This window comes from Leptodactylus fuscus, chromosome 3 (assembly GCF_031893055.1).
Source record: "Leptodactylus fuscus isolate aLepFus1 chromosome 3, aLepFus1.hap2, whole genome shotgun sequence".
Lineage (NCBI taxonomy): Eukaryota > Metazoa > Chordata > Amphibia > Anura > Leptodactylidae > Leptodactylus > Leptodactylus fuscus.
Genome location: NC_134267.1, coordinates 178,262,165 through 179,415,597, shown reverse-complemented (window position 1 = coordinate 179,415,597; position 1,153,433 = coordinate 178,262,165). Strand labels below are relative to the sequence as shown.

At 42.0% G+C, this 1,153,433-nt stretch overlaps 2 protein-coding genes and 1 non-coding gene across 4 annotated transcripts; 1 reads left to right on the top strand and 2 right to left on the bottom strand.

Moving 5' to 3' along the window:
- Positions 1–287,274: 287,274 nt before the first annotated feature.
- Positions 287,275–325,150, bottom strand: DIPK2A (divergent protein kinase domain 2A). Of its 2 annotated transcripts, none has more exons than XM_075268850.1 (3): positions 324,273–325,150; positions 291,664–291,967; positions 287,275–288,322 (listed from the first exon to the last, which is right to left on the bottom strand). In XM_075268850.1, exons 1-3 carry the CDS (start codon positions 324,924–324,926, stop codon positions 287,991–287,993), a joined length of 1,290 nt encoding a protein of 429 aa, XP_075124951.1. In that variant the 5' UTR covers positions 324,927–325,150; the 3' UTR covers positions 287,275–287,990. The 2 variants fall into 2 exon arrangements, with proteins under 2 accessions (XP_075124951.1, XP_075124952.1); XM_075268851.1 differs by lacking the exon at positions 324,273–325,150 and adding an exon at positions 320,985–321,326.
- Positions 325,151–473,870: 148,720 nt separating this feature from the next.
- On the top strand, positions 473,871–1,045,763 carry SLC9A9 (solute carrier family 9 member A9). Its single transcript, XM_075268848.1, has 16 exons — positions 473,871–474,107; positions 493,299–493,501; positions 498,943–499,020; positions 502,502–502,578; positions 553,588–553,703; positions 564,848–564,953; positions 642,608–642,746; positions 648,963–649,068; positions 695,475–695,563; positions 773,605–773,718; positions 779,899–780,010; positions 789,566–789,719; positions 895,599–895,647; positions 928,384–928,463; positions 1,044,048–1,044,153; positions 1,044,996–1,045,763. Exons 1-16 carry the CDS (start codon positions 473,930–473,932, stop codon positions 1,045,206–1,045,208), a joined length of 1,920 nt encoding a protein of 639 aa, XP_075124949.1. The 5' UTR covers positions 473,871–473,929; the 3' UTR covers positions 1,045,209–1,045,763.
- Positions 793,488–793,577, bottom strand: LOC142198730 (U6atac minor spliceosomal RNA). The gene has a single exon (XR_012715388.1). It is a non-coding gene; the product is annotated as a U6atac minor spliceosomal RNA (small nuclear RNA).
- Positions 1,045,764–1,153,433: the final 107,670 nt, after the last annotated feature.

Genomic DNA, 1,153,433 nt, shown 5'->3' with positions numbered 1-1,153,433 from the left:
ATTACCAGTCAGAAACTGGCACTATATGGCAGTAGCAAGAAATGAGGGTATTTATAACCCCAATATATTCTTTGAATTCCCAGTCAGACAATGGCACTGTATACCAGTAGTAAAAATTGTGGGTGCACGTAACCCCAATATATTCTTTGAATTCCCAGTCAGAAACTGGCACTATATGGCAGTAGCAAGAAATGAGGGTATTTGTATTCCCAATATATTCTTTGAATTCCCAGTCAGACAATGGCACTGTATACCAGTAGTAAAAATTGTGGGTGCACGTAACCCCAATATATTCTTTGAATTACCAGTCAGAAACTGGCACTATATGGCAGTAGCAAGAAATGAGGGTATTTATAACCCCAATATATTCTTTGAATTCCCAGTCAGACAATGGCACTGTATACCAGTAGTAAAAATTGTGGGTGCACGTAACCCCAATATATTCTTTGAATTCCCAGTCAGACACTGGCACTATATGGCAGTAGCAAGAAATGAGGGTATTTGTATTCCCAATATACTCTTTGAATTCCCAGTCAGACAATGGCACTGTATACCAGTAGTAAAAATTGTGGGTGCACGTAACCCCAATATATTCTTTGAATTACCAGTCAGAAACTGGCACTATATGGCAGTAGCAAGAAATGAGGGTATTTATAACCCCAATATATTCTTTGAATTCCCAGTCAGACAATGGCACTGTATACCAGTAGTAAAAATTGTGGGTGCACGTAACCCCAATATATTCTTTGAATTACCAGTCAGAAACTGGCACTATATGGCAGTAGCAAGAAATGAGGGTACTTGTATTCCCAATATACTCTTTGAATTCCCAGTCAGACAATGGCACTGTATACCAGTAGTAAAAATTGTGGGTGCACGTAACCCCAATATATTCTTTGAATTACCAGTCAGAAACTGGCACTATATGGCAGTAGCAAGAAATGAGGGTATTTATAACCCCAATATATTCTTTGAATTCCCAGTCAGACAATGGCACTGTATACCAGTAGTAAAAATTGTGGGTGCACGTAACCCCAATATATTCTTTGAATTCCCAGTCAGAAACTGGCACTATATGGCAGTAGCAAGAAATGAGGGTATTTGTATTCCCAATATACTCTTTGAATTCCCAGTCAGACAATGGCACTGTATACCAGTAGTAAAAATTGTGGGTGCACGTAACCCCAATATATTCTTTGAATTACCAGTCAGAAACTGGCACTATATGGCAGTAGCAAGAAATGAGGGTATTTATAACCCCAATATATTCTTTGAATTCCCAGTCAGACAATGGCACTGTATACCAGTAGTAAAAATTGTGGGTGCACGTAACCCCAATATATTCTTTGAATTCCCTGTCAGAAACTGGCACTATATGGCAGTAGCAAGAAATGAGGGTATTTGTATTCCCAATATATTCTTTGAATTCCCAGTCAGACAATGGCACTGTATACCAGTAGTAAAAATTGTGGGTGCACGTAACCCCAATATATTCTTTGAATTACCAGTCAGAAACTGGCACTATATGGCAGTAGCAAGAAATGAGGGTATTTATAACCCCAATATATTCTTTGAATTCCCAGTCAGACAATGGCACTGTATACCAGTAGTAAAAATTGTGGGTGTATATAGCCCCAATTCTATTGCTAGGGGACTTGCAGGGTATTTCTGGGGTGAAGGTGGGGGGGCACACCGTTGGAACGGGTATCGGGGTATATATCGGGTATACGGGAATACACTGACAGTGTATTCCATTCAGGATCCTGGGAAAGCTGGGTTGCGGCGATTGAGCCCGTCAGTGCCACGTTACACTGACAAGCTTCTCCCTGGAATTTAGCTCTTACAAGAGCTGTTGGTTGTCTTCTCCTTCCTATCCTAGCCTGTCCCTGCCTACCCAGAATCTAAGCCCTAGCTAGCTGGACGGAAACCTCCGTCCTCGGTGAATTGCAAGCTCAGAATGACGCGAAGCTGGGCGGCGCTGTTCTTTTAAATTAGAGGTCACATGTTTTCGGCAGCCAATGGGTTTTGCCTACTTTTTTCAACGTCACCGGTGTCGTAGTTCCTGTCCCACCTACCCTGCGCTGTTATTGGAGCAAAAAAGGCGCCAGGGAAGGTGGGAGGGGAATCGAGTAATGGCGCACTTTACCACGCGGTGTTCGATTCGATTCGAACATGCCGAACAGCCTAATATCCGATCGAACATGAGTTCGATAGAACACTGTTCGCTCATCTCTAATAGAGATATATCCTTGCTTTCCTTCTGCCTGAATATATCTGACTATTAGAGATGAGCGAGTAGTACTCGATCGAGTAGGTATTCGATCGAATACTACAGTATTCGAAATACTCATACTCGATCGAGTACCACTCGCTATTCGAATGTAAAAGTTTGATGCAGAACCAGCATTGATTTGCAGAATGCTATACAGTCGGCCAATCAACGCTGGTTCTTTTCCTACCTTTAGAAGTCTTCTCTGTGCAGCTTCCCCGCGGCATCTTCTGGCTCTGAATTCACTCTGCCAGGCATCGGGCCTGGGCAGAGCCGACTGCGCATGTCCGCTTGTAGTGTGGGCATGCGCAGTTGGCTCTGCCCAGGCCCGATGCTTGGCAGAGTGAATTCAGAACCGGAAGATGTCGCGGGGACACAGCAAGGAGAAGACTTCTCGGAGGATCCAGCCCGACCCTCCCTCGTGGACTTGGTAAGTATAATTTGATCGAATGTTGCCTACCCCTGAAATGAGCCTTTTATAGACTATAATAGGGTTCGATATTCGATTCGAGTAGTCGAATATTGAGGGGCTACTTGAAACGAATATCGAACCTCGAACATTTTACTGTTTGCTCATCTCTACTGACTATATGTAAGCAGCACTGATGCTCAGTTCTAAGCACTGGAGTCCTAGAGTAATAGGTTCAATGGCATCTACAAGGAGCTTGTATGTTCTCCTTGGGTTGGTGTGGGTTTCTTCTGGGTTCTCCAGGTTTTTTTTTTATCACATTCCAAATACATACTAATAGGGAATTTAGATTGTGAGCCCTATAGGGAACAAAGACTGACTCTATGGGGTTCACAATCTACATTAAAAAAAAAGAGAGACTTACTAAGTTCACACTAGTGTTCAGAAAAACGAAAGCTAACTGACTTTAAAAGCGGACACCTGCAGAAACCTGCAGATCCCATAGACTATAATGGGGTCCCCTAGGTTTCTGCCCGATTTCCACCCGAAAAATGCAGGTTTGGGGACGGAAACCCCCAAACATATACTGAGTGCTTGTTTGAACCTAGCCTGACAATGTAAAGCACTACGGAATACTATGGTACTGTACAAATAAGCAAAACATATAATCGTGTCACAAGATGACAAGTTGTTCAAAACACAGTATTTCATAGGATTGTGAATTTTAGCTTATCAGTGATTTTATTTGTATGTTATGAAAATGTTTTCAATGACATTCTGATATTCTGTGCCAAGTATTTCACACAGTATGGATTTTTATTTATTACACCATTTACAAGGTCATTAACACCTAGAAAATTGTTTTTAGTGTTAAAATCTATACTACACCCATTAGGTAGTGTAGTCACATGACTGTGCCATGATGACAGCCTTGACAGCAGGTCCCCACACATACATTGATTTCATGTATGTAAGAACTTTCCTGTCCAATAAGGCAAGTTTGTTCTTTTGTTCCCATTATGAGCACATTTCCACCACTAAGTTTATATTGCCACAATCCTAGACAGCCCTTTCGAGTTAAAACAATGACAGTCATTGAAGCTTGTCATACCTACTGTTCAACTTCAGCTTCAATAGGTTCATTTCAAACAGACATTCCAGAACTCGTCCTATATTGAGGTTTTCCAAGAGTGAATTATACAGATTTTAGCTGGTACAATAACTGCTGATCTGTCATCTGTAGGTTTTGCAACTAAATCATGGGAAGCAAATAAAGTGTTGCTCGTAAATAATAGTACAATATAATCTCATACGGCTCCGTGAAATAGATGAATAGGTTTTTGATTTATCTGGTTTTCCTTCTGATCTTATATGAAGCTATAAACTGTTCTTTTCACTAAAGCAGATATACAGTGTTGTGTGCTTAGCTGCCTGTCTCTAGGGAACCAAAGCTCTATTATGTGAAAACAAAGGGGCTTATTGTCTTCAAGGAAAATATTATAATCTGCTCACAGAAGAAGGCATCCAGTAGGAAAATGTTTCTTACTTTTGTTCAGTGTTGAATCAATGTGTGTGTGTTTGAAGGAAAGCTCAGTTTATTGTGAACTTTCTAAAAACTTGATATTACACAATTACATTTCAAGTCCGTGATACAAATTGCACCCTATTGTAAGTTTAGGGTACTGCTGCTCAAGCATTACTGACCGCTGAAATGCTGGTAAATTTCACTAATTGCTGGTCTGAATCTACACTTGCCTTAGATTCAAGTGGCAGGTTCAGATGCAACCCAGCGACTAGCACACAAAGACACACAGTCAAAAAGTTAAGGACGGCCATGTTGGAATGAATTTAGATATCAAGAAGGGGTATAACTACTGGGGTAGCAGCGGTAGCCCAACGACAGCCACTACCGCTGCGGTTTTAAATTTTTTATTTTATTTTATTTTTATGTAGATTGTGAGCCCCACATAGAGCTCACAATGTACATTTTTCCCTATCATTATGTCTTTTTTGGAATATGGGATGGAAATCCATGCAAACACGGGGAGAACTCCATGCAGATGGTTTTATGCCCTTGGCGGGATTTGAACACCAGGACTCCAGCGCTGCAAGGCTGCAGTGCTAACCACTGAGCCACCGTGTGGCCCCTTAATTTTTTTAATAGGCCGTTACCGGCTGGAGTTACTCCAGCTGGTAACGGGCCTTACGTACTTACCGATCCTGGCAGGGGTCGGAATCGGTAAGTGATGCCGCAAGACCCACAAGCACTATTATACTTGGGGTCTTTTTGGAGCCCCAAGTATAATGATCGGAGGCCCAGGAGAGGCAAGGAACATAAAAAAACAGTGTTACTTACCTCTCTGGGCAGGCTTTGGGCCTACTTGAGTGACGTCCGTGATATCACATGATCGGGACCTGCATCCATATGCATCGCGACGCAGGCCCACCCGGTCACATGATGTCGTTGAAGATGGCCGACAGCGGCAGAGAGTGCAACGCAGCCGAGGATAGGTAAATAACAGTGTTTTTTTATGTTTTTATCCCCCCTGGGTCTCTGTTTATTATATTCTGGGGTCCACAATAGAGCATAATACTGTATGCAGGGGCCACTATAGGGCATTATACTGCGTGCAGGGGTCAATGTGGGGCATAATACTGTGTGCAGGGGCCACTATGGAGCACAATACTGTGCACGGGGGCCACTACGGGACATAATAGTATGTGCAGAAATGTGGGGGGGGGGGGGCGTTGGTTGGTCATGGTCTTAGACGTCGGGCAGGCGGGTGCCCCATATCAAAACTACACATTCCTAGTTACGCCACTGGTATCAAGAAAGTAATCATGTATCACAGAGACAGTCTTAAGGTCATAACATTAGACTAATGTGGTCAAACCCACATATTGCACCCATATTTCAGCAGGACCAACTGACCTAATGAAGTACCGAGCTAATCTCATGTATAGAGGAAGCCTGTGCCTATGTTGTATTTTAACATGTTGAATACTTTCGTTTTCCATAAATATGAGCCACTTCAAGTGACTTACTCAGAACATAAACAGTCATGGACACAATAAGCATATAAGTGCATGACCGGTTGAGTTGAAAGGGTAGAAAACTACTTCAAGTGTATGGGTCGTTTTACGTTTAGTCCAAATTTCTATACTTCTTTACTCCTGAAATGTCTTTCTTTTGAAATAAAATGTTGAGATTGTAATCCCTTGAGGACAGGGCCCTCTATCCCATTGTGCCAGTCGGTCACTGTTCGTACTATATTTGTTTTGTATATTTTGTGTTCTGTACAGCATAATGGAATTAATATAATGATGTACAGCACCATGGAAAATAATATAATAATATACAGCACTATGGAATTAATGGTGATCTATAAATGAATAATAATAACTAATAATAATAATAATAATAATAATAATAATAATAATAATAATAAGTTTACAAAACCTGTTTTCAAATATCCTATTAGGTTATGTTCACATGTGGCAAATTTGCTGCAGAAATTTCTCCAAATGTTCCACTTATTTGAATGGGATTAGCGGATATTTTTACACATGCTGCAGAGATAACCCCCTTACATTTATTAGATGTGTTGTATGGAATTTACATTGTTGACAAATTTTAAGATAAAGTGGATAAGCAATTTAAATATTTTATTTATTGCTCCAGAAATTCATCTATTATTTTCTTATTTATTGCATATAATTTGCAAAAAAATACTCAGCATTATAATATGTTTTGTGTTCCTGCTACTATTTCTAGATCTCTGTTTGCTGTCCGTGAATGAGATTATACAGTATAATACAGTATGCTGAAAGACACATTAGGACAGTAGAGAAATGTGTGCTTCATGTGTTATAAGTTGACTGCGGTTTGCATAGACTGGATACAATTGTAGCACACTACTTCAAGTGATTTGTACGAAACAAGAGCTAGGAAGGTCCCTTAATATTTGATGGATGTGTCTGGTTGCAGTTGATGCATATATTTAGGGGTGTACATCAATGTGATTGATTTCAAGGACTGTGTGTCATTTTCTTAGAGGGTGGAGTTCCTTATACAGAGCTTTGAAGCTTTTATTATTGGTTAGAAAGAAACAAGTTGGTTCATTTACACATATTAAAGATATATTAAGCTGCCAGACTCATATGCGAACATCAGCAGATTGATGTATAAAACATTTGTCATAAGCACTGTCACTTCTGTAGACAAGCAAAGCTTGATTAATGTTTACTTGACAACTATAAGTTTTAAGAGGGAAATAATGCATGAATCTGTGTTCTGAACCTTGTACGGTATCCATGTAAATTATCATAAGCCATATGAGAAATATATATATAAATATATATATAGCATACTTTGTATACATTCAGGAAAAAAAGGACATTTCCCACAAATTGACATAATTGAAGTAAGCCTGAGTTTGCATAGTGTTATCTTTTTTATCCATAAATTATAACTGTATCTTAAATTGTTGCATCAATGTTGTCAATTAGACAGAGCGGAGGAGATTTACTAAGCTAAAAATGCATCTGAATTGAGGTTTGATGTGTGTCTATACTTATTTGATCCCCAGTTGGGTTATGCCTTACAATTTCTCATGAAACCTCATGAGTTAAACATATTGTGTTTTAGCTAATTGGTTATCTCTTATGGAGAGAAACAATGGATAAGTACATGATAGTGGAAGGATCACTTGGGTACACTACTACATGGATGGGAGAATATACAGTACTGCTGCTAATAATGTACATAATCGGTGACAGTCCTGCTTCCAGAGGATAACAGGGGTGAGACTCCAAATGGATGTCCTACAGAATGGAACCACGGGCAGCCAAATATAAGAAAGGAGTCCCACAGAGAGTTCAAGTAAGTCATTCCTAAGGTTTCAATTTTAGCTCTTTAAATTAGCACATAAGGAACAATGTAAAGGGAATTTTTAAGATGACGTTTCACCACCTCCACCAACTCTAACTAATTGTATAATTCAAAAGGTGTCACTCACTGATTCCAGGTTTTAGCACAATCATATATACTGTCAAGTGGGCAGTCCTGGATTGGAACAGACAGAAAGGGTCTACACACTTGACAGTAGGATGTATAACTGTGCTAAAACTGGCAGAAATTATTGCTTGGGAATGGTGAGAGCTAGGAGAAAAATTTCAACTGTGCTAGAACTAGTGGAGCAGCACCCATTGAAGGTTGCAATGAGTTGGATTAGATAGAGGTGGTAAAAATTACCTTCTAAATATTCTAGCTGGAATCAGAAAAACTCTGCTAGTGTAAATAGACAGCATATAGTGCGCAGTACCTTAGAATATAAGAAAAGAAAGAAATTGTTAATTTTTTTGTTTCTGAACTCTACAAAATTCAAGAGTATTGTCTTTTCAACAAATTACCAGTATAAGGGCTCAAGCAACGGTGGTGCTATAATTCTGTTATACAGAAACATAAGGCACTACATTTCCCTCAACTGCATATGTGCCCTTCTTTACTTTTCTTCTTGCAATTCTTCTTATTAATAAAATCTATTGGACCTGTGAGCGCCGTCCTGCCCTATTCCTCTGCTGTTTCCCCGGTTGACACAACTGGTGCCTTTGAGACGTGCTGCTCCCCATACCTGGTATCATATACACCTTAGTACGGAGTTGTGAACGCTGTCACAACCAAACCAGGTGAGAGGCCACCAGGTCTGATACATTCATTACAATTATCTAAAAAGGTGAATAGACTATCTACACTATAAAGTGTGCGCGGTGTTTTTCTATCTTTTACTTTTCTTCTTGACTGGATACAGATACTTCATGAGATCACTAGGTTTAAAAAAAACATTGTGTCAAGAGATGTCTATTTCTATTTATTCTTATCTATTCACTAGTTGTTACATAAAGGCCTGTCAAGAGTTTTTTTTTTTTCATTATGCAATATTACATTGAATTGAAGGATTCACTAACAAGACATTATAATTAGAGATGAGTGAATAGTAAAATGTTCGAGGTTCGATATTCGTTTCGAGTAGCCCCTCAATATTCGACTACTCGAATCGAATATCGAACCCTATTATAGTCTATGGGGGGAAAATGCTCGTTTCAGGGGTAGGCAATGTTCTATCAAATTATACTTACCAAGTCCACGAGTGAGGGTCGGGTTGGATCTTCCGTGCAGTCTTCTCCGTGCAGCGTCCCCGCGGCATCTTCCGGCTCTTCATTCACTCTGCCAGGCATCGGGCCTGGGCAGAGCCAACTGCGTATGCATGCACTACAAGCGGACATGTGCAGTCGGCTCTGCCCAGGCCCGATGCCTGGCACAGTGAATTCAGAGCCGGAAACGCCGCGGGGAAGCTGCACGGAGAAGACTTCCAAAGGTAGGAGAAGAACCAGCATTGATTGTCCGACTGTATAGCATTCGGCCAATCAATGCTGGTTCTGCATCGCACTTTTACATTCAAACAGCGAGTGGTACTCGATCGATTATGAGTATTTAGAATACCGTAGTATTCGATCGAATACTACTCGCTCATCTCTAATTATAATATATTATAAAAGGCAGCCTCCTACCTATACCCAACCACTACATTTCAAAGTCAGATCATACAACTAGTAGATGGTTCTGTATAATGCAATGCCCAGTATGTGGCCTGGTAGTCTGACTAGAGGTGCAGTCAAGCCATTCCCATATTGCTCAGATGTTATTTTAGAATTAGTAGTAAATCTAAATCTTTTATATATCACTTATTGCCTTGCATTGATATAATGAAAAATGTAAACCAAATTTTGACCATATTCATGCGTGGTAAGGATGGGCATATCTACTGTATAATATGGAATGTGGTGATATTTTCACACAGATGCAAAGGCAAATGTAAGCAGAGATACAGCAATGATCCAGAGATTTCCATGGATGCAATATTTCCTTCTTCATCTTCTCAATACTACCTGGAAGTGTTTAAATTTTCCATAGGGTCATTTCTACAAGTGTGTCTAAAACAAAGAAGCGGTGCAAATATTTTTTGATATTTGTATAGGTTCTTATACTGGTTTTGACTTGCAAATGCAGATATGCCCACACTTAACTGTTCTTCATCAATCGATTTTTTTCTCAAACCAACATATAACAATATGGTAGCAAAAGTCTTGAAAGGCTCCAATTCACACCATCTCCACCACTAGGTGGCCTCATATAGATACATATAGCATAGGTAGTATATCACTTTGTATTGACTTACTGTATCATTAAAACATGTTGTTTTTTTTTAAAAAAAAGTTGCTTAAAGAGGACCTTTCACCATATCTGGGCACAGGCAGTGCTATATACTGCCAGAAAGCTGACAGTGCGCTGAATTCAGCGCACTGTCGGCTTTCCCGATCCGTGCCCGGTGTAAAGCGCTATCGGTCCCGGTACCGTAGCGCTTTACAGTCAGAAGGGCGTTTCTGACCATTAGCCAGAGACGTCCTTCTGCCTCGCGGCGCCAATCGCACTGTGCTGTGGAGCCGGGAGGAACGCCCCCTCCCGCTCCTGATAATGCTAGTCTACGGACAAGCTGTGTGAGCAGAGGGAGGGGGCGTTCCTCCCGGCTCCACAGCACAGCGCGATTGGTGCCACGAGGCAGAAGGACGTCTCTGGCCAATGGTCAGAAACGCCCTTCTGACCATAGAAGAGCTACGGTACCGGGCCGTAAGCTCTTCACACCGGGCACAGATCGGGAAAGCCGACAGTGCGCTGAATTCAGCGCACTGTCAGCTTTCTGGCAGTATATAGAACTGCCTGTGCCCGGACATGGTGAAAGGTCCTCTTTAACTTGTGCTACACATCTCTGGGAAGGCAGGTAAGAAAGGAGACATCTATTGCATTGCAAAATTCTGACGGAATATTAGCTGTATCTGGTCTTATAGCAGAAATAGATGAAAAGACCTACTGAGAAGAAATGGCCCCAACCAATTCTAGTTTCTTTTTAGTTAACGTTGGGTGTGCTTCTTATTTGTCATTGTTCATTCCTGCGAATTAAGATGACACTTATTAGTTCAATGCGTGACACATACTTTTCTGACAAGTCTTTGTAACAGTAGACTATTTTTATCAAGGTGCAGAAAATAAGCAATGTCCCTCGCAGCTCATTCCTCTCTTGATACACAATAACAGAAGTGATGCACTGAGCTATAAAGAGCTGACCTACTTCTTGCAAAGGTCTTTTTTATCAATATTATTTAATGATACGGCGCTATTAGTATTCTATGCTAACAAGTGTCAAGGTAAGATAACTTTAAGAGTCTATAGGACTACTTATTGGGAATACTTTTCTTATCATCATTTTAAAATTCTTCTTTTTACTTTATGGGTTGACAGGTTATAATAAAAAAAATAATAAAATAAAACTTTGAAAAGATAAAATTGTAGTACATGTTTTACATTCAAATTGTCTCATTTCATTTCTGAAAGGTTCAGAATGTTTGTATCCTTCTGTATAACTAGCTCAAGTGCTGAAAGTTCCTTTTTTTCCATTTATGCAATTATCAAACACTTCATTAAACAGAATTTCTATATTTTTTTATGTATTAATCGATGGCTTTGTCCTATCCCACACAAGCACATAGCCACCAATGTCCAATAAGTAGGTGCTACCTCCCACTGCCTGGATATTGATGGCATATACTTGCTATCTACGATTGATCCGAGTTCTGAGACAACCCCTTTAGGTGAATTCATATACATGGCTGATGTCTAGACAATCGGTCCTGCTCGAGGATAAGCCTAATTTATGTGAAGGGGGTACCTTGTCATAAATGGGGGGCACTATCTGATGGTGAGGGGATTATCAAGACCAGCATATTAAACATTATTCTTAATAAATGTTCCCCATTATTCTTTTTCTCAAAAGATCTTGAATTGGTATGTCATAGTCAAGTACACAAACCTGAGATTATATTGCACAATGCCAGGCTGGAGTAGGATAAAGCACACAGACATTTGACATTGAATCACTAAAATTTTTTGGAGTCACACTTTACTATCCCATAGGAATATATTGCAGACAAATTTTGCTTCAGTGAATAACAGGTCAATGTTTCAACTTCAATGTGTAATGGCAGCTACCATTGGGTTGAGTAAAAATGGCAATTGAAGATTGTTTTTCACATACTAGACTCAATCCTTTAAAGTATATTAATGCTAGGACATACCATGACATCCTAATAATTTCCTGTTTCATTATGCCAGTGTACCTGTACACAAAGCTTTAGACCTCATGTACAATCTGGGCAATCTGGACCAGTCAGAAGACCAAGATTGTATTTTATGTAGTGCAGACAGTGAAAACGCAGGTGGACAGGGATTCCCCAGAGTCCTAGTCTCATGGCTTGGCATGGTCAGGAAATCCAGCTTTTGTATGTACTGGATTTTCCAGTCCAGATTGCCCTGTGTGAATTGAACCTTAAAATCTGGATAGACGGAACATGACTGGTGTACACAAATCACTGTCAAACAATTAAGTTCAGACTCAAAGCCAGTCTTAATTTATATACACTCAAATAGTCCTTACTAGTTAGCCAAAAAAGTGATAAAATGTCCCTAGACAATCCCCCTAAATAATCCCTAATTACCTCTGCATACATAACTCAAGAGGCATACATTCACAGTGTGGATACTGTTGCAGTTAGGGGATGTTATGCACTTTGTATCAATTTGCATATAGTGCATAAGCTATACCCTCTGTACCATTCTACGTGCTTTCACCACACTGTTTAACATAAACTGTGCTATTAACCTATTGTAATGAACTAGTGAGGTCACTCTGCTCGGGAATGTTCACTGCGTTCAGCCCATCAGCCTCTGATACAGCACTACGCCGTCAACCCTAAAATATATGTTTCCTTACACCCTTTGTATTTATATACCAGTCTTAATTTACCAATGTGCATGTAGAACCGCTTGTAGCTCTGAGGAAGCAAGTCCCCACAAATGTATTCCAACATTTAAGAAAACTGACATGATGATGGACAAATATATAAAAGAATGTTCTGAATTATTAACATACTGTTATCAAAGAATGCCATTAAATATTTTTGGATCATTAAATTGATCTAAATAAATAGCCATGGCATTCAGAACCTGATATTCATCAACTATTATTTTCAATCACATTACTCATGTATAGTTTGGGTAAATGCTATTTTTCACCTATAACAAAAAATGAAGATGTTGACATTTATTTCTGAGATTAAAAATGTGCAGCTGTTCTCTAAATGTTATTTTGTAACATAAGAAATTTGACATTGTAAACCTACGTAAAAAACTCTCGGATTCTGAACCATACCAATGGTAAGGAACAGCCACATATATAAAGATTGACATTAAAGGGGTATTCCCATCACAAGGATTTTATCTACACTGCTAGTTTATGTTAGTTCATAAGTTTTCCTAATTGCATTGCTTTGGTACTGCTGCTTTATTTGCCTTCTATATTAGATTACTCCTTGCCTTTTTTACACATTGTCTCCTTGGTCCTTGTCCTGTTTCTGATAACACAGGCCAGGAGGATGAGCTCTTTACAAGGGCTGAGTTCTCTGCTGTATATCTTCTGTTATACAAACAATCTGTGCTTTGCCGTGTGGAAGATCAGGTCATTTAATTGCAGTTTGTTGATAAAGCCTTGTACAGTGTCTGTTATCTCTGTATATATATACACAAATATAACACTGAGTTTACTGCATGTTAGTATGGTAGAAGCATGGGAAGTGTTCTAAACTACTGAGACGGAGATGGGAAACCCCTTTAATGCCAAGTAAACATCATACATTTAGGTGGTGTGGTAAAGTGTACGGTAAGGTGGTGGACGGAGTGTATATCTCGCCTGGTTTCCTCAGCCAGGTGAGATAAAGGAAAGCCAGGGTAATCATGTTCTAGCAGAGCATAGTCTGTTGGAGCTCTTGTTCCTTACATGGGCTGGCTTTTCTGGACTGGAGGGCAGGTTGGTAGTGGGAGCCTTCCAGTCCACACCCTTACTCCACCACGGGTTTTGACCTGAGTCCGGGGCATTCACAGGTGAGCTTCCTTAGGGCTATTTACTGGGGAAGGAAGCTCAGTTAGGAGCCCTGATACACACATGGAGAGTGTGAGCAAAACAATCCTGAGACAAACAGGTATTGTGTGGATTTGGACCTGCTTATATGGTGACTCAACCTGCTCTAGGTCAGAGAGGTAACCTGCTGTTTAGGTAGAGCCGGACAAGGCTTAGGTTTGCTTTGTTGTTTTGTTACTTTGCTGGCACAGTGTTTTATGCCGAAAACCCAAATAAAACACTGGACTTGTTTATCGTACTACCTGTCTGCATGGTGTCATTGCCGTTCCCAACCGGGTGAGCTGAACCCCTTACAGTGGTTTGTTATTTATAGTTGAATTATATTAATTTTCTGTAAACTTCCTTTTATTTGGCCCATATAGAACTTAATCAAATTTCCTGGACCACTGGAAGATCTAAAAAGTATATAAAACTTTCTTATAACAGTATAATGGTCAAGTTATGTTCAGCGGTTTAGGACTGGTTATGGTGCAAACACATGTAATTTATATGGGCTGTGACATAACTTTAGAGTTTTGTAAGATCACACATCACTGGACTGATTTATCTAGTGGTGGATCAGTGTTTTGCATTACAACATTTAGCTCATATAACAGAGTTTGAATAATCACTTGGCGACCTTTTGGGGATATTTAATGAACCACAAATACTGTCAAGATGCTATCTGAGTGTGGTTGATTAGTATTCTTTGACTGATTTGATGGTATTCCCTGGGCCGTGTAAAGAACTTCTTTTAATACCCTCAGGTACATTTATTTGCAGATTTGAGAACCTGTTGGGTTCTTACACAATTTTTTTATGTGGATTGTGAGTCCCATATTGGGCTCACAATCTACATTTTTACCTATCGGTATTAGAGATGAGCGAGTACTGTTCGGATCAGCCGATCCGAACAGCACGCTCGCATAGAAATGAATAGACGTAGTGGCACGCGGGGGGTTAAGCGGCCGGCCGCCGTCAAAGCGGAAGTACCAGGTGCATCCATTCATTTCTATGGAGCGTGCTGTTCAGATCGGCTGATCCGAACAGTACTCGCTCATCTCTAATCAGTATGTCTTTGGAGTATGGGAAGAAAGCCACCCAAATATGGGGAGAACATACAAACTCCTTGCAGATGTTGTCCTTGGTAGGCTTTGAACCTAGGACTCCAGCACTGCAAGGCTGCAGTGCTAACCACTGCCCCACCGTGTTGCCCTGGTTCTTATACTAATTGACTACACATTTTTCTATTTTTTAATATTACCATTAAAATTTATAATTTAGTTGTTCTCACTTCAACTCTAATTATTTATTTTTCATTCATTTTTGAAGCAACGTACCAAGAATATCCTGATTGATTTGGTGAAGACTTAGGGTCCCCAAACTTGATAACAGGTTCTCTTTATGCATGAACATAAACTGGGATCTGAGGACTAAATCTTAGACACATTCACTACCTGCAGACAAGTCCCATGTGTTATCTTGTTAGCGTTTCTTCAGTGCTGTCTGCTGTCAGTGTGCTAAAAGCCTGCCTTCTTACAAATTCTCACGTGTTAATGTGTTTTCTTCTTTTACAGTACATTAGAGGGTCTGTAAAAAAAAAAAAAATGTGCGGCTCATGAAAAGTTTATGAAAAATGCATTAGGAGTAACTGCAATAAGCCAAATTTGTTCATTTTTTCCTCAAGAAATACATTTAATGGGTTAACATGACCATGCTTGAAATAAATCTTGAAGGTCTCATATTTCTGCATAGCTGAAAAGGGTTTGTCTAGATTAAAAAATAAATGTTATCAGATTATTATTAGAGATGAGCGAACACTAAAATGTTCGAGGTTCGAAATTCGATTCGAACAGCCGCTCACTGTTCGAGTGTTCGAACGGGTTTCGAACCCCATTATAGTCTATGGGGAACATATACTCGTTAAGGGGGAAACCCAAATCCGTGTCTGGAGGGTCACCAAGTCCACTATGACACCCCAGGAAATGATACCAACACCCTGGAATGACACTGGGACAGCAGGGGAAGCATGTCTGGGGGCATAAAAGTCACTTTATTTCATGGAAATCCCTGTCAGTTTGCGATTTTCGCAAGCTAACTTTTCCCCATAGAAATGCATTGGCCAGTGCTGATTGGCCAGAGTACGGAACTCGACCAATCAGCGCTGGCTCTGCTGGAGGAGGCGGAGTCTAAGATCGCTCCACACCAGTCTCTATTCAGGTCCGACCTTAGACTCCGCCTCCTCCGGCAGAGCCAGCGCTGATTGGCCGAAGGCTGGCCAATGCATTCCTATGCGAATGCAGAGACTTAGCAGTGCTGAGCCAGTTCTGCTCAACTACACATCTGATGCACACTCGGCACTGCTACATCAGATGTAGCAATCTGATGTAGCAGAGCCGAGGGTGCACTAGAACCCCTGTGCAAACTCAGTTCACGCTAATAGAATGCATTGGCCAGCGCTGATTGGCCAATGCATTCTATTAGCCCGATGAAGTAGAGCTGAATGTGTGTGCTAAGCACACACATTCAGCTCTACTTCATCGGGCTAATAGAATGCATTGGCCAGCGCTGATTGGCCAGAGTATGGAACTCGACCAATCAGCGCTGGCTCTGCTGGAGGAGGCGGAGTCTAAGATCGCTCCACACCAGTCTCCATTCTGGTCCGACCTTAGACTCCGCCTCCTCCAGCAGAGCCAGCGCTGATTGGACGAATTCCGTACTCTGGCCAATCAGTGCTGGCCAATGCATGGCGTGATGGAGCAGTGCTGAATGTGTGTGTTTAGCTCAACTACACCGGTGGAGTAGTTGAGCTAAGCACACAGATTCAGCTCTGCTTCAATCAGCGCTGGCCAATGCATTCTATTAGCTTGATGAAGCAGAGTGTGCACAAGGGTTCAAGCGCACCCTCGGCTCTGATGTAGCAGAGCCGAGGGTGCACTTGAACCCTTGTGTACCCTCGGCTCTGCTACATCAGAGCCGAGGGTGCGCTTGAACCCTTGTGCAGCCTCGGCTCTGCTACATCAGAACCGAGGGTGCGCTTGAACCCTTGTGCACACTCTGCTTCATCAAGCTAATAGAATGCATTGGCCAGCGCTGATTGAAGCAGAGCTGAATGTGTGTGCTTAGCTCAACTACTCCACCGGTGTAGTTGAGCTAAACACACACATTCAGCACTGCTCCATCACGCCAATAGAATGCATTGGCCAGCACTGATTGGCCAGAGTACGGAATTCGTCCAATCAGCGCTGGCTCTGCTGGAGGAGGCGGAGTCTAAGGTCGGACCAGAATGGAGACTGGTGTGGAGCGATCTTAGACTCCGCCTCCTCCAGCAGAGCCAGCGCTGATTGGCCAAAGTACGGAATTCGGCCAATCAGCGCTGGCCAATGCATCCCTATGGGAAAAAGTTTCTCACAAAAATCACAATTACACACCCGATAGAGCCCCAAAAAGTTATTTTTAATAACATTCCCCCCTAAATAAAGGTTATCCTTAGCTATCCCTGCCTGTACAGCTATCCCTGTCTCATAGTCACAAAGTTCACATTCTCATATGACCCGGATTTGAAATCCACTATTCGTCTAAAACGGAGGTCACCTGATTTCGGCAGCCAATGACTTTTTCCAATTTTTTTCAATGCCGGTGTCGTAGTTCCTGTCCCACCTCCCCTGCGCTGTTATTGGTGCAAAAAAGGCGCCAGGGAAGGTGGGAGGGGAATCGAATTTTGGCGCACTTTACCACGCGGTGTTCGATTCGAACATGGCGAACACCCTGATATCCGATCGAACATGTGTTCGATAGAACACTGTTCGCTCATCTCTAATTATTATTTTTTTAAGAAAAACACTTTTTTGTCCATATGCAGTGTCTGGTATTGCAGATAGAAAATGGTGATGTCTGCAACATTTTCTAATCCCCGCAACCTCTTTTCGTTTTCTAGTCCACAGTTGGCGGGCTCCTCAAAACTGTTGACAGTATTAAATAGATGGGGGCTACCTAGCATATGTAGGCTGATTGTCATACAAGTTGTATGACTGACAAAAAGTAGTTCTAATCCTTTTAACAGTGTGCTTGCTAACACCTTCCATCTGCTCTTCATGGCTCTAGGGATCTCTTAGATGGAGACTATAGCTACCTCTCAAGAATCCCAACCCCCTATCTCTGTTCTCCACCCAAGAGACCACTAGAGCTGTCAGTGAAGAATAGATAGAAATTGTTGGCAAGTATTCTATTACGAGAGCCCAGGAATGGAAAACCCTGAAAACACTTGTGATTGGTGAATAGTTTTGTGGGGTCAGAAAAGAGACTTCCACAGACACTTGCTTTAACCCCTACTCGCTAAAGAATTTTTAAATTTTTGTTTTTTTACTCCCCGCCTTCCAAAAGCCATAACTTTTTTATTTTTCTGTAACCAGAGCCATATTAGGGTTTACTTTTTGTGGGACAAATTGTACCTCATAATGGGACCATTTAATATTTAGTAAAATGAAGTAGGAAGCTGGAAAAAAAATCAGAATAGGGTAGAACCAGTGAAATACTGCGTTTGGGCAATTTTCTTATAGGCTCATGTGCAGAAGAAATTAAATGGTACCTGTATTTTGTAGTTCTGCACACTTATGACAATTGGGGTTGAGCCGATCTTGACTTTTCAGGATCGATTTTGAAATCCGATTTCCGATCATTTTTCATTCGAACCCGATCTCGATCCCATTTCCGATCCCAATGCAAGTCAATTGGATTTTTTTACTAATCGGAGATCGGATTTTAAAAGCAATCCTATTCACTATACAGCATGGAATCTAACAATTGAACGCTTTTATTGTTAGAATCCACGCTGTGTAGTGAATTTTTTTTAATCACTAAGTAGCCAGAGGATTTTTTTTTTAATCCTCTGGCTACTTAGTGCCCCCCTGGTGTCCACTTACCTGAAGAGATGGCTTGTCCGGTGCTCGGTGTTCTTGGTCTTCTTCGCCTCGCTGCCCACGCCTCCCAGGTGAGTGTTTAAAGAGCTAGGAAGGCGGGGCTTGTAGCTTAGGAGAGTGTGGGCAGGAACAGGGTGGGGAGCCCTGACGTCTCTTGGTCTTCCTTTCCTGGGGCGGTCCTCATGTGAGACAGTTTCTTTGTAGCAATTGATGGTTTTTGCAACTGCACTTGGGGACACTTTCAAGGTTTTCCCAAATTTTCGGACTGACTGACCTTCATTTCTTAAAGTAATGATGGCCAGTCATTTTTCTTCATTTAGCTGCTTTCTTCTTACCATAATACAAATTCTAACAGTCTATTCAGTAGGACTATCTGCTGTGACTTCTGCACAACACAAGTGATGGTCCAAACCCCATTTATAAGGCAAGAAATCTCACTTATTAAACCTGACAGGGCACACCTGTGAAGTGAAAACCATTTCCGGTGACTACCTCTTGAAGCTCATCAAGAGAATGCCAAGAGTGTGCAAAGCAGTAATCAAAGCAAAAGGTGGCTGCTTTGAAGAACCTAGAATATAATACATATTTTCAGTTGTTTCACACTTTTTTTGTTAAGTATATAATTCCACATGTGTTAATTCATAGTGTTGATGCCTTCAGTGTGAATAAAACAATTTTCATAAGTCAAGAAAATACAGAAAACTCTTTGAATGAGAAGGTGTGTCCAAACCTTTGGTCTGTACTGTGTGTATATATATATATATATATATATATATATATATATATATATATATATATATATATATTCAGCCCAGTCAGTTATTTCATTTTTAAAGTGTTCCAGCAAATATTTTTGTAGCACTTCCACATCTCAGGTTGAAAATGCGTTAACCCAAAACTTATTTCAACATGAGATTGTGGTGGTCATAGCTTTCAAGCATGACAATGTTTCGTAATTTTCACAGTCTGTGCTCTGAAAGTTTTGCTTATGGGTTTTTTCCATCTTAATTTGGATTTGTAAAGAGAATAATGTCCTCAAGGAATTTCAGTTCCCATATCATAGAAAATAAGATTGGTTTGGAATATCAATCTGGCATAAATGCTAAAGCCTGAGGCCAAAGTACGCTGTGCACTGCTTAGTTATTGGGAGATAGTTTTATTTTTAAAGGTTGTTATTATTATTTATCTCTGTGATTGCTTTTACTTTCAATAGTCATATGCCAAAATGTTGACAATTTTTTAATGATGTCCTAGATTGTTTGCCGCAATACATAGAAATATATCTAGGAGAATGATTCTCAGCATATTCTAAGAGGTAAATTATAATTTGCCTTATTGTCAATATATTCAAATGACTCATTACAGCTATATTTCATCATACTGACACACAATCTACATAGTGCCAGTCTGCCAGATGGCTTCATTTTTTCCCAAAAAGATAAAGAAATGCAAAATATACTCATGCTGTAAAAATGGATCTTTCTCAATTTAATTTACTACAATCAAATACTAAAGAGAAAAAGTACGCTAGAAATTACATGACTCACAAGATAGGGGATGAAGACATATACTGCAGAAATGTAACAAGAAGATTAAAAGATAAAGGTGGGCTAAGAAACATTTATAAGTATAAATATCTACCAATCACGGTCTAGTTATCTTTCTACATAAGATATTAGCAAAAAAAAAAAAAAACAAATATAACCATTCAATGTCAAAGCACAACAGTACAAGTATCTTATCATTGTAGAACATAATGATTGTGCAGGATTGTCTCAAAAAAGCTTCACACCTATCCACAGGTTGTGTGTAGTATTGCAGATCAACCTATTTATCAATGGCCCTCAGATACAACGTTAGACATATCCTTTGGACAAGCATTGCTATTTCACTTGAAAAAAATCCCAATGACTTCCCTACTCTGAAAAAGAAAGCAGTGATGTACAAAAAGCATAATAAGCACAAGTACCAGTTTTTGGACCTTGGACATTGTACTGCATGTTATGACATCACACTACTAGCATACCTGGAGTTTGTTTACTGGAATCATGATATCCCACTATTGGTTGCAGCGTTCTGTTTGGTATTTCTGACTGTTCATTTTGGAATATTCAAGCTAGGATTACAGAACCTGTGTTTGGATCTAACCCACTATTTATACCAGGGATCATAAACTCAGCTGGGCAAATGGTCCACACATAGGAAAAATTGCACTTGACAGGCTACGTTCCTTCCAATGCCCCTGTACAGTTCAAGGTCACCTAGCAGCAGCCCCTCAATATTTAATGTCCCCCAGCAGTGACCCCATAGAGTATAATTTTCCCCAGCAGGGTCTCCCTTTAATGTCCTCCTCAGCAGTGGTCCCACACAGTTTAATGTCCTCCTCAGCAGTGGTCCCACACACTTTAATGTCTTCTTCAGCACTGATCCCACACAGTTTAATGTCTTCCTCGACAGTGGTCCCACACAGTTTAATGTCCTCATCAGCAGTGGTCCCACACAGTTTAATGTCCTCATCAGCAGTGGTCCCACACACTTTAATGTCTTCTTCAGCACTGATCCCACACAGTTTAATGTCTTCCTCGACAGTGGTCCCACACAGTTTAAAGATTAAACTTTAATGATTAAACTGTAACCATTAAAGTATATGTAAAACTTTATCTAATTTTAATTCCCAACCCCCCCCCCCCCCCCGTACCTTGTTCCCGGTGGCTGCTCTTATGCCCTGCTCTGAGCACACTGTTGTGACATACAGGATGTGTGCCCAGAGCTGGAAGGGACAGAGGAACAGGGAAGTAATTATTTACTTCAGTCAAGCTGACAGGAACTTTTAGGCTGTAGGCTTAGTGGGCTTATGACCTACAGAGTAATAAAGACTTAGGAAACGGTTGAGGATTCTTTTCTCCCTGTATCTGCTGGTGCAGCTTGAATTGGCATAACCACCGATCAGGGACCACCAATGACAACAATGTGTTTGAAACCCTTAATCTACTACAAAGATCTTATATTATCACTGATGTCCCATGTACAGAGGCAGACACAGACAGCTGAGAGCCCTTGTTCAAAAACAGCTATGTGGCCCTTGTTTTCCAATATCTCAGTATAAAGCACCCCACTAACATTTCTCTAAAAATCCCCCAGTATTTCTTAGTTCTGTCAGTCATCAGCTTAGGCATTTGCCCACATTCTAATATATAGTAAACTTGGTAAGGTGATATGGCCTCCTGATCTATTGGGACCTACACAGATTGAACTAGTTGTATGTACACACCAGTTACTGGGCAGGATATTGTTTAGACCTAAGGTAGTTTTATTTGACAATTATATTTTAATTTGATTTTTGTGAGGGTGTCAGGAACCCACTTATCTTGTACTTCCCACAATTGTGTGAGAGGCGCTAGTATTATTTCCAGGCATAGTTTTTTCTAAGCCCGCACAGCTTACCATGTGCTACACCTAATGGGGTTTTATTGTGCTTTAGTAGTGTTGAGGTAGTGACCTCCGCCAGAATACGGGTCACTTCCAGTGGTCAGTCACCTGCTCCAAATCAATCATGCATGTGCGCGCTGACAAAGATAAACACTGACGTTGATGCAGTTTCAATCTCAGTCCATGCAACTGGGCGCTCACACAGTACTGAGGTTTATTGAGGAAGTTACAGTTTTTATACAGGAATGCAAGAGATAAGGTAGTAGGCAGGCTGTGAGCATATACGTCTTGTATCCGAATACACTGGCGATCAGTCATTGGCTCTTAAATTTCAACATCTCTTAGCTTTCGATTTCCCGAGAAATGATACTGTCTTTCTTGTAAACCACATGACGATCATGTGCGTCAGCATCTGGGTGCGGTACTGGATACAGGCGCCATCTTAATGTATAAACGTTGCACAAAGAAAAATATAATTTCTTAAGCAGTATAAAGCATGTATAAAAATAAGAATGGACATAGTCTACCTTCACAGTAGGTGTACTGGGTTGACCTTTCAGCTCCCTGTTGCCTTGCTCTTATCACTTTCGACTCTTCCCATGTCACACCCGTGCCACCTCATCCTCCTGATACTATGAAATCGCCCCTCCTACATGAGCAGCAAAAGTAGTTATCCAGGAAGCTGAAGGCCAAAATCCAATTCTAGAAAAGTGGCATAAATTACTAATATATGTGTTTATCACTGTAGTGTTCTCTGTAACGTGGTGGTGATAGCTGTATATTATGAAGAGGAGGTGAGAAACTCACTTTAAGGAATACAACATGAAGAAATATTCAGTACGAAATAATTCAGTAATATGTGTAAACAAATTAAACTTTGTAAAAAATAAAAGATACTATTAGAGAAACATTAGCACCCTCACCTGCCTGTTGCCTTTAGTTCAGTTTTCTTTGCCTGGTAGCAAGGGTTTAACTAGCCAAAAATTGGCCCCATCCCAGTTTTTGACTTGGGACACCCCCCCCCTCCCGATCGCATACATTATACACACAATATAATGTCCCAAATTGTCCTCCAAGCAGTAAAGCATCCCATAGCGACCCCTCCACACAGTATAATGTCTTACTTAAAAAAAAAAAAAGTCTTACTTCTCCTGGGCTATGGCGCAACTATGTGCTGTCTTCGGCTCTCTTCAATGATGTCTCAGATATGGGTTATGCAAGCATCATTTTGTGTTGTGACACTGTCCTGACCAACCTGAGGCCACAAACGATGCCTGAAGACAACAGAGGTCATGGTGGAGGCCAGGGGAGGTAAGTAACACAATTTTGTTATGTTTGGTTACCATCCTTGGGCCTCTGTTCATTAATAGCAGTTTCAATTTGGACATATTCGGTGCAAACAGAAACACCAGGCAAACCTCACAAAATGAATCCTTTAGAGTTTGCCCAACAAATAGTTTTGCTATGGGCCCATGGCCTTACTTTCTGATCCCCTTCCCTATCATGGCTACCTCCACTTCACTTCTCCAGGAGTCCCCTTGCATCCCATATCACATTACTGACAGTGACGTCCTGATATTATTCATCGTCAGCAACATGATATGAGATGCACGGGGCCCCATGGAGGGCAGAAGGGTATTTTAGAAAATTGTAAAAAGAACAAGAACCTCATTTTCATCTATCATTATATACAGTGGGTATTTGCAGTAATACTCTTAGTGATAGCAGACTGCTGTTGCAACGTGTTGCGTTTGCATTTGTGTTGCCACAGCAAGGTGCACCTGTATTTCCTGTTCACATTGTTCGGCAGTGCTGACCATTTTTTATCTGTTTGTTACACTTCCTATTATGCCGTTATGCCCAAGTGAATGAACAGGAAAACCTGCTGCCTGTTATGCCAGTGCTTTAAGAAGTTAGGTATAACAAATGCACACACAATTGGTAGGTCACTTTGTCACTGGGTTCAGTTATGACATAAAACAGTCATTAACAGTAGTTCTTAGATACAGCAGTTGTCATTAACAGCAGCTGGGGGCAAGCCCTGACAATTGATAGACACAGCTACTGTATGAAAATAGCTAGTTTAGCAATTCCCCAGTGCTGCAGCTGAAATCTGGGAGAAGGGAAAGACAAAGACAGTGAGTAATAAACTTGACCCATCCTCGTCCTAATGACAGGGACAACTGACCGACAGTCCCTTCTCTAAATAAGTGTAAATACAGAATGCGGACAAGACACTACACAGAAGAGGATTCAACGAGCTAAGGGTCAAAGCCAAAGAGACAAAGCAGTACCAGATTGTAATCCAAAAGAGTAGTAACAAGAAAAGCCAAAGGAAAGTAAACACAATACAAGCAAAAGAACAGCTTAGCAAGGAAACAGTCACAATAGCCAGTAAGCATGTGTGGGCAGATGAGCTGTTTAAGGAAATCAGAACCCGCCCCTGGCTTGATTAGCAGATAGGCTGTCAATCACAAAGGTAAGGCCAGGATTAACTATTTGAGAACCAGAAACAAAGTTGTAAGAGATGGGTGTGGCAGAAAATCAATACAGAGATGAGGAAATATAGCAGAGTTCAGACAGAGCAACAAGAACCAGCATGCAAGAGGAGGGTGGCACAGAGACCTGAACAGGCAGAGACGTTACAGGTACAGTGTGGGCAATGCAGCCATCCATTGAGTCTGCGTACTCCTACACCTGTACTTTTGTCTTCTTTTTAGATTCAATCTAAAAACTAAATTAAAAAACAATCTCAAAATCTGTATCTGTGGTCCAAGCCTAAAGAATGCATTAAAAAAATATATTTTAGTAAGTACTCAGAAAGATGAGTTTGAGGTTTCTCTAATACTTGTATTTTACCAGGGTTTTTTCTATACTGTAACTTAAACATTTGTACATGAGTTAGAAATAGTTATTTCATAGCAATAGACAGATTCTCAGGATTTGTATATTTCTGTTTAAATGGTGTTGAACTTTCTTTACAATGTGTCCCAGTAGGTACTAAAATATAACAGGAAATTACTCCCGGAGAAAATAAATTATGCATACAATTTATGGGAAAATCAGAAATGCTACTTCATACAAGTGTTCTTCCTTCACAAAGGATGATTGCAAAATAAGACAAAATTATCCAGGTAATTTTAACACTTAGAAAAACGTAACTTTAAAAATGGGTTAATTGCTAATTAACTATATAAAGGGTCCTGTGCCATTATGACGTCACTAAAAAAGTCCAAGCAGAAAGCATCACACTTTCATTTGCACTTAGAAAACATAAATTTCCTATCAAACTAAAATAATAAAATAAGCAGCATAGAATTGCCATATTGCATGTGTGTTCTCTAGGAGCCATTTTCCACAAAGGGCAGTTTTAAAGGGACCTTGTCACCATGAAAATGTAGTTCAATCTGTAAACAGCAGGTTAAAGAGTAAGGGGGCATACACAGTTGCGTCCATGTCTGCCCGCCGGGTCTCCATCCTATTCCCCGGGGAAACTGTATAGGAAATGGCTTCCTGGTGATCAGTTTTAAAACCCATTCATTTGAATGGGTTTTAAAAGCAAACCGCTGGTGTCTGTATGCAGCTTCTCCATGGGGAAACCGCTTTTTTTTGGCCGGACACAAAGTCCTGCATGTCCGACTTCAGTGATACAATTCAGTCACTACACACTAAATAGCACTCTGTGTCCTGCTCCATTCTCTGTTCAGAACATCTCAGTCATGGGTTGCTGGGTGTCGGACCCCCCACTACTATTGGTATCCTATCCTTAGGATAGGTCATCAATAATTGTGGCCCCTATAGATGGGCTTCCGTATCATTCTAGTTCCCCTTTTCCCACATTTGAAAAACAAGGGGAAATATGAGTACGAGCCAGCTAGGAGACTAGGACTAATGTAAGTGCATGCTCCACACAACAATCCTACTAATATTATAAATAATGTGAAAGTTTGTGTTTTTGAATGTTTGTTTGTTTCGATGTTTGTGTGCTTCTTAATCATGCAAAAACAGCTGAATGGATTTGAATGAAATTTGTCACATAGATGGTTTGTAACCTTATTTAACACATAGGCTACTTTTTATCCCGGTAAATGACATGGCTTCACAACTGTTATGAATTTATGATCACATACTATATTAAACTACTCTTGCAGCAGCTTATCTCAGCTTATATCATTCTGATAAAGCCAAGTCTGTTATCTCTCTATGTATGCTGACACAGTGGATGGGAAAACACCTTTAATCCAAATTGTCACTTTGCTACTTTTAAACATGCCGGAAAAAGAAAATCAAATTTGTTCCAAAATTCTAAAACAATGACAGCTATGAAGGTAGCCAGAGTTCTCCTCAAGCGGAGTTCAGGGGGATCATCGACGCCAACAACACACTCATTATATGGCTTCCCAGTGAGCTGCTGAGATTCCAGAACAATCACAGGCTGGGCGCGAGGAACGAGTTCAGTGGCAGGTCAGTTTGACAGTTGCTGAAACGATGGAGCAGGTGGATCATCGACGCCAACAACATGCTCATTATATGGCTTCCAGCGAGCTGCTGAGATGCTGGAACAACCACAGGCACGGTGTGAGGAACAAGTTCAGCAGCAGGACAACTTGAGAGCTGCCGAAACACCGGAGCAGGCAAACCATCGACTGCAGTAATTTGCTGAATATAGGCGGCTCATCGATGCCAACAACACACAGACAAAGTCGCAGGCAGAGGCTACTGTAAAATATGTTGGCAATGCTTAAACATTGAGAATTTAAAGACTGAAAACACATATTATTCAATTTTCACTCCTTATTTTATAAATGTAATAGAAAGATCATTCCTAATTTTGTTAATTGAGGTGAAGGTAGTGCTGGAAAATGATTTTATTTACACTTGAGACCCTGTGAGACGCTTCTGTTATTTCTCAGTATGATATATGGTTGTGGCAGAAGGTTACCTCAGGAAACATGGAAGCATGACAAAACCACCAGCTCAACCATAATACGGTCCAGCTTTTGTGAAATAACACTAGCATACCAATTGAATGAAGCCTTCGGAAAACAGAGACTGCATCTGTCTGCAAAACAAACAAGACTGGGATTTCAACCCATTTAAAACATTAGGCCAGTAACACAGAACAGACATCTTGACCTCAGCCTGCAGATACAAAGGAGCGTAGCACTGAATATTAACAGTGACTCTGAGAAGACGCATATCGCAACAGCAGAAACACACTGAATTCATGGAAATGATAGAATATGATGATTTTATTAAACAGGTAGGTAGGCAGATGGTTAGGTAAAAGAGAAAAATTAGTTTTTAAATAAATACATGTCAGCAGTTTTTTTTCTACATATTTCAAATAGAATGGTAATTTGGTAAAACTCATTGTAATATTACAATGCCATCTGTCATTTATTATTAGGCTAAAGGCCCCACGGGCCGTAATCGCAGTGCTAAAGCACTGCATAAAGAACCGCTGTGTGATCGCATTGCGGTTCTTTCCACAGTGCTTTGAAGAGAAAGTTCACTGAGTTTTCCTCCGCGGACTTTCTGTTATAATTATATCTATGGGAAAGCCGCCGGCATTTCTGTAGATATAATTGAGACGCTGCGATTTGCAAAGGCGCAACGGCTTTGCAAATCGCAGCGTGTCCGCACTGCGTTTTTTTACGCAAAGTGGGCATGGGAATCGCATGAATCCCATCTCCTTAGCTTGCACTGTAAAACGCCACAATTTTTTCTGCAACGTCTCCACTGCGGGAAAATCGCGGCGTTTACGTCCCGTGGGGCACCGGCCTTAATTAGTTTTTCTTGAATTTTAAGACATTTGCATAAGGAAGGGAAATGGTATAAAATAATCACTAATTTGACCATGTCTGTTCTAGTAAATTATTGCATTCTCCATATGACAACAATACTGGAGCATTTTTTTCTTCCATTGTGCTGTACCTCTGTTGTACCTTCTGATATTTATGAATATATTGACAACTGGGTGATAACATTCCCTTTACCAAATGGGTGTGTCCCTACACAGTCACTCACCACTGATCACACACTGTCTGACTATTCAGGTACACATCACCAAAAACTAACACCCAGTTGTCACTAATCGAAAATCCTAAGAAAATATTTTCCAGAATTGTTATTGCATGGAGTTGTCTACAGGGCTGATAATTTTAGAGAACCTATCTTACAGCAATGCAAAAATAATAGTTTTAATACAAATAAAAAAACTCCATAATTTTGCAAATGCTTTACTTTATTCTCTGCTTACAGTACGATTTAAGTTATTTCATGATGCGTTCTCCATTCCTATACACAGCTGCTTTCAATACTCTACATTTGGCTACACTTGGACTAGATAGTGGTTAGCTCCTGCTGGGCCGGGCCACATCTTCAGTATTAACAAATCATTACCAGATCTGGGAGCACGATTAGGATAGAAAGCCTGAAGAAGAAGAAGAAGAAGAAGAAGAAGAAGAAGAAGAAGAAGAAGAAGAAGAAGAAGAAGGTGTAACAGTGTGAGGAATAAATCTACAGCCAGTGCAAGGGTGGAGGAAAGACAATTTAGTGAAAATATCTAACATGGAATGTAACCTAGCTAAATTCAGAATAGATTAAAATTGAGACAGGTTGATTAAGGAAGACCCAGGAATTACATATTTTAGTGATCAAAACAGAAGCATGCATGCAAACAGAACAGGACAGGACTTTGTGTCCATTTTTTCGGGACGGACACAAAGTCCTGCATGTCCAACTTTGTGTCCGTGCAAAAAAATTACTTCCCTGCGGAGAGGCCGCATATGGACACCAGCAGTTTGCTTTTAAAAAAAAACAAAAAACATTCAAATGAATGGGTTTTAAAACTGCCAGGAAGCCGTCCCCTAAACTAACTGTATTGGGAGGGTAGAAGCTAGAGAAATGAAGAATCCAATAGCACAGAAATCAGTAAAGCAGCATCTAAGAACAGATGTTACGTAATTGGTGGCGAGATGTCCTCTTTAATAGTTATTAAAAATATTAATTGTCACATGTATTCATAATCTTTATCCAATAATCATATATATATATATATATATATATATACATACAGTGTTGGCCAAAAGTATTGGCACCCCTGCAATTCTGTTAGATAATACTCAGTTTCTTCCAGAAAATGATTGCAAGCACAAACTCTTTCATATTAATATCTTCATTTATTTTGCTTGCAATGAAAAAACACAAAAGAATATAAAAAAGTCAAATCATTGATCATTTTACTCAAAACTCCCAAAATGGGCCGGACAAAAGTATTGGCCCCCTCAGCCTAATACTTGGTAGCACAACCTTTAGACAAAATAACTGGAACAACCGCTTCCGTTAACCATCAATGAGTTTCTTACAATGCTCTGCTGGAATTTTAGACCATTCTTCTTTGGCAAACTGCTCCAGGTCCCTGAGATGTGAAGGGGGGCCTTCTCCAAACTGCCATCAAGAGATCTCTCCACAGGTGTTCTATGGGATACAGGTCTGGACTCATTGCTGGCCACTTTAGAAGTCTCCAGTGCTTTCTCTCAAACCATTTTCTAGTGCTTTTTGAAGTGTGTTTTGGGTCATTGTCCTGCTGGAAGACCCATGACCTTGGAGGGAGACCCAGCTTTCTCACACTGGACCCTACATTATGCTGCAAAATTTGTTAGTAGTCCTCAGACTTCATAATGCCATGCACACGGTCAAGCAGCCCAGTGCCAGAGGCAGCAAAGCAACCCCAAAACATCAGGGAACCTCCGCCATGTTTGACTGTAGGAACCGTGTTCTTTTCTTTGAAGGCCTCTTTTTTTTTCCTGTAAACTCTATGTTGATGCCTTTTCCCAAAAAGCTCTACTTTTGTCTCATCTGACCAGAGAACATTCTTCCAAATCGTTTTTGGCTTTCTCAGGTAAGTTTTGGCAAACTCCAGCCTGGCTTTTTTATGTCTCTGGGTAAAAAGTGGGGTCTTCCTGGGTCTCCTACCATACAGTCCCTTTTCACTGAGACACTGACGGATAGTATGAGTTGACACTGTTGTACCCTCGGACTGCAGGGCAGCTTGAACTTGTTTGGATGTTAGTCGAGGTTCTTTATCCACCATCCGCACAATCTTGTGTTGAAATTTCTTGTCATTTTTTCTTTTCCGTCCACATCTAGGGAGGTTAGCCACAGTGCCATGGGCTTTAAACTTCTTGATGACACTGTGCATGGTAGACACAGGAACATTCAGGTCTTTGGAGATGGACTTGTAGCCTTGAGATTGCTCATGCTTCCTCACAATTTTGCTTCTCAAGTCCTCAGACAGTTCTTTGGTCTTCTTTCTTTTCTCCATGCTCCATGTGGTGCACACAAGGACACAGGACAGAGGTTGAGTCAACTTTTATCCATTTCAACTGGCTCCAAGTGTGAATTAGTTATTGCCACCATCTGTTAGGTACCTCAGGTAAGTAACAGGTGCTCTTAATTACACAAATTAGAGAAGCATCACATAATTTTTCAAACAGTGCCAATACTTTTGTCCACCCCTTTTTTATGTTTGCTGTGGAATTATATCCAATTTGGCTTTTTGACAATTCTTTTTGTGGTTTTCCATTGAAGACAAATTAAATAAAGATAATAATACCAAAGAATTTGTGATTGCAATCATTTCTGGAAGAAAATGAGTATTATCTGACAGAATTGCAGGGGTGCCAATACTTTTGGCCAACACTGTATGTACTGTATAATAGCTGTATATAAATGTCATATTCTGAAATATCCTAAAATCTACTATTTGTGTATGTCATGAAATATACTTGTCCCTTAAAAGAAAAATCTCTCACCTGCATTCACCTTTAATACATTGTGACTAACAGTATTTTCAGATTGTACAACTATGATGACCTATGGGATTTATGCATTGCTCTGATACAACAAAGGTTTTAGTACAAGAGACAAGATATAAACTAAATGAAATCTGATATGTCCTTCTTGAAGAAAATATATATCTGAAGAGCAAAGGTAGGTTTATTTCATTGATACCGATTCTCTGGTTGTCCATCAGTCTATATATAAGGCAAGAGATTTCTACAGTATCTCCTTTTAGCTGACCTCCAAATTCTGGACAGACATCAGAAGGGATTTTAGCATTTTATATTTTGAGTTGTATTTTTTTCTTTGTAACAAACACATTTATTCGGATTCCACTTGTATTTTGTCCTTGGCTTACCTTCTGTTTAGTAATAGTATAATCTTGTAGTAATGTCAGTGGATTGAAATAGTTATCATATTCTAATGACTATAAAGGGCACCTCATATGACTGAAGGGATATAGAATAATGAAAACAGCTTTATTTATTTATTGAATCAATAGCTACTGAAAGGTCAGCTACATAATGGATGATGTTTTTGCCTTTTATGTGATAAAAATTTGACCATCAAGATATTTTCTCACTCTCTTAGTTCAGATGTGTAAAACTATAATTATGAAATCTGACAGCAATCACTCAATGTACCTCCGTGTCTGACTTAAGTTCACATGTAATTGTGGATAAAAGCATTTCCAGCAAGATTGTTAAGAAAGCTAAAATGTTGCAAAATGCTCCTAGATTCTAGCTGTAACAAATATACACATGCATCTATATTACGTGTATATGAGAGTGTGAGTGTATATGTATATACAGTTCCAAGAAAACACCTTTAAAATTACTGCATGTTGAATTCTGCATTAATAAAATTTTGGTAAGGAATATCCCAATAGACCACCTCAGTGGAAAAAAGGAGCTTGTTCTAACGCTACCTTTTGGCAGGCAGTTCCCTATAGATTAATGCCTGCTTTTTGAGAAAATAACCTGAGAATATAGTCAAGAGAAAATAATTCCTACAAAAGGAAGATGACCCCTCCCCAAACAGCTGATTCAGGGTTATTGCCTCTCATTAGAGAGACTATTGGCTGGCTTTGTGAGGTCATAGATGTGGGTCAGAAGGGGTAGGTTATGTTAGAGTCACTGGAGCAAATATCAGAAAATAGCAGGATCTTGCTGATAACAGAGAGCAGTAGAACTAACTGTATATATCCTATACGGTGCTGAAACTATGTAACAACCACAGAAACCATATCAGAAATAATGCCCCACATTTAGAAATCAAACCAAAAGCCACAATACACTCACAAGGCCCATCAGAATCAGGAGGACAAATCAGAACAGTTAATATCCAGGCCAGTAGTCATTTGAAGAGGAAATATGTGAGCCAGACTCAGGAGACTAGCTATTTTCAGGTCAGTTCCTGGAGATCTTGCCAATGTCAAAATCCGGAGGCAAGCGGTTTTCCAGTATCAAGCAAAGGATCAGTTCGCGGAGGTCAGTATAAATCTGTGCAGCACAATGAATTAGGTATGAAAGCCAGCCAAGGTACAACCAGAAACCTGGTGTCAGGACTTGAACCCAGGTGCTTCAGTGTCCCAGGCTGTAGCTATTCCAACTGAGCTATTCAGCCTTCTGGACAGCTCCTGTGTTGATCTGAGCCTAGTTCTAGATACTTCTAATTTCAGTTCCCACCTCTCTGGTTTGCACAACCTTGTTCTCTACTTGAAGTTCCTATATAAACCCAGCTTTGCACTTCCTGCCTTGTGAGATTATTGTGCTCTGCTGGTAATCTAGCTGCTCTCTCCTGCTCTGCTCAAACACTGATTCTTATCTTGTGCATCCCCCACTGGTTTGCTCCTGACTATGGTATTTGCCTCTTCCTCCACCAATGACGCTCTTTGGTGCATTGACCACTGGCCTGCTCCTGACTATGGTAATTGCTTCTCCCTCCAACACTGACGCTTATCTTGTGCATTGACCACTGTTTTGCTCCTGACTATGGTATTTGCTTCTCCCTCCAACACTGACGCTCATCTTGTGCATCGACCACTGGCTTCCTCCTGACTACCAGCCTTGCAAGTAAATCACCTTCCAAGTAGTAGCAACTTAAGACTCTGAACCAAACCCATACCATTACACCTGGCTGACGAGGAAGAGAGTTTAATTATGTCACCTCAGCTGTTAATGAGATACACCAAGAGAACTCTAACACTACAGAAGCTTCCGAGTTCGGCAAAATTTATAGCATGATTTTTGGAGTATGCTTAAAAATACAAGCTCTACTTCAAAAATAAACCTTAGGTATATTTCATAAAAAAATTGCTCAAGTAGCTATACATGTACTAAAAAAATACCTCCAAAAGACTTGCACCCCCAAAAGAAAATAGACAGAAACCCCAAAAGAATCAAACTGTCACAAAGCAGACATTGGATCCTAAAGGAATCAGACATTGATTATAAGGAAGCTACAGTTATCTGTATAAGATGGCACTAATGAGATATGATAGTTCTCCAAAACAAGACTTGTAGTGTCGAGCTCTCACACGCAGATGAGTGAAGTCACATCAGCATCACTCCACTTCCGAGTCCCAGCTATGTGATTTGCAGCTCCTGGTCACTAGGGGGAGCTAAATGTTACATTCTGGAACTCTGCTGCAGTGGCAAGGGGCAAGTGCCTTTGATGGGACACAGACTTCACTCATCTGTTTGTGAAAGCCTGGTATTAATGGAATTGTTGTGATTAACAATCTCTCTATCGGTAGTGCCATCTTGTACAGATATCCTGTAGATCCATTAAGTTATGTGTGTGAGAGTCACAATTGGCACTTGCCAACTTTTATTTCCAATTTGCCAACTGGGTCTAAAGGGGATTAATGAGTGAAGATACTTTACTTTTGGGGTTATGGTGTGTACGATTCATTTGAGGGTGCCTCCTTTTCTTGGTAAGTGGACATCCACTATTTACTGGGGTACAGTACTGTACCGTATATACCGTATCAGTAAACAGAGGAATAAGAATTTTACTGTACTGGTACTGTACACTTTGACATCCAGACAACATGAGTTCAAAAAGAAAGAGCTATTCCATTGAATAAAAGAAAGGAATTGTGGAGGTTCCCATGGGCAAAAATCTTACTACTTTCTGCAAAGAGAAGATGTTAGATAGCCAAATAGTCCAAAAATAGAGAACAAAGTAAGTAAACCACAGCTATGGACTGGAAAATAATGGAAGGACTTGCATCAAAGCTCTGGGCCCAGGTCAATTTTAGGAATGCCCAATCAGACTTTAAAGGCTTTATATGCTAGTCATCCATATACTGCAGGGGCCACTGAGGGACATAATAGAGTGCGCAGGAATGCGGCGTGTGGGGGGGGGGGGTCGGCCAAGGTCTTCGGTGTCGGTCAGGAAGGGGGTGGGGGGCATGTCAAAAGTTCACATGGGGCCCCGCCATTCCTAGTTACGCCACTGCTTGCAGATGTTGTCTCTGGTAGAAATCAGTCCGAGGACTCCAGCACTGCAAGATTGTAGTGCTAACCACTGATCCACCATTTTGCCCAGTGTTCAATCAGTTCTGACAATGTCACACTATGTAGGGGCACACCCTATTGACAAGTGGAATGGTAAGGTATAGTTGAAATTTATTCAAACATTTCTCAAAGGAATAACAGGCAAATGAAGGTTCTAAGAAAAAGTGTTTGAAAAGTTTCATTTTAATGCAAATATTAACAGTCAGGTTCTGTTTTATTCATTTACTATATGGGACAGACCTAATATTTACACTATATTTTTGATCTCTGCTAGTTTTTTTCCATTGGCGCTACAATATCTGCTAAATTGAATTCAATAAAACAGCACAAAAATAAGCAAAATATATACAAGCTAACAATTCTACCATTATTATTTCAATTTATTTACAAATTAAGTGAAATAAATACATATGAAACATGAAAATGATCAAAAGCTAAAGAGTAGCAAAACAACAAACAGTACCAAAATAAAATACTGACAAGGAAAAGAGTTTTATCACATGCATAACTGTCATCATTTCTCAATAACCTACTGGATGGCCTTTCTGTAGTTGATGTAACATGACATCAATTACTTGAATATCTGTGACACAAACATATTTAATGCATGAACGTCCAGCTTGCTTTATGGCACCGGATCATATTCGCCTGTCTCATTTGGGGCAGAGGCTTTGCATTGTCAGACTTTTTTCTAGGAAGTCGAACAGCTAAATGCAACGCCAGTCACATCACATTATGTCACATCAAGAAGCAGATCTGCAGGAGTCGCCTTGTCTAGAGGATTCAAAGGATTGTGCCAAAGCATTTGGCGTGTTTCAAAATGTCATCAATTTGATTTAGTTATAGATCATTTCAAATGATGTTGAGATAATTATTGGCCAGGACTCAGGCGACGGTAGGTAGCCAACAAAGCACTCAGTAGACATTTTCATACAGCTGCAAACTGCACAGTCCACATTTTTGCCTATACACATTATACGTCCAAGTCTAACTATAGCTGCCACTTAGACTTAAATTATTCCATCCCATTCTTAGATTATAATGTACTTTTTTTCCTGATTTATATGTGGATTGGGTCATTAGTTCATAATATATCTGGCAGTGGTGTCGATCTGTGAGCTGTACTGCAGACATTTTACCTTCAGGTACTTTGTATTATGACACTGAAATACTATAATTAATAAAAGTAAAATGGAGTTGCTTTTGCAGATATTTTTAGAGGGATTTTATATCACCTATTATTAGAATCTTTATACGGATTTTATGAACCCACATCTCCAAATTTGCAGCTTTGTTATAGCCCAAGTATCAAAAGATTGTAATTTATGGGCTAATACTCACAAAGTAAGCTAATATTATCCTACATGCTGCGGGAAAGATCATCAAGTTGTGCTAATGGGCACCAATGCACTTACCATATGGAATAGATATTATTGCTATTAAAAATAAGAAGATAAATGAAAACCAAAATTTATAGGGAAAAATCTTCATTCATAGCATGTGGTGAAATCTTGCACATTCTGTCTAGATGTATAATGATGCTATGTATAAAAGAGTAGTATGATGTTAGAAAATAAAGGTTGTTGAATTATACAATATAATATCTGTATTAAATTCTCACTATTTTTAATATTTCTGTTTGCCACTTATAAGGTAACCTTCATTTTGATAGTTTTACTGTAGGTGTAATTATCTGCAATTCTTTGGTCATAACATGATCAATTTATTCCCCAGAAGTAAAAAATAAAGGTTCATATTAAGCATTTTTCTCACTGCAGAAAGTTGCAAGGGATATATGAAGATCAGTGGTGATCAAGCACTAGGACCCCCACCATTCACCATGCTCGTCCAGGCCCTCTTAATCTCCTGCCTAGACTACTGCAACACCCTTCTCCATGGACTCCCAGCTAACACCCTCGCCCCCCTCCAGTCCACCCTAAACTGTGCTGCTCGCTTAATCCACCTCACCCCCCGATCTTCATCGGCTGCTCCCCTTTGCCAGTCCCCCCACTGGCTACCCATAGCCCAGAGAATTGAGTTCAAGCTACTAACTCTAACATACAAAGCCATCCACAACATATATCTCTGACCTAATCTCCCGCTACCTGCCCACACGTAACCTCAGATCCTCCAATGACCTCCTACTCCGCTCTGCTCTCATCTGCTCCTCACACAACCGTCTCCAAGATTTCTCGCATGCATCCCCCATACTCTGGAACTACTTACCAAGACACATAAGACTGAGCCCCACAATCACAGGCTTCAAGAAGGCCCTGAAGACTCACCTATTCAGGAAGGCCTACAACATCCAATAACACTATCACCGCACTGCTATCTATACAGTCTCCCCCTCTCCTTCTGTCTCTACCCCCCCTTCCTTCATAGATTGTAAGCCCTCACGGGCAAGGCCCACTACCCCATTGTGCCAGCCGGTCATTGTTAGTATTATATCCACCTGTATATTTTGTGCATTGTATGTAAACCCTCAAATGTAAAGCACCATGGAATTAATGGTGCTATATAAATAAATAATAATAATAATTAGAGATGAGCGAACAGTGTTCTATCGAACTCATGTTCGATCGGATATTAGGCTGTTCGGCATGTTCGAATCGAATCGAACACCGCGTGGTAAAGTGCGCCATTACTCGATTCCCCTCCCACCTTCCCTGGCGCCTTTTTTGCTCCAATAACAGCGCAGGGTAGGTGGGACAGGAACTACGACACCGGTGACGTTGAAAAAAGTAGGCAAAACCCATTGGCTGCCGAAAACATGTGACCTCTAATTTAAAAGAACAGCGCCGCCCAGGTTCGCGTCATTCTGAGCTTGCAATTCACCGAGGACGGAGGTTTCCGTCCAGCTAGCTAGGGCTTAGATTCTGGGTAGGCAGGGACAGGCTAGGATAGGAAGGAGAAGACAACCAACAGCTCTTGTAAGAGCTAAATTCCAGGGAGAAGCTTGTCAGTGTAACGTGGCACTGACGGGCTCAATCGCCGCAACCCAGCTTTCCCAGGATCCTGAATGGAATACACTGTCAGTGTATTCCCGTATACCCGATATATACCCCGATACCCGTTCCAACGGTGTGCCCCCCCCCCTTCACCCCAGAAATACCCTGCAAGTCCCCTAGCAATAGAATTGGGGCTATATACACCCACAATTTTTACTACTGGTATACAGTGCCATTGTCTGACTGGGAATTCAAAGAATATATTGGGAATACAAATACCCTCATTTCTTGCTACTGCCATATAGTGCCAGTGTCTGACTGGGAATTCAAAGAATATATTGGGGTTACGTGCACCCACAATTTTTACTACTGGTATACAGTGCCATTGTCTGACTGGGAATTCAAAGAATATATTGGGAATACAAATACCCTCATTTCTTGCTACTGCCATATAGTGCCAGTTTCTGACTGGTAATTCAAAGAATATATTGGGGTTACGTGCACCCACAATTTTTACTACTGGTATACAGTGCCATTGTCTGACTGGGAATTCAAAGAATATATTGGGAATACAAATACCCTCATTTCTTGCTACTGCCATATAGTGCCAGTGTCTGACTGGGAATTCAAAGAATATATTGGGGTTACGTGCACCCACAATTTTTACTACTGGTATACAGTGCCATTGTCTGACTGGGAATTCAAAGAATATATTGGGAATACAAATACCCTCATTTCTTGCTACTGCCATATAGTGCCAGTGTCTGACTGGTAATTCAAAGAATATATTGGGGTTACGTGCACCCACAATTTTTACTACTGGTATACAGTGCCATTGTCTGACTGGGAATTCAAAGAATATATTGGGAATACAAATACCCTCATTTCTTGCTACTGCCATATAGTGCCAGTGTCTGACTGGGAATTCAAAGAATATATTGGGGTTACGTGCACCCACAATTTTTACTACTGGTATACAGTGCCATTGTCTGACTGGGAATTCAAAGAGTATATTGGGAATACAAATACCCTCATTTCTTGCTACTGCCATATAGTGCCAGTTTCTGACTGGTAATTCAAAGAATATATTGGGGTTACGTGCACCCACAATTTTTACTACTGGTATACAGTGCCATTGTCTGACTGGGAATTCAAAGAGTATATTGGGAATACAAATACCCTCATTTCTTGCTACTGCCATATAGTGCCAGTTTCTGACTGGTAATTCAAAGAATATATTGGGGTTACGTGCACCCACAATTTTTACTACTGGTATACAGTGCCATTGTCTGACTGGGAATTCAAAGAATATATTGGGGTTATAAATACCCTCATTTCTTGCTACTGCCATATAGTGCCAGTTTCTGACTGGTAATTCAAAGAATATATTGGGGTTACGTGCACCCACAATTTTTACTACTGGTATACAGTGCCATTGTTTGACTGGGAATTCAAAGAGTATATTGGGAATACAAATACCCTCATTTCTTGCTACTGCCATATAGTGCCAGTTTCTGACTGGGAATTCAAAGAATATATTGGGGTTACGTGCACCCACAATTTTTACTACTGGTATACAGTGCCATTGTCTGACTGGGAATTCAAAGAATATATTGGGGTTATAAATACCCTCATTTCTTGCTACTGCCATATAGTGCCAGTTTCTGACTGGTAATTCAAAGAATATATTGGGGTTACGTGCACCCACAATTTTTACTACTGGTATACAGTGCCATTGTCTGACTGGGAATTCAAAGAGTATATTGGGAATACAAATACCCTCATTTCTTGCTACTGCCATATAGTGCCAGTTTCTGACTGGTAATTCAAAGAATATATTGGGGTTACGTGCACCCACAATTTTTACTACTGGTATACAGTGCCATTGTCTGACTGGGAATTCAAAGAATATATTGGGAATACAAATACCCTCATTTCTTGCTACTGCCATATAGTGCCAGTGTCTGACTGGGAATTCAAAGAATATATTGGGGTTACGTGCACCCACAATTTTTACTACTGGTATACAGTGCCATTGTCTGACTGGGAATTCAAAGAATATATTGGGGTTATAAATACCCTCATTTCTTGCTACTGCCATATAGTGCCAGTTTCTGACTGGTAATTCAAAGAATATATTGGGGTTACGTGCACCCACAATTTTTACTACTGGTATACAGTGCCATTGTCTGACTGGGAATTCAAAGAGTATATTGGGAATACAAATACCCTCATTTCTTGCTACTGCCATATAGTGCCAGTTTCTGACTGGTAATTCAAAGAATATATTGGGGTTACGTGCACCCACAATTTTTACTACTGGTATACAGTGCCATTGTCTGACTGGGAATTCAAAGAATATATTGGGGTTATAAATACCCTCATTTCTTGCTACTGCCATATAGTGCCAGTTTCTGACTGGTAATTCAAAGAATATATTGGGGTTACGTGCACCCACAATTTTTACTACTGGTATACAGTGCCATTGTCTGACTGGGAATTCAAAGAGTATATTGGGAATACAAATACCCTCATTTCTTGCTACTGCCATATAGTGCCAGTTTCTGACTGGTAATTCAAAGAATATATTGGGGTTACGTGCACCCACAATTTTTACTACTGGTATACAGTGCCATTGTCTGACTGGGAATTCAAAGAATATATTGGGGTTATAAATACCCTCATTTCTTGCTACTGCCATATAGTGCCAGTTTCTGACTGGTAATTCAAAGAATATATTGGGGTTACGTGCACCCACAATTTTTACTACTGGTATACAGTGCCATTGTCTGACTGGGAATTCAAAGAGTATATTGGGAATACAAATACCCTCATTTCTTGCTACTGCCATATAGTGCCAGTTTCTGACTGGTAATTCAAAGAATATATTGGGGTTACGTGCACCCACAATTTTTACTACTGGTATACAGTGCCATTGTCTGACTGGGAATTCAAAGAATATATTGGGAATACAAATACCCTCATTTCTTGCTACTGCCATATAGTGCCAGTGTCTGACTGGGAATTCAAAGAATATATTGGGGTTACGTGCACCCACAATTTTTACTACTGGTATACAGTGCCATTGTCTGACTGGGAATTCAAAGAATATATTGGGGTTATAAATACCCTCATTTCTTGCTACTGCCATATAGTGCCAGTTTCTGACTGGTAATTCAAAGAATATATTGGGGTTACGTGCACCCACAATTTTTACTACTGGTATACAGTGCCATTGTCTGACTGGGAATTCAAAGAGTATATTGGGAATACAAATACCCTCATTTCTTGCTACTGCCATATAGTGCCAGTTTCTGACTGGTAATTCAAAGAATATATTGGGGTTACGTGCACCCACAATTTTTACTACTGGTATACAGTGCCATTGTCTGACTGGGAATTCAAAGAATATATTGGGGTTATAAATACCCTCATTTCTTGCTACTGCCATATAGTGCCAGTTTCTGACTGGTAATTCAAAGAATATATTGGGGTTACGTGCACCCACAATTTTTACTACTGGTATACAGTGCCATTGTTTGACTGGGAATTCAAAGAGTATATTGGGAATACAAATACCCTCATTTCTTGCTACTGCCATATAGTGCCAGTTTCTGACTGGGAATTCAAAGAATATATTGGGGTTACGTGCACCCACAATTTTTACTACTGGTATACAGTGCCATTGTCTGACTGGGAATTCAAAGAATATATTGGGGTTATAAATACCCTCATTTCTTGCTACTGCCATATAGTGCCAGTTTCTGACTGGTAATTCAAAGAATATATTGGGGTTACGTGCACCCACAATTTTTACTACTGGTATACAGTGCCATTGTCTGACTGGGAATTCAAAGAGTATATTGGGAATACAAATACCCTCATTTCTTGCTACTGCCATATAGTGCCAGTTTCTGACTGGTAATTCAAAGAATATATTGGGGTTACGTGCACCCACAATTTTTACTACTGGTATACAGTGCCATTGTCTGACTGGGAATTCAAAGAATATATTGGGGTTATAAATACCCTCATTTCTTGCTACTGCCATATAGTGCCAGTTTCTGACTGGTAATTCAAAGAATATATTGGGGTTACGTGCACCCACAATTTTTACTACTGGTATACAGTGCCATTGTTTGACTGGGAATTCAAAGAGTATATTGGGAATACAAATACCCTCATTTCTTGCTACTGCCATATAGTGCCAGTTTCTGACTGGGAATTCAAAGAATATATTGGGGTTACGTGCACCCACAATTTTTACTACTGGTATACAGTGCCATTGTCTGACTGGGAATTCAAAGAATATATTGGGGTTATAAATACCCTCATTTCTTGCTACTGCCATATAGTGCCAGTTTCTGACTGGTAATTCAAAGAATATATTGGGGTTACGTGCACCCACAATTTTTACTACTGGTATACAGTGCCATTGTCTGACTGGGAATTCAAAGAGTATATTGGGAATACAAATACCCTCATTTCTTGCTACTGCCATATAGTGCCAGTTTCTGACTGGTAATTCAAAGAATATATTGGGGTTACGTGCACCCACAATTTTTACTACTGGTATACAGTGCCATTGTCTGACTGGGAATTCAAAGAATATATTGGGGTTATAAATACCCTCATTTCTTGCTACTGCCATATAGTGCCAGTTTCTGACTGGTAATTCAAAGAATATATTGGGGTTACGTGCACCCACAATTTTTACTACTGGTATACAGTGCCATTGTCTGACTGGGAATTCAAAGAGTATATTGGGAATACAAATACCCTCATTTCTTGCTACTGCCATATAGTGCCAGTTTCTGACTGGTAATTCAAAGAATATATTGGGGTTACGTGCACCCACAATTTTTACTACTGGTATACAGTGCCATTGTCTGACTGGGAATTCAAAGAATATATTGGGGTTATAAATACCCTCATTTCTTGCTACTGCCATATAGTGCCAGTTTCTGACTGGTAATTCAAAGAATATATTGGGGTTACGTGCACCCACAATTTTTACTACTGGTATACAGTGCCATTGTCTGACTGGGAATTCAAAGAGTATATTGGGAATACAAATACCCTCATTTCTTGCTACTGCCATATAGTGCCAGTTTCTGACTGGGAATTCAAAGAATATATTGGGGTTACGTGCACCCACAATTTTTACTACTGGTATACAGTGCCATTGTCTGACTGGGAATTCAAAGAATATATTGGGGTTATAAATACCCTCATTTCTTGCTACTGCCATATAGTGCCAGTTTCTGACTGGTAATTCAAAGAATATATTGGGGTTACGTGCACCCACAATTTTTACTACTGGTATACAGTGCCATTGTCTGACTGGGAATTCAAAGAGTATATTGGGAATACAAATACCCTCATTTCTTGCTACTGCCATATAGTGCCAGTTTCTGACTGGGAATTCAAAGAATATATTGGGGTTGCGTGCACCCACAATTTTTACTACTGGTATACAGTGCCATTGTCTGACTGGGAATTCAAAGAATATATTGGGGTTATAAATACCCTCATTTCTTGCTACTGCCATATAGTGCCAGTTTCTGACTGGTAATTCAAAGAATATATTGGGGTTACGTGCACCCACAATTTTTACTACTGGTATACAGTGCCATTGTCTGACTGGGAATTCAAAGAATATATTGGGGTTATAAATACCCTCATTTCTTGCTACTGCCATATAGTGCCAGTGTCTGACTGGGAATTCAAAGAATATATTGGGGTTACGTGCACCCACAATTTTTACTACTGGTATACAGTGCCAATTTCTAACTAGGAATTCAAAATGCGCAAGGCTCCCGGAAAGGGACGTGGACGAGGCCGTGGGCGAGGTCGGGGGAATGGTTCTGGGGAGCAAGGTAGCAGTGAAGCCACAGGGCGTCCCGTGCCTACTCCTGTGGGGCAGCAAGCATTGCGCCACTCCACAGTGCCAGGGTTGCTTGCCACATTAACTAAACTGCAGGGTACAAACCTTAGTAGGCCCGAGAACCAGGAACAGGTCTTGCAATGGCTGTCAGAGAACGCTTACAGCACATTGTCCAGCAGCCAGTCAGACTCTGCCTCCTCTCCTCCTATTACCCAACAGTCTTGTCTTCCTTCCTCCCAAAATTCCGAAGCTTTACAGAACAATAACCCAAACTGTCCCTGCTCCCCAGAGCTGTTCTCCGCTCCTTTCATTGTCCCTCAACCTGCCTCTCCACGTCACGATTCCACGAACCTAACAGAGGAGCATCTGTGTCCAGATGCTCAAACACTAGAGTCTCCTCCATCTCCGTTCGATTTGGTGGTGGATGACCAGCAACCCACCCTCATCGACGATGATGTGACGCAGTTGCCGTCAGGGCATCCAGTTGACCGGCGCATTGTGCGGGAGGAGGAGATGAGACAGGAGTTGGAAGAGGAAGTGGTGGATGATGAGGACACTGACCCGACCTGGACAGGGGGGATGTCAAGCGGGGAAAGTAGTGTGGATGTTGAGGCAGGTGCAGCACCAAAAAGGGTAGCTAGAGGCAGAGGCAGAGGTCAGCAGCTTAGGCGAAGCCAGGCCACACCCGGAATCTCCCAAGATGTTCCAGTTTGTACCCAGCCCCGAAAAACTCCCACCTCGAGGGCACGTTTCTCGAAGGTGTGGAGTTTTTTCAAGGAATGCGCCGAGGACAGATATAGTGTTGTCTGCACAATTTGCCTCTCGAAATTGATTAGGGGCTCTGAGAAGAGCAACCTGTCCACCACTTCAATGCGCCGTCATTTGGAATCCAAGCACTGGAATCAGTGGCAGGCAGCAACGGCAGGACAAAGGCCGCCTGCCGTTCACGCCACTGCCTCTGCCACTGCCTCTGCCTCTGCCACTGCCACTGCTGACTGTGCTGGCGATGCACTCCAGAGGACGAGCCAGGACACCACTTCATCTGCCTCCGCCACTTTGTTGACTTCTACCTCATCCTCCCCTGGTCCTGTCTTATCTCCTTCTCCTGCACCATCAAAGACACCATCAGGCGTTTCTTTACAACAACCCACCATCTCTCAGACATTGGAGCGGCGGCAGAAATACACTGCTAACCACCCACACGCGCAAGCCTTGAACGCCAACATCGCTAAACTGCTGGCCCAGGAGATGTTGGCGTTCCGGCTTGTTGAAACTCCCGCCTTCCTGGACCTGATGGCAACTGCGGCACCTCGCTATGCCGTCCCTAGCCGTCACTACTTCTCCCGGTGTGCCGTCCCCGCCTTGCACCAGCACGTGTCACTCAACATCAGGCGGGCCCTTAGTTCCGCGCTTTGCACAAAGGTCCACTTGACCACCGACGCGTGGACAAGTGCATGCGGACAGGGACGCTACATTTCACTGACGGCACACTGGGTGAATGTAGTTGAGGCTGGGACTGCTTCCCAAACTGGCCCGGTGTACCTCGTCTCCCCGCCTAACATTCCTGGCAGGGACACGAGAAGAACACCCCCCTCCTCCTCCTCCTCTACCGCCTCCTCCTCCGCCACCGCCTCCTCCTCCGCCACCGCCTCCTCCTCCGCTGTTAGATTGACCCCAGCTACGAGTTGGAAACGTTGCAGCACTGGCGTTGGTAGACGTCAGCAGGCTGTGCTGAAGCTGATCAGCTTGGGGGACAGACAGCACACTGCCTCCGAGGTGAGGGATGCCCTCCTCGATGAGACGGCAATATGGTTTGAGCCGCTGCACCTGGGCCCAGGCATGGTCGTTTGTGATAACGGCCGGAACCTGGTAGCAGCTCTGGAGCTTGCCGGACTCCAACATGTTCCATGCCTGGCCCACGTCTTCAACCTAGTGGTGCAACGTTTCCTAAAGAGCTACCCCAATGTTCCAGAGCTACTGGTGAAAGTGCGGCGCATGTGCGCCCACTTTCGCAAGTCGACAGTAGCCGCTGCTAGCTTAAAATCTCTCCAGCAACGCCTGCATGTGCCACAACACCGGCTTTTGTGCGACGTCCCCACACGCTGGAACTCAACGTTTCAGATGTTGAATAGAGTGGTTGAGCAGCAGAGACCTTTGATGGAATACCAGCTACAAAACCCTAGGGTGCCACAAAGTCAGCTGCCTCAGTTTCACATCCATGAGTGGCCATGGATGAGAGACCTTTGTGACATCCTACGGGTCTTTGAGGAGTCCACAAGGAGGGTGAGCTCTGAGGATGCGATGGTGAGCCTTACAATCCCGCTCTTGTGTGTTCTGAGAGAATCCCTGATTGACATCAGGGATAACTCAGATCACACAGAGGAGTTAGGGATAGCATCCGATCCGTCACAGCTGGAGAGTAGGTCCACACATCTGTCCGCTTCACTGCGTTTAATGGAGGAGGAGGAGGAGGAGGAGGAGGAAGAAGAGTTGTCCGATGATGTGATGGTGATACAGGAGGCTTCCGGGCAACTTCGAATCGTCCCATTGTTGCAGCGCGGATGGGTAGACATGGAGGATGAGGAGGAAATGGAGATTGAACTTTCCGGTGGGGCCAGAGGAGTCATGCCAACTAACACTGTGGCAGACATGGCTGAGTTCATGTTGGGGTGCTTTACAACCGACAAGCGTATTGTCAAAATCATGGAGGACAACCAGTACTGGATCTTTGCTATCCTTGACCCCCGGTATAAAAACAACATCACGTCTTTTATTCCGGTAGAGGGGAGGGCCAATCGCATCAATGCTTGCCACAGGCAATTGGTGCAGAATATGATGGAGATGTTTCCAGCATGTGACGTTGGCGGCAGGGAGGGCAGTTCCTCCAGTAGGCAACCAAGTTCTCACCGGTCCACACAAACGAGGGGCACACTGTCTAAGGTCTGGGACACCTTGATGGCACCCCCTCGCCAAAGTGCCGCCACGGAGGGTCCTAGTGTCACCAGGCGTGAGAAGTATAGGCGCATGTTGCGGGAATACCTTTCCGACCACAGCCCTGTCCTCTCCGACCCCTCTGCGCCCTACACGTATTGGGTGTCGAAGTTGGACCTGTGGCTTGAACTTGCCCTATATGCCTTGGAGGTGCTGTCCTGTCCTGCCGCCAGCGTCCTATCTGAGAGGGTGTTCAGTGCAGCCGGTGGCATCATCACTGACAAGCGCACCCGTCTGTCAGCTGAGAGTGCCGACCGGCTCACTTTGATAAAAATGAACCACCACTGGATAGAGCCTTCATTTTTGTGCCCACCTGTGTAAAGCACCCCAACATGAAACTCCATGTCTGTACTCAACCTCTCCAATTCCTCCGCATCCTCATACTCATCCACCATAAGCGTTGCACAATTCTGCTAATACTAGGCTCCCTCCAACATGATTTCCCCCAACTCTGCTGGTTAGAGGCTCCCTCCACCCTGATTTCCACCAACTCTGCTGGTTAGAGGCTCCCTCCACCCTGCTTTCCCACAACTCTGCTGGTTAGAGGCTCCTTCCACCATGAATTTGCCCAAACTGGGCTGTTTAGAGGCTCCCTCCACCATGAATTGGTCCAAACTGGGCTGGTTAGAGGCTCCCTCCACCATTAATTGGTCCAAACTGGGCTGGTTAGAGGCTCCCTCCACCATGAATTTGCCCAAACTGGGCTGTTTAGAGGCTCCCTCCACCATGAATTGGTCCAAACTGGGTTTTTTAGAGGCTCCCTCCACCATGAATTGGTCCAAACTGGGCTGGTTAGAGGCTCCCTCCACCATGAATTGGTCCAAACTGGGGTGGTTAGAGGCTCCCTCCACCATTAATTGGTCCAAACTGGGCTGGTTAGAGGCTCCCTCCACCATTAATTGGTCCAAACTGGGCTGGTTAGAGGCTCCCTCCACCATTAATTGGTCCAAACTGGGCTGGTTAGAGTCTCCCTCCACCATGAATTTGCCCAAACTGGGCTGTTTAGAGGCTCCCTCCACCATGAATTTGCCCAAACTGGGCTGGTTAGAGGCTCCCTCCACCATGAATTGGTCCAAACTGGGGTTTTTAGAGGCTCCCTCCACCATGAATTGGTCCAAACTTGGCTGTTTAGAGGCTCCCTCCACCATGAATTGGTCCAAACTGGGGTGGTTAGAGGCTCCCTCCACCATTAATTGGTCCAAACTGGGCTGGTTAGAGGCTCCCTCCACCATTAATTGGTCCAAACTGGGCTGGTTAGAGGCTCCCTCCACCATGAATTTGCCCAAACTGGGCTGTTTAGAGGCTCCCTCCACCATGAATTTGCCCAAACTGGGCTGGTTAGAGGCTCCCTCCACCATGAATTGGTCCAAACTGGGGTGGTTAGAGGCTCCCTCCACCATTAATTGGTCCAAACTGGGCTGGTTAGAGGCTCCCTCCACCATGAATTGGTCCAAACTGGGCTGGTTAGAGGCTCCCTCCACCATGAATTGGTCCAAACTGGGGTTTTTAGAGGCTCCCTCCACCATGAATTTGCCCAAACTTGGCTGTTTAGAGGCTCCCTCCACCATGAATTGGTCCAAACTGGGGTGGTTAGAGGCTCCCTCCACCATTAATTGGTCCAAACTGGGCTGGTTAGAGGCTCCCTCCACCATTAATTGGTCCAAACTGGGCTGGTTAGAGGCTCCCTCCACCATGAATTTGCCCAAACTGGGCTGTTTAGAGGCTCCCTCCACCATGAATTTGCCCAAACTGGGCTGGTTAGAGGCTCCCTCCACCATGAATTGGTCCAAACGGGTTTTTAGAGGCTCCCTTCACCATGAATTGGTCCAAACTTGGCTGTTTAGAGGCTCCCTCCACCATGAATTGGTCCAAACTGGGTTTTTTAGAGGCTCCCTCCACCATGAATTTGCCCAAACTGGGCTGTTTAGAGGCTCCCTCCACCATGAATTTGCCCAAACTGGGCTGGTTAGAGGCTCCCTCCACCATGAATTGGTCCAAACTGGGGTTTTTAGAGGCTCCCTCCACCATGAATTGGTCCAAACTTGGCTGTTTAGAGGCTCCCTCCACCATGAATTGGTCCAAACTGGGCTGGTTAGAGGCTCCCTCCACCATTAATTGGTCCAAACTGGGCTGGTTAGAGGCTCCCTCCACCATTAATTGGTCCAAACTGGGCTGGTTAGAGGCTCCCTCCACCATGAATTGGTCCAAACTGGGTTTTTTAGAGGCTCCCTCCATCATGAATTTGCCCAAACTGGGCTGTTTAGAGGCTCCCTCCACCATGAATTGGTCCAAACTGGGCTGGTTAGAGGCTCCCTCCACCATGAATTTCCCAAAACTTGGCTGTTTAGAGGCTCCCTCCACCATTAATTGGTCCAAACTGGGCTGGTTAGAGGCTCCCTCCACCATGAATTGGTCCAAACTGGGGTTTTTAGAGGCTCCCTCCACCATGAATTGGTCCAAACTTGGCTGTTTAGAGGCTCCCTCCACCATGAATTGGTCCAAACTGGGGTGGTTAGAGGCTCCCTCCACCATTAATTGGTCCAAACTGGGCTGGTTAGAGGCTCCCTCCACCATTAATTGGTCCAAACTGGGCTGGTTAGAGGCTCCCTCTACCATGAATTTGCCCAAACTGGGCTGTTTAGAGGCTCCCTCCACCATGAATTTGCCCAAACTGGGCTGGTTAGAGGCTCCCTCCACCATGAATTGGTCCAAACGGGTTTTTAGAGGCTCCCTTCACCATGAATTGGTCCAAACTTGGCTGTTTAGAGGCTCCCTCCACCATGAATTGGTCCAAACTGGGGTGGTTAGAGGCTCCCTCCACCATTAATTGGTCCAAACTGGGCTGGTTAGAGGCTCCCTCCACCATTAATTGGTCCAAACTGGGCTGGTTAGAGGCTCCCTCCACCATTAATTGGTCCAAACTGGGCTGGTTAGAGGCTCCCTCCACCATGAATTTGCCCAAACTGGGCTGTTTAGAGGCTCCCTCCACCATGAATTTGCCCAAACTGGGCTGGTTAGAGGCTCCCTCCACCATGAATTGGTCCAAACGGGTTTTTAGAGGCTCCCTTCACCATGAATTGGTCCAAACTTGGCTGTTTAGAGGCTCCCTCCACCATGAATTGGTCCAAACTGGGGTGGTTAGAGGCTCCCTCCACCATTAATTGGTCCAAACTGGGCTGGTTAGAGGCTCCCTCCACCATGAATTGGTCCAAACTGGGCTGGTTAGAGGCTCCCTCCACCATGAATTGGTCCAAACTGGGTTTTTTAGAGGCTCCCTCCACCATGAATTTGCCCAAACTGGGCTGTTTAGAGGCTCCCTCCACCATGAATTGGTCCAAACTGGGTTTTTTAGAGGCTCCCTCCACCATGAATTGGTCCAAACTGGGCTGGTTAGAGGCTCCCTCCACCATGAATTGGTCCAAACTGGGGTTTTTAGAGGCTCCCTCCACCATGAATTTGCCCAAACTGGGCTGGTTAGAGGCTCCCTCCACCATGAATTGGTCCAAACGGGTTTTTAGAGCCTCCCTTCACCATGAATTGGTCCAAACTTGGCTGTTTAGAGGCTCCCTCCACCATGAATTGGTCCAAACTGGGTTTTTTAGAGGCTCCCTCCACCATGAATTTGCCCAAACTGGGCTGTTTAGAGGCTCCCTCCACCATGAATTTGCCCAAACTGGGCTGGTTAGAGGCTCCCTCCACCATGAATTGGTCCAAACTGGGGTTTTTAGAGGCTCCCTCCACCATGAATTGGTCCAAACTTGGCTGTTTAGAGGCTCCCTCCACCATGAATTGGTCCAAACTGGGGTGGTTAGAGGCTCCCTCCACCATTAATTGGTCCAAACTGGGCTGGTTAGAGGCTCCCTCCACCATTAATTGGTCCAAACTGGGCTGGTTAGAGGCTCCCTCCACCATGAATTGGTCCAAACTGGGTTTTTTAGAGGCTCCCTCCACCATGAATTTGCCCAAACTGGGCTGTTTAGAGGCTCCCTCCACCATGAATTGGTCCAAACTGGGCTGGTTAGAGGCTCCCTCCACCATGAATTTCCCAAAACTTGGCTGTTTAGAGGCTCCCTCCACCATTAATTGGTCCAAACTGGGCTGGTTAGAGGCTCCCTCCACCATGAATTGGTCCAAACTGGGGTTTTTAGAGGCTCCCTCCACCATGAATTGGTCCAAACTTGGCTGTTTAGAGGCTCCCTCCACCATGAATTGGTCCAAACTGGGGTGGTTAGAGGCTCCCTCCACCATTAATTGGTCCAAACTGGGCTGGTTAGAGGCTCCCTCCACCATTAATTGGTCCAAACTGGGCTGGTTAGAGGCTCCCTCCACCATGAATTTGCCCAAACTGGGCTGTTTAGAGGCTCCCTCCACCATGAATTTGCCCAAACTGGGCTGGTTAGAGGCTCCCTCCACCATGAATTGGTCCAAACGGGTTTTTAGAGGCTCCCTTCACCATGAATTGGTCCAAACTTGGCTGTTTAGAGGCTCCCTCCACCATGAATTGGTCCAAACTGGGGTGGTTAGAGGCTCCCTCCACCATTAATTGGTCCAAACTGGGCTGGTTAGAGGCTCCCTCCACCATTAATTGGTCCAAACTGGGCTGGTTAGAGGCTCCCTCCACCATGAATTGGTCCAAACTGGGGTTTTTAGAGGCTCCCTCCACCATGAATTGGTCCAAACTTGGCTGTTTAGAGGCTCCCTCCACCATTAATTGGTCCAAACTGGGCTGGTTAGAGGCTCCCTCCACCATGAATTGGTCCAAACTGGGTTTTTTAGAGGCTCCCTCCACCATGAATTTGCCCAAACTGGGCTGTTTAGAGGCTCCCTCCACCATGAATTGGTCCAAACTGGGTTTTTTAGAGGCTCCCTCCACCATGAATTGGTCCAAACTGGGCTGGTTAGAGGCTCCCTCCACCATGAATTGGTCCAAACTGGGGTGGCTAGAGGCTCCCTCCACCATTAATTGGTCCAAACTGGGCTGGTTAGAGGCTCCCTCCACCATTAATTGGTCCAAACTGGGCTGGTTAGAGGCTCCCTCCACCATTAATTGGTCCAAACTGGGCTGGTTAGAGGCTCCCTCCACCATTAATTGGTCCAAACTGGGCTGGTTAGAGGCTCCCTCCACCATTAATTGGTCCAAACTGGGCTGGTTAGAGGCTCCCTCCACCATGAATTTGCCCAAACTGGGCTGTTTAGAGGCTCCCTCCACCATGAATTTGCCCAAACTGGGCTGGTTAGAGGCTCCCTCCACCATGAATTGGTCCAAACTGGGGTTTTTAGAGGCTCCCTCCACCATGAATTGGTCCAAACTTGGCTGTTTAGAGGCTCCCTCCACCATTAATTGGTCCAAACTGGGCTGGTTAGAGGCTCCCTCCACCATGAATTGGTCCAAACTGGGTTTTTTAGAGGCTCCCTCCACCATGAATTTGCCCAAACTGGGCTGTTTAGAGGCTCCCTCCACCATGAATTTGCCCAAACTGGGCTGGTTAGAGGCTCCCTCCACCATGAATTGGTCCAAACTGGGGTTTTTAGAGGCTCCCTCCACCATGAATTGGTCCAAACTTGGCTGTTTAGAGGCTCCCTCCACCATGAATTGGTCCAAACTGGGGTGGTTAGAGGCTCCCTCCACCATTAATTGGTCCAAACTGGGCTGGTTAGAGGCTCCCTCCACCATTAATTGGTCCAAACTGGGCTGGTTAGAGGCTCCCTCCACCATGAATTGGTCCAAACTGGGTTTTTTAGAGGCTCCCTCCACCATAAATTTGCCCAAACTGGGCTGTTTAGAGGCTCCCTCCACCATGAATTGGTCCAAACTTGGCTGTTTAGAGGCTCCCTCCACCATTAATTGGTCCAAACTGGGCTGGTTAGAGTCTCCCTCCACCATGAATTGGTCCAAACTGGGTTTTTTAGAGGCTCCCTCCACCATGAATTTGCCCAAACTGGGCTGTTTAGAGGCTCCCTCCACCATGAATTTGCCCAAACTGGGCTGGTTAGAGGCTCCCTCCACCATGAATTGGTCCAAACTGGGGTTTTTAGAGGCTCCCTCCACCATGAATTGGTCCAAACTTGGCTGTTTAGAGGCTCCCTCCACCATGAATTGGTCCAAACTGGGGTGGTTAGAGGCTCCCTCCACCATTAATTGGTCCAAACTGGGCTGGTTAGAGGCTCCCTCCACCATTAATTGGTCCAAACTGGGCTGGTTAGAGGCTCCCTCCACCATGAATTGGTCCAAACTGGGTTTTTTAGAGGCTCCCTCCACCATGAATTTGCCCAAACTGGGCTGTTTAGAGGCTCCCTCCACCATGAATTGGTCCAAACTTGGCTGTTTAGAGGCTCCCTCCACCATTAATTGGTCCAAACTGGGCTGGTTAGAGGCTCCCTCCACCATGAATTGGTCCAAACTGGGGTTTTTAGAGGCTCCCTCCACCATGAATTGGTCCAAACTTGGCTGTTTAGAGGCTCCCTCCACCATGAATTGGTCCAAACTGGGGTGGTTAGAGGCTCCCTCCACCATTAATTGGTCCAAACTGGGCTGGTTAGAGGCTCCCTCCACCATTAATTGGTCCAAACTGGGCTGGTTAGAGGCTCCCTCCACCATGAATTTGCCCAAACTGGGCTGTTTAGAGGCTCCCTCCACCATGAATTTGCCCAAACTGGGCTGGTTAGAGGCTCCCTCCACCATGAATTGGTCCAAACGGGTTTTTAGAGGCTCCCTTCACCATGAATTGGTCCAAACTTGGCTGTTTAGAGGCTCCCTCCACCATGAATTGGTCCAAACTGGGTTTTTTAGAGGCTCCCTCCACCATGAATTTGCCCAAACTGGGCTGTTTAGAGGCTCCCTCCACCATGAATTTGCCCAAACTGGGCTGGTTAGAGGCTCCCTCCACCATGAATTGGTCCAAACTGGGGTTTTTAGAGGCTCCCTCCACCATGAATTGGTCCAAACTTGGCTGTTTAGAGGCTCCCTCCACCATGAATTGGTCCAAACTGGGGTGGTTAGAGGCTCCCTCCACCATTAATTGGTCCAAACTGGGCTGGTTAGAGGCTCCCTCCACCATTAATTGGTCCAAACTGGGCTGGTTAGAGGCTCCCTCCACCATGAATTGGTCCAAACTGGGTTTTTTAGAGGCTCCCTCCACCATGAATTTGCCCAAACTGGGCTGTTTAGAGGCTCCCTCCACCATGAATTGGTCCAAACTGGGCTGGTTAGAGGCTCCCTCCACCATGAATTTCCCAAAACTTGGCTGTTTAGAGGCTCCCTCCACCATTAATTGGTCCAAACTGGGCTGGTTAGAGGCTCCCTCCACCATGAATTGGTCCAAACTGGGGTTTTTAGAGGCTCCCTCCACCATGAATTGGTCCAAACTTGGCTGTTTAGAGGCTCCCTCCACCATGAATTGGTCCAAACTGGGGTGGTTAGAGGCTCCCTCCACCATTAATTGGTCCAAACTGGGCTGGTTAGAGGCTCCCTCCACCATTAATTGGTCCAAACTGGGCTGGTTAGAGGCTCCCTCCACCATGAATTTGCCCAAACTGGGCTGTTTAGAGGCTCCCTCCACCATGAATTTGCCCAAACTGGGCTGGTTAGAGGCTCCCTCCACCATGAATTGGTCCAAACGGGTTTTTAGAGGCTCCCTTCACCATGAATTGGTCCAAACTTGGCTGTTTAGAGGCTCCCTCCACCATGAATTGGTCCAAACTGGGGTGGTTAGAGGCTCCCTCCACCATTAATTGGTCCAAACTGGGCTGGTTAGAGGCTCCCTCCACCATTAATTGGTCCAAACTGGGCTGGTTAGAGGCTCCCTCCACCATGAATTGGTCCAAACTGGGGTTTTTAGAGGCTCCCTCCACCATGAATTGGTCCAAACTTGGCTGTTTAGAGGCTCCCTCCACCATTAATTGGTCCAAACTGGGCTGGTTAGAGGCTCCCTCCACCATGAATTGGTCCAAACTGGGTTTTTTAGAGGCTCCCTCCACCATGAATTTGCCCAAACTGGGCTGTTTAGAGGCTCCCTCCACCATGAATTGGTCCAAACTGGGTTTTTTAGAGGCTCCCTCCACCATGAATTGGTCCAAACTGGGCTGGTTAGAGGCTCCCTCCACCATGAATTGGTCCAAACTGGGGTGGTTAGAGGCTCCCTCCACCATTAATTGGTCCAAACTGGGCTGGTTAGAGGCTCCCTCCACCATTAATTGGTCCAAACTGGGCTGGTTAGAGGCTCCCTCCACCATTAATTGGTCCAAACTGGGCTGGTTAGAGGCTCCCTCCACCATGAATTTGCCCAAACTGGGCTGTTTAGAGGCTCCCTCCACCATGAATTTGCCCAAACTGGGCTGGTTAGAGGCTCCCTCCACCATGAATTGGTCCAAACTGGGGTTTTTAGAGGCTTCCTCCACCATGAATTGGTCCAAACTTGGCTGTTTAGAGGCTCCCTCCACCATTAATTGGTCCAAACTGGGCTGGTTAGAGGCTCCCTCCACCATGAATTGGTCCAAACTGGGTTTTTTAGAGGCTCCCTCCACCATGAATTTGCCCAAACTGGGCTGTTTAGAGGCTCCCTCCACCATGAATTGGTCCAAACTGGGGTGGTTAGAGGCTCCCTCCACCATTAATTGGTCCAAACTGGGCTGGTTAGAGGCTCCCTCCACCATTAATTGGTCCAAACTGGGCTGGATAGAGGCTCCCTCCACCATGAATTTGCCCAAACTGGGCTGTTTAGAGGCTCCCTCCACCATGAATTTGCCCAAACTGGGCTGGTTAGAGGCTCCCTCCACCATGAATTGGTCCAAACGGGTTTTTAGAGGCTCCCTTCACCATGAATTGGTCCAAACTTGGCTGTTTAGAGGCTCCCTCCACCATGAATTGGTCCAAACTGGGTTTTTTAGAGGCTCCCTCCACCATGAATTTGCCCAAACTGGGCTGTTTAGAGGCTCCCTCCACCATGAATTTGCCCAAACTGGGCTGGTTAGAGGCTCCCTCCACCATGAATTGGTCCAAACTGGGGTTTTTAGAGGCTCCCTCCACCATGAATTGGTCCAAACTTGGCTGTTTAGAGGCTCCCTCCACCATGAATTGGTCCAAACTGGGGTGGTTAGAGGCTCCCTCCACCATTAATTGGTCCAAACTGGGCTGGTTAGAGGCTCCCTCCACCATTAATTGGTCCAAACTGGGCTGGTTAGAGGCTCCCTCCACCATGAATTGGTCCAAACTGGGTTTTTTAGAGGCTCCCTCCACCATGAATTTGCCCAAACTGGGCTGTTTAGAGGCTCCCTCCACCATGAATTGGTCCAAACTGGGCTGGTTAGAGGCTCCCTCCACCATGAATTTCCCAAAACTTGGCTGTTTAGAGGCTCCCTCCACCATTAATTGGTCCAAACTGGGCTGGTTAGAGGCTCCCTCCACCATGAATTGGTCCAAACTGGGGTTTTTAGAGGCTCCCTCCACCATGAATTGGTCCAAACTTGGCTGTTTAGAGGCTCCCTCCACCATGAATTGGTCCAAACTGGGGTGGTTAGAGGCTCCCTCCACCATTAATTGGTCCAAACTGGGCTGGTTAGAGGCTCCCTCCACCATTAATTGGTCCAAACTGGGCTGGTTAGAGGCTCCCTCCACCATGAATTTGCCCAAACTGGGCTGTTTAGAGGCTCCCTCCACCATGAATTTGCCCAAACTGGGCTGGTTAGAGGCTCCCTCCACCATGAATTTGTCCAAACGGGTTTTTAGAGGCTCCCTTCACCATGAATTGGTCCAAACTTGGCTGTTTAGAGGCTCCCTCCACCATGAATTGGTCCAAACTGGGGTGGTTAGAGGCTCCCTCCACCATTAATTGGTCCAAACTGGGCTGGTTAGAGGCTCCCTCCACCATTAATTGGTCCAAACTGGGCTGGTTAGAGGCTCCCTCCACCATGAATTGGTCCAAACTGGGGTTTTTAGAGTCTCCCTCCACCATGAATTGGTCCAAACTTGGCTGTTTAGAGGCTCCCTTCACCATTAATTGGTCCAAACTGGGCTGGTTAGAGGCTCCCTCCACCATGAATTGGTCCAAACTGGGTTTTTTAGAGGCTCCCTCCACCATGAATTTGCCCAAACTGGGCTGTTTAGAGGCTCCCTCCACCATGAATTGGTCCAAACTGGGTTTTTTAGAGGCTCCCTCCACCATGAATTGGTCCAAACTGGGCTGGTTAGAGGCTCCCTCCACCATGAATTGGTCCAAACTGGGGTTTTTAGAGGCTCCCTCCACCATGAATTGGTCCAAACTTGGCTGTTTAGAGGCTCCCTCCACCATGAATTGGTCCAAACTGGGGTGGTTAGAGGCTCCCTCCACCATTAATTGGTCCAAACTGGGCTGGTTAGAGGCTCCCTCCACCATGAATTGGTCCAAACTGGGCTGGTTAGAGGCTCCCTCCACCATGAATTTGCCCAAACTGGGCTGTTTAGAGGCTCCCTCCACCATGAATTTGCCCAAACTGGGCTGGTTAGAGGCTCCCTCCACCATGAATTGGTCCAAACGGGTTTTTAGAGGCTCCCTTCACCATGAATTGGTCCAAACTTGGCTGTTTAGAGGCTCCCTCCACCATGAATTGGTCCAAACTGGGGTGGTTAGAGGCTCCCTCCACCATTAATTGGTCCAAACTGGGCTGGTTAGAGGCTCCCTCCACCATTAATTGGTCCAAACTGGGCTGGTTAGAGGTTCCCTCCACCATGAATTGGTCCAAACTGGGGTTTTTAGAGGCTCCCTCCACCATGAATTGGTCCAAACTTGGCTGTTTAGAGGCTCCCTCCACCATTAATTGGTCCAAACTGGGCTGGTTAGAGGCTCCCTCCACCATGAATTGGTCCAAACTGGGTTTTTTAGAGGCTCCCTCCACCATGAATTTGCCCAAACTGGGCTGGTTAGAGGCTCCCTCCACCATGAATTGGTCCAAACTGGGGTGGTTAGAGGCTCCCTCCACCATTAATTGGTCCAAACTGGGCTGGTTAGAGGCTCCCTCCACCATTAATTGGTCCAAACTGGGCTGGTTAGAGGCTCCCTCCACCATTAATTGGTCCAAACTGGGCTGGTTAGAGGCTCCCTCCACCATGAATTTGCCCAAACTGGGCTGTTACGAGGCTCCCTCCACCATGAATTTGCCCAAACTGGGCTGGTTAGAGGCTCCCTCCACCATGAATTGGTCCAAACTGGGGTTTTTAGAGGCTCCCTCCACCATGAATTGGTCCAAACTTGGCTGTTTAGAGGCTCCCTCCACCATTAATTGGTCCAAACTGGGCTGGTTAGAGGCTCCCTCCACCATGAATTGGTCCAAACTGGGTTTTTTAGAGGCTCCCTCCACCATGAATTTGCCCAAACTGGGCTGTTTAGAGGCTCCCTCCACCATGAATTGGTCCAAACTGGGGTGGTTAGAGGCTCCCTCCACCATTAATTGGTCCAAACTGGGCTGGTTAGAGGCTCCCTCCACCATTAATTGGTCCAAACTGGGCTGGTTAGAGGCTCCCTCCACCATGAATTTGCCCAAACTGGGCTGGTTAGAGGCTCCCTCCACCATGAATTGGTCCAAACTGGGTTTTTTAGAGGCTCCCTCCACCATGAATTTGCCCAAACTGGGCTGGTTAGAGGCTCCCTCCACCATGAATTGGTCCAAACTGGGGTTTTTAGAGGCTCCCTCCACCATGAATTTGCCCAAACTCTGCTGGTTAGAGGCTCAATCCACCCTGATTTTCAAAACAAATGTTGGTGCCAACCTCAACTTACTACAAGGGCCAAATTCACTGCTGGTGACAAGCTCTCCTCACTGCAAGTGCCAAATACACATGTTTCAAGGTGTTTTCCTACTGTCAGAGAGGTGGTATTGAGTTTGTAAAGTGTGTAGTTGTTAGGCTGTGATGTTGGGGTAATAGAGGGTCTTTGGTGTGTTAGATGCCCCCAGACATGCTTCCCCTGCTGTCCCAGTGTCATTCCAGAGGTGTTGGCATCATTTCCTGGGGTGTCATAGTGGACTTGGTGACCCTCCAGACACGGATTTGGGTTTCCCCCTTAACGAGTATCTGTTCCCCATAGACTATAATGGGGTTCGAAACCCGTTCGAACACACGAACATTGAGCGGCTGTTCGAATCGAATTTCGAACCTCGAACATTTTAGTGTTCGCTCATCTCTAATAATAATAATCATAAACTCACAAGAGTGAGGGTCTTTTGCTCTCCAGTCTGCATGACACGTTGATGAGATCCCTATTCTATTTATTTCAATGGGACTGTCTGAGACATCCATGTGCTAGACTTTGACAGTCCAATTGAAATAAATTGAGTGGAGGTGAACTTTACCAACAACTTCTCCATTCAGACTTCGGAGAAAAACACCCACAATATCATGATGAGTCTGGATGCTAGCAATCAATCCTCACCGATCTGCGCCTTATACCTATACTATGGACTGTAACTCACAATTTTGCAACTATTTATGGAGTTTTTGCATATCATACTGTATAGTAGGGTGTACTTACCACTTATCTATCTATTGCATGCTGTCCTTCCCTACATTTCTATCATATCTATAACATGATATATTATATAAGTATATTTGTGTTTAAAATTTTTCACTCTTAATAAAAAGATTTTTAAAAATTAGAAAAATAAAGGGAAGAGAGTTATACATTTTTTACTTACTCATTGATTTTCATAGCTGGTATAAAATTTCTGATAAAAGATTCAATTATTGGAGCACTTGCTCCAAAAATTGTGATCTTTAACCCATTTGCACTATGCTTTTTAATAATAAAAGTGGACAGATCATGGATAGAAACAGGCAAGACTTCAATGTCCAATGAATTTTTACATTATTTGCATCAGAAAACTAGAGCAAATAGATAAAAATCTACACCAGCCCCTAGCTGGTGTACATTTTAGGTTCAAGTGCAGGGACCACCTGAGATGCCCCAAAAATTCTAAAGAGGCATACACCCCTTTATTTTTTTTTATACCTTGGTTGATTCCACACACACATATACAGTAGCTCACCACTTATAGTAGCTTGAAAGACCAGGACGTAACCATCGGGTGTAGGGAGGTGCACGGGATACTGCGGACATATAAATGAAGGAAAAATACAGCACTCTTGTGATCTTCATAAAATGGAGCCTTTATTATAGCTTTAATATTATGTGTATATACTGTAGCTGGTCTGATGCATTTTGAGCAAAACAATGCCCTTAGTCATAGAACTTCTTAAAAATTTTGGTGCATCCTACTCCACTGCTACCAATTATTAAGCCTTACTACCCTGTTTCCCCCGAAAATAAGACAGTATTTTATATTAAATTCTCTTCCGAAATATATGACCTGTCTTATTTGCGGGGGATGTCTTATGCAGTGGCTGGAGCGGGGGACAATCGGCAGTCATGCCGGCGCTTCCCTAACGGAGTTGGTTCTAGGTGTTCCAGGAGGTGAAGGGGGGGTGTCTTGTTTTCAGGGAAACAGGGTATATGCCGGTCATACTAAATCGGCCCCATTGAAATTGTAGAAAAGAGGAAAAGAAAGTCTTAAATTCCTGTAATTTCAAAGAACATAAGAATATAAGATTATAAACAGCATTTTGACTCATTCAGGAAATTTTACTGGAATGACTGAACATAGTAACATAGTAGATGAAGTTAGATGAAGACACAAACCCATCAAGTCTAACCTATAACCTTACAGTGCTTATTCAGAGGAAGGAAAAAAAAAACATGAGTTTGATGCCAATTGCCCCATTGGAAAAATAAGTTGTAAAACAATAGAGAGTCTAATCAGCATGGAGTAAACAATAGGTTGAAACTATCTTACCAATAAGTAGCTGAAAAAGAACCAGACATAGAGTACAAGTCTAGGAGTCAACACATGGGTAAATGGGAATTGCCTTCCAATAATCCCTCGCGTCCCGGAATCCATTACTCCATACCACAGCTGTCCCTAAAAAGTCCCTAAAAATTCCCATCCAGTCTTGGCACTTTTTAGAGACAGTTGTGTTTTAGAACATATTTATTAAGTATTAAGTTACAGATATTTTTTTTAACTAAGATCTATGCTTGAGTCTTCTTCATGGGGTGCTAAAATTCCCTTGTATTTCTGTGTACCATTATAAAGGGTGTGGACACCTTGCACATGTTCCTGAGAAAGAGTGTATTGCTCTTTTTCACCTACTAGAGCAGCCCTAGATACAGTGGAGGAGAACCTTTACTCTTTGTGTTTAGTAGAACGCTTCACTGGTTCTCTATCTATACAAGTGAGATGTTATAGTGTTGAACAAAACATCAGTTATCACCTGGGCAGGCGATGTTTGTCTCAGGCAAAAATAGGATTCATGGATTCACAATATTGTTGAAACCAATGTGATAGCACTATATGTGGTATTTGATGCATCACTCCAGAAATTTATCAGAGCCTTGTGACATATTCACTTTTTTTTATATTTATTAAAAGTTATGTTTTAGCCACTCCTTTCTGTAACTCAGTTTTTGCCTGAGTGACTATCCCACAGTGAATTTACTGAATTAAAGGTGTGGTTTGACAGGAAATTGATCAGGGACCTGAGCCACTGAACCTGAAAGAATCTTGAGAAGTTCACCCATCTCTACTGAGGGCAACACATAAAATTTCCTCAAAAATACCCAGAGTCCTCCCAATAGTTATCAATCTAAACCTGACAAAGAAATAGAGATGCCAGCAAATATATACTTCTAAAAATACTACTACTAATACTACTAAAAATACTAGCTTCTGCCCTGCATGCTGTTGGCATTGATGATCCGCCTATATTCAGCAAATTGCTTTTCCTTGTGCCATGCCTGTGATTGTTCCGGCATCTCAGCAGCTCGCTGGGACACCTTATAATGAGCTTGTTGTTGGCATCAATGATCTGCCTGCTCTGGCATTTTGGCAGCTCTCAAGCTGGCCTGCCGCTGAACTTGTTCTTCGCGCTGTGCCTGTGATTGTTCCAGCATATCAGCAGCTCCCTGGGACACCATATAATGAGTTTGTTGTTGGCGTTGATTATCTTCCTGCTCTGGCTTTCGGAAAAGCTCAAGCTTCTGAAGTTGTTTCTCATGCCATGCCTGTGATTGTTCTGACATCTATGCAGCTTGCTGGGATGCCATATAATGAGCGTGTTGTTGGCAATGATGATCCACCTGCTCAGTTCAGCCGTTTTTGCTTGATTGAGTAACAAACACAAAAACTTTCACATTTATAAGTGAGGATATAGCTTTTACTGATGAATAATACATTCAAAATCCTAACAAATATAAAATACAGAAAAATGTAGCGTGATTATAGATCCAAAAGGATATGATATTCAAAAGGATATGATATATGGGGACTCATGGCAAGAATAGAAAAATCACATAACAAGACATACCGTATCAGCAGTGAAGGGTACCAGTGATAACACCAAGAAGGAAGGGAACAGCCCCAGTGCCCATTTCGCCTACTAAAAATTTCAGCAAGCTATGTCTACTGAGGACTCTGAAACGAAAAGTGATTTCCTATGCATAAAACAAGTACATGACTCTCAGGTGCAGGTACAATGTGCTACTTTAAGTTACAGACCATGTTCTTCAAGACCTCCTTTAATTGTCCTCTTGTCTGGACATGCCCAGATATGTGGTCACACTTGCTGATGATCTATTAATCAATGGTATTTCATTAGCGTTACCTGGCTGCTACCTACTTTAATTCCTATAGAAACAATCAGGGTGTTCTTAATTTTTCACACATTGCTTTGCATTTTGGTGTAATTTTTGTTAAATAAATAATACCATGATGTAATTCGCCATTTTTTTTGTTCATCTGTATTTACCTAATTTTAAGGATTTCAAAGTAAAAATTTTAATTTTTTTTTCTGTCCTGATACATAAAACCAAAAAATTTTTTAAATGGTGTACTTGTTAGGATAGCAGATGCAGTTCATAGCCAAATTGAGAACCAGTACTAGATATACCGATTAAAATGGTTAACACAGCGGCGTGTGTTCAACACCCATTGTGGTGCACCAACTCTAACCTCACAATGGTGTTCACCAGAGCCCCAGATGGTGGGGGTGGACTGGGTGTAGAGGCATGGGTCGGGAAACACCAAACACACATCGCACCACAAATCACGGTAAACCAGACAATGAGATCTCTTACCAAGAAATGTTTTTCGTGTTGCAGTGTTGATCCAGGGATCCAGAAGGCTGAGGCAGGTGGTCAGTAGGTGACGGCAGAGAGAGTAAATCATAGTTGTACAGTCCGGGTTGGCAACAAGCAAGCAACGCAGTACAATAGGAAATCCAAAAGGAACGTAATGCAGGCCAAGTCAGTAACAAGAGTGGTAACAAGGTACAAAGCGGAGTTCAGAGAGCAGAAGTCTAGAGGCAAACCAAGATCTTTAACAGGAACAAGCACAGTACGAAATCAGGAGGCAGAGGCAAGGTCAAAGAGCAAGGCAAAAGATCAAAAACTCAGGCAATCAGGACAGAAGGAACGTTTACTACCAGGACTCTGAGTGCAACTGAATAGCCAGCGGAGGTCTAGAGCCAGAGCCCTCCTTAAATAGGCTCTGGCCTGCTGCTAGGCTGAAACTGGAAGTCCGCCACCTGGCCCAGGAGGAGACCGGTAACCCTCACTGTGGAGGTTCTGGTCTGCCTCCTGAGACCTGGAAGCGGGGACTCAGGAGCGCAGTGGGGAGAGGGTCGGCAGCCTCCGCACATCGCTGCGGAGGCTCAGGTCCTCCTCATAACAGTACTTTTTTCTTCTCATGACTGTATGCATGGTCAGTTCAGTTGAACATACATATGTGCCCTTGTTGGGAAGAACAGCATTCAATCTTATCATTATTGGTTCGCATTATCCCCTCACAAACAGTATTGATATTTCTAATTGGCTCTTCTCATGTCCAAACAAGATAACTTCAGCCTGAACATTTCTGTTTTCATGTTGAAAGCTCAATTTGATCAAGTATTCACTTGAATGTTTTCCTTGCTGTACATGTTACTTGAAAAAAGTTCAAAGCCATAGATTTGACCTTTCTGTGATTCTGACACATAATTACACTTGAAAATCTTTCCTAAGTCTTAGTTATTGCTCTACTAAGTAACAGACTGTCATATGTATTGATTGTTAGATCCTTTGTAGTTAGTAATTGATCCAAGGAGGTAACAGCCGTCTTCCTTTTACCTATGGTGTCTTGGTATAGAAATAAATCCCACTTTACTCTTTACATCTTCTTCACTTCCAGCTATGAGTGTAGTGTTATAGTTTATTAAAGGGAATTGATATTTCATCAACAGGCCTGGAAATCTCCATCATCTTCATCCAGTCCTGCTTCTGCAGTGACTCTATGCAACCATGACATGGCTGTGCTCTGTTGATCTGTGTAGCTCATGTTAACAAGAATGGTGTTATGCTCAGTAGAACAGCATCTGCTGACATTTCAACAAGGCACCGATCCTATGCTGTCAAAGAAGGCATCTTTCTTATTTTAAACCCTGATTGTGATATCTGTTCACATACCAGGGACTATGTGCATTCTGTGTTAGATGTGCTTCTAATCTGCTTGAAGACTTTTGTTAGCTAGACTTCTACAAATCAAGTAAACATAGAGGAGTCAATATCTAAGCAGATGTCCCTGTCAACAAATATTGTTAGGTTTCAACCCATGCAGACATCTTTGTGAAGCATATTTTCTAGTGTGTAACACATGGATAGTAAAAACCCTCCGTTCACCCATACGCAGTCAAAATTCTGTGGTTAACCAATGACCAGTAGATGACTTGCCGTCATCAGAACATCAAACTATTGACTGTACATATCTAAGTAGGTGTCAAATCTTATGTCAGTGTATAACTATATAGCTTATTCTAGTGATATGACAAACCAGTGGGTTTACATGTAATTGAACATTTCCTGACACTTTTAATTGTTTTCTAACAGAGACAAATTGGATGAACGGTCCACCACACTTGCACTAATTGCTGACAAAGGCCAACACATACCAGGCTACAAATTCTACCCCTTAACTTACAATGCTACTGTTAGGACTGGAGCCGACACCTCTGCAGTAATGCTGTAAGGTGCCGCTCTGGTCCTCACACGTGCCGGCATGCTTGTTTCTTCAGGGGTTAAATGTCCTGCACTTCCGAGCCTATATCTCGGCACTTTCGCCGCTCTTCCTCCACTGACTATTCAGTATTTTTCTGGGTGTTAGCTTCTGACCTGTGTTTCTGGTGATATCCTGGTGTTTGACTTCTGGCTTCTGCTCCCTGACCTCGTTTTCTACCTGCCGACTCTACTTCTGCTCCCTCCTGTTGTGACCTCTGTTTGCCTCCTAATTCACTCCTCGCTGACCTTCTGATACCGACCTGGCCTGCTGACTACTCTTTCGTCTCACCACTCTGAACAACCATGTCAATATACCTTCTGCCATCACCTGCATCCTGTTTGCTACTGCACCATATCCTGCTTCTGATACTCCTGCAACCTCTGCATGCTCTAAGGTGAGTGGTTTGGGATTTCTGGGCATGCTGTGACTTGTGGTGCACAGTGCATCCTATGCTCTCTGGGTTGCTGCCACTCTGGTCGAAGGAAGCAGCTTAAGTCCATCTCCACCGTCAGGGGCTCTGGTGAAAACCTCTGTAGGCTGGTTTCAGAACAGTTGAAGGAAGGGGGGGGGTAGGGTTCTGGAGGCTCAGCACTGTTTACTGTGGTGTACAAAGGTGTCTAGTATCTGTGTATACTGCATTTGATTCGTAACCGCTACAAGTCCCTCCATTTCTCATACCAGGCTATGAGTACCACTTCTTAAAGGGGTTGTCCAGGATAAACTAATAATTAACCCGTAAACTAAGCTCCCTTCCCCCACCTAACTTCTAATTTACTTCAATTTTTAAAAAATCTATAATTACCCATATTCCTGGAGCAGACATGTTACCGCTCCAGATACACTTTCTGATATTCCAGTGACATTCCGTTTCACCACTTCTGAAATGGAATGTCACCATTACTTCTTCCACCTCCCATATACCCATCAATACTTACCAAGCCTTTCTGTCTGGCGACAGCTCCTTTTAGCAGTGGATGGAATTGGTTAGCTAGGGAAATGGGGGTGGGCGGGAAGGGCGAGTAATGGGCATGATTGATAGACTTAGTGAGATAGGGAGGGTGGGTGGGGCTAGTAATGGGTCGGATCGCTAGTCAGTGAGAGTGGGAGGGATTAGGCTTAGGAGGAGAATACCAGAAGCAATCAGAGACACCCAGAAATCACTCCAAAAACTTGTAAAGGTATATGGGTGTATTTATTAATGCATCACTAACAGACCTTTATGGAAAAAAAAAAAAAAAAAAAAAGATTTTCTGCCCGGAAAACTCCTTTATCTTACAATGGTACAAGACCCATCTCTTCTCCCACCAGTCTATGAGTCCCACCTCTTACCTTACAATCCTACAAGTCCCACCTCTTCTCATACCAGGCTACGAGTCTTACCTTTTACCTTCATGATTGACAGCAGTGGAGATGGGAGGTATCAAGTTACTATGACAACTACTAAAATATTGTATGTTATTGATCCTGTTATTGAGATACCTCTTCTCATTCGCTCTCATGAATATACCAACCAGACCTAGACACCAGGTAAATAAATAGCAGAGTAACAGTGCAGTAAAAGGTTATCCATAATCAATAGTTTTTTGCTTTTTTTTAATGTAGATTGTGAGCCCCATATAGGGATCACAATGTATATTATTTTTTCCTATCAGTATGTCTTTGTAGAATGGGAGGAAATCCATGTAAACACATGGAGAACATACAAACACCTTGCAGATGTTGTTCCTGGCAGGATTCAAACCCAGGGCTCCAGCGCTGCAAATCTAACCACTGAGCCACCATGTTGCCCAAATTATAGCATATAAATGACGTGCCTTTGTACAACTGTGCCTATAATGGACTGTAATATTAAAGAATAAAGATTATATAGTCTTCAGCTCACTAGCAGATTTTTTTCCATCATGTTGTTCATTACAACGCCAGAGCACGCTAGCAATCTTTACCAGCATAAACTAGTTTTTTATTCTTTTTTTTTTTTCTCCAATCTGACGTCTCCCAGCACTGAAAGCATTGCTAGAGCTGATGTGGCTGATTTTGTCCTTTCTGCGTATCCATTAACCTTTGTTTCATCACTTATGGTCTGTTGATTGACATCTTTCAGTTTACCCAGTGTAGAATGAAATTTATTCTGTTCTCATAGATCTTTTGGGAGAAACATGATTTAGTTCCTATTTAGCCCAGTAATGCATTAATGATGAAAAGTAGTAAGCTCAAGGAATTTTTGTTTTATGAGCCTTTTTATATATAATAAGGGACACTGACAAGGCATTGAAATTTAATCGACAGTGGTCAGGCATGAAGAAAGTATGTAGATAGGGGTCCGGGATTGAGCTCAGCACAAAGCCTCTGGGTAAATACATAAATTCACCAGGTTTCCTATCAATACATCAAATAGTCATGCTGTTTATCAGGTTTTTCAGTTTGCCAGCTCATTGTGGTTACTAAGCGGTAGTGTTGTAGGTCTATTATTACAATATGAAATCCCTATTAAAAAAATAAGTATAGCAAATACAATCAAATACCCCACAGAGAAGCAATGAACTATTCGGTTGACTGGCTTGGTAATGCCTTGATTATTTGGCTTCATTTATGTAAATATTCGCAACGCTTCAACCTTTATTTTCGCATTGCATGTCATCCACGCCAGCTTTTGAAAAGAGGACATTGCTATTTATAACATTTTTTTAGACACAGAGCTTCGTTATAATGAAATCATTTCAACACTGGATTATACATGGTCATCATATCTGTGACGACTTATTGAATATATTCTTCCGTAAAACTAGGTCAGGTCATTTAGCATGAAATTATCTAATGTTGTATAGGATGAACAGCTTAACCTATTTTGTACTAAATTTTCTTTAGTATATTAGAATAGGCATTTCGGTGTAAAGTCATAAAGGCGGAAATTCATTTTCCTAACTGCAATTCTGCTCTCTAATTCATTTTCTAAACTTTCTATGCTTGCAGTAAGAGGAGAATACGTAGAGTACTTAGAACTCTTCATTGAGGATACTTTTAAACAGTAGGGCAGATAGGGGTGAATGGACCAATATATTAAAGGAAAGTTACTCATTCACTATTATAATTCCAAAAATAGTGCTAAATAAGGCTTTATAAAAACACATAAAGTTAATTTGAAATTCCAGAGTTCAGCGGTTGGAATAAGAACTTTCAAGTAGAAACAAAAAAGTTTTTAATATTCTTACTCAAAATTCTTTAATGGATCTAGAGATCAGCGAACACTTTTCGGATCAGCCGATCCGAACAGCACGCTCCCATAGAAATTAATGGAAGCACCTGGCACGTACGCTTTGCCGGCGGCCGGTCCCTTAACCCCCCGCGTTCCGGCTGCTTCCATTCATTTCTATGGGAGCGTGCTGTGAGCGTGCTGTTCGGAAAGGCTGTTCCGAACAGTGTTCACTTATCTCTAACTGGATCCTGAAAAAGAATACGCAAATAAATGTTCCTTGGTGGAAAAAGGGGAACTTATGCTAGCACCACCTTTTGAAAGGTAGTGCCCTATAGATCAATGTCTGGTTTTACTGAAACCTAGTAGTATAATCTGGGAGTAAAGCCAAGCCAAAACATCCCCTCCAAAATTAAGAGAAACCCAACTGCAGACAACTGTTTCAAAGTTATAGCCCTGAGACATAGTATCCCTTTTGGTCCATATCTACGACCTCTCCCCAAGCTACCCAATACTCTGTTTTGCAATGATGAGAGTCAGTAACCTCAAAACAGCTGTCTGCAGATGTGTCTCTCCATTTTGGGAAAGGTATTCTAGCTTGACTTTCATAAAACATTATTATATTCTAGAATCTCCTCAGGCCCCAGAATATAAAAAGTGGAGGCCCACTTATATTCACCTTGCCTCACCTCTCCCAGGTGTCCGGTGGTATCCAGCATTCTCTTCCGGCCTGTAGCTGACGCCACAAGCCCTAGGGTCACGGCTGAGCTCTATGCTTAGGCTTCAGCAACCACATAGAGCTGGCTACATGACATCTGAAGGAGGCAGGAAGGGGGCTGAAGAGGACACTGGGAATGCCCTGGAAGGGTGAAAAACGATGAGCATAAGTATCTATTTTTTCACCACCTGGTCCTGGGCCTCCAATTATTATACCTTGGGGTCTGTTGAGTATAATGACAGCACTTCCGGTTCTATTGGAACATGTTTGGTAAAAAAAAATGGAGAGCCAAACCTCATGAACATTCAAGAAACAAATCTCTTGAGGTTGGCCCTTATCTAGCATTTATCCAATCAAATTCCACCAATCCTCCATGAAGATACATGATACAGTTTCTAGTCAGAAGTCTAAGAGCAATGTGGGGCAAAAGGGTAGTTTGTAAATGGGAATGACCACCAAAACATTGCAACATAGCCTTGTCCATAGGCCCTTAGAAATATCTAGTAAGCATACAACTTAATTTTGAGGACTTCATCAGCTTCATCTAGTCATGCAGTCATTGCTCTAAACCCAGTGCAGGATGACATCCATTACTGTCAGACATTGACTAGATGAAGCTGATCCCCACCCCTTGACTAGTTAAGTCTAAGTGAGGGGCACCATAGGAATGGTCATTACTTGATGCTGCACACACTGGGATCAGTTTAGGGTGGAAAAACCACGTGACAGGTTCTCATTAAACAATCCTTTATTTTCTGGTGACATCTCCTTTAAAGAAGAAAATTGATTTGAAGCATTGACTGGCATTACTTGTTGTATGGGGCTGGAGCAATGCATACATAGACCTAATCGATAGAAAGAAGTCCCAGCTGAGCTATGGTATATATCAGGGGTAGGGAACCTTCGGCTCTCCAGCTCCTGTGAAACTGCAACTCCCAGCATGCTCCATTCACTTCCATGGGAGTTCCAAGAACAGCAGAGCAAGCATGCATGCTGGGAATTGTAGTTTTGCAACAGCTGGAGAGCCGTACATTCCCTACCCTTGGTATATATGCTCTATTCACACAAGGACAGTCTGCACTGCTTTCTGTTTATAATACATTTAATAAAGGCTTCCTACACAGCATCTCCTTCAATTACCCTTTTTTTGGGTAATTTCTTATTGCTTACGCTGGGTTCACACCTGCGTCTGGGGTCTCCGTTCTGTGGCTTCCGTCTTCTGCATGCCAGAAGACGGAAACCACAGACCGGGTCCGGCCGTGCGCGGCGGTGAGCGTTTTGCGCTCTCCGCCGCGAAACCGGATTTTTTTATCCGGACACAGAGTACTGCATGTCCGACTCTGTGTCCAGATTATAAAACCCGGTTTCGCGGCGGAGAGCGCAAAACGCTCACCGCCACGCACGGCCGGACAGCTTTCTCACCCATTCAAATGAATGGGTGAGAAAGTCTCCTGCAGGTTTCCGTATCCTGCCTGTGTTTTAGGCAGGAAACGGAAACCTAAGTACGGAGACCGGGCCGCAGATGTGAACGAGCCCTTAGAGGTAATGGTAAAGAAAACCTCTGCTAATATTGGAATTTGTTCCACATTCAACTTTTTATGGCTACGATTGAATCTAGGGCACAGCTATTTTAACTATCATTTACAATGCAAGCATGAAATATAGAAATATAAATGAAGAGCAATTTAAAGTAATAATTACCATATGGAAGGCAATAAGGATAAATAGAACAATAAAAGAAACAATGAGTCATATAGCATTACGTATTGAGTCTAGATGTGGAAGACGAGATTTCCAGGAAAGATGTTTCTGAAAGATTCTGTTTGAAGGATAAAAAGAAGAGTCAATTAGAGTTATCCATACTATTCCAGACTGCTCACATCTACTTCCAGATTCATTAGAATCTTGTAACTTTATGGACACTGAGAAGGTAATAAAGTTCTTCAGCAATGTGAAATCTTAGAGGAGATTGTACATGATAAGTACCCAAGCTCTCCCTAACTCCAATGCCTCCTGTCCAAATTGAGTGGAGATATGGCTAACAGGTGTGGACATGGAGGCCCTCTACTCCTCTTTTCCCCATAATAGGGGTCAGGAGGCTGTGACACATTGTGACGCATTCAGTACCACGCCCATAGTGAATTTGTTCTCAACCTTCTGGAGATATCTTCGACTAGGAATTTTTGTCTTTTTAATGAATGGTTCTTCCAGCAGCTTACGGGTACAGTGATAGAGGAATCGTAATAGGTAACCCTTGTGCCCCAATGTATGCCCACATTACTGAACTGGTAGGAGGAAGTTTTTGGAGACAATCCAACTCCAGAGGTCAAGGGGTTGAGCTTCGGAAACAGTACAAAGATGATATTCTGGCACTGTGGAGGGGTAGTAAGGAGGGTTTTGTATCCTTTTTTGCAGCCCTTTTAAAGTACAAGAGGAGGACTTCTGAAAAAGTGGGTACTCTGACTATTTCCTAAGATCTAACAACCAACAGGTTTTGAGCCATGATAGAAGAGAACTCCTGGAGGGGGGGGAGGAAGTAACACCATAAAAATATGAAAGGTCAGATATAAGTATAATAGCTATCTATAATAAGCAAAATCACTTCCCCTAGGAGATAATATGAAGATATGTGTCTTAACATATGTTAATAGGTACCGCTCCACTGTTTCCAGGAACTTTCTCTCTAGTCAACACCATTCCAGATCATTCAATACAGTTAGTATTGGTACCTGATATTCTATTTAGGCTCTCTACTGTCAGGGGGCAGACAATTGGTTCCAATATGAGGCAGTCAGTGTCAGAGCTCAGAATCATACCCCGTGAATGCTTCTGCCTGACACCCAGCGCCGCACCTCCCATGAGGCGACCTGAAGTGACTGCTTCAGGCGGCGCTATGCCGGGGCCCCAGGGGAGGGCGGCATTTTTGCTGACCTAAGCCAGTCCAGGACAAGCTGGACATCACCGTCTCGGCAGCCCGGCACGGGAAGCGAGTGGTGGATTGGGGCGGCCCTGTGGATGCAGCGCTGCTCCAGCGGCCGCCCATCACGCTTAGCAGAGAGCAGGTCCTCTCCCTGCCTGCTCTCTGCCTGCTAACACCGCCCCCTCCGCTCCGCACCTCTGCTTGGCCCCGCCATCTCTGCTCCACCCCCTCCTCAGGGGGGGGGCTTTCTGACGTCCGCCTCAGGCGGCACAAACCCTAGGTTCACCCCTGCTGACACCACCCACTTAACAATACAGAGCCTAAATAGCATATCAGGCACAAAACTAACAGAACTTATTGCTCGAACGATGGAGGGAGGAACTAGAGAAAAAAATTTGAACTGGGCAGGATTCAATAAAGCAGCACCTATTAAATGATACAAAAAGCTGGTCTTGGCGATGTGGTGAAAGGTTCCTTTTAATCTACTTTCATTTGAGGAAAAGCTAATAATATTAACCAGTATAAACTTAAGCTTTGGTCAACCGTGTTCTTCTAGATATGCCTGAAGTCTGTTAACTAAGTGACTCTTGTTGCCCTTCACTTCCAAGCCATGGGCCAGACATTCCTGCTTGAGTTCTAGCTTATGTCCCATTCAAGATAGCAAGATCTGATCTGCACTAACCTGGTCTGGCCACTTAATAGAGAACAGGACAGTTTGCATCCTGACTCATAGTCTAGTACCATCTAAAGAGAACAGCTGATTGATGGGGGTGTCGAGTGTTGGACCCCACCAATCTCATATTTATCATCTATTTAGGTCATCAACATTTCTAGCCTGAAAAAACTCTTTAAAGTCAATGTGTCTTGGAAATGCCACAACTTTACTATAGTTTAAAAAGTTTTAAATACATAATATATTATGAATGACAAATACAGGAATATACATATATATAATGCAATACTTCAACGGGCCAACAAAACTAATAAGTGGTGTAAATTTTGACTAGACTGGCCAAAGATGCAACAAATTTGGGGCAACATGGTGGCTCAGTGGTTAGTACTGCAGCCTTGCAGCGCTGGAGTCCTGGGTTTCAATCCAGCCAGGAACAACATGTGCAAGGAGTTTGTATGTTCTCCCCATGTTTGTGTGGATTTCCTCCCATACTACAAAGACATACTGATGAGGGGAATAAGGGGGCTCATAATCTACATTAAAAAAAAAAATCTGCATTAAAAAATCTACATTAAAAAAAAAAATACAACAAATTTATCAACAGCATTAGACACATTGATAAATGTGCTACAGGTTAAGACTGACAAGACTGTTTGCATTGTCTAAAACAGTATTAGTAGTATTAGAAGCTCTTGAAAGGCATCATGTGGGGAAAAATAAATCCTTTACCAGTACATTCTCTGCGTTGAATATGCTTTATTACTAATATAAAACCAGGTCCCCAGAGACCCAAAGATTAGATTTGAATAGTGTAGCAGGGGAGGATGGAAGTCTCATTCCTCTCTCTCTCCCCTGCTGATGCTCTGACTGTTGGTCACATGACCATCTCCGCTCTATGCCACAGACAAGCAGCGGGAGTAGAGCAGCGTTGGTGACATCATAGAAAGACATAGTATCAGAAAGAGAGGCAGCACCTACTGTATACAGTTCCAGCACACCGCTGTAAACATCTGGGTATCTGGGGAACCTGCTTTTATATTAGTAATAAAATTTATCCGTTGCAGGGTCTACCACTGAGATTTACTATTCCCTTCATATCCCCTTTAAAGATTTATGTATTTTAAATGTATTGTTTTGTATTAACCTAAAATTTTTATGAGGAAAGATTGATGTCGGTTCTGAATAAAATGTCTCCAATTGAAATTATTGTACTATAACACAAATTTGGAATAATTTTAATCTAGTAGATTTTATAGGGTGCACAGTCAGCCAGAGAGAGACAATTTAATATTTTACTGTAATTAAGCATTTAAATACCCCATAAGACATTGATAATATAAGCTCTTGCAAACCGCGCTCTTGCCACTTAGTATCTCTTTTTTATAGCGCACCATCATGAAAAGGTTTGAAATATTAATTGATACATTTATTTCATCCATTTCTTCCAATGAATATTTCAGGCTCCGCACTGAAGATCATTTTATGCAGATATCTATGGACAATGTGATGATCTTTATCATGCAAGACTTTCATGTTTTTCTATTTTACTCTTTTAAAACCTTTAACTATAGTTGTTTTCCAAGCATAGGTTATAATTCGGGAATAACAGATCCTCATAAGTAATCTGTTAATAAAATGACTGCTACAATTTAAAGGTGTAGTCCAATTTGGCAAACCTACTGTTCATATGATGTATTCAACTAAATAGACATTATAAAGGTGGAACTTTTGTGTAGGACAATCTTTGTTAGCCATGTAATATTCACCACAATCCCCTTATTACCCATAAAATGTAATATTTTGAAGTGATAAAATGCAAAGTTATAAAATGTAGTGTTGAAGTGTGTTCCTATTAATACAGACAAGGCTACAGTTAAAATATACATTAATGCATTAACACCCATACATAGAGTGCTGCTATATCACACAAATTTCCACTATATTTGGGGCCATTATGCCACACATATTATCATGTGTAGTCGCGTTATGCTGTACACATATATAGTACTACTATATTACACACACGTTACACACATATAAACACAATACACACACACATACACATTACACATATACAGTATGCATTTCACACCCATAGAGATGTGTCCTTTCCTAACATTTTTTTGTGTTTGAGTTATACAAAGAAGAGTGTGAAGAGAATGACCATCTTTGGAAAAACAAGAAACCTCTGTGATACTCTGTTGGGTGTTATATTTTAAAGGGATTCTATCATTAAAATGCTCTTTTTTCTCACTAACACGTAGGAATAGACTTAAGAAAGGCTATTCTTCTCCTACCTTTAGATGTCTTCTCCACGCTGCCGTTCGGTAGAAATCCTGGTTTTCTTTGGTATGCAAATGAGTTCTCTTGTAGCACTGGTGGCGGTCACCAGCACTCAAACAGCACTGGGGGCGTCCCCAATGCTGCGAGAGAAATCTCCAGTGCCACCTCCATCTTCATCTGGAACAGCCGCTCTCTGCATCTTCTTCCGGTGCTGGGTTCAAACCTCTGTGCATGCACAGTCAGCTCTGCCATCGGGCCTCAGTGTTAGGATTGTGCAGTAACTGCGGCCATGATGTGGGCGTCGCTGTCTGTTCCTCTGCACAATCCAGGGTTGCAGGGGTTAATCTGCCTTGCAACAGCCGGGCGTGGTCGACTGGTTGATCTACATGTGTGTCGACCAATGGACGCTCAGATTGGGCAGGTGGGCTATTTGCTGGAGACCACCCCTTGCCTATATAAGCGGGCTGGTCTGGACGCCCGGCGCTCTCAGATTGAATCTGAATCCAAATTCAAATTCTAACCTGAATTGATGTGTGTGTGTGTGTGGTGCTTGGGTTCCAGCCTGTCAACACTTAGTGGCCCTAGTTAGAATAATCCCCTGAGTCAGCAATGCCATTTGTAGTTGGGCAGCATGCTGCCTGGTGTGTGTGAGTTTTCAGTCAGTATTCACACTGACCAGTTTTTAGGCTGTAGCTGCATTGGGGGTTGGGTGGCTGGAAGCACACAGGGTTTGTTGGTCTTTGGCTAGTCCAGGAGTGCTGACTAGCCACTTAGTTTATTTGTGCGGCTGCTCTAACTGCACAGGACTCTTTGAACGGTAACAGAGCACACCTGGTCCTTTTATTTAGCTGGCAGTGACAGTAACTGTTAGACAGTGTTCACACAAGGTTGTTTTGCAGTCAGTAGCCCAGAGGGCTCCGTAGGGTTTAGTTTGTTTGTTTTTTTTAATAAACCCTGCTGACCATAACACTCGGGCACAGCCGAATGGACATGCTCGCGGCTATTTTTTTGTGGCCGCTTATACTCTGTACTCCGTTGAACTACAGGAGTGTAGTGTGCATGCGCAGTATGCTTGCATAAGCGGCCACAAAAAAAACACGCCTCCATGTCATGGGGGTAGCTCATAGGGAACTGTGCCATACAGTTACACACACAGCAATGGTACGGGAACCCTTCTATAAGGCATAACATATAACTGGCTAACAATTAGCATAGAAATCTACATATACTTTAAAATTTGTCACTTTTATGCAAAAATGTACGTCAAAATGGAAAACTGTCAAAACATGAAAATGTTAACCAAATGCATATGCCAGTGTTACTCTTCTATCTAATATCTCAGAAAAACAGTCAGTCTAGTGGTAACCCAAACACCGTGGGCTTCAAATATAGTTTGCAAAATAATGCAATTTGGATGCCGGGAATCATTGTTTTGGCTTTGACATTCAACAAAGTCCATTTATAAAGAACAATGGATTTTCTTCAACACATATTGAATATATTTCTTCAGTATATCTAGGTCAGGTTGTGTAGTATGAAATTAGGAAATGTCTTATTGCTTGAGCTGCTTGAAAATCAGCATCGGTGGAAAGGCTGAAATGCAGCGTGTTATGGGAAGAGGCAGATGGCCTCAGCATGCTTTCATGCTTGGTCAGGTGTTATTAATCTATGACCACTGAAGCAGGTGGCTGTCAGATATGCTACACATTTTCACAAATTACCTAGAGCTCTTACACATGTAAAGATGAATACCTGGAAAAAGAACCTCAACCTTCAAACACACTTTGCTTATATAATTCGATTCTGGCAACAGCATATTGTCCGTCAACAAGTCCCAAATGCTAGCAATACGGGTGTGTCTAATATTCAATTAATTCTGTGCATATGAATGCTATAATTATCATTGGGATTATTATTAGTATTAGTTTTACTATTAACAATAATAAAAAAAAATTTCTTTACCTTTTTTTTTTTTTTTTTTTTTTTTTTAGATATTTTACTATTGAGATAGAAATTTGTCAATTACATTGTCCCCAGCCCATAAAACAATTTTTTTTTTTATCACAATCCAATTTCCTTTGCAACAATTATTATAAAGTTGATTCCTACGGTATGTTTCTGTCTGCCAGAAATACCAATATCTGAGGATAATGAAGGTTGCTAAGCGATTAAGAAATGGTTGTCACTACAGATGTGCATTAGAAAATTTCCGAAGTTAACACAAAATATTAGAAAATTCCACCCCTATAATAGTTATTCAGTCAACATTCAAATCCATTTCTTTTCTGAGATGTTGATGCTTCCATTTTTGTGTGCTGAAGCCATGTTTATTCCTATTGGTTTCCTGCTACATTACGAACTGATGTGTAAGTTTTCTGATGAGGATTTTGGGTGTATTGTGTACAACTAAATACTTGTCAAAAAGGCCCACTCTGAACTCCCACTCAACTCAGTGGGTGTCAATAAAGTACTCTTCTTTTTTATGTATAAATGTTTTTTTGTTAAAGATTTTCATAAAATAACAGAAAATGACACAGAAACAGTGTAAAATAACACAAAATAGAACCAAAACCATGGGCACATCACAGGCGCAAACAGGATAAGCCGAGAATGTTAAAGAGGAAAACATGAACCTTCTGAGGCGGACATGTCCAGTGAACAGGGGGGAAGAAAAGATAATTATACAAGAACAAACAAAAACTGGGGGGGGGTAACAAGGAAGAGAACAGAGAGAATAGCAACAGTGGAGACTACAACACAGGGCTGAGACCAGAATACCATATCAGAGCTCAAGAGAAGGCATTAAAAAAATTGATTGATTCCTTAAACTCCACCACCGCCAGAGCGCATCAAACTTAGAGGAATCAGCGGTGTCCCCAGCTATCAACAATTCTATCCTCCGCATGTGGGGAAATTCCTGGAGCCACTCTAGCCACTTTTCAACTTTGTGGTTGCTTCAGCCATCTTTTTCGGTGTGACCTGCTGGGGGAGCAGTATATCAACCAGGGACAGAAATAGACTCGACAGGCTGATCAGAAGGGGCAGCTCTGTCCTGAGGAGCCCCCTGGACCCAGAACAGGCGGTGGGTGACAGAAGGACACTGTCCGTGGTGAGCTCCATGATGGGGAATAAATCCCACCCCATGTATGAGACCTTGATGGCACTTAGCAGCACTGTAAGTGACCGTCTACTTCACCCCAAGTGTGAGAAGGAGCGCTATCGCAAGTCCTTCCTTCCAACCGCGATCAGGCTGTATAATCTACATCAGACCAAGCGACGATCACTCCGCACAGAAAACTGAATGAAATGACTATGACGTCTTCCTTCTTTCTTCTTCTGTTCCTTAGCTGCTATGGACTCCTATTATATCTTCTCTTCTCAGCTTATGTGTGTCTACTTACGTATTATATTACTTTTTTTTTTTTTTTTAAATGTAGATTGTGAGCCCACATAGAGCTCACAATGTACATTTTTCCCTATCAGTATGTCTTTGGAGTATGGGATGGAAATCCACGCAAACACGGGGAGAACATACAAACTCCTTGCAGATGGTTTTTTGCCCTTGGTGGGATTCGAACCAAGGACTCCAGCGCTGCAAGGCTGCAGTGCTAACCACTGAGCCACCATGTGGCCCCTCTTACGTATTATATTACTGTGTATTATCCTGTATCTGTATTAAAGGACTATCTTATCTTATCCCATCTTAGTAATGTGGGCAGTGGCGTAACTAGGAATGGCGGGGCCCCGTGGCGAACTTTTGACATGCCCCCCCCCTTCCTGACCGACACCGAAGACGTTGACCAACCGACCCCACCACCACCACCACCACATTCCTGTATGCTCTATTATGCCCCATAGTGACCCCAGTACACACTATTATGCCCCACAGTGGCCTCTGCACACAGTATTATGTCCCATAGTGGCCCCTGCTTACAGTATTATCCCCCATTGTGGCCCCTGCACACAGGATTATGCCCCATAATGAACACCCATGAACAATTATTATACTCTGGGGTCTTTTCAGTGCTACAAGGCTGCAGTGCTACCCACTGAGACACTGTGTTGCTTTGGATCTGCACACAGTCCTATGCCCCATAGTGGACCCTGCACAAAGTATTATTCCCCCATAGTGGCTCCTGTACACAGTATGATGCCCCATAATGGCCCCTGCACACATGACTATGGGGCATCATACACTGTGCAGGAGCCACTATGGGGCATAAAGCTGGGAGCAAGAATGGATGGGGGGGCGGTCAGGGGGGCCATGTCAACAGTTCGCCATGGGGGCCCCACCATTACTAGTTACACCACTGTTTAAAAGCTATTGCAATACTAAGTACACATGTATAAATCTGCTTCAAAATTCTGTATTTGATCCCATTCTGCCTGAAGAAAATCATTGCATTATTCCCAGGCATTTGTGACTGTTTATTAGATCCCTTCCCTACTTCTATTACTTGCTTATTCTCTGCTCATCTGATGAAACTATCCTCTCCACTTCCATTTCGGTATGTACAAAGAGCATCAAACATATCTACACCCTTAGCACGCGTCCATTCTTTTGACAAAAACACACAGAAATCAGCCAAACAATTGTCTCAAATGAAAAAGATTAGAGCAATAAGTAGGAAAAGGTTGTAAAATCACATCATCCTTACCCATTACCCAGTACATAAAGCACTCCATAGACAACATCTACAGAAGAAAGTTTAGTGTACACTAAGCACAGAGGATTATCTTAGGCTATTGTATTAGAAGTAAGCAAAGAAGATTTGGACTTTATATTCAAACTTAGTGAATGCATTCAAATTCAGTTTAATTATAGATTAAAATACTTAATTCTTATTAAAATATATTCTGTAAAAAACCTTCTAAGCCTCAGACTCATGAGATGTCAAGCCCACAATGATTCACATAACTGGCAGTAAAGGATTAGTAAATCATTTCACAGGAAATCCATACAATGTTTAATTATGTTTACCGTTAATAACAGCCAATATTGCTTAGGATCATTGATTCTTTTAGGAATGGACGGTTCCTCTAAGATTCTTTTGTTTTGCACTGTAATAAGTTCCAAAATTTTTTGATGTGGTATCAGTAGAAAACATATGCTCCGATTATTAGATAAAAACAGTGGCAAATTGGGCCACCCCTCTTTTGCCATTAAATTTTGTAACATGTTTGCAAGGTTTAGTGTCTGGTGGAGTAAAGTAAAAGGTCAAGTTAACAGTAGATAGTATTGGCTGATGGTATGTTTTGTAAGACTGCAAAGCTCCTTTGACAACTCTGTCCTTTCAAACCATAATTTACCCCTTCAATATGACAAACACTATAGTATAGTCTTTTGGGTGCTGTTAGAATCTGCTGTAGATGGAAACCACAAAGCAAGTATGAACTTAGTCTTAAAGGGTATTTGATTTTTCATAAAAAGTTTAAATATCTGCAGGGTCATGCCTCGTGTTCTATAACTGTATATACTTTAATACATGATGTCCTACAAGCAAATACATGTCGGCGAGATATAGCTAAAAGGATACTTGATAGTTAAAGAACAATCTATCAGCATCAGGAATAATATATTAATATTGAATCTGTAACCTGACAAGCAGTCAGTAGATACAAGTACATTGAAAACTTTTCTAACATTGTAAGCTGTTAAATATGCAAAATATTCAGCCCTGTGCACAGAGAAAGCTGATTGCAGATGTGTGTAAAGACTCTAAGGAAAACAACCCCTCCCCTCTAAATTAATTGTCTGAAGAGATGTCCTGCTTTTTAATAGTATTGATGGACAAGATTTCTCTAGTAGCAGGGGATGAACTGCAACTTAGCTAGACAGGAGACACCTAGTGGCAGGAACTATAGAGAGGTTTTTCAGACAGAATGCAGCAACTTTTCTAATTAAAGTACTTTACATTTAAACTGAGTAGGGGCTCTGAAAAGAGCAACCTTACAACCACTAGCATGCGCTGTCATTTGGAAGGCAAGCACTGGGCTCAGTGGCAGAGAGCAAACGCAGGAAAATCGTCGTCCGGCGTTGCTGCAACTGCCTCTCCCACTGTTGCCAGTGCTGGTGCTGCAGTCCAGACCAGCAGCCAGGAAACATCCACATGTGCCTCCACCACTTTGGAGACTTCTCCCTCATCCTCCCCTTTTCCTGTCTCAGCTCCTTCTCCTGCCTCAGCTCCTTCTCCCGCCTTAGCTCCTTCTCCTTCACCATGATGCGTCTCTTCACAGCAACCCACCATCTCCCAGACTTTTGAGCGCAGGCAAAATACAGCGCTACCCACCCCCATGCACAAGCCTTAAACGCGCACATCTCTAAACTTCTGGCCCAGGAGATGTTGCCATTCCGGCTTGTGGAAACTCAGGCCTTCCGTGACCTGATGGCAAGTGCGGCACTTCGCTATGCCATCCCTAGCCATCACTTCTCCCACTGTGCCGTCCTTGCCTTGCACCAGCACATGTCACGCAACATCAGGTGTGCCCTAAGTTCCGCGATTTGTACAAAGGCCAACTTGACAACCGACGTGTGGACAAGTGCATGCGGACAGGGATGCTACATTTCATTGACGGCACACTGGGTAAATGTAGTTGAGGCTGGGCCCGGGTCGCAATCTGGGGCCGTCTACCTCATTTCCCCACCCAACATTCCTGTCAGGGGCTGTGAACCACCACCCTCCTCCTCCGCCATCACATCGACCCCAGCTACCTGCTGGAAACGCTGCAGTACTGGCATGGGGAGACGTCAGTAGGCCGTGCTGAAGCTCATCAACTTGGGGGACAGACAGCACACTTCCTCCGAGGTGATGGAAGTCTCCTTGATGAGACGGCAACATGGTTTTTCCCGATGCACCTGGGCCCAGGCATGGTCGTGTGTGATAATGGCCACAACCTGGTACCCGAGCTACTGGTGAAAGTGCGGTGCTCGTGCGCCCACTTTCGCAAGTCTACAGTAGCTGCTGCTAGCCTCCGAAGCCTCCAGCAATGCCACCATCTGCCAGAACACCGGCTGATGTGCGACGTTCCCACACGTGACACACTGGAATTCGACATACCACATGTTGAGTAGAGTGTGTGAGCAGCAGAGACCCTTGATGGAGTACCATCTCCAAAACCCAAGGTTTCCTCAGACTCAGCTCCTGCTGTTTCTGCACCATGAATGGCCATGGATGGCAGACTTATGCGAGACCTTGTGTGTCTTTGAGGAGTCAACCATGAGGGTCAGCTGTGATGACGCACTTGTGAGTGTCACAATCCTGCTCCTGTGTGTGATGCGAGAATCTGTCATCGCGATCAGGGATAACGCATTGGACGCTGAGGAGTCAGGCATAGGAGCACAACCATCCCAGCAGGATAGTCAGGGCACACTCCTGTCTGCTTCACATCATATATTGAGGGAAGAGGAGGAGGAGGATGACGAAGTGGCAGATCTCATTGTCACACAGGAGGCTAGCAGGGAAGTTCATTGTGTCCCATTGCTGCAGCACGGTTGGGGCGAAATGGAGAAGGAAGAGGAGGAAATGGAGAGTGACTATTCCGGTGGGGGCAGCCAACACTCTGGCACACATGGCTGAATACATGTTGGAGTGCTTTTCAACTGACAAACGCATTGTCAAAATTGCCAAAGAAAAAAAGAGGGAATTGATTTTTTTAGCTCACCATCCAACGGACCAAGGTGCACGATCTTAAGCTTCTGGACTCATAGAAGACTGTATAATCATGTATTCACACAAGGAAAGGAGATCCGCAACTCTTGGCCGTTTGTAAAAAATAACTTTTAATTCTTCATGTTAAAAATACAGATAGAGATGTGACAAAGATAGAAAATGCAAAACTGTGGATAAAAGCTGCTGTTGTTACATGTTAGGCTAGTCTGGCTGACGCGTTTTGGGATTGTGGTCAGGGGTGAACCTGCCTCTTTCGCCGCCCGAGGCAGACGACAGAAAGCCGCCCCCCCGGGAGGAGGGGGTGGGGCGGAGCGAATGGGGGTGGGGCGGCCTGTGGCCTCCCCAATCCACCACTTGGTGATGCTAAGCCAGTCCAGGACAGCTTAGGTAAGCAAAAATGACGCCCTCCCCGGGGCCCTGACATAGCGCCGCCTGAAGCGGTCGCTTCAGGTCACCTCATGGGAGGTGCGGCGCTGATTGTGGTATCCCTTAATCATAGCCCTGGAGGTGCTCTATATAGATGAAACTAACAAGTCTTTTATTTTATAACTAAACACCTTACACATATGTTACAAATTATACCTAAATGGGACCAACGGATTGCATACTGGGAAAAAAACGCTTTTAAGCTGTACCCTACACCATCGACAAGCGCGCATGTTGCAAACACAATATTATACTATATGAACTGAGATTTTAAAATGAAAGGTATAATTTTATTACAGTCCTAATAAATAAATAAATAAACAACAACATATAATTTACATATCTCATGAGCCGCTATTAAATCCTATCGTAACGCTCTAATGAAGATACCTTGTTCATAATTTTACTCCGGTCACGTGACCTAAAATGAATAGAGTTGAGCGAGTACTGTTCGGATCAGCCGATCCGAACAGCACGCATGCATTGAAATCAATGCACGCAGCTGGCACGCGGCGGGTTAAGCGGCCGGCTGCCATCAAACCGGAAGCACCAGATGCTTCCATTCATTTCAATGCGTGCGTGCTGTTCGGATCGGCTGATCCGAACAGTACTCGCTCAACTCTAAAAAAGAATACTAGAGATGCGCGAACACTGTTCGATAAAATAGATATTTGATCGAATATCAGGCCGTTCGAGGTATTCGATTCTAATTGAATACCACAAGGCAAACGCACTAAAAATTTGTATCCCCTCCCACCTTCCCTGGTGCTTTTTTTTGCACCCACTGTGCAGGGGAGGTGGAACAGGAACTACGACAATGGAGGCATCGAAAAAAAATTGGAAAAAGTGATTGGCTGACTAAATCAGGTGACCTCCAATTTATACGAATGGTGGATTTAACATTCAGTTAATTTGAGACTGTGAACTATGTGACTGTGAGACAGGGATAGATCTACAGGCAGTGTTAGCTAGAGATTACCTTTATTTAGGTGGGAATGTCACTCACCCAGCTCTTTGGAGTTCTATCTGGTCGGGATCCCTGTCAGCTTGCGATATGCGTGAGCTGACTTTTTCCCATAGGAATGCATTGACCAGCGTTGATTGGCCGAATGCCATACAGAGTACAGCATTCGGCCAATCAACGCTGGTTCTGCCTGAGGAGGCGGAGTCTAAGATCGGTCCACAGCAGTTTCCATTGTGGTCCGATCTCAGATGTAGCAGTGCTGACACAGCTCTGCTACACCGGAGAAGCAGCAGAGCTGCATCTCAGATGTAGCAGAGCTGAGTGTACAGCAGGGTTCAGCGCACACTCAGCTCTGCTACATCTCTGATGCAGGAAAGCTGAGTGTGCAGCAGGGTTCAGCGCACACTCAGCTCTGCTACATCTCTGATGCAGCAGAGCTAAGTGTTTAGCAGGGATCAGTGCACACTCAGCTCTGCTACATCTCCAGTGTAGCAGAGCTCAGCGCACGGCCAGCTCTGCTTCATCTCCAGTGTAGCAGAGCTGGCAGTGCGCTGAACTCGATCTCCAGGGTATAGAACGGAGTGCACGGCCAGCGCTGCTTCATCTCCAGTGTAGCAGTGCTGGCCATGCGCTCAGCTGGACTGCATCTATGGAGTAGCCGAGCTGAGCACACGGTCAGCTCTGCTTCATCTCCGGTGTAGCAGTGCTGGCCGTGCGCTCAGCTTGGCTGCATCTCCGGAGTATCCGAGTTGAGTGCACAGCCAGCTCTCCTTCATCTCCAGTGTAGCAGTGCTGGCCGTGCGCTCAGCTCGCTGCATCTCCGGTGTGGTCGAGCTGAGCGCACGGCCAGCTCTGCTACATCTCAGCATAGGAATGCATTGACCAGCGTTGATTGGCCAAATGCCATACAGAGCTGAGCACACGGCCAGCTCTGCTACATCTCGGCATAGGAATGCATTGACCAGCGTTGATTCTCCAAATGCTATACAAAACCAATCAACACTGGTTCTGCCGGAGGAGGCGGAGTCTAAGATCGGTCCACAGCAGTCTCCATTCTGGTCATATATTAGACTCCGCCTCCTCACAGACGAGACTCCGATAGAACCAGCATACATGATCATCGCATTGAAAGGGTTCCGCATCTTTTTAAACTTCCCCCCGGCGAGATCGGGGGTGCTGGTGTCTGTAATATGTAGCCCAGGGTCTGGCCAGTGACCCCAGGCTTCCCGGAGCCCTCACATACCTGGCTGATCCTGCCAGGACCTTCCGATGCCAGGCTGTGCAGATGCACAGCCTGACTTCCTGTGATGCACTGTGAGACATGTGCATGCTGTGTCTCACAGAGCATCACACTATCAGCAATCAAAGCATTGCTGATAGAAGTGTCCTAAATGGACACATGAAAAATTGAAAAAAACTGTGCAAAAAAATAGTGTTTGAAAAAAAATTAACTAATAAAAAATCCCCAAATTCCATTTTTTCTATAGAAAATGAATTATATTAAAAAAAAATCCTAAAAATTAATAAAAACAATACATATTTGGTATTGTCACGTCCGTAACAATCTGTACAACAAAACTGAAACAATATTTAATGTACACGGTGAATGGCGGGAAAAAAAACGGAAAAAATCCACCGAAATTAGTGATTTTTCACCATCTCATCTTACAAAATATACTATAAAAAGTGATCAAAAAGTCATACATACACCACAACAGTACCAATAAAAAGCAAAGGTTGTCCCGCAAAAAATAAGCCCTCAACCATCACTGTCAACCAAAAAATAAAAAATGTTATGCCTCTCAGAAAAGGTAAAATGCAATATCAGAATTGATTTTTATTTTTAATCCAGCAAGAAAGAGTTAATAAAAAGTATTCAATAAGGTGTAGGCACCCAAAAATGGTGTAATTACAAAATGCATCTCATCCTGCAAGCAACAAGTCCTTATATGGCTACGCCACAAGAAAAATAAAGAAAATATAACTTGCATAACGTGAAGACAAAAAAAAAAAAATAAATCGCCAAATAATTAGAACACAACTGGCTGCGGCAGGAAGGGAATATATAAGCTGTGCGAGCGGATATCAGGGGACACCCCAGATTTACAGCTTATGAGGGAAAAGACACCAGAAAAACGCATCGCGCTCCTTCCCTTCCCTAAAATTGCTCTTACAAAATGGGGTCACTTCTTGGGGAATTCCAGTTCACTGGCACCTCCAGGGCTCTGCAAAAACAACATGGCACCCAGAAAGTCCCTCTAAATCTGTACCCCAAAAGCTAAAAAGCACAGTGCTCCTTCCCTTCTGAACCCTGCTGTGTGCCCAAGCACCAGTTTACACCCACATATATAATTTTTTGCCCCTCGGGATCGCCCACTTAATAGTTTTAGGAGTGCAGGTCTCTGACAACACAAAATTTCAATTTTCATTTTGTACATTAATTTTTGGGAAGCATTTTTAGGCTCAAAATGATAATACCCCTTGATTCATTCCTTGATGGGTTTAGTTTCTAAAATGGGGTCACTTTTGAGGGGTTTCCATTGCATTGGTACTTTAGGGGCTCTGCAAATGCGACATGGCACCAGAAAACTGCCCTCAAAAGCCAAATAGCCCTCTTTCCATTCTGAGCCCCGCCATGTACCCATACAGCAGATTATGGCCACATATAGGGTATTGCCATGTTCAGGAGAAATTGTGTAACAAACTGGGGGGGGGATTAATTCTCTAATTACTTGCAAAAATTAAAAATATGGCGCTAAATGGACAATGTATTGGAAAAAAAAAGTAATTTTTCATTTTTACGTCCCAATGTTAATAAAATCTGTGAAACAGCTATGAGGTCAAAATGCTCACCAAACTCCTAGATAAATTCTTTGAGGGGTGTAGTTTCTAAAATGGAGTCACTTTTAGGGGGTTTCCACTGTATTGGTACTCTAGGGGCTCTGCAAATGCGACATGGCACCTGAAAATTATTCCTGCAAAATCTGCCCTTTAAGAGCCAAATAGCGCTCCTTCCATTCCAAGCCCCTCCATGTCCCCATACAGCAGATTATGACCACATATGGGGTATTGCCGCCTTCAGGAGAAATTTTTTAACAAACTGTGGGGGCTTTTTCTCCTTTAGCCCCTTGTGAAAATGAAAACTTTGGGGATAAAGTGACATTTTAGTCATTTTTCATTTACACATCCCAATGTTAGTAAAATCAGTGAAACAGCTCTAGGGTCAAAATGGTCACTATACCCCTTGATGAATTCTGTGATTAATTTTTGGGAAGCATTTTTAGGCTCAAAATGATAATACCCCTTGATTCATTCCTTGATGAGTGTAGTTTTTAAAATGGGGTCACTTTTATGGGGTTTCCATTGTTTTGGTACTCTAGGGGCTCTGCAAATGAGACATGGTGCCTGAAAATTATTCCAGTAAAATCTGCTGTTCAAACACCCTGCGTCGCTCCTTCCCTTCCATGCACTGCCGTGTGGCCAAAGATCACTTTACACCCACATGTGGGGTATTTCTGTGCACGGGAGAAATTGCATGATAAACTGTCAGATGAATTTTCTCCTTTAACCCTTTGTGAATGTGTTAATTTTAGGTCTAAATGAATGTATTAGTGAAAAAAAATGAAATTTCTAAATTTGACCTCAATATTATTTTTATTCTTATGAAATGCTTAAAGGGTTAACAAACATCTCAAATGTTGTTTTGAATGATTTGAGGGGTGCAGTTTTGAAAATGGGGTCGTCCCTAAAATATTAGTTTGGGGAATTTTCTTGTAAATCTGGAAAACCGCTGTTAAACTTGTAAGCCTTGTAATGTCCAAAATAAATTAAAAGACAATCAAAAGATGATGCCGATATAAAGCAGAGATATTGTAGATAATATGTATTCATGTATTTGGGTGGTATGACTATCTACCTGAAAAGCAGAGAATTTCACATTTTGAAAATTGCAATTTTTTTCAAATTTCCATCAAATTTCCTATTTTTTTTTTTTTTATAAAAAAATACAAAAATATTGATTAGTGTTTACCACTAACATGAAGCATAATGTGTTATGAAAAAACAGTCTCAAAATCACTTGTGTAACTTTAAGTGTCTCAAAGTTATTGCCATTTAAAGTGACATGTGAGATTTGAAAAAAGAGGCCTGGTCCTTAACGCACTTTTGGGCTCTGTCCTTAAGGGGTTAATCCATATTGGCAGTTTGCCAATTTTTAAAAGAAAATCTAATTTGTTGCAAACGACAACAGCTATGAAGGTAGCCAGAAGTCACAGAGTTCTTCTCAAGCGCAGCTGAGGGGGATCATTGACGTCAACCACATGCTCCTTACATTCCCAGGCATGGTGCAAGAACCAAGTTCAGCAGCAGGCCAGCTTGAGAGCTGCAGAAATGCCAGAGCATGCGCATCATCAATGCCAACAACACGCTCATTACATGGCGTTCCAGTGAGCTGCTGGGATGCCAGAACAATCATGGGCACAGCGCCAGGAATGAGTTCAGTGGCAGGCCAGCTTGATAGCTGCCGAAACGCCGCAGCAGGCAGATCATCAACACCAACAACATGCTCATTATATGATATTCCAGCGAGGTGCTGAGATGCCGGAAGAATCCTAGACACAGTGCAAGAAACAAGTTCAGTGGCAGGCCAGCTTGAGAGCTGCCGAAACACTGGAGCATGCAGATCATCAACGCCAAGAACACGCTCATTAATATGGTGTCCCAGCAAGCTGCTGAGACCCTGGAACAATCACAGGCATGGTGTGAGGAACAAGTTCAGCAGCAGGACAGCTTAACAGCTGCCAAAATGCCGGAGCAGGCAAACCATCGACGGCAGCAATTTGCTAAATATAGGCGGTTCGTTGACGCCAACAACCCAGAGACGAAGTCGCAGGCAGAGGCTAGTAAATTATATGTTCTACAATCCAAACAAAGACCACAAGATCACAGCTTATGGTTAAAGCAATCTGTTACAAACATCAGTGGTATGACTCTCCAAACTGTAAACCACAATATACAAGGCTATTGGTATTAATGTAGAATGTTGATCCAGGTATCTGTCCATTTCGCAGCATCAAGCAATTTTTTTTCCATATTATGGCAAATTGAATAGGTGCCATTAATGGAGTGGCTTTTGCCTTTTTATGAATCAACTTGAGTTTATAAGTATAAAAGGGTTGAACTTGATGGATCTAGCCCTTTTTCAACTCACTCACTAACTATGTAACTTCAATAACAACCGTTTTTGATTGTACTCCTTTCTTTGAACAAGGTGAAATCTGCATCTCACGTGTCTTAAGTCATGTCTAGTGTCATGTAGGCTTAGTCTGCATACATTACAGTACTCTAGACAACAGAGGTACGCTAACAGAAGTACAAGGTTCATTTTGCTCAGTGCAGAGAAATTAGATAAGGTAAAGAGTAGGAAACACTCGGTGTGAAATTAAAGTAATATTACAGAACGTGAAGCCACAGGATTCAAAGCCTGAACTGAAGAACTGAAATCCAAGGATTGGAATTGAAAAACCAATGAAAGTAAATGAATGTCCTGTAAATATTCCCCATCTCCTCTTTCAAGTCATCAATCACACAGACCTGATAACTTGTAAGGAATGTTGGGCATTTACTTATCATATTGAAGCAGGCCTGTGGTATTTACATAGCTGATAATAAAAGTGTGAACATCAAAGCCGATGACAAGGGTTAGAATTTATTTTCAGGGTGGGCAGAGAGAAAAAGTGAAATTGCCAATGGGAAAAAGAGTATTTGAGGGGAATGCTAATGATATGTACACAATTACAATAATGGATGTCACCAAGTCACATCACTGATTTAGAGCAGAGCCTGAGATGTCAAATAGCAAAATGCTAACAAGATATCAATTGTTCTGCGTAGCTTTGTCATGTCTGGTGGGGAATAAACAGTCTCTTAGTCTTAAAAGCATAAGTCCATTATCAGACTCCAGTACATTATCTGGTCTTTGCTTTCGCTGGTACATGTATAACCTGTGTTGACCCATATTAATATTCATTTATTCAACTTAAAAGAGAACTGATTTCACAGCTCCGTGACGAAATATAACCAAAAGCATTTCAGCTTCTATTTTAAAATAATAGTTCACTTTTCTCAATTGTTTAGGGCAAACGAAGGCGATCTAAATCTGATGCATTTGTATAAGAGATCTATAGCAGTCTTAGTAATACTGTATAAAATGTACCGAGATTCATTTGTCTTTTACATACTGGTTCCTCAACCTAGGGTAAATGTAGTCTATGTGCCTATAGAGGATATTTGCACTATCCTTCTGTCCTCTAATGTACAGCACAGTGCATATTCATAACATGGGGGACCTCTACTTCTCCTTCCTTATTGTCAACCTCTCACTTTCATCTTCAGGACTTCTGTGCAGCCCTCATCATACAGAACACTTTGACTCAGACCATTACATATACTCTTAATATCCTGAGCTTTGAACATGAAAACTCACCTCTTACTATCTTTTCTTTGCCCTGTGCAGGTTACATTCCTAATTGCCTGGATTTTTTTGCACTCGGCTGCAGAAGGGTTGGACTCTGGCTGCTTTGATATTCGCACATAGAAGCACTTCACCCTGTCCCCAACTCATGGTTACATGCTAGCTTCTAGTGAACTACAAAAGGGACGAAATACAGCACTAGACATAAAACAACCTGAAATGTGGGTGGCTCTTCACATACTTTATACTTAAAACTAATGCTTCCAGGAAAATAATGGGCTTTTATTATCATGCTGAGGTTGAGGACACAGTGAAATTGCCACTGTGTACAAAACTTATAAACAAACATTTAATATATTGTGAAGCTAAATGTTAATGTTTAAAAGAAAATTTCATTGACTTTTAGGACGTACGTTATCTATTTTGTATGTGTTGTATAGAGGGTTTTCAACAGTGGTCAAGAAGAAAAAAAAGGGAGAACAAAAAGTGAAGGCACACTTTGGGGGTTGGATATTATTGATCACAGAGAGAAAGTAGAGGAAGATATGGTTATATATAATGAATATGTCAAATCCTGTAAGCTTTAACCCCTTTTTTTACATCCTCTGTAATAGTATGGCAGATATCGGGAATTTAAATATGGCAGCCACTCAGGAGCTGAGTGGCCGCTAGAGCAGCCAGGGATCTGCTATAATATACGGCAGAGACTCGATGTTAATACCAGCAATCAAAGCCCTCATTAACCCTCCCTTTGACATGACAGCCTTTAATAGGTTCCCAGGCTTGTCAATCATTTACTTCTATTGTAGGCTGCTCTATCCAGCCTGCAATAGAAGTGCCAATATTTTGCATTATACATGTTGTAAACTATAAAGAAAATCAAAGAATACATTAAATGATTAAGTGCACTGGAAAAACTGATACAAGCTAATAAATCAGTTGTGTGTACCCAAAAATTATACCACTTAAAATATAATTCACCCCACAAAGAACAAGCCCTTAGGAAGCCTTATTTTTATAAGTCAGTATACAGTAATAACATACAAAATAAAACAAAAATGAGATTTAGAATTGATGCCACCTCAAAACTAAATAACAGGTCATTAATTAGTTAAAGGGATAAAAAAAAAAAAGTACCTTTGAAAAATATAACCCGCTAAAAACTGGACAATGTAAAAAGTTATGGCTTTTAAAAAGGTAGATTTAGAAAAAAAAGAATCATTGTATCTTGAAGGTCAAAATGAGTTGTGTCTTTAAACTGTAATATGTAAAACAGATATGAAAAAGGAGCATAAACAGCAAAAGTTACACCAAAGTTTAAAACTTTACATCCACGAACTAGTGTGTTTGATATGATGTGAGTTGCACTAAATATATAATATGTATGGTAAGCCATATTCATGAATGTGTCACTTTTCTTTTATATGAAGCATCTCCATTTTCCTTTGTAAAGTGTCATTCTTACAACAGGATTGATAAATGTGAACCATTATCTTCAATCAACATTCTTGACGAAGACGTTTTATGTTTTGGAAGCTTGTATTTCCTATAACCTATTTACTTTGACAATAAAAAATATCACTTTAACAACCTGCTATCAATTATGGCTATTCTAGTATTGCTATTGAAATCAATTCATTGAGATGTTTGCAATTGAACCCATAGAACCACAACACCCAGCGTATAATACTATTCAATTAAATACTGCACACTTTACAAATATTGCAGAAGCACTATGTTCACATTATGTCACGTATTCATGGGGATCATAAATTTTAATATCTTGCAATGTTTTCCTGCATTTACATTTGTACAGATGGATGTAAACAGCTGTTCCATTTCTTTTAATATAATTCTATTTCAGCTTGAGAAGACTACCATTTATGTAACGTTATGCTAAGGCTTGTGATGTTTAGTTCATTGATCTGATCTTTGGCCTGTACCTGACCATGCTCTTGCCTGACCCTTTGATGCTGTGTATCGGTTGCCTCTTTAGGCCCCTGGCAAGTGGTCACCTATATTGAAAACAGTCTGCAAGGAAGCAACTTGGAAGCTACCTGTATGGGGGTTAAAGATAGTGAGATTACTTAGACAACCTTCTTGGGAAAGGTTCAAAGTAAAACCAGTTTGCTGGTACAGAGGGTCCACACCCCATTGAGTATCACAGCCTGTTTGTTCAGGCATACTGCAGACACATAAGTAGGAATATATCATTTTCTCTTTGCCAAAAGACTGTAGAGGTGTATATTTGGTGTAAGACCCTTTCTTGCAACAAATGTGCACCTCGAGTCCCAATACATGCCTTGTCCTGCACATTTTGCAGACTTGGACATTGCTGGGTGGCCTAGGAACACCTCAACCCATCTGATTTACTAGAACTGACATCAGTTTCCTAGCAGTATAATATTGGAAATGTACACCAGTTCCTACCTGATGTAGATTTCCATTCTGCCGCTTGGACCTCCAACAGATTTATAAAGAGGCTTGATAAATCTCTCAGTCCCCATACAAATCAGGCTGTTTATTACAGAGGACCTCTCATGTGCTCTACCATTAGCAGTGCTGTATACAGATAGAAAGCTAGCTTATTCCTTGGACAGTTATGATACCTCTACTTGAAGGTTAACTCCTCTTTCACGAAGTCTTAAAAAGGACCTTTCATGTCCTTGGGCACATGTGGTTTTATATACCGCTAGAAAGCCAATAGTGCGCTGAATTAAGCACACTGTCTGCTTTCCCGTTATGTGCCCCGGGGTTGGAGATATCCTTGCCGTTATGGCGGGGATGTCTGTCCACTGTCAGAAGGGCGTTCTTGACAGTCTATCTGGGCTGTGAGGAACCCCCCTCCTAACAGTACTCATCCATAGTTCTGTAGTGTCAGAAGGGGCATATCTTACTGCCCAGCCATGACACTAAGCTGTAAGGAATGCTCCCCCCAATACAAGTCTATGGACGAGAACTGTTAGGAGGGGCATTCCTCACAGCCCAGCTAGACTGTCAAGAACACCCTTCTTACAGTGGGCTGACATCATTCCCGTTATAACAGCACTGTATTTGAGTAATTGCACCAGTCATATTTATCCGTGCTGCTTGGTGTGGCCTCTGACTCTCTCTCTCAATGTCCAAGTTTTCCAATGTCCTAGGTTCACACTAGTGTTAGGCAGTCCGTTCTGTGGTTTCCGTCTTCTGCATGCAGAAGACGGAAACCTGTCAGAGCGGTTCCGGCCGAGAGCGCCGGTGAGCTTTTTATGCTCTCCTCCGCAAAACCATTTTTTTTAAAATCGGACACAGAGTACTGCATGTCCAACTCTGTGTCCAATTTTTTTAAAAAAAAAAACAGTTTCGTGGCAGAGAGCATAAAACACTCACCGCCGCTCACGGCCGGACATCTTTCAAACCCATTCAAATGAATGGGCTTGAAACATGCTAGCAAGTTTCCGTCTCCTGCCTCTGTTTTGTACAGGAAACGGAAACCTGCTGAACGGAGACCAAGCACAGATGTGAACGGGCCTTTAGGGTTCATTCACATGGAGGAAAATATTGGCACTTTTTGCTAGCAGAATTCTAGCAGAAAAAGGAACCCATTGAAGTCAATAGGAGGCTTTTTTTTTTCAGCGCTGAAATTCCACACCAAATTTCTCACCATTTTCCTTTGTGTGAATGGACCCTAATCGTAGAAAGTGCAAGGCACCAGATTCCATAAAACAGTTTATTCATTTTGTAACGTTTCAGCGGCAGAGCCTTTCCAAACCAGGCAAAATTATGTCATCTCTATATAATATCATCTCTTCTGCTGTATTACCTTTACTAAACGTATTGTCATGGCTTTCAGAAGATTCTATTGTCAAGCTAGTCAGCCAATAAGTAGAGATATAAATAGTTTTAAGAATATTGCCTTTATGTTCTCTTTGGAAAAAAAAAATCCTCACAATTGCAGCAAGAATTGAATGTTTGCTCATAGTTTTCCTGGTAGGTTCCCTTCAAACATAAATATTGCATATGTGTTCTTTGTTAGAATATTCACACTATTTCTAGGAAATGGAAATTAACAAGTGATAGAAAAGAGTATATAAATGTAAAATCAAAAAATGTAATGTACTGTGACACAAGAATTGTTAACGCCTGAAAGCAAATGTTTAATTTTTAGAAATATATGCTTAAGGGTCTGTTAAAAAGCCATTAGAGTTCCAGATCAGAGAGATTGGCAATGGATATATAAAATGTCCTGCAATAGAGCAGTAATTCCCCTTGTGATGAATATGCTTCTAGTTTTTAATTATTTACTTTTCAAATGGTTGACATTGCAGAAAGATACCATTAAAAGCAAATGCGCAACAAAATCCATCTAAATCTGTATCTATCAAATGCCATTTTGTAAAGATAACGGCTTCTAATGTATGCAATATATTACTTTTTCATTTTAATTATGTATTGCCTGAATTTGTTGATCAAGGATGAATTGGAAAAACATAGTCAAAAATAAGAGTACATACAGGATTAGAAAACCAACAGAAGACCAATGTTTGCAATAATCAGGGCTGCGGAGTCGATAAGCCAAACCACTGATTCTGACTCCTGCTCTGACTCTGGTTCTTCATAAATGGCTGACAGCCAGGGTCAGTCAAAAGCAATAACGATCATCTAATTCATTAATAAGCCAGTGACTGAATCTTATTAAAGTAAATAACGTATGCATTTAATTATACAATATTGCTATTTGTATGCAGTGGCGTAACTACCACGGTAGCAGTGGTAGCAGCTGCCACAGGGCCAGACACATTAGGGGGCCCCCTCACTAGTTAATATGACATAAAAAAGAAATAAAAAATAAATTAAATTATACTACTTTTGGAGACCCGATTCCCACTAAGGTGTTGGGGTCCGGGTGGAGGTGGGCCTCAGCTTGCGTCTTGACACTGGGGGAGGGGTGGAGACATCGTGCAAGAAGAAGATAGTGCGGGGGATTCATCTTATGGAGTGAGCAGCACTTAGGCCTTTTGGAGAGTGAATGGAGACTGGTGAGGTTAACCCATGTGTGCAGGACAGGCTGTACAGCACACAGTACAGCCTGCTGCAATTTCTTCTTTCCAACAATTATAAGTGTGCTGTCTGGGGAAGAAGGGGTTACAAGTGTCACATTCAATGTCTGTGAAGAGTGTTTTAAGTGAGAACTGAATGTGGCACTTGTAACCCCTTCTTTCCCAGGCAGCAAACTTATTGCAGTATTATGTATTACAGTACATTATACTGTGTGCAGTGGCAACTATAGGGCATAATACTGTGTGCAGTGGCAACTATAGGGCATAATACTGTGTGCAGGGTCCACTATAGGGCATAATACTGTGTGCAGGGGCCACTGTAGGTCATAATACTGTGTGCAGGGACCACTATGGGGCATCATAGTGTGTGCAGGGGCCACTATAAGGTATAATACTGTGTACAGGGGCCACTATGGGGCAAAATAGGGTGTGCAGGGATGCGGGGGGGAGGGGCAGTTGGTCAGGGTCTTTGGGGGGCCCATGTCAAAAGTTTGCCACAGGGCCCTGCCATTCCTAGTTATGCCACTGATTTATGATATAAAAAAATATAATTAATCATCTTACATTGAAGCCAGAGTCAGAGTCTGTAACTTCTTTCCGACTCTACCCAAAATTGGTCTTAACTCCAAGTCTACAACTCTGACTCCACAGCCCTGGTAATAATAATAATGACATAATATACAGGTTTGCAATGTGAAAATCAGTAAGCATTGTGGGGTAGGTAGCTCAGTAGCAGCAGTGGTGTGGACCCAACCAGTCAGAGACAGGGACACAAGTCTTGCAGTAAACAGGTTTATTTACCAAACACTGCAAAATAAATAAACTTTGACTTCAGGCACAAAAAATAGCAAAATAAAATACAGTCTTAACTTGGCAAAAAAGAAAGAAAGAAATCCTGCTCGTCTGAGCTACTAAGTAAACAGTGATAATCAGCTAACTATACTTGTGGCTTACTAACAGCCACACAAACAAAAAAATAAGCACAGAGTGTCAAAATCCACATATAATCCAGTTGATCTTTTTGGGATGGCCAGAGATATGTGTGCTATCCTAAAATTTCATTTGAGTTGGTTTGTCATTAGATGGACCACAGAAGGAAGGAAAAGAAGCTCACAATGCTCATCAACTCTAAGAAATCTTTCAAGACTGTTAGAAAACCATTTTAGGTGACTGATAGAATGTCAAGAGTGTACAAAAGTGTCATTAAAGCTGTGAAGAATCTCAAGTATACCATGCTCTGGCTTTGTTTAATTCAGAATCCCATATGTGTTCCCTCACAGTTTTCCCAGTCCTCAATAATAATCAACACTGTAGAGAAAATAAGAAGAAAAAATTGTGTTGGTACTGTACCTGTAGGCTTACCATATGTGTTATCTGCATAAGATTCTCCTCATAAATACTTCACATGGCAAGAATTATAATGCATTTGCTTCAGGTGTTTCAGATTTCTTATTCTCATAAATATGTAAGAATGATTCTAATCCATTACATTGACCAAAAATGGAAGAAAGAACATTACGACAGCAGTAGGCAAAATATCTACCTTTTCGGTAAATTGGAACCACAGGCATCTTCATTTACAACTGTGAAGGTAGATCATGTCCATTCTTATTTTTATACATGCTTTATACTGCTTAAGAAATTATATTTTTCTTTGTGCAACGTTTATACATTAAGATGGCGCCTGTATCCAGTACCACACCCAGATGCTGACGCAGATTATCGTCATGTGGTTTACAAGAAAGACAGTATCATTTCCTGGGAACTCGAAAGTTAAAAGATGTTGAAATTTAAGAGCCAATGACTGATCGCCAGTGTATTCGGATACAAGACGTATATGCTTACAGCCTGCCGTTATCTTATCTTTCTTGCATTCCTGTATAAAAACTGTAACTTCCTCAATAAACCTCAGTACTGTGTGAGCGCCCAGTTGCATGGACTGAGATTGAAACTGCATCAATGTCAGTGTTTATCTTTGTCAGCGCGCACATGCATGATTGATTTGGAGCAGGTGACTGACCACTGGAAGTGACCCGTATTCTGGCGGAGGTCACTACCTCAACACAACAAAACATGAAGCTGCAGTAATGCTACATAATGAATAGGATCCTCGCTGATGATATAATGGAGTGTGAGAGAGCGTGTATCATAACCACTCTCTACAGATAACACAAAGCCTGATAACATATTTGTTAAAGAAAAACATGCCGACTTACATGTTATTCACTTAGTCCTTCTTCCTTAAAAGCTCTTAATAGCTTAGAATCCTTTCTGAAGAGATACCTAGGTGATTTTCTTTTTCATTTTTATCAAATTTTGTAGACTATTTCAGATGTTGCACATTATGTTATTGCCAGTGTTTTCCTAGTTATTCATACCAAGTAGTCAAGCTTAGATGAGCAACAGCTTAGAAGTTGAGATACATTGGTTCCCTCTCAAAAAACTTTTGAAGCTTCTGTTTTTAACATAATATCTTCTTTTATAATTTACATTGTTAATTGTGTGGTTCTTAAAAACATACCATGGTCATATCAGGGTTACTGTATTTGTAAAAATAATCCACTAAAAATCCCACAACAGTAACTGATATAAAGCGGGTTCCTTTGTGACTAATCCGCTTCAGAGGGGTTTTTGGTCTTTTGTTGATCGGTTAAACCCTTTATGCTTATAGATTAAAAGTGGCCACAAACATAATATAGTCATTCATATTAGTAAAAACAGTATTTTTAATGCTATTGTCCACCAAGTAATAATTTTTTGAAATACTGTCCCTGTGCTTTCAATGTTATATGTGCGTATCACATTTAAAGCAATAGGTAAAAAAAAAAAAAAAAAGCCTCCCATTGATTTCAATGGTGAGCGCGTATGCCGGCACCCATAGACATCAATGGGATCAGTTAAAGAGGACCTTTCATCAGATTGGGCACAGGTAGTTCTATATACTGCTGGAAAGCTGACAGTGCGCTGAATTCAGCGCACTGTCAGCTTTCCCGATCTGTGCCCCGGGTAAAGCGCTATCGGTCCTGGTACCATAGCGCTTTACAGTCAGAAGGGTGTTTCTGACACTTAGCCAGGGACGCCCTTCTGCCTAGCAGCGCATATCGCGCTGTACAGTGTGAGCGGGGAGGAACGCCCCCTCCCTCTGCTCACACAGCTCGTCCATAGACGAGTGTTATCAGGAGAGGGAGGGGGGAGTTCCTCCCCGCTCCACAGTCAGAAACGCCCTTCTGACTGTAAAGCGCTACGGTACCGGGACCGATAGCGCTTTACCCTGGGCACAGATCGGGAATGCCGAAAGTGCGCTGAATTCAGCGCACTGTCAGCTTTCCAGCAGTATATAAAGCTGCCTGTGCCCAATCTGATGAAAGGTCCTCTTTAACATTCAGAATGAGCAGAGCGTTTACTCTGCGTGAAGACTCAGAAAAACAAAATGTGTGGCGTCTGATCTGGTACCCTTATTTATTTGTTTCTATCTGTACCCCATTTACCCCTATAAGAGAATCCCTACAGATCTCCAGACCATCATGGAACAAGTAAGTAAAACTATTGAGGTGGGGAGGGAGGGGGTGACATTTTTCATCCGAATATTTTTAACATGCGCAATATATTTTCATAATGATACAAAATGTGACATTTTGTCTTACTGGACAGAAATGTTCAATGAGATAGGAGCAACACTTTGGCTCAGTGGTTAGCACTGTAGCTTTTCAGTGTTGGTTCAAATCCCACCAAGAACAACATTTGCAAGGAGTCTGTATGTTCTCCCCGTGCTTGTGTGGATTTCCTCCCATTCTACAAAAAGACATACTCATAGGAAAAAAAAACTGTACATTGTGATCCCTATATGGGGGTCACAATCTGCATTAATAAAAAAAATGTTCAATGAGATGTAACTTTATAATACAGTATATTATCTGTTAAACTTTGACAACTAAGTGTGTAAACTACAGCTACAGGTCAATATATTGTCTTTGCTTACATGTCATATTTGTGTATTAATGGATGTAACCCTACGAAATCCAGCTAATGTACCCGTCCAAATTGCCTCAAGTGCATCGGGCCTAAAGGGTCTACAGCATTAGTGCACATGTCTTCTGAAAAGCACCAAGTTGCAGGTCTCTGCACCGTACCTGATCAGCTGTCTCTGTGCAGAGAAAATGTCAAGGTTACCCATTGCCCATGTTCAACTGAGTTTCTGAGTAGATTCCACACCAAATATTCTCAATTACAGTGCAATACATGTTAAAAACATATCTGCATGATGCAGTATACTGCAGATTACCAAATGCACAGCTTATAACAATTGTGTGGACTTCCTGTGTATATGCAGTAGATCCATTAAAAATCCAAATGAGTATTTTTTTCCCGCCCCTTCTGTATGTATCATTATAGTTTCCCAGAAAAGGCCATTGTACATTATAAATATTGCAACCTGTGGCCATTGTAATCCAAGATACCATTTTATATAAGAATCTTCTCCTTTCTTTATGCTAATAAGCATGCAAATCTTTAAGTTTTCTTGACAACAAATTTCTTAAACTAAAGTGGGTTACATTTTGAGTGAATTCATAGAGGTTTGTCGGGCTTTCAGCTGTGGATAAGGCGACCAAGCTTTCTCCTTCACTATGTATGATGAAATAGCTATGAATGTGAAACAAATCAGTGTGGGTGTGAGATGTTCTGCCCCCTCTCTGTTTTGCGATCTGATGATGAATGATTCAATAAAGCAGTCTTAGCTTCCTTGTAAGAGAGAATTATATGTTTTTATTAGGACAAGTTCATCAGGCAGTAAATCAAAATGATGAGGAGAAATATTGTCATGGTGGTGAAGACCCTATTACACAGATGCTGCTTTAAAATATTATATCTTATTGAAGAAATAGTTAAATTATGTATTGTATCTTTAATGTGATAAATTAAAAATGGAAGTGGTATTCCAGCAATAGCAAGTCATGTGCCGATCAGTGGAGGTTTGACCCAAGTGACCGCAACTAGTCTTGCGAAAATGAGACCAAGGCCCCTTTGGAGTTTTTTTCTCTGCAGTACTTTAATCCTGCTTAATGGGTGGCTACATATACACAGGATGCCAAAGGCACTGTACAGGGAAAAGAGGAGCCAAGGTTACATAGTTACATAGTAGATGAGGTGGATGAAGACATCAGCCCATCAAGTCCAACCTATAAACTTACAATCCCCTGCAGTTTTGATCCAGGGGAAGGCAAAAAAAACCCATGAGGCTCATGCCAATTGCCCCATTTGAGGGGGAAAAAATTCCTTTCCGACTCCAATCTGGCAGTCAGTATAAAAACCCTAGATCAACACGTCCTTAAAATCTAGAGTCCATAACCCGTAATACTGTTCTCTTCAAGAAAGGCATCCAGTCCCTCTTTGAACTTGCACAATGAATCCACCATCACCACTTCCTGGGGCAGAGACTTCCAGAGCCTCTCTGTTCTTACTGTAAAGAATCCCCTTCTATGTTTCTGATGAGACTTTCTGTCCTCCAGACGTAGAGGATGTTCCACACCATTCACCCCATCAATCAATAAACTGGTTGTGATTCCAGTACCCACATCTCCAAACAACAGACACTCAATTTTACAGAATAGATAATCACTTTCACAAGATAATCTGTTGGCCACCAATGCCATTTACAATATGCCTCTGACATGTCAGCTAGGTCAGACAGGACCGTCTGCTGAAGTAGAGGTTAAAATTAGCTAAGGGCAATCCTCTGATTCAGATGAGCTGACGAATCAATGCCATGAATACTGTTGTGTGCTTTTATACAGAATTCAAGGCTTGGAATTATATTGACAGATATACAATTTGACTAGCAGGTACAGTATTGAATATACTTGGCATTCATAGTATTAGACAGCTGGAAAAGAGCAGAATCAGAAAAGATTTCTGTCAAAGTGGTAAAAGAACCAAAAAAAAATCATTAATACCATAGAACTGCCAATATAATGATAGTTTTACTTGGGCATTGATCGGGGTATTGTGTATAAGATGTGTGCACACTATGTGGTAGCATTATGGAAGTATTATAAAGGTATTGTAAGGCTGTATTATTATTTTTTATTAACATACACTGCAGGGGGAAGGAAAAGTTTAGGGAAGACAAAGATGTCTTTCACCAATATGAGGAGACCAGTATTGGAACAGATTTTGCATTGGGGTCCAAGAGCAAATGATGATTGTATCTTATAGGAAGTTTTCCTAAAATAATTTTCAGGACACATGCTGTCTTTCATTGAATATATGGTGTTAGAAATGGAGCTAATGCAGATGTACTGAGCTAAGCATTGCTTTTATAAAGACAGAAGTAGTGAATAACAATGGGGACTGCTCAGTACTGATATTCCTTAAATTATTCCAAAGTATCTGAAATGAAAAAATTAAAGCAATTTTCAGATAGTCTTGACATTTCCTACAGCTTTGTCGATAGTTCTTATTTTAAACTTTGCACTTCCATGGTTACCAACAAAAAACATAATGAGTGGAGTTGGATCCTGCAGCCATACACATGTCTATCAGTATCCCATATAGCTACTATAAGAGGAGCCCTACACCGACAGATCAGCACAGTTATAGACAGGGAGCTAATGCTGACGTACCAAGTTATCTGTCACTATTCTAAAGGTAGTAGTGGTGAATACTAGAGATGAGTGAGTAGGGAAATATTCAAGATTCGATATTCGTTTCGAGTAGAGCCTCAATATTCGACTACTTGATTGAATATCGAATCCCATTATAGTCTATGGGAAAAAATGCCTGTTTCAGGGGAAACCACTATTCAACTAAAGGAGAGTCACCAAGTCCACGAGAAGCAGGAGGAGAGTGTTTAGGAGGAGCGAAGTGCAGTTGAGGAGTATTGAGGAGGAGCGCTGTGCAGTTAAAGCGCAAGGACCCCATAGACTATAATGGGGTCCGTATGCTTGCAGCGCACTGCCCAAATGAATGATTCGTGCGGGCAGTGCGCGGCAAGCACACGAACCCCATTATAGTCTATGGGGTCCATGCACTTTAACTGCACAGCGCTTGCAGTTGCGCTGATATTATGTTCGGGGGGTCCTCCTGCGGACTCCTTCCAGACAGGAGGGAAGCACTAATGTGAACCGGCCCTAAAAGCAAAGTGGAATGAGTAGGACACGGCGCAGGGAGAATGATAGACCCGCAGGATAGTATTGCAGCATCCCTCCTGCAGAACCAGCGTTGATTGGCTGAATCCTATACAGTGTATAGCATTCAGCCAATCAACGCTGGTTCTGCAGGAGGCTCGCCTTTGACAAGGCAGAGTCTAAGATTGGACCTCAATGTAGACTGCTGTTGTCCGATCTTAGACTCCTCCTCATCACAGACAAGCCTCCGGCAGAACCAGCATTGATTGGCCGAATGCTGTACACTGTATAGCATTTAGCCAATCAACGCTGGTCAATGCATTCCTATGAGAAAAAGTCAGCTCCCACATAACCACAAGCTGCCAGCTCTCCCGACTAGCAAAGACGAGCCTGCTGCAGAACCAGCGTTGATTGGCCGAATGCTATACACTGTATAGCTTTCGGCCAATCAACGCTGGTTCTGAATCAAATCTTTACTGCAAATATCGAGTAGTATTCAATCGAGTATGAGTATTTCTAATACCTTAGTATTCTATTGAACACCACTCGCTCATCTCTAGTGAATGCCAATGGACATTGCTCTATGCTGAAATACACACTACATTCATTCACTTATAGTACACAAGTTTTACTGTAATATTTTTCTCCAATATTTGTAACCTACTAATGATAATTAATTGCAGACAACTAAACAGTCAGTAGCACAAGACACCAGGATTTCTCTTTACGCTGTAAGTTGGTGAAAGCCAACCACTTCCACAAAATGGCATTAGTTGGGCAGCTTTGCAAAGTCATTATAAAATACATATATTTATATCTGAGATAGATAGATAGATAGTTAACATTTTAATATAGGTGTGACCAGCACCTACAGTACAAAGGGTCCATCAGACTCAATCAAACTCAATATGAAAGGATCCCAATGGAAAGGGTTAGGTGATAAATAGTATTTTTATTATTCAAGCATTGTGCTACACGTGAATTTGCAGAGTACAAAATACAACGTTTTGGTTGTTCTAGCCTTTTTCAAGTTCTACAAACAAACGTGCAAAATTAGTAGGCGATACAAGTAATGCATCAGGTACAATGAAATGTGTGCACGTGAAATCATACATTTAGGTGACACGTGGTTTAATACAGTAATACCATATAAACAGTCACATATCGGTAACACAGAGAAAAATGGGGATAACAGACCACGATAATCCATACAGACTTCCGTGCGAACAGCACAGAGTTTAACATTAGTCATTATTAGTCACTGAAGAAGTGCCAATGAGATGCCAGCGTGAAGAAGAATCATCTAGACCAAACAGCATACGGAACATAGAGCCAGGTGTTAACGTGCTATCTACCAATTTATACCAATTTATATGGGTCAGGTTAAGGAGAATAGAAATAAGTAGAGACGAGAAAGGAATGATACTGACCAGTGATGTATGCTTGAGGATGAAAGTCACCAGTTAATGGGTGTAGAATCAATAGTTGTCGTGTTGGAGACAGAGGGCAACCTAGGTCATAAGTGTTAAACATAAAAGTGAGTCGTATTATAAATGTTATAGAGTCCTTCGGATAATTGTCTAGGGTAATGGGGGTGTTCGTATTGGATGATACCAAGGGTGTAGATATTCTGTCAAGGGACCTGGGAGACCTTGGTTTAAACAGGTGGTAGTGTCCTGTCCTTTCAGATTGAGTCCCTCGCACACCTGTTAGAGGGAGGTTTGTAAGTGACAAGTTATGTCACTATTAGATCACTGTCCTCCACTTAGTCTGGTTATATTTGAAGATTACTCTAATTGGCGTGATAGTTATCAAATGATAAAGTCCAGTTCAGAGGATGTCCTGTAAAATTGAAGTGTCAAACATTACTGTTATGTCTACCGGTTTAGGCTAAGGACATGCCCTGAACTCCACTGAGCTCCTACTGATTTACCTGTCTTAGTGTGGTGACCCAGTGTAGAGGTCCTGTGGTTGGCGAGCCCTCGGGTAGCATGGACTGGCGGTAACCATTGGTAGTGGTAGTGGAATAGGTGCATCCTATTTAAGGCCAGCCAGGCCTCAGATGCAGCGCATCATGGATGCACGTTCGCGTCACTCCGGTCATGTGATTCTTAATGGACAAAACCACCCAGCGTGTGCGAGACCGCATGCGGCAACATAAATCCAACATCACATGTCAAAACATACAGTTAGTCATACCAGTCCACTTTGTAGAAAGGAATAATTCCATCTCCCAGTTGAGGTTCCAAGTGTTGGAACAGATTGATACACCAAAAAAAGGGAGGAGACAGGGTGAAAATTACTGAAAAGAAAGGAAGCATTCTGGATCCATCTACAAACACTACAGCACCTTTTGGTCCACTATTCAAAGATCTGTTGTGACTATTCTGGTTACCAATTTATTTGATGTGATTCCCAGAAAAGAAACTAAGGCCTCGTTCACATCAGTGTTTGTATTCCGTCCGGGGGAGTCCGCATTATAGACTATAATGGGATCCGTGTGCTTGCCACCAGATCTCTCTATCGATCATGCAGACAGGAAAGTAGTAGTGATTCATGTGGGCAACCACCCTGCAACCACACAGACCTCATTATAGTTTATGGGGTCTGTGTACTTTTACTGCACAGCGCTTACAGCTGCATTTAGTATTCCATTCAGGGGGTCCCATGCGGACTCCCCCGGATAGAATACTAACACAGATGTGAACCAAGCGTAATTGAATCTGAAGGCAACCATAGCAAGACTAGTGTGTATCTTAGAAACAGGACCTGTAAAAGCTGAGTACAGACCCCTGTGAGACCTGGGAAATTGCAATGTGTTGCTACGGGACTGCTAATCTCACGCTAAGATACCTGGAAGGGAGTGTCCCACAGTCACAATTTACCACCTATTTAGAAGATAAGTGTTTGATCTATGGGCGTCCCACCACTGAGAGCCCCACTCATCTTGAGAAGAAGAATTCTGTGCTCCATCTGAATGGAACACTTTGCTGCTTTCATTAATCTGTATGGTACTGACAGTTGAGTACAGCCCTCGGCTATTTTTGTCAATCCATAGACTTTCAATAGCAATTGACTGTTGTTCTCTTCGGGAGGGGGGGAGAGGCACAGGACCACCATTCTCAAGATCACTGGAGGTTGGTGCCTCGGTGTCTGTCTCCTACAACACAGAATGTGTATTTTAAGAGTTGATCATAAACTTGTTCAGAATCGTCTATACACAGTGATGCAGAAGAAACAACGTTGAGTAATTTCTTTATTTATCAACTGAAGATAAAATAAATGAAAGATATGAAACAAAATGGAAAAAGATACAAGTATGTCATCATTCATTACTTGCTGCATTTCTCATTTCTTACTAAGATTATAAACTTCCAATATGCAATTTTGAACAGCAATTTCACTGCTAGTGATTCTTAATATAGTTTTACCCAGTATTTTTTGTAATGGAAATTCGTTAGTTAAAGAGAATGTCTGAGTTTTAATAAATATCAATAGACAGTAGACATGGATATAAAAAATACCAAGGAGAACTGCTTCAGATCGTAACTGTTTCCTCACTGTGAGGCTGCAAACATTGGTATCAAGGGAAACATTGCCCATAGACAGAGTAAATACCATAGGCTTTAGATTGCTTCTTCCTGTACAGTCTTTAAAACATAATTTTCACAAATATAGACAAACAGATAAAAATCTGTCAAAATGATGCTTTAACATGCTGAACTGTCAGTTATATTGTGATCATACCTACAGTGTATTGAGCTGTTTGTCACGGTAAAGAATGGGAGCAGAAATACAAAACCTAAGAATGCCCTTTGTATAAAGTAAACTATAGAGCGTTACCTTCAAATACAATAGTAATGTATATAAGACAATGATAGTGTTATACAGAATGAGCCGTGGAAGACAGAACCCTTTGTTCCAACAGAATAATGGAAAGTGGAAGAATGATGTACGTTACAGAAAACCCTATTGGTTTCCACCAGCGACTATGCTATTATGTACCCACCTTATGCTGGAGAACATATTTTACAGGCGCAACATGGTGGCTCAGTGGTTAGCACTGCAGCCTTGCAGCGCTGGAGTCCTGGATTCAACTCCTGCCAGGGACAACATCTGCAAGGAGTTTATATGTCCTCCCTGTCTTTGTGTGGATTTCCTCCCATATTCTGAAGACATACTGATAGGGGGAAAAAAAAATGTAAAAAAACACCTTTTAAGGCCGGGGCCCCACGGGCTGGAAACGCCGCAATTTGCCTGCAGCGGAGACGCTGCGGGAAAAATCACGGCGTTGTTCAGTGCAGGAAAAGTGAATGGGATTCATGCAAATATCATCCCCACTTTGCGGAAAAGATCGCAGCGCAGACATGCTGCGATTTGCAAAGCCTCAACATTTACCATTTCTGTTACTACGTTTGGAAAACTAGTATAGTTATGTTATTTTTCCCATGTCAATGTTACCTATCAGAAAAACTTTAAAAGTTGTCTGAAATCAGTATTCTTTACCCCGGATTTATCATTATGATATGCACAGATCTGCATCTTTTTACCCATTCTTCTGATCTGTTAGAAGATGAGAAGAATGGTAAAATGGACAAAAAAAAAAGAACCACTATGACACAAACAAAGCCTGAGGGACTACGACAGGGTCTATTGCGTGTCCATTTTTTTAATGAAATTTCCAGTATCTAGTTGTAACTACAACATTAAATCTGAGAATTTGTGTTTAGGCATCTCCTTCCCAATGAACTAGATTCCAATGAAGCAAGTGATGAAAGCAGTGAACTCTCAAGGTACCTCCTAAAGGGGTTGTGGCAGCTAAAATAAAGCTTACCAGTGTATTCCCTCAAATGGATAAGCTTTATTACTAATATATCCACACCCCCAGAGCCCTGATGATTACATAAGTGCAGATAGGGGGTCCATTAGTCTTCCTCCTTAGCCTCTCCTGTTGACACTCCCACTCTTAGTCACATGATCGACTCCGCTATATTTTATGGACCTGAAGTGGGAAGAGACTTTCGCCACCCACTCTGCAAATGTTATCAGAGATCAGACTGATGCTTGTATATTAGTAATAAAGCTTATCCAATGCAAGGAATAAACTGGTGAGTTTATTTTTCCCCTAAATAATCTCTTTAGGCTAAGGCCCTACCAGACGATTGCGGTTCTTCCCACAGCACTTTGAACAGAAAGTTTGCGGACTCCGCAGACTTTGTTACAATTATATCTGCAGGAAAGCTGCCAGCATTTCCGTAGATATAATTGACATACTGCGATTTCCAAAAACGCGCTGGTTTTCTAAATCACAGCATGTCTGCGCTTTGGTTTTAAATGCTAAATGGGCATGCGGTTCGCATGAATCCCATCCACTTAGCAGTTACTGTAAAACACCACAATTTTCCCTTCTGTCAGGTTCATAATGCAAAATAATTTAAGAATCTAAAAAAACGTCACTGGAAAGAATTGCCAAAGTAAGGTCAGAGTCCCCTGACTGCACTTGAGAGAGTCGTGCTTGCAAGAAAAACCTGAATAGGTGAGTCAATCCTATTTAAAATTCACTTTTTTGCCAACGTGATGCAGATGCTACAGAACATAATGAGCTTTTTTGCTGTTTTTTTATGAAGCGCTTAGCAAATAAGATTGCTTAGCCTTAGGATCAAGTGCTTCATATTCACCAACATTTTAAAAAGAATGATGAATAGTAAATATAAGAAAAAGCAAAATTGTAAACATGCAAAATGTTACCTGGAAGCTCCTAACAGGGCAGTTCATTTATTACACCGGAGTCGGGCACAGAATCCATCCCCAGAGATACCGCAGCAGTTAATGCACAATGAATGCAAATGTTTTATCCTAAACTGCTAATATTTAAAAGACTTCTGCAGGTTTATAGCAATAGAGTCTGATTCATATTGTATGAAAAATACATGAATATTGCAGAAAGTTATTTAAGGAATATACAATCTTACAAACCGGTTTTAATGTCCTTTAATTAAATGCCATATATCATGTGTCGGAGTGTATTTCCGAAATAGATAAACATTCTCATTGTAAGAAGGGGGTTTTTTTTTCATTAAATCATTAATAAGTATTCCATTCTATTCCAAGGACCGGAATAATTCTGTAATTTGCTTTCTCAAAATTATGCCATAGAAAACAGTGAAGACAGATGTAAATATCTACTGGCATGGTAAAAGTGATCTCATTTTTTGGAATGCACAGTTTAGTTGCTATATTTTAATACAATTTTAATTATGTGATAGGTATAAGTCTATTAAATACTGTATCGCAACAGTTTATTGTACCCATGTTTCGGTTGTGCACCTGCCTAAATAAGGTCTAAGCCCACGTTCACATCAGCATTTGGACTCCGTCATGAACCCCATTATAGTCTATAGGGTCCATATGCTTTTACAGCGCTTGCAATTGCGTTTGTATTCCATTCGGGGGTCCCCATGCGGACTCCTCTGGATGGAATACAAAAGCACATGTGAATGAGGGGTAAGGGCTTTGGGTCACATTACATACAACCTACGTATGCAATGAAGCCATATTTTACACCCTTAGCACTTTACAGGATCATGTTGAACCTCTGAGTGCTTCTGCTGTGGGCATTTGGGTGGGTTCACACTACCATTGGCTGTCCGATCTGAGAGTGCCCGTTAAGAAAAACAAAAACAGACTCCAATCATAATAGACATTACCAGTCACAAAAATATGTCCATTTAATGGACCAGTTAAAAAGAAATGGACACATTAGTATTAGTTACTGTCTGTTAGTGTCCAATTTTAGACTGTCCAGTTTTTTTGCTTTTTTTTGTTTCTGCTTTCTGAGCATGCGCAGAAAAATACAGACAGTAATAACGGACAGTATAACTCTCCATTAGGCATAGACATTACTGTTAAAAAAATAACGGAGGCCAGACGTTTGTCATAAAAATGTTATTTTACATGGACACGAAAGTCCTGCACCCCAGATTTTTCTGTTTGTAAAAAATAACAGATATGTGATAGATTTGGTGTAAACGGGGGGCAACACAGTGGCTCAGTGGTTAGCACTGCAGCCTTAACAACATCTGCAAGGAGTTTATATGTTCTCCCCATGTTTGCGTGGATTTCCTACCATATTACAAAGACATACTGATAGGAAAGAAAAAAAAAAAAAAGATTTGGTGTAAGCAGACACTAACGGTTACTAAGGGACAACATATAGAATCCCATTGGAATTTTTAATGGATTTTTGACGGTTCTGATAGTGTCCACTGTTACAATCTTGTAACAGACACTACTGACCACTCACCAATGGTAGTGTGCACGTCCCCTAACAACTAAGGGCCAGTTCACATGAAGTTAACGCGCTCGCATTCTGGCACGTATTCACGTGTCAGAATGTGAGTGCTCAAAACAGATCACATTCATTTCAATGGGTCGTTAGGGGCGTATAATGTGCGTAATTTTGCGCGTGTAATTTTGCGGCCACAAAATTACGCGCGTTATACGCCCGTAACGACCCATTGAAATGAATGTGATCTGTTTTGAGCACTCAAATTCTGACACATGTATACGTGCCAGAAGGTGAGCGCGTTAACTCCGTGTGAACTGGCCCTTATACTGATGAAAATGAAGCTTGATTACAAAATTTTCATTCCAACATCCTATTTAGTGGAAAACCTAGTAAATAGTGTTGAGCGAGTAGTATTCGATCCAATACCTCGTTGGCATAGGAATGCGTGTAGTCAGCCGAACACCAAGGGGTTAAATGCATCGAATATTCGAAGCGTTTAACCCCTTGGTGTTTGGCAGATTACACGCATTCCTATGCTGGCGAGGTATTCGATCGAATACTACTCGCTCAATACTACTAGTAAATAATTTTGATTATCGTTGATTGGCTGCTTATTCCTATTTTAACCCTCTCCTTGCACCACCCCCTTGACAAAGGCACATACGCTGAAACGCGCGTCGAGGTGGGCCTTCTGCTGGTTGTAGGTACAGTGTCTGGATGCACCATGGGTATGTAATGTTATGTGCTTACACTTGTATTACCTCTTTCTCTTCCTGGATGTGCAGCTTCTCTTAGGATGTGAGACTGGGTCACTCTTTGTGGCTTACATGCTACTATTGTTATTATGGGAAACATTATTTACACACATATAGATTCTTGATCTAATTGTCTGTATACTTTTGTAGTACTTTTTTGATGTACATCTACAATTATTATCATTGATGTGTGTATGTTCTCCTCCCTATACCCCTGGTGTTGCACTGCGATTCTACACCTGTACCTTCCTCCTTGGCCCTTATTTATTTTCATGTGTTGTGTCCCCCTTGTTTGTTATTTTTTATTATGTTTCAATAAAGTACAGTATATTATTCAATTTTCATTCTTCTGTGCTTCACCTTTCTTTTGTGTTTCTAATTAGTTGGTTTGAAGTACTTTATCCACTTAGATAGCACTTAGACACTTAGACACTGGTCTTCCATTTTCTAAATATTTACTGTTTGTGCTGTTTTTCCATGTATGTTTTATTTAGTAAGTATTTTTGCACATAATACATGCCAATTGGAAGTACTGTTGCTTTAAAATTAACAAGTATCTTGAATCCACTTTGCAAACACTTTTAGGGGTAGGTCACATGTTATAGTAAAGTGGTTTCTTTAGAAAGATTTTGATGTGTTTTTTAATGTGAAAGCCAAAAGTGGTTTTATCAGAAAGGATAAAGTTATTCCTTTCCTATTCCTTGTGAAGCTGCACCTTACTTTGACTCCAAAAAAGCAGCCAAATGTTTAACAAAAAAAAACACAGCTTTTTCGCAACATGTGGTCTCAAGTCTTAAAGAACTTCAATTGCCTGTTATCAGAATAATTTCTTTTACATGCAAAAGCAAGTTCTATAGGACATTATGCAGAAGGATACATGTGCACCGTATGGTACCTTTGTAAGGCATCATATTACAAAGATTCTCCTCTAGAACAAAGCAACAATTAATAATACAACATCTGATGGAGTTTGCTAAGATCTTTTTCATACCGTAAATCTTCTTTAGAAGTTGACGGCATATGGATGTGCAGTAGTGTCCCAAAGCTGGCTATACATATAAGATATTTATCTGCAGACCTTAGGCAAATCCTGGTAAGTTTGACGAAATCTGCCAAAAATTTGATGTCTAAACCGCAAAAGCTACAAAATAAGCACCAAAACACTATGTACAGTACGTATACTTTACAACTGTATAGGGAAAGTTTTGCCTATTGTCTAAAACACAACTTTCATGCTAAATACATTTTGAAGAATTTTGTTATGATGTTGGTTTTAATTTTCCATATTATAATATTACAAGAAAATCTAAAATAGTTGGTGACATCCTTTCTCCTGGAGATGTACCATTGGCAATAGACACGATGGTCTGGAGCAGAGATCTGTGACCTCTGCTGTGACATCACCTATGTGTATCTTATCTACTTATCATATCTCTGATCATCAGTGAGGGACTGCTGAAAACAAATCTACAGAAAACAGAAAGTCTGCAAGATTTTTAGGATTTTTTAACCATAGATGGAAAAATTTGAAAGTTCACCAAAAACTCTTAACCGATATGTTTAACAAAAAACTTGATTTAAAAAAAAATAGATATATGGGAAGAATATGCAAATCTGACTTCCATGATGTAATTAGGAAGCCAGTGCCTCAAGAATGCACACCAATAGAGGGCGCTCACTGAGAATGTGCAAGTCTATCTTCCATGATGTAATTAGGAAGACATAGTCTCAGTCAAGCAAACCAATAGAGGGCGCTCCCTTTAACATCATGCCAACCTTCTCAGAGGCCTTTGTTTGCAATGATGTTGGGATTTTACCAGGTACAGTCTCTCAGGAAAGGACAGCTGTTTCGATATTCTTTCATCTCATCAGCTTGGTACAGGGAGGACTGACCTGGCAGAAGTGAGAGGCTTAAACAGGTTTGAGGGGATATCGTCACTCCATAGGCAGAGAACCACCATTTAGGTGTGCGGAGGCTTATTAAGCCATGAGCGCTCCACTGTGCAAAAGAACATGGGAAGAATATGCAAATCTGACTTCCATGATGTAATTAGGAAGCCAGTGCCTCAAGAATGCACACCAATAGAGGGTGCTCACTGAGAATGTGCAAGTCTATCTTCCATGATGTAATTAGGAAGACAGAGTCTCAGTCAAGCAAACCAATAGAGGGCGCTCCCTTTAACATCACGCCGACCTTCTCAGAGACCTTTGTTTGCAATGATTTTGGGATTTTACCAGGTACAGTCTCTCAGCTAAGGACAGCTGTTTCGATGTTCTTGCATCTCATCAGCTTGGCGCAGAGAGGACTGACCTGGCAGCGGTGAGAGGCTTAGACAGGGTTGAGGGGATATCGTCACTCCATAGGGAGAGAACCACCAGTTAGGTGTGTGGAGTCTTATTGAGCCATGAGCGCTCCACTGTGCAAAGGAACATCAGTCCTCTCTGCGACATATTCCTTTTATACCCAACACACTATATGAAAAGTATATTCGTCATGAGAAATGGATATTTGATATTGCATAACAAATATATTTGCCATGGTAATCACATGGGCACTGCCATAAGCCTGGCTGACAAGCACAGACGGGTCCCTGCCATAACTTATGGGGTTGAATGATCAAGTGAGGCACAATTTGTAAAACTACACTTCAATAGATACATCATTTAGATTACATCCCTTTTCACCAACAAAAAAGCAACCTGACGAACAAAGCAAAACATTACATAATTAAGAAACTTAACCACTTAAAAAAGTTCTAAAAATAAGGCAAAGTATTTCATAAATTCCTCTTGCTGTGCGTGAAACCGGCCACAGGCCATTTGCACATGGTAGTATATTGGTCAGTATTTTACATTAATATTTGTACACCAAATCCAGGAATAGAACATATAGAGAGAACAAATGTAATGTAAAGATTTGCACATCATCATCACTTTGTGACAGAATATTGCAAAATGAGGTTTTGAAAAGCTGGACATCTCAGAACTCATATGTGCACATTGCTAGCCAAAATAAAGGGTTAGGAAAGCTACATATGTGTCAGGGACATGGCTTTTTATTGTTCAGTGGTGGAACTACATTCATTTACAAAAAAATCTAATGCAACAATAAAGAGATGTTGGAATGAAATGAATCTTTATATGTGTGAATGTAATGATAATGCATGTAGGTGCTATCAATATTAGACTGAAAAGATACATTTAGGGCCCCTTCACACGGCGTAAGCGCGCCACTCATTTAGACACGTATACACGTGTCCGAGCCCGGTGCTTCAAAACAGAGCCCTTTGATTTCAATGGGAAGTGCGCGTATATGCGCGTATATCAACTTAAAAGAGGGCTCTAGTTACCTGGATACAAAGTGAGATATAGTTAGGCATGGAGGCATAAGGGATCCATATGGTAACCTGTGGCACATTTGCCCTCAGATAGCCAAAACTGGAATCCCAGTAGTCCACTAACTGTTTGAGTCATGATAAATATGGCAGCCAGACAGGCTAAGGAAGTGTTACAATCAGTCGGAGAGAGATTCTCAAACCCTGCTGAAAAAGGCCAGTTAAAAGCCCTGCCATGAGAGGTCAAGATGGTCAAGATGGGTACCAATCCCTTAAAATAACCATCCTACTTCTCTCAATCCATGAATGGGCCCCCTCTCAAACTCTAGCAACTGTCTAACAGTCAATGATCTCTCACCAAGAGGTACACTACCAAAAAGTAGCTTTTGAGTGCCTTTTTATAGGGCAGTGGGGGAGCACTTTGATGCCCTCCATCTTGTGACAAACCCAGTGACCACACCTGAAATGATTTATATATCTACTGCATGCTGAGTATTGCAGCAATGTGACATTTCTATCTGGGTGTGTTATGTTTTTTGGCAATGAGTCTATTATGTACAGCAGTTTCAGGCCTCGAAAAATGACCATACTTTTCATCTGCGACTGCGGATAAAAGTATGGTCATATTCATTTCCATGGGCCCAAACACAAACAACACCTTAGCTAAAAGACACAAAATATAGAGCAGATTCTATACCAGTCCACATTTGCAGCTCGGTTCATTCATTTCAATGTACCAGTCCGTGTGTCATTGGTGTCGTTTCTACTGTCTTGTACGCTGCCGATAGTCGATGCGAGTAGCCTCACAGGGAAGAAGATGTATAGAAAATAAATTTTTGAACAATTTTCTACATTCATTAAAACCAGCTTACCATTACAATAGGAAGTCAATCTCTACTATCCATGTTTTCCACTTTGTAATCACTATTTCTAACATGTGTAAGTAGCATTTGTGATGGCAATATGTTGAGCGGGAATTACTGACAAATCTATCATGTTACTGCAGCACAGAGCCATGTTGCATTAATGTGCTGAGTGTTGAACAATTCCTAATTAGATTACTTGCTGGAAAGCTTCATTAGGACAGGAAATAAATAGCGCAACTAAGTCTAAATTAAAATACTATTCATTACAAAAACAGTTAAAAGCACCAGCGTTCCTTCTGTTTTATCTTACCCTGGATGAATCTATATTGTTCCCAATAAAAAAATGCATTAATATTTTACATAAATAATTCAGTCACTTGCATGTACTGTATGATGTACAGATGACACTATAAGCTCTATAATGTCCATTTACACTGTTCATAGAATTATTCCAATTTCTTATTTTTAATGTAGATTGAAAGCCCAATATAGGCCCACAATGTACATTTTTTCCTATCAGTATGTCTGTGGAGTATGGGAGGAAATCCATGCAAACAGGGAGAACACACAAACTCCTTGCAGATGTTGTCCTTGGCAGGATTCAAACCCAGTATTCTATTGCTGCAAGGCTGCAGTGCTAATCACTGAGCCACCGTGTCGCCCCAAATTGTTGCAATTTTGCAAAGTGATTGCATATGACTAGACTAGAATAAGATGCTCCTTCAAGGACCCCAAGCTACTAATTTAGTGCTGCCTCCCCTCACTGTTCAGAGCAGCGCTCCTAGCCCCATGGCTGTGCAGGGTACTGCAGCCGGCCCCATTCACACTATCAAGCTTGCTTGACCACTATGCCATTTAAATTTCTCCTCACTGTAGTCATGTGGTAGGGTTAAAAAAAAAAAAATAATTGAGACCCCTATTCTAGTGATTAGTAGGGGTCCCAGCAGTGGGGTCCACAGCGATCAAATACTTATCACTTAGTATTCTGTGCATAATGGGCTTTCTCTTTGAAATATCTGCTAAATTCAATTTTGCTGGAGCAATAGGAGAAGTGCAACATAGAGGCGCAGAGAAAACTGCAAGCAGCCGGTATCTCATCACTATAGGTTAGTCACAGCAATATAGATTAGTACTTGTATTATCTTAGATATTCCTACTACAACTTCTGAATTCTGAATATAGCGGACATCATATCAGTCTTCACTTACCCGCGCAGGGAGAAATGAAAACTACAAACGGATCAAGCAGCAAGGAAAACTGCTAAAAATGCAGAACAGGAGGAGTACAAGTCATATAATGGTCAGAAATAATGTTATTCTTCATGTATACACGCTGTACAATTGATTTATGCAGAGTTTGCTTAAAGGTTAGACACTCTTTATCACTTTGACTTTGCAAGGCACTGGGAACTCTATTTCAGAAAAGAACTGAGCTCACCACGCTTTAGAGATACCTGATAAAATAAACCGCACAAAATGTTGGATTTATTTAAGAAAACTGAACTTCAAAGATGGAAATTGATTTTGAACTTTTTACTTCACATAGATTGTACAGCTATTGTAATAAAAATATCAAGGCATGACCCCGATAGGGCATCACATTATTACAGAATTAGTATCATACATTCATGTGCCGTTCAGTAACTTCCATGTAGCCAGACCATGCAGCTACTAGGACACAGAAATTCTCCTGCTTCCTGGTAGAATTAATGTGTTTTCCAGCAACTGCCACTAGGGAGAGCTCATTGCATAGACATCATTACAGCTCCTGTTGACTTCTATAGCAGTTGTATAAATTCTAATGTACTGGGCTCCCCCTAGTGGTGGCTGCTGGCAGTCAGAACATTTTCAGTGTAGCAGTAAATTTTAAACTAATTGATGGAAACCTATTGGTGCATTTATGCCAGTTTTATGGTGTAAATAAATTGGAAAAAATGATGTTTAATAATGACAAAAGATTGTAATGCTCTTTTCTCACAAAGGGACTCAAAGCACAGGGGGCATTGTGGAGTCAGTGGCTGTCCTATAGACACTCATTCCCAACGCCCACAAGAGTCAGTTGTATTTAACATGAAGCAAATTTACCTAGCGGTATATTATTGGATAGTGGGACGAAACCAAAGTACCCCTAGGAAAGCCATGCAAACACTGAGAAAATATACATGCAGATGGTGCACTTGGCCAGGTTCAAACCCAGTACTCCAAGTAACAGTGTTAACCACTGAGCCACCATGATGAATTTTAGGCTGTATACAGGGGCGTAACTTGAGGGGGTGCAGAGGGTGTAGTCGCACCAGGGCCCAGGAACCTAAGGGGGCCCATAAGCACTGGCATCAGTATTGAGATTGCAATTTCCATCTGGCCCATCAGCCAAGGAGACCCACAGATTACCCTATGATTACTCTAACCACACTAAGGTGAATTAACCTCCTTAGTACCCATAACCATCACTGTCAAGAATTCACAGTAGGGATGAGGTAGGGGGCCCCGGACAAAAGATTGCACCAGGGTCCACAAGATTTTAGTTACGCCACTGGCTGTATGCCAGTTTTTGAGTCATTTTTTTCAGGTGTGCAGTTGTACCAAAAGCAATGCCAGGACAAATGATGAGACATTTATTATTTAAATTACTTGTGGGGGCCCATGCTGAATATAGCAATGGGGCTCATGAGGTCTGTCTTTGATATAGTATGTGATAGTTACCCCTCTATACAAATATAACCGCTATTAAGTCATCTATTTTATTTGTGTGCTCATGTATATACAGACTAACTTCTAAGCATTTTACGTAAAAAGTCTTTGGACATGTTTCATTACCCCAACCCCAGAAATGCATTAAGAGTTGCTCTCAGCAACCAAACTGCTGCATGTGGTAGTTTGCTAAGTGTGTGCATAAACTATTCTCACTTCAGTAAATTGGATTTGTTTAGTCCCTTTAACACCAGGGCATCAATGTATATTCTTTCTAGCTCCAGTAGGAGCTAAAAAAATAAAAAAGACACATTCTTGAGAAGGGGAAAGTTGTCTTGTTGCAGGTCAGCGATTCTCATTTTCTGCTTGAGGTTTCATCCTTCGTACTAAAAATCCTTTAAATAACTTATTCATTGCCACATGCCTCTACCATTTAGAAAATGATTAGAGATGAGCGAACACTAAAATGTTCGAGGTTCGAAATTCGATTCGAACAGCCGCTCACTGTTCGAGTGTTCGAATGGGTTTCGAACCCCATTATAGTCTATGGGGAACATAAACTCGTTAAGGGGGAAACCCAAATTCGTGTCTGGAGGGTCACCAAGTCCACTATGACACCCCAGGAAATGATACCAACACCCTGGAATGACACTGGGACAGCAGGGGAAGCATGTCTGGGGGCATAAAAGTCACTTTATTTCATGGAAATCCCTGTCAGTTTGCGATTTTCGCAAGCTAACTTTTCCCCATAGAAATGCATTGGCCAGTGCTGATTGGCCAGAGTACGGAACTCGACCAATCAGCGCTGGCTCTGCTGGAGGAGGCGGAGTCTAAGATAGCTCCACACCAGTCTCCATTCAGGTCCGACCTTAGACTCCGCCTCCTCCGGCAGAGCCAGCGCTGATTGGCCGAAGGCTGGCCAATGCATTCCTATGCGAATGCAGACTTAGCAGTGCTGAGTCAGTTTTGCTCAACTACACATCTGATGCACACTCGGCACTGCTACATCAGATGTAGCAATCTGATGTAGCAGAGCCGAGGGTGCACTAGAACCCCTGTGCAAACTCAGTTCACGCTAATAGAATGCATTGGCCAGCGCTGATTGGCCAATGCATTCTATTAGCCCGATGAAGTAGAGCTGAATGTGTGTGCTAAGCACACACATTCAGCACTGCTTCATCAAGCCAATACAATGCATTAGCCAGTGCTGATTGGCCAGAGTACGGAATTCGGCCAATCAGCGCTGGCCAATGCATTCTATTAGCCCGATGAAGTAGAGCTGAATGTGTGTGCTAAGCACACACATTCAGCACTGCTTCATCAAGCCAATACAATGCATTAGCCAGTGCTGATTGGCCAGAGTACGGAATTCGGCCAATCAGCGCTGGCTCTGCTGGAGGAGGCGGAGTCTAAGATCGCTCCACACCAGTCTCCATTCAGGTCCGACCTTAGACTCCGCCTCCTCCGGCAGAGCCAGCGCTGATTGGCCGAAGGCTGGCCAATGCATTCCTATGCGAATGCAGACTTAGCAGTGCTGAGTCAGTTTTGCTCAACTACACATCTGATGCACACTCGGCACTGCTACATCAAATGTAGCAATCTGATGTAGCAGAGCCGAGGGTGCACTAGAACCCCTGTGCAAACTCAGTTCACGCTAATAGAATGCATTGGCCAGCGCTGATTGGCCAATGCATTCTATTAGCCCGATGAAGTAGAGCTGAATGTGTGTGCTAAGCACACACATTCAGCACTGCTTCATCAAGCCAATACAATGCATTAGCCAGTGCTGATTGGCCAGAGTACGGAACTCGACCAATCAGCGCTGGCTCTGCTGGAGGAGGCGGAGTCTAAGATAGCTCCACACCAGTCTCCATTCAGGTCCGACCTTAGACTCCGCCTCCTCCGGCAGAGCCAGCGCTGATTGGCCGAAGGCTGGCCAATGCATTCCTATGCGAATGCAGACTTAGCAGTGCTGAGTCAGTTTTGCTCAACTACACATCTGATGCACACTCGGCACTGCTACATCAGATGTAGCAATCTGATGTAGCAGAGCCGAGGGTGCACTAGAACCCCTGTGCAAACTCAGTTCACGCTAATAGAATGCATTGGCCAGCGCTGATTGGCCAATGCATTCTATTAGCCCGATGAAGTAGAGCTGAATGTGTGTGCTAAGCACACACATTCAGCACTGCTTCATCAAGCCAATACAATGCATTAGCCAGTGCTGATTGGCCAGAGTACGGAATTCGGCCAATCAGCGCTGGCCAATGCATTCTATTAGCCCGATGAAGTAGAGCTGAATGTGTGTGCTAAGCACACACATTCAGCACTGCTTCATCAAGCCAATACAATGCATTAGCCAGTGCTGATTGGCCAGAGTACGGAATTCGGCCAATCAGCGCTGGCCAATGCATTCTATTAGCCCGATGAAGTAGAGCTGAATGTGTGTGCTAAGCACACACATTCAGCACTGCTTCATCAAGCCAATACAATGCATTAGCCAGTGCTGATTGGCCAGAGTACGGAATTCGGCCAATCAGCGCTGGCTCTGCCGGAGGAGGCGGAGTCTAAGGTCGGACCTGAATGGAGACTGGTGTGGAGCGATCTTAGACTCCGCCTCCTCCAGCAGAGCCAGCGCTGATTGGTCGAGTTCCGTACTCTGGCCAATCAGCGCTGGCCAATGCATTCTATTAGCCCGATGAAGTAGAGCTGAATGTGTGTGCTTAGCACACACATTCAGCTCTACTTCATCAGGCTAATAGAATACATTGGCCAATCAGCGCTGGCCAATGCATTCTATTAGCTTGATGAAGCAGAGTGTGCACAAGGGTTCAAGCGCACCCTCGGCTCTGATGTAGCAGAGCTGAGGGTGCACAAGGGTTCAAGTGCACCCTCGGCTCTCCTACATCAGAGCCGAGGGTGCGCTTGAACCCTTGTGCAGCCTCGGCTCTGCTACATCAGAGCCGAGGGTGCGCTTGAACCCTTGTGCACACTCTGCTTCATCAAGCTAATAGAATGCATTGGCCAGAGTACGGAATTCGGCCAATCAGCGCTGGCCAATGCATCCCTATGGGAAAAAGTTTATCTCACAAAAATCATAATTACACACCCGATAGAGCCCCAAAAAGTTATTTTTAATAACATTCCCCCCTAAATAAAGGTTATCCCTAGCTATCCCTGCCTGTACAGCTATCCCTGTCTCATAGTCACAAAGTTCACATTCTCATATGACCCGGATTTGAAATCCACTATTCGTCTAAAATGGAGGTCACCTGATTTCGGCAGCCAATGACTTTTTCCAATTTTTTTCAATGCCCCCAGTGTCGTAGTTCCTGTCCCACCTCCCCTGCGCTGTTATTGGTGCAAAAAAGGCGCCAGGGAAGGTGGGAGGGGAATCGAATTTTGGCGCACTTTACCACGTGGTGTTCGATTCGATTCGAACATGGCGAACACCCTGATATCCGATCGAACATGTGTTCGATAGAACACTGTTCGCTCATCTCTAAAAATGATCATACTATGGCTTAAACTTCCCTACTGCTAAGACCATTTAGTCTGAACTAAAATCACAGACACTTAATTCACGCATCATTCTATGCAAGTGGAACAAAATGTCACAAAGATTCACCATGAATTCATTTAGAGTTACAATTAGCGATTTAATATACATTTATTCTTCTCAGTCTTTGAGCTTATTCGAGAAACCAATCTCTTCAATCGGGGGCTGTCAATCCAAATATCTAATAGCTTTTGGCTTTGTAATGTATCAGATAGTATGGAATGAATAATTTACCTTATTGATAGCTCTCTTGGCTTGAAGAAAAGTTTTGTACTAAGATACAATTTTAGCTTCTTGGCTGCGTAGGTAAATGGGACTGGCAGTGATACTAATTGTCAATGCTACGAGTGTCATTGCTTTACCTGTTGTATAAGCAGGGTTTCAGGGGAATGAGGTCACTTTCACATCTAATTGCTGTTTCCTGGACTTGTCAACCTATAGCATTCCTGAGGCAGAAGCAGCAGAGACAAGGCTAAGTGACCTTGATGTACAGTATTTATTGTGTAGCCACAAAACCCATTTACCTCTCAGGCGGTAATCACATATCTAAGCAGGCTTTCATAATGTATTTTGCTCAGTGGTGGGACTTGATTTTGTCAATGATCTGATAAGTAAAAGAGGCATCTGATAACTTGAATGTTTCAAAGCTACAGTAGCATGAAAAAGCTGCAATGGTCATTTGATTGTCTTTTACAGTCCAATGTATACATACTAGCAGGTCAAGAGAGTATCAGCACAGCAGTGAGCTACACTACTCCATCAGAAGGTAAATTCCACCTAGTTTTCATTCATGATAAAAATATCACATTTCAATGTTACAAAACTTTTTGAAGTTCATGTACTGAGTTGAAGAATGAAGCACTATGTAGGATATCACAGTATTGACAAGAAATAAATTCCCCATTTTTGATATTGCAGACAGGCTTTTGTTAGAATGTGCAAAGGGAAATATTAAAGAGGACCTTTCACCTCCTCCTATAAATCCAGCTCTTAATTTAATAGACGCTGTTCCGCTGACCCTGGCACAGTTGGAATTTTCTCTCTAGCCTAACCATTCCTGAGAAATTAGTGCTGTTATTTTTGGTGCCTGATATGCTTTATGCTTTATATGTCAGGCAGGAGGAGACAAAGGTTGTGATTCTGAGCTCTGACACTGGGTGCCTCTGATTGGTGCCCTGAATCACACCCCCTGCCTGACACCGCCCCTTCTGACATTACAGAGCTTAAATAGCACATCAGGCATCAAAAATATCCAAACTTGTTGCTCAGGAATGGTGAGGGCTAGAGAGAAAATTCCAACTGTGCTGGAATCTGTTGAGCAACATCTAATTACAAATGTTAAGAACTAGAATTGGTGGAGGTGGTGAAAGGTTCTCTTTAACTTAGTTTCATACTTTCTAACTGCTCTTATACCTGTAGCCATATAATGGAAATGCATAACATGCACTATTAATCTGCTTAAAGAGGTTACACCACAAAAAGTATTCATACTCTATCTATCTATCTATCTATCTATCGAAACTCTCACCAATCCTTAGGACAGGGTTTTTTTTTTCCCCTGTAGTAAATTAAGCCAAACTGCAACCAGACTGAAGGTGGGTATGTGGGTGACTGCGCTCCCATTCACTTCAATGGAAGCGCTGGAGATAGCTGAGTGATGTACTTTGGCTATTTCCAATGCTCTCAATGAAGTGAATGGAAGCAGGGGTTTATTCATCCACCAATCGACACGTTGGCTACAGTCAGGGTGAATTTACAACAGGGGCAGAAATGCCTCCATTCTCAGGATACTTTCTATCCTATGGACAGAGGATAAATACCTTTCATGAAATAACTTATTGTTGGTGTTACTATTACTTACTTCCATGATTAACTAGTTGTAGATTATATATTAAACTATATTAAACTAGAATGGCTTTAAAGACAGGTCTTAAAATGACCATACAAATGCGACCACCCCGGGAGAACCGTGCAGGAAGGTGGACTGTCACGGTGATCTTATAGGCACCAGAACTCCCAGGAGAGGTGCACAGGGTAATAGGCAGAGTCAGTTAGTTGTGACGCCAGTTGGAGTATTGAGACACCCCCTGGTCCCTGGGCTGGAGATGGTGATGTGGGTGCCAGTGCTCTACTCCAACAAAGAGCATTTGCCCAGGGCTTAGCTACAAGGAAGGCAATGTCCAGGCCAGGATCAGTTGAAGTACTCACTGCTTTATTGTAACAGGCATCTGCTGGTCACTTGTCCTGTAGCAGTGAGCTGTGGCACAGTGGCTTGTAGCTGGCTGACACCTTCCCATGTATTAGCAGAGAGTCTAAGATGTCTGCAGATCCATATTCTGGTCTACTGCAGGGGTTCAGTTACCTTGTAGAGGTAGGTGCAGGCTGCCAGGGTTGTAGCTCTGCTTAGCCTGATATAATCCTGTCCTCTTACTGATAGTGATGCAGGGCGCTGCCACACAGCTACTCTGTCCTGCTGCTGCTGTGGAAATCCTCACAGCACAGTGTCTGAAACACAAGATGGCCACTGCCACACTTCTCCTTGCTTCTCCTTCCCTGGCTCTTACAGAATACTACTTCCTCTCCCTGCTATGACTATTTCCTGTTCCAGCTACAGATCTGCTCACTATAGTGTGTGTTGCTATGGAGACCACAGCTCACTAGGACAAGTGATACCAGAGAACAATAGCTTAACAACATTACACAAATGAATACAGAATGAACATGGCAACATATACAAACTATCATAACATGTAAGGCACTTATATGGCCAAATAACCATTAGTAACTCCTGTGAGGGGGTTACATCAATTATATTAATATCAGCCAAATCTGCCTATTTCAAAGGACTTGACTCAGCAGCTAATGTGAAGGGGGCATCCCTATTCTCTCCTAGTATGAAATGTCAGGGGCACAAAGGATAGAGCTGTAAGTTTATTACATGCCCAATTTTTGCTCTTAGGGCAGATAACACCCCACCAAGGGGTCTGGCAGAATTTTTGTTCCTTCTCTCCATTGCCAGATTAGAACACATGCTCAGTAATATGAAGCCTGCATGTGTACGAGGGAGGATGGACGTAATAGCGGTCAGCCAAATGAGCATTGAGCTGACAGCTAAATTAATGTCCATGGTCAGTCTTAGTTGTGCAGGAAAACAGGATTTCACTAATGAAATATTTGCATGAAGATGAACATATAATGACAGAACTAATATTTAACTAAATTATTTTAGTCTGGTTTGTGTTCATTTTGACTTCATTTAACAGCTTTAGCTGATTTTCTTGTGGCCTCCTTGTTTATTAGCTCCATTCATCTAAAACCACTAGGACTGCCCTGACAGATACTAGTTCAATGGGCTTGACTGACCTTCTCAGCAAGTTTAATTTTCGCCACAAGGAAAAGATCTAAGCCATCTAGGTGATCAATGTATGCTCTGCAACAATGCTGCTCAATTCACGTTTCTATGTAATGTTACAGTATTTTCTTACAGTGTTACAGAAGATCTACACTATGAATTGCATATATTATTAAATAGATCACTTAGATCTATTGAAGCTGATGTACCTACTTTGAAAATCCATATTGAATGGATGTGTAATTGTTTCAAAAGCTTTACAGCTTCATATTAAGATTGGTCCAGTTTATTCTTGGGCTAAACTCATCCTCCTCCATATAACCTGACAAGCTGCCGCTTATATTGCTCAGTGTAAGATTTTTGTAGCAGCGGGGAGGAGGAACATAAGGTGTTACCATTCCACTTGTCAATGGGGCATATCCCTATGTAGCCTATATAGTCAATGGCTTATGTTGTATTGTATTTGTATTATGTTTAACGAGGATCCTTCACCACCTCCTTCAACTTAAGCTCTTTTCATCCTTTAATAGGCACCTCTCACTGACTCCAGAGCAGTTGGATTTTTTTCTGTAGCCCCCACCATTCTTGAGAACTCAATGCAGTTAGTTTTGGTGTCGGATGAGCTAACTAGACTCTTAAATGTCAATTTTATGGCATCGGGCAAGAACAAGCAAGGGGGCGAGAGTCTGAACTCTTATACTGGTCACCTGTGAGTGGCGCTCTGATTCATGTCTCTTATCTGCTCCTGCCTGACCATAAGACTGGCACAAAAAAGGCACATACAGTAACTAAGGCAAAAAAAAACCTCACTGCACTGACTGGGTGTAGTGGGAGCTAGAAAAAAAAATTCCTACTGCACTAGTGGAGGGACGCCTATTAAGGCATGAATAGAACTAGAGTTGGCGGAAGTGGTGAAAGGTCCTGTTTAAACTGTGCCACATCTGTTTCAGTATCTCTGATAGATGCCAATTGAGGAGGATGGCTTTACATGCCATCCATCAAAATTAAAGACTACCTGTGGATTTCAATGGATATCACTAACCCTTCACAGGATACAGCAGAGTGATACAGAGAAATCCTACATATAACTGATAACTTCTTATCTACATGTTATGCACCAACTACATAAAAAAATGAAAAGATAATATTTGCAAAGCACTTGTGACCACATCTGATATGAAGAATTGTCCCGCCGTCAGCATTGTATAATTGGGTTATTTTTAAATACTTGAGAAACATGCCCAGAAACACTTCTCATTTATCTGATACATATGCCTCATAATCATTGCAATAGCTAGGTGAGTCATTTCTATCAATTTTCTGCCTCATTGCCTTTTATATACAACAGTATCATAGCTAAAAGGCCCATTTTAAATTCTGCTGAAGTGAAAACATTTTTAAAATTGCTGGTATTCGTTTTCAAGACGTCTTCTATTTACCTAGCACAGACTTTGATGTGGATGACATTAGGCCTCCACAGACAGTGAACATGTTGACATAGAATAATTTGCAGCTATCTTGGCATTTGACTGCAACAACAAAAAATAACTCGGCAAATTTGCTGTAAACATATAATCATTTAAGAAGACACAGAGATCATAAGTGCAGCCAAGAAAACCCTCCAAGTATAGATCAACATCTCACAGTAGCTTGCCGCTATATGCTCATATTTCTCAAAACTTGGGCAAAACAATGGCAAATAAATCTTGGTTAACCCAAGATCCGGTATCATGACTGCCATTCGACAAATGCTAACATATTCTACTTTGCGCTACAGTATCTTGATGAGATCTCTCTGCAAACTAACCATCCAGTCCTAACACAGAATCACAAGCGTTCTGAAGGAAACTCAATTCCAGAGAAGAAATATTTATTTAAGATGATAGCAAAAAAGTCACATACTTATCTCTGGAATACAAATTTGCAATTTGAAAGAGTAAATGGTTTAGGATGAAATAAAGTGTAAATGAAAAAAGGATAAAAACAGCCAAGAAGGAACTTTAAAAGTAAACTTTTGGCCAGCGAATAAATATTTCATGTTTTTGATGGAATTGGCAGTAAACACTGCACACGGTAAGTGTACTTCCAGATTTTAGAGCTTGACAGACTTCAGAATGTCTTGCAAAATACTCCAGATTCTTCCTTACCTGGGCTTACTGCTTTATAAGTCATTTTAAGTGCCTTGTAAAAGAAATCTAAGTGCAGCTCAGGATGGATCTTTCATTCCTTTTTTAATCATCAATAGGTGTACTGTGAAATTCTTTCCCTGCTGGACACGTTCTTCTTCTGACCTCAATACAGGGAAGATGAAACTGTCAAAAGAGAGTTAAAGATAGAAATTACACAAAAATTATCAATCCCTTAAACCTGAATACTAACAAACATGTTGGAAAAGTCATTTCTCTGTTCACTCCCATCATTAATTCTTAGGCTTCATGTTCCTTAGTATGATGAACACAACATGGTAGTTGTATAGGAATATAGAGCTACAAAGGTTTCCATACTTTATATTCATAGATGGATGTAATTGCACCAATAATGAATACCATACATTATCACTACTGCCCTATTCTTTAGGCATAGACCTACTGTAAGTTACTGTGAGAATAATGTTCTTTGATTTCTCCAGCAATTTTATCACATTTGGCTACTAAGAGACAAGCTGGACCTTGTTGGAGTTGACCATCACCTATCCAACTGGATCCTAGACAATCTCACAAACTGACCTCAGTATGTGAGAGCCCGGGGCTGTGTGTCTGACACTGTGATCTGTAGTATGGAGGCACCACAAGGTACAGTTCTTGCCCCTTTCCTCTTCACACTGTACACTGCTGACTTTAGGTGCAACTCATCCAGCTGTTACTTACAAAAGTACTCTAATGGCTCTGAAGTAATAGTTCTCATCACAGACGGAGACAACAGAGAGTACAGAGACTTAATTCAGGATTTTGTGGAATGGCGTCAGGAGAACCACCTCAAGATTAATGCTGGGAATACCAAGGAGATGGTGGTGGATTTTAGTAAGCGGAGATATGCTCCAAAACCAGTGGACATCCAGGGGACGGGCATTGAGATAGTCAGATGTATAAGCCTCTGGGTGTGCTCCTCAATAATAAGTTGGACTGGGTGGATCACCTGGGTGCAGTGCACAGAAAGGGTCATAGCAGGCTCTACCTGCTCAGGAGGGTGAGGGCCTTTGGAGTCCAGGGGGCCACTTCTTAGGGCCTTTTTTAACTCATTAGTAGCATCAGCCATCTTCTTCCGAGTGGCCTGCTGGGAGACTAGCATACCAGCCAGGGACAGATATACACTTGACAGGCTGATTATAAGGCCAGCTCTGTACTGGAGAGTCCCCTGGACCCAATGCAAGTGGTGGGTGACAGAAGGATACTGTCTGTGGTGAGCTCCATGCTGAAGAACAACTCCCATCTCATGTATGAGACCATGAAAGCATGAGGCAGTAATGCCAGTGACCGACTGCTTCACCCCAAGTGTAAGAAGGAGCGCTATCAGAGATCCTTCCCCCCAACCGTGGTCAGGCTGTATAATGAACATCAGGCTAAGCGGAGATCACTCTGCACAGAGAACTAAATGATCCGGAAAAAAACAGAGAAAAAAAAAAAAAAAAAAGCACCGCGCGGCACCTAGTGCATTACCTCCGATAATACCATACACTCAATATAAAAAAGTAGCTATAATCACCTCAAGGTGCTGTGATATAATCACAGCATTCAAATGGTTCTACACACAAGCCCGTTTGTTGGTTTTGAAACGCGTTGTGTGAAAAGGTTTTATTAAAGATTCATTGGCAAGATTTGGTTCGGTAAGCGCGGATTTCTTTCATTCCGTCTACATTGATTGTGGAGTTTTGAATTGGTCCTGCATTTGCAAACTAAATGATCCGGAGTCTTTCTTTTTCTTTTTAGTTGCCATGACTTCTAGTATGTTTTCTATCAGCTTGTATGTGTTCTTTATTGAAATATGTTACTGTATTATCTATGCTGCTGTAACACACTGAATTTCCCCATGGTGGAACTATCAAAGGATACTGTTATAGTGACTGGTAGTGACATAATAAATTTATCTTTTTTGTGTTGATCTTGCTGCCAAGAAAATCCACTAATCTGTATGCACATTAGGTGATCTGCCGCAGCAGCCATGTTTGCCTGTGGCTGGCACACATTAAGACCTGACAATCTCTATGTTAGAAGGTAGTGCTGGGTGATGACCACATGCCAAGGTGCTTTGCCAGTTACAGCCACACCCCAGGTGCACCAAACAGGTCAAGTCATTTACAATATTTTCTTGGAAAAATCAATATTATGTAGCAACCCCTACAAGATCATATAAGTGGTTTAGAAGCAATTGTGATGACAGTAGTCCCCTTTGAACAGATAAGTAGGAAGTACAAGCCCACACCCCTGGTTCCGCAGGAAAACCACTATAGTAGACAATTTAAGACTTGCTCTAATAGCAAAGATCAAACAGTCCACTGAAATTTAGCGTTTAACCATTTACAGTAAAAACTTGGAAAGAAAGAGATTCCTCTTTTATCATGCCATAGGGAATACCCGTGACATAACCGAGCCCATAACATAACAGACAGCCAAGAGATGCCTGACCATATTGCTTGTTGTTAAGACATTACTATCACTACTATTAAAGAGAGGTTTGGGTTATTTCCAGTTTCCCCTATTTACAGGATATGGATAACTTGCTGATCATTGCGAGTCAGAACGCTTGGATCTCCATGAAAACAAGCATCCTTGGTACCAACAAAGGAATGGAGTGGTAGGTATAGTATGGATAGATCATCTAGTCCCTTAAATGGGACTGATAACATAGTCAAGTATAGTGCTTACATATCTCTTGCAGTCCTATAGAGAATGTTCCTTTTTATTGGCATGACATTTCCTTTTTTCTATATCTAAATTGATTACAATCCACACATCTTCTCAAGAATTTTGAAGAAAGCATATACTTCCAGACTCCAGGCCTAAGTAAACTTTATATTCCTCCTTGAATGTGTTCTTTCACCAGTGTGCATTTACATAGGAACACAAAGCTGCTTCCACATTTCCATCACTGGCATAGGCATGTATATGACAGTGCAGACTGCATCCAAGATCATTTGGCATAGTCAAGGATAAAAAAAATTAAAAAAAAGTAAAAAAAAGTATGATTTGTTTGGTTTTATCAATTTGGATAAAAGTAAATGGGGCTTGGCTGCAACTACTTGACACAAGCTTTGGACAAGAAGCGATATTTCTGGAAAAAAAATATTTTCTAATATTAAATCATCCTTTTAATTTCAGATACAAAAAAAAAAAACGCAGCTAAAGGATTACCTATGTTCTATTACTATTACTGAATTTTCCACTAAATTCTGCTAGAAGTTACTTGAGACCCACTTAAAAAGATCCCTCTAAATAATCACATGTAGATGATGTTCTGTCTCCTGTTTGGTAGTTTGGCTAAATGACATAGACATAAAACCAAGCATTTGGCTCACTCATGTTCTCCAATTATTAGCATAAGTTATACATGTTCTGACATTAGTGCCTATACATGATATGTTGCAAGGCTATAAAACAGTTTGCATAAATGTAAAACAGATCTGTTTCAGATGGAACAAACGGCTGTGCCAAATCGGAATCACATACAACTGTTCAAAGACCTTGCCAAATGGCCAGATGTTGACTTCGTAAAGGATCTTTCACAAGTTCCCACATTTCTATGATGGTCATGTTCAGAAATGAAACATGTAACAGTGGAATAACTAATATGTGATAGGTCGTAACAATTCTTTTTAATTAATAAAGAATTAGAAAATGAAAAATGTACAAAGCTAGAAATTTGAAAAATATCTATTTGTTCTACTGCTTGTACCAATGTACCAATGTGGCACTATTCAGATTCCCTGATTTCTGATGTTAACAAAACAAAAATAACAAACGCTCCAAATCCTTCACATCACGGATGCAAAGACATCCTGGCAGAGGTCACTGACTATAATGGGGTCCATTAACACCATCATGGGGCCTGTCAGTTTACCAGACCAAATAGCCCAGCATGCTATATTGTATGGCATTTTTTATAAGATCTTAGACACAGGCTCCTATCAGAGCTGCCAAAACAGATATGCACAAAGTCTATGCAGATATAAAATGTAGTTCTATATTAATATTGAACATGTCATTTAGGACTCAAAATCACTTGCTATTCACATATAAACTCAGAACTCAGCAGCCATGAGACTTATACCTATGCAGATTTTAGTGTAGTGTATGATGAATTCTTTAGAGACAAATATAGCAGTGGACATGAGCAACCTCGGTTGGGGATCATTGGATAGCTGTGAATGGAGTCCCTTCGGACAGGTTGGCTTCCCTTTTGGAGGTGGTGTTGGTTTGATGTTGAATTTGTTTTGTGGCCATGTGTGGGTGGGGTAGTGGCATAACTAGGAATGGCAGGGCCCCGTGGCGAACTTTTGACATGGCACGCTCCCACCCCCCCAACAGACACCGACGACCTCGACCGACCCCCTCCTACGCATTCGTGTGCGCTCTATTATGCCCCATAGTGGCCCCTGCACACAGTATAGTACCCCATAGTGGCCCCTATACACAGTATCATGTCCCTTAGTGGCCCCTGCACACAGTATTATACCCCATAGTGGCCCCTGCACACACTATTATGTCCCTCAGTGGCCCCTCCACACAGTATTATCCCCCATAGTGGCCCCTGCACACAGTATTATCCCCCATAGTGGCCCCTGCACACAGTATAGTACCCCATAGTGGCCCCTATACACAGTATCATGTCCCTTAGTGGCCCCTGCACACAGTATTATACCCCATAGTGGCCCCTGCACACACTATTATGTCCCTCAGTGGCCCCTCCACACAGTATTATCCCCCATAGTGGCCCCTGCACACAGTATTATGTCCCACTGTGGACATCCATAAACAATTATTATACTCTGGGGGGAAAGACCCCCCCCGACTATAATGATAGCAGCGGTAGCGGCTGTCACCGGGCCCCTAATGTCCGCTGCCTCTGCAGCTGCCTCTGCTGCTACGGCAGTAGTTACGCCACTGGGGTGGGGCTTGATCAGGAATGAGGGTTGTACCTCTGGGAGAGTACTTGAGGGAACCCCTGAGTGGCCTCATATTACCTGTGGCATGGTGCTTAGGCTGTGCCAGAGCAGGCTGGGCTCTGAGTAGAAAGCAGCCATTCAGTTTGGTTGGTCTGTGTCACTCTAGGGAACAACCTGAATCAAGAGATATAGGAGATATCAGCTAAATATAAATAGTAATGCTAAAATGCCCCCTAAAGATCTATTGTGACCTTATGAACATACAATTATAATTAATGGTAGCATCATGAAGAAAAATTTGTCCTGTAAACACTAAGACCTCATATGGCTCTAAGAGCGGAGAAATAAAAAAGTTATGGGGTTTGGAAGGTGGGGAGTCAAAAACGAAAATCAAAAAATGCCTGCGGTGGGAAAGGGTTAAAGTGTGTACAGGAAAAAAGCGTCTTAGTTTCTCACAACAACCAATCACAGTTCAGCTTCTTTCATTTTGTATTCTACTCCTGAAAAGTGAAAGCTGCGATTAGTCGCTATGGGAAACTGAGACCGATTCATTAACCTGCCCAATTTACCATTACATTGTGTGCCTTATGTATGACTCTGTTCCATTGCCAAGAGTAATTGCCAATCTCTGTGCCTTTAAGATACATTGTAACTGACAAGCCTTGTACTTTTCTGCACCTGTAGCCGCCAAACCTAGTATCTTGTACTGTAGACGTGAATTCTTGTAATGCTTAGGTAAATTCAAAATTTAAAAGTTTTTTGCTCTTTTTTGTCCATTATACTGTTTACCCCTTTATTGGGACATCATTGAATGGGGCCCTGTAATAAGGCCAAGAGCCAAATATAGAAGTGACCCTCTTGCTGGTCTGTGTCTGGCCCACTGCAGTGGGAAAACTTTGAAGAGGATCTGCAGCAACCAGATGGAGAAAACCTGGAATCTGAGTGTAGGTATGGTGGATCAAAGAGGTACGGCCCATTCAAGGAAAAAATCTGCACCCTATATAGAGTGAGTTACACTTTGTAGTGCTCCCAGTGGCGTACTATGTACGAGGGTAGTACGAAAAGTTTATGACCTCCACATGTAGATGGCAACACTTGTCAACAAAAGTCGGGGAATGTGTTCGTGCATGTGTTGTAATGTACTCACAAAAATTTCAACTATTTTGCACCAGCGTTTTTTTTTTGACCGTCATTGCAGTGAGTCGATGCGAGTGATTTTGTGAAAATGAATAAAATTGAATAGCAACACGCCTTCGCAAATTAAAGACGAGTTGGATGCTGTGTGCGGGGACTCTGCACCATCATGTACCACCATCAAATTTTGGGCAGTTGAATTTAAACGAGGCCATACCAGCTTGGTTGACAATGAACGTTCGGGATGGCCAAAAACTGCAGCCACGAACGAAAACATTGCTCAAGTTCACCATTTGGTGAAGTTGAGCAATGTTTTTGCTCGTGATTGCAGTTTTTGGCAGTCCCGAACGTTCATTGTCAACCAAGCTGGTACGGCAATGACAGCTCACTATTCGATTTTATCCATTTTCACAAAATCACTCGCATCGACTCACTACAATGACTGTCACAGAAAAAATGCTGGTGCAAAATGGTTGAAATTTTTGTGAGTACATTCCAACGCATGCACAAACAGATTGCCCAACTTTGGTTGACGAGTGTTGCCATCTACATGTGGAGGTCAGAATCTTTTCAGACTACCCTCGTATACAAGCTAAAGCGGCAATGTGGCTCTTTCAATCCCCCCATATCCTAGCAGACAGACTCAACTGATCATAAACTTCTGAATTATTTTAGCAGATTGTCATCACTTTCTGTGTTAGAAATGCTTCTTTAATTCAAGAACTTCAGTTTGCTAAATCATGCAAGTTTTTCTAGCCACAGTAATTTGTTACCCTACATTTCTTCATTGTGGTAAATAACAATGAGGAACCATAGCATAATACCTCTGTCAACCATTTCACATGCTATTTCTGTAAAGGTTTGTTATCTGGAGTCTCATTGTACTGAGAAGGCAAGTTGACAAGAAGCCCTGGAGAAAATCTAATGTGCGTTTTTATATTTAGTCCGAAATTCAGCATGTGCTATAAAAATACATGTCCAATCCTTTAGTAACATTGCCAAAGATTAGAAATAATAAGGATGATCAGATTTTTAGTTAATAAGAGTAGCAATGATTGATATTTTCTCAGTTTTCGGCTAGTGTTTGCCCATTGACACAATTAAGACATCATTTATACAATCGCATTTAATTCCAATGCAACATAATTTTTTCCTGTTGTTATAAAAAGAGTGTTCTTACCCAACAGAACTGGCTCGTGATACAAAGGGATTCATCAATGTCATTTGGCAAGATTAGAAGCTGTTTGTCCCAGAAGACAGAACTCTGCCAAGAAGATGCCACTCATTTTATGAACACAAAGGAGACAAAGAGGGTTATTTATCAAAGTCTTCCAACTTCAAAACTGGAAAGGAACTGTTCCCTTTCGCGTTAAACGTTTATCAAGTCTCAAGCTATTTTACAAATCCTTTAACAAATGTAAAGACAGCATTTCAATTGAAGAGCGAACAAAAAATATTGCATGGAAATCTGGGAAGGATTTCAGCTGCAATTATCTCATTCACCTCTGAGTATTAACACAATGTGGCAAGTGGAAAATATTCTCACAATAAGGTGCCCTCTTCACTAACTCCCTTATCGTAGCAGCCCATCAAGCTGAATAAATGCCACCTCAATACTCTATGCACCATTAGAAGGATTTTACACTTCAAGGCGGACATTTTATAATTTTTTTTTTTTTTTTTTTTGCTACGTTGTGTCTTTTTTTTTAGTAATTAGCCTTACCATTTACTCAGTATTATAAGCAGTTCTTCCAGCATACACATGACAGCCACAATTCATCAAAAGCGTCATTGCCGGAGCGCTCCCTACCCTCTTACTGGCTTTCTGTAATAGGCTACTTTATTATAAATGAGCATAGGTGGTGCAATAAAAAGAGGCAAAAAGTATATATAGCAGCAGGGTAAGTATGCAGTCTACATTTTGTGGTATATGAGTTAAGTGAAATACTAACAAAGGCATATGGTGCATGGTGAACACTTATGCAAATCTTCTTCATTCCCTTTTTGCAAATGCTCCAATGCTCCCATAATATACTTCACATACATGATCATGCTGCTACTCCCTTCTGTCATGATATCTACTATATTGTGCATTAGTGAGTTATTCCAATATCATAAGGTGATGACTTATTGCTAGGGTATGCCATCACTTTATGATGGTATGAGGATTCAAAGCTTTAGGACTTGCAATAATCTTGAGAATAAAGGAGACCCTTCACTTTTTCCCACTGTGCAGGGAAGGTCTGTGAAAGACTGAATTTTATTCTCATAGGATTGGTGAGGGTCTCAAAGGTCAAACCTGCACCTATAATAAAGTGGTGGCATATCTTAAGAATATGCTATCACATTATGAAATGGGAAAATCCTTTAATACCTATAGGAATCACCAGCACTAGAAAAGATACTAGTGACAGGAACATGATACCAGAACCTATGATGACTGACTGTATCCTACTTCAGTGTTAAAGTGAAGGAGGCCTATGAATATATTTGACTTAAGCATTGGGAGCTTTCAGTATGAAACTAATCTGAGCCACTTTATCTTTACATATAACATATATGAGTAAGGCCTCATTCACATATACATTTGGTAATCCGTTAGGGGAGTCCGTATGGGGACCCCACGAACGGATTACCGAATGCATTTGCAAGCACTGTGCAGTCTATAATGGGGTCCGTGTGTTTGCCGCGCACTGCCCACATGAGTCATGCAGAGAGGAAAGTTGATTGTGAACTACTTTCCTGTCCACATGATCCCTGTAGAGATCTGGCGGCAAGCACATGGACCCCATTATGGTCTATGGGGTCGGCGTGCTTTCACTGCACACAGCTGGCAAATATGTTCAGCATTCTGTTCAGGGGGTCCCTATGCAGACTCCCCCCAACAGAATACCATCGCAGATGTGAATGAGAGGTAAGATCTTGAATTGCAGCTTATTTGTGAAAATAATACAATACCTCCACCATCTTCTTTCAAACATCTATTTCTTCTCGGTTATCTTTTTCCCGTTTTACCATACATTTCCTTATTGTGGTAAATGTCTCTACCACATGTTAATGCCATTAACCATATCAGATTATTTTCTGTTTCACTGCACTGAGGAGACGAGGTGACAAGAAGCCCTGGAGAAAATCGAACGTGATTTTTTATATTTAGTCCAAAATTCTGCATCCGACTCAAGAAACACATTTTAATACTACAATCCAGTTTGCCAGAGATGACAAATCATTAGGATGATCTGATTTTATAATTAATAATAGTGTTGTTTAATATTTTACTGTTACTTTATAATGATATATGCAGTTTTAGCACTCAGGTCAAATAATCCACATACCTAACTGCAATGTTGGTCAAACCTACCAATATCCAAGGGTACCAGACAACTGTCTTATATAAATAGGGATGTGCCAATTGTAATATCAGAGTACACCGGGAAAAGGAGGATCAGGCATGTTGAGTTTCAACATTCCCAATCCTGAATAATGTGAGGAATACGACAGTGTTCCAATACAAATCAACCATAATACACGTGGGTTCTTCAAAAATCAAAGAACATGTGAAAAGTGATGATATTGAATTTGCTTTTCACATGTTCTTTGAAGCCACCCATATGTGTTCAGATTGATTTTTATGGAAATTAATAGAATTCTTTAATAGCATATCAAAGATGGGTGCTGTGGTATTCCTTACCATGTGTTCTCCCACACAACACTCCAATGTAATAATCTCAATCTATAACACGAAAGCTTTGATAAACTGTAAATCTCACCTTTCCTCCACCTCCAACAAAGTGATGACATACAGTTATAAATGGGGTAGATAGCATATCACTTCGTGATAACTTATCAAGAGATCATGTTGCTTTTAGAAAAGCTGCTTAAAAGGGTTATCCACTTTCTAATACCGATGGCCTATCCTAAGAATGGGTTATCAATATGAGATGAGCAAGGGGAAACACTTGGACTGCCAGAGATCAGCTGCTCTGGGACAACATCGCTCCCAATAATGTTTGCATGCCAGGAGCTTGCTGGTTATTCACCATACAATGTGTACCAGTGGCATTAAATAGTGAAGAGCTGTCCCATTGACTTCAGTACATGAAGCCGTTGTTACACCTTCTACGATAAGTGGGCAGTACGGCTGTCCAGCAGTAGCTGATCTGCAGGGGATCCCTGGTGTCAGACCCTCTAGCCATGCCCAACATTGACACGTCATGATTTTGATGATGAACCCAATAGTGATGGTACAGGTACGTATCACTACAGTACATCTTGGTAATGCAATACTGATATATTATTGTGACATATTATTGTACTTTAATTATAGGGTTTTAAGAAACTTGTATTTGATACTGCACTAAAGGACTAATAATGTCTTGTCTTGATAGAACAAATAGACTGTGATGAAAAATTACCTTTACTGCCATTTAATCATTCGGTAAAGCTAATGGTTCATTTGCAGATTGGAAACATTTCTAATTACATCGTTTATGAAAAGCATATGCCCCTCAGCTAGCAAATTACAGTCGCTTGTATATTATTCCTAGTGGTCTCATTAATAATGCAGAAAATATTAGTGGTAAAATAATTACAAATAATGACATGAAATGGAAGAAAAGTGTTAAATCATCTTTCATAGGAAGGAAAAGCAAATCTATGAGGGTTTTATGGAATGTACCCTTATGGCAATTGTTTTGTTCTCAGTGTTAGAATTTATCCTTGACTGAAACATTACTTTGACAAATATAGCAAGTTACAATCTAATAGACTGTAAATGGTTCAGCCGTTAACTTCCATTAGATATTATTAAAAAAGAAAGCGTTTCAAAGGCTTACAATCGCAGGAACATATTTCTTAATGTCCCTCTTTAAAGAGAAATTATGGCTCAATAAGCTCCGATGTAACGTGGTGTATATTGTAGTGTCACCAAATGAAAGGTTTCCTAATGAAAGATTGTGATGTGTATATAGAGTAGAGAGACATGTGATATTTATACGCCATGTAACCAGTATTAGGATTCATTACAGATCAAAAGACCTCATTACTAAGCATTGGGGTGCAAAAACTGTAGGTGAAGGTGGAGTCAGAGCTGTAGGAAGACTGCAGCACATATAAGGGGAGGGTCACACTGTCTCCCCTGTCATTTAAAGACATTGCACACTGCGCATAACCACCATCTTTGATATTTTGTTATAAAAGCTTGTTTATTAGAAATGGTTTCAGGGGGTAAAACTTTTTACCAAAGGTTTAAAATGGGTAAAAATAAAAGAAGCAATATTTAATGATCATCATTGCACCATTACAGTGCTGCCTCGGTCTCCCACCATTCTCGACTTTCTGGGCCCTGTCAATGCTGTTTATTCAGTCACTGGTTAGGCCACCTCGGTGGCCAGTGGCTCAGTAGTTATTCTATGAATGCCCAAACGTTCCAGAAAGTAGAGAGTGGTAGGGAAATTGAGCAACTTTGGAATAAGAATGGCAGGGGCAAACGGTGACATGAGTATTGATTATTTTAAGTTATTTACCCAATTTGGTCTTTTTGTAGAAAATATTTTTAGGTAGAGAATATTTTTATCTGCTAGAAAATTTCTTAAACTACTCACAGGAGACCATTAGTAGCTGGAACTGTTTTATTTGCTATCATTGTTATTGACTACATTTATTATTTTTATTAATTATTATTAATTATTATAATTATTTATTAATTATTATTATTATTATATGTTCCATTACAATTGATACATTACATCACAGAGATTTTTAATTTCTTTCAATTATAAAATGTACAATGTATATAAATTAAAAGATACACTACATACTGTATATAGGAGACTAAAACCAAACATTTTAGACCTTCTCCTTACACAGGCAATGCCAGCCATCTGAATGCTGCCATGACAGCACATGACAACAACTCACTGATATCTCTATTTCCCATATGAATAAATAATAATCCTGTCTTATCGATCTATTGTATCCTATAGGTGTTATGTAATGTATAATCTGTTGCATATGGTTCCCATTTGTTAAGTGCAGGAAGTGGAGATGTTAATCTTCAGAAATATTTTTTATAACAAGTGTAATTATATTGTGCACATTTTTCTCTATTTACTCTCTATGCCATTACAAGTCTCAGAATTCTAAGCAGGAAACAATCTGTGCAGCTTGCTCCAGATTCATTGTTACATAGCCTGGAGTGCCCTATTATTTTTATGGAGGAGGGTGATGACAAAAGTCTAGTAAATGGCTATCTTTCACAGCCGCAGCTTCATTGTTAGAATTCTGAACTCTTTGAAAATAAGAAATCCAATTCTCTTCCTTAGGAGCTTTTGGTCTCGGTATTTTGGTTAGTTATACATTGATTTTATATGTATTCTGTAACACTGATTAGGATTAGTATTTTTTAGGTAATTACTAACTTAAAAGATGTTGAAAATAAAACCTTCTGGTGAGCACCTCTGGGACAAAATATGGCATAGGGCAACAACGGCAGGATGGGAAAAGGGAGAATGCAATTGATCACTATCAAAGTTACATCGGACGTCTATGACGGCAAGTTGAGTATTTTTTAGACATGTTCTCCCTTACCTTTCAGCTTTCCAGGACATGTGCAGTCACAGTGTGAGCATCAGATGATAGCATTACAGGACAATACAGGACATTGCATAACAAAGTATCTTCAGACTATGTAATTTGGCACTGATTTTGAGGTGTCTCAAAATCGCTGTTACATTTCGCCTTGAATTTGCCTGTCATTGGGAGGCAGTGATTGAAGCTATATGCAGAACAAATAAGCTTCTTGCTTGATCTTGCCATGGGTGAGGTAAAGCAAGAGGGGCAGAAATTGAAGAGGAACTTGAGACAGAAGTCTGCCATTTGAACATGCCTTTAGGTTGGACACTGGGAAATTTTTACACAAAATGTGCGTCAGAATTCAGATTGGAGGTAGTCCAACATGGGGTCCTGTCCACTTGGGTTATAAAGAAGCTGCCAAAAGTAGTGCAGTATACATAGCTATTACAGATGAGCGAACGACGTTCGATCAAATTGGTATTTGATCGAATATCAGTCTGCTCGAGATATTTGATTCCAATCGAATACCACATGGCAAACGCACTAAAAATTCGTATCCCCTCCCACCTTCCCTGGCGCTTTTTTTTTTTTTCACCAATAACTATGCAGGGGAGGTGGGACAGGAACTACAACAATGTAGGCATCGAAAATAAATCGGAAAAGGTAATTGGCTATATATCCTTGTCAATACTTTGATGTCAGCTCACCCTCTTGTTCTGAAATCCAACACTGGATGTAAATGTTCTTACGTATATTGAAAAACTTCACCTGAAAGCTTGAGTTGGATGCACGGAGATTTGTTGCCCTTCAGCCCAGGGTGTGGTCCAACTAGTAGAAGTAAACATCCAGCACGCATCTCCTTCGATGGTATAAAACTTAGCTTTTATTCATCCATGTTCAAAAATAAGAAAGCATTCAATTTTAGATATAAAAAACGCTCAGTGTGGCCAGCATGGAGGGAAAGCGGGCAGCGTCCGGCTGACGTGTTTCGGAGCCTCTAGATCAGCTCCTTACTCATAGCCACTCATAGAGGCTATGAGTAAGGAGCTGATCTAGAGGCTCCGAAACACGTCAGCCGGACGCTGCCCGCTTTCCCTCCATGCTGGCCACACTGAGCGTTTTTTATATCTAAAATTGAATGCTTTCTTATTTTTGAACATGGATGAATAAAAGCTAAGTTTTATACAAACGAAGGAGATGCGTGCTGGATGTTTACTTCTACTAGGTAATTGGCTGGCTAAATCAGGTGACCTCAACTTTATACGAATGGTGGATTTCAGATTCGGTTCACATGAGACTGTGAACTATGTGACTGTGAGACAGGGATAGATGTACTGGCAGGGTTAGCTAAGAATTAGCTTTATTAGGGTAGGAATGTTAATCAAACAGCTCTTTAGGGCTCTATCTCGTGGCAGCCCATTATATGCTAGATGGGATCCCTGGCAGCTTGCGTTATGCGGGAGCTGACTTTTTCTCATAGGAATGCATTGACCGGCGTTGATTGGCTGAATGCCATACAATGTACAGCATTTGTTCATTCAACGCTGGTTCTGCCGTAGGCTCGTCTGTGAGGAGGCGGAGTCTAAGATCAGTCCACAGCAGTCTCCATTGTGGTCCGATCTCAGGTATAGCAGAGTTGACACGGCTCTGCTACACCTGAGATGCAGCAGAGCTGGCCGTGTGCTGAGCCCTGCTACACCTGAGATGCAGCAGAGCTGGCCGTGTGCTGAGCCCTGCTACACCTGAGATGCAGCAGAGCTGGCCGTGTGCTGAGCCCTGCTACACCTGAGATGCAGCAGAGCTGGCCGTGCACTGAGCCCTGCTACACCTGAGATGCAGCAGAGCTGGCCGTGCACTGAGCCCTGCTGCACCAGACATGCAGCAGAGCTGGCCATGGGCTGAGTTCTGCTACACTAGAGATGCAGCAGAGCTGGCCGTGCGCTGAGCTCTGCTACACCTGAGATGTATGAAACATCTAATAACATTTTTCCTCAACTTTAGGACACTACAGACACATCTATACTTAAGAAAAGCATCCACATTACAGCAGAAGTGTCTGTAATGCAATTCAGTTTGCTTTTATTTATATTAGATGTGAAATGTATGTATAACTGTACAGCAGGGATGTTTTTGATCATATCACGGTGACATTTCGGCTACTAGTCATGTCCTTACCCATAGTGTGTTCACATGTTAGTAGCCGTTTCACTAAAATTACTCATAATGAGGAGACCAAAAGGAATAGAAAGCGGTATAGTACAATGCTGATTCATTGTATAGCTGCTTCGCTAAAACACCAAGGGGTCTCTCTCTAGAGAATGTCTCAGGCTATCTGCAAAGCACCAAGATTACAAATTGCTGTTGTCAAGGCCACCTTTGATTAGCAATCAATAAAATGTCACATGGAAAATGTAGAGTCTCTGAGTCCGGGAACACAAGATAAGCTTCAGGTGTTTACTTTGGAATTCTAATTCAGTCTACCACACTAATTCTCCATGTAAGTACCTGTTTACACAGATTATTTTACTAGGTCACCATGATAGGAGTTGTATATGACAATGAAAATATTTTTTAGCATAGCATATTTTTATAAATGCTATAAAATAATCTCACACATTTGGTTTAGAATTCTTGAAATATATATAAAGAGTTGATATCAATGCCAGGCAAACCCGGACAGATGTTAGTATAACACTCAGGCAAACTAAAGAATTAATAGTAGCGATATAACAGAAAAACTGTGGAAAGGAGAAGCCGCATAATGGAGGTAGACCACAAAAACCATCATAATGTTTCTTTCCTATTAAAGGAGCTTAAAAGAAGTTGTGTATGAACACATAGAATTACTGGATTTGTCTCTCTCCTATGCTTGAAGATTGTGATGACATGATAGAAAGACACAGTCGAGCATGTATCTGTTCTCTACTGTAGGAGGTTTTTAAGTTACTGCAAGATACTTCTGTCCTTCAGGTGTTGGCAAATGGATCATGCATGATAAAATAGTCTAATCCTTCTATCTCTCTACATCAGCCATTAGACAAAGTCAAGACACCACACCCATATGTGGTTTCCTAGGCTCTCTGAAAACACCAGGCATAGCCAGTGGCATAACTAGGAATGGCGGGGCCCCTTGGCAAACTTTTGACATGGGGCCCCCCCAGACCGACAGCGAAGAACTCGACCGACCAACATACCCCCTGTACGCACTATTATGCCCCATAGTGGCCCCTGCACACAGTATTATGCCCTATAGTGGCCCCTGCACACAGTATTATGCACTGTAATACATAATACTGTAATAAGTTTGCTGCCTGGGGAGGAAGGGGTTATAATGCCACATTCAGTGTCAGGGAAGAGTGTTCTCACTTAAAACACTCTTCACAGGCACTTAATGTGGCACTTGTAACCCCTTCTTCCCCAGGCAACAAACTTATTATAACTTGAAAAGGAGAAAGAGCAGCAGGTAGCTGCCAGCACAGTACTGTGTGCTATACAGCCTGCCCTGCATGCATTGGTTAACCTCTCCACTCACTCTCCAGAAGTCCTCAGCGCTGCTGCTCTGCTCTCTCCATAAAATGAATCCATCGCACAGCTTCATCTTTTTCCTGCACGGTCTCCACCCCTCCCCCACTGTCAGGACACACACTGAAGCTCTCCCCCGCCTGGAACCCGTCACCCTAGGTGGCCTTGGGCCTCAAAAAGTAATATTTTTTTTTAATCTCTTTTTTAAGGTGTCGGGCCCTGTGGCAACTGCTACCACTGCACATGGCTAACATTTAGGCTAAAGCCCCACATTGCAGAAATGTAGCTTTTTTTGTTGCAGATTTTGTTGAGTCTTTTTGAGTCAAAGACAGCAGTGGATTGAGCTAATGGTAGAAGTATAAGAACTTCATATATGTTTCCCATTAATTTTGTAGCCATATTTGGCTTTGGCTCAATAAAAGTTGCAAAATCTGCAACAAAAAAATCTGCGTTTCCACAACATGTGGCTTTAATGTATATGGCCAGCTTTAACTTTGAAGAGGTGTCATTTAGATTGTTGATTGCTAGATTGCTCATGAGGCTTGCTCACTACCCCTCCTCATGAGCAGTTCAGCCAGCAAATGATATGACACTGCAGCAGATGACCTTGGATGTGGGAGTGATTTATTATGTGTGATTTCACAGCAGGGAAGAGTGGAGAAGGGAGGGGTAAACAGAAAATGAGAGCAAGCAGATGAATCATGGGAATTTTTCATGTAAATAACAGTGATACAAGGAGCAGCAAGTAAAATAAAGCCAAGAAAAGTCTGCACATGGGAGCAGTGAGCATTTAACACTGATGTGGATGTATTTGCAGACAATTTTTTGAAGCTGGATAACCCTTTTAATTATGCAAAAATATTATTTAGATACTAGTTTTCTGAGTCAATTTCTTTTTTAGTTAGAAATGGTTGTCCCCTGTGTCAACACTTGGCTCCTCTTCAGCCTCCTCCCCAATCTAGCAGACCCTCCTCGCGAAACATGCAATGTGTTTTCATTTAACACTTTCAATCGAGTCATGCAAACAAAGGAGTTTCACCCTTGAACAGTATTCTCAGTATTTTAATATTTATGCAACACAGTGTTTGGGTGCCAAGAAGTTCTGGCAAAGTTATTTGGATGTTTCTAACTGAATGAAATGCAGATATAAAAGTGATAAAGTGATGTATTACAGTATATAGGGGATTAAAGGAAAACTAGCCCCTATTATGCCTTTTTGTCTTTACTACACAATAATTGATGATCTGACAATGATCCATGTACTTTATCCAACTTATGAGGCATTCTACTGAGAAATATATAAGATAACTGACCTAGCTGGTTGTATAACTCCAGTATGCTATAATGCTTTTCCTCCCTCTTACCCATTTATGGAACCCTTGTTTCAAATGGTGACAGCCCCAGAGGTAAGACAATCACGTACCAGGCATATATATCCTACGGGTAGACCATGATCATCTGTCATCAATATAGCCAGAATTGTCTCATCAAGATGTCCTTTTTAACTTCAATGTTAGCTGTATGTCTGGTCTTCAAGCCACTCCCCCCCCATTGTACAGTTTATATATAATATGTAATAATATCCAAGTAACACTATTGGCTCCTCTATGATGTCTAAATACCCTATCAGGTATATGAAAAGTTTTCGTCCAAGCATAAAGGGTGGCAATTTGAACAGAGAATGAAGTGACCACAGTGTTGATTCAATTCTGCAACTTCACCCCATTTCTTTGCATAGTGGCATCACACCCATCCACTGCGCAGAGTCAATATAATGAAGGGGCTACAATGTTGTGGTGCCATATATATTTTTATCAGATGGGAAGTAGTCTTTAAGGCATCATTCATCCAAGTAAACAGAAATGGAAAGTGAAGTTATACAAGAAACTTCTTTTGTTGTTTAAAACAGTTGTCCCATCTCAAAGATCCTATCTATACTGGTAGCTTATGTAAATTGAAGCCTTTTTCTAACGATATTGCTTTAGAAATTTGTTCTGTTTGCCTGGTATGTGAATTTATTCCTCCCATTTTTTACACAGCCTTGTTATAATCACGGACCTGGGAGATAGAACATGTGACATCACTTACTCAGTGCTGGCAGGACAATTTGTTCATATAATTGCACTTTGCTGATAAAGCCCAGTCTGTTATCTTTCTATGTAAAAACACAGATAACACGGAACCCATTCTATACAAGAATCTGCAGATTATCTGACTTGCAGAAGTGTTGTTTGTCCTGTTCAGCAGGAGGGAGGAGAAGGGAGGAGAAATACAGGAAGTGAGAAGCAGACACTGCATACAGCCGGGCTGAAAGGGTGGGATGGGAGAACCCCTTTAAATCCATAGAGTTGGTAAAGAATGGTAGAATAATATGAAAATTTACCAATAAAATTTGCCAGAATTTTGGAGCAATGTTGCACCAATAAGTTTGCATAGACACTCTGCAGAACATTTATTAATATTTTAGGCTACGGTCACACTAGTGTTGTGTGACCCTTCAGGGATTCCGTCCCGAATTCTGCTTGAAAAATGCGTAGAGAAAAGTGTGCGGGAAACCACTGTTGAAGGGGACTGAAAGTCAGTTTTTTGGGTCATCAAGTGGACCCAAACAACAGAAACGCCAACATTAATGTAAACCTAGCATCAATTATCTTTTTTGCCACATCAAAATGGGGGCTTGGCTTATCTGAAAAGGGTTGTAGCTTATCGTAAAGGAAGAATTGACAATTTGGTACTGCTATTTCCATTTCCAAGGTACATTTCCATATATGTTTTAGCAATATTAATCCAGTGTTAGCAGAATCAGACTATATAAAGCCCTAGTGACAAGGAGAATAATAACACCCACATGTACATGTATTCATGCATTTCCACATGGAATAACAGAATACACAAAGTTACAAAGATATCCCAGAATTGTTTTTTTTTTTGTAACAATCGTAAGTATTGTCGAAAACAGACATGTCAGAAGATGTGACAGCTCCTTTTTAAGGACTTTCTATAGCTTTGGAGTTGAATTGTATTAATTCAGGTTAATCATTGCAAAACCTTGTACAAATGTTTGTTATTTAAACAATTTGATTAAAACCCCTTGATAGAATTTACGTGATCAAACACCATGCTAGCCATGATAACAGTAGGTTATGTTTGTGCTGTCATTTTTTTTTACTTTTTAATACAGAGAACAAAGATATTTTGGAAGACTATATTAACACTAGTAAAGGACATGTGCAGCTAATGCAGACATCTAGAGAGCCATCAGCTTTAAAGAATAGAGAAAAAAAACAAATAATTGTGACTAGTCACAAGCGATGTGCAAGGAATTTTATAACATTCTTATTTTTTAAAGCATTAAAAATGAAAACAACATTACAATATTAAGTTATCCTGAGCTTTTTAATGGATATATTGGATAAAACCGCCTTTGTAGTGTAAATGCTTCCTGTTTCCTTGAATAATAAAACTCTGTATATGGAAATAAAAGCTTTTGCCTTTGTAGTAGATCTTTTTTAGACATCAATTTAGATTTAACTCTAAAACACAGCATAATAACTTGAAAGGCAAGCTTAGATTAATATTTACATCTATATTTAGCTAAAAATCTAAAATGAAAAAAGATCCATATTGTTTCTTGATGCTTTTGTATCTTGTATCTGTATAGCACAGTAATCAGCAGGCAAAATGCTATATGTACGTATTCCAAGCATAGAATACATAGGGTATAAAGTGGTGACAAATAGTTACTAAGTTGAGAAATTATATTGAATACTTTGTACATAGATTTAATGAGTTTTACAATTCACACAGAGTAACGCCAGGCGTCATTTGTGTGTAATTCGTAAAAGACACACAAATTACACACAAATGACGCCTGGCGTTACTCTGTGTAAATAGAGCCTAACATACAGTATATGATAGGGTTTATCCAGTTGCACCCATGGCCGCTTCTCTAAGTGTCTTAGGTATTTGCTCATTCTGACAGATTGTCTCCTTATACATAATGGGAAGTAGTCAATCCCTGATCCCTGCCACATAGTGTAGAGCATATAGACTCAGTGCTGCAGTGCTTTATAGTTTTCAGAACACTAATAATATACTTGAATATTGCCCAGTCCTATCAATAAAATCATCACCTACTCATTGGTTATATTGTGCTAAGTTATAGTTTATTTATCAGTTATGGTAAGTTCACATTAGCAGCTGCAATCCATAGTTCCGGTCCATTAGAATACTAATACAAGGATAGGCAGACCGCTAAAATAGCGGTTACACACATAACCCAATGTACCCAATTGACTATAGGGGGTCCATCAGATGTCCATTGTTTTAAAGCTAAAACTGGTGGATGAAAAGGCTGTGTATGAAGGACTTCAGTTCAGGAAAACATTGCAACGAAGTTTCCATTGTAGCCTTACAATATGTTTTTGTAATATAAAGTATAGAAACTAGAGATGAGCAAACAGTGTTCTATCGAACACATGTTCGATCGGATATCAGGGTGTTCGCCATGTTCGAATCAAATCGAACACCGCGTGGTAAAGTGCGCCAAAATTCGATTCCCCTCCCACCTTCCCTGGCGCCTTTTTTGCACCAATAACAGCGCAGGGGAGGTGGGACAGGAACTACGACACCGGGGGCATTGAAAAAAATTGGAAAAAGTCATTGGCTGCCGAAATCAGGTGACCTCCATTTTAGACGAATAGTGGATTTCAAATCCGGGTCATATGAGAATGTGAACTTTGTGACTATGAGACAGGGATAGCTGTACAGGCAGGGATAGCTAGGGATAACCTTTATTTAGGGGGGAATGTTATTAAAAATAACTTTTTGGGGCTCTATCGGGTGTGTAATTATGATTTTTGTGAGATAAACTTTTTCCCATAGGGATGCATTGGCCAGCGCTGATTGGCCGAATTCCGTACTCTGGCCAATCAGTGCTGGCCAATGCATTCTATTAGCTTGATGAAGCAGAGTGTGCACAAGGGTTCAAGCGCACCCTCGGCTCTTGAACCCTTGTGCACCCTCGGCTCTGCTACATCAGAGCCGAGGGTGCGCTTGAACCCTTGTGCACACTCTGCTTCATCAAGCTAATAGAATGCATTGGCCAGCGCTGATTGGCCAATGCATTCTATTAGCCCGATGAAGTAGAGCTGAATGTGTGTGCTAAGCACACACATTCAGCTCTACTTCATCGGGCTAATAGAATGCATTGGCCAGCGCTGATTGGCCAGAGTACGGAATTCGGCCAATCAGCGCTGGCTCTGCTGGAGGAGGCGGAGTCTAAGATCGCTCCACACCAGTCTCCATTCAGGTCCGACCTTAGACTCCGCCTCCTCCAGCAGAGCCAGCGCTGATTGGCCGAATTCCGTACTCTGGCCAATCAGCACTGGCTAATGCATTGTATTGGCGTGATGAAGCAGTGCTGAATGTGTGTGCTTAGCACACACATTCAGCTCTACTTCATCGGGCTAATAGAATGCATTGGCCAATCAGCGCTGGCCAATGCATTCTATTAGCGTGAACTGAGTTTGCACAGGGGTTCTAGTGCACCCTCGGCTCTGCTACATCAGATTGCTACATCTGATGTAGCAGTGCCGAGTGTGCATCAGATGTGTAGTTGAGCAAAACTGACTCAGCACTGCTAAGTCTCTGCATTCGCATAGGAATGCATTGGCCAGCCTTCGGCCAATCAGCGCTGGCTCTGCCGGAGGAGGCGGAGTCTAAGGTCGGACCTGAATGGAGACTGGTGTGGAGCGATCTTAGACTCCGCCTCCTCCAGCAGAGCCAGCGCTGATTGGTCGAGTTCCGTACTCTGGCCAATCAGCACTGGCCAATGCATTTCTATGGGGAAAAGTTAGCTTGCGAAAATCGCAAACTGACAGGGATTTCCATGAAATAAAGTGACTTTTATGCCCCCAGACATGCTTCCCCTGCTGTCCCAGTGTCATTCCAGGGTGTTGGTATCATTTCCTGGGGTGTCATAGTGGACTTGGTGACCCTCCAGACACGAATTTGGGTTTCCCCCTTAACGAGTTTATGTTCCCCATAGACTATAATGGGGTTCGAAACCCATTCGAACACTCGAACAGTGAGCGGCTGTTCGAATCGAATTTCGAACCTCGAACATTTTAGTGTTCGCTCATCTCTAATAGAAACATTATGAAAATCTTTAAAGGGAGTCTATCATTGGCTCTAGTGATCTTTAACTAAGTATATATTTGCATTGCCTTTAGAAAGGCTATTCCACACATAGCTTCTGTTTAGTAATCCTCTCAGCCTTTTTTGAATTAGCCCGCTTTTATCGATATGCTAATTAGTCAGCACGGAGCATCGGAAGTTCCCTGAGCACTACTGTGTGTACACGGGGGGGAGGTGAGAGCAGGGAAGGCTGCTGCTTCTGCTGCTGATATAAATATAAAGAAAGCAATGGAACCGCACACTACTAAAGGATAAATTTGGGTTCTAGCAGACAGGGAGTCCTGCGACTCAAATGCAATGTAGATAAATGCTGCTGCACACCAATAACGTGAAAAGGTGAGTAATTTATTAAAGCATAAGCGCCATGAACAAGTATGTAAAGCATACAAGAATATAGTAGTCACTAGATCATTGTAATAAGCATGACGTTTCGGTCACAGACCTTCATCACACAAGATCTAGAGTACTGCAGAGTGCGCATTGGAGTCAGTTTTTGAAGGGACTCTCCAGGGAAGTTGTTCTGAACATCTGTGAGAACTATGCATAGATCTTCTGTGGATGTAGGATTGCTCAAATCCTTCTGTCTCTTCATGTAATCCCAGATAGACTCTGGGCTCTGACTCCTCCTCTAAAAGGCGGTCACAGTAAATATTGATAGGATTTAGATTTCTCTTTTGCTCATTCACTTATTTTTATTAAAGGGTAATACTTATTCACTTACCTACTCCTGGGCACCGATCACATGACTATGGACTGATTTTTATTCACTAGAAGTAAGCAACAATTATATTAAGCAGAAACTTAGAAGTCCATGAGGAATTGATATGTAAATTAATTGGAAAAGAGAATAATCATTTTTATTAAACAAACAGTAATATTTGCTGAGGCTGGACAACCCCTTTAATTCTGTACACTTTTTAAGTTCAGATTTATACTCAATATAGTCACAACATATAGGATTAATTTGTTTATTGGCCTTCGCTGTCATTACAATTTTGAAACATGTGACCTGGTGTTGTGGATGATGTAGGATTATAAGCACCCTATAAATAGAACATGTCACCAGCAAAGCCATCCATAAAGCAAACCGAAGGTCAATATCCATGCTTTAGTTTATGATTATGTTAAAGATATTTTACCCTCCATTTATAAATCTTTCAACTCTACATTGATTTTACCATACTACGATATTATATCATGCAATGAGATTCACACAGGCAATCATCACACCCAATGAATATAATATTGCCTCTTATACATATTATTCAATGATTTCTAGATTAGAGGGGACTTTTCAATGGATTCCTATTACCTTACATGTCGTTTCACTAATCAAAAGAACACACTGACACGTTCTCGGTTTTTAATTTGCTTTTTAATTTCTGCTTCTATTTTATTCTATTTTCTTTACAGCTCCAAGCTGTGACAAGTCATCGCAAGGATGTGTTTTACAGCAGGCAACTATAAAAATAGGTAAAAAGATCACTATGCAGAGCAAGGCAGGCGAGAAGATGGTCAATGGAGTAACCCTGTGTTACTCTGCATTCAGCTTTGTAATACATTTTATAACAGAGTTGCTATCTTTCCCTATAATGATAATAAAATGACTTCTGAGCCTCAGTGTACATTTCACCGGCTGAAAGTGGTATAAAAAAAAGGACATCATGACAAATATAATAATAATAATGAAATAATAATAATAATATTTATGTAGCGCCAACATATTTTGGAACACTTTACAAATCAGAGGATACATGAACAGACAATAATAGATATTACAATGTAACAAAATAATTAACATATTAAACAATAGAAGTGAGGGCTCTGCTTACAAGAACTCACCATCTATGACAACTTTGTTGTATTTATTTATTTTTAAATGTAGATTGTGAGCCCCACATAGAGCTCACAATGTACATTTTTTCCCTATCAGTATGTCTTTGGAATATGGGATAGAAATCCATGCAAACACGGGGAGAACATACAAACTCCTTGCAGATGGGGTTTTTGTTGCCCTTGGCAGGATATGAACACCAGGGCTCCAGCGCTGCAAGGCTGCAGTGCTAACCATATAGACCAGGGGTAGGGAACGTACGGCTCTCCAGCTGTTGCAAAACTACAACTCCCAACATACATACTTGCTCTGCGGTTCTTGGAACTCCCATGGAAGAGAATGGAGCATGCTGGGAGTTGTAGTTTCGCAGCAGCTGGAGAGCCGAAGGTTCCCTGCCCCTGATATAGACTCTGTTCTCTAGTACTGGGCCACAGTTTAGCCTCATTAATGGTCACCTTTTAGTTGGTCTAGCAAAATCTAGCTCTTTCTTTCTCTCACTCAGCAGCAGGATCATATAGGACATAAAGAAGTACTGACCTGTATTGATGTGAATAAAACACTTGGGCAAGATAGAACGTCCTATTTAGCTCCAGTAGACTCTGTCTTCACTCCTTCCTTCTCTATAGACTTCTACAGTGAAATGGAAGCTGAAACCTCTGTGAGATGCTGTCCTGTCTTGTCGTCTTCTTTCTATGGGTTGTCTGTGACAGATATCCCAGCACTTAGTATCTACATATCAGCTCAGGGAGAACTGAAAATTAGAGATGGAGCATTCAGAAATAAAAACAGTAGAGATGAGCGAGTACTGTTCAGATCAGCCGATCCGAACAGCACGCTCCATAGAAATGAATGGATGCACCTAGTACTTCCGCTTTGACGGCGGCCGGCCGCTTAACCCCCCGCGTGCTGGCTACGTCCATTCATTTCTATGCGAGCGTGCTGATCGGATCGGCTGATCCGAACAGTACTCGCTCATCTCTAAAAAACAGCAAAAGATGCAGAATGCAAGCCATATAATGCCATATAATAGATACTTGTCAGATTCTTCATGTACTGTCAGGGTCCGTGGTTGCTAGGTGGGGTGGCATAGACACGCAAGTCCAGTTTCTTTAGTCCAAAATAAAAGTAGAGTTTTATTTTCACTCAAAAAAAAAAGGTAGTGCAGCAACAAAAGGTAACAATACAAATATAAATACTTGCCCGGCTAAGCTCTAATTCAACATAGGTTACCTCACCTATAATAGCAGACTCAACAGTAAGTTGCATCAACCAAGACAGCTCCAACAGTCTGACCTTCCTGCTCGCTCTCCTGCCAAGCTCTGTCCAAAGTCTTGTTGCTGGAGCTGATCTTTTAAACCTCACTGATTAGGACAATTCACAGCAGCTGACGCTGCAGAAACATCCACAATGTGTGGACTGGAGGGGGGGTGGAATGACAGGTCCCACTACCAACCTACCTGCCATTCCTAAAAATCCAGCCCAATAGAGAGAACTTGAAATAACGCTCAGCAGACAAAAGTTATCTGCTGAGAACCAGTCTTTCTGGAGTTTTTCATCTCACCCACCTGAGTAGTCTGGGTGAGATGTACACCCCCTCCATTACCTGACCAGCCATCGGCTTACAGTACACATACAGTAATATTGATTTATGCAAGGCTTGTTGAAAGATCAGACATGTTTTAATGTATATAAATATATAGACTTTTACAGGTTTTCTCCATCTATTGTACAGTATGTTTTCATGCTGGATTTGGATTTTGAGAATATAATCTCTGGGTACATGTTCTGTTCCCAAACAAAAGAGTCAGAACAACCCAAGTGAGTTTATTTATCCCCTTACAGTAACAGCAGACTGACATTTATGAAAGTCATATACCATAGAGCCTTACTAAAGCAGTGTGTTAAGAGCTCCGGTGTGTAGTACTATTTCTGGATTTTCAATGTCATGACAACCTGCTTATTGTTATGGGTCCATTGCTGAGTGCAAACAGAAACTTTGCTGCTTTGTATTTTATAAACTCTTTTTTAAAGGCTAGCTACTAGGACAATATTACAGTTCTTGTTCAGGAAATCTCATACTCTAGAGAAGCGTATAAAAAAAGTTTGCTTCACCCCTTAAGGACACAGGGTAGTTTGTATATTAATTCTCATCAACCTTTTTCATATTTTCCCTATTTGTCTTCCAAAATTCATAACTTTTTTATTTTTCTGTTGACATGTGAGGGCTTATTCTTTGTATGACAAGTTATACTTTCATGTGCCACCATTGTGGGATACATATAATGCTTTTATTAGTTTTATTTACATTTTGGGTGGTTCATGTGAAATAAAACATATATAATTATATATATATATATATATATATATATATATATATATATATATATATACACACAGTTCTATGAAAAAGTTTGGGCACCCCTATTAATCTTAATCATTTTTAGTTCTAAATATTTTGGTGTTTATAACAGCCATTTCAGTTTGATATATCTAATAACTGATGGACACAGTAATATTTCAGGATTCAAATGAGGTTTATTGTACTAACAGAAAATGTGCAATATGCATTAAACCAAAATTTGACCGGTGCAAAAGTATGGGCACCTCAACAGAAAAGTGACATTAATATTTAGTAGATCCTCCTTTTGCAAAGATAACAGCCTCTAGTCGCTTCCTGTAGCTTTTAATCAGTTCCTGGATCCTGGATAAAGGTATTTTGGACAAACAATTCAAGTTCAGTTAAGTTAGATGGTCGCCGAGCATGGACAGCCCGCTTCAAATCATCCCACAGATGTTCAATGATATTCAGGTCTGGGGACTAGGATGGCCATTCCAGAACATTGTAATTGTTCCTCTGCATGAATGCCTGAGTTGATTTGGAGCGGTGTTTTGGATCATTGTCTTGCTGAAATATCCATCCCCGGCGTAACTTCAACTTCGTCACTGATTCTTGAACATTATTCTCAAGAATCTGCTGATACTGAGTGGAATCCATGCGACCCTCAACTTTAACAAGATTCCCGGTGCCGGCATTGGCTACACAGCCCCAAAGCATGATGGAACCTCCACCAAATTTTACAGTGGGTAGCAAGTGTTTTTCTTGGAATGCTGTTTCTTTTTGGACGCCATGCATAACGCCTTTTTTTTTATAACCAAACAACTCAATCTTTGTTTCCAAAATGAAGTTGGCTTCTCCAAATGTGCTTTTGCATACCTCAGGCAACTCTATTTGTGGCGTACGTGCAGAAACAGCTTCTTTCTCGTCACTCTCCCATACAGCTTCTCCTTGTGCAAAGTGCGCTGTATTGTTGACCGATGCACAGTGACACCATCTGCAGCAAGATGATGCTACAGCTCTTTGGAGGTGGTCTGTGGATTGTCCTTGACTGTTCTCACCATTCTTCTTCTCTGCCTTTCTGATATTTTTCTTGGCCTGCCACTTCTGGGCTTAACAAGAACTGTCCCTGTGGTCTTCCATTTCCTTACTATGTTCCTCACAGTGGAAACTGACAGGTTAAATCTCTGAGACAACGTTTTGTATCCTTCCCCTGAACAACTATGTTGAACAATCTTTGTTTTCAGATCATTTGAGAGCGGGCTGTCCATGCTCGGCGACCATCAAACTTAACTGAACTTGAATTGTTTTGTAGAAAGAAATGGTCCAAAATACCTTCATCCAGGATCCAGGAACTGATTAAAAGCTACAGGAAGCGACTAGAGGCTGTTATCTTTGCAAAAGGAGGATGTACTAAATATTAATGTCACTTTTCTGTTGAGGTGCCCATATTTTTGCACCGGTCAAATTTTGGTTTAATGCATATTGCGCATTTTCTGTTAGTACAATAAACCTCATTTCAATCCTGAAATATTACTGTGTCCATCAGTTATTAGATATAGCAAACTGAAATGGCTGCTGCAAACACCAAATTATTTAGAACTAAAAATGATTAAGATTAATAGGGGTGCCCAAACTTTTTCATAGGACTGTATATATATATATATATATATATATATATATATATATATATATATATATCACAATATACATTTTTTCAGTATGTCTATGGGAGGAAATCCACGCAAACACGGGGAGAACATATAATTCCTTGCAGGATTTGAAACCAGGACTCCAGCACTGCAAGGCTACAGTGCTAACCATTGAGCCACCGCATTGCCCCCAAACAAAACATAATTCTATCGTGATTTTTTGCATTTTGTTTTTACAGCATTCTGGTGGGTCATTATGTTTACGGCCATACCAGATCTATATTTTATTACTTTTTACTGTTGAATGATTTTCCTGAGGTTACCGTATTCTACCATATTCCAATGCCTATAATTTTTTTACTATACCGTTGATGGAGAGATGGGATTTATATGAACATGGGGATTCCTAAGATGCTTGTTTTTTGTTAACATTATAATTTTTACAAAATATAAAAAGGTGTGTTTTTTAACTGTTTACTACTTGTTTATTTATTTTTGTGTGTTTTTCCACTTTTTTACATGTCCCATAAGGGACTGGATGCTTGGATCTCAAATCCCCTGTGCAATGTACTGCAATACATTCCTACTGGAACTATGCATAGGCATCTGGGAGACCGGGACATTGCAACCCCTTACAATCTGTGTTCTTATCACTGGTGTCCAAGGGGCAACAGTGAGGGCGATCTTGCCCCAGGCCTCCTGGATGTCATGAATGCTATTGATGACCAGGTGGTTAATTCGCTGGAGTCAGAGTATCTTCTGACTCCAGCAGCTGATCCCAGCTTTCAGCTGTGTAACAAAGCCGCAGACACAGCTTCTGTTTCCTTAGCATTACAACACTGTACTATTACAGTGCTGAACATTAACTATATGCTCAGTGTGAAGTAATAATACGGTACCGAGTGTGAAGGAGTTAAAATGAAGAAGTTTATACAATGGATGGCACTGCAACTATTTTGCAGTGATGATCTGACTTCAAATCTGACCAATGTAAATTTTACATGTGGTTTGCTTTATCTTGCCATGAATCCTTTTACTGGGATTAGACAAGTTCTCTTCATGCCTAAAGCAGAGAATTTCATTACTACTCCAGCACCTTTGCCATATCTATTCCATCATTTCATTCCTTCTATGTGCTAATTGTTTACACTACTAATCTATGTGACAGATGGCATCCTATAGTTTAGGCTACATTCACATGAGCGTTGTGCGAAAAATGTATATATTTCACAGCTGTTTTGCACCCAAGGGGCACCCATTTGCGCAGATGCTTCACAGTTATCATTTTTGTGTGATTAAAGGGTGAAGGTAAACTTTGCCTTCAATATTCCCTCCGCCTCCAAAAAAGTTGAAGTCCCTCTGAAAATGGAGAGTGTGAACTAGTGGCACTGGAAGATGGGTTGTCTTTGCACCACTGAATCATATTTGTGATGCTGTATTGACGGCAAATGAAAGTCACACCAAATATTCATTTGATTTAGATTTCTCGTTTGTTCATTCACTTCAATTTGTTACTTAAAGGGGTATTCCCACCTCACATACTCATCAGTCTTTACTGCTGTAAAATCTTCTTTCTTCCTAGATTCTTGCATCATTTGGTGGGCGGGGTTTCACATGCAACTTTCCATATAGCTCCGCCCCCAAATTCATGTGTAGCTCCGCCCACCCATATTGGACTATGAAGTACAGGCAGCAGCAACTCCATTCTGTGTTACAAACAGAGACTGCCTGTCTCTGCCATAATGAACACAATTGAATTAGCTAGGCTGATAACTGGGAGAACAGAAGAAATGAAAGCAGCTCCTCTCCCCTATCTGAGAGCAGGACCTAGGTCACGTGGTGCAGACACAGGAATAGCTAGATACACAGGCTCGCTCCCGTGCACTTAGCCCCTCCTCCCTCCCCCCTGAGAGCAGCAGATACATCACTTGACTCATGAGCAGCTAAGTCAGGGCTGTGGCCACAAAGAATTGAATAAAGTAAGATAGTGGACAAACAAAGCAGTTTTGCTGAAGCAATGTATATAGGAAAAGTCTTACATCCACATTAACAAGCAGTATAGATAGGATCCTTGTGATGGGACAACCCCTTTAATAAAAATAAACTATTAATACATCTGTTTTCTAAAGCTTTGTTACTTTGCTGTATCTTTGATACACCTGCCTAAAACTTTTGCAGAATATCGTAAAGCCTGGTTTACATCTACGTTTGGTATTGTGTTCAGGGAGTCCACATGGGGACCCCCTGAACGGAATACCAAACACACTGACAGCGGTGAGCTTGTGAAAGCACGTGGACACCATAGACTATAATAGGGTCCGTGTGTTTTCTGTGCGGTGTCCACATGGAACATGCGGAGAGGAAAGTACATCATGAACTACTTTGTCTCCGTATGACTTGTGCAGACTCCGCACAGATAACACACGGACCCCATTATAGTCTATGGGTTCCTTGTGCTTTCATTGCTTACCGCTTATCAATGTGTTCGGTATTCCATTCGGGCTATCCCCATGTGGTCACCCTAAACGGAATACTGTATGCAGATGTGAACCAGACCTATCATAGTTAACTATTCTCCAGTGCTAAGAAAAGACATCCATCTCTCTCTCTGATGTTAGACTGGACATACTGATAGTATACTGTACAGCAATACTTGCATTAAATGTTGATGCATGCAAATGCTAAGCTTTGGAGTAAACAATAACTAAACTTACACATTTTGGCACATAAACTAATCCAAATCCATAGAATTATTTTACTTCAAGTTAATAAAACTGCAGCCCTGGATCTGACAACTTTCTCCATTTGAGTAAACAGGTTGGTTTTCATGCCGTTGTGCCAATATCCTCCGAAACCAAACACCTTTCTAATTCAAAATGGTTCCATTTAAATGTCAGCGGCCATCAGATCCTCCTACACAGGAAATGAGTGAAGGCTCTGTTATCTGCGGATCTTCAGTTCTCTTCTTTCAAATGTTTCTTAGCAATTCAAAGTAGGATTCCCATCTCTCCACAAAACAACTTCAAAGAGGAAAGTGAGCATTCAAGAGACTGGAAATTGGCTGCTGTTTTGTGACAAGTCTATGCTAGCATGGGCAGAATTTAAATTATAACTCTTGTTTTTATTGTAATTTGATAAATCGCCAGTCAGAGGAAAACCACAAATCAGCTGCCACTGCTGTTATATTTTAGCTTGCCAGGTTCCAGAGTCCAGAAGGCACATAAAATCTCTTTTATTGTACAAGTCTCACAGTGCAGCGTGTGACGGCTTCTCTAAAAAAATCATAGGATGGTTTAACCCTCACCCATATGTGAAATTTTATGGCAAATAGATTTCTGCTAAAACGTGTTATTGCTTTTTTCGAGGACACGCTGTAAGTGGATCTTAGAAATAAGGTATATATGACATATATAAGCATTACTATATTACTATGTCACAATGTATTGCTGGATAATGCCTATGAGCTCTTGCACTTAGTGCTATATAGCAATCAGGTCATATTGAGAGTGCCTTTGTCTGGTCTTATGCTGTACTATCTGGCAATATTGAATAGACACAATGACACTGGATATAAAGATTTTAGTATATGGTTTAATATTTTATATAAGAAGTTGTTTAGAGGGCGTCTACCATTTCTCCCAAGTATATTCATCTGTCTCCACCATTTTACAGAGCACATTAAAGTGACAAACGACTTACTTTTGTTATATATGTCACTTGTATAGATTTGGTGAAATTACTTTATAATATTATGCAAATGAGGCAGTTGGTGCATGGGGGGAGGGGTTACTGGAGCACTGCTCTTGCCACTCAGACTTCTACCAATGCCTGCCTATACCACTCCATGCAGATCCTCCCACTGCTGACATCACCCATCCTACTTGAGTGGCAGGAGCAGTGCTCCAAGGCTGAAAATCTGCCCCCAGTGCACTAAGTGCCTCATTTGCATATTGCTTCAAAGCTGTTTTTCTCCAAAGTGACATATAACAAAGGTACCATATGTTTTTTATTACTGTAATGTGTTGTGTACTGGGGCGTTAGTAGTTGAATACACTTGGGAGAGGTGGTAGGCTCCCTTTACAACTCTCGTGCAAGGGGATAAGGGGGTGTTATGTGCTAGGAACTCCATTTCAGGAGCATGACAGTGAAGTGGTTGACCCCCCTCCTCCCCCAATAGGTTATACTACATCTCATCCTCAGGGAAAATGTGTTTCCAGCCAGGCACTACTCCCATGAATATGTGGATTTTACTCTTCTTTTGCAAAGGATACGCATTTGTCTATAAGTACTGTCTGGAAGGTTAACCATTAAGGTTATGCCTGTTAAATTGAGAATTAGGAGGGTAAGAGGTTTAGGTTTCCACTGTAATAGAAATCAAATCACTCAAATCAAAATAGGTTTCTCTCTTTTTTATTTGCATATCCCATTACATTAAAACAGATTTGTCATCAGGCGATGTTTCATTATGTAAGAGCAGCAGAGTATGGGGAGAGGTCTGCTCTCCTATTACCCAAAAATGGCACAAAATTACATGGGAGGAAATGATTAATACCTCTTCATTGGAAGGATGATATTGCAGTGCATGTTTGGTACCAGACCCTTTCTTGTGCCAATTGTACCACAACCCCACAGTTCAGGAATACACTGAACTCAGTTTATGAGACCGGTGTACTTTTGATGTGAGTATTCCTCCTACCTCTACTCCATCTATCTCATCCACCTCAAAGTGACTGACAGGCAGTTATATATGCAGAATCAGCATCCAGCTGTCAATCACCTCTGTGATGTGGGGTCCTGTGCTCATGAATACACCAAACTCATAAGCTTTGTGTCCACTGTATTTTGCAAGTTCTCCTATTAGTTGAAAAACACAATAAAACAAATATGTCACAATAATAATGGTTTAAAGTCAGTGAAGTTGATCCAAAATCTGCAAGTCTTCAATTTTTTTTCTAGATTTAATGTGATTAGTTGGTTGTCAAATGGGTGTTTGGGCATCACCAAGTTCCGGGGTCAGGGCACAACAGCTATCTCTGTACCCTCTGCTCACAGCTTAACTGTTCTTAGAATATTTCTTTCCTATTTTCTGAAATGAAACCATAGAACTATTAATCTAACAATTCTGTCCTGACAGAAGCAGAGATACTGTACAGTCTGGACAGCTACTCCAAAACAGCCGACTGGTGAACATAAACTGTATATAAGAGAGAGCTAAACAGAGGTTGTACAAATCATTATGTTGAGATTCGCTATGCTTAAATAGACAAGTTAGGAGAAAGAGGAGATCAATAAATCTCCTGGAAAGTCATAATACCTGTCTGGCACCTTACTAACTTGCCTTATCCTTTCTTATCATGATATAAAACATTAAGCAGGACAGTAAATTTATATCATACTCATATATCTGCTGCACACATCTATATAGGAGGTACATTTCGCTAAAGGTTTTCTTATTATTGTGTGCTCTTCAAATAAAATAAATATCATAAATGCGTCAGACAGGTACATTCAGCAATTTAGTCTATCGCTTGTGGGAGAATATACAGTTTTACTCCATAGTAATATTAAACTGGTTTTCGGAGAGATACTTGTGAAGACCTATCCTTAGCCCATTATTATCTGATCAGCCGGGATTCAACAACTGGGCCCCCATAAATCAACTATTTAAAAGGACCAAATCAATTGGGTGAGTGTTGTGGCCTCGTAACTGAATGAAAGCACCCTACATTACCTAGGGGCCATGCTTAAAATTACAGCCCTGCCCCAATGACGAATGAGATTGAGTTGCAGCGGTGCCATGCAAAAAATGAATATAGCATCATAGGCGCAAGGAAGAGGCCGCGGAGGTCTCTTCAAACAAATGATCAGCAGAAATTCTAGCTGTCAGGGGCCCACCTATCTGGTATTGCTGATCTACCTTAAGACCTACCTAGGTCTTATTCATACAACAGCAAGGTTTTTGACAGATCTAATGGCTCCAACCTACTGATCCATTTCTACTCAACACAATGCGAATTGCAATTTGATTACTAATCATTAAAAGTGGATCCTGTTGGGTCTGTGTGTTCGTGAAAATGGTCACGCAAACAATGGGCTTGTGAATAGACACAATGAAATCAAAACGGTTCTTTGAATAAGCCCCAAACCATTATCAGTTTAGCCCCAGAAAATCCCTTTAATTCCATAATAAGAGCTTTAGAAGAAGCCTAAAGCTCTATTTCCAGAGTACCTATCATAGTTACATAGTAGATGAGGTTGGATAAAGACATTAGTCCATCAAGTCCAACCTATAACCCTACAATCCCTGAACCACCACCACTGGGGACATCTTATACAGAATGTTATACCTAGTGTCCCATAGTATACTTTACATAGTAATATCCCTACAGTTAGGTCTACAGATGGAGTTTGCAGGAATTTGCTCCCAATCGATCTATCACCAGTATGAGTGCAAATAGGATAGCTGTATGGTGCCCTCATCCACAGGTTATATCACTTGGTATTCAATGATTTTCTTGCTTTAACGTGTATAGTGCACAGTTTATATATGTCTACATACTGGGCTTTGTGTCAGAACTTAAACATGGATTATTTACCTGACTCAAGGTGGAATCTGCTGACATTTCACCAGCAATGCATGTGGATGGGATCTTTTTATTCCCCATTTCCATGCTCCATCAAAAAAAACTAGCACAGAATAATAACCTAGCTGCAGAGCTTACAATCCATAGCATGCTCATTATTCACATGGATTTTACAATGAAAAGTTGCCAATTACTTTCAGTGAACTCAGGGGCAGATAAAGACAGGTATGGGCCCCTTGTTTTCCAATATCTCTTCATAGAACAACCATCCCCTTACATCTCTCTAAGGGTATGCTCACACAATGTAATTTGCACTTGGGGCAACACGGTGGCTCAGCCTTGCAGTACTGGATTCCTGAGTTTGAATCCTGCCAGGAACAACACCTGTAAGGAGTTTGTATGTTCTCCCCGTGTTTGTGTGGATTTCCTCCCATTCTACAAAGACATACTGATAGGGGATAAAATGTACATTGTGATCCCTATATGGGGCTCACAATCTACATTAAGAAAGAAAAAAAAATGTAATTTGCAGATGATTTTCAGATTTATTGCCCCTCAAAAACAGTGCCAAATTCCATCCTGGGCATACCGCTAGGATACTGAATAAATTTGCATCCTGCCCAAACTTTCTGATTCCATCATAGAACCCATGGCATTGATAAGACCCATTAATGTGAGCCTAATCAACAATATGAGATGGAAAACACAAATGGGCACTAAGTGGAGTGGAATTTGAGGCAGACATCACTTTCCACCATATGAACATCCACTAACGATCCACCAGTAATCCTCATTCATGAGCTTCATTAGCTTAGGCATTTACCATTAATCTAATAGACAATAGAAAGCTCTTATAGAAATCATAAAGCCCCCTGACCTACAGGGCACCTGTACAGCTGCATAGCTTGCACCAATGGTATGTCCGCCCCTGAGTGAACAGAGTTAGATGTAAATCCACAAGTAGCAATTACAAATCAGTTGTGGATTTCTGCTCTGAATTCCATTGAAAATCCAAGGTGACTTTGCTTCTGTAAAACCTATGTGACCATGACTTTGGAATATATGATATGGCATGATAAATAGTGATTACTAGATCAATACATTGTTACTGATATACATATTGTAGGTTGGATTATGAAATGGGTACAATTCATTACCTACTCGAATGACATCACAAGATAGAATAATATTATTTTCCTGTTTGCAATGTATATTTTGATTACGGTCCAGAACTGAGGACACTAAGCAAGAAACACTCAACTTATGGTTAGACGTACAGTACTATTGTGTTCATGCAGATTGTGGACCACAACCCCATTTGTTTCTCCATAGGGTTAGATTCAGTGCAGAAAAAAATCTCTTTTTGGGGGAAAGTTGCAATACAGAAATGGCTTTCATATTAATATTGGTATTATATATCTATTACATGGATGTTTTATTTACTCCGAATATCAAAGTGCTAAATGTTTCATCGCTACCACTTGTATTCCCTTGGTGGCTTTGTTTTCCTTCTCTACAGCTGATATCTAACAAGAACAGTTCATCTTCTTTCTACTTGGACAGAGTCTTACAACACAAGCACTAAGTAAAATGTACCATTGACTGTTCCCTGTAAGCTAAAAATACACAGAAATGTAAGCATTGTCCTATCTTTAGCTATAGCCATTAAACCCAAAGAACAACTCCAGCCTCTTTGTAAAACTCAGCGCTGTTTTGTAGTCTCCCGCTATGTCTGAGTGAGTAAAACATACCTATTTACTTCTATCATCCAAGCAGTCGTCTGCCATTCACTTGAGGGCTGACGTAATGAAGCTTGACTTTACTGTACATCTACACACTGTTGGAAATTTTAGCTGCCCGACAGAGGCACCGTCCCTATCCAAAACGAATGTGACAAATGATTTCATAGAAAAAGATACAAGCTATAAAAATTGAACAAATAGACCAAGAGCCCATATAGTCTACACATTTGTTCTATATGATATATTCTTTGGAATTATTATTATTCTCTATCTCTGTCAGCCTTGAAATCAATTGTTGTAGTTTCACCTTTCCGGACAGGCATTTGTATATATTGTTCTCTTAGAATAATAAGACTAATCTTTTAGGTAATATTTCCTATTCTATAAGATTTCCATTTTTCCTTTGCAATTAGATATTACAAAGGGTTGGTTACAGTGACCCTCAAAAAGCTCCTTACATGTTGCCTTCCTGCTGGGACCTTCATCAGTCAACTGCAATCTGCAGAAAAAGTAGTCAATTCTACTCTTGAGTGACTATAGGAGAAATAAACACTATAGTTTCCAGTGAAGTCAATAGGCTATCCAAATAATTCACTAATGTGCCAAGTCCTTCAGAGACATAGATGTTCTTTGTAGCTGTTCTCTATTTTATTCTGGTTACTTGATGGTTTTTATATAGGACGGACTCTCTTTCATTAAAGGGATTCTACCATTAAACTACTTTTTTTTCTAATTACTACGTCGGAATAGCCTTAAGAAAGGCTATTCGTCTCCTACCTTTAGATGTGGTCTCCGCCGCGCCATTCCGTAGAAATACCGGTTTTAACTGGTATGCAAATGAGCTCTCCACAGCAATGAGGGCAGGCCCCAGCGCTGAAAGGTCAATGAGTGCATCCCCATTGCTGTCCAGAGCTCTTTCCTGCGCCGCCTCCTTTTTCCGCAACAACTCTGTCTCTTCTGGCTTCTCTTGCTCTTGTAGTTCAATACAGGAGCATAGACAAGCCACCCCAAAATGGCTGCCGGCCAGCTCCTGTATTGAACTGCAAGAGCGGCTACCCCAAAATGGCCGCCGGCCGGCTCCTGTATTAAACTGCAAGAGTGGCTACCCAAAAATGGCCGCCGGCCATTTTTGGGTAGCCGCTCTTGCAGTTCAATACAGGAGCCGGCCGGCGGCCATTTTGGGGTGGCCTCTCTATGCTCCTGTATAGAACTAGGAGTTGCTGCAGAAGAAGGAGGCGGCGCAGGAAAAAGCTCTCGGGCAGCAATGGGGATGCGCTAATCGGCGCTGGGGCCCGCCCTCATTGCTGCCGAGAGCTCATTTGCATACCGGTTAAAAATGGTATTTCTACGGAACGGCGCGGCGGCGACCACGTCTAAAGGTAGGAGACGAATAGCCTTTCTTAAGGCTATTCCAAAGTGGTAATTAGAAAAAAAAGGTAGTTTAATGGTAGAATCCCTTTAAGTCCTTAAAGGGATTACTCATGATTTTTATCTTTTTATCTTTTTTTAGGTCAACAGTCACCTTCCACATGGATCAGCTGTTCAAGTACATCTGGTCCATGTACTATACAGTGCACAGAGCTGGAAAAACTGGAATCTAAGTCATAATCATGAACTTGGAGTCAAGATCGGTTTTGGGTGGAGTTGGAGTTGGCAAAAAGTTACTGACTGGTAAATCTTTGCTCCTTTGACAAAAACAACCTTCTCATTTGCAATTAATAGTGTGAGGCATGCATGTTTAGGCTTGAGAAAGCGCTAGTAGTAGCGTGAAATGGCTGTTGCCTCCATGCGTATGTGTACTCTACCCCCTCCCAGGAGCTGATTTTAACATGTCGCAATAAAGGACTGAATTTTTAAGATAAAAGTATCCGGCTATGTGGTGAGTGCCCTCCGTTTTTTCTTTTCTTCTTGGTTGCGTTTTTTCAATACTACCTATTGGAGCTGAGCACCACGTTTACACATATGCAGGATTGCTGGTGAATATCCGACAGCGGGCTACATGGTGTGATGGAAGATAATATGATTGGTAAATTTATGTGAGGAAATCCTTGTTTTTCTTGTCTATATCTTACTATTTTCAAAATAAAAACTGTTTGCTCTTCTCCAGTTGAAAAAAAAAAATCTTATTATATGAAAAAGATCTGGGAACAATATTTATATTCTAAAATAAGTTTGCTTCTAGAAGAAAGTATTTCTGAATTTCTTTGGTCTGAGAACATAGATGCAGGGACACTGTGGGGGGAAATTTATCAAGGCTCATGTTTGTTTTGCCGGTCTTGACCCCCTGTGTGCACATGCCTCTTTATAAATTAGGTGCATATTCTACCCTCCGTGCTCCAGAAACTCAAATATATGTCTAAAGACCAAATACATGGCATAAGGTGTGAAGAACATCAAAATTCTCAGTATACTTAGCAGAAATTGCTATTTTTTTTGCACCAGTTAGTTGCCTTTGTAAATTAATAAGGTCGTCATAAATTACTTACAGTGCTAAAATTCATCTAAAAATCTAATACATCCAAATTTTCCTTAGTAAAGAAATGTAAAAGAAGGCTTTCTTAATTTAAGTTCATTATACAAGTATAAGCTTTGGGGTCAACGATTAGACAAACACAGATACTAATGATGTTGATGTAGCTTTGCTTTTGGATATACTTTCCCAACGACCCCAAATTCTTTTTTCATACACAGTGCTGTAGAAGCGCACACTAAGTGCACAAAGACTATTGCAACTAGTATTTTTCTCATGAACAATCTCATTTGTAGCAGGACTTGACTGACCTTGCTCTTGGGAGTTCACTGCCTACAAGATTAAAAAACAAGAGTATTTTATCTTTTCTCACAGTAGCTTTGTTAGGTTCTTTTCTTATCCGATCATCAAAGAGTCATAAAGTGCTCTTTGTAAACACTTCTTGGTGATTTTGCTTTCTTGGTTTATAGTGAACATGTAACACTTAATTTCTTTTCTGCGCGCAAGGCCTTGTAAACATGAACATGGGACCGGAAGACTACCTTATGTATATGGGGCCCTCTCAACATTCCCATGAGATATTGAGGAAAAACAGATAGCTGGGAAAAGTCAGACATGTTTAATTTTATCATGCTTTATCATTTGTCCGATAATCTGTTGTCACAGGTATCTGTCAGTCATTTGTTCTCCTTTCCTCATTGGAAACACATCTATGCTGGGCCAAACCAAGCATGCATGTATATGGTGGAGTTTAAGGAACAGGTGTCAGTTGAATGAGCAATGATCAATTTGTTCGGGTATGTCCAAAGGTCCCACTAACGTTTGGGAATCCATTATATTTCTCTATAAATATTTTAAGTGGAATTAGGGATGTGAACACAGCCTAACTTGGGATTATAATTGTATAAAAATCAGTAATTGGTTCTAAAAGCCTCTCAAGGTGTCAGTGGAGAGCAGTAACTTCAGAGCTGAGACCCATCTACCCTAATAGTTAGAGATGAACGAGTAGTATTCGATCGAGTAGGTATTCAATCGAATACTACGGTATTCGAGATACTCGTACTTGATCGAGTACCACTTGCTATTCGAATGGAAAAATTCGATACAGAACCAGCGTTGATTGGCCGAATGCTATACAGTTGGCCAATCAACGCTGTTTCTTCTCCTACCTTTAGAAGTCTTCTCCGTGCAGCATCCCCGCGGCTCTGAATTCACTCTGCCAGGGATCGGGCCTGGGCAGAAATGACTGCGCATGCCCACGCTACAAGAAAATGGCCGCTTTGACTGTAAGCAGCCATTTCTTGTAGTGCGGGCATGCGCAGTCGCTCTGCTCAGGCCCGATGCCTGGCAGAGTGAATTCAGAGCTGAAAGACGCCGTGGGGAAGCTGCACGGAGAAGACTTCTCGGAGAATCCAGCCCGACCCTCACTCGAGGACTTGGTAAGTTCAATTTGATTGAATGTTGCCTACCCCTGAAACGAGCATTTTTTCCCACATAGAGTATAAAAGAATTCGATATTCGATTCGAGTAGTTGAATATTGAGGGGCTACTTGAAACGAATATCAAATATCGAATATTTAACTACTCGCTCATCTCTACTAATAATCAGATTCAGATTATGTCAGTAGGGAAGGGGGTGACTTGTCAGAAACTGTTCCTAATACTTCAACATGAAATGAAAGCAAACATGTAATTTATCTTTAACATGCTCAATTAACAGAGAAATAAAGTGACCCCAAAGTTGAAATCATCTCCAGACTCTACCCCACTCTCCATACTCTCCTCTCTTCTTGTTAGGCTACCTCCACCCACTTTCAGTACATTTATCCAGGATAACATGAAATGGGGACACCAGTGGATTGTTCTAATCTTTCCTACTCACTGCCACAACTACATAAATTAAGGGGATACAGACAATATGTTTATTTCTAACAGGCTATATCTGTGTAAATATGGTCAAATGTCACCACCCATAGTAAGTCAACGGGAAATGAAACAACCAGATGTACAGCATTGTGAAGCTATTGTTCCTATTTCAATAAGCTTGAATTTGTGGTCAATGTCACAAACAGTGGTAGAGATTTTACCAACAGATATAGATACAGGTAACCCTATGAGTAACTAATAAGAAATCAAGTGCGGTGACAGATATCTGCTTCTGGCTTTCAACATGTTAAGTGTAACTCCAATAATAAAACAATTTTCCATAAAAGAATAGTAGAGATGAACATATGTAACTAGGTAATATATTTCATTAAAGAAGAATATTTCCTTCACCACTTATCAGGCTGTTCTGATTCCTCTTCCCTTCACTCAGACTGTTTCTGTATCCAGCATCACACATAGAAGTCTATGGAGAGGGGATGGAGATGCTACTGGATAGAAATTGCCTCATTCTTTCCAGTGGTAGAGCCTTATCCTACTAGATAAAAAGTAGTAGAGTCATGTAGCTAAGCTTAGCTGTAGCTGCAGTACTGTACGTACATGCCTTTTCCAGTAACCTAGACTTCTATGTTAGACATAACTCAACGTGATTAATGTAGAGCAAAGGATTTTCTTTAATAGTGTATTTCATATTATAAAGTTTGTTATATACACTTGTAGTATTAATTTATGAAAAGTTGTTTTATAATTGAAGATAGTGTTGACAGCAGAAATCAAGTATAAGCCCAATTTGTGCTGGGTTAAATCGGTCCTTGGTATCACCTTGAGCCACATCTCTGTGTATCTTGCCAGTAAAAATTTGTATGAGTCTCAAGTAGCTTTCCAAATAATATTGGGCGTTGGTAATAAGTCATCCGTATTCCATTTAGTTAGGTTCATTTTTGTTGCGGTATAATCTATTAGAATTCAGTTTTAAGACGTTTCCTCGCTTTCTGGAAACAAATAGAGCGTGCAAGTATCTAGGTACAAAAATAGGCCAAGATGATGCATATCTCTTTCAGCATCTACTTCTCTGTATGCTTACTCCTAGACATGAATAAGTATTATACAGTAAAAAGTCCAATCTGAAAATTAAAGAAAAATAACCCATTAGATATTATTCTATCTCTGGTTTTAGGCACGCCGTGTACTATGCTAATGTTTACAGTCTATTACCTTTGGTCAAACAGTCTAATTGCCCATTGGCAATTTATTCACTTCACAGATGTGAGCTGGAATATTATTATGTCTGACCGTAGAAATCTCAGTAAATCAACAACATAAGAGGCCAACACTTCAGACATAATTATACATGCATATTTTTGCCTGCAAATGTTTTGATATGTAATTATCTGGCCATGGTTGCTGAGACATTCTTCTGAAACAAGCTGTTGGATAAGTATTTGTCTGGATTAAATCAATGTCAGAGCATATCCTGTTGAGAAATTTCCACTATGGCTTAGTGTCTAGAGATAATATTACTGTTGACATTACTTCCCTGATTATATCAATAAAGCTCAGCAAGCTGGACATAAAGAGTTGTCATACCAAGAATTCATCAAGCCGGGTTATGTTACATTTTTGGATCCTGAAGACTAACATGTCAAAGTCAGAGTTAGGCTGAAAGAAACGGTCTCGGCATACAATAGTAAGATTTGTAAAATGTACTACAATGATATACATTATAGAACTACTGTATGGAAAATGGAGAGGATTTCTCTTATAACAAGCTCGATGTTGAAAGAGTTTATTAATGCAGAGGGCTTTATATCTACTTTTTCATACAGTAGTCACAACTTAAAAAGGACTTTTCACTACCTCCGCCATGTCCAACCCTTTGCATCATTTATTGGGCACTACTCTACTAATTCTGGAACAATTTATTCTCTACACCCCACAGTTCCTGAGTAATTGCTGTTAATTTTGGTGCCTCAAACGCCATTTACACTCTGCACTGTCAGGGTAATGGCAGGAGCAGGCAAGGGGTTTGATTCTGACCTTTGATATTATTCACCTCTGACTCATGACCCTTTTCTTGTACATTTGATAGTAGAGAGCCAAAGTAGCATATAAGGTTCCAAAGCTAACTGCATTGATTGCTTGGGAATAGTAGGAGCTAGAGAAAAAAAATCCAACTGAACTAGAAATGGTGCGGCGGTGCCTATTAACATATGCCAAGAATTGGAGTTGGTGGAGGTGGTGAAAGGTTCTCTTTAAAATAATTGGATTTTGAGATATTGTTTTTGGCAGTTTGCATTTAAAAATGTTCATGGTGTTTTCTGCATTTCATTTGTCAGCTTTGCTAAGTAGACTGGGACAGAATAATCAGAGTCAATTCATTATTATCATTAGGGAACAGGGAATTTAATGACAGATGGCAGCTCTATTGTGCTGATGGAGGCCTAGAAGGGTTTTTATCAGCTTATAAATATACACAAAATGTATCATTAGAAAATGATATTTTATGTAAGTATAATAGTACTCAAGTACTACTACTACTACTACTACTACTACTAATAATAATAATAATAATAATAATAATAAAACTATTAGCAACAATAATATGTTTAAGAAAATACATTTTGATATTTTTATGTCACTGGAATCTGATTTTTTTTCTAAATAAAATAAAAAAATAGGCATATTACAGTTTCGACTTTGGCTCTTTTTAATGCAGCTATTTAGTTTTTTTGCATACACTGAGTCATATGAGCGGAGAAATTTCATTATGGTTATATATATATATATATATATATATATATATATATACACACGCATATATGCAAGACTGCACAATAATTGGTTGCTATGGGTAACGATGATAGTTTTACAGTTTCATAAACATCCATATTATTAACTGTCTGCATTTTATAGATATTTATTTCTATATCTTCAACAGACTTCTATTAAATATACAAAACTATAATGAAACACAGGAAACAGTTTCTTTAAAGGGTAATAATTCCCTGATTTGTTAAACTGATGCTGCAGACCACTGATCTGAAGTGCAAGAAGATTGCAGAATATAATGGTTACCACTAACCTGACATTTACCTTCGAAATGGAGAGAAAATAACTCATAAAACATACTGTCCATTCAGGGTCTGCAGTAAATTGACTGTCTGTAAAATTCATGTCTTGCAGATAATCTCATCACGTGTCTAAACTGGTCTTAGAGCAATTATTTGTTCTACAGGGAGTTCCTGTATATTGGGTCGGCTCCCTATGTTTCTTCTCAGACTAGCAGGGGACAAGAACCTTCTATCGGTAATTAATCCGCAGAGACTCTGCACAGAGAAAGTGGAAAATCTATTGTCATCAGCTCTTTCATCTACATCCTCAGATCACTCTCTTTTTAGAACATTTATTTGTATATTTTACCACCTGTTATATACTGTACATAGAAACCAATTTACAGACAGAACCCTATTTATTACAACATAATCAGATATTTCTAATGACATTGAAAATATTTTATAGTTTTACATAACATACTATTGTAACAATTCTAGATATCAAACCGGGTAATTTGTTACTCAAGGGAAAAGAGTCACATAACTATTATTTTTCCCTTTAGAGCTAGTTTACACTGGGTTCCGCATGTACACATACAGTGCACTGGCATCCCATCCCATCGGGGCTTTCCGCTCCGGATTAGGCCCAAATAAATGGGCCGAGTCCGGAGGGTGGTGTCGTGAGGCAGACGCCCGTAGATGAATCAACTGCAGAATCCGCCTGAAGAAAGGGCAGCTCGCTTCTTTTTCCGCGTGCGGGAACAAACTGCTCGTGCAAAAAGGAAATGACTGGCTCCTGGAAAAAAAAGAAGCGAGTTGCTCATTCTTCAGGCCGAGTTGCCTCGCGATTCAGCCTGAAGACACTCCCTCCTCTGGACTAGTCCCATTCATTGGGCCTAATCCCGAGCGGAGTGCGTGGCTGGATGCCAGTGCAGTGCACCGTTTTTCAATCATGGCTGTCCGGCTTTTGGACCGGAAGCTGAGGTGGCCTCTGCCTCAGGTTCCGGTCCAGAAAACCCGGTGTGAACTTAGCCTCATTGTTGTCTGGGAGGGGAGATCAGTTGGTTTGATTAGACGTGTTAATACACGGAATGGGTGTGGGTGCCCATATCCTTAAATAAGAAGGATAAATTAACAATCCTTGAGAATACACTGAACACATAGGTGTTCCTTAGGTTGGGGCCACACGGTGGCTCAGTGGTTAGCACTGCAGCGCTGGAGTCCTGGTGTTCAAATCCCACCAAGGGCAAAAAAAAAACATCTGCAAGGAGTTTGTATGTTCTCCCCGTGTTTGCATGGATTTCCATCCCATATTCCAAAAAAAGACATACCGATAAGGAAAAATGTACATTGTGAGCTCTATGTGGGGCTCACAATCTACAGTCCTATGAAAAAGTTTGGGCACCCCTATTAATCTTAATAATTTTTAGTTCTAAATATTTTGGTGTTTGCAGCAGCCATTTCAGTTTGGTATATCTAATAACTGATGGACACAGTAATATTTCAGGATTGAAATGAGGTTTATTGTACTAACAGAAAATGTGCAATATGCATTAAACCAAAATTTGACCGGTGCAAAAATTTGGGTACCCTTATTTTATTGATTTGAATACTCCTAACTAATTTTTACTGACTTACTGAAGCACAAAATTGGTTTTGTAACCTCACTGAGCTTTGAACTTCATAACCAGGTGTATCCAAGCATGAGAAAAGGTATTTAAGGTGGCCAGTTGCAAGTTGTTCTCCTATTTGAATCTCCTCTGAAGAGTGGCATCATGGGCTACTCAAAACAACTCTCAAAGGATCTGAAAACAAAGATTGTTCAACATAGTTGTTCAGGGGAAGGATACAAAAAGTTGTCTCAGAAATTTAACCTGTCAGTTTCCACTGTGAGGAACATAGTAAGGAAATGGAAGACCACAGGGACAGTTCTTGTTAAGCCCAGAAGTGGCAGGCCAAGAAAAATATCAGAAAGGCAGAGAAGAAGAATGGTGAGAACAGTCAAGGACAATCCACAGACCACCTCCAAAGAGCTGCAGCATCATCTTGCTGCAGATGGTGTCACTGTACATCGGTCAACAATACAGCGCACTTTGCACAAGGAGAAGCTGTATGGGAGAGTGATGAGAAAGAAGCCGTTTCTGCAAGCACGCCACAAACAGAGTCGCCTGAGGTATGTAAAAGCATATTTGGACAAGCCAGCTTCATTTTGGAAGAAGGTCCTGTGGACTGATGAAACAAAGATTGAGTTATTTGGTCATACAAAAAGGCGTTATGCATGGCGTCCAAAAAAAACAGCATTCCAGGAAAAACACATGCTACCCACTGTAAGATTTGGTGGAGGTTCCATCATGCTTTGGGGCTGTGTGGCCAATGCCGGCACCGGGAATCTTGTTAAAGTTGAGGGTCGCATGATTTCCACTCAGTATCAGCAGATTCTTCAGAATAATGTTCAAGAATCAGTGACAAAGTTGAAGTTACGCCGGGGATGGATATTTCAGCAAGACAATGATCCAAAACACCACTCCACATCGACTCAGGCATTCATGCAGAGGAACAATTACAATGTTCTGGAATGGCCATCCCAGTCCCCAGACCTGAATATCATTGAACATCTGTGGGATGTTTTGAAGCGGGCTGTCCATGCTCGGCGACCATCAAACTTAACTGAACTTGAATTGTTTTGTAAAGAGGAATGGTCCAAAATACCTTCATCCAGGAACTGATTAAAAGCTACAGGAAGCGACTAGAGGCAAAAGGAGGATCTACTAAATATTAATGTCACTTTTCTGTTCAGGTGCCCATACTTTTGCACCGGTCACATTTTTGTTTAATGCATATTGCACATTTTCTGTTAGTACAATAAACCTCATTCCAATCCTGAAATATTACTGTGTCCATCAGTTATTAGATATATCAAACTGAAATGGCTGCTGCAAACACCAAAATATTTAGAACTAAAAATGATTAAGATTAATAGGGGTGCCCAAACTTTTTCATAGGAATGTACATTTAAAATAAAAAAAATAAAAAACCATATAGGTGTTCCTTAGGTTTTCATATGTCTATTTGGATGTTTTTAAAGTGTTACTGTTCTGAGTATTCACATTTTTTTTATCATAAGGGTGCATTCACACTGAGTAAATGCTAGCTTATTCTGAACGTAAAACACGTTCAGAATAAGCGGCGTCTAAAGCAGCTCCATTCATTTCTATGGGAGCGGGGATACGAGCGCTCCCCATAGAAATGAATGGGCTGCTTCTTTCACTCCGTGCAGTCCCATTGAAGTGAATGGGGAGTGCCGGCGTGTACGCTCCGGCATGAGCAGAGCTTGCCGTATACGCCGGCACTCCCCATTCACTTCAATTTTGACTGCACGGAGTGAAAGAAGCAGCCCATTCATTTCTATGGGGAGCGCTCGTATCCCCGCTCCCATAGAAATGAATGGAGCTGCTTTAGACGCCGCTTATTCTGAACGTGTTTTACGTTCAGAATAAGCTAGCGTTTACTCAGTGTGAATTCACCCTTAGCGTTAAAGTCAGTTGGTAAGTACTAACTAGCCTTCTTGCTGACTGTTTCAAGATGGCATCTGATACAGTGCACAGAGAAAAAACAAACAGAAAAAAAGTTGAATAAAAAATCGAAATCAGTAATGATGATAATAATAATAATAATAATAATAAATGGTGATTTTTTTTTTCTTTAATTTATGTAGCACCAACATATTCTACACATTATAAATCATAGGGATCATATACAGACAAAATAAGACTGAGGTTCCTGCTCACAAGATCTTGCAATCCATGACTATTTACATAAAGGTTATCAATGCTTTAGTGCTCCTTTCAGTAGTGCTGCAGAACAACCACAGGGTCTTCACAATATATAGTTGTAATATGTATTGTCTAATGTATACATATATTTTAGCATCGTTCATATCCTACTCCATATTGTTCTGCACATTGCCTTATCTGTACAACTATAAATAGAATATTACATATACAGACATAAAACATTTTATATCACTTTATTCGCTGGGTTAAATTCAGGTTTTGCTTGTTCAATGGCTAAATCAGTGGACAAGTATCACACATCAGTAACTCAGTTCAAGAGCCCTTCTGTTCCTTTTATTTGCAAGTTTAGGTTTTTTTTGGAACTTTTACAGTAACACATTTGCAACCCATTTGCCATCTATGAAGTGCTGAAATTCACTGAACTTGACATTTGTCGAAATGTTATGCTCATCTGTAAGTGTAAATGAAGAGCACTTCCTCTTGTGATGATGAGAAACAGCATATGTGCTGTCAGAAGCATTCTGTATAACTCAGCTACACCCCGAACAAGTATACCTTAGAACAATATTGTAACGTTATCTGCAACATCAGGGTTTATTATACAGTATATAAATGTACATACATATTACTAGTGCTTAATGGGGGCGTTCACACTACCGTTGGTGTCCGATTGCAGTGTCCGTTGCTACTGTCCGTTCAAGATTTTAGCAACGGACACTAGCTGTGTCCGTTACAATTTCCATTCATTTCAATGGGATTTCATCTGTTGTCAGTTTGTGTCCTTAAGGGTCCGTTAACAACCATGTCCGTTTTTTCAAGCGGACAGAGAAATCACACATGCAGGATTTTTTTGTCCGTTTGAAAAAACGGACAGAAAGTGTCCGTCTTTTATTTAACATTGAGGTCTATGGGCAACGGACATATAACGGACAGTAACTGATGGCCATCAGTTACAGTCCGTTATTTTCTGTCCGTTTATTTTCTGCACATGCTCAGAAAGCATAAACAGCAAAAAAGAAAAAACGGACAGTATAAAAAACGGACACTGATACTAATGTGTCCGGTTTTTTTAACTGATCCATTAAATGGATCAGTTAAAAAAACGGACACATTAACATCAGTTAGCATCAGTTAGTGTCCGTTAATGTCCGTTAGGATAGGTGTCCGTTTTTTTTTCTTTTAAACGGACACCTTCATAACGGACACCAACGGTAGTGTGAACGCCCCCTTAGACAGTTGCCAGGGGCTCTAATATAGAGACTGTGGCAAGTGGGGAGCAGCACTGAATAATTTTATTTATTTTTTTACAGGCAGCCACCACTAGGGGAGGCTCACTGCATACAGATTTATACAGTGCCCAATGATCTGGGATTTATACAGTTCAATGGTAGCTGCATAAATCCACATGCAATAAAATAAAGGGAAGTTTATTGTAAAAAGGAGGTGATTCAGTGCTGGAATGTACTGTATCTGCATATGATGGAAAGGGTTATTCCAATCAGAGAAACTTGCTAATCGGTAGGGCTCTGACTTCTAAGACTCCCATGAATTGGGGTGCTTTGAAGGGAGTGGCAAGAGAGAAATCATATTCATTTCAATGGGACCACCAGAGATAGCTGAATATTTTGGCTGTCTATTGTGGCCCCATTGAAATGAATGGAATGGCAAGTACTGTTTGTCTTGCCACTCCTTTCAGAACTGGGGTCTAAAACACCCCATTTGTCATGATCAGTCAAAACCCTATTGATCAGCAGGTTCCTCTGATTGGGATACTCCTTTAGCCTAAGGTCCCACACAGTGAAGCGCTGCGCGAAGACAGTGGCAGACAGGTTTTCCTCTGCAGACTTTCTGCCCCTATTATACCTATATGGAAAGCGCCAGAATTTCAGTAGGTATAAATAACATGCTGAGATTTACAAAAATCTAAGCATTTCTGACATTGCGGCATTTCCGCTGCAGATTCTTTCTGCTATGTGTGGATGGGATTAGCCAGAATCCCATACATTTTGCAGGTACTCTTTTTTCACAACGTGGGCCCCAACCCAAACCACTGAAACTCTATGTAAAGATCCCACATTGCAGAAACGCAGATTTTTAATTGTTGCAGATTTTGCTGCAGTTCTTTGAGCCAAAGCCAAGAATGGCTACAAAAGGAATGGGAAATATATAGGAAGCTCGTATACTTCTACCTTCTGCTCAATCCACTCCTGGCTTTGGCTCAGTTTTTATAAAAACATATATACATTATTTCCATTTAACCCAGCATGTAGATTTCTCAAAAACTTGGAAAAATGAGCATATTATGGAGGAATAGTGGTTAAAAGCAAACCAAGTCACAATCTTCATTACTAGAATTAATGAAGACCGCTAAAAGTAAAATGACATGATGTTATCATTCAGATATAACCAAATAAGTATAATCAAATATTTGACCATCTATGTTATAATGGAAATACGAATACAATTTTATTAATTTTATTTCTGCTGCTCCATTTTAATTAAAGGACGGCTCGGAGTCTGGCATGATCTCCAAACTTTCAAGGTGAACAAGTTTCTATCCCTGAACAAAGACACAAATGGAAGAAGGATTACATTTATATTTGCAGCATTTTTCATAACCTCTAAACTTTAGGTCTGGGAATTCGCTCTGCTGAAGTTGAAATACATGACCAGCTGTTCTCTTCTTGTTGCTTTGCTAAAACATCCGCAAACAAGGATTTACATTTCCCTGCTGGAGCTGTGGATTTTTGTGATGCATCTTTGTGAAATGGGAAAAGGATGTGTCATGGAGAGACTATAAGTAATCATTGTGGGCATATGTTATCTTCTTCTTTACTATTACATGCTTTATACATGGGCAGAATGAATAGCGGTGGCAGTAATAGTGGTAGCTACGCTATTTTTTTTATGTTTTTCAGCCAGTACCACCATTTTTCTTTTTTACTATCCCTGTGCTGTGACATTATAGTATCACAGCAGAAGGATAGATTGTTGAGAGAACCGGCCTCTATTATCAGCGGTGGTCCCACTATCACTATCAGTGACTGCCGCTATTCAATTGAATAGCAGCAGTGGCTCTCCTGTAATTGGTGCAAAGCAGCACCAGATTTTCTAGTATCCCAGAGAGTGTTCTACACTATATTTTAAACCACTTTAGACTAAGGCCCCACAGGACGTCCCGCAGCAATAAAGCGCTGCAGGAAATACTGCGGTGGGAACGCATAGCTGTTCATCCTGCAGCACTTTAAACAGAAAGTTTGCAGAGTTTTCATCTGTAGACTTTCTGTTGCAATTATAATTAAGGGGAATCCGCCAGCGTTTCCGTTTTACTGCAAAGTGGGCATGGGATTAACTAGAATCCCAACTACTCTGCTTCTACTGTAAAACGCCACATTTTTTCCCATGGCATTTTCACCACAGGCAAATCGTGATGTTTCTGTCCTGTGGGGGCCTGGCCTTAAGGTGTAGTCCCAAAGCATCCAAACCCGAAATAAAACTAATCCTGAGGGGATAAATATAGAATAGAGTCTTCATCTCACCATATCCAGAGTAAGGAAACTGCAAGTACCAATTCAAACAGACTCTGGCCAGCAATGACAATGGAAAAATGGTAAAATCCAGCATCAACCAGGAAGGATCCACGTTAATTAGAAGGTAAGTATAAAATATAACTTTTATTTAAATGACGATAAAAAGTTACAAAGTAACTAGGTGGAAATGATTAGTTCATGACAGAGCTACACGTTTCAGAGCTACTCACCTCTTCCTCATGGCAATCCTGAGGGGTTTCTCCTTTTTCTACTTACAATTGTCTTGGGTATTTCCATTAAAATGAATTAGAAAAAAAATATAGAAAGCTAAAAAATACTATTTCAAGTTGATGTTGAGAAGGTTATAAGATATTAGGTTCAACTGCAATCACAGCTGAATTTGTAAAGTGAAACTGTTAAAATAAATGTTTTACAGCATAAAGTCTAAAACAGTGTTCACATCTGTACTCGAGTCTCCATCGCAGTTGGTGAACATAACCCCAAAGCAGCGGGCGTGCCTTGTATTGCATTGTCAGTAACAATCAATGAGCATATATTGGTAGCTATTTACTATTTATCATGTTAGGGATATCAGTTTCAGACAATTTCAAGCTGGTGCAGAAAAAATTAGGAAAAAATATAAATTCATCACTGAATTAAAAATGCTAAAATTGGCAAAAAAGGTAAGCTGCTATTCAAAATGTAACATTTCATAATATATTTAGTAACTGTATTAGCTCAACATAGAGGATACAGAGCTCATGTCAGGCAATGGACGCTGCATTTATTTTAAGACTTCACTGACTTATAGGGTCCATATTAACTTTAATACGAATTGTCAAGAACCTGTGTCATTCCTCTAGTGTTCCACCTAGAATCTATAAATACATTAATGAATACATGAATTACAATTTAGGGCTGTGCCCCAATCACTTCACCATATGAGTTGATTTACTGAGTGTTACCAATATTGATTATGTGAGACTCCACCCCTTTGGCAAAGAATATGGTAACTTAATCATACCTTCTAAGAGAAATAACACAATGTGCTAAGAAAAAATGTCCTGGAGCGATTTCATAGGGAGTACACATATTCAATAGCAAAGATATTCCACAAGATCTGAGAAGGCCCATTTAAGAAAATTCATTTTTTCATTTATAAGCATACCTATCATTTGAAGAGGATGCACAGTTGTAGCAAATAAATGTTACTGTATGCATAATAAAAAGTTGTTCATTTTATATCAATTCCTTATGGTTTTCTAGATCATGGTCATGTGATGTACATTCTATGGTCATGTGATGAACACACAGGTGCACAGCTCGTTACCAGGCAGATGTCTCTTTACTGTGATGCGACTGTAACGAGCTTTGCAACTTTGTATGTATTACATGACCAAGGACTGTCCATCACATAACCAAGGATTGATTTTTATCCACCAAAAACTAAACAGAGAATGATAACAAGCAGATATCTAGAAAACTGTGCGGAATTGATGCAGAAAGTATATTGGAAATGGCGTACAAGCAATAACAACTCCTCTAACACATTACCGACAGGCACCATAATAGTATGGCGAATGTTGGGTATTTAAATAAAATGACAGCTCAGGAACTACACAGACGCCATAGCCACAGGGTCTCTGTTGTACTATAAAGCAGAGACTGGGTGCTAATGCCCACAATAAGTACCCAAACTGATTGCCTCAAAGGTGACTGAGGCCCTATTTATCCAGCGGCACATGGGCACTTTTTGGGGAGGATCACTGGTCCCCGTAACAAGATCAGGAGCAAGCGATCCATTGCCATCACAACCGGTAGCCTATTGAAGGCTTGTAGGCTTGTTTTGCATTAACTTCAATTACAGGCTGCCTGGAGTCAGTTTAAAAAAAAAAAAGTCTACAAACTTTTAAGAAAATATAAAAGAGCCGAACAGGCTTCTTTTTACTGTTTCGCCTCTATTAAAAGTTTGAATCAAAAGCGATCAAAGCAATAAATATTCCGCAAAATAGTATAACTAAAAAGTACTTTTGACCCTTCAAAAAAAGACACCCCATACATGGACCTATAAATAAGTTAGGGATGTCAGAATATGGTAACTAAGTACTTTTTTTTTTTTTGTAAAGTTTTGGATTTTTCTTAACTGTAAGTAAAGGTATATAAATTTTGTATCCTTGTAATTGTACCGACCCATAGAATCCAGGTGACATCATGGCTGCACAACGAATGCCATAAAAACAATGCCTATAAAAAAAAAGTCAGTTTTTCTCCAACACATTATGAATTTTTTACAACTTCCTAATACATCATAAGAAATATTAAAAGGTTCCAGTACAAAGTGCAATTTGTCCTACAAACATTAAGCCATTATGTGGCTCTCTGAAGGGAAAACTAAAAAAAAGTTATGTGGTTTTTGAGATGGGGAGTCAAAAATGAAAATCAAAAATTGCCTGTGGTAGGAAGGGGTTAAAAAGCTTTTATAAAAACAAGCTGTTGTATTACGTGAATAATACGCATATTTATTGCACATAAACCTCTGTTTATATTTTATTTCATTGTTCTCCTCTAATTGTCCATTTTTCATGAGTACAGCTCCGGAAGGCACAGACAGTACCTAGTACGCTGTTTGTCCTCACCTGTTCCCCAGCCCACCATTCTAATAGAGGGTTCTGATGAGTGTTCTGGATGAGCTCCCAGCCTCACTACTGTGGTCATTTATCTGCTTGTCTATGACACATGAGAACTGGTACACTGTGTACAAATCCCCCAGACACAGCACAAGCCCAGCTTAAAAGGAAGATTTTATAGTGAGCGGTGCTGCTCTCAATTGCATTGATGTGGACATCTGCTTTTGCCACATAAATACCATAGTAATAATATTTAATAGTGACCTTGTCAGATATTAAACTAATAAAAAATTAGAATCCACTCACCGCCAACTAATTCTTTGAGAGCTCTGTACAACCTACATGGCACACACACGGGACCCTGGATGTGACTCCATTTTAACACTCACCTATCACAGGAGTGAAGTGAACCCCATATATGCACATGCACAGAACTAACTGTCACCACCCGCCACTTACAGTAAGGCAAGACACAGATGTAGCCAGACCACTTCACAACTGCACCCTCTGGTGTACATAGCAAAAAGGTAACAAGTCTAAGCAAATCACCCCCCTTCCCTAGATTTGTAATAAAAAATAAACAAAAACATACATAAGTTATGCATCCCCTGATCTGAAAATTCTTGTCTAGAAACATATACAAATATTTTTTCTTATGATGAATGCCGTAGCGGGAAAAAACAATAAGACTAAGACAAAGCTATGACTAATGTGCTTGAAACATGTTAGGCATAGTACACATCTGTGCTTGGGGACCCCCTGAAGCAAAACCTAATCCTTATTAAAAAAAAAAGTAATTACCATAGGAAACCGGTGGATCCCATAGACTATAATGGGGTCAATGCAGTTTCCACTCGGTTTGTGCATGAAAAATGCAGAGACAAAAGTGCTGCTTTCAGGACTCTTCTCTCCGCATTTTTCATGTGGAGAAGGGAACAGAATGGCCCAAACACAGATGTGAACCAGGCCTTAGTCATTGTGTCTGTACAGGATGGTTGTTCTGCCATCTTTTTTTTTTTTTTTTTTACATGTAAATAAAGGTTACATTTTACCTTTTGGAAATTTTCTCCAATTCTACCCCATTCTGTATTTTCTCCAGTTTCAAAGTATAATTTGTTCCACAAACATGAAGTTCTCATGGCTCTGTGAAAGAAAAAATAAAAAAAAGTCATGGGATTTGGAAGGCTAAATAAATAAATTAAAAAAGTGCTGGCGTCGGAAAGGGGTTAAATGTGGTATATGGCATGCATACTAATTTGTTGATGAGAATTGCTCAGAATTTGGGCACATCTGCCCCAATGTGGGCATTCATTATTATCTTTTTATATTAGTTTACACATGGTCCTCAAAATTATATGATTATTTATTACTAGAGATGAGCGAACAGTAAAATGTTCGAGATTCGATATTCGTTTCGAGTAGCCCCACAATATTCGACTACTCGAATCGAATATCGACCCCTATTATAGTCTATGGGGGGAAAATGCTCATTTCAAGGGTAGGCAATGTTCGATCAAATTATACTTACCAAGTCCACGAGTGAGGGTGGGGCTGGATTATCCGAGAAGTCTTCTCTGTGCAGCGTTCCCCCGGCGTCTTCCGGCTCTGAATTCACTCTGCCCAGGCCCGATGCCTGGCAGAGTGAATGAAGAGCCAGAAGACGCCGCGGGGAAGCTGCACAGAGAAAATTTCTAAAGGTAGGAGAAGAACCAGCGTTGATTGGCCGACTGTATAGCATTCAGCCAATCAATGCTGGTTCTGCATCGAACTTTTCCATTCGAATAGCGAGTGCTACTCGATCGAGTACGAGTATTTTGAATACCGTAGTATTCGATCGAATACCTACTCGATCGAATACTACTCGCTCATCTCTATTTATTAACATTGTCTGTAGCTCAGACATGGGAATAGCGTTGGTCCTTATCTTGTCATAAATGAGTTTTGTTAGTAAGAGAGGTATGTAAAAAAGCACAATAAAATTATATATAATATACATGTATATATCACATGCAGTTCTCATGGCTGTATTAAAAGACATAAAACATGCCATTCTCATTGATTATCATGAAAAATACAGCAATGATTTCCAGCCTATTTAAAGATAAAATTCAGGACTTTGAGTATATGGATGTGATCTTAGGTTATGGAGGTATATATACAGTATAAAAGCATTTCCTTCCCCAGAAATTGCTTCCAAACTTGGACTAATTAGAAGTCCCTTCCTTGTGATTGACACTTGGGTTGCGCTCGGTGATTATCCTCCTACAGTCTACAGGCTAGCTGCACAGCAGGTAAAAAGGTTAGAAAATAGACCTTTTAAAGTCAGCAGTCTGACATTATTCTCCAACCTCACTAAAAGCAGAAAACATGAGCACTGCATTGTACTGTGTGGGCAAAGCAACTATATAACCTCTCCTTAGGACTCTTATTAATTAATGGGCACATTAAAACAGTAATCATGGTGAGATTCAACTTACTATGCATTAATTACATTATTAATACAAGGTCACATTAACATAAAGCACTGGCCTAGTGCTCATACAAAGACTGGTGTTAGATATATTATATGCTACACATATATCCAGAGAAAGCTACTGTCCAGGAGAGTCTATATATTACCTTTACATATGTCATCATAATTGTGATGAAGCATGTACTAAAGCTGGCTATCGAATAGCTGATCACACCGTAAACTATAGGTTATAGCGGAAGAGGATGAAGAAATACAACATAACAGATTAGAATATACATTATCTGTAGAGGATTCATTCATTGCATAAAAAAAAAATCATGGCCAAGAATTGGCCATTTTGAATCAGAGATTTTGAACGTACGTAACTCAATTGAAATTTCATTATTTTATAGGGGTTTCCCACAAACAAAGTACCCCTAGTCATGGCAAAGTCTGATCACTAGGACTCCCAGTGATCATGAGAATGGGGGTCCCATCTTCTATGTAAGTAGAGTGACAGTCACACATGCACTCAACTCAACCATATGGAGCTGGTGGAGATAGCTGAGTAATGTACTCAGGTTCATTTTGGAAGTCCCATAAAGATAAATTGAGTTGAAGAACAGATGCAAGACTATCACACCATTCCAACAAGTGGACAGGGGGATCAACGTAAAAATTACTGCGGAAAAAAAAGTTATCTGAAACGCCTCAGGAAAAAGGCACACTTTTCAGTTAAAGCCCATTTTTATTAGCCGTCTTGCACCCAAAAAACACCCACTTGTTTTGTTCTGTCTTGTTCTGTGTGATACTTATTTCAGAGAAGGGACTGTCGCCAAGTTGCTCCTGTCACTAGGACAGTATGGCAAGCAGACAGGGGCTGAGTTGAGTTTAGGACTCACTGTCTCTTTCTTCCCTTCTTCAGGGTTTCAGCAGCAGCACTAGGGAATTACCCAACTAGCAATTCCCTTACAATTGTCCATCTTTTTTCATGGCCATTTTGCATTTGTGTGGCATCCATGGATCCCTATTAGACTTGAGTCTATTGATGGATGTGAGAAAATGGACAGAAATTGGGTATGTCAAATTTTTTGACAGTCACATTGAAATCAAAGCACCAGAGCCAGAGGAGGGTGTGCAGAAGTACAAAAAAAAAAAAACAGTTGTTCATTGCCAGAAAACTAGCATATAAGACATAATAAATCTACCTCAATAAGTTATAAAGATGGCAATCGCACAGTCATTTTTAGTGTTGTGTTCTTGAGTAGAGTTGATTCGAATAGTATTCGAATACATCGCTCCCATAGGAATGAATGGAAGCGGCCGAAAAGCAAAGGGTTAAGCGCCAGCCGCTTCCATTCATTCCTATGGAGCTAGGCATCCGAAACTATATTTTCGAATACTATTCGCTCATCTCTATTCTTGTGGCCATTTTCCACAGTTGTGCACAGACATGTATATGGCTCCATTCACTATAGAAGCTCAGTTTGATCTTTGTGTGCCTAAAGTCATTCATTATTGCTGACCCATTGTATTGCTAAGTTCCCACAGTTTGTTTTTTTTTATAGGGTTTTTCATTGTGTTTTTGCTGCATTTTTCTCTGTGATTCTCCTACCTTTAGTAAATATATTGGAAAATGCTGCAGTTTCTGAAAATGCTGCTTTTCCACAGCGTTTTTTTCCGCAATATGTAGATGGGATTAGGCAGAATCTTATTTACTTTACTGACATTGTAAAAGGCTGTGTTTTTTTTCGGCTGAATTTCCACAAAGTGGAGCCTTACGCTCGCTCATTTTGGCAAAATACACATGTAAAAAATACACGTGTAAAAATAAGACTCCCAATGACTTCAATGACATTTTACACGTGTATTTTGCCAAAATGAGTGAGCGTTTACTCTGTGTGAAGGCTTTCTTCGCCTAAAGCTTCTTATTTCCGCCTTATACAAGATAATATTGCTGAACAAAGCAGAGCAGTAAGGTATCCTGTGTCTACTAGAGATGAGCGAACACTGTTCGGATCAGCCGATCCGAACAGCACGCTCCCATAGAAATGAATGGAAGCACCTGTGACACCGGCCGGCCGCAGGCAAAGTCAGCGTCACAGGTGCTTCCATTCATTTCTATGGGAGCATGCTGTTCGGATCGGCTGATCCGAACAGTGTTCGCTCATCTCTAGTGTCTACCAAAACAAGCTAAGGGCTCATTCACACATACAGAGATATAATACAACTTGCATAGAGGTCAATGACCCACCACCACTTTCATTTGAAATATTTTTTCTGTCAGATTCAGTAGTAGAAAATCTGTATGTTCAAAGGACTTCTTCCTACGTTGCCAATGGTAGTGCATAGGGGTTGTGCTGCTCTGTGATACAGGAGCTACAAATGGTCGATGCCCTCTCATACAGATGTCTCTCCCACAAAATGACTTGACAGAGCTCAGATTTACACCGATATGAAGGAATTGTTCTGCATACTGCGTGTCAGGATTCAGGGATGCCGCGGTCTTCCTACTGTGCGGCGCATGCCCCGGAGGCGTGTCAGAGACTCCTCTGGCTGTACTTAGTACATTAAGGGGTTAAGTTGTCTCCTTGGTGTTGATTTGACTGGCAGGTTGTCTGTCCAGTCATTCCTATCTGTGACGGGTGGGGTTGTATCGCAGTTCCTATTTAAGTCCCCTCACCCCATATTCATGTGCCTGCTATAGCATCCAGTTTCTGTTTGCAAACTTCCAGGTTCTCTATAACGTTTTCTGTACACTTGCTACAATCCTTTAGCTTTTCTTTCCCTTACCTTTCCTGTTCCTTGCCTGTTTAGTTTCCTTTAGTTTATTTTTATATTATATTGCTTACTTATATCCACCACTGGTCTAGCCTGACTACTCTTAACAGCTATTGTTCTCTGTTATCTGCCACTACTAGTAATACTCGGTGTGTTTCTTTTTATACATCTCAGCCCACTGTTAGGGTAACTATAGGGAATCTATATTAGGTTCCTGTGAGGGGTGTCCTTGTAAGGACGTTACTCTGAGACTAGGCAGGTTCAGTCAGGGAAACTGTTAGGGAGCCTTCACACGGAGTTACGCTCCGCTCATTCTGAACGTAAAACTTGTTCAGAATGAGTGTGCAAAACCAGCTCCCATTGACTTGAATGGGTGCCGGCATACAAGCGCTACCCATTGAAATCAATGGGAGGCTTTTTTCCCTATTGCTTTGAATGTGATATGAGCGTCAAGAGGAAGGAGTGTCTTCAGGCTAAATCGCGAGCCGGAACAAGCCGTCAATGGGAGTCATCTTTTTGGTCAGGATTTTGAGGCAAATACGGCTTAGGAATGATAGGGGCTGGAGAAAAAAAAAAATCCAACATTGCCAGAATCATTGCAGAGGTGCCTATTGAAGGATACAAGAAGTTGGAGATGGTGGACATAGTGAAAAATCCCCTTTAAAATGGACATCACCTTCTCTCACTGACAGAAAACAACCCTATGAACAGTCATTATTCTAAACACAAACACTTCAAATGTAAGGCATAAGCACTAAAGCATCTGAAAGTGGTGCAAAATAAGACAACATTTTTCTACAAACAGATTGATAAATTCCATGCCATATGTTCACAGTTACTCTTCCCGGAGAGCATATAGGGGAGAATTTCTTCATGTACATACTGTATATCCTGTATGTTAATGCCCAGAGGCTGTATAGCTCTAAGCTAGAGTATCTGTTCATGCAATACCAAAATCTAGTGACATTATAAACAACTGAAAGATCTAAGACTAAGTAGTGCAGCTTGTATTCTATTCTAATATTCACACTGCTAATATTTTTTCAATCATATATTTCTGCTCCATTTTATACTGATGAAGGATGAGGTAGTGCATGGAGAGATCTGTAGTGCTATATGACACATTATGTGGCAACACTCTAAAATAGAACATAATTGTCCTGAGAAACAGGGCCCAGCTCTTAGGTCGGGGCCTCATGTAGCTTAAAGGGGCTCTATCAGCAAAATCATGCTGATAGAGCCCCACATATGCGTGAATAGCCTTTAAAAAGTCTATTCAGGCACCGTAAATGTTAAATTAAACTACCCCCCTCCCCCGTTTTAAAATAATAACTTAAAAAAGAATGTTCTCTACTTAGGGAACGTGCACCCTGGGCAGGCATTCAGGGTGCGCCGTCTTCTTCTTCCCCGCCTCTTCTTCCTCTGACGTCTTCGGGTCCCGTCCTCCTCCGGCGCTTGCTCGCGGACACTGATAAAAAAAAATAGCCCGGGCGCATGCGCAGTAGCCGTAGTAGAAGCCGCGTGCTACTGCGCATGCGCCTGGGCTATTTTTTTTATCAGTGTCCGCGAGCAAGCGCCGGAGGAGGACGGGACCCGAAGACGTCAGAGGAAGAAGAGGCGGGGAAGAAGAAGACGGCGCACCCTGAATGCCCGCCCAGGGTGCACGTTCCGTAAGTAGAGAACATTCTTTTTTAAGTTATTATTTTAAAACAGGGGGGTAGTTTAATTTAACTTTTACAGTACCTGAATAGCCTTTTTAAAGGCTATGCACGCATATGTGGGGCTCTATCAGCATGATTTTGCTGATAGAGCCCCTTTAAACACTGCAATTTTGCAAAAACTGAGGCATCTTACAGTCCCTGCAAAGTGGATGGGATTCTTTACATATATGTGTGTACATATAATGTTTAGATTTGCTTTTATTAAAGGGATCCTATCTTTCAAAACCTTTTTTTTTCTAATTAACACGTCGGAATAGCCTTAAGGAAGGTTATTCTCCTACTTTTCGTTGTCTTCTCCGCGCTGCCGTTCGCCTAAAATCCCGTTTTTTTTGTCAATATGTAAATGAGTTCTCTCGCAGCACTGAGGGCGGCCCCAGCGCTCAAACAGCACTGGGGGCGTCCCCAATGCTGCCAGAGAACTCTCCAGTGCCGCCTCCATCTTCATCTGGAACGAGGTCTTCACCACGTCTTCCGGCGGTGTCTTCTAACTTCTAGGCCTTGGGCAAAGCTGACTGCGCATGCTCGTGGCCACAAGAAAAATGGCTGCTTACGCAGTATTGTAAGCGGCCATTTTCTCGTGACCGGCGGGCATGCGCCCTAGGCATGTGCCCTAGGCCCGAGGCCTAGAAGTCGGTCACTGTTAGTATTATATCTACCTGTATATTTTAAGTATTGTATGTAAACCCCCAAATGTAAAGCGCCATGGAATTAATGGTGCTATATAAACAAACAATAATAATAATAAGTCTTAACTGTATGTAATGGAATGGTACAGAATAGGAAGGGGTTCAAAATTCCTGTAGGAAAACCCCTTTAGGCAAAGGCCCCACATAGTGGGCTACAGAAATAAAGCACTGCAGGAAAAACTGTGGTGGAAACGCATTGCGATTTTTTTTTTTCCCGCAACGCTTTTCACAGAAATCCCACAGAGTTTTCCTCTGTGGACCTTCTACTTCAATTACACCTGTAGAGAAACCACAGGCATTTTTGTAGGTATAATTGATTGCGATTTCCAAAAATGGTGGTATTTTTCTGCAATGTGTGGATTGGGTTCACTATAATGCCATCCACTTTACAGGGGCTGTAATATGCCACGGCCGAACTGCAGCATTTGCGACATATAAACACCAAGGCAAGAGCCCCACATTGTGAAAACACCGCCACAAAAAAACACCACATTTTACAGTACCTGCAAAGTGGATGAGATTCTAGCTAATCCCATGTACACATTGCAAAAAAATAAATAACCAGTAGAAATGCTGCAATATCAAAAACGTAAGGGTTTTTGCAAATTGCAGCATGTCAATTATACCGACAGAAACACTGCAGGTTTCTGCATAGGTATAATAGAAGTAGAAAGTCCGCAGAGGAAAACTCTGAGGGACCGCTCACATGGAGTAAACGCGTGTGTATTTTGGCAAAATACACGTGTAAAAATAAGACTCCCATTGACTTCAATGACATTTTTTTCATGTGCAAATACACGTGCGTTTACTCTGTGTGAACAGGCCCTAAGAACTTTTTGTGCATAGCACGCTAGAAAAAAACCTGATGTGTTTCAACTGCGGTCTTTTCTGCAGCGCTTTTTGGCTGTGGCTCGATACCTAGGAACTTAGCCTAAGGTTAAGGCCCCACATTGTGGAAATGCAGCTTTTTTTGTTGCAGTTTTTGCTGCGGTTTTTGGAGCCAAAGTCAGGAGTAGATTGAGCAGAAAGGAGAAGCATAAGAACTTCCTATATATTTCCCATTGTTGCTTTGGCTTGCCACATGAAAAATCGGGGTGTTTTACAGTAACTTGAAAGTGGATGGGATTCTTGCAAAAAAAAAAAAAAAGGCGGCGCGGACACAGCGCGGTTTTGAAATTGCAACATGTGAATTATATCTATGGAAAAATCGGCGGTTTCCCCATAGATATAAATTAAAATAGAAAGTCCGCTGAGGAAAACTCTGCGAACTTTCTGTTTAAGGCTGGGGCCCCACGGGATGTAAACGTCGCGATCTGCCCGCAGCGGAGACGCTGCAGGAAAAATCACAGCATTTTACAGTGCAAGCAAAGGGGATGGGATTCATGCGAATCCCATGCCCACTTTGCAGAAGAAAATCGCAGCGCGTACACGCTGCTATTTGCAAAGCCATTGCGGCTTTGCAATTCGCAGCATGTCAATTATATCTATGGAAAAGCCGGCGGCTTTCCCCATAGATATAATGTTAAGAGAAAGTCCGCGGAGGAAAACTCTGTGAACTTTCTCTTAAAGGCTCTGCGGAAAGAACCGCAATGTGTTCACGCTGCGGTTCTTTCCGAAGCGGTTTAGCGCTGTGATTACGGCCCGTGGGGCCTTAGCCTAAAGCGCTGGGGGTCATCTTGTGGGGCCTTAGCCTGAAGGAGTTCCTAATCTTTATTTTTTAGTGGATGTTGAATACATCGATAGTAATAGAGATGCTGCAACCTATAGCAACCATATAGGAGAGTATGTTATCCCCTCCTTTTCACCAGAAGGCAGCTCTGTATAGGTCATGATGTTTAGAAGCTAGAGATAAACTTCTTAGCGATGAGATTGCAGTCCAGGTTTGCATATATGATTTTGCCAAGGTTTAGCAATAAATTACCAGGTAACAGATTGTATGCTATGGTTATTATTCTCTCCATCTCAGGGGTATAGCTGACCAATATAAATGCCTTATTGAAGATGTTTCACTTTAATTATAGCCATTTATTATTGTTTGCTTAACCACTCAGATGAAAAGCTGATTCAGACTTCTAAGTGTTTCATAATACACAGGCAATAAATCTTAAGATATCTCAAGTTTTTCAGTATTTTGCTAAGTATGAGAAAAAAAATGCATATCTATTATAATATTATAATAGTCAGGAGATGTAGTAGATCGCTCTAGCTCTAAGAGTTCCCATACTATATACAATACTTTTGATTTCAGTTTTTCGGCTCTTTAACTCTCTCAGCGAATGGGTTTTCAGATATTTTGCAACATTTGTAGCCAGGGCAAGTTTCACAGTTTTGAGATGAACTAAAAAAAAACCTAAATTGCAACATTAAAAAAAAAAATCATACTACCCCCCCCAATACCTATATATTTTCTTTGTACTGTATACAAACAGGCACCTTCATGCAATTTTGATTTAAAGTGAAGTTATTTTTCAAAAAATGCAAATAAATTTATTTCAGTTTTTAAAAGTGTAAACTAAACAAAAAATTTATATGCACCAACTTTCCAAAAAATAAGAGTTCAACATGTGCAGAGTTCATTCATATCACTAAGGCCTAAACCCGCATGCACGTGTCTTCAGAAAATCGCCAGAACTGGAAGGAACAAAAATCGGATTTGAAGCATGAAATGTTAAAAAAGTATCATCCTATAAAATGTAGGGATTACACACTGCGAAAAGCAAGTGAACCCCTAAATCCTATATATTTTTGACAGTAGACAATATGAAGATTACAAATGTCTTAATGGGTCATCGATAGCCACATCCATCTTCATGTATCTTTGTGACAAACGCAAATATTGTTTAAAAAAAAAAAAAAAAAATGCACAAAAACCTATATTTGCACCTAAAACTCATCTTCGATCTTCCATTCACACACAAAATACATATAAAACAATAGGTAACGGTGTACACAATTTATATATACACTATGTGATCAAAAGTATCCAGACACCCCCAAAAACATACGTTTTTCATATTCGGTGCATTGTGCTGCCACCTACTGCCAGGTACTCCATATCAGTGACCTCAGTAGACATTAGACATCGTGAGAGAGCATAATGGGGTGCTCCGCGGAACTCATGTACTTCAAACGTGGTCAGGTGACTGGGTGCCACATATCACACAGGTCAATGCCAAACGACGCCTCGCTTGGTGTAAGGAGCGTAAACATTGGACAATTGAACAATGGAAAAACGTTGTGTGGAGTGACGAATCACGGTACACAATGTGGCGATCCGATGGCAGGGTGTGGGTATGGCGAATGCGCAGTGAACATCATCTACCTGCGTGTGTAGTGCCAATAGTAAAATTCGGAGGCGGTTGTGTTATGGTGTGGTCGTGTTTTTCATGGAGGGGGCTTGCACCCCTTGGTGTTTTGCGTGGCACTATCACAGCACAGGCCGACATTGATGTTTTAAACACCTTCTTGCTTCCCACTGTTGAAGAGCAATTCGGCGATGGCGATTGCATCTTTCAACACGATCGAGCACCTGTTCATACTGCACGGCCTGTGGCGGAGTGGTTACACGACAATAACATCTCTGTAATGGACTGGCCTGCACAGAGTCCTGACTTGAATCCTATAGCACACCTTTGGGATGTTTTGGAATGCCGACTTGGTGCCAGGCCTCACCGACCTACATCGATACCTCTCCTCAGTGCAGCACTCCGTGAAGAATGGGCTGCCATTCCCCAAGAAACCTTCCAGCACCTGATTGAACATATGGCTGCAAGAGTGGAAGCTGTCATCAAGGCTAAGGGTGGGCCAACACCATATTGAATTCCAGCATTACCGATGGAGGGCACAATGAACTTGTAAGTCATTTTCAGCCAGGCGTCCGGATACTTCTGATCACATAGAGTATATCACAAACATCAACTACAACAAGAGCTCGTATTCTCAAAAACACTGATACAGAAGACAAATAATAGTTTGCTGTCATTCACTAAAAATCTATATTGCACATGGCAACTTGTAACTGATGCCAAAATCTTATTTTTTTGAGATTGCACAGCCTAACACATAAAAGCACAACTTTAGGCTAAGGCCCCACGTAGCGGAAACTCAGCTTTTTTTTGTTGAAGATTTTGTTGCGGTTTTTTGAGCCAAAGCCAGGAGTGGATTAAGCAGAAGGTAGAAGTATAAGAACTTTTTATATATTTCCCATTCCTTTTGTACCCATTCTTGGTTTTGGCTCAAAAAAACGCATCAAAAACTGCAACAAAAAAAGCTGCGTTTCTGCAACGTGGGGCACCCATATACCTTTAGCCATGTTTTGGAGAGATTTCTGAATGTCTCTGGGAGCTCCTGGTATCTTCTGCATTTGTCTACTTGGTTCGGTTTCCTGCTATGCAACTTCCATTCTAGGTACATCTCACACGCTCCCCCCTCCCTCTTTCCCTTCCGCTCTCCCTCCGATTGATAGGAGAGGGGATAACATGGACAGAAGCCCATGCTACAGCCTACCTAGGCTCACATACAGGATATACACAAACAAAGATGATTAGACCTGCCAGGACAATATGGGACACTAAACCCCCTACAGGTCCTTGTGAAATGGCAGTTTACTGACCCAAATAGCATACTCTGTTATTAGAGTCCTGGAAGTGATGGTATCACCCCTACAGAGCCCTGATCTCAACATCATCCAGTCTGTTTGAGATTACATGAAGAGATAGAAGAATTGGAGCAAGACTACATCCACAGATCTGCGCTTAGTTCCCCAAGATGTTTGGAACAACCTCCCTTCCAAGTTCCTCCTTAAATTATGTGTAGGTGTATCTAGAGTTGATGGAAGGTAAAGGATGGCCCCACCTAATATTGATGTCATTTAGATTTCTTTTATTTGTTCACTTTATTTTATTTGACAGATATAAACTATTAACACTTCTATTTTTGAAAGCGTTCTTACTTTACAGCAATTTTTCCACACGTGTATAAAACATTAGCACAGTACTGTATGTTTATTTCACAGTATCGCATTGTGCTTTTCCTGCACAACACTCCAGCAATCGGTGCAAGCAGAGGATCCCAATCTTAGTAGTGATTAATAAAGGCAGATCAGCCCTTTTAAGGCTTGATGCTTAGTAGAATCTATACCTACAATCTAATGAATTAATATGTTATGCTTCAATCAAATAAAGTGACCTTTTTTAGCACCTTATTACTGCGATGGTTGCCATCATTCCATATATTCTATTACTTATTATTTCAGTTTATTGTTTGACCTTTTTGTCTATGCTTCTATTTTCCCATCATAATTTTACTCTTCCTTGTACATTCTGATACTGATTGTTATCATTTCCTATGGCTAACTGATCTACAAGTTATTTTCCTTGTTTACCTTTAGTAGACTAAGGGTTAGTTCACATCTGCATTTGGTAATCCATTTGGGGAGTCCTCATGGGGAGCCCCCGAACGAAATACCAAACGCCCTGGCAAGCGGTGGGCAGTGAAAGCACACGGACTCCATAGACTATAATGGGGTCCATGTGCTTTCCGTGCGGTGTCCACATGGAACATGTGGATAGAAAAGTAGATTGTGATCTACTTTCAGAGCTGCATGTTCCATGAGGGCAGTGCACAGAAATCACAAGGACCCCATTATAGTCTATGGAGTCCGTGCGCTTTTACAGCACAGCGCTTGCAATTGCACTTGTATTCCGTTCGGGGGATCTCCATACAGACTCTCCCCGGACGGAATACATACGCTAATGTGAACCAGGGGTTAGCCTTCAAGTCAGTTGTGCTGGAATTAGCATTTGCAGAATTTTTAACAAATTTTCCAAATGTTGTATAATTAAATAAATTTGGCCCATTTGTAAATTTAACAATTCTGTCCTGAGATGTTATGTCACTTTCTACACTTCCCCTTACTGGAGTGAGATTACAACTATTTTGTGCCCTTTTTAAACAGAGGCACTTGATAAATCTGGTTTACAGACTAACCATGCCCACTTTGTCACATACTTTTCAGAAGTGGAGTGAGTGGTGTAAAAATGCAATATGTCACAAATTGTATGCAAATGAACTGAACGAGTCATTATTTGCTACCTTTGCAACTTTTAACAATACTTTTTCTAGAATGCAAGATTTGATAACTCCCCTGAAAATTCCTATTTTCCAACTTATTTAAGCTGCGTGTCTCGATAAATCATTCTCTCATTATGTAGGGAATGAAACACTGGGAGAATTTAGGGCACTTAAAGTTGTTGTTTAAGAATCTTTTTTATGAGAATGTTATTGTGATAGGCCGACATCCAGCCCTTGCACGGATTTGCTGTTCAGAGTTGTGCCTGGTCTTTGTACTGGACTTCAATGGTCACAGAGCTGCAGTAGCTAAAGATAGGCCAAAAATGCAAAAATCATAGACAACCCCTCTATGTCCTGGGGTTAGCCGAGTACCTTCACAATGCCTTCACATGTGGTAGAGGGGGTCCCCTGGGTAAATTGTGCTAGCTGGTTATTCTTTTATTGAGTATGGCTGGAATCAGACTATTATCTGTGCCACAGCACCAGTCAGCAGCAGTGCCTTGAAGACTATCAACAAGTATCTCCTGGGCATTAATGAATCTATGGTAACAGATTTGCATTAAACTTCTCAGATTTTGTGTTCTATCATGTTAGTCTTCAGGTTTTGACCCCTGATACCTATAAATTATGGAGTTTTATGTCTCTCTAAAAATTAAAATGTGCCTTATGTCAGACACCAGGGAATACCATAAAGAACATGATATAACACTTATGTTCATTCTTCCCCAAAAAATGCAGTAAATTCACTTTTTTGGATGGTGGTTAATGACAAATGTATTATTTTATTAACACCAGTAATTAACCATGAATTAACCAGCAGATGTCAGATAACCGATAGATGCCCGCACCAAAATCTAGTGTAATTCTAGTGTACATGATATATTCTAAACTTGTCTGACTGATACATTTGATCGCGTTAAATGTATTATACAAGATTTTAGTGTCGCACAAGGTGCAAATTGTTTTTCTATTAAGTGTGACCTAGCCTTGAATTTACCTGGAGTCCCATTGAATACTGATCACACTGCGCCTTATTGATAAATGCGGGAATGATTCAAAAAGGAAAGAAAACCTGAGAAGTCCAGAGAACTCTGTAGAAGCATTCCCCGTTATGTTTACAGGTATAGATTTTACTAAAAGAATAGAGCGAGCAGCAGGCAGAGATTTTAGCTACAATAAACCGCATGCTCTTTTGACCGTGCCATGTAAAGAGCAAGGTGATAATGTTATGCACGTCTGCAAAATGGATCTGGAAAGCGACACATTTCTCTTTTCCATATTACCAACCAGGGAAAAGCACCTTCCACCTAATTATAGGAGAAAATGTGTTTTACAGGTTGTGCTATATAGAAGGAGGACATCAGCATTGATCACCCCTCGTGCTTTGCAGGAAAATGCAAATACTCCTCCCTGTGAATTAGATCGTACCCAGTGGCAATATTATTCATGTGTTTTATTTCGATAGCTGCTCTAAGTAAGACCTTCACAGATGGCTGTCATTCATTGAAAAGCATTAAGAAAATGTAAGACTCGTAGCCCGTAACACAGCTGCTGCAGTGACCACATTCATAATAAGACCCTCTGCAAGCTAAGCCAACCATAGCTAATCCAATAAAATGTCCTGTTTATACAAATTTGCCACAGTACCTCCATCACTTACAGCCGAGAAAAACCATGTGGGCACACAATTCCTAGGGGTTATCCAATTGTGGGCAAATTCAAAGATTAAAGATTATCCTTGGACTTACATCAAGGGCAAATGGTTCTTTACATCTGTTCCATTAACAGGACACCTGATACCATGTACATTGCCCTGTATTACAGAGGCTATACATCATATATATGCGAGTCAGCGGCAGCGGATACATGTACGATATATACAACACTACAGACGAGACAAAATAAGACATTTACTATAGATGGATTGATTTCATTTTTCGGTTAGACAGAAATCAGCCCTGCTATATTTATGGAGAGAATGCCAGTCTTTGATATTAAAGTGTATCTACAGCATGAAAATCACTACTAAAGCACTTACAGTATATGATGTTGTAGGGGCTGATAGTGGCATAGAGAACATAGTTTTTTGTGTCAATGTGAAATTTTATCTTTATATTAAGGGGCAGCGCTAGGTGTAACAAACATACCATTTGCTTATGGATTCAGGCTATGGCCCCACGTAGCGAATTGCAGCAAAAAAAAAACCCGCTAAGGACAGGACCATGGTAGAGAGACATCACTATTTCTCCACAGTGTTTTTTTTTTTTTTTTTTTTTTACAGAAAGTCTGCAAAATTTTTTCTGCAATTTGTGGATGGAATTAGCCAGAATTCCATCCACTTTGAATGCACTTTATAAAACACTACATTTTCGCAACTTCGGGCTTCATCCTAAAAGTTGATATTCTTGCACTTTGTGTTATTTTGGCTATGCCTAAAATAAAAATAAGTAATTTAGAACAGTTTAGACTTTGGTGGTGGTAAACACCTTATAAACCTACTACAGATATAGCGTAAATGCCGTGATTTTGTCATGGCGGAAATACTATGGCAAAGCCTGCAGCGTTTTACAGTACCTACACAGTGGATAGGATTCTGGCTAATCCCATCCACACATTGAGGAAAAATATCCACAGCGGACATGTAGCATATCGGTTATACCTACGGAAACGCTGCCATTTTACATTTAGGTATAATTGAAGCAGGAAGTCTGCAGAGGAAAACTCTATGGACTTTCTGTGAAAAGTTCTGTGTGAAACACTGCAATGTCTTTCCGCCTGAGTTTTTTCCTTCAGCGCTTTTTGGTTGTGGCTCTCTACGTGGGGCTTTAGCCTATAGTGTTTTTTCCCATTAAGAACATTCAACTCTTTTCCACAGAATAGGAGGAAAATGTCTGATCACTGGTGGTCAAAATGCCAAGAACCCAACAAAAAACATAAATATGGTCAGCAAGTGCCCCTGAGTGCATCATGTGAATGGAACAGTGGTGTACATGCTCAGCCCCTGCTTACTTCTATGGGACTTCTGGAACTCCATTCTCCAGCAGTTTGCTGACTAGACGCACTACAGCTCCTTCAGTATTACTGTCATGATCACCGGTCATAATATCAAAGGGACGTGGCATAGATTTCAACATGTCCAATTCTTTTGTTCTTAGGAGAGATAAGATGTCGACACACGTGCATAACAAAGGCCTACATCAGGAGCGTAATTATAGGGGTGGTTATTGTCATTATCAGGCCCTTGACCCTGAGGGGCCCAAAATGTCCTTCTGTTCAAAGTGGCACATGCAAAGTAGGGATCCCATTACAGATTGTGCATTGGGGCCTACAAGTTTTCAAGCTACACCCCATTGAGACCACATGCATGTTTGCACATATACTGTATGTACTTAAGAGGATTCTAGTCGCACAAGTATTCAGTTGATAACTATCTATAACATAGGGCCAGTTTTGGCTACATTATCTCCATGTGGGAGAAGAGGAATTTTTGACATGCTCACCAAATCCTGCAGCACTTACATATAGTGTCATCACTGTCTCATATAGGGCTCACAATCTAACAAACAAAGAGAGAACATACAAACTCCTTGTAGATGTTGTCCTTGGCAGGATTTGAACCCAAGACTACAGAGCTGCAATGTAACATTCCACACCATAGACATACCTCCCAACCGTCCCGATTTCCGCGGGACAGTCACGATTTGGGTGACATGTCCCGCGGTCCCGGTTGGAGGGAGGTATGTCCCGATTTCAACTCAGATCTGCGTCCAGAGGACGCAGATCTGAGTTGAACACATATGCGGCTGAAGCAAGGAGCTGACACAGGTCAGCTCCTCGCTTAGCCGCTGCCCGCCTCTCTCCCTGACACATGCGGCTGAAGCTGCTCGCGTGCTCGCTTCGCCGCTGCGTCTCTCTCTCGCTGACACATGCGGCTGAAGCAAGGAGCTGACCTGTGTCAGCTCCTCGCTTCGCTGCTGCCGCCGGTTCCTGGCTTGTAGACGCGATGTACAAGCCAGGAGCCGGCATCAGCTCCTCGCTTCAGCCGCATGTGTCAGCGAGAGAGAGACGCAGCGGCGAAGCGAGCACGCGAGCAGCTTCAGCCGCATGTGTCAGGGAGAGAGGCGGGCAGCGGCGAAGCGAGGAGCTGACCTGTGTCAGCTCCTTCCTTCAGCCGCATGTGTCAGCGAGAGAGGCGGGCAGAGAGCGGCGAGGGAGCGGAGGAGAAGGTAAGTTTAATGTGGAGGTGGAACGTGAATCTGGGGGCAGATGAAGGAGAGGACGGCATGACACTGGGGGCAGAGATGGGGGACATGAATCTGGGGGCAGAGATGGAGAGGAGTAAATTTGCCACACATTTTGTCCCTCTTTCGGTTCTTCAAAAGTTGGGAGGTATGCATGGAGACACCATGCTGCGGTGTAACCAAAATCTTCCAAAAAAGTTGCCATTGCAAATGTGAGCCAAACGTTATGACAAATCAACCCATAGTTACTATATACCCAATAGAGGGAAGATATCAAGCTTTGTACGAAAGAATTCTTGTATTGAAAAAGCTGCAAAGTAGAGATTTGCAGCTTTGTGAACTCATCTATGCCAACATGTGGTGCCATTTTGCATTTTTACACCATTCACAGTGAGGAATCAGGTATGGTCATTCTGTGTCGCTGCTGATACACCAGATTTATCAAATGTGACTTTTTAAAAAAAATGTATCTGATTTCAGTAACGGGTTGGTATAGAAAGTGATGTAACATCTCAGGACAGAAGTGTTAGACCTATAAATGTATCAAACACTGTCCAATATTTCATAAATTTGGTGCTAATGATGTGAATGTGACCCCTCATGATAGATCTCCCCCAGTATGTGATTCATATTCTCTCTCTACCGCATATGGCCTGATTTTCATATACATAGAAGTAGAAAGTCTAATCCTACTAGTAGTCACCATAGCTGAAACTGAAATGATTTTGATTTAATTTTCTTTTGTTATTCATCTTTATTTTGTTGGACAAACTACCACAGAGAAGAACTACAGAACGGGGAAAGATACATACAATCCTGACAGTGCGAGCAAGTATATAGCTTTTTCCAATAGTAATAAATCTGACTTAAACATAAAGAGATAAAAAGTTCACTTAATCTTTATTTCATCCATTTAGTAGCAGTCACTGAAAGAAATGAGAACTTGAAAAACCAAGTCACAAGGCGCAGTTATTCCTCTCCCGAGAAGAAGTAATCAAGGTTTCATCGTTAGCCACATAGTTAGGGATGGAATAAGCCGAGGCTGATAAGATACTAAATGATTGTGTTACTATGGAAAGAGAACACATTCATTTTTAACAGCACACAAAGAAGTGAACTGTGATTACATTTATGGAGGAAAACCAATTACATTGGTATTGTGGTAAAGATTTGTTTGGCAGGAGGACAGTCCCTTGGTAATAGTCTCTACACTTACATTTTTGCCTCTGAAGAAAGAACGGTCAATGTACAAGTTATGCAGTTTGTACAGTATGTGGCATACAGTACTGTACAAACTCTTCAGAAAATGCTGCAAACTAAGCATGGTTTCAGAAATACAAGGGTTAATAGGTTATTTTTGTCATTTAAGGCTGGGTTCACATCTGCGTCTTGTATTCATCCACTACCAAAACAGTTTGGTACAAAAGGGATTCCAAACAGTTAGGGCGGGTTCAGATCTGCGCCCGGTCTCCACTTTAGCCAATCCGGCGGGTTCACTTGAATGGGTTTGCAAAGTGACCGCCTGCGTACGTCTTCTGTGTAGCGGACACAAAGTCCTGCATGTCCGGGTTTAAAAAACTGTTTCGCCACAGAGAGGCACAAGATGCTCACTGACGGTCACTTTGCAAACCCATTGGGTTTGAAAACTGACCACCGGGTTTCCGTCCCTGTCCAGTTTCTTGGGGCAGAAGACAGAAACCCACCGGATTGGCTAAAGCAGAGGGCAGGCGCAGATGTGAACCCGCCTTTACACAGTGGACACGCAAATTCGTTTTCTTAGACGGATTAGTCAATGGGTGTCCATTCTAAAAAAACTGTGCGTTTGTGTCCATTTTTGCCCAAACTGTTTTTTTTTTCTTCCACCTTCTGAGCATGCACAGAGGGAAAACAGAATGCAACACGCACACAAACTGATTGCTATCCATTTATAATCCGTTTCCATAGACCTCCATGTAAAAAAAAAAAATGGATTGATTACTGTCTGTCTGAAATACTTATTTTTAGTAAGGAGACATAGTCTGCAAGTTCTACTATTCTCTCCATCCCAAAAAGCGGATGGAAGTCGCACAAATTGATACATGTGAATTACTTTTAAAACCCATTGATATCAATGGGTTTTAATCTGGACAGTTTGATATCAGTTTTTTTCGAATGGTTTTGCTGAACACAGATATGAATCAGGTTTTACAAAATTAAGTGAATGAATAAAAAAATCTAAATCACTATAACATTTGATGTGACCACCACTTGCCTTCTGAACAACATCAGCTCCTGTAGGTGCACTTGCAGACAGTTTTTGAAGGAACTTCAAACATCTTGAAGAACTAAGCACAGATCATCTGCATACAGGCTAGCTCAGATCTTGATGTAATCCTAGACAGACTGGAAGATGTTTAGATCTGGGCTCTGTTGGGGCCATATCATCTCAACAGGATTCCTCCTTCAAAGGGGGATAATACCAAAAATTGATGTGATTTAGATTTCACTGATGGCCATTTCATAGTTCCAAAACTCCTCCTCCAAAGCCATTTCCCTAAATACTGATATAATTTAGATTTCTTTTCTGTTCACTTTAATTTGGTAAATGACAAAAATAGGAGAAAAAAGTATTAACACTTCTATTTTGGAGAATATTCTTACCTTGCAGCAGTTCCACACCTTCCTAAAACTTTCATAGGTACTGTATTTTGTAGAATTACACTATAAATCGATACAAATCAATGCGTGATACATTATTTGGTAACATAGCCAACAAGTCAAACCGGTAAAAAAATAAAGCTGAGATCATCATTAGTCCCCTACCATCTGTTTTTCCGCCTGTGATTTCTGTCCATATTTAGCATTGTTTGTATGGCTGCTTAGGCGCATTGATATGAAAGCACACTGTTTTGTTGACAGAATACCAGATAGAAGACCGCAATCCTTCCAGAATTCAGTAGAATAGAACTTTTAATCCATGCTTGTTAAAATTCCAGAAAAAGACATAAGAATGTGAAAAAGTAGGAAAACACGAAAATAAGTGCATAAAAACCTGCTAACGCGTTTCAGGACTGTATTGTCCCTTAATCATAGCCATTATGATGGGAGCATCATATGATGTTCCCCTTCCTTCTGATAAAATAACTTTATGGGCAACACGGTGGCTCAGTGGTTAGCACTGCAGCCCTGGAGTCCTGGGTTTAAATCCTTCCAAGAACAACATCTGTAAGGAGTTTGTATGTTCTCCCTGTGTTTGTGTGGATTTCATCCTACACTCCAAAGATGCACTGATCGGAAATGTAGATTATGAGCCCTATAAAGGACAGTGACTGACATTATCTGTAAAGTGCTGCAAAATATGATAGTGCTAAATAAATAAATAGCGTTCACTGTAATTTATCCATTTTGAGATGCCCTACAGGTCAGATGATTCAGACAGCTAATGTCTATAGACATCCATGGAGGAGAAGAAGTGAACAGAAAGCAGGTGAGATATGAGAAGAAAGGCACTGGGTGAAAGCTTTTTATCACAATCCAAGCAATTTACACACATCAGTAAAGGTCAATCAATATATATATATATATATATATATATATATATATATATATATATATATATATATATATACATACACACACACTAGAGGGAGGTCCCGGCTTCGCACGGGTATATTACATGTTATGTTTGTGTAGTGGCCCCATAAGAATTGTCCAGTTTTGCCCTGGTGTATTTTGTATGTGGTTTGTGTGTATGTCCATAAGTGTCATGTGATTATGTGTATCTCATTTTGGATATCAGTGAAAAACCTGTGATCAGTTGTTATGGATACCTGGAGTAAAGCTGTATCTAATCCTTCCCCGTGCAGTACTGTGTTTAGACGCAAGTATCTAATCCTTGTTGGTGTAGTACTGTGTGCAGATGTGTGTATCTAATCCTATGGCATGTGGTACTGTGTGCAGACGCGTGTATCTAATTCTATGGCGTGTACAACTGTGTGAAGACACGTGTATCTAATCCTCCCCTGTGTGGTATTGTGTGAAGAGGCGCGTATCTAATCCTACGGCGTGTGGAACTGTGTGTAGACGCGCGTATCCAATCCCCCGGCATGTGGTACTGTGTGCAGACGCGCGTATCTAATCCTATGGCATGTGGTACTGTGTGTAGACGCGCGTATCTAATCCTCCCCCATGTGATACTGTGTGCTGAGACGCGTATCTAATTCTCTGGCTTGTGGTACTGTGTGCAGAGTCATGCATCTAATCCTCCAAAGTGTGGTACTGTGTGCACACACATGTATCTAATCCTCCCCTGTGTGGTATTGTGTGAAGAGGCGCGTATCTAATCCTTCGGCGTGTTGAACTATGTGTAGACGCGCGTATCTAATCCTACAGCATGTGGTACTGTGTGCAGACGCGTGTATCTAATCCTATGGCGTGTACAACTGTGTGCAGATGCGCGTATCTAATCCTCTGGAGTGTGGAACTGTATGTAGACGCGTGTATCTAATCCTATGGCATGTGGTACTCTGTGCAGACGTGTGTATCTAATCCTATGGCGTGTACAACTGTGTGCAGATGCGCGTATCTAATCCTCTGGAGTGTGGAACTGTATGTAGACGCGTGTATCTAATCCTATGGCATGTGGTACTCTGTGCAGACGTGTGTATCTAATCCTATGGCGTGTACAAATGTGTGCAGATGCGCATATCTAATCCTCTGGAGTGTAGAACTGTGTGTAGATGTGCGTATCTAATCCTTCGGCAAGTGGTACTGTGTGCAGACACGCATATCTAATCCTACGGCATGTGGTACTGTGTGTAGATGCGCGTATCTAATCCTAGGGCATGTGGTACTGTGTGCAGACGCGTGTATCTAATCCTATGGCGTGTACAACTGTGTGAAGACACGTGTATCTAATCCTCCCCTGTGTGGTATTGTGTGAAGAGGCGCGTATCTAATCCTATGGTGTGTGGTACTGTGCGCAGACGCGTGTATCTAATCCTATGGCATGTGGTACTATGTGTAGACACGCGTATCTAATCCTCCTCCGTGTGGTACTGTGTGCACACACACGTATCTAATCCTCCCTTGTGTGGTATTGTGTGAAGAGGTGCGTATCTAATCCTTCGGCGTGTGGAACTATGTGTAGACGCGCGTATCTAATCCTACAGCATGTGGTACTGTGTGCAGACGCGTGTATCTAATCCTATGGCTTGTACAACTGTGTGCAGACGTGCGTATCTAATCCTCTGGAGTGTGGAACTGTATGTAGATGCGTGTATCTAATCCTACGGCATGTGGTACTCTGTGCAGGCAGACGTGTGTATCTAATCCTATGGCGTGTACAACTGTGTGAAGACACGTGTATCTAATCCTCCCCTGTGTGGTATTGTGTGAAGAGGCGCGTATCTAATCCTACGGCGTGTGGAACTGTATGTAGACGCGCGTATCCAATCCCCCGGCATGTGGTACTGTGTGCAGACGCGCGTATCTAATCCTACAGCATGTGGTACTGTGTGCAGACGCGTGTATCTAATCCTATGGCATGTGGTACTCTGTGCAGACGTGTGTATCTAATCCTATGGCGTGTACAAATGTGTGCAGATGCGTGTATCTAATCCTCTGGAGTGTAGAACTGTGTGTAGATGTGCGTATCTAATCCTTCGGCAAGTGGTACTGTGTGCAGACACGCATATCTAATCCTACGGCATGTGGTACTGTGTGTAGACGCACATATCTAATCCTAGGGCATGTGGTACTGTGTGCAGACGCGTGTATCTAATCCTATGGCGTGTACAACTGTGTGAAGACACGTGTATCTAATCCTCCCCTGTGTGGTATTGTGTGAAGAGGCGCGTATCTAATCCTATGGCGTGTGGAACTGTGTATAGACGTGTGTATCCAATCCCTCGGCATGTGGTACTGTGTGCAGACGCGCGTATCTAATCCTATGGCATGTGGTACTGTGTATAGATGCGCGTATCTATTCCTCCTCCGTTTCGTACTGTGTGCAGACGCGCGTATCTAATCCTCCCTGTGTCATACTGTGTGCGGAGACGCGTATCTAATTCTCTGGCTTGTGGTACTGTGTGCAGAGGCATGTATGTAATCCTCCAAAGTGTGGTACTGTGTGCACACAAACGTATCTAATCCTCCCTTGTGTGGTATTGTGTGAAGAGGTGTGTATCTAATCCTTCGGCGTGTGGAACTATGTGTAGATGCGCGTATCTAATCCTACAGCATGTGGTACTGTGTGCAGACGCGTGTATCTAATCCTCCCCTGTGTGGTATTGTGTGAAGAGTCGCGTATCTAATCCTAAGGCATCTGAAACTGTGTGTAGACGCACGTATCTAATCCTACAGCATGTGGTACTGTGTGCAGACACGTGTATCTAATCCTACGGTGTGTACAACTGTGTGCAGACGCGCGTATCTAATCCTCTGGAGTGTGGAACTGTGTGTAGACGCCTGTATCTAATCCTTCGGCATGTGGAACCGTGTGCAGATGCACGTATCAAATCCTTCAGTGCGTGGAACTGTGTGCAGAAGTGCGTATCTAATGCTCTGGCGTGTGATACTGTGTGCTGATCTGTGTATCTAATCCTCTGATGCATGTATCTCAGTTTGGATATCAGTGTTGGGTTGTGCGTGTGGAGTGACCGTGTGTATTGCAGTTGGAATATGAGTGAAAGTCTTGCAGGTTTGTATTGGCTAAGGGGGGGGGGGCACTGTGTTTGGAATGCTGTATCTCAGCAACGGTACGTCCGAGCGAGTTGGAGTCTCATCTTAAACCTTCCCTGATATCTGAAGTATCTCTGTACCAAATTTGGTGAAGATCGGTCCAGTCGTTTGGTTCGCATTAGAGAACAGACGGACGGACGGACAGACAGACAGGAATTCATTTTTATAAGATAGAGAGAAGATGTGTATATATATATATATATATATATATATATATATATATATATATATATATATATATATATATATATATATATATTGAGTATACATTTCTCCCAGGTTTCTGTCAGTAGCTAGGAAAGCTTGTAGCAAGAAAAGCTGTGTTCCTTGCTGTAGGGTTTTACCCATAACCTGGTAAGAGGTCTGGCTGCTGGAGTAGGGAGAGTTGGGTGTGTCTCTACTCCATTCAGCCAATGCATGGAATTTTGGGATGAGTAAGGTTAGTTCCTAGCAATCCTGAGGTATGTTTATAAAGGCAGGCAGCACTCAGGTAGAAGGCTCTCTGCTCCTGGGTAAAGCATTTATGCTGAGTTCACACTGAGTTTTTTGGACCGGATTTTGACGTGGAAGCCGCTTCAGAATCCACCTCCAAAAAACACCTCCTGCGGCTAGTGTGACTGGATGCCGGTGCACTGAAGTCCCGGCATTCCACTCCGTATTAGGCCTAAATGAATGGCCTAATGGAACGGAATCCGTGGCAAGATAGAGCAGCTCGCTTCTTTTTTTCCGCAAGTGGGAAAAAAACGAGGGCAGAAAAAAGAGTGAACGGCTCCCATTGAAGTCAATGGGAGGCGTTTTTTGAAGCCAGATTCTGAGTTGTGTTTCAGAAGTTATGTGGTAGGCCAAGCATCTCTGTAGTTAGGAACCTATGCTGTAGGTAGTGGCCAGACGGCTAGGATGTTATTCTGTACTGACTGTCTGAAAAGCACAAATAAAACTGGTTGCGGCCATTTACACCATAGTTGGCTGGACTGAACTCTTACTACTATGCCAAAAGTGCTTGTCTATCTGAGGAGACAACAACCCCTGAGCCAATACTTTCATGATATATATGTACTGTATGTCCTGCGTGTTCCTGGAGCTGCTACTTGCAAGAAAAAAAAACTGTTATAAATAGAGATGAGCGAGTAGTATTCGATCGAGTAGGTATACTCGAAAAGGAAATACTCGTACTCGATCGAACACTACTAGCTGTTCGAAGTTAGGATTCGATGCAAAACCAGCGTTGATTGGCAGAATGCTATACATTGCCAATCAACGCTGGTTCTTCTCTTACCTTTAGAAGTCTTCTCCCTGTGCAGCGTTCCCGCGTCCTCTTCCGGCTCTGAATTCACTCTGCTTAGGTATCGGGCCTTGGCAGAGCCGACAGCGCATGCCCGCACATGCGCAGTCGGCTCTGCCTAGGCCCGATGCCTAGCAGAGTAAATTCAAGGCCAGAAGAGGACGCGGGGACGCTGCGCGGGGAGAAGAATCCAGCCCGACCCTCACTCATGGACTTGGTAAGTAGAATTTGATCGAATGTTGCCTACCCCTGAAACAAGCATTTCCCCCCATAGACTATAATGGGGTTTGAAACCCGTTCGAACAGTGTGCGGCTGTTCCAATCGGATTTCGAACCTCGAACATTTTAGTGTTCGCTCTTCTCTAGTTATAATACAAAATCTCGTCTAGTTACTATGTGTAGCGTATGGTAGTCTCAAGCCACCAGTTTAGTGAATGTAAATCTGTATAATATATTGTAGCAGAGGAGATACAAGCTCTTTTAGAGCCCAAGGTCAAGGTTACAGAGTGAGATCCAGCCTTCCTTCCCGTGAAATTCAGCATGAGAGTTGTGGATTGTATAACTGTACACGAACTGCAAAGCCCACAAACTACAGATAGTGGCTGCAGAGGGAGAAGCTGCTAAAAAAACTCAAAGTGTGAGTCATATAATGGCCAGAAATAGTGTTACTCTACAAGTACACACACACATAATAGCTGATCCTCAAAAGTCACGGAAAACAACAGGTACCCTTTAAATAATATGGTTGAAAACAGGATGAAATAAAATGGAATCATAGTTCATCCTCATTGAATCAGAAGAAAGGGAGAAATAACCCTATAATGGATGGACACATTCTCCAGGAACCCAATAACTCCATCTGTACACTGAGAAAGAGATGTTTACTTCCTTATAGCTTCAGGCCATCCCTCTACATTAAGAAAGAAAGAAGACTCAATCTCTCAACTTCACAATACACATCCATTATAAACCAATGACTGTGTAGGATACTGACGTGATGCCAAATGACCTCTCTCAACTCTTATTTGCTTGCTAGGCTATGTACTAGTATCCAGATATTTTATATTGGTTGGCCATGTTAGATATTTTCTGATTAATTTAATTCTTGTAACTTCATGTAGCAAAAAAATAAATTTAATTAAAAAAGGAACCCAACGTGGAGATCAGATGAGATTCACAAATCTACAAATCTTGTAATATATTGAAATACCCTTGACATTTCGCAGCCTACCTACTGTTACTGTAAGGAAACTTTTCTACCTTTGGAGTTTGCCTTCTTTTCTTCTTTTTCATTGAGATGACCTTACAGTAAACAATCGCTCTCAATATTTTTTCCGCGGAGCTTTTATTATAAATCGATATGAATTCTAAAGATATGAATACTAAAGTGCAGATAAAGCCTAGCGGTTCACCATACACTGTAGCATAGAAACTTATTATGGCTGTTCCTTATAAGAGACAATTACAGTGTACATCCATTGGAAAGAGCACTTTATATGTCTATTTTACTAATAATATATATGGCTAAAGGATCTGTCACTGCTCCTGACATGTCTTTAGCAGTAAATACTTTCATTCCCCATGAAATAACACTTCTGCAGCATCTCTTCTCATAATGGTATGCTGTTATTCTGTTATTCCATCTATACATTTATAAATAAAATAATGTACATAAAAGTAAAAAAACAGGTTAGCTCCGATCTAAAGGTGCACCATGGCAGGTAGGTTTTACACAGGGGTTATTATTGGGCGGAATCACTACTGTAAAGGGAGATATGAGAGGGTGGGAGGGACTAGTAATGGGTGGAATCACTGGGTTAGTGAGACAGGGAGGGGGAGTGTAGGAGTGAGAGAGGAGGGGGGACTGAGTAAGAGGGATCTAGCGTAGCAGCTACATAGGAAGCTGCACAACAGTAAGTTACACCATGTAAACAAAGGCAGAGGATGCAGCAGCAACCAGAGATCCCCTAGAAATCACTCCAAACCCTGCTAAAGGTATATGGGTGTATTTATTAACCTATTACTAGCACTAACAGATCTTTATAAAAATAAAAAAATAAAAAATTCTGCCTAGAAACCCCTTTAAGTTGTAAGGAGAAAGCTGCTTACACAGAATGTGAAGCCACTTTTCCATCATCTAGTACCAAATCATCTCAGTTCAGTTCCTCTCCACTTGACTTGAGTGCCATGTAGAAGTAAGTACCTGCTTCATGTAGCTCTCTGACATCTAAGTGACGATAGATAAGCAGATATGTCATCTTCTAATACTACTTCGATTCACTTGGTACAGTACCTTACCTAAAGCAGGTGGTAAAAAAGTACTTGGTACAAATCACTTTGTGGTACTTTTTCACAGTGGGAAACCGTCAAAACTGGACCCAGGCGAGCTGAGGCAAACTAGTGCCAAGAAGTAGAAAGAGGTTTTAGTTGATCTATTCTTAGACCAGAAGTGTAGATGCAGCACTGGAAACAATCCACATCTTCCTTAGCAGCTTGTACACCATCGAAGGGATGCAATTTGTGTACAATTTGTATGTATTAAAGGGATTTTCCCATATTTATGGCATATCCATAGGGCTGCTATGCTGTGTCTGTTCAGTCCGATCATGGCTGAAAATCTCACAGTGAGGTCAGGGCTGGGTAAATAGCAGGACCCAGAGGCGGCGGGACTCCTTTCCAGAGGTGGAGTCAGCATCTATCAGACATTTATGGCATATCTTGTGGATATGCCATAAATGTCTTTCATGGGGAAAACCCCTTTAATGATTGTACATCCTACAACCATTACGCTGAATTTCTGGAACCTCTGTAGGAAATTGGTGGTTGGCATTCTGAAACCATGGCCTTGAGCACCAAAACAGCTAGTACCACCTCTTCTACAATGCTACAGATCCACATTGCAGATTTTGCACATGCTCAGATCTTAGATTTGTATTCTGAACCCAAGTGCTAAAATTCCTACAATAGCTTGGAAGTGTTTGCATTTAGCACTAGTTATAGGAACAGTTTAGCTCACCCCTTGCTATACGGTGTCTGGACATGTCACAGAACACGATCCCATCCCTTCCCTGTAGAAGTCAACGAGTCATTCTCTAACCTGGTTTTCTTGTGTCCAGGAGAATCTCTGCATCCATTGATCACATTTTACAGCAAGATGGCTGCCCCATAATAATGTACAGAAAAAATAGAAAATCTATAATAAAAAAGACAGATGAGAAGCATAATATGTTTTAGTGTGCATTTTATCTAGTTACATTTCCAGCATTTTATAGCGATGTCCAAAGCATAAATTATGGATCGTTTTCAATTAATGTATGGAACTAGTGTCCAAGTCCAGGATGTAGTCAATTAACACACAATGCATATGTCCTCAATCCAATACAGTGGCGCTCCTCTGGGACACAGGCTTTTAATGTGTATATAGCTTCGTTTTAGAAAGCTCAGCTCTGACTTGAACAGCAGCCTCATAAGCAGATGAATAATTATAATATCCACAGAGGTAAATATATATTACTGCACTTAAAGGAAGTACAGAAGGATGTAAGGACAGATTGGCACTGAATTATTTTTTAATACTTCTCCTGATTATCTGCAGATTTAGAAGACGTTACTACTATTTTGATCACGCTGTGACTTGCAATTAAACCGCTCTGCGTTTTCCCCTAGGCAATAGTATGAACCACACTTCATTAGGAACATGACCTGCATTCAGCTCCAAAACCTTTAACACAACAAGACATCCTTCTCTCAGCTAAGGAAATAGGCTGAGGATAATTAATAGACGCTACGCTGTCTTCACATAGAGGTAAAAGGGAACCAGCTGGCAACTTACTGCATGTAGCATTGGGATGGAAAATATCATCTGGGCTAGGCTACCAACAGACTGACATCAGCAGCAGCTGCCGCACAAATCCATGCTGGTTCGCTACAATGTATCAGTCTGGAGTGTGGATTGTTTAAAAATGCAGGTTAGGCCCTAAAAGCAGTCCCTGAACGGAAACCTATACACATTAAAATGCGGTTACCTAAGGAAACCCGTGGACCCCATAGACTATAATGGGGTTCGTTTGTGTTCCGCTCGGTTTCTGCATGAAACATGCAGAGAGAAAAGTCCTACAAGCAGCACTTTCCTGAAGGTAACTGCTTTTATAATGGATATGGGTTTCCATTTGGGGGGGGGGGCGAAGTGGACTCCCTGAACGGAGACCCAAACGCAGACGTGAACCAGGCTTGAGAGTTCTGTATAAATCTGCAATGGACTCTTTAGTGTATTCCTTGCTAGTGTAGAATAGTCATCCACTTACATTGCTGTGGCTGGCTAAATTGTGGCATATAGTGTTGACCCAGTCACTAGGTCTGAATAGTCAATGACAAACATCATCTGATAGACTTTGTCATCATGAGCCATTAAAAATGTGAAAGTCCTATTATTGCTGATGCAAATTAGGGTATACCAACCATGTGCAGGGTAACACTGATCTCGCTGAAGACGGGATGTCTGTGTTCTATATATCACACAGGATCACTGCCCACTTGGATTGTATACTCTAATTTGCACAAGCATTTATAGGGCCTATATCTTTGGAATGGCTGATTTGATTTGGATAAATACAACACAAAAATGCTCAGGATGACAGCACCTATCAGATTATGTATGTAATTGGGCTTCTCAGACCTGGTCACAGGTCCTTGAAAAGTTACAGGGCCAGTTCTGGAAGCTATTTTTCCCAACCTCCACATTTCAATTGGCTCAGATAACTTTACTTTTATGTGTGTGAGTATCTCTAGGCTATGCTCACATTACGAGTATAAGGGTCCATTCACATAGCCAAATAGGCAGAGGAATTTGAGGCGGACAGTCACCTTAAATTTCTTTTCATTTTCCAGCCCCTTGGCTCCCTGCAACTGTTCCACTGCAGCTTTTCCTGAATGAAAAAAATGAAATGCGGTTTGGCATATTTTAGTCCTCATTGTGACGCAGCTTCAATAGGGACAAAATGCGCCTGCTATGACTGTCGCAGCTTCCGATAGTCGCGGCTTACCGCTCCGGAGTAGGCCGAAATAAACGGGCCTAGTCCAGAGGATGCTGCCACGAGGTGGACGCCGGGGCTGAATCAGCCGCAGAATCCGCATGAAGAAAGGGCAGCCCACTTCTTGTTTCCGTTAGCAGCAACATGCCGCTCACAGAAAAAAGTAAGCTAGTGGTCTACATAGACCTCCATTGTGAGGCGGCGGATTCTGACGTGGATTCAGTGCCAAAATCCGCCCCCTCTTGCCCCGTGTGAACGAGCCCTTAGGCTCAGTGAATTGTGAGAGTTCATGAGTAATACATCACATTCGTGCATATACAGTAGGATATTTTGCAGGCTTCTTTGCAGATTCTTTTGGTTTACACCTAAAGCAAAGTTTCTAAACACAATGCCAACGGAGCCTTGGAGGAGCCATACTGTATAGCACAGCAACTTATACAAAACTTTATCTATGAAAACAAACAACAAAAAGCCTCCTCATCCCATACAACAGATGGATTATAATATAAAAGTCTACCTAGAGAGGTGATAACCTGCAACAATCTAGAGGCATATGTTTTTATGTTAAGGGAATCGCACATCGGCAGAATAGTAAAACCAGAAGCGGAAATCACAGTGGTCTTGAGTAGAATTGATTATTGACTAACTCGTAATTAAGGCTAAAGATAATTTACATTCCCATCAAATTCAATATTCCCTGGGATGTGCCGTGATTATATGGTCTCTCTTCTCCAATCGTCCTCATGGAGACAATAACATGGAAGGCATGAAGAAAACTGCAAGTGGCTGTGAGCAGCCTGTGCGCTTAGTTAGAAGAGATCAGGTTTTAGCCGGTGTTATTTCTGAGAATGTAACATATGTTATCATCATCATATAGACACTAAATGTTCCTAGTTATTACTCCCTCTGTTATTGTAGGAGAAGAGAGGTCTGAGCAGCATATGGCAGATAAATGTATTCACACAGCGTCATGTACCATCCACTATGTAATAGCGAAGATGATCACTCAGACGGCACTATTAAAAGTTTACAGATAAGACTAACACATTTAATGATGTTCCCTTAAAGATTGAAACTTAACAGACGGTAAGGGAAATATTCTGATAATTAGAAATGTAAAAAAATGTCATTATTATGATGAATTCTGCAGTCTTAATGATTTTTCATAGAACATAACATTTCCCTATAAAAGGGGTTTCCGGTTTTATGGTAAAAATAATGGATAAATGATTATGTGATAAAATGTTATGTAGCATTCTACCTAAAAGATATTTACTCAATGGCTGATTTTAAGTAGGCGAAGCTTACTATGTTATGTGTATGAGGGTTACCTGACTCTTCTCCAGCAGGTGACCTGGAGGAAAGGCAAGATCAAATATAACGTCTTATCCTTTGTTTCTCTGGGCGATAGGTCATCGCTCTTTCTTCTGTCCCCTTTGAAAACATATTCATGCATTCATATATGGCCACCGTAAAACTCTATCCACACCAGGATCATTGCTTATATCAGTCATAACTGCTGTGCTGCATGTTGTTTTCAATTGGATACTGTATCTAGATAGACCCACCTGACTTTTGAGTGTGTCAGGGTCACACATGGGTTTCAGGATATGTGGCAGGAATTGAGGCCCTATTAATTGTTAAATAAATAGAACTTAATTCTTCTAATAGTTTAACCATTATAATTGACTAGCATGTGCCCGCGACTTCGTCCGTGGGTTGGCGGTGGCGCTGAGCCGCGGAGAAGTGACCCTTCTCCTGTGCTCCCACTGCCTCGCATGGCCGGGCCCCCTCTTGAACACACCAAAGTGGGTCCTGCGCACCATGCTCCCGCGCACCATGCTCCCGCGCGCTAGCCAGGGGCACAAATGCTTTGCCCTTGGTTACCCTATGTGCTCCCTACAGTGTCCCGGGGTATTTACTGCTCTGGCCGAGCAAATGGACGCGGTGTGTCTCGCCAAGTGCCGCTGCGCAGCCACTTTGGGTCCTGAGGCAGGTTGCACAGTCACTGCTGCTGTCGAGTGGCCTGGCCAGGCAGAGCAGGCAGCATGGCCTTTCAGAGTAAGATGCCATATGTCTATACATATATAGGAATAAAAACATTATATTGCTTGCATTTTGCATCTTGGTGGTTTTCCCACCTACAGGACGTATCTTTAATTCTCAGTTTTCCCTAAGCTATAAAGTGGAGACCATCTTCTATGAAACCTCCCATATACAAAATATGGAGAAACAGGACATTCTATTCTCAGTGACATTAAATAAACACTCAAGTATTGTCAGCACTTCCAAATAATAAGAACAAGAATTGCAGGTGCATGTTGTGGCTGCAATACAAATGTGAACACATAAACGTGCAACAGCACACATTGCTGCAAATACCTACTGTATACTAGGATACATGAAAATGTGTGTTTTGCATTTTTATACAATAAAGACTCACCTTTCTTAGGGCCGTGGTCTCCCATGAATTAAAGGCAAAGATTTTATTCAGCCTTATCATGTCTTGCATACACCACAAACAGCCTTATCTCCGAGAATCTGTGGCCTCTGACTGAATAGGGGAGTGTAGTTCACCCATATTATTCTCTAATTAAAATCAGCCTTGGACAGATGGGTGGTGTGCAGAAACCAAAATGGAGTTCAGCCACACCCCATAAGCACAATGCAACAAATACAGAAAAGTTGGTAAGCACTACCAAACAAAATGCAGTGAAATGCAACGCACGCTGCTGTGGCTGCAATACAAATGCAAACACAAAAGTTGCAACAGCACAAAAATGAAATTCTTGTTTTTTTTACATTTTGATCAAACTGGAATTGTAAGCCCATCTGCCACAACAAGGCAACCTATGTTTTCAGATTGCACATTTTCTGTTAGTACAATAAACCTCATTTCAATCCTGAAATATTACTGTGTCCATCAGTTATTAGATATATCAAACTGAAATGGCTGTTGCAAACACCAAAATATTTAGAACTAAAAATGATTAAGATTAATAGGGGTGCCCAAACTTTTTCATAGGACTGTATGTACTTACAATGTTATAGCTAGTACTAATAGAATGTCTGATTTTAGTAGCTCAATATTACAGAGGGTTCCACCAAAACCTTAGGTTCAGTATTCATAATAAGGGTTATTTATAGACTATAAAATTAAACCCTCACAAGTTTTTTCAGTTTTCCAAATTTTTATAGCTAAATTAAAAGTTCCCTAACTTTGATTCCTTGATATAATCATTAAGCTACTTGGATAGGCTGTTTTAAAACAGAAGAAAAGAACTGTATATATTAGATGGAAGCAGTACAAGTAATTCAGGTGGAGCCAAGTTATTAGACAGCTTCACAACATTTCAATTTCATGCTTGCTTTAAAAGTAGATAATGGGGAAGTAACATAAACATTTTACTTATTGATTACATAATGAAGAAAGGGAATTCTAATAGCCTTGTGACATTCTATTAGTACATTCTAAATAACTGCTTGAGGCTGGGGCCCCACGTTGCAAACGCTGCGTTTTACATTAACTGCAAAGTGGATGGGATTCCGGCTAATCCAATCCACACATTGCAGAAAAAATCTGCATAGGAAAAGCTGCGATTTCAAAAACACTTGCACTTGCAACTTGAAAATAGCAGGATGTCAATTATACCTAAGGAAATGCTGAAAATTTCCTTATAGCCAAGGCCACTTGCACTGGGCCCTATGGTAGCAGGGACCCCGTAGGGACAGCTCCACCATTTATCATTCTTTTTGTGTTGTAGGAGAGAGAGATAAAACTGTGGGGACAACTGCAGGGCTATGTAGATGAACTTGGATTCAATGGTGAACAGAGTCTCAATTCCTTACAGAATTTTTAAACAATGGTTCACTCTGAATCAGTACAGACTATCATAATGTTCTTGGCATCATTTTAACCGTTTCACTGCCAGGCACGTACACTGTACGTGCTCCCAAGGTGGCACTTCAGTAGCCGAGGACGAGGACATACTTAGTACGTCCTCCCTACTAATGCCAATATCTCTGGACTGCATCAACATATCTTGATGCTTTAAAATGCATTTTAAAGAAGAGACTCTCATCTTTAAAATGATACCAGGGACTTGATGATTTTACTTACAGTCTTGGAGGGATTCACTGTTGAAAACACTATTTGGCATTGAGATCCAACTGCAGATCTCAATTCCCGACAGCATTTCAACAGTGAATTTCTCCAAAACTGTACATCCAGTCATCGAGTTTTTGATATCACTTTAAAGATGAGATTCTCCTCTTTAAAATGCAATTGAAAGCATCAAGATATGTTGATGCAGTCCAAAGATATAGAGCTCCAAAGTGTCCCCCCCCCTCCTGTCTAAGCAAGCAATTTGCGATCTAAAGAAAGGAAGAGGGACACGGAGCAGCCCAGTAGAGAGAGAGAGAGAGACACAGAAACGATCTCTCTCTCTCTGCATAACTTATATGTGACAGCAGGAGGGGGGTGGCAGGGACTCTATTGTCCCTATTTACCCTTCTCCTGCCAATCAGAGCGTATACTATACATTTGTCTCTGATTGTCACATACAGTTATAATGTAATTCCCCCCTGAGCTTTTCTAGTGGGGTATTCTTATGTTATACCTCTTGAACATAACCAGGAAGTTTGTTGGCACTGTGACCCAGACGTTTACCATTGTCCAGGTCGCAAGCCAAACAAAAAAAAAGTCGCACCAAACACTTACACAACATATACATAAAGTCGCAAATAAAGTTTACATTTCACCCAATCCCTGTCCTGTCTATACCTGAGCTTTCTACAGTAAAATACGTCTCTAGTGATGTCCGTTACACACTAAAATAATAGTAATAACGATTATCACTAGAGATGAACGTATAGATTACTAAAATTTTTATAGGGGGATGGAAAATAACATTTTTATGAAAAGTCCTATTTAATTTGAATGCACAAAATGGGATGGCGCATTTCTGCGATTTTGGCGATTCTTTAACACCCGCCCCTGTAAATATATACATGTGTGGTATGTATGAACTCCTCACATATTGCAGTTTTATGGACAGTACATTATGTTTGCAGAAAGGGATTTCTTGAGCCGCACTTTAGTGGCAAATTTGAATTTTTGCGCAATTTTTGCTAGCAATCTCTGTTTGCGGCAAAGTTGAATGAAGGTGGTTGTATATATAAACTATTAAATTGTGTTTTTATATACGGTATGCTGTGTACTCTGAAAAAAGTTAGATTTTGGTATCACAGTCACAGTTTGGTAGGTGCAGTATAGCTTTTTAACATATTAGTGAACAACAGCAAAATTCTGCTTGTCTTCTGTATTCGTGTTTTTGGGAGTCCGAGCTCTTGTTGTAGTTGATGTTTGCGGTACATATAGTATATATACACATTGTATACACCATAAGCTATTATTTTAAAAGTATTTTGTATATGAATGTGAGATTGAACATGAGTTTTAGGTGCAAATATGTGTTTTAGCGTATTTTTTCAAAAAATTATTTGTGTTGGTCGCAAAGTTGCATGAAGGTGGATGTGGCTATCGATAACCCATTAAGACATTTGTAATCTTCAGATTGTCTACTTTCAAAAAATATATAGGGTTTAGGGGTTCACTTACTTTTCATGGTGTGTAATCCCTACATTTTATAGGATGATACTTTTTTAACATTTCTAGCTTCAAAGCAGAATTTTGTTCCTTCCAGTTCTAGCGATTTTCTGAAGACACGTGCATGCGGGTTCAGGCCATAGTGATATGCATGAACTCTGCACATGTTGAACTCTTATTTTTAGGAGGTTTGGTGCATTTAATTTTTTGTTTGGTTTCCGCTTTTAACAACTAATATATAGAGATGAGCGAACACTAAAATGTTCGAGGTTCGAAATTCGATTCGAACAGCCGCTCAATGTTCGTGTGTTCGAACCCCATTATAGTCTATGGGGAACAGATACTCGTTAAGGGGGAAACCCAAATCCGTGTCTGGAGGGTCACCAAGTCCACTAAGACAACCCAGGAAATGATGCCAACACCCTGGAATGACACTGGGACAGCAGGGGAAGCATGTCTGGGGGCATCTAACACACCAAAGACCCTCTATTACCCCAACATCACAGCCTAACAACTACACACTTTACACACTCAATACCACCTCTCTGACAGTAGGAAAACACCTTGAAACATGTGTATTTGGCACTTGCAGTGAGGAGAGCTTGTCACCAGCAGTGAATTTGGCCCTTGTAGTAAGTTGAGGTTGGCACCAACATTTGTTTTGAAAATCAGGGTGGATTGAGCCTCTAACCAGCAGAGTTTGGGCAAATTCATGGTGGAGGGAGCCTCTAAACACCCCAGTTTGGGCAAATTCATGGTGGAGGGAGCCGCTAAACAGCCCAGTTTGGACCAATTCATGGTGGAGGGAGCCTCTAACCAGCCCAGTTTGGGCAAATTCATGGTGGAGGGAGCCTCTAAAAAACCCAGTTTGGACCAATTCATGGTGGAGGGAGCCTCTAACCAGCCCAGTTTGGGCAAATTCATGGTGGAGGGAGCCTCTAAACAGCCCAGTTTGGGCAAATTCATGGTGGAGGGAGCCTCTAAACAGCCCAGTTTGGACCAATTCATGGTGGAGGGAGCCTCTAAAAAACCCAGTTTGGACCAATTCATGGTGGAGGGAGCCTCTAAACAGCCCAGTTTGGGCAAATTCATGGTGGAGGGAGCCTCTAACCAGCCCAGTTTGGACCAATTAATGGTGGAGGGAGCCTCTAAACAGCCAAGTTTTGGGAAATTCATGGTGGAGGGAGCCTCTAACCAGCCCAGTTTGGACCAATTCATGGTGGAGGGAGCCTCTAACCAGCCCAGTTTGGGCAAATTCATGGTGGAGGGAGCCTCTAAACAGCCCAGTTTGGACCAATTAATGGTGGAGGGAGCCTCTAACCAGCCCAGTTTGGACCAATTCATGGTGGAGGGAGCCTCTAACCAGCCCAGTTTGGGCAAATTCATGGTGGAGGGAGCCTCTAAAAAACCCAGTTTGGACCAATTCATGGTGGAGGGAGCCTCTAACCAGCCCAGTTTGGGCAAATTCATGGTGGAGGGAGCCTCTAAACAGCCCAGTTTGGGCAAATTCATGGTGGAGGGAGCCTCTAAACAGCCCAGTTTGGACCAATTCATGGTGGAGGGAGCCTCTAAAAAACCCAGTTTGGACCAATTCATAGTGGAGGGAGCCTCTAAACAGCCCAGTTTGGGCAAATTCATGGTGGAGGGAGCCTCTAACCAGCCCAGTTTGGACCAATTAATGGTGGAGGGAGCCTCTAAACAGCCCAGTTTTGGGAAATTCATGGTGGAGGGAGCCCCTAAAAACCCCAGTTTGGACCAATTCATGGTGGAGGGAGCCTCTAAACAGCCCAGTTTGGGCAAATTCATGGTGGAGGGAGCCTCTAACCAGCCCAGTTTGGACCAATTAATGGTGGAGGGAGCCTCTAAACAGCCAAGTTTTGGGAAATTCATGGTGGAGGGAGCCTCTAACCAGCCCAGTTTGGACCAATTCATGGTGGAGGGAGCCTCTAACCAGCCCAGTTTGGGCAAATTCATGGTGGAGGGAGCCTCTAAAAAACCCAGTTTGGACCAATTCATGGTGGAGGGAGCCTCTAACCAGCCCAGTTTGGGCAAATTCATGGTGGAGGGAGCCTCTAAACAGCCCAGTTTGGGCAAATTCATGGTGGAGGGAGCCTCTAAACAGCCCAGTTTGGACCAATTCATGGTGGAGGGAGCCTCTAAACAGCCCAGTTTGGACCAATTAATGGTGGAGGGAGCCTCTAAACAGCCAAGTTTTGGGAAATTCATGGTGGAGGGAGCCTCTAAACAGCCCAGTTTGGGCAAATTCATGGTGGAGGGAGCCTCTAACCAGCCCAGTTTGGACCAATTAATGGTGGAGGGAGCCTCTAAACAGCCAAGTTTTGGGAAATTCATGGTGGAGGGAGCCTCTAACCAGCCCAGTTTAGACCAATTCATGGTGGAGGGAGCCTCTAAAAAACCCAGTTTGGACCAATTCATGGTGGAGGGAGCCTCTAAACAGCCAAGTTTTGGGAAATTCATGGTGGAGGGAGCCTCTAACCAGCCCAGTTTGGACCAATTAATGGTGGAGGGAGCCTCTAAACAGCCAAGTTTTGGGAAATTCATGGTGGAGGGAGCCTCTAACCAGCCCAGTTTGGACCAATTCATGGTGGAGGGAGCCTCTAAAAAACCCAGTTTGGACCAATTCATGGTGGAGGGAGCCTCTAAACAGCCCAGTTTGGGCAAATTCATGGTGGAGGGAGCCTCTAACCAGCCCAGTTTGGACCAATTAATGGTGGAGGGAGCCTCTAAACAGCCAAGTTTTGGGAAATTCATGGTGGAGGGAGCCCCTAAAAACCCCAGTTTGGACCAATTCATGGTGGAGGGAGCCTCTAAACAGCCCAGTTTGGACCAATTCATGGTGGAGGGAGCCTCTAACCAGCCCAGTTTGGACCAATTAATGGTGGAGGGAGCCTCTAAACAGCCAAGTTTTGGGAAATTCATGGTGGAGGGAGCCCCTAAAAACCCCAGTTTGGACCAATTCATGGTGGAGGGAGCCTCTAAACAGCCCAGTTTGGGCAAATTCATGGTGGAGGGAGCCTCTAACCAGCCCAGTTTGGACCAATTAATGGTGGAGGGAGCCTCTAAACAGCCAAGTTTTGGGAAATTCATGGTGGAGGGAGCCTCTAACCAGCCCAGTTTGGACCAATTCATGGTGGAGGGAGCCTCTAACCAGCCCAGTTTGGGCAAATTCATGGTGGAGGGAGCCTCTAAAAAACCCAGTTTGGACCAATTCATGGTGGAGGGAGCCTCTAACCAGCCCAGTTTGGACCAATTAATGGTGGAGGGAGCCTCTAAACAGCCAAGTTTGGACCAATTCATGGTGGAGGGAGCCTCTAAAAAACCCAGTTTGGACCAATTCATGGTGGAGGGAGCCTCTAACCAGCCCAGTTTGGGCAAATTCATGGTGGAGGGAGCCTCTAAACAGCCCAGTTTGGGCAAATTCATGGTGGAGGGAGCCTCTAACCAGCCCAGTTTGGACCAATTAATGGTGGAGGGAGCCTCTAAACAGCCAAGTTTTGGGAAATTCATGGTGGAGGGAGCCTCTAACCAGCCCAGTTTGGACCAATTCATGGTGGAGGGAGCCTCTAACCAGCCCAGTTTGGGCAAATTCATGGTGGAGGGAGCCTCTAAAAAACCCAGTTTGGACCAATTCATGGTGGAGGGAGCCTCTAACCAGCCCAGTTTGCACCAATTAATGGTGGAGGGAGCCTCTAAACAGCCAAGTTTGGACCAATTCATGGTGGAGGGAGCCTCTAAAAAACCCAGTTTGGACCAATTCATGGTGGAGGGAGCCTCTAACCAGCCCAGTTTGGGCAAATTCATGGTGGAGGGAGCCTCTAAACAGCCCAGTTTGGGCAAATTCATGGTGGAGGGAGCCTCTAAACAGCCCAGTTTGGACCAATTCATGGTGGAGGGAGCCTCTAAACAGCCCAGTTTGGACCAATTAATGGTGGAGGGAGACTCTAAACAGCCAAGTTTTGGGAAATTCATGGTGGAGGGAGCCTCTAAACAGCCCAGTTTGGGCAAATTCATGGTGGAGGGAGCCTCTAACCAGCCCAGTTTGGACCAATTCATGGTGGAGGGAGCCTCTAAAAAACCCAGTTTGGACCAATTCATGGTGGAGGGAGCCTCTAAACAGCCCAGTTTGGGCAAATTCATGGTGGAGGGAGCCTCTAACCAGCCCAGTTTGGACCAATTAATGGTGGAGGGAGCCTCTAAACAGCCAAGTTTTGGGAAATTCATGGTGGAGGGAGCCTCTAACCAGCCCAGTTTGGACCAATTCATGGTGGAGGGAGCCTCTAAAAAACCCAGTTTGGACCAATTCATGGTGGAGGGAGCCTCTAAACAGCCCAGTTTGGGCAAATTCATGGTGGAGGGAGCCTCTAACCAGCCCAGTTTGGACCAATTAATGGTGGAGGGAGCCTCTAAACAGCCAAGTTTTGGGAAATTCATGGTGGAGGGAGCCCCTAAAAACCCCAGTTTGGACCAATTCATGGTGGAGGGAGCCTCTAAACAGCCCAGTTTGGGCAAATTCGTGGTGGAGGGAGCCTCTAAAAACCCCCAGTTTGGACCAATTCATGGTGGAGGGAGCCTCTAAAAACCCCAGTTTGGACCAATTCATGGTGGAGGGAGCCTCTAAAAACCCCAGTTTGGACCAATTCATGGTGGAGGGAGCCGCTAAACAGCCCAGTTTGGACCAATTCATGGTGGAGGGAGCCTCTAACCAGCAGAGTTGGTGGAAATCAGGGTGGAGGGAGCCTCTAACCAGCAGAGTTGGGGGAAATCAGGGTGGAGGGAGCCTAGTATTAGCAGAATTGTGCAACGCTTATGGTGGATGAGTATGAGGATGCGGAGGAATTGGAGAGGTTGAGTACAGACATGGAGTTTCATGTTGGGGTGCTTTACACAGGTGGGCACAAAAATGACGGCTCTACCCAGTGGTGGTTCATTTTTATCAAAGTGAGCCGGTCGGCACTCTCAGCTGACAGACGGGTGCGCTTGTCAGTGATGATGCCACCGGCTGCACTGAACACCCTCTCAGATAGGACGCTGGCGGCAGGACAGGACAGCACCTCCAAGGCATATAGGGCAAGTTCAAGCCACAGGTCCAACTTCGACACCCAATACGTGTAGGGCGCAGAGGGGTCGGAGAGGACAGGGCTGTGGTCGGAAAGGTATTCCCGCAACATGCGCCTATACTTCTCACGCCTGGTGACACTAGGACCCTCCGTGGCGGCACTTTGGCGAGGGGGTGCCATCAAGGTGTCCCAGACCTTAGACAGTGTGCCCCTCGTTTGTGTGGACCGGTGAGAACTTGGTTGCCTACTGGAGGAACTGCCCTCCCTGCCGCCAAAGTCACATGCTGGAAACATCTCCATCATATTCTGCACCAATTGCCTGTGGCAAGCATTGATGCGATTGGCCCTCCCCTCTACCGGAATAAAAGACGAGATGTTTTTATACCGGGGGTCAAGGATAGCAAAGATCCAGTACTGGTTGTCCTCCATGATTTTGACAATACGCTTGTCGGTTGTAAAGCACCCCAACATGAACTCAGCCATGTCTGCCACAGTGTTAGTTGGCATGACTCCTCTGGCCCCACCGGAAAGTTCAATCTCCATTTTCTCCTCATCCTCCATGTCTACCCATCCGCGCTGCAACAATGGGACGATTCGAAGTTGCCCGGAAGCCTCCTGTATCACCATCACATCATCGGACAACTCTTCTTCCTCCTCCTCCTCCTCCTCCTCCTCCTCCATTAAACGCAGTGAAGCGGACAGATGTGTGGACCTACTCTCCAGCTGTGACGGATCGGATGCTATCCCTAACTCCTCTGTGTGATCTGAGTTATCCCTGATGTCAATCAGGGATTCTCTCAGAACACACAAGAGCGGGATTGTAAGGCTCACCATCGCATCCTCAGAGCTCACCCTCCTTGTGGACTCCTCAAAGACCCGTAGGATGTCACAAAGGTCTCTCATCCATGGCCACTCATGGATGTGAAACTGAGGCAGCTGACTTTGTGGCACCCTAGGGTTTTGTAGCTGGTATTCCATCAAAGGTCTCTGCTGCTCAACCACTCTATTCAACATCTGAAACGTTGAGTTCCAGCGTGTGGGGACGTCGCACAAAAGCCGGTGTTGTGGCACATGCAGGCGTTGCTGGAGAGATTTTAAGCTAGCAGCGGCTACTGTCGACTTGCGAAAGTGGGCGCACATGCGCCGCACTTTCACCAGTAGCTCTGGAACATTGGGGTAGCTCTTTAGGAAACGTTGCACCACTAGGTTGAAGACGTGGGCCAGGCATGGAACATGTTGGAGTCCGGCAAGCTCCAGGGCTGCTACCAGGTTCCGGCCGTTATCACAAACGACCATGCCTGGGCCCAGGTGCAGCGGCTCAAACCATATTGCCGTCTCATCGAGGAGGGCATCCCTCACCTCGGAGGCAGTGTGCTGTCTGTCCCCCAAGCTGATCAGCTTCAGCACAGCCTGCTGACGTCTACCAACGCCAGTGCTGCAACGTTTCCAACTCGTAGCTGGGGTCAATCTAACAGTGGAGGAGGAGGCGGTGGCGGAGGAGGAGGCGGTGGCGGAGGAGGAGGCGGTAGAGGAGGAGGAGGAGGGGGGTGTTCTTCTCGTGTCCCTGCCAGGAATGTTAGGCGGGGAGACGAGGTACACCGGGCCAGTTTGGGAAGCAGTCCCAGCCTCAACTACATTCACGCAGTGTGCCGTCAGTGAAATGTAGCGTCCCTGTCCGCATGCACTTGTCCACGCGTCGGTGGTCAAGTGGACCTTTGTGCAAAGCGCGGAACTAAGGGCCCGCCTGATGTTGAGTGACACGTGCTGGTGCAAGGCGGGGACGGCACACCGGGAGAAGTAGTGACGGCTAGGGACGGCATAGCGAGGTGCCGCAGTTGCCATCAGGTCCAGGAAGGCGGGAGTTTCAACAAGCCGGAACGCCAACATCTCCTGGGCCAGCAGTTTAGCGATGTTGGCGTTCAAGGCTTGCGCGTGTGGGTGGTTAGCAGTGTATTTCTGCCGCCGCTCCAATGTCTGAGAGATGGTGGGTTGTTGTAAAGAAGCGCCTGATGGTGCCTTTGATGGTGCAGGAGAAGGAGATAAGACAGGAACAGGGGAGGATGAGGGAGAAGTCAACAAAGTGGCGGAGGCAGATGAAGTGGTGTCCTGGCTCGTCCTCTGGAGTGCATCGCCAGCACAGTCAGCAGTGGCAGTGGCAGAGGCAGAGGCAGTGGCAGAGCCAGTGGCAGTGGCGTGAACGGCAGGCGGCCTTTGTCCTGCCGTTGCTGCCTGCCACTGATTCCAGTGCTTGGATTCCAAATGACGGCGCATTGAAGTGGTGGACAGGTTGCTCTTCTCAGAGCCCCTAATCAATTTCGAGAGGCAAATTGTGCAGACAACACTATATCTGTCCTCGGCGCATTCCTTGAAAAAACTCCACACCTTCGAGAAACGTGCCCTCGAGGTGGGAGTTTTTCGGGGCTGGGTACGAACTGGAACATCTTGGGAGATTCCGGGTGTGGCCTGGCTTCGCCTAAGCTGCTGACCTCTGCCTCTGCCTCTAGCTACCCTTTTTGGTGCTGCACCTGCCTCAACATCCACACTACTTTCCCCGCTTGACATCCCCCCTGTCCAGGTCGGGTCAGTGTCCTCATCATCCACCACTTCCTCTTCCAACTCCTGTCTCATTTCCTCCTCCCGCACAATGCGCCGGTCAACTGGATGCCCTGACGGCAACTGCGTCACATCATCGTCGATGAGGGTGGGTTGCTGGTCATCCACCACCAAATCGAACGGAGATGGAGGAGACTCTAGTGTTTGAGCATCTGGACACAGATGCTCCTCTGTTAGGTTCGTGGAATCGTGACGTGGAGAGGCAGGTTGAGGGACAATGAAAGGAGCGGAGAACAGCTCTGGGGAGCAGGGACAGTTTGGGTTATTGTTCTTTAAAGCTTCGGAATTTTGGGAGGAAGGAAGACAAGACTGTTGGGTAATAGGAGGAGAGGAGGCAGAGTCTGACTGGCTGCTGGACAATGTGCTGTAAGCGTTCTCTGACAGCCATTGCAAGACCTGTTCCTGGTTCTCGGGCCTACTAAGGTTTGTACCCTGCAGTTTAGTTAATGTGGCAAGCAACCCTGGCACTGTGGAGTGGCGCAATGCTTGCTGCCCCACAGGAGTAGGCACGGGACGCCCTGTGGCTTCACTGCTACCTTGCTCCCCAGAACCATTCCCCCGACCTCGCCCACGGCCTCGTCCACGTCCCTTTCGGGGAGCCTTGCGCATTTTGAATTCCTAGTTAGAAATTGGCACTGTATACCAGTAGTAAAAATTGTGGGTGCACGTAACCCCAATATATTCTTTGAATTACCAGTCAGAAACTGGCACTATATGGCAGTAGCAAGAAATGAGGGTATTTGTATTCCCAATATATTCTTTGAATTCCCAGTCAGACAATGGCACTGTATAACAGTAGTAAAAATTGTGGGTGCACGTAACCCCAATATATTCTTTGAATTACCAGTCAGAAACTGGCACTATATGGCAGTAGCAAGAAATGAGGGTATTTATAACCCCAATATATTCTTTGAATTCCCAGTCAGACAATGGCACTGTATACCAGTAGTAAAAATTGTGGGTGCACGTAACCCCAATATATTCTTTGAATTCCCAGTCAGACAATGGCACTATATACCAGTAGCAAGAAATGAGGGTATTTATAACCCCAATATATTCTTTGAATTCCCAGTCAGACAATGGCACTGTATACCAGTAGTAAAAATTGTGGGTGCACGTAACCCCAATATATTCTTTGAATTACCAATCAGAAACTGGCACTATATGGCAGTAGCAAGAAATGAGGGTATTTGTATTCCCAATATATTCTTTGAATTCCCAGTCAGACAATGGCACTGTATACCAGTAGTAAAAATTGTGGGTGCACGTAACCCCAATATATTCTTTGAATTACCAGTCAGACAATGGCACTATATACCAGTAGCAAGAAATGAGGGTATTTGTAACCCCAATATATTCTTTGAATTCCCAGTCAGACAATGGCACTGTATACCAGTAGTAAAAATTGTGGGTGCACGTAACCCCAATATATTCTTTGAATTACCAGTCAGAAACAGGCACTATATGGCAGTAGCAAGAAATAAGGGTATTTGTATTCCCAATATATTCTTTGAATTCCCAGTCAGACAATGGCACTGTATACCAGTAGTAAAAATTGTGGGTGCACGTAACCCCAATATATTCTTTGAATTACCAGTCAGAAACTGGCACTATATGGCAGTAGCAAGAAATGAGGGTATTTGTATTCCCAATATATTCTTTGAATTCCCAGTCAGACAATGGCACTGTAAACCAGTAGTAAAAATTGTGGGTGCACGTAACCCCAATATATTCTTTGAATTCCCAGTCAGACAATGGCACTATATACCAGTAGCAAGAAATGAGGGTATTTATAACCCCAATATATTCTTTGAATTCCCAGTCAGACAATGGCACTGTATACCAGTAGTAAAAATTGTGGGTGCACGTAACCCCAATATATTCTTTGAATTACCAGTCAGAAACTGGCACTATATGGCAGTAGCAAGAAATGAGGGTATTTGTATTCCCAATATATTCTTTGAATTCCCAGTCAGACAATGGCACTGTATACCAGTAGTAAAAATTGTGGGTGCACGTAACCCCAATATATTCTTTGAATTACCAGTCAGAAACTGGCACTATATGGCAGTAGCAAGAAATGAGGGTATTTGTATTCCCAATATATTCTTTGAATTCCCAGTCAGACAATGGCACTGTATACCAGTAGTAAAAATTGTGGGTGCACGTAACCCCAATATATTCTTTGAATTCCCAGTCAGACAATGGCACTATATACCAGTAGCAAGAAATGAGGGTATTTATAACCCCAATATATTCTTTGAATTCCCAGTCAGACAATGGCACTGTATACCAGTAGTAAAAATTGTGGGTGCACGTAACCCCAATATATTCTTTGAATTACCAGTCAGAAACTGGCACTATATGGCAGTAGCAAGAAATTAGGGTATTTGTATTCCCAATATATTCTTTGAATTCCCAGTCAGACAATGGCACTGTATACCAGTAGTAAAAATTGTGGGTGCACGTAACCCCAATATATTCTTTGAATTACCAGTCAGACAATGGCACTATATACCAGTAGCAAGAAATGAGGGTATTTGTAACCCCAATATATTCTTTGAATTCCCAGTCAGACAATGGCACTGTATACCAGTAGTAAAAATTGTGGGTGCACGTAACCCCAATATATTCTTTGAATTCCCAGTCAGACAATGGCACTATATACCAGTAGCAAGAAATGAGGGTATTTATAACCCCAATATATTCTTTGAATTCCCAGTCAGACAATGGCACTGTATACCAGTAGTAAAAATTGTGGGTGCACGTAACCCCAATATATTCTTTGAATTACCAGTCAGAAACTGGCACTATATGGCAGTAGCAAGAAATGAGGGTATTTGTATTCCCAATATATTCTTTGAATTCCCAGTCAGACAATGGCACTGTATACCAGTAGTAAAAATTGTGGGTGCACGTAACCCCAATATATTCTTTGAATTACCAGTCAGACAATGGCACTATATACCAGTAGCAAGAAATGAGGGTATTTGTAACCCCAATATATTCTTTGAATTCCCAGTCAGACAATGGCACTGTATACCAGTAGTAAAAATTGTGGGTGCACGTAACCCCAATATATTCTTTGAATTACCAGTCAGAAACTGGCACTATATGGCAGTAGCAAGAAATGAGGGTATTTGTATTCCCAATATATTCTTTGAATTCCCAGTCAGACAATGGCACTGTATACCAGTAGTAAAAATTGTGGGTGCACGTAACCCCAATATATTCTTTGAATTACCAGTCAGAAACTGGCACTATATGGCAGTAGCAAGAAATGAGGGTATTTGTATTCCCAATATATTCTTTGAATTCCCAGTCAGACAATGGCACTGTATACCAGTAGTAAAAATTGTGGGTGCACGTAACCCCAATATATTCTTTGAATTACCAGTCAGAAACTGGCACTATATGGCAGTAGCAAGAAATGAGGGTATTTGTATTCCCAATATATTCTTTGAATTCCCAGTCAGACAATGGCACTGTATACCAGTAGTAAAAATTGTGGGTGCACGTAACCCCAATATATTCTTTGAATTACCAGTCAGAAACTGGCACTATATGGCAGTAGCAAGAAATGAGGGTATTTGTATTCCCAATATATTCTTTGAATTCCCAGTCAGACAATGGCACTGTATACTAGTAGTAAAAATTGTGGGTGCACGTAACCCCAATATATTCTTTGAATTACCAGTCAGAAACTGGCACTATATGGCAGTAGCAAGAAATGAGGGTATTTATAACCCCAATATATTCTTTGAATTCCCAGTCAGACAATGGCACTGTATACCAGTAGTAAAAATTTTGGGTGCACGTAACCCCAATATATTCTTTGAATTACCAGTCAGAAACTGGCACTATATGGCAGTAGCAAGAAATGAGGGTATTTGTATTCCCAATATATTCTTTGAATTCCCAGTCAGACAATGGCACTGTATACCAGTAGTAAAAATTGTGGGTGCACGTAACCCCAATATATTCTTTGAATTACCAGTCAGAAACTGGCACTATATGGCAGTAGCAAGAAATGAGGGTATTTGTATTCCCAATATATTCTTTGAATTCCCAGTCAGACAATGGCACTGTATACCAGTAGTAAAAATTGTGGGTGCACGTAACCCCAATATATTCTTTGAATTACCAGTCAGAAACTGGCACTATATGGCAGTAGCAAGAAATGAGGGTATTTGTATTCCCAATATATTCTTTGAATTCCCAGTCAGACAATGGCACTGTATACCAGTAGTAAAAATTGTGGGTGCACGTAACCCCAATATATTCTTTGAATTACCAGTCAGACACTGGCACTATATGGCAGTAGCAAGAAATGAGGGTATTTGTATTCCCAATATATTCTTTGAATTCCCAGTCAGACAATGGCACTGTATACCAGTAGTAAAAATTGTGGGTGCACGTAACCCCAATATATTCTTTGAATTACCAGTCAGACAATGGCACTATATACCAGTAGCAAGAAATGAGGGTATTTGTAACCCCAATATATTCTTTGAATTCCCAGTCAGACAATGGCACTGTATACCAGTAGTAAAAATTGTGGGTGCACGTAACCCCAATATATTCTTTGAATTACCAGTCAGAAACTGGCACTATATGGCAGTAGCAAGAAATGAGGGTATTTATAACCCCAATATATTCTTTGAATTCCCAGTCAGACAATGGCACTGTATACCAGTAGTAAAAATTGTGGGTGCACGTAACCCCAATATATTCTTTGAATTACCAGTCAGAAACTGGCACTATATGGCAGTAGCAAGAAATGAGGGTATTTGTATTCCCAATATATTCTTTGAATTCCCAGTCAGACAATGGCACTGTATACCAGTAGTAAAAATTGTGGGTGCACGTAACCCCAATATATTCTTTGAATTACCAGTCAGAAACTGGCACTATATGGCAGTAGCAAGAAATGAGGGTATTTATAACCCCAATATATTCTTTGAATTCCCAGTCAGACAATGGCACTGTATACCAGTAGTAAAAATTGTGGGTGCACGTAACCCCAATATATTCTTTGAATTACCAGTCAGAAACTGGCACTATATGGCAGTAGCAAGAAATGAGGGTATTTGTATTCCCAATATATTCTTTGAATTCCCAGTCAGACAATGGCACTGTATACCAGTAGTAAAAATTGTGGGTGCACGTAACCCCAATATATTCTTTGAATTACCAGTCAGAAACTGGCACTATATGGCAGTAGCAAGAAATGAGGGTATTTATAACCCCAATATATTCTTTGAATTCCCAGTCAGACAATGGCACTGTATACCAGTAGTAAAAATTGTGGGTGCACGTAACCCCAATATATTCTTTGAATTACCAGTCAGAAACTGGCACTATATGGCAGTAGCAAGAAATGAGGGTATTTGTATTCCCAATATATTCTTTGAATTCCCAGTCAGACAATGGCACTGTATACCAGTAGTAAAAATTGTGGGTGCACGTAACCCCAATATATTCTTTGAATTACCAGTCAGAAACTGGCACTATATGGCAGTAGCAAGAAATGAGGGTATTTGTATTCCCAATATATTCTTTGAATTCCCAGTCAGACAATGGCACTGTATACCAGTAGTAAAAATTGTGGGTGCACGTAACCCCAATATATTCTTTGAATTCCCAGTCAGACAATGGCACTATATACCAGTAGCAAGAAATGAGGGTATTTATAACCCCAATATATTCTTTGAATTACCAGTCAGAAACTGGCACTATATGGCAGTAGCAAAAATAGTGGGTGTATATAGCCCCAATTCTATTGCTAGGGGACTTGCAGGGTATTTCTGGGGTGAAGGTGGGGGGGCACACCGTTGGAACGGGTATCGGGGGTATATATCGGGTATACGGGAATACACTGACAGTGTATTCCATTCAGGATCCTGGGAAAGCTGAGTTGCGGCGATTGAGCCCGTCAGTGCCACGTTACACTGACAAGCTTCTCCCTGGAATTTAGCTCTTACAAGAGCTGTTGTGGTTGTCTTCTCCTTCGTATCCTAGCCTGTCCCTGCCTACCCAGAATCTAAGCCCTAGCTAGCTGGACGGAAACCTCCGTCCTCGGTGAATTGCAAGCTCAGAATGACGCGAACCTGGGCGGCGCTGTTCTTTTAAATTAGAGGTCACATGTTTTCGGCAGCCAATGGGTTTTGCCTACTTTTTTCAACGTCACCGGTGTCGTAGTTCCTGTCCCACCTACCCTGCGCTGTTATTGGAGCAAAAAAGGCGCCAGGGAAGGTGGGAGGGGAATCGAGTAATGGCGCACTTTACCACGCGGTGTTCGATTCGATTCGAACATGCCGAACAGCCTAATATCCGATCGAACATGAGTTCGATAGAACACTGTTCGCTCATCTCTAGTGGTTGGCACTGGGCCCACCAACGTGTTAAAATGGCACTGCATATAGGTATGATAGGACTGACTTTCTGTGAAAAAATCCAGCAGAAATATAAAACCTAACGTTTTTCCACAAGTGATCCATTTGTGTCTGCCTTCCATAGACCTAAGAAAAAGAACATATTTGTTGCTGTGGTGTATCCTTATTTTTGGGATAGAGTGAAAGTGTTAAGGTCAGTTCACATTGAGTATTTTGCAGGTGGATTTTGACGCGGAATCTGACTCAAAATTCACTTGCAAAAACATCTCCCATTTATTCCAATGAGTGTCCCTCGCTTTTTTCCTAGTAGCGATTTTTTTCAGCTTGCGGGAAAAAAAGCAGATTCTGTGGCTGATTCAGCCGCGGGGTCCGCAGCTCGATATTCACTCCTGGTTAGGCCCATTCATCCGGGCCTAATCAAGAGTGGGGTGCCGCTACAGTTTCCGCCATGTGAACTTACCCTAACACGTCTAACTTTTGTCTCCATCCAAAAGAGCGGTTACACAGCATAAATGCTCTGAATGCACACCTGTGACTGCTTTTAAAAACCCATTGAAATCAATGGGTTCTTGAAGCAACCCGTTCTAATCTGTTTTTATGATCTTTAATCGGATCCTTGCCGATACAACAACGCAGATGTGAACCCAGCCTTAGGTGGCCGGATATTGATATCATCAGGACTGTGGAATTGGAATCAGCTCAATTTTAGGTGGCGTCGAAGTAAAGTTGGAGTTGGTGGAAAGCTAACCTCAAAACTTATTGAATAAATAGGGTATGGTATTAATACTGAATATGATGCCGTGTGTTACATATTTACTTTCATAGGAAATTACAAAAGTTTAGAAATTATAATTATTTACATGTATATAATATCATATCAATGTAAGTCCTCTATATAAAACTGATATAGGCTACCATTTCTTTCCAAACGATTCCTTTTTCTTGACTACAAGGGTCTCATAAGAAGCTTCTATCTCTTGCTGCACAACTCTGATTTTGTCTGGAGTAATCTGAGGGTGAAATCTCTTTCCCAAGCCTGAGGTGTCTCTGTAATATGGCTTCAACACTAGACTAATCTTTGCTGTAATCCTTACTTGTAAGAAGCGGCAGATGTTCTTTCAGCCATGATTCTGTTTTATTAGCATCAGTAAAGTCCTGTGTAATAAGCGCTGCCACCTCTAGATAATATTTACTTCTTATGACCTCTTCTTGGAGCTCCAGAAACTGATTTTGGATAGGGTCAATCATTTTCTGCATAACTGCCCGGTCTGTGTAAATCAGCTGGCACAATTCTGTCCCATTTTCTAGCACTTTGGTCAAAATAGATCAGTGGGAAAAAGTACATCTGCTTTTAGGGCTTCTTGCTTTGTTACAGATGAGAATTTATCAAAAAACATTCAACTATTTATAAAGGAGTCACTTGTTATTTGATGTTAAGCCATTAAACTCAGATTGGATCCCGGGCAGAAGGCAGAATTTTGCTTGTGTCAGTTTATGGAAAAGTCATATTTACTTGTAGAGAGAAGAGATTCTAATTATCCAAATCAAGATAAAATATAAGTGATGATGAAAATCCCAACTGACATATCAAGAAACTGAAGGTGACAAGATGACACCTCCTTAGCGTGCCTGTAGAAGACACGTCATTTGCAAGAACAGCAAAGCAATAAAAAAGAATGACAGTTTATAGTCACTTGTTATTTGAAGTATTAGCAATGCTCACTTTTCATTACCATACCTTGCCATTTCACTTTGCTGCAAGTTGTTACCTTAGGAGTTATTCCTTTTCTTTGTCAAATAGCGATATTACTTGCAATATGTAGTAAATTAATGTGAAGCTGCACCTTTTGAACCATCATTGACTCTATAGCCATCAAGAATCTCTAGTGTTTCAGTTACAGAATGCATAAAATATCTATTACCTTCTCTACTTTTCTGAATTTTCTAAGGGGGCATTCACACTACCGTTGGTGTCCGATCGCAGTGTCCGTTGCTACTGTCCGTTCAAGATTTTAGCAACGGACACTAGCTGTGTCCGTTACAATTTCCATTCATTTCAATGGGATTTCATCTGTTGTCCGTTTGTGTCCGTTTGTGTCCTTAAGGGTCCGTTAACAACCATGTTCGTTTTTTCAAGCGGACAGAGAAATCACACATGCAGGATTTTTTGTCCGTTTGAAAAAAACGGACAGAAAGTGTCCGTTTTTTATTTAACATTGAGGTCTATGGGCAACGGACATATAACGGACAGTAACTGATGGCCATCAGTTACAGTCCGTTATTTTCTGTCCGTTTATTTTCTGCACATGCTCAGAAAGCATAAACAGCAAAAAAGAAAAAAATGGACAGTATAAAAAACGGACACTAACTGATGCTAACTGATACTAATGTGTCCGTTTTTTTTAACTGATCCATTAAATGGATCAGTTAAAAAAACGGACACATTAACATCAGTTACCATCAGTTAGTGTCCGTTAATGTCCGTTATGATAGGTGTCCGTTTTTTTTCTTTTAAACGGACACCTTCATAACGGACACCAACGGTAGTGTGAACGCCCCTTATTCTATGCAGTACATAATCAGTTGCAAACTGGAAACTGTCATTAAAGTGTGCCCTCAATTATGAAATGGCTTTTATGAAATAAATGGATATAAAGGGAGAGTATAAGAAACTTTTTAGTATTTAGTTTAGTATTGTAGAAGTATGTTTCCTTCGATTTTTTCATAGGCTGAGTTACTTTTTATGCAGAAGTCTATGGAGAGAGTAGGAGGCGGCTTCTGAAAAAATCACAAAACTCTTCTACATCATGAGTAAGAGAGCTATTTTGACACTGCTAAATCTTTTAAGATAAGTCTCTAGCATTGCACAGAATTTGCCATTCAATCAGTTAAATCAGCTTGCTCCTCTCCTTTTAGGGCCATTCACACAGAGGAAAATGGTGAGGAATTTGGTCTGGAATTTCAGCACTGAAAAAAAAGCCTCTCATGGACTTCAATGGGTTCCTTCTTCTGCTAGCAGAAAAGGGAATCCTGCAAACAGAAAGAAATTCTGCTAGCAGAAAAAGGAACCCATTGAAGTCAATGAGAGGCTTTTTTTTCAGTGCTGAAATTCCAGACCAAATTCCTCACCATTTTCTTCCATGTGAATGGACCCTTCCCCTCTCCAAAGGGTGAGAGAATTACCTTGGGGATCACCATCTCCTGAGATAGGCAGGCACTTTTGGCACAGCAATAAGAGTCCACTCCAGCCACAATGTTGCAACTGGCCACAACCATTTTTATTTGAGCTTTCTCAGACAATCAAAACATATACAATACAGAATAAAATCGTAGCCATTTGGCCACTACCTACTACAACACAAGTCCCTAACTACAGAAACCTTCACCTACTGCACAGCTTCCCAAACACAACACACAGCAGGTTTTTTTTTTACTCACAAGTTGTTTTCCAAAGAGCAAAGAGCAATCAACCTGTTTATTGTATGTGTGTATGTATATACACACACCTCAGAATTACAAGGAATTAAAGGGGCATTCCCATCTCAAGGATCCTATCTATATGTAAATTCAAGAGTTTTCCCAAATACATTGCTTTAGCAATCCTTCTTCATTTGCCTGTTATTTTTGAATATTCCTCCCATTGTTTACACAGTGTTGCCTTGGTGCCCCTCCTGTCCTGTGCTAACAGGTCAGAGGGATGAGTCACTGCTCTCTAGGGGGCAGGCTGAGTTCCCTCTCTATTATCTATAGCTCTGCCATCAGGACAATCAGATCAGCTAATTCCACTTTGCTGAGAAATTCTCGGACAGTAGGTTAGCGCTGTATATGCAGCTATAGGCGCCGCCATGCTGTGGCTGTCCACTGACCCGGCGGTCATGTGATCCATCAGAATCAGCATTTTACAAGAGACTCTGCATGCTACAGATCAGCTCTATTAGTCTTAAAACACTGTGCAGGAGACTGTATTCCTCTTGCAACTGGGGCTAAATGTACCAAGAAAAAGTTGCAGGGGAAATCAGACTCTAATAAAAAAAAAAAAAAAAAAAAAAAAAAAAAAAAATGTAAATAAAATAATAAAAAAATAATAATAATAATAATAATAATACGTCAATAAAAAAACATATTAAAGGTTATAGACACAACCCTGACAACACCATACAAAATAAAAATTACCGTAATGGAGAGGAAAAACTATTTTATAAAGTTTTTCAGTAGCACTTTGTGTTATTAAATTTAAAAAAAAAAAAAAAGAAAAGTGAAAAACTTACACGATTTCCCTCCTATTTTTTTTATATTTTCCCGGATATAAGAAAAAATTAAAATACATGCAAAAATAAATATGACATAAAAATAAAGCCCTATGTGTCACCGAAAAAAGGCGCAGAAATTAGTTGAATAACACATATGATAAAAATGTTACAGCCCTCAAAACTGCACATACAAAAGAAAATAAGCTAAAAGGTGACTGGTCCTGGACCAGAAATTGTACTGAAGTTAAGATGCAAAAACATGCACCAACATTTATTTTTTTTTCATAAACTGAGCTAATATCTTGTGTACAGTTAGACGAGACAGTCAATAGATGCACTAGATTAATCAAACGGCATCCGTCAGGGATAAATCTGCCACAGTTTAAGACTGTCTTGTCTACAGCTTAGACAGTATTAGTAGGTAAATCATTTTTTGTCATCAATTATTTATCTATATGCATCTTTGCCAATCCTAAGATCATTATTCTACGATCATTAGGTATGGAAGCCCTACATTTAGTTGTAAGGTCTAATAGCATATAGTAAATGTGAAACAAAAAAGAGAAAAATTCTATAATAAAGAGATATCAGGTCAGGATTTCTTTGTGAGAACTAGAGATGAGCGAGTATATTCGATCGAATGCCTCCCCTGCATAGTTTTTTTTGTGTAATTAAAAGCGCCACCTGCGCCAGGGAAGGTGGGCGGGGATCCGAATGTTAACCGCATGGTATTCGACTGAGTACACCAATAACTATGCAAAGGGAGGTATTCGATCGAACACTACTATTTGATCAAATACTACTTGCTCATCTCTAGTGAGAACTAACAAAACTAGGATAGAATTAGAATCAAATTTAATGTAACTTATTAGTAACTAGAAAAAATAAATGTGCAAAAAAAATCACCCTAAAATATATGTGTGATTGCAGAGGGTGGGAGAGAGTGGGGTACTGTATATGGTGCTAAATCTCAGCTGGTGGATCACACTGGATTGAGGTGGTATAGCACTCAATCTCACTGAGAAATTCTACCATGCCCTTTACTTCTGGGCTCACATAACCATGAGCTGGGAATAGATTTTATTAACACTGCCCCTCAAAAATGTTGCTGTAGAATTTGAGATGTCACAAAACACTGAGGACCTCTGAGCTTTGCCTGTGGGATTTAAGTTATGTTTAGCAAATGTCTCTGCCTCTAACCTAGGGAGAGTCGTCAACTTATAGAATCTGGAAGGATCCACAAAACCAAAAATCCTGGTAGGCGCTCACTCCCTCAAGAACAACAATCGGAGCCAGAATAACAAGTATTGTGACTTTTATTGGTGAACAGATTCTGCGTTTCAGGGTTTAGGCGTCAAGCATGAACACCACCCCTTCGTCAAATCTTATTCTCCTAGGCTGAATTGCATGCAGTATCCTGACCTAGGGAGAGTGAGCCATTGGCTGGCTATGGAGAAGGCAAGACAAAAAGGCAGAGGCAAATCTTGTCACTATTCTAACATAGAAATAAAAAATAATTCAAGTCAAATATTAAAAGTGCTGCCTCTGACTAGTCACAAGAACCTATACCGTACTCTGACTGTCAATCCTTCGTTGCTAATTACTATACTGCTGTCCCTACTCCTATGCATTTCCCCAGTATTACGTGACTCTTCAGGGAATACTTTGCAGACAGGCATAGTGTCTATCAGTGCCGCTAAATCACAGTTCAGACGTCTTATCTCAGAACAGCAGATTTTTTTTTCTTTAAATAATTGTATGAGCTGGATTTTTATGGAATGGCATATGGTAGTGGGATATCCATTCCCTCCCCTACTCCAGTACGACGTTATCCTCTAACCAGAGACGAACCAGATGTAGCTGCTCGGCTCATTACCTTGGGAATAAATATAAGCCTGAAAGGCTCAGTAATGGTCAGAGCTTGGAGACTGTATATAATCTACTGGATATGTAAAGCCTGATCACATTGTATATTGTGAAGCACCTAGGCTAGGCATGCATTATATTTAGTAGACGACCAGACAGGCCCGTGTTTTGTTTTTGTATTACTTTAGCTGTGGATTGACACAACTGACTGTCACTGACCGTTGCTTGGAAAATAAACTTTTTATGACTTTCAACTGCTGGAGCCTACGACATCTGTCATCACCGACCAACCCACACGTAGAGAACTTGACAAAATATAAATATATTACACTGTATATGTGGTAAGTTAGACAATATTAGAGTATCCAAAAGATAAGTGTGAATGTTTTATTAATGTCTAATCTGGCGTTAGATCTGGCCATGGTTGTGATATCTCTACCAGGTCTGAGAACACAGATGCAGCCAATGCTCTTCAATACACAATGGGACTAGTAAATGAAGTATCGGGAATGGCTTGTGTGATGTTGTTATAAGTATGTTCTGTATGTTCTGTTCTGCTTACTTATTCTGCTTTGTCTGCCTAGCAACAGTGAGGTAGTAAGGGAGGAGGAGCTGAGCTTAGGGGAAGGAGTTGTTAGACAGGGAGCCATGATGGAGCAGGGAATAAAGTGTTCTGATCTACAAGAGTAACCATCTCATAGTGGACTTATTCCAGAAGACCTCCATCCTCACTACAACACTACAGCTTGCTGTTGGGACTGTGCGGCGGGGGTGCAGCCGTGGTATCAGGGTCGCAGCCTCATCCGCTGTGGCTGTTCAGTCCAGCATGCATGGGGTTAATCCTCTTGCAGACCATGGGCATGGTCGGTCTGCTGACTGACACTGGTGCCGGCCTATCGGCATTTGGCTTGAGCACCAGGGCTGGTTGATCGGTCCATTTTGATCGGCCATTTTTGGGTAGCTGCTCCTGCAGTTCAATACAGGAGCCGGCCGGCGGCCATTTTTGGGTAGCCGCTCTTGCAGTTCAATACAGGAGCCGGCCGGTGGCCATTTTGGGGTGGCCTCTCTATACTCCTGTATAGAACTACAAGAGCAAGAGAAGCCAGAAGAGGCGGAGTTGCTGCAGAAGAAGGAGGCGGCGCAGGAAAGAGCTCTCGGGCAGCAATGGGGACGCGCTCATCGGCCTTTCAGCGTTGGGGCCCGCCCTCATTGCTGCGGAGAGCTTATTTGCATACCGTTTAAAACCGGTATTTCTACGGAACGGCGCGGCGGAGACCACGTCTAAAGGTAGGAGACGAATAGCCTTTCTTAAGGCTATTCCTACGTGGTAATTAGAAAAAAAGTAGTTTAATGGTAGAATCCCTTTAAAGGTATAGCAGCTGAATTGAGAAAACTCACAGGCAGTTGATGGGATTATCCAGAACAGAGAGTAAAGCAGCAGCAGGAGAAGACCCTTTTGTACTAATGTGCATAAGGATAAAATCCTGATTTTCATGAAAATGGAGCTGTTTCTACTGCTTTGCAATGCAGAATAAGATAGGCATCTATGGAAAGTGTACAAGCAGCACTACAAGGTATTATCATTAGTCTGATATTTATTTTCCTGCTGACAGACTCCCTTTAAAGCTTTGTATTGTCATCATATTTTCAGCTAGCCATTAAGATGTATCAACTGCTGAAGACGCTTAGTGGCAGATTTATCAAGGCTGGTAGATTACATGCTGGTCTTGATCCCCTGGATGCCTGAGAGAAGATCGTAATTGTGTCATCCATTAAGAGACACAAGCAACAAATAGCCAAAAAAAAGGAATAATGTATATATTAACCCCTAATATTTTGTAATCTACTGGCTAATATAGTACAAACATATTTCTGCCTTAGCCATTGTATAAACTTTCAGCCACTGCAACTCTTTCAGAAAGACAACATTATGGGATAAAGTGATGATATGAGGTTGTTCTGTGCTTTTCAATTTAAAATGGCTGCTTTTGTAACAGAATACAGTAATATAACCCTATAATCTAAAGCCCGGGGTAAAGAGATCTCATTAATGGTGTGCCTGCTGCATTCTCCTTATTACTTATTAAGTCTTGAAACTTTACTTCTATTGAGCCACAAAGACAGACACAGTAATCGAAGATGTAGCAGTCAATGTTAACTAATTAAACCCTGGAAGCACAAATGGAAAAAAAACAAAAGTTTCACTAAAGAAAAATGGAGCAAGTATTTACTTTTTTATTCAAACTCTGTGAAGTTCAGTTGTGAACTATTCAGCTTAAGGGGCACAATATATGAAATCTGGATATATGGCTGATACTATGCACTCACTCTTTGCTGATGTGTTTATATTTATTTCAGCTACTACTACATATATGGATAACTGCAGTACACTGGCATGATCAGTTAATCAAAATTTTGTTTTTTGGCTGAGGCTCCATGTCGTGAAAACAGTTTTTTTGTTGCAGATTTTACTGCGTTTTTTTGAGCCAAAGCCATGAATGGCTACAAAAAGAATGTAGGAAAAGTATATAGGAAGTTACTTATACTTCTACCTTCTGCTCAATCCACACCTGGCTTTGACTCAAAAAATGCAACAAAAATAGCTGTGTTACCACAATGTGGGGCCTCAGCCTTACGGGGTGTAAATGATTGATTATTGATTTTATGATGATGCCCTTTTACTGTGAGCTGTCTTTGATGTTAGTATAGGGACTCACAAGACATGCAGGATTTTGTTGCAGGGTGTAGCCAGGTCCTATTACGTTGTTTGATGCTGCTGGTAGTAGTGGGGTAAATGCATTTATACAGGCACTGGACAGCCCACCTGGTCTCAAACTATAAGCTTTACTAATAGCCTGTTAGGTAGCGCTGGCACCTCTTATTAGTATGTAATGGCATCTTTAGAAAAGTTTTAAAAAGATAACCCACTTGGGCTGTAGATATGTGAATGTATGTATTATCAGCATTTTGCACCTTATTATTATTATTGTTTATTTATATAGCACTATTAATTCCATGGTGCTTTACATTTGGGGGCACCTGTGCTATCTTCACCGTCACTATTTGGATCTGTCTGCATCCTGCAAAGAACCATTGCTTCATTAACATCAGGTAAATGTGGCTTTTATTCAATTATATGACTTGTAATGATGCCCTTTTGCTGTACATAGTCTTTCGTAGACAGTTAAAGGGGTTCTCCAAGACGTTATTTAAAAAAAAAACCTTTCATGTCCTCGGAGAACATGTGGTTTTATATACCGCTAGAAAGCCGACAGTGCATTGAATTCAGTGCACTATCGGTTTTCCTGTTGTGTGTCCCAGGGAAAGAGATATCAGTGCATTTACCAAGAGCTCTTCACTGTCAGAAGGGGCGTTCCTGACAGTGTAATTGGGAACACCCCTCCTGGCAGTCTGTCCACAGCGCTGTACTGTGAGAGAGGGCATTCCTTACCACCCAGCCATGAACTGAGCAGTGAAGAACGTCATGGCTGGGTGGTAAAGAACACCCCCTCACAGAACAGCGCTGAGGACAGACTGCCAGGAGGGGTGTTCCCAGCAAGACTGTCAGGAACACCCTTCTGACAATGAAAACCTATTGGTAAATGCACCGATAGCTCTTCACCCGGGGCACATAACGGGAAAACCGACAGCGCACTCTCGGCTTTCTAGTGGTATAGAAAAGGTACATGAAAGGTCCTCTTTAATGATCTGTACTTAGGATAGGTCATCAACATGAAATGGGTGGATGTTTGACATCCAGCACCCCCACTGATCAGCTATTTTCTGTACTGTCTAAAGAATTGCAAAAAGAACACTAGTGGTCTCCATAGACCACCATTGTGAGGGGGCGTATTATGATGTGGATTACGCGCCATAATCCGCCCCCTCTGTGACGATGTGAACGGGCCCGTAGTCCGATCAGACACATTATCACTGGTGTTTCCCTTCCATTGAGTATATTTTCTTCCTCTGGGGGAGTACAGAGGAATAAGACTGTAAAATGTTAACATATTGGCTATGAAGGTCACTAAAACAACCTTTACAACATGACAGTTTTTATGACTAGTGATATAAGGAGCTACTAAAATTAACTGGTACCTAATACATTTCGATTTTAACCCTTCCAGGCATTGATCTTAGCACTTATCTCAGATTTCCATTGCAAAAGACACCAAGGTGATGAATAATTAATATGTGGCTAGAATACAGGATAATATACAGCTTTGGTTAAGCATTAACACTCCTACTAAAGAGCTGAACAACTATAAAGTGAATTCATGGGATTTGTTTGTCGTCCCTGTCGCCAGATAAAATCGAGACATTAACACCCCGCGTGGCGTGACTGCACTAAAAACTGTTGCTTCCCATTGCTTGTGTGTTTTCAGGCAGCAGGTATGAAATTTATTTTCTATATAAATTTCTCTCATTACCAACAATCTCCATCAGGGTCTAGCAGAGCATGAAATAGTCTTTGCGAGATCTAGAAATGTTCAATGCTAAAAGGCTTGGAAAACATTATTTGGGTTTCCAGTATTTGAAATTATAGATGAAACGAAGCATTCGATCACAGCCCGGAGAACGCACTCTATGAAGTGTTCCGGAGCTGAGCATTGCTCATCTGCGGCTGTTATTAAGCGCAATGTGCTATGCTGTTTGCCTAATGTATTCTTAAGACTGTAGCGTGCTCATCGCACTGTACAGAACTGCCCAGCCATGCTAAAAAAAAAAAAAAAAAACTGGAAGACAAAAACTCAAGGTTTTTTTTCGTTAACCTATTAGAGCTGTTTATCTGCTTGTTTTGCAGAGCTGTCGCAGATCAGAGCCTGATTGAATGCTCTTTCTTCGCAACGATATAGCTGACCTAATTTTGCTAGCCCAGAACCTATTCCTGTTCATCAGCCATTTTTAAATAGTCCCTAAGGGAGGACTGGTTAATAGATTCAAAGAAGGCAATGTTGAGTAAATTCACTGCTGACAATAGCATAATGTACTGTTAGGGAGAATTTCAACTCTTGCGACTTGCAGCTCGGCTGTCAGTCTAAACATCTTGTGACATGCCCATTGCAAGTCACAGAAGCAGGATTGTTTGTCTCAGCATTATCCGAATATAAAGCTTGTCAACTAAGGATGGCAACTCAAGTAGGAAAATTAAAGGGAGGTCAAAACTGAAAACTATATTCTTGTTTTATTCTTTATTAGTAGAATAGAGGTTTACATTTACAGGGGTTGTCCCATTAAAGATACTTAACCCCTATGCATAGGATAGGGTATAAGTATCACATTGCTGCGGGACCAACCAGTGAGTCCCTAAGCGATCAGAAGAATGGGGGACTGAAAGTCTCCTCCAAGTGAATGAAGCGCCAGTACACTTGCATGACCAGCACTACATTCATTCTTATGGGACTGCCAGGACTATCGATTGGACTCCAGCGATGTGACACTTACCCCTATCCTGTGGTTAGGATACAGTCCTATGAAAAAGTTTGGGCACCCCTATTAATCTTAATCATTTTTTGTTCTAAATATTTTGGTGTTTGCAACAGCCATTTCAGTTTGATATATCTAATAACTGATGGACACAGTAATATTTCAGGATTGAAATGAGGTTTATTGTACTAACAGAAAATGTGCAATATGCATTAAACCAAAATTTGACCGGTGCAAAAGTATGGGCACCCTTATCATTTTATTGATTTGAATTCCCCTAACTACTTTTTACTGACTTACTGAAGCACAAAATTGGTTTTGTAACCTCAGTGAGCTTTGAACTTCATAGCCAGATGTATCCAATCATAAGAAAAGGTATTTAAGGTGGCCAATTGCAAGTTGATCTCCTATTTGAATCTCCTCTGAAGAGTGGCATCATGGGCTACTCAAAACAACTCTCAAATGATCTGAAAACAAAGATTGTTCAACATAGTTGTTCAGGGGAAGGATACAAAAAGTTGTCTCAGAGATTTAACCTGTCAGTTTCCACTGTTAGGAACATAGTAAGGAAATGGAAGACCACAGGGACAGTTCTTGTTAAGCCCAGAAGTGGCAGGCCAAGAAAAATATCAGAAAGGCAGAGAAGAAGAATGGTGAGAACAGTCAAGGACAATCCACAGACCACCTCCAAAGAGCTGCAGCATCATCTTGCTGCAGATGGTGTCACTGTGCATCGGTCAACTATACAGCGCACTTTGCACAAATAGAAGCTGTATGGGAGAGTGATGAGAAAGAAGCCGTTTCTGCACGTACGCTACAAATAGAGTTGCCTGAGGTATGAAAAAGTACATTTGGACAAGGCAGCTTCATTTTGGAAACAAAAATTGAGTTGTTTGGTTATAAAAAAAAGGCGTTATGCATGGCGTCCAAAAAGAAACAGCATTCCAAGAAAAACACATGCTACCCACTGTAAAATTTGGTGGAGGTTCCATCATGCTTTGGGGCTGTGTGGCCAATGCCGGCATCGGGAATCTTGTTAAAGTTGAGAGTCGCATGGATTCCACTCAGTATCAGCAGATTCTTGAGAATAATGTTCAAGAATCAGTGACGAAGTTGAAGTTACGCCGGGGATGGATATTTCAGCAAGACAATGATCCAAAACACCGCTCCAAATCCTCAGGCATTCATGCAGAGGAACAATTACAATGTTCTGGAATGGCCATCCCAGTCCCCAGACCTGAATATCATTGAACATCTGTGGGATGATTTGAAGCGGGCTGTCCATGCTCGGCGACCATCTAACTTAACTGAACTTGAATTGTTTGTCCAAAATACCTTTATCCAGGATCCAGGAACTGATTAAAAGCTACAGGAAGCGACTAGAGGCTGTTATCTTTGCAAAAGGAGGATGTACTAAATATTAATGTCACTTTTCTGTTGAGGTGCCCATACTTTTGCACCGGTCAAATTTTGGTTTAATGCATATTGCACATTTTCTGTTAGTACAATAAACCTCATTTCAATCCTGAAATATTACTGTGTCCATCAGTTATTAGATATATCAAACTGAAATGGCTGTTATAAACACCAAAATATTTAGAACTAAAAATGATTAAGATTAATAGGGGTGCCCAAACTTTTTCATAGGACTGTATAAGTGTCTTTAGTAGGACAACATCTTTAATGCAATAAATGAGCAGAAGTCCAACTAAAACCTCTACTACATTACTGAAACTAATAGTCACCTCATGCTTTGGGCCAAGTCCATGTGGGTCAGCCAGAGTGAACCTGCCACTTGTTACCCTGCTACCATGTACAGTAGCAGCAAAGTAGATGCATTAAAGAGGACCTTTCACCAACTCCACTACATCAAACTCTTTGCATCCTTCAATAATGGGGCCTTCACTGATTCCAGCAAAGTTGGAAGCTTTCTCTAGCCCCCACCATTCCTATGCAAATAATATTTCTTTTACTTTCAGCTATCATTATGCTAATTGGGTCCTTTACTGTCAGGTGGGTGGTCCTTGTCTTTCTGTCTGGCAAATTTTTTGTGCAAAGCTGTTTTTCTGCCTAAAAACAAAAAACTAATTGTGTCTTTCTTTTTTCTGCACCACTTTCACCCCTTTCTTAAAGCCTGCTGGCCTTGCCAGATTTACTATTATTTACACCAGTTTACTGACAAAGCCAGATGGCGAAACACACATCGAGGGGTGTTCAGCCTTCTCTTGTGTTCTTCAGGTTCTTCAAGTCCACCTCTTTTATGACTAGGACTGCCATGTAATTAATGTGAATATCTACCCATCCTTAGGAATATTCATGCCAAACATTTATATGCTACTATCTATATGTGACTGTGTATAGAATATAATGCTAATGCGTATGCTTGTGCCTTATCATGTAATATTAGTCCTTTACAATTGTGGACATGATTTATTCCTTTGAATTTGAGACATTTGAGTTATTCTTATCAGGAGTTTCTTGCGTCTTCAGATCTTGGTCTGTTTCAGTATTGAGGGTAATATGTGTGAGTCCTCTTGAAGCCCACAAGATAAGAGGGTTTGGCATCACTCTTGAGTGTTATACATCTACTTCAATATTGTATCTCTCACTGTATTCAAGCATTTATATTACTATTGTTTGATGTGTTGTATTAATGAAGCATGATTTGTATATACTTGATTGTGGGTTTTGACCCCTATTGTTGTCTGTACTGGAATAAATTATGCCTGAAATCTACATCATCCATGAGTTGGCATAGATTTTAGTCCAGGAGCATGGACTTGCTGGAGAATGCATTTCATTTATTTGGAGGGGTGCCCCACTTTATGACTGGGGTGCTTTCTCCCCTGGCAGATATGAAGACTTGCATTCACTACGGCGGTTTTCATAAATCGAGATGAAGACAAGCTGAAGACTGTAAGACAAGTCTTGTTTAATGCACTATCTTTCCACTAACTGTCTTCTTGACCCCTTACAATCTGGCTTCCCCTCTCTGCACTCTACAGAAATGGCGCTTACAAAATTTTCCATTGATTTCCTAAGAGCTAAATCTAATGACTATTCTCTTATTCTTCTGGACCTCTCTGCAGCATTTGACACTGTTAACCTGTTAAATATCTTGTATTTGCCGGTGAGACTTGTGTCCACTGTTAAATATCCGTACCTGGCCTTGAAATTGTGGGATAGACTTGTGTCACGTGTTGTAGGCCTTATCCACGATAGGAAGAAGTCAGCTTGTTATAAATCAGTGTAGAGGTTTATTAATATCTTGAAGGAAAACACAGGAACAGGGAAAATGTCCAAAATAACACAAATATCAGTCAATTGTCAATAGCTTACATCTTCAGAGAAGTTAAATCATCTGGATATCTTGTAGTTACAGCTTGGTTCATGCTTGATCATCTGGTCTGGTCATCTGGGATATTCACGACATCTTGTCCAGGATGACAGAGAGGGATGGCAGACAGACCTGCCATAGATTCCCCATGGATTCCCCTCATGGATGACGATGACAACCCCGACGTGTGTGTCTGTCACTCATTTATGTTCATGAGAGTGGGTGTTACCTTCCATGTTACAGCTATGTAAGGAGATTTCTACTATGGTGCACTCTAACCGCACCCATGCACCCAAAATACAACAGATATGATGTCAGTAGAGTGTTAACCCCATGTCTGCCAGAGAATATTGTAAATATATATTTAACATAACCACCAACTCCTCCTCACTATGCTCCGCTCTGTTGGCCTCACGACCTAATAATGGTTTGGGACAATGGTTCCTACTAAATTAAAGGGAACCAGAAGTTATCTCATATTTATGATACATCCTATGGATTTAGCCATGAATTCAGAAACATGAATACCCCTTTAAACTTTATACAAGTCAATCTTGGCTAATTGTTCTCACCATGAGCTATATTATTTGTCAATGCAATTTAGTATCTGCCATGTTACATGATTTACTTGGTTGATGCTAGACATAATCATGATCGCTTAGCTAAACTCCTTTAATATAACAAGTCAGTTTTCCTTACCTCATATTATAACACTATGTACTTCTCAGAATTAAGATAAGCAGAGCAAGCTCTCTATTGAAATTGAGCCAGCTATGGATTCTGGGATTCTCATTTGTCTAATGTGTTTGGAAATGTAGCAAAAATGGTGTGAAGATGCACCAACTTGTGTAGCGTTTGGTGCAGATGTTCTTATGAATTTGCTGCTCTGCTGAAATAAAAAAGCAATATATGGTACTCACCTTTCTACTCTTTTGCTACTACCATGGTGACTTTGGCTGGTCTCTCACCGGATCTCTGACTCCAGGTCTCGTACATGTCAATACATCTGTTATAGCCTCTTATTGGCCATAAGTTGAGAACACATCAACATTGGAGGCCAGAATATACTGTAGAACAAGAGACCAGGCAAGTGTCTGAATGGAAGAGGCAAGATATTGGGAAGGGAAGTCAACTGTTGTTTTTTATTATTATACTATTATTTCAAACCACTATTCACACCTCTGGATTTTGCTACAAATACAGATCTAAGCTGCAGTCATATCTGCAATACTAGGTATTGGTTATGCAATTGATTCTCTATTATAAATAATGGGGGAAATCTATAACAAGTCCTTGCTCTTTCAGCATCAGGAATTGATGTGCTGTGAAGTTAAAAATCTGTATGAAGATTAGTTTCTGTGTGCAAGATTTCCACAGGATATGGGTAAGATTGATTCAAATCTCATTCACATCACTGATACTATAATCTGCTGCAGGTTTTCTATGAAGAATGCATGAAAAATCAGAAGCCGTTCTTTCATGAATGGATAGACTCTAATACAGACTGTGCTGAGGATCCATATGCCTTGTACATAATGCATAGCATGTACAATAAAGTCGTGAAGTGAATATAAGAAGTCCATGTGGTCCCTGCTAAAGCATTAAGGCCCCACGTTGCGGAAACACAGCTTTTTTTGTTGCAGATTTTGTTGCATTTTTTTTTAAGCCAAAGCCAAGAATGGCCATAAAGGGAATGGGAAATAAAAAGGAAGCTCTTATACTTCTCCCTTCTGCTCAATCCTCTCCTGGCTTTGGCTCAAAAAACCGCAACAAAATCCGCAACGTGGGGCCTTAGACTAAGAGGTTATGCATGGAAAACTAAGGCTTATCAGGATATACTGGGTAAGCCTTCTTACTAGAGATGAGCGAGTAGTGAAATATTCGATATTCGTTTCGAGTAGCCCCTCAATATTCAACTATTCGACCGAATATCGAATCCCATTATAGTCTATGGGGAAAAAAATGCTTGTTTCAGGGGAAAACACAATTTGACTAAGGAGAGTCACCAAATCCACAATGACACCCCAGGAAATGATGCCAACACCTCTGGAATGCAACTGGGACAGCAGGGGACGCATGCCTGGGGGCAAAAACACGCCCAAGTCCCAGTATTACCCCACTATCACAGCCTATCAACTAGACACTTTACAAACTCAATAGAACCGCTATGAAAATTTAAAAAATACTTGGAAACCTTCTTTCCTCCACAATAGCATGGACAGAAACACAAATTTTATAGATAAAGAAACATTAGCATGCACGTCTTTAAATCATGTTACCCATGACAACCACAGATGGAATAGGCAATGGGAAATCCAACAGCCCCCACCCTTAACTGTCATTGTGTGTGTGTGTGTGTGATGTGGTAAGACCTTCCAAAATTCACTTTTCTGGCACTTAACGTGAGCCCTTCCAAATTGTTACAGGCCCTTAAGCTGAGCTACCAGCAGAGATTGAGGCCCTTGAGGTTACTTCAGCCTTTTACCTGCAGAGTTTTAGGCCCTTTAAGTTAGTACAGCCTTGCACTAGCAGAGTGTTAGCCTTTAAAATTGTTAGCCCCTAAAACGGTGGTTCCAGAACCATCACTCTCATTGTGTGGGATTGATGCAGTGGATTGGACTGAGGACCCAGACATTAACCTTGATTTTGATTGTGAAATTGATAACATTTAACATTCATGTCCTGGGGGTAACTTTTATTTAGAGGACCACAAAGGTGGACAATTGGCTGCAACCACTACTACCGGTAATGGTCCTCTAATATCGGATTCTACATTACCTCTACAGGGTTCTGATCAGTCCAAACAACATGCTCCAGTACTTTAGCTGTAGATCAGAACCCACTGTTGAATTTTTCCTGCCTAGCAGTGGCTAAACTCTATCTCACCCTCAATACAATGTCTCTCCCTATCTCACCAAACGCATCTGAAACGAATATGGCTGACACTATTCTTATAAATCCGAGGTCACTTGATTTAGCCACCCAATGACTTTTTCTCTTTTTTATTTCCAATGCCTACGTTTTCCTGCTTCCTGTGCCACCTTTACTTTACAGTTATTGGTGCAAAAAATGCGCCAGGGAAGGTGGGAGGGCATACGAATTTTTACTGCGTTTACCACGTAGTATTCGATTGGAATTGAATATTTCGAATACCCTAATATTCAATCGAATACCTACTCAATTAAACAGTATTCGCTCATCTCTATTTCTTACTAATGTATATGTGCAGTCATGGCCAAAAGTTTTGAGAATGATACAAATATTAATTTTTACAAAGTCTACTGCTTCAGTTGTTCTAATGGCAATTTGCATATACTCCAGAATGTTATAAAGAGTGATCAGCTTAACAGCAATTACTTGCAAAGTCAATATTTGCCTAGAAAATGAACTTTATCCCCAAAACACATTTCAACATCATTGCAGCCCTGCCTTAAAAGGAACAGCTAACATCGTTTCATTGATTGCTCCATTAACACAGGTGTGGGTGTTGATGAGGACAGGGCTGGAGATCAATCTGTCATGATTAAGTAAGAATGACACCACTGGACACTTTAAAAGGAGGCTGGTGCTTGGCATCATTGTTTCTCTTCTGTTAACCATGGTTATCTCTAAAGAAAGACGTGCAGTCATCATCGCACTGCACAAAAATGGCCTAACAGGGAAAAGTATCGCAGCTAGAAAGATTGCACCTCAGTCAACAATCTATCGCATCATCAGGAACTTCAAGGAGAGAGGTTTGGGAGGCATACCCATTGTTGGCAAAAAGGCTCCAGGGCGCCCAAGAAAGACCAGCAAGCGCCAGAACCGTCTCTTAAAAGTTTTTCAGTTGCGGGATCAGGCTACCAGCAGTGCAGAGCTTGCTCAGAAATGGCAGCAGGTAGGTGTGAGTGCATCTGCATGCACTGTGAGGCGGAGACTCTTGGAGCAAGGCCTGGTCTCAAGGTCGGCAGCAAAGAAGCCACTTCTCTCCAGAAAAAAACATCAGTGACAGACTGATATTCTGCAAAAGGTACAGGGAGTGGACTGCTGAGGACTGGGCTAAAGTCATTTTCTCTGATGAATCCCCTTTTTGATTGTTTGGGACATCTGGAAAACAGCTTATTCGGAGAAGACGAGGTGAGCGCTACCACCAGTCTTGTCTCATGCCAACTGTAAAGCATCCTGAAACCATTCATGTCTGGGGTTGCTTCTCAGCCAAGGGAATCAGCTCTCTCACAGTCTTGCCTAAAAACACAGCCATGAATAAAGAATGATACCACAATGTCCTCCAAGATCAACTTCTCCCAACTGTCCAAGAACAGTTTGGCGATCAACAATGCCTTTTCCAGCATGATGGAGCACCTTGCCATAAAGCAAAGGTGATAACTAAATGGCTCAGGGAACAAAACATAGAGATTTTGGGTCCATGGCCTGTAAACTCCCCAGATCTTAATCCCATTGAGAACTTGTGGTCAATCATCAAGAGACGGGTGGACAAACAAAAACCTACAAATTCTGTCAAAATGCAAGCATTGATTGTGCAAGAATGGACTGCTATCAGTCAGGATTTGGTCCAGAAGTTGATTGAGAGCATGCCAGGGAGAATTGCAGAGGTCCTGAAGAAGAAGGGTCAACACTGCAAATATTGACTTGCTGCATTAACTCATTCTAACTGTCAGTATAAGCTTTTGTTACTCATAATATGATTGCAATTATATTTCTGTATGTGATAAAAACATCTGACAAACACACATAAAAACCAGAGGGCAGCAGATCATGTGAAAATATAATATTTGTGTCATTCTCAAAACTTTTGGCCATGACTGTAGGTTCCCTGGAGCCCCAGTGATTATTTCTGCTTCCCCTGCTGACGATCCAACTTTTACATGACCCCAAGTCACATGACCAACTCTGCTATTCTCTATGGACATGTATCAGCAGTAGATCAGATGCGGCACCAAGGGGGGCATCATACACTCTTCCAGCACCCCACTGCCCTCTGCAGATGTGATATCTGGGCTCTGGGGGACCTGGATATATATTAGTAAATAAGCTTATCCAACACAGAGAATGCACTCGTAAACTTTATTTTTCCATGCATAAGCACTTTAATTTAAATTTATATATATATGCAAAACATATGTTTTGTTCCAAACAGGCAAGGAGTAGAACTATAAAAAGAAAGCACTTCCCTGCCAGCCAAGTCCATTTTAATTCACGAAATCCCTGGACTGAGAGCTAATTTCTAAACAATGCATTAGCCTGCCATCTTCTTGTCTATGCCAGGATCACCTGTCCTCCCCATCCTTCACATTTACCTTCTGTCTTCCCCTTTGTGAATGACTGGCCTCTTTTTTCATGGTGTGCCAAGTTGGAGAATGAACTCAATATTACCGCCAACAACTGAATCGCCTTTATTGGTCTTTTTAACGCTATAATAAACCCATTTTTATCACCTACTTTTGTTTCTGGTGTTTTCTATCAATAGGAATTACAATTCTCCTTGGCTGAACTCTAAACATTACCTCGAAAAGTGTGTTTTTATGTTCTCATCTGAATTCAAACGGTGCCCTAGTTTCATTTATTCGGGCTGCCAATATTTGAGATTAGACTTCAAAGCTCTTACTCTGTTTTGTTAAGCAGTAAAAGAAAATCACACCAACAGCCCTCTGAATTGACTCCGCTTCCTACCCGCTCATTCATTTTGTTTTGCCAATCAAATCTAACTCGTCTATACCGGAGCAAGCCTTCTTGTGTTTTGGTTTTGGTCACTTGCCAGTTCCGAAATCCGCCAGTGAAAATGTTTTCCCTTCACAAAACTGGTACCAGGACTTTCCCACCATGTAACAACCGTCTATCAAATATTAAATTTTACATTGGGTTCCTATTTAATATTCCAAACAATTGCCTGGCACATTCCATGTGATAAACAGGTTTTAGCATTGGGTATATTTACCAAGCTGTCAGTGTCCTGGATTCCCTTTAAGAAAATTGATATATTAATTTGTAATGATCATTTAGGCAACATCATCATCTAGCAAAATACATAATACAATAGCTGGAAGCCTCTGGGAGCAATGTAACAGAATAACTGCGAATGCGATGCCATGAAAACTGTTCATGAAATGTGTGTGGTTGTGAAATAGATCCTGCTAGAAATCTGGATTTTGTTGGGATATCGTTACCCATAAGCTGTATATCCATCACATTCTTATAAAGTGCTTTCATCAATTATTGAGGCCGGTAATATTTTATACCTACAATATCAAGCGATTGTTTAGATATTCAAATTCCAGCTCCTTTAACTGTTTCTCAGACTCCTGGGAATGCTATAAATTACAAGTAAAACATAATGCTGGGAAATGTTACCACGCATTTATATAATGGGGCAATGGTTTTCGTTATAAATGGCATCGTTTGCTTTTTTTACAATCGTGGAGTAATGTATGTAAGTAATGGAAAGAACGTGAGGGTTTTATTAACTAGAAATAGTTTATTTTATAGAAAGTAACATAGTTGTTTCCATTGTTCTAGGCATCACAAGCACTGTATTCAGTAGACAAGGGGATGCCTGATAAACTTGTACTGTACAAGATGCTATGGCATTTGCTGTTGTTGTCCTTTGTGAAATTCTCACTCCAACATGGTAGATTTCGTTCAAAGCTGGCCGCAACTAAATTCTTTTTATCACACTGCAAAAAAAAGTGTAAATCACAGTAACAAATACAAATTCTCAGCTGTCTGGCCACTAACTAGATGTACAGCATCCCATACTATACCACCCAGGATCTCAACAGACACACAAGTTTCTTTCCCAGACAGGAGGCACCATGTGGCTGAGACATATCGGTATGTTTCTTAAAGGGAAAGTGTCACCAGAAAATAACAACATATTCAAATCAAGTTTTATATTAAATAAATTCCTGTTTTCTATAAGACATTTCTTTGCAGCAGTCACCTCACTTACCAGACTGATGATGGCAGATATCAGGTATATGTAGACACGCAATCCACCATTGCACAATCTCTGTGCAATGACCTCTGCAAAGGTTACAGAAAACTCTCCCATGGAAGTCAAGTTGGTCTGCTCCAGACCATTTTGTCTATGGCCCCCGGTCCATCTGTAAGAAACAGGAAGTCACAGATTATTTTAGGGTTAGTGTCAAGAGTTAGTATTGCAAGATTTTTAGGATTTTTTTTGTATATAGATAATAACATGGAAAATTAAAAATAACTTAACCAAAAATATATCTCACATTAAAGCTATTGTGACATTAGAAAATGACGTAATAGTTGAATCACATTTTAAAGGAGCCAATACCACTGTTCCTAATAAAACGATTCAGAAAGTCCAAATGCAGAGAAACCTTTTCTGCGCCACACAGGCCTCCTAAAATGTTATGTTCTGTGACAGCCACATTACTACACTTTCTAAATGCCTCCTCCAGTCATCTCCCTGGATGGATTGGTGCACACTACAAATGAGAAAACCATATTTAACCTAAATTTCCAAAAGTTTAGTGCTTCAAGGGAATCTATCTATCTACCTTTAGAAAGGCTATTCTAGTCCTACCTGCCCCCTTCTGTTCCTGTCCACCGTTAGTGAATAAAATGCTTTATACCAATATGCAAATTCACCTCACGGAGCTGAGGGGGCGTTACCCTTCTGCTCCGAGCACTGCATCATCATGGCTTGCGTTCCGCCTCATCCTCTCTCAAGTACGCCCACTTCTTTGAAAATCAATCCTCTTCTCTGTGCATTCTTCATGGACGAGTGTACTGCACAGGCTCGTATAGTTCTAAGGAGAGCTGAGCATACTGATCATGCTCATTGAAACTATAAGAGTGTACTGCACCTGCGCAGTATACTCGTTCACAAAGAAAGCACAGCAAAGCAGATCGATTTTCAAAGAAGTGGGCGTACTTGAGAGAGGAGGAGGCGGAATGCAGGCCATGATATTGCAGTGCTCGGAGCAAAGAGGAAACACCCCCGCTGCTCCGTGAGTTGAATTTGCATATCGGTTTGAAGCATTTCATTCACTAATGGCGGATAGGAAAGAGGACAGAAGAAGGAAGGTAGGACTAGAATAGCCTTTCTAAAGGCTATTCCAACATGTGCTTATTGTAAAATGTATAAATCTAATGATAGATTCCCTTTAACTTGAATCCAAAACTTTTGCTGTTTTTCACCCACGTATCACTCTTCAGACCTCAGAACACACTAGGTGGAGGCCCAGAAGGTGCAGAAACATAACAAACACTTATACTCATCTTGCCTCACATCTTATGAGAACTCTCCCCGCATCCTCTTCCAGCCTCAGCGGTGACCCTATATAATAAATCACAGTGACTGTGAATGGTATGGAACCCTGTGAGAAAGCTATTCACATAAAGCAAGCTGCTCGAAACAGCACTCTTAGGGGGAGTTCATACTACTATTACCAATGTCCATTACTGTCTTCCATCGTAGGATGACAACAACGGACATTAACTGTCACAGAGAACGGCAACAGATTCTGTGTCTGTTCCCATTGACACTAATGTAAACAACATGCATGACAGACGGATGCTAGCTTCCATCACGTTTGGTTACTTTTGTAACAGAAAATAAAATCCTACATGCAGGAAGCTAGCGTCCATCATGTTGCTTACATTAGTGTCAATGGGAACGGACACAGAATCAGTGACTCTTCTCTGTGACAGCTAATGTCCGTTGTTGTCATCCTATGATGGAAGACAGCAACAGACATTAGTAACAGTAGTGTGAATTCCCCCTTATTCTGTAGAAGGATTCTCTGTGGACATGGCATTGAATCATTTCTGCCCTGGTCATTTATTGAGTCCGATCCAACTTAAACATGGAGCCCTTCCAATTATAACATATACTAGGTAATAACTAATATTGCAATCCCCTAATATAACAGCTCAAGAGAAGAATTTTATCTTAACATATTCATTAATACTACAGCATTTATTCAGATTTATTATAGCCCCGGAGTAAGCCATCAAATGACATAATGAGCAACTAAAAAATGTTCTTTGCAATTAGGTTATAATTACTTCCTTAATATACACAATAATTGCCCTTTAAATTGGTTTGGGCTCCAGCCAGGCACATAAATAAAAACATGTATTTTCTTCCATATCTATAAGCAAAATGCTAAAATGTCAACCCTTGAGGTCAATGTTAAATGATACTCTGGGACAATAACATTACATCTACACAGTACATCTTACCAAGTCCCTCCAGACAGTAAAACAAAGTAAAAAGTTCAATCCACTGCAGCTTTGTTGTAGAGTAAAGAATATTACCTTCATGCTCCATTAAACAGATGAGGTCCCATCCCACATATTTATAACAATTACCTCATAGGACTTGATAAAACACCCACTTGCAAAATAAAACCGAGATGCGGGATAAAGTACGTAAATGAGTTATTGAGAACTTTCGCTTTCCAGTTGGTTTTTGCAATTAAAAATAAAGACAATAAAATCATCAATTCCCAGTTAGTCCATCAGTTTATCCATTGTAGCGTACGGTATATCTGTATAGTCATTACTTTCATGAGATGCTTCTCATCCATCATGCTCTCATAGCAGTTCTATAGTAAAGAAGATGAAGTCTGCATGTCGGAAAGTAACATACTGAGCGGAGAAGGCAACCAAGGATTTTAAATCTTTTGTTGAGAAAATCTGCCCTGAAGGTCGACGACAAAACAAATGGTTCCTAAGCTTCAATTGACATAATTATGTTGGGACAGCGTCTAGTAAACTGAACTGAGAAGCTCTTATAGCAGTCAGTAGTACCAGCTATGGCTGACCATCACCATATCAGCTCTTATTACCATGGGAGAATGCAGGCAGGTACAAATATCATGGTTTCCATTCAAAAACATTGGGAAAATGTTATGGAGAACGATTTAATGGGAGTCACTCTTTGTAGTGGTTCCCCACATTGACTAATGAATAGAATTTTAGGAATTTTACCAAGGTACCTTCCTCAATATTGTCAGGTCTTGTAGACAGGTGTTATCCAGTTGAGATAAACCCTTTATGGACATCTTTACAAGTGTAGACTTTGATACTCTTTGGCTAAAGTAGCACTTTATAGTGATAGCCAGGTCCCTTTCATTTTTGAATACACAGTGGATTATGTAGGGTGCAATAATAGGCCATGCTTATAGAGATACAGGGTCTTTCCTGTACTTCTCTATGGCTGTCGACCTGTGGAGGAGTTTTTTTTTTTATATATATATATGTAGATTGTGAGCCCCATGTACATTTTTCCCTATCAGTATGTCTTTGGAGTATGGGAGGAAATCCATGCAAACACGGGGAGAACATACAAACTCCTTGCAGATGTTGTCAGGATTTGAACTCAGGACTCCAGTGTTGCAAGGCTGCAGTGTTAACCACTGAGCCAGCGTGTTGCCCCATCCTGTGTTTCTGGTGTATTCATACAAAATCCAACAGGAAAAAAAATTGTGGCATGTTTCATTGCATGCTGTATGCTCAGAATTTTTCATCTAGCTTCTCGCTGATATCCATAAAGCCTTAAAACAATGGTGGAAACTAAAACAGATGTTTCATATGACAATGCAAAAACATAAATTTGGCACATCTTTTCACTTTATTTGGCTAAGTGGTAAGGGGCATACAAAAAAATGAAAAGGTGACAAATTTTTGTGTAAAGACTTGCACCAAACGTTAGGGTTTTTGAAGACCAGCATCCAGCATAGGTTCCCTCACCACAACTGCCCATGTGTCTGTTATAAAACCCTTTTTTTTTTTTTTTTTTTTAGATTTTTTTGTTTTTGAACGAGGAAATCATAATGTTAAAAATGCGTAGAAGCAGCAATTGTAATTTCCATAAAAGCATTGCTAGGAACATTGCACAGAACTGCTTTGTTTAGTAAGAGGCTGTATATGGTTTTTGCGGTGGTAAAAAGGGTGGTTAGTTAATGGAATTTTGTGAAATATTTCTGCACATGCTTTAGAATATAAACAGCCGTGCTTTATAGGGTTTTATTAACCCTATGATTTAAGCCCCACACGAGGGAAAGCCTACAAGAGTACACACGGCTTCACTTGGATTTCAAGCCCTACTGTCTTTCTTTGTTTATGACGATCATGAAAGACACTCTGCGTGGGATGGCTAGGGGGTCCACATCAAAACACACTCACCCTCCAAAAACAAAACCCTACAGCCATAGCCTTGTCATTATTGTTTAAATTCTATTTTTTTTTCTCTGTGATTTATTACCCTATTAAAATAATAAAATGCAGAAGAGTAGATAATGTGCCTTAAGTCCCGTACGATAACAATGGCAACCTTTTTCAGCGGCAGAAATACTAATTAGTCAGTACAATTTCAAGGAAATGAGGCGCACAAACCCATAACGTGCTGAACTGTACCTACTGCCAGCATTTTATATCAATAGTGTATGATTGTTATTAATGTCTTCTGACAGATTCCCCTCAAGTATGTTAAACCATAAGCTTATTAATATGCTAAAATCTCTTCATTTTATTAAATACTTACTGAAGTACAGTCTCTGCTCTCTCAATGAACTTGTTATCCCGGAGTCATTTTTATAATGTTTCTAGGAACTCGGTGCTAGGTTGAGTTTTGTTAATTAGTTTTCGGCATTGACTTAAAGAGCCCCTTAGGTATAGAGTCTTTACAGATAATCATGGCGGCAGGCGAGCCTTGGGGGGTTTCAGACAAGATTTTTTATGGAGCTTTTGGCTAATTTCTTGTGTCTTGCAGGAAACTGTAACTAGTAAGGTACATGCCAATTAACCCCTATCAATGAAAACGCTCTCTACAGTAAGGTATAATGAATTGCGGAGGTGTTTGTATTGTTAATGTTAATATATCACAGACAATAAACTGGGATTACAATGAAATATGGAGTCTATTCTCGGTTTATGTTTGATTTTTTTTTCTATGTAGTAAACACTACAGGGAAATGGAATATAGAGAGATGCTTAAAGGAAAAATAACCACAGACAATGCACTAAAAATTAACTATCCCAACATATTCTCCCTTCTGCTCATCATTTCCCTCGGTGCCATTTTGTCATATATGACAGTTAAAAAGGAAAAGCACCCTCAGTATTTCCCAAGTTGTGTTATTGTCTTGTTTTTTTACTTGTCCCATCTTTCATACGTTACTTGATTGTTTTTCATCAGCTTTGCTGATTATATATTGAGATTGCTAGCTGAATGTTGTGCAACTAGACTGTGTACAAGATCTGCAAGGAACGATATCACTATGTACTCACATGTGACGCTGGGTTCACACCAGCGTACAGTCTCCATTCTCAGGTTTCCGTCTTCTGCCGACAGAAGACGGAAACCTGTCAGACCGTGTCCGGCCATGAGCGCCGGTGAGCATTTTATGCTTTCTGCGGCAAAACCATTTTTTTTTAAACCGGACACAAAGTCCTGCAAGTCCGACTTTGTGTCTGGTTATAAAAAACTGGTTTCGCCGTGGAGAGCACAAAACGCTCACCGGCGCTCACGGCCGGACACTTTCCAAACTCATTCATTTGAATGGGTTTGAAAAATGCCTGCGGGTTTCCGTCTCCTCTCCAGTTTCGGGCAGGAAACGGAAACCTGCATAACGGAGACGGGGCGCAGATGTGAACAAGCCCTGAAGGCATCACCATCGGCAAAATAGATTTGGCAGGGTAAGTGTGCAAGACTATTTTACTCCTCTCCATGATCTTCCTTTCAGGCAGGCCACATCCACATTTAGCACATGGTCATTGTTATCATCATCACTAACTGTTTCTCCTCCTCTTCCATGCCAACATCATCCATAAGGGAATGTGTGTCTGGGATAAAGCAATGTGTATCCAGTCATGTGACGGTTCTATAATTTAACTGGTACATGCCCAAGATGCTGGCAGTGCAGTTGCTGTCGTATCAGTTACGCCAACCTGTGCTCAACCTCGATGAAGGATACCTAGCCGCCATTATTGCTCTAGGAACGCTGTCCGTGATTTATATCACCATGTGTTGGAGAATGTGGGTCTTTCTATGTCAGTCTGGGGAAAGGCTCATGACACCCTCAATATGTGGAACAGCAACCATAAACAAGGAGAATCCATGGCTTTCACAGCCAACTGGGTCAATGTTTTCAGGGGTAGTGGCCACAGTCCAGAAACACAACAAGGTCAGGTGCTAGTTGGCTGATAGGTGGCAGTGGTGGTAGCTGTGGCAACATGAGTGGCAGTATGGCATAGAATGATATGACCACATCGCAAGACATATCTGGCTGAGTGGTGGCAGTGATGGCAACTGTTTAGGAGTAGTACGCAGTATCAGCAGTACACTAAATGGAACATGAAGATACAGGGAGATGGTAACACCACTATTCGAGGTATCAATTGAAGGTATATGAAAATCCTCACAGATCCATGCCTGATTCATAGCGTGGAAAAAAATTACATTCGCCAAAATGAATCAGGCATGAATCTGTGAGGATTTTCACACAACTCCGCTGTTGCCTCGAATAGTGATGCCACCGTCTCCCTATATTATCATATTCCATGCATGCTATGCTACTTGTTACATCCCTTAAGCGGTGTAGTTTCCAAAATGGGTTCACATCAGTGATCCCATTGCTTTCCTTGCAATTCATAGGCTTTCCTAATGCAGCACTCCTTCTGTATCAGATGTGTGCCAAAACAGCAGTTTACACCCACTTATGACATTAAATACATTATCCTGGTTACAAGAGTGTCATACATGTGGGCATAAACTGCAGTTTCAGCACATAGCAGGATGCAGATGTGAAGAAGTGTTATGTGCTTTTTGGAGTACAGAGTAAGATTGTTGGGTTTTGGATGCTATGTCACTTTTGCATAGACCCTAAAATTGCCCCTACATATTGGGTTCACTCCTTAGGGAATTCTAATTTACTCGCACCTTTGCTAATTATACCCCTTGATAAATTTCTTGAGGAATCTAGTTTACAAAATGGGTCAGATATTGGGAATTTGTACTGTTCTGGTACCTCAGGAAAGTTAGGACTATACAAATGCAACATGGCACCTAAAAATGATTGCAGTAAAATCTTCCCTCCAAAATCCCAATAGCGCTTCTTCACTTCTACGTCTTGCTTGCAGGCTCATGCGTATTACTCACGCCATCAGATGTAGCCATCAGACTACTGTTACAACATGGCAGTTCTCCTGCTTAATACTGGAAACACAGGTATGAGCACGACTTTGTCTTCTATTTGGTGAATATGTGAATGGTTCTAGAACTTTGCCCTCTATATTTTAAGACTTGAGACAGACGATAGATTGAGACAGTCCCATGTTTTGAACTATGGGAGGCATATAATATATAATAGGCATATACTGTATAAGTGATATATGTAATGACAGTATATTTAAATATGTTCTATATATTCCTTTTTTTGGCCAAATTAGAGATAGAACATATGTAGTAATATTATTGGTGTGTGCCCATACATCAGTTTGCATCCACATGTGGGATAATTTCAAGTTCAGGAGAAATTGCACAACAGATTGTGGGATTAAAATGTGTAAATTTCACCTCCATTTTGCTTTAATTCCTGTGAAATGCTGAAAGGGTTAAGAAACTATCTCAATGCTGTTTTGAATTATTTCAGGAGTGCAGCTTTCAGAATGGGGTGATTTATCAGGGTTTGTATTACAGAGGCATTTCAAAGGTCTTTGAAAAATGGGATTTGGAAATGTTCTTGAAAATTTGGAAAATTGCTGTTTGAGTTATAAGCCTTATAATATATAAAAAAAATTAAAGGAAGATTAAAGTTTGATGCCAATATAAAGCAGAGTTAGGGTAAATTACATTTATAAATTAATGTGGGTAGTACGACTATTTATATGAAAGGCAGGTCATGTCAAAGTTTGAAAACTGCAATTGTTTCCAAATTGTCACCAAATTTCCTACTTTTTTCATAATTAAACACAGAAGATATGGACCAAAATTTACCACTAACATGAAATACAATCACGGCATGAAAAAACACTCTCAGAATCACTTTGATAAGTTAACGCATTATTTCCAAATAAAGTGACATGTCAGATTTGAAAAATAAGGCCACGTCCTGGAGGTAGTTTTAGGCTGCATCCTTAAAGGGATTCTACCATTAAAAATCTTTTTTCTGTGGCTAACACGTCGGAATAGCCTTTAGAAAGGCTATTCGTCTCTTACCTTTAGATGGGATCTCCGCCGCGCCGTTCCCTAGTAATACCGGTTTTTATCGGTATGTAAATTAGTTCCTTTTGAAGGAACCCATTGAAGTCAATGGAGGCTTTTTTTTCAATGCTGAAATTTCACAACAAATTCCTCACCATTTTCCTCTGTGTGAATGGACCCTAACTTTGTTTCACTGCCTGGAAGGAGGTCCAGGAAAGCTGGCGCTGACCAATTTTTCTTTTCTGTCTCTTTCTAACACTTCAGTGATATGGTTTCTTTGCAATTTATTTCAAAACATTGCAGACAATATGTTTCACATTGTAACAACACTTACTATACTGTATAAGAATTGTCTTCCATTATGAGGCATGTCTTGCTGAGGGGAAGCTATTAGTCTAGCAATAATATTATTAACCAGAGAGTATAGGCATCCTGGCTCCTCTATGTAACAAGGTTATCTTAAAATTATAGTCACATTGAATTTACATATTTGAGATTATAGTTCACTTATAGAAGTCATCTTGTACTCTGGGGAGGTGAGTAGGGAATGTGGATGCCAGAGAAAATGAAGTAGCAAGGAATCCACTATGCCGTTCACATAGGGTCACATAGGGTCGGGGCCGTCAACTGAATCTTTGCCCCAGGTAAAGGAAAGGCTAACTCTTATGTGTGGTCCTTTGAAAAAATCTTTTACCATGATTGGTTGGCTGAGATTCCTTCTGTTCTAAATCCTCTAAATCACACATATAATCTGAAATAATACAGACAGGAATAGTGCGAGATTTCAGACTCAGATTGCACTAACGTAGTTATAAAGAACCCAAAATAGCAGAAGTCACTACCTTATAATTGCAAAATATTAATATGACTATATTTAAGCTGGTAGTTATAGTTCCATAAAATATTCTAATCCACAACTCAATATACAGACATATACATTCTATTCATATTCACCCACAACCAGAAGTTTCACATATTTATGTCATCCAATGGACAAATAAATAAATTATTTCACACAACCAAGGCAGCGAAAGAGGTATTTGTGAATGCAAATTTTTGAATCCTAAAAGTAATCATTTCAGGATTTCCTCCAAATGAAGAATGGTATTTATACTTCTACTTTGGTTTATTTTAATGCTAAGACTTCTATACTAAGAAAAACAGGGATAAATATATGGCCTTTCTCTTTAGCCTACAAATTTGATGTTTTAAAACCATATCTGTCAACTTAATATGCTGACCTTTGTAAGGCCAACGTATTACAGCTACAGGCTTGTACTTCAAGTCAAGAAAACTATGCAAAAAATGAGTTGTTTGGCTACTAAGGGCACTGAAAGAATACACAAGACTCGTAAATTAGCGATCTGGTGTATTCACGAAAAGAGTGATTGACAGAATGTTGTGTAGGCTCACATAGGACAGCATGTCAAGCAAACACACTTTAAGGCTAAGGCCTCGTTCACATCAGTGTTGGCAATCCGTTCGGGGGAGTCAGCATGGGGACCCCCCAAATGGACTACCAAACGCACTGGCAAGCGTGTGTGCCATTGAAAGCACACCGACCCCATAGACTATAATGGGGTCCATGTGCTTGCTGCGAGATCTCCGCAGGGAACATGCAGACAGGAAAGTACTTCACAATCTACTTTCCTGTCTGCATGACTTGTGCAGAGATCTCGCGGCAAGCACACGGATCCCATGGACTATAATAAACTTTCACTGCACACCGCTTGCCAATGCGTTTGGTAGTCCGTTTGGATGCAGATGTGAACCAAGGGTAAGGCCCCACATAGCAAGCCACTACCAAAAAACGTTGTGCAAAAGACAGCAGTGGTAACACATCACTTTTTTTTCAGGACTTTCTGCCATTTTACCTATATTAAAAACACCAGCATTTCCGTAGATATAATTGACATTTTTGAAAACGGAGCATTTTCGCTGCAGATTTTTTTCCTGCAATTTGTGGATCGGATTAACCAGAATCCCATCCATTCTGCAGATAATGTAAAACACAGCGGTTTTTTTTGCTGCTGCATTTCCGCTACAACTGCTAAAATGTGGCATTTTCGAAACATGGGGCTTACAGCATTAACTATTCTTATGCACTTTTAGGCTAATGCCCTATGTAGAAAGATGCAGCCATAAAAACAGAATGAGTTTTCTTTTGCGGACTTTCAACCCTATTATATCTATACGGAAAACGCCAGTGTTTCTGCAGGTATAAATGACATGCTGCAATTTTCATAAACACAAAAGTTTTTGAAAACGTAGCTTTTCAGCTGCAGATTTATTTTCTGCAATGTGTGGATGGGATTAGCCACAATTCCATCCTCTTTGCAGGCACTGTAAAATGCAGTGTTTTCGCAAAAATGGGGCTTCAGCCTTAAACTAATTCCCAGTTAAAATGGGACACCAAGGACACAAAAGTTAGTGCTTAGGGGTATGTTCAAATATGGGTTCTTCTGTCTGTGTCACGATGAAAAGAACAGAAAAATGGTCCTTCTAATGATCTGCAACGGATCCCGAGGTACCTCATTGACTATAATTGGGTCCATTAATTTTTCCCTGACATGGTTGGATGAAAAAGTTGGGTTTAAATGACTTTTTTTAACCAGGATTTTAGACTGATTCTGCACTGGACAGACACCTGACACAGAGGTGAATGCAGGATGAATTTGACTTACAAAAATAGTTGCATCAAGTGTTCGGCTTCAATCTTCAGTTCTTTATTTTCAGACCCATGGCCCTGACATGCTTCCAGCTGATGTGGGAATGTTTTCCTTCCAGTAATATTAACTGGAAGTCAAATGTGTGTCCAGAATGTTGCTGCTGCCGTCACTAGCTCTAAAATTTTTATGCCTCTTTTTATTTCGTTTTTGACTGTGTCTGCAGCAGGTTTCTCTGTATACTTTGATAGTTTCTTTTCAGATTAAAACTTTCAATGTGAACTTTATTTTACCTGTGTTTTCACTGAAGAATAAATAGCAGTTCCACAGTAAAAAGACAATATAAATCAATATGAAAGTTAGTATTTTTTGCTCTCCATATTAGTCGATGGGGAAACAAACGCCTTTTTCCAAAAATAATTAACATACCGCATTTTAATCCTGCAATGCATTTTCCTATGTGGGTTTTTTCTTAAACTATGACCCATTTTGCTGGGTGAACAGGAAAGGAGCAATAACCAAGAATAGCTGCGCTCCTTAGGAACCCATCTGTGAGTGACCAAACACGGATGCCCTTTGACGTCATTAGGGTTGTCGATCGTGTTCAGAAAAAATCAGATTCTGATCGGCGATCGAGAAAAATTCACGATCGCTATCAGAATCCCGAACACGATCTTTTTAGGTGGGATCAAGATCGGTGATCATTTCCCCAATGCTTTGCTAGCTATTCTCCAATTCATTCTAATGCGAGACTAGCTAACATCTCTAGTAGCTACTTACCTGAAGAGATGGCTGGTCCGGTGCCCGGTGTTCTCATTCTTCTTCGCCTCGCTGTCCCCTGCCTCCCAGGTTAGGAGAGTGTGGGCGGGTTAGGAGAGTGTGGGCGGGTACTGGGAGGGGAGACGTTACGGCTCCCCGCCCTGTTCCCGCCCACACTCTCCTAAGCTACAAGCCCCGCCTTCCTAGCTTTTTAAACACTAACCTGGGAAGCGGGGGCAGCAAGGCAAAGAAGACCGAGAACACCGAGCACCGGACAAGCCATCTCCTCTGGCTACTTAGTGATTAAAAAAATTCACTACACAGCGTGGATTCTAACAATTAAAGCGTTCAATTGTTAGATTCCATGCTGTATAGTGAATAGGATTGCTTTTAAAATCCGATCTCCGATTAATAAAAAAAATCCCATTGACTTGCATTGGGATCGGAATTGGGATCGAGATCGGGTTCGAATGAAAAATGATTGGAAATCGGATTTCAAAATCGATCTTGAAAAGTCAAGATCAGCTCAACCCTAGACGTCATGTTAGGACAGACCTTGGGTCATGCGCTTCTAAAACTGATAAGCATTTAGTAATCCAAGTATGGTGGGCAGCGTCCACTGGATTACAACTACCAGATTGCACCGGAGTTGATAGAGTACAGCTGTATGGTGTTGGGGAAATGGATTCCCAAATGCTACCAGGATGCACGCTCGCTCTCTCTCTCTCTCTCTCTCTCTCTGTGAAATAGTATGTGATACGTGTCACAATGAAGGATATTTATTGGTTAAGTATTATCCTTTACATCCTTTACCAATAAATATCCTTTGTTGTAACACCTGTGTATTGCATCCTATTTCACCGAGAGAGAGTGCGCATCCTGGTAGCATTTGGAATCCATCTCCCCATTATCCTGTACCCATTTTGCAGGGGTTATAAAACAGAATTTTTACCATAAGCATCTGGACAGCGGTAGAAATGTGGCAAAAAAGTAGCATTTTCCCCAACCTAATATAAACTGTGCATAATCTCGCAGATTGGGTTCACAACTGTATTCTAGGTTCAGGTGGGAGGCAGATTTAGTCATATTTGTCAGTTATAGTCAGCATAGTATATAGGTCTACTTTGGGAAGGGGGGGATTTGAAAGGTCATTGTTTCTTATTTTATCACATATTGTGCTTGTTGACACATTTATTAAAGCCTGGAAAAAAACAATTTAATAGCAGAAGGACAAAATGTAACAAAAATCAATTCTTGCTGTCACGCGATGCAGCCATTGGTTGATGTGACTGTTTAATAAGAACCTGGGTGTATTCTACAATCTATCCAACTGTGAAAAATTGGATCAATAATTTCTTAATTTAGACTTGATTTGCAGAATTAGCCTTGGTTATCCATAGTAGTCTAGAGTCATTATGTGAACTGGTTAACTAATCCAATGAACACTAGCACGTAATGCCTAATGATGAACCCAAGATCTTTTATCCACTGCGAACTTGAAGACCTAATACAATACAAATCTTAATGCAACGTAAATTTGAAGTCATAGAGGACACAAATGAACTGTATAATGTGGCATGCAATAAATTGTAATTTTCTAAGCACTGGTGCCCCTGGCCTTGTTTAATGACGTTACATTTTCATGTTACATGTGTTGTAGCCTTTGGGAAAAAAATACTTAACGCCAACTATATAAATCAGTGAGTCAGATCATTTGCAGGCTTTCAGGTGTTAATTACAATTTTAATGGCTCTGATCTGAATTAAGTAGATGACTGAAAAATACAGGTCATGTACAGCCGCGGTTATTAGGCTGAAGGTGGATATGCATTGATGGTTTAGGTGTCCCTTTACAACTAAAGCTGGCGTGAGCTAATTCATCTCCACTACGCATCATCCTCAGAGTGCAGGTAAATCACCTGCCTATTAAAAGCCATCAAGCTACAAAGGGAACATATTGTTAAATGCTGCAATATAGTAATTATCACGCTTATATACTCCGAGATGCTTCACAATTCTCTCATGTACAATGATATTTAACTAATTCATACGGGACATGATGATAGCCATTCAGAAGTCTGGTCTGCAGCCTCCAAAACAATCTGTTTATAGGGCATTTCTAAATGAAATTGCATATTCATACATTGAGGCAAACGTATTAACAGGTCGCTGCTGTAACACTACAATAAATGCAGTGCTTATAGTGAATTTCTAGGGAATATATGAAAGCTTTTCTTCTGCCATGATATTTTTTTTTCTAAACAATATCCTTTTTAATCTCATGTGGAGTTTTTTGGCTATGACTTACATTGAGACATACTGGGGCATAGGATATTCGTAAAAGAATACATTAGTTGTTTGCCAAATTGTAGATTTGGTAGACCTAAGTGAGGCAAGTTTCAATGGGGGAGATGCAGTCTTTGAAGGTTTCTGTGAACGCTTAGGGGGCGTTCACACTACCGTCGGTGTCCGACAGGTAGTGTCCGCTCAAAATCTGTCATGGACACTAGGAGCGGACACTAGCTGTGTCCGTGACACCTGTCATTTATTTCAATGGGCATCGGGTGCGTTCTTTTGCACTCCGTGCCCGTCCTTCCCTGTCCGCAAGTGAAGATGTCCGACTTCTCAAGCGGACAGAAAAACCCTGCCATCTTCACTTGCGGACAGTGTCCTAGTGTCCGTGACAGATTTTGAGCGGACACTAGGAGCGGACACTAGGAGCGGACACTACCTGTCGGACACCGACGGTAGTGTGAACGCTCCCTAAGAGAAGTGACCAGCTGGGCAGGAGGTGTATGGGACATCACTGTGAGGGAAAGGGTTCTGTGAAGTAGTAGAAGAGAGTTAAAAAAAAAACATTTTAGAAAAAAAAACATGTACTAAACATCCCAGTATTATACATTAATCCGGTGGAGATCTAGGGGACGGGCATTGAGATAGTGAAGACCTATAAGTACCTGGGTGTGCTCCTCAATAATAAGTTGGACTGGACTGATCACCTGGATGGGCTGCACAGAAAGGGTCACAGCAGGCTCTACATGCTCAGGAGGTTGAGGGTCTTCAGAGTCCAGGGGCCACTTCTTAGGGAGCAGTATATCAACCAAGGACAGAAATAGACTTGACAGGCTGATCAGAAGGGCCAGCTTTGTCCTGGTGAGCCCCCTGGACCCAGTAAAGGTGGTGGGTGACAGAAGGACACTGTCCATGGTGAGCTCCATGCGGGAGAACAACTCCCATCCCGTGTATGAGACCGTGACAGCGCTGGGCAGTACTATCAGTAACCGACTGCTTCACCCCAAGTGTGAGAAGGAACAATATTAGAGATCCTTCCTCCCAATTGTGGTCATGATGAATAAACAGCATCAGGCTTTTTCTATCTCCTATTCTGAGCTTGTATGTGTTCTTTCTTGTAATATATTACTGTACTATCCATGCTGCTGTAACACACTGAATTTTCCCATGGTGGGACTATTAAAAGATTATCTTATCTTATCTTAATCTATGATATGCCGTAAGATGTACAAAAAATAACATGGAGTTCTTGCTATACCTTTTGATAAAGATGTATATGCACAATTCCTGAGGCTGTGCACCACACGACTACACAGGGACAGCACCACAGGAAGGGCGGCACCATGAAACACTACACCACAAAAAAATAATTGCAAAGAAGCCACTGCCCATACAGATCACAGACAAGCAACAACTTCAAGACCTCCTTCCGAAGGATACACAGAAGTCTAGAAGTGATGTGTGCTGCGTATGGTTTTTGTTACAAAGACTCTCAAATCTTCCATTCCTGTGACATACCTTAAAGAAGCTAGATATCCTAAGAAGTAAAGGAGGCTGATTTTCTGATCTGAGAATTGATGTTATACATTTTAATAGTAACTAGAGATGAGCAAGTAGTATTCGATTGAATACTCGTATCGGTTGAATACCATGCGGGAAATTTCCATTGAATTCAATGCAAAAACCTCCTCGTGCTCCTCGTCCTGCTACTTCCGGAACTTGGAGGATCCAAGGTATCGAACTTTGGTTTCCATGGAAACCGGAACAACATTCCCGTTTTTTCCCATAGACTATAATAGGATTCGATATTCAAACGAATACTACTCGCTCATCTCTAATAGTAACACATAGACAACTCAGACAGCAGCAAGAGCCATGATTTCATTACTAGAGATGAGCAAGTAGTATTTGATCGAGTAGGCATTTGTTAGAATACTACGGTATTCGAAATATTCGTACTCGATCGAATACTACTGCTGCTATTCGCAGTAAATATTCGATTCAGAGCCAGCGTTGATTGGCCGAATGCTATACAGTGTATAGCATTCGGCAAATCAACGCTGGTTCTGCAGCAGGCTCGTCCTTGCTAGTCAGGAGAGCTGGCAGCTTGCTGTTACAAGGGAGCTGACTTTTTCTCATAGGAATGAATTGACCAGCATTGATTGGCCAGTGTACAGTATTCGGCCAATCAACGCTGGTCCGGCCGGAGGCTCGTCTGTGAGGAGGCGGAGTCTAAGATCGGACCACAGCAGTCTCCATTGTGGTCCGATTTTAGACTCCACCTCCTCACAGACGAGCCTCCAGCAGGCCCAGCGTTGATTGGTCGAATGCTGTACACTGGCCAATCAACGCTGGTCAATTCATTCCTATGAGAAAAAGTCAGCTCCCTTGTAACAGCAAGCTGCCAGCTCTCCTGACTAGTAACGACGAGCCTGCGGCAATTCAATGCTGGTTCTGCTGCAGGCTCGTCCTTGTTAGTTGGGAGAGCTGGCAGCTTGATGTTACGAGGGAGCTGACTTTTTATCAGCGCAACTGCAAGCGCTGTGCAGTTAAAGCGCATGGACCCCATACATTATAATGGGGTCCGTGCACTTTAACTGCACAGCGCGCCTCCTAAACACCCTCCTCCTGCTACTCGTGGACTTGATGACTCTCCTTTAGTCGAATAGTGGTTTCCCCTGAAAGAGTAATTTTTCCCACAGACTGTAATGGGATTCGATATTCGATCGAGTAGTGGAATATTGAGGCTCTACTCGAAACGAATATCGAATCTCGAATATTTCACTGTTCGCTCATCTCTATTCATTATCAGTCATAGTATCCTGATGGCACATCAGCTAAGATGGCAGCAGGGTCATGTATGAAAGACAAGGCTGTTCAGCAAGTGAAATAAGAAATTGCTGTTATCACTAGTATGTGGACAATGAAGAACCTGACAAAGGTGGAAATGGCCCCATGTGTCACATGTATTTGTTTCTTGTCCACTGTTAAATTACTTGATGCCAGAAGAAGTAGATCCCATATTGAAAATGTTTGGTTTGCTAAGCTTCTTGAAAGTTACTGACCATGTGGTACAATACATATTTTTTTTTAGCAGAACCATTATGTGGTTTGCCATAGAATCAGGTCTAGAACATTACCTACATAAAGAATGTGTTAAACCCATGTGAAATATATGTTTTGCAATTCAGTAGTAAGGCAGCATTAAAAATGCATATATTATGCCTAGGGCAGACTTGCTACAAATATATCAAACTGTTGAAGATCCTTTTCAATTTTGCATTTCAGAATGAGAAGTGCAGAAGTGTGATCGTGGCTTTGCCATACAGTTCGCTATTTGCTGGCCAGCACTGGTCTCTTATCTGTGCCGCATAAGAACTAAAGGAAATCTAAATGAACACGAGGGAGGATTAAATTATTATCCCTTTTACTAGTCTAAGATTATTATTATTATTATTATTAAAAGGAGTCTTCCACCAAATCTCAGCATATCAATCCAGCCCTGCAGATAGATAGGTTAGGGGCAAATGAATCAAACAGTCTTTTCCTCTTGAGAATTGGTTCCTCCGTTGCCAAGGTATGGCTGGTTTTGTCAACCTGCAAATGAACTCTTTGGAGCAATGAGCGTGCTGCAGTTGCTCAATATAGTTAATTTGCATATGGACAAAACCAACGATACCTGAACAATGGGACACTGATTCACTGATTTTTTTTTTAATATACATTAAATAACCCTAATTTTAATTAATCCCTTTCCTATAAAAAAATAAGGTTGTCTTAGCCAAACTTACATATTTATTACAATAAGCCATGGCTAGACACCTCTGTCAGCAAAATACCTGGTTGTGAACAAATCAAGGTAATTGGGCTGCCCCCATATATATTGGATCATCTGAAACGGTTGGTTGGCAAAGTCATAAGGAACTAAGTTTTGTTTTTAAAGCATACCCCCTTAGATATAGACAATGTTTCATAAATGAATAGTACAGGATAATGTATCAAACTTTGTAATATATATTATTAAAGAACTATGTTTTCTTCTCCACTTTTCAGACAGAATTACTTTCTACATATTAGTCTATGAAGAGGGGAGAGGGAAGAAGATGCTGCTAGAAAATATACTCAAATAATTGCTGTTGCTGGACTCTGAGCTCTTTTAACATTGCTAGGTTGTAGATATGAGGCTACCACTACCCAGAATGAAGCAATGAATCAATTAACCAGCCATAAGCAGCCTCCTATTCCACCCCTCTCCATAGAACTCTGTGTGTGAGCCTGAATATGGAGACAAATATAATGAAACAAAGCAGTCAGATTGAAGATATGGAGCAGGAAAACAGCTTAAGGGGTGAAGAAAACAGATCTCTTTAATAAGATATATTTCAAAGTTTCTTATATTCACATGTACTATTCATTTATAAAAAGTTGTTTACAACTTTATCTGCTTTAGGAGCTAGCAGATATGACTTTCAATCAACAATCCAGAGCACATTTCCAATTTAGCTAAGTATTGACAAGAGATTATGTAAGAATATATCACACCGTATACAGAGTTTCGATTACTATAGTTCTTAGTTCTATTATACAGCCTCTATCATCGGCACGCAATGGACGGCTCCATCTCCAAGCCAATGACGATGTTATAGGCTCATTTCCTAAAGACTGCAGGAAGTGTAAGTCAGGTACAGATGAATTCTGGGATTAATCTCCAGCATCCAAAAAAGTATTGAAGTCTAGAAGTTTGCCTCTTTTTCTTTTATATAAAGGTAATGAAAAGAACATCCCAAGTATTTCAGACCACAACATTTCTCTGAGCATTAAGTCAAGCCTTGGCAGATGGTTTGCTGTTGGAAAACGGATGCGCTTGAAAGTTCATAGTTACACAAAAAGAAAGAACATGTAAGTTAGTCAGTAGAATTGGGCAGATGGTATTTCTAAAGAAATTGATTGCATGCCAAGGCCAATTAACAGAGCAATCTCTTTACCAAAAAAGGCTGTGTACATTCATCATAACTGCAAATGCTAACAAGCAAATAAGACTGCCGAATCTCAGCCAAACATTGTATTCCACATACAAGTTTAATCCAATAACTACAATACTGCAAAAGAAAAGAAAATGGGCAAATTATATTTACACAGGGTCCTTGTAAACACTATACACTTACATACACAAGACATAAATTAATAAAATTAACAAATTAAGGGACACATGAAAAAATGTCTATGAGTTGGCTAAGTGATACAATGCCGATAATAAATACCTTGCCGCCCCATTATGTGGAAGGGAAAAAAACTGACCAAAATAATTCCCTTTCAAACTATGAATTCTCAGTAGTGTATACCAAACTGGGTTCCAAGGTGCCATTTACATCTTTTACCTCTAGACCAGGGGTAGGGAACCTTTGGCTCTCCAGCTGCTGTGAAACTACAACTCCCAGCATGCTCCATTTACTTCCATGGGAGTTCCCAGAACAGCAGAGCCAGTATGCATGCTGGGAGTTGTAGTTTTGCAACAGCTGGAGAGCCGTACGTTCCCTACCCCTGCTCTAGACACTGCTCCACCGCAACCCCATATGTGCCTATACCATACCAGATCTGGCTTAAAAAGGTTCTAATAGGTCCGACATTTCCTCCAACTGTATATGGACTGGATATACTTCTTGTTGCTCTAAATTTGGTGAATGATCTGCATAGTGGTTTTATGCAAATACAAATATATATATATATATATATATATATATATATATATATATTATAATATAATATACACACACGTGGACAAAATTGCTGGTACCCCTCGTTTAATGAAAGACCTGCAACGGACACCAAGCTTTCTGACACTGGGCAGCACATTTCTCTCTAAAATCCCTTGATAGTCTTGAGACTTCATTGTACCCTGCACAGATTCAAGACACCCTGTGCCAGATGCTGCAAAGCAGCTCCAGAGCATAACAGAGTCTCCTCCATGTTTCACATAGGGACAGTGTTCTTTTCAAGATATGCTTCATTTTTCCGTCCGTGAACATATTGCTGATGTGCCTTGCCAAAAGCTTAGATTTTTGTCTCATCTGTCCATAGGACATTCTCCCAACAATTTTTATTCATTATTACTTTTGTCATATTCAAATTATTTCCGTGACTATTGTGGGTTTTTCTTCCATTAAACGAGGGCTACCAATAATTTTGTCCACATATGTATATGCATTACTTGACTTCATCTTTTGAATAAATGTGATATCTCATTTGCATTCTACCAATAAAGTTTGGGTAAATATAAGAGTGCGCATTATCATTGTTACCTGTCTACTGCTTTAGACCTTGCCACTGAAGCATTCAAAGTACACCATGTTGAGAGAGCTATATTGGGGATTCTCTGCCCTGCATCAGCAGCAATGTACCATCACTTGTTTTCTCTTCCCCTCTTTCAACTTAAGGCTCCTAGACTCTTCCTATATCACCACTTCAGGAGAGTCACATTCATATACATGACTTTAGTCATGCCCGTGTCTGTCTTCCAGAAGAGAGCTATATACATAGGCTCTCCTTTTGGCACTAGACTTGCTTCTACCAAGCAAGCATTTGTCACTAGCTACTGTTTGGCATGCAGACATTATAATTCGCAAGGAAATAACAGGTACATATTGAAGCCAACTTGTGAAACAGGGACAGCAGACAAATACAGAGGTGGAGTAAACTTATATTTACCTTACAGTTAAAATAATTTGTGAAAGAAAATCTTAGCTGTTCCTGGAATAACTTGGTCTAGTTGTGGAAGAGGGACAGACAGCAGAAAGGTTCTGTAGATTATTTACTGGGGGTTTCTCTGGCTAACAAGGTTTTGGATCAACTACTTTTATAAATTTCAGAGCTACTTTAAGCAACAAGTCAAGCAATAGCAGACCACAAGATTTTTTTTTTTTAAGTTACTTTATGTAGTTTTTTTTCTTCAATAAATAATACAGCAGAGCTATCAATATATACTATGTATTGGGATATTAATATGGATTGGTCCCCCTTTGCAGCTACTCTTCAAGATTTTGGCACGCGTCTATGGGAATGTTTGCCCATTCATCCAGAAGAGCATTTGTGGACGTTCTGTCTCACAAACTTCCTTCCAGTTCATCCCAAAAGGATTCGGTGGGGTTGAAGTCCGGCTCTGTGCGGACAGTCAAGTTCCTTCCTTTGTGCACTGGGGTACAGTCCTGCTCGAACGGAAAAGGGTCTTCTCCAAACTGTTCCTACAGAGTTGAAAGCATACAATTATTCAAAGTGTCTTAGTGTGCCGAAGTATTAGGATTTCCCTTTTTTCTAAATAAGTCTGTTGGCAGACTCCCTTTAACCCCTTATGGACCAAGTCAATTTTTGTTTTTTGCATTCATGTTTTTTCACTCCCCACCTTCCAAGGGCAATATATTTTTTTTGGGCCACAGAGTCACATGATGGTTTACTGTTTGCAAATTGTACTTTGTAATGGTAACATTCAATATCCTGTACAATGTGCTGGAAAGCTAGAAAAAAAAAATTCAGAATGAGGTGGAATTGGAAAAAAACAAAAACAAAACACAATTGTGTCAATATCATATGGGTTTAATTTTTAATGCATACATTGTGTGGTAAAACTGACATGTTTATTCAGTGGGTCAGTACGATCACAGCGATACCAAATTTATATAGTATTTGTAATGGTTTGATACCCTTCAAAAAATGGAAGAAAAAAAAAAAAAAACTTTCCAAAATAGAAAAAAAAATGTTTGTGTCACTATGCTCTGACTCCTGTAACATTTTCATATTATAGAGCTGGATATGGTGTCTTTTCATGCAGGAGAAGATGACGTTTTTATTGATACCATTTTGGGAAAAGATCGGCTGGCTTGATTACGTTTTATTAAAGTTTAATAGGAAGCAAAGTGTTGAAAAAAAATCGTCATTTGGCTATTTGGATTTCTTTTTCCGGCTAAGTCAATCATTGTATGGGAGAAATATTAAAATTTTTTAATAGTTCAGGCATTTTTGGGTGTGGGCATCCCTAAAGTGTTTATGTTTACTTTTGTTTATTCACTTTTATATGTGATCTAGGGAAAGGCGGGTGATTTAAACATTTGTGTTTTAGTGATTTAAAAAAAAAAAAAAATTAAAAACTTGAATTTCTCTTCTTTTACCTGGTATCCTAGGGAGTTTGATCGCTCATATTATTCAGTAATAGTAAAATCTATTCACCATACTAATGACAGGCCTCAGCTCCTGAGCCCTTTGCATACATCCTGCATATGATCAATAACATACTATTATGTCCTTGGGCGTTAAGAGGCATGTCCCATACTTTTCCCCATATAAGGTTTCCTTTCAAGTACTCAAATATAAAGTTAAGTTTATATTTTGGCATCAATCTAGCAAAAGTTATACAAATTTTAAAAAAATACAAGTACCGTATTTTTCGGACTATAAGACGCACTTTTTTTCCCCAAAATTTGGGGGGAAAAGAAGGGTGCGTCTTATAGTCTGAATGTGGCGCCTGGCATCCGCTGTAATAGAGAGGCGGAGGCCGGCAAGTGATAGATGCCGGGGCCTGAGACATCGCTGCGTTCCTCTGCCCCGCATGAAGCCTGCAGCGGCAGAGGCGATGCTATTCCGCTTCTCCGTCCCCCCGCCGCTGGCTTCATGCAGGGCAGAGGAGCGCAGCGATGTCTCAGGCCCCGGCACCTGTGATGGCTTCTATCCCTCCCCGGCATCCGCCTCTCTAGTACAGCGGATGCCGGGTCAGTATCGGTGGCCTCTTCTCCCCCGGGGCCGGTCCCCACCGGCCCCGTACCTGTGACGTTGCAGGCCGACTCCTGCGCGGCGATATCGCAGGAGCCAACCTGTTCGGGTGACAGCCGGGAGCCTAATGAGGCTCCCCGGCCTGTCACGGCTATATTAGTATTGCGGCTGGTCTCTATGACCAGCCGTAATACTAATAGACAGAATGTCCCATAGACGGCAATACAGTTGTATTGCCGTCTATGGGACTTGCAATCAAGTGACCGCAGGTTCAAGACCCCGGGGGGGAATAAAATAGTAAAAAAAAAAAAAAAAAAGCTTTAAAATATATAATAAAAATATAAAATAAATAAAAGTTCTAAATCACCTCCTGTTTTTTTTCAATACAAGGTGATCTAAGAAATAGACATTCCCCAAAATGGTATAACTAAAAAGTACAGCTGGCCCCGCAAAAAAAAACGCCCTATACATCCCTGTACAGCTGCAGGGTCACCTGTCAATGTGGCCTTGCAGCTGTTGCAAAACTACAACTCCCATATATTAAATATTTTACCAGTTTTTGCTTCAAAATTTTTTTCCCCTATTTTCCTCCTCTAAAACCTAGGTGCGTCTTATAGTCCGAAAAATACGGTAACAATGAACAAGCATCCAAATCTGAGCATTACACCAATGGGATTAAACATGGACCCTTTTCTCTCAACAGTTATCACTAGTTTAATGTGGCAATTTTATTCTGGTTACTCCCACTCAGACAATTGCTCATCAGTCTAGATCCTACCGTATGTACAATAGAATTCAAGATTAAATGACTAGAGAAGAAACATCTTAAACCAGAGCAAAGAGATTCATTGTTTTTATTTAAATTTTTCATTTAATTAATTTGTATTTATTTTATAGCACTTTCCATGTATATGTTAGTGTTAATGTCCTTTGCTCTGATCCTTTGTAGCCTTATAGATAATTAAACATTAAAATATATAATTTGTGTGATTTTAGGGCCGGTACAAATAAAGATTACTTCAAGAGGACCTAAGACTTTTAGCTCTATTCTACTAGTATGAAAAGTCACTATAAGAAATGTTGCAAATAAATTAATGTTATTTTCTAGTTGCAAAACCGAATGGGAAAACATTATGGGACTATTGCCAGCAGACAATCATCTGACCTGAATTGATACCCAGTCAGTTCAGCTACATCTGAATTCTAGGTGAACAGAGATGGGGAGAAGACGGCGACATAAAATATGCATAAATTTATGATTACTTTACAGGAGATGCAACAAATCTGTAAGACATCTATAAGTAGGAGTTTCCCAGCTAAAGTTTATTCCCCAAGGATTGAATGAAAATTGATTGTTGAAGTCCAAAGGTTTACACTTAAAGTGCGGCATTAGTTTGGTAAGAATCCAGCATCTTAAGCTTTCTTTTCATGCAGTTATATCAGAAGTGGTGAGCTACATATAGATTTTCTATTAAAACCCAATAGCTAGTTACCTCCTTCCTGATGATTCACACGGCACTCAGTATTCATTGTTTTTCAACTTATGAAGGAGAAAAGAAAAAATTGAATTTTTGCACTAGTGCCAGGTTTACACTCTATAGCTTGTGCATCCACTAGCACAGTGAGGAATCAGCGGCAGATCGGAGTATGGTCTCATGGTGATATAGTCTGTGGCACACGTGGCAGTCACAGGTGGTAAGACATCGGAGACTAACCTGCTGTCATATACAGTAACAGTCAGTGGCGTAACTAGGAATGGCGGGGCCCCGTGGCGAACTTTTGACATGGGGCCCCCCCGACACCGAAGATCTCGACCGAGTCCCTCCTACGCATTCCTGCGCGCTCTATTATGTCCCATAGTGGCCCCTGCACACAGTATTATGTCCCTTAGTGGCCCCTGCACACAGTATTATGTCCCTTAGAGGCCCCTGCACACAGTATTATACCCAATAGTGGCCCCTGCACACAGTATTATGTCCCTTAGTGTCCCCTGCACACAGTATTATGTCCCTTAGTGGCCCCTGCACATAGTATTATGTCCCTTAGAGGCCCCTGCACACAGTATTATACCCAATAGTGGCCCCTGCACACAGTATTATGTACCTTAGTGGCCCCTACAGGACTAAATACTGTCACCGCTGACCGCTATACCAGGACAAATTGTGGATAAAAAAAAATCTGGTCCTGTGCATTACAATTTAGTAACTTCATGTGCCTCATATTAATAGCAGTTAACCCTATCATGTCCCTCACATTAAGCCTTGTGTACCTCACATAAGAGTTACTGATATGTGAGAGACATGGAGGTAATAATAAAGTATCTTCATTACTATTACCCCCAAATGTCTCACATATCAGTAACTCTTATGGTGAGGCAAACAGGGGTTAATGTGAGGGAGATGATGGGGTTAACTGCTATTACTATGAGGCACATGGAGTTACTAAAACACAAGTAATCCCCCCAAATGCCTGATAGTAATAAGTATAGTAACCCCAGTACGTACCTGTGTATCTTCAGTTTCATTTTCCTGGAGCAGCTTCTTCCTCCAGTGCAGGACGGCAGGAGCTCGGCAGGGATAAGCCCCGCCTCCTCCTCTCATTGGTGGGCAGAGGACAGCAGAGAAAGGGAGGGGGGAGAGAGGGGGAGCGTGCTGAAGTGCTGAGAGGAGCCAGAGCTGCAGCTCCTGTGTCTCAGCCGTTGCTGCAGCTTCGGGGCCCCCTGTTGGTGGAAAGTATTCCACCAACAGGGGGCCCCGATCATTATACTCGGGGGTCCGAAAAGACCTCCGAGCATAATGACAGCAGCAGTAGCAGCTGTCACCGGGCCCCTAATGTCCCGGGCCCTGTGGCAGCTGCTACCGCTGCTATGGTGGTAGTTACGCCACTGGTAACAGTGTAGTCAGGGGCATAACTACCGGGGTAGCAGCTGCCACAGGGCCCGGGACATTAGGGGCCCGGCACAGGCGCTACAGCTGTTTTTTTTTTTGCTTTTTTTTTTTTTTTTTTTTTTTAATAGGCCACAGTACCGCACCTCCCATGAGGCGACCTGAAGCGAGCGCTTCAGGCGGCACTATGCCAGGGCCTCAGGGAGGGCGGCATTTTTGCTAACCTAAACCAGTCCAGGACAAGCTGTCCTGGACTGGCCTAGCACGGAGCGGTGGTTTGGGGAGGCCACTGGAGCAGCGCTGCTCCAGCAGCCTCCCCGCACGCTCAGGCAGAGCGCAGGCAGTCTCCGGGCCTGCTCTCTGCCGGCGAACGGCGCTAAGCCACACCCCCGTTCCGCCCCCTCCCCTGGAAAGGGGGGGGGCGGCTTTCTGCACTTCGCCTCGGGCGGCGAAAGGGGCAGGTTCACCCCTGATAGGCCATTACCGGCTGGAATTAGAAGAGCGGAAGTAGAAATGCTTCTACTACAGCGGAATCTGGCTCTTTATAGCAGCTACCACTACCACTTGTGGTGATCTCTATATGTGCCGGGTTGGGACCTACTTCAACACTATGCATAGGAAACCTTCCAGACCCTGCTGACAAAGCAAATCTACGGCAATACACAAGTCTCCCTAAAAAGTTAAAGAGGACATTTCACGTCCTCCAAGATTGGAAGTGTTGTACACTGTTACAAAGCCGACAATTCTTTCAGTTTGCCAGTATCAACCCCATCCCAGAGAGGGGTCGGTCTCATAATTCAGCATGGTCGCTGGGCAGTGCAGAACACCCTCCTTCACAGTTTTAGACCATACAAGTGTACAGTCAAGGGAGGGCTCCTTACTGGCCAGCCACACTGACAGTGCTGGGACATTTGTATCTAAACTAATGGAACCAATATCTCTGGAACCGGCAAAACATAAAGCGGAAACCAAACCAAACCGCTCAACTCAAGGGAACATCAAGAGACCAGGTGTGGTTGCTCGAGAAAGACTCCACTGTTATGGAGTTAGCAAAACTCAGACCGAAAAAGTGTTTTTCCAGCAAACCAAGGGTTAAAATAAAACGTAACTTTTACTTATAAAAATTAAAACATGGTATTACATCACCATACAGTCGAACATGAGCATTGTAGTTCTTGGGCTAAGCCTCTGGAGCACCATAGCAGTCTAGCTGAGAGGATGCTTTCTACAGTGCAAGTGAAAAGGGACAATAAGGTCAGCTGCCAGAGGCAGAAGGAGATTGATTAAGTCCAATGTCCACTTTCAGCAGCAGCACCAATATTGGCACATAGCAAACAAAATAAAGGAAAACATTTTTAATTATAAAAATCTGCTACCAACCTTTCAGTACTTTTGATATGAAAATGATTCATGGGATAACTCCTTTAAGAGATGTCATCAGAAAATTACCTATTGTTTATATCAAGCTTTAAGTATTTGCAGTGAGATTTTTCAAGTTGCCAAGATATAATCAATATGTTAAAAAAAAAAAAAAAAAACTTGTAAAACTCACATTAGTCACATTATGTGAGGATACTGTTCTGTACAGGATTTCTTTTTGCACTAGCCACATTGAAGACCACAGCATGTCCATAAGACGCACAGTCCAGCAGTCACAATAGATAAATGCACAGCTTACCTACTCCCTACTATGCACAGGTTACAAAGCATGCCAAGAAAAGAATTGTGCAGAAATTGTCATCTTTCTGCAAATGTGGCTGGAGGAGGGCAAGCCAGGGTGGTCTAAGACAAAAATATTTATTAGAACTAATGCCAGTTTTCTGGTGGGAGTTTTACAAGCCATCTATGCTAGCTCCTTTACTAGTGTAGGTTTCCATTGTGGAGCAGTGTCATGTGCCTAGTTTATGAGGAGGCAGTAGTCTCTTGGTAGTCAGACGCGCTTTGAGCCTCTTGGGGCCTTTATTAAAATAGGTGCACAAACCGCCAGTCTTACTAAATCTGCCCCAGATTATGGGGATAATGTCCATCCTTATGGAGAGACCACCTATTAGGTGTGTGGAGACTTATACAGCCATAGTTGCTCCACTGCAAGGGATTATGGGAGGAATATGCAAATCTGTATCCCAAGATGCAAATAGGGAGACAGTGCCTGTTATGCTGCCCTCTATAGGAAGCACCCTGAACATCATGCCTGACTTTCCCAGAAGCCTTTACTGCATAATGTGGGATTATACCAAGACAGTTTCTCAGCTACGGATGGCCGTTTCGGTCTGGTTAGACTTCGTCAGCACATTGAGATCTCTCTACGCTGTGCTAACGAAGTCCAACCAGACCGAAATTAGTGCAATTTTTGCTTCCACTAATTAAAGAAGTTTCCCTCCAAAAAGTTTCCTTCACCAAAGCAAAACCAGTTGCATTCTGAAAAACCATCAAAGTAGCTTGTTGGCTATGTCTATATAGAGTCTACTAGCGGTCATGCTGTAGACGTCACGTTATTGCTGCAGTACAGTAAACAGACCAGCAGGGGAAACTAAATAGAGGCAGCGCTACAGATGCACGGACACTGGATTTAATTACCGTATCTCATCCCATTCCCATGAACACCCCTTTAAGTAAAGTAACCTACATTCTGGTCTATTACGGTAGAAGATTATAATAATCACATCAGATGGTACATTTTAATATATGTATATATTTGTTAAATAAAACTCTACAGAATGGGTTGTCAGAGACCTCCTAAGGAGGTATACATTGGAAGCGAAAAAGTGACAAGACTATTTTAGGCTTAGCTTTTGGAGTTACAGGCAATTTACTTTTCTTTTTTAAATATTACAACATGGAAAATTAAAACGTAAAAACTTGGTTTAAGAAATGGGTCATTTTCAAGTAAATTTAGGCTTGAATATTTCTCTTTTAAAAAGGTTATAAAAAGCAAGGGATGACGTGCCCTGTTGTAATGCAGTAGTGGATTTTGACATCCTGCATCAGAGACCTAGGGCAAGATTTGGTGACAAATACATAAGATCAAGGCTAGTCCTACAAGCTATGCAGCTGATCTATCAATGGTGGTATTGTTCACATGAACATCCCACATCAACATACACGAAATCTGGGAGTAGAATAGGAATAAAGTTCATTTGAGCTTCTGTAGTATGGAAAGTTCTTCTGAATCGGACAATCCTGCATAAACGTTTTGTTTCTGACGAACAATTACCAATAATTTCCAACAAATTGGAATTTTTTTTTAGACAGGCTATAGTCCACAGTCAGCTAATACAAACAGTTGTTTGAACAATAGTTGCCCGAAAAGGCGATTGTCCATTTTGTCTGACAAAAGTTTACAGACAACTTTAGCTTAACCATTAACTGGAGGAGTTTCCGCAGTTTCAAAAACATGCTACATGTAGTTAGTTAGTTCATGGGAAACTGAAGTTGTGCTGGCACGTCTTGCTGGGAGTGAGGCGACTACCCTGTTTCACTATAATTTTGATTCATTTGAGATCCCTTCATGAACCCAATAAGCATGCGCAGCATAGCCTTAGGCTCCGGAGACCATTGCCAATGGAAGTTATTGCTTTCAATGGACAATTGAACACATTTCTGCTGATGCAGGAAAAATAAACATTTCCGCCAACTAAATGTGAGAATTTCCTGCTGATCTCATCAATAACACTTGACTGGAACACCCCTTTAAAGAGGATCCGTCATGTCCTTGGGCACATCTTTTATATACCACTAGAAAGCAGACAGTGACGATGTGTGCCCCGGGTGAAGAGCCATTGGTACCGTTACCGATAGCTCTTCACCGTCAAAATGGCGTTACTCTAACTGGGAACGCCCCTCCTGACAATATGGTGTACAGCACTATACTGTGAGGGGGCAATTCCTTATAGCCCCGTGGTAATGCTGAGCTGAGGAAGACAGCCCCCCCCCAGTACTAGTCTATAGAGGAGTACCGTCATGAGGGGAGGGGGTATTCCTCACTGCTCAGCGTCATCACTAGGCGCTGATCAAATGATGCAAAAAATAAATCTGGATTTGCAGAGGTGGCAAGAGGTCTTCATTTACCACCCATGATTATTCCGACACACAGTAAACAGAAGAAAGTCAACATGAGTCAAATTAATCTTTATTATTCAAATGCATTAAAAGCAGTAGAAATGACTTTCTTTCAATTTAAAGGCACAGGATGACCATTCTGACTAAATCAACGCAAATATTAATTTACAATACAAAAAGACAGTGACTGTGCACATACAAGCCTTTTCAATTGGTCATTCAAAAATATTTCACAAAAAAAAATCTTCATAAAGGACAAAATATGAAACTGCATAATAAACAGTATACTATCTGGCATAAAACGAATAAAAGGTAGAAGAAAAATTATTGCTTTTTCACGTACACTCCTCTCCCTGCAGGTTTAATATTACGGCCCCAAATTGCTTGCAGAATCATTTTTATTAGAATATCTGAATGTCGTCTATGGCATCCACATCACATTTAGCGGAACGTTGAGCAGTTACAAACCTGCTTTGACTAGTAATCAGACTTGGCAGTGTTTTCTCTTCTGTGGTTTAGCAATCACACAAAATGTTCAGACCCGTTCATCAGAAAAGGAGCACATTTAATTTTCAATCAGCTGCTGTGATAAAACAAGGTTTCCCAGACACGCTCATATCGCTGGGTAAAGAGAGTTCTGCACATTCACAGCTCGGAGAATTCCAGAGCACTGACTAAGGGGCTGGGGGGAAGGGGGCAATATGAAGGAATGCAGCTGTGCTATCCAGAAGATTAATCGCTGCGAATACTATGATGTTACAGCAACTAACCTGCTATCAGGCTGCTCAGTAAATAGGTTAACTCATTTGTAGAAGCCAGGAAGGAATTCTCAAGTCTCATTAGTACTATCCTTCTAGATTTAGGAATGTTTCCTTCAGTACCAGAATTGAGGCTTATGGTCCCTGACCACAGGACTCCTTACAAACTTTGCTCTTGTCCCAGGTAGAACAAGGTTCCCAGGTTCAAGTTAATAGGATTTTCTAATGTATTTCGGTTCCGTCAAATTTTGTAGCCTTTACCTTTTAAAAGGTACTGTCCAAGTATTTTAACAGTTTCCTCCAGGTATTTGCTCAAGTTGGACCTGGGCGAACAATCCCAGTTCATGTGATCACACCAGATCCCATGTTATATGCAGCTGGCTTTATTATAAGCCTGGCAACCCCTATAGTACATATATCTGTGAACACGGGAGAGGAGGTGAAGCAACATGAAAGATTGGGGCTGGTTCCAATCACATGACCTGGGGTGGGAAATAGCCAGGTCCAGCTTGAACAAAGAATGGAAGTTAGTCAAAGTCCAACTTGCCATAATTATACAGACACATACCTTTTGTATTGTCTTATACTGAAGCTGCAATAAACAGGAATGATCAAATAAAAATCAATGGCCAAGGAAAGGATGGGGTACCAAAAAAGACAGTGAGAAAAACATTGCCATGGCCTCATCTATTGTTTATATAGTATTGCTTCTAGTAGTAGCATAGAGCAGTCATTTAATCCCTTCCCTCTAATAAGGAGATGGCTCTGCATATTATGTCCAAGTCTATACAGAAAAGCTGACAAAAGTGCTGACTATTGTATTCGTTAAACACTTTAAAAAAAATAAACCCCAAGTTTGAATTAAAAAAAAAAAAAAAACTAGATAGATGAAACCTACAAATGGAGTGGGCGTGTCATGTTTTTCCTAATTTTTGCTGTTTTTTTGAAGGGTCCATGGCATTGAAAAAGTTGCCTATAAATGCACTGATTGTAAAGAGGAATAATTAATTTTTTTAAACAAGAAAAAAAAACTACAGTAAGAAGTTTGAGGGAAGACTAGTAAAATAAAGTAAAAAAAATAAAATTGTTGTTTGATAATATACTTTAACATATTTAACATATAATACTGCACATGAAAACGCAGGGGGCTGGATTAAAATATCGGTGAATTTATAGACTGTGTTCATTAACTCCCTATACATACATTGCAATGGCCTCAATAGCAACTAAAGAGAGGCCACAGAAAGAGTAATAACGAAAGGGAAAAGAAACCATTGTAATAAGCATGGCCTCTTTCCATGGCAGGAAGACATATCGCATATACTTAATGTTTATGACTATTTCTTCCTTTATGCAGGACTCAATTGTCTGGAACACAAAAAAAAAACATACATTAAAAGCATGGGAAATAAAACATGCCACACTTTACATCTTCTACACAGCATTAGAAGGTAATGAGTAAAACACTGCAGGTAATAAGCAGACCTGTACAGCATATAGTTAAATGCATTATAGTGTGAAGCCTTAAAGGACCAAAGCACAAAGATACAAGCTGGCCATGTGACTGCTTAAGGCGTATTACACTCAAGGACTACAAGAATAAGTTGTAATATACATTTGGGTGATCAATCATATTTGCCAACCTCTAAGGGGGCATTCACACTACGTATACTGAAGCTTATTCTGAACGTAAAACACGTTCAGAATAAGCAGCGTATAAAGCAGCTCCATTCATTTCTACGGGAGCCGGCATACGAGCGCTCCCTATAGAAATGAATGGGCTGCTTCTTTCACTGCGAGCAGTCCCATTGAAGTGAATGGGAAGTGCCGACGTGTACAGCTCGGCATGAGCAGAGCTTGCCGTATACGCCGGCACTTTCCATTCACTTCAATGGGACTACTCGCAGTGAAAGAAGCAGCCCATTCATTTCTATCGGGAGCGCTCGTATGCCGGCTCACATAGAAATGAATGGGAAGTGTTCGGCAGCCCTGCTGTAACGCCGGCGTGTACGGCTGTGATACACGCTGGCGTTATGTAGTGTGAATGCCCCCTTAGACTTATTAACCATTTCAAGATCGACCCACTTTCCCTGGTACATGATTGGACACATTGTATTTTTTCGTATATTGCAGTTTTGAGAGCCATAGCTTTTGTTTTCGCACAGGTTACGTAAATAATTTTAGCATCTTTTCAGTGGTGCATGGAGCTTTGTTTTTTATGTAACTTATTTTTGTATGCATTTCCAGGAAACTGTTTTAAAAAAATGCGTCTTTTCTATTTTTTTCCTTAATAGTACACAAAGTTTTTCCTCTGTTACAGTAATCTTTATGTAGGGGACTGTGTTGCATCCCTAGGGGTAGGGCTGGAATATGATAAGTGGTAGTATTTTTTTCTTTTCATTTTCTTATACATTGTGCTGTGTGTTCTTCATGCAAGTTCCATTCACCTTTACAAGGCTGATGCTACAACAAAGGTCAAGGCATTGCTCTTGATGATCCTTGTTCTCACCACGTTACATCTCTCCACCGTGACAGCATGTTTACAATTACCAACACAAGGTGGTCTTGTGTAGATCTCTACACTATATAACACAAGACTGTAAAGGCAGGGATAGTTAGAATAACCCTGGCAGATACACACAGCACCTACAACATGCAAATCCTGCATTTTACTGCACATTTCCATAGGATTTTAATGTTAGCAAAAACATATGTTGCAAGTTTTGTAGCCAATTTGTCATTCACTGAAATGCAAGAAGTAGAAGATGAATAGAAACCCTTGAAAGGAGTCTGTCATGGCATACCAATTGTGCATCTATATCTGGCACCTCCAAAAAAGAAGTAAACATTCCTCCTGAATATGTGGTAGTAGTCGGCCTGCAATGGAAATTCTACATCTGCAGCATGTGAATTGCTGCTAGAGACTGCAATTCAGAGAGTGACAAATTGTGCCAGCTATGAGAACTGAAAAACAAAATACCAGGCGTCTAACATGCTGATAATTTGAGAGGCCCTAAACTCAGATTCTATTAAAGGTTCTGTTCACACTGCGCTCCACTGGAGGTATACATCTGAAGACACTTCCACTGTTCAACTTGGGCAGGAGGTTTGACTGTGCCAACACCATGTCAAAGGACACTTTAACATTCAGTGTTAAACACAGCTCATGAAAGTCACCAGATCAGAAAACCTCCCTTGCATAGCTTGCAAAAAAAAAAAACAAAGGGGGGGGGGGGGGGGGGTGCTTGCATATAAGTCCAAACTTCAATCTAGGAGTATATATAAAAGCAATTAGTTAGAGAAGAAACTCTTAACACTGCTTGTGTGTGTAATAGGCATCATAAGGTTTTAAAAACATTAAAGAGGACCTTTCATGTCCTCGGGCACATGGTTTTATATACAGCTAGAAAGCAGACTGTGCGCTCATTTCAGAAGAGATATTGCTGCAATTACCGATAGCGCTTCACCGTCAGAAGGGAGTTCTTGAAAGTCTAGCTGGGAGCACCCACCCTGACAGTATGTCTGTAGCGCTATACTGTCAGAGAGGGCGTTCCTTTGTGCCCAGCCATGATGCTGAGTGGTAAGGAATGAACCCCAGTACTAATCTATGGACGAGTACGGTCAGGAAGGAGGGAGTGGAGAGTCCCTCACCGCTCAGCATCATGGCTGGGCGCTAAGGAAGCCCCTGTGACAGTATAGTGCTATGGACAGACTGTCAGGAGGGCGTGTTCCCGACTAGAATGTCAGGAACTCCCTCCCGTCAGTGAAGAGCCATCAGTAATTGCACCGACATCTCCCCCCCCCCCCCCCCCCGGCACATAACGCCAAAGTTGACAGTGCGCTGAATTCAGCACACGGTCGGCTTTCTCTCAGTATATAAAACAGAGAACATGAAAGGTCCTCTTTAACGCTACAACCTAGAGACAGTACCCGGCTGATGCTCAGTCTCACTTTCTGTTACCCACCACCATACCAAATACCACCAGGCTAATGAATAAAAACTGGAGGATAGCTTTAAAGGGAATATCTCACCATGAAAATGTTATTCAATCTACATCATGTTCATGCAGAAGGAGGTAAACAGAATGAGAAATATATACAATAATTGATGGGCAAAGAATTCACATTCATAACTTATTCATTTACACTTTGGTTCATTTTGGGCCTAGTCATTGAGCACCACCCACTGGACTACTAGGCATAGCATGAGCAGGGAATCCAGTCAGCTGCAAGCTATACTGAATCTTCTTTCATGTAGCTTGGACTACATGACCCTTTGAAGTCACCTGTTGAATAGCCATAGATAAAAACCAATCACACTGTCATGAACAACCTTTCGCCACTAGAGATGAGAGTAGTATTCGATCGAATACTACGATATTCAAAATACTCATACTCTGTCAAAGACCACGCGGTAAACGCCTTTACGTTTACCGTGTGGTATTCGACCGAGTACAAGTATTTTGAATATCATAGTATTCGATGAAATACCTACACGATCGAATACTACTCGCTCATCTCTAAGATTTTTGTGACCAGCAGGGACAGCAGTGTACCTGATCTATAAACAGAAGAAAATATTAAATGAGGGAAGAGGTCAAGTCAAGAAATACCCAAGAATGACTAAATTTTAATGTAGAACCAGGGTAAACATTTACAGCATAAATCAAAGCCATTACAAAATATTAGAAATAAACAGAAAAATACAGAAAATATGGGAGTCCTGCCCTTTAAATTAAAAAAAAATAATACAGTACTCCTTCTGTGAACATTTTCATCTGGAAACAGGACGCAACAAAGACAAGAGATCCCAAATAGAACTCAAAAGCCAGAAACCGGGGTTTTTGACATAAAAATATGAAATGACGTAAGAAAAAAAGCCTTTAAAACAGGCCAGCGGTCTCAACTTGAACTTTCCAAGTAAAGGCATCAGCTTCACAAAAATTGTGATACCAATGTAATATATGTCATGTCAACTACTTTTTGACACATGAATAATCAATTAAGCTACCAAAGTCTATTATCTCCAGTGAGCTGGAGATCGGCATGTGATCTTCCTCTCAGGTAATCGGAGAGAGAAATCAATAGAAGTTCCCCAAGTTTTAATTAGATGAGAACATGTACTGGCAGGATTGCTAGGGATTGTATACCGCGCGGTGCCACCTTAGGTCAATTCCATGGCATTCATAAAGCCTCTATTTAGACGCAAGACCCTCTGAATATACAATAGTAATTGAAACCTGTACGTGCTCTAACTAATTAAATCTTTCACTGACTAAAAAAATGGAAAAAAAAAAACCTCCAGAAACAATATGGGCTACCTCACGTTATTACTTAGTTGTGCAAGGTATTCTCTTAACTCTTTGGCAGCTTTAAATCTGCCATATCTTTTCTTTGGATTTGCACATTCGTCCAACAGCGTCCCAAGGCGGCCATCTTTGGCAACTTCTGCTGGAGGGTCGTGAAGAAGGCCGCCAGAGGTACCACGCCATGTGGCATGTCTAGATAGAAGGTTCTGGCAAATGGCATAATAGTTATGGTCCACGGTCGTACGAGAGCAGAGAATTTCTTTCGAGAAAGAAAGGCATGCTTCTTTGTCACAGTCATCAAATTTGCTTTCGTACCACACATCCCAGTTTTCGGGTTTATCTGAAAATAGAGAAATGATTTGAAGATTTAGTGTCGCGTACAAACAATTAAGCGCCGATGCAGCGTCACTGTAAATCCAGAACCGCATTCATTTATTTCATATTACCGAATTATAAATGGTAAAACCATAAGTGGTGGGTAAGAGACATTCACCGAATGGCTCCACTGTATACTGCAGACATCCATGTTGGACATCAAACCTACAGTATAGCACATTTTGTGCAGAGGCAAAAAAAAAAAAAAAAAAAAAGAAAAAAAAAAAAACAACCCCCACAATAACCCCCTTTCCAGGATAATGGTGTGACATGTCTTGTTAAATAACAATTTCGGAGCATCTTGTTATATTTCACTGTCCTATAATTCTGCTACTTCTAGAAATTTATATATAAAGTCGGCGTTACCAGGGACACACCCCTTTGACAAAGTGAGCGTGGACACCCAGCTCAAGTATTTCATACACTTCTAGGAATAATAGCAATGTCACAATACAGAGTTATGAGAAAAATGCTGTAGAAAAGCTTGGTGTATTGTGTCTTATGCAAGTATTAACTTAGAAAAGGCAAATGACACAAATGGCTACAACATTAAGGGCAGAAAGAGGGAAAACGACCCCGCTCATGCTGACATAGAAGTTCTGGCAAAGATAAGTCAAGGTCCTTTCACATGAAGCAATGAATGCCTGAACAATCGTTCCCACCCATCGGCCATGAAAATATATCAAATGACTAAAGATAATTTTAAAAAAATGCAAGAAAAGAACTTTATGTAGATTGTGAGCCCCATATAGGGATCACAATGTACTTTTTTTTCTCCTATCAGTATGTCTTTGTATGTTCTCCCTGTGCTTGTGTGGATTTCATCCCATTCTACAAACTCCTTGCAGATGTTGTTCGTGGCAGGATTCAAACCCAGGACTCCAGTGCTGCAAGGCTGCAGTGCTAACCACTGAGCCACCTTGTTGCCCCGGTTTTTCTTGCATCTGTTATGCAGGGTGGCGACATCTCCTAGTGCATATCCTTTTTTCAGTCCCTCTCAATGCATAGTCTGAGTCCTACAACAGTAACAAAAAGGGGCAAAACAAATACAAAAACCCAGTCCTTATAATATGAATCCAGAATGAGATATTATAACTGCTACATGAGCCTTATTTTATGGTGGTGACCTTTAAGAGGAGAAAAGGTGGCTCTCCATCCAGGAGCCTGATGCGGCACAGCTTAAATGGAACACAAGGAATTATTCCATTGAAGCCATACATCTCAGAATTGTAATGACACCCAATATAAACGCAGCGCACGACAATGATTAACTAGTTTAGAAATTGAAGTAGAGAATTTTGGAATATTCCCCAGTCTTCCTTCCAATATCTGTAGTGGATATACTGCTCCTGCTCACTCCCTTTTCTTCAATATCTAAAGACAAAAAAAGAGCAAAAACAAAAGCTGCCGCCGACATCACAGAACACGGTAAAGTAGGCGCTAGATCATCCTTAGAATATGTGGAAGAAAATAGAAGATTCATTTGAGAGCCTTCACCGATCAATCATGTTTGTCGTAGAGAGGAACAGGTGCTGAACTTCCCGAACAAGATAAATATGGGCACGATTCAGAAGCAAGCTGACAAGTTATTATCTGGCTGCCGTTCCTGATACTCAGCGGAAGCAGCTTGGTTTTGTGCCCATTTGCCTGTTTATTTATATGTGCCGGTGTTTCACTGCCACACGTCCTAGAATAACAACCCAATGAGTTTATTATTCACCCCTGATCAGCCAGAATCAGATGCACGGATTGGGATTTCAGCTACATCATGCAGGATCAAAAATGAACCTTTATATGTATGTGAAGTTAGTTTTTCCATGGACTATTATAAAAATTACTTGGCCGATTTTAGAGAAGCGCTAAAATAAAATGCACCGAACATATCCCAGCACTCCCTCTGCCATCTCTTGCTTTGGTTTGGTCCCGTTTTCACCTATTTTGCATCGTGTGAGTCTCAGCTACTCCACTATGCTCACTCTGTCCTGACTAAGACTGTCTAGAGTAGGACCACAAGACTTGTCAGCCCCGCAGATTGGTTGATTCAGGTGACCCTAACCCAACTCTGCATCAGTTGCCAAGATATTCCTGTTTTTTCTAATATGCATATGAGATCTTTGGAGCAATGAGAGTGATGCCGCTTACCTCTTTCAAAGAACGGTACCTTGCTCATTTTCACATTGTGAATCGGTGTGTCCATTGTCAAGATGTCACTTTTTTGGCAAAGGTGGCAACACTGTTTCTGGTGACCCTAATCTACCTGCAGAGCTGGGTTATATGGTAATAAATTCCTTTTAAAGGCCCAACACCTCCATTCCCATTGGCTATGCCCAATCATTTCAGCCAGTCTCTTGAGCAGCAGAAGATTAACCCCTCTAACCTGCAGGATTTCTATCGTTTTATGTAAATTTCTGTAGGTTCCTAAAACAAGGCTTTAGGTTTGCATAATTTCAGAATTTTTCTGAGCTTAGTCTTTAAAGAGCAAACAAATGAATCATATTTATTAGAGATTCTATACTTCATGAAGCAATCCCTCACCACCCACAGGTATAAAACTTTTCATGATCCATCAACATGAGGAATCCTCAGGGAAGACAAGATTTAGTGGCAAAGGTTCCAAGGGTCATATATTCTGGGCATCGCATATAGGAAGAGCTCTTCTTTATAGAAGTTAATATTCTACTTAGAACATACATGGCTTATCGCTCTCCCAAATGCAGCATATGTACCAACAAGTGGGAGTGCCAGTCTGGAGATAGGTATAATCTTTGAGATGGACCCTATACCAGACTTTTAGAGCATAGGAAGGAAATACCCTTAGGCTGCGGTCACACGGGGACTCCGCGTGTCATATTCCGATGCAGTGCATGGCATCCTGTCGCGATTTTCCACTCCGGATTAGGCCCAAATGAAAGGGCCTAGACCGGAGCATGCTGCCGTGGAATCCGCCTAAATAAAGGGCAGCGCGTTTCTTTTTTCTGCTAGCGGCAACATGCCGCTAACAGCAAAGAAGAACGCTAGCGGTCTACATAGACCACCATTGTGAGGGGGCGGATTATGACATGATTTCCGCGCCAAAATCCACCCCCTCTTGCTGTGTGTGAACGGGGTCTTAAGGAGACACATGTATTATCATATTAGCTTATCTGTGACGGTGTTTGTAGTGAGATCTCTTCTAATCTAGTACAGTCCTAAAAACACTTAATCCCATGCAGTCTAAGTATCAATATAGAAGCTATAATAAGATACAGATTCCTTTATGGGGTTTTTTTTGTTGTTAGAGGTTCGAAAAATTAAAAATAAACTTACTTTGTTTGATTAACTTTTTATCTGCCACCAAGACATTTTCCGCATCAACAATGATTACTTTCCCATCTCTAGGTCCAACAGCAAAGTTGTCAAAGCTGACATCTAAGAGGTAAAGTGCAAATTCAAAGTCATTGTTTGTGAGCTGTTCAGCGATCTCCATGAGCTGCCATGCAAGGTCCACTCGCTTTTCCCACGGTGCATTATAGAAACTCCAGAGTTCTTCCCCTACATAGTTCACAGCCACCATTCGGCCGCACGCTCCCAGGTATTTAGCAAAAGGCCAGCCTTCGTCTGACGGGAAACTCTGGGGAAGAAAGAAATTGAGTGAGTTAAGACGTACAACATAATATATTTAACGAAAGAGGATATGTATATTGCATGTAGCAAGGAAAACCCATTTTAAGTATAAGAAACATCCCTAAGTGACAGCGTTGATAGGACATTGCACATGACAGACGCTACGCACTAGATCTGACCATCATATACACAGGATTTGGGATTTGTCTACAAACACCAGAAGAGCACGTTAGGTGGGGGTAACGTAGGGTTTATAACTACAAGTAAAGATGAATAAATAAATGACTTCTATGCTGCATTGTTTTTGCTTCTTTCCTTCTGAGTAAGCCAAGTGTGTTGCGACCCAATTTCAGAAAATACACAAAAGCAGTTCCTTAGCCATTCACATGCTCAGAGCCATCAGCCAGGATTCCCAATAGATTTTCTAAATGTGTGAAAAAGGCTTCAATGGTTTTAGCTTCAGGTACCTATTTATAGGACTAGAAATAAAATAAGTTCATCTCTTCCAGGAGGGAAAAAAAAAAAAAAAAAAAAAACCTTAGCCATTAGAATTAAAGGGGTTTTCCAGGACCCAATTTGTTTTGGACACTACAGAAGTTCAAAAAGATAAGTCACCAGCATCTGAATGGTGGCTGTCTGATACCCAGATCCCATACCGATCAGCTGATCTGGCTGCTGAGAGATGTATACTGTGTATATGACCAGAAGCAGCTCTGCTCCTATTAGGAGGGAATGAAATCAGATCTGCGCCGCTGCTGCTACAGTGTACAACTCTGCAGCATTGGGGAACTGCAGCTTTGCTACCATTCATCTAAATACAAGCAAAGATTCCTCAGGCTATATAACCTGCAAACTTCTTGCGGCAGCTGGATTAGCTGAGCAGTGCGGGGTAAGAGTTTTGTCAGGTATGGAGGACCTTCCTCCCCAGCACGGTCCAGTCCTTCTGCTGGGCTGCCTTCTCAAAGTGAAACTCCTCGCTGACTGTGACTGTAAAAGAGTTTCATGGCCAGTAAACAATGTATAGTCTTCCAAGTGGACCCAAAGAACGGAAACAGAGTGCACGTGTGAAGGAATAAATATGGTAAAATTGTAATATTAGCCCAGCGTCATATTGGAATGTAAGGAGTTTTTTCAGAGGACACACATAGAACAAAGGCTATATAGAAATAACTGTTGAGTGGGAGTCTGACTTCTGCAACACACACACACCATGGAACGTAAGTCATAGCTGATGAATAAGGCAGGAATGTTTCTAGTGAGAAAATTCCTAAGGAGGATCTGTCAGTGCTTTTGACATCTGTTTTAGAAAATACTTTGAAGATAGATTCTGACTCAAAATCATCACCGAATTCCACTCCGAAACTACTTCCTGTAATTTCCAACAGGAGGCAGAGATCCATGCAGGGTGATAAATAAGTAGTGTGCTCGATCATGCCATGGATTCAGTCTCAATTCTATTTCAGTTTGTGCTGCGTGAATGAGCCCCTATTATTCCTAGAAACCTATGACTAAGCTAACATATGAGCGTTACAATTTCGTTGGCCGTGTCCCCTCTGTCAGTGATGACTTAGTAGTGACAGTGTACAGGGAAACACTAACTGGTAATACCCAGCTGTCCATTGTTCCATTTCTAGAAGGAATATCAAGAACGGCACAGCACAAGGCTCTCAGGACAGACGCTCCATGGGGGATACGTGCCCGCAGAGGAGACATTCTCCAACATACAAAAATAAATCAATGGGTCTACGTAAACCACTGACTGAAGAGAAACCATTTATTTGACTTGGAACAATTCAAAGACAACTGCAGCCATAGGGATGTGTACTAGGAAGAAGCGATGAGCTGAGATCTTCAGACAGGTAATAGCCTATGAAAGGATGGAGAGAGCAGGTACACAAAGTAGTATGGGACATGCAGCAGTAAAGGCAGGAAGCAATTGAGAAGAGTAAAGGAAGCAATAAAAAGTAAAGGACATGGGAAAGCAGCAGGCAGACACAAAGCTATTGAGAGTGTTAGGGCTGGTGTACACTGGGACTATTTCATCTATTTCCCCCCAATTATCCCCCACTGACCACATTCACAGATAGATGACTCTCTAACAAACACAGACACCACAATGATCTAACAGTTTACAGCAAAAACTAGCAAGAATACACAAGCCCTACTGAAACATATGGCTACAAGCGGTACAAAATAACAAAAAAAACAAAGAAATGCAAGTGAATGGGGGAAGAAAAATAAAATAGAGACGCTTGCCTCCCTTTTTATATGCAAGCCAATGAGGAAAACCAATATAAGATTTCATAAAAGGAAATGCACTGCTCATCTCCAAAGCAACCATGTTCAGCTTGGTAAGGTTGTGTTTACAAGCAAGGTATTAGTCGCATGAGATTTTAACGCGGGAGCACTCGAGAGATCCAAAGGACGTCACACTTCCTGTAAAAGACAACTTTCCTACGCCGCTCCCTTTCAAGTGCTCGTCTCCAGACAATGTATTAATATTTCATCCTTGCACTTCGCTCCGTCTCTGATTCTTTTAGTGGTGTTCCAGTTCGAAAGCAGACTTGTTAAAACATGCAGTCAACCCGCCTTTACTCTTACTTTTCATCTTGATCTCATTCCTCACCACACAATCCTATATGCCTACAATCCTCAGTAATATTGATGTAAGGAGGGAAAAAGCTGCAATACAAACTTCAAAGACATTTGATTTTTTTTTTTTTTTTTTTTGGAGGATCTGATTTATAATTCAGCCTTGATCACAACAATCTCCAAATAACTACTTAAGCCTTTACCTTACACAACATTGAAAGATGTATTAAGCCATTATTAGCATTTCCCATAAATATTTGCTTTAATACCATTAACTGCACTACTTATAAAGGTGTCACACAACATGTAAGCTGCTGTTTTCTGGGACTTGTATATTGATGATCCACCTTTAGGATAGGTCTTCAATATTTAACCAATGAGCATCCCATACCAGGGTCCCCCACAGATCAGCCGGTTAGAGGCTGCAGTATTCTTTACTTTACTTTTTTCTTATGGTAGAGTTGGAAGGGACCTCAAGGGCCATCGGGTCCAACCCCCTGCGAGTGCAGGTTTTCCTAAATCATCCCAGCTATATGTTTATCCAGATTCCGCTTGAAGATTTCCATTGATGGAGCGCCCACCACCTCCCATGGCAGCCTATTCCACTCTCTCACTACCCTCACTGTCAGAAAGTTTTTCCTAATGTCTAATCTGTATCTCTTTCCCTTTAGTTTCATCCCATTGCTTCTTGTACTTCCTTGTGCTAATGAGAATAGGGTAGATCCCTCTGCACTGTGACTACCTTTCAGATATTTGTAGACTGCTATTAAATCTCCCCTCAGCCTTCTCTTCTGCAAACTAAACAATCCCAGTTCTTTTAGCCGCTCCTCATAGGACATGGTTTGCAGACCTTCCACCATTTTGGTTGCTCTTCTCTGGACTTGCTCCAATATATCGATGTCTTTCTTGAATTGAGGCGCCCAGAACTGTACACAGTATTCCAGGTGTGGTCTGACCAGGGAAGAGTACAGCGGAATAATGACCTCTCTTGATCTAGATTCAATGCTTGTCTTAATACATCCCAGAATTTTATTAGCCTTTTTTGCAGCAGCACCGCACTGTTGGCTCATGTTGAGGTGAGTGCAATAGCTTCTTCACTGAACACTAACCTGTACATGTAGGGGCTGTGCTTGGTAATGCAGCTTATTCCATCCACTGGAGTGGGACTGAGCTGCTGCTATACCATATGATGGATGAATATGATGTTCTTGCCACGGGGAAGAGGCTACAGTGCTTGTGATTGTTGCATCCTCTTAGGCTTGGGAGACATCTACATTCGGGCAGGTTCCTTAGGTAAAAGCCTTTTTAATGCAAATTAAGTTTGCATTCAGGGGGTCCCCAAGCAGACTCCAAAAAACGGAAACCATACGAAGATGTGAACTGGGCATTACAACAGCTGAGCTTCAGGAGTTGGCAGGCATCAGATTCCTACCAACCATATAATAATGACCTGATCCTAGGGAGAGGCCATAAATATACAAGTGACGCTGAGCGGTGAGGAACGACCCCTCCCCCTCCTGACAGTAGGAGAAGGGAGATTAATTCCTGACCGCTCAGTGTCAGCACTAGGCAGTAAGGAACACTCCTTCACAGTATAGCGCTATAGACTGTCACGAGGGGCATTCCTCACAGACTGTCAGAGACGCCCTTCTGACACTGAAGACCTATCAGTAACGGCACTGATAGCACATAACGGGAAAGCCAACAGTGCAGTGAATCCAGCGCTCTGTCTGCTTTCTAGTGGTATATAAAACTGCATGTGCCGAGGACATGAGGATCCTCTTTGACAGTCAATATATACCCCCCTTTAGTTCGAGACCAGGCATGACTGCCATAATAGATATACAATGGCTGTCTGTGATTAAAGGAACAATGCCAAAAATATAAAATATTCCGGCATTTCCTCCCTTTGTCTCCTATAACACATCAGACTGTCCATTATCAAAACCTTCAAACCTACTTTTTAAGGATAGCCTGTAAACTAGAATAACAGAGTCCCTCCTCTGTGGTTCAGAGAGAGTGGGTACCTGAAGAAAGGGGGATCCAGTCTGACATTCCTTATACCCCAATAGGGCACACAAAGGGGAGACAATCCTTTTAAACCAAACGTATACTATTTTTTTTTTTTTGACCCTCCACAATACAAACTGTGTACCTGAATAAATATTGCCCAGGATAGATCGGATTCCTCCATAACCTTGTGCTTCTACAAGTGATCAGCTAGCTTATATTTTTACACAGTGGAGTACATCTAGTATACAAGTAACCGGCCATTACATGTTTATTGTGTCCTGGGATCTCCTGACTCTGGACACCAAGCGAGCACAGGATACACTTCACTCACTTCCCCAATGTACACTTGTATAGTGTTTTTTTTTTTTTTGCCTCCAGACTCTCCCCAGATAGCAGATGTCTCTGGATTACAACTACCCCACTAGGTTTGAACTCAGAAAGATAAACCACTGTCAGAAGAGAGCAACTTTCTGCCATCTCTCAGTTCAGAACACATGCACCACTAAGGCTAGGTTCACACCTGCTTAAGGGCTTCCCTTCGCGGGGTCCGCTTGAGAACCCCACAAACAGAAACCTAATCATATTAAAGAGGTTACCCATGGAAACCTGCAGACCCCATAGACTATAATGGGATATGCCCAGTTTCTACCTGAAAAAGGCAGAAAAATGTGGAGATCGGAGACGGAAATGCACGAATGGAGACAGAACAGGTGTGAACCTAGCCTGAGCTGCACCCAGAGAGCCATATGCATGTGCATACAGGCAAGAAAGTTGTGAGCCATCTAAAGTCTATGCTTGACTTGAGCGAAGACCCCATGTAGGGAAATGCAGCTTTAAAGAAAAAAAATTAAAAAAAAAAAAAAAAAGAAAAAAACCTCTGCAGAAATGGCTTCCTTTTTTTTTTTTTTTTTTTTTTTTTACCTATATAGAATACACCAGCGAGCGTTTTTGAAAACTCATCTTTTTTCTACAATGTGTGGATGGGATTAGCCAGAATCTCATTCACTTTGCTGGTACTATAAAACTGTTTTTTTTTTTCCTTTGGCGTTTCTGCAGGGGTAAAAACACTGTGTGGGTCTGACCCCAAATGAATGATTCATCTACATCAGTGGGGGTTTGAGACCCTGTACTAGCAGCCTCCGGGAGCCAGAATCCACTGCAGTGGTCAGGGAGTGGAAAAAATCTAATATTCAAGTAATAGAAGCGGAGCTACAGCCCTGTCCACTGTATAGCACTGTGCACTGTAGCTCCCCCTCATTTTACCTCAATAAGGACCAATTGCTTATGCTCAAAGTCTGAAGGACCTGCCACTGATCTGTACAGGGACCACGAGTCAGACCACCACAGATCAAATACTGATGACCTATCCACATCATAGTTCATCAGTACAAAACATGAATTTGAGGCAAGAAAACTCCTTTGAGACCTGTTATCAGGACAAAATACAGAGCCAATGATGAAAATGTGATAAGTTCCATAATGTTCCATGGGGTCCATCACTCACTATTTGTTTCCATGTTACGGTATGGATCAGAACAGTCCACAAGCTTGTTGTTCTGTTCCTGTGACAACACGTATAAGAAATAAACTAGACTAATAATTCTAATAAAATCTCAGCTCAACATAATACGGTAAAATCTGCATTCAGGAAAAGGATAAGCGAATGCACAGTAAACCCATGCTGTGTTCAGAAATGGAATAGCATCCCTATAATTGCTGCCAATGTAACCCATCTCAGACCTCTGAAATGCAATACTTCACAGACAGTACTTATTACCAGATAACCATTAGAAAGCTCTCACATTTCACAGGGTTTTTTTGGTTTTTTTAATAATGTACATACGAGGAAAGCATTAAAGTCCAGTGTTCACCACCAAGATCCGTAAAGGTTTATGTATAATAAAGCTTCAGAAAGAAGATCAAAATTTTAAGATGTTTCAAAAATATTTAAAAAAAAAAAAAAACACCATAGCAGTTAATGTAGCATGTGAATAAGGATGCTATCCAACTGAGAAAAGGCCACAGTCCAAAGCGGACCCCAAATACTTCATAAATATCAGACATGGTCAGACAGACCCAGTAATGCTCCTCTATATTTAAAAAAAAAAAAAAAAAAAAAAAAAAAAAAACCAACCTCGCTGACTTAGGCTGCGGCCTCACGGGCTGGAAATAGCGTGATTCGCTGCTGCGTTTTATACAGTACTTGCAAAGTGGATAAGATTCATGTGAATCCCATGCCCACTTTGCATTTAAAACCAGAGTGCAGACACATTGCCGGCGCGGTTTTGGAAATCGAACAATGTCAACTATATCTACGGAAACACCAGCGGCTTCCCCGCACATATAAGGGTCAGTTCACACGTGAAAACCGCCTAGCTTATTTGTGCGAGGTAAAAAACCTCGGGGAGTTTTTTTGACGCTGTTTTTTGCATTCCACGCGGTTTTTGACAAGGTTTTTGACGCGGTTTTCGCTAGCGGTTTTCGCTAGGGTTTTTTTTCCTATATGTGCTATAGAAACTGCAGGCGAAAACCGCACGGTTTTGTGTGCAAAAAACCAAACTGCCATTGGTAAATAATGTCGCAGGTGGGGTGGGGGCAGTTTAATATAATTTTACCGGTGCCTGAATAGCCTTTTTAAAGGCTATTCACGCATATGTGGGGCTCTAGCAGCATAATTTTGCTGTATGAGCCCCACATATGTGTGAATGGCCTTTAAAAAGGCTATTCAGGCACCGGTAAATCTTATTTTAAACCCCCCTCCCGTTTTAAAACTATAAAACATATGTGTAAATCATACCTGAATGTGCACCGTCTTCTTCTGGCACGCCTACCTCTTCTTTCGGTGACGCCCTCCGGTCCTGGCTCTTCGCGACTTCATCTTTTTCCGGCGGTTCAAATCAGATTGGTTGAAATCCGGCACGTGCGCAATAGCGTTCCCTCCGGAGCTACTGAGCACACTCCGGCGCTATTTTTCTCAATGGCAGTGCCGCCGGAGGGAACACTACTGCGCATGCGCCGGATTTCAACCAATTGTATTTGAACCGCCGGAAGAAGATAAAGATGAAGCCGGGAAGAGCCAGGACCGGAGAGCATCGCCGAAAGAAGAAAGAAAGAAAGAAGGAAGAGGTAGGCGTGCCAGAAGATGATGTCGTATCGTGCACGATCGCCCCTCGTGCATGCAAAGGTATGATTTACATATATGTTTTTATAGTTTTATTTTAAAACGGGACGGGGGTTTAAAATATCATTAGCAGTGCATGAATATCCTTTTTAAAGGCTATTCACACATACAGTCCTATGAAAAAGTTTGGGCACCCCTATTAATCTTAATCATTTTTAGTTCTAAATATTTTGGTGTTTGCAGCAGCCATTTCAGTTTGATATATCTAATAACTGATGGACACAGTAATATTTCAGGATTGAAATGAGGTTTATTGTACTAACAGAAAATGTGCAATATGCATTACACCAAAATTTGACCGGTGCAAAAGTATGGGCACCTCAACAGAAAAGTGATAATATTTAGTAGATCCTCCTTTTGCAAAGATAACGGCCTCTAGTCGCTTCCTGTAGCTTTTATTCAGTTCCTGGATGAAGGTATTTTGGACCATTCCTCTTTACAAAACAATTCAAGTTCAGTTAAGTTTGATGGTGGCCGAGCATGGAAAGCCTGCTTCAAATCATCCCACAGATGTTCAATGATATTCAGGTCTGGGGACTGGGATGGCCATTCCAGAACATTGTAATTGTTCCTCTGCATGAATGCCTGAGGATTTGGAGCGGTGTTTTGGATCATTGTCTTGCTGAAATATCCATCCCCGGCGTAACTTCAACTTTGTCACTGATTCTTGAACATTATTCTCAAGAATCTGCTGATACTGAGTGGAATCCATGCGACCCTCAACTTTAACAAGATTCCCGGTGCCGGCATTGGCCACACAGCCCCAAAGCATGATGGAACCACCACCAAATTTTACAGTGGGTAGCAAGTGTTTTTCTTGGAATGCTGTTTTTTTGGACGCCATGCATAACGCCTTTTTGTATGACCAAACAACTCAATCTTTGTTTCATCAGTCCACAGGACCTTCTTCCAAAATGAAGCTGGCTTGTCCAAATGCGCTTTTGCATACCTCAGGCGACTCTGTTTGTGGCGTGCTTGCAGAAACGGCTTCTTTCTCATCACTCTCCCATACAGCTTCTCCTTGTGCAAAGTGTGCTGTATTGTTGACCGATGCACAGTGACACCATCTGCAGCAAGATGATGCTGCAGCTCTTTGGAGGTGGTCTGTGGATTGTCCTTGACTGTTCTCACCATTCTTCTTCTCTGCCTTTCTGATATTTTTCTTGGCCTGCCACTTCTGGGCTTAACAAGAACTGTCCCTGTGGTCTTCCATTTCCTTACTATGTTCCTCACAGTTGAAACTGACAGGTTAAATCTCTGAGACAACGTTTTGTATCCTTCCCCTGAACAACTATGTTGAACAATCTTTGTTTTCAGATCATTTGAGAGCAGTCTGCCCATGCTTGGCGACCATCAAACTTAACTGAACTTGAATTATTTTGTAAAGAGGAATGGTCCAAAATACCTTCATCCAGGATCCAGGAACTGATTAAAAGCTACAGGAAGCGACTAGAGGCTGTTATCTTTGCAAAAGGAGGATCTACTAAATATTAATGTCACTTTTCTGTTGAGGTGCCCATACTTTTGCACCGGTCAAATTTTGGTTTAATGCATATTGCACATTTTCTGTTAGTACAATAAACTTCATTTCAATCATGAAATATTACTGTGTCTATCAGTTATTAGATATATCAAACTGAAATGGCTGCTGCAAACACCAAAATATTTAGAACTAAAAATGATTAAAATTAATAGGGGTGCCCAAACTTTTTCATAGGACTGTATGTAGGGCTCATACAGCTAAATTTTGCTGATAGAGCCCTTTTAACACAAACCTTAAAACATAAGTTATTTTCTGGCGACATCCCTTTAAAGTAGCAATTAGATCTCTATCTCAGTCTGCAACTTCCACAGCTGTCAGCTCTTGGGTTTTCCACACTGAAATAACAGCCAGGAAAATACATGCATATATAAACATGTACAGGTTTAGACAATTGAATTTTTGGCAAATCACTTATTTTCCATAATTGTGCAAAAATTACAGGAAACCTGCCCAGCTGGATGGCGACTTCAGTTTTTTTTTTTTTGTTTTTTTTTTTATTCAATGGCATTTTCAGCATAGTACTGTCTAGAAAATATGAAGAAAACACAGAAGATAAATCTTCTGCTAAGTTTCATCTGAGGGGTCAATGAGGGGTCCAGACAGCCAGTGGAGTTAGCTTACAGGGGCTCTATCACTGGATTTTCACTATTTTAGATAAACATATGCCTGAATAGCCTTTAAAAAGGCTTTTGATTCACAGCGACCTGTGATGACGTCACTACTGCTCTGTGATTGGCTTGTCCCTGCGATGACGTCACTACAATGTCCTTCTAGTAGTGATCTATACACAGCAGGGGCTGCAGCTCCCTGTGTACAGTAGATCTATGCTATGATAGACACAGGGAGCTGCAGCCCCTGCAGTGTATAGCTCACTACTTAGAAGGACCTTGTAGTGACGTCATCACAAGGACAAGCCAATCACAGAGCAGTAGTGACATCATCACAGGTCCTGTACCACTAGCAGGGAAGAGACACAGGCTGTGAATTGAAATCAGGAGGAGGGACTTGCATAGAAGAACCATAGAGGAGGGCGTGAACAGAGTATGATGTGAGAGGTGAACGGGAACGCCCACAGTGCATGGAGGGCTCATTTACATATACGTTTAAAAGGTAATTCATTAAAACGGGAGGAGGGGGGGGGGGGGTCTTTTAACACACGATTAGCAGGACCTGAATAGCCTTTTTAAAGGTTATTCAGGTATATGTATCTAAAATAGCAAAAATCCAGTGATAGAGCCCCTTTAAATGGTTGGCTGGGGTTAAGGTATCAGTGGGAGTCAAGATGCAGTACATGCACCGGCCACTATAAATTTCTGCTTCCAGCCCTGTACTCTCTATAGGACAGGGGGGCGGGAGTGGCTCTGATCTAATTGTCTCCAGGGGCCAATCATGTATTCCAAGTATACGCAATGAAAACCTTAACCCCAGGTAACTCCTTTGCTTTAAGGCCTCTGTCCTCCTTAGAATTCAGCATAGCGTCTGCCAAAAATCAGCAGAGGAAAAAGTCCTGCACAGAGGACATTTTCCTCCACAAGTTTTCGTTTAAAAAGGTTGGCTACCTGACAGACCCCATTATAGTCAATGGAGTCGGGTCCCCCTTACCACCCCCAACAATGGAGAAGCAGTGCTAGTGTGGACCTACCATCAGTTGAGAGACGTGGATACAGCATAGTTCACTGTTGAGCTGAGGTTTTACACTAAGGGCATGTTCACATGGAGGAAAACTTTTCCGCCGTGTGAACTTTCCACAACGCCAAAGCAGCATCGGCATTCCGTCGCACTATCCCACTCCTATTTAGGCCTGAATGAATGGACCTAAACAGGAGCTTGTCTCAAGCCGCGAACTCCGTAACTGAATCAGCCAAGATAGGGCATCTTGCTTCTTTCTTCCGCTACTAGCTAGTGGGAAAAAAAAAAGCGAGTGGCTCCCATCGAAGTCAACGAGAGCATATTTTTTTGCAGGCTTATTTTGAGGTGGATCCCGTCTGCAAAAAAACTCAGTGTGAACTAGCCTTAAAGGGGTATTCCCACGTCGCATACTCACCAGTCTTCGTTGCTGTAAATTCTTCTTTCTTCCAGCTTTGTTGCGTCATTGGTGGGCGGGGTTTACATATGCAAAGCCAGCGGCGAGATGCCGCTGGCCCTGCGTGCACGCTCATAGATAGTGAGACCAGTGTAGCCTTCACAGTAAGACTACAGACCTGGCATCCGCTGTAATAGTTACAGCGGATGCCGGGGAGCGTAGACGCCGGTACAGATGCCTGCAACATCGCTATGTGCCTGCCCTGCATGAAGCCAGCAGCGGCAGGAGCTCCTCTTATTCCGCTCCTCTGCCTCCCCTCTGGAATAGCAGCATCGCTTCTGCTGGCTTCATGCAGGACAGGCACATAGCGATGTTGCAGGCATCTGTGCCGACGTCTACACTCCCCGGCATCCACTGTAATAGAGAGGCGGATGCCGGGGAGTGTAGACGCCGACACAGTCTGTATTGGCGGTCCCCCCTCCAGGTTCGCTCCCGTGTACTTAGCCCCTCCTCCCTCAGAGCAGCAGATACATCACTTGACTTATGACCAGATAAGTCAAGGGATGTGTCAAAAAAAATGAATAAAGTAATATAGTGGACAAACAAAGTAGTTTTGCTGAAGCAGTGTATTTAGGAAAAGTCTTACATCCACATTAACAAGCAGTATAGATAGGATCCTTGTGATGGGACAACCCCTTTAACAGTCTGAATTGGACAGCAAGCAGAGAAGTGCTTGAATTATGGGAGACTTTACCTGACAAAAACGAGCCACAAGAAAGAACGAAAGAAAGAAAGAAAAAAACCCACCCCTGTAAGGCTGAGGCCCCACATTGCAGAAACGTAATTGGGGGGGGGGGGGGGGGGGGTTGCTTCAAATTTTGTTGTTTTTTTTAGCCAAAGCCAGGAGTGGATTAAGTAGAAGGAAGAAGTATGAAAACTTCCTATATATTTCCCATTCCTTTTGTAGACATGCTTGGCTTTGGCTCAAAGAAACGGAACAAAATCTGAAACAAAAAATCTGCGTTTTTGCAATGTGGGCCTCAGCCAAGATAGTCCCAATTAGCTATTCCCCAAAAAGTACCTTGGTGTAACCAGTCACTCTTCTGGCAGGTGTATAGGATACAAGAAATATACTGAAGAGGACAATTCCTTCTTATTCATCTTTACTGATATTGGAGCATTAAACGTAAAACTCCTGATCCTGGGCACCAATTTTGCAAACTTACTTAAGGTAGATGACATGGTGCAGTTTGCATATCAGATATTAAACGGACAAAAAAAAAAAAATCTCAGGAGCTGCAAGTATTAAATAGCTGGAAGTTTACACAGCCAGCCATTAATAAGATAACAAAGTGCAGCACCGAGACTGCCAAGAGACAGAATGGAATTTCCAACTATCAAGCACACTTTTAGCTAGATTATTTCGATGTAAAAATGGAAAGCGTTCAAGAGTTGCCAGACTGCAGGGTATGGAGAGGCCCCAGATCCATCAGCGCCAGCAGTCTGACAGGCAGAAGCAATCTGCAGGCGTACTCATCCATTAAAAGTTACATTTCCTTCAAGCTGGACACCAGACTCTGTAATGGCTAGAAAGCAAGGTGTGTGTGAAGGTAAGGGCATGGGTAAGCAGATTACTATCTATACCAGGGGCATGGGAAGAGAGCGGGAGAACAAACTAGAAGACTCTGAGCTTCCTACTTGTACAAAATCTTATCAAGCAATATGTGATACCTCTGTATAAATGAGACAGAAGTGTAGTATGATACCATTTTATAAATGAACACTTGCCATTTTGACACAGAAGAGTCAATATTGCAGGATTTTTTTTTCTGGCTAACCTGGTACTACACTATTTTTCCCAATACTTTGCCCGTGACAAGAATTCTCCTACCAGCAACAGTAACAAGGCCGGAGACACAATAGTTGAAACAAAAGACGCAACACTGCTCAAATTCAAGGTTGTCACACCACTATGACAACAATGAAAAGTGTTTTTGCTGTTTTAATATGGCTTCAAGAAGGGCAGTGAATCATCTACAAAATCCAGCAACTCCCTGGATTAAAAAGTTATCTAGCTGACTACTAGTAATCATATTAAAAAGGGTTACAGAATACCGCTTTATTGAAATGCTCGGGGAATCAACCATACATCGTGGGTAACACATCCAAACTGACAATAACTGCAAGCAATCCTTTATTAATGGAGTATTACACTCCACTATTACAGGGCCAAACTCATGCAACACACTGGGGTAGCTTTAGTACACACAGGCGTTATCCAGCAAGGAGACATTGTTAGCCTGGCTGAGAGAGGAGTATACAGAGAGCGGTCATACGCTGCTCAGCGATTGGCTACAGAGGTGTCATGTCCCTGCGCCAGGACATCATCAATGCAGGAGGAGGAGACTGGAATAGGACCAGAAAGAGGCAGAGCGGGAACGCATCAGGGAAGGGAGAAGGACTTGTGGACATACTTTGGATCTGGGCAACTTTAAGTTTACACTACTCAGAAAAACTAGATGTGCCAAATGTATCACAGTAGCTCATACTGGACTGATAGGTCTGGTGCGCCTTTGAGTTTATACCTCCTCTTTGTTATCCTACTAGCCTCACTTACCGAGCCTAAATAGCTTGCAACGGAGGTTCTGAAGCGGAATCAGTCGCTGAACCCATGACAAGATCAAGCAGGAGGTTTATTTGTTCAGCATATAGCTTCAATCACTGTCTCCCAATGAGGCACCTCAAAACCAATACCAAAGTCCATCGTCTGAACATAGTCTAAGTGGGAGGGAGACTCAGCAGTCCCATATGTCTCAAAAAGGAATCTCAAGGAAGGCCATTGTAATTAGGAATCTTACAAGACATAAGAACAATGCAGAAATATATAAAACACAAACTGCACCATATTTTGCACAAAAAAATGACAGCAAAAATTAAAAATAAATAGAAGAAGGCATTCCTACTGATGATCCTCCCACTCGCCATGTATAAACACATTGAGTGGGAAGGGGTTAACCCCAGGACATTTTCTTGATACAAATAAGGCAAGCATATGCTGATATATGGTAGCTGTGAAACATTGCAGACTACTCTGTCAACAAAGCAGATGTGACCCAATAAACCTGTCTGGGCCGCTCTCTCCTCAAAGCCTCCCTATTCACAGCAGACACTTCACTTAAATTATTAGGTGTTTGTTCTCAGACACGCTGACAGTTTTCTCCCAAGCAGTCTCACACCTCAAAGCTCTACTAAAAAGCAGCCTTCAATTGTATGTGCGGCCCTCTGTAATATGTATGGTGCTAGACCAGTGATGGCGAACCTATGGCACGCGTGCCAGAGAGGGCACGCAGAGCCCTCCATGCTGGCACGCGTGCGGTCGCCGGGATCGCTCATCAACAGGGAATCCGGTACAGGATTCCCCGTTGATGAGCGATCACTGCCTTCAGTTGTATGTGCAAATGCACATACAGCTGAAAGCTGTCAGGGTAGGCCGCGGATCGCGCGACCGCGGCCTACACTGGCTGCAGAGTTTGACCTCTGCCCCGATGCGGGCGCGATGACGTCATCAGCGCCGCCAGTGACAAGAAGGTGGATGCCGGCGGCTCTTCAGGGGTGAGTATGAGAGTGGCTCACTGTATATATGATGTTGGGGGGAGCGCTTATGATACTTGGTGGGGTGTATGATACTGGGGGGAGTGTATAATACTGGGGGGGCTTATAATACTGGGTGGGGTGTATAATACTGGGGGGAGTGTATAATACTGAGGGGGCTTATAATACTGGGGGGAGTGTATAATACTGGGGGGCTTATAATACTGGGGTGGCTTATAATACTGGGGGGCTTATAATACTGGGGTGGCTTATAATACTGGGGGGTGTACTAAAGAGCATATAATACTGGGGGGGCCTATTTATAAGCACACAATACTGTGTGTGGATGCCACTGTGGAGCATATAATCCTGTGGGGGGGGGGGGGGGACACCTACTGCGGAGCATATAACACTGGGGGGCTACTGTGGTACTGTGGAGAATATAATATTGTGTGGTGGGCCCACTGCAGAGCATATAATACTGTCTGGGGTCCCCTCACTATTTATATCACACAGTATCTGTTTTATAGCAGACGTGATATTAGTACAGGATGTAAGAATATTACACGGTAACTATAAAACAGATCCTGTGCGATGTAAATAGTGAAAATTAATTGTTCAAAGTACCAAATGCCGAGACCTTTACATTTCAGTACAACGTTGTTTGTATTATTGAAAGCTCTGTAAAGCCCCACATGACTGTAATTTTTGGTCAGTAACTGTCCGCAATTGTGGATCCGCATAGTATTAAGTCTATATTGTCGTGTTGGCACTCCGCGAAAATTTTGTGGGTTTTGGGTTGCAGTTTGGGCACTCGGTCTCTAAAAGGTTCGCCATCACTGTGCTAGACAAACAAGAGGCAACATTAAACATCTCGATATCAATTCACAAAAGCCTGACCTCCAAAATCGACAGATAACAGTGTATTGTAGGAGGTTAGGTATACAGTGATCAATATGCAAAAAGCTCTTACCAAAACCTGCATTCATAGTCCTAAAAGGTTACCTCCCGAATATAACACCCCACTACTACTCCATACAAAGAAATGGCAGCTTATAAAACTGGCTAAAAGAATAAAAATATTTAATGGGTTAAAAATCTAAACGCAGCAATTCTCCACCCTGACCCCCTGCTGCTCTCCATATCACACATCTGTCTATTGACTTAGAACACATTTTACATGTCATAAGACATTCAGGAAAAGAGACAAGCACAGACCTGGTAAGTATTATTGTTATGGGACTGGGGGAGGGAAAAAGTACCACCATTTTAGGTTTTAACCCACTCAAATTGCTTAAAAAAAAAAAAAAAAAAAAAAAAAACAGAACAAACACCGCACAATCATTTTATAACATTGTATTCTTCCCCCACTGAGGACTGACTGCACATTTTGAGAGGTAAAAATCCCACATCATGCAGTAAAGGCTTCTGGGGAGGCACGATGTTCAGGGTGCTTCCTACAGAGGGCAGCATAACAGAGGCACTGTCTCCCTTTTTACATCTTAGGAAACAGATTTGCATATTCCTCCCATGATCCTTTACAGTGGAGCGACTATGGCTCTATAAGTCTCCACACACCTAATAGGTGGTCTCTCCTTAAGGATGGACGTTATACCCATAATCTGCACACTTTTAGTGCAATTTTTGCTTCCACTAATTAAAAAAGAAGTTTCCCTCACTTAAGCAAAACCAGTGGCATTCTGAAAAACTAAAGGATCTTGTTGCCTACCCCTGGTATAGAGGCTACTAGCTGTCACGTTATTGCTGCAGTACAGCAAACAGACCAGCAGGGGAAACTAAACAGAGGCTGCGCTACAGATGCACGAACACTGGATTTAATTACCGTATCTCATCCCATTCCCGCGGACACCCCTTTAAGTAAAGTAACCTACATTCTGGTCTGTTACGATAGAAGATTATAATAATCACATGGTACATTTTAATATGTATATATTTCTTAAATAAAACCCTACAGAATGGGTTAAGTCAGAGACCTCCTAATGAGGTATACATTGGAAGTTTTTCCCAGTTGGATACGTCCATCAATGGCCATTATACTAATGCGACCAGGGCCTTAGCTGAGATTTGTTGTATAGTTCGTTAAAATACAAGAAATATACCTGGGAAGCAGCCATTTCTATTTCATTGCAGTAGGTTTGTATTTTTACCAAGACATGAGGGATCCAGAATCCAAATTTACTTAACACAGAAGAAAAATACCTTTGACAGCTGTGTTTAGTTAGAGCTTATGTGAAACAAAAGCTCTCTGAAGAGCATGTAATGTAAATGCAATCTGCATCGCTTTCATTGCCAGGATAATGAAACACAATGAATTAATCCATCATAGATAATGTAGACCTTGTACTACTGAGAGGACGCATCTCCTCATGTCCACTCCATCACTGGGGCAGCAATGCCTGCTCTTAGCACCCCACTACAATCTAACACGCATTTCATTACACTTACATTTATGCTTTCACGAGTTCATTAAAAACAACAGGACAAAGAACAATAATTTTATGATGGCCACTAGAACAAACCATTTTAGGTTTTTTTTTCCTCTTAAAAATAAATAAATAAATAAATCACGTACTCAGTAAGCCTGCTTGTTTCATTTCCAGGCTGATTCTGGAAGCTTTTCATTTTGAAACAGATTTTTTTTACTGCATAGGGTTTTCTTCCTGAAGGGCATATTTTCAGCTAGCTGATAAATTCTACCACTGTTTACCACTGAAATGAACAAGTTACACAATAAGGCCGAGGATCCACGAGGCGTAAACACCATGGGGGAAAAATCAAAAAGATGCAGCATTTTACAGTCACAGTAAGGTGGAATCCCCTAGCAAATCCATTGGGCCTCAGGCAGAAACGACTGCTCATACCCAACGGCCACAAGAAAATGGCCGCTTACACCAGCTTACTGTGTAAGCGGCCATTTTCTTGTGGCCGTTGGGCACGAACAGTCGGTTCTGCCTGAGGCACGATGGCAGAGCCGACTGCGCATGCCTAGAAGATTGAAACCCAGGACGGAAGACACAGGCCGTTCCACAAGAAGATAGAAGTATCGCTGGAGTTTTCTCTCGCAGCATTGTGGACATCCCCAGTGCTGTTTGAGCGCTGAGGACCTCGCCCAGTGCTGCAAGAGAACTCATTTGCATACCGAAGAATACCCGGATTTCTACCAAATGGCAGCGCAGAGAAGACATCTAAAGGTAGGAGAAGAATAGCCTTTCTTAAGGCTATTCCTACATGGTAGTCAGAAAAAAAGGGTATCCATGATAGGATCCCTTTAAAGGAGGACTTGAAGGGTCTCCTGACATATTTCTAGGGGTATGCAAGCATTTACTAAAAAATAAGATAAGAAGCAACCTATAGGTATATGTTGTATTGTTTTATTCCTCCTGAATAGGTATAAACAAATTGATAATTGGGTGTTACCACTGCCCTTCTAATGGGGTGTGTCCCCAAAATCTGATATGTGCAAAACTTAAGTGGATAATATCAGCCCATGTAGGACAGGTCATCCCAGCTGATTGCACCCACGTGTCAATTTAATGCAGGAAACCTAATGCCAAAGAGCTGCTTTTTTTGCTGCAGTTTTTTTGAGCCAAAATCAAGAAAGACTTGAAACGTTCTGCGACATATAAGAAAGCTCTTTTCTGCAATGTGCGGCCTCAGCCTTGAAGGGAATCTGAAGAGGCCTCTGTTCTTCAGTTTGGTGCCCCGTTTGCATGTATATCACAGTTTTATTCATAGAGAAATGAGCAGAAACCTGCTCTATGGTATGCCTTAGCTTGTCTGGGCTTTGGTCTCAGCTGTAGATTTCCAGTCTAAGTACATTTCTCCTAATTTGTATATTTACATGTAAATAGGGGACCAAAGCTGTATAACAGAGGCATATTTGGAAACTGTATAATGATCTCTACAAGGTATTATCATTAGGTTTATAACCAATTTACTGCTGCTGATGCTTTGAAATCACATAAGGATTTAAAGGAATTTATTTATGGCCTATCCCAATATCCAATAGGTGGACCCTAACAGCTGTTTGGGGGGGTCACCGCTGAAATCCATACAACAAGATACAAATGAGCTTTATTAGCATTACCAAAGAATAGAAACTTTAGTGTTGCCAACGCAAAAAGAAGGTTGGGGGTGGTGGAGGTGGGTGGATTATGGGGTTCGTTGGTTGGGGGTTTGAGTGTCTATAGGGTCTCCTCGTTCTTGTTTGGGGCGTTTTGGAGTCGGTGGGTATGGGGTAGACAGGTGATTGGGGGGGGGCTTAGGGGGGTGGGTTGTTTGATAGCCCATGCGTCTCATCTTCCTCTTGTTTGGTGACAGCTGGACATGCAGCGATCTCCACAGTGGCCTCCTCCTCTCTTAGTAGGATGTAGAGTTTCCTCTTCTCATCTGCAGATGTGATACTATACACTGCACACAGTTAGAAGCAGTTGACTCCGCTCTCTTTATAGGGGTCAGGGCGTGAAATGTATTCGGGACACTATACAGGGAACAGTGCAATGTATAGTAAGGGCCGCCTGTCAACCCCCAAATCAGGTATTTATGGCCACTCAAGGATATGCCATAAATAAATTCCTGGCCAACCCCTTTAACATCAAGACTTTGTTTCTCAGCTAACTACTACAAGGAAGACAGAAAACAAAAATAAAGGACACCAATGCAAGCAATCTACTAGCCACTGAACCTGGCCGAGAGGGATACCTTCACTTACTACATGGGGTCTTCATCATAAGTGGGGCTCCAGATATAAGTTCTGGATGAAGTGACAGCTGTACAGTGTATTACAGAAGTGAGCTGGTAAACCAAAGGCAGGACACCATGCTTTAATTATTCCAGTCTGTCACATATACAGCGGATAATCTCTTCTCAGAACGGGAAGATCTCAGACAGCAGATGTCAAAGATTTGTACATTAGCCATAAAAGCTGAATCAATCATTTCTCGATGCTGCAGAATTGTCAAGAGCGAGCAATTATAGGCAATAAACTCGGGTAAATTATGCAGATTGCAGATATTCAGAAAGCCTCGTACACAAGACAATCATTTTATCTGATATTTATTTTTTTTTTACAGAACCTAAAAGGAATCCAAACAATGTTAAGAGAAAAAACAAAACACATTGAAAATACACATTTATCTGCCACTTGCTGGAGTCCAAAACTTCTATTCAAAAACTCATTCAAACTTGCTCAAAAATACAAATGTTCCTTGAGCAGCGTCAGCAACAGATGATATTGGGAAGTCAGTGTTACATTCATCAATATTTCCCATCAAAATCACAGGCACCTCACTTGCGGACCCAGAACGCCCTATTATAGGTCATTGAATTCCAACTGTGTTCGATCCAGGATACAATATGCCATAGATCTAGTCTTTAAGCCTTAGCAAAACTTCTATGTGAACATTTTCTTAGGAGAGTCAGATGAAAGGTGGCTGACTAGAATTAAGGGGAATCCGTCACAGTTCTGACCAAGCAAACTCATGACAGAGCTAGATAGGAGTCATGGAGGACTATAAGTATTCCTTGGTGTGCAGGTGCAAAGAGGGCAGGTCCTACACCCCAAAGTGTACTCTGTATGGACCTGCTAAACCACCACCACCCCACTGCATGACTTGCGCCATACACAGAGGTTTGTTTAGACATCTTTCCAGACCTCTGCATCAGTTTTTCAGGGTCAAGAGTACTGATAGAGTACTTTTTAAAGGGACTGTCAATAGGAGGGCAAAATAGGTGTTCTTACATACTGCACAATCTTCATCCTTATGCAGTGTAAGGCCGGTTGCAGACAACCATGGCTGTGTTCAGTGCGATATCCGTGTATTTCATGGCTAGCACACGAACCCATTAATTACAGTGGGCCCCATACACATGACCATGAATTTCACAGTCCCGTGTGCAGGCCTACATTCCGGGCCGCCAAATATATTCCTATTCGATTTTGTGGCCCTTGCTTTTGTGGCTCATATTCATTTAATGAAAGGAGCCGCGGAAGCATGGCCCATGCAGTACAGGGGTGACATCCCCGTGTCCCCCATGTGCCGCCTGTGCTTTTAATTTACGGCCAGCCAGTTGCAACCAGCCTAAAGCATAGTGATACTAGGCTCACACCTGCGTTGCAGTTTCCATTCTTTGGGTCTGCTTGGTGACCCCCTCCCCCCCCCCCAAAAAAAAAAAAAAAAACTGAAATCCAACCTGATTAAACAGTTACATGGACCCCATAGACTATGTTGGGGTTTGCAGAGTTTCCACCCAAAATTTATTCAAGCGGTAGAGGGGACGGAATCTCCGAAAGCAGATGTGAACCTAGCCTTAGCTGGCCAATATGTATAGCTCCCTGCTAAAACGGTGATGGAGGGAGGTAAGTGAGAATTCTAGGCACTGAAGTTGGGTGCAAGATCAACATGTGGCTAAGTTTTCAACAAGAACTGTATTTATAAATGCAAGGCTGATTTAGGACTAACAAAAAGTAATAAAATTAAAGACATTACATTTGGGAGACAGAAAACTAGATGGTATTGAGGAGATAAGAAGAGACCCCCAAAAAGTAATCTACCCCTTCGCTAAAAATTCAGAGGACCCAAAAGCACCAGGACAGATGACACCAAATTACAATCATCAGTGATTGGTAGAATTGTGTAAGCACCACTACTTTACAATAATCCCTACTACAAATAGCTGACAAGATAAGCTCCACAATCGCCTCAGTCCGCACAGTAATCCCACACTGCACAAACTTGATAGATTGTTCTGATCACTTTCTTCTAAGCTCCGACAATCCCGCACATTAATAGACTCTATACAGAGCTGCTCTTGTACTATTATACAATTATGATATGGATCCTGTACAGAACGGCTAATACACAGCCATGACCTCCACACCTGCAGGTAACCAGAGCCACCGAATATACAGATAAGGAATCCATCAGAGTTTTCAGAAGAAAAAAATTTTAATAAAATAAAAATGCAGGCACATGTCAGCAAAAAACGGCAATCTCTAATATGTCAACTCCAAATGAGAACCTGATATGTAGAGCCCAGCATGGAACCTATTAAAAGGGTCACGCCATGAATCATTTCCACGCCAAATCCTGAAAGGCTGTTAATAGCAGCTTTAAAGTAATTTACAGCATTTTGCCATAAAAGTGTCTTTTTAATCCCTTTTGCTTCCATGTGTGCCTCTTTGTGTTACTAAACTAGACTGCAAAAAGAACTGATCTCCTCACCCCTCTGGCAGCAAACAATATAGTCCCCTCCTGCTCCCCTGTATAAGATATCTTCTCCGCGACACATACACGTTACTGCAGATACACCAGACCTAACATACAGGGAGGAAAGTTCTCTATTGGTTATTCTGCAGGGAACAGAGAATTGCTATACAGAGTTCAGGGCTGCGGGGTCACTAGGCCAAACCACTGACTCGGACCATGGCCATCAGATATTTAGAAGGGAGCAGGAGTCTGACAGAAGTGGTAACACTTCTCTATTTCACATAAAAAGGTTAGCGATTGAAGTTCTATGAAAGTAAATATGTAACAAACTATAAAATATAAATAATTATATTATACAATATAAAAAGATAGTTACTGACTTGAGTTTAAAATTATTTTTCCACCCGAGACTGTGCCAGTGCCCAATACTGACGGAGACCTGGCTATTGAGAGTGACTAGATATGCACGTCCACTAGCTGGTGGACATGCACACTGCTACACAAGCTGAGCACCAGATGGCGCCATAACTAATGGGATAAGCTCTGGTGAAATAACATCTGTAAAATGAAATCCAGAGGATATGCAACAATGTGATCAATACTAGTTCCCCAAACTACTACAAAACCTGCACCTTCTGAATACAGCACATTATACTGTCTCCAAAAATATGCAATGAATACAGAGTAATAAGGGCTCTGTACACAGAACTACCAGACATGACCCCTAATAAAAGGGGAAAGGCCACCAACACAAAGCTCATGGTCATGAAATGCCGCTTACAACATAAGCAACAACATAACTTATCTGGTCATGGTCTTAAGTTACTACAGCAGACAGAGGTTACTGTGGCAAAAGGATTTACATTGCTCAGATACTTCTAAAAGAAAAAAAAAAAAGAAAAATCTGAAGCAATTTTCTAGTAAATACATATCCTACTATTATGAATCTACAGCTCCAGACATGCCATGCTACTACTAGGAGCTTATACTCTTATGGAAAGTACAGCTGGCTACAGCATTAGGCCTCATGCACTGGGCTGGATTATGGCTCCAATTTTTAAGTCACCCCTATTATCAACAGGATATGGGGTACCTTGCTGAGGTCAGACCTCTGTGACCCCACAGCTTTAAAGGGATCCTAACATTAAACCGCAATTTTTTTGTGACTAACACGTAGGAATAGCCTTAAGAAAGGCCATTCGTCTCTGACCTTTAGATGTGTTCTCCACGGCACCGTTCGGTAGAAAAATCCGGGTTTTCATCGGTATGCAAACGAGTTCTCACGCAGCACTGGGGGTGGGCCTCAGCGCTCAAACAGCACTGGGGGGCGTCCCCAATGCTGCGAGAAAACTCTCCAGCGTCGCCTCCATGTTCTTCTGGAACTGGGATTTCTACCGAAACGGTGCCGAGGAGAAGACATCTAAAGGTAGAAGAATAGCCTTTCTTAAGGCTATTCCTATGCGTTAGTCACAAAAAAATTGCGTTTTAATGATAGGATTCCTTTAAAGGAAACAAGGGACATGGTTGTCCATCTGAAAGTGGCAGCAAGTCAGTAATACATGCTTCAGTATCATTCATCCAATAATAAATGGACCGGTAGCACATGCACCACCAGCTGCTTCATTCATTTGGGGGCATAAGGCAACCCCTCTGAAATAACTAGAATATCCCTTTAAGGAATCGTACTGTAGTGCATGGGGCCATTCACTCTACTGTATCACTGTAGGCATCTAAATTTTATTAGTGGGGTTTTTTTCCCTGTCACACTTCATTTAATGCCATAATCAGAAAAAATTGGCTGGTTATATCTCATGGGATTCTCCGCTAAAGCCAGGATATAGGTCTGCACATATGATACAAGGAGCCTGCACAGCTCTGAATGAGTAAGTGGTACTGTCTCACCCAACTCTGCCAGATCCAGGGTAAAAAAAAAAAAAAAAAAAAAAGCAATTGGCAAGAGTGGTAGAATGGGTTAAAAAAAATAAAAATCAGTGTTATTCACCTCACCCTTTGAACAAAACATTTTATCCTGCCAGACAAACCCTTACAAGGAGAGAAAAAAAAAAAAAAAAAAAAAAAAAGAAAAATGAAACGACTCTTGGCCGACAGCGATCAAACAAGATCCCTGGATAAGCGTGCAGCTCCAGACTGGCGGCACAATCTGTTCATTTCTGTAGAGATAAGGGATTACCTACAAGAGGAACGCAGATCCTTCCAGCAGGCAACGGGGGACCACTGGATAGGCAACACAGCCAAAACCTGTACAAACTACCCCATAAACATGTACACTTGGATCGGCCAAGCTAGCGTGGTTACCTCATTTGAGAAGAAGAGGGAACAACATTTAAGCAAAATGCCTGCCATGTCACACACAGTGTATGGCAATGGTAAGTGGCCATTCTGTGAACTGAACACAAAATACTGCAACTCAAAACCAGTATAATTTAGGTGTTGTTCACACTAGTGTCATAGCTTCCAAGCGATACAAACAGATGCCGTGGATAGAGAGTACTTTTGGGTATGTTCACACGGCAGAAACGTTTTCCGCCGTGTGACTTTCCTATGTGGCTAGCCGCATTCTATTGTAAAAATAGTTTACATATTCAAGCATTGTGAAAACAGTTTTAGAAAGGTACCCGAGTTTTCATGAAAAGTTGAAATATGTGCAGGGTCTCGCCTGTGCTATGACTGTATATGCCTTCATACATGGTGTCCTATCAGTTTTTCTCCTGCGAATAGTCACATTATGGCTGCAGCAAATTTTGCATTTGTCTCAGACTGAGCATGCACAGTAAAGAGAAGTCCGTACCCCCCAATCTATTATTGATGCTACTAGTTTCTTTATATGCAATTCTGTTAGCAGTAACTGTGCAGTAGTAAACAAATAGCTGAGAAAATGAACAATGAATTACAAACAGAGGGCAAATACATGTAGACAAGCAGCTACAACACTAGGGAAAACAAACATAAGAAACCAAAAACAATAGACCACATTTTCAGACAGTTTTCCTGACCAATATCCCATCTGTAATCACACTGTAGATACAAGTACACAGAAGACTTCTTAGGGTCAGTTCACACGTGAAAACCGCCTAGCTTATTTGTGCGAGGTAAAAAACCTCGAGGAGTTTTTTTGACGCTGTTTTTTGCATTCCACGCGGTTTTTGACGAGGTTTTTGACGCGGTTTTCGCTAGCGGTTTTCGCTAGGGTTTTTTTTTCCTATATGTGCTATAGAAACTGCAGGCGAAAACCGCGCGGTTTTTTGTGCAAAAAAACGCGCGGTTTTTTACCGCGCGGTTTTCGCCTCCCATTCACTTCTATGCAATTCTTCAGGCGTTTTCCGCCTGAAGAAAGGTCATGTCGCTTCTTCAGGCGGAAAACGCTAGAAGGAAAAAAAAAGCTAGTGGTCTACATAGACCACCATGTTAAAGGAGAGGTTTTTGAAGCGAATTCCGCTGTCAAAAACCTCCCCTTTGCCCACGTGTGAACTAGCCCTTATATTGTAAACTGTGAGGTTTGCAAAATATTCAATCCTCTGCACAGAGCAACAGTTCATAGATGTGTGTGCAGGCTGTGAGGTGTATCAACCCCTCCCCTCTCCATTCACTATCTGAGGCACCGTTCCCACGGAGTAACGACCTGCTCATTTAGACACGTAAACACATGTCAGAGTGAGGCGCTTCAAAACAGATCCTATTATTTCAAAGGGCGCCGGCTTACACGCGCTACACATTGAAATCAATGGGTTACAAAGCGTTCACGTGTCAGAATGAGCAGCGCGTTACTCTGTGGGAACAGGGCCTAACAGAACAGAACTTTTCCCTTCTATTTACTGGGATGCCATTTTGCTTATCTAATGCATTTATGGACAGAGCTTGGCTAGCAACAGAGAGTGAACTGCTGCTGCATTTCCCCCCCTAGGCTTATACTCGAGTTAATAAGTTTTCCCAGTTTTTTTGTGGTAAAATTAGGGGGGGTCGGCTTATATTCGGGTCGGCTTATACTCGAGTATATACAGTAGGTATATTACCGTATATATATACTGGGCAATATATTCTATTTGTAGGTTTTTTGTTTTTTTATACATCATGAACATAAAGGAGTAGCAGCAGCTGAGGGCAGTCCATGGATCTAGTCTTATGAAACATCCGTCAAGGTAAAAGCTCCAAGCAGCCGCATGCACACAAATGGAGACAGATGCGTATGAGACAGGACTACTGGGAATATGTGGCACCTCTTCCTAAGGCGGAGGGCTCTGCGCCGTGCTCTACACACTTCCTGAGCTGCCGATTCTTGTCTGGGATAGAACCTGCAGGGATTTCAGAAAAGCTGCAGATTTAAGAGGTTTCAACCATCAATCACAAGACTCACAGACTGTTTTACAGCAGGAAAAAAAGAGCCACGAAACCTCTTCTCACATTAACATCTTTATGTATCCCCTCGTCTGCAATCCTAATGTAGAAGAAATAGATTTGTATTTGTCTTAAACTACAAATTTGTCACAAACGTCTCACAATGTATTAGTGTTGAAATTTGCATCTCATGCATAGAAATGAGGTTCACAATATTGTTTAAATTGTAAAATTTCTCTACTGAAAAGTCTGACTGCTGTGAAAAAAAAAATAAAAAAATCTGCATATTACTTATTTCTGTGAATCGTGCATGAAAAAGCAGCTCTACAGCCAGCCTTGGATTTCTGCCAATGGATATTCCAAGTAAATGTGTCGGATTAAATCAGACATGTGTGAACATACCCTAACGACATCTGAAAACTGCAACTTGTCCCAGTGTTTTATCCATATGTAGTTAATAGCCTCAAGCTCTTGGGCTATGTTCACACGCCAACTTATAACCACATAATGGAGCATAAAAACAGCTTCCCGTCGATTTCACTAGAAAATACGTGCCATGGTTCATACAGTGTGTATTTTTGCGACTTGAACACTGACATGCGATGATTCAAAGCATTTTAGAACTGACTCGTCCCACTAAAGTCAATAGAAGGCGGATAATACCCTGCAAATACACTTGTTTGCTATCTGGTGTGTAACTTGTATGTGTTTACACAGCTGAAAATGTGGCTGAAAAAAATGCAGTATGAGAGAAGAAAAAGGAAAGAAAGAAAGAAAGAAAGAAAGAAAGAAAGAAAGAAAGAAAGAAAGAAAGAAAGAAAGAAAGAAAGAAAGAAAGAAAGAAAGAAAGAAAGAAAGAAAGAAAGAAAGAAAGAAAGAAAGAAAAAGGATTTTAGAGACTGATTCTTTTGAAAACAGCTCTGTATGTTTCAGCCAATGAGATATGTGAATACACTCATATGCTCCACAACTCTACAGATCTAGTAAAGTAGCCCTGATGGTCTCCACCATTACAATGCTCTATGCTGGGTCCCCACTGGTACGTTCTGGTCCCATCTCCCTCCCCACACTGGAAATGCCTGATCAGCCAATCAATGGTTGGCCCAGCACACGACACCACTATGTATGTGATCGACTCAGTGACTTTCAGCAGAGGAGGACTTTTAATCCATGCGGCCCCTAAAGTTTTATCCAGCCTAAAAACTAAGTGTAGGCAACACACTGCAGAAAAGCTGCGGGGTTTTTATTTGCAGATTTGCTGCGTTTTCGGGAATCAAAACCAAAAAATAACTTCAAAAGGAATGAGTAATATAAAAGGAAGCCCTTCTACTAAACCGACTTCTGGCTTTGACTCAAAATGTGCAACAACAAAAAAAAGCAGAGCTTTTCTGCAAGGTATGGCCTCAACCGTAAGGCTAAGGCACCACATTGCGGAAATGCAGCTTTTTTTTGTTGCGGTTTTTTGAGCCAATACTTCTCACTTCTGCGCAATCCACTCTTGGCTTTGGCTAAAAAAACAAAACAAAAACGCAACAAAATAAGCTGCGTTTCCGCAATGTGTGGCCTTAGCCTTAAGGATTCATCTGGGCTAAAATTTTCACTTGGGGCTTGTGTAAAATAAACATGTGATACTCGCATACCGCTGGTCTTTGGATGGAGTGCTACATGCCACGTTCTCTGTGCACAGACGGCCAAGGCCAGAGGTCCATAGGCTCAGGTGGCCTCAGGAGTGGGGTACCAATGACATCACTGGTAGCCAACTTAGGCCAGTGATCGGCTCAGAAGTCTGGTCTAGAAACAGGGGATGCGTCCAAACCAAAGACCAGAGAGAGCCATTTACTCCAGACAAACTCCTATTCACACTCCGGAATAGCCACTGAATACGTGTCCAAAAATAAAACTAAGAAACAAATTAATTAAAGCATTACATGCAAAAATGTCATGGTGCAGACTGCAGAGCCATTCCCTCCTCCCCCTATGTGAACACAAGCTTACAGCATACAGTCAGCAACCTAAAGACAGCTGGAAGCGACAACCGCTGGAGCGTACTGATCACCAGCCATCATGTGAAGATGACACGGCACAGTTATGAAGTGTCTCTGCAAAAACTAGTGAATTAAGTTAAAATAAAGCAACCCAGTACTGCCATCTACTGAACTGGTACCTAACCAGTAACCGACAGCCTCATAGGGCTACGACAAAGCGTACTGCTAGAAGTCACCAGGGTAAGCAAGGCAAGGGATATTTACTGCCAAAACGATACAGGGAAACAAGGCTGTGCATCAGAATATTCACTACATTCTGGAAATATTTCCATACATGTTTCACTGCTGATCTATAGAGAATGTTAGCCAGATCTGTATATATCAGATTATACATATACAGACCCCCTGATATTCCTGCCAGATCTTTCTAACACAATCTATATATGTAAGAGATTATTATACACACACCCCTTGATACATTTGTGATCTCCTGGTTCTGACTGCAGTGTCATACCTGAGACAAGGAGTCAGCCGGCCAGCAGTAAGTGTGTCTCATGGTGTAATTGTTACTCCTGTATTGATCGGCTGTCTATTCTGTAGTTACAGCAGTGCAGAGTAATGGACAGAGACAGTATGTTATACATGGTGAAACTAGATCTCATTCACAGCGTGCAGGACATGTCACAGTAGTCCTGTCATCACGTCACCCATACCATAACACTGGAGACCATTAAAAGCACTGGGGTCAGATACACACAGGAAGACGCTCTGATCTCCAGCACACAAAACCGCCATTCACTGCCACTAAAGAAACCCATTTATGTCACACACAGCCCAGGGAGCAAACAAGGAAATGTCCCATGGTGCTGGCTACTACTGAAGGATGCACTAGTGAGGGACGCTCTACAGAGACAGGTTATGGGATAACCAAGTAAGAAGAATAAGGACACTATTCCAAGGCCCCACTACAATAAACCATACAGACCCTGCAGTCAATGCATTTCGTGCACACATGAAGAATCTTCATTCTGCACTGACAATCTGCTGCTTGGGAACTGGGGAGGATTTAGGCACAGTATATACCTTAAAGGAGAACCCCCCCCGCCCAACTGATGATATTTTTGCCATTTGAACAGGATAGGGGATAAGTATTTGGTTGCAGGGTGGTGGGAGGTTAGACCACTGGGACACCCCAACAGTCATGAGGACATGGGTCACCAAGTCCACTGCGTGCATGACCAGTACTCCATTAAGTCTATAGGACAGAGGTCTGTACTCCGCCATATAAATCAGACCTGTTCTTGCGAGCGTTGGGGGTCCCAGTGATTAAATACTTTCCTCCTATTTTGTGAATAGGAGATCAGCGTTGTTAAAGTGGGAAAGCACGTTAGATCCTGAAAATGTGAACACAAGCGTAAACACTAATAAAGAGTCACATGGGCTGAGTTACTGTTCCCTCCATGAAAGGGAGTCACTGAGGATTAAGGGGAACCAAGTCAAGATAGCTAAACAGTCACGAACCCATTAAGACGGGGGAACCTGTGGAGGGCAAGTGCACAAAGTGTGGTAGAAGAATATACTGTCCCTTATTTGTCACACCAGCCATCAGATTTATAAAGCAGATGTCAACGTCACAATGCATTAAATTGGTGACAGTCTTATCAAGAAAGTGGACTGGTGAGAGACTGGCAGGGGCAGCAGACCTCTATACCCAACTAATGGCAGGGTTACAATAAGGGTTAGCGGTTGGTACAGAGGAAACACAGACATTATACAGAGGAGGAACGAAACCTCCATTCACTCCCTGACATCAAAATCTAAACATGAGCATGAAGGATTTACTAAGACTGGGCACCTAAGCTTCTGTTCACACTAGCGTCATGGCTCAACAGTTAGTAAGAAGTCATGAGATGGGGTTTTCTTTACATCATTTGATTATAGTCCCAGTTTTTCTTACCATGCACTACATATTAGGGTGAATAAGAACGCTAATGTGATCGGAGCCCAAGAGACCACTAGGTGCCAATAATAGTCAGTGTCTGGACTAATCCAAGAATACATAGTAAGACAAGACAGCTGTCATGTAAACCATACACAGAGGTTGGGTACACGTAGAAATCATACCAACCTAGCGCCCCACACCACAAGAAAGGTTATCTACTGGGGAGCCCAGCGGCTTACCACTACACCCCACACACATCTCATACAATTTACTAACAACTGAAATGATCAGCAGAGCTCTCACAGCAGGATTTGGGGTGCTGGGACCTGTAGTCCTGCAGACAGAACTCTACTGGAGTGGCTGAACATCTGGGAAGTCACATAACATGCTGGGACTTGTGCAGCCTGGAGCTTTCTGCAGGTCTGACGTTTGCCACACTAGGAATAGTTAGACAAAGCTGTACGTTACATGCTGGGACATGTAGTACCCCAGCAGGCGATTAGACAATAATCATGTCATAACAAGGAAAAGACATCACATTGGAGCAAGTAAGGGATCTGAAGTCTGGCTGAGACTTGTAGTGCTACAGTAACTGAATAGAAAGCACGCAATGTCAGGGCAGGTGTGCCCTCTATAAATGGCTGCAATGGATCTACATGCTGAGACTTGTAGTTCTAGGTGATTAGTACAGAGGACACTGGGAATTGCAGCTAGAAGTTGTAGGACAGGTGAGAAGACAGCATACACTGGGACTTTCAGAAGAATGAAGGGGACACTTACTGGGACTAAAGGATAGACACGCGGGGACCTGTAGTGCCATGAAAGGGACACGCGCACGGAAGCTGGGACCTGTAGTACCATGACAGGGACATACACGCTGGGACCTGTAGTTCCATGAAAAGGACACACATACACAGACGTTGGGACCTGTAGTACCATGGCAGGGACACGTACACGCTGGGACCTGTAGTACCATGACAAGGACACGCTGGGACCTGTAGTACCATGGCAGGGACACATGCTGAGACTAGATTTACCATGACAGGGACACACATACGCTGGGACCTGTAGTACCATGGCAGGGACACACATATGCTGGGACCTGTAGTACCATGGCAGGGACACACACATGCTGGGACTGGATGTACCATGACAGGGGGACACACATACGCTGGGGATCAGTAGTACCATGGCAGGGACACACAAGTTAGGATCTGTAGTACCATGAGAGGGACACACACATGCTGGGACCTGTAGTACCATTAGGGACACACACAGGCTGGGACCTGTAGTACTACGAGAGGGACACACACATGCTGGGACCTGTAGTACCATGAGAGGGACACACACATGCTGGGACCTGTAGTACCATGAGAGGGACACACACATGCTGGGACCTGTAGTACCACGAGAGGGACACACATGCTGGGACCTGTAGTACCATGAGAGGGACACACACATGCTGGGACCTGTAGTACTACGAGAGGGACACACACATGCTGGGACCTGTAGTACCATGAGAGGGACACACACATGCTGGGACCTGTAGTACCATGAGAGGGACACACACAGGCTGGGACCTGTAGTACTACGAGAGGGACACACACAGGCTGGGACCTGTAGTACCATGAGAGGGACACACACATGCTGGGACCTGTAGTACCATGGCAGGAACATCCACGCTGGGACCTTTAGTACTGTGAGAGACAGATACATATGCTGAGACTGGTAGTTCCATGAGAAGGACACGCTGGGACTAAAAGTTTTCCTCTAGCAGACAGGCCCCGTGACAGACAGGTAATGTGGGACCCCGGGAGTGCAGCGCCCCCAGCAGTTCAGTAAACTTTGGCGGGCACTTACCTGCAGTACCAGCGGCTCGGGGTTGAAGGCCAGGGTGAGCAGCAGCTGCATACGCTCCGTGTCCTTGAGGTTCTTGAGCAGGAAGCTGCCGGAGTCCTTGGTCTCGGCATAGCGGCGGACCAGCCTGTCCAACAGGCGCTGCGAGGGGCAGTGCACCAGGTCCGACCAGCCCTCCACCACGTCCGGTGTGAGCAGCCGGACATCCCCATTGAGCCGGGCGAAGTCCGTCTTATACATGGCCTGGATGAGGTCGCAACGGGGCCGGCCGGTCGCCCTCTTGCAGATCTTCTGGTCGAGCTCGGCAAGCTCTTGGTTGGAGCCCAGGCGCTTGAGCACGACGCGGCGGCTGCCCTCCCGGGGCTCCCCGTACTGCGCGAAGTGCACGTTCTTGACGTTGAAGAAGTCGAGGAGGCGCAGCCTGCCCCAGCCCTCGAAGCTCAGCTGCCCGTTCATGAACTTGCGGCACCAGCTGGTCCCGAAGCACGCCGGGCACTTGTTCAGGCTGAGGAAGCGGCGCTCGGTGAGCTCGTTGCGCTGGAAGGAGGCGAGCAGCGAGTGCGTGTTGAGCAGCATGACCACAAGCAGACTGGCCGCGAACAGCAGCTTCACGTAGCGGTACAGGCGGCCGAACTTGAGCGAAACAAGGCGCAACATGGTCCCGCTCTCACTTCAGCCTCCCTCCCGGGGAAGGAGGGGAGCGGCGGCTTCGCCCTCCCGCGGCCGCTGAAGGAGCACCGGTGGGGCCAGCTCGTAGCCGAGGCCGATAGCGTGGATGATCGGGTCGGTGGAGTCCCCCCGTCACCCCCCCCAGAGCCGCGTTGTCCTCGGTCCCCGCGAACAGGCAGCTCTGAACTTACTGACAGAGGCGGCTCGGGAGATCCGGAGCCAACAGACGCGAGCGGGGGGCGTGGCCGAGCTTCGTAACTGAGGGAGGGGGCGAGACTTTTGTTTGGTCATGTGACAGGGTGGGCGGTGAGTGTGTGGAACGACGTGACGTGAACCCTCTCTGCCGCCATCTTGGGATGGGCAAACTTTACAATGGAGCGTAACTGCCTTCTGTCGGAATAGTAAATAAGAAGGGATGAGCGCGCGGGAGGACGCGGAGAATAGTACGTACTGCCGGGGGCGGAGCGCTGTACAGCCAATCAGATGCCGGCCTTCCGTAGCCCTCCTCACATATGGCATGCGGGGAGTATGATGGAAGGTCCTGGGAAAAGACAGGCATTGTCACCTAGGCAGCTGCTGGGCAATATGCTAGATGTAGGAACTACAGGCTGCAATGTTTGCAGAGTAAAACACCTCTGTTTATGTAAATGGACCTGTTTTGGCGCCAAACATTCACGTGTGGTAGAAGTTTCTGCAAACAAATCTGCATTGGTCGAACACTAGTAGCTGTTCTGTCTCATTCCACTATATACATGCATACTCGGCTAAGCATTGCTGAAATGGTGGCGGGCAAAGTACAGTTAGCAGTACACAATAAATGGTTGGGTTCAGTGAATATATATGTGATGTGTATGGAGGGCTTTACACTCACATAAGTGCGGGAATCCTCCTATCCTACTATTACTAATATTATAATTTATTACTAAAAATTATGTGAAAGTTTGGATGTTTGTTCCTCAAACATGGCAAAACGGCTTAACGGATTTGGCTGACATTTGGCCCACACATAGATTGGAACCTAGAATGAAACATAGGCCATCATATTCCACAGCACTTTATAGATATTGTCAGTCACTGTCTCATAACTTCCATTTGGTATAAGGAAAATGTTTGTTTTTGTACCGTGTTAGCCAGTGGTTATGAAATATAAAAAAACAAAAAACTTTGCAAGTCTTCAGTAGGTGATACCTTTTTTAATGGCTAACTCATAATGATGACAGAATATGATGTTTCGAAGCTTACTCTGGCTTCTTCTTCAGATATATCTAAAAACACTTTCTGCAGGCTGCATATATATGTATAACTGGATACAGGGATAGGATTTTAGGAGGGAGGGGGGAAGAGGCTTATTACTATATACATATAAAAACAAATAATCAATCCCCACTTCCCAGAGTCTTTATCTTTATGGCTGTCTTAGTTCAATGATTTGTATAAAAAGACATAAAGCCACGTGATGTATTCAAACCACTATCCAGAGACTTGAATAGGGTCATGCACTTGTACTCATAAATCAGTCGCTGTTTTCTTGATTTAAAATTCCCAGAAAGTGTTTTTAGACATATCTGTAGAGTAAGCCAGAGTAAGCTTAGAAACGTCATATTCTGTCATCATTATGAGTTAGCCATTAAAAAAGGTATCCCCTATTGAAGACTTGCAAGTTTTTTGTTTTTTATGTCTCATAACCTACATTCTCTATCAGTATGTCTTTGCAGTTTGGGAGGAAACTGGAGTACCCGGAGAAAATGCACACAGAACGTACAAGCTCCTTGCAGATGTTGTCCTTGGCATGATTTAAACCAGGATTCCAGCACTGCAAGCTGAGCCACCGTGCCACTGTAATTTCTGTGCAGCCAGAGGATGTGCTTCATTTATGAAGTCCCTGACCGGGGTAAATTTTATTTCTGACACACAGGACCTCCCCCTGCCAGAGCCTTGTATAATAATTCTGGCGCATCCTCCATTAACACATAGATAGATTAAGACTGGCACACGTAGTGCTAATCTCAGTCATTTGTGTCCGTTAGAGGGACCTGAACAGCAGAGAGCTGGACCGATACAACCTTAGTTACACCTGGAGCCTGGTGGTCCCCACTCACTATAATGTAGTCCGTCAGGTGTCCACCGGTATCCACCGAGTCAAAAGTTCTCTTCGCAGGAATTTTTTCTCTGCCCATTTTCACCAACACAGAAGTGAACCCAACCTAAATTGGTCCCAGTGAGTCTGATAATGGGCCAGGGGCGGATCCAGGGCTGGGCGAGCTGGGCAACCGCCTGCGGCCCAGACCTAACACAACGGTCCCGGTCGGCGGGAGGTATGTCCCGATTTCAGCTCATCGGTGTCCGTAGGACGCCGATGAGCTGAATACATAGGCGTTTAAAGCAGGAGCTGTCACAGCTCAGCTCCTACTTTAACGCTGCACTCCGGCATTTGTAGTCGCGATGTAATGACGTCACATCGTGCCTACAATAAGTGTATGAGTGAGAGAGCGGCGGGGGAGCGATGGAAGGTGAGTGGTTTTTTTGTGTTAAACATCAAGGTGGAACATAATGTAGGGGGCCCATAAAACTGGAGGCAGATTGGGGGAGAACGGCATGACACTGGGGCAGATGAAGGGGGAAAGACGACATGACACTGTGGCAGATGAAGGGGGGAGAACGGCATGACACTGGGCAAAAACGGGGGGACATGAAACTGAGGACAGAGATGGAGGGGGGGGACATGAAACTAGGGCAGATGAAGGGTGTATATGAAACTGGGGGAGAGATGGAGGGGGGGACATATAATTTACGGGTGAAAGTAGGAGGATTATACTGTGTGTGAGCGTATAAAAAATGAATGAGAATGGGTCAACATAATAGTGGGCAGAGCCAAGTTTGCCGCAGCGCGCTATTCACATTTTATCCCTCTTTCTAATCTTCGAAAGTTATGAGGTATGGGTTAGAAAGGTGTCCGGCTGTGAGTGCCGGTGAGCGTTTTGTGTTCTCCGCCGCAAAACCGTTTTTTTTTAAAACCGGACACAGTCGGACATGCAGTACTCTGTGTCCAATTTAAAAAAAAAAACAGTTTCGCGGCGGAGAGCATAAAGCGCTCACGGCCGGACCCGATCTGACAGCTTTCCGTCTTCTGCATGCAGAAGACGGAAACTCAGAACGGACTCCTGGGCGCTAGTGTGAACCTAGCACCACTAGTTAAAAAAAGCCTCAAAAACGCATTTTTTGGGTTAATTTTTAAAAAAAATTCTGGGGGGGACCCCCAGACCCCCCATTCCCCTGGAGTGTATTCCATACCTCCAAGACCCCCCCCCCCCCCGGTAAGTAGGGCCCGTGAAAGTCAATTTCCCAGGGCCCTGCAAAGTCTGGATCCGCCACTGTAATGGGTCAAAGGCGGCCGATCACACCAAATACTGATGTTTCATCCAATCGCATGATGAAATGATCTAACACGACCAAGTGAGACTGAAGTCTGCGATCACATTGCAGTATTTTCACGGACACTGTAATGTGTGCCCAGCTTGTGGCACCATTCTGACAAATACTGTTCTCTAGGCATGTCAGATATATACTTTAGAAGCATTTCCCAGTGTATACATAATTTGTGAAAAGAATCTAGTGGGGACCCTACTACATATATTGCCCTAGAGAATTACAGCTCATATCTCTACATGTACAGGAAAATTCTTTTTCATCAAGCATCAAAGACAATTGATAGCTTATCGCATTTTCTAGATTACTGTCCAGTTTTCTGGCTTTTTAGACATGTAAGGGAGCGTTCACACTACTGTTGGATTCTGTCAGCAGTGTCCGTAGCTATTGTTCGTACAAGATTTTAGCAACAGACACGAGCTGGTCCGTCTGAAATTTCCATTCATTTCAGAGGGATTTTTATCTTGTGTCCGTTTACATCCATGTCTGTTTTTTCAAGCGGACAAAAAAGTCCTACATGCAGGACGGACAGCAAGTGTCCGTTATTTTTTTAACATTGAAGTCTATGGGCAACGGACTTCTAACGGACAGTAACTGATAGCCATCACTTACTGTCCGTTTGTATCTGTTATGATAGTTGACCATTTTTATTTTTTTTTTTATAAACGGACACCTTCTGAGCGGAATCCAACGGTAGTGTGAACCCTGCCTAAATGTATATAAAGGGATGAGAATGTTCAGGGAGACCGAGTGCGCTGAATAAAAAGTCATTATAAGGGCTAGTTCACGTGTAAAAACTGCCTGGCTTATTTTGGTTCCGAAAAAAAAAACACTTCCTAATTAGGAAAAAAAAAAAAAAACGCTAGGCGTTTTCACTCACGGTTTTAATGCAAAAAAACGCTAGGTGTTTTTCGCCTCCCATTCACTTCTATTGCTTTCCTCAGGCGGAATCATAGACCACCATTGTATGGAGGCAGATTTTGAGGTGAAATCTACTGTCAAAATCTGCCTCATTGCCCCCGTGTGAACTAGCCCATCAGACTCGTGGCGTTTGGTGCAGGTTTCAGTGAAATAGTGATATGTATGGTTTTTTTTTAACTTTTCCTCTAGAATTGGATGTCTTTACTGCATACTTTTTCTCATCTAGGATCCACTACTAGAATAAAATATGTTCAATAATGCATGAAACTGCCCTGTGTGAACACAGTTTTATATTGTAGTACTGCAATGGAAGTATGGATTGGGTTATCTGTCTTTTTGGATTATTATATTCAGGTTAAGGAAGTTCAAGTCTGCATCTACATTAGATATCCTTAGAACAGTCAGTACTGATGGGCGGAAGGGAAGCTGTAGAGATGATAGCATTTCTCCACCTGACCTCCTCTATTTTCAGATCGCTCCTGCTGCTAATGGAAGTGAAGCCATTAATAACAATATATTCCCTAATGTGTTTTGTAAAATACCTCAAAAGCTGGAGTTACTTATTAAATGTAGAAACTGACTTTTAATCCTCCTTCACTATCCATTTTTTACGGTGGTCATGATTCAGGAAAGAAGCCCAGAAGAAAACCCTGCGGGGAGCATCCATTACTGCATCCTCCTTGTACATCTCCATAGAGATCAATTAACCCTGTTTGAGCTGATGTAGAAGCTATGTTTACCAAGTCACAGAAAGACTTTTGTGTGACTTTATTGGAGTGAAGGTTCATGTTTACGGCAAAGCCACATGCACAGACCCTGTAAAACAGTGCACAGGTCCATATAGTCTTCTGTAGGTACCATATTCTCCCCTATAAAGAATATTTCTAAGGGAGAATACCTACATAATTCTGTATGGCATTGTACATGGCACATTTTTACTCACTAATTCATACATATCCTTATAGAAAACCTCTTTGTATCTGGTAGACACCGAATAGGCCATTAGCAGACTGAGAGAGCCCTGTATAGGGTCATAGTACTGGTTAGGTTCTGTTCACATTAGTATTTGCTTATGTTTGTAAATAAAACCACAATGCAGCGCTGAATTCTTCATACAAATGAGATCACCTGTCCCCACAGATTGCACTGACATACAGTGTTTTGCCACGTTATAGAATATGATTTGGAAGTGTTTCTTGTAGACGATTATCCAGCCTTGTCTTTGCTCAGTCTTATTCTTCTATTTTACAAATGCTGTAAACTTAGAATTACAATACAAAATCTGGACTTCTATGGTGGCTTCAGAAAAGGATGCTAGCAGAAAGAGGAACCCATTGAAGTCAATTAGAGGCTTTTTTTCAGCGCTGAATCTGATGCGGATATTTTCCTCCATGTGAATGCACCCTAAGGGTGAATTCACACTGAGTAAACGCTAGCTTATTCTGAACGTAAAACACGTTCAGAATAAGCGGCGTCTAAAGCAGCTCCATTCATTTCTATGGGAGCGGGGATACGAGCGCTCCCCATAGAAATGAATGGTCTGCTTCGTTCACTCCGTGCAGTCCCATTGAAGTGAATGGGGAGTGCCGGCGTGTACGGATCGGCATGAGCAGAGCTTGCCGTATACGCCGGCACTCCCCATTCACTTCAATGGGACTGCACGGAGTGAAAGAAGCAGCCCATTCATTTCTATGGGGAGCGCTCGTATCCCCGCTCCCATAGAAATGAATGGAGCTGCTTTAGACGCCGCTTATTCTGAACGTGTTTTACGTTCAGAATAAGCTAGCGTTTACTCAGTGTGAATGCACCCTAAAAGCTGTGGATAGTGCTGAGGTGGATAGCAGAAGAGTAGAACTGTGGTAGAGGACAAGATAAGATACTGTAAGGAGGGCTCTGTAGGGCATATGTTCAGGTCAGAGTGAGTAGAGTAGCCGGGGATAGCTGCAGGGTTCGGTAATTCGGCACGTTCATTACAGCAACAAGGCTGCCATGAGGCACAGTCAGAAAGGATGGAGGAGTCTCTCATGGGAAAGTAGCATGACTCCCCAAAGCAGCGTTGGCATCAGAGGGAGGCAGGGGCGCAGCAGAGGCAAAGCTCAGGCTGTAGGTCCTGTGTCAGTACTGGTAGAATTCAATAGCATGGGAGAGTGGCAGCTGGTTCTGAATCGGCATCAGTGGCAGAAGACTGTCAACTCTCTCCCAGGGGAGGAAGAAATTGGAGATAGGCACATTGGGTGCCTGAACTGTAAGTGAGACACCAGGGCTTTCCGTGTTCAAGTTTAAGCCATTTTAAAACTCTTGCACCTTTTTGAGCATCAAAACTAACTTACATGTGCACAACATTTAATTAGGAGGTGTGCCTACATCATAAACTAGCATCACAGTAAAACTAGTCTAAAAAAAGGCGAACCTGTGAAAAGTATGGCCAATAAAGTAGGCAGATGATAAATAACCGCCAGTGTGTGGAATTGTATCGCATAAAGAAACAAATATGGGTGAAGGAACCCCAATCTATGACCCACTAGTGCTGCAACTTGGCCACATTCCCTTGTATAGGGCTGTGCTGCAATATCAAACACAACCTGTGGACAAGGGTAATGCCATGTTTGGACAAAAGGATGCCTTTTGTTAAAATCTTCCTTAACCCCTTTAATTCTCTCTCTCTCTCTCTCTCTCTCTCTCTCTCTCTCTCTCTCTCTCTCTCTATATATATATATATAAGTACGGTGTCAGCTCAGTATTTCATTAGCCACATTAAACATCTCCTATTTCATTTTGTTCCAGCTTGTTTTGTAGTAAACAATTACTTTGCAGAGTATTATAAATTATATTAATTTAGTGCTCGAATGGAAGAGAGTAATTGTTGTACTGGTTTCATTCCACTAACAGTGCTAATTAATCGACAGGTCGTTTGTACTTACACCAGTACATCCTTGCTCGCCCATTAACAACTATGTGTAATTAACAGTAGTTGCAGCCAATAAAGCTTTACATCTTTTGGCTAATAACCTTTAAAGCAACACCAGTGCTTTTTTAATGAAATATGGTTTCTATAGGATGACACGCCGGATGGCTTCTCCTGTTTGCCCAGAGAAGTCGTCTATTTACTGTGTGGCTAGAAATCCATTCTGGGGTCTTTTGTTCTTTGATGCTGTTCTGTTCAGGAACCTTGTTCAACATGACAGATCCTGGCTTCACTGAGCAGACACAATGCAAACACGTGGAAAACCTAACCAAGTAGCTCACAATCGCACAAAAGGGAGCGGCGCAGCCTTCTGCTTACTGATTGGACGGTGGAAGACGGAGATTAGAGGCCTTTACACTGCACAGGATGAAAAGCGTCTTCATATCTTATTTATCAGCTTCCTTGTGTGGGATTTTGCACCTGGCGTCAATAAATTGCTGCATCCATTTTAATGAAATATCAAAACAGCTACCAAAGTTTACATTCAGATCAGTGTACAATCTGCTAAAATAGAAAATACATATACATAGTTTTATGTTATCTATGCATTATTAGTGTGTATATATGGTAAACACAGGACATGCTGAGACTTGTAGTATCGGATGATGATTGGGATCTGGATATGAATCTTCACAGAAGCTTTGCAGGTTTGCAAACACACCTGACCCTAGAATTAGGAAATAGTCATGTTAGTTTGTTTGCCACAGATTTCCCTAAATTATATCAAAAGTCACAAAATAAACACTTCTCTCTATACGGTACACTAAAGATTTAGCTAAATGCACCAAACTGCCATGTCAATCTCCGTGAAATAGATGATTTATTTACAGTTTGCAATCTATACGGCTATATATACGGATATACGACTATCAAAGAAAAGAAAGATAAATAGGGGGCACCCACCAGAGTGTTAAATCATCAAATCAAATGTTTATTCTATATGTCCATAAAAACGTTCACAATGAACATGGGAGAGTATATGCACAAAACAGGCCAGGCAACCAGCGTTTTGCGCTAGACTGTGCCTTTTCAAGCCTTACTTATATAATAAGCCTCATATATATATATATATATATATATATATATATATATATATATATATCTCCATATATCTACACACACACACATATATAGAGAGAGTATATATATCATTCCAACACTTGCAGGTTCACACTGGTCTCATTACTTTCTGATCCCATCTCAACACATAGGAAATACCCTCTAATAGTAAACAGATTTTCTATATGTCTAGATAGGACCAGGAAGTGAAGACAAGCGAAGAACCAGGACAGTGCACGGGATCAGCGTAACACCAGGATTGGTGAGGTGAATATCACTTTATTATTTTGATATCAGACTAAAATGGCCCTTTCCCCCCCTTCACCAGCTTCAGTTCTTTGCTTCTATTAATAAGATATGCTATGATTCCTGCACCGTTGCACTTGTTCTGAATCCTAACCGTTCCTGAGTAATATTGGAGCTATTTTAGGGCCTGATATGACAATTGGGCTCTGTACTGTCAGATGGGCCGTATCATGGACAAGAAGGCGTGATTCAGAGATCTACAACATTGTTAAATCAGAGGAGGGCCGTGATAGAGAGCTCAGAATTATACTCCATTGCCTACGGCTTCCTACGACCATCCACTTGACAGTAGAGAACATATCAGGACAAAACCAACCGCAGCGATCACTTGGGAATGGTGGGGGACGCAGAAAAATTTCCAGCTGTGCCAAAATCAGTGCAGCAGCACTTAGTGAAGTATGTAAAGAGCTGGACTTGGTGGAAACGGTGAAAGGTCCACTTTAATGTAAAAATAAAAATTGCTGGATACCCCTATTGACTGCAACTGTGTTCTATAAATTTAACACTGGAAGCAAATGTTTAGTTGACTCATACTACAAACTACACAAGATCGATATTTGACAAAACATACAATTTGTATAAACATGAATTACTTTTATTTATGTATATCAAAATGTACAGGCTTCTTGCAAACTGTATCAATGCTGACGGAGCCATATGGCTGTATTACAGAGATCCTCTCCCCTAGAAGCATTGACATCTGAAGAAATATGGCATGATTTTTTTTTCCTATTGAGTACATACAGAACATTAAAGCAGACGCATACAGCGGAAATGTCATAGTAAAAATAAACATGTCACTTGTTTGCAACTCAAATTTACGCAACCCTGATCTACAGATTCACTCACTGATCTGATATATTGAGTTTTGGGGGGGGGGGTTGTTGTTTTTTTATTTTGTGACATTTCGAACAAGCATTTTTGTGACTTTTAAGTTCTATTGTGAAGCCTATAGGACTGAGAAAATGTTGTCTTGGCTGCGGTATTATGTTCTTTATATATTACTGTGTGTGGTGTAAAAATCCACATAATCCTTACAGTGCCGGCTGCTTGGTACTGATGAAATAAAGGAGAGACAAACAGTGCTCAGTCATGGCTAGAGCTGCATGCTTGCAGAGAATTCAATGAATCGTATTCTGTTCACAAAACCATTGCACTAGTTTTATGTTTATTTTTTGTTGTTTTTCTATTACTATTATATGGTTTAAACTGTATATATGAGACGCAGAGTTTCCCACAATACTCTTACTTTTGTTTGGGTTCTTAGGATTTTGATATTATTACAGCACTATTATTTTGATAGGCAGGACAATGTATGAGGTATAAAGAGCCTTTAACACAGGGTGATGATCGGGGAAACAAACGTTGGCAGGAACATCCCTTACCAATCATTTCCATGTATAAACATATCCCCAATTACCTGACAAACCAGCAGTAATCTTATAGTGTGGGCATACGAATGCTTGTTGGTAAGCAGCACATCTACCTATGTAAACAGATCATATGCTGCCGGCAAATGCAAACTGCATAGAGACAAGCAAACATATTTGCAATTATTTATCCTATAAAATGATGACTGCCAAATATAAATGTCAGATGACAAGCTCAGATCTTCATATTTTATGCACGATTAACACTCCTTGACAGGCAGAAAATCTGCCCTTGTAAAGACTCTTAGACTGGGGCCCCACAGGTCAGAAACGCTGCGATTTGCCGCAGCGGGAAAAATCACGGCGTTTTATAGTAACTGCAAAGTGGATGGGATCCAAAATCGGCGTGGTTGCGGAAATCGCAGCATGTCAATTATATCTACGGAAATGCCGTCGGTTTCCCCATAGATATAATTGTAACAGAAAGTCCTTTTTGTTTAAAGAGCTGCAAGAAGAACCACGATGCGTTGCTGCCACGGTTTTTCCCACATCGTTGTCGGGTTGTCCCATGAGGTCTTAGTCTTAAAGGCTGAGACCCCACATTGCAGAAATGCAGCTTTTTTGTTGCAGATTTTGTTGTGGTTTTTGTGAGCCAAAGCCAGGAGTGGATTGAGAAGAAGGTAGAAGTATAAGAACTTCTTTTATATTTCCCATTCCTTTTGTAGTCATACTCGGCTTTGGCTTGAGGGTTGGTTAGGTCACTGAAGTAGCTTTTTTTTTTTTTTTTCACTTTGCACGGCAATTTTTGGTAATCACTCTTGTGCTCTAAATGCTTGATAAATTACTTAAGAGGCTTAGTTTCTAAAATGAAATCATATTTTGGAAGTTTTATAATTCTACCTGACAGACCAGCAATTGCCTGCCAGTGCAGTGTAAATGACCAAACTAGGCCTCAAAAGCACATGTGCTCTTTCACTTCAAAGCACCTGTCATATTATAAGGCAAAACATTAGGCTGGATTAACACAGGGTTTTATGGTCAGGATTATGAGGCCGTATCCGCCTCAAAATCCTGACCAAAAAGAAAAAGACAGCTCTCATTGAAATCAAAGGGAGCCGGTCAGTTCTTTTTTCTGGGAGCAGTTTGTTCCAGCTCCCGGAAAAAAGAATGGACATGCTCATTCTTCAGGCAGAGTTGCCTCGCGAATCCGCCTGAAGACACTCCCGACTAGGCCCATTCATTGGGCCTAATCCGGAGCAGAGTGCGCGACTGGATGCCGATGCACTCTCCATGTATCCACAGCATGACGTACTGGGCGCTAAATTAGCATTCATCTGGGAAAATTTCACCATCTGTTGTGAATTATATTTGGAAACCATGTGTTAGGGCAACATGATAAATTTTTGAAGGTTTCCAAAATGAGGTAGTTTCTTGGTACTTTCCTGTACACTGGCACTACAAATGATTCTGCCCTTCAAGAACCTATTGTACTCACCTTCTGTGGCCTGCTATGTGCCAAAACAGTAGCTTTCATCCATATGTGGGATATTTCCATATTTTGGAGAAATTGCACATCAAATTGTGGGGTGCATTTTCTCCTTAAATCCTTTGTCAAAATGAAACATTTTGGACAATAGATATCTAATTAGAAAAAATTAAATGGACTCTATCAGCAAAATCATGCTGATAGAGCCCCACATATGCATGAATAGCCTTTAAAAAGGTTATTCAGGCACCGCTAAAGTTATATTAAACTACCCCCAGTTTTAAAATAAAACCCTAAAACAGAATATGATCAACTTACCCATCGTGCACAGTGGGCGGGCATTCAGGGTCCGCCGTCTTCTTCAGCCACGCCTCTTCTTCCAGCGATGTCCTCGGGTCCCGTCTAACTAGCTAACTGACATTGTTAAAAAATGGCGCGGGTGCATGCGCAGTGGCATGCTGCTTCTACTACTGCGCATGCGCCCGTGCCATTTTTTATCAGTCTCAGTTCGCGAGTTAGACGGGACCCGAGGACAACGCTGGAAGAGGAGGCGTGGCTGAAGAAGACGGCGGACCCTGAATGCCCGCCCACCGTGCACGATGGGTAAGTTGATCATATTCTGTTTTAGGGTTTTATTTTAAAACTGGGGGGTAGTTTAATATAACTTTATCGTTGCCTGAATAGCCTTTTTAAAGGCTATTCACGCATATGTGGGGCTCTATCAGCATGATTTTGCTGATAGAGCCCCTTTAAATTTTTCATGTCTCAATGTTAATACATTTTGTGAAACATCTGTGGGCCCAAACTGCTTATTATACTCCTTGTTAAATTCTATAAGAGGATATAGTTACCAAAATGGAGTCACATATGGGAGGCTTCAATTGTACTGGTGTATCAGGTGCTTTGTAAATACAACATGGTACCTGAAAACTAATCCAGCAAAATCTGCCCTTCAAAAGTGAAATAGCGCTGTTTTCTTTCTGAGCCCCAACATATACCTATATAGCACATATGGGGTATTGTCATGTTCAGGTGAAATTGCATAACAAACTGTGGGGTGCTTTTTCTCCTTTAATACCTTGTGAAAATAAAAAAATTGGGGCTAAAGTGACATTTTATTAAAAAAAAGTAATTTTTCATTTTCACGTTCAAATGCCTAAATAACAGTGTACATCCAAATGTGGGGTATTTCTGTGTTTGGTAGAAATTGTATAACAAGTTGTGTGATGCGTTTTTTGAGGCAGGTTTTTTTTTTTTTTTTACTCCAACATACTTTATAGACCTGGAAAATCTGCATCACAAATATACTGCATCACCGTATAAATATCACAATGTGTTTTCAACCAGTGATATTTCTGTAAGTCATACAGGAAGAACTGCAAAAATAGGTATCTCCTCTTTCATAGGACAACAAAAGCCCGAGATATAGCCATTTGAAGTTACCCTAACCAACCCTCATTTCTTCATTTCACATTGCTCGTATACCATACACAATGAGAAGCAGGGTGCAGCTCTCAATAGAGAAGCAAGATAAAGAGTGAAAAAAGCGGGATTTCATAGAAAGAAGACAAAATTTATTACAAAGTATATTACAAAATCTGCCAGAATATCATAAGTTGTCTGAAAGTTTAGTTGCACTTTAAAAAAAAAAGGATAGATACATCATGTTTCATTATGGGATTGAAATTCTACATGTAATGCCCTGAAAAGAGAAAAATTGTCAAGGACATCTCTGAAATCCATTTTCATTCTTCCTATTTTACCTTTATTTTAATTTTATATGTAGCTTATTAAAGTATCCAGTGCCTTAGCCTTGATGGAAGTGTTAATTGTTATTTTTGAGTCGATGAGACCAACTCCGCTAAGTCTATTAGATTGGGGCCATACAGCGAAATCTGGATATACAAGAGCAACCACATTGGAGGTATAACAGTCAAAAATCTTCTGTCTTGTTATTTACATTACAGTGAATAATGATGGATGCAGACACTATGTGCTCCGCCTCCATCAGCCATTATAGTAATATATTGTTCTGAGCCATGATGGATCAGAGCAACAGACTGAAATTAAACTGATGTGAATGTAGCCTAAAATGGAAATAAAAGAATATACAGTATTTTGGAATTAAAGGGAACATATTTACAGATGCAAACAATGCCTAAAATCTGTATCAGCCCCTAAACTAGTATAGATTTTGATTTCTGTTGCACGGCCCCATGTAGTGTCCCACAGCAAAAATAGCACTCTGGGAAAAACTGCCGCAACACTACATTGCAGTTTTTCCCGCAGCGTTTTTCACAGAAAGAAGAAATCTCTGCGGACTTTCTGCTTCCATTATACCTATAGGGAAACCACTAGCATCTCCGTAGGTAAAATTGACATGCAGTGATTTGCAAAAACTTGGCGGTTTTGGAAATCACAGTGCGTATTTTCCCACATTGTGTGTATGGGTTTCGCTCGGATCCCATCAACTATACAGTGACTGTAAAACTCTGCATTCTTTTCCACAGTGTTTCCGCTGGGGGCAAACCCATGGTGTTTATGGCCTGAGATGAACCAAAATTATTAATAAAAAAAATTATTAATAAAGCATCTGGATGATGCTGAGTGTGAATATTTTTTCTTAAAAATTCTTCAATTTCATAAAAACATCACGTGGGCCCTTACATTCACTATAGGGTCCTATGATATTTTTGTACTCCCCCTAGTATATTAGTCTGGCTTGTTACCAGAAAGATAATGGGTTGACGCATAGACGACGGAAAAAGTTAGCAGTAATAATAAATACATAAAACTAGACAGACATCCATTTTAATATAAACTTACTTCATTGTCATTTAACATTGGCTTTTCCTTGAAACCAACATAAAACTGAAAACTGGGATCTGAATGTGACATAGCAACATAAAATTTGACACAAAACTAAATCACATTTAACAATTCAAACAGAAATTGTCTGTAATGCATCTAATTTTCATTACGGTCTGGCGCAGTCGTAATCATTATTTACGTTAGTTATGAGAAACACATAAGAGGTGAATTGCATTTGTTTAAGTCTTGTACTCCATTTATCAAAGTCTGTGGAAATTGTGTTAAATGACTTTGCTGCTCTGCTGAATTTAATAATTTCCATGGTATATTAGAGTAACAACAGGTTCACCATCAGCATTTTAACACCAGAATAATGAGACATTGACATAGTCCATAGCGGAAGATCTTTCTTCCATAAAATCCACAGAAAATAGTGGAAAAAGTGTCATTGGCTGCACTATGCTAGAATTTCTATAGACTTAAAGGGGATGTCCCACGAACTGAAGATCGCAGCACCATTCTCACGTCCATGCCCAAACTGAGGGCAGCCAAGCTTTCTTTGACAAGGTTGAATGTGGAAGAGGAACAAGGTCCTGCAGTCTTCAATCCGTGGGGCAACCCCTTTAAGGGAGAACTGTCAGCCCAACTGACATGTCTGCTTTAGAACATAGATGTATACTGAAACATCTTGTCTAAGAGCTCTACTATGTCCTCTATTAGTCAGCATAGGTGTAATAAAGGCAGAAAGTCTGTGCTACGAAAACGCTATGGAAAGAAACATAATGCGTTTCCACCGCGGTTTTTCCGCAGAGTTTTGTGGCAGTGATTTATTGCATGGGGCCTAAGCCTCAAAAGGGTGGTCAAAGTCCCAAAATTAATGACTCTTGCTTAGGATTGGTCATTAATTTGGAATCGGTAAGAGTCCAATGCCCATGCTCAGACCATTAGGAGCTATTTACAAAGAAGAATTTGAAGTTGATTTGTCATTGTTTTTAGTGGAGGATGTGATGGACACTTTGTTTTTTAATAGGATACGAAAAAAGAGTCAACCGATGTTATCTACTGGCTATTTCAGCCACAGAATTTATGGTACAAGGTTCACTCTATGTTTGAATCTAATCAGCTCTGCTTCAGTTTTCCACCATGGAACTACAGGGCCAAATTTTGGAGAGGAATCTTAGGTGGAAGACCACCTCAGATTCCTCTGTGTACATAGCCCTTAGGCTGAGGCCCCCAAAAAATCTTTTTTGTTGCAGATTTTGCTGCAGTTTTTTGAGCCAAAGCTAGGAGAGGATTGAGCAGAAGGGAGAAGTATAAAAAACATTCTTTAATTTTTCCATCCCTTTGTAACCACTACCGGATTTGGCTCAAAAGAGCCAACAGCAAAATCTGTCTCCATTTTGTGTTTCACATATACAGGGAGAGAACGTCTTCGTGGTTGCCGCCTATTGCGTAGGATAGGGCCTGGCAATAGGAAGGGACAGTTTGGGGGGTGTCAGCTTAGGGCTCTCTGTCTCTTGTGTCCCGTCCCAGTGTTCCCTAACACTGTATAACACTTAAGCTGTTTAATGCATACTGTACAGAATCAGAAGCAGACAGCTCTATGCGCTGTACAGAGCCCAAACCTTTCTATTACAGCTCAGCCAGGCCACTGCACAGTGAATGGAGCCTTCTGCTTATGGTTCTGTGCTGATCGGTAAAGGGGGCTGGGTGTCAGACCCTACTAATCTTAAATTAATGACCTATCCTAGAGGTAAATCATTACATAGTAAATGAGGTTGGATGAAGACCATCAAGCCCAACAGTCCATCAAGTCCAACCCTACAGTGTTGATTCTTCCCAACTTCGATATGGCAATCAGTATAAAATCCTGGATCAATTTGTCCTTACAAAAATTTTCAACCCCTAATATTTTCTGCTCAAGAAAGGCATCCAGGGCCTCTTTGAACCTGTTCAATGAATCCTCCATCACCACTCCGTGGGGAAGAAAGTTCCATAGCCTCACTGTTCTTACAGTAAGGAATCCCTTTCTATGTTGCTGGTGAAACTTTCTCTCCAGACGTAGTGGATGTCCCCTTATCACTTTGTCACTGTCCTAAGAGTAAAAAAGATCATTAGAAAGTTCTTTGTATTGTCCCTTCATGTATTTGTACATTGTTATTAGATCTTCCCATAGTCGTCTTTTTTCTAAACTAATCTGAATAACCCAAAGTTAAATTTTGATTTTGAGTCTTAAGACAACTTCTTTATAAATGACTCACATAAGTCGAGACATGGCTTAAAATACTCATAAGAACACGGAAAACACTTCAGATTGTACTATTAGGTACATTCAGCAACCAATATATTTTAACATTGCTGAAAAAGGAATTTGATATATTCATAGTTACAATGCCTCCCAAGTGCCCGTGTGCATTCACAGTATTTGCTAGGTTCATTATATATAACCTCCGCACTGCACTCCACTTTGTTTTGCAGAGGTTAACAAAGTCACTACGTTTCGTCAGTACAGCTGAAAAACAATTTTCTATCATTAGACATGCAGTACACATACGTAAGCCCAGAGCATGATTCTTAAATATCATTGACAAGCTCTTAGCAAGCGCTGAACTGCTAGAGATGGGCCAATTACAAAGGGTCAGAACAGCCTGACTAGCAGAAAGGCAACTGCCTAAAGATAAGTATTTCTACTGATATTAGCATATAATAGAGTGACCTGACCAGGTGAATCCTCCAGGTTCTGTGACCCGTGAAGCGCTATGGATAATGACATAATTGCAGCATTAAAACAATAGAAGAGAACTTAGCTTTCTGCTGATGCCAAGTACAGTTCAGAGTGACATGCAGCTGTCCTAAAATAGAAATACTTATATGGCCCTTTTAGGTTTACAATTATTAAGAATTATTAAGAATCATATATTTCCAAATGCTCTAAGTGATCAATGCACTTCTCAGCTCTTTGTATAAATCAATAGTACAAGCATATAGAACCAACTTTTCATTATATATATATTAGAATCTAGCTCTGTCTCTCATTAAAACGCCCCTCTTTATACTTGTCTGAATTTTTTCCTCCTCCCCCTTTCCCGCTAAACTGACTTTCACTCTGCAGTCTCTGCTGAATTTTGTTTCACTAGAGCAAGATGGGCAGATGATCACAAAGATATCAGATTACAGTTTACAATAGAAGTCTATGAAGAGGGGCAGAACAGTGAGCAAGAATTGAGTGATAGAGGAGAACCAGAGGCACAGAAAATACTGTAAGTTGTTAAAACAGAATTTTTTATTTCACCCCAAGTTGCTCTATACACATCTATAGCACTCAATTCTTATATGTTTTATAATGTCCTATATGATCCTGCTTAGGCTGCTAAATGTGTGTGTGAGAGAGTTCTGTAGAAGATTTTTCCTCTAATTTCTGTATGGAAGACATCAAAGCAATTATTCTCCACCTGCCAGCTCAGAGACAACTGGAAATTAGAGATATTGTCTGCAGAGGGAGAAATGCTTATAAAACTGCTAAAAATGCAGAATACAAGTGTTATAATGGCCTTCAATAATGTTATGTCTCGTGTGCACACTGATTTATGGAAATATTGTTAAAAGGTTGGGCACGCTTGAAGCAGATTCTACTTTTAAATCAATTTTTCTGTAACGTAGCAAGAATAAAGTGTCATGTCCTTCCAACATGAATTTACCCCTCAGATCCCACTTCCTTTGAGTGTTCTAATGCCTCCTTGTAGCCAACTGGTTTATAATTGCACCAGCCAAATGTTATAGCTAAAATATACATGGACACCAGTAGGCACATTTGTATACACTTCTGCTTGGCGCATGACAGTCCTGTTCAGTTAAAGGGTTACTGAGTATTCATGAAACCTTGTAATATGTGCATGGTCTTGCTAGGCAATCTGTTCTATAAGTCGACATACATGGTGTCCCGTCAGTTTTTCTGCTGATGATCATCACATTATGGCTGCAGCGCGTTTTCCATTTCTCTTTCAGGCTTTGGTGTGTACAATAAGGAGCAGTCTGCCCTCTCCCACTATCCATTACTATTAATACTGGTTTATTGATATGTAATTCTGCCAGGAATAACTCTAAAATAGCAAATAAATAGCTGAGAAAGGCCCAAATGAGCAAAATATAGGATATTTAGGAACACTGAACTGCAAATAGAGGACAAATATATGCAGATCTCACAAATCTTATTTCTGCAGAACCATCATGATCACTTCAACCTCCATCAAGCTCAGGAAGATTGACCACTAGGACATGCTCTGGGGAAGATACTGCTACTAGTATCAGGTACCCTGAAGATTTCCTCAGCACAACACCAGCCCTGGAGGAAAGCTGGAGAAGTCAATAGAGATTCTAGCAATGTGACCTATAACATCTCTGCCTGTTCAGGTCTCTGTGCCAGCCTCCACTCACACGCTCCGGCGCAGGAGGCTTGTTTCATTTCATTCCTTGCTTAAAGTTTTCTGTTGCTTTATGTGAACACTGCTCTATTTCTGTCCTCTGTAATTGAATTTCCATCACACCCATCTCCTGCACCTTGTTTCCCTCTGTTAATCTTAGCCTTACCTGAGTGATTGACAGCCTGTCTACCAATCATCTCTGGGGCTGGTCCTAGTCTTCCTATATACAGGTCATCAGCCCACACAGGTTTGCTGGCTATTTTGACTCTTGCCTTGTGACATTGTCCTCCCTAGCTTCCTACTTCTCTTATTATTATATTACTAATCTCTGACCTTTGGCTTCCCTTGTGACTACTCTTGTGGATTTGATTTGGTACTGCTCTGTCTCTCTGGTTTTGACCTTTGGCTTGCTGACTTCTCTTCTGTGTTGTTTGCCTCGTCTTGTTCTGTGTGCCACGTATATCAAGGAAGGGCTTTGTTGACCAATTGTCCTCTTCTGCCTAGGACAGTGAGACAAATAGGCAGATGCAGGGGGGGGGGAGGGGGGGGAGGGGGGGGTTCAGCTTAGGGCTCACTGTCTTGTCGTATCCCTCCTCCCAGGGTTCACCAACAACTCCTTGGAAATTGCTCCCCTAGCAATCCCCTTACAGTGACCATTGCAAGTACTACAATACCCAGCCTTCTGACCTCCCTCGATGTGTTGCTGAGATTGGTTGAGTAAACAGTGGTGGTGAACATGGCATGCGGCAGAGGATAAATTTCTTACCGTTATTAAACGGCTATGTATATAAGCATGCATATATATGACTTTTGTAGGCAGCTTTATTTGCAGCCCATGTATTTTCCATATAATTAAATAAAATTTGCTTTCTGGGTCATAGCCCTGAGGAAGACCATTGCTATATATGATTTTATATTCCTCTGTTGTGCAGGGAGTCACACATTAGGCACCTAAGGACAGCATGTGAGCCCCAGACACAAGTTGGGCATCACTTGTGTCAAATTAAGGCCATACTTTAAATATATAAAGCCACCATACAATGTGAACACCCAGATCTGCAGCCGCTGTGACCACACAGGCAGTGAACCAGGCTATGAATGCTGTCACTCTGCAGTCTATGTGAGTGATTAAGTCTTAAGAGACCCAGGAAATGAGGTTGACCTAAGGTTATAGCCAAACTCTGATATGCCTGTAAAGAATGTCTAAGGAAATATATATATTTTTGCCATTCATACATGTGCTTTAGCCTTAAGCCATTATTCCATAGGAACAAACAAAATAGCTACATTAAAAAACATTGATATTATCCATCATCATCATAGCAGGAAACCTCCAAAAGTCCAATTTTTCAACAAAGAGATTAAGGATTAAGCCCTAAATGGGAATATGACACAGCAGATTAGTGTCTGAATCAGAGGAGAGACATCAAGTTATCCTAATTTTACTGTACGTGCTCCATGTTATAAAGAACATTTATTTAAAGTGATACGCTATCTCTAAGACTGTTATATTACACTCACATTCCATTTAACTAATATTGAATTCCAGCTATATTACCTGCCCCTTTATGTTGTGTTTGTCTTTGTATATAATTATACTTTTTTAATTAATTATGCAGCTGGTTACTTTCAATTACTTTGGTTTTAATGGGCTTTTCCTACTAGACATTTATGGCACATCCATAAACTTTACTGGCGCATGGCGACCTCTTTATTTGTTCTGATTTACAGAATGGGGTCTGGGTTTAAAACCTGAGAAGATGCTCACTGCAGGGTAACAACAGACTGCACTAAATATGGGTATTTAACTCTGCCATATGTAATGTACTTGTAAAATACAGGCACAGTCAGACACCAGATAGATGCAGGAAGCAGTGCTTTTTACTTTGTAAATGACAGTTCTCTTTATGCAACTCAACAGTATTTCACTGATAAACAGTACACAGTATTCATACTCAGTCTTCTCTAAAGGAGAGACTCAGAACTGCAGAAAGTTACAGTAGAAAACTTTGTTTAACTCTTTGTCAGACAGGCTCTGGCCTTAACTTCTGGTGTTGAACTTGCTGCTGGTCATAGTCTGCAGTCTACACTGGTCTCGTATCAGGGCACTTCTTAAAAAGTCCTACTCCGACTCACATGGGTGCAGAGGTGTAACTACCGGGGTGGCAACGTTGGCAGTTGCCACAGGATCTGGGACATTAGAGAGTCCACCGGGCCCCTGATGGGTTTTTTTTTCTTTTTTTTTATAGGTTATTACCTGCTGGAGTAACCCCAGCAGGTAACAGGCCATATTTACTTACCGATCCCGTCTCCAGCTCATGTGGAAGCAGCTGAGATCAGAAGCGGAGATCGGTAAGTGAGGCCGTGGGCCCGTGAACCCCAACAAACATTGGTATCATTATACTGTGGGGGGATTTCAGACCCTGGAGTATAAAGATGAGAAGCCAAGGAGAGGTGAGGGAACATAAAAAACACTGTTACTTACCTCTCCTTTGCTTTGGCAGTAACTGGGCCTGTTTGGTGATGTCTCAGATGTCACGTGAGCCTGGCCTGCGTCATTATTTGTCATTACACAAGCCTGGCACATATGACATCTGTACCAACATTGAAGATGGCCTAAATCAGTGGGGAGTGCGCCGGAGCCAAGGATAGGTAAGTAACATTGTTTTTGTTTGTATCCTCCCCTGGGCCTCCAATCATTATACTCTGGGATCTGAAAAGACCCCAAAATTGTTCATGGGGGGGTTCACAATATGCCACTACATTCCTAGTTATGCCACTGCATGAGTCTACCACTAACCTGCTGTATTCCTCTCCCACCAACTCCAGTGCTGTACTATTATGTCAGGTGCTGTGGTTCTGGTTCTGTATTGGTTTTCACTGGTTGTGACTAGGGACCTTGGCATTCTTTCCTGACTGCTATACAACCAACCTGACTGCAACAGTTTTCCTTCTGGTAGCTCTGTTGCAACAGAACAGCTATACTCTTGTCTATACTCAACTGAACTCAACTGAAATCTCATGGAACAGAACTCTGACAGCAACAACAACCTCCATTTGGTGGGAATCATAGCTCTTTCCTATCCCCACCTCTGCAGATGTTGCTGCTATACACCCTGCGCTCCCAAAAACCACAAGCTTTCCCTTACTTCAACTCCATGCGTCATGTGGCCCAAGTCCGATGTCCTCAAGAGAGTGTGGCTGGCTTATTTATTTGGAGCTGTATTATTTCCCCGGTCTTAAAGCCCTCCATTTATGTCATAAGCACTTCACAACTAATCTGCAGTTGAACAGACTGTGAAATGACTATGAGAGTGCAAAGCAAGTGTAAAATACTTTAAAGACAATTATCAATATACAATATACACTTCCTATGAACTCCTAACAGTGTAAAATATTGTAGAGGTACATAATGAAACAATGGGGCACATATTCCCATTTAACCCTTCTTGCAAACTAAGATGTATATTGCACATTTAACTTCTGTAAGCCGATGGCTGGTCAGGTAATGGAGGGGGTGTACATCTCACCCAGACTACTAAGGTGAGTGAGATGAGAAAACTCCAGGAGTGTTTGTTCTCAGCAGGCAGCTTTCTTCTGCTGAGCATTTTGGTAAGTGCTAAGTATCGGGTTGGATTTTTGGGAATGACAGGTAGGATTGGTAGTGGGACCTGTCATTCCACCCCCCTCCAGTCCACACTTTGGGCATGTTTCGGCAGCGACTCAGCTGCAGAGAGTCTCCTCGTCAAGGAGGCTTAAAGGGGTATTCCCATCTACATAATAATTTTTAAATTTATAGATAATTAAAAGTTTAACATTTTTGCAAATATAAGTAATTAAAAATTCTGCAGCGTTTTAAAGATTTTCTCTAACGTTCTTAGTGGTGACAGTCTGTTATCTTGATTAGTTGCCATGGATACGACCACCAATGCAGAAACTTTCTAAGGTCAGAAAATCAGCCATAATTTCTTTATTGTGGCCGGGATATCTTCTGATACATGAAGTGTCCCTGCCTGATACCCCAGCTACAATAAGAAAATCATAGCTGGGTTCCTGGCAAGTCCCAGACCATAGAAAGTTTCTGCATTGGTGGTCGTAACCATTGGCAACGGATCAAGATAAAAGACTGTCACCACTAAGAACGTTAGAGAAAATCTTTAAAACTCTGCAGAATTTTTGATTACTTATATTTGCAAAAATGGTTAACTTTTAATCATCTACAAATTAAAAAATAATTATGTAGATGGGAATACCCCTTTAAGAAGTCAGCTCCAGCAGCAACACTTGGGCAGAGCTTGGCTGGGGAGCTGACAGAGAGGTCATACTTTTGGAGCTGTGTTCTAAATGATTCTACTGCTTTTTTTTATTTCTGTGATTCTAGGTGAGGTAACCTATTTTATGTTTAGTTAGAGCCTAGCCGGGCAGGGATTTATTTTTGTATTGTTTCCTTTTGTTGCTGCACTCTACCTTTGTATTGGACTAAAGAAACTGGACTTGTGTGTCTATGCCATCCCACCTAACAACCCCAGACCCTGACACTTCTTACACAGGGACACTCATTCTCCCAACAGTTGGAGGACTTAATTTTTTTATTATCACATTTATTGATAATGTTTTTATTTTGCCTATATAGCTGTATGGAAGCTTGTTTTTTGTGGACAAGTTGTATTCTTCCCAACTAGCACCATTTGGGGTACATATAATGTATTGATATATATTGTATTTTACCATATTTACTATGCAGTATAAATTATAGACATGCCGAATAAGCATATTTGCATTGTACATAGTTGCAGTCCTATGAAAAAGTTTGGGCACCCCTATTAATCTTAATCACTTTTATTGTTATCACAAAGGGTAACCCTTACTTGATGGCTAAAACCTAACTTTTATTAAATAATTAGCAAAAATTCATTCTTAATATTCCCACTACACAAACACATACACACCCAGGACCCTATATTCCACCTGGTCCCTATAAGTGAAAATAACTTAGGAGGGGGTTGGTTCCTGTCAGTTCAAGGGTTTAGAATCCAGTTGGTGGTTTCACTGGATAATTTTAACTGTCAAGAAACCCCTTTCCATGTGACCCCTTCCTAATATATATATATATATATATATATATATATATATATATATATATATATATATATATATTAGGGTCCCGGGTGTGTATGTGTTTGTGTAGTGGGAATATTAAGAATGAATTTTAGCAAATTATTTAATAAAAGTTAGGTTTTAGCCATCAAGTAAGGGGTACCCTTTGTGATAACAGTTGTATTTTGGTACCACCAACCCAGTGCATGTTCTTAATCACTTTTAGTTCTAAATATTTTGGTATTTGCAGCAGCCATTTCAGTTTTATATATCTAATAACTGATGGACACAGTAATATTTCAGGATTGAAATGAGGTTTATTTTACTAACAGAAAATGTGCAATATGCATTAAACCAAAACTTTTTCATAGGACTGTATATAGTTTACTTTTGCATAACAATATAATGTTTTCTGATTATTTTTGTCATATGTGTGCCATCACATTCTGAGAACCATAATTTTTTATTTTTCCATTGCTGTAGCTGTGTGAAAACTTGTTTTTTGTAGGACAAGTTGTAGTGTTTTTGGTAAACATACAATTCATTGATTAAGTTTTAGAAAATAAGACCACTGGAGCCAAAATGAGGTGTTGGGGCTATGTAAAAGATCAAATATTTTTTTTCTGGACTTTTGTACATCATATGATATACACAATATAAAAAAATATTTACTTTATTCTATAGGTTTTGATACATTTTTTCAATTAGTTCCACTAGGGAATTCTTGATCACATTTCTAATGCTTCTAATGCATACATTTCCTAACAAGCCATCTATTAGGTCATGTCACTGGTAGGGCCTAAAAGGCATATACCAGTGTAGGACTAATCTATCTAAAAAGTTAAAGAATTTTGTCAATAATATTGTATTACATGTATAGGACAGAACCAAAGTTACTGCATGTGATATAAACTGGATAGCGTTCACAATTCTGCATCCTTCAGAGCTCAAATCCCTATCTACAGAGTTTGCTCTAGTGAAATTTATTCAGAGATTAACCATATGTAAGAAAAGTTGATGTACTTGGGGGATGTTATTTGAGGGATGTTCCAATAGAACAGAAATGTAAATCTGGTTTATGATTCTAGATGCATCTCAGAATCAGTACAAGGGAAGTAATCACTATATTATCAATAACAATGATTTATAGAAGTATTATATACTAAGCAGCCCAAATGATTTTGTGTGCCATATGCAGCTGAGAGTATTGGAGCACTTTGGCCATGTTTTGATGGCTGAGTTGGCTCATTTTAGGGCTCCTGGTTTTACTCTTTATCTCTCCTAGCAGTGCATTTTATGGATGTTCTAAAATAATGTAGCTGTGTCAAGTGCCAGATGTTCTTTAAGTAGAATAAATCGTCATGCCTGAAGTATTCGTAAAATCGCAAAATGCTAAATAAATCCTTATGTATGTAGTGTTATGGATCTGTATACAAGCTTAAAACACTTGATACATTGTGTCATTCACCTTACGTTACAATGATTACCTTACCGCTGTGCAAACATCTCTGACAAGATGTTAGTCATGAATCATGTATTATTTGGCACGCTAATGTTTATCAGTACCTGTAGCTATGCGGCACTAACTTTGTTAGGACTACTTTCAAGGTAGACCTCATTACAGCTCTGGCTTCGGTTGATGCCTCATGCTGATGGAACCCCGCTGACAAGTCATGGTTTACGTACTTTCTCCTAGTTTTCAAGTTTCTATGTGTAGTGTAGAAGCCAGCATTATTGTTTTGCACTTGTGAAAAGATGAACAGTGGATTTTGAATATCATGCTTCATCTAATAGTGATTTTATGACATGTAAACCTGCATGCAAGCAGTTAAGAGCGGTAATTCAATCTTGTTTTGTAAGGATGAATTAGATCCAGAAAAATATTTTGACATTTTGTTGATGAGGGTGAGCTAAAAGGTGTTGCTTTGTGTTGTTTATTTCAAAATTTGTTCTCTATTACTTACCATTTTATCTTAAAATTCAGACTTACATGGTGCCAGGATTCAGATGCAAGGTCACAATATCAATGTCAGAAATGTACTAGTCTTCAGGAGAGCAGCAGCAGAAATGGGCTGACAACTGCGAGCAGTAGAAAATGCTACCTAAACATAACACACCACTGCAAGCTCAGACTGTCCCCAGATGCCTTCACTAGAGCTCCTCACAAGAAGAGATGGACTTTCGCTGAATCTGAGGACCATGAATTCAATTGAATTGTCGCCAAAACAGATAAGTTTACTGCAAATAGATGCACTGCAGAAGAAGCCAAACACCAAAACCACACAGTACTCACAGGAGCAGAGATCACAGAATGGTCTTATAATCAGGGGTCAGCAGTAGAGATGAGCGAACAGTGTTCTATCGAACACATGTTCGATCGGATATCAGGGTGTTCGCCATGTTCGAATCGAATCGAACACCACGTGGTAAAGTGCGCCAAAATTCGATTCCCCTCCCACCTTCCCTGGCGCCTTTTTTGCACCAATAACAGCGCAGGGGAGGTGGGACAGGAACTACGACACTGGGGGCATTGAAAAAAATTGGAAAAAGTCATTGGCTGCCGAAATCAGGTGACCTCCATTTTAGACGAATAGTGGATTTCAAATCCGGGTCATATGAGAATGTGAACTTTGTGACTATGAGACAGGGATAGCTGTACAGGCAGGGATAGCTAGGGATAACCTTTATTTAGGGGGGAATGTTATTAAAAATAACTTTTTGGGGCTCTATCGGGTGTGTAATTGTGATTTTTGTGAGATAAACTTTTTCCCATAGGGATGCATTGGCCAGCGCTGATTGGCCGAATTCCGTACTCTGGCCAATCAGTGCTGGCCAATGCATTCTATTAGCTTGATGAAGCAGAGTGTGCACAAGGGTTCAAGCGCACCCTCGGCTCTGATGTAGCAGAGCCGAGGCTGCACAAGGGTTCAAGCGCACCCTCGGCTCTGATGTAGGAGAGCCGAGGGTGCACTTGAACCCTTGTGCACCCTCAGCTCTGCTACATCAGAGCCGAGGGTGCGCTTGAACCCTTGTGCACACTCTGCTTCATCAAGCTAATAGAATGCATTGGCCAGCGCTGATTGGCCAATGTATTCTATTAGCCTGATGAAGTAGAGCTGAATGTGTGTGCTAAGCACACACATTCAGCTCTACTTCATCGGGCTAATAGAATGCATTGGCCAGCGCTGATTGGCCAGAGTACGGAACTCGACCAATCAGCGCTGGCTCTGCTGGAGGAGGCGGAGTCTAAGATCGCTCCACACCAGTCTCCATTCAGGTCCGACCTTAGACTCCGCCTCCTCCGGCAGAGCCAGCGCTGATTGGCCGAAGGCTGGCCAATGCATTCCTATGCGAATGCAGAGACTTAGCAGTGCTGAGTCAGTTTTGCTCAACTACACATCTGATGCACACTCGGCACTGCTACATCAGATGTAGCAATCTGATGTAGCAGAGCCGAGGGTGCACTAGAACCCCTGTGCAAACTCAGTTCACGCTAATAGAATGCATTGGCCAGCGCTGATTGGCCAATGCATTCTATTAGCCCGATGAAGTAGAGCTGAATGTGTGTGCTAAGCACACACATTCAGCACTGCTTCATCACGCCAATACAATGCATTAGCCAGATTGGCCAGAGTACGGAATTCGGCCAATCAGCGCTGGCTCTGCTGGAGGAGGCGGAGTCTAAGGTCGGACCTGAATGGAGACTGGTGTGGAGCGATCTTAGACTCCGCCTCCTCCAGCAGAGCCAGCGCTGATTGGTCGAGTTCCGTACTCTGGCCAATCAGCGCTGGCCAATGCATTCTATTAGCCCGATGAAGTAGAGCTGAATGTGTGTGCTTAGCACACACATTCAGCTCTACTTCATCAGGCTAATAGAATACATTGGCCAATCAGCGCTGGCCAATGCATTCTATTAGCTTGATGAAGCAGAGTGTGCACAAGGGTTCAAGCGCACCCTCGGCTCTGATGTAGCAGAGCCGAGGCTGCACAAGGGTTCAAGTGCACCCTCGGCTCTCCTACATCAGAGCCGAGGGTGCGCTTGAACCCTTGTGCAGCCTCGGCTCTGCTACATCAGAGCCGAGGGTGCGCTTGAACCCTTGTGCACACTCTGCTTCATCAAGCTAATAGAATGCATTGGCCAGCACTGATTGGCCAGAGTACGGAATTCGGCCAATCAGCGCTGGCCAATGCATTCTATTAGCCCGATGAAGTAGAGCTGAATGTGTGTGCTAAGCACACACATTCAGCACTGCTTCATCACGCCAATACAATGCATTAGCCAGTGCTGATTGGCCAGAGTACGGAATTCGGCCAATCAGCGCTGGCTCTGCTGGAGGAGGCGGAGTCTAAGATCGCTCCACACCAGTCTCCATTCAGGTCCGACCTTAGACTCCGCCTCCTCCAGCAGAGCCAGCGCTGATTGGCCGAATTCCGTACTCTGGCCAATCAGCACTGGCTAATGCATTGTATTGGCTTGATGAAGCAGTGCTGAATGTGTGTGCTTAGCACACACATTCAGCTCTACTTCATCGGGCTAATAGAATGCATTGGCCAGCGCTGATTGGCCGAATTCCGTACTCTGGCCAATCAGCACTGGCTAATGCATTGTATTGGCTTGATGAAGCAGTGCTGAATGTGTGTGCTTAGCACACACATTCAGCTCTACTTCATCGGGCTAATAGAATGCATTGGCCAATCAGCGCTGGCCAATGCATTCTATTAGCGTGAACTGAGTTTGCACAGGGGTTCTAGTGCACCCTCGGCTCTGCTACATCAGATTGCTACATCTGATGTAGCAGTGCCGAGTGTGCATCAGATGTGTAGTTGAGCAAAACTGACTCAGCACTGCTAAGTCTGCATTCGCATAGGAATGCATTGGCCAGCCTTCGGCCAATCAGCGCTGGCTCTGCCGGAGGAGGCGGAGTCTAAGGTCGGACCTGAATGGAGACTGGTGTGGAGCTATCTTAGACTCCGCCTCCTCCAGCAGAGCCAGCGCTGATTGGTCGAGTTCCGTACTCTGGCCAATCAGCACTGGCCAATGCATTTCTATGGGGAAAAGTTAGCTTGCGAAAATCGCAAACTGACAGGGATTTCCATGAAATAAAGTGACTTTTATGCCCCCAGACATGCTTCCCCTGCTGTCCCAGTGTCATTCCAGGGTGTTGGTATCATTTCCTGGGGTGTCATAGTGGACTTGGTGACCCTCCAGACACGAATTTGGGTTTCCCCCTTAACGAGTTTATGTTCCCCATAGACTATAATGGGGTTCGAAACCCATTCGAACACTCGAACAGTGAGCGGCTGTTCGAATCGAATTTCGAACCTCGAACATTTTAGTGTTCGCTCATCTCTAGTCAGCAGCTGAAGCAGGCATTGAGAAACCACATCATGAGACGAAGATGGGTCGGAAAACAAGCCGAAGTCAAATCCAATCAAGAACACTAATGCAAAATCACTAGACAGAGAGGAATCAAAGAATGCTGTCAGAGGTCAGTATAAGTCTAGTCAATGCAATGTCAGGAGCCAAACTGGAGTTGCAAACTAAACTAATAGCGCATGGCTCAGGAGGGTGTGGCCTTATATAGTTCTCCTCAGCTGCTAACTGGACCAAGCTAGGAAGCCTCTGAAAGTGCAAAAGCTTCCCAGGTTGTGTCAGGTTACCTAGCATTGGCAAGTTGGTAACATCAGAGGTGCAGCAGCCGGATAGAAAATCCTGACACATTGGAATTATTTTAAGTGAAGTTGGGTCTTCATAAGAATCTTAATCCATATAAGAAGGATGACCACTGAGCTGAACGTTTACACACTTTCCAGAATCAGTGCAACAGGTCTAAAGAATTGTAAAATTATATAGTAATTCGATTTTTTTTTTAACAATCAAGATTTTCCAGATATACAGTAATGTGCAGAAGTTTTAGAGATAACTAAAATTCCATGAAGATGTTGTTTTTAGATGGATTCAAACCTAGGATCCCAGTACTGCGATGCAACATTGTTATCCAATGGACCAACATGCAGCTATTATGAATTAGACAAGATCGGCATAAATAATTCTAGCCAAATGTACACACAATGCATTACTAGAAGTTATATGGAGAGCTTCTTAATATTTCCATGAAACATCAGTCGCCAGTAAGCTTTCTACCCAGATTTTAACATTTTTTTTTTATCTATTAACAATGAGCTTTGTTTTATTCAGTAGGGAAACATCTGTTTCTAGTTTCTTTTTTTACAATACTATGAATCAAAATCAGAAGGTGGTTTATTCACTTGGTAACCTGAATCCTATGCTCTGGGGCCACCTGTTGAGTAATGCTGACCTGTGTTCTCCAAGCTGGTCTTGCAGCCTGGAGTGATCAATCATATCTACATTTTATGGTTAATGTACCAATCCACTTACAGTACAGCAGGGCACATTTTTTAGTATTTAGACAGTGTAAACTAGATAAGACAGATGTGCCAGATTTATTACAGCAACTGATACAGAATGATAAGTTTGGTCCATCTTCAGAATGTATATAATAGTTTATACCACCTATTGGCTTACTTTGCGTATGCGTTTCAAGTGAAAATTTTGAGATACATTGAAGCATCGTATTCCATGCCCCTTACCTGCAGGACATACAACTTTCCCACTAAATCACACCTCCTTGTTATACAACATTGAAAGTAAATGTTAAAAAAAAACACTTTATAAATATGGTGCAAGGCATACTTTAGGTTTTAGTAGCAAATTAGCCCAGAATTGTGTGCATGTGAATTAGTAAAGTCTGTCTGGTTTTTTTTAGGCTTTTTGTGTTACTCAATAGTAGACACCTGTTAGGGAATAGCTAGGTGAGCAATTCCCCAGTAATTGCTGATGAACCCTGGGACTAGGGGCATGACAAGACAGTGAGCCCTAAGCTGAATCCCCTACTTGTCCCTGCCTACTTGCCTCACTGCCCTAGGCGACAGAGGACAGCTAGGCGGCAGTCCCTTCCTATAATATAAATTATGACACAGAATGGAGACAAGACAGACAACAACAATAGGGAGGGCAGCTAGCCAAGGGGTTTGTACCAATCGAGCAATGCAGTACAGAATCAAAATCCGAGAGGATAGTCACAGGAACAGCCAGATGTCCTAAATATGTATAGAGATAAAAAACAGAGAAAGCCAGCATGCATAAAAGGTAATAGGAAGCGTCAAGGCTAAGATGAGCAAATAATAAATAGGAAGGAAGAACCTGCCCCAGACTTGATTGGAAGAAAGTCTGTCAATCACACTGGTAAAGCTAAAATTAACTATTAGAGGAGCAGAGGGAAACCAAGGTGAAAGAGGTGATTGTGGTAAAAAATCAATTACAGAAGTAAGGAAATAGGAAGGAATCATAGCCGGACACGCCTCTTGCGCCGTAGCATGCAGCCGGAGGATTACGCAGAAGAAAGGATGTTATAATACATCTGTGAGGGAGGGCACATAAGGAAATGCAGATTACTTACTATGATCAAAAAAAATTATTGCTGATAGTAAGAAATTGCCTTATGTTACTTAGGTCTGGTTCACATCTGCATTCGGTATTCCGCTTGTAGAGTCCACATGGAGACCCCCTGAACCGAATACCAAATGCATTAAAAAGGGATTAGCTAAGAAACCACACTGAACCCTCAGACTATAATGGGGTCCTTGTGTTTTCCGCACGGTATCCGCACGAATCATGTGGAGAGAAAAGTGCTGCTTGCGGTACTTCCTGGGCAATCGTTTTGTCAGCTTCAGCACCCAAAGTGCTAATTAGGCTCTATAATGTCCGATGGGCGGTCTTACACTGTCTGCTTCAGCCCTGGATTGCCTGACACCTGACAGTGGAGATCCTAATTAGCATATTGTTTGCCTAAACTATCAGCATTGATTGCTCAGGAACTGTGGGACCTAGAGAAAAATGCCAGCTTCCCCAGAATCAGGGGAATAAATCCTATTGAAGTGGAAGTGGTGGTAAAAAGTGGAAGTGGTAAAAGGTCCTATAAATTTTGGCTTTTAATGGTAATATTTTGAGAGTGCTGTAAACTTTGTTCTATATTTGCCCACTTAAGTTGTCCATACGTCTAATTAATTCCTATCTACAAACAATACTTTCCCAAAAATTATCATCATATGCTCCATGTAGCAAAAACGCCAAAAGCATGGAATAAAGTTGGGACACCACGTGGTGTAAATGTCGCAGTTAAAACCTTAGTGTTTTATAGTCACTGCAAAATGGATGGGATTCTCGCATTTCCAGAAAAATAAGTGCAGTGGAAATGCTGCGATTTCCAAAACCATGATGTGAATTATACCTACATGTGAATTATACCTATTGAAATGCTGGCGCTTTCCCTGTAGGTATAATGAAAGCAGAAAGTCTTTCTGTGAAAAGTGCCGTGGGAAAAACCACGATACATTGCTGCCACGGTTTTTCCCTTTTTAGCTGCGGTCCGCTACATAGGACCTTAGCCTTTAAATTGTACAAGCCACTAAGTGTAAATGTTGAAATATAGTATTTATTAATTTATTAATTGTTTTTCTGAGGATTTCCCTGTTGTCCACAAGTTTGATCTTAAGCATCTCTCGGACATTGTGATCACATGATAACTTCTGACATTTTTCTCAAATCCTTTGATTATACCTAAAGCTCCAACCATCTCAAGCACAATTCTAGCTCAGCTCCTCCATGTTCTGATCACTTTGATCTCAAGATCTGTATATATCATGAATGTATCTTCTTTTTTCAGAATGATGTTATAGTCATCCAGAAAATGTTTTTTCTTTTTTTCTATAGAGGAGCACAATGTCAGGATGATTTAAAGAAATCATAAAATCTGTTTGCACTGCCATGTCCCGGATTATCTTAGTTTTACAGATTTTCACAACCATATCAGATACATACAGTTTGTCAGACACTGGGCCACCAAGTTCCTTCCATATCAACCAGTTAGATAGCTGACTATTTTATTGTATTTATTTATATACTGTATTTAATTATTTAATTGGAGCCAGCACTATCTATTCGGCAATTATAAGGTTGATGGTCTACTCAACTATTATTATTATTATTATTATTATTATTATTATTATTATTATTATTATTATCATTATCTTGTTGCCAGGTATTATTTTCTTCTCCCATTCGACAAAACCATTTCTGAAATTTAACGGAGTGTCTGTACTTAAAATTATTAAAGATATGGACCTGGAGGGCTGATATACACAACACGTCATTAGTTTACGGGAACACCTAATTAGTTTATGCCACAAGTTTATGGGAACACCTAAAGCAAATCTCTCAATGTATATATAGATTGATGGATTGTCTGCAGCACATGTTAAACTAATGTAGCCGCAACCCTGCCTACCTTATAAAATCACCAAACAAGCCCCCAGAAGGCTCACACAACCAATTTTAGCCTTGACCAACTTTAGTCCTGACCATTGATTTAGATCAGGGGTCCTCAAACTGCAGCCTGCGGGCCACATGCGGCCCACCAAGCACTTCTGTCTGGCCCCACCGACAACGCCGGCAGGCATGCATTTATAATGAAGCTCCTGGGGAGCTCGGGCCAGGCCATGGAGCGCACTTCACTTTACCTATTGGAGGACACCGCTCCCGATGTCTGTGCGACCTGCTCTGCCTCCGGCCCACTGTTTAAAAAGTTTGAGGACCCCTGATTTAGATGATCGGCTGTATGCTTCAAAACTGCCATTTCAGCAATCTATAATCTAATGTGTATGGCCAGCTTTAGCATAAGTTCAGATGGAGTTTTTTGGACTGGAACCTGAAGCAGAGGTTGCCTCAGGTTCCGGTCCAAAAGACGGGTCGCCACGACTGAAAGCCGGTGCACTGCACTGGCATCCAGCCACGCACTCCGCTCCAGATTAGGCCCAATGAATGGGCTTAGTTCGGAGGAGGGAGTGTCTTCAGACCAAATTGCGAGGCGATGCGGCCTGAAGAATGAGCATCTCGCTTCTTTTTTCTGGGAGCCGGAAGAAGCGGCTCCCGGAAAAAGTCCCTGAGCAGCTCCCATTGATTTCAATGGGAGACGTCTTTTTGGTCAGGATTTTGAGGCGATTACGGCCTCAAAACCCTGATCAAAAAACTCTGTGTGAACTTACCCTTAATTTGTTTGGCAATCTATAGCATATGTGTTTGAGGCTAAAGCCCCGCAAGACGACCTGGAGCCAAAAAGTGCCGTGGGAAAAACCGCAGCGGCAACACATCACCGTTCTTCCCGCAGTGCTTTAAACAGAAAGTTTTCCTCCACAGACTTTCTGTTACAATTATACCTATGGGGAAACTGCCAGCATTTCCATAGATATAGTTGACATGCTGCAATTTCCAAAACCGTGCATGGTGGTTTTCACCACAATGTGGGCATGGGATTCGCTAGAATCCGATTCACTTTGCCCATACTGTAAAATGACACGATTTTTCCCGCGGCCTTTCTACCGCAGGCAAATGTGGCGTTTCCATCCCATGGGGCCCTGGTCTGAGTGTGTTTTTTTGAAATAGGGAAATTCAGCTGTGAATCCAATTGGGAGACAGAGATTCAAGTCAGTAATTTTGCTGTCATTAACCAAGAAATTAAATAAAACAAGACAGCTCAAGGATCTGAGTGTTGCCTGGAAAATCAGCAACAAAAACATTATATATATATATACATTAATATATATATATATATATATATGTGTGTGTGTGTGTGTGTGTGTGTGTGTGTGTGTGTGTGTGTGTGTGTGTGTGTGTGTGTGTGTGTGTTAATTAAGATTTCAATGAGTTGAAAAACCTATATACAAGTATAAACTATTGTATAAATATATTCAGATTTGGTGACATATTTGGAGGTTAGTAAACATGTCACTATGGTTTTGTGTTGCTATAATTCACAAGCTGAAGTACATTTAAATTCACACAAGAAAACTTTATCCTTGTGTTGTTGTGTCGAGAAGGGCAAATCATTTATTGTAGAGGGTGATCTCATCTGACAGGGAAGGTTCATATTAACACTACACCTTCGTCTGACGCTGTGCTGCTGTCAGGAGAGAAACACAGAGGTAAAGATTTTTGTATGCGAGGGGCCTGACACATTGTAAAGGGCTCCTAAGGAAGCCACCAGCACAGATTATGAAACCTTGACATGCCTACTGCTGAATCAGTGTTCTTGTTATAATTGTGCCTTGATTAAAGCTGATCTGGAAGCTTGCAGTGTGTGGTCCTACTGTGTTACCGCAGTTTGATGAATTAAAGGCTTCAGGCTAAAAAATCAATTACACAGTAAGGAACGTCTGTTTCTTCATTATTGCAATTACTGACCCCTTACGCACATTCGAGAAGTGTTGCACTACTTTCATGGAGTCACCAGGAAGCTTTTCATGATTGCTGTACTGTAACAGGACTGAGTATATGGAGTGCTTAGGAATACATCGCGTGTCGCAAGCAGGGATTTCATGGGCTCTGTCTGAAAATCAATCCACTACTTCATCAGTAGATTTAGAGTTGCTTTAAAAACAATGCATGTTTCTAAGAAATTGTGTTAGTCAGTGGTGTAACTACTGCCGTAGGAGCAGAGGCAGCTACCACAGGGTCAGGACATTAGGGGCCCGGTGGCAGCCATTACCGCTGTTATCATTATACTCGGGGGTCTTATCGGACCCCCGAGTATAATGATCGGCGGCCCAGGAGAGGTAAGAAACATAAAAAAACACTGTTACTTACCTCTCTACGATCTGGGCAGGCTTCGGCCTAGTCGTCTGATGTCTTATGACCCCGGCCTGTGTCCCGGGTCATGTGACGTCTGACGTCATTGAAGATGGACTACTTCGGAGGCCGACTGCGTAGGAGTAAGGAGATAGGTGAGTAATAAAGTTTTTTTTATGTTTTTCTCCCCCTGGGTCGCCGATTATTATACTCTGGGGTCTGAAAAGACCCCAGAGTATAATAATTGTTTATGGGTGTCCACAGTGGGACATGATACTGTGTGCAGGGGCTACTATGGGGGATAATACTGTGTGCAGGGGCCACTATGGGGGATAATACTGTGTGCAGGGGCCACTATGGGGGATAATACTGTGTGCAGGGGCCACTATGGGGGATAATACTGTGTGCAGGGGCCACTATGGGGGATAATACTGTGTGTAAGTGCCACTATGGGGGATAATACTGTGTGTAAGTGCCACTATGGGGGATAATACTGTGTGCAGGGGCCACTATGGGGGATAATAGTGTGTGCAGGGGCCACTATGGGGGATAATACTGTGTGTAAGTGCCACTATGGGGGATAATACTGTGTGCAGGGGCCACTATGGGGGATAATAGTGTGTGCAGGGGCCACTATGGGGGATAATACTCTGTGGAGGGGCCACTATGGGGGATAATACTGTGTGGAGGGGCCACTATGGGGGATAATACTGTGTGGAGGGGCCACTATGGGGGATAATAGAGCGCGCAGGAATGCGTAGGAGGGGGCCGTCGGTGTCGGTCGGGGGGGGGGGGGCCCATGTCAAAGTTCGCCACGGGGCCCCGCCATTTCTAGTTACCCCACTGGTGTTAGTAATGCTTTTTTACTCTATAGCAGCCGATACACACCAATAATAGAACCAGAAAGTACCCAACGATGTAGTATGCATATGTAGCAATGTCTGTGTTCATTGAATGCCCAATGTCATGTCCATTAAAAGCCTGAGATTTTTTGTTGAAAAATTCTGCAGTGTCCACTATAGCATAATAGCGTAGGGAATTTCAAGACATATAATGCACTACTTATTATTACTACTTCTAGGTAAAGCAGTATTTCATCATTTTTATATAGAAAGATGTACATTGTGGTGTCTAACAACACTTTATTATTTTAGGAACTAAAAAGACTTCTGTCTACATTAAAGATTCGCGGCATTCCGCTCTGGATTAGGCCCAAATGAATGGGCCTGGTTGGGAGGGAGGGAGGGAGGGTCGTGCCGCAGACGTTTTGGCAGATTCCGCCACGGAATCCGTGGCAAGAAAGAGCAGGTCAGTTCTTTTCTCTGTGAGCAGCACAAAACCACTAGCGGAAAAAAGAAGTGAATGGCTCCCATTGAAGTCAATAGGAGGCATTTTTGTGGAGCCAAATCCAGTCCAAAAAACCCTGTGTGAACTTACCCTTATTAGTATGCTTGCTCCTAGAACATGACCTAAGATGATTCAAATAACCTCTGTTGCTAGTTTTAGGCTTTTCCGACTAGTTTAACAAAGAGAGTGGCTTAATAGAAGGGAATGTGGCCCAAAATCCAACATTTTACACCAATATTATGCTGTAAAAGTTTGGCACAAACTAGGGCAACCAGTGGTGTAAACTTTTAGACAGGAAGTCTAGGTGCCTGATTTATCATACAGCCTCAGACAGTATTATAAATCTAGCACAATTTAATTTACACTAACTATAAGCAATTGTTGGCCAATATGCATTTCAAGGGTCACACATCAGCAGCAATGTCATTCTGTTATCCTCAGCTGGAATACTTTGACTCTGGCAGTATTATGTACAGACATATAGTTCCTTAGAGGCAATATTTCTAGGGCAGAATACCTAGTAAGGATGAGTCATCCATATCAAAATGCCCCCAAATCCAGTTAACCTCTTTAAGGCTAAAGCCCCACGTCACGGAAACGCAGCTTTTTTTGTTGCAGGTTTTGTTGCGGTTTTGTGAGCCAAAGCCAGGAGTGGATATAGCAGAAGGGAGAAGTATAAAAACTTCATAGATATTACCCATTATGTTTGTAGCCATTCTTGGCTTTGGCTCAAAAAACCATAACAAAATCTGCAACAGAAAAAGCTGCGTTTCCGCGCGACGTGGGGCCTTAGCCTAAGGCTAAGGCACCATGTGGTGTCCTGCAGCAAGAAAGAAAATTGCGGCGGCAATGCAACATGGTTCTTCCCGAAGCGCTTTAGACATAAAGTTTGCAGAGGATTCCTCTGCAGACTTTCTGTTTCAATTATACCTATAGGGAAACCGCTGGTGCTTCAGTAGGTATAATTGACATGCTTCGATTTCCAAAACCACATAATAAAGTGGAAGATTTTATACTTATCTGAGTGCTGAAGAAGTTGTTTCTTTGTGAGTTCCTGCAATGCTTTGCAGCTGAATGTATACTCCATCCACAAGAAGTAAATACAGTGGCCTCCAGTTGGTCTTTTGGAAAGTGTTGTCCTGGGAAAAAGGACATTATACTTAGATTATTGTAAAGTAGGGCTTTCCTAAATAGGAGTAGAGGGTTTATAAAAGATTTAAAGGGGTTTTCCAGACTAAAAATTTTGATGATTTATCCTAAGAATAAAACACCAACACCTCCATTGATCAGCTGACCACGTTACTGCAGATCAGCTCCCATTCATTTGAATGGGTGCTAAGTTGCAGTGACGCCAGTCCACCACTACATATAGAAAAGCACTGTCTGGTTCCTGCACCATTGTCTGAGCATCAGCTCATGAGAACAGCTAATCAACTGGGGTGCAGAATGTCAGACCCCCCCTCTGATCTGATATTAGTGACTTATCTTTAGCATAGGTCATCAATATTTTTATCCCAGAAAACCCCTTTAGGCTAAAGCCCCACGGGCCATATCAGCAGCACTAAAGCGCTGCAGGAAGAACTGCTGCATGAACTCATTGCGGTTCTTTCCGCAGCACTTTTAAGAGAAAGTTCACAGAGTTTTCCTCTGCTGACTTTCTCTTAACATTATATATACGGGAAAGCCGCCAGCGTTTTCGTAGATATAATTGACATGCTGCGATTTGCAAAGCCGCAATGGCTTTGCAAATCGCAACGTGTCTGCGCTGCGATCTTTTCCACAAAGTGGGGATAGGATTCGCATGAATCCCATCCACTTTGCCTGCACTGTACAACGCTGCGGGCAAATCGTGGTGTTTCCGGTCCGTGGGGCCCCAGCCTTAAACCCAGTCAGAATCAAGGAAGGGACCTCCTAGGATAAGCCTAATCTAATTCTATTTAGTTGCAATTATTTTTTGTGAAGGAAATTAAATATTTCACAAAGATAATATCTAATGGCTGCCGAGGAGGAATGAATGTCATTTACTCATTTCATGGGTTGAAAATTTCCCCGGAGAACTTTTTACATTGACCTTGAGCAGGTGCCTTTATTTTAACTAATGCATGGAAGCCCAATTTGGCTAGTCTTTGCTGTAAGTAAAATCTTCCATTACCTCTATTAGTTTTGCTGGCTGAATTCTTCCAAGTTTTATAATGCCTGCTTTATGAATGGATGCCCAAAACTATTGCTCGCATTAAAGTTGATTTCTTCCTGACAATTTCCTGCTGCCTTTTAACAAAACATATTTTATATAAAGCAACAATTTTACCTACATTTCAATTCAGTAGCAAGAGACATAAAATAATTGTCAAACTGAAGCAAATAATGTGTATACATGCAGCAGAAGTGTGTAACATAAGTGCAACCTCACATCTGCCCATTGTATATGCACCTATATTAAAGAGGTCCACTTTCCATTGTTGAGAGCTGCCCATTCTTAAATGCATTTAACCCATCATGAATATTTAACCCTTTTAATACATAGTTGTACACCACACAGTTTGCATTCTTGGGCAGTGTTATTTCAAACAGGAACATCAACTCTTTGCATTCTTTACTAGGCATCACTCCATTGATTCCAGCACAGTTGGAAATTTTTCTCTAGCTCCCACCTTTCCCACGCCATCAATTTCTTTTACTTTCAGCACAATTATGTTTCCCACTGTTCGGCTGCTTCTTCCTGACACTGTCACTCTGACAGTAGAAAGCATAACTGTGCTGAAAATAACAAATGATTGCTTTGGAATGGTATGGGATAGATACAAATTCCAACAGCTCCAGAATCAGTGGAATGGCACCTACTGAAAGATGCAACAACTGGAGCTGGTGGAGGTGATGAAAAGTCTTCCTTAAAGGCCTTTGTTAGAGAATCCTCAGTTAATACAGGAGGATATCCTCATTCCAGACCCATATTTATCAGCATCTCTTCCTTTGTAGGACTCTTGTTTCACTAATTTTCCAAAAAGAGGACGTAATGACTTGCCAACTGCTTTTACCCTGGATTTCAAGCTGATCATAAGAAATTCCAGCATCAGACTGCTCACCTGCCTGCGATCCTTGGATTGATGGAGACAAAGCTGCCATTGTCTCCTCTTCTTTTACTGCTTTCTGTGGGCTCTGTCCATGCATAGGAGTCTGGGTCTCAGTGTAGAAGGCGCAATACTGTGACGTCATCGCACCCATCTGCATCAAAAAGCAGGCTGAATCAGCATTTTGTAAACCACAGGCCTGAAGTGGCTTGCCGGTTATTCTCCACAGAATCAGTAGACTGGGGATCTCTGCCCTCTTTGGAACATAGAGACAGTCTTACATTTGCTGTCTCACTGTATTGGTCAGTGTGTCTTGGCTGCCCCAACTCATTGGTGTCGGATACTAATGATTTGAAGATAGTGGTGAAGTAGGGGGCAGTCCACTCCCTGCTTCACCATCCAGCCCCTTTCTCTGCTCCCCGTGTCTTGAAGCAGCAGGTGTGATATCCTGATGTCACTTATATCGCGTTTGTTACTTCTTGAAGACTCCAGAGACAGGAGTGAACAAGGGAACGGGAAAAGATGAATATTAAGGTTTTTTTTTCTTTGATATATACAGTGTTGGCAACTGAAGGTATGAAAATGTGGGGGCAACCTGGAGGGGTACTTGAAACTGTGGGTGCAACCTGGGGGAGACATGACACTATGGAGGCAATCTAGTGGAGGGAAATAAAACTATGGGGGAAACTGGAGGGGAACATGAAAATGTGGTGGCAACTGGAGAGGGACATTATAGTATAATATCTGAGGGGCTACGGTGTTGAGGACAGATTAAAGTGTGATGCATGCAGGTGCATTTGGCTGTTTGATGGGCCACTGAGGGGCATTATATTGTATGTAGCCACTAGGGATGCATTATGCTGTGTGAGGGCCGCTAAGGGGTGTTATACTTTGTAGGGGCCATTGAGTGGGCATTATAATTTGTGCAGGTCAGGTATTTCTAAGTGGTGATAATGAGGGGATCAACATATGAAACCTTTGCATAGGACCCACCAATGTGTTAAAACGGCCCTGGCTATGTGAGATAGAAGTTCAGCATAGTACAGTAGATTTAAAACATGAGTAACATGGTTGGGTGCCTGTAACAGACAGAAAAGAACTCGAAATGAAAGACCTGAAAGATGGAGGTATCCTCTTTTTCTAGGAGACTTTGAGTCAAAAAGCCCATAGTGTTCAAGGTTGTACTTCAAGCAACGTGAAAACACTACCCCTTTTCCACTATATGTACTACGTCTTATTATAATATTATTATGACCAAGTTTGGCAGATGGTGCCTGGAGCAGAAGAGCCTGGAGGGGTAAATTGTTGCAGCATTACCCATTGCCCAACCTATTGAGGTTCAGTCCAACTTTGTGTCATTCAACTGTATCTGTGATCTGATGTTGAAAATTTCAGGGGACAGGTATATATGATATGATATGTGAAATATACACCTTTGGCAATAAAATGCTAAATATAGGAGGCTCATTCACAAGAGATGTACATTTGTGAAGGAAAGTAATAGCTCTCATTGCTGTTGTCAGTCCTGACCTGAAAAAGGAAAACCTCTGCACATTTTGATATTATGTATGAAAATGACCAGTTCTGTAAGATGCTGGTCCATTGTTCCAATGATAGATCCTATATGTATAGGCAATTTTGCACTACAAAGCCAATCTGTAATGCCTTGGTGTGTGGTGCTTTCTTATATCAATAGGCGACCTCCATTCCTTTTTTTTTCAGAAAGGAGACGCAATAGAAATGTCAGCAAGTAATCTATTCAGCTTTAAAGAGTTGGTGCTATGTATTATAAAGTAATACAATATCCTAGAAAGTTTGAGCTGGCAATTTCCATGTACAGGAGATATTATTTGTATGAAAACCATCATCTTCAAATGAGTTCTCTTCTGTAGTTGTCACGTAACACAATATAATTGGACAAATCTCTCATGTTTGAAGGACGTTTCACACGGAGCTTGTACAACCCGAATATTCGTAAGCAATTTAATCAAGGTACAGCTCTGCATTATATATAACCGGAACCTAGCTAAACTTAATGGCTATCCAAGAGGATGAGCGCTGCAAGAATAATATGCAATTCTGTCTGGATTTCTCATTCTAAAGTATGTTATCAAATTTCATACTTGAGTATAATATACTCCAAATGATATCAACCGTGAAAGGTTAAAATGTCATTTGGAGAACTTAATGCAACTTTCCTCCACATATGGGATTATTTTTAGACTATAGCAGGATAAATACCTGAAAATCTCACCTGCAAGTATCATCCTAATCTTAGTAATACTGATTTTGTCATTTTAATCCCATCCATATATGAGAGGTTGCAATCCACGACAAAGAAAGCAATTTCATGCAGCACAGCCTCTCCTAGTGTATAGGCTTAGGCAATAGGGCTTCCTTATTAATGTCTAAATATTTCTGAATTTAATCTCTTCATAACAAATCAATAAAACATGTCAGCGGCAAGCAAAACATATCCCAGTCCCAAATACACTTACAACTCTGCATGCTAAGCAGGCTGCTCTTTATTCACTGGTTAAATGTATTTGGCATTTCTGCTGAATTATTCTTTTTCGTACCCAAAATTCCATATAATTGGGTGTGGATCAGCAAAGTTGGTGCTGGAAATGGAAGAAACAAAATTAATAAAATCAATAGTATATAATCCATAAAACATAAAATCTGCATAATAGAATAGGTTCACACACAAATGTTATATCTCGCCTCTTTGAACTTCCTGAAACTTTCTCTATTACATGTCCCTTGGGTTAGATAGCTCACTTTGAAGAGTATCTGTCATTTTAGGTAACTTTTCAGAGTAAGCTGCAGTGTGTGTACATGAAGGGTAACACAATATCTGGACATTATATGACTGGTAATCTGTATTATTTAGCCTCGGCAGGCTCTGCTTATAGTTTGCTGTTCTCCTTGAGTTGTCGGCTGGAGACTGGTTGCCATATACTGCACACAGTAAGTACAGGAGAATCTGCTATATAACCGTCTCCCTTGTAATCTTTTAGAAACAGCCTCAGGATTATACAGAACATTTATATTGAAGTACTCACCTGTACTAAAGCACTTGGGTTGTGATTGAAAGTTCTTATTTAACTCATTCAGTTCATGCCCCCTCCATTCTTCATAGACTTCTATGGTCATGTTTAATCTGATACATTTGATTTGGAGTCCATCGAGAGCTAGATACACAGTGACACCTATTTAATCTAGCAACCCAAATTTGCACAAAAAATTGTCTTTTATAGGAGTGATCCTCTCAAAGAAAAAGTTATACAGAATGCAGGTTATAAATTGTCTAATGGATTCAGAAAGCATGTACAGCCTCCCACCCCCACCTCAAATAACGATGAAAAAGACCTAAATTATGTATTTTATGCTTCAACAGAACCAAGTATAACATCAGCATATGACACAGTGCCAGGCCAAGACTGGGACTAAAAACATGGATGGTACAGCAGACAAGTCAAGGACTTGTAAATAGACATATTGGATTCAATGTGTTCTCAAAATAGACGTATGATGAACATGGCAAAAATGTCCGTCACGTCCATTTTTCAGTGTGTGAATAAGCCTTTACCCCAGAGTATAATAATCGGAGGCCTAGAGAAGGTAAATAAAAATAACAAACACTGATACTCACCTTGCCTCACCTTTCCTGGGCCTCCTGGCTCCAGCTGTCTGCAGCATCTTCAGCATCTTTGGCCATTTTCCTGACATCTCTGCTGAGGCCTGTGATTGGTCCTCAGTGGTCATGTGGGGATGCACTGACGTCATTACGCTGCTGCGCCCCATGTTACCGCTGGGGCCTGATCACAGGCCTCAGTCACATAACGGAAGACGTCGGAGAGGTGAGTATATCTATTATTTTAACTCACCTCCCCTGGCTAGTATCTATTGAAAGGGGCCCCTTTCATTTATAATACGTATAGAGGTCAGGGAACCAGGCTTTACCCTGACCACTGTTATAGTGATACCGGGCCATCTCCACTTGGATGTGGCCGCTGTACCTTGCCGGGCCTGGTCGCAGTCGCACTCCCTACGACCACAATTGTTACGCCCCTGTTACTCAGTATGTAGTATGTACCAACCTACACAACCCTAAAATGTGCCAGGGCAGCTTTTACTTGCTACTATCTGACCATTTTCTGAATGCTGTTGTTCCATGAAACTCTTTTCATATACTTCTCTTTAGAGCTGAGTTGTAATAGATCCTGACCTGTAGCTGGAATCCTGTATAGACAATATGAATCTTCCTCATAATGTTAATATTCAGTCACTGATGTAATATAGAAGTTTAGTATAGAGTGAATATAGGACAGACAGAAATGATATTACTTGTGTTGACAGAGTATAGCATTGGATCAAATCTTCTAGAATACAATACTTTCCTAATTTTCTCCCTGGGCAGCTCTGCAGCGTTGCACCCTCTCGCCATATAACAGTTGAATTTGCAAAGCGTAGCAAGGTCTGTGCCAGCTCTGTCTACTATTGTATAATCGGCTGACCCAAGCTATCCCCCTGCTTTGTGTACACTCAGCATATTTGCTGACTTAATTGACTTTTTATGCAACAAATTGGAAATAATTCTACTGTATGTTAAACATCTCTAAACTTAAGCAAACTATTGCAATATGCCATATGTTCACTGTAAAGTTATGAGATGAGGTCCCCATATTCCTGTGATTTTATAATTGACTCATTAAGATGCAATTTAAACAATTCTACGAGACTGAGATCCAGTCTTTTCTGTTAGCGTAACCATAAATCATCCTTCATACCCAACTTCAAGGATGGTCGGAGAGATAACTTTCTCTATGAATTATTCATTATAGAATGACTGTAGAATCTCCCACATGCCTTACAGGTTTCCATCAGAAATGCGATTAGCATGTCTGACAGAGACGACAGGATGTTAATGCACATAAGTTTGATATTAGTGTTTACAGCTTGCAGAATCACTACCCAATCTGCTCATTTCAGATGCAAACTAAATTGCTGCTGTAAAATCTGACTGTAATACTAGGTCTATCGGCTATTCGGTTTCCCCAGGTTAATTGCTTTTTTTACTCACAGCAATTCCTCACCTCAGAACACTTGCTCCATTAAACATTACATTGAGAAATCCAGTGATAATAAATACAGAATAAAGGTAGACTGTGCCTGAACCTGCAGGGTGGTGCATAATACAGGCCAACAGCCAACTCATGTTCATTTGGGTGATGCTTATAGTACCCCAAAGGTAATGATCCGTAATACAGCATATATTGGAATGTACTATGATTTCTAATTCCCCAAAAATATTACATACAGAGTAGACCCATAGATTGTACGGGTCCATATTCTGGATCCAGGTTATACTGAGTCGTGGTACAGTTGTATATAAGTGACATAAAGAGTTATTTTTCTCTGTGTTCACACCACAAAGGCTTATGAGTAAACATGCTTGTTGTATAACCCAGGAAAGCTCTTGACACAAACATTAACCCCTTTACGCTCTTGCCGTACAATTACATCGCACTGAGTATATTATTAACAATCGGTGTCGTAATAGTATGTAGCTGTAGTGCCACCAGCAAAGAAGCTGTGCCTGTAGCATTCAGCACTCGGGTGTGTTACACAATGGATTGCGGGATGATAAGATTGCGGGTTCTGAGGGATTACCACGGCAGCCAGGAGGCCGGGCCATGGCCTCCTTATGCTGGGTTCACACTAGTGCCCGGAGTCCGTTCTCAGCTTTCCGTCTTCTGCATGCAGAAGACGGAAAACTGTCAGACTGGGTCCGGCCGTGGGCGCCGGTGAGCGTTTTATGCTCTCCGCCGCGAAACCGTTTTTTTTTCAATCGGACACAGAGTACTGCATGTCCGACTCTGTGTCCGATTTTTTAAAAAACGGTTTAGCGGCGGAGAGCATAAAAAAGCTCACCGGCGTTCACGGCCAGACACATTCAAATGAATGGGTATGAAAGAGTCCTGAAGGTTTCCATCTCCTGCTCAGTTATGTGCAAGAAACGGAAACCTGCAGAATGGAGACCGGGCGCAGATGTGAACGAGCCCTTACTGCCTTTGCATAATTCTCATAGGAAGTAATGTGAGATGCTCTGCAATGCTATGTGTTACAGCACATTGCACTGAGGATCTGAGATCCCAGCTTCAAGTCCCCTTGTGGAACATATAAATAGTTTAAAAAAAAACAAAAAAAAAAACAACCACATTAATAAACAAACTATGAAAAGTTTAAAAAAACACCTTTATATTTAAAAAAAATTATACAATGTAAAAACAAATAAACAAACATGTTAGGTATCCTTACACAAATGAACGTATTTTTCTTTCCCCAAAAAATAACAATAAAAAGTGATCAAAAAGTCATATATACCAAAACATTGGTACTAGAGATGAGCGAGTAGTATTCGATCGAGTACGTATTCGATCGAGTATGTATTCGATCGAATACTATTCAAAATATTCGTACTCGATCAAATACTACTAGCTATTTGCAGTAAATATTCAATTCAAAACCAGCGTTGATTTGCCGAATGCTATACAATGTATAGCACTTGGCCAATCAACGCTGGTTCTGCAGCAGGCTCGTCCTTGCTAGGAGCAGGCAGCTTGCTGTTACGAGGGAGCTGCCTTTTTCTCATATTAATGAATTGACCAGCGTTGATTGGCCAGTGTACAGCATTCGGCCAATCTACGCTGGTTCTACCGGAGGCTCATCTGTGAGGAGTCGGAGTCTAAGATTGGACCACAGCAGTCCCCATTGTGGTCCAATTTTAGACTACGCCTCCTCACAGATGAGCCTCTTGCAGAACCAGCGTTGATTGGCCGAATGCTATACACTGGCCAATCAACGCTGGTCAATTCATTAATATGAGAATAGTGGTTTCCCCTGAAATGAGTATTTTTTCCCATAGACTATAATGGCATTCGATATTCGATCAAGTATTGGAATATTGAGGCTCTACTCGAAACGAATCTCGAATATTTCTCTGTTTGCTCCCTATTACAGAATTGTCTGAATACTGTATAAGCAATGCCACCCCTGCTACCTCTTGTGTCACCCCTCTACCTCATAGATTGTAAGCTCTCTTGAGCAGGGCCCTCAGTCCCATTGTGTGAAATGAAGTTCTTTGTTATGTATCTGTCTGTATCTGAACCCTACAAATTGTATAGCGCTGCGGAATATGTTGGCGCTGTATAAATAAAATGTATTATTATTATTATATTACTCTAATTGGTACCAATAAAAAGTTCAACTTTTCATGCAAATAAAGAACCCTGACATATCTCCATCAACAGTACAGTAGAAAAGTTATAGGCATCAGAATACAGTGACCCCGGGAAAATCATCCATTTCCAAGTGATTTTTATTTGTAAAAGCGTAAAACCTAATAAAAACCAATATAAGGTCGTGGCTCCACAGGCCGGATACGCCGTGGGAAAAATCGCTGCATTTTACAGTATATGCAAAGTGAATGGGATTCATGCGAATCCCATGCCCACTCCGCATTTCAAACCGCAGCGCGGACACGCTGCGATTTCCAAAACCAGTGCGATTTTGGAAATCGCAGCATGTCAATTATATCTACAAAAACACCAGCGACTTTCCTGTATATATATATATATATATATATATATATATATATATATATTAATGGTAATAATGGATATAATGGTAACAGAAAGTCCGCGGATGAAAACTCTGTGAACTTTCTGTTCAAAGCGCAGTGGGAAGAACCGCAATGCGTTCCCGCCACGGTTTTTCCTGCAGTGCTTTAGCGCTGTGTTTTGTCCCATGGGGCCTTAGCCTAAATCTGGTATCTCCATAACTGAAATGACACGCCAGACTAAGCTACCTCAAAATGGTGGAAAAAGAATCTACAACTGATCATGCAAAGGCTAAGCCCTCACATAGCCTTCACAGCAGAAAAATAAAAAAGTTACATCTGTACGTGGTCTATAACTGAATGTTGTCAAATTTTTGGGACAAAATTTGGGACCAGTGACTCCTCTCATCTACCATTCCTAGGAGACTGCTTCATTTCCCCAACACCATTTACTATACAGCGTCACATACAGATGTAGTAAGTGCCAAATGAATGCTCGGTGCACCAACAAAGCATTAACTTTGCAGTATGAAGTACTGTGCATTTTGTGTAGCGCAGCTACTTTAAGGCAAGGTGAATGGGTGGCTGTACTTTGCAAAAGGTGCAAAGAGATATTCTGTTACTGCAACACCAAAGGTTGTTTGGTGCTTAGCACATTTGTACAGATATAATATTACCATCAGAGCCTAAACTCACCGGTCTTTAAAGGGATCCTATCTTTCAAACCCTTTTTTTTTCTAACTAACACGGCGGAATAGCCTTAAGAAAGGCTATTCATCTCCTACCTTTCGTTGTCTTCTCTGCACCGCCGTTTGCCTAACATCCCGATTTTTGTCGGTATGTAAATGAGTTCTTTCGCAGCACTGGGGGCGGTCCCCAGCGCTCAAACAGCACTGGGGTGGCCCCAATGTTGCGAAAGAACTCTCCAGCGCCGCCTCCATGTATGGAGATGGAGGCGGCACTGGAGAGTTCTCTGGCATTATTGGGGACGCCCCCAGTACTGTTTGAGCATTGGGGCTCTCCCCTAGTGCTGCAAAAGAACTCATTTACATACCGACGTGGTGGGCAAACGGCGGTGCAGAGAAGACAACGAAAGGCAGGAGACGAATATCCTTTCTTAAGGCTATTCCGACGTGTTAGAAAAAAAAGGGTTTGAAAGATAGGATCCCTTTAAGTATAATCTATAGTGACTTGAAAATTACTAGAGATGAGCGAACAGTGTTCTATCGAACACATGTTCGGTCGGATATCAGGCTGTTCGATGTGTTCGATTCGAATCGAACATCACGTGGCAAACTCCAAAAAAATTTGATTCTCCTCCCACCTTCCCTGGCGCTTTTTTTGCACCAATAACAGCGCAGGGGAGGTGGGACAGGAACTACGACACCGGAGGCATCGAAAAAAATCGGAAAAAGTCATTGGCTGCCGAAATCAGGTGACCTCCATTTTAGACGAATAGTGGATTTCAAATCCGGGTCATATGAGACTGTGAAGTTTGTGACTAAGAGACAGGGATAGCTGTACAGGCAGGGATAGCTAGGGATAACCTTTATTTAGGTAGAAATGTTATTAAAAATAACTTTTTGGGGCTCTATCGGGTGTGTAATTGTGATTTTTGTGACATAAACTTTTTCCAATAGGAATGCATTGGACAGCGCTGATTAGCCAGAGTATGGAACTCGACCAATCAGCGCTGGCTCTGCTGGAGGAGGCGGAGTCTAAGATCGCTCCACACCAGTCTCCATTCAGGTCCGACCTTAGACTCCGCCTCCTCCGGCAGAGCCAGCGCTGATTGGCCGAAGGCTGACCAATGCATTCCTATGCGAATACAGAGACTTAGCAGTGCTGAGCCAGTTCTGCTCAACTACACATCTGATGTAGCATCTGATGTAGCATCTGATGTAGCAGAGCCGAGGGTGCATCAGATGTGTAGTTGAGCAGAACTGGCTCAGCACTGCTAAGTCTCTGCATTCGCATAGGAATGCATTGGCCAGCCTTCGGCCAATCAGCGCTGGCTCTGCCGGAGGAGGCGGAGTCTAAGGTCGGACCTGAATGGAGACTGGTGTGGAGCGATCTTAGACTCCGCCTCCTCCAGCAGAGCCAGCGCTGATTGGTCAAATTCCGTACTCTGGCCAATCAGCGCTGGCCAATGCATTTCTATGGGGAAAAGTTAGCTTGCGAAAATCACAAACTGACAGGGATTTCCATGAAATAAAGTGACTTTTATGCCCCCAGACATGCTTCCCCTGCTGTCCCAGTGTCATTCCAGGGTGTTGGTATCATTTCCTGGGGTGTCATAGTGGACTTGGTGACCCTCCAGACACGGATTTGGGTTTCCCCCTTAACTAGTATATGTTCCCCATAGATTATAATGGGGTTCGAAACCCGTTCGAACACTCGAACAGTGAGCGGCTGTTCGAATCGAATTTCGAACCTCGAACATTTTAGTGTTCGCTCATCTCTAAAAATTACCTTTAACAAAAAAGTCATTGCAGTTTATTCTCTTTAATTTTTAATTTCTCCTCAAATATCCTCATTCTCCCATGAATATTTCAGACATCCATGTCATTTTCTCTGGCGAAGTCTTCAATCCAGTATCTGCAAATGGTCATTTAGAGACGTATCTTGTAAAATGAAGTGGTATCATGCATACAATATTCCTTGAAAGAATGTAACACTTGATCAACATGTCTTGACACCTGGGGTAATCTGTCTTGTGTGATTTATTCCTGACATATTCTATACACCAGGAGATGAATGTGCTATAACAAGATAAAAATGTGCGGACACTGCTGCTCGAATGGATCAGCTTTCTGTATAAACAATCATCTTTCACATTGACACCATTAGTCACTGACAGAGCCACGGCCCGGGACACCCTACTAGCATGTTCTATATGTTCTACATGTGGCTTTATTCCTTATTGCAGCTCATTTATTCTCTTCAATGCTATTTCAACTACAAGTAAACATTTCAAACAAATTTTTTGTTGGACACATTGAAGTTGAGACAAAAATGAAAAAGAAATATTTGTTAACCCATGATAGATTTGTTATTGGAATTTCTTTGACTGTGCCATTTATCTGAATAGGGCCCGCAGTCCTCCATGTACATGCTACATAAACAACCTATTCAGGTGTCTGGGGTTAGTTTACACTAGCAGAAAAATCAGCAACAAGTCTGCAATGTGTGTATGTACTATTAGACTTGTTGTGATGAAATAGCTTTCTTTTCCTACAGTAGAAAGGATAATGTACTAAAAGGACCTGAGAAAAATTCACAAATCATACAGTTATTAAGAGAGAGATTGCTTTGACTGGTATGATATTTATGAAACAAAAGCCAAAAAACGCAAACTATATGTTGTATAAAACAAATAAACTTCTATAGGGTGGTGCATTTCACAGCTGATTCAGCTTGCCCCAGCACCAGTGTCATGACGCATTAAGAAATTGTCCTTCTACTGTCCTCTAAATGTAACAAAAGTGTATATATAATATACTAAAATATCGCTAACTTATCCTTAGGATAGAGCAATAGTAGATAAGTGGGATCCGACTCCCAGCTCCACAGCTGTTCAGAGAGTCTGTCACTTTGAACTACTTTGGGCCAAACACAGCACCATACATTATATAGTGGTTGTTCTTGGTATTGCATCTCAGCCTCATTCACTTGAATAGGACTGTGTGAATGGCCACATGACGAATGAATGTGTCATCATTGACTTGTAAAGTGCAAGCAATGCTCATGGGAATGCCATTGTCACTTCCATCAAATGATTTGTAGCTGTCACAGGTGTTGGATCCCATTGATCTAATCCTAAGGATCCATTAGTGCATCAACACCACAATTCTATCAGTGAACAGTATCGAGTTGTCCATTATGGGTGCTTTGTATTACCTGCCTATGTATCAGATGACAGTTACATACCCATGACCATAACCACCGTCTAACGCCATCAATGGATGACCTACTACTCCCTACCATCTCACCTGTACTGCCCTCAGTCCTTCTCTAGGCCATGTTTGTAGCATTGCAAGTCAAAAACTTTGCTAACAGTAGATTACTAAAATGTATATAACCAGGTACTTATTGTGCTACCGGAAATCCTTTTCTTTTGTTGTAGTGTCTCTCGCTGGGTTCACACCAGCGCTCGATCTACATTTTCAGGTTTCCGTCTCCTGCCGACAGAAGACGGAAACCTGACAGACCGTGTCCGACTGTGAGCGCTGGTGAGCGTTTTGTGCTCTCTGCAGCAAAACCATTTTTTTTTAACCGGACACAAAGTCCTGCATGTCCGACTTTGTGTCTGGTTGAAAAAAACGGTTTCGCCGCGGAGAGCACAAAACGCTCACCGGTGCTCACGGCCGGACACTTTCCAAATGCATTCAAATGAATGGGTTTGAAAACTGACTGCAGGTTTTTGTCTCCTGCCCAGTTTCTGGGCAGGAAACAGAAACCTCCAAAACGGAGACCAGAGCGTAGATGTGAACGAGCCCTCATTCTGACATCTTCTTTATTTTGTGACTCCAGTTGTCCTCTGGCGGTCCCTGACCACATCTTCTTACTATTGCTTTTGGTTACTGATATATTTTTTTGGTATTCCTCTGGCACCTCCAATGAAATGCTATCTGTTTTTAGGCTTCTCTATCAATTGCTATTACTGTGTCACTACAATTTGAAGATCATTTTGGAAACATAAAGTCTTGTCTTCCCCAAAGAGCGATAAGGTTCGTAGATATTAGGAGCTTTGCAGTCTGCCCATCATTTATCCAGCCTTGGTAAAGGAGGCCTATTGACACTAGTAACAGAAAGATGAAAAACATATTACATAATCATCTATGAAAACATCGTAATGAAATGTCCCATACCCCATAATGAAGTGAGAGTTTACATTAGTACGCTTTCAGAGAATGTACATAAATAAGTATTTGGAGAAGAAATGTCAAGATGATGCCATATGCATTGCACAAATTCTCTAACATATGGATTTTTGTAGAGAACAACAATGAACTATGTTCTGAGAATGTCTATAGCCATGACTAATGGACGGAAGGCTTTTAGAAAACATTAGACCATTCGGGATCACACAGACTGTATGGCTGCTATATAACTGTACTATCCAATATATGGTATGTTTATACATACTTCCATTAACACATTAATCCTGTGCAACTGAATGGTCATCAAATATAGAGCTTACTCAGAAATATATTACAAATAGTCTATAGATATACATAAAAATATACTATAAACATCATATATATACACACACACATTATATATATATATATATATATATATATATATATTGTACTAACAGAAAATGTGCAATATGCATTAAACCAAAATTTGACCGGTGCAAAAGTATGGGCACCTCAACAGAAAAGTGACATTAATATTTAGTAGATCCTCCTTTTGCAAAGATAACAGCCTCTAGTCGCTTCCTGTAGCTTTTAATCCATTCCTGGATGAAGGTATTTTGGACCATTCCTCTTTACAAAACAATACAAGTTCAGTTAAGTTTGATGGTCGCCGAACATGGACAGCCCGCTCTCAAATGATCTGAAAACAAAGATTGTTCAACATAGTTGTTCAGGGGAAAGATACAAAAAGTTGTCTCAGAGATTTAACCTGTCAGTTTCCACTGTGAGGAACATAGTAAGGAAATGGAAGACCACAGGGACAGTTCTTGTTAACAGACTATGATATAGAGAAAAATGTAAAGCTCTGAAACTCACCAATACATTTTCCGAGTCCAAAAGGGGTGCACGATCACATATCCTGGGTCTCAAGGATAAACTCCAAACTGAAAAATTTTTTTCAGGCGTTTTTTATGGACACTTAGTTTTTTCCACTCTTTTCACTGTCTATGTTTGTTTTGGACTGTATACCTTTTTATGGATGATTAAAAGTTAAGTTTTAAGAAAACGAGACTTCAGGAGTGCGGATCCATTTTATTGAAGAAAAAAAATTTTTCAGTTTACAGTTCTTGTTAAGCCCAGAAGTGGCAGGCCAAGAAAAATATCAGAAAGGCAGAGAAGAAGAATGGTGAGAACAGTCAAGGACAATCCACAGACCATCTCCAAAGAACTGCAGCATCATCTTGCTGCAGATGGTGTCACTGTGCATCGGTCAGCAATACAGCGCACTTTGCACAAGGAGAAGCTGTATGGGAGAGTGATGAGAAAGAAGCCGTTTCTGCACGTACGCCACAAATAGAGTTGCCTGAGGTATGCAAAAGCACATTTGGACAAGCCAGCTTCATTTTGGAAGAAGGTCCTGTGGACTGATGAAACAAAGATTGAGTTGTTTGGTCATACAAAAAGGCGTTATGCATGGCGTCCAAAAAAAACAGCATTCCAAGAAAAACACTTGCTACCCACTGTAAAATTTGGTGGAGGTTCCATCATGCTTTGGGGCTGTGTGGCCAATGCCGGCACCGGGAATCTTGTTAAAGTTGAGGGTCACAGCAGATTCTTGAGAATAATGTTCAAGAATCAGTGACGAAGTTGAAGTTACGCCGGGGATGGATATTTCAGCAAGACAATGATCCAAAACACCGCTCCAAATCGACTCAGGCATTCATGCAGAAGAACAACTACAATGTTCTGGAATGGCCATCCCAGTCCCCAGACCTGAATATCATTGAACATCTGTGGGATGATTTGAAGCGGGCTGTCCATGCTCGGCGACCATCAAACTTAACTGAACTTGAATTGTTTTGTAAAGAGGAATGGTCCAGAATACCTTCATCCAGGATCCAGGAACTGATTAAAAGCTACAGGAAGCGACTAGAGGCTGTTATCTTTGCAAAAGGAGGATCTACTAAATATTAATGTCACTTTTCTGTTGAGGTGCCCATACTTTTGCACAGGTCAAATTTTGGTTTAATGCATATTACACATTTTCTGTTAGTACAATAAACCTCATTTCAATCCTGAAATATTACTGTGTCCATTGGTTATTAGATATATCAAACTGAAATGGCTGTGGTAAACACCAAAATATTTAGAACTAAAAATGATTAAGATTAATAGGGGTGCCCAAACTTTTTCATAGGACTGTATATATATATTAGCATTACCCGCAACTTCGTCCGTGGCCCCCTCACTCCCTGCGCGACCCACCTCCAGTTTGGCTCCGGCCCAACGCTCCTGCGCGCACCTGGGCTTTTCTTCCCTGCACATGATCCCACGCCCTTCTTGCACCGTGGTTCAGCCACCGCCGACACTCCTGCCCGCGCGCACCACCAGCCCTCCTCTGCAGCACCCAACAACGGCCCACTCCGGTTCAACATACACAAACTGCCGCCGTGACGATGCGGCTGTACCTGCGGACCCCACGCCGTCCCCCAAACTCTTCTTCCGCATCCCCTCTGCCCTGGCCCGGCTCCCAAATCCCCCTTAGCAATGCCGCCTCGCATTGCCCTCTCCTCCCATGCGCACCCACCAAACTCCTTCCCCGTGTCCCTCCCATGCTCCATGGTCTCGTGCACCTCCTCGTGCCCCCAAAACCCATATCCCCCGCACTTGCCTCCTGCCTGACCCTATGGCCCCCTACACACCACTCCTGCGCCCCTTGGCTGGGCACCCGGCCCTGTACCCTTCAGTACCCCGATGTACTCACGCAGTTGCCACTGCCGCTCCACTTGTGGGGTGTCGGAGAGCCAGCCCGTGTGTCCAGTGCTGTGAAGTAGGAGGCAGCGTGTGAGGGGCGCAGACTGTCCCCAGCCACCGGACTTGTTGGGCTCCGCAAAGTTCAGGCGGGTTGGCCATGCCGCGCCGGAGCTGCGAGCAGCCGCCATGTTCTCCGGCTCGCACAGTCTCTGGCTACAAGACCATGGATGACATCATCCCAGGTCCTGCAACAGAGCTGGAGCAGACTTTCGGCAGTACTGGTGGTGATTTCAGAGGACAGAGCCAGATAAGAAGTAGCCTATGTTTCCTTCTCGGGGAACATCTAGGTATGTGGAAAATCTCAGCCAAATACCTTCCACCGTTTGGCCGTGATTGAGGAACAACACACAAACTTTCACATTTATAATATTAAGGATAGGATAGATAGATAGATAGATAGATAGATAGATAGATAGATAGATAGACAGACTAAAAGCATAACTGTTACAGCAGAGATTGGCAACCCAAGGGTGGCACATGAGCCATGTTTGCCTTTAATGACAGTACGTTACCTGTGAGGAAGAAGCAGCAAGTACTATTAACCCACAGAATATGTCTCGGCTCTAGTGCTGGCGTCATGGAATGAAAGTGCCAATTAGTTATTAAAGAACCTTTTTAATAACTAATTGGGTTGCTCACTCCCTGACCCAACGCAGAGTTCTCAGTGGCTTAATAGTATTAGCCACATCTCCTTCCTCCTAAGACAATCTCTTCTGTGCCAGACAAATATGAAGGCATGGCAGCATGATAAACAGCTGGATGTGTCGTAGCTTGAAAATAAGTGTGGGACCTGGGGCTTACTTATTATTGGGGGGGTCCTTATTACACAGGTCTGCTGCTTTTCCCATTATACTTTACAAAGGACATTCTACTTAGAGATGGAGAACCTCACAGGATTCATTTTATGGATATTTGTGAGAATTGCATGCCAGTTTAGTTTCAGAATGAACTTGTTCAGTCTAAACCAACAGTACTTCTATTTCTTCAGACCTGAGAGTATAATAAGTGGGGACCCAGGGAAGATGTGGCAAAACAATAGACTCTGATACTCACCTTTCCTCACCTCGGACTCCCTCACAACGTTCAGTCCAGTGCGAGGTCCCTGGCATCTTCGGGTCCCAAGCCAACGTTATGACGCTTTGACGCAAGCGTACCCCATGTGAACACTGAGACACATTTACTTCCACTGAGCTTATTAAGGCTGGTTTCAATACCTAAGTCTCAGAGATGAGACGCAATCGGTGTATGCACCAGATTTACCAGCTTGCACACTATGCAGGGAGATTAATCCCTAGAATTCTGTTTATCTATGGTGGTAGGAGTCACAGTCTTTCTGCTACATATGTCTCATACTGCAAGAGAGAGCTAATTTATAGGCAAAAATTAATTCTGATACCAGTGAGTGAGAAATTTGAAATTATTTTCTTGGAGCCCTAAACAAACAGAAAATTCATGGGAATGTTTTAAAATGAGCAGTATTTGACTGGATTTTCTTCTTGTGTGATGCTTCACGAAAATCAAATTACTCACTTGCAGGTACAAGATGCCAAAATTCCTCTTTCTCCCATATTTGTGACTTTCACTTACTTAGCCTGTACTGGCCGTACATAGAATCCATTAGCAGATGTATTGCCATTCCTAAATTTCGACTCACTATAGATAACATGGTGTGGGGGAGACCAAGTTGAGAATTAAACCAATCAGCCTCTCATTATCCATTTAAAGCAGCAGCTAAATCCTTGATTCCCCCCCTCCCCCATCTTACCCCTCATTCACATCTGTATTTGATAATCCACCCAGAGAGTCCACATGGGGACCCCCTGAATGGACTACCAAACGTATTTGCAAGCACTGGACCGTAAAAGCACACAGACCTCATAGACTATAATGGGGTCTGTGTGCTTGCCGGGAGATCTCCGCAGTGAATATGCGGAGAGGAAAGTAGATTGTGAAGTACTTTCCTCTCCGCATGTTCGCTGCGGGGATCTCGCGGCAAGCACACGGACCCTATTATAGTCTGTGTGGATCTGTGTGCCTTCACTGCACGCCACTTGCAAATGCGTTCGATATTCCGTTCGGGGGAGGATCCCCATGCGGACTCCCCCAAATGGAATACCATGCAGATGTGAACAATGGGTAAAGTGGACCCAAATAAGCCCTCAATCCAGAGGAAAGAATTGGAAAGGTCAATCAAATTAGCAGATATGAAGAACTACTAAGCTGGTCCCTTTGCAAACATGCCTCATGCTTCAGAATCAGGGACGCTTGCTTTACATTTTATTAATAGCTTCATTCCTGCAACTCCCAGTTAGAACAGATTCTAGTCTGAATTTGGATCTGATGTCTTATTTCCATTATTATTACTACCTCTCTGTACAATCCACAGGGTACACTTATGCCCATCCGCCCTCTCCCAGTACCCTCTTCATTACCTCCTCCTTTTCAGTCAATTATGGAAACCGTTGTTCTTTCTTGATCTTCCCTTAAAGAGGAACCTTTCTTCCCCTCCACGAACTTAAGCTTTTTTTTAAATCCTTTAATAGATTGGATTTTTTTTCTCTAGCTCTCACCATAACTGAGGAATCAGTGCTGTTAGTTTTGGTGCCCGATATGCTAATTAGATTCTCAACTATCAAGTGAGTGGTATTAGGCAAGTAGCAGGCAAGGGGGCATAATTCTGATCTCTGAAACTGTCCGCCTCTGAATACGGCTCTGATTCAGACCCCCTTGCTTGCTCCTGTATGATACCACTCACTTAATAGATAGAATAAGGCACCAAAAATAACAGTACTGATTGCTCAGGAACGCCGGGAGCAAGACAAAAAATTCTGCCTGTGCTGGAATCAGTGGAGAGCCGCTATTAAAGGATGCAAAGAGCTTGAGTTGGTGAAGGGGGTGAAAGCCCTTGTTGCTATAGCTCCATTAAATCTGAACACTTATTTTCTTTTTATTTAATGCAATGCCTTTTAGCATGCCTTATACAAATATTCAATGACCTTGACATGTTTACATTTTGGTTATGTAAAAATCTAGTAAAAGCATGGAAATAAATAAAGGAAAATACACAAAATTAAGTGTCTGAAGCTACTTACATCTTTCTTTAAACTTTTCTTTCGGTGCCAAGTCACTGACTATTTACTATACTTATCTTTTCCAGTCCTTTTTAGCTGATGGGAAGTTTAATGCCCAGACTGAGGAATCATTAAGCACATATCACCTCTCATTTACACTATGCAGTTTGCATACATGTATAAATAGGTAGACTTTTTATATTCCGAGGACATCCCAAAACATAGTCCGACTTACAACTAACAATGTAATGGCTCATAAAGATAAGGGATAAAGGGATAAATGAATTATGTTTGCACATGCCACACTCAACAATAACATTTTAATAGCACATAAAACAGTACTGCAGACCAACAACAGAAATATAGTCACTGACATCATTGATTTTGTGAGTGCCACTTATTATAACACAACAAAGTGATGAATAGTTATATAATGTGTTTTACATGTCCAAATGATGTGGACTGGCATTTAGCAGCAATTGTTTTTTATCACAAAGAAATGAACCGACCTGCAATGATTTATAGATAAACATAAAAGCCGGTGATGTATTACCCCTTTTTTATAACCAGATGTTTCTGCTTGACATTGTTAGTAGTGCAAGGCATGGTTAATTATGTTTATCTAACCTGCTATTTCCACACAGTTAAGATAGGGTTATGCTCACTGCACTTTATATTATACACTCGCTGTCTATCTCAATCTCCCTCTCTCTCATTCATTTCCTGATTTAATAGCTTCTACAACTCGGCACATAAAGCTTACTTAAAGCCTATGTAAAATTTTGCAAACATTTTATTGGCCTATTACATTGAAAATAAAAAAATGAAGGCGCCTAGCAGATAGCCTAGATTAAAAATACCCTACCCTGTTGTTTATACAGCTCCTATGCATACCTACGGTATGTGATTCCACTGCAGGGGTCACAGCAGTGGCAGGTTCGATCAGCTCTATAAGCCAGGGGGCCAACAGGTCACCCGCACCACACTAAGACTGATTAAACTTTTTATCTCTTTTCTGAATTCCCTTGATGACTGTCAGTCTGTGCATAAATTTTTATTTCACCCCTGCCCTGTGATGCACCAGAGTGAGGCAGGTGAAGAAGATTAATAATACACAGCCTTTTACTGTCAGAAAGGAGAAAATTCACCTTATAATAACAAAAATAGCAGCTAATCAGCATATAACCAAGGAAAGATTCTGTGGCGGGAGGATGTACATGATTATTGAGTGGGGGGCACTGACAGGAAATGGGGATGATGGGAAGCTTGTGTGCAGAGAGAGATGTGTACAGGTCTTCATGGTAGCCTGGGCTCACATATACATGGAAAGGGAAATATAAATGCAGCTGAAATGTATAGATGGGACACAGCTGACACTCTGGAGAAGAAGTTGTACGAGGTCTCCATTCTGAGCTTTTGTGTCAGGGGCAGGAGCCGTTAGTTACTCCCCTATATGACTCTATACTTACAGACTACAAACAAGCCTTGTGTATAATCCTAACCAGTAGTCAAGTGTCACATACACTCCATCTGCCCCATTCTAAAGAGGAGTAAAGGTAGGGATTAACACACAAGTGCTGGATCAAACTACATCAAAGTCAAGCCTTTTTGTAAAGCTGCTTCAGAGGGTTGTAAAGTTGCGTAAATGGGTACTAGTTATAGAATAAAGGAACAACATTAGGAAAAGACGTGATACTAGTTTTCTCCACTGTTGCTGTCAGTATTCCAGAGAGAGGAAAGGGAAATATAAATGCAGCTAAAATGTATAGATGGGATACAGCTATCAGGGCCCAGGATCCTTTAGTTGCTCCCCTGATACCATTTTTCTCCACTATTGCTTCCGGTAGCCCATAGACCTTTAGTTTTCTACTGTTCTACTGGCAATAATATGCAATAAATCTAAAGTCACTCTACTGCTATATGTATTGGTAGGTCTTCCTGAGTCTTAGGGATAAGTGCTGAGGAATTCATATGAACAGAAATAATCTCATGACCTCTGATCTGGATCACCTCTCTAAACTATAGACTTTTGTTTAACATGTGCATACATGTCAACATTTTTCCGATTTTGCTGGCGCAATCCTGGGAATCAGTCCACAAAAACGGGTATTATCAGTCATTTTTGGGTATTCTAGGTTTTTCCTGGGATGGGGTTAAAATTCCTGATTTTAGCCATGCAAATGTTGACAAATATGTCTATTAGCAGTATATGGCTTTCGATCTATACTGCAGCCAAACTGTTTACATAGCAACAAATGGCAACAAATACAAGCAGGAATGTTCCGGCACATCAGAAAGTTAGGATTCCAATCAATGACAAGCTTGATGGGAGCTTATAAAATGTCTTCACACAAGCGTCCAGCGCCAAGCAATGTTATCATCATAATAACTGTGATCAAATGTTCCAGTGCGTCAGAGGATTAGTATTGGAATCAATAAAGACTGGAGACTGGAAGTGAATTCATCATTTATTATATCATAAATGTTGTCCATTGTTCACACTACTACACATCTGAGGCCCAGATTTACCCCTCCCCTATGTATGAGATTAATGTTGGCAGATTCTTTCATTTTTTATCTATTTTTACCATGTAATGGTAAGGCTTTTTTAATCTCCATAAATAAGCGAGTTAGAAAAATGCCAGCAAAGCCGACTCAAGAGCAGAAAATAAGCAATATTATCTTATTAGCTGATTCTTCAGTGTTTCCCTCCATCACTGAAAAAAGTGGGGTTTTGTTCAATACTTGTTTATTCACTGACCATTTAAAGAGCATATGCAGCTTTACACTAAGGCCTGGTTCACATCTGCATTCGGTATTCCGCTCGGGGAGTCCGTTTGAGGATCTTCCCAAACAGAATACCGAACAAATTAAAAAGCGGTCAGCAATGAAAGCACACGGACCTCATAGACTATAATGGGGTCCATGTGTTTACCACGCGGTGTCCGCACACGTCATGCGGAGAGAAAAGTACTTCAAGAACTAGGTTCCTCTCCGCATGATTCATGCGGACAACACAAGGACCCCATTATGGTCGATGGGTCTGTGTGCTTTCATTGCCTTAGTAGACAAGAAGGTTATAGTTAAGAGTATCATTTAAAGGGGTATTTCATTCACAACATGTTATACTGTATTCAGAGGATAGTTGATAACTTACTGATTATTGAGAGTTTGAGTGCTGGGAACCCCATTGATCATAAGAATGGTCCCATTGAGGGCTCTCTAGTGCTCCCATTGAAATGAGTGGAAGCGGAGACATACCTTTCTGACCACAGCCTCCATTCAAACTGGGGTACAAATGGTCCACCATGTTTGGTCAATCATGCTATATACATATTTTCAGCCCAAACTTTCCATCACGCCAGACCATTTTTTCTTGGCAGACTGAAATCTGCTGGTTATTTGAGATAGTTTTCTGACCCATTGTAGGCCAAGGACGACAACATTTGCTATTTCAAATAACTTTAAACTTATGTGTATGGCCAATTTAGGCCTAAACTAAAGCAAACAGATGAGGAAAAGCCTTCATTGCAGATAATGGCCATCTTCTCCAGTATGATTAGATATAGATTATAGTTCCAACAAGCTACATAAAGTCTATTCTATCATATATAGTTTTATTTTCTTTATATTTTATAGCTACTTTATTGTAAAACTGAAAAAAAAAAAAATCGATAAATGAATGTTTCAAATTTTATTTAGACTCATTTAGTCAAATATTATTAAGAAGGCATTAGCACTGTCGTGCAGGGGGTGCGATCTCATTACATATTTTAGCATGTGTTTTAAGCTGATATGTGGCTCCAAATCTATTTTGCCTAGTAATATGCAGCTCCTAATTGTTGTCATTAATTTACATTAAACTCAGAATGTATCTCCTTAAGTGACAGCTCTCACTGCATCACTGTCTGTCAGGGCTTGCTGGAAATGAATGAGTATAAATGGCAGTAATATTCCTAATTATCATATGCAGTAATATGCAAATAAGAACATTCTTGACAATCCATCTTGAGCATATAAAAATATCCAAACTTACTTGGAAACATCTAAATATCGTGTTTTTTTTTTTTTTTAGTGAAACTCCATTGATTGTGAAGATTTGCATTGCAAATGATAAAGAATGAAATAGCCGCACATACTATTTACACTAGGAAAGTATACTGCATATCCTGCCTCTCTCCAGTGCCTTTCTCCTTGAGATCATTCAATCGAAGATTATGATTCAGGATTTCTGTTAAAGGGATATTCTAGTCACAAAAAGTTACCCCATATGCCAAAAGTTCAATGCAACACTGAAAAAATATGGTAAATTCATATGAAAGCCATATGTGTACAAATAGAGAAAATCATGGCCCGCACATCCCAACCTTATACATTGATCCAGTGCTTGTCAGCAAATTTTACAAAACCAAACATGAGGTTCTTAGTATATATATTGATCAATGTGCATAAGCCCACTAGCCACTTCACGGCGACCTCTTAATAGTGGGTCCCTACTCTACTGGGCGCGGCGCCGCACAGCGACCACCACAATCGCAACACAGCGCCCGCAGGGCGAGCGACCGAGTGGTCTGGCAACACTTCTGCCACCAGACCAAGCCCCCCCGGGCACAGAGCCCAGGAGCAGCAGACACCACACAGCACTGCACCGTGTGAACAGATCTCAAAAATTCACCTTACCATATTGCTCCAATCAGAGGACTGAGAGCTAGTAGGTGGGTACCTTTTTGCAGTCTCCTGCTAATTAAAAACACCTGGGCAAAATGGGGGGAGTGCTGGTACCAAGGCAAAAAAAAAAAAAAATGGTGAAGGAAGAAACTTACCATATGTGTACAAAAAGAGAAAAACATGGCCCGCACATCCCAACCTTATACATAATGGTATACATATGGTATGGTTTACATATGGTAAATTCATATGAAAGCCATCCAGATGCTTGATACTGTGGTTGTATCATCACCAAGGACTGATAGGTTATTTGTAGAGATGAGCGAACAGTGTTCTATCGAACACATGTTCGATCGGATACCAGGCTGTTCGAGATGTTCGATTCCATACGGACACCACGTGGCAAACTCCAAAAAAAATTAGATTCTCCTCCCACCTTCACTGGCGCTTTTTTTGCACCAATAACAGCGCAGGGGAGGTGGGACAGGAACTACGACAACGGGGGCATTGAAAAAAATCGGAAAAAGTCATTGGCTGCAGAAATCAGGTGACCTCCATTTTAGACGAATAGTGGATTTCAAATCCGGGTCATATGAGAATGTGAACTTTGTGACTATGAGACAGGGATAGCTGTACAGGCAGGGATAGCTAGGGATAACCTTTATTTATGTAGGAATGTTATTAAAAATAACTTTTTGGGGCTCTATCGGGTGTGTAATTGTGTTTTTTGTGAGATAAACTTTTTCCCATAGGAATGCATTGAGGAGCGTTGATTGGCCAAATGAGATACAGAAGACGTGCAGAGACTCAGCAGTGTTGAGCCAGTTCTGCTCAACTACACCGTGTGCCAGTCGGCTCTACTGTGCGAGCTCGGCACACACTCAGCTCTGCTGATTCTGTATACTGATTCTGTATACTGGCCAATCAACGCTGGCCAATGCCAGCGGTGATGCAGAGCTGAGTGGGTGCCGAGCTCGCACAACAGTTCTGACCGGCACATGGTGTAGTTGAGCAGAACTGGCTCAACACTGCTGAGTCTCTGCACAGCAGTGGTGAGTGTGTGCACTCGCTCAGCTCTGCTGCATCACCGCATACCCATAGGAATGCATTGGCCAGCGTTGATTGGCCAGCCTTCGGCCAATCAGCGCTGGCTCTGCCGGAGGAGGCGGAGTCTAAGATCGCTCCACACCAGTCTCCATTCAGGTCCGACCTTAGACTCCGCCTCCTCCGGCAGAGCCAGCACTGATTGTCTGGAGACTGGCCAATGCATTCCTATGGGTATGCGGTGATGCAGTCGCACACACTCACCACTGCTGTGCAGAGACTCAGCAGTGTTGAGCTAGTTCTGCTCAACTACACCGTGTGCCGGTCAGCACTGCTGTGCGAGCTCGGCACACACTCAGCTCTGCATCACCGCTGGCATTGGCCAGCGTTGATTGGCCAGTATACAGAATCAGTATACAGAATCAGCAGAGCTGAGTGTGTACACAGGACAGGTATATCTCACTCACAGATCAGATTACATAAAAGTCTATGGAGAGAGGAGGAAGAGGAGTACAGTGTTGTAGAAACCATGTGCTCCACTTCCCCAAAATTACAAATGTTCTTCACCAATGGTCATTTTCTACTAAACCTCATGGCTTCCATTGTAGGTAGAAGATCTTTTGGGGGACCTGTGGAGACCTGTGGTTGAGATCTAGATGTTTTATTTTGACAGTGTCTTCCTATTTGTGAGTATGTATCTTGATCTCTGTCCATTGTAGACAAGTATCTAAGTAATTATGGATCTGTAGAATCAGTGCAAACTGCTCCAGTCAATTGTGTCTGCATTGTTTGGAAAATGGCATGAAAGTGTATCGGTCTGTTAGCTAATCTGGATACTGTATTATAAATCTTCCAATCTAGCTCATTTGTCTGTATTTGTTGCCACTCTTAGATTTCAAAGAACCATGAAGATCATGTTGGAAATGTTATACGAGATATATTCTGTTCAGATTTGTGTTGACCTAAATCGAAAGCAGATGTAGAGAGTCTGACAATTGCGTGTCTACATCCTGTTCTGGGCCAGACTCCATGTGTTCTCATATAGGCTCGACATTAGAGCTGCTGTCAGACCTGGAAGTGCTGAAAAAGACACTTTGAGACGATGAGCTAGAATTTTTTTCTTTTGATGACATTTTGGTTCCTTCTTAAATTCACATACCAAATCCTGTAACGTCTGAAATCCCTGTAGATCAGAGAAAATATTTCTCAACCTGATGATCTTGTTGTTTCACTTCACTTCCCTCCTGGACATCCATGCCAATATGCGGTAAATCAGGAGACAGTTTATTGAATTTTCTATCTTTCATCACTTACCATAATTATCACACAATATCAATCGCTCACCAGAGTATGAGTATGTCTGCCAGAGGACTTGGCTTATATTCTTTAACCACTTTTAGGGTGAAATATATTAGTAGGATGCTCTACATCTAGGGCTTGTGCACAGGACTGTTTTATGGCTTTGTTTTGTATGGAGCTGCAATAAGACTGCTATAGCGGCCATGTGCTCCTTACTTATGTATGCCTCCGATTTCATAAGGAAGTGTAACAAGTTTTTTCAGACAAGAGATACATACACTGGCGTTGTTACCTAATAACCAACACGCCAAAGCTCTTGTAATATATCCTATCAGAGATATATGAATGTTTATGATCTTATCAGGCTGTTTCACTGCTTCCCCCACCCAAGCACCCAATTCACATCAGCAATCTCTCTATATTATAAAAATGAATTTCTGTCTGTCTGTTTTTTATGCGTGACCAAACGACTAGACCAATGTTCACCAAATTTGGCACACAGATACTTTAGGTGTCCGGGAAGGTTTAAGATGAGACCTCAACTCGCTCAGACGTACCATTCCGGAGATACAGCTTTCTCAAAACACCGACCCCCATTAGCCAATACAAACCTGCAAGTCTTTCAGTCATATTTCAACTGCAATACACACGGTCACTCCGCATGCACAATGTTCCATAAGACGGAGGATTAGATACACACGTCTGCACACGCCAGATGAATAGATACGTGCGTCAGCGCACAGTTCCACATGCCGGAGGATTAAATATGTGCATTTGCACACAGTACAACATTTTGGAGGATTAGATATGCGCATCTGCACACAGTTCTACACATCTGAGGATTAGATACATGGGTCTAAAGAAAATACCACATGGCGGAGGATTAGATATGAACCTCTGCACACAGTACCACACGTCAGAGGATTAGGTAGGTGCGTCTGCACACAGTTCTACACGTTGTGAGAGTTAGATACGTGCCTCTGCACACATTATCACAAGCAGGAAGATTAGATATGCACCTCTGAATACAGTATCACACACTGGAGGATTAGATAGGAGCATCTGCACATGGTTCCACACGCCGCAGGATTAGATACGCGCATCTGCACATGGTTCCACACTCTGCAGGATTAGATACGTGCGTCTTCACACAGTTCCACACACCGGAGTATTAAATATGCGCATCTGCACACAGTTCCACACGCCGGCGTATTAGATACATGCATCTGCACACAATACGACACGCTGGAGGATTAGATACGCACATCAGCACACAGTTCCACATGCCAGAAGATTAGATACGCATCTCTGCATACATTACCACAAGCTGGAGGATTAGATAGGAGCATCTGCACATGGTTCCACACGCCGCAGGATTAGATACGCGCTTCTGCACATGGTTCCACACTCTGCAGGATTAGATACATGCGTCTTCACACAGTTCCACACACTGCAGGATTAGATATGTGCGGCTTCACACAGGTCCACACGCCAGAGTATTAAATATGTGCATCTGCACGCAGTTCCACACGCCGGAGGATTAGATACGTGCATCTGCACACAATACGACACACTGGAAGATTAGATACGCACATCAGCACACAGTTCCACATGCCAGAGGATTAGATACGCGCATCAGCTTCACACAGCTTTACTCCAGGTATCCGTAACAACCAATTGCACGTTTTTCACTGATGTCGAAACTGAGATATACATGATCACATGATGCTTATGGACACACACAAACAACATACAAAATACACCAGTGCAAAACTGGGCAATTCTTATGGGGCCACTACACAAACAAAAAATCAAATATACCCATGCAAAGCCGGGTCCTCTTGCTAATATACAGTATATATATATATATATATATATATATATATATATATATATATATACAGTGGGGCAAAAAAGTATTTAGTCAGTCACCAATAGTGCAAGTTCCACCACTTAAAAAGATGAGAGGCGTCTGTAATTTACATCATAGGTAGACCTCAACTATGAGACACAAAATGAGAAAACAAATCCAGAAAATCACATTGCCTAATTTTGTAAGAATTTATTTGCAAATTACGGTGGAAAATAAGTATTTGGTCACCTACAAGCAATCAAGATTTCTGGCTCTCACAGACCTGTAACTTCTTCTTTAAGAGTCTCCTCTTTCCTCCACTCATTACCTGTAGTAATGGCACCTGTTTAAACTTGTTATCAGTATAAAAAGACACCTGTGCACACCCTCAAACAGTCAGACTCCAAACTCCACTATGGTGAAGACCAAAGAGCTGTCAATGGACACCAGAAACAAAATTGTAGCCCTGCACCAGGCTGGGAAGACTGAATCTGCAATAGGCAACCAGCTTGGATTGAAGAAATCAACTGTGGGAGCAATAATTAGAAAATGGAAGACCTACAAGACCACTGATAATCTCCCTCGCTCTGGGGCTCCACGCAAAATCTCACCCCGTGGGGTCAAAATGATCACAAGAACGGTGAGCAAAAATCCCAGAACAACGCGGGGGGACCTAGTGAATGAACTGCAGAGAGCTGGGACCAATGTAACAAAGCCTACCATCAGTAACACACTACGCCGCCAGGGACTCAGATCCTGCAGTGCCAGACGTGTCCCACTGCTTAAGCCAGTACATGTCCAGGCCCGTCTGAAGTTTGCTAGAGAGCATTTGGATGATCCAGAAGAGTATTGGGAGAATGTCCTATGGTCTGATGAAATCAAACTGGAACTGTTTGGTAGAAACACAACTTTTCGTGTTTGGAGGAAATAGAATACTGAGTTGCATCCATCAAACACCATACCTACTGTAAAGCATGGGGGTGTAAACATCATGCTTTGGGGCTGTTTCTCTGCAAAGGGGCCAGGACGACTGATCCGGGTACATGGAAGAATGAATGGGGCCATGTATCGTGAGATTTTGAGTGCAAACCTCCTTCCATCAGCAAGGGCATTGAAGATGAAACGTGGCTGGGTCTTTCAACATGACAATGATCCAAAGCACACCGCCAGGGCAATGAAGGAGTGGCTTTGTAAGAAGCATTTCAAGGTCCTGGAGTGGCCTAGCCAGTCTATGGAGTCTCATCTTCCTCTTCGTTGGTGACTGCTATATGGGGGGGGGGTTGGAGGTGGGGTGGGGCAGGGCGGTTGGTTTGGGGTATAACAGTCCGTGGAGTCTCGTCTTCCTCTTCGTTGGTGACTGCTATATGGGGAGGTGGGGGCGGGGCGGGTGTTTTGGGATAAATATAACAGTCCATGGAGTCTCATCTTCCTCTGGTTTGGTGACAGCTGGACACGTATTGGGCAGCGATCTCCACAGTGGCTTCTTCTTCTCCCAGTAGGATGTAGAGTTTCCTCTTCTCGTCTGCAGATCTGAAGTCTGGGATGTGGGCAGAGAGTCTTTGGTAGTAGACGGCCCTCACAGCTGAGTATTTGGTGCAGTGTAGCAGGAAGTGGGTCTCGTCTTCTAGGACCCCCTGGTCACAGTGCTGGCACAGTCTCTTCTCCCGTGGCTTGTACGTCTGCCTGTATCGCCCCGTCTCTATCTCTAGGTTGTGGGCGCTCACTCTGTACCGGCTCAGGGTCTGTCTGTGCTTGGGGTGGCGTATTCTCTCCAGGTAGGTGGCCATGGTGTAGTCCCTTTGTAGGGATTGGTACACGGTGAGTTTCTTGGAGTTATTTATTTCATTTCTCCATTCTTCAATGTACCGCTCTCTGTTTGCCTCTGTGGTCGCCTTTATTTCGGCCTTGGTTATCATCTGTTGGTGTTTTTGGTTTGGTGGTTGGCTGCTGTTTGGTTGGTGAATGTCTGGTTTGCTCAGGTGGCTTAGCCAGGCTTGGTGGTGGTAGGAGTCGGGCTTGCTCACCTGGATGTGTGCCTGGAAAGCTAGCGCCCTCTTCTGTATGGTGAGCCATAGGGGGAGTCTGCCTAGCTCTGCCCTGCAGGCCATGTTGGAGGTGTTGCGATGGACATGGAGCAGGTATTTGCAGAACTCCAGGTGGAAGTTCTCTGTTGGGCTGGAATCCCACTTTGACTGGTCTGGGTAGGTGGCTGGGCCCCAAACTTCACTGCCATAGAGAAGGATCGGGGTGATGACTGCGTCAAATATCTTCAGCCAGACCCTCACCGGTGGTTTGAGGTGGTACAGTTGTCTTCTGATGGCGTAGAAGGTTCTGCAGGCTTTTGCTTTCAGGGTTTCTATTGCTGCTTTGAAGCTTCCTGATTGGCTGAGCTCCAGCCCCAGGTAGGTGTAGCTGTTGGTTTTCTCCAGTGTGGAGCCGTTCAGTGTGAATTGTGGGGTGGTGGAGGCTTTATTGTGGCCCTTCTTCTGAAATACCATGATTTTGGTCTTCTTCTGGTTGGTGGGTAGGGCCCATGTGGTGCTGAATTTTTCCAGCACTGACAGGCTTTCTTGGAGGTCTTTCTCGGTGGGGGCCAGGAGTAGGAGGTCATCGGCATACAGCAGGAACTTCACCTCTCGATTGTTCAGGGTGAGGCCTGGGGTTGGTGAGGTCTCCAGGGCTGTAGCCAGTTCATTGATATAGATGTTGAAGAGCGTTGGGCTCAGGCTACAGCCTTGTCTGACCCCTCGGGCCTGTTGGAAGTATGCGGTCCTTTTCCCATTCACCTTCACACTGCACTGGTTTCCGGTGTAGGAGCTCTTGATGACGTCGTACGTTCTTCCTCCTATTCCACTCTCTAGGAGTTTTAGGAGTAGGCCTGGGTGCCATACTGAATCAAACGCCTTCTTAAAGTCCACGAAGCAGGCGAATATCTTGCCTCTTCTGGTGTTGTGGACGTGCGTCTTGATGAGGCTGTGCAGGGTGTAGATATGGTCTGTGGTGCGGTGGTTTGGCATGAACCCTGCTTGGCTCTTGCTGAGGACCCCGTGTTGTGTGAGGAAGGTGAGGATTCTGTTATTGATGATGCTGTTGAACAGTTTCCCTAGCGTGCTGCTGACGCAGATCCCTCTGTAGTTGTTGGGGTCATATTGGTCCCCATTCTTGTAGATGGGGGTTATGAGCCCTTTGTTCCAGTCTTCGGGGAAGTGTCCAGCATTGAGCACGAGGGTGAATAGCTTTGCCAGTGCCGCGTGTATTGCTGGAGGGCTGTATTTGATCATCTCTGGTAGGATGCCGTCAGGGCCACTGGCTTTTTTGCCTTTCAGCAGGACAATTCTTTCCTGTATATCTTTTATGGTGATTGGTGAGTCCAGAGGGTTCTGGAAGTCTTTGATGACTTTCTCCATGTCCCTCAGTTTGGTGATTATCTGTTGCTGTTCTGGAGTTAGTTCTTCTTCTGGGATGTTTTTGTAGAGACCTCTGAAGTAGTTGAGCCAGATATTGCCATTTTGGATGTGGAGAGAGTTTTTCTTGGGCTTTGTGCCCATGTGGTGCCAGGTCTCCCAGAATGAGCTGTCCTGGAGGGAGTCCTCTAGTTGCTCGATTTTGTGGGAGAGGTATCTCTGTTTCTTCTCTCTGAGGGTGCCCTTGTATTGCTTGCATAGATTGCTGTAGGCTTCCCTCACCTCCTTGTTGTTGGGGTCCCTGTGTTTTTGGTTGGAGGCTGTTCTTAGGGTACGGCGTAGTGCTCTGCAGTCGCTGTCGAACCATTTGTGGGACTGTTTGTTGGTTTGACTTATGGGTTTGGTTCGTTTCAGGCCTGCTAGTTCTGCTGTGGTCTGTAGGATGTACTTGAGATCCTTCACAGCTCTGGTGACTCCCTGTTGGTCTGGCTGATAGGTGTTTGTATGGAAGTTTATGAGCAGTGTCTTGATTTCGGGTCAGTTGGTTGCGTTGGTATATTCTATGGCCTGGTGGTTGGCCCATTTGAAATGTCTTGGTAGGTTGTAGAGGCCGGACTGTTGGGGCTCATGTGTGGGTGTTTTGTTCCTGGTTCTCATGTATAGTAGGATCTGGTTGTGGTCTGATAGATGGGAGTCAGGTGCGATTGTGAAGTCTTCAATGTCTGACAGGTCTGCGTCTGTAATGGCATAGTCCACCACGCTGTTGCCCACTTGAGAGTTTAGTGTGAAGCGTCCTCTGGGATCGCCTGTGGTACGTCCGTTTATTATGTACAGTCCTAGGCTTCGGCACATGTTCAGCAGTTGTCTCCCACTCTTGTTGACAATTCTGTCTTGGCTGTTTCTTCTTGTCTGTGTGGGTTCTGGGTGGTGGATCTCACTACCGTGCGTATGTGGGTTGTCGTCCGGGGGCAGGTAGTCTATCTCTGTGCCTGTCCTTGCATTCAGGTCTCCGCATATTAGTACTCTGCCTTTGGGTTGGAAGTGGACGGCTTCCCTTTGTAGGACCTCGTAAGTGTCGGGGTCGTGGTAGGGGGACCCTGGTGGGGGCATATATACTGCACAGAGATAGATGTCCTGCTGGCCGCTGAGGATGGAGCTGCTTATTTTTATCCATATGTGATTAGTTCCACGTTTGGTAGCTTTTACGTGTTCTTTGAGCTCCTCCTTGTACCATATTAGTATGCCTCCTGAGTGGCGGCCATGTTTGGTGGTCTTATTTTTCTGGGCGGGCACTGAGAATTCCTTGTAGCCCATGGGTGTTAGGGACTCGTCATCTGCCCGGGTCCATGTCTCTAGGAGGATTTGAATGTCTATGTTTTTTAGTCTGTCTATGAAGTCTGGATCTTTTGATTTAGATCCAAAGGCTGAGGCGTTCAGCCCTTGTATGTTCCAACTACTGATAGTTAGTGATTTCATCTTCAGTGTGTAAACCTTGTAATGAGCTGTCCTGCAGAGGACGGGCTGGGTTCTTGGTTGGTTGCAGTGTGGCCAGGTATTGGTTTATGTGCATTGCTGTTGTGGCCATTGTAGTGACCGCATGCTCTATTCTCTTTATTGTCTCTATGTCGGTGCTCTGGGTTGCTCTGGTTGGCTTTTTCTTGATAGGTGGCATCTTTGGGGGGTTCTGTCTTGGATATTGGCGGTTGTCGGTATTATTTCCATGACTCTTTGTTTTGTTTGTTGTCTAGGCCCGGGGGCTCTGTTGAGCACTAAGTCTTTGAATTCCTTCGCTAGGAGGCTGACGCCATGTTTATTGAGGTGTTTGTCATCATATAGGTGACGCTTATCTATGGAGGGGTGTTGTGCCAGGGTGATGCCTGGTGTTTGTCTGATTCTGGTCGCCAGCTCTTTGTTGATCCCCATGATGGTAGCTTCAGAGATGTCTTCTCGTGGGAGCAGAGATGACAGGATGATACTACTGTCTGGGAACTGTTGCTTTGCTTTCTCTGCTAGTTGGACCAGTTGGCCCGCTGTCTGTTGGGGCTGGTCAGAGAGATCTTCTGTGCCTGTGTGTATGACAATGTGTTTCGGGGTAGTGAAGAAAGGCTTGCAAATGACAATGTTGGCTTTTTCAATGGTTGGGCTGTGGATTTTCTTGACTCTTTGCCGTGGGAAGAGCTTTCTTGTATTAATGTACTTGCCATTGGAGTCTATGATCAGGACTATATCTGGGTTTGAGGTTTTTGTTATAGTTTTCGTTGTTTGGGTTCTCTCTGGCTCTATGTCTGGGGTGATGGGCAGTTCTGGACTTTCTTGTGATGTTTGAGGCATTTCTGGCTTATTGATACCTTGATCAGAGACTGTTGTGTTTTCCTCCCCCTCTTCCTTAGATCTTATCTCTTGTGCCTGTAGTTTCAGGCCTGATAACTCTTCCTTTAGTTCTGTGATTTCTTGTAGGCACTGCGTCATTTTATCCCACAGCTTGACATTCTCTTGCTGGCAGGCTGCTATCTCTTTTCTCAGATTTGTGTTTTCCTGGATAAGTTTGTGGATGGCTTTTGTGTCGCCATTTGTGCTGGACAGTTCGTTGACATTACAGTTTCTGTTATAATTGTGTTTATAGATAGTAAAATCTCTCTCCAGCCGGGATACAGTCTCTGTGAGGGACTCTACTGAGAGGTGTGAGGAGTCGGGGGAGGGCTTGCTGGCTTGTGTCTGTGTACTGGCAGTGTTGGGGGATGTCACGGGTAATTCACCTGAGTCAGTGGGTGATCCTGTGTCTGTGCCCCTTTTTAGTTGTGCCTGATTCTTGATCTCTGGGAATTTTTCTATATATTGGTGAAGCCTATCTTCTCTTCCTTGAATCATTAAAGTCCCACTAGTAAAAATGGTTGTTGTGAGAATCACTTCGCCGGCCCCTTGTGGGTTTTTTATTCTGATTGTTATTTTGCCTGTATCCGCCTCTTCTGTTGTTGTACTCTTGTAGCAGTCACATATTGCATGCTGCCAAGCTCTTATGTAATCGGTGTGCATAATGAGGTTAGTCATTCTTTGGTTTGATGTGTAATCAGCAAACAGGGTCTCAGCATGGGCTTTGAGGAGATCTTTCTTTGCATTTTTCTTTTCATTGGCACTCATGTTATCAGGGTATGTAATCTGTAGAGTGGCCTGCCCCCCGCTGTGTACAGAGACAGTGCTCTTCGCATAACAGTCAATGTCCTCATTCTCTGTGGCCATTTTCACACCTTCTGGGATGCCTGACCCCCTGCTGTGCTGGGACCTTGTCCTAGGTTCTATGGGGCTCATACTAGGTTCATCTAAGAATTCCATATATATATATATACAGTCCTATGAAAAAGTTTGGGCACCCCTATTAATCTTAATCATTTTTAGTTCTAAATATTTTGGTGTTTGCAACAGCCATTTCAGTTTGATATATCTAATAACTGATGGACACAGTAATATTTCAGGATTGAAATGAGGTTTATTGTACTAACAGAAAATGCGCAATATGCATTAAACCAAAATGGGCACCCTTATCATTTTATTGATTTGAATACTCCTAACTACTTTTTACTGACTTACTGAAGCACAAAATTGGTTTTGTAACCTCAGTGAGCTTTGAACTTCATAGCCAGGTGTATCCAATCATGAGAAAAGGTATTTAAGGTGGCCAATTGCAAGTTGTTCTACTATTTGAATCTCCTCTGAAGAGTGGCATCATGGGCTACTCAAAACAACTCTCAAATGATCTGAAAACAAAGATTGTTCAACATAGTTGTTCAGCGGAAGGATACAAAAAGCTGTCTCAGAGATTTAACCTGTCAGTTTCCACTGTGAGGAACATAGTAAGGAAATGGAAGACCACAGGGACAGTTCTTGTTAAGCCCAGAATTGGCAGGCCAAGAAAAATATCAGAAAGGCAGAGAAGAAGAATGGTGAGAACAGTCAAGGACAATCCACAGACCACCTCCAAAGAGCTGCAGCATCATCTTGCTGCAGATGGTGTCACTGTGCATCGGTCAACAATACAGCACACTTTGCACAAATAGAAGCTGTATGGGAGAGTGATGAGAAAGAAGCCGTTTCTGCACGTACGCCACAAATAGAGTTGCCTGAGGTATGAAAAAGCACATTTGGACAAGGCAGCTTCATTTTGGAAACAAAAATTGAGTTGTTTGGTTATAAAAAAAGGCGTTATGCATGGCGTCCAAAAAGAAACAGCATTCCAAGAAAAACACATGCTACCCACTGTAAAATTTGGTGGAGGTTCCATCATGCTTTGGGGCTGTGTGGCCAATGCCGGCATCGGGAATCTTGTTAAAGTTGAGGGTCGCATGGATTCCACTCCGTATCAGCAGATTCTTGAGAATAATGTTCAAGAATCAGTGACGAAGTTGAAGTTACGCCGGGGATGGATATTTCAGCAAGACAATGATCCAAAACACCGCTCCAAATCCTCAGGCATTCATGCAGAGGAACAATTACAATGTTCTGGAATGGCCATCCCAGTCCCCAGACCTGAATATCATTGAACATCTGTGGGATGATTTGAAGCGGGCTGTCCATGCTCGGCGACCATCTAACTTAACTGAACTTGAATTGTTTGTCCAAAATACCTTTATCCAGGATCCAGGAACTGATTAAAAGCTACAGGAAGCGACTAGAGGCTGTTATCTTTGCAAAAGGAGGATGTACTAAATACTAATGTCACTTTTCTGTTGAGGTGCCCATACTTTTGCACCGGTCAAATTTTGGTTTAATGCATATTGCGCATTTTCTGTTAGTACAATAAACCTCATTTCAATCCTGAAATATTACTGTGTCCATCAGTTATTAGATATATCAAACTGAAATGGCTGTTGCAAATACCAAAATATTTAGAACTAAAAATGATTAAGATTAATAGGGGTGCCCAAACTTTTTCATAGGACTGTATATATATATATGAAAAAAGAGATATATACCACTAGCTCAGAGAGAATTATAAATATCAGATACAGCATAAACTGCAGAATATAAGTTATATAATGACCAGAAATAGTGATACTTCTCATGTACGCACACATAGCAGCTTATTCTGAAAAGTTAAATGAAACAACACGTACACTTTAACATTTACAGAGGTCCATGAACTGCCATATAGTGGTGAGCATGAGCCCTAATGTCAAATCCTTTTTAATAGTTTAGAAATAATAACTTAGCACTCACCAATGATGTCAGTCATCTCAATGAAAATTGCTGTTAGTGCCAAGACTTTCAACCAATTCACTTTAAGCTTTCCCACTAGAGATAAACACACTGGCCTCCAACATGCTTTATCTATACATTTTCTTATTTACTATGATGAATTCACTTAGTGTAACTGTTGTAGCATATGTTCTGAGATTGGCTTAGTTGTGCAGTCTTTGGAACAGATTACTTGGCTGCATTGTGGGCCAATAATTATTTTGGGATGTCTTGAAAGTGTACAGTGTGTAACTTTTTAGCAACACAGAATTTGTTATTATAGTATGTATCAAAGTAATTGCAGACTAGGACATTTCATACAATCTGAATGCAGCTTAGTGTTCCCATTGTTATTAGTTTATGTCCATTCACCTTATGACACTGTCAGCACAGACTGGACACTCTGCAGGTGCATGCCATTGACAACTGTAATAGTAAAATGTGGTTATTTATCCAAACACTTTTAGGAGGAATCAAAGAGGTAATGAACAATGGAGAGTTTCAGAGAAAGATGGTCAAATGTTGTTATATCATGGGCAACACAAGTATTTTTTAAATATAAAAGTCCTCTTTGCAGAAACGCAGCTTTATCATTGCAGATTTTGTTGCAGTTTTTTTGAGCCAAAGCCAAGAATAGCTACTAAAGGAATGGGAACTATATAAGAAGTTCTTATACTTCCGCTTCTGCTCAGTCCATTACTGGCTTTGGCTCAAAAAAACCACAGCAAAATCTAAATTGAAAAAAAGCTGAGTTTCTGCAACATGGGGCCTGATGGGGCATCGCTTTTTTGCTGTGAATTGATGCATGGGGCTTGGCCTTAGGCCATGGCCCCATGTTGTGTAAATGCCACAGAAAAAAATACAGTTTTACAGTCCTTGTGAAGTGGATGGGATTCTAGCGAATCCCATTCACACATTTCATAAAGCAGACACAAAGTATTTCCCATAGTGCTTTTTTGCTGTGGCCCGCTACGTGGGGCCTTAGCCAAAATGTGCCAATAATGCCACGTGGGGCCCCCATCCTTAGGGGGCATTCACACGGAGTAACGCCGGGCGTGTATCACTGCCGTACACGCCGGCGTTACGGCAGACTGCCGAACACTTCCCATTCACTTCAATGTGAGTGCTCGTAACAGCGGCGTTTACGAGCGCTCCCATTGAAGTGAATGGGAAGTGTTCGGCAGTCTGCCGTAACGTCAGCGCATACGGCTGTGATACACGCCCGGCGTTACTCCGTGTGAATGCCCACTTAAAGAGTTTTTTCCCCCAACTGACTATCCACAGAATATTCTGAATACAGCAGGCATACTGATCTCTTAGCCCAATGCTTTCAGTCTGTGCCAGTCACTAATGGTTCTCCATCCACTTTAGAATACAATGCAAGGCTACGTTCACATCTGCGCTGGAGTCTCCAATGGTGCCGGTGTCCACTGAAAAATGGCAAGGGAAAAAATCCTACATAGAGAACTTTTTTCTCTGTAGCTTTCAGTTTAAAAACAATGGACACCTGACGGACCCCATATAGTTAATGGGGCCAATTGAGCTCCGTATGTTACCGCTGTTTTAGCAGTCCACAATCCACCTATCTGTTGTTGGTGTACCCAACAGACCCAAATAATGGAGAGGCGATGCTAGTGTGAACATAGTGTAACCTTGTCACTTCTTTCCACAAAACTCTACATAGTGCTGCACCTCCCTACATCTCTTCTCTCATCGCTACCATTACTCTTCATTCTGTCAGAAATCTGAGCCATCATTCATATCTCCTTTTGTATTCCGTCCGGGGAGAGTCCGCATACAAACTCAAGCGCTGTGCTGTAAAAGCGCACGGACCCCATAGACTATAATGGGGTCTGTGTGCTTGCCACGCACTGCCCGCACGAATCATGCGAACAGAAAAGTAGATGGTGAACTACTTTCCTGTCCGCACGATGCCTGCGGAGATCTGGTGGTAAGCACATAGACCCCATTATAGCCTATGGGGCCCACGTGCTTTTACTGCTCCAGCGCTTGCATTTGCGTTTGGTGTTCTGTTCGGGGGGGGGGGGGGGGGGTCCCGATGCGGACTCCCCCAGACAGAATGCAAATGCAGATGTGAACAAACCCTCATACTTACATTCTCCAATCCAAACCTCACATTCATATGCACCTGTTTTCTGCAATGCGCTACACTGGGCAAACAGATTACTACCCAACTTCCTTAGTTTTAAATGTGCCTTAAACATATCTTTTTAGGTGGCTCATTATTTTCTCTAATCTGACTCTCCTACTGTAAACTAACTCCTCTGTTTAACCCTCTCTTGTACATTATTACTCAAACTATTCTGCTCCATCTAATGGTAACACATCAGCTCATGTACATACAGATATTGGCTGGTGAAAGGCTCATACATCTCTGTGTTACCCAGATGGCTGGACCATTGTACAAGCACTCTTACCTTTTGTGTCACCACTTCTTCCTCCTAGTTCATAACCTTCATTCCTACTTTCTGAATTCATAATTAATTTATTACTTTACAATATCTAATTTTGTGTGTACATGATTTGTGCTGTGTAATATGTTGGTGCTATGTAAATAAACATCCTCCTTCTGCTTTACCTTCACCTTCCCCTTTCCTTCCCTGCTGGTAGCAAGAAGGACATGGAGTAGAGCAGTGGTTGAGCTTGTGTCCATCTGCTCTATTCAATGTCCGCGGGGCTGATTGAAATAACTTGTATGTGTGAAGTGAAGATAAATGGGGGACTTCCACTATTGGGGCTATCGGTGATCACATATTTATCACCTGTCCTTTAAATGCATGATAAATGTCAATTGTGGAAGAACCCTATAGATTAGCTGTAAAGGTATCTAGTAGTTCATGAATTCTAATGTATGGCATAACTATCATGCTAACAGATGTAACAGCTGCTATAGAGTCCAACAAGAAAGGGCCCTCATTTCTACACAGCAATAAAGTGCAGTTAGAGATGGCTATGGGTTATTGAGAGAGGTGAAGAGTGAATGTGGACCTATTCTGTGTTTTATTGTGATGCCTGATGGTTAATCTGGGTATAGGTATGTGCATTACGTGTCTGTTGCATTATCTTGGTATAGTGACATCATTATGGTTTTTCCTGTGCTATGCGTTGTCCTTGTACTATGATGTCTGTGTGCATTGTCCCTGTACTATAACATCACTGTCTGCATTGTCCTTGTGCTGTGACATCACTGTGTACATTGTCCTTGTGCTGTGACATCAATATCCCTGTTCTGCAATATCACTATTTTTATTATCCCTGAACTATGACATCACTGTGTAATTATCTATGTTCTGTGACATGAGCATGTGCATTGTTCTTGTACTGTGACATCACTGTGTGCATTGTCCCTGTAGTGCACTTTCAATATGTGCATTGTCCTTGTGCTGTGACAACAGTATATGCATTGCCCTCGTGCTATAACATAAGTTTGTGGAGTATCATTGTATTGTGACATCACTGTGTGCATTGTTTTTATGCTGTGACATCACTGTGGTCATTGTCCCTTTACTATGACATCACTGTGTGCATTGTCCTTATGCTGTGACATCAGTGTATGCATTGTTCTTGTGCTGTAACATCAGTTTGTGGAATATCATTGTATTGTGACATCACTGTCTGCATTGTCCTTGTGCTGTGGCATCACTGTCTGCATTGTCCTTATGCTGTGACATCACTGTGGTCATTGTCCGTGTACTATGACATCACTGTGTGCATTGTCCTTATGTTGTGACATCAGTGTATGCATTGTACTTGTGCTGTAACATCAGTTTGTGGAGTAATATTGTGACATCACTGTGTGCATTGTCCTTGTGCTGTGACATCACTGTGGTCATTGTTCCTGTACTATGACATCATTGTGTGCATTGCCCTCGTGCTATAACATAAGTTTGTGGAGTATCATTGTATTGTGACATCACTGTGTGCATTGTTTTTATGCTGTGACATCACTGTGGTCATTGTCCCTTTACTATGACATCACTGTGTGCATTGTCCTTATGCTGTGACATCAGTGTATGCATTGTTCTTGTGCTGTAACATCAGTTTGTGGAATATCATTGTATTGTTACATCACTGTCTGCATTGTCCTTGTGCTGTGGCATCACTGTCTGCATTGTCCTTATGCTGTGACATCACTGTGGTCATTGTCCGTGTACTATGACATCACTGTGTGCATTGTCCTTATGTTGTGACATCAGTGTATGCATTGTACTTGTGCTGTAACATCAGTTTGTGGAGTAATATTGTGACATCACTGTGTGCATTGTCCTTGTGCTGTGACATCACTGTGGTCATTGTTCCTGTACTATGACATCATTGTGTGCATTGCCCTCGTGCTATAACATAAGTTTGTGGAGTATCATTGTATTGTGACATCACTGTGTGCATTGTTTTTATGCTGTGACATCACTGTGGTCATTGTCCCTTTACTATGACATCACTGTGTGCATTGTCCTTATGCTGTGACATCAGTGTATGCATTGTTCTTGTGCTGTAACATCAGTTTGTGGAATATCATTGTATTGTTACATCACTGTCTGCATTGTCCTTGTGCTGTGGCATCACTGTCTGCATTGTCCTTATGCTGTGACATCACTGTGGTCATTGTCCGTGTACTATGACATCACTGTGTGCATTGTCCTTATGTTGTGACATCAGTGTATGCATTGTACTTGTGCTGTAACATCAGTTTGTGGAGTAATATTGTGACATCACTGTGTGCATTGTCCTTGTGCTGTGACATCACTGTGGTCATTGTTCCTGTACTATGACATCATTGTGTGCATTGTCCTTATGCTGTGACATCACTGTGGTCATTGTCCCTGTACTATGACATCACTGTGTGCATTGTCCTTATGCTGTGACATCAGTGTATGCATTGTTCTTGTGCTGTAACATCAGTTTGTGGAATATCATTGTATTGTGACATCAGTGTATGCATTGTTCTTGTGCTGTGACATCACTGTCTGCATTGTCCTTATGCTGTGACATCAGTGTATGCATTATACTTGTGCTGTAACATCAGTTTGTGGAGTATCATTGTATTGTGACATCACTGTGTGCCTTGTCCTTGTGCTGTAACATCCGTTTATACATTGTCCTTGTGTTGTGTTATTGCTGTGTATATTATTCCTGTATTGTTATAACATATAGCATTTGTTTAAAGGGTAGTCATGGTAGAGCATGACTCTTTACCTCTTTTTCTGTGGAGTCTCCTGGTTAGTTCTTTTGCCCCTGCTCTGACATTGGATGAACAAACATTTCAAGTATTCTGTTAAATCTTGTATTCCCAGCTCACCTGCTAAGAAATCTAGCCACATCTGCACATATATTTTGTATTTAAATATTGAGCAGCCCTTCCATGAAGGAGTTAAAAAATATACATTAAAAGAAAAAAACAGATGTACAATTGTCATTCAGATTTATTCCTCATGGGATGTGTCAGTCTCTTTGCCATGAATTCACAGCACTGCAGATTCCAATAAAAGCTCTGCTATTAGACGCAGCACACAAAGTAGATCGCTTTACATTAAGCGTTTGTTTATTTCGATGGCAGCACTTCACATATCAGGAATCTGACTATTGTTCTTTTCATGTTTCATTGTGTCCATCTCATTAAAATGCTTACTATTCAGATTGACTGGCTTTATTCACCGTTGCTTTTGAAAGCATGAAATATGCACATATACAATTCAGAAGATTTTTCATTGAAAATATGCTCTGGTGGATGAGTAAGAAAGCACAGTGCCCTCACAGCTCCACAAATGAATTCCTTACAGAGCAAATAGCTGTGACTTTGCATCTGCTCCAGCATGATTCATAACAAAAGGCCAAGGAATAGAGAAGCATTCAGAAGCAGCCACGGGGAGGTTTACATTTCTCTCAGTAAGGAAGCCTTTGAACATACCCTTCTGCTGTATGAAACCAAGCACCTATAATTACATTATCACCCGGGAAATTACATAGAAACAGTATACAGATATCCCGCACATTCTCATGTCTCCAGTGGATCACAATTATCTCACTGTACCAGATTTCCACTGGACATATAATTTCCCTCCGTCTATGGGTGGCTGACTGCTATACACTCAATTGCCTGGCTGTTTAAAGGAACACTAACCTAAAAATGAATGCTCATAAACCAGAAATATACCTGTCGTGTTTGTTAGTCGGCAACGGCCCTAATACAGGCCAGGGCTCCTCAATACGAAAACCACTGCATTTTAGATTACTGTAGAGTGGATGGGATTTGGGCTAATCCCATCTGCAATTTAAGAAAAAAAAGTCTGAAGCCGAAATGTAGGTGTTTTTTTTTTGTTTTTTGTTTTTTTGTAGATTGTGAACCCCATATAAAGGAAGTACATTTTTCTCTGTCAGTATGTCTTTGGAGTATGGGAGGAAATCCATAGAAACACAGGGAGAATATACAAACTCCTTGCAGATGTTTTCCTTAGCAGGATTGAAACTCAGGACTCCAGCTCTGCAAGGCTGCAGTGCTAATCACTGAGCCACCATGTTGCCCTGAATATATGTGTTTTTGTAAATCACAGCATGTCAATTATACCTATGGAAACGCTGACTTTTTTCCATATAGGTATAATAGGGGCAGAAAGTCCGCAGAGGACTTTCTGTGAAAATGCTATGGAAAAAACACAATGCCTCTCCGCCGCGGTCTTTTCCGCAGTGTTTTTCATAGCAATTTGTTACGTTGGCCCTTAGCCAAAACAGTCTTAGGCTCCGTTCCCACTGAGTAACACGCCGCTTATTTATTTTTTTGTAGATTGTGAGCCCCACATAGAGCTCACAAATGTACATTTTTTCCCCTATCAGTATGTCTTTTTTGGAATATGGGATGGAAATCCATGCAAACACGGGGAGAACATACAAACTCCTTGCAGATGGTTTTATGCCCTTGGCGGGATTTGAACACCAGGACTCCAGCGCTGCAGTGCTAACCACTGAGCCACCGTGTGGCCCCTTCACGCTGCTTATTTAGACACGTAAACACGTGTCAGAGCAAGGTGCTTCAAAACAGATCCCATTGATTTGAATGGGTGTCGGCTTACGCGTGTAACACATTGAAATCAATGGGAGGCTTTATAACCCATTGATTTCAATGGGTAGCGCGGGTAAGCCGGCACCCAATGAAGTCAATGGGATCTGTTTTGAAGCACCTTGCTCTGACACATGTTTACATGTCTAAATGAGCGGCGCGTTACTCCATGGGAATGGAGCCTTATAAAATTCATGTAGGGAATACAGTGGGTAAACCTCCTGCTGATCAGTTCCATCTTAGGCTGGTGGGTGACTAGAGGGGTGGAGTTTAACAAGCTGAACTCAGATTAAGTCTTTTGTCCTTCTTCAGGCTGGGTAATATAGGGAAGATGCTGCTCCAGCCAGTTGTCTTAGCCAGACTCAGGGTAAAGAGGAAGAAAGGATATGGCTGAATCCCTGGGGAACAAGGGAGGGGATGAAGGGAGTAAGCCATAGTATACTTGTTGTATTATTCTGTGCATGTCTTTCTTTTGTGTCCTTTTCAGTACTGACTGTTCTTGATGTTGACTGTTTACTCTAGGTTCACACTAGCGTTCGAGGACTCTGTCCCACATTCTGCTTGAAATTAGGCGGAAGGAAAAGTCCTGCAAGAAGAAATTTTCTCTTCATCGAAACTCAGCGGACCCCCATTATAGTCTATGGAGTCTGAAGGTTTATGCAGGTAGCTGCTTTTTAAGCAGATAAGGTTTCCATTTTTTGGGGCCCCAAGCAGACCTGAAGAACGGAAACCCGAATGCTAGTATGAATTTAGTGCTATATGTACAGTTATGAAAGTGTGAAAGAATGAGCAGTGTATGGGAGATAACTAGTTGGGGGATCTCATAATTGCAAATTGTAGGAATAGTTCTATACAATGAACTTGAATATCTTTATCAAAAGAAATAAAAAAAGATGGTGTTCACTGCCTATGTGTCCTATTGGGGGCTCCCCAGATATTATTAAAGAACATGGTGATTTACACAACTTGGAGTTTTTATCATCATTGTTTAATATACAATCTTATCCAGTTGTTTTACATTTACAATATTCAATATGCAAATGTCACTGTTAAAATGTGTGGGAATGACTATAGTGAATAGACAACCTATACATCACAATGGAGATATATGATGAGTAAAGACTGTATTGCTAAGGCTAATGCACCAATCGGTTGTCTAGCAGCTCTTCTCTATACTGGCATTGGTATAGCTACCTATAGGTGACATTAGAGAGGAAATATTCTGTCTTCTGGAATACAGCTTATTTGCGTACTCTAGGTCTAAGGTCCCGTTCACACGGGGCAAGAGGGGGCGGATTTTGACGCGGAATCCACGTCATAATCTGCCCCCTCACAATGGTGGTCTATGTAGACCGCTAGTGTTCTTTTTTCCGCTAGAGGCAACATGCGGCAAAAAGAAACGAGCTGCCCTTTCTTCAGGGCCTAGTCCAGAGCGGAAAACCGCAACAGGATACCGTGCACCGCACCGGCATCCCGTCACAACAGCCGCGACAGAATTTGCTCACGCGGAATTGCGTGTGAACTAAGTCTAATAGGATTACATCTCCATCTTTTTTTGCCAGGGTGATCTCGCCACTTGACACCAAGGGGGGGAGCTGTACTATGTTTTTATTGTACCCTGAATGTACTGTAGATAAACCTAAATCCTTTTCTGTCTTCAATATGGAAAATTATTCATAGCTTTTAGCATGTTTCTCTGGTTTTTATATCCATGTTAGTTATCTACTTTTTTTAAAAAAATCTTATTGTTTTTGGATCATTAATGTTCTGAGAGATTCCAGAACAATGACTATTTTCCATAAATTACAGAATACCAAAAACTGGTGCAGCTTTCCTGTAGATGTAGTGGAAAATAAAATGTGTTTATTTGCCCATATTCACTTACAACTATTGGAGGGCTGCAATAATTTCTGTAGCCTGTCGATCGCTTTTGGTTTGCTGGCATCCACCTACCAGTTGTCTGCGTTCCGAGCCTTACTTTTTATATTTGGATTTCCATAAGTGACTGTTGCCCCCCCATGGGGGGCAACATGGTGGCTCAGTGGTTAGCACTGCAGCCTTTCAGAACATTGAGTCCTGGGCTCAAATCCTGCCAAGGACAACATCTGCAAGGAGTTTGTACGTTCTCCCTGTGTTTGCATGGATTTCCTCCCATTCTACAAAGACATACTGATAGGGAAAAATGTACTTTGTGATCCCTGCATGGGGCTCACAATCTACATAAAAATAGAATGAAAAATTTGCTAAATTCTCAAGGCATAATGGCAACCTTGATACCCGGCTTATATCCTTTAAGGAAATGAACATTTTATCATTATCCTGTAGCACAAACTGTAACTTGAAGCTTTTTGACCCCAATGCAGAATCTATAAAGGTCTCTTCCCATGGGCAATTTATAATACTAGTGTCTTCTTATGTGTCACAGGTGTCTTTATAAACCATCCCCCATTGCACCTATTAAGACCTACATGCAACTGATCCCTCTGCAACCATTATAGTTATACCTCTGTGTGTAACATAGTTTGTGATACACATACGTATATAAAGATATAAAAGGCAGGAAGAAAAGAACTAAGATATATCCATTCATGACTACTGAAAATGTTGTTTCTCGAATTTAAAAGCTACATGAAAAATAGTTGTTTTTTTTATTCCAGATCCCTCACTTGCCCTTGCATTGCTTTGTACAATGCAGATCTACTGTATTTCAAACAGAGGGCAGATATTTATCACACAAAGGAGTTTACATGCCTTAGTTCAGTATATGAGAAAAGGAGAAAGAAGATCTATTCCCGATGACATCTACCAGTGACAATATGATTAAATCAGTCTGGCCATAGGTACAGCATAGTGTACAAGCTAGGAATACTCTTTCTAAGCCATAAGGTTATTACCACAGTAAAACAGAAATTATAGCCCTCCATAAGCGTGCAGGGAAATGGTCTTTGCTGATAATCATAGAGCGGGATTATCATGTACATTCCTCAGCCACATGCCAGAACGTGGGCAGTATTGTCACTATAAGAATGAAATGTTTTAACCCAAGTTTAATAAGTAGTATATTGATGAAATATTGCTCACCCACTCACCTAAATCTCAGCTGCGGATTGCTCTGCATTCAGATGTGTTTGCTGGGATGTCGGCGGATCTAACCATGTTGTTGTGGTCTTCCACAGAGGAGAAAATACAATGAATATGAATGAATACTAGCTGGATAATTCTAAGTATGTACAGTAACCAGATGTGAACTAGGAGCAATTCCACAAATTAATGTCTAGCATTTGAAAATAGGAGAAATAAAAGTAGATCCACACATGGAGTTTTTTGCTGCCATAAATTTGTGGACAAGCCAGGGGTGCAGATATAGCTATATAGGGATTGCAGCAGTAACGGTTGCTACCAGGTCCTGAACCCTGAGGAGCTACAAAACTCCCTCTGCAACATTAAATATATCACTATTCTAAATGGCACAGAGTAGTTAAGAGATCCATTAAAGATTTTGCATTGGGGCCCATTAAGCTTCAGGTTACACCTCTGGCTTTTGTGGATTCATCGTGGATTTTACCCTTGCTACACTGATAGAGGTCAAGTCCATAGTAAGGATCTAGATCTATTGATATGCTGCAGATTTGAAAATCTGAGATCACTGCCGGGCAAATTGTCCTGAAAAGTTCCAAAGTATGGAGCTGAAATTTGTTGAAAATATCATACACATGTCTGGTACTGTCATATGCAGCAAATTTTACTCTGCAAATTCCTAGGCTAGGTTAAAGAGGACCTTTCACCACTTTTGGGCATAGGCAGTGTTATATACTGCTGGAAAGCTGACAGTGCGCTGAATTCAGCGCACTGTCGGCTTTCCCGATCCGTGCCCGGTGTAAAGAGCTTACGGTGCCGGTACCGTAGTGCTCTATGGTCAGAAGGGCGTTTCTGACCATTAGCCAGGAACGTCCTTCTGCCTCGTGGCGCCTATCGCGCTGTACTGTAGAGCGGGGAGGAACGCCCCCTCCCTCTGCTCACACAGCTCATCCATAGACGAGTATTATCAGGAGAGGGAGGAGGCGTTCCTCCCCACTCCACAGTACAGCGCGATTGGCGCCGCGAGGCAGAAGGACGTTCCTGGCTAATGGTCAGAAACGCCCTTCTGACCATAGAGCACTACGGTACCGGCACCGTAAGCTCTTTACACCAGGCACGGATCGGGAAAGCCGACAGTGCGCTGAATTCAGCGCACTGTCGGCTTTCTGGCAGTATATAACACTGCATGTGCCCCAAAGTGGTGAAAAGTCCTCTTTAACACCCGTGCTGAGATCTCTGTCACTTGGGTTCATCAGGGGACCCGAACAACCAAAAGCTCATCCACTAAAACAACGGTTACGTGCGTACCCCATAGGCTATAATGCAGGACTGTGCAGGACTTTTCTCTCCACCGATTTTTGTCAGTTTCTAGGCTGGAGTCTCTGATGTAGACTCCAATGCAGATGTGAACTGAGTCTTAGGTACAATCCGCAGTGTCTCCATCCTGTGCAGGTTCAGACTAAAAGTTTACATTAAAAGAAAGAAATAATAGATCTGGATATCATTTTGTAACACCAAAAAGGACTTTCACTTCCCTTCCCACATATAGTCGCTCAGGTTCCATGTTAGAGACTTGTTTGTTGCCATATGGCACCTAAAGGCCGGGTTCACACAATGTCTTTTGGCACGTAATGTGCCACGTAGACACCGCGGGAGCTTTTGCGGGCCATATACGCTCCCATACGGCTATTTTGTGTCCGTGATTTTGCGGCGGCTGCAAAATAGCGCTGCGTATACAGTACCGGCTCCCATTGAAAACAATGGGAGCATATACGGCCCGCAAAAGCTCCCGCGGCGTCTACGTGGCACATTATGTGCCAAAAGACATTGTGTGAACCCGGCCTAATGAGGCACCATCTTTGCCTCTAGAAGCAATGAGGGGAGAATACCTCCAAGATGGGGGACACATGAAGATACATTTTTGCCCATGAAAGTAAACTATGGCCAGGAGGATTGATTCTGAATCCTCAACATAAAATTGACAAAGTACTAGGCATGAATCACAAATGGCTGGCATAGTAATACAAGTGGGTTGCAGAATATTGGCTATATTCTCCACTGCCATCTGTTAGTGAGATCAGTAGATAAATGCCTATTTGAAAAATTAAATGTCCTGTAAATCTTCAACTTCATTTTTTCAGTCTGGAGTTTTTATATTATGACCTATCCGCAGGATATGTGATCTACTGGGGAACACTCACCAGTAACGTCTGGGCGCCGGAATATACAAGTGTAGATGGGCATTCAAGTAACAGCACTGGCGTTGCACTTCTTAGAACCACCAAAATGCAGTGGACTTAACTAGGGAAGCCAACATGCACCCCCTTTCTACTGCTTCCAGCACTCAGATGATTTCAGAGCAGGTGTTCTGTTTGGGATCCAAGTGATAGACCCCCCTCCCCTCACAGATCCCATAGTGATTACCTATATTGTGAATAGGTTATTAGTATAAAAATTCCCTTCAGACTAAGGCTGGGTTCACACAATGTCTTTTGGCTCGTAATTTGGCACGTAGACGCTGCTGCACGGCTGCAAAATAGTGCCGCGTATACGGTCCCGGCTCCCATTGAAATCAAAGGGAGCGTATACGGCCCGCAAAAGTGTACGTGCCAAATTACAAGTCAAAAGACATCGTGTGAACCCAGCCTAAGGCTCGATGTAACAAGCTGCAGCCAAAAAACACTGCAGCGGAAATGCATCATGTTTTATTTTCTGCAGCGTTTATCACTGAAATTTGAAGACTTTTCCTCTGCGGACTTTCTGCCCCTATACAGAAAATGCCACCGTTTCCGCAGACACAATCACATGCTCTGATTTTCAAAAATGCAACTTTCCTACTGCAGATTTTTCAATGTGTGAATGGGCTTAACCAGAATCCCATCCACTTTTCAGGTACTGTAAAATTCTGCGCTTTTGCAACCTAGAGCCCCACCCTTAATAAGAAGTTCAGATATTGATGGCACCCCTGGGACTTGTACTATCTCAAGAATAGGGATTTCTCCACCTTCAGCAGACAGCTGCTGTGAATGGAGAAATGGCTGTGCATTTGCAGCTCTTTCCAATGACTTATATGAGAGTTGTGAAAATAGAGCAATGTTTGTTTTAAAACCAATATGTCTTCTTCCAAGATCAGGGACAGGCACTTTAAGAATTGATCCTCCTCACTACGGTTCTATGTACTAGTTTGATTAATGGAGAAGCTATTTGCTGGCTATACACTTTAAAATATAAATTCGCTGGGTTGCTGTGTCCTTACAATAGTTAAAATATTTCAGAAGCATAAAAAGTTGATGAAAGGACTCATACAGAAATGCTGTCATTATTAATCTTATCCATGGAGTAGATAAAATACACATAAACCTCTCCGGGAATTGTTATGCATAAACTACCCAAAAAAACAGAGCAAATAAATACAAATTCTGCATCGAGTTGCTGGTCCCTACAGCACTGCAGGGATTAATCATTCTGCAAAACATTGTCAATGCTAAGATACAAGATTTTCAAGTGCTGATAATGTTTTTTCTTCATGCTGCTTGAAGAAACACAGTAGCGTCTCAATGTAAATGAGGCAACACTAAAGATCCAGAAGTGCTTCTACACAGTCATGTATCTTCTCTGCCTTTAGATTTGCAGTTTGCTACCACAAGGCCAGGAGCCAAAATTTACTTTAATTACTTTGTGGCTCTGACCCACATTAATCGCTATTCAGAGAGAATTAAACATATTCTTAATTTCAGCAAAATCTTAAAATATGTGTCAAAACCTGAATCTTTTTATGCTGCTTTTCTTTTTTTACCAGGGGCTGGCACAATGATATTATAGACCTCCTGCCCAAGATTTGATCAATGTTGTATAGAGAACTGTGAAATCTAATTTCAAGACTCAATAGGAGATAAACACTCTTCTTACACATGTCCTCAAACAGCCCAGAAGCAATAGTTTTAATTCTCTGACCAGCAAAATACATTTTTCTTTCCCCCTAGGAATAGAATTCAGGGCTTGGGACCAAAAGTTCATATAACAGGTATATAATAGTGACTTTGGATGAGTGAATTGCAGGAAAACAACTATGGAAGATGCACTTAAAGAGGACCTTTCACCATATCTGGGCACAGGCAGTTCTATATACTGCCAGAAAGCTGACAGTGCGCTGAATTCAGCGCACTGTCGGCTTTCCCGATCCGTGCCCGGTGTAAAGCGCTATCGGTCCCGGTACCGTAGCGCTTTACAGTCAGAAGGGCGTTTCTGACCATTAGCCAGAGACGTCCTTCTGCCTCGCGGCGCCAATCGCGCTGTGCTGTGGAGCCGGGAGGAACGCCCCCTCCCGCTCCTGATAATGCTAGTCTACGGACAAGCTGTGTGAGCAGAGGGAGGGGGCGTTCCTCCCCGCTCCACAGCACAGCGCGATTGGTGCCGCGAGGCAGAAGGACGTCTCTGGCTAATGGTCAGAAACGCCCTTCTGACCATAGAAGAGCTACGGTACCGGGCCGTAAGCTCTTCACACCGGGCACAGATCGGGAAAGCCGACAGTGCGCTGAATTCAGCGCACTGTCAGCTTTCTGGCAGTATATAGAACTGCCTGTGCCCGGATATGGTGAAAGGTCCTCTTTAAAGAAATCCTACTGGTGAAATTGATACAGTGTGTCATACCTAGCCCCTGAGAGCGAGGCACTCCTTATTATGCTCCCCTCTCCTTTTCCAGGCCATTTTCTTGGCATTAACGTAGTACAATTACTGACCTATAGAACTAGGATAATAAGGGAAGATTTACTAATAACTTAGCCCAGTTTTATGGACATGAAAAAGTTCAAAACCCGGGGTTTGCAGCTTTTTAAAATTTGTTGCAAATTCGTGTTTCATTGTGTTTCATTCATGTCTCATTCAAGTCTATGGAGCATATGCTGCAGTACTCACAACTGTCACTATTAGGCTAAGGCCCCAGGGGCCGGAAACAACGTGCTAAAGCCGGTAACGCATTGCGGTTTTTCCCACAGCGCTTTGAACAGAAAGTTCACAGAGTTTTCCTCCGCAGACTTTCTGTTACCATTATATCTAGGGGAAAGCCGTCGTTGACATGCTGCAATTTCCAAAAACGCGTACTACGGTTTTTCCTGCAAAGTGGGCATGGGATTCACTTGAATCCCATCCACTTTGCATGTACTGTATAACGCCACAATTATTCTCGTGGTGTTTCCGGCCCGTGGGGCCCTGGCCTTATAGCAAGTGAATTCTGCAACTCGCATGCTCAAGGGTGAAACAGCTGATCTGTCGGGGTATGATCAGTCAAACCTCCTACAACCTAAAATCGATGTCCTATATTATGTATAAAAAGTAGATAATCCTTTTAGGCTAGGGCTCCATGTGGTGTAAACGCCTCACCAAAATCTTCAGCATTTTACAGTCACTGCAAAGTGGATGAGATTCTAGCAAATCCCATCCCCACATTGCCTGCAGCAAATCAACGCTGGTTCTGCAGCAGGCTCGTCCTTGCTAGTCAGGAGAGCTGGCAGCTTGCTGTTACGAGGGAGCTTACTTTTTCTCATAGGAATGAATTGACCAGCGTTGATTGGCTAGTGTACAGCATTTGGCCAATCAATGCTGGTCAATTAATTCCTATGAGAAAATATGGTCATTCCTATGAGACTGCTGTGGTCCGATCTTAGACTCCGCCTCCTCACAGACAAGCCTCCAGGAAGAACCTGCGTTGATTGAATGCTGTACACTGGCCAATCAACGCTGGTCAATTCATTCCTATTAGAAAAAGTAAGCTCCCACATAACAGCAAGCTGCCAGCTCTCCTGACTAGCAAGGACGAGTCTGCTGCAGAACCAGCGTTGATTTTCCAAATGCTATACACTGTATAGCATTCGGCCAATCAACGCTGGCTCTGAATCGAATATTTACTGCGAATAGCTAGTAGTATTCGATGGAGTACGAATATTTCAAATACCGTAGTATTCGATTGAATACCTACTTGATCGAATACTACTCGCTCATCTCTAATAGAGAACAGAAACATTAGAACTAATTTACAAGTGAACACTTCACTTATATATGGATATGTACCCATTTATTTCAATGTATTTATTTTGACATCAGCAACGCAAGCCCATATTTTTTTGATGGATGCGTATGCATTATACTAGTAGATGCATTACATCATTGAAAGTCTATGGGTCCATGAAAAAACATGTGCTATTTCTGTGTCATCCATTTTTTACAGACTCTGAAACATGTAGAATATAGAAAATGAAAGACACAGATGGAGCAAGGACAGCACACTACCTGCAAATGAGCAGGGTGCGGTACAGTCTGTGAAAAGCAATGTGGACGTGTGAATGAGACCTTAGAGAGGTGACAAATTGAAGTTGAGGTAAAATAACACGGAAGACAACAAGAACTAAGCATAGGGTCCATGAAGTAAACAGTATAATCTTCAGGAAACCACCGAAAGTCACAACACTGGAACAAAGGACAGAAAAATACTCAATACCTTACTCAACAGGAGTATTCTAGAAGCAGAAGGGCCGCCTGGTCCGACTTATCTTTTTAACTTGGTTACCTCGGCAACTAGACACTGCTGCACATGGTAGCCAGCATGGTAGCCAGCATGGTAGCCAGCTTCCAAACAGGAAGAGAGCGATCAGACGGCATTGGTTGCCTGGCAACTGCACTCTTGAGATGGCCAATATTGGGGACACCCGTTGTGCTGGAGCCTGGACTAGTTACAGCCCCTTTATCGTGGGCCCCGCTCCTAGTATAACAATATCATTAGACATTGCGTATTTTTCCCAACTGAATCCATTTGATAACCCGTCTTGGTACTGCAATCCATCCATTTCTATAACACCACCCTTCTCTGCACCCACTTTAGTGCCCAAAATGATATGAACTATTTTTCATGCAGGATAAATATTTATTCAGAAAACCCATCAGAGTAGTGATGTATTTAGATAGAAGGATTCAGCTGCTGTTAGCAGTTTAACTTGTTTATCACTATGACAAAAAAATGACATTTCCACTTTCTCGTTCACATCTATGCATCAGCTTGGGAGGTTAATGTAAGTAATGGAGGCGGATATCTTCTGTGCAAGATGTAAACTTCAAGCAAGCTCTTATTTGTCACTTTGTATTATGAGGACTAGCATTATAATATATATATTTTTTATTAATATGTAGATTGTAAGCCCTATATAGAGCTCACAATGTACATTTTTCCCTATCAGTATGTCTTTTTTTTGAAATGTGGGATGGAAATCCATGCAAACACGGGGAGAACATACAAGCTACTTGCAGATGGTTTTTTGCCCTTGGCGGGATTTGAACACCAGGACTCCAACACTGCGGTGCTAACCACTGAGCCACCATGTGGCCCCTATCATTTTAATAGAATTGACATGTATGATGGCGGGGCAGACATACAGCAGAAAAAGGAACCCATTGAAATCAATGGAGGCTTTTTTTCAGTGCTGAAATTCTACACCAAATTCAGCGCCATTTTTTTTTTTTTTTTTTTTTTAATGTAGATTGTGAGCCCTACATAGAGCTCACAATGTACATTTTTCCCTATCAGTGTGTCTTTTTGGAATATGGGATGGAAATCCATGCAAACACAGGGAGAACATACAAACTCCTTGCAGATGGTTTTATGCCCTTGGTTGGATTTGAACACCAGGACTCCAGCACTGCAAGGCTGCAGTGCTAACCACTGAGCCACCGTGTGGCCCCACCATTTTCCTCCATATGAATGCACCCTTACAATGTAGTACACAGTATACTGAGATGATCAGGATGAGGCCCAACAGCAAGACTCAGCTAAAAACCCTGTGGAAAATAATAGCAGTGAATCACAAAGTATTTTTTCCACAGTGTTTTTCATTGCGCTTTTGATGCATTTTCCCTGTACTTTCTCCCGATTGCGTAGCTGAAAGTAACCAACCATGTTTTTTGAAGCGCACACATTTTAGAGTTTAAAGTTCCACATCTTATTTTTTCCTGCAATGTGTGGATGAGGTAAATTTCATTCACCTTGTTGATTCTGTAAAACACATATATATTTTTTTTTCTGTAGTAGCCAAAGACGTTGCGTTTCGGCAATGTGGGGTTTCAGGTATTTATGGCCTATACTGAGCATAGGCCATAAAAAAGTTTAACCCTGGACAACCCCTTTAATATGTCCCATACAGTTTAACATGCCCTTTCTGCACAGGATGTTACCCCATCACTGCTCCCACACAGTATAATGGACCCATCACTATTCCCCATACATTATGGGGGACCAGTGAAGAGGCCACTGTATGATGGGGAGCAGTGAAGTGGCCATACAAGATTTGGCTCAGAAAACCCCTTAAAAGAGGTTGTCTATAAACAGGAGTTATCACTGTAGCGGCCACCAGAGAGGTGTAAAAGTATACTGACCTGTCCCCAGCATCCCTTTGTCCCCCGCCTGTATCTGTTCAGTCTCATGGCAGCAACTCATTTCTGGAAACCCTGTACCTAATTGGTCTCAGCGATCACATGACATGCAGGAGTCCCAGCAAGGATGCCCAAGCACGAGACTGAATGGACACTAGCTACGGACAATGGAGACAGGTGAGTATGCTTTTTTATTTGTTTTTTATTTTACACCTCCCGCCTGGCACATGAGTTGCTCCAATTCCTAGACAACCACTTTAAAGGATTTATCCATGTTTCTAATATTGATGGCCTGTCCTTAGGATAGACGATCAATATTACATCTGTGATGATACAACAGCCAGGACCTCTGCAGATCAGCTCTTCCAGGACAGCATAGCTACAGGTAATGGTAACATTTCTAGGAGCCGCACTGTTCACTTGCCATTCAAGGTGTAGCAGTAGGTTTAGGTAGTGCCGTGGTGCCCATGGTATAATGCGTGAGTAGTATGGCTCCTGACATGTTAATACCTTTAGCCCTTGTGTCTCAGTACCGCTGATCTGCAGGGTCCTGGCGGTGGGCCCCTAGAAACAATTCCACTGGTGGGCCCTAGACACCCCAGTCCGTCCCTGGCCACCATAAACGCTAGACTGGATCAAGACACTGGGTGATGGAGACCCCCAGGCAATTTCCCCCTTTGTGCCTTTATTCTGGATCTGATGCTCAAGAATAAAAGACTTACCAGAAGAATGTTGACAAGAAAACTGTACTGACTTGCAGGTCTGGATCTGGCCATGGCAATTCACAGGCTGAGAAAAACTCATAAAATTATTAGTGAAGTAAATATGGAGACTGAAAGCAAATTCTATGAAATGCAAATAGCACAGTTTACCTCCAGACACACACCTGCCATAATTTTCATGAAATCCTCTTCTCTGACACTGTTAAGATAATTACATTTGACTTTATGTAAAGAATCCCATTCAGTTCCAATTCACAGAAATTCATATCTTTGGAATATTTCAATTTAGATGATGTGCAATATGGATCTCACAGCTGGGGTCACATGAAAATGTCAGTGGCAGAGAAGGAAACACACACCTTAGTTAATAAATTGCAGTGAATATCACTGAATGCCATATTGGTTATATTACCATAAGAAATATATCTCACAATCGCTCATAACCATATGAGAGTTTTATAACTGAATGCTAAACTTATGCTGGAGCCATGCACAGTGAATGCACTGCAAAAATTCCCGCTGAGAAATTCTGAAACATGTTCTTCTACAACCGACCACAAATAACCCTAAAGCTGGGGTCCCACATTGCGCAAATGCCGCCGCAAGAACTGCAGCATTTTAGAATCCCTGCAAAGTGGAACCCCATCTACACATTGCAGAAATATAAACACAGCAGAAATGCTACGATTTACAAAACTGTCGTAGTTTTTTAAATTGCAGCATGTCAATTATACCTATAGAAACACTGGTGGTTTCCCTGTAGGTATAATGGAAGCAGAAAGTGTCACAGGATTTTCTGCAAAAAGAGCTTTAGGCCAAGGCCCCACGGGACGTAAACGCCGCAATTTATCCGCAGCGGAGACGCTGCGAGAAAAATCGCGGCATTGTACAGTGCAGGCAAAGTGGAGGGGATTCATGTGAATCCCATACCCACTTTGCGGAAAAAAACGCAATGCGGACACGCTGCGATTTGCAAAGCCGTTGTGGCTTTGCAAATCACAGCATGTCAATTATATCTACGGAAACGCCGCCGGCTTTCCCATAGATATAATTGTAACAGAAAGTCCACGGAGGAAAACTCCGTGAACTTTATTTTGAAAGCGCTGCGGAAAGAACCGCAGTGTGTTCACGCCACGGTTCTTTCTGCAGCACTTTAGCGCTGCGCCCGTAGGGTCTTAGCCTAAAACAGATGGCTTTTGGTACAGGTTTCTCATGTTTTGCAAAGAAAATGTAGGTACAGGTGAAACCTGCACCAGTAATTGACATGCAGTGAGTTTAAGGAAGAAGTCACTTTTCACGGTGGGTTTTAGTCGCACCATGTGGATGAGATTTATCCAATCTTGCCTACAATACCGTTACTGTAACCTCAGTCTTATACAGGTTTGTGTTCTAAGGGTTCGTTCACATCTGCTTTTGTACTCCGTCCAGGGAGAGTCCGCATGGAGACCCCCTGAACGGAATACAAACGCAATTGCAAGCGCTATGCTTTAAAAGCACATGGACCCCATAGACTATAATGGGGTCCATGTGTTTGCCGCACACTGCCCGCACAAATCATGTCTGCATGATTTATGCGGGCAGTGCGCAGCAAGTACACAGACCCCATTATAGTCGATGGGGTCCGTGTGCTTTTACAGCACAGCACTTGCAATTGCGTTTGTATTCCGTTCGGGAAGGGGGTCTCCATGCATACTCTCCCTGGACGGTATACAAAAGCAGATATGAACAGGGCATTAGATAGTACTTTGATGATATGATCACTGAGGCCTTTTTAACCTATTAAGGAATCTGCAACATGCATGCAAGGCTCTAGGTGAAACATAGACTTAAGCCCCTACTGAATCAATTAAAGCTAAAAGAGTGTACTTTTCTCTTCTTTTGGGGTAGTAGGTGTTGACATACCTGTTTTTCAGACTGCGCTTTCATATACAAAAGATGTACACAAAAAATGGGTAATATGATGTATATTTTGTTTTTTTTCAAGGTTTTGGTCAATGGTCATCCTATGCCATTGTACTGCTATACAGTGGTATACATTGGAGAATACACCCCATAAGAAATGTAAATGAAGCTTAGGTTTCACATTGCTTCTGACTGCACTACTCAGTCTGTTTGTAGTCTGTAACCATAGAGATACATTAGTCTGCATTGGAGCTGTAAACACAATACATGACTATTTGTAAATCACAACTATTTGCAATGTTGTTTGTATTCTGATACATTTTTAACCAGTTAAACAGCACAGTTGATATAGCTGAGCCAATAATAGCTTGGCACAGGCATGAAAGAAGATGCAAGTGTTCAATAACAACATCCAATAAAAGTGGGTTTTGTCTTTAGAAGGTGTCTTGACTTTATTTCTTAACCCAACGTGCAAAAAAAAACACTTCAGAACCTTTTGTGTTCTTCCTTTACATCAATGGCCCACAACCTGTGGCTTTCCAGTTATTGCAGAAATACAATTACGAGTATTCCTGACAGCTGCGAACTAGCTTGTCTTATTTTTAGAATTCACAGCAGTTGATATCTTATAATGGCTAACAGAAATGATGATGACAATAGCAAGCTGAGACTACTTATGTCTCTTCATCAGGTGGGGTATACCTTAAAATCCAAAGAGGTATTGGGCCAGTTTTACTTAGACTGATATTGCATATGTCAGTGACAGTGTCCGTAAAAAATTGTTGGAGCAAGATATGCCCAATTTATTAAGAGGTTTATGCATTATACAATTGATGCATCCTGTTACAGTCTTTGCACCAGAAAATCAAATCCATACCAGCTAGAGTAGATCTGAGTTAGGGAGCCTGCACACGGAGTTTACGCTCGCTCATTCTGAACGTAAAACTCGTTCAGAGTGAGCGGCTTAAAAAACAGATCCCTTAAAAAACAGATCCCTTCTGTACCTTCTGTATAACCCAGCTTGTCTGACTACGTCTTGTCTCATCCCTGGATACTGCATAACCTCGTGGTGCCAACCTTGCTAGTAGAACAATTCTCCGGTGCTTCTGCCATCTTCTGATGAACCCAATACTGCACTCTTCTCTGCTGACTAGTTTCATCTTCTTCCACACCTGCAAAGGAGAGTGGTTTTGGAGTTTCTGGGCCTTGCTGTGACTTGTGGCATGCTGTGAGTGTGACACCCTCTGGATGGCTGTAGTTCTGGATTCCAGAATTTACCCAGTCCAGCTCTACCAACAGAAGCTCTGGCGAAGATCTCTGGGGCCTGGGCCTGCTCCGGTTTGGAGGGCATTGGATGCTCAGTGCTGTTTTACCTCAGTGTAAGTCTGGTTGCCCAGGACTAACTATCTGTTTTATACTGCATTTGGTTCATAACATATGATCAGTCATTAGCCATAGTGGCCTCAGTGGTTCTGACACATTACCATTACAGCCAGTGATTGGCTACAGCAGTCATGTGTTGATGCACCACAACATTACTGGAACCCAGTAAACAAAGATGCTTTGAAGAAGGATTCCTCATGTTCCCTCCAGTATTCGATGAAGGACCTGTATATCCATATCTTGACGGTTGAATACATATATTTTTTTGTGTACAAACACAAATTGTACAGGAAGTACTTTATTTAAAGAGGATCTTTCATGTCCTTTGATATTTTTATTATTTTGAGCAATGCCTTCCCCTATAACAGCCCTTCTGACAGTGGAGGGATATCGGTGCCGAAACTAACGGCATTGGGGCACATACTGGCAAAGTTGTGTTGAATTTGTTGATGTCAGAGGATATGAAACATCCTCTTTAAACATAAAAGACCTAAAAACCATCTAATCCAGGTTTTTCACAGTTGGTCTGTCTATCCCATGGCCAGTTGACTATAGTAGATGCTTCCATTGTTGGTTCCGGACTAGTAGGGTCTACTGTTTTCCCATGTGTGTCATGAAGGGGTAATACAGTGTGATTTTCTTTATCATTTACATGTAGTAGTGTATATGCACACAATAGACCTCAGGCACTAAACCTGTTTCCCTACATATACTGTAAAGCAGATTACTTTGTATCTTACCCCATATGGGTTAAAGTTACAATGATATCAGTCTTCTTACACATCATCTATATTATGTAAATACAAATTATGAGAAATCAGTGGGCAATATTCCCATGTACTTATGTTCTGTATCATCCTCCTACAAACGTTCTGATATATTCTTTACTCATAAAACTGTCTTTTGATTTAGTTAGCCAGCTGCGTGCGATGTACAATGTGTTTTTTGCAAGATGTTGAATCTTTTATATGTTTTCTGTAGCAAGACCTTCATCTTTCATGCCCTGTACGCCAAAAATCTCTTTACAGGTGAAACTCTGCATAGATGGGTCTACACTAGGTCTTCGGAGAGGTTTACAGAACACATTCCCAAATGAAATTTCCATGGAGACTGAAAGAATAACAATCAAAGTGAGTGACTTCTGAGCCATATGATATCACTATAGTAACAAGGTACACAAAGAAACCAAGCTATTTCTATAGAGTCTAAAAGGAATTAACTGTATGGACTTTGTACAATGTGCTTGCTCATAAAATATAGACAAGGATTTCTCACACTGAGGAAAATACAGTCTCAGAGAATAATAGGTTTCTGGGAAAAAGACTGATAATATTTGCCATTGTTATTGCAATCTACCACATACAGCCTTCTGAATTTTTCTAAATAGTAATATCATTGCTTATTGCATGAAAGTTTGTCAAAAGGGTGATTGGGAAATTGCTCACACCAAATAATCACTTCGGAGCAGGTTGGTTTTTTTTGCAATGGTTGATCTATACACAAGTCTTACAGTTTGGGTCTGGCTGTATTCAGGAGCTGAGCGATCACCCTGCCCCCCCTTAACCCTTCATAAGGGTGATTGATATGATAAATATGGACTGTTACACAGTCACTTGTCATTCACCATCCCGGCCTCATATTGCACAGAATTTTACAAATTGCCATTTACCATCTGTAATTGAAGTTGTAACACGTGGCTATAAATATTGTCTCATAACTAGATATTACATAAGTATTTACATATAACATAACATTCATATATAATGCAACACTTAATGCTTGCATTGCTTCAGATACATTACAGTTCACAACCCATAGCTACATTATAGTATTTCATAAAAGTAAGTGCACATAGTCGCATTATCAGGGTGCAAAGTTCTTAAAGGTTTTGTCACCAACCTATGTGAATTCAGATAAATACAGACTAATATCCAAAATGTGCCGGTGAGCAAGAACCTTGATCTGAGGTGTTATATCTCTTAATGTGTCCCCAGCTTTCATTTCCATTTGTTGTATTGTTTTCTTGCTGTCACTTACCTTAGCAGTGGGTGCTGAACTCCTCTAGGAGTCTCACAGTATGGGTCCCTGTTCTCATGGCAACAGAGACACTTCATGAAATAGTTGATGGAAAAGATATATCTGTTTATAAAACACTTTGCAAACAATGTTAACATAAATGGAAGAAGTTATATCAACATTTCTTGTAATTATAGAACAACGTAAAATGACTGCCAAGCCTGCGGCACCTCCTCATAATCCCATTACTAGGATCTACTAAATATTAATGTCACTTTTCTGTTGAGGTGCCCATATTTTTGCACTGGTCAAATTTTGGTTTAATGCATATTGCACATTTTCTGTTAGTACAATAAAGCTCATTTCAATCCTGAAATATTACTGTGTCCATCAGTTATCAGATATATCAAACTGAAATGGCTGCTGCAAACACCAAAATATTTAGAACAAAAAAAAGATTAATAGGGGCGCACAAACTTTTTCATAGGACTGTATATCTTTTCCTGTGTTACCACCCACTCAGAGCCTAGAGCTAGAGGGGAAAGCTGCTAAACATTGCACATTATAACTTCTACTGTATAATTGCCAGATATAGTGTTACTTTATGTATACACACTCCAATATTGACTTATACAAAGTTTTTTTGAAAGGTTACTTACACTTTAAAAACACATGATAGTAGTAATATACCGTCACTCGGTTTTAGGTGTATGGTGCCAGGAAAAGGATTCTCACGGCCATCATACACAATAGAAAGAATTTCCGGCACTCAAGATTAAAGCTTCCAAAGTGTATATTTATTAACATCCGATAGGAAAGAACAAACGTTTCGGTCTGGTATAGACCTTCTTCAGTGTGTCGGTATTCTAGTTGAAAAAGTCAAGCGGAAGTCAAGGATTCAGGGATAAGGAGTCCAGATCAGATAGGAACTTTAAAAATACATTTACAGTTTGCATTCTTTCTTTCTAGAAACCGTGCCACATCTGTGCATGTGTTGTGCCTGCTATGGCAGTTCAGATCGTTACCAGTTAAGTGAAGCTTGTGTATTTAATGGTTTTCAATGGTTTGCTAATATTTGTTTTACTCCTTGTATCTGGGTTTTTATAGGTGGATTTTGCTATAATTGTATCCAGTGTAAGCAATCTCCTGTAAACTAAGAGGCTTCGGGACAGATTTATTACCAGTTTTCTGATGTACAAGGAATTAAAAGTTGCAATTTTTTTTTTTTGCGCAAAAAAATTGTTTTTGCACCACTTTCACAAAAAGGTGTCAGCTGCAATAAATTTATGATAATTTTCGCCAATAATCTGGTAGAAATGATGCTGGAAATCTACGCCAGTTATGAGCTGACATTGATTTCTCTCCAGTATTCATAAATCTCCCCCATGGACTCCAGGCTTGAAAATTTTACCTGCTCTTACACAGCAGAAGATCATATAGGTTTTAGCTAGTAATGTCACAGAACAGCCCATCAGAGGTGAGGCAAGGAGAGCACAACTGTCTTTTCTCATCTCTCCTGAGCCTCTGTTTTTTTGAACTCTGGTGTCTAAAGAGAAAAACTGCAACGTTTTATAGTCCCAGCAAATCCTATTCACACATTGCAGGAAAATACATGCAGCAGACATGCTGAGATTTCCAAAACCATTATGGTTTTGGAAATCACAGCATGTCAATTAAGCCAACGCAAACACCGGCAGTTTCCTTATAAGTATAATGGAAGCAGAAACTTTCTGTTAAAAGCTCTGTGTGAAAAAACACGACCCTTTACCACTGAAGGATTTTCCGCAGCACTTTTTTGCAGCAGCCTGCTATGTGGCACCTTAGTCTACATCAACAGTCTGCTGATAAAATTAGATCTCAATTGATCTTGTTTTACATTTCTGCACATGAAATATGGTATCTGGCCATTGGAATTGATAAAGAGATGGATGCTACAAAGAGAATATAAAATAAAATAAAATTTTGAGAGAAGTCCTCAGTAGTTGATACCTTTATTAATGGCTAACTTAAAAAATTATGACATATTGCGAGCTTTCGGGATACTAAACCTATCCCTTCGTCAGGCTGGTATAACACAATTTCTGAAGGCAAGCATATTTATACAGGAATAGAGTGTTAGATGCAAAATAGATGGAAAGTAGAACATGCAAATAAACAGTTCAAAAAAATACATATATATATATATATATATATATATATATATATATATATATATATATATATCAGTTCACAGGAAAGGTCTCTGGGTTTATGGTTCAGTCACGTGGTGTCTAGTTGTTGTAAAACCCTGTGACTGGTTTAGACCCATTTGGAGTGTTTCAAAGGTCATCATGAGTTTATATTCCCAAATCCTCCTGTTAGGGAATAGTCAGATGATAATTCCCCAGAAGCTGCTGGTGAACCCTGGAGGGAGGGGCACAAGGGACAGTGAGCCCTAAACTGAAGCCCCCCGCTTGCCCTTCCTATTGCCAGACCCTATCCTAAGTAATAGGCGACAACCACGATGACAATCCCTCCCTGAATACGTGAAACACAAAACGCAGACAAGATGTACAACAACAAAGGGAGGTCAGGTAGCCAGGGTTCGGTAACAAGAGAGCGATGCAGTGCCAAATCGGAGTCAAGAGAATAGTCAGTAGGAAAGCCAGAGGTCAAGGATTAGAGTACAAGTAATATAACAGCAAGAAAAACCAGAAAGCTAGGGCAATAACCGGCCCCAGTGTGACTGTGAGCCAAGACTAAATAGGGAAGGAAGAACCCGCCCAGAACCTGACAGGAAGAAAAGCTGTCAATCACAGGCAAGACAGATTAACCACTTAATGAACAGAGGCAACCTTGGCAGAAGACGGGTGTGGTGCAAATCCAATTAAGGACTAGAGCCGTGTTCACACAGTGCAACTAAAAACCTTAAGCAGATTATCAAACTGCACACGCCTCCGGCGCCGCAGCATGCGAGCAGAGGGTGGCGCAGAGGCCCGAACAGGCAGAGATGTTACACCTCCGATCTTTTTCTCCATACCACCATCAACCTGATGCTCAATCACTCCTTCTCTGAAATAAATTTCTTAGACACTGTCATCAAGATACAGGACAACAAAATTGAGACATCGTTGTATCGGAAGCCGATTGACTGCCCTACCTACTTAAGATGGGATAGCTTTCATCCTAAACACATAAAGAACTCCATTGTCTACAGCCAGGCTATCAGATACCATCGCATATGTTCAGACCCTGCAGATAGAGACAAACACCTTGGGGGCCTCAAAAACACATTCTTGAAGCAGGGTTACCATCCAAGAACAGTTGAAAACCAAATTAACAGGGCCACGAGAATACCAAGATCGGATTTATTAAAACACAATACCAAACAGGAAAACAATCGGGTGCCCCTGGTCATCACATATAACCCACACCTGGGGATGCTGAGAGGTTATACACGCAAACTACATCCACTACTGCAAAAAGAAAAATATCTAAAATCCATATTTCCAGACCCCCCTCTCCTGTGCTATAGACAGCCACCAAACCTCAGGAATATGGTTATTAGCAGCTCACTGTCTCCTCCAACTAACACAGGAACATTGCCATACGGACAGAAAAGGAGAAAAACCTGCCCTCACATACTGACCACGGATAAAATAAAGATCCCTAACTCTGATCAAGACTACAAGATCCCAGGTACCTTCACCTGCAGCACATCTAATGTGGTGTATTAAATTTTATGTACCAAGTGTCCTGGGGGCCTGTATGTAGGTGAGACAGGACAGACACTGAGGATGAGGATGAACTCACACAGACATACGATTAGAGAGCAGAGAATGGACCTCCCTGTGCCAAAACACTTCTGCAATCAAAATCATAATATCACCAATGATATGAAGATCCTGGTTTTAAGAGGAAATTTCAAAAGCAAAAAAGATCGGAGGATTTGGAAATACAAACTCATGATGACCTTTGACACACTGCAAAGGGGGCTAAACCAGTCACGGGGTTTTATGACGTTTTACAACAACTACACACCATGTGACTGATCAAAGGAACCATAAACCCAGAAAACTTTCCTATGAACTGATATCCATGTTTTTTGAACTGTCTATTTGCATGTTCTGCTTTCCATCTATTTTGCATCTAACACTCTGTTCCTGTATAAATATGCCTGTCTTCAGACATTGTGTTATACCAGCCTGATGAAGGGATAGCTTTAATATCCCGAAAGCTCGCAAAATGTCATCATTTTTTAAGTTAGCATTTAATAAAGGTATCAACTACTGAGGACTTTTCTCACCAAAAATTTTATTTCATATCCAATGATGAACACGGTACAAAAATATTTTTCCTTATACAAAGAGAATACAAATAGTAATGTTACATAAGGGGAAAAATTCAAAGCACAACAACTAACAAAACAAAAGTCTTTGGATCTATCCATTTATTCCAGAGAGCAGTGCATTGTGGGAGACTTGATGACAACTACACATTTGAGCTAAGTTGTGAAGTCACATGCAGAGTGCAGAGAAACCACATACAGACACCAAGAAAGAACTATGAGAATTCTCACTTTCATTTTGGGTGTGAATGGAGAAGAAAACAACATGTCAAAATTAGTACAAAATAAGTAAAGGAGCTAAAAGTTTAAATATATTTTAAATGTAAAACTTTAAGAAAAGTTTTAACCATTTCAATCCTGTAGACTATCCTTTATAACCCACAGCTTTAAATTTAGACATAATCTATGCCAGGGGTCCTCAAACTTTTTAAACAGTGGGCCGGAGGCAGAGCAGGTCGCACAGACATCGGGAGCAGTGCCCTACAATATGTAAAGTGAAGTGCACTCCATGGCCTGGCCCGAGCTCCCCAGGAGCTTCATTATAAATGCACGCCTGCCGGCGTTGTCGGCGGGGCCAGACAGAAGTGCTTGGCGGGCCGCATGTGGCCCTCGGGCCGCAGTTTGAGGACCCCTGATCTATGCTATAATGCTTGGTATGGTTATACTATAATAGCAATATTGGACAACTGGCATGATAATTTAAATCTGTCACCACAAACAATCTACCATAGCTGCAGGGTCTCCACTGTATCACTGGCAGAAATGCCCACATATTAATGGGTTACGCTATTTTCAGGGTTTCAGCTGGTCTCTTGTCTCCTCTCCCCTCCACTTCCTGCTTTACCCTCTGTGACAATTGGGGGTAATTTAGCATCAAAGGTAGTGGTTTTCCTGGATTTACAGAGGTGTTGGTGGCGCTGGGTGCCAAATAAACAGCAGATCAGGTGATGCAATGCAAAATTCAGCTTTATTCAGCTTATAACAGGAACAAAAATAACAAACAGTCTAGCCCAGACACAGGGCACTACCTCACTTCTTGAACCCTAACTAATCTATTGGGACAAGATACTCTGAGGTTTCTTCTCACCAGTCTAGCGCACACTGAGCTTAACCAAGTCCTTTCTGGAATCCAGTCCTCTTGGTACAGACCGCCTGTCTGTCTCTAACTGGTCTACTTTCCACCTGGTCCTTCTGGAATCCAGTCTTCTTGGGACAGACGTCCTGTCTGTCTCCAACTGGTCCACCTGCTCCTGCAGGTCACCAGCAGCACTCTCCTGCTGTGTGCACTCCCTCTGGAGTTGAGCCCCTTACTCAGGTATGGGTGTGGTCCAGGTCCTTTTTAACTCAGTTTTGGGTCGCTCTATAGCGCCCTCTAGGTTCACACCCTCACACCTTGCAGCAACATATCACGGTTTTTCCTGCTGCGCTTCACACAGAAAGTTTGCAGAGGTTTCCTCTGTGGACTTTCTGCCTCTATTATATCTATACAGAAAACACCAGCGTTTCCATAGGTATAATTTGACATGCTGCGATTTACAGCAGATTTTTTTCTGCAATGTGTGGATGGGATTAGCAGGTAATGTAAAATGCAGTGTTTTTTTGCAACGTGGGTCCCAGCCTAAAACAGATCTGTCTAATGATGGATGACGGCAGATCCCTATTGGGATCTGTTAGGTATCCGAAATTTTTTCCCTGGCATCATTGGTCAAAATAGTAAGACTTGATGGGGCAACACAGTGGCTCGGTGGTTAGCACTGCAGCCTTGCAGCACTGGAGTCCTGGGTTCGAATCCTGCCAGGAACAACATCTGCAAGGAGTTTGTATGTTCTCCCCGTGTTTGTGTGGATTTCCTCCCATTCTACAAAAGACATACGGATAGTAAAAAAAAAAGTACATTGTGATCCCTATATGGGTCTCACAATCTACAAAAAAAAAAAAGTCAGACTTGCCGGACATTTGTATCTGAAATTTCATATGGAGTCAAACACAGATGTGAATGTAGCCTTACATGGCTCATAGAGTGAGTAGCAGAATTGGCCTCACTCACCAGTTCCCCTGTATAAGATTACTCATTCTAGTGAAAAAGATATACAAATTGCAAATGCCAAAAACATTAAAAGCTAAAAGATAAAAAAAAATAGGCAAAGAAGAAAAGAATAGAAGAAGGACACAGTAGAGGAAAATGGGAAAGAATTAATTCTCTGACCTGTCTCTAATGGCCTATCACAGAATACTTGTAAAATTCTCAAGTTCATGGCTCATCAATAGAGATCACGGATGGTTAATATCACAAATCAATGGTTTGCACTGGTTCCTGCATACTCATGGCTAATGGCAATGTCACATTGAACCTTTCTCCTCACTTGTACTATGTGTGTCCTTTAATACTTATGATTGAGATTTTTATCAGTGTCCACTTAAAAAACAAACAAAAAAAAAACACTTATATAAGTGTTATATTCAGTACAATTACTAACTTAGGCTTGGTACATACAATGAGGAATCTCACTGGGTTAGAAACCTCATACCCACTGGTAGCAAACCTACTAACCGGCTACAATAATATCATAGTGAAGGAAAAACACCATCCCCATGCATTGCAAACCCTCAGTGGAAACCCACAGCAAAAAAAAAAAAAAAATGACATGGGAAAACGTGGAAACGTATTGCAAACGCACTGTGTTGGGTTTTTTTTTAAATTGAAGCATATCAATTATACTTGTGGAAACATTTGTGTTTTTCCTATAGGTTTAATAAGGGAGGAAAATCCACAGAGAAAAACTCAGCAAAGATGCTGCAGAAACAAAGCAATGTGTTTATGCTGTGTTTTTTTTTTTAGCTGCGTTTCGCCTCATGGGATCTTAGCCTAAGGGTGTTCTATTTTGGAGTTGACAGACCATCTCCAAGATCTCAAAAGCTATCAAGGTTTTGCTTTCTACTAACAATGGTGCTGTGCTGCTTTGTATATTGGTTTTTGCTTATCAGAGAAGGTTGGTTGGAGACGAAAGGTGTTGGTAACAGTTACTCATAAGATCGCATAGTGACAGCGGGTTAAGGGGGCATTCACACGGAGTAACGCCGGGCGTGTATCACAGCCGTACATGCCGGCATTACGGCAGACTGCCGAACACTTCCCATTCACTTCAATGGGAGCGCTCGTAACAGCGGCGTTTACGAGCGCTCCCATTGAAGTGAATGGGAAGTGTTCGGCAGTCTGCCGTAACGCCGGCGTGTATGGCTGTGATACACGCCCGGCGTTACTCCGTGTGAATGCCCTCTTAATGTGTGTTCTTTGCTATTCTAAAAAAATGAGTCTTCAGGTTCCGTTTGAAGGTTGCCATTTTGATAATGAATGATTTAACATAGCGGTGATTATGACTTACTGCAGCTACTGCTATGAACGGGACGTTGAGTGCTTTGGGAAGGGGAGGGCAGGTTGCCGACAAACCTCCATTCATCTATGATTGACCTAACTCCAGGAAATTGGATAACCCATGGACAGCCTCTATGGCACATTTGCCTCTGCCATCATATTGTTTCCTTGCAAAGCTTCAAATCCATTGGTCTTTATGTTGGACAGTTTGTGCAAATGTAATAAAAGCAATGCAAAAACAGTGTGGGGAGGTTAGCTCGGTAAAAGCAGTGGTGCGGACCCAACGAGTCAGAGACAGGGACATAAATCTTGCAGCAAACTGTTTTATTTAAGAAAAAGAACAAAATAAATAAACCTTTACATTTGGTACAAAAATTTGTAAAAAAAAATACAGCCTTAACTTCAGGCAAATAATATCAAACCAAAATTTTGTTCATCTGAGCGCTAACTAAACAGAAAATACTAACCGTACATGTGGCTTACTACCAGCCACACAAATCAACCAAAAAAAACCACTGTACCGAACATAAGGCTCTCAATATTAGGACAGACCCAGTCACTACCTCTCCTCCCAGGATCTGCCCTGAAGTGCAGGCTCTGCAGCCTTTTAAGGCCCAGTAATGGGCCTATGACACCTGGGCTGCAGGTTATTCAAGATCCGCCCTGGTCCACATATATGTCAGGAATCTGGGGGAAATATACCGGGACTCCAACACTCTGCCTGTCTCCTTCTCACAACAGATAAACTACAATAGAGAGATAAACCTACCATAAATGACTGTTTGGTACCTAAATGTGCAGCACAAGTTACAGTAGGTCTCATATTTATATTCAGTCTGATACTGAAAAGGTCATTACAGTACAAGACGATAGTCCCACAGGCAGGCAGGGAGTCCTAAGATCATAGATGACTATTAGAGATGAGCGAGTACTGTTCGGATCAGCCGATCCGAACAGCATGCATGCATTGAAATGAATGGACGTAGCCGGCACGCGGGGGTTAAGCGGCCGGCCGGCGTCAAAGCAGAAGTACCAGGTGCTTCCATTCATTTCAATGCGTGCGTGCTGTTCGGATCGGCTGATCCGAACAGTACTCGCTCATCTCTAATGACTATGTGATATGTTTCATATTTAATGAACATGCACATGCACAAGTTGAATGTGCATGTGTATATCTGTGTAGGGAAGAATAGCTATTGAAGGTATATGGTCATTATTATGACAAGCTTTTGTTATCGGGATGAAAGTGACTGCACATACTATGGTTACCTGGGACCGCACGGGTGTACAGGAGAATAACAAGGTGAAAATCACTGTTTTGAGAAAACGGCTGAACATCTTGTCAAAAAGTCATAATAAGAAAATGTAAGAACACATAAGAATGATAAAGTTCATAGTATATTGATATATATAGCTGACTTGTGAAAAATGCTTTGTTTTTAAACCTTATCCAAGAAGAATTGGTAATACTTGTTCTATCTATCTATCTATCTATCTATCTATCTATCTATCTATCTATCTATCTCCTATCTATCTATCTATCTATCTATCTATCTGCTATTTTAGCTGAATGTGTTTTATATTTTTGTTGTTTTATGTTAAATCCAGGATCATAGCTGCAGTCCTATGAGACTACACATAAGGGACCTAATATCATTGATATTCTATCATAATGCTTTTATATCTGACTGAGTCATCTCTTTCTGCCTAGAATCTTTGACATTCAAGGTATAACACCGAGGTTAACTACATATAGATTATATTCTAGTTACATCAAGCTACTGCATAACCCCAGGATAGCTTATTTGATCAGTAGAACCCCATGATCATGAGGATGGGCATCACGTTCACCTGTCTGAATAGAGCCGTTCCAGCCTGTATGCTGTCACTCCATCCTTCTCTTTATTCTCTATGGGATTGCCAGAGATAGCTGTGGCTTGGAGGTAACCTGAAATAACTGGAATATGGCTTTCACTTATTTCAGTTATTTAGAGTCATTTTGAGCAACTCTTGTGGATACAGACTTGAGTCACTTCTACCACATTCTCCATTACTTAATGCAGCCGTCTTCACACTAAACAGTCCATAGACATCCAATTAAAACACAACATTAATCCAGGTCTTGGGTAGTTTGGCTCATATCCCTTATACACACCGCTTGATGCATATTAATTAAAAAAAATAATATCTCATGCAGTATTCATACAGTCACCAGGAACAACAGAGCCATTCAGATATAAAACGGAATATTATGCACAAAGATTATCATTATGAGCGGTGGGGAATTTAGTTTTGCCGTGCCAAGCAGAAACATATAAATTGACAAATTATTCTGATAGTGATTCCTAATAGTATAACACTCCTCGTCAGTTCTGGAGAAGGAAAATATCTTAAAATCTCTTCCTTTATAACTCCAGTGATTACTTTGAAAAATGTTTCTCTGTTATTTTATACCTTCATGTGCAACTTTAACAGACAAACAGAGACCTCTAGTGGTCAACTGATGTAATGGCAAGTTTGTGTACTTTAGTCTACTTTTACATAGTTGGATTAAAGGGGTATTCCCATGACGCTTGTTCACTAACCTGCAGGCTGTTGTGCTCTCTTCACTTCCTGCTTTTCTCGGCACATAGGTGGGCGGGGTTTCACTTGCACGGGATTGGTTGTAAATGAATTACCACAGTGTGAAGCTGATGTAGCAGAGCTGGATTGGAGTCAGTTTGCATTACATACAGAGGTAACGGATTGCCTATCTCAGCCCTTATCAGCCAAATTCAATTAAACTGACTGATAAGAGCTCAGAAATCTCTCAGAAGGCAGCTACATCACTTGACAAATGAGCAGATAATCCCAAGCGCCATATAAACGGAGTGTAAACAATGAAGTGAATAAATTAAGATAGTGGCCAAACAAAGTAGTTTTGATAAAGCAATGCATTTAGGAAAAGTCTTAAATCCACATAAACTAGCAGTATAGATAGGATCTTTTTGATGGGACAACCCCTTTAACCTAGCTTTACTGTTGTTAGCCACTTTTGTGTTTTACCCATTTTCCCAACCTTCGCTGATCATATTTTTAACCTATAGTATTGTATCTGCAGCGCTGATCCAAAGGAGGGATACGCAAGTGGAAAATTCCTACACAAAAATGGAGGCCTGTCCCCAAATAAAGATATCATAAGATTAATCAGAACATCATTTTTGACCAGACAACAGGTCACAAAATGGTGTTCAAAGGTGGACATTTGCCGCCCAAGTGCCTAAGACTAGATTCATATGTAAGTGGTGCAAAAACGGCTTGCACCCAAGGGGTGTTTGTTTGCACGTATCCCACATACATTTTACTGATCGATGAAAATGGACAAAAATAGGACATGACTGTCAAAATAATGGTTATGTGAACAGCCCCCATTCACTGACAGTGAAATTAATGTGACTCTAGCCTTCAATAATACAGCTGAGTGAGAGTGAAACTGTAGAGGACCCTTCAGCACTTCCACCATCTACAGATTTTTCATTCTTAAGGCTGAAGCCCAATGTTGAAAGTGGAGCGTTCTGCCACAGCAAAAAACATGCAGAAAAAAATCTGCAGCGGAAAAGCAGTATCTACTGAAAAAAAAACTTTTTTTTTTAAATTACAACATGTCGATTATTCAGTATTTGTGAAAATGCTGATGTTTTCCGTATAGCTATAATAAGGACAGACGGTCCACAGAGGAAAACGCTGCAGTGGTATTTTTACTGTGTTTCACTACGTGGGGCCTTAGCCTATGGCTAAGGTCATATTGCAGAAAAGCAACCTTTTTGTGATTGCAGATTGTGCTGCATTTTTATTTAGCCAAAGCTAGTAGTGGCTACTAATGAATAGGGAATACATATGAATATATATCATATACTTCTCTCTTCTGCTCAGTCCTTTTGCAAATTACACTCACAGAGCACAGGAGGCATTTCCCCTGTGCTCCAAGCACCCCTGCATCATAACCTTTCACCGCCCCTTAGTTAATTCTGTTCACACCCCTCTTGCTGTTCTCCTGATATTCTACCTTGCATGTAACAGACCACTGCAAAATGATGGTGGAGCATGCACATAACGCAGCGTCCTATACTTACGCAAACACTGTTCTACCTGTCCAGTTGGACTACAGGTCACATGACTCAGGTCTATACAAGTCTGTGAAAAGGGAGAGGAGAGCATTAGCAGAAATTAAAGGAAATAAGGAAAAGAAAGACAGGGTGCATTCACACGGAGTAAAATGGAGTATAATTTGGAGTGTAATTTTTACACGTGTAAAAAATTTACGCGCGTATTTTGGAGCGTTTTTTTTACACGTGGCGTTTACGGAGCGTTTACAGAGTGTTTTTTGGAGCATTTACGGAGCATGTTTTTCTACACACGTAAACGCTCCAAAAAACGTTCTGTAAACGCCACATGTAAAAAAAAACGCTCCAAAATATACGTGTACATTTTTTACACGTGTAAAAATTACACTCCAAATTACACTCCATTTTACTCCGTGTGAATGCACCCTCAGTCTGCTGCTGGATCTGAATATAAATCTTTCTATCACCAAAGTGCTTTTCTCACATGCGTATAGGTTAGTACTTCTCTATATATGTTCTGTATGGCCTTGAGGCGGATCCTGAGTGAAAGAGAGAAACAGAGTCTCCTGTACTCACTGTGTGCAGTGTATGGCCTCTGGTCTCCTCTGGACAGCTCAGTGAAAACTATAGATACAGAATGAATAGGGGGAAACTGATAAATAAGGCAAAATTTTTCATTAGAAGGAATAGTATTACTCCTAACGTAGTGACACAAAACAGCTTATCCCGAAAAGTCATGTATTGAAAAGTATGTGTTAAGTAAAACTGAATTTAGTGTTTTTTGCACAGAATTACAATACAATTTAAGATAGAAATGGAGACATAATTCCTATAAGCAGCTCTGAAGGTGATGAGGGGAATGAGTGTGGACAGGACCCTGCTTCTAGGGACGTGCTCTGTGAGATATGATGGGAGTGGATGAGATGTGACATGGGGCTGACAATGCAGATAACATGCATATACATACTTTATATTCAGGAAGCAAAACACAGCACGATTGCTCTCTTATTCTTCTTCCAGATTAGTTCTAGACAAAAATATTTCATCTACAGGATCATTTTCACTGAAAACCAAAATAATGTATTCTGTATGCGATGAAGGATAAATGTTCCTCTACGAGCAAGGAAATGTTTTATAAAGGCCAGAAGGATCGATACATGGAAAATGTCATTCTTGATCAAATGCAGATTATTAATTCATATAAGATATATGTCAGTGATGCAAGTATTCAGCGAAAGTACTTAAAGAGGACCTTTAATGTCCTCAAGCTTCTTAAAGGGTTTTCTGGGCAAATTACATTTAGGACCTATCCTTAGGATAGGTCATCAGTATCAGATTAGAGAGGGTCTGTCACACGGGACCCCTGTTTTCAACAGTGGCTATATGGAAAACAAAGCTGGAAGCAAATATCTGTGTTTCCATGTAGCAACTGTAAGTTACTGCAGCTTACCTTGCATTCACTTGTATAGGAGGAGCTCAGCTGCAGTAATAGCATGCCCATTAGACAGAGAGCAGAGCTATCTGTATATAGTGGCTGCAGAGAACAGCTGATTGTCGGGGGTCCTGGGTGTTCTGAACCTCTCTGATATGATAATGAAGACCCATTCTGAGGATAAGTCACCAATATTGTTTGCCAAGAATACGCTGTGTATTACAGTACCTGCTTACTGGATGGGATTCTGCTTAATACCATCTACACATTGCAGAAAAATATCTGCAGCAGAAATGCTGCTATTTCTAAAGCCATTGCGTTTTTGTAAACTCTGCAGACTTTCTGTGAAAAATGTGATGCATTTCCACTGCGCTCTTTTGGACAACGTCATTCAGCTGCGGCACGGTACGTGGGGCCATAGCCTTAAGCTTTATATACTATTAGATAGACACTGCTCTGCTGAATTCCCTGTTGTGTTTATTCCATTACAGAAGTATCAGTGACATTAGTTTGGTAATAGATAACATGTGATCTATCTACTACTGCCAAGGGGGCTTTTCCCCTCCCCAGTAACCCACTTGACAGTACAGGGATATTGGTAGCCAAACTAACAGCACTGTTATCTGTGCAAGGAGGATAGCAAATGACAAGATAAACATGGAGGAATTCTGCAGCTCAGTGAATATCTAATAGCATCTATAGCTTAAGAAGTTGGATGTCATAAAAGGTCCCCTGTGTAACAAATAAACCTGTACATATTATGTATTGGTAAGTGTGAAATCACAATTAAATGATATTTTATTGTTTAAGGATTTATCCAACACCAGCATGTTAAAAGTAAGCTTAATCTTAAATGTAATATGAAAACTGTCCAGGATTAGAGAAAAGCACCTATAGCCATATGAAACAGCCAGTTATAGTGGTTGTCAAGGATGAGAAGAAAGGGCTTGCATTTTCCCAGAAGCGGCCCCATTCTTGCCTATGGACGCTGTGTGTTATTGCAAGGTGTGAGCTTTCATACATGATATACTCTGGGGACAAAAGCAACACTGTTTGTAGCAAAATACAGAACCTGTCTCGTAATCCCTGACAACCCCTTTAATTGTCTCCTTCATATTAAGCAGCAAGAAATAGAAGCAAGCATTTCTTATCATTTCTTTTCAGAGCCTCAGGCAGTATACATAGAGAATACCATCCTGAAAGCAAATATTATCGTGCATAGTATGTACTGCACACAGAGGATCAAAGTACTATGTGTCTCTTTACTTTAGTAACCAGTGGACATATAATACAATTTAGTTCTGTATCAGAACACATCAGGAGCAAATAGCAAGTATGACCTTGTTCGTTGTACCTTAGTAATGTGTAAGCCATGTAGTGATATCAGCCTGCATTCTGTCTATGGAGTGGCATACACATACTGGCATACTGTAGAACAGCTTGTGTCCTGTAGTGGAAATGTTGACTTGCCCCCTGCTTCCCTCCAGTACTACATGATTTCTGCTTGCAAGGTACTGTCCAAATCTCACATCTATGCCAGAGGCTCCATTTAGCACCTTCTTTGCAGATTCTGTTACATGCATTGTTTTTCATCTCAAAATGATTAATATCTCAGAACCTCCTAGTATAAGGCAATGGGATCTGTCAGCAATGTCGGATCAGGCACATCATTGTAATATTTGTTATAAATGGACGTCACAACAATGATATGAGCAGAGCCTTAAAGAGGCCCTGCCATGTCTTCCTATGTTCACCTGCAATCTATGCCAGGTTTAGTTTCGAATACAGATGTTAAAGTCGGCGGCCCCCACTTCCCAGTTTCAATCACTGACGTTCCTTTGACATTGAACAGTGTAGATTGCCCACTTGACAGTTTATGAGAACGTTGCACCAAAACGTATGGCAGAGATTGCAGTGAGTTATGCCATCAGTCTTCTTTGAGGATGTAACAGGCCCTCTTTACACTAAGGCCCTACTTAGGAAGCCTCAGCAAAAAAAAAAAAATCTGCAGAAAAGACCGCATTGGAAACACATTCTCTTTCTGCCTCTATAATACCTGTAAGGAAAATGCCAGGATTTCCGTAAGTATAATTGGCATGCTGTAAATTACAAAAACGTATTCGTTTTTGAAACTGCAGCTTTTCCGCTGCAGATTTTTTTCTGCAATGTGTGGATGGGATTAGCCAGAATACCATCCACTTTGCAGGTAATGTAAAACACAGCTTTTTTTGTGATGGCTTTTACACCATGGCCAAAACATTGTGTTTTTACAATGTAGGTCCCCAGCCTTAGGCCGGGGCCCCAGCGACTGGAAACGCCGTGATCTGGCCATGGTGGAAACACCACAGGAAAAATCGTAGTGTTGTACAGTACTTGCAAAGTGGATGGGATTCATGCGAATCCCATGCCCACTTTGCGGAAAAAATCGCAGCGCGGACACGCTGTGATTTCCAAAACCGTCGTGATTTTGAAAATCGTAGCATGTCAATTACATCTACGGAAATGCTGGCGGCTTCCCCATAGATATAATTGTAACAGAAAGTCCGCGGAGGAAAACTCAGTGAACTTTCTGTTCAAAGCGCTGCGGGAAGAACCGCAATGCGTTCATGCCGCAGTTGTTCCCGCGGCACTTCAGCACGGCAGTTCCGGCCCATAGGGCCTTAACCTTAAGGAAGCTTTTTTGATATAATATATATATAGTATTATTCCCTAATAACAATAACTACAATTGTACGGATCTCATAAAAGCTGCTTTGTGTAAATGTATACCATACTAGACATGACTAAATACGTGTCTTGTTATATATTAACATATTCCTCCCCTGGTTCCCCTCTTCATGTGGTCAATGTACAGAATGGCCAACACCAAGTTAAATATCACCTTCCATACTGTAACACATTACTAAAGCTGTATTTTCTTGAAAACAAGAATGATTTGTCCTGCTAAGCAGTCTTTTTCTGTTTAGGCAGCAGAGGGAGCAAACTGACTGAGAAAACATACAGGATTTGTGTAGAGATCAAAAACCATCTGAACACCTCATACGCTAACACTGAGTAACATGACTACGTATCATATCCATCAAAATATAGGACCAGGGTGATTTTTGGGAAGCTGAGAACACACGATCAACCAAATAATTTACAGTCAGACAATATATATGGTGCAATATATTACAGTATCTTCCTGGTAGTGGAACCTGCAGGACAGATTTAAAGATTCAGAGTCTATTACATCTGACTCAGCATCAACAGCCCCATGAGGAGAAACAGCGAGAAAGGTCATTTCCTTCTGACATCTTCAGGCATTTTGGGAATGTACAGTTCACTGCAATGCAGAAACTTGTTTTTTCATCGTACTATTCTCTAAGCAGTGATATTCTCATTTCTTAATGTACAGTCATTGTAAAATTAATATGTTACATTAGCTAGGACTGCAGATACTGAGATCTAATTTAAAGATATACAAATAGCAAATGTATGACATAAGCGATTCCATTATTTTATAGATTTGTGTCCATTAAAAAGAATTAGTAGAACTAAATCAATAATTAGATTGTTCATTTCAGAGAATGGATAACTCTAATGACGTTTTTATGAGTTCTTATGTTTTAGAAATACTATACCATATGTGTCTCACCGTATACAGCTACCCTCTTGTGCTAGTGCGGGATAATTCAATCCAGTCATTTGTTAGCACATACTGAGCAACTGTGTTACTTAGAGGGCATTCATATGGAGGAAGTTGGCGCTGATTCTGACACCATAACTTGCGTCAGAATCAGCGCGTAAATAAAGCCTCCCATTGACTTCAATGGGTTCCACGCGGAAATCATTGAAATCAATGGGAGGCTTTATTTCCGTGCGGATTCAGACGCGAGTTAACGTGCCAGAATCAGCACCAACTTCCTCTACATGAATGCCCCCTTAAAGAAGTATTCCCACAATAACACCTTTTTCCATCCTTTCACCCCTCACCTGACTGTTTTTGCCCATGGTGGAAACATCACAGCAAAAAACGCTGCGTTTTACATGATCTAATCCTATCTACACATTGCAGAAAAAAAATGACAGCATGTCAATAATACCAAAGGAAATGCTGGCATTTTCCATATAGACATAATAGGGGGAGAAAGTTCACAGCAAAATACTCTGCAGACTTTCTGTAAAAAATGGTCGGTGTTTTGTTTCTGCAAAATTTTTTTGCTGCTTATCGCTATGTGTGGCCTTAGTCTTAGGCCCCACATTGCGGAAATGCATTTTTTTGATGCCGAAAAAAACATTGTGTTTTGCAGTACCTGCAAATTGTATAAGAGCCTGACTCCACATATTGCTTAAAAGTTACATTTTCGAAAAACAGCATGTCAATTTTATCTGTGAAAATGCTATAGTAATAGGGGAAGAAAAATGCAGCAAAAACGGAATGAAAAACGCAGAAGGAAAAAAAAACTGCTTTCTGCTTCGTTTTTTTCTGCAGCATTCTTTAACTGCGTTCGGCAAAGTGGGGCCTAAGCCTTAGGCTTTTTTATTTTACTGTATTTTCTGTATTTAACCCTTTCTTGACATCCTACAGACTGTTACGGTGCATATTGAGTATTGAAATATGTCATCTACTCAGGAGTTGAGATCTGGCGCTAATGCCCGCGATCAGTGCCCACACTGATCACAGGCATTAAGGCCCTCTGGCGCCTCAGGCAAAGCTGACCAAGGTGCCATTTTTCTGTTGGCACATGGGTCACTATTTTGGGGGAGGATCACTGGCATCTGGAATGAGACCCGTTGCCTTGACAGCCAGGACCCTATTGAAGTCTCCCAGGCATGTCTAAGCATTATATTATTTCTATTACAGGTTGCTTTATCAGTCCATGGTCATGTAATAGACAGCCTATGCTCTATGCAGCTTATAATAGAAGTGCTGGTATTTTGCACTGCATTAGCATTGTAATGCATTGTATTAGTCATCAGTCCCCCTGGGGTTCAAGACCGCTACGGGGTCTAATAATTACGGTATTTAAAAAAAATATAAAAATGTAAATAAATAAATAAATAAATAAATGAATAGCCTACCATTCCCTAGAATATATATGAAAGTAAAAAAATTACTGTGAAACATATACACATCAGATGTCCCTTTGTCCGAAATAAAAATATTTTTTTCTGTATGTTGAAAAATAATCTAAAGAACTGAAGTGCTGTATAACTTTTCATTATACAACATTTGTGTCACAATAATTGTCTGAAACTGGACAGCCCCTTTAATGTATAATTATCTTTGTTCATGGTGGTGCAGGTGGAGAACAGTCCCTTACTCAGGGACCTATCAAATAATGACTATTGTGACCACCTATTGTGATGTGATGCAGAATGATCCTGTTGAAGGTTTCAATGCTGCGGTAATCGAAAGGCCATGATGTCGTCTGATCTAGGAAGCCAATCCCCACTGACTGCGCTGCACACCACAGACCCAGGATTATTGTCAGAACACAGTGACTTCCATACTCATGAGATAGGTAGTAGAGATAAGCGAGTACTGTTCGGATCAACTGATCCGAACAGCACGCTCGCATAGAAATGAATGGACGTAACCGGCACGCGGGGGGTTAAGCGGCCGGCCGCCGTCAAAGCGGAAGTACCAGGTGCATCCATTCTTTTCTATGGAGCGTGCTGTTCGGATCGGCTGATCCGACCAGTACTCGCTCATCTCTAATAGGTAGGTGTCTTACAAGTAAACATCTGTAATACTGCAAGATGAAGTTGTATGTGCATGTCAAGATCATGATTTATGTAGCTTACACATTCAAAGCTGGAGGTATGGGGATGCAAATTCTTCTGTCGCCAACAATCTGTTAAAAAAAATAAAAATTCTATGAAATTATCATTGCCATTTTCTCCATAATGAATTCATATAAATCCATTACTGGCTTCATAATCATCAATGGAAAGTCATCAGCTCTTCCATACCAGTTCAGTATCTTGATGTCACCTCAAATGCCACAGCCTACCATCTTTGACATTACGACTTCCAGGGGTACCTTGAATCTGTTTTTGGGTACCCTAGTTTATCCTTTACTACTTGCATACATGGGGTACCAACAGTCCTACTACCCAAATAAACAGTAAAAAAGCCACCACTGCCCAAGAAAGAGTCCATCTGGTACAACTTCTTAAAGGGCTCCCTTTCTGCTTTCTGATAAAATTGTACAAATCCATCACTGGCTTGGCCTTTCCATGTTTGATGACATTGTGAAAGCCAAAGCAGAGAAGTATAAAATTTTGAGCTCTTAATTTCAATGAAAAGGTGTTTGTAACTTTATACAAACTTCAGTCACAGGCAGAGGGCAACTTTATACACCCAGATAGCACTTGATTCTGGATTTTCTAGAAAGTGTGTGATATTTCATTTATTCTGAGGGTAGTGAAACTTGTATCTTCAAAACAAATGCACAATGTGCCTTTCAGCAGTGCTCTGGAGCCAAAGTCTATCAACTTCAGCTACTCACTCGTCAAGTCCACCAGTATGGCCACTTTAACCATAGGGCCAACAGTAGTTTGCTGTCCCGTTATTTCGGGTTGTCCTGCATACAGTGATAAAGCAAGAAGCTGTCTGCTCCATGCTTCACCATTCATCCTTTCTCTTCAGGTGCAATGTGATAAGGTCACTTACATCGTGCCTGCAGCTCCCTGAAGACTTCAGAGCAGCAGTGGAGCGAGGAGAGTTGAGTATTTGTGTTTTGTTTTGTTTTTTTTATTTTTGTTTGGGAGGAGAGAGACATATTATTGTGAGAGCAGCTGGTGGGATGTTAAACATAGGGCAACAAACTGTTGGAATCGCTGGATGGGGATATTATACTGTGGACCCACTTTAAGGGAGACATTAAGTTGTGTGAGCTTCAAGAAGGGGACATTAAACTGTGAAGGGCAGCTGGAGGGGGAACATAAACTGTGGGGATAGCGGGAGGGGGACATTAAATTGTGGGGATGGGGGGGGACATTATATTGTATGGGGCCAATAGGGAAGCATTATACTGTGCGAGGACCACAAAGTGGGTAAGACAGGTATTTCTAAATGGTGGTGATGGGGGGGGGGGCAGCACTTATGAAATCTTTGCACTGGGCCCACCAATGTGTTAACATGGCCCCATCCTCCAGTAGGTTGTAATGCATGACACCACAGTTATAATAGTGCTGCCAATCTTTTGATAGAATCCCCTCAAATCCCCTCTTCTCCATAATAAATGCATTGCTACCAGTAACACACAGTATACTTTGTCTCTCCTCTCTGCCTTTTGCAGGAAGAACACTTCACCTCAGCCTTGACAGCGCCGCACACCATCTAGCACCTGTTAGAAGATTCCTCAGACTCTACACTTTTTCAATGTTTCTTTCTTCATAATGAATTGATGCTAAACTATCACAGTTTTCTCCATAATGATCAGAAAGTCATCTGCTCTTTCATACCAGTACAGAAACTTGATAACACCTTGTAAGCTAGAGCCCAACGTCTTGAACAATACAATCTCTAGGGGCGTCTTAATTCTGTTCAAGGTATCTCACTCGCTCCTTGAGGACAAGCTTCACAGTGGCTGTTAACCAACACAATCTTAACTTCACATGAAAGTCCCCTCTGGGTCACCTTCTCAAAGGCCTTATTCTCTGTTTTCACTGGCTGCAAATGATCTGTGTTTCTGAAAATGCTGGTAATGTACTCGACCCCTGCAGAGACTGCTCTCCGAGCTCCAGAGCCCTGTTCCTCTTGTCTACAAATCACACACAGATGTGACACCTTAACGCCATTATAGTTCTTTGTGACTAAAATAATTTTAGCCTTCAAATAAGTCAGCACAGAATTGGTTCTTCAACAAGCCCCAGTTCTCAAAATGTGAAGTCTTGTAAATCCAGTAATGTCTCTATTAAAGGGGTTTTCCAGGCAGAACATCTTTTTTTGAGAAAGCTCTGAGTGATAGTGCTGGGTTGATAAGTACACCAATATACTTTTAGCATTTATTGGAGTGATTTCTGGGTGTCTCTGGTTGCTGCTGCATCCTTTGTCTTTGTTTACTTGGTGTTAGCTTCCTGCTCTGCAGCTTCCTGTGTAGCTTCTGCACTAACTTCCTCTCACTCAGCCCCCCCTCCTCTCTCACTTCATTATAAAAAGCCGAATCTCACTAAACCTAGCTCCTCCCACCCTGTCTTACTAAGCCTAGCCACTCCCACCCTCACTGACTAGCGATCCCATCCATTCCTAGCCCCTCCTACCCTCCCCATCTCCCTAACCAACCTATTCCGTCCACTGTTAGAAGACAGACAGAGGGGGAGGAGCCGTACTTGGACACAGGAAAGCTTGTTAAGTTTTGATGGGGATAGGGGAGGGAGAAGAGTAATGGCGATGTTCCATTTTGGAAGCAGTGAAACAGAACGTCACCAGATTATGCGAATGTGTCCCTGGAGTGGTCACATAAAGTAATAAAAATGCCTTAACGGGATTCTATCATTACAATCCTTTTTTTCAGGCCTACCACGTCAGAATAGCCTTAAGAAAGGCTGTTCTTCCCCTACCTTTAGATGTCTTCTCTGCACCGCCATTGTGGTGATATTCCCAGTATTCATTGTATGCAACTGAGTCTCCAGACAGCACTGGGGGTGGTCCCCATGCACTCAAACAGCACTGAGGGCATCCCCTGTGCTGCCTGCAGACTCTCCAGTGACGCCTTCCATCTTCTTCTTACGACTGCCTCTTCTCCGCGTCTTCAACCGAAAGCACCTAACTGCGCATGTGTGGTGGCAATTTTCCTGTGGTCATATGGACAATCTGGTAAGAGGCCACAGGAACATGGCCACCACACATGCGCAGTTAGGCGCTTTCGGTTGAAGACGCGGAGATGAAGCGGTTGCGAGAAGAAGATTGAGGGCATCGCTGGAGATTTTGCAGGAAGTACAGGGGATGCCCCCAGTGTTGTTTAAGCGCATGGGGACCACCCTCAGTGCTATCACCTAAAGGTAGGGGAAGAATAGCCTTTCTAGTCTATGGATGAGCACTGTGAGCAGAGGTGGGGGGGGGGGGCGTTCCTATCCGCTCACACTGTACAGCGCAATAGGTGCTGCTGTGAAGTCAGACGTACCTAACAGACTGCCTGGAACGCCCTTCTGACTGTAAAGCGCTATGGTACCGGGACCGAAAGCTCTTTACCCGGGGGACAGATCGGGAAAGCCAATAGTGCGCTGAATTCAATGCACTGTCGGCTTTCCAGCAGTATATAGAACTGCCTGTGCCCCAAACCGTGAAAGGTCATCTTTAAGGGATTAATATAAGGTCTGATAAGCAATTTATTTTATCTGAATCATAGGTTTTGACTGCTCATTTATGCATATTATTATTATTATTATTATTATTATTATTGCTTTTGCAGCATCTGCTTGGCATTTAGCTCTACTGCTTAGCTATACTGTAATCGGTATATTCAAGGCTTTCTCTTGTACTGTTTGCATTTATCTATATAAGGAATTATTTTTGCAAGGTGAGAAACATATTCCACACATAATAGCATCAATCTTTAAGGACACAGTTGTCTTTTTCTTTCTTGAGTTTTGCTAAGACAGAGGTTTTCTGATACTTGGGATTTATTTTTTGGCGCTATAAAGGGATTAACATATTTAACAATCAGTCATACTGTTACAGAGCGATATATGTTACAGACTAGCAGTTTTATTGACCCTGCTGAATTCTCTGAATCCTCACGAGTCTATTAAAATATGCAAACTACAGAAAACAAATCCATTTATCCAAATGTGGAAATTAAACACAGTTATTTTAATGCAGCATTAAATGGAGATGAACGTCAGAAACATATTTTCTCTAAAGCGGTGTAGAGTTTGCTCTGCAACATTTTTCACACTTGCTGCACAAAGAAACAAATCTGTGGTATCAGGAAGGAACATTATTTAGAAATGGAAATCATATTGCACATTGTTATGACACTCTTTTCATTACTGACCACATTACAAAGTCTTTTTCATCCCTATTGATTTTTCTTCTTTTAAAGCATAACTAAACTTTTGAACAAGTTTTAATTTTATGGCAACATTTGTAGTGTTAATAAATATTATAATCTATTTTAGTAACAGGTTTGGTCTCCTTTCTGTGCTGAAACCTGAAATCCTGTGCTGAAGTTAACTTTTATAGTTTTTGCCTTGCTTCTATCAGTAGTTTCTTACTGGAGTACAAGTGTACAGGCTCTAATACAGCAGGGAAACTGAGTCTGGGGACTGACTTTAAACACATATGCCTTGGCCATTATAAAATGTAGAACAATACTTCTGGTGTTACAACAGAATGCTGTTTTATTTTTATTATATCCAGAAATCTCACCTTTCACATTTGCACTGTTCTATGTTCTATAATGGATGAGATATAAAGTGAGACACACCCCCCCCCCTTTCTACTCCTGCTTTATTATAGCATCTACACCCAAAATACAATGAGAACCCAGTAATAAAAGCAAGGTAAAGAGTATAGACGTTGATTTACGCATAGGACTTCACAGAGCCAAAATCTAATAATAAAGTTTGTTATATAATTTATTAACACCTTAAAGTGATTCTATCATTAAACTGCATTTTTTCTTGCTAACACGTAGGAATAGCCTTAAGAAAGGCTATTCTTCTCTTACCTTTAGATGTCTTCTCCGTACCGCCATTCCGTAGATATCCAGGTTTCCATCCGTATGCAAATGAGTTGTCTCGCAGCACTGGGGGAGATCCCCAGCACTCAAACAGCACTGGGGGCATCCCCAGTGCTGAGAGAAAACTCTTCAGTGACGGCCTCTTCTTCCTCTGGAACGCCCTCTCCGCAACATGTTCTTCGGGTGGCTTCTTCTGGCTGTAAGTGGGACGCATGCGCAGTCAGCTCTGCCATCGGGCAGAGTCGGCTGCGCATGCCTGTGGTCGTTTTCTTGTGGCCACTTACATGAGCATACTGTGTAAGAGGTCATAAGAAAATGGGCGCAGGCATGGACGACTGGGAGAGCGTCCCATTTAAAGCCTGAAGAACCCATTCAAAGAACACGTTGCAGAGAGAGCGCTCCAGAGTAAGAAGAGGCCGTCGCTGAAGAGTTCTCTCGCAGCACTGGGGATGCCGATGAAAACTGGGATACCTACGGAACGGCGGCGTGGAGAAGAGATCTAAATGTAGGAGAAGAATAGCCTTTCTTAAGGCTATTCCTACGTGTTAGCGAGAAAAAAATGCTGTTTTAATGATAAAATCCCTTTAATGATAGATGCTAGTTTACATTTTCAGGACATGTCTCAATTTATATTCTACTAGCTGTTACCCGTGACTTTGTCTGCGGTGATTGTAGAAGTGGGTATATACAGGCGCGGGTAAGGTTTTCGTAGTGTGTACAAGGTATGGGATATGAAATGTAACTTTTTTTGCTATAATTCAGAGAATACGTGAGACTTTTCTGTTGAAGTTAATTTGTATTAGAGCTGCTATACGGTGTTGTGAGAAACATTACATAGTGACTTTGGGACAGAAGTATTTGAAGTTAACCCTTTCCCACCGATGGCATTTTTGGCACCCATAACTTTTTTATTTCTCCGCTCCCAGAGCCATATGAGGTCTTAATTTTTCCTGGGACAAATTTTTCTTCATGATGCCACCATTATTTATTCTATATAATGTACTGGGAAGCAGGGAAAAAATTCAGAATGGGGTGGATTTGAAGAAAAAATGCATTTCTGCGACTTTCTTACGGGCTTTGGTTTTACAGCGTTCACTATGCAACCAAAATGACATGTCCCCTGTATTCTGTGTTTCGTTACGATTCCGGGGAAACAAAATTTATATGGTTTTATTTACATTTTGACCCCTTAAAAAAAATCCAAAACTGTGTTAAAAAATTATTTTTTGAAAAGTCGCCATATTCCGACAGCCGTAACTTTTTTATACGTGCGTGTACAGTGATGTATAGGGTGTCTTTTTTTGCAGGACCGGGTGTACTTTGTAGTTCTACCATTTTCGGGAAATGTCATTGCTTTGATCACTTTTTATTCAAATTTTTATCAGAATCAAAACTGTGAAAAAATGGCGGTTTGGCACTTTTGACCATTTTTCCCGCTACGGCGTTTACCGAACAGGAAAAATATTTCTATACCTTTGTAGAGCGGGCGATTTCGGACGTGGGGATACCTAACATGTATGTGTTTCACAGTTTTTAACTACTTTTATATGTGTTCTAGGGGAAGGGGGGTGATTTGAATTTTTAATCCTTTTTATTTTTTTTTAATATTTTTTTTTACTTTTTTAAACTTTTTTTTTGCATTTATTAGACCGTCTAGGGGTATTGACATGGGTGGGCGGTGTCACGGATTGTCAGAGCGGTGGGGGTCGGCAAACATGGCTGCTCCGGAGCGTTAAAGAGAGCCTCCTGGAGTATCGTTAAGGTGAGGGGCAAGTGGTAAAGTATATGTATATGTGATTGTGTGGGGTTAGGGGCGAGGCTGTAGAGGGTAATATGAATTTTGTGGCTTGCTATGGTCCAAAGTGTGTGAGATTGCAGAGATGGTGGTGTGAGTTTGGGTTTTGTGGGGGTCCTGGCACAAACGTATGTGCGATATTGTCACGAAAAGTAGCCTATTGTTTAATCGGGTGTATTAACTATGTTTGTGGAAAATTTCAGCCAAATCGGTGGAGCAGTTTTTCCGTGATTGGGGAACAAACATCCGAACATGCAAACATCACAAACCCACAAACTCACAATCTTTCACACCCAAGTAATTTTGAGAGTTTTTTTTTTCAGGACACATTGAACTCAAAAAACCTAAGCAAAATTTGCAACAAAAGAAGCTGTATATCCGTAACGTGAGGCCTTAGCTGGGTTCAACATGTTCACATTTTAACCATAATTTGTGCATTCATTTTTGGAATATTGGATTTGGTTAATATTTGGATCATTTAGTCTTTAGATGCAATGTCACGTTTGCAGAGCTTCTAAGGTACCAATAGAGTAGAATCACCAAGGATGTAACCACATTTTGAAAACTGCACCCCTGAAACAATTTATTATTGGGCATAGTCATCATAAGTTTTCCGAGATATAAATGCACAGTACATGGTGAAAAGAGAAAATATAAGCTGTTCGGCATACATTGGGTGCACCAAATTCCGCACTATTCCCCCACTAGCTCCTAAGGTTGGGGGACCATTCTGGGATAGTTTCTTTCAGTATCTTTTCCCTTGTAATCTCTAAACTGGAGATGTTGTAGAAGTACCCTTGCACGGCTTATACATTCGCTTCCTGCCAAAGAGAGTTTTGGCCTAAAGATCATGAAATTTTGTGGCTTTTTGTTACCATAATTGAAGTTGTAAGAGGGTGGTGTAGATCCCAAGCTGAACTTTCATACCAGGTCCCGCAAAAGACTCTTATGTTGGAATTTGCACCACAAGTTCCTGTGGGAGGTACGTGGTCTGGTTAGATATAGTCCCTTATGGGTCACTTCTTCGACAGTGCAATCAAACTGGAGTAAAGAGGAAAGTTCTGTAATAGCTAAATGGCTGCTGGATTTTCAGGATGTAGCAATCATGAGGTGTGCAGCTATGGGCGGGTTCACACCTGCGACCGGTCTCCGCTTTAGGAAATCCGGCGAGTTTCCGTCTTCTGCCCGAGAAACTGGACAGGATACAAAAATACAGTGGTTAGTTTTCAAACCCATTCATTTGAAAGGGTTTGCAAAGTAATCGCCCATGAGTGTCTTGTGCCTCTTCGCGGCAAAACCGTTTTTTTAACCGGACACAAAGTCGGACATACAGGACTTTGTTTCTGGTTATAAAAAAAATCTGTCCAATATAAAAGAAAGGTAACACCCTGCTGCAGTACAGGAATAGTCCACAGAAGCAGGCAGTCATGGGGTGAATAGGTTTTTATATGCCAAAGCTGAGGAAGAGCAGGGTGCCATCCTCCACTGTATCAACCCAGAGGCCTGTGAGCATACTGCTTTATAACAAGTAGCTGGGGAGGCCGCACTGTGCTTCATTCACTTCATTTTGTTCATTAACACAAATATACTATAAACACTTGTAGTGTTTGAAACATTTTTAATTTCCAGCATTTTTGCCACACCTGCCTCTACATTTTATACGGTTCTTAAAATGCATTTATATACTTAAGCCTGGATGGCATTACTGTGTATATGACACCTCCAATCTCTACATACACTTAGTAACTTGCTTTGGTTTGTGCATAATGATGAGGGACCTGTCCAGTGGCAGGTAGAGAATAGAAGATACAGAAGAGAATAGAAGATACAGAAGAGAATAGAAGATACAGAAGAGAATAGAAGATACAGAAGAGAATAGAAGATACAGAAGAGAATAGAAGATACAGAAGAGAATAGAAGATACAGAAGAGAATAGAAGATACAGTAGGAAAGCACAATGCCAGTCATTAAGGAGTTAATGCTTAGAAACACTGTGAGCAGTAACCATTTGCAGTAACTATGGCGATTGTGCTGATGTCATAAACACATGTCTATGACATAAAGAACCCATGAGGGAAAACTCTACAACAGAAGGGGATACAGCCATATGCAACGCTGGACTTGATGTGTGTGAAGACCCGGAGCTTCATCACTCCACAATCTGTGAGGGAAAAAGGGGACATCCGCCTAGCCAGCCAGATCAGCCATAGTCGCCTAGCCAGCCAGATCAGCCATAGTCACCTAGCCAGCCAGATCAGCCATAGTCACCTAGCCAGCCAGATCAGCCATAGTCACCTAGCCAGCCAGATCAGCCATAGTCACCTAGCCAGCCAGATCAGCCATAGTCGCCTAGCCAGCCAGATCAGCCATAGTCACCTAGCCAGCCAGATCAGCCATAGTCACCTAGCCAGCCAGATCAGCCTGATACTCCCAGCCGCCCAGATCAGCCCAGATTAGCCCTAGCCATCAATGGGGTGACAGATGTTGCAGCCAGATCTTCCTCACATCCGGTACAAGCTGCGTTACTTTTATGTGCGAGGCCTGGAGAGGTGACATTCAGCTTTCTCCATAAGGTGCTTGCACAGGGCTTTTGCCCCTGCTTTGTTTAATCCTGTATAAAATATATTGTTACATGTTGGCAATGACCTTCTAAGCCCAAGGGAAGGGCAGCCCTCCAGCCATGGTTCCCTAGAGGTTTCCTCCACAGGGGGTTTTCCTCTCCTGAGCGCTGGAGGGTGACTCTTCGTGAGTCGGGGGTTCGCCATTTTCAGTGTCTTATCATAGTAATTGGCCTAATTATAAATTTGAGACACTGATTGAAATAATTGTAATTCGATTTTCAATAAAGTTTTGTTTTTCAGTTTAACACCCAATTAAAGTGTTTGTGCATTTTATTCTACAATATTTAGTTTGTGTGAATTTACTTGGGAGTCTGGATGGATGAAAAATGTCACAGTAAAGAAGCCAAATATACAGTGGGTGCGTTTCTATCCCTGAGCTGGAAAACAAGGAAAAAGTGGCACATCTTTGGCGCAACATTGTAAAGGTCTATATATTAGAAACCGTCCATAATTTAGCCTATTCTCAAAACTACAACCCTCAAATAATTCCAAACGTTTGGGAGATTTGTTAACCCTTTAAGCGTCTCACAGGAATTTACACAAATTGGAGGTGGTCTTTAGATATTTCCTTAATATTTTTTTACATTCATTAAGCCCTAAAATCTACATACTCACAAGGGGTTAAAGGAAAAAGTGCATCTCAAAATGTGTTATGTGATTTCTCCTGAGCACAGTAATAACCCATATGTGCTCAGAAACTCCTGTATGGGTACACGGCAGGGCTTGTAGCAGAAATAGCACTATGTGGCTTTTGGGGGTCAGAATTAGAGATGAGCGAACACTGTTCGAACGGCACGCTCCTATAGAAATGAATGGAAGCACCCGTGACGCTGACTTTGCCGGCGGACAGCGTCACAGGTGCTTCCATTCATTTCTATGGGAGTGTGCCATTCGGATCGGCTGATCCGAACAGTGTTCGCTCATCTCTAGTCAGAATCATTTTCAAGTGCCATGATGCATTTGCAGAGCCCCTAAGGTGCCATTGCAGTGGAGATTACGATGAAGTGACCTCATTTTGATCCCAGACATGCTTTCCAAAATGGAATGCAAAATGAAAATGGAAATTTTCCCAGATCTATGCCATTTCACTGTCCAATATATCATGCCCAGCATGAGGCACAGTAGTGTTCGGTTTCGACGAGTTCAGCCAAACTTGACCCGAACCACATTAGAATCAATGGGGACTCAAACTTGGTGACCCAAAAATGGCTGTAAAATGGGGATAGTAAGAAGTAGAGGGCTGCAAAATTGGGTTAATAACATGGCAATTACCATGCAAAAAATAGGGTAGGAAAAGTAATTAAAATAATAACATGAAATAAATAAACTTAAAAAAATATTACAAACAAATGAAATAATAATAATTTTGAAACAGGTGCTAGAGGTCCAGGGGAAGGAGGGGGTGGATGTGGCGGTGTAAGTGGAAGAGGCAGCAGAAGATGAGGAGGTAGCTAACACTTTAACCACTCACTCAGGTGCAGGCACTGCCAAGTCCTGTGGGATCCATACCTGATTCATCCTATACAAAAACAGAGAACAGCACCGAGCTGTATATAGTGAAGTAACGTCAGGTGAGTTGGTAAGTACAATACAGAGAGCCTCTCACCTTGTGTAGTTGTGAAGGACCACAACCACCAAATAGCCTGTGAACCACTTTGTAGGGGGGTTCCTCTCTAGGTGATGAGCAGCCACAGGACCCGTGCCACCCTGGGTGTCGGTAGAATGCCAAAGGACCGAAGTTAAGGATCACCGCGCTTCACCAGGAGATACATGCAAACATTCTTTATTGAAGCTCAACAAACACAACGTGTTTGGGCATACAACTGCCCTTTCTCAAGTGTATTGAACTCTTTACTGTCGGGCTGGATGCTTATACACAAGCGTGTATGCACAGAACAACACACATTCTTGTTAGGACATTTGTCGCAGGGCAGGCCAGCACCTCCAAGACCTAGAGGACAAGCTCTGGCCACATGTCCAATTTGCAAACTCAAAAATTGAACAGGGAAGACCCATCACTCAGTACCAGGAGATGTGTCGATAGATACTCATCCACCATATCAAAGTCTGCGCTAGGAGACAGTATGGGTATACATGCAGTTACTGCGCTAGAAGAGAGTATGGGTACACACACAGGTACTGCACTAGGAGACAGTATGGGTATACACACAGTTACTGTGCCAAGGCGCTAGGAGACAGTATAGGAGGGTATGCACAGAAAGGTTACTGTGACTGCCCTGAAAAAGGCAATTCTTATTTCTAGGCTAAATGTCCCTCACAGTATCAGGCTCCTTTCCCTACCTAGCTGCAGTGCCCTGAAAAGCTAAGGCCCTGACTATCCCAATCGCCATCTGCAGCCTCTCCTTACCTAGCCTAACTAACAGGAATGGCAACGGGATCTGTGACCCTGCCTTTTATACAGAGGAGTCACATGTCCCGCCTGGCCAATCATAGCCATGCCCATAGTGGCACGTCTTTGATGTCTGTGGGCTTAAAGTTGGTTGATTGGATGCTCAGCAAAATCAAAAGTTACAATTGCAATATTTCCAGAGATACACCATTTCAGTACTTAACACATCATGCCCAATTTGTATGAGCAGAGGCACACTCTCCTAACACTTTTAATCAGGTTATTATACTTGGAGGTCCGAAAAGAGTATAACGATTGGAGGCCCAGGAGAGGTAAGGGAACATAAAAAACACTGTTATTTAGGGTCGGACTGGCCCACCGGGGGACCAGGGAATCCCCCGATGGGCCTCGAGCCTTGACTATTAGTCCTCATTATTGGGGCCTTTATGGGGCCCTATCGGACCTCCACTGCCTTTTTTAATTGGCAGTGGAGGTTCGGTAAGGCCTCTACACAGGGCAAGTGCCGAGGCCCCAACCTCCTGACGGGACCTACTGTGCTGCCGGGTGCTGACTGTGTGAGGTGCTAGGGAGAGACACTCCGTGCTGCAGCAAGTTGCAGGACCTGTGATGACGTCATGTGGGAGCGGAGCTACTCGGGATCATACAGAATGGGGGTGCAGGCTGTGTGAGCAAGGAGTGGAGAATGGGGGTGCAGGCTCTGGGGGGATGGGCACTGTGAGCATATAAAATTGTGGGGGGGGGGGGGGGGTCACTGCTGAGCACTTAACACTTTATTATAGCATCTACACTCATACTCCAATGAGAACCCAGTATTAAAAACAAGGCAAAGAGTATAGACATTGATTTAAGCATAGGACTTTACAGAGCCAATATCCAATAATAAAGTATGTTACAGTATTTATTAACTCCTTAATGACAGAGGCTAGTTTATATCTTCAGGAAGACATGTCTCAGTGTATATTGTATTATCTTTAACTTACCCAAGTAATTTTGAGAGTTTTTTTTTCAGGACACAGTGTACTTAAAAAACCTCAGCAAAATCTGCAACAAAAGAAGCTGCATTTCTGCAACGTGAGGCCTTAGCTGGGTTCAACAGCTTTTGGGATATTCATCTTTAACACCAGTTGGGCACAACATATTGTGGACTCCAATGATGTATTTCTGGAAAAAGTGCAATATTCACATTTTAACCATAATTTGTGCATTCATTTTAGGAATATTGGATTTGGTTAATATTTGGATCATTTGGTCTTTGGATACAATGTCACGTTTGCAGAGATCCTAAGGTAACAGTAGAGTAGAATCCCCAGGGACAAGAACACATTTTGAAAACTGCACCCCTCAAAGAATTTATTATGGAACATAGCATAAGTTTTCCAAGATATAAATGTTCAGTACATGGTGAAAAGTGAATATATAAGCTGTTCGGCATACATTGGGTACACCAAATTCCGCACTATTCCCCCACTATCCATTCTGGGATAGTCTCTTCCAGTATCTTTTCCCTCGTAATCTCTAAACTGGAGGTGTTGTACAAGTACCCTTGCACGACTTATACATTCGCTTCCTGCCAAAAAGAGTTTTGTTCTAAAGATTGTGAAATTTTGTGGGTTTTTGTTACCATAATTGAGGGTGTAAAAGGGTGGTGTGGATCCAAAGCTGAACTTTCATACCAGGTCCCGCGAAAGACTCTTTTGTTGGAATTCGCACCACAAGTTCCTGTGGGAGGTACGTGGTCTGGTTAGATATAGTCTCTTATGGGTCACTTCTTCGACAGTGCAATCAAACTGAAGTAAAGAGGAAAGTTCTGTAATAGCTAAATGGCTGCTGGATTTTCAGGATGTAGCAATCATGAGGTGTGCAGCTATGGGCGGGTTCACACCTGCGCCCAGTCTCCGCTTTAGGAAATTCGGCGAGTTTCCGTCTTCTGCCCGAGAAACTATACAGGAGACAGGAACCCAGTGGTTAGTTTTCAAACCCATTCACTTGAAAGGGTTTGCAAAGTAATCGCCCATGAGTGTCTTGTGCCTCTTCGCGGCAAAACCGTTTTTTTAACCGGACACAAAGTCGGACATACAGGACTTTGTGTCCGTTTATAAAAAAAAATCTGTCCAATATAAAAGACAGGTAACACCCTGCTGCAGTACAGGAATAGTCCACAGAAGCAGGCAGTCATGAGGTGAATTGGTTTTTATATGCCAAAGCTGAGGAAGAGCAGGGTGCTATCCTCCACTGTATCAACCCAGAGGCCTGTGAGCATACTGCTTTATAACAAGTAGCTGGGGAGGCCGCGCTGTGCACTCATGTGTAGGCAGTAATGGCGCTGGCTGTCTTCAGGCTCGCCAAATAGAGGGTATTGCCAGTGTTTCCAGTGTTTGAGTCACTGTAGTACCTCTCCAACCAGCACAACAGGTGGCTGGTAAGAAGCATCGGGTTCACAAGGCCATCTTAGTCTGCGGCCAAACTCTGCGCTCGGGTCAGCTGTGCCTCTATATACACAGTATTGGGCAAAAGATTTAGGCAGGTGTGGCAAAAATTCTGCAAAGTAAGAATACTTTCAAATATACATGTATTAAGAGTTTATTTTTGTCCAATAACATAAGCAAAGTGAATAAACAAAAGAGACATCTAAATCAAATCAATATTTGGTATGATCACCATTTGCCTTCAAAGCAGTATCAATCCTTCTAGGTGCACTTGCAGACAGTTTTTGAAGAAACTCAGCAGGGAACTTGTTTCAAACATCTTTGAGAACTAAGCACAGATCATCTGTAGATGTAGGCTTCCTCAAATCCTTCTGTCTCTTTATGTAACCCTAGACAGACTGGATAACGTTGATATCAGGGGGCCATATCATCACTTCCAGGATTCCTCCTTCGAAGGCTGATCACACCAAATATTGATTCCATTTAGGTTTCTCTAATGTTCATTCACTTCATTTTTATCATTAACAAAAATATACTATAAACACTTGTAGTTTTTGAAACATTTTTAATTTCCAGCATTTTTGCCACACCTGCCTCAACGTTATATACGGTTCTTAAAATGCATTTATATACTTAAGCCTGGATGGCATTACTGTGTATATGACACCTCCAATCTCTACATACACTTAGTAACTTGCTTTGGTTTGTGCATAATGATGAGGGACCTGTCCAGTGGCAGGTAGAGAATAGAAGATACAGAAGAGAATAGAAGATACAGAAGAGAATAGAAGATACAGAAGAGAATAGAAGATACAGTAGGAAAGCACAATGCCAGTCATTAAGGAGTTAATGCTTAGAAACACTGTGAGCAGTAACCATTTGCAGTAACTATGGCGATTGTGCTGATGTCATAAACACATGTCTATGACATAAAGAACCCATGAGGGAAAACTCTACAACAGAAGGGGATACAGCCATATGCAACGCTGGACTTGATGTGTGTGAAGACCCGGAGCTTCATCACTCCACAATCTGTGAGGGAAAAAGGGGACATCCGCCTAGCCAGCCAGATCAGCCATAGTCGCCTAGCCAGCCAGATCAGCCATAGTCGCCTAGCCAGCCAGATCAGCCATAGTCGCCTAGCCAGCCAGATCAGCCATAGTCACCTAGCCAGCCAGATCAGCCATAGTCACCTAGCCAGCCAGATCAGCCATAGTCACCTAGCCAGCCAGATCAGCCCAGATTAGCCCTAGCCATCAATGGGGTGACAGATGTTGCAGCCAGATCTTCCTCACATCCGGTACAAGCTGCGTTACTTTTATGTGCGAGGCCTGGAGAGGTGACATTCAGCTTTCTCCATAAGGTGCTTGCACAGGGCTTTTGCCCCTGCTTTGTTTAATCCTGTATAAAATATATTGTTACATGTTGGCAATGACCTTCTAAGCCCAAGGGAAGGGCAGCCCTCCAGCCATGGTTCCCTAGAGGTTTCCTCCACAGGGGGTTTTCCTCTCCTGAGCGCTGGAGGGTGACTCTTCGTGAGTCGGGGGTTCGCCATTTTCAGTGTCTTTTTCATAGCATTTGGCCTAATTATAAATTTGAGATACTGATTGAAATAATTGTAATTCGATTTTCAATAAAGTTTTTTTTTTTCAGTTTAACACCCAATTAAAGTGTTTGTGCATTTTATTCTACAATATTTAGTTTGTGTGAATTTACTTGGGAGTCTGGATGGATGAAAAATGTCACAGTAAAGAAGCCAAATATACAGTGGGTGCGTTTCTAACCCTGAGCTGGAAAACAAGGAAAAAGTGGCACATCTTTGGTGCAACATTGTAAAGGGCTATATATTAGAAACCGTCCATAATTTAGCCTATTCTCAAAATTGCAACCCTCAAATAATTCCAATGGTTTGGGAGATGTGTTAACCCTCACAGGAATTTACACAAATTGGAGGTGGTCTTTAGATATTTCCTTAATATTTTTTTACATTCATTAAGCCCTAAAATCTACACACTCACAAGGGGTTAAAGGAAAAAGTGCATCTCAAAATGTGTTATGTGATTTCTCCTGAGCACAGTAATAACCCATATGTGCTCAGAAACTTCTGTATGGGTACACGGCAGGGCTTGTAGCAGAAATAGCACTATGTGGCTTTTGGGGGTGAGAATCATTTTCAGGTGCCATGATATATTTGCAGAGCCCGTAAGGTGCCATTGCAGTGGAGAGTACCATGAAGTGACCTCATTTTGATCCCAGACATGCTTTCCAAAATGAAATGCAAAATGAAAATGGAAATTTTCCCAGATCTATGCCATTTCACTGTCCAATATATCATGCCCAGCATGAGGCACAGTAGTATTCGGGTTCGACGAGTTCAGCCGAACTTTGCCCAAAAGTTCGGGTACCTGAATTTAACCCGAACCACATTGGAATCAATGGGGACTCAAACTTGGTGAACCAAAAATGGCTGTAAAATGGGGATAGTAAGGAGTAGAGGGCTGAAAAATTGGGGTAATAACATGGCAATTACCCTGCAAAAAAATGGGGTTGGAAAAGTAATTAAAATAATAACATGAAATAAAGAAATAAACGTAAAAAAAATTACAAACAAATGAAATAAAATAATAATATTGAAACAGGTGCTAGAGGTCCAGGGGAAGGAGGGGGTGGATGTGGCGGTATAAGCAGAAGATGAGGAGGTAGCTAACACTTTAACCACTCACACAGGTGCAGCCACTGCCAAGTCCTGTGGGATCCATACCTGATTCATCTTATACAAAAACAGAGAACAGCACCGAGCTGTATATGGTGAAGTAATGTCAGGTGAGTTGGTAAGTACAATACAGAGAGCCTCTCACCTTGTGTGGTTGTGAAGGACCACAACCACCAAATAGCCTGTGAACCACTTTGTAGGGGGGTTCCTCTCTAGGTGATGAGCAGCCGCAGGACCCGTGCCACCCTGGGTGTCAGTGGAATTCCAAAGGACCGAAGTTAAGGATCACCGCGCTTCACCAGAAGATACATGCAAACATTCTTTATTGAAGCTCAACAAACACAACACGTTTGGGCTTACAACTGGCCTTTCTCAAGTGTATTGAACTTTTCACTGTCGGGCTGGATGCTTAAACACGAGCGTGTATGCACAGTACAACACACATTCTGTTAGGACATTTGTTGCAGGGCAGGCCAGCACCTCCAAGACCTAGAGGACAAGCTCTGGCCATGTGTCCAATTTACCAAGTCAGAAACTGAACAGGGAAGACCCATCACTCAGTACCAGGAGATGTGTCGACAAATACTCATCAACCATGTCAAAGTCTGTGCTAGGAGACAGTATGGGTGCACATGCAGTTACTGCGCTAGGAGATAGTATGGGTACACACACAGTTACTGCACTAGGAGACAGTATGGGTATACACACAGTTACTGCACTAGGAGACAGTATGGGTATACACACAGTTACTGTGCCAGTGCGCTAGGAGACAGTATAGGAGGGTATGCACAGACAGTTTACTGTGACTGCCCTGAAAGGGGCAATTCTTATTTCTAGGCTAAATGTCCCTCACAGTATCAGGCTCCTTTCCCTACCTAGCTGCACTGCCCTGAAAAGCTAAGGCCCTGACTATCCCAATCTCCATCTGCAGCCTCTCCTTACCTAGCCTAACTAACAGGAATGGCAACGGGATCTGTGACTCTGCCTTTTATACAGACATAGCTACTCCGGCCACCTGAGATAAAACAGAGCTCAGCTCTGCTACACCCAACCATCCCTCCATCTACTCCTCCTGTCTCACACATCCAGGGTCGGACTGGGGTGCCTAGGGCCACCAGTGGGATTATTTCCAGGGGCCCACCCTACTGCCAGTTTTTGCCATTATGCATGTTTAAAGTGCATTTTCACGCACAATACAGTGTGCAAAACAGCTATGGCTACACTACTACTTCCTTCATGCAACCAAAGATTGCAGTGTCCCTTTGGGACTCTTTCACATTAGTGAATGAAGTCGCATTGGGTCCCTCAGGTTGCAATGTGACTCCATTCACTAACATGAGTGAAAGGATCACAGGGCAACACATCTTTGGTTGTATGACGGAAGTTATAGTGTAGCCATAGCCTTATGCTAGGTTCACAACAGCAGCAAGCTCTCCGTCATACAGGTCCACCATGGGACCAGAATGCTGGAGAGGTGGACTATCAAAATGGCGGTTACACACAGACAGTGGCAGACCTCATTAACATAATGAGGTCTGCCAGGTGTCAGCCATTTTCAGGCATTGTCAGGCAGATAAGTCCTCAGTGGTTTCTGAAACTTGGGTATTGTTATGCTGGAGCCCTAGAAAAGGCCACTAGCATAACAATAGAGTGGAACATTATCTATGGGGTGGGTGGACTACAACTCTCAACAGCTCCAGGTGAACCTAGCCTCTCTGCTACCTGAGGCGGATGATCAAAAGACGCCCCCCCCCCCCCCCCCCCGTATTCAGTCCAGGGGGAAGGGGGGGGTTGTTCATCTTTTGATCGTCCGCCTCAGACAGCGGGGGGATTGGGGGTGTTAGCAGTACCATTACAATAAATTACAACATTACAATAAATACAATGCAATGTGATATTTTGTGCAGTAATACTCACAGGAGACATCTTCCCACATTTCCCGTCTCTTCCCTTTGGACCGCCATGACCACTTCTTCCAGCTGTGACTTGACTCTGTAAAGTTTGAAACACAGACATCTTTGACTCCTCACTTCTCCACACATCCAACTATATATATATATATATATATATATATATATATATATATATATATATATATATCACAGCAGCCCCTGCAGCCTATAATATGCCCCACAGTGGCACAATAGACTGTAGGGTTTAATAGAGGTTGCAGGGGGCCCGCTGTGGGGCATAATAGAGGTTACAGGGGCCACAGTTGCACACCCATGAACTATTGTTATACTCGGGGGTCTTTTCAGACCCCGGGTATAATACTTGGAGCCCCAGGGGAGGTGAGGGAACATAATAAACACTGTTACTCACCTCTCCGGGATCTGATGTTACTCCTAGCAGGCTTCGGGTAATGTGCCAGACGTCACGTGGCCTGGGATATTACCATATAGGCCCGAATCCTGTTCTAGCAGTACCATATAGGCCAAAAGCCTGTGCTAGCAGTAACACTTTATTACTACTACCACAGATTAATCAAAAAATGTTGTCGCACACACAGGTTTTGTTGCCAAAAAGGGAAATAAATTTATTTACAACACCGTGTACATCATTTGTTGTTCCTTTGGACATAGGGATCACAGTAATATGAAAAAGACTGATAGATCACAATAGTTGACGTTTCGGTCGTGTAGACCTTCATCTGAACTGATCTGTAACAAGCAAAAGGTATCTATTACCAAAACTATTCATCATAGGAGATATAGTGGTAATGCACAACAATAGTGGAAAACATAAAACAAATATGCACCGAATCAAAGTCATGTAAACAATAACACAGTCTGTATGAAATATAAAAAAAAAAAAAAAAAAAAAATCCAAAAATAAATGCACAGATGAAGCTGATAAGGTGAATTAAAACAGAAAGCAGCATGACAGGCAATAAAGTAGATATGAAGTCAATGAGGCTTATGTCCAAATCACTCATGTGGAGCAGAGGCAACCAAGTGTAAAGCAGGGGTTAATTTTGGGCCAAGCATGTAGAGAAATAGGTAAAAGGGAGATATGGTAGGCAGGATGGTGGATAAACAGTTGCAGAGAAAACAAGAAAGTTAAGGTAAAGAGGCAAAAAAATAGGCCAACTGACTTACCTATAGTGTGAATACAAGGCATGTAGGATGCGTCCCAGGCATAGGTAGAAGCAGCTCAGTAGCTGTATATATAGTAAAGAGGAGGCAGGGATATGCAGGGGGCGGAGTCCGCTGCTTGAAAGAAGCCCGGGAAAACAGCATGTGCGTTCCACTGAGGAACGCACTCCGCTGTCATAAATGATGGGGGATGGCAGGAAGCTGAATGATGTAGGGCAGGCACCTGCAGATACTTTCTAAATTTGTGAGTGTGCGGCACCATTGCCTTTTTTTCATTACTACTACCACAGGCTTCGGGCCTATATAGTACTGCTAGAACAGGCTTCGGGCCTATATGGTAATATCCCAGACCACGTGACGTCTGACACATTACCATATAGGCCCGAAGCCTGCTTGGATCAACATCGGATCCCGGAGAGGTAAGTAACACTGTTTATTATGTTCCCTCACCTCCCCTGGGGCTCCGATTATTATACTCGGGGGTCTGAAAAGACCCCCGAGTATAATAATAGCGGCAGTGGGATCGCGGCTTGGCCTGGGCCTATTCACTACTGCCCGCCGCGGCCTAAAGTACAAGGGGAAGCGGGGGGCAGCAGTGAGCAGGTCCGGGTTGGTAAATAAGCCGCTGCCTGCTGGTAGATACTCCAGCAGGCAGCGGCCTATTATGAAACAAAAAAAGTTATTATACTTACCGACCGACCGCTGCTGCTGCTTCCTCTTCTTTCACAGGACGTCTGTGTATCAGCGTAGGCGGCGTCATCACGCCGCCTACGCTGACATGTAGATGGCTGAACAAGCGCAAGGAGAGAGGCAGCTCTCCTTGCACTGGTTCTTAGGAAAAAAAAAAAAAAATTCAGCGCCTCACCTAATCCTCCTCTGACCTGGGCAGGGGCCCGATTGAAATGTCAGGGCCACGATCGGGCCCCTAACCATCCCGATCCGGCCCATGATCATCAAGATCGGGCCCCTGCCTATGTTATATTAAAATGAGCAGCAGTATAGTCGGGGCCGGGGCCCACCGGGGGATTCCCCGGTGCCCCGGCGGGCCAGTCCGACCCTGCACACATCTCTGGTGTAACATAGCTCAGCACACACTCAGCTCTGTTACATCTCTACATTCTGTTGAAGAGATGTAGTAGAGCTGAGTGTGCGCTGAGCTATGTTAAACTAGAGATGTGTGTGACAGGAGGAGTAGATGGAGGGATGGTTGGGTGTAGTGCAGAGCTGCTACGCCAGAGATGTAGCAGAGCTGGCCAATGTTAGCAGAGCTGAGTGTGTTAGTCTGCTGCATCGGACTGCTACATATCTGCCAGCTCTCCTACATCTACAACTCCTGTACATTCAGCTCATCTACATCGGGCTGTGTGCTCAGCTTAACTACTCCGGAATAGTTGAGCTGAGTGTGTAGTATCGGACACTACTGTGGGAGATTAAGCAGAGCTGGGATTTTAACAACGATCCTATTCACTACACAGCATGTACCCCACGCTGTGTAGTGATTAACCCCCTCCCCCCCACCGGTGTCCGCTTATCTGCAGCTTCCTGTTCTTCTTGGTCCAGTCCGGTCCTCTGTCCGGTCTTCAGAGCTCCTTGCCCCCCTCTCCCCCCGACTAGTATTATAGAGAAGGCGGGGCTTAGGAGAGTGTGGGCGGGCACTGAGCTGGGAGACGTCTCCCCACTCACACAGCCTGCACCCCCATGTCTCCTCTCTTACTCCCCTCTTACCCATCTTTCAGGATTCCTCCTTCGAAGGCTGATCACACCAAATATTGATTCCATTTAGGTTTCTCTTATGTTCATTCACTTCATTTTGTTCATTAACACAAATATACTATAAACACTTTTTGCCACACCTGCCTCTACATTTTATACGGTTCTTAAAATGCATTTATATACTTAAGCCTAGATGGCATTACTGTGTATATGACACCTCCAATCTCTAGATACACTTAGTAACTTGCTTTGGTTTGTGCATAATGATGAGGGACCTGTCCAGTGGCAGGTAGAGAATAGAAGATACAGAAGAGAATAGAAGATACAGAAGAGAATAGAAGATACAGAAGAGAATAGAAGATACAGAAGAGAATAGAAGATACAGAAGAGAATAGAAGATACAGAAGAGAATAGAAGATACAGAAGAGAATAGAAGATACAGTAGGAAAGCACAATGCCAGTCATTAAGGAGTTAATGCTTAGAAACACTGTGCGCAGTAACCATTTGCAGTAACTATGGCGATTGTGCTGATGTCATAAACACATGTCTATGACATAAAGAACCCATGAGGGAAAACTCCAGAGCAGAAGGGGATACAGCCATATGCAACGCTGGACTTGATGTGTGTGAAGACCCGGAGCTTCATCACTCCACAATCTGTGAAGGAAAAAGGGGACATCCGCCTAGCCAGCCAGATCAGCCATAGTCGCCTAGCCAGCCAGATCAGCCATAGTCACCTAGCCAGCCAGATCAGCCATAGTCGCCTAGCCAGCCAGATCAGCCATAGTCGCCTAGCCAGCCAGATCAGCCATAGTCGCCTAGCCAGCCAGATCAGCCTGATACTCCCAGCCACCCAGATCAGCCCAGATTAGCCCTAGCCATCAATGGGGTGACAGATGTTGCAGCCAGATCTTCCTCACATCCGGTACAAGCTGCGTTACTTTTATGTGCGAGGCCTGGAGAGGTGACATTCAGCTTTCTCCATAAGGTGCTTGCACAGGGCTTTTGCCCCTGCTTTGTTTAATCCTGTATAAAATATATTGTTACATGTTGGCAATGACCTTCTAAGCCCAAGGGAAGGGCAGCCCTCCAGCCATGGTTCCTAGAGGTTTCCTCCACAGGGGGTTTTCCTCTCCTGAGCGCTGGAGGGTGACTCTTCGTGAGTCGGGGGTTCGCCATTTTCAGCGTCTTATCATAGTAATTGGCCTAATTAAAAATTTGAGACACTGATTGAAATAATTGTAATTCGATTTTCAATAAAGTTTTTTTTTCTGTTTAATACCCAATTAAAGTGTTTGTGCATTTTATTCTACAATATTTAGTTTGTGTGAATTTACTTGGGAGTCTGGATGGATGAAAGATGTCACAGTAAAGAAGCCAAATATACAGTGGGTGCGTTTCTAACCCTGAGCTGGAAAACAAGGAAAAAGTGGCACATCTTTGGCATAACCTTTTAAAGGTCTATATACAGGGGCATAACTAGAAAAGATTGATCACCCCAGCAAACTTTTGACTTGGGGCCCCTATACAGTATAGCGCCCCCTTTCCTGGCCTCCACACAGTATAAAGCCCCATTTACACACACTATAATGCCCCATAGCAGCCCCTCTACACAATATAATGTCTCACAGTGGCCCCTCCACACAGTATTATGCCCCATAATGGACCCTTTACACAGTATTATGCCCCACAGTGGACCACCCATGAACATTTATTATACTCTGGGTTCTTTTCAGACCTCACTGTTAAATGATCGGAGACCCAGGAGAGGATACAAACAAAAAAAAACAATGTACTTACCTCTCCTGGGATCCAGCGCACTCCTTGCTTATTCTTATGGTAGAGTTGGAAGGGACCTCAAGGGCCATCGGGTCCAACCCCCTGCGAGTGCAGGTTTTCCTAAATCATCCCAGCTATATGTTTATCCAGATTCCGCTTGAAGATTTCCATTGATGGAGCGCCCACCACCTCCCGTGGCAGCCTATTCCACTCTCTCACTACTCTCACTGTCAGAAAGTTTTTCCTAATGTCTAATCTGTATCTCTTTTCCTTTAGTTTCATCCCATTGCTTCTTGTACTTCCTTGTGCTAATGAGAATAGGGTAGATCCCTCTGCACTGTGACTACCTTTCAGATATTTGTAGACTGCTATTAAATCTCCCCTCAGCCTTCTCTTCTGCAAACTAAACAATCCCAGTTCTTTTAGCCGCTCCTCATAGGACATGGTTTGCAGACCTTCCACCATTTTGGTTGCTCTTCTCTGGACTTGCTCCAATATATCGATGTCTTTCTTGAATTGAGGCGCCCAGAACTGTACACAGTATTCCAGGTGTGGTCTGACCAGGGAAGAGTACAGCGGAATAATGACCTCTCTTGATCTAGATTCAATGCTTGTCTTAATACATCCCAGAATTTTATTAGCCTTTTTTGCAGCAGCACCGCACTGTTGGCTCATGTTGAATTTGTGATCTACTATTATGCCCAAGTCCTTTTCCCCTATGCTATCATTTAGTTCTATTCCTCCCATACTATATATGTTTTTTTACATTTCTGTTACCAAGATGTAGAACTTTGCATTTGTCCCTGTTAAATACCATTTTGTTCGCCTCAGCCCATTGTTCCAGTGTGTCTAAGTCCTTTTGAATACACTCTCTCTCCTCTCTAGTGTTGGCTATTCCTCCTATCTTCGTATCATCTGCAAATTTTATGAGTTCCCCAATAATTCCATCGTCCAGATCATTTATAAAGGTATTAAAAAGTACTGGGCCCAGAACAGAGCCCTGCGGCACCCCGCTTTTGACTTTCTTCCAGTTCGATGTGTAGCCATTTAGTATTACTCGTTGTGCCCGATCATTAAGCCAGTTGTGAATCCACCTAACTGATTTTTTGTCAAAGCCATACTTAATCATTTTTTCAATAAGAAGGTTATGTGATACTTTATCAAATGCCTTACTAAAGTCAAGATATACTATGTCCACGGCATTCCCTTGGTCCAACCATTCAGTGATTTTGTTGTAGAAGGAAATCAGGTTAGTCTGCCAAGATTTATTGGTCATAAAGCCGTGCTGGCTCTGGTTAATTAATGCCTTCCCATCCAGGTACCGAAGTAAATGTTCCTTGACAATTTGCTCAAAGATTTTTCCTGCTATCGAGGTCAGACTTACCGGCCTGTAATTTCCTGGATCGTCCCTTTTCCCCTTTTTGTAGATGGGGACAACATTTGCCCTTTTCCAATCTAAAGGGACCACTCCTGTTTCCCATGACTTACCGAAGATTATAGCAAGGGGTTCTGTTATTTCCTCTGCTATCTCTTTCAGGACTCTAGGGTGTAAATCATCTGGTCCTGGGGACTTGGTTTCCTGTAACTTGGCTAAGTGCTCTCTTACCAGACCTTTGCTTATAGTCAGCTTGGAGTCCTCCTTCCCCTCATCTCCATCACCATTAATGTCGAGATTTCCATTAGTTTCTTGGGAGAAGACGGATACAAAATATGAATTTAGTAGCTCCACCTGCTGTTCCACTATGTTAACTGTTTCTCCTTTGTCATTCTTCAGGACTCCAATGGTCTCCTTCACTTTTCTTTTGCTTTTAACATATCCCCAAAATCCTTTTACCTTACTCTTTGCCTCTTTTGCAAGCTTCAATTCGTGTTCAGCCTTAGCTCCTTTGATGCTTGTCACGAATTGAAGCTTGCAAAAGAGGCAAAGAGTAAGGTAAACCAAGTCCCCAGGACCATGCTGCTTTCAGGCAACTTCAATGTTGGTACAGGCGTCACGTGAACCAGGTCGGCGTTGTGGCGCATAATGACGCCAGCCATTGGATCTCACCAAAGAGGCCCGTAGACTGCTGTGGTACAGGAGAGGTGATTAACACAGTTTTCTATGTTTTTCCCTTCCTCTGGCCCTCCGATCATTATACTCTGGGGCCTCACTTACCGATCCCTGCTTTTGCTCACAGCCACCTCCGCTTCATCTTCTGCCTTACAGTGGGCCCAGTACCATGATATAGGACACAGAAGTGGAAGCGCAGGTGTCCGCAAGCAGGAGCGAGGATAATTAAGAAAATAGGGCCCATTTCCTGCTGGGGTTACAGCAGGAAACATCCTGTTAAAAAACATAAAAACACCAGGGCATCATACATACCTTCCATGACCTCTTTTGGGCCTCCTCGTGGTGTCCGGCACTCTCCTGGTGATGTTCGGCATTCTTCTGTAACATCCTTACGCTGGATAACCTACTCAAGAGTTATAATAATGTCACGTTTAACTTTGACCTAAGTCGGTTACGTTTTTAGAGAGCTAAAAATTGGATGTATAGGTTTCTAGGAGCCGTAAGACTGTTATACACTATGTTTTAAGCAAATTTAAGGTGTGGTTCATACTGAATTTGTTTGATCCGAAATTAATTAGGGACACAAGCCGACAAACAGGAAACAAATCTTGAAAAGTTCATCCATTTCTAGTCCTAATTCCTGTCTTCCTATAGTAACATAGTAGAGGAGGTTGAATGTAGACCCAGGTCCATGAAGTCCTGCTTATAACCCTACAGTGTTGAGCCAGAGAAGGGCAAAAAAAAAATAAAAATATGAAGCTGATGCCAATTGCCACGTCAGGGGAAAAAAATTCTTCTTGACTCCAAATCCTGCAATCAGTATAAAACCATGGATCAACTTGTCTACCAAAAAACTGTTACTGTAATGTTTTTTCTGTTCAAGAACGGCATCCAGTCCCTATCTGAAATCAAGAATTCACCGTCACAGCCCCATTATTCTTACAGTAAAGAATACCCCATATATGATATTGGTGAAGTGCTCTTTCCTCTAGGCACAGAGGATATCCCCTTGTCACTGTCACAGGCCTAGGAGTAAAAATATCATTAAAAAGATCTTTGTACTGTCCCTTCATGTATTTGTAAATTATTAGATCTCACTGTAGCCATCATTTTTCCAAACTGAATACCCATAAATTTATTAACCTGTCTCTGTACTTCAATCCACTCATTCCCCTAATAATTTTGGTCACCCTTCGCTACGTTCTCTCTAGTTTATGTCCTTCTTGTACACTTGTGCCCACAATAACAACTTGCGCACAATAGTCTATGTGTGGCCGCACTGGTGATATGTATACTGAAAGAGGTCATAGGCAAGTAAGACTTTATTTTTAGTTGAGTGGCAGAAGACATGACATGTTGGTCATGGAGCTTTGTCAGAGACATAAGCTGCTGTAACTCGGTGCTAATGAAAATGTGGCAATACCACCAGGAGAGAGGCACCATTAGCTACGAGTTAGAGCAGCATACAGGTCTGATGAAGATCCGTGACTGTAACATCATGGCTTTTCCCATTCAATTAATATAAAAGTCTTGCTAGCATCTAACATCTTTCAGTGTACAAAGTTTATGATTATTACTGACTCGGGTCTGATCCCCTACTTCAGCACCTCAGTCAATACAGAATGCCGCTAATATCTTCAGAGAGATTTTTTTTTGTCATGTTTTTGTCATGAGCACCTATGCCTCTTTTGATGCATCCCATAATTTTATTTAGCTGTCTGGCACATATCTGTAAAGGTAAGCTTATTATACACTAAAATCCTGAAGTCTTTTTCAGAGGTGATATTACCCAGTAATTTACTATCAAGCAAGTTAAGTCTCTGCCCACGCTTACAACTTCCCAAGATACCTGGCTTGTTATATTGGATGTTATAACCTATTTCTGAATTAGGGCCTCTGTTACCAGACCTGAATTTCTGCCCGTTTTTTCGCCTGCACAAATATTATCTTTGTCCTGATTTTAACCTGTATCACATTGTGCATTTTTGTCGTTTCGGTGGAGTGCTGCATCAGGGTTGTGACCTCCATGGTCAGCTGCTACCAAATCAGGACCACCTCAGGAGGTAGCGACTTGGCAGACACTCAACAACAAAGTCCACATCCCCTGTTAGGATTAAAGGGTGAAAACCATGGCGTCTACTTAGATAACATCCTTAGAGGTGACCCCAAGCCAAACCGGTTTTGTAGCACAATGAGTCCACAATCCGCTGCTTGTTACACAGTATCATCGATATGGAATTGGGAGTTGTTGACAAGAGATCATATCATAGGTCCTTTAAAGAACAATACTGGGGTTATGCAGAGACAAGTAAATAGAGTAGAGTGGTCTGGCAAATATACATTAGCATTTCACCTATTCCAAAGTCAGGAAATACGTATTTCGCATGATTTACAGATTACTTTACAGAATTTATGAAGTTACTGTACTGTCTGTTACATTCATGGGGAAACAACATATGTATGTTATTTGTTGCTAATTAATTTATACCAAATAAAGTTTATTTTTACCTTTAACCAAAAATATTGTTTTTGTCTTTCATATTTTTTTTTATACTGAACTGCCATTTCTTATTACACTGCTATAGTATAAGGAAAATGTTTGTTCTCGTACCATGTTAGCCAGTGGGTAGGAAATATAAAAAAAAACAAAAAAACTTGATAGTCTTCAGTAGTTGATACTTTTTTAATGGCTAACTAATAATGATGACAGATTACAACGTTTCGGAATTCTAGGCTCCCTTGAGATAGTCTATTACTTGAATAGTCTGCAAGGACCCTCCTTATCCACTGCACCAGCTTCCTGCACCTGGAGACTGCTGTGTGGGGTGCAGGTGTCCAGTGGATAGGTCATCATTATACAAAATCCACTTTGGACGAAAACCCTATTTTAGGCTAAGGCCCCATGTAGCGAGCAATAGGCAAAAACAGCTGCGGAGAAGGCCATTGGGTTTTTTTTCTGCAGAAAGTCCACAGAGTTTTCATCGACAGACTTTCTATCCCTATTATATGTATAAGGAAAACGCCAGCCTTTCTGTAAGTATAACTGACATGCTGCGATTTTAAAAGTGGAAGTGTTTTTTTTTTTTTTTTTTTCTGCAATGTGCGGATAGGGTTATCCATAATCCCAATTACTTTGCAAGTACTGTAAAATGCAAGGTGCGGCCCCAGCTTTCAACTGATTTTGCTGTGTTTGTTTGATCAGTATACGATAAACAACAAAAACAATGCTAAAGAAATGCTTTTTTTCCTGAATTACGCTAGATTCACCCTGTTTCTGCCCGGAAAGTGCGCATAATGCGGGGAGAAAAGCATTGCTTACAGGACTTTTCACACCGTGTTTTTAAAGCAGAATGGGGAAGGGAAAAAAGGGAAAAAACCTGTAATTTACATGTGGTCCAAACAGTACCAAAGAAATTATACAATTTCTCCGTCAGCCACTTCAATGAAAAAACAGAGTTTAGTCTGCTGAAATGCAGAGGGGCAAAAAGGAGCATAAAATATTCGGCCATAAGGGACCTCTCAGGCGTAGTCAACAATTGCATGAGAATAAGCCATGAGATGTTATACTTGTCAGGGCACCAACAATAAGTAGCAGGTGCTGAGTACTTGGGGAGGGTCCCGAGCAGACAAGGTCACGTGATGGCTCCAGAGCCTCCTGTGATGGCTATGAGGGGATATAAGGGCACCTCAGCAGTCCAGGGGTCACTAGGAAGCAGCTCCTGCCCGGGCTGTCCTGTGCCCCCGGCTCCATACTACACATTAGTGCTGTCAGTGCCCGTAAACATAGCAGCCCTGTTTGCCAGGTAACCATCACCTTGGCACTCTCTACCTTGCGTCTAATGAATGAGCATCATCAGCAAATGTGGGCGTTGTAGTCCTCAGGCTGCCCGAGCTCCGATATGACTCGGCGGCTGACAGCTGACCGCAAACTACATCTCCCAGCATGCATAGCGCGGTGGAGGAGCTTCCCTGTAATTGAGCAAGCAGCCTGTATAGCCCCTCCTAGGGTGCCGCTATGTGACACTTATATGTCGCATGGGCTCTTCATAAAGTAGCGCTGGTGACTGTGCGACCAGGATGGGTGACACAGGCAGGACATCGAGGTCTTCCCGGGCACTGGAGTTCTTCCAGCATCAGGGGGCTCTGGAGCTGCTCGTCTTCAACTTTCTCCTCATCCTGACCATCCTCACCATCTGGCTCTTTAAGAACCGTCGCTTCAGGTTTCTGCATGAGACAGGAGGGGCTATGGTATATGGTGAGTGCTATACATATAGAGGGGAGCAGGGTGCCCGGAACCCCCATATATGAGAGGGATGGGTGGCATGCAGGCTGGCAACGTCAGCAATGATAAGGTTAATATTTCTGTGTGTTTTGGGCATCACCATGGAGGGAGAAAGTCCAGAGGTGTCCCCTCCTGCTGCATGAGCAGCCCCATCTGTATCAGGACAAGCCCTGCACATATCTTATGTCTCTATGTGGTCTCCAGCTTTTGTGGCACTACAAGACACAGCAGACTGCTGTCAGCACATGATGGGAGTTTCCTAACAAGTTGGTGATCACTCTTGGGATAGGGTGAATCTATTGGATGCCTTGGTGACATAACTTCTGGGCTGGCCACACTTTGGGGATCGGTGGTCTAAATAAATGACCCCTCTTTATGCCCCATGTACACGGCTACATTATGGGGCTGTCTGGTATATAGCTGTAATAAGGCTTCTATAGATACAAATGTTTCCTCTATTGTACCGGTATATACTGCGCCTCCGATTTTACAATTCTTTAGGAATCCAGAAAACCTTGTCATGCTCCATTACACTGTATATGCTATAGCCTATGTATATGATGTGTCTGTAGGGCATCAAATGTCCAGCACTACTTTACATAAAATCCATGTGTAAAATCATACTGACACCAATAACTTCAGTTTTTCCTAGACACATTTAGCATTTAAGACCTAGTTGGGTCATTGGATCTTGATCCCCCAACTCAGCACTTCTGTGTTTAGGGCTGGTGGTCAGTCATGTTTTATATGTGTCTGTACAAATACTTTATTCCTGCATTACCTAAAGAAATACTTTCATGCTGTACATGCTACATGGTTATTACCCCTGGTGAAGGGATTCCAGTCTTCTGAACAGGCCATCCAGCCATGGCTTGGTTGAATGATGTCCCTCACATACACAGTGAAGCTAGGTATACTTGTTTTAATTGTATCTACAGATATATAGTAGATGTGCCAAACCAAGAAAGAGTCCAAACAGTCTGACCGTTCCAAAGGTAATTTCTATATGCTTTTATAGGGAGTCTTTCAGGTCTAAAATGCTTTCAAACTAAGTGGACATGCACACAACAAGAAAACCACCACATCATAGTTATTATGCAATAGCTGAACGGCTCAATCTCTACTGTACTAAACTGACATAACACTGACTTTAGTACAGTAGTGACCGGGCTGTTCGGGGACTCATTGCATCATAACTGACTATAATGTAGTGAGTTCTATGCACACGGCCTAGTTCAGTCCAGGTAATACGGCCCACATATGAACTGCTTTTTTTTTCTAGATGGGACTTGGCCGCTAATAGTAGTGCCATGCAATGTCCTTTAATAAGAGAACAAATAATCATCTTCTTATAGATATGTAAATCAAGGTGCAAGTGCAGTGGAGGCGGGGCCTAATTTGCCAGATTTACAGTCAACTGAAAGTTTTCTAAAAATATTGTCCAGCGTTCCATCTCCGCTTATCTCACTGGTGTCTGCAGGTAAATCTAGCAGATGGGACCTGCCTCCTGCGCACTTTCAGGCTGATTTGCATATTGAAAAAAGATGATTATCTGTTTCTGGGCACAAAGGTATGCCCCGACTGCACTGTTATTAGTCTGGAAAAAAATTTGGACATGAAACTCAAAAATAAAACTTGTTTAATCAGGGCAGGAAAAGGGTTTTTTTTTTTAAAAAAGGCTGAGGTGCTCTCTATTGGTCTTTGGTTTTAGCAGTTCAGTGACCACATCAGTGGCCCCCCCACATTGCCGCTGCAGTCTATCACTGGCCTCAAGCTGGTAGTCAGTTGTATTGTTGTAGCAGAGACTTCAGGAACACTAAGGTCAGTGACTATGCGGGGGGCCACTGGACTAACTATCAGATATATTACTTGAATAATATTTATTATAGTGTCCTATTGCTGGGACAAGAATAAAGCAGCCATGGTAATCATTGGGGGGCTTCTAGGCTTTTATTGTGTATTTGACCTGGTGTTTCAGTCCAGCTTTTCTAAATTGCTCATCCCACATTATAAATGTCTGATCCTTGGAGCTTCTACCACTGTTCACCAGAAAGATAGTCCTATTGCACAATGGTCGCCTATGCACGCTGCAGCTTATTTGAAAGATAGCGGGTCTGTTAAAGATAGCAGGTCACCTTAGTTGACTGTTACTTGTGCGGCCACAAAAGTCCTCCTCTAGCGAGTGGTATTTTGTGATAAGTGTTGATTCTAGGACAACCCCCCTCAGCATATGAATGAACGTAATGCTATAGCTTGTCTATATAAGTGTAGCACCACATTTATTGATCTCTATGTAGATGTCTCATTGATCTGCTTTGTAGTATCACTGCCTGTAGATATATAGCCATATTTTGTGAGGCTCTGAAACCATTCTATTAAAAATCATTCCTAGATACAGTGTACTCAAATGTTGCCTAGTGAAGCGCAAACATTACATATACTAGACTGGTCGTATAAATATTTGGTGTCTGTTTTTGGAGGGTTGTTGTATATTATGCTTCTGCTGTTCATTGCATTAGTGTTGCACTATTTTTATTTCCTGAATGACCTGAGTGTGTTTTACTGTAACCTTATGAGGAAGCTTCTGACACCGCTGACACGCACTGATAAGACTGCCTAACTTATGACTGTTTGTTAATGTCATAGTGCAATATATGGAAATATACTGTAATAAGGTTCCTAGGCTCAGCCAAAATATCATTTCTGCCTATAGGCACATACAATGATCTCATTCTGATCTGTTTCACAATGATTGAAACATGTCGTACTTTATCATGTCACATTCTGCCCAGTGGTTGGCTGGTATGGTTACCTCCTCTGTCTTAGGCCAGCCTAAATACTAACCTGTTTGGGGCTGTGGATGCTGACACTGGAGAATCTGGGGATCAAAACAGGAGTATGAGCTTTTTTCATTGTTATGTCATTTGCAAATTATTTCTCATAAAGTTCAAACTGTAAACTCGCTGGTTTAGGGAAAACTCTTGGTTCTCTTCTCAAAACTGATCGGCTGGTATTGCAGCTCTAGCCCATTCAGTATGGAGTGGACTGGACTCTGCATGTGCCATCATATTGTGCCTCCCTTCTGAACTGAATTGTCCTCTACAAGTAACGCTTTTGGGAAGAATATCTGAGTAATAGATTAATGCAGAAAATAAATGTATGGCATATAACATATGTAGAAAATTTTTTGTATGTATTAACATCAGGAGCAATAGCAAATGATATGACATTAAAAAAGGTCATTTTTCCATTGACATTATAGACCAAATGTCATCAGTTCAGCAGCTCTTCTGCTCCTGTGACAACACTTCTATTTCTACGCTTTGTCAGTTCATTATTGTCATCAGGACAAGGTGTGGATACAAAGTACCAGTGACAGCTCACATACCCAGACCGCCACATTTCTACTCAACCAACTGAAATCACCCCAAATGTTGAGTACAATTGTAGGGGTATGGGTTTAGCATCCATGCTAGGTAGGTTAAAATTCACCTCTTTTACTGTCATCTGAAACTGACCCAATGCTACTTTTTTTTTTTTTTAAACTGTAATTTTTATTGAAAATTTTTTGAAATATACAGAACATCAAAGCATACAGAGCACAAAAACCAAAACCATGAATGTGAAAGAGGGGGAAAAAAGGAAAGGGGGGGATTAGAGACCATTCAAAGTACAATACACATCCCATGGTGACCATATAGCCTGGAAAGCCTCAACGGTATGGTTAAGTGAGGCCGTCAGATTCTCCAAACTGCGCACATCTTTTACCCGGTCAATGAGGTCCAGGCAGCAAGGAAGAGAGACCTTCTTCCAGCGAAGGGCAATAAGCGTCTTAGCTGCAGTGCATATATAAAGAAACAATTTAGAAGACTGTTTGCCAAGATGTATAGGCAGAAGATTCAGAAGGTATGTAAGAGGATCTAGTGGAACCTCAGACAGAAACAAAGCGTCCGTAAGGGACTTAACCTCCACCCAGAAGGGGTGAATCCCCGGGCATTCCCAGAAAACGTGATATAAGGTGCCAATCCCCGCAATTCTAACAGTGGGGAGAAATACTTGGGTTGAGAGAGTGAAGTAAGGCAGGGGTATGATACCAGTGTATCAATACTTTGTATTGGGTCTCGCTGAATGTAACACAGGTGGAGGACTTAGCCGCACAAGACGAGATGATTTGCCATTGGGAGGGCGAGATCTGCCTATTCAATGGCCTAGACCACTTCTCCATATATTTATGTGAAACGGGGCTCCGCTCCCCAGAAGATGAGAGGAAGCAATAAATACTAGAGATAAGGCCAGCCGTGGAGGTGCCCGCATGACAGAGTCTCTCAAAGGATGTCGGCCGAGATACCTTCAGGGAGCCAAATTGGGCAAAAACAAAATGGACAATCTGTTGGTAATGTATGCTACTTTATATGTTTCTTTTGCCTGAAGACATTACTGAAGAAAGCACTGTCAGCACTTTCTCTCCTCATTTTCTGCTGTTTTCGGTTGGAAACATTGTGGACCCCATTATAGTTTTCCAAAAGGTAACCACTTTTGTCAGCAGATTAGGTTTTCGTCTGGAGGTCCCCAAAGCTGTAAATGAATCCTGAAGCAAAGGAAAATTAGATTTTTGGCTGGAGAATGGCTTTATATTAGTGTCTTTGTTGTTTTATTTGCTGAGTGTTGTAACTCTAGGCTGTTGGCATGAACAGATCTACTTCCTGTTTGATATCCCTTCAGCAACGACTAATAGGCCTTGTTAATTATTGAAGCATAATTGGATCCGCTTACGTGCATGTCCTATACATTCACTACAGGAATCTCATGGGGATTTTATTTTGATTTCCATCACAGCTCTTTCTTTCTGTAAATGTGAAGTTTAAGGGCCAGGGATTTCTTTGGGGCAGCAAAATAGTTACTGTAGGTGCAGAAACACTTCACAGGGGCAGGGTTATTACTAGAAACGAAAAGTGCACAAAGGCCCTGAGATGACACCCAAGCATGACTGTGCCTGCAGGTTTGTGCCTGCTCTCAGTATCCATACACACTAAGCTTAGCAGCAAATACATCTTAGTAGCTAGCTCAGCATGTGATAGTTATGCCAAAGACTTCAATGTTGGTGTCATTGTTTGTGCACAGTGTTATTGTCATAGTGCTCTATTGACTGCTTAAATTATTAAAATGGTGGTTTTAGTCGACCACCACAATAGCGACCTGCCTAATCCTGGGGAATTATAATGTATTTTTGGTGGGCAGCCACCTCTTAGGGCTAGGGCTGCAGTAGGAGGCATCTCATATTGGATGGTATTGACCCATCTCTACTAAGTAATGGAAAATTGGCTGCAATTTACCAGAAGTTGTTTCTTAAATGTCCCTTTAGTAAAGGCCGGGGCCCCATGTGACGGAAATGCTGTGGACAAAATGCAGCGTTTTACAGTCATTCTATAGTTGATGGGATTTTCACAAATACAATCTCCACACAGTAGGAAAGCATGCGCAGCAGACACCCTGCGTTTTTTGTGGGGTTTTTTTCCCCCTAACGCCCACGTTAAGGTTTGCAGCTAAAAACCACTGTGGAAATATTGCAGTGGAAATTAATCACATTTTTTCCATAGCATTTTTCATTGCATTTTTGCTGAAATTTTCATTTTTGCGTTTTTTCTTCTTCCCTTTTTAAATCTATAAAGAATACATGAACGTTTTCACAGGTAAAATTGACATGTTGCGATTTAGAAAACGCAGCTTTTCCACACCCTTTTATTGTTAACAATGTATGGATAGGATTAGCCAAAATCTCATTCACTTTGCTGCGTTTCTGCAATATGGGGTCTTAGCATTAGACAGTGTAAACTTAGGCCTTATGCATATGGTGTGCCAATTTTTCATGGAACTAATGTCTGTGAAAAATGGCTGTGCCTGTCCATGCAAGTCCATGGATGGCACTCATTCACACAGCAGTAAATAATGGTCATGCAAAGGCTGTTTTTTAAATATCCATCACATGGCCATTATAGAACACTTGAATTTCAATGGATCTATTCGCATGGCATTATCCATATCAATTTGATGGCTGTGAAAAACAGGTTGTCAAAACGACCACGTGAATCTACATGTTGAATCTAAAGTATTGTCAAAATAGCCGTGTGTTGGACGTGGTCACGTGAATAAACTCTTAGACAAGACAGTCTTAGTCTACGTTCGGTATTCCATTAAGGGAGTCTGGTTACACCAAATACCGAATGCTTTGACTACCAGTGAGCTTGTGAAAGCACACAGACCCCATAGACCATAATGGGGTCCGCGTGTTTTCTGCACGAGTCATGCGGAGAGAATAGTACTTCATGAACTACTTTCCTCTACCCCTGGCTCATTCGAACACCGCGCGGAAAACACACGGACCCCATTATAGTATAAGGGGTCCGTGTGCTTTTATTGCTCACTGCTTGTCAATGCATTCACTTGGGGACCCCCGAATGAAACACCGGACTCCCCAAATGGAATACTGAACGCAGATGTGAACCAGGCCTAAGGCTCAGTTAAAATCTGCACTTGCCACTCCATACGGGAATTCTTTTCCCACAGAGATTGCTTTTCTCTCCGCATTTTTTGCCCTTTTCGGGTATAAACTGAAGGGAAGCCATACGGACCCCATTATAGTCTATGGGGTCCACAGGCTTTCTAAAATAACAGTGGTTTGTTTGTTTGTTTTTTTTTTTGCTGAATAGGTTTCCGTTCGTGGAGTCTGCTTGGGGAAACCCGTATGCAGATGTGAACAAAGCCTTAGGGCTAGTTCAGACGTGGGGCGCCCGCGCGGGTTTTGACACAGAGAGAGCCGCGACGAGCCGCGTCTCTCTCTGGTCAAAACCCGCCTGCCACGACCATCGCGGTCGCGGCTTTCCCCTCCTATGTCGGCTCAAATGAATGACCCGACATAGGAGGGTGCTGCCACTAGGCGGAAGCCACGGTCCAGCGCGCCGCGGCTTCTGCCTAAAGAAAGGACATGTCGCTTCTTTTCTCCGCTAGCAGCAGCCCGCCACTAGTGGAAAAAAGAAGCCCGGCGGTCTGCATAGACCACCATTGTAAAGGGGCGGATTTTGAAGCGAAATCCGCTGTCAAAATCCGCCCCTTTGTTCACGTGTGAACGAGCCCTTAAACTGCACCAGATTTTTCTAATGCTGTTTGATAAATCTGTAATATGTCTACACTGTCTAGTCTAACTTTACACAAATTATTAATTGGTTTCGATCGTGACGAAAATGAGTCCAAATATTGACTAATTGGGGCCACACGGTGGCTCAGTGGTTAGCACTACAGCCTTGCAGCGCTGGAGTCCTTGTTTTGAATCCTGCCAAGGGCAAAAAAACATCTGCAAGGCATTTGTATGTTCTCCCCGTGTTTGCGTGGATTCCATACTCCCAAGACATACTGATCGGGCAAAAAAAAAAAGTACATTGTGAGCTCTATATGGGGCTTGCAATCTATATTATATATTAAAAAAAAAAAAAAAAAGACTAATTTTCTCTTTTCCCCCCTATCAGTATGTCTTTTTGGAGTGTGGGAGGAAACCTATGCCAACACTGGTTTCCTTGCGGATGTTGCCCTAGGCAGGATCCAAACCCAGAACTCCTACACTGCAAAGCTGCAGTGCTAACCACTGAGCCACGTGCTGCCTGTTGGCTAACCTTTTTTTGTGCACAATGTTGCCTACTAGAAACAGCATATTTTCTAATAAGTCTCACCCATTTCTCAACAAACCACACCTACTTGTCAGAAAAAGTGTAGAGACGGTCAGAAAGTGAAACATTTAATAAAGGTGGTGTAAATCTATGCCACTCTAAACACTGTAAACACTATGCCACTATCTATGCCACTTTTTGGAACAAATTGCGCCAAAAGTCTGGCACATTTTCAATAGTAAAGCTGCCTCAATGTGTTTTTCAGCATTGAACAGACAAGGAAAAACTATTTTTAATTTTATATAACAGAGTGGAAATTAAGACTGGCGTTTCCTACGCCAGTGTTAATAAAGTCACCGACTGGCACAAGATGCATCTGAGGCTCCGGCCTCTTAATACCAATACCAATCTGCCTGCAATGCAGAATGCGATGACACTGAAACTGGGGAGATATCTCCACCACCAGGGCACATATCAAGAAAGCTGACAGTGCACTGAATTGGCTTTCTAAGTATATAATAATGCACAAAAATTAAGACCTTAAACTTCACCTTTAAGAATTTTACCTGTAATGTATTTTTACCTAGTTTTACATTCTGGAAGTCTGCCATTTTAATAGCAAGGACAATAGAATACCCCCAGATAGCAACTTTCAAAGTGCCAGGCTGTAAGCGAACAGGTTAGACAGCATTTGTTTATTTGTCTTCACTGAGATTGAATTGAAACAATAAGAAAGACATTAAATGCACCCACATGTGCCACAAGCATTCTGTTCATGTCATTTCTCACATTCTTACGTATAGTATCTGAGCTGTCAGATCTCTGGCAATCTGACACCTGGAGTTACTGCACTCCAGCGTGGTGAAAATGCAGTGAAAGGTACTTTCTGCCTATGGCTCCATCCCCTCTATTGATTCTGCTTTTGCCTAAAACAGCTGACCTGTGTGGGGTCCAGGTGTCAGACCTCACTGATCTGATACTGATGACTTATCCTTCAGATGGGTCATCAGTATTAAAAAAAAAAAAAAATGACTTTCTCTGAAAAACTGCTTTACTCCTGGGCCACATGTGGTATAGTGGTGGTGTGGTGAGTTAGTCGCTAGTACCACTGTAGTGGATGGGATTTAAAGGGAGTTTGTCAGCAGGAAAATCGATAAAAAGACTCATGACTGTACCTTGTAGTGCGGCTTCTACACTTTCCGAAGATGTTTTTTCTTATTCAGCATTGTGGCTCCATTTCATGAAAATCAGTGTTTTATTCTAATGAAAATTAGTTGCAGTGTGCTTTAGTGGGGTTTCTTCTGCCAGAGCCTCACTCTCCATCAAGATAACTACTCATAACTGTAGACAAAGTGTTGCAAATTGGGAGATGTCACTTAAGCTATGCCCCCTCAATAACCTCCACATAGTATAATGCCCCTTAGTGGCCCTCACACAGTATGCCTCCCTAGTTGCCCTATACAGTATAACTCTCCCAGTGGTCCATCACACAGTGAAATGTCCCTGCATGCATCACTTTTTAACCTGTCCCACCCTCCACCGTGGCCTCATATACAATGACCTCCTCCAGCTGGCCCCACATTATAATTTCCACCTCCAGTTGCTCTCAGTTTAATGTATGCTTCCAGCTGCTCCCAGTTTAATTTCCTCCTCCAACTGCCCCACATTTCCACCTCCAGTTGCCTCATGTTTAATTTCCCCCTCCAGCTTCCCCCACAGTGTAATATCCTCCACCAGCAACCTCCAGTTTACTTTCCCCCTCTACAGTATAAAGTCCCCCTGCAGTTGCCCTCACAGTGCACCATTGTTTTCAACTCATTGTGTTCGATGGATGAAGATAGATGAGATGGAGTAGTGGCATCCCAAACCCACTGCCTGGAACAGAGCAAATGCAGGACTGTCTTGAGGGGGCTCCTGATACCATAGGTCCCAGTGCAAGTGCACCGTTGGCCAAGATGATGCCAGATACAAATTATATATTTGGAACTGGTACCTATTTCTCCCATCTAGCCATGACAATGGTTTGGGAACTTAGTAGGGTTCATTGTGATAGGCTCCCCTTAAATGATGTAGATTCACTATCTTTGGCTTGTCTGGTAATGTATATGAATATACTGTGTGTGTGTGTGTGTGTGTGTGTGTGTTTGTGTGTGTGTGTGTGTATATGTATATATAACCTCCTACTAATATTATAAATGTGAAAGTTTGTGTGTTTGGATGTTTGTTACTCTTTCATGCAAAAAACGGCTGAACAGATTTGGATGAAACTTGGTGTCTGGGGGACCTGGAATTTCCCTCTGCCAGTTTAGAAGATATTGAGATGTAAATAAAAAGGTAGGTGGGGAACCCTATTAAGGCTTGGGCCCGGTTCAGAATAGAAAACTATATGCATAAAAAAGTGGTTACCTGGGAAAACACATAGGCCCCATAGACTATAATGCAAGCAGCACTTTTCTCTCCGCATGTTTCATGCAGAAACCACACAGAAACCACATGGACCCCATTATAGTCTATGGGCTCTGCGTGTTTTCCCAGGTAACCACTTTTCTATGCGCATAGGTTTCTGTTCAGAGCGTTCCCGAACGCAGATGTGAACTGGGCCTTATACGGGGCTCAGGAGACCTAAGTTCGGCCACTTACGTATACAGCATTATAATAATTACATAACCGTTGGTCAATGGGGTACACATATATTTTGAGACAAATAGAGTTTGACAGATGAAGAAAGGAAATAAGATATCCTGAAGGCTTCATGAATTATTAATCTTTTATGCTGTCAGTACTTTAGTTCTGATACTTTGTTTCTTACTGTGTATGTCGGCTGCTTATGTTACATATTAACATTGCCTCCACCATGCGGTGGGCTGAAGCATTTCCACCTAGCCGCCCAGTTATCTTTGTTCTGTACAAATTATTTGAGGTTCTTCCTTTTTCATGCACATAACCTAGAAACATCAAGACCAACTACAGTACATCTCTGAACTCAAAATCTCCGACATTTCCTCTTTAAATTGTCATCTTGAAGGATATGGACCTGCGCCAGATGACTGTGAAAACTGTAAAAGGGAGCAGCAGGAGGCATCTTTAGCCAGGCTAAGTGACGGTGGCAGCAGGATGCTGTATTCAACACAATTATCAGTGTCATATCTCATTTGTGACTGATGGGAAATGAAACACGGCGCGAGACAGAAGAGTCCCTGTCCGCCAGCGGATTACAGAACAAGGAGCACATTATTAGCACATTTATTTCTATACAGTGTACCAATATGTGGAAATACATGAGACAAAGTAAGGCCTAAATGTACTCTATAGGTAAAAACTATTGTCATTGATGTAATAACACCAAATGAGGTCTGCTGTGGAACAATATATTACCCAGAACAACGTTGGTTAAACAAAGTCATTACTGGAACTAGGAAAGTGAGAATAGAGAGCAGCCAGGAATAGGTTTATATAGTCATTTTACATTTAACAACAGGATATTTTGTATATTATTAGCACTATTATTGCTATTGCAGTATTTACATTATTTCAGTTTTATTACTGTCATAGTATATTAAGGCTAAGTTCACATATTAAGACTGTTCCGTAGAGAAGAGTCCTGCACGGAGGACACCTGATGGACCCCATTATTAGTCTATGGAGTCCACGGGTAACCACTGTATTAGCGGTCTGGCTCTCTGTCGTTCAGGTTTCCTGTCAGAGATTAGGTTAAAGGCGGGTTCACATTTATTTAAAGGCATTTATGCAGAATTTGAAAACATGTTGGCTTTCTTCTACTCAGGAAGTGCCATTAAAATGAATGGGTCGGAGCTGCAGCATGGCCGTGTGACCAACAGATGCAATGTCACTTCTTGAGATTGAAATCAGCCATGCTTTCTAATCCTGCACAACCCCATTAACCCCCTCTATTTTTTTTATTTATCGTGTTTGACTCTCTGCCTTCCAAACCCCATAACATTTTTATTTTTCCTTTCACAGAGCCATGTCAGTCTAGCAGGGCTGTGAGGAACGCCCCCCCCCCAACAGTACTCGTCCATAGCCTTTTACTATCAGAAGGGGCGTTCCTTACCACCCAGTGATGACGCTAAGCTGTGAGGAACGCCCCCCAGTACTAGTCTATGGACGAGTATGGTCCTGAGGGGCATTCCTCTCAGCCCAGCTAGACTGTCAGGAACGCCCTTTTGACAGTGGACTGAGATTATTGCCATTACAATGGCACTGATCTCTCCAGCCCCGGGACACATAACAGGAAAGCAACAGTGCGCTGAATTCAGCACACAAACGTCTTTCTGGTGGTATATAATATCGCATGTGCTCGAGGACATGAAAGGTCCTTTTTAAGGCTGAAGCTCCACATTGTGGAAATGCAGCTTTGTTTCTTGTAGATTTTGCTGTGTTTTTTTTTTTGAGCCAATGCCAGGATAGGACTGAGCAGCAGGTAGAAGTTTGATAAAGACCCACATCAGTTGAGGTCAGCTGACTAATCAAGGTCTGATATAAGGTTGTGTGTAAGTCCTCGGAGCTGTGGCACCACACTGACAAAGCGGAGAGTTCATGTGTGAATTGGACCTACAAACCAGGTACTGTGCCATATATATGCAGTCTCCAGAGCGAGAGTCTGGCAGCCAGGCTCCTGTATAGTCAGGGAACAGTTTCTTATGTTTAGTTAGTTCTCAGCTGAGAAGGCTTTTGTTTTGTTTGTGTCTTTGCAAAGGCAGTTGCTGAACTTGAGTGTAACCCAGTCTCTGTGTCCCTGTTACCTGCACTGTTACGAAGCATCTACCTGAGCGATTCCCCACAGTAGGGAAGGGTGGGATAGCTAGAGAGACAGGGAGGGGCTGTATGGGAGGGAAGGTTCGAGGGATTAGTGAGGAAGTTACGTAGGAGGAAGCAGAAGCACATACCTTCCAACTGTCCCGATTTTCGCGTGACATTCACGATTTCGGTGACATGTCCCGCGGTTCTGGTTGGAGGGAGGTATGTCCCGATTTCAACTCAGATCTGCGTCCAGAGGACGCAGATCTGAGTTTAACACATACGCGGCTAAAGCAAGGAGCTGTCACAAGTCAGCTCTTTGCTTCGTCGCTGCACGCCGCCTACTGGCTGTGTAGACGCGATGTGATGACGTCACATCGTGTCTACAACTGTGTGCGAGTGAGAGAGAGAGGCGCGCAGAGAGCAGCGGGGGAACGAGGAGAAAGTAAGTGTAATGTGTACACCGAGGTGGAACGTGAAGCTGGGGGCAGATGAAGCAGAGGATGGCATGACACTGGGGGCAGAGATGTGGGGACATGAATCTGGGGGCAGAGATGGGGGGACATGATTTGGTGGGCAGAGATGGAGGGGACATGAATCTGGGGGAAGAGATGGGGGACATTAATCTGGGGACAGAGATGGAGGGGACATGAATCTGGGGGCAGAGATGGGGAGACATGATTTGGTGGGCAGAGATGGAGGGGACATGAATCTGGGGGCAGAGATGGGAGACATTAATCTGGGGACAGAGATGGAGGGGACATGAAACTGGGGCAGAGATGGAGGGGGGGCATGAAACTGGGGCAGATGAAGGGTTTATATGAAACTGGGGGAGAGATAGAGGGGGAACATATAATTTACGGGTGACTGTAGGAGGATTATACTGTGTGCGGGCACATGAAAATTTAATGAGAATGGGCGGGGGTCAACTCAAAAGTGGGCGGGGCTAAATTTGCCGTGTCGCGCTATGCAAGCCGCACATTTTGTCCCTCTTTCAGTTCTTCAAAAGTTGGGAGGTATGGAAGCATGTAAAAAAAAAAAATGCCGAAAAAGCTCCCAGAGACACCCTAAAATCTCTCAAAACACAGATAAAGTTATAGGGATGCACTTATTAACCCATTAATAGCACTAACAAACATTTTTTCGAAATGCCACACAGATAGGCCTGGGAGCCTTCACCAGCCTTTCAGGCAGCTTCACAAACACATGTATTTCCAGGTATAACCGTAAATTCTCTGAATTACCACAGAATTTCTCCAAAGCTTTCCTATCTTACTACACATGGTTTGTATATAAGTAAGAATGTGTTTTTTCTTTTTTTTTTTTTTTTTTTTTTTTTTGTCAGTTCTTTTCTAATGTCCTGGGCAATCTGTATTTCTAGTCTAGAACTGCTGTGTGATTTTCCTGTATGTCTGTGACTAAACTAATTCTCTTCTGACTAATATATTATGTATATTACTCAGTTTTATCACTGTTATCACTAGGTATATACCGAATGACTGTGTGGAGTCTGACATATAGCAAGGATGGCTGTATACGGCTGTCTTTGTTAGTAGACAGACCAGGTTTCTGTGGTAAATCAGGGTGGATATTTCCATTCTTTTACTCAGTAAATTTTCTCTTCATTCCTGTTCACTGATTCTATAGCTGTGACCTACATGTAAGGGGACCTACATGTATGTAAGGTGTCCGGAAAGGGCCATGTAATATGTAAAGCCTTCTCAGACTCAGAAGTTTCTGAGGGGAAAATCTACCAGAAAGGTAAAATGGCCTGAGTTTTAGTACATGAAGGAGAGATTTCTTATACGTAAGTAATAAGGATTGGATTGCTGTATGTGCATCCCAATAGGGAGAGTGGGGCTAAGGATATTTAATTTGTTTACCTAAATTTGCTTACATGCAAACTCCTTGCAGATGTCTTAAGAAGAAAGCCCTTCTGACAATTTGGAATTATCGGTGCTGAAACTGATTCACACTGTCGGCTTTCTAGTGGTATATAAAACTGTACTTTCATGAGGACATAAAAGGTCCTCTTTAAAGAAAATTAAGAAGAACCTGAGTGAATTTCTACATTAAAGGGATTCTATCATTAACCCCTTCCCGACATGCGCCGTAATAGTACAGCGCGTGTCGGGTCTGTAACTATGGTGACCGCCCGGGAGCCGGGCGGCCGTCATAGCCGCCGGGTGTCTACTGCTTTAAGCAGTAGACAACCGGCTCTAATGCCTCCGATCGGTCCCCGGACCGATCGGAGGCATTAACCCCTCCGGCGCCGCTGTCAAAGGCGCCGGAGGCGCCATCTTCCCGGCGGCGCATGGGCGCCGCCATTTTGGCAGGGATCGCCGGCTCCTGGAGTATGCTCCAGGGCCGACCCCCCGTTGCCATGACAGCCGGGAGCCTTGTTAAAGGCTCCCAGCCGGTCTGCAAATTCTCTCTTTTGCAGGCTGGTGTATACAGCCTGCAAAAGAGATGATGATTTTTTGCAGTGCATTGCAATGCATTAGCATTGTAATGCATTGCATTAGTGATCAGACCCCCTGGGGTTCAACACCCCTAGGGGGTCTAATAAATGCAAAAAAAAAATAAAAAAAAAAGTAAAAAAAAATATAAAAAAAATATAAAAAGTATTAAAAGTTCAAATCACCCCCCTTTCCCTAGAACAAATATAAAAGTAGTTAAAAACTGTGAAACATATACATGTTAGGTATCCCCGCGTCCGAAATCGCCCGCTCTACAAATCTATAAAAATATTTTTCCTGTTCGGTAAACGCCGTAGCAGGAAAAATAGTCAAAAGTGCCAAACCGCCGTTTTTTCACTGTTTTAATTCTGATAAAAATTTGAATAAAAAGTGATCAAAGCAATAACATTTCCTGAAAATGGTAGAACTAAAAAGTACACCCGGCCCCGCAAAAAAAGACGCCCTGTGCGTCCCCGTACACCTATGTATAAAAAAAGTTACGGCCGTCGGAATATGGCGACTTTTAGAAAAAAATATTTTTTTAACACCGTTTTGGAATTTTTTTTAGGGGTCAAAATGTAAATAAAACCATATAAATTTGGTATCCCTGGAACCGTACCGAAACACAGAATACAGGGGACATGTCATTTTGGCTGCACAGTGAACGCCGTAAAACCAAAGCCCGTAAGAAAGTCGCAGAAATGCATTTTTTCTTCAAATCCACCCCATTCTGAATTTTTTTCCTGCTTCCCAGTACATTATATAGAATAATTAATGGTGGCATCATGAAGAAAAAATTGTCCCGCAAAAATTAAGACCTCATATGACTCTGGGAGCGTAGAAATAAAAAGTTATGGGGTTTAGAAGGAGGGGAGTCAAAAACGAAAAACGAAAATCAAAAAATGCCATCGGCGGGAAGGGGTTAAAATAACTTTTTTTTTTCTCTCGATTGCACGTAGGAATATTCTTAAGAAAAGCTATTCTTCTCCTACCTAGATGTCTTCTCCACACCGCCGTTCAGTAGAAATCCTGGTTTTCGTCTGTATGCAAAAGAGTTATCTCGCAGCACTGGGGGCGTCCCCAATGCTGTGAGAGAAATCTCCAGCGCTGCCTCTATCTTCTTCAGGAACGGCCTCTCTGCGCGTCTTCTTCCGGACTGGGTTCAAACTTCTACGCATGCGCAGTCGGCTCTGCCATTGAGATTCGGGCAGAGCAGAGAAATGAATGCACATACTGTGCATCAGTACATTCCCCTATCTATGTCTCAATCCAATATATATATATATATATATATATATATATATATATATATATATATATATGAACCCTGATTATTTATATTATGTGATACCGCAAAATACAGATAACCATGAAAACTAGTGATCTAATACCTTTTTATGTTAAATTAGAAGGCATTGAAATAAACTTAAAACATGCATGTACAAATACATTTACAGTATTTATATGTGACCTCCAGTAAGATAGATATCATATAAAGGGAATGTATGTATACGCATTAACACAGACCCCTCCAAAATATTGTAGTATATCTGGAATACTTACAGATGAAGAATAAATAAACCCATATGGAGAGATGATGTAATCAAAAAGGGAAAGTGATATATATAACCTGGTTCACATAGAGAACTGGCACTTATGAAGGAAAGATGCAGAATCTGTTGTCCCTATGTGGCACTGACTAAAAATTAACCAGATAAATAAATCCAAGGCCTCAGATATATAAAGCATGTGAAATAGTGTCATCCAGCCCTTGCAGGTTAATCCTGGGATCCATTGCACCTCCTTTTGCAGTGTCCAATGTTCCCAATTGCCTCTCTACCCAGACGGATGAACAACTTCCAATCCGTGAAAAGTCAGGCCCCTTGGATCTCTGTTATGAAACTCCTACATATGTTAACTGATCAGTCTGTCGTCTCTACATTTAATATTCCCGATATGATTAAAGATACGTTATCTGAATTCTTTGTCTGTGGTGTAATGCACAGGGGCACGTAGCAATATACATGTGGATAAATTGCAGTTTGCATAAACACTGCCAGTTGTTACGCTCTTGAAGCTAGAACTTTAACATATTCACATGTCTTGCAACCTGCATATCTATGTGTTTCAGGACATTCATTCCTGTCAAACCCTGTCCTTCCACATGTTATAGGGGGGAGATGACTGTGAACTAACCGGTCTTTCAGATTTCTCCCTCTCCAGAATGTGAGTGCTGCAGTTGTGTTAATTAAACCCTCCAAATCTGGGTCCATATTTAAAATGTTCCGGTATGATTGGAGGATACCCCTGATACGGGAATGCTGTGTCAAATTTACTGATCTGTCTCAAAGATTTCATTTCAGTGTCTCGTTTTTTTTCGGAGTGTAAAGGTTGGACTGGTTCTGGGAGGCTACAAACAAACAAGCCCGTTATAGGACATTCATAGGGTATCCACATCACTGAAATCTGTCCACCAGGTCCCTGGCTTGATAGTTAAAGATAGGATTATCGAAACGGTTCCCTTGAGTGAGCCAGATGTTGACACAGTCCCAGAACTAGTTGATATGTTGATTCCTAAGTTTTTTGGCAAAAAGGGCTATATCCTTCACACAATCAAAGTAATGGAAATTTATGGTGAAGATGAATGTTATTTAGATATTTAGCCGCACTCCAATCACAACTTAACTGAAGCAATGACAGTAATGAGTCCTGGCGTTTTTCAGATGATATTTTGGAGGCAGTCGTCTACCCCAGTGATGGCGAACCTTTTAGAGAGTAAGTGCCCAAACTGCAACCCAAAACCCACTAAATTATCGCGAAGTGCTAGCATGGCAATTTAACCTTAATACACTGCAGATCCACAATTGCGGACAAATTACAGTCGAGTGAATGGGGCTTTACAGAGCTTTCAATAATACCAACAGCTTTGTACTGAAATGTAAAGGTCTCTTCATTTGGTACTTTTGAACAATTAATGTTCACTATTTACATCGCACAGGATGTTTTATAGTGACCATGCAATGGTGTTACAGTCTGTACTAATATCACATCTGCTATAAAAATGATACTGTGTTTAAATAGTGAGGGGACCCCAGACAGTATTATATGCTCCAGAGTAGCCCCCACAGTATTATATGCTTCACAGTAGGCCCCCACACACAGTATTATACGCTTCATTGTAGCCCCCCCCCCCACAGGATTATATGCTCCTCAGTACCCCCCCCACACACATACAGTATGATATACTACCCCGGATGCCCCGACAACATTATATGCTCCTCAGTACCATGCACATATATGGTATTATATACTGCTCAGTACGCATCCCCCCGTATTATATGCTCCTCAGTGCCCCCCACACACAGTATTATATGCTCCTCAGTACCCCTCCCCCCCACACACAGTATTATATGCTCTTCAGTATGACTGACTGACAGACATACTCACACAGTCTTATACTTACCCATGACGAGCCGCCAGCGTCCACGTCCTTTTGATTGCGGGCGCTGATGACTCACGTCAACGTGCCTGCGTCGGGACAGAGTTCAAACTCTGCAATCAGTGTAGGCCGTGGTCGCGCAATCCGCAACCTACACTGACAGCTTTTAGCTGTATTTGCATTTGCACATACAACTGAAGGCAGTGATCGCTCATAAACGGGGAATCCTGTATCGGATTCCCCATTAGCGATCCGTCGACCGCATGCGTGCCAACACAGAAGGCTCTGCGTGCCATAGGTTTGCCGTCACAGGTCTATACTGATCAGCTGTTTGTAGTGGAGTCAGTAGGCCAAACCCCTAACTTGGCTTTTCTGTTTTTGCACAGTCCAGTTCCTTCCCATGCTGACATAATTGTATGACAGATAATAATAATTAATCCTTTTATTTAGAAGCCAGAGTTCCTTAGACTCCACTAAAGGGAGTATAATTCTATGCAGTGAAATCTCACCTAAAGACCACTTCTTTGAGAAGACCTCCCTCTGACACATTTTCTGTTACGGATTTTCATTTTTCTATGTTAACACCACTCCGCTTTTTGGTGCAATTTTGAGTGGTTGTTTCACAGATCACTGTATATAAATCCTATTGATATGATGTGAAAAGTGGTAGGTCTTTAGGAGTAATAGGTTAACCCGAGTATTAGTGTTCTGATGTTATTTCAATCTAAACTTGTCACAATATGCACAAATTGGCCCCTATCCTTCATAACATATAAGATGTATGCGTTACAGCCACCTCTATGTGTGAATATATGCATAGAAATAATATTATTCTTTGTTTTCCTTGCAGGTTTAGTAATGGGATTGATAATACGTTATGCCACCAAATCATATGAACCTGAGAATGGGGCTATTTATGACTGTGACAGCTTGAAGAACAAACCTACAACGCTACTCATTAATATCACAGACCGTGTGTATCAGTATGAGTACCGGGGAGAAATCAACAAGCACAACATCCAGAATGATCAAGGAAATGCCATTCTACAAAAGGTAACTGAGTATACATAGCACATTGATAAGCCATGGGTGCAGCTCTTAATCCCTGGCTATATTCTGTTATTGCAAGGGGGTGGTGTATATTTTACCTGAAAATACAGGGAAGACCATACCATGTCCACCGATGTTGCCTATGGCTCAGGATGGCCTCATTATTCTGTATGTCCTAACAGTGGATTGTCAGCATCAGACACCTACATTAATATATGGTATTATAGAAATTTTAAATACATTTTGGAATTGACAATTTGTACCATCTTTGGTAAGAATAATACCGCCTTCGTTATAGGAGGACTATGGCGTGTAAAACATGGACCAGCCAGGCTCTTCACTCTACCATACCTCATCACTTTTTGCTAATAGATGGTGGGTGGTCCCTGGTGAGAAACTTCATACAACTTTAATATACTACACAGCTCAATACCGTCACAGTGTGACATCTATAGCTCAATCTCTTGATTGATACAAAGTAAAATTCTTACCGTAATATATTTTTCCACATTTTTAATTGCCATTGAAGGAGAAGAGGATTTTAAAGGAGTAATCTCTAGGCATATGGATGTCACAGATGGAGGGTCTCTAGCATAGGTTACTAGTCATACTACTGGTTTAAGGAAATATTACATGAAATGGTGTGGTCAAAATTACTTCTGTAGCAATATGTTACAAAATAAGTTGCTAAGGACTTCCTTTTCAGAAAGTGAATTCATAACTTCTAATGTAGTATTTTATTTTTAACAAGAGTGTAAAGTTAGTATGTATGCAGGGCAAATATTAAATTGTTGATTTTTATAAGCGTTTTATCTGTTATCTTTCTATGAATGTTTCCAAAGTAAATGACTTGCCTGGAACAACTTAGGTACATGCTAGCGCTACTGTAAGCATATTACGCTATGTTCGCACTAGCATTCGTCTCTTCATCGTTCGGATCCGCACAGGGACCAAAAAGACGGAGAGCCTGTCTGGTTAAAAAAAAAAAGTTGCCTGCAGACATCTGTGGATAATGGGATCCGCGAGGTGTTTGTTGGGTTTCCACAGGTCTCTTTCCATCGATTTTTGACAGAATCTACATTGGAATCTCATATGGAGACTCCGACGCAGATGTGAACCTAGCCTTAGAGTCGCAGGCACTTTTGTTTAAATTCTAAATTCTATAGATGGAGATGGGTACATCAAGGTCCTTTGGCAATACAGCTATGCAGGGCAGTAGCACAAGAAACTGACAAACCATTCCAGAGGAGGTCACTGTTTATAGGTCAAACATCAAATGATAAAGCATAAAACATAAACTAAAAAAATATATAAACATGGTGCTATAAACTGCACAGAAGGTCTTTTATTCTCTGGTGTCATTGGTGCCAACTGCACAATTGTAAGACTCTGTCATGTCTGTTTACACAATAGATGTGCAATAGTAGGAATCTTACAGTGAGAAAAAAATGAGGCATTGTGTATATATGCAATAGTGAATAAAATCAAGTAGAATCAAAGAAACAGGCCAACAAATGATAGAGACAGAAAATAACCACTAGTAAATCTGAATGACAATACTATGTATTTTCTCACATGGACTCTGTACAGGGAGCCTTGTGGAGTAGGGGAGTTAGTAGCTACAGTACAGGCCCTCATCCCCAACACCCACAAGGTTCAGATGTTTTATAGAAAGCCACTTTACTTATCAGCGTATTTTTGGCATGTGGGAGGAATCCCAAGCAGGCACTGGGAGAACATACAAACTCCATACAGATGTTATCCTTAGTTGGATTCAAACCCATAACCCAAGCAACTAGTAAAGGAGTTGTGCCACCAAAAACACCTCAAGATAGGGAATAAGTGTTAGATTGCTGGGGGTCTAACTGCTGGGAAATTTACTCATAGATCTTGTTAAATGTAAAAAAAATTAAATTAAAATTAGACTAACTTAAAATATTCTCCAGTGTCATGATATTGCTGTTACATACTGGTTATTATTGCTGTTTTATTCCTACTCAGAATGTTCTTATAATGTATCCAGTGCTTGTGGACATTCATGCACGATGGTTCAGGCAAAGATACGGAGAGTGTTTATCATAGGGATGAAAGTAGATACACTCTTCTGTACCTTCCTCAGGCTGGGATTACATCTGCACTGGACTCTCCCTTTCACTGGACAAAGAATTCAGTCAGATTCAGTTGTAAAGAACAAACACCTGATGGACCCCATTATAGTTAATAAAAATAAGATATTTACATTTGTTTCATGTTACATATACACCAAAGGTACATCTATATAATTTTTGGATATCATGTAGATTTCGTCTCAGATTTATCTTGGATGTAACCCTACGCATTACAAAGGATGAAGTAAAATTATGCAAAAAGGATTGATATGTTGTAGGTATTAAACCTGCAACACTTGTCAATGTATGTGCAGAATTTTCCTGTAGTGTGTGGCAGAAATCTCATCCACCTAGGTGCTGTTATATAAGTGCAGATCTTCTACACATAAAATCTGTATAAGTACTATGTGTGGATATTCCCTAAATCATATAGATATTCTGGAAGTTGAGCTATAAGGTTTTTTTCCATTGCTATATTAGATAGAAAGTATATTAGTGTTACATTTTATTTTAAGGGTGCATGCACACTACGTAACGCCGGGTGTGTATGAGAGCCGTACACGCCGGCGTTACAGCAGGGCTGCCGAACACTTCCCATTCACTTCAATGGGAGCGCTCGTAAACGCCGCTGTTACGAGCGCTCCCATTGAAGTGAATGGGAAGTGTTTGGCAGTCTGCTGTAATGCCGGCGTGTACGGCTGTGATACACGCCCGGCGTTACTCAGTGTGCATGCACCCTAATAAGGTTTCAGCATTATGTCAATAGCCCTTATTGGAAATGTCCATGAGCACATGATGTGGTCTGGATATACAAGTATGCATTTTGTCACACAGAGGAGATGCTGGGAAGCCTTATCTTCACAAACCTGATTCAACTGCAGAAGTTGCTGGCTGAGCAATATATCAGTGTTTTAGGAAATGGTATTGAGACCTGTGCACCACATGGTATAAAGAGCGAGCAGGCTGCTGAACTAGCACTTCCTGTTTATCTAGGCGCTTCATAGCTCAGCTATACAAGTTCCGTAACTTGCTAAATTGCCAGGAAGAGAAATTGAATAAATAGAAATGGTGAAGACACTGAATGAAACAGAATGTCATGTTTATATTCTATGGAAAGCAAATATATTCTTACTTTACACACATTTATGATGCGTATATCCAACCCTTAGGAACCCCACTATACTCTCCATTCTGTATACTACTAAGGCCCCGTTCCCACGGAGTAACGTCCCGCTCATTTAGACACGTATACACGTGTCAGAGCGAGACGCTTTAAAACAGATCCCATTGACTTCAATGGGTGCCGGCTTATGCGCGCTACACATTGAAATCAATGGGAGGCTTTATAACCCATTGATTTCAATGTGCAGCGCGCGTAAGCCGGCACCCATTGAACTCAATGGGATCTGCTTTGAAGCGCCTTGCTCTGACACGTGTATACGTTAGAGATAAGCAAACAGTAAAATGTTCGAGATTTGATATTCGTTTCGAGTAGCCCCTCAATATTCGACTACTCAAATCGAATATCGACCCCTATTATAGTCTATGGGGGGAAAATGCTCGTTTCAGGGGTAGGCAACATTCAATCAAATTATACTTACCAAGTCCACCAGTGAGGGTCGGGCTGGATCCTCCGAGAAGTCTTCTCCGTGCAGCGTCCCTGCAGCATCTTCCGGCTCTGAATTCACTCTGCCAGGCACTACAAGCAGGCATGCGCAGTCGGCTCTTCCCAGGCCCGATGCCTGGCAGAGTGAATTCAGAGCAGGAAGACGCCGCGGGGAAGCTGCACGGAGAAGACTTCTAAAGGTAGGAGAAGAACCAGTGTTGATTGGCTGACTGTATAACATTCGGCCAATGAATGCTGGTTCTGCATCGAGCTTTTACATTTGAATAGCGAGTGGTACTCGATCGATCGCTCATCTCTAGTATACGTGTCTAAATGAGCGGCACATTACTCCATGGGAATGGGGCCTTAGAGTGTATATCCTCTAAATATAGAAACAACCAAGTGAGTAAACTAAGTGTGCCGGAGGGTGAACCTGCAGTTAGAAATGGGGCACATTATTCTTGGGAATACAGTTATGCGAAAAACAAAGTACACCCTCTGAATTCTAAGATTTATCTTTCAAGATGTAATAGAAAACCATCTGGTCCTTAGAAGGTAAATGTAACCTCAGATCAGCAACACATTACAAGTTAAACCATGACAAAAGCTCTAACACTGCAGAAGCAATGTGTGGTAAATTATAGGGTTAACTAACATCATTGAATAAAATGCACACTGAGGCCTAGAAAACAAAAAGGCATTGATATTTATGTGCATGCTCCCCTCTATTCCTGTGCTGGGCTCGCTATCACTTCATCTGCTCTATTTGTATACAGAACAGTTACACATGCCATATCTGGTGAACACCTAACACAGCATTTCAGCATTGAACATGGGCACCTTGCAGGCATTGAGGCAGAGTTACTAAACATTTAGACTAGACCCACACCATAACCCACACCAGGTTTTTCAGAGTGTCTGATGCTGTTTGATAAAACTGCCATATTAGACTTCCCAGTGGAGCATTACACTATTTCTTAGTTACAAAATCTTGGTGCTCAGTTTTGCTCGTGCCCCTATCCAATGAGGCCATGCTTCTTTTCCAATACACTACACCCCTTTCTTAGTCATAAAAGTGTCCAGTACATTTTTGCCGCATATTAGACCAGAATTCTTGTGCATATTTCCTAATAAATCTCCTCCATAAGCCATGAATGTCTCTGTATGACATAGTACTCAAGTCAAATGTGAAATCTTGCAGTAGCTGAACTTTGACCAAAAACTTGGTCATGCAACAGGACAATGATTCCAAGCACACCAGCATCAAGCACCAAACAAAACAAATGGCTGACAAAGAAAAGTCAAGGTGTTGCAATGACCCATTCAAGTCTAGACCCCAACTCGATTGAATTGGTTTGGCAAGACCTTAAAAAGTTGTACCACATTTTGCTGTTATCTTGTAAATATCTTTAAAACTTGGTACGTTCCCTTCAAGACAACTGTGCATAATTGAATGTCAACTAGCTTCTTTGAACTGAAGCAACATTGTAAAGAGAAGCGGGTCAAAACTCCTCCAGAGCAAGTATTTCAAGTTCTTGCTGCTTTTTTCAAGCTAATTGATTCATTGGGGGCGCTTCGTTTATCACAAATGGCTTTTCCATTTTGACTTTATTTATGTTAAATAAATATTGATGTGGTGTAATTTATCATTTGTGCATGTAATTACAATTAAAACGGTTTCTATTTCCTCTTTCGGCCTATGATATCTATCATATTTTATTTTCTTACAGATGACATTTGACCCTGAGGTTTTCTTTAATGTGCTGCTGCCTCCAATCATTTTTCATGCTGGATACAGTCTAAAGAAGGTAACAATGTCCGTATAATGCATATACAGAAAACATTAGGACAGATTTACGATTGCAGTCCCAAATCGACTAGTGTAATAGGAAAACTGACAGCATTTCCACTGGTATAATTGACACACTGCGATTTTTCTGCAATTTGTGGATGGGATTTACTAGAATCGCATCCACTTTGCGGGGAATGTAAAACACTGATTTTTTTTTTTTTTTTTCCCCGCAGTATTTCCACTTCGGCCAGTGTTATCATACAAGCCTCATACAGATTAGGTTTTCTGATTTCAGATTTTTTTGTTGTGGTTTTTTATTTTTATCAAAACCAGGAGTAGATTGAATAAAAGAGGAATAGTGTCATGTGTCCTATATACCTCCCCTTTTCTGATTTTACACATGGTTTTGGCTTAAAAAAACTGAACATGGAAACCCAGCCTTAGTTAAGTGTTTTGTCTTGTAATGTTCACAATGCATTTAAATGGGCTTTGAATATTTAAGTGGTAAAATTCAGACTGTCCATGGTCAAGCAAGAAGAATCTAGATATGAAAAATTGAAACCGTGCCCACAAACATGAAAATCCTGTTCCTGTTCCGTGCCCTCGCTGAAAACCTATTGGTGCCGTTACCGTAGCTCTTCAGTGTTAGAACGGTGTTTCTTATAGTCTGTCAGGAACGCCCGTCCTCACAGTAGCATCTATTGCGCTGTACTGTGGGAGGGGGCATTCCTTAGCGCCCAACTATGACGCAGAGCGGTGGGCAACGCCCCCCCCCCCCCCAGTTCTCGTCTATGGATTCTAGTATCAGGAGGGGAGGGAGGCGTTCCTCACCGCTCTCATAGTACAGCACAATAGATGCTACTGTGAGGACGGGCGTTCCTGACAGACTGTAAGAAACGCCCTTCTAACGGTGAAGAGCTACGGTACCGGCACCGATAGCTCTTCACCAGGGCACAGAAAGGGAAAGCCAATAGTGTGCTGAATTTAGTGCACTTTCGGCTTTCTAGCAGTATATAAAACCGCATGTGCCCCAGCAGGTGAAAGGTCCTCTTTAAGGCCACAGCAGCAACGCATCGCAGTTGTTATCACAATACTTTGCACAGAACGTTCGCAGTGGTTTCTTCTGCAGAACTTCCTCACCGGCGTTTCTGTACAGATAATTGACATGCTGCGATTTCCAAAACCGCAACGGTGCACAATGACCTCTGCACACAGAGTGTGTCTGGAAAAGTCTCCCAAAGAGTCTGTTCCAAACCACTGTGCTGTAGCCCATGATTCATCTCTTGGAGATGGCAAGTGACAAAAACTGAAATTTAAAGATTTGGAAATCTAGATAATAACTTTATATAATATGTAGTATGTAACTTTCTATAATAACATTAAAATAAAATGACCAATAATTCTTGATTTTAAAAAAATGACATATAAATGTTATTTAAACAGTAGGTCATTTCCTTTCTCTTTAATAGGCCAATCTTTAGCCAGATATTGGAAGTAGCCACAGCACCAAGAGTATGCTGATGTTGTGGAGGAAGTGACCTGTCAACTTATGTAACATTAATTACTGAGCTCCATATGACAGGATATGGATAGGAAACACAGGAAAATGCTTTCCATCAAATATTCCAGAGTAACTGAACTGAGGCACATGGCAAACTGAAGGAATGACCTTATTATATCAAATGCTAATCTATATGAAATATCAGTCCTCCGGCTAAGTAGATCTATGCATGGAGCAAAGTTCAACTTGAATCTTATACTTGCTACAATGGTTATCAGTTAAGGGCCAGTCCATGGTCAGAGATCCCCAGACCATAACACTGAAACGAGGCCTAAATAGCCTCAGGCCCGCCGCTGACCTCCCTCCTAACTCCGGAAATGCTGTTCCCGGCGCTAGGGGGAAACCAAAACCTCTGCACACTCAAGCGGAGGCTTCCGGCCTACCCCAGCGCTGGAACAGGCCGACACTCCGGCATTGGGCAGGAACTGGGTCAGGCGCCTCCACGCAGAACAGCGGAGGCCACGGCTCGTCCTAACACAGTGGTTCTCAACCTAAATAAATCTCCATGATGCCTCTTGCCCCACGTCAGGAAAAAAAAATCCTTCCCGACTCCAAATCTGTCATTTAGTATAAAACCCTAGATCAACTGCTAAAAAAAACTAAGATATGATCCGTAATATGTTTCTATTAAAAAAAAAACAAAAAAAAAAAAAACATTGCAGACCCTTTTTGAATTTGGACAGCGTAAGTTTACACGGGGTATTTGGACATGCTTATTCTTTCAGTCAGATTCGTCATCCGCCTGAAGACACTCTCCCCCGATTAGATCCATTCATTTGGGCCTAATCTGGAGCAGAGTGCAAGACTGGATGCCGGTGCAGTGCAGTCCAGTCACAGCCATCCGTATTTTGGTCCGGAACCTGAGACGATTTGGCCGTATTTTGGTCCAGAAATGCCACGATTTGGCCGCGGCGGAAACGCTGGGGTAAAAAGCGTGGCATTTTACAGTACTTGCAACGCAGACACTTTAGGTGGTTTTGGAAATCGCAGCATGTCAATTATATCTACGGAAACACCAGCGGCTTTCCCATAGATCTAATTGTAACAAAGTCCGCAGAGGAAAACTCGTGAACTTTCTGTTCTAAGCACTGCTTTGTTCCCGCAGCGCTTTAGCGTGGCAGTTCTGGCCTGTGGGGCCTTAGCCTAAAGGTTGAACTTGATGGTCCTGCGTCTTTTCAACCTTATTAACAATGCAAGGTAATGCAGGCTCTGTCCAAATGTCTTGACTCCCTTTGGGCTTAGGGGTATAGAACCATTTATGACTATTCTGTTCCAAAGGTAGGGTTGATCCTGCCACGTTGTCTTTACAGGGCCATCAGACGGGTGGTCTGCAGCATATCCATGTAATGTAGACTGCTATTATAACATGTGCCTTCTTGGCTTAGTTAAGATTTCTAATACGTCTTAATGTAAATGATAAAGAGCATTGCTATCAAAATGTGACCAACCCTTCAGATGCCTCATCTTATTGAATATTTGTAAAACTCTGCCTTTTCTAGATACCAAATTGTAATATCAGGCAACAGATACACTGCCGTATATTATAACCATTGAGCAGTTTATGCACAAAAATGAACAATGAATCTGCAGCTAAACTGACACACACAATATATTTGGTTGGTATTTTATAATGTGTTGCTGTGCCCTTGCAGTATATTTGGCAGACCGGTAATGTGAACAATTATCACATCTATATTTATAGATAATTGCTTGAAATAAATAGGTTCAATGGAGTGGAGCAAATCATGTCATATCTGCAGAAAAACAATAGATATGGATTAGATGCATGTTAGCATAAGCTGCACAGTACTGACTGCCATCATGGACGTGTGTGTGTGTTTGCTCAGCCAGTACAACAAAAGCAGTGTTGTAACCTCTCTGTACACAATTCACTGGTAAAAAACAATCACATAACTATTTCCCTATTGTGCTGCAGAGACATTTCTTCCGGAATTTGGGAACCATATTAACATATGCATTTCTGGGTACCGCCATTTCTTGCATTGTCATTGGGTAAGTAGAATTACCATAACTTTTTTCCAGTCCTAAAAGCGATATTTGTTCATTTGAAAAATAGTATTAACATGCACTTTTCTTATCAACTGGGGAGAGATAATGAATGAATAAATTAATTAATTTAGCTTACTTATATAGCATCATCATATTCCACATATTTATTCATTTTTTTTTTACCATGGTGCCTATATAGGCCTGATTGCATCCATTTTTCAATCATTTAACGCATATGCCAGTAGTTTTTCCGGTGCAGATGCTAAACTGATATCAACACCATAGTCTGAAAGCATACTGTACTGTACATAAGGCATCTCAAGTTTGTGTATGACTTGTGTACGTTAGATGTGGTGTTTGTTATGCTATTTATTTTTTTTCCTCTTCGAAGCAAAAATAACCGACAAGGGACAGAACTGTAGCTCAGTGGTTAGCACTGGAGTCCTGGGTTCAAATCCTGCCAAGGACAATATCTGCAAGGAGTTTGTATGTTCTCGCTGTGTTTGTGTGGGTTTCCTCCCACACTCCAAAGACATACTGATAGGGAATGTAGATGGGACAGTGACTGACAATGTCTGTAAAGCGCTGTGGAATATGATGGCGCTATATAAGTAAGCGTACTGAATAAATGAATAAAGGTTGGTGAATTCCTGTGCTGACTGTGCACATAGTATAGTTTAATACATGATCTATTGCAAGTAGAATAATGTATTTATAAACTATCCCCACTGTTTAGCTATCTAAGGATAACACATACAGTTTCCATGTACTTGTAGTTATAATCTAAGGCTATAATGTCCTGTGGGCAATGATTTTGATAGCCTTTCTCCATAGGGCTGTAGCTTTGCTCTTCTCAGAGTGACACTTCTGTGCCATGATTATCTATCAGAGGAGAAAAGTGAGGACAACCTTTCATCACCTCTGGCATCCCGTCCGCTAGGACATACTTATCTATCTGACAGCCAATGTCAGTTACAGGTTCTTATAACCAATAAATCATGCCAGGTGAAAAAAGCTAGCTCTCATAGCATCTTATAGGAAATACTGGTTTAAGAAAAATATATATAATGAAGCAATATAGAATAAACAGGAATGTATACTATTCCCTACCCCTGAGTGGCTAAATATGTCCCTGTATTTAGGTACTGCCACTGTAAACATTAATATAATTCCACTTTGAATACAATGAGTACAATGGACTGCAATATTCCAATAATATGTATATCACAAACTCTCAGCTGCTGGGCTTTAGTGATATGAGACTCCAAATTTACTGACTGACGCAATACCAAAATTACTGACAAGGGAGAATCAGAACACCCCCTACAAGGACCACCAATGTCCCTCTAATATGGTAAATGTTAATACTATTAGTTTTCTTTAGTGTTCTAAAATAGCTTTTGGCATTACAGGCATGCTTGTTGAAAAGAATTTCAACCACTGACTTTACTTGCTGTATAGAACGCTTTCCTATACTGTTAATGGAACACAGCAAGCACAGCCTAGCCTTTGTATTGTTTTTGTCGATAGATCATGTGGCATTTCTTTATATATGCTGTTTTTATATTAATACATTTTTAGGCCAGGGCCCCATGTTGCAAAAATGTATAAATTTGCCCTTGGCGAAAACGCAGAGGCAAAAAAAAAGCTGCAAGTGCCTGCAAAGTGGATTTGGATTCTGGCTAATCCCATCTGAACATTTGCAAAAATGCCCACATTTGTGAAAATCACAGCATCTCAGTTATACCGTAGGAAAAGCTGGCGTTTTCCATATAGGTGTAATAGTCTGCAGAGGAAAACTGTGAAAAACACTGTGGGAAAAACTAACATGAGATTACATAGCCATTTGTTCCTCAGTTTCGCTATGTATGGCCTTAGCCTTAAAGAAGACCTTTCATGTCCTCTGGCACAAGCAGTTTAATATACTGCTAGAAGGCCGACAGTGTGCAGAATTCATTGTACTGTCAGCTTTCTCATTAGGTGCCTCGGGGGAAGAGTTATCCTTGTCGTTATAACAGCGACGATCTCAGCCAACTGTCAGAAGGGCATTCCAGACAATCTAGCTGGGCTGTGAGGAACGGCACTCCTGACAGTACTCGTCCATACATAGACTAGTACTGGGGGGTGTTCTTCACAGCTTAGCATCATCTCTGAGCAGTAAGGTATGCCCTCTCTGACAGTGCAGAGCTATGGACGAGTACTGTCAGGAGGGGCGTTCCTCACATCCCAGCTAAACTGTCATGATCGCCATTCTGACAGTGGGCAGACATCAGCAACGGCGCCAATATCTCTTGCCACGGAGCACAATGGGAAAGCTGACAGTGCGCTGAATTCAGTGCACTGTCGGCTTTCTAGCAGCCTATAAAACCACATGTGCCCGAGGACATAAAAGGTCTTCTTTAACTAGTGCCCATGTATGACTTCATGTTACATGCCTGTTGTGTATTTGAATGGGTACCATGTAATATCACGCCCTGAAATTGAGGTCTAAAACTGATTCATATAGGGACATTATTTTATCAGATATGACCATTTTATGACCTGTAGTTTATGCACATTATAAATGCTTTTGCAGCAGCTGCTTGGCATTTAGCACTACTGCTTGGCTTCCTTGTAACCAGTATATTTAAGGTTGTTTTTTTTTTTTGTTTTTTTTTTTCTGTTTAATATACAGTATAAGTGACATGTATTTATCTAGATAAATATCTTTGCAAGGTAAGAAACATCTTTCACACTTAGCAGCAGCCACAACCTTTTGTTACTTGCTGTAGTTTTCTGATACTATGGATATATTGTTAGGTGATATAAAAGGAATAACCTATCTAACAATCAGTCATACTGTTACAGAGCGATATACATTATAGATTAGCAGTTTTATGGGCCCTGCTGAATTTTCATGAATCCTTACAAGTCTATTAAAATATGCAGACTTCAGAAAACAAATCCATTTATCCAAAAGTGGAAATTAAAGACAGTTATTTTAATGCAGAATGAAACAGAGATGAATGTCAGACATATTTTCTAGAAAAATCGATATAGAGTCTTCACTTGCCCAAACAATCCAATTTGTGCTATCAGGAAAAAAAATTATATAGAGATGCAAATCATTTCCTACATTATAATTCGGTCAGTAAGGAAAAGCATGTCATGGCAAAGTTTTCTCGTCACTGTTATTTTTTATTTCTTTTAAGGATCAAAGGGGTAAATGGGGTTGTCCAGCCTTTGATACTGACATCAGTTTTCAGATCGATCTGAGCAGGACCTTCTACCTTCACCGATCGACTATACTCCACAGCAGCCAGCACTAGATTGGTGGGTGCACCTGGAAGCAATTGTTGGTGGCTGCTGATTGGTGTGAGTGCTCGGTGTTGGACCCACCACTGATCTTACATTGATTGTATTGTGAGCATAGATCATCAATACCAAAGGGCCAGATGACCCCTTAAAAGCAGCTCTGTCAGAAGAGCATGCTGTCCAGTTTATGGGCAGCATATTACAGTGACAACTCTGACAGGCTAAGATACGGATGCGTCTTTCCTTACCTTTGCTCTTGGCTCAAATATCCTGATGTCTGCAGCACAAGTTAACTCAACATATCCAAATGTGTGTAGCACAAAGTGACCAATTTAAAAAAAAAATAAAAAAAAATTATGATACGTTGTCACAAGATGTCTGTTTTACTGTATGTGTGGTTGTGTTGTGAATTACAGCCTGTGAAATGCTTTGCTGCCATGTTGTGACATTGAATTATATTCATTTTCTGAAAATTGGAGTCCTTAACCAAATTCAAGCAAAGTTAAGCATGCACACACTTGTAATGCTAAGGTAAAATACAGCAAACGTATAATTATGACTCCTTAGTTGTTAAGAGAGTGCTTTCAACCCAAATATTGACAGCTGCTGAGTATACAGAGTTATACACTCAGTGGCCAAAAGTCATGGGAATGTACCGGATGCTCCATTAATAGCGGGTTGCCCCTCTGCGAGCCCTGATAACTGCAGCGAGATGATGAGGCGTGGACTCCAAGAGGTGTTGGAAGAGTTCTGGAGGGATATTGATCTACAAAGTCTGCAGTGCAGCCCACAATTGGTCCTGTGTAGTTGGCGCTGGGTCCATGGAGCGGACGCTGGTATCCACAGCATCCCATATATGCTCTATGGGGTTGAGGTCGGGCGAGTGGGCAGGCCAATCGAGGGTCGTGAGGTCACTGGTGTGTTCAATAAGCAAGTCCCGTGCCACCAACGAGCGATGACCTGTATTGTCCTGTTGGTACACAGCATCCCCATCAGGGAACTCCAACACCAGAAAGGAGTGCATAAGTTGTGTATAAGGAGTCTGCCATAAGTTGCACGTATCGAGTATCGGTCATTAATCCCGGACAATGGGGCCCAATTGTGACCATGTGAATACGGCCCAGACCATGACGGAGCCACTTCCTGCCTGGACACGTCCCTTTTGGCATGCAGGATCCATGGCTTCATGGGGCATACACCCCACACTCACACACCTATCGGCTCTGTACAATTGGAACTGTGATTCATCACAGCATGCCACATGCCGCCACTGTTTCATGGTCCAATTATGATGGTCATGTGCCCATGCCAGTCTTCGATCTCTGTGTTGCTGCATCAGCAAAGGGACATGGGTCGGGCATCGACTGTTGAAGCCTATGCAGAGCAGTTCTGGGCATACAGTCTGGATGGAAATGGGGTCCTGGTGCTCCACATTCAAATCGGCAGCAATTTAACGCACAGTAGGCCGTTAAGACTCCTGTACGACTCTGCGGAGGTGACGTCTGTTCATCGAACACTCGTGGTCGACCAGTGCGCCTGTTTACGCGGCTGCCAACATTGTCTTTGCGATATTGCAGGTCCACCTGAGACACCATTGACATGGGAAAACCAAATTCCCAGGAAATCTCCAAAATGCAATGCCCCATGCGTCTTGCACTGATTAAAGTCACTTAACTTGTGATGTGCTGTCATGTTCACAAGACACCTGTCTGCATCAGACTGCTCAGATATCATGGTGACACTTGCACCATAGGCCGTATCGCATCACACTGTATAAGCGTCATATCCAACACAACCAGCACTAGGACATGCCTTCCCATGACTTTTGGCCACTGAGTGTTCATCTGGGGCTGGCAGGTGAGTGAGCAGAGGGAGCACTGCTTTTAAGAATATGGTGAACTCACTCTATTCTTTTATATCAGCTATTAATCAAACTACACAGTTTTTTTTGTGCTATTTGGTATAATATCTCAGTGCATTATGTTCTTATAATAAGCTTCCCATGAATCGCATATCAAAATGCTTTTAACCATAAATTTCAACTATTTTAATACATATACTCCTATGCACGGGACTGTGTGCCTAAAGAAGGGTCCCTATTATGATTTCCTTTATTCTCATGATTTTCAAGGGTCTGGCGATTGGCGATCAAACAGTAGAACGTGAAAATCCTTTAAAACATATAAAACACTATACAAACTGCAGCAATTATGCCTTTAAGTACATAATCTGAAAAACATACTTCAGTTTTTCCATATGTGTGGATCGCTGCATTAGTAATAGTATAATTTATGTATTTAGCAATATTCTGATACATTTACAACAATAATTGTAAAGAATAATGAATGTTGTCATCTTTGGCAATGCACTGCCATCTTGTGGAAGACTATGCTAAATACACTTTTAAGCATTTCCGATTTGTGCCCATTCTCAAAGTGAGTTGTGTTTCTTGTCACAGGCATATTCGTGCAGTATTAGTACATTGCGTATATATTGAATGTTATCAGACAGTGTTTCTGACAGGGTTCTGGAGTCAGTAGGCCAAACCATCGACTCTGACTCCTCTTTCTTCTTTATAGCCTGACTTTGGCTGAGAATCTGCTAACAGCCATGGTCAGACAGAAGCAGCAAAGTCAGGTAAAAAAAAGTAACTGCCTCTCTATGAAAATATGGTAAATCTATAACAAGTTATGCATCTTATTATACAATATCAATAATTGTATACTATAATATATTATATATAAAAATAATATGTATATGTATAATATATAAAACCATCCCTGACATTGTCTCAACTTCTCTGCTCTGGTTTTTGATCCATTCCCATGAAGCATGTCTTTTTCCCATATTTTGTTAAAGATTAAGGCTAAGGCCCCAAGTATCGAGTCGCATAAAAAAAAAATATGCAGGAAAAAAACGCCTCGGCAACATATCAGTTTTTTCCGCAAAGTCTGCTGACTGTCTGATTTTATTATATTAGGCTTTTTGATATCGCAGCATTTCTGCTGCAGATTTTTTTTTCCTGCGGTGTATGGACGGGATTAGCTAGAATCCCATCCACATTTGCAGGTACTGTAAAAAGCATTATTTATTGCTGTGGCCAAAACACTTCATTTTTACAACATGGGACCCTGCTTAAAGGGATTTTCTGGGATTTTGATATTGATAGTCTCTTCTTAAAGGGGTATTCCCATAATGCTTGTTCACCAACCTGCAGGCTCTGTGCTCTGTTCTCTTCCTGGTTTTCTCAGCACATTGGTGGGCGGGGTTAGCTTGCATTACATACAGAGGTAACGGACTCCCTATCTCAGCCCTTATCAGCCAAATTCAATTAAACCGGCTGATAAGTGGAAGAGCTGAATATAGAATATAGACAGCACAGTAATCCCGGAGCTCTCAGCTCCCCACTCCTCTATCTGAGGTGCTCCGTTGCTTGTCAGACACACACAGCTCACAGCTGCTGCTAGCACTCAGCCCCTGCCTTCCCCCCTGAGAGCAGGCAGCGGTCACTTGGGAAATGAGCAGATAAGCCCCATGGCCATAGAAACACAGTGTAAACAATGAAGTGAATAAATTAAGATAGCGGCCAAACAAAGCAGTTTTGATAAAGCAATGTATTTAGGAAAAGTCTTACATCCACATAAACTAGCAGTATAAATAGGATCCTTGTGATGGGACAACCCCTTTAAGTCCTCTCTCACACCAAGCAGCACTTGCAGGTTTATTTACATAATTCTATAAAGCTTTACTTCTTAACATGGGTACATCAGACACCCATAAAAAAGTGCCTACCTGTACTCTGTGTTCAGTTTATATCCAACAAAGACCAGGACCCCTCACTGACAGTCGGTGAGGGAATCACAAAGGATCGGTGAAAATGCTGTAAATCGAATACACCTGTAATGCATTCTACCGATACATAATTTACAGTGAATTAGCTTGTGTTATATGACAAATCAGCTAATATTTGCACAGTGTACAGAGAAAGAAGCAGATGGCTTTGTATGCAGTGTACTGACTGTGCTGTGCTATGGCAGCTCAACTTCTATTCACTTGAGCTGCAGTAGCAGAGGAAACCTTCGGAAAGGGCTGGCAAATTTCCTGGACCCTCACTACTAGTTTCATGGGAAATGCAAATACACTCCTCAATTAAAATAATAATGCACCTAGAAGGAGTTTTTAGATCAAATGAAATATTCAATATGTGAATATGATGATGTGATGTTACAATAATTAGACAAAAAGGATCAGTTTATTAGGCGAAGCTGTATAATTGAAAGGAGACTCTAGCACCCTGTTCAGTCAACTCCAGCCTGGATACAAGAAGAGATATGGCTGGGCATGGAGGTATACAGGTTCCACATGGTATCCTGTGGCATTTGCCCATAGATGTTGCAGCTGGGCCTGTAGATCCTGCACACTCATAGGTTTCATAAATCTCACAACCAGACAGGCCAAGGAAGTGTTGCAATCTGTTGGAGACTTTACTGGACAACAATGTGTGTGGCTGAGCACTGTCCTGCTGGAAAATGCCAGGTACAAGCCCTGCCATGAGCGGCAACAGATGACCACAGGATGTTCTCCACATAGCGCTGAGCTGTTAGGGTATGTTCACACAGATTCCACTTTGATTCTGCTTCCTATTTTATTTAATAGGTGGCAAAGATCAGAGCAGGATGCTAAAAAATAACTTGCCATGGATTCTGCAGCTGATTCAGCCAAGAGTCTGCCCATCTCATCTCAGGAAAGCCTTGGCGGGGATGAAAAATGAAGAAGAATCTGAAGCAGATGTCTACCTGAAATTCCTCTTCATTTTCTGCCTGTCAACTTACCCTTAGGGCCCCTTCACACGGAGTATACGCTCACTGATTCTGAACGTGTAAACGTTCAGAATCAGCGGTGTTTAAAACAGATCCCATTGCTTTCTATGGGAGCGGGCATACGCGTGCTCCCCATAGAAATGAATGGGCTGCTTTTTTCCATTCATTTCTATGGGGAGCGCACGTATGCCGGCTCCCATAGAAAGCAGTGGAATGTGTTTTAAACGCCGCTGATTCGGAACGTTTACACGTTCAGAATCATCTAGCGTATACTACGTGTGAAGGGGCTCTTAATATCTCATGTCAATACTAGGGATAACCGATAGTCACATGTGATGCCTCCCGAAATCATGTAGTTTCACAGCAAAGGCAGGATTAATTGTTTACCATGAGGTCTCCATACTCAACCACTGGAGACGCAACATGTCCTCTTAAATGGGTATTCCCACGTCGCATACTCACCAGTCTTCACTGCCGTAAAATCTTCTTTCTTCCTGGTTTCTTGTGTCATTTGGTGGGCGGGGTTTCACATGCAACCTGCCGTTTAGATCCGCCCCCAAATTAGCATGTAGCTCTGCCTATGGGGCGGCTGAAGGGCCTGTGATGTCATCAAAGGTCCTCAAACAACACTATATGCACAATATTGGACTATGAAGTACAGGCAGGAGCAACTCCATTCTGTGTTACATACAGAGACTGCCTGTCTCTGCCATAATGAACACAATTGAATTAGCTAGCCTGATAACTGGGAGAACAGAAGCTAGGTCACATGGTGCAGACACAGGAATAGCTAGAAACACAGTCTCGCTCCCCTGCACTTAGCCCCTCCTCCCTCCCCCCCTGAGAGCAGCAGATACATCGCTTGACTTTTGAGCAGATAAGTCAAGGGCTGTGTCAACAATGAATTGAATAAAGTAAGATAGTGGACAAACAAAGCAGTTTTGCTGAAGCAATGTATTTAGGAAAAGTCTTACATCCACATTAACAAGCAGTATAGATAGGATCCTTGTGATGGGACAACCCCTTTAAGTATGGCTGTATGCAGTGGCCACTGTCCAGTCTCCGTCTCCTCAGAACTGTCTTTCAATCAAATTCATACAATTTCCTAAGCATGATCATGGTAGCATCATGTCATGGGAGCACTGCTGTGCAGTAAACACTGAAAAGTTTTTCAAGCTACTGTAAAGCGTAAAATGGAGTAGGCAAAATACAGGGGAACTCTGGAGGACTAAACACACACCTACACCATACACACAACAGTACACTGAAGTTACATTGAACCTACTGTGCGCTTCTAATGCAGAGTAGGTATTATTTCTGTTCAACTTCTTTCCTGATAATTTGTTTGGTGCGCAACAAATACGTTTTTTTCATTTCCATGAAATGTCTTCAGAACCCATTTGTTCCTAACATCCTGTATGTGCTGCATGGTACATTGCATTTAGCTTAACTTTCCACTAGGGGTCAGTCATATTCTATAAATTGAAAGCCACTGCAAAGTCAGTCAAGATCTGTTTTATAAAGATTGACAATGTCTCTGCTTAGTCAGACATGTATACAGGGCCGACTCTAAGTTTTGGTGGGCCCTTGGGTAACAGTCTCAGAGGGCTTCCTGTCAATATTAGTAAGAGGCCCCGATCAGTTACATCCAGTGAGCGCTGCAGTTCTTTAAGAACATCATGTCTGCTTTTTCGAATAGTACAAAGAAAGTTTTGGCCCTTTTAACATTGTAATGAATGATATTGGTTGTAGGCAGAGGGTGCTCTATTTATATCTGTCATTGTGTAAGAACAACAAGTAGCCTTACTCTTACAGTACTGTAATGGCTGGTTGGATGTATACGTCAATAATATTATCATACTCCTACAACATTAATTGTAGTCTTAATACACTTTTTAACAAACGTTGTAACCCCCAAAAAACAAATTTAGCCCCACCCACTTTTGTGTGGACTCCGCCCATTCTCATTAATTTTTCATGTGCCCGCACACAGTATAATCCTCCTACAGTCACCTGTAAATTATATGTCCCCCCTCTATCTCTCCCCCAGTTTCATATACACCCTTCATCTGCCCCCAGTTTCATGTCCCCCCCTCCATCTCTGCCCCCAGTTTCATGTCCCTCCATCTCTGTCCCCAGATTCATGTCCCCACATCTCTGCCCCCAGATTCATGTCCCCACATCTCTGCCCCCAGATTCATGTCCCCTTCATTTCTGCCCCCAGATTCATGTCCCCCCTCCATCTCTGCCCCCAGATTCATGTCCCCACATCTCTGCCCCCAAATTCATGTCCCCTCCGTCTCTGCCCCCAGATTCATGTCTCCACATCTCTGCCCCCAGTGTCATGCTGTCCTCTCCTTCATCTGCCCCCAGTTTCACGTTCCACCTCAGTTTACAACTTACACTTACCTTCTCCTCGCTCCCCCACCGCGCTCTCTCTCTCTCTCGCAGAGTTGTAGAAGCGATGTGACATCATCACATCGCGTCTACACAGCCAGTAGGCGGCGTGCAGCGGCGAAGCGAGGAGCTGAACTGTGACAGCTCCTTGCTTTAGCCGCGTATGTGTTCAACTCAGATCTGAGTTGAAATCGGGACATACCTCCCTCCAACCGGGACCGTGGGACACATCACCGGAATCGTGAATGTCCCGCGGAAATCAGGACGGTTGGGAGGTATGGCTTTAGTGGTAGAATCCCTTTAACACCATTTAGTGATGTGCCCATAGGCAGAAATAGCTGGAGCCGACTCGCTGAGGACTATGGGAGAGTTTTCTAGATCTGTTGTGTGCAGAGAGGAGGAGTAGATAAGCTGTGATATTATCTGTTGGCAGTAGTGGAGCTAATGATGGGTCAGTGGTCTTATCTATAGAGTTGTTATCTCAGTTATATTCCTTTTTTATGTAAATGAGTGGCTGTTCTCATACAATTACATTGACCAAAAAATAAAAAAGCTATAGGGCTTGGTATATGACGTTGGAAAAAGGCATAAATTGGTTTGGTCATCAAGGTGTAGAAAAGGCCAGTGACTAAAAGGTTAAAGACTCTAAAACAACAGTTACATGTGGATACCCCTTGACCCCATAGACTATAATGGGGTCCATTGCGTGTCCGTTGAGTTTCCGCCATTTTTATAATGAAACTGGTGCAGAAAAAAGTCCTCTTTGCAGGACTTTCCTCCGCTGATCTCTGTTAGAATCTGCAGATGCAAACCTACCATAAAAGATGGTAGTAGTAGAGTAGACAGTCTAAAGATACACCAGATTTACTATCCATCATCAGCCTCTAATACATCTGGCACGTATTTAGACTGCCTGTCTTAGTTTATACTGTTGAACTATTAGTATATCTGAGCTTTAAGATTTGTTATAGAAATCTACTGTCCAATGATATGAAGTGATATGGTCAAGACTGCACTACAGATAGTATTTACACTATATTCCTAGAGCTGGGGATCAGCGACGTGAAAATCTTTCTTTTATCATGTCATCTTTTACTTTTCTGACAATAGAAAAAGTTGTGCTTGCAGGACTTTTCTCTCCGCGTGTTTCCGGACTTTCTGCTTCCATTATAAGTATAGGACAACCACCAGTGTTTTCATAGGTATAATTGACATGCTGTGATTTCCAAAAACGCAGAATTTCCATTTCCAAAATGCTTCAGATTTTGCAGGGGAATTTCCACCAAACCGAACGGCGACCTTTACCTTACGTGGGGCCCCAGCCTTAGAACAGTTTAATGTGTCTGTCTGACTGACTAAGGTTTCCGGCCAGTTATTAAGGTGTCGGAGTCAAGTGTTTATTCATTTTCCTATGGGAGTGAGTGGTGCTGAGTTCAGGTCAGTCCAGACTTAGTTGGTCCTGGCAGTAACACAGACTGTATTACATGGACCACACGGAGTAGTCTGAATTCAGCCTAATGTGCTTGGTGAAAGTTGTTACTTGTCTATACTCAGATGCCCATAGTATGCCTTTGCAAAGTATTTTTTGTCAAGAACAGAACTGGATAATTTTAGAACAAAGCAGAAGAAACTTTACAAGTGTGTGTAAATGGAAAAATTACAGAAACCTTGCTGTGTCCTGACACTAAAACACCCAGTGTCAATAATGGGTAAACACCCTACGTTTTATTTACCAAGGACTTACTTTAGTTGAAAGAAATGCTCTTTTTTGAGAGTACGGTATACTTGCAAAAAAGTTGAAGTCTGAACTTTATCCAGCAGGTGGTGCCAGCGTACTGCTTTATATCTCTATATTTTACTGCATCAGTCACAGCTTGCAATTTATTAACCTCATATACTCCAGATTATTACTCCACTGACACTTATGATTGATTTGCTTGCCATTTGTCTGCCCGTTCTCTTATCCTTTGTGAGATCTTGGACCTCATTTATTTTTCTATCTGGTTAGGTCCAAGCAATGGTAGCAGCAAAGTCTGTGGAGAGGTTTAGAAACATGTTACCCTGCAGGCAATGATGATACAGAGTGTGTCACCTTTAGGTCATTGATAGCATCCATCACTGTTGTCTGGGTGAAACTATTTTCCTGTGTCAGCTTTCCATGGACGTAGTAAGATGCTGCAAGGCTTGAATTATTATTCAGGACAGTGTCTGCAGCCGGGATTGTACTCCTTCATTTCTCTTAGGGTTTCTTCTACCACTCTGCTTCCAAGTGGAGGTTAATTTCCTTGATATACGTACAGAACATATTAATTATGTTTTATAGGAAAATGCTGACATGTGGGTACAGCTGTGAAGCGTTCAGAGGCAGTAGTCGCACATGCTTTAACTACTCTCCTCATGATAAATTCCCACTACAATTCTTTTGGAAAAACACCACTTCCCTTTATGTTGAAATTTTTTGAGCATCTCATAGGCATGGATAGAGAAACTGACTTCCAGTCCTCTTGGACATGCCTGTAACATTCAGATAGTCTGAGTGTTGGTGACATGGTACAGAGGAGGACCAGAACAAAGTTTATAATTCACAAATATTGCCATCACACGGGAGATTACCTGCACCTCCATTTATATCATGTGCATTACAAATGGTCCAAAAGAGAAACCTTTTCATGGCATTGCTTCTGTACATATGTGGTTCTCTTCTGACAGTCATAAAAATATAAACTGCTGTGAGCAAAGAAAACCTTACACTAGAGATAGTGGTGTAACTAAAGTCTTGTGGGTCCCAGTGCAATCTTTTATCCGGAGCCCCCTACTTCGTCCCTACAGTTACGGGTGCTAAGGAGTTTAATCCACCTTAGTGTGGTTAGGGTAATCTGTGGGTCTCCTTGGATTATGGGCCAGATGGAAGCTGCAATCTCAATACTGATGCCAATGCTTATGGGCCCCCTAAGGCTTCAGGGCCCTGGTGCGACTGCACCCCCTCAAGTTCCTGCCTAGAGGAAGTCCACATTTATATAGAGAAATGTCCGGTTAATGGCTGCTTACTCCTCAATGCAGAACTGATTATTGAACCAGACTTGTTCCTAAATAATCTCTGCTTTTATGGAATTAGGAAAAATAATGGTTCGTGACTAATTTGTTGTATTTATTAGAAAGTGGTAAAAAAAAAAGCGTGTCTCCTAAAAAGTTGAAAAATTGACAAACTCATTTACACAACCTATACAAATAATACATATAGATTCAAGGAAGTCACAAATGGAACATGGGGTCCTAATAAGTAGACTTGTGTGTTGGTATCAGCTAGGTGTATAACACTTTTACACTTTTGCCCCTCCTTTCTCTGATTTCTTTATTCAATTGTTAGTTTTGAGTTAATAATCCAATAGAGTGGACTATGTGTGGAACATGCGAATATTTGGCCTCCTAATGATAGTTGTATACAAGGGTGTAGCTATAAAGGGTGCAGAACTAGCAGTCGCTACAGGGTCCTGCACACCAAGGAGGCCACAAAATTGTCTCTGCCCCATAAAGTATTCCACTATTCTAAATGACACATGGTAGATAGGGGCTCCATTACAGATTTTGCATTGGGGTCATAAGCTTCAAGTTACACCTCTGGTTGTATCCTACATATAAAGCACATTTTATCAAAAATATCACCTTGTTCATATGTTAGAATCGCCAAAATTCATCTAAACAGATAAATGCAAATATCCCTACATAAAATATAAATTATAATTTATATTTTATGTAGGGATATTTGTATTTATGTGTTTGATGAAGCAGCGACAGATTTTTCCACCCATAACTTATTTTAAATTTTGGTTAAGGACACTAATTTCTCATTAAAGTAATTCAATATAATATCACTACATGCTAACAAAATCCTTGAAAGATTACAGTTGACATCATAGCCATTTGGTGGCCATTCAGAGTAGTACTAATATTATAAATGTGAAAGTTTGGATGTTTATGTGTTTGTTACTCAATCAAGCAAAAACACCTGAATGGATTTGGATGAAATTTGGTACACAGATAGTTTGTAACCAATATTATCAGATAGGATACTTTTTATCCCGGTAAATGACATTGCTTCACAACTGGATGGGGAAAGCCCTTTAATCCAAATTGGCAGTTTGCCAATTTTCAAAATGCCGGGAAAAACAAAATCTAATTTGTTGCAAAGTTCTCGAAAATCGAGAGCTATGAATGTAGCCAGAAGTCCACAGACTTCTCCTCAAGCGGAGCTCAGGGGGGTCATTGACGCCAACAACACGCTCATTATATGGTGTCTCAGCGAGCTGCTGAGATGCCAGAACAATCACAAGCACGGTGTGAGGAACAAGCTCAGCAGCAGAACAACTTGAGAGCTGACGAAACGCCAGACCAGGCAAACCATTGACGGCAGCAATTTACTGAATATAGGTGGATCATCGACACCAACAACATGCAGACGAAGTCGTGGGCATAGGCTAATAGGATATATAGTGAAACAATATTGTGATGAAAAGCAAGACCTCTCATGACACATATCTGAACAACACGTCAAGCCAAGATAAAAGCTAAGAATATATCCGAGCCATAGTAGTTATTACTTTTTAGTTAGTCTTTTTTAGCAAACTGATGACTTCTGTTACTTTTTTGCTGTGTTCTATATGTTTTTGTTCCAATTGAAAGAGTGACAGTTTGTTTTGAGGTTTACCGGCATTATGGCTGTCACTGCAGCAAAAAATGGGTCTGTAATAGAAAAAAGTCACCACTACTGAAAGTGAATTGAATATCATTCCTAAACTTTGCTTCCTATTCTTCGGCTTCTCACTTTACGTTTTGAATGAAAATCCTCATTTAAATGGATCTGCTGCTATCCTGACATCTGTCATCTCTCCTGGAAACAGACTTTTAGGAGCACTGACAGATACACTCAGTATTTTCATGATAAGTTGAGCTTTCCATAGGTCCCATTGATATTTGTTTTTGACTGTTGTATCTGTATTAAATACACAAGGAACCTAATCACAATACAGTTACAGCTACAGTTTCCAAATATACCTCTAGGTTTATAGCCAGTTTACTGCAGACAGTCCGTTTAATGCCCTTAATACATTGCTTTTAGGGGAGTTTTAACTCTTTCCCTACATCCACCATAATAGTATGGTAGATATCAGGTCTTTAAATATGGTGACCACTGGGCAGCTACCATAGCACCTGGCCTCCATTGTGGACACATGATTGACGTACCATTTTGGGGAGGATCGCTGACCCTAGAATGAGATCATTTTGATGAGAACATCAGACATTTCCTAACCAAAATGATAGAAAAAAAGTACATCTCTCCCCCCCCCAAAAAAAAAACCCCAAAAAACTTTATGAAGCCCCATACAAGAAAGAAAAGATTAAAAGGGTATCACTTTTTTTTTCAAAGTTTTGGATTTTTTTAAGTGCTCATCATATTGACAGAATACGGGCAATTTGAGGGGCCACACGGTGGCTCAGTGGTTAGCACTGCAGCCTTGCAGCGCTGGAGTCCTGGTATTCAAATCCCGCCAAGGGCATAAAACCATCTGCAAGGAGTTTGTATGTTCTCCCCGTGTTTGTATGGATTTCCATCCCATATTCCAAAAGACATACTGATAGGGAAAAATGTACATTGTGAGCTCTATGTGGGGCTCACAATCTACATTTTAAAAAAAAAAAAAAAAGAATACGGGTAATTTGGGTGTACAGTGAACACAGTGAAAATGATGCCTAGTAGAAATGTCAAGCAAACACAGTTTTTTTTTCTAATTTCACCCCATTCCAAAAAAAAATTACGGCTTCCTAGTACATTGTTCGGAATATTAAATGGCACCATACGATTTGTCCTAGAAAAATTAAGCCCTCCTATGGCTCTGTATCAAGTTATGGCTTTTGGAAGGAGGGGAGTAAAAAATCAAAAATTTAAAAATGGTTACGACAAATGGATTACAATAAAGTGCTGCATGTGAAATCCTTGTGTTTTTTCTTAAACAAAATGATAAAACATTGTGTGTGTGTGTGTGTGTGTATATATATATATATATATATATATATATATATATATATATATATATAATATATTACTGTGGAGTGTTTGCCTTTTCTGGGATATACAGCATCTTTGCATCTACACCTAGCTATCTACATAACAGGTTAATAAAATAGTGTGTGGAAATGTTAACCTTTATGCAATCATAGCTTAGTTTTCTTAATTCTAGCATCATACCAGTGATGTTGTATTGTCCAACCTGCAAGTGGTTTCTGTAATCCTGAGATCTTAGGGAGCGTTCACACTAGCTGTGTCCGTGACATGTAGGTTTTTGCTGTCCGCTTGGAAAGTTGGACATCGTTGGGAACGGACAGTTAAGGACAGGCACGGACTGTAAAAGAACGCACCCGATGTCCATTTAAATGAATGCAAAATGTCACGGACACAGCTAGTGTCTGCTGCTAATGTCCGCACAAGATTTTGAACGGACATTAGCAGCGGAGACTAGCTGTTGGACACTGACGGTAGTGTGGACGCCCTTACATTAAACAGGGTCTAATATGTTATTTGTTGAGTGTGTGTGGGAACCAGGTATTACAAGGATTGTCACTTATTAAAGGTCATATTAAATCACACACAGTCAAGCTCCTGCAATAGAGGTTAATAGAGACATAAAGACTAATCTGAAGAGGTGAAAGATTAAGCGATAGGCTGACAGTGTCTGTTAATGGTCACACTCTAAAGTGATAAAATGGGTAATTTTTCCATTAGTCACCAAATCTTGTGCTATTATATTTTATGTCAGTGTTTCAGTGTATATAGACAAAAATATACAATCTGTAGGTGTGCTGAATATACTAGTTTACCTTTAGGCCTGTTTGCAGCTCAGTCTCATTCAAGTGAATGGTACTGAGCGAGAATACCACAGATAACTGCTATACAACATACAGCACTGTGCTGTGTATGTAGTGAACAGGCTGCAAAACGCATCAGAAAGCAGCAGCCTCTTAATACTGAAGAGGTGAGTGTCTTCAAAGTCCCCACACCGATCGGAGCACTAAATCACCATGCAGCGAAATGCAGAAAAAACATGGTGGAAACACATCACTGTTTTTTCCAAAGCATTTTTTATGCATTTTCCTTTGTGGACTTTCTATCCTTATACATATACGGAAAATGTCAGCGTTTCTACAGGTATAATTGATACTGCATTTACAAAAATGGTGCGGATTATTGTCTGCAATGTGTGGATGGGATTAGCCAGAATCCCATTCACTTTGCAGGTACTGTAAAAGACAGCGTTTATTGTCATGGCTTTTCCTCGGTCATCTTCCATTTTAGCCCTGTAGCTGAGGTTTGTGCAAACCTCTCCAATCGAGCGGCCACCATTTATTGCCATGGTAGCATTTTGTTTTAGTGATATCGCTCCTACTTTCTGTGCTGTCTCCAATTTTCTGTTTTATGTGGGTCATAATTCTCCAGTGACACCCCAAAGGCAAAGAGGTAAGTAAAGACAATGGTTGGAATGATTACAAGTGATTTACAGGGATATATTACTATAGCTGTGTACTTCCACTACGTCTCCAGCCTGGCCATACCGCCATCATTTACTAATGTACTTATGTTGTGAAAGATGCCCCAATCCTCCTTTCTGAACCATAGTCGTGTGGTACTAGAAGTTCTGTAGTTTCTTCCTGTGCTTTGATGGCCTGACACTGTGCCACATTACTGAGATCTGCCATCCCTTCCATTTGTATTTGCCCCATCATTGATCATGTGGTCACAAGCGTTTCGACCAGAGTAACATTTCCAGCTCCTTGTGGTCATGTGATTACTGATGTTCTGACATGAACCACAAGGCGCAGCAAAGGGCTGGCTTAAAGACAGAGGCTAGAGGTGGGCATGGGTTAGGACATGGAAGAAAATGTGACAATAACAGTATGGTCACACAGAGTTTTCTGCAGGCGGATTATGAGGCTCAATCTGCCTCAAAATCCACCTGCAAAAAAGGCTCCCATTTATTTGAATGGGAGCCACTTGCTTTTTTACCCCGCTAGCAGTTTTTTTCACTAGCGGGAAAAAGAAGCGAGATGCCCCTAGATTCAGCAGTACGAGGCTCACTCATGATTAGGCTTGACAGAACTTGACAGAAGATAGCATACATCATGTTGTTTACTTTAGAATTATTGGACACAGACGGAGACAATGGTGTTACACTGTAACAGATGACTGCAATGGACAATAAAAATGGTAGTGTAAACATAGCCTTAGATAGCCAGGACCTCATTTTAATGCCTTTTGGGAATGTTTGGAGAGGCTCTGGAGTCTCTCCCGAATAAATAAAATAACTTTGACTATAATGATAGGCTTTGTTGACATACAGTACTCAGTACAACATACCATTTCCTCTGTAGAAAAAATAGTCACAAAATTGGCTTGCAGAAGAGCTGTATGACATATGGGCATGCTGCAAGTTTGATAATAGAACTCCAGTCATTTGCAGCGACCTGTGTACTCTAAGTATTCTACTGAGTTTACTCTACTCCTTATTGTTGATCCTTTGTTCACTTATGGAAGATTACATGATGTAAAAATGCTGATTTTTATACGGTATTGCCTCCATGTCATCATATGGTTACAAATTGGATTCTTCGGTTTCTGCGTTTGGTTTGCTACACCACTGAGCTGACATTAGCAGGTTATGTGTGAACTTGGAAGAGACGAGTCATTAGTGTCTTTGAGCGCCGCTGGCTATGCTTCATATGCAGCTGTGCTGAAGGGTTCCATATTATTCTATTTCCATCCTGGAAATATATATAAAGCAACAATTACATAGTTACAAAGGTGATAAGGTTGAGAATAAGAGTGTTCTGTTGAATCCAATCTAATATTCTACAGTGTTAATTCAGAGGAAGGCAAAAACCCCTATGACGTTTGTGCCTATTATTAGGAAAATTCTTTGTCAACTCTCTGTCAATAAGAACAAATCTTTGCATCAATACCCCATAACGTTGTGTGGTAGAGAGATTCCCAGTCTGTCTGCTCTTATAGTAAAGAAGACCATCTATTCTGATGTAGAAACCTTATTCCTTTTAAACAGTCTTGGCTAGAATATGTATGATCTTTATTCAGTTCTATGTACTTTCTGATCCTATATTTGTAAGTGGATCACTGCTAAGCTGTCTTGTTTCCAAACTTAAAAGGGTTGGCCATTTTCAGACCAATATTGAGACACATGTTATTGTTTGTATAATAAAAAAAAAAAACTCTATCATTTCCCAATATACTTTGTGTCAATTCCTTTAGTTTTCTAGAGTAATCCCAACAGATAATGACCCCTATTTACTTACCAGTCCACATTGCGGCTCATGGTTACCTTTGCTTCCACTTCAGCACTCCAGGGGCCCCCAGTCTTCCCATATCACATCGCTGGCCCTGAATAGTGTCAAGACATTGCTTATAGCAATGTGATATGGGATGCACGGGGACCCCTGAAGGACTGAAGTGGAAGCAGAGGTGGTAAGTAGGGCCTGTGGCAAGAGTATTTGTTGGGTGAGCCCCGTGAGAGACATTGTAATGCTGGGTTCACACCTGCGTTCGGCAGTCCATTCTGTGAAGACGGAAACTTGTCAGACCGGGTCCGGCCGTGAGCGGCGGTGAGCGTTTTATGCTCTCCGCCGCGAAACCGTTTTTTTTTAAATCTTACACAGAGTACTGCATATCCAACTCTCTCCGCGGCAGAGAGTATAAAACGCTCACCAGCGCTCATGGCCGGACACTTTTCAAACCCTTTCAAATGAACATGCCGGCAGGTTTCCATCTCCTGTCTCTGTTTTGTGCAGGAAACGGAAACCTGCAGAACGGAGACCGGGCGCAGATGTGAACAAGCCCTTAGTGGTTCACATGGTGGTTCCATTTGAACTGAATACAGCGGAACTGAAATTGCTATTGCACTCGTGGGTCCCAAGGAGGTCCAGAAACATAAATACCAGTTTTGCTTAATTTTCCTGTGCGACTCCCTGCTCTCTTCAAGCCTCTTTAGTGATGTCACAGACATCATGTGGGTCAGGACAACATCACAGCGTATAATGACGCTGGCGTAACCCACGTCTGTGACGTCATTGAAGACTGAGGGAGACTCATCGGAGGTTATTAATATTATGCTCCAGTTTATTTATTTTTTCTTAGAAGAAAACCATTAGTCTAAACAAAAGCATTTTACATGAAAGGCACTCCATAGACCTCAGCATTCTAACATCAGTTCCATACAGTGCTTAAAGGGAGCCTGTCAGTAGGTAAATTGCTGTGGAAGCAGCCCCAGTACCTAGCTGCAGGCACTCTTATAAGCACCTTCATACCTTATTTTTGTGAATCGCTGCTTCACTTGCACGGAAATCATATTTTTCCTGATATATTGGAAAACACATAAATAATAGCATAAAGTGAGAACGCTATTACACCTCTGTATACATATTAACATGACTTATTATGCAATCACCAGAGGGCGCTCTATGATGACTTTCTTGTAGAGACTTCCCTCACTATCCCAGGGTACATGTTTTTACATCCCTTTTTTTTTTTTTTTTTTTGTCTTGTTTGTCTATATTCCCAATTGACCTATCTTAGTAGCGGCTGTCTGTGGCTCTTTTAAGTTAGCTTCCCATTAATGGGATATGTTTTGTAGCAGGCAGCATTGTGAGCGGTATCAAATTAACAGCACATGTACCATTCACGTAATTACATATTCAGGACCCTGCGAGCAATAATCGTATTCAAGCCTTGTATTGCGTCTGCCAGTTATCAGCAGCTTAAAGCTGGGCTTAGGTGCTTGTATTGCTCTGTATGAACAATTCTGAAATGAAATAGTGTTGCCTTTGGCACTGAAAAGACATTTATTCTCATGTTGCTTCTTACGATACTTGAGGTGAAAGCTGATGAGTGACAGAGTGAAAGACGGCACAGCCAAAGACAAATAACAGTGAAGGTTATTGCACACTTAGCTGTAAACATAAATCTAAACTACGACCTCGCTGTAATTCATTGCAGCGTTACATAGAATTGTCTAATGAAAGGTCTATAAACATTAATGGGAAAATAATAGGACAGGACATGCTGCTTCTTGTATTTATTTGTTACGTATTATGCTATACTTACGAGTTTTGCTGAACGAACTAAAAGCTGAATTATTTGCAGCAACAATTTGCAACAGTGTTACTCAATAACAGTGTAGGTTCTCGCACAGTCTAGGCCAGGGGTGTCCAATCTTTTAGACTCTCTGGGCTACATTAGAAGAATAGTCTTGGGCCTCACATTAAACACACAAGCACTATCAAAGGTTGATAAGCAAATAAAAAGGTCTGTGCATAACATTGTGCTGTGATATCCACTCCCACAGATGAGCAAAATCAGTCTACACTTAGTCGAGCAAGTCCCACGAAAAGAGGGCCATTTAAAACTAGTGGGATATTTGACATTGTATTGAGAAACTAAAGCAGTATCAGTATCTGGTTTGATGGAAGTAATTGCAGTTGTCACTACAAGTACATGTAATGTCTGGTGTCAATTCTACTGTCTGTGTTTGGATGATAACATACCCCAAGCGTGTAAATAGCGAGAACGTATCGTTGTTTATCTGACTTGACGTTGGACCACAATCACAAAAAGTCTCAAAATCTTTTAAGTAAATTTACGACTTTGTGTTGAGCTGCATTGTGGGCTGCTTGTGGCTCATGGGCTTTTGGTTGGAGACCCCTGGTCTAGGGTATAAAGAGAAGGCTAGCAAAAAGGTGAGTGCCTACTCACCTGCTATAAATGGGAAGTGAGGTTCAATAGTGTGAGATGGCCAGTATACCGTATATGGAGCTGTCTTCTGGTGCTGTACACTATGCGGAAAACAGATGATAGATGGGGTCTGACACCAAGCACGCCCACCAATCTGATATTATTGACTTATCGTAAGGATTGACCATCAATTTTGTGTCTTGGAGTACGTCTTTAATGGAAAGGCTTGTCTCTCCTAAATGTTTTAGTCCTACTCCTGGTTTAAATACTGGTTACAAAAACTGAGCAAAAAACTGCCACATGAAAGAAGCCATACTATATATAATAATAACATCATCATCATATCTTTATACAGTATGTGCTCCCTTTTTAAAGGTAATCTGTCAGCCCTTTTCTGCATATTATAACCCTGCAGTACTATAAAGAGGACTAAGAACTGGAAAAAATAAGTTGTATACAAGTAAGACTGCAGATGCCCAGTGCTCAGACACTGTTCACTAATCCCTACTTCGTACCCCCTACTTGGGTTACCTTAAAAGCTCCAGTACTGTACAAAATTACATTCTCCTGCAATGAAATGTTGTGCTTGACCCGTGTGATAGCGGAATGGCACATGCACAGCGCTCTCCACAATATTAACTTTGACATCAGGGACCTATTGCAAGGAACACTTGTGAGATTTCAGTGCAAGAGAGTGTGGTGTTAAACAGCACTGGAGACATCAATCAAAACTAAGAGGAGGCATGGGGCAGCTATGAAGATAGCTTGAGCTCAGGACTGGGCACTAAGAAGGAGTGTGAGGCTTAAGCTCAGGACTGCCCATTGTGCACTAAAAAGAGGCATGGGACAGCTATGAGGATAGCGTGAGCTATCTACCCCACACTGGGCACTTGCAGCCTCATTGCATATTGGATAAAGCTGTATTAGTGTACTACCCAGGGCTGTAATTACTTTAATATGCAGAAAGGGACAAACAGGTTCACAATTTTTTTCAATCTATCTTCATGGGAATTGTCATGTAGTGCATGGGCACACAGGGTCCACTAGAGACAGTGGCTTTCCATTCTGTCAGTAAAACGAATTGATGCTTATAATAGTGTACATAATAATAAATATGGACAGAGACTCTCCCAAGACAACCACTTTAATATCTTCCTATACACAGCCCGATCTGATTGTCACATTAGGACTAAGTATATATTATATGGGGACATATAACACCTGTTATTTCTTTTATATCATGCCACTAGTTTTTAGCTTGGAGATACAAATAAGAGATTCTTTTTTTCCTAAAAGTTGACAGTTGTGCACTTTAGTTCGGCACTTTGCTTTAGACCTTACTATAAATAATTCATTCTGCACAAGAAGACCTTGAACTTCAGGAAAGGATCAAACAACCATAGAATAATGGTGGAAATATTGTATGGTTAGGCATATCCATTTCATGGCCCTGTCTGTATTTCTTGTTAAGTGCGACTTTGTCATAGAGCCTCTGCAATGACTATGTGAAATGACATTTTCAAGAGAGACACGGGCTGAGCTCATTTAAAGCTTTTTCTCTTTCCTGTATTAGTGCACATAGCACACGAGGTTGTAACCTGTAAAAGATCTGTGACACTAAGACACATGGCTGGCTTGGGAATAAGCCTCAAGGAATAAAAAATGCTCCAGTAAAAAGCATCTATAAAAACAACTGTTCTCCAGAGTATTTTAGCACTTGTGGATCATTCCTCATGTAAAGTGTTCCATTTACTCTTGCTTTCATCCATTACATTACGTTTGTGAATCTAGTAGTTGTTGAGGACATGCAAAGTCAAGAATTGGAGTGTTTTTTTTTTGTCCTCTATAGGTATGTTCTGGCTTGCATTATGGTGTTACTGGCTTTTTCCAAAACACAAATTGCCCCTGTGGATGCCAATATGCCTATTATTAGGGAATAATAAATATGTGTTTCATAAGAAGCTGAAGACTAAGTGGGACACATTTATTAAGACTGGTGTACCATACGCCCAACTGGTGCAGGGACTGAGAGATGTATGAAGAGGCTTCAGCCTGCTTTGTTTGGCCGCTGTCTTAATTTATTCACTTCATTGTTTACACTCTGTTTCTATGGCCCTTGGGATTATCTGCTCATTTGTCAAGTGATGTAGCTGCCTGCTCTCGGGGAGGGAGGGGCTGGGAGTAGCTCTGAGCTGTTTGTGTCTTTTAAGTAGGGAGTTCGTTACCTCTGTATGTAATGCAAACTGACTCAAATCCAGCTCTGCTACATCAGCTTCACACTGTGGTAATTCATTTACAACCAATCCCCTGCAAGTGAAACCCCGCCCACCTATGTGCCGAGAAAAGCAGAAAGTGAAGAGAGCACAACAGCCTGCAGGTTAGCGAACAAGCGTCATGGGAATACCCCTTTAAGTCCTCATACTTCATGGGGAAACCTCTAAATCCTCATGTAAGATTACATAACATTCCCAAACAAGTGTGCTGTACTGTAAAATTGGTTTTCCCAGCTGACTTCTATTTCGGGTAAACGCTGTTATCCTAGCGATATGGCTGATTGTAACTCACAGCCATCCAGTCACTGGTTTGCAAGAACATTGATGCTAGTCTAGAAACATGTAATAAAGTGGTGTGACTGTTGCGCATGCACACTGCCACCCAATATCAAGTCTATGCAGTTGACAAAGGTAGCTGAGTGCTGTACTTAACTGTCCTCTGAGACAATCCTATTAAGTACCAGATAACCAGCATGCACAGAGGTCCTACCAATAATGTAGCGGATTAAAGGAGTGCTGTAGTTGGTATAGTTGTACTTCCCTTTGTTGTACCTTTTTATAATGTTACTGATCGGGGCCAGTTTTACAGATTTCTTCATTAATCATGCACTGTTATCACTATAACTTGAACATGAAATGACTTGATATTGACAATATCATATATCAGGCACATGGGAAACCACAGGCTGCAGCCCAGGAACCTCCACCTCCTTCCTTCCTCAGATATAACTACGGCTGATGGCTGTCCCCCACAAGCTCAGGATCATTTGGCTGATGTCTGAACTCTGAATAGCTTGTCTGTCAGATCCAGTGATCACTGTATTCTTAGCTGTGTTTTGACCTGTAAGCTGTCATTTTTTAAGTCAGATCTGTCAGACAGTGAGACTAGTGCTAATGTGCTCACACGCTGGGACTGGCGTTTATTGGGTAGAGTATCTACGGCTGCTGACCTCGACTTGAAACTGGTAAAAATTCAGATGGGAGAAAAGATTTATAATTTATTGTGCTCTATTTTATGTGAGGCTTGAAATATTAAACTCATATTTTACCTTTTGTCCCCTTTAAACCAGAAACTCTGGAGCATTCCAGATAAATAATGCATACGATGGTTGTGCAGACTTGACACTGCTGAGAGATGGATACATGATGAGCTAGGGAATAGGAAAGGTTTTTTTATTTTTACAAAACTGTATGCCTGTCCTTTCCTTCTTTTGACTTGATGAAGGCAATTAACCAACTATATGTTCTGCTCTAGGACAATGTCATGTTTCGGCAATGGCCTCTATTAATGAATCATACAGACATAGGAAGGTGCCTAAATCTATAAGGTGCGGCAAATGGTATTCTTCATTCTAGAGTTCCAGCAGCAATGAAGAGCTAGAAGGCCATAAATGAATGTGGGTGCCCGATCCAAAATGATAAAATCAATGTTTGTGTACCAACTTGAAATATATTCTAGGTAAACTGTGGAGAGCTAAAAATTCCACGTTTCTACATATCGATTGATTTCAGGTGATCCTATGATATATTAAATCGACCCTTTTTTTAAAATTTAGTTTACAAATGTAAAAAAAAAAACAAAAACAAAAAAACCCAGAGAGATGCACCAATGGCGACAGAAAGCAAATACAGTGTGTTATACCAAGCTACTGGAACTATAAAAAGTCCTTTACTCAAAGCAGTATTCCCTCTGATAGCAGAACACTCAGTTATACCATTATTTTATGGTAAATGGGGCTTGTGCCTGTGGGACTCCTACCGATCCTGGAAATGAAGAAGCTGCAGTGATACGTGTCTTTCACTAGATTTTTTTTCCCTGTACAGTGGCACTCCCAGCCACTCTGTTAAACAGGAATCCACAGTCATACCCATTCAGTGGTGCAGTACTGAGCCCCCTTCTTTCTCAAAGTGAGTAATGGCTGAACTCCCTCTGATCATAAAGTATTGGCATAACCTAGCAACATGCCATCGCCTTTACGAGATGGGTAACTCCTTTACTATATAAAGGACTGCAATTTGCCATGAAATCCAGCATGCAGGATCCTTGTTTCCCTAGTAATTTCTAGGAGGAATATGCAAATCTGTCTCCCAAGATGTAGATAGGGAGACAGTGCCTCTGTTAGGCTGTCCTCTATAGGAAGCACTCTGAACATCACTTTCCCAGAAGCCTTTACTGCATAATGTGGGATTTTTACCAAGTCAGTTTCTCAGCTACGGACGTTCGTTTCGGTCTGGTTGGACCTCGTCAGCGCAGCGTAGAGAGAACTGACTTGGTAGAAGTGAGAGGCTGAGAGACCAGATTATGGGGTTATGGGGAGTGACATTATCCCCATAATCTAGTAATCTCTAGTAAAAGTGACACCCCCAACACATTAGATTTATGCTGCAATATGCCCACGATCTAATGTGTATCTTATTTTTTACATGTTATGTATAGTAGAATAGTGACACTTGTGTCTATTGATTTTTATCTGTTTTATTACTTTATATTACACCAACTTATTCTTTCAGCAATTTGCCTGTTTTCCCTTCTTCTCACTTCCTGTATTTCTCCTCCTCCCCTCTTGCTGAACGGGACACTGAAGCATCACAATACTTATGTAGATCAGATAATATGCACATGCTTGCAGAGAAGGTTATCTCTGTTTTTACATAGAAAGATAGACTTTATCAGCAAACTGCAATTAGCTGAGCTGATTGTCCTGCTGGCACTGAGTAAGTGACGTCACTTGTCCTATCACACAGGTCTGTGGTTACAATGGGAGGAATAAGTTCATACAGCAGGCAAACAAAGCAGCATTTCTAAAGCAATGTATTTAGGAAAAGTCTTCAATTTAAATAAACTATCGGTATAAATAGGATCCTTGAGATGGAACAACCTTTTTAACTCAGTTTGTAAAACTTCTTATACAGAAAATAATGACAATTATACTGAAGAGTTTTTCAGCAGACCTAAGGAATTCTGTTCTGTTTAAGAAAGGATATTTGATTCTCAAGAAGTCCTTGCTGCTTTTGTGACTTTATGACACATTGGTTAATTGATGTTGCTCTTGTATTTTGTGCCACTTGGAGGAAGTTGTTTATCTTGTGACCAGCTCTTTGGTTTGGCGTCTTGTGGTTTAGAATGATAGTTTTACTTGCACAGAAGTTATTCCCGAAACTATATCCATGGAAATTTCATTTGTTTATCTTGTGTGAGCCACACATCCATGGTTAGCTTACCAAATACTTGGAGTCCTATATAAGAATGGTTGCAGTTGCGACACCACAACATCTGTGGAACCACATATCTTCTAGTATCTGTTGGAAACAAGTTTTTTAGGAGTAGAATTTCTACTCTGCACTTCTCAGGAAGATATTTTTAACTTTCTGAATGCCTCCTGTAAACATATAATTTGGTGACATGTAATAACCACATGGTCTTCTACTTTGCATTGCTTCACAGCTATTTTTATTTGGTGTCTAGTTTCTATATAAAGATTTAATTATATCCACACAAGCCATTATTATTCACTTTCAGTAATGCATCTCCACTTTTTATCTCATGTTGTAAATGCTTTACTTTTATTTATCACAGTAAAGTACTTTTCTATTGCTTTGATGTCATGTATAGTTGGGAGTTGTCCGAACCCATCAGATGAACTACTACCAAAGCCATCTGCTTGGAAATGATTAATGTCTTTTTTTATTGGTACATCTCAAATTTTATTTATCGTTGCATCTGCTACATGTTACTTATGGTCCAAATGTAATCATTCTTAGGGTAGTTACAGATTTTTTTTTTTTCTTTGCGTTAGTTCTGTTGACTGCTGTGAACTTTCTTAGCATGTCTAGGAAAATGGCTAAATAATCATCTAGGGAGTTATTAAAAGGGGAAGTTCCATTTATGAATTAAAAAACAAAGCAGTGTATTTCTCAAGGTAAGATAATGATATTGTAAAAGAAATTGTAGTGGTATCATTACATGAAAGTGCCACTTTTCTACTCTAAATATTATCTAAAATACTGGCTACTAGGTTTACTGTAATGCCAACTTGCTGTCCACTGCTTGTTGCCAAGATGAATCTGTCTTTAGTGCCTGAAAATCCAATACAGATTACAGGAAGTAAAGCGAATTCCCTGCCTCTGTATGTATGTGATCTCTGCTAACAAGTAAAGCAGAAAGATGGCCTGTAATTTTATGCAGATATCCAATTGCTCATTTTGTGTTAATTCCTTCAAGGGAGGTGCAATGAGTGAGTCTAAGTGAAGGAAAGGAAGCACCCTCATTTATAGTACTGGCAGACCTTATAACAATTGTAAAAGTCCACAAAAATCTAATTGATGCCACTACAGTGGAGCACTTTGAAAGGCATAAACCATAGTCTGCATAATAAATGTACAGTAATGTTTTTATTGAAATGCTTTAACTTTTTAACTTTATATGACCCATTGAACACTATTGCCCAAGGTGTTGATAATGCTGTAGATACAATGAGCCTCTCCCTTTACTCCATTAGTGCATGAATGATGTCTGTTACTCAAAACAGGTCACCAAATTAACCCTGTATACTGAAGTTGCTGGTTAGGATCCAATCAGGCCAGCTACCCTTCAGCACCCTAGTAGTCTCACTCTCCCTCATTTTTTTCCAAAATATTTGACCACACAGACTGAATACTGTCCCTGGGAGATGTGGAGTGTCTAGCAGACTCACACGGGAGAGGTGAACTTCAGGCATATGTAGAAGAACCTAATTGTCTGTCCATTATGAATTTGGTCACTCCAATATATTCACTTGCCCATGAGGTTTGGTCTCAGGTCAAGAAAATGCATGATGTATCTAACTCCAAATCTATTTGGCTTCTATGGGGTAATCCTCTACCGTGTAAATGATATGCCTTCCAGGACCCTGAAATATGGCAGTCAAGAAGAGTGATCCAGTTGGGCCAGGTGTATGTGGCTGGCATCTGGTTACCTTCCTTGCAATTAAGACACACAGTGCAGGCCTAATCCCAGATTACCAGTTGGTCATGGTGTGTGACTACTTCCTTGTTGTGGAGTTCACCATCCATACACCAGTGGTTAGCACCTCTGATATCTATGGGCTCCTGCTGGCTAAATTCCACAATACTTGACCCCATCTGCATGTGCTAAATGACATTGGTACTTAACCTCTCTGAGCAAGAGTGGGAGGAGGCACTAGAGTCCTACACATTAGTATCCCCAGGCAGTTAATAATGATAATAATAATCTGTCAGAGCTGTAGTCAACCATCAAGCTTATCTCTCTCTCCTCTGCATCTCTACAGTGTGGGATCCTTTTTTTTAGCACCTACTGTGCCAACCTGTGGCCACTTACTGGAGAGAGATGATAGGATTCCTCTGCTCTCTTATGGAGGTTCTAATTAGAGATGAGCGAGTACTATTCGAAACGATAGTTTCGAATAGCACGCTCCTATAGGAATGCCCCCGCCACGCAGGGGGTTAAGCAGCAGGATGCCGGTGCTGGCTGCGTCCATTCATTCCTATGGGAGCATGCTATTCGAAACTACTGTTTCGAATGGTACTCTCTCATCTCTAGTTCTAATCCATTTGCCATTCTGGAATCTGACTGTATAGACATATCCACAGATCTTCCCTAGAGAGGCTCTGTTAATGACTTGCAAGGCCACTGAAGTGGAAGGCCCAGACAGCCCCCACCATATGGCGCTGAAAAAACTGATTAAAGACATTGTCCACAATCGTAAATCCTCAATAAGTTTGGCCAAATTTGGCACCATGGTTTTTGCTCATGAGAAACTGTCCTCTGATCAGCCATATACCTTATACAACAGGTTACCCTATATGAACTTTCCCTTGCGGTGCTGATGAGGTTCTGACTGCATTTTTCTAAAGACCCTATTAGACTGGCCGATTTAACAGGAAATTGTCAGGAATGAACACCTCAAGTACTCGTTCCCCACAATTGGCCTGTCTAATAATGCCGGCAAATACATTAGGTGATTGGCTAATTTCTGCATGTCAAAAAATAATTGTCCAGCAGCAGCCCATAGCCCTGTCTAATAAGTTCTTTGCTGACAATGGACAATAACAGTACCTCACAGGGAAATGATCGCTAAGTTCCCACTTCATGTTCCCTGCATTGGCCTGTGTAATGAAGCCGATGCAGAACAAAAGATGATGAGTCAGCACTTGTTCAGAAATATTGGACCTCTACTGTGATACCTTTGCTTTCAGTTTGTGTATCTGAATCTCTAGATATGCACTGATTTATTTATTTATTTATTTATTTTTTAATTGTATTTATTTTATTGTGATCTGTCCTGTTTTGATTCCTGACTTGTTATATCATACTGATATTCTATGAAAAGCTTGATATTACAGTATAGTACAATCTATATGAAAGAGGCGAGAGACTGAAGGTAGATTCACCATTTGTCCGACTAAACTACAAATATGTAAAAAGGGAGGCCAGGCATCTTTACATTGTGAATTGCACATGTGAGCTCTCATGGGCAGGGTTATATCTCCTTCCATACCAGTTCATCACTTAAAAGGGTTGTCCAGAAGTTACAGATATCTGGCAGGAGACCGGGGAAGGTGAACCCCCCCCCCCCAAAAAAAAAACAAAAAACAAAAAACAAAAAACACCATACTCCTGCGGAAGTCCTCACCACATGTAACTACTAAGGCCCATCAGTGGCCATAACGGTCACAGGAAAAGACAAGAGACGTCACTGAGGATGTATGCGAGTAGTGTCCAGTGTCCTTTCCTGTGACCACTGAGGCCACTGATTGGCAAGGACATCAAAATAAATAATAAGGAGCCAATTATTCATTATTACAATCTCAGGTCTGTACTTTTCTTTTTGTGAAGTCCACCAATCGCCATTCTCGATTTCTTCATTATCTTTGTAAGCATTCTCTAAAAACTTCCAAGGAAAATATATATACATGTCTAGAGGATCCCACATCTGTATGACTCCATAGATTATGTAAACATACAGAGGGCTTTGCTGCTGTTCTCCCTACAAAAGATAGGAGAGAGGGACAGAACAAGTACTTGATTCTCCCATTCTGTGATAGAGCCAGTGTCACAGCATGAACTTTTAGCAGAATGCTTTTCATGTCTGCCATAGGGTTCATTCTCTTCTGTCTGCTCTTTTTGTTTCACTAGAACACGTACTGTACTTGTCCTCATCTGATAAATTTGGAAAACATGCATTTTTATAGGTACTTTCCAAATCTTTGTTAGCAGCAGTATATATCTTTATCAGCTTTGCATAGTAACAGCTGGATATTGTAAGACTGTGATAACTGTACTTGTTTCATCTTGACATTTCCTCTTTGGAGAAACATATCCAAAGCATTTTCACTGAAATTAAAATGATTTTTTCCCAAGATCAAAGTCCCATACCCATGTCTCTTTTTATAACATCGCACTGCCCGCAGGAAGCTTCGGGACTTGTCTGGAACTTTTGTTAGAAGTTTTTCTACAAATGTCACATATTATATTCTCAGCCTGTCTGACAACATCACTAGTACCCACTCAGCTGATAGATTATTTTCTTATACAACCATGGTCTGACCAATTTGGAATAACTGGCACCAGTGTAGCGGTAACTTGATTGATGTGCTAGGTAGAGTTTGTCTGAGTATATTAACGTTGCAAATTTCCATTTTTCACTTCATCTTTTAACATTTTTATCATCTCAAGCATGTACTGGTGAAACTTCCTAAGCTTAATTTACAGTTTTTATGCTCCCTTATGGGAAATGTGTATTTTTTGTTCAAATGTACCAGTCCTTACTTTCACGTATTCAGAATTTATATTCCATTTATTTTCAATTTAAAATTTCGGAGCTAACTTACAACTGAGTGTCAAGGCATAATCTTAGTTGTAGTTAAACCAGTTGGAGTTTTACTGTTTGCCACATTGCTTTACATTCATTTTAAGATATTCATTACACAGCCAAAAAATTGTAATGCAAATAAGTGGTTTTTTTTGGGTTTTGTTTTTTTTCATAGTCATCACTTTTGACTTATCCACAGAATAGGTGAAAAGCGTCCTATCGCTAAGGGTCCCACCTGAGCACTGTACTCAACAAGCTCCATCAGCTCTATAGATGTAATAGATGCATGTGGATCTGCAAAAAAAGATCCTTGTAACCGTAATATATATACAAAATAATTCATGTGTATCAGTATATGACAACTTCAAGATCTAATTTTTTAATGCATTTTTTTAACCACTTCTGGACCACCCATTAGGTTTTTTTGTCCGCATAGTGGCTTCCTTGTTCTGCAAGGATGTACCGATACATCCATGAAATAGGGAGTCAGCTATAACTAAAGCCATTGCTCCCATAGAGAAGGTAGGGAAGGTTTATTACCATCCTTGCCTTCCCGATCATGGTGTCTATGGATGAGCACTGTGAGCAGAAGGAGGGGAGAGGGCGTTCCTCCCCGCTCACACAGTACAGCGTGATAGGTGCTGCTGGGCAGAAGGGCGTCCCTGGCTAACTGTCAGAAATGCCCTTCTGACTGTAAAACGCTATGGTACCGGGACCAATAGTGCTTTACCCGGGGCACAGATCAGGAAAGCCGACAGTACACTGAATTCAGCGCACTGTCAGATTTCCAGCAGTATATAGAACTGCCTGTGCCCAATCTGATGAAAGGTCCTCTTTAAGCCCTCATGTGGCTCTATGAATGGAAAAATAAAAAAGTTATGAGAGTTGTAAGGTGGACATTCAAAAAAAAAAAAAAAGGTTGAAAAATGCCTTCAGCAGGAGGGGGTTAACAATGCTTTGTCATTGGTGACAGTTTTCATATGACCAGATTTGGGCTTAACCGACACCGAACCAGTTGAACAAATTTTGTGAGCAGTTTGCTAACTGTGGCATAGGAGATGGGTGGTCTCGAAGGGTTTCTTGCATTGAAGTCTGCTGCAGTGACCCGGGAACTTCATTCATCAGACATCAACACAATGTCTGTCCGCTCCTTGTCGGTTATCCTTTGCGACTTGTCAATGGCTGTAACAAAAAGAAACGTGTCAATAACTTGATAATGAATAAAGCTACATTAAAAATGAGCATTGTTTTTCTTGTGCAATTCTCCATGTATTTGATGTGTCACATGACCCCCTTCCCATTGAAAAAAGTAAAGTTGAATCCAAAATGGCAGCTTTGCGGATGGCGTCATCTGTCCTCAAATGTGTCCCCCCTGCCACGTACTAATATGTCACAAACGGTGAGGTGATATAAACAACCCCTTACATTTTATCTGGGTGTATTCATACTTATAGGCTACCCTGTACAATGTACAGAACCATCTGCTGCCTGCTCCTTACACTGTATAGTGCTGGGCCCAACAGCAATCCCAAACAGCTAGGCCATCAAAAAATCTTGTAAAACCTGGCAGTCTTGGAATAAGGCAATTTTTTACTGAACTACAGAATAGGCTGGAGAGTAAGAAGGGAGCAAACCACTTTACTCTTACTACTACAGTTACAAAGTTATTACGATTGAAAAAATACATATGTCTATCAAAAACATTTATAAACCTTTAGGTTTTTGCATACAGTATATATGCAGTTTTTGCATACTGTATATATACTGTATATAAGCAGTATACTTCTTTAAAGCTATGTTCAGAAGCTTTGTGATAACAATTTGCTTTCTGTTACAGTAGATTAATAAATTACAATTCTGTATTGTACCAATTACATTGAGACGCGCACGTATATTTTATGTCATTTTCCTAATGATGGTGCCAAATTTTAAGCTCCTCGGATTTCTTTTTTAAGCCAGGCATAAGTACCTCCATCCCTTCAGTTTTTCCACTGCCATACCACTGAGAAAAACCAGTGCCTTAGATGTGACTCACAGCCGTAGGTGTTACATTTAATTAAGATTCATTTTATGCTCCGATTCCTTCTGCTCTCTTGGTCTCTGCACATACCAGTCTCCTGCAACCAACATCAACCATCAAACAGTAGGAGGATTGTTATGTGGAACAAAATCAGAAAAAGAAGTCTGATGCAGCACACATAGGAATAATCTTTGGATGGGGAAGACAGATGAGCATTCAGCCCTAAATTTCCATTTCTAAATTGCTTAGTGATGTCAGCTATGATTTCATTGCATGGTGGAACTGTGACTCTTCTTCAGTTTCCACAGTTTAAAAAGAAAACAACAACTTTCCATGGCAGATAAAATGCAAAAAGTTCTTGGTGGTCTCAGGAACAAGTTCTCAACAGATGCCAACTTCCGCTATGCTTTGCTTGTCCCATAAGAGTTCCATCATAGACCAAGCTTTGCCGTTATTTTATTAAATCCTCTTGAGATTCTCTGGATCCTCAGAAGAGAGATGAAGTCTAGACAGCATTGACTCATAATTGCATCTACCAGCAGACAGTCTGTCCAGAGACTGATACTCCATATGTGATATGTAATTCTTTCTGCTTTTTGAAAATTGAAGATTCAAGAAGGAAGAATCGTCTGTTATGGTATTGATTGTGGAAATGATTTGTGAGTGTAGTAATGCAGCAATGCAATGTAACGTTGTGTGTGTTTGACTTCTCATATATTTTATGTTGGCTTGGTACTCAAAATGAAGTAAATAAAAGACATTTTAGTCCTACAGCTCATACCCTTAGCACTGAGAATGACAGTCATGGAAAACCCTCACCATAACAATATTTGTATAAAATTACTTTTATAAAATCAAAACATATTGGCAAAAGGGAACAGATGTGTCTATCCTTACCCCACTTACCATGAATTTAGATAAGGACTCCAATTTTTCATTAAGGCTAAGGGGGCGTTCATACTACTGTCGGTGTCCGACAACTAGTGTCCGCTGCTAATGTCCGTGTAAACTCGTGTCAGAATCAGCGCTTCAAAAGAGAATCCCATTGACTTCAATGGGTTCCGTTTAACACGCATAACACATTGAAATCAATGGGATAAAAAGCCTCCCATTGATTTCAGTATAAGATGGGACCCATTGAAGTCAATGGGATTCAGATTTGAAGCGCTGAATCTGACATGTGTCAGAATCAACGCCACGTTACATTGAGTGCACGGGCGCTCTGATCAAAAAACAGATACTGGGTAATTTTTTGTCAGTGACCAGAATTGTTATACCTCTTCACTGGAGATCAAGGGAGGCGCCTTCTCTCTGGGTTGCTGAGCTCTGTCATATTCTGGGAATGAAGGAATAGTTTGTAGAAGAACATCTTTGCACCTTTTGCTTTTTTTAGATCTGGTATTCTTGGCTGCTCTTTATGGTTCTTAGCTTTCGCTACCTTTCTACTTGACTTGTATTATGTTTGCTGTGTATGAGATTACTATTCAGGGTGCATTCATTCTTTCCTTACATGTTTAAGGCTAAGTTCACACAGAGTTTTTTGCAGATGGATTTTCAGGTAGAATCTGCTTCCAAAAAAGCATCCCAACACTCCCATTTATTTTAATGGGAGACTGAAGCAAATTTTTTCCTCTAGCTGATTTTTCTGATGGTAAAAAGAAATATTATGACCTACTGTAGCTTCAGGCTGATTCTGCCTTGCACACGCTATTAAGGCTGGGTTCACATCTGTGCTGGGCGCCAGGGGACCCGAATAACAGAGAGCCCAACTGTCGAAACAGTGATTACGTTTGGACCCCATAGACTGTAATGGGGTCTGCCTGGTGTCCGTTGAGTGTCTGTTTATACTCTCTGCTGGTTTCTGTGGCAAAGTCTCCAATGAAAATGTTGCTGCAGATTCCGTGGCTGATCCTGCCATGGAGTCTACGTCTCGAGACTCACTTCTGCATAGGTCCATTCCTCTGAGCCTAATCAGCAGCGGAAAGCCGAGACGGAATGCCATTGCCCTGCGTTAGCATCCAGTCGTGGCTGACCGCAAGTGAAAAATACTACTGGCAGAAAATGTGGAGGAGTTCCTCTTCATTTTCCGCTGTGTGAATATGCCCTAAAATTGCTTCCCCTACACCACCTGGCCCTATGCAAGTGATTCGTGCCTTGCTTTAATAATGAGTATGAGACCTTATTCCTTCAAGAACTCATCATTGGAGCTATTTTTATAAAATACTGCCCCATGTTATCATCATAGTATACCCATCCAATTAAGATATCAACATTTAAGTGTTTTTGTTATTGAAACTAGAATACATAAGTTCTAATGATGTCATCTTATTTTAACAGTATCCTATTTTATCAATGTTGGCTATTGTTGTTGTTTTATAGTGTATTCTTTTCTTATGACATTTCCATTTTTATTTTGCTGTTATTTTACTAATTGTAAAGGATGTGTCATTACTGCAAGCAGATTTGTAGTCTTCCTTTTATTTGTTAGCCCTTGATTTAAGGTTTAGGATTCTTGCAGCAGATTGCTGGGCTGATAACATATTTTCTGCTAGCACATTTTGGACACCACACATTTGACACTATTTCTGGCTCATTTGCCTGAGTAATTATAGGATTTTAGTCATCAGTCATATCTGTAGGGCTGCTTCACCTTCTGTAACTTTCACACAATTTAATATTGTACTTCCTATGTCTTTTGCATCTTTTTTAAAGCGTACGTTTGCCTTTGATCACAATAGAGTAATTTACACGTAGACCATTCAAGTGGGAAATGAGATTGACAGCTCTAGTTACAATTGGTGTTCCTAGTGAAATGAAATTCTGCCACGTATAACAACTTGTACAATGCAATCATCAGTGAAACTGGAGCTTCAGCCCATAGTACAAGAGTGTGAAATAAGTCACAATGCTGTATCTGAATAAATAAGGGTTATGGGGATATCGTCACTCCTTAGGGAGAATCCACCATGTAGGTGTGTGGAGTCTTATTAAGCCATATGCGTTCCACTGAGGGATCATGGGAAGAATATGCAAATCTGTCTTCCATGATGTAAATAGGAAGACAAGAAGTCAGGAAGTCTTCCTATTTAGATTATAGAAGACAGATTTGCATATTCTGAATAAATAGGCATTGTCCTGTCAACATATGCTGCATAAACAAGTAGTGTAGGCAATTATATAGTATGGGCAAGACTTTCTTCTCTTACTAGGCTGTTTCTCTGCTTTTTGTCCCTCTGCTAAACTACCTTTTAGGCTGAGACCCTAAGTTGTGGAAAAGCATCATTTTTTGTTGCAAATTATGTTGTGCTTTTTTGAGCCAAAGCCAAGCATGTCTATAAAAGGAATATATAGGAAGCTCTTAGATTTCTACCTTCTGCTCAATCCACTTCTGACTTTGGGTCAAAAAAAAAAAATGCAGGAAAATCTACAAGGGCTATAGCCTTACTCTACTACAAAAGTTCCAGTGCAATACAGGTACAGTGCACATTTCATAAACTTAACAGACATACATAGTGATTGTTAGGAGCTGACGCATCAGTGGGAGATAAAGGGGGGAGGAAAGAGGGTTCTGAATCACGCTCCTACCTGGCACTGCCCTTCTGACATTACAGAGCCTTAATAGCACATAAGGCACCAAAATTAACTGCACTTGGTGCTCAGGAAAAGCAGGGGCTAGAGAAAATTCCAACTGTACTGGAATCAGCAGTGCAGTGCTAAGAACTTGAATTTGTGGAGGTGGTGAAAGGTTCTCTTTAATTCATTTGTACTCTTGTTTTTCAGTGTCTTTATTATGTATGACCGTGTGTATTCACTTATACATAATTGTATTACATAATATTGACACTCACAAGAGAGACTTGTATATATGACCTTATGTATTCACTTATATCTTATTTTCTCTAAAGTTTTTTTTACAGAATAGAAATATTGTCAAATTGCTTTTTTTTAAAAAAAAAAATGACACGTTTCCTGACAAATTTTTGGATTTTGACATTTATTTCAATGTGTCTTGACCCAGTAGGAAGAGAGAGATTTTGACCCTGATGTTTAGAAAACTGGTGAGAACACATCTGGAATATTGTGACCAGTTCTGAAAACCTCTCCTACAAGAAGACATAAATAAAATAGATGCAATGATGGGCTACAAAAATCGTGGAGATCTAAAGCCTAAAACATATCAGGAGAGGCTGAAAGAACTCAAAGGGCTTTACGACCCGAAATTGATTTTTGTTACTGATCAGCTGTTGCAACCGGCTCCAGAAAAATCATTAATCTGTATAGTCTTGGGGAATGGGGACCATGATTGAAATCTTTAATACCTTCCTAACATCCGTTGTACTATTATAGCAGATGTGGGTCTCTGTTGTATTATACAGTGGAGACCTGGTGGTAATACCTATGATTGGAGCCCATTCTGATTCTGGATATTTAACCTTTTGTACTGGCCCCTAAAGTTAGAAAAGGACTTACCTTTGTTCCGTGCTTCTTCCATTTGTTCTTCCATTACAGCTCCCATGCAATGAGATTGCAAGCTCTGTCCAGTCTTCACTATATGCCTATTATATATTGATAAACTCATAGACTGCAATACAAGATCACAGGTTCAATCGCACCCCTTTTCTTAAAACTGAAAGATACATTAACAAAGATAACCATAAACAATTATGCATACCCATGTCCAAAAACACCTGGATCTACAAACTTAGAAAAATATTTTTCCCATGTGCCAAACGCCATAGTGAAATAAAAAGCAAAATGACCGATATTGTTTTCACCATTTTGCCTCCCATAAAGTTAAATAGAAAGTTATCAAACAGACAGACATTAACCAAAATGGTATTAATTAAAAGTATATCTAGGCCTGAAAGAAAAGATACCTTATGCATCTTCATACATGGAAACATAAAAAAAAGTTACGGGTGTCAGACTATACCGACTTTGAGAATTTTAGATTTTATTTTTTTAAGGGGTTAAAAAAAAATTGGAATCCCCAGAATCATACCAACACACAGAATACAGATGACATGTAATTGTAGCTGACATTGAATGTTATAAAATGATCTAAAAAAAAAAAGACAAACAAGCACAGTTTTTCAATATTTCCACCCCATTCTGAATTGTTTCCAGCTTCCAGAACATCATACTATTAAATGATACCATTATCAAGTACAATGTGTCCAACAAAAATGAAGCCTTAGTACAGCTCTGTGAATGGAAAAGTATAAAAGTTATGGCTTTTGGAAAATGAGGAGACAAAATTGTAGCTTGATAAATGCCTGCTGTGGGAAGGGGTTAAGTTATTTCTCTAGCCCTCACCGTCCCTGAACCACAAGCAGAGTTAGTTTTGATGCTTGATGTTCTATTTAAGCTCTGTAATGTCAGAAAGGTGGTGTCAGGCAGAGGGCGTGATTCAGAGCTCTAATCAGAGGCACCCAGTGTCAGAGCTCAGAATCACACCCCTTGTCTGCTCCTGCCTGACACCGCCCTCCTGACAGTACAGAGTCTAAATAGAATATCAGGCACCAAAACTAATTGCATTGATTGCTTGGGTATGGTGAGGGCTAGAGAAAAAATCCCAATGGCGCCACACGCAGTGCAGCTGAGTCTATTAGCATATGCTATGAACTAGAGTTGGTGGAGGTTTTGAAAGATCCTCTTTAAGGATTCAGTAATGACTGGGTCTATTTTGCAGGAATGGTGCATAGCATATGTGGTGCCAATATTCAAAAAGGGTCTAAAAGTTACTTTCAGCTTGGTCACTGATCATGGGCATAACCACCAGATCTTTGTTGTACATTTAAATACCCCACATGCACTGTAATAGTATGGTGGATGTCAGGAAGGGGTTAATATAGGAAAAAGAGGGTTATTAATGGTACACATTCAAATTGGGTCACAGCCAACAGTGGGGTGTGACATGGGACAGTACTGCATTCTCCTCTTTTTAGTATTTTTATTAATAATCTGGTAGAGGGTCTACAGAATAGAATCTTAATTTTTGCAGATTATACTTATCTCTCATGTGATTTACGGTCCATGGTCATGTGATGAGCACACAGATGCCGCTCGTTCTAGTCACAGCACAGTAATCAGACTGCCTGGTAATCAGCTGTGCACCTGTGTGCTCATCACATGACCATGGACCGTAAATCACATGACCATGGTCAGAGTTTTATCCTCTAGAAGTAACAGAATGAATGGCAGCAAGCAGAGATCTAGAAAACTGTGAGGAACTGATACAGAAAGTATATTGGAAAATTGTATATCTTTTTATTGTACATTTGTTTGTCAATATTGGTCTGAAAGTGGCCAACCCCTTTAATGATAGGATCCCTTTAAGTTGTGATTGAGTAAAAACGAGCTATATCTTTCTATCAGCAGAATACACCAAACAACCTTAATGGCTGGACTATTAACTATTAGTAATAATAGATAGGCTAGGTTCACAATCGTGCTGGCCTGTCCGTTGTTCTGGTCAGTCCGAGAACCAGAACAATGGATAGGCAACGCGCTACAACAATGGTCACATACGAAGCCTGACGAACCCCATTACCTATAACTGGATCCATCGAGTGTCTGATACTGCCAGATGAAAAAGACGGACTTGCAAGACTTTTTTGCGCAGTAATTTTGGACGCACACTGCTACAGAGACTCAAATGCAGATGTGAACATCGTCTTACTGTGTGTAGAGAATTTTCCTGTTCAGTTTCTTTTTTTTTTTTTTTTGTAACTGGAGATATTACTCAATTTCAGCATTCTGTCAGGGAGAGACAACTTTCACTGTGTCTGGTACTTGCATGAATTTGTAATGGAAATTTATGCGGATTAAAAAGTTCCGCACACCTTTCTTTAAAGCCTGGGGTTCCTAATTATAAAAAAACAATATGTATTAAAATAAGTAGCATTGTAACATGACCTGGCATGATTCCCTTCTGTTCATATTAACTACATGTACCATAAAAAGAAGCCTGTATAATGAGGCAGCTATTGTCTGCCTATATCTAGTGTATGAGATTACTGCAGTTCTCTGTACTCATGAATACTTGTCTGAAATATGAAACAGGATGATGGATTTCCAGCAGTGTGTGCAGATACAGTAGGACTCAGTGATAGGAGTAAAGGGCATATCAAGCAGGCAGATGGTCCATTTAGGTCTACTGTACAAGTGCGTGGGTGGTATATTCAAGGTCTCAGCTCTGTTACATAGGCCACCAGCAGTGACACAAATTGCAGTAAAACAGGGCAGTCAATTACCGAGCTACGAGACTGGGAACAGTTTGCTTCAGAAAGATATTGCCTCAGAGGGAGTAAATACAAGACTGTCATGATCGTACACTATTCAATTTGTACAATATCTTGCTGCATGATTATAAACCTCCCGCTGATCACCAGTATGGCTATTGTGGCTTACAATTCCTTTGTTACTTGCAAGTCATCTGGTAAATTTTACAATTTGTTTATAAATGCCTCAGATAAGCCAAAATATGAATGAAGACATCAAAGGGATTATAAAGGGGATTGTGGTCAGAAACAATTATGGCCTTATTGATGGGCGTCCATCTGTTAGGATCCCTACTGATATCCAAATCCCTCATTGTCTCTACCACTCCATTCAAAGTCTTTGGCACTGGAGGAAATGGTAATAATGCATCGGTCAATCAGCACTGGTTGGACCCCGCAAATTCAGTCAATAGCTGATGTTTTCTTCTGACTGGAATACCTCTTTTATAATACATATTCTTATGAAGCTAAATGTGTCTACAGTCTGTAATAATGTTTTGGTTCAACCACTCATGTCATCTTCATCTTTTTTGTTAAAATGCACCTCTGCTTCCAAAAACCGTAACTTTTTCTGTTTCTTCAGAGAGCCAAAAAAGGTGTTTTTGTTTTTTTTTTTGGTGAGGCAAACTGGACTTTGTAATGGTTTCATTTAATATTCCATATGATGCATTAGGAAGTTGGAAAAAAATTAAGAATTAGAATTGGAGAAAAACTTTTCTTATGGGTTTTGTTTTTACATTTATTCAGTAGGCAGCAAACATTACATGTCACCTATATTCTATGGGTTGGCACAGTTATGGCAATATCAAATTTATATAGTTTTGATTATGTATTTACAGCTTGAAAACGTTGAAAAAAAAAATTCTTGAAGTTTACAAATTCTGCCATATTTCCATATATTGGGCTATTTGAAAAAAAACCTTGGGAAAAATTTATTAAGACTGGCGTATCATATTCACACTACTGATACGCTGCCTGATTCTGAACGTTAAAACACGTTCAGAATCAGCGCGTATAAAGCAGATCCCATTCATTTCAATGGGAGCCGGCATACGAGCGCTCCCCATTGAAATGAATGGGCTGCTTTTTTCACTAAGAGCGCTCCCATTGAAGTGAATGGGATGTGCTCTCGTGTACGGCTCGGCATGAGCAGAGCTAGCCGTACACGCGAGCACATCCCATTCACTTCAATGGGACTGCTCGTAATGAAAAAAGCAGCCCATTCATTTCAATGGGGAGCGCTTGTATGCCGGCTCCCATAGAAATGAATGGGATCTGCTTTATACGCACTGATTCTGAACGTGTTTTATCGTTCAGAATCAGGCAGCGTATCAGTAGTGTGAACTTACCCTTAAGCAGTTCAGGACCATGAAATTTTTCATTTATGTTTTTATCTTATACTTCCTTTCTTACAACACTGTTTTATTTTTCCATTCACAGGGGAGTGTGATGGCTTATTTTTTTGTGGGACAAATTTTACTTTTTAATAGCATCATTTACTATTCATTACATATATTATGCAGGTCACTTCCATCACAGCAATATGAAATTTATACACTTTTTGTTATGTTTTACTAACTTTAAACAAATTAAAGAATTAAAAAAAAATCTAAAATTTTGTTGCATCATCATATTGTGATGCTGCCACTGTTATATTTCTGTGTACAAAACTGTGCAAGGTGTCTTTTTTGCAAGACAAGATGTAGTTTTTATTGGTACCATTTTGGACAATGTGTGAACACTTTTTGTTAGACCTCTGGTTTATCTCTGTATGGCATAAGATTTCATATAGAGATTTTTTCTGCAGGGTTCAGAATGAATCATATGAAAAAATGTCTTTCCCATTAGGCTTCATTTGTATGGTGACTTTCTCACCTAGAATTAATTATTTTGGTGGCAAGTATCTACATACAGTCATGTCCTTTCTTACCTTTCCTTTTGGTTGAACATGTGTACTTTGGTTGAATATGTGTATTTCTAGATAACCAGCAGTGGCGTAACTACCGCCATAGCAGCAGAGGCAGCTGCCACAGGGCCCGGGACATTAGGGGCCTGGTGACAGCCGCTACCGCTGCTATCATTATACTCAGGGGTCTTTTCGGACCCCCAAGTATAATGATTGGCGACTGGGAGAGGTAAGAAACATAAAAAACACTGTTACTTACCTCTCCACGATCTTGCCAGGCCTCCTTCCTTGTTGTCTGATATCACATGAACCCACCCTGCGTCCCGGGTCATGTGACGTCCGACGTCATTGCAGAAGGACGGCAACGGAGGCTGACAGCGTAGGAGCCGGGGGATAGGTAAGAAACAGCAGTTTTTTATGTTTTTATAACCCCGGGTCTCCGATTATTATACTCTGGGATCTGAAAAGACCCCAGAGTATAATAATTGTTTATGGGTGTCCACAGTGGGACATAATACTGTGTGCAGGGGCCACTATGGGGTATAATACTGTGTTCAGGGGCCACTATTGGGATAATACTGTGTGCAGGGGCCACTATGGGTGATAATAGAACGTGCAGGAATGCGTAGGAGGGGGACGGTGGAGGTCTGAGTTGTCCGTGTGTGTGTGGGGGGGGGGGCGCATGTCAAAAGTTCGCCATGGGGCCCCGCCATTCCTAGTTACGCCACTGATAACCAGCTTTTGCAAACATGATTCTTCTGTCACATAGTGTCTATTCCAGTGCATGTGTTATATATTCCAGTCTGGTAAGGGTTTTGTTAACATGACAAGATATTTTACTGAATTGGTTTCATAAAAACTTATAGGTCCCAACCAGTTTAAGGCTATGGTACGGTTTTGACACATCTATACATGCAGTAGCTGGTGGAGCTTTTTTTCTGCTTCTCTGGAGTAAGGAGTCACACAGGCTCTGTGCACTATCCTACAGGCTGCATGCATGTGGTTCTGTGCGTCACATGCTACCATTAGACATACTGTAACTGTACCTAGAGGCACTTGATCCCAGATACTCACACTATTATTGTTAGGAACCAAATACAGTGTAGAATGGATAATTAGTCCCCTGCACACTGAGTCAAAACAGCAGTGAGCATCCAACGCCCTCCAAACCGGAGTAGAACCAGGCCCCAGAGGTCTTCAACAGAGCTTCTGATGGTGGAGATGGACTGGTAAATTCTGGGGCCCAGAACCGCAGCCATTTAGAGGGTGTCACACAAACAGGTCACCCCAAGCTATAGCAGCACCCAGAAACCCAAAAAACCACTAACCTAGATGGATGAAGAAACAGATGAAGCTGGTCAGTGGAGTTGAGTACAGTAACAGGAGATTGCAAGGAGATGGCGGAAGCACCACAGAGTAGTCGTACAAGCCGAGTGGGTAGCCAGGAGGTCACGCAGTTTCCAGGCAGGAGACAGGACGTAGTTAAACAAGCCAGGTCATACACTGGAGGTCATGTGGTACAGAAGGATGAAGCAAACGGGTAATCAGGCAAGCCAGGTCATACACATGAAATCACGAGGTGCAGAGTCTCAGGTCCAGGAGAGGTGGTCTTCAGGCAAGCCGGGTTATACACAAGAGGCAAATAGCAGACACACAGTAGGAGGATAGGAAACCAGGTCAGGGGCAAACTGGAACGCAGAATACAGCTGATGCCATCAAATCTGAATAACCAGCGGCTAGAGCTAGAGTAAAGCTTAAATAGCCTGTGGAAGTCCGGGTTCTGGTCCCAGGAGGAGACTAGCAATCTCCACAGACTATTGCGAAGGTTTCGGTCCTCCCCCTGAAGGACCCGTAAGCGCCGAACCCGGTGCTAATAAAGGATCAGGCCGGCAGCCTCCGTACATCGCAGCAGAGGCCCTGGTCCTTCTCCTAACAATTAAACTTATACAATCAAGGAAATATATGTTATTTACTGAGGCCTAGCTAAAGATTAAGACCTGTATTCAATGGTATAAGAAGCTGTTCCAAGGAATAGTAACACATATTTCCAATAATTCCACAGCAAGGGCAATATTAAGCATGCTGAATGCTGATACATTGCTGTGCTTTTTGGAGATAACTAGACAACTCCGTAATACATTTACTAAAATATTTAAGTGAGCTCGTGAAGGTGAGCTAAATAAGCATTAAACGGACTAATTAAACTTTAGCATTTTAATGCATTTATACAGTTTCAGGTTTATGTCTCATAATTGAGGTAGCTGGAAAAAAATTGTTCTCCTGATAAGAGGAAATAATTATAAAAGACGTTAAAGCGTCTGCACGGTAAGAATAATATATGCATGCTACTAAAAGTGAACTGTTTTTACTAAACTACATTTCCCTTTCCACTTAATTAATAGCATATAAATAAAGACTTTTAAAGTATACCGAATGAGTAAAATATTTCACGAGCTTTTGGAAGTTGGAATGTAGGAAATGGGCTGTCAGCAATTTTGCTGATTTGTGTTTGCAGAGCGGAGACTGAAGTTAATCAGCAGATTTAGCTCTTAAACAAGAATCCTCCTCTCTTAAGGGTTTATTGCACAGGAAATTCAGCAGCAAGGATCTTTGGGATGGATTATTAGGCTAATGTGCTGTTGACTTCATGTACAACTCTGAACTTCAAATACCCTTGTAAAGCTTTTCAGCGCTCCGTGTAACTATACTGCGTACTGAAACGAGTGGTGTGAGGCCTCATCTATGCTTAAAGTTGTTTTACTAATTAACCTTAATTGGAAATCAATGGCCTATTTCAATCCGTTCTTCTGCAGATTAGTAAGACAACAACATGAGAATGACTTGTTTCATTAAGACTGCATCAATTTTTTATTTTTTGAAATGTATTACAGATGACTTAGAAAAAGTAATGGTTGTAGAGGCAAACTGTAACCTTATGAAACATATGAAAGGCAAACTTAAAACCTATTGATAGTTAATAGATGATTGATTGTAATTAGAGATGAGCGAGTAGTATTCGATTGAATACCTCCCAGCCATAGGTATGCATGTAAGCGGCTGAACACCAAGGGGTTAAGCGCATAGAATATTCAATGCCTTTAACCCCTTGGTGTTCGGCCGCTTACACGCATACCTATGGCAGGGAGGTATTCGATTGAATACTACTTGCTCATCTCTAATTGTAATGATTACTATGGATGATCTATCCTTTCTCTTGTTCAATTTAGGGTCACAAAAACTTTGTTACTGTCATTTTAGGTGATATTTCAGAATACACATAATGTGTATACATAAATAATAGCATTATATATATTTCTGAGAATTATATAACTTGTATCCTCCATTTATGAACTGTTTTCTCCTCTGCTGGCTCTGTTGAAAATTTTCTAGTGGGTAGAGATGATGTCTGTCACATGCAGCACATACACAAAATAGCGGATCCTACTCCCCTGCTTTTACCTCCCAAACACACAGCATGGAGGGATATTATACAGAATTAATGAGCATACTCTCCATAGACTTCTGTGGGCATCAGTTGTAACCTGATCTATCAGTGAGTTACTATTATGTCTTTATCTCTCCCTCTCTTGAGATAGATGTTATCACTAAATTGAGAGTAATTATTAAAGAAGTCAGGGGGACAAGACGTGGCAGCTTGTAAGAAGAGAAAAAACATTCTCTGTAATAAGATATATTAAAATGTTCTGTAATATTGCTTATAATGTGCAAAAATTGTTCTTATGGGGGGGGGGGGCACACGGTGGCTCAGTGGTTAGCACTGCAGCCTTGCAGCACTGGAGTCCTGGTGTTCAAATCCTGCCAAGGGCATAAAACCATCTGCAAGGAGTTTGTATGTTCTCCCAGTGTCTGCATGGATTTCCATCCCATATTCCAAAAAAGACATACTGATAGAGAAAAATGTACATTGTGAGCTCTACGTGGGGCTCACAATCTACATTTAAAAAAGAAAAAAAAATATAAATTGTTCTTATGAAGCGAACTGTTTAAAGGGGCTCTATGATTGACAAACCGTGTTTTGAGCTAATCGTATGCCTGAATAGCCTTTAAGAATGCTGTTCAAGTGCTGCCCCCAGTCTTTCTAAAGCCCCCACCGTTTTTCTTATAAGTCGGTAAACCGATATGCTAATGATGCTCACCGAGCACCCTGGATGCTCCCCAGGGCCAGCGAGCACCCCCCTGCATAATACCTACTTCACATCCCTCTGTGGCTTATCTTCCATTATGCCCTCCACACTTGCTGTAACTGCCTCCATCCTCTGTAGTCTCGCTCCTGCACTTCAAATCCTGTGCATGCGCAATAACGCTCCGTTCTGAGCACTACTGCACATGCCCGAGCACCATTTTTTTGTAGCTCACTATAGAACAGCATACTGAGCAGTTTGCTGAGTTCTATAGGTAGCTACGAGAAACTGGTGCTAGGGCATTTCCTCCTGTGCTTTGTCAAACATCTTTTACTATTGTCCAAAACACTTAGGGTTAGTTCAAGCTCCTCAAATCTACTCAAAATCTGCCTCTAATTGCAATCAGTGGGAGACCGAGACCACACAGGATGCTACAAAAATAAGTATACCGCTTGATCCTGCCGCTGGTGTTGCTGCTGATGCAGCCGCAGTTCCCACAGCACACTCTGATGAGTAGTCCCATTCACCTGAGGCTAATGAGTGAGTAAAAGTCACAGCGGAACGGCCTGAGCGGAAAATGTGATTTTTCTTTCAGGGTGTATATGAAGGTATATTCACATGGTTAGGTATATTGCATTGCTTTGCCAAGATTTTCACAAAATGCCCATCAAATGTCATAAGTAGATTTTTATCTCCTGGTAGTAAACAGTTAAGGCTCGTATTAAAGTAAAGATATTCAAAACCATTTATGCAGGAAGTAAACTTGAAAATTGTGTGAATTTTCACTATTCAAAGATTAACCCTTGTGTACTGCAACAGTAATACTCCTTTAAGATGAGACACTAAATGTTCTCCTTGTTGCCTAGAAGGATGAGGTATGAGATTATTTCAAATGCAAAGCGCAAACTAAACCGTACAAAATCAATGTGGTACATTTCACGTGATAGCAAAGTGAATGATATTATAGAGTGAATGTAGGTTTATTGATCAATTCCAATAATCAATAGGTACAATAAACGTCATTTACAACTCAGACTATGAATACATTATTGTTAAATGTCTTCTAGGCAATATTTATTAAAGCTAATTTATGTAAGGAAGGGAAGTATATAAACCATTTGCTCATATGTGGGGGTTTTTATAACACATTTTTCTTACACATACAGTACAGACCAAAAGTTTGGACTCACCTTCTCATTCAAAGAGTTTTCTGTATTTTCATGACTATGAAAATTTTAGATTCACACTGAAGGCATCAAAACTATGAATTATCACATGTGGTATTATATACTTAACAAAAAAGTGTGAAACAACTGAAAAAATGTCTTATATTCTAGGTTCTTCAAAGTAGCCACCTTTTGCTTCAATTACTGGTTTTCACTTCACATCTGTGCCCTGTCAGGTTTAATGGACCCCACTCCAGACTTCTCTCAGCTTTCTCTTGTGACTTAGTATGCCTAGGTTACACCTTTCTATTGACCTGTGGAAGTCCCAGTGCTTGGATCAGCACCTATCTTGCAGTTATTACTCATACAGTGGATAAGTCATTATTGCTTGTTTATGGAATAACAGGGACTTCTGTTATATGCAATGTTCCCCATGTGCAAATTTTGTGCAATTCTGTAAAATCCCTTTAAGTTTGATCACAAGATCTAAATGGGGCATCTCTCTCATGTAATACACCATTCATTGACTACAGAAGCCAGGTTTTATTTAAAACTATTCATGTTGTTGAAGAAAACCATAGCCCACAAAATATTTCACTAGCAGCAGCAATTGCATGGGAAATGTGGACCTTGTAGGCTGTCCCAACTACATCTGCATGGACCTTGTAGACTGTCCCAACACCTCTATTGACCTTGTAGGCTTTTCCAAAGACAACTACATGGACCTTGGAAGCTGTCCCAACAACATCTGAATGGGTCTTGTGGGCAATACCAACAACATGTGCACAGACATCGTTTACGATCCCAACATCTTCATGGACATTGTAGGCTGTCCAAAAAACGTCTGCATGGACATTGTAGGCTTTCCCAATAACATCTGCCTGGACATTGTAGGCTTTCTGACCATGTCTTTTAGGCTGTCCCTGTGATTTCATGAGTTTCTTTCCATACTCCAAAAACATAAATAGAAGTTAATTGACTTTTTGTGAAGAAATTGACCCAAGTGTTTGTGAGTGATAAAGAATTTAGCCGCACTGGGGACGGAAAGTGATCAGAGTGATGGCAATCTCTGGACACTTCTTGAATATGTTGGCAGATATCTTATAAGCTAAAGGAAAGAGAGAAAATATATTACAGTAGCACTTCATGTGAATATGCATCCACATAATATCTTAGAGGCCTGAGACTACCAGAATGAGAGCTGGGAAGGGACTTGAGTGTGGACTGAATTTGTCCTGATACAACAAACCCTTTAAATTTAGCTGCCGAAATGCATGGATGAAGAGACTGTTTAATTTAAAGGGAGTCTGTCACCAGAACCCAGCATATGAAGCCAACTGCAGATAGATCGTTTATAGAGATGAGCGAGTACTGTTCGGATCAGCTGATCCGAACAGCACGCTCCATAGAAATGAATGGATGCACCTGGTACTTCTGCTTTGACGGCGGCCGGCCGCTTAACCCCCCGCGTGCTGGCTATGTCCATTCATTTCTATGCGAGCGTGTTGTTCGGATCGGCTGATCCGAACAGTACTCGCTCATCTCTAATCGTTTAGGGTCATCTGAATCAAACAGTGTTTTCCCTTTATAAATTGATGCCTCTGTTCCACGATATTGATGTTTTTGTCAATATCCAAAGGAGCTCTGTGGAACAACCAGGACATTTCTGCTTGAAGCAATGGTGATGCTCTCCTTGCTCTAAAAGATAATTTACATATTGACATAAACTGTGATCCTGATCCATCAGCAACGAAGACACCAGGGAAAAAAAAAAGTTTGATTTATCTGACCCTTGAACCTAACCCCTACCTGACCTGAGGATCTGATACTCTGCGTTCTCGGTGGTATAATCTCTTTAAACGTTTGCTCAACCTCTGGTCTGTCTTTTAGAAATGTAGTGATATGGCTTCCCTGTTGCTATGTAGATGAATATTGGTCTCAGCCACAAAATGCTCCCCTTTTCTTGTGAAATGTCTTCTGTAAATGATAAAATATATCTGTATACATGTTTATATCTTCAGCCTGTAAATGCTTCTGCCGCTTTTTACCTCCGATCTGATGAAGAATGTGACTTTTCTCTATATTTAACAGGTTGGTAATGTACGGCTTTGTTAAGGCCATGATACAACTGGGACAGATCCAGCCTGGCGACTTTCACTTCACCGACTGTTTGTTTTTTGGCTCGTTGATGTCAGCGACAGATCCAGGTAATTATCGTCTCAGGAATATGTGATCGCCTCTTCCTTACTAGGCCAAGTCTTTGCTCAATATCTTTTTGCAAATGAGCTTTTTCTCTGTTATGATAATAACTATATGTTTCCAGAAACTTTCAATCGTCGTGAAAAGTCAAACCTTTTTGTTAAAGAGCTCGGAGCTGAAGGATAATTTGTAAAACGCTGTAAACATAAGCAATGGTACAAGACAAAGTGTCCGATGCAATTTTGTTCTCAGTGATCCATAACGGTGTACAGTAATAGTCTACTGCACAGCAATTTCCTAAGACTAAATATACAATATCACTCTCTCTTAAAGCAGCAGCAGCAATCCGTCTTGTATTCATTGCAGTTACTCAACTAAAGACTATTTTCTTTTCAATTAATATTTAGCTTGACGTGTGTTGTTATTTTCTTATATTGTGTGTGCACGTTTAGTCTTCTGGAATCATGCTGAGAAGTGTTTAAATAGCCACTGGAAGGCACTCCCTTACCCACGATGTGTATTTTTTGTGTTTGGTTTCTTGCATTAACTCAGTTTCTAGCTTATTTTCTTGCCTGTAGTCTATGGTTTTCTGTCTGTATAATCTTGTATAAATTACCAAATCTTAAATGCACTCCAATACTCACTCCCATACTTCTGTTCTAATCCAGGAAGTATATCGACCTCATTTCCTTTATCCTATAGTGCCCCCATTATGCTGGTTTACTTATCTGCCAGTAAATGTACGGTAAGTTATGAAAACAATTAACCGTTAAATACCAATAGGATTCTGCACAGATTGTACATATGGTGTATCCACCCAGGTATATTAGGTTTCTGTGGCCAATACCCCCAACCATATGTCTCCAGTTTGTCTGCTTTCTAGAGTTTGGTTGCTATTTGATCTCTCCATGGTATGTGGTACTTATGTGTGCATGGGGCATGTGTGTTTACATTGATAGGGCTCAATAATTTCTTAAAGTAGTAATCATTAATTAACCAGTAAAGGACACTGACAAAAAACACCTTAGGGTCACAGTCCCTCTTTCCAAAATCCTGGGGGGGGGGGGGGCGGTAGGCGGAGGAGTGGAATAGCAGCATCACTCCTGCTGCTGCTAGCGATGTCGCAGGCACCTGTGCCGGCATCTAACCCTCCCCGGCATCCGCCTTTCTATTACAGTGGATGCCGGGTATGTATTGGCATTGTGAAGGCTGGGGAACTGACTGGTCTCACCATCTATTCGCTGTACGTCCGATGCCTAGCTGCATCGGGAGCGCGCACGCAGGGCCAGTGGCATAGAAGCGACGTCATCTCGCCGCTGACTTTGCATATGTAACCCCGCCCACCAATGACGCAACAAAGCAGGAAGAAAGAAGATTTTACAGCAGCGAAGACTGGTGAGTATGCAATGTGGGAATACCCCTTTAACCTATCCAAGTGGTATTGAGATACTAGTGCATGTCAATAAATTAGAATATCAAAAAGTTATTTTTGTTAGTAATTCAGTTGAAAAAGTGAAATACATATATTATATTTATTTATTACTAACAGAGTGAACTTTTTCAAGTGTTTCTCTGTTAATGTTGATGATTGTGGCTTAGTCAAGAAAAACCCAAAAGTCATTTTCTCAGAAAATTAGAATACTATATAAGAGCAACTGTAAAAAAAAAATATTTAACACAGAAACTAATGCTATGTTAAGTCCAAGCAGACAAAGTCTGCAAATAAGCAAATAATGGATAGAATTTGGAGGCAAAAAGGTGAGTATCAAGCAATGGAAAGAGAGGTAGAGTAGATGTGGAGGGAGCGAGCAGAAAAGAAAGACTGAAAGTCAGTAGAGTAATAAAAGGCATTTCCAAGGAGCCACACTTTTTGACGTGCACTAACAGATTCTCCATTTGATGGATGTGCAACATCTCCTGTAGCCAAAACGCCATTGTAGGAGGTATAGAGGACTTGCATAACTTTGTTATGACAGTTCTAGCTATCACCAACAGGAAACTAATCAGCCTACGCTCATGTTTTTGAATCTTGCATGGCAAAATAGAGACAAGGAGTGGGGCCGGATCATCATTAAACTGAACCTCGGTGACCGTCTTAATGATGCTGTATACTCCAGCCCAGAAGGAGTGGAGGAGGGAGCATGTCCGCCAAATATGTAGCATCATGCCCCTTTCAGCATTACATCGCCAGCAGCGATCAGAGGTTGCTGGATAGATGTCATATAGCACAGAGGGAACTCTCTGGGACTCAGCGGGAGAGAACGTTATAGTTGGTTTCTTGGGCTTTACATGAAATGGAGAATTTGTGACAAGATTTAAAGGCACAGTGCCATACATCAGGATTGAAGGAAACCCCAAGCTCCCTCTCCCAACCAGTAGTGTATTCCAGTATCTTATCCCCTGTGGCATCTAATAACAGGTAATATATGAGAGATATGGGGTGTAGTGGCATAGAGGTAGAGATAAAGAGGTGTGTGAATGGCATGAGGGACCTATGAAGGAGCATTTTGTAACACTTGAATGTTAATATATTATGAAGTATTAGTATTTAGTTTCCATAAATGAATGTGTATCTGCTAGTGAAAAGTTCTAATTGCAGTTTTCCTTACATTTGCAATTTCAGTCCCCAATATTTTGCACAGAGCTTGTGTTAGCAGAAACACATGCACCAAAATTTGTGAAGCGGGTTATTGCACCACTTATACCACTTTTAGTGTGTTTGTCTCTGGTACAAGCTGGGCACAACATATGTCATTTCAGTTTGCAATATTCCTGGAAAAAAATGCCACTTTCACTTTTCACCATCAGTTGTGTATTCATTTTTGGAAAATAAATTAATACAGCACATGAGCGGGGGAATGCTCAGTATAAAGAAAGAAATTAAAAAAATTTTCATGAGGTGTAGTGAGCATTAGTATGTAATCTGTGTAGAGCACATTCAATACACCAAATTCCTTATTATTTTCCTAGGATTGGGGAAGCATTCGGAAGGGGGGGAGGAGTTCTGGTGTATTTTTACTCGTAATCTCTAAATCTGGGATATACCCTGATATACGGTCATACACCTTATGTATGTTCCCCGGCCACACAGTTTTGCCATAAAGATGTGGTGATTTTTGGGGGGTTTTTTGTTTCAAAAATTTCCATGGTTTTACTATAGTATACAGCTATACAATGGTATAACTTTTGTGTACAGGCAAAGATTTTTCTTGTTATATGAACCAGTAGTATAAGTATATGAGAAATTGGAACACATTTCTTTACAGAAAGAGGCATCTCTCTCACCTTCCAGGAGCTGTTGGATACCTTTTCCTGCAGGTAGACCCCAATAAATGTTCAGTCTTCTATCTTTACAAAAACAGGGAGGAAAGCGTGTTATAGTCTTGTCTCCTCAGCCTGTATGAGACCTTAAAGCTGTGAGAGGGGAGAGGGAGCAACAAGATGGGGCAGCTAATTGGTCAGAGTACACAGCACAGCTCTTCCTCTGTACACAAAAAAGAACCCATCTAAGAACCCAACTTATGAAGAAAATGTAAATGCACAGAAATGAAGCAGAGAAGAGACAATGACACACATTATGCAAAACAGACAAACCCTTTATGGTTGTACTCCCCTCATACACACATAGAACTGCCTTATTATGCCTGGGTTATCTTTTTTTTCTGTAGTGACAGGCACTCTGTATACATAAATGTTTTTTTTTTACCTTTGTAACCAGCAAGACAATTCTCTAATGAGTCTAAATATATTACAAACTGAACAGTGATAACATAATAGATTATGATTTCCATTTTTAGCTCGGATTATGTTCTCAGAATGCCTGAATATCAATCTTAAGAATTCATTTAATGAAGTGTGATGGCAATTATCGATCAGTCTTATAAATGATGGATAGTTCCTAATGAATACTTCATTTTCACAAATACAAGATTTGCTGAAATATGCTAGCATTCTCTTCTATTGTCCCTCTAATTATGTACAGCTTTCATTTTTTATTTTTTTACCTTTGCAGTCAGTAACTAAATTTCTTATATGGTGTAATTTACAAAGCGTCTTCTATAAATGTCCACTCATGTAGAGTTTTTGACCACGATTTATTTATTAAAGATACCCACCCATGAATAGATATGATTTCATCTTTTGAACCTAATGGACACAAAGCTGAATGCTATCCTCCCAGAATGTCCGTTTTGCAGGTTTCCGTTTCCTGCACAAAACAGAGCAGGAGACGGAAAGCTGCAGGACTCTTTCAAAACCATTCATTTGAATGGGTTTGAAAGGTGTCCGGCCGTGAGCGCCGGTGAGCGTTTTATGCTCTCCGCGGCGAAACCATTTTTTTTTTTTAAACAGACAGAGTCGGACATGCAGTACTCTGAGTCTGATTTAAAAAAACGGTTTCGCTGCGGAGAGCATAAAACACTCACCGGCGCTCACAGCCAGACTCGGCATGACAGGTTTTCATCTTCTGCATGCAGAAGACGGAAACCTGAGAACAGACTGCCGAACGCTAGTGTGAACCCAGCATCAGACAAGCAGGTTCACAGTGCTCGTCCATAGACGAGAATTATCAGGAGGGGAGGGGAGAGTTCCTCCCTGCTCACACTATATAGCGTGATAGGCGCTGCTGTGGAGAAGGACATACCTGACTGACTGTCAGAAATGCTCTTCTGACTGTAAAGAGCTACGGTATCAGGACCGAAAGCTCTTTACCCGAGGCACAGATTGGAAAGCCGACAGCGCACTGCCATCTTTCCAGTAGTATATAGAACTGCCTGTGCCCAAATCGGTGAAAGGTCCTCTTTAACAAGGATGTGTAAACCATGAGAGTAATACAGTGATTAGAATCCCATACCCCACACTGGTCCATTACTCCCGCTGACTTCTGGCCCCTGAAGCTACTGTAAAGGACAGGGATGGAAACCGCTCTACTCTTTTTTTTTAAATAGGCACAAACTTGCAGCCCTGTCCTTGGTATAGGGATACTGTAGCTGTGTGACTATTACTATTATAACAGCAGAGTTGCTTCTAGCCCCATCCAATGCAGTAGCTTCCTTTGGTGGGAATGCAGAGCATTGCAGGGTCCTGGTGTTGGACCCCCACTGGTCAGATACTGTCAACCTACATTGTGCAGAGGTCACCATTATTTAATAAATAAATAAATAAATAATAATAATACATATCTAGGATAGGAAAACTTCTGTGTGGCTGCGGATTTTGTAAATGTCATCGTAGAGTTAAATACTGAACCAAACGAATTCAGACCCTCTACCAAGGAGACTTACTTAGATGCTGTCTACCTAAGAACGTGCATGTAGAAATAATTACTTGCAGGGAAAGGTGAAAAACCTCTAAAGCTCCTCTATGTTGAAAAACAAATTTTGAGGTTTTATTCAAAGACTACACAAAACTGTTGGTCCAAATAGTGTGATGTTAGGATTCTGAAAAGACGACCAATAATGTCATCTATAATTACTGAATGTTATAATTATCTGTAAATACTGTATGCCATATCCTGTTATATTGAATGGCAAGTGATTGTGCGGATGGATCTGACTGGTGATGGAGGGGGGGGGGGGGGGTTCTGGGCTGGAATCTATAAAAGTGAGTGAAGGTTTATTATTTTTCAGGATACTGTAGTTGTTTTCTTATTCTCCAAAATGCATTTTAAAATAAAGAACACATTGCGCCTAAAGACGAGCGTTGGTTTGTTTCTTGCTTTTGATGCACATTTTGCAGCCTAACCATAGCCGGGAGTGGGTTCAAAATGAATGGAAAATATAAAGGAATGACATGTACTCAACTTCCTGCTGAGTCCACTCCTGACTTTGGTTCAAAGCAATGCTGTAAAATCTTTATCAATAAAACAGGGCTGAGGAGTTGGAGTCTTGTGTGGAGTTGGTGTTGGGAAAATAATTACAGGCTAGCTTCAAATTCGGTGGAATCGATTTTATAAAATTTTTCAACATAAAACTAGATAAAGGCACAATACAAGATTCAAAACAGGAGTAATAATATTTGTGCAAATAAACATACAATGCAAAAATAAGTAAGGAGAAACAGAACAATGACAAAAGCAAATTGAAGAAAAAAGAGTGGGGAGACAAGAGGGTACAGAGGGACACGCAGACACCAGAGGGGGAGAAAAGAAAAGAAAGGAAAAAAAAGGTGGGGGGAGGGGGGTTACAGCGAGAGAGAGTCACAAAAACAAAGTTACAAATTCAGATGACTCCTGGAACACACCCACGGCCGCCAGAAGACATCAAACTTGGAGGAATTGGGGGAAACCTCCAAAACCAAAGCCTCCATCTGACTAATAAGGAGAAACTCCTGAAGCCATTCCAGCAAAGAGGAAGTCATTGGGCTGCAGACTAGCTTCAAATTAAATTGATTACTTATATTAAACCTATTTTTACTTATATTTTATCCTTAGGTCATCAGTAACTGCTGACTGGTGGGGTGTTGAATGTTAGACACCCACCAATCTGATATTGATGGCCTATACAAAGGAAACCCCTTTTAAATGGTGACTAACTTTCCGGGCAACTTAGTCTCATTAAATAGAGCGTGTGACTCTGGACTGAAATATTATGCACTTTATCTGTGTCTGAAAAACTTCTCTAAAGTTCGTATCACTAGGTCTTTTTCTTCTAGCTAATTTGCTCCCTGTTACTAAGGAAATTCAGTGCTTAGTTATTTTCAAATGCAAGTCACAGAGGGGAAGGGACTGAAGGGACTGAAGAGGGAATGGGCTGATTGTCTTTACATGACCTACACATGTGGAAACCGCTTTCTCTGTACACTGGACTGACAGATCTCACAGCTTACAATACAAGAAAAGTTTGTTTAATATACTTGTATCTACTTCTGGCTGCAAGCATGTATCCTAACTGTGTGCATAGATTTCTCTCTTTCTGCATTATTTGAATCATGCCCTTAATTTTCACTCCAGTGTCCTTGTATTTCCTATATTAGGATCAATTGGGTTTTTTCAGCTATTTGTGTGCTGTTATACAGTTGCTTCTGGCAGAATTACATGTGTAAAAATCAGTAGTAGATATAATGTATAGGGGAGGAGACAGATAGCTCCTTATTGTACATGTCTCCAGCATTAGATAAAAAATGTAAAATGTGCTACAGCCATAATGGAGATATTAGAAGCAGAAACACTAATAGAAGACCATGTATGAAGGCTTATACAGCAGAGAACAAACTTCTCAGGAAGACCTTGCACGTATTTTAAATTTTCATGAAAATTCAGGCACCTTTTAACATTCGGGAATTGACATTGCGAAAATGCGCATCTGATTTTCCATCAATACTCAGATAATACCACTGTAAAGTACACAGGCCCCATCTGATGTATCCAAGGTTTTGTGTGCCATGCTTTGTCTAAGAAGGCATCTCACAGCCTGGAATCTTTCCATGTACTAATATAGTGAAACTGCCATTAATTGCAAATGGCAAATGTTGTTGGGAAAAATTCCCTGAAACAGATGTTCAGCTTTTATTGCTGAATTGTAAATTGTGTTTTGAGGTTTGGCCATGTATCCATTAAATCTTTGGATGGTCTGAAATGTTTTTCATCTCTGCATAAGGCTTGTGCTTGATTGTTTTTATGTGATGGTTTATGTTGTTCTTACCAATTCCAGTCCAAAATTTTAAGGTCACAACTGCCAGTCTTTCCAATTGGATAGGGCTCCCCTTCTCAGCAGAAAGCTATCTTCCTACCCATATAGTGTTTTAGTTTCCTTACACTAGCCATTTATTTTTCTACTTTCAACTTATTTGCCCTCAACTATTATTTTTCTACTTATTGTTTTCTACTTAACATCCATTTTTTTCTTTTAAGTGATTACTTTATTAGCTTTACTGTCATAAAGTACCACAAATATGTAACCTGAAACAAAAAATAAAAAAGTACTCTGTTCCAAAATATAGAAGAATCAGATGGAAAAATGATGACCTTGCTATGCAGTCCTTGTAGACTCCACGTTGTAGTTATAGCTTGAAACAGATATCTGACTCATTACACTTGGGGGTAATTTATTATAGTATGACTAGGTTCATATCTGCATTGGATTCTCTGTTGGAGATTCTGCCTAAAATCGACAGAGAGAAAAGTCCTGCAGGGAGGAATAGAACTGGCGGACCCCATTATAGTCTATGGTGTCTGCAGGTAACTGCTTTTTTAAGCAGGCATGGTTTCTGTCTTGGGTCACTCCCCCTGTTGGCGCCATGTTGCAATTGTGGCGGTCGCTATGCAGTGCCACACCCAGTAGAGTAGGGACCCACTATAAAAAGGTTGCCGTGAAGTGGCTAGTGGGCTTATACACCTTGATCAATATGTATACTAAGAACCTGATGTTCAGTATTGTAGAATTAGCTAAGAAGCACTAGATCAATGTATAAGACTGGGATATGCATGCCGTCTTTTTCTCTTTTTGGATTATCCAATAAACAGCTGAGGAGAGATAGTTAAACTTTCTTCTTCCCCTGCCAGATGCCTGCTATTTGGTGGTATCTAGTGTGGCTGTTATAGCCTGTGTGCACTGGACTGCTCTAAATTGACCTTTGACTTGTGACTGTTAATCCTCTTGTCTTTGGATTTTGGCTTTGGTATTATGTCTCAGAACTGACCTATGGTTTGTTACAAGAAATCCTGTGGCTCTGTCATTTCCTGACAAATTGACACTTGGCTTGGATGTTCAGCCTCCTGATTGATCCTCCTGGTTCTGATCTGCCTTGTACGGTATGGTGGGTTCTGGTTTGATTTTAGTTTGTGGAGAGGTTACTTCTTGTACCAGTTTCTGTGGTAATAACATGGGCTCCAAGTCTGGCTTTGTGACTGGCTCTGATGAAGGTGTTGAGATGTCTGGGATTGGCCTCTCAGCCGTGCATTAAATTTAAGCAGCTAGTTTTACTGGTCTATGTTGTCTGCCACTTCTTGCAATTCATGATAATTACTCCAGAGATATCATAACAATCTCATACGTTATCACACAAGCATCCAGAAGTAGATACAGGTATATATAAATTAGGCCTTCAATTATAGATAGGGGATACCACTACAGTACTCATAACCTCTGTGTCCTTCGGGTCTGCTTGGGCACCTGAAGAACGGAAACCCTATCTGCTTAGAAAAGCAGTTACCTACGGAAAGCCGTGGACCTCATAGATTATAATGAAGAAAAGTTCTACTTGTACTTTGAGCGAGTTGTGAGACTTGAGGCATGTATACAATATATTGAGAGTTGTAAATTATGTAATATATATTATATTCTAAGTGATTTGCACAAAAATATATTAAATATGAGTGACATATGCTACATACCGTATGTAGTCTGGAAATGTGTGCGGTAAGATTCTAATGTGTGATTGAAGCATGTAGAGCAGGGGTGCTCACACTTGTACAGGGATTGAGCTACTTATAAATTGACCAAGTCAAAATGATCTACTGTGTGGGCGAGGCCTGGGTCTGCTGTGTGGGCGGGGTCCTCAAGTCTTAAGACTGGGCAGGGCTTAACAAATCTAAGGGGCGGGGTCTGCTCTGACGCAGAGGTTCTGATTGTCTCAGAGCTCACATGGCACTGCCCGGGCACCCAGCACAGAGCCGACACCACTGCCAGTAATGCCGGTGCCCGCAGTACAGACCCCCAGCCTGGAAGGCTCCTGCCCGCGGCCGCCTGGAGAGCGGGGAGCGCGTCATCCCCCGGAGCTGCTGTTGCTTCTGTCCCGTGTGCCTTGGCGGTGGAGCAGAGGGAAGACTTCCCTCCGCTCCGCCGCCGAGACATACGGGACAAAAGCAGCAGCAGCTCCGGGCCATGACGCTCTCCCCGCTCTCCAGTCTGACACGGAAACTAGGCGGGGCTGCAGCCCAAGCCCCGCCCACACAGCAGACCGCACCTGCAATGAACGCTTCTGGCTGTGTCACGTTATCAACCCATACTTCCTTCGCAATCGACTGGTAGATCACGATCGATGTATTGGGCACCCCTGATGTAGAGCATGTCTAATAAGTTATGTACGTGTAGCATGTATCTAATGGATGAGTGACCTTTGTGCAGCATGTATCTAATGTGTGAGTGACGTTAATGAGGCATGTATCTAATATGTGAGTGATGTTTTTGAGGAATGTATCTAATGTTTGAGAAATGTTTATGAGGCATGCATCTAAGTCATGTGGTAGTTTTTATCTAATTTGTTCCTTATGTGTGTGCAGCAATATTAGATATATTGTACGATATTAGATGTAGATATCTATCCGAATAATGGACAGGGTGCAACAAGTGTGTCTGATAGATGAGTTGTGTGTGCAGCATGTACAGAATATGTGAGTGAACATAGGCGCCCAGTATCTAATGTGGATGGTGTTTGTGATCTGTGACTAATGTCTGCAACATATATCATGTGTGATCAGTGTCTGATGTGTGACTGGCGTGTATATGGTAGGAATTGTGTAGCTTGGTTGACTTTGGAGAGAGGTGGCGCAAACAACCTTATAGGGTTCCTTTCCTTTATCGGTATCCACCCCTTCCTAGAAACACATATTCTATATTTATCTACATTTTATTTGTCGTTTAAATTAACTTTAGAGGGACTAAAAATTTCAGGCTTAATGTGTAACCTATGCATAATTCCTGACATTAACATTTATAGAGCATAGCAAAACGCACAGTCAAGTGTCCTTTTCTTGGCTCATTAACATCTCGTTAGCGGCATGGGCCATTGCACATGATAGTGCTATTATGGAAACAGACATCCAGGATAATTCAGCCCTGGTCGCGTTCTATCAGGACAGCGCTGTGATTAACGACTGTTGAAGTTGGCGCCATTAAACCTTAGGAACACGGCTTAGTGAACCTTAACCCAAGGGGAATTTATTTAGGGCTATAAAATTGCTGAAAATTGAAGGACAAGTGAGCAGATGATGTCAGGAACTCTGCACATACCCACATTTGTTTCAAGCTGGTTTAATCTTTGTTTGATGGATTTATTGAATATTAGTACATGAACTTGAATACATCAAGGTCTTGGCTTGTCATCATGGAAAGGCTACTGGCAGGACCCAGCTATGATAGATTTCCATTGCTCTATTTCTCCTTGTCATTGGTGGCATAATTATCAAAAATAATTGTTCTGCTTTATTTTTTAGTAACGGTGCTGGCAATTTTCCATGAACTCCATGTAGATACCGATCTCTACACCCTGCTTTTTGGAGAGAGTGTCCTCAATGATGCAGTTGCCATTGTCCTTACATAGTAAGTACTGCCTACTCTTGTTATATCATTTTATTCTAATTTATTTTCAGACATCAGTTAAGAGGACAACTTTAGGCTAAGGCCCCATGTTGCAGAACTCTGCTACAAAAAAAGTGTGTTTTTCCGCATTGGCTTTCATTGGATTCTTCTGTGGTTTTTCTGCCCGTATTAAATCTATGGGGAAAACTTCAAGCATTTCTTCAGGCAAAATTGACATTGGGTTTCTTATGGGTACTCTGATTCCCTCCCACACTCCAAAGACATACTGATGGGAAATTTAGATTGTGGGCCCTATATGGGACAGTTGACTTTCTGTAATGCACTGCAGAATATGTTGGAGCTATATAAGTAAGCAAACTAAATAAATAATAGTGTATGCAGTATGTCTAGAATAGGGAAATTAGTAAGACTTTCTGAGACAAGGACTGATAACAGTTTCTGAAAAATGCTGCAGAATCTAGAAATACATCTATACAAAAAAAAACTAAGGTTTGCATAGCAACTTTTCATCATATATTCCAAATTGTACATGCTCTTGACAAATATAAGTTATTTAATATACCATAATGTCATGGTTTAGACTTTGACTCATGTCATGACTGATCCATCACGGTATAGAGTAGATTGTGGACTTAACATGTTTACTTGTCTTCTGTGAAAGACATTTTTATCCTGATAGTTCTGAACTAATTCTATATAAATTGAGATGCCATTTACACAGTGTAGATAGACAGCATCCATTATGTGTTCATGGCCGGGCTGCACCTGTGATTTCCAGATGAAGCAATAGGAACAGTAAGGGTCCATTCATACGGAGGAAAATGGCACTTTATTTGGTACTGAATTTTCAGCGCTGAAAAAAAACCTCCGAGTGACTTCAATGGGTGCCGCCAGCTTTTTTTTCCACTAGCGGAATTTTTTGCTAGTGGAAAAAAATGCTAGCAGAACCCATTGAAATCAATGGGAGGCTTTTTTTTCCCAGTGCTGAAAATTCAGCACCAAATAAAGCGCCATTTTCCTCCATGTGAATGGACCGCAAAGGTGCAGCCCAGCAGTAAGTGACTGTGTGTGACTACCACTAATATTTAGCTGCACCTGTACCTGATGTAAAGTACAGGTGCAGCCTAATGGCACATGCCGCCCCATGTAACTGCATCCTTAAAGTAACTTAGAGACTGAAGTAGACCTCGATCACCAATGTGGCTGGCATACAATATGTTATCTCTATGGGACTGAACCATGACTTTAAATTACATTCTTTCTTACAAATGAAAAGTGATTTGTAAAGTGCTGAGGGATATGTTGGCACTATATAAATAAATAAAAAAAAGATGATAAATCTGCCATATTTTTAGACTGTGTAGTCTAAGTTTAAACCATCTTCTGGTTGACTTAGTTTTAACAACAATTTTTCACCCTAGTGGTACTTTTAAGCAAAGCCTCCATTTTCTGAGAATTCACGCCCAAATGTTTACAGGGTCCAAAAGTTTTTAGCCCGAACTAGATGTGTCACGATGCAGCAAATATACGCTAGTGTCTAGTTGTAACCTCAATAGTCAATCTGGGCCACTGTCTTGAAAGCTTGAACACAATGGATTTAGTGTATTATTCATACATGTAAATGAGATATTAAATAGTGTATCCTTGTTTTTATTCCCCTCATTATTTAGTATCACAAGTTAAAACAGCAATGTCACATAAAGTATGATGTGAATTGCAGCCTTTCCAGATTTTACTTACCATAAGATTGTTTTCAATGGATTTTATGAGAATTTGCACTGGTTAAGCAAACCGGCGATCAGATAAATCTCTGGCATATGGAACCTAAGGCTGAAGGCTATGCTCACTATGTAGCGGCCATGCTGGAGTACTGCACCTCTATTTCAAGAACGGGAGCTGAACTACAGTATCCGGCAATGCCACTACCAAGTGAATATAGAACAGCTGATCAATGGAGGTGCTGGACCCCAGAGTACTGGACCACCACCATGACCAATCATGAGGATAAAACATCAAAATAAAATGCCCAGGAAACCCCTTTAAAAAGGCTTTTATTTCCTTTAATATTGTAATAGAGGGAACATTTGCCTATTTCAACTCAAGTGTTGAAATTTTTATTTTTGGCAAAGAACTTCCTTTAGAGTTAGAGACATAAAAAAAGAGAACACACTGGCAGTAACTAAAGTTTTCTCAATCATAAAAACAGGATACAAATCATTTACTGATACAGCTGGTGAGTTCACAAAGGTCCAGAGCTTTGGGCCTTTCCCCAAGAAGGGTAGTATTCATTCAGTGCCAGGCTGGCTGGTGCCAGCATTTAATGCTTCTGTGTTGTATGGTGTGCATTGGAAATGAGCAAACAAAATATCAGCTTGTTAAGTTCTCTGCAGAAAATGACCAAAAGGAATCTTTTCCTATCCAAAAGCTGTGTAGCATGAGGAATAAAGTAATGAAGAGTGATGCAGTATAAAGCACAGCTCCCGGTACAATCGGTGACTTTCTAAACTGAGGAGACAGAATGCTACTTATGTGTAGGTGGATAATGTACCTAAAGCTCTAAAATCTAAAGGCATCAATTTACATAATCGTCTGCAAAACGTTTTAATAAAACAAGCATAATCTCCACTGATAAGTAGCAGTTCTTAACATTGGAGGAGCCGAGGCAGTAATCCTTAAAACGCCCTGACTCTTCTCTCTTGTGATACCATTAATCAAATTACATTGGCAAAATGACTACAACTACCGAGAGTAATGATGGGTAAAAGTTGTCCAGGGGTGGAACAAGTATTCCTAAGACTCCGAATGTAACGAGTCTATTCTTAAATGATGAAGAGGAAAAGTCTGTTTAATATCTCTATGCATCCTCTGTGGTTCCGTATTTAGAGGGAATCTATACCTACACTAGTGTAGCCCTATCTAAGGTAGTAACAGGGTCAGTAGACTTAGACATATACCTATTGTGTGAAACTATAGCTTTATTTAACTGTATTATAGTAAAAAAAGCAGTCAATCATCGGAATAACATGTTGTTATGGTTCTGTGTGTATATGTAAAAATAATAAATAACACAACCAGAACCGCTAAGCCGCAGAGCACTGCGGCGAGGTCCACAGGCCCAGATGGGCAGCCGTATATCTGAATTATGCACCACCAGTTGAACTGCACTGGCAGTGATGTTGTGCAACACAAATGTGAACAGGCAGCAACAGACTCTCTCCAGTTAAACGTCACTGGGAGAGCGTGACAATGTACAGCAGTAGAGCAAATGAAGTTGTCAGCAGCCCCTGCTATTTACAGCAGGAGAACCAGACCTTGCATGTGCTACACTACACTGCTGACACAAGACTGCCAGGGGTTAACTTCACTCCTGGTCAGTCAAAACAACAAACTCCTATTCTGCAAGGAGAAAACGAGGCAGTTGGACTGGGAATGGGTTTGACGGGTTCCAAAGGGCAGAGCCAAGGGGAACTAGCTGGATCCCTACTCAGCTCCTAGATTTGTCTGGAACCTGCCCCTAACCTCCTGTCTCAACAAATTTTAAGCAAAGTGTGAGCATCGGGTGGGCATCGGCTCACACTATTTAAAGGCTAGTCCCCGCCCAACAGGGCGGTGGCATGATGTCACTGATCATGCTCAGTATGGCCAAACTGGGACTTAGCCTCAGAGCGAACCCAAAAAGTCTGAGCATGCTCAGTGGGGAGCGAACGGCACTTAGCCTCTGAGCGGCTCCAAAATGTCTGAGCATGCTCAGTGGGCCAAAAGCTGGACTTAGATTCCAGACATCTTACTGCACAACGCTGAGGTTCAGATTGGCCCGCAGGTGGCGCTGTGCGCCGTGATGGAAACCTGCGAGACCCGATCCTAACACGTCGGATGTTGGAAGATATATTTAAGGGTACCACTCTTGCCTTATTCCACTTTTCTTTAGAGATATGGCAGGATATTCTCAGATATGGACTCCACTGTTTCAGTGATCTATTGTTTCGGATGGTTCAGAGCCCCATAAAAAGAAGTAGCAGGGTGTTAGGTCTGGCATACACGGAGTCCAGTGCAACATTGGTGAATTGTTCCCGGTATGGGCAATCCAAGATCCATGGTGTTTGATATTCCTACTCTATAAGGTAGTCTCATTGCTGAAATGCCTTGAACAAATTTGCTAACAGGCTGGTATTCAGTTTGTCATATGGCTATAATCTGTATGGTTTACTACGGTATGCAGATATTTTTGTAAGATACCTCATAGTGTGGTTTGTAGCACCTATACTTCCATATTAGTCACACAGCTTGACTTTATAGGACTATGTCTACACACAGTGAACAGCTTACATCTTGTTCATTGCCTCTTACCAAGTCTTTGGACAGCGCAGACCCCCATGATATAAACACTCAGTGGTTTCCAATTGCTTCAACCGATTCAAAGTACAGGTTCATATTTACCAAATTTATTCTGAAACTTTTGCGGTGGACTTATCTGAAATTTGGCTCTTGAAAATGAAAACTGTGTTATGATTGGTTGCAATGGGTAACTAAGCCTGTTATCCTTTAATTTTCAGTCACTGACCTTTAACCCCAGGTGTTATTTTAAGTATAGACCTTTTTGGACCACTCTGTATTTTAGCAGTGAAAACATAATCCAGTCTTACTGTAGAGAAGGGGATGGAAAGTCAGTGGCTACAAACAGGTGCCCTCAGTTTCTGTAGCATAGAGATGCTGATCTACAGTAAATGCTGGACAATACCATGGGAAATTTATTGCTGGTCACTATTATAGTGGTGCCCTAAATTGTGCAATTCTTGGGATCTTATACATAGATTATCTACAGCATTCAGTACGGATCTAAATTTGGATCCAGAGATGTGTTTGCAGGGGAATAAATAAACTAATTTCGAGTCCCATGTATTCCCTGGCTATGAATAAAATGTGGTATATGAAATGAAAATTATTTGCTCAGTAATCCCAAGATGACAATTTTTGGTTGTAGATTTTTATACATAACAATCTGTATTTCTGCAAACAAGATAGAATTCTAACATTTCTAATATAGAACCCATGAATCTTGATATTAGCAATGAGATCATGAAGAAATATATATTATTTCTTTCTTTTTATCTCTGCTTGTTGTGGGGTTGAGGAGGGTTGTGGTGCTATGGGGGTCCAGTATCTGAGAGATCTTAGATGGGACACCTTAGAATTTGCAGGTATCTGAAACTCCCATCTGTTCCAGTTACGAGCATACCCCAAAGGCACCTGTTTGTTCTTCACATTCGTTGCGCACCCATTGATAAACCCCCGCCATGTCACTAACACATCACAAGAGTCTTTGTAACCGCTTTGAAGAAATACAGAAAGAAAGTTTCTTTGCCAACAAAAAGGCGAGCTTGTAAATGTAGAAGTTACATCTTCTCATTAGTATGACAGAGAAGACACTGTGAGTAATCCGTTCTTATTGCATTCCTTCCCCAGACAAATACCACAAGGATAAACTGATTATTCTTAAGAACAAACATGCTTTTTTTTCCATATCTGAATGCAGTTTTCTTGGCTTTACAAAGTATTCATATCCTCTTACGAAAAGGTTGTACTTCTTTGTTTCCTTTTTCAATTGAATTGAAGAATTGAGGTCTTCAGCTGTTTGGCTCCATCTATGCATTTGATTACCTATTACTTGTGACATGTATTTTCTGCATTACCTAGGCCTAATGCTCAGTTCACTATAGGATATATTCATTTTAAGCAGTTTCCTGAGCAGCAAAGGACATGAAACACTGTCGTACCTGTTCCACTTTATGGCTTTGACTCAGATCATTTGTTATCCCGGTGTCTGTTGTATATTGAATTATTGTGGTGGGAACAGCTGGTTGGTTCTAGATATTCTGCAGCAGCCTTAATCTCATCTCTCCCTCAAAGCCGATATCATGTTGAACTCTTTCTTCTGCTTTCTTTCCAACTCTTCAAATAACTTTAGTCTAGATTCTCACCTTTTACTCTTTAGAAGTAGGAGAGGATTAGAAAATCTATTGTTATCGCTTTCTTAAAAAGAAATGTACTGACAAAACTCACTTCACACAATTGATACTTTCATAGAGAGTTGCTGTCATCTCAAGTGAAATATTGATTTTTTTCAGTGGTCTATTCTCTATATATGTTTGAGAAGAGCACAAGATGAGCACTTTAGTCATGTCAGGGTGTCTAAAATTCTCTTAGAATACACATGGCATTTATGAGCAATATCGGTCCAAGCGGCTTGGGTCCTACTGCTGTGTCCTCCCGCGGCCTGTACAATAAATTGTCAGTGGTGCTGCAGATTCCTCAAATCTGTCCCTTCTCCCTCGTAACAACTTTCTTGCTTATTTATATTTCATTACATGCCATGTTCCTAGCATTGATTCTTTGTTTGACTATCTACATCCAGGTTCCCATCTTAGCAGCAACCACCATTTATTGATTATATCCGTATAATTTCACCTCTCTAATGCCAGACTATATAACACTAATATATTGCAATGACAAAGATATTCTTCATGTCAACTAATAAAATTCAATGGTTTCTTTTCAGTTGCAATGGGCAGGTGGATATTCTGAGAGGTAATTGTAACTGTTACACTGTGCCGACTGACCTGCAGTGGTGTCTATTGTTCTACTCCCGGTTTCTGCATCTTCTGACACTGCTGCTAGGTCCTCCACTACACAGCCTTCTAGATTAAGTTCACACTACCATTATTTAATGTCCGTTGCTGTACCAGAGGAGATTAAATGACAGATACAAATGGAGACCCCTCTGTTGGATGCCCTTCTGCTTTTTCTTCCATTATAAAAGTAAACAAACATGACGAAACACAGTATCCATAGCGTTTACTTTAGAATCAATGGCTCCGTCTGTGTCCGTTACTTTGCTGCTGTTAGTGTCCATTGCTGTCATCCTAAAGTGGTAGTGTGAACATAGTTTTACAGGGACACTACTGATCATAGGTAATGTTAATGTACCCCAGTCTGTTAATAAAACCAATTCTGCGGGCTCTAGGCCTGAACTGTAAGGTTCATTTTGTTCTTATTGTTTAGGCATTTGTTCCTAAAATTGCTGTTACCAACCATGTTTGTGTATTTCACCTTGTTTAGATATCTAACATCTAGCTAGAGCTCTAAACTATCTGACCATGAAATCTGATTGTCTTTGAGGTACCACATTCTGGTGTTTTCTCTCCAACTACCTGCCATTTGTTGCCAAAGAGTACTACTCAGAAGGTAAAGACATAAGGAATCCCTCTGGGAAAGTCCTGACCTTGTCAAGATGGTTCAAGGGAAAGAACTCTCAATACCTTAGACTTCTGTCTATGGTTTAGCACAACAACAAATCTGTTAACAGGTTATATTAAAAAAATTATAAACAAACACCGGGCTCTGAACCGCAGGGCACACTAGTGTGAACAAGGCCCGACAGTTAACTTCACTGCCAGGCTACACCACCCACAGAGTGTTTCTCTGATAACTTCTCAGAGAAGCTGCCACTGCAGTACAAAGCAGCTGCTAAAATGAATGATAAAGTCTTGCAGTTTCTGCACTGCAAGACTAACTCAAACCAAACTCATACTGTGTACTCCCAGTAGCTTACTGGACCACACCCACCTGCTGTGGAGTACCACAGGTAGCAACTTGCCCAAGGTAGGAGTTCCACAATACTAACTAAAGGACTGGTTTCCCACAATGTTATCCCATAAAGGGGGAGATTCTCCCCACCTGCCTAACTGAGCGGCTTGCTGCCAAACTAATGTATTGCAAAGGCCTTTCACATATGAGGTTTGAGGCTAGAGCACCGGGCATCCAAACTAGCCTCCTTAAATGGAGGGAAGGCAGTACTAATCAGCCATCCCAGGTGCTAAAGCCAGATGCCAATAGGCCGACACCAGTGTCAGTCATCAGACCGACCACGCCTATCAGCTGCAAGGGGATTAACCCCATGCAAGCTGGACTGAACAGCCACAACGGAAGAAGCTGCGACCCTGATACCATGGCCGCACCTGCTGTACAGTCCTAACAGCGCGCCTGGACACAACCATGTCATCAGCCTGTAGAAGCGCATGAAGTGCGAAACGGCCCATTGCTATTGTGCTCTGTACCTGGCTATGCCTGTTTTACTACTGCATGAGTAAAGAGTTAGGGGTCTGGATAAGAATACTGCTGCTGTTATTCTTTTGTGTGTGAGCTCCTTTATTTATGTTCATGTAAACTCTTCATCTTAACAATGTAATATGTTTATTTGTTGCACCACTTGGTAGACAATGGACTTTAAAGTATTGTTCTGGAATCGACTTGTTAGCAGCCTGAGTGGCAGGCAGAAATGCAGGTTGCCATGAATGTGTATGAGAGCTAGGAATCCGGGTAATTAAATATTTTGGTGAGGTTTTTGTTTATCAGCTTATGTAAATGTAACTAGCCCTGAGCATCCACAATGCCTAAGCCAAATTGCTTTCTGATCTAACGCATTCGAATTATAAGCCTTTCATGTACACATTATTATAATGTAGCTTCTTCCTGTTATGACTGATGTTGTCCTATGCAATTAACTTATTTTTGTAGCATTACATCCCTGTATGTTAATGGGAGATGGCAGAACACAGTAGAAGCTCAGACTAAAATCCACAATAGTTCAATTCAAATGAGGATGTGTGTATTCATCATTGTAAATCGCATCAGAGGTAAGGCAGATAGCGCTGCTCATTTATCTACAAGTGAGATTTACAAGACTAAAAGCAGGCTGGGAATTGTATGTCATGCCAACAGATACTGTGGCCATTAAGTTTCCAGCAATTATACAGTGGCAGGTTTGCCGTTTGAAATTTACAATTAAAACACTTCCAAAGTGCCGTGTCCCCATATGCCAGGCGGTATTACGTCTTATCCGCTGGTTTACTTCATTACAATAGATTTCCGCACACTATGGCAATGGATCGGATTTCAGTAAGAAGAACCGTGCATTGGAAACAATAAGCTTCTCATAGTGCCCACTACAGCCATAAACTATAACAAAGACTTTGCCAAAAAAACATTGTACGCACACTTCTTGACATACCCACAGATAGGCTATGTTCACTCTTTAAGGATTTTAAACAGATGTCGGTGCAAGAGTCCGCACAAAATTTCATGACAGTTTACAATCAGTCCATGTGGACAGGGTTTTCATAATCTCACTCACAGGCAATGGGAAAATGTAACAGATTTTTGTCTGTCCCCCTGGAAATAAAAATACATGAAGATAAATATCACGCTACCATATTCCATAAGGAGTAGCTGGCTGGTTACACTGGGCTCAATCCTCTTGTCATTCTGCGGGACATGAAACTGAATATCCATGGCAGAAATCTGAATGTCGGTTTGGAATCCAGTGATAAATATGTGTCCAATTTACCGATTGCCATCGGCCTTGGCCTAATAAACATTGACGCTAATGTACTGTATACTGCAATACAGAAGCCGTCTTAAAAGAAAAGTACACAAGACATGAGAGTTTTTGTCCTGTTTTTTTTGCATTGCAGTGACTGCAGACAGAAGGTGCTCCATCTGCATCAGTCATTCTATTAGCGGTAAAGCCCATTTTTCTGATCCTATGACGGATGACAGCAATGGGCTTCAATAACGGTAGTGTGAAAGGAGGCTAACATGAACACTGCCACTCCATTTATTTTCTATGACACTACTGGAGATTGCTATCTCTATCATAGACATTGAAGAATGTTTTGTGAAACCAACTTTAATAGAGATCCTTATGAGTCTTAGGCGGCAAATCGTTGTCCAAAAATGCTGCAGAAAAGACTATGGCGGAAAGGCATCACATTTTTTTCCGCAGCATTTTTCGCAGACAGTCCCCAGAGTTTTCCTCTGCGGACTTTCTGCCTCTGTGATACCTATAAAGAAACCACCAGCATTTCTTTAGGTATATTTCACAGCATTTGCTGTATCTGGTATAATCCCAACATCATTGCAAACAAAGGCCTCTGAGAAGGTCGGCATGATGTTAAAGGGAGCGCCCTCTATAGGTGTGTTTGACTGAGACTCTGTCTTCCTAATTACATCATGGAAGTTAGACTTGCACATTCTCAGTGAGCGCCCTCTATTGGAGTGCATTCTTAAGGCACCGGCTTCCTAATTACATCATGAAAGTCAGATTTGCATATTCTTCCCAAGCATTTGCACTGTCAGTTATAGCCACAAATTTTTTTTCTGCCATACGGGAATGGGTTTACTTAGAATCCCATCCACTTTGCAGTAATTATAAAACGCAAGATTTTTGTGCCACTGCATTTCCACTATGGCCAAAACCAAATGTGGAGTCTCAGCCAGAAGGAGAACTGTATGTCAAAGTTTGCAGAAAAAGAGAAAGGTAACACTTGGTTATCAAGTTACTCATTCTTTTGCAGAATGAACTGAGATACATATGTACAGTATATTGCCAAACATAAGAGGACATCTTGGAACCGTTTTATACAGGGAAAATTACTCAAGAGGCCCTGGATATTCTGTAATAAATCTTACTGGGATGAAACAAACTGAGAGATCTGCAATCTGTGCTCTTCAGTATATGGAGCTTGTGAACACCAGTGATACACTATGCATGTAATTTTGCTCTCCCAGTCTTCTGTGCTAGGCTCTAGATGATGTTGCTTGTCATTGATTGTGTCCGGCAACATTCTCAGACTGTCTCTTCCATGAAAAGAGATTAATGGTCCTGCCATTTCCAGTATCCGTACCATACCTCTTTGAGGGTATGTCACCATCTGATATCCCTTAGGGCTCGTTCACACGGAGTAAACGCGCCGCACATTGTGGCGCGTTTACTCCGTGTGAACGAGCCCTTAAAGAGTATCTGTAAAAAGTAAAAAATGTATCTGCTACAAGTAAAAAATGCTGAATAAAATACATGGTTTCCCCTCAACAATTTGGTGTTTTTTCTTTGTAAAGTCCGTCCACCCAATCAAAGGATATGAGCCTTGGAAAATTATATGTAAACTAGCTTGGATTCTCCATGTGGGTGGGAACCTTATGTTTATGACAAAATAAAATTTCCCCTCCCACATGGAGAATCAGAGCTAGTTTACATATAACCTTCCAGGGGCCTTATCTTTAGATTTAAAAAGAAAAACGCCATCACATGGGGTATGCACCCGGATGTTTCAAACAAAGGTTAAACCTCAGGAAGGCTGTCTGGCACCTTCCTCATAACGCTGAATTCAGGAAGCATCCTGGCATGTTTTTAGATCCATATACTGAGAAGCATATAGCATGTTGTTTTATTCAGATTACTTTATCCTACCTAGTTATTACAGAATATTTGGGGTCTCTCTTGAGTGAATCTCCCTCTACATCTTCAGCCAGAATGTGTTAAAAGGTGCAAAATAGAAACATCAGTGTAAATCACATTCTCATTTTGCATGCTCAAAAATCTAACTACTTTTCATTTTAGAAAAAAAAAAACATCGGGCACAAGCACAAATCGTTGGCGTCCTCTGACAGTGGTTCAGCGGCCTGATTTCCATTGCCTTTTAATTAGGTTGTTGTAGGTGCCTGCTCTTGTTTGCATTTCTAATTCAGTTTATGCTTAGGGACATTGAACTTACAAGGGCCATTAATCTGAGAGAAGCAAGGCTTTTGTCACAAGATATTTGGAAGAGTGGCCATAGAATAATAATCCAATCTACTGATTTGTGCAGTGCCAGGTTTCTTTAGTTTTTCTTTTGACTTAACAGTAACCATGAATAGATTTACACACATATTGATGACTGTGAACTGTGCCAGTGTTTGTAAGTATAGGATTTGTGATTAGTTATTAATACACAGTCTACAAATAGCAGTCCTTCAGGTACACATATGTAAATATGGAAGATGTATATGTATGTTGTGTAATATATATATATATATATATATATATATATATATATATATATATATATGGAGAGATAAAGTCTTTTCAATCATAATGTGGATTTAATTGCCAAATCAGTATTTCTGTCCCAAAAGGAACAGATTCTCAGCTATGGACAGTGCTGTTTCGGCCTATTGGGCCTCCTCAGCATAGCGTAGGGATACTGATTTGGCAGAGTGAGAGACTATAGACCAGGGTCAGGGGATAATCGTACACATCAGGGAGAGTGTGTGCCTACATAGGCAGTACGGAGACTTACAAGTCCGAACTCCGTACTTGGGACTTACAAGTACGGAGACTTACAAGTCCGTACTCCGTACTTGGGACAGAAATACTGATTTGGCAATTAAATCTACATTATGATTAAAAAGACTTTATAACTGAGTCGATCATGATGTTAAGGATGCTGCCCTCTATAGGGTGGCGTACAGAGTGCACTGTTCTCCTAATTACATCCTGGAGAATAGATTTGCATATTTTTTACCCAGAATCCCTAGCGGAGCAGGAATGACTTGTAAGTCTCCGTACTGCCTATGTAGGCAAACACTCTCCCTGATGTGTACAATTGTCCCCTGACCCTAAGTTGTTTTAGGCAGGGTTGTGGAGTCAGATTTGCAAAAACATACCAACTCTAACTCAAGCTTCAAAATAAAGTAATTAATTGTTTTTTTATTATATAATTATTGGTGCTGTATAATTAATTGTATGTAGATGCTTAACTTGTTGCATATTTAGCTTTATAGCATTTCAATCATTAGCTTTTTAATGAATTAGAGGATCTCTACTTCTTCTTACTAGTCATGGCTTATGAAGGAGTTGGAGTCAGGGCAGAGTTGGTCTGTAAAGTCTACCCACACCACAGCCCTGGTTCCAGAGGAAGCAGGATAATGAAATATCTAGGAAGGAAGACATTTAACCAGACTTGTTACAACAGTATTATTACTACGGTATTACAGTACCATGCTGGAATTCAGTAAGCTCTTTAGAACAACCCAAATATGCAGTGATTTCCAAAACCGTTGTGGTTTTGGAAATAGCAGCATGTCAATTATACCTGTGATGAAACCTGAAATGCTGGTGGTTTCCCCCATAGGTATAATGGAAGCAGAAAGTCTGCAGAGTTTCTGTGCTTAGCACTGCGGGAATAACTGCGATGCATTGCCGCGGCGCCTTTTCCCATAATTCTTTTTGAGCCTTAGTCTGAAAGGGATCCTGTCACATGGGAATTGCAGGGTAATCTGCAGGCAGCTTGTTGAGTACATGTTTGTTCTTGCTACGCTTAGACAATCACCTAGTCATGGGGCCTTCATGACATTTATCTGTGTTCACAGGTATACATGGATGGCTTTCCTCCCCCATGACTAGATGGTTATTTCTAAACATAGGAGCAAAGATATAAATGAATAAATGACAAGGTATATTGAATATTTTCCCACAAACCTATACATCAGTTTTCTCCACTCCTTCTGCTCTGTAATATGCGTCTTGCAGATTGCGATGTATTTTCCATGTGACAGATTCCCCTGAAGGAAAGCGCTATCCACTGTGCTGCTCCCTTTACACTTGTACACTTAAAGGGATCCTATTACTCGGACACAATGTTTTCTAGGTGCACCGCCGTTCGCCTACAATCCCGGTTCTTGTCGGTATGCAAATTAGCTCTCTCGCAGCACTGGGGGTGGGCCCCAGTGCTCAGACAGCACTAGGGGCATCCCCAATGCTGCAAGAGAACTCTCTCTAGCACTGCCTCCATCTTCTTCAGCAGCGTCTTCTTCAGCCTCTTCTTCCGGCGGTGGCTTGTAACTTTTAGGCCTGTGGGCATGCGCAGTCCGCTCTGCCCAAGGCCCGAGGCCTAGAAGTTACAAGCCACCACCGGAAGAAGAGGCTGAAGATGACGCTGCTGGAGAGAGTTCTCTTGCAGCATTGGGGACGCCCCCAGTGCTGTCTGAGCGCTAGGGCCTGCCCCCAGTGCTGCGAGAGAGCTAATTTGCATACCGACAAGATCCGGAATTGTAGGCGAACGGCGGCGCGGAGAAGACGACAGAAGGTAGGAGAAGAATAACCTTTCTTAAGGCTATTCCAACCTGGTACCTAGAAAAAATTGTCTGATTGATAGGATCCCTTTAATAAAATGTTCATTTTAAGAACAATATATACCTTGTTTTGGTTGTTTCTTGTCTTCTGATCTCCTAACTATTGCTTCAACTTCTAAATGCATTTGGGCAGACATTTATTCCCAAATGCTCCCACAGGCATAGTGTTCACAAACTAACAACGGAAATCAGACAAAACTGTGATTTCCTCCATGTAACCCCCTAAATACCGCAGACAACTGCATCCTTTAAAGATGGGATGAGATCAAATGACTCTCCCTTTGACATTACAGAGGAAACCCAGATAACACTATTAACCAGTGTTTTATCAGTTCCGGATTCTAGTGAGAACTCTATAAATCCCCAATGATTGTGCCATTTAAGACATGGGCATTGACACTGACATTAATGCTTATATTGGCCTTTGTATAAAATATATGGTTAATGTTTTGGCACACTAAGCTATGTTATTAAAAAAAAAAAAAAAGGCATGAAAAATCAAGTTTTATAAAATTATATATGCATATTTTTTCAGTAAAATGTTTTTGTTTTGTTTATTAAAGGTGCTGAATTTAGAAAGAAGGTCCCAATAGATTTACTGTATAGGTGAACTATGGCTTCCATCAAATTAGTAAAGGTCCCTGATTGTCTAATTTTGGCTATTTTTATTACATTAACAAAAAAATTTTTATTAGCCATAGAAAATGGCATATTTGCAAAAATTATCTACACAATAGAGCTGGACGGATACACAGACAGCCAATATGTTGCTTGGTAGAGCAAAAGATAATCTGCCTCTGACTGATGAATCTTTTATACTGAGCATAAGTATTAACATGCCGTTATTATAAGTGGGCACTCCGGGAAAATAAAAGGTCAAGAAAATAAATAAGGCTGTCGGTCAAAGGGTTCTCCAGAAATGTAGCATTAAAGGTGAAGAGGAACATTATGTGCAAAACTGAAGAAGTCGATTAGAAGAAAACAAGAAGAAGATACAAGTCATTCTAGCCTGAGCAGCATTTGTTGTGGAAATCATGTGTTATAGCCTAAAGCCAGGCTGGTTTACATTGACAACACTATTCCGAACAACATGTACTTATACATCTCATCAATAAGGTCTCTCCTCCTTAAAGAGAATCACCAAGTAGAAAAGGCCAAATAACATGCCTCTTTGGGTCACTGTGCCCATTGATTATTTGACATTTGAACAGGTGGATAGATTAAAAAACCACAAAAGACAAGGCTGATGTTTTTCTTAACCCCTTAAGGACCCGGCCATTTTTTGGTTTCGCATTTTCGTTTTTCCCTCCTCACATTTCAAGAGCCATAACTTTTTCATTTTTCAGTTCACAGAGTCACATGATGGCTTATTGTTTGCGGGACAAATTGTACTTTGTAATGGTATCATTCAATATGCTGTGCAATGTACTGGGAAGCTGGAAAAAAATTCAGAATGAGGCGCAATTGGAGAAAAAATGCATTTGCGCCATTTTCTTATGGGTTTAATTTTTACAGCGTTCACTGTTTGGTACAAATGACATGTTACCTGTGTTCTACGTGTCAGTACGAACGCGGTGATACCAAATTTATATAGTATTTGAAATGTTTTGATACTTTTAAAAAAATGATAAACTTTGCAAAATAGAAAAAAAATTTTGTGTCATCATGTTCTAACACCTGTAACTTTTTCATATTTCCATGTATGGAGCTGGTTGTGGTGTCTTTTTATGCGGGACAAGATGACGTTTCTATTGATACCATTTGGGGAAAGATCTGATGGTTTGATCACTTTTTATTCAATTTTTTATAGGAGGCAAAGTGTTGAAAAAAACGCTTTTTGGCGGTTTTTATTTTTTTTGCCGCTACGCCGTTCGCAGTACGGGATAAATGTTTTAATATTCTAATAGTTCGGGCATTTTGGAGCGCAGGGATACCTAATATGTTTATGTTTAATGTTCTTTAATTACTTTTATAGCTAATCTAGGGAAAGGGGGGTGATTTGAACTTTTATATTTTTTTTATTTTTTTAATACTTTTAAAAACTTTTTTTTTCTTCTGTTACATTTATGATCAGACCCCTTAGGTACCTTGAAACCTAGGGGGTCTGATCGCTCATACTATTCACTGCAATACTACAGTACTGCAGTGAATAGCAGAATCCCAGCACTTCTATTAGACGATGCCTCTGGCATCGTCTAATAGATCTAGTGCAGAGACAAGCCTGGAAGCCTTCAATAGGCTTCCGGCTGTCATAGCAACCAATCACCGCCCTCATGTGACGTTCAGGAGGGCGGCGATCGGGGAAACATGGCGGCGCCCATGCCGCCTGCGCTGTTTACACGCTGCGGTCACGTTTGACCGCAGTGTGTAAAGGGTTAACAGCAGCGATCGGCTCGGGCACCGACCGCTGCTGTTATTGGCAGGTCCTGGCTGTATTATACAGCCGGCATCTGCCGTGTATGGAGCGAGCTCAGCGTGTGAGCTCGCTCCATACATCCCCATGCGACCCATGACGTACAGTTACGTCAAGGGTCGCTAAGGGGTTAAAGGGGCTCTATCATTGGGAAAAGTCCTTTTTAGCTAAGCACATACTTGCATAGCTTTTAGAAAGGCTATTCCACGCTTACCTTCTGTATGTAAAATGCCTCAGTAGTTTTTGAATGATCCCTTTTTTATTCATATGCTAATTAGGCTCCAGTGTGCACCCCGGAAGTCTCTGCGAGCACTCTCTCTGCTGTGTGTGAGAGCAGGGAAGGTTGATTAGTCATCATCAGCAGCCAGTGCTTGCTGAGACTTCCGGTTGCACGCTGGAGGCTAATTAGCGTATGAATAAAAACAGGCTCATTCAAAAACTACTGAGGCGATTTACATACAAAAGGTAGGTGTGGAATAGCCTTTCTAATGGCTATGCAAGTGTATGTTTAATCAAAAATAACTTTTCCCAATGATAGAGCCCCTTTAAAGAAAGTAAAGGTTACTGCTCAAATGGTGAATAAAAGCTAATTTACATAGAACTTATTAAGGGCCATATCTTTTCAACAGGCATGAAGTATGTCATTTAGAATTTTGTACTTAGTGATAGGTTCTATTTAAATCATCATATCACAAACCTTAACCCATTAAAGATGACCTTTTACCACATCTACCTACTTCAGTTGTTAGTTTCTGTTATGAGGGTCACGCAACTGATTTTGAACACAGTTGGAATTTTCTCTAGCCCCCATTTCTCTAGCCCCCATTCCTGAGCAGTAAGTTCTATTAGTGCTCCAATCAGAGGCAGGCCATGTCAGAATCTTACCTCTTGTCTGCTCCTGCCAGACACAACCCTCCTGACAGTACAAAGCCTAAATCGCATATCAGGCACCAAAATTAACAGCAATTATCCTCCGGGACAGTTTGGGCTAGAGAAAAAGGTTCTAACTGGTCCAGTCAGTAGAGCTGATGATGCAAATCACTAGAGCTGGTGGACATGGTGAAAGATCCTCTTAAAGGACTCGACCAAGTTTGATATTGGCCACTTTCAAACCAATCAGGCCACTGATGCCAAAAACTTGCAGATGAAGTCGCAGGTTGAAGCTAGTCCATGAAAAGTCAGCCAATGAGACTTTTACTCCTGGCCTTGGTTCTAAAAATCACGTCTAAAGGTGCCACAAAGACTGTGGCTCTAGTCTTAGGAATATTTTAATTACATGCAATGGATGGTATGAATCTGCATGTAATATTGTATTAGCTGGTGTTGGTTTCTTATAAGTACTGCAGACAATCTTGCTTGAAAGTGGTGTCAAGTATAAAAAAAAAATCAGCGAGCTGTCCATTAGACTGATGATAATTTACCCGGTTAATCTGACCCGTCTTGGTACACTTGCAGGCTGGTTTATATTCACAAAATGATCATTAGCTCTGCCTTGATTCACTGGTTTGTGGTAACAAAGGTATGTTACTGCTTCATTTACTGCTCTAGACAACTCTGCTACGTTTTGGACATGGCAGACTTCCGTAAAATTCCACTCATTATTATTGATATAATGTATGTTAAGGATTGACACTCCCACCACATACACTCACCGGCCACTTTATTAGGTACACCTGTCCAACTGCTCGTTAACACTTAATTTCTAATTAGCCAATCACATGGCGGCCACTCAGTGCATTTAGGCATGTAGACATGGTCAAGACAATCTCCTGCAGTTCAAACCGAGCATCAGTATGGGGAAGAAAGGTGATTTGAGTGCCTTTGAACGTGGCATGGTTGTTGGTGCCAGAAGGGCTGGTCTGAGTATTTCAGAAACTGCTGATCTACTGGGATTTTCACGCACAACCATCTCTAGGGTTTACAGAGAATGGTCCGAAAAAGAAAAAACATCCAGTGAGCGGCAGTTCTGTGGGCGGAAATGCGTTGTTGATGCCAGAGGTCAGAGGAGAATGGCCAGACTGGTTCGAGCTGATAGAAAGGCAACAGTGACTCAAATAGCCACCCGTTACAACCAAGGTAGCCAGAAGAGCATCTCTGAACGCACAGTACGTCGAACTTTGAGGCAGATGGGCTACAGCAGCAGAAGACCACACCGGGTGCCACTCCTTTCAGCTAAGAACAGGAAACTGAGGCTACAATTTGCACAAGCTCATCGAAATTGGACAATTGAAGATTGGAAAAACGTTGCCTGGTCTGATGAGTCTCGATTTCTGCTGCAACATTCGGATGGTAGGGTCAGAATTTGGCGTCAACAACATGAAAGCATGGATCCATCCTGCCTTGTATCAACGGTTCAGGCTGGTGGTGGTGGTGTCATGGTGTGGGGAATATTTTCTTGGCACTCTTTGGGCCCCTTGGTACCAATTGAGCATCGTTGCAACGCCAAAGCCTACCTGAGTATTGTTGCTGACCATGTCCATCCCTTTATGACCACAATGTACCCAACATCTGATGGCTACTTTCAGCAGGATAATGCGCCATGTCATAAAGCTGGAATCATCTCAGACTGGTTTCTTGAACATGACAATGAGTTCACTGTACTCCAATGGCCTCCACAGTCACCAGATCTCAATCCAATAGAGCATCTTTGGGATGTGGTGGAACGGGAGATTCGCATCATGGATGTGCAGCCGACAAATCTGCGGCAACTGTGTGATGCCATCATGTCAATATGGACCAAAATCTCTGAGGAATGCTTCCAGAACCTTGTTGAATCTATGCCACGAAGAATTGAGGCAGTTCTGAAGGCAAAAGGGGGTCCAACCCGTTACTAGCATGGTGTACCTAATAAAGTGGCCGGTGAGTGTATATTTGAGGAGGTTTTCCATGTAAGGGGGCATTTGCACGATGTAACGCGGCGTTGATTCTGACACGTACACTCGTGTAAGAATCAGCGCTGCAAAACAGAATCCCATTGATTTCAATGGGTTCCGTTTAGCACACGTAACACATTGAAATCAATGGGTTAAAAAGCCTCCCATTGATTTCAATGTGTTATGCGCGCTAAACAGAACCCATTGAAGTGAATGGGATTCTGTTTTGCAGCGCTGATTCTGACACGAGTGTACGTGTCCGAATCAACGCCGCCTTACATCGTGTGAATCTCCCCTAAGACCTATACCATATATATATTTTATATCTTTAAAAATCATGTTATGCAAATTGCTTATTTAAATTTTTTCTCCCACCACACCATAAAAAGAATGGCTAAAGAGGTGAAAACTTTAGTAGTAGCTACGCATTTGCATTTATGAAATGTCTTCATTTTCTAGAGATAGACTACAGTAAGGATTTTGGGATAATATATGGTTGGGCTATCATACGTTTATCCAATATAATTTTATTTAATATGAATTTACTTATTTAAAACCTAAAAAGTATTTAAGCATTTTGATGATTTGCCCTTTCATATGAAAAACCAATTAAATTAGCAAATATTGAATATTGTGCTTTAGAGTTCATTGAAATCAAATGAATAACTTTAGCTTATTAAAACCTCAGATATAGTACACATATGGGGATATCTCTTATCTATTCATTTTAATCTTTCTGTACAAGTTCAGACTGGGATTGGTTCCCTAAAGAAAGTTCAGAATTGATTGTGCCGTGCTTTATTAAATAACTAATGATAGATATGTTGGGGCTTTATATTGGTGCTAATGGGAGAGTGTCTGTTGTGTGCTACTCTTTACTGGAGCTGTGAGATGTCATAAGACCTGGGGGTAAAGCTAATTGCACCATTTATTAATAATTAAATGAGAATTACTTCGAAAGTAGCCCTCTATGAATTTAAGGATTCAGTAGTGGGACCTCATTACCCTCTCCACAGCAGCCAAGATTTTTAGTGCTACATAACTATGTATCTTTCTTTTGGGTCAAAGAGAAGACCCCATATTAGATTGTTATTGGGCTCTTTTACCCTCTTTCCTGTCTTCTACATTATTGGACTGAATTACCAAAAGATTATTCCAGAACAGACAGTTTATATTACATAAACAAGTTTAATCTTTCTTTAGCACATACTTTATGCAATAATACATATCAATAAAATACCTGGAATGCACTTTGGCAGGGTGCAACTGGTGGGGATGTTTCCTGGGAGTCAAGAGAGGAGACACAAAGTCACTCTGTTTTGGTCAGGGTGTATATGGGGCTTGAGCAGCAAACTAAATCTTAGGCCATGGGTTAAAGATAGTTACATTACATAGCAGATGAGGTTGGATGAAGACATCAGTCCATAAAGTCCAACCTATAACCCTACAGTCCCCTACAGTGTTGATCCAGAGGAAGGCAAAAAACTCCATGAGGCTTATGCCAATTGCCCCATTTCAGGGGAAAGAAAAATTCCTTCCCGAATCCAATCTGGTAATCAGTATAAAACACTGGCTCAACGTGTCCTTAAATCTATAACCTATAAACCGTAATATTTTTCTCTTCAAGAAAGGCATCCAGTCCCTCTTTGAACTTGCACAATGAATCCGCCATCACCACTTCCTGGGGTAGAGAGTTCCCGAGCCTCGCTGTTCTTACTGTGAAGAATCCCCTTCTATGTTTCTGGTGAAACTTTCTCTCCTCCAGACGTAGAGGATGTCCCTCTTGTCACTGTCACTGGCCTAGGAGTAAAAAGATCGTTAGAATTTTTTTTTTTGCTGTCCCTTAATGTATTTGTACTTTGTTATTAGAGCTCCCCGTAGATGTCTTTCTAGTTTGATTATATTTGGCTTGTATACTGGGGCTCAAAATGGCACACAAAAAGTGTGGCCGTACCAGTGATTTGTATAGAGGCATAACTATGGCCTTGTCATGAGAATCTAGACCTCTTTTGATGCATCCCATAATTTTATTTGCCATGGCAGCAGCTGCCTGACACTGGTCATTAAAGGTAAGCTTGCTGTCCACCAAAATCACCAAGTCTTTTTCATTGTCAGTCTTACCCAGTATTTTATTATTTAGTACATAGTCATACATTTTATTTCATTGATCAAAATGCATAATCTTACATTTGTCAAACTTAAACTCTGTTTACCAAGTCTCCACCCATGATTCCAGCTTCCTTAGATCCCCCTGTAATATTCTACTATCCTCCTCATTTTTGATTAACTTATAAAGTTTAGTATCGTCTGCAAATATGGACACCCTGCTTTGTAAACCCTCTACCAGGTCATTAACCCCTTCGTACTAGTACGGCAGATGCCAGATTTTAAATATGGCAGTCGCTTGGAAATTGGGCAACTGCCGAGTCTCTGCTGTTTTATGCTCGCGATTGGTGCCCGCACTGATCGCGCACATTAACACCTCTTGAGCCTTGGTCAAAACGCGTGGACACCGCCATTTTGTCGGGAATCGCCAGCATATGGAGCAAGCTCTGAGGCTGGCGTCCCATTACCATGACAGCCAGAAGCCTTGTGAAGGTTCCCAAGCCTGACTTTCAATATTTTCTATTACAGGGCCAAAGCAATAGCAATTTCCCAAAATGGTATAATTATAAAGTACACCTAGTCCCGCAAAAAAGACACGGAAGTATAAAAAATAAACTTACAGGTGTCAGACAGAAAAAAAAAATAAAAATTTTTCAGAGTTTTGGCTTTTGTTAAGGGGTTAAAATGTAAATAAAACTATATAAATTTGGTATCCTCGGAATCGTCCCGAAACATAGAATACAGGTGTCATGTCATTTTGGCTGCACAGTAAACGCTGTAAAAACAAAACCCGTAAGAAAGTCGCCAAAATGCACTTTTGCTTCAAATCCACCCCATTCAGAATTTTTTTTCCAGCCTCTCAGTATATTGTACAGAATAATTAATTGTAGTATTGTGAAGAAAAATTTCTCCTGCAAACATTAAGACATCATATAGCTCTGAAAATGGAAAAATAAAAAAGTTATGGTGTTTGGAAGGAGGGGAGTCAAAAATGGAAAATCGAAAAATTCCTGTGGCGGGATGCATGTCTCTCTTGATCAGTTAGGTGTAACTCAGTCTAGTACACAGGAGTCTGGTATTAACACATGAAATGTCAGTGTTGATAAACCTCCTTTTATGTATCTTATTATAATGCAATGATTATCAGAGATAAACAAGCAGGAGAATGAATGAGAATTTTACTAAGAAACCATTTCTGCTGCTTTTTGTGCAGTATAAAAGAGCACTTTGAAAGATTTTTAACATTTTTGGCCTCTAATTCATTCTTTGCTGATATAGTACTGGCATTTTGCAAAATACCCAAGTGATCATTGTTTCCTGACATGTTGAGCTCTGGAGAACTAGAAACCCACTCATGCATTACTGTGTATGAAAGAAAGGCAACATGGGACTGAGGGCAGCAGAATAATTGTCAAGTTGTCAAAAATTCTGTCATATAACTGGTCTCTTAATACTGCTCCAGACTTCTCTTCTATCTTATGTCTTGTCTCCTTTGTGGTTTGTAGCCCAAAAGATTAAAGAAACCTAAACCTCACATCTGATAATTGTACGGAAAACTTTCCTGGCAAACCATCATCCGAGCGATTGTACCATTATTTATTTTTGCTGCCAGGGAGTAAGAGATAACATCTGGAGCCCTCCTTTCCCCATTCTCCACTTACCTTTCTGTCTGTTTAACAGATGCACTTCATGTCCTTCTAGACATTAAGGAATTAACTTGCCATGGCTGTCCATTATTATCAGCTGGAGGAAGCGTAACTGATATTTGTCCAGGACGGATCACAATACAAATGAAAAAAAGCCAGTCTAATGAGATAGTAACTAATAGAGTCCAAATGTAAAGCTCCCCACACAGATATGGGGGATATATTTTCAGGTAATGTTAGTAATCAGTAAGAGGATAAGCATTGTACAGTGCCATACACATAGACATGTCCACCTACGGATTCATGCATATGGTTGTATTGGAACAAGAACCCTTTCCTATACAATGACTTGCGTTGTATTGAACCCCATGAACAGAGATGTTTTACTCTTGTAGCTGTGGACGCAGAATGCGCACCCCTGCTCCAGTCATTTCATAACTCCTTTAAAAGTCTTACGTTTTTTTTAATAAGTTTTTGTATTGTGTTAAAATAAAATATATATATTTAATAGTAAATGTCAAATCTCTCTTTAGCAGCGTATATCAGTCTGTAGTCAGCGAACCCGCTCTCAACCACAGAATCCTGGAAATTGTTTGTAGGTTACAGAGAAGATCAAAAAATGAGAAGTTGGCACTCTGTTATTTGGAGTCATCACTCCTTCTTTCCCCTAGTTTTCAGTGTTTGTTATATACAAATAATGGGTTTGGGATGGTTTTTCTCGTACAGTAGTTGTTTATTCTGTCTTTAGACAGAAAGTGTAGCTGGTGACATTTAAGTAAATAACATACTCAGGTACGGCATATGTCATTATTTTGCAAAAATATCTTAAAGGAGACCCGTCAGCTATTCTGACATATTTTTTTTGCTTCTATTTCCTATAAAATAACAATTCTGGAACACCTTCTGTTATAACTGTACATTGCACTGTTTCTCTTTTAGTCCTCATGGATATGTAGGAAGAACTTTAGAACTAGTTGTGTCTATGTTGGGCTTGTTGTAGAGTGTCGGAACAAGCAATAATTCCCATAGTGATAACAAATGAATGAGTGATTTCTGGTAAAGAAAGTTCTCGCCTTTCTGTGCATTTGAGTTTATTGTGGGGGAGATTTTTCCTACAACTTTCTCACAATTGTACATTTAATAGATATACCAGAAAGTGGTTTCCATCATCCATAGGTGCACATAAGTCATATTCTGTACTGTATATGTCTTTTTACTGAATGTTTGCGTGAAACAGCGCACCTTCTCACCTATGTTAGTAGAATGGGGTCCTATAGATTTGTTTACCATATGCACCAAGAGCTTTCCTGGTATTAAAACATACACTGCAGATGTCGTGTGGAAAGACACTGATGCCCACCATCTTGTAGTGAATATAAGCACTCTCCTCAGCATTAAAAATGACAGCATCAAGGTTATACAAACTGAGGAAGTAGCAGAGGCTGGTAAGATCTGCGTATTAGAACATTTCCAAGCACCTAGCTCCTATCTGTGGCATACAGCAGGGGCACAAAGGCCAGATTGAAAATAAAGTTTTTTTAGTCACCTGAAAGCACAAAAATTGGATGAAATGGTATGGGATGATTGTACCATGCTTCTTTTTGTAGATGTGCTAGTTTTCGCTAAACTGAGAGGAACAGAATCCTTGAGCTAAGAGTCCTTGGTTTATCACATTGGCAGATCACTGTGCTCCTAGGCCATGTAGTGATCCATTCTGTGCTGCAGGTAACATTAACAGCTTGACTTTACATTGACTTGGTTGGGGAAACAACGGCACTCTTTCTCCAAAGTGTGATGGGAGCCATTTTTCAACAGAACAATGTGAGGCCGCATGTTGCTTGTGCTATTGCAAGCAGCCTGCATGGCCTAAATATGCTCCCAAGGACTGCAGCGTATATGGAATTATCTCGCATCAATCATATCTAGGAAGTTATTGGTTGACAATTGCAAAGAAAGCTGCCAACCAGCAATCTTATGATTTGCGTGCCCAAGTACATTCAGCATGGCAAAGCATTCCACAAACAGCCATTAATAACCTCCTTGATGGTATGCCAAGGTGAATAAGTTGTGTATGTCTGTGTCTGGTGCTCTTACTAGATACAGAATAATTGGAGGTGTTTAAAATATTTCGATTCTAGGTTTTAGAATTTGTGTTTATCACATGTCTATCAATCCTGTGATTTCCATAATTTCCAATTTTTTTTCCTTCTTGCTGTTGCAATGCCAGTGCTGAGGACTGTATTTGCTGAAATACATATAATTTGATGGGTCCTCTGAGAATCAAATGTTCATCCCATTCCAACAGATTATGCAAATATCATCTATAGTCCATTACCTCTGTATGTAACAGACCTAAAACTGAGTTTATTGCAAGCTGACTTTTGGTCTTGTAGCATGTAAATTTGGGATTCTCATGACCTATCAAATCCAGCTCTGCTACATCAGCTCCATATTGTGCATCTTCCAGTGATACTGTGCTTATTTATTTACAATCATCCCTCATTACTGACTGCAAACATGTACTGCTATGAAGAGAGATAGCAGAGCTGGCTTTGCCTGAGAGGTAGCAAGTGAAACTCCGCCCACCAATGCACAGAGAAAACCAGGAAGTGAACAGAGCAATCAGCCTGCAATTTGGTGAACAGGCGAGTTGGGAAAACCTCTTTAATGTTCACACTGTGGTTGTGGGTCAACCGTCTCACAATGTTAATGTAAAAACAGGCTTTCAGGGTTTTTTAGATGGGAAAAAAGATCTGCATTTATAAAATGAAATTACCTTATTATGTTCATTATATCCACATATAAACTTGAAATGATGTTTAAAGGTAAAAGAACGCAAAAACTGGTTTGTCCCCAAATTGTAGTTAAAACCATTATGTTCAATCTTAAAAACAGCATATGTTTTTGGTAGAACTTGGAGCGAGTAGAATTTATGCTTTATCCATCAGTTTTAGTGACTGTTCAATTCCCAGTGTTTGCAGAGAAAACATTAAGTTTACATCCAACATTGTGGCCCATGTAGAACAGGGAAATGTTGCAATTACTAGTTGACAAGCCGTACCAACAATTTTGATGTTACTGCAATATTTAAGGAGGCTCTAATATAAGATATGCACTATTCATCGGGTGCCCCAGGCGAAAATAAATTGGGGAAATAAAGCAGACTGGAATTGGTTTTGGAGATTCAAACATTGTAGCATCCAACAATATTTGTTTTATTAATGTTCTCCATTGCGGCTTTGTCAGAACAGAATTAATCCACAAGTGCGATGCTGTGTTATACGGCACAATCTACTTCCTGGAATGTCTTCAGAATGTACTTTTTATTTTTATAATGCATTATATTAACAGAAAACTATCAGAAAAGTCGTATAATTGTATTCATGCCTTATAACTGAAATAAAAATTTCAGTGTGAATAGAATTTTTTGTTATTTTGTTCTTAAAGTAAGTTTAAAATGTAAGTGTTACCCCGAACCTCATTCTCATTCAGAACTGTCATCTGTTAGCCAAAGTAGGGAGCAGCAACAAAGACTCTCAGTATAAAGTACCAAGCATGTCCATGTATTACACTGTCAGGGTTTTCTTGCTAATGACAGTGTATGCAGAATAGAGGCGCCCCTTCACACGGCGTATACGCTCACTGCTTTGGAGTGTGTAAACGTTCCGTAGCAGCGGCGTCTAAAGCAGTTCCCATTGTTTTCTATGGGAGCCGGCAGACGCTCGCTCCCCATAGAAATGAATGGAAAAAGCAGCCCATTCATTTCTATGGCGAGCGCGCGTCTGCCGGCTCCCATAGAAAACAATGCGATCTGCTTTTAGACGCCGCTGCTACGGAACGTTTACACGCTCCAAAGCAGTGAGCGTATACGCCGTGTGAAGGGGCCCTATTCTAATTGCTGAGGGTGTGACTGCTGGAGTACGAAGTCACACAGTACGAGGTCACACAGTGCATAGTGAATAGTGTGGTAGTGTGGATGCTTGGCCAAGGTGATTTTCATTTCTATGGGACTTCTGGAATTGTAATATCTGTTTGGGCTAGTTCACACGGGGATTCTGCAGTGCATATTCCATAGCGGCTTCCGGTGCAGTGCACGGCATCCTTCACGGCTTTCCGCTCTGGATTAGGCCCAAATGAATGACCGCTATTGTGAGGGGGTGGATTATGATGTGGATTCCGCGCCAAAATCCGCCCTCTCTTGCCCCGTGTGAACTCATAGAAGTAAACATAGAAGTGCCTAAGCTTGCACACCAACACTCACATGGGGGCAGAAACATACATTCATACATACATGCTTCTCATGCTTGTCTTTTATTGACCTACTACACTCTGAACACATCTATAGTACACGGATATGCCTCGTATCTCCCCTGTTCCCTGTCTATTCTATTATTCCCTATCTGTGAGAGGTAGCGAAAAACATCTTAAGTCACCCCCTCTACCTCATAGATCAGCAAGCAGGACTCCTATTGTGTGAATTGATTTATTACTCTGTAATGTCTTGTTTTGTCTGTACTTTAACCGTACGATTTGCAAAGTTCTGCAGAAACTGTTAGATATAAATAAAATGTATTATTATTAATGTGGTTCAGAACGGGTAATGTTTCTCATTAGGGAGATATAGTACAGGAACTTATTAGACCATGCATGCCCTGCTGTGAATTCTGGGTAAGGAATATGCAAATAAGACATGATTGGTGAAAAAAGAGGAATTTCCTTGAAGCACCATCTTTTAGAAAGTAGAATAAGTTCCTGTATCTTCTCTTCCTAATGACATAAATAATATAAAAGAAAAAGAACAGGAATAAATGATCCTGCTTGTGATCCACTACCACCACCAGATTGCTGACGAAGACACCAGGCAAGGTGTAGAAACACATTGCCATTATCAATAAAGGATTATAAGCAGCGCATCATTTATTCCTGCATTTTTTTCTTTTTTATTATTTGTGTCCACATCTATACTAACAACCATTGGTTGTTTGGTCCCCGGGTAGCGTATCTCACCAAATACTCTGAGGAGCAGGGTTTTTTTTTAATTTTCTCCCTAATGAGAGATAATATCTGTTCTGATCCACATTGTGACCTCTCACACAGCCAGTCTGTACCCTTCTCTGCACCAATGAGATCTTATTTGCATACTCCCATTAGTTTTGGAAATCGTAGCATTTCCGTTGTGGGTATTTTCTGCAATGTGTGTATGGGATTTGCTGGAATACCATCCATTTTTCAGGGATTGCAAACATTTACGCCACGTCGGGCTCCAACATAAGAGTTATTTCATTGATCAAAAGTAGGAGAGGATGCTAAAATCGAGAAAAGGTCACTTGTTCCCTGCCATCCGTTATGGACCCTTCTGACTCGTCATTGTATAGTACATATCTGTGCACATAGCATCTACTATATTCAAAAGAAGGATTAAGAGGAGGAGGTCTGGATCCATCAGATCCCCTTGTAGTATCTCAAACAATCTTTCTGCTGCAATAATCCAGCCCGCTCCTCATTTCTATAAAATGTCCACCAACTTCTCAGAGTGTTTCAGAATACTAAAGCACAGTGTACACTGAGTAGTCTGAGTAGTTGTTGGCCATTTCACAGAAATAAAGAGGTGACTAAGGCCCCTTGCAGACAACGTTACGAATGTTCAGTGTGCTCTCCAGGTTTTTCCCAGACAGCACACTGAGCCATTCATTTCTATGGGCCTGTACACATGACCGTGAATTACATGGTCCCGTGTGTGGGCCGACAGTACGGGCTTGCAAAACATGGAACAGGACCTATTCCTGTACGATTTTGTGGCCCTGCTTCTACGGCTCCTAGACATTGAATGAAAGGGGCCGCAGAAGCACAGTTGGTGCACGGGTCGCACACGGATGACATCTGTGTGACACCTACACGGCGCTAGTGCCTTTCATTCACGGTCGTCAGTTAGCACATGGTTGTTTGCAACCCAGTTTAAGAATCAGAGGAGCCATTCCAGAAGTATTAAAAAAGCAGGAGGCATTTATTGCAAAAATTTCGTTGTGAACGGAGGATTGTTAAAAGAAGATTTCTGGGCCAAATTTTTTTTACATTTTTTTTTTATATAATAAAGGTCTGTTCTATTATTTGGTTAATAAGTGCACTTGCATTCCTTTAGCAGTGTTTTGAGTGATTTCTGGGTTTCTCTGTGAGCTCCTGGCATCTTCTGCATTTGTTTACATTGTGTAGCTTCCTACTGTCATAGTTCATGAAATGCAACATGGTAGTTGTAGGCTGACTCGCGCTACCTCCCTTTCTCTCCCGCTCCCTTTCTCAAACCCTTTCCCTGTCTTGCCTGCCTATCGCGCCCACTACTAGCCCTTCCCAACTAACTCAGTCCACCCTCCACACCATCATACTTACCTGTCTTCCTTCCAGACTTCCTTCTGCAGGATGGGTCCTCCTCTTCTTTGAGTCTGCCGGTGCATGCGCAATAGTCCCAGCGCTGCAGCTGGCAATGTATTGCTACTGCGCAGGTGTGGGAGGCTCCTCCGATCTGAGCATGCGCTGGCAGAGGTCACAGAAGAGAAGCCATCCTGCAGAATGAAGTCTGGAAGGAAGACAGGTAAGTATGATTGGGTGGAGGGAGAGAGGATTATAAGGGTGCATTCACACTGAGTAAACGCTAGCTTATTCTGAACGTAAAACACGTTCAGAATAAGCGGCGTCTAAAGCAGCTCCATTCATTTCTATGGGAGCGGGGATACGAGCGCTCCCCATAGAAATGAATGGGCTGCTTCTTTCACTCCGTGCAGTCCCATTGAAGTGAATGGGGAGTGCCGGCGTATACGGCAAGCTCTGCTCATGCCGGAGCGTACACGCCGGCACTCCCCATTCACTTCAATGGGACTGCACGGAGTGAAAGAAGCAGCCCATTCATTTCTATGGGGAGCGCTCGTATCCCCGCTCCCATAGAAATGAATGGAGCTGCTTTAGACGCCGCTTATTCTGAACGTGTTTTACGTTCAGAATAAGCTAGCGTTTACTCAGTGTGAATTCACCCTTAGTCATGTTCCATTTCCAGAAACGGGGAAACGAAACATTACCAGATAATGAGAAATTGCACCCCTGGGATATGGGTAACAATACATTTTTGCTACATTATGTAATTTAGAAAGTAGGCAGGGGGAGGGTGTTTAGATTAGTTTAGGAATTCCATTTAATCCTGGACAACCCCTTTAAGTCACCGAGACCTTTTAGAAAATGAGAGCATAGCTGAGTAACTTTTATTAATAATGATAACCGTAATAACAGCAATAGATTTGGTCATTTTCTTTTATATAGTAATATTTTTAATGCAGATTTTGTTATTGTTGGAGGAGAAATTGACTGTATTTTTACTGTGATATAAAGCAATGAAACAAGTGCTTTTTATGGTTGCTATGAGGCAGAAACAATTTGCTCTTGACAATAGGTCTGTTGGCATAGAAACTAATTTTTCTTAAGTTTAAAACTCTCTTGCTGATGTTCTAATGAACAATTAGTTTTCTGCCACATAAAATGTGAGCTTACTCATAAAGTTTGTCACATTTACATGTTGTAAGCGCAAACAATAGAAGTTTTCAGTTTATTGCTTGTTTTTAAATGTCATTGCGATAATCCATGCGTATTTTGGTACTAATAAATTGAATACCTGCATGTGGTGACTCCCACGGAATAAACAAATCACATCTGTTGTTCAGTCTTAAAAATGGCCACGGGCCCTAATATCAGGCAGTGCCAGGAATTCAACCTCATGTCAGCTCCGCTTAAAGGGAACCTGTCATGGACTTTTGGGACGTAAAACCATTCACAGATCATTATGAACTGATGATTCAGTGTGCAAAACATCCCTGTCCTATCACTGTCCATGGCTGCAGTTAAAAGGAAGTAACTTTATACTTCGTTAGAATTGATGCATCTCATTTGTAATGCTACCATCACTTATTCAGCTCTTCAATAACGCCATGAACGTACGTTTCAGCTCCATTTCTCAAGCACTTATTATTATAAAACTTGCAGCTATTGAGAGCATTAAGATATTTCTATATGGAACACTAAGCCAATTGGCCATTTTTAAAACTAAAATTTCCTGTGTGTTGCATTAGTGATCCTCCCTAAGGTTCCTTTTTAATAAGGGTGCATTTACCTCAGTATATCTGCAGCAGTTTTGTGATAATCTTCTTTTTCCCACTGTACTGAATGGTACTTATACATAGCACACAGGACGGAGAGGTGGTAGAGGGGAGAGAGCAGCAGCTAAATCTGTGGCTATACAGCAAGTACATTATGGAGTCCCCCAGATTTCTTGTAGGGCCATAGTCACATTGCATAACTCCACATTAAAGAGGTTGTTCATCACCTTTAAAAAAAAAAATGCAAATAGACTGGAGTGTAAATAGGTAGCGGTAAGTGTTAATACTCTTTACAGATGGTTGCTTGATTCCCCCCCCCCCCCCATTACCCCTGTGTTCTTAAAGATGTCTCCTGATGAATCACTGGTTTCTGCGGTGACCTGTAACCAACTGGCTTGAGTAGTCATGTACCATTTCTGTACAAGTCACCTCTGAGGCCAGTGGTTCATCAGGGGATGTAGCCAGATGATAAATGAAATAGACCACCAAAATATGACACATCGGTTGGAACAAAGTAGTAGTCTTGATGTAACCAGATGATGTCATTGAGAACTGGTAAGCACAAGCATTTTCTAGCAGTAGATGAATTGCTTTCCATGTAATACATGAAAAGCTCAAGTCTGCCAAAGTCAGAATCTGTGTTATAAAGTGGTCATAAAGTAGTTCCCAAGTGGGGGAACCCCCTCTATGAAGGGCCGTATTTGCTTTTATTTCTTGCTGCTTCTATTTTACCATCCAAACTGTATCCATTGCATCAGGCATATGTGGCACTTCTCCCTGTGAGATAAAGGGAGTCTACAATATCCTTAAAAACATTGACAAATGATAGAAATTGGGTGTAAAACACCCAATGTGAGACTCCCATACCCCCGGAATCGTATAGCTACAGGACATGCTCTTATCTTAAAGATAAGTCATTGATTTTCACAAACTGTGAATACTAGATGTTCCCTGGACTGGCAGACCGATCTACCAGGCCGATTCTTGGTGCACCGCCAAACACATTCCTGTAGAATACTCCCCTGCACACAAGGTCCTGACAGGATGCTTTCTGCTCAGTCATCCCCTTAGAAGCAGCCATGTCCTGCTCTGTAAACTGTTCAGTGGGCAGATGTCTCGGAGTCATGTCTCCAGAGAGGGAATGACCCCTGAAAGATTCTGCCTGTCTCTGTCATGCTTTCGGCTCCCTCCCCTGCTACAGTACTTCTGAAACAGGGAATGAAGAGAGCTGACTAAGACATTGGTTAAAGTCAGATTGTAGTATGATATGTGTGAATGGTGCAGTTATATGCACATTTATTGTAAATTATTGTTTGCAATCCAAATTATGTTGTTTCCAACTTCAGTTTCCAACACATTATAGCGAAATAGTAAAAATACACAACTCAAATATTGTATCATGTATAACAAAGGGTAGAAGTTGATGAAGAAGGGTAGAAGATATAGTTTCACATCTACGGGTTGTTATGGAATATAAACTGAAAAAAAGGATCTGTATATGTTAGAAGATTAATACAAGCCAAAATAAAATCCTGTTAGATGTATAAAATGCTTGTGTATGATGCTAGATGAGTTAAAAAACTTTGAGCCAGGACCCATCATTGCAATGAGAGAAGCAGGGTGGGCATTTCAACGTATTGCTAGTCATCTAGGCCATTTTCAGTTAGACATTAGGAGGTGTTGGGAACATACATCCAGCAAAGAGGATCCCGATGGGTCAAATAGACCACCAGCAGAGGGGATTATTTGATCCATGACAAGCTCAAGTACCTCCCACAGTTTCTCTGTCCACCATCCAGAAATAAGTTCCACGTTCATTACACAACCCTGCCTTTGTTTAAGCCATTTCCAGGTGCTTGGCAGAAGAAAAGTTATTGTCACAGTACTTATTACATCTTCTGCCATTAACAGTCAGCCAACTTTGTTTGCAGTGGTGATCAAGAAACCTGGACTGCTATAGACTGGAACTACTAGTGTATCTTGATAAATTAGAATATTATCAAAAAGTTATGGACTGTTGCTCAGTGGTTAAAGGTGACTTCAGATGAAAGAAAATTCTGCATTTCATTTGGAAATCAGGGTCCCAAAGGAAGAGTGGAGAGGCTGCTTTACACAATCCAGGCTGCTTGAGGTCTAGTGTGAAGTTTCCACAATCAGTGATGGTTTGGGGAGCGATGTTATCTGCTGGTGTAGGTCCACTGTGTTTTATCTAGACCAAAGTCAGCGCAGGCGTCTACCAGGAAATTCTAGAGCACTTCATGCTTCCCTCTGCCCACAAGCTTATTGGAGTTGAAATTTTCATTTTTCAACAGGATTTGGCACCTGTCCACACTGCCAAAAGTACCAAAACCTGGTTTAATAACCACAGTATCACTGTGCTTGATTGGCCAACAAACTCACCTAACCTTAACCACATAGAAAATCTAAGGGGTATTATCAAGAGGAAGATGAGAGACCCCTGACCCAACAATGCAGACGAGCTGAAGGTTGCTATCATACAACCTGGGGTACCATAACATCTCTGCAGTGCTACAGGCTGATCCCTCCAGGGTACATTGCTATATTGATGCAGCCATTCATGCAAAAGGAGCCACCACCAAGTATAGAGGACGTTTACTGGACAGACTTTTCATTTGGCACATTTCTGTGTTAAATAATCTTTTTTTTTTTTACAGTTGGTCTTATATAATATTCTAATTTTCTGAAACAATGACTTTTGGGTTTTCCTTGGCTGTGAGCCATAGTCATCAACATTAAAGGGGTTGTCCCATCACAATGATCTTATCTATACTGCTTGTTAATGTGAATGTAAGACTTTTCCTAAATACATTGCTTCAGCAAAACTGCTTTGTTTATCCACTATCTTACTTTATTCATTTTTTTGACACATCCCTTGACTTATCTGGTCATAAGTCAAGTGATGTATCTGCTGCTCTGAGGGGGGAGGGAGGAGGGGCTAAGTGCATGGGAGCGAGCCTGGAGGGGGGGGGGGGGGTAGTTTACCCTTTGGGGGGAAGGGGCCGCCAATACAGTCCCGGCATCCGCTGTAATAGAGAGGCGGATGCCGGGGAGGGTTAGACGCCGGCACAGGTGCCTGCAACATCGCTATGCTCCTGCCCTGCATGAAGCCAGCAGCGGCAGGAGGAATGCTGCTATTCCGGAGGGGGGGGGGATGGAGCGGAATAACAGCATCGCTTCTGCCGCTGCTGGCTTCATGCAGGGCAGGAGCATAGCGATGTTGCAGGCATCTGTGCATCTGTGCCGGCGTCTACACTCCCTGGCATCCGCCTCTCTTACAGCGGATGCCGGGTCTGTATTCACATATGCAAAGCCAAGCGGCAAGATGCCGCTGGCCCTGCGTGCACGCTCATAGACCAGTCTAGCCTTCACAATGCGAATACAGACCCGGCATCCGCTGTAATAGAGAGAGGCGGATGCCGGGTCTGTATTCGCATTGTGAAGGCCATGAGGTCTATGAGCTATGAGGTCTATGAGCGTGCACGCAGGGCCAGCGGCATCTCGCCGCTGGCTTTGCATATGTAACCCCGCCCACCAATAAAGCAACAAAGCCGGAAGAAAGAAGAATTTACAGCAACGAAGACTGGTGAATATGCGACGTGGGAATACCCCTTTAATAGAAGTAAACACTTGAAAAAGTTCACTCTGTAAAGACTCAATATAATGTATGGGTGTAACTTTTTTAATTGAATTCCTAAAAAAAAAAAAAAAACTTTTTGATGATATTCTAATTTACTGAGATGTACTAGTATATTGTCTTTATCTACAAATACAGGTTCTGTTTAGGAATCAACGATGACCGGGTTTTAGTATGCAGGCTTCATGGTGGGCCCTTCAATCCTGCCTTGCTGTGGAGTGACACGCTGCTTCGACTGTCATATGTGATGTCTCCCCAGAATATCACACCAGCAGTTGGTCACCCTAGATATGAGGGACACTCACAGCTCAGCAATATGTGCAGGATATCCTGCGGCCACATGTGTTGTCTCTCATGGCAAGGCTTCCAACTAGCATTTATCAGCAGGCTAATGCTTGCCACACATAGCGTTTCCCCAGCCTCTGCTAGATTGCAACACTTCCATGGCTTTCCCAGTCAACAGATTTATTGCCTATCAAGCATTTATGGGAACAGCTTGGACACTAGTTTTGGCACTCTTTGTGTGCAGGTTCAGCTGCAATATCTGTGGGAAAATGTATTGTTGGATACCATTTAGAAACTGTATGCGTCCACGCCCAATGGTATCTCTTTTTGTATCCAGGCTAGAGGAGACCCAACTAGAGCCCCCATTAAAGTTATGCTTATTCTCTAATATTGTAATGACTTACATATGCAGTATCATCATTACATTCACACATACAAAGTTTCATTCAATTTCACTACTCCTTGGTGAATACATTATCAGGGTGTATATGTATATAAATAAATGGGCATATGTAAATAACGTACATCTGTTTGCTACCTACTCATAATAGTCCAGATTTAGCAATGTATAGTATTTATATACAATATTTCCATGCAATCACAGAAAAAATAGTAAAATAATGATAATAAAACTGTCATATTTAAAAAAAAAAAAAACACCTGTTCTGTGTTTTTTCATCACATATGGCTGTGTTTGGGAAGCATGAAGCCTGGCAATCATACTTTCATGTACACCACTGTATATCAATACAGTAGCATAATTACCCATATTCTTTTGGCATTGCTTTTGTGTGAGTGGGAGCATATGATAGCTTACTTTGAACAGTTGAACATGAATATTCAGCCATGTGTTACTGTCAGTAGTAAAGTGTTAAAATATAGATGTACCCACACAATAAGAACAATGCCCATTGGAAGGGTCAGCTACGTAGTACCCATGGCATTATGCCAGCATTATATCAGGCACATACTGTATTGTTGATAGAATAGATACATGGTAAATTGTATCAGCAGAAGTTTCCTTGCCCATAACAAAGCATCTCATTAAGCGTTATGATGGGGGTTTCCTCCCAGCACGGCGGTCCTATATAAATCGCTGGTGGTCCAGGAACTACCTGCTGGGTTCTTGGGGAATCAGATCAGTTCTGCAGTTCATGTTAGGAGGCTGCATTTTTCTGTAACCAGTTACAGTAGAAATTAAATGGAATGGAATGTTAAAATGCCCTTAATGGGTATATTATAACCTTATAGGGGACACAACTTATCTAAAAAAAAAAAAAAAAAACAGTAAAGTAATACATTAAAAAAATACACTACCACCGCCACATATTGGTTTCTAGCAACACAACATTATGTGTCATCTATTATGTGTCAAATGTATCACTTTAAATAAAAGTGCTATTAAATAAGATCATGAAAAAGACAAAAAAATAAATTGGTACCCCCCAAAAAAATAAATAAATATATATAAATATATATTTACAGTCCTCAAAGCCACATGTATCAAAAAAAGCCCTAAAATGTACGAGGGAGAATGGCCCAGTCATGAAGTTGTTAAACAAGGCTGATAATTCTTTATTTATATGGAGCCAACCCATTCCAAATGATAGGCACTGTAGAGACCTCACCTAACAAGGAGACACCAGGAGAGAGGGTCTTGTATATCCCACATTGTGTCACATATCAGTATCTGTCTCCTGGATTACGATTGTACTAAAGTATAACTACACCAGTAGCCGAGATATTGGGAACAAACACCAGTAAATCATTTTCTTGGGCGTAATCTCCACATTTTATTCACAACAGTCTTCCTCTAATATATCACATTTTCTTGCTGTTATTATTATTTTTTCTTGATAGTTTCCTGAGGCACAGAATCTCATATATGAGTTTTCTATAACATATTTACAGGGGAAGAATGAGGTATTGTGTGCATGGCGGTCTGTATCTTTACAGTTCTACTGTATTGCTTTTCTTTTCAAGATTGTTCTTGAGACTATGTAACAATAAACTGTTTGTTGGAAGGAAACGGATATAATGATAGCCGAAAAGCCATACATCGTATCTTGCCTTTCTCTTTTGAAGCTATTGTTACGGCAATCTCTGGGGTCTGACTGGCATGCAATAAAGAAAACCTTCAGCTATCTTCCTTATGTACAGTATGTGGGTAAATCCAAACCATGTTGTCTGTTTTATCTTCCATGTTTTCTTTTTTGTTTTATTGCAAAATCCAGAAGTTAGTGCGGTCAGAATATTAAGAAGATATTGCTTATGAAAATAATCCCCTTGCTCCCCTTCATCCTTACTATTTAACCCTAGATCCAAAAAGAGGTTTTTGTCTGTTACGGCTCATGCACCTGGCGGTATTACAGCCCTGTAAAGCCTTTCCTAAAGCAAGTCTTTGGAAAAGGCTTTTATGGTCTCCCAGGACAGGATTCCATCCTATCCTTGGCACTAAATATACAGCACATACACAGAGTCATAATTCTGCCATGTACATGAGCCAAAATAGACAGCAGTTATTATTCATTTCTTTATCAACTTAATACCAGTTCATCCACCTATATGTAAAGTAAAGTAAAAAAGACATCTCCTAAATATATTTATATATTGAATATTATTACATCACTTACTTCTAAATATAATAATGTCCAGAAATTACAGATTTAGGCAAGGAGGCCAGGAAGATGAAAAAAATACAAAAACATACCTGTCCCCTGTGCTCTGGTGTGCATCACCACAGTCTGGTCCAGTGTCATCCCGGGGTTTGTTCTGGTGGAAATTCTCCCTGCACGTGACTGGTCCTGATTGGCCTCAGCAACCTAAGGAAAGCAAACGGGACATCACAAGTGAAGTATATGAGTGACTATTGAGGCTGCAGATTGGCCTCAGCGGTCACATGCAGCAAGGACTTTCACCACATCAAACCCCATGGCAATGCTGAACTGGACCACAGTGGAGCACACTAGAGCATCTGGGACAGATGACTTTTTGTTTTACTTTTCAACTTTCCTGGCCTCCTTACAAAAACCTATAATTTCTGGGCAAGCCCTTTTGAATATAGTCTTTTTTTAAAGGGATTCTACCACTAAAAATCTTTTTTTTTTTTCCAGTTAACACGTCGAAAAATAGCCTTTAGAAAGGCTATTCATCTCTTACCTTTAGAAGTGGTCTTCGACTCGCCGTTCAGTAGAAATACCGTTTTTTGCCGTTATGCAAATGAGTTCTCTCGCAGCACTGGGGGCGGGCCCCAGCGCTCAAACAGCACTGGGGGTGTCCCCAATGCTGCCAGAGAACTCTCTCCAGCGATGCCTCCATCTTCAACAGCAACTGCCTCTTCTGCCATCTTCTTCCGGCTGTGGTCATGCTCCCCACTCACGCTACGGAGAACTTCAGGAACTACAGGAGCTTACTGCGCATGCGCGCAAGAGCGGAGCATGACCCCAGCCGGAAGAAGACTGCAGAAGAGGCGGTTGCTGTTGAAGATGGAGGCGTCGCTGGAGAGAGTTCTCTGGCAGCATTGGGGACGCCCCCCCAGTGCTGTTTGAGCACTGGGGCCCTCCCCCAGTGCTACGAGAGAACTCATTTGCATACCAGTAAAAAACAGTATTTCTACCGAACAACGGGCCGGAGACCACTTCTAAAGCTAAGAGACGAATAGCCTTTCTAAAGGCTATTCCAATCTGTTAACTAGTAAAAAAAAGAGAATTTTAGTGGTAGAATCCCTTTAAAGAAAATAATCATGGAAAATAAAATAAAATCATGGAACGCTCAAACAGCCTTTATCACCAAACTGCAATTAGCTGAACTGATTGTCCTGCAGCTAGAGCTGTAGATAACAGCACTGAAAGTAGGCACAATTTGGAGAACTTACCCCCCACATGCAAAGAGAAATCAGTGATGTCATCCGTCCTGATATAAGATAACAGGCCGGGTGCCTTGACAACAATGTGTAAACAATGGGGGTAACAATTTCATATAGCAGGCAAACAAAAAAGCATTTCTAAAGCAATGTATTTAGGAAAACTCTTGAATTTACATAAGCTAGCAGTATAGATAGGATCTTTGCTATTGGAATACCTCTATAATCAAATGACAGTAGAATACCTTTGATCCAGCTTGTAAATAACCAGAAACTGATATCCTTGTACTTCATAATGGCCCAGAGTTTTACATGAAAAGTGTGTTCTTTCTTTTTTTTTTTTTTGTACTGGAAAAATCTCCAACATTCCATAGAGGCATATTGTTGTGTTTCTACACTATAAATAACAGTAAGTCATGAGAACAATCCTGTTTTGACCTTTGTTTTGTGGAGTTTTTTTTGCCAAATAAAGTACTTGTTGCCATTTCTGTTGGAAAGTTATCACAAATAAATATTATTGGCATGGTTTGTATGAATTTACAAATAATGCTAGAAACTGACGTTGTCTGAGATCTGAAAGACAAGACATAGATATCTGTACTGTATTGGGAAACTTGTTGATTGATATTCACATACTGTACATTGTGGATGAATTAAGATTCAATATTCATTTTGTAAATCAATTATTGGTTTTACTAGAGTGATATTAGGATAGTGGCCTGAAAATATGCCAGATTTATAGTTGTGACTCAGGCATACATCTGCTGCACTGCTTCTGTGTGTGTATGTGTGTGTGTGTGTGTGTGTGTGTGTGTGTGTGTGTGTGAGATAGGCTTTTCTACCTCAAAAGCAGATCCATATCTCCTGAAACTTCCCCCCATACCTTTCAATAGAAATCCTAAGCTTTCTTGAGGCAGTAAAAACCTCTCTTCTATTGAAATCAACCGGACGTCTCAAAATTGCTAAGAAAAAAAAAGCCTAAAAAACTCACCAAAACTGCACTGAACTTAGAAAAAAGCTGCTCTTTTGTAGATTTGGAGAAAAAGAACTTTAGGCTAAGGCTCCATTTAGCGAGCCCCAGGAAAAAAGTACTTTGGGAAAAACTGCAATGCGTTTCGGACACTGTTTTTCCCACAGTGCTTTTCACAGTTTTCCTCTGCAGACTTTCTGCTTCGATTATACCTGTTGAGAAACCACCAAAGTTATAAGGTATAATTGACATGCTGCGATTTCCAGAATGTTATGGTTTTGGAGATTGCAGTATATCAGTTCTGCGTATTTTTCTGCAATGCGATATCCCATCCACTTTGCAGGGACTGTAAAACTGATGCTATTATGCTAAGTTGGGCCCTACCTTAAAGTTCGTCTTGTGCAAATTAAACAGCTCACTGGGTAGGGGCAGGCCTTCAGCCCCTGCTGTTAATGCCCAAATAGGATGGGTGATGGTAAGGACCACCTCTCACTGCATTGGGTGGCAGAAGCAGGTCTGAGCAGCTAATGAAGAGCTGCAGGGACCTGAAGACCCATTCCCAGTGCACCAACTGCTTCATTAGCTTTCTACAAATCTACAAAATGACATACATAACAAAGTGATGTTGTTTATCACTACAATGTGCTCTGTAATGTGGTGGTAGCAGTTGAATTTGCTTCAGGAGGTGGTAGATTCCCTTTAATGACTTTCTTCTATGCCCGTCATGCTTCTAAACATTTCCTACAGAGTCATTTTCTGGCAATGTTACAAAATTGACTTATTTCGACATTATACCATGTTGTGTCTTTCTTTAACATGTATTCCACACGTTGACATGGATTACAGATTGGTTTTGTCAGGGGTACATCTAGGGGGCAGCTGGCAGGCATTGTAATTATTATTGTTAGGTATTTATTTATAGAGCATTCTTGGTTTATTATTCATTTGATTATTGGTTCTTTACATTTGAAGAGGGGTTTACATACAGAACAAGAACAATAATCTAACGTCATAACTAGAGATGAGCGAACACTAAAATGTTCGAGGTTCGAAATTCGATTCGAACAGCCGCTCAATGTTCGTGTGTTCGAACGGGTTTCGAACCCCATTATAGTCTATGGGGAACAGATACTCGTTAAGGGGGAAACCCAAATCCGTGTCCGGAGGGTCACCAAGTCCACTATGACAACCCAGGAAATGATGCCAACACCTCTGGAATGACACTGGGACAGCAGGGGAAGCATGTCTGGGGGCATCTAACACACCAAAGACCCTCTATTACCCCAACATCACAGCCTAACAACTACACACTTTACACACTCAATACCACCTCTCTGACAGTAGGAAAACACCTTGAAACATGTGTATTTGGCACTTGCAGTGAGGAGAGCTTGTCACCAGCAGTGAATTTGGCCCTTGTAGTAAGTTGAGGTTGGCACCAACATTTGTTTTGAAAATCAGGGTGGATTGAGCCTCTAACCAGCAGAGTTTGGGCAAATTCATGGTGGAGGGAGCCTCTAAAAACCCCAGTTTGGACCAATTCATGGTGGACGGAGCCTCTAAAAACCCCAGTTTGGACCAATTCATGGTGGAGGGAGCCTCTAAAAACCCCAGTTTGGACCAATTCATGATGGAGGGAGCCTCTAAACAGCCCAGTTTGGGCAAATTCATGGTGGAGGGAGCCTCTAAAAACCCCCAGTTTGGACCAATTAATGGTGGAGGGAGCCTCTAAAAACCCCAGTTTGGACCAATTCATGGTGGAGGGAGCCTCTAAACAGCCCAGTTTGGGCAAATTCATGGTGGAGGGAGCCTCTAAACAGCCCAGTTTGGGCAAATTCATGGTGGAGGGAGCCTCTAAAAACCCCAGTTTGGGCAAATTCATGGTGGAGGGAGCCTCTAACCAGCCCAGTTTGGACCAATTCATGGTGGAGGGAGCCTCTAAAAACCCCAGTTTGGACCAATTCATGATGGAGGGAGCCTCTAAACAGCCCAGTTTGGACCAATTCATGGTGGAGGGAGCCTCTAAACAGCTCAGTTTGGGCAAATTCATGGTGGAGGGAGCCTCTAAACAGCCCAGTTTGGGCAAATTCATGGTGGAGGGAGCCTCTAAAAACCCCAGTTTGGACCAATTCATGGTGGAGGGAGCCTCTAAAAACCCCAGTTTGGACCAATTCATGGTGGAGGGAGCCTCTAAACAGCCCAGTTTGGACCAATTCATGGTGGAGGGAGCCTCTAAAAACCCCAGTTTGGACCAATTCATGGTGGAGGGAGCCTCTAAACAGCCCAGTTTGGGCAAATTCATGGTGGAGGGAGCCTCTAAAACCCCCCAGTTTGGACCAATTCATGGTGGAGGGAGCCTCTAAAAACCCCAGTTTGGACCAATTCATGGTGGAGGGAGCCTCTAAACAGCCCAGTTTGGGCAAATTCATGGTGGAGAGAGCCTCTAAAAACCCCCAGTTTGGACCAATTCATGGTGGAGGGAGCCTCTAAAAACCCCAGTTTGGACCAATTCATGGTGGAGGGAGCCTCTAAACAGCCCAGTTTGGGCAAATTCATGGTGGAGGGAGCCTCTAAACAGCCCAGTTTGGTCAAATTCATGGTGGAGGGAGCCTCTAAAAACCCCAGTTTGGACCAATTCATGGTGGAGGGAGCCTCTAAAAACCCCAGTTTGGACCAATTCATGGTGGAGGGAGCCTCTAAAAACCCCAGTTTGGACCAATTCATGATGGAGGGAGCCTCTAAACAGCCCAGTTTGGGCAAATTCATGGTGGAGGGAGACTCTAAAAACCCCCAGTTTGGACCAATTCATGGTGGAGGGAGCCTCTAAAAACCCCAGTTTGGACCAATTCATGGTGGAGGGAGCCTCTAAACAGCTCAGTTTGGGCAAATTCATGGTGGAGGGAGCCTCTAAACAGCCCAGTTTGGGCAAATTCATGGTGGAGGGAGCCTCTAAAAACCCCAGTTTGGACCAATTCATGGTGGAGGGAGCCTCTAAAAACCCCAGTTTGGACCAATTCATGGTGGAGGGAGCCTCTAAACAGCCCAGTTTGGACCAATTCATGGTGGAGGGAGCCTCTAAAAACCCCAGTTTGGACTAATTCATGGTGGAGGGAGCCTCTAAACAACCCAGTTTGGGCAAATTCATGGTGGAGGGAGCCTCTAACCAGCCCAGTTTGGACCAATTCATGGTGGAGGGAGCCTCTAAAAACCCCAGTTTGGACCAATTCATGGTGGAGGGAGCCTCTAAACAGCCCAGTTTGGGCAAATTCATGGTGGAGGGAGCCTCTAACCACCCCAGTTTGGACCAATTCATGGTGGAGGGAGCCTCTAAACAGCCCAGTTTGGACCAATTCATGGTGGAGGGAGCCTCTAAACAGCCCAGTTTGGACCAATTCATGGTGGAGGGAGCCGCTAAACAGCCCAGTTTGGACCAATTCATGGTGGAGGGAGCCTCTAACCAGCAGAGTTGGTGGAAATCAGGGTGGAGGGAGCCTCTAACCAGCAGAGTTGTGGGAAAGCAGGGTGGAGGGAGCCTCTAACCAGCAGAGTTGGTGGAAATCAGGGTGGAGGGAGCCTCTAACCAGCAGAGTTGTGGGAAAGCAGGGTGGAGGGAGCCTCTAACCAGCAGAGTTGTGGGAAAGCAGGGTGGAGGGAGCCTCTAACCAGCAGAGTTGTGGGAAAGCAGGGTGGAGGGAGCCTCTAACCAGCAGAGTTGGTGGAAATCAGGGTGGAGGGAGCCTCTAACCAGCAGAGTTGGGGGAAATCAGGGTGGAGGGAGCCTAGTATTAGCAGAATTGTGCAACGCTTATGGTGGATGAGTATGAGGATGCGGAGGAATTGGAGAGGTTGAGTACAGACATGGAGTTTCATGTTGGGGTGCTTTACACAGGTGGGCACAAAAATGAAGGCTCTATCCAGTGGTGGTTCATTTTTATCAAAGTGAGCCGGTCGGCACTCTCAGCTGACAGACGGGTGCGCTTGTCAGTGATGATGCCACCGGCTGCACTGAACACCCTCTCAGATAGGACGCTGGCGGCAGGACAGGACAGCACCTCCAAGGCATATAGGGCAAGTTCAAGCCACAGGTCCAACTTCGACACCCAATACGTGTAGGGCGCAGAGGGGTCGGAGAGGACAGGGCTGTGGTCGGAAAGGTATTCCCGCAACATGCGCCTATACTTCTCACGCCTGGTGACACTAGGACCCTCTGTGGCGGCACTTTGGCGAGGGGGTGCCATCAAGGTGTCCCAGACCTTAGACAGTGTGCCCCTCGTTTGTGTGGACCGGTGAGAACTTGGTTGCCTACTGGAGGAACTGCCCTCCCTGCCGCCAACGTCACATGCTGGAAACATCTCCATCATATTCTGCACCAATTGCCTGTGGCAAGCATTGATGCGATTGGCCCTCCCCTCTACCGGAATAAAAGACGAGATGTTGTTTTTATACCGGGGGTCAAGGATAGCAAAGATCCAGTACTGGTTGTCCTCCATGATTTTGACAATACGCTTGTCGGTTGTAAAGCACCCCAACATGAACTCAGCCATGTCTGCCAAAGTGTTAGTTGGCATGACTCCTCTGGCCCCACCGGAAAGTTCAATCTCCATTTCCTCCTCATCCTCCATGTCTACCCATCCGCGCTGCAACAATGGGACGATTCGAAGTTGCCCGGAAGCCTCCTGTATCACCATCACATCATCGGACAACTCTTCTTCCTCCTCCTCCTCCTCCTCCTCCTCCTCCATTAAACGCAGTGAAGCGGACAGATGTGTGGACCTACTCTCCAGCTGTGACGGATCGGATGCTATCCCTAACTCCTCTGTGTGATCTGAGTTATCCCTGATGTCAATCAGGGATTCTCTCAGAACACACAAGAGCGGGATTGTAAGGCTCACCATCGCATCCTCAGAGCTCACCCTCCTTGTGGACTCCTCAAAGACCCGTAGGATGTCACAAAGGTCTCTCATCCATGGCCACTCATGGATGTGAAACTGAGGCAGCTGACTTTGTGGCACCCTAGGGTTTTGTAGCTGGTATTCCATCAAAGGTCTCTGCTGCTCAACCACTCTATTCAACATCTGAAACGTTGAGTTCCAGCGTGTGGGGACGTCGCACAAAAGCCGGTGTTGTGGCACATGCAGGCGTTGCTGGAGAGATTTTAAGCTAGCAGCGGCTACTGTCGACTTGCGAAAGTGGGCGCACATGTGCCGCACTTTCACCAGTAGCTCTGGAACATTGGGGTAGCTGTTTAGGAAACGTTGCACCACTAGGTTGAAGACGTGGGCCAGGCATGGAACATGTTGGAGTCCGGCAAGCTCCAGAGCTGCTACCAGGTTCCGGCCATTATCACAAACGACCATGCCTGGGCCCAGGTGCAGCAGCTCAAACCATATTGCCGTCTCATCGAGGAGGGCATCCCTCACCTTGGAGGCAGTGTGCTGTCTGTCCCCCAAGCTGATCAGCTTCAGCACAGCCTGCTGACGTCTACCAACGCCAGTGCTGCAACGTTTACAACTCGTAGCTGGGGTCAATCTAACAGCGGAGGAGGAGGCGGTGGCGGAGGAGGACGCGGTGGCGGAGGAGGAGGCGGTAGAGGAGGAGGAGGAGGGGGGTGTTCTTCTCGTGTCCCTGTACGAAGTACACCGGGCCAGTTTGGGAAGCAGTCCCAGCTTCAACTACATTCACCCAGTGTGCCGTCAGTGAAATGTAGCGTCCCTGTCCGCATGCACTTGTCCACGCGTCGGTGGTCAAGTGGACCTTTGTGCAAAGCGCGGAACTAAGGGCCCGCCTGATGTTGAGTGACACGTGCTGGTGCAAGGCGGGGACGGCACACCGGGAGAAGTAGTGACGGCTAGGGACGGCATAGCGAGGTGCCGCAGTTGCCATCAGGTCCAGGAAGGCGGGAGTTTCAACAAGCCGGAACGCCAACATCTCCTGGGCCAGCAGTTTAGCGATGTTGGCGTTCAAGGCTTGCGCGTGTGGGTGGTTAGCAGTGTATTTCTGCCGCCGCTCCAATGTCTGAGAGATGGTGGGTTGTTGTAAAGAAGCGCCTGATGGTGCCTTTGATGGTGCAGGAGAAGGAGATAAGACAGGAACAGGGGAGGATGAGGGAGAAGTCAACAAAGTGGCGGAGGCAGATGAAGTGGTGTCCTGGCTCGTCCTCTGGAGTGCATCGCCAGCACAGTCAGCAGTGGCAGTGGCAGAGGCAGTGGCAGTGGCGTGAACGGCAGGCGGCCTTTGTCCTGCCGTTGCTGCCTGCCACTGATTCCAGTGCTTGGATTCCAAATGACGGTGCATTGAAGTGGTGGACAGGTTGCTCTTCTCAGAGCCCCTAATCAATTTCGAGAGGCAAATTGTACAGACAACACTATATCTGTCCTCGGCGCATTCCTTGAAAAAACTCCACACCTTCAAGAAACGTGCCCTCGAGGTGGGAGTTTTTCGGGGCTGGGTACGAACTGGAACATCTTGGGAGATTCCGGGTGTGGCCTGGCTTCGCCTAAGCTGCTGACCTCTGCCTCTGCCTCTAGCTACCCTTTTTGGTGCTGCACCTGCCTCAACATCCACACTACTTTCCCCGCTTGACATCCCCCCTGTCCAGGTCGGGTCAGTGTCCTCATCATCCACCACTTCCTCTTCCAACTCCTGTCTCATCTCCTCCTCCCGCACAATGCGCCGGTCAACTGGATGCCCTGACGGCAACTGCGTCACATCATCGTCAATGAGGGTGGGTTGCTGGTCATCCACCACCAAATCGAACGGAGATGGAGGAGACTCTAGTGTTTGAGCATCTGGACACAGATGCTCCTCTGTTAGGTTCGTGGAATCGTGACGTGGAGAGGCAGGTTGAGGGACAATGAAAGGAGCGGAGAACAGCTCTGGGGAGCAGGGACAGTTGGGGTTATTGTTCTGTGAAGCTTGGGAATTTTGGGAGGAAGGAGGACAAGACTGTTGGGTAATAGGAGGAGAGGAGGCAGAGTCTGACTGGCTGCTGGACAATGTGCTGTAAGCGTTCTCTGACAGCCATTGCAAGACCTGTTCCTGGTTCTCGGGCCTACTAAGGTTTGTACCCTGCAGTTTAGTTAATGTGGCAAGCAACCCTGGCACTGTGGAGTGGCGCAATGCTTGCTGCCCCACAGGAGTAGGCACGGGACGCCCTGTGGCTTCACTGCTACCTTGCTCCCCAGAACCATTCCCCCGACCTCGCCCACGGCCTCGTCCATGTCCCTTTCCGGGAGCCTTGCGCATTTTGAATTCCCAGTTAGAAATTGGCACTATATACCAGTAGCAAAAATTGTGGGTGCACGTAACCCCAATATATTCTTTGAATTCCCAGTCAGACAATGGCACTATATACCAGTAGCAAGAAATGAGGGTATTTATAACCCCAATATATTCTTTGAATTACCAGTCAGAAACTGGCACTATATGGCAGTAGCAAGAAATGAGGGTATTTATAACCCCAATATATTCTTTGAATTCCCAGTCAGACAATGGCACTATATACCAGTAGCAAGAAATGAGGGTATTTGTAACCCCAATATATTCTTTGAATTCCCAGTCAGACAATGGCACTATATACCAGTAGCAAGAAATGAGGGTATTTGTAACCCCAATATATTTTTTGAATTCCCAGTCAGACAATGGCACTATATACCAGTAGCAAAAATTGTGGGTGCACGTAAACTCAATATATTCTTTGAATTACCAGTCAGAAACTGGCACTATATGGCAGTAGCAAGAAATGAGGGTATTTGTAACCCCAATATATTCTTTGAATTCCCAGTCAGACAATGGCACTATATACCAGTAGCAAGAAATGAGGGTATTTGTAACCCCAATATATTCTTTGAATTCCCAGTCAGACAATGGCACTATATATCAGTAGCAAAAATTGTGGGTGCACGTAACCCCAATATATTCTTTGAATTACCAGTCAGAAACTGGCACTATATGGCAGTAGCAAGAAATGAGGGTATTTGTAACCCCAATATATTCTTTGAATTCCCAGTCAGACAATGGCACTATATACCAGTAGCAAGAAATGAGGGTATTTATAACCCCAATATAGTCTTTGAATTCCCAGTCAGACAATGGCACTATATACCAGTAGCAAGAAATGAGGGTATTTATAACCCCAATATATTCTTTGAATTACCAGTCAGAAACTGGCACTATATGGCAGTAGCAAGAAATGAGGGTATTTGTAACCCCAATATATTCTTTGAATTCCCAGTCAGACAATGGCACTATATACCAGTAGCAAGAAATGAGGGTATTTGTAACCCCAATATATTCTTTGAATTCCCAGTCAGACAATGGCACTATATACCAGTAGCAAAAATTGTGGGTGCACGTAACCCCAATATATTCTTTGAATTACCAGTCAGAAACTGGCACTATATGGCAGTAGCAAGAAATGAGGGTATTTGTAACCCCAATATATTCTTTGAATTCCCAGTCAGACAATGGCACTATATACCAGTGGCAAGAAATGAGGGTATTTATAACCCCAATATATTCTTTGAATTCCCAGTCAGACAATGGCACTATATACCAGTAGCAAGAAATGAGGGTATTTATAACCCCAATATATTCTTTGAATTACCAGTCAGAAACTGGCACTATATGGCAGTAGCAAGAAATGAGGGTATTTGTTACCCCAATATATTCTTTGAATTCCCAGTCAGACAATGGCACTATATACCAGTAGCAAAAATTGTGGGTGCACGTAATCCCAATATATTCTTTGAATTACCAGTCAGAAACTGGCACTATATGGCAGTAGCAAGAAATGAGGGTATTTGTAACCCCAATATATTCTTTGAATTCCCAGTCAGACAATGGCACTATATACCAGTAGCAAGAAATGAGGGTATTTATAACCCCAATATATTCTTTGAATTACCAATCAGAAACTGGCACTATATGGCAGTAGCAAGAAATGAGGGTATTTATAACCCCAATACATTCTTTGAATTCCCAGTCAGACAATGGCACTATATACCAGTAGCAAGAAATGAGGGTATTTGTAACCCCAATATATTCTTTGAATTCCCAGTCAGACAATGGCACTATATACCAGTAGCAAGAAATGAGGGTATTTGTAACCCCAATATATTCTTTGAATTCCCAGTCAGACAATGGCACTATATACCAGTAGCAAAAATTGTGGGTGCACGTAACCCCAATATATTCTTTGAATTACCAGTCAGAAACTGGCACTATATACCAGTAGCAAGAAATGAGGGTATTTATAACCCCAATATATTCTTTGAATTCCCAGTCAGACAATGGCACTATATACCAGTAGCAAGAAATGAGGGTATTTTTAACCCCAATATATTCTTTGAATTCCCAGTCAGACAATGGCACTATATACCAGTAGCAAAAATTGTGGGTGCACGTAACCCCAATATATTCTTTGAATTCCCAGTCAGACAATGGCACTATATACCAGTAGCAAAAATTGTGGGTGCACGTAACCCCAATATATTCTTTGAATTACCAGTCAGAAACTGGCACTATATGGCAGTAGCAAGAAATGAGGGTATTTGTAACCCCAATATATTCTTTGAATTCCCAGTCAGACAATGGCACTATATACCAGTAGCAAGAAATGAGGGTATTTATAACCCCAATATATTCTTTGAATTCCCAGTCAGACAATGGCACTATATACCAGTAGCAAGAAATGAGGGTATTTATAACCCCAATATATTCTTTGAATTACCAGTCAGAAACTGGCACTATATGACAGTAGCAAGAAATGAGGGTATTTGTAACCCCAATATATTCTTTGAATTACCAGTCAGAAACTGGCACTATATGGCAGTAGCAAGAAATGAGGGTATTTGTAACCCCAATATATTCTTTGAATTCCCAGTCAGACAATGGCACTATATACCAGTAGCAAGAAATGAGGGTATTTATAACCCCAATATATTCTTTGAATTCCCAGTCAGACAATGGCACTATATACCAGTAGCAAGAAATGAGGGTATTTATAACCCCAATATATTCTTTGAATTACCAGTCAGAAACTGGCACTATATGGCAGTAGCAAGAAATGAGGGTATTTGTAACCCCAATATATTCTTTGAATTCCCAGTCAGACAATGGCACTATATACCAGTAGCAAGAAATGAGGGTATTTGTAACCCCAATATATTCTTTGAATTCCCAGTCAGACAATGGCACTATATACCAGTAGCAAAAATTGTGGGTGCACGTAACCCCAATATATTCTTTGAATTACCAGTCAGAAACTGGCACTATATGGCAGTAGCAAGAAATGAGGGTATTTGTAACCCCAATATATTCTTTGAATTCCCAGTCAGACAATGGCACTATATACCAGTAGCAAGAAATGAGGGTATTTATAACCCCAATATATTCTTTGAATTCCCAGTCAGACAATGGCACTATATACCAGTAGCAAGAAATGAGGGTATTTATAACCCCAATATATTCTTTGAATTACCAGTCAGAAACTGGCACTATATGGCAGTAGCAAGAAATGAGGGTATTTGTAACCCCAATATATTCTTTGAATTCCCAGTCAGACAATGGCACTATATACCAGTAGCAAGAAATGAGGGTATTTGTAACCCCAATATATTCTTTGAATTCCCAGTCAGACAATGGCACTATATACCAGTAGCAAAAATTGTGGGTGCACGTAACCCCAATATATTCTTTGAATTACCAGTCAGAAACTGGCACTATATGGCAGTAGCAAGAAATGAGGGTATTTGTAACCCCAATATATTCTTTGAATTCCCAGTCAGACAATGGCACTATATACCAGTAGCAAGAAATGAGGGTATTTATAACCCCAATATATTCTTTGAATTCCCAGTCAGACAATGGCACTATATACCAGTATCAAGAAATGAGGGTATTTATAACCCCAATATATTCTTTGAATTACCAGTCAGAAACTGGCACTATATGGCAGTAGCAAGAAATGAGGGTATTTGTAACCCCAATATATTCTTTGAATTCCCAGTCAGACAATGGCACTATATACCAGTAGCAAGAAATGAGGGTATTTGTAACCCCAATATATTCTTTGAATTCCCAGTCAGACAATGGCACTATATACCAGTAGCAAAAATTGTGGGTGCACGTAACCCCAATATATTCTTTGAATTACCAGTCAGAAACTGGCACTATATGGCAGTAGCAAGAAATGAGGGTATTTGTAACCCCAATATATTCTTTGAATTCCCAGTCAGACAATGGCACTATATACCAGTAGCAAGAAATGAGGGTATTTATAACCCCAATATATTCTTTGAATTACCAATCAGAAACTGGCACTATATGGCAGTAGCAAGAAATGAGGGTATTTATAACCCCAATATATTCTTTGAATTCCCAGTCAGACAATGGAACTATATACCAGTAGCAAGAAATGAGGGTATTTGTAACCCCAATATATTCTTTGAATTCCCAGTCAGACAATGGCACTATATACCAGTAGCAAAAATTGTGGGTGCACGTAACCCCAATATATTCTTTGAATTACCAGTCAGAAACTGGCACTATATGGCAGTAGCAAGAAATGAGGGTATTTGTAACCCCAATATATTCTTTGAATTCCCAGTCAGACAATGGCACTATATACCAGTAGCAAGAAATGAGGGTATTTATAACCCCAATATAGTCTTTGAATTCCCAGTCAGACAATGGCACTATATACCAGTAGCAAGAAATGAGGGTATTTATAACCCCAATATATTCTTTGAATTACCAGTCAGAAACTGGCACTATATGGCAGTAGCAAGAAATGAGGGTATTTGTAACCCCAATATATTCTTTGAATTCCCAGTCAGACAATGGCACTATATACCAGTAGCAAGAAATGAGGGTATTTGTAACCCCAATATATTCTTTGAATTCCCAGTCAGACAATGGCACTATATACCAGTAGCAAAAATTGTGGGTGCACGTAACCCCAATATATTCTTTGAATTCCCAGTCAGACAATGGCACTATATACCAGTAGCAAGAAATGAGGGTATTTATAACCCCAATATATTCTTTGAATTACCAGTCAGAAACTGGCACTATATGGCAGTAGCAAGAAATGAGGGTATTTGTAACCCCAATATATTCTTTGAATTCCCAGTCAGACAATGGCACTATATACCAGTAGCAAGAAATGAGGGTATTTGTAACCCCAATATATTCTTTGAATTCCCAGTCAGACAATGGCACTATATACCAGTAGCAAAAATTGTGGGTGCACGTAACCCCAATATATTGTTTGAATTACCAGTCAGAAACTGGCACTATATGGCAGTAGCAAGAAATGAGGGTATTTGTAACCCCAATATATTCTTTGAATTCCCAGTCAGACAATGGCACTATATACCAGTAGCAAGAAATGAGGGTATTTATAACCCCAATATATTCTTTGAATTCCCAGTCAGACAATGGCACTATATACCAGTAGCAAGAAATGAGGGTATTTATAACCCCAATATATTCTTTGAATTACCAGTCAGAAACTGGCACTATATGGCAGTAGCAAGAAATGAGGGTATTTGTAACCCCAATATATTCTTTGAATTCCCAGTCAGACAATGGCACTATATACCAGTAGCAAGAAATGAGGGTATTTGTAACCCCAATATATTCTTTGAATTCCCAGTCAGACAATGGCACTATATACCAGTAGCAAAAATTGTGGGTGCACGTAATCCCAATATATTCTTTGAATTACCAGTCAGAAACTGGCACTATATGGCAGTAGCAAGAAATGAGGGTATTTGTAACCCCAATATATTCTTTGAATTCCCAGTCAGACAATGGCACTATATACCAGTAGCAAGAAATGAGGGTATTTATAACCCCAATATATTCTTTGAATTACCAATCAGAAACTGGCACTATATGGCAGTAGCAAGAAATGAGGGTATTTATAACCCCAATACATTCTTTGAATTCCCAGTCAGACAATGGCACTATATACCAGTAGCAAGAAATGAGGGTATTTGTAACCCCAATATATTCTTTGAATTCCCAGTCAGACAATGGCACTATATACCAGTAGCAAGAAATGAGGGTATTTGTAACCCCAATATATTCTTTGAATTCCCAGTCAGACAATGGCACTATATACCAGTAGCAAAAATTGTGGGTGCACGTAACCCCAATATATTCTTTGAATTACCAGTCAGAAACTGGCACTATATACCAGTAGCAAGAAATGAGGGTATTTATAACCCCAATATATTCTTTGAATTCCCAGTCAGACAATGGCACTATATACCAGTAGCAAGAAATGAGGGTATTTGTAACCCCAATATATTCTTTGAATTCCCAGTCAGACAATGGCACTATATACCAGTAGCAAAAATTGTGGGTGCACGTAACCCCAATATATTCTTTGAATTCCCAGTCAGACAATGGCACTATATACCAGTAGCAAAAATTGTGGGTGCACGTAACCCCAATATATTCTTTGAATTACCAGTCAGAAACTGGCACTATATGGCAGTAGCAAGAAATGAGGGTATTTGTAACCCCAATATATTCTTTGAATTCCCAGTCAGACAATGGCACTATATACCAGTAGCAAGAAATGAGGGTATTTATAACCCCAATATATTCTTTGAATTCCCAGTCAGACAATGGCACTATATACCAGTAGCAAGAAATGAGGGTATTTATAACCCCAATATATTCTTTGAATTACCAGTCAGAAACTGGCACTATATGGCAGTAGCAAGAAATGAGGGTATTTGTAACCCCAATATATTCTTTGAATTACCAGTCAGAAACTGGCACTATATGGCAGTAGCAAGAAATGAGGGTATTTGTAACCCCAATATATTCTTTGAATTCCCAGTCAGACAATGGCACTATATACCAGTAGCAAGAAATGAGGGTATTTATAACCCCAATATATTCTTTGAATTCCCAGTCAGACAATGGCACTATATACCAGTAGCAAGAAATGAGGGTATTTATAACCCCAATATATTCTTTGAATTACCAGTCAGAAACTGGCACTATATGACAGTAGCAAGAAATGAGGGTATTTGTAACCCCAATATATTCTTTGAATTACCAGTCAGAAACTGGCACTATATGGCAGTAGCAAGAAATGAGGGTATTTGTAACCCCAATATATTCTTTGAATTCCCAGTCAGACAATGGCACTATATACCAGTAGCAAGAAATGAGGGTATTTATAACCCCAATATATTCTTTGAATTCCCAGTCAGACAATGGCACTATATACCAGTAGCAAGAAATGAGGGTATTTATAACCCCAATATATTCTTTGAATTACCAGTCAGAAACTGGCACTATATGGCAGTAGCAAGAAATGAGGGTATTTGTAACCCCAATATATTCTTTGAATTCCCAGTCAGACAATGGCACTATATACCAGTAGCAAGAAATGAGGGTATTTGTAACCCCAATATATTCTTTGAATTCCCAGTCAGACAATGGCACTATATACCAGTAGCAAAAATTGTGGGTGCACGTAACCCCAATATATTCTTTGAATTACCAGTCAGAAACTGGCACTATATGGCAGTAGCAAGAAATGAGGGTATTTGTAACCCCAATATATTCTTTGAATTCCCAGTCAGACAATGGCACTATATACCAGTAGCAAGAAATGAGGGTATTTATAACCCCAATATATTCTTTGAATTCCCAGTCAGACAATGGCACTATATACCAGTAGCAAGAAATGAGGGTATTTATAACCCCAATATATTCTTTGAATTACCAGTCAGAAACTGGCACTATATGGCAGTAGCAAGAAATGAGGGTATTTGTAACCCCAATATATTCTTTGAATTCCCAGTCAGACAATGGCACTATATACCAGTAGCAAGAAATGAGGGTATTTGTAACCCCAATATATTCTTTGAATTCCCAGTCAGACAATGGCACTATATACCAGTAGCAAAAATTGTGGGTGCACGTAACCCCAATATATTCTTTGAATTACCAGTCAGAAACTGGCACTATATGGCAGTAGCAAGAAATGAGGGTATTTGTAACCCCAATATATTCTTTGAATTCCCAGTCAGACAATGGCACTATATACCAGTAGCAAGAAATGAGGGTATTTATAACCCCAATATATTCTTTGAATTCCCAGTCAGACAATGGCACTATATACCAGTATCAAGAAATGAGGGTATTTATAACCCCAATATATTCTTTGAATTACCAGTCAGAAACTGGCACTATATGGCAGTAGCAAGAAATGAGGGTATTTGTAACCCCAATATATTCTTTGAATTCCCAGTCAGACAATGGCACTATATACCAGTAGCAAGAAATGAGGGTATTTGTAACCCCAATATATTCTTTGAATTCCCAGTCAGACAATGGCACTATATACCAGTAGCAAAAATTGTGGGTGCACGTAACCCCAATATATTCTTTGAATTACCAGTCAGAAACTGGCACTATATGGCAGTAGCAAGAAATGAGGGTATTTGTAACCCCAATATATTCTTTGAATTCCCAGTCAGACAATGGCACTATATACCAGTAGCAAGAAATGAGGGTATTTATAACCCCAATATATTCTTTGAATTACCAATCAGAAACTGGCACTATATGGCAGTAGCAAGAAATGAGGGTATTTATAACCCCAATATATTCTTTGAATTCCCAGTCAGACAATGGAACTATATACCAGTAGCAAGAAATGAGGGTATTTGTAACCCCAATATATTCTTTGAATTCCCAGTCAGACAATGGCACTATATACCAGTAGCAAAAATTGTGGGTGCACGTAACCCCAATATATTCTTTGAATTACCAGTCAGAAACTGGCACTATATGGCAGTAGCAAGAAATGAGGGTATTTGTAACCCCAATATATTCTTTGAATTCCCAGTCAGACAATGGCACTATATACCAGTAGCAAGAAATGAGGGTATTTATAACCCCAATATAGTCTTTGAATTCCCAGTCAGACAATGGCACTATATACCAGTAGCAAGAAATGAGGGTATTTATAACCCCAATATATTCTTTGAATTACCAGTCAGAAACTGGCACTATATGGCAGTAGCAAGAAATGAGGGTATTTGTAACCCCAATATATTCTTTGAATTCCCAGTCAGACAATGGCACTATATACCAGTAGCAAGAAATGAGGGTATTTGTAACCCCAATATATTCTTTGAATTCCCAGTCAGACAATGGCACTATATACCAGTAGCAAAAATTGTGGGTGCACGTAACCCCAATATATTCTTTGAATTCCCAGTCAGACAATGGCACTATATACCAGTAGCAAGAAATGAGGGTATTTATAACCCCAATATATTCTTTGAATTACCAGTCAGAAACTGGCACTATATGGCAGTAGCAAGAAATGAGGGTATTTGTAACCCCAATATATTCTTTGAATTCCCAGTCAGACAATGGCACTATATACCAGTAGCAAGAAATGAGGGTATTTGTAACCCCAATATATTCTTTGAATTCCCAGTCAGACAATGGCACTATATACCAGTAGCAAAAATTGTGGGTGCACGTAACCCCAATATATTGTTTGAATTACCAGTCAGAAACTGGCACTATATGGCAGTAGCAAGAAATGAGGGTATTTGTAACCCCAATATATTCTTTGAATTCCCAGTCAGACAATGGCACTATATACCAGTAGCAAGAAATGAGGGTATTTATAACCCCAATATATTCTTTGAATTCCCAGTCAGACAATGGCACTATATACCAGTAGCAAGAAATGAGGGTATTTATAACCCCAATATATTCTTTGAATTACCAGTCAGAAACTGGCACTATATGGCAGTAGCAAGAAATGAGGGTATTTGTAACCCCAATATATTCTTTGAATTCCCAGTCAGACAATGGCACTATATACCAGTAGCAAGAAATGAGGGTATTTGTAACCCCAATATATTCTTTGAATTCCCAGTCAGACAATGGCACTATATACCAGTAGCAAAAATTGTGGGTGCACGTAATCCCAATATATTCTTTGAATTACCAGTCAGAAACTGGCACTATATGGCAGTAGCAAGAAATGAGGGTATTTGTAACCCCAATATATTCTTTGAATTCCCAGTCAGACAATGGCACTATATACCAGTAGCAAGAAATGAGGGTATTTATAACCCCAATATATTCTTTGAATTACCAATCAGAAACTGGCACTATATGGCAGTAGCAAGAAATGAGGGTATTTATAACCCCAATACATTCTTTGAATTCCCAGTCAGACAATGGCACTATATACCAGTAGCAAGAAATGAGGGTATTTGTAACCCCAATATATTCTTTGAATTCCCAGTCAGACAATGGCACTATATACCAGTAGCAAGAAATGAGGGTATTTGTAACCCCAATATATTCTTTGAATTCCCAGTCAGACAATGGCACTATATACCAGTAGCAAAAATTGTGGGTGCACGTAACCCCAATATATTCTTTGAATTACCAGTCAGAAACTGGCACTATATACCAGTAGCAAGAAATGAGGGTATTTATAACCCCAATATATTCTTTGAATTCCCAGTCAGACAATGGCACTATATACCAGTAGCAAGAAATGAGGGTATTTGTAACCCCAATATATTCTTTGAATTCCCAGTCAGACAATGGCACTATATACCAGTAGCAAAAATTGTGGGTGCACGTAACCCCAATATATTCTTTGAATTCCCAGTCAGACAATGGCACTATATACCAGTAGCAAAAATTGTGGGTGCACGTAACCCCAATATATTCTTTGAATTACCAGTCAGAAACTGGCACTATATGGCAGTAGCAAGAAATGAGGGTATTTGTAACCCCAATATATTCTTTGAATTCCCAGTCAGACAATGGCACTATATACCAGTAGCAAGAAATGAGGGTATTTATAACCCCAATATATTCTTTGAATTCCCAGTCAGACAATGGCACTATATACCAGTAGCAAGAAATGAGGGTATTTATAACCCCAATATATTCTTTGAATTACCAGTCAGAAACTGGCACTATATGGCAGTAGCAAGAAATGAGGGTATTTGTAACCCCAATATATTCTTTGAATTACCAGTCAGAAACTGGCACTATATGGCAGTAGCAAGAAATGAGGGTATTTGTAACCCCAATATATTCTTTGAATTCCCAGTCAGACAATGGCACTATATACCAGTAGCAAGAAATGAGGGTATTTATAACCCCAATATATTCTTTGAATTCCCAGTCAGACAATGGCACTATATACCAGTAGCAAGAAATGAGGGTATTTATAACCCCAATATATTCTTTGAATTACCAGTCAGAAACTGGCACTATATGGCAGTAGCAAGAAATGAGGGTATTTGTAACCCCAATATATTCTTTGAATTCCCAGTCAGACAATGGCACTATATACCAGTAGCAAGAAATGAGGGTATTTGTAACCCCAATATATTCTTTGAATTCCCAGTCAGACAATGGCACTATATACCAGTAGCAAGAAATGAGGGTATTTGTAACCCCAATATATTCTTTGAATTCCCAGTCAGACAATGGCACTATATACCAGTAGCAAAAATTGTGGGTGCACGTAACCCCAATATATTCTTTGAATTACCAGTCAGAAACTGGCACTATATGGCAGTAGCAAGAAATGAGGGTATTTGTAACCCCAATATATTCTTTGAATTCCCAGTCAGACAATGGCACTATATACCAGTAGCAAGAAATGAGGGTATTTATAACCCCAATATATTCTTTGAATTCCCAGTCAGACAATGGCACTATATACCAGTATCAAGAAATGAGGGTATTTATAACCCCAATATATTCTTTGAATTACCAGTCAGAAACTGGCACTATATGGCAGTAGCAAGAAATGAGGGTATTTGTAACCCCAATATATTCTTTGAATTCCCAGTCAGACAATGGCACTATATACCAGTAGCAAGAAATGAGGGTATTTGTAACCCCAATATATTCTTTGAATTCCCAGTCAGACAATGGCACTATATACCAGTAGCAAAAATTGTGGGTGCACGTAACCCCAATATATTCTTTGAATTACCAGTCAGAAACTGGCACTATATGGCAGTAGCAAGAAATGAGGGTATTTGTAACCCCAATATATTCTTTGAATTCCCAGTCAGACAATGGCACTATATACCAGTAGCAAGAAATGAGGGTATTTATAACCCCAATATATTCTTTGAATTACCAATCAGAAACTGGCACTATATGGCAGTAGCAAGAAATGAGGGTATTTATAACCCCAATATATTCTTTGAATTCCCAGTCAGACAATGGAACTATATACCAGTAGCAAGAAATGAGGGTATTTGTAACCCCAATATATTCTTTGAATTCCCAGTCAGACAATGGCACTATATACCAGTAGCAAGAAATGAGGGTATTTGTAACCCCAATATATTCTTCGAATTCCCAGTCAGACAATGGCACTATATACCAGTAGCAAAAATTGTGGGTGCACGTAACCCCAATATATTCTTTGAATTACCAGTCAGAAACTGGCACTATATACCAGTAGCAAGAAATGAGGGTATTTATAACCCCAATATATTCTTTGAATTCCCAGTCAGACAATGGCACTATATACCAGTAGCAAGAAATGAGGGTATTTGTAACCCCAATATATTCTTTGAATTCCCAGTCAGACAATGGCACTATATACCAGTAGCAAAAATTGTGGGTGCACGTAACCCCAATATATTCTTTGAATTACCAGTCAGAAACTGGCACTATATACCAGTAGCAAGAAATGAGGGTATTTATAACCCCAATATATTCTTTGAATTCCCAGTCAGACAATGGCACTATATACCAGTAGCAAGAAATGAGGGTATTTGTAACCCCAATATATTCTTTGAATTCCCAGTCAGACAATGGCACTATATACCAGTAGCAAAAATTGTGGGTGCACGTAACCCCAATATATTCTTTGAATTACCAGTCAGAAACTGGCACTATATGGCAGTAGCAAGAAATGAGGGTATTTGTAACCCCAATATATTCTTTGAATTCCCAGTCAGACAATGGCACTATATACCAGTAGCAAGAAATGAGGGTATTTATAACCCCAATATATTCTTTGAATTCCCAGTCAGACAATGGCACTATATACCAGTAGCAAGAAATGAGGGTATTTATAACCCCAATATATTCTTTGAATTACCAGTCAGAAACTGGCACTATATGGCAGTAGCAAGAAATGAGGGTATTTGTAACCCCAATATATTCTTTGAATTCCCAGTCAGACAATGGCACTATATACCAGTAGCAAGAAATGAGGGTATTTGTAACCCCAATATATTCTTTGAATTCCCAGTCAGACAATGGCACTATATACCAGTAGCAAGAAATGAGGGTATTTGTAACCCCAATATATACTTTGAATTCCCAGTCAGACAATGGCACTATATACCAGTAGCAAAAATTGTGGGTGCACGTAACCCCAATATATTCTTTGAATTACCAGTCAGAAACTGGCACTATATGGCAGTAGCAAGAAATGAGGGTATTTGTAACCCCAATATATTCTTTGAATTCCCAGTCAGACAATGGCACTATATACCAGTAGCAAGAAATGAGGGTATTTATAACCCCAATATATTCTTTGAATTCCCAGTCAGACAATGGCACTATATACCAGTAGCAAGAAATGAGGGTATTTATAACCCCAATATATTCTTTGAATTACCAGTCAGAAACTGGCACTATATGGCAGTAGCAAGAAATGAGGGTATTTGTAACCCCAATATATTCTTTGAATTCCCAGTCAGACAATGGCACTATATACCAGTAGCAAGAAATGAGGGTATTTGTAACCCCAATATATTCTTTGAATTCCCAGTCAGACAATGGCACTATATACCAGTAGCAAAAATTGTGGGTGCACGTAACCCCAATATATTCTTTGAATTACCAGTCAGAAACTGGCACTATATGGCAGTAGCAAGAAATGAGGGTATTTGTAACCCCAATATATTCTTTGAATTCCCAGTCAGACAATGGCACTATATACCAGTAGCAAGAAATGAGGGTATTTATAACCCCAATATATTCTTTGAATTCCCAGTCAGACAATGGCACTATATGGCAGTAGCAAAAATAGTGGGTGTATATAGCCCCAATTCTATTGCTAGGGGACTTGCAGTGTATTTCTGGGGTGAAGGTGGGGGGGCACACCGTTGGAACGGGTATCGGGGGTATATATCGGGTATACGGGAATACACTGTCAGTGTATTCCATTCAGGATCCTGGGAAAGCTGGGTTGCGGCGATTGAGCCCGTCAGTGCCACGTTACACTGACAAGCTTCTCCCTGGAATTTAGCTCTTATAAGAACTGTTGGTTGTCTTCTCCTTCCTATCCTAGCCTGTCCCTGCCTACCCAGAATCTAAGCCCTAGCTAACTGGACGGAAACCTCCGTCCCCGGTGAATTGCAAGCTCAGAATGACGCGAAGCTGGGCGTCGCTGTTCTTTTAAATTCTTTTCAGCAGCCAATGGGTTTTGCCTACTTTTTTCAACGTCACCGGTGTCGTAGTTCCTGTCCCACCTACCCTGCGCTGTTATTGGAGCAAAAAAGGCGCCAGGGAAGGTGGGAGGGGAATCGAGTAATGGCGCACTTTACCACGCGGTGTTCGATTCGATTCGAACATGCCGAACAGCCTAATATCCGATCGAACATGAGTTCGATAGAACACTGTTCGCTCATCTCTAGTCATAACCAACTGGCACAGAGGAAGAGAGATACCTGACTGCAAGAGCTTACAATCTATAAGGGAACGGGGATAGAGACAATATGTTGGAGTGGTGATGGCAGTTGGCTTATTGAAGATTGTAGTAGGCTTTAGAAGCGATGAGTCTTCAGTGTCTTCTTGAAGGTTTTGAGTGTAAGGGACAGTCTTGTGTACTAATAGTTTATGTGAGTCTTGGGGATGGTTGTTGGAAATGCAGATAAAAGCAGAGTGAAAAAAGGAGGTCTCAGGGTTGAAGATTGTGTCAAACCTCTCTGCCTTAGTCATGGTACAGATGTATCCACTAGAGATGAGTGAGTACTGTTCGGATCAGCCGATCTGAACAGCACGCTCCATAGAAATGAATGGATGCACCTGGTACTTCCGCTTTGACAGCGGCCGGCCGCTTATCCCCCCGCGTGCCGGCTACGTCCATTCATTTCTATGCGAGCGTGCTGTTCGGATCGGCTGATCCGAACAGTACTCGCTCATCTCTAGTATCCACGCTTAGCTCTTATAGTGTTAAATACTTCAGCCACACATAGACAAACATAGAATAATTATCTTGTGACAAAATATCAAAAAAATCATGCATCATGCAGGCGGAATGGCAATGAATTTTTATGGCTGTTTTTCAGATGCACCATTGGCTCAACAACTGCTGTACAAATAATTTTAATGAAATGATAAGTGACAATGAAAATCTTTTGCTTAATGAAAAGCAACATATATTGAATGACCAGCTTGTCTATGTTCATCTACAGGATGCTAAACTAATGACTCCAGCATAGCCAAAGTGGAGGAACACTTAATATTCATAACCTGCACTTCGGTTCAGGTGTTGTGGGGATGTCTGTTGTCTTTTATACCCAAGAATTGAAGTAATATTGTTCCATTTAGGTCAAGCATCCTTTGTACTGAGTTATTTCTTGCAATTGATTAACATCCTTTCCTTGATGTACTTTTGCTATGGCCGGAGGCTCAGCTGGCTTTGTGGAGGGAAAAAAAAAAAGAAAATTCAAGATTTAAGATCAAATATAAATTTATTTTTGCTGATATTTTATAGCTCCCTGGCAGACCATCTTTGTAGAAGATTACAATAGATTCATGACATTCCGCAAATGCTTTTGGGCCTCCAAGCGATTAAATGTAACCTTGCATTGTGGTTATATAATGAGAAAAGATGCTGAAGTGATCATAAAATGTAAATGGAAATATTGGTATCAAGTGGAATTTTTTGTGAGCATTAACTCCTTCTCTTCATCCAGAATCATAATTGTGCATTTTGGCTCTATGGGGATCATTGGCTTTTTGTACAGATGGTATGTCATACAGTTATGGCCGTAAGTGTTGGCATCCATGAAATGTTTCCAGAAAATTAAGTATTTCTTCCAGAAAATTATTGCAATTACATGTTTTGTTATTCACATCTTTATTTCCTTTGTGTGTATTGGAACAACACACAAAAAAAAGAAAAAAAAAGACAAATTGGACATAATTTCACATGAAACTTCAAAAATGGCCCAGACAGAATTGTTGGCACCTTTTTGGATAAATAATTTAGTTTCAAGCATTTAAGGCTCGTTCACACTCCCTTGTGGTAAGTAACAGGTGTGGGCAATATAAAAATCATGCCTAAAACTGTTAAAAAGGAAAGAAGTTGATTCAATCTTTGCATTGTGTGTCTGTGTGTGCCACACTAAGCATGGAGAAAGAGAACAGGACCTGAGAATCTGACCTGAGACCTCAGGTCTGAGGACCTGAAAACCAAAATTGGGGAAAAATATCAACAATCTCAATGTTGCAAGTCCATCCCCAAAGATATTGATGTTCCTTTGTCCACGGTACACAACATAATCATTTTCCATATTGCATTTTACCGATTGTGGCGAGGATCGAGCTCCGATCCTTCAATATACCATCTGTTTTTGCTGTTATGGAAGTTGTGACCTGCTTAAACAACCTACCAAAGTGAGCGGCCAGAGGTATAAAAGGCTTGTTGATAGTTATAGGAAGCGATTGATTATTTTTTTCCCAAGGGTGTGCAACCAAATATTAAGTTGAGGATGTCAATAATTTTGTACAGTTCATTTGGAGTTTTGTGTGCGATTATATCATCTTTGACTTTTTTGTTCTGGGGGGGTGGGGGGGTTGTGTTGAAGGATTTAGCACTTTTTTTAAAGTTAAATAGTTATAAAGTTAGTGACATTGAAAATTAAAAAAAATAAGTCAATGTCAATAGCCAGATGTTTCCCAAAGTGGTTAATGTGATATCCCAACAAACATGTATAATGCAACAAAAGCACAGCCCAGTCTTGCCATAAATACTGGAACCCTGATGTAGATCCAAAAGTCAATGGGGTCCATCCGGATTTATTGGCTATCAGAAGTGTAGTTTGGGAAACTCTTGGACCCCAATGCAAAATCTGTAACGGCGCCCCTACCTACCTTGTGTCATTTAGAATAATGGTATATTTTATGTGTTAGAGTCCTTGCCCGTTAGCTACTGCTACCACTGCCCTCCACAGAGCTTCACACCTGTTAGCTACATTTAGAACAGTGAATCTGGCATAGCAATAATTTCTGTTAGGGGGTGTTCACATGTAGGAATTTTATGCTGAATTTGTCAAGCATTTCTGCATCAGGAATTTGAAGCAGATTTTCTCTGTCAAAAACTGAAGAAGATTCTGACGCTAAATTTGAAGCTAAATTTGGAGAATAGTACTACTGTATTTTGCCTTTATTAGACGGGGTCAAATTCCAAATTCCGCAAGCAGATTTTGTCAAATTCTGCACCAACGAAAAAGGTGTATTTTCCACCTCCCATTTATTTCAATGGGAGTTCTCAGACAGAATCCGCCTGAAGAACGAGTAGGATGCCTAATTTTTTTTTCTCTAGCTGAAAAATTAGCTAGCAGAAAAAAATCAGCTAGTGTCTTCCCTTGAAATGAATGGGAGAAAGATTTCAGACGGATTTTGAGATGGATTCTACCAATTCAGTGTCAAATTCCTACATATAGATACACCCTTTAGGGCCCGTTCACATGGGCACAGATGGGGCGGATTATGGTGCGGAATCCATGTCATAATCTGCCCCTCACAATGGTGGTCTATGGAGACCGCTAGCAGAAAAAAGAAGCAAGCTGCCCTTTCTTCAGGCGGAATCCGCAGCTGTTTCAGTCGTGGCGTCCGCCTCGCGGCAGCACGCTCTAGGCTAGGCCCATTCATTTGGACTGTCGGAAGTTGCGGCAGGTGGATTTTGGCCATATTTTGACGCGGTTTCCCGTGTCAGAATATGGCCAAAATCCTACCAACACGGTGGCTCAGTAGTTAGCACTGCAGCCTTGCAGCGCTGGATTCCTGAGTTCGAATCCCGCCAGGAACAACATCTGCAAAGAGTTTGCATCTTCCCCTTGTGTTTTCGTGGATTTCCTCCCATTCTACAAAAACATACGGATAGGAAAAAAAAGTACATTGTGATCCCTATATAGGGCTCACAATCTACTTTAAGAAAAAAAAAAAAATGGCCAAAATCTGCCCCCTATGCCCCCCTCCCCCCCCCCCCCCCCGTGTGAACTAAGCCTTAGAGAAAAAGTTGATTGAACTTTTTTTTTTTTTTTTTTAGCTTTTCCCATGTAAACTAAGATAAACTTTAAATACAATGTAACATGCCAGTGCAGCTGTATACTTACTGTACTCCCTGCACATGGCAAAGCTGCGGGGGTGCTGACATTGCAGGGGATTAATAGGTCAGTATTGGTGTTTTTTCTCTAAGCTTTGCTATTAACAGGTAAAATGTTTAGAAACCCTGGGAATCCCCTTCAAATCCACAGGCGTGCCATGTTTTCTGACTGGAGGAGAGCAGAGTTCTCCTTTCCTGTCCTCATTTCAGAATTGGGTACTATATGACTTGCAGTTTTATGTTAACCCTTTATATTCTTTCATTATTTTCTGTGATGTTTGCACTAATGACTGTATACACCATTCAATCTATTATTATTCTACTATTATTATCAGATCAGGTGCTGTCTTAGCACATGTCTATACATCACTGGATCTCTACTGTCCCAGTCAGTTGATCATTTCTATTATTTTGCTGATCTGTGTAGTATAAATGAAACACAACATTTTTTTTTCTATAATATTGCTTTTCTAATGGCTAATTTAAATACAAGACTTTTTTATTTCAATAATTTTTAGAATTAGTATTTTCTCCTGTAGACTACCAGCCGAGAATCATTAGTTGCCGCTTATATGAGACATGCAGACTGAGCCATTTTTGCTGTTATCACTTGTCAGCCTCTGAATTTCTGAAACACTAGATGTCTGTGGTTCCCCTGGTGACATGAATAATGCAATTTGATTTGACGCATTACAGCCCAAAATGACACTGCCAGCTCAGAAAATTGTCTTCTTTTGAAAATGGCTATAAGCATATTTCCCAGTTGGATTTGTACGAAATTCCTTTGGGAGAAAAACTCGGTCGTTTCCGAGAATGAAGCAATAGAAAATCTATAACGTTTGAAACTGCCAATAAGCCTTTTAGGGAAATGCAGTGTTTAGAACTTTATTCTTTTATGTAGAATATTCCATTTGCAGCTGTGAAATCTGTCCATAATGCTGTTTAGAAGTAGTCTGAATGTGATCTTTCTATACGCAGCCGGAGTTTACTATACTTATTAGTCATAGGTCAGTGTATACTGAATACTAATGCTGACATAATTAGACAAGAATTTTCCACCCAAACTCCTGCAACAAAGTTTCTACACTCCAGAAGACTATGGTGTCGGTGGCTTCTCTGTGTTACTTTTTTTTCCCTAAAGGAAAAGTAAACTTTAAGTAGAGCTAGTCAATACTGGCAAGTAATGTATTGGATTAAGTGAGCCGACATTCACATGAACATTGTTCTTGGCTACATTTAAATTCATTTATGTGAACGTGGCTATTAACGTGACCGATTTTTTGACAGTCCATATTAATGAACCGTCAAAAAATAGATCATGCCCTATTTTAACCAATTGAGGCAACCTTAGACAACAGATCACGAATGCAACTGCAACCAATGCACTTGATATACAGTACTTAGATCCCTGAAAATGTAAACTGATGACACCTCCAGTGTCGGACTGATGTACTTGTAAAAAAAATTATGAGAGCTCAACCTCTGGCATCCTCTAGGAAATAGATCAAATTAGTGTCTTCTGCTGGACAATTTGTGTTAGAGATCGGTCTCTCCAGAGGATCCTTAGGTGGGTCAGTCCAACACCAGTGAGCACATAGAACCTGGATAATGCACCCACGGATATTCCCCCAGAGGCATCATAATGCAGTTCAGGAAGAATATTACAAAAATAATAAACACAGTGACTTCATAGCACAGGAGTAATAAAAACAGTAATCTCACAGTAAGAAGATATTAATTAGGGTGGGTTCACATCTGTGCCCGTTCTCCGGTTTAGCCAATCCGGACAGTTTCCGTCTTCTGCCCCGCAAAACTGGACAGGAGATGGAAACCCGGCAGTCAGCTTTCAAACCCATTCACTTGAATTCACGCCGATGTGCGTCTCCTGCCTGTCCTGGGAAAGCAGGAGATGTGAACCCGCCCTCACAGTAATGTCACAGACCGGGATAGTAAACACAGTGATATCACAATACAGTGATTTAATAATACAGGGATATTATACACAGTGGTGTCACAGTACAAGGATAACTCCAGTTTGTGTAGACCCTTGGACGACAGAATCTCAGTGGGCTACTTTGTCGCACTACTCATATCATTGTGCTCCTTTAAAAGCCACTCCTGCAAAAATACCAAAAATTGGGAGATTTTTTGCTGTGACAACCTGCTAGAATCACTGTAGGTCTTTCATAATTTTCATCCTTTGCGGTGCAAAGCTTGAAACCAGTGAATGAGATCCGCAGCAATAATTGAAATTTAAATTGCTGTGGTATTAGCTGCAGCATAGACATGATATTGTGCTGCTACTGTGCATGACTCTGGGTTAGCTATTGACACGTTTGCACCTGCCTATCCCCCATCTGTGTGTCCCCAGCATCCTGTTCATGATCATTGCTCATATTTTATAATGTTAAATACCTCTAGGCCCCCACAAAGTACAATGGTCTCCATAGGCCCCCGCATAATGTAATGGAGCAGGGAAAGAGTGCAGAGTTTGGGGACCTAACAGTAGTGTGTCATTATGAAATCCATACTCACCGCTCACCACTCTCTGGGCTAGTACAAATGCAATCTGCTTTTCAATCTGTATTAATGGAAATGTTCATTGCACATGTGGAGGTAAACCCTCACAGACTCTGTTTAACCCAACACATGCCAAGACTGCAAACCTCCTGGCCCTGGTCACAGTACTGGGATCATAAACAAAAATTCAGGGATAATAAACACAGTGATGTAAAGGTATCATAAAGATAGCAATACTACAATGCAGGGATAATAAACACAGCAATGTTACAGTGTAGTGATTATAAATACAATAATAACTGAAATATGATTTCATAATACACAATGATGCAAAAACTATAATCCAGGCACTCAACAGGTTAGATATATGCTGCATTTATTCAGTGAATATGCAATCCATGAAACAAAGATAATAAACATTTTTGGTCTTGCAAGACCTTCATCAGATATTGGATTGCCACTGGAATAAGGAGAAGCAGAAGAAAAATGGAGCACAAAGTGAATAAGTGGCAGCGCCGCTTAAGGAGACGCTCATCAGTGTCTCCACAGACCCATCAGTATCCTGCAGTGCGCCCGTCCTGCAAAACGGACAGGTGTATGACCCGTCCTGAGTTTTGCCTGTAGCTCATTGCTACATACATAATAAACTCCTTCTCCTTGGGTGCAGTGTGCACCATTTTCCTGGTCTTCCTTCCATCTTTTTTTTTTGTGACTTTGATATAGGCCTACCACTGGCCAAAATATCAGAAATACAGTCGCAGCCATCATCAAGATAAGATTTACATTGTCTGTGTTTCACTAATCATTAAATATTTGCAAAAGAGTACAGTAGTCATTCTTCATGATGACATTATATAATACCATACATTACAGCTTTACTTTTACTTTACTTTTTGGTAGAGTTGGAAGGGACCTCAAGGGCCATCGGGTCCAACCCCCTGCGAGTGCAGGTTTTCCTAAATCATCCCAGCTTTATGTTTATCCAGATTCCGCTTGAAGATTTCCATTGATGGAGCGCCCACCACCTCCCGTGGCAGCCTATTCCACTCTCTCACTACCCTCACTGTCAGAAAGTTTTTCCTAATGTCTAATCTGTATCTCTTTCCCTTTAGTTTCATCCCATTGCTTCTTGTACTTCCTTGTGCTAATGAGAATAGGGTAGATCCCTCTGCACTGTGACTACCTTTCAGATATTTGTAGACTGCTATTAAATCTCCCCTCAGCCTTCTCTTCTGCAAACTAAACAATCCCAGTTCTTTTAGCCGCTCCTCATAGGACATGGTTTGCAGACCTTCCACCATTTTGGTTGCTCTTCTCTGGACTTGCTCCAATATATCGATGTCTTTCTTGAATTGAGGCGCCCAGAACTGTACACAGTATTCCAGGTGTGGTCTGACCAGGGAAGAGTACAGCAGAATAATGACCTCTCTTGATCTAGATTCAATGCTTGTCTTAATACATCCCAGAATTTTATTAGCCTTTTTTGCAGCAGCACCGCACTGTTGGCTCATGTTGAATTTGTGATCTACTATTATGCCCAAGTCCTTTTCCCCTATGCTAACATTGGGCTGTAGTGTTTTTGTTTGTTGGGTTTTTTTTTACTGCAGTTTTTCCTTGAAAATGCTATATGTGAAACGAAAAGAACATCTGCAATACACAGCATTCTCTATGCAGATCCAGGCTGCATACTTTTGTTAATTATTGTAACTGGTTGTATTTGTGTGTGCTTCTGTTTTAGATTTCTTACCCCTGGGACATATACTAATGCTTACACATTCTCTGTATAATATTACCTTGCATCCTGGTGCTGTAAAAATAGATAATGAATATAAAGAGGTTAAGTGATACAGAGAGTAGTGAGGGGATTTTACACAAGGAGCATGGTATCATGACTAATACAATTACTTTGCTCACCAGTTTCTTCATGGCTATATAGTATTGTTCTTACTAGACAGTGAAGCCTCTCAAATCCTAACAGCTGGGTGACTGAAAGAGAGGATTAATGCCACACTGATGCAGCTTTTTTAGGTTAGGCCTGGTTCACATCTGTGTTCGGTATTCCATGCAGGGAGTCCGCTTGGGGATCCCCTAACGGAATATCGAACACATTGACAAGCAATGAGCAATGAACGCTCATGAACCCCATAGACTGTAATGGGGTCCAGGTGTTTTACATGTGGTGTCTGCATGAGTCATGCGGAGAGGAAAGTAGTTCATGAAGTACTTTTCTCGCTGCATGTTCTGTGTGGACACCGCGCGGAAAACACACAGACCCCATTATAGTCTATGGGGTCTGCTCACGACTTTTCAATGCATTTGGTATTCCGTTGGGGGATCCCCAAATGGACTACCTGAACAGAATACCGAATGCAGATTTGAACCAGGCCTTAGTTGAAAGGAAGTCTGTCAGAAGAATCACCGTAGTAGACTCACCGCACAATAATGTAGGGAACTTCACACTTATTAAAATTAACTTTGTTAGGGGTATCCACTGCCCCCATACAGGGTAATTTCGATGCAAGCACTCTGGCTTTTCTTCTGTCTCTTACCTCCACCACTTGTTTCTGTCCAACATGATTTTGACAGACAATGGCACAGCCTCTTTTTTTAATGCCGGCTCTTTGTTGTTTTGCTTTAAACTACTATTTTGCTACAGAAAGCCAGTACATGCCTGTAATAGATGTGGTACAAATTTCACCTCTTTTTTAATTTCGTTTTTTTTTCACACCATCCAAAAGTCATCACTTTTTTATTTTTCCATTCACATAATTATTTATGAGCATATTTTTTTAATATAAATTGTACTTCATAATGTTATTTTATATTCCTTACATTATACTGGGAAGCTGGAAAAACTGCATTTTCACCATTTTCTTGTGGGTTTTGCTTTTTCTGACGTTCACTGTGCAGCCGTGTTACTATTGTCAGTAAGATTAAGATGATACCAAATGTATAAAGTTTTTGTTATGTTTTGAAAAATAAAATTTCTTTGAGTCGCCATATTTTGAGACCTGTAACTCTTTATATTTCCATGTATGGAGCTGTGTAAGAAGTCTTTTTTTGTGGGAAGAGCTGTTCATTTTATGTATTCCATTTTAGAGATTGTCTAACATTTTAATCTTTTTTTAAATTTGATTTTTGGGGTGTGAGAAGGTGAGTCCCACTATATCAGCCCCAGGTTTCTGGAGTAGGCTTCAGTCCAGGGGGCGGTCCTAGGCTCAATAATGATTCATAAAAGGCTGGAGAATCTGCATTTGAGGGCAAATTCAGAGAGTGAGAGGAAGCGTCTGGGTCTGTTCTGTTAATCTGAATCCCATGTCGTGCTTGTTGGTTTGTTCGTGTGGCTGTTAGTAAGCCACACATATAGTTAATTACTCTTTAGTTAGTTGCTCAGACGAGCAGGATTTTGTTTCTTATTGTTTTGCCTGAAGCTAAGGATGTATTTCATTTTGCTCATTTTATGCCTGAAGTCAAGGTTTATTTATTTTCCTGTTTTTTTTCTGAAAAAAACTGTTTTCTGCATATTTTGTGTCCCTGTCTTTGACTGGTTGGGTCTGCACCACTGCTGCTACCGAGCTACCTTCCCCACAGGGAGAGATGAAACAGTTCGACATTTTAATATTTTTTATAAAATTTTCACGTAGGGATGAAATGGTTTGGCCATTTTAATTTTTCTCCTGCTACTTTGTTCACAATGTGAGATAAATATTTTTATATGATTGATATTTGGACATTTATGGCCGTGGGGATACCTAATATGTTTATATTTGACTTTGTTTCATTTTATTTCTTATCTAGAAAAAGTTTTTTTTTAAAACCTTTATAATAATAATAAATTTTATTTATATAGCGCCAACATATTCCGCAGCGCTGTATAATTTGTAGGGTTCAGATACAGACAGAAAGATACATTACAAAGAAATAGTAATTTCACACAATAGGACTTAGGGCCCTGCTCACAAGAGCTTACAATCTATGAGGTAGAGGGGGTGACACAAGAGGTAGCAGGGGCGGCATTGCTTATACAGTGGTCAGACAATTTTGTAATAGAGGTGACTGTCATTACACAAACATAAAACTTTGAGCTGTCACTAGTCGTATATGACAAGAAGAGTGAAGGTCATAATCATGCCATGTGTAAGTGCACTTTGGTTTATCTGCACTTTGGTTAAGATGGATGCTGCATAAGGAAATGCCCCCTGCATTAGAAATCCTTTAAAATTTTATTTTTCACTTGTATTTTTAGACCCCATAGGGGACATGAACTCTAGGGTGTGTGATCACCAGTACAATATACTGCAATACAACTATGTTGCAGTATATTGGAAAGTCCTTTTTACTTTACTGAGGCAACAATAAATTTGATTTGAGGCAGAAAGAAGGTGCACTTTATGCCAGAATTTTGGTACAAGGACCTTGGCTATTGTGAACCACTATGAGCCACTGCTTCTTAGTCTTATCTTTAATGTATATACTGTGGAAAAGACTCCTGGTTTACACCGGTGGTTAAGGGAGCATCTTTATGCCCTCACTTTGACCAATAGCATACCTTTCTTCCAACTGTGTATATCTCTAATGTAATGTTTGAATGCTTTGTACGCAAAGCCTTACACATATGGATTTATCGGTAAATTTGCTGTGGATCTAAAAATATACATTTACTTGCACTGTACACATCATAAATAGTACTGAATGCTTGCAAACATTACGTAAGCTCTTTGACTTGTATTGTCTTTTTTCCAGGGATTGCCTCCTTTGCCCGGTGCTTTGTTTTAGGGGTGATTGATGTGCCAGTCACATAGAATCTGATGCACATACAAAGATTGACTTAAAAGCTTGTTTATATATAATTGGTAATTTCACAAATGGGCATATTACAGATGTTCTGCACTGATGCTTGGCATTCAAGGTGCAGCACCAAGAGAAAAACAACTCTGCAGTAATTTCTAAACCTTGTTATACGCGCACTAAGAAACAGCTGCTGCCTTATGTGTGTGGAGCGGCAGTGAATAGTAGTTTGCTGTGCACAGCAAATGTACCCAGAAAAATGTGGACGTACTGTATATAAACAGAGTCAACCTGTTAACCAAGCAGTGGGATGTTAAATTGAAAGTATGAGACCTGTGAATCCTACGGTGTTCTTTTATTGTAGTCAGATGATACCTGCAGACAGATCTCAGTCATGGCTCAGTCCTGTTACACGGGTCAGCAGTTATTTGAGAGCTAAAGCCCTGTATACAGATTGTAGTGATCAACTTAAAGGGGTTGTCCAATAAAAAAAAAAACCTAATTATGAACCTGTTTAGAATGATGAGGAAAATCCTCTAATGTTTCTCTTTTAATGTTGCTCAGTCCCATGTCGGTTTCTGTGTCCTGGACATGTGAGCACTGCATGCAGTCATTGGCATTAGTAGGTCAATGCTACAACTGTGGTTTGACTGCAGCTGAAACATGCCCCATGTCAAGCTTCTGACCACAGCCATTACGCCATATTCATATGACCAAATTCTGCCTGGAAAACATGGTCTATGTGTAGGTCGTGCAGACTGTATGCCAGACAGTACATGGCTGTGTGCATGGGACTCTCAGTATCCTAGTGAGTTATGGTGCACTGAGCAACTGAACTCCTAGATTGCTACAGTACTGAGTTAACAGTTTTATGTCCATTCAGTGCTGTACAACCTGACCGTTCAGGAGCTCACTATATCATAACTCACTATGATACAGTGATTTCTATTCACACAGCCACATTCAGTTTTTAAAATATAGAACATGTTGTCTGAATGGAACTTGGTCATGTGGCTATGGCCTTAGCCTCCAAACGCCATGCACCAGAATTACATTGATACCATGTAGAGAATCAAATCTCTACTTGTTGTTTCCCACTTTCTAAAGATCCAGTCCGACAAAATTGATGGCCTAACTTTACTATCTTTATCATAAGTCATCAAAAAGAGATGGAAGGAGTTCCAACTCTTGACACTTCCTTCGGCAAATGCATTAGTCAGGAGCACAATTGGGCCGCTGACCAGTGCATCTGCTTTGGCAAAATGAGGACTTAACAGTCGGGGCTCGGGGCCCACCGGGGGATTCACCGGTTCCCCGGTGGTCCAGTCCGACCCTGCCCTAATGTCCCGGGCCCTGTGGCAGCCGCTACCCCTGCTACCCTGGTAGTTACACCACTGGGCATGACTCTGTGCCTGTTTTTTACAGCTTGGAACCTTTCACTAGAATGGGACTAAGCTGCCGTAAGCTAATATACCAAGTATAGACAATACTAAAAGTATAAAGCTGTGCCTGGTAAACTATAAAGATTACAGGGGTCTGGCGGTAGCACCACATCCCTTTCTATCAGTTATTTGTTAAAGAGCACCTTTCATGTCTTCGGGCACATGCAGTTTTAAATACCGCCAGAAAACTGACAGTGCAATATCATTGCCATTATCGATAGCTTTTCACTGTCAGAAAGGCGTTCCTGACAGGCGTTCCTGAATTTAGCGCACTGTCAGCTTTTTAGTGGTATATAAAACTGCATGTGCCTGAGGACATGAAAGGTCCTCTTTAAGCTAAAGATGGCTCAATTCAGTTTTAAATTCTAAAGAACTTCTTTAAGCCTAAAGTAAGAACATTATTTCTTCCTTGTACACTGACCACAGGATACATGTGGCTATCCTCAGCACGTACCTCCGTCCCGATTTCCGCGGGACATTCACGATTTCGGTGTCCGGTCCCGGTTGGCGAGAGATATGTCCTGATTTCAACTCAGATCTATGTCCAGAGGACACAGATCTGAGTTGAATACATATGCGACTAAAACAAGGAGCTGTCACAGCTCAGCTCCTTGATTTGCCGCGGCGGCAGGAGGTACTGTTTGTCCCAATTTCAACTCAGATCTACATCCAGAGGATGCAGATCTGAGTTGAATACATACGCTACTAAAGCAACGAGCTGTCACAGCTCAGCGCCTTGCTTTGCCGCGGCGCTCCAACTAGTGGCTGTGCATGCGCAATGTGATGACATCACATTGCACTTACAACTCTGTGAGTGAATCTGCGGAGAGAGTGACGGGGGAGCGAGGAAAAGGTGAGTATAAGTGCTTTTTTTGTGTTAAACATTGAGGTGGAACATAATGAAGGGGGTCCATGAAACTGGGGGCAGATGAAGGGAGGGGAACGACATGAATCTGGGGGCAGAGATGGGGGGGACATGAATTTGGGGGAAGACATGGGGGGGCATGAATCTGGGGCAGAGATGGGGGGACATGAATCTGGGGGCAGAGATGGGGGGGACATGAATCTGGGGGCAGAGATGGGGGGACATGAATCTGGGGGCAGAGATTGGGGGACATGAATATGGGGCAGAGATGGGGGACATGAATATGGTGGCAGAGATGGAGAGGGGCATGAAACTGGGGACAGAGCTGAGGGAAATGAAACTGGGGGAGAGATGAAGGGGGACATATAATTTACAGGTGACTTAGGAGGATTATACTGTGTGGGGGCACATGAAAAATGAATGAGAATGGGCGGAGTCAACATAAAAGTGGGCAGGGCTAAATTGCGCTGCACACTTTGTCCCTCTTTCAGTTCTTAAAAAGTTGGGAGGTATGTCAGCATTCCTTGATGTTCCTGTGGATTTCCTTCCACCATTGGATCCAAGTTAAACCCTGCTGCTTGCAGGACTTTTCTCTCTGCATTTTTCAAGTGGATTCGGGGACAGAATCCCTGAACGGAAACCAAGTGCTGGTGTGAATTCAGCTGGAGCCATTTTACCTGCAGTCTTTCTCAAGGCAGATGAAGCAGAATTTACAAAGTGAAACTCTGTTTATCAGAGGGAATTGGATCAGGGAAACAGCTTGATAAAAGTAGAAAGAAATATTTCACTCTGATAAGATATATTACAACATTCCTTATCACCTGTACTATTCATTTATGCAGCATTCGTTGAAACAACAATGCCTATTTAAAGAAATGTATTTTGACTTTTGCCTCCCTTATGTATATAGGATGTAGTACTAAACTCATTAACACTCACGCAGTGACTACCTGCACTTGGAAACATGAGACAGGACGTATTTATTCCTGTACAGTCTTGTTGTCATTATATAAAGTGCTAACGCGTGGAGGTGCGCTGGCAGCAGATATATTCTCTGGTGAAATAGTTGCCTGAGAAAAATGTAACAGCTTGGTGTATAACAAGGACGATTCTATTTATGAAATGCTTGCAATGTTTTGTGTTATTATTTGTTCTGATTGCCTGCAGCTACATAATAACAAGGGCCTTTATAAATTCCGAACAGCCGAGAAGACATATGGACGATAAATAATGCAAAACTGTCTGTTTAGGCTGCATTTTACTTACACACCTACGTTACTGTGAAATCTTGAAACACATTTTCAGTGACATTTCTATTAAATAAATGTTTGATACCTGCCATATGTTCTCTCCGATCGAGAGTAATAATAGAATTTTGCTTTGTGTAAAACTTACAGAGTGTTGCTGACATTTCTGATGGAAAAGTACACTTTGACAAATGAAGAATAAAAAGCGTCTATATATGGTCAGAGGTGTTTTTTCAGAAAATGTAAAAAGTCCAGGGGCAACACGGTGGCTCAGTGGTTAGCACTGCAGCCTTGCAACACTGGTGTCCTGGGTTCGAATCTCACCAGGAACAACATCTGCAAGGAGTTTGTATGTTCTCCCCGTGTTTGCGTGGATTTGTTTACTACAAAGACATATTGATAGGAAAAAAATGTGTGTGTGTATATATATATATATCCCATTTTAAGATATATATATATATATATACAGTTTATGTGTGTGTGTATATTGAGAACTCAGGTAAGCACTTATCCTGTTCTGTAAGATCCAAACCTTTTTCAGCTCCTAATCTCACAATACAGATTTTGTTTATGTATCTCTGACACCGATTATGTGATCCCTTACAGACCCTAAAGCTAGATTCACATGGAGGAATTTATATCTAACTTTGATGTGCTCCAAATCAGCTCCAAAAACCATCCAGAATCTTCCTCCAGTCTATTTTTAGCATCTGTTTTTTGCACCCATAAAACTGCTCCATTAAACATGATGTGAATGGTCCTTTAGCAAGTTCCAAAGGTTGCTGGATGTATAGGATAAATTTTGGATATAATGCGAAGAGCAGAGAAGACAAATAGAAATTGCTGTTATCAACAAACATCATATTAAATGGTCATTGACTTTTTACAAGGTAGAAAATGCACTGATAGATCCATTTGTAGATCAGCAATTAGAAACCCAGTGTTTGATCTTTTGAACCCAATTCTCCATAACTGGCCTGGATTTACGTTTCGTAGGAAATAGCTGCCTTTACAACAAATTCCCTTCATTGACGGGTTACAGATTATTCACTTGTTTTGATACACATCTCAATATCTGTCTTTCTTCCATAGACATTTGTGACTCTTGTGCCAGTAACCATCTACTTTTCATTTTCCTGTCATGGGAGATGGATTTGAAAATTGCTGAGTGCAAATAGCCATATCCTGATGTGTTTTATATAAAGTAGAATTTCTTAGTATTGGAAAATCTGTCATGGTAAATAAAGGATGATATATCTGTTTTAAAAGCTTATACTGATTTCTTCCGGCATCTTCTAAAGACAATTGTATTTTTGTGTAAGCTTTAAAATAAAGATCGGATCATTAATTGAAGTTGTCTTATTAAACGAGACAATTTACAAGTGTAATATACTGTATGTCAATCTTACCTTTTATGTTTGTTTGTCTGTTTGTTTTTTAGCTCTATATCAATTTACAGCCCAAAAGAGAATCCAAATGCGTTTGATGCAGCTGCCTTCTTCCAATGTGTTGGCAATTTCCTGGGGATATTTGCTGGATCATTTGCCATGGGCTCCGGATATGCAGTCATCACCTCTTTAATATCCTTTGAGAATAGATCTGGTTATTTTTATTGTTATGTATTTAGTATTTTCAATATGTATTGGGATAGGGTGCACAGCCTACTCTGGAAAGGACCACATTGTCTTATTAAATTACTACCAAGGGCCACAATTATACTTCCATTTTAATTTTATACATTGAAGCAGATCTTAAAGAGGACCTTTCATGTCCTCAGGCACATGCCATTTTATATACCGGTAGAAGGTTGACAGTACGCTGAATTCAGTGCACTGTTGGGCTGGGCTGTAAATATTGGTGCTGGGGGGCGTTCTTCACAGCTTAGCCTCATGGCTGGGGGTAAGGAGCACCGCCTCTAACAGTACAGATCTATTGACAAGTACAGCCATTGGGGAGGGGGGGTGTTCCTCACAACCCAGCTAACTGTCAGGGACTCCCTTCTAACAGTGGATAGAGATTGGTAATGGCACTGATATCTACAGCCCGGGGCACATAACAGGAAAGCTCAGAGTGCACTGAATTCAGTGCACTGTCAGTTTTCTAGCGGTATATAAAACCGCATGTGCCTGAGGACATGAAAGGTCTTTTGTAAAAATGATATGCCATAAAGCTCTGATATGTTCAGATACCACTTGTAGTATTCCGACCTGTGGGGAGAATGAGTCCCGCTCTCTATTCTAGTTAACACTCCCAAGTAGAGGAGACAATGTCTGCTTCTGTTTGTCTCCATTGCACATTTTTAGTGTGCTTTAATTGCCTAGTATTTCACAACTTCTGCATAGATTTCTAACTCTGTAACTGATACACAGCTTTCTCCACTCTTACCTTATCTTATACTTCTGGTAACAACAATTTAGAGGACCCACAATAACAGAGGCCCCATGTACCCAGTATAAATAGAGTCAGATCAGGCATATGCATTCTATGGAGCTGACGAAGCAATCCTTTCATATAGGCTAAGTGGTATATAAGACAGACGGGATCCCTGTTCCTCAGCTATCAAATGTTAAACCCTGATCTGTGAATAGGAGATAACTTGTAAATATCACAATAAACAATTTTGTTATGAATTCATTTAAGTACAATTTGGGGACATGCTGGCATAACCCTTGACAGGCTATAGTTCACAACAGAACTACTGGCCATGAGTATATAAAAATTAGGATAGATAGTTTATGATCAGATATTGCAAAATCGGTCTTCTCTGACATACAAGGAAGTTAATGGAGGTCAGAGAAGCGTCGGAAAAGGAAATGCTATGGACTGTGGTATGAATATCACTTCTTTGACCATTAAAAAACAAATTATTGGTCCAACAACTCTTTTATACGTAGACATAGGCTTGTTAAAAAATGTATACTTATGTATTAATGTATTATACATATATATACCGTATATACTCGAGTATAAGTCAACCCGAATATAAGCCGAGACCCCTAATTTTACCACAAGAACTGGGAAAACTTATTGACTCGAGTATAAGCCGAGGGAGGGGAGATGCACCATTGTAGATAAAAAGTCTGGTCATGTGCATTACAGCTCAGTAACTCCATGGGGATCATAGTAATAGCAGTTAACCCCATCATGTCCCTCACATTAACTCCCTGTATGCCTCACATAAGAATTACTGATATGTGGGACATATGGAGGTAATAATTAGGTATCTTCATAATTAAGGTCCTTCATTAGTACCCTCATGTGTCTCACATATTAGTAACCCTTGTATGGGGCACACAGGGGTTAATATGAGGGACATGATGGGGTTAACTGTTATTAATGTGAGGCACATGGAGCTACTGAAACTAAATTAATAACCCCAAATGCCCAAAGGCAGAGTAACTAAAGTATCACCACCCATAAGCTGTTTGAACAGTTCCATTCAAACAAGCACTGCTTACCAAGAACAGCACCATACATTATATATTGGCTGTGCTGGGTACTGCAGCTTAGTCCCTTTTTCTTGAATTCAGATAACCTGTAAACAGGGAATGTGACTGATGAATGTGATGCACATAACATGTCAGTGAGGGTGCTGGGTGTTGGACTACTACTGATCTGATATTGTAGACCTATTGTATGGATAGATCATCAATATTTAACCCTTGAGTACTATCATGGTGTCTATCATAATGATATGTGTATGATAGTGGTGTATGATAGACACCATGATAGTCTTAAGGGTTAAGACCTGAAAAACTGCTTAAAATTAAGTAGAAAAGACTTAGCTTTTGACAAGACCACGATATAGAAGACAGGTAAATATTTTAGCAAATTTCATAGTGGAATATTTACTTAACATATTTATTTTTACCCAACAAAACTGCATAATGTGTTACACCACATTTATCAAGTGCTTTTTAGACACATTTTATGCAAGATGTAAGGGGTTGTGGTTGTAACAACTTTTTAAAATTTTTGGCACATTTTTTAGCTTAATCTGAGTCAACTAATAAGTAATATAACGTTAGACTGGACAGTCTAATAACGTACCACTTATGAAATTTCATTAGACACTTCGATAAACCTGGTGCGGTACAAGGCTGGATTTACACTTGTATTGGAGTCTGCATAAGATCCCATTAAAGTCTATGGGGTCCATGTGCAACCTCTATTTAGGCGGACAAGGTCTCCGTCTTTTGGGTACCCATACAGACACTAAGAATGGAAACTTGAACTCTACTGTGAACCTAGCGTAAGACTGATTAGTTTGCACGGTCTAAAATTTAGGCTAAGTTCACATCTGCATTCGGACCCCCGAATGGAAACTTAATGTGGAATGGACTTTGGTTTCCGCCTGAAAAGGGCAAAAAATGCAGAGAGAAAAGCGCTGTAAGCAGCACATTTTTCATTTGGCGAGGGGAACGGAATCCCCATACGGAGACCGGGCACAGATGTGAACCTTAGACAGTATTAAATCTACTCCATTGTCCTTTTGGTGCTACAGATTTTCTCACTTGCCTGTGTGTGAATCTTTTTATCATTTATAGCTGTCATGTTGGAGGATGAAGGAATAAGGTCACCCTATTACGAACTACATTGTCAGCAAAATGATAAGGTCATTTGCAATTCATTATGTAATGTGATATTAATTGACTTTTTTATATACCTTTTTATTTGTCATAGATCTCTGCCATTTGAAACAAGGAACATTACAGTTTATACTTAACACTGTAGTATTGAGCTCCCAAGTCTCCAGTTCTTTAAGAATCTTAGTCTAATTATAAGTTTTGGATATGAGAATGAGTATGTAAATATTAGAATCTGCATTAAATTATATCAACTTTGCAACCATTTTTTAAATTCTTCTACTGTTTTGCATTTACATTTCCTAAACAGACCTATATGTCTCCATTGTTACACACTTCCTACAAACCCGATAAGTAGGATAATCTATCAGTAATAGATTGGTGGCTGGCATCTGCAAGACCAGCTATTTATAACAGTTACTGGTTCTGGATCTACATTTTAGACACAACGAGAACCACTTTGTAGTGCCCATGCCATATTGCTGCATTTCAGCTCACATTCACTGAGCCCCGCCTATTTAATATAAAAAATCTGAAAAATCTCCTTAATATGCCCATACATTCCTTAATTAACAGTCATACAGTGCCCAAAAATGCTGTATTAAACAAATGTTAACATATACATATTCTTGTATGTATGTATAAATGTATATACAGTACAGACCAAAAGTTTGGACACACCTTCTCATCCAAAGAGTTTTCTGTATGTTCATGACTATGAAAATTGTAGATTCACACTGAAGACATCAAAACTATGAATTAGCACATGTGGAATTATATACTTAACAAAAAAGTGTGAAACAACTGAAAATCTGTCTTATATTCTCGGTTCTTCAAAGTAGCCACCTTTTGCTTTGATTACTGCTTTGCACACTCTTGGCATTCTCTTGATGAGCTTCAAGAGGTAGTCACCGGAAATGGTTTTCACTTCACAGGTGTGCCCTGTCAGGTTTAATAATTGGGATTTCTTGCCTTATAAATGGGGTTGGGACCATCAGTTTTGTTGTGCAGAAGTCACAGCTGATAGTCCTACTGAATAGACTGTTAGAATTTGTATTATGGCAAGAAAAAAGCAGCCAAGTAAAGAAAAACGAGTGGCCATCATTACTTTAAGAAATGAAGCTCAGTCAGTCCAAAAAATTGGGAAAACTTTGAAAGTGTCCTCAAGTGCAATTGCAAAAACCATCAAGCGCTAAAAAGAAACTGGCTCACATGAGGACCGCCCCAGGAAAGGAAGACCAAGAGTCACCTCTGCTGCGGAGGATAAGTTCATCCGAGTCACCAGCCTCAGTGATCGCAGGTTTTTTGTTAAGTATATAATTCCACATGTGTTAATTCATAGTTTTGATGCCTTCAGTGTGAATCTACAATTTTCATAGTCATGAAAATACTGAAAACTCTTTTAATGAGAAAGTGTGTTCAAACTTTTAGTCTGTACTGTACATAGATATGCTTAAATAGAAACACACGTACATACATTTTCTGGGATCCAGTTCTGACCTTCCTATCAGTCTGGGGAAGTGTGATCTTCAGTTACTTCTAATTTCCTACTTACCTCTTTCCCCTAGTGTGAGATGAAAGTGAGAGGTTGCACCACAGCATGGCTGCCATTGGAGCTCCGATTTTACTGCCAAGTACTGTGGAGGTAGCACCTTGGAATAAGCTAGCATTCAGGTAATGGACGTTAGTTTGTATAATGTGTCCAGCTCTATTAGGAAGGGGAAAGGTGGAGATGAGGTAGGTTAGGATTCCATTTTCCCCAGTTTTACAATATAGTTTTTTATTTGTTTTTTTTAAACTTGTTCAATTGAACTCACAATGCAATACATTGCATATATTAATCATTAGAACAAAGTATTTCACTGATATAGTCTGTGGAAAAATAGTAAACATCATGTACATGAAGAAGATTAATAAAAAACTGTAGGTTACAATCAGGACACAATAGACTGACCGTAAGCAGGAGACACGATTATTACATTGTGTATAGCTGTTCAACAATAAACATGTTCTTACAGAACAAAACCTTGCACATGTTTGGTATCCTAAAGAGGAGTTCTCAGGTCAGTGCACTAGGATATACTAACCAGACAGGGGGAAATTAAGATTATTCACTGAACATTGCAGAGTCTAGATGATAGTTTAGCCTCTAATGACCTAGGGAAGGGCTAAGTCAGTGGAGAGTCGCACCAGGCTTCCCATACTTATGAGGATTCCTTCTTCTGTGTTTATATGCCCCTTCTTCATATCGGAGTAGATTATTAACTAACTTCTTCCATTGTCCCATTGTTGCCAGTTCATCTCTCATCCATCTAATCACAGTAGCTTTCCTTGCAACAAATAAAGACTCCCACAGGAATATATGTTCATGGTGTGTCCAATACGACTCCTCCCGAAGGCCCAATAGCTAGCATTCATACACTCACAATAATGGTCAATGTATTGATGACTCCCCCCCCCCTCCAAAGTGAACTAATACTGGGGTAATCGCATATTATGTGCCAAGAGCCTGCATGTGAGCAAGCACACTAGGGACTAATATAATTGGAAACACGGCCCATTTTATACAGGTGCATCAGAGAAAGATAACCTTGGTGCACACTGTATAGGTAGATCGCACGGTTATTAACTGATGATGATACATATGGTGGTGAGAACCAGATCTCTAAATCCACGAGAAAACCAACTGGATGTTAACTCTTCTTCTGTTTGCCCATACATCTTTACAATAAACATTTGTCAATTTTGCAAAACATAAGTCACATGTAGAAAGGCGTATGACTGCAAGATCAAAGCACTGTATGCAGAGTTTGTATGTAGTCTGTAACCAAGGAGACACGTCTGCTTCATTTGTTTTGTAATTTGGATGCATTCGAGCAGCAAAATACAATGGTTCCAAAGATGGACTTATCCTTTTCTGCATTTTCTCTTCAAAAGGTTGTGGGTAAGTAAGTGGAATAAAATATATGCTCTCCACTAGATATAAAAAACCAGCTTGTGCACAGCAGTGGTGGCGTATATGAGTAAGAAGATGTTTTGTTATTTAGATGGCGGAACAATTTCGAAGAAGAACAATTTCTGCTTTTAAGACACTGCTAGATAAATGGTAACATTTTTAAGCTTTTCCCAGTCCCTCATGAGCTTGTTAGAATAGACTTTTCTGAATTATTCCTATGGCAACATTTGTTTTCCTTAATACATTTTGGTCACTTGACAAAATTCACAAAGTTGTGTGAATTCCCTATGCTGGAGACAGGACTATTTTTCTTATTGTCATGGAGCGCCTTCCTATCTGCAGAAGCAGCAGGGCTGACGGGTAAGTCTCTCAATGGCTATTTTTATCATGTAAATAAAGGAAAAAGAAATTGAAGATACCATGTGAAGACTGTGTATTTTATTGTAAAATAAAGAAGCATTGTGCTCAAAATAGAATAACCAGTGTGGGATTGTAGTGATCCGGTCTACTGCCACCACGGCAACGAATAAAGATTGGTCAGGACTGCTTAATGTTCAACTTTATATTGTGATACTATCCAATGAGTGCAGACAATGCTAAACTGTTCAGGGGCACAGTCTGCTGGTGAGGACAATGGCAACACCTAATTGTTAAGTTATTAATACATTTCACAGAGGAATAACAGAGGAATAAGACAGCACAGAATTTGAAGAGAAGATGCTCCAGAATTTTAATTTCATGGGTAATACAAATATTTGTCTAAGGCAAAGGCCCCACGTAGTGGGCTGCAGCAAAAAAGTGCTGTGGGAAAAACCATGACGGAAATGTATTATAAACATAGCTTTTTTTTATAAACATAGCTTTTTTTGTTGCGCCAAAGCCAAGGATGGCTACAAAAGGAATGGGAACTCTATAAAAAGTCCTTATACTTCTCCCTTCTGCTCAATCCACTCCTCATTTTGGCTCAAAAAAACGCAACAAAATCTGCAGCAAAAAAAAGCTGCGTTTCTGCAATGTGGAGCCTCAGCCTAAGGCTGAAGCCCCACATTGTGGAAAAGCAGCCTTTTTTTGTTGCAGATTTTGTTGCAGTGTTTGGAGCCAAAGCCAAGAATGACTAAAAAAGAAGCTGGAAGTTTATAGGAAGTTCTTATACATCTGCCTTCTGCTCAATCCACTCCTGGCTTTGGCTCAAAAAACCACAGCAAAATCTGTTACAAAAAAGCTGCATTTCCGCAACGTGGGGCTTTAGCCTAAAGGGGAACCCACGCAGGACAATGCCCATTTCAAAACACATTCGTCATGTGTAGGACCAGGCCAGTAACATTGGTTTCAGTAGGCCAAAACTCTATTGTTCCACCCTGGTTCTTACTCTCCTGTTCAGACTCCTTCATAAATGACAGCCTGGGTCACACAGATACTACAGTTCTCTGAATTAATGGAAAAAATATGGTGATTGAATTCCTATAAAAGCAAATATTCAACAGACTAGGTAAGTATTCATACAATAATTATCTAATATAGTTAAAGATAATTGATCATTTTTTTGAAGCAGAAGTTGGACTTGGCATCTTTTTTCCAACTGAAAACATGCCCCGGCTCCAAGCCCACAGCACTATGTAGGAGAGTCCATTCCGATCTGTTAGAGCAGGGGTCCTCAAACTGCAGCCCACGGGCCACATGTGGCCCGCCAAGCACTTCTGTCTGGCTCCGCCGACAACGCCGGCAGGCGTGCATTTATAATGAAGTTCCTGGGGAGCTCGGGCCAGGCCATGGAGCGCACTTCACTTTACCTATTGGAGGGCACCGCTCCCGATGTCTGTGCGACCTGCTCTGCCTCCGGCCCAGTGCCGCACCTCCCATGAGGCGACCTGAAGCGAGCGCTTCAGGCGGCACTATGTCAGGGCCTCAGGGAGGGCGGCATTTTTGCTAACCTAAGCCAGTCCAGGACAAGCTGTACTGGACTGGCTTATCACCGAGCGGTGGTTTGGGGAGGCCACTGGAGCAGCGCTGCTCCAGCAGCCTCCCATCAGGCAGAGAGCAGGCAGTCTCCGGGCCTACTCTTTGCCGGCAAACTGGGCTAAGCCCCGCCCCTTCACTTGGCCACATCCCCGATCCGCCCGGCCACACCCCCGATCCGCCCCCTCCTCCCGGCGGGGGGGGGCGGCTTTCTGCAGTTAGCCTCGGGCGGCGAAAGGAGCAGGCTCACCCCTGCTCCGGCCCACTGTTTAAAAAGTTTGAGGACCCCTGTGTTAGAGCATCCAGATCACCATTAATCCTTGCTTTTTGTATCTACTGATATTTTGATTCACCATTTGATTCATTTTTGTGCATGGCCCAATTGGTAAGTTTGTATTCAGATGCTAAAATACTGTTGAGCGCATGTGGCCTAATTCATATTTGTGAAGACAAGCTGGCTTGTACATTAAAAAAGCACTCCGTCCCTAATCTATCTGTTTGCTTGTGCCGATGGCATTTCGTGTTTTGAATACTAGACATGTATGTTCTGACAGCAGTGAGACATATCATGCACTCCAATACAGTTATTTGTTCTCTATGTTGGATCGCTTCACTCCTGTTAATACCATATACTGTAAGTACAACTGTTTGCATTGTTGAGATCTGTAGCTAAAGTTTTGGACTAGATGCAAAATATATTTTATTTACAGTATGATGCAATTCACAGCACTATACTGCAGTGATAAAAATGCAATATGATATAATTCAGGATGGCCGGCTGAGTTTTGTGAGCTGAGAAATGTTGGAGAATTTAATATATTGCTGTGCAATGTTAAACTTTGACTGTAAATCATAGATTATGTGCGAGATTTCTGGAGCCCTGACTTTGCTCCAGGGCAGTGAGCTGGCTTTAATGAGAGCAGTGTGCAGCAGGATTGCTCTGACATATAGTAGGGGCAGAGATAATTTGCTGAAAGCAGAGGCTAAAGAGCTGTACCCTGCACAAAAGCAACTCTGCATGATATCCTGTTATTAACTTTGTGATGGGCTACTTTTTTATTCCATTGCTCCTAGTCTGCGGGACATAATAGCAAGATTTATTCATGTTTTATGTGGGTGAATAGATGCTTATTATCATTTTATTATCTTGTTTATAAGTTATTTACTATATCCATTTTCTGTCTATATTGTTCTTACTAGTTGGCCTGTGGAGAATGCAGTTCTATGTGTCCGTTAATGGCCTTCTATAATTAGAATATTGCTTTCCTCGCTTTTTTACATACAACTGATCTTTTTACATTACCTTATTTCCTTATTTTGGGTTGTGATCTCCAAATGGTCATCCAAGGTATTTGTTTGGCCAAGAGGTGTATGTTCTATAAGGCGTATGCCCAATAGAAGGCAACTAGAGATAGTAGCATAGAACATTGATGATCCATCTATTCCGGCCTTATATTAATTCCATTTTATCTTAGAATAGACATGTTTATTCCAGGTTTGCTTAAATTAATGGTCCATAGGATAGACAATAAATAGCTGATTGGTGGGGATCTGACCACTGAGACCATCTGACCCTCACCAATCCTGAGTAAAAGTGTGCTTTATCCCCTTCCCTTGTACATTCAGCCTAATTGCAGTTACCAACTTAATGTAGGCATGCTCCTTGCTGAATGGGACACTTCTGTGCTTCCATTCACTTCAATTGGAGCGCGTTACCTGAAGTACAACACAATGATGTCTCCGACTCCCAACCATCCTATAGATAAAAGACAAACATTCTTAATGGCATAACCCCTTTAATAATTGGGGAGGAGCACTCCTGTACACTAAACATGACCTCACCCTGTCATTCACTCTACAGCTACTGTATTCCTCTCAATTTCTCCGTACACATGCACGCTTGTTCCAGTGGGGAGTAAGCTACTTTCAGACATCTGACTATGACTAATCTCCCTTGAGAAAACAAGGATCAGTTATGTTGGATTTTTCTCTGTATCTTCTTTGAAGAAAAAAGTCAGACATTTCCGTAAACATTTTTTTTATTTTTTTTTATGTAGATTGTGAGCCCCACATAGAGCTCACAATGTACATTTTTCCCTATCAGTATGTCTTTTTTTGGAATATGGGATGGCAATCCATACAAACACGGGGAGAACATACAAACTCCTTGCAGATGGTTTTTTGCCCATGGCGGGATTTAAACACCAGGACTCCAGCGCTGCAAGGCTGCAGTGCTAACCACTGAGCCACTGTGTGGCCCCCTACATTTCTGTAAACATTGGGCGGTGAACCAATTTGTCTTATCTAAAATGTTTAGAGGAGTCTGTCACCACAACATTCAATATGATATGATATGTTGGGGACATTATACTAAGTGCCACCATACCCTTTAAATATCCAATATATTCTCCATTTCCTTGAAAAGTATATAAGGTATGGTGGTGTTCTGCATAATGCCTCCTAAAATGCGCTGTGGCTGGTTTGTTATACAGTTTCCTGGTGATAGACTCCCTTTTATTTCTTATCAAACGGTGGCTGCTGTGTGACAGATCTCGCCTCAGGGCCCGGATGTAGCAGAGAGTTTTCCTCACTTATGGCAGGAGTTATAAAGTATTACAAAAAACAGAGGATAACTTCCTGATAGAAGTGGTCGGAGCAGTGGTGGGATGTGGCGGTTACATATGTTGGTATGGCTGTCACTTTATGGTATTCTTACTTTAACCATAACACATTTCAACCTTTTTCCACTTTTTTTTTTTTTTTACTTTTTTAACAAAACAAAAATAAATTTGACATGAAAATAAGTGTCATAAATGTCCTTCATGAGGGAGCTGAGGTTCACATTATTGTCAAGAAACTGTGGCTGCTCTGATCGCTTTCACAAAGTGAACAGGTGCCAAAAGTGAGAGCAAATCCTGTTAGAATAAGAAGACAAACCATCAAAATATTGTGCACACTACTTCTACATATGTGTATTTCTGACCCACTGTCCTGAGTCCAATTGAATGTAAATTTATCATTCTTGGTTGTATTTAAGGCCCTTGTAATAGGTTGATCATGTAACAATTCTCCTGCTCTTCATCTCCTCTGCATCCTCCCCCCTTGGAATGCTGTATTCTTAAAGGCCCAGGGCTTACCAGTTACCCCTGTCTTCAGCCTGTGCCCAAATACTTCATGGCTTCATTATTTAGGATCCTTCCTCCATTACTCAGTGTTTGAGCAATATGGTTGTTTTGGCTCCTGAACCTTATAGAGGTGTATATTGTTCTTGTTCTGTTTGGCAGCAACCCGGCTTGTACACTTGACCATATTGTTCAATACGCTCCCCGACCCGACCTCTTGAGTGGAAACCATCTGCCTTGACTTGTGCTCTGACAGACTACAAATCTTGCCAGCAGCCTTGCTATAGTAATATGGGCTCTTTAATCTGAGTGCTAGCAGTGATTGTACTGGGTGTGATAATCTGTGGAAAATTCCATAACCTCTTGCAGGGATACAATGGGAAGATCAAAAAAAAAATCTTAGATCCTGCTGTAAAGTTAAATCCGTTAGCAACCCAGCGGGCCCCCATCTACTATTGGCCCATTGCAGATCACCAATGGTTTATACTGTAAACTTTCATGCACTGTAACAAGTTGGGAATAGATCTTTGTACTTGATGTGCTTTTAATGAGAAATATTTCCATTATATTCTGCTGACAAATGTGGTTTAAAAGCAAGTGGCAATAAAATAGGCTTAGGAATTAAGCATTGAGCGTGCAGTTTTTAACTGACAGCACAGGCTATACATTAAACTCCCATATTGATTGTTTTGATATTAAAAGAGCCATTTGGAGACTGTGTCTTCCATTGTCAATATGTCACAGTACATTGCATGGGATTTGATATGGGTAATGGCTGTGTGAATTAATGGAAAGCGTCTTTTTGTCCTGCAGATGTTAATGGGAACCATCAATTTCAGTTTGCTACTCTAGTCCTATGTTCTCCTACATCCATGCTTCAGTCATACTGCTAAGCACTAGTTACTATTAACCTTGGAAGAGTTCAAAATCCCTTTTCTTGGATTTGACGCTAAAAGCAGCAACAGTAGATGACTAATATAGCGCACATAGTCTAATTACTGGCTGCTTTGTATGTGACTCTCAATTGTCTTGACTCTGTACCAACATTGCTTTTATCAGAATGAACGCTGTGTTAATCACTGCAAAATTCTATTGGATTCATGAAATAATTGATAAGCGTGCCATTTATGTAGCGAGACAAAGATTACCCTGCACAGTCCAGAGAGGCCATCAGTTCTAAAGAGGTGGCAACATACAGAAGTCGTGCTACCGTTTATAGATGCAGGCATGCTTAGAGAATAACATTGCACTGCATTTTAATGCTGCAAATTTCTGTTTATTTGTGTCTAGTATAGGAACAGAAATAAATGTGACTAGTAAGTGTGTGAGACCTAAAGATGCCTCAAATCCAAATGTGCCTGAAATAGAAATATCTTGTTTGTATAAAAGCACCTCAAAACGCTTTTTTTTTCAGGCGTCTTTCAGAACAAGCTGCCACTTGTGTACTTTAGGAACAACACTATTTTTAGTTATTATATTTCTTGTATTCAGCCTTTTTTAGCAGTTTTCCCCCTCTACAGACTCTATATGTAGTTTGCAGTTCTCACTTAGCTGATAGATGGAGATTAGATTTATAGGCAGATTTATTAAGACTGGTGTACAATACCCAGACTGGAGCTGGGATTTATAAAGAGGCTGTGGCATAAGAACTAGAGTAGATTTCCATTATAGTTCACGTCAGAAAATTGGTGTGAGTTATAATGAATCTGTTGAGCCAAGGCGACCCCACTCTGCCCACATTCATAGATTGTGGTAAGCCAGGTGCAGATTGGTGCTTGTAGTGCAGGTCTTGTTCAAGAGAGGACCTTGCACTGTATGTGCCCCACAGCATCATCCCTACGCCAGAATGAATTTTTCCTAGTAAGTAGAGGGGAATATGCCATAACTGTTTCTAACTTAGCAGTATTATACATCTACACAAAATTGTGCAGCTGAAGAAGTTATTACAGCAGGAGCACCTATAGGGAAAGCAGGGATGGTTTATTACCGTCCCTGCCTTCCCAACCCCTGAAAAATAAAACCAACATAAAAACAAAACCATATTTATTTATATTTTTATAGAAAAAAGACTCAAATTATGCAATTATCTAAATAATTCAAAGGAGAAAATCTTGTAGCGTGTACGGAAAAGAAATGAAAATGTGTCTGGCCCTGAACTGGTTAGTAAATTCAAGTGTATACACTATGTTTTATACAGCATGTCCTATTCTAGTCTGTTTTTCGCTGCAGAATGAAGTGTCAGATCGCTGGGGGTCTGACTGTCAGAACCCCAGCAATGAGAACGGGATCAGAAAGACTCCCAGTTCTCCTCTTTGTGAATGGTGTACCAGTGTGCTTGCATGATCAGTGCTCCATTCACTGCTATAGGGCTACCAGAACTGGTTGTAAAGGGTAGTTCACACGTAGTTTCTTGGTCCGGATTTTGACGCGGAAAGCCGTGTCAGAATCCAGACCAAAATGCACCTGTTGCGGCTTGCCGCGACTGTCGCGGCTTCCGACAGTCGCAGCTTTCCGCTCCAGATTAGGCCCAAATAAATGGGCCTAGTCCGGAGGGATTGTCTTGAAGCGGACACTGCGACGGTTTCCACCGCGGAATCCGCGTCGAGATAGGGCAGGTCACTTCTTTTTTCCGCGTCAAAATCCATACCAAAAATCTACGTGTGAACTCGCCCTTATAGTGTACTTTTATTATACACATTATGAGCAAGCAGTTAGTTCACACGTACGTGTGAACTCGCCCCTATAGTGTACTTTTATTTATACACATTATGAGCAAAGGTTAGTTCACACGTAGTTTCTTGGTCTGGATTTTGACGCGGAAAGCCGTGTCAGAATCCAGACCAAAATGCACCTGTTGCGGCTTGCCGCGACTGTCGCGGCTTCCGACAGTCGCAGCTTTCCGCTCCAGATTAGGCCCAAATAAATGGGCCTAGTCCGGAGGGATTGTCTTGAAGCAGACACTGCGACGGTTTCCACCACGGAATCCGCGTCGAGATAGGGCAGGTCACTTCTTTTTTCCGCGTCAAAATCCGGACCAAAAATCTACGTGTGAACTCGCCCTTATAGTGTTTAGTGTATTTATACACATTATGAGCAAGCAGTACTGCAGTGTAAGGCATGAGGTGGGATAGAATAACTATGATGAAAGGGTGTATTGCAAACTACCCTTATATCCTATTATGGAGCGCAGAAAATTTCTAAGAATGGATCGGATTGAAACGAAGCTGAGGTAAATAGCAGGTAGAAGTATTATCAATGGTATAGCTTTCAGGTCCTGTACATCTGAGTTAATTAATTTCAATGACTACATAATAATTTATATACCGTGATGAAATGTGATACGATTTGTGCCAACAGTTTTGCTGTTTGGTAAATTAGCCTCATTGTGTCTTCTTAGGGAAATTTGCTATAGAAATCAATCATTCCCACAGTTTGGAAGAAACAACAAGTTTTGGAAGGAAATGATTTACAACTGGATGAATAAATCTGAACAATTCACTGCAAACATATTGTATCATCTTTACACACACACACACACACACACACACACACACACACACACACATACATACACTCAGTAAATTCTTGGAAATGTAAAATAGTTGTTTGCTGAGTAGGTCAGTCCAGTGTTTAATGGAGGCAGTTCAGGGAAATGACCAATGACCCATATCTAGATTTTTGTCCATCTTTAGACGGATCCACTTTTGTTTAATCCATTCTTCTGTTCCTGTTATGGACTAAAAAAAACAACTTAAACAAGGCAAATGTGAAAACCCCCTTACCTGGGACATATTCAAGAAGAGGATATTCTCTTTTCTGAACACTACATGATGCTGTTACTTGGCTTGTGTATATTTGGAAGTTCTTTACAAATATCACTTTGCCACTTTTTAGGCATACCATAGCATTTTGTTCAGATATACAATATAACTACCGTATATACTCGAGTATAAGCCGAATTTTCCAGCCCAGTTTTTGTGCTGAAAAAGCCTCCCTCGGCTTATACTCAAGTCAGCAAAAAAAAATAAAAAATTTAAGGATGGGGGGTCTATGACCAGCCACAATATTAATGTATAGAATCTCCCATAAAATAGTGCTAAAAAAAAAAAAAAACATTTAAAAAAAATAAAAGTTGTAAATCCCTCCTTTCCCTAGAATACATATAACAGTAGAAAATTACTGTGAAACACATACACATTAGGTATCCCTGTGTCTGAAAGTGCCCGGTCTACTGAATATAGGGTATCTGCAGTGCTCCTGTTCCGTCGGGAAGGGGTTAATAGGAGCACTGCAGATACCCTATATTCAGAAAGGCTGAATTCCAAGTGGGGGAAGAAAAACCAGTCCTCAAGCTCAGGGAAGGGGCAGACAGACAACCAAAACACCCCCTCCCCTTCCCCATCACCCAGCAACTACTGGACCCAAAAACTCCAACTAGAGATGAGCGAACAGTGTTCTATCGAACTCATGTTCGATCGGATATTAGGCTGTTCGGCATGTTCGAATCGAATCGAACACCGTGTGGTAAAGTGCGCCATTACTCGATTCCCCTCCCACCTTCCCTGGCGCCTTTTTTGCTCCAATAACAGCGCAGGGTAGGTGGGACAGGAACTACGACACCGGTGACGTTGAAAAAAGTAGGCAAAACCCATTGGCTGCCGAAAACATGTGACCTCTAATTTAAAAGAACAGCGACGCCCAGCTTCGCGTCATTCTGAGCTTGCAATTCACCGAGGACGGAGGTTTCCGTCCAGCTAGCTAGGGCTTAGATTCTGGGTAGGCAGGGACAGGCTAGGATAGGAAGGAGAAGACAACCAACAGCTCTTATAAGAGCTAAATTCCAGGGAGAAGCTTGTCAGTGTAACGTGGCACTGACGGGCTCAATCGCCGCAACCCAGCTTTCCCAGGATCCTGAATGGAATACACTGTCAGTGTATTCCCGTATACCCGATATATACCCCGATACCCGTTCCAACGGTGTGCCCCCCCACCTTCACCCCAGAAATACCCTGCAAGTCCCCTAGCAATAGAATTGGGGCTATATACACCCACAATTTTTACTACTGGTATACAGTGCCATTGTCTGACTGGGAATTCAAAGAATATATTGGGAATACAAATACCCTCATTTCTTGCTACTGCCATATAGTGCCAGTGTCTGACTGGGAATTCAAAGAATATATTGGGGTTACGTGCACCCACAATTTTTACTACTGGTATACAGTGCCATTGTCTGACTGGGAATTCAAAGAATATATTGGGAATACAAATACCCTCATTTCTTGCTACTGCCATATAGTGCCAGTGTCTGACTGGGAATTCAAAGAATATATTGGGGTTACGTGCACCCACAATTTTTACTACTGGTATACAGTGCCATTGTCTGACTGGGAATTCAAAGAATATATTGGGGTTATAAATACCCTCATTTCTTGCTACTGCCATATAGTGCCAGTTTCTGACTGGTAATTCAAAGAATATATTGGGGTTACGTGCACCCACAATTTTTACTACTGGTATACAGTGCCATTGTCTGACTGGGAATTCAAAGAATATATTGGGGTTATAAATACCCTCATTTCTTGCTACTGCCATATAGTGCCAGTTTCTGACTGGTAATTCAAAGAATATATTGGGGTTACGTGCACCCACAATTTTTACTACTGGTATACAGTGCCATTGTCTGACTGGGAATTCAAAGAATATATTGGGGTTATAAATACCCTCATTTCTTGCTACTGCCATATAGTGCCAGTTTCTGACTGGTAATTCAAAGAATATATTGGGGTTACGTGCACCCACAATTTTTACTACTGGTATACAGTGCCATTGTCTGACTGGGAATTCAAAGAGTATATTGGGAATACAAATACCCTCATTTCTTGCTACTGCCATATAGTGCCAGTTTCTGACTGGGAATTCAAAGAATATATTGGGGTTACGTGCACCCACAATTTTTACTACTGGTATACAGTGCCATTGTCTGACTGGGAATTCAAAGAGTATATTGGGAATACAAATACCCTCATTTCTTGCTACTGCCATATAGTGCCAGTTTCTGACTGGGAATTCAAAGAATATATTGGGGTTACGTGCACCCACAATTTTTACTACTGGTATACAGTGCCATTGTCTGACTGGGAATTCAAAGAATATATTGGGGTTACGTGCACCCACAATTTTTACTACTGGTATACAGTGCCATTGTCTGACTGGGAATTCAAAGAGTATATTGGGAATACAAATACCCTCATTTCTTGCTACTGCCATATAGTGCCAGTTTCTGACTGGTAATTCAAAGAATATATTGGGGTTACGTGCACCCACAATTTTTACTACTGGTATACAGTGCCATTGTCTGACTGGTAATTCAAAGAATATATTGGGGTTACGTGCACCCACAATTTTTACTACTGGTATACAGTGCCATTGTCTGACTGGGAATTCAAAGAGTATATTGGGAATACAAATACCCTCATTTCTTGCTACTGCCATATAGTGCCAGTTTCTGACTGGGAATTCAAAGAATATATTGGGGTTACGTGCACCCACAATTTTTACTACTGGTATACAGTGCCATTGTCTGACTGGGAATTCAAAGAATATATTGGGGTTACGTGCACCCACAATTTTTACTACTGGTATACAGTGCCATTGTCTGACTGGGAATTCAAAGAGTATATTGGGAATACAAATACCCTCATTTCTTGCTACTGCCATATAGTGCCAGTTTCTGACTGGTAATTCAAAGAATATATTGGGGTTACGTGCACCCACAATTTTTACTACTGGTATACAGTGCCATTGTCTGACTGGGAATTCAAAGAATATATTGGGGTTACGTGCACCCACAATTTTTACTACTGGTATACAGTGCCATTGTCTGACTGGGAATTCAAAGAGTATATTGGGAATACAAATACCCTCATTTCTTGCTACTGCCATATAGTGCCAGTGTCTGACTGGTAATTCAAAGAATATATTGGGGTTACGTGCACCCACAATTTTTACTACTGGTATACAGTGCCATTGTCTGACTGGGAATTCAAAGAGTATATTGGGAATACAAATACCCTCATTTCTTGCTACTGCCATATAGTGCCAGTTTCTGACTGGGAATTCAAAGAATATATTGGGGTTACGTGCACCCACAATTTTTACTACTGGTATACAGTGCCATTGTCTGACTGGGAATTCAAAGAATATATTGGGGTTACGTGCACCCACAATTTTTACTACTGGTATACAGTGCCATTGTCTGACTGGGAATTCAAAGAGTATATTGGGAATACAAATACCCTCATTTCTTGCTACTGCCATATAGTGCCAGTTTCTGACTGGTAATTCAAAGAATATATTGGGGTTACGTGCACCCACAATTTTTACTACTGGTATACAGTGCCATTGTCTGACTGGGAATTCAAAGAATATATTGGGGTTATAAATACCCTCATTTCTTGCTACTGCCATATAGTGCCAGTTTCTGACTGGTAATTCAAAGAATATATTGGGGTTACGTGCACCCACAATTTTTACTACTGGTATACAGTGGCATTGTCTGACTGGGAATTCAAAGAATATATTGGGGTTACGTGCACCCACAATTTTTACTACTGGTATACAGTGCCATTGTCTGACTGGGAATTCAAAGAATATATTGGGGTTATAAATACCCTCATTTCTTGCTACTGCCATATAGTGCCAGTTTCTGACTGGTAATTCAAAGAATATATTGGGGTTACGTGCACCCACGATTTTTACTACTGGTATACAGTGCCATTGTCTGACTGGGAATTCAAAGAGTATATTGGGAATACAAATACCCTAATTTCTTGCTACTGCCATATAGTGCCAGTTTCTGACTGGGAATTCAAAGAATATATTGGGGTTACGTGCACCCACAATTTTTACTACTGGTATACAGTGCCATTGTCTGACTGGGAATTCAAAGAGTATATTGGGAATACAAATACCCTCATTTCTTGCTACTGCCATATAGTGCCAGTGTCTGACTGGGAATTCAAAGAATATATTGGGGTTACGTGCACCCACAATTTTTACTACTGGTATACAGTGCCAATTTCTAACTAGGAATTCAAAATGCTCAAGGCTCCCGGAAAGGGACGTGGACGAGGCCGTGGGCGAGGTCGGGGGAATGGTTCTGGGGAGCAAGGTAGCAGTGAAGCCACAGGGCGTCCCGTGCCTACTCCTGTGGGGCAGCAAGCATTGCGCCACTCCACAGTGCCAGGGTTGCTTGCCACATTAACTAAACTGCAGGGTACAAACCTTAGTAGGCCCGAGAACCAGGAACAGGTCTTGCAATGGCTGTCAGAGAACGCTTACAGCACATTGTCCAGCAGCCAGTCAGACTCTGCCTCCTCTCCTCCTATTACCCAACAGTCTTGTCTTCCTTCCTCCCAAAATTCCGAAGCTTTACAGAACAATAACCCAAACTGTCCCTGCTCCCCAGAGCTGTTCTCCGCTCCTTTCATTGTCCCTCAACCTGCCTCTCCACGTCACGATTCCACGAACCTAACAGAGGAGCATCTGTGTCCAGATGCTCAAACACTAGAGTCTCCTCCATCTCCGTTCGATTTGGTGGTGGATGACCAGCAACCCACCCTCATCGACGATGATGTGACGCAGTTGCCGTCAGGGCATCCAGTTGACCGGCGCATTGTGCGGGAGGAGGAGATGAGACAGGAGTTGGAAGAGGAAGTGGTGGATGATGAGGACACTGACCCGACCTGGACAGGGGGGATGTCAAGCGGGGAAAGTAGTGTGGATGTTGAGGCAGGTGCAGCACCAAAAAGGGTAGCTAGAGGCAGAGGCAGAGGTCAGCAGCTTAGGCGAAGCCAGGCCACACCCGGAATCTCCCAAGATGTTCCAGTTCGTACCCAGCCCCGAAAAACTCCCACCTCGAGGGCACGTTTCTCGAAGGTGTGGAGTTTTTTCAAGGAATGCGCCGAGGACAGATATAGTGTTGTCTGCACAATTTGCCTCTCGAAATTGATTAGGGGCTCTGAGAAGAGCAACCTGTCCACCACTTCAATGCGCCGTCATTTGGAATCCAAGCACTGGAATCAGTGGCAGGCAGCAACGGCAGGACAAAGGCCGCCTGCCGTTCACGCCACTGCCACTGCCTCTGCCACTGCCTCTGCCACTGCCACTGCTGACTGTGCTGGCGATGCACTCCAGAGGACGAGCCAGGACACCACTTCATCTGCCTCCGCCACTTTGTTGACTTCTACCTCATCCTCCCCTGGTCCTGTCTTATCTCCTTCTCCTGCACCATCAAAGGCACCATCAGGCGTTTCTTTACAACAACCCACCATCTCTCAGACATTGGAGCGGCGGCAGAAATACACTGCTAACCACCCACACGCGCAAGCCTTGAACGCCAACATCGCTAAACTGCTGGCCCAGGAGATGTTGGCGTTCCGGCTTGTTGAAACTCCCGCCTTCCTGGACCTGATGGCAACTGCGGCACCTCGCTATGCCGTCCCTAGCCGTCACTACTTCTCCCGGTGTGCCGTCCCCGCCTTGCACCAGCACGTGTCACTCAACATCAGGCGGGCCCTTAGTTCCGCGCTTTGCACAAAGGTCCACTTGACCACCGACGCGTGGACAAGTGCATGCGGACAGGGACGCTACATTTCACTGACGGCACACTGGGTGAATGTAGTTGAGGCTGGGACTGCTTCCCAAACTGGCCCGGTGTACCTCGTCTCCCCGCCTAACATTCCTGGCAGGGACACGAGAAGAACACCCCCCTCCTCCTCCTCCTCTACCGCCTCCTCCTCCGCCACCGCCTCCTCCTCCGCCACCGCCTCCTCCTCCGCTGTTAGATTGACCCCAGCTACGAGTTGGAAACGTTGCAGCACTGGCGTTGGTAGACGTCAGCAGGCTGTGCTGAAGCTGATCAGCTTGGGGGACAGACAGCACACTGCCTCCGAGGTGAGGGATGCCCTCCTCGATGAGACGGCAATATGGTTTGAGCCGCTGCACCTGGGCCCAGGCATGGTCGTTTGTGATAACGGCCGGAACCTGGTAGCAGCTCTGGAGCTTGCCGGACTCCAACATGTTCCATGCCTGGCCCACGTCTTCAACCTAGTGGTGCAACGTTTCCTAAAGAGCTACCCCAATGTTCCAGAGCTACTGGTGAAAGTGCGGCGCATGTGCGCCCACTTTCGCAAGTCGACAGTAGCCGCTGCTAGCTTAAAATCTCTCCAGCAACGCCTGCATGTGCCACAACACCGGCTTTTGTGCGACGTCCCCACACGCTGGAACTCAACGTTTCAGATGTTGAATAGAGTGGTTGAGCAGCAGAGACCTTTGATGGAATACCAGCTACAAAACCCTAGGGTGCCACAAAGTCAGCTGCCTCAGTTTCACATCCATGAGTGGCCATGGATGAGAGACCTTTGTGACATCCTACGGGTCTTTGAGGAGTCCACAAGGAGGGTGAGCTCTGAGGATGCGATGGTGAGCCTTACAATCCCGCTCTTGTGTGTTCTGAGAGAATCCCTGATTGACATCAGGGATAACTCAGATCACACAGAGGAGTTAGGGATAGCATCCGATCCGTCACAGCTGGAGAGTAGGTCCACACATCTGTCCGCTTCACTGCGTTTAATGGAGGAGGAGGAGGAGGAGGAGGAGGAGGAAGAAGAGTTGTCCGATGATGTGATGGTGATACAGGAGGCTTCCGGGCAACTTCGAATCGTCCCATTGTTGCAGCGCGGATGGGTAGACATGGAGGATGAGGAGGAAATGGAGATTGAACTTTCCGGTGGGGCCAGAGGAGTCATGCCAACTAACACTGTGGCAGACATGGCTGAGTTCATGTTGGGGTGCTTTACAACCGACAAGCGTATTGTCAAAATCATGGAGGACAACCAGTACTGGATCTTTGCTATCCTTGACCCCCGGTATAAAAACAACATCTCGTCTTTTATTCCGGTAGAGGGGAGGGCCAATCGCATCAATGCTTGCCACAGGCAATTGGTGCAGAATATGATGGAGATGTTTCCAGCATGTGACGTTGGCGGCAGGGAGGGCAGTTCCTCCAGTAGGCAACCAAGTTCTCACCGGTCCACACAAACGAGGGGCACACTGTCTAAGGTCTGGGACACCTTGATGGCACCCCCTCGCCAAAGTGCCGCCACGGAGGGTCCTAGTGTCACCAGGCGTGAGAAGTATAGGCGCATGTTGCGGGAATACCTTTCCGACCACAGCCCTGTCCTCTCCGACCCCTCTGCGCCCTACACGTATTGGGTGTCGAAGTTGGACCTGTGGCTTGAACTTGCCCTATATGCCTTGGAGGTGCTGTCCTGTCCTGCCGCCAGCGTCCTATCTGAGAGGGTGTTCAGTGCAGCCGGTGGCATCATCACTGACAAGCGCACCCGTCTGTCAGCTGAGAGTGCCGACCGGCTCACTTTGATAAAAATGAACCACCACTGGGTAGAGCCGTCATTTTTGTGCCCACCTGTGTAAAGCACCCCAACATGAAACTCCATGTCTGTACTCAACCTCTCCAATTCCTCCGCATCCTCATACTCATCCACCATAAGCGTTGCACAATTCTGCTAATACTAGGCTCCCTCCACCCTGATTTCCCCCAACTCTGCTGGTTAGAGGCTCCCTCCACCCTGATTTCCACCAACTCTGCTGGTTAGAGGCTCCCTCCACCATGAATTTGCCCAAACTGGGCTGTTTAGAGGCTCCCTCCACCATGAATTTGCCCAAACTGGGCTGTTTAGAGGCTCCCTCCACCATGAATTGGTCCAAACTGGGTTTTTTAGAGGCTCCCTCCACCATGAATTGGTCCAAACTGGGCTGGTTAGAGGCTCCCTCCACCATGAATTTGCCCAAACTGGGCTGTTTAGAGGCTCCCTCCACCATGAATTGGTCCAAACTGGGCTGGTTAGAGGCTCCCTCCACCATTAATTGGTCCAAACTGGGCTGGTTAGAGGCTCCCTCCACCATTAATTGGTCCAAACTGGGCTGGTTAGAGGCTCCCTCCACCATGAATTGGTCCAAACTGGGTTTTTTAGAGGCTCCCTCCACCATGAATTGGTCCAAACTTGGCTGTTTAGAGGCTCCCTCCACCATGAATTGGTCCAAACTGGGCTGGTTAGAGGCTCCCTCCACCATTAATTGGTCCAAACTGGGCTGGTTAGAGGCTCCCTCCACCATGAATTTGCCCAAACTGGGCTGTTTAGAGGCTCCCTCCACCATGAATTTGCCCAAACTGGGCTGTTTAGAGGCTCCCTCCACCATGAATTGGTCCAAACTGGGTTTTTTAGAGGCTCCCTCCACCATGAATTGGTCCAAACTGGGCTGGTTAGAGGCTCCCTCCACCATTAATTGGTCCAAACTGGGGTGGTTAGAGGCTCCCTCCACCATGAATTTGCCCAAACTGGGCTGGTTAGAGGCTCCCTCCACCATGAATTGGTCCAAACTGGGCTGGTTAGAGGCTCCCTCCACCATGAATTTGCCCAAACTGGGCTGTTTAGAGGCTCCCTCCACCATTAATTGGTCCAAACTGGGCTGGTTAGAGGCTTCCTCCACCATGAATTTGCCCAAACTGGGCTGTTTAGAGGCTCCCTCCACCATGAATTGGTCCAAACTGGGTTTTTTAGAGGCTCCCTCCACCATGAATTGGTCCAAACTGGGTTTTTTAGAGGCTCCCTCCACCATGAATTGGTCCAAACTGGGCTGGTTAGAGGCTCCCTCCACCATGAATTTCCCAAAACTTGGCTGTTTAGAGGCTCCCTCCACCATGAATTGGTCCAAACTGGGCTGGTTAGAGGCTCCCTCCACCATGAATTTCCCAAAACTTGGCTGTTTAGAGGCTCCCTCCACCATGAATTGGTCCAAACTGGGCTGGTTAGAGGCTCCCTCCACCATTAATTGGTCCAAACTGGGCTGGTTAGAGGCTCCCTCCACCATGAATTGGTCCAAACTGGGTTTTTTAGAGGCTCCCTCCACCATGAATTTGCCCAAACTGGGCTGTTTAGAGGCTCCCTCCACCATGAATTGGTCCAAACTGGGCTGGTTAGAGGCTCCCTCCACCATGAATTGGTCCAAACTGGGCTGGTTAGAGGCTCCCTCCACCATTAATTGGTCCAAACTGGGCTGGTTAGAGGCTCCCTCCACCATGAATTGGTCCAAACTGGGTTTTTTAGAGGCTCCCTCCACCATGAATTTGCCCAAACTGGGCTGTTTAGAGGCTCCCTCCACCATGAATTGGTCCAAACTGGGCTGGTTAGAGGCTCCCTCCACCATTAATTGGTCCAAACTGGGCTGGTTAGAGGCTCCCTCCACCATGAATTGGTCCAAACTGGGCTGGTTAGAGGCTCCCTCCACCATGAATTTGCCCAAACTGGGCTGTTTAGAGGCTCCCTCCACCATTAATTGGTCCAAACTGGGCTGGTTAGAGGCTCCCTTCACCATGAATTTGCCCAAACTGGGCTGTTTAGAGGCTCCCTCCACCATGAATTGGTCCAAACTGGGTTTTTTAGAGGCTCCCTCCACCATGAATTGGTCCAAACTGGGCTGGTTAGAGGCTCCCTCCACCATGAATTTCCCAAAACTTGGCTGTTTAGAGGCTCCCTCCACCATGAATTGGTCCAAACTGGGCTGGTTAGAGGCTCCCTCCACCATGAATTTCCCAAAACTTGGCTGTTTAGAGGCTCCCTCCACCATGAATTGGTCCAAACTGGGCTGGTTAGAGGCTCCCTCCACCATGAATTGGTCCAAACTGGGGTTTTTAGAGGCTCCCTCCACCATGAATTGGTCCAAACTGGGTTTTTTAGAGGCTCCCTCCACCATGAATTTGCCCAAACTGGGCTGTTTAGAGGCTCCCTCCACCATGAATTGGTCCAAACTGGGCTGGTTAGAGGCTCCCTCCACCATTAATTGGTCCAAACTGGGCTGGTTAGAGGCTCCCTCCACCATTAATTGGTCCAAACTGGGCTGGTTAGAGGCTCCCTCCACCATGAATTTGCCCAAACTGGGCTGGTTAGAGGCTCCCTCCACCATGAATTGGTCCAAACTGGGTTTTTTAGAGGCTCCCTCCACCATGAATTTGCCCAAACTGGGCTGGTTAGAGGCTCCCTCCACCATGAATTGGTCCAAACTGGGCTTTTTAGAGGCTCCCTCCACCATGAATTTGCCCAAACTGGGGTGTTTAGAGGCTCCCTCCACCATGAATTTGCCCAAACTCTGCTGGTTAGAGGCTCAATCCACCCTGATTTTCAAAACAAATGTTGGTGCCAACCTCAACTTACTACAAGGGCCAAATTCACTGCTGGTGACAAGCTCTCCTCACTGCAAGTGCCAAATACACATGTTTCAAGGTGTTTTCCTACTGTCAGAGAGGTGGTATTGAGTGTGTAAAGTGTGTAGTTGTTAGGCTGTGATGTTGGGGTAATAGAGGGTCTTTGGTGTGTTAGATGCCCCCAGACATGCTTCCCCTGCTGTCCCAGTGTCATTCCAGAGGTGTTGGCATCATTTCCTGGGGTGTCATAGTGGACTTGGTGACCCTCCAGACACGGATTTGGGTTTCCCCCTTAACGAGTATCTGTTCCCCATAGACTATAATGGGGTTCGAAACCCGTTCGAACACACGAACATTGAGCGGCTGTTCGAATCGAATTTCGAACCTCGAACATTTTAGTGTTCGCTCATCTCTAACTCCAACCATTTAAATTTTTGAAATTTTCCAGTAGCTGCTGCATTCCTCCCCCCTCGGCTTATACTCAAGTTAATAAGTTTTTCCATTTTTTTGTGGAAAAATTAGGGGGGTCGGCTTATATTCGGGTTGGCTTATACTCGAGTATATACGGTATTAATTTTTATTTTATGTAGGCATGAACTAGCAAGAGTCTATGAATGTGCATATGCATGTCTACTAGTGCATATGTATTTGTGCACACATGATTTTAAGCTGTGTCTTGGCAACATCTGGAGTGCTGTACGTACCTCTCTGTAATATGGTACACACACACACACACACACACACACACACATATATATATATATATATATATATATATATATATATATATATATATATATATATATATATATATATATATATATATATATATATAAACACCACAGGATTTGTCATCAGCATCTCTTCTACTACTCAAGTAAAAAGACCAGATCTGCAGACTCTGTTCACTATATAGCATGGTACCTTGAACAGGAACAGCTTTGTGTCTGTCACCATCCATGTCTATAGTTTCTAGACCCCACACTTATCAGGATCAGCTACTGTGGATCAGAATATGATGATCTATTCTGTGAATAGAAATTCATTATTAAGAATGCTCGAAGGCAGGAAAATCCTTTTAAGGCTAAGGCCCCACGTAGCAAGCTACAGCCAGAAAGCGCTGTGTGAAAAATTGCAGCAGTAACGCTTTGTGATTTTTCAAACAGCACTTTTCACAGAAAGTCCTGAGCGTTATCCTCTGCGGACTTTCGGTTTCAGTTATACCTTTCGGTGGGAGAGTAGGCTCAGCGGTAGTAGCAGCGGACCCAGACAGAGACAGTCACAAAAATCGGGTGTAAACAGATTCTACCCTGTTTGTTTATTTTGCAAAACAGCAGAAAATAAACAGGCCTTAATTTCAGGCAAAGACAATAAAACAAAACCTGCTCGCCTGAGCCGGTAAGGGGGCGTTCACACTACCGTTGGTGTCCAACAGGTAGTGTCCGCTCCTAGTGTCCTCTCAAAATCTGTCACGGACATTAGGAGCGTAGCTGTGTCCGTGACACCTGTCATTCATTTCAATGGGCATCGGGTGCGTTCTTTTGCACTCCGTGCCCGTCCTTACCTGTCCGCAAGTGAAGATGTCCGACTTCTCAAGCGGACAGAAAAAACCTACATGCAGGGTTCTTCTGTCCGCTTGAGAAGTCGGACATCTTCACTTGCGGACAGGGAAGGACGGGCACGGAGTGCAAAACAACGCACCCGATGCCCATTGAAATGAATGACAGGTGTCACGGACACAGCTAGTGCCCGCTCCTAATGTCCGTGACAGATTTTGAGCGGACAATAGGAGCGGACACTACCTGTCGGACACCGACGGTAGTGTGAACGCTCCTTAACTAAACACAGGAGTGCTGTCTATATGTGTAACACTAGGTTCACACTAGCGTTCGGGTCTCCGTTCTGTGGTTTCCGTCTTCTGCATGCAGAAGATGGAAACCTGTCAGACCGGGTCCGGCTGAGAGCGCCGGTGAGTGTTTTATGCTCTCCGCCGCAAAACCGTTTTTTTAAAATCGGACACAGAGTACTGCATGTCCGACTCTGTGTCCGGTTTTAAAAAAACAGCTCACGGCTGAACATCTTTCAAACCCATTCAAATGAATGGGTATGAAAGAGTCTTGCAGATTTCCGTCTCCTGCCTCTGTTTTGTGCAGGAAACCTGCAGAACGGAGACCGGGCGCAGATGTGAACGAGCCCTGACTTGCTTCAGCCACACGGAAAAACAAAACAGAGACTGAGGTTTATACACAAGGACTCTCACCAGGCTGTAGAGACAGAACCCGCCCGGCTCCTCGACTCTCCCCGAGGAACTGCCCAGGACTGAGGTCTTGTCAGGCTTCATAGGCTTATAATGAGGTCCAGCTCCTACCTGTACTTGAGAGCTCCTTCCTGCTATAGGGCAAGAAGTGGTTAAAATCAGGTTTATGCTACAGCCCCGGGTTACCCTCACTCACCACACATAAGAGAGGAATCTGGGGGAGATATAGCAACCTTTTAGAACTTTACCTGTCACTTTCTCACAACCTATACAGAAACAGCCAGCATTTCTGTAAGTATGAATGACATGCTGCGATTTCCCATGCGAGTATTTTTATGCAATGTGTGGATGAGATGCACTAGAATGCCATCCTTTTTGTAGAGACTGTAAAACACTCTGGTTTTGGCTGTTTTTTTTTACATGGCCTAAACCTAAGGCCCCACGTACTGAAATGCAGCAAAAAAACAATGTGGATAAAAAACATAGCAGAAAGAAACACATCACTTCTTTTCCGCAGCATGTTTCAGGGTATAATTGACATGCCGCCATCTTCAAAAACGCAGCCATTTTTGAAAACGCAGCTTTTCCGCTGCAGAATTTTTTTTTCTGCAATGTGTAGATGGGATTAGCCAAAATCCCATTCACTTTGCAGGTAATATAAAACAGCGTTTTCACAACATGGGGCTACAGTATAAAACTTTTATCTATTAAGGATCATGCACATTGCCGTATTGTAGTTATGTTCTTGACAGAGCCATAATAGGGCTTCCATAGAGGTACGAGTCCTCTACAGCCATCATAGAGTCCAATTCTGTTATTTTAGGAACCTTAGAGGGTTTGTGCTTGTGCACTGTATATACATGAACCTTAGCTAGACTGGAGAGAGATTACAAAGAGTATTACTCAGTCTAGAGGACTGGGAATGATTCAGCATTTCACTTCATTGATTTCTTTGTGAACTGTGCAGTGCTCTATTTTCCTGTGGCGGCACTGCAAGAAAATGTAACACTGGCTGCTAAGCTCACCTACAGATCACAGCTGATCACTAGAGGTGCCAGCCGCAGGATACCTTGTCATCAGTTTATCACATCAGCATGTGGTTCTCCTGGTGTATTTGGGATAAATGGGTACGGCAGAGTTGTATTATCTCACTTTGTTCTCTGCAAAAAGTTCCACAAGTTTTCCTGTAGCTTTAAAAGAATTCCAGTGGTGAGAATAAATTCGGTTGTGATTAAGGGAGTCATTAGCGGGTCATTAGGCTTTCCTTCTCTGCTCATTAATTTGGCCTGCTTGGAGAGGACGCTATAGATTCTTTTAGTTTTTCTTTGCTTAGGATCAGAGAAGTCATTCATCATGAAGATGTGAAGCTCTCTAGTATACCTCCTAAGTAAAGTAGAAGTAATCTGCTAATGATTTATAATGACACATCCTATAGATCATATTTAATGTGTAACATTTAGGCTACATTTACAACAAACGCCTTCTTTTTGTATATGATAATCTTATGTTTAAGGAAGCATCCATGTGCCATTTAGTTACTTTAAAAAAAAAAATATGTCATACAAATATTGTTATTGGTTTGGTGTTTTTTTTAATAGAGAAGGGAGTATTTTATACCCATGTTTTTGATACATCTGCCATTATACTAAAAAGTATAGCTTATAGGAGTTGTACCAAGGTTTCAACTCATCGCCTATATTTGTGATAACTGTCTGAACAGTGGGGTCCAAATTCTGGAAACTCACAGGTCATGAGAGCAGGTCCCAGTGAGAATGGAGTGATAGGTCGAGCAAGTGTGCTGTCTCTTCATTTATCTCAACGGAACTGGCAAAGAGAATCTGAGTACAGCGGTCTCAAGCATTCCTGTACAGATGAATGTAGTGGTAGCATGCATGCTCGACCTGAGGCTCCATTCATACAAGGGACAATGAATCCCCCTTCTCTAAATCAGCGGTGGTCTCAGCACTCAGAGTCTCACCAGTCAGAAAATGTTCACATCTCCTGGAAAGGAGATAAGTTAAAAACATTTGGTGAAAAAGCAAAGTTTTTGCTGTGAATGTCACCTGTGTCCTGCCATTTTAATGTAGGTTGAGGTTCTCGTGAAATGAAACAATATGTAGACATTAAGCAGGGAGAATAATTCAGAGTGGTAGGAATGTTTCAAGGACGCAGCTGGCAGAGGCAAACTACTTACCTGGGGCTTTTCCATTTCCCTCTGGCACAAAGTGTGCAGAGCTTTCCTAATGGCCTTTCAGATGCTTTTATAGTGCTCTGACCAGTCTCTTGTAACACCATGCTTTGCAAAGGATTTTAACTTTTGCCAGCCAGACGATCCATGCCCGAAAAAGTCTGTGCGATGACCTGGAATAAACTGCAATAGTCTAGTTTATGCTTACAGCATCATTCACTGTTTATGTGTAGAAGATTATTAACAGATGAAAAAGGCAAATCTTTATGGGAGCTACTGAATAGCTAAGCATGCTCAGTACACCTGATAAGGCATTCTCTACTATGTGCCATACGTCTTCTGTAGCAGAACTCCGCCATATGTCCAGCTGTGAAGTTCTCATCAGGAATTCAAGGCAAAGCAATGTGTTCAGTTTCTTCATTAAATCTTTACAAATGACGCATCAGCTCCACAGGCGCCTTCTCTCTATGAATAAGTAGGGACTTGCTGTTATTTTTGTTTATACCACTGAATACAATAACTGTCATGATCTGAATATTTGTTAATAATTTGTGTGTTTTTCTGCTGGGGTTTAGATCCGGTGTTTTGTGCTCTTCTGGTGGTTTCCTTGCCATTGGGCCGTCTGTTGGTGTATTGGGTATCGGCCTTTAGAATATACTTGAGGTTCTTTGGATTGAGCCTCAGATGTTGGTCATTACCATCATCCTACGGACAGTTCTGGGGCCTGTATACGGGAGAGGGCTGGCTTCACTTGTTGCCGATTTTCGTTGTTTCCTACATAGAATTCGTGTCTCAGGGAGGAGGATTGTTTGATGAAACTATAGCTGACTTGGAAGTGGTGTGAGTGTTGCCTTGTGTGTGAGTCTGGTTTGTCCCTCCACACTTCTACTCTGCCCCGTCCTTCAGTTCTGGTTGCTTGTCAATGTCTTGGTGTTTGTGAGGAAGTTTGGGTTCCAGTTTGTTCTGCCCCAGTCCTGTGTTAACCCTTTCCTCACCTCTCCACTGTCCCTCTCCTCATTCTCTTGTTGCGTATTGTGTTGTGCTGCGTGTCTGTTGTCCAGCACATCCCATCCTGTTGGTTTTGTCTGCAGCTGCACCTTGGTTTCTGTAGGGGTGACCACCTTAGCATCCCCAGTAACTAGCTCTCTTGTAGCTCTCGCCCTATCTGTCAGCTAGGTCTTCGTGTTAGAGAGCCAGGAGTTGTCGGGGCAAGGCTAGCTTGGGAACAGCTGACCACCACCCGCAGGCAGGGCCTAGCTAGCCGCTGTAGTGTCAGGGAAAGTCTCCTACCCCTGTTCCCTTAGTGGTGCAGTCTGCAGTCCAGATTCTGGGTCTGGGCATAGACACAAACGTAACAATAACATAACAAACTAATTGTAATATCCAAATTGAATCAAATGGCTATAAGGGGTTTAAAAATGAGATTTTTCTTCCCCCAGAAGCAGTGCCATCCTTGGCCATTGGGTTGTGTCTGGAATTGCAGCTCAGCCTAACAAATGAATAGTGAACCCTTTATTTTAAAAAAATCTGAGACAAATAGTGATCAATACTTTTGTCTTTCAATAAAGCTTGAACACTGCTAGATTTAAAGGATAGGTCCTTAGGATAGACCATCAATCGCTGATAGGTCCTTAGGCTAGATCATCAATATCTGATGGGGAAGGGCCCAACACTTGAGGTCTTCACAGATAAGCATGCAGCAGCGCTCCAGTCACATTCATTCATCATGTGACCTATGTGCAACTCAAGACAATGTCCCTTTTAGATGTCTCCTCAACACAGTCTTGTGGGACAAGAAATTTGGGGCCCATGTTCTGTGGAATAAATTGGTACTATATAAATAAAAATGTATTGTTAATGTTATTACTCCAAGGGTTCCCAATGTTGGTGGAATTTACTTGTTTCAGGAAATATTTGACCCTAAAACTTTGATATAATGCATATTTTGACCTGACGCATAGGTTGATAGAATATAGGTTACTTGTAGAAAAATCTATTTCCTACACCATTTGATCAAGTAGTTTTCTCTATAGCATAGGATACTAAGTGGGTAATCTAAAATTCGGGAGAACGGTTGCTTGAAAAAAACATCTTGAATCACCCTCGCGGGCTGACCATGGCCAGTAATGTCTGAGAGATTTACCTTAACTGCTAGCTGCTATCTAGAGTACATAGAGGAACTACAATGAAACATTTAATGCAACCAACAAAAATGGTATTGAATAATGGTCTTCTAGGGTCGTGGTCTTCGTAAAGGGTTGGGCCTCCTTAAATAGACTTTGCTTAGAGAGGTCTGTATGTTAATGTACTACCACAGACTCAGCAGTGCTCTTTCCTCCTCTGCTCCTCTTCATTATAGTTTAATGACACCCCACCTCAGTTCTGTTGACCCTTTGTCTTCTGTGGATTGTTTTCCTGCCCATGACATGATGGTGACTAGAGAAAGGTGCTCATACGTCACCCAGCCTCCTCCACTGTGTCTGCGCACCTTTCTAGAGTGCAGTGGGGTACTATGGAGGATGCTGAGTGACATATATAATCAAACAGGGTTCTGGAAGAATGGAGGAGACTGATCCATCAATTATAAGGGGTCAGTATACATCATCATTTGGAGGTTTTACTGTAAATCACTCTCAGTATCTTACTAGCTGTAGTAATTGTAAAGAGTGTTGTATTAATTACATTGCAATGAAACAACTCGGGTATGAAGATGAAGAATGGAAGACGACTTGTTTATTGTAGTCACATAATACATAAACAGCAAATGTAGGGTTTCATAATTGCTAGGAGGTATCTCCAGAACAATCTCTACCTCTGAAAAATGACAAATTCAGTTTTGCTTCAATGAATATCTAGGAATTTAGAGAGGATTTTTTTGAAGTGGTTATTCTCATTTTGCCATATCTGAATAATGATTTCCTGGACATGTTTGCAATACCAATTTACTAAATTACCATCCTACAACTAGAACTGATCCCTTTTAATGTACATAGCAAGACCACATACAGATGGAAACTGACATCACTAATCTTTTAAAGAGGATCTGTCACCAAGTAAACAATGCTGAAACAAATACCGCCAAGTGGTATTTACCACTAATAAATACCGCCAAGGTTCCTGCCCACATGGAGATTCAGAGCTAGCTTTCATCTAATCTTCCAGGTGCCATATCAATTGAATGGGTGGAAAAATACCAAATTGATCAGAGAAACAGTGAGAATAAAATGATGTTCTGTATGTGTGTATATAGCATTTTCTGCTTGGTGACACGTCCTTGGTGGCAGGATGCTGGCTACTTTGTACATTGATGTCAGTGACTTTTTTCATATTTTCCTTTCCCACCTTCCAAAGTTCATTTCTTTTTATTCTTCTGTCAGCTTAGCTATGTTAGGGCTTATTCTTTGTGTCATGAGTTGTACTGTCATTTTGCACCATTTTGGGGGTACATATAATTTTTTGATTAGCTGTTATTAACATTTTGCGGGTTCCCCCCCCCTAAATTCTGTCATTATTTTCTGCATTTTGTTTTTCTGCTGTTCACTCTGCATTACAAATGAACTGGTGACTGTTAGGCGAGTCCTTATGATTGCAGAGATGCCATACTTATTATTTTTATTATGTTTTACCGCTTTTACAAATAGAATGTCACTTTGTGAAAATGAGCAATGTTCCTGGTGTCACCGTATTGTGAAGACTATGACTTTGTTACTCTTCTGTTGATGAAATATGTAAGGGCTCTTTATTTGTGGGGTAAAATGTAGTTTTTATCACCATCAATGTTTGGTAATTATGACTTTTTGATCACTTTTTATTGCTATTTTTGCCGGAAGCAAGGTGACCAAAATATTTTAATTTTGTGCATTTTGGGATCATGTGTATTACAAGCCCTAAGAAAAGCTGCTGGAATAGGGCAATAGTCAGGGATCAATAGCGATCTCATCCAAGGGGAGTCATCTTGAATTCTGTGATCACTATTGATCACTGAGTACTGTCTGACTCCAGCAGCATGAATGTCATGGTGAAAAGTCTTAAAATGTAGAACTACTGCTCAACATATTTATAAGTGGTTACACAAATAGTGATCAATGTACACCAAGTATACAGTTCAGAAACGGACAATGCTGCTTACTAAAGCAAACCTTACAATTTTGGATTCAGATTTGGCTTCGAGTCTGAGCTGGTTCATTATGAACAGGAATTGTAAGTTGCCTTGAAATGTCATGTGTGTCACTCCTAGGATACTCACTAACGCCTTTATAGATCTCTAATGCAATCGCAGCCTTAGTAATGTCAAAGTGTCAGGAACTACTTATGGATATGGGTAAAAGGATGGTAGCCGGTGGAAACAAATGGCCTGGTTAATAACACATTTACCATTGAATTGTTTACATTTCTTAAATTTTCAAAATTATTCCTGTTTAGGGGCAGATTCCAGTTGGTTTGCTAATCTGTACATGGTGCTATTGGAAGAAGCAAATCTCTCAGAAAATGTACATGCAGGCAGCAGCACTGGCATCAATGGGATATTAATATATAGCCAGAGCTGCCCACTGTCAGATCTATTCAGTGACATCAGCCAAAGGTGTGTGAAAATCTTTCTTGATCCAATCCTGATTCATTTTCACAAATGCAAGTTTTTATACAATTGAAATTGGCTGTAGACTTACTTGGACTCATGCCCCCTTCCTAAACTACCCCCTTCGGCGTTTACTGCCTTGAACGCCCCTATTACAGAGGATGAGATTAGCGCTACCCTCAAGGGTCTCCTGAATGGCAAAGCCCCAGGTCGTGATGGCCTTACATACCTATACTATAAGACCTTTTCCTCCGACCTCCTGTCCCATGTCCACCGCCTCCTTACTTCCTTTCTTGCCGGCGACCCTATCCTCGATTCTATGCTCTACTCCCACATCTGATTCCTAAACCTGACAAGGATCATCAGGACTGCTCTCATTATTGCCCTTTTTCGTTATTAAATACTGACTTGAAACTTTTCACCAAAATTCTAGCTAACAAACTCAACGCTTGGCTTCCGTCATTGATCCACAAGGACCAAGTGGGTTTCATCCCTTGTCGTCAAGGGGGAGATAACACTAGAAGGGCTGTGGACTTGATAGACGTGGCCAACCGCTCTGCTACCCCTGCACTCCTTCTGAGCCTTGATGCAGAGAAGGCTTTTGACCATCTTAATTGGTCCTTCATGTCTGCTACTCTCACTAGGTTTGGGTTTTCGGGGGCCTTCCTCACGGCAGTGGAAGCTTTGTATTCCTCTCCTTCGGCTGTGGTGAAGCTTCCCAACTCCACTTCCTCTTCTTTTTCAAATCGCAATGGGACACGACAAGGGTGCCCTCTTTCCCCGCTTATATTTGCACTGTGTATTGAACTGTTACCCTCACAGATTCATGCTAATCCCGATATTGCTGGCATGCGGGTTAGGGATAGAGACTTTAAGATTAGCCCTTTTGCGGACGATGTCTTTCCAGTTTTCTCACTGTCTATTTTTCTCACTGTCCATTTTCTCAATGTCTCACCAATTTTCACACCTCCCTCCCTAACCTCATGCGAGAACTAAAGGCCTATGGTGAACTTTCTGGATATAAGGTAAATCCTACTAAGACCGAGGCTCTCCCTCTGAATGTCCCTAGTGCGACTCTCCAGCTTCTCCAATCTAACTTTGACTTTCAGTGGCGCTCTCGTTCCCTTTGTTACCTAGGAATCCAGCTATCCTCTTCTTACTCTATCTTATATTCGGTCAATTTCCCTCGCCTGTTCAATGATCTGCGGGCTCTCCTTAACAAATAGCACCCTCTGCCCATCTCTCTTAGGCCGTATCACAGCTGTGAAAATGACTCTTCTCCCCAAACTCCTGTATTTCTTTGGAACCCTTCCAGTGGCTGTCCCACGATCAGAGTCGCGTGCCCTCCAGAGATTGATTTTCCAGTTTATCTGGAATGGTAAGCGTAACCGTATTCCCCATTCGGTGATGCTCTTGAGCAGGAGCGAGGGGAGGGTTGGCTGTCCCTCACATTGTGCATTATAATTGGGCCTCCCACTTACGGTGCATTCCCTTTTGGGCCTCTCATCAGGCTTATACAAAGTGGGTTAAAAGTGAGAAGCTTTGGCTAGCTCCGGTCCATCCTAAAGCCTTTCTGTGGTCCTGTTCTCCGCCCCCTCCCTCTGTCCCCCTTTTAGGACCCCTTCGCTTTACGAGAACTGTTTGGCTGACCTGTGTTAAGATTCTTCCCTTAGCATCCCCGTGCTCCTCGATGATCTCCTTTTTGCATAACCCACTCCTCCCTGGGGGTCTTACGTCAGCTATGGTCAAACCCTGGAGTAAGCTTGGTCTTTCCTGTTTTGCTGACCTTGTAGATCCTCTGACCTTGGAACTCAGGCCCTTTGAAAACTTCACTTCTGACCTACGCTTGCCAACCTCTGAATGGACATTACCAGCAGATTGTCCATTTTGTGTTTTCTCAGTTTGGCTCCTTGAGGGTCTGTCCACCCACCGCTTTTGAGAAAGTGTGTCGAGGCGGGTACCTCCACGATTGGCCTTATTTCTAATATTTATAAGCTGCTTTCCTCTCCTGAGGGGCGATCTTTTGTTTCCCACAGGTACATGGACAAGTGGTTCGGGGCACTGGATAGGCAGATCTCACCTGGTCAGTGGCAGATTATTTGGTCCCGTGCAGCTAGCTCAAGTACTTGCATCTCGTTTCGTGAAACCCAATATAAACTGCTTATGCTCTGGTATCACACCCCTGCCCTTCTCCACTCCCTGAACCCTAGTATCCCACCTCAGTGTTGGCGATGCCAAACAGATGTGGGTTCCCTATATCATGTCTTTTGGGAATGCTCGTGTATTCGCCCCTTCTGGTCTGCAGTTCAATGTATTACTGAAGTCCTCTTTATCCAGGGTGTTCCACCGAACCCCCTTGTTTATCTGCTCAATGTCCCTCCCTAGCAGTTGGACAAACAGACCTCGAAGTTGTTTTTGTATCTCTGCTCGGCTGCTAAAACGCTGATAGCTCTCAATTGGAAGAAACGTCCCCCCCCCCCACCCAGGAGACTCAGATCTCATAGCTAGGATGAAAGACCATGGAATTTCTGACCACGCCCCTCAACCATACGCCTTCCAGGCAGTGTGGTCTTCCTGGGACTCTTATTGTATTCTCCATGGTCTTTGACTCCTCTCTCCCCCTTCCCCTTTTTTTTTACTTTTCCTCTCCCTCTTCCTTTCCCTGTGCATTTTTGTTTTTTATTGTCTACTGATTGACGTTTCACTGTTCTGATTTTATTCGATTCCCTGTTTGTCATATATACTGTATGTATTGAAAAAATTCTTAATAAAAATTACAGTTTAAAAAAAAAAAGAAATTGGCAACTTTGTCTTCTCCAGTTTGACAATGCCTCTCTTGGACAAGACAGTAGAACCACAGCAAACTGGGCCAATTCCTGCCACTGATTCACCCAACTGTGGAATGAGGGGCAGAAACTGTTAAAGGGGTTGGCCACTTTCAGACCAATATTGAGAAACAAATGTTTTTGTTTGTATAATAAAAGGATATACAATTTTCCAATATACCCTATGTGATCAAAAGTATCCAGACACCCCCAAAAACATACGTTTTTCATATTCGGTGCATTGTGCTGCCACCTACTGCCAGGTACTCCATATTAGCGACCTCAGTAGACATTAGACATCGTGAGAGAGCAGAATGGGGCGCTTCCCGGACTTCGAACGTGGTCAGGTGATTGGGTGCCACACATCACGCAGGTCAATGCCAAATGACGCCTCGCTTTGTGTAAGGAGCGTAAACATTGGACGATTGAGCAGTGGAAAAACATTGTGTGGAGTGACGAATAACGGTACACAATGTGGCGATCCGATGGCAGGGTGTGGGTATGGCGAATGCCAGCGTGTTTAGTGCCAACAGTAAAATTCAGAGGCGGTGGTATGGTGTGGTCGTGTTTTTCATGGAGGGGGCTTGCACCCCTCGTTGTTTTGCGTGGCACTATCACAGCACAGGCCTACATTGATGTTTTAAACACCTTCTTGCTTCCCACTGTTGAAGAGCAATTCAGGGATGGCGATTGCATCTTTCAACACGATCGAGCACCTGTACATACTGCACGGTCTGTAGCGGAGTGGTTACATGACAATAACATCTCTGTAATAGACTGGTCTGCACAGAGTCCTGACTTGAATCATATAGAACACCTTTGGGATGTTTTGGAACGCCGACTTCATGCCAGGCCTCACCGACCTACATCAACACCTCTCCTCAGTGCAGCACTCCGTGAAGAATGGGCTGCCATTCCCCAAGAAACCTTCCAGCACCTGATTGAACGTATGGCTGCAAGAGTGGAAGCTGTCATCAAGGCTAAGGGTGGGCCAACACCATATTAAATTCCAGCATTACCGATGGAGGGCGCTAGGTCATTTTCAGCCAGGTGTCCGGATACTTTTGATCACATAGTGTACTTTCTGTATCAATTCCTCACAGTTTTCTAGATTTCTGCTTGCTGTCATTCATTCTGTTACTTCTAGTGGATAAAAGTCTGACCATGGCCATGTAATTTATGGACCATGGTCATGTGATGAGCACACAGGTGAACAGCTGGTTACCAGGTCAGCAACTCCTGGCATATCAGGTGTATTCACCTGGTGCAGAGCTCTAAACTCACTAATGTGGGCATTTGTTCATTTCAACAAGGTTTGACTGTCCTATGTTTATCCAAAAGTCAAAATCAAACAGATAAAGATTAACTTTGCAAACAAAGTCAGGGGCAAGGATCACATTGAAATGTAAGTTTAATCATCCAGTTAATTGGTTGTTTGGCACAATAAAAATCAGGTCAATTTGTAATGAATGAATGAGTCCTATGGAGGAAAAAATCACTTGTAACAGGGGAACACTGGGCATGCTAGTGTTTAGTGTAGCTAGTGTATATTATAAGGAAAACAATAACCAATGACTGTAAAAACAATGTATATTTTGTGCGACAGAATTGTGTGTTCCTGGTCTTCTTGTATACTGTCACACAAATAGTACAGATTCTTTATTTGGCTCTGAGAATTGTGATGGACATCCAGCGCTGCAGGGTGCAGAACATTAGCACACAAAGTACACACTAGAATGTGTTAGAAAAGTCCTAAAGATCAGACCTTCACAGATCATAAAGTGATGTCATATCCCAAGATCAAAGTACCCCTCTTATTAATTCTTTATAGAATAAGCCTTATGGTAGACTATAAATGTAGGAGACCAGTGCCAACATGTGATTTAAAGTATACTTGCAATTCTAAAACAGCTTTTCATAAATGAATAGTACAGATCAAGAAACCTTGTGATATATCTCATTAAAGAATTATACGTCATTCCTTACTTGTCAGGCTGTTTTCCTCCTCCTTCTCTGCACTCTAATTCCTATCTATAATAGCTTCTATATCCATATCCAGCCTCACATGCAGAAATCTATGGAGAGGGGAGGGGGAGGGGGGACTGAGGCTAATGTGTATAGGGACTTCCCGAGTTACGAGCGTATATGCCGCGTTATTTTGCGCCCGTAATTTTACAGGTACAAAATAACGCGGCATATACACTCGAAACTCCTATTGAAATCAATGGGATCTTTTTGAGCGCGCAAAATGTTGACACGCGTATACGTGCCAGCTTGCGCTCCATTTTACATCGTGTGAACGCACCCTTACTGAAATATGTTGGGAAAAGAAAGATTGACATGTTGAATTTTAACTCCAGATCCTTTCATTCTGAACTGGGATAAGTCTTCTCCAGGGGTGTCTTGCAATGGCTTATTGCCCTCTCCTCATTCAGAATAAACGTTCCTTTGGGCAGACGAAACATGCTTGTGTGCTGGGAATTTGTCAGGATTACAGTAGCTATTGGTTATCTCTTTAGATTTCTGAGGAAGACTCAGAACAAATGAGCACATGAAACAACTATCCTTCAAATTAACCCAAGATACTAAATTCTAACCTTGATGGTCCATATAGATCAGGACAGATATCAAGACAGCAAAGCTATAAGACAACTTTTTACCATTATTTTTTAGGTTTAGCAGTATTCACTTTCAGGATATTATGTTAAAATGAGAATCAGTGTTGTAGACATATCAATACATGCACCAGCCCTGCTAAAGAGACCCATGCAGGACTTTGTGTCCATGCCAAAAAAGCAGTACACCAGTGGCTTGCTTTAAAAACCTATTGCAATGAATGGATTTTTAAAAGTGACCTCTGGCATGGTGGGCGGACAAGTGTGAGTGCCCTCTAACCTTGTTATTACAACATAGATACATTTAGGCTAAGGGTCCATGTTGCGGAAGTGCATTTTTTTTTTTGTTGCAGATTTTGTTGCGTTTTTTTGAGCCAAAGCCAGGACTAGATTGAGCAGAAGTTAGAAGTATAAGAGCTTTCTATATATTTCCAATTCCATTTGTAGCCATAATTTGGCTCAAAAACCCGCAACAAAATCTGCAACAACAAAAAAAAAGCGTTTCCGCAATGTGTGGCCTTAGCCTTAGGCCTGATTCACATCTGCATTGGTAATCCGTTCGCGGAAGTCCACATGGGGACCCCCCCGAATGGACTACTGAATGCATTGGCAAGCAGTGTGCAGTGAAAGCTCAAGGACCCCATAGACTATAATGGAACATGCAGACACAAAAGTAGTTCACGATCTACTTTCCTGTCTGCATGACTCGTGTGGAGACCGTGCGGAAAGTACACGGACCCCATTGTAGTTTATGGGGTCTGTGTGCTTTTACTGCACACCGCTTGCCAGTGCGTTCGGTAGTCCGTTCGTGGGGTTCCCCATGTGCACTCCCCCAAACGGATTACCGACGCAGATGTGAACCAGGCCTTAAGGTTATCTAATAGCTGCACATAGTAGATGAACATGTGTTTCTTTTTTTTTTCTCTTTCTGCTCTACTGCCCTTCTTCAATTTCACCCAAATGTAATTGGACATTATTACTGTTCCTGGCATATTATGCAGAGAAAGCTGAAAAAATACCATATAGAAGAGATGCATCTGTAAATAAATTGAATAAAATGGATGTTCTTATAACTTCCCATCGCTTGAGCTTTCTCCCTTATTCAGCAGTTATGAAGCAAACACAGGAAGATTTACTTTCAGATGTCAAGTGAAAAGTAACAATTGATTGGGAGTTAAGCATTTGACCTTTCAAAAGCTTTTATCGGCTTTCCCTAAGTTGGCACCATGATATTCATTTAACAACAATCATTCAGCAGTAGCTTTTAATGTATTCTCTCATATTTTTCTAGCATCACCAAAATCTTCTTCTCTTTTTGATTAATACTTGCATTAAGAGTAGGATTTTTTTTTACAGCTATTTCACATCCATAGACAAATTGTGGCTATTAAATTAGCATGCAATGCAGATTATTAATAATAATACAAATTAAAGCTGACCTTTCATCACCTCCACCAGCTCCTCTTTTAATAGGCTCTTTTCTCTAGCCCCCGCTGTTCCTGAGCAATTAATGTAGTTAGTTTGGTGCCTGATATGCTAACTCTGACACTATCCAGTCAGAGGTAGAGCTCCTGTATGACAGTACCCACCTAACATTAGAGAGTCTTAGCAGATCAGGCACCAAAATTAGCTGCACTGATTTCTCAGGAATGATGGGTTGTGGTGAAAAAATTCTAACTGCAATGGAGTTGGTGAGGAGGAACTATTAGAGTATGACGCGCTATTTAAGAATATTTCTCTCACTCTGAAATATTGTTGCACTTCCACTCCTCACCACTGGTGGCTGCTATGCTCATCCTAGGAATTGCCTTAACAAAGATGGCCGATCTGAACCAATGTGAAGCCATCTTGTTTCCAGTTTGGGCCTATTTATACCCATGAGGCAGCACAGCCATTGCTGGATTATTGTGACTTGTTCCAGTCTCAATACTGTGGAAGCGGCCATTTTTGTTGTGGCCGTGGGCATGCGCAGTCGACTTGCCCTAGGTCCGAGGCCTAGAAGTAAGAAGATGCCGCCGGAAGAAGACGCAGTGAAGACCTCATCGCAGAAGAAGATGGAGGCGGCGCCGGAGAGCTCTTTGGTAGCATTGGGGACGCCCCCAGTGCTGTTTGAGCTCTGGGGGCATACCAAGAAAAACCGGGATTGCAGGCGAACGGCGGCACAGAGAAAAAATGGAAAGGTAGGAGACAAATAGCCTTTCTTAAGGCTATTCCGACATGTTAGGGAGAAAAAATTGTGTTTCAAAGATAGGATCCCTTTAAAATCATTGGTGCAATTCCCCTTTAGTATGTCTCATAGAAAATCAAAGAATTTGTCCCATCAGGACAGCCCTGTTCATATGCTCTACTAGAGTAACTGAACATAATATTTACAATGCTATATGACATCTCAACTTTATGAGACAGAGTCCTCTGTGTACTTAAGACCTCCATGTGCTGTATGACTTGAACGGCCATTCATCTGATGGCTGCTGCCTAGGAAATGGTCAAGTGACAGCAAAATGGTATTTAGAGTCCAACTCCCAGGTTAAAGGGCTTATTTATAATGAGACAACCCTTTTAATAATACTCATTATAATCCCTTTTTCCAGTGAAACTCAGGAAAGAATGAGTGGGATCAGTGAGATAATGTTATGCAGATTTGTTCGATTCCTTTTCATCCATTTACAACTCAAATGAGAAAAAATCTTCCATGAAGGCTGTCAGCATTAAGGTCATTGATCTGTTTCCATGCAAATTTAACCAATAGTCTTGCATTATGAAACCCTCTTCAAAGAAAGCTACTTCATTCTAGTTCATGTGAAATTCTAGCATATGTAAAGATAGTAATTGTACGGGGAAGAGGGGGACACTGCTTTAGGCTGAAGCCCCACATGGCCTTAAAAAACGCAGCATTTTACAGTACCTGCAATCCCATTCACACATTGCAGGAAAATATACGCAGCAGATACACTGCAGTTTGTACAGACTTTCTGTGAAAAACGCTATGGGATGCTTTGCCGCTGTGGTTTATCCTACAGCGCTTTTTTGTGTCGGCCCACTAAGTGGGGCCTTAACCTAACTATATTTTTAGTAGAATTTTTCCTAGTGAAAAAAAATATCATAAACCAAAAAAATAGCAGCAGATTCAGATAGTAATGTCAATTATGAACACTAAATCGTGCATAGAAATGACAGCTGACTGAGTCACTGGAATTACTTTTTTATTGGTACGCATTTATAAAATCCATAATTCCTCTATTATTTTTTGCTAGATTCCCTCTTCAACAATCCTACGTCTGAATCAGGCATTCATGATCCCATCATCCTTATGCTGCTATGACTGTTCACTTTTTTTTTCCACTTAGAGCAGTATTCTCACTTTAGACATTTCTGGTATATGCTGTGAAATTGAAGATCTATTTAAAGTGTGCCTACATTGTCAGGTAACTCTATAGGATAAGCTGTGGTGTGTACATAAAGAATGATGTTATTTCTGGCCATTGTATGACTTGTATCTTGGATTGTAGCAGGTTTTACCCTCTGCATGCTGTATCTCTAATTTACACAGAAGCTGGTGAATGGAAACTAGCTGCTATGATGTCTCCCATATACTACTTATATTCCCTATTCCTTATAGTACTCGTCTATGGATGAGTAATGGGGGGCGTTCCTCACCGCTCAGCGTCATGGCTGGGCAGTAAGGAACACTCCCCGTCTCACAGTACAGCGCAATAGACGCTACTGTGAGGAAGGACGTACCTGACTGACTGTCAGAAACGTTCTTCTATCACTGAAGAGCTACGGTACCGGCACCGATAGCTCTTCAGCGGGGGCACAGAACAGGAAAGCCAATAGTGCGCTCAATTCAGCGCACTGTTGGCTTTCTAGCGGTATATAAAACCGCATGTGCCCTCAGGACTTGACAGGTCCTCTTTAAAGATAACAGTATATCTTCCCTGAAGAGACAATGTGCGCTTTGTGTGTGAAGGATTTTAGTTTGTAGAAGTTAAAAGTTCTGTTTTCGGATTGTCTAACTATTTACCAATCCCATGTAATATAATTCAGTATTTACTGCTTTTCAGCCGGATTAGGCAACTCTCCCTCTTAGTCATGCTTCTGCAGCAAAGTAATAAAGATTTTCAAGTACTTCAAGTACATTAAGCAACTCCAATGTATAATTAAAATGTGTTATTTCTTCATGTATAATTAGGGAAAAACATAGAAAATTACCTTTGTTGCTTTTTAATCTCATTCTAGCATCCTTCTAATGCTTTCTTCTGCCTCTTTTACCGCTCTCTCCTGCCATCTCGAAACAATGTAATGGTTGAGTCATTCTTGTCTTTCAATTCTCAAATAACCATTCACTCTGTGATCTAACACAAGAGCTCTGAGTGTTCTGTGTATACCATTGAGAGTCACTTGTGCACTGTGCATAGGTACTTTATAAGCAGCAGTAAAGTAAGTGTTCTCTCCAATCCGGCTTTGTGCAGCCTTTATTTATAGCTTGACCTTGTCTGTTTTCTAGAGATTGGCTAGAGCAGTTTCCTAGGTTCCTCAAAATCTTGAGAGTCCCAACAAGTTTCCAGGGCCTCTTCAGTTGATTTGTGGCAATGAGTACACTTAATTCTTAGTCATTTCTAGCGTTATTCTTCTCTATTAAAGAAAAAAAGTGGGATCTGGATGTAAAAAAATATTTTTATATGTGATACTTTATCCCACAATATGGGTGGTTCAAAGAACTTTTTTGGAATAGTGGGGATTGTTTACTAAAGATATTGTACCAAAAATAACTGTATCCACCAATGCTTGTATATTATCGGCTTAAAAGTGGGTGCAGCTAAGTGGAGTGATTTACGGCAAAATTATTATTTCTGTGTGCCAATTTTTGGTGCAAAATAATGGCCTAAATCTGTGGTTCTTAATTTGCAACATGTGTACACCATTATATTAGTTGTAGGGGGCGTTATATTAAATGTGGGCACTGAATAGGCCATTCTACTGGGTGTGAGGGCCATTATACTACATGTGGGAGCACTGACATCTCCATTGTGCTAACTGTGGGGGCACTACTTTGGGGGTACTTGGTTGGAACATTTTCTCACTTGGCGGTACTTTGCTTGAAAAGTTTGAGAAACGCTAGTCTAAATTAAGCCAACTAAGAGATGGTGTGACTAAAAATCTGTAACGGGGCCACACGGTGGCTCAGTAGTTAGCACTGCAGCCTTGCAGCGCTGGAGTCCTGGTGTTCAAATCCCACCAAGGGCATAAAACCATCTGCAAGGAGTTTGTATGTTCTCCCCGTGTTTGCATGGGTTTCCATCCCATATTCCAAAAAAGACATACTGATAGGGAAAAATGTACATTGTGAGCTCTATGTGGGGCTCACAATCTACATTTAAAAAAAAAAAAAAAATCTGTAACATACAGCTAGATGTACCAAATCTTTCACATAGTATGTGAGTTTGGCCTTTTATTTTTTAGAAAGCTGCAATGATAAGATTGGTTCTTTCTGTTTTTTTTCCTCCTTTGGCTATGGCTTTGTTTTATAGTAGTGCTTAGGGCCTTTACTGTATCTCTATGTATGGAGGCATACAGAGTCTGTACAAATTAGACAGACAAATGATGACATGCTCCATCTGATTCTGCATTTACGGATCTTTTCTCCCCTAAAACCATTGGTTCTCATGGTGAATAGCTTCATACAAACAGCATTTGATAGAGGATTGCATAGCAGTTTATGGAGTCCTTGTGTCTCCCTGAATGTACATAGTGTAGTGCAGCCTCTGTGTCATATGCTTGAGGCCTTATTGATAGCAGTTTTGTTTCTTTCTGCTGCTCCACTTCCAGTCAGTTTAAAGCATTTGCTACTGGCACAGGTTAACTTAGGGCACATGTTTAGCAATGATTATTACCTTACATTACTTCATACTAGAGGTGTTAGGCCGGGTTCACACAGGGTTTTTTGAGCTGGATTTTGACACGGAATCCGCGTCAGAATCCGGCTCAAAAAACCGCCTCCCATTGAAATCAATGGGAGACGGTCATTTCCTTTTTATTCCCACTCACGGAAAAAAGAAGCGACCCGCCCTTTTTTCAGGCAGATTCCATGGCTCATTTAGCAGTGGACGTCCGCCTCGCAACACCTCCCTCCCGACTAGGCCTAATCCAGAGCGGAATGCCGCGACTGGATGCTGGTGCACTGCACTGGCATCCAATCGCGGCTAGCCTCCACCTCAAATTCCGGTCCAAAGAACCCAGTGTGAACCCAGCTTTGCTGTACATGGTGGTCGTGCCTAAGATGCACCCAGGAGACAATAGAGAGCAAAGTGGCAAAACACATAGTTTACCAAAATTTGCCTTATGCTATCTTGCCAGACAGTTTGCTCCTGCATCTTGTCTGCTATGTGTAATAGGTGTCTGTTCACCTTCTAGACATCAGTACAGAAAATACTTTGTCGGGCCTATCCCATATGGTATAATTAGGTAAAGTGAACTATGAGCTTAGTGCACCTGAAGAATCTATTTCCCAAACTCATCTGAGTCTGGAAAGGCTATAAGGATATTGCATTGTGTTAGCCAGCTGCCAAACGCTTTATGAGATTGCAAGCAGTACTACAGCATATGATGTCATCAACAGCTACAATTACTGCCAGCCCCAATGAGACCTCCATAGCTGGCTAAATGAACTTTAATAGTAAGGTTGAGACGCTGATCTTGTTAAAATTCATATTTTAAGAGACCTCTGACGATTCTTAAACCTCACAAGCCACAAACCATGTCCAGCTGATATGTCAACTGCCTGCTTGTTTATAGTGTTTTTGCAGCAATTTAACATCTGCTCTTTTGAAAATCTGCACGAGTCATGAGCATCTTGTGTATTGAGTTGCAATGGAGTGATTACAAGTACTGTACTACAGCAGTTCTTCAGGCTGAATGTACACCGATTAGGCATAATATTAAAACTAAGGGGGATGGTGGATAAATGTCTCACTACTGGGAGTCCCACCATTGGGATCCCCGCCAATCATAAGAACAGGGGTCCAGGGTCCTCTGCTGCTTCTCATATTTATTGCACTGATGACAATAGTAAAGTGCACTTCCCAGCTCTAGAATCTGAAGGGTTTGGCAGCAGAGGAGTGTGACCATTGCTGCATTCTGGTTTCTTTAGACAGAAAAATAAAGCAAACTGTAGTAGCTTCTTTATCTAAAAATGGCAAAATTGCTAAAAGGGTCTTTTATTTGTATCCATTAATAAGGAAAATGATTATTATTGTTCTGATCTTCCGATGGAGTCTTGCATGTGATTTGGTACACACACACACACACACACACACACACACACACACACACACACACACACATATATACAGTTCCAGAAATATTTGGACAGTGACACCACATTGAATTTGAGTTGAAAGAACTGAGATACCATTGAATTGTAAACTTTCAGGTTTACTGCAAGGAGTTAAGAAAAATATCCTGTGAGATGTTTAGCAATTGTTACCATTTTTCTACAAACCCCCTAATTTCATGGGTTTAAAAAAATGTAACAACTTAATATTACCATAAATAAATTATATTACCATAATTAAATTATATTACCATAAATAAAATGTTCATTTTAAATACTTGGTAGAGAATCCTTGCCAGGCAGTGACTGTCTGAAGTCTGGAACCCATGGACGTTACTAAACACTGGCTTTCCTCCTTTATCTTGCCAGGCCTTTACTTCAGCTGTCTTCAGTTGTTACTTGTTTCTTCTGTCTTTCTGCCATACGTTTTGTTTTAAGCAAGTGAAAAGTATGCATGATCTGAATAAGATCTTGTGATTGGCTCAGCCATTACAGAACATTCCACTTTTTTTGCCTTAAACTTCTGGGTTGCTTTCGCAGTATATTTTGGGTAATTGCCCAGCTGCACTGTGATACGCCACCCAATTAAACTTGCTGAATTTGGTTGAATCTGAGCAGAAAGTATATCCCTGTTCTGAATTTATCCAGCTGCTTCTGTCTTCTTATATACCATAAATAAACACTAATGACCCAGTGCCAGTGGAAGCCATACATGTCCACGTCATCACACTGCCTCCACCATGTTTTACAGAGGATGTGGCGTGCTTTGGATTATGAGCCATTCCAAGTCTTCACCATGGAAAGGATTCTGCGATCATCCTCCACTGTAGTCTTCCATGGACATCCAGACTTTTTTGAGTTTCCGAGCTCACCAGTGTCTCTTTTTTACCGCAATGTACCAAACTGTTGATTTAGCCACTTCTAACATTTCTAATATCCAGTGGGGTAACTACGAATGGCGGGGACCCAAGACGAACATTTGATCTGGGGGGGCCCCCGTCCAACCCTCCTGAAGACACAGACCCTCATAGTGGCCCCTGCACACGGTGTTTGCGGGATTTGTGGGCCCACGGCCTCTCTTACCGCCCCCTGCTTCTGTTCACAGCTACCTCCACAGAAGGGGCTGCACTGACTGTCATGAGCAGGAGCTAGGATTGGGAAGTAAATAGGGCCCGTTACCTGCTGGAGTTACTGCCTATTACAAATAAAATAAATAAAAAAACTTCAGCGGTAGCTGCTGCTGCTGGACCCCCTAGTGTCCCGGGCTCTGTGGCAGCCGCTACCGCTGCTACCCCGGTGGTTACACCCCTGCCAATATCTTTCTAATGGATATTTTTCATTTTTCAGGCTATGGGTACATTCACATTTCGGATAAAACACGTTCAGAATCAGCACGTATAAAGCAGATCTCATTCATTTTAATGTAAGCCGGCATACAAGCGCTCCCCATTGAAATGAATGGGCTGCTTTTTTCTCTATGGGCCCCTTCACACGAAGTATGAATGCATCCTAATAATGGTCTTTTTACTTCCATTGAGAGCCTCTTTGGCTTTATGATGTGGGTTCACAGCAACAGCTTCCAAGTGCAAATGGTACACCTGGAATCAACTGCAGACCTTTTACCTGTTTAATTGATGATGGATTAATAACGGAATAGCCCGTGCAGTCCATTAAATAGCTTTTGACATAACTGTCCAACTATTTTTTTTTTGTTCCTCGAAACCAAGGTAGCTACATATTACAGAGCTATAATTCTTAATTACATCTTCCTCCAATTATGATGTGAATACCCTCAAATTTAAAGCTGAGAGTCTGTATGTTAATCCCATTTTAATTATATAACTGTATCTTGATATGTTTTGGTGAACAGCTAAAATGCCAAAACTTGTGTCACTCCAAATATTTCTGGACCTAACTGTATATATGTACAGTTATAACTTGCTGCAGCATGATATCTTATCACAACATAACAAGCCATTGACAGAGTTGAGATAACGGTTTTTGCCACAGTGTTGTTGCTACATTAGCCCTTTAAGCCCTTCCTGACATTTGCTGTATTACGGTGGATGATTGGTATTTAAATATAGCAGTCACTCAGAAGCTGAGCTGTTTTTTTGCGGTTTCTCCTCTGGTGTTTGCATATAAAATGTTCAAAGCAATAGGCATTTCCCAAAATGATATAACTAAAGAGTAAATCTGGCCTTGCAAAAAAAAAAAAAAAAGAGACGTACATCGTACACAAAAATCTAAAAAGTTACTGGTGTCAGAATATGGTGACTCCAAAATAATACTTTTATTTTTTACGGCGTTAAAACAAAAAAAACAAAACCCATAAGAAAGTTGCTCAAATGCAGTTTTTCTCCAATTCCACCCCATTCTGAATTTTTTTTACCACTTGCCAGTACATTATATGGGAATAATAAACCGTACCATCATGAAGTACCATTTGTTCCACAAATATTATGCTAATTAGCCTTCTTTGTGCATCGGAAGTCTCACTGTGCACTCCTCTTTGCTATTCTCTGCGTATGTCCAGCAGAGGGTGCTGTGCTGATGTCTTATCTCCCTGCTCTCATACACAGAGAATAGCAGACACAGACACTTCTGGTGCACGATGAAAGCTAATTAGCATATGAATAAAAACAGACTTGTTCAAAGAATCCTGAGGCAATTTACATACTAAAGGTAGGTTTGAAATAGCCTTTCTAAAGCCTATGCAAGGATATGCTTATGTATAAATGACTTTTCCCAATGATAGAGCCCCTTTAATACAATGTAATAGTACAGCACTGTTAGATGGGTTATCCAGTTTCTGCTACAGACAACCAATCCTAAGGACAGATCATCAATATTAGATTCAGGGTGTTGGACCCCCACAACTGTACTGAGACAGCGGGGCTCCCTCTATTGTTTACATGCTGGGCAGTGTGTTGCTAGCAATCCATATAAATTGTAGTACCTCAATGTTGCCCCATAGATTTCAGTGCTTAAGAACATTTCTAATTCACACTTGTCCTTCCCATAACTGTGTATAGATTTGTAATGTTAATGTATCATTCTCAGCAACATATTAATTTTATGATCTAGCTACATATTGTCCAAGGTTGTCTGTAACTACAATGCTGTATACAGTGATATTAGCCCTTCAGGGATTACAAAGACATAGCTATGATACATTGAGAGAAAAACACCAAGGGCTACTTGCTTCATTTTATCATATCAAGCCGCTTCCAGCAAGATGAATCCCAGCAGTGTGATCCTGGACTCGGATGTTGTGCTTCCCTCTGCTGTCAATAGCTCTATAACAGCTGTCTGAAGTTAATGATGTTTAAAGATACTTCATTAGATGTGTTTTTTTGGCTGAGGATGTGCTTTGGTTCATTGGTACAGTACTTCATACAGCAAGTGCGGCGCTCCTAGCCACACTCCTGACAGCTGCAAAGTCCTGCAGATCGCTAAATAAAGCAAAACTTTCGGATTTGACTTCAAGGAGATAAGTTGTTGCCTATGGGGCTTGTGAAATTCATATTTATAAAACTCTTGTGACATGAAAATTTAGCAGCTGGATAAGTAGAGACATCTTGTTTGGAAACTAAAAAAACAAGCAGGCAGCATCCGAGTGTTTATTCACCCTTTGCAAGCAAAAGCAGCAATGTTTCAGCTCCTCATTGGAGGCAATATCAAGTAAAAGACTCCGGCCTGATAATACCCGCAATGAGGAGCTGAAATGTTGCTGCTACGGGTAAATAAACACTTTGGATTTCATCAGACGCTGCCTTGCTTTTTTTAGATTTTTATGCCGGGGGACTGTAGAGACGGTCTCATGGGGCTTCTGCATCTACAGTTATATTTATATATGTATACATAGTGCTGCTTCCTACATTGACATGTATCTTGTTTGTATACTAGCATATAGTCATTTGTATTCATGGATAATATAAATGTGAGATACCCACAATGAGGCAGATTTACTAATAAAGTGCAAATTGAAACTAGACAATCTTAATCTGTGTTAGATTTATTATAGCGTCTGATGCTGGATATTTATATATATATCTGACACCTTTTAAGATTGTTACAGCATCTATTTGTTGGCTTAGTTTGTGCTAAATGAGGAATAACCTTTAAGAAATATCTAGACTGATACATGTGATGTAAGACGTGCGCTAGTTTCTTTGTTACACTTTGTGTCAGTATTCTTTTTCATTACTAAATCTGCATCAATGTTCTACACTACAACATAATAGCACTTTTATGGGTTATTTTAATGGTGTATTTTATATTTCTATATTCAAGGCATCTTGATGAGGCCATTATGTTGTGTGGAGGCAGTGATGGGGCTAACATCCTGTGGGGGGACATTAAACTGGTTGGGGCAGAGCTGATTGTGCAGCAGGGTTCAGTGCATCTCTGATGCAGCAGACCTGAGTGTGCAGCAGGGTTCAGTGCACACTCAGCTTTGCTACATCTCTGATGCAGCAGAGCTAAGTGTGCAGCAGGGTTCAGCGCATCTCTGATGCAGCAGACCTGAGTGTGCAGCAGGGTTCAGCGCACACTCAGCCCTGCTACATCTCTGATGCAGCAAAGCTGAGTGTGCAGCAGGGTTCACATCTCCGGTGTAGCAGTGCTGGCCGTGTGCTCAGCTCAGCTGCATCTCCGGTGTAGACGAGCTGAGCGCACGGCCAGCACTGCTACATCTCGGCATAGGAATACATTGACCAGCGTTGATTGGCCGAATGCCATACAGAGTACAGCATTCGGCCAATCAACGCTGGTTCTGCCGGAGGAGGTGGAGTCTAAGATCGGTCCACAGAAGTCTCCATTCTGATCTAATCTTAGACTCCGCCTCCTCACAGATGAGCCTCCGGCAGAACCAGTGTTGATTGGCCGAATGCTGTACTCTGTATGGCATTCGGCCAATCAACGCTGGTCAATGCATTCCTATGGGAAAAAGTCAGCTCCCGCATATCGCAAGCTGACAGGGATCCCGACAGGATAGAGCCCAAAGTGCTGTGTGAGTAACATTCCCATCTAAATAAAGGTAATCCCTAGCTAACCCTGCCTGTACATCTATCCCTGTCTAGTTCACAGTCTCAAATTAACCGAATGTTAAATCCACCATTCGTATAAATTGGAAGTCACCTGATTTAGCCAGCCAATTACTTTTTCCGATTTTTATCCGATGCCTCTATATTTTTAGAGTGTTTGCCTCGTGGTATTCGATTGGAATCGAATACCTCGAACGGCCTGATATTTGATCGAATATCTATTCCATCGAACAGTGTTCGCTCATCTCTAGAATTAACCCCACACATCTTAAAGCCTGGAATGGCTGAATGGAGTAGAGACACACCCAATTCTGCCATCTCCAGCAACCAGACCTTTTCCCAGGGTTTTGGTAAAACCCTCCAGCCAAGAACACAGCTATTCTCAGCTGCATCTAGATTGTGCATGACAGGAACCTGGGAGATATATACACTCCTTCTACCACTTTGCCCCTGGTCCTGTCACACACTGTATATAGTATTGTATATGGTATATTGTATATGTTGCTCTTTCTGTAACACTGACATATTGCTGTGATATTGAACTCTACAAATTAACTTTCAGGAATTGTTGCCGTCTTATTTTGTGGAGTGACCCAAGCCCATTACACATACAACAACTTGTCGGAGGAGTCCAAACTGAGAACTAAACAGGTAGGATGATAGTGGACATTACTGTTACGTCAAGTATTCACTTGTAACGGGTGATTTACTGTATAATAGGCACAGAGCCAGGATATATTTCTCTGCCTCGATGTGACTGCACCTCTCATGCTGACCAAAAAAGCTGATGTTTGATTTTTATTTTTTTATTTTTTTTTAGCTGTCAAAAAAGGTAAAACAGATCAGTGGGGTTCCAGCACTATGTTGGCTTTGCCCTCCTTCATATTGGTTTACCCCTTTCTACATGTGACTGAAGTCTTATATAAGACTTGCAAGTTCACAATTGGGATCGCACATTCATCCGACCCCTATATGCCTTTGAACTATAGGATGTGAGAGTTGTAGAAAATCCTGAGCAGTTCTAAAGTAGTTCAAGTAAATTGGCAGGACGACATAGGATAGATATTCAGTATTCAACTCCAGGATAGTTATGTTATAAACTTTAGAACTTATTCTTGTGGTCATGATGTAGCAATATTATTGACTGCATATCCTTTTCTAGTGGCAGACTGAATAACCTGAATTTCCAGCACCATAGATCCCTGTGATGCTGCTAGTCCAGACCATTACACTTGCAGTCGGGGCAGGATCGTCTGCTGTGCTATGAACGCTAACATACATCTAATTTACAGCCCAATGAATTAGGCTTTTTGTTGGTTTGTAAACAAGTAGCAGTGACCATCCAGTGTATATACTGTGTACCTTTCATAAACCCATGATATAGTAGGAGTTTTTAGCTGGAGATGCATGTCGATATAATGTTGAATTTAGTAGATTTTAGTGACTGATTGTCCCATTGATCTAAACATGATTTTCAGTAATCTGTCTACTTGCTGCCAAACAATTTTCTCAACCAGTAAAAAAAAAAAAAAAAAATGAAACAGCTCAGGGAGGGTTCACATCTGCGTCCGGTCTCTGTTTATACAGGTTTCCGTTTCCTGCACGAAACTGGGCAGGAAACGGAAACCTGCAGTCGGTTTTCAAACTCATTCATTTGAATGGGTTTGAAAGGTGTCCGGCCGTGAGCGCCAGTGAGCGTTTTGGGCTCTCCATGGTGAAACCGTTTTTTTTTTTAACCGAACACAAAGTTGGACATGCAGGACTTTGTGTCCGGTTTTAAAAAAACGGTTTTGCCGCGGAGAGCACAGAATGCTCACCGGCGCTCACAGCTGGACCCGGTCTGACAGGTTTCCATCTTCTGCCGGCAGAAGACGGAAACCAAAGTATGGAGACCAAACGCTGGTGTGAATACACACTTAGCCTTCAGTCCTTTACACCTTCTGTGGCTTAACTGCCTAGTGGTCATTGCTTTCTCTGTGTACTTTTCTGTATTTATGTAATATTGCAGGATAAATAGTATTTTCTTATATCATCTTATAATAAATAAAAATAGAAATGTTACAGTATTTGCATCTGATAGTTTGTCAGAAAAGTCAATGACAGAGCAAGGTAAACGTTTTGTCCAACTGTTTAGCTGAAGCGTATCTCCAATGATAAAAATCTAGTACAAGTGAGAATAACAAACTTTGTAATATTGTTAAGAAATAATGTTTCTTTCTCCACTTTTTAGGCTGTGCTCAGACTCTAATAAGGGAGCGTTAACACTACCATTGGTGACAGTCAGCAGTGTCCGTAGCTATTGTCTGCTATGAGATTTCAGCAACAGACACTAACTGAACCGTCAGAAATCCATTAAAATTTCCATTGATTTCAATGGGATTTTACCTTGTGCCCATTAATGTTCGTTTACACCCAATCCGTCACAAGTCCGTTTTTTTTCACAGACAGAAAACCCTAAATGCAGGACTTTTGTGTCCGTTAAAAAACAAACAAACAAAAAAACAACTGGTTACTTGACCACTGGCAAGCGTGCGTTATTTTTTTAACATTGAAATCTATGGGTAACGGACATATAACTGATAGTAACTGATGGCCATTAAACACTAAATTATGTTAATGTGTCGGTTTTTTAACATCAACCGATACATTAACATCACTTAGTGTCCATTAAAGGGGTATTCCCACCTCACATACTCATTAGTCTTTACTGCTGTAAAATCTTCTTTCTTCCTGGTTTCTTGCATCATTTGGTGGGCGGGGTTTCACATGCAACCTGCCATTTAGCTCCGCCCCCAAATTAGCATGTATCTCCGCCCACCCATATTGGACTATGAAGTACAGGCAGCAGCAACTCCATTCTGTGTTACATACAGAGACTGCCTGTCTCTGCCATAATGAACACAATTGAATTAGCTAGCCTGATATCTGGGAGAACAGAAGAAATGAAAGCAGCTCCTCTCCCCTATCTGAGTGCAGGACCTAGGTCACGTGGTGCAGACACAGGAATAGCTAGATACACAGGCTCGCTCCCTGCACTTAGCCCCTCCTCCCTCCCCCCTGAGAGCAGCAGATACATCACTTGACTCATGAGCAGCTAAGTCAGGGCTGTGGCCACAAAGAATTGAATAAAGTAAGATAGTGGACAAACAAAGCAGTTTTGCTGAAGCAGTGTATTTAGGAAAAGTCTTACATCCACATTAACTAAAAGTATAGATATAGACAATATAGTATAGACAATATAGATTGTCCTTGTGATGGGACAACCCCTTTAATGTCTGTTATGATAGGTGTCTTTTTCTTTTTTTCTTTAATCTGACTCCTTCATAATGGAATCCAATGATAGTGTGAACCCTGCCTAATATCTCCCATTTCCATGTTCAGCTTCAAACACTCGAATCTATGGAGGAGGGAAGGGGAGAAGGAGGCTGCTGTTGTTTAGTTAAAGAGGACTTTTCACCATTTTTCCCAGAGGCAGTTCTATATACTGCCGGAAAGCTGACAGTGCGCTGAGTTCAGCGCACTGTCGGCTTTCCCGATCTGTGCCCGGTGTGAAGAGCTTACGGTCCGGTACCGTAGCTCTTCTATGGTCAGAAGGGCGTTTCTGACTGTTAGCCAGGGATGTCCTTCTGCCTCGCGGCGCCTATCACGCTGTACTGTGGAGCGGGGAGGAACGACCCCTCCCTCTGCTCACACAGCTCGTCCATAGACCAGCATTATCAGGGAGGGAAGGGGGCGTTCCTCCCCGCTCCACAGTACAGCGTGATAGGCGCCGCGAGGCAGAAGGACGTCCCTGGCTAACAGTCAGAAACGCCCTTCTGACCATAGAAGAGCTACGGTACCGGACCGTAAGCTCTTCACACCGGGCACAGATCGGGAAAGCCGACAGTGCGCTGAACTCAGCGCACTGTCAGCTTTCCGGCAGTATATAGAACTGCCTTTGGGAAAAATGGTGAAAGGTCCTCTTTAAATATTTTATTTTCTCCTTCTGCACAGATGTAGAGCAACATTTTACAAGGCATAACAGTGTAGTGTGTCTTCCCAGCCACCTCCTCCTTCCTCCTCCTATGTCCTTAGACTTCTGTCTTAGAAGTAATTTAACCTAATAAATGGAGAGAGTTTTTTTTTTATATATAAGATATATTCCAAAGTTTATCTTCTCTTATGTGTAGTTGTTTTATAATAAGAGGTACACTTTAAAGGGGCTCTATCAGCAAAATCATGCTGATAGAGCCCCACATATGTGTGAATAGCCTTTAAAGTTAGTTTAAAGTCAGGCACCGCTAAAGTTATATTAAACTACCCCCCCGTTTTAAAATAAAACACTAAGAAAGAATATGTTAAACTTCTCTATCGTGCACGGTGGGCAGGCATTCAGGGTCCGACGTTATCTTCAGCCACGCCTCCTCTTCCAGCGATGTCTTCGCTGATAGAGCCCCTTTAGTTTCTTAGGATTTTCTATTTATACATTAATTTTGCTTTATTTGCCTTATTGTGTATTGTAATGTAATTGTTTCAAAAGTGAGAATTTTCTCTAAAAAAAAAAAGAAAAAGTGATGAATTTGGAAAGTTTGGTGTTCTCTCTGACTAAATGAATGCATTTTACAAAAACCATAAATCTCTGCTTGTATCTGAGTACATGCAGCCTATCAATTGACCACAGGAAATATAGTCTTACTCAAGCACTTTCTGTAATTGTAAACTTCTCTTATCGTCTTGAAAGGGATTGCTCGGCAACAGCTGCATGCAATATTTCCAAGTCTACAATTAGTTTTTATGCAGCAGAGATATTTAACTCGAGTCAAATTGATTCTTGTACTGAAATACCAATGTGATTTGCTTTTTACATGACAAGTAAATCAAGTGATAACCACAGTAAACTTAATGTCCAGATGGAGGAAATCATCATTTATCACTCTTTCTTTTCTTTGCTTTCATACGTGCAAATGGACATGGCAAAGTGTAGTTTTACTGAAGCATCAATAAAATGTTAGCATAAACTTTTCAAGATCTGAAGGCTCTGTATATGAAAGCGAAGCTGCAGAAGGCAAAGACTTAAAGGGGTTTTCCGGGTAGAAAACTTTTTTTTTTAAGAAATGTGTCAGGACTAGTAATGGGTTAATAAGTACACCCATATACCTTTAGCAGTGCTTTGAGTGATTTCTGGGAGTCTCTGGTTGCTGCTGCATTCTCTGTCTTTGTTTACCGGTGTTGGCTTCCTGCTGTGCAGCTTCCTGTGTATCTGCTACACTAGTTCCCTCTCACTCAGCCCCCTCTCCTTTTAACTCCGGTACCCCTTGTTTAATGAGAGAAAGTAAAACTCACAATGGTCACAGAAATAACTTGAATCTGACAAACTGCAATTTGTCAAACTACTGTTGACAAGCTGCTTCAGGGAGAATGTCCTATGGACAGATGAGACAAAAATTTTACTTTTTGGCAAGGCACATCTGCTCTATGTTCTCAGATGGAAAAATGAGGCATATCTTGAAAAGAACACTGTCCCTAGTGTGAAACATGGAGGAGGCTCTGTTATGTTTTGGGGCTGCTTTGCTGCATCTGGCACAGGGTGTCTTGAATCTGTGCAGGGTACAATGAAATCTCAAGACTTTCAAGGGATTCTAGAGAGAAATGTGCTGCCTCGTGTCAGAAAGCTTGGTCTCAGTCACAGATTATGGGTCTTGCAACAGGATAATGACCCAAAACACACAGCTAAAAACACCCAAGAATGGCTAAGAGGAAAACATTGGACTATTCAGAAGTGGCCTTCTATGAGGATAGAAGGATCCACAGCACTTGGGTATGCTTTAAAAATTAACTTTTAATTCATCAGACTTTAAAAACTGCCATAGGCGGCAAACAAAACAAAATATGCACAAAACATCATGAAGAAAGAAAAAAACATGGATAAAAACCACAGTAGCTGATGCGTTTCGGGATTCTAAGATCCCTTATTCATAACTGTTCCGGCGTGTGTACTGAGACTATGTCTCTGTGCCTCCTTCAGGTCATAGTAATACTGTGAGGGCTGCTCTGTATTACTATTCATCCTATTACATCTGTTATCAGTGTCAGGTGAATACTAAAGGCTCATAATACTAAGGACTGTTTTTTAAAATGCCGCCCAAAAAATGACCATCTATTGGGCAAGTTTATCCAAAAGCTAAGAGCGCAAAATTGTGTCAAAGAGGTGAGACAAGTAAACAAAGTGACTCGCAGCTTGAAAAGAAATGGATGAGACAGGCTAAATGTAAGGGCCCGTTCACATGGAGTAAACACGTGTGTATTTTGCAAAATACACGTGTAAAAAATACACATGTAAAAATAAGACTCCCATTGACTTTAATGTCATTTTACACGTGTATTTTGAGAAGTATTTTGATGTGTATTTTGATGTGTAGTTTGACATGTATTTTTACCCGTGTAAAAAATGTCATTGAAGTCAATGGGAGTCTTATTTTTACACATGTATTTTGCCAAAATAAACGCGCTTTTACGTCGTGTGAACAGGCCCTAAGGCAGCTGAGACATCAGAGCAACGGGAATATTGTTTCACAAGAACTGGATAAGGCAGGCTGAAGCAAAGGAATATGGAAACATCTGAACAAAAGGATGAATGTTCTGAAAATGACCGTATACGACATATGCAATGGGGCTGCCTGGTCTAGCAACCACATACATGTCCATCGATTCACTCATGGAGAGGGAACAAGCCATAATGTATCCATTAGAGTTCCTGAATTCTTTGGAGTCTTCTAGAATGCCACCACATACACTCACTTTATAAATAGGAGCCACAATAATTTTACTTTGGAACCTTGACCCACCAAAAATATGTAACAGAAGGGGCAACACGGTGGCTCAGTGGTTAGCCTTGCAGCGCTGGAGCCCTGGATTCGAATCCCCTGCCAGGAACAACATCTGCAAGGATTTTGTATGTTCTCCCTGTGTTTGTGTGTATTTCCTTCCATTCTACAAAGACATACTGATAGGAAGAAAAAAATGTACATTGTGATCTCTATATGGGGCTCATAATCTGCACACAAAAAAAAAAAGTGTAACGGCACAAAATTGTGCATTAAGAGTCTTCATGCCCAATGTTATTGATGCCACTATTCCTGTGGGAAACTCTAAGGGTACATTTACACAGAGGAAAATGGCGCTGAATTGGGTGGGGAATCTGCGTCAGATTCAGCACTGAAAAAAAAGCCTCCCATTGACTTCAATGGGTTCCATTTTTCTCCATGTGAATGCACCCTTAGGCTAAGACCCAATGGGCGTGAACGCATCATGGTTCTTGCTGCAGCGCTTTGAACAGAAAGTTCATGAAGTTTTCCTCCGCGGATTTTCTGTTTACAATTATATCTACGGTAAAGCCACCGGCATTTCCGTAGATATAATTGACATGCTGCGATTTTCAAAACTGCGACGCGCTGTGATTTTTTTTCTACAAGGTGGGCACGGGATTCACATGAATCCATCCAATTTGAAAGTACTCTAAAACGCTGTGATTTTTCCCGCGGGGGAAAAATTATGGTGTTTCCAGTCTGTGGGGCCCCAGCCCTAGGGAGCAAATGTTTTCATTCCGTGTATTCCTTTGCTACCAAGCGACATACCCTTCCTAATCCGACTTGCATTTGGTATGAGTATAAAAAAAGCACAAGGTCAATCACTTAAAGTAGCCGGCATTAATTTGGAGAGCCTGTGTTTCTCACATGGACAGTTGTACGTTGCCTGCTCTAGAGTGGGTAACCCCCAAAATCTTTTCATATACAGGTATGCACCTGAAGGTAAAACAAGAAACATTGTGTACCAAACAGCACTACAATAGATAGTTGTGTAACTGGAAACCAATGTTACTCTTTGGTACGTGAACTACTTATAGATTACACTGGAGGGAGGGGGAAGGGCTGCACTATGTTGTTAAAATTGTTTGTGTAAGGGGCATAAATTTTAATTTTTGATTAAAAAAAATAGTTCAAGAAAAATATGTAATAGTTTGTACTACATAATATGTATTGAACATTTAAAATCAATAAAAATGTCAATCATTGATATGGTCTAATCCATATTCGCCCCCTAGAGCTAGCTTGTTGGGTCCCATGGCACTTACCAGGGATGTCTGGCGCTCCTGTTTGTCCCGTTTCCCTATTTCTTCCCCCAGCTCGTCTATGACGCCCTTCCTTCTACACTCCCACTTTCCGCCTGGACTCACTGGGCCTGTGGCGGGCCCTTGGTTGAAGGCGGGCCTCTTTCGGCTCGCTGATATTATTGATCATAGGACTCGTTCTTTGCTGTCTTTTGCCGAATTGCGATCCCGCTTTGGCCTTCCTGGGTCCAGTGAGTTCACATATATTCAGATTTCCCACCTTGCTTCTTTTATCTTTCGGGGTCCTGTGGCACCTGTCCCTACGTTGTTTGAGAGAATTTGTAAAGCTAGCACTGGAACTAGAGGACTGGTTTCCGATATATATCGCTTTTTATCTGACCCCTCACCTGATATTCCGCCTGCACACTCGTATATGACACGATGGGAGGTCTATCTGGGTCAACCTATCTCGACAGAAGAATGGTCCCTTATCTGGAGCAGGGGTTTCAGGACCTCGAATTGTGTGACTCATAAAGAAAACTTCTTTAAAATGTTGATGCATTGGTACCACACGCCGGCTCTCCTCCATTCCTTTGATAGCTCTATTCCGGATTGCTGTTGGAGATGTGGTGCACGCCCTGCACACATCTTTCATCTGTTTTGGTCTTGTCCCTCCCTGCTCCCTTACTGGACTCAGGTTCAGGACCTTTTGTGCCGGGTTCTCGGCATTTGCCTCCCTCTATCCCCTAAAACCTATCTCCTTAATCTCCCTCCACTGAAACTGCGCAAGCCGGCCCTGCGACTTTTTCTGTTTCTTCTCACTTCTGCCCGGTGTTTGATTGCTAAATATTGGCGTCAGTCAGCACCCCCATCCCTGGAGGAGTTATACTGCAGGATCAGGAATGCGCGCTCCCTGGAATACCTAACAGCCGTGCTTAACGATGAGGAGGAGCGGTTTCACGCCGTTTGGGACCTGTGGGACTCGTTCTGGGCCACCCAGCCTCTGTAATTCCACTGCCTTCTGGAACTTCTGTTTTTTTCTCCCTCCCTTTCCCCAGCCTTGTCTTGTCTGGTTTGTGTTTGTCTTCCCTGTCTCCCCTTTTCTTTTTGTTTCTACCTAGTTTACCATTTGTAATTTCGTCATTTTCTATTGTACTGTTCTTTGTGATCTCCTCTGGCTTGGTAGACATGTTGTGTTTCTTTATTGTTACAAATTTTCATAAATAAACAATTTAAAAAAAAAAAAAAAAGTCAAATTAGTTTAAAAAAAAAAAAAAAACCAACAAATTAGTGAAATGCCAAAATAATAAAAATGTAAAGTGGAAAATATTTTTTACTGTAGCTCTGAGAATGTCAATTTCAGTGTGACACTGAAAATTTTACTTTAGCATAACCAACAATTTAACATATTTTTCACGAGCGAAGCCGCGGGTATTCTACTAGTATGCAATAATATAAAGTCTGCATAGAAATTGCTTTGGTGGTTTTCATTCTGAGAAGTTTCTTTTCACAAGACACCATACAATGAGCTAATCAATGGGACCTATATGGTATAAGGTTGGGTTTGCAGAGGTGCTATAGACTAAGGCCCTTTGTGGCGTCCCACAGCAAGAAAGTGCTGCAGGACAAATTGTGGCAACAACATGTTTGCTGTTTTTGCATTAGTAGTACAAAACCTCGCAAGAATGTCTATGTTCACATTAAGACCAATTGGAAACTTGAGGACTGAAAGGGGTTGTCAAGAAATTGCATTTTTTTTCTAGAGGTCAGGAAAGGTGGAAAACAAAAATCCATAGACAATTGTCCCCAGTGCTCCAGGTTTTCCCACCGCTGTTTGGTCCCGCAGCGCCCTGGGACACCAATCAGAAGCCAAAGGTAAGGACTCAGAACATCACAGGTAAAGCGAGTGACATCCCAGGTCCTTTCCTTAGGCTATGCGGCTGTACATTAGCCTCCGCAGTCATGTCAGTTCAGTTCAGACCAGTAACTCCAACCACTATATAGACTAAATTTTCTGACCCGAACTCAGACGTTTTAAACTGGCCTAAAGAGAATCTATTACCTATATGTTTTTATAATCCGATAGTAAAAAATATGACTTTTTCTAATCTTCTTACTGTCTGGTTATAATTTTTTTTTTTTTTTACTCTATTTTCTGTACACCAATATTAGGGCAAGCAGTCATATGGAGCATAGACACAATAATCTGGAAATGTTCAATGAGTTCCATAGGAGAGTTTTCTAGATATGCTCTGGGACCTGTTCATGGGTTATTGTGAGGGAAGAGCAGCAGATAAGCTGTACAGTAGATGTTATTTTTGTGTGCCATGCATCTGTCGGGTTGTGCGAAATTAATGAGTGGCTTGTTTACTGGATATCATCATTTGGCATTTCTCAAATGTGAAGTAATACCATGATAATGTGAAATGACTAAAGAGGAAGCTTCTAGGAAATGTCACACTTCTTTTTTCTTTGTCAAGATGTTATTTCGGTATTAGATGGTGAGTCGCTACATATAGTGCACATAATTTTGTGAAATAATATTTCTTTGATAGTCAGAAGATATATCAAAGCTGAAATATCGATATAGTTATATAAATACTGACACTACAAACACAGGTCAAAAGTCTCATCATATAATGCATCAAGGTAAATAATACACACAAATTATATCTGCATATACTGTGGACACAATAATACAACATGATACAGGGAGGGGTGTTAAAAATTGTCTCTAACCATCTTAGTGCTGACAGCTTTTTGTCCTGATCAGTTGCTAATGGACTAGGAGTGCAGGAACTTTCTATGGTCTTGGACTTCTCAGAAACTCAGCCATGATTTCAGATCCCACAATATAATAAGTGGAGGCATGGGGAGGTGCAAAAAAAAACCCCCAAACACTGATATGTCTCTTTCCTCACCACTTTGGGCTCCCCATGTTGTCTGGTCATCTTTCCTACTATTTTCCAGCCACCTGAGTGACATCAGTGGTGGTAAGATACCACTTAGGCCTGTGATTGGGCCTCAGTGGTGAAATGGAACATGACAACGTCATGACGCTTTCTTCAATGCACCACGACATGGACATGCCCCAATCACAGATCTCAGTGGGGACCTGATACCAGTGGCAACACCCAGAGGGCCAGATGACATGAGAGAGAACTGGATGCTTCAAAAGAGTGCTGAAGAAAGGTGTCTGTCGATTCCCAAGATGGCGGTTGTTTCCTCCAATACACAAGTGCTAAAAGTGTTCAATAATGGTGCAGAGAGAGGAAAATACAGAAACGCTATGGATGTCTTGTCGTTGCATTTGTACTAAACACTATAACCAGCTAGGCACTGGAAGGCACAGTGGCCAACTGGGGAATCTGTGTACTCATACATGCTTTTACGTGCAAGTTTAGGTAAGCCCTAAAACAATGTAGCTGTTTCTTATAGCATTAAACATCTGTATATAGCAAGGGGAGAAGGAAGCAAGAATAACAGTAGCATGTACTTGTGACCAAATAGACCTGGGGTTATCGCCCTAAAGGTCTTTGAACCTGAAGTCACTTAAACATGGGCAGTCTGGCGGTGCTCAGTCCAACCAACAGCTATCAGCATTACATACTACTTTTCAGCAATTATCTGCTTCAAGCTACTTTTCAGAATGAGCCCTCTCCGACCTCATTTGTAGTTGTCAGTTTTCCCTTAGCTTTACTCTAGAGTGGGCATAGACTAGCTGCTATAGTGTCCCCAAACAAAGTGCACAGACAAGAACAGATCTTGTTTCCCTCTCCATCTGTAATAAGCCATCAGATGCAACAGCAGCATGAAGGACACTATACAGCAGCCCTGAGCAGAGCAGCTGTGAATCTAGGAATGGATTTTGAGAGTAAAACACCTACAGAACCAGGGGTGAACCTGGGCTTTCTGCCGCCTGAAGCGGCGTCAGAAAGCCGCCCCCACCCCCAGAGGAGGGGCGGGGCTGAGGGGGCGGGGTCACAAGAAGGGGAGGGGCAGAACAGAAGGGGCGGGGTCGAGTGGAAAGGGGGCGTGGCCAAGCTGAGCAAGCAGCGTTCGCAGGCAGAGAGCAGGCAGGGAGAGGACCTGCTCTCTGCCTGAGTGTGAGGGGCGGCCGCTGGAGCAGCGGTGCGTCCAGCAGGGCCGCCCCAATACACTGCTAGCTTCCCGTGTCGAGCTGCAGACACGGTGACGCTAAGCCAGTCCAGGACAGCTTGTCCTGGACTGGCTTAGGTCAGCAAAAATGCCGCCCTCCCGAGGCCCTGGCATAGCGCTGCCTGAAGCGCTCGCTTCAGGTCGCCTCATGGGAGGTGCGGCGCTGTACAGAACCCACAGCATCTCTGTATTATTTCAATGCAGCATCATTCTCTTCTTCTACTTCATCTGTTTAGATATGTCTCTCATCTCTGCCTTTCTCAGATCACGTTGAGTGATCAATGAAGGAGCCAAGGGAGGAGAAGAGGCTGATAAGTGGAAGAGGCTGGTTCGCAGATATAATGTATACTGTAAAACAGGCTTCAAAGTAGAATATATATTTGCAGTGGTTCCAAACTGGAGTGTTACATTACATAATTTCTTAGTCTATAGAAACAAGTCTTGTTCTCTTTCTGCCTGATAATGCATCCATATCATAGTATTTCCCAGTGTCTCTGTGACCTATTGTATGCCCTTCCACATATCTTATAAATCCGCGCTAGAAAAAGACATAATCTTACTTACTACTTGGCTCCTTGAAGGACTCTTTACCCAAGGTTTATAGTTTCAGGATTTACAGACAGAAAATGCCAGTATGAGATGCTAGTTGATGCCAAGAGTTTGTAGCTCATTATTGTTTTGGCTCACAGCAGTGTAGCCTTGGACTGCATAAGATAAGAAAGAATATTACTGCTCAATTACAGGAGGATACATGGGCAAGGTCACCTACTGAGTGTGTCATCTTATCATAATTATGTGGAAAGAAACAAAGACCTTGCATCAAAATCACAAACAGACAAGAAATCAACATACTGTGTTGTGCCCAATTTGGAAATTTCTTTTAAGGTTTTCGATGCTAAATAATTGATTGATACATTCAGAGAAAAGAAGTAGAGAACACGGTTTATCAGTTGCCAGAGTCTTATAGTTTGATAAAAGACGTTAACCCATTCTTTATGTACGATGAGTTGAGTATAAAATGTGGCAGAATTTCTCTTCTGGGCCAATCAATATTTTCATTGGCAAATTTTAACCTGTTCGGGATGTCTTTTTTTCTAGCTATAGGACTTTGCCAAGAGTAACTCCTGGTAACTTGGGTTTACAAACTCATCTTCATATCCACTTTGATCTTTCCGGTGGTGATTGTTGGCTGAGCCTTTGTCATTTTGGCTATTTTTCGATGCATGTAAACAGTAGTTCCTTGCCTCCTTCTGCATCTTTAAGGTTTCTGGCTGCCACTTGATGCCATTAAAGATCATATTCGTAGAACCTATCATTTGCTGCACTTCTTATATGTTTTCCTTTCCAATCAACTTTTAATCAAAGTATGTTTTTCATCAGAATAATGTCTAGAATGGCTAATTTTCCCCAGTATTTCAGAAGGAAATGCTCTGTAACCAGCATGTGTCCCATTTGCTACCTATTATGTTATTATATTATTATATATTTAATATGGAACTCCTTACCAAGACACATAAAACTGACTCACCTATTCAGGAAGGTCTACAACCCCCAATAACACTACTGTCACCACACCGCCATCTGAACAGGTTCTCTATCCCTCTTTCCTTATAGATTGTAAGCCCTTGCGAGCAAGGCCTTCTATCCCACTGTGCCAGTCGGTATGTAAACCCCCAAATGTAAAACACCATGGAATTAATGGTGCTATATAAATAAATAATAATAATATATATTATAACTATTATATACTGCATCTCCTACCTTAAATAAGGGCTAAAATTGACCCCTGTTTTTCCACAGAATGAATGACTTCACCAATGTAACTCTTTACTGCCATTGTTTTCAACAAGCCTCTTTGAATGAATGATTCAGTTACTTAGAATGAGCGGCATGCATGTCCTTAATGTTGTCTCTATGTTTTTGCTACTACACTTACAACTAAATGATTTGCAGGGGGCAACACGGTGGCTCAGTGGTTAGCACTGCACCCTTGCAGTGCTGGAGTCCTGGGTTCAAATCGCGCCAGGAACGACATCTGCAAAGAGTTTGTACGTTCTCCCCATGTTTGTGCGAATTTCCTCCCATTCTACAAAAACATACTTAAATGGAAAAAAAAAAGCACATTGTGATTCCTATATGGGGCTCAAAATTTAATTATTTAAGAAAAAGTAAATTATTTGCTACGTAGACATCACTACCAAAACCATTGATTTATCAGGTAATGATATTGGACTACTATTTCTTTAATGCTACTGTATATAGATTTACTTGGGTTCCTTGGCTATATTATATGATGTCCTATAATGATGTCCAGGGGGATGAATTACAGACTCATACCCAGTTATATAATATATTTTCTAATGATTTCAGGGGAGTCTGTCACCTGAATCAAATGATGTTCCCTCTTGTGAATGGGTGTATCCATTGGCAAAATATAGCTGTATTTGTCAAAATGCAAATAAGGTGTTTAAAGCAACGACAGTGTTGCCACTTACCTCTTTGGAGCAACATGAATCCCTCCATTACTCCAAAGAGCTTATGTGTTTATAGAGGGGAGTTAATGGGAGAAATGTGATAGATTATGAGGTTGAGCTCAAATGCCCCAGCTGCAGTGCAGCCCAAATTTTGCCAACCTACAGCTTTTCAGATTGGTTCCATCTAAAATTAAAGGGGTATTCCCATAACCCTTGTTCACCAACCTGCAGGCTCTGTGCTCTGTTCTTTTCCTGGTTTTCTCGGCACATTGGTGGGTGGGGTTTCACTTGCTCTGCTATCTGCTATGTTTGCAGTTAGTAATGAGGGATTGGTTGTAAATGCATTGCCACAGTATGAAGCTGATGTATAAGCTGATGTAGCAGAGCTGGATTTGAGTCAGCTTGCATTACATACAGAGGTAACGGACTGCTTATTTCAGCCCTTATCAGCCAAATTCAATTAAACCAGAATCAGAAATGCCGGAGCTCTCACCTCCCCCCTCCCCTATCTGAGGAGCTCCGTTACTTGTCAGCCCCTCCCTCCCCCCTGAGAGCAGGCAGCTACGTCACTTGGGAATTGAGCAGATAAGCCCCGCGGCCATAGAAACTGAGTGTAAACAATGAAGTGAATAAATTAAGATAGCGGCCAAATAAAGCAGTTTTGCTAAAGCAATGTATTTAGGAAAAGTCTTAAATTCACATAAACTAGCAGTATAGATAGGATGCTTTTCATGGGACAACCCCTTTAATTTGATAATTAATGTTCTGCAATTCTGCTGCTAAACATAATTGTTTTTTCTTGGCTCTTGAGCCCACCTGAAAATAAGAGGGAGTGGTCTAATGGAAAGATGATTGTTACATCAATTATTATTGAACCTGATAAAACAATAATGGTCACACAAAATAAACACACATTGCATAACTTCTATTTCCACCTAAGTGGACAGTAATGGCATCAATTTTGGATATTTGTATGCACAAAAAGTGAAAAAAAAACCCACTACATTAACATTTTTGTGAGAGAGAACCCATTACTAATAGAACTCATGGAAAACATCTCATTGCTAATTTGATAATGAATTTTCAGTAATTAAAATGTTTATATCAAATTTCAAGCTTTTCCTTGTACTCATGAAGGCTTTTAAAAGCTAAAGACTTGACGTCATTCTCAATTTATTGTGGCTTTGTAATTAGCCATCTGCCCATATAACATCTGCCAAAATACATTTCTCTTAGCTACAAACACAGATTAGCCCTGGCTACAATTAATCAAAATAAAGCTTTTTTAGAATTATCATCATCCTATAAAATAAAACTGTTACATCTTCTAAAAAAGTTTTATTTTGCCGAGATGTAAACTTTTTAATTATTAGTTTAAGCTCAGTCAGTAAGATTTATTTTAACAGGGTTTAGGGAAACAATTTATTTACAGACAGTGAACAAATAGATTTTATTGCACCAAGCATATTGAAGGAAATTACTGCGAGACAGCTTATTATCGGAATTCTGAACAACATCGCCACAAACGTGAAAAATTATCCTTATAATTATGGCTCAGAAGCTGGTGTTATAGCTGGTATAAAATAATATATACAACCTTGCACTCAACCATAGTACAGCGTGAAGCCTTTATAGTGCTGCCATAATGGTGCATAGAGGTCTGACTATGTGTCCGTATGAACTCCACTGGATTCTAAGCAGCGATTGTAGGTGAGATTAGCTCTGTACATTCAGAACCTGACAGAGCATATACACCGAATCTTGTACTGTTGAGGGAGAACCCCCGCCAGAATACAGGTCACTTACAGTGGTCAGTCACCTGCTCCAAATCAATCATGCATGTGCGCGCTGACAAAGATAAACACTGACATTGATGCAGTTTCAATCTCAGTCCATGCAATGAGCGTGATGCCTATTCACACAGAACTGAGGTTTATTGAGGAAGTTACAGTTTTTATACAGGAATGCAAGAAAGATAAGGAAAAGGCAGGCTGTAAGCATATACGTCTTGTATCCGAATACACTGGCGATCAGTCATTGGCTCTTAAATTTCAACATCTCTTAGCTTTCGAGTTCCCAGGAAATGATACTGTCTTTCTTGTAAACCACATGACGATGATGTGCATCAGCATCTGGGTGCGGTACTGGATACAGGCGCCATCTTAATGTATAAACGTTGCACAAAGAAAAATATAATTTCTTAAGCAGTATAACGCATGTATAAAAATAAGAATAGACATGGTCTACCTTCACAGTACTACGCACAAATATTTCACCAGCAGTCTCCTATGCATCCCTAGTGCACTTCAGTGTTCCCATAATTTTGTATTATACTGCTTTCATGCTTCAAAGGGTAGTTTCAGCTTTTGGCATAGATATCTACAAGAGGAGTTCAATGTATTCTCAGTATAGGCATGAAGGAAAAAGCCGAAAATTCTGAATAAATGTTATTTTTCAATGTAGTCCCCCATAACCTCAATACACTTGTTTGATCTGGAAACTAACTTTTTAATACCCTGTAAAAAATAATTTTCCTATTTGTCCAAAAAATGTGCATTAATTGCCGCCTTCAGCTCTTCATCATTGGAAAAACACTGTCCATGAAGATCTTTCCTGAGATTGGGGAACAAAGTAATCACTGGGGGCCAGGTCCGGGCTGTAGGGTGGATGGTTGATTTCTTCAAAACTGCAATCTTGCACAGCAGCCTTGGCAACATGGCCTGTGTGAATCGGTGCGTTGTCGTGGAGAAGCAGCACACATGCAGTCAATTTTCCACGTCTTTTCTCAATAATTGCTTCCCTCAAATTACGCAGAGTGTTTGCGTAAGATGCGGCAGTAACACTATGACCTTTTTCTGTGTACTCAATCAGTAAAATTCCCTTTGAGTCCCAAAACAATGTGGCCAGGAGTTTTCCAGCTGATGGAGTGACCTTCTTTGGTGGCTGGGCTCCTTGCCACTGCTTAGACTCCAGCTTGCTCTCAGGATCATAATAATGAACCCACGTTTCATCTCCGGCAACAATCCGGTTGAAAATAGTCTGCGGATTTTCACCACAGAGCTCCAAAAAACTCCCTACAGCACTTGACTCGCATTTGTTTCTGAGGCGTGGTGAGCATTCGCAGCACCCATCTTGCACTTTTGTCAGTTTAAGATGGTCATGAAGGACAGTGTGAATGGTACCCACGGATAGCTTAGTCATTTCTGCTAACATTTTGACCTTTTTATATGGGCATCTTCAAGTACAAGTTTCTCAACAAATTTCATGTTTTCCTCAGTAGTGGCATTAACCGACCTGCCGGCACGGGGGACATCTTCAATGCTTTTTCTACCCCATTTAAACTCACTTGACCACTTTGGAATGGTAGAAAATGAAGGAGCAAAATCTTGATAAACATCCACCATCTCTTCGTGATGATTTTTTTGGGGTTTTCCTTGTTTTGTAAGGCATTTTATCACAGCACTATTCTTCATTTTTTCACAACATTGTTGCTTCAGTCATTCTGGTTGTCTTTCTCCATGAATATCTTGAAAAATAATGATGATGATAATGAATTAATAATTTGTATTTATTTGATATTGAGATAATTTAAAAACCTTCATCATTACTAAATCGTCCTGATACCGAGAATACGTTGAACTTCCCTCGTATAGTACATAAAGCAGGCTTATGCACATGGCCTCCTGTGTTCCTATGAGAGAATACATGTATAGAATTTGACAGACACAAATTCTTTATTTCTTATTAGATAGAAATATATGCAGGTAAAGTTGAGGCCGTAAGAACCTCCATAGCTGCCCCATTATTCCTGTGTACAAAACAGATCCGCACAATCTTTATCTGTAAATGTGCTTTGTTCCCACCGAGCCTTGCATCTGTAAATGATGCTGTTAGTCGACTCAGAAAGTTCTTTTGAACTGTCTATTTTTCAGTATTTGGTTATGCCAAATGTTTGACTAGGAAAAGTTTTAAACTCCTGATCCTCGTGTCAGTGCATGTTGTCAATTTAGGAAAAAAAGAACCTTTGCGTGGGTCTAGCTGTCCTTATAAATATACATCTCTGTGCAAATTAATACCATTTCTCCAGTAATCGCGACAGATGTGAAGGCAGATCTGAGCGCTCTGAAACTGCACGTTACTCTGTAAATCCTTACAAAGATTAGGAATCTGTTGTAAACATAAAATTTAGGTCATCTATAAAAATGCTCCATATGGCCAATTAATATTGAGTACTGCATGATGTCTAATGATACTTTGTATTTGTGCTTTGTTTAGATTTGTGACTGTCCTCATTTTCATAGTGCCGAAAAAATGTTCAGAGTCAAGATGGAAGTTTAAAGGAATGGGTTGTCAAATGCATACCTATTTAGATTACGTTTTTATGTTAAACAATATTTTAAGATTTTTTATTTTATGTCACTATATTAAAATAATTCTGAAAGTTTGCAGTTCTCAGACTGGCCTCTGAGCATCACAATAGACTGCTGTAAAGATGACAGCACCATAATCATAAACAGAAAACAGAATTGAAAAAATTTACAATCAGAAAATAAAAACAGATTAGAAACATGATGTTGTTACAGTATCTGGTTTTACTTCTCTTGGTCTGTTTTTAAAAGGGGTTGTGGCTTAGGGCATGGGACGATTCTGTGCTTAAAGGGGTTGTCCCATCACAAGGATCCTATCTATACTGCTTGTTAATGTGGATGTAAGACTTTTCCTAAATACACTGCTTCAGCAAAACTGCTTTGTTTGTCCACTATCTTACTTTATTCAATTCATTGTTGACACATTTCTTGACTTATCTGCTCAAAAGTCAAGTGATGTATCTGCTGCTCTCAGGGGGGAGGGAGGAGGGGCTAAGTGCAGGGAGCCAGCCTGTGTATCTAGTTATAAGATAAGATAAGATAATCCTTTAATAGTCCCACAGTGGGGAAATTTCAGTATGTTACAGCTGCATAGTAATACAGATACATGATAATACACAGTAAATATTACAGAAGTAGTAGACACACATATGCTGAGAAAGATATACTAGGAGTCCATAGCAGCTAAGGAACAGAGAAGAAAGAAGGAAGATATTCATAGTTATTCCTGTGTCTACACCACGTGACCTAGCTTCCTGCTCTCAGATAGGGGAGAGGAGCTGCTTTCATTTTTGAACTCGTCTTCTGTTCTCCCAGTTATCAGGCTAGCTAATTCAATTGTGTTCATTATGGCAGAGACAGGCAGTCTCTGTATGTAACACAGAATGGAGTTGCTCCTGCCTGTACTTCATAGTCCAATATTGTGCATATAGTGTTGTTTGAGGACCTTTGATGACATCACAGGCCCTTCAGCTGTTCCATAGGATCACGCTATGCGTTGGGCAGAGCTACATGCTAATTTGGAGGCGGAGCTAAATGGCAGGTTGCATGTGAAACCCCGCCCACCAAATGACGCAAGAAAGCAGGAAGAAAGAAGATTTTACAGCAGTGAAGACTGGTGAGTATGCGACGTGGGAATACCCATTTAACTGCCGAAAAACTGGAATTCACACTGTGCAACCAGTCAAAACCCAAATCAGCTAAATGTAATATTCACAGTATTCTTTAAGTCCAGTCATTTGTTTCCTGCTTTATGAGGTGTAAGCATGCTCGGTGTAAATCTTAAATCTCTTAATATGTACAAAATAAATCCCAAAAGCTATTCAGACTGAGGTACTCTGTCAAAAATCATTAGTAACACCTGAAACTGTAGTAGACAGCCCTTCCATGCTGTTTTTACTATTACAGTTTCTTAAAGGGATTCTGTCATTAGAATACCCTTTTTAAACTAAATACATGTAGGAATAGCCTTAAGAAATGCTATTCTTCTCTTATCTTTATTATTCTGATCCACGCCGCCATTCCTGAGAAATATCATCTTTCTTCCTTATGCTTGAAAACTCTCCAGCGACGGCCAGGAAAATGGCTGACTGCGCATGTCCATCGGCCATTTTTCTGTGGCCTCTCCCTTTTGGCCACAGGAAAATGACTGCTCAGTCAGCGCTTTTGGATGAAGACACAATGGGAGCGGGAGAGAAGAGGCAGAGGTGAAGAAGAAGAAGACAGAGGCTATCGCTGGAGAGTTTTCGGACAGTATAGGGGACGCCCCCAGTGTTGATTGAGTGCAGGGGAACGCTCCCAGTGCTACAAGAAAACTCTGTTACATAGGGAAGAAAGAAGATATTCCTCAGGAACGCAGGCGCGGATCAGAGTAATAAAGGTAAGAGAAGAATAGCCTTTCTTAGGGATATTCCTATGTGTATTTAGTTTAGAAAGGGTTTGTAATGATAGAATCTCTTTAATTCTTTAATAGCAAGGTAATACTGTACTCCTTAGCCCAGACTGCAACCCTTCCTTTACAGTATTCTTAGTCTCTCCTCTAATCCAGACCACTCGGTCCTCCGCTTCTCTATCCTCCAGACAACTCCCTTCTATGTTCCAGCCCTGTCTCTCTCACTTGCACCATTATTTTCCAGGTGACACCTTCCAAATCTACTACATGACATTTCTACTGTATGTCTGTCATTTCAGTGCATGCTTAAAATCCGTTTTTAAGGAATAACAACTTAGAGACAGAGAATTTATACCGCACAGAAGTAAATAAAAATTAGTTTTCCATGCTGGGTAATTTTCAGCCTGCATCTACGTTTACTAAGATAGTGTATTATGCATTGCAGCGCCTTATAATATTTTCTTAATGCTATCATTAACTCAGTTGAGCGTGTTATACCACACACACTGCTCAATACAAGTAACTCCTATTCTTTCATCAAATTATTTCTTAAATAATGTACATTCAGTAATTCTTTCTGCTATTGAAATAAACCTACTTGTAAATGCCCATGTGGGGAACATATTCAACAGTTTGTATAGATGTTCACAGTTACATTGTGGAGGCTGTGCTTTGGGGATGGGAGCCTGGCATTCACATTAAGGCCTATTAAACTGAAACATTGTTTAAAATTATATAGAAAACTATTATGTACAATGAATCTGAAATCTATATATTTTTGTGTAAAATAAAACTATTTATGCACATTTCTTTATCCAGCACCACTAAAAGAATAGTGCTAATGTTCCCTTTAAAATCTTCATGTTCACTGCCATACTGTAGGCATAAATGCACATAAACTAGTAGACATCTCTCCCTTGCAACATGTTCACATGATGCTGAAGAGCGTGTGAGCGTGCGACGATTTTTTTCATGTTTTTTTTTTTTTTTTCCTTTCTGCACAACCAATATGATTTCCCAGTTTTTCCTGTCCATGCAGATTCTTCCATGGGTTCTTTCCTCTTTGTACACTAATGCTGCCTGTGTGCGATCTCTTCCCCTGCAGACTTTGGGTACATCTGTCCTTTTCTAATACAACCTTCTCTCCTTTCTGCTAGTACACTGTTTTACCAGCAAGAAGAAAAGGGAACAGAAAAAAAAAAAAAAAAAATTTGGTGTAAAGGTGTCCAATGATAGGTTGTCTGAAATGTTTTTAGTGTTGGCAGATCTTGCAAATGCGGTCAATAAAATAATAAAAATGCACTCACTAATGCACCGGTCTCGGCTTTCAGCAGCAGTTGTTGTGTTCAGATCCCCGGCTAAAGTCAGCGCCGGTGTCTCATTTATGAGAGGTGACCACTGTGACCAATCACATGCCTTGCTATTGATAGAAAGGAGAGGTGAGAACATGTTATGATATTGTTGACACCATTTGCAGGACCTACCGTATTGCTACTAAAATATGTCAGATAACCCCATTGGATACCGGATAGGTGTCCTTTTCGAATTTGTCAGCCTGATGTACATCAGTGTTACTTTTTTTTCAACTGTGTTAAAAAAAAACTTAGCTATGTTTTTCCATATATGGACATCCCAGAAAAAAGCACCAATACCCCATAGTGTACATGTTTTAGCACATGATCTTACACAGGGGTCAGCATCCTCCGACACCTATGCTAAAGTTGGCACTTCAAGCATGTCTGCCTGGCACAGGGCTGTCTCAGCTGTGCTGCTCCAGTAAAGGATAGACTGGAAAGGTGTGTAAATGTCTACTGAGTCCTTGATTCATATGAAAGCTGATCCTATCACTAGAGAAGGATCACACGGAAATAGAATCTACTATGGATCTTGTTATATGAGTTTTATGTAGAAGTCTGTATCCTTACAGTTATTGCCTGGCCTTCATTAAAAAAAAGAAAAAAAAAAAACCAGCACCTCTTACAAAAAAGTTTGCCGACCCTTGATCTTACAGGTCACATGCAGTATGTCACTGAATGCCTTTGTCTTGATTTTTGCTGTAAGACTTTTTGAAAGGGAAGTCTTGCAGGTCAGGGCTAATAGTACTCTGGTAAGCACCTGGTTTGCCACCTCTTGATTCTTAAACAAGTCCTTTGCTGCTTTATAATCGATAGATACAGTATGTTCATGTCCCTCTTCCAGCACATATCAAGTAGTATAAAGTGACATTTTACACTACAGGTGTCAGAGGGACTCTGAGGGTTGTCGCTCTTATGTCTGTACTTCAGAAATCAGTGGGGTAATTATTTGGTTCTTCTTTGTCTTCATGACCGATTACTATTACCCTATTGTTTGACTTTTCTACAATTCTTTTCCAATATCCTGATTTCCAGCTTCCTCTAGGAATATTGACTTTAATAACAAACATCTAAATTCTGTTATGCATCTGTATGAGGATCCGCCAAATAACCAAATAATCACAGTACTCCCTGACATGAAAGGCAGTAGCAGAACATATCTCCATAAACTTCCTGCGGCTGACTCGATTCCAGTATGCATAATGGTTGTGTCATGACCTTACTGAATTTGTTTTCTGTCTTTTCCTGTGAAAACTATTAAATTGGAAGAAATAACACAAATTTCTCTATATACCGTAAGTCTATATGTCGCAGGGAAATGATAAAACTAGGGATTTGATCAAATCCCGGAAGATGCTGAAATAACAACTCTGTTGGGTCATTTCCCTAAAGAAAGTCAGTGATTTGATCAAATTCCTGAACTGTTTTAGTGAAATGATGAAATAACACAAGTCAGGACTCGCACAGCTCTATATTTCGCTTGTTACCACTCCCCCTTTATCTTACCTCTCCTCTCTGGCGACCGTGCCGTCCAGTGCACCACGCTTCTGACGTGATGCACACGAACAAATGGGTTCAGACATATAAAAAAAACTCCCCTGAAATAACACAAGTCAGGACTCGCACAGCTCTATGTTTCGCTTGTTACCACTCTCCCCTCTTTACCTCACCGCTCCTCTCTGGTGTCCGTGCCGGCCAGAACGCTGCACTTCTGACGTGACGCGCACGAAAAATTGGGTTCAGATGTAGAAAAAAAAAAAAATCTCCTGAAATAACACAAGTCAGGACATTGGGTCCATTCCACTAGTGGAAAAAAAAGCTAGAAAAACCAATTGAAATCAATGAGAGGCTTTATTTTCAGCGAGGAAAATTCCACACCAAATTCCTCACCATTTTCCTCCATGTGAATGGATCCTCACACAGCTCTATGTTTCACTCATTACCATTCTCCCATTACCTCAATGCTCCCCTCCGGCGTCCATGCCGGCCAGTGCGCCGCACTTCTGACATGCCGCACACAAACAATGGGTTCAGATATAGAAAAAAAAAATATCAAACTCTGAAAAAAATATCAAACTCTGACCAAATTTATATCTGAAGAACAGTTTAATGAAACTATCAGGACGTGTTTTGAACCAGCAGCAAGATAAAGACAACGCTTTTAGTGGACTCGCGAAAGGACAGAAGAAGCTTCACAGTCATTAAACAAATTAAAAAGAGCCGCAACTACTTAAATTACAACGGACACATACACAGGACTATTATGGAAAAAATATTACAATGTTATGGAAGTAGGTATTAAAAAAATATCCCCTTAAGTACCAATTTCTTTTATTAATTCGTTTTGAATAAATAATTTGTGTTTTCAATGACTATTAACTCTACATCTAATAATGCATGCTCTACTAAATCAATACTTTTCATATCTAAAACAATATTATTTCATCATTTCACTAAAACAGTTCAGGGATTTGATTAAATCACTGACTTTCTTTAGGGAAATGACCCCACAGATCTGTTATTTTAATATCTTCTGAGATTTTATCAAATCCCTAGTTTCATCATTTCCCTGCGACATACGAGTATGTAAAACCAGATCCTCCAGGTCTTAGTTGTTATCAGATTCACTTAAATCTTAACTGCCATCAGACTATGGTGCCCTTTCAGTGTCATAAATAATGGGGTATCAGCGGTAGCCGCTGCCATAGGTCCTGGGACATTAGGAGGCCTGGCGGGCCCTGATTTTATTTATTTATTTTTTTGAGTAACCACAGCAAGTAATGGATCCTATTTACTTACTGATCCTCGCTCTGGCTCATGGCCACCTGTGCTTCCCCTTCTGTGGAAGCGGCTGTGATTAGGAGTGAGGATCAGTAAGTGAGGCTGCGGGCCCACAAACCCCAGCAAACACTGCTATCATTACATTCTGGGGTCTTTTCAGACCCCAGAGTATAATGAACGGAGGCCATGTGGAGGTGAGAGAATATAAAAAAAACACTGTTACTCACCTCTCCTGCGTTTCGACAGTCCTGCGTCTGTGATTGCCTGTTTGGTGACGTCCCAGACGCCACGTGGGCCAGGCTGGTGTAATTATTCGTGGCTCAGGTGATGTCTGGTCCATGGCCAAAAGTAGCGGGGAGTGCGCTGGAGCCAGAGATAGGTAAGTAACACTGTTTTTTATGTTAGCATCCTTCCCTGGGTCTCCAATCATTATACTCTGGAGTCTCATTAGAGTCTCATTAGACCCCAGAGTATAATAATTGTTCCTAGGTGGTTCACAATGAGGCATAATACTGTGTGCAGGGGCCATTATGGGGAAGAATACTGTTTGCAGGGGCCACTATGGAGCATAATACTGTGTGCAAGGGCCACTATGGGACATGATAATATGTGCAGGGGCCACTATGGGACATAATAGTGTGTGCTGGAATGCAGTTTGTGCGGAAGGGGTTGGGAGAGCAAGCATGTCAAATGGCCTTGGGGCCCAGCCATTCCTAGTTACACCATTGTGCCGTTACAAAGGTCAGCTCTATTTTTTAGCCAAAAAATTAGCACAAAATTACTTATTGTGGTTGTTTGGCTAATGGGACAATGAGAAAGTTAGAGGACCTTTCATGTCCTCGGACACATGCGGTTTTCTACACCGCTAGAAAGCAGACAGTGCGCTGAATTCTGTTTCATTTGATGTAAATGATCACGTACCTGTAGCTATAGAGCTCTCAAGACTTAGTCTACAGTAACCGTGTCAAGTGCAAATCCTTCTTTTTTATGTCTGGAACTTTAGAAGTAAACGTGTGAATCTTGACCTTTGCTCTAACAAGAAAATATTTGCAATTGCAGCATCTGATGTTTGGGAGTGTATTTTATGTGATTATACAATGTTTTTTTGGCAATTCATCCTCGGCGTAAATTTTATGATTATGTAGACAATGGAGATTCGTCAAAATCCTTGAGTTGCTAATGATGTCGCTAGCGGCAGCGTCACGGCAATCAGTTTGGAGCTTGATTTAAGAGTGGTCTGGGAAGTTCAGCATGTCACAGTGCATGAAATCTGCATATGACACCGCACACAAGTCATTCTCATTCCGCGCTCATACCAATCAATGTAATCAAAGGCTAATTTCCAGTTGTAATTTAAATCGAAATCTCTTTTCTTCTACCAAACGGAAGTTAAGAGAAAAAAAGTAGATGCTTAACTATGCATGTTTAAATGGCTCCCAGATGGATATGTAATAGTTCTTGCAAATTGCCTTGTTTTGCATATCTTTGCTGAATTTCAGTTTTTCGACTGTATGCATTATTCATTTATTTAGTATCACATAACTGGCCTCTACCCCAGATTCCAAACAAAAGACTAAAAACCCCAAACCTAAACAAGGCACAGGTTGTAATGATAGAATTCTTTCTCTGCCCCTTTGCCATCCAGGGCATACCATCCAGGATATATACAATATACTGTATACTGGGCAGAGTGGGCTGAAGAGGGATTATTAATAGCATATAGTTTATTTTCATGTAGGGTGTGAGTGAAAGTCTTTGTATGTGTAATAACGGGCAGCATATGCTGTAGTTTAAAGGGGTTGTCTAAGACCCCATGTGTTTTGCATACTGATGAGCTATCCACAGGATAGGTTATCTGTCACGGGATGGTTAGAGTCTATACTATAGGCAATGTGTAATATATATTTCATGTGGAATGTATTCACTAACCTGTTATATACATCAATGTGTAGTTGGCTGATTGGGGTCTAGTGTGTTAGCACATTGTATGCAAATACCTCTAACTAGTGAGGACCAGTGAGGACAATGGGTGGAGATAATCTGATCAGTGTCTCCAAGAAGATGTTGGATGGTGCATTGTCCATAGTAGACAGGGAGTCTGCTCTCCTTGGTATAGGTGAGGGGGGAAGGATCTGTGACTCAGCCCTTCCCACCCACAGATATAGGTGTAACAGTCTTAGTATATAGATGTAGCTAGCAGTTAGTATGTGTTAGCCGGCCTGTGCACAGCTCTGTAGAGAGCCAGGATTTAGTTACAGGATCAAGGAGCCAAAGCTATCATTGGATTGTGACTTCTGTGGACTTATTGTTATTACGGTTGATGTGACCGCCGCTGGCTACTAACTTTGTGGATTACAATAAATTGCTGTTGTCTCCCGACCTCTTGCGTCCGTGTTGATTCAAAAGACCATCCGGAGGAAGACGTATACCTTTGCTCCGTGACAACTGGTTGGCAGCGGTGGGATCAACAGCGGACAGCGAGATGGACTACAGCAGCTCAGCGATTAATGGAGCCACAACCTCAGAATACAGGAACTGGACTATGGCAAGTCTACAAGTAAGGGCCCGGGAACTAAACCTGAGTTACCAGGGAAGAACGAAAGATCAACTGATCGAGGCACTGGAGGAGATGACCCTGCAAAGCGACCATGAGGAGGGCTGCCCCCAGGAGACAGTAGAGATACGGGAGTGGCAGGTACAGACCCAAAAGAGCAGATGGGTTGTTTTGTATGAGGAGGAATTGGCAGTGCTGGGGCTAGGAGCAACTGCAGAGCAAAGGAGTAGAGCATTACAGAGGGCTCAGGAAACGGAGAAGGAGGAACAGAGAATGGCGCATGAAAAGGAAAGAATGGCGCATGAAAGGCGAATGGCTGAGATAACTACGAGGAATTATAATCAAACGCCGACCCCCAGCCCAACAGTGAGAGAACCACCATATGTCTCCCATAAACACTTCAAGACCTTTGATGAAGCGGCTGGGGATGTTGATGGATATTTTCAGGACTTCGAACACCAGTGCCACCTGATGGAAGTCCCAGAGAAGGATTGGGTCCGGTATCTGGTGGGGCACCTACGAGATGGGGCTGCGGAAGCTCTCAGAGCCATGGACCCTAGTGATCAGCGGGACTATGAGGCCATTAAAAGAGCGGTGCAGAAGTATTATGCAGTCACTCCAGAGACCTACCGAGTTCAGTTCCGCTCTTTGTCTTACAATGGGGGAAGCTCCTTCCACATGTTCGCCCACAAGTTGAAGCAAGCATGCAAGCGCTGGCTAGAAGGAGAGGAGGCTGTCACAGTCGATAAGATCCTCCAAGTCATACTTAAGGAACAGTTCTTTTCCCAGTGCCCCGCTGAGATCCGTGAGTGGGTGATGGAACGGAACCCAGCCACAGTTGAGCAAGCTGCTTCTCTTGCAGATGAGGGCCTGACCATCAAGCCGCAGTGGAAGAGGTTGTTTGCAGAGGAGCGGAAAACTACCACAGTCCGCCAGACACCCTTCATCCAGCCACCCACCTTTCGTGTCCGGCCTCAGGATTACAATTCCCCCTCTACCCCTGCCCCAGCCCATCGGCCTCCAGCTATGAACAACCCTGTCCCTAGACAACGACCCACTGGAAGAATGCTAGAGCGCAGATGTTTTGGGTGCGGGCGGCCTGGACATTTGCAAGCTAGTTGCCCTGCTAACATGGGGGCACGGGCCACCGTGGCATCCCGGCCTATTCACTACCTGGGAACCACCCCTAGGACAGAAAGTTTGGCCCCATTTCCAGATGACTCCATGAATGACCCATCTGTTCCACCTCCAGGGGTCTATGGGATTCAGCCTTCCGCCACACATCCCGCAAACCTTCAGAGGAAGCACTTGCAGGAGGTCCTACTGGATGGCCGAACAGTTGTTGGATTCCGGGACTCGGGAGCTTTCCTAACGGTAGCGGACCCCCGAGTTGTGCGACCCGAGGCCCTAGAGGAGGGCCCTGGCATTTCTATCAAGTTGGCAGGAGGTACTCAAAGACGTATTCCTAAAGCTACCGTGGAACTCGACTATGGTTATGGACCAAAACGATGCACAATTGGTGTGATGAGCGGGCTGCCGGCCGATGTTCTGTTAGGCAACGATGTTGGAAATCTACAGTGCCACTTTGTGGGAGCAGTGACCCGAAGCCAAGCTCAGAGGGACGCCAACATGGATCGACCGGATTTTCTGCCAGATGCCAGCCCTTCAAACCTACAACTTTACCATTCAGTACCGCCGAGGGAACCAACACCAGAACGCAGATGGGTTATCCCGGCAGGAGGACATATGAGCTATAGAGACTGATGTGCATTCCCCAATTTACCTGTGTAGGCCAATTGTGTCATGCACATGTTTTGACAGGGGGAGGGGTTGTCACGGGATGGTTAGAGTCTATACTATAGGCAATGTGTAATATATATTTCATGTGGAATGTATTCTCTAACCTGTTATATACATCAATGTGTAGTTGGCTGATTGGGGTCTAGTGTGTTAGCACATTGTATGCAAATACCTCTAACTAGTGAGGACCAGTGAGGACAATGGGTGGAGATAATCTGATCAGTGTCTCCAAGAAGATGTTGGATGGTGCATTGTCCATAGTAGACAGGGAGTCTGCTCTCCTTGGTATAGGTGAGGGGGGAAGGATCTGTGACTCAGCCCTTCCCACCCACAGATATAGGTGTAACAGTTTTAGTATATAGATGTAGCTAGCAGTTAGTATGTGTTAGCCGGCCTGTGCACAGCTCTGTAGAGAGCCAGGATTTAGTTACAGGACCAAGGAGCCAAAGCTATCATTGGATTGTGACTTCTGTGGACTTATTGTTATTACGGTTGATGTGACCGCCGCCGGCTACTAACTTTGTGGATTACAATAAATTGCTGTTGTCTCCCGACCTCTTGCGTCCGTGTTGATTCAAAAGACCATCCGGAGGAAGACGTATACTTTTGCTCCGTGACATTATCTTTATCTGACCAGTGAGGGTCTGACACTCGGATCCCTAACCAATCAGCTGATCTGGCTGCAAGAATATGTATATCCTATTTAATATTATAAATGTGAAAGTTTGTGGGTTTGTGTATTTGGATGTTTGGATGTAATCACGCAGAACTCGTTCGACCGATTTGGCTGAAAGTTTCCACAAACATAGTTAATACACCCGATTGCGCAATAGGCTACTTTTCGTCACAATAGCGCACATACATTTGTGCCAGGACCCCCACAAAACCCAAACTCACACCACCATCTCTGCAATCTCACACACTTTGGACCATAGCAAGCCACAAAATTCATATTGCCCTCTACAGCCTCGCCCCTGACCCCACACAATCTCATATACATATACTTTACCACTTTGCCCCTCACCTTAACGATACTCCAGGAGGCTCTCTTTAACGCTCCAGAGCAGCCATGTTTGCCGACCCCCATCGCTCTGACAATCCGCGACACCTCCCACTCATGTCAATACCCCTAGGCGGTCTAATAAATGCAAAAACAAAAAAAAGGAAAAAAAAATATTACAAATTTAAATCCCCCCCATTTCCCTAGAACACATATAAAAGTAGTTAAATACTGTGAAACACATACATGTTAGGTATCCCTGTGTCCGAAATCGCCCGCTCTACAAAGCTATACAAATATTTTGCCTGGACGCTTAACGCCGTAGCGGCAAACATACTGAAAAGTCCAAAACCGCTGTTTTTTCACTATTTTCATTATCATACAAATATCAATCAAAAGTGATCAATCCAATAGCATTTCCCGAAAATGCAACAACTAAAAACTACACCCGGCCCCGCAAAAAAAGACATCTGCCGACACAGACAAATAAAAAAGTGACTGCTGTCAGAATATGGCAACTTTTAAAAACAAAAAAAAGGTTAACACACTACTGGCAGAAAATAACAAAGCATACAATGTCGTATATCGAAGTATATTAACTTCAAATATCTCCGTCCCAAAGTCACTATGTACAGTTTCTCACAACACCGTATAGCAGCTCAAATACAAATTAACGTCAACACAAAAGTCTCATGTATTCTCGCAATTACAGCAAAAACAAGATACAAAGTTACATTTCATATCCCATACCTTATACACAGTACGAAAACCTTACCCGCGCCTGTATATACCCACTTCTACAATCACCGCAGACGAAGTCGCGGGTACCAGCTAGTAGTGTATACAACTGGAATTAGCTCTGCTCCTATTCAAGTGAATGGGAGCAGTGCTACGTGTCCCTGGTGTCAGGGCTACAGTGTGGGGCTTTGTAGTGGTGGCTCTACTTCCACTCATTCGAATAGGAGCAGAGCATCTTCTGACTGTATACAATGTATACAGTTTCCTGCAAATGGATCAGCTTATAGGTGCGAGGTCTATGTGTTGAATTCTCTGATCAGATACTGATGACCTATCCTGTGGATAGATCATCAATATCCAAAACACATGGGGTCTTAGGCAACTCCTTTAATAGTAACCATGGGGAAATTCATTAAGACAAGCGTATTGTATGACTATCTTTATACCTCCTGTGACAGTGCAGGGTGCACTTAATTAATGAGGAGTTAGGCACTTCTTCCCAGCGTCCTTGGCCCTAGGCCCTAGGCAAGAATATACACCAGCTACTTAGTGGCAGAGATTTTTCCATCATTTATGGTACTCTTGTGGTATAAATGATGATTAATGTGGTGCAGGTGATGGAAATCAGGGCTATGTCTGCAGCTATGCCATGTGCCTTTACTCCTCACACCGGGATGCTCTGAAGCACACTTTACATGCCTGGACAGATCAGATTGTAGTCCAATAAAAAACATATCCTGTGGAATAATGCGGGAACAGGAACAACTTGATTTTAGACCTGGTTTCAGCTCCCTAGGACCTACAATTCCGAACACACGCACAAAAGCAAATATAGCACCACTGGCTCACAGGTCCTTCACTCTTAGTAGCCTTACTGACTGAGGATTGTAGCAGTCTCTCATTATTCTGTATTAGCCATTATCAGTGGATAGCACTCTTGTCATATTAGCCAATAGAATCTTGCAGGTCCTTCACTCTTAATAGCCTCACTATTTATAGCCTTAATATTCTCAACACTCTCTCACAATTGTTCTCTGTCATCTTGGTATATCAATAGTGTGTGTGTATTGTGTGTGTGTATATATATATATATATATATATATATATATATATATATATATATATAATCTATAAACACACACACACACACACACACACACACACAATATTAAGAGCTTGAGAAAGGTTGCTTTGAGGACCAATATGTGGTATATTGCTTTTCCAATAAAAGGAAATTTTCCATCTTCAAGTTACTGGTGGATTGGATAATTTTTTTTTCTATATACATATATAGATAAAATACCATGCATAGGTATTTTGGGAACAATTCAGTTTTCATAATGTGTGATTTTGATTGCAAACTATCAGACATACTATATGATCCATGGGAAAAAATATGCAAATCTGTTCTCCAGGATGTAATTAGGAGAATAGTGCCTCTGTTTGCTGCCCTCTAGGGCTAGCCCCCTTAACATCATGCATGACTTTAATAAGCCTATTAACATAATGTGGGGATTATTGCCAAACTAATATTTTGGAATAGAAATGGGTCAATGGGACTAATATATTATACTACTTGCTATTTATATTAGCTATTTATTATAAAACAACTATGGCCCTTTTGAAAATACCTCTCTTTTTATTTTTTTTCATGGTTTAAATAACCTAAAATGTGTAAAGGTGACCGCCCGTATCCGCCTGCAGCCTGTCCGCAGGGAAACCATTTTTTTAGCCTGCTTTTCCGACTTTGTGTCCGTCTAGTATTTTTATACTGGACCTGCTTGCATAACCTGGACTGACACCCCTATTCTTGCTGATGCTGTATATACACACACATATACAGTGCATTGTGGGTTTTGTTGGTATCTACCCCATGGTGCTGTTAGTTTTGGTACCATTATTGCTGTACTGTCAGAGAGGTCGGCCCCTTAGTTCAGTGTCATCGCTAGGTGGTGAGGAATGCCCCCCCTCCTCCCTTGACAGTACAAGTCTATAGGAGAATAGACAGCCCCTTTAACAGTTCTGTGATATCAATGCTTAAACTAATAGCACTTGTATTTCTGCAGTCGGGGCAGATACCAGCAAAATTGTCATTGTGCTGAAATCAACGCATCAGAAATCAGTCAACTTTGCACTGGTGTAGAACACTGAGGACATGAAAGGTCTCCTTTAAGAAATCTTGACCAATATGCATAGAAACAATGAAAAGAAAAATCGCATATAAACTTTATAATCACATAATACAGTATCAGTGCTAATGTTTAGAAGTATAAAAAATATATTTTTCTAAGAATAAAACTATATTAAGCTGAAAACACTAGGGGAGACAAGCACAATGTGCCAGACTTCTGTAATAAAAAAATAAAAAAGTGAGTTAAATACACCACATTTCTTATATGTTCTTGATACTTTTTTATGCTTTTTTTTTTTGACAGTTTTAAATGGAGTGTACAGCATGCATGGCTAAGAGTAGTCATAGGTATAAGTTTATAAAAAGGATGGAACACTTCTTCAGTGCAACATTGTGGATATAAAATTCCACCAGACATGAGGTGGCGTACTGTAGGTACTGTAGAGTGTTTTTGCCTGTCTACAACCAGGGCACTATAAAGTACAATGAGGGATTTTGTATGCCATTCTTGATCCCTTGCACAACAAAGTCAAATGCACCTAAATTATTAAGAGGCATGGCAGCTAATAAATCAAACACATCTCTGTTGCCTCCTGCTACAGAAAATAAAATCTATGCCAGATGGCAAAGCTGGCAAAGATTTGATCTAACTTTTTTTTTTTACCAGGTTCTGGCACAAATGATTGTAAATTTGTCTAACCCCAGTAGGGCATTATCCCAAAGATGGACACAAACAGCTGAGAGCCCATGTAATACTAGTTATGGCCCCCATGTGTTTTGATATCTAAGCATAGAACACTCCATTATGTCTTCTAACAATGCACCAGCAATTATTAGTCATGAAGTTCATTAATTTAGGAAATTACCCATAATCTAATAGACGGTAGAAAGTTTCTATTAAGACAATAGGACCCTGTGACTTACTGGGCCCTATTATGTCGGCCTGCATTATCCCTCCAACTAAACCCTGCCTGCAGCCCAGCCATTTTTTAAAATAATGGTAAGTGTGGCATAAAAATTGGCATAGGGAACTTAAAAACGACATTTTACCACCTCCAAAAAGTCCAGTTATTTACTTCATGTAATAGGTGCTGATCTACTGAATCTGGAACAGTTTGAATTTTTTCTCTAGCTCCCACCATTCCAGAGGAATCAATGCTGTTAATTTTGATGTCTGATGTGCTATTTGGACTTTGTACTGTCAGGTGGGCGGTGTCAGTCTGAGCTCAGACAATGACTGCCTCTGATTGGTGCCTTGGATCACACTCCCTGCCTGACACCGCCCTTTCTGGCATTATAGAGGTTAAATAGCACATCAGGCACTAAAACCAACTGTGCTGGAATCAGTGGAGTAGCGTCTATTCACAGATAATAAGAACTTGAATTGAAAGGTATTCTTTCACACACAAACCCAAATAACTACAAAAGGCTTGTATATTCTAATTGATCCAGTTTCCGGTAGAACTATCAGAGTTTTTTTTTTTTTTACCATAGTTTAAGGCCAGGGCCTCACGTTGCAAGAAGCATTGATGATCTATCGTAAGGAATAGTCACCCATGGAATATCCTCAGGGATTCAACAGAGACTGTGTCACAGGATGTGTATAGGCAGCACACAAATCGTAAGGGGGTGCTGGGTGCACGTTCTGTGAGGGGCTGATCACCTCCCCACTCAACAACATAGAAAAAAAGGGAAGTAGAACTGCACTCCAAAAGTGGTTATGCTTGTCAATGCAATTTAATAATGTACATAATACATTTTGGATTAATACCTTTTGTCGTGAACACATAGCGTGGAAAAAACTGTGTATGGTTGTCAGTCGGTCAGACCTGTGGAACGTAGTAGAGACGTTTAGAAGCAACAGGTCATGAGGTAAGGTCCATCTGTTTAGAATCCAGAGAGGTAGGGCTGGTGAGCCATGTAGATGTGTTACTGCAGGGTCAGTAAGGGTGTTTAAATGAGGTCTTCTAGCTATGGATACAGGGCTGTATAGTGAACAACAGAGGGTTCAACAGAGAGACACTTCGGCATTCAGGTAAGTGCTGTATTTTTTGGATTTTTTTTTTTTTTTTTTTTAAAGCTCAGACCCAAACACTTGAATTGGATTGAGCTGGTCATATTCCATGTAAAGAATAAATGTACACCCGTGATTCTGGACAATTGGGTAGTTAGCAAGAAGGGTTTTGGAGGATTTTACCATCCTGTATGGTATAGAAACCTTCATATGGGTATACTATAGAAATAAAAGCTGTATATAGAATAATCCTATAAACTATTATAACTGAAGTACAAAGAGACACTAATGGCAGCATATGAAATGCCGCCACTAAGTATGTTTAATAATAGGTATTCACAAGTAAACTGCTTCGTATAATCCGTGCCTGTGTGAATGTGCTTTATATTGTTCACAAATAAAAATGGTAATTGCAGAGAATTGAGCATTTATACAGAAATTGAAATCCTGTAGAACAATTTAGATCAGAAATATTTTCTGCTTATACAGTCAAATGAAAAAACAAAGCTCAGAAAACAGATGTGTCAGTGATGAGAATACATCAGAACTAGTGGCCGGCTCCTCAATGTGTATCTCAGAAAGGAGTCACAGAGATAGGCAAACATTCAGATGATTCAGAAGTGAGTGTCGCACCTTTCCTGGGGGTTGTAGTCCACATCTGTAACCCTTTTCTTGCTGTAAAAATCTTGCCTGGTATTCTAAACCTATTCTTGCATTTCTGCACAGAAACTCAAATAATATTCCAGAGATTGCAGCATGGGAGTCAAAGTAATGGCTGTCTGCCATGGAAGCACTACCATAGCCCCAACCTATATCTGGTGATATTTCAAGCTAACCCTGGTTGTCATGTAAAGACTATAGTGTGTTCGCTAGTGGTGACCCCTAGAATCCTCCCTTATAGCAACTTTCCATGCAGTAGGGTCACATAGCGCCTACATAGTGCAAGCACCATTTACATAACCTACACTGCCATACTCATAAGTACTGTATGCCAAAAGGTAGCTTCAGCCATATGAAAAAGTCAGACATAGTACTTGATACAATTATGTCTTCTGTAGTCCTGTACTACCACCTCCCGATATATCTAACATGATCTTACATCTGAGTTGCTAGCCAGTAGACACTTGTATATATCAGGTTCCTGTCCCAAGAAGTCCATTGGGTAGACAATCATTTCTGCCAGTTATTTGGCACTCTGAGACTGTGAACTATCTAACCCTAATCATGGGCATTTGCTTTGTATGGATTGGGTGAGTTAGGAGCCTTACAAAAGAAGTCACAAAGGTACGTTTGTGCTCCTAGTAAAGGCTCTTACAGGGCATTATTATTGGTTTAGGAAGACACTTTGAACCTGATAGACTCTCTTTAACATTCCCCAATGGACTGGCTAGATATAGAAGTTTTATTATTTGCCTTCTAATATAGATGTAACATTATATTCTTCTTGTGTCTTTCACCAAATCCCTACTGTGTGTTGGCTATTTTTAAGGACAGATTCCGAGTTCATTTATCTGTATAGCATGCATTTGTTTAAAACAACCTCAATGGCCGCTTCCTGCCATTACAGTTCACCAGCTGTCAGTATACTGGATCTGATTCCATGAGAGACTGTTTATCTCAACCCCCTATCACTTAGTCTTTTCATCAGATACAATGAGTATTTTTTTTCCTCATAAAACTATAGATTTTACCTGTACATCTAAACCGAACACAAATTCTTTCAAGACTCTTATTAAACTTGAGAGAAATTCTAGAGATTCCACTATGGCTGCTTAGAGTATTTTTTTTCTCTCTACACATAATGTATAAATCAGAACTTTTATAACTCCAAGATGCAAATCCAATTGAGGACTTTGACTATCCTATTATTTCCCTGAAAGTCTATGCTGTGGAGTTTTTTAGTCTGCAAATTTGCTTCAAATCTATCAAATGTCAAATACTTAACTTTAGGTTCACACGTGCTTCTGTACTTCGGGTTTGCCTGGGGACCCATGAAACGGATACCCTTAAACAGTAGTTACCCATAAAAACCCGCAGAATCTACAGACTATAATGAGGTCCACCAGATTTCCGCCCAAAAAATACAAGCAGGACTTTTCTCTCCGCAATTTTTTAAGGGGATTGAAGGATGGAATCCCCAAACGGGCAATGAGCGCAGATGTGAACCCAGCCTAACAGTTGTGTTCTGAATTCTGGAGTGCAAGGCCTGATAAATTTATCAGCATATTGAATAACCAGTCTAGGAGCTACTTGCTGCTCTTTCCCCTGTGACATTGCAGACTAATATCTTCTTGTTAGAGCTTTTCACATTATCATATAATCAAAACTTGTTTCATCTGCATTTTTATTTGCAAAAAACAGAGCAAAGTAATTCAAGCAAGAAATGTATGCAAAAGCATTAAATAAATAGTAAATTGGTGAAAAGTTTATTTTTGTTAATCCACATACCCTAATATCCTAAAGAAGAAAGCAAATGTAAGCTAATATCATGCTAAATATTGTGAACAAAAAATTAGTAGAAGAAAAAAAAATCAAATCACATGACTCCAAAAATCGCCACTGTAGCCCCGCAACCCTGCAGTGATATGGTAAATGCAGGAATCATCAGCCATGATTTCCTTATGGTTGTGGGGATAACGTTTATCCTTAGGGAGAGACCACCTTCTCAGGTGTGTGGAGACTTATACAGCCATAGTTGCTCCACTGCAAAGGAACATGGGAAGAATATGCAAATCTGTCTCCCAATATGTAAACAGGGAGACAGTGCCTCTGTTATGCTGCCCTCTATAGCAAGCATCCTGAACAACATGCCCGACTTCCCAGAAGCCTTTACTGCATGATGCAAGATTATAACCAAATCAATTTCTCAGCTACAGACGGCACCGTTTCTGTCTCTTTGGACTTCATCAGCGCAGCCTAGAGAGAATTGATTTGGTTTAAGTGAGAGGCTGAAAGACCAGATTGTGGGGATAACGTCTATCCTTAGGGAGAGACCACCTTCTCAGGTGTGTGGAGACTTATACAGCCATAGTTGCTCCAACTTATGGCGGCCAGGTTATCTTCTTGTGCATGTAGTGTCCCTGCCTGATAACCTGTCCACAATTGGCAAATTATACCTAGTTTTCTTGCAAACGTCAGACTATAGAAAGTTTCTGCATGCATGGCCATATCCATTAGCAAGTGATCCAGACAAAAGACCGTCTCCACTAAGACGGTTTGAGAAAATCTTTAAAACTCTGCAAAATGTTTAATTGCCTTTATTTGAAAAAAAATGTCTAATAGTCTAGAATTGTAAATATGGTTGTTCGTAGTAAAATCCCTTAAACTTATAACAAACTCATGCTGCTTTTTCGAAAAGCTGCTTAGGTTTTGCTACAAATATGGTGACAGGTCAATCCAATGGACAAGAAAGAACCTTTATACAGTGTTGGCCAAAAGTATTGGCACCCCTGCAATTCTGTCAGATAATACTCATTTTCTTCCAGAAAATCATTGCAAACACAAACTCTTTGGTATTAATATCTTCATTTATTTTGCTTGCAATGAAAAAACACAAAAGAGAATGAAAAAACGTCAAATCATTGATCATTTTACACAAAACTCCAAAAGTGGGCCGGCAAAAGTATTGGCACCCTCAGCCTAATACTTGGTAGCACAACCTTTAGACAAAGGTTAGCCACAGTGCCATGAGCTTTAAACTTCTTGATGACACTGCGCACGGTAGACACAGGAACATTCAGGTCTTTGGAGATGGACTTGTAGCCTTGAGATTGCTCATGCTTCCTCACAATTTTGCTTCTCAAGTCCTGAGACAGTTCTTTAGTCTTCTTTCTTTTTTCCATACTCAATGTGGTACACACAAGTACACAGGACAGAGGTTGAGTCAACTTTAATCCATTTCAACTGGCTGCAAGTGTGATTTAGTTATTGCCACCACCTGTTAGGTGCCTCAGGTAAGTAACAGGTGCTGTTAATTACACAAATTAGAGAAGCATCACATGATTTTTCAAACATTGCCAATACTTTTGTCCACTCCCTTTTTTATGTTTGGTGTGGAATTATATCCAATTTGGCTTTTTGACAATTCTTTTTGTGGTTTTCCATTGAAGACAAATTTAAATGAAGATAAAAATACCAAAGAATTTGTGATTGCAATCATTTTCTGGAAGAAAATGAGTATTATCTGACAGAATTGCAGGGGTGCCAATACTTTTGGCCAACACTGTATGTAGTACATCATGTAAACTCTTCTGGGAGGCTTCCTTACTTGTTATATGTATACCTCAATGCTGTAGGAATGCCTGCAAACAGGTATTGAAAAAGAAACATAGAATGTGTATTTTCAGTGTATTTTTCGGACAAGTCCTGTTGAAGGAATAAAATATGTGCATTGAGATATATTAAGTAGTCAACTGCCTCTAAATATGTCCACATTGAATCAAAGCAAAGAATGGCCTAAAAGCCAATGTACTATTGCTGGTAATCCCATGGCATGTGTGGGAAAGCTTTCTTTAGTTCATCCCTTAGTGCTCTCTTATTGCCATTTAGGTTTATTGTCTGCCAAAAGCATGTCTTTCACAAGAGAACAAAGGGTACACTTTCTTAAGATAGAGCCTCAACACTTGGTGCCAAGTCTGAATCTCTCAGAAACAGCTTCAATGATCGCTTAGACATAACAATTTTGAGCTTGGAAAGAAAAATTGTTTTTGAATGTGTTTGAGAGAGAAACTCAGGGCATTTTCCAACGCATTTCAGTAAATTGTAGTTCAATAGATTGTACGTTTACTCCTCTGAAATGGAATTGATATCTGTAGAATAGCAATATAATAGCAAACCCTTATTCACGGCTCCAGTATCTCTGAGTTCAGCTGTAAACGGCAATGTGAGATTAAGCTTTAGCTCTCACAGATGAAATGCCGCCATTCCAAGATAGTGTTCTATGCCTAGGAATTAAATCCCCTTTTGGTATGCAATGCTTGTTAAATCCTTTATTTTCATACCAATGAGACTGCATTGACATTGGCAGAATACATCACCAAATCTCTATATGTACAGCTGCCTCTGTTGTAGACGTAAGGCAGAACAAAATACATGGTAATGAACTTTTTTGCCATTGTGTTTGAGCTCTTCCTGCCTTGCTCACATGAGCATCTTTTACCAATTTTTGGAGCACTGACAAAATCAATATCATGCAACTAGTGATGATGTCAGATCTAAAACATTGTGAAATACAAGTCTGGATTAAGAATGGACATACGGTATGAATTGACCTAACTCAAAGGACAAGATTATAAATGTGAAAATGACTTTGTTAGCAGAGGAACCTCTAGTGAACATCTGCAGTAAACCAGAATATGAATTTATATGCAGATGGTACCTTAGATGTGCCATAGGATTTACCTCTTACAACAGAGTAGGTTGTCTCGAACCCAAATCAAACCTATGGCAAAATAAAATAGTCTATGGATTTGATTTGCATAACGTTCTTATATTTACGCTAGGTTCACACTAACGTTCTGCTTTCCGTTCCTTGGGTCCGCTTGCAGACGCCCGAAAAATGGAGAGCTAAAATGCTTAAAAAAGCGGATCCCAGCAGGACTATTTTCTCTGCATTTTTCAAGCGGTGACAATATTGGTTGCATTTTGGCACATGGTGTTACATCTTTATTCCTCCCGACAAACAATGGCCCCATTTATGTAAGTCTCATCCTGCTGCATAAGGTGTAGGAACTGTCAGGAAGTTTTAAGACCAGTTAATAAATGTGTTGTAGCAAATCTGCTCCAGTATGTCCATTTTGGTGGTCCTAGTCTAATACTACATCTCGTCTATAGATCATAATCCATTCAACATTATGAATATGTACTAATATAGGTCATTTACAAGAATGGGATTTATTCTCTTACACTGTTATATGTTTTATCTGTTTGAATTGTTTTGATATTAATTTAAAATAATTAATTCCTATTCTTGCCTTTCACCCAAAAAATCTACATAAATTGGATGTCTTCGATCTTCTCATTTTAACTGTGGGTAGAAAATATAATGCTTCCTTAAAATGAGTCACTACCGTAATGTGCATTTATATCACGGAGCATAGGAAAATGTGCTGAATGGCCTTCCAGGAGATTAAAGTGTGAAAGAAGTCTGATTATAGCCAGGCTTTTTGGCTCTCGCATTAAAAATTACTTGCGTAATTAGGAGTTAATCCAAGGTTCACAGTGAGAAGTGTACAAGGTATAAATTCTAAAGAAAAAAAATATAGCTATATACTATAGAACATTTCAGATTTGTTTATACAGTTATAAAAATATATCTGCATCACTTAGATAGACAAACATAGATGGACAGACAGACTGATAATCAGGGCAAAGAAAGATTAAAGGCACGCTGAACAATGATTATTTCCAAAATCTCATCCTTTTAATCCTATTTTGTCTGATATTACAGATAAAACTGAGTAGTAATTATATATGTGTATCCCAGGAGATCATCTATACTGCCTCTACTGTATCCCACTATCCTATGTATGTATAAGACAACTACATATGTGTCCTTCCTTACTTTTCTTCACATCACTAAGTGATATGTTGTAAATTGTGGCCATTCAAGGGTTTTGTTAGCATGTTGTGGTGTTGTATTAAATTGTTTTCAGAAATTGGAGTCTTTTAAGTAAATTTTTTAAAATTGTATTTATTTATTATTCTTTTAATAAAAAACAGACTGTAAACTTAGAAGCTAAATAATAAAATAGAAAGCTAAGATTGAATCACTGGTTTAAAAACACATGTAAGAGAATGGCTAAAAGAGCAATTTCTCAGTAGCTGTTGGTGAACCCTGGCAGGGAGGGAACGACAAGACAGTGAGCCCTAAGCTGAACCTGCCCCTGCCTACTTGCCTCAATGCCATAGGCAGCAGAGGACAACTGGGCGGAGTCCCTTCTTAGGGGGCGTTCACACTACCGTCGGTGTCCGCTCCTAGTGTCCGCTCAAAATCTGGCGCGGACACTAGCTGTGTCCGTGACACCTGTCATTTATTTAAATGGGCATCGGGTGCGTTCTTTTGCACTCCGTGCCCGTCCTTCCCTGTCTGCATGTAAAGATGTCCGACTTCTCAAGCGGACAGAAGAACCCTACATGTCGGGTTTTTCTGTCCGCTTGAGAAGTCGGACATCTTTACATACGGACAGTGAAGGAAGGGCACGGAGTGCAAAAGAACGCACCCGATGCCTATTTAAATAAATGACAGGTGTCACGGACACAGCTAGTGTCCGCTCCTAATGTCCGTGCCAGATTTTGAGCAGACACTAGGAGCGGACACTACCTGTCGGACACCGACGGTAGTGTGAATGCCCCCTTAGATATAGGTGATAACACAGAACAAAGAAAGACAAACAACAACAAACGGGAGGTCAGCTGTCAGAACCAGTCGAGCAGCACAGTACAGAATCAAAATCCAAGAATAGTTACAAGAAAAGCCAATAGTCAGAAATGCCAGTACAGACAATAATAGCATAGAGCCAGTTTGCACAGAAAGGCAAATAGCAAGCACAAAGGTGAGTGTGAGAAAACACTATATAGGAAGAAAGAACTCACCCCAGACTTGATTGGAAGGAAAAGATGTCAGTCACACAAGAACAGAAATGTGTACAGACTTTTCCTGGTAAAAGCTCAGTTAGAGGGGCTGCTAAGGAGAATGTTATAGCCTTTTTTATATTAAAAAGGAAGTTAGATAGGATAATAAAGTATATTAGTAAAATGTTCACTGAACCCTCCCCGACACAATAGCTAAAAAAATAAAATAAAAAAAATGGGAGTTACACTTTAACCAAATTAGAGCGAAGTTAAGGGTGGACACATCTGTGGATGTAGAATATATTTTGCGCCCTTGTAGTCGTAGTAAAGCCTCGCCACTTGCTTAGGTCCCTCTTCTCTACCATTTCTAAAGGTGGCATATCCATTGCAATATATCAGCACAGGAATCAGGCAGGTGGCAGAATTTACACAACTTTACTTCAGTAATGGAATAAATAACCATGAGTTCTATAGTATCACAATATCAGTCTCTGCAGATATCCACAGACAGGCCTTTCCTCAGTTCCCACCTTCCACACACCAGTGACACTTGTAGGTGTCTTGGGCTTGAGGACTAGTTCACACAGGGACATGGAAGAGGATTTTGACAGTGGAATCCATGTCATAATCCTCCTCCATACAATGTTAGTCTATGTAGAGGGCTAGGTTGTTTTTTTTTTTTTGCTAGCGTTTTTTTACGCTAGGCGAAAAAAGAAGCGACATGACCTTTCTTCAGGCGTTTTCCTCCTGAAGAAAGCAATAGAAGTGAATGGGAAGCGCAAAACCCGCGTCTTAACGTGTCACTTTTTTTTACAAAAAACGCGCGGTAAAAAACGTGACACATTTTTTGCGGCCAGTTCTCTTTAAGGATGGGAAAACCGCCTGGAAGCAGTTTTTACAAAAAAACGCTCCACAAGAAGCGAGCCAAGGTCCAAAATAAGCCACACGTAATTTACGTGTGAACTAAGTCTGACTCTTGTCTTTCTTCACAGCTCTTTCCAGATGTTTCAGTGTTTGCAGATTTTCTTTCAGAGGTCTCTGTAGTCTTTTCAGTCTCTACACTCGGTGTTCTCTTTGTAGTCTCTCTACCGTCCCTCTTCACTATCTCCATCAAAGTAGCTCCTCACAGTACTCTTAACTGACAGCACAGAGATCTGTCTCATGCCTCTTACCCTACATTTTAGTATTTCCTCTGTGTACTGTGCCGAGCTGTTTGGGCAATCTGTCATATTTATTATTTAGTAATATATTACATATACAGATATATAATCAGATACAGTAAATGTAATAAACTGCAGTTACAGATCATACTTGGTATAGTAGAATTCAGGTTACTCAGAGCTCAGAATAATATAGCACTCATACATCCTATGTATTTTTATCTCTGAGGCTGGAAACACATATAGAGGGATCAGATCAAATTAGGAGATAATCTTTTATGATCTGCAGTAGCAACATAGTGTCTGAAATTTAAGCAAATCTCATCCTTATGCCACAACTAAAACCATGATGCAGGTTTAGGTGTAAACAGATTTTATAAATTTTTTTCAAAATTGAAAACACAACCAAACAAAGGCAAGCCATAAGATATGAAAAAGGAAGATAAGGCTCAAAAACGTCCAATACATCGGCTCACACAGATCACAGCAAGAACAAACTAAAACCACTGGGAACAAAGGTCAGAGAGACCAAGGGGAGCCAAATTAGAAAACAGAGAATATACAAGGGGCAGGGACACAACAAGGACAAGACACAAGAGAGCACAGTGAGGGCATAGGAAGGCTCAAGGGTAGAAAAGGAACCAGGGGCCCTAGAGGGCCAAAAGGAAGGACCATAGGTAGAAAATCGTGCAAAAAGGAGGAAAACTCTGCAGACTCCTGGAATACGACGCATGGCTGCCAGAGGGTTTCAAACTTAGACGGGTCAGTGGAGTCTTCCGCATCCAAGGCCTCCCTCCTGGAGCCATTCCATCAGGGAAGGAGTCGTGGTAGTACGCCAGTGGCGAGGGATAATGATGCACGTTTCAAACCCGCAATATGTCAATTATCGCTGCGGGTATTACATGACGCTTTCAGCCTTTGCAATACAGAGTGATTTCTGCAGGTGAGCCCCAGAAAAAACCACCCTTTTTTCATAGCATGTGTCTCCAGTTGTAAGTGTTCACCTAGTAAAAATGGAGAGCAGGACCAACAGGATTTCTATATGACTATTATAGAAAGATGTTGCAGACAAACCTGTAGCCTGGGTCATTCAAATCACAAACATTTGTAATGTGTTTTTCATACAGAAGGGGCTCAAAGGGTAGGGAGCCTTGCGAAGTTAAAGGCAGTTGTACAGTTGCTCATCCCCTACACCCACAAGGGTCAGTTGTCTTATGGGAATTTACTTATCAGTATATTTTTGACATATGGGAGGAAACCAGAATACTCAGAGAAAATCCATGGAAACACAAGGAGAACATACACACTCCATTTATATGTTTCCCTTCATCAGATTCTCATCCAGGACCCCAGTGCTGCAGAGCAACAGCACTAACCACTAAGACGCCAAGGTGGATTCAAGTGAATTTCATATTGCATTTAATTGCATGAGGCCATTCTGAAGCTTCCTTTACAGCTTGGTCACTGGGATGAACCTTCAATTTATAAGACAGGAATGACCCACTAAGGGTAGGTACATAATGAAGGCATCATAAATAATAATATTTGCATGGTGCAATCTAAGAATGATGATAAATAACCAGATAGATATTTCTTATGCTATGTTCACACTAGCTTTCGGGTCTCCCTTGTTTGAGTCTGCACGTGGACCCAAAAGACAGAGACCCTTTCCGTGGACCCTCATTGACTATAATGTAAGGACTTTTCTCTCCACTGATTTTAAGTGGAATCTGCAGTGTGCAGATGTGAATCCAGCCTTATAGGGGTTGTCCAGGCTAAAATTTGATTTTTTGATTTCCGGTAGGTGGGGGTGTGTGTGTGTGAAAAAAAACAAAACAAAAAAAAAACATACTCACCTGTTCCAGGTGCTCCGGCACCTCCCTGTGCTGTCTGATCCTTCAGCTCCATTGTTGTCTTCCGGAAGTACCTGCTGCACATGACAGTTGAGGCCAATCAACGGCCTCAAGAGGAGGATCGGGGATGTCATAGCCGAACTGCAGGCCCAGACTGCCCTGGGCGGACACCAAAGCCTCGGGGATGGGTGAGTATGATTTTTTTTTTTCACGTCCCCGGCCTAATTAGAAAATATTGTTTAGCCTGGACAACCTGTTTAATACAGTCATACTGTTATATTCAGTCTTGAGACTTAACACAATAGAGATACATTTTCTTAAAAAAAAAAAAAGGAAAGAAACAACCCTATAAAATAAAATAAAAAGCTAGAATAGTTTCCATGATTTCACAGGTCAGGTGATTGCTACAGTGTTCTCAGGGGCGATAACTAACGTCTCCTAATCTACATGCAAGATCATCTTGGTGTGTGATAGATTTTATGCAGTCCATAAAGAAACACAGCAATCTATTCTAAAGCAATGATTCTGCATATGGTGACTCATTTGTGTATATTAGTTGGAATACATCGACACAATACATTTTCATCTTGTGTTTCCATTAGTTATGCTTGACTTGTGGCCTTGCTAAGGTTGTCAGACAGGGTGTGCACAGAATTTCAGTGCTGTAAAAATTGAAAATAAGCCATTTTATTGTTCTTGCTTGGTGCTTAAAGGATTATTCAGAGAAATGGCCTCTTGCTGATGGTATGTTGCAAAAGCTAATTTCTATGAAATAATTTTTAAAATAGAATTTACATTCCATATAAATCTACTTCTCGCTGAAATATTGAGTGGCCATCTGCTTCCTGCCGGTTAAGATAATTGCAAAAATATGGATAATTAAGTATATTGTTCCGTTTCATTCTCAAGAAAGCTGAATTTATCAGCATTGTTTACCCCGGCTGCAGTGAAAAGAACATAACTTATGAGTTGCTAAATATTTGACTCTCAATGCAAGGAAAATTGAACTTCAACTTGCTAAAGGCTGCAAACCGTTTTCTTGTCAGTTGCGTGATGCGTGTCTCAGGATTGTCCAGACAATTCTACCAATCACACATAACCAAAGTGTGATACCCTGTTTCCCCGTAAATAAGACACCCCCCCCCCCTCACCTCCTGGACTACCTACAACTGGCAGTCATGCCGGTGCTCCACGAAGGAAGCGCCGGCATGACTGCCGATTGTCCCCCGCTCCAGCCGCTGCATAAGACATCCCCCGAAAATAAGACAGGTCATATATTTCGGAAAAGAATTTACTATAAGACACTGTCTTATTTTCGGGGAAACAGGGGGTAGTTACAATGTAGCCTAATCTTAACATAACTAAAGGTTATATTCACATGAGTGTAGAGTAATGGGTGTGAAAAGTGAATAAAGTGGTCTATTTTTTCACCTCTGTTTTGCAACTGTGTGGGACTCATTTTCATGGATAGACTTAAGTGCAAAGCAAAGACCGGACAGGTTCTCTATTTTGATGGTCTGTTAAAGAAAGTCGTTCCAAAATGTTCCATTTATATAAAAAAGACATTATCCAACTGTGTGTATAACAATGTCTAAGGGGGCATTCACACTTCGTATACTGAAGCTTATTCTGAACGTAAAATACGTTCAGAATAAGCGGCGTATAAAGCAGCTCCATTCATTTCTATGGGAGCCGGCATGCGAGCGCTCCCCATAGAAATGAATGGGCTGCTTCTTTCACTGCAAGCAGTACCATTGAAGTGAATGGGAAGTGCCGGCGTGTACGGCTCGGCATGAGCAGAGCTTGCCGTATACGCCGGCACTTCCCATTCACTTCAATGGGACTGCTCGCAGTGAAAGAAGCAGCCCATTCATTTCTATGGGGAGTGCTCGCATGCTGGCTCCCATAGAAATGAATGGGAAGTGTTCGGCAGCCCTGCTGTAACGCCGGCGTGTACGGCTGTGATACACGCTGGCGTTACATAGTGTGAATGCACCCTTAGAGACCACTGGATTAATCTTACTTTGAGAGGATAATTCTGTCTAAACAAGCAAAACTATGTAGAATGCACAAGACAATATACATAAAGGGAAAAGTAGGGAGGATGAACTAGGGAGACCAGAATGCCAATACCATACTGAAGCCCAGGAAAGCACTGTCCACAACGATTATCCAGGGACCTCCCAAAATCCAAGCTATGAATCCTACCCTGGTTCACAAGTAGGATCTAGGACCATGGGAAGAATATGCAAATCTGTCTTCCATGATGTAATTAGGAAGTCAGGTGCCTCAGTGTTGCAAACCAATACAGGGCGCTCACTGGAATGTGCAAGCCTGTCTTCCCTGATGTAGTTAGGAAGACAGAATTCCAGTGAAATAATCCAATAAAGTCTGCTCCCTTTCGCATCATGCTCGACCTTCCAAGAGGCCTTTGTTTTGCAATGACGCTGGGATTATTACCGGCTATAGTCTCTCAATGTTTCGATGTACTTGCATCTCATCAGCTCGATGTAGACTTCCTAATTACATCGTGGAAGACAGATTTGCATATTCTTCCCATGGACCTTTGCGAAGTGGAGTGCTAAAGGCTTAATAAGTCTCCACACACCTATATGGTGGTCTCTCCCCAAGGAGTGACAATATCCCCTTAACCAAGTAGGATCTAGTAAGTATCCCATGGGGACCAAACTGCCTTGAAACCATCAAATTTATTATTCGGGACTGTCATCAGATGTTGCATGTTATGCACTTCTTTAAACCTATCCCACAGGTCAGAGAGTGATGGTGGGGCAGACATTTTACAGACATGAACCTAGACACCTTGTTTCCATTTTAATATTGGGGACACCGAAGAGAGTCAGGGTAGACCTGAACCATAGTAACTGTTGCAATAAGGTCCCGAAACCTGTCACCAAGTATTTGTAATAATGGGGGAATCCTGGAATTTATGTTGGAGAGTGCCCATGGTGTACTTCGAAGGGCCAACAAACTTCTGGTGTAGTAGGGTAAATCGCATGGCCTAAAGTACCAATGAATTAATAATGTATATTGATTTCCCTACACTTTGTGAAGTTTTAGCAGCCCACCACCACATTGTGCACCATGTATTCCCAGAAGTGGTGCACACAGGTAGTCCTTCCATATAATCATGTATGGATGAATTACTAAAATGTCAGAGTAAGGGTCTATAAGCATGTCGTATATATCATCAACCCTTTGGAGGGAGTGTCCATCTTACATGGCTTCTCAGCAGGAATAGGGGAGACTGTGTTGAATTTGTGAAAAGTTACATATAGTGTCTAATCTATATATAGTTATAGAAATTTTGCATAGATAGCTCAAATGTAGACTGTGGGAATGGGAACAAATGGCTATTTTGAACCTTTGTGTGAATATGACCAAAGTGAGGCCTACAGTAGAGAAAACAAACCTCATTCACCTTTTACAGATCCAAAAAACCATGAGAAATTGGTATAGAAAGTATATTGTGCATTTTTACATCTTTTCATTATACAAACAGTAACATGCATTTGCTAAAACTGGAAAACCCCTTTAAGTGTAAATTACCAGGATTGCTGAAGTTATTAGATTGCAAATTTCTACCTCAGATGTCACAATACAGCTCTCGAAAAGAAAATCCCGTATTAATTGTGTGAGCTGGAGATCCAATGTCTTCTCATTATTGCTAAAATTAATTGGAATTTTGTTCGGAGACAACCTTCACATCCGAAGACAACTTGGTTAAATTTATGGTGATATTACTTTCCCCTCATATTCCTAACATTATTATTTTGTATTAAAGCATTTTATCACATAATTCACGAGCATTAATTGTAAGAGATATATGGGGATAGTCTTTAATTAGAAGCGATACTTCAGAGTCTTAGGAATTAATGATGCACATAAATAGAAATGTGTAATCACAATCATCTACCACAAAACCTTTCTATACTTTACAATGTTACAAGATAATTAATTCCCAGATGAATGGTGGAAAAAGTCACAGTTAATTACAAGAGATGTCGCAATTGTTAATCTCTACAGCTTGGTTTGTACAGTAGAGATCTGGCGTGGTCTTAAGTACTGTAAACAACAGACACCGCTTCATGGCGTGATCCTCCTCCTAAGTCACATCTTCTTAGGTAGCAAGCTCAGCTCAGTATGAAGGGTTACATTGCATTTATTTAAAGGGGTTGTCCTAAAATTGTAACTATCATGTGTGCACGGAATAGGTGATATGGTAATTGTCTGATCAGTAGTGGTGGGAGCCCCACCAATCAGGAGACAGCGATCCTCCCCACATTTGAATCGAGAGGTAGCTGAGAACTGTATTGTGCCAAAGTTTTAGGCAGGTGTGGAGAACGATCATAAATTAAGAATGCTTTCATAAATAGAAATGGTTAATAGTTTATTTTTGTTAGTTTTTTTACTAGTGCCACTTCTTTCTTCTATGTGGGACTGACAGGTACAGTAGCAAGTATTGTTCTTGGCTTATTTTCAGGATTCCCATAGAAGCAATTTGAGTAGCACATTCGCCACTGCTTCATTCAGGGAACACCATTGTCATTATCATGAGTGGGAAACTTACAATACTTAGGCATGGTCATTATGGGAAAAATATGTAAAATCTGTATCCCAATATGTAAATAGGGAAACAGTGCCTCTGTTTGCTGCCCTCTAGGGGTAGCTCCCTTGAACATCATGCCTGACTTTCCAACAAGCCTTTACTGCAATGATGTGGGATTTTGCCAAGTCAGTATCCCAGCTATGGACAGTGCTGTTTCAATCTAGTTGGATCTCTTCAGCACAGCATAGGGAAAACTGACTTGGCAGAGGTGAGAGACTTCTAGACCAGGTTATGGGGATAATGTCACTCCCTAAGTTTTCCCCAGGCTGTGCTGAAGATATCCAACCACATCGAAACAGTGCTGTCTACAGCTGGGGTACTTACTTGGCAAAATCCCGTATCATTGCAGTAAAGACTTGTTGGAAAGTCGAGCATGATGTTCAAGGGAGCTACCCCTAGAGGGAAGCAAACAGAGGCACTGTTTCCCTATTTACATCTTGGGAAACAGATTTGCATATTTTTCCGATAATCCCCACAGTGGAGCTAAAATGGCTCTTTGTAAGACTCCACACGCCTGAGAAGGTCTTCTCTCCTTAGGGAGTGACATTATCCCCGTAACCTAGACATGGCCAGGAATTGAATGACAATTTTTTTTTTTTTTCAAGAAAATGCAGAAGAAATCTACAGACCAGGACTTTGGAGCTAATCTGTGCTCTTCCTTCAAGGAGCTGGCACCAAACAACCACACACACACACACACACACACACCACCACCAAAAATTGTACAATTTGCTGCTTGGTCACTCCTAGAAAATAAATAAATCCCCTTCACATGTATTATGAGCAGAATTGCTGCAGAATCTGAAAATAGATCCAGACAAAATATAGACTTTCTCCATTGGTATCAGTGTGTCTTATTCCAATTCAACTGACTTTCTATTTCCAAAACTGCAAAAGTAGATCTTTTGTGAGATGCCAGTAGATATTGATACTGTGCCTGGAGCCATGCATAGAACAAAGCAGGAAGCCATATATAGCAATGGGATGCCATAGCCCTGGATAGGCTGCCAGACAGAAGCAGAGGTGCCATGCCTGGTGTCGGTCCACACTGACTGATGGGTTAGACCCTTTAAAATGTATCTTTTGACACAATAAGCAGAAAATGAACTCATAGAACCCAATTACATTATTTTAACATTTTGGTAGAAATAACACAGATAGATTGGAAAAGACTGAGCAGAGCAGGTTTGTGTGATGTTAGAAAGCTTTTGTCAGAAGTAGGTCCCAGTTTTATATCATGGCAGGGAAAAGGATGTTTGTGCAAAATATTCATTACAGCATTATTGATTTTACAAGTGCTTTCCTCCTCAGGAAGCAAAGTTTAATTATAAAGGTTACAGATGGGAACTCTTTTATCCATTATTCTAATATCTCCTCCTTCTGCACTAATTGATGATATTGTCAAAGGTTTTATTTTTCTAATCAATTTGTAGCTAAAGAGACACAAACCTCTACTTTTTAGGGTTTTGTTTTTGTGAAGGTTGTGTGTGTTTGTGTGTGTGTGTGTGTGTATATATATACCGTATTTTTCGGACTATAAGACACACTTTTTTTCCCTCCAAATATGGGAGGAAAATGGGGGTGCGTCTTAAAGTCCGAATGCATAAGGTGAATCACTGTGTGCTGCGCTGCTGTGAGGACGACGAGGCAAGTTCACGAGTAGATAGATACTACTGTACATTGACTTGTCTATCCTATTAATATTATAAATGTGAAAGTTTGTGAGTTTGTGGGTTTGTGTGTTTGGATGTTTGCATGTTCGGATGTTTGTTCCTCAATCACGGAAAAACCGCTCTACCGATTTGGCTGAAATTTTCCACAAACATAGTTAGTACACCCGATTAAACAATAGGCTACTTTTTGTCACAATAGCGCACATATGTTTTTCCCAGGACCCCCACAAAACCCAAACTCACACCACTATCTCTGCAATCTCACACACTTTGGACCCCGATTTGGCTGACATTTTCCACAAACATAGTCCCTACACTCGATTGCGCAATAGGCTACTTTTCGTCACAATAGCTCACATACGTTTTTCCCAGGACCCTTTGGATGTTCGGATGTTTGGCGGTCAATCACGCAAAAACCGCTCCACCGATTTGGCTGAAAGTTTCCACAAACATAGTCCCTACACTCAATTGCGCAATAGGCTACTTTTCGTCACAATAGCGTACATACGTTTTTCCCAGGACCCTTTGGATGTTCGGATGTTTGGCGGTCAATCACGCAAAAACCGCTCCACCGATTTGGCTGAAATTTTCCACAAACATAGTTATTACACTCGATTAAACAATAGGCTACTTTTCGTCACAATAGCGCACATACGTTTGTGCCAGGACCCCCACAAAACCCAAACTCACACCACCATCTCTGCAATCTCACACACTTTGGACCATAGCAAGCCACAAAATTCATATTGCCCTCTGCAGCCTAGCCCCTGACCCCACACAATCTCATATACATATACTTTACCACTTTGCCCCTCACCTTAACGATTCTCTAGGAGGCGCTCTTTAACGCTCCGGAGCAGCCATGTTTGCCCCCACCACTCTGACAATCCGCGACACCGCCCACCCATGTCAATACCCCTAAGCGGTCTAATAAATGCAAAAAAAAAAGTTTAAAAAAAGTAAAAAAAATATTAAAAAAATAAATAAAAAGGATTAAAAATTCAAATCACCCCCCTTTCCCTAGAACACATAAAAAGTAGTTAAAAACTCTGAAATACATACATGTTAGGTATCCGCCGTCCGAAATCGCCCGCTCTACAAAGCTATACAAATATTTTTCCTGTTCGGTAAACGCCGTAGCGGGAAAAATGGTCAAAAGTGCCAAACTGCCATTTTTTCACTGTTTTGATTCTGCTAAAGATTTGAATAAAAAGTGATCAAAGCAATAACATTTCCCAAAAATGGTAGAACTAAAAAGTACACCCGTTCCCGCAAAAAAAGACGCCCTATACATCCCCGTACACGCAAGTATAAAAAAGTTACGGCTGTCGGAATATGGCGACTTTTCAAAAAATAATTTTTTAACACAGTTTTGGATTTTTTTACGGGGTCAAAATGTAAATAAAACCATATAAATTTGGTATCCCCGGAATCGTAACGAAGCACAGAATACAAGGGACATGTCATTTTGGTCGCACAGTGAACGCCGTAAAACCAAAGCCCATAAGAAAGTCGCAGAAATGCATTTTTTCTTCAAATCCACCCCATTCTGAATTTTTTCCCTGCTTCCCAGTACATTATATAGAATAAATAATGGTGGCATCATGAAGAAAAAATTGTCCCAGGAAAAATTAAGACCTCATATGGCTCTGGGAGCGGAGAAATAAAACAGTTATGGGGTTTAGAAGGAGGGGAGTCAAAAACGAAAATCAAAAAATGCCATCGGCGGGAAAGGGTTAACTTCAAATACTTCTGTCCCAAAGTCACTATGTAAAGTTTCTCACAACACCGTATAACAGCTCAAATACAAATTAACTTCAACACAAAAGTCTCACGTATTCTCAGAATTACAGCAAAAACAAGATACAAACTTACATTTCATATCCCATACCATATACACAGTACGAAAACCTTACCCCTGCCTGTATATACCCACTGCTACAATCACCGCAGACGAAGTCGCGGGTACCAGCTAGTGTACATTAATATCTATCTACCCGTGAACTTCGCTCAACTTACCTGCTGCCGCTGCCCTCTGCTGGTCTGGTCCTCTGTTCTTCATGTGGCTTCAGAGCGCCCTGCGCTGCGCCCCCCGCCTCCCTAGACTAGTATTATAGAGAAGGCAGGGCTTAGGAGAGTGTGGGTGGGTACTGGGAGGGGAGACGTGAGTGCATCACTCACGTCTCCCCGCCCACACTCTCCAGCCACACCAAGCCCCGCCTACTCCCTGCATCTCTACAATACTAGCCTAGGGAGGCGGGGGGGGGGGGGGCAGGGCACTCTGAAGACATGTGAAGGATAGAGGACTGGACCGGGTGGGGATCTTAAAGATGGCGGCCGCTCCTGCAGAGTGGTTGCCATAGCTACCGAGTCTCGGCTGTACAGGAGACCTGATAGCTGTGGCAATCGCTCTGCAAGAGCAGCTGACATGTTACTGTGCCACGCAGGAGCCTCCCCTGACCAGCCTCAATAGTAATATTGAGCATCTCCCATAGACTGCAATACAAACAAAAACATTACTGTTAAAACCCATACACATTTGGTATCCCTGTGTCTAAAACCCCCGGTTCTATTTACATTGGTGAAATGTTATATTATTATGTTATTAAATATTTTACAAATTTTTTTGCTTCAAAATTTTTTTTTCCCTAATTTCCTCCTCTAAAACTTTAGTGCGTACTATGGTCCGGTTGCGTCTTATAGTCCAAAAAGTATGGTGTATGTGTGTATATATATATATATATATATATAATATATATATATATATATATATTATATATATATATATATATATATGTATATATATATATATATATATTATATATATATATATATATATATATATATATATATATATATATATATATATACTAGCTTTTGCCCACGACTTCGTCTGCGGTGATTTGAGAATTGGGCGGACACAGACGTGTGAAACTGTAAAAGTGCTTTAAAAAGTTTGGTGGGCTAGCAAATGTGATGTGATGTGTCGTATTGTGTATGTCGTGATACAGACAATGTGATGTGTCGTATTGTGTATGTCGTGATACAGACAATGTGATGTGTTGTATTGTGTATGTAGTGATACAATGTGATGTGTTGTATTGATACAGACAATGTGATGTGTTGTATTGTGTATGTAGTGATACAGACAATGTGATGTGTTGTATTGTGTATGTAGTGATACAGACAATGTGATGTGTTGTATTGTGTATGTAGTGATACAGACAATGTGATCTGTTATATTGTGGAAAGCTATATGTAAATGTAAGTGAGTAGAGTGAGGGCTACTCCTGAGGTGACAGTAAGGAGTGTGCAGGCAGGTTGAGGCAGGAAATGCCAGGCAGTGTGTGTGAGTCTATAGCTGGGGCTAGGAGTCCTGCTTTTGTGAGTCTCCTGCTAGGAAGCCATGTTGTTTAGTGGCACCAAAAGTAGCCTGTGACTCAATCCTAAGGGAAAACTATGTTTGTGGAAAATTGCATGCAAATCCGTCCAGGCGTTTTAGCGTGATTGAGGAACAAACATCCAAACTCACAAACATCCAAACATCCAAACACACAAACTTTCACACTTATAATATTAGTAGGATATATATTTATTTATTTATTATTATTATTATCATTATTATATGTATAACAGCCAGTAATGGCCATTGTAGTCTGCTTTAGCATGTGCCAATTTTCACCATCTTTATACTAAGTATGCAGTTTTACTGCCAAATGAATGTCCTGTAAGAACTATTTTCTGACATAACTACAGCAGGTAATGATTTATTGAGAATACTTAAAGGGATTCTACCATTAAATTACCTTTTTTTTTCTAATGAACACGTCGGAATAGCCTTAAGAAAGGCTATTCGTCTCCTACCTTTAGACGTGGTCTCCACCGCGCTGTTACGTAGAAATACCGGTTTTAACCGGTATGCAAATGAGTTCTCCGCAGCAATGAGGGCGGGCCCCAGCGCTGAAACACCGATGAGCGCGTCCCCATTGCTGCCCAGAGCTCTTTCCTGCTCCGCCTCCTTGTTCTGCAGCAACTCCGCCTCTTCTGGCTTCTCTTGCTCTTGTAGTTCTATACAGGAGCATAGAGAGGCCACCCCAAAATGGCCGCCGGCCGGCTCCTGTATTGAACTGCAAGAGCGGCTACCCAAAAATGGCTGCCAGCCGGTGGCCATTTTTGGGTAGCCGCTCTTGCAGTTCAATACAGGAGCCGGCCGGTGGCCATTTTGGGGTAGCCGCTCTTTCAGTTCAATACAGGAGGTGGCCGGCGGCCATTTTGGGGTGGCCTCTCTATGCTCCTTTATAGAACTACAAGAGCAAGAGAAGCCAGAAGAGGCGGAGTTGCTGCAGAACAAGGAGGCGGCGCAGGAAAGAGCTCTGGGCAGCAATGGGGACGCGCTCATCGGTGTTTCAGCACTGGGGCCCGCCCTCATTGCTGCGGAGAACTCATTTGCATACCGGTTAAAACCAGTATTTCTACGGAACGGCGCGGCGGAGACCACGTCTAAAGGTAGGAGACGAATAGCCTTTCTTAAGGCTATTCCGATGTGTTCATTCGAAAGAAAGGTAGTTTAATGGTAGAATCCCTTTAAAATTAATAAAGTGACTAAATATATAGCCATACAAGAAAAAAAATGCACAGTGCCACACAACATCCAGATAAATTGTGCATACAATGTCCAGATAATTCATTTGTATTGTATTGATGTATTGTTATAGAGTACCCAGCGTGGATATAACTACCATAACAGCAGCAGTTATGGAGCTAACAGTTAGGGGACCCCCTTTTTGCTGAGGCTTTGGGTGCAGTTAGTGTATATAGTAATCACATAAGCATATAAATAGAGCTGCTCAGTGTCATGATAGAGTATTGACATACAGTATAAATAGTGTTTACAGCTCCAGATAGTGAATGTTGTACATTGCTCAAAGAGTGCATACTGCACACAGGTAACTGGTGTGTACAGAGTGTAAATGCCCTATTAGATGGGCTGATATTCAGGACTATATCTACAACAAACACTCCCAGAAACCCTTCTTTCACTCAAACCTGGAGCCAAAAAGGACACAGGGACACCATGGATCTTTAATGAGATATTCATAACACACACTTTCTTTATTACTGCTATATTATTACTGACTAGTAGCAGGTCATGTATTTTTATTTTTTGCCAGGACCACTATAAAATTGGAACTATGCCAATTGGCCTAACCTACATTACCATATTACAGTACATGGCAATACAAAGGCTTAAATGTGTGAATACTGACCTTACTGCCTATATTAAGTATAATGAGGTAACATGAATAAATATTTTGTGGCTGTATTCAGGACGATAAATATAGTCGATGTGTCAGCTGTATTTCCTAGGTCAATCATGGTTGTTATGAAGTGAACTTACAGCATCATACTGATTTGTGATACTATGAGCCTCAGAGGTACAGCATAATGTGAGCACAGGACCATAACCACCATAATTGTAAAGCTTACAGCATCATAAATCTGTATGATGCTGTAAATACTATTCACGGGAGCCAAAGTTGGTATTTCTTGGCCCAAATATAACCACTTGTAAGGCCTGGTTCACATCTGTGTTCGGGCAGTCTGTTCCCCTGTCTGAAAAATCCAGAGAGAAAAGTCCTGCAAGCAGTGGTCTGAGTGAAAGCTAGTAATATATTCAAAGCCTACCGCCCTACACATTAGAAATATGTATAACAAGGGGCCTGCTGAGAGGTCCCCTTTAGGCCAGGGGTCCACGTGGCATTAATGCCGCTGTTTGGCTGCAGCGGAATCACTACAGTTTTACAGTCACTGCAAAGTTCTAGTTCTAATCCCATCCACACATTGCAGAAAGATGCACGCAGCGGAAAAAGCTGCCATTTCCAAAACCATTAACGTTTTGGAAATCACAGCATGTCAATTATACCTACGGAAATGCTGGTGGTTTTCCTATAGGTATAATGGAAGCAGAAAGTCCACAAAGGAAATCTCTGTGGACTTTGCGTGAAAATCGCTGCAAGAAAAACCACCATGCATTGCCGCCACTCATGCATTTTTAATTAAAGAAAAAAGTATGCAATTTTTGCAGAAAAACGCACTATTTAAACCCAACCTCATTATAAATCCAATATGCACTTTGTTATACAGGCGAGGTCACTTCGGAAAGCTTTGCAGGGGAAATAAATGAGAATTTTGAAGGATCGTAGAAATAGTTTAAAGCAAAGAAAGCTTTGCAGTGAACTAGGACTGACATAGCCAGAAGTATAAAGGGGAGCGGCAGAGTTTCAAACTTTAAAGGCTTTTGTAGGTTAAAAAAGGAAAGTCAGGATCCAAAACTGTGATGTAAGTGGTGTGAGTAGAAAGCTGCCGAATGATAGACAGACGGCTCTTGCGGCAGATTATGCAAGAACTGTAAAGGGAAAGGTGAGAAGCAGGTGCTCATCTCCCTTTGAACTGTGTTTCTCCATTTCATCGTATGTCAGATTCTATAAGGCTGTATAGCTGTAGAATACAGAACTGTTCTTTTAATTCACTCTCACTTTCTGTACTGACAGCTGATGAAAGGCAATGGGCAGCAACTGTGTACTTTACCCAGTGCTCTCCTGAGTGCCTTTTTACTAAAGCATAGCTATGGGCTGTGCCAGCCTATCTTCAATCCTCCTGCCAATGCTTTTCTGTTTGTTCTCAAATTGGTTTGATTGAAAGGAGGGGAAACTTTGCTGTTTCAATCCTACGCTGCTACAAACACTAGTTTTACTTCCAGTCATGGGATATTAAACTAGTTTTTTCAAAGTATCCTTTCATCGCCTCAGAAAGACATCACACAACAGTAGCCTATTAGTTTTGCAGAGAATAAGAAAACTTACCAAATGTTGATGCTTCTTCTGCTCTTCTTCATGTATAGCTCTGTGCTGTTTAACATTTAACAAAGCTAAGAAATGTGTTCATTTGTTTCCTTAAAGGTGTTGTCCACTTTGCACAATCCCTTTTTGTTAGAAAAGTTGACCACATGGTTTCCAGTTGCTTTTTTGTCACAGATTTTGAGGCGTTTTTTAGAGCAGAAGGGACACGTATAAGTGTTTGCTTTGTATTTCCCATTCCTTTTGTAGACACTCCTGGGTTTGGCTCAAAAAACAAAAAATAAAACGCAGCAAAATCTGCAACAAAAACAAAAAGCAGCTTTTCCATAACATGCGGCTTTAGGCATGGGTCCCACGTTGTGGAATCACAACTTTTTTTTTTTTGCAGATTTTGTAGCAGTTTTTTGAGCCAAAGCCAGGAGTGGATTAAGCATAAGGTGGAAGTATAAGAACTTCCTACATATTTGCCATTCCTTTTGTAGACATTCTTGGGTTTGGCTCAAAAAAATGCAACAAAAAAAAGCTGTGTTTCCGCAATGTGGGGCCTGGAACTAGAAGAGCTGCATTCAATGGGTAGCATTGTTTAACTTGGCTTTCGGCCTTTGAAATATATTGAAAGAGTTAATTTAACTCTCTATGCCACAGTGTTGCTAGTGCGTTAAGTGTCAAGCTAAAGTTTGCTAATCTATAGCGACAGGGAAAGGTGCAACCGGCTCAGTCCCATTCATAAAATAATACTTCATTGTGCATTTTGCATTCTTACAAGAATGAAGGGATTATTAAAGTAATAGTAATCAGAACGATAAACTGCTGATAGCAATACAGATACAATACATGTAAAATGACAAAATACTAGAGAATTTTTACAAAAAGAATGAAAAAGTTCCACAGGAAAAACACACTACAAAAAATGTGTCAACTTATAATGCTGGATTTTTCCATTGCAATTGCAGCCTCAAGTAAATGGGACTGCGCTTGAGGTCAGTTCACACTGAGTTTTTTGGCGACGATATTGATGCTGAATCCACCCCAAAATCAGCCTCCAAAAAAGCCTCCCAATAGAACTCTTTAGGCTATGTCCCTCCAGTGGACAGTCTCTCTAAAATTGCCGACGAACAAGTCCTGTAAGCATGACACTTTCATTTAGCGATGGCATGGTTGAAACTGATACCCGATGGACCTCATTATGGTCAATGAGGGTTTTTTTTTAATTTATGGAGCTCCCAACACAGTTCTGCAGACTTCTAGAGGCAATTGGGGACTGCAGTTAGTGAGTGAGAAGCACAAATCTTCTCAGGCGTGCCTCTTCCCATAAGAATGTTTTTAGGAAAAAATGAAATAAAGACTGGATTTTTATCACAAAGCTTTGAAGGGTGAGTGCCCAGTTTTTTCTACTTTTTTTCACTGGACTGTACTTATAAATACTGTGAGCAACACCAAGGAAATTATAAGAAGCTTGCCCCAATTATCCTCTATTGTATGCCTGCATATATTTAGTAGTGCCACCTATTCTTTTACATTTTGGCAAGTGCAAAGTGCTGTGCTATAAAAGCGCACGCATCCCATAGACTATAATGGGGTCCATGAGCTTACCGGCAGATGTTCCCCGGGAACAAGCGGACAGGAAAGTAGTTCACCATCTACTATCCTATCCGCATGATTCGTGCGGGCAGCACACAGCAAGCACGCAGACCCCATTATAGTCTATGGGGTTTGTATGCTATTACAGCACAGCGCTTGCAATTGCATTTGTATTCCATTTGGGGGGTCTCCATGCGGACTCTCCCTGGATGGAATATAAAAGCAGATATGAACGAACCCTAAGGGGCTTTCCAGCCTTTCCAACATTGTAAAACACTTGCAAAAATATGTTTAACATACAATAGTTAATACAAGTCCATGAATTCTAAGTTATAATCACACCCTGTTGATCCAGTTGAAGGAAACTGTAACCGCTACAGACGTTTCACAAGTGTGAACACTTCAAACGGCCGATGGTTGTGATGCCAAGAGTCAAACCCTTCACCTATCTAGTGATGCTGGCCAATCCTTAGGATAAGCCATCTGGTTTATCACATTGGAACACTTCTGTAACATTCTTAAGTCTTGGGTTCTGTATATTCTACAATTTCACCAATTACCCAAAACAGTATAAAATAATGGCTGTAGTATAACACAACCACCTTCCATCAATCTTTCTTGGTAATAGTAACATTTTTCCCAGTGAGACATATCTTTATAAGGATTATGCAGTGGAGAATAAAATTAACATATCCAATTATTTAGTTTGAGCTAAAAACTGTAAATGTTTAAGGTGTCTCTTACTTAATAGGCTGATAATGACGTCTTACCAGGTAAAGTATACATTCAGGACTACAAGATAGTAGTGTAGAAGTCACTCTTGAGTATTACTTCTCTTTGCTCTCTTTGCTTAGTTAGCTTTGAGGGAATGAAAATATAAATTCAGCTTTGCTCAGTTACTGTCAAAAAGTCTATTAAGAGTAATAATGGTGAAAACAGTGGCAGATGGCGGAACTAATACATAAGAATGTTGGCACTTGATCTTTTATGCAGTTTGTACTTTTCTCAGGGATAGGTCCAATGTCGCTTATCATATTCATGGTTTAAGGAAAATATTGCAGCTTAAAATTAGAGGAGACACTTGTGACTACATGTCTATGACATGAACACATATAAAGTGGTGACATATAACCCTTCTGCTTCCCCATCATGAGATCCAGATCCATCATTAGACTCCTTTAGACTCTGTGCTCGGTATAGCAGACAGACATTTATGCTCCACGGAGGCCCTAAGACTTGACAAGCCATGAAGCATATTTATTAGCGTAGATTGTATGTCATAGTGGACTGGGTATGGAGTAAGGCGTCTGGATAATCCAGTATAGGCTAAAATTAAGCCAGTTACTCTACGTCAACTTTTTTTCTCCAAGATGTTTACAGCAGGACAGGACAAGTCTACACCACTTCCTACAAACTTGGCAGAGTGTACAAGGTGTATTTTATATATGAAGATGAATTCTCATTTTATTTCTTTAGACAGTCTGGTCTTCAGTTCGCCAGACTTTGCTCAGCTCCGTGCTTCTGCCGCATTGTTTCAGTAATAGGCGCTGCCATTTTAATAACCTTGAAAGAGTTGACTATAATGGGGTCCATGTGCTTGCCGCAAGATCTCCACAGGGAACATGCGGACAGGAAAGTACTTCAGAATCTACTTTCCTCTCCGCATGAATCGTGCGGGCAGCGTGCGGCAAGCACACGGACCCCATTATAGTCTATGGAGATCCGTGTGCTTTCACTGCACAGCACTTGCAAATGCGTTCGGTAGTCTGTTCGGGGGGGGGGATTACCAGATGTGAACCAAGGGTAAGGCAGCCCCTTCTCTTGTCTTTATCTGCTCTGACGGACAAGGTATTACAGCCAGTACAGGACTGGCCATGTGCCCACAAGAGACTTAGGGGAGGCTTTCTTTCTGTACTTGAATGGGACTGGCATAGAAAATACAATGAGTCTGCTGTCATAATAAAGGTATATTTAGTAAATTTTGATCAATTAGCAAGTCCTACACATTGAAAGAAGTTTTTCTGTTGCTGAAAATCCTCATTAAACTGTATCCCCCCCCCCCAAAAAAAAAAATAGTCTCCAATGTCAGTAATGGGTGGTTTCACATTGACTGCGTCATTTTGCTAACGGTATTTTACATGTCGGTATAATCTCTTACTGCCACTGGTCTACTCTTCTACTTGCTGAAAGTGTAGGGTGAAATATACATCATCTTTCTCCCATAAAGTGAATAGACGACTATGTTTTGATCATGAAAGGCAAGTAATGATCTCAGTTGGAAATAAAACCTAGAATGGAAAGAAAGCGTAACAATTAAGCAATTGCCATTTAGTAAACGGCGGGAGTTATTGGTAAGAAGTGCATGTTCCGGTGAGATAAGGAATTAGCTTTCGCTGCACAGGAGACGTGACAAAGCCGCCTAGATAACAATTGTTACAGTAACTTTTACAGCACAAAAGGTAACTTATTCATGTCCTTAGGTAGGTTTATAAACTTGAGTTATGGCTGGAATGTAAAGTGTCCATTTATTGTTTCACAGACAGTTATGTTCCTATAAAATAGTATGAAATTAATTAGCTGGTTAATTAATATAATTGTAACAATTGAAATCAACTTGACGCGCCATATGTTTTGAGCTTTATATCATCTCTCACTCTTTTGAGGCTTCCTTAATAAATTACATATGAATATATTCCTGACAAGGAAACCTGTCGAAAACTTAGTGTTTTATGACAAGTTAAAAATAAACATGGAATTTTACGGGAGTTTTTTTTGGATATGGTTTATAAACCATATCAAGCTAATCAGTGTGTAGCCACCTAGAAAGACTTTTATTGCTGTTTTTCATGATGGAGTTGCTTCTTTTTTCAGTACACTGAATCCTTCTTCTTTCCCCCAAGTATATGAAAATTGCCCCCAGGATGACAAGATTGTGGGAGTCAACCTGTTCCCATGATTTCCTGGAGCCTTCTGAAGGCTTTCAGGCCTACAATAGGGATATTACTAATGAAGCTGGTCTATGACCAGCCTCAATAGTAAAATAGCAAAAGTCTTATAGACTCCAATACAGTTTTATTGTACTCTATGGGATTTAAAATCAAACAATTGCAGGCTCAAGACCGTTAGGGGGGCTAATAAAATAGTAAAATAAATTAAAAGTTCAAATAATCCCCCTTTCCCTAGAATACATATAAAACAAAAAATTACTGTGAAACACATGCATATTAGGTATCCCTGTGTCCAAAAAAGCCCACTTTACAAACTAAACGGTGAATGCCGTGGTGGGAAAAGAATAAAAAGGGCCAAACTACCATTATGCTGTTTCACCTCTGATAAAAATTTGATTAAAAAATGATCAAAGCAATAGACTTTCCCCAAAATAGTTTAAGTAAAAAGTACATCTTGCCCCACAAAAAAAGAGACGCCTTATACATCCCTATGCACGAAAATATAAAAAGGTTACAGGTGTCAGAATATGGCAACTTTAAGAAAAAAAAAAAATTTAGTGAAGCTTTAGATTTTAGGTAAGGGAATAAAATGTAAATAAAACATCCCACATCAGTCCCATCCTGGTGATACCACTGGCACCTCAACGAGTCCGTCCTACATTCAGAAGCCACCTATAGCTTGTTGCAAACCCACTTACTTCATTACTTTCGGGATAACGAGGCTTCAGTCACCTCACCCTCCACTTTCTGGGAGGCCCATAAAGCAGTCATACAGGGGCACTGTTTTGCTATATCTACAAAATTGAAGAAAGACAGGTAGGCTAGGAAAGTTGCTCTGCATGCCAAGTTCAGATCCGTCACTGATAGCTTATCGTTACGCCCCTCACTCCCATTGCTACACCAACTGGTAGCAGCCAGGGCTGACCTGCACAATCTCTCAACACACGCCACCCAGCGTCTTCTGCTTTACAGTAGACATTGCTACTACGAACGTTGTAATAAAGCTCATACCCTCTTGGCTAAAACATTGCGGGATCGCCAGGCCTCCTCTACGCCTCATTGTGTATGGGGTCCCTCTGGCTCCCTATTACACCATCCTGATGACATTTCTACTGCATTCCAGTTCTAATACACCCGCCTTTATAACCTCCCATCGAGAACCCACCCTGACCTCCCTCTTCCATCCAAGGCATCCAAGATTATCTTGATTCCTGTAGCCTTCCCTCTCTTATCTCCTCGGCCTTAGGTTCCCTTAACGCCACTATTACAGGAGAGGAGCTCACTGATGCCTTAAAAGGCCTCCTTAATGGTAAGGCCCCAGGTCTTGATGGATTCACCTACTTGTACTATAAGACGTTTCAATTTACCCTCTTGCCTTATCTTCAGAAATGGTTCAACTCTTTTCTTGATGGTGCCCCCACACCTCAGTTGATGCTTTACTTTCACATTACGTTAGTCCCTAAACCTATTAAAGACCCCCCAGATTGCTCCAATTACAGGCCCATAGCCCTTCTTATTTCTGACCTTTAAATTGTTGATGAAAATCATAGGTAACAGATTGAATGCTTGGCTTTCCTCTCTGATCCACAAGGACCAGGTGGGTTTCATCCACAGAAGGGTTGTGGATTTGATAGATGTAGCCAATCATTCTAGCATCTCCTTTTAAGCTTGGATGCTGAGATAGCCTTTGACCGCCTTTGCCATTCTCAGGAAATTTGGTTTCTCTGGGGCCTTTCTTACCGCGGTCACCATGCTTTATTCTGCCCCCTCTGCTGTATTCAAGCTCCTGCACATGATTTAATCAGACTTCCTCATTTGCAATGGAACACATCAGGGTTGCCCCCTGTCTCCTCTTATCTTTGCCTTCTGTATTGAACCTTTGAACTCCCATGTACGCTCCAACCTGATATCACGGGAGTCCCACTCCATGTTCGGGATTTCAAAATCAGCCTCTTTGCTGTTGATGTGCTCCTGACCCTCTCCAACCCTCATATTTTGCTCCCAAACCTCATGTTGGTCCTGAGGAATTATGGTTACTTTTTCGAGTACAAGGTTAACTCCTCAAAAACCGAGGCTCTACCTTTGAACGTCCCTGCTCCCGTCCTCCAAATCCTCCGTAGTAACTACAACTTTCAGTGGAGAGACCATTATCTTTGCTACTTGGGTGTCCAGGTTTCTTCTATGCCACCCTATACTCTGTCAACTAACCTCAGTTGTTTCGTGACCTTTGGGCTGTCCTAGATAAATGGCATCCCCTTCATATTTCCTTGATAGGGCGGAATACTGCCATTAAAATGACGCTTCTCTCTAAACTTCTCTACTTCTTTGAAACCCTTCAGTGGCTGTTCCTCGGCTGTTTCTTAACTTACCTCTTTGACACTTTGGCAGAAAGACCTCCAAGCTATTCTTGTGTCTCTGCACTGCTGCTAAATCACTTATAGCCATTCATTTGAAAAGTGTGCATCCTCCTCAATATATGCACAGCCTAGAATTACTCATGGCTACCCTTAAAAACGCTATGGATTCCTTCCAGTCTATCAGGAATGCCGTTAAAACGAACCCTGTAAGAAAGTCTTTAAAGGGGCTCTATCACTAGGAAAAGTCTCAGTGCCTCATTGCCTCAGTGGTTTCTGAATAAGTCCGTTTTTATTCATATGCTAATTAGACTGTTGCACGATACATCATGCACTCCTCTCCTGTTGTTTCCTATGGGAGGCTGCTGCTGCTGATGACTCCGCTTCCTGTTTGCCTCACACACATAGGAGATGATAGGAGAGAGGAGGCTGCTGGGAACTTCCTGAGCTGGCTGGAAGCTCATTAGCATATGAATAAAAAAAGGAGTTATTCAGAAACCACTGAGGCAAGCTACATGCTAAAGGTAAGTGTGGAATAGCCTTTCTAAAGGCTGTGCAAGGATGTGATTAGTTAAAAATGACTTTTCCCAGTGATAGAGCCCCTTTAAGGAGTAACATGCGTGATGTAAAGGGACATCACTACATCGTGCCTCCTGCTCCTGAAACACCTGGAGTAAAGACAGAGGCCGGGTGGTAAAGTAGGGAGCAGACGCCTCCCTACTTTATTACTGGTTTCAATTCATCGGTGTCCGGAGGATGCCAATGAGTTGGTGCAACAAGGACCCACTGCCTTGGGCAGCGGGACAGCAAATGCAGGATAAAAGGGGCACCCGCTACATAGGGCCCATTGCAAGTGCACCATTGACCCTATGGTTAAAACAGCCCCGGTCATATGAGGGCTGTCCTGTGATAATGGTTGATAACAGAGAACAACAGTGAAAGTGCTGCAATCATCTGATAATGGTGTGGTGAAAGTGAGAATGTGTGGTGAGAGTAAGAATGAAGAATTGGCAAGCTCCTGATGGCTAATAGGAGCCATGAGGTATGATATAAAGGAAGGCCCTTTATGTGAAAGCCAGTAGTGTTATGATTGTTTTTGTGCATATGTAAGGAATGGTAGGTCCTAGAGAACTGAAACCTGTTCGATGAAAGCACCTGATTTATCTTTGTGACACATTTAGTGCAGATTGGTCCAGTGGAACAGGCAACAGAATCAGATAACAGACATCAGGCAACCTAAATTCATTTTATATACATAGAGAGATTATTCTCCAGTTTGCCTTATGCTCCAATTTACAGCCTATAGGATTCATGTATATGTAACTTTGTGGAGGCGCCTATTTGTATGTATCACCTATGTGATTGGCTGCATCTATGTACATGGTACTTGTGGATATTATATACATTTCAATGGTTTTTTATACATATCCTAAACACCAGGGGCAATAATTTTAAAGGCCTTCAGTAAAAATGTAAGAAATGTTGTTTGGCTGCTGGAGCACTGACACAATATACTGGCTGCATAGTGGCAGATTTAGTAATACTCTCTCACAGTTAGACTAGACAGCTTTAAAATGTGCCAGATCTATCATAGTGCTTGATGCTGGATGATAAATCTGTCATATTATTAGACTGTCTAGTCTATTATATTTTCTATAAATTGGCTCAGTGTATGCCAGAAAATGTGCTACAATTTTGGTGCACGTTTGTATCTTTGCCCTCTTTATGCAGAAGACCTGCCCTTTCCTTTAAAGACATGTCCATTTTTCATGCAAGTTGTAAAAGTGATTAAAAAGCATCCCAAACACTTTATATGTTATGTCAGAATGTTGGCGCATTTGCTTTATGAGTGTAGTGTATTCATGAGTAGAGATGAGCGAGTACTGTTTGGATCAGCCGATCCGAACAGCACGCTCCATAGAAATGAATGGATGTACCTGGTACTTCCGCTTTGACGGCGGCCGGCCGCTTAACCCCCCCGCGTGCCGGCTACGTCCATTCATTTCTATGCGAGCGTGCTGTTCGGATCGGCTGATCCGAACAGTACTCGCTCATCTCTATTCATGAGCATTAGAGATGAGCGAACAGTAAAATATTCAATATTCGTTATTCGTTTCAAATAGCCGCTCAATATTCGACTATTCGATCGAATATCGAATCCCAGGGGAACCCACCATTCGACTCAGGAGGGTCACCAAGTCCAATATGACACCTCAGCAAATGATAACACCTCTGAAATGCAACTGGGACAGCAGGGGAAGCATGTCTGGGGGCATCTAACAAGACCAAGTCACAGTTTTACCCCAACATCACAGCCAATCAACACACACACTTTCCACACTCAAAAAAACCTCTATCAAAGTGGGAAAATACCTGGAAACCTTCTTTCCTCCACAATTGGATGGACAGAAACCCAAATTTAAGCTAAACAAACATTAAAAAGCACCCCTTCAAATCACGTTGCTCATGACAACCACAGATGGAATAGGCAATGGGAAATCCAACAGTACCCACCCTGAACTGTCATTGTGTGTGTGTGTGTGTGTGTGTGTGATGTGGTAGGACCTTCCAAAATTCACTTTTCTGGCCCTTAACGTGAGCCCTTCCAAATTAAGTTACAGGACCTTACGCTGAGCTACCAGCAGAGACTGAAGCTCTTCAGGTGGCTTCAGCCTTCTACCTGCAGAGTTTTTTGCCCTTTGGGTGAGTTGAGCCTTGCACCAGCAGAGTGTTAGCCCCTTTAAAATTGTTAGCCCCTAAAACGGTGGTTCCAGAACCATCACTCTCATTGTGTTGGATTGATGCAGTGGATTGGACTGAAGACCCAGATATTGACCTTGATTGTGATTGTGAAATTGATAACATTTTGGCATCAAGTCCTGGGGGTAACTTTTATTTAGAGGACGGCAAAGGTGGAGAATTGGCTGAAACCACTACTACCGGTAATGGTCCTCTAATATGGAACTCTACATTACCTCTACGAGGTTCTGATCAGGTGTAAATAGCCCAATCAACATGCTCCAGTACTTTAGATGTAGATCAGAAACCACTTTCCCTACCGACACCAGATTTAACCAAGCTTCATCATCATCCTGCTGAGATGGAGCCACTAAAGGAAACCTTGCCTTCAAAGGCATGTTCTGGAGCTACAACTAATCCAAATCTAAACACAGAGTCCTTTGGAACTGAACAAAATTCACCAGCAGTGTTTTTGGCCCTTGGGCTGAGTTTAGCCTTGCAACAGCACGTGTCCCGTAACATTAGGCGGGCCCTACGTTCTGCGCTTTGCACAAAGTTCCACTTGACCACCGACAAGTGGACAAGTGCATGCGGTCAGGGGTGCTACATCTCAATCACGGCACACTGGCTGAATGTAGTTGATGCTGGGACCGGGTCACAACTGTGGCGACCTGCCTTGTCTCCCTGCCCAATATTCCTGGCAAGAGTGCTGAAACCCTACCCTCCTCCTCCTCCTCTGCCCCTTTTTTTTTTTTTTTTTTTTGGTGGTGGTGGGGGGGGGATCAGTCAGATTATTTTATCTTACGTGGGAGGTAGGTGGGGGATCCTCGAGGTTGGTATCTAGGAATGCGTTTGGTGGGGGAAGGCCCCATGGTAGGGGCTGGACTCCCTCAGACCATTAGTAGGTTTTGGTGGTAACCTGGTTGGGGACAGGTAATGGGATTAAATGTGATGGCCCGTTTTGTCCAGAGGTTTGGAACATAGCACAGAGGCGCTTTAACTTGGTGCCCCCGAGCTGGTGCGGAATGGCTGGGGGTAACTTGCCGTTGCTGATCATTGGGATTTTGGCATATATTGGGCTTTGGGGCCTCGAGGACCTCCCTTGTAGTTTAAAGGGAATGTTGGCATTTTTGTGGGTTTTTTTTGTTATTTCAATTATTTGTTATTTTCAATAAACGGCTGCTGTGGCCGATTAATCCAAACACTTGTGGTTGAGTCTTCATTTCAGGTATTCAGTATGAGAAGCATGAACCGAAGTGGCAATACCTTTGTCATGTTTCTGAAATCTGCTTAATGACCGACCCAAAGTCCATAATGATTCAACTAAAATGGGAATGTCTGTACTGACATTGACTATTCTGGCCGTCTCCCTCATTTTGTTCGATCCTCTATGAATCTTCTGCAGACTGTAGATGTGCCTTTACAGCTTTAGAACTGATTTCTTGCTAAAATCCTGGAGACGCTGTACAGCTCTACAGAAACACAGATCCAAGCCTACAGCTTAATGAAAGGAACTGCTTGTGAACAAATAAAACAGTTTTTAGAATATGTGATTTTTTAATTTTTTTTTTAATAAATTTAAACCACTAGCCCCTGGACATTGCAATGGGAAGTCCAACAGTCCTCATATACCCCAACCTTAACTCTCTGATGTTCTCATGGCTTTGCACGTGATGCAAACTCTACGTACTAACATCTTGTGCTGAGTAGAAGACACATGTCCTATTCTCTTTGCATCAGGCGACAAGCAGAGATTTTTGTCGTGTGCCCCTCTGTGCCAATTCAGCCCTACCACCGCCAGTAGGCATTCTTTATCCCCTTTTTTCCACTTGTGACTTGCCACAGCAGCATTTACAGGTTTTTGGGGGTTATACACTGAGGAAAACTAGATGTCGCGGATATGGAATGACTGAATGAAGGACTGTCTCCCACTTAACATTGGGGGAACAGCATGTGGAAAGCTGGATGTCGCGTATATAGATTGACTGAATTGCTGTGTATCCCACTCATCTTTGGGGGGTACAGCATTAAAAACAAGTTTGAGCCTACTTGGCCTGACTGAATGAACGGCTGTCTCCCACTTAGCTTCGGGGGGTAGACCTTTAAAAATTGGATTGAGCTGATATAGCGTGATTGAATTGCTGTGTGTCCCAGGTAGGTTTTGGGGTTACACCCCGTGAAAAACTGGATTGAGCGTATATAACCGGACCTAATTGCTCTGTATCCCTGTTTTGAGGTTACACACTGCACGAAAAGCTGCTTTGGACGTATATAGCAAGAAGTAACTGCTCTGTATTCCTGCAAATTTGTGGGGGGACACCCCTAATAAAAGCTGGTTTGCACATATATAGCAGGAGGTAACTGCTCTGTATTCCTGCAAATTTGTGGGGGGGACACCCCTAATAAAAGCTGGTTTGCACGTATATAGCAGGAGGTAACTGCTCTGTATTCCTGCAAATTTGTGGGGGGGACACCCCTAATAAAAGCTGGTTTGCACGTATATAGCAGGAGGTAACTGCTCTGTATTCCTGCAAATTTGTTGTGGGGGGGGACACCCCTAATAAAAGCTGGTTTGCACGTATATAGCAGGAAGTAACTGCTCTATATTCCTGCAAATTTGTTGGGGGGGGGGGACACCCCTAATAAAAGCTGGTTTGCACATATATAGCAGGAGGTAACTGCTCTGTATTCCTGCAAAAAAAATTTGGGGGACACCCCTAATGAAAGCTGGTTTGCAAATATATAGCAGGAGGTAACTACTCTGTATTCCTGCAAATTTGTTGGGGGGGGACACCCCTAATAAAAGCTGGTTTGCACATATATAGCAGGAGGTAACTGCTCTGTATTTCTGCAAATTTGTGGGGGAGGGGGGACACCCCAAAGAAAAGCTGATTTGCATGTATATAACAAGATGTACAGTCCTATGAAAAAGTTTGGGCACCCCTATTAATCTTAATCATTTTTAGTTCTAAATATTTTGGTGTTTATAACAGCCATTTCAGTTTGATATTAGAGATGAGCGAACAGTGTTCTATCGAACACATGTTCGATCGGATATCAGGGTGTTCGCCATGTTCGAATCGAATCGAACACCACGTGGTAAAGTGCGCCAAAATTCGATTCCCCTCCCACCTTCCCTGGCGCCTTTTTTGCACCAATAACAGCGCAGGGGAGGTGGGACAGGAACTACGACACCGGGGGCATTGAAAAAAATTGGAAAAAGTCATTGGCTGCCGAAATCAGGTGACCTCCATTTTAGACGAATAGTGGATTTCAAATCCGGGTCATATGAGAATGTGAACTTTGTGACTATGAGACAGGGATAGCTGTACAGGCAGGGATAGCTAGGGATAACCTTTATTTAGGGGGGAATGTTATTAAAAATAACTTTTTGGGGCTCTATCGGGTGTGTAATTGTGATTTTTGTGAGATAAACTTTTTCCCATAGGGATGCATTGGCCAGCGCTGATTGGCCGAATTCCGTACTCTGGCCAATCAGTGCTGGCCAATGCATTCTATTAGCTTGATGAAGCAGAGTGTGCACAAGGGTTCAAGCGCACCCTCGGCTCTGATGTAGCAGAGCCGAGGCTGCACAAGGGTTCAAGCGCACCCTCGGCTCTGATGTAGGAGAGCCGAGGGTGCACTTGAACCCTTGTGCACCCTCAGCTCTGCTACATCAGAGCCGAGGGTGCGCTTGAACCCTTGTGCACACTCTGCTTCATCAAGCTAATAGAATGCATTGGCCAGCGCTGATTGGCCAATGTATTCTATTAGCCTGATGAAGTAGAGCTGAATGTGTGTGCTAAGCACACACATTCAGCTCTACTTCATCGGGCTAATAGAATGCATTGGCCAGCGCTGATTGGCCAGAGTACGAAACTCGACCAATCAGCGCTGGCTCTGCTGGAGGAGGCGGAGTCTAAGATCGCTCCACACCAGTCTCCATTCAGGTCCGACCTTAGACTCCGCCTCCTCCGGCAGAGCCAGCGCTGATTGGCCGAAGGCTGGCCAATGCATTCCTATGCGAATGCAGAGACTTAGCAGTGCTGAGTCAGTTTTGCTCAACTACACATCTGATGCACACTCGGCACTGCTACATCAGATGTAGCAATCTGATGTAGCAGAGCCGAGGGTGCACTAGAACCCCTGTGCAAACTCAGTTCACGCTAATAGAATGCATTGGCCAGCGCTGATTGGCCAATGCATTCTATTAGCCCGATGAAGTAGAGCTGAATGTGTGTGCTAAGCACACACATTCAGCACTGCTTCATCACGCCAATACAATGCATTAGCCAGTGCTGATTGGCCAGAGTACGGAATTCGGCCAATCAGCGCTGGCTCTGCTGGAGGAGGCGGAGTCTAAGGTCGGACCTGAATGGAGACTGGTGTGGAGCGATCTTAGACTCCGCCTCCTCCAGCAGAGCCAGCGCTGATTGGCCGAATTCCGTACTCTGGCCAATCAGCACTGGCTAATGCATTGTATTGGCGTGATGAAGCAGTGCTGAATGTGTGTGCTTAACACACACATTCAGCTCTACTTCATCGGGCTAATAGAATGCATTGGCCAATCAGCGCTGGCCAATGCATTCTATTAGCGTGAACTGAGTTTGCACAGGGGTTCTAGTGCACCCTCGGCTCTGCTACATCAGATTGCTACATCTGATGTAGCAGTGCCGAGTGTGCATCAGATGTGTAGTTGAGCAAAACTGACTCAGCACTGCTAAGTCTGCATTCGCATAGAAATGCATTGGCCAGCCTTCGGCCAATCAGCGCTGGCTCTGCCGGAGGAGGCGGAGTCTAAGGTCGGACCTGAATGGAGACTGGTGTGGAGCGATCTTAGACTCCGCCTCCTCCAGCAGAGCCAGCGCTGATTGGCCGAATTCCGTACTCTGGCCAATCAGCACTGGCTAATGCATTGTATTGGCGTGATGAAGCAGTGCTGAATGTGTGTGCTTAGCACACACATTCAGCTCTACTTCATCGGGCTAATAGAATGCATTGGCCAGCGCTGATTGGCCAGAGTACGGAATTCGGCCAATCAGCGCTGGCTCTGCTGGAGGAGGCGGAGTCTAAGATCGCTCCACACCAGTCTCCATTCAGGTCCGACCTTAGACTCCGCCTCCTCCAGCAGAGCCAGCGCTGATTGGCCGAATTCCGTACTCTGGCCAATCAGCACTGGCTAATGCATTGTATTGGCGTGATGAAGCAGTGCTGAATGTGTGTGCTTAGCACACACATTCAGCTCTACTTCATCGGGCTAATAGAATGCATTGGCCAGCGCTGATTGGCCGAATTCCGTACTCTGGCCAATCAGCACTGGCTAATGCATTGTATTGGCGTGATGAAGCAGTGCTGAATGAGTGTGCTTAGCACACACATTCAGCTCTACTTCATCGGGCTAATAGAATGCATTGGCCAATCAGCGCTGGCCAATGCATTCTATTAGCGTGAACTGAGTTTGCACAGGGGTTCTAGTGCACCCTCGGCTCTGCTACATCAGATTGCTACATCTGATGTAGCAGTGCCGAGTGTGCATCAGATGTGTAGGTGAGCAAAACTGACTCAGCACTGCTAAGTCTGCATTCGCATAGGAATGCATTGGCCAGCCTTCGGCCAATCAGCGCTGGCTCTGCCGGAGGAGGCGGAGTCTAAGGTCGGACCTGAATGGAGACTGGTGTGGAGCGATCTTAGACTCCGCCTCCTCCAGCAGAGCCAGCGCTGATTGGTCGAGTTCCGTACTCTGGCCAATCAGCACTGGCCAATGCATTTCTATGGGGAAAAGTTAGCTTGCGAAAATCGCAAACTGACAGGGATTTCCATGAAATAAAGTGACTTTTATGCCCCCAGACATGCTTCCCCTGCTGTCCCAGTGTCATTCCAGGGTGTTGGTATCATTTCCTGGGGTGTCATAGTGGACTTGGTGACCCTCCAGACACGAATTTGGGTTTCCCCCTTAACGAGTTTATGTTCCCCATAGACTATAATGGGGTTCGAAACCCATTCGAACACTCGAACAGTGAGCGGCTGTTCGAATCGAATTTCGAACCTCGAACATTTTAGTGTTCGCTCATCTCTATTTGATATATCTAATAACTGATGGACACAGTAATATTTCAGGATTGAAATGAGGTTTATTGTACTAACAGAAAATGTGCAATATGCATTAAACCAAAATTTGACCGGTGCAAAAGTATGGGCACCTCAACAGAAAAGTGACATTAATATTTAGTAGATCCTCCTTTTGCAAAGATAACAGCCTCTAGTCGCTTCCTGTAGCTTTTAATCAGTTCCTGGATCCTGGATAAAGGTATTTTGGACAAACAATTCAAGTTCAGTTAAGTTAGATGGTCGCTGAGCATGGACAGCCCGCTTCAAATCATCCCACAGATGTTCAATGATATTCAGGTCTGGGGACTGGGATGGCCATTCCAGAACATTGTAATTGTTCCTCTGCATGAATGCCTGAGGATTTGGAGCGGTGTTTTAGATCATTGTCTTGCTGAAATATCCATCCCCGGCATAACTTCAACTTCGTCACTGATTCTTGAACATTATTCTCAAGAATCTGCTGATACTGAGTGGAATCCATGCGACTCTCAACTTTAACAAGATTCCCGATGCCGGCATTGGCCACACAGCCCCAAAGCATGATGGAACCTCCACCAAATTTTACAGTGGGTAGCATGTGTTTTTCTTGGAATGCTGTTTCTTTTTGGACGCCATGCATAACGCCTTTTTTTATAACCAAACAACTCAATTTTTGTTTCCAAAATAAAGCTGCCTTGTCCAAATGTGCTTTTTCATACCTCAGGCAACTCTATTTGTGGCGTACGTGCAGAAACGGCTTCTTTCTCATCACTCTCCCATACAGCTTCTATTTGTGCAAAGTGTGCTGTATAGTTGACCGATGCACAGTGACACCATCTGCAGCAAGATGATGCTGCAGCTCTTTGGAGGTGGTCTGTGCATTGTCCTTGACTGTTCTCACCATTCTTCTTCTCTGCCTTTCTGATATTTTTCTTGGCCTGCCACTTCTGCGCTTAACAAGAACTGTCCCTGTGGTCTTCCATTTCCTTACTATGTTCCTCACAGTAGAAACTGACAGGTTAAATCTCTGAGACAACTTTTTGTATCCTTCCCCTGAACAACTATGTTGAACAATCTTTGTTTTCAGATCATTTGAGAGTTGTTTTGAGTAGCCCATGATGCCACTCTTCAGAGGAGATTCAAATAGGAGATCAACTTGCAATTGGCCACCTTAAATACCTTTTCTTATGATTGGATACATCTGGCTATGAAGTTCAAAGCTCACTGAGGTTACAAAACCAATTTTGTGCTTCAGTAAGTCAGTAAAAAGTAGTTAGGGGAATTCAAATCAATAAAATGATAAGGGTGCCCATACTTTTGCACCGGTCAAATTTTGGTTTAATGTATATTGCACATTTTCTGTTAGTACAATAAACCTCATTTCAATCCTGAAATATTACTGTGTCCATCAGTTATTAGATATATCAAACTGAAATGGCTGTTGCAAACACCAAAATATTTAGAACAAAAAATGATTAAGATTAATAGGGGTGCCCAAACTTTTTCATAGGACTGTAACTGCTGTGGATTCCTGCTATTTTGTGGGGGACACCACTAATAAAAGCTGCTTTGCACGTATATAGCAGGAGGTAACTGTTCTGTATCCCTTTTTTCCACCGTCCGTGGAAAGCTGGACTCCTGCCCCTGCAGTGTATAGCTCTGAGAAGAGCTGTTGTTGTTCTTTGGTTTTTCCCTGCCTATCTGAAGCTAATGCAGATATGTTTCTCTCCCTATCTCAGATGCAGCAGAGCTGAGTGTGCGTTGAACCATGCTGCACACTCAGCTTTGCTGCATCTAATGTAGCAGTGCTGAGTGTGCGCTGAACCATGCTGCACACTCAGCTCTGCTGCATCTCTGTGTGTGCTGAGCTGTGCCGCTTCTCCGTGTAGTAGTGCTGTGTCAGCACTGCTACATCTGAGATCGGATCACAATGGAAACTGCTGTGGACGGATATTAGACTCCGCCTCCTCCGGCAGAACCAGCGTTTATTGGCCGAATGCTGTACACTGGCCAATCAATGCTGGTCAATGCATTCCTATGGGAAAAAGTCAGCTCACGCATATCGCAAGCTGACAGGGATCCCAACGTAATACAGTGACCTGGGCATGTTATATGCCCCCAGACATGCTTCCCCTGCTGTCCCAGTTGCATTCCAGGGTGTTGGCATCATTTCTGGGGTGTCATAATGGACTTGGTGACTCTCTTGAGTCGAATGGTGGGATCCCCTGAAATGAAGCTTTTTTTCCCCATAGACCGTAATGGGGTTCGATATTCGTTCGAATAGTCGAATATTGAGCGGCTATTCGAAACGAATATCAAATATTTTACTATTTGCTCATATCTAGAGGTCACATGTTTTCGGCAGCCAATGGGTTTTTTCAATTTCTTTTCACTCCCTCCGTTGTCGTAGTTCCTGTCCCACCTCCCCTCCACAGTTATTAGTGCAAAAAACGCGCCAGAGAAGGTGGGAGGGGTTATGAATTTTTACTGCGTATGCCGTGTGGTATTCGATTGGGAACGAATACCTTGAACGGCCTGATATTCGATCGAATACCTATTTGATCGAACGGTGATCTCTAATGAGTACATCACGTTCCCCCCACAGGATGGTGACTTATAGGCTGCTGTGGTAGCACAAGTACTTGTGCTTACATTACTCACTATTAATACACACCACTCGTAAACTATTATGTCTAGTATGTTCTTACAGTGCTCCATGTAGCTAGATGGCACATAATTTTTGTGCCATTTTGGCTACTAGTATCTTGGACCTTGTTGTTACAGTATGATGCCCGTACATAAGGTATCATGCTAAGATTACAGACCCTTTTTAATTCCTTTAAAGAAATGATGGCCCATTAACATAGGGGCGAGTCCCATAAACCCTATTTGGCAGTTCAGATCTTTTGTTGCTTGTTTGACTTTCCATAACTTCCATCAGGAAAAGACGCTTCCCTGAATGTTTGTACATGGGTAGTGGGGGCAGATTTGGAGGGGGTCACGGGACTCTAAGCATATGTCCTAAATATGTAGAAATACATATTAAGACATTTTACACCGTTATATAAAATCTAACCTATATTTTTTCTTTAGCTACTGCTTTATAACATGGATATCTTTTACTTAATTTGGTATGTACATAATAAGAATTTCTATTCATGCATATCTGTGGTGCTGTCTTGTTTGTTTCCATATCACCACACTTCACTAATACAAGATGTAGTTTTGTTGAAATCTTTCTTCCTATTGTTATGGATGTTGAAATAAAAGTAGTATTCATTTAATGCATTCAAATGGAGATGTGTAGTAGTCACCTGCTGACTGTAGTGTCTGCTGCCTGACAACATACTCTAGTCTCTGCCTACCCGAAAGCATCTAGAATCACATCACTAGGAACCTGAATGACAATGGGAAACAACATCTTTACTAGAGTATCGCTTTTAAGACTCAGGAGCAAATTTATTAAGACTGGTGTATTCTATGCCTGTCTTAAAAGCCCTGTTGGAGGTCCCAGTGCCAGAATGGAAATCTACACCAGGAAGGAATGGTGTAGATTTCTATTCTAACTCCAAAAAACTGTCTTGAGATATAATAATCTGTTGGAACGAGGCATGGACGTCTTGATCTGCACGATCCCTGATCTCAGTAGCACAATATGGCGGCGAGGTGTGGATTGGGGCTTGAAGCGCACGTTTGGTGTAAGAAAGGGCCTCCGTATCATCCCTGTATGCCAGTTTTCTGGTGTAGAGGGAATGATTTCTTTGCCCCTCTGTGTTCAGCCATTTTTCCATCCATGCATGTGTACAGTGATGCCGCATCTCCATGCTATGTTACCATAGACTCATGAATGTAATAATTCTCATTCTGTTCTTTCCAATTTCCTCACTTTCAGCTCTTTGAATTCATGAACTTCCTGGCAGAGAACTTCATCTTCTGTTACATGGGACTGGCTCTATTTACCTTCCAGAACCACATCTTTAATGCTCTCTTTATATGTGGAGCGGTTGTATCCTTTTTATCTAAAATCCAAACAAATTGGCTAGTCACATTTTGCCCTCCGAAAAGTCAAGACTGGAGATTAAAATCAGAGAACATAATCCAAGTTTCGATGTTAATCCAAAGCACATTTTATTGAATTGTAATTAAATCTGTGCGGTTTTGCTTTCAGATATTTCCAGGGCCGCTGCAGGTTTGATATTACGTGCTTGTTCTTTGATTAAAACTCAACCCCGTGTGTATGGAATTAGACCGAGATTATGTTCTTAATGCTTAGTGATGAAGGGAAGTGTTTTACCTTTGTAGAAAAACGTAAATGGTCTTTATTACTGTACTACATACAGGGAAGTTTGTGCTAGCTATAGACTATCTTAGGAATTTGTTCGGCTAAGATCAGCATGTAAAAATGTGAACATTTTCATGGTGGTCTCAGATGGACATAAGGTACCTGTGCTCTACCATTTATGAGATAACTTCACACTTGGGTGTTCTCTGATTTTACAGATCTGAATTTTCTGCAGAACTCTATGGTGATGTAGAGCTATGGCTTGTTTAGGTGCTGCAGCCATATAATTGACATGTGACAAATATAATGGGGCTAAAAGGAGAAGTGTTTTAATACAATAAGGCTAGATGCACAAGAAAGAGGTGCAAAACAGATGTCAAAATAGTCAATTTTTCATTGCCATCTTGTACCCGCGGGGCACCTGCTTTCATGGATGGCCTATATTTGGACGGACTATGGCAACGGCTCATCAATATAACAGTTATGTGAATAGCCCCATTCACTGACCATGAATTCAAAGCTGTCATGTGACTCGTTAAAAAACATGTCATGTGAATGTAGGTTTACTCTGAAGTAAAGGGTAAGTTCACGCTGTTACTGGATGAGAGTAATGGACTTTAATGATGATAAAGTGACTATGTCTGTCTGCATTCACTCTAATGTACAAAAAAAAAGCAACGGAAGCTTTCTTATGTTGTGTTTGTTTACTTTTTAGGCAGAAGAAAAGTTAGGAATGCAGAACGTATTATTCCATTAATGTCTATTGCTCTCATCCTTACACATATGAGAGCAATGGACGTAGAGTGAACGTTGCCTAAGCCTTTTGTGTAGTGATCGTTTACTAGTTTTTACTGCACGGCTGTAAAAACAATGCTAGATTTTGGCATCAATTGGTGCATTTTTTGCATCTGGTTTTGGCTACACTGCATCTGTAGTTGAAGCAAGGTCTTCCTTGAACTCTTTCTCCTATAGCCATGCAGCCATTTAGCACATGTGAAAGTACTCTAGGAATAAATATCTAGTGAAAGTACCTATTATTAGGATAAGCCTTAAATATCTGATGGTGGGGATCAGCTGCCAGCCTCTGACCCTTTATTATGTACAGTATGGGCGCTAGGAACAGCCCCACACAGTTGAGATGAATGAAAACTGACCTGCAGTATTGGGACTCTACCACTAAACAGGGACCAGAAATATCTACTTACTGCCCTGTATTGGTCATCATACAACCTGGATAACCCTTTTACCTATACAAGCAAATGTAAAACAACTATAATGGTTCTTATTTTATTAATAGAAGTATATAAAATGTATCAGCAGGAATTTATCCTACTTTTCATGTTAGGTCTGGCATAAAATGTAGGATAAAAGTTTGTTTTTGATGCATATCCCACCAACTGCTAGCTGGCTTAAGTTTCAGCATTTGGCACTTGGACCATCCAAGATAATCCAAAATTATATTATTATTATTATTATTATTATTATTAATAATAATAATAAACTCCTCTTAATAATTTTGGTGCATTTGACCCCAGGAGGGAAAAGCATAAAGGAAACTGGTCATACTCTTTGGTATCATTATACTACAATCATGCCATTAAAAGGAGTCTGTCCAGCATATCAACCCAGCTCTCCGATACATAGGATAGGTAGGGTCCCCTGAATTAAATAGTGTTTTCCTCTAGTGAATTGGTGTGTCATTGCCAAGATATTGCTGTCTTGTTGATATGCAAATAAGCTTTTTGGAACAATGAGGGCGTTTTCATTACTCCACACAGGTAAATGGCAATAGCTCACCACCAATTCACAAGGGACAGACACCTTGAGTCAGGAGGCCCTAAGCTATGTATCTGCGGGGCTGGGTTGGCTTGTGGGTTCTGGTGACAGACTACTTTCAAGCAGCTGGGGTTTAGAGTACTAAACCTCTGTATCATACCACCATTTCCTGCTTAGGAATCCAAACCGGAAGCTGTCCGGCGTCCATTGAGGGACTCAGGTGCATGTTCATTACGCACAATAAAGCCAGAGTCAGTACACTTTGCTTCATTGCCAATGTGCCTGAAGTGCAGAGCATGAAACATGTGCAGTGACACAGCGTGTACTGTCCTCACATGTGCCAGAGCCCCCAGCAGACTAACTTCACTGAACTCTGAACATCTCCTAAGGCCACCTACCGGTGTTGAAGAGCGGTATGATGCAGAAGTCTAGAAGCTGCATAGCATGGTGGTCCAAACAGCCTGAGAGGTTCCCTTTAAGACAAGTATAAACATCAATCTTAATAAATTCTTCCCTATGGTTATAAATAGAGATGAGCGAACAGTGTTCTATCGAACACATGTTCGATCGGATATCAGGGTGTTCGCCATGTTCGAATCGAATCGAACACCACGTGGTAAAGTGCGCCAAAATTCGATTCCCCTCCCACCTTCCCTGGCGCCTTTTTTGCACCAATAACAGCGCAGGGGAGGTGGGACAGGAACTACGACACTGGGGGCATTGAAAAAAATTGGAAAAAGTCATTGGCTGCCGAAATCAGGTGACCTCCATTTTAGACGAATAGTGGATTTCAAATCCGGGTCATATGAGAATGTGAACTTTGTGACTATGAGACAGGGATAGCTGTACAGGCAGGGATAGCTAGGGATAACCTTTATTTAGGGGGGAATGTTATTAAAAATAACTTTTTGGGGCTCTATCGGGTGTTTAATTGTGATTTTTGTGAGATAAACTTTTTCCCATAGGGATGCATTGGCCAGCGCTGATTGGCCGAATTCCGTACTCTGGCCAATCAGTGCTGGCCAATGCATTCTATTAGCTTGATGAAGCAGAGTGTGCACAAGGGTTCAAGCGCACCCTCGGCTCTGATGTAGCAGAGCCGAGGCTGCACAAGGGTTCAAGCGCACCCTCGGCTCTGATGTAGGAGAGCCGAGGGTGCACTTGAACCCTTGTGCACCCTCAGCTCTGCTACATCAGAGCCGAGGGTGCGCTTGAACCCTTGTGCACACTCTGCTTCATCAAGCTAATAGAATGCATTGGCCAGCGCTGATTGGCCAATGTATTCTATTAGCCTGATGAAGTAGAGCTGAATGTGTGTGCTAAGCACACACATTCAGCTCTACTTCATCGGGCTAATAGAATGCATTGGCCAGCGCTGATTGGCCAGAGTACGGAACTCGACCAATCAGCGCTGGCTCTGCTGGAGGAGGCGGAGTCTAAGATCGCTCCACACCAGTCTCCATTCAGGTCCGACCTTAGACTCCGCCTCCTCCGGCAGAGCCAGCGCTGATTGGCCGAAGGCTGGCCAATGCATTCCTATGCGAATGCAGAGACTTAGCAGTGCTGAGTCAGTTTTGCTCAACTACACATCTGATGCACACTCGGCACTGCTACATCAGATGTAGCAATCTGATGTAGCAGAGCCGAGGGTGCACTAGAACCCCTGTGCAAACTCAGTTCACGCTAATAGAATGCATTGGCCAGCGCTGATTGGCCAATGCATTCTATTAGCCCGATGAAGTAGAGCTGAATGTGTGTGCTAAGCACACACATTCAGCACTGCTTCATCAAGCCAATACAATGCATTAGCCAGTGCTGATTGGCCAGAGTACGGAATTCGGCCAATCAGCGCTGGCTCTGCTGGAGGAGGCGGAGTCTAAGGTCGCTCCACACCAGTCTCCATTCAGGTCCGACCTTAGACTCCGCCTCCTCCGGCAGAGCCAGCGCTGATTGGCCGAAGGCTGGCCAATGCATTCCTATGCGAATGCATACTTAGCAGTGCTGAGTCAGTTTTGCTCAACTACACATCTGATGCACACTCGGCACTGCTACATCAGATGTAGCAATCTGATGTAGCAGAGCCGAGGGTGCACTAGAACCCCTGTGCAAACTCAGTTCACGCTAATAGAATGCATTGGCCAGCGCTGATTGGCCAATGCATTCTATTAGCCCGATGAAGTAGAGCTGAATGTGTGTGCTAAGCACACACATTCAGCACTGCTTCATCAAGCCAATACAATGCATTAGCCAGTGCTGATTGGCCAGAGTACGGAATTCGGCCAATCAGCGCTGGCTCTGCTGGAGGAGGCGGAGTCTAAGGTCGGACCTGAATGGAGACTGGTGTGGAGCGATCTTAGACTCCGCCTCCTCCAGCAGAGCCAGCGCTGATTGGTCGAGTTCCGTACTCTGGCCAATCAGCGCTGGCCAATGCATTCTATTAGCCCGATGAAGTAGAGCTGAATGTGTGTGCTTAGCACACACATTCAGCTCTACTTCATCAGGCTAATAGAATACATTGGCCAATCAGCGCTGGCCAATGCACTCTATTAGCTTGATGAAGCAGAGTGTGCACAAGGGTTCAAGCGCACCCTCGGCTCTGATGTAGCAGAGCTGAGGGTGCACAAGGGTTCAAGTGCACCCTCGGCTCTCCTACATCAGAGCCGAGGGTGCGCTTGAACCCTTGTGCACACTCTGCTTCATCAAGCTAATAGAATGCATTGGCCAGCACTGATTGGCCAGAGTACGGAATTCGGCCAATCAGCGCTGGCCAATGCATTCTATTAGCCCGATGAAGTAGAGCTGAATGTGTGTGCTAAGCACACACATTCAGCACTGCTTCATCACGCCAATACAATGCATTAGCCAGTGCTGATTGGCCAGAGTACGGAATTCGGCCAATCAGCGCTGGCTCTGCTGGAGGAGGCGGAGTCTAAGATCGCTCCACACCAGTCTCCATTCAGGTCCGACCTTAGACTCCGCCTCCTCCAGCAGAGCCAGCGCTGATTGGTCGAGTTCCGTACTCTGGCCAATCAGCGCTGGCCAATGCATTCTATTAGCCCGATGAAGTAGAGCTGAATGTGTGTGCTTAGCACACACATTCAGCTCTACTTCATCGGGCTAATAGAATGCATTGGCCAGCGCTGATTGGCCGAATTCCGTACTCTGGCCAATCAGCACTGGCTAATGCATTGTATTGGCTTGATGAAGCAGTGCTGAATGTGTGTGCTTAGCACACACATTCAGCTCTACTTCATCGGGCTAATAGAATGCATTGGCCAATCAGCGCTGGCCAATGCATTCTATTAGCGTGAACTGAGTTTGCACAGGGGTTCTAGTGCACCCTCGGCTCTGCTACATCAGATTGCTACATCTGATGTAGCAGTGCCGAGTGTGCATCAGATGTGTAGTTGAGCAAAACTGACTCAGCACTGCTAAGTCTGCATTCGCATAGAAATGCATTGGCCAGCCTTCGGCCAATCAGCGCTGGCTCTGCCGGAGGAGGCGGAGTCTAAGGTCGGACCTGAATGGAGACTGGTGTGGAGCTATCTTAGACTCCGCCTCCTCCAGCAGAGCCAGCGCTGATTGGTCGAGTTCCGTACTCTGGCCAATCAGCACTGGCCAATGCATTTCTATGGGGAAAAGTTAGCTTGCGAAAATCGCAAACTGACAGGGATTTCCATGAAATAAAGTGACTTTTATGCCCCCAGACATGCTTCCCCTGCTGTCCCAGTGTCATTCCAGGGTGTTGGTATCATTTCCTGGGGTGTCATAGTGGACTTGGTGACCCTCCAGACACGAATTTGGGTTTCCCCCTTAACGAGTTTATGTTCCCCATAGACTATAATGGGGTTCGAAACCCATTCGAACACTCGAACAGTGAGCGGCTGTTCGAATCGAATTTCGAACCTCGAACATTTTAGTGTTCGCTCATCTCTAGTTATAAATAATGAAATCTCCCACTGGTTTCTCTGTAACTGGTTTCTAGTAACATGGTTTATACTGTGTAATACCTGATGCGAGGCTTGTACTTTTATGTATCTATTTACAAGCAAAAAATTGTTTTATTTGTTATTTGGAAATGAAATGCTCAGCCGTCCATTTAATTTTCCTTAGATTCAAAACATACAGATATCAATATTTGTTGCAAGAGCTTGTAACATATATCCTCTTACGTTTTTCTTGAATTTGGGTCGTAAAAGAAGAATTCCCTGGAATTTTCAACACATGATGATGTTCTCAGGTAAGTACGATTTAGACATTGATTCTTCCAATGAAGTTATTTCCCAGCATTTAGAAGTCATTTCATGTAATCTGTACATCGACTGGACTTTGATGTCAATCAGTTTCTGTAATTGTTAATGTCTACGGTGTTAAAGGGATTCTGTCAGGTCAATAATAGTGCCGTATAAGGGCCTCTAATGGGCCGTGAAAAATATCTATCCTCCATAGGATAGAGACTTGTTTTCAGCGGGGTGGGAGGGTTGGGTATATTTTCTCCACTGCGCTTCTATCCCGACCACAGTCAGGCTTAATGTAGGTTTATTGCTTGGTGAACTGTGCTCCCATTCATTTTTATGGGAATAACAGAGGTAGACGAAGTAAAGTACTCGACTATCTCCAATGCTCCCCTTGAAGAGAATGGGAATCTGTATTCATCCATCCACTACCTGACACACCTAAATAGTGGCTAGTGCAATTACATTATAGTGCATATATCATCTAGATAAATAGTGAATATTCTATAGTAGTGGCTACATAGTCCATATAAGTGGATAACAGTTTACTGTTGTAAGGTGCACAACAGATTTAGCTAGTTCTTGTGTTCTGAGGCTCCTGGGGGCTAGTGACACTCAAATCACCCATTACCTCCAAATACTGAGGCGTAGTAGAAGCAGATGCCAGAAGACAGTGGGTCCAGGTTACGGCTGTGCAGAATAGAGAGGTAGCTCCTCATCTATGATCTGATGAACGAAAAACTGGTCAGGAACTAAAAGACCCTCAGAACGTTTAGTGTATATCCCTATAAGCAAAAGAATTTGTTTACCATGTCGTGTATGCCAGTTTTTATTACCACTTGAGATTGGGAGCTGAATTTGTCACCTGACAGGCACCATAGTGTACAAGGTACTTTACTTGAAAAGGTCGAAATACACTGGTCTAGGGTAGAGAAGGAGTAGACTAATGAGAAAATGATGTGCCTACCTTGGAGGCAGGGTAGGCAACTGCCCTGAGAGAAGGGGCAAACATGCCCCTCGGAAAGTATTGTAAATCCTTCCCCCCACTCTGTTTACTGAGACTCCTGTAATACAGTATGTCTGACATGTTCCTTACCTTGTCAGGGAATCTTTCAAACGCCAAAAGTAGCAATGGGTCTGTATACATTCAAATATGGAAAAAAAAAGACATGTTATACCGGGACAAAACTTTATATCTGCTGAGCACCTCCTACTCCATAATATGATGCCTAAGTTTACGACGTCATTTTCAACTTAATAGGTTCTGTTTAAGGCCTGGGCCCCACGTTGCAAAAATGCAGGAAACACTATAGCAAAAAAAGGGTTTTTTACAGTACCTGCAAAGTGGATGGGATTCTGGGTAATTCCATTCCCACATTGCAGAAAAAAAAATCTGTAGTGGAAAATCTGCGATTTTAAAAAAAAGTTGCGCTTTTGAAAATCGCAGCATGTCAATTATACCTATGGAAACGCTGGCATTTTTCATATAGATATAACAAGGGCAGAAAGTCTGCAGAAGAAAACTATACGGACTTTTTGTGGAAACAACTGTGATGCTTTTCCGTTGTGATCTTTTCCACAGCACTTGTTTTGGGTTTTTTTTGCAGCAGTTAGTTCGCTTCGTGGGGCCTTAGCCAGAAGGGATTTTCTAAGTTGTTAAAAAATTTGGGAACGGAGGGGATTTAATTGTGATAAAATAGTAAAATAAGCAATACTTACCTTTTATATTCTCCCAACATTTCCAGGGCCATCGTTCTCGTTCTGGTTTGTTTTGTCACACGAGAGGCTTCGTCTGTATAAATAGATAAACCTTATACAGTCTAACTATAATATAATAATGTGTAACTTCTGCTGACACCTGCTCAGATGATGGATATCTATGCAACTTAATACGGAGCTGTCTAGACATTCTATTAAACTTGTTCGTGCATTACCGTGGGTGCAAATATATTTTAAAGCCTGTGATGAACACTAGGACAGTAATGATGGCCAGTGCTACATCCTACGGTGTTTGCTGAAACTTTATTGCAATCACATTGATTTTATATTGATGATGATAATGAATAGAGATGTCATATTTATTCATTTCCTGTACTTGACATGCAATATTTAGATGCTTCCTTTTGACTTTCTACCAGGGACCCGGTATAGTATTCTATATTCCACTGCAGTGCCACTATCTTATCCTAATGTTCTATTCACTTACACTTGAAAGACTTGTGAAATATGCATAATAATGTAAAAAATGTAATAGATCCTACAGACAGGCCAGCCTGTGTATTACTTCTGCATCTTAATGTCATAGCTAATTACAATTTTCAGGATATCTTAAATGAGGAGGGGCAATTAAGTAAGTGAAATATTTGCTACATGCCATGTTGTGATATATACAAAATTCCAAGAGCTTCTTATTTCAGCTGTATAGTACAATACAGTTCCAATGAAGCTACAGAGGATCACAGGATTTACTTCTTTACGCTATGAAGTAAGTAAAGATGTTAGCACAAAGCTTCTAATAAATGCATGATAACTGTCTGATTGCTGGGGGCTCCACCACTAGGACTCCACCACTAGGACGCTCACAACTAGAACAGTACTCCCAAACTTGTCATTCCTTCTAACTGCATGACCATAGCGAGTAGGAGTTTGATGCTTTGGTGGTTGAGTATGCTCCCGTCTGCTCCATTCACTATCTGTAGAGCTACTAGAACACTGTAATGGGTTCTCTCTGAAAAGCCCATAAACTTTAAATAATGTGGGACTGAACTCTAGTGATTGGTGGGGGTCCCTGTGGTGTGTCATCCAGCTCTCAGAAATTTTTCACCTGAATGTCTATTTTCGGATATTCATTTGATATGGCTTAGACTGGCTACAAGTTCTAATCACCATGGAAAGACTTATGGAAAAAGTCAAACTGCGATGTTCTTCACGGTTTCCATAATCCCAATAGAAGTGAATGGGAGCTACAAAACAGTCCAGTACATTTAACTACATGAAAAAAATCTTAGGTAAATAACAAGTGATAGAGCCAGGTGTAGATACTCTGCCACAACCCTGTAATGGATGGCGAAGCAGCAATCTGATCGGGACTGCTGTTGAACAGACCCAGGCAGAGTTTGACTGTTAGACATAGCAACCTAAAAGCAGTGGCTGTGAGCAGTTCTGCACCTTAAGGAAAGATGGCTGCAAGGTGCAGAAACAGGAACATAGTGAGATTCTTAACAAATCCATTAAATTAGGTGGTACAATCTAGGAGCATGCTTACTATAGAAACAGACCATTTGGATGCTATGAGGCCATTGGAAACATGACACCAAACTATAGTTTTTGTTATCCTCTTTGCTTCATAGGGAGTGTTCACACTACCGTCGGTGTCCGACAGCTAGTGTCCGCTGCTAATGTCCGTTCAAAATCTTGTGTGGACATTAGCAGCGGACACTAGCTGTGTCCGTGACATTTTGCATTAATTTAAATGGACATTGGGTGCGTTATTTTACTGTCCCTGAGTGTCCTTAACTGTCCGTTCACAAAGTTGTCCGACTCTTCAAGTGGACAGCAAAACCCGACACGGTAGGTTTTTGCTGTTCGCTTGAAAAGTCGGACATCTGTGGGAACGGACAGTTAAGGACAGACACGGACTGTAAAAGAACACAACCGATGTCCATTTAAATGAATGCAAAATGTCACGGACACAGCTAGTGTCCGCTGCTAATGTCCACACAAGATTTTGAACGGACATTAGCAGCGGAGACTAGCTGTCGGACACCGACTGTAGTGTGAACGCCCCCTAAGTGGCAGGAACATGTGTAAGACCCTCCTTCCTCCCCAGAGGAACGTCACTATTAATTTTAAAAAAAGTGATGAGGAACTGGCCCAAGGGCTGATATGGCGGTCTCTTCAGTCAGGTGACGTAACCTTCCTAACCTTTTTTGTTATTTTACATTATTCTAAGTTTTTGGTGCAACATTTTAAAGAGACTGCAAAACCTTATACTGTGATGGAAGAGGTTCACATTCATTTAATGTAAAACTTAGTGGTTCTGTGACTTGGCTGCCACAGTAATAAAGATTTATTGACCCCGCTTTTAGAGTGCCTTGTCATATGCTGTATCACAAGCCATCTTCTATTTAATATAACTACCAGCTAAATCAACACTTCCCCATAAAATCGTCTTTGATGATCGGTAGAGTGATAAAATGCAATGAAATCTGTCAAAACCTGGAATCTGTCTATTAGATCCTACTTAGGATTGTAATGCGAGACATAAAATCTTATGCTATTACACAATTATCTACATATCTGGAATAATCCAACTTAACTGTAGAGAGATGCTTGCTATTGAGTGTCTTCCACATACAGAAGCTAAATGACTGGCTGCTCTGTTAGATTGGTAATGAAATGCACAGACTTGTTTTTCTGCTTTTTATTCATCACCCTTATTCATATTTAATGTCGCATGCACCACCATTTTAAAGCCTTTTTAGGCACTTTGCACAAACTGATCCAATATCAGCCTTTTAAAAGCCGCTGTTTCATTTATCTGCATTGGTGTCTGGCAGCTATTTTCAAGGCTTTAAAAGGTTGAAATCTGTCTTTATCAACGACCTGCAGTCATCTATTATTTTCTCTTAGCATTCCCTTGTCATTCTCTACTGTCTGGCCTTGCACTTTGTGTCTCTCCCAAGCTCTTTGTTTGTCACATTCAGAATCTCAGCCAGGAGAACCTTCCCAACCTTCTCGCTCGCTCTTTACATAATGCCATGCACCGCAGAGTACATCAGCAGTGATGGCTATTTAACATGACTTTACCATTTTGCAATCAGTTTTGCAGCCATTTTACCTTTCAGCACTTTTCTTGACCTTCTAAGTGATATGCAGGTGATGACTGGAAATAGACAAGATATTCTTTTTTGTGCTTCGCCAACACACTGGTATATCATTTACAGCTGGAAGCCCCTGCCTATGAAATAAAACCTCTGAAATGGTCAGCATTGTGAGACATTACATAACAGGACAAAGTATATTACTTTCATATTCTTATATTAAGTAGACCAAGTGGTGTACAAGGAGGAGAGGGAGACTAAAGCAAAAAAAAAAAAAATCTAAATTGGACTATCCTGGAAGTTCTTTGCAGTGACGGATGGCATGGCTTCCAGACTGGATTCCTTCTTCTTTGTTCTTATATTGTATTATCTATGGAATGTGACACCTCAAGATATTTCAGGCTTCCTTCACATCTACTTTGGAGGATCTACTAGGAGCCTCAATTGCAGATTAATGACGGAAATCCAATAGACCATTGTAGCCAAAGTGCTCCATTCATATCTGTCATGTACCTGGTCTATTCTTTGTTCTACTCCTATAACAGAACGACCTACATGTGAACAAATCCTAGATTCCAAATTGTGGGACATTTTAAGCAATACTTTCTGACCAAGAGCCTACAATGGGTTTTAAAAAATATCCGTTACATAGCTCTGATTAAGTTGATCCACTACAAGGTTTAGTTCATAGAATAAACCCATTACAAACTGGACTACTGGCTGGTATGTGGGAGATAGACTCCATTGATGACAGCATGTGGAAGTTGTTTCTCAACCAGAATTCACTAGATCCAAGATGGTTCTTTTTGGACCTGGTTAGGGATTCCTCAGCTGACCGCTACTAATTTTGTCTAAAGCAGTCAACAAATCTAGACCAGAATATATTGCAGTGCTGGGTCCAAATTCTAGAATATTTTACCTTCCCTTACACAGTAGTCCTAAGCTGTAAGTGATACCAACGTTTTTGTAAATGGCTTAGTCGTGGGGGCAGTTTTAACAGACGTTATCATAAACTTCATAGTCCTTTCTCTGGGTTCAGTAATCTCCGGTTTAGCAACACATTGACTCCTAGTTCTATATTTGTGTTTTATTGGATTCGGAGACAAACAAAAGGCATATTAAGCAGGATCTTGTGGCGTTGACTTTGACCATGTGTGGTCAGACCTTGACATCACCATGTTCTGGTTAGTGAAGCCTTAGTGGAAGTTTCGGAAGCTTTCCCTCATACCAAGTATCTTTAATGTAGGAGTCTCCCAAGAGTGACATTATGGGGTCCCACCATAGTAAGGCTGAAAATAACTGCCCTAGATATAATGTCTGAATTCCCTGCAGTGACTGATAAGCTATATTATAATGCCAAGATAAAAGAACAAACTAACATAAAATGGTGAATCTTTAATGGCAAATATAATTGGAAGAGAAAGACATCCCTATTGCATATTGCATATTTGTGAAATACACAATCTGACAAATGCAACATTTAGTTAAACAACAGGTTACATGTTGAACGAGGGCCTTGACTGATATATAAGCATCCTGCATGTTGTACAGCCTGTAATTATAAGAGTCTGTACATTGTCTGTAATGGCATTTAACTACTGACTGTTTCTCCTATGGGACTATTTATCTGCCAGTACTGTGACTGGCTATTGTAAGCTGTGCATTCATGTCTGCCTGTCAAGAATAGGTCATTAGCTGGTCTCGAAGAGTAGGAATTGTGGACGATTGTTTCATTACCTTCATGTAATATGTCACCTGCTGGAGAAGAGACAATGCAAGTTGTAATGAATCAGGGAAATACTGCATAAAAGACATTGCTCATTATTTGGTTTGTATGGAATTAAAATAATTATTGTAACTAGACGTTGGTGTTCTGGAAAATGAATCCTGCATCTGTATCATATCTCCAGTGCACGCGCTGTGGAGGAATGCTTTATTCTTAATAAGGAGATTACAGAACAGGCACAGACAGACAATTCAGTGCTATCTGCATCACTGGAACATTTCCAAATAAATGTTAGTTTCTGTAATACTTTTCCTAAATTATATCTGAGTTGCTAGGATAAACCTTGTTTTTAGTGGTCGAAGATTATGGCAGCCCTTAAAGGGGCTGTCCATATGGATAACCATGTTTAGTAAAGAGGCAGAATAGATTAAAAAAAAGCTAGCATTTTCTCACTTCCCCGATCCTCTACTGCTGCTGTTCCAGCACTTACCAATTCACCAGCAGTTTCTGCTTCCTGGTCCCATCTTCACACACAGGAAATGCTTACTCAGCCAATCACTGGTGGAGGGGGTCAATGCAGTGGTCAGAGATTGCTGAGTGGGCATTTCCTTCATGTCAATACAGGACCAACTACAGGCCATTGGGGGACCAGTAAGGGTTGGAATGACAGTAGCACTAACTCTGTGAAATGAGTAATGAGTATTTTAGTATTTTTTAATCCAATGTACTCATTTACTAAATCAATTTTATTCTGAAGGACCAACCCTTTAGGAGCACTTAAAACATATTACTTAAAGGGATTCAATAATTAAAACTGCATTTTTTCAAGCTAATGCGTAGGAATAGCCTTAAGAAAGGCTATTCTTCTCCTACCTTTAAAAGTCTTCTCTGCGCCGCCGTTCCATAGATATCCCGGTTTTCATCGGTATGCAGATGCGTTTTCTCGCAGCACTGGAGGCGGTCCCCAGCACTCAAACTCTCCAGCGACAGCCTCTTCTTCCTCTAGAACGCCCTCTCTATGACGTGTTCTTCGGATGGCTTCTCCTGGATTTAAAAGGGACGCATGAGCAGTTGGCTCTGCCATGCCTTGCGGCCACTTATACAGAATGCTCGTGTAAGTGGCCACAACAAAATGACCACAGGCATGTGCAGTCGGCACTGCCCCAAGCGCATGCATCCCATTTAAAGCCAGAAGAAGTCATCTGAAGAACACATCACGGAGAGGGCATTCCAGAGGAAGATGAGGCCGTCGATAGAGAGTTTTCTTTTGCAGCACTGGGGAGGCTGCGAGAGAACTCATTTACATACTGATGAAAACCGGTATATTTACAGAACGGCGGCTCAGAGAAGACAAAAAAAAAAGATTGAATCCTTTTAAGGAGAGTGCCTGTGCAGGCGTTAAGGAGTTTCTTAGTGCCTGAACCCAGTCTACAGTCTCTCTCACTTAGCCAAACTAGTTTCACTACGCTGTGGTGATGAGATCCAACCAGATCGAAATAGCACTGTCCATAGCTGGAAGCCTGTTCCTTTTGGGATAGATATACTAGTCTGGCAATAATCCCACATCATGGTCTTAGGCTATCTGAAAAAGCCCTGCCTGATGTTTAAGGGGGATGTACTTGAAGCAGCAAAAATAGGCATTTTCCTAATTACATCCTAGAAAACAGATTTGCATATTCCCCAATATATCACTTATACACGCCTTCCTTATTCTACATGACACAGAAGAATATGATAGAAAATACATAAAGAATTAGCAGTTCAGATAAGGAAAGCTTATCAGAAAGCTGAAATAGCTACTTGCGTACTTTTCCAAAAGAGGCAATGCCTTAAAACTCCCAAGTATTAGTAGGATCTCCATTACAGACACAGAAGAAACACAATTGAAAGTGTAATAAGTGTTTTGCAGGAAATGAGCCTCAGTTATCTACAGTAACTCTTCCTGTATTTAGTCTACTTCTTTTCATGATCACATAGAGACAAAATACAGATTATTTCCACTAAAGATATACAAAAGAAATCTAACACACATACTTTAAAACATATATTTTGGCAGAATAGATATATGTTAAGCATATCCCATACCACATTGCCAGCCTTAAACACAGTCTATACCTCGTAACATCAGAAATATGACTTCAGAAGAGCCTTTCAGTTTATCTATAGTGGCATCCCACAGCTGGCAACATGCTACATGGCCATCAGATAAAAGTGATTGTAAACCCTACAGTACAACAGAATAACACTAACCATATAACACAGTCCTGTATAGTATGACCACATAATAGTGCATCTCAATAAATTAAAATATCATCAAAAAGTTTTTTTGATTTTTTTCTTTAGTAATTCAATTGAAAACATGAAAGCCATATATTATATTGTGTCATTACAAACAGAGTGAACTTTTTCAAGGGATTATTTCTGTTAATGTTGATGATAATGACTTTTGGGTTTTCCTTGGCTGTAAGCTATAATCTCAGAAAATTATAATATTATATAAAGAAATATTTAACACAGATATGTTGGCAAAATGAAAAGTCAGGTTTTGGTACTTTTGGCAGTGTGGACAGGTGCCAAATCCTGTTGAAAAATGAAAATTTCAACTCCAATAAGTTTGTGGGCAGAGGGAAGCATGAAGTGCTCTAGAATTTCCTGGTAGGCGGCTGCGTTGACTTTGATCTAGATAAAACACAGTGGACCTACCCCAGCAGATGACATGGCTCCCTAAACCATCACTGATTGTGCAAACTTCACACTAGACCTCCAGCAGCTTGGATACAGCTTGGTACAGCGGCCTCTCTACTCTTCCTCCAGATTCTGGGACCGTGATTTTCAAATGAATTGCAAAATTTACTTTCATCTGAAAACACCTTTGACCACTGAGCAACAGTCCATAACTTTTTTTTTAAGATATTCTATTTACTGAGCTGCACTAGTACTTGTCTCTGAAATCCATTTATATTAGGTGTTTGATCACAGGCCTATTTATTATACATAATTTCTTTTCACAGGTTTACGTGGCGCTATAGCCTTTGCACTAGCTATTCGGGATACAGACTCTCAGCCCAAACAGATGATGTTCACCACTACCTTGTTGGTTGTCTTCTTCACTGTATGGGTTTTTGGAGGTGGTACAACGCCAATGCTGACGTGGCTCCAGATCAGGTTGGTGATGTCTGTTTTCAATAATCTCCGAGGGTTTGATAACTGAATATTTTGTTCATGTCTTTCCTTTTATGGTATAGCCTAGCGTCCTCACAGCCCAGCGATGATGCTAGGCTATTAGGACCAACCTTCTGGGAGTGGGGAGGTACAGTCCTATGAAAAAGTTTGGGCACCCCTATTAATCTTAATCATTTTTAGTTCTAAATATTTTGGTGTTTGCAACAGCCATTTCAGTTTGCTATATCTAATAACTGATGGACACAGTAATATTTCAGGATTGAAATGAGGTTTATTGTACTAACAGAAAATGCGCAATATGCATTAAACCAAAATTTGACCGGTGCAAAAATATGGGCACCTCAACAGAAAAGTGACATTAATATTTAGTACATCCTCCTTTTGCAAAGATAACAGCCTCTAGTCGCTTCCTGTAGCTTTTAATCAGTTCCTGGATCCTGGATGAAGGTATTTTGGACCATTTCTTTCTACAAAACAATTCAAGTTCAGTTAAGTTTGATGGTCGCCGAACATGGACAGCCCGCTCTCAAATGATCTGAAAACAAAGATTGTTCAACATAGTTGTTCAGGGGAAGGATACAAAACGTTGTCTCAGAGATTTAACCTGTCAGTTTCCACTGTGAGGAACATAGTAAGGAAATGGAAGACCACAGGGACAGTTCTTGTTAAGCCCAGAAGTGGCAGGCCAAGAAAAATATCAGAAAGGCAGAGAAGAAGAATGGTGAGAACAGTCAAGGACAATCCACAGACCACCTCCAAAGAGCTGCAGCATCATCTTGCTGCACATGGTGTCACTGTGCATCGGTAACAATACAGCGCACTTTGCACAAGGAGAAACTGTCAGGGAGAGTGATGAGAAAGAAGCCGTTTCTGCACGTACGCCACAAATAGAGTTGCCTGAGGTATGCAAAAGCACATTTGGAGAAGCCAACTTCATTTTGGAAACAAAGATTGAGTTGTTTGGTTATAAAAAAAGGCGTTATGCATGGCGTCCAAAAAGAAACAGCATTCCAAGAAAAACACTTGCTATCCACTGTAAAATTTGGTGGAGGTTCCATCATGCTTTGGGGCTGTGTGGCCAATGCCGGCATCGGGAATCTTGTTAAAGTTGAGGGTCGCATGGATTCCACTCAGTATCAGCAGATTCTTGAGAATAATGTTCAAGAATCAGTGACGAAGTTGAAGTTACGCCGGGGATGGATATTTCAGCAAGACAATGATCCAAAACACCGCTCCAAATCCTCAGGCATTCATGCAGAGGAACAATTACAATGTTCTGGAATGGCCATCCCAGTCCCCAGACCTGAATATCATTGAACATCTGTGGGATGATTTGAAGCGGGCTGTCCATGCTCAGCGACCATCTAACTTAACTGAACTTGAATTGTTTGTCCAAAATACCTTTATCCAGGATCCAGGAACTGATTAAAATCTACAGGAAGCGACTAGAGGCTGTTATCTTTGCAAAAGGAGGATCTACTAAATATTAATGTCACTTTTCTGTTGAGGTGCCCATACTTTTGCACCGCTCAAATTTTGGTTTAATGCATATTGCACATTTTCTGTTAGTACAATAAAGCTCATTTCAATCCTGAAATATTACTGTGTCCATCAGTTATTAGATATATCAAACTGAAATGGCTGTTGCAAATACCAAAATATTTAGAACTAAAAATGATTAAGATTAATAGGGGTGCCCAAACTTTTTCATAGGACTGTATCTGTGCCGAAAATAACGCTGAAGTCAGTTCACTGTCGGCTTTCTAGTGGTATATAATACCGTACAGCACATATCTAAGGATGTGAAAGGTCCTCTTTAAAGGGACTATCCAGTCAGAAGCTCAAATATCATGTACTGTATATCTCAGTACCTATAGATAATCATTGCAGTTTCCTTTTTCTTGCCTGCTTTTAGCTGTGATCTGTGACCCTAAGACTCAGTCCTGCAAGGCAACAGGTTTAAACACTGAGCCACCATGCTGCTACTACTGTGCCTACTGGTAGTCTGGGGTAGTCTGAGACACACCTGGTTACCCATTATATCAGTGTGCTGCTCCCGTCCCTGCAGCTCTGCCACTTCAGATTGGCTGCTAAAATCTATCACAAGAAGTCCGTAAATAGCAATCTGTTTACAGCAAGGCAGAATTACAGATTACCCAAGCAGTAATATTATTAGATAATTGCCATGCATGCACTGAGGCAATTGAGCTTTTACTATGGGAAGGGGGGGTATGGAAGGTCTTTTTAACCATACCCACACCTCAAACCCAGTTTACATTATATGTGTGCATAAGCTTTTCAATAGATGTTAATGACTGAAGCAGACATCAGACGTCCATTCTAGGAAAGGAGAATGCAGCCATAGCTTGGATTGTCTCCTATTTACAAGCAGTGAGAGTAACAATGATTCTCATTTTGTAAAGTTTACCCCAATGCTAAGCCAAGAGACAAAACAGAATTGGAGTCAATAAAGCTAAGAAAGAAACCAGGATTAGTAGTCAGCTGAAGACATGAACATATCAGACCAAGCTTACAGTGTATATAATGTTGCTTAGGAGACAAAAACAAGTCAGTAAGAAGATTTAATGGTATAAAAGGGGTATTATGGTTCAGCAAACACGTTTTTAGATATTTTGCTACAGAATAATGTTAATGATTTAATGATCTCTTTTTCTAGAGCATCTGGCATGTCCATACAGTACATTTCAGGGACAACCTATTGAGCTTAAAGGGATCCTATCATACAAACACATTTTTTTCTTAGTAACATGTCGGAATAGCCTTAAGAAAGGCTATTCGTCTCCTACCTTTCATTGTCTTCTCCACGCCGCCATTCCGTAGGAATCCCGGTTCTTGTCGGTATGCAAATTAGTTCTCTTGCAGCACTGGGGTGCGCCCCAGCGCTCAAACAGCACTGGGGGCGTCCTCAATGCTGCCAGAGAACTCTCTCCAGCTCCGCCTCAATCTTCATCAGGAACACTTGGCAGGTTACCTGACAGACTATAACTCATCACTTAGGGTCTCAGCAATGGGGACGCTCTGTGATCTACCTATCATTATGACACCTCTCTAATAGAGATGAGCGAGTAGTGTTTGATCGAGTAGGTGTTCGATCGAATACTACGGTATTCGAAATACTCGTACTCGATAGAACACTACTATCTGTTCGAAGTTTAAGGTTCGATGCAGAACCAGCGTTGATTGGCAGAATGCTATACATTCTGCCAATCAACGCTGGTTCTTCTCTTACCTTTAGAAGTCTTCTCTGTGCAGCGTCCCCGCGGCGTCTTCCGGCTGGAATTCACTCTGCCTAGGCATCCGGCCTAGGCAAAGCCAACTGCGCATGCGCGGGCATGCCCTCGCATGCACAGTCGGCTCTGCTCAGGCGTTAGGCAGGGCAGAGCCAACTGCACATGACCGCACATACGCAGTCGGCTCTGCCTAGGCCCCGATGCCTAGGCAGAGTGAATTCCAGCCGGAAGAGGACGCGGGGACTCTGCGCCAGGAGAAAACTTCAAGGAGAATCCAGCCCGACCGTCACTTGTGGACTTGGTAAGTATAATTTTATCGAATTTTGCATACCCCTGATACGAGCATTTCCCCCCATAGACTATAATGGGGTTCAAAATCCGTTCGAACAGTCGAACAGTTCGGCTGTTCGAATCGGATTTCGAACCTCGGACATTTTAGTGTTCGCTCATCTCTACTCTCTAACATAAAGGGATTTCCAAAGTTTTACCCTCAGTTAAGACACAATGTTATAACTGTACCATGTTGTTGGCCACGCGGCTTCTTTCCTTCTCAAGGAGAGTGCTCACCTTCTCTGCTTTCATACATCACATTACAATGTTACATTTTGTTACAGTTCGTAGAGAGTAGCACATTATAGGAGATAAAATGACAGTAAGAGTTAAACTAGGACATGAATGTCTGTGTGGTGTATATAAAGTAAATTATATGAGAATTTTCATGAAAATCAGTGTTTATTCTTATACAAAAATTAGCTGAAGAAGGCTTTAGAGGCAGTGAGGGGCAAATTTGGGCAGCAGTTAGGGGTGAATATCTAAGATAGAGAGTCAAGCATTAGCAGAAGAAGAGAAGCCCTTTTTAGCTCATAACCAGAAAAATATCAAGGTTTTCATGAAAATGGAGCAATGATGCAAAATAAGAAGGACATCTTTGGAAAGTGCAGACGCAGCCCTACAAGGTACTGGCATTAGTCTAATACTGCTTTTCCTGCTGACAGATTCCCTTTAATGTCACTATTTTCATATACTGAATTATACATCTATATTAGTTAATAGAGATGAGCGAACAGTGTTCTATCGAACACATGTTCGATCGGATATCAGGGTGTTCGCCATGTTCGAATCGAATCGAACACCACGTGGTAAAGTGCGCCAAAATTCGATTCCCCTCCCACCTTCCCTGGCGCCTTTTTTGCACCAATAACAGCGCAGGGGAGGTGGGACAGGAACTACGACACTGGGGGCATTGAAAAAAATTGGAAAAAGTCATTGGCTGCCGAAATCAGGTGACCTCCATTTTAGACGAATAGTGGATTTCAAATCCGGGTCATATGAGAATGTGAACTTTGTGACTATGAGACAGGGATAGCTGTACAGGCAGGGATAGCTAGGGATAACCTTTATTTAGGGGGGAATGTTATTAAAAATAACTTTTTGGGGCTCTATCGGGTGTGTAATTGTGATTTTTGTGAGATAAACTTTTTCCCATAGGGATGCATTGGCCAGCGCTGATTGGCCGAATTCCGTACTCTGGCCAATCAGTGCTGGCCAATGCATTCTATTAGCTTGATGAAGCAGAGTGTGCACAAGGGTTCAAGCGCACCCTCGGCTCTGATGTAGCAGAGCCGAGGGTGCACTTGAACCCTTGTGCACCCTCGGCTCTGCTACATCAGAGCCGAGGGTGCGCTTGAACCCTTGTGCACACTCTGCTTCATCAAGCTAATAGAATGCATTGGCCAGCGCTGATTGGCCAATGCATTCTATTAGCCCGATGAAGTAGAGCTGAATGTGTGTGCTAAGCACACACATTCAGCTCTACTTCATCGGGCTAATAGAATGCATTGGCCAGCGCTGATTGGCCAGAGTACGGAATTCGGCCAATCAGCGCTGGCTCTGCTGGAGGAGGCGGAGTCTAAGATCGCTCCACACCAGTCTCCATTCAGGTCCGACCTTAGACTCCGCCTCCTCCAGCAGAGCCAGCGCTGATTGGCCGAATTCCGTACTCTGGCCAATCAGCACTGGCTAATGCATTGTATTGGCGTGATGAAGCAGTGCTGAATGTGTGTGCTTAACACACACATTCAGCTCTACTTCATCGGGCTAATAGAATGCATTGGCCAATCAGCGCTGGCCAATGCATTCTATTAGCGTGAACTGAGTTTGCACAGGGGTTCTAGTGCACCCTCGGCTCTGCTACATCAGATTGCTACATCTGATGTAGCAGTGCCGAGTGTGCATCAGATGTGTAGTTGAGCAAAACTGACTCAGCACTGCTAAGTCTCTGCATTCGCATAGGAATGCATTGGCCAGCCTTCGGCCAATCAGCGCTGGCTCTGCCGGAGGAGGCGGAGTCTAAGGTCGGACCTGAATGGAGACTGGTGTGGAGCGATCTTAGACTCCGCCTCCTCCAGCAGAGCCAGCGCTGATTGGTCGAGTTCCGTACTCTGGCCAATCAGCACTGGCCAATGCATTTCTATGGGGAAAAGTTAGCTTGCGAAAATCGCAAACTGACAGGGATTTCCATGAAATAAAGTGACTTTTATGCCCCCAGACATGCTTCCCCTGCTGTCCCAGTGTCATTCCAGGGTGTTGGTATCATTTCCTGGGGTGTCATAGTGGACTTGGTGACCCTCCAGACACGAATTTGGGTTTCCCCCTTAACGAGTTTATGTTCCCCATAGACTATAATGGGGTTCGAAACCCATTCGAACACTCGAACAGTGAGCGGCTGTTCGAATCGAATTTCGAACCTCGAACATTTTAGTGTTCGCTCATCTCTATTAGTTAAGTTTTTTTGCGGGGGAATGAAAAAATCAGCAATTCCAACATAGCTATTTTTGGTTTATTTTTATGGCATCCATCCTGTGGTATAAATAACATTTTCTATTGCAGCAATTATAAATGTTTTTCTACTTTTGCACAAAAAAATAAAAACTGTAGAAATATCACTGCATTCTGAGATCCATAGCAGTTTATTATTCCCATCAACAATACTGTGATTTTTTTTATTTTTTACAGTGTTTTTTCATGACGTCCTCCATGACGGCTACACAAGGAGGTTGACCTCTGACCCTCTGTAGGGACAGGAACTGAGAGACTCGTTAAATACACCACTCCCACCACCATACACCAGTGTCTCCTGTCCCTACACTGGGTTGGGATGAGAGGCTCCACTCCGTCAGGAGGAAAAAGGAAAAATGTTACCACCGTCCGGTCCTCGGTCGTACTCGATAGCGAGGAGGAAGTAGCAATTTTCCTTTCCGAAACACTGGCACCTGTGGCATGGGTGAGCAAAATATGTTACTGCTATGTAGGTCAGGTTTTTTTTTTATCCAGAGGTGTAACTGGGAGCCCTTGGTGCTCCTGCTACCACCGCACCCTCTACAGTTACATCACTGGTTTTATTAATATAAAACTGAGCAAAGTATACGAGTCTTTCAGGATTTTAAGGCCGGGATCCCATGTGGAGTAAGCGCTGCAGTTTGGCTGCGACAAAAAAGCTGATGTTACAGTCACTGCAAAGGCTGGGATTTCCAAAACTGGTTGCAGTTTTGGAAATTGCAGCATGCCAGTTATACCTACAGAAATGTTGACGGTTTCCCGATAGTTATAATGGAAGCAGAATGTCTCTGCGGACTTTCTGTGAAAAGTGCTGCAGGAAAAAGTGCCACGGTTTTTCCCACAGCGCGTTCTTGCTGCAGCCTGCTATTTATCCTTATCATAGTTCAGTCAATATTAGATCATGAGTTGAGTCCCAGCACCCCCACTGATCAGCTGTTTGCACTAGCAGAGCTGTGTAGTGGCCAAAACATATACTGCAAGCTCAGTCCCATTCACCTGCTTATATCAGACTTAGCATGAGATTTTCTGGCTGTTTATAAATGCACATTTATGTAGAGTCCTGCACCTTTTAATACATTTCTTGCAAGCCTCTCTAAAAATCTTTACTTAACTGAGACCACTGTCTGGAAATAGTAGTCCAGGTTTTGTTATGGGACCCAATGGCGACTCATTGTAGCTTTTGTATTCGACACCTCTTTAGTTTGATTCCTATTTTTATACAAGGCCCCTGGTGTCGACTGTATTGTTTGGGTCTTGGTGACCCCTGTCTTCAGGCTTCTTTGAGGTAGTATGTTGTGTATAGAAGAGAAGACAGAAAATGTTATTGTCCCCATCACAGACTGACCCTCGTAACACAATCCACATTATGAAGATGGAGTTATGTGTTATCTGCTCTTGGTATATAGCGCCCCCCCCCCCTCCCCCATAGTCTCCAATTCTGCAGGAGCTGCCGCCATGTGTGTAGGTGATGACACACTTTATTATATAATGGATCAGCAGCCGAGTCTAGTTCTGCAGCAATCACTTTCATCATGGCCATTTGTAAGGAGAGATCCAGACAAAACTATAATATAGAATGCTATATACTACAGCAGGGGTAGGCAACCTTCGGCACGCAAGCGGTTGTAAAACTACAACCCCCAGTATGCTTACTTGCTCTGCTGTTCTTGGAACTCCCATAGAAGTGAATGGAGCATGTTGGGAGTTGTAGTTTCACAGCAGCTGGAGTGCTGAAGGTTGCTGAACACTGTACTCATACCAGACGTACATGAGATTGAAGATATGACCCCTGGTGTCTACTATATTCGGTGGCTTTTGGTGACCCAGTCTTCAGTCTTCTTTGAGGTAATGTGTTGTGTATAGAAGAGAGGACACACAATGTTATTGTCCCCATCACAGAGACTGACCCCCATAACACTTAGGACAGGAGTTGACATTATGACATGGAATTACGTGTGATCTGCTCTTGGTATATGGCGCCTTTCATATTCCCCAATCCTGCCACCATGTACAAAGGAAATGATACACTTTATTATATAGTGGATCAGCAGCCGAATCTAGTTCTGGATTACTGAGCGGCCACGATCACTCTCATCATGGCTAGTGTGTAAGGAGAGATCCAAACAAAAGACAAAAAAACACAGTATATATTTTTTTTAATTTTTTTATTGAACAGCAATAAGCAACATTGTAATAAAGTTATTACTGGCCCTTTACTATATTATAAAATGGGTCACTGACTCAAAAGCCAACCGACCCAAAGATCCAGAGGAAGGCGAAACGAACTCCCCGGAGCCTTATACCTCAGGGGGGCAAAAAATTCCTTCCTGACCCCACATGTGGCGATCGGATATCTCCCTGGATCCAAACTGTCCTGCTGCATATTGCTGTGTATATTATTATTTGTTCTGGAGAGCTGACCCTGTAAGGAAAGAAAGAGACATCCTGCTCCCAAGAGCTTACAATCTAATACAATACATCATTATATTAATCACATTCGCACAGCGCTGGCAGGCATTAGTTTCAGGATAAAGTCTTATGACACCTCTCTTCTTGGAGAGTTCCTTTATCAGAACACAAAGTGCTCGCCTGTCACAGAAGGGGATTTCTACCGTGAGATTCAACCCTTCTTTATATTCTTGCATACTCGGCCCTGGGACACTTATGAGAATGTCCACAAGGTTTCAATCCCTTATACACAATCACACTTCAGACACTCCAGGGCCCAGACACACAACAGTCAGGGATTCTTGTCTCCAACATTCACACAGTATCACTATGGTTATGTTATGGGGGCTGACAGTACTCGCTGACATTGTTGGACGCCCAACAACCGCTAGCCGGGAAACGCAGCCCAAGGACAGGAGTCACCCAGCCAGGCTGGCCATGACGAGGGGATCATGTGGAAACTACCCACTTCCACACTAGCGCTCACGTTAGTGACAACTTATGGTAATTCTTATACTCTATAGAAATGCAATATACAAACACACAAGATTATTATCTTATGGAATCTAAAATGAGGCACAGCATGTAAATAAACTACCCTAATTTCTCTAAGGGGGCATTCACACTACCGCTGCTGTCCGGTTTAGGACGGAAACACCAGGCAAGCTGGACAGGGGACGGGTTGCCAGCGGTCAGCTTTAAAACCCATCCATTTGAATGGGTTTTTAAAGGTGACTTCTGGTGTCCGTAGGCAGCCTCTCAGCTTACAATCTAATACAATACGCCTGGTAACCATTTTTTTTACACGGACTCAAAGTCCTGCATGTACGACTTTGTGCCCATGCAAAAAAAAAAAAAAAAGGGTTTGGGGACGGAGAGGCTGCATACAGACACCGATGGTCACCTTTAAAAAAAAAACAAAAAAAAAAACATTCAAATGACCACTGGCAAGCCGTCTCCTGTCTAGTTTCCCTGGATTTAGGATGGAAACCCGGGGGCGGACAGCAGCAGTAGTGTGAATGCCCCCCAAGATAATATCCACCTTGTAATAATAATAATAATAATAATAATAATAAATAATAACAGAACAAACCATGAATATTACGTCCAGGTGTCTCCAGATAATGTGACAGTACATTTGGGAAAAAAAAAAAGAGGAACCAGGAATTAGAACTTCACACAAGCAACATTAAGAAAGACAGATAGACAGACAGACAACATGTAAGGACAGATCATAGACGTCTAACAGAACCATCTTTTACATGCTAGCATGGAGCCATATTTATTCCCTGTGACCCTTCTCACAATGGCTCTGGACTTACTCTTGGGAACTTTTCCTTTTAAAGAATCCTCCTGACAATCTCTGCAGGAAAGGAGAAAGGGCTTCTTAGGCTTGGTTCACATCTGAGACACCTGACAGACCCCAGTGGACTCCATGATAGTCAATAGGGTCCGCCCGTCTACATATGTTACCATGGAAACAGTGGTCCGGCTCTCTGTTGTTCGGGTCCATCAGCGGACCTGAATACCAGAGAGGACAACGCTAGTATGAAACTAACATTACCAAGATTTTTAGGAGCTAATGGTTTAGTTCTGTAGTACACTATGTAACCCCAGCCATACCATGTGTAAACGAAGCCTCAGCGTGGACTAAAGAGCCGCCTACGTGGACATACCGTCCTCTTCAAGCTTAAGTGACCCAAGATGGTGGCAGTGTACAACGTTACACACTCCATTCCTATTGCAATGTCATGTGGAATCTGTGATGTCAGCTGTCATGTGATGTTGTCATAGCTGCCACTGTTTTTTTTTAAATACATTCTTTATTTATAGTATACAAATAAATCAAACAAATAATATAAGCAACAAAAAATACAAAAAAAAAAAAGAAACAAGCAGGCCAGCAACTGTTGTTTTATGTATTCCCTTGCCCAGGGCCACACTGTGTCTAAACCCGTCCCAGTGTGGGGGCAATAAGTGGGCATTATACTGTATGGAGGGAGGAGTAGGAAGGGGTTACAAATAGAGAAGCAGCCAGCATTTCCATGTAGTGGCCCCTGCACACAGTATTATACCTCATAGTGGCCCTTGCACACAGTATTATGCTGCATAGTGGCCCCTGCACACAGTATTATCCCCCATAGTGGCCTCTGCACACACTATTATGCTGCATAGTGGCCCCTTTACAAAATATTATGCCCCATAGTGGCCTCTACACAAAGTATTATTCCCCATAGTGGCCCCTGCACATAGTATCTGGTATATCTCTTTGTGTGGCCTTCATGCTGGACATCATGGAAAACCAGAGTTAGACTTACCGGTAACGCTGGGTTCACACCAACACCCAATCTATGTTTTCAGGTTTGGCAGACCGTGTCCGGCCATGAGCGCCGGTGAGCGTTTTGTGCTCTCTGTGGCTAAACTGTTTTTTTTCGCTGCGGAGAGCACAAAATGCTCACCAGCGCTCACGGGCGGAGACTTTTCAAATCTATTCAAATGAATGGGTTTGAAAAATGACTGCAGGTTTCCGTTAGAGATGAGCAAACACTGTTTGGATCAGCCGATCCGAACAGCGCGCACCCATAGAAATGAATGGAAGCACCTGTGACGCTGACTTTGCCGGCGGCCGGCCGACTTCACAGGTGCTTCCATTCATCGGCTGATCCGAACAGTGTTCGCTCATCTCTAGTTTCCGTCTCCTGGCCAGTTTCAGGCAGGAAACGGAAACCTGCAAAACAGAGGCCCGCGGTGCAGATATGAACAAGCCCTACCTTTGTTTCCATGTAGTCCACCATGACGGCATCTAATTACCCTCCCTAGTTAAATATTTATATGTAAGACAGCATAGTTTATATTTCGCACCTTTCCTTTGTAATTTGGTAAACACTGGTGTATGGCGGTGGGAGTGGTGTATTTAACGAGTCTCTCAGTTCCTGTCCCTACAGAGGGTCAGAGGTCAACTTCCTTGTGTAGCCGTCATGTTGAAGTCATGGATACAAAGTTACCGGTAAGTCTAACTAGTTTTCTTATGTTTTTTTTTTTTGTTTTTGTGTGTTTGTTTGCAAGGTGAGTTGTACTTTAGTTTTCACTTGTACCATTATGGGTTAATTTTTGGTTACGTCTTATAATAATTTTAACATTGTTTTTGTCGCTTGTTTTGTAGTTTATTTTGTGGGTTAAATAATTATTACAGGGGCAGGCTGCTTATAAGACCCTAACTTTGACTGAGCATAATACGCGTCTCTAAAAAGCAGACCTGGAGACCAATGTTTGGATTCCAGATGTGTTACAGGTGGCTGATGTAATATAGAGGGAGCGCACTCCATTTCTCTAAGGGTAAGATCACACGGGGTTTTTTGGTCCAGAACCTGAGGCACAGGCTACCTCAGGTTCCGGACCAAAATACTGGCAGCTGCAACTGGATGCCGGTGCAGTGCACAGACATCCATTCGCGCAGTCCGCTCCGGATTAGGCCCAAATGAATGGGCCTAGTCAGGAGGGAGGTGTCTTCAGGCGGATGTCGCGAAGCGAATCCACCTGAAAGTATGAGCATGTCAGCTCCCGGAAAGAAGAACTGTCTTCTTGGTCAGGATTTTGAGGCGGGCACGGCCTCAAAATCCTGACCAAAAAACCCTGTGTGAACCTGGAGGCTGATTTTGAGGCGGATTCAGTGTCAAAAAACTCTGTATGCCCTGACCCTTAGATGCCATGATTGGTATTGACTGCAGCATTTAAAGGGTTAAAGGGTATTTAATGCCATCAAAACTGTTTTTTTAAACCACTGTGTAAACATATATTGTTGTAGACATACTACACAGACTTGTGTGAAAGATCAGTCTTTCTGCTGAGAAATTCAACTTTTTCTTATGTAAGTGAGCTGTTTAGTGCACTTGGGGCAAGGCCATAGCTCCTGGAGCACAGTCTTCTTTTGTGGCCACTGCAAATTGTTATCCAAATGTCTGTCTTTATGTTTTTAGTGCAGCATTAGTTCATGACAACAAAAGAAAGTGGGAGCTTGAACAGATGTGCCCCTAATCTGAGAGGACCAAGCAGCTTATTTGTATACTAAATAAAAGTTGAATTTTGCAACAGTAAGCTTGTACTTTGACATAAGTAAGGTATGTTCTCTATGTCCGTAACCACCCCTACTACAGTATATAAGTGGTTTGCGTGGTGATAGACAATGTTTATACAAATGTTTATTAGGCAACCAAGCACCCGCTTCAGCTGACACAGAACACTAATGCAGCACTTACTATAGAACACCATAATCTCATAATCTCCCGCCTAGATTACTGCAACACCCTTCTCCATGGACTCCCAGCTAACACCCTCACCCCCCTCCAATGCACCCTAAACTGTGCTGCTCGCTTAATCTACCTCACTCCCCGATCCTCATCGGCTGCACCCCTCTGCCAGTCCCTTCACTGGCTACCCATAGCCCAGCGAATTGAGTTCAAGCTACTAACGTTAACATACAAAGCCATCCACAACCTGTCCCCTCCATATATCTCTGTGCTAATCTCTCGCTACCTGCCCACACGTAACCTCAGATCCTCCAATGACCTCCTACTCCGCTCTGCTCTCATCCGCTCCTCACACAACTGTCTCCAAGATTTCTCCCATGTATCCCCCATACTCTGGAACTCCATACCAAGACACACAAGACTGACCCCCACAATCACAGGATTCAAGAAGGCCCTGAAGACTCACCTATTCAGGAAGGCCTACAACCCCCAATAACACTATCACCAAACGACCATCTGAGCAGTCTCCCCCTCTCCTTCTGTCTCTACCCCCTTCCCCCATAGATTGTCTACCCCACTGTGCGAGTTGGTCATTGTTAGTATTATATCTACCTGTATATTTTGTGTATTGTATGTAAACCCCCAAATGTAAAGCACCATGGAATTAATGGTGATATATAAATAAACAATAGTAATAATAAATAATAATAACACCATGAAAACGCAGCACTCTAGGATAAGGCCACCATAATAAGCCACAACAAGCCTTGTATTCCCATATTGGCCATAAAATACTCCTTTAAGAGTTTAACTTTAATTTAAAGGTTTTAAAAAGGTTGTAGCATTTTGACTTGTCTAGCAAAGAGGAAATGTAAGGGAGTACACATTTGTATATTTACCAAAAATAAGTTGGACAAGGAATAAATAAATCCTAAAAGATCTTGGCAACATACTTTTTGTGATGGGAAATGTGCCATGGTGACCTCATAAACAGAGTAGAAAGCATAGGAGTTCTTGTCTTCTTTACGGTTGGTCACAGCTCTCAGGGTAAAGGAACGCTCATAGTCAGATCATTTTTCTGAAGAAGACTGCTATACCATGAGAATTTGCATTCCTTCAAGGCCACACATCATATTTTGAGAGTTATATGAAGTCACTAGTCTAAGCGTAAAGGACATTACTGGGAACGGTAATGAGAGCAATTCTTCTCTTTCTAGGTTAGGATTTAGAAGTTCACGATTTGTAACCTAAATCTGCACATTGCAGAATAACAATACTATTCATTTCCAGAACACTCCATAGGTTCCTTCTAAATATCAATGGTCTATTTTTTTTCCTATTATCATATTATTTGTTTAGGAGAAATACAGATCAGCCACAAGTGTAATTATTACACAAAGAGCTTTGGAAACATTGTTTTCTGCTTGAAGTGTTCTTGAGCTACAAGTGTATTGTTTGTTACAGTTCACTCATTGTGTGATGTTGGAACATGCTGTACTCTGTAATTTCATTTTCTCAAGAATTCAATTGTGGGTTCAGGAAAGCTTATGAAAATTTAATTTTACATATAATATTGTATTAAAGTGAATCGTTTTCTTTCGTGGACTGTGGAGGAATTGACTGTACCGAAATAGATTCCAAGATTAATCAGATTTGCCAGCATGACACATACAAAGTGTCTGTGTGGGTTCTAAATACAGCCTTTGTTTTGTCTCAAGATATTCTGAGGCTTAGGTCTGTGATACACAGTATATTATTAGCACCTTGTGTAAATAGCTTTATGGCATAGGTGTTATATAAAGGCATCAGTCCAGTTTGCATATAGAGCTGTTCAGTATTTGTCACAAATAATACTGTATATGTACATTACTTTTGACCCTCTTATTCTATTAATACCTTTGTTACTATTCTATTAGTGGCAACCTGGAGCTTCAGCTAATATCCCAAACGAGACCAGTTCTTGTTTCCAATTTATAACCCTGTTATTGAAGTCAGTGGGTATAACCAAAGCCTGTAAAGTGTTTTGTTCTCATCTATGGGACTTCCTGTATAATTTATGTTAAAGATCAAAATATATGACAGATGTAACAAACTTTAACTGATAATTTAACACTTTACTCAGGGGTCTCAAACACATAGGCCACATTCAGCCCCTGGGGCTGTCATTTACGGCCAGGGGTGGGATGCAGCTGCTTCTCCTTGATTTTACCGATAAGCTGGTTGAAAATGTAGCCAAATCGCAGAAGAGGAATCGTGACCTGGTTGAGAAATTGGCAGAGCACTTTCCAACTTGTTGGCCACAAGCTATATTAGGCCTTCAGAGTATAAGCTGTAGGAAGTGTGAGTGCAGTACTTACCTCTCTGCTCCCCAGCATCTCCTGCTCCTTCCAGGTGTCACAGTAGTGTGTTTGTAGCAGAGGAGAAACACAAGTGGGAAGCAGTGAGGTAAATACTGTACTAATCACTTCTGTAGGAGGGCAGTGATGGGGGCCTGACCACTGCATGGGAACCATTTTGCCATTTGGGATTGTAGCCCTGACTTAAATGGAAATTTTCACCATGAAAATGCAATGCAATGTGCAGGCAGCAAGTTATAGAGAAGGATTTGCTGAGTAGATTAATATATATTTTTGTGGGAAAATTTCAGTATAATTTGTATTTTATGAATTTATGTCATTGACTACATGACTGCAAGCACACAGTGATTGACAAACACATAGTCATACAGGGAGCGCTGCCCACACCTTGCACTGCTTTTTAAGGTGACAGGTTTGCTACAATACAAGAAAGCCAATGAAACAGTCAGGGTAAAGCTTCATGTTAGATGTTAAGTGAAAGTTTTCTACATCTATATATATTATCATTATATCTACTAGTTTTAAATTGCAGCTTAAAGCTAAAGCCCCAAGTTGCGGAAATGCAGCTTTTTTTGTTGCAGATTTTGTTGCGTTTTTTGGAGCCAAAGCCAAGAGTGGCTTCAAAAGGAATGTGAAATATGTAGGAAGCTCTGATACTTCTACCTTTTGCTTAATCCACTTCTCACTTTGGCTCAAAAAAATGCAACAAAAAAAGCTGTGTTTCCGCAACGTGGGTCCTTGGCCTTTCCAAGCTCATGAAATCTTTCTAGAAATGGTCAGCAATAACAAAAGGAGTAATACCTTACCAATACCCTACTGTTCCCATGCCAACATTTCCCTGGTCCACACTGGGCTCTGTTTACCTGCTTTTATTGATGTGTCGACACAACATGCAAGCACTACAGCCAGTTATTGGCCCCACTGATGACCTTAGTCGTGTCAACACATCACTGCTACAGCCAGTTATTAGCTACACTGGTCACATGTGGACATGTCATATCACCACTCAAACAAAGACCAACGGGTGACCAGCGAAGCGTCGACACTGGAGTGGCAAGTTTGAGTATTTGTTCTTTTTCGACCATATAATTTCATAGGGTTGAAGAATTCCTTTGTTTTTCCATTTTTGTCTCACTTCCCTCAGCACTTTTGAATCCTTTGTGTTCTATCTGGAGAAATATTCCCATTAGCTTAACTCCTGGGACCATTCTCGATTTTCTCTTGTCTTTGCTTCATGTATTATTTCATTTAGGTAATTGGTCCCTCCTGTCCTTAATTTTGGCTATTTTGCTCTTGTCTCGCATACTTTTTGTGACCAGACAAATAGAAAGAATAAGCGGCACTACTGAAATATTATAGCCTTTGTTCTGATTCTGTATCACTCTTTCACAATTCCATCAATTGGAGTAAAGGACAAATTTATTTATTAATTATGCTTACTTATATAGCGCCATCATATTCCGCAGCGCTTTACAGATATTGTCAGTCACTGTCCTATATAGGGCTCACAATCTACATTCCCTATCAGTATGTCTTTGGTGTGTGGGAGGAAACCGGGGTACTTGGAGGAAACCCACACAAACACGGGGAGAACATACAAACTCCTTGCAGATGTTGTACTTGGCAGGATTTGAACGCAGGACGACAGATAGCCACGTTGTCAAATTGAAAAGACCGTACGGCCAGTCAGGTGGTGCTCTCTCTATATATAGTCCATACAAAAATAGTAAAAAAATAGAGCAAAAATAGGGCACTCACCGAGACAACGGGTCTAAAACCAGTAGACTTTTATTTCATTTCTTTAAAATCCAGCGCATAGGGACAGAGTAGGATGGAAATACATATAATTAAGCGACGATCGTTTCATGCATTTCGCATTTCATCAGGCTTACTACCTTAATTATATGTGTTTCCATCCTACTCTGTCCCTGTGCGCTGGATTTTAAAGAAATTAAATAAGTCTACTGGTTTTAGACCCGTTGTCTCGGTGAGTGCCCTATTTTTGCTCTATTTTTTTTACTTTTTGTGACCGTTTTGATGCAGTTTTTGATCCAAAGCCACAATTGTATCCACAAAGAAGGAAATGTATGATGTAAAGACATACAAGTCTCCCCCACTATAATATCCATTTAAAAAAAAACCTTAAATTTTAAGTTGTTTTTTTTTTTCCAGTGAACGTGTTGATTAGCTACATCCCCTCCACCGCCTGTGAATCCCCTTAATAATATCCACTCATGTCTGCTTCAAAAAAAAAAAAAAAACTGTATCAAAAGCTGCATGTGTGATTCCGGACTAAAAAGCTTGTCTATAAAGATTGTGGGAACATTTTCTTTGGTCTGATCACATGTTTGTATCCAGCCCAGTTCCTGTATTCCTCTGTTCCCTCTCTTGCTTTAGTAAATACAGTTTTTGTCTCTAGTAGTTCTTCCATACAATGTATGCTGTTTGCTACCTTATTATTTGCAGCATCCAAATTGCCTGGCATTGCTTTGAAATATCGGTCTCTCATTTTTCTAACCATACTCTACCCAAACTTGATCTTTACTGACCATGCATTTGGGGGAATTTACTAAAATATGTTTTCTGTCTCAGAAATAGCATATTTTTGGCACACCCAAAAATTCACCACTTTCTCCATTTTCTGACATACTTATTACTGTTAATAAAATTGGGTGGAAGTCGAGGTGGGCCAGGCTATGCCTAAGTCCAACAGGTTTACTATAACTCATGCTACTGTAATGTATAGAGGATTAGTGAAAAATGCTACCCATCGGGTGTAATATGTCCCTGAAGAATGGATCTATTTACGGCCATTTTGCATCTCAGTTGTGCACATATAGCCTTATACTTATCTTTCCTGCTGGATCCACTTCTGGTTTTATCTCAAAGTGTAGTGATATTTTTTCCAGAAAATGCTGTGTGTGAATCCTACCATAGTGCCTGTCTGTGGCGCAAATCACAATGTCCACTTCTTAGCATTACTGTTAGTAGTCAATTCCTTATAACTTTGTAGGATTACGGTTGCTTCACACAGCTATGTTATGCCTGTGTTATATGGCTCTTATTGCAACCAGAAATTCCTACCAGATTCCTATGATCGTCCTAGTTTGTGCCATGAGACTTGTGTTCATGGTTTTTTTGGCAGTAATACGGACTGTTTGCATGCGGGCTTAAGCTGGGTTCACACCAGCGCCTGAACTCTGTTTTAAGGTTTCCATCTTCTGCATGCAGAAGACGGAAACCTGTCATTCTGAGTCCGTCCGTGAGCGCTGGGGAGCGTTTTATGTGCTCCACAGCTAAACAGTTTATTTTTTTAAACCGGACACAGAGTACTGCATGTCCGACTCTGTGTCCAGTTTTAAAAAAACTGTTTCGCCGCAGAGTGCATAAAACGTTCACCGGCGCACACAGACGGAGACTTTTCAAGCCCATTCAAATGAATGGGATAGAAAGATGCCGGCAGGTTTCCATCTCCTGCCCCTGTTTTGTGCAGGAAACGGAAACCTGCAGAACGGAGTATGGGCGCAGATGTGAATGACCCCCTAAGGTGGTTGGGTTACTATTGACCTGTCTTGCAGCACTGCGCAGATACTCCCAAGGTACCGTATCTCTTTAGCAGTATCTTTTACTCTGACCATGTTGTTCCACAATTAACCATGCTGTTTCATTTCTGAATTGTAAAACTTTACGACAGTCATATATTATGACAATGGCCTTCCCATGGGAAGCTCAGCATTGCTCTTAATGAAGAGTGCCTAACAATGCTTCAGGACATATACTGTAATATGGAAATCGCATATCACCGACAGTGGCAAATCTAAAGTTCTGACTTCTTTGGTTAATCAGTATTCTCCTTTTATGTGCGACACAGTCCTTAAATAATTGAGGAACTTTTAGAAAAAGAAAGGCTTAGTAACAGGTTCACTTTAAATATTCTGGGTGAATTATTAATTTGTGTCTGCGTTATTCCATTTTGAGATGAGACCCATTTTATTGACAGAGATTACATGGAGCATGGAAAATAGTCACAGGGGAAATAAATTCCACTACTTCTTGTGCATGATAGATTTTTAGTTACAATAGTGTTTGCATTGCCAACCCTTACACAGGATGCCAGGCTTGTGTATTGACTGTTATGTGCATATTTTCTGTCTCCCATTAAAAGAAGCCCTCGCTTAAACATACCGGCCAGGAAGATCATTGCTTGCAACTCAATTAATTGTAATTTTGTTATCATACGACCTATGTGTAATTATCTTGTTAAAACAGTTGTCATGTACTGAATTCTGTGCTTCTTGTAAAGATATAAGCTCTAGCTAACAGAAGTGACACCGAATATTTCATAATAAGAACACACAGGACCAATTTTAATTGCCCAAAAATAACAAGTCATTCTGCTCCTGTCTGGGATGTCACATCTAGTCATTATAAATCTAGGTCTTATATCCCAGACAGACCTGTCCAGTATGAGGTGTCTGACAGGTTGTACTATAAATGATTGCATTTCAGAGAAGATTGAGACAGGAGAAGTACAGTAGGTGATGACAAAATAATGAAATGCGTTGGCTAAAAGAATGGATCCCAAGTTTCTCTGTTAACACTTCAGATCATGCTACATGAGCTCAATATCATTCAAGGCAAACAACAGGAAAATTCCAATTGATCCATAGTTCAGAATGTCACACTTTGTAAATTTATACAGGGTCTTTCTCAGATGTCAATTATGAAAAGATCTGTAGAGCTAAAGTATTGCCCTTCAATGCAATGCCAGTAGAGCCCAGCACAAAGGACTTTTGGACTTAGAATTGGGATGTTCTACTTTGTAATGTGTAAGTGATTAATATCTCTACAACCCTTTACTCCCAGAAGGTATGATTTCCAACATGGTCCGGGTGTGGTTGAGGGCGGGTCTCTATCGTATTGCAGATATGGTTGATCCATCTACTCTGGAGCTCAGGCCCTTTAGCTTTCTCACTTCTTCTCTCACATCCTCGGAGTGGCTACATTACCAACAGGTGGTTCACCTGGTTCGTACACTCTTTGGCTCACAGTCTCCCGGCCCTCCCAGTTTCAGAAGCTCTGCCGAGCTGGTACGTCCACCAGAGGATCTATATCATACTTTTACCAACTTCTCTCCTCTCCGGCAGATGGTGTGCTGCTGGTATTTCGATACATGACCAGATGGGAGGAGACCCTGGGTTGATTGATCACTCAGTGGCAGGTAATCTGGTCCCGAGCAGCGAAGTCTTCCACGTGCGTAACTCATAGGGAGACCCAGTTCAAGGTACTTATGCACTGGTACCATACCCCCGCTCTCCTGCGTTCTCTTAATCCTGCTTTATCACCAGTGTGCTGGCGATGCCACTCGGCCATGGCTCTCTGTATCGCATATTCTGGTCCTGCTCACTTATGTTGGGTTTCTGGAGGTCAAGGCCATTACGAATTCCCTCTTTATTCAGGGTGTTCTGCTGGACCCGTTGATTTACCTCCTTGGCCTCCCCCCTAGACACCTTGGCAAGGCGTCCTCTCAGCTATTCCTGTACCTTTGCACAGCTGCAAAGATCCTTATTGCATGTAATTGGAAATCAGTGTTTTTGCTGTTGGGGCCAGATTTGCTCGGGAGGATGAAGGATATTCGCATCCTTGAATATATGACCACAAACCTCAACAACACCACTGAGGTGTTCCAGGCTATCTGGTCACAATGGGATGCATATTGTATTCTCCAAGGACTTTAGGTCGTTGACAGATCTTCTTCCCTTTTGTCTTTTCTCTTTCCTCCTCCCCTTATTTGTACCCTTCCCCGAGCTAGTCTTTTTATTTCTTTCTTTATTGTGTCGTCTCATTATTATATTGCTGATGCATATTTCTGGTATTGTTCCCTACCGGTTGTTGGGATGTTCATAATTGTTTCTCTTTTTCCCCGTTTCATTACCTACCGTGTTTCCCCGAAAGTAAGACAGTGTCTTACATTCTTTTTACCCCCAAAAGTCCCACTATGTCTTACTTTCGGGGTATGTCTTATATTGGGAAAACCAACCACCCTCCCCCCCCCCATCATCATCATCATCAATCATATGGATTGAAGAGGCGACACGCGAGGAGTTAAGCGGCGGCCGCCGGCAAAGTCTGCCTGCCGCTTCCATACATTGCAATGGGAGCATGCTATTCAAATAGTATTCGTTCATCTCTAACTTCAATTGTAACTTCTTATAATTGAAGTTAGAGATGCGCGAATACTATTTGAATAGCGCGCTCCCATTGCAATGTATGGAAGCGGCAGGCAGACTTTGCCGGCGGCCGCCGCTTAACGGGATTCTACCATTAAAAGAAGTTCTTTCCTCTGACCACATCGGAATAGCCTTAAAAAAGGCTATTCGTCTCCTACCTGTTGCCGTAGCCAGCGCCGCCTTCTTCCTCAGCTGCGTCCGCCCCGTCTGTCTCTTCTTTGAGCCTCATGGATGACGCATGCGCAGTCGGCTCTGGCTGCAAGAGCCTGTTAGAGCCGACTGCGCATGCGTCATCCATGAGGCCCGACGGGGACACAGACGGGGCGGACGCAGCTGAGGAAGAAGGCGGCACTGGCTACGGCAACAGGTAGGAGACGAATAGCCTTTTTTAAGGCTATTCCGACGTGGTCAGAGGAAAGAACTTCTTTTAATGGAAGAATCCCTTTAACTCCTCGCGTGCCGAGCCCTTCCATTCATTTCAATGGAAGCGTGCCATTGAAATGAATAGAAGCGGCTGGCACGCGGGGGGTTAAGCGGCCGCCGACAAAGTCCTTCTTCACAGCGCTGTGCTGTGAGAGCCGGGGGGAACGCCCCCTCCCTCTCCGGGGAGTTCCCCCCCGGCTCTCACAGCACAGCGGAGCCCCGTGTTTCCCCGATACAGTAGTAAACCCCCCCCCCCAAAAGTAAGACAGTGTCTTACATTCTTTTTACCCTGAAAGTCCCACTATGTCTTACTTTCGGGGTATGTCTTACATTAGCCGACCTCCCTAAAACCCCCGCTACGTCTTACTATCGGGGGTGTCTTACTATCGGGGAAACACGGTACCTACTGTTTTACCATTTATTTACTTATTTCCTTTTTTTTCTATTGTTATTGACGACACTTTAATAAAAATTACAGTTATTGAAAAAAAAAGTGACATTTCGGCTAATGGGGAAATTTATCAACGTATCTACTCCAGTTTTGTGACGTAAATCTGTAATAATGTGGAGCATCTTTGGTGCAAGGACTTTTCTTCCCCTGTTCTGCACTTTGTTTGCTACTTTTTGCAAATCTGAATAGGGATGCCTCATCCCAACATATTTATTATAACACATTCAGTTGTACAAGAATTCTGTGCCAGTTCCTGGCTGGTGTAGATTTTCATTCTGGCACAAGGACATGTACTTCGTTTATTAAGAGGCCAGAGCCTCCTGATAATTCAGATGCCCCTTCCACCAATCGAGGCCTTTACTGGTGAAAATAAATCTGCTTTAGGCTAAGGCCCCACCGGCTGCAACCGCTGTGCTAAGGCGCTGCGGGAAAGCCGCCGGTGTTTCCGTAGATATAATGGACATGCTGCGATTTTCAAAACTGCTACGGTTTTGGAAATCGCAGCGTGTCCGAGCTGCAATTTTTATTTTTTTCCGCAAAGTGGGCATAGGATTCGCATGAATCCCATCCACTTTGCAAGTACATGGCAGGTGACATGAAGATAAAACATATTAATGCTAAGGCCTTACATTGCAGAAACACAGCTTTTTTTGTTGCAAATTTTATTGTGGTTTTTTGAGCCAAAACCAGAAGGTAGAAGTATAAGAACTTTATATATATCTCTCATTCCTCTTGTAGCCACTATTGGCTTTGGCTCAGAAAACCGCAACAAAATCTGCAACAAAAAATATGTTTTATCTTCATGTCACCTGCCATGTCTAAACTTTAGGTTTAAGAAAGAGAGTAAGTTTTAACAGACTAAGGGCTCGTTCACATCAGCGCTGTGAACTCCGTTATGAAGGTTTCCGTTTCCTGCCTAAAACAGAGGCAGGAGACGGAAACCTGCAGGAGTCTCTCACCCATTCATTTGAATGGGTGAGAGAGATGTCCGGCCGTGAGCGGCGGTGAGCGTTTTATGCTCTCTGCCGCGAAACCGGGTTTTATAATCCGGACACAGAGTCGGACATGCAGTACTCTGTGTCCGGATAAAAAAATCTGATTTCGTGGCGGAGAGCATAAAACGCTCACCGCCGCTCACGGCCGGACCCAGTCTGTGCTTTGCGTCTTCTGGCATGCAGAAGACGGAAAGCACAGAACGGAAAGAAGAACGCAGGTGTGAACCTAGCGTAACAAATATCTGTATAACAGTAAGAGTAGCAACATTTTGGACATATGTCATTCTTTGACAACTGACATGTAAGTTTCAGAACTTTTCGTATACACATATGTCCGCCCTTACTTTTGCTCAAATTTGGCTTATTGTTAAATAAATTGTATACCATATCACAAGATTCTTAAGGGGCTGCAATGCACAACTGTACATAGACAAATATAGGATAGACATTCTATGAAAGAGTATCATGAAATACTGTTTTGAAAAGCTGATCATCTCCTGCCACACATCCTAGAATATATTAAGCCAAAAAACCTTTTCTCTCTTCACATGAAAAATAAATATCTTGCTGGATCACTTTTGCATCCGTATGGAAGCTTTGTCTTAAAAAACTGTGGACCAGGGATGAAAATTTGCTCATTGGGTTCCGAATCCGCTTCTGAACTAACACAGTGGTGGGGATGAATATTCGGTCATGTAGGCCAAGCCCATCTAAGCTAATTGTATAAAGTAGTGCAAAAAGTAATTCACATAGTTAAACTCTAAATCCTTAATTTACATTAATGGTGATGATCTTGGATTATGTTCTTCTTTTTTATGCTTTTGTTTTCTATGCTGTTGAATAGTTTTATTTACTTGACCTTCTCATAAAGGCATACATTAGTCAGTAAGCAATTCTGGTGTTACTGAACATCCTAATTGAAATGATTGTATCCAATGCTGGTGTTTGCCCATCTGGGAGTAGTTAGACCGTTCTGCTGCCTCAGGCTCCTACAGTCTATTGTTGTCTCCTAGAGATTGATTATGTCTGAACGATTCTGTGCTCAAGAGCTAAACAATGTTGGATGAATTTCACCTGATGGATCACTGTAGTTTTATCCTACAGACAGTGAAAAGGAGAACTAAATTGTTGCCAGCTATATTTACTGGTACTGAGTAGTCACCAAATATATAAACGCAGTAGCATAAAGTGTTATCTATTACAGGGTATATACTGTATTTAGTCAATGCTTTAAGAAAAATAAAATAATAGTTTTAAAGAAACTTTCCAGGCCCAAACATAGTTTTCCTACTAATGAACTATCCACAGGCAAAGTCAACAGTATGTGATTGGTGAGAGTCTGACACCCAGACCCTGCACAGGTTTCCGCAATAGAAGAGATGTGCATGCAGGCTGCCCTTATTCAAATAATAGTAGCAGTAGCCTGTGCTTGCTCCCTGTCCACTATACCAGTGCATACCTCCCAACTTTGAAAAGACAGAAAGAGGGACAAAATGTGTGGCAAATGTGCGCAGCAGAAAATGTAGCCCCACCCACTTGTAAGTTGACTCCGCCCCTTCTCATCCATTTTTACATGTGTCTCCACACAATATAATGCCTCCTATAGTCACCCTAACATTATTCCCCCCCCCACACACACACACATTATAATGTTCCTTTCCAAATGTGGAAATTAGAAGGGGATATTGAACTGGAGTAGCTGGAGGGGGACATTAAACTATGGGGGGAGCTGGAGGATGACATTAAACAGTGGGAGTAGTTAGAGCGAGACATTAAACTGGGGGCAACTAGAGGCAGACATGTCTCCTTCCAGCTACCTCCCCTCCGTTTAATGTCCTCAGTTGCCCCCAGTTTAATGTCCACTCCTCAATCTGTCCCCAGTTTAATGACCCCTCCATCTATCCCCAGTTTGTTGTCCACCTTCATCTGCCACCAATTTAATGTCCTCCCTCCATCTGCCCCAGTTTAATGCCCCCTTCATATGCCATCAGCTTAATTTGCTCAATTCATCTACTGCCAATTTAATGTCCTCATCATCTGCCCCCACTTGAATTGCCCCTCTACATCTACTACTAGTTTAATGTCCCCCTTTACCTGCCACCAGCTTAATGCCCCCTTTATCTGCCACCAGCTTAATGCCCCCTTTATCTGCCAACAGCTTAACTGCCCCCTTTATTTGCCTTCAGTTTAATTGTCCCCTTCATCTGCACCAGTTCCCTTCTTTTGCTCACACATACTGTCTCAGATCCTCCTTACCTTCCATCAGTCTCTGTTCTTAGCAGCTTCCTTTTTCTGTGTAATACCACTGTCCTGTAGTATCCGGAATAGCTCTGCCTACACAAGAGTCTGATCACATGGTCATGACATCATCAAATGTCCTTTACCTCACTAGGATTTAGCATCTACCATCTACCTACCCTAACAAAGTGTAAGGATTGGAGTCAGGGTCAGGCAGTGCAAAGTGACACAGCTGGGAAAGCAACACTGTGCAACTAAGGACAAAAGGGGTCGCAGGCCCTGCAGCTATAACTATGCTGTAATATCTGAGATCAGGCAGACCAATGCACTTCCTAATTGAAGTGCGCCTACCACGGCTCCTAACCTTCTATCCCGGCGGCTAGGATAAGGGGAGAGGAGGCCCTGAAAGTCCTAGGGACTGGAGTCACGGGGTCACACCTAAACAGAAAGCACAGTGTCAATGCAATGCAAAACAAAAGATTAAACAGCATGGAACCAGGGAGGACCACAAGTCCCAGCAAGACACAGAAGAGAAGGCAAGGTCAGACGAGCAAGAGGTCAAGCCAGGAGATATAATAAAAGGTACCAAATCAAAAGACAAGGGATAGTCAAAAATACAAGCCGGGTCTAAAAACCAAGAAACATATAGAATACAAACAGACAGGGAATCAGACTGAGCAGGGGGACCAGGAAACCCAAGTGAATGGCTGGCAAGGATCCATGCCTAGGTGGAGTTTTAAATAGCAGCAGAGAACACACCTGATGGCTAACAGCATGGAGACTGAAGGCAAGGAAAAGATTAACCCTTAATGACCTAAGCACACCCAATAGAACTCCTAACACGTCTCCCAGGGAGACGCCGCGCAGCAAGGAGACCGCGGCGACTCCGTATCCTGACACAAAGTTTGTTAACAGCAAAACACTTCAGGGGTATTGCGGAACACACTGTAAGATATCCGGGATGGTGGGACAGCAGTGTAAAATCAGGATTATCCTGCCGGATCAGGGAAGGTTGGGAGCTATGCCAGCACGCCTGAAGGCTGCCAGAACTACTGATCTGTGTAGTGTCCAGGGGAAGGACCCTATAGATCACATACTGATGACCTGTCATTAGTGTGAAAATTCCACTTGAGGCCATAAAAACCCTGTAACCCCCTTCCCAATCAGCACCATTTTCTTATGCCCAGCTGAGTGTATAGTTAATGATCCACATCATAATAGTACAGTGATAAAAATCAAACCAGTCTCTTTAATGAGATAAAGTACCCCCGCTGACCCACATCAAGAGGAATTCCTCTTCATTTTCCACCACCAGTATGTTCGCTCGTGTTCTAGCAGCAATGGAATGCTGAAGCAGAGTATCGATTTCTCATTCAGGATTTCGGCTGCTGATTAGGCCCAGTTGAATGGTCATAATCCACAGGGAGCCTTGAGCTGCAGACTCCGTGGTTGAATCAGCCACAGGATCCATGGCGAGATCGAGCATTACTTTTATTCCGTGTCCTTCCATGATCTCTGCCTCCCATTGAAAACAATGGGAGGTGGATTCTCTTCAGAATCTGGCCCCCAAATTAGCAGCAGATTCCACCGTGTGAACATATCCTAGGTTTGAACTATCGAAAGACACTGTTATTTATCCTGTATGTTAAAAAAAATAATAATAATTATTGTACATACCAGTATATGGTATATGGTACCAATAAATATGGTACCAATAAAAAAGTCCAACTTGCCTTACAAAAAGGAGCCCTTATATACCTCTGACAACAAAAAAGTTAAAAAGTTACGGACATCAGAATCCAGTGCCAAAGGCAAATTGTTAATTTTGCAAAATGATGTTTTATTTAGTAAAAACAGTGTAACTGTAACATCTCTGCCTGTTCGGGTCACTGCACCACCCTCTGCTCGCAAGCTGCGGCGCAGGAGGCGTGTGCAGTTTGAGAATCTGCTTAAAGTTTTTAGTTGCACTGTGTGAACACGGCTCTAGTCCTTAATTGGATTTGCACCACACCCGTCTTCTGCTAAGGTTGCCTCTGTCCATTAAGTGGTTAATCTGGCTTTGCCCTGTGATTGACAGCTGCCTTTCTGTGAACTCCATGGGCGGGTTCTTCCTCCCTATTTAGCCTTGGTTCCCATTCAGACCAGTGCTTGTTATTGCCGTGCGCATACCTGCTCTTACTGTCCCTGTTTGCTTATACTATTATACTTGACCTTTGGCTTTTCTCATTGACTATTCTCTTGACATCCGATTTGGCACTGCATCGCTCTCCTGTTACCGAACCCTGGCTAGCTGACCTCCCTTTGTTGTTGTTCGTCTTGTCTGCGTTTTGTGTTTCACATATTCAGGGAGGGATTGTCCTCGTGGTTGTCACCTATTACCTAGGATAGGGCCTGGCAATAGGAAGGGAAAGCGGGGGGCTTCAGCTTAGGGCTCACTGTCTCTTGTGCCCCTCCCAGGGTTTAACAGTTCTGGGAATTGCTGCCTTAGCAATTCCCTTACAGTAAAACAGAACTGAAAATGTAACTCCTCATGCAAAGAATAAGCCCTCAAAAATAAAGAACGTATACATTTTGTAAGATGGAGATAGAATAGACCAACAAGTCTCCTAGTCTTAACAAACAAATTATTCTGCTTCCTTCAAGGGTTAATGTTCTATGACAATGAAGCTTTCCTTCAGTTAGTTTTACTTGTATTGTGTTTTATGAAATACTTGTATTCTATATGTAAAGCCGATGTTGGATCTCCTTTCAGTGCCACGTTTCAGCTTTATCAGAAGAATGTCTCTTCAGATGAAGGTAAAATGTCACTGCATGAAAGACCTGCAGTATAATGTAATAAAGGGCACGTTTTGCTGGACTGCTGGTATCCAGATACTTAGATTTGGGTATTGTACTAGATGGATGAGAACTGAGCTATTGGGATTGTCTGTTGCATTGAATTAAATCTTCAAGGGACAAGTGTGCTGCTTCTATCCACTACTTTCCCCATTGACAGGCACCTGTCACTGGTTTGCTCTGGAATTACATTGTTCCTACTCTTAAAGAAAAAAGACTTAAATAATAGCTATATAGCTAGGGCCACATGAGACTGACATTCTGCTGAATTTCCATCAGGAAAATACAGTAGGATCTGTGTCTGGAATCCTCCCCAAACACCACCAAATCAGGCGGTATTTGCTGCCGCACATCTGCATTACAAAGGTGAAATCTACAGCAATATATGGTTAGTGCAGGTTTTAGCTGCAGCCTATGGACTAAATCTACTATACTGTGCTGCACTGTGTGTGCGAGAACTGCGCATGTATTGGGAATGTCTATACATGCACTTTCCTAAGTGGAACAAATCTACACATGGATCATATAATTTGATAGATCGTAACCTACAGTGACGTACACGACATGCTACTAAGCAGAATTTGCGTCTATTACCTTTTTTTATTTAACTGTTCTATTTTAAGCTGCTTTTTAACAATTGACTTCAGCAAATAAGCATCTGATCATAAATTTTAGGTTTTCGGAGTTAAGAACCCACAGTGATCCTCAAATCCCTTTCTGCTGAAAACTGAAAAGGATTACTGACATCCACTTATTTTTGTGCCCTTATTAGACCATGACCAGCCTAGAGGCTGTCGTGTGGAAAACAAAATCCCAGCTAAACAATATCTCCTGCGGGGTAGCCAACCGGGTGAGAAATTAATTAAAAGACAACAAATCTGCTCTAGAAGAAGGAACTGGATGTTAGAAAGTCTTGACTGTAAGAAATGGAATATTATCTAGTATGCAATTCCAATATGAAATGATCTAAATGTCCTCCTTTTATGGTTTTATACGTGTCATTTATAGACTGAATATATAGGGATCCAATAGTGGATTTACTCGAAGAGTCAATGTTAGTGTAACATGTGTATAGATAGCAACAGTGTTCATAAACTGAACACAATGTAAAATGAGTGTCCAAGTCTATCGCATTTAGATACCATAAAAAGTAAAGATCTAAATGTGTGTCACATATAGCAATTAGCAGAGGCAGGACTATCTGATCTTCAGACATCTTCAGAAACCTCCAGCAATACATTCCGTCTAGAGATGAGCGAACAGTGTTCTATCGAACACATGTTCGATCGGATATCAGGGTGTTCGCCATGTTCGAATCGAATCGAACACCACGTGGTAAAGTGCGCCAAAATTCGATTCCCCTCCCACCTTCCCTGGCGCCTTTTTTGCACCAATAACAGCGCAGGGGAGGTGGGACAGGAACTACGACACTGGGGGCATTGAAAAAAATTGGAAAAAGTCATTGGCTGCCGAAATCAGGTGACCTCCATTTTAGACGAATAGTGGATTTCAAATCCGGGTCATATGAGAATGTGAACTTTGTGACTATGAGACAGGGATAGCTGTACAGGCAGGGATAGCTAGGGATAACCTTTATTTAGGGGGGAATGTTATTAAAAATAACTTTTTGGGGCTCTATCGGGTGTGTAATTGTGATTTTTGTGAGATAAACTTTTTCCCATAGGGATGCATTGGCCAGCGCTGATTGGCCGAATTCCGTACTCTGGCCAATCAGTGCTGGCCAATGCATTCTATTAGCTTGATGAAGCAGAGTGTGCACAAGGGTTCAAGCGCACCCTCGGCTCTGATGTAGCAGAGCCGAGGCTGCACAAGGGTTCAAGCGCACCCTCGGCTCTGATGTAGGAGAGCCGAGGGTGCACTTGAACCCTTGTGCACCCTCAGCTCTGCTACATCAGAGCCGAGGGTGCGCTTGAACCCTTGTGCACACTCTGCTTCATCAAGCTAATAGAATGCATTGGCCAGCGCTGATTGGCCAATGTATTCTATTAGCCTGATGAAGTAGAGCTGAATGTGTGTGCTAAGCACACACATTCAGCTCTACTTCATCGGGCTAATAGAATGCATTGGCCAGCGCTGATTGGCCAGAGTACGGAACTCGACCAATCAGCGCTGGCTCTGCTGGAGGAGGCGGAGTCTAAGATCGCTCCACACCAGTCTCCATTCAGGTCCGACCTTAGACTCCGCCTCCTCCGGCAGAGCCAGCGCTGATTGGCCGAAGGCTGGCCAATGCATTCCTATGCGAATGCAGAGACTTAGCAGTGCTGAGTCAGTTTTGCTCAACTACACATCTGATGCACACTCGGCACTGCTACATCAGATGTAGCAATCTGATGTAGCAGAGCCGAGGGTGCACTAGAACCCCTGTGCAAACTCAGTTCACGCTAATAGAATGCATTGGCCAGCGCTGATTGGCCAATGCATTCTATTAGCCCGATGAAGTAGAGCTGAATGTGTGTGCTAAGCACACACATTCAGCACTGCTTCATCACGCCAATACAATGCATTAGCCAGTGCTGATTGGCCAGAGTACGGAATTCGGCCAATCAGCGCTGGCTCTGCTGGAGGAGGCGGAGTCTAAGGTCGGACCTGAATGGAGACTGGTGTGGAGCGATCTTAGACTCTGCCTCCTCCAGCAGAGCCAGCGCTGATTGGTCGAGTTCCGTACTCTGGCCAATCAGCGCTGGCCAATGCATTCTATTAGCCCGATGAAGTAGAGCTGAATGTGTGTGCTTAGCACACACATTCAGCTCTACTTCATCAGGCTAATAGAATACATTGGCCAATCAGCGCTGGCCAATGCATTCTATTAGCTTGATGAAGCAGAGTGTGCACAAGGGTTCAAGCGCACCCTCGGCTCTGATGTAGCAGAGCCGAGGCTGCACAAGGGTTCAAGTGCACCCTCGGCTCTCCTACATCAGAGCCGAGGGTGCGCTTGAACCCTTGTGCAGCCTCGGCTCTGCTACATCAGAGCCGAGGGTGCGCTTGAACCCTTGTGCACACTCTGCTTCATCAAGCTAATAGAATGCATTGGCCAGCACTGATTGGCCAGAGTACGGAATTCGGCCAATCAGCGCTGGCCAATGCATTCTATTAGCCCGATGAAGTAGAGCTGAATGTGTGTGCTAAGCACACACATTCAGCACTGCTTCATCACGCCAATACAATGCATTAGCCAGTGCTGATTGGCCAGAGTACGGAATTCGGCCAATCAGCGCTGGCTCTGCTGGAGGAGGCGGAGTCTAAGATCGCTCCACACCAGTCTCCATTCAGGTCCGACCTTAGACTCCGCCTCCTCCAGCAGAGCCAGCACTGATTGGCCGAATTCCGTACTCTGGCCAATCAGCACTGGCTAATGCATTGTATTGGCTTGATGAAGCAGTGCTGAATGTGTGTGCTTAGCACACACATTCAGCTCTACTTCATCGGGCTAATAGAATGCATTGGCCAGCGCTGATTGGCCGAATTCCGTACTCTGGCCAATCAGCACTGGCTAATGCATTGTATTGGCTTGATGAAGCAGTGCTGAATGTGTGTGCTTAGCACACACATTCAGCTCTACTTCATCGGGCTAATAGAATGCATTGGCCAATCAGCGCTGGCCAATGCATTCTATTAGCGTGAACTGAGTTTGCACAGGGGTTCTAGTGCACCCTCGGCTCTGCTACATCAGATTGCTACATCTGATGTAGCAGTGCCGAGTGTGCATCAGATGTGTAGTTGAGCAAAACTGACTCAGCACTGCTAAGTCTGCATTCGCATAGGAATGCATTGGCCAGCCTTCGGCCAATCAGCGCTGGCTCTGCCGGAGGAGGCGGAGTCTAAGGTCGGACCTGAATGGAGACTGGTGTGGAGCGATCTTAGACTCCGCCTCCTCCAGCAGAGCCAGCGCTGATTGGCCGAATTCCGTACTCTGGCCAATCAGCACTGGCTAATGCATTGTATTGGCTTGATGAAGCAGTGCTGAATGTGTGTGCTTAGCACACACATTCAGCTCTACTTCATCGGGCTAATAGAATGCATTGGCCAGCGCTGATTGGCCGAATTCCGTACTCTGGCCAATCAGCACTGGCTAATGCATTGTATTGGCTTGATGAAGCAGTGCTGAATGTGTGTGCTTAGCACACACATTCAGCTCTACTTCATCGGGCTAATAGAATGCATTGGCCAATCAGCGCTGGCCAATGCATTCTATTAGCGTGAACTGAGTTTGCACAGGGGTTCTAGTGCACCCTCGGCTCTGCTACATCAGATTGCTACATCTGATGTAGCAGTGCCGAGTGTGCATCAGATGTGTAGTTGAGCAAAACTGACTCAGCACTGCTAAGTCTCTGCATTCGCATAGGAATGCATTGGCCAGCCTTCGGCCAATCAGCGCTGGCTCTGCCGGAGGAGGCGGAGTCTAAGGTCGGACCTGAATGGAGACTGGTGTGGAGCTATCTTAGACTCCGCCTCCTCCAGCAGAGCCAGCGCTGATTGGTCGAGTTCCGTACTCTGGCCAATCAGCACTGGCCAATGCATTTCTATGGGGAAAAGTTAGCTTGCGAAAATCGCAAACTGACAGGGATTTCCATGAAATAAAGTGACTTTTATGCCCCCAGACATGCTTCCCCTGCTGTCCCAGTGTCATTCCAGGGTGTTGGTATCATTTCCTGGGGTGTCATAGTGGACTTGGTGACCCTCCAGACACGAATTTGGGTTTCCCCCTTAACGAGTTTATGTTCCCCATAGACTATAATGGGGTTCGAAACCCATTCGAACACTCGAACAGTGAGCGGCTGTTCGAATCGAATTTCGAACCTCGAACATTTTAGTGTTCGCTCATCTCTAATTCCGTCTTATGAGGACGGCCTGGCGTGCCACAATGAGATTGGCTCTTTATAAGTCTCTCTCTGATGTAGATAATAAAGGAGGTTACTTAGAGCTCAAGCCGTTTCTCCTGTTATGTTTTAGTTGACTGTAGAGATATTGATCTAAGGCATCCAGCAGATGGAGACATTTATTCTAAGAACATATTTGTAATATGAGAACATCATACAAGTATAAACAGATTACATGTACAAAACAGATCAATATATGCCGAGGACCATTTTCTCCATTTAACTACTGGTGGTCAGAGCGTTTATTAGGGAACATTTCCACTTATCTTTGTACAAAAGCTTTGTATATAGTGTGGTGTAAACTGATCACGTCAATGCAATTCAAGCAGATGCAGGGTTTATTTCAAGATATCGAGTCACTTTTTTTTTTTTTTGGGCTACTTTCAAATATCCACATGGACTTGTCCAATTTTGCCCAAAAGGCATTACCTGTGAGTAAGTCTAGTCACATTAATATTATAGGATTGTTGTTCATGGTTTCTGGTATAAACTGTAGGCTTCTATCACCTTTAAAATTATTAGTCCCTTAACAGATCCCTTAAAAATGTGACTGTGGTCCAATGGAATCCACTTGAGGAGATCAGTTATGTATAGTAGCCATAATGCTAATGAAGTCTTACATCTTAAATACAGATTGTGGGGATAACGTCTTTCCTTAGGGAGAGACCACCTTCTCAGGTGTGTGGAGACTTATACAGCCATAGTTGCTCCATTGCAAAGGAACATGGGAAGAATATGCAAATCTGTCTCCCAAGATGTAAACAGGGAGACAGTGCCTCTGTTATGCTGCCCTCTATAGCAAGCACCCTGAATAAAGGCTTCTGGGAAGTCAGGCATGTTGTTCAGGGTGCTTGCTATAGAGGGCAGCATAACAGAGGCACTGTCTCCCTGTTTACATCTTGGGAGACAGATTTGCATATTCTTCCCATGTTCCTTTGCAATGGAGCAACTATGGCTGTATAAGTCTCCACACACCTGAGAAGGTGGTCTCTCCCTAAGGAAAGACGTTATCCCCACAATCTGGTCTTTCAGCCTCTCACTTACATCTTGGGAGACAGATTTGCATATTCTTCCCATCTTAAATACAATATTGGGTAAGTTTTACAAACACTTATATTGCAAAAATGTAAATCATTAAACTCAAGAATTATAGGCTAAGGGTAGATTGCGTCATCTTTCTTCAGATGAGGTTGATGTTTCGGTGTCTGTATGAAGTATCTGTTATATACTGTTGACCATCAGTGACCAAATTTTTAGGGTTCAGATAAAACTTTGAAGATTAGCAAGATGGAGAAACAAATGCAACAAAGTGGAGCATAAAACATGTGGTAGAGAAAAGTAGATAAAGCTCTGACACATAGTTATGAAAAACACTCCTGAAAAGAGAATTTCGAGGCCTGTACGGAGCCGTTTGTCTTGGGTTATTTTTATTTTTCCTTTTTATAGAAGTTACAGTAGATATCAGGCTGCAGAATCATAGGAGGGGAAAGACTGCTCAGGAGAAAGGTAGAGAGAATTTATGTCTATCGATTTGTTATTGTTTTTGTACACCGCTTTCTACAGGTTCCTTGTAATGTGGATAAAAAGAGATTAATAAAGTATTTATACAAAAAAATGGAGCTACTAGGGTCATATAAGACCAAAGGAACTAAAATGCGGTATACAGACAATGTTCCCTAAATGATGCCCCATCCTCTTACATCACTCAGTGCTCTGCATCTATTGGCTTACATTTCATCTCACAGATTTCATGTCCCCTGCATCTCATCTGCACAATACACTGCAAAGATCGAAAGTCCTTTGCTCATTTTATCCTGCTTTGTGGTCCATTTGCAGAAGGAGATAGATATAAAAAAAAAAGTTCAGAGCTCACTTTAGGTTTTGCTTTTAATGGCTAATTGAAACGATTGGGATTTCCTAATTGGATAATAAAAGTTTATACATTAAGAACAACCCTTGAACTTTTAGCTTTTAAATAGAAATAAACTTTAAATGGTCACTATTGTCTCAATAAACTATCAGTAAATCAATAGTGTATATAGAAACTTTATCATTTATCATACAAAAAAATAAATAAATAGAGAGCTTAGGAGAGAGAAGCAGAGAGACATGTTTTGCCTGACGCACCTAAATAAGAACTTACTCTCCCAGCCAAAGTGCTTTATTCACCTCAAATAATTCTCTATATATGTCCTGCATTTTTTGGACAGGACAAATTCACATGAGTGGGTCCTATGTGTAGACTGTATTACACAGACTGAACTCAGTTGTAATACAGATTGAGCTCACTGCATCATAGTAATTTATGATGCAGTGAGTCCCTGAACAGCCAGATCACTACAGTACTGAACTATAGTAAGTTGTTCTATTATGCAGTGAGTTGAATTCCTACAGCTGAGTTCATTCTAGGAAATATGGCCCACAAACAGAGCATTTTTTCCTAGATGGGACTCAGTTATGTCATTCCGGCTTAATGAAGCGGATTCTCCTCTACTTACTGAGTACAGCATATCGTAGCTAGTTTCTACCCATTAGCTCAAGGAAAACTGTGAATGACATATAAAGCCTGCAGAGGTAAAAATTGCTAAATAATGCTAAATATATATCTTATAATATCTAAAAATAGTCCTCCTCCTCCTGTTCACACACAGCAGCTTATCCTTAAAAGTCACTACCGGCACACTTTAATCAGATTCTGCTATCTCTCATATGGATGTTTAATTATTATATTCACTTATAGTAGCCTACCAGGTTTATAACTCACAGATGACACTAATATTTGATCTAATGTTATTACCAGTCTACAGAGTTAGCTTAAAACTGCTTTGCAGAATTTGTGTTGATGCACAAGTAAATGATATTACATTCTAAGATTTCTCTGCAGTTTATGAGTTAAATGATTGCCAAAATCGAGATTTTTGTAGACGTTAATTGTAACAATTTCTAACCGTTCATTTATACATCATATTCAACGTAAAACAGTATATCATTGGAAGAAAATTACAGATGAGAAATTACTAGCATCGGAAGTGCTGCTGCTTTCCTGTGCGGTATATTTCTTCAGATGAAATGAATATAGCATTTCTGCCTGATTGTATATTCATTTCATATTTCTCCTTACACAACAAAGTATTTCAACATTAAAGAAATTTGCATGAAAAACTACAGTCATCATCATTCCTCATTTGAAAAAAAAAAAAATCCCCTGGTAACTAAACGCCTTATCTTTTAAAGATTTAACTTGGAAAGAAAATATTGCCACAATTGAAATTCGGCTAATGACATTTACTATGTTATCATGCTTCCTCAGTATTTGTGTCATCAAATTTAATTTGTCTGCTAGGTTTGGCTCAGTGGTTTGAACCTGCAGAGAATACAAACAAATGGCTGATTCTGAGTGATCCTGTTCACGGAGCTTCAGTTTTCCTCCTTCTTTATCACATTACATTTCAGTAGCCCTCAGAGTAAAAAGTTTAATACAAAACTTCTGAGCAGTTTCTCCAGTCATTCTTAACAACCCTCACTTGCCAAATTTCAGTGGTTAATAATATTACTTTTCTTCTTATAACTTTTGCTTTCAGATGACTTTACAGGATAACCTGCCTTGTGTGTATATAAGACATCATTTATCTAGAAGTAACATTACTTCTATGCCATTATTTGACACCTTTATACCTTTATAATGGATCTATCTCTAATTGTTGTTTTTCTTTGAGCTATTGTGTGCGGACTATCTACTTTGCTCTCTTCCCTAGATTGCACATAGACAAAATAGGAGAATCTGCTCTCCTCAGATAGCAGCATATGGGACATAATAGAGAGGTACTGAACAGTATTGGTGTGAATAAGCACTCGGGTGAAATAGAATACTCACTGTTAGCTTCAGCGCAATGCCTCTGTGTATTTCTGCTTCTTTCTCATAAATCTTCTCCTCTGCCAACTTCACATTCCCTCTACTCTACTGTAATCTATAGTTCATTAAGATGACAGTTTGTCATGGGAAATCAAGAAGGATTCAGCAGGTATTTCAGAGTGACCATTACAAAAATAACAAGTGTGTTTTTCAGCTTAACTGTCACTTTCATGAAACTTTTGATGTGTCAGAAGGTTTGAGTGCGGGAGTCCAGGTGTTTCTAAAATGATCAGCCGAATGCTATGCCCCTTTGGATGTAATCGACTTCATATTTTTTTAGGCAATGTTAGCTGTGCACAGATTCATTGACTTCTATGAGTCTTTACACTGCTAACTCACTCTAAGGAGGAATGATCATGACCGAAGAGCACAGTGCTTAAGTAGGGTTGTGGCGAGGAGGTGTTTGAAATTCATAGGACATGTTACTTTCACCCAGCCATCGAGTTGCCTGGTAAAATTCTCTCTGTCTGCAGCCACCACGGAGTACACGTTTGCTTGTTGGTTTCTGAATGACAATTAGGTAAATGTACCCTCATTTTCTAATTGGGGATCCATTTGTAACATCATATCTCTCAATCTCAAGTCTATATATGTTTCTACATATTTATTTTTCTCAGTAACATAATATCCTGTTTCTATTCCTATGCTACCCACATCCAGTTCAATATTATCTGTCATGACTCCTTTCCTGCTCTTGTGAAAGATATATCTTAGATGTCAACACTTGTACATTTTCACCTTGTCTTCTAACACCTCTATACCTGATATTTAGCCTTGGTTCCTGTCTCTAAGTGTTCAGTCTTTCTGTTGCAACATCATGGTATCTAATACCATGCAAAATCATATTCCTGTTTAAGAAATATAAACTCAAATTTCAGTTGTTTGTTCTAAATAAAAGAAAACAGAAATAGATCATTTTTGGGGGAAAAAAAACTTTTGAGAAACTTTTGATTTTCTGGCAGCATAAGAAATGAAGAAGTGGTCTCTAGTAGAATGCAGTGATATTCTACTAGAGACCACTTCTTCATTTCTTACGCTGCCAGAAAATCAAAAGATATAGATATAGATTGGCATAGCATGCTAACATATTATGGACACAACCTTTCAAGTTCCTGCAGTTCATCATCACTGGTGTTATAATTCTAGATCTGATGACCTACTGCAAGTCCAGATGTTTTGTCTGTACTATAGGTGCAGAAAAAAAAAACACCCACTGATATACCATCTGAAAGCTGCCAAAAACTGGGATTTTATATAATGACATTCAATGGGTGAAATGTGTTATCTGACGGATGGAACTTTACTGCCTGTCAGAAGTGTTTTATACATTCATCTCTATTAATTATCATTATTGCTATTATTTTAGCTTGTAACAGATAACGCTAGTGAGGCGGTCGGTGTATTTTACTCTATAAAGATCAGGTATGGACAGGGCCATTGTCAAATATAAACTCTATTAATGACTTTATGTATGTTTTTTTGTAAGCATTTGGTACAGCTCTGCAATCTGGACAATGGTAAAAGTCTGGGTCACAGCACCAATAAACTTCCTGGTTATGTTCAGAGAGATTATTACGTAAAAATACTATTTGGAATAGTCTCAGAGAAGTATTACATTAGCCCTTTATGTGACAATCAGAGTGCAAAAGTATAGTATGGTCTTTGATTGATAGGAGAGGGGATAACATGCTTTCCCCCTGGAGACACCTAAAAGTTATGCACAGACAATGATGATTTGTCATTGTCTCTGCATATTTGCTCTTCCTCTTGCTCCATTACGCAGCTCTAAGATTAGGCCTGAGGCTGGAAGGGTTAGGACTAGAGATGAGCGAACACTATTCGAAACAGCCGTTTTGAATAGCACGCTCCCATAGAAATGAATGGCCGCTTCCATTCATTTCTATGGGAGCGTGCTATTCGGAACGGCTGTTCCGAATAGTGTTTGCTCATCTCTAGTTAGGACACTTTAGAGCCCCATATCTCAGGATCCTTTAGGGTTGTGAAGATGATCTTAGATTCATTTTAAAGCTGACAATCATTGTCAGAGCCCTAGTGGATCCTGAGAAATCAACATTAGTAGCAAGGATGTATTACATACGTCCCCTGCAACTAAAGGGCCACCCTGGCCAGACATATTTTAACTCTGTTTTACTTCAAAACTGTTCATGAGGACTTCTTTGTTGCTTATAAATAATATTGCAGTGGACTACAGTCTAACTTCATCTTCATTCTCCTGACTATGTTCCTTTAAGGAAATCTGTCAGGAGACCTCAACAGATTCCCTTATTGCAAACAACTTTTAAATTCAACAGTGTTTGCAAACAAGACGGGATTTGGGTGAAGTTTACCTGGGTGGTTTCTTGCTGGCTTCTCCATCTCCAGCATGGATAGATTGATAGGTCTCTCCCTATTTGTAATTTCATACTACCTATGCTTCGGGCAGTTGAATCTCCTGACAGAACCGGTCATTTGCCAATGTATATATATTATTTATATATCCTAGTATATCAAAGGGGTCTATACAGTATACTGATGCTTGGTATTCATTTAATTGATTTTGTGAACTTTTGATCACAGTAAGTAATTTAGTTTGCATTTCACATTTTTCCCTACGTTATTAGTGTATCAAATCCAACTCAACTTACCTTGTGCAGATACCAGAGTGCTTTGTTGAATCAATTTGCTTTGTTAATATAGCATATAATACAGTATGTTTTGCAGCAGTCCTCCTGGCTTATAATTGCTGTCATTCACTATCACTATCAAAAGAGAAGGCTTGTTCGGAGAATAATTTTTATTTGTCAGAATGATAATAATGAACAAAAATGGAAGCCAATGTAATAAAAACAGCAGACGCTCAGCAAGAAATAGAGGGTAGGGCAAAGGGTAAAGAATGTATTTTTTCTGTAGTCCAGTTGTAATTATATTATTTTGTGCTCCTTTTCTACTGCTTTTTTACTCCTGAAAATGTTTTGTATAGCATTGGTGATTTTATGGCTCCATTTTTGCCCTTTTATTTGCTTGGACAGAAAGACAAGCTTTTTAATTGGATTCCATCAGGATCACACGTGCATTCTGCTTGGTACGTCTCATTAATTTACAATTGTTTTTCCTGACAAGTATCTTTTTTTATTTTTCCTCCTACAGTTAAGTGAATTCTCTATAAAATGGAATTTCCGCTAACCATCTTAGTTATTCTCATAACCAAGGGCTGAACTTTAAACTGCAGAAGGGGTTACAGTGTGAGGACAATAACCCTCAGATTATACGATGAGTAACTTCTGCTAATCATCTCAGATCTGATGGAGAATGAGATCAGTGTTTTAGATGTTCCTGCTTTCTGTTGCTGAGACATGAAATTATTTTCCAGTTCACTAAGTAGAGCTTCAATTCTTAGTCCTCCGTGTATATTATAGTACCTTATCCATTTGATAGAGGTCCTCTACACATCACTTGTAAGATAAAAACATGCCTTGGGCTGAGACCACACATTGGGGAAAAGCAGCTTTTTTGTTGCAGATTTCACTACGTTTTTGTTTTTTTTCTTTTAATCAAGAGCGGCTCCAAGAGGCATGGGAGATACTGTATAAAGTACGCACTTATACTTCTCTCTTCTACTAAACCACCTACAAGCTATGACTTAAAAAAAAAAAAATGCAGCAAAACCTATAACAAAAAAATGCAGTTTTTCTGCAACACATAGCCTCAGCCTTTAAGGCTAAGGCCCCACGTAGCAAAATGCAGCCAAGACCGGGGCCCCACGGACCGGAAACGCCGCGATTTGCCTGCAGCAGAGACGCTGCAGGAAAAATTGCGGCGTTGTACAGTGCAGGCAAAGTGGATGGGATTCATGCGAATCCCATCCCCACTTTGCGGAAAAGATCGCAGCGCGGACACGCTGCAACTTGCAAAGCCGTTGCGGCTTTGCAAATCGCAGCATGTCAATTATATCTATGGAAACGCCGGCGGCTTTCCCATAGATATAATGTTAAAAGAAAGTCCGCGGAGGAAAACTCTGTGAAACTTTCTCTTAAAAGCGCTGCGGAAAGAACCACAATGCGTTCACGCCCGTGGAGCCTTAGCCTAAAAAACAAAATGAAAAAAAAAAAAAAAATATGCAGCAGAAACGGCAGCTTTTCTTCCCTTATTAAACCTATAGGAAAAATTCCAGTATTTTCTGCAGCTGATTTCTTTCTACAATGTGTGGGTGGGTTTAGCCAGAATCTCATTCACTTTTCAGAGGCTGTAAAATGTAACATTTTTCTTCCCCGGCATTTTCACAGAGGCGAAAACACTGTATTTTTGCAACATGTATCTTTAACCTAATGGCTAAATGTGATTATGGTGGCTTTTTGTAATATTTTATATATATTTTTGTTCTTGTAGTTTCAGAGTTCTATAGAGAAGCCTAATGGAAAATGTTATACCTAGACCATGTCTTGTTTAGAGAAAATGTAACTGAACCCAAATAGACAGCTTACAAGTAACAGCCAAAACCAAGTCACTGTGTATATAGACTTTACTGTATTTTGCCATAAACTTTAAAGTATTTTTTTAATCTTCTTGACATGTTTGGCGCTCAATATGCATTAGATAAAAATTAGCCATTGTGCGGTCAAGTGATGTTGGCATTGTTTGTATGAGCCATCCCTCCATAAGTAACTATTAGGGAGGACAGTATAGAATAAAACCTTATCTATGTCCAGTGCAAGCTGGAGAATGATTGGATAAATTCAGCCAATCATGCCAAACACATTTACGTTTGGCCAACTGACGGATGAAAATTTTCAACACACTTGTAGTATTTTTTAAACTATTATAAGCAAAATCAGTCGTTTAGTCTGTCTAAAGTCTAATGTAAATGGCTGCCTTTAGGCGTCTCTTTTAAGAAAAATATTTTATGAATAGGAGAATTAAATCTAAGTATCACAGGATGTATAGGGATGTTAATAATGTGAAAATAATTGTAAAAAATTAAATAAATAAATAAATAAATAAAATATTCAAAACTCCTTGATCTATCCCGTATGATGTATGAGCACACACAGGCATACATGAACTTGCATGCCTCGACATGCTCTTAATGGGGTTGTTAATGGTTGTCTGAGGAATGTTATGCCATGTTGGGTGCACTTAGGTATGCAAATCATCAAAAATGTCTTCTGGTAGTTTTCTTTGGAATTGTCTACCAATGACATCCCAGATGTGCTCGATGGGAGAAGTCTGGGGCTCTGCAGGCCATGGGAGCACTTTTAGGCCACACTGCTCACATTAGCACAAGCAACATGCTGTTTGCTGTTGAGGAAAGGCTCCTTGGACACTTTAGAGAACCTGGCCATACTACTGGTTCCATAACCAAATCACTGTAACCCCGAGCTGTTAGTGTACCTGAAATGAAGATCAGAGGGGTGTAACTAATGTACATAATGCTACCACACACCATAATCCCAGGTGTAGGACCAGTATGACATTTCTTTGTGAAGGCCTCTTCATGTGGTCTCCAGACCAATCTGTGGTTCACTGCATTCAAGATAAACACAGTGCTCGCTGCTGAAGAGGATAGACATCCATTCCAGCCTCCTTTAGTATCATTATAGTCTTTGGTCAATGGAAGTCTAGTTTGACAATGTTGTGCAAATCTTCACAACCTTTGTATGGTTTGTGCCAACACGGTTTGCCACCCAAGGCTTGGGATATGACATCTGATTTCATTTACAGTACAGAATGGATCACTACACACCATTCTTCCAGTCAGACAGTACGGCCATCCAGGGGTTTACCGCTTCACACCACTTGCTGTCTTTCTGGTTCATTATTGTTCTCCTAACCACTGGGACACACAGCGTTATACAATGGTGACATCTTGACCTAGGCATAGCAATCTGCCAGAGTGATAAACCAAGGTCTTTTAGTTCAAAGATTTGATGTGTCGATAACTGCCATGTCTCCAAAAAGGAGACATCACACAACCATCCCACACCACTTGATCCGATCTTTAACATTTCTAATGGCTAAAAAACCTTTGCTTTCAAAGTAGCTTTTATATCCCTCACACATGCTACAGATTGGAGCTAGATCTTGAAAGTTTGATCATTTGTACATCTTAGTGATCTACTGGATTTGCATAACCTTATGGCTTGTCCTTCTTGAGTATTGCAATTTCAATGATGAGATTTGTATTTTATGTCTAATAACTACTGTTAGGGCGGATCGGGGCCTCCACAGTGCTGCGCGGAGGCTCTTGGCCCGCTCTGTCCAGCATCCGAATGGCACACCTGGTCCCGACTGGGGGAGGGACAGAGCTTCCGCTTGAGTCTATGGAGGTTCCGCTTTCCCTCAAGTGACGGGACCAGTGCTTCCGGGTTCAGGGAGGTCAGCGGCAGGCCAGAGGATATTTAGGTCTATTTTGGCTCTGGGCCGCCACTGGTTATTCATTTTACATGGCATCAGCTCCACAATGTTCTTTCCCTGCCTCCTGTCTCCTGTCCCTGCTATTTCTGATCGCCTCTGTATGTGTATGACCCCAGCTTGATTTACAGACAACTCCTTCTTGATCTCCTGACTTGGCATCTTCCTGACCTCATGTGTATTACCTTTGGCTTTCTCCTGACCGCTCCTATCTGGGTCCTGTTTTGGTTACTCCGCAAACCTCCTGTGTATGACCCAGCGCTCCTGACTGTGTTTCTACCTCTCCCTGCTGCTACCACGTGACATCCTGTGAACCAACTTGTCTTGATTGACTACGCTTTCACTTCTCCCGATTCCTGCTTTGATCTCTGGATTACCAACTTGCCCTGTACGACTTCTCTCCGTTCTTACCTGATCTCCTGAACTTCATCCACTGAGGCTAGTGTCTGGGTTTTTCTGGATCCTCTTTACTTGGGGTTCGCTGGGTGTGCGGTGCTCTCTGGGCAACTGCGGTTCTGGGTTCTTATAAAAGTGGGGTCCTCCAGGTTTCCGCATGTTTTGCTTGCAGGACTTTTCTCTCCATATTTTTCAAGTGGATTTGGGGATGGAAACAGATGCAGGTGTGAATCTAGTAGTCACATAAATATTATCACCAAATATCACCAAAATCATATAGGAGCACAATAGGATTAAAATAACAAATCTGCTGATATATTAGAAAATGATTCTCATGTTTCCCATGTAATCCAGTTGTATGCAGCTCTATAATGCCGGCTGTAATTATGTCCAGCCCCATAAATATTCCTGTGATGTATACACTGTAGCCGATACAACTGGCAAGTAAGTATAAATATTAAAGGAATTATCTTCCATGTTTTCACATTGCATTGTACTATCAACGCAGTCCATAGAGAGCTCATTGATTAGAAGCACACTTTAGAAATCAAGCCATGTCCTTACATGAAGAAGGCCATGTATCTATGGCAAGTATGTACTGAAAGAGTGAATCCTATTAAAAATTTAGTAATACTATAATATAAACAACTTCTGGCTTGTGGAAAGCCACAGGTCTAGTTTGTTTAGTTTTCTGCATAGCTTTGAAGAAATATATTATATTCCCTATACATGATATTATAGCGGTTGTCCCGGCAAAAATTTTATATTCTAAATAGGCTGGGGATGTGAAAAAAAATTAGAATAAATCATCCCTTCCCTAGTGCTCTGGTGCCTCCCAGCATGGACTTGTCAATTGTTATCTTCTGGCATAAGGCCCTGCCACATGTGACTGCTAAGGTCAATTACTGGCTTCAGCAAAGGGTACGTGACATCACTACCTGTGACGTTCCAGAGTCTCTTTCTGAGGCTGCTGATTGGTCTCAGCAGTCTCATAACAAACTGCTTGTGGCAAAGTTTTTTTTAACCTTTTCCTGACATCTACTAGACATGTACAGTGGAAACTGGAATGGCACAGGAGTTACACTTAAAGGGGCTGTATCATTGGAAAAAGTCAGTTTTAACTAATCACATCCTTGCATAGCCTTTAGAAAGGCTATTCCAATCATACCTTTTGTATGTAAATTGTCTCAGTAGTTTTTGAATGAGACAGGTTTTTTTTTTTATTCATATGCTAATGAGCTTCTCTGTGCACCTCGGAAGTCTCTTTGTGCACTGTCTCTTGCGTATACAGCACAGGCTGCTGCTGACTCCTCCTCCCTGCTCTCACACATAGCACACAGCAGGGAGAGGAGAACTGGCTGACAACTTCCTGTGCACCGAGAACCTAATTAGCATATGAGTATAAATGGACATATTCAAACACTACTGAGGCAATTTACATACTAAAGGTTGGTGTGGAATAGCCTTTCTAAAGGCTATGCAAGTATGTGATTAGTTAAAAATGACTTTTGCCAATGATAGAGCCCCTTTAACAGGAAAGACTGGCTGGACTTACTGGGAAAAACCCTTGAGCATAATGCATTTCAATAAACTAAGTATGGATGTGAGACACCATAATCTTTTTTATTTTCTTGCTGTCAGAGCTTTGTGAGGGCTGTTTTTTTTTTTGTGGGATAAGCTGCAGTTTTGTTTGTGGTACCTATGACTTTTTTGAGCACCTTTTTTTCCCCTTAGTTTGGGGGAAGCAAAGTGGTTTAGACTTATCCCACTTGGATGAAAATGTATATCTACTATGAAGGGTATTCTGAACGTGCGGCTCTGTTGTGTATTTTCTTGCTCAATTTAATTAAATTGTCAAATTGATTTAACCAAATTAAACTAACTGCATTAATAACCTGAAGGTATTAATAGCCGCGCGACAAGAACATTTATGATCAGAAACATATTTCATGTATCTTTCCCAACAGCAGTAAAATATGGGACATTGATCATTGTTTTTATAGATTTGTATTAAATGTAACAGAAATAGCAACAACAAAGAGTACAGTAATAACTAGAGATGAGCGAACAGTGTTCTATCGAACACATGTTCGATCGGATATCAGGGTGTTCGCCATGTTCGAATCGAATCGAACACCGCGTGGTAAAGTGCGCCAAAATTCGATTCCCCTCCCACCTTCCCTGGCGCCTTTTTTGCACCAATAACAGCGCAGGGGAGGTGGGACAGGAACTACGACACCGGGGGCATTGAAAAAAATTGGAAAAAGTCATTGGCTGCCGAAATCAGGTGACCTCCATTTTAGACGAATAGTGGATTTCAAATCCGGGTCATATGAGAATGTGAACTTTGTGACTATGAGACAGGGATAGCTGTACAGGCAGGGATAGCTAGGGATAACCTTTATTTAGGGGGGAATGTTATTAAAAATAACTTTTTGGGGCAATATCGGGTGTGTAATTGTGATTTTTGTGAGATAAACTTTTTCCCATAGGGATGCATTGGCCAGCTCTGATTGGCCGAATTCCGTACTCTGGCCAATCAGTGCTGGCCAATGCATTCTATTAGCTTGATGAAGCAGAGTGTGCACAAGGGTTCAAGCGCACCCTCGGCTCTGATGTAGCAGAGCCGAGGCTGCACAAGGGTTCAAGCGCACACTCGGCTCTGATGTAGGAGAGCCGAGGGTGCACTTGAACCCTTGTGCACCCTCGGCTCTGCTACATCAGAGCCGAGGGTGCACTTGAACCCTTGTGCACACTCTGCTTCATCAAGCTAATAGAATGCATTGGCCAGCGCTGATTGGCCAATGCATTCTATTAGCCCGATGAAGTAGAGCTGAATGTGTGTGCTAAGCACACACATTCAGCTCTACTTCATCGGGCTAATAGAATGCATTGGCCAGCGCTGATTGGCCAGAGTACGGAATTCGGCCAATCAGCGCTGGCTCTGCTGGAGGAGGCGGAGTCTAAGATCGCTCCACACCAGTCTCCATTCAGGTCCGACCTTAGACTCCGCCTCCTCCAGCACAGCCAGCGCTGATTGGCCGAATTCCGTACTCTGGCCAATCAGCACTGGCTAATGCATTGTATTGGCGTGATGAAGCAGTGCTGAATGTGTGTGCTTAGCACACACATTCAGCTCTACTTCATCGGGCTAATAGAATGCATTGGCCAATCAGCGCTGGCCAATGCATTCTATTAGCGTGAACTGAGTTTGCACAGGGGTTCTAGTGCACCCTCGGCTCTGCTACATCAGATTGCTACATCTGATGTAGCAGTGCCGAGTGTGCATCAGATGTGTAGTTGAGCAAAACTGACTCAGCACTGCTAAGTCTCTGCATTCGCATAGGAATGCATTGGCCAGCCTTCGGCCAATCAGCGCTGGCTCTGTCGGAGGAGGCGGAGTCTAAGGTCGGACCTGAATGGAGACTGGTGTGGAGCGATCTTAGACTCTGCCTCCTCCAGCAGAGCCAGCGCTGATTGGTCGAGTTCCGTACTCTGGCCAATCAGCACTGGCCAATGCATTTCTATGGGGAAAAGTTAGCTTGCGAAAATCGCAAACCGACAGGGATTTCCATGAAATAAAGTGACTTTTATGCCCCCAGACATGCTTCCCCTGCTGTCCCAGTGTCATTCCAGAGGTGTTGGTATCATTTCCTGGGGTGTCATAGTGGACTTGGTGACCCTCCAGACACGAATTTGGGTTTCCCCCTTAACAAGTTTATGTTCCCCATAGACTATAATGGGGTTCGAAACCCATTCGAACACTCGAACAGTGAGCGGCTGTTCGAATCGAATTTCGAACCTCGAACATTTTAGTGTTCGCTCATCTCTAGTAATAACACAACCATACACAGAAAGCATGTCAGTAACACACATGCAGTATTATAATGCATAGAAGGACAGAGGAAAGAATATAATTCTAATCGTTGAGATTGTAAAATATTCACATTATTTATGAGGATAATCCCTTTTTCAGATAAAAAAAAAAACAGTCTGGTGACTAGAAGATAAACACAAGTCCAACCAGAATCTGTGGCCAGACATATATGACTTGCAGAGGTTGACAGGGCAAATGTAGTGTAGTGGCGCATTGGCATGCAATACATGGATGAGATCACTACACAAGAGTGAAGCTGCTGTTTGTTAGCAGAGCACCTCTCTAGTTAATAAAGGGGGTCCTAATAGGACAAATGTAAAAAGCGTTTTCTTGATGAGAGCGCTTCTTTAATGTAAGGCAATATAAGCAGCACACTTTATTCTAAGGCTCTTAGCCATCGCGAAATTACAACTTTCATCATGATTTAAAAGCCTGTGTGCAAAAAAATAAAAGTATAAAATAACAAAAGGAAAAAAAATCAACTTATAAGCTTGTGTCGTCTATCCACCCCCACTTGCAATATGTTATCAAATAGCATCAACCATTGGGGGATTATACATCATTTTTTTTAGTATTTTATTGAAGCATGACAAGGACGATTATTTCATGTGTCTATGCTACGCAGATTTTCTCCCAGTTTTGTGTCATTGGTTTTGTCTGTTTGGGGATCTGGTGAAGCTAATTTTGTTTCTTTTCTATAAAAGTGACCAAATTCCTAATGGCAAACACCTGTAGTCTATAATGCAGAGATATAGACGGGCTAAATAGTAATAATTCAGTCACACAAAATCCAATGATTGGTTCAATCCCTATTTAATTCAATACAGTTACTTTGGAAAATGGATAAGTCATGTACCTCTTGTGCACAATGGTGGATGTCCTCAGCCTCATGTGACCCCTGAATCTATCAGTGGCCTTAGCAGTCACTGGAGAGGGACAGGTGGTGTCTCGACTGCTGAGGACATCCAGCATTGATGCATCAGCTTAAGACTCAATGTAGAGCGGCGGTGGATAATGCAGCAATGGGGACAGGTGAATATACTTTATTTTTTTGTTTTCATTATCTTACACCTCCCACAGCCTCCAAATGGGTCGTTCCAATTCCCCTTAAAAAATATAGTACTCTAGAGTAAATACATGTATTCCCCACAAAAAAAAATATTTTTGAAGTATCTTTTCTTAGAACTTTGTGTTGTGTCATTCTTCAGTTATGAATAAATTGATAACTCATTGTTACCATTTGGGTGGCGAAGGGTCCGTACATGTTTCACATTGTCCAACCAGTGCCAACAATGTAAAGATACTAATTGCACTTGTTTATGTATTCATAAATATTCAGGGGTAGCGAAGGAATGGCACAATGTAGTGCTATGAGAAAAGATACCAGAATTGTAATTTCAGGAGAGATGACAAGGCATATGCTGTGCATGTGATAGGAATGAGAATAAGAGAGACATATTAGTATGATGTTCACTGGTCACACTTTCTACATTCTAATAATCAGGTATATAATAGAGAGATTGTGTGTTTTTACTCTGCTTTCTCCTATTGTAATCTAATATGACTCCTGGGTAACATCAGTGTAAATGTAAAATTCTCTTAGGTCTCCAGTGATTGAATTGTAGTACAATACTATGCAGAAGCCATTAGCTTGTGTACACATAAGTGAGGCGGTGTGATTGCTGCTGACATCATTATGTATTAATAGGATTGCTTGGATTAGACAGGTGGTGTCTGGGCTAATTAACTAATTGCATTGTAAAAGACAGTAGTAAGCCCATAGTGGTGCTTATAGGCTGCGCCCTTCACATCAGATGCACTGTGCGCCTTGTGGCTTGCATAACACATAGCTGATAGCATTCCGAGTGGTAAATGATACAGTAATCTTGCACAATTTAATATTAGTGTGACCTCAATAGTGCTGCCTGATGAGAAAAATGGATTTTCAATCCTGATTTCATTAAGATGATCAGTCATGTATTTCTGCAGAATCAGAACAATTGACTGTTTAATTTCTCTCCAGCTCCGAGCTGAAGACCATGCAGTGTCTGTAACATGAGAGCGGCCCAAGTAATTAGTTATCTGGACCAAAGGTCTCATCATTGCTGAAACTGAAACCTGGCCATACACATAAGATGTCTGTCTTACCCACTTACCTATACGTCCTGAAAGGGGGGAGGGGAGAAAACCGCTGCCAGACAACTCTAACAGCAGCTTATCTCCATAAGTATAAAAGGATCAGACAGTAAAAAATCCAACTGTCTGATCCCTAACTATCCTGACATTTGGAGAGAGTCTGGAGGCCCCTATGCACATTAGATGGTTGTTGACTGCAAAGTAGAAGATTTGTCTGATAAACATCTAATGTGTATGGGCTGCTTATAGGGAGTCTGTCACTAGGGTGAAGCTTATTAATCCAGCAACACGGTTAGTGTAAGTCCACACAGAGTTTTTTGCAGGCAGATTTTGATGCAGAATCTGCCTCATAAAACGCATCCCATTCCTACCATTTCACTCCACCACTACCTTACACAACCCTTTCACTGTCCTAGACCTCCTGGTATAAAATGTATTAACTTCACTGGAGATTCCATAGCAAAATGTGTTTTTCATTATTATCAGCTTTCATTATTATCCAGTGCAGAGTCTTGTAATCTGAAAAAATAATGGGCCAATTTATTAACACTGTCTAGTAGTAAGAAAGTGCAAACATAGACCAGGTAGTCTTAAAGAGCGCCATATTCATCTCATGCTGGATGACCAATATGGTGCACCTTTAATTTGTATAGTTTATCTTTGCACCACCTCTTAGTTGTCCTCATTTTAGGAAAAAAAAAAAAAATCCTACCTAGTCGCATCTTGAATCATGCCCCTTTCCTCACAAGCCATGCCCTCCACTGATAAGTGCCACAAGGTTCTCCATAATGCTGCTCCTCCCTACATTTCTTCCCTCATCTCTGTCTACCGCCCAACCTGTGTTCTCCGCTTACTCAATGACCTAACACTTACATCCTCTATTATCAGAACCTCCCACGCTCCTATACAAGACTTCTCCCGAGCTGCACCACTTCTCTGGAATGCTCTACCCCAGACAGTCAGATTAACTCCCAATTTCTACAGCTTCAAGCGCAAACTAAAGACACATCTTTTCAGACAGGCCTATCACTATTCCTAATGTAAACCCTTCCGTACCATTATTAGAATCCCCAAAATCTAACCCTCCTCTGTTCCAGCTCCCACATTACCCCACATGATATGATGCCATTTCAGGCTAACTCTATATGTCCAAGCTCCATCCACATGTTAAAGGACACAACTGGTGTTGGCTCATAATGTTTTATGTTTGTGTAATGACAGTAACCTCTATTACAAAATTGTCTGACCTCTGCATAAGCAATACCGCCCCTGCTACCTCTTGTGTCACCCCCTCTACCTCATAGATTGTAAGCTCTTGCGAGCAAGACCCTCAGTCCCACTGTGTGAAGTGACTTTCTTTGTAATGTATCTTTCTTCTGTATTTTAACCCTATAAATTGTACAGCGCTACGGAATATGTTGGCGCTATATAAATAAAATGTATTATTATTATTATTATTATTATTATTATTATTATTATTATTATTATTATTATTATTATTATTATGCACCAACCCCCTGTTAAGCAAAGAGCTCAAAGTCTGATACAGAAGTTTATGTAAGTTATTATGTGTAACTTAGGCCAGAATTCTGACACTTTTTTTAGTAGTAAAATCATGTGTCAGTTCCTGGACTGCAACTAACTAGTCATACTGCCCCCTAGATGGTTCCCTTACAAAGTGCTCCTCATCTAATAGAAGTTTGTCATTATTAATAGAAAACAGATATAAGATTACTTTGTTACTTTTTGTATTCTTTTATTCTATTATGTAAAATGCATGACAGCTGATTTAGCAGCCTCCTTGTAATCTATAGCGATAGTACTGTAGATTGTGTCTGTCATAGTTTTTTTTTTTTTAGAAGACAATATACCGAAACCCACTTGTTTTGTAATACATACGTCAATAGAAATATTTCACAATAAAACCTACTAGAATCAATGTACATGTGTAGCAGAGCTGGCGTACTCCTCTGCTTACTTGGTAACTCTCTAGATCACACATTTTAGGCACTTTTTATGCTGTACAGCTGTTGAAAATCTTAGGATTTCTGAAGGAAACGACAGATCTCTTGTGATTTAGCGAATAAGCCCTGATCATCTTTTTCACATTAAATGAAATCATAAGTGATTGAAAAATCAATGTCAATATTGATGTAATTTTGTATATGTGCTGCCACCCATTGAGCTCAGTGCATGATAGATCACATTATTTGAGGCTGTGTATTATTATTTTTCTATATTTTCTAGAAATGGATTTAACAAGGTGATAAGAAGAAAAGACTTCCCAAAATGTTCCAAAACTTGTGTATTTTTTTTACTTTCTCCTCTGGTTCCAATATTTCAGTAGTAATTGTGGACAGAACAGATGTCCGCAATGTTTGTAACAGGGCAGCCTAAAAAGACATTAAGATGCAGAATACTACAGATCTCTGTCCTGTTAATAAAATGACGCTTTGTATCTATAGAATATGACTGTGATACAACAGGGTACTTGTGTTAGACTGGTGTAACTGTTTCAGCAATTACTGTACTTGTAAATATAAGTTTTATACAGTTTTCCATTATATATTTTACATCAATTCCTCAGTCTTCAAGATTTCTACTTGAACTTAATTTACTCTCGGTGGATACCAAGAAGCACAGATCATCTTATGAACACACAGTTGCAGGACAAGTTACAATTAAAGGGATGTTCCAGGATTTTAATATTGATGATCGGTTGTTTAGGTTCGTTTCCTAGCATTATGCTGATCAGCTGTTTGTGGTAGCCACAGTGCACCCCAACCAAAACTCTTCTGTACACTGCAAGCTCAGTTCCATTAAGGTTAACACCCTGGAATACATCTTTAGGCCGGGACCCACGGAACGTAAATGCGGCGAAAACGCTGCAGAAAAAATCATGGCGTTTTACAGTGCAAGCAAAGGGGATTTCCCACTTTGCGGAAAAAAATGCAGTGCACACACGCTGTGATTTGTAAAGCCGTTGCAGCTTTGCAAATTTCAGCATGTCAATTATATCTACGGAAACGCCAGCGGCTTTCTCATAGATATAATTGTAACAGAAAGTCCAGGAAAACTCTGCGAACTTTCTGTTGAAAGTGCTACAGAAAGAACCGCAGTGCGTTCACGCAGCGGTTCTTTCCGCAGCGCTTTAGCGCTGCAATTATGGCCCGTCGTGGGGCCTTAGCCTTAAAGTGGCTACACAACATAACATAAATACGCGTTAGCTCAGTGATTGTGTGGCTCAAGAGTCAGTCTTCCAGATACCTTGGTTTAGTAAAGTGTGCATGTGTTCTCAATAGGAAGAGGAAAATAAGACAACTAATGTCAGGTTTTTTCCCTGTGCATACAGAGGATTGTGCGTGTTGAAATCCAACAGCCCCATATTTTTTCTTCTCAATATCTCCCTTGAGGTAGAGTCCAGACACTCCCATACACATGTTCATATAATTTGTATGGACATCTTTACAGTACAGTTATTAGACCTGTATCATGTAATGAGCCACAGAGCAGGAGGGCTCACTGCGGTCATTAACAGGAAGCTTTATACCCCATTCTAATGGTTAGTAGGGGTTGCAATGGTGGCCCTCAACAAAAACGCATTTATCACATGGGTGAAGAGTCTAGTTTGGGTTTTGAAGTTTTTGAGACATTTTTGTGTCCAGTATTAGAGTACCTAGACCAGGGGTAGGGAACGTTCAGCACTCCAGCTGTTCCAAAACTACAACTCCCAGCATGCATACTTGCTCTGCTGTTCTTGGAACTATGTTTGAAAATTCAAAGTGAATAATAGATTGGATTTCCTGGGTGCAAAATATTGATAACCTATCCTAAAAATACTTCATCAATATTAGATAGGTGAGGGTCCAAGACCTGTCACACAGAGAATGGAGCAGGCAGCAGACAGCCCTGTTCTCTGTGTAGAGTCATGTCACTGCAGCTTTACTTCTTTTCAGATGAATGGGAGCTTCTCTGTATAAACCTGGCCATTTCATAGAAGATGGAGCTGTCTGCTTCCTGCTCCATTCTCTGTGAGTGAACTATGGAGAACAGCTGATAAATGAGGGTACTAGGTCTCAAGCCACCGGCGACCTAAGATTTATAACCAATTCTTAGGATAGATCATCAGTAATTAATCCCAAAAAATCCCTTTTAATATGAACTCATAAGCAGAATTGACTGTGGACAGTAAAGTAATAATCACAATAACCTGAGAAATGACTGTTTTATGGAAAGGCTGACAATGTTGGTAGTTGGGAAATTTATCATGACATGTCATCCAGACTTCTGATATTTTATATAAATATTTTATAGGTATCACTCAAAATGACAGATTTCGATCCACTACACTCATACTGTATGTTGTATGACCAGTGGTTCCAGGTTATTAAGTCCTGGCTAATGTTGTAGAGGATGTTAATATCTAGCAGACAGATACTGTTATATGACTTAGTTACTAAAATGCAGGATATCCTCCATGGCTTTCAGTAATCCATTAATTACCATCAGGTAATCTCTTAAGTAATTGTAACTACCAAGAATTACATACATAGCCAGTACAGCCAGAGAACTGTGGGATCACTGTATCTCTAAGATATTCGTCTACTCAGAAACTCTACTTGGCATTTGCTTGAGGACATTCCTACAGATAGTAATGACATCCATTGTAACTATGGAATCAAGAAAAGGCAATGAAGAACACACATACAGAAAATATAACACATATATATATATATATATATATATATATATATATATATATATATATATATATATGTGTACTGATAGTGATGACAAGTCTTTCTTGTATCTGATATCTGTCCCATGGCTGTGATCTCAGTAAAGGTTATATAACCCTCATACATCAATTTCATCTTCTTTATGATTCTTTTAAATGCGACAAATTTCCCCCCCTAGCATGTAATATTGGGATATTCTAGGTACAATCTATTGGTTCTGGAGTATATTTTATCCCATAGTACTTCTATGTTGTATTTCTAAGAGATTATATGACTGGGATCACACTACATAGATTATCAGTCCCAGATATTGCAGGCGAACATCATGTGTCACATACAGCAAGCACCTGATGTGTATGAAGTGAGATCAGCTGAGACTGAGCTAGCTCCATACACTCTTTATGCACATTTGATGTACTTGTATGGTGCATGACTTCAAGAGGTTAAAGAGTACTTACATTTACATTGGCCCTTTCCCACCGACAGCAATTTTTTGATTTTCGTTTTTGACTCCTCTCCTACCAAACCCCACAACTTTTTATTTTTTTATTTCTCCGCTCTCAGAGCCATATGAGGTCTTAATGTTTGCAGGACACATTTTTCTTCAAGATCCTACCATTAATTGCTCTGTATCAGCCCCGCACCTCCCATGAGGCGACCTGAAGCGACCGCTTCAGGCGGCGCTATGCCAGGGTCCCGGGGAGGGTGGAATTTTTGCTTACCTAAGCCAGTCCAGGACAAGCTGTGCTGGACTGGCTTAGCGTCACCATCACCGAGCGGTGGATTGGGGAGGCCGCGTCCCTCACGCTCAGGCAGAGAGCAGGTCCTCTCTTTGCTTGCTCTCTGCCTGCTAATGTCGCTCCACCACGCCCCCTTCTCTCTGCCCCGCCCCTTTGTCCGCCTCGGGCAGCGAAAAAAGTAGGTTCCCCCCTGCTCTGTATAATGTACTGGGAAGCTGGAAAAAATTCAGAATGGGGTGGAGTTGAAGAAAATGTGCGTTTGTGCGACTTTCTTACGGGCTTTGTTTTTACGGTGTTCACTGTGCAGCCAAAATTACTTGTCACCTGTATTCTATGTTTTGTTACGATTTGGTACGATACCAAATTTATATGGTTTAATTTACATTTTAACCCCTTAACGAAAATCCAAAACTGTTAAAAAAATTTTTTTCTAAGAGTTGCCATATTCTGACACCCGTAACTTTTTTATACTTCTGTGTACGGGGATGTGTAGGGCCTCTTTTTGTGCGGGGCCGGGTGTACTTTTTAGTTCTACCATTTTGGGGAATTGCTATTGCTTTGATCACTTCTTATTCAAATTTTTTATCAGAGGCAAACAGTGAAAAAATGTCGGTTTGTCAATTTTAACTTTTTCTCCCGCTACAGCGTTTACTGCACGGGAAAAATATTTTTATAGATTTGTAGAGCGGGCGATTTTGGACACAGGGATATGACAGATTCCGATCCACTGCACTCATACTGTATGTTGTATGACCAGTGGTTCCAGGCTATTAAGTCCTGGCTACATTTTGTAGAGGATGTTAATATCTAGTAGACAGATACTGTTATATGACTTAGTTACTAAATTGCAGGATATCCTCCATGGCTTTTAGTAATCCATTAATTACCATCAGGTAATCTCTTAAGTAATTGTAACTACCAAGACTACATGCACAGCCAGTACAGCCAGAGAACTGTGGGATCACTGCGATCTCTAAGATATTCGTCTACTCAGAAACTCTACTTGGCATTTGCTTGAGGACATTCCTACAGATAGTAATGACGTCCATTGTAACTATGGAATCAAGAAAAGGCACATGCTTTACATGTAATAGCTCTATGCGTGAGTCAGCAGTCACACGACACAAGTGTCTGGAAGGTCTGCTGAAGGGGACGTTTTAATTGGTCACAAAAACTAATCTGATTTACAATATGTAATTAATAAGAAGTAAAATCATCCTGGCCATCTGGCATGGAGGAATCACATGTATTCTGGGTATCGAGGAAATTAAAACAATGGTGTCTACACATTAATTTCCAATGAAGAAGACACATACAGAAAATATAACACATATATTAATAGTGATGACAATGTTTGTAACTTGTGTCTGATATCCTCAATATCATTTATGTCCCATGACTGTGATCTCCGTAAAGGTTACATAACCCTCATACATCAATTTTATCTATATCATGAAGGTTTTAGAATGCACCATATTTCCTCCATAGCATGTAACATTGGAATATTCTAGGTATAATCTATTGGTTCTGGAGTATATTTTATCCCATAGTGTTTCTCTGTTAGCTCTATTTTGTCTAACATGAATGAGAATGAAATAATTTTTAATAATATATTCTGATTCCAATTCTGTCTTACCTAGTATCAGATTTGCACACCTACTGCATTATAAGGACCCGTTCCCATGGAGTAACGCGCCGCTCATTCTGACACGTAAATGCGTGTCAGAGTGAGCGCTTCAAAATAGAATCCCGTTGACTTCAATGGGTTCAGTTTAACGCACGGAACACATTGAAATCAATTTTGTTAAAAAGCTTCTCATTGATTTCAATGTGTAGCATGAGTAAGACGGAATGAGCGGCGCGTTGCTCTGTGGGAACATGTTCCCATTAAAATGATCAATACCATGACAGTACACAAATACTCCAGGGGCCACACGGTGGCTCAGTGGTTAGCACTGCAGCCTTGCAGCGCTGGAGTCCTGGTGTTCAAATCCCACCAAGGGCATAAAACCATCTGCAAGGAGTTTGTATGTTCTCCCCGTGTTTGCATGGATTTCCATCCCATATTCCAAAAAAGACATACTAATAGGGAAAAATGTACATTGTGAGGTCTATGTGGGGCTCACAATCTACATTTAAAAAAAAAAAAAAAATAAATAAAATACCCCATCGGTTGTCATGTGTCTTAGCGGTCACAACTTGAACTTTGTTATCTTGCTCCTATAATGAAACAGAAACACTGAATTCTTAATGCAGATGTGAAGTCAGCCTAAAACATACACTTTTACAAGCGTGACCTAAAAACACATAATTACAATTGTAGATCATTGATTTCCTCACAGTTGAAATGATTAAAGTGCTCTGACTGGTTGCAATGGGCAACACTGACACTCTTACACAGTGTTGCTATAACCACGGACCTGTGAGATAAGACAAGTGACGTCACTTACTCACTGCTCTTGTTGGTTTCAACTAAATGCAGTTTGCTGATAAAGCCAAGTCTGTTATCTCTCTATGTGAATGCACAGATAACACTGAGTCCATTCTGTGCAAGTATCTGCAAATTATCTGATCTGTATAAGTGTTGTGAGACTTCTCCAGCCCATTTAGCAAGAAGGAGGAGAAATACAGGAAGTGAGATGAAAATACTGCAGCCAGACTGATGAAACACTGAGATGAGAGAACCCCTTTAATCGCGCAAGTTGCCAGAAGTAGATAGAAGTACACAGAATACCTTTCTTATACTGTAAGTTGTGAAGTTTGCAGAATCTTCAGTCCTTTGCACAGAGCAACAGTTTACAGATGTCCTGTGAGGAGAATCAACCTCTCCTATCTGTATTCACTGTGTGAAGAGAAAACAGCAACTACCCCCTCCACTCACTGTGATCTGTCTTGCTTTGATCCTTGCATTTAGGCATGTTCTTCCCTGATAACAAAGGAGTGAACTGCAAATTAGCTAGAAGGAAGACACCTAGTGCCAGGAACTTTAGAGAGGTTTTTCAGGCAAAAAGCAGACACATTTTTAAAGTGCATTACAATGTGGTTCAGAATAACATGCTATATGAAATGATACAAAATTGACTTAAAAGTTTGTGACATCTAATTATTCTGAAGATCTCTGCTTGCAGTTATTTTAAAGTAACCTCAATGTGACCAGACAAGTGCAGGACATTTACAATGTGGTTATCAGCGCTGTGTCATGTAATGAGCAAAGTATCAGTATGTTCATCATATGACCAGCATATTAAGGAACTGATACCTTTGATATTTGCTGACAGAACACCCCTTTAATTATGTTAAAGATAATTTTGGTATGGTACTTAGAAAACAAAATTGTTACTTGTAATAAAAACGAGAAAAGACAGAAAATTACCCTTCAGGATACATAAGCTAAATGTAAACATACTGACAAAAATGGACAAAGCATGTATAACTTTATATACAAAAGTTTCTTTGGCTCCAAGTAGCCAGGTGAATGGTAATGTTGGGACCCAGTGCTGACATATATTTCTTTAAAATGTACTATATGTGTCAAACTTACTCTAAGACATTTTTTTCTGGCATTGAAAGGTGTAGAGTTGCTCTTGTCAAGGGAATAGAGGCTGCATTTCTTAAAAAAAAAAGTGACACCATTCTGTCACCGTTATTAATGAAGTCTGAAAGACACAAACCTAAAAGCTGCACTTTGATTATGAAGGGAAAAAAAGAAAAAGGGTTTTTCAAAGAGTTAAAAATTGTTGTATGTACAGTATACTAGATACAGTCATCCTAGTAAGACATATGATATCCAGTTCCTAAGGCACACTATTGAAAGAGGAATTGCCTTATTAGGTTTATATTTAAAAACTGTAACTCATGCAGTTCCCTAACCTATTAGTCTACTATAGGTTCATAAAAGGGGAAACTACTTGTTAAAGCTGGCTGTGCATGTTAGGCTAAGTTCACACAGGGTTTTTTGGTCCGGCAGCCTCCGCCTCAGGCTTCAGACCAAAAAACGGGTAGCTGCGATTGAAAGCCAGTGCATTACACCAGCATCCAGTCGCGCACTCGGCTCCTGATTAGGCTAAATGAATGGCAAGGCGAATCGGCCTGAAGAATTAGCATGTCTGTTCTCTTTTCCAGGAGCCAGAACAAACGGCTCCCGGAACAAAGAGCTGACCGGCTCCCATCTTTTTGGTAAGGATTTTGAGGTGGATACGGCCTCAAAATCCTGACCAAAATACCCCGTGTGAACTTACCCTTAGATGTTGGTCAGGCATGTGTACCATACAACATTCAATAGTCTGGACCACTCTGCTTTGAATCAGCTGGGGGCAGTGAAAAAAAAAAATAAAAATCATACTCTCCTTTCCATGGTGCTCCAGTTTATCCCAACGCGGTCCAGTCTTCTCAGTCCCTTGAGGATGTGTGACGGAAGTCCCAGCCAAACATGAACTCTGAGGCCAATCAACGGCTTCAGTGGAACTCAGTAAGTGACTCATGAGAAGCTACTGGAGCAGAAGGACCGGAACGCGTTGGGAAGACATCGAAGTATCGGGAACAGGTATGATTTTATTTTTATTTTTTTCATCTTCCTCGGTTGTCCAGGCATTAAAAAAAAATACCTGGACAGCCTCTTTAAGATCCCCATATCAGAACAATACAGGATTTCCAAAGGAGGGCCTTTAATTAAATACCTAATATTTAACTCCACCTCCCTTTCCAGAGCCACTTCTATCCATTGTATGGGCTATGGTTTATGCATTTGTTCAAATCAAGGTATCAGTTTTTGTCTATATACTAAGTCTATTTACAACACTTTTTACTTTTCTATTGTATATTAAAGAAAACGACTTGATAACTATTCTTTAATAAAAAATACATCCTACTATTCTGTGTATCTATGTGTATATGTCTCTGGTTTTAGACTACAAACTAAGCCTGTGTAGTCTGATCCTGCAGTTTAGATACTTCACTCCCACTCATTACACACAGCTAGGGGCACATAGAAGAAAATAAATGATTGTAAGATCAACAACACACATACGGTTTGTTTGTAGTGTGTAACTTAGATACATATAGGACTTTTTATTAATTCCCTTCATTTATCATTTTACTTGTGTTGCTGCAATAGCAAAATAGTTCCAAAAGTGTGAATAATCTTTATTTTGATTGTATGGCAAGTTTTTGTTTTTTTACCCTATAGGCATTAAAATGAGAAAAAGAAAAATAGAACAGCACAGGAGTTAAGAAATAGGACAGAAATAAAACGACTGTGCCACTTAGATAAAACATAGTATGGATCACTCAACGAGAACATCAAGTTTTCACACTAGGATTGGATTAATTTGTTATTTATAGGCAGATAGTTCCCCACTTACATAAATAGCAGATGAGTCATGTATAAATCTCATCTAAACTACAGGATTGAAAAAATGACAGCGTATCGAGGCTGAAGCTTAAACAATAATGTAATTATAAGCAATTGACTTAACAATGAGAAATAGGTAGTATTTAGAGATGCCTTACAGCGAGTTCAGTATTGTCCCCTGTGCTGTATCGACTTATCACTGCGGAATTAGGTCCCTTAAGGGCAGAGAAGCTTTGACTATAAAACCTGCCCAGAACAGCTTCTTGTCTTTAATGAGACCAATTCATAAATGTAATGCAACCTACAGATTCAATCCACTGTGTGCTGCAAGCGGTGATATGTAGACAGTAATGCCTTAGCGTTTACAGCACAATACACTGCATGAAAAACTATTACAGTATTCTAAAAGATGCATGCTGATGCCATTTTAGTGCTTTATACACATAGGCCTGAACCTGATCGCCCGGAAATATAAAATCCTATTCGGAATTTTTATTTAGATAATGGGTGTATAAGGGAATTGCTAGTTGTGCAATTCTGTAGTTCTGCTGCTGAACCCAGGAAGAAGGGAACACAGAGACAGTGAGTCCTAAACTAGACCCAGCCTCTGTTTCAACCTACTTGCCACACTGTCCTAATGACTGGAGCAAGTTGGCGACAGTCCTTTCTCTGAATAAGTGTCACACAGAACAAGACAGGACAAGAAAACACAGAAGCGAAGTCAGCAATCCAAGTGTCAAAGCCAGATAGACAGCAGTACAAAATCATAATCCAAAAGAGAAGTCACAAGGGAGGCCAAAGATCAGAAGTCAGTAATACAATAGTATCAGAAAGAGGAGCTTAGCAGGGACAAATTTGCAGGACAGAGTCACAATAGCCAGCAAACCTATGTGGGCTGTTGACCTGTAAATAGGAAGCCCAGGACCTGCCCTAGACTTGACTGGTAAACAGACTGTCAATCACATAGACAAGGCTAAGATTAAGTATTTGATGAACAGATGGAAACAAGGTGCAGGAGATGGGTGTGGTGGAAATTCAATTACCTATCAATATATTTTTGGCATGTGGGAGGAAACTCACACAAAGAGGGGGAGAACATACAAACTGCATGTAGATGTCCCTGTCGGATTACAACCCAATGCTTCAAGACAACAGTTCAACATCTAACCACTGAGCCGCTGTACATCCTGAACAAAAGTCTATGATAACCTTAGTTTCATTTTTTTGTTTGACAAACCTCTTATCCCTGGTCATACTTACTGTATGTATTACATTACATCCCCATTTCCTTCTCAGGTTATCAGATAACATCTGTTCTTTTCGTCTTGTTGCTTGATAAATGATATCCTAAGATGTTATGTTAATTCCGGTAATTTTGTAGTGCATTGAGGTTTGTCATTATCCCGCACAGGGTTATGTGTTTAACAAACCACAGCTACAAAGAACATCTTAATTTTAAGGTGATAATTAAAATGAAATTTTCTTTCCCACAGGTAAAAAAGTTCATAGTGGAAGTGTGAGATATACTGCAAATTATGTCACGTTAACCATGGACATGGTGGAAAAAATTAATGTATTAAAAAAACCTGAATTTATTATTTGTCACATTTAATAATATATTCCGTAAATAATTTATCAGGGCTACAGGCTGGGAAATGACTTATAGTAGGCCCCTAAACTGTCAAATTTTGGAGCTAAGCTGAACTGAAGAGTAAACAAGTTCACCAAAGCAAGGGTACCAAAAAAAAAAAAAATTATTAAAACCTTGGCAGATGTTTTTGTTTTTTGGCCTTTATTCAGCGAATATGAATGATAACACAAAAACTTTTTCTCCACTCATGGTTAGTGGTTGGTTGAAGCCATTGATTGTCAAACTTCTGTGTTTTCACTTTTAAAATCATAATGACAACAAAAAACTTCAAAATTACCCTGTTCAAAAGTTCCCATACCCCAGTTCTTAATACCGTGTATTGCCCCCTCTCTAACATCAATGACAGCTGGAAGTTTTTTGTGGCAGTTATGGAAGAGGCTCTTTATTTCCTCAGATGGTAAAGCTGCTCATTCTTTTTAGCACAAAGTCTCTAGTTCCTGTAAATTCTTGGGCTGTCTTGCATGTTCTGCGCGCTTGAGTTCTCCCAAGAGTGGTTCAATGATATTGAGGTCCAGAGACTGAGTTGGCTACTCCAGAACCTTCACTTTCTTCTGCTGTAGCCAATGAAAGGTTGACTTGGCCTTGTGTTTTGGATTATTGTCATGTTGGAATGTCCAAGTATGTTGTATGTGCAGCTTCCTGGCTGAGTGCAAAACGTGTCGCTGCCACAGTGGTGCCCATGCTGCTATACCCTATGTAACTACTGCCCCTCCTCCGCAGCATGTCTTAGAATTTCCTGTAATGTGTCCCCCCACCCAGCATATATATATATATATATATATATATATATATATATAATGTTCCCCAGTGGCTCCACACACAGTATAATGTGCTCAGGTTACCCTTCCCCACAGTATTCTACTCCCCCATCTGGCCCCCTACAGTAATTAATGGCTACACAAGGAGTAAAGTGTTCCAGAGCAGCCCCACATTAATGCCCCACATGGCATAAAATGTTTGTCAGTGGCTCCCCACAGTATAATGCTCCATAGTGATGGAGCACAATTTACACTTAAAGGGTTTTCCCATCTCAGCCTTTCATCCAGGCTGTATGCAGTGTCTGCTTCTCACTTCCTGTATTTCTCCTCCCTCCTGCTGAATGGGACACACAGTCCTTCTGCAGATCAAATAATGCTTGTACAGAATGGACTCAGTGTTATCTGTGCATTTTACATAGAGAAATAACCGACTTAGCTTTATCAGCAGACTGAAATTAGCTGAACGACTGTCCTACCGGCCCTGAGTGAGTGATGTCACTTGTCCTACCTTCCAGGTCCGTTGTTATAATAACACTGTGTAAACAATGGGAGGAATAAGGTCACATTGTAGGCAAAGAAAGCGGAGCAATATATTTAAGAAAAGTCTATAATTTACATAAGCTACCAGTATAGATAGGATCCTTGAGATGGGACAACCCCTTTAATTTGCAGACTGAGTGAAGGTTAAGTGCAAGATTGAGTGAGTGGGGTGAATTAACCCCTAACAGCTGCACCCACATAATGTGCTAGGACAGACTGTATATGACAGTAAATACTTGGTGAAGCTTCTGATATAATAGTGTATGCAGGCCTCTATTAGAAAGATTCATTACCAGGCATCTTCCCATTAGTGCTGTGGCCTGGGCCCTGACGTACTACCTCTAGCTCCATCCTGATGGCGGCCCTAGCTGGATCTACTTTTCTTTGTAAGAGATATATCTGCCTGTTGGCCAACAGAAGAACTGTGCGCCATTCTAAACATAGTTCTACTCTAGCGGAGATTTGGGCGATCTGTTCAGTTTATTTGCTTTTTTGTTATATTAGTATGTGCAATCCATAACTATTATCTGGTCTGACAACCCTTTAATATGTCATGCATTGTAGTCCATAAAGTTCTTGCAATTTCTATACCATGGGTGCAGGATCGGCCTGTGAAGTGCTAGCTGCATCTTACTTAGGGCATGTGAATTTAGTAAGAAATGTTATTTCATACCCAGTACTTGAGCCAAAATTTAGACTCACCCTTTGTGAACCTAAGATGTGCCTAAACTTCCATATTGAGCGGTACACTTCATTATTATTCTGATACAGTTACACAATATAAGTTCAATCGGTTTGGATTCTACAAAGGAAATGCCATGAATTCATATTGAGTTTTATCAGAATTGTAAGGATATTAATGAGAAGACCTGGATTATAGTGCTGGAGGACCACAACCCATCACCCCTAAATTAGGTTGCTATCTCTTTATGCATTGTCTTGTGTTTATCACTCAGATCTTTGTGACTTCAGTATAAACTCTTTAAGGTCTTTATGGATAAGTAGTTAGTGCTCCGCTAATCTACTTGGTTCATTGAATTGCTGGTTCCAAGTTTTACTTTAGCAATTAGGATTGATGAGACAGGCCTGCATTCACACTGGGCATGCTTTTTTGCTTTCCAGGCACAAGGAATCTCTGTAATAATGATATCTATAATTTCGTTATCAATACGTATTGCTGATTTCTTTCCACCTTAAAGTCTGTTTGGATTTAAGGAATACACAAGGGTTAGAGTTAATTCCTGTAACTCTTGCAAATTACGTTTAAAACCTGGCCCAGGTCCCACCATAAACCAGCTTGGTGAATACAGCAGAGAAGGCATATGGCCATATATTAGAAACATCTGACACATTTATACAACTGGCAACCTCTGCTCGAGTGCTAAATTGGTCAGGGATTATATATTGGGACAAAGGTGTCTTGCTTAAAGTGCATGGAAAATGCAATCTGTAGTTTGGCTGTGGCTTTGGAAGCTGGCGGTGATGGTGCTGGATGTGAGGGCTGCTTGCTGGGAACAGGTTAAACTGCATTATGTCTTTAAGGACTGTTAGTATGCTGCAGTGTGGCCAGATATATTTGCATGTGGTTTGTAGGATAACTTTCAAAGGACCTTGGCTTGTTTCTGCCTCAGATCCACCTTTTCAAATCAGTCTTCCATAAACCGCACGCAAATGCTTGCAGGCAGTCTGGACCCCTCTCCATCTGTCCCGTCCACATCATGGCATTCCTCACACTGGCACATACAGTACTGAACAGATTGCAGAGTGGAATGAGATTAAAGTCAGGAGTGAATGAGTGAATAACAAAATCACTCGGTAAAGAGGCTGCCCAGTCGTTTTAACATCCAGCCCAGAGTCCAATATATTCACTTATCTTGCTATAAGTACATTGTAGTATTGGCGGTGTTTGTGCTTAATACAAGGTGATTGCCAGAACACATGATGCGGCAACAAAGTATCATTCAGCCAACTATATGGTTATGTATTATTCAGAGGGCTCGGAGTGACAGTTTACATCTATAGTATGCATTACAGTCACATCTCTAGAATCCAGCAATGCAGATTATAGTTTTATCTGTCTCTAAGTTCAGCCAATTAGTTTAGAATTGCCATGGCTTTAAAGGGAATGTCTGCCTGTAGGATAATGTTATTGGTTTGTTTCTAAAATGCTTTGCATTTAATGACAGAGAATAATGATAAAATCTGTAGAGCCTGCCACCACCACTAGATGGAGCTCAGGAGTCCACTGAATCCTCATCAATTGTAGAACTTAATTATAAAATAATATGCTGACAATTTTTAAAGGGGTCTAACAGGATCTTCTTACCAGATTTACAGAGGACCTGTCACAATACACAAAATGCCATACATCATTTGATTCTCGAGGTGCCCCTGAAGAAATAGGCAATCTTTTTATTTTTTAAATATGTCCACCCATTGAAAAGATACAGCCCCTGGAAACTTATATGTAAACTAGCTCTGATTCTCCAAGTGGGCGGTAACCTTATGTATTTCTCTGAGAAAATAAAAAATGACTGCCTACTTGGAGAATGGGAAGAATATGCAAATCTGTCTCCGAAGATGTAAACAGGGAGACAGTGCTTCTGTTTGCTGCCCTCTATAGCAAGCAACCCTGAACAACATGCCCGACTTCCCAGAAGCCTTTGCTGCATGATACGAGGTTATAACCAAAACAGTTTCTCAGCTACGGACGGCACCGTTTCTGTCTCTTTGGACGTCATCAGCGCAGCCTAGAGAGAACTGATTTGGTTTAAGTGAGAGGCTGTGAGACCAGATTGTCTGGATAACGTCACTCCTTAGGGAGAGACCACCTTCTCAGGTGTGTGGAGACTTATAGCCATAGTTGCTCCACTGCAAAGGAACATGGGAAGAATATGCAAATCTGTCTCCCAAGATGTAAACAGGGAGACAGTGCCTCTGTTTGCTGCCCTCTATAGCAAGCAACCCTGAACAACATGCCCGACTTCCCAGAAGCCTTTGCTGCATGATGCGAGGTTATAACCAAATTAGTTTCTCAGCTACGGACGGCACCGTTTCTGTCTCTTTGGACTTCATCAGCGCAGCATAGAGAGAACTGATTTGGTTTAAGTCTCACTACTTGGAGAATCAAAGCTAGTTTACACATCGCTATCCAGGGGCCGTATCTTTCTGAATGGATGGACAGATATTAAAAACTGTACGCCAGATTGTGCCGGGACACAGTGCAGAACAAAGAATGTATGGTATTCAGAATTTTGCACTTTGTGACAATTCCTCTTTAAATGTCGGTCCCCTGCCATGAGTATACAGCTGTCTGTTTTTATTACTAGGGCACATTGACGTTTTGTCCATATTGATGGAAAGTTTTGCAGTCCTCAAATCTCTCACGGGCTTTGTCTATTTTAAGATGCAGTTATGCAAAAAGACTTAATTCTGAAGTATATTGCACAAAATACTCAACTGATACAACTCCAGGTGCATTGTTCTTCAAAGGGAAAGCTCTGTAAAGCCCCATTCACATGACCATATTTTGCAGGTCCATAACTGCCCACAATTGTGGATCCGCACAGTATTAAGGTTAAATTGCCATGTTGGTGCTTTGTGATAAATTATTGGGTTTTGAGTTGCAGTTTGGGCACTCGGTTGCTAAAACGTTAGCCATCAGTGCCCTAGAACCATATAGTACCAGACTAACAAAATCTGAACTATCCTATTAATATTATAATTGTGAAAGTTTGTGAGTTTGTGGGTTTGTGTGTTTGGATGTTTGCATGTTCGGATGTTTGTTCCTCAATCACGGAAAAACCGCTCCACCGATTTGGCTGAAATTTTCCACAAACATAGTTAATACACCCGATTAAACAATAGGCTACTTTTCGTCACAATAGCGCACATACGTTTGTGCCAGGACCCCCACAAAACCCAAACTCACATCACCATCTCTGCAATCTCACACACTTTGGACCATAGCAAGCCACAAAATTCATATTGCCCTCTACAGCCTCGCCCCTAACCCCACACAATCTCATATACATATACTTTACCACTTTGCCCCTCACCTTAACGATACTCCAGGAGGCTCTCTTTAACGCTCCGGAGCAGCCATGTTTGCCGACCCCCACTGCTCTGACAATCCGTGACACCGTCCACCCATGTCAATACCCCTAGGAAGTCTAATAAATGCAAAAAAAAAGTTTTAAAAAAGTAAAAAAAATATAAAAAAATAAATAAAAAGGATTAAACATTCAAATAACCCCCCCTTTCCCTAGAACACATATAAAAGTAGTTAAAAACTGTGAAACATATACATGTTAGGTATCCCCCCATCCGAAATCGCCCGCTCTACAAAGCTATACAAATATTTTTCCTGTTTGGTAAAAATGGTCAAAAGTGCCAAACCGCCATTTTTTCACTGTTTTGATTCTGATAAAAATTTGAATAAAAAGTGATCAAAGCAATAACATTTCCCGAAAATGGTAGAACTACAAAGTACACCCCGTCCCGCAAAAAAAGACGCCCTATACATCCCTGTACACGCACGTATAAAAAAGTTACGGCTGTCTGAATATGGCGACTTTTCAAAAAATAATTTTTTTAACACAGTTTTGGATTTTTTTTAAGGGGTCAAAATGTAAATAAAACCATATAAATTTGGTATCCCCGGAATCGTAACGAAACACAGAATACAGGGGACATGTCATTTTGGTCGCACAGTGAACGCCGTAAAACCAAAGCCCATAAGAAAGTCGCAGAAATGCATTTTTTCTTCAAATCCACCCCATTCTGAATTTTTTCCCTGCTTCCCAGTACATTATATAGAATAATTAATGGTGGCATCAGGAAGAAAAAATTGTCCCAGGGAAAATTAAGACCTCATATGGCTCTGGGAGCGGAGAAATAAAAAAGTTATGGGGTTTAGAAGAAGGGGAGTCAAAAACGAAAATCAAAAAATGCCATCGGCGGGAAAGGGTTAACTTCAAATACCTCTGTCCCAAAGTCACTATGTAAAGTTTCTCACAACACCGTATAGCAGCTCAAATACAAATTACATCCCACACAAAAGTCTCACGTATTCTCTGAATTACAGCAAAAACAAGATACAAAGTTACATTTCATATCCCATACCTTATACACAGTACGAAAACCTTACCCACGCCTGTATATACCCACTTCTACAATCACCACAGACGAAGTCACGGGTAACAGCTACTATATATATATATTAGGCAAGCATATTTCAGAGTATGTAATGCATTCATTCTACATGTCTGTATTACATTGTACAGTGTCTGTACTTTATATTAGCTTGTTATAAAGCTTCTGTACCATGTATGAGTCTTGTGTCCTCCCTATATGCCGATTATCACCCCCGAATGCATATTCATAATGAATTGTGCCATACTTGAAGTTCTTTGTCTTCCAGGATGAATAGCGCTACTTATACTTTCAGCTGCTGCCACTGTGGGCAGATGAAGCCACTGCATGGTGTAATTTGTGGATCACTTCATATTCTACAACGCAAGATTAATAATATTTTCTAGGCTAAGTGGATTTCTACCGCAGTCATGAGTCATATAAAAACATATCTTATGATGTTGTTTTTCTTCCTTCACAACCTATTATTTTCTGAACATTTGGGGTAGTGGTAGCACACACAAGCCAGATAATACAGAAGCAGCAGAGCTGTGTTTGTCACATGGCATCATTGCATAATGTAACATTTCGGTGCACATAATAGCAGGAGCTTGTATTCTTGTCTATGACAGATTACATATTTGGGTTAGTATTTTTGCAATCCTATAAGTGTATCCTAAAAACCTGGCTCTGAGGGATATCATATGATTTGTCTGTGAGATTTTCCAAGGTCTAAACTGTTTCGTCCCACTGTGTTACTTGGAATACTCTGAGCTTTACATTGTATTTGTCCATGTCAAACCTGATAGATTGTTAATCTAACTTCCACCTGCCTCCATGTTTCATCTGAATGTGCTCCATCACACTTCTTACCTCCCAATGACTTTGTCCTCCGACAACTTTCTGCTCCATTGGGTCAGCTTGTTGCTGAATTAGCAGCTCTGTCAAGTTAACTTATTCCACTTTGGTGCTCCCCTGGATGGAACGGTTTTCAGTATGAGATTCCTTGCCGCACTTACAATAGTGTCCACGTTGTTGTATACAAGTCTCTAAATACCAGATGTAACACACTTTATCACAGGCATTTCATACAGAAACTCACTTTGGTCCTTGGTTTCTTGGAAGATTATTATTTTTTGTATCACACAGGTACTATGCTAAGGTTAGAGTCACAATGGGGTACTGAGTCATCCATCTGATGTCCCCCCCCCCCCTCCTCGTTTACTATTGTAAAGTGCAAGTAGTAGTGCATAAAATGCTCATGTGTCCCCACTGCTTATGTATTTTTCTTTTGGTGGTCCGATCTCTGATACCCTCACTGATCTGGAAAAGCAGGGCTGTAGTGCTGCTGTCCCTTTAATGTTTTTCCCCTACACACCGGCATTCTGGCTACTGACTGAGCTGGAGACTGCAGCTTGACTGACTGTAGTACCCTGCACAGCTGGATAACAGGAGTGCTGCTGTGAAGAGAACATATAAAAATGAATGCAGCACCATCTCCGCTTCATCCTCAGGACTGTAGGGGTCCCAGAGATTGAACCTTTTGGATCATAGCAATATGTCTTTACTTCATAAGATTACGGTCCCACGTGGCATCCCGTAAAAAACGCGGCTGCAACACATCATGGTTCTTCCCGCAGTGCTTTAGACAGAGGTTTCCTCTGCGGACTTTCTGTTTCAATTATGCACTTGGGGAAACTGCTGGCGTTTCCGTCGGTATAATTGACATGCTGCGATTCCCAAAAACGCGCCGGGCATGGGATTCGCTAGACTGACTTTAAAACGCTGCGTTATTTTTTCCCGCTGTGTTTCTCTATAGGTGTAATTAAACCAGAAATCCCACAGCGAAACCTCTGAACATTCTGTTGAAAGCACTGAGGGGGTACCGTGATGCGTTGCCGTCATGGTTTTTCCCACAGTGTTTTCTTCCTGCGGGACGCCACGTGGGACCTTAACCTTTATGGATTTTGGTCATCAAAATAGTAATATTGTGTTGAAACAGATGTAGCAGTGCTGTGGTTTGTCATTTAACATGATTCATTGTGATTCATCATTACAATATCATGAATCAACTAAAACTACAACTCTATATATAACTTGAGCTCTGCTACATCTGCCGGTGTGTCATGTTTGTATCTAGATTCTTGCAGTGATTGTAAAACGATAGCAGCTAGATTCTATGAGCCATTCTCTGACATGGATGTCTAGTATTGTTGTCAATATTATTAGTAATTCCATTTTCACACATCCCAGCTGTCATTCCAAGCTGTGTTTGCTAGCCTGCCAAATTTATGTCTGCAACATCTGAATAAGTTCCTACTGCTGGTCTTTAACATATATATAAACAGAGATGCATACAGATATTATAGGGCCCCATAAAACTTTGTATACCCCCCCACCCCAGTGATTTTTTTTGTGGTTGTAGCAAAATACAGTGGGCTACATGGTCTGCTGCTGTATATAAGTTTTTATATGTGACTACTCAGTTTACTATCATGCATGGCCTGGTTCACATCTGTGTTCGGATCATTTCGTTACCCTCTCTGCTTGAAAAATGTGGAGAGAAAAGTCCTCCAAGCAGCACTTTTTCTCCTCATTTTTTATGCAAAACTGGATTGGAACCCAAACGGACCCTATTATAGTCTATGAGGTCTGCAGGTTTCCTTGAGTAACCACTTTTTTATGCAGATTAAGTTTTTATTCGGGAGGTCCCCAAGTGGAATGGAAACCCATGTGCAGAACCGGGCCTAATACATTCAGATCATTTTATGTGGCGGGGTTGTTTAAGTTGAAAAAAATAAACCAAAAACATGTCTGCTTTCCAAATCCGGTTGTCCCCGATTATGCACCTTTGCAATGTGAAGGAGGAAATGGGGTGATGCTGCAATTCTGCTGCTATTCCACACACAGCCTGTGGATAGGTGTGGCACTATTTTTTGAACGAAAGAAGAGACGCTTCTCTAAACCTGGTAAACATGTCTGATACCCGCAGTTTTATACAGCAGAGACCCTTAGGCAGTACCTGCTATCTCTATTCACAGGCATTTAACCCCTAAGATGCCTTGAGGGGTTTTGGTGCTTTCATTTTCTATTTTCCCCCTTTGAACATCTCCTGTATGGAGAGATTTTGGGAGCCATTCAGTTGCTATGGTAGCCAGAAGACTTCTGAAGATTCCCAGGTCGGCCAGAACCTGTGCAGCTTTCAGATTTTGCCATAGACTGCAGTACAGTGAATGGCTACACCGGTCACATGTCTGCGTTGAAATGTCCTTATTGAAGACCATATTACAGAGACTGTAGTGGCGGGGATTGATAAGGTAAGTATCACTCAGTTTATTTTTTACCATCCTAAGCTTTTGGCATGAAATATAAAATTGCCGGACAACCCCTTTATAATGTGATGCTCCTGAGGTGGGAAAATAATGTGTCCTAGAGATTACAAGTTGCTGTATGACACAGGAGAAACCGTACAGTGTTGGCCAAAAGTATTGGCACCCCTGCAATTCTGTCAGATAATACTCATGTTCTTCCAGAAAATGATTACAAGCACAGACTTCATTTATTTTGCTTGCAATGAAAAAACACAAAAGAGAATGAAAAAAAAAAGTCAAATCATTGATCATTTTACACAAAACTCCAAAAATGGGCCGGACAAAAGTATTGGCACCCTCAGCCTAATACTTGGTAGCACAACCTTTAGACAAAATAACTGTGAACAACCGCTTCTGGTAACCATCAATGAGTTTCTTACAAGGCTCTGCTGGAATTTTAGACCATTCTTCTTTGGCAAACTGCTCCAGGTCCCTGAGATGTGAAGGGGGCCTTCTCCAAACTGCCATCAAGAGATCTCTCCACAGGTGTTCTATGGGATACAGGTCTGGACTCATTGCTGGCCACTTTAGAAGTCTCCAGGGCTTTTTCTTTTTTTTTTTTTCTTATGGTAGGGTTGGAAGGGACCTCAAGGGCCATCGGGTCCAACCCCCTGCGAGTGCAGGTTTTCCTAAATCATCCCAGCTATATGTTTATCCAGATTCCGCTTGAAGATTTCCATTGATGGAGCGCCCACCACCTCCCGTGGCAGCCTATTCCACTCTCTTACTACCCTCACTGTCAGAAAGTTTTTCCTAATGTCTAATCTGTATCTCTTTCCCTTTAGTTTCATCCCATTGCTTCTTGTACTTCCTTGTGCTAATGAGAATAGGGTAGATCCCTCTGCACTGTGACTACCTTTCAGATATTTGTAGACTGCTATTAAATCTCCCCTCAGCCTTCTCTTCTGCAAACTAAACAATCCCAGTTCTTTTAGCCGCTCCTCATAGGACATGGTTTGCAGACCTTCCACCATTTTGGTTGCTCTTCTCTGGACTTGCTCCAATATATCGATGTCTTTCTTGAATTGAGGCGCCCAGAACTGTACACAGTATTCCAGGTGTGGTCTGACCAGGGAAGAGTACAGCGGAATAATGACCTCTCTTGATCTAGATTCAATGCTTGTCTTAATACATCCCAGAATTTTATTAGCCTTTTTTGCAGCAGCACCGCACTGTTGGCTCATGTTGAATTTGTGATCTACTATTATGCCCAAGTCCTTTTCCCCTATGCTATCACTTAGTTCTATTCCTCCCATACTATATATGTTTTTTACATTTCTGTTACCCAGATGTAGAACTTTGCATTTGTCCCTGTTAAATACCATTTTGTTCGCCTCAGCCCATTGTTCCAGTGTGTCTAAGTCCTTTTGAATACACTCTCTCTCCTCTCTAGTGTTGGCTATTCCTCCTATCTTCGTATCATCTGCAAATTTTATGAGTTCCCCAATAATTCCATCGTCCAGATCATTTATAAAGATATTAAAAAGTACTGGGCCCAGAACAGAGCCCTGCGGCACCCCGCTTTTGACTTTCTTCCAGTTCGATGTGTAGCCATTTAGTATTACTCGTTGTGCCCGATCATTAAGCCAGTTGTGAATCCACCTAACTGATTTTTTGTCAAAGCCATACTTAATCATTTTTTCAATAAGAAGGTTATGTGATACTTTATCAAATGCCTTACTGAAGTCAAGATATACTATGTCCACGGCATTCCCTTGGTCCAACCATTCAGTGATTTTGTTGTAGAAGGAAATCAGGTTAGTCTGCCAAGATTTATTGGTCATAAAGCCGTGCTGTCTCTATGCTGGCTCTATGCCATTTTCTAGTGCTTTTTGAAGTATGTTTTGGGTCATTGTCCTGCTGGAAGACCCATGACCTCTGAGGGAGACCCAGCTTTCTCACACTGGGCCCTACATTATGCTGCAAAATTTGTTGGTAGTCTTCAGACTTCATAATGCCATGCACACGGTCAAGCAGTCCAGTGCCAGAGGCAGCAAAGCAACCCCAAAACATCAGGGAACCTCCGCCATGTTTGACTGTAGGGACCGTGTTCTTTTCTTTGAAGGCCTCTTTTTTTTTTCCTGTAAACTCTATGTTGACGCCTTTTCCCAAAAAGCTCTACTTTTGTCTCATCTGACCAGAGAACATTCTTCCAAAACATTTTTGGCTTTCTCAGGTAAGTTTTGGCAAACTCCAGCCTGGCTTTTTTATGTCTCTGGGTAAGAAGTGGGGTCTTCCTGGGTATCCTACCATACAGTCCCTTTTCATTCAGATGGCAACAGATAGTATGGGTTGACACTGTTGTACCCTCGGACTGCAGGGCAGCTTGAACTTGCTTGGATGTTAGTCGAGGTTCTTTATCCACCATCTGCACAATCTTGCGTTGAAATCGCTCGTCAATTGTTCTTTTCCGTCCACATCTAGGGAGGTTAGCCACAGTGCCATGGGCTTTAAACTTCTTGATGACACTGCGCACGGTAAACACAGGAACATTCAGGTCTTTGGAGATGGACTTGTAGCCTTGAGATTGCTCATGCTTCCTCACAATTTTGCTTCTCAAGTCCTCAGACAGTTCTTTGGTCTTCTTTCTTTTCTCCATGCTCAATGTGGCACACACAAGGACACAGGACAGAGTTTGAGTCAACTTTAATCCATTTCAACTGGCTGCAATTGTGATTTAGTTATTGCCACCACCTGTTAGGTGCCTCAGGTAAGTAACAGGTGCTGTTAATTACACAAATTAGAGAAGCATCACATGATTTTTCAAACAGTGCCAATACTTTTGTCCACTCCCTTTTTTATGTTTGCTGTGGAATTATATCCAATTTGGCTTTTTGACAATTCTTTTTGTGGTTTTCCATTGAAGACAAATTAAATGAAGATAATAATACCAAAGAATTTGTGATTGCAATCATTTTCTGGAAGAAAATGAGTATTATCTGACAGAATTGCAGGGGTGCCAATACTTTTGGCCAACACTGTATTACAGGTAAATTGTGTACCTACACGAATATATGGCGTTCATTCCTGGGAAGTCCAGCAGAGCAGGAACTGCTCATTATAAGTGGCAAGGGTTATTACCAGGATCTTAGATACCCTACATTACTCTATTTTTTATATCTACAGTTATATAATTCTTCATAAGAAAAACCATTTAGATGGTAAGGATGGTAACAGGTTCTCCAAGTAGCAGACAATTTCTTCCTGGATTTGTGAGCTCTGTGTAATTGACCCTTTTGATTGACAAGGCGATAAGACAGATACAATTATAAAGGTGTCAGTCTGCAAGCTATGAGAAAGTAATGGTCTCCACAAGCCCTGTTCACATTATGGGTCAGTGACGGGATATGGTAACCTGGTAATAAGGTGCATGAACTTATACCTTGTCTTATGCAGTGATGTAGCTGGCTTAAAAGCCGTGTTCTTTTAATAAAGGCGACATTGCTAATGTCAGCAGGACTGACCGCTGGACCATGAAAACTGTGGGCAGCAGGATTTATCTTGAGAAGCAGATAGCTTGAAGCAGGAGATATGGCTGTCACAGACATGGCTGATGGTTTTCTGCTGAAGAAGTGTTTTTTTTTTTCTTGCAAAGGACACATCTAGGAAAAGTCAGGAATCATTTTCTACATTATCCTAAGCCAATCTCTTAAACCAAAGTTATCAGAGGTTTATGCAGTGAAGGATTTCTCAGCTTCTTCCAGTATACTGTATATTCTACCTGTTCTGTATGTAGATCATTGATAATGTTACAGCTCTGCTTTCTCACTAAGTAGTCACAAAAATAAATGCAGTAATTTGGGAAAAATAAACCTTTTTTCATTGTTGGTTATGCAATAACTCAGATTTGTACAAATTAGTTTTTTCAAGTCTGTAATTTCACATTCATACAAATATAGCAAAGTTTAACTTCACATTTCACACATTGACTACTATGTGGCCATTAAGGCCTTATGCACACAACTGAGTCTGGAGGATGAGGGGGGTCGAGTGCCTTCCGAGCGCCTTCCATCCTAAATTGATTTCAGTGGGGCGTTCCACTCCTCTATGTCGTCACAGAGCTGGATAGGACATGTTCTATATTACACTGAACAGAGCATTGGAACTCCCCTCGAATACCCACTCTGTCATATGTATGGGGTCTAATTGCTGCATCTATATATAATTGAATTAAAACATCCACTGTCATTAAAGGGGTGTTCCCACTAACAGCACTTAGCTATAACTGCTGTATTCATTAGCCCCATAGAGTGGAATGGTACTATTGATATACACAAACACCACTCCATTCACACAAGGACCTCTATTTTCCCGATCAGTGGGATTTCCTCTGGATAAGGGGTAAAGCAGTTTTTGTAGGAAACCCCCTTAAAAATAGTTCCAAATAGATTGTAATGACAGAGAATTGCCTACTGATGATGATCTCATATTAATGGGATGTAATTTTTGGCAGTGTCTGTGCTCAGCTCCATGTAATACAGCACTTTATTAAACATTCTCTTCTTAGGAATCCACAGCAATCTGATCTTCACAGTTCACAAATAAACTGCTATCAAATATAGTGAAGACTGGTGCTTACACGTCATTCTGGATATACACTTAGGATGTACAAACATGGAGTTCCCATTGGGCTGTTTATGGAGCCATTGTCACCCTTTTTACTTCTATGGTTCCACAGTACAGCACTATTTAGATAAAGGGGGAGACTAACTCTGTTATATGACATTGGAAGGTGTATGCGACTACTTATTCTTTCAGCAGATTAATTCATATAGCATTTGATTGAAAAAATTCCGTGCAGGTCTTCCTATAATAGACATCAAGATGTATGGAGGTACAATAGGGCCTCATACATCTGGAAGTTGTACAATTGCAAAATGGCCATTTCCCTGCAACTTTATACAGTATATAGACAAAAGTATTGTGACAACTACATTACGCCTGCAGGAGATTTTAACCCATAAGCATTAATATGGAGTTGCGCCGCCTCCGCTTTCTCCCTTGCACCTAAAACATCTTCCTCTCTTCTGGATGGACTTTCTACAAAAATTGTGTATGCTGGAATTTTCGATCATTTATCAAAAAGAGCATTTGCGTGATCAGACACACTGATGTTGGAGAAGAGGGCCTGGCTCACAATCTCTGCTCTAGCTCATTCCATAGGTGTTTGATGGGGTTGAGGTCAGGGCAATGTGAGGGTCAGTCAAGGTCTTCTACACCAAACTCATCCAACCATGCCTTTATAGACCTTGCTTTGTGCACTGGGGCATAGTCATGCTGCAACAGAAAAAGGACTTTCCCAAACTGTTCTAACAAAGATGGAAGCATACCTTTGTCCAAAATGTCTTGCTTTGTTGAACCAGGAATTACTGGACTTAAGGGCACTAGGGCATCTGAAAGACGGGGGGGGGGGGGGGGGGGGCAGCATTTTTGCTGTCCTAAGCCAGTCCAGGACAAGCTGTCCCGGACTGGCTTAGCGTCACCGTCACCGAGCGGTGGATTGGGGTGGCCCTGTGCAGTGCCGCACCTCCCATGAGGCGACCTGAAGCGAGCGCTTCAGGCGGCGCTATGCCAGGGCCTCAGGGAGGGCGGCATTTTTGCTAACCTAAGCCAGTCCAGGACAAGATGTGCTGGACTGGCTTAGCACGGGGCCGTGGTTTGGGGAGGCCACTGGAGCAGCGCTGCTCTGGCAGCCTCCCCTCACGCTCAGGCAGAGAGCAGGCAGTCTCCGGGCCTACTCTCTGCCGGCGAACGGCGCTAAGCCCCGCCCCTTCACTTGGCCATGCCCCCGATCCACCCGGCCACGCCCCCGATCCGCCCCCTCCTCCGGCGGGGGGGGGGGGGGGCGGCTTTCTGCAGTTAGCTCGGGCGGCGAAAGGGGAAGGTTCACCCCTGGCCCTGTGGACGCAGCGCTGCTCCAGCGGCCGCCCCTCACGCTTAGCTGAGAGCAGGTCCTCTCCCTGCCTGCTCTCTGCCTGCTAACGCCGCCCGCTCCACCCCCTCCACTCCGATCGAGGGGGCGGCTTTTTGACGTCCGCCTCAGGCGGCACAAAGACTAGGTTCACCCCTGAAGACAACCCCTAGCGCTGTCCCTCTTCCACCAACCTTTTCAGTTGGCACAATGCAGTCTGACAGGTAACCTTCTCCTGGCATTGGCCAAACAAGGACTCATCCACCAAATTGCCAGATAGGGAAACTTCATGTTCAGGTTCCTGGAAATAGTTGGAACTGTGCAGTTATTGATTGTGTTGGTGACTTTTATGCACTATGGGGGAGATTTAAGGAGACTGGCGATTGCTAACGCCAGTCTTTATATCCCCTATGGCGGTGGAGGGTGTATCTAATTTATGACAAGGCACATGCCTTTTTATGAGTGGGCTGCACCCTCTGCTGTGCCTGGGGACTGGAGTGAAATTCCAGTATCCTTTCTGCCCCATCCTAGCATGCCCTCACTGTGTCTCCTTTTAGGGAAAGTGGCATGGGCAGCAGGGCCGCCGATAGGGCAGTATTACCGCTATTGGTGTCAGGGGCCCGGCCAAATTGAAAAATGGGGGGGGCCCGGTTTTGGCGCCCTCAGCAGCAATTGTGCCCTGGGCCGGCGTCACTATAGTATAGTCGGGCAAGTGCCGGGGCCCACAGAGCCTCTTGGGGCCCCCCGGCACTTGCCTGTCACAATTTCAGCTCATTTTGAGCTCAATACACAGGCGATTAAAGCAGGAGCTCAGCTCAGCTCCTGCTTTAATGCTGCGCCCGGCTTCGGCGTGTGTCACATTGCGTGTGACGGCATGACGTCACGACGTCACATCGCGCTTACACCTGTCAGTGGAGTGACAGTAGCGTCAGAGAGAGGAGCGGCGAGGGAGCGATGAAGGAAGGGTGAGTGTAAATAAGTGTTTGTTTTGTGTTTAACATAATGAAGGGGGCCCATGAAACTGGGGGGCAAATGAAGGGGAGGGGGGCAACGGCATGACACTGTGGAAGATGAAGGGGGTGGGGAGAGAATGGCATGACACTGGGGCAGATGAAGGGGGGGATGACATTACACTGGGGCAGATGAGGGGGGGAGAATGGCATTACACTGGGGCAGATGAAGTGGGAGAATGGCATTACACTGGGGCAGATGAAGTGGGAGAATGGCATTACACTGGGGCAAATGAAGGGGGGAGAATGTCATGACACTGGGGCAGATGAAGGGGGGAGAATGGCATGACACTGGGGCAGATGAAGGGGTGGGGAGAGAATGGCATGGACACTGGGGCAGATGAAGGGGGAGGAATGGCATGACACTGGGGCAGATGAAGGGGGGAACAGCATGACACTGGGGCAGAGATGGGGGGACATGAAACTGTGGGCAGTTGAAAGGGGGAGAACAGCATGAAACTGGGGACAGAGATGGAGGGGGGGACATGAAACGGGGCAGATGAAGGGTGTATATGAAACTGGGGGAGAGATAGAGGGGGGGACATATAATTTACAGGTGACTGTAGGAGGATTATACTGTGTGGGAGCACATGAAAATGAATGAGAATGGGTGGAGTCAACAGAAAAGTGGGCGGAGCTAAACTTGTTGCCGCACGCGGAGCGCGCCGCACATTTTCTCTCTCTTTCTACTCTTCAAAAGTTGGGACGTAATACATAATTGGTATGTCACAAAATAAAGTGGTGTTAAAATGGCGGGGGGGGGGGGGGGGGAGGAGACACTTAGGGTGTATGGGGCCCCAAAATTCCTGGTGGCGGCCCTGATGGGCAGTGCGAACATGCCAGCTGTGACAACGTTTGCTCCAACTGGCATCTAAAAAGTCATAAAGGTTAGTGACTTGTCTATGCCAGAAATCTGGCTTAGAATTATAATAAATCTTTCCCTATGTGCCGCAACTCTTGGCAACCCTTGTCTCTGTATCTTTACCTGGAGTACCACTTCATTACTGTGGTAAGACATAATGGAAAGATTTGCACTTGTTCTCTGTCTGTGATCCACTTCTGGTTTTGGCTTACACTCACTAATGCAAATCCCTAATGTGTGAATAAGGCCTAAAAGACTTCTGAGAGGTAAATGTCAGTAGAGATCACATAACAATTGTTTCCCACTTTAAAAAGATATCCCAGAAAAATTTCCTTTCAATAGTTTGCTCTTTGCCAACGTCTTTAAGTACAACTCTCAGAAAATTGTCCAAATAGACTTGTTATATACTGTGTGTAAGAGAACCTCACAATTCTCATGGCTGTCAGCCCTGTAGTATGGAAAAAACCTCTCCATGCTTGCTTGAGTAGTTCCAACCTAAATACACGTAGACCACTGTTATAGATATAACTGAGTTACATCAACATTTGGCATCTGTTTGACTCTACAGATTCCAATCCAAGCCCTGGAGAATCAAGGGACTGCAGATATTGGCAGTTTCTTCAAAAATGTGTTTTTTCTGGCCTACGAATGACACAAAAATTGTTACTTGGAAGCAGCCATGTTATTGCTTTTGGGATTCAGTTTATATTTCTACCACATTGACAACAATAACATGCAGAATAATCATACAATAGGCGGGTTCGGTATTAGATTTTAGTATTTTATCACGTAATTCCACTACAGCCATTTTTCGTTTTGTTACACCTTGTCCTCTAACAGTCCTAACTTTTTATTTTTCCATTTAAAGAGCTATTCGAGAGCTTGTATTTTCACTGCCAAATTGTACTTCCTAATGGTGCCATTGTATATTCAATTTAATGTACTGCGAAGCTGGGGAAAAACATCAGCATAGGGTAAAATTTGAAAAAATAGAGTTGTCCCATTTTCATACAGGTTTTGTTTTGCAGCATTCATTGTGCATTAAAAATTAAGCTTTATATGGCATGTCAATACATTCACAGAAATACCAAATTCATATTGGCTTTGTGTTCTACCTAGCCTTTGCCCGCAACTTCGTCTGCGTGTTGTTGGTGTCGATGATCCACCTATATTCAGCTGGTTCAGATGGTTTGCCTGCTCTGGCATTTCGGCAGCTCTTAAGCTATCCTGCTGCTGAACTTGTTCCTCACACCTTGCCTGTGATTGTTCCGGCATCTCTGCAGCTCACTGGGACACCGTATAATGAGAATGTTTTTGGTGTTGATGATCTACTTGCTCCGGTGTTTTGGCAGCTGTCAAGCTGGCCTGCCACTGAACTCATTCCTTGCACTGTGCCCGTGATTGTTCCGGCATCTCAGCAGCTCCCTGGGAAGCCATATAATAAGTGTGTTGTTGGCATTGATAATCCGCCTGCTCTGGCGTTTCAGCAGCTGTCAAGCTGGACTGCCGCTGAACTCATTCCTCACGCTGTGCTCGTGATTGTTCCGGCATCACAGCACCTCACTGGGACACCATATAATGAGCATGTTGTTGGCGCCGATGATCTCCCTCAGCTCCGCTTGAAGAGAACTCTGTGACTTCTGCCTACCTTCATAGCTGTCATTGTTTTATAACTTTGCAACAAATTAGATTTTCTTTTTCCCCCGGCATGTTTAAAAGTAGCAAACTGCCAATTTGGTCTAAAAGTGTTTTCCCATCCAGTGTGTCAGCATGTTGCCTGGAGCAGATCAGATAATATGTACACATGTACACAATCCACTGAGGGTTAGCTGAGTGTTTACATAGAGAGATAACAGTCCTGGCTTTATCAGATTCTGAGATAAGCTGCTGCAATAGCAGTGTAATATAGTATGTGAACATAAATTCATAACAGTCGTGAAGCCATGTCATTTACCAGGATAAAAAGTAGCCTATGTGTTAATTCAGGTTACAAACTACCAATGCGCCAAATTTCATCCAAATACATTCAGCCATTTTTGCATGATTGAGTAACAAACATCCAAACACACAAACTTTCACATTTATAATAGTAATTAATAGAATTAAAAATATTGAAGAAAAATTATTTGCATCTCCATATTCTGCTGTATAACGGTGCAATTCAAAAGAATACATTGCTGGACCAAGACCACCAGAATAGAAATGGCTTTTATTTAACAGTGAATGTCCTTGAGTGGGGGTTCCTCTTTAAAGATGCGATAGGATAAATGCAGAGGGAATGATATGAGCCCTTGTACTCTATTAGAATTGTCTTCAGGTTGCTTTTTTGTATGAGGCATGTTATATTTATGTGTTATTTTCATTATCACGTCTTCCATAGTTTAATTCTGGTGACTTTTCTTATTTTGGTCTCTGATGATTTATATATGCATTACACTTTTTGAGAAAATTAGTGTTCGGAATATTAATTGTGATATTAGCTATTTTGGGATCTGGGTTCTTTATTATGAATTGGAAATGAATATTTCAGAGGACAATTATTTTTCTTGAGCTTTTTGCTATACTTACAGTGCATGCTGCATTCTCATTTTGGAGGGTGTTTAATGACATGTCCACCAGTTATCACCATGTTATTTTTATGCCAAAATTCTGTGCTGATTAATTCCTGATCTCTCTTTTTTCTGGAATCTGCTTCCAAATCCCCTATAATAGGATAAATTTCAAAGATAACATGCTGGCTGCTTGTTCTTGCCATTAGTGGGAGCTTAATGTTTCATTATTACTGGGACCCTGGTATGTTAAACATGCAGTATGATCTGCATGTTATAGAGCAGGAGGAGTTTAGCAGATTGATATATAGGTTTGTGGGTAAAATTCAATATACCTTGTTGTTTATTAGCGAATATCTCTGCTTACTCTGTGCTTAGAAACAGTCATCGGATATGGTGCTGTAACTAGGGTTGAGCCGATCTTGAGATTTCAGGATCGATTTTAAAATCCGATTTCCGATCATTTTCCATTCGAACCCGATCCCAATGTAAGTCAATGGGATTTTTGTATTGATCGATTTTAAAAACAATCCTGTTCACTACTCAGCGTGGAGTCCAAAAATCGAGATTCGATCTTTTCTGATCCCATCGCTCTACCCTAGCTGTAACATCTCTGCCTGTTCGGGTCTCTGTGTCACCCTCAGCTTGCACGCTAAGGCGCAGGAGGTGTGTTCAGTTATGATTCCTTGCTTTTGGTTCTTGTTGCTCTGTCTGAACATTGCCCTATTCCCTCATCTCTGTAATTGATTTTTTTTTTTTTTTTTTATTAATTGGGCTCACAATGTACTTTTTTTTTCTATATCAGTATGTCTTTGTAGTATGGGAGGAATGGATGAAAATGGAACAATGAATTCTTATTTCTGCCCCAAAATCCTGAAGGAGAATGTCCAACAATTGGTTTCTGAACTTTAGCTCAAGAACAATTGGGTTCTGCAGCAAGACAATGACACGAAGTCAAAGTCCAGACTAGAGTTTTCATGAAAAGTTGAAATATGTGTGGAGTCTTGCTGGACAGTCTGTTCTATGACTGTATGAGCCTGGCAGCGCTTTTCTCTCTGCTCCTTTCATGTAGAGAGGGGTATGGTTACCTCGTACATAATGGGTGTGAACCCAGCATCAGGTGGACAGTGTACAAGAAATAGGGACTATCGTAGATTTCAGCCATGAAGCCATTGTTTGCACCAATAAATTTGTTTAAGGGCCTATTATTATGAAATGTGGCAAATACAACTCAAATGGGTAAAAAGTCTAAATTTTATGGCCATTTGGTAAAAATTGTTATGTTTGGCATGCCTTGTATGAATAACCCTCCCATATTTTTCAATGCATGTCCACCAGACAACTGGTATACATACATTGGAAAACATCCTCTATACGGCTCACAGCTGCCTGCAGCCATCACTAGGGGTAGCTCAGTGCATAGGAATTAATACAGCTAACATTGAACTTATTGGCAGCTGCAAAAACACAGTGTATTAGCGTCAAAAAGCAGGAGAATCAAAGCCGGGCCTCTTCACCTCACAGGCCCCATAGCAGCTGTGTGGTCTGCCCGCATGATAGGAGTACCATTGCCCGCATTGGCTTTATTATTAATGTAGTATCAAGCTCTCAGATAGACAATAGCTTCCTATTTTACAATAAGACTGTTTAGTACAGAGCACACATACTTGTACAGATAAAGTAGGAAAACTATAGCCAAGGGTATATCTCTTAGATGTGGGTACAGTATGTGTGCGCAGAAAACTGCTTCAAGTTTCTGTAGACAAAAACCTATAAATATTAAAGGCAGGATCTTTTCCAAGCTTGACTTAGAACACTTGTGTTATATATTGAAAATGTGATAGTAGATAGAGGAATGGAGCCACCTGTGGCTCTGGGGCACCGTGTTTGACATGCCAGCATTCAAAGCTGAATTCTATAAATATTCGATGAATGTGAAGAAAATGAAACTTGAGCTTTGCCGTCTGACTGTCCCTGTCCTTCAGCATTGTTGTTCTTTCAGGATCTTGCTTTAAAGGGACATTACTTAAGTTATGTGGCTCAATCCATTAACTGGGAAGGGCTGGAGATCCATTTCTCTGATTCCTCGAGACATGATTGAATGATAATATTCTGGCAATATTGTGAATTGTTCCTAGATACAACACAGTTATACAGTTTCAGTAGTACAATGGAAGTTGTATAGTTCCATATGCAGAACAAACCTGAGTATTTTTTTTTTCTGAGTAACACGTCGGAATAGCCTTAAGAAAGGCTATTCTTCTCCTACCTTTCGTTGTCTTCTCCGTGTCGCCATTCGCCTGAAATCCTAGTTTTTGTCGGCATGCAAATAAGTTCTCTCACAGAACCGAGCGCGGGCCCCAGCGATCAAACAACACTGGGGGCATCCCCAATGCAACAAGAGAACTCTCTCCAGCGCTGCCTCCACCTTCGTCAGAAACGTCCTCTTCTTCCCACGCAGTTTTCAGACTTCTGGGCCTCGGGCAGAGCAGACTGCGCATGCCCACAGGCCACGAGAAAATGGCCGCTTACAATACTGTGTAAGTGGCCATTTTTTCATGGCCTGTGGGCATCTGCTCTGCCCGAGGCCCAAGGCCTAGAAGTCTGAAACCTGCACTGGAAGAAGAGGATGAAGATGACATTGCTGACGAAGATGGAGGTTGCGTTGGAGAGAGTTCTCTCGCAGCATTGGGGACGCCCCCAGTGCTGTTTGAGCGCTGGGGCCCGCCCCCAGTGCTGCCAGAGAATTAATTTGCATACCGACAAAAAACTGAATTTCAGGCGAACGGCGACACGGAGAAGACAACGAAAGGTAGAAGAAGAATAGCCTTTCTTAAGGCTATTCCGACGTGTTACTTAGAAAAAAAAAAAAGCATTTGTATGATAGGATCCCTTTAAGGAATTACCTGTGTCTATGTTTGGGATTCGTAACTTTGTATCAGTAAAACATCCAGGTTTAACTAAGTACAAAATGAGGGGGGGTGTCAAAGGGAAGCAATAACTTATTTGTGCTGTAGTATGGAGTGTTAGGGGTGCTCTTATTCAGTGTGACCACATGCACTATATACTGGACCACACTTGTACCTTCTGTTTCAAGCAATAGGAATGGTACATCTGCAGCCTGGCAATTAGTAGGGGAACAAGCGATTACCACTAATTGTCAGACTACTACCTACTACTGCTAAAAATGGAAAGGACAGGAGCAGCCCAGGAAGCAGAAGTTCAATGTGCCTAGGCAGCACAGTATAAGGGTACTATTATACATAACAAAGGTACTAGTAGTCCCCAAAATAAAACTGATAACTAGAGATGAGCGAGTAGTACTCGATCGAGTAGGTATTCGATCGAATACTACGGTATTCGAAATACTCGTACTCAATCGAGTACCACTCACTGTTGGAGTGTAAAAATACAATGCAGAACCAACATTGATTGGCCGAATGCTATACAGTCGGCCAATCAATGCTGGTTCTTCTCCTACCTTTAGAAGACTTCTCCGTGCAGCTTCCCCGCGGCGTCTTCCGGCTTCTTCATTCACTCTGCCAGGCATCGGATCTGGGCAGAGCCGACTGCGCATGTCTGCTTGTAGTGCGGGCATGCACAGTGGGCTCTGCTTAGGCCCGATGCCTGGCAGAGTGAATTCAGAGCCGGAAGATGCCGCGGGGATGCTGCAAGGAGAAGACTTCTCGGAGGATCCAGCCCGACCCTCACTCGTGGACTTGGTAAGTATAATTTGATCGAATGTTGCCTACCCCCGAAATGAGCATTTTCCCCCCATAGACTATAATAGGGTTCGATATTCGTTTCGAGTAGTCGAATATTGAGTGGCTACTCGAAACGAATATCGAACCTAGAACATTTTACTGTTCGCTCATCTCTACTGATAACCTCTAATAGATGCATTCAAATTTCAAAACAAGTAAAGTAATAACCAAAATGGCATATGTACAAATAGATAGGAAGAATAAATATAATTTTGCTTCAGTGTCTCTGTACAATAATAATATAATAATAATAATTAGAGATGAGCAAACAGTGTTCTATCGAACTCATGTTCGATCGGATATTAGGCTGTTCGGCATGTTCGAATCGAATCGAACACCGCGTGGTAAAGTGCGCCATTACTCGATTCCCCTCCCACCTTCCCTGGCGCCTTTTTTGCTTCAATAACAGCGCAGGGTAGGTGGGACAGGAACTACGACACCGGTGACGTTGAAAAAAGTAGGCAAAACCCATTGGCTGCCGAAAACATGTGACCTCTAATTTAAAAGAACAGCGACGCCCAGCTTCGCGTCATTCTGAGCTTGCAACTCACCGGGGATGGAGGTTTCCGTCCAGTTAGCTAGGGCTTAGATTCTGGGTAGGCAGGGACAGGCTAGGATAGGAAGGAGAAGACAACCAACAGCTCTTACAAGAGCTAAATTCCAGGGAGAAGCTTGTCAGTGTAACGTGGCACTGACGGGCTCAATCGCCGCAACCCAGCTTTCCGCGGATCCTGAATGGAATACACTGACAGTGTATTCCCGTATACCCGATATATACCCCCGATACCCGTTCCAACGGTGTGCCCCCCCACCTTCACCCCAGAAATACCCTGCAAGTTCCCTAGCAATAGAATTGGGGCTATATACACCCACTATTTTTGCTACTGCCATATAGTGCCATTGTCTGACTGGGAATTCAAAGAATATATTGGGGTTATAAATACCCAAATTTCTTGCTACTGGTATATAGTGCCATTGTCTGACTGGGAATTCAAAGAATATATTGGGGTTACAAATACCCTCATTTCTTGCTACTGGTATATAGTGCCATTGTCTGATTGGGAATTCAAAGAATATATTGGGGTTACAAATACCCTCATTTCTTGCTACTGGTATATAGTGCCATTGTCTGACTGGGAATTCAAAGAATATATTGGGGTTACAAATACCCTCATTTCTTGCTACTGGTATATAGTGCCATTGTCTGACTGGGAATTCAAAGAATATATTGGGGTTACAAATACCCTCATTTCTTGCTACTGCCATATAGTGCCAGTTTCTGACTGGTAATTCAAAGAATATATTGGGGTTATAAATACCCTCATTTCTTGCTACTGCCATATAGTGCCAGTTTCTGACTGGTAATTCAAAGAATATATTGGGGTTACGTGCACCCAAAATTTTTGCTACTGGTATATAGTGCCATTGTCTGACTGGTAATTCAAAGAATATATTGGGGTTATAAATACCCTCATTTCTTGCTACTGGTATATAGTGCCATTGTCTGACTGGGAATTCAAAGAATATATTGGGGTTACGTGCACCCAAAATTTTTGCTACTGGTATATAGTGCCATTGTCTGACTGGTAATTCAAAGAATATATTGGGGTTATAAATACCCTCATTTCTTGCTACTGCCATATAGTGCCAGTTTCTGACTGGTAATTCAAAGAATATATTGGGGTTACGTGCACCCACAATTTTTGCTACTGGTATATAGTGCCATTGTCTGACTGGGAATTCAAAGAATATATTGGGGTTACAAATACCCTCATTTCTTACTACTGCCATATAGTGCCATTGTCTGACTGGTAATTCAAAGAATATATTGGGGTTATAAATACCCTCATTTCTTGCTACTGGTATATAGTGCCTTTGTCTGACTGGGAATTCAAAGAATATATTGGGGTTACAAATACCCTCATTTCTTGCTACTGCCATATAGTGCCAGTTTCTGACTGGGAATTCAAAGAATATATTGGGGTTACAAATACCCTCATTTCTTGCTACTGGTATATAGTGCCATTGTCTGACTGGTAATTCAAAGAATATATTGGGGTTACGTGCACCCAAAATTTTTGCTACTGGTATATAGTGCCATTGTCTGACTGGTAATTCAAAGAATATATTGGGGTTACAAATACCCTCATTTCTTGCTACTGCCATATAGTGCCAGTTTCTGACTGGTAATTCAAAGAATATATTGGGGTTACGTGCACCCACAATTTTTGCTACTGGTATATAGTGCCAGTTTCTAACTGGGAATTCAAAATGCGCAAGGCTCCCGGAAAGGGACGTGGACGAGGCCGTGGGCGAGGTCGGGGGAATGGTTCTGGGGAGCAAGGTAGCAGTGAAGCCACAGGGCGTCCCGTGCCTACTCCTGTGGGGCAGCAAGCATTGCGCCACTCCACAGTGCCAGGGTTGCTTGCCACATTAACTAAACTGCAGGGTACAAACCTTAGTAGGCCCGAGAACCAGGAACAGGTCTTGCAATGGCTGTCAGAGAACGCTTACAGCACATTGTCCAGCAGCCAGTCAGACTCTGCCTCCTCTCCTCCTATTACCCAACAGTCTTGTCCTCCTTCCTGCCAAAATTCCCAAGCTTCACAGAACAATAACCCCAACTGTCCCTGCTCCCCAGAGCTGTTCTCCGCTCCTTTCATTGTCCCTCAACCTGCCTCTCCACGTCACGATTCCACGAACCTAACAGAGGAGCATCTGTGTCCAGATGCTCAAACACTAGAGTCTCCTCCATCTCCGTTCGATTTGGTGGTGGATGACCAGCAACCCACCCTCATCGACGATGATGTGACGCAGTTGCCGTCAGGGCATCCAGTTGACCGGCGCATTGTGCGGGAGGAGGAGATGAGGCAGGAGTTGGAAGAGGAAGTGGTGGATGATGAGGACACTGACCCGACCTGGACAGGGGGGATGTCAAGCGGGGAAAGTAGTGTGGATGTTGAGGCAAGTGCAGCACCAAAAAGGGTAGCTAGAGGCAGAGGCAGAGGTCAGCAGCTTAGGCGAAGCCAGGCCACACCCGGAATCTCCCAAGATGTTCCAGTTCGTACCCAGCCCCGAAAAACTCCCACCTCGAGGGCACGTTTCTCGAAGGTGTGGAGTTTTTTCAAGGAATGCGCCGAGGACAGATATAGTGTTGTCTGCACAATTTGCCTCTCGAAATTGATTAGGGGCTCTGAGAAGAGCAACCTGTCCACCACTTCAATGCGCCGTCATTTGGAATCCAAGCACTGGAATCAGTGGCAGGCAGCAACGGCAGGACAAAGGCCGCCTGCCGTTCACGCCACTGCCTCTGCCACTGCCTCTGCCTCTGCCACTGCCACTGCTGACTGTGCTGGCGATGCACTCCAGAGGACGAGCCAGGACACCACTTCATCTGTCTCCGCCACTTTGTTGACTTCTCCCTCATCCTCCCCTGTTCCTGTCTTATCTCCTTCTCCTGCACCATCAAAGGCACCATCAGGCGCTTCTTTACAACAACCCACCATCTCTCAGACATTGGAGCGGCGGCAGAAATACACTGCTAACCACCCATACGCGCAAGCCTTGAACGCCAACATCGCTAAACTGCTGGCCCAGGAGATGTTGGCGTTCCGGCTTGTTGAAACTCCCGCCTTCCTGGACCTGATGGCAACTGCGGCACCTCGCTATGCCGTCCCTAGCCGTCACTACTTCTCCCGGTGTGCCGTCCCCGCCTTGCACCAGCACGTGTCACTCAACATCAGGCGGGCCCTTAGTTCCGCGCTTTGCACAAAGGTCCACTTGACCACCGACGCGTGGACAAGTGCATGCGGACAGGGACGCTACATTTCACTGACGGTACACTGGGTGAATGTAGTTGAGGCTGGGACTGCTTCCCAAACTGGCCCGGTGTACCTCGTCTCCCCGCCTAACATTCCTGGCAGGGACACGAGAAGAACACCCCCCTCCTCCTCCTCCTCCACCGCCTCCTCCTCCGCCACCGCCTCCTCCTCCGCCACCGCCTCCTCCTCCGCTGTTAGATTGACCCCAGCTACGAGTTGGAAACGTTGCAGCACTGGCGTTGGTAGACGTCAGCAGGCTGTGCTGAAGCTGATCAGCTTGGGGGACAGACAGCACACTGCCTCCGAGGTGAGGGATGCCCTCCTCGATGAGACGGCAATATGGTTTGAGCCGCTGCACCTGGGCCCAGGCATGGTCGTTTGTGATAACGGCCGGAACCTGGTAGCAGCTCTGGAGCTTGCCGGACTCCAACATGTTCCATGCCTGGCCCACGTCTTCAACCTAGTGGTGCAACGTTTCCTAAAGAGCTACCCCAATGTTCCAGAGCTACTGGTGAAAGTGCGGCGCATGTGCGCCCACTTTCGCAAGTCGACAGTAGCCGCTGCTAGCTTAAAATCTCTCCAGCAACGCCTGCATGTGCCACAACACCGGCTTTTGTGCGACGTCCCCACACGCTGGAACTCAACGTTTCAGATGTTGAATAGAGTGGTTGAGCAGCAGAGACCTTTGATGGAATACCAGCTACAAAACCCTAGGGTGCCACAAAGTCAGCTGCCTCAGTTTCACATCCATGAGTGGCCATGGATGAGAGACCTTTGTGACATCCTACGGGTCTTTGAGGAGTCCACAAGGAGGGTGAGCTCTGAGGATGCGATGGTGAGCCTTACAATCCCGCTCTTGTGTGTTCTGAGAGAATCCCTGATTGACATCAGGGATAACTCAGATCACACAGAGGAGTTAGGGATAGCATCCGATCCGTCACAGCTGGAGAGTAGGTCCACACATCTGTCCGCTTCATCGCGTTTAATGGAGGAGGAGGAAGAGGAAGAAGAGTTGTCCGATGATGTGATGGTGATACAGGAGGCTTCCGGGCAACTTCGAATCGTCCCATTGTTGCAGCGCGGATGGGTAGACATGGAGGATGAGGAGGAAATGGAGATTGAACTTTCCGGTGGGGCCAGAGGAGTCATGCCAACTAACACTGTGGCAGACATGGCTGAGTTCATGTTGGGGTGCTTTACAACCGACAAGCGTATTGTCAAAATCATGGAGGAAAACCAGTACTGGATCTTTGCTATCCTTGACCCCCGGTATAAAAACAACATCTCGTCTTTTATTCCGGTAGAGGGGAGGGCCAATCGCATCAATGCTTGCCACAGGCAATTGGTGCAGAATATGATGGAGATGTTTCCAGCATGTGACGTTGGCGGCAGGGAGGGCAGTTCCTCCAGTAGGCAACCAAGTTCTCACCGGTCCACACAAACGAGGGGCACACTGTCTAAGGTCTGGGACACCTTGATGGCACCCCCTCGCCAAAGTGCCGCCACGGAGGGTCCTAGTGTCACCAGGCGTGAGAAGTATAGGCGCATGTTGCGGGAATACCTTTCCGACCACAGCCCTGTCCTCTCTGACCCCTCTGCGCCCTACACGTATTGGGTGTCGAAGTTGGACCTGTGGCTTGAACTTGCCCTATATGCCTTGGAGGTGCTGTCCTGTCCTGCCACCAGCGTCCTATCTGAGAGGGTGTTCAGTGCAGCCGGTGGCATCATCACTGACAAGCGCACCCGTCTGTCAGCTGAGAGTGCCGACCGGCTCACTTTGATAAAAATGAACCACCACTGGATAGAGCCTTCATTTTTGTGCCCACCTGTGTAAAGCACCCCAACATGAAACTCCATGTCTGTACTCAACCTCTCCAATTCCTCCGCATCCTCATACTCATCCACCATAAGCGTTTCACAATTCTGCTAATACCAGGCTCCCTCCACCCTGATTTCCCCCAACTCTGCTGGTTAGAGGCTCCCTCCACCCTGATTTCCACCAACTCTGCTGGTTAGAGGCTCCCTCCACCCTGCTTTCCCACAACTCTGCTGGTTAGAGGCTCCCTCCACCCTGCTTTCCTACAACTCTGCTGGTTAGAGGCTCCCTCCACCCTGCTTTGATACAACTCTGCTGGTTAGAGGCTCCCTCCACCCTGCTTTCCCGCAACTCTGCTGGTTAGAGGCTCCCTCCACCCTGATTTCCACCAACTCTGCTGGTTAGAGGCTCCCTCCACCCTGATTTCCACCAACTCTGCTGGTTAGAGGCTCCCTCCACCCTGCTTTCCCACAACTCTGCTGGTTAGAGGCTCCCTCCACCCTGATTTCCACCAACTCTGCTGGTTAGAGGCTCCCTCCACCCTGTTTTCCCACAACTCTGCTGGTTAGAGGCTCCCTCCACCATGAATTGGTCCAAACTGGGCTGTTTAGAGGCTCCCTCCACCATGAATTGGTCCAAACTGGGGTTTTTAGAGGCTCCCTCCACCATGAATTGGTCCAAACTGGGCTGTTTAGAGGCTCCCTCCACCATGAATTGGTCCAAACTGGGGTTTTTAGAGGCTCCCTCCACCATGAATTTTCCCAAACTGGGCTGTTTAGAGGCTCCCTCCATCATGAATTGGTCCAAACTGGGGTTTTAGAGGCTCCCTCCACCATGAATTGGTCCAAACTGGGGTTTTTAGAGGCTCCCTCCACCATGAATTTGCCCAAACTGGGGTGTTTAGAGGCTCCCTCCACCATGAATTTGCCCAAACTCTGCTGGTTAGAGGCTCAATCCACCCTGATTTTCAAAACAAATGTTGGTGCCAACCTCAACTTACTACAAGGGCCAAATTCACTGCTGGTGACAAGCTCTCCTCACTGCAAGTGCCAAATACACTTGTTTCAAGGTGTTTTCCTACTGTCAGAGAGGTGTTATTGAGTGTGTAAAGTGTGTAGTTGTTAGGCTGTGATGTTGGGGTAATAGAGGGTCTTTGGTGTGTTAGATGCCCCCAGACATGCTTCCCCTGCTGTCCCAGTGTCATTCCAGAGGTGTTGGCATCATTTCCTGGGGTGTCATAGTGGACTTGGTGACCCTCCAGACATGGATTTGGGTTTCCCCCTTAACGAGTATCTGTTCCCCATAGACTATAATGGGGTTCGAAACCCGTTCGAACACACGAACATTGAGCGGCTGTTCGAATCGAATTTCGAACCTCGAACATTTTAGTGTTCGCTCATCTCTAATAATAATACATTTTATTTATATACCGTCAATATATTCTGAGGTGCTTTACAAAATGTAGGGTTCAAGTACAGACAAAAAAAAGATACATTACAAAGAAATAATCAAGTCACACAATGGAGCTGCAGACCCTACTCGTAAGACCTTACAATCTATGAGGTGGCATCGGAGGTAGCATTGTTTTAACAATAGTCCAGACAATTTTGTAATAGAGGTTACTGTCATTGCACAAACATAAAACTGTATGAGCCATCACCATTTGTGTCCTTTACTGTACAGATGGTGCCTGGACATATAAAGTTAGTTTCAAACGGCATCAGGTCGTATGGGGTAATGTGGGAGTGTGAACAGTGGAGGGTTCATTTTAGGGAATCTAACTGCAGAAGGCTTTACATTAGGAATTGTGATAGGCCTGTCTGAAAAGATGTGTCTTTAGTTTGCGCTTGAAGCTGTAGAAATTGGGAGTTAATCTGATTGTCTGGGATAGCAATCCAGAGAAGTGGTGCAACTCAGGATAAGTCTTGTATACGAGCGTGGGAAGTTCTGATAAGACAGAGATGAGGGAGGAAATGTATGGAAGTGCGGCATTATGGAGAGCCTTGCGGATGAGGGGGATAACTTTATATTGTATTCTGTAATGAATAGGCAGCCAGTGTAGTGACTGGCACAGACCGGAGGCATCGCTGTAACGTCTAGACTTAGAGATGAGCCTGACCACTGCATTCAGAATAGATTGTAGAGGGGAGAGTTTAGTAAGGGGAAGACCGATTAGTAAGGAGTTACAGTAGTCAAGGCGAGAATGAATCAGAGCAACAATAAGTGTCTTTAATGTATCTGTGATGAGGAAATGACAGATTCTGGAGATGTATTTGTGGAAGAGATGACATGAGTGTGCAACTGATTGAATATTGGAGGTGAAGGAAAGGTCTGAGTCAAACATAACCCCAAGGCAACGGGCATAGTGCTTAGAAGTTATAGTAAGGTCGGAGACTGCAATGAAGATGAAGCGAGGTATACATTTGCTGGCTTCAACTGTGTATGGTGCAGGTATCATGTGTGTCAATCTAAACCTTAAATCTAAATGGGTCAACAGCGTGGTGGATATGACTGGGACCCCCAGGTGGTTTGGGACCCTGTTTCCAGCAGCATAAAAACGTTCTGTTGGGTTAGGGGCCCCAAACTTTGTGACTGGCTTTCTTTAAACTGTATGGGGATGAATGATGGCAGTACTGATCTTTTTTCCCTATGAACTATACCTCTCAGCGAAAAGACGGCATGAGTAAGTGATGTGTTATATCATCAATGGGCGCTTCTCAGCCCGACACGTTTAACAGAGAACAAGAAACCCCTCCCCACCTCTCTGATAGAATCGTTCTACCTCTTTGAGCTTCCATGTAGTTTTTTCTGATGCACACTCCACTTGCTGTTTTCATAAATTCCTAGACAGTGGTTGGTATCAGCATGTATTATTATGTAACCACGGTGTACTCATTCATTTTCATGACACAGAGTGGTAGTCACAGCTAATAGTTGATGTTATATAATCCGTGTAGGAGTACTGTATGTGAGGTTCCACAAACTCCCAATTAAAAATCACAAGGTAAACCAAGGATAAAGTAACTATTAAATTGTGGATTAAAGGGAAATCACAGATTTAGTAAATTTACATTGAGAGATCCTGTGTCATATGGAGAGTATTTTTTTTCTGTTCATCTGATATAGTTGAGGACCAGAAAGGAGTGGATAAGTCACAACTATAGCCACTGGTAAAGATATCGCCATCGCTACAAATTATATCATGTCATTTTTTAGAGTTTTTTTAGTATACTTTCTGTTCCAGTGGAATTTTGGTCCACTCCTCTTTGAAGATCATCTCTAAATCATTAAGATTTTGAGGCTGTCTCTTGGCAAGAGCTTCAGCTCCCTCCATAAATTTTCTATGGGATTAAGGTCTGGAGACTGGCTAGGCCACTCCATGACCTTAATGGGCTTCTTTTTGAGCCACTCCTTTGTTGCCTTGCCTTGGCTGTATGTTTTGGGTCATTGTCTTGATGGAAGACCCAGCCATTACCCATTTTTAGTGTCCTAGCAGAGGGAAGGAGGTTGTCACTCAGGATTTTACAGTACATGGCTCCATCCATTCTCCCATTAATGGGATGAAGTAGTCCTGTGCCATTAGCAGAGAAATACCCCCCAAATATAATGTTTCCACCTCCATGCTTGGCAGTGGGGATGATGTTCTTTGGGTCTTAAACTGTAAATTTTTATTAATCATTTTCATAAATTTTTACAAACAAAAACAAGGTGAAAACATATACAGTATAAAGCAGTAGACAAGTTAATGACTCACTGTCCATACCAAGATGTGCCAGATACCCAATTATAAACTCATCACAGGCTGGAAAGACCATGTATCTATCTTTCCAAAAGAGTATCCAATTGATTCTTAAATATAACTTCTATTTGTTTATTTAAAAAAGGTATACTATAAAAAATTGCCCTAGGCATATATGGTGACAAAAAAACGCTACTTTGCGGTCAGTGTACTTGGAGACAGTTACCTAACCGGCAAGTGTCTCTATAGGGATACACACTGGACTCTGTCCCTACCAACAAGTCCTATCTCCCTAAACCAAAAATTGGAGTGTTGCTGTTGCTTGGCTAATTCTGATGTAAACAGAAGCTAAGATAGACAAGACAGCTCCTCCTCCCAGGTCCTTCGAGGCTACTGACCTACTGTCACACCAACAAAGGAATTCTGGAAGTGGAATATGTCACTAGCTCTCTGATAATAGCCTTATAAGCCACAGCAAACACATCCCTTACTAAGAAATCCCTACGCGTTTCATCAATCCTTGAATCATCAGGGGCTAGAAAAATAGTGTAGAGGCACAAAGCCGCTTAGTAATGGGAGAAAGACGGTGATGTATTCTGACCGCCGGCAGGTCCGCATATGATATCATATTGATATCATATATATGATATATTTTTTATAGTATACCTTTTTTTAAATAAACAAATAAAAGTTATATTTTAGAATCAATTGGATACTCTTTTGGAAAGATAGATACATGGTCTTTCCAGCCTGTGATGAGTAGACAAGTTAATCAGCAAATATCACTGCCTGAGACGTTGAAAATAAAAAGGAGAAAAGACCAGAGGGAAGGAATGGAAAGAGAGAAAGGGGCCTTGTGACTACTATGGTGTGCTGAAGATGGAAATATTTGTATTAGAAATTGGATACTATACATAAGACATTATTAGAACTTTATACACTGGACCTTGTAAGAAAAGAGGGAAGAAATAAATGCCTGTGATGTATAACAGATAAGATAAGATAAAATAATCCTTTAATAGTCCCACAATGGTTAAATTTCAGTGATACAGTTTCATAGATGAGTGAAGCTTTCTATAGTTAGAGTATAAAATGTGTTTCTCTTATGCTTTCTTAGGCTTAAGTCCTTGCAAGTCATTCAGTTTCCTTGCATCACTGCCTCTTATAAAGATTTAGTGGATTTTAATTGGCTGCAAGACAGCTTTGAGTGGGTCTTCTTGTGTTAAAAGCTGGTAAGACTCCGTGTCATGATCCGCTCGCCATGAGACTGAGGACTGTGCTCGAAATCCCATCCCTCTTGCCAAACAGCTTAAAACACTGCATAAGCCTTGCTATGAAGCACTGAAAAGACTCTGTTATATAGGACTTTTCAGAGTATAATATTCTAAATGTGAAGGCATTGTAAAACATTATAGTCTTCTCTCTATGTCACCCTCTAACCTCCTTTCACCTTTTCCTCCATCTCCCCCTCCTGGAGTTACTGTTCAGGGTTTTTGACCCTGAAGCTTCTGGAATACAATGTTTCTACTTGTTCTGACTTTTTTACAATCCTGTTGTACTTGTTCTTTTATTCTCTTGAAAACCAATAATCTTTGAAATGGGAAAAAAACCAAAACATTATAGCCTTAAAGAGGTATCTCAGTATCTTTGACTATCAATTGGATATGCCATAAATACCTGATAGGTGTGGGTCACATCTTTGGGTCCTGCGTCTATCTCGGGTAGGTCGGTCTACACGTGAATGGAGAGGGATTGTGCATGCACACATCTTTCAATTCACATGTACCGGAGTTGTGGAAATAGCCAAAGCTGATTTTGCTTTTGGGACCCACGTCTATGTATTTATGGCATGTCCTATACAAATAGCCATGAACACTGAAAGTGCTGGGGAAAAAACATGGCAGAAATGCATTGCATTTTTTTCTGCAGCGTTTTTCATTAAAATTTTACTGAGTTTTGCTCTGCGGACTTTCTGTCTCTATCAGGGCCGGCTCCAGGTTTTTATGGGCCCTTGGGCGACAGAGCCTCAGGGGGCCCCCTTGTGAAGGAAGCGGGAGTCGGGACACTGCGCGCCGCTGTGGCCAGACGAAGCGAGTGACGTCACACAGGAGAGTGGCATCACCTATGACATGCCTCACAACTTTTGAAGAGCAGAAAGAGGGACAAAATGAATGGGTTTTAAAGCTGACCGCCGGCAAGCCATCCCCTGTCCAGTTTCCCCGGGATTTACGATGGAAACCCCAGGGTGGACAGTGGCAGTAGTGTGAACCCAGCCTAACTGACAAAGGTCTTGATGTCTAGGTGCACATTACATTTATACTATGCTAGCAGAAAGACCCAGCTTTACATGTGTATATTTCATTTTTTTTTTGTGTAGTGGCCCCATAAGAATTGCCCAGTTTTTCACTGGTCTATTATATATGTTGTTAGTGTGTCATAAGTGTTGTGTGATCATGTGTATCTCATTTCGGATATCAATGAAAAACCTGCAATCTTTTGTTATAGAAACCTGGAGTAAAGCTGTGTGTATGTGACCTTGTGTAACAGTGTCGTCCACAGCGCCCTACCCTTTTAAAGCTGACCTACGACCGTAAAGAAAAATGGCTTGGCTGTTATGGAAACCTGGAGTAAAGTTGTGTGCATGTGGAGACTAAGTTCCTGCCAGCTTCTATTGGCTGATAAAGGACCTGTGACATGTGTACAGCAATTAGAATATGAATGAAACACTTGCAGGCTTGTATTGACTAATGCATGTCATTGTTTTGGGATCAATGTATCTCAGGAACGGTACGTCCTAGAGAGCTGAGACCCATTCTAAAACCTTCCCGAACACCTGATGTACTTGTGTGCCAAATTTGATTAGGATTGGTCCAGTTGTTTGGTCATGCATAAAGAACACATGGACGGGCAGACAGACAGAAACCCATATATATATATATATATATATATATATATATATATATATATATATATATACAAGAATTCATTTTTATAATATAAAGAGATAAGATAGTTCATGCATCTGTTTAAAAAGAAAAAAAAAAATCTGATGCCAAAATAATGTATGTAGACAGACCATATGGAAAGCACATCTGCTTTACGTAGACTTTAGTGTTAAAAAAAAAAATATCTATCTACATAGATAGAATTTTTTGTTGTTGTTTTTTGCACTACAGCAAAACGTAGTGTTCCATACTTTCCTGTCTTTGCAAATATTTCCTTGGTATCTATTTAATTAAAAAAAAAAAAAAAAAAAAGCTTCAGACCACAGACAATTTTAGTTGATATCTTATCTTTATCCTGTGGGTAAGAAAATTAAATTCTAACAAGCAATAGTTGCTATTGGGCCCTGAACCCTCTAGGGGCACCAAAGGTCTCGCTGAGATATACTGTAAAACATGTCGCTATTCTAAATGACACACAGATTTTTGCATTGGGATCCAGAAGTTTCAAGTTGCACCTCTGTGTATAATACTATGTAAATAATGATGTCAATGCTGATATTAAAAAATTGTGCACATTATAACATACTATACCAAATTGCCTATAAGAAAAGACACAAGTTTCTATGTCTATTTATTGATAGGACACACACACACCCATTATTTACTAGCAGAGTGCTGTCTTCGGCTTCTTGCATATGACATTGAAGTTTTTTACGTCCATTTTGCATCAGTTTTGCTTCCGTTCTGTTTTTTTGGTTTTGATAGTTGAGTGTCAACAGTTTTGCATCAGTTTTTAACTGACAGTCAAAAAACCCCAAAAAACCAGATGAACTTCATTGTTCTATTTTTGGATTGATCCAACTCATTAATCCGTTTTTAATGGACGTGAAACGGATAAAGATAGTGCATGTCACTTTTTTTGACAGATGTGAACAACAGACCACCATAAAAAACAAGTGAATAGACACATTGGGGTTATTTATCATCTGCCCCTTTTTTGGTCATTCTTTTTGCAGGTGCTCCTCTTTTTAGACTAATTTTACTTTGGTACTTATTTATGATCTAGTCGCATCTTCTTATTAAATGTTGAGCACGTTAGGGCCGGTTCACATCTGCGCATGGGTTTCTGTTCGGGAAGCCAGCTTGGGGACCCTCAAACTGAAACCTCGACATAAAAAAGCAGTTACCTAAGGAAACCCGCGAGCCACTCAGTTTCCACATGAAAAATGCAGAGAGAAAAGTGCTGCTTGCAGGACTGATGCAGAGAGGGGAACGGAATGGCTCGAATGCAGATGTTAACCGAGCCTTATTTCGTTTAGATGCGCCTTTTTTGGCCATGTGCACGTCAACCCTTTTTGGTCAAAAAGGTGAAAAAAGACACAATTGCTCCTTTCTATTGCATTGTAACCTGACGGGCTGTTTTATGCTGTCTATGGACTGGAGTGCATTTGTGCCTTTTTTAAAAAGGTGCAAGTCATAAATACAGTGTGAAAAGGACCTTAATTTACGCCATGCCCATTTTCTCTCCAAAAAGTGTCAAAAGCAGCATAACGGCGTCAAAAAAGGCGCCAATACTTCATAAATTCAGAAAAAGACCTCAAAAAGTCTCGATTTACACCAAAAAAAAGGCACGGGTAGCTTAAAGAAGACCTTTTACCTCCTCAGGCACATGCGGTGTAATACACTGCTAGAAAGCCGACAGTGCACTGAATTCAGCGCACTATTGGCTTTCATGTTCTGTGACCCAGACGAAGAGCTATCTGTGCCGGTACTGTAGCTCTTCACCATCAGAAGGGCGTTCCTGACGCTGAGAGGTGAGTAAGGCCCCCCCAGTACTTGTGTATAGACGAGTACCATCAGGAGGGGAGGGAGGCGTTCCTCACCGCTCTCACAGTACAGCGCAATAGACGCTGCTGTGAGGAATGGCGTCCCTGACTGACTGTCTGACAGGGGGATAGTTGACCTTTCTGCTCTCTTCTGTTGTGACTCTAATAACCATCATAGCCATTCTAGTTATCTATATTGTTCATTAGTATGTGTATTTCTGAGGATGTTTGATAAAACCTTGAAAATTCCTGTTTCTTATTTGTTCTTTACAGGTGGGACTTAAATGACAGCCGGGGAAAGCGTTTCATATTCTAATAATGTGCATTTAAGTAACCGTGTGGGTGTATACGTGTCCCTATTAATTTGATTATTTGTTTACAAGGGTAAACACTCTGTATGAGTAATTATCTTCCAAAAGCATGGGAAAATAAGCAAGAAAATCACGCAGCTTCAGTATATTACATCCCACATGGAAATGTAAAAGCAAATTTAAACTCAGAAAGAAATTGGGACTCCTCATACTTGTCGGAATCAATAGCTTTTCACATCAAGTACCACCGTTTTTTAAATTAGCACACAAACCGAGTTGTGTTTTCTCAGCAATGTCAATAATAAACCCATCACAAGCTTTTTACACATAATCAGTCACAACCTGCAGCCTGTTGGCAAAGTACTGCAGAGGAACTAGATTAATTCCTACCCAAGGAGAATGATCTTTCTGGGTCAGTCAGAGAGCTCATCATAAATGAGGTGTTGAGGGGGTGATACCAAGCCAAATATCTCTAACACTCCACATTTATTTATGTACACTGTTTAAGAAATGTTTTCATCAATTATTGGTTTCTGCTTATTTTTATGATTTTGTAAAATCTAATTTTGCCTCTTTTTTTTAATTCATTATGGCAATGGAGAAACACACCCTTTTATCAGTTTTACAAAAAAATAGTAGCACGAACGCATCAGGAAACATGCCGCTCCGAGGTTAAGTAGTCACTATGTACTGGGACAGTTAGGGTCAGTGCACACAGAGTTTTTTGGCGCTGATTTTGATGCAGAATCCGCCTCAAAATCAGCCTGAGGTGGATTCAGCGTCTCAATCAGTGCCAAAAACTCTATGCACTGACCCTTACAGATGCAGCAACTAAATGTATGTGTGATGCAACACAGCATGTTACCACAATATGGTTGGACTCAACATGAGAATGCAAAATACCAGCACAGTTGTGTATCTTTACTGTACAATGTCAAAAATATCCTAAAATACAGTATAAATATCTGTTGTTTCCATCAAAAACTTGGTCTGAAAGCAGAAATTAACCACCACAAACAAGTTAAAGAGTAAAAAAATGAGGGTGTGGGCTAGGTTTACATCTGCGCCAGAGTCTCCACCGCAGAAACCGTGTAAAATTGCCTGCACAGAAAACCCATTTAAATGAATGGGTTTTAAAGCTGAGCGCTGGCAAGCATCCCCTGTCCAGTTTCCTGGGGGTTTAGGACGGAAACCCCAGGGTGGGCAGTGGCAGTAAAGTGAATGCCCCTTTAATTGCCCATAGTAACCAATCACAGTGCATCTTCCATTTTATATCCTGCAGCTGAAAAATGAAAGGTACGCTGTGTTTGGTTGCTATAGGCAATATTTTATTTTGCTTTTTGCTTTCAGACACTGTAATAAATTTTCTCCTCTATTTGTAGTACCTTTCACATTATTCTAATGCTATAGTTTTTTCTTCTTGTGTTGTACCAAACGCTCTTTTAAAACACTACAAAAGACTGTGAGTTTAAGGCCCCACGTGGCATCCTGCAGCAAAAAAGCTGTGCGAGAAAAACCTTCACGGCAATGCATTTTGGTTCTTCATGTAGCGCTTTAGAAAGAAAGTCCATAGAGGTTTCCTCTGCGGACTTTCTGTTTCACCATTGTGCCTGATATACTGGTCAAAGTGCGGCCATTTTCGTAAGTGAAAAGTAGCCTCTGCTAGGATGAAAACATTCAGAGCACACTCCTGTCATCTTCGCACCGTTGGCTGGCGGAGGAAGACGAAGGGGATGAAGTGGCATTTCATGTCACTGTCCCACACGAGGCTTGAGGGTGCAGTTCAGTGCATCCCATTGCATCAGCATGGATGGTGTGAAGGGGAGTGGAAAATGGAGGAAATGGAGACTGACCCTTACAGTTGGGGGCGGCAAAGTCATGCCAAGTATCACACTGGCACACATGGCTGACTTCATGTTGGGTTGCTTTTCAAGAGACAAAGGCATAGTTCACATCATGGAGAGCAAACAATACAGGATTGAGCAAAAAATCAGATTGAGCTGATATAGCGTGACTGAATTGCTGTGTATCACACTTAGCTTTAGGGGATAGACCCTTAAAAATTAGATTGAGCTGATATAGCATGACTGAATTGCTGTGTCTCCCATTTAGCTTCGGGGGTACAGCATTAAAAACACGTTTGACCATACATGGCCCGACTGAATGAACAGCTGTCTCCCACTTAGCTTTGGGGGGTAGACCCTTAAAAATTGGATTGAGCTGATATAGCGTGACTGAATTGCTGTGCCTCCCACCTAGCTTTGGGGGGTACAGCATTAAAAACAGGTTTGACCGTACATGGCCTGACTGACTGAATGAATGGCTGTCTCCCACTTAGCCTTGGGGGGGGGGGGGTAGACCCTTAAAAATTGGATTGAGCTGATATAGTCTGATTGAATTGCTGTGTCTCCCAGGTAGGTTTTGGGGGTACACACCGTGAAAAACTGGATTGAGCGTACATAGCCTGACTGAATTTCGGTGTATCCCATCTAGGTTTTGGGGTACACACGCTGGATATCTGGATTGAGCGTATATAGCCGGACCTAATTGCTCTGTATCCCTATTTTGGGGTTACACACTGCCTGAAAAGCTGGTTAACACATATATGTAGCAAGAACTAACTGCTCTGTATTCCTGCTATTTTGTGGTGGGACACCCCTAAGAAAAGCTGGTTTGTACGTATATAGCCGGTTCTAACTGCTCTGTATTCCTGCTACTTTGTGGGGGGACACCCCTAATAAAAGCTGGTTGGAGCGTGTATAGGAAGAAATAACTGCTGTGATTCCGGCTATTTTCTTTGAGGGGGACACCCCTGAGAAAAGCTGATTTTCACTCATATAGCAAGAAGTAACTGCTGTGGATTCCTGCTATTTTTTTTTGGGGGGGGACACCTAGTAAAAGCTGGTTTGCACGTATATAGCAAGAAGTAACTGCTGTGGATTCCTGCTATTTTTTTGGGGGGGGGACACACACCTAGTAAAAGCTGGTTTGCACGTATATAGCATGAAGTAACTTCTGTGCATTCCAGCTATTTTGTGGGGGACACCCCTAATAAAAGCTGGTTTTAACGTGTATAGCAAGAAGTAACTGCTGTGGATTCCTGCTATTTTTGGGGGGACACCCCTAATAAAAGCTGGTTTGCAGGTATATAGCAACAAGTAACTGTTCTGTTTCCCTGTTTTCCACCGTCCGTGGAAAGCTGGACTCCTCTCCCTGCAGTATATAGCTCTGAGAAGAGCTGTTGTTGTACTTCGGTTTTTCCCTGCCTATCTGAAGCTAATGCCTATTTAGCCCTCAGCAGATATGTCTTACTCCCTATCTCTAACCGCAAATCTGGCGAATATGGCGGCGGCTGTTCTTATAAATGGGAGGTCACGTTTTCGGCAGCCAATGGGTTTTTTCAATTTTTTTTCAATGCCTCCATTGTCATAGTTCCTGTCCCACCTCCCCAGCACAGTTATTGGTGCAAAAAACGCTCCAGGGAAGGTGGGAGGGGATACGAATTTTTACTGCGTATGCCACGTGGTATTCGATTGGGAACGAATGCATCAAACGGCCTGATATTCAATTGAATACCTATTCGATCGAACGGTGTTCGCTCATCTCTACTAGTGATCTTTCATGTATATCTGCATCTGTGAATTGTTCTGTAACCAATCTGACTCTTTTCTTACACCCCCCCCCCCCCCCACACACACACACACACACACACCTTTATTACTGGGAATATCAGGTCATAACAAAGGATAGAAAAGAGGAGATAACTGAGCTTTAGTTTTGTTTTTGCCTGTGACCCTGAGACCAGATTCATGTGTCTAATGTACAATGTGATCCGCGTGAGCACTTTTTGGAGTCTTTCTTCCTATAAGGTCTTTTAGTCCTTATGGCAACGTAAAACTCATCCTTGCCCTGACAAACTTCTTGACATTTTGCAAGAGCAACTATTTTACTATGTCTGTGTCATTAAAAATGGCCCATTACTGGAGGATAATTATACGAGCAGCCTTCCATGAGCTCCCGAGCACTGCACTTGTAAAATGCTCGAGCTTAATGCACTTCTACTCTCTGCACTATTCACAGCCATTTCAGGTCTGTGGTTTTTCAAGATGGCACTTGGAGTTTTATATACACTTGTTCAATGTTTCTCTTAAGTTGTAAATATTTGACTTCTTCTGTGGTTGCTGTAGGTATGTCAGAATAAGGCTATGTTCATACATACTGCATTGCCAGTGTGCAATTAGCATTGTGCAATAGCAAATACTCCTGACAGTCGGATTGTTTTAGTAGTTTAGCTTGCTTTGTAGTGTTTGCTTTTGTACATATACCCTATAACTTAAGAGTACTGTGGGAAATGTTGGCACTGTATAATTATATACAGTATATATACCTAGATTATTATAGGTGAACATACTTTACAATATGAGGATTCTGCTAAAAAAAAAAAGTATATAATGTTTTGTTTTTTTACAGTGAGAATCAATGGCAGATGTACATGTACAGTATACATACATCCACATATATAGAAACAATGTGTCTTATGTAGACATGGGGAGATTGCCGCAATGTATACATCAACCTACTCCACAAACATGAGGTGGACAGAGCATGGATGTCTGCACGGACATTCCGCGTGAACACATTCCGTCACAGCGTTCCACTCTGGATTAGACTCAAATGAATGGTCCTAGTCTGGAGGGTGCTGTCACGAGGTGGACACTGGGGCTGAATCAGCCGCGGCATCAGCCTGAAGAAAGGGCAGCTCACTTCTTTTTTCCGCAAGCAGGAACAAACCACTAACGGTAAAAAGAACGCTAGCAGTCTACATAGACCTCTGTTGTGAGGGGGCGGATTCTGCATCAAAATCTGCTGCGTGTGAACTAGCCCCTATAGGATCACCACTAATAAAAACATACAATATATCTATATGATTGAGGATTATGTGAAATCCATGCATACAACAGTCTACAGCAAGACAAGGAGAGGGAAAAATAATGAAGTTGTGTATTAGAAAGTGTGATCATTTTCTTTCAAGTTCAGAGCTTGTGAATAAAAGCTGACCTGTTCATTTGTTTCTGTACTTACAGGGTTGGTGTAGATCCAGACCAGGATTTGAAGGATCGACCTGCAAATCAGGTGAGCATCTCCAGAGGTTATTCTATTAAGACTTAGGCCTTATTCACGCAAACACATCTAAGGCTAGGTTCACATTTGCTTTCAGATGTCCGTTCGGGGGGCCCACTTGGGGACCCCCAAATGGAAACCTAAATCTGCATAAAAAAGTGGTTACCTTAGGAAACCCATGGACCCCATAGACTATAATGATAATGGTGTGCTGTCCATGCTTAATCCACATGTGAAAAGCAGATTAACTTTTTTTTTTTGTTTCATAATTTGTATGTCTCTGGGTCGGTCATTGCAAAACAGATGACACATGCATGTCATCCGTTTTTTCACGGATTCATAGACTTTAATTTATGCAAAAAAAAAAAGGAAGTGTTTTCATTGCGTTTTTATGGACCGTAAGAATAAACACATTCAAATGAATAGGTATGTATGGGGTCCATGAAAAATGTATAGGTCATGCACTCGTACAACATCACTCGTATGAACTGTGTGAATAAGGCCTTATGCTTGTTTGGTTTTATGGGGACTGTAATTTAAACATCCCAAAGAAAACCAGCTGTATAACCTTTGTTAGAGTTTTACATTAATATTAGATGAAATGTAGGATATATAACTAAATATGATATTATGATAGGATATTGTTAAAATGTATGTATGTTTGATATGCTGCCATGCTTGATAAATAATACTTATTTTAAGCAGCCTCTTATACAATACTTTGTTGAGGTACAAAAATGAGGTTCCCTTAAATGGTGTATCTCACTATTACCCAGCGCCTTTGACACCTTTAACAAGCAAAAAATGATGTTTCGTATGTTGCAGCAAAGTTTTTTGTAACTTAACCACAGGAGCAGTTTTCTGTTAGATTTATGTCAGAAGCAGCCGTATAGCCAGCTTCTTACAGGAGTTCCACAGGCTCTACAGCAGAAAAAATTGACTATAACATTTTCAATGAAGACTTTTTAGAAAGAGAACAATAATATATGTATATTTATATATTTATATCTCAGTGCAAAGGTGGCCATAGTCTAAGTGTCCTTGTGAAGTGCTGCTGGGACCATGACCTGGCACAGAATAACTTTACTATGTGGGACAATCTAAAAAAGATTTGTTCATTTTGGAAATTTCTAGCTCTCAATATTTTCTTTTTTTGTAGCTGATACATCAGTTTAGGATGAGAATAATGAAAGATTCTATCTCCAGCTGTGGGGTACGGGGTGTGCAAGGCAAGATTTCTTTTCTAAATGTAACTGCGACGGCCATTATTCTATTAGCTGCTGAAGAACGGTGAATTGTTCTGCAGACTAATTGTAAAGAGCACAGCGCTGCATTCCTGTTCTGTCCTCTATCACCCCAGTGCATTAAATATGCTTATTAGCTACGCCACCTTTTCACAAGGCTGTATTTAAATCCAGCAAACATTTCATCGTTGCTCCCTATAATGAATGCAGGAAATTGTTTGATGTCTCTCTAGCTGCGGAACTCAGAACCATATCGTTGTGTTTAGAAAGCTGAAGTAGCTGTTCTGCATTCATGTTACCCATTGTGGAGAAGAAGCTTAGGAACAAAGTACTGTGCATTTAATGAATACACAATCTATAGTGGGAATGTACAAGTACAGGCTACTACTATTTCTGTTTATAGTAAGGTACATGTAACTGTGCTATAAATACTCAGATTTAAAGAGAAAGTACTACGGATAAAAGGCCAATTTCATTTAAGTTTACAGCTCACAATGTAGGATTGTCTTACTGTAGACACATTTCCTTCACATATTGTTAGCTTCATTTTCCCTAGGCAGGTTTTAGTGAAAACAATTTAACATTAAGAACATGGAAATCTAAACAACAACTCATCCTAATGACACAGTAGGGTAATTTATCATACCTTTTAAGCCAGATTCTTGTGTAAAATGTATGATAAAAGTCACTAATATACACAGCTGTTTTTGCACCAAAATGTGTGACTTTCGATGTGTTTGTGCAATGCACAGGGGGTATGGCTTCCCACTGCTTGGCACATTTCTAATACATTACAGCTCAAATCTATACCTCTGAATGTATTAGTTGCCTCTTTACTCCAGTGACCTGGGAATTAAGACTGCAAGTAAGAGTACCAGTCTTGGTAAATCTTACCCCTTATCCACTAAGTGGCTTCTCATATTGGTAGGTGAGAAAAAAATCTGCCTTGGTAGGAACAAGGAGCATAGGAGAATGGTACTTTCTGTTTTGTCTTTCCTTCCCTGATCTTAGTCAGGAGAGTGTCCTGACGGTTAATATAGTGCAAAAGGACCTTTGCATCTCTTGCTCAAGCTATTCCGGTCCTTGAGTAACAAGTACAGTCTGTATATGTTCCCTGCAAGCAGGAGGAGTAAGTTAAGTGATAAAAAGCAAGCTAATATAAGTCCCTCATAGGTAGCTGGAGCCACACGGTTAAAGAGTAAGGTGAACTTCGAAGTTTCTGTCAAGATGGATCAAGCAGGAGTAAGCAGGGTGCCCAGCAGTAGACATCATAGATGAAACTACAGAAGTGGTGACCAGATCCTCCAATTTGCTGCAGCAGGCTTCGAGGACTAGGGCTCTAAGTTGCCACCAGTCTGTAAATTGGATACCACCGTATGATGGGAATGGTCACAGTGTAGACTTTGTGGAGGTGATGCAGAAGAGACTGTTGATCTACATATGCATAAGAGTATGGATTCAGAACGAAGGTAACTCTACTTTCACACCAGAGTCTTGTGTACTATTAAGGCCTTTGCTTTTACGTGAACAGCTCTATGACTATTGCACTTCTGTGCTACAGATGTGAAATTATTAAACTTCTAAACAAGTAGGCGTGGGCTGTAACTGACCCCCATCTCCCTGGACGTATTTCTGTCTGGGGTATTCCAGCATTTCTACCACAAGTACATCCCTTTATTGTGATGCAGGCAGGACAGCATGTAAGTATTAGTCATGAGTGAAGGTGTGAGCATTCCCTGTCATTGCTCCTACATTACTCCCTTACTATCCATGCAGGGCTCTAGTTCTGCAGAAAAAGCCAATATTCTTCATACTAACCACATGTCTCCATGTCTTGGAGAGTTTGGAGATATGACTGTATTATAAGCATTGTACTCATGTCTGATATCTTAATAAACTTTACAATTTACAGAAGAATTTTCAGATGTTATATAACTAGGCTGAATGAAAATGCATTAATTTGTACACGACCATCACAAATCTAATTGGAGTTGAGTTGGCGTAAGGTTCATGTTTAAGTGATGCAGTCATGAGTTTCCTGGCACAAAGAACACAAATGTTATGCTTCTTCTTTTTCCAAGAATTATTTGCTTATTAGTAAGGTTTACCCTGAGAGGTTCCATGAAATAGTGAAACAATTTAGGACATTCATTAAAACTTTCCTCATAGTTACCATTGTAATTACAGAGCTAAAGCAAAAGATGGACTACCATCCAAGACAAGAATAGTCCGCATATTATTTCCATGGTGGTCCTTTTGGAGCTGTGGTATTAACCAGTTGCCATTTGGAAGCCTTATGGAAGCTTAGATGCCTGTGGTATAGGAAATGTTTTGAATGTTTCTCCCACCTTATCCCCATCCCTTATTATCTTCAACTTGCAAAACAATCTCTAATTAAAAAATAAAGTCAGGAAAATCCTGTGATTCCAAATGTGCCAGATTCACATCAGTGACTCATGTGGGATGATAAATCAGGTGCATCGTAAGACATCGTAACACTGCATATGTGGCCACTCTAACCATATTCCGTGGATTTTTTAAAGGAATAGTTCTGGCATGATCTTAGAAATTATATTTTAGCAACTACCTATGCTTATCTGCTACTTCCATTATTTAGTGTTTTTTGCCTGTTTTTTTTTTTTTTTTTTTACTCGACTAAAAACTATTGCCTGTGACATAGCTTGTATACAGTGTGGTAGCCTGGAGTAGTCTAAAATCTACCTGTTGTATCACTGTGGTTCCCTCCCCCTACAGGTTGTAGTTTAACATAAGTCTAATGTAAAGTATAATGTTCACATATGCCTCTTGTTTTCCTTTGTTCTGGTCTGTTGGAGTACCAGAACAATGGACACATGGACTGTTAAAAGGGCAGAGACCAATAGAACCCCATTGACTATAATGGGATCCACCGGATGTTCATTGTTTTAAACTGAAATACCAGACTTTCAGCATATGATTGGCAATCACTGTGACGGAGTCTCCAAACACAGACCAAGACCTAGCATAAATGTGAACCCAGCCTTTTACAGATTCACCAGAATGTTAGTGCAAGGAAAGCACAGCAAGGACAGAATGATTATATCGCAGAAATCAACAAAGAAGGCTCCTGGAAAATGGAGGGACTTCATAGATTTCCAGAGAAATTGACAAATTCCCTGAGCATAGGAGAAGCCTCCCAGTATATTTAATATGCAGACTCCAGGATACTAAGCCATTACATACAGATCTGCTATCCAAACTTGCATTCAACAGTCAGTGCTGAGTGGCATAAAGTGTATTGACTCCCCAATTGGGGGCATTGTCTGTAGAAATCACAATCACACCGCCATTGCTTGTCTTTGGTTGGTGGACATTGTTGCATACTATGTTTACACATCCAATCTATGGGCAGCAGGGAACCTTGAACATGGGGTAAGTAATAAGGGTAAGATTGGAATGGCCTACTAGATTAACAGATGTTTCTCTGGTGGGAACACGTTTTGACATAAAAATGGGTCCCAATAATCCAGTAGAACCAATTTGGACCAATCACTTGCCACTAGGACTCACTACAGATACCCTTTTAGATCCTATGGTTATGACACCTGTATGGCTGGAGAGTGGGAACTTACAATAGTTTTCTCTGGTGTGCCCAGGATACTCAGTCTGAAGCTGAATAAGTCACAAAACAAAACCATTTCATGCATTTTATATGAGAGGTTTTTCCAGAAAGTGTCCAACCCATTTAATTTCATGTCTAAAGTTATTCCTTTCTCTGGCATCTCAATAGGCAAATTCTGTAAGTGTCTGGCACTGTGTCCAGGCGCTGCGTCTGTCTTTTACAGTATACTAGGGCTGGCAAACACTGAAACAAGTGTTTATTTTTAAGGCTATTTGATCTTTTTAAACTTCTTATATTCAGAAATACTAAAGAAATACTTTGTTTCACTGTCCCAGCTGCTGCTACCTCCCAGTAATACCTAGTATAAGAGATCGGATGGTTTTAAACGTTTCTTTCATCATTTGTATATAGAACGTGTCTGTTATACTATTATTTATATGGTTTTATACTAATGCTGTATTCACAAAGAGTAACGCCAGGCGTTTTTTGTGTGTTTTTTGCACATAGTGCCGCGTTTACGCCGCGTAGCGCCGCGTTAACGCCGCGTATACACCGCGTTAATGCCGCGCTATTTAGCGGTGGCGTTGCCCGGCGTTAACACGGCGTATACGTGGCGTTAACGCGGCGCTACGCGGCGTAAACGCGGCGCTATGTGCAAAAAACACACAAAAAACGCCTGGCGTTACTCTGTGTGAATACAGCCTAAGAATGTGATAAATAATAAAATGGACCGTGTTCTACTGGAGCTACAATGCGACTTAAGTTACATTCTGGCAACTATAGATCATCACTAGAGATGAGAGAACAGTAAAATGTTCGATATTCAATATTCATTTCGAATAGCCGCTCAATATTCGACTATTCGATCGAATATCGAACCCCATTATAGTCTATGGGAGAAAATGCTTCGCTACAGGGGATCCTACCATTCGACTCAGGAGAGTCACCAAGTTCACTATCACACCTCAGCAAATGATGCCAACACCCTGGAATGCAACTGGGACAGCAGGGGAAGCATGTCTGGGGGCATCAAGTACCTTTATTATATCGGGATCCCTGTCAGTTTGCGATATGCCGAAGCTGACTTTTTCCCATAGGAATGCATTGACCAGCGTTAATTGGCCAGTGTACAACATTCGGCCAATCAACGCTGGTTCTGCTTGAGGAGGTGTAGTCTAAAATCGGTCCATAGCAGTTTCCATTCTGGTCCGATTTTAGACTCTGCCTCCTCCAGCAGAACCAGCGTCGATTGGCCGAATGCTGTACACTGGCCAATCAATGCTGGTCAATGCATTCCTATGGGAAAAAGTCAGCTTGCTCATATCGCAAACTGACAGGGATCCCGACCAGATGGAGCCCCAAGGAGCTGGGTGAGTAACATTCCCCCCTAAATAAAGGTAATCCCTTGCTAACCCTGCTTGTAGATCTGTCCCTGTCTCACAGTCACATAGTTCACAGTCCCAGATTAATCAAATGTTAAATCCACCATTCGTCTAAATTGGAGGTCACCTGATTTCAGCAGCCAATGGGTTTTTTCAATTTTTTTTAACTGCTTCCGTTGTCGTAGTTTCTGTCCCGCCTCCCCTGCACAGTTTTTGGTGCAAAAAACGCGCCAGGGAAGGTGGGAGGGGATACAAATTTTTACTGCGTCTGCCTCGTGGTGTTCGATTGGAATCGAACACCTCGAACGGCCTGATATTCGTTCGAATATGTAGTCGATCGAACGGTGCTTGCTCATCTATAATCATCACATCTTTACCTGGAAAGTTACAAGAGTGTAAGGAAGTGATCCTATTGAATGAAATGTTAGAAAATAACATATTGTAGAAAGCAACAGCCAGATGGCCATATGAAAGAACAGACTTGTCAAAAAGATCTACCTCCTTTTTATGAAGAAGTGATTTGGAATCTGGACAGGGAGATTTCGGTGGATGTACTACATTGTGACACCTCTAAGCATTTGACACGTTACCTTACCATCGTGTAATATATCAGTCTGAACAGTCTAGTTTATAACTGGATAAAAAAAATAGAAAAAAGCCTTGTTTAGAAGGTTGGTAATACTTTATAGTCAATCATACTGTTAAGCGGATATTTCTGTATAGTGTGGATTTTTTTAGCCAGAGCTTTGTGAAACACCAGCCATTTTTTTTGTCCATGATTTTACCCAAAGTTAGACCTAAAATGTAAATATATTTCAATTCCTGAATTTATATTTGATTATTTATTATTAGAGATGAGCGAGTAGTATTCGATCGAATACCTCCCCGCCATAGGTATCCGTGTAAGCAGCCGAATAGCAAGGGGTTAAGTGCATTAAATATTCGATAGGTTTAATCCCTTGGTGTTCAGCCGCTTACACGGATACCTATGGCGGGGAGGTATTCGATCGAATACTACTCGTTCATCTCTATTTATTATTGAAACTGTAGCTGATGCAGATGTTGGAGTTGTTTCTATGCGTCCACAGAATGTGAATAAACAGAAATTCTTCAACTATGTTTGAATTCATGGTCAAAAAACAGGGTAAAATAGTGCAGTGTTACACTATTGTGACTATTATAATGCCAGGCATCACAATGCTTCAGACTAGAGATGAGCGAACACTAAAATGTTCGAGGTTCGAAATTCGAATCGAACAGCCGCTCACTGTTCGTGTGTTCGAACGGGTTTCGAACCCCATTATAGTCTATGGGGAACATATACTCGTTAAGGGGGAAACCCAAATCCGTATCTGGAGGGTCACCAAGTCCACTATGACACCCCAGGAAATGATACCAACACCCTGGAATGACACTGGGACAGCAGGGGAAGCATGTCTGGGGGCATCTAACACACCAAAGACCCTCTATTACCCCAACATCACAGCCTAACAACTACACACTTTACACACTCAATACCACCTCTCTGACAGTAGGAAAACACCTTGAAACATGTGTATTTGGCACTTGCAGTGAGGAGAGCTTGTCACCAGCAGTGAATTTGGCCCTTGTAGTAAGTTGAGGTTGGCACCAACATTTGTTTTGAAAATCAGGGTGGATTGAGCCTCTAACCAGCAGAGTTTGGGCAAATTCATGGTGGAGGGAGCCTCTAAAAACCCCAGTTTGGACCAATTCATGGTGGAGGGAGCCTCTAAAAACCCCAGTTTGGACCAATTCATGGTGGAGGGAGCCTCTAAAAAACCCAGTTTGGACCAATTCATGGTGGAGGGAGCCTCTAAACAGCCCAGTTTGGACCAATTCATGGTGGAGGGAGCCTCTAACCAGCAGAGTTGTGGGAAAGCAGGGTGGAGGGAGCCTCTAAACAGCCCAGTTTGGACCAATTCATGGTGGAGGGAGCCTCTAAAAACCCCAATTTGGACCAATTCATGGTGGAGGGAGCCTCTAACCAGCCCAGTTTGGACCAATTCATGGTGGAGGGAGCCTCTAAAAAACCCAGTTTGGACCAATTCATGGTGGAGGGAGCCTCTAACCAGCCCAGTTTGGACCAATTCATGGTGGAGGGAGCCTCTAAAAACCCCAGTTTGGACCAATTCATGGTGGAGGGAGCCTCTAAACAGCCCAGTTTGGACCAATTCATGGTGGAGGGAGCCTCTAAAAACCCCAATTTGGACCAATTCATGGTGGAGGGAGCCTCTAACCAGCCCAGTTTGGACCAATTCATGGTGGAGGGAGCCTCTAACCAGCCCAGTTTGGGCAAATTCATGGTGGAGGGAGCCTCTAAAAACCCCAATTTGGACCAATTCATGGTGGAGGGAGCCTCTAAACAGCCCAGTTTGGGCAAATTCATGGTTGAGGGAGCCTCTAAAAACCCCAATTTGGACCAATTCATGGTGGAGGGAGCCTCTAACCAGCCCAGTTTGGGCAAATTCATGGTGGAGGGAGCCTCTAAAAACCCCAATTTGGACCAATTCATGGTGGAGGGAGCCTCTAAAAACCCCAGTTTGGACCAATTCATGGTGGAGGGAGCCTCTAAACAGCCCAGTTTGGACCAATTCATGGTGGAGGGAGCCTCTAAAAACCCCAATTTGGACCAATTCATGGTGGAGAGAGCCTCTAAAAACCCCAGTTTGGACCAATTCATGGTGGAGGGAGCCTCTAAACAGCCCAGTTTGGACCAATTCATGGTGGAGGGAGCCTCTAAAAACCCCAATTTGGACCAATTCATGGTGGAGGGAGCCTCTAAACAGCCCAGTTTGGGCAAATTCATGGTGGAGGGAGCCTCTAAAAACCCCAGTTTGGACCAATTCATGGTGGAGGGAGCCTCTAAAAACCCCAGTTTGGACCAATTCATGGTGGAGGGAGCCTCTAAAAAACCCAGTTTGGACCAATTCATGGTGGAGGGAGCCTCTAAACAGCCCAGTTTGGGCAAATTCATGGTGGAGGGAGCCTCTAAAAACCCCAGTTTGGACCAATTCATGGTGGAGGGAGCCTCTAAAAACCCCAGTTTGGACCAATTCATGGTGGAGGGAGCCTCTAAAAACCCCAGTTTGGACCAATTCATGGTGGAGGGAGCCTCTAAACAGCCCAGTTTGGACCAATTCATGGTGGAGGGAGCCTCTAAAAACCCCAATTTGGACCAATTCATGGTGGAGGGAGCCTCTAACCAGCCCAGTTTGGACCAATTCATGGTGGAGGGAGCCTCTAACCAGCCCAGTTTGGGCAAATTCATGGTGGAGGGAGCCTCTAAAAACCCCAATTTGGACCAATTCATGGTGGAGGGAGCCTCTAACCAGCCCAGTTTGGACCAATTCATGGTGGAGGGAGCCTCTAAAAACCCCAGTTTGGACCAATTCATGGTGGAGGGAGCCTCTAACCAGCAGAGTTGTGGGAAAGCAGGGTGGAGGGAGCCTCTAAACAGCCCAGTTTGGACCAATTCATGGTGGAGGGAGCCTCTAAAAACCCCAATTTGGACCAATTCATGGTGGAGGGAGCCTCTAAAAACCCCAGTTTGGACCAATTCATGGTGGAGGGAGCCTCTAAAAACCCCAGTTTGGACCAATTCATGGTGGAGGGAGCCTCTAAAAACCCCAGTTTGGACCAATTCATGGTGGAGGGAGCCTCTAAAAACCCCAGTTTGGACCAATTCATGGTGGAGGGAGCCTCTAAACAGCCCAGTTTGGACCAATTCATGGTGGAGGGAGCCTCTAAAAACCCCAATTTGGACCAATTCATGGTGGAGGGAGCCTCTAACCAGCCCAGTTTGGACCAATTCATGGTGGAGGGAGCCTCTAACCAGCCCAGTTTGGGCAAATTCATGGTGGAGGGAGCCTCTAAAAACCCCAATTTGGACCAATTCATGGTGGAGGGAGCCTCTAACCAGCCCAGTTTGGACCAATTCATGGTGGAGGGAGCCTCTAAAAACCCCAGTTTGGACCAATTCATGGTGGAGGGAGCCTCTAACCAGCAGAGTTGTGGGAAAGCAGGGTGGAGGGAGCCTCTAAACAGCCCAGTTTGGACCAATTCATGGTGGAGGGAGCCTCTAAAAACCCCAATTTGGACCAATTCATGGTGGAGGGAGCCTCTAACCAGCCCAGTTTGGACCAATTCATGGTGGAGGGAGCCTCTAAAAAACCCAGTTTGGACCAATTCATGGTGGAGGGAGCCTCTAACCAGCCCAGTTTGGACCAATTCATGGTGGAGGGAGCCTCTAAAAACCCCAGTTTGGACCAATTCATGGTGGAGGGAGCCTCTAAACAGCCCAGTTTGGACCAATTCATGGTGGAGGGAGCCTCTAAAAACCCCAATTTGGACCAATTCATGGTGGAGGGAGCCTCTAAACAGCCCAGTTTGGGCAAATTCATGGTTGAGGGAGCCTCTAAAAACCCCAATTTGGACCAATTCATGGTGGAGGGAGCCTCTAACCAGCCCAGTTTGGGCAAATTCATGGTGGAGGGAGCCTCTAAAAACCCCAATTTGGACCAATTCATGGTGGAGGGAGCCTCTAAAAACCCCAGTTTGGACCAATTCATGGTGGAGGGAGCCTCTAAACAGCCCAGTTTGGACCAATTCATGGTGGAGGGAGCCTCTAAAAACCCCAATTTGGACCAATTCATGGTGGAGAGAGCCTCTAAAAACCCCAGTTTGGACCAATTCATGGTGGAGGGAGCCTCTAAACAGCCCAGTTTGGACCAATTCATGGTGGAGGGAGCCTCTAAAAACCCCAATTTGGACCAATTCATGGTGGAGGGAGCCTCTAAACAGCCCAGTTTGGGCAAATTCATGGTGGAGGGAGCCTCTAAAAACCCCAGTTTGGACCAATTCATGGTGGAGGGAGCCTCTAAAAACCCCAGTTTGGACCAATTCATGGTGGAGGGAGCCTCTAAAAAACCCAGTTTGGACCAATTCATGGTGGAGGGAGCCTCTAAACAGCCCAGTTTGGGCAAATTCATGGTGGAGGGAGCCTCTAAAAACCCCAGTTTGGACCAATTCATGGTGGAGGGAGCCTCTAAAAACCCCAGTTTGGACCAATTCATGGTGGAGGGAGCCTCTAAAAACCCCAGTTTGGACCAATTCATGGTGGAGGGAGCCTCTAAACAGCCCAGTTTGGACCAATTCATGGTGGAGGGAGCCTCTAAAAACCCCAATTTGGACCAATTCATGGTGGAGGGAGCCTCTAACCAGCCCAGTTTGGACCAATTCATGGTGGAGGGAGCCTCTAACCAGCCCAGTTTGGGCAAATTCATGGTGGAGGGAGCCTCTAAAAACCCCAATTTGGACCAATTCATGGTGGAGGGAGCCTCTAACCAGCCCAGTTTGGACCAATTCATGGTGGAGGGAGCCTCTAAAAACCCCAGTTTGGACCAATTCATGGTGGAGGGAGCCTCTAAAAACCCCAGTTTGGACCAATTCATGCTGGAGGGAGCCTCTAAACAGCCCAGTTTGGGCAAATTCATGGTGGAGGGAGCCTCTAAAAACCCCAGTTTGGACCAATTCATGGTGGAGGGAGCCTCTAAAAACCCCAGTTTGGACCAATTCATGGTGGAGGGAGCCTCTAAACAGCCCAGTTTGGACCAATTCATGGTGGAGGGAGCCTCTAAAAACCCCAATTTGGACCAATTCATGGTGGAGGGAGCCTCTAACCAGCCCAGTTTGGACCAATTCATGGTGGAGGGAGCCTCTAACCAGCCCAGTTTGGGCAAATTCATGGTGGAGGGAGCCTCTAAAAAACCCAGTTTGGACCAATTCATGGTGGAGGGAGCCTCTAAACAGCCCAGTTTGGGCAAATTCATGGTGGAGGGAGCCTCTAAAAACCCCAGTTTGGACCAATTCATGGTGGAGGGAGCCTCTAAAAACCCCAGTTTGGACCAATTCATGGTGGAGGGAGCCTCTAAAAACCCCAGTTTGGACCAATTCATGGTGGAGGGAGCCTCTAAACAGCCCAGTTTGGACCAATTCATGGTGGAGGGAGCCTCTAAAAACCCCAATTTGGACCAATTCATGGTGGAGGGAGCCTCTAAACAGCCCAGTTTGGGCAAATTCATGGTGGAGGGAGCCTCTAAAAACCCCAGTTTGGACCAATTCATGGTGGAGGGAGCCTCTAAAAAACCCAGTTTGGACCAATTCATGGTGGAGGGAGCCTCTAACCAGCCCAGTTTGGACCAATTCATGGTGGAGGGAGCCTCTAAAAACCCCAGTTTGGACCAATTCATGGTGGAGGGAGCCTCTAAAAAACCCAGTTTGGACCAATTCATGGTGGAGGGAGCCTCTAACCAGCCCAGTTTGGACCAATTCATGGTGGAGGGAGCCTCTAAAAACCCCAGTTTGGACCAATTCATGGTGGAGGGAGCCTCTAACCAGCCCAGTTTGGACCAATTCATGGTGGAGGGAGCCTCTAACCAGCCCAGTTTGGGCAAATTCATGGTGGAGGGAGCCTCTAAAAACCCCAATTTGGACCAATTCATGGTGGAGGGAGCCTCTAAACAGCCCAGTTTGGACCAATTCATGGTGGAGGGAGCCTCTAAAAACCCCAGTTTGGACCAATTCATGGTGGAGGGAGCCTCTAAAAAACCCAGTTTGGACCAATTCATGGTGGAGGGAGCCTCTAACCAGCCCAGTTTGGACCAATTCATGGTGGAGGGAGCCTCTAAAAAACCCAGTTTGGACCAATTCATGGTGGAGGGAGCCTCTAACCAGCCCAGTTTGGACCAATTCATGGTGGAGGGAGCCTCTAAAAACCCCAGTTTGGACCAATTCATGGTGGAGGGAGCCTCTAAACAGCCCAGTTTGGACCAATTCATGGTGGAGGGAGCCTCTAAAAACCCCAATTTGGACCAATTCATGGTGGAGGGAGCCTCTAACCAGCCCAGTTTGGACCAATTCATGGTGGAGGGAGCCTCTAACCAGCCCAGTTTGGGCAAATTCATGGTGGAGGGAGCCTCTAAAAACCCCAATTTGGACCAATTCATGGTGGAGGGAGCCTCTAAAAACCCCAGTTTGGGCAAATTCATGGTGGAGGGAGCCTCTAAAAACCCCAGTTTGGACCAATTCATGGTGGAGGGAGCCTCTAACCAGCCCAGTTTGGACCAATTCATGGTGGAGGGAGCCTCTAAAAACCCCAGTTTGGACCAATTCATGGTGGAGGGAGCCTCTAAACAGCCCAGTTTGGACCAATTCATGGTGGAGGGAGCCTCTAAAAACCCCAATTTGGACCAATTCATGGTGGAGGGAGCCTCTAACCAGCCCAGTTTGGACCAATTCATGGTGGAGGGAGCCTCTAACCAGCCCAGTTTGGGCAAATTCATGGTGGAGGGAGCCTCTAAAAACCCCAATTTGGACCAATTCATGGTGGAGGGAGCCTCTAAAAACCCCAATTTGGACCAATTCATGGTGGAGGGAGCCTCTAAACAGCCCAGTTTTGGCAAATTCATGGTGGAGGGAGCCTCTAAAAACCCCAGTTTGGACCAATTCATGGTGGAGGGAGCCTCTAACCAGCCCAGTTTGGGCAAATTCATGGTGGAGGGAGCCTCTAACCAGCAGAGTTGTGGGAAAGCAGGGTGGAGGGAGCCTCTAACCAGCAGAGTTGGTGGAAATCAGGGTGGAGGGAGCCTCTAACCAGCAGAGTTGGGGGAAATCATGTTGGAGGGAGCCTAGTATTAGCAGAATTGTGCAACGCTTATGGTGGATGAGTATGAGGATGCGGAGGAATTGGAGAGGTTGAGTACAGACATGGAGTTTCATGTTGGGGTGCTTTACACAGGTGGGCACAAAAATGAAGGCTCTATCCAGTGGTGGTTCATTTTTATCAAAGTGAGCCGGTCGGCACTCTCAGCTGACAGACGGGTGCGCTTGTCAGTGATGATGCCACCGGCTGCACTGAACACCCTCTCAGATAGGACGCTGGCGGCAGGACAGGACAGCACCTCCAAGGCATATAGGGCAAGTTCAAGCCACAGGTCCAACTTCGACACCCAATACGTGTAGGGCGCAGAGGGGTCGGAGAGGACAGGGCTGTGGTCGGAAAGGTATTCCCGCAACATGCGCCTATACTTCTCACGCCTGGTGACACTAGGACCCTCTGTGGCGGCACTTTGGCGAGGGGGTGCCATCAAGGTGTCCCAGACCTTAGACAGTGTGCCCCTCGTTTGTGTGGACCGGTGAGAACTTGGTCGCCTACTGGAGGAACTGTCCTCCCTGCCGCCAACGTCACATGCTGGAAACATCTCCATCATATTCTGCACCAATTGCCTGTGGCAAGCATTGATGCGATTGGCCCTCCCCTCTACCGGAATAAAAGACGAGATGTTGTTTTTATACCGGGGGTCAAGGATAGCAAAGATCCAGTACTGGTTGTCCTCCATGATTTTGACAATACGCTTGTCGGTTGTAAAGCACCCCAACATGAACTCAGCCATGTCTGCCACAGTGTTAGTTGGCATGACTCCTCTGGCCCCACCGGAAAGTTCAATCTCCATTTCCTCCTCATCCTCCATGTCTACCCATCCGCGCTGCAACAATGGGACGATTCGAAGTTGCCCGGAAGCCTCCTGTATCACCATCACATCATCGGACAACTCTTCTTCCTCCTCCTCCTCCTCCTCCTCCTCCTCCTCCTCCTCCTCCATTAAACGCGATGAAGCGGACAGATGTGTGGACCTACTCTCCAGCTGTGACGGATCGGATGCTATCCCTGACTCCTCTGTGTGATCTGAGTTATCCCTGATGTCAATCAGGGATTCTCTCAGAACACACAAGAGCGGGATTGTAAGGCTCACCATCGCATCCTCAGAGCTCACCCTCCTTGTGGACTCCTCAAACACCCGTAGGATGTCACAAAGGTCTCTCATCCATGGCCACTCATGGATGAGAAACTGAGGCAGCTGACTTTGTGGCACCCTAGGGTTTTGTAGCTGGTATTCCATCAAAGGTCTCTGCTGCTCAACCACTCTATTCAACATCTGAAACGTTGAGTTCCAGCGTGTGGGGACGTCGCACAAAAGCCGGTGTTGTGGCACATGCAGGCGTTGCTGGAGAGATTTTAAGCTAGCAGCGGCTACTGTCGACTTGCGAAAGTGGGCGCACATGCGCCGCACTTTCACCAGTAGCTCTGGAACATTGGGGTAGCTCTTTAGGAAACGTTGCACCACTAGGTTGAAGACGTGGGCCAGGCATGGAACATGTTGGAGTCCGGCAAGCTCCAGAGCTGCTACCAGGTTCCGGCCGTTATCACAAACGACCATACCTGGGCCCAGGTGCAGCGGCTCAAACCATATTGCCGTCTCATCGAGGAGGGCATTCCTTACCTCGGAGGCAGTGTGCTGTCTGTCCCCCAAGCTGATCAGCTTCAGCACAGCCTGCTGACGTCTACCAACGCCAGTGCTGCAACGTTTCCAACTCGTAGCTGGGGTCAATTTAACAGCGGAGGAGGAGGCGGTGGCGGAGGAGGAGGCGGTAGAGGAGGAGGAGGAGGGGGGTGTTCTTCTCGTGTCCCTGCCAGGAATGTTAGGCGGGGAGACGAGGTACACCGGGCCAGTTTGGGAAGCAGTCCCAGCCTCAACTACATTCACCCAGTGTGCCGTCAGTGAAATGTAGCGTCCCTGTCCGCATGCACTTGTCCACGCGTCGGTGGTCAAGTGGACCTTTGTGCAAAGCGCGGAACTAAGGGCCCGCCTGATGTTGAGTGACACGTGCTGGTGCAAGGCGGGGACGGCACACCGGGAGAAGTAGTGACGGCTAGGGACGGCATAGCGAGGTGCCGCAGTTGCCATCAGGTCCAGGAAGGCGGGAGTTTCAACAAGCCGGAACGGCAACATCTCCTGGGCCAGCAGTTTAGCGATGTTGGCGTTCAAGGCTTGCGCGTGTGGGTGGTTAGCAGTGTATTTCTGCCGCCGCTCCAATGTCTGAGAGATGGTGGGTTGTTGTAAAGAAGCGCCTGATGGTGCCTTTGATGGTGCAGGAGAAGGAGATAAGACAGGAACAGGGGAGGATGAGGGAGAAGTCAACAAAGTGGCGGAGGCAGATGAAGTGGTGTCCTGGCTCGTCCTCTGGAGTGCATCGCCAGCACAGTCAGCAGTGGCAGTGGCAGAGGCAGAGGCAGTGGCAGAGGCAGTGGCAGTGGCGTGAACGGCAGGCGGCCTTTGTCCTGCCGTTGCTGCCTGCCACTGATTCCAGTGCTTGGATTCCAAATGACGGCGCATTGAAGTGGTGGACAGGTTGCTCTTCTCAGAGCCCCTAATCAATTTCGAGAGGCAAATTGTGCAGACAACACTATATCTGTCCTCGGCGCATTCCTTGAAAAAACTCCACACCTTCGAGAAACGTGCCCTCGAGGTGGGAGTTTTTCGGGGCTGGGTACGAACTGGAACATCTTGGGAGATTCCGGGTGTGGCCTGGCTTCGCCTAAGCTGCTGACCTCTGCCTCTGCCTCTAGCTACCCTTTTTGGTGCTGCACTTGCCTCAACATCCACACTACTTTCCCCGCTTGACATCCCCCCTGTCCAGGTCGGGTCAGTGTCCTCATCATCCACCACTTCCTCTTCCAACTCCTGTCTCATCTCCTCCTCCCGCACAATGCGCCGGTCAACTGGATGCCCTGACGGCAACTGCGTCACATCATCGTCGATGAGGGTGGGTTGCTGGTCATCCACCACCAAATCGAACGGAGATGGAGGAGACTCTAGTGTTTGAGCATCTGGACACAGATGCTCCTCTGTTAGGTTCGTGGAATCGTGACGTGGAGAGGCAGGTTGAGGGACAATGAAAGGAGCGGAGAACAGCTCTGGGGAGCAGGAACAGTTGGGGTTATTGTTCTGTGAAGCTTGGGAATTTTGGGAGGAAGGAGGACAAGACTGTTGGGTAATAGGAGGAGAGGAGGCAGAGTCTGACTGGCTGCTGGACAATGTGCTGTAAGCGTTCTCTGACAGCCATTGCAAGACCTGTTCCTGGTTCTCGGGCCTACTAAGGTTTGTACCCTGCAGTTTAGTTAATGTGGCAAGCAACCCTGGCACTGTGGAGTGGCGCAATGCTTGCTGCCCCACAGGAGTAGGCACGGGACGCCCTGTGGCTTCACTGCTACCTTGCTCCCCAGAACCATTCCCCCGACCTCGCCCACGGCCTCGTCCACATCCCTTTCCGGGAGCCTTGCGCATTTTGAATTCCCAGTTAGAAATTGGCACTATATACCAGTAGCAAAAATTGTGGGTGCACGTAACCCCAATATATTCTTTGAATTCCCAGTCAGACAATGGCACTATATACCAGTAGCAAGAAATGAGGGTATTTATAACCCCAATATATTCTTTGAATTCCCAGTCAGAAACTGGCACTGTATACCAGTAGTAAAAATTGTGGGTGCACGTAACCCCAATATATTCTTTGAATTCCCAGTCAGACAATGGCACTATATGGCAGTAGCAAGAAATGAGGGTATTTGTAACCCCAATATATTCTTTGAATTCCCAGTCAGAAACTGGCACTGTATACCAGTAGTAAAAATTGTGGGTGCACGTAACCCCAATATATTCTTTGAATTCCCAGTCAGACAATGGCACTGTATACCAGTAGTAAAAATTGTGGGTGCACGTAACCCCAATATATTCTTTGAATTACCAGTCAGAAACTGGCACTATATGGCAGTAGCAAGAAATGAGGGTATTTGTAACCCCAATATATTCTTTGAATTCCCAGTCAGAAACTGGCACTGTATACCAGTAGTAAAAATTGTGGGTGCACGTAACCCCAATATATTCTTTGAATTACCAGTCAGAAACTGGCACTATATGGCAGTAGCAAGAAATGAGGGTATTTGTAACCCCAATATATTCTTTGAATTCCCAGTCAGAAACTGGCACTGTATACCAGTAGTAAAAATTGTGGGTGCACGTAACCCCAATATATTCTTTGAATTCCCAGTCAGACAATGGCACTATATACCAGTAGCAAGAAATGAGGGTATTTATAACCCCAATATATTCTTTGAATTACCAGTCAGAAACTGGCACTATATGGCAGTAGCAAGAAATGAGGGTATTTATAACCCCAATATATTCTTTAAATTCCCAGTCAGACAATGGCACTGTATACCAGTAGTAAAAATTGTGGGGGCACGTAACCCCAATATATTCTTTGAATTCCCAGTCAGACAATGGCACTATATGGCAGTAGCAAGAAATGAGGGTATTTGTAACCCCAATATATTCTTTGAATTCCCAGTCAGAAACTGGCACTGTATACCAGTAGTAAAAATTGTGGGTGCACGTAACCCCAATATATTCTTTGAATTCCCAGTCAGACAATGGCACTGTATACCAGTAGTAAAAATTGTGGGTGCACGTAACCCCAATATATTCTTTGAATTACCAGTCAGAAACTGGCACTATATGGCAGTAGCAAGAAATGAGGGTATTTGTAACCCCAATATATTCTTTGAATTCCCAGTCAGAAACTGGCACTGTATACCAGTAGTAAAAATTGTGGGTGCACGTAACCCCAATATATTCTTTGAATTACCAGTCAGAAACTGGCACTGTATACCAGTAGTAAAAATTGTGGGTGCATGTAACCCCAATATATTCTTTGAATTCCCAGTCAGACAATGGCACTATATACCAGTAGCAAGAAATGAGGGTATTTATAACCCCAATATATTCATTGAATTACCAGTCAGAAACTGGCACTATATGGCAGTAGCAAGAAATGAGGGTATTTGTAACCCCAATATATTCTTTGAATTCCCAGTCAGAAACTGGCACTGTATACCAGTAGTAAAAATTGTGGGTGCATGTAACCCCAATATATTCTTTGAATTCCCAGTCAGACAATGGCACTATATACCAGTAGCAAGAAATGAGGGTATTTATAACCCCAATATATTCATTGAATTACCAGTCAGAAACTGGCACTATATGGCAGTAGCAAGAAATGAGGGTATTTATAACCCCAATATATTCTTTGAATTCCCAGTCAGACAATGGCACTGTATACCAGTAGTAAAAATTGTGGGTGCACGTAACCCCAATATATTCTTTGAATTCCCAGTCAGACAATGGCACTATATGGCAGTAGCAAGAAATGAGGGTATTTGTAACCCCAATATATTCTTTGAATTCCCAGTCAGAAACTGGCACTGTATACCAGTAGTAAAAATTGTGGGTGCACGTAACCCCAATATATTCTTTGAATTACCAGTCAGAAACTGGCACTATATGGCAGTAGCAAGAAATGAGGGTATTTGTAACCCCAATATATTCTTTGAATTCCCAGTCAGAAACTGGCACTGTATACCAGTAGTAAAAATTGTGGGTGCACGTAACCCCAATATATTCTTTGAATTCCCAGTCAGACAATGGCACTATATACCAGTAGCAAGAAATGAGGGTATTTATAACCCCAATATATTCTTTGAATTCCCAGTCAGACAATGGCACTGTATACCAGTAGTAAAAATTGTGGGTGCACGTAACCCCAATATATTCTTTGAATTCCCAGTCAGAAACTGGCACTATATGGCAGTAGCAAGAAATGAGGGTATTTATAACCCCAATATATTCTTTGAATTCCCAGTCAGACAATGGCACTGTATACCAGTAGTAAAAATTGTGGGTGCACGTAACCCCAATATATTCTTTGAATTACCAGTCAGAAACTGGCACTATATGGCAGTAGCAAGAAATGAGGGTATTTGTAACCCCAATATATTCTTTGAATTCCCAGTCAGAAACTGGCACTGTATACCAGTAGTAAAAATTGTGGGTGCACGTAACCCCAATATATTCTTTGAATTCCCAGTCAGAAACTGGCACTATATGGCAGTAGCAAGAAATGAGGGTATTTGTAACCCCAATATATTCTTTGAATTCCCAGTCAGAAACTGGCACTGTATACCAGTAGTAAAAATTGTGGGTGCACGTAACCCCAATATATTCTTTGAATTCCCAGTCAGACAATGGCACTATATACCAGTAGCAAGAAATGAGGGTATTTCTAACCCCAATATATTCTTTGAATTCCCAGTCAGAAACTGGCACTGTATACCAGTAGTAAAAATTGTGGGTGCACGTAACCCCAATATATTCTTTGAATTACCAGTCAGAAACTGGCACTATATGGCAGTAGCAAGAAATGAGGGTATTTGTAACCCCAATATATTCTTTGAATTCCCAGTCAGAAACTGGCACTGTATACCAGTAGTAAAAATTGTGGGTGCACGTAACCCCAATATATTCTTTGAATTCCCAGTCAGAAACTGGCACTGTATACCAGTAGTAAAAATTGTGGGTGCACGTAACCCCAATATATTCTTTGAATTCCCAGTCAGACAATGGCACTGTATACCAGTAGTAAAAATTGTGGGTGCACGTAACCCCAATATATTCTTTGAATTCCCAGTCAGAAACTGGCACTATATGGCAGTAGCAAGAAATGAGGGTATTTGTAACCCCAATATATTCTTTGAATTCCCAGTCAGAAACTGGCACTGTATACCAGTAGTAAAAATTGTGGGTGCACGTAACCCCAATATATTCTTTGAATTCCCAGTCAGACAATGGCACTATATTCCAGTAGCAAGAATTGAGGGTATTTATAACCCCAATATATTCTTTGAATTCCCAGTCAGACAATGGCACTGTATACCAGTAGTAAAAATTGTGGGTGCACGTAACCCCAATATATTCTTTGAATTACCAGTCAGAAACTGGCACTATATGGCAGTAGCAAGAAATGAGGGTATTTGTAACCCCAATATATTCTTTGAATTCCCAGTCAGAAACTGGCACTGTATACCAGTAGTAAAAATTGTGGGTGCACGTAACCCCAATATATTCTTTGAATTACCAGTCAGAAACTGGCACTATATGGCAGTAGCAAGAAATGAGGGTATTTGTAACCCCAATATATTCTTTGAATTCCCAGTCAGAAACTGGCACTGTATACCAGTAGTAAAAATTGTGGGTGCACGTAACCCCAATATATTCTTTGAATTACCAGTCAGAAACTGGCACTATATGGCAGTAGCAAGAAATGAGGGTATTTGTAACCCCAATATATTCTTTGAATTCCCAGTCAGAAACTGGCACTGTATACCAGTAGTAAAAATTGTGGGTGCACGTAACCCCAATATATTCTTTGAATTACCAGTCAGAAACTGGCACTATATGGCAGTAGCAAGAAATGAGGGTATTTGTAACCCCAATATATTCTTTGAATTCCCAGTCAGAAACTGGCACTGTATACCAGTAGTAAAAATTGTGGGTGCACGTAACCCCAATATATTCTTTGAATTCCCAGTCAGACAATGGCACTATATACCAGTAGCAAGAAATGAGGGTATTTATAACCCCAATATATTCTTTGAATTCCCAGTCAGAAACTGGCACTGTATACCAGTAGTAAAAATTGTGGGTGCACGTAACCCCAATATATTCTTTGAATTCCCAGTCAGAAACTGGCACTGTATACCAGTAGTAAAAATTGTGGGTGCACGTAACCCCAATATATTCTTTGAATTCCCAGTCAGACAATGGCACTGTATACCAGTAGTAAAAATTGTGGGTGCACGTAACCCCAATATATTCTTTGAATTCCCAGTCAGAAACTGGCACTATATGGCAGTAGCAAGAAATGAGGGTATTTGTAACCCCAATATATTCTTTGAATTCCCAGTCAGAAACTGGCACTGTATACCAGTAGTAAAAATTGTGGGTGCACGTAACCCCAATATATTCTTTGAATTCCCAGTCAGACAATGGCACTATATGGCAGTAGCAAAAATAGTGGGTGTATATAGCCCCAATTCTATTGCTAGGGGACTTGCAGGGTATTTTTGGGGTGAAGGTGGGGGGGCACACCGTTGGAACGGGTATCGGGGGTATATATCGGGTATACGGGAATACACTGACAGTGTATTCCATTCAGGATCCTGGGAAAGCTGGGTTGCGGCGATTGAGCCCGTCAGTGCCACGTTACACTGACAAGCTTCTCCCTGGAATTTAGCTCTTACAAGAGCTGTTGTGGTTGTCTTCTCCTTCCTATCCTAGCCTGTCCCTGCCTACCCAGAATCTAAGCCCTAGCTAGCTGGACGGAAACCTCCGTCCTCGGTGAATTGCAAGCTCAGAATGACGCGAACCTGGGCGGCGCTGTTCTTTTAAATTAGAGGTCACATGTTTTCGGCAGCCAATGGGTTTTGCCTACTTTTCTCAACGTCACCGGTGTCGTAGTTCCTGTCCCACCTACCCTGCGCTGTTATTGGAGCAAAAAAGGCGCCAGGGAAGGTGGGAGGGGAATCGAGTAATGGCGCACTTTACCACGCGGTGTTCGATTCGATTCGAACATGCCGAACAGCCTAATATCCGATCGAACATGAGTTCGATAGAACACTGTTCGCTCATCTCTACTTCAGACTAAGAAAATAAGAATAGAAGAAAAGAAGAATATGCACAGCAGAAACGCTGCAATTTCCAACACCATTACGGTCAGTTATACCTACAGAAACACGAGTGGTTTCACAATAAGTGCAACGGAAGCAGAAAGTCTGAAGATTAATCTTCTGTGGACTTTCTACAAAAATCACTGCAGAAAAAAACGTGAAGCGTTGCTGATGAAGTTTTTCCCGCATCATTTTTTTGTTGTGGCGTGCTACATGGGGCTCTAACCTAATACTGTCAGTAGTGATATTACATAGGAGAGGAATAGCACAAGGCCTAAGAAAGAAAGTAATTTCTCTAGAAGGTGAGAAATGCTTTACTTAATCAGAATACTGTAGCAAATATAATACAAAAATTTTAATAAATATGGAACTACAATCATCTCACAGAGATGTCCAAGCCATCCACAGAGGTTACCACCTAAACAGGAGCGTCTTATGATCACAAGGATTGAAGAAAATCACCATGAAATTAACTGCAGTTAGCGAAAGAAGTAGTAAGCCAAACTTGGGATGTGTATTTCCCGTGACACAATATGGCGGACTGCAGACAAATGGCAGGCATGGGTGTTGTCCACAAAGAAAGGCTCTCCTAAAACCCATGCACTAAACACTCAAAAGCACACCTAGAGTTTGCCAGCACCCATGTTGAAAAAGAAGACGACTACTGGGACTCTGTAATCTGGAGTGATGTTTTTGAAACTGATGGCTTTAAAACTGTATAACATTGCAAATGTGAAGACTAAAAAGCAAAATGCCTACTGTAAAACCTGGTGGTGTCTTATGTGGGGCTGCATGAGCGTTGCTGGTGTCAGGGAGCTGCATTTCCTTGAAGGTATCAGGAACTCATAGATACTGCTCTATATTGAAAGAGAAGATGCTGCCATTACTCTGTGCCTCTGGTTATCCTGCACTCTCCCAACATGATAATGATCCAAAACGCACATCTAAGGCCGCTGAGGAATATCTGAAGAAGAACAGGGTGACAGTGGTTCAGTGGCCAAGTATGTCCCCTGATCAGAACCCATCAAACACATATGGGAAAATCTGAAGAACAGGGTGACAGTGATTCAGTGACCAAGTATGTCCTCTGATTCTATACGGAATTCAGAAGAAAAAGGTTGAGCATCACTCTCTATTCAGCATTCAGTCTCTCAAAGAGGTCGTTCATGAAGAATTGAAAAAGATAGATGTTGCAATATGTCGCCAGCTTGTTCATTCCACGCCTAGTAGACTTGGTAAAGTTATTAAAAATGATGAGGATTATACAAAATACTAGATGTAGTAGTTTAGATTTGGGGAAGATTCATTTTTGCCTCAACTAATTAGAGTAAAACTTAATCTGAGTTATATTAACCTAACTTTCATGTTATGGGTTAAATAAATGTTCTATGAGACTCAGTCTTGTCAAAATTAAATATTTTTTTTGTTATTTGAGATATTGATTAAAATCTTACTTTTCAAAGGGGTGTCCTCCTATATGCTGAATACTTTGGCGCTGTATATTTATGGAGCCCCTACTCTTTTTTTTACAGCATTCCTGCCCCACTCCGTATTCCACTCCGACCCCTCATTCTCATATCCATGGTATTTTATTGCCGGGTACAAGTGGTCACTAGTAGTTTTCTTTTCTTACTCCCCTTTTATTAAAAATGATGGGGTATCCGTGGAAAGTAAGCACTCGTTCAGCTGACAGATACCGTCTGTGTATGGCTGGCTTATGTCAGGGAGACAAATCACTGGTGACCACCAGCTCCATAATACTGAATATTTAATACTAAAGAAAATCTAAGGCTCACCTGGGAATCGTGACTCAGAACTCTCTCTGACACAGATAAATGAAAGTGGACACTTTATTACTGATGTCTACATTCGTTTAGGGTTTAGGAGAGACAGATTTATAAAGGTAACAGTTTGGAGGAAGATCATTATAAAAACTGACAGAATTATCAGATCTCAGGCCAGCAATATGCACCGCCAAAATAAAACCTCATGTACAGTGCAGGAAGGCCTTCAGTCTTGGAGGAATTAACTACATGTGTGTAATCTGGATATCTTTTACACTGAACACTACATACCTACATACAAACATATGGCAGACTTCATTGACTCATTCAGATCAAGTTGCCACGGTAGTCTCTTTAAGGCCGAGGTCACACCTCATGGTAAAGCTGCTTTTTGTGTTTTGGATTTTGCTGCATTTTTTGATCAAAAGCCAACAGAGGCTTCAAAACAAATTGGGTATAATATAGTAAGCTCTTATACTTCTACCCTCTGCCCAATCCACTCCTGGCTTTGGCTTAAAATAACTGCAGCAAAATCTGCAACAAAAAAATGCATCTTTTCTCACTGTGGGGTCTTAAGGCCGGGTTCACACGATGTATTATGGCACATAATGTGGCACGTAGACGGTGCGGGAGTTTTTGCGGGCCGTATACGCTCCCATTGTTTTCAATGGGAGCCGCGGTACCGTATACGCAGCGCTATTTTGCGGCCGCCGCAAAATCACAGCCGCAAAATAGCGCCACGTATACGGTACGGCTCCCATTGAAAACAATGGGAGCATATACGGCCCGCCAAAGCTCCCGCGCCGTCTACGTGCCACATTACGTGCCATAATACATCGTGTGAACCCGGCCTTAGACTTCTTGCAGACGATTGTGGCCGAGATCAGTGTGTTATCCGGATAGCACACTGATCCATTAATTTCTATGGGCACATGACGTACACACGCGTGATTTTCACTAATCAGTGTGCGGGCCGAGAGTCCTTAGGCAAAATATAGAGCAGGTCTTATTCTCTTCAGTGTTTGTGAAACTGACTCCCCCATAGAAGCCTATGGTAGACTAAAAACTTAGTCTCAGTGTGTCATCAATGTGCCATCCATATTTGCAGACAAGCTAGGGATATTATTAGATGTGGGGGTTTTTTTCTGGATCCGCAAACTAGGATCACACACTGATGACACTGATCGTTTTTGCAGACATGCGGCACTGATGCTGAAGAAATACTGAAGACACTCTGTCTGCAAAAAAGAAACACTGATTACTAGTTTGCAGACCACAAAATACACATGGTTGTGTGCCATAGGCCTGCAAAACATGACTTAGTGTAGGTTCACATCTGTGTTCAGGTTTCCGAATGGAAACTTAGGGCCCCTTCACACAGAGTTTATGCTCCGTGTATTCTGTCTACACGCTGTGTGTTCTGTCCATTTTACACGTGTAAAAATACACGTGTAAAATGTAGTTAGCCATTGAGTTCAATGGATTTTTCATATAACGCACGTCTTTTTGCGCACGCGCAAAAAGACATACGTTACCTGCGGAAGCCCATGGACCCCATAGATGATGATGTGGTCCTCCGAGTCTCCGCCTGAAAAGAGCAAAAAATGTGTAGAGGAAAGTGCTGCTTGCATTTGGAAACGGAATCCCTGAATGGACTTCAAGCACTGGTGTGAACCCAGCCTTAGGCTGAGGACCCGCAACATTTTTTTTGTTGCAGATTTTGCTGCATTTTTTTTTTTTTTTTTTTTGGAGCCGAAGACAAAAATGAATGGGAAATAAATAGGAACCATGACATTCATGCGTCGTTTTTTTCCCAGAGCTAGACCCAGTCTGTTGATGTGGACATGTGAATGAGACCTTAGGCTCGTTTCATGTCTGCGCCCGATTTCCATATGGGAATTTGGTTCCTCTCTCTGACATGAAAAATGCAGAGAGAAAAGTGCTGCAATTGTGGCATTTTACAGTACTGCAAAGTGAATTTCTAGCAAATCCCAGCCACACATTGAAGAAAAATACCTGCAGCGGAAATTCTGTAATTTCCAAAACTGTGTTTTTGGAATTCACATCATTTCAATTTTACCTACAGAAATGCTGTTGGTTTCCCTATAGGTATAATTAAAGCAAAAAGTTTGCAGAGGAAAATTCTGTGGACACAATGTGTTTTCACTCTTTGGCTATGGTGCCTTAGTCTAAAAGGTCGAACAGAGGAGCAGCACAGCACAAAGCTATAAGGATAAATGCTCCAGAATTATTTTATGGGGAATAGAAGTATTTACAATATTTACACTAGTAAAACACACCAGCAGGAGAGGTGACTGGTCACCTAGTTTATATACTCCAAGAGGAATCTTATATGTTCACAGCAAAAACTTTAAGGATAAACTGGCATAGGCCATGAAATTTAATGTGACCAGTTACAGATTCAGTCCAAAGTATATTAACTTCCGAAGCTCATTTCTGGAAGGAATCCAGCAATTTGTGACCTGTTAATTGCTTCAGCGCATTGAACTTATTGGACATAGCGCCAGTAGTTAGCCTACAATTAAAATGAGCAGTAATTGGAATGCTAAGAAATTCAGGCACACTACATAAGCTGCACGCCAAGGAGATCTGACCTGTATTCATGAAACCTGCAGTATGCTGGTATGATTTTTGTTGATTGCTTTTCAGGAGAAATATATGGAGATTTTATACTCCATATGCAGCGCCATGTATGAATAGGGAACAGATAAAAAAAAGTCAGAGGGTTAATTGCAAATTTAGGTAAAGTAAAATGGTTTGAACAAACCTGATCCATGCTCCCTAAAAGCTTTTTATTCCTTTTCAATTCTCTCTGTTACATCAGTACCCATGGCAACAAAATCTTTTTTAGAACAACTGTGAATAGCTTTTCCTAGAGGGGAGCTCTGCTAGTGCCAGCTCTCGCTCTCTCGAGACAAACATGCCAGTTTCCTTGACTTTGCCGTCTTCTCTCCCTATTTCATTTGAACACAAATACCCAGAATAGAAAACTTTGCCGTCTTACATTTTCACACATTTACTTATTTATTAAGATATTTTAAGCTGCTCGATAAACATATGTTACTCATTCAATTGTGAACGGTCGGTGGAACCAACAAATGGTCAACAAAGGAAAATTATTTGTCTAAATAATAAGTAGTAGAAAGGTTTTGAGTGACAGGTTTAAGTTGCTTTGCCATGTCTCACGAGGTATGTATGTTTCTCTAGGGCTCAGGTAAACAACCTTTTCTCTTTCCCTGCGGCGATGCCGCCATGTGGGGCCCTGGCCTTAATATTGAAAAGAAAAAAATGTAAAGGGTAAAAATTCAGTTTATTATAGATTTGGTATCACCAGAATGCTAGCGTCCTACAGTTCTAAACACTGAAAATAAATGAACATAACCCAAAAAAAATACAGCTCCCCCCCACTTTATTTCATGTCAATCAACAAATACAATCTTTAAGCATACATATAGAGAGATGCAACATGAGTGGAAAGTCACAATACACTGAACCCCCATCTTAAAGGGGTATTCCCACGTTGCATACTCACCAGTCTTCACTGCTGTAAAATCTTCTTCCTGGTTTCTTGCGTCATTTGGTAGGTGGGGTTTTACATGCAACCTGCCATTTAGCTCTGCCCCCAAATTAGCATGTAGCTCTGCCCACAGCATAGCGTGATCCTATGGGGCGGCTGAAGGGCCTGTGATGTCATCAAAGGTCCTTAAACACTATATGCACAATATTGGACAATGAAGTACAGGCAGGAGCAACTCCATTCTGTGTTACATACAGAGACTTACATTTTACATTTGGTGGGCGGGATTTCACATGCAACCTGCTGTTTATCTCCACCCCCAAATTCACGTGTAGCTCCGCCCACCCATATTGGACTGTGAAGTACAGGCAGCAGCAACTCCATTCTGTGTTACATACAGAGACTGCCTGTCTCTGCCATAATGAACACAATTGAATTAGCTAGCCTGATAACTAGGAGAACAGAAGACAAGTTCAGAAATGAAAGCAGCTCCCCTCCCCTATCTGAGAGCAGGACCTATGTCACATGGTGTAAACACAGGAATAGCTAGAAACACAGGCTCGCTCCCGTGAACTTAGCCCCTCCTCCCTCCCCCCTGAGAGCAGGCAGATACATCACTTGACTTTTGAGCAGATAAGTCAAGGGCTGTGTCAACAATGAATTGAATAAAGTAAGATAGTGGACAAACAAAGCAGTTTTTCTGAAGCAGTGTATTTAGGAAAAGTCTTACATCCACATTAACAAGCAGTATAGATAGGATCCTTGTGATGGGACAACCCCTGTAAGTAAACACAGCAAAAAGAAATATACAGTATATATATATATATATATATATATATATATATATATATATACATATATATATAATGATTCAGCCAATGTATTAAATTATGCTACAATACAATATGAACATGTAAAATACAGATATACAGTGTTACATAGTGACACTATGATAAATAAGGTGCAGGATTGTAAATACCCATAAAATGGCGGTTCACCTCTAAATCCCTCTAAATCTGCCTGTCTCTGCCATAATGAACACAATTGAATTAGCTAGCCTGATAACTGGGAGAACAGAAGACAAGTTCAGAAATGAAAGCAGCTCCTCTTCCCTATCTGAGAGCAGGGAGCTAGGTCATGTGGTGTAGACACAGGAATAGCTAGATACACAGGCTGGCTCCCATGCACTTAGCCCCTCCTCCCTCCCCCCTGAGAGCAGCAGCTACATCACTTGACTTTTGAGCAGATAAGTCAGGGCTGTGGCCACAAAGAATTGAATAAAGTAAGATAGCGGACAAACAAAGCAGTTTTTCTGAAGCAGTGTATTTAGGAAAAGTCTTACATCCACATTAACAAGCAGTATAGATAGGATCCTTGTGATGGGACAACCCCTGTAAGTAAACACAGCAAAAAGAAATATACAGTATATATATATATATATATATATATATATATATATATATATTGATTCAGCCAATGTATTAAATTATGCTACAATACAATATGAACATGTAAAATACAGATATACAGTGTTACATAGTGACACTATGATAAATAAGGTGCAGGATTGTAAATACCCATAAAATGGCGGTTCACCTCTAAATCCCCCCCCCCCCCCCCCGAAATAGAGCAAATGCTAGTGTAAATGACAGTTCAATGACATTCATCCATTGTTCATCCATTTGGCCCCTTCTTTCTCAGAAATGACATGTCTCAGAAGTCTGACCCCTACCAATTGTAACTTTGTAGCTGATCCTAGTATTGTGCCATAAGATAAGGAGATGATACCCCTTTAAATTCATATAACATTTTCCAATAACTTATTGCTCTCTCATCCTCAGTCACAAGGAATATATCACATTTTTTGCAAGCCAACAAGATAAGATGCCAGTAAATGTTCAGCTATCATATGACAAGCTTGTTATTATTGATTTATACACATCGTCAAAAAATGGATTCGATTAACCTTGTACGGCATGGATTTTGATGTTGTGAGGGAAATTTTAAAGGCTGATAAGCTTATGCAAAAAAAAAAAAAAAACATCTTCTGGTAAATGCATTTCATTTTTGAGAAATATATTGATACTCAGTTTGTGTTTGTAGATTTTCACATAGATGTGAGTTACTGTAGGAATGCAGATTTCTAAATCTAATGAGACTCACACATAGGGGAACTAGTACTGAAATAGGTCAATCTGGTGTATAAATTGAAAAAAATATATTATATTAAAAATGAAATTAATGTAGTAGCCTAAATTCCTCGAAAAAAAATATTTATAAAACTGATATACATTAAAGTAGAATTGCTTATCCTAAGATGCCCTGCAGTCCTAATCTTGTATAGCACCATTCCATGGTATGTCCTTAAAGAATAGAGAGCAGCCTTTAGTAGAGACTTGTAAGAGGAAACCATGGGATCTCTGATAAGTGTCCACTAGGTAAGTGAATCTTTGGAGAGGTCTAAATATCTTGATGTTTTCTTCCTTGGAATTTCCCTTTCACTGTGCTGCCTTCTCCAGACCAACAGCGGTGCAATGGAGCAGTCATCTGTCATGAAATCCCCAACCGTTCAGTGCTAATGAGATGACCCTGCCCTAGTATACACAGCAAAGCTGAAAAGTGAGCTGAGGAAACTAGGAAACAAAACCATACTAAAAGAAATGTATCAAGCCCTAAACTACAGAATTGGGTCTCAAAAAAGTTTCAGAATAGCAATTTGTGACTGTTTAAGTTTATTTGTGCAAAATAAATTGCAACACTTTTATGCCACTGACTACACATTTTAAAAAATGGAAGTGCTTAACCTATCCAACTGAAGTACACCAAATTTATCAAGTGCAACTTTTTTTTCTTTTTTTTTTATAAAAGTAGCAAAAATTGTCACAAACTCACTACAGTCAGGGGTAGCCTAGAAAGTGCAGTAATATATTAGAACACAATTGTTAGGTTTGAAGATGTACTAAATTTATAACATATTGTGCAATCCAAATGGTAAGTGTGAAATTGAAAGATACAGTATCTTTTATATAGAAGGTTGATGATGTATTACCTTTGATAACATACTAAGGCTCCATTCACATCTGTGGTGACTTAATCGCAATGTCCACCTGAAATAGGCTTAATGCTCCAGCGATTTCAGGTTTAACATGACAAACACCTGACAAACACTGTTACAGTCAATGGGGTCCATCGGGCTCTGTATGTAAATGCTATTGTAGTGGTACAACTGTCCCTTCTGATCCTCCGATGGACCAGACTAATGTGAACCTTGTATTGCTAGAAAGTATAAGATGAGAATATGTTTACACTAATATGATATAAGGTTAGACTCCTTTAAGCTTTCCTATATCAATCTGCAAACCTTTTTTTTCTTTGTGTGATTTTCTGGAACAGTGATGTATTTATTGCATACACTGTATAGTCACGAGAGATGCATATTTGTATGTAGTGGACCTCTTCTATTCTCTACTGCTGTAATCTTCTGCACGCACTATACAATTGGTACAATAATCAGCATTGTAAATGCAGCCACCTTCTTCTTTCAATCTAGACAGCAAGATGTAACAAACAGTAATTTCTCTGATAAATTGCTTTGTATGCCATGTTTTGTTGCTTCAGCTGTAATCCGTTTTTCTTGCCATCTCCCTATATATCTTATAGGTAGGTATCTGATTGCAGAGGACCTGTAAATAAACCTTTTATCACTACAAATACAAACAACAGAACAAGATTATAGCAAATGGAGGTCCGCCATAGCCTTATTAGTTTACAGAGAACCTAGCCCATAACCATGTCCAACTACTGTAACTCTAGGAATAGCCTGATGCCAGTCAATGAGATCATGTCTTTGGCCACCAGCATATGGCAGTTCTTCCAGGGCCAGGTTTTCTAAGCTGCCAGCTCTAGGCAGAAACAAAAAATACAAAGAGGAACAATAGGGAAAGAAAAATCTAAATGAAATAAAGGTTTATAGGAAGTAAAGAATTGTGTCCCATATTGGCCAAGAGACCAGACCGCTTTGTAAAGGCTACCACCTTTCCGTAACCTGCTAACAGGGCTTTAGATTGGACAGACAGTATATTGGTTATGTACAGTCACATTTCACTGAAAGTGAAAATGACATCAAAAAAATGACCTACCTTTTCATTTTTATGGAAAACAAATTTTAAAATACTTAGGTTTTTTTTTTTTGTTTTTTTTTTACATTTTCTTGTCATTATATATATATATTTAAAAAACATCCTAAAAATTTCTTTTTTTGTAAAGTCCACTTGAGGACCTGGAAGATGGAAACCCTACCCACTTAAAAAGCAGTCACACACAGATACCCACAGACCCCATAAGCTATAATGAATGGGGTCTGACGAGTTTCGCCCCAATTTCCACCAAAAATGGCAGAGAGAAAAGTGCTCCTTGCAGGTTGTTTCTCTCTGCCAATTTTAAGCGGAATTGGGGACACCGTCTTGTGCAGAGACTTGAATGCTAGTGTGAACCTAGCGTAACCTGGTCAACATCTGCGTTGGTTTTCTCCTGTATCCCAGGTTCTTCCCATATTCTACAAACATAATAATTTGTGTGAGCCCCAATGTGGACAGGCACTGGTGGAATTTAACACTATCTGTATACAGTCTAACAACATATTGATACTATGCTGTATCTATGAGGAAACTTTGTTGAGTGGTTTAGTCAGTGACCTATTGTTTATGCTTTGTTTAACAGAGGACAGAAATACCAATTGAAGGTTCAACAAAGAAAGAGAGCGCCCAACTATTCAGAATATGGTATGGTTTCGATCACAAGTATCCTTTGCTCTGATTTATTGCCTATGTGTGTGTATATTTATATGTTCATAAATATCTGGAATTTCCATCTATCCAAAGAGGTGTCCACAGGTATTCACTGGATAGAGGATAAGTTGCTGATCAGTAGGAGTCCGATTTTTGGGACCGATACTTATTATTAGTGGGTGTGTCTTGCACTTCTGTGTTTTTCACAGCTAGCACACTGACCCAAACGCCATTGTATTATCATAGGCCCATGTATGCAGCAGTGAGCCCTGGGCAAAGCTCAGGGTAGGTCCCATACACTCACTTGGTGAAGTGAATGGGTCTGTGGGTGCACAGGTAACAGACAGATGTCATTCATGTATCCAGTGTGCTATTTTACCACTCCACGTGTGTGTATATAAACGTCATTTTCATAATGATAGATTCCATTTAAGGATTTTGTCTTTCATTTTCTCTGCAATAGTTACATAACTTGACATTTGTGCACTTTTTTTTACATCTTTATTTATCATTTTATATTGAGTTATTGCATTTTCCTCATAATATGAAGTTCTTCCTCATGAACAGCTCAGTATCCAGTGATCAGGTTTTATACAGTGCGGACTTTATTAAAGGAAGACTCAAGGCTAGACTACTGTGTTATATCTAGTGCAGGTGGGACTTAAGTATTCAATGTAAGAAAAGTAGGTACCTCTGTGCCATGCTTTGCCCTTTTCTGCCATGCACTAGGAAAACTACATTAAGGTACCACGTAGTGGGCCGAAGCATAAAAGTGCTATGGGAAAAACCAAGATGGAAGCACATCGCGGTTTTTCCCATAGAGCTTCTCACAGAAAATCCACAGAGGTTTTCTCTGTGAACTTTCTGCCTCTATCATACATATATATACGGAAACTGGCAGCATTTCCGTAGGTTATAATTGACATGTTGCGATTTCCAAAACCACAACAGTTTTGGACACTACAGTGTGTCTGCTGCGCATATTTTTTGTATATATTATTAACAAATGTTATTTATTTTCCCTATTATTATTTTTTCACTTTAATTTTAAAATACTTTTTCTATCGCTATAAATTAGTATTTTGCTATTCGCCTCCACGTCTTCTAGAGACACGTATTCTTTCTATATTTCTTGAGATATATTCTTTTGATGTGACCATGGAACCTATGTTTGTTTCCTATAGAGAATAATGAAAGAAACCAGTGGATTGGTGCTTTAAAGGATGCATACCCTAGAGGCGTAATGTTCTTTACCAGTATATCTCTCTATTAGAGGATTAGGTGGGGGTGCAGGAGTGCACACATCAGCCACTGCCTGACCCAGTTTGCTGTGTTTTAGTTTGTACATTTTGCTATGTGACTTAGAAGAAATTTGTGTCCTGTAATAAGGTGTCCTATTTTGTCCTGCTCATGAAGGTCATTTTATTTTTTCCTTTTAGTTTGTATAAACATTTTTGTGAATTTTACAATCTTATTTGTTAGTTTGTATTTTCAAAACTTTTTTTATATATGTCCGTATGAAACAACTTTTACATATGTTGGAATCTCTGGTCCGTGCAGTTGTGTCTAGGTTTTTACTAAGACATACACTCACCGGCCACTTTATTAGGTACACCATGCTAGTAACGGGTTGGACCCCCTTTTGCCTTCAGAACTGCCTCAATTCTTCGTGGCATAGATTCAACAAGGTTCTGGAAGCATTCCTCAGAGATTTTGGTCCATATTGACATGATGGCATCACACAGTTGCCGCAGATTTGTCGGCTGCACATCCATGATGCGAATCTCCCGTTCCACCACATCCCAAAGATGCTCTATTGGATTGAGATCTGGTGACTGTGGAGGCCATTGGAGTACAGTGAACTCATTGTCATGTTCAAGAAACCAGTCTGAGATGATTCCAGCTTTATGACATGGCATTGCATTATCCTGCTGAAAGTAGCCATCAGATGTTGGGTACATTGTGGTCATAAAGGGATGGACATGGTCAGCAACAATACTCAGGTAGGCTTTGGCGTTGCAACGATGCTCAATTGGTACCAAGGGGCCCAAAGAGTGCCAAGAAAATATTCCCCACACCATGACACCACCACCACCAGCCTGAACCGTTGATACAAGGCAGGATGGATCCATGCTTTCATGTTGTTGACGCCAAATTCTGACCCTACCATCCGAATGTCGCAGCAGAAATCGAGACTCATCAGACCAGGCAACGTTTTTCCAATCTTCAATTATCCAATTTCGATGAGCTTTTGCAAATTGTAGCCTCAGTTTCCTGTTCTTAACTGAAAGGAGTGGCACCCGGTGTGGTCTTCTGCTGCTGTAGCCCATCTGCCTCAAAGTTCGACGTACTGTGCGTTAAGAGATGCTCTTCTGGCTACCTTGGTTGTAACGGGTGGCTATTTGAGTCACTGTTGCCTTTCTATCAGCTCGAACCAGTCTGGCCATTCTCCTCTGACCTCTGGCATCAACAACGCATTTCCGCCCACAGAACTGCCGCTCACTGGATGTTTTTTCTTTTTCGGACCATTCTCTGTAAACCCTAGAGATGGTTGTGCGTGAAAATCCCAGTAGATCAGCAGTTTCTGAAATACTCAGACCAGCCCTTCTGGCACCAACAACCATGCCACGTTCAAAGGCACTCAAATCACCTTTCTTCCCCATACTGATGCTCGGTTTGAACTGCAGGAGATTGTCTTGACCATGTCTACATGCCTAAATGCACTGAGTTGCCGCCATGTGATTGGCTGATTAGAAATTAAGTGTTAACGAGCAGTTGGACAGGTGTACCTAATAAAGTGGCCGGTGAGTGTATGCATTTACAGGGAACACAGCTCTATAGTAAATCATATATTCCCTTTTTCTGTTGATCATGGTGTTCCTGTATATATAAACTCCCACGTATCACACATTGTCATATCCACGTGCTAGGTCATCAGGCTCTTACAGTGATTTGCAAAAGTATTCATACCCCTGGAACTTCTTCACATTTTGTCACCTTACAATCAGAGACATCTAGAGACTGAGATTTCAAAATAGCTCAACCTCAGCCAGATTGGATGGAGAGCGTCTGTGAACTGCAATTTACATGTCTTTCCACAGATGCTCAATGGGATTTAGGTCTGGACTATGACTGGGCCATTCTAACACATGAATATTCTTTGATCTAACCCATTCCACTGTAGCTCTGGCTGTATGTTTAGTATCATTGTCTTGCTGGAAGGTGAATCTCCTTCCCAGTCTCAAGTCTTTTGCAGCTTCCAACAGGTTTTCTTCCAGGATTGCCCTGTATTTAGCTCCATTTATCTTACGATCAACTCTGATCCTCTTCCCTTTCCCTGCTGAAGAAAAGCCTTTCCACAGTATGATGCTGCCACCACCATGTGTCACAGTGGGGATGGTATGTTCAGGGTGATGAGCAGTTTTACTTTTCTGCCACATATAGCATTTTGCATTTAAGCCAAAAAGTTCAACTTTGGTTTGAACTGGCCAGAGCACCTTCTTCTACATTTGCTGTGTCCACTATATGGCTTGTGGCAAACTGCAAATGGCACGTCTTATGTCTTTCTTTCAACAATGGTTTTCTTCTTGCCACTCTCCCATAAAGGTCAGATTTGTGGAGTGCACAACATAGTTGTCCTGTGGACAGATTCTCCCGCCTGAGTTGTGGATTTCTGCAACTCCTGCAGAGTGACCATGGACCTCTTGTCTGCTTCTCTGACCAGTGCACTCCTTGTTGAATCTGTCAGTTTAGGTGGACGGCCATGTCTTGGAAGGTTTGCAGTTCTAGAATACTTTTTCCATTTTTGGATGATGGATTGAACAGTGCGCCTTGGGAAGCTCAAAGCTTGGGATATGTTTTTATTACCTAACCCTAAAATTCTCCACAACTTTATCTCTGGCCTATGTGGTGGGTTCCTTGATCTTCAAGATGCTGTTTGTTCCTAGTGTTCTCTATCAATCCACTGAGGCCTTCACAGAACAGATGTATTTACACTGAGACTAAATTACACAAAGCTGGGCTCTATTAACTAAGTAAGTGACTTCTGAAGGCAATTGTGCATACTGGATTTTATTTAGGGGTATCAGAAGGCAGGGGGTTAAAAACTTTTGTACATCACACTTTTTATATTTCTATTTGATTAAAATTTTGAAAACTATGTAGCATTTTCATTCCACTTCACAATTATCTGTTACTTTGTTGGTCTGTTACTTAAAATCTCAACAAAATACATTTAACTTTGAGGCTGTAAGGTGACAAAATATGAAAAAAGTTCAAGAGGTATGAATACTTTGCAAACCATCGTGTGTATACAGTATATATATATATATATATATATATATATATATATATATATATATTACTTATTTATAAATATATCATAATATAAGATTGCAGGGGAATTGGACCAACCCCTGTTGAGGCAGGGGAAGAATAAAAATAGAACAAAAAAACTGTACTCACCTGTCTCTTTTCTCCATTGTAGACCAGGAAAAGCAGAAAAGATTTATTATATGATATTATGTAACTGCAAAACAATACACAAAGATGGAAACCTTATTGTATTTCATTGGTGAAGGGGTGTTTATTCTACTTAATAACAATAGCCATTTTGGTTACAGACCTCCCATACATAAATCCCAAATTGACATTTTTAAGGCACACCCCTCATTCACTTAGAAACTCCCCAAGCAGACTGCAAATTTTTTGTTTAATATAAATGTGCTTAAACGCCATCACTTTGTACTCTGCTATACAGGATTGTCCAACAAAAATTAACAAAAGACTGTTATCATGTATGGCTATTGTGTATGTCATCCTCATCATTGCTTCATAGTAAAGTGGAGATATATAAATTCCACCCTGGACTGACCTGGGGCTGTCCCTGAACCAGTAGTGTTTACACGGTTGGGACTAAACTTTTGAGGGGGGTTTTTTTTTCCGTAAGCTGTGCCCATTTTTGAGTCAGGCCATACCCAGATTTGCCAGACCCTTTTTCAAAACTTCAAGACTGTCCAGCAAATAGGGGACATTTGGAAGCCGTGGTATATGTCAAGTGGTAACAGAAGTAACATCTCTGTCTATAGTTTTCTATTGGTCTGCTCCTATATATTGGGTTTATGTCCCGACACAAGACATCAGAGTTTGGAAATAAAACTATATTCACAGTATCACTGTGCGCTGTATAACTTTCTGCGGCTTTCATTGTAAGAGCATGTACTTGAGATATAGTGCAGCAACAATGGGACAATAACACAGCGCTGAGCAATCATTCAATGGTTTGTAGTGAAGCTGGACAATAGCATATATAAATATCTCTTCTATGGAGCTGGACGTATTGGGGTTGCCGGATCCTAGGCTTCTATACACATTTGTTCATTTTAGAGAGCACAGGACTATAGACTATACAAGAAGAGAAAAATGAAAGCTGAAGATACATTTAAGCTTGACAGTCAATTCAGAAATAGGTCCGTGTGTTTTCTTTTAAAGTTTTCTGAAGAAAGTCCTGCTATCTGCCCAGTGATCTTAGAAAATAACCTCTTCCGTCTTTTATTACTTCGGGAGCAATTCTGCTTTTTGGTCAATTTTCTGGAAGGTTTGTAGTTCCCAGTCATCCACATGTAACATGTCCTGAAAGATTTCAGTTATAGCAGCTTAGCCGAAACTTACAAAAGTGATGCTTGTCCTCTCCTGTAATGCGCATAGGAAGGTGAAGATTCCTCGTCTTACTTATAACCTTTGGCTTTTAAACCCAAATAAGAGATTTTAATTTCTTAGAAGTTGAGGTTAAGGGGGCGTTCACACTTGCGCCCGGTGTCCACCCTGTGCCTCTACACCGGGTTTCTGTCTTCAGCCCCAAGAAACTGGACAAGGGCTGGCTTCCCGGCGATTAGCTTTAAAACCGACTCATTTGAATGGGTTTTTAAAGGTGACCGCCTGCGGCCTTTCCGCAGGGAAACAGTTTTTTTCGACTGGACACAAAGTCCTGCATGTACAACTTTGTGTCTGTCCCAAAAAAAATGGTTTCCCTGCAGAGATGCCACAGACGGACACCGGCGGTCACCTTTGAAAACATATTCAAATGAGTGGGTTTTAAAGCTGACCGCTGGGAAGCCATCCCCGGTTTCTTAGTATGCTGAGTTCTATAGCGAGCTACACCAAAATGACGCTCGGGCATGCGCAGTACCGCTCTGAACTATAGTCAGCCAAATACAGTGCTGTATCGGTCTTATAGAGGTGTATGGAGCAGTGGTTGTGCCCTGGGACCCCATTCTTGTGATTGTTGGTCATCACTATATATAGTGATTCATCACAATATATAGTATATTTTAGCATTATAGCATCATTTTTTAGTGTATTTCACGGCTAAATGTTCTTTTTTGAATGAGGAATGTGGCATCCATTATATTACTACGTAAAACATTGGGACCTGTATAGGAAATGTATCTTGGTGCTGACAGCTCATATAAGGTGATGACTTTCATTTTGTTTTCAGGTTACACATTGTCTTATCGGTGCCTGCATATAGAGTTTGTGAAGAGAGAAGCTGATACATTTTTGTCATGTAGATCAATGACTTATTTAGGATAACAGTAATTCCTTCAGTGATAGATGATATTTGCAGCGGTTTGCATATATGATGGATATAATTGAGCTTAAAGGATTACTGTATGTGATATCATTGAAGGTGACCTCTCTTCACCATATACGATGGCAATACATTCAGACAGCAAATCATTTGTTAAACACTGGAAATGTTATTTGCCTTTAATCTTATTTTCTCCTCATCAATCATAAGGAAGTCATATGTCTGCACATGACTCCAGGGCCAGCAGTTCACTAAGTATATAAGTCTTTCCTGAACTATAAAGGACGGTGGAACTTATTCACTGACTACATGAACAGAAAGTACCCCAATTTCTACTTCAATTGCACTTACATGTACTATCCATACATTGGTTTCTTTAAACCCATCAAACCCATCTGTATTGTGGCCAGTGTATTGGTCATTACCCTACAGATTGAAATGTCATTATTGAGGTCAGCCTCATGCTGCATGGATGACTTTGGTGTCGTTTGTGTTGGTGCCTTTAATTCCATATAGTGCACTGTATACAGTATACACATAACCATGTCAATCTCCGCTCTATAGTGGTTGACAAAGTTCTCTGTATGCATACAAAAGATAGTGATCAGTCAGTACCTGTTAAATTCAGAGCAGGACTGTAGTAGTGAATAGCCACACTGCTCCAAAATATTTGTCCCTCCTTTGTTATTTTTTGGTTCTGTGACATCACTGTCACTAATAGTGAGTGCGGCCTCACTATGATCCGGCACTAAAACACTTGGCGTCCTACAAACCTTGTGTGCCAAGCCTGCACACCCCTTCAGAAGAGAGTCTGATGTACCTTATGCCAATGCACATGATGCACACCTGTAAGGATAAGGCCCCACGGGACGCGTTGGGATGCATTGCGGTTCTCCCTGTTTCGCGGTTCTTCTCACAGCGTTTTGAACAGAAAGTTCGCAGAGTTTTCCTCCACAGACTTTCTGTTGCAATTATATTTACGGGAAAGCCGCCAGTGTTTCCATAGATATAATTGACGTACTGCAAATTCCAAAACCGTCCAGCGTGTCCACGCTGCGGTTTTAAAAGCAAAGTGGGCATGGAATTCGGATTCATGGGGCCCCGGTCTAAAGCTACAGTCACATGACAATGAACAATGGCAGTGTGATGTATGTTTCAGTGTGTTGTTGGGGTCCATTCACACGACCATTTATTTATGTATGTATGTATTTTTCTTTTTTTAAACTCGCTTTATTGAAAAGTGTACAAAGAAAAACATATTGCAATGAAATACACTAGACAATATATCAGGATATACAAATGGAGAAACAAAAAATAATTTAACAAGGAGGCAAACAGCTTCACAGCACCGACATTGTACAATGTGCTGAAAGGTCAGGAGGTAGAGCATCAAGAAAGCAACTCAATTCCCGGGGAAAAGACAGCAATTACATTGTAATGAAGACAAGGATCACCAGGTGAGGGCACGGGAGCACACAAGTGACCAAGTATAACTTAGCCTAACTGTCTATATATTGTATATATATTAAGGCCTCACGTAGCGGGCCGCAGCAAAAAAGGTTTCCTCTATGGACATGCTCCTTCAGTTATACTTATAGGGAAACCGCCAGCATTTCCGTAGATATAACTGACATAATTGGAAATCGCAGTGTTTCCGCTGTGGGTATTTTTCTGCAACGTGTGGATGGGATTTGCTAGAAAAATTATGGCATTTTACAGTCCATGCAAAGTGAATCCCATCCTTAGGGTCTATTCACACAGAGGAAAATGGTGCTTTATTTGGCGCTGAATTTTCTGCGCTGAAAAAAAGCCTCCCATTGACTTCAATGGGTTCTGCTAGCTTTTTTTTCCACTAACCGAATTTTCTGGTAGTGGTAAATTCCGCTAGTGGAAAAAAAAGGTAGCAGAACCCATTGAAATCAATGGGAGGCTTTTTTTCAGCACTGAAAATTCAGCGCCAAATAAAGCGCCATTTTCCTCCCTGTGACCCTAAGGGCTAGTTCACACGGGGGGCAAAAAGGCTGATTTTGACAGTGGATTTCGCTTCAAAATCCGCCCCTTTACAATAGTGGTCTATGTAGACTGCTAGCTTTTTTTTTTCTGCTAGTAAGAAGCGACATGACCTTTCTTCAGGCGTTTTCCACCTGAAGAAAGCAATACAGCAGAAGTAAATGGGAGGCAATAAATGCACATTTTTTTCTGCACGTTTTTTTCGGCCCATTCACTTTACGGGAGGGCAAAACAGCCTGGTGTTTTTTGAAGCGTTTTTAAAAAAAAAAAAAAAAAAAACGCTCCAAAAAAGCTACAAAAAGCGTGGCAAGGTCCAAAGAAAGCTTCCTAATTAGGAAGCGTTTTTTTCCGGTGCCAAAATAAGCCACACGTAACTTACGTGTGAACTAAGCCTTACATTGCAGAAAAATACACACATCGGACATGCTGCAATTTCCAAGACCGTTGTGATTTTGGAAAACGCAGCATGTCCATTATACCTCGCTGGTAGTTTCCCTAAAAGTATGAGGAAAGCAGAAAGTCCGCAGAGGAAACCTCTGCGGTGTTTCTATGACTAGTGCCGTGGATTAATGTGTTGCCGCTGCGCTTTTTCCTGCAGTGCTTTTTTGCTGTGGTTTGCTACATGGGGCCTTATCTTTAAATTGTAGACTACAGATATAGAGATTAGAGATGAGCGAGTACAATCGAAACGGCCGTTTTGAATAGCATGCACCCATAGGAATGAATGGAAGCAGCAGGCACGCTGACTTTGCTGGTGGCCGGCCGCTTAACCACCTGCGTGCCGGCTGCGTCCATTCATTCCTATGGGTGCGTGCTATTCGAAACGGGAGTTTCGAATAGTACTTACTCATCTCTAATAGAGATACATATATTTCTTGTTTGGAGGATCTTCATAAAAGTATGTGGATGTAAGGTGCAATCTATAAACTATTGTTTTTTTTTTTAAATGTAGATTGTGAGCCCCACGTAGAGCTCACAATGTACATTTTTCCCTATCAGTATGTCTTTTTTTTGGAATATGGGATGGAAATCCATGCAAACACGGGGAGAACATACAAACTCCTTGCAGATGGTTTTCTGTCCTTGGCGGGATTTGAACACCAGGACTCCAGCGCTGCAAGGCTGCAGTGCTAACCACTGAGCCACCAATCTATAAACTATTGTGACTTGGAAGTCAATTGTTTAATTTTATTTTTGGGGGGCACATAGTATAAAATCAGCAGAGGTTGAAAGTAAATTTTGAGGTTTTATCTCTTTGACATATGATTATAAGAGTAAGGCCCTACATGGCGAAACACAACAAAAACAGATGCAGAAAAAAAAGTGATGTTTTTTTCTGCCTTGTTGTTCATTGCATTTTCACAGTTTTCCTTTGCAGACTTTCTGACCCTATTGTATCTATACAGTAAATGCCAGCGTTTCCACAGATGAAATTGACCTACTGCGATTTTCTAAAACACAGGTGTTTTTGAAAATGCATGCCTTCCCCCTGTGGATTTTTTCTACGATGTGTGGATGGGTTTAGCTAGAATCCCATCTACTTTGCAGCTACTGTAAGACGCAGCAATTTTTCACGTCGTGGGTCTTCAGCCTAAGGTCCCATGTAGTGAGCAGCAGCCAATTAAAAGTAGTTTTCTTTGTTGCAGGTTATGCTGCAGTTTTTTGAGCCAAAGCTAGGAGTAAATGTAAAAGACGTATAACCCCTCATTCACATCTGCGTTTGTATTCCGTTCGGGGAGTCCGCAAGGAGACCCTCCGAATGGAATACCAAATGCATTTGCAAGCGGTGTGCAGTGAAAGCACACAGACCCCATAGACTATAATGGGGTCCGTGTGCTTGCCGCGCGCTGCCTGCACGAATCATGTGGACAGGAAAGTAGATTGTGAACTACTTTCCTGTCCACATGTTCTGTGCGGAGATCTGGCGGCAAGCACACGGACCCCATTATAGTCTATAGGATCCGTGTGCTTTTACAGCACAGCGCTTGCAATTGTGTTTGGTATTCCGTTCGGAGGGTCCCCATGCAGACTCCCCCAGAAGGAATACAAACCCAGAGGTGAACGAGGGGTAAGAAGTATAAGCATTTCCTTTATTTTTTCCACTACTCTTGAAGCAACTTATGGCTTTGGCTAAAAAAAAAACAAAAAAAAAAAAACCCTGAAAACTCTCCAACTAAAAAAAGCAGCTTTTCTGCCATGTGGGGTCCCACCCTATGGATGATAGTATTTTGCTATCTAGCATTGCCGCTTTATATTATAGTATAGAACTTGCTGGAAGCTTTGTGTCTTGTAGTGTTCTGCAATTCTATTCTTTCTTAGTTTAATGGTTACCATACCTGGTGCATTTTGTTATCTAACAAAGGCAAAAAAATATTCCACTATTATGAAACACCCCTTCGTATCTTTTCTAATCTTTCACAGTAAGAATACAGTAACAATAGAGCGTGACTCGGAGATACAAAAGCAGCAGCGGCTCTGACACATTTATCAGAAACAGCAATGTGACCACTCTTCCTACAGCAGAATATTACACTATGTGTATAGGAAATTATATAACAAGTACTTATTAAAAACACCCAATAAATTCACAGTACAGCTAAAGGAGCTGTTCTCAGGGAGCAGAGACAGCCCTTAGAGCCAGAAGCAGTGCTCTGCTAGGACTGTGTTATCTGGGCAGTCAGCAGGGACTGGGGTTACAAGTCATTGCACTAGCCCACTAGCATAGACCAGTCATTAACCTGTGGGCCTGCTCCAGGTCTTCCTGTGCCCTTGGGGAATACAGTCTTATCGTGTTATTTTTTCCAACCCTATTTTATTCAGTAGTCTATCATTTCTGTCTGGTTGTGGGCAGAAGTACCCAATGAGGCCATGGCAACAGAATAGAGTGCAAGGGAATGGTGAATAAGTTGTGGGGTTTTTTAATTTAATTTACACCTCTCCTAGTTTTTGGTTTAGCTCAGAAAACCATTATAAGACTAAAGCCCCACATGGCGTCCCACAGCTCTATTTTGTGGGAAAAACTGTGGCGGCAACGCATCGCAGTTCTTACCACAATGCTTTAGACAGAAAATTTGCAGAGGTTTCCTCTGTGGACTTTCTGTTACAATCATACTTATGGGGAAACAACCAGTGTTTCTGTAGATATAATTGACACACTGCAATTTCCAAAACTGCGGCAGTTTTGGAAATTGCGGTGTATCCATGCTGTGTTTTTTTACCACAAATGGGAATGAGATTCGCTAGAATCTCATCCACTTTGCCCTCACTGTAAAAATCACAGCGTTTATGTCCAATGTGGCCCCAGCCTAAGGACTTGAAATAGACTGAATCAACAATATGTATTGCATTTGCCCCTTGTTCCCTTTCCCAGACAGTTAGGTGATGGAGCTACACATCAGCAAAATGGTAAAAAAAAATTAATGAACACTATTAAGAAATTTGCTAAATTTTACATTCAGAAGTCAAATGAAGAAAAAAAAATTCAGTGCAAAGGTGCCCAAATATATTGATGAAGAGTTAACCTCATGCACCCCAAGCAGCAGAAAGTTGTTACACGTGGTTGTAGCTGCAGGGGTCAAAACTATCTTATACACACTTATATCCTCCCCTGCTTTAGACTGGGGCCCCACATTGTGAAAACGCAGTGTTTTGGCTGCAGCTGAAACACCATGGCAAATACTGCATTTTACAGTACCTGCACAGTGGGTGGGATTCTGGCTAATCCCATCCACACATTGCAGAAAAAAATCTTCAGCATTTTTGAAAATCACAGCATGTCATTTATACCTTTCGGAAATTCCACAGAGGAAAGATCTCTGAAATCACAATGAAAAATACTGTGTGAAAAAAAACCCACTTATTTGTTGTGTTTTCCTACGTGGGGCAGGTTTTTGGAGAACCTGTCCTGTTTTTCACGGTCATTTTGCATCTCATTCATCTGAACGTAGCCTAACCCAGAAAGCCCACTACAAGACACACACACAATATTCATTGGAACGTTATGTACATATCAAGTAGTAAACATTATCAAAGGGGGAAATGAGGTAAAGTAAAAATAATGTCACCATTTCCACATGTCGTCCATAGTGTGTGCCACCAGAAAACCTAAATGCATGTTTTATGGCATTAACAGCTTCTTTATGAGGCAATTCAGTTAATAAGTGAAGGGTGAAATGTAGAATTGTTCCCATGTCTTATTTCCATATGGTGTGTTTCGAGTCACTTCTCATAATATTGTTCCTACAACGATTAGGCCCTATGTACACAGCCGTGCCGTATTTCACAGTGAGAATACATGTTGGACAGCAGTTATTCACAGGGCAGTCAATAGTTGCCATGTGATAGAGGGAGGGCTTTTAGGTGGCTCGAAACGCGTTGTGGTTTTCTGTTTTATTCTTCCCAATAAAAGGTTTTTGTCTATTCGGATTGTCAACCTGGCTCTTCTGCTAACTACCAGTGAGCACGGATTCCCTGTAGCGGACTTAGGTCCCTGTTGTTGCTTTCCATTGTTCTCTCTGACCTCTGGTGTAAACAGGTCGAACCGCTGCCACCCTCACCTTGGAATCTAAAAGCATTATAGGGAGTTGTGACCAACACAACCCCACAAGGTGAGAGGCCACTTGGTACTACGACTATATTTAAAATATATCAATATTATCAAGTTTAATACTACACTTAGGGCTCATTCACGCTACGTATACGGCAGGTTATTCTGAACGTAAAACACGTTCAGAATCAGCGGCGTATAAAGCAGTTCCATTCATTTCTATGGGAGCCGGCATACGAGCGCTCCCCATAGAAATGAATGGGCTGCTTTTTTCACTACGAGCGCTCCCATTGAAGTGAATGGGAAGCGCTGCGTGTACGGCTCGGCATGAGCAGAGCTAGCCGTACACGCAGCGCTTCCCATTCACTTCAATGGGAGCGCTCGTAGTGAAAAAAGCAGCCCATTCATTTCTATGGGGAGTGTTCGTATGCTGGCTCCCATAGAAATGAATGGAACTGCTTTATACGCCGCTTATTCTGAACGTGTTTTACGTTCAGAATAAGCTTCCGTATACGTAGTGTGAATGAGCCCTTAGTGTGCTCGGTGTCACTCCCTCTTTTCTTGTATTATCTTAATGGCCAAAGGCGCATGTGAAAAAAGGATTGTCAAAAAAACAGACATGAATAGACAAAAGCAACGTCTGTTTTTCACTGTTGTGTGAAAAAGAAAGATTATGAATGATAATCTGTTTTCCCTTAGCCCAAACAGCAGCACAACTGGGGTATTCCTGCCCCTATGAGCTGTTAGGACAGGTGGAATTTTTAATTACCTAACAGCTTTTGACCTCTATAAGAGGCCGGAAGACCTGCTCCTCCCTTGTGTTAGTAACAAGTATGATATACAGAGCAATCTATGCCAAGAGCTACACACACATACACAAATCTGTACAATAGCACCTCATAGGGAGGGAGCCTTGTGCTGCTGTTTGGGCTAAGGGAAAACAGATTATCATTCATAATCTTTCTTTCCCCCTACGCCCAACAGCAGCACAACTGGGGATTTAGCAAGTATTATCTCCCCTAGGGCGGGACCTCCTGGCAGGCTGATGCCAAGACGGAGTGCCCAAATGCTGTAGCATCGGCCGTACGCCAGTCCAATCTGTAGTGTTTGGAAAAAATCAGCTGTGAGCTCCAAGAGGCTGCAGCACATATCTGCTCTAGAGAGAGGAACCGTGTCTCTGCCCATGATGTCGCCACTGATCGGGTGGCATGGGCTCGTAGGAAATCTGGAACAGGAAGATTCTGAGCCTGTAGGGAACAGCTGATAGCTTCTCTGATCCATCTAGACAGGGTTACCTTTGATGCTTTAGCGCCTCTATTGTGGCCAAACACATTAACCAGAAGATTCTCTGATCTTCGGAACGGTGCTGTACGATCCAGGTAGATACGTAGTGCTCTTACCAGATCCAGTGTGTGTAGCTTCTCCTCCTGCTCAGTGGCAGGGGAGGGAAAGAACCCCGGTAGGGTGATCACTTGATTGGTGTTCTGAAGTGTGGGTACCTTCGGCAAGAATCCTGGGACGAACCTTAGCTGTACTCTGTCAGGAAAGAAAGTTATGAAAGGTTCGGAGGCTGCTAGAGCCTGCAATTCGCCAACCCTCTTGGCGGAGGTTATTGCCAACAGAAAGGTCACTTTAAATGACAGGTACTTCCAGTCCACTTCAGATAATGGTTCGAAGGGGGGCGCACATAGCCCTTGTAGAACCGCGGCCAGGTCCCACCTGGGGACAGGGGGCCGTACCTGGGGGCGGAGCCTGGCAGCCCCCCTAAGGAACTGTTTGACAAGAGGATCTTGTGATAACCGGGTCTCCAGGAGAGCAGATAGAGCTGACACTTGAACCTTGAGGGTGGCAGGTGCTAGTCCTCTCTCCAAGCCGTTCTGTAAGAACTCTAGGACTGCATCTCTGTCTGGATCGCGGTGGCTGCCTGTACACCAATCTCGGAATATCCGGGCGATCCTTTGGTAGCTCTGATTGGTTGCCTCTGCTCTTGAATGGGCTAAGGTACGTAGCACTCCCTGGGACAATCCTCTGTCTGCGCGTATGGCGCGGTTAGCCTCCAGGCAGTGAGGTTGAATTTGTCTAGGCCCAGGCACGGCCGACTGTTCAGTGACACCAGGTTCCTGACTGGTGGAAGCCTCCAGTAGTTCCCCCGACTCATAAGGATAAGGTCGGTGAACCATGCCCTTTTTGGCCAGAACGGCATGATCACTATTGCCGAAGTCTGGTCCTGCCTGAGTTTCGCCAATACCTTCGGTATCATCGGGATGGGAGGGAACACGTATGCCAGTTCGAACCTCCATGGTATTGACAGGGCATCCACAGCCAAAGGGTTGTCTTCCCGGTACAGGGAGCAAAACCTTTCTACTTTGGCATTGTGTTGGGTGGCCATCAGATCCACCTCGGGGAGACCCCACCTCCTGGTCAGGTAGTGGAAGATGTCCTGGTTCAGGGACCATTCGCCTGCGGTCGGCCGGCCTCTGCTGAGTTGATCCGCTAGGATGTTCAGGCGGCCCTGGATATGTACCGCGGCCAGCTGGGAGAGGTTTCGTTCTGCCCAGGAGAAGATCAGGTTGGTGACTTGCATGAGCGAGAGGGACCTGGTTCCTCCCTGCTTGTTGATATAGTGGACTGTCGTCAGATTGTCTGATCTTACTTTGACCGCTTTCCCTCGTAGAAGTGGTGCAAATGACAGAAGGGCTCGATGAACTGCGGTAAGCTCGCGCCAGTTGGATGAGTGCGTCCTCTCCCGCTGATTCCATGTACCTTGAACCGGGGTCTCCCCCAGATGAGCTCCCCAGCCTGTGAGGGAGGCATCTGTAGTCAACAGGGTCCAGGCGGGCTGGACCGAGGACTTCCCATCTCGCAGATGGGTCCACCAGGGCAAGGTTTGCCGGGTGCTGATGGTTAACTGGATTGGCTTCTGTAAACCTGAAGGACTGTGATTCCAGACTCTCAAGATCTCGTTCTGTAGAGGGCGCATATGCCATAGGGCCCAAGGAACTGCATCTAGGGCAGCGGACATCAATCCGAGGACCTTCATCGCCGTCCTGATGGTGACCTTCCGTGTGGAAGACAAATGATGTGCCGCCCGAGCAATTTTCCTTTTGCGAGGAGAGGGTAGAGAGACCGTCATGTTGAGAGAGTCTAGAATAAGTCCCAGGAACTGAACTCGTGTTGATGGCACCATCACTGACTTCTGCCAGTTTACCAGCCACCCCAGCTTGTCTAGTAGAGCTACGACGGTCTGCACCTGCGTGGTAAGAACCTCCTTTGAATGAGCCTTCAGAAGCCAGTCATCCAGGTACGGGACTATGAATATGCCTTGAAGGCGCAGGGCGGCAGCGACCGGAGCTATGACCTTTGTGAAGGTGTGGGGGGCGGAGGATATGCCGAACGGGAGGGCTGCGAACTGGAAGTGCGCCTCTTTCCCCTGTATGTCTACGGCAATCCTTAGGAACTTTCGGTGTGCCAGAAAGATGGGTACGTGGAGGTAGGCGTCCTTCAGGTCCAGAGTGACGAAGTGATCTCCAGGGTGCATGAAAGGTAGTACTGACCTTATGGTTTCCATGCGAAACCGCAGCCTGCGGATGAAGTGATTCAGATACCTGAGATCGATGATCATACGCGACTCGCCTGATGGTTTGGGGACCAAGAAGACTGGAGAGTAGACGCCTGTGCCTTGTTCTGCACGAGGAACCATCTCTAGCGCGGCCTTGTCCACGTACTCCTGAATCAATCTCTCCAGATGAAGTTGTTTGGGGCCCTGAAGAGGGCGGGTTCTTACCATCTTCTCTGGCGGCTGGGAAACAAAATTAATTTTATAACCTTCCTGGATCATCTGGATGACCCAGGGGTCCCGAATATTCTGCCGCCAGGCCTCCACATAGTGGGAAAGACGACCGCCCACCCCAGGGGAGGGGGGGGGGAGTAGGAAGGGGGGGGTGTACTGAGAGGGAATTAGAAGGGGGCATTCTTACGGCCACGAGATGAGCCCCGACCTCTTCCTTTCCCGGATCGCCGCTGGCCTCTGGTGCCTCTTCGAGTGCCTCTTCCTCGAAAGGAGGTACTCTGACCTTCAAGGGGCTGTGGCAGGTTCTTGCTCTTAGAGTCAGCCCAGCCTTCCATGATGTGGTCGAGCTCCCTTCCGAACAGCTGTCCGGGCTCAAAGGGGAGACCACAGAGGCTATTTTTGGAAGTAAGGTCAGCCTTCCAGGGCTTCAGCCATAGGGGTCGGCGAGCCACAGTAGCCAGTGCCATGGATCTAGCCGCCAGACGGGTCTGAAAATGGGTAGCTTCTGTCAGGTGATCCACCAACAGCGTGATGTCGGACACTGCCGCGAGGAGATCATCACGATCCACGCCGGAATCGATGTCCTTGGCCAGGGATGACAGTTCTGCGCGTAAGCCAGTTGCTACCTCATTCGCGACCATGCCCAAAGAGGCCTGGGCAGAGGCGGACAAATATACACGCCTCAAAGATCCTTCGACTCGGCGATCCATGGGGTCCCTGAGGCCCGAGCCGTCCTCTGATGGAAGGATGGAGTGCCTTGATAACTTGGCCACGGCGACGTCCACCTTTGGCGGGGGACCCCACGCCTTTAGTTGACTCTCAGAGACGGGAAAAAGTGCCTTGAAGCGTGTGGATGGCGCAAAGGATCTCTCCGGGTGCCTCCATTCGCCCTCCATCAGGCGGAGCATCTCCGAAGAGGGCCTGAAGGTACGAGACCTACGGCTAGAGCCTTCCCCGCCTTCCCGGTCTCTGATTCTTAGGGTCTTGAATACTCTGGACATTTTGTCCAGGGGAAAAATCTCCTTCTCCTCCTCCGTACTAGAAGACGACTCCACATCCCTGAGGCGCAGCTTTTCCAGAGGCGGCAGGGACAATTCGCAATCCAGCCGTGGCCTCTTGGCCAGGGAGACGGCTTCCATTCTTTTCATGGAGTCCTGGACGTACCCCTTCACCCAGGACACCATCTCTCGCATGGGAGTTGTTTCAACAGAGGGGGCCCTGCACCCCTGACAGAAGCGATATTGGGAGTCATCAGGCAGCGGCACTCTACAAGAAGCGCACGCCAGATGCTTCCTTTTGGAAGTAGCCTTCCTTCTAGGCGGAACAGTGGAGGAAGAAGAAGACATTCTGAGGAGGAAGAAAAAGGATACACTAACTACTTACTGCACTCAGAGATGCAACTCTCCAACCTCCCTCCCCCCGGCCATGTCCACCAAACCTTAGTCAATGAAGACAGTTCTCCAGCACAGAAATTGACCAGGGAGCTTCACCAACTGATGTGCTTGCAACCGGAGCGACAAGCACTAACTGAAGCTCTAAGGGGACTTAAATAGGCCAGGGGGCGGGGTTTTGCCCGGAGCCCCGCCCAAGGGGTAGGGGCTACAACGGAGCCAGAATCTCATGAAAAAAAGGGGAGGGGAGAAGACAGGGGGAGGGGGATCTGACCCAGGTATGGTCCCCAGGACCGGGGGACCCCCCTCCCGAACTACCGTGCAATGCTCGTGTCTAGGGGTTGTTCTCTTCCCGTCCGCCGCGAGACCCGCGCACTGCACATGTGCGGCGGACCCTGTTAGACGGCGGACCGGAGGAACCTGAGAAAGGTTCCTAGGTCTAGCGTTCCTAGGGGAAAGCCCCGACCCGGCGCCCCAGCCGGACAGGAGCGTGCACGAGCCGGCAGGGTCCCCGCCGGGAGAAGGGGACCTCTGCTGAAAAAAGAGGATGTCCAGAAAAAGATCTTCTGCTGTCAGGTACCGGTGGGGGAGAGTAGTGGACCCCTATAGGAGGTCAGAACATCTGCTCCCCCCCTGACCACCTGTCCTGTCCCACAGGACAGAAAAAAACACAAGGGAGGAGCAGGTCTTCCGGCCTCTTATAGAGGTCAAAAACTGTTAGGTAATTAAAAATTCCACCTGTCCTAACAGCTCATAGGGGCAGGAATACCCCAGTTGTGCTGCTGTTGGGCGTAGGGGGAAAGCTTTTACTATTTCTGTATTCTTGATTTAGAAAGATTCAAGTTGTATTATATGAAGAATATCTGTGGCTTGTGTATACTAGGTACAGTATCTTGGAGTGATAAGACCTCATTATAACTCTAATAATCCATCATTGTAATATGTTTTATACATAGTAATTTTTAGTGTATGCACTGTAGTGGTCTTAAATTACAAGGAAATTACCATTGCAGTATAAGGACCAATATCTCGTTGCAACTGTAGTGTAAAATTATTATCTACAACATCTTTCCTCCGAGGATGTATAGAAAATCTCGGCAGTACAGAGTAACATCTACAACTGCAGAGGGTTAAAAGAAGTTTAAAAAATTTCTATCCAATACTTCCTAACAAAGACATAAAAACAATTTATCTTGAAGCATGTCTTGTCCTGTCTGTCTGATTTCAGAGGAGATATGCCACTCACAGCCCTGGATAGGATTTTTTTTATTCTATAATATGTAACTTCACCTCCTCTAAATGAGTTTCTCTTGGTGTTGCAAGCTAACAAGCTGAGCTTTATAGTCTAGATCAAAAGTTTAAAGAGATTACACTGGTATCTTCTGGCCAAATAAATACCGCTGTCACTATTATAAGCAGAGTGGATTTTATCTTCCTTCCTTCTGTCATGCCTCATATAAGTCATTCTGGAAATCACCTTTTGACTTTGTGCTGTAGTTTTATCAGTTCTCTAAATAGGACAGGCTCACCAGCATCTCATGTACAGAGTAACACGTCCTGACAAACCAAGGAAGGGGTTTATTTTCTTTGCTTTTCTTTCCATATTTCATGAAGGGCATCATACAGTGCAGGGGAACGATTACCCCCCTCATTGACGTCTTCCACTGTTTTATTTTTATTGTACATAATTATTTTATATTTGTCACACTTCATTAATTCTTCAATCACAATGTAATAAAACACAACATATACCTGAGCAAACACAAATATAGTCCTTAAATAACTTATTTATAATGAGAAAAAAGAAACTCCAACTGAGTCTGAGTGAAATTGTAATTGCCTCTTTTTCTACCAACTCAACCAATTACCCAATTTAATTGATGGGCCTGGATTCAGGGGAATGTTTAACCCTTTCCTGCCACAGCCATTTTACATTTTTGATTTTTTTTTTTTTTACTCTCCACCTGCCAAAAACCCATACCTCTTTTATTTTTCGAATCACAGAGGGCTTATTTTCTGTGGGACCACTTGTATGTCGTATTGGTACCATTTAGTATTCCATATTATATGCTGGGAAGCTGCAAAAAAATTCTGAATGAGATGGGATTGGAAAAAAAAATGGATTTGCACCATATTTTTACAACATAAGCCCTTATGTCCATGCCTTCTTTATATTCTTTGGGTTTGTATGGTCACAGTTATATGAAATTTAGATAGTTTGTCATTTTTTAGAAAAATCTCAAACTTTCAAAAATGCAAAAAATGATTTTAGTCTCCACACCCCGATTTTTTCATATGTAGAAATATGTAAGGTGTTTTTTTTTTTTTTTATGGCACAAGTTGTAGTATGTTTTTTAACTCTTTATTTTTGCATTTTAAGTTAACCTGTAATGCAAAATGCACAAGAAACTGCAAGCACTAAGTGCCATATAGAGAAGAAGGAGAATAAAACAGAGAGAAGTAAAAACAATATATGGTCAATATAACAGCATTGACAGCACAATAACCAGATGTATATCAAGTAGGTTTTCTGCAGTTATTCCCTGAGTTCATAGAAGACTATGGCGCCACTAACATACACATATATATCCACACTTGCATGATTCTCTGACCTGAAACATCTGAGACAGCAATGGGGAAATTGCTGTCTTTGCATTGATCCAAAGATCCCAAATTTGCATGAAGCAGTCTGACGTACCTCTTGCCATGTAATTCAGTTTATATTTAGGGAGATCGGAGTCAATTGCATCCTTTGGGAGAGAAAAGGTACCACAGGGGGCTTCCAATTCAGTTTTATAGTCTTTCTGGTGTAAAATAGATGTAGTCGGTGAAGCTTTCTCCCCTAATTTAGTGGGTATAATGTCTTAAACCAGACAATAAAGACTAACCTCCAGTGCACATACTGCTGGGAGACCAACCTTACCATTTAGAAAGTGATGACCCAGCTGTCAGAATAACAAGATGCAATGGACCCGTCTCCTTCAAGGAATCAGCAAGAAAACAGCGCTCACCCGGAAAATGATGGGAACACCTTTATTCAGTGGTGTAACTAGGAATGGCGGGGCCCCGTGGCGAACCTTTGACATGCCCCCCCCCCCCCCGGCCGACGCCAAAGACCCCGACCAACACCCCCCCCCCCCCCCCGCATACCTGTGCACGCTATTATGCCCCACAGTTGCCCCTGCACACAGCATTATACCCATAGTGGCCCCTTCACTCAGTATTATGCCCCATAGTGGCCCCATCACCCAGTATTATGCCCCATAGTGGGTGATGGAGCCACTATGAGGGCCAGAGTATATGGGGGACAGAGTATATTAATAGCTATTCTTTAGCTATAGGTTAACCTGATTTTATTTTTGTGCTGGCATATATAATATTTCTTTGATAGAAAAGAATATCATTCATTTCAGCACAAATGTGTCTATAGTTTAAGATAAAATAATATACCTTTTTTTTTATTGCTGATATAACCAGCCATGCTTTTCAGCTCCTCAGCATGGTGTCGTGAGTCATGTTCGTACAAAGCACCCGAAGACAACAAAACATGTTGTGACATGTCCGTACAAAACCCCTAAGAAAACTACGTACCATGCTTCCGCGCAAGTGTGTAGCGCAAATTATGTTGGACGAAAGGAATATCATTAATTTCAGCGCAAAAATAAAATCAGGTTAACCTATAGCTAAAGAATAGCTATAATATACTCCTGGTAGAGCATGAATCAGGAGGAATGGAGAAATTGTATATAAAAGGGTGTGGTATCATAATAAAAGGGGTGGGGTTTAATTATAATTGGGATGTGGTGACATCAAAATAATCATATAAAAGGAGGTGTGGTCATATAATAAAAGGGGCGTGGTAACGTCATAAAAGGGGCGGGGCACCTGTCACTTTTTAGTTTGACGAGAAGTGGGGCTGTACCGCTACTATTTCATCCCTCTTTTGGTCAAAAGTCAAACTCTTGTGAACCATTCAATTCTGGTAGGGCACAGTTCTGCCAGAGTGGCGAATATCCAGACAACGCCTCATTTACATCCCCATCACCCTATTCATGCACCAGCTTGTTACACACAGGCACAACCGCCGCCATGATAGAGCTATAGTGTTTCATAGGGTAGGATGCTTGCATATAAACTAGGTTTGTGAGAGACCCATATATAGCAAAGAGAGCAGCTTCCAACACCCCAACAAGATGTAATTTTTTTTTAATACTATTTTGGAAAATGTCTGATATTTTGATGACTCTTTTTTCTATTTAATTTGGGAAGTGAAATGGCAACCTTCCCCCGGTTGTTTCAGCTATTTACAGTTTTACTGCAACAGCGTTCAACATTTTTGGTCATGGGAATACCTAATTAGTTTGAATTTGTTTTTACTTACTTTTATTTGTGATTTAGGCCCGGTTCACATCTGTGTTCAGTATTCCGTTCGGGGAGTCCACTTGGAGATCCCCTGAGAAGAATACCGAATGCATTAGAAAGCAGTCAGCAATGAAAGCACACGGACTCCATAGACTGTAATGGGGTCTGTGTGTTTTTTCCTCGCGGTGTCCGCACGAGTCATGCGGAGACAAAAGTACTCCAAGAACTACTTTCCTCTCCACATGATTCATGCAGACACCGCACGGAAAACATACAGACCCCATTACAGTCTATGGTGTCCGTGTGCTATCAATGTGTTTGGTATTCCATTTGGGGGGTCCCCAAGTGGAATCCCCAAATAGAATACTGAATGCAGATGTGAACTAAGCCTTAGGGAAGCCGGGTGATTTTTTTTTTTTTAAAAAAACTTGACACAGGCAAGCATCAATACTTATATACCTACTAGCTGGTACCCGCGACTTCGTCTGCGGTGATTGTAGCAGTGGGTATATACAGGCGCGGGTAAGGTTTTGGTACTGTGTATAAGGTATGGGATATGAAATGTAAGTTTGTATGTTGTTTTTTCTGTAATTCAGAGAATACGTGAGACTTTTGTGTTGAAGTTAATTTGTATTTGAGCTGCTATACGGTGTTGGTATAAACTGTACATAGTGTCTTTGGGACAGAAGTATTTGAAGTTAACCCTTTCCCGCCGATGGCATTTTTTGATTTTCGTTTTTGACTCCCCTCCTTCTAAACCCCATAACTTTTTTATTTCTCCGCTCCCAGAGCCATATGAGGTCTTAATTTTTGCGGGACAAATTTTTCTTCATGATGCCGCCATTAATTATTCTATATAATGTACTGGGAAGAAGGGAAAAAATTCAGAATGGGGTGGATTTCAAGAAAAAATGCATTTCTGCGACTTTCTTACGGGCTTTGGTTTTACGGCGTTCACTGTGCAACCAAAATGACATGTCCCCTGTATTCTGTGTTTCGTTATGATTCCGAGGATACCAAATTAATATGGTTTTAGTTACATTTTGACCCCTTAAAAACAAATCCAAAACTGTTAAAAAAAATTTTTTTGAAAAGTCGTCATATTCCGACAGCCGTAACTTTTTATACGTGCATGTACGGGGATGTATATGGCGTCTTTTTTGCGGGACTGGGTGTACTTTGTAGTTCTACCATCTTCAGGAAATGTTATTGCTTTGATCACTTTTTATTCAAATTTTTATCAGAATCAAAACAGTGAAAAACGTCGGTTTGGCACTTTTGACCATTTTTCCCGCTACGGCGTTTACCGAACAGGAAAAATATTTGTATAGCTTTGTAGAGCGGGCGATTTTGGACGCGGGGATACCTAACATGTATGTGTTTCACAGTTTTTAACTACTTTTATATGTGTTCTAGAGAAAGGGGGTGATTTGAATTTTTAATCCTTTTTTTTGTTTGTTTTTAATATTTTTTTACTTTTTTTAAACTTTTTTTTTGCATTTATTAGACCGCCTAGGGGTATTGACATGGGTGGGTGGTGTCGCGGATTGTCAGAGTGGTGGGGGTTGGCAAACATGGCTGCTCCGGAGCGTTATAGAGAGCCTCCTGGAGTATCGTTAAGGGGAGGGGCAAAGTGGTAAAGTATATGTGATTGTGTGGGGTTAGGGGCGAGGCTGTAGAGGGCAATAGGAATTTTGTGGCTTGCTATGGTCCAAAGTGTGTGAGATTGCAGAGATGGTGATGTGAGTTTGGGTTTTGTGGGGGTCCTGGGAAAAACGTATGTGCGCTATTGTGACGAAAAGTAGCCTATTGCGCAATGGGGTGTATTAACTATGTTTGTGGAAAATTTCAGCCAAATCGGTCGAGCGGGTTTTGCGTGATTGACTAACAAACATCCGAACACACAAACCCACAAACATCCAAACTCACAAACTTTCACATTTATAATATTAATAGGATGACAGGCCTGGTAGCCTTCACAATTCTCCCTGCTCTCCTTGGAACTGAACAGATCCTTCGATCTAGACATGTGGGAGCCCTACCCGAAGATGCACATAATAGATGAGGGCAGGGATTGAGGGGCCCCAGACTTACAAAATGCCCACAGTTGGAAAGAAATCTGATAGCAGGCTTTACCTGGTATTACAGCGATGATAGGCGCCATACATACATCCACCATAGTATTATGGCAGATTTCAGCAAGGGTTATTTTTTTAAAGGACCATATAAAAGGTCTGTCAACAAATGGGATGTGTCCTATTTTTGCTTGTTTACACAGATCCCAGAATAGACTCAAGCCCATGGATGATCCAATAAAATGGTGCTCTATGCATGAAAATTGACCTTGAAAGCTTGATTCCTACCTGTTGACCCTAGATATAGCAAGCACCTTTTAGCCATCTTTGCATTGTTGTAAAGGTTATCACTATGCCACAATGAAACAAACAATTCATGAAGAGATGTGTGAAAAAGGTTACTAAACAATTTCTAGGGCACACACCAAACCATAGAGCTAGCTATTGTCTCCAAACATGGAGAAAACATGGACAAGTGATGAATTTTTCTAGAATAGTTTTTTTTTAAGGATTAAAGAAGTTATTTTTAAGACAGGTGGTCCATCTGTCTTTTTCCATCTTGATACGCAGCATATGATCACTTGACCACAGACAGGCTAAGGTGGGTCACTGGCCTATGTTGGTCATCTCCAAAGTGCTTAGAGAGACCTGGGAGTATAGAACCATGGGGGGGTCCCCAAAGCGTTGACGTAAGAGCAGCGGGAAGGGAGGAGATGTGTCGGTGATGGGAAGGTCTTGACTATCTCTTCTTTTGTTTCTTTATGCTATTTTCCATTTATTTATTTATTTTAATTTTACCAGCTTAACAATGTCTTTAACATATTCTGACTGCATGGAAATAAAAAAAATGATAGTGTACGTTTACATGAAACTAGAAATGTTGTTTTTCTAAACTAAGGACATTTTCTCTATCATTTTTACCTTGCTTTTACTTGTTTCCAGTTGAAGTATTTTTGATAAAAGTCTTTAAATGTGTTTAATGGCACACACATAATAACACACGGTACATCAGACAATAACACTATTTCATAGCGTAACATCATTTTACTGTCACAGCATCAAGCCTCGCATGCTACAGTGATCTATATTGCATTGCTTGCGTGCTTTTTTTTTTCGGAGCATTTTCTGTGGGTGTAATAGTCATTCAGTAAACACAGTATGCTACATCATCCGTACAAGAAAACTGTCACTTAGTTATTGATAATGTAATTAGTAACTCGGAATTATGTAAAATGATTATCATTACGTTTTTAAAGCAAGAAATCAGAAGAAAAAACCTACTAAAAAATTAAAAGACTGTCAACTGAATGATCATTTTATGTATATAGCTCCAACATATTCTGGAGCACTTTACAAATCAGAGGGTACATAAACAGGTAATATTTGACATTACCATGTGACACAAAAATTAATAGAGCTTACAATATATATAAAGAAATATAGGGACACAAGAGGGCTTATTTGGTACAATAATACAATCTATCTATTAATATATTGATACATATGCTCATGTAACTGAAGCTTTATGAGTCTGTCACTAGCTGGTATCTGTGAATATCCAGATACTAAGTGCATGGAATCCAAGGTAAATTCTAAATGGCGGAGTCAGATTCTGAAGAATAGAGTAGGAATGATAGATTAGGATGAGAAATTATATCTTAGTGTGACGAGGTGTAGAATAATGTGATCAGATCGTGTGATAAGCCTGCCTAAACAGATGTGACTTTAGGGAATGTTTGAAACTATTATAGTTGGGTGCTAATCAGATTGTCTGGGGTAGAGCATTCCAGAGCACCAGTGCAGCTAAAGAAAAGATGATACAAGTCTAAGGTCATTGGCAGAACAGAGAGGATGGTTTGGGTGGTAAACAGTGATGAAGGAGGAGATGTAGGGAGGTGCAGCACTTTGGATGGATTTATGGGCGAGTGTGATAATTTTGTAGTGCAGTCTGTGGTGGATGGGCAACCAGTACAGCACAAGGTAGGTGTGTCTGTGAACAGAAACATAAGTCTGGGGATGCTTTCAGGACAGATTGTAGAGTCAAGATTTTAGTGGAAGCCCAATTAATAGAGAATTGCAATAATCAAGACGAGAGAGCAACAATGAAGGTCTTTGAAGTTTCCACCATGAGAATAGGGTGGATTCTGGAGATGTTTTTGAGGTGCAGGTGACAAGAGCATGCAAATATCTGAATATGTGGTGTGAAGTTGAAATTCAAGTCAAAAACAACCTCAAAACAGCGGCCATTTTGCTTTGGTTTTATAGCAAGACCACAGACAGAAATGGAGATATCAGGGTTAGGGCGATTAGTAGATGGAGGGAACACAAGAATTAAATTTTTAAAAGATTCAGTTTCATATAAAGAGAAGACATGATGGTATGGTATTGAAAGCCCAATCTTTTAATGGTTTGTCCAATAGGGGCTATGTAGAGAGGGAAGAAGAAGTGCCTAGGACTGAGCCCTGAGGAACAGCAAGGGGAAGAGGAGAAGAAATAGCACCATCAAATGTTACACTAAATGCAGTCAGGAAGATAGGAAGAAAACCAAGAGAGCGGCGAGTCCTGGAGGCCAATAGAGTGGAGTATAGTGACGAGGAGTTGGTGGTCTACAGTATATTTCTGTAGATAGCACACGAAAACCTAATAGTTAGTGGACCAGAAGAGAGTTAGCAGTGAGATAGCAAATTAGGGGGGAACAGACCAAGCGTTGTAGGAGCTTACAGATGAGACTAAGCGATTTTATACTTACCTTATGAGGGTGGGAAGTGGGAGTTTCCCATATTTTTGTTTTGCTTTGTCATAGTTTGAGGTATATCATTTTTGGCTTTTGGGGAGGCTAGAGACAGGCTGATAGTTAACAGCACAGAATGGGTCGGGATGATTTATTTATTTTTTTTAGTAGTGAGGTTATGACAGAGGTTATGAGAGAGAGGGGTTAAACATTTTAATAAGGTGAATGATAACAGCAGGGGACAGAGACTGGAGGAGGTGTGACAGGGTAGGGTTACTTTTAGGGTGAGAAGATGAAAGGAGCTGGGAGACTTCATCTTCTTTTACTGAGTCGAAGAATGAGAGTCCACAAGTAAATACCAAGAAGGGAAGGGGAAATATACTATTTGGAGACTGGGTTATTTCCTGAGGAAGGTTGTCGATTTTGTCTTTAAAGTACGTGGCCATGTCTTGAACACTGAAGACTGTGACAGGTGCCTGTACCTTTAATGTATGGAAGGAAGCGAAAGGTATCTGAGTCATTTAGGGTTATTGGAGAGAGGTTTATTTGGCGAGGTGAAGGGCGGTGTTATAGGCATTGAGCATAAACTTGAAGTGAAGAAAATCTGTAGATGTGTTTAGAGATTACCCACCTAGACATTAAACACATTTTCTTCAGCGGTGCTCACATTGTGCTGGAGGAGTGTGACAAGGGGAATTATATCTGTGTTGGCAGAGGCAGAGGGTCAACAATGCAGTTTTGCTGAGTCTCATTGTAAGTGCTTGGTGGCCAGTTCAGGACAGGAGGGAGAACAAATGGGGGGACAGCGAAGACTAGGGTGTCTGAGAGATCCTTTCTGTTTAACTTTTGTTTAGATTCCTGTGTGCATGGTAAGCCAGTATGTTTTAAGAAAGACAAGAGCCTTTGCTATTAAAGGAAAGATGGTTGTGGTTGGAAATTGGTAGGTGAGAATTTATAAAGCGACAGGACATCGTCATAAGAAGACCAGATCAAGGATATTACTCTCTTTGTGTGTCAGAAAAGTAGTAAACTGACCTAGAGAAGTTTTTACTGATAGAAACCAAGAGTCAGATGGGGAGACAGGGGTGTTAATGGGAATGTTAAAATTACCTTTGATCAGAGTAGGAATTTCACAGGATAGCCATGAACCGAAGTGATCTAAAAACTGATAGGGTGAGCTAGGGCGGTGGTAGATGACAGCTACTTGAAGGGAGAAATGACAGGAAAGAGGGGAAAGAGAGCAAGGGTACTGGGGGAATGACCTGAAAAGTGCATTGTGGTGATAGAAGGATGCCTACTCCAACACCCAGCTTATCCTCAGGTCTAGGGTCTGTGTGAAAATTGTAGACTGTGATATCAAGGAGCAGCAAAGGAGGCTGTATTACTGTAGACATCCTAATCCATAGGTCTGTGACAGCCATCAGGTTAAAAGACTTTGAAATAAAGAGTAATGTTTATTGCTCAATGAACGGGTGTTCCATATACACAAGAGAAAGAGACTGGTGGAGAAGAAGGAGACAGCAAATATGAATAAAGTTAGCAGGGCTTCTTGGTGAGATAGCTATGAGTTTAGCAGGAGGATCAGAGTTTGTAGCTGGTTGAAGGAGAATGGAGAGACAGCAGATGTTTAAGTGATTTGTGGAAGTGTATAATTTGATGCATGAAAACACAAGGTAGGTTAAGGTGGTTGAGGAAGGTGAACAGAGAATGGGAGCTCCACATAGGGGAGGGAAGAAGAAAGGGACTAATGTGAATAGATGTCACAGGATGTGAGAATGGGTGGTAAATTAGAAGCAATAAATAGAATGAAAAGAAAATTACACGTTTTTAATGTGATTATTCTGCTGTGCTGTCTTCTGCCCTAACTGCCATGGTTAACCTCGCACACGTGTCTGACTCCTACATTTGTGCCTCCCAATACTACATCTACATTTATAGAAAGAATATGCTTAGATGTAGTGCTAAATTATCTTGTAAAAAAATGTATCAAATAAACTTATCACATGAGCTAAGAAAACTATGCATAGAAAAAACAGGCCTACTCTTGAAGGCGTAGAAGCATCATAAAATTAGCAAGGGTTACAACTACAAAGACAAACAATAGAGATAACATCAGATGATTCTACTGTATATGACCTGTGTGTCTGGACATTACAGCAACAAATGTGAAAATGGAACAAATAGGATTTTAAAGGTTAGACTGCTGAAAGGTAGAGATAATTGCTTAGATAGGGTTTGACCATATTATACCATTAGAGTCTATTGGCTTTTAAAGCCATTTTGTCATAAGTCAGAGGCACTTAAAATAAAGGAATCTATATGACCTAGGCATGTAAATTATCTAATATAATGGGTACTAAGAGCTCCTACTTAAAGGGGTTGGCCACCTTTAGACCAATATTGAGTCAAATGTTATTATTTGTATATTAAAAGTTGTACAATTTTCCAATATACTTTATGTATCAATTCCTCATGGTTTTCTAGATCTTTGCTTGTTGTCATTCACTTTGCTTACTTCAAGTGATTAAAAATCTGTCCATGGTCATGTGATATATAGTTTATGGTCATGTGATATACAGTCCATGGTCATGTGATGTACACACAGGTGCACAGTTGATTACCAGGCAGATGTCTGATTACTGTGCTGTGACTATAAAGAGCTGCGCACCTGGTTGTCTATCACATGACTATGGTCTGTATATAGATACCTCCCAACCATCCCGGATTCCGCAGGACATTCATGGATTCGGTGTCCTGTCCCGCGGTCCCGGGGGGAGAGATGGAGGGGACATATAATTTACGGGTGACTTTAGGAGGATTATACTGTGTGGGGGCACATGAAAAATGAATGAGAATGGGCGGAGTCAACATAAAAGTGGGTGGGGCTAAATTTCCCACGGCGTGCGCCACACATTTTGTCCCTCTTTCTGCTCTTCAAAAGTTGGGAGGTATGTATATAGTATCTGCCACTGGTAGTATCTACCTCCAAGACGTTAGCAGAATATCCTTTAAAGTCCATAATATGTGAAGTGGGGCCATGTAATTTTTTTCCAGAACATTCCACAAATGTATGATCAGATTGTGGCTTGGAGGACAACTTAACACACTGAACTCTCCTCTTGCTCCTCAAACCATTCCTAAACAATTTTTGCAATGTGATAGGGGACATTAATCTGCTGAAAGAGGCCATTAGGGAACACCATTGCCATGTATTATAGGTACGTACTTCACCCACAACAGGTTGCTGGTACGTGTCAAGTGACATGCACATGAATGTCATGACATGAGCAGAACATTGCCCAGAGCATCACATTGTTATCCACTTCGCCTGTCATTGGTATTTAGTATTGTCACTGAGTGACACAAAGGTAGAGCTGTTCTGTGGTAGTGTACAATAGTATGGCTGCATAAATCAGTTATAGTTATACCATAGTAAAGTGACTAGTCAGTAGTTTCACAGCGAATATAGGTTATGTTCCACATAGCACCAGCCACTACTACTACTACTACTACTACTACTACTACTACTACTACTATTACTACTACTACTACTACTACTACTACTACTATTATTACTACTACTACTACTACTACTACTACTACTACTACTACTATTACTACTACTACTACATTAACTGTATATTAAAGCTATTCCTGAATTTTCCTGTGAACTGTTCTACTATCCTTTGCTAAAATTTCTGACACCGCCCCTACGTGCTTTGATCCATTCACACACTTATGTCACATTCTTGTAATTTGTTTCACAGATTCTTTTCTTAGGAATGTAAATGTGTTTCTGAAGTGAAACTTTTCGACATGGAAAGTCTTCACATACGCCCCGGAGGTAGTACAGCGCTTAGTTGACATTGCAAATACTGGAAGCACTTAAGTTAGAGACAAGTCCCGGAGAAGCTCCTGGAGAATAAAATTAGTGTGTCTGAAAATAGTTAACAGTACCCGGGAGACTGTTGGGTTGTAGTACTTGGAAGCATTAAGTATTCCTAAAGACTTTTTCATCACCACAACTTTTCATTTGCACTTTTCAGTCCTTTGTTTCTGCCTATTCAGTGTTTTCCCTATTCGACCAAGCTTATCATCCCAAAGTCAGTGAACACATTTCTTAATGACTTAGGTTTGCTACAATGTGCTCATTATTCAACAGCTGCCACATCACCATTCTGCTTTATGTGAAGGAGGTGACACCTGACTAGCAACCAGAGGCCTCCAACAAGAAAATCTATTCAAACTTGTCTGCCTCTTTCTTTCCTTCTTTGGACATTCTTCGGGCGGACATCAATGGATGTTAAAACACAGTATGAAGCTCAGATGTTCCTACTTTTTATTTCTTTTCAATAGCTGGATGCATATCCCAGCCATTAATTAATTCACTTACGCCACGATGAAAGTGGGAAGGAGTTGTGTAAAAGATGGCCATTTTTATGTTGTATACAATACTCTGCTCCCGTCTTTGCTGTGCAATAACCTTGGCTGAATTGCATTAGCTATGTCAATCGATTTAAAAATTTTCTTTATAAAAAAAATATATATATTGTGAACCAGTGGCGTAACTACCGCCATAGCAGCAGAGGCAGCTGCCACGGGCATGGGACATTAGGGGTGCCGGTGACAGCCGCTACCGCTGTGTTTTTTTTTTCTTTTAATAGGCCGTTACGGGCCCAATTTTCTTACTGATCCTGGCTGGGCCGGGATCGATAAGTGACACCGCGGGCCCCACAAACACTATCATTATACTCGGGGGTCTTTGCAGACCCTTGAGTATAATGATTGGAGGCCCGAGAGAGGTAATAAACATAATAAACACTGTTACTTACGATCCTGCCAGGCCTCCTTCCTAGTTGTTTGACGTCTCTGATGTCACATGAACCCGTCCTGCGTCCCGGGTCATCTGACGTTCGACGTCATTGAAGAAGGACGCAGCGGAGGCCGACAGCGTAGGAGCCGGGGGACAGGTAAGAAACAGTAGTTTTTTATGTTTTTATTCCCCCCGGGTCTCCGATTATTATACTCTGGGGTCTGAAAAGACCCCAGAGTATAATAATTGTTTATGGGTGTCCACAGTGGGACATAATACTGTGTGCAGGGGCAACTATGGTGGATAATACTATGTGCAGGGGCCACTAAGGAACATGATAGTGTGTACAGGGGTCACTATGGGACATAATACTGTGTGCAGTGGCCACTGAGGGACATAATACTGTGTGCAGGGGCGACTATGGAACATAATACTGTGTGCAGGGGCCACTAAGGGACATAACAGTGTGTACAGGGGCCACTAAGGGGCATAATTGTGTGTGCAGGGGCCACTAAGGGGCATAATAGTATGTGCAGGGGCCACTAAGGGGTGTAATAGCGCGTGCAGGAATGCGGAGGAGGGCGTCAGTCGAGGTCGTCGGCGTCTGTGTCGGTTGGGGGGGCCCCATGTCAAAAGTTTGCCACAGGGCCCCGCCATTCCTAGTTACGCCACTATTGTGAACAAAGTACCCGATCCCTAATGACCATGCCTTTTCTTGGTGAATGAACCAGTGGTGTGTATATTTGGCCACAACTCCATTCCCTTCTGTTGGACTGACGGAGATAACTGAGTACAGTGGTCTGCGTTTCCCGTAGAAGTGAACAGAGAGGTGGCCAAATTTCATTGAAGAGGTCGAAGGACCCCTCATTGGGATCCCAGACCCTCAATATCATGTGAACTCGGAATATTAAGCCACAGAAAAAGAACCATAGGAAATCTAACTAGTACATTGTATATGGAAACATAAAATGGCATGATTTTGTTTGTGTGTCATACTTACTGCAAGTTCAGCATTATGCTATCTTACCATAAGATATGACAGCACCAACTCAGTAAGGCTATTATGCCCTCTGAAGACAGTCAGAGTTGAAGAATTAAGGTATTGCTCTATGTGCGGGCTGGGCCATGCTGTTGTTTTCATTCCTGCAATCATTTACAAGCTGAATTGCCACTTAGTAGCTGCTATGCTGTTTATCTGGCACCCTGCACCACAAATACACCTTTTAAGTCCAGGAAGCTGCTACCTTTCATGCTAAAATACCCCCAATTATCACAATACCAAATAAACACCCAACAACCAACACCCCCACAGACCGACCAACTAACGCTCTGATGAGCGCCACCTCCACTTCTCAGGCTAGTCATGTCATGTTCATTCATCACTTGGCGTGTGCAGCTCAGTCTATGTGAATGTGATTGAATTGCAAAACCAAGCACAGCTGCTATACAATGTATGACCCTTTGGTTGGTGAATAGTGAACAGAACGCAGTGCTCATTGTAATGCTACAGTCTCTTCAAACAGATATTCGCAGAGTGCCAGGTGTCAGACCTCCACGATCTGATATCGATGACCTATTATAAGGGTAGGTTATGTAAGTCTTGGAATACACCTTCAAAGAGACTGTCCAGTGATAACCTCAAAAACTATAGTTGCTACGTTGTTACATTAGTGCAGGCTTGTGCTCTTTGGCTACAGCTTAGTTACATTATTGCTAGGATTTGTTGTGTGACTACTGCTCAGCTGCAGTGCTTATAGAGAGTCTAATCTGAATTGCACCTCCTGTCTCCTTATTGGTCCAGACTGCCGAGGTATTACTTCCTGTTACTCTGTCTCTTAAAGGGATTCTACCACTAAAACACTTTTTTTTCTAGTTACCACGTCAGAATAGCCTTTAAAAAGGCTATTCGTCTCTTACCTGTGGAAGTGCTCTCCGCCGCGCCGTTCGTTCAAAATACCGGTTTGTACCGGTATGCTAATGAGTTCTCTCGCAGCGATGGGGGCGTCCCCATTGCAGCTCGAAAACTCACCGCAGCGCCGCCTCTCCGGTCTTCGGTGTCCTCCCCTTGCTTCTTCAGCGTACTGTCGGACGCCTGCGCAGTACGCTCTGTTCGACGAAGATTGCCGAACGTACTGCGCATGCGCGAAATAGCGGTCCCGGCCATAGTGCGAGCACCGCACTTTCGCGCATGCGCAGTACGTTCGGCAATCTTCGCCGAACAGAGAGCATACTGCGCAGGCGTCTGACAGACGCTGAAGAGGCAAGGGGAGGACACCGAAGACCGGAGAGGCGGCGCTGCGGTGAGTTTTCGAGCTGCAATGGGGACGCCCCCATCGCTGCGAGAGAACTCATTAGCATACCGGTACAAACCGGTATTTTGAACGAACGGCGCGGCGGAGAGCACTTCCACAGGTAAGAGACGAATAGTCTTTTTAAAGGCTATTCCGACGTGGTAACTAGAAAAAAAAAGTGTTTTAGTGGTAGAATCCCTTTAAGATTGTTTGCTTTCTATGAACACAAGTCTCCCACAGACTGACCAGGGAGTCAGTGCATAGACAGCTTACTTTTACAAAAAGGGCATAATAATCATAAAGTACAAATAGTCCTCTGTGTCTTACAAGTAGTCTGGCCTGGGTCTGGTAAGTAGTGGCCTCTTGTTTTTTCTGCAAAATGGTCAGAAAAAAAACATCCCATGACTATATTATCATTATTATTATTTAAATAGCACCATTAATCATATGTTGCTGTACATTATTATATTAATTCCATGGTGCTTTACATTAGCAGGTTTACTTACTGTACACAAAATACAATACTACAAAATGAAACAATTCTAACAGTGACTGACTGGCACGGTGGGGTAGAGGGCCCTGCCCACAAGGGCTTACAATCTATGAGGGAAGAGGGTAGAGACAGAAGGTGAGAGGGGGAGACTGTACAGATGGCAGTGCAGTGATAGTGTTATTGGAGGTTGTAGGCCTTCCTGAATAGGTGAGTCTTCAGGGCCTTCTTGAATCCTGTGATTGTGGGGGTCAGTCTTATGTGTCTTGGTAATGGGTCCCAGAGTATGGGGGATGCACGGGAGAAATCTTGGAGACGATTGTGTGAAGAGCGGATAAGAGCAGAGCAGAGTAGGAGGTCATTGGAGCATCTGAGGTTACGTGTGGGCAGGTAGAGGGAGATTAGGTCAGAGATATATGGAGGGGACAGGTTGTACATGGCTTTGTATATCAGTGTTAGATTTTGAATACTATTCGCAGTGAGACTACATACAGATGTTCTTCCTTAGGAGTTATATGGGAAGTTTAATTAATCTCATCCTTCCTCTCCCTATTTCACAGATTGTTACCTTTATTCCCCCAAAGCACAGGTAACTAAATGTAAAATGGGGAGAGGAAGGAAGAGATGGAGTGACCTGCAGTCAGATCCTGTTACCATGGGTTAGAAACAAACCTGAGTCCCCCAGGTCCAGTCTGAATATATCCCTTTAGGAAGTGAATTCAATTATATTCACTTCTTTTATTTTTTGTATTTTCTCTTGGCTTGAGTTATCCCAAAATGTCTACAACACCCTACAAAATAAAATGAAAGATGTTTTTTTTCTAGAAGCCTTGTGCTATTCATCTCAGGGTATCTCAATTCACAAGGAAAGACACAGTTATTTTGTTGTTAGTTGGTGGTTCCTTTGGGCAAAACATTTGCCATTTGCTCAATGAGGGACAGAAGGAGAGATGTGGCCAAATTTACCCCTCTTGCAAAGTGTTGGAGCTCCCATTGTGGGTGGATGGAATTGTGGGAAATGTTTTATCCTATGATCTTACCACATTTGTTAGAGATTCTTAAGGAATGGGACAGTGTACTCCTTCAGAAATAAACTGGATACATTATACATAACACTAGCTAAGCCATTGACTTAATTCGATGGCTTAAAAAGCATTTTCATCTGCATCCTTAATTTCATGAAGTGACAAGGCCTATGAGTGGTTAGTGCATATCTGTCTGCATCAGTCTGACATTTCACACAGTTGTCCTCTGCATTGGAAAATGTAACAAGACATGCAGTGTCAGAACATGGCAGCTCAGAAAGATGCTATTAAGAGAGGCAAGTCACATCATAGCTTCTTACGGCTGCATAGGTCACAGCATATAAAGGTGTTTCTGCGGGTACAAATTACAATGCAATTTTCTATTGCGAGGAAATTACATTATTTGTTATTGACTTAGATTGATCATATGACAGTGGGTCACATCATAACACATGGCTGACTAGTGTTATAGTGAAGCTCAAGTAGGTCAAGCAAGGAAGAAAACAGTTGGGAAGGATTCAGCAGTACCTCAATTATCACATAAAGCAGAGATGTCATTTGTCTTTATAGGAGTAAAGTACAAAGACATAGGGAGATAATGTTGGACTACAAAACAATGGGCCCACCAGAGAATACCTGGAGGGAAGGCCACTACAATAATTTATTATATATATCTATATCTATGTGCGTCCTTTTATTTCACTCAAGTAACCTCTTCAATAAGGACTGGCTGGTTATTGTGCTCCGCACTGGAGGTATATTTTCTTGTCCCCCTTATCGGCCTGATCAGGGATGTTCTGATGAGGGGTCGTTGGTATCACTGTAAAAATGCTATGAGTTGCAAAATGTATGTGACCCAATAAGACAGTGGAAAAAATTGTATTTCGCTTTATGACAATAGTAACTGTATGTCAAGCCCAGTTCACATCTGCGTTTGGGAAGTCCACTTTGGGACCCCCTGAACGGAAACCTATAAGCATAGAAGGCGGTTACCTGGGAAAACACGCAGACCCCAGCTCGCTTTTTTTTTCCATGATCGGCAACATGCAACAAGCTAGCGGTCGATTATGATGTGGATTCAGTGCCAAAATCCGCCCCCTCTTGCCTCGTGTGAATGGGGCCTAATAGTTTCTTCAGCTTTGTTCTACCTATAGTTATGACTCAAACAACATACAGTTCCACATAACCACTATGGTATCACATTGTTCAGATGTTCTTGAACTGCGCCTTAAATATCTGTCCATTAACTAAAATATTTTATTCCTTTCTTCGGATGATAGTACTCAGCTGCTTTTTGTATACCTTTACACTGTATTTAATCTCCTTTTCCGTCAGGGCTACAGATTTAGGATAATGAAGTCTTGTGGTTCAGAGATCTCATTTGCAGAGATAATAATAGAGTGGAGCAATTAATGTTTATCACCTTCATGAAAAAATTACCAAACTAATCATGTTTTAGAATATGATATTTCTATTTTGTTGTAATGCATATTATTTTTTTTGTAATCTTTTCAACTTCTTATGCTAGGTTCATCTTAGTGTATGGCTTCTGTTCTTCGGGTCCACTTGGGGACCCAAAAAAGGAAAGCTAACCTGTTTTTAAAAAAAGTGGTAGCCTGCGGAAAACTTGTAATGTAAACTCTGGCCTGATTCCCGTTCCGTAGTGTGAAATTAAACTCCCTCTTCTATTGTATAGTGAAGTAAAATTATAAGTTCTAAATGGGATTGAGATCAGGGAAAGTTTCTTGCCATGGACCCCAAATTTCAATATTTTTTTCTCCAAGCCACCTAGTTATCACCTTTGCCTTCTGACATGGGGCTCCATCATGCTGGAATAAGCATTGTTCATCATCAGAGTGCCCCTGGATTGTTGGACTTAAATGGTGATAGAATGACTGATGAATACACATCATGCTCTGTCTGCATTCACTCCAATGTAAAAAAAAAAAAAAAAAAATGATTTACTCTTTTTCTGTCATGTTTATTTTTCTAACAAAAGAAAAAGTCCTTCAATTTTTTTCTGTATTTTCCCATTTTTTGAATGATATAATTATTCCATCAGGGTCTCAGAAACTTCGTAACCCTTACATTTACCTAATTTGTGTTCAGCCTTCACATTCTTTTTCTCAGGATCTGTAGTAATATTTGTTCTGCGTTTCCTGGTAATATCTAAATTATAGACCTGTCAGAAATTCTCCGAAACTTACATAGGCAGAGCAGAATGTGCTGGTTATGAAATTCTTGGTGACAACCCCTGTGGGTACATTGTAGCCATACTGTAAAGCCATGATCATGCCATGTACTGCTGTATAGTGGGTCTGTCCAGCAATGTACAACATCTAAGAGATGTCCTTCTGACACCACTTATAGAGAAAAAGACGTCTGCAATATGGAATCCAATAAAGACAGGCACATTTTTGTAAAATCAAAGGTACACGCAGTTGCTGTATGACCCTATGGGGTTTCTGTGGATTAGGTATGGCACGCTATGCTTAGCTTTGATGTTTTGTGTAGTCATTATACAGTCATGTGCTTTAGGGCGTAAGAGAACCTTTATTTTCTGGTCATTTGGAAATATTCTATAAAGCAACAATTACCCTAAAACAACCTTAAAGACTGGTGCTTATGTCCCCTGCACGATTGGAAAGTGCAGTTATTTTACAATGAGGGAGTTAAAGGGAGTCTGTCGGCAGTAAATTGGTTATAAAACTAATCCCAGTATCTTCTAAAGGGGATTCCACAGTTTCCAAATATGCCTTTGCTATTCGGACTTGAAGCCCCATTTTCATGTAAATTGCTGTTTTATACATGTACAAATGAGGGAAAAAGTGCTTTACTTGGGAATTTGGAACTTGGACCAAAGCCCAGGCAAGCATGAAAATGGGGCTCCAAAGCTGAATAACAGAGACATATTTGGAAACTGTAGAATCTTCTCTAAAAAAGTACTTTGAGGTTTATAATGATTTTACAGCTGACAGATTCCCTTTAATTCCAGTTTATACATGAGGATTTATAAGGATACCCAACATGTATTTTACTGTATATACTGTAACACTAGCAATAAAAGCTTTGTACACAGAATATCTAATAAAAACAATTGGATGATTTATGAAGACACCTGTCTTCACCTCTCCAGCGCTGGCAGAGGGTGCATGTGACGTATACCGCCTCATAAATCAGGCATATCCTCTGCCAGGGCTTTGTGCCTGCACTGAAATAGCTGGCATAGATTTCAGACATTGTTCATGCCAGTTTTCTGGCGTAAATAATAATAAATCCGATGGTGGCGGTGGTGACGGTGGCCTCGCGTAGGATCTCTTGCCACACCGTCTGTCAGGAAAGTGATGAGGGTGGTGTAAAAAACAAACAAGTTACATTTTTTGGGCAAAACCCTGACTTGTCCAATAAATTGTGACTTTTTCATACCAGAAAGCTGGTAAATGAGGCTTGATAAATCTACTCCTTTGTGCGTAGAACAGACCACCTGTAGCAAACAATAATTGTATGTCTTTAGACTTCTGTTTCAGTCTTAATTTCTGATCTGCTCTTTCCAGAAGCTTTCCACAGATGGGCCAGGTATAATATACACTCATCCTTCAACACGCACATTATCAAAGTGAAATCTAAGATTTATCCCAAACCAGCAATGTAACAGGGAGATGAAACATTCCTCGGCCGGCTATGTCTGCATTAAATGAAATTGCATGCCGCTTGACCACTTGGTTACTGAAAGGCTTATTATGCTGCAGACAGAAATGTTATTATAGCCCTGAATAGTGACACAATGATACATGGCTGTAAGATACTGATAGCAGGGTTGTACATGTTACAAATTGTGAAATCATAGTGGGGGATGAAGCCGCTTATGGGATAAATGTTATCTGATCTTTTACCATATTGACTAAGCAATGTTTTGGCAAATCAGGGGTTGTGCTAAACTGGGATTCACATAGTCAGATTTGTGACCCCTGCCTTATTTTTAGTGTTTGGTTTCAGTTGCCTTGCTGCAGTCTGGAAATTGGGCTATGTGAAAGCCAGCCTTTGATTCCCATTGGTTATATAGTCAGCAAATGTAAAATCTAGCATCTTTATAACGTATTTCATTATGTATTTTCTTCTATTTTCACAATTAGTTTTTGGTTTTCTTGTTAGTTTTACTTTACCTTTGTTTTTTGTTTTTCTAGTTGTGGTTTGTGTCAGTACCAAGGGCAGCTTGACTGATTTAAAGGGAACTTGCCAAAGCCCATAGTTACAAGCTATTTTTAGACCTTTTTTTGGCATCTAAAAATTACTTGAACTAGTCACAGTGTGTGGCACTACAGCGGGCTAGTCACAGTCCCCGGTCGGTTATCTTGACGCTACATTACACCTACAAGGCATGCTTGACAAGTTTCCCCACATCAGTCAGTCCCCTCCTCTCTCCTCAAGTGCACCTGAAATCCCAGACAAGTGCAGTTATGCCTGTCTCTGCCTGAAGTCCTCCTGCGCATGCGCCTCCTCCTATACTCATTGGGAGAACTTCAGCAGAGGGGTCTCTAAGGGTGCATTCACACAGACTTTTGTTGTTTGTCAAACTGGAGTCACCAGAGGTGGTGTATGCAGATTTCAGAAATTTGTGTCGTATCCTGTATAGATGGCATAGTTATACCATAAATCCCTATGGTCGGGGAATTGCTGGTGGCTAGCCTGCTGCCATGTACAATAGCAGTGTAGTGGATGAGCGTTAAACCTGCAGCATCTCAAGTAATGCTGCAGGTTCGGCTGTGGCTTGGAAAGCTGGTATAGCCGCATAGAAACCACAGCTGAAAGCCACAGGAATACCAGACCATTCACAGACGACTTTTTATGCCTTCAGATATTTTTTTTTTAAAACTCATTTTATTGAAGGAGAAGTAACATAACAAACGATGCAGTCAGGAAAAAACAGGCAAGTAAGTACAAAATTAAAATAAAATACTAAAATAATTTTCAAACAAACAAAGATCTGCTACGGTGCCAACCCACCTCGGCCTACCACCCGAACACACACAGGGAAATGCAGCAGTGAGCAAAACAACACGACAACCCTTACTCAAGATGCAAAGGCGCCGAGCGCATGGAAGGTGCAGGTCTGGAAACATGCCCGGAAAGTGTCTTCTTTCTCTGACATCCCCGCGGAGACCCCACTATGGAACAATCCCGGTTTGCCCGACCTCCATAGATTGCCTGATGCCCAGTCCTGGTCCCGTTACGGTGTGTCCTCCCTATCTGATTTATATGAGCAAGGTGTTTTTGTTACATTTGATTCCCTAGTCTCCTCTCAGGAAATCCCTCGCCATCAATTCTTTTGCTTTCTCCAAATACGACATGCCCTCTCCTCCATATTTCCCGCTCGGCCTTCAGATATTTATAACTTTGCTGCAACAGAAAGATTGCAGAGGGGCAACAATGGTACAACAATACTTCATCCTGCACACGATAGGGCCAGTTAATGTTTTTATTTTTTTAGTTTATTCAATTAATAGAAGTAGACAAATAATCTAACAGCCAAGTATAAATACATGGGGTAACCAGGATGAAGACCTGACTCCTTGCTGAGGTGGTGAAAATACTAGCTTGTGTCTTATCCAGATTGTTAATATAATAATTGTTGGTATTAAACACTAGAGCCATGATGTATAGGCAAACCTAAGTTTCCTAGTGAAGGAGCTGAATTCACAGGGAAGCACTTTGTAAGACTTCTCCCTCTGTATTTTACAAATGTGGTTTATAATGTCACTATGTTGGTAAAGTAAATGGATTAAATATAAAGAACATGCATATCCAATCACAGATACACAATAACATTGGAGTAACATATAAACTACTGCAAAAGACAGAAGACTTGTGTGTATGCAAAGCTGGCTGAGAATGACTACTGTATCCTCAGGGTTGTAACTTTTGCCAACCCAAAGACCACTCAAGGGAACAAGGGGTATTTTAGAAATGTCTTAGTAAATATCCCTTCAGCTAAATGTTAGTTATAACATCAGTATGTCAGTAAATAGCACAACTGTGTACGTACTTGTCAGCGTTCCATAGCAATACATTAACAGCTCTTTCCCCGAGATGGTATCGGAGTTAACAGCTCTGTCAAGAGACACTTTAAAATACCAATTTCATTGGTTTTGACATAAATAGCTTTTACTTCTACACAATAAGGGAAATGCATCTCATTTGGAGGTCACCTGTCAGTCACCAGGGAAGAGCTTTGTGCGTGTTCTGTGTTTAAGATGACAATAAAAATGGCCCTTTTACAGCAACATCTAACCGCCGATGGCTACCTGGCTACCCACTGGCTTATTGTCTATGATAATCCTAGGATGTGTACATAGGAGTGTGTTATTAAGTGCATATTGTATGTTGTCATCTAAATACTCTTGGACTATAAGACTTTGTGCAAATGCAGTCTTAAGGTTGAGACATAACAAATACAAGTCTGATTATTCTTCTAGAAGAAATCTAATACTGGTATATACAAGATTTATACCTGATTTACAAATGTGTCCACCCTTGAGTGGAGTGTATGCTTAGTATTACAGATTCTCACAGATAAGACTTCTATAAGGTATCATTCACATGGTTATTATGGGGTGCCTGGTTAAGTGTGGTGATACTGATAAGGCCCATGCTATTAGATAAGGCGGGTTTTCCAGTAACTACATACTGGATCCTGCCACCCAATTTTTGTTCCCCTAAACAGTATCACTGAGTTTGGCTACATCCTTATATAAGTCTTATCTGTGTGCTTTCGGAATAGTAAGTATCCACCACCCCTTATGAATGATAAGTGTGTGAATGGATGTTCAGCAGCAATCTGATGTTCAGAAGTATTCTGCACCTGCACAGCCTCCATGATATACCATTAGGCCATTCTGCACCTGTGCAGCCTCCATAATATACCATTAGGCCATTCTGCACCTGCACAGCCTCCAAAATATACCATTAGGTCATTCTGCACCTGCACAGCCTCCATAATATACCATTAGTTCATTCTGCACCTGCACAGCCTCCAAAATATACCATTAGGTCATTCTGCACCTGCACAGCCTCCATAATATACCATTAGGTCGTTCTGCGCCTGGGCTTCCTCCATGAGCCCGCATCATATACCTTTAAGTATATGGTGCATAGACTGGATGAAGACTGAGGTTCCTTGTTCCTCCAACCACCCCTAGGAAGTACAAATTTGAATGTCTTACTCTGAGCCATTAATATGTTAGTCTTTTTGTGACACTGTTGGCCATTCATTTGTATGGCTGGCATGTACTACTCCATTTCCCCTGCAAGGAAAATGTGCGGCCAATCGCATGTTGTTTTCTTAGCCAAATTGGTGGAGAGTTATCAATTGTTTTGTGTAATTCCAGTGCCTGCGGTGCTATTTTATTTTGCATATTTTATTAGCTAATTGTTCTAATAAGCATAGATGTTGTACTAAATGGCATTTAGATATCCACAGTATCCAGAATAAAGATTTTTAGCAGTTTATACGCATTGTGCTTTTGTATATGTCAAATACCTTCATCCCAAGGGGAAAAGTTATTTATCCAATTTTCTCTGATTTATTGGATTGTCTCCATTACTGTAGTTGCATTTGCTTCATAAATACTTTCTGATTTTATTAAAGGGGAAAATTAACAGGAAGGTAGAGGATCAGTACATTAAGGTTATTACATTTCTCAGCAAGATATAAAAAGATCTTTAATAATCTTGGGGATAAAAGGACAGATCATTTAGAACATTTTAATTAAGTTCTACTTATTCTGTATATTAATTACTAATCTTTTATCTGTTTAATCTCAATATAGGATGATTTTATTTATTTTTTATTTTCGTTTTATTTATAAGCTGTCTTCATTTACAGTCCATCATCGCTTTGTAGATTCAGTTTTATTAAAGGGGAGGTTTAGTCAAAAATGGAAAATCGGCTGTCACATGATGTTTACATATATATCATTTTTTTTTAAATTTAGATTGTGAGCCCACAGGGCTCACAATCTGCATTTTCCCCTATCAGTATGTCTTTGGAGTGTGGGAGGAAATCCATGCAAACACAGGGAGAACATACAAACTCCTTGCAGATGTTGTCCATTGCAGGATTCGAACCCAGGACTCCAACACTGCAGTGCTAACCACTGAGCCACTGTGTTGCCCCTGTATGCCTGTACGTGCTATTGTTAAAGGGGTTCTCCCATCTCAGTCTTTCAGCCAGGCTGCCTGCAGTGTCTGCTTCTCACATCCTGTATTTTTCCTCCTCCTCCTTCCCCCCTTCTGAACAGGACACAGAACACTTAAGCAGAGAAGATAATATGCAGATTCTTGTACAGAACAGGCGCAGTGTTATCTGTGTGTTTACATAGAGAGATAACAGACCAGGCTTTATCAGCAAACTGCAATTAGCTGAACGATTATCCTGCCAGCACTGAGTAAGTGACATCACTTGTCCTATCTCCAAGGTCTGTGGTTATAGCAACGCTGTGTAAACAATTAGAGGAATAAGGTCACATAGCAGGCAAACAAAGCAGAATTTCTAAAGCAATATATTTAGGAAAAGTCTTCAGTTTGCATAAGCTAACAGTATAGATAGGATACTTGAGATGGGACAACCCCTTTAAGTTCACATGTAGCAGAAATTTGCTCAAATTCCATCGTGGATTATAGAACCAGGCAAGTCAATGAAACTTTATCAACAACACTATATACATTTTTGACGTAGTATATGACCTGCATTGCGGATTTATATGATGTGGGGCCTGTTTTTGTTGTGGGGTTTTTTTTTGCAGATTTTCCATATTGAATTCAATGGGGAAGTCAAAAGCTATAATAATGATGGCAAGTAACTCAAATGCTACAAATGTTTAACTATGGGTGTCAAATAAATGGATTTTTTTTAAATAATTTTTTCATAAGCCTGAGGAAAATTCAGAGAATCAAAGCTATACCACAAACCCCATATTTTGATGTGGAATAATCTCGTGGGTAATATGTCATCCACGTATTGTGGAAATTTTCCATATGGAATGTCCATTATTCTTTGTGGATAATTTGTATATTTCTTTAAGTCAGAAATCTCAATAAAATCTACAAATAAAGACCTGTTGCAGCAACATCTGCAATATTAAAACCAAAGGCTTCTTTCTCAACCTTTTTTTCATCTTCAGGAAAATCCACAGTGTCAAATCTTTACAGTTTTCCTGTTAGTTCCCTGTGGATTTTCTCTGGAAATTATCTGCAGGACATCCATCCCATGCGGGTTTACCCTATAAGAGTACATGACTGAGCCATGTGAGAGGCTCTTGTACGCACCAAGCTGTGGGGCTCCCTAGTATGAAGCCATATGTCTTCCATTTGCTGTACAGTCTCCATTGCATGCTGTGCTTTTAGCGGAGAATATCTAAAGTATCTTTGAATACATTTTGCATGCTCATGTTTTTATTTAGTATGAACGTATATACATTTCAAAAAGTGATGGGGAAGAGACTTGACACAATAGGTAATTGAATGAAAGTTTACAACCCTCAGAAACTCCTAATTCATTTTTCAGTAGAGCTTTTCTGTCGAGTTCCTGATATTGATCAGCCGCCTCGACAGCCCAACTCCTGATAAGTCAAGGCTTTTATTGATGGCTTTCTAATTAAGAGCTATGATTCTCTGCAATGGTAGCGGGCCTGCATTAGGATTTGTTATTTTGCACATAGATTGTCCGTGTCATTCTACCTGATTTTACAAAGTCTTATCTTTCGTGTGACACCAGACTCTGTCTACATGACTATTCTTTAATCCTTTCACAACAGAAAGACTTTGCTTACTTTATTTCTATTGACAGATGGCTTCTGTTCATCTGGGGTTCCTCCTGGGAATGTAAACCGACTGGGATGCATTCTCACATGCTTTCACAAATGCACTTGGCTGGAATGTGAGCCTCATGACTAAATAATGCAATAGGTTTCTATTCTGTGGATGTAATGTACAACAATCTATGATTTCCCATTTCTGTCAGCCTGAAGAGAGAGCACATCAGTCTTTGGGCTGTCCAGACTTTAGCTGGAAAATTGCACTATGAATAAGTAGACAGTGCATGAAGATAGACCACTACACTAAAGACTAAAAAGGGGTTTGAGAAGGCTGTTACGTTGTGTCTTGTGTGTTACATTTGTGGAGAGGAGAAGCGAAAGAGGAACTGGACCATACAGGCTTTAATGCCCGGTGCAGATTCCAAAAATACACTGTTACTGTCCCTGGGAATTCCTATTAATTACACTTTTGCTTTCAGTAAACACACAAGGGTGAAATAAGTTAAAGGGATTGTCTACTTAGATTTTATTGATAACCTATCATCAGGATAGACATGAATAGAACAAGGCGGTAATGACATTGCACGGCTGCTATGAATCAAGTGCCGTGTTATGTAAACAGTGAAGAGGTCAGGGGACTCCCATGGGCGCAGCTTCCCCTTCATTGGTAGGGTCAAACCCCCACTGATCTCTTATAGTACATCTGTGTTCCAAGTCACTTACAGTCTAAATATCTACTGGCTGCGTAAATATCTAATCCCATATTTTAAGTACTATGTTAATTAATCAGTATTTTTCCTATGAGATGACTTCTGGTTTGGTTTGTGCATCACACATTATAGTTTACTAATATAGCAAAAGAAAAGTTTTGACTTATTATGCTTATATGTGCTGTTAACAGTTTAATAACCTGCTAGATAATCTTACTAAAATTTGTTATAATAGTTTCCATGCTTAAAGGGGATGTCCGGGAATTTTCCTTAGGATGGGCGATAAATATCTGATTGGTTGGGGAATGACAGCTGGTCTCCTGAATGAAACAGCTTGTTGGGGCTGCGCTTGATTCCCTTACTATACAGTTTATAGATTATGGGGATAACGTCTATCCTTAGGGAGAGACCACCTTCTCAGGTGTGTGGAGACTTATACAGCCATAGTTGCTCCACTGCAAGGGAACATGGGAAGAATATGCAACTCTGTCTCCCAAGATGTAAACAGGGAGACAGTGCCTCTGTTATGCTGCTCTCTATAGCAAGCACCCTGAACATCATGCCTGACTTCCCAGAAGCCTTTACTGCATGATGCGAGGTTATAACCAAATCACTTTCTCAGCTACGGACGGCACCGTTTCTGTCTCTTTGGACTTCATCAGCGCAGCCTAGAGAGAACTGATTTGGTTTAAGTGAGAGGCTGAGAGACCAGATTGTGGGGATAACGTCTATCCTTAGGGAGAGACCACCTTCTCAGGTGTGTGGAGATTTATACAGCCATAGTTGCTCCACTGCAAGGAAACATGGGAAGTCAGGCATGATGTTCAGGGTGCTTGCTATAGAGGGCAGCATAACAGAGGCACTATCTCCCTGTTTACACAGCACACGCGCAGCACACGTTTAAGAAAATGAATCTGAGAAGAGTTGGGGGCATATAAGTTAAAGAGGATAATGGGGCGACCCTGAAAAAGGCCTTCAAGGATGATGTAACGACCATCTGGGTCTAAGTGGGAAGATGTGACTGAAATGGGGCAGGAACGGGAGAGGAGGATAGCTACACCCCCTTTCCCACGAGTATTAACGGCAGAGTAGGCAAACGGAAAATAGCGTTGGGCAAAGTTAAAGTTACCTGAGTGATAAAAATGGGTCTCCTGGAGGAAGGCAACGTCCGTTCCAAGAGAGCGCAGTTCGCAGAGAACCAGGCGGCACTTGGAGGTGGAGCCCAGGTCCTTGACATTCAGTGACACACACTTCGCCATAAGGAGGCAGGGGAACAAGTACCAGCAAATGTAAATGAGAAAGTGTATAGGCAGATCTCACCCAATCCAAAGAGGAGGAGGTCATCAGTGGGGACTGGAGGGCCGTGCACAGGAAGCAGGTGACTCCATATCCGAACATCAGGGAAGGGGAAGGAGGGAGAGAAAGGGGAGGGCACAAAAATTAAGACAAACATGAGTATCATACTAAACCTAAGTTTGGTCAGGGCTAAATCCCTTGACCAGGGGCTACAATCAAACAGTAAAGCAGATAAAGAGATCACAACCCAAAGGGTCCAGTAGTACGAACCACAACTGGGAAATGCCCCTACAATGGGGGGGGGGGGTGGAGAGAGGCCATCCGCAAGCGGAACAAATAGAACTGTAAGGATAGAAGGTGTGGGAGCCTCCTACCCTACCTGCAAGGGAATGCAACAGTGGTAAAACAAGGTAAAACATAACAGTGAACACAGCACAATACAGGGGGACCTGCGAAGGAAGCAAAGGCACATAGGGGGGCAGAAACACCAATAGAGAACTGAATATCAACAGCAATTGGCTCTCAAGAATTCAGAGTAGGAACGGGAGGAAAGAAAAAGAAAAAGAGTAGAGCAAAAGTTAATGCTGAGAGGGTGCGTAATACAAGCGCCGGCGTTGGGTAGTGGCACCAGGAGGGGAGGAATGACCCCTCTTTGATTTTTGCTGAGACCAAACCAGAGGTAGAGGAGGGGGGGAGCAGCCAGTTCCTAATCAGGTACATCCAAGGGAGGGTCAATGTCCAGAGTCGAGCAGAACTGCTGAAGGTCTGAATGAGAGCAGAGAACGGCTGTGCGACCATTGAGCCTGGCTGAGAGTGCAAATGGGAAACCCCAACGGTATGGGATTTGGTGGTCCTGTAGCAGTTTGAGGAGAGGACGGAGGAGTCTGCGTTTCTGGAGGGTTATTCATGATAGGTCCTGGTACAATTGTATCTTAGCTCTGTCAAAATCAATTTCCCTCATTGTTCTGGCTTTGGCTAGAATCGCCTCCTTTAGGGTGAAATCATGGACACAGCAAATGACGTCTCTGGGAGTAGGTCCAGGCCCCTTAGGACGCAGGGTTCTATGGGCCCGATCAAGCTTAATTTTGTGTGGGGGGGCTCCTGCAGGATAGAGTTAAACATAGCTTCCAAGGTAACGTGTAAGTCCTCTTCGTGAGTTGCCTCTCGTAAGCCCCTGATACAGATGTTATTCCTCCTACCCCTATTATCTAAGTCCTCAACATGGTGTTGAAGATCCATGGAGAGGTGAAACTGAGACAGAACTGAGTCCTGTAGGTGGGAGATGTAAGCATGAGTCTGGTCGTGATCATCCTCCAGGGTCTCTACACGGGTTGCAATGTGGTGAAGGTCCTGTCTTAAAGCAGAATTTTCAGCTCGGATCTCTGTGCGGATTTCATTGCGGCATACTGCCGAGACCTCAGCAATTAGAGATTGAGGGAGGAAATGAAGCCATTGTGGCAGAGGAGAAGATGAGAGGAAATCATCCTTTTCTATTTGCTGGGGCTGTGGGCATGAGGAAGAGGACTGAGGAGATAGGGCAGCATAGGGCGACATGGAGGGAGTAGCCCCTAAGTCAGTCTCCAGTGTGTGAGCAGTAGGTTGTGGGTCTTGAAGCTGGTTTTGTACAGGGAGGCTGAGGGTGGAGAGGCAGAGCTTATAGCTGCAGTGCTCAGGCCTCCCAGGCAGGCTTCTGGAGGAGGTATAGTCAGGACAGGAGCCAGGGTTACAGGGTAATCTGAGGGCTGTAAGCCATGAGGGACAGGGGGTGCAGGAGCCTGCGGTACCTGATGTGCAGACAGAGATGCAGGAGGAGCTCCATGTAGAGGCGCCATCTTAGGGTCCAAGGGTGTAGCCGGGTGGGAGGCAGGAGATGACATCGCCGGTCCAGGGGTGACGGAGCACACAGCGTTGGACTGCTGAGGATCCAGCAATGCAGTCGGAGTCAGGAGGACAGCTGCTGCAGCTGTAGGTGGCCGGGCTGCGCCCTGTGGTGGAGAGGAAGAGACAGAAGGAGGCGGCGCGGCCTGTAAAGATGGCTGCAGCCGCGTGGTAGGCCACAAAGAAGGAGTCGGCGGCATGAGGTCTAAACTCTGTTTTAATAGAGCAGCTATTCAATTTCTGTTGCTAGTAAAAACTTTTTGGAAGCATCCAGTGATATCGCTTCCCTTTTAATGTTTCCTATTTGTCAGCATCTGTTTTAGTCATTAACTAGGAATTGACATTTGACTGGCTTTATCTGGCCAGTGTGCCATTTATAAACTCATTGGTAATGTTTGCTGTAAATACAGACCCTGGACTAGAGATCAATACATAAGCTGACTACAGATGTGGGATAGCATAATACATTATTAAACCCTTGGATGAAATTGAAAATTAATTCAGGTTATTGATTTTCCCTTACTCATCTGGCTCTTTGATGTGCGCAGTACATGAGACCTTGATGTTATGAAAGTGCTGAATATTTATATTTGCCGATTAATTTTAGCTGCAACCTGTCTTCCTTTCTAGTTCCCAACATTGCATCACATTGCCACATAGCACTGCATTTACAGTATTATACACCGCTTTGATCAATGGTTTCTTTCTTGTCTCTTCCTCATTTACCTCCTGCCATACACTGAAGCCGAAGCTAAACACCTAAAGGTGTGGGACCTCTACAGCAGGTTATGACCCATTCACAAGATCAATTTGCTGAACAGCTGGGACCCCTACAGTTCTAGATAACAGGGCCCCGTTTCCCATGTCCGAATGGAACTGCAAGTTATGCTTGCAAACTGTGGCTCCATTTATTCTCTAGGCTCGTGGTTCTCAACCTTTTCAAACGAAGTACCCCCTGGAGAGAAAATGTCCCAACTAAGTACCCCCAGAATAGTGACCACTTATAGATACTAATAAAGTAGGGCTTCATTTAAGCCTTTGTTAACAATTATGTAATAGGCCCCTCAGTGCCCCTACATGTAGTATAATGGTCCTCACTCAGTAAAATGACCCCTTCAGTGCCGCACATGTAATATAATGGAAACCCACAGTGTCACCACATGTAATATAATGGCCTCCATATTTAAAATAATGACCCCCATGTGTAATAAAATGGTCCCCATGCTCAATGACATTTAAGGTAAGCTGCATTCATTGTTTACCTCTGGAGCAGACTAGAGGTTCCAAGGGACTGTTGAGAAAGTGCAGCCTCCCACCCATTCATGCCAAAGCTCCCTGCCCCATAGCAGCCCCTCCACACAGTATAATGTCCCTTAGCAACATCTCCATGCAGTATAATGTCCCATAGTGGCCCATCCACACAATATAATGTCCCATAGTGGCCTCTCCACACAATATAATGTCCCATAGTGGCCCATCCACACAATATAATGTCCCATAGTGGCCTCTCTACACAGTATAATGTCCCATAGTGGCCTCTCCACACAATATAATGTCCCATAGTGGCCTTTCTACACAGTATAATGTCCCATAGTGGCCCCTCTACACAATATAATGTCCCATAGTGGCCTTTCTACACAGTATAATGTCCCATAGTGGCCCCTCCACACACAGGATAATGTTCCATAGCAGCCACTACATTAATAAGAGTTTGTTATATTTCCTCTGAAGAGACCCCACAGTATAATAGTAATTTGCAGGTGGTGAATCTCACAAACTATTATTATGGAGGGTGGTGCTCACTGCAGCAGTACCCCTGGAGATAAAGGGGCACACCCCCAGGGGTACACATGTACCTCAGGTTGGGAAACACTCTCTCTTCAGACCCCAGAATATAATAAGGGAAGGCTGAGGAGAGGTGTAAAAAATAACAAACACTTGTACTCCCCTTCCCTCACCTCTCCTGGGCATTTTAGCAGTATCCGGCTGTCTCTCGGCATCCTCTTCAGCTTTCTTCCAGTCAGCAGTTGACTTATCTTGGGTCAAATCTGGTTCTAAATTAATCAGTTCACTTGTACCGACTTGTAAATCGCAATGAGTCTATTTGGCTTCAGGCTTTGCTTTTTTCTTCGCTCCTTTACTTTCACCGCTGCCATTCTCTGAAGGGTTTTATGGGTAAGGGCTATGGAAGGTCATGGGAAGACATGACTCACCATTCAGGTCTATTGACCTGGCTGGTGCAAAGTTGACTTAGCAACCTGCTCTTAAACTAAAGAGCTCCTTCATACTTTCCTCACTTGGTTATCAGTCCTGATGGTGAGTTTCCTGATTATTCTCATGGATTCCTTGTCTTCTCACTTTGGTGCATTTTCAGTATAAATCTGCCCAAATATATTTTTCTATAGAGCAATTCCTCAGGTAGATCAGGTATGACGGTGTCAGTCCCGTAGTATAATGTTGGAAGGTATGGCAATGAGGAGGGAGCGCTCAAGACAACTTTACACTTGACCCACTAATGTATAATAATTCTGTGTCATGGCGCCCTATCCTATTTGCGTGGGGCAGCTGCTCTAATACATGTGATATGTAAATAGCATAAGCACTGTCTGATCATTCCTTAGTGCACCACAATAGTTCACAGACCACCTACTCCATCTGTACATGGATGACTATGTGGCAGTTTGTGTTTCTGTGAGTTATGGTAACTGTATAATGAAGTAATTAGAGAAAAAAATGACCCCATGACACCAGACTGCCTGATTTTATGCTTTTTATTATCCCGTAGAAGCACGCTCTGCGCGAAACAGCCAGTCGCTATTGCTCCATTTGTCCCTGGTATGCCTGCTTTTACCTGATCCTAATAAAGAAGCACTGAAGTCTGGTTGTGTTTCACTGTTCAGCTTTTTTTCTCTGTGGATTTTTTCACTGTCCAGCAATCCAGTGATTACGTTGTTTTGCCCACCGGAGTCTTACCTATCTGTTTCCAATGCCAATGCAACTTCAGCAGGTTATCTACGATTAACATCTATCTATTCTAAGGAACGATGAGTTGTGCATTGTGACAAATTAGTTGGACCTTCATTGTCGTATTTGGCTTTTTAAATATATATTAAAAAATATATATTAATTCAGATTTAAGTCCCAGAGCTGATGGCGGTAGAAGGTGGCAGTATTTACTTTTGACATGCCCCCCCCCCAACCAACACCAAAGACCTCGACCGACCCCCTCCTCCGCATTTCTGCGTGCTCTATTATGCCCCTAGTGGCCCCTGCACACAGTATTATGTCCCTTAGTGGCTTCTGCACACAGTATTATGCCCCATAGTGGCCCCTGGACACGGTATTATGTCCCTTAATGGCCCCTGCACACAGTATTATGTCCCTTAGTTGCACCCTGCACACAGTATTATGCCCCTAGTGGCCCATGTACACAGTATTATGTCCCTCAGTGTCCCCTGCGCATAGTATTATGTCCCTCAGTGTCCCCTGCGCATAGTATTATGTCCCTCAGTGGCTACTGCACACAGTATTATGTCCCTTAGTGGCTTCTGCACACAGTATTATGCCCCATAGTGGCCCCTGTCACAGTATTATGCCCCATAGTGGCCCCTGCACACGATATTATGTCCCTTAATGGCTCCTGCACACAGTATTATGTCCCTTAGTTGCACCCTGCACACAGTATTATGCCCCTAGTGGCCCATGTACACAGTATTATGTCCCTCAGTGTCCCCTGCGCATAGTATTATGTCCCTCAGTGGCTACTGCACACAGTATTATGTCCCTCAGTGGCCACTGCACACAGTATTATGTTCCTCAGTGGCCACTGCACACAGTATTATGTCCCTCAGTGGCCACTGCACACAGTATTATGTCCCTCAGTGACCCCTGCACACAGTATTATGTCCCTTAATGGCCACTGCACAAACTATTATGTCCCATAGTGGCCCCAGCACCCAGTATTATGCTCCACTGTGGACACCCATAAATAATTATTATACTCTGGGGTCTTTTCAGACCCCAGAGTATAATAATCGGAGACCCAGGGGGAATAAAAACATTAAAAAAAACCACTGTTACTTACCTGTCCCCTGTCTCCGCTGCAGTCTTCCGCTGTCGTCCTTCTTCAATGATTTCGGACATCACATGACCCGAGACGCAGGGGCAGTATATAATAGGACTTTTGGGCAGTATTAAATTTAGGAGCATTTGGGCTTTATTACAGGGGTTTTCCAGTTCATTTTTATCGATGATCAGTCCTAAGGATCATCAATAAGAGATCAGCAGAGTTATGATACTTGGGACCCCCACTGATCAGCTTTTTGAAAGGGTCCATCCATTGTTTATATCACACACGGTTTTATATTGACCATGTGATGTAATTACAGCCTCATCCTATATGATGTAAACAGAGTCCCCGCGCCTGCACTAGTGCTGTGGTTCCCTTCAAACAACTGATCAGCGGGGGTCCCAGATGTCAGAAATCCACAGATTTTTTTTTTTCTGGAAAAGAAGCCAAAGCTGTCTGTGTTATCAGTTCAGTGGCCTCAAAGGAGCATGGATAATCATTTCTACAGCCCTATGTATGAAAACGCTCAGTGACAAATGATGTTTTATATACCTTAGCTAAGCAAACCATGTTTCCGCACATTATATTTATTTTTCTTCCTCAGTATTTTGACCATAATTGTGACCGGTGGCACTTGTTAAATGTATAAATGGAAAAAATAAGATATTCCTCTTATTCAGTGAAGATGTAGCATTGGAATATAGTGTGTGGCTGTGATGTCACTCCATGTTAGGCTATCAGTGAATAAAGCAGGCTGTTCATGGCAGTAATAAAAGGCCGTTCCAGGAAATGTCTTGTGACTATGCTTCAGGCTTCAGCATTTATGCTAACTACACACATCCTATTAGTAATAATTAATCTGGAAAATTAAATATGACAACTTTGTTTTGTTTTTTCTATTAGTTGACATCAAAACTAAATCCTGCTAGTAAATATCTACAACTAGGGCAAGCCAAATCATATTCATTCCTTCTTTTACGGTATCTTAAAGGATTTGAGAGATTCTTTGTAATATGTGTGCAATGTAATACTTTAATACTAGAAAATTAATGGACACACTCATCATGGTCTTTAGACTTCTACATGACTTATCTAAATGGTTCATGGGGAAAAAGAAAACTACTAAAATCTTGGAAATGAATTCTTCCATACTTAGCACATAATATACAGTAGATGTTGCTCTGCTTAGTGGGCTTACTAAATATTTATTAATGTTATGAGTGTTTTCACATCTTCAGTTTTTGTGCTGTTTTTTTATCCATTTTTGCAGTCAGTAATAGAAGATTTTTCCAAAAAGATCTTTCCTTTATCTGTGCATCCCTGACAGTGGCTTCAAATACTGCATGAAAACAGATGTGTTTCCAATAGTGTTCGCTCATCTCTAGTGACAGTCACTTATCTTAAAAGCAGTATATGGACCATTGTCTTCAGCACTATTTTCACATAAAAGAAAAAGGAATCTGCAACAGAACATGATGGACCCTACAACAAGTGAATGGGGTCTGTTATACACCGCTCGTGTCCATCACGTGGCATATCACATTCATAGATTGTAAGCCCTTGCGGGCAGGGCCCTCTACCCCACTGTGCCAGTCGGTCACTGTTAGTATTATATCTACCTGTATATTTTGTGTATTGTATGTAACCCCCAAATGTAAAGCACCATGGAATTCATGGTGCTATGTAAATAAACAATAATAATAATAATAATAATAATAATATCATCTGCCAGACAGGTATGGCTTCCATTCCAAGGTATTTGAAAAGAATCGCACATCCAATAATTATTCCGATAATAATTACACTTTATTGTTGGAACAAAGTAAAATAACAATTGTGTTATCCAATGATAAAGTTACCACATATTGGGAACCCCCCCCAAAAAAAATAAATAAATAAATAAACAATAGTTGTACCAGAGTTAGGCCCATTTCACATCAGCATTCGGATTTCTGTCCGGGGAGTCTGCCAGAACGTAAACCTATCCACCAGTGCCGCACCTCCCATGAGGCGACCTGAAGGGACCGCTTCAGGCGGTGCTATGCCAGGGCCTGGGGGGCCGCATTTTTGATTACCTAGCTTAGCACCACCGTCTCGCAGCCCGGCACGGGAGGCGAGCCGTGGACTGGAGAGGCCCTGTGGGCGCAGCGCTGCTCCACCAGCCTCCCCTGACGCTCAGGCAGAGAGCAGGTCCTCTCCCTGCCTGCTCTCTGCCTGCTAACACCGCTCCGTCACGCCCCCTTCTCTCCTCCCCCCCCCTCGCTCCGCCCCCTCCTCCCGGGGGGGGGGCGACTTTCTGTTGTCCACCTCGGGCGGCGAAAAGGTAGGTTCACCCCTGCTATACAAATAAAAAAGCATTTACCTAAGATTATATAAGCTATTTATAGGCTATAACAGGGTCCGTGTGGTTTCCGCTCAGTTTCCGCATGAAAAATGCAATGAGAAAAGTGCTGCTTCCGTATATTTCATGCGGATGGGACAATGGAATGGCCCCAACACAGATGTAAACTAGGCCAAAGATCCACAAATTGTAAGTATCAGAAATTTTTTTTAAAAAATGCAAAAAAATTTTGCTAAATGAGCAATACCAAACTGATCTTAGAGAATATTACCAGTAGAGAAGTATAGATAATATTAAACAGTAAATTCCAGATAAGAAGTGCATCGGACGATCCCTGTCATGTGTGTGTTGCTAGAACTAACATTCACATCTAGGACCGTTATTATTAGTATTATACAGTGCTGTACATTTATAAAGTGGGTTACACACATAGCACAAGCACAGCAAGTATCGTACAATAAAGAAACCAATTACTCACCTGATACAAACTGTACTGAGCGTAACATTCATTTTAACACTGTGGCATAAAATATCTTACTAAATTTCACTCTTTGTGTTATATTTCCACCAGTTGGATGTATTTTCATATACAGTTTTATTGCTGTTTTACATGACTAGCTGTGACTCCTCTGAATTATGTATACTCTTATCCTTATGTATGCTTGTGACACAGGACGCCAGTAAACCATAAGTCTGATATTTTTTCCCATACATATATAATTACTTGAGACCTTGTATTTTGGAAGCATGCAGTGTTATCTTCGAGCCGCATTCACATTACAGGCCCAGACTGGTCGGTGGAGAGTTCACTTCCAGCTGTTGCTATCTATCTCTGATCTCTGTAGACAGCACATTTGAGATGTTTATTCAAGCTGATGAAAAATACATCTAAGCATAAAATGCTCATGAATACTTATGCATGCGTTAGTAATCCTTTCTAATGTGCAAGATACATGTATTTTCATTTTAGAGCAAAAAAATCATAGATTCAGAGGTTGTCTGCTGTTGACCTGTAATAAATACAAAATTCACAGGGGTCTTTGAAGTCAATAGGACTAATGGGCAGTAAAGTAGAACATTTCATGTCAGACTACGTGATCAAAAGGGTCTGAAATAGATTGGTCACAAACAACAGTAATGCAGAAATGTTTCCGAGAATATAATAAAGAAGGCAGAGTGCAGAATATATTATGGAAGCAAAGCAAAATTACAAGCAGATTGATGACCCTTTTCTGGATCAGTACCTTAAAGAGTGAGATGGACCTCTCTGGTTCAGTTGTGAGTTGCATGTGAGGTGCCACCATTTTCTGGCTGTTGAAAAACTGAGAATTTCCTATATGAACAATTACCAATTTGTTGGTCGCCACAATGTTTTTGTTTTTTTTAAACTGTAATTTTTATTGAAAAAAATTTTCACAACAAAATGTAAGACAAACAAAATCAGAAATGGTACATTGGAAAGGAGGAAAGGGTGTAGGCCAAACCCTCAAACAAGAACAGAAATAACGGGGGGGCCGACAAACGACCCAACAAGACATTAAAAGAAAAAGGAACTTCGACAAGATGAGGGGGAAGGGGAGACCAGGTTCAGAGGCCGCGTAGAGCACAGTGCGTATCCCAGGGGACCAGATGGAGTGGAAGACATCCAGGGTGTTATTAATACTAGCCATCAGGAACTCCAGGCTCCTCACATCTTTCATACAGGACAAGAGCTCAAGGTCAAAGAGAGGGTTCACTTTCCTCCAATTTTTAGCAATTAGGGTCTTAGTAGCAGTCCATAAGTAAAGAAAAAGTCTGGAGGTCTTCTTGCCAAGGAGTCTGGTAGGGAGGTTCAACAGGTATACAAGGGGATCTAGAGGAACCCCCTGTAAGAAGAGATCGTCAGTCAGGGCAATGTTTCTACTCTTGGAAATCAATACATATTACTCCGCAATAACTAATATTGTCTCAACGGAAACCAGAATCTTTAAGGTCAGCTCTTTACATCCAGATGTGTCCTTCCTTACCTAAAATCCTGTTTTAAGTTATAGCAAGATATGTGGCACATGATGGCTCTCTTTGTAAATAAAGAAACTCTTACATTACTTAAAGTGCTCCTCAGAGTAATGCACACAGGCAGGAAGGTGAGACAAGACATATCGGTACTTATACAGATGATAAGGTTAAAAAAGATAAAGGTCATTCAATCCCATGTACAATCCTACCGTACAATGTTGATTCAGTTGAAACCAATGATCCCTATTAGGACTCATGCACACAATCCTTTTCTTCCATGTGTTTTTTTTTTTTATTTTTTTAACAGACAGTGATGCATACAAATCTATGGGAAGATGGACATGTCTTTTTTAAACAGATTCGTGATTCCCTTCCAATTAACTTTAGGGCATGACCAAAACTCGTCCATTCAAAGTTAGGGGTCTGTGGGCCAATGGAGACACTGACTATATCACAGCAGATATTTGATTTCATGTAATGTTATATGATTGCCATGTAAATGGAACTTGTGAGATACTTTTTACCCTTTATATGTTTCACACAAGCAGTTTTCTTATTATTTGACATTATTGGTATTATCATTTGATGTATGAAAAGGTTGTTTTGGTGGAGATTTATGACCAAGAACTTTTATCATATCCTATCTAGACCCAAATATTTACAATATGATTAGAGATGAGAGAATTTCCAAATATTTGTCTCTTGTCTCAATCAGTTGTCAGATTTGATTTATTAAAAATAAATTTGATCTGTATTGAAAGTTCCCCGATTGTCCAGAAAAAACATTCTCATAGGATCCAACCCCTATCAAACTCTCGAATGTATTAACAATTAATAATAATAATAATAATAATAATAATAATAATTAATCAATAATAATAAAAAATTAATTTAATAATTAATAACATTCATACTGTTAAAGTGACATCAACATCCTCCACTGAGTCATCTATAGTCCCTCATTTGGCTGTATTAGGGGGAGGGCTACCTGTAAGACATTATAGGGAAGGCCGCTGGATGGCCGCCAAAGGTTATGTGATACTTCTTCTCTGTCTTCTGATCTGTACAATGGCAGCCGTCCTATTGAGTGGACTTATTGGAAAAGTTTGATTTGCTGAAATCTGAAACTTTTGGGAAATCTGTAATGAGTTTTATTCATGTCGAATGGATTCACTCACCTCTAAGTGTAATTTATGTAAATATCTGTAAAAAAAAAAAAAAAGGCATGAAATATTCTGCTGCAGGAGATGCTATTTTCTATATGTTATTTCAGACTTTGATGTAGATTGGATATGCCTCATGCTGTGTTTACAATCTCATTAGGTGTATCATTAACACTTTTAGGTGTATGCAATGTTCCTTCCTGCTCATGGCTGCTATAATTACAACAAATTTATGTTTCTACAAATTTTATAAATGCCACAAAATCAAATCAATGATGTTTCTAATTACTGGGAGGCAGATTAACCCTGATATAGCGAGATATTTCGTTTTTAATTTTAAAAAATACTATTTTTATGGAACTTTAAAAAACATGCAAAATACTGTTTTTAGTAAAAGTAATGAAAATATCAAATTACATCAGATTATACTATTTATGTAAAATTGTCTGAATTGTCATGGTATCAGATATTCTTAGCTTTACATATTAAAGTCAATTTCAGAAGGATTGATCATTTATTCACTGTATATGATCCAATGATTGTTGATAAAAAGATCATGGCCTGATAGAAACCTCCTTCCCTTTCACCTGAAATAAACTTGCATGTTTTGTTGTGCCAGATCCATATGTTTATGAGGGAGTGGGAAGAGAAAGCTGGTGGCTGCACAAACATTCAATTGACAGCTGTCTAATGCATATGTTCTTTTGCCAGTAACACTCAAGTCTGTTCCATACTTTGCAAATAATGAAAGATTAATAATGAAAAAATGTGTATGGCTGTCATAAGTTAAAAGTGGTTTTACCATCCGGGCAAGTTATTCTCTTTCAACAAGAGTGTAGGGGTGTAACTAGGGTGTAGGGTTTGACTTCTCAGGTCCCCCATTTACCAGGAGAAGAGTGGATTTCTGTACCCCATCGTGAGTAGAGTGGTGGTTGGTCACTATATGCCCTGCTTCATTCATAGGGGTTAACTTTCCAAGGTGGGAAAACTCCTTTAGTCTAAAGTTCCACATTGCGAAAACGTAGTGTTTTGCCCCCGCGTTTCCACATTTTTTTTATGCCACATTATTTTTTTATTTGTTGCATCTAGCTATGTGGGACCTTCTCCTTAAAGGGGTTGTCCAAGAATAGATTTTGATGGGCTATCTTCAGCTGGCATTACCACTGATTAGCCTCTTTGGCCACCAGATCTACATAATGTACAGAGTTTTTTTTTTGTTTTTGTTTTTACGTAGATTGTGAGCCCCTCATAGAGCTCACAATGTACATTTTTCCCTATCAGTATGTCTTTGGAATATGGGATGGAAATCCATGCAAACACGGGGAGAACATACAAACTCCTTGCAGATGTTTTTTTGCCCTTGGTGGGTTTTGAACACCAGGACTCCAGCGCTGCAAGGCTGCAGTGCTAACCACTGAGCCACCGTGTGGCCCCATAATGAACAGAGTTTTAAGCAGATGTCTAAGTTTACTATGTAGTGGAGTTCTACTTCTTAGCTTCCATTAATGTGATAAGTAATAAAAAGCTATGTACCGCCATATGGTTAAAGTAAGAGGGAAGCTGGCTCAAGGTGAAGGCCATTAGGTTGATTGATTACTGGGGCCAAGTGAGTTGGTGGAAACCTATTGTGTCCAGTGCTTAAATTTCTAAAATTTGTCAAGAGTTCCCATGTCAAGGTTATATAATAGTTCATAGTTTTTCTAATACTATGCTAATATTGCTAATACATGTACAAAAGAGGCATGGGTAGCGGACCTGGACAGTCCATGGACCAGAGGGATCGGGGTATTCGCCACCAGATCCAAATACTGAGGGTAATTGAGAATCATTGAGGCCGGAGCCCCACATTGCTTACACGTAGTGCTTTGGCTGTGGCAAAAATTCAGCATTTTACAGTACCTGTAAAGTGGATGTGATTCTGACTGATTCCCCATTCACACATTGCAGAAAAAAAAATCAAAATTTCAAAAATGATTGTGTTTTTGTAAATCACAACCTGTCAATTATACTTACAGAAATGCTGGCACAGAGAAAAACTCTGTGGACTTTCTGTAAAAACCGCTGCTAAAGAAAAATTGCAATACGTTTCTGCTATTGTCTTTTCCAGCATCGTTTTTCGACTGGGGCTCTGTATGTGGGGCTTTAACCTTATTTTTTATTTTTCTCCACCCCTGGGCGTCTGTGGGTTTTTAGGTTATCATAGAAAACTCCTTTAAATTAGAAGTCACTGTATAAAGTATATATAGACTGAGGATCCAAAAGTCAACTGAAATTCCTACAAATGTATAATGAACTGTAGTGTTCTCGTACAACTTTCCAATATGCCTGCTCCTCTTTATTACCATCTCATATTCTTAGACTTGAGTGTATGAATATGCTAACTCCAAACTTGATACATATTTTATTAAATCTTGAGTTGCCATGTAGAGGGAATGTAAAATATTCCTATAACACCTGCTCTATTATTAATAGGTAGCATGCCACTTGTTCTTATGTGAAATATAAGAAGTAGAGATGAGCGAACAGTGTTCTATCGAACTCATGTTCGATCGGATATTAGGCTGTTCGGCATGTTCGAATCGAATCGAACACCGCGTGGTAAAGTGCGCCATTACTCGATTCCCCTCCCACCTTCCCTGGCGCCTTTTTTGCTCCAATAACAGCGCTGGGTAGGTGGGACAGGAACTACGACACCGGTGACGTTGAAAAAAGTAGGCAAAACCCATTGGCTGCCGAAAACATGTGACCTCTAATTTAAAAGAACAGCGACGCCCAGCTTCGCGTCATTCTGAGCTTGCAATTCACCGAGGACGGAGGTTTCCGTCCAGCTAGCTAGGGCTTAGATTCTGGGTAGGCAGGGACAGGCTAGGATAGGAAGGAGAAGACAACCAACAGCTCTTGTAAGAGCTAAATTCCAGGGAGAAGCTTGTCAGTGTAACGTGGCACTGACGGGCTCAATCGCCGCAACCCAGCTTTCCCAGGATCCTGAATGGAATACACTGTCAGTGTATTCCCGTATACCCGATATATACCCCGATACCCGTTCCAACGGTGTGCCCCCCCACCTTCACCCCAGAAATACCCTGCAAGTCCCCTAGCAATAGAATTGGGGCTATATACACCCACAATTTTTACTACTGGTATACAGTGCCATTGTCTGACTGGGAATTCAAAGAATATATTGGGAATACAAATACCCTCATTTCTTGCTACTGCCATATAGTGCCAGTTTCTGACTGGTAATTCAAAGAATATATTGGGGTTACGTGCACCCACAATTTTTACTACTGGTATACAGTGCCATTGTCTGACTGGGAATTCAAAGAATATATTGGGAATACAAATACCCTCATTTCTTGCTACTGCCATATAGTGCCAGTGTCTGACTGGGAATTCAAAGAATATATTGGGGTTACGTGCACCCACAATTTTTACTACTGGTATACAGTGCCATTGTCTGACTGGGAATTCAAAGAGTATATTGGGAATACAAATACCCTCATTTCTTGCTACTGCCATATAGTGCCAGTTTCTGACTGGGAATTCAAAGAATATATTGGGGTTACGTGCACCCACAATTTTTACTACTGGTATACAGTGCCATTGTCTGACTGGGAATTCAAAGAATATATTGGGGTTATAAATACCCTCATTTCTTGCTACTGCCATATAGTGCCAGTTTCTGACTGGTAATTCAAAGAATATATTGGGGTTACGTGCACCCACAATTTTTACTACTGGTATACAGTGCCATTGTCTGACTGGGAATTCAAAGAGTATATTGGGAATACAAATACCCTCATTTCTTGCTACTGCCATATAGTGCCAGTGTCTGACTGGTAATTCAAAGAATATATTGGGGTTACGTGCACCCACAATTTTTACTACTGGTATACAGTGCCATTGTCTGACTGGGAATTCAAAGAGTATATTGGGAATACAAATACCCTCATTTCTTGCTACTGCCATATAGTGCCAGTTTCTGACTGGGAATTCAAAGAATATATTGGGGTTACGTGCACCCACAATTTTTACTACTGGTATACAGTGCCATTGTCTGACTGGGAATTCAAAGAGTATATTGGGAATACAAATACCCTCATTTCTTGCTACTGCCATATAGTGCCAGTTTCTGACTGGGAATTCAAAGAATATATTGGGGTTACGTGCACCCACAATTTTTACTACTGGTATACAGTGCCATTGTCTGACTGGGAATTCAAAGAATATATTGGGGTTATAAATACCCTCATTTCTTGCTACTGCCATATAGTGCCAGTTTCTGACTGGGAATTCAAAGAATATATTGGGGTTACGTGCACCCACAATTTTTACTACTGGTATACAGTGCCATTGTCTGACTGGGAATTCAAAGAATATATTGGGGTTATAAATACCCTCATTTCTTGCTACTGCCATATAGTGCCAGTTTCTGACTGGTAATTCAAAGAATATATTGGGGTTACGTGCACCCACAATTTTTACTACTGGTATACAGTGCCATTGTCTGACTGGGAATTCAAAGAATATATTGGGAATACAAATACCCTCATTTCTTGCTACTGCCATATAGTGCCAGTTTCTGACTGGTAATTCAAAGAATATATTGGGGTTACGTGCACCCACAATTTTTACTACTGGTATACAGTGCCATTGTCTGACTGGGAATTCAAAGAATATATTGGGAATACAAATACCCTCATTTCTTGCTACTGCCATATAGTGCCAGTGTCTGACTGGGAATTCAAAGAATATATTGGGGTTACGTGCACCCACAATTTTTACTACTGGTATACAGTGCCATTGTCTGACTGGGAATTCAAAGAGTATATTGGGAATACAAATACCCTCATTTCTTGCTACTGCCATATAGTGCCAGTTTCTGACTGGGAATTCAAAGAATATATTGGGGTTACGTGCACCCACAATTTTTACTACTGGTATACAGTGCCATTGTCTGACTGGGAATTCAAAGAATATATTGGGGTTATAAATACCCTCATTTCTTGCTACTGCCATATAGTGCCAGTTTCTGACTGGTAATTCAAAGAATATATTGGGGTTACGTGCACCCACAATTTTTACTACTGGTATACAGTGCCATTGTCTGACTGGGAATTCAAAGAGTATATTGGGAATACAAATACCCTCATTTCTTGCTACTGCCATATAGTGCCAGTGTCTGACTGGGAATTCAAAGAATATATTGGGGTTACGTGCACCCACAATTTTTACTACTGGTATACAGTGCCATTGTCTGACTGGGAATTCAAAGAGTATATTGGGAATACAAATACCCTCATTTCTTGCTACTGCCATATAGTGCCAGTTTCTGACTGGGAATTCAAAGAATATATTGGGGTTACGTGCACCCACAATTTTTACTACTGGTATACAGTGCCATTGTCTGACTGGGAATTCAAAGAGTATATTGGGAATACAAATACCCTCATTTCTTGCTACTGCCATATAGTGCCAGTTTCTGACTGGGAATTCAAAGAATATATTGGGGTTACGTGCACCCACAATTTTTACTACTGGTATACAGTGCCATTGTCTGACTGGGAATTCAAAGAATATATTGGGGTTATAAATACCCTCATTTCTTGCTACTGCCATATAGTGCCAGTTTCTGACTGGGAATTCAAAGAATATATTGGGGTTACGTGCACCCACAATTTTTACTACTGGTATACAGTGCCATTGTCTGACTGGGAATTCAAAGAATATATTGGGGTTATAAATACCCTCATTTCTTGCTACTGCCATATAGTGCCAGTTTCTGACTGGTAATTCAAAGAATATATTGGGGTTACGTGCACCCACAATTTTTACTACTGGTATACAGTGCCATTGTCTGACTGGGAATTCAAAGAATATATTGGGAATACAAATACCCTCATTTCTTGCTACTGCCATATAGTGCCAGTTTCTGACTGGTAATTCAAAGAATATATTGGGGTTACGTGCACCCACAATTTTTACTACTGGTATACAGTGCCATTGTCTGACTGGGAATTCAAAGAATATATTGGGAATACAAATACCCTCATTTCTTGCTACTGCCATATAGTGCCTGTGTCTGACTGGGAATTCAAAGAATATATTGGGGTTACGTGCACCCACAATTTTTACTACTGGTATACAGTGCCATTGTCTGACTGGGAATTCAAAGAGTATATTGGGAATACAAATACCCTCATTTCTTGCTACTGCCATATAGTGCCAGTTTCTGACTGGGAATTCAAAGAATATATTGGGGTTACGTGCACCCACAATTTTTACTACTGGTATACAGTGCCATTGTCTGACTGGGAATTCAAAGAATATATTGGGGTTATAAATACCCTCATTTCTTGCTACTGCCATATAGTGCCAGTTTCTGACTGGGAATTCAAAGAATATATTGGGGTTACGTGCACCCACAATTTTTACTACTGGTATACAGTGCCATTGTCTGACTGGGAATTCAAAGAATATATTGGGGTTATAAATACCCTCATTTCTTGCTACTGCCATATAGTGCCAGTTTCTGACTGGTAATTCAAAGAATATATTGGGGTTACGTGCACCCACAATTTTTACTACTGGTATACAGTGCCATTGTCTGACTGGGAATTCAAAGAATATATTGGGAATACAAATACCCTCATTTCTTGCTACTGCCATATAGTGCCAGTGTCTGACTGGGAATTCAAAGAATATATTGGGGTTACGTGCACCCACAATTTTTACTACTGGTATACAGTGCCATTGTCTGACTGGGAATTCAAAGAGTATATTGGGAATACAAATACCCTCATTTCTTGCTACTGCCATATAGTGCCAGTTTCTGACTGGGAATTCAAAGAATATATTGGGGTTACGTGCACCCACAATTTTTACTACTGGTATACAGTGCCATTGTCTGACTGGGAATTCAAAGAATATATTGGGGTTATAAATACCCTCATTTCTTGCTACTGCCATATAGTGCCAGTTTCTGACTGGTAATTCAAAGAATATATTGGGGTTACGTGCACCCACAATTTTTACTACTGGTATACAGTGCCATTGTCTGACTGGGAATTCAAAGAGTATATTGGGAATACAAATACCCTCATTTCTTGCTACTGCCATATAGTGCCAGTTTCTGACTGGGAATTCAAAGAATATATTGGGGTTACGTGCACCCACAATTTTTACTACTGGTATACAGTGCCAATTTCTAACTAGGAATTCAAAATGCGCAAGGCTCCCGGAAAGGGACGTGGACGAGGCCGTGGGCGAGGTCGGGGGAATGGTTCTGGGGAGCAAGGTAGCAGTGAAGCCACAGGGCGTCCCGTGCCTACTCCTGTGGGGCAGCAAGCATTGCGCCACTCCACAGTGCCAGGGTTGCTTGCCACATTAACTAAACTGCAGGGTACAAACCTTAGTAGGCCCGAGAACCAGGAACAGGTCTTGCAATGGCTGTCAGAGAACGCTTACAGCACATTGTCCAGCAGCCAGTCAGACTCTGCCTCCTCTCCTCCTATTACCCAACAGTCTTGTCTTCCTTCCTCCCAAAATTCCGAAGCTTTACAGAACAATAACCCAAACTGTCCCTGCTCCCCAGAGCTGTTCTCCGCTCCTTTCATTGTCCCTCAACCTGCCTCTCCACGTCACGATTCCACGAACCTAACAGAGGAGCATCTGTATCCAGATGCTCAAACACTAGAGTCTCCTCCATCTCCGTTCGATTTGGTGGTGGATGACCAGCAACCCACCCTCATCGACGATGATGTGACGCAGTTGCCGTCAGGGCATCCAGTTGACCGGCGCATTGTGCGGGAGGAGGAGATGAGACAGGAGTTGGAAGAGGAAGTGGTGGATGATGAGGACACTGACCCGACCTGGACAGGGGGGATGTCAAGCGGGGAAAGTAGTGTGGATGTTGAGGCAGGTGCAGCACCAAAAAGGGTAGCTAGAGGCAGAGGCAGAGGTCAGCAGCTTAGGCGAAGCCAGGCCACACCCGGAATCTCCCAAGATGTTCCAGTTCGTACCCAGCCCCGAAAAACTCCCACCTCGAGGGCACGTTTCTCGAAGGTGTGGAGTTTTTTCAAGGAATGCGCCGAGGACAGATATAGTGTTGTCTGCACAATTTGCCTCTCGAAATTGATTAGGGGCTCTGAGAAGAGCAACCTGTCCACCACTTCAATGCGCCGTCATTTGGAATCCAAGCACTGGAATCAGTGGCAGGCAGCAACGGCAGGACAAAGGCCGACTGCCGTTCACGCCACTGCCACTGCCTCTGCCTCTGCCTCTGCCACTGCCACTGCTGACTGTGCTGGCGATGCACTCCAGAGGACGAGCCAGGACACCACTTCATCTGCCTCCGCCACTTTGTTGACTTCTACCTCATCCTCCCCTGGTCCTGTCTTATCTCCTTCTCCTGCACCATCAAAGGCACCATCAGGCGTTTCTTTACAACAACCCACCATCTCTCAGACATTGGAGCGGCGGCAGAAATACACTGCTAACCACCCACACGCGCAAGCCTTGAACGCCAACATCGCTAAACTGCTGGCCCAGGAGATGTTGGCGTTCCGGCTTGTTGAAACTCCCGCCTTCCTGGACCTGATGGCAACTGCGGCACCTCGCTATGCCGTCCCTAGCCGTCACTACTTCTCCCGGTGTGCCGTCCCCGCCTTGCACCAGCACGTGTCACTCAACATCAGGCGGGCCCTTAGTTCCGCGCTTTGCACAAAGGTCCACTTGACCACCGACGCGTGGACAAGTGCATGCGGACAGGGACGCTACATTTCACTGACGGCACACTGGGTGAATGTAGTTGAGGCTGGGACTGCTTCCCAAACTGGCCCGGTGTACCTCGTCTCCCCGCCTAACATTCCTGGCAGGGACACGAGAAGAACACCCCCCTCCTCCTCCTCTTCTACCGCCTCCTCCTCCGCCACCGCCTCCTCCTCCGCCACCGCCTCCTCCTCCGCTGTTAGATTGACCCCAGCTACGAGTTGGAAACGTTGCAGCACTGGCGTTGGTAGACGTCAGCAGGCTGTGCTGAAGCTGATCAGCTTGGGGGACAGACAGCACACTGCCTCCGAGGTGAGGGATGCCCTCCTCGATGAGACGGCAATATGGTTTGAGCCGCTGCACCTGGGCCCAGGCATGGTCGTTTGTGATAACGGCCGGAACCTGGTAGCAGCTCTGGAGCTTGCCGGACTCCAACATGTTCCATGCCTGGCCCACGTCTTCAACCTAGTGGTGCAACGTTTCCTAAAGAGCTACCCCAATGTTCCAGAGCTACTGGTGAAAGTGCGGCGCATGTGCGCCCACTTTCGCAAGTCGACAGTAGCCGCTGCTAGCTTAAAATCTCTCCAGCAACGCCTGCATGTGCCACAACACCGGCTTTTGTGCGACGTCCCCACACGCTGGAACTCAACGTTTCAGATGTTGAATAGAGTGGTTGAGCAGCAGAGACCTTTGATGGAATACCAGCTACAAAACCCTAGGGTGCCACAAAGTCAGCTGCCTCAGTTTCACATCCATGAGTGGCCATGGATGAGAGACCTTTGTGACATCCTACGGGTCTTTGAGGAGTCCACAAGGAGGGTGAGCTCTGAGGATGCGATGGTGAGCCTTACAATCCCGCTCTTGTGTGTTCTGAGAGAATCCCTGATTGACATCAGGGATAACTCAGATCACACAGAGGAGTTAGGGATAGCATCCGATCCGTCACAGCTGGAGAGTAGGTCCACACATCTGTCCGCTTCACTGCGTTTAATGGAGGAGGAGGAGGAGGAGGAGGAGGAAGAAGAGTTGTCCGATGATGTGATGGTGATACAGGAGGCTTCCGGGCAACTTCGAATCGTCCCATTGTTGCAGCGCGGATGGGTAGACATGGAGGATGAGGAGGAAATGGAGATTGAACTTTCCGGTGGGGCCAGAGGAGTCATGCCAACTAACACTGTGGCAGACATGGCTGAGTTCATGTTGGGGTGCTTTACAACCGACAAGCGTATTGTCAAAATCATGGAGGACAACCAGTACTGGATCTTTGCTATCCTTGACCCCCGGTATAAAAACAACATCTCGTCTTTTATTCCGGTAGAGGGGAGGGCCAATCGCATCAATGCTTGCCACAGGCAATTGGTGCAGAATATGATGGAGATGTTTCCAGCATGTGACGTTGGCGGCAGGGAGGGCAGTTCCTCCAGTAGGCAACCAAGTTCTCACCGGTCCACACAAACGAGGGGCACACTGTCTAAGGTCTGGGACACCTTGATGGCACCCCCTCGCCAAAGTGCCGCCACGGAGGGTCCTAGTGTCACCAGGCGTGAGAAGTATAGGCGCATGTTGCGGGAATACCTTTCCGACCACAGCCCTGTCCTCTCCGACCCCTCTGCGCCCTACACGTATTGGGTGTCGAAGTTGGACCTGTGGCTTGAACTTGCCCTATATGCCTTGGAGGTGCTGTCCTGTCCTGCCGCCAGCGTCCTATCTGAGAGGGTGTTCAGTGCAGCCGGTGGCATCATCACTGACAAGCGCACCCGTCTGTCAGCTGAGAGTGCCGACCGGCTCACTTTGATAAAAATGAACCACCACTGGGTAGAGCCGTCATTTTTGTGCCCACCTGTGTAAAGCACCCCAACATGAAACTCCATGTCTGTACTCAACCTCTCCAATTCCTCCGCATCCTCATACTCATCCACCATAAGCGTTGCACAATTCTGCTAATACTAGGCTCCCTCCACCCTGATTTCCCCCAACTCTGCTGGTTAGAGGCTCCCTCCACCATGAATTTGCCCAAACTGGGCTGTTTAGAGGCTCCCTCCACCATGAATTGGTCCAAACTGGGGTGGTTAGAGGCTCCCTCCACCATGAATTGGTCCAAACTGGGGTGGTTAGAGGCTCCCTCCACCATTAATTGGTCCAAACTGGGGTGGTTAGAGGCTCCCTCCACCATTAATTGGTCCAAACTGGGCTGGTTAGAGGCTCCCTCCACAATTAATTGGTCCAAACTGGGCTAATTAGAGGCTCCCTCCACCATGAATTGGTCCAAACTGGGTTTTTTAGAGGCTCCCTCCACCATTAATTGGTCCAAACTGGGCTGGTTAGAGGCTCCCTCCACAATTAATTGGTCCAAACTGGGCTAATTAGAGGCTCCCTCCACCATGAATTGGTCCAAACTGGGTTTTTTAGAGGCTCCCTCCACCATTAATTGGTCCAAACTGGGCTGGTTAGAGGCTCCCTCCACAATTAATTGGTCCAAACTGGGCTAATTAGAGGCTCCCTCCACCATGAATTGGTCCAAACTGGGTTTTTTAGAGGCTCCCTCCACCATGAATTTGCCCAAACTGGGCTGTTTAGAGGCTCCCTCCACCATGAATTGGTCCAAACTGGGCTGGTTAGAGGCTCCCTCCACCATGAATTTCCCAAAACTTGGCTGTTTAGAGGCTCCCTCCACCATGAATTTCCCAAAACTTGGCTGTTTAGAGGCTCCCTCCACCATGAATTTGCTCAAACTGGGCTGTTTAGAGGCTCCCTCCACCATTAATTGGTCCAAACTGGGCTGGTTAGAGGCTCCCTCCACCATGAATTTGCCCAAACTGGGGTGGTTAGAGGCTCCCTCCACCATTAATTGGTCCAAACTGGGCTGGTTAGAGGCTCCCTCCACCATGAATTTCCCAAAACTTGGCTGTTTAGAGGCTCCCTCCACCATTAATTGGTCCAAACTGGGCTGGTTAGAGGCTCCCTCCACCATGAATTTGCCCAAACTGGGCTGTTTAGAGGCTCCCTCCACCATTAATTGGTCCAAACTGGGCTGGTTAGAGGCTCCCTCCACCATGAATTTGCCCAAACTGGGCTGTTTAGAGGCTCCCTCCACCATGAATTGGTCCAAACTGGGGTGGTTAGAGGCTCCCTCCACCATGAATTGGTCCAAACTGGGGTGGTTAGAGGCTCCCTCCACCATTAATTGGTCCAAACTGGGCTGGTTAGAGGCTCCCTCCACAATTAATTGGTCCAAACTGGGCTAATTAGAGGCTCCCTCCACCATGAATTGGTCCAAACTGGGTTTTTTAGAGGCTCCCTCCACCATTAATTGGTCCAAACTGGGCTGGTTAGAGGCTCCCTCCACAATTAATTGGTCCAAACTGGGCTAATTAGAGGCTCCCTCCACCATGAATTGGTCCAAACTGGGTTTTTTAGAGGCTCCCTCCACCATGAATTTGCCCAAACTGGGCTGTTTAGAGGCTCCCTCCACCATGAATTGGTCCAAACTGGGCTGGTTAGAGGCTCCCTCCACCATGAATTTCCCAAAACTTGGCTGTTTAGAGGCTCCCTCCACCATTAATTGGTCCAAACTGGGCTGGTTAGAGGCTCCCTCCACCATTAATTGGTCCAAACTGGGCTGGTTAGAGGCTCCCTCCACCATTAATTGGTCCAAACTGGGCTGGTTAGAGGCTCCCTCCACCATGAATTTCCCAAAACTTGGCTGTTTAGAGGCTCCCTCCACCATTAATTGGTCCAAACTGGGCTGGTTAGAGGCTCCCTCCACCATGAATTTGCCCAAACTGGGCTGTTTAGAGGCTCCCTCCACCATGAATTTGCCCAAACTGGGCTGTTTAGAGGCTCCCTCCACCATGAATTGGTCCAAACTGGGCTGGTTAGAGGCTCCCTCCACCATGAATTTCCCAAAACTTGGCTGTTTAGAGGCTCCCTCCACCATTAATTGGTCCAAACTGGGCTGGTTAGAGGCTCCCTCCACCATGAATTTGCCCAAACTGGGGTGGTTAGAGGCTCCCTCCACCATTAATTGGTCCAAACTGGGCTGGTTAGAGGCTCCCTCCACAATTAATTGGTCCAAACTGGGCTAATTAGAGGCTCCCTCCACCATGAATTGGTCCAAACTGGGTTTTTTAGAGGCTCCCTCCACCATGAATTTCCCAAAACTTGGCTGTTTAGAGGCTCCCTCCACCATGAATTGGTCCAAACTGGGCTGGTTAGAGGCTCCCTCCACCATGAATTTCCCAAAACTTGGCTGTTTAGAGGCTCCCTCCACCATTAATTGGTCCAAACTGGGCTGGTTAGAGGCTCCCTCCACCATGAATTTGCCCAAACTGGGCTGTTTAGAGGCTCCCTCCACCATGAATTGGTCCAAACTGGGCTGGTTAGAGGCTCCCTCCACCATGAATTTCCCAAAACTTGGCTGTTTAGAGGCTCCCTCCACCATTAATTGGTCCAAACTGGGCTGGTTAGAGGCTCCCTCCACCATGAATTGGTCCAAACTGGGGTGGTTAGAGGCTCCCTCCACCATTAATTGGTCCAAACTGGGCTGGTTAGAGGCTCCCTCCACCATTAATTGGTCCAAACTGGGCTGGTTAGAGGCTCCCTCCACCATTAATTGGTCCAAACTGGGCTGGTTAGAGGCTCCCTCCACCATGAATTTCCCAAAACTTGGCTGTTTAGAGGCTCCCTCCACCATTAATTGGTCCAAACTGGGCTGGTTAGAGGCTCCCTCCACCATGAATTTGCCCAAACTGGGCTGTTTAGAGGCTCCCTCCACCATGAATTTGCCCAAACTGGGCTGTTTAGAGGCTCCCTCCACCATGAATTGGTCCAAACTGGGCTGGTTAGAGGCTCCCTCCACCATGAATTTCCCAAAACTTGGCTGTTTAGAGGCTCCCTCCACCATTAATTGGTCCAAACTGGGCTGGTTAGAGGCTCCCTCCACCATGAATTTGCCCAAACTGGGGTGGTTAGAGGCTCCCTCCACCATTAATTGGTCCAAACTGGGCTGGTTAGAGGCTCCCTCCACAATTAATTGGTCCAAACTGGGCTAATTAGAGGCTCCCTCCACCATGAATTGGTCCAAACTGGGTTTTTTAGAGGCTCCCTCCACCATGAATTTCCCAAAACTTGGCTGTTTAGAGGCTCCCTCCACCATGAATTGGTCCAAACTGGGCTGGTTAGAGGCTCCCTCCACCATGAATTTCCCAAAACTTGGCTGTTTAGAGGCTCCCTCCACCATTAATTGGTCCAAACTGGGCTGGTTAGAGGCTCCCTCCACCATGAATTTGCCCAAACTGGGCTGTTTAGAGGCTCCCTCCACCATGAATTGGTCCAAACTGGGCTGGTTAGAGGCTCCCTCCACCATGAATTTCCCAAAACTTGGCTGTTTAGAGGCTCCCTCCACCATGAATTGGTCCAAACTGGGCTGGTTAGAGGCTCCCTCCACCATGAATTGGTCCAAACTGGGGTGGTTAGAGGCTCCCTCCACCATTAATTGGTCCAAACTGGGCTGGTTAGAGGCTCCCTCCACCATTAATTGGTCCAAACTGGGCTGGTTAGAGGCTCCCTCCACCATGAATTTGCCCAAACTGGGGTGGTTAGAGGCTCCCTCCACCATTAATTGGTCCAAACTGGGCTGGTTAGAGGCTCCCTCCACAATTAATTGGTCCAAACTGGGCTAATTAGAGGCTCCCTCCACCATGAATTGGTCCAAACTGGGTTTTTTAGAGGCTCCCTCCACCATGAATTTGCCCAAACTGGGCTGTTTAGAGGCTCCCTCCACCATGAATTGGTCCAAACTGGGCTGGTTAGAGGCTCCCTCCACCATGAATTTCCCAAAACTTGGCTGTTTAGAGGCTCCCTCCACCATTAATTGGTCCAAACTGGGCTGGTTAGAGGCTCCCTCCACCATTAATTGGTCCAAACTGGGCTGGTTAGAGGCTCCCTCCACCATTAATTGGTCCAAACTGGGCTGGTTAGAGGCTCCCTCCACCATTAATTGGTCCAAACTGGGCTGTTTAGAGGCTCCCTCCACCATTAATTGGTCCAAACTGGGCTGGTTAGAGGCTCCCTCCACCATGAATTTGCCCAAACTGGGCTGTTTAGAGGCTCCCTCCACCATGAATTGGTCCAAACTGGGCTGGTTAGAGGCTCCCTCCACCATGAATTTCCCAAAACTTGGCTGTTTAGAGGCTCCCTCCACCATTAATTGGTCCAAACTGGGCTGGTTAGAGGCTCCCTCCACCATGAATTGGTCCAAAATGGGGTTTTTAGAGGCTCCCTCCACCATGAATTGGTCCAAACTGGGGTTTTTAGAGTCTCCCTCCACCATGAATTGGTCCAAACTGGGGTTTTTAGAGTCTCCCTCCACCATGAATTGGTCCAAACTGGGGTTTTTAGAGGCTCCCTCCACCATGAATTTGCCCAAACTCTGCTGGTTAGAGGCTCAATCCACCCTGATTTTCAAAACAAATGTTGGTGCCAACCTCAACTTACTACAAGGGCCAAATTCACTGCTGGTGACAAGCTCTCCTCACTGCAAGTGCCAAATACACATGTTTCAAGGTGTTTTCCTACTGTCAGAGAGGTGGTATTGAGTGTGTAAAGTGTGTAGTTGTTAGGCTGTGATGTTGGGGTAATAGAGGGTCTTTGGTGTGTTAGATGCCCCCAGACATGCTTCCCCTGCTGTCCCAGTGTCATTCCAGAGGTGTTGGCATCATTTCCTGGGGTGTCATAGTGGACTTGGTGACCCTCCAGACACGGATTTGGGTTTCCCCCTTAACGAGTATCTGTTCCCCATAGACTATAATGGGGTTCGAAACCCGTTCGAACACACGAACATTGAGCGGCTGTTCGAATCGAATTTCGAACCTCGAACATTTTAGTGTTCGCTCATCTCTAATAAGAAGTTATTTCTACAACATACACTGAATCATCCACACAAATGTAGATTTTAATGAGGTCTCTTATTCTCATTCTATATATTTCATTTCTATATATTTCATTTTTTTGTAACAAAAATGTAAAACTACATTTAATTTGTACAATTTAATTGATTTATAGCTATACAGAAAATTCAGATAGATTATTTATGTATAGTTTTACTTGTGTATAAGATATAGGGATCATTTTTTGCTAGATATTCTACCAAGTACTGTTGTAAACAAATACTGTCCATGACTGAGTTTACAGAGTCCATAAATAAGCGATTTCGGTGACACAGCTGCACTTGGGGCCTGTTAACCAAAAGGACTCACATCTTTAAAGTCTGCTCAACGACAAAAGCTCATTGATCATCCATCATCACATGACTCAGACTCTTCCCTTGTGTTCTGGCTGGATCATTCACAATCTCTTCGTCGACTGCCAGCATGTTGAGGGTTTGCTTGTGCTTGTGTATCGCTTTTATTAAGTACCCACTGCCAGTTTACTGTCAAGGGTACTTGTATAAAAATATTGCCAAGCGTAATGAACTTACCTTGCTAAAAGCTTCATTTAATATTTACTCTACATGCATGGAACTAATAGAAGTAAGCTATAGTGAATAACGTTCAGGGTTTTTCACATTTATTTTAATTGCATTTACGTTTCAGGTCTATTGGAAGATACATAATTGCATTCTTTTTAGATGGAAAGAGAGGAGTGACTTTAAGGGCTAACAACAAATTTCTGCCAATGCCTCATTCATCTTAATAGTGTCTGCAGAATTTCATGTACGTGTTGTAGAAACAACCACATACAGTTGAACAGAACTGATTTCCAGCAGCATAAATGTATCCAACAAATCTGTTGTGTGTGATTAAACCCAATGGTACCTTGCAGGGCCGGCGTCAGCGCACGGCATAGTCGGGCAAGTGCCGGGGCCCACAGAGCCTCTGGGGGCCCCCCGGCACTTGCCCGCCCCAGCACTTGCCTGTCCCGATTATAAAGAGTAGCACCTGTATGTTAATCACATGACCGTGAACCATATATCACATGACCATGGACTGTATATCACATGACTATTGATTGTATATCACATGACCACGGACTAATTTTTATCCACTGCAGGTAAAAAGACTGAATGGCAGTAAGCAGAGATCTATAATGACCCACAGTAATTCTCCCGCATAGTAATCTGAAATTGAGCCTGCCAGCCACACAGGATAATGCTTTCCAGTGCCCCCCTCCACCACTGTATAATGCTGCACAGTTTCCCCCACATAATATCATGCTCCACAGTGGCCTACATAGTATAGTAGGCTCCTCACAGTAACCCCCAATATAATGTTTCACAGTGGCCCCACATAGTATAATAGGCTCTCCACACTGCCTCAGTATAATACCTTACAGTTTCCCGAAGCAGTATAATATGCTCCCCGGAGCCCACCATCCACCACAGTACAATACTCCACAATGTCTCCACACAGTATAATGCTTCCTTAGTGGTCCCCACAATATGCTCTCCATAGGCTCCTCCAGGATAATGCTCCACAGTATAGTAGGTTCCCCACAGTGCATAAGAATAAGTCTCACAGTATAACAGGCTCTCCACATTACCCCTCAGTACAATGTTCCACAGTGCTCGCACACAGTATAATTTGCTCCCAAGAGCCTCAAGTCGCTTCAGGTGAACCCCTTTAAATTAATATTGGCATATATTCATGAGGTTCGGTCTTCCTGTTTTTTTGGTGCTATTATTATACTCTGGGGTCTTCTCAGACCCCAGAGTATAATAATGGTAGGTCCAGGGGGGTGATGTAAAATAACAAGAACTTATACTCATCTTGCCTCACCTTTCCTGGGCATTCGCATGTTGTTCTGCTGTCTCCATCGATTTCCTCTTCATGTCTACAGCTAATGTCACCGCTGAGGCCCACGTAACTGCTGAGGGACAATAACAGGCCTCAGAAGTGACACCTGGAACATGGCAGTTGCTTACTGTACCTTCTTATAAGTAGGCCATTAACTTTGTCTCCTTAGCAGGTAGTTGAGAGGTAGTTGAGTGATCATTCAGCATTTTATTCTATAATAGATAGGCAGGACAGGGAATTTCCTGACTAATATAGTGTTTATCTGTTACTTTTATAAAATTGTATTTGTGTACATCTGAATCGTATACATGACCAGGTTTCTAATTTCTAGAGCAATGGAACATGTATCATAGGTTGCTACAAGGACATAAGAACAGATTTGGATTTTGATAAAACAAGAACAAACTTACATTAGCATTAGACATTTACTGACATGTAGTTATTTGTCAAAATCTCCGAAGAGGGGAGGTAAACATGAAACGAAAAAAGCCTTAGTAATAGACAGCTAATAGTGTTACACTAAGACGCCTTGTACAAGTTGTTCCAATTTATAATGTCAAGCATCACATCAAGTCAACAGATATAAGAAAGAACAGAATTACAAGGCATTGTGGTTTTTGCAAATGCCATCAACAGTGCATTAATGGAAGCATTACGTAAGGAGGAAAAAAAGGAGCTGATATTCTGGCCCCTATCCAGAGATTACAATTCAGTGAATATCTAGAATAAGAATGATTTGAGTGTGTGCTTAATGGATGGTATCGCTCATTTCTTTGAAGATATTTCTGACTCTTGAGTAAAGAAAAAGTTCTGATCTCTCATCTTTACATGTCCTCGAGCTGAACTACCTTCTGAAGTTAAAGCGAGCGGGAGGGAGAAGCCATAGCGGTATATCCAGTAGAGGGATTTAGCACATAAAACACATCTAATTCAGACAAATGTGGTGGTAATACACTGGAGTCAATAATATGGAAAACGTTGCAAAATGCAATTGCACACTGTTTTGTAATCCAATTGCATGTCAGCCACAGTAATCCTGTGTAATTCTCCCTGTATGTGTAAATAGATACCATTACAAAGTGGATATATGCTCTGCAGCGGTAAATGCAGTATTATCTCTTCCTAACTAATGTGACTGTCACAGAGCCTGTGAATTATTGAGCTCTGTCCTTGGAAAATGCTGAAGGAGACATTAGAGACATTAAACAGTTAACCATTTTCCATATGACTCGAAAATCAAGTTATTTTCCACGATAAGAACTGTACGCCTAAGCTAGAATAGTTACAGTGATGCCTCTTACAGTATTTAATACCCCTCATGATCTGCTATTAAAGGGATTTTACCAGGATTTTTTGCAGCATTAATTTACTTTTTCTACATTATAATTTTAACTAATGTATTTTCTCCCATTTTGTTTCTCCAAATTGTTCCCATGTAGTCCTGTTACTTGTAGATCAAATGGTATAATTTTGATGCCTGATTTATCATCACCAATCCTTAAGATTTATGCCCCTTCTGTATGTAGTGAGAAAAAGTTACAACCGAGTACCCTCAAAGTAGCAATCTCGTATAAATGACATATGAGTTACTGTATGTATTAGCCCCTTCGGTTCCCCCACATGTAGTAAAATGGCCCCATATGTAATATAATGGTACCCACAGTGCCCTCATGTATAATATATTGGCTCAAGTTATAGCATAATGGTCACCACATTTCTCCCAAACATAACATAAAATCCCCCACAGTGACGCTAAGTGTTACATAATGGCCCCCTCATGTAACATAATAGCCATCACATGTAAGTTAATGGCCCCCATATGTCCCCCTTGAGTAGAATGGTAGCCACCACAATGCCACCATGTGTAACATAATTGCCCCCACCTAATCATATCTATATTACGGTATATGCTGCACTTCATGCAGGTCTCTGCTGCTCAGGACCATCACATGTAGGCACTATTCTTACTTCAGAAGCGCAATGGGTGCTTCCTTTAGTACTAGTGGAGGTGCTCAGTTACAGGTTCCCCCGGAGCGAGTGGTGAGCTTCATACATCACTCACCAGCTTTTTCCATGCTTCCTCTCTGCTTCAGGGCCTGATATGATGTTATCCCTCTGAGCCTAAAGCAGAGAGGAAATGGGGAGTGGAATGGAGTGCAAAGGATTATGCAGATAATCTTGTTTCCCTTAGTCCTAACAGCGGCACAATGTGGGGTATTTTGTGCCCCTGTGTGCTGGTAGGACAGGCGGAATTTTAATTAGCCATGTATTAATTTCACATGGCTTGTTCCCTTTAAGAGGGCACAGATACCTCCCCCCTGTGCGTAAATAACAAGTAATAATACATACATTCCAAAATAAACAACAATAGGGGGGGAATCCTTGTGCCGCTGTTAGGACTAAGGGAAACAAGATTATCTACATAATCCTTTGTTCCCTGTCGTCCCTACCAGCGGCACAATGTGGGGAAATAGCAAGTAATCCCCATAAGGGTGGGAGATTAAACACAAGCAGAATGTAATACAGTACGCCCGAAGGCAGTAGCTTCTGAGCCATACCGATCAAGTCGGTAGTGCTTCACAAAGGTCAATTCTGAAGACCAGGATGCTGCTGCACAAATCTGGTCCAAGGTGAGAGCCTTGACCTCTGCCCAAGAGGTCGATACTGCCCGCGTCGAATGGGCCCTTAGGACGGTCGGCGGAGGTAAGTTCTGACTCACAAACGCCAACTTGATTGCTTCCTTCACCCAGCGAGAGATGGTGGCCTTAGAAGCCTTGCGGCCTTTATGGCCCCCTACATAATTTATTAACAAGTTCTCAGATCTCCTGAAAGCGCGTGTGCGCTGAAGGTAAATCTGCAGGTTCCGGACTAAATCTAGGGTATGCCACTTCTCCTCCTCAGGGGAAGTGGGCACGGGAAAAAAGGTTGGCAAGCAAATGAGCTGACTCACATTCGCCCTAGAAGAAACTTTCGGCCTGAATCCTGGCAGAAATCTCAACTGAACACGGTCTTCAAAGAAGGCAATGTAAGGAGCTTCCGATGAGAGTGCTTGAAGCTCCCCTACTCTTTTTGCCGAGGTGATAGCGAGGAGAAAAGATACCTTATAGGTCAGCCACTTAAGATCCACCTCCTCCAGAGGTTCGAATGGAGCAACACAAAGTGCCGTTAGGACCTTGCTGAGGTCCCATTGGTGGACAGGAGCAGAAACTGCTGGTCTCAGCCTAGTTGCCCCTTTGATAAAGGTGCTCACTAAAGGATCCTGAGACAACCGCCTCCCCAGATAGGCGGACAAAGCGGCTACATGTACCTTCAGGGTAGAAGCTGCAAGCCCTCTGTCTAGGCCGTCCTGAAGGAAATCCAGGATCGCCCTCACAGGGGGATCGGAGGAGTCCACTTCGTGTTCCGTGCACCAGGCCTGGAAAATATTACCGATCCTACGGTAATTCTTATTGGTCGAGGTGGCTCTGGCGCTGGCTAAAGTCCTTAGGACGCCTTGAGACAGTCCTCTATTCCTTAATAGGGACTGGTCAACCTCCAGGCTGTCAGATTGAATCTCCTCAGATCGTGGTGTCTCAGCTCTCCTTGTGTCACCAGATCTGGGAGGGGGGGAAGCCTCCAATACCTGCCTTGACTCATCCACATGAGCTGGGCAAACCAAGTCCTTTTCGGCCAGAACGGGATTATGGCAATTCCCGAGACTTGGTCCTGTCTGATTTTCATCAATACCTTGGGTATGATGGAAACTGGAGGGAAAATGTATATCAGCCTGAACCTCCATGGGATGGACAGGGCATCCACTGCCAAGGCATTGTCCTCCTGGTACAGAGAGCAGAAGGTTTCCACCTTGGCGTTGAGTCGGGTTGCCATGAGGTCGACATCCGGAAGGCCCCATGTTTGGACAATCTGATGGAATATGTCTTGATTGAGAGACCATTCTCCTGATACAGGGATACCCCGACTCAACTGATCCGCTACTATGTTCAGGGAGCCCTTGATGTGAACAGCGGATAGGTGGGTCAGATTCTTCTCTGCCCACGTGAAGATCAAGTTCGCCTCTCTCAGTAGGGCTGGAACCCTGGTGCCGCCCTGTTTGTTCAAGTATATTACCGTCGTCATATTGTCTGACCGGACCTTGACTGCCTTCCCTTCGAGAAAGGGGGCGAAGTACTTCAGCGCCAGATACACTGCTTTTAGCTCCTTCAGGTTGGAGGTTCCTACCTCTGGATTCCTCCACAGACCCTGGACAGTCCTGCCGTCCAGGTGGGCTCCCCATCCCGAATGGGACGCATCTGTTGTCAACAGGGTCCAACGAGGTTGAACCGAGGACCTTCCGTCTTTCAGGTGTCTCCACCATCTGAGGGAAAGACGGGTACCGGGAGAAAGGCAGATCTTCCTGTGCAGTCCCCGTGGAGATCCGTTCCAGGCTCTCAACACTTCCATCTGAAGGGGACGCAAGTGCCATAAAGCCCAAGGGACCGCCTTGGCTGAAGAAGACATCAGGCCTAGGACCCGCATGGCGGTGCGAATGGTGATCCATCGGGACCTGAGGAGGCCCCGAACCGAAGCTTCTATTTTTGCTCGCCTTGGACGAGATAGGAAAATCTGCATGCTCTGGGAATCCAGAACAAACCCTAGGAATTTCTTCCGGGTGGATGGCACTATTTCTGACTTCTCCCAATTGATCAGCCAACCTAACTCCTGGAGGAAGGCGATGGCTATCTGGAGGTGGTGATGGAGAATTGAAGTAGACTGAGCTTTTATAAGCCAGTCGTCGAGGTAGGGAACCACGAAGAGGCCTTGAAGTCTGAGAGCGGCGGCAACTGGTGCGACCATCTTGGTGAATACATACGGAGCTGACGATATGCCGAATGGCAGAGCAGTGAACTGTAGGTGCTCTCTGTGACCAGCCATAAGAACGGCTATACGTAGATATTTCCTGTGTGGCGGGAAGATGGGGATATGTAAGTAGGCATCCTTCAGGTCCAGGGTGACCATGACCTCGTTGCGCAATAGGAAACTGGTTACTGAGTCTATGGACTCCATCCTGAAAGGTTTTTTCTTTATGAAGAGGTTGAGGAACCGAAGATCTATAATCATCCGCCACCCTCCTGTGGACTTTGGAACCAAGAACACGGGTGAATAAACTCCTTGACCCACTTCGGGAGGAGGGACCCTTTCCAGGGCCCCCTTTAAGAGATATTCTGCGACGGAAGCCTCCAGGCAGTCTTGTTGTAGGGCTGGTAAGACCCGCGTAGTGATGAAACGATCCACCGGAGGATGGGAGAACTCTATTGCGTATCCTCGCTGAACAACTTGAAAGACCCATGGGTCCAGAATGTGAAGATGCCATGCCACAAGGAAATTCGAAAGGCGCCCTCCTACGGGAGAGCTGGTCACAGAGAGCGGCGTCCCCTCAAAACCCCTTCTTCTTAGGGTCCTCCTTGGGGATCCCGCGACCCGCCCCTTTCGGACGGTATCTGGGGCGTCTCTGGCTTCCTTGTTGAGGCCTGTATTGAGACGTGGAGCCTCGACCCCTAGAAGGGGGAGGCCTTCCTCCTCTGGTTGCTTGTGGTAGTGATCTCCCTCTACCATCAGCCAATCCCTCCATCAGATCGTCCAGCCCTTGGCCGAAAACCTTCCCAGGTTGAAAGGGGAGGGAACACAAAGAAAACTTGGAGGCGACATCAGCCCGCCAAGGTTTGAGCCACAAGGGCCTCCTGGCGGCGGTATTGAGGGCCATGGCCTTGGAAGCCAGCTTCACCTGCTGTCTTGCCGATTCTCTCAGGAAATCCGTAGCGAGACGGATCTCCCCCATGGATGCCAGGATGTCGTCCCTGTTAACCCCGGAGTCGATATCCCGTTCCAGGCGGTCCAGCCGGGCTTGAAGCTTATCAGCTACTTCCGTTGAGGCGATGCCCACCGTCACCTGGGCTGAAGCAGACGAATACGCCTTCTTGAGCGTTGAATCCACTCTTCTATCAAGCAAATCCTGAAGATTTGACCCGTCATCGATGGGCACGACAGTGCGACGGGAAAGCTTAGAGATGGCTAAATCCACCTTGGGTGGCGGACCCCAGCGATCCAGCTGGGAGGGATCAATCGGATACACTGCTTTGAAAGCTCTGGTGGTGACGTAAGCCTTCTCCGGCTGCTTCCATTCTTGTTCCATTAGGCTGGCCATGGAGGCGTCCACTTGGAAAACCCTCCGCTTCCCAGAGGTGGACGCAGAGGCTTCCCCCTCGCCAACCTGGTCCCACGACCGGATGGCCTTCAGCAGTTTATTAGTCTTTTCCCGATGGAAAATTGGTCTGCTGGTACAGGAGGACTGATCGTCCGATGATATGGACACCTCCTCCACCTGGAGGCGCTCCAGGGAGGGCAGTGAAGCAGAACGCCTTTCCACGCGCTGCTTCTTGGTGAGCTGAGCCAGTGAAGTACGGATATCCTTTAAAGAATCATCCTGCAAAAAACACAAGGATACTTAGAAGCCGGAGGGGACCCTTCCCCTCTTTGCGGCAACCGTACTCACCATGTACTCCTTGACCCATGCAACCATATCACTGGTAACGGGTTCCTCCCGCAGAGGTCCCCTGCATTGCTGGCAGCGTGACCAGTCATAGCCTAAAGGCAAAACAATGACATTCAGGATACTCCCACCATTGGGAGAATTAGCAGACGAAAAAACCGCACCTACCATCAGGTAGTGGAACGTCACAATCAATGCAAGCCAGGTGTCTCCTTTTAGAAGACTTCTTCCGTCTTACTTGATCCCCGGGAGGGGTAGAAGAGGAAGACATGACAAAAAGAAGCTAGCTTTCAGCGATACCTAAGCATGGAATATGAAACATCAGAGGAGTACATTCAAGGAACCATATGAGGAGACTCACCCAGCTTCTGTAGGCCACTTACCAACCTTCAGCAGAGTTTGCAGTAGAATAAATGCAGTTTGAAGCGGTAACCACAAGCCACAGCGCAGAAACCAGCTAGGGATTAGACTAGCAGGCAATGAGGGATGCAACCTGCCCCCTTTTTTACAGCCCCATATCCGGAAGGGGCGTGGCCTTAGTCAAAAGCTCCGTTCCTTTGCCCTTCATAACACTCCTAGCCCTTCAAGTCACGCTCCCCCCTTGAGCCAACTACATTGGCACGTACCTTAATCTCCTGAGGACCTCCAGTGTCCAACGCTGCTGTTCGCGTGGTCCCGGAGCGGCGAATGCCGAAAACCGGAAGTTGCCGGTGTTACACTTCTAAACGACCGGCCGGAACCCTCCTACGCAGAGGAAAGGTTCCGCGAAACCGGAAGTTCCCCTCATGGAGCCGCGCGAACACGCCGGCTGGCTGCGCGCGGCTCCCGAAGCCCAGCAGGACTGGATGCCGGGGAACAGGAGGTAGGATTGCGTGAGGGAGGTGGGCAAAATAGGTAACTTTAATCTTACCTATTCTCTTTGCAGGACCGACAGAAGTCCAAAGGGGCAGAGTGCATGATTGAAGACACCTGAACAGGTCTGAGCAGGTAAGTACCTGAAACTTCTTCTTACTCTTTCTCTTTAGGAGGACACAGAGTCCTCCCCACCTGTCCGATCCTTTACACAGGACAGAAAAAAACGCACAGGGGGGAGGTATCTGTGCCCTCTTAAAGGGAACAAGCCATGTGAAATTAATACATGGCTAATTAAAATTCCGCCTGTCCTACCAGCACACAGGGGCACGAAATACCCCACATTGTGCCGCTGGTAGGGACGACAGGGAAATGAATTTAGCTCACCACTTGCTTCCCGAGTGCCTGTAACTGAGCGCCTCCATCAGTACTGATGGAAGTGGTCATTGGGCTTCTAAAGTGAGGAAAATGTTCACCACCATGTCAGGCGTGGGCATCGGGGACCTGCATGCAGTACAGTATGCAGTATAATCCACTGGTTGTTAGCTATGGTTCATACTCCAGGAGACTGCAGGGTGTACACCCTACACCCCATCATCTTTCTCACAGATCTAAGCGAGCCAACAGGCTAATGAGAGAGCCATAGGACAACCACAGTCTAAGGGAAGGGCTAGATAGCAGGCTAATAATCAAAAATATGTGTTTCATTGCAGCTTTAGGAGTTTGTGAATGGAAGGCAAGTAATATTTGTAAGTAGCTGTATAGTGGGCCCCCAGAATAAATTCTACTGTTGGGCCCTAGGTATCCCAGTCCATCACTGGACAGGCGAAAAGATGAAATTCTGAGATGGGAAAACCCCATTAAGGCTGAGGCCCCACCTTGCGGAAACGTATTTTTTTGTTGTTGCAGATTTTACTGCGATTTTTTTTGAGCCAAAGCCAGGAGTGGTATAGTAGAAGTTAGAAGTATAAGAGCTTCCTATATATTTCCCATTCCATTTGAAACCATTCTTGGATTTGGCTCACAAAAACTCAGCAAAATCTGCAACAAAAAAAAGTTGCATTTCAGATAGCTTTTGGCTGATATATACAGTATTTCTCCTGTTTCCCCCATTATCATGCATGCTTTGGAGGAGAATAAGCCAAATAGCCATGGGAAAAATGACTAGATATTTTTTTTAAATGTGGCATGTACAATACTCTTTTCCCACTAAATCTACCAGGGGCAGAAGACCCCATACACATTAGATGAATTGGCACAGTTGGTCAATATTTATATGCTATTGACCAATAGCTGTGTGGCATAACAGAGATATACTTTAAGCTATATAACGCTTTAAGCTATGTATGCCTGTATATTGATAATAAGTGTATACATGGCAGACTATACAGTATATATATATACTATATATATATATATATATACAGTCCTATGAAAAAGTTTGGGCACCCCTATTAATCTTAATCATTTTTAGTTCTAAATATTTTGGTATTTGCAGCAGCCATTTCAGTTTGATATATCTAATAACTGATGGACACAGTAATATTTCAGAATTGAAATAAGGTTTATTGTACTAACAGAAAATGTGCAATATACATTAAACCAAAATTTGACCGATGCAAAAATATGGGCACCTCAACAGAAAAGTGACATTACTATTTAGTAGATCCTCCTTTTACAAAGATAACAGCCTCTAGTCGCTTCTTGTAGCTTTTAATCAGTTCCTGGATCCTGGATGAAGGGATTTTGGACCATTCCTCTTTACAAAACAATTCAAGTTCAGTTAAGCTTGCTGGTCGCCGAACATGGATAGCCCGCCCTCAAATGATCTGAAAACAAAGATTGTTCAACATAGTTGTTCAGGGGAAGGATACAAAAAGTTGTCTCAGAGATTTAACCTGTCAGTTTCCACTGTGAGGAACATAGTAAGGAAATGGAAGACCACAGGTACAGTTCTTGTTAAGCCCAGAAGTGGCAGGACAAGAAAAATATCAGAAAGACAGAGAAGAAGAATGGTGAGAACAGTCAAGAACAATCCACAGACCACCTCCAAAGAGCTGCAGCATCATCTTGCTGCAGATGGTGTCACTGTGCATCGGTCAACAATACAGCACACTTTGCACAAGGAGAAGCTGTATGGGAGAGTGATGAGAAAGAAGCCGGTTCTGCAAGCATGCCACAAACAGAGTCGCCTGAGGTACGCAAAAGCACATTTGGACAAGCCAGCTTCATTTTGGAAGAAGGTCCTGTGGACTGATGAAACAAGGATTGAGTTGTTTGGTCATACAAAAAAGTGTCATGCATGACGTCCAAAAAAAACAGCATTCCAAGAAAAACACTTGCTACCCACTGTAAAATTTGGTGGAGGTTCCATCATGCTTTGGGGCTGTGTGGCCAATGCCGGCATCGGGAATCTTGTTAAAGTTGAGGGTCGCATGGATTCCACTCAGTATCAGCAGATTCTTGAGAATAATGTTCAAGAATCAGTGACGAAGTTGAAGTTACACCGGAGATGGATATTTCAGCAAGACAATGATCCAAAACACCGCTCCAAATCAACTCAAGCATTCATGCAGAGGAACAATTACAATGTTCTGGGATGGCCATCCCAGTCCCCAGACCTGAATATCATTGAACATCTTTGGGATGATTTGAAGCGAGCTGTCCATGCTCGGCGACCATCAAACTTAACTGAACTTGAATTGTTTTGTAAAGAGGAATGGTCCAAAATACCTTCATCCAGGATCCAGGAACTGATTAAAAGCTACAGGCAGCGACTAGAGGCTGTTATCTTTGCCAAAGGAGGATCTACTAAATATTAATGTCACTTTTCTGTTGAGGTGCCCATACTTTTGCACCGGTCAAATTTTGGTTTAATGCATATTGCACATTTTCTGTTAGTACAATAAACCTCATTTCAATCCTGAAATATTACCGTGTCCTTCAGTTATTAGATATATCAAACTGAAATGGCTGTTGCAAACACCAAAATATTTAGAACTAAAAATGATGAAGATTAATAGGGGTGCCCAAACTTTTTCATAGGACTGTATATATATATATATATATATATATATATATATATATATATATATATATATATATATATATAATGAATACAGAGTCATCATGTGCCACCCTGTTTCTATGTGACTTTTACATCGCACACTGCCGGCACATACACAGTTATCAGTATTTTGGGCTTATTAATGTGAGGTTTCTTGTGCTCCTCGCTCAGTCTGTGCCACTCAGTGTGTTGCTTTTACTAACCAACCGTGATGCCTATTAATTTGAACCACTCTGGGAACAATTCTCTATGCTGTTTAATTTATGGGTTGGAAAAAAAGTCTCAGCAGAAACATAGGGGAAATGCAAAGTACGGTTCGAAATTGGATTCAAAAGAAAATGTTCTTTTTCATACAAGTAAAATCCATAATATAATGAAACCAAAATCGCTAATGGAGAATTCATTATTGATTAAAAAGGGAAAGAAGAAGCGGTTTTCCTCACTTCTATGCGGGGGGATACATACAGCGTAATTGCCTTGTTTAGGACTGTAAATAAATAAAATAAGATTTGCTGTAATTTCCTTTTAATTGTGCCAGATCTTTGCAGTTTACGTAATTGCATAATAAAATTTTAGACCTCAATGAGCTACGTCTAAACCCCCGTGTTTACAGGAACATATTGAGATACTGCTGCCAATGTTTCACTATTGACTTATTTAATTTGGCTGCAGACATTGTCTGAGTCTGCTTATGTAGAAAAAAATATATATGACAGATCCAGGAATATCTGCACCACCCTTCGTAGATCTTAAAGGACTAGTCATTTTTTATGGATAAAATAATGGATTCTACTGATTGAAACGGTTGTTCATTGCCAGCGGCTTACAACACGTACTTGTCTCTTTAATCCTTCAGACTGCATCATTTCCTGACTTTAGTCTGTTAAGACGGCTGTGGACTAAAGACTGGTACTAGCGAACAGTTACAACTACATTAGGACTGTGTATGATTTGGACAGTGTGCAAGGCCTTTATGAGAACAAAGTCATATAAAATAATGTATCATTCTGTGCACTGGGCTTAATAACATAAGCATATGTTTGCTTTTTTCTGCTTTTTATCTTAATGGGTCTAAAATTTTGCATTTTTCAGACTTATCCTTTAATATATCGTGCTCAATTTCAGATTTCCCTTGCATAGTCATAGCAATAAGTGAACAATTCTAGCTGTTTAGACCTACCGATAGGGGAGCTTAGGATTTGCTGAATACTGTTTTATTATTGAGTTCAATGAATATGCAGGTAGTCCTCGGGTTACAACGGTCTTGGGTTACGACGTTTCGTGGTTACAACTAGAGATGAGCTAAAAAATAAAGCTCCCTCGTAACAGAAAGCTGCCAGCACTCCCGACTAGCAAGGACGAGCCTGCGGCAAATCAACACTGGTTCTGCCGCAGGCTCGTCCTTGCTAGTCAGGAGAGCTAGCAGCTTGCTGTTACAAGGGAGCTTACTTTTTCTCATAGGAATGAATTGACCAGCGTTGATTGGCCAGTGTACAGTATTCGGCCAATCAACGTTGGTTTTGCCGGAGGCTCGTCCTTGCTAGTCAGGAGAGCTGGCAGCTTGCTGTTACAAGGGAGCTTACTTTTTCTCATAGGAATGAATTGACCAGCGTTGATTGGCCAGTGTACAGTATTCGGCCAATCAACGTTGGTTTTGCCGGAGGCTCGTCTTTGAGGAGGCGGAGTCTAAGATCGGACCACAGCAGTCTCCATTGTGGTCTGATATTAGACTCCGCCTCCTGGCCAGTGTTGATTGGCTGAATGCTGTACACTGGTCAATCAACGCTGGCCAATGCATTCCTATGAGAAAAAGTAAGCTCCCGCATAAACGCAAGCTGCCAGCTCTCCCTGTACAGTACGTGATTTAGTGTGCAGCGGCTCAGAACCAAGAAAGACTAACTCCAGGTTTCATGGAATGACTTCTAGTGTAGAATTCAGACTCCTTCCACTGTGTCTTGTATTCTCTGAAACAAGACAAACTGTATGATTTTTATTTTTTTGTGCTTTTGTACTACGGGGTAAACTAGGGGAATGCTTCCCAGGATCTGATTGGGAAGCCAAAATCACATAGAATGAAGCCATTTTCTTCAGAAAGTTAATGGAAACAATTGGCAACCACAGGCTTAGAGGCAACATTATGATAGTCCATCCTTTTGCCTTGGTCACTGCTGGAAACAAAAAAAACTGTCTTGAGCGTAAGTAGCACCAACAGCAGGAGTCAGTAAGGTGCAGTCATTTAGAGACATGGACTCATATTGACTGCTGCCTCAGTATACAGAATCATATGGCCTTGACCAAATGCAAAAGTGGGCAAAAAATGATCAGAGTGAGTATTTAACTCGTAAATCAAACTCCTTGGTTCTATTATATCTATTTTCTAGCCTGAATGTGAGATGGTAGATGTAATGGAGGAGACTGTTGATAATAAAAGAGAGTCTGGCAGAATAAAATAGAAAGACCAGCTGACGTAAGGGAACAAGCAAGGCGCATTTGTGTCTTTGATCTCCAGAACCTAAATTTTATATTGAACCCTGGCAAAAAAAAATATAACCACGGCAATGGCTGGCAGCATTGTGTGCTCATTAGTAAAGACGCTGTACGTGCCAGTTGTATTTGGAACACAGATTGAAACATAACTGGTGTAATGATGGACAAACCAATTAGAAAGCGGTTGTACTAATTAAGATAGAAGATAAATGACTCCAACATTTGCAATTTAATTCTGTAACGGGTTTGACAATGAATCATCTTGAGTCCGTCTATGTGTTATCACATGTAACCATATGTAACATCATCATTGCTACCATTAAGGGTCTGCAAACAGTTTCTACATGTATTTTTAACATACAGTATAGAATAAATCCTGGATTTGCATTGTGCTGGAACTTCTTCGGTATGGCTGAATGACATATTTATGAAGCCTCTAGGCCATTTTTGAGGACACATATGAATGTGTCTGAGGACAAGCTGGTAGGCACCTACAACAACTCATTTATTTAGGATTTACTAACTAGATAACTGTCAGGAAAAAAAAACAAAAAATAGATCAGGCCTGGTGTTGCATACTGTTAGTACACAGGCCAATTTACCGGCATATAAATATATTGTTTGGCCGCACATTACAGTTAAAAAGATAAAGAATCAAAAGCATAAATAAAAAGGGTTAAATTGAGCCGAACTAGCCAAAAAACACACAAAAACATATTTTTTACAATTCAATAATGTAATAGACATTATTAAATATGTTGTAAGATATAATATAATATACTCTTATTGGATGTTGTCATGACCATAAAAGTCTGTACAGTAAATGTATAACATCTAGGATGATGGCTGCCATTGTTCATGACTTTACTGATTTGTCACTGTAGTGTCAACAAACACTGCACATATAAACTTGACTCTTAAAGGGGTTGTCCAGGACCATGATATTGACAGTGTCTCCCTCTCCTTCCCAAACTGTTCATTCACTGTTCATGTTCTGCTAAATCTGTCTTGGGAGATGAGCAGATTAGCAGGATGGGATTAGATGCAGCCTATAAAAGTCTAGAGAGAAGGGGGACCCAGTGAGAAATCAGATGCACAGACATACAGACATGCCGCTGCAGCTAATAAAAAGTTTTCTATCTCACCACAAGTGTAATCACATTACTACTGCTCAGTACTTCTAGAATATATTGACCAAAAATAGTGTTATTCATCATATATACCGTATATATGCACATGCCGACTTATTACAAAGAGTCATCTAAAAGGACAGTATAGAGTATGTCGGGAAAGTATAGCCTGCAGATTTTACTCTTGTACACCTATTGCGGTTTTCAATAGAAACAGAATTAATCTGGGCCCAATATAGGAAATTTTACAGTTCCCTAAAACAATAATTTTTACAATTTTTTTTTTATAAAGTTTCCATTCTAAACCCTAAAACAATATTTATTCATTTTCTTTAACAATGTATGTTTCATTCAGTCTGTTATCCAGTTGCATGTTTTGTGAGTTGTGTTTGCATAAAGCTTTAAGTCACTTCTATGAAAGGCAGAATTTGGCCGTTCACTATGAGCCATCAGGTCTCCTACTATAGTACAGTACAGTATGTAATTTTTCCACCATCTGCAATGAATGGTACACACATTTCTTTTCTTCTTCTCCTCCGCACCCTTTCCAGCAACACCTTCCACACCCAAGACATTTCAGATCCAGCAGTGTAAAGCCAAGTGTGAATGTATCTGTCTTTGGCCTTGTTAAAGGCTTTTAGTAATAATGCCGCACTTTGTTCATATTGTTATGAGCTCATCAAGACCTTCTCAATTTATAAGTAATGTCTATCGTGGAGAAAAAGTATACTGCGCACACAGAATAGGACATTTCTGTCGCTGTATTTATTGGTATCACATGAGTCTGCTCCCTGTCCACCCATTAAAATAAATAGGAACTTAAAGCATGGCAATAGTGGCTCATAAAAGAGAAGATCCATGGCGTTTTTGAACACTTTGAAAAGAAAATGTATTATTGATCTTGGTCTCCGCATCTAAATTAGATCCAAACTATCTATGATATCATGGAGTGTAATGATGGTTTACTTTATATTTCTGCTTCAATTGAGCCATATATATTTGTAGCTGTGCGAATAGCACCTGGCATCTTTTATCATGGTAAAATAGTATCAATGGAGAATAGACATAGCTGTTCCATTATCACATCTTAGTCTGAGAATGTCATAGATAATATACTGCCGGCCATATTGTCACACCACAGGCTTACATCTATTTACCTATAAGAAGGTTGTTAATATATTTTCTAAAACTGGTATTTCCTGATGTAATAATAAGGCTAGGCCCACATATCCATTATACATACCTGCCCAACGACACCCTTCCCTTGGTTCTATTATGCACGGTACAGTACTGTGTAAAATGTACCTAGAAAAAAATGATGTAAGGCATCAACAATAATATGGATGCCCATTCACTTCATTCATTTTGCTAATTGACAAAAATACATTAGTAGCATTTCTAACTTTGAAAATCTTCTTATCTTGCAGCATTTCCAACCCCCCCCCCCCCCCCATGCATGCCTAAAAGTTATGGATGACAATGTTACATGTTAAGGCAATTAAAGGCGTTTTCGGAGCAAAAAATAATAATTTTTCAAAAAACGTCTGTTAGTCCTATTACCAGTTTAATAAGTGCATCCAAATACCTTTAGCAGTGTTTTGAGTGATTTCTGGGTTTTTCTGTGAGCTCCTGGCATTTTCTGCATTTGTTTATATGGGTAGCTTCCTGTTTTGTTTTCCTACAATTTCCATAATTCCTTGCACTTCACTCACAGATGACTGCCTCCCCACCCCTCTTACTACCTCTCCCTTCCTTACTCACACACACCCCTGTTTCCCTAGCTTGCCCACTACTAGCTGTTCCTAACTAACTGAACACCCATCCCATCATACTTACCTGTCTTCCTGTCTGGGCATGGGATGTCTCTTGTTGTTTATTCTGCCTGTGCAATAGAGCTGGCATCTCCTCCACTTTCGCATGCCAGCATTCCGCTATGCCAGTACATGTCCTGAAGGAGGTGGTGCTTCCAAATATGACGTATCGGGTCCGGATATCACAAGAGGCAATGGTAAGTACAATGAGGCTGGGAGATATTTATTAGACCAAGAACTCACTATGTCAGCAAAAAGGCAAAAAATGTAATATATGTAGGTCACATGACCTACATATATTACAGAACAACAAAGGAATATTGAAAAAAAGATGTACATTAGGAAGTTGGAGGGGGAACTGGATACTTGTTATTAAATTAATGATTTATTCTGGTCCTCCCCTTAAAAACACATATCTAACATCTTGATAGAGTTCACCTAACCTACCTGAAATCTGTCAAGCTTCTGACCAGTATTTTATACTTTCAAATACATGTTCTGGGGTTGCCCAGAAGTTATTGTAGTTCATGTAGTCCTACGAAACCACCAAGACCTACAAGTTTCTCCTAAGAACCAAGAGGTTTACAATTAAACTGGATTTCCTTCCTGTGCTAGCAGAACAGTTGACCACTCCAAAGAGTTGCATCCACTTTGGAGGACGTGTCAGGAAGATGAAGGACATGCCTCATCTACTGCTACGTAATACCAGACTGGTCTTCCAGATGTGGCCACTGGGATCTTCCTGTGCAATGGCTCTGTGACCTTTATGGATTCCTTTTTAAGAAAGGATTGTCCAGCCATAACATACCCAGTCTTGTCTCTTGCCATTAAAAATCCCTCCTGCCATAACATGGCTATATCCTTGTCAGGGAACGGTTTAATAAGAACCATTAAACAGTACTTTACATTTTTAAAACTATATAATATGGTGATTTAACTTTACTAGGCCAAAAACAAAGGCTGAACCATTCCTTTAATTTTAAAGGGAGTCTGTCACCAGAACCTGGCATATCAACCCAGGCCAAAGATAGATAGGCCTTACCTGAATCAAAGAGTGCTTTCCCCTTGTGAATTGGGGGCCTCTGCTGCCGACAGTCATGTTTTTGTCAGTATGCAAATTAGCTCTTTGAAGTAATATGGGCGTTACCATTGCTCCAAAGAGGTAACACCCTTGTTGCTCCAAAGAGTTCATTTGCATATCCACAAAAACAGTTCTCTCTCATTGACAGAGGTACCAATTCCCAAGGGGAATACAGTGCTCAGCTATAGATGTGTAAGGCCGGTAACATATCATTGTCTACCTTTTAACTCACATACAAAGTTCAGCCGGTGCAGAAGGCTTTGAGGATTGTATGGTTTCCAAGACAACTGGACACCTGCTCTCCGGACTACAACTCCTGCGCTTACTTGTAGACGGCCTATAATGATTAGGATTTATTTCTCACACCAGCTCATTCATGTATATGGTGTTAACATACATTGTGTATCCATGCAGAATGCTTACTACATACACATGATGATAAAAGAAGAGAGCCATGTGTTTTCTAATGCCCTCCATAGCTTCAATAAACATTGATACATTGCACAATGACAGCATGGCTACCATGGCAATATGCTGGCTAGTCATGTCTTTTCACCTCACAATTAGCTATGGAATCAGTGGTGAACCTAGCCTCTCTGCTGCCTGAGGCGGACGATCAAAAGACGTCCCCCCCCATATTGAGTTCGGGGGGGGGGGGGGCTTGTTCATCTTTTGATCGTCCGCCTCAGACAGCGGGGGGATTGGGGGTGCTAGCAGTACCATTGCAATGAATTACAACATTACAATAAATACAATGTGATATTTTGTGCAGTAATAATCACAGGAGACGTCTTCCCACATTTCCCGTCTCTTCCCTTTGGACCGCCATGACCACTTCTTCCAGCTGTGACTTGACTCTGTAAAGTTTGAAACACAGACATCTTTGACTCCTCACTTCTCCACACATCCAACTATATATATATATATATATATATATATATATATATATATATATATATATATATATATATATACACACACACACACAGTATATATATATTATATATATATATATATATATATATATATATATATATATATATATATATACACACACACACACACACACACACACACAGTAATCAAATCAAATCAAAAAGCTTTATTGGCACGTCCGAATAGATATTTGGCATTGCCAAAGCTAGTAAAGTGTGGGGGTAGGGGGAGTTGGACTCGGGTGGGTGAGTGGTGGGGGTGGGGGGGGCGGTTGGTTTGGGGTATAACAGTCCATGGAGTTTCATCTTCCTCTTCGTTGGTGACTGCTATATGGGGAGGTGGGGGTGGGTGGGGTGGTGACTGCTATATGGGGAGGTGGGGGTGGGTGGGGTGGTGACTGCTATATGGGGAGGTGGGGGTGGGGTGGGGCGGGTGTATTGGGATAAATATAACAGTCCATGGAGTCTCATCTTCCTCTTATTTGGTGACAGCTGGACACGTATTGGGCAGCGATCTCCACAGTGGCCTCTTCTTCTCCCAGTAGGATGTAGAGTTTCCTCTTCTCGTCTGCAGATATGAAGTCTGGAATGTGGGCAGAGAGTCTTTGGTAGTAGACGGCCCTCACAGCTGAGTATTTGGTGCAGTGTAGCAGGAAGTGGGTCTCATCTTCTAGGGCCCCCTGGTCACAGTGCTGGCACAGTCTGTTCTCCCGTGGCTTGTACGTCTGCCTGTATCGCCCCGTCTCTATCTCTAGGTTGTGGGCGCTCAGTCTGTACCGGCTCAGGGTCTGTCTGTGCTTGGGGTGGCGTATTCTCTCCAGGTAGGTGGCCATGGTGTAGTCCCTTTGTAGGGATTGGTACACGGTGAGTTTCTTGGAGTTATTTATTTCGTTTCTCCATTCTTCAATGTACCGCTCTCTGTTTGCCTCTGTGGTCGCCTTTATTTCGGCCTTGGTTATCATCTGTTGGTGTTTTTGGTTTGGTGGTTGGCTGTTGTTTGGTTGGTGAGTGTCTGGTTTGCTCAGGTGGCTTAGCCATGCTTGGTGGTGGTAGGAGTCGGGCTTGCTCCCCTGGATGTGTGCCTGGAAAGCTAGCGCCCTCTTCTGTATGGTGAGCCATAGGGGGAGTCTGCCTAGCTCTGCCCTGCAGGCCATGTTGGTGGTGTTGCGATGGACATGGAGCAGGTATTTGCAGAACTCCAGGTGGAAGTTCTCTGTTGGGCTGGAATCCCACTTTGACTGGTCTGGGTAGGTGGCTGGGCCCCAAACCTCACTGCCATAGAGAAGGATCGGGGAGATGACAGCGTCAAATATCTTCATCCAGACCCTCACCGGTGGTTTGAGGTGGTACAGTTGTCTTCTGATGGCGTAGAAGGTTCTGCAGGCTTTTGCTTTCAGGGTTTCTATTGCTGCTTTGAAGCTTCCTGATTGGCTGAGCTCCAGCCCCAGGTAGGTGTAGCTGTTGGTTTTCTCCAATGTGGAGCCGTTCAGTGTGAATTGTGGGGTGGAGGCTTTATTGTGGCCCTTCTTCTGAAATACCATGACTTTGGTCTTCTTCTGGTTGATGGGTAGGGCCCATGTGGTGCTGAATTTTTCCAGCACTGACAGGCTTTCTTGGAGGTTTTTCTCGGTGGGGGCCAGGAGTAGGAGGTCGTCGGCGTATAGCAGGAACTTCACCTCTCGGTAGTTCAGGGTGAGGCCTGGGGTTGGTGAGGCCTCCAGGGCTGTAGCCAGTTCATTGATATAGATGTTGAAGAGAGTTGGGCTCAGGCTACAGCCTTGTCTGACCCCTCGGGACTGTTGGAAGTATGCTGTCCTTTTCCCATTCACCTTCACACTGCACTGGTTTCCGGTGTAGGAGCTCTTGATGACGTCGTACGTTCTTCCTCCTATTCCACTCTCTAGGAGTTTGAGGAGTAGGCCTGGGTGCCATACTGATTCAAACGCCGCCTTAAAGTCTACGAAGCAGGCGAATATCTTGCCTCTTCTGGTGTTGTGGACATGCGTCTTGATGAGGCTGTGCAGGGTGTAGATATGGTCTGTGGTGCGGTGGTTTGGCATGAACCCTGCTTGGCTCTTGCTGAGGACCCCATGTTGTGTGAGGAAGGTGAGGATTCTGTTATTGATGATGCTGTTGAACAGTTTCCCCAGCGTGCTGCTGACGCAGATCCCTCTGTAGTTGTTGGGGTCATATTGGTCCCCATTCTTGTAGATGGGGGTTATGAGGCCTTTGTTCCAGTCTTCGGGGAAGTGTCCAGCATTGAGCACAAGGGTGAATAGCTTTGCCAGTGCCGCGTGTATTGCTGGAGGGCTGTATTTGATCATCTCTGGTAGGATGCCGTCAGGGCCACTGGCCTTTTTGCCTTTCAGCAGGACAATTCTTTCCTGTATATCTTTTATGGTGATTGTCGAGTCCAGAGGGTTCTGGAAGTCTTTGATGGCTTTCTCCATGTCCCTCAGTTTGGTGATTATCTGTTGCTGTTCTGGAGTTAGTTCTTCTTCTGGGATGTTTTTGTAGAGACCTCTGAAGTAGTTGAGCCAGATATTGCCATTTTGGATGTGGAGAGAGTTTTTCATGGGCTTTGTGCCCATGTGGTGCCAGGTCTCCCAGAATGAGCTGTCCTGGAGGGAGTCCTCTAGTTGCTCTATTTTGTGGGAGAGGTCCCTCTGTTTCTTCTCTCTGAGGGTGCCCTTATATTGCTTGCATAGATTGTTGTAGGCTTCCCTCGACTCTCTGTTGTTGGGGTCTCTGTGTTTCTGGTTGGAGGCTGCCCTTAGAGAACGGCGTAGAGCCTTGCAGTCGCTGTCAAACCATTTGTGAGACTGTTTGTTAGTCGGTCTCTTGGGCTTTGTCTGTTTCAGGCCTGCTAGTTCCGCCGTGGTGTACAAATGTTACTGAAGTCCTTCACTGCTCGGGTGACCCCTTGTTGGTCTGGCTGGTAGGAACTCATATAGAAGTTTGTGAGCAGTTCCTTGATTTCGGGTCGGTTAGCCGCATTGGTGTATTCGGTGGCCCGGTGACTGGCCCATTTGAAGAATGGTGGCAGGTTGTAGAGACCAATCTGGTGGGGCTGCTGTGTGAGGGGCTTGTCAGTGGATCTCATGTACAGCAGGATCTGGTTGTGGTCTGACAGGTGTGTCTCAGGGGTGACTATGAGAGCATCTATGTCTGCTGGGTCTGCGTCTGTGATGACATAGTCCACCACGCTGTTGCCCACATGGGAGTTTAGTGTGAAGCATCCCTGAGTGTCCCCTCTGGTACGCCCGTTCATTATGTACAGTCCCAGACTCCGGCACAGGTTCAGCAGCTGTCTCCCGCTCTTGTTGACGACTATGTCATAGCTATTTCTTCTTCTCTGTGCAGACTCCAGGTGGTGTATATATATATATATATATATATATATATATATATACACACACTCACCGGCCACTTTATTAGGTACACCTGTCCAACTGCTCGTTAACACTTAATTTCTAATCAGCCAATCACATGGCGGCAACTCAGTGCATTTAGGCATGTAGACATGGTCAAGACAATCTCCTGCAGTTCAAACCGAGCATAAGTATGGGGAAGAAAGGTGATTTGAGTGCCTTTGAACGTGGCATGGTTGTTGGTGCCAGAAGGGCTGGTCTGAGTATTTCAGAAACTGCTGATCTACTGGGATTTTCACGCACAACCATCTCTAGGGTTTACAGAGAATGGTCCTAAAAAGAAAAAACATCCAGTGAGCGGCAGTTCTGTGGGCGGAAATGCGTTGTTGATGCCAGAGGTCAGAGGAGAATGGCCACACTGGTTCGAGCTGATAGAAAGGCAACAGTGACTCAAATAGCCACCCGTTACAACCAAGGTAGCCAGAAGAGCATCTCTGAACGCACAGTACGTCGAACTTTGAGGCAGATGGGCTACAGCAGCAGAAGACCACACCGGGTGCCACTCCTTTCAGCTAAGAACAGGAAACTGAGGCTACAATTTGCACAAGCTCATCGAAATTGGACAATTGAAGATTGGAAAAACGTTGCCTGGTCTGATGAGTCTCGATTTCTGCTGTGACATTCGGATGGTAGGGTCAGAATTTGGCGTCAACAACATGAAAGCATGGATCCATCCTGCCTTGTATCAACTGTTCAGGCTGGTGGTGGTGGTGTCATGGTGTGGGGAATATTTTCTTGGCACTCTTTAGGCCCCTTGGTACCAATTGAGCATCGTTGCAACGCCAAAGCCTACCTGAGTATTGTTGCTGACCATGTCCATCCCTTTATGACCACAATGTACCCAACATCTGATGGCTACTTTCAGCAGGATAATGCGCCATGTCATAAAGCTGGAATCATCTCAGACTGGTTTGAACATGACAATGAGTTCACTGTACTCCAATGGCCTCCACAGTCACCAGATCTCAAATCAATAGAGCATCTTTGGGATGTGGTGGAACGGGAGATTCGCATCATGGATGTGCAGCCGACAAATCTGCGGCAACTGTGTGATGCCATCATGTCAATATGGACCAAAATCTCTGAGGAATGCTTCCAGCACCTTGTTGAATCTATGCGACGAAAAATTGAGGCAGTTCTGAAGGCAAAAGGGGGTCCAACCCGTTACTAGCATGGTGTACCTAATAAAGTGGCCGGTGAGTGTATATACACACAGTGTATATATATATATATATATATATATATATATATATATATATATCTCACAGCAGCCCCTGCAGCCTGTATTATGCCCCACAGTGGCACAATAGACTGTGGGGCTTAATAGAGGTTGCAGGGGCCACAGTGGACCCTTCAAGCTCTATTATGCCCCACAGTTGCAAACCCATGAACTATTATTATACTCAGGGGTCTTTTCAGACCCTGAGTATAATAATCGGAGCCCCAGGGGAGGTGAGGGAACATAATAAACACTGTTACTCACCTCTCCGGGATCTGATGTTACTCCTAGCAGGCTTCGGGCCTATATGGTAATGTGTCAGACGTCACATGGTCTGGGATATTACTATATAGGCCCAAAGCCTGTGCTAGCAGTAACATATAGGCCCAAAGCCTGTGCTAGCAGTAACAGGCTATTACTACTAGCACAGTCTTAGGGCCTATATGGTAGTATCCCAGACCACGTGATGTCTGACACATTACCATATAGCCCCGAAGTCTGCTTGGATTAACACCGGATCCCGGAGAGGTGAGTATCAGTGTTTATTATGTTCCCTCACCTCCCCTGGGGCTCTGATTATTATACTCGGGGGTCTGAAAAGACCCCCGAATATAATAATAGCGGCAGTGGAATCGCGGCCTGGCCCGGGCCTATTCACTACCGCCCACCGCGGCCTAAAGTACAAGGGGAAGCGGGGACGGCAGTGAGCAGGTCCGGGTTGGTAAATAGGCCGCTGCCTGCTGGTAGATACTCCAGCAGGCAGCAGCCTATTATAAACCAAAAAAAGAGTTATTATACTTACCGACCAACCGCACGCTGCTGCTCCCGCTGCCGCATCCTCTTCTCTCACAGTACGTCTGTGTATCAGCGTAGGTGGCGTGATGACGCTCCTACGCTGATACGTAGATGTCTGAACCACTCTCCTTGCGCTGGTTGTGAGGGGAATAAAAAAAAAACGCCCAGGCTACCGCCCCCTCGGGAACGCCGCCCGAAGCGGGCGCTTCACATCGCCTCATTAGAGGTGCGGCCCTGCCGCTGCTACCTCTGTACGTCCCAGCTCGTGATCCCAATAACCCGCGATGTGATGAAAACAATAGAGAAAACCTTAAACAACGTATAAAAGGAAATGTACACGATTGTAAAGAAGAAGATTTCGTACATTTTTATTGTACGAAATTGTGTAAACGCTATTGCGGTTTTGTATTTTGCGCCGCACGGTTTTGGTGCTGAAGACGACTACCACCTTCGTCTCAGTCTCCGCCTCCTTATAATACAGCAGGCCCCTTCGTCTCAGTCTCCGCCTCCTTATAATACAGCAGGCCTGGCACATTGGGCAGTGCGGTTGGCTCCTTACCCAGGTGGAGATGCAGGGTTGGTGGTAGACGTGCGCACATGGCAGTACATTGATCTCTTCTCCGGTCACAAATTCCTCCAAACAGATTGCACAGGACTGGGTCTCCTCAGTGTCTGCGAAGATCTGCGTGGGCAAATAAGTATGGAGTCTCAACCTCTGGCCTCGTTCACGACTGGGGGCCGGGGCAGCTGGTGTTGGGTCCGCCACAGGAGGGCTGGGTACAGGAGTTGGTTCCTCTGGCTGGTCAGACGTGTGGGTCTGGGTCTCCGGACGCTGTGTGGAATGGCGTACAGGCGACCTACTTCTGTCCGCTGACTGTGGCCTGCGGCAGGGTGGATCACGACCATGTTGTCTCCAGTGGTGGTCGTCATCGGGGTCAGCAGCATCCGTGGCCCGTCTTCTTAAATTATACCTCCATCCAGTAGAGTCTAGAAATAAAACCGAGAGGATTAGTGAGATGTAACCTCCATAGATAGAGCGCCCCCCACCCCACAGAAGACGCATCTCTTACCTGACGGGGTCATCCACGTGCTCTGATCCATTAGGAGCCTCTGTAATTCACGCTGGCTCATAGTAAGGGGAAGGGTAATGGGAGAAAAAACAAACAGCAAACACACTAGAACAAGTATCAGCAAACACTTCTACCTGCTATAGCAAAGAACCTCTACCTGCACCTCCACCGGCGCCGAATTATATAGGAAGCGGAACGGAGAGGTCATAATTACATGACATCACCACGAGCTGGCCGAGGCCGTGTCACAATGGATATGGGGGGCCATATAATAGGTACATAACTGCAGAGATCACTCACTCACAGTGCAGGATACAGACTATACGTTACAATGTATATACACAGTGCAGGATACAGACTATAAGTTACAATGTATATACACAGTGCAGGATACAGACTATACGTTACAACGTATATACACAGTACAGGATACAGACTATACTTTACAATGTATATACACAGTGCAGGATACAGACTATACGTTACAATGTAGTGGTAACATTGCAGTAATACAGTGCGTAACATTTTGTGGTGACTTACCGGAGACATCCCTGACTGATCGCTCACATTTCCCGTCTCTTCCCTCTGGACCGCCATGACCACTTCTTCCACCATGTGATTTGTCTCTGTAAAGTTTGCAACACAGACATCATTGACTCCCCAGGCACCCAACCCATATTGTCCTCACCTACACAAAGCCCCTTAAAGAGGACCTTTCATGAGTTGGAGCACATGCGGTTTTATATACCGCTTTGAAGCCGACAGTGCGCTGAATTCAGCGTACTGTCGGCTTTCACGATCTGTGCCCCAGGTGAAGAGCTATTGGTGCCAGTACCGTAGCTCTTCACAGCAGCAACTATAGCGCTGTACAGTGAGACCAGGGAGGAACGCCCCCTCCCCTCCTGATAATAATCGTCCATAGATGAGTACTGGGGGGATGTTCCTCACCGCTCTCACAGTACAGCGCTATAGGCGCTGCTGTGAAGAACGGCGTTCCTGACTGACTGTCAGGAACGCCCTTCTGACGGTGAAGAGTTAGGGTCAGTTCACACGTGAACTGCCCGCGCGGGTTTTGACACGGAGAGAGACGCGGTGAGCCGTGTCTCTCTCTTGTCAAAACCCGCCTGCCGCGACCATCGCTGTCGCGGCTTAACCCTCTGCTGTCGGCTCAAATGAATGAGCTGACATAGGAGGGAGCTGCCGGGGGCGGAAGCCGCGCGGCTGAGCCTGCGTGGCTTCCGCCTGAAGAAAGGACATGTCGGGCTGCCGCTAGCGGGAAAAAAAGCCCGGTGGTCTACATAGACACATGGATTTTGAAGTGAAATCCATGCCTTTGTTCACGTGTGAACTAGCCCTTACGGTACCGGCACCAATAGCTTTTCACCTGGGGCACAGATCATGAAAGCCGTATATAAAACCGCATGTGCCCAAATCCATGAAAGATCCTCTTTATATAGTGCCCCTTATTAATAATACCCCCTTATATTAATAATGCCCCTAATAGCCCTTTTATAAATAACTTTTTCATCAAGGAGCAGTCCAGCACCACACTCCAAATCCATATAACAAAGAGCCCATTAACTTGTTGGTTCTTTCATATTGAGAAGGAAACGTCCAGCGGGACCAACAAGTTAATGGGCTCTTTGTTATATGGATTTTAAACCTGCAAGACAATAAAAGTTCCGTTTTAGGACTCAAGTCTGGTGCTAGACTCCTCCTTGCTGAAAAAGTTTCAATTCATTACAAAGCTGATAGAATTTATGGTCCAAGCATCTACCGTCCTGTCTCCACAGTGACACATGTGAGTAAATCTGCACTGGGAAAACCATGCAAGCTGGCTGGGAAATTTTTTCCTTTTTTCCCTTGAACTAATAAATTATCTAAATAACTCCTGATAATAAAGTGCCCCCTCCTAATGACCCCTTAAATACCCACAACTCGCCTTAAAAAAAAAAAAAAAAAAAAAAAAAGTTATACTCACGTACCTAGGAGTGCTTGATGCAGCCGCGTCTCCTCTTCATTAGCCGAGATCACAGCGCGCAGGACGGCTGATGCGTCTCAGCGTAGGAGGCGCATGACGTCATCACACGGCGCCTCCCACACAGAGAAGCAGACGTGTTGTCTGTCTTCTCTGCGTCTACAGAAACACGGCATTAGTTTTAAATAGATCGGTGTCTTGCAAATGCCGATCTATTTAACAGTGCAACCACTATCAGGAGGGGCGGCATATAATAATGGTCTGGAGCAAATCGCACAGACCAGCGCTCCTCTACGCCGCCCCCCCCCCCAAAGTGCCGCCTGAGGCCGTCGCCTCATTAGAGGTGCGGCCCTGTATGGGATTATATTTTAAAATAATAATGCAGAGAACATTAATATTACCGTGAATCCAGACATTAGTGTCAGTTCACACAGTCAAGGCTTTTCCCAGAAATCCTGACAAGACTTTGATATTAATTGCTTTTAAATCTTTCATGTTCTTTAGAGCGGAGTTCAAAGGCCCTCACAGCTACATATACTCCGCTGCTCAGAATCTTTCCTTAATAAATCCTTAACTTACTAAGTAGAAGCAAAAGTACACAGCATTGTACAATATGGAATTGTCTGAACACAGCTTTATCTTTAGCTACTTTTCTTTACTATAATTCTTCTGCCATCAGATTACTTCCTTGCCAATGATCTTTGACATGGTGGGACAATCGTGTCATGGTGCCAAAGTTACTTATGCCTAGTAGTTGGCTGCCCATTACCTAGCTTGCATTTGCTTAATTACTACACCCTGGTTTCCCATGTCTTGATACCTCATTCCCTGGTGTTCAGAGAGTTAGTGATTGAATTTTGATTGATTGATTTCTTGCCTTCAATCACTTTTCATTGTTAATATAAAAATGTATTTCTGTGAAATCTGTAACCTTTGTTTCATATCTGTGTTTGGTAATCCCCCCCGAACGGACAACTGAACACATTTGCAAGCGGTGTGCAGTGAAGGCACACAGACCCCATAGACCAGGGGTGGGCAATTAATTTTCCCATGGGGCCGCATAAGAAATTGAAACTATGCTAGAGGGCCGTGCCATGGCAAATTTAGCTCCACCCACTTCTACGTTGACTCCGCCCATTCCCAATCATCTTTCCATGTGCCCCCAAAAAGTATAATCCTCCTACAGTCACCCGTACATTTTATGTCCCCACATTATAATGTTCCCTTCCAACTGCCCCACAGTATTAAGTCCCTCTCCTGGTGCCCCAGTGTAAACTGGGGGAAACTAGAGGGGACATGAAACTGAAGCAGCTGGAGGGGGACATTAAACAGTGGGGGAAGTTGGAGGGGGCAATAAATTGACAGCTGGAGCGGAGGGGGACATTAAATTCAGGAAGCTGGATAAAGACATTAAACCGTAGGGGTAGCTGGAGGGTGACATTAAACTGGGGGCAACTAGAGGCAGACAGGTCCCCCTACAGCTTCCTCCACGGTTTAATGTCCCCTCCTGTTGTCCCCAGTTTAATGTCCTCGCAGTTTAAGTGCCCTCTTCATCTACCCCCAGTTTCATGTCCCCCTCCCCTTCATTTCTCCCTCAGTTTCATATCCTCCTTTATTTTCCCCATTTCATGTCCCCGCCTCCATCTGCCATCTCTGCCCTAGTATAACATTCCCCTTCCATCTCTGCCCACATATAGACACACATATAGACACACAGACAGACACATATCACACACATACAGACACAGACAGACACATATAGACACACACACACACACTCGCCCCCCTGCATCTCACCTTACATCTCTCAGAACCTTATGACACACACCATGTCTCCATCTTCCTGCCGGCACTAAGACACGCCGCTAGACACGCCCCTAGACACGCCTCCCTAGTCAAGCTGTGCGGGCCGGACTGAATCAGTCAGAGGGCCGGATATGGCCCGGGGGCCGGGCTTTGCCCAGGTCTGCCATAGGGGTCTGTGTACTTGCTGCAAAATCTCCCCATGAATCATGTGGACAGAAAAGTAGTTTATGAACTACTTTCCTGTCCGCATGTTCCCTGCAGAGATTTTGCAGCAAGTACACAGACCCCATTATAGTCTATGGGGATGCATGTGCTTTCACTGCACACCACTTGCATATGCGCTTGGTAGTCTGTTTGCGGGTCCCCATGTGGACTCCCCTGAACGGATTACCGACGCAGATGTGAACGAGGCATTAGGAATTGGACAGTTAGCAAAATCTATGACACTTGCACATGTCTATATTGGTGGGATACGGGGCGACTATTAGAATCTATGGAAGAGAATTATGAAGACTGGCACTACTAACACCAAACTTCATAAACCCATGTATGAGGGGGGCACACCATCTGCTGGGGCATCCATCTGGAGGAAAATGAGCAATATACTACTCATTCAGTTAGATTTCTACATCATCCTGCATGTCTGTGGCAGAAATCTATGCGTCAGCCTTAAATTTCTGCCCACCGTACTGTAGTATATACTTTTGTATTTTCAGTATTCCTACAAATGCATTTTGTCATCCAAGTGAAACACATTTCATTTTCCAGCTGTACCCCCCACCTGTCTTTGCTATATGATATCCTGCACCCCGTCCAGCAAGAACTAATTGTGAAGTTACCCATTACCAGATGAAAGAAGATAGTCCAAGCCAGTGATAATGATAGGGAGGATAGGATAGCATGTAATGGCAGCAGCTTTATCATGTGAAGAAGAGAATAGAGAGAGACAGCGAGCTGCAGATACTGTATACAGCACAATATTGAGGCTGCTGTCCAATAAATGTACAATGATTGTCTGGGCGGCGGACATAAGTCTATATGGAACAGCATTCAGCCATACAACTTGTTAATTCAGTAGTTGATGTTTTCGGTCTCTCTTCACATCACTTATTCCTCTCCTGGTTTTGTGTTGGGAAACACACTTGTGCCAGGACGTGATTATCACTCAGGTCAGTGAAAAGTCTTGCAGAATGGCCTTTTCAGCTCGGTACAATATCTGCTATAATTAGATCTTAATGAGAGCAGTGTGCATTGTACTGCTCGCTCACGTTAGGCTTTTCACAGAACAGCTTAGGTCTCAGTTTGATGAATCCTATTCAGATGTTAAATTATAAACCAAACTTGAGAAAGGTAGGAGAGTTGTTATATGCGCAGATTATTATTCTTCCCCTATTGTTAGATAATTATACAGCACTACATTAGTCTGCACATCCAAAGCATCTTGGAGTATCAGGAAGAAATGGCTAACAAGAGATGATACAATGCAGAATGAACTGGAAATGTACTGCGCAGAAAATAAGGGCAGTAAATTTAGGAGAAGGACAATGTTGTGACATCCCAAAGTTTTCCAACTCATGTCTTTGTAAGGACAGCTGCTTGTAATGTCACATTGTCTACAAGATAACATTAAAAAAATATTGGTATATTTGAGGGTACAGAGCAAAGTATCAGTTTTCAAGGCGTCTGAAACATTTACTAGTCAAAATGGACAGAATCTCATAGCAATTTGCTAAAAAATAAAACACAAATTTGCTTGATAATCGGGAGTGGCTTACCAAAGGGAGGTCCTACTCGGAAACGGGTGGGACTTGAGATTAGGCCTTGTGCATCAAAATCATGGCACAAATTCTGTATAAAGTAAGTCTACAAATAGATGGTGTAAAGTTGAACTAGACATCCTAATATGTCCAATTTGTATGCAGCATCAGTTGTTCTGAGAAATCTGACATACTTTAAGTCTGTCTAACTACTGTGCTTGGGGTCACCTTGGACAAGTAAGCAAAAAGTAAAGCCTGCACTCTACCTTTCATTTAGTTTTATTTAAAGCATCTTCAATATGAAAGTCAAACCGTAACATTATAAAGATTTTCATTTATATTACAGAAATTAGAATTGGTTGGAATGAATGATATACCTTACTAAATATATTGGGTGTAGCCAGTAGTAAAACTAGCCTTTCTGATGCCTGAAGCGGATGACAGAAAGGCGCCCCACCCCCACCCCGCGCCGGACTGAATACCGGGGGGAGTGGGGGTGTGCTAGTGGTAACATTGCAGTGATACAGTGCGCAACATTTTGTGGTGACTAATTGCTCACATTTCCCGTCTCTTCCCTCTGGTCCGTCATGAACACTTCTTTCAGCATGTGATTTGTCTCTGTAAAGTTTGCAACACAGACATCATTGACTCTTCACTTCTCCAGCCACCTGACCCATATTATCCTCACCTACACAAAGCCCCTTAAAGAGGACTTTTCATCAGTTGGGGCACATGCGGTTTCATATACCGCTGGAAAGCTGACAGTGCGCTGAATTCAATGCACTGTTGGCTTTCACAATCTGTGCCCCGGGTGAAGAGCTATTGGTGCCATACCGTAGCTCTTCACCGTCAGAAGGGCATTTCTGACAGCCTACTGAAGGCTTCCAGGCTTGCCTTGGGATTATTTCGGAATCACCCCCCTTTCCTTAGAGTATATATAAAAGTAAAAATAGCTGTGAAACACATGCACATTAGGCATCCCTGTGCCGAACCAAAAAAGCAATAGACATTCCCCAAAATGGTATAACTAAAAAGTACACCAGGACCCACAAAAAAAAGATGACCTATGCATTCCTGTGCATGGAAATATAAAAAAGTTATGGGTGTCAGAAGATGGCAACTCTAAGAAAAAAATTTTTTGCAAAGTTTTGAATTTTTTTTTTAAAGGGTTAAAATGTAAATAAAACTATATAAATTTGGTATCCCTGGATTTGTACTGAAACAGTATACAGATGACATGTCATTTTGGCTGCACTGTGAATGCGGTAAAAAAAGGAAGCCCGTAATAAAGTCGGACAAGTGCACTTTTTCTCCAGTTCCACCGCATTATATTTTTTTGCAGCTTCCCAGTACGTGATACAGATTATCAAATGGTACCAGTATAAAGAACAATTTTTCCCGCAACCATTAAGTACTGATATGGCTCTATGTACGGAAAATAAAAAAGTTATGGGGTTTGGAAGACGGGAAGGCAAAAATGAAAACCGAAAATTAAAAAATGCCTGTCGTGGGAAGGGGTTAAATACTCCACTGCTCCAGCACTGGTAATGTAGTAATGTCACATACATCACAAGACTATTACAGCCAACATTAGGGTGCCAGCCAATAATCTGAGACTAATGATTGGCTTCTGGGAACACGTGAATGATATACATAGCGTTAGCGCTGCACAACTGGCAGTACCCACTGGAGGGGCGATGCTGCTAATGGCAGGGGATTTGTTTTTTCTTTATGTAATACCATTTCTTAATCTCAGTCATGTTTCTGAAAACCCCAGGCAACCTCTTTAAAACTGAAAACCACCAGTAATATAGTAATAGCATTACTCAAAAGCCACTTGATAGATTAAATTTCCACCATCTCCCATGGAAGATTTGTTTGTAAGATGTGAAAGATATCATTCCAATGTTGCATGGCATGTGTAACTCTTCTCATTTTATAATTAATATCTAAAGTTCACTCATGACCTGTGGGACTTTAGAAGTACACTGACTTTTGGTAATGAAAAACTTTCCATATATCTGTCAGTGTGAGTTCATTAACTTGACTGATACTTCAAACCTGCTCTTTGATTCCCCTTATTAGCCACTGCCAGGCTTGCAGAGAACTGGAGAAAAAATTCTAAATTGAGAAACCTACTTCTGAATACTATCCATAGATAAATATCTGGACCAAATTATAGGGGAGCTGACGCTTGTTAAGCCTTCTTAATATAGTGTGGATTTATATAGTAATGGATATACTGGAGTGGTTGATACTTCTAGGTATTAATGTATAGCAACCTCCTAGAAAGGGCATTAATATTCCATTCAATGTATATGTTGCACTTTATTTCTTGCCTGATCACAGTATACCTTATACTGCCAGAATATTGATCAATTGACTGATATGCAATGATTTACATAGGGTACAATGAGGAGACACAACAATAATTTCATAGTTGGGTAGATCCTAGAGGTCAGCAACCAATGCTTATACAGATTGCATTATACAATTCATTCTGTATAAAAACATGTTGATGACCTCTAAGTCCCCCCCCCTCCCACAACTATGAGATTGAGGGTTCTGTTTGGGGACATATATGGAGCCACAGTTTGAGCATTCACACAGACTTGGTCATGTTACTGATTTGGTAATGCTGCCATTCTGATTTTTTGGTAAATCATTGGTCTAAATACTTGTATGGCAAAATGTGGTGGATAAGCCTTAAATTTAGTTAAAAATAATCTGAAACAAAATCCTGCTGGTCTGAGTGCTAACTAAACAATAAGTACTAACTGTACAGGTGGCTTACTACCAGCCACACAAATAAACCAAAAAGAGCACAATCCAGTCTTACCAGTCTCACAGTGTCAGGACAGACCCAGGCACTTCCTCTCACTCCCAGGATCTGCCCTGAAGTGCAAGATCTGCAACCTTTTATGGCTCAGTAACAAGCTCAGGACCCACACCTGAGGCTGAGGCCTATTGAAGACCTGCACTGGACCACACATAAGTTAGAAATCTGGTGGAGATATACCGGAACTTCAGCACTCTGCGTGTCACCTTCTCACACCTGGTACATGTGTCATATCTGTTATAATGAGTATGTTCCGTCCCACTCCACCAACAATTGCACACTGTGGTGAATGAGGTGCAGATTGGAGGTTGTCATGTTTGACGCAAGAAAGAGCCGTGCACCAATATATCATCCTTCTACACCAGAACACAGTAGTAGAGAGACTGATAAATTTCTCCTTTTCATATTATAAACTATTTTTTTCTGTGTTACTATGTTTCATTTGTTTCATTTAGGTACATTTTTGATTAAATGTCTGGATTAGGAAGGAGTAAAGAAAGTAAAACCTGGGAATTTCCATTGTTGTTACCACAAAACCTTAATGTATGATAAGTGTGTGGATTGCTCTCCTGTGTTTGGTCAGGCAATAGACCTCTCTCAGGTCTTGCCACATCTCGATTGTGTGCTGATACTAATCTCCCATTATTTTTAGACGCATGTGTGTTTTGTGTCATAGGGTTGAGTAAACTACCTTTAAAGAAGTTTTATTTCCACTATAATGTTTGCCTGTGTATAACATATCAAACAAAACCAGAATAAGAAATAAGGCACCTACATTATGGTGCACAATAGACAGGCTTTACTCACCGTTAAGATATTTCCAGTAATTCCAGTGTATTTACATGTCTTCAAAAGAAATAGATGGGTGGAAATGAACTATAGTTCTGTTTATACAAGATGGAGTGCAAGGAAAAAAATTCCATTAAGATTAATACATTGCCAATGGGGGGAGGGGATCTTAAAGGGCTTTTTTTTAAAACACATGTGCAGGCTTAAAATAACAAATAGTATATATACTCACCTGCCCATTAGGTCGGGGATCCAGCATGGACTCTCCATTCGGGTCCCCAGCCTTCCTGACCTTTGTCCTACACAGTAGCTCATCAGCCAATCAGTGGCTGAGCAATGATGTCCGGTAATGCTGCACTGCCCCTGGAGCAGCTAGTAGGTAAATGAGTAGCAGGGCAAGATCGCCTGTTTGGATGAATGTCGTAAAGGGTCAGAGCAGAAAGACACCAGGAAACAGTGGTTCTTGTTCTCATAGACTGAAACCGCCCATGTCATACATGGCCAGTTGGCCACCCATTCACTTGCATTGCCTTCATGTTGTCAGACCTGGGTCTGTGCATTCCCTGGTCTTTCAGTCCACCCTGGTATGACACAGTACACTCATTATACTTCATACAGATACTCATCATGCAGCATCTCGACCAGGCCAGGTGTCAGTATAACATACTAAGCAGAGTATTTAAGAAACTACTCAGTTTATTTTATTACATTGTATTCACACTGGGTAGCTGAGATGGCATCTAGGTGTAGAGTCAGGCCAAGTATCCTTCCTCCCTATGCTCTAGTCTTGCTAGCCCTGCTGCCGTGTGGGCACATATCACCAGCTCACAGAGCCAAGTGGGCCTTGGTTCAAGGCAAGAGCCAGGTGGCCTGATACTGACAGGACACATGGACAGGAATAACCAAAGGCTAGCACTAGACAGCAAGCTATGATCAGAGGCAGGAATTACTACTAAAAAATACATTTCTGTGATATTTTAGGAATTTTCTGCCTTAAATATGCCCGAAACCTGCCTGTTTATTGCAGTGGTAGGCAGTAGCAGATTTATTCTGCTAGCAGGAGTTATCATGGGCATCGCGTCATGGGTCTTCTCTTGATCAACATTGCAGGTTATTAGGCTGAACTGCATAGATTTCTATCTTTTTGGTGCCTTATGTTACTATGTTTGTTACTATTTCTGAGCATGTAACATTATGACTGAAACAACACTGAGTTTCACAGTAAATGTTACCCCATTCTGTGCTCTGGTAGACTCGTATCATGCCTCCGCCTCAGGTTCCAGACCAAAAAACCCCGTGTGAACTTACCCTGAGTGATTCATTTTGACAGTACAAACGAAAAAAGAAATCCCATAGTGTCTCTGTGTTTCTAAACTGTACATTAATGACCTAAATGGAACATATTTACCTAAGGTAAAGGATTGTCTCCCCAAGAACAAAAGGATAAGCAACTAAAATTCAACTGTCTGATCTTTATATCCCCCAACATCTGCTGTAAGGGGATTGTCAAGAGGACCTCATGCACAGATGTATGGCTAGTCCCACCAACATTGTCAGGTTTTGCAAACATACAGCTGAACAGACATACACAATGAGGTAGCTCTGGGGACATCTTAAAGTTTCAGACCTGACTGCATGGTGACCCAGCCACAGCAATAGTTAATTCACTAAGACCAAGGAACTGCTACAAGTAGCTCCGTAACACTACTGGCAAGGGGTAAACTGATAAAATTGGCCCCGCTCCTGGCACTGATCTTACAGCTACACTGACATACCCACAGGAACACCGTGATGAAAAGGTAAGTGTCTGTGCAGGAAACAGCACACAACCATTATATACATTTTCATAAGTGGTGGGGAACGTGTTAACCTCTATATGGAAAGCAGTTAATGGGTTTACATAATAAAACACTAGTTGTTTAGCTTTCCAGCCTGTATGTGCCCGAGCAATGACTGAATATATTTGCAAATGATTTGTATCATATTTAATTGTTTGTTTATGCTTTTTGATTCTAATGGCCTTCATAGTATTTTTAGTTTGTTCAAGTTCAGAAGCTTCTTTTATGTATTGCCATTACTAGATGACTATAGGATATTCCATATGAGTTTACATTTTGACAGTATGTGCATTGTGGTCTGTCACCGTTATTAGGTTTTATCCTCACCTAATATTTTGGGGCATTACTTATTACCATCTGGCTCACCCTAGCTCGAGACACTGCTGCACTACATTTCTAATGTCACAGCTCACATAACAACACACATGAGCTATATATTTCTTTGTTGGCACATTACAGGCTATAACAGATTGCATCATCACCCTAAACACCACTCTCCTATTGGGGGATCTTATTCAAGCCTGAATGTTGTTAATACATCACATTGTGACATCCGCCTCTTGATGAGCCCAAATGGTGAAATATGTTGAGGCTATTTATGGACAAAGACAACCTGGTTTGTCTGACATCTATCAAATAGTTTCATAGACAATTTTTCGTCCTAGATTTCCGGATTCCCAGAGTGATAGGGTACAAAGTTGTACAAATATAGCTACTTTGTTCCCACTGGTAATCCGTGAAGTCTAGTTTCTAGTTCGTTTATTATTATACCAATTACTCCCTTCAGTGATACGTCTTTAATATTTGAGTAATTAATCCCACAGTGACTTACTGTCAAGTGGGTGGTCTCAGGCTAGAGCAGGCAAGGTGGCATGATATTGAGCTCATTGATACTGTCCAATCAAAGGCAAATAGTGTTAGAGAACTGCCCAATTTTTGCTCTGTCCTAGGACCCCTACGCGACATTATAGAACCTAATTAGCATATCAGACACCAAAACTAACAGCACTTACTGCTTGGGAACTGTGAGAGCTAGAGAAAAAATTGCAACCGCACTGGAATCAGTGGAGCGGCGCCTATTAAAGGATACAAAGAACTGGAGACTGTAAAATTCTTTAAACAAAGGACATTACTTTTTTGAACCCTCAAGCCTCAAATTGGAAGCAAGAAATGCAAAAAGAGGACATGTTGAAGTTTTTATGCTCGATTCTAAATATAACAGGGACCAGAAGTCTGTGTGGTTTTATTTCATCCCTTAGTAGGGAGTTAGGTGAACAATATTTAATTGTATCAATAATTTATACACAAGAATGACTTTACAGGGATGTTGCGGAATCTTAATATAGACATCATTGGTTGTTCTGTAGCTGATGTTTAATTATTAATGTGGACTCTTTAATTAGATGGTAATTTACTAATCAGAAAATATGTGGGTCAGTAATGGATTCCGGTCAACTAACTTCCATGCAACCAGTTTTCCCTACAGTGCTGTGAAAAAGTATTTGCCCCCTTTACAGATTTCTTTTGTTTTTGCTTTTTTGTCACACTTACATTTTTCAAACTATGAAACAAATTTTAATATTAGACAAAGATAACCCGAATGAATATATAATGAATTGATTATTTTATGCATTAAAAGGGAAAAAAGCTGCCAAAACCAAACTGGCCATATGTGTAAAAGTAATTGCCCCTAAACACCTGGGTGACGGGGGCACTGTGCGCTGGGGGGACTCAAAGGGGGTGTGGCTTAAAATGTGTAATGCTTCCCATTAGAAACGTAAAACTCAACCCTTCAAAAGTTGGACGCCAATAATCTACAATTAATCCTTTCTTATTAACAGGGCATCAAATTTTACAGTGGACATTTCCTTAAAAGCATCAGAGGGGTATACTAAAAGGCAAACAGGGTGGGCTTGGAGCAAATACAATGTTGCATTGACATAATTGCATCCAGTTCTGTGTACGTGCCTTTGGTATAGTTAGGGTTGGACTAATGGTGTGTAATCCCTTTTATGTAAAGAATCACATGGTACATACATAGTTTTTTCTCATCTAGCCATTGCCGTAGCATGAAACTCGTGGAAATGCTATATTTGGTCCAATCATTTATTCACCAATTACGCATGGCATGTACAGTACAATGGACAGATTTATTTGCTTCACATTCTGCTGATGCTTTATAGTTAGTCTTTTCTCTTCTCTCTATGTACACATACATTCATTACGTCACACACATCATTGCATTGGCTATTGCATTGGCTATTGCAAGTCTGGATATACATGTGAAAATGAACAAAACAGTGATTTTATGACCAGGTGGCCACAAAACTTAGAACTGCAACAGAGTTAGCAGAATTCCTTTAGAATTTCTTCTATAACATACCTTATGCTCATCCGATGAATCTTCTGCTGACGTCTTATGATCTGGTTCATGGCCCTGGTAAAGCTGCACATGGAGGCAGTGATACGTGTTGGGTTTACCTCCCTGTTACTGCTGGTTGTCACATGCTTGGGCTGTAGTCTCACTGTTTGGTATAGTGTTATAATAAGTATATTTGCTTATGTTTGAATATATGTTTATTTTGTATATATGTATTAGTTACTTTTTCGCTATATTCCCAGACGTGTTTCAGTTTGTTGGTTTATTTATAACCACTCCAACAGCATAGGGTCCGCTCATGTGTTATGTATGAACTTATAAATGTTTTTAATATATTTATGTGTTGTGTGTCTCCTATAGGAGTTCAATAAACTAATTTATACTGTGTATATTTATGGTGTGCTTCTTTTTATATGCCATCCATCTTTGTTGTTTGCCTTTGTGATCTGGTACAGTAATACAGTAAGAATTGTTGTTGCAGTACTGTACCATGTCATGTATTAGGTTATGTACCAATTATATTATAGATGATACCATAAATTCCATTTGTTGTTCACCAATATGTGACTTGTCGCCTTGTCTTTTATGCTCAACATTTATAGACACAAGGAAACTAAGCTTTTGGTATGAGTTCTGTATCAGAGCCACAGTATCAGCACGCAGCATCAGGACAATGGCTACTACATAAAGGCTGCAATCTATTGTATTCTTGAAGGTCAGAACTCCTAGCAAGTGGCTTCTAATGATGCTAGAATATGAAGTTGCCTGGGGTTGGGATGGATGGAAAATCTTTGTTTTGCTTGAACCGTCAGAGTTTTCTGACTCATCTGTTATAATTATTGTTTCCAGTCCTTAATTAATAATCAGATACCTCAAGCCATTGTTAACACACAGCGGTCCTCCTCTCACAAGTACATTGCCACAGTGGTGCAGTCCCATCGCTAGAGTGCTGACCAGTCCACGGGCCTACGCAGTAAGTCTATATACAGTATTTTATACCGGCTATATTATCTACCACTAGAAAGCTGACATTGCGCTGAATTCCGTACTCTTCCATAACCTTTTTCTGTTGGATGTGGGGGGCGGACGTTCCCCATAGCCTAGCAATGACACTCAGCTGTAAAGCCCAAATTTTTCATTGATTTTTTTTTCTTCCCCTATTAAATCTATAGAAAAACACTTTCAATTTCTCATCTAAATTAACACGCTGTGCTTTTGAAAGGACAACTTTTCCACAGCTGTGTTTTCTACAGTGTGTGGATAAAATTAACCAGAATGCCATTCACTTTGCTGATAGTGTAAAATGTAGAATTTTTTCCACTGTGTTTCCACAATGTGGGGCCTTAGCCTAACATATTTTTTCTTGGAAGACGTATGGCCCACACATAATATAAAGCCACCTTAACTGGCCACCCTACGGTATAACACCCCCTTTTATAGTTTTTGCACAGTATAATATCCTCTTTCCTGGCCTCCAAATGGTATAATACCCCCCATCCTATCTCCCATATAGTATAATACCCCCTTTCCTGGCCCCCACATGGTATAATACCCCCTGTTATGGCTCCCATATGATATAATGCTCCATTACATTCTGATGTTGTCCAAAGTTGAGACATGGTGTGCTCTGCATGGGGTGCCCTGGAGGCTGAAGGGGAATCAGAGGGGGTTGTGAGTTGGAACGCACTATTAAAAAATGAAATTATACTTCAATAATAACATTGGGGTATAATAGAGCTATTAGAGCTGTCAGGTAGCTAAATAACTGTAGTTACAATGTAATCTTATTCTAAAGTTCATGAAATTCTTTTCAAGCAGGAGGAGCTGAAAGATGATGATATGGACTGCATTGTTAACCATGATGAACTGACATCATCATATGAAGACAACCCATCTGCTTCCACCCTGCACCCTACTGCACAGCCAAGCAGAGATGAACAAGGCCGGGTGCAGACAGAGGGTACAGATAATGTACAGGACGGAGATCTAGGACTTGGGAGACATGACTTTTCATTTGACAGAGTTTAATGTGTCCTTCATCTCAGTCAGCCAGGGGAACATTTCTACATGTAAATGTGATTTTAAATGCAGAGTTTAGTAGATATATGAAATATATTGTTCTGGATGAAAAAGGGATTTTTTTTAACATTTAGGTAAACATGTTGCAAATACACAGAGCCAGCCATTTTGTAGTGGATAGTCCTAAAATGTACCTTCTCCGTTTACTAAGGAGCAATGATATTACTTAATACCTCAACCAAGTGGGTTATTAGGGTGTAATGTTGATAGAATGGGATCTCTGTAGAATGGTGGGGCTTGGGTGTTGACACTCCCATTAGTTACTAGAAGAAGCTGCAATGCTCTGGCTAGGGGCACATACTTAAGTCAAGTAGTAATTCTTTTAACTTCTATATGAAAAGTGCACTTTTATACCACAGCTATGCACAACTTATATTCATGATCATTCTCGCCATGTTATTTTCAGATTTCTCTATAGTATATGATGTACCTCCGTCTACATCTTTCCCCATGATTTATACTTAATGTTCTGAAATTCCCAACCACTTGTATTGTTTACATATATTAAATTATTACTATGCATACCTTAAAATATAGATAGAATGCCAATATAGAAATATTTAGCGTAATGATAAAAAAATCTAATTATTATATGTTAATATTAAATAAGTATGTATTAAATGATACAAGAATGTAAACAATACATAGAAAGTACAAATACAAATCAAAGGCAAAGTTTACATAGTCCAAAGGCTCCACGCAAAGATCTCCCGCTGCAATTTCCATCACGCAACTCTGTTTCTTTTCCAGGCAACAGAAATCTTGATAAGTAAGGGGGCGATCATACTACCGCCACTGTCCACCCTGAGGTTTCCATCCTAAACCCCAGGGAAACTGGACATGGGACGGCTTGTCGCTGGTCAGCTTTAAAACACGTTCATTTAAATGGGTTTTCAAAGGTAACCACTGGTGTCTGTATGCGGCCCCTCCACCTGGATAACTTTTTGTTTTTTGCATGGATACAAAGTCCTGCAAGCCTTCCCCTGTCCAGTTTCCCTGGGGTTTCCGGACAGCGGCGGTAGTGTGAACGCCACCTAAGGGGGGTTCCTTACGTGCAGTAAGCATCAGTCATGCAGTGGACCAGACAGAGTCTTATAGGTTTAGTTATAAATGAAAGTTACAACTTGAATGTGAACTGATCTTTATATAGTGTGAATAATTTATCAACCGTTTTATTGTCACTAGTATCTAAAGTGTTACCAGACGTACAGAAAATCACAATGATTAAAATAAAGTACAACAGTAACACACAGGATCAATAAAAGATCCAAAATTTAAATTAGGTTGGAGCCCCACGTTGCGAAAACACAGAAACGCTGCAGCAAAAAACTGTACGTTGTACAGTACCTGCAAAGTGAATGGGATTCTAGCTAATCCCATCCACACGCTGCTGAAAAAAATCTGTAGCAGAAAAGCTGCGTATTTAAAAATGCCCACATTTTAGAAAATCGTAGCATGTCAATTCTACCTATGGGAATGCTGGCGTTTCCTGTATAGGCATAATAAGGTCAGAAAGTCCGCAGAACAAACCTCTGTGAAAGCGTAATGAAAAACGATGAGGGAAAAACACGATGTGTTTGAGTTGCAGTTTTTTCCACAGTGTTTTTTGGTTGCCTTTTGCTACTTGGGGCTTCAGCCTTAAACGGGGCTTCCTACCCTCAATAGTGGCGGCATGTCGCTAAGGTGCAGTTGCTATTAGGGGGGACACACTGGCAGCTGCCATTCACCTCCTGATGGGATCCAGACAGGTACCTGTATTGAACAAGGTCTAGACACAAACCCAGGTAACTTTTTGTGTCCTTCTCAGGGACTCACCAATTATTTTTTTTCTTTTATATTATTATATGGGATCTAGAAACCTCATATGACTACTATGTGTACAAGGGGTCACTGAGGTTGGATATATACCAGCAAATACCATAACAGTAAAAGAAGGGAAGACAGCTTTATTATATGCACTATTTGTTGTACCTCTCATACTCTGAAATATCTACAGCAGTTTTTTATAAATGACCCAAAATAAACCTTAGAAGAGCTCTGAATGAATTCTTTTATCATACATAAATACATTTTATGTTCCTTCATTTTTTACAATAGAAAATAAATTTGTTTTATCAAGATTACTCTGTAAACTGAATTAATGGGGATATGTTAACAAGTGTAAGAAAATCCATCAATACTGTCTATAAACAATGAAGTCCTTCTATAAAAAAAACCCTGCTGCATAAACTGTTTCCCTGTCGTCCGTACCAGCGGCACAATATGGGGGTATTTTCTGCCCCTGTGTGCTGGTAGGACAGGCGAAATGTTTTAATTAGCCAATAAATACATGGCTTGCCCTATAAGAGGGCACAAGAACCCCCCCCCCACCTTTTCCTTTTCTTTCTGAGAGAAAGATTTAGGTTTTGTCTTACCTGTCTGATTGTTCAGCTGTGTTACAGCTCATTCACTGCCCAGTAAGGTAAGCTGAGTCCTCTCCAGCTTTCCTCTGTGTTTAGTGGAAACTAAAAGCACTGATATTTTTTGCTACGGGCACTATGTCAACTTATCTGTGCCGCAGTGTAGCGTGGCCTGTCTGTGTTACAGTCAGGCATGGAAATTGTGTGGGAGCTTTCAGCTTTCCCTTTATTCATAGGGCATAGTCTGAGCAGTTATGTCTATTGCTATGGCCTGTATGTGCCTGTCTGTGTTAGGGTGCATGCACACTACGTAACGCCGGGCGTGTATGAGAGCCGTACACACCGGCGTTACAGCAGGGCTGCCGAACACTTCCCATTCACTTCAATGGGAGCGCTCGTAAACGCCGCTGTTACGAGCGCTCCCATTGAAGTGAATGGGAAGTGTTCGGCAGCCCTGCTGTAACGCCGGCGTGTACGGCTCTCATACACGCCCGGCGTTACGTAGTGTGCATGCACCCTTACAGTGGCAGGCATGGAAATTGTGTGGGAGCTTTTAGCTTTCCCTTTATGCTTAGTGCATAGTCTGAGCACTTATATCGATTGCTATGGCTTGTGCGCACATGTCTGACCGAGCTTCTCCCACTGCCCTAAAGCACAGCTAATGTGAACAGCATCCTGTGAGATGGCAGTGAGTTTTTTCCGGCAACTCCCACAGCTCAGGTGAGGTAAGCTGAAGGTGCACCATGACTACATTTGTGAATGAGCAAGTCCCTTTAAAAAAAAAAAAAAAAAAAAAAAAAAAAAAAAGAAGGGGGGGGGGGGGTTGTGTGTCAGTCTGTAAGGAAACAGACTTTTATATTGAGTGCATCGGGTCTAGAGGTCAATAATGTTTGTACTCTACCCGAAGGCTAGATCTGCCTGCTGCCATCTGAGGCATCTGCCTGTGGGCTGCCTGTCACTTGCCTACTAACACCCACTGTGTCAGCTTGACTACCTGGCTCATCTCATTGTTGCCTTCTTGGGCAGCCATCTGCAGCATCTGCCTGACTCGGCTACTGGCCTCCTAGAGATGGCTACCTGCCTTGAGTACCTGCTACCTCTGCTCCTGTAGGAGCATCATGAGCAGAAGCATCTTGCTGGTGAAGATTATAAACCGCTGGTTGTTGGGAAGATGGGCGCTGTAGAAAGTAATAGAGTGTTATTTCTTTGCATCTGTCCGGCTATGACAATTAGATGTCCTCCAGAAAGAAGAATACTCCTTTTCTTCCTTCTAGAGGCAAATATATTTTCATCCTTTTTTTCATGGAGCACAATCTGGAAGTAAATCTCCATACAGCAACTGAAACTCTTCATTGAAAACAAGTACTCCTGTGTTCTCGCAAGCTACTGTATATACATTTCCATGTATGTGTTACCTATCGTAGCCAGTCACATCATGTCTATAAAGAGAACGCTGGAATCGGATACGTTTATTGTGATCTCAAATTATCTAACATCTTGTTTGATACAAGTCAAACATCATTGAAGCCTAATGTGTACAATGAAATATCAATCACGTGTCATGGCTTCTGTATGACAAATATGATGGGTCCTGTATGATCCAGTAGGATTTGTCCTTTTTTTTTATTTTTTTATCTCCATTGATGTAAACTGAATCTGCGAAGTTTCCTTACAGAATCCTATTTTTAGTGAATAGAATAGTTATTCTAACCAACAGAAACCTGATGGAAAAAACTGACAGTGTAAACAGATGCTACACTATTAACCCTATATATACATTTTAAAGTTGCCGAGGAACAAAACAACAGGCTCTAATGGATTATAATAGATCCACATAATGTATCATGGCTGGTTGTAATGGATCAGTCACAAAACGAAGTTTGTCAGAAGATTCATGCTGCCTGTAGGGACAAACAACAGTGTTTTCTCTCTGTGGTCCCTTCCAGCTTTTCCCTCCCAAATATTGAGAGTCCTGTGAATCTAGCTGAGCGAGGAAGGGAGAAATAAGAGGTGGGCCGCCCCACTCATTGCTATGTTATGAGAAAGAACAATTGGGTGTTGGTTCTCTCCAATCCCAACATATTTACAGTACTATGCACTTATAAATGGCATACACCGTAGTGCAGCCAAAGATGACTAATATTCAAGTAGATGATGTGAGGATAGAAATGGAGGACATATTGTACAGGGCATGCAGCCCTAGATCTATAGTTCCCTGTAGGGCCGAGGTCACACATCTCTGTTACATCATGACTTTAGTCTGCCATTTAATGTGGATGGCAAAGGCATAGTGACCAAATAACAAAGGGTTATCGCTCTTCTTATGCCTTCATTTATGGTTTTTCTAACACACATCTATCAAATGTGTTTCAATCGAATAAATAAAGACAATGGGCTATTGTATTAGTGGTTTCTGGTAGAATGTGCAGAGAGAATGTCTTGTGATATACAGAATTGTCTCCTGCTTTACTGCCATCAGATTCTTTAAAGTTAAAAGAACAATAGTTTCTCTTTTTCTCCTGCCAACTAACTTGTGATATGTGTCTAAGTATGGGGGGCGAGGTGGGAGGAGCTGAAGAAAACAGATCGACGGAACTTTTTTATAAGAACATTGTTGGCAGCAAGTGGCATTGAGCTGGCAGCAAATGATGTCACTGCTCGATCAGGTCGCATTGCTCAGATATGCAAACAGTTTAGTTACTATTAGTCTTCTAACATTATATGATAAAATATTCATTCACATAGACCGGTATGGAAAATGGAAGAAGAATGAAGTACTATATATATGCCCAGAACTGTCTGACAATATGAATTGTGTCTTATATGGGTAAAAAGGGAACAAATCGAGAAATCTTTCAAGTGTCTACCTTTATATGTTGCCTTCATTTGGAAAGGATTTATGTTCTGTGGTCAGTTATACAGTATGTGCCATTACTTGTACTGGGCAGCACACGGATATAGAGCACAGCACTTAACATAAACCTCAGATTGTCAGGATCTCAGCTTAGAAGGTTTTGCCACAGTAACCATACTTTCCTCCTTGAAGGGCATAGGATTCCAGTGCTTCATAAGGGTAGATTTACACTCCCTTCCAAACTAGGCAATATCTGATAGAGAGGACCTGCCATGTCCTCTGACCTCTTGAACTGTATATACCAATAAACTGGGGCCTCTCTGCTGATTCCTCCACTATACTCCGCATCATGATTAATTAGAATTTTTAACTGAGTCATGCATGATGTTAAGGATGCTTCCCTCTAGAGGGCGGCGTACAGAGTGCACTGTTCTAATTACATCCTGGAGAATAGATTTGCATATTTTTTTTACAGAATCCCTAGCAGGAATGACTTGTAAGTCTTCATACTAGGCACACACTCTCCCTGATGTGTACGATTATTCCCCTGATTCCTCCACTGTCATTATTCCTCCTCTGTTATCAGAGCTGTTTTGTCTTGCAATACAAGTGGACGGCCATCTAGTACCCAGCAATGATACTAAGCTGTGGACACCACTGGTACACCCCATAAACAATAGATGGTTCTCCAATCCCACTGAAATTGGCAGTTTTGTCAATGTTTGTCATAAGCATATTGACACTTTTAGACAAGTAACTTCATTTTAACAGTTAAATGAGAAATTCCAGTTACAACAAGTTACCCCCTATTCCATTGGACCCCCACCGATCACAACAGCTGGGGAGTTTTGCAGTTTGAATGGAGCAACTGGTTGGAAATGCATGGTGCCCCTCCATTCATGTCAGTGGGAACCAGCAGAGATATCCAGTTCAGCAAGGATAGGGGGTAACTGATGTTACTTGAATGTTTCGTTATTGTTAGGTACATATGATATTCTGCTTTGTCTGACATGGCTGTTTTTTTAGCATCAACATTATAGTTTAGCTAAAAATAAAATTGTATCTGATGGAATCAGTATTATATGCGAAAATGGGAATATATAAATATTCTACATTATGATATGATGCACAGAATGGATAGTATCTTTTATTGAAACATACTATTACACTCACTGTAATTATATTGTCTTCATCTTGATATAGCCTGTGGCTGTAATAAATAATTGGTATATCTTCTAAGGAGGAAACAGAACATATAATTATTACCTACACAAAAAATTCTCTAAAGCATACCTCCAGCCAAAACTGCAAACCGTACCGTACTGCTGTAATTTCCTTCCAAACTCTTCTTTGATACTGTATACACATGCTGTGTTGATTTCCGGCTCGCCACACACCCCCTGGCAATTCGTCCTTCTTTAACTTTCTGTATGCTGCCAGTTATTTACTCATAGTGCAATCCTTTCGCCACATTCATCTCACTCTATAAATGATGGGGCAGAGCTGGTAATACCTCTAAGAATTAGTGCAAATTTGGACTAGACAGTCTTTAAAATGCACAAAATTTAGGGACTGATACTGGATGTTAAGTCTGGTGCGGCTGTAGACTGTCTAGGTGATGTTTATACCACCTATTGGTTAGCTTACTTGGTGCACATGAATGATCAGCCAATCGGCAGCTGAGCAGTGATTATCTGTTTAAGTAAAGCGTCACCAATCGCCACTGGTTGACCGATACGGTCACTTGTGCAGAAACTCAACGAAGACCGGGGACCAATATGGAGACTCTCCCTGGATCCCTGGCCAATGGCAGTATACATATATGAGTATACATATTCTGTAATTTTAATCCTCTGCAGGGGTGAAAAAAATGTATCAGAAAACCCCTTAAAACTTGATGCAACATTTTGTGCCTGAAATGAACCAACAGCAGGTATTGCTTACGTGGATAGGATATACTCTACATAGACTTGTGTGGGTCAGCCCTGTACATCAAGCCTTCTCCAGGTATCCATACACCCTTTGGAAATGGATGAGCTGATAATTTTGTGTTTGCTGAATCCTTTGCATCGCTTCTATATGGAGCACTGTTGTAAACCAATCCCTTCTCTAGCAGCAGCAATCCCTGAGATCAACTCCTAGGGACTGAATTAGAATAGTGTATGTAATATTGGAGCCCTACAGATGTTAAAGCAATGGGTACAATTCAATGTGATACATTATTATATTATATAGTAACAAGTTTTATAATTCCCTATATTAAATGGTGATAAAACAAATCCTAATGTGAAAAGTATCTTTAGTAAATATAATCTTGACCGCTTGGTTTGCTGTCTTGCAGTCTAGGCAGTAGCTTTACTATGCACAATTCTGTGAGCTGAATGTAGCAATGTGCAACAATGTAATATCTCCAACATGATACTTACAGGTTATTCTTTATTTGCCTTATTTGTTTGTTCTTTTTAAGCTGATGCCTTTATCTGAATGCATCGACCAATATATTGTGTGCTCTAATGTTTTCTGATATGCAAAGTTGTTTTACAGTTTTATAAGCTTTTCTTGTTTTTTATTACAGAATTCTTTTTCTAACCTTTCAAGCTGTTTTTTGAATTTCTAAAGTCATTTTAATAAATATTCTTCAAAATAACAAACTGGGCCAGTATTATTCTTGTCTTTGAGGCTTTGTCTAAGGCACGTAATATGGAGAAAGGTGAACATTTAACAATTGTGATAAGGGAATATGATTTATTATTATTATTTAACAATAATAATAATAATAATAATAATAATAATAATAATGATAATATTTAGCACACACAATGAAGTGGTGACATTCCTTTTAGTGGAAACTATCACTCATTCTAGATTGTAAACCAGTCATAGAAAAGTATATAAAACGCACTTATAACAGAATCCACCGGAGGAAAGACCAACATATTGTTGTCCTGTGTGCACAACTTTTTATTCCATTAGTAAAGTAACAAGCTTGGCAGAAGAAAGCTTCTATCATGTTTTTTTATATTAGTGTGAATGCAGACGGACATCTAACAGAGCAAGCTCTGTCTGCATCAGTCACTGTCTTGCCATTCAAGTCCGTTGCTCTCATCCTATGATGGATGACAGTTACGGACATTAATAACGGTAGTGTGGATGTTCCCTAACTTTGTTTACTAACTAATTTTCCTTTCTCAATTCTCTCTTTCAGGCTTGTAATATTAAAGTAAATTACCAAAATTATTTTTAGCCCAAAATACATACAATTCAGTAATACAAAGTGTTGCAAATGTGTGCATAGCCTTTAAGATTGTTTTAACATTTGTGAGAATCAGACTTGGCACTCCTGGCCCGCAGCTTCTAACCATGGGCCGCTCCGAGAATAGCTCTTTGACTGCACCCTTTTGTATTTTTCATTATCTTTACTCTGTGATTGAACTTTAGCTAAACATATTCCAGGAGGACACGTGAATAATGACAAATATAAAGCTATAACCTCACAATTACTGGGTGAGCTGCTTTCTGTCTCAGCTCTAACCTGTAACATTTTCCCCAAGGAACCTTATGTCCTCTGAAATATCTTCAGACAATGGTAAACAGAAACTGGAAGATCATTGTTTGAATGGAATCCAGGTGAAAATAAAGGAGGAAATGTTAATATATTTTTTTTAAAAAAAGTAAGTTTAGCTTCAATGCTACTTTCTTATGATTACAGCACACATTAAAGGGAGTCAATCATTAGAAAAACATATTAACTAATGCCATGATGGAATAGGAGTCCTACCTTCCACTCTTTGCTTCTCCCCACCGTATCTACAAAACTCCATTTCTTCTCTCATGCAAATTAGGATCACGGAGCACAGAGATGTTCCCCCAGTGCTCCGAGCACCTCCTGCTTCTTAACTCTCCACCGCCCTTTTAAGCTTCTGATCACTTCCCTTCTTCTTTCACAGACATCACACAGTTCTGTACTTATGTAAAATATTGTGCATACACAATCGGCTCTACCACTTTGGCTCCAGGCAGAGTTGACTGCGCATGCCCGAGTGGCCATTTTCCGGTGGTCTGCTACAGGAGCAGCCATTTTCCAGTGGTCTGCTACATGAGTGCTCATGTAGCAGACCACCCAAAAATGGCTGCTCGGGCACGCACAGTTGGGGAAGGTGCTCAGAGCACTGGGGGAACACCATTGGCGCTCCGTGATCCTAATTTACATTACGGAACAAACAGAATTTTGCAGAAACTGTGGGGAGAAGCAAAGAATGAAAGGTAGGAGTAGAGTAGCCTTTTTAAAAGCTATTCCAACTTGCCATTAGTTAAAAATATGTTTTTCTAATGGTAGACTCCCTTTAAAGAAGGATTCCTATTTATTAAAGTGGTGGCATAATGCTAGGATATGCCATTACTTTTTGTCACCATTACCTTTGAGTTTGATCTTTTATACATAGGGTATTTTCAGTGCACTGTTTTAGTGGCAGTGTCCCATTATGTTTCTTTTTTTTTTTTTTTTTTTTTTTTTTATCCAAAGCAATCAGAAATATAGAAGAAAGAAATACATTTTTCCTTCCTGCTGCATTTACTTCTGACTCAAAAAACCTACATCCCAAAAAATGCAGAGTGGATCTACCCTGAAGAGGATTTGCTGCATACAGAGCCAATGATTATAGTGTTGTGGAAAGATAAACTAGTGAAGGTTAAGAAATATACTATATAATGTTATTGTACACTCCATGATAGAACAGTAATGATATACATACACTCACCGGCCACTTTATTAGGTACACCATGCTAGTAATGGGTTGGACCCCCTTTTGCCTTCAGAACTGCCTCAATTCTTCGTGGCATAGATTCAACAAGGTGCTGGAAGCATTCCTCAGAGATTTTGGTCCATATTGACATGATGGCATCACACAGTTGCCGCAGATTTGTCGGCTGCACATCCATGATGCGAATCTCCCATTCCACCACATCCCAAAGATGCTCTATTGGATTGAGATCTGGTGACTGTGGAGGCCATAGGAGTACAGTGAACTCATTGTCATGTTCAAGAAACCAGTCTGAGATGATTCCAGCTTTATGACATGGCGCATTATCCTGCTGAAAGTAGCCATCAGATGTTGGGTACATTGTGATCATAAAGGGATGGACATGGTCAGCAACAATACTCAGGTAGGCTTTGGCGTTGCAACCATGCTCAATTGGTACCAAGGGGCCCAAAGAGTGCCAAGAAAATATTCCCCACACCATGACACCACCACCACCAGCCTGAACCGTTGATACAAGGCAGGATGGATCCATGCTTTCATGTTGTTGACGCCAAATTCTGACCCTACCATCCGAATGTCGCAGCAGAAATCGAGACTCATCAGACCAGGCAACGTTTTTCCAATCTTCAATTGTCCAATTTCGATGAGCTTGTGCAAATTGTAGCCTCAGTTTCCTGTTCTTAGCTGAAAGGAGTGGCACCCGGTGTGGTCTTCTGCTGCTGTAGCCCATCTGCCTCAAAGTTCGACGTACTGTGCGTTCAGAGATGCTCTTCTGGCTACCTTGGTTGTAACGGGTGGCTATTTGAGTCACTGTTGCCTTTCTATCAGCTCGAACCAGTCTGGCCGTTCTCCTCTGACCTCTGGCATCAACAACGCATTTCCGCCCACAGAACTGCCGCTCACTGGATGTTTTTTCTTTTTCGGACCATTCTCTGTAAACCCTAGAGATGGTTGTGCGTGAAAATCCCAGTAGATCAGCAGTTTCTGAAATACTCAGACCAGCCCTTCTGGCACCAACAACCATGCCACGTTCAAAGGCAATCAAATCACCTTTCTTCCCCATACTGATGCTCGGTTTGAACTGCAGGAGATTGTCTTGACCATGTCTACATGCCTAAATGCACTGAGTGGCCGCCATGTGATTGGCTGATTAGAAATTAAGTGTTAACGAGCAGTTGGACAGGTGTACCTAATAAAGTGGCCGGTGAGTGTGTATATATATATATATATATATATATATATCCTATTAGGGCATAGAATCATCATAGAGAGTGTCCCCCACTCAGAACCATATTGGTCTTTCATCTGAAGCTAATTGATTAGTTTTTTTTTTCTTTAGCAGTTTAGATATTTCATTGATTAATTATTAACATAATTTATTTATATTTATTTGAATATTAATTAAAAATATAAAAATCCTTCTTTGTGTCCTGTACCATGCCATGGATCAACTACCTTGCTTTTTTTTTTCTTGTGAAGCAGACTATTGTACTTAGGATAAAGTCTGTTTCTATCTACTTAAATTTTTGCAGCAGTATAAACATAAAGCAATTCCCCTGTGCGTGACCATGTGACCTTACATTATTTAATTATCCATCCAGCAGGGACTGTCCAGGTCACCTAATCTGTTCTTGTCCAGCTTCAATTCCGTTCCTAGTAAAACTCTGTATTATTGCACTGATTCCACATCCTGTCCCCTGGAGATATCTCGGCCTTCTATTTTTTACTTTTTTTTACTTTTAAGAGGTTGCGAGGCATGGAAAACTGACAATCTGGTGCATTAGGAGTGTAGAATTTGTGTCTTTGCTAAAGTGGTGCGAGCCCCAGGCTCCTGTGTCTTCCTACAGGCACATTGCCCTTTTAATGAGACGTACTGAACTTTTCTAACCACCCTTCCTGTTGTCTTGTTTTCAACCAAATAGGTACATGTGTTATTTTTAGGATTATTTTTAAGTGAAACTGTTCTTTTTTTTTTATATAGGATCTAAGATAATACAGACTAAATAAAATTATAAATACAATGTATGTGCCAATATTTAAAAGTAGTCAGCAATCCCTGTGGCTCCTTATTTGTATTTTTAATTGTTTATTCCTATATAATTCTATAGTACATTGCACTGGGTACAGACTGGTAAAAGGTGTTACTTCTGACAGATCTTTCTGGTGACCTCTAGACTCCTCGGTCTGGTACATCAACATCCAGGACTTGTCTATACTACTATAGACTATTTGCTTCCTGCTGCCCTCAAAATGACTGACAATTGAGGAGCGCTAGTGTATATAGTACACATTTTTAAGATATAGGGTATGTAAAATTTTGCAAACACTTAAATTTTTTTCCAATGCATCCAAAATAAAAAAAATAAAAAATTATAATAATAATTAACTCTTATCTGAGCATAAATATAAATATGCTGCAGCAAACAGTGTGGAGAGCTGATGTATATATACAATCCACCTTGCAACTTTCCAGTACATTCCCTGTATGCATGTATGGCGCAGTAGCTGGCACCCTGCAGTAAAGCAGTGACCCTATCCAGTTATTGAGACCTGTGGAAAGAATAAAATTATGATCTGATGAAGGGAGTAGTTCTCCCCCAAAACACGTAAGCTTTTGCTCATTTGGATTTATAACATATATCGGCTTCCAGTTTGTTGGTACATTATCTCCTTGGATTTTCTGTAGATTCTGCATACTCATAGATTACCAAAGCTGGTGTCCCAGGTGGTCCCATAAATGTTGGATTGGCACCAATCAGGCCAAGAAAGTGTTGTAATCTGGCAAAACATTTCTGAAAAATATATACTTTCTATGAGCAAGAATTATCCAGATTAAACAATGCCTTTCTGGATGTCCTGCCATAAGAGGCAATATGTATGACCACACGATGTCCTACACATATTGCTGAGCTGTTAATGTCTCTCATATCACTACTAGGGGTGGATGACTGTCATATGTGATGGTTCTCCAGATCATCACACCAGAAGTTGGGTGAATATGTTGACCAAAGCAAAGGCAGGATTGAAAGGCCTCTACTCAAAATTATACACTGGAGTCTGAAGAGATTCCAGATTATAATAATGGTGGGTGACGAACTCCAAAACTTTTGGATTCAGCCAAACCTAACATTTTTGGAAAATGTTATGTGGTGGGCCATTGTGGGATACTATACTTTGTAGAGGAGCCATTGTGGGGCATTATACTATATTTTACTATATTATACTATATTTTTTTTTTTTTTTTTTTACCCTGCGCCTGCCTAGAGTGTGGCTGCATGTGTTTACAGCTGCTGAAACTAAACTGATCTTTCTCTATCCCGTCCTTTTTTGTTCACTTTTTTCTATTACTATAAGGAGTATTAGTATAAGAACTTACCATGGGCTGGAATTTGATGCAGAAACTCTTATAAAGAAATCCTTTTTGAGCCTTTTTGTCTGAAGCATGCCTCCACACAGACAAGGAAGACTGGTTTACACTAAGGAGACACTATTACACCTTAGAAGCATGCTGCAGGACAAGCTGGACAAGCATGCTCTTACCATCCCCCACGAACTAATAAGGAGACTTAGAAAACGCAGAAAACGCGGAAAACGAGCCGGCATACTGAGACGCGAAGGAAGAAAACGCAAAAAGCATGTGATCCCGTCCATCATTATGGGGAATGTGAGATCAATTGTGAATAAGATGGATGAACTGACAGCACTGACCAGACATCAACAGGAGTTTCGTGAGTGCAGTATGATGCTGTTTACAGAGACTTGGCTTACTGAAATCACTCCGGACATACTTGCCTCCGTGGAGGGCTTCAAACTTCTTCGGGCGGACAGAACACTGGAGAGCGGTAAGCGAATAGGCGGAGGAATTGCAATATTTGTCAATGAGAGATGGTGTAATCCAGGACATATTGTGGTTAAGAAACAATTGTGTGGAAAGGATATTGAACTGCTAGCCGTAGGCATGAGACCTTTTTACCTGCCAAGGGAACTATCACATGTTATTGTACTAGCTGCCTATGTCCCCCCCTCTGCTAAAGCTGACGCTGCCTGTGAAGTCCTCCATGCTGTTGTGAGTGAGCTGCAATCATCTCACCCCCATGCCCTGCTCCTAGTGTCTGGAGACTTCAACCATGTCTCAGCATCCACTCTACCAGGCTTCACACAGCATGTAACCTGCCATACAAGAGACAACAAGACGCTGGACTTGCTCTTTGCCAATGTAAGGGATGCATATAACTCATCTGCCCTACCACCCCTAGGCAGATCAGATCACAACCTGGTACATCTGCGACCCACATACATTCCACTGGTGCGCAGAGAACCGGCGGTTACCCGTACCGTGAAGATTTGGTCAGAGGGAAGTGTCGAGTCTCTAAGGGACTGCTTTGATATAACTTTATGGGAAGTGTTTCAAGACTCATTTCCAGAGGACATTGAGGGACTCACACATTGCATAACGGACTACATTAATTTCTGTGTGGACAGCACGGTACCAACTAGGAAGGTGAGGTGTTTCTCCAATAACAAACCATGGATTAACTCTGAGATTAAAACTCTCCTCAAGCAAAAAAAGAGAATTTTTAGGTCTGGGGACAAAGATGGCCTGGGGGCGGTTCAGAAACAGCTGAGACAATTGATCAGGGAAGGGAAAGCCAACTACAGACGGAAGATGGAGCTACAGATGGGGGAGGGTAGAATCTCTGAGGTGTGGGACAGCCTTAAGGCAATTTCAGGACACAAGGAAAAGACAAGGCACCGAACAGTAGGGGACAGGAAGTGGCTTAACGAGCTTAATCTATTCTTCAATAGATTCGACTCCAAGCAAATGCTCCCTCCACCAGCATGTCAGCTAACCGCCCTCCCCTCACACACCAAGACCCAACCCCCACCGACCTGCGGTCAACTGCAATCTGACTATCTGATCCTGCAGGAGTCTCAGGTGTGTAAGGAAATGAAGAATATTAGAGCGAACAAAGCGGGGGGACCTGATGGTATAAGCGCAAGAGTTCTTAAAATGTGCAGTGACCAGCTGTGTGGTATTATAACGCACATGTACAATATGAGCCTGAAGCTGGGGGTGGTACCTCAACTGTGGAAAACATCTTGCGTGGTACCAGTCCCAAAGAAACCCAACCCGATGGGCTACAATGACTACCGACCTGTAGCACTGACATCACACCTAATGAAGGTCCTAGAGAGACTGGTCCTGACACACCTACGCCCCCTAGTGAGCTCCGCTCTGGACCCCCTCCAGTTTGCCTACCGGCCAGGCATTGGGGTAGATGACGCCATCATCCACCTTCTTCACAGAGCTCTCTCTCACCTGGAGAAACCCGGGAACACTGTGAGAATAATGTTCTTTGATTTCTCCAGTGCGTTCAACACCATTCAGCCAGGGCTACTGAGGAAGAAGCTGAACCTTGGTGGTGTGGACCATCACCTGTCCAACTGGATCCTAGACTACCTGACAAACCGCCCTCAGTATGTGAGAGCCCGGGACTGTGTGTCTGACACTGTGATCTGTAGTACGGGGGCACCTCAAGGTACAGTTCTTGCCCCATTCCTCTTCACACTGTACACTGCTGACTTCAGGCACAACTCATCCAGCTGTTACTTACAGAAGTACTCCGATGACTCTGCTATAGTCGGCCTTATCACTGATGGCGATGATAGGGAATACAGAGACTTAAACCGGGATTTTGTTGAATGGTGCCAGCAGAACCAGCTCAGGATTAATGCTGGGAAGACCAAGGAGATGGTGGTGGACTTTAGTAAACGGAGAGGTGCTCCGACCCCGGTGGAGATCCAAGGAACATGTATTGAGATAGTCAGGACCTATAAGTACCTGGGCGTGCTCCTCAATAATAAACTAGACTGGGCTGATCACCTGGAGGCGCTGCACAGAAAGGGCCACAGCAGACTCTACCTGCTCAGGAGGCTGAGGGCCTTCGGAGTCCAGGGGACACTTCTTAGGGCCTTCTTCAACTCTGTGGTTGCCTCAGCCATCTTTTTCGGTGTGGCCTGCTGGGGAAGCAGTATATCAACCAGGGACAGAAATAGACTTGACAGGATGATCAGGAGGGCCAGCTCTGTCCTGGGGAGCCCCTTGGACCCAGTACAGGTGGTGGGTGACAGAAGGATACTGTCTGTGGTGACCTCCATGCGGGGGAACAAATCCCACCCCATGTATGGGACCCTGATGGGACTTGGCAGCACTGTAAGCGACCGTCTGCTTCACCCCAAGTGTGAGAAGGAGCGCTATCGCAGGTCCTTCCTTCCAACCGCGACCAGGCTGTATAATCTACATCAGACCAAACGAAGAGCTCTCCGCACAGAGAACTAATGATTATGAGGATGACCATGAGGTCTTCCTCTTTCTCTTCTGTTTTTCCTTAGCTGCCATGGACTCCTAGTATATCTTCTCTTCTCAGCTTATCTGTGTCTACGTCTGTAACATATTACTCTGTATTATCCTGTATCTGTATTACTATGCTGCTGTAACACGCTGAAATTTCCCCAAGGTGGGACTATTAAAGGATTATCTTATCTTATATGGATGTCTGCATTGGGACATTATTCTATGTGGAGAGATAACTATGGAAGATACTATGCAGTATGGGACACTATTCTTAAAGGAGTAGTTCAGGAATTTGACATACTCCGAGGGGTCTGAGGCAGATGGCTTCCTAAAGTTACTAGCACTTACTATATGTAAGTGGGCCCTTAGTGCATGCCAAAAAAGGGCAATATGCAGCGTGTTGCGTAGGGAGGGCTTTATACCATGTGGGGACATTATGTTATGTGGGGGTCAGTAGAGGGAGTGTTACGACATATGGTGGCCAGGAAACTAAGCACTATATCATATTGGGGCGAGGGGCAATTAAAAATTTGCTATGGGACCCAGGCTTTGCTAGTCATACCACTGTATAAACATAATAAAACATGAAATGAAAAAATACAGTGCTAGCTTGTGCTAAACAGGGTATTTCTGCACACTACCAGTTCAGTTCACTATGTGACTTGCAGCTGAGGTCCCCATTAGAGATGAGCGAACAGTAAAATGTTCGAGGTTCGATATTCGTGTCAAGTAGCCCCTCAATATTCGACTACTCGAATCGAATATCGAACCCTATTATAGTCTATGGGGGGAAAATGCTCGTTTCAGGGGTAGGCAACGTTCGATCACATTATACTTACCAAGTCCACGAGTGAGGGTCGGGCTGGATCCTCCGTGCAGTCTTCTCCTTGCAGCATCCCCGCGGCGTCTTCCGGCTCTTCATTCACTCTGCCAGGCATCGGGCCTGGGCAGAGCCGACTGCGCATGCCCGCACTACAAGCGGACATGCGCAGTTGGCTCTGCCCAGGCCCGATGCCTGGCAGAGTGAATGAAGAGCCGAAAGACGCCGCAGGGAAGCTGCACGGAGAAGACTTCTAAAGGTAGGAGAAGAATCAGCATTGATTGGCCGACTGTATAGCATTCAGCCAATCAATGCTGGTTCTGCATCGAACTTTTACATTCGAACAGCGAGTGGTACTCAATCGAGTACGAGTATTTCGAATACCGTAGTATTCGATCGAATACCTACTCGATTGAGTACTACTCGCTCATCTCTAGTCCCCATGTATATTATTTAAGTGTTACTCTATCCTTATTACCCTGCAGTACCACTTACTGGCTGTTTATCATTAAAACTGAAAAGTACAGCAAGGTAACCATTATTATTATTACGGTGTAATATATCAGATTAATAGAACTGTTCATTGTTCCGTCAATGAACCTTACACCTCTCTGTAATAATCTGGGATTTCAGGAATCTGCTTTAAGCCATTGTCATAAATTATAATAGGGGATTAGTTAGTGTTTGTGTATATTTTGGTGGCCATTACTTATATTTGGTTTGAATAGCAAAGATCAGATACTTATTTTAATGAACTATGAGACAGATCCCCATAGAGTACTTCATCAAAAAGTTAATATTATACATAAAAATTATGATGATGAATTGCTGGACTTATTAGACAACATCTATTCATCAAATCATTCATCAAATTAAAAATTTAACATGGCAAATAATTGAATCGGAATATACTGCCACCATGCCTGAGCGATCATAAATTACAAAAAATACGATGAGGACTACAGTATAAAATGTGCCAAGGAGCTTAATACTTTCTAAAGCTTACTTATAAAGACCACAAATATTTAGCTTTGAACCGTGAACCCACGCAACAATGTCATATGAATATTATAGCTATAGAATGAACTACATAAGTAAGTGCACCCCCAGTATCCAAAACTGCCATTATTTTACCAAAAAAAAGGTAAAACTGCCAACTTGTTTGGATTATTTTTTATTGCTGCAGATAATCAATTCTCCTGACTTTGTCTATTCATGATTCCTTATTACATTAGATAGATTCAGGGTTACATGATCCAACCAGAGTACCAGAGCATCCTATGGTGGGTCCAAGCTCTAATACAATAATGGACTCCAAAGTAGCACTTGTAAAGGTGACCATGGAGTCCATCACTGGTCACTAGGGTCGCTTTCTTATGGCTTAATCCTTTTAGACCTTACTGATATGTGCAGTGTGTACAATGATAACAAAGATTATAATGCAATAAGAAGTGATAAGTACACATTTTGTATAGCTTGTGGGTAGACCCTCAAAATCATCTCTTCTTGTGGCCCAAGGAATACTAGTCCAACACTGATTCTATGTATTTGTGGGAGATGTTTGGCCCAAGTAGCAACAAGTCAAGGATTCTTGTCATCAGCCCCATGACAATATTTGTTGCAATATATAATGTGCGTGGAAATGAAAAAAAAAGCATCTTCTTGGGGGGTTTGTTTAATAATGCTTATTTTATTCAATAAAAAATGTTGAAAAAAAAGTAGATATTTCTTTGTGGCGACATAGTATGACATCCATAAGGCTTTTTTTTTATATTTTCACGTACGGAGCTGTATATGGGCTCCTTTATTGCAGGACAATTTGTGGTTTTCATTGATACCATTTCGGGTAATGTGTTATGTTTCAATCACTTTTTTTTATTCAAATTTTGTGTGGAGGAAAAGTGACAGAAAAGGGCGATTTACTTATTTGCACTTTCATACTTTTTTTATTGTTTATATTTTAGAAAAACGTTTTAATACTTTTTGAACTTCTATATTACATTATATTGTAAAATTCCTTCTATAGCATTGTGTAATAGATGTTCTCTGATCCCTGTATGATGGCCAGGCACCAATACCACAGCTCAGCTCCCATTGACTTCAGTCAGAAATGAGCTGAAGCTGAGATGCCAAGCTACCGCACAGAGCATGGAGACGTCTGCTTATGACTCTGTGTTTTATATAATACAGGCATCACAAGCAGACCTGTCAGCTCCCATGATCAGATACTTATGGTAAATTCCTGGACAACCCCTTCCTGCGCCATACTATTACTTTGCGGTGAGTATATAGTTAATGCTCAGTACCATAATAATATGGCGCACTAATGCTGCAGGCCCACCGTCCACCCCATGGACCACTCACAATCTTGTCCTAGGGGTTGGCATGGAAGCCAGGAGGCAAAGAAACGGTCTCCTGCAGGCTTGTGCACATGTGGCAAAATGGTCAGGATTTTGACGTGGAATCCGCGTCAAAATCCTGCTCAAAGAACTGCCTCCCATTCAAATCAATGGGAGACGATTATTTCCTTTTTCAGCGAGCTGCCCTTTCTTCAGGCAGATTCTGCGGCTGATTCATCCACCTTGCAACACCACCCTCCGGAGTGGAAAGCCGCAACAGGATGCCAGTGTACTGCACCAGCATCCCATCACGGCAGCCGCGATGGAATGTGTACACGTGGAACACCGTGTGAACTAGCTCTAACTGTGTTTCCCTATTACACATAGGGAGCCTATGTGCAATGTACTGCAATACAATGTATACAATGTATTGCAGTACATTGCACTGGGGATCAGAAGATCAAAAATTTAAGTCCACTTGTGAGACAGGAAAAAGTTTTTTTGTTTTTTTTAAAAATAAAGTTAAAAGAATAAATAAATAAAACATTCTAAAAAAACAAACAAACCACATTTACTTTAAAACACACACAATGTAAACCAAAGAAAGTAAACAAACATGTTAGGTATGCCCATGTGCATGTAAGCCTCATAAGCCACCGCAAATTAAGAGCTATGAGATATCTCCATCAACAAATCGGTAAAACAGTTATAGGTGTCAGAATACGGTGACCTCAGGAAAATCGTTCATTTGTTGAAAAATTACTTTTATTAGTAAATGTGGTGAAACATAATAAAACCAATAAAAATATGGTATTGTCGTAATTGTAATGACCTACTAGACAAAGTTTCCATCACGTTTTTAAACGCTTGCAGAGAGAACACGGAGTCTTAGCCTGACTACTACTAAGAAAGGTCCTCTTTCGAAACGTGTCAGCCAAGAACGCTTTTCACCAGCATGGGAATCTTTATTCTTGTCTAAAAACATCCCAATGATTTTACTTGTGATTATTCAATAAAGAAACAATTTTAAGAAAAGGATAATTTGCTGGACTCTGTGTTCTTTCTACAAGTGTTTCCAAGCGGATGCATTCCAGGCCGTTGGAATATACCTGTCCATGCAACTGAACTCATTCCCCACACCTGGCATCAGAGCACGGAACCCCTCAAATCTTAAACCTATCTCACTCAATCCTGCCCCTCCCCCTGTCCTCTCTGGTGCATTATGGAATGCTCGCTCCACACGCAATAAACTTGCGTACATCCATGACCTTTTCATTTCAAATGATTTTACATTTCTCGGCATCACAAAAGCATGGGTGACACCATCAGACACTGCCTCCCCCGCTGCCCTCTCCTATGGGGGACTGCATTATTCGCACACTCCCCGCCCCAACAATAAACCTGGTGGAGTTGTAGGCGTCCTCCTGTCAGACAATTGCTCGTTCACCCCAATCCAGCCACCACCTGCCCTCACCCCCCTCCTTTGAAGTGCGTTCTGTTCGTATCTACTCACCCTCCAAACTCCAACTGGCCGTCCTATACCAACCGCCAGGACCTACTGCCGCCTTCATCGACCATTTCACTACCTGGCTCACACACTTCCTATCCACAGACACTCCCATCATCATCATGTGCGATTTCAACATCCCCATTAACACAGACCACCCCCCCGCTTCCAGTCTCCTTTCCCTCACCACCTCCTTTGGTCTCTCCCAATGGTCCTCCTCTGCCATCCACATAAAGGGGCACAGACTAGACCTCATATTCATCCGCCTCTGCAACTCTCCATCCACCCTTTCTGACCACAACCTGTTGACATTCTCTGCCCTCTCCTCTCTAATAGACCCCCCAACCTCTAAACCAACACGCCCCCGCAGGAACCTCAACCGCCTTGACATCCGCATGCTCTCAGACTCTCTCCTACCACTCGCTGACATATTCTCACTCCAGGACACAGATGCTGATGCTGCCTTCTATAACACCACCATCACCTCAGCCCTTGACTCGGTGGCCCCCTTCACAACCATTAGAGCCCGACCAATCAATAGGCAACCCTGGCACACTGACCTGATTAAAAAACTGAGACACGCCTCGCGGGTTGCTGAACGCCTCTGGAAGAAAAGCCACTCCCAGGAAGACTTCCTCAGTTACAAAGAGACAATTCTTACATTCAAGACCGCACTTACCTCTGCAAAGCAGGTCTACTTCACCACACTCATATCTGCACTCTTTCGCAATTCCAAACAGCTATTCACCACCTTCAACTCCCTCCTCCATCCTCCTGTGCCCCCTCCGAAATCACTTTTCTCAGCTGACTTAGCCTCTTACTTCAAAACTAAAATTGACACCATCAGAGACAGTCTCACGCTACACCCCCGGCAACCCCTCTAGCCAAGTACTCACTGCTCCTCATCCTTAACCTGTTTCTTCACCATCACTGACAAAACCACACTTACCCCTGTCCCACGGGCCCAATGCCTTGAGATAACACTGGACCCTGACCTATCCTTCAAGTCACACGTTCAAACCCTCAACACTTCTTGCCCCCTCCAACTCAAGAACATCCACCGAATCCGCTCCTTCCTCGCCCCTGAAACATCTAAGATGCTCGTCCAGGCCCTTATTATATCCCGCTTAGATTACTGTAACACCCTTCTCCATAGACTCCCAGCTAACACCCTCACCCCCCCTCCAGTCCACCTTAAACTGCGCTGCTCGCGCCTCACCCCCTGACCTTCATTGGCTGCTCCCCTCTGCCAGTCCCTCCACTGGCTACCCATAGCCCAGAGAATTGAGTTCAGGCTAATAACATTAACATATAAAGCGATCCACAACCTGTCCCCTCCATATATCTCTGACCTCATCTCCCGCTACCTGCCCACACGTAACCTCAGATCCTCCAATGACCTCCTACTCTGCTCTGCTCTCATCCGCTCCTCACACAACCATCTCCAAGATTTCTCCCATGCATTCCTCATACTTTTCAACTCCTTACCAAGACACACAAAACTGACCCCTACAATCACAGGCTTCAAGAAGGCCCTGAAGACTCACCTATTCAGGAAGGCCTACAGCCTCCAATAACACTATCACCGCACCACCATCTGAACAGTCTCCCCCTCTCCTTCTATCTCTGTCCCCCTTCCCTCATAGATTGTAAGCCCTTGCGTGCAGTGCCCTCTACCCCACCGTGCCAGTCGGTCATTGTTAGTATTATATATACCCGTATACTTTGTATACTGTGTGTAAATCCTCAAATGTAAAGCACCATGGAATTAATGGTGCTATATAAATAAACAATAATAATAATAATTGAAACGTCTTCAAGGGATGTGAGTTTCTCCTTTGTTTTTCTCATTAAGAATTTTTGTATTTTACATCAGTTGGCTGTGTTTTCCCTTTCCCTTTCCTTCAAAAATATTTCATAACGTTTTTAAATAGAGTGAACGCTGTAGGAACAAAATGCAAAATATAATGAAAGATGAAAGAATTCTGTGTTTTTTCACATGGCAAAAATGTTAATAAAATATATTCAAAACATCACCTTTACCTCAAAATGATGCCAAATGAAAGTACAACTCAGCACACAAATACTGTAATAACCCTATCTTACCTATGTCAACAGAAAAATAAGAAAACATTATAAATTTTGGAAAGTCGAGAATACATATATGTGTGTGTGTGTGTGTGTGTGTGTGTGTGTGTGTGTGTGTGTGTGTGTGTGTGTGTGTGTGTGTGTGTATGTGTATAATCACTAAGCATTAATCTACAAACTACCCAGGGATCTTTTACAGAACAACTATCTTCATAAACTATCCTACTGATAAAATCAGGGTCCTCTATTTTTTCTCTTTCCATGTCATTCTGTTAAAAAAACCAACTTGTAATACTGGAAATTTCACACTATCCACAATAAGCTAACACCTCCTGCTTTGGTGAGATCACTTCACAGTTTATACTGTGCACACTGGTGGCCTGGTCAGCAAAACAGATCTGAAAATAAAACAAACTATCTATCTATCTATCTATCTATCATCTGCTTTAGTATAATTAAAGTAGTAAAATAAAAAAAATAAAAAAAAATATACACATTTACGGTGGACTTGCAGTTTCTGTATGTTTTGCTGGCTCTCTTCTACTATGTATTATACATGAATGTGCTGATGGAAGAATATTTCAGCACTGCCATATTTAATTAAATGTCAACACATCATGGGCGAGGAGACTGGCAGCGGTACATGTAACTTGTGAACAGTGTCATGCTTCAAACTACTGATTTGCTGACACCAAGAGCTTAAAAATCCAACAACTTATCAAAAAAAAAAAATCTGCAAACCAGATTCAGGAAGTCAAATGTTTCTACAGATCATATTCACCTTCCAGCGATACCACTTCACATGTCTTATTCAACTTGTCATTTGCCTTCCTGCATATTTACAATGTATCCTACAGATTTCATTAAACAGACTAAAGTGAAGTTTGCTAAGCATAATGTTGTTTTTCCATATTTTATAGGATGAGAAGCTTCCTGATTCCCAATCCAGATATTATGAGTATTCAAAATATCATCTGTCGCGGAGAATCTCAATTAATTCATTATATTGTTAATTTCTGCAATGTATTCCATAGACTGACATACAACCTGCAGTTCTGTGTGCTATATCTCCAACATGGCACAGTACAAAGGCACCATATAGTAAGACACAAGATTGTGTATATCTACATGTGTGTACGCCTGTGGGCTTACAGACCATTAAAGGGGTCTCCTGGGACTTCACTATTAATGATCTGTCCTTATCAGTCAATATATGGTCATAGAGATCCTGACACCCATAGACCCCACAGCGAAGATCCAGTGAGCGCTGCTTCCACTTCACCGCCAATGACACCATGTTCATTCTTCTGCAGGGTGCAAACAAAAACCTAGGTTTCCACAGGTGACGCAAAGCCTAGCTAGTCTGATCTTAACTACAATCCTTACTATACACCAAGTCAATTGTATTTCACTTTATAAATACATAACTTTAGGCTACAACTCTGAAATACGCATCTTCTGTAAATATAATGTGACTACAAAGTAAAACTAAAGCTTGTAAATGTTATTGCATTTACACATTGTCAGATATCATCAAATACGTCATCATAATGTGAAGAAAAATGTTTGATTCGCGGAGAGAATTGGCAGGATTCCAAAAATAGACGTTTCCTTTCGAGCCTTCCAGCAATGGACCTTGTGCAACAGTACAAGGAGGAAGGAAACTGTTCAGTTAAGCTTAAAATACAGTATCTTAGAGCAAGATCCTTCAACAGAGCACTAGCTAAGAGACTAGGCTTATAGGGAAACGTGTGGATTCCTATATAAAGGGGCAGAGAGGTGCTCTTCTGTAGGTGGAGGATGTTTTGTGGAAACAATGGATGTGCTCTGTGAGTGAACAGGATAATGGGTTCACTGTTTAGTAGATCTGTTGTGGTCATTGACATAGGAGGTAGCGTACTTCTACATGTGTCAGCCAGCAGTCAAGGAGAATACAGCGGCCAGAACCAAGCACTGGATCATGGATTTTTTCATTAGCCTTTGGTCATCTCCTGCTGACATCCACCATTATTACTTTCAATAGTTTCCCCCAGGCCCTTTATAAACACTTTCAATGTATTAAACACAATGGAGATTTACTAACATGGACTTAATCTTTAGACGGTGCAAACTCCTACAAGACCGTCATAATATGTGTCAGATTTAGCTTGTTTAAAAGTGACCGAACTATGGTATCGACCAAGAGCAATATAACTTTGTAACGTTACTGAGCACGTAGCGCAGTACTGGCATCATTAACCCCGTAACCACTCTTCACATACTATTATATCCTGAGGTCACAGGGGAAGTACAGATATTGTTGCTATCACAGGACAGTCTAATACCCCTCTGGCAGGAAAGTACCTTGTGCCTCCTGAGTGAACTTTACGTCAAGACAGGAGGAATAATGATAGCACACATTTGTGATGTCAAAACATGTCTCAGCCTGAGGGTGTCAGGCAGATTTATTGAAGCAAAATCATATCACACTGAAGCAGATATGGAACATGGTGGCACGTCCATCTGGTCCGAACTTGTGGCAGGTATTGGCAAAGTTGACAGTGTGCTGTATTGAGTGCACTCATCTTCCTAGCGGTATATAACACTGCTAATGTTAGAGTTCCTCTTTAAGTGAGAATTCTGCCATATTTTGCTTAGTACATGTATTCCGTGACGGTGCATGCCGCATTGTGTACTCCTGTGGAATATTAAAAGGGGACTGTGTGTAGCCCTAGCCTTGAAAGACAAAGTTCAGCCTTGTGACAATGATAATACGTGACTGAGCAGTGACTGACAAGCCTTGTCCCCACCACATCCCTTCAATGTCACTTCTGAAAGAAATGTAACAGTATCTGAGGTGTCATTAACAGCCTTAGAAATAGGTTTCAGTTTTTCCATGATTAGAGAAGAAGCCACCAGTAATAGTTCTCAGAACCTTCTTAGTTTAAAGGATTCTCAAGGGATTGCACTGACTACCCCTCCTCCAGGTCTGAGCAGCATGTAGCCGATCCTAATATATTGTAGGACAGGTTCCTCACATAGGGTGGTGGCATTATAATTTACCATTGTGATAGCCCCTCGGCCAAATGTGCCCCCGTTTTTACCCAGAGATATTTTGCTATGGGTGCATGCACACTGAGTAACGCCGGGCGTGTATGAGAGCCGTACACGCCGGCATTACAGCAGACTGCCGAACACTTCCCATTCACTTCAATGGGAGCGCTCGTAACAGCGGCGTTTACGAGCGCTCCCATTGAAGTGAATGGGAAGTGTTCGGCAGCCCTGCTGTAATGCCGGCGTGTACGGCTCTCATACACGCCCGGCGTTACGTAGTGTGCATGCACCCTACGAGTGCAAGGTCAAAGACATGTTTTTTAATTTTACTTTTGTCCCCGTGAACCCCTTAAAAGTTACTGTTGTCTGAATGCTTCTGACGTAGAGCAAACACCACATTGTACCTTCCGTACGCTAAAGACTGTTTTTTCCCTAAAAGATGCTTAGCCTGAAAGTAGTTAAGAAACAATAATTTACATTCATTTTTTCCACAGCCACTTCCTTTGTTCATTATGATTTGCTGTTGTGTAAGTCACAAAAGAGGACGTTATTGCAGAAGGTCCCATGGAGTTTCCATGTAATGTTAATGTGCCTGGCACTTTCAGAGCCCGATTAATTATACTCCTACACGTTTCAATGGCTCTGCTGTGTGGAGAAGCACAAAGAGGAAAAGAAAACTTCTCATAAATGCCTCTAGGAATAACCTGAGAGATGTTGTGCTTGAGGAAAGCCAAAAAGGCGCAGACTGGTGTTGGGGACATTAAGGGGTCCCCATGATAGAGTATGTTGCTGAGTTCCAAATTAAATATCAGGCCTGAAGTAATTACGCCCATTATCAGGTCTGGAGAAGCCACACACACACAACTGATGGTGTATCAAGTGAGTTCTAATGTAATGGTGCACAAAGGTGGTTTAAATACAATACAGACAAGAGCAGGTTGGACTATTCTAACATGGTTGGCATAAAATGATTGGTTATAAGATAAACCTGGCACATGACTATTGGCTGAGGCCTCATGTAATTTGCATATCATTACAGCTTAATGGACTTTGTCCTTAAACAAAGAAAGTTTCAAAAACACTTATGTGTGAACTAACAGCTTACACTATGTCTATATGCATATATCATGGAAACAGAGATAAGATGTCATGTTGGTGCTAAATGAGTCTCAGTGACCTCCATATACCATGAAGATAAGATATACAAATAGCCAGCTGCGACTTACTTACACAGTTTATGTGTGAAAGGTTACAAGATGACTGACAAAATACAAAGATGGAGGATTTGACTCTAACATTCCCCCATTTTGAGATGGTTGAATACAGGAATTCATATTTAGGTACTTCAGTGACCTAATGTCTACTGCCGGACTTTACCAGATTCCCCTCATATGTTCCTGTATTCTAACCTAATCTCAATCCTAGTTCTGGCCTTTTATATCTTGGTCTGCTCATCCTTTTGTATATGCTTTGTATTAAACAAACAAAATGAACATAAGATTTTTACTACAACTTGCTGATATTTACTTGTTTATACTATGTATTGTTCCTAAAATATGAGGTGGTATCTTCTTAACTATATACTTCAAACATTTCCTGTTGCGTCAAAGAAACAGCTATATGACATGACTTAGGCTAATATGGGGTTATGAGTACATATCCTACAATCTGACACATTCAGATCTTTGATCAAAATCATATGATGTTTAAGAAACTTATTGTCCCACTTCATTGTTAAATGTTCTATGCAGGCTTATCGTCAGGACCATCTGTAACAGAATTATCAGGAGAATCTTCATCGCTTTGTGTGTAGAGACTTTCTTGCAATATGAAGCATGGATACAATTAGGCTCTCCTTCAAATTTCACAGAAGTACTGGTTATCATCAGCATTTGGAATGGACCATCAAATCTTGGTTCCAAGGTTTTTCTCACGTGTCTCTTTATTACCATCAATCTCTTGGTTCAAATGAATAGGTCCCGCCCACTAACTTAAAATCTGAGAAGGAGAGAAAACTCAAAACTATACATTAGTCAAATGTTTTTGCAAAGACATCACATAGTCAGCCAGTACACCATACCACATCTGTAGGAGTTGCCAAGAATACAACCCTAACCTAGGGGCTGACCTAAAGAAAGTTTGACATGGGCTAAAGCCAATTCTTCTCTTAGGAGGGTACCTTACAGAAAATACCAATACAAGTGACACACTACTTCTTCAGTAGCCGTCTATCTGCAGCCCCGTTTGTGATGGCTTTCTTCACCAGATATGCCTCAGACTTTTCTGAAGATAGATAACTATACACACAAGCACGTACTTATACCATCTCACCTTTAGTAACTGCATATAGTTAACCTGCAATCTCTGGAACGGGTACAAGGGCTCTGGGCCTGGCTCTGAGAAACTTTTCACTTTTTGGCCTACTTTGCATTTAACACATGCCATGCAGTGTCTGTAGTGATGTTAAATCCTGCAGCCGCCCATCCTCTGCTCACCAGGTCACACATGGCTACTTCTAAACACTGCTTTATGCCATCAGTGGGGACAATGCACTCAGTAAATATATTCTCTTACCACCGGAGATCAGGACTTGTACATCCTCTTTTACTGTAGTCCTGGACCATTTTTGGTGCCTCAGTGTTGTAAAACCTGAAAAGAGAACTAAAAGGGGGGTTTGGGTCTAGTATAGTGACCACTTATCAGTAAGGCATATAACCTAGGCCTCTGCAGCTGGGTTAGCGGCAGTGTCTGCCCACATGTTACCTCTACTTTCCTTCGTATCAGCCTTAGTGTGTGTCCTGACTTTTGACTATACCCACCTATGTGGGGGCAGCAGGGTCTATCACTACCTGAACAGCATGGAAATCCTTTTAAGCTTAACATTGACCCTACAGAAAGCTCTCGCTTTCCAGATTGGACCATAGTCCCACTATATCAAACACCTACCCTCAGACATTGTACCCTGTCTCAGTGATGGCTTCTAGTTCCACTTCATGAGCTGAGACCCATACAGTTCTATAATGGTTCTACTTGTGCTTGGTTTTACCCTTGGTTTACCTCATATTCAGTGACCATGACATATCTGGTGCAGAATCCACCATCATTCCCAAATCGAGAATCATCTAAAATAAAAGAACTCTCATCAGTGTTAACAATAGATTCATCATTTATTAACCAAATCAGCAAAAGTAAAATTAATTTTAAGTTATCTGACTCTCCTTACTCCTCCCCTGAAACTATTGTTAACAGGTTAGATGGGACTTGTAGTGCAGCACAGAATGCAAAGCTTACATTTAGAAGACATAGATAAGACACACTGCAGCCTGAGATATCCAGCCATTGTCATTTTTGTTTCCAATGCAAGATTTATCACCCCTTGTAAACCGTGTCTTATCATGGAAGCAGCTGCGCTGGCTCTCCCCACCACTTGTCATAGCTGTAGTACTACATATCCCAGCAGACTTATTTATACAATCCCAAGTAAATTCAGTTCTCTAAAACTTCTAAACACTCCAAAAATTCATTAAGGTAAGTAAATACTAAACATATATCAGCAGAGAAGGCGGAAGCCTTAAATTACAGAGCAGATATGTGAGTGACTTCTGATCTACTTACACAGCTATCTAACACCTTGTAGCAAACAATGACCCAGAAACACCACTTTAACTTTGTAGAACTGCAATTTATCTTTACCTGCATGTACATGTTAGGGGCGTTCTGTGCCCCTTGTGGCAAGATAGTTCACATGTATTGCCTACCCCTATGGGGCCTAATCCCATATCAGAAGGAACATCTGAATAACTTTTTCACACAATAAATCCCGATTGTTAACATTCTTGGAATTATAGTACAAACCCATAACAAATATTTATGTTACAAGTGTAAAGCCCATCTGATATAATTGATACACATACGCACCAATACACACTGAGTACATAATACATGTACATGGTATATCAAGTACATCTCATTTACACCAAAACACACATATATATTCAACAATGGAAAGAACTTTTATGCCTCCCTTTCATATCTACTTGTCACCACCCTCTGTGGTTATCAGCATTCAATATCTTTATCTGCTCGCTGTGGAAACTGAACATGTAACAATACAGACATGGACAAACAGAACATGTACACATAGCAGACACATGTAACATGTACATATAACTGACACACATATATGGGCCCATTCACTTTTCTGAACCTTTCATACAAACATGCAACGTCACACTGGAGCTCCAGACAAAACAAAACAAATGTCAATTAAATCAAAAAGAACTTGTCTGAACTAAAATAAAAATTTTCATATATTTTGTACCGTGATATCACTTATTCTCTTGGGACGGCCAAATCTTATTCCTACAAATAGGCACAGAGTTAGTTATAATTCCCGCACAGCTAAATATTGAGGAGAAAACAAACCAAAACATGTAAATAGTTGCCTTCATCTTTTTACCAATTTGCATATTACTATAAAATAAACATAATAATGTTGATCTCATATTTATACCATTTATCCAAGTTTTAAAAACATTACCATGAGGGGAGCATTCTCAAAATGGGAAACCTTTCCTGAATAAAAGGACACTATAGACATTCTAGAAATAACTTAATGTCCACCCCCAAGCCTATATACACACATATGTGTATACACATACCTACACTTAACCTGCAGTATCCTCACCACAAAACATATCATGTTTACACTTTCCACTAACCAACAAACTAACAACACAATGCTAAGTGCCAAGCACATTAACCCTTTAGCTGGACTGTCAATGGATGCTCACTATACATTTCCTTACACTCAAAGCCTTTGTCCTTCGCTTAGGACACCAGCAATCTCTAGCCAAGTGTCCCTGGTTTCCACAATTAAAACACTTCCTGGTTACCCTCTATCCCTGTATCTGTCCTGCCTATTCTCCATTGGTAACTCCTGCTCTTTTAAATTTTTTTTTTTTTTCTTGAGCGGCATCTTCTTCTCTCTCTCCCATTCCTATTAGTTCATATGGGGGTATACCCTACCTCAGAGGGTCCCTCCCCCATAATAGCTGATGGCCAGTCAGCCGTGAGCATCCCACTCCTCTAGGGCAATTAAGACAATAGAGGGTCACTTTTGACTCACCTAGTGGGACCTCCCAAACAGTCACTCTGTTTTCATTGAACTAATCTCTAATGTGCATGTTCTGGCGTAGTGCTCAGGGCAAAACCCTCATTTGGTTTCCACAGACTCCACTTTGTCTGTGTCCCTCTATCGAACACCCCTGAATCATTGCATGTACTTACTCAGATTCTACTCAGTCCTTAGTGTCCAAAACAAGGACTTTTCAATCACTCAGTACTTCCACTCTCGCAACTCTAGGGATTAAGGATGAAGAATAACTCTCTCTTCTGCACCGCTTTTTACACTCTATAACAGATGTAGCAACCAAATGACAGCATGGACAGTAGACAAAGAATGAGGTATAACATTTCCCACCCCACTACAGACAACATACTATTCAGGTTCTTGCACACTATATAATATGGCATCGATTGTTATAACATATGCAGCACTAATCCTCACTCACCGACACACAGGATCCGGGACACGTAGGAACTCAGATTAGTTATTTGGCAAGAAAAGGACTTACCGTTACAGCGCCGTTTTATTCATCTGAGGTCCTCCGGGCCCGTCTCCAAATCGGTTGGTGAGTGGATCAGTACACTATCGGCTGCACATTAAACGATTATCGATGCCCCACGATGGGCGTCAGGTTCTGTTGGGGACATTAAGGGGTCCCCATGATAGAGTATGTTGCTGAGTTCCAAATTAAATATCAGGCCTGAAGTAATTACGCCCATTATCAGGTCTGGAGAAGCCACACACACACAACTGATGGTGTATCAAGTGAGTTCTAATTTAATGGTGCACAAAGGTGGTTTAAATACAATACAGACAAGAGCAGGTTGGACTATTCTAACATGGTTGGCATAAAATGATTGGTTATAAGATAAACCTGGCACATGACTATTGGCTGAGGCCTCATGTAATTTGCATATCATTACAGCTTAATGGACTTTGTCCTTAAACAAAGAAAGTTTCAAAAACACTTATGTGTGAACTAACAGCTTACACTATGTCTATATGCATATATCATGGAAACAGAGATAAGATGTCATGTTGGTGCTAAATGAGTCTCAGTGACCTCCATATACCATGAAGATAAGATATACAAATAGCCAGCTGCGACTTACTTACACAGTTTATGTGTGAAAGGTTACAAGATGACTGACAAAATACAAAGATGGAGGATTTGACTCTAACACTGGGAATGGAGGCATAATGTCCTCTCTACAGAAAATATTTGGGAGTGAATTTGTCATGGATAGTGTTTTCGGCATTGTTTTGTCAATTTTTTTTTTGCATTTTTATTAATTATTTGCTCCTTTTTTTCCTCTTATCTGCACCATGGTATAGGTTTGGCCGCTTAGGTAGGAGGTGCCTTCAACATTTATGAATTGCAACTTTTTGTGCAATCTCTCTCCGGTAGGCAAGTGGGATTGATATAGAAGAAACATTTATAGACATATTAATGATATAAATGGATTGTGTAGCATTTTGATAACCCTGTTACCGTTTGGCTGACTCTAGCAAAACATACTGCAAAAATACTGTAGGAATTTATCATCATTTTTAGGCCAGGAATTGGTGTAAAAAAATTGCATTTTTTTGGTATATGACTTGTAATAAATGAGGCATCTCTACACTTCAGGACAAAGAAGTTGAAGACTAGCATACGAATGCACTTATACTATATAGAGAACAGTATAGGGACACACCTCTTAATCATTACATTCACGTGTTTCATTCAGTCCCATTGCCATAGGTACAGAAAATTCCAATATAGTGCTGTAATAGGATGTCATTGATACAACAAGTCAGTTCATGAAATTTCTTCCCTCCAAGATATTCCATGATCTGTGTGGTGTTATTGAAAAGTGGAAGAATTTAGGAACCACAGCAAGTCAGCAACATAGTGGCAGACGGTATTAATTTACAGATTGGGGTTGCTCAATGCTGAGGCACATAGTACTTAAAAGTTTCCAATATTCTGTTCCAAATCTCCACTGGCATAAACTTCAGCACAAAAACTGTGTGCCAGGAGCTTCTTGGCAAGGGCTTCCATATCCGAGCAGATGCACACAAGTCTTACTTCATCAAACACAATACCAAGTATGAGATGGAGTGGTTTATAGGACACCGCCACTGTTCTGGGAAGTGGCGACATTACTTGCCCAACTGCATTGTGCCAACTGAAAAGTTTGGTTGCACAGGGATAATGCTATGGGCTTGTTTATCAGCAGGTGGCCTAGACCACTTAGTTCCAGTGAAGGAAAATCTTAATACTGCAGTATACCAAGACATTTTGGACAACTAGATGCTTCCAGCATGACTGTGCCCCTATACACAAAGCAAGGCATGGTTGGGTGAGTTTGAGATAGAACACCATGACTGTGTCCCACTGCACAGAGCCAGATCCATAAAGGCAGGTTGGGCAAGTTTGAGATAGAAGAACATGACTGTGCCCCACTGAGGTCTGTGCTAATATTTCAGCATACCAAGACTTTTTGGACAACTTTGTTGGAACAGTTTGGTAAAGGTCATTTTCTGTTCCAGCAGGATTGTGCCCAATACAGAAAGCACGGTCCATAAAGCCAGGGAATGGTGAGTTTGACGTGGAAGAGTTTAAGTGTAAGCTGCAAATGGGGGAAAACTACATATTAATGCCTATGGATTTATATCTACTCCTGTAGGTGTAATGTGTAGAATCCCAATACTTTTGTCTATATGGTGTGTATTAAGAATAGGGTTTTATAGAAACATAGTAACACATTTCAAGTCCAATCCAGGATTGCCTGAAAAGGTTAAGGCTCCGGACTGAATTTTGTAGCCACTGTGTTTTAATGAAATCTCCACTGCCATCTTGCAGAAAAGCCCGACAACCCAGGATCATTTTCCACTAACTACTACAATGCCTTGTAAATAGATGGAAATCTTCAGTTCAGAGGTCACTGAGTGGGGTGCAGCTACAAAAGAGTTAGTCAGTGCATTATACTGACCCCCAATTGATTTCAATGAGCACTCGTTTCACCTGTATTGGGAATTGCTAATGTGCTGCTAGGTTTCCCTGATCACATATAACATGTCTTGGACTAAATACAGCCATAAAATGAACCCACCTTCTATACCGTCACCGAAGCTTACAGTTCTTACACCTGCTGACTTAAAAATTCACATCCCGTCATAGCCAGAACATCTGTCATACAGAATACTGGCCAGCTGCTATAATGGGAAGTCCCTAAAATTCAGTGTAATGCTTAATAGTATGTAATTTTCCACTGATTATTTTCTAGTCATAATAATAAGAACGATGTAAAAATAAATTAGATTATAATATGGATTGTAATACTATGAAATAACTCAAAGCCAGTCATTGCAGGACAGCACACATTTGGGGCCAAATTTCCCTGATTTTCCTTTCTAAATTTACTTCAGCATCTCCATATATATTATTAGAGATGAGCGAACAGTAAAATACGGTATTCGATATTCGTTTCGAACAGCCGCTCAATATTCGACTATTCAAACTAATATCGAACCCTATTATAGTCTATGGGGAAAAATGCTTCGTTTCAGGGGAAACCACCATTCGAGTCAGGAGGGTCACCAAGTCCACTATCACACCTCAGCAAATGATGACAACACCTCTGCAATGCAACTGGGATAGCAGAAGAAGCATGCCTGGGGGCATCTAAGAAGACCAAGTCACAGTTTTACCCCACTATCACAGCCTATCAACTAGACACTTTCCACACTCAAAAAAACCTATATGAGAGTGGGAAAATACCTGGAAACCTTCTTTACTCCACAATTGTATGGACAGAAACCCAAATTTTACTCTAATAAGACCTTAACAAGCACCCCTTTGAATCACGTTGCCCATGACAACCACAGATGGAATAGGCAATGGGAAATCCAACAGTGTGTGTGTGTGTGTGTGTGTGTGTGAGATGTGGTAAGACCTTCCAAAATTCACTTTAAAGCCCTTAACGTGAGCCATTCAAAATTTAGTTACAGGCCCTTAAGCTGAGCTACCAGCAGAGATTGGGGCCCTTTAGGTGACTTCAGCCTCTTACTAGCAAGGTTTTAGGCCCTTAGAGTGAGTAGAGGCTTGCATCGGCAGTGTTTTTGGCCCTTGGAGTGAGTTGAGCCTCTAACCAGCAGAGTTGGGGGGAATCAGGGTGGATTGAGATTCTAACCAGCAAAGTTGGGGGGAATCAGTTTGGATTGAGCCCCTAGTAGGAGCATAATTGTGCAATGCTGATGGTGCAGGAGGAGGAGGAGGAATTGTAGAGAGTGAGCACACACATGAAACTTCATGTCGGGGTGCTTGACACAGGTAGACATGAAAATGATGAGTCTATCCAGTGGCTGTTCATTTTGATCAGCGTCAGCTACAGACCCTTTCCGAAAGCACGCTGGCGGCAGGGCAGGAAAGGACCTCCAATGCATACAGCGCAAGTTCCAGCCACAAATCCAACTTGGAGACCCAATAAGTATAGGGCACAGATGGATCGGAGAGGACAGGGCTGGGGTCGGCCAGGTACTCCCTCAACATGCGCCTATACTTGTCCCTCCTGGTGACACTAGTCCCCTCAGTGGCGGTAGTTTGGTGAGTGGGTGCCATTAACGTGTCCCAGACCTTGAAGAGTGTGCCCCTGCCAGGTGTGGACCGGATGGCAGTTGTTCGCCTGTTGGAGGAACTCTCCTGTGTGCTGCCAACGAGAGTTGATGGAAACATCTCCATCATATTCTGCACCAGTTCCTTGTGGCAATGACTCATGCGACTGGCCCTCCCCTCTACCGGAATAAAATTAAAAACATTATTTTTATACCGGGGATCAAGGATTGCAAAAATCCGTTGCTCTCCAGGATTTTGACAATGCGTAGTCAGTTGAAAAGCACTCCAACACGTATTCAGCCATATGTTCCAGAGTGTTACTTGGCATGACTTGGCTGCCCCCACCGGAATGGTCACTCTCCATTTCCTCCTCCTCCTCCATTTCGCCCCATCCACGCTGCAGCAATGGGACGCACTGAACTTCCCCACTAGCCTCCTGTGTGACAATGAGATCTGCCACTTCGTCATCCTCCTCCTCCTCTTCCTCCCTCAATATACGCTGTGAAGCAGACAGGAGTGTGCCCTGACTATCCTGCTGGGATGGTTGTGCTCCTATGCCCGACTCCTCAGCGTCCAATGTGTTATCCCTGATGGCGATGAGGGATTCTCGCATCACACACAGGAGCGGGACTGTGACACTCATGAGTGCGTCATCACAGCTGACCCTCATGGTTGCCTCCTCAAAGACATGCAAGATCTCGCATAAGTCTGCCATCCATGGCCACTCATGGTGGTCAAGTGGACCTTTGTGAAAATCGCGGAACTTAGGGCCCGCCTGATGTTGCGTGACACGTGCCGGTGCAAGGCGGGGACGGCACAGCAGGAGAAGTAGTGACACCTAGGGGTGAGGTGCTGCACATGCCATCAGGTCATGGAAGGCCTGAGTTTCCACAAGCCGGAACGGCAACATCTCCTGGGCCAGGAGTTTGGAGATGTGCGCGTTTAAGGCTTGTGCATGGAGGTGCCTGCGCTCAAAAGTCTTGTAGATGGTGGGTTGCTGTGAAGAGGCGCATGATGGTACAGGAGAAGGAGCTAAGGCAGGAGAAGGAGCTGAGGCAGGAAAAGGGGAGGATGAGGGAGAAGTCTCCAAAGTGGTGGAGGCAGATGTGGAGGTTTTCTGGCTGCTGGTCTGGACTGCAGCGCTAGCACTGGCAACAGTGGGAGAGGCAGTGGTGGGCCTGGTTAGGGTTGTACCCTGCACCCTACTTAATGTGGTCATCAAGCTGGAGACTGTGGGGAAGCGCAATGCTTGCTGCCGCAGAGCAGTAGGCACAGTAGACGCTGTTGCTTGAACGCAACCTTGCTCCACATCTGCATTTCCACGCCCCCGTACTTGTCCTCGTCTCCGTCCCCTTACACCCCTAATAAATGCTGTTTTTCACGTATATAGCAAGAAGTAACTGCTGTGGATTCCGACTATTTTTTTGGGGGGACACCCCTGATAAAAGCTGTTTCTCACGTATATAGCAAGAAGGAACTGCTGTAGATTTCTGCTATTTTTTGGGGGGAACATCACTAATAAAAGCTGTTTTTCACGTATATAGCAAGAAGTAACTGCTGTGTATTCCTGATATTTTTTTGGGGGGACACCCCTAATAAAAGCAATTTTTCACGTATATAGCAAGAAGTAACTGCTGTGGATTCCTGCTATTTTTTTTTTTGGGGGGGGGCACCCCTAATAAAAGCTGTTTTTCAAGTATATAGCAAGAAGTAACTGCTGTGGATTCCTGCTGTTTTTTTGGGGGGACACCCCTGAGAAAAGCTGGTTGGAACGTATATAGCAAGAAGTAACAGCTGTGGATTCCTGCTATTTTGTGGGGGGACACCCCTAATAAAAGCTGGTTTGCAGGTATATAGCAACAAGTAACTGTTCTGTATCCCTGTTTTCCACCGTCTGTGGAAAGCTGGACTCCTGTCCCTACAGTATATAGCTCTGAGAAGAGCTGTTGTTATTCTTCGGTTTTTCCTTGCCTATCTGAAGCTAATGCCTATCTAGCCCTCAGCAGATATGTTTCTCTCCCTATCTCTGACTGCAAATCTGGCGAATATGGCGGCGGCCGTTCTTATAAATGGGAGGTCACGTTTTCAGCAGCCAATGGGTTTTTTCTTTTTTTTTTTTTTCAATACCTCCGTTGTCATAGTTCCTGTCCCACCTCCCCTGCACAGTTATTGGTGCAAAAAACGTGCCAGGGAAGGTGGGAGGGGATATGAATTTTTACTGCGTATAACGCGTGGTATTCGATTGGGAACGAATACCTTGAACGGCCTGATACTTAATCGAATACCTATTCAATCGAACAGTGTTCGCTCATCTCTATATATTATCTATATACCATGATTTCTAATAGTGTGTAAGTCATCCTATAGACAGTGCATACTCCCAGTTATAGGTATACACTGGCACCAGCAATTCCTATACTATATAATCTCATATACTGTACCTAGCAAGTATAACTGCTCCTGTCTGTTTACCTGTAATACACATGTAAGAGGTCTATAGGGTATTTACCTCTATAGGGTATTAGACCTTGGATTTCCTTGCTTATTACATTATTATGGATTTTTGAATTCATAGGAACTCATATTTCATACAAAATGTGATCACATGGAACTGTATCTAGTAAAAAGAACAATTTTAGATGGAGAGGATTTACCTGTTGATAGGTTATCAATATGTTAATAATAATTTTCAGTACAGACAAATGCCCAGTAGACAGTGCGCCTGATTTATGAAGGGGCAAGCATCTTATTCTCAGGCTCAACTTTCACCAGCGCAAGGTTATGGAGACTGGAGTTGAATACACCATCATTAAATGTTGATTAACAAAAAAAACAGGAATTTGCAGACATTTGCTGACACACAATATCAATTAAAACCTGAGACTAGTATTACAGAAAGTCCGTAGTCATTTGCCAATACATATGGTCAAGTCATGTGGCTCCCAAGCCGCAGGTTATGGTTATACCACTGGTCTAGATAGGACATGAGCCATGACTTCAGAGAATGAAGTGATAAAATTGAATACCTTTTTTATCTTGTCACCAGAGATTATTGGTTTGTTATAGAAATTGTCAACAAGCACAAAACTGTTACCTATGCCAAATAAATTAAAGCATGGAATTCAATGGGGGATACTTTCATTCTCACGTGACCCTTAATGAAATATTTCTATACTATATATGTAACCCTGGGTAACCTCTGACTCAACTCTCTCAACACACCACAGAACAGCGGGGTTAAATATAATGCCATTTACACGTTGTGTGGAAAAATATAAAAGCACGTTACAAATGCAAACATTTTCCACTCTATGTAAACCAGTCTAAGGTGGCTTTGAGCAGTCATACTGAACAGTCACATAGAGGAGACCATAGAGGAATGAAGAGACAGCTGCGGGTTCCAGTTTCCATTCTCTATCTACTGTAGGTTCTCAGCACAGAACATTAAAGGTTTCATTCTGACTCATTATAAACTTTGCATTTACCATTTATTAAAACTTGTTTTTATCTTATTGTACCTGAATAGAGATGAGCGATCAGCCGATCCGAACAGCACGCTCCATAGAAATGAATGGATGCACCTGGTACTTCCGCTTTGACGGCGGCCGGCCGCTTAACCCCCCGCGTGCCGGCTACGTCCATTCATTTCTATGCGAGCGTGCTGTTCGGATCGGCTGATCCGAACAGTACTCGCTCATCTCTATACCTAAACTCTAGCAAATGAAGATGGCCACTATATTCTAGTGCAAGAAGAAACCAAAGCTGTATATTGAACTTGCTGTGATTCAGGGGAGCAGGAAACAGCGATGGATCTAGGGGGACACTGTTTTACGTACGGTTATGGAGGAACTGTGGCTTCTACGCTGAAGTGAATTTATGTACAATATGTATGACTTTTGTCCACCATGGGTTCTGGAATTATCACTTTCCCCACTTTCTATGATCAAAAATAATTTAAAACCACCATTTAGAGATGTGGTATTAAAATTTTTTAAAATAAATCAGCATTTTTTTTTTACCACCTTTTAGTTTAGTTATGTAGAAAATATAATTCACCTATGCAGAGGCATACCTTTAGGCTCCTGAGCCCCAATGCAAATTCTATAATGGACCACTAGCTACCTTGTGCCATTTTGAATAGTGGAATATTTTATATGCAAGAGGGACTTTTTGGGATCTGTCAGGGTCCAGGGCTACCGCTGCACCCCTATAGGTATGCCCCTGCACCTATGCATGACTTCTGCCTTAGTGGTCATTAGTGAAAGACATTGAGGTTTTCTATCCATGGTGGTTCCTCCATCAGGAAGGGTCAGGCTTGCTGCAAGTAATGTGAAAATAACACTGCAATGAAAGTCTATTGTACAGTACTGCAATGATCCCAAACCATGCTAGAGGTACACTGGCTCCATTAAAAATGAATAAAAATAATATACTATTACAGAGGCACCTATTCTAATAAAACCATTTACATGTTATATATTACCTTTTATTGAAGGAAGCCAGTGTTCTGAAATGTTCTATGTATACGCTGACCTGTTTGTTTATGTACCTATCTTTTCCATGATAAAATTCGGTCTCATTACGTCTTTCCTAAGAGCTGTTTAATCCTATAAATACATAAAGCATGAGGCATGTATTAAGATTACTGAGTGCTGAAACTAATACTGGCAATGCATTAAATTACCAGATTCTCCTCTGATTACACACTTGGAAATATCATTGAAACCACTCATGGGGTCATAGACAGTGACACTGCAGGTGCATTTGCCATACGACAGAGTGTAACAAGTTCCATTGGCAACCCAAATGATAATTTACTTTAATTCTGTACCTATAATGGATGTAGAGATAACTAGATATTTTAAAGATAACCATATGCTAGCTTAATTGATCTGGTTTTGTTTAGTTCACACTTGTACCATGGCTGCCAACCTCGGACTAGCCCAGAGGGGAGCAGGAAGCTGAGATATTATCTTGTTGCAGAGACAGGACGGCCAGAGGCATAGCTAGTGGTTCAACAGAGGGCAAACCTGTCCAAGTAGGCCTGGTATCCAGGTATATCAATGCTATCAGTATACCATGAGCACATAGTGATAGATAGCCGCTCTACAAAGGGTTCTACAGACCTTGTAAGTAAATACAGCACAGAAAACAGTGACTTACAGGCGACTCTAATTGTTTCCATTGCCCATCTTTTCCATTTAGACGCCCATGAACATTTCTTCCAGCTCTGACTTTTCTCTGTTGTGCTTCATCTCATATTTCATAAATTGCATTTCTTTAAATTATGTCCCCATGTGCCCCTTAGATTAGTAAAGCCCTTGTGTGCCCCTTTAAATCAAGCCCCCTGTGTTTCTCCTCTCATTAAAGGGATTATTTATTGATGTTTTATCTTCAAGCAGGGTCGGACTGGGGTGCCTAGGGCCCACCAGTGGGATTATTTCCAGGGGCCCACCCTACTGCCATATGTAATATCGCCCGTCCAGTTTTTGCCATTATACACGTTTAAAGTGCATTTTCACGCACAATACAGTGTGCAAAACAGCTATGGCTACACTACTACTTCTGTCATGCAACCAAAGATCGCAGTGTCCCTTTGGGACTCTTTCACATTAGTGAATGTAGTCGCATTGGGTCCCTCAGGTTGCAATGTGACTCCATTCACTAACATGAGTGAAAGAATCACAGGGCAACACATCTTTGGTTGTATGACAGAAGTTATAGTGTAGCCATAGCCTAATGCTAGGTTCACAACAGCGGCAAGCTCTCCGTCATACAGGTCCACCATGGGACCAGAATGACGGAGAGGTGGACTATCAAAATGGCGGTTACACACAGACAGTGGAAGACCTCATTAACATAATGAAGTCCGCCAGGTGTCAGCCATTTTCAGGCATTGTCAGGCAGATAAGGGTATGTTCACACATCAGTATGCCATCCGTCCGTTTGAATTCAGTTTGACACTTCAAAACGGACTGAGGCACATACTGATTGTATACTGACACCTTTTTATGCTGATAGCAAACGCTCTCCGTCCCCTAGAGGACAGATAAGGGGATTAAAAGTAGCAATTGTAACCAGAGTAGAGATCAGTATGTGTATCAGTCCGTTTTGAAGTGTCAAACTGAATTCAAACGGACGGATGGCATACTGATGTGTGAACATATCCTAAGTCCTCAGCGTTTCTGAAACTTGGATATTGTTATGCTGGAGCTCTAGAAAAGGGCACCAGCATAACAATAGAGTGGGACATCATCTATGGGGTGGGTGGACTACAACTCTCAACAGTTCCAGGGCATCTGGAGCTGCTGGGAGTTGTAGTAATTGAAAGATTTGGGGGCATCTTTCAATTGTCCACCTCAGACAGCGGGGGGATTGGGGGTGCTAGCAGTACCATTAGGCTGCATTCACACAGAGTAACGCCAGGCGTCATTTGTGTGTAATTTGTGTGTCTTTTACAGCCGTCATAAAACGTTTACATAGAGTTCTATAGGAAAAGACGGCCGTCATTTACGGCGGTCATTTAAGGCCGTCATTGTAATGACGGCCGTAAATGACGGCCGTAAATGACGCCGTCTTTTCCTATAGAACTCTATGTAAACGTTTTATGACGGCCGTAAAAGACACACAAATTACACACAAATGACGCCTGGCGTTACTCTGTGTGAATGCAGCCTTACAATAAATCACAACATTACAATAAATACAATGCAATGTGATATTTTGTGCAGTAATACTCACAGGAGACGTCTTCCCACATTTCCCGTCTCTTCCCTTTGGACCGCCATGACCACTTCTTCCAGCTGTGACTTGACTCTGTAAAGTTTGAAACACAGACATCTTTGACTCCTCACTTCTCCACACATCCAACCCCAATATATATATATATATATATATATATATATATATATATATATATATACATATATCACAGCAGCCCCTGCAGCCTATATTATGCCCCACAGTGGCACAATAGACTGTGGGGTATAATAGAGGTTGCAGGGGGGCCACTGTAGGGCATAATAGAGGTTACAGGGGCCACAGTGGACCCTTCAAGCTCTATTATGCCCCACAGTTGCACACCCATGAACTATTATTATACTCGGGGGTCTTTTCAGACCCTGAGTATAATAATCGGAGCCCCAGGGGAGGTGAGGGAACATAATAAATACTGTTACTCACCTCGCCGGGATCCGATTTTACTCCTAGCAGGCTTTGGGCCTATATGGTAATGTGTCAGACGTCACGTGGTCTGGGATATTACCATATAGGCCCAAAGCCTGTGCTAGCAGTAACAGCCTGTTACTATATAGGCCTAAAGCCTGTGCTAGCAGTAACAGGCTATTACTACTAGCACAGGCTTCGGGCCTATATAGTACTGCTAGCACAGGCTTCGGGCCTATATGGTAATATTCCAGACCACGTGACGTCTGGGCATTACCATATAGCCCCGAAGCCAGCTAGGAGTAACACCGGATCCCGGAGAGGTGAGTAACACTGTTTATTATGTTCTCTCACCTCCCCTGGGGCCCCGATTATTATACTCGGGGGTCTGAAAAGACCCCTGAGTATAATATTAGCGGCAGTGGGATCGCGGCCTGGCCCGGGCCTATTCACTACCGCCCGCCGCGGCCTAAAGTACAAGGGGAAGCGGGGGCGGCAGTGAGCAGGTCCGGGTTGGTAAATAGGCCGCTGCCTGCTGGTAGATACTCCAGCAGGCAGCGGCCTATTATAAAACAAAAAAAAGTTATTATACTTACCGTCCGACCGCGCACTGCTTCTCCCGCTGCTGCCGCATCCTCTTCTCTCAGGCGTCTGTGTATCAGCGTAGGCGGCGTGATGACGCCGCCTACGCTGATACGTAGATGGCTGAACAAGCGCAAGGACATCGGTAGCTCTCCTTGCGCTGGCTCTTAGGATTAGGGGAGGCGCCCTAAGCGCCTCCCCTAATCCTCCTCTGACATGGGCAGGGGCCCGATTGAAATGTCAGGGGCCCGATCAGGCCCTTAACCACCCGATCCACCCCATTGATGATCGGGCCCCTGCCTATGCTAAAATGATTAGCTGTATAGTCGGGGGCCCACCGGGGGATCCCCCGGTGCTCCGGCCGGCCATTCCGACCCTGTCTTCAAGTATAGGTTATCAATAAAAGATCTGTGGGGGTCCAACTCCCAGGGTCCCTAATGATCAGCCATTTAAAGGTGAAGGTATAGAAAAGAGAAGGCCACATGGAGCTAACCCTTGTGTGATACCTTTTAATATAATGGATATATGAATAGTATTACCAAATAAATGGATGCTCACCCAATGTAACTTTTCCAATGTATCTTCCTTTATTAAGGAAGGAATTTCATATGGCTTATCATCTTCTACTTGTGCACATGCCGCTGGTGAAGAGCTACCGGTGCCGTTACTGTAGCTCTTCACTGTCGGAAGGGCATTTCTGACAGTCTGTGAAGAACGCCCCTCCTCACAGTAGAGTCCATAGCGCTGTACTTTCAGAGGGGGCGTTCCTTACTGCCCAGTGGTGACGCTGAGCGGTGAGGAATGCCCTCCCCAGTTCTCGTCTATGGACAAGTACTGTCAGGAGGGGGGCATTCCTTACTGCTCAGCGTCATGGCTGGACAGTAAGGAACACCCCTCTGACAGTATAGCGCTATGGACACTACTGTGAGGAGGAGCGTTCCTCACAGACTGTCAGAAACGCCCTTCTGACACTGAAGAGCTACGGTAACGGCACTGATATCTCCAGCCCCGGGGCACATAACATGGGGCACATGGATTCAGCGCACCTGCGGTATATAAAACCGCAGGTGCCTGAGAACATGACAGGTCCTCTTTAAAGGAAAATTTTGTGACAACAACAGCTATAATATGGGTGTCACATTATGGGACCTTACAATTAGTATGTGTAATATTGCAATGTTCATGAGTCCTCAGAGAGAGAGGGAATCACAACATATGTTAAGACTTTCCCTTTAAGTCCTCTATAATGAAATAGTGAAGAATATATTTTATATGACAAAAGGAGTTGGGAGAAGAGCCCATAACTTTGATATCACCTTTGTTTATTCAGTGTACTTCTTCTATACAGCTGCAGCACATAAAGTGACTGACACTAAAAAAAGAGAAGATGTTCCATCCTTGAGAAGCTCCGTACTCCTTGCAGTAAGACTGACATCCACCATTATTATTATTAATTATGACTTGAAGTAAATTATTATCTCTTCTTGTTCCTGCTCATAACTTGGCACACATTAAAGTTTTTTTCTGACATTTTGAAAACTACCAATATAGCGAAATTGGGTAAAAATAGTAAATCTGTCTGTGGTTCCCCCCAATCATTATTTCTCTAATGACACTTTGTACTGGACATGAAGCAAGATGGCCAATTACTGACTGCAGCGGTGATGGGAATCCATGGTAAAACGCTTCCATTATATACAGAAGTGTCTCAGAAGGGGTACTAAGTCTTCTTAAGGAGATTGCCCTTGCAGGCCACCTTTTTGTATACAGGGACCTATAGTCCATACATGCAATGCTAAGAATTCTGGGATAAGAATATGATAATAAAAGGTGATGCTAGAGCAAGTTCACCTTTTTCCACCAAGGAGGACTTAACTGCATATTTATATACCGTATTTTTCGGACTATAAGACGCACTTTTTTCCCCCAAAATTTATTTCATAATTTTATTATATATTTTTTAAAGCTTTTTTTTTATTTTACTATTTTAAAATAAAATAGTAAAATAAAAAAAAAGCTTTAAAAAATATATAATAAAAATATGAAATAAATAAAAGTTCTAAATCACCTCCTGTCCCTAGAATATATATATAAAAGTAGAAAATCATATATCATAAACCACCGGGTTTTTTTTTTTCAATACAAGGTGATTTAAGAAATAGATATTCCCCAAAATGGTATAACTAAAAAGTACTTCTGGCCCCGCAAAAAAAAACAAACACTCTATGCATCCCCGTACAGCTGCAGGGTCACCTGTCAATGTGGCCTTGCAGCTGTTGCAAAACTACAACTCCCATATATTGGAAGATTATAAAGATAATCTGTTTTCCCTTAGCCCAAACAGCAGCACAAGATGGGGTATTCCTGCCCCTGTGTGCTGTTAGGACAGGTGGAACTTTTAATTAGCTAACAGTTTTTCCCCCTATAAGAGGCCAGAGCGACCTCCTCCCCCCTGTGTTAGTCAAAAAGTATAAAAGGCAATATAACAATACAAACATTACCATAAACAATGGGAGGGAGCCTTGTGCTGCTGTTTGGGCTAAGGGAAAACAGATTATCTTTATAATCTTCCATTCCCCCTACGCCAAACAGCAGCACAAGATGGGGATCTAGCAAGTAAAATCCCAACTAGGGTGGGAGATCTTGGCAAGCAGATGCCAAGACAGAATGTCCGAAGGCTGTGGCCTCTGAGCTGCGCCAGTCCAATCTGCAGTGTCTGGCGAACATCAGATGAAACCTCCAGGAAGCAGCGGAACATATCTGCTCTAAGGAGAGCGAGCGTCTCTCTGACCGGGAAGTTGGTCCAATTCCGGTACTGGTAGGTCTTGAGCGCGAAGAGAGCAAGCGATGGCCTCCCTGATCCATCTTGACAGGGTGGCTTTAGAGGCTTTAACACCTTTGTTATGGCCGTAGGTATTGATGAGCAGGTTCTTCGAAAGGAAGCTGTACAATCCAAATATATGCGCAGATATATGCGACCCTAGGACAAAATCCCTGGATGAACCCAAGTTGAACCCTATCAGGGAAAAAGGTAATGAATGGCTCTGAGGCAGCCGAAGCTTGTAATTCTCCAATCCTTTTGGCAGAGGTAATTGCCAACAAGAAGGTTACCTTGCAGGAGAGATATCTCCAGTCCACTTCTGTTAAGAGTTCAAAGGGGGGAGAACAAAGCCCCTGAAGAACCGCAGCCAAGTCCCATTGCGGGACAGGGGGCTGCATCTGAGGGCGGAGCCTAGAGGCCCCTTTAAGGAATTACTTTAATAGAGGATCTTGTTATAACCAGGTCCCTAGAAGAGCGGAAAGTGCTGAAACATGAACCTTCAGGGTAGCTGGAGTTAGCCCCTTATCCAGGTCACTCTGTAGGAACTCCAAGACCGATTCGATAGCAGAGTTATTAAGCTGCCTATCCGAGATCCTTTGGTAACTCCTGTTAGTTGAATCCGCTCTTGAATGTGCCAACGTTCTTAGAACGGCCTGGGATAATCGTCTATCTCCGTATACGATGCGGTCAACCTCCAGGCCATGAGGTTGAACCTGTCCAGGTCCTGGCAGAGCTGTCAGTTCAGAATTACCAGGTTTTGGAGTTGTGGAAGCCTCCAGTAGGTCCCTTGACTCATTAGGATGAGGTGGGTAAACCATGCCCTTTTTTGGCCAGAACGGCATGATCACTATTGCCGAAGTCTGGTCCTGCCTGAGTTTCGCCAATACCTTCGGAATCATCAGAATAGGAGGAAAAACGTATACCAGTTTGAACCTCCAAGGTATTGACAGGGCATCTACCGCCAAAGGATTGTCTTCCCAGTAGAGGGAGCAAAACCTCGTCACTTTGGCGTTGTACTGGGTGGCCATCAGGTCCACCTCGGGGAGACCCCACATCTCAGTGAGATGATGAAAGATGTCCGGATTTAGGGACTATTCGCCTGTCGTCACCAGGCCTCTGCTTAGCTGATCCGCAAGGATGTTCAGCCCACCTTGAATATGAACCGCTGATAGTTGTGAAAGATTCCTCTCCACCAGGAGAATATTAGATTTGTCACCTGCAGAAGCGAGGGGGGATCTGGTTCCCCCCTTGTTTGCTGATATATCGGACTGCTGTTAAGTTGTCTGTTCTCACTCTCACAGCTTTCCCTTGCAGGTGGGGTGCAAACATTAGAAGCACACGGTGCACCGCAGTGAGCTCTCGCCAGTTGGACAAATGAGCCTTCTCTAAGCTGGTTCCAGGTCCCACGTACCGGGGTCTCCCCCAGAAGCACTCCCCATCTTGTGAGGGAGGCATCTGTGGTCAACAGGGTCCAGGATGTCTGGACCGTGGATTTCCCGTCTCTGAGCTGGGACCACCAAGCCAGTGATCGACGGGTACTGATGGATAACTGGATAGGCTTCTGTAGCCCCGAAGGACTGTGGTTCCCGACTCTCAGGATCTCGCACTGTAAGGGCGCATGTGCCATAAGGCCCACAGAACTGCCTTGATGGCTGCGGACATGAGACCTAGGACCTTCATGGCGGTCCTGATAGTAACCTTCCGGGTTGTGGATAGGTGATGAGCCGCTTGACCAATCTTCTCCTTCCAAGGAGGAGGCAGGGAGATCATCATGCTGAGAGAATCCAAGATAAACCCAGAAATTGAATCGGGGTAGATGGAACCACTACCGACTTCTGCCAGTTTATTAGCCAGCCCAGCTCATTTAGGAAAGCCACAGTGGATTCCAACTGTGTGGCAAGCACCTCCTTTGACCGGGCTTTTAGGAGCCATTTGTCTAGTTATGGGACAATAAGATCCCTTGGAGGCGCAGGGCGGCTACGACCGGGGCCACTACCTTTGTGAAGGTGTGGGGGGCCAAGGATTTGCCGAATGGGAGAGCTGTCTAGATAAAGTTGCTTGATGCCCTGAAGAGGGAGGGTCCTTATGTATTTGTCTGGCTTGAACAAGTTGAAGGACCGATGGATCTTGGATAAGCCGTGATCAGGCGGACATATGATGAGACCAAATAGCCTACCCAGCCGATCTAGATGTGCTCTCCTCAGAGAGGGAGGCATAGGTAGTCAACAGGGTCTGGCGTTAGCTGGACCATGGCCACTCTCCACCAGAGAGGGATGCATCAGTGGTCAACAGGGTCCAGATAAATTGGACCGTGGACTCTACATTCAATTTCATGTTCCTCCTATGGAACGCTTATCTGGATGTGCTCTCCACCAGAGAGGGAGACATAGGTAGTCAACAGGGTCCGGCCTTAGCTGGACCGTGGACACTCTCCACCAGAGAGGGATGCATCAGTGGTCAACAGGGTCCAAATAAATTGGACCGTGGACTCTACATTCAATTTCATGTTCCTCCTATGGAATGCTTATCTGGATGTGCTCTCCACCAGAGAGGGAGACATAGGTAGTCAACAGGGTCCGGCCTTAGCTGGACCGTGGACACTCTCCACCAGAGAGGGATGCATCAGTGGTCAACAGGGTCCAGATAAATTGGACCGTGGACTCTACATTCAATTTCATGTTCCTCCTATGGAACGCTTATCTGGATGTGCTCTCCACCAGAGAGGGAGACATAGGTAGTCAACAGGGTCCGGCCTTAGCTGGACCGTGGACACTCTCCACCAGAGAGGGATGCATCAGTGGTCAACAGGGTCCAGATAAATTGGACCGTGGACTCTACATTCAATTTCATGTTCCTCCTATGGAATGCTTATCTGGATGTGCTCTCCACCAGAGAGGGAGACATAGGTAGTCAACAGGGTCCGGCCTTAGCTGGACCGTGGACATTCTCCACCCGAGAGGGATGCATCAGTGGGCAACAGGGTCCAGGTAAACTGGACCATGAACTCTTCATCCAATTCCACTTTATTCCTATGGAACTTTTCTCTAGATTCGCCCCACTAGTGAGAGAGAGGCGTTTATAGTCAACAGGGTCCAGCGCTAGCTGGACCATGGACATCCCGTCCTTAAGGTGGAACACCACCTGGATGAAAGACAAATTTTGAGGAATAACTAAATTGGCTTGACCCAGACTGCTGAGTTTTTTGTCAGCTGGATGACACAGCCTCCTTCATCCAATTCCTCCTTGCCCGTATGGGAATCTCCTGTAGATGCGCTCTCTACCGGAGAGGGCTGTCTCTGTGGTCAACAGGGTCCAGACTATCTGGACATGGACATCCAGCCCTTAAAATGAAGCCCCTCCAGGCCCCACGGATTGTGATTCCAGGCCTCAGACTTACCTTCTGCAGGCCGCATGCGCTATATGGCCCAAGGGACTGCAACTGCAGACCCTGACATAAGAGCCAGTAACCTTTGGCAGTTAGGATGGAAACCCGCTGTATCACCTATAAATAATGCACTGCTGATATGATCTTTTCCCACTTAGAGGAGGGAGATTTTCAAGCAGACAGAGTCCAGCATGAAGTTTAGAGACTTTCTCCATGTGAATGGACCATGAGAACCACAAGTACCTTATTAACTTTTTTTTTTTTTTTTCCATATCACGAATGCAAAGTGCAACTGGGATTGAACCCAGGATACTGTGGATTCAGGCATACAAGTCTGTAACCCTACAGCTTGAGCCACTAGGGCTTCTATTTCTAAGTAAGACCTCTTATGAAAACTGGGAGAGGGAACCTTACCAGAAATCTCATGTACTCCTTCACCCAGGAGATGACAACAATAAATGAAGGGCTCCTAGCTGGAGGACCCCGTACTGACAGCAGTGCAGACATGCATAACCTTACAACAAATTGCCTTAGAGCATCCACCATCATGTGAGCAATAAGCAAATATGCACCTAATAAATAATGATAGTACATAGGTATCTGAACCCTTCTTTTAGGTTCACAGCATATAGTCCCCGCTTAGGAATTAAATGCACATTGAAAAACCGCAAGAAATACAAAAATTTGGTTGGATCTTACCATAATGGCGGTGAATCAACTTCGATATTGTGAAGTTGACAGAGTGCCCATAGCAATAGAAATTAGTGCTTTTAGTCTCTGCAGTGAACACAGAGGGAAAGCTGAAAGAGGACACGGCTTACCTTACTGCAGGCAGTAAATGAACTGCAGCTGAAAAAGTCAGTAACCTGCACAAGGCAGGTAAGACAAAAGACTGCAGTATAAACCTAGATCTTTCACTCAGAAAGAAGGGAAAGAGAAGAAAGGATCTAAGACACCTTATTCTAAACCATAGAGGAGGCCACAGCCTCCTCCACCTGTCCAGTCGCACAGGACAGAAAAAAACACAGGGGGGAGGAGGTCGCTCTGGCCTCTTATAGGGGGAAAAACTGTTAGCTAATTAAAAGTTCCACCTGTCCTAACAGCACACAGGGGCAGGAATACCCCATCTTGTGCTGCTGTTTGGCGTAAGGGGAATAAATATTTTACCAGTTTTTGCTTCAAATTTTTTTTCCCTATTTTCCTCCTCTAAAACCTAGGTGCGTCTTATAGTCGAGTGCGTCTTATAGTCCGAAAAATACGGTAGTTGCAGGAATCAATTCCAATGATAACTTGCAGGGGGATAAGAATTTTGAACTCCCATTCTGAGTTTGTCATCCACATCACAGATACAAGGTGATATTCAACCATGAGCACAGTACTGAGTTACTGACAGAATACAGGCTGCTGTAAGGAGCCATGAGCTTGTGTATTGTCTCTATTCTGATTCTGACCATGACAGTGTGGCACTTAAAGGGGCTCTATCAGCAAAATCATGCTGATAGAGCCCCACATATGCGTAAATAGCCTTTAAAAAGGCTATTCAGGCACTGTAAAAGTTATATTAAACTACCCCCCGTTTTAAAATAAAACCCTGAAAAAGAATGTGATCTACTTACGGATCGTGCACGCTGGGCGGGCATTCAGGGTGCGCCGTCTTCTTCATCCACGTAGTAGCCGTAGTAGCAGCCGCATGCTACTGCGCAGGCGCCCAGGCCATTTTTTTATATCAGTGTCCGCTCGCGAGCGCCGGAGGAAGACAGGACCGGAGGACATCGGAGGAAGAAGAGACATGGATGAAGAAGAAGACACACCCTGAATGCCCGCCCACAGTGCACAATCCGTAAGTAGATAACATTCTTTTTTAGGGTTTTATTTTAAAACGGGGGGTAGTTTAATATAACTTTTACGGTGCCTGAATAGCCTTTTTAAAGGCTATTCACGCATATGTGGGGCTCTATCAGCATGATTTTGCTGATAGAGCCCCTTTAAAGTCCCTCAAGTCTGCCATAGATGTTAGTCTGTATGGACATGCCAGAAACATGGCCTAAAAGACTGTCTGTCAGTTTGCCACTGAAAGGCAATAATGCTTTAGAACATTAAGGGTGCATTCACACGGAGGAAAATGGCACTAATTCCGCATGGATTCGCACCAAAATCCGTGCCATTTTCCTCCATGTGAATGCACCCTAAGGGGGAGATTTATAAAGAACAACATTTCCAACCTTTCAATTTATGAGGCGGAACACACTCTTCCGGGCAATGCGCTTGCACTGAAATCTACACCAGCTCATAGCTCAGTAAACCGATCTTAAATCTGGTGGGGACGTTGGCTCCATACACGTCACTCAGCACGCCCCCTTTTGGGAAAGTGGTGAAGGTGGCCTAAACATGGAAAAAGCTGCAGCTTTTTTGTGCTAAAACCTGACTTGCACAAAAATATGTGACTTCTTCAATCCTTGTATTCCAGAGAAATGGAATGATACAAGGCACAATAAATCTGCCCCTAAGTATTCCCAAACATTACAAGTGATCAATCACTGTTTCAAGTCCACGTCCTCTAGTGAGACTAATAAAAAATTAAATCAATAAAGTTTCATTAAAAATAGTGTTCCAAAAATAAATAAAGCCATTTTTCATTTGAAATACAATATACTATATTGAATATTTATTGTTCAAAAACAGTGGTAAAAAAAAAAAAAATTGATATATGGCACCATTGCTATTACATCAAAATGTATGATAAAGATAAAATAGTGTTTATACTGCATTGCACTTGGGCTGAAAAAAATGTGCAAAAACAATGATAGAATTGCTGTTTTTACCCATTCCCCTTGTAAAAAAAAAAAGACATAAAAACTAGAGATGAGCAAGTATATTCGATCAAATACCTCCGCCACATAGCTCTTGGTGTAAAAAAGCACCAGGGAAGGTGGGAGGGGCAGTAAAAATTCAATGCCCCTCCCACCTTCCCTGGCGCTTTCTTTACACCAAGAACTATGCGGCGGAGGGTATTCAATCGAATATACTCGCTCATCTCTAATAAAAACATATACTGTATACCCTAAAATGGTGCTAAAAACAAGTCATCTAACAAAATGTTCATATTAAAATTAAAAAGTATATCTTAGAATTTTGCACCACAAAAATGATTCCCAAAACAATTAAAAACTAAACTATATACTTGCATATACAAATACTATATACAATTTACATTTCCTGTCAATCAGGTTAGAACTGTAAGAACAATGGCGATCTGATTTCTGGGATTCCCACCTCCATCAAATTATGATAACCTGTTCCCTGTTTTGGGCTGAACAGAAGGAAAACATTCACGGTTCGCTGTAGACTTAGGGGCTGTTCACACTACTGCCACTGTGCACCCTAGGGTTTCTATCCTAAACTTCGGGGAAACTGGACAGGGGATGGCTTTAAAAACCATTCATTTGAATGGATTTTTAAAGGTAACCGCCAGTGTCCGTACGCAGGCTCTCCACCTAGAAACAGGGTTTGTTTTTTTTGCATGGACACAAAGTCCTGAATTTATGACTTTGCACAGCATGGAAAACGGCAGCGTTCCCATAGGTATAAATGACATTGACAACAGTTTTTGGAATTGCAGCATGTCCACTGTGGATATTTTTTTGCATTGTGTGGATGGGATTAGCCAGGACATGCCATAGTCCTGGAAAACTCCTTAAAGAATCAATAAGAGACTTGTAATGACTTGTACGAAGAGGATATCTCTGTTGACAGACTCCTTTAAGAAATATATGTCAGAATATCTTACACAGGCTCCAGTGTACTCTCCATTTCACATTCATAGCACATGAATTTTTAAGATCTTCTCTACAACAAAGTTGAATTTCAATTCTGGTTAAGACTGTTCAGACGTGTGACGTCAGCATACACAGTGCACAATTGTGTTTCTAGAGAAGTCTTTTTGTATTTGTCATGCATAAACAGATTTATGGGTCAGCAGACCTTGAGCTTATTTAATGCCTGGATATTTCTCATCTGAATTTCTGGCTCATCTAGAAATCCAGGCTTCGGTCTGAATAATTAGAAATTGTCTCCATTCAGTCATGCAGACTTGGCTAATAGGCCAGACATTGTACCGGAATCCTATATTTATCTTTAGGAAGAAACATAAAAACTTAGAGGAGGAAAAGGCAAAGTACTGTATCTGCAGTGTAAATGCATTGTCACAGTCATAAACATCACGCGTTGGTGTCATTGAAATAAACATGCCATGTGCTCCGGACAATGGATAATAAAGCTCATTATTCTGCATCACAAGTTGTCTGAAGAACTGCTCCTATTCCACAGGACAAGTATTCAAGGGTCTCTGGTAATCTGTTGCTGCACTATAGAAATAATATAGCAAATTATATAAAATTATGATGATGAATGCTTATGAAGTCTAGACATACAGGACCTGAATGGAGTTCTAGGAATGGTGGTGAGCATGATCCTGAGGCTTTCTGATCATTTATAGAATATTTATTGTAGGATTCCGATTCTATTTGTACTTTAGATTCTATCTGGACTGTTCTCTTATAGAGATTACCGTGCTATGTACAGTACAGACCAAAAGTTTGGACACACCATATCATTCAAAGAGTTTTCTGTATTTTAATGACTATGAAAATTGTAGATTCACACTGAAGGCATCAAAACTATGAATTAACACATGTGGAATTGTATGCTTAACAAAAAGTGTGAAACAACTGAAAATATGTCTTATATTCTAGGTTCTTCAAAGTAGCCACCTTCTGCTTTGATTACTGCTTTGCACACTCTTGGCATTCTCTTGATGAGCTTCAAGAGGTAGTCACCTGAAATGGTCTTCCAACAGTCTTGAAGGAGTTCCCAGAGATGCTTTGCACTTGATGACCCTTTTGCCTTCACTTTGCGGTCCATCTCATCCCAAACCATCTCGATTGGGTTCAGGTCTGGTGACTGTGGAGGCCAGGTCATCTGGCGTAGCACCCCATCACTCTCCTTCTTGGTCGAATAGCCCTTACACAGCCTGGAGGTGTGTTTGGGGTCATTGTCCTGTTGAAAAATTAATGATTGTCCAACTAAGCGCAAACCAGATGGAATAGCATGCCACTGCAAGATGCTGTGGTAGCCATGCTGGTTCAGTATGTCTTCAATTTTGAATAAATCCCCAAGAGTGTCACCAGCAAAGCACCCCCACACCATCACACCTCCTCCTCCATGCTTCACGGTGGGAACCAGGCATGTAGAGTCCATCCGTTCACCTTTTCTGCGTCGCGCAAAGACATGGTAGTTGGAACCAAAGATCTCAAATTTGGACTCATCAGACCAAAGCACAGATTTCCATTGGTCTAATGTCCATTCCTTGTGTTCTTTAGCCCAAACAAGTCTCTTCTGCTTGTTGCCTGTCTTCAGCAGTGATTTTCTAGCAGCTATTTTACCATGAAGGCCTGCTGCACAAAGTCTCCTCTTAACAGTTGTTGTAGAGATGTGTCTGCTGCTAGAACTCTGTATGGCATTGAGCTGCTGTTAACCTGTGATTTCTGAGGCTGGTGACACAGATGAAATTATCCTCCGCAGCAGAGGTGACTCTTGGTCTTCCTTAACTGGGGCGGTCCTCATGTGAGCCAGTTTATTTGTAGCGCTTGATGGTTTGTGCAACTTCAGTTGGGGACACTTTCAAAGTTTTCCCAATTTTTCAGACTGACTGACCTTCATTTCTAAAAGTAATGATGGCCACTCATTTTTATTTAATTAGCTGCTTTTTTCTTGCCATAATACAAATTCTAACAGTCTATTCAGTAGGTCTATCAGCTGTGTATCCACCTGACTTCTGCACAACACAACTGATGGTCCCAACCCCATTTATAAGGCAAGAAATCCCACTTATTAAACCTGACAGGGCACACGTGTGAAGTGAAAACCATTTCTGGTGACTACCTCTTGAAGCTCATCAAGAGAATGCCAAGAGTGTGCAAAGCAGTAATCAAAGTAAAAGGAGGCTACTTTGAAGAACCTAGAATATAAGACTAGAGATGAGCGAACAGTAAAATACTGATATTCGTTATTCGTTTCGAATAGCCGCTCAATATTCAACTATTCGAACGAATATCGAACCCCATTATAGTCTATGGAAAAAAATGCTTAGTTTCAGGGGAACCCACCATTTGACTCAGGAGGGTCACCAAGTCCACTATGACACCCCAGGAAATTATGCCAACACCACTGCAATGCAACTGGGACAGCAGGGGAAGCATGTCTGGGGGCATCTAACAAGCCCGAGTCACAGTTTTACCCCACCATCACAGCCTATCAACTACACACTTTCCATACTCCAAAAAATCTCTGTCAAAGTGGGAAAATACCTGGAAACCTTCTTTCCTCCCCAATTGGATGGACAGAAACCCAAATTTAAAGCTAAAGAACCATTAACAAGCACCCCTTAAAGTCACGTTGCCCATGACAACCACAGGCCCTTCAGGTGACTTCAGCCTTTTACCTGCAGAGTTTTAGGCCTTTTAACTTAGTTCAGCCTTGTACCAGCAGAGATTTGTTGGTCCTTTGGGTAAGTTGAGCCTGTAAAACAGCAGAGATTTAGTTTTTGGCCCTTGGAGTGAGTAGAGCCTTGCACCGGCAGTGTTTTTTGCCCTTGGAGTGAGTAGAGCCTTTAACCAGCAGAGTTTGGGGGAATCAGGGTGGATTGAGACTCTAACCAGCAGAGTTTGGGGGAATCATGGTGGAGTGAGCCTAGTAGGAGCATAATTGTACAACGCTGATGGTGCAGGAGGAGGAGAAGGAATTGTAGAGGGTGAGCACACACATGAAGCTTCATGTCGGGGTGCTTGACACAGGTGGACATGAAAATGATTGGTCTATCCAGTGGCTGTTCATTTTTATGAGCGTCAGCCGGTCAGCACTGTCAGCCGGCTGTGCTTATCCGTAATAATGCCACCGGCTGCGCTAAAGACCCTTTCCGAAAGCACGCTGGCGGCAGGAAAGGACCTCCAATGCATACAGCGCAAGTTCCAGCCACAAATCCAACTTAGAGACCAAAATAAGTATAGGGCGCAGAGGGATCAGAGAGGACAGTGCTGGGGTCGGCCAGGTACTCCCGCAACATGCACCTATACTTGTCCCTCCTGGTGACACTAGGCCCCTCAGTGGTGGTACTTTGGCCACGGGGTGCCATTAACGTGTCCCAGACCTTGGAGAGTGTGCCCCTGCCGGGTGTGGACCGGATGGCAGTTGTTAGCCTGTTGGAGCAACTCTCCTCTCTGCCGCCAACGAGAGTTGATGGAAACATCTCCATCATATTCTGCACCAGTTGCTGGGAAGATTGGGCATGTTGTGAGGAAGGAGGACCAGACTGTTGGGTAGGAGGAGGAGTTGAGGTAGAGGCTGACTGGCTGGTGGAGAATGTGCTGGAAGGATTGTCCGCCAGCCATTGTAACACCTCTTCCTGGTGCTCAGGCCTGGTTAGGGTTGTACCCTGCACCCTACTTAATGTGGCCATCAAGCCAGGGACTGTGGGGAAGCGCAATGCTTGCTACCGCAGAGCAGTAGGCACAGTAGACGCTGTTGGTTGAGCGCAACCTTGCTCCACATCTGCATTTCCACGCCCCTGTCCTCATTTTTGATGTATAGTAATGCCCTTTTTATGGTCTACAGACCGCTAATAAAAACAGTTTTTCATGTATATAGCAAGAAGTAATTGATGTGGATTCCTGCTATTTTTTGGGGGGACACCCCTGAGAAAAGCTGGTTGGAACATATATAGCAAGAAGTAACTGCTGTGGATTCCTGCTTTTTTTTGGGGGGACACCCCTAATAAAAGCTGTTTTTCACGTATATAGCAAGAAGTAACTGCTGTGGATTCCTGCTATTTTTTTGGGGGGGACACCCCTGAGAAAAGCTGATTTTCACGTATATAGCAAGAAGTAACTGCTGTGGATTTCTGCTTTTTTTTTGGGGGGGGGGACACCCCTAAGAAAAGCTGGTTGGAACGTATATAGCAAGAAGTAACTGCTGTGGATTCCTGCTATTTTGTGGGGGGACACCCCTAATAAAAGCTGGTTGGAATGTATATAGCAAGAAGTAACTGCTGTGGATTCCTGCTATTTTTTGTGGGGACACCCCTAACAAAAGCTGGTTTGCACGTATATAGCAGGAGGTAACTGCTCTGTATCCCTGTTTTCCACCATCCGTTGAAAGCTGGACTCCTGCCCCTGCAGTGTATAGCTCTGAGAAGAGCTGTTGTTGTTCTTCGGTTTTTCCCTGCCTATCTGAAGCTTATCGCTATCTAGCCCTCAGCAGATATGTTTCTCTTTCTATCTCTGACCACAAATCTGACGAATATGGCGGCGGCCGTTCTTATAAATGGGAGGTCACATGTTTTTGGCAGCCAATGGTTTTTTTAAAAAATTTTTTCGATACCTCCATTGACATAGTTCCTGTCCCGCCTCCATTGACGTAGTTCCTATCCCACCTCCCCTGCACAGTTATTGGTGCAAAAAATGCACCAGGGAAGGTGAGAGTGGATATGAATTTTTACTGCGTATGCTGCGTGGTATTCGATTGGGAATGAATACCTCGAACGGCCTGATATTCGATCGAATACCTATTTGATCGAATGGTGTTCGCTCATCTCTATATAAGACATATTTTCAGTTGTGTCACACTTTTTTGTTAAGTATATAATTCCACATGTGATAATTCATAGTTTTGATGCCTTCAGTGTGAATCTACAATTTTCATAGTCATGAAAATACTGTACAGAAAACTCTTTGAATGAGAAGGTGTGTCCAAACTTTTGGTCTGTACTGTACATATAAACTGGATGTAGAATAACTTCTCTCTGTGAAGTTACTATTAAATTGTCCATAGTTAGCAGAATGATACTATCTAGTAAGGTCAGTTCTGCTATCAGTTTTGATCCCACTCGGTATACTGCTGACTCAACATAAAAAGTCTTGTGGATGCTGAATACATTAACATCTCTCTATGTACAATTGAGAATATTATGTGGGCTTTTTCTATTAATTCAAAGACACATTTAATGCTTTGATATCTGAGAGACAAGAGTACAAAATGACCATAACTTCTTATCAAAGCTGGCGAAATGATTAAGTATGGAACCTTGGAGACTGAGGTCAAAGTAAGCAGATAAAAGGGAATAGATCATCCTAAATTCCTGTGCTTCTATGGTCTCGTGAAGTGAGAAAATAATATAGACACTGTTTCTTGCATTACATATGTATGTGCTCTTAAAGAGACCAATCCACTGGAGAATCAGATGTGAGTTTATGTATGATCCAGACTGAAAGTTCTTGGAAGGGGTGGAATTGATCTGCTCTTCCTCTATGGAGTTGGAAGATGTGAGAAGAGAAGCAAAATGCCTGAGCCAGATCCCCGAGTTAGGCTGCACGTCTTATGTTATTCTGCAGTCAGGAGATAAGATAAGATAAGATAATCCTTTAATAGTCCCACATTGGGGAAATTTCAGAATTCAGATGGGATCCCTGCTCACCTTGTGGAAAAGAAAGTGTGCTTGATCAACATATGTAAAACATAGTAAAACAAAGATAACCTTACATAGGCCTCATAGCGATGATCCTGCTGGTAATCTCAGGTCAGATAGGGCAACTTTGAGAAACTAAAGTTTGCAGTCTGAAAACTTGTACAAAATTTGTGGATTTTAAGACAGTTTTGCACATTAATTGAAAGAGTGCATAAGCAAGGGCGATGCAGGCTGTCTATAGGAGAACCATGAACCAGCTCATCCCCAGGCTTCAGTGGATTCTCCAAAAGAACTGTCCATCCAATATATAGATTCTGTTAATGTTATCCTATTTTATCTCTAGTAAACCCAGTGAGTTACCTTTTTCTCCAAGAAAACTGTCTCCTGAGTCTTATTCTAGAATAACCATCATGGGCACCCAAACGTGCCCCAGAGGAAAACACATACTACCATCAATCACCTTGCAGGCCCTCTAGGAGGAGAGCTAGAGGATGTGGTCGAGATTTTTGGCACTACTACCACAGTGACTACTTTTCCCGCACACCTTTACGTAACAGGCCGCTGCACAGAATGCCTTCTGCGCCATTTGCAAATAAAGGAAATGAACAACCTGAACCAAATGGGGAAAGACCTCTGGCTAATGCTGCATGGTCCATTGCACAACCTACCTAACTCAATAGCGTCAACATAAAGCTGGTTGTAGCCATAATATGCTTTCTTTATGCTATTTCTATATGTTTGATGCATTACACATAGTATAATCTCATAATTTTTAATGCAAATCTTCTCAAAATCTCTGACTTTCCTAAGGATTTCTAGCATTTCCCAGATTAGGAAACAATAACAATTTTAACTAGCATAACGCAATGTAGATACATATTGCAAAGCAGATACATAGTAATATTGCACTTGTGTCTATTCTTTCAAGTTTAGAGAGTGGAGATTTATAATTCTGGTTCAGTTCAAAATCACTGGATTATAGTTGCCAGCAAATTCACTTGTGACACATGGAATTGTTTATATTGTTTTCAATGCTACTAAGTGAATCCATTTGAGATAAATAACTTATTCAGTGTATGGCAACAGTAAGAAAGGATTTGATTTCTCATAAACAACTTTAATCGTGTCTTTAGCTTATTCCTTTCCCACCTAAAGCTAAGGCCCCATGTAGCAGGCTGTGGGAAAAATAGTGCGGGAAAAATTGCAGCGGCAACAAATTTTTCCAGCAGTGCTTTTCACAGAAAGAGTTTCTGCTTCCATTATACCTATAGGGAAACCACCAGTGTCTCCTTAGCTATAATTGGCATGGTGTATATTTTTCACAATGCATGGATGGGAGTTACAAGAACCTCATCCACTTTGCTGGGACTGTAGAAAGTTGTAGTTTTCCTGGCCTAGAGAAGCAATCCAGTATTTTTTTTGCTCCATCCCTGTATGTAGTGCAATGTTACTGGGCACTATAGGGGCACATCACCGCTGTGGCCAAGTACCAGAAACCAACAGGGAGAACCAAAGTTGAGGTGGTAGAACAGTAGAGAAATAAATGAGTAAATAATACTTCTGTTATGTTTTATCACATTTCCCTACTTGGGCTTTAGAAACCCCTTTAAGCTAAGGCCCCACGTTACGGATACGCCGCTTTTTTTTTTTTTGTTATATAACACAAATATATAGGGCACAATTTAGAGGTAGAAAAATTGAATTGTAGCTAAACTTTTGCCAAAAAAAGGCAATACTACCACAATAAACGTTAAAAATATTAGTAGTTTTTATTTAATCACAAAGGATAAAATCTAGAAAGACACATAGTAGTAATAAATAGAGGGAAAAGGACATCCAAATGATAATACAGGTAGGGCAAGGTTACATGTGATACAAAAAAATTACATACAGGTCCAATATCTATGAAGAATGTCCAATGTTGACATATTTAAGACATGTATTTCTTAAAAAGATAATAATCATGTGAAAAATACATAATAAGTGCGTAAACACTAAATTAAGAGTGTAATGCAATGATTTCTATTGTAAGTGTATAAACACACAATTAAAGTGCAAATGGTTTGATACCTAAAAGAAATACAAATGCCACTATATACTGTATATCACCTTTAAAAGAGAAGAACATGAGCCCTTAAGTGCAATATAAGCATGCCATATCAATGCCCTTACCATGAAAAGACGTGCCCCGACGTGTGTTTCACCAGTTCTGGCTTCATCAGAAACGCCAGGACCGCAATAGTTTAGCTATCACACTTCTTTTGTTGCAGATTTTGTTGCGGTTTTTTGAACCAAAACCAATAATAGATACAAAAGGAATGGGAAATATATAGCAAGTTTCTTATACTTGTACCTTCTGCTCAATACACTCCTGGCTTTGGCTCAAAAAACCGCAGCAAAATCCGCAACAAAAAAAGCTGCGTTTCCACAACGTGGGACCTCAGCCTTAAACAGCACCAAAATATATATATATATATATATATATATATATATATATATACAGTTCCCGGGGCAAGTGTGTGTAAATGGGTAAAGTAAGAGCAAGATTTACATTAATATTAAGAAACCTACAGTATATAAAATCTTGGTAAGAATACCTGAGGTCACCATAAACTGAAGACATAGATATTGCTCAACAAAACTGCAGCCATAGACAAAAATGTCAAAGACAATTATAGGGTTAAATATCTTGTCCATGACCAGGCAGCAAAAAGTTCTCCACTATCTGCGATTTACACATGAAAAACTACAGCGCTCCTAACTGTTCGGGCAATCATCTGAACTATAAAGCATTGCGGGAACAAACTCTCTTTACTTCAGAGGATTTAGAACTGAAAAAGGTGAAGTTAAGGTGACCAGATAACTTCAGATCATAAACGCAAGGTCCTAGGCAGTACTATTAGCAATCTCACTGCAAGCGAAACTTCCTCGAGCTTTATGTCTATATACTGCACAGCCACATTTGCACATTTTATTCCCTTTTTAAGATTTTCTCCTCCGCATTAATAAAACATTACTATTTCCAGTTACATAATAATGCGACTTAAAACACAGACATGCAGCTATGTTAATACAAGATGGCTGCAAACTCAAAGGAAACACAGCTAAATAAACACAAATGAGCTCAGTACAACTGTTCTAGCAAGAAAAGTCTAATGTCTGTAAATCTGTATGATAAAAAATACACAATAAAAGAAGCTACTAAGGAAGAGCTCTATTCTGAGAGTCCATCATCACCTTGTGGAAAAGGTCCAGCAGTTAGTCGACAAAAAAGCAACCACTTGTCAACTTGTCGTATCTCACAAAAATTATTATTATTAGCTACACACCACCCCATGTAAACAGGGCATGGGCTGCCAACTGTGGGCAAACTGTATGGGGACCAAAAGATTGTATTAACATTAGTTCATTTGCATCACCACGTGGATGCCCTTATGACACGTATCATTGGACTTGTTTGTCTGTCAATCATCTCTCAGCCTAGGCAAAAATTACACCATGTTATAGAACCCTAAAATATCCTTACTAACTGTAAAGTTGTGGGCCTTAACAAGATCTGGTCAATGCTTGTATTGTAAAGGGTTAAAAAGCTGCTGTATCCCACCAAATACAGTCACCTATCAGAGTGAATTCAAAGGAAAGGTGTTTAATAGAGATGGGCGAACAGCGTTCGATCGAGTACATGTTCGATTGGATATCAGGCTGTTCGAGAGGTTCGATTCGAGTCGAACACCAGATGGTAAACTCACAAAAAAATTTGATTCCCCTCCCACCTTCCCTGGTGCTTTTTTTGCACCAATAACTGCGCAGGGGAGGTGGGACAGAAACTAGGACAACTGAGGCATCGAAAAAAAATCGGAAAAAGGCATTGGCTGGCTAATTCAGGTGACCTCCAATTTATACAAATAGTGGATTTAATATCCGGTTCATATGAGACTGTGAACTATGTGACTGTGAGACAGGGATAGATGTACAGGCAGGGTTAGCTAGGGATTACCTTTATTTAGGTGGGAATGTTACTCACCCAGCTCTTTGGGGCTCTATCTGGTTGAGATCCCTGTCAGCTTGTGATACGCGCAAGCTGACTTTTTCCCATAGGAATGCATTGAGTACAGCATTCGGCCAATCAATGCTCGTCTGTGAGGAGGCGGAGTCTAATATCGGACCAGAATGGAGACTGCTGTGGATCGATCTTAGACTCCGCCTCCTCCAGCAGAACATACAGAGTACAGCATTCGGCCAATCAATGCTTGTCAATGAATTCCTATGCCGAGACGTAGCAGTGCTGGCTGTGCGCTTAGGACTGCTACACCGGAGATGAAGCAGAGCTGAGTGTGTGCTGAACCCTGCTGCACACTCAGCTCTGGTTCTGCCGGTGGAGGTGGAGTCTAAGATCGGTCCACAGTAGTCTCCATTCTGGTCCGATATTAGACTCCGCCTCCTCACAGCTCCAGCAGAGTCAGCGTTAATTGGCCAAATGCTGTACTCTGTATGGCATTTGGCCAATGAATGCTGGTCAATGCATTCCTATGGGAAAAAGTCAGCTTCCGCATATCGCAAGCTGACAGGGATCCCGACATAATACAGTGACTTGGGCTTGTTAGATGCCCCCAGACATGCTTCCCCTGCTGTCCCAGTTGCATTCCAGGTTGTTGGCATCATTTCCTGGGGTGTCATAGTGGACTTGGTGACTCTCCTGAGTCGAATAGTGGTTTCCCCCTAAACTAGTATTTATTCCCCATAGACTATAATGGGGTTCTATGTTCAATCGAACAGTCGAGTATTGAGTGGCTACTCGAATCAAACTTCGAACATTTCACTGTTCTCTCATCTCTAGTGTTTAACCCTTTGTTTACTTGTAGGAATGAAGAATAAGATTTGGCCATCCACAGATATAAGCTATTATTGTACAAAAGATATGCAGAATTTTGTTTAGTGTGAACAATTTCCCACGTCTACTTGACTTAATGCACAGTAGTATTTTGGAATTTGGGGGATTTTTCTTTATTTTGGACGAGGTGTATTCTGGAGTCATTTCTAAAGGCATCAGGTTTGTTTCTAATGTTGTCTTTACTAATTGCAGGCTGAGATATATATATATTTCAGCAGAGCTCGAGGACAAACGTTTCTAATACATTTCTTGATTCTTTTATACCTGCGTTTTCTTTTATGAAGCCAAACTAGTACCATAATGGTTTTCTGCTAATATTAAATGTAACACCCGCTTTGGCCACACCCCCGGGTAGCGGGGCGTTCGGATAAGTATTAGTTGCCGTTCTACCTTGCTTAGCGCAGTGCCTCCACCCTTGTCGGTGATATTCTGGTGCTTCCGGGTTGACAATACCTTTCTTCAGATCTCTGCCCGGGGCTTGACAAGGGAAAGCCCCGCCCACACCAACACGCCAGAGAGGATTGTGGTATAAACAAATAAACCTTTATATGGAACTTAATAAAAGTAATGGTGAAGTACAATATGCAATAACATTCACAGCATCAGTAAGAGGTGATACTTTAAACGATAAACCTATCTAGAAAATGGCAGGTCTATATGGCAAAGCCCTAGGACAATGTATAACAATCACAACGCTCAGTCTTAATACAAGGCCTGTTGCCGCGGTTCTGGAAAGAATCTTCTTTCGTTGGTGCACATTAAATATGTCAGAAATGAACAATGCTCCTCTAATTCCTAGCAGGGTAATATTCCTTAGTCCAGGAGATTTGGTACACTGCAAAAAATCCAGTAATGTCTACAATCATCTATCAGCAGCAGCAGGCTCTATCCCTTACAATAGGACATGGCAGCACAGCAGGTGCCTGGATGCATCAAGTCTCTTTTACTCCTTCTGCAGGGCTCCAGCATTAAACAGTTATACTAGCCAAGACCAAGTTACTCCTGGATCATAGGATGCAGTCTAAATAAGAATGCTGGTGATAGGTACACTTACAGTCCCAGAGGGATTAACGCCGTCCTGTCCAACAGGCTGCCAAAGGGTTAAGTCTGGAAGAACGTTCCGGTGTAGCAGGGAGGCGCCTCCGTCGGTTGTGGAGGGTATGGATACCCTGTCTATTCGGCAAATCGTTCTGTTGAGCCGGTAACCTTTTCTCTGAAGGAATTAAATCCTCTTTCCATTTGCTTTCAGCCTCTGGGAGCTCAGGAGATCTTACTCTTGCATCCACCTGTGATCCCTCTCTCCTGCAGACTGCCTGAGCACATGGTCTCCCCTGCCAAACAGCCCCTCCCATCCTCCAAGGATTTGATAAACAATCACAATTGCTTTCATGCTGCATGCACAATGTTTGCAAACTGTTAACCCCTCGTTGCCTTGAACTGCACACAGGGGTTACATAAAAGTTAAATTGAGGAAATGGTTCCACTACCTGTATTCAATAGAGTGGACAGGGGGCATCATTTGTGGAGGAAGGTTTTAGGACATCTTTTATATACATATTGAATTACTTTGTGTGTTATGGCATATCACGCTATGTCATCATGGTTAGCACAGTAATAGATGTGTTATTGGTTAGAGCAAATTAAAGTGGTAAAATCGGGTGTGGAAAGGGTTGAAAATGACTTGTTAATGCTTCTTCACTACAATTAGCTCTTTGTTATCTATGTTAGTTGTGTTGTGAACTTTATAAAATGTCTGATACAAAGGGTACAAGGTCAAATTCCAACCCAGTGACCATCAGGCTTCTAGAAAGTTGTATACATTAAGAATGGGTGCTGGATGGATCACTGTAAAACATTGGGTTATGCTATGCCAGCCAGCCCATTCATTCCGGGTGTCTGCTTGGTCCCCATTATTTGTGCTTTGCCTGTATACCTTGGGATGTCAGCTAGCTTACATTGGGTTCACCCGGGGCTTGTAAATGTGTTTCTATTCTAATTTATGGTCTTTGTACTTGCTTGCTTATTTTCTATCCTTTTATTAAATCAATTGACAGAATGAACATTACTAATAACTGGCTAGTATAGAAGTCTCCATAGCTTGGAGCTACATCTCCTGTAGCCCTGCGGGTGTGAGTGATACATATATATCTATAGAAGCTTTCATTATGATAGCTGGCTGGAGAGGCCCTGCAACTAATGCTGGGACCTGTACTAAATGTCATGGTGTAGACTAAGCCCCTCTGTTCCTACAATGACCGGGTGCTCGGTTAGTTACTGTCCCAGGGGTTTGGAGCACAGAATGTAGATTGACTGGTTTCTGACTGTCTCAATATGACAGAACATATAGCATTCATGATGAATGTTTTTCTGCACATATCTGTTGCTTATTACATGGAACACATGGAAAATTCAGCTTGTATTTATATCTAGAGATTATTAGCACACTGAATTAGATAAATCACATTTACTATATATACATCCCTAGCTTGTTCCCTGAAGAGTATACAGAAATAGAGCAAAGTCCCCTAAACGGTGGAAGCAGATGGTAGCTCAGTCTCTTGTCATTATCAGCCATTACCACTGATAATATCTGCTATCTGTCTCACTGCCTTCAACTTTTTGTGTTAAATTCTCAGTGGCATTTCCAGGCCATTCATTCCATGCCAGCCACGTCAGTGCATCACAGTCACAATCTATCAGCCATATATTTCAGTCATCCATTGTGCAAATATTACATTAACATTACGTCTAGTAACTATCTTCAGCAATATTTGTCTACATGTGACACATAAAATGCATTTATCTGTTTAATAAAATGCCATTTTCAATAGAAAATATCCTTGATTGAAGAGAAAAGATCAAGGATGAAAGACACGATCACGACAGCGAGAGTAAATATTTCGTCTCTATACCTTGCCATCTGGTTTTAACTTCACAGGCTCGAGACAGTCTCATAAAGAAAACATGCCGAAGAAAACAGATGCCACCCTTAACGTGATCATTTTATCTTCTCTTATTGCACCAGTCTGTGCAGTTTGCTTCTTGATTCAGGATCATTACGTGAAGCTAACCTTTGTTTGCACATGACAATTTAACAGGCACGCTAAACAATAAGACTTGCCACTTAATATCAATGTACTTTAGATGGGTGATATAAAACCGAATTGCGATTTCAAGGAGATTGCTGCAACAACTTGTATAAGGTATGGCAAGAAATTAAAGGAAAAAGGGTAATATAAGAATGAGGACAGGAGATGATCTGGCCTGCAACTAACCCCCTGAGACAGTGGCGTAACTAGGAATGGCGGGGCCCCGTGGTGAACTTTTGACATGGGGCCCCCCCGACACCGAAGATCTCGACCGAGTCCCTCCTACGCATTCCTGCGCGCTCTATCATGTTCCATAGTGGCCCCTGCACACAGTATTATACCCAATAGTGGCCCCTGCACACAGTATTATGCCCCATAGTGGCCCCATTACACAGTATTATGTCCCATAGTGGCCCCTGCACACAGTATTATACCCAATAGTGGCCCCTGCACACAGTATTATACCCAATAGTGGCCACTGCACACAGTATTATGTCCCTTAGTGGCCCCTACAGGACTAAATACTGTCACGTCACCCGCTGACCGCTATACCAGGACAAATTGTGGATAAAAAATCTGGCCCTGTGCATTACAATTTAGTAACTCCATGTGCCTCATATTAATAGCAGTTAACCCCATCATCTCCCTCACATTAACCCCTGTAAGCCTCACCATAAGAGTTACTGATATGTGAGAGACATGGAGGTAATAATAAAGTATCTTCATTACTATTACCCCCATATGTCTCACATATCAGTAACTCTTATGGTGAGGCAAACAGGGGTTAATGTGAGGGAGATGATGGGGTTAACTGCTATTAATATGAGGCACATGAAGTTACTAAAACACAAGTAATCACCCCATATGCCTGACATTAATAAGTGACCCCAGTACGTACCTGTGTAGCTTTAGTTTCATTTTCCTTCTTCCTTTCTTCCTCCAGTGCAGACGGCAGGAGCTCGGCAGGGATAAGCCCCGCCTCCTCCTCTCATTGGTGGGCAGAGGACAGCAGAGAAAGGGAGGGGGAGAGAGGGGGAGAGAGGGGGAGCGTGCTGAAGTGCTGACAGGAGCCAGAGCTGCAGCTCCTGTGTCTCAGCCGTTGCTGCAGCTTCGGGGCCCCCTGTTGGTGGAAAGTATTCCACCAACAGGGGGCCCCGATCATTATACTCGGGGGTCCGAAAAGACCTCCGAGTATAATGATAGCAGCGGTAGCAGCTGTCACCGGGCCTCTAATGTCCCGGGCCCTGTGGCAGCTGCTACCGCTGCTATGGTGGTAGTTACGCCACTGCCCTGAGATATACAACAGCAGCATAGCGGAAGAGACTTATCATATCTCATTCACATGCTGCAACTTAAAACCTGTAGTGCAAAGTCACCTGTGCTGAAGTTTTCAGACCTAGGAGATTACAATTTAGCCATTGCTTTACACCTTTGCGGGAGGCTCACAGATATTCTTACAAAAGCAAAAATCACACAATTTTTAGTGGTTTTGCTACCACATCTTCTAGAAAAATGATTTCCTGAATTTCGTAGATGGATCTTCAGCAGCCAATTGTAATGCTATGAGCTCAATAGTATATCATCATCTTCATTGTCCTTTGCTCTCATCCATGCCCAGGACTGATCTGGTCCAGTAAATTACTAAAAGGATCTTCTACTGGGCTCTGACACAATAATGGACCCCTAACATCACTGGGTCAGCATAAAATAAACCTATTTGAAGCTATCTTCGGTGCAATTTACTTGACTTGATTCAGATAGAGTCTTGGTGATATGTCCTATATGTACAATAATAACTAAGATCATGAAAAGATTAAAACATAGACAGAGAATGAGACCTCACAATAATCTCCTTTATGATGACACGCTTCTTGCCTGTTTTTCCAATATAAATGACAATGGGCAGGAAAAGTTTGTAACAAGACTCTTTGAATGACTTATCTTTCTATATATCATATGGCAATGTTACTGCATGTATTATAGATTATTGATATTGATTATTAATCTGGAGATATGACACTATACATTCCTTGACACCTTTGGCCATTCACAAATGCATATACAGTACCAAATTTACTTTGTGATAGGACTGTCTGCTGTTTAAGGACTTTCTTCACCTAGGAAGTATTCAGTATACCAACCTAGTCTTGTATCTAAATACCTTTGTCAAGACAGGGTAACTTGGTTGACTGCCTTGACACCCAGCACGCTCTATCATCTCCTGCCTAGCTGTATCCCTGACATTTGATTTATTACATTAATCCTAAAATGTTGATTATTTGCCTTTCATTATATCGAACATAATGTAATGCATACCTCTAGTTATAAACAACATCTCATAAATGAATGGTACACGTTAGTATAAAAAGACTCTGTAATATATCTATATTGCATATTGAAGACCTATGTTTTCTTCTCCATTTTTCAGGCTAACTTTCTACATATTAGCCTTTGAAGAGAGGAAAGGGATAGAAAAGACACCTAATATAAAATTGATGCTCCTATACTCTATACACTTTTAACACTGCTATATTTGTAGATAAGAGGCTGCTAGTACACAGAATGAGGAAATGTATCAATTAGATAGGAGCAGGAGAATTCTGTTCAGCCCCTCCCTTCTCTATAGAGCTCTATGTATGAGGCTGAATATGGAGATAAATGTAAACTAGCAGCTAAATTGAAGATGAGATGCTGGAGATCAATTTAATAAGTGGTCGGGAAAATAGATCTTCATAAGATATAATGCAAATTTTCTTATATTCACATACACTATTCGTTTATGAAAAACAGTTTATAACTGGAGATACACTTTCCCTTTAAAAAGTGGGTGTCTAGATCAGGTTTCATGTGGTAGACTTTTTGATGTGTTAAGTTTCCCACATACCTTTTTAGTTGCTGGATATTACAATATGTGCAGATCATTTGACTGGTATGTGGTTCTTGGTAAGAGGGGCCAAGGTTGGTTTGTCCCATAGCTAATGGGTAGACAGACATTGTACAAGACTCCACTCTGCAGGGGAAATGCACTGCATGCAAACAAGAGGTGAAAGAAGCAGGGGAATAAGCGAGCACCAAACTCTGGCACCATAATTGGCAACCTGTTTGAGATAGATGATAGATAGATAGATAGATAGATAGATAGATAGATAGATAGATAGCTTGAGAAAGGTTCCAGTTTCCAGTCCAGGAACCAAAACGTCGCATCTGGAATAAAACACTGAAATTCTTTCGAATACTTTGGAGTTCTGCTAGTTTTTGCCTAGATAGATAGATAGATAGATAGATAGATAGAGATAGATAGATACAAAAGACAGAAAGTCAGACAGCATCTCCAAAGAAGACATTCAAACATAAAAAAATACAGCAGCAGTTTGTAGAAGGTGCCAAGACATATTAAAACAATATATGAAGGGTAGACTGAATTACTGCCGTGTGTATAAACTTGAGATTCTTGGCACACATATTGTTTAATCTGCGAGGACCCATCTGCCCTGGCAACATGACCTAATTCACATGAGATCCTACACTATACAGGCCCTTGCACCATAATGGGGAGCACTTTTGATGTCTGCGATAGATAGATAAATAGATAGATAGATAGATAGATAGATAGATAGATAGATAGATTAAAATAAAATTTTTAGCTATTCTCTGTTGAGTTTGATTTGTACACCAGCTCAGCAGCCTCAGCAGGAAAGCTGCTGTAATTACTGAAATGAAGTTATTTCGCTGTACTTGACCTGTCTCTAAATTCACAAGGTTGTTATTATATAATCCTTTAAATAATAAGTAATGAAGCATGAACATAATAATAATAATAATTCGACCAAACGACTTTAATGCAGCCACAAAGTGATATTAGCAGTCCTGTGTTTGTTCTAGTCTATACTACTACATTTATTTTATTATTGCCTTTTACATTTTCTCGCTGCCTTATTGACCTCATTTTTTAACAGGAAATGAAAGTTCTTATCTCTGTAAAATGTCAGGTATCTTCAGTCAAATGAAACATGCCGAACAGCAGTGATCAAACAAGGCCCATCACTTCTGAAGATAGCAGCGTCTGTGTAATCCTCGCTGTGACATCACTGTGTTTATTCACTTGTCAAGCTGTCAATGTTATGTCATTTATGTGTGTTTTATCCATGGCTAACACGCCGTGATTTAAATGCCATCATATTTCAACATTCAATATTCCCCTCTAACAAGTATGGCAGTTCAGTGACCCAGATCCCTGGTAATTCATAGAATATTCCTATTCCTTCAATAATATCTTAGATTATAATCAGGTAGCGCATCGATGTGTCGCGTCTTCTCTGCGGGTATTAATAGAACATTTATTTAGAACTTTTTGTTTTCTTGAGTTATCGCCATGAAGTAATTACCAGTAAATGCTGAAATGACACAATAAAGGTCACATCTTTTAGATGTTAATGATAGTTTTATGCTGATTAAGAGAAAGTTACTGAAATCTAGAAATGTTTTTCTCTAATGCTTTATGATTTTGATGAAGTGTCGGAATATATTAAAAGTTTAATTGAAGAGAAAACACGGTCTTCATCATCTGGGTAGATAAACTATTACAGTAAAATTCTGAGGCTGTGTTACCTAACATAATAGACTACTGGGATAAACTGAACTGTCTTCTAGAAACAAAAAAAACTAGCCCACGGAAAAATTAGGAAATAATCATTTTAGTCCTAATGCAGGTCTTTTGATTGGTCCAATTCTTAGCATCAACATTTTGGTAGATCTTTCCTCCATGCCCCTCTTCTCTAAGACATGCCATATTATTCACAAGTACAAAATGTATGTAAGTCCGGGGTCCCATGTAGCGTAAATGCTGAGGAACGAACTGCAGCGTTTTACAGTCACTGCAAAGTGGATGGGATCCTAGTGAATCCCATCCACATAATGCGAAAAAATACCATTGCAGTTTTGGAAATTGCAACATATCAATTATATGTATGGAAATGCTGGCGGTTTCCCTATAGATATAATGAAAGCAGAAAGTCCGCAGAGAAAAACTCTGCAGACTTTCTATGAAAAGCACTGCGGGAAAAACCACGATGCGGCCCGCTATATGGAGCTATAGCCTAAAACACTTAACCAGTGTAACACATGACAACTAGAGGCACTCTATTTTTTGCATTTTCATTAGTAAAACAGCCTTTGTGTGTTGGACTTTTACTGTACTGTCACTAATAAGGAGGCATTCACACTTGTGCTCCTGTCCGCCCGCTGTTTTTCCATCTTACTTCCCGGAGAAACTGTTAAATATTATATATTTACAATATTCTCTAGCAGACATGGGGTTAACACTCTACTGACATCATAGTCTTATATTCTGGGAACATGGGTGCGGTTAGAGTACACCATTTTAGAAATCTCCTTACATAGCAGCAAGATGGAAGGTAACACCCACTCTCATGAATATAAATGAGTAAGAAATACACATGTCTGGGTCTGTCTTTGGGGAAGACCAGGGGAAGACCAGGAGGTCTGTCTTTGGGAACACCAGGGTGGGTGGTCCAGGCAGATGGACATCCATGGACGTCGTAACCAGCCCAAGTCCACCAACCAGATCACAAGCATGAACCAAGCTGTAACTTCAAGATACCCAGATGATTTAACTTCTCTGAAGATGTAAGCTATTGACAATTGACTGATATGTGTGTTATTTGGACATTTTCCCTGTTCCTGTGTTTTCCTTCAAGATATTAATAAACCTCTACACTGATTAATAACAAGCTGACTTCTTCCTATCGTGGATAAGGCCTACAACATGTGACACAAGTCTATCCCACAATTTCAAGGATATTTAACAGTGGACACAAGTCTCACTGGCAAATACAAGATATTTAACAGAAACTGCATAGGGGATGCATTGCTGGGGTCAGTTTAAAAACCCATTAATTTGAATGGGTTTTTAAAGCAAACCACTGATGTGTGCACTTGCAGCCTTTATAAGACATTGTAAGCCTAAGCAGTGGAGTCATGATTTGTGCACTGCTAAATACTCATGATATGCTGCTTTATACAATGTAGATAGTTCTACGCAAGGTGAGTGGGTTTGTAGGAGCAGATTTTGGCTTTCCTATTTTGGGGCTATTAATCTACACTGTCTATCAATAAGTATTTGGACACCTGTATTAGAACAGAAAAACAACATTTATTCATATTCAATAGTTGGTAGAGCCTCCACTAGCGGCAATTTCAGCCTCAACCCTCCAGGGCATACTTTCCACAAGTCCTTCTATGATGTCTAGTGCTATTTTATTCCATTCGGCTTGGAGAAGACAGGTAAGTTCTTTCACCAATTTTGGACAATTGCTGCACCCGTTAGTTTGGCGATCCAACTCGATAGGATTCAAGTCTGGGTTCTGGGCAAGCCAGTCCAGTCGGTTATCTTGTTTGTCACTTTACCAAGCCATGGTAGACACAGCAGGCGTTGTCATCCTGAAAGTCACATTAGTCCGACCCATAGAACCGCCATAGTGTAGGAATCACACTGTCTTCTAAAATAGTGCAATCTTGACCGCAGATATCTTCATTTGCATGGGTGTCCAAATACTTATTGGTAGACAGTGTATATCAATAATGTAATGCTGCCACTCATTTAACCTTAGAGGTGAATAAGACCTGTAAATGCCCAGTGAAACTGACATATGCTGCTGCAATTTCATTTTAGAACTGTACATGTATCTGGAGCTCTCTTCGCCATAAACTTTTTAAAAATAGCCATAGCATACACAGGCTCTGTATTAGGTTATTAGAAACACTAAACCAAATGCATCCATCTAACAAGCTCCTAGCAAGATCTCCTGGTTTTAGCAGTCTGACTGGTTATAACAAATACAAAGTGTGCTTATCCTCTGCTCTTCAGCATTCTTCTAGTTAGATTGGATCTTAGCCATGTTCCTAGCACTCTCTTGTTGATTTATTCGAGTTTTCCGTAAGGTATTGACTCTTTCTCCATTTGCTGATTTTCAAATCTGTGTCGTTGGCTATTTCTGAATCTCTGGTCCTAGTAGTCCTCTCTTGTAATGTTAGGTATAGTGTCTGCAGATTAGACTTTCCATCAGGGATGGATCTATTGAAAGATTTAGGGCTATCGAGTTAAGTCGACCATACGCATAAGACAGCTGTCGGCTGAAAACTCACCACACTTCCTTATACACATGAACGCTCAGCTAGGCCAAACAGTGTATGTGTACTGAAGAGGAAAGGAGGGAAAAAGCCACTGCCAGACATTACTTTGCCATGAACAAACGGATTTAGCAGCTGAATTCACACATGTCATAGCTAGTGGAGATGTGTGAAAGCAACAAAAGCAGTAACTTATGTTTTGTACAAAAACACCTAGGTAGAAAAGAAGGATTGAGAGGAGTCGAAGATATGAGGAAAATTTCAATCCAAATATAATAGTGTCGACTGCTCATAAATTTACTATTATTACTGCAAATTGCCACAATTCATGCCATATGCCTCTGCTAGAGATTCAGCTTCTGGAATTCAGAGAATAGACATTCTCAGCTACAATTTGCAAATCCAGAGTGTACTTGACCATAATATCACTGCATGTACTTCAGTGTCATAGCTTTCTACAGAGCTTATGTACTACATTGATGACTGAATAATGCATAGCTTTCATTGTATGATTATACAGAGAATATCTGATCTTCATATAAAGATGCTTGAAATGTTCAAGAGACCCTTTGCCTACGGTAAGTATAAGATCCCATTGCAGCAACTTTCTTCAGGGTTTTCACCCTGATGACAACACTCAGACTCTCTAATGTTGTCTAATACATATATTGTAATGTTTCCCTGCACCATCTGCATAGAAATGAATGCATAGATGTTTGTGGAGATGCTTCTTGATATTTCTCCATAGCAGAAACTGTAGTGTAGACACACAAAAAACCTTAAAGGGATTCTACCATTAAAACAACTTTTTTTCTAATTACCACGTCGGAATAGCCTTAAGAAAGGCTATTCGTCTCCTACCTTTAGATATGGTCTCCGTCGCTTAGAAATACCGGTACTTACCGGTATTCTAATGAGGTCTCGGCAGCAATGGGGGCATCCTTCTTCTTCATCTGCCTCCCATGTCTGACGCCTGAGCAGTCAGCTCTGACAGCAGAGACCCTGTTAGAGCTGACTGCGCATGCTCAGTAGGGTCCGTACACGAAGAAAGAAAACGACAGACAATGGGAGGAGGCAGATGAAAAAGAAGGACGCCCCCATTGCTGCCGAGACCTCATTAGCATACCAGTAAGTACCAGTGTTTCTAAGGAACGGCGCGACGGAGACCACATCTAAAGGTAGGAGACGAATAGCCTTTCTTAAGGCTATTCCGACGTGGTAATTAGAGAAAAAAGTTTTTTTAATGGTAGAATCCCTTTAAAGAGAGCCTAACACTGCCAAGTTCAAACCTAAACAACTCATATGTTATAGGGGTTGTTAGTAATAGTGACATATATTGGACATACTTATTTCTATCAAAGAGTTATCAAGAAAAGCAGGTTTTGCAAATAATCGGTCAGTGTTCTAGATATAAGGTCATTTCTGTCAAAGCACCTGTTTTCACCAGTTCTATCCTCATGTCCCCATGTGCAGTGTCCACAGGTTAAAGCAGATGCTCTGCCAGGTGCAGACTCCCCATGGTGCACCAAACTGCTTATTTCCATAGAGATGAATAACAAATTTGCATATAGACTACAAGATTGTAACATTGCATTTTGACACAAGAAAGGTATGGGCAGTATTTGAGAAACATTACCCACATTATCAGCATAGGAGTGGTTTAGCAGAGATTTTGGTGGTGGTAGGCTCTCTTTAAACATGCCTGTGTTGCCATATATAGTTATAGCATAATAAAAATTTTTTAAAAAAAACGAAGTTGTTCCCATTTCTGCAAATCTCCACTGGGCATTTCTGAAGCCAAGATGTTTCCTGAGATTTGGCCAAGTCCCTCGTTTATGGTCTTTCAGTGGGGTCACTCAAGTCACATAAGAGAGGCACATATCTAGCAGTGTGAGCAGAGCAGTTTTGTAAGGGAAAATGTACTGACAAATCCCCATTAGCACAATACAAATGACATCAGGCAATCTGCACAGAAGAACCTAACATAGTGGTGATGGTTTGGTATTAACCAAAGTGCTCGTATGAAAGTACCAGACATCGTGCACACATAATAGTATCATCGATAGATTCCATAGCACACTTACCTTCTGTATGCTCCCATCCTGCTCTCACTTCCTTCATGTACTGTCAGAAAAGGGCTGATTGATCAGTCAATATACAGTCACCTATTGACATTAACTTTACCTCTACTGACCTCTGTTATCAAGGATCAAGACATGAGGATTATTAAGCTATCAGTTTTCTGATATGGAGGTAATTAAACACAAACTCACCCTGAGAACTCTGCCCTTCTCCCCCCTAACACAATGACAATGGCTTTTTTTGATTAATGTTGGTGTCACATAAGACATTGGAAGACAAGGATGATGGTTTCATATTATGGTCGCTAGAGTAATGGGTGGTAATTAGTAATTACAGTACAGTAAGTCTCTAAGATTTCAGACATCTGCTTCCTTGTGATAGTATGGATGGAGTGATGGTCTGAGACACTCTTCCACACTCTTCCGACACCTATTTTTAGATATCAGCCCAGATGATGCATGCATAGTCTATTCTAATGTCGCCTGTCTAAACAGAGAAGAATAGCAACTAGATGAGAACTAGTAATAATATGTGTCTTGTATACGCTGATAATCCTTTGGTTATAGAGGTTGCATATTTCAGGTGAGCATTGGGATCTATTCACTGAATATCAAGCACAGCTCTGTATATTTCATAGGGGTCTGTGCTTCATATTGCAACTCGACCCCACTTAAATCAGCCTGAGCAACTATAAACCATGTGGCCAATGAACTTGATGTCATTGGCACAGGAGAGAGGCCATAGCGCTCTTGAATTGATCCATGGGGTCCCAGGAGTCAGTCTCCCACCAATCACATACCCAAGGATGGGTCAACAAAATATAATTCCTGGTAAACCCTTTGAAAGGGGCTGTCCACGACTAGTAAAACATGTCTGTGTTGGGGCATTGCAGTTTACCTCCAAGTAATTCCATGCAACTGAGCTCTGATTTAACCCATGGATAGGTATGGTGCCATTTTTGGTAGAAAGCATATCATGGAATCCCAGAATGACTGTATAATCAGAGGACAGTGATTAAAATTCCAAAGTATATTATTATTATTATTCCTTGCATACATACCAGTTGATAGATGATGCTTCGAAAGTGCTTATAGCGTTTCCCACCTCCAAACAGATTTGTTCATGTGCACAGAGCCAGATGCACACACTGTAATATCTAAAAGACGTTTCCCATAAACAGTTGAACCATTTAGTTATTCAGTCATCTATTTTTACAAGTCACCAAATAATAATTTCCGCTTGACCACAAACCACTAATGATGGACCCTGTCGCCTTTCTCATTTAAATCTTCCAAGCAAAAAAAATAAATAAATAAAAAATAAAGAGCATTGCCCATAACTGTGCGATATCTAATGGAAATTCAAGGGAGGATCTGTAAGAATCAAAGAGACAAATAATGTCAACGATGGCACCATTAAGAATAATTGTTCTCAATTCATCATCTGTGAGTGAGCGTATACTTTGTGCTGCACACAATGGCCTCTGTCTTGCCAGCGCTCATTACAAATCTTATCTAATGGCTAATTTTGTAGCAGCATTATGTTCAGCCAGCATATCATTCAGATCACTGGCTGAAGAGGAATATCCTAATTCTACTTGCCGAAGGCAGAAATGAACATCAATTCTGAACTCAAAGAAAAACTTTGGAGTCAGAAAGGAAAACAATTATGGGGTCTTCTATTAATAAAGGTAACTTAGACCTGGCACGGTTTACTTCTCATTGTGTAAATTCTGAATAGTTCATAAGAATGTGTGAAGTCAGCTCTGTACACACATGCGTGAGGTTGCAGTACTATTTTTCGTACAGTCTGGCCAGTTTAACAGTCTGGTCTATCAAAAAAGAAAATCTGTCAAATGCAGGACTGGCCTTTATTATTGTATCCTTATAGATTAGTGCAGGGGTCTCAAACTCAACTCAGCATGTGGGCCGCAGAGCAAGATCCCAGGCAGTCGGCGGGCCGCGCCGCGGCAAATTTAGCTCCACCCACTTTTATGTTGACTCCGCCCATTCATTTTTCATGTGCCCCCACACTGTATAATCCTCCTACAGTCACCCGTAAACTATATGTCCCCCTCCATCTTTCCCCCGTTACATATACACCCTTCATCTGCCCCCAGATTCATGTCCCCCCATCTCTGCCCCCAGATTCATGTCCCTCCATCTCTGCCCCCAGATTCATGTCCCTCCATCTCTGCCCCCAGATTCATGTCCCCCCATCTCTGCCCCAAGATTCATGTCCCTCCATCTCTGCCCCCAGATTCATGTCCCTCCATCTCTGCCCCCAGATTCATGTCCCCCCATCTCTGCCCCCAGATTCATGTCCCCCCATCTCTTCCCCCAGATTCATGTCCCTCCATTTCTGCCCCAGTGTCATGCCGTTCTCCCCCCTTCCTGTGTCTGCCCCCAGTGTCATGAGCCCCTTCATTCCACCTCAATGTTTAAAGAGGACCTTTCACCATTTTGCCCACAGGCAGTTCTATATACTGCTGGAAAGCTGACAGTGCGCTGAGTTCAGCACACTGTCGGCTTTCCCGATCTGGGCCCGGTGTGAAGAGCTTACGGTCCGGTACCGTAGCTCTTCTATGGTCAGAAGAGCATTTCTGACACTCAGTCAGAGACGTCCTTCTTCACAGCACAGCCAATCGCGCTGTGCTGTGAGAGCCGGGAGGAACTCCCCCTCCATCTGCTCGCAGTACTCGTCCATAGATGAGCATTATCAGGGAGGGAGGGGGGAGTTCCTCCCGGGTCTCACAGTACAGCGCGATAAGAAGGACGTACCTGACTGAGTGTCAGAAATGCTCTTCTGACCATAGAAGAGCTACGGTACCGGACCGTAAGCTGTTCACACCGGGCCCACGTCGGTAAAACCAACAGTGTGCTGAACTCAGCGCACTGTCAGCTTTCCGGCAGTATATAGAACTGCCTGTGGGCAAAATGGTGAAAGGTCCGGATTTAACTCGGATCCGGCGTCCCTAGGCTTGTGTGGGCCGCACAAAATTGTTCGGGGGGCCGCATGCGGCCTGCAGGCCGCGAGTTTGAGACCCCTGGATTAGTATGTCTATATGATGCTAGATGAAAATGGGGTCAATAAAATCAACTTAACCCATTTAAAGAGGACCTTTTGCGTTCCCATTGATGTGCGGTATTAAATACCGCTAGAAAGCCAACAGTACATTGAATTCAATGCACTGTCGACTTTAATGGTATGTGCCCTAGTCCCTTCTGACAGTCGGAAGAGATCGGTGGCAAAAATAACGGCACCAATATCTCTAGCACTAGGGCACCAATCGCATTTTTTTTGTCATAGTGTGTGGGTCACGAAAAACAGAATAATGGAAAAAATACATACTTATCTGTCACAAGATCTGCCAGTGGTTGAGACCGGCAGCTATGCAGTTAAGTTGTGCCCATCTTATAATGTTCATTTTATGCTTGAAATCTACACCAGTCCTGGCTTGCATACATCTCAATTCTGGCAAATAAGAGTGCGCCTTATATATTAAGAGGCAAGAGCCAGCTGTAGGAGACGCCAGTCTGAATAAATTTCTCCAACTGTCTACAATGACTTAAAGTTTGGTGATTAATTTCTATTTGTTCTTTTAGTTCTGTGACCGTGGAGGTCACAATTCACCATACATTCTTCTGTGAATGCCACATGCACTTGGCACAGGAACATGTCCAACATATGACAAGTCACCTTGTATTGCTAAACGGAACAATGCTCAGGCTTGTGATAAATTACCTATGTATACAATGCTTGAAAAAAAAAAAAACATGTACTGTACTTGGCTGAGTTGAGTAGTTATCGAAGAATGCCAAATAATATGCACAATGTGGATCATAGTTACTATTGGTGCATCTCATGTGAATGTAAAGTGGTAGAAGCCACCCCTTCTGCCAGGGGTGTACTAGGGGTACCATGGGCTTTGTCCTGTTCAGAAAAGTGACACCCCCCCACCCCCCATTTACACCAAAGATCCCTGTGACAGAGTAATATCCCATAACAGCCCTCTACGCAGTTTAATGTCCCAAAGTAGCCCCTCCACTAAATTCCTATAGTGGCCCCTCATGAAGAATAATTTTCCATAGTGGCCCCCTTCCACAGTATAATGTCCCACAGTGCCCCTCCCCCACAGTATAATGTACCATAGTGGCCTCTCCACGCAGTATATTGTTCTACAGTAGCTCCTCCACATTGTATAATGTGTCATAGGGTTGACTGAGCTGGTTCTTGATACAAATTTTTAAAAAATTTCAAGTTCAAGTGAACATTACATTTTTGGGGTTCACCACCCACAATCTACTATTTTACTCTGGGCTTTCTTCAGGCCCAGGGGAAGTGAGCATATATAATAAACAGTGTTACTGGGCTGCAGCGACTCCCCTTTGGGCTTCTTCCAGCCTCCTGAATAACTTCCAGAACTATCACGTGATTGATGCTGGTGTAATGAATCTTGTGCATGTGTGTCATTATGGGACCTTGACCTACTTAACCGCAGATTTACTGGTTTCTGAAGTCTTTCAGGAGGCTGGAAAAAGCCTGAAGAGGATTCACTGGAGCCCAGGGTAGGGGAGTAACACTGTTTGTTGTATTTGCTCATCCTCCTGGGCCTCCTCTTATTATACTCTGAAGTCTGAAGAGACCCCACATTATAATAATGGCAGCTCCAGTTTGAATGTGTTCAGTCCAAACAAAACTGCTGGGCAAAGATCACGACTAGTCACGAGGTTCGTCCAACACATACTCACCTCTAGCAGACACCCATGTTCAGTTGATTATAAGGTTGGATTATAAGAGCAAATGTGCAGTTGCCGCTGGGTCCCTTTACAACTTCGGGTCCTGGGCAGTCACACATTTTGCACATATTATAATTGGGACCTTGCCTTCCACAGTTGTGCCTTAAGTAGAAGACTTATAGTTTGAGAGCAGGAGTCCCCACTCTGAACAGGTTAAAACTTTTGTTGTAGCATTTTTTTGTGTATATTGTTGGTTCCCCATTGCTGATGACTAGGGGAATTGTACTGGAATACTGTATTATTGTATTGTGCAGCTGTCACTTTGAATGCTGCAGTCATGACATTACCTGCTATTCTCACATCCTAGAATGGAGGCTGCGTTGGGATTCTCCACATGTGACGTCTTTATGGGCTCTGCAATTTTGTGTTTGAGAACGGTCAACTGCGATCACTGTGACTTTGCTGTGAACCCACTGTAAAGTTGTTTGTAAAACCTCAAATACCTCAAGTAAAGTACCCAGTGAACAAAAATCCTGCAAGCATTCACACATGCAGTGGCGTAACTAGGAATAGCGGGGCCCCGTGGCTAACTTTTGACATGGGGCCCCCCTTCCTGACTGACACTAAAGACCTCAACCGACCGACCTCTGCCGCATTCCTGTGCGCTCTATTATGCCCTGTAGTGGCCCCTAGACATACAATTATGCCCCATAATGAACACCCATGAACAATTATTATACTCTGGTGTCTTTTCAGAACCCAGAGTATAATAATTGGAAACTCTGAAAGTAACCGCTTTTTAATGCGTATAGGTTTCTGTTTGGGGGGGTCCCAAGCAGACTCCACGAATGGAAACCTGAACGCAGATGTGAGCCGGGCCTAAGCATCACATTATAAAATACAATTCTGGTATGTATAATGGTAGACATGTATAGAAGCAAAGATAGATAGATGATAGATAGATAGATAGATAGATAGAAGATAGAGGGATAGATAGATAGATAGATAGATAGATAGATAGATAGATAGATAGATAACATGCTTTTTTTTATTTTCCTTCTTTAGCTCTTGTACAGCTGACATCCAGTATGGTTCAGGTAAAGAGATTTCAGTACGTGTCGACAATGTAGCTCTGCTGACGTAGGCCTGTTGGGATACATTTTGCAACAATTTCCTCAGGCTTCTCATAAACCTCTCCTGGATGTCTGCAACGATAGGTATCCCAACGAACAGTTGCCTATATTTTACAATACTTCCACACCAAACCATGTATACTGCTTTTTGTTGGAAGGGAAAGGTGCAAAAATGGATCAGGAAAACATTCTTGTATTTCTTTGAATGAGCCTGTGCATACAAAGGCCTCCAGCATCAGGGTCCTTTCTTATCTGCGATGAGTGTGTCTAACCTGGCTGAAAAAGAATCGATAGGCCTCATTCAATTCCTAAAAGACTCAGAAGTAAACTGCAAGCTTAGCTCTCATTGGTTACTATGGGCATCAAAATCAATTCTATTGGCAAGACAGATGTGGTGATGACGGCATTACTCTGTACAAACCACACAAGGGACACGTGGTCCTGTTTTTCGTTGCCCATTCTGTATGTTCTGATGTAAAGGGGTCTTTTATGCATTATGATAATTTATAATTACTAAAACTGATTTCTGCACAAGAACCTATTTAATTAAATGTTATGTTAATCCAAGCCAATAACGTTTTGCAACCTTTTTCTGTTCTGGTGGCTTGGGAAGTGTTTGCTGCCAAGTAATATTTGGCTGTTCCTTGTGGACCATTTGAGAGATAAAAATCATGATTAAATTAAACTTGCCATGGAGATGTTTGTTGCAAGCCAGTAAGGTGCTAGTGCTCCGGCTGAGGGACCAACATATCAAAGGACCCAGTAACATAGTGCTCTGTATACAAAGGACCCAGTAACATAGTGCTCTGTATACAAAGGACCCAGTAACATAGTGCTCTGTATACAAAGGACCCAGTAACATAGTGCTCTGTATACAAAGGGCCCAGTAACATAGTGCTCTGTATACAAAGGACCCAGTAACATAGTGCTCTGTATACAAAGGACCCAGTAACATAATGCTCTATATACAAAGGACCCAGTAACAGTGCTCTGTATACAAAGGACCCAGTAACAGTGCTCTGTATACAAAGGACCCAGTAACATAGTGCTCTGTATACAAAGGACCCAGTAACATAGTGCTCTGTATACAAAGGACCCAGTAACATAGTGCTCTATATACAAATGACCCAGTAATATAGTGCTCTGTATACAAAGGACCCAGTAACACAGTGCTCTGTATACAAAGGACCCAGTAACATAGTGCTCTGTATACAAAGGACCCAGTAATATAGTGCTCTGTATACAAAGGACCCAGTAACATAGTGCTCTATATACAAATGACCCAGTAACATAGTGCTCTGTATACAAAGGACCCAGTAACACAGTGCTCTGTATACAAAGGACCCAGTAACATAGTGCTCTATATACAAAGGACCCAGTAATATAGTGCTCTGTATACAAAGGACCCAGTAACATAGTGCTCTGTATACAAAGGACCCAGTAACATAGTGCTCTGTATACAAAGGACCCAGTAACAGTGCTCTGTATACAAAGGACCCAGTAACACAGTGCTCTGTATACAAAGGACCCAGTAACATAGTGCTCTGTATACAAAGGACCCAGTAACAGTGCTCTGTATACAAAGGACCCAGTAACACAGTGCTCTGTATACAAAGGACCCAGTAACATAGTGCTCTATATACAAAGGACCCAGTAATATAGTGCTCTGTATACAAAGGACCCAGTAACATAGTGCTCTGTATACAAAGGACCCAGTAACATAGTGCTCTGTATACAAAGGACCCAGTAACATAGTGCTCTGTATACAAAGGACCCAGTAACATAGTGCTCTATATACAAAGGACCCAGTAATATAGTGCTCTGTATACAAAGGACCCAGTAACATAATGCTCTATATACAAAGGACCCAGTAACATAGTGCTCTGTATACAAAGGACCTAGTAACATAGTGCTCTGTATACAAAGGACCCAGTAACATAGTGCTCTATATACAAAGGACCCAGTAATATAGTGCTCTGTATACAAAGGACCCAGTAACATAGTGCTCTGTATACAAAGGACCCAGTAACATAGTGCTCTGTATACAAAGGACCCAGTAATATAGTGCTCTGTATACAAAGGACCCAGTAACATAGTGCTCTGTATACAAAGGACCCAGTAACATAGTGCTCTGTATACAAAGCACAGATATTCATTAATCCATGTGACATCTTTCCATAGGGGTCTACATGCACGGAGGCTTAGTAGTGGAGAAAAATGTGTTATAAAATAAAGTCAATGATGATGGACACAAAGGGATTTGTATATGTCAATCTACCAAAACGTAATATCTGTTGCTTGGATCGCTCACAGGTAAAAACAACATATAGTAAAACTGTAGTGTGGACGTACCGTAAGTATACTGTTGGATGTGTTGGCTCAAAGTTCAGTTGTTAGGTGGATTGGTTGTCAATAAGATAACCAACTAACCTCCAATGCCTGAGGCCAAAGTTAGCTCTTTGGCATAAGATCTGCCTCTTCTACTGCTGTGCTGACAATGGCCACCTCACTATAGAAATACACAATAATAATGTCTATTATAAAGAGGCCATCATATGTGGGGCACCCCTTTAATTTGCAATAAAATTCTGCAATAATAAGATGGTTGTAAACACAGACGCATTACTAAAACATCTATATATTAAACCAAAAAAAAAAAAAAAAAGGAAAAAGCAGTTTCCTGAACTGTTTTTACTCCAAGCAGCCATGCTGCGGTGTATACAGTATCTGAACAGAATAGCGCTGATAAGAAAACACTATAAAATGGTGATATTATCTCTGTGCGGATTAAACCTACAGAGCTCTGCAGACTTCACAGCAATTTGTGCTAACACATCCTTGACCTTGGCTTTGAGTTTGTTCTTGAAGTCCTGTTTGAAAATATAATCAATTAGTCCAATTGCACCAACTATTTCACAAAGTCAAGAACATACAAGTATAAATAATAGGTCAGAAATATACATTTTGTACAAAGCCAGTATGGTATTCAAACATATTGTAAAACCAGCTAAAATGCTCACACAGTGACCTGGCTGCAGTCATTAGCAGTATTACTTCAGTCACATTATATAAGCTATATGACAGTTTGAGCGACTTTGGAAGGAGAGACCTTAAGGCCACATTCACACAGTCAGTATTTACAACAAAATGGCGCTCCGGCATGTGCAGTATGGAGCTTTACTGTTCATGCACGGGATTTCAACCGCCTGGAGTGAGACTACAGAAGATATAGGCGGTACAGGATGTGTAAAGGAGGAGGTGTTTTGGAGTACAAGCAACGGAGGGGTGTTTCAGAGCTCGGTGAGCATCATTTGCATATATTAATTACCCGTTTTTACTAATAAACAGGGGGTCTTTGGCAGAACTCGAGGCAGCACCTGAATAGCCTTTTTAAAGGCTATTCAGGTATATGCTTACCTCAAAATCACTTTTCTAAATGATAGAATCCCTTTAAACTGATCAGGGTAAAATGGGGCTCCATTATAAGTTTTGCTATGGGGCCCCCTAGTTACTTGCTAAGCCCCTATTCCCACTGACTTGGTGAACAAACCACACACAGTTCAGCAAAACGAAATAGAAAGCCTATAATTGTGACTCAGCACCACATTGTGGTTTCTCATACACACCAGTTTAGCAACATTTCACAAAATAGAAGAAACAAATGGCTATTGTAATAAACAATAAATACATTAATGTTTTACATGTTCTTGAGGTACATCAATGGTGTGACCATCTGCAAAAGCATGCATTATCATTGCTGAGATGTACAGTAAGTCAAGTGATCAAGCAGATCATTTCTAAGTACTGGAGATCAATCTATGTATGAAATCCACTATGTAGACCTTTTGGGTGATACATTATAATAAAAAGAGAGAAAAGTGATACAGTGTTGGCCAAAAGTATTGGCACCCCTGCAATTCTGTCAGATAATACTCGTTTTCTTTCAGAAAATGATTGCAAGCACAGACTCTTTGGTATTAATATCTTCACTTATTTTGCTTGCAATGAAAAAACACAAAAGAGAATGAAAAAAAAAGTCAAATCATTGATCACTTTACACAAAACTCCAAAAATGGGCCGGACAAAAGTATTGGCCCCCTCAGCCTAATACTTGGTTGCACAACCTTTAGACAAAATAACTGTGAACAACCGTTTCCGGTAACCATCAATGAGTTTCTTACAATGCTCTGCTGGAATTTTACACCATTCTTCTTTGGCAAACTGCTCCAGGTCCCTGAGATGTGAAGGGGGCCTTCTCCAAACTGCCATCAAGAGATCTCTCCACAGGTGTTCTATGGGATTCAGGTCTGGACTCATTGCTGGCCACTTTAGAAGTCTCCAGTGCTTTCTCTCAAACCATTTCCTAGTGCTTTTTGAAGTGTGTTTTGGGTCATTGTCCTGCTGGAAGACCCATGACCTCTGAGGGAGACCCAGCTTTCTCACACTGGGCCCTACATTATGCTGCAAAATTTGTTGGTAGTCTTCAGACTTCATAATGCCATGCACATGGTCAAGCAGTCCAGTGCCAGAGGCAGCAAAGCAACCCCAAATCATCAGGGAACCTCCGCCATGTTTGACTGTAGGGACCGTGTTCTTTTCTTTGAAGGCCTCTTTTTTTTCCCTGTAAACTCTATGTTGATGCCTTTTCCCAAAAAGCTCTACTTTTGTCTCATCTGACCAGAGAACATTCTTCCAAAACATTTTTGGCTTTCTCAGGTAAGTTTTGGCAAACTCCAGCCTGGCTTTTTTATGTCTCTGGGTAAGAAGTGCGGTCTTCCTGGGTCTCCTACCATAGAGTCCCTTTTCATTCAGACGCCGACGGATAGTACGGGTTGACACTATTGTACCCTTGGACTGCAGGGCAGCTTGAACTTGTTTGGATGTTAGTCGAGGTTCTTTATCCCCCATCCGCACAATCTTGCGTTGAAATCTCTTGTCAATTTTTCTTTTCCGTCCACATCTAGGGAGGTTAGCCACAGTGCCGTGGGCTTTAAACTTCTTAATGACACTGCGCACTCAAGTCCTCAGACAGTTCTTTGGTCTTCTTTCTTTTCTCCATGCTCAATGTGGTACACACAAGGACACAGGACAGAGGTTGAGTCAACTTTAATCCATTTGAAGTGGCTGCAAGTGTGATTTAGTTATTGCCACCACCTGTTAGGTGCCTCAGGTAAGTAACAGGTGCTGTTAATTACACAAATTAGAGAAGCATCACATGATTTTTTTCAAACAGTGCCAATACTTTTGTCTACCCCCTTTTTTATGTTTGCTGTGGAATTATATCCAATTTGGCTTTTTGACAATTCTTTTTGTGGTTTTCCATTGAAGACAAATTAAATGAAGATAATATCAAAGAATTTGTGATTGCAATCATTTTCTGGAAGAAAATGAGTATTATCTGACAGAATTTCAGGGGTGCCAATACTTTTGGCCAACACTGTATATATATTAGATAATATGATATATATATATATATATATATATATATATATATATATATATATATATATATTCTTGGCATTTCGGCAATATGTGTATAGATGCAGTTTAAGATCCAGTCTACAATGGCCCAGACATTTCAATAAACATCCAATTCCATTGGGGCACCTATCATCTTCTTCAAGCTAACATGGTGTGATGGGGATGTACATAAGTGAGGTCAGTGGAAACAATAACATTCTGTTTTCTTCACAGTAACAGATGGTAATGAAAATGTTCAAACTTGGATGGCATTAAAGATGTATTTCTTTTCCAGCTAAACATATCTTTCCTGAAGATGTCACTTACACTGCCTGAATCCTTTATTACATAATGGGATGTGTTATATTTAGGGTGTTATAAGTATTCTTCCACAGATGCTAGTACAGAAATGTCCCTTACAGATATGTATACTTTGAGTTAAGACCACAAACGGTGTCCAATATTTTGTGTCTAGAGCTTCCTTAACCCCAGTTATTGTTCCTAGAGTGCCCATACGATGAGGGTTTTTTTTCTGAAAATTCTCTGTCCCGTTCTGTCTAACTATGTAGGATCATGAGTTCATCAAAGAAGAAATGGCAGATTCAGTAAATCTTGAGTATAAGTGAATGAGTTATGCTGTTCCAACAGTGAGATATCGGAATCGGTGAAAACTGGTCCATGGTCTAAGCCTCTTCCTTTTAAGAGTTCTGTATACAGACAGGTTAGTTATAACTAGAGATAAGCGAACAGTGAAATATTCGATATTCGTTTTGAATAGCCGCTCAATACTCGACTATTCGAACGAATATCTAACCCCATTATAGTCTATGGGGAAAAATGCTTCGTTTCAGGGGATCCCACCAGTTGACTCAGGAGAATCACCAAGTCCACTATGACACCCCAGGAAATGATGCCAACACCCTGGAATGCAACTGGGACAGCAGGGGAAGCATGTCTGGAGGCATCTAACATGCCCAAGTCACTGTATTATGTCGGGATCCCTGTCAGCTTGCGATATGCGGGAGATGACTTTTTCCCATAGGAATGCATTGACCAGCATTGATTGGCCGAATGCCATACAGAGTACAGCATTCGGCCAATCAACGCTGGTTCTTCCAGAGGCTTGTCTGTCGGGAGGTGGAGTCTAATATTGGACCAGAATGGAGATTGCTGTGGACCGATCTTAGACTCCGCCTCCACTTGCAGAACCAACGTTGATTGGCCCAATGCTATACTCTGTATGGCATTCGGCCAACCAACGCTGGTCAATGCATTCCTATGCCAAGATGTAGCAGAGCTGGCTGTGCGCTCAGCTTGGTTACTCCAAAGATGCAGTCGAGCTCAACACACAGCCAGCACTGCTACATCGGAGATGAAGCAGAGCTGGCCGTGCACTCAGCTCGGCTACTCCGGAGATGCAGCTGAGCTGAGCGCACGGCCAGCACTGCTACATCGGAGATGAAGCAGAGCTGGCCATGCGCTCAACTCGGTTACTCCAAAGATGCAGTTGAGCTCAGTGCACGGCCAGCACTGCTACATTGGAGATGAAGCAGAGCTGGCCATGTGCTCAGCTCTACTACATCGGAGATGTAGCAGAGCTGAGTGTGCGCTGAGCACTGCTACACCCCAGATGCAGCAGAGCTGAGTGTGCAGCAGGGTTCAACGCACACTGAGCACTGCTACATCTCAGATGCAGCATAGCTGAGTGTGCAGCAGGGTTCAACACACACTCAACACTGCTACATCTCAGATGCAGCAGAGATGAGTGTGTGTTGAACCCTTTTGCACACTCAGCTCTGCTGCATCTCAGATGTAGCAGTGCTGAGTGTGCGTTGAACCCTGCTGCACACTCAGCTCTGCTGCATCTCCGTGTAGCTGAGCTGTGTCAGCACTGCTACATCTGAGATCGGACCACAATGGAAACTGCTGTGGACCAATCTTAGAATCCACATCCTCCGACAGAACCAGCATTGATTGACCTAATGCTGTACTCTATATGGCATTCGGCCAATCAACGCTGGTCAATGCATTCCTAAGGGAAAAAGTCAGCTCGCGCATATCGCAAGCTGACAGGGATCTCGACCAGATAGAGCCCCAAAGAGCTGGGTGAGTGACATTCCCACCTATATAAAGGTAATCCCTAGCTAACCCTGCCTGTACAGCTATCCCTGTCTCACAGTCACATAGTTCACAGTCTAAAATTAATTGAATGTTAAATCCACTATTCATATAAATTGGAGATCACCTGATTTAGCCAGCCAATTACTTTTTCCGATTTTTTTTCAATGCCTCCGTTGTCGTAGTTCCTGTCCCACCTCCCCTGCACAGTTATTGGTGCAAAAAAGCGCCAGGGAAGGCAGGAGGGGATACAAATTTTTACTGCGTTTGCCTCGTGGTATTCGATTCCAATTGAACACCCCGAACGGCCTGATATTCGATCGAATATGTATTCAATTGAACAGTGTTCTCTCATCTCTAGTTATAACACAATCAGGGAATTTATTAGGACTGGTGTTCTGTACGCCAATCTTAATGAAGTCCCCAACTGGCACTACCGATGTCCGAATTATCATGAGGCTCCAGCCTCTTAATAATTAGGCCCACTCATGTGCCAGATAATCCTTCCAAGAATTAGTGTAGACTTCCTATATAACTCACACCCGTTTTCTGGTGCAAATTATAGTAAATTTGTATGGCCAACTTGTCGCTGCCTTGGCCAGCCATGTAGTTAGAATAGCAGAATTCCCCCGAATTACTTCATACATTTTGATAATCAATAATCATGTAGGGTAAGGGTTAATTTACTCTCCCTTTGCCGATCTTGTACCTATTTCATGTACTTTGTGAGTGCTTACTAATTTATTATATCTGTACTACATAGTCAATAATATTTGGACAACCCATTTATTTAATGGGCTTAGTCATTTTGGTCACATGCAGGTCCAACAATTCTAACATAATGCAATGCAAATGAAACACAGGTAATACAGGTCATAGTAAAGACAAAGTGACTTTCATGGTGCCATTGTTAAATGATGCTATTTTTCTAGCACACCAATTCATGAAATTGCTGCCCTGGTAGATCTGCTAAGGTCAATTGTAAGGGATGTTATTGTGGAAAGTGGAAATGTTGGAGTAATAATAGTTTAGCATTAAAGAGAAAGGCCCACTGCTGCCTGTAAAGCATGGCTAGCATTGGTATTCACTACATAGGGTTAATCCACCTATAAAAGAAGGGCTCACCAAGGACTGATGAATGAAGGTTTTCTAGGCATAGACATTGTACAAAACCAAACATCTTATGCTCTTATGTTATGCACACCATCATTGGACATTGGAGCATTGGAAATAAATTCTTTGTTGTGGGGCATTAACCCCTTACTGCTGCAGGTCATTTTTGGTTTTTGATTGCCGTCATCTACATCCCATAACTCTCTTAATTTTTCATTCACAGAACCATATGAGGGCTTAATGTTTGTGAGACAAATTGTACTTTGTAATCATACAATGTAATATTCTGTTCAATGTACTGGGAAGCTGGAAAAAATAAGAATGGGGTGGAACTGGAGAAAAACTTCATTTGCAGAACATTTTTACAGGCTTTGCACGGCATAGTCGGGCAAATGCCGGGGCCCACAGAGCCTCTGGGGGCCCCCCGGCACTTGCCCGCCCCAGCACTTGCCTGTCCCGATTTCAGCACATCGGCGTCCGACGGACGCCGATGTGCTGAATACATAGACGATTAAAGCAGGAACTGTGAGCGCAGCTCCTGCTTTAAAGTCGCGGCCCGGCTTGCGTGTGTAGGCGCGATGACGTAATCACATCGTGCTTACACACGCACGCCGGGCCGCGGCTTTAAAGCAGGAGCTGCGCTCACAGTTCCTGCTTTAATCGCTATGTGACTGGAGTGAGTGAGCGGAGAGAGGAGCGTCGGGGGAACGATGGAAGGTGAGTGTGAGTGTAAGTGTTTGTTTTGTATTATGTTAAGGTGGAACATAATGAAGGGGGCCCATGAAACTGGGGGGCAAATGAAGGGGAGGGAACGGCATGACACTGGGGAAGATGAAGGGGGTGGGGAGAGAACGGCATGAAACTGGGGACAGAGAAGGAGGGGGCCCAATGAAACTGGGGGGCAAATGAAGGGGAGGGGGGAATGGCATGACACTGGGGACAGAGATGGAGGGGACCCAATGAAACTGGGGGGGCAAATGAAGGGGAGGGGGGGAACGGCATGACACTGGGGCAGATGGGGGGGTGGAACAGCATGACACTGGGGCAGAGACAGGGGACGTGAAACTGTGGGCAGATGAAGGGGGAGAATGTGATGAAACTGGGGACAGAGGTGGAGGGGGGGACATGAAACTGGGGGCAGAGGAAAGGTGTATATGAAACATATATATATGAACATATATATGAGAGATGGAGGGGGGGCATATCATTTACGGGTGACTGTAGGAGGATTATACTCTGTGGGAGCACATGATAAATGAATGAGTGGGTGGAGCCAAATTTGCCGCTGCGCGCAGAGCACCCCGCACATTTTTCCCCTCTTTCTATTCTTTAAAAGTTGGGAGGTATGACGTTGGTGACGTCACTTGCTTCATCTGTAACGCACAGTGTCTCGACTTCCCTGCCTCCTTTACAAGGGGGCCCACTGAGGCTCTGTCGCCCAAGGGCCCATAAAAACCTGGAGCCGGCCCTGTATGGGTGGTACAATTCCAGGGATACCAAATTTATATGGTTTATTTTATGTATGAACTCTTCAAAAAAGAATCCAAATCTTTCCAAAAAATAAATAAAAAAATTCCTGGAGTCACCATATTTTAACAGCTGTAACTTTTTTTATATTTCCGTGTATGAGTGTGCATAAGACGTCCTTTTTGGCGGGGCCAGGTGTACCTTTATTTAGTTATGCCATTTTTCAGAAATCTGATGTTTCAATCACTTTTTATTCAAAGTTTTTATGGGAGGCAAAACTGCATTTGCCCATATTGGAACAATATTTTTATACGTTTGTAGACCAGGCGTTTTTTTTAACACAGGGATGTATAATTAATTTATGTTTGTTTATTAATTCAGCTTTCACACTTGCGTCCCTGTTTTTCTCTTGGTTTTTGTTTTTTTTAATGTAGATTGTGAGCCCTACATAGGGCTCACAATGTACATTTTTCCCTATCAGTATGTCTTTTTTGGAATATGGGATGGAAATCCATGCAAACACGGGGAGAACATACAAACTCCTTGCGATGTTTTTTTGCCCTTGGCGGGATTTGAACACCAGGACTCCAGCGCTGCAAGACTGCAGTGCTAACCACTGAGCCACCGTGTGGCCCCTTCGTCTCTTGGGTTTCTGTCCTAATCCCTGGAAAAACTGCATAGGGGACGGCTGGCCGGTGGTCAGTTTTAAAACTCATTAATTTGAATGGGTTTTTAAAGCAAACCACTGGTGTCCATATGCAGCCTCTCCGCAGGGAAACCATTTTTTTGCTCGGACACTAAGTCAGACATGCAGGACTTTGTACTGAAAAGAAAAAAACCCACACAAAACAGTGCCAAGTGCTAATAGCATAATACTGTGGGTGGAATGGTGAATAATGCAAAGAACAATGGTAGAATGCTCACCTTGTGTGGTTGTAGAATGCTCACCTTGTGTGGTTGTAGAATGCTCACCTTGTGTGGTTGTGAAAATTAGTTCACAACCACTATTTACACATGTAACAGAATTAAATCTGTACAATGATGGACCCTAATGGGCAGCAGCCGGCCTCAGGAACGCTTCAAACCATGGCAATGGGCGTGCTGGTCCAAATGATTATCTTTATTTATCACACAACGCGTTTCAGGAATACAGATCCCTTTCTCAAGTGACACTTGACATAGTACGGTGCATGCTGGGAAGGGTTTAAAGAGAGTCTGCCACAAGAACAGTTTCTGTTGACCTGTAGGTACAGTCATATAGTTATGGTTCACATGAAAAAAAAAAACTACTTTTTTTCTAATTGCTGATCATTTGCAGAGATATTAGCCCTTTTCTTGATATGCTAATAAAAACTGGTACAACAAGGGCATCACCATTGCTCTCATCTCCCTGCAGAGCTACCTTGGTGCAATGTCAATCATAATACAGATGGAGGACAAAATGGGCACTATTGGCAAAGGAGAACAAATGAGATGCCATAGCAGAAAAAAGCTAACATATCTCGGTAATGGAGGCACCAATTGAGAAGCAGAAAAAAAAACTTGTTATTCACATGAACCCTGACTTTCCAGCTTTGCTTATTTTTCTATATTGATAGTGACAGGCTCCCTTTAAAGTTGAAGCCTAAGTAAGCTTCTATTGGATTCTGTAATGCAGCTTGTAGTAACAGACAGTGCTGGCCTGGGGTTCCTACCAGTAAATGACATTGTGGGGTCTCATTATACAGCTACATGTAAATATTACTTGGCACACATTCACAAATTCCTAAAATGTTGCCAACATAAACGTATTTTTAGTGTCATTGCAGCCTAGCCCTTTCCTCTGATTGTTTCTGTGCAGGGATTCTGTCAGTATGCTGCTGCCTGGGTCTTGCCTTGGACTAGGGTCCTTTTAGCTCTGTGAGCCAGGGGTATGTACCCACACAGCAGCAGGGCTCAGGCAGCTGATAGAAGCTGCAGGATGGCTGGTTACTGGGGTCTCTGCAGTGTCATTGGGAATATGAGGGCCAGGGAGGAAGGATACTGGTTGGCCTAGATGTCATCTCAGCAGCTCAATGTGTCTACAGTATATACAAATAAACTGGGTAGTTTCTGAAATATAATAATAATAATAATAATAATAATAACAACAACAATCATAATAATACTACATAATATGATACAGACATCTAGCCTGATTCAGATGCAATATGATAAGTATCTGTATGGGGGCCAACTAGGGGATTCACCCATGGTCCAGTCCAAGCCTGGTAACAGTCCATATGCAAACCTGTTACGTACAAAGATTATTGCTCAGCATCAGTGCCTGACCACACTACAGGGCTTTGTCTCCAGTCACACGCCTTCTAAGATATTCCAAAATCTAGTAAAGGAAGGGACACGACTATGATTATACTAAAAGGTTGAGGTAGTGCACTAAACGCTATTGATAGTCAAAAAAGGACAAATTGAATTGTCCATGGTTTTGGAAATAAATGCCCATAGAGAAAATGATGATGCAATGTTCAGGTGACAACATATTCCTTGAAATATCTGGTGCACTATGCAGCCAGGGCAGTATTTTGACTATCCAAGTTTTTTGTAAGGTTTCATTGAGACTGTTGTTTCTGTATATTCGGGTGCGTAACTACCTGTCGGGCCCGTGATTTTTTTTTTTTTAATAGGCCGTTACCTGCTTGAGTAACTCCAGCAGGTAACAGGCCCTATTTATTTACCAATCCTTGCTCCTGCTCTCGGCTGCCTGTGCTTCCCCTTCTAAGGATACGGCTGTGAACAGGAGCAGGGATTGGTAAGTAAGGCCGCAGGCCCGCAAGTCCCACGAACCCCGGAGTATAATGATCATAGGGCCCGGGGAAGTGAGGGAACATAAAAAACACCATTACTTACCTCCCCTGTGCTCAGACAGACATGGGCCTGTTTAGTGATGTGACGTGGGCCAAGCCTGCGTCATTATGTTGCGACACAGGCCTGGCTCACATAACATCTGTACTAACATTTAAGATGAGGAATTTGCCGGAGCCCAGGGAGAGGTAAGTAACAGTGTTATGTTTGTATGCTTCCCCGGGTCTCCAAACATTATACTCTGGGGTCTGAAAAGACCCCAGAATATAATCATTTTTCATGCGTGGTCCACAATGGGGCATAATAGTGTGTGCAGGGGCCACTATGGGGCATAACAGTGTGTGCATCGATCACTATGGGGCATAATACTGTGTGCAGGAGCCACTATGGGGCATAATAGTGTGTGTAGGGGCCACTATGGGGCATAATAGTGCGTGCAGGAATGTGGTTTGTGCAGGGACAGGGACATCGGATGGGGCCGGGGCCAGGCCCCCCCCTTCCATGTCAAACGCTCGCTTTGGGTCCCAGCCATTCCTACCTATGCCACTGTGTTTATTGTACAAATATTTTTATCTAGAGATGTTTTTTATTTAGAGATTAGGAAAACATAGGCTGAAAGTGTAACTAAGTTCACATCAACATTGTCTTACCTGTTCTTCTCGAATGTCGGAGGATTAGAAGAATGGATAAATGGTCAGCAACAGTTCCTGGAAATGATAGACAGCAATGGATCTCGGGGTTATAATACGGTCTACCTGCTGAAAATGCCAGATTTGCAGGACTATTTCTTCTGGCAATTTCTCACAGACACTACAATGGAGACTCTGAACAGAAACTCCAACACAGATGTGATATTTGATAACATTGTGTGAGTAATTGTATGTATTATAGATAGATAGGGGACATATATATCTATACAGTATATAAAAATATGAAATAACAATACAAGTACAATAAATGTGATCTTATTGAGTGACGGACTGGTACAGAAGGTGAGTGCGTCCATGATGATCTCAATGCTGTTTAATTCATCTGTCAATGTTCGCAATGTTATTGTTATGTACAGTATATAATGTATATATATATATATATATTATATATACATATATACGTACATACACACACCAGTCGGCCACAACATTAAAACCAGATGACAGCGATATAAATAACACTGATTATCTAGTGACAATGGCACCTGTCAAGGTGTGGAAAATATTTAGCAAGTTTACTATCAGATTGATGTGTTGGTAACAGGAAATATGGGCAAGTGTAAGGATCTGAGCGACTATATTGACGAGACAAATTGTGATAGTAGATGACTGAGTCACGACATCTCCAAAATGGTTGGTGTGGTGTTTTCAGTATGCAGTGGTTAGTACCAATTATATAGTTTGGGTTTTTTTTTTGAGCCAGTGTGAATGTGACAAAATATAGTTTGCATCAGGGAATAGGCCTTTCAATAAAATGGTTTGGTGCTTTGCATAAGATCCATCTGTTATGTCACTTCCATATCATGCTACTAGGAAAATGGCATAGGAGGTAATTTGCAATGCTACGGGGTCCCTAAAAGAATTAATCCTGTAGTACAGAGGTCAGGAGATGGTGATTTTCAGTGGCAGGGGTCTGTATAGGGTAATTTGATTTGGCTGCTATGCTTGAAGGTGACTTTGTATCTGGTGCTAGCTGCTTTAGATGTAAGGTTTTAATGCTAAACACATTTATCACAAATTTAAAAGAATTTCACATATCCCTGTACAAGACGATTTATGTGCACAAAGCTATTTATTGATTGCTAGCATACTTGTCTAGCTTACATTTTCGTCATGTGCTTCCTCTAGTTTTACTGTTGGCTATATATGGAGGGCACAGCATAATTTAGGTGCTATAAATCATTCCAAATCCTGAGACATGTACATTGCATTAGGGGAACATTACACCCACCATAGGTGTATACCACTTCACTATGTTACAAAAATCCTTCACCATTCATTGTCCTTGAGGGATAAGATGAGTGAGCCGGACTGGATATTAATGAATTGGAATTAGTGTCCTAATATACATATCAGAGCCTATAAAAAGTATTCATACCCCATTGGATGTCTTGATGATTTATTATGTTACAGTATTGAATTACTGTGGATTACATTTGTCTTTTCCTAGACACTAATGAACAGAAAAAGACTATTTAATGTCATACAAATGTTTACATTCATTACATTTATTAAACACATTACGGCTCAATGCAAAATTACCAACCGAACAATCGCAACCTTGTGTGTCACATTTGCAAATAAATCTTCAAACAAGGTGTAGCTCCCTTGAAGCCTGCAGCAGGTTTAACCTTATTTTTTGCTGTATTTTACCTGTTACCTTCATATGTTTGATCTGCTTTTCACTGCTTCATATTATATGTCATCTATGGCCATTGCATTGTTTTTTTTCCCCTTTACTGCACTATATGCAAAGTAGATGCAGTGACCTGGCAAAATTCTTTTTACCTGTATCTTACATGAGGCCACCATTACTATTAACTGGTCATTGCGCTGTATACGATGAAGAAATTGGGCAATTGCACAAATTGGTGCTGATGCAGTTATATTGCACATAGTACTTTCCACTTCCAAAATACTCAGTACTATGAAAATGTATCTGAAATAATGGCTGTATTCCTGCTACTATTTACAGTCTAGAATATGACACCTATTGGGGCAACACGGTGGCTCAGTGGTTAGCTTTGCAGCGCTGGAGTCCTGGGTTCATATCCCACCAGGAACAACATCTGCAAGGAGTTTGTATGTTCTCCTCGTGTTTGTGTGGATTTCCTCCCATTCTACAAAGACATACTGATAGGAAAATAAATGTACATTGTGATCCCTATATGGTGCTCAAAAAAAAAAAAAAAAAGAATATGGCACCTTTTACATCTGAAAGAAGACATTGAACTCTAATAGAATGCTTTAGACTGAGTGCACATGGGGTTTTTTGGTCCGGAAACTGAGGCAGAGGTTGCCTCAGTTTCTGTACCAAAAAACGGGTAGCACTGCACTGGAATCCAGTCGCACACGCTGCTCTGGATTAGGCCCAATGAATGGGCTTGTCCGTCTTCAGGCGGATTCACAAGGCAAATCAGCCTGTAGAATGAGCATGTCCGTTCTTTTTTCCGGGAGCCGGAACAAACTGCTTCCGGAAAGAAGAACTGACCAGCTCCCATTGATTTCAATGAGAGCCGTCTTTTTGGTCAGGATTTTGAGGCGAATAATCCTGACCAAAAAACTGTGTGAACTCAGCCTTAGAATAAAGGGTTTTTTTCTGTCTTGGGAAAGCCAAGGCACTGACAGAGATATTGGAGAGCAGCTTACTGGGGAGGGGAGTCTGGTGGCCAAGTGTTTGGCTAACAGCTACCGAAAATATATGGCCAGCTTCATGTTCACAGTTTATTTTCCAGCAGGGGTGAACCTGGCCCTTTAGCCCTAGCTATAATTAACAGATAAGATGCAAATAGATAATTTGGGACTGACTGCATGCTGGCTCACCAGAGATAGAACTATCATTGAAGACATTAAAGAAGACCTTTCACCACCTCCAAGTACTCCATAGGCGCTCCTCCAGAACAGTTGAAGTTTTCTCTAGCACCCACCATTCCAGAACAGTCTGCATTTAGTTTTGGTGCCTGATATCCCAATTAGTCCAGGCACTGTGTGATCCTCCCTGAAATCACCCACATGACAATACAGAGCCTAACTGGTATATCAGGCACCAAAATTATCTGCACTCAATGCTCAGGAGTGGTGGGGGTAAGAGAAAAAATTCCAACTGTGCCAAAATCAGTGCCTATTAAGGGATGCAAAAAACTGAAATTATTGAAGGTGGTGAAAGGTCCCCTTTAAGAGACGTGTATACCTCCTTACCTCTAAAATGCTTTTTATATTAATATTCAGACAGTACTACTATACCGTAGAGCATTTTCTTCAATGTGTTCCCTGGACATCCAGCTGCCAGCTCTCTACTGACTGCGTATGTACAATAAATTAATGTAGATAATTTCAATCTATTAACCTATTATAAATACGCTTTTGTTTGTAATATGTCATCCATTATATACTAACAACAACAAGTTGACAATATCGAGTTGTACAGTGTATTTCCTGCGAGAAAGAGCTGCAATAATTTATATACTTATCAGGCAGAATATTTATCATCGGCGGAGATAGGAATTATTTAGGTGTGAGGATTTCCTTGGTGTCTTAATCAGTTAATTGGGGTTATCATCTCCCAAATTCAACATGACTTGGGAAAACAAGGCTATTTTTCAGAAATGTGCTGCGACTTATTTATATTCAGTCTTATCTTTTATACATGATTTATGTTGACTGAATGTTTTATGAAGTGGTTTTCGATGTACCGCCAAAAAAACATTTTAGAACAAGCTCGTAAAACAAAAATGTAAAGAAAAGGGTATTCTCAAAGACATTGTATTCTGGGGGTATTAGATTTATTTATGGTGACTCAAATAGGAGGAAAACATTGGGCAAGGTTTCCCTACAGCAATCTTCCAGCAAGCTGTAGGCTTGATGAATAGCTTACATAAAATATATGTCTAGGCTTCACTTCTCTTAACCAGATCTCAGATATTAATACTGAGAATATCATCGGTATTGGTTAATAAACTGGCATATGGAAAGCAAACTCATGTATTTTTTGCCAGAAAGATTATTACTAGTCTATCTTAATGCTTTACTAGTAGAGATGAGCGAGTACTGTTCGGATCAGCCGATCTGAACAGCACGGGTCGCATAGAAATGAATGGACGGAGCCGGCACGCGGGGGGTTAAGCGGCCGGCCGCCGTTAAAGCGGAAGTACCAGGTGCATCCATTCATTTCTATGGAGCGTGCTGTTCGGATCGGCTGATCCGAACAGTACTCGCTCATCTCTATTTACTAGCACTATTTTTTTGACTATATAAATACCTGCAATAAAACAGCTCTATATGCAAAGAGGTGAATCAGATCAATCATCCAAATATTGGAATGGATACCAGTCAGACCTGAACTCCATAATCTATGCATGTAAACCTAATCTAAGATGCCTTTAGCACAACAGTTGATGAGTATTTTGCATCAGCATTTGTAAGCCAAAGCCAGGGGAAGATTTGGTTTGCAAATCCTGAAAGAAAATACTGACTAAAGTGATCTATCCCTGGAGATATGTTAAAGTTGCTTAACCAGTGGTGAACCAAGTGGACTGTAGTAGTAGGTTGTCCCAAAACGTGTCACCATTGTCAACTACTGCCCTGCCATAGACATCACTGTCTTTCTGTGCTAGCATTGACCAATTGATGTTACCATTTTCCTTGTCAAAAGACTGTGTCCCTACACAATGACAGTGTCCGATACTATCAGACTGTATATATAGATGTCCTTTAAAAAAGCAGAATGGTAACACCCAATTGTCTATTAGGCCATAGCAAAACAGAGACTTTTTGTGGAACAATTTACTTTAACACAGGTCAACAGTGCTTATAACTACTGTATAGAGCCAATAACACACAGGTAACATCCTCTCTGACTGCGGTTATTCCATCAGATCGCAATCCTGATTATTGCAGTTTTCTGCCAACACTTTTTTGGCATTTCTGTAGTCAATTCAATCCTCTGTAGCAGCACATATAAATCCAGACCCTACACCAAAACACAACATAAATACTGACCACTAAACAAGTATAGAGCCAGCCCATCCAAGCTTCTATACTTTCCAGCCCCCCCCCCCCCCAACTAGACACATACCTACACAGGATCTACACAGACATGATCACATGACTTTATCTGTACAACTCTTAATAGCAGGACCCGCAGGCATATGACCACGTGGCCTTATCTGTATAGATCCACTGGTAAATCCTACAGATCACTGGGAAAAAAAGTAGATTTTATGAAGTTTAGCAAAATTGTATTTACTCCATAATGTATATCAAATCTTTATTCCAGGGAGCAGAGCATAAAGCAGTTTCCTTGTGATTTTTGCAGCATTAAGCTTTTAAGCACTTTGGGCTATGGGCACCTGCAGAGCTTCAGGCTCCAGCATAACAATATCAGTTACTGAGCTTAACTATGTGTAACTAGAAGTGTTTTCTGGAGAATTGAATTTTTTTTTTTTTTAAATAATATTTCTTCTCTTTTATCTGTTCAGGATCCTCATCATATGGCAAAAAGAAGTGCAAATTAAATAAGTCTTCCACTCTGGAGGACCTGCGTTATCCTACACCCCATAGGTCTGAAATGACGCTGTAACATACATCATCTTCCCTATTGTGGGACTGCAGGGAAATTAACCCCGTACTAGCAGCTTCCCCTACAGATAGATTACAGCTGATCGTCATTGAGGGTCCGAGCTTTTGGGCTCTTTGTGCTTAGCTTATTGTCAAGGGACCCTCAGATATGCAGAGGCACAGGCAAATATTTTTTACCAAACACAAGACGGAATACGTTCCCTTTACTACACGAACAATCTCTTAGGCAGACAAGGAAATTAGTTACCAAAGTTAAAAAGTTTTGTGAATGTTTGCAAGTATCAAACTTTTGTTTTGTATCTTTTTTTCTAGTGGTTTTATGGTATCCGACATTGGATATTCGTCATGATAAAGCTGAAACTAGTCAGTCATTAGAAAGCGCTACACCAAGAAGACAAAGTTACCTCGAGCATTGATCATTGAAGCACTTACTATATACAGTAAATGGTCTATTATAGAGAACACAATGTAGTTCTCCTTTAAGATCACACAAATGACAACCAATAACACTTCATGAAGATATTGAGCAGCTTCACTTTGAAAGGTCCAGAGATTTTGGCCAGGTTTTATATCTAGGCTCTTCATGAAAGTAAGGACATAAAGCATACAATGCGTCTTCCATGCCCATATTCACTGCACTGTCCTCTGGCAATTCCTCTTCTGGCCTGGCACACAGCTTTTAGCTTTGGTGCCAAATTTATTGCGCGATCAGGTCATTGTAAAGGACTGTTTCTTAGTTATAGAGCTGTGATCAGAGTCTTCAGCCTGAACCATCTAGAATTATTTGCTTTCAAGGAAACGTATGTCATGAATGATTATAAAGCATAATGGAGAATGACAGCTGAAGGTGAAGCGACCAGATTATGTTACATGTGACTAATAGTATCTGACTATGTGAATGTAAATGGTCATGTATAACCATGTACGTGAACATGTATCATCAGTTTTTTGTGGCATTCTGTAATATGTGTGCTTGTCTAATGGGAGGAACAATTGGATCCTATCTGACATCAAAACTGCATAACCAAATAGGAAATAAATTAGAACAAAATAGTGGCGGCAGACCGTTTCTTGGAAGCTTTTTTTTTTTTTAACTAGTTCTATCTTTTGTTTTGCAGCAGACATTTCTAGAACTTTCCAAATATAATTTACTAACCGCTTGTTAATGGTGTTATCCAGCTTTAAAAACAAATTGATGGCCTATTCATATGATAGACCATAAATTTTAGATCTGTGGTGGTTGGACTGTTTGTACCTGTGCTGATCAGCTATGTCCCAGAGTACATAACTCCCGGTAAGGATAAACCATCTGGTTTTAGAAGTTGGATAATCCCTTTAATTACAAGATTCCTTCAGACTGGAATACAGACAACAGTGATATGGTGTTAAAACCCATTATGACAGTGCCAGTTTGCACTAAAGAGGACATTTCACCACCTCCAGATCTTTGCATTGTTATTGCTCCATTGATTCTGGCATCCTGCACTAGTTTTCAATGGGAGGCAGAATGAAGGAAGAATCTGCCGCTGATTTGGGGGCGAAATCCGCTGCAAAATCAGCACCAGATTCCACCGTGAATAGGCCCTGATTCTGTTAACCGTGCAAGGAACGCTTTCATCTGTATTAATGGAAGTGCTCAATGCAGAAACTGAGTGGGTCCCCACAGATACATATATACATTTATAAATACATATAAATACATACACAGATAGGATATAATAAATATATACAGGAGTGTAACTAGCAAAGACTGTGCCCCATAACATACTTTAACCCCCCCCCCCATGGCATAGCACTCAATTTCTTGGCCCCCCACGCAGTATAATGCCCCATTTAATCACACTATTATGTCCCGCAGTGGCCCCTTCACACAGTATAATGTTCCACTGTAGCCTCCACACAGTTTAATGTCCCATAGCAGCCCCTTCACAACGTATAATGTCCTACAGTGGCCACTCCATACAGTATTATTTTTTTTTTTTCTTTAAATGTAGATTGTAAGCCCACATAGAGCTCACATTGTACATTTTTCCCTATCAGTATGTCTTTGGAATATGGGATGGAAATCCATGCAAACAAGGGGAGAACATACAAACCCCTTGCAATAGTGGAAAAATTTGGGGTTCGGTAGAACCCTATATTTTTGGGGTTCATAACCAACAAACTATTATTATACTTGGACGCCTTTTCAAACCCTCAACTATAATGATCTCACTGCTTGCGCACAGCAGGTGACAAAAAAAAAAACATGTTACTTATCTCTGCTGGGCTCCAGCATCACTTCTTCTCCAGTCTTCAGCCCTATTCGATGACGTCAAAGATGTGGGTTACATTGACCTTACCCACATGAGGTCATTGATGAAGGCCGAGATGGTAACAGTAAGTAATACTGTTTATTATTTTTGCTCACCTCTCCTGGGCCACTGCTCATCATACTCCAGGGGTCTGCAGAGACCCTAAAGTATGATAATAGCAGTTTTGGTTCGACCCTACTTGGTCACGTTAATGATGTGACTTTCCAGTTGTAGCTCAATTGGGCTGAACTGGAGAGGCCACAGGAAAATGGCGATGGACATGCGCAGTTGGCACTTTGGACCCAAACAACAGGAGCCAAGCAAGAAGAAGGCACAGGTGGTGAAGAAGACAGGCCGTTGCTGGAGAGTTTTCAAGGAGCACTGGGGATGCCCTCTGTGCTGTTTGAGCGCAGGGGAACGCAACCAGTGCTGCAAGAAAATTAATTTAGATAAAGAAGAAAGAAGATATTTCTAAGGAACGGTGGCGTGGATCAGAATAATAAAGGAAAGAGAAGAATAGCCTTTCTTAAGGCTATTCCTACGTGTATTTATGTTAACAAGGGTTTCTAATGATAGAATGCCTTTAAGTGGTTGTTGCTAGAAACTCACATCACTTGCTCACAGTTGAGTAAGATTTTCCCCATCTTGGATAATAATTTGGGGGTGAGCATGGTTCGTCTACCGCGGTATTATCTATATCTCTGCCTGACCAGTGATGCTGTTGCAGAGGATATCGTACAATGATGTGAGCTTGGAAATAATAAAGAGGCACATGGCTGAGAAAATAGGCTACAAGAGTCAATTCCTTCCTAGTTATTTTACTATTCACCTTGCCACGTAGACAAGCTGTGCCCACTGTGATTGCTGCAGGTCTTACTTCTTTCCCCAGGCTGGGCAGGCAGATATTTGGCAGTGAAATAAGTTACCTAATTTCATAGAACAGTTGGAAAAACAGGCCAACTTTTTTATATACTGTGACAAAATTATTTAGAATTTTATCTGCATGTCACAGTTAGAAAAGCACCAGAAAATGCGAAACTTATAGAAATGTAAATGTACACTATAAGAATGCACTCTTGCCATATCACTACACATAATGTATTTCATAGCACAGTGTGCTCTTAGCATCTACTTGCTACCTAGGTCTTCGTAGCAATGAGTGCTCCAGCAAGGTGTAAATTTATACCATCTTCATGCTGCAAATAGCACCAGCATGGTGCTGCACTGACTAATATAGGAGGATCATTATATGGGGCACAAGACTCCTGAGTAGCTATTTATTTCCCAATTTGCAGTGCATGAACCTAAAAATGATCTATTTTCGTCAAACCCTGTGAACACTGATTCTCAGGCCATGATCAGACATGACAGAATTGTTTCAGCAATGCTGATTCCTTACCATAGACCTGTAAATTACAGTATAATACATGGAGATGGGATTTTAAAACCCCATACCCACATAGAGGGAAAATTCTGCATTGAAATAGGAGCGTGCTGTGGATTTTCACATGGGCAGCCTGCTTATTTTATTGTGCAGAAGGTGCTGATTTTCATTGTGGATAAAATGAAAATCAGCAGAAAAACCTGCAAGTCGCACAACTATTCACAGGAAATATATTAGGCATGTGTGAGCTAGGTCTTATAGATCCACTGAACATGTTATTATAGTAGCTTGTAAATATCTAACATTACTGTATTTGGGAGCATTAGACAACTACAGGATCAAATTTTACATATCAAATAAAGTGCACCAATTGGGTGCAATAAGTGATAGTCATAGATTTTCTTTCCCAATTTTAGTCTGATTTAGATAATACTTATAAAAGAAGGTATTGCTCAAGAATAGAGATGAGCGAACACTGTTTGGATCAGCCGATCCGAAAAGCACGCACCCATAGAAATGAAACTTTGCCGGCGGCCGGCCGGCGTCACAGGTGCTTCCATTCATTTCTATGGGTGCGTGCTGTTCGGATCGGCTGATCCGAAAAGTGTTCGCTCATCTCTACTCAAGAACATTGCCCAGAATATCAGCCGATCTTCTTCCTGTAGTGCATCATTGTACCATTTCTTTCCCACGTAAGCAGAACAAAGTCATCCATACAATGTAGAAGAAAATATGATTCATCAGACCAGGCCCCCATCTTCTATTGTCTCATCATCCATTTTTCATACAGTGCCTTGCGAAAGTCTTCGGCCCCCTTGAACTTTTCAACCTTTTGCCACATTTCAGGCTTCAAACATAAAGACATCAAATTTTAATTTTTTATGCAAGAGTCAACAACAAGTGGGACACAATTGTGAAGTGGAACGAAATTTATTGAAGATTTTAAACTTTTTTAACAAAGAAAAAACAGAAAAATTGAGTGTGCAAAATTATTCGGCCCCTTTGCGTTAATACTTTGTAGCGCCACCTTTTGATGCGAATACAGCTGCAAGTCACTTGGGGTTTGTCTCTATCAGTTTTGCACATCGAGAGACTGAAACTCTTGCCCATTCCTCCTTGCATAACAGCTGGAGCTCAGTGAGGTTGGATGGAAAGCGTTTGTGAACAGCAGTTTTCAGCTCTTTCCACAGATTCTTGATTGGAATCAGGTCTGGACTTTGACTTGGCCATTCTAACACCTGGATATGTTTATTTGTGACATTGTACATTTTTCTTTATGTTTTGGATCATTGTCTTGTTGGAAGATAAATCTGCGTCTTTTGCAGACTCCAACAGGTTTCCTTCCAGAATGGTCCTGTATTTGGCTCTATCCATCTTCCCATCAGTTTTAACCATCTTCCCTGTGCCTGCAGAAGAAAAGCAGGCCCAAACCATGATGCTGCCACCACCATGTTTGACAGTGGGGATGGTGTGTTCATGCTGATGAGCTGGGTTGCTTTTACGCAAAACATATCATTTTGCATTGTGGCCAAAAAGTTTAATTTTGGTTTCATCTGACCAGAGCACCTTCTTCCACATGTTTGGTATCTCCCAGGTGGCTTGTTGCAAACTTTGAACAAGACTTTTTATGGATATCTTTGAGAAATGGCTTTCTTCTTGCCACTCTTCCATAAAGGCCAGTTTTGTGCAGTGTACGACTGATTGTTGTCCTATGGACAGACTCTCCCACCTCAGCTGTAGATCTCTGCAGTTCATCCAGCGTGATCATGGGCCTCTTGGCTGCATCTCTGATCAGTCTTCTCCTTGTATGAGATGAAAGTTTAGAGGGACGGCCGGGTCTTGGTAGATTTGCAGTGGTCTAATACTCCTTCCATTTCAGTATGATTGCTTGTACAGTGCTACTTGGGATGTTTAAAGCGTGGGAAATCTTTTTGTATCTAAGTCCGGCTTTAAACTTCTCCACAACTGTATCTCGGACCTGCCTGTTGTGTTCCTTCGTCTTCATGATGCTCTCTACGCTTTAAACAGAACCCTGAGCCTATCACAGAGCAGGTGCATTTATACAGAGACTTGTTACACACCGGTGGATTCTATTTATCATCATCAGTCATTTAGGACAACATTGGATCATTCAGAGATCCTCACTGAACTGAACGGAGTGAGTTTGCTGCACTGAAAGTAAAGGGGCTGAATAATTTTGCATGCCCCACTTTTCAGTTTTTTATTTGTTAAAAATTTTTAAAATATCCAATAAATTTCATTCCACTTCATAATTATGTCCAACTTGTTGTTGATTCTTCCCCCAAAATTAAAATTTGACATCTTTATGTTAGAAGCCTGAAATGTGGCAAAAGGTTGAAAAGTTCAAGGGGGCCGAATACTTTCGCAAGGCACTGTATGCCCATGAACCCATTGTAAGCATCTTTAGTAGTAAAAAGCAGTCAACATGGGCAATCTGGCTGGAACGGAGTTACACTGTACTATATGCAGCAAGTAATGTATTGTGTTCTTCTTACACCTTTCTATTATAGCCAGCATTCCCTTTTTCAGAAAACTATGCTACGTAAGCTCATCTCTAGCTCAAGCTAGCCATGGCTTCCCATGTGCATCAATAAGTCCATGACACTGTGATCGATTTAATAGTTGTTGATACCTGAACCACTTTAAGTAGGTTCTAATCACTTTAGACACCCATATAAGACAGCAGTTTAGACAATATACCCTGGGTCATAGTCATTCAGATACTTACATTTGCCTAATTTTTTTTCCAACACT

Bases quoted from the DNA above. Each gene is read 5' to 3' on its own strand.
- DIPK2A (XM_075268850.1), bottom strand. From the start codon at position 324,926: ATGTTGCGCCTTGTTTCGCTCAAGTTCGGCCGCCTGTACCGCTACGTG. The intron at 291,968-324,272 runs GTAAGTGCCCGC...TTTCTTCCCCAG, and splicing joins CCGAGCCGCTGGTACTGCAG to AGTTTCCCGTCAGACGAAGG. The intron at 288,323-291,663 runs GTAAGTTTATTT...CTCTATTTTCAG, and splicing joins TAAAAAGTTAATCAAACAAA to ATAAACCCGAAAACTGGGAT.
- SLC9A9 (XM_075268848.1), top strand. From the start codon at position 473,930: ATGGGTGACACAGGCAGGACATCGAGGTCTTCCCGGGCACTGGAGTTC. The intron at 649,069-695,474 runs GTAAGTCTCTCA...ATTAACTTTCAG, and splicing joins AGAAGCAGCAGGGCTGACGG to GAATTGTTGCCGTCTTATTT. The intron at 1,044,154-1,044,995 runs GTAAGTCTATAT...ATTCTTTTCAAG, and splicing joins CCAGTCCACGGGCCTACGCA to CAGGAGGAGCTGAAAGATGA.